Genomic DNA, 1038493 nt, shown 5'->3' on the forward strand with positions numbered 1-1038493 from the left:
CGTAATCATAACCGACTCCTTATCCGTTTGTTCTGCTCTAACAGTACCAAATTCAACTGCCATTCTCCGAGAATTTCATTTATCTATCCCCCAACATTTACGCCTCATCCATTTGTTATGGGTACCAGGTCACATGGGACTCACTTTAAATGCAGACGCACTGGCGGCGGCATCTCTTAGTGGCCCCGTACTGAGGATCCTGAAACCTTCGGCACACATCACGGCTGCAAGATTTAGCAAAATTTTGCGTTCAAGGGCATGATAAAATATGCGCATTAAATAACATCGATTTCCAGCTCCTTAGATTCCCTTGGCACAGCAAGTGGTGCTCAACAAGAAAATTTGAAGTTTCATTCACGAGAATGCGTTGCCGAATACCAATGCCTAATTTTTATTCCCGCAGGTCTGGTTCGGCACCTTCCATTCATTGTTATTATTGCAGCGAACCTGAAACTACGGAACATTTCTTTATAGAGTGCCGTAGGATTGGCGTCCACAGAAAACGACTTCTGGAAGGACCCCATCGCCAACTTGGATTGGGCATTACGCTCCCTGTGATACTGTCTTTTGGGGCGTCCGCACTAGGACACTGCAATAGGAACGCACTTGATGCCATATTTAATTTTGTAAGTGAAACAAAGAGACTACCATGTTAATTTCATTGTTTTACTTTCCTCAATATGTACACAAAAATATCAACTTCAACTTTTAAAAAATCCAGCCTGAAAATTGATAACGATTAGTATTCATTTAATATTATTTATAAATTACAAAATTATATTTAAGTATTCTTCACTTCTTACATACTGCCGCCCGATTCATGGCCGATCCCCCGTAGTGGGTTGAACCATATCCATAGGCACTAAACCAAAGCAAACCAAAGCTCCCCAGCTGCAGTGCTCGAAACAATGTTTCGATCCGGGATCGCCTGGCTGAAGCTCCAGACAAAGCTGAGCATCGCCATCTTTTCTCTGCAATGCCTGGTAAGTATAATGCCTGTCAGAAACGAACAGAGACACACGCCGCGAGCAGCGCATCGTTCGTGCCGAACCTCGCGGTTTGCCCAAACTACAAATTCACGCACCTCCTCTTTCAGCTCATAAATTCCATTCTCCTGTTCTTCACGCTGAAAGACAAGGTGCTCCTGGAATTCGACATCGAACAGCAGCGTAAGTAAACCAAAATTGAGAGCAGGAAATTTACATTATATATATATAGGATATGTGCAGTTGATGTCACCGAATGACGTGATTTAACCGTCCCGTAGCCTGGGCCATGAGACACGCCGTAAAGGGGATGGGCAGGGGTCAATTTTCGTCGTCTGAGGTTGTGTAACGTGCACCTTAAAAGTTCGTCGGACAAGAGCTCTCGTTCAGCACATTCCGCGTCCGTCGGAATGCGACCGCCGCCGCCGCCGCTGCCGGGATGCGAGCTCGCGACCTCAATCTCAGCAGCACAATGTTGTAGGCAGTGAACCACCGCGCTGGGTCGGGTCTCCGTCCCGATACGTAAGAGAGGGCACGATTTGGTCATCGTCGTTGTCTTGCGTATGCAGCGGGCGCCCTGCAAGGCAGCTCCGCGGTGTGTCCACGCATCGACTCTGGAAGCGTCAAACGCGTTGTCCAATTCGCACTGTTGTTATAATGAATTCGCATAATTTTTGTTTAATTTCTTTACATATACTAGCTGATTGTAAAAGGTCAGCCTCACCTCGTTCCCTGTCGTTTTTGTCAAAATAACAATCTGGCGCTTTCTAACGGTGAGTAGCAGTGACTTGAGGAAAAAAAAAAAGCACTCCGCATAACGAAAAGGACACGAACCGACGTACTGAAGCATCCTCTCTTACACAGCGCTCCTCCTGTACGTGATAACTCTCGTGGTCCGCTTCCTCGCGGGCGTAGTGACTGACCTGGGCCTCCTCATCGGCGTGTACTTCGTAAGTGCCACTAAAATGTCGCTTGTCAAGGACCTCTAAACACACTCCACGTGCACTTCGTAACGGCGAGCTACATTTTCGCATGGCCTCCAGCTATGCATTTCCTAACGCTTAAAAAAATTAAATTATGGGGTTTTAGGTGCCAAAACCACTTTCTGATTATGAGGCACGCCGTAGTGGGGGACTCCGGAAATTTGGACCACCTGGGGGTCTTTAACGTGCACCTAAATCTAAGTACACGGGTGTTTTCGCATTTCGCCCCCATCGAAATGCGGCCGCCGTGGCCGGGATTCGATCCCGCGACCTCGTGCTCAGCAGCCCAACACCATAGCCACTGAGTAACCACGGCGGGTTTTTTTCCTAACGCTCTCGGAAAAGTTTGTAAGCTCAAAATCGTTCTGTCTATACTCGCGTGCAACTTTCCGTGGCTATGAAGGGAAAGCTATAGACGGAGGCAAAGCGCACACAAGTGACAGCTCTTCTGAAAAGAGTCCCTTGTTTTCACCCACGTTAGTTTAAGCTGGGCAAGAGGAAACAAGCAACTTATTAGCAGCAATTAAATAAGACAAAACACACCACTGACAGTAAAAGTTCACGTATTTTGCGGCTTTTCCCTTCCGCATCTGGGCAAAGGCGATACCGTCGCACGTAGAAGCTGCGTCGATTCAGCGTCTGTTCTATAGCAACCGAAATCACTTGTCAAACGCTGGCGGACTACTTGGCGTGGTAACACATGTTCAGAAGCTCCGCCCCCGCAGGTTTCCCTTCATAGCCCCAGAAAGGTGTCCGCTAGTATAGCAGGCCAATTAGCGAACAACGACAAAGTACGCGCGCCATGTTGGAATCGACGTCTCTGACTGACTTCTCGCGATTTGCTTATTTATGCATGTTCCCCTTGTTGCAAGCAAGTCGTCCTATGGCTTTATTGGGAGTGGTCTCTCTGTTCGACGAATGCTGCTACCCTTGCAGTGCATTCTAATCATTCGCGTCACAAGCCCGTTCATTTCGGGCGATCTGCTGGCGGAAGGTCCAACGCAGTGTACGGTTGTCCGCGGGGATTAAACAACAAATTCGTTAAAAGCGCCAACACTTACACAGCGCTGTCTCGTCGTGTAGCACACAGGCTATTATATTGTTAGACTTTCTATTACAGATAAACCGTATATTTGCAAACGAAGACAGAGGCACTAATGAAAGCTGGAGGAATTAGTCTACCCATATGCCTGGCATGCATAGGATCCAGCTGAATAAAGTGAAAGATGAAAATTACACATAAACCGTAGCAACAAGGAAAACTATAAGATCAATACACAAAGAAGAAAAATCAATTCAAGTAAACATGAAGGCTAATGAAATAAAGAGAAAAAAGAACCGGGACACATATGCGACAAGAATGAACTTTTAAAAAACTTGATTAATGAAGCCCTGTGGCTGTGTCACGCAATAATATTAGCGAAATGATTTTTGAAGACTTGTCCTGAAGTATTAAAGTTTTCTTTCGAAGAAATTCACACCAGTAGAATTTTTCTGAAATCTGAGGAAGCGCGGACGCATTTTCGTGACGTCACACTCTGCAGCTCATTTGTATGCATAGCAGCGGTATTCTATTATAACCTTAACGCCGCTGTGCATGTATATATATATATATATATATACCACAACTCTTGCGCACCAGCGAGCCTCGAGCACAATAATCTAACTCTTAATTATACTACTTATCGCTGACGTTTTGTAAGAGAGAGCTATAAATGGGTCGGAGTGCACTCAGTCTCAGCAACTCCGTACAGCGCCACGAAGGCAGCGTATCGCTTCAGCCAATCGGAAACGAGAACCGCTATCCGGGCCTCAAGAAAAGAGGAAGGCTTGCCCACTGCTGATCTTTCAGCGACGCTACCATTCAGCGCAGTGACGTAGCCAGGAATTTTTTTCCGGATAGGGGGGAGGGGGGGGGGAGTGGTCCCACTTGACCAGGAAATGGGTGCGGGGCAGTCGGGTGTTGTTGCACGACGTTTTATGTCACGCATCTCTGGTACGCAGAAATTTCGGGAAAGGATGGTGTACGTGCTGGGGTGTCTCAATGCGCACCACCTCCTCCTCCTCCGCTCTGCACATAGTACCCCAGTGATAACAGTGACGTCCTATGGATATCTTATGGACATCCACCGCCAGGACATGGATATTCCGAGGGTGTGCCGAATACATCCAGCTAGCGTCCCTCACATGAACATTCGGCCGCACTTACTGCGTCCTGTGGACATCCCTTGCATGTCCGCGAGGGACATCATGGGGACATGCTGCGTACATTTCACGGACATTGGCCAGGGCCTTTTGCATTTATGTCTATTACAGTCGAAGCACACGCTGTGTAGGAGATGCAACGGGCAGAGCGCCCACACATCAAGAACAGACACACTTTCTGCATGCGTTAGGCGCATACGCAATTGTACGGAAGCGCAGCGTACTCCTCATTATTCTATACATCCCGCCAAGCGCAAGTGACTTAAGGAGCTAATTGAAGTTTTCATAGTAAATTGCGTCAGAATATTCGTGAAGTGTGCGCGCGCACGAGCTGCAGACATGACAGCTTCGGATTATAATTCGAACATTCGAGAAAACAATGCTGTTACGAGGAAACTCAAAGACAATTAGGCCTCACTTTTTGGGGGACACACATTCACCGTGCATGTCAAAAAAATGTTCATGTGGGATCATCCGTGGTAATATATCCGAAACAGGTCCATGTGCGATATCCTCGGGACATCCGTATTAGGATATCCGAAACTGGACGTCCGGCGGATGTTCTATTTGTCCCCGAAATGGTGCATGGAAATTGGGACAAGATTCGGATGTCCTATGGACGAATTGTTTTCACTGGGCCCGACGTGCCCTGTCCCTGCCCCTCCCCTCCCCTATGGCTAGGCCCTTGGCTGAGCGGGAGAATCAGCGGTGCACAGTGCGGACAGTGGACAAGCCTTTCTGCCAGTTTTAGTAACATGGTCGGCTGACATGCCCAGTGACTTCTCTGGAGCCTAGAACGCACATTTTGGTTTCGCGAAACCGCCTCCGTTGGCGCATTTCACTTATCATTTCTTGTGCGGTACACAACGCAGCTGACAGAAAAACTGTGCGACTCTTTCGTAAATAATGTGCGGTTATTATTTCGCAGAGCATGAAGGCTCTCATAATCGTGAACGTTGTCTGGAAAGGGACCGGTGCCATCTTCGACATCGTGCACGGCGCAACGTTCTTCCCTCATGTCTACCAACAACTCCGCCAGCTGATAGTGAGTACAAATTGAGTGTACGCTAACACTCGAACCAGCTAATTTACATCCCTCTTAGCGTATAGGCATACACTCCACAGAAAATATACATATCTGTAGCAGCGAGCAATGCGCGACTCATTCTACGTGAATTGTTATTACGTCGCATTCTAAAATTACTGGAGTATCAGCAAGCTTATCCCATACGAATAGCGTAAAATTGAGCGTCGATAATAATGAAGGCTTAAGCATGTTGAAAAGCACGCTTCATCGTCGTCTACGATACTCGCAATCATCAGATTAAGCAACGTAGGTAGCAGCATGTGTCGTTCTTTAAATATAAAGGCGAATCAAAGTCTTTGCCGCTATTTTTTATTAGCCAAAACAAGACGCATACAGGTCATTACAAATATACGTACTATTCTACGTACCTTACACTATTTTTCCACATAGTCCCCACACCGGTTCAGACATTTGTTGAACAGCAGCACTAAATTTTGAGATGCCCCTGTCGTCAGTCAGCAACGCACGCGGCCTCACCGAACGCTCATTGTCATACAAGTCTTCACGGCCTTTTGCGCATTCACAACACCACTTCCTCACACTTCTCAAAGCAAGACACCTTTCCCCATGCGTGGACTGCATTTTCCTGTGGATTTCGATGGGCATCCGTCCCTTGCTCCATAGAAAACGAATCACACTTCGTTGCTCGTACGCCGTAGACGTGTGAAGCACGACCGACATCCTCAACGACTGACAGCAGCGCCGTGCCGCGAAGATACCAGCAGACAAGGCCGGTCCGGTCTAAGAAAGGTCCACCACTGGGAATGGATATGATAACTTCGCATTCACAGCGGTAATATGGCTAAAAAAAATAGGGGCGCAGACTTTCTGATTCGCCCTCGCGTACGTTCGCAGCGTCTCTTAACTCGAACCGCTCCCATGTAAAATATGGAATTTTTACCACTTTAGCACTTTATTTGAAAGCAACATCGATCTCAGCTTGTGTGGTCTTTCACGCCGCCCACTTTTCCGTTCCATGTTCCCGGTTATTATCTACGACACTCAAAATTTCGCTAATCGAATTCTAGACAGGTACTGTAGCAGTAGATTTTATAGAAACGATTTTGGAAGGGTCGATAGCGATGTATACCAAAATTAAAAACAACTTTCAGGATCACATCTTCAGCAATGAAGGCCTCTCAAGCGTTGTAAGTTATCTTTGCGCTTCTTTTCGTCCCTTTCTTGACTTTCGGTATCACTAGCGTATTGCGTTTTCGAGCATCGCACAATGTTCTCTATCCAGGGGTACGAAGAAACGCTAACCTGTACGCTGTACCTCTCTCTTGCCCTACTAATGGTAAGTTGCGCGATACATCGTAGACCACTTCGTCCGAGTGCTCTGATATACACGACCATATTAAGTAAACTAACAGGTAATCGGTTTTATATGGTTGTGCTTAACAAAAATGGGACCACGATCGGAGATTATATATATATATATATATATATATATATATGTATATATATATGTATATATGCGAGCACCTATATATAATATGCAGGAGCGGGGATCGAGGGTAACTGCTCTTTCATGCATTGGACACTACCTACAGCTTGGTGTATGAGTAGCAGCTCCAGCGACCTCACAAGAATTAAAGGTGTCTCAGATCGTGTTTTTTCGCACTGCAGGCGCCGAACTTCGTTATGGCCGCTAAAAATTGCTGTCATTCAATCGAATCCAATCCAGACGTCCCTGAAGCTGCAGGAACTGTGAGCTCATATCCATGGAATTGCATTTTCCATTTCTGGCCGTCAAGAATCGGGTGGGCGTTAGAATCGAAGAAATACGGTACTCCGTCGGAAGAGAGTCCACTCGTCGTATGGAGCACATGTTCAGTCAGCTTGTTACCACGCAGAGCCTATATTTACTTTGCCGCGGAGTACGTGAACGATCGCGTTAAGTGAACTTAAACACGGGTTCCCATAAACAGTTTTGTTAGCACTGCAGTGGAGGTAGTACAGAACCACAACTCTCTCCTCCCCAGAACTCCAAATTGTGACGAGAGTCGGGTTGGAGTCTGGACTCGGCGCTTTTCTGTTTTCAACTATAGGAAATTTGCTTGGAAGAAACCGCAGAGGAGCTAATTGGCAGCAGTGTGCTGTATATGCCGAGTGGGTTCCAACTTTCCTCCTCGTAAATAAAGGTCAGAGCCCGGGATGTGGAACATACTGCAGCTTATTAGCAAAGAACTGCAATTACCCCTATTTTTCGGCAGCCAGCTCTCGCGCATACTACTCGTAAACGTTAAAGAAAGCGATTAAAATTGCAGTTACGTTTTATAAATGCAACTGATTGCAACTATCAAAGCTTAAAAACTGTGTAGTTACGCAAAAGGTCATCGAATAATTTTACGCCACTCGCATTTCATCCTTCTAGTCAAAATTTAAGCTTGAAGTAAGCTGGCCCAGATGTTATATGCGTTTCTTTTTTTCGTTGTCATTGACGTGAAATCTGCATGCGTCATTGTTTTCGGAAGCCCTCGTGCGTGATCTTTTTCGACGTTTCCTCGTAAGGTGCAAGCTGTATACCATTGAATGAAGATTTTTTCGATGTAGGCGCTATTCCTGCGGTTCGCATTTCGTTACTGTATACGACGACACCATCGTAACAGTGTTCACTGTTTTTTTTTTATTTAGCTCCCCAGCTTTATCTGCTGTCGTTTCCTTACCGAAAGATTAAAAAATAAAGAACTGCTAGGCGTCCGTGCCTCTAATGTCTAAATATGTTGCTATACACGAGACCCGCGTAATTCAGGTTATCACGCGTCTGTAAGTCTTCCTCAGACTTCCGTCGGGAGGCGCCACCCAGATGGTGCTCTCCATAGAATTTCTCATTATACATAGTATGCACGTACGTCATTCAACGATACTCCGCGACTTCCGGTTTACAGCAGCGCCATCTTGGGGAACCTATAGGCCTATGCGCGCGCCTGTTGATAAGGTACCCCAATATGGCGGAAGCAGACGACAGCAGCGGATGTGACGTCACGTGCATACTATGTATAACACCTAGAGGGAAATCTGGCGCCACCGTCTATGGGAGTTTCTTAAGCGGCGCCGTGTCGTCATGGGAATGACGCTATTCTAGGCACTATAGTATATGTGTCTGCGAGGCTCGTGTTGGCTGGTGTTGTAAGAGGCTTCGTCTAAAACGTGAATATGGCTACACAAATAATGCGTTCTTAAAGTAAAATCTTCATAAAATGTTTAAATTCACGCATACTACATCTTTACTCACCTGCAATGCATGACCAAGCGAAGAAAAGCAAGAACAGATGACAAACTGTTTCAAAGCTAGCGCGAATCTTGTCGTCTGTCCTCCAACTTTGGCGGCCCGCTGATACTTTTTACGTATCATATAATTCTACACGCAATTACAAGTCCTCATAGTTAAACAAAATATGTTTTTGCGTAATAATAAAGCTAAAACAGCTTTTTACGTCCTGTTTAGTAGAAAATGAATCATTGTGACAGACGGAACAGTGCTTACCAGGCGCGTCTTCAAAGTGTCCTCACTCGCCAAGAAAGATGCCAATCCGAAGTCACAATATGCCGACATTCCCATGCATACCACAGCGCAGCAGCGCCAGATTTCCCTCTAGGTAATATAGTGAGGAACTCTATGGTGCTCTCCCCACCATCGTAAAGCAGGCGCAAGCCAACTGCGCAAATGCTGGCCGACGGAGGAGAGTAGGAAAGGACGATAAGAGAGGGTGGTGAACGGTCGGATCGGCCGCATCTGGCTGGCATTGAAAAAAAAAAATAGAGGAGACGCTGACCTGTGCTTGCGGCACACAAGTCCTTCAGCAGCTCATTTACTTATTTTCTGCACAATTTCCAATTTTTTCGCTACCATTTATTTAACGTTCTTGGAAAGCTACTCATAAAACAGTAATTCACTCTTAGCTCGTTCGCAACCAGGCGCAAAGGATGTGAGCCTATTCGTGCAGCTTGAAAATAGTTAGCTTGTGTTTAAAGCTGATCCAAAGTGTTCCTGATCATTGGTGGCCTATATATATATTTTTTTACTAGTTGGTAAAAACGTGGTACTTAATTATGCCTAAATAAATATCCCAGCTGTATATATAAGCGCCAGCATTTGACTATTCAATGTTCGATTCTATATTCGATACTTAATATTCGCATTCGATTTCTATTCGAAATAAAAATATCATAATTGCCCACCTTTCTAGCTAACAATACGTGATTATTCGTTTGCGACAAGCCACGCACAACTCTACCACGAATTGAGCCGTTTGCGTCAGGCCTGTTATCACCCCGCTTTGTCCACAAGGGGGCGGGCTTAATTTTTTGTTCCTATTTTTGTTCTTATTTGAACTTATTTGCTCTTAGTGTATTGAAATATCAAGAGTAGGAAGCATACCGTTATACGTGGCCTTTTTAGACATTACAGGAGCGTATGACAACGTAAACCGCAACATTTTGTGGGATATTCTGGAAGGGGAAAGCTTATAGGTGACAATTGTCTACAGCTTTTGAGAGAGATTTACCTAGAAAATACAGTCTGCGATGAATGGGAAGGGATGAAGAGCGAGGAGAAAGTTGATATCAACAAGGGACTGAGGCAGGGGTACCTTTTATCCCCACTTATGTTTATTATGTACATGGTGAGGGTAGAGATGGCGCTAGAAGGAAGTAATATCGGGTTTAATCTTTCATACAAACAGGCGGGTACAGTAGTAGAGCAGCAGCTTCCACGTTTATTTTATGCGGACGACATTGTGTTACTAACTAACAAGCAAATTTCCAACGTGTGGCTAATATTTGTGGACAGGAAGGCGAGAATTTGCGTTTGAAATTTAGTGTTAGAAAATCAGGTGTTATGGCATTCAATGAAAACAGTGAACAGACAGTGACAGTACAGGGCCAGGAAGTACCTCGGGTAAAAGAATACAAATATCTTTGTATATGGATAAACGAAGGCAATAGATATATGGAAACACAGGAAAAAACAATAATAGTAAAGGGGAAGAGAAATGCAGCCATAAAGAAGCACAGAGCGCTATGTGGATACAACAGGTACGAGGTGCTCCGGGGTATGCGGAAAGGTGTAATGGTTCCAGGACTTACTTTTGGAAATGCGGTTGTTTGCTTGAAATCAGGGGTACAATCAAGACTCGATGGGAAGCAAAGGTCAGTGGGACACCTCGCATTGGGCGCTCACGGGAAGACTACAAATGAAGCTGTGCAGGGTGATATGGGCTGGACTAGTTTTGAAGTGAGGGAAGCTCACAGTAAAATTAATTATGAAGAACAACTGAGCAATATGGAAGAAAGTAAATGGGCTGGGAGAGTGTTGAGGTATCTGTACAAGAAAAACATTGATTCACAGTGGAGGAAAATAACTAGGAAGCTTACCAACAAGTATGCGGCATGTAGGGTGAGCAATACAGCAACAAATAACGTCAAGCGGAAAGCCAGCCAGGGAGGCTGAAATAATCTCATGGGTGGTGGCGATGGAAAAGAAACCTGCCATCAGTATCTATTTAAGAGGAAAAAGCGAAATCAGGAAAGAAACAATTTACGATAATTGAAAGGGAAGCTCATTACTTTTCGAAGCGAGATCAATATGCCTTAGAACACGCACCTACAAAGCGAGATATAAGGAAGACGAAGCATGTGCTTGCTGCAGTAAAGCTAGGGAAACGATAGAGCATGTTTTATTGGAATGTGAAGACGTCTGCCCAGTGGTCGATTTAGGCACCACTGGCCTCCCTGAAGCCCTTGGGTTCAGCGAGAGCAGGGGAAAGATAAACATGTCCGCAATAGAGATTAGTAAGAGGCGATTGGAAGATTGGTAGAAAAGTAGGGATACGACATAAAACGGAGACGTGCAAAAGCAAAGTTCACAATAGGGGGTCAGAAAATTTGTAACGACAGAAAGCTGAGCTAGTTGGTAAGGATTCATTATGCAAAATAGAAGTGAGGCGGAGAATTACGTAGGCAAAAGGGGGTCTGAAAAAACTAGTGAAGCTAGGCAGTTCTGTAGGTAACTAGCGACACAGACCTGCCACGTCCCTTTCTCTGACACCGTTCGTGTTGTCCACTTCTCTGCTCTTGTGTCCTGTCTGCACGCCTCACTTCTATTTTGCAGAAAATTTGGTTGTGGGAGTTCATCGCGGTTTCTTTTTTCTTTTTTTCTTCATTAACCTAGGTAGGACATTTGGCAGTATAATAGTAAGAGCTTGGTGGCGCAACCCACTGCCCCGTTCCACAGGGGAACCTTATAACATCCATCCATCCATGGAAACGAACAGCGCCGGGCAAACCGCATGGCGAGGCCCTCCGACTTAGGCAGCTCCATGCTTTGTATAGTCATAACGACGCAGTTATTTCTTTGACTGCGTGTGAAGACGCTGCAGAACAGACAAAAAAGAACGCACCGGCGTACAGGCTGAAAAAATAAAATTCTGAAGTCCTAGTGCGAAAACCGCGATCTCATTATTATTGAGTCCCGCCACTCGGGAATAATTTGAGCCACCTGAGGTTTTTTAACCTGCACCAATGCAAGGTACACGAGCATTCTTGCATTACATTCCCATCGGAGGTACGACCCCCGCGGCCGGGATTTTGAATTCGCGACCTCGGGCTCAGCAGTACAACGCCATAAAGCGGCTTTTCAAGCGAAGCTTGTATCGCCTCACTTGTGTCGGCATCGGTGTTGGTGTCGCCGTACGAAAAAAACCTAAGCCGCGCGAAAATAAAAATTGCTTGTCGTGCTGCAGATTCGAACCACCTACCTCCTGGTTTCGAGACCACCACGGTGGCCGATTAAAAAAAATTCGGCCGCTGCCGGTTCATCATACGCACCCTTTAAAGCGGGGTTCTATATGCATTAAGAAATAGACAGAGCAAGGCGCGAGCCAATCACAGACGTCCCCTTTCTCCGGAGGAGGGAAAGGGTGTAATCGCGTGTTCGTTCGCTCGCCTCGCGCCCGCCGTTTCCCGTCAGTTCGGGCCAAAGCCACCTTTGGTTCGGGCCCGGCAGTCAGACGGGGGAGGCCGTGTTTGGTTCGTTCTGCCGAAGAGCAGGCTGCGTTGAAAGAACGGCAGCGGGAGCGGGCCACGCGTCGTGCGTTCGTCCGAAGCACAGGCGGCGTTTCATGAACGCCGCCGGGAACTCGCCCGAGATAGGGTTCATCGTCGACGTGCCGACCTCGCCGTGAGGGAGCGCGAAGCCGAGGCGTTACGACAACGAATAGCCGCGGATCCCGAGCTTCGCTTGCACCGCTCTTCACAGTAGTGGAAGGGCGGTCAAATTATTATTATTATTATTATTATTATTATTATTATTATTATTATTATTATTATTATTATTATTATTGCCAGAACTTTCACATCGCAAACACAAAGGGTATCGTTTTCTCTTACAAAGAAAGCGATACATAGTTATACATATAAACACATGTCCAAGCTTGCATGCATACATATCGTGCGGTCAGCCACATTGTAGCTGGCCATGTTTAATATTCCTGTAAAGTTGCGAGGGGCTCAATCCTCGTCAGCCAATCTGGGGGGGGGGCATTCATAATCTTTAATCACATCAATGAACTTATAACACCATCCCGGTAAAGTAGACATGCAGGCCGCCTGTCGGGCTCACAAAAAAAGCCGGCCATTCGAGCCCGCCATAAACAGTGGAAGCCCATTAGCATAATTAGGCCCACAGGCAGTCCGCCCTCACTTTCTACAGCTAAAAATATAATACCTATTCGATTTAAGGGCAACTCTTTCTGTAGTGTTCTTTGAAGAATGTCCAAAAAAATAAACCCCTTCCCAACAATGCAAAAAAAAAGCGTGGTCGATTGTTTCCACTTTAGATATAAGGCAGTTTGCTCCCCAAGGGAAATAAATACCCTTATCTTGTAAAAAGACCCGTACCGGCAAAGTTCCGGTGTGTAACTTGAAGAAAAAGAGATATTGTACGTGGCTGCACCTCACCTGCATTTTCCTAGCACGCCTTAATATGTCATGTCCCTGTCCTCCACTGTATATGGCTCTTTACATAGGAACCGGTATAATCATGTCAGGTGTGCCCCTGTATGATTTCTTCCGTGATACCGAAAAAAGGTAACCATTAGAAAAGCGCATGGAAAAAAAAACGGACACAGTCAACTACTTCCTTTAGGTACCCTCGAAGTGCACCAGGTATACTTAAATTGTACACCACGTAAGCCGACAGATTCTTGCTCAGTCGCAACTGGCACATTGTGCGCAGAAAGGGCCCACGGACGCCTCGAAAAAAAAAACCATTCACTAACTGCTTCACAAACAATGTAACAGGCCCATGCCCCTGTCTTTTACTTCTCTAGACAAGTTCAAACGGCTACATTTCTCCCAGTCTGATGCCCAAATAAACATAGCAAAAACTCTGAATCTTTTGCACATATATACGAGAGCAAAAGAACACTTGCATGACGTACCATATCGTACTTATTAAAAACAAGTTGCACACAGTGGCTCTCGCAAACATTGAAAGATGAGTGCCTTTCCAATTTGTTTCGAGCCAGTAGTACCCACGGCCCATGCTTCTGCTCTAGCTCGAACGAGTGTCCCGCGATAGCGGTTCTCCCCGAATTGCTTCAGCTGTTCCAACTTGATTAGGTCATCTTTAAACAGACCAGGCTCTTCGCTTTCCAGCGCAGTTATTTTCTGCAACGTTGCTTTCAGCGCGCTATCTCTCATCTATCCCCGGTGTTTTAACACGCTGCTTCTTTCGATTGCCTTTATTTTAAAGCTTTGTTTGAGTAGTTCGCAATCTACACGTATCTGATTGTTACCGTCCAGTTTAACATATTTTATTGCTTCAGACACAAAATTGATAAAAGGCTCGTCACATAATAGCATTGCTGAAGTTTCCATAGATCCCAGATAAAACTACACTTTTTTTACACCTACATTGCATTTGGCTAAGCAATGGTTCCAGAAAAAAAAAACGCGTAGTACACAGTAAAAGTTAAATCCAGGTATGATTTGAAGGGACACGTAAAACCTGCCTAGGCGAGCATGACGAGAACCCTGAAAATGCGTGTAGTGCACCTCGCGTTCCATTTCGAGACATTCGGCAACGTCGGCAATTTCATGCTCGTTCTTTCATGCAGTTCTTTTTTAAGCTGTGCTCTCGTCGTTCGATCCAATTTTTGTCGCTCTGTAACAGTTGTTTCGTGACCGTTGAATGTTTCCCAATATCCGAAAAGAAATTGACTCGGTCGTTATACGCGTTTGGCGTATAAACGCAAATGAGCCGCCAGTCACGCTCTCCCAACGAAAAACCGCACCACACAATCCTACCCGATGCACATGAAAAATAATTTTGTGTCACAAAGCGTTGCAACTTTTTAACAAAAATAATGCAGACAGCGGATGCTCCAATGGCATGGCTAACAACAACAAAATACTCAGACATGAAACAAAGCACCGTGCTTCCAGTTTCCGCCGCCCCTTCCACTTTCGCTTCTTGTATTCTTGATCCTAAAGGAAGGCAAGGCTGTGGCAAGAACCATACCAAGCCGTATGCGAAATGCAATGTAGGAGCGGTGTACGAAATCCCCCTGGCGTGTGGCAATCCTACATCGGGCAGACAGGACGGTGCCTGAATGATCGAGCCAGGGAACACGAACAAAAGTTAACGAAAGATGAATTGGCGCACTTGCCTGCACACTGCAATGCCTGTCACTGAGCACCTCTTTTTAAGGAGATAAAGATTCTGGGGATAGCCAGGACCAGACTGCACGCGAACTGATGCAGGCTTATCACATAAAAAAGAAAGGCCAAGACTGTGTTAGTGACACTTCCATTAGGTTGTTTCAATCGGAACTAGATATTTTTGATAATTGGTTGCCCCGCTAGGATGATGAGTTTTCTTGTGTGCTGCGTTCTGCGCCTGTTCTATTTGTCTATATATACCCACGGGCTGCCGTGAATAAAGCAGTTGAAAGTTACCGCCCGTGTCGTTTATGTGTTCTCTTCCGCTGTCCCCGTCTTTATTTGCGGTCATTATGATATGCAGTAAACTCCAACTAGGCCAAACTGAAGTTCTTCTGAAGTCTAGGTCCTGGTCCGCCAAAAGCCGATCAACCTGACTCTGCTTTTTCTTAGCAGCCAGTCTTCGCACATTAAGTGTGGCGAAACTCAAACGCTGGTTTGAAGCAATCGTTCGCCTTCAGTGTTAGAGAGGAACCTGAAGCATGGTGCTTACCTTCAACGTCTATAGCACATCGCTAGACGCCACCGTGCTTGTCCGGTTGCCCGGCGTCGTTTTGCTGCGGAGCCGGTTTGTCCCCGACCAGCCGCTCTGTCGGGACGTTGGACAGTGGCTTGTAGCCGGAACGTCTCCCAAGGGGCGCCTTTGCGGGCGGTCCGTCCGTCTTGCTTGCCTCTGGGCTGCCTTTGAGGTGTTCTTTCTCCAGCGGTCACTTGACAGCCGCGCCATCAATCGGTGTATGGGTGGCCCCGTCTGGTCTTGGCAGGCGGTCGGTGTGTCGACCACAGCAACTTGAGGGAGATATACCTCTTTCGCGGCGTGTTTCATTTCTGTTACCGGTGTCGTCGAAGATTCAGCCGCTGGTTTAGGCGGCCCATGTTCCTCCTCCGCGGCAGGTGCCACTGTGGTTGTCGCCTCCTGCAGATTAGCCACGTCACCTGTACTCCTGGCCGCGTCCTCGGCCTCAACCACGTCCATGGCATGCTCTGCTATCTTGTCACTCTCATCCTGGCCAACCGATGCGCCGTAAGACCACTCACACTTTGCGTTAGCATGCCCAAAACGTCTCCAGAGTGAACATCGGGACACGTTGCAGTGGCGGCGTATGCAGCCGCTTTCTTTGTAGCGCAAGCACTGCATCGGCCAGCCAAGGGCGACGACGAGGGCCAGCTAGCCGGCGACCCGGATCTGATAGGGCAAGTCATCCACGGCGACACCGCTCTTGAAGTTCAACAACACGGACCTCGTCGTGGAGCTTTTTTCACTGACGCCTTCGACGCGCCAGCGCTCCTGGCTCACCTTTAGCACCTCGCCAACGGCCGCAAATGCCGTCTGCACATCCTCGTCCTCGACGTCATGAAGTAGCCAGTGGAACCGCAGGTTCACCATCTGGTCCTTGGCATCGATGATTAGGCAGCGCCGCCCCTACACATCAAGCTTATTGAAAGCCTGCAGCCTCTTTGTTGCATAGGCGCCGCACATAGTGACCGCTCAGACATTATTTGTCTGGCACGCCCCCAGTGCGACGACTTCAGACAGCAGTCCAGGAGGGCGCAGCGCGTCACGAAAACCTTCAACCTTTTAGGGCCGTGTCCAGATCTCGTCGTGTCAAAACACGGTGTTTCATGCGACAAGACCCGTAGGCAGCAGCGCCAAAACAGTCTGATGGTCGCTATCGTCGCTATCGTTGAGCTTGTTTCCGCGGGTAACGCCCGCCAGAGCCGCTCCGTGGGAGTACATGATTACACGTCCGTTCGCTGTGGCTACCGGAAATAGAATGCTGGGCTGCAGCGGCGAGTGGCGTTCAGGCTGATAAACTATAATCTTCAGTAATAGCGGTTTGCGCTGCATTAATTGCTTTTCTGGAACGTGACAATGTGGCGGTGCGCACATGTCAGCTCCATTTTGGAAAGATGTCACCCCGGCCAGCGACTAGTGTTTTGGCCCGCCGCGTGGGAGAGTAGCATTCTGCTGCGAGTCTAGTCCCACGGCTCGTATCATCATCAGCAGCAGCAGCAGCCTATTTTTTACACCGAAGCTGTATACCTCTACCGTCCAAGGAAATTTTCATGTCGTTGTAAGCAAAAAGCTTCCCATACGTGGGCCGATCCCGAAGATAGCGCAATGCCGGGCCTACCCGTGGCGGAGGTGAAGCAGGCGTTAAGCACTCCCCGTACGTGGGCCGATCCCGAAAATAGTGCAATGCCGGGCCGACTCGCGGTGGAGGTGCAGTTCGCCATTAAGGAGCCCACATACACAGCTTCGCTGGTCATCCTTCATCACAGAGTGGAAGGGCACCGAGTTTCTTTTTATGTCCAGTACAGGACGAAGGCTTCTCCCAGCGACCTCCAATTCCTGTCTTGCTCGATATCGCTGATTCCAACTTGCGCGTGCGAATTTCCCAATTTCATCACCCCACCTAGTTTTCTGCCGTCCTCGACTGTGCGCCCATTCCCTTGGCACCCAATCTATAACTCTAAAGGTCCACCGGTTATCTGCCCTACGCATCGCATGGCCTGCCCATCTCTAATTTTAGAAGCGAAGCTTTTCTTTACGAACCTCGCCGGGTTTCTTGGCCGTGGCTGTTCCCTTGCCGAATAGGCCAACCAATCGCAGCGGAGCACCCGCGCCGCTGGGTTCCTTGCAGCACCTCGATATGGCGCTCGCCTCCGCGCATCCGCGGCGCCGGCCGTGCGGGAGAAAGTAAACAGAAACTAAACCAGAAAGCTAGTCTTCGTGCATTCGCGGCTACACGGTAATGAAGAAGTAAACGCTTCTTGGGTATATAATGGATTCGAATTACGCTACGTAGGTATGCGCATGCATGCCTCTGAAACCATGATGCGTTCAAGGCGTCCGTCGTATACTCGCTAGTAATCAGCAGCTCCGCTTAAAGGACTCTGAAACGATTCTGACGATATTGCACAAACGTAATCAGTCGTTATGGTAGATCCTTTTCGTCATTAATTGACGCATCGAAGTGTTCCGCGTAAAGCGTGTAATTTATTATAAGGTTTTAAAAATGCACATCTCTACCGATCGCAGCACGCCACTCGGCTGAGTTTTCAGCCTTCCCTTACCAGGTGATGCGAGGTGACCATATGACGCCAGTAAGGGCGAGTTGTCCGATTGGCTGACCAGGGCGCATAATCGACAATTTTTTCAACTTTATGGCGAACAAATGTTGTTCGTAATAGTTGGAACGTTAGTCAAATTGTTTCTATGACAAAGAAGGCAACAGAAAGAGAATGCGCAAGGTCAATTTATCCGTACACTCAAGACTTCCGGGGCACAGCAAGTGTTTTCTGCTTGCATTACAACGTACGCTGTGTTGATGAGAGCTCCGTGGTTAGTGTTGGTCTCGATCTTTCTTTTCGCGAGCACCACTGTTCGCCTGTTACGTTGTCGGCTGCAAACGTATCGACTGGCAATATGTCAAGCTGCCACATCGTGTCCCTCTGCAGGGCAGCAGGCGAGTGGAGTGGCTGCAGCGCATAGGACTGTCGGTCTTCGATCGGCGCCAGGATTTGTGCGTTTACGGCCATCACTCTACACTCTACACCGGAGGATTACTGTCATAGTAGTTTTTTCGCGTGTCCGGTATTCGGGTAAACGCAAGCGCAAGCGAACTGGGCCTGGACGTTTCACAGCATGAGCGGAGGCGCAAACGTGAACGGTCTAAAGATTGAGGGGCTTTAGAACGGTCCGCACGGTGCAGCCACCTGGTTGCACAGAGCGCAATCAAACAACAATACAGCAGTAACGAAGTGTATTCTACTTTGCTGATGCAGTGTAAATTTTTGGCAGGAGCATAATCTCGAACTCGTGATCTTTCTAAATGTTTAAAATGCTTTACACTTTGTTAGAGCAATAGTAGCTCTTCGTATGGTTGGTTAAGCTCTTCCACACGAGGTGACTGGACTGTGCAGACCGATCAGGCCACTCACGTACGACTACGCTAAAGCTCCTTTATCACAGCAATAGTAGTATGGAGGGGCTTTAGTTTATGCCTCCACCCATCCGTCGAAACGCCCAGCTCAGCTGTGGTTACCGGAATACCAGACACGCTTGGCACTGCGACAGAATGCTCGCAATGCACACTGCTTTGATAGCTCTCGCTTGGGATTGACTGCAAGGCGGCTGGCGGAGAGGCTTCACGCACTGGCTCCAAGACAAACGGAAGTAGACAATGCGACGTCCCATCACGACGCAGAACCAGTGACAGCAGAGCTTAGCCCCAATCACTCGGCAAACCAGTCGGAGAAAAAATGCATGGCTATAGAGGATGGTAACTTGTAGTCGTCCGCAGCTCTCTTAATACGAGATGCTTCACACAAACTGTGTTGATTTGCTGCAGCTGTACTTTACACGTCTACAAAATTTGTCCGAACCGTTTCAGGGACCCTTTAACAAAAGGTTTGGTATGATTTGTGTGTACCTGCGCTTGTGTGCACGAGTGCACTCGTGTTTTGACTTTTTAACCACTCGCCCAAAGCTTCACTGATTGTAGATTCCAACTCACTAGATGTGCTGCAATTTTTTTTCTCTTAATGTCAACCAGAATATTGGCTATACCCCTTCTGCTTTGATTCACATCACTCCCCTCCTGTCTTTTAACATTACGCCTAACATTTCTCGTTTTATTGCTCGTTGCGCGATCCTCAACTTGTTCTCGAGCTTCCAAGTTTTTGCCCCATACGTTAGCTCTGGTAGAATGCAATTATTGTATTATTCCTTTTGACGACAGTGGTGAGCTCCTAGTCAAAATTTGGTAATGCCTGCCGTATTTACTCCAATCCATTTTTATTCTTATGTAAATTTCCTTCTCATGATCAGAGTGCCCTGTGTGTAACAGACCTAGTCGGATACAACTTTAGAAAAAAGGGGGCGTTTACTCCTCCGAGGCGGAGGCAAACGAGCACCCACCAATGGACGCGCACTCTGGACTAACGTCATCAGCCGGACGGCCGGTGAGCCTAAAGCCCCTCCATCCACGCGCCACCGCCGGTCGGCGGTGACGCGTGGATGTAGGGGCTTTAGGTGAGCCCGCCGACGGAGATGGCCGCCCGCGCTTCGAACTGGGTGAGGTCTCGTCAGCTGTGTGCTTCAGCCCCTCATCAGAGTGAATTCCAGAACTGTTTGTGGTGGTCTATCATGCCGGAAATATTACTACGAGCTTACGATGCGGCCGCGTGCGTTTATTCTGAGCCGTGATCCGGCGAAGGAACACTGCAGCGAGCATCGCTGGCGCTGCGCTATACGCTTTCCCTGAAAACAGGATCCCGCTACGAACACGCATCCTGCGTGTTTGTTCCATGTTGTTTTATTTCGCTCCCGAGTGACGTTACAACGAGAAAAGTTTTCCAAAGACTGGTGCCTACTGTTAACGGCGGATGTGTTCGTGTACTGTGTCGCTGCATTTTTCGTCGGACGGGGTGAAGTGATGGAGCAAAAACATTCTCAGGAGAAATCGGAAAAGTGTGCGCGCATGAAACAAACCTACGAGTGTCTCAACAGAAAATATTTGCAGAAGAAGCCTTCAACGCAAAGATTTGTCACCGTCAACTAAGCGTGAACGATCATTGTCAGCAGCGAGATAGCCGAGCGTCTAGCGACGGTGTTCGAGCGTTGTGTAGCACCATCAATTGGTTGCTGTCCACCAGTGCTCACTGCACGCGCAAGCTGTAGAATGCGTGCTGTGAAATTGTGAAAACACAAAACCAAAAAAAAAATATGATTGTCATGCTATTTAAAACCAAGAGCATTTATTTAAAACGATGAATGAAGCATTTTTGTACCTTCCTGTCTCGACCGTATTCTCGCCCCAGGTTTGTAATGGTTGCGATAAATGCATTGTTTTATATAAGTACTTTTCCAATAGCAACCGATTCATTTTAAGCTTGGAAAACGAGTAGTAGATACGCCGTGTACATGTAAATACGCGCAAAAGCCATGCGGAGCTGCTTTCTACTTTTTTCGCTTGCAATGAAGCTAAAGAGCAGACGTCGGGGAGCGTTGTAGAAGGCACGTGGTTATTTTTCTGTCGCTATCCGGCATGTGCTGTAGCACATGAGAGCTCTACTAAACCAGTCATCAAAGTACAAAAGTCTTTATTTATACCGAGAATTACGCGTTTCAGGAGCACGATTTTTCGAGCGGGACTATTTTAGTCGCGGAGGCAATCGGCTGTCGCGTTTCGGTCATCTGGGCGGGGCCTCCCCTTTTTTCTAAAGTTGCATCCGACTATAGATACGCTTACTCCTGCACAGACTCTACAGGCTAACTGGCGATGATGAATTTTTGTTCCCTTGCCAGGCTATTGAATATTACCTTTGTCTTTTGCCATATTAACCTTCAACCCTACTCTTACACTTTCTCAGTTAAGGCCCTTATCATTTGTTGCAGTTTATCCCTAGTGTTGCTGAACAGGACAATGTCATGTGCAAACCAAAGGTTGTTGAGACTGGTAGATTGTCAGATGTGGTTAGAACGAAGCTCTGCTGCGGTTCACTTCTTCTGTTCTAATCAAACTGGAGCTAGTCATAAGTGGATGGCACCCGCAGGATAATGGCAAAATGTTGAGTCATCCTTGGAAAAGCTGTTCATATTAATCGAGAAATTGCTCTAAGTGGACTCGGCAGTCTTTTCTTTGTCACTTCAGACAACGCGGCCACAACGCACTTACTGAACGACTTCCTTTGCCATTACAGGGCTACGGGACGTACAGGATCAATCTTTACTACAGGGGACTGTACATGGAGGATGCCAGGATGACAACGGTAGATGTCGCAGCTTCCCGTATCATTTCCAGTGTGTCTAGTACGTAGAAATTGTGCCACTTCCAGTGCACTGTTGTAGATAGTATTACCAAGAGATGACGGATTTATAAGCTTTGTGCAATGTCACAGTAGTTGTATTTGCCATGCTAAGCTTGCACCTGATGGAAGAAGTGAGGTTTCCATGTATTTTAGGTGTAAGAGTTATAGTGCATGCTTGATCCAAGTAAGTGTTCCTAGCAACAATTGGTCTGTTCAGACACAGTTATGCTATTAACAAAGCAAAGGAAAAAGCTTTAGTCAATTGCAAAACATATAAATACTGGATTTAACAGCCAAGAGGTTAAGTAGGTTTTTAATAGCCATGTAATTCATACTAGAACTCTTACACCTTCAGCAATGAGGATCACTTTTGTTTGTTGAACCAACCTAATGAAGGCCCAAGCACATGCACGTGATTTTTGGGTGACAGCAACGAGCGACAGGTTTTGCCGTCATGGAGGGCGATTCGTCGCTGTCGCATCACAGCTTTTTGGCTAGCCAGAAAATTTCACTTGTTGCCCTGAGGCCTGCACGGCGACAGCGTGGTAGTGCAACAACATGGCAACCAGTCTGCCCAATTCTATCTAAATTCACTCTTGCAACTTGCTGTCGTGACAGCAAAAAAATAGTTATATCAGCCACGGCATTTCATGCTGGCAGCATGGAACTGATTCTCTCTAGTGATGACAGCATATTAAACATAGCACTAATACACCTTTGTTAAAGCATTGACCTCATGGTACGGTTGCAATTTCTTTACGGGCACACAAATGTATTTCTTTGAACAGCAAAGTAAATTTGTGGCTACATTTTCTTACAATGTCGCTTGTATATGTGGTTGCGTCACATCGTGACGCAACAGAGTCTGCCTGCACAGCACCACTGCTGTGCAATGAGTACAAGTGCAATGAGTCTTTGCGTAAGATGAAGGTTACATGTTACAACCTTCATACAAAATGCTGAAAGATTGTATGTCGCTGTTAGCAGCTAGTGCGATATGCTCAGCAGCTCAGAGAAATGTCTGTCTTGGTTTGTTATAAGTATGCTGTCAGATGTTAACATGTTGTGATGCAAGTTAATTCTCTAAGTGAGATAACATTTTCAGTTAATATGTATACAGGTGCATCTAAAAGACAATGATAGTAGGTCTGCAGGAATAACAGTAACAGCAGTACAGGCATAAATATTCACTTCGTAATCGTGCAACTGGTCAACGTTAGACGATATGGCAACATAAGAAAGGCACGAGTTGCCACACGCTTCCTTTGAGCACAGAGCAACATACAACGTAAGTGTGCAAGATGTGCCAGTAATAACCAAGTGTACATCCTTGCAACCACATAATAGCACTGCACAAACTTTCTTGAATCTAGCCAGTTGTGACTCACCATAGGCTACAAACAATAGCAGTGCCTGCTGCATTATAGCAAACCAATGAGTTTCCCATAGCCATAGCATGACTGTACCCATACGTATAATAATTTCTCCCTCTCTCTGTCAAGCTTTCATTGCTAACACATTTCTTGTATCACAGACCATATGACATATATACATATATGACAGACACAGAAACATGTGCTCAGTAATGAGTATACATGGACCCAATAGTAGAAGCTGCAGCAGTCCATGCACAGTTGCTGTCTATGCAGACTCAAATGCCCAGATCTGGCATCAGCCAAGAAATTCAAATAAATGTTTCACACATTTCAAAGTTCATGCAATGTGTAAGGGCACCTTGTTGTATGGGAAGTTGATTTATTGTGGCAACTGAAAGAGCTAAAAGAAAATGGCAGGCACATTACTTATTCATACTTTAGGCATTGCACAGGTCAATGTGTGATGTTGGTTTTTCGCTTACTTTTTACTATCGTGCAACGGAACCAAAGATTAAGCACTACTTCCGCATACAGTGGTCAGCCACATCGATGACAACCGGCTGAGCAACAGGCTGTCTCCTACATTTTATACTGAAAGTGCATAAAGTTAGGCCAAGTACAATTACAGCTAAAGTAATAAAAATTTTGAGCATCTCTACAAAGGGACTGCACTGATTGATACCACATGAATGCACTATTAATATACAATAAAATGCAAATTAAATAAATTTTGTAAAAAGAGCTGCACTGTCACCATGTTAATGTGCCAATGTGAACTGATACAAATAAGTCACACCTCTTGCACATGTTTACTCAAGAACATAATGTGGCAGGGTAGCCATAGCAAGTTGCTAAAGACTCCACAATTAATCATAGTGTCGCAGACACTGGCAAATGTGAAAATGCGAACATATATTTCATTTTTCTCTAACTTGTTTGCATTTCAATTTACACTGATGGTACGTTCATCACTATACTCATGATAGCTGTGGCGGATGCAAATGCAAAGCCACGATGTCTTATGCCATTGCCTAGGCTTTTTATCGTGGCTCCCAAAAAAGAAGACTAAAATATGTGGTTGCCACACAGCAGCAGGCACCAATAGCGACAACTAACTGTGTCATTCCTTTTTCTCTGCTTTCCAGATTCTGACAACAGACACAAAATAATTTAAATAAACATTTATTTTCATCTTCTGAAAAAACAACTGTGGTACTTGTTTCAAGCTTCAAGAATGCACCCCAAGAGAAATACCATGCATTGTTAATCAGCCAAGAGGACAGCTAGTTTATCAACGTCACTTTTTTTCTGCTTAGGGCCTGTCAGAAAGAACAATGACTAGTGCCAATATCGGTAAAGGAGCACCACCAGAAGAAAAAAGAGTGTGAACTACATAAACCACACATTATACACAGCCGAGTCTACTCTACTAACAAAGCAATGCAGCACCACTTCACATGCAGCCCGTCAATCAAGACACTCCGAGAGACAAGAAGGTAGTCGGACAAGGCTGCAGATGAAGAACAAAAAAGAACTCATTGGAGAGTATCAGCCAATGGCACAACACGATGCAGGATACACAGACGGTGACAGCATCTCTGGTATTGCAGAAGGACTGAAAAGCGGATGAGTTGGAACCTATCCATTCCTGGGCAGCGCACATACAAACGAAACACGAGAAAGAATACAGGACAAGCGCTCTAGTATTGTCTCGTGGCGATGTGTTCCAACCAAATCCTCAACACTGTAAGCAGCTGCTGACCTGCTCTTTTCTTCAAATGTGTAACACAAGGATGTTTACAACGCACCTGATTGAATGCAGTCTGTCAAAAGACATTTTCAGCAATGCTTCTTTTCCTGTCTGTGTGTCCCACACCGCAGTATACGTCAGGCTAAATCACACTATTATGTTTGAATATACTACTTAAAAGACAGGGGGAAAAAGAACTTCCTTGAGCTCTGGCATTATTAATCAAGCAAGCTGCCATTAAACAATACCTTTAAGCTCTTCATCAACACTTGATTTGCCCAGCATTCATCAGAGAACCATTATGGCTGCAGAGGCCACTTGGGACAAGTGCTAATGGAAAACATGCATTGCAGTTCGCACAGTGGTACAACACAATTACTGAAGTGGCATGTGAAAAGGTTGCAAATGCAGTACTTCGATAGAGTTCTCCTTACACACTGTCTATGCAAGTTACAGCTGTATATATACACACACTCCCAAAGGGTATGACAGGGTCATCGGTCAGTTTTCCAAAATATGCACAGGTGTGCAATGTTACGCCGCTAATGTTGGAGGGACATCACATTCTGCAAAGTAGTGCTTAGACTTTGCAGATTACACAGTTGCTTCGAAAAAACCACACACAAACAAAAAGAAATATAATATTAACAAAGTTAAAACGAAACGCCCCTGATCACAAGGAGTAAAAATTGCACTTGCCAGCAACATGCAGTGCTGGTGCTACTAATATGTGATGCACCTCGTAACGGCTGCAAAGTCAACATTGTTACAGCTTTTTGTAAGCAAAATCTAGAGTTAAATGAATTGATACAGATGCCCATATGACAAATTTACTGGCAGCACAGTACGTGTCTTAGGCAACATATTTGCTCCCACCATCACCATCATAGCTTCACGATACATTAAAAAGCATCACACAACTGGCTTCTGGATAGTTGCACAAAAAGGCAAGCTATACAGACAATGAATTATGAATGAATGCATGAAAACACCGCTCACAATGTGCAAGTTTCCATACTAGCGCACACAGCAAACATGCTAGTAGGCTATAAATGGCGCACCAAGGATCAAGTTCGCAACAAAATTCCCCATCACCTCATAACTACCAGGAGTAAACTAATTACTTTGGTGTCTATCATTAGTGTGCAAGCTACTGAAAGCGGAAAGGAAACAGATGACAAATGGTACAATCATACACACATAATGTTGCCACGAAAACAATGGCCTCAATTTACACCATATATCACATACTACTAGAAATGTGTCATTCTTTTCTCAAACGCGCAGTTCAGTTCAAACAAAAGAACCTTGGCAAATTTACCCACCAGTAGAAACCCTTGCAGATCACACAACCCAAGCAGACAGTGCAAGCTCTTGTACGGCGAAGTATCTGCTAACTTAAGAGACTTCAGGTGCTTCGACAATAAAGGCAGCATGACGCACACATACACAGGGCATCAATTGTTACAGATCAGTTATCTACAGCCCCAGTCAACATCATGGGTGTCCATTACCCACCATGCATGTTCACAACTCCAGTGGGAAGATAGTTACAATGTTAACCACCTAACACAGCTTTATGCTAGCAGGCTTAATAAGCTTGCAGGCTGAGGCTTCCACTATGTCATTTCTGTAATTGCCCTGCACGCCCATTAGTGCCTTGCAACATTGCCTCGCAAAAAAAAAAAAATACGCTGACAGTAATTGTCCAATGTTAGCATGCGCCACTCAGTGCAGGAAATGCCTGTCGTGTGCTACAAGTACGAATGAACCAAACGAAAATTGTGAAGTTTTTCTCATAGCGCAACAAGCACGAGGACGTAGAAGAGAAAACAGACACAAATGGAAATGTCGCAAGATGTTGCTAACCTTAATTATACTGCAAGTACCTACTTATGCAATGCTTTAACAGTGATATTCAGAACACCTGCCTCCTGCCATTTCCTAAGGCTAACTAGGATTAATAACTTGGACACACAGACTGCTTCATGAGATTACCTCTAGACTCCCACCAAACAAGAGCAGTGCAGCAGTTTGAAAAAGTGCCGAATGGGATTTGGGGGAAAATTAAAGGGCTGGCTGTGGAAGCCACACGCATATTCTCACAGCCTGAATGACTGAAAAATGGTTAACATGATAAAAAGAAAAGATTCTTTCCGTGTCCAGTAAAACAAAAGAATACGCAGACAGCTATACACATGTGCACCTCACATATTAGTGTAACACTACCAGGTTGGCGTTTGAGAATGGTACGTGCTCCCTACAGTCATTATCTTAAACCTTGTGCAGTGCACTTTAGTCCCACAACAAACAACGTAATTTCAATACTGCACTTCCTTCCCATCATACACGTGGTGCATACCGTATTTTCATAAATATTGCTGTCGGGGGGTGGGTAGGTCACCTTATCCGTTGGAGAATAAAGTTTATTCTATCTATCTATCATCATCTAAGCCTCAATGCAGGAAAAGCACTGCACACATAGTAATGCTTGTCACAAAACTATGGCATAAGAAAGACGCAAACGCAAGCAACTAGAGCACACAACAAGCTTGCATCTGCACCATCTTCGAACCCCCAACAAGCAACTGTACCAACTAGCCCGACCTTCAGACAGATAAAACGCCCGCGGGAATGAAGACAATTATTGTTGTGTGAGAAAAGCAGACTTCAGAAGGTATAAAATTACTGAGGAGCACGGAAATTGCCCTGCCTGCAAAAGGCAACTCCTATCCTTGCACTTTATACACTACAACCGCAAGTGGTGCTGGCTTTCACCTTGTGCACTTGCAGAACGGCCAGGCCTGACCTGCACTTCATCTTCAGCACCGCTGCTGATGCTGCTGCTGTCCACGTCCCGATTTAGGGAGTGCGCCGTGCTCACATGTGTTGGGCACGAGCTACTAGTTGGCATGCCACTGTCTTCTTGGTGGAAGCTGGCCGTGTGAAGAATAGGGCGGATAGAGGAGCCCCGCACTACGGTCGCAGCCTCTGTTGGCTGGTGTAACAGCGGGGGCACGCCACCGAAAGTTCCACCACCACCACCACCAAAGCCCGCTAGCAGAGGTGTGCGCTCTGTGGCATTGGCCCCTTCGTCTTCGGTTTCCGAGTCAGAGTTGGGGTTCATGCCTGGAAGGATCACCTTGCGCTTGCAGATGGGGCAAGTACGCCTGTTGTGCAGCAGCCATGGCTTGATGCACTTGCAGTGGTATGCTGCAGGGCACAAGGAACAAAGGATTCAATTGTTCACCCAAAGTTCAATGCTGTGACAGAAGTAGCTAGCGCCGAATGACTGGACATCATACTAAGGATAAAGGGCGTCCCAGCTAACATTAGCCAAGCCCTTAAAAATAAAATAACAGGATATATGAGGATGCAACCAATGGTCTTCTGTTAGCAGTGGCGTACTGTACTTGGATGATCTTTTCTTTCACAATTGAGCTATCAATAACTAGATGGGATTAACAAACTTTTCTTAATTATTGAATTCAAGGTGTAAGTTTTTATAGAAAAGAAAGTAATAATTGTGTTTTAAGACAGCCAATTCAGTTCTCAGTATGCTATGCCTCGCATACTAATTATGTTTCCGCATTATAAAGAAAATGCACGAAATATGAAAATAGCTGCATGATTACACGTCTGCGCACCGCATCACCAGCAGTAACAGGCATTACTCAGAAGAAATAACTGCTCAATGCCTGACTTGGCAGCGACGTGAAAGTGGTGAGGCATCTGTATCGGCGTTGGTCACCACAAAGTGCGAGCTGCCTTTTCCACGTGAAGCACTAAGCCAATGCAATGCGCAGCAGCATTGAGGAGGAGGGCGAAGGTTATCTATAGCCCTAGTCGGTTATCTATAGCCCCAGTCGGTCATCTATAGCTTCCCTTCCCTTGGCAACCATTCGGTAACTCTTATGGACTACCTGTTATCTGCCCTATACATTGCAGGACCTGCCCAGCTCCATTTTTTTTTTCTCTTAATGTTAACTAGAATATCAGCTAACTTCCTTTGCTCTCTGATCCACATCATTCTCCTCTGGTGTCTTAACGTTACGCTTAACATATTTCGTTCCATCGCTCTCGGCACGGTCCTTAACTTGTTCTCGAGCTTCTTTGTTAACCTCAAAGTTTATGCCCCATAATTTAGCACCACTACAATACGATTGTACACTTTTCTCTTCAATGACAGTGGTAAGCTCCTAGTCACGATTTGGTAATGCCTGCCGTATGCACTCCAGCCCATTTTTATTCTTTTGTAAATTTCCTTCTCATGATCAGGGTCCCCTGTAATTAACCTAGTAACATACTCCTGCACAGAGGCTGACTGGCGATCATTAATTTTTGTTCCCTTGCCAGGGTACTGAACATTAACTTTGTCTTCTGCATATTAATGTTCAATCCCACTCTTACACTTTCTCAGCTCAGATCCTCAATTATTCGTTGCAACTATGTCATCTGCAAACCGAAGGTTGCCAAGATATTTGCCGTTGATCCTCACTCCTAAGCCTTCCCAGTCTAACTTAAATACTTCTAAGCATGCAGTGAAAAGCAATATGTTGCGTTATATATTTATTTATTTAGATGATACTGCCAGCTTTCTGTTGGCAGCCAAAGCAGAAGTGGTACATTTGGCAAGAGCGGCACTGCCAATCACTGTCGCAAGATATGCAACAATTTGCAATGATTATGCATGCAAGCAGACTAATTGCCTGAGTTGAGAAAATATAAGTGCTGGGCAATTTAGAGAGATAAAGCATAATAAATAACTTCGAAAGAATTTTTGAAGCCACAAGCACGAAGGTAAGACAAATCTATGTACAGTAAAACCTTGTTAAACTGTATCCGCTTAAACAGTAGTTTCATTTTAAAAGTAGTAAAGTCAAATCCCCGACTAAGCGGCCATTGAACGTAATGTGTTTTGTATCCACATAAACCGTACCAGCTTATTGCGTACGCGTTGGTTAAAACGTAGCGTTTCCCCTGTTCATCGCGCAACTGCGTCTCCATCAGGCGGCTCGGCAGAACAACGAGCCCCTGAGATATGAACAACGGCCTCCAAGCACCCTGTGCGTTTGTGCATGAAGCCACATCAACATCAACATCATTTCGGCGCCGTGCCAGAGTGTTGTGGTGTCGTGCAAGCGAGGACTCTCGTCATGCCATAGCTCAGATACAAAAGACGCCGGGTGCTCAGCATAGAAGAAATGTTAGACATCATCCGTGCTATCGAACGTGACATGAAGAAGTCGGCACTGGCAAGCGACTGGGATCTGCTGTTGACTACGGTGCGTGGCATTTGGAGTGCGAAGAAGTTGCTCGGCAGCGCTGCTGCAACCGCGAAGAGATGTCGGCTACGAGGTTCAACTTTTCACCATCATTGCCTCTGTTGTTGCCGAAGTGTCGACTAGCGACAGTGATGAAAACAACACGGGAAGCGACAGCACAGGCGATTCAGGCCCAACAGTGGCAGAAGCTGTGCATTACGTCAGCCTCATGAATGCAATCGTCGCGATGAGAACAGCACCCAGAAATGAAAAAGGCACCCCGGGACTTGCAGCACTACTGCACACATGCACGGAGAATACGTAATGCCAACGAAGAATCTGCCATGCGAGTGCTTGCCGAAAAGAGGAGGCTGGCTGAAAAGTTGGCATGCAGCTTCAGTAAGTTTGAGGCCGCTGTAGTCGTGCTTGGCCGCTGTGGCATCAAACAAAAATGACACTTTTGTCGCGCGAAGTGAATAAATACTGCATGTTTTTTTCCCCCTTTCATCGCACTCTCTCCGAGTTCCGTGTTCCGTTTCCGACAGGTAAGCGGGCGATCTCATGCTATTTCAATTAAACAGTACTACCGTTTAGTACATACTTTTTCCAAGCTCCGGCCAACTACGGTTTAACGAGGTTTCACTGTACTACTGTTTAGTACGTACTTTTTCCGAGCTCCGGCCAACTACGTTTTCACTAGGTTTCACTGTACTAGCCATCATTCCCGAGGGAACAGAATGGCTGCAGAGTCAGAGTCCCCCTTAGTGACATTGCATTGTAGGATACTCTATGTTGACTTTGACCAGTCTGGCCAGAGTCTGAGGCAATGAGTTGCATGGCCTAGCAAATGTTCTTACGAGATCAGTCTAGGTGCCTTGTGTTGGCACCAATGATACCCCACAGTGGAAGCATGAAGAAAATTCTGACTACTTGTAGCACTTACCACATTATATCAGGTGACACCAGAGAGAGCAGAGCCCTTCCTCCAGTATCTCTTTGCTCCATCGAAATGATACAGAAAACGATAAGAGGGCACTTACCATGTGAACAAGGCAAAATGCGCAGCTTGTCTCCTTCAACGTAATCCTCAAGGCAGATGGCACACGTCTCGTATATGTCTCCCTTCTTGTACTTGGTGGTGGGCAGCTGCCTGAGAAACTTGCGGGACAGGCGGGACTTCCTCTTCTTGCGCCAGTCACGAATACAGCGCACCAACTGCGGCAATCCACCATACCACTGCCATACAGTTGCGACACTGCACAAATGGATAACTCACAAAGCACACAGCAGTATTCAATCTCACATGCAGGAGTTAGGGTGTGCAGATGTCTGTAGGTCCCATTTTACACAACTTGCCCTTAGGGCAACTCATAAGAAGTCAACAAACGAAGACACCAAGGACATAATAGGTGAAATTACATCTGCTTATTCATTGAATTAAAGAAATGATAAATTAATGAAAATTAAAGTGGATGAAAAAACAACTGGCTGGAGGTGGGGCACAAACCCACATCTTTGCATTACGCGTGCAATGCTCTTACCGACTGAGCTACTGCGGCACCGTTTATTATTTACTATTACACCATCTATTATTAGCACCGTAATTTATTATTTACTCCGTAGTCTCTTGGTTTTCATCCCACGGCTTTTTTACACTGGCATTTCAGCAACTGCTTGCACATCCGCGCATGCGAGGGCACGCAGCGGTTAGTTTTAGTTTCATTTTGCTGGCCGTTCCCATTCATTGCGCTCCTAAAAACTGATGTCTATCTGGTTTTTTATCTCTCAAAGGGTCACTGCTGGATGCTTGCCAGATTGTTGCTCACAGGGGTGCGATAACACCTGTTCACAGGCGGGCGTGGATGCTGACATGCCTGCGTTTCTTTTCTCGTGACTCGGATCCCGAAAGCTAATTTGCCCCTTGTTGGCAATGGAAAGAAGGATTACTGCAAGTTTCTGACTCATTTGGTTTTTATAATGGGCACTGTTACGATCGGCCTGCGGGGGTGGCGTCCTTCGGAGAAGTGACCTTTGAACCCTTCCTGGCCCGCTGCGACAAGTCGCTTCGGAGCACTGGCGACGCCAGCAAAGTTAACCGACCATGCACCTCCTTCAGAGAACTGGAGACCACAGCAAAGTTAATCAACCTTGCGCCTCCTTCAAAGAGACCAGTGCCAGCGAGTCTAGCCACGTTCGGCGGACCAAGTATTGTTCGTTGATTCGCTGTCGCCTTCATGGTCTACATGCAGTAAGGGAGCTGCTGCAAAAGGGTTTTTTTGCAATGCATTTTCACAGGCCCCAGAATTCATCACAGTTTGCTGACAGTCGTGGCAGCTACCTGAGAAATCAGCTCTGAAATCAAGAGGTGCCCGCTGGGGTCAAGCATGACAACCTGTCTACAAAGACTCGCTCAACTCAGTGGGTTCTGGGAATCCAAAGGGTGTATTTGAGTGTGTGAGCCCTCCCCCTCAAAGGCGGGTCGACTACACCTCCAACGACGTTGGACGCTCCCATTGGACGAAGTTTGAACGGCAGTTTTCCCTCACCTAGGGATCTAGGGAGGACAGAGGGTTCTTAAGCAGCAGTTTGTCGGCTGCTAGTGGGGTGCTAGTGTGCTGTGTGCATTCTCTTTCAGTCATGTTAGACTGATGAACTGTAACGTTCTCCACCCTTCATGTAGATACAGTCAAGCACGGATATATCGAACTCGAAGGGGATCGCGAATTAATTCGATATAATAAAAATTCGATATAAGAAAATACAGGCCGAGATTTTACCTCTGGCGGACGATGATCTACCGATCGGCGTATTCAAGAATGACAACTATTTCCGCACACACGATGCAACGTAATGCTTTATTTTCGTTAAAAAAAATCGCTTATGTTGGTCTGCTTCTTTGCCTTGGGAATGAAATGAAAGATGCCAACCTCGATCTTATCGAGGCTGATCAGGTGCGAAAGCCCGGTTCCTTCCATGTCGCCGCAACAACAACGAATCAAGCTGAATGCTGCCGCCACTTCAGCGGCGAAGTACGAGCGTGTAGCTGCCCCCTCATCCGGATGATCTTCGTCGCCACTCGAGCTGTCAGCCTGGGTCCCTGCGACTGCAGCTACAATGTCTTCGTCAGCGAGGCTCGCAACAGCCTGAACATTGCTGTCAACGTTCACAAAGTTGTCAGCAGACACTTCGGCTGGAATGGCAGCCGGGAAAAGGGACGACAACCCGCGAAACGCGTCGTCCATGCACTCGTCGCTGTCGCTGTCTTCGCAGGTTTCGGGAAGTTAGGCCGTCACGAGGCCTGCCTTCCGGAAGCAGTTGGCCATGGTATCCGGCTTCACGTCTCTCCAGGCACCCGTCATCATTTGAATGGCCCCCAGCAGGTCAACCTTAAGCTCGGTGCCCATGCAGAGGTTCATCAAAAGCCTATCAATGAGTCACCTCCTGTAACCGACCTTGAACGACTTAATGATGCCCTGGTCGATCGGCTGCAACTTCGCTGTCGTGTTAGCAGGCAGATACTTGAGCTTGATGTTGTCGAGCTCACAGGTGGTGTGATGGGCCGTGCAGTTATCAACGAGAAGGCAAGCGTGACGCCCCGACTTGCCCAGTTCGGCGTCCCACGCTTGCAGCCAGTCTGTAAACAGCTGACGCGTCATCCACGCCTTCTTATTGAAAGCGTAGTGGACGGGGAGCTGCTTACAGTTTTTGAAGCAGCGTAGTGCCCTTGCCTTGCCGATCACAAAGGGCTGGAGCTTTCGAGAGCCATCCATGTTAGCTGCGAGGAGAACTCTCACGGTGACTTTGCTCACGTGACACGTGCTGCCCCGGACGTCGAGCGTCTTGCTGGGCAGCATCTGCCAAAACAACCCGGTCTCGTCGGCGTTGAAGATTTCCACGGGAGAAAACGTTACGCAAATTTCTGGCCATTCCTTCGAAATCCACTGCTGGATATCCTGGCTGATGACAGCTCCACTTTCGCCAGAAATGGTTTTGCCATCTTATGGCGGTTCTTAAACCTTTGCAGCCACCCTATGTTGTTGGCGAAGTTGTCTTCACCAAGTGCAGCGGCAAACCATTTGGTCTTAGCCATTAGCATTGGGCCATCCACCGGAATGTTCTTAGCCCGGACCTCTAAAAACCACGCACAGAGAGCCTTTTCAACTTTCTCGTGGGCAGGAGCGTGCACACGACAAGCTCCCGATGTTCGTTGCTCCGCCGCTTTCGACCTTACGTCCGTCTTGTTTTTTAACAAGGTGCTTAGAGTGCTCCGAGGAATCCCGAAGTTGTCTGCCACCATCGCACTTTTCTCGCCTGCCTCAACACGCTGAATGGCTTTCAGCTTTGTCGCAAAGTCCAGGTTCTTGCGCTTCTTGACGCTGCGTGTGCTTGCTGCGGCCATTGCTTCCGCATCAGCCCACCACGATTCAGTGACACATGTCGCGAGACGCACGCAACACAATAATGCACACGAAACACAAGGATATGAACAGCCTCCACCAACAAAGCGCTTGCGATGGCCACCTCCGAGGGCGACAGCGATGTGCGAAAGGCGCGAGCTGTGGTTGCCTGAGCAAAACTCGCGAAAATGCAACGACAAGAAAAAAAAAGGCAGGAGGAGAAGGCCGCCGGCGCCTTGGTTCCTGTGGCTACCTTTTCCGAGCCGATCACTGTGGTTACGCGGGGGAAGAGAGAGAGAAAAGCTGTTCTGCAAGTCGGAGAGCATGTGCAGCGGGAGTACAGTCCGAGCCTCCCTCCCTCTCCCTCTCACATTTTCCGAGCCTTTCGGGGGAGGTGCGGTGCCACAAAGGCGCGGAGCTCGCGGGTACAGCGAGCGCCGAGCTCACGCGGCATTCTATATATCCAATGACGGGTAAAAATATCGTTCGATATAACGTATTAATTTCTATACTTTTACACAGTATCTTCAAGGGGATAATTTACAAGTTCGATACAGACAATAATTCTATATATTGTTACGTTATATATTGCTAGCTTCTAATCGTCGTCGTCGTCTTCACACTGCTGGCCTTTCGTGATCGCGCATATTGTGCCGTAGCACTACCCCCGGCTGCAAAAGCGCCGTCCCGGAGCCACTAAAGATCGGACTCGGAAGCAGTGTAGTAGGCCTTGAGCCTACTGACGTGTACGACATCACTAGATGCCACAGGAGAGGACGAGGTTGAGGCCACAGGAGCAATTTCGTAAGTCACAGGCGTCACCTGGCGCAGCACGCGGTAGGGCCCTGTGTATCGTGAAAGGAGCTTCTCTGAAAGTCCGACGTGACGAGAGGGCGACCACAGGAGCACGAGCGCACCAGGTGAAAACTGTACGTCACGATGGCGGGCGTTGTACTGACACTGCTGAGTGGTCTGTGAGGCCGTCAGTCGAGCACGGGCAAGCTGGCGTGCATGGTCAGCGAGGGCGATGGCGTCGCGCGCATACTCGCTTGTTGAGACCGCAGCAGGAGGAAGTGCCGTGTCTAGGGGCAAGGTAGGTTCGCGACCGTACAGTAGATAAAAGGGAGAAAATCCGGCGGTGTCGTGCCGGGAAGAATTGTACGCAAATGTTACGTAAGGAAGGGCAATGTCCCAGTCGTGGTGGTCCTTGGAAACGTACTTGGCCAGCATATCGGTAAGAGTACGGTTTAACCGCTCTGTCAGGCCATTGGTTTGAGGATGGTATGAAGTAGTCAGTTTGTGTTGAATGGAGCAGGAACGCACAATGTCAGCGATAACTTTCGAGAGGAAGTTTCGACTACGGTCAGTAAGCAGCTGTCGCGGGGCGCCATGAAGCAAGATAATGTCACGCAAGAGAAAGTCCGCGACGTCAGTGGCGCAGCTGGTAGGGAGAGCCCGAGTGATAGCGTATCGGGTGGCGTAATCAGTCGCGACGGCTACCCATTTGTTCCCAGAAGAAGACGTGGGAAAGGGACCGAGCAGGTCTAATCCAACACGAAAGAACGGTTCCACAGGGACGGTGATCGGCTGGAGATGACCGGCAGGTAGCACCTGAGGTGTCTTCCGACGCTGGCAGGGATCACAGGCAGCAACATAGCGTCGAACGGAGCGAGCGAGACCAGGCCAATAGAAGCGGCGGCGGACGCGGTCGTACGTGCGGGTTACCCCAAGATGTCCTGAAGTGGGTGCGTCATGCATCTCAAAGAGCACAGTCTGTCGTAGCTGTTTTGGCACGACAAGAAGAAGGTCAGAGCCGTCAGGGAGGAAGTTCCTTCGATACAGAATGCCACCCTGGAGGACATATCGGCGAACGGATGCGTCGGTAGGTGTAGAGCGCAGACGCTCGATAAGTGCTCGCAGCGATAGGTCTCGGTACTGCTCATCGGCGATGTTACTGAAGGCAGAGACAGAGAAAATGCCGTTGGCGCTACTACTGTCGGCGTCGTCAGGCTCGTCGACCGGGTAGCGAGACAGGCAGTCAGCGTCCTTGTGTAGTCGGCCAGATTTATAGGTGACAGTATACGAATATTCTTGGAGGCGTAAGGCCCAGCGACCAAGTCTTCCTGTAGGATCTTTCAGTGAGCATAACCAGCAAAGCGCGTGATGGTCTGTGACAACGGAAAAGGATCGGCCATATAAGTATGGGCGGAATTTCGCAACCGCCCAAACTAGGGCCAGACACTCACGCTCAGTGATGGAATAGTTGCGCTCCGCGGGTGAGAGGAGCCTACTGGCGTAAGCGATAACACGGTCGTGGCCACGCTGGCGTTGTGCCAGTACTGCTCCAATTCCGTGACCGCTGGCATCAGTACGGACTTCGGTAGGCGCAGAAGGATCGAAATGGGCCAAAACGGGAGGCGTTGTGAGAATGTCGATTAGATGAGAGAATGCAGAGGCCTCGTTATCGCCCCACTGGAAAGGAGCGTCTTTTTTCAAAAGGTCGGTTAGTGGTCGTGCTATGGCGGCGAAATTTCTCACGAAACGGCGGAAGTACGAACAAAGGCCGATGAAGCTGCGCACATCCTTGACACACTTCGGAACAGGGAAGTGCGTAACAGCATGGATCTTGCCTGGGTCCGGTTGCACTCCGTTCGCGTCAACGAGATGTCCAAGGACGGTAATCTGGCGACGGCCGAATTGGCACTTCGATGCGTTGAGTTGCAGACCGGCTCGCCGAAAAACGTCCAGGACTGCTGAGAGGCGCTCGAGGTGCGTAGCGAACGTTGGGGAGAATACGATAACGTCGTCCAAGTAGCACAGGCACGTGGACCATTTGAAACCGTGAAGAAGGGAGTCCATCATGCGTTCAAAAGTGGCAGGGGCGTTACATAGACCGAACGGCATCACTTTGAATTGATAAAGACCGTCGGGTGTGACAAAAGCAGTCTTCTCGCGGTCGAGATCGTCCACGGCAATCTGCCAGTAGCCGGAGCGAAGGTCAATAGAAGAGAAATAGCGAGCACCGTGGAGGCAGTCAAGGGCGTCATCAATCCGAGGTAGGGGATACACGTCCTTTTTGGTAACCCTGTTAAGGTGCCGATAATCCACGCAAAAGCGCCATGAGCCATCCTTCTTTTTGACCAGTACTACAGGTGACGCCCATGGACTATATGATGGTTCAATAATGTTCTTGGCAAGCATTTTGCGAACTTCTGCGTGAATAACTTGACGCTCAGCTGGTGACACTCGATACGGGCGGCGATGAATAGGAGGGGCATCGCCGGTATTAATGCGATGTTTGACAGCTGTAGTTTGGGCTAAAGGACGATCGTTAAAGTCAAAAATATCGTGGTAGGAAAACGGAACGCGGTAGAGTTCACGAGCGTGCTCGGAGGGCAAGTCGGGGGCAATCATTTTCCGTAAGTCAGCGATGGTACAATTTGCCGACTGCGATGGTAGAGGAGTATCGGATGAAGTGTCGTCTACTGCAATGGATGCTACTGAGTGATCCTCGAATGAACAAAGCTGGGCCAAAGACATCCCACGTGGCAGCACTTGTGTCGTCAAGCCAAAGTTGACCACTGGCAGGCAGACGCAATTCGCCGTAATAGATAAAACTGTATGGGGTACTGTGATCCCATGTGTAAGGAGGACGTCTTGCATAGGAGCCGCGATGTAGTGACCGTCGGGGACTGGTGGGGATGACACTAGGTCAACGTAGGTCAGTGCCGAAGGTGGCAAGCGAACGAAGTCGGCGGAACTGAGGCGACTGGGGTGTGGTTCAGCAGGATCCAGAACAGGCAGGTCAAGGCGGAGAGTACTGGCGGAACAATCGATGAGAGCAGAATGTGCGGAAAGGAAGTCTAAGCCGAGGATGATGTCGTGGGGACAGTGGGCGATGACTCTGAATAGCACGATTGTTGAGCGATCGGCGAAGGAGACGCGGGCGGTACACATACCAATTACGGGGGCTGTTCCGCCATCGGCGACACGGACAACAGGCGTCGTGGCGGGCGTGATAATTTTCTTGAGCCGGTTACGAAGGTCAGCGCTCATTACGGACAAATGCGCCCCAGTGTCTATGAGAGCAGACACAGAAACACCGTCGACTTGCACGTCAAGAAGGTTCAGATGAGTGGGCAAAGTCAGTAGAGGATTTGGCGGCGTAGGGAGCAATGCAGCGTCACCTCGAGGCGCTGCATCGTCTAGTTTTCCGGCTGGGAGCGGCGTCCGAAGGGAGTCGGCGAATAGGAGCGACGGGGCTGGGGAGAGCGAGATTGTCGTCGTTGGGGCGAAGGCGAACGAGAATAGGGGCGGTTCGTTGCAGGAGAATCAGTGGCGGCATTATCGGAGCGTGCGGCATAGGGACGAGAAGGGCCACCTGAGGGGCGAGAGTAGGCAGTATAAGTAGGCCGGCTCGGGGAACTCCAGCGACTACGACAGTGCCGAGAAATGTGCCCGATTCGATGGCAGTGGAAACAAATAGGCTTGTCGTCAGCAGTGCGCCATTCAGATGGGTTGCGGAAACGTGGTGGGTAAGAAGATGCGGGACGGGGCGAAATCGAAGAAGCCGGGCGGGTATTAGGGCGATGGGCCGAGCAGATGGTGTGAAGACCCATGTTTTCAAACTCCTGGCGGACAACTGCCTGGATCAGTGAGACCGTGACTGCAGATGTGTTGGTGGGACTGGAGTCGAAGGCAGCCGGATAGGCGGCCTCGATCTCACGCCGGACGATCCTGGTAACATCGGCAGTGTTGTTGGGACGAGGAGCGTCGGCACAGGAAGATGTCGCTGGGGTGTTGGGCAGACGGGCAAACTGCTGGTCAATACGTCGGCTTTTGGCGAGTTCCAGGCGGCGGCACTCTCTTATAACAGCATCCACCGTGGCTACGTTGTTGCAAACGAGCAAGTTGAAGGCGTCATCGGCAATGCCTTTGAGGATGTGGGAAACCTTGTCTGACTCAGTCATGTGGGTGTCAACTTTGCGGCACAGAGCCAAGACGTCCTGAATGTACGTGACATAGGGCTCTGTTGACGTCTGCACACGGCCGGAAAGCGCCTTCTGCGCGGCAAGTTGTTGACCGTAGGGGTTGCCGAACAAGTCTCGAAGCTGTGTCTTAAGTGAATCCCAACTGGTGAGCTCATCTTCGTGCGTGCAATACCAAACTCGAGGTGTGCCACCGAGGTAAAAGACTACGTTGGCGAGCATAATAGTAGGGTCCCACCGGTTATTGCGGCTGACGTGTTCATACAGGCTGATCCAGTCATCGACGTCTTCCCCATCTTGGCCCGAGAATACGCCAGGATCACGGGGAGCGGGGAGAGTGATGTAGGTCGTCGAAGTGGCAGCAGGTGTCGGAGCCGGCGGAGTCGGGTTGTCGTCGCCGGGAGCCATGAAGGAAGGCTCGACGTACCGTCCACTGCGAAGCTCCGTGACGAGGTACAGGGAACGTCCACCTCCACCAGATATGTTACGTAGGAAGACGCAGACGAAAAGCTATGTACAAATATATTTACAAGGAAAATACGCTGCGCTTGGCCAAGAGGCAACAGCCCGCGCTAGCTTCTAATCGTCGTCGTCGTCTTCACACTGCTGGCCTTTCGTGATCGCGCATATTGTGCCGTAGCAATATGTAGGTTTGATATATCTGTGTTCGACTGTATTGTAAATAAATACCATATTCCTCGTTCTCGATGAGAACAAGTCCCACTCTTCAACAATGTCCTCAGCATGGATGAGTCGGACAATGGAATGGGCCAGCTACCATTTATTTCATGCCCGATCCCAACTCTTACAACTGGTGGCAGCGGCGGGATGGACTTTGCAACGTGGTGCTCTGTCTGCGGTAAATGCTTGGTTCTTGCTTCGACTCTCTAGGCTTCATTTTGTGGTTGCTCTGTTTAGAACAGTAGAGAAGCTGCATTGTTTATTGTTAGCTAGGTTGTGTTTACCTAGGTATGTTTAGCGAGCAGGACCAAGGCAGTAAAGCAGCAATCATGGAGTTAAGGAGACTGCTGAGAGAAGAACTGTTGATTGTTGGTGAGGAACTGGGCCTGGAGGTACGCAAGGAAATGCTAAAATCGGAATTATTGCAGCTGATTTTCGAACAGGCCAGTGAGGAGGACATTGAAATTGGGCTAGAACTTTTTAGGAAAAGAGAGAAACGGGACAGAAAGAGAGAAGAACTGGCGACTACAACCCGTACAACTGGTAACCAGCGATGGGAAGTCCCTCCCTTCAACTACGTCTAAACCTTACAACTGGTTGCCAGTGGTGGGATTGTCCTTACTCTTACAACACACAACCACCGACTTTTGTTGCATACGTTCACATACATGGTTCAATGACACATGCACAGAGTGTGCGTCGTTTTCTCTGCTGAAAGTGAATCAAGTGGCAATTACTTCGATGTGGGCTGCTACCCGTGTGCCAAATCAGAATATATAATTTCAGTGTGTGTACTTTTTTACTGTGATTAAAGGTATTCATGGAAGCCCATCTGTATTCATGACTAAACAATGCATGTTTACTTACGGAAAATATTCTTTTTGTCACTTTATGGTCACTATAAGAAAAGTGCTGTACATTTTTTTTAAATAAGTCAGTCTGAAGATTTCAAATCTGCACTAAAGAAATTCAACCTTGGGGGGGGGGGGGGGGGTAGCATTTGACGAAAAAAGTCGAGCCTCAAAAGGTTAATACGATTGTCGGATGATACATTTTATTTTCCAGTTCACTGGAAGGTTGTATCAACGAGATTCTACTGCACAGCTCAGGCCAATTATAATGTAACCACTTATAGCACAGGGCCTAATATAATGCGGTATTTTATGACTCCCGTTTATCTTCCCATAGAACTCGATGTATATGCATACCTCTTATAGTGCATCCAAGTGAGACAAAATACTGATTATAATGCGGTTACCAGAAAATCCCGCAGGCAAGCAAGGCAGCGAGTGCGCTTTTCAATGAGGTGTGCCGGTCACGGCACGGAGAAAGAAAAAAGTGGCGTGAGCAAGCTGGCTCAGCAGGCACACGAGGCTTAACTAGGCGACGCAGAAACCTTTCCACCGACCACTTGATAGCCACGTATGGTCCGCTTGGAACGCATGCGCATTGTTGCTTTTTGGCTCTTCAGTTTGCGTGGAGAAAGTGAACACAGAAATACGGTGCCAAGTCACTTTTGTTCATACATAGATTAACAAAAATGCCTGAATTATTGGACAGGCTGGAAAAATAAATTTCAATGGTAAAATCAATTTGCTGTTTTTTTACAACTCCAGCACCGTGAGTGGTTCGCCCATCGTGATACACATAAGTGCGACCTTGAATCCACAACACTGTGAATTTAAACTGTGGTGAGCAAATTCATCAGTTCTATTCAACTGCTCGAACCATTGTCCACATGCAAGCTTTCACCATTCCTACGATGCTGTATGTCCACGTACCATCTTCTACTATACGCATTCACAGTAGTTGTCAGCTGATCACCCATGAACCCCTGATTTATGTGTGTTGCCGTTAGTGCAGCCTGTGTGCATGATCTCGCGCCAGATGAACATGTATTCTTCTACGAATACAAACATATATCAAGGGTGAGCTTCCCGTGATGGTATGTCACCCAACACCACCGTGGGCTAGGCCTAACTAGTGCTACCTCGTTGGGAGTCGGCAGCCAAAGTTGTGGTTTGCTGCAGTCAATGAAATGCTTCACACTGGCAGTATGGTACTTGGAAAATGGAGAAACCACCTCTCTAACAAAAGTGAGGGCACATTCTGGCCATACGCCAAGATTCTCGGACATATGCATCTGCTTGGTGCATATGTTTAGCACATACATGCCTTGGGAAATGCTGTTTTGGTTATTGTGCAGTAGCATTTATGGTGCAGAAATTCGCGACTCTGTCAACTTTGCATTATATCCGGTCTATGCTGTACTTTTAATGGTACAGTAAAACCTCGTTAAACCGTACCCGCTTAAACAGTAGTTTCGGTTTAAAAGTAGTAGTCAATTCCCAGACTCAGCGGCCATTGAACATAATGTATTTTGTATCCGCATAAACTGTACCAGCTTATTGCGTACACATCGGTTAAAACGTAGCGTTTCCGCTTTTCGTCGCGCAAACACGACAGTGCGTCGTCTCCATCGGGCGGCCCAGCAGAACAACGAGCCTCAAAGATCGGTACAACGGCCTCCAAGCGCCCTGTGTGTTTGCACGTGAAGCAGCATCAACATCAACATCATTTCGACACCGGGCCAGAGAGCGTTGTGGCGTCGTGCAAGCGAGGACTCGCGTCATGCCGAAGCTCGGATATAAAAGACGCCGGGTGCTCAGCATAGAAGAAAAATTAGACATCGTCCGTGCTATCGAACGTGACACGAAGAAGTTGGCGCTGGCCCGCGACATGGATCTGCTGTTGACTACAGTGTGTGGCATTTGGAATGCGAAGTTGCTCGGCAGCGCTGCTGCGACCGCGAAGAGATGTCGGCTACGAGGTTCGACTTTTCGCCATCGTTGCCTCTGTTGTTGCCAAAGTGTCGACTAGCGACAGTGATGAGGACGACACGGAAAGCGACAGCACGGGCGATTCAGGCCCGACAGTGGCATGAGCTGCGCGCTACGTCAGCCTCATGAATTCAATCGTCGCAACGAGAACTGGGGCACGATAACATAACTATTCCAAACCAAAAGCTTTCCGAACTCTGGCACCCGGCAATGAAAAAGGCGCCCCAGGACTTATGCAGCACTACTGCGCGCGTGCACGGAGAATACGTAACGCCAATGAGGAATCTGCCGTGCGAGTGTTTGCCGAGAGGAGGGGGCTGGCTGAGAAGCTGGCACGCAGCTTCAGTGAGTTTGAGGCCGCTGTCGTCGTGCTAGGCCGCCGCGGCATCAAACGAAAATAACACTTATGTCGCGCGAAGTGAATAAATATTGCATGTTTTTTTCCCCTTTCATCGCACTCTCTCTGAGTTCCGTTTTCGACAGGTAAGTGGGCGATCTCAAGCTATTTCGGTTAAACAGTACTACCGTTTAGTACGTACTTTTTCCGAGCTCCGGCCGACTACGGTTTAACGATGTTTCACTGTAATTTTATCGCCTGTGATAATACTATGCATAAAACAATTTTGAAAGCAGTGGACAAGAACACCATCCTCAAATTATTGTAGGGTAGCCAATTTAGCCAGCTACTGCACAGATGGCATGAGCAAGAAAAATATTTTTTTCACCCTACATATTCTGGTGGCTCACTGTTCATGTCAAAAGAGAACTAGCATGACTTTAATGTAAGAATCAGCAATGGCACAACACAACTGTTTGAACAAGTGGCAAGAAATGGAATCTGTGTCCTTCAATAAAGGCTCAAACGCCCAAACATAACTGCACAATCTGAAGCAAGATTGGGCTTGTTTCCCAGACTTAAGGCAAAGGGGCTGTGGCTTTGACAAGTAGGGAAGATCTTCCACAATACTGGTATGAACTGCTAGGATGTGTTGAATTAGCGCATCAGTGCATACTAACACTTCCTTAGCAACTAGAAATAGAAAGATACCTCACGCCACCTACCACAAAGCCTAGGAGTCCAATAATGCAGACCCCAACAATTGCTAGGAAGGGCAGCAGGTAGCTGAATATGCTCTGGAAGCTTTCAGGGTAAAGCTTCACCTCGTAACTGCAAGGGAAAAAAAATATATATATATGTATATACAGGGTGTCCCACGTAACGTGAGCCATGATATTAAAAATGAAAGGCATGTCGCAACTAAATTGAACCGAACACATACTATTCGCACTGGCCTATAGTAACTCAGGTATTTTTTTGTTTTCCCCATAACTCACTAATTAAATGTAATTACCCGACTTTTTAATTACTGACTGAGGACCCCAAGTATGATACGCAGATTTTTAGAGCAGATTTGTAGAGCACCTTCTGAAACCACCAATCGAGTTATTTCCCATACGATACGTCTCACATAGTCCATTTTTCCGGGCTGCAAAAAAAGCCTGTGAAATACGAAAAAAAGCCACGTCATGGAGCAGTTGCACAGTGGTATCATGCTGCTCTCAAGTGTGCATTCAGTGAACAAGGTCGGCTCTCGTCGGATGACAACACCGATGCATGCTGCTGGCCGAGAGCTGCCGAGAGGATAAAGAACGCCCTGCCACTTCCCCATTGCCAGTCACGATACTGCCGACCTTGTTCACTGAACGCACGCTTGAGAGCAGCACGATACCACTGCGCAACTGCTCCGTTACGAGCTGACGACATCGGCGCAGCATACACTAATTGCGTGCGGCGCAATCAACTGTGCGCTCCCCGGCTGACGAAGTCGGCACAGCCTAGGCCAATTGCGCGTGGCGCAACCAAACGTGCGCTCCAAACAACGATCCCCAATTGCACCCTTGGTTCATTGACTAATTTGCAGAAGTTTTTTACACGTTTTTTACATATATCAAATTCTGGCTATATCAAGCTGCTTCGAATTCACCCCACTGTTCGATATATCGACGTTCGACTGTAGAAAAGGCAGGCATCTTGCAAAACATAGACAAAAAATGACACAATAATAAATCTATTATTACTACACATTTCTCCCCTGCCATCACCAATGCACGGCAGTGACTGACAGAGGAAACTCTAGCTCAGGAGTTCCTACCTAAATACACAAGAACAGGGAAATCATTTTTCTCAGCAACCACAGCACTGACTTTGATTAGGTTCGTTGCATTTAATAGGAAAGGTCCGAATCTAGTGACTCTAGTGAATCTAGGAAGCAGATATTTTATTTAGGCCACGACACCTTTACCAAAAATAGTTGAAAATTGCAAAATAGAAAAAAAGAAAAACGCTCAAGTACCAAGCTTCCAGCTCTGTAACTCGGAAATAAATAATGATATTACAATTCTGAAAACTGCACCTATCAGGACATCCGAAGCGGACAAAATTGATGTCTTATGCACTACTCTGAAATAAACCGCTAATATGTGAGTAGGACTTTTAAAACAACCTTGTGAAGATTGTAAGAACTTCAAGCAACCTGTAAATTCAATAATCAAATTTGACCACTTTAGATGCTCCGTCAGATGAAAAAAAAAATTATGGGGTTTTATGTGCCAAAACCATGATCTGATTATGAGGCACGCCGTAGTGGGGGGACTCCGGAAATTTGGACCACCTGGCGTTTTTTAATGCGCACTTAAATCTAAGTACACGGGTGTTCTTGCATTTCACCCCCATCAAAATGCGGCCACCGTGGCCGGGATTCGATCCCACAACCTCGTGCTTAGCAGCCCAACACCATAACCACTAAGCAACCACGGCGGATTCTGTCAGATGAAGCTTACAGAACTGCAATACCTATTTTAGGTGCAGAGTTCCGCATTTGTAAATTTCGTGGTTCGAGTTCCCTGAACTAATATAAAAATGTCAAGGCACTAAACAAGAATTGTATTTCTCAGATTCACTACAATTGAACTTTCTTTCTCAAATGCTTCAAATTCCTTTCAATTCAGTCCAGTGATCGTCTTGTAAAAGCATTTCTTCGTTTTACATGTACACATTTGAATAGGGAAATTAAGAGTTAGCCCCGAGTTAAAGCTTCCTCTTAAGGGCGCATGTACACCGGCAAGTGACAGGTTGCACAAACGAACATGCCTGAAAACCAAGCAGTGACTCGCAGCGACCAATGTTCACATCGGCCAGCACGAATTGCCTGTTGCGGAACTGAACTGTCTCGATGGTGCCGTTTGCATCTGCGCACACTGCCATCAGCACATAAAATATCTGTCGGCATATGCAGATGTCCTGCTCCTTGCACTGCTGATTGGTTCAGTAACTTTCCGACTGTAGTTGTGCGACTCGAAAATCATGCAACGAGTGACAGACCAAAAACAGTTGCTTTTTAACCGCACCGACCACCTGCAAACAACTTGGTCATGCAACCTGTGCAAGTTGCCGGCGTGAATGGACCCTAACTGTAGCCACACAGGACTAAATGTAAGACAACATGCCATTAAGCCTATTTAAAAACAAGCAACTATCCCAGTTGCTATATTAAATTGGCCCTAAAACAAACAATAACTATTTAAGAAATAAAGAGGAGAAAAGGAGAAAAACAGCTACTTGAATGCAAAGCCAGAACTGCGAAAATACTTTTCTTTTTCTTAAATGGCAAGCAGAGTACAATTAAAATTTGGGGTATGTACACATGATGGGTAATTTTATAAAGCAAGCCCCTCTTCACAGGTGAGAGTACACATTGCTCAAGCAACAAATGCAAGACAAATGATCCTGGGCACAGAAAGATATTGCAATGCAACAACTGCAACAAACTTACTCGTCTTTGTAAGTATACCGCTTGAGCCGAATCCCAGTTTCTTCACTCACAATAACAGCATAAATATTAAGGTCATCTGTGTCCTTCAAGCCATTTCCTAATAAAAACAAGAAAAATAAATAATATCAGACTGGTTTCTACAGCTGTTCATGTCAGTACCTGCAAATCTTAATGAACACATGAAGCAGCCAACTACAATGCAATTACAATAAATCTCAGTATTGCAAAACCAGTTCACTCAAAACACTGAGTAAGTGCAACTTCTGGTGAGATTTTTACCAGGTAACCTGAATAAAGCACACTCCTTTCTAGATATAATCCAATGGCTTGAGCTTTGTGTCTAAAACTTCTCTATGTCAGTGGCCTGTATGCATATTTGACGTCCAAAAGAACAACTCATATTTGTCCTTAGCAGACCTAAATGCAGATGCTAGCGACATCGTCAATCTCTGCTGGTTGTTTTCGCGACAACAGCTCAGCCAACGCCACTAGATTACTGCATCAGTTGCTCAACCGTTTCATAGCACTTGACTTCTTTCCATTGCCTTCTGCATCGGCCAGACAAAGTATGTACACAGTGGGCCTTGTCGCACAGCAGACAACAGAGAGGGGTCCCACTCAATAGTCTTGGAGACCAAGCCACACGAGACCACTCGTGCTTGTTTAATGTGAAGTGGAATGCGCAATAGTATTTGCCCGGTACACATGGCAGGCTACTAAATGCAGTAAAGCACCCCCCCCTCCCCAAGCACTTTAATGCAAATTAAAGATAGGCTGTGTAATATAGTAACGCTAGGCTCAGCAGAACCCTTCACTTGGCAGCTAATAGCTGTAGGCCTGCCAAGGATTGAGGAGCTATCCCGAGACAGATGCAAATTTTCTAACGTGTTTCAACTGTAACCAGCATAAAGCACGACCTTTTAAAAGTACAGTCAAACCCACTTATAACAATATTCAAGCGCCACGAAAATTGCATTGTTATAACCGATAATTGTTATAACCAGGTTGCATGAAAAAAATCAATAGGGGGATGGCAGAGCTGATATGAGAAAACTATATAGGCAGGGAGGCCAGTGCCCCTCCCCACCACCTCCCTCTGCCCGGCTGTTGATTGTGTTCACTCGTTTGACTGCTTCCTGGGCGCTCCGATCGCGTGTAACAAGCCGCGGTTGTCGGCGTTAAAGAATGGTACTGCTATAACAACTGCAAAGAGGTGTCACAGGTGGCAAGCTATATGCGAGCACTGCTGAGGCATCGCATTAGTGGGCCCAAAAGGGGCCTTTTAATAATTGCAAGAAGGCTGCCATGGCAGCCTGTCAGCTTCAAAAATCTAGAAGAAACGCTGAGGAGAGATCACCACAAGCATCTCACCACGTACATCTCACTGGCTTGCACGAGAAAAGCTTATGTCCGTCAGCCATGCATGCTTTACGCGAAGCCTGCCGACATCCTTCTCCAAGGCATCCAAGCGCTCCACATAGTGCATCGGAAGGTTCCTCATGAAAACGAAGTCCCAGAGGGAATGAATCATGCCGGGCCTCCTGTGAAGCCAACGTTGATGCAGCCTGCCCTACCACATCGTCTCTGCCGTCGTCGACGTTCGATGCAAGCACATTCGTCTTTCACCGGCAACGTCGTGCATTGCCGATGATCAGCGGGCAGATCAGCCATCTTCCGTTTCGGCAGCGAGTCAAGCGAAATTGAGAAACCGCGTGGCCAGGAACGACTTTTACACAACCAACAAAAACGAACGCGAGCGATTAAGCTGTTCGAGCAACATGTGAGCAATCTGCTTGTGGCGCAGTTGGCACAGTCCATTTGTGTTTTAGAAGGTGGGGCACCGTAGAGCTATGGGCGCGCAGCGGCCCATCGTGCAGCGGCTCGAATTTCTCGTTTTCTTTTTTTCGTTTCAAGGATTTCGCATTTCACTACCTTTCGGCTCAGACACCCAGCAGCCAGACTTCCATCGTTATAACCAATAATGCGGCATCGGGGCATTATAGTAAGCGGGTTATTTCCCCATGGAAAACATGCAAAAGTCGACGGTGCAGCAGCTTCTCAGTATTATAACCAATATATTGTTAAAACCGGTATCGTTATAAGGGGGTTCGACTGTACTGATAATTCTTGACAATACCAGCTAGCAAAGTCAACAAAAAGATATCTTTTGGCAACGCGCAACTGTGTTGCACTTCCTGACATTAATCTTCCTCACGTGGCAATCGCTTGACATAGGGAACTGGATTGTAGCAGTTACAGCAGTTATAATAAAAGATGTGTTCATGGCAAACTACCAGCAGCACCTGACAAGGAGAGCAGTGCAGGTGCATTACAAACTTACATTTATTCTCTTGGTCTTCAGGACATTGTGTGCATGTCAGCTAGTTTCAGCTTCAAAGCACAGTTTAGGACCCGACTGGGTCTCAATGCCTGGAATGGGTGAGCTTTAGCTCATTACGCCAAGGCAGCGAGTCAAGCCTCTCGGATTCTTTAGCATAGTCTCTCCAAGGAACTGGTCATCGTTTTTGTACATGAAGGGCGATGAGCACCTTTACGTGTACACTTAAGCCCTTTCCTTGGTTCCCAAAAACATAACCCTGCGATGGTCGGCTCTCACATCATGCATGCACTTGCAGCCACAGGGGTGCAGGGGCGTAGCCAGGGGGGGGTGCTTATGGGGCTTCAGCCCCCCCCCCCCCCCGAAATTTTTTCGTGCTGTCCATGCACAGCCCACCCAAGCAATCCCCGGTGCCGGAAATCATTCTAAATTTTCTCTAGAATGTCTTTCTCACGCTCGAAAAGACATTTCAGCGCGAAGCTTGAGAACTCAGGCTGGATTTTGCGGCAGTGCCCATGCACCAGGAGTCACATAACACCAAGCAGCCCCATCCGAGCACAAAGTTTCAAGGGCGTTTTGATGGTGAACGGGCTCGCCACGGCATGTTGCGGAGGCCGCGGAGTCTACGCAGCGCGTGGATGTCAATTCCGAAATTTATGGGTATAAAGTTCTCAAACTTTTGATGTGAAAGGTGCATCGACATTTCCAAAGTTGTGCTTTAGATTTTCAATTGTGGAACTTTGTGGGTTTGATGCTACTATAAATATTGGACGCCAAAGGTGCATTCACTTTTCTGGAGTCTTACATCAGACCATACAACGAGACAAGCCAAACAACACACTATCAGACAAGTTGACAAAGCCAGCAGCGAGGTCGGATGAGATGAAGCGTTGTGGTGGTTCATTTGTGCCGTCATGACACATAAAAAATATCAACGTTTCTTTTTTCACCCACGCCAAAGCATCCATGTCAAGGCACTAAAGTCAGCCAAGATAACTACGTTCTTGTTTATTTTTTCTACTTCGACTTTTGTTCGCGAGGAAACATTGAGCCTCTTCAATTTTTTTGTCCTCGCTACGCTACCCGCGGGCTGCCAGAGCCAGCCAAGCGCATATGTTTTTCTCGTGTCACTGCGACCACCGCGCAGCGCACTTCGGTGTGCGTTCACTTTTCTGTGGCCGAGTGGATTTTCGCCTGGCAGAATTTTGGGCACTTTCTGGCTAGCAGACGAGGAAAAGAAACTATCGTCGCTCGACGCCATCACTTTTGGGACTCGACGAATCGCACTGCGTTCGCTTGAGCGTAACCTCTCCGGAAAGTCTTGTCTCACCAATGTAGGATACCGAGCAGTATGCGTATAGTTCTCGGTGGACCAAGTGTCTCACGTTTTCTTCGATATTCTTTCGGGAGCTACATTAGGTGCCCAAAGTAGCCGTTCGATTGTGCCCAACATATCTTGTGCTTTTTCATTTCGGTGCCCCGGCCCTAAAAAAGAAATAAGAAAGACATTGTTGTGGCGCAGCGAATTGTCGCATGGTGAAAGTTCAATTTTGTTACTTCTTCTTTCGCGGACAGTAATGGGCCACGGGACACTTCAGTTGCCGGATAGTCTTATGATATAGTATTGCGATAGCAATTATATAGACGCTGCAGGCGCATTCCTGCCGTCGCCGTCGCCCTCATGTTTTGTATAAAGTCCAAGGGCGATAACATCGTGACCGCGCGCCGCATGCTGTATGTGCGAGTGAAAGCGTAGGGGGTGGGATGGGGGGCTGGAATGGGTGAGACGACGATGGTGGCTCAGTCTTGTGTGCGCAAAAAAGAAAAGCGGGGGCAAGCGCGCCGCCTTCCGTCGTGCGCGATACATCGGAGGGAGTCGATGGAATGGGGGTGCGATCTAAGATTTTGGGAATCTCTGATTGCGCAACATGTTTATTTGCCATGTTTGACATATTGTATACAGAGACATTTTTTAGATACGTAGATTTATTGGAGACTTATACGTATATTTACCGTATTTACTCGCATAATGATCGCACTTTTTTGTCAGAAAAATTGATGAGAAGTCAGGGGTGCGATCATTACGCAGGTTAAATTTCCCGCGAAAAGAAATAAAAAATTTTTTTCGTCTCGCATTTGCTGCGGGACACTAAAGCAAAAATGGCGGCTGGCGAAGCAAGCCGAACGCGCCCGCCGAATGCGAGTTTTTTGTCTTCTCATGAGTACATTACGTGCATTGAAACTGTTTCTTCCGTATCAGTAATGAATAATATCGTTAATATCGGCAAGTCTGCGGCAATAACGTAGCCATGTCCACTTTAAGGGGACAGAAACAGATGGGCACACATAGCTGCCAGTGACATAGAAACGCACGGCCGGCATGCTGCGGAAACTGCGGCATCTGTCTTCACTACTATCCTAATACGGCACGTTTCCACTAAGGGTGGGTGAATATCTTAGCTGTGTTACAAGTGTCGGTGCATGAATAGAGTACACTTTTAACGTATCAGTGTAAACGTGGCTACTATCGTCGCCGCTCGCGTGCGTGCCCACGAGTACAGATGAAAAGAATCGAAAGGCGCATTTTTTGTTTTTGTTGACCACAACCATTATAAAGCCTACCCATAAAAAAGGCAAGTTTTGTTGTACCTCTTTTTGTCATGGAAGTGCGGAAAGTGATGAAAGTATTGAAATGAGGCATCTACTTAAGAATGGTTGGTGCGTGCAGACCGCCTAATTTGTCCTGAAGAGTCGTTCGCGTAGCATTCGACAGATGGTAAGCGCGATGGTAAGCGCTAGACTTGGCACCCGACATATCGCTGCGGCAAGTTCAGGGTGTGATCATTACACGGGAAATTAAAAAAATCGGATTTTGACGACAAAATTCAGGGGTGCGATCATTACGCGAGTGCGATCATTATGCGAGTAAATACGGTAAATATATTGTTGCGGGGTTTTGTGTATACGTGCAGTGAACTTTGTTTTCAGTGACACTTTTCTGCCTTTTATCAAACTATCTTCGCATTTGTATATTACATTGTATCTTCGCATTTCTAATGTATGAAGGCGAGTAAAATCAAAGTGAGCCAACCCACCCCGCGCAATAATTGTTCGGTCCATTATCTGCGAGGCATGCACGTGACACAGGGGCATCTCTCTATTACAAAAGTGACACGCAGGTGTGAGTATCAATATTGTTTAATGCTCTGATACACTGGGTTGAACACGGTTGCGCGACATAATGGACGCTGTAGAAGTTGAGCAGCGTGGTGCCCTGAGGTTTTTGACAGCTGAAGGTATTTCCCAAAAAGACATTAGTCGCCGTATGGCTGCCGTGTACGTTGAACATTGCATTTCATTGGCCACTGTGAAGCGTTCGAGCAAACGGTTCAAAGAAGGACGTGAAAGATGCAAAGACGATCCAAGGCCGGGCCAAAGCCATCGTGCAATCACCCCTAGCAAAATTGCAAAGGTTGATGAGCTGATGAGACAAGAACGGAGGATAAGCATAGATGAACTGGCAGAGCGTGTGAACATCAGTCATTGTTCGGTTCACGCCATAATGCATGAACATCTCAGTTATCCGCTCTTGTGTGCGCAATGGTTGCCCAAGATTTTGAACTACCGCCAGAAGACGAAGAAGTTCAGCGCTGCCTTGACTCATCTGATCCAGTATCACCATAAGGGTGACGACTTCTTGTCTCCAATTGTGATCGGGGACGAACCATGGTGCCACTTCTACGAGCCTGAAACACGACAGCAAAGCTTACAGTGGAAACATTTGAATTCACCACCCTAAAGAAAGGAAAGGCCGTCATTTCCGCTGGAAAGGTGTTGTTGACTTTTTTTATATTGTCAGGGGCCATTATTGATAGAATTTGCTAAATCTTGAGAAACTATCAATTTGTTTTGTTATTGTAAAACGCCAGATCAGCTGGGTGTCACAATCAAGAACAAACTACGTGGAAAATTGACGAATGGGGTCATCTTGTTCCACGACAATGCCGTCCCCACGTCGCTGATGTGGTTAATACAAAACTGGCAATGTTCAAGTGGAAAACGCTGGAACATCCGCCATACAGCCCAGACCTGTCGCCTTGCGACTTCCACTTTTTTGGGGCATCTGAAAAAACAGCTCAAGCGAACCAGATTCGTGTCGGACGATGACGTGAAAGAGTCAGTTGCAGACTTTTGAAGCAGCAACCCAAGGAATTTAATGAGACAGGAATTACGCGACTCGTTAGACAACGGGACAAATGTCTAAATGATCGTGGAGACTACTTATAAATAAGGTACCCCGTTTGTCATATACAGTCGCCGACTGATTTTCCGAACTCCGAAAATTCGGACATGCCCGATTATTCGGTCAGCTTCGCGCCACCGCCATTCTCCCCATAGACCATAATGTATAACAACTGCTGAAAGTTCGGACACCTTGCAAACTCTCGTCTGATTTTTCGGATACTCCTTGAGCCAACTTGATCGAGAGCACCATGCACCGACTCTGACCGATGCATGGTTCGACTTGCTGAATGCCATTTTTGTTTTGAACGAAGCCTCCTTGCTGCCCCACGAAGTGGCGCTACTGGAAATCCCCGCTCATCATCATCGTTTCTGCCTGGTTCGATAGAGTGGCTCTACAGCAGTTCCGGTTTCAGCTTACCAAGCCATGTCAAGACAATCCAGCAGCCGATTTGTTTCTTCGCACACGACGCTGCGAGCAGGCTAAGTTTTTCGTTTGTGCGACTGGTGGTGTTTGCTTTGCGTGCTGTGTCGAGGTTTCGGTGATGCAACGGGCATGCGTAAATATCGCGTCAAGTGTCTAATGGCGCCAACAGTGCCCGCGCAGACTCGGCTGGGGAATGCCGGCAAGCGGGTGCCGGGAGGCCTAAGATTTGTCGCCTTCCGACGTGCTCTCAACTGACACGGAAAATGTTCTGCCGAGACCTGCACAGGGTTGCATTGCGATTCCGGACACCGTCTCATTTGACAGTTTCACAGGTGCTGACACTGCTGTATTGACATGCGCAGAACTCCACGACGGCGAGATCATTTGTCAGGTTTCTGCTGCACCGCCGGTCGATGACTCTGAGTCGGAAGATGACGCACCATGTGCTACGCTGCCGTCGCATGCGGAGCGTGTACAAGCAGTGACTGTGCTTTCAGCCGCCTATAGTGACCGTACAACCCTCTCCGAGATTCAGGCTTATATGATTGCGCGTAAACGAAACGGCGTGCCACGGCGCATTCACGATTTCTTCAAGCCTACTGCCGAGCCCGAATAAGTGCGTGGAAATAAAGGATTTCATTTTTTCTTAATCTGCTTTTTCGGACACCTGTTTATTCGCACATTTCCGCAGTTCCCATGAGGTCCGAATAAACGGTCGGCGACTGTATTCGCATTGGCTGACTTTCATTTGACTCGCCCACGTTTATTTTTCAGAACTCCTGTATCTTATATGTGCTCTCTGTTGCGGCTATAATTTCGGTGCAATTACTCACGATACACGTCCGATGACAGCTGTGCCTGCGTAATACATTGGAATAAATGACAGTGTCATTGAGATTTTTCACTGGCCGTTGCATATGTACAAGAATCAAAACAAGGTTCTTGAATGACGAAGTTTCATTACAATATTTGTCCTCAGCTTGTTAATTTCATGACCTTTATATTTTTCATATCAGCGGCATGCACTGCCTTGCTGGTTTCGAGCTGATATATCATATTTACTCGCATAATGATCGCACTTTTTAGTCAGAAAAATTGACGCAAATTCAGGGGTGCAATCATTACGCGGGTTAAATTTCCAGTGAAAAAAAAAAAAATTTTTTTCGTCCCGCGTTTGCTGCGGCATGCCGGTGCGGGACACCAAAACAAAAATGGCGGCCGGCGGAGCAAACCGAACGCGTCGAACGCGATTTTTTTTTTCTTCTCGTGAGTACATTACGTGCATTGAAACAGTTTTTTCCGTATCAGTGATGAATAATATCGTTAATATCGGCAAGTTTGCGGCAATAACGTAGCCATGTCCACTTTGAGAGGACAGAAACAGATGGGCGCGTTTAGCCGCCAGTGATTGAAACGCATGGTCGGCGTGGTGCGGAAACTGTGGCATCTGTCTTCACTACTATCGAAAGGCGCCTTTTTTTGTTTTTGTTGACCACAACCATTACAAAGCCTACTCATAATAAAGGCAAGTTTGGTTGTACCTCTTTTTGTCATGGAAGTGCGGAAAGTGATGAAAGTAATGAAATGAAGCATCTACTTAAGAATGTTTGGTGCGTGCAGATCGCTTGGCTTGTCTTGAAGAGTCGTTCGCGTAGCATTCGACAGATGGTAAGCGTGATCATTATTAGCTAGACTTGGCACGCGACATATCGCCGCGGCAAGTTCGGGGTGCGATCATTACACAGGAAATAAAAAAAATTGAATTTTGACGACAAAATTCAGGGGTGCGATCATTACGCGAGTGCGATCATTATGCGAGTAAATACGGTAGTTCTAAAGTTCGTGCGATATTTTATTTACTTCTTAAATAGAGAAAAAACATGCAAACATTGATATCGGTTATTTTGGGCACAATTTTTGGCACATACAAGTATGTTCTTTATGAAAAAAATGCATATTTTACTTGTTCTGACTGTGCGTAGCGTTCAAGAATTCGTTTGCAGCATCTTTAGCAATGACAATGGAGTTATTATTCATGTATTTGATCCCCAGACAAATTGTTTAAGAGGAAGCTTTAGCTCGCGCCCAACTCCGATGCGGCCTATTCAAATGCACGTAAAACGCAGAGACGCTTTTCTGTGATAACCCCCGGATCGCTTTTAATGAAATTTGTTGCATTTGAGAGAGAAAGTTAAATTTTAGTGTCTGTTGGAAGCGGAATTTCGATTTAGGGCCTGAACATTGTTTAAATATATTGAAAAACTCGAAAGTAAAAAAAAAAAAAAAGAAGCACGACGTTTACAAACCAATGGCTCTGCATGAAGCACACATGTGGCTGTTCAGTAAACAGCATCTATTATAACAGTCAAAGCGGACAAATTTGGTGTGTCAATTCGTATCTTACGTGAATTGGTTACGTTGTGTACAAGGATTCTGCGAAAGCCGTATTTTCATAATGCTAAATTTCTTGAGATTCACGTGTAACATAGAAATTTTTCCACTGTAGACGTGCTATTAGGTGCAATTCACAGAATTGTGATATCATTTTTCATTACCAAGTTACATAGTTTTAAACTTGATAGTTTAGATTTCGGAAAATTTGCGATTTTGGTGAATTTTTGACAAAGAATTGACAACCTAAATGAAAAATTCGAAACCGAAAGTCACTAGAATTTAAGTTTTTCTTTTAAATGCAACAAACCTCGTCAAATTTGGTGCATTGGTTGCCGAGAAAAACGAATTCTCCTTCTACATGTATTTAGATATGAGCACCCGAGCTAAAGCTTCCTTTGAAGGATGAGACCGAGCTGCAATGTGAGCCCCCCACGAACGAAATTTCTGGCTATGCCACTGCAGGGGTGGTAAGTAACTTGCGAGGCGGAAGCTGCAAGCTGCACAATATTCGAGTCTCACATGGCTTAGTAGTGAGCAGATGGCCTTCACTTGGTGAGGAGCCAAGTTGTGTGGGGTAGCGAATGCATATGCGTGCTTACTCCTTGCAATGCTCATGCCGAAATGAAGGCCACAATGTGCTAAAGAGACAACCCAAAATGCTCCCTTGTCATGAGTACTGTGCACAACACTATGCTTTCCCCAGTGCAATGACCAATTCCAAAATCACTGCTAAATGTTAGACAATATATCACCACCCGGGTATCACAAGTGAACAAACCAAGCACTAATGCATTTATATTACTGTTCAGAATGAACTGTGTAGCATGTAAAGGCACGAAATTTTCATGCAGCAAAATTTCACATTTTCTCCAACATTGTGTTCTTTTTTGATAACCCATAAATTTGCCTAACTTGATCATGTCGAATTCAAGTAAACTGTGAACAAATTAACCAATTTTCTAAATTTTGTGTTCACAGAAGAAATTTCGCATAAAAACCTGTAGTTAAATTCGCAACAGCAATAGCAGATGAAATGTATGGTAGCAAATAAAGAAAGCTCCAGGAGACCTCTGAAAATCCTTCAGATTTGCTTCCAGAAACAAACCAGCCCTGACCATTACCTTTCATGTGGCATCACTGCTACTACAAATTCACAAATACTCAATGTAATCAAGCAATTACATGTGCAAAGAGCACTTGACAAACCTCCAAGTGAGCACATGCCATATTCACATAGCAAACAAACTCAACGATACGTGGGCCACACAGTCAAGACAAGGTGGAAAACAAGGCCGTGTTTACTGCTGTTGTAACAGCATGGCCCAATGTTGCATTATCTCATGGTTCTCTGGGGCTCACCACTGATTGCCAGAGTAGATACCGCTTTCCTGAATGCAGGCAACACAAAGGAAAGCGCCCCCCCCCCCCCTGTCTACACGTGAGGTACACCACTCATAATAGAATATTGTTTCAACAGGCAGTGAATTAATCAAGATAGTGTATGTGTACAAATGTAGCCCTTACCGAGAGTTTAAGGAATTTAACTGCAAAGTTGAAGTGTGCTTGCCTAAAACAAATATTGCCTGCAAGTGCCATTTTAGGGTAATGTGCTGCATACTGCCATAAAGCTGCATCACACTTCAACATCAGTGAAATGTAAATGTAAAAAAAAATGATCCTGGAGCCCTGCTTTGTGCCAATAAGCGTGCCAGGTAACCTCCAAAAAGATTTGCATGCTGTTGCATGCAGTTGTGATTTGCACACATTAAATTTCTTATCTTTTGCAAAGAACCTGCTATCCTTGAATGTAATTTTTGCAAGACAGATTTGTCTTGTGCATACATACGCCTTATCATATAAAAAGTGCACCTTTTTCAACTTCGGTATATTAAGCTTATGATCACACAAACAGCAATCTATGGTCCCTAAGAGTTTGTATACAAGCTAGCTGTAGCTGTAAAAAAATTAATGCAACAAAATTACATGTAGCACAAATGCTGATGCATCAGAAAAGGATTTGTGAACAAGATAAAAGTACCTCTGATAGGGTAGTACTTGGGCTCTGGCGTGATGTGGGTCCCAAAGGGGCCACTATTGTGCGTTTTACGATCATAAATCACAGCCACATCATAACCTGCTTCTTGGGCAAAATGTGCCTGAAACAAAAGAAATGTGTAAAGATAAGAATGGTGCTACATTTTCTAATTTGTTTCAAGATTATGAAAGCCCTTTTTCAAAAGTTTCAAAAACCCAGCAAGAGCAGACAGCAGCACTGAACATTGTAAAATTTAGAATAAGTTTTCGAGTTATTCAAGTTCTAAGTATAAATCTTTATAATTATTCCTAGTACAGCAGAACCTCGTCCATACGTCTTAGAAAAAAAACGCAAGAAAAACGTACTACCTGGGAAGAAGTACGAACCATAGTCAAAAAATTTCACAGACTCAGCTGTAGTTAACACCTACTTAAAGGGCCCCTGAAACGGTTCAGACAAGTTTTTTTAGACACGTAGGGTACAGCTAAAGTTAATCATTCGCACCACAATTTGTGTGAAACATCTCATATTAAGAGAGCTACAGACGATTACAAGTTACCCTCCTCCACAGTCATGCATTTACTCCTCAACTCGCTCGCCGAGTGATCGGGGCTAAGCTCCGCCTTCACTGGCTCTGCGTAATGATAGCACGTCGTGTCATCGACTTCCGGTTCTCTAGGAGGGAGCGCGCGAAGCCTCTCCAAACTCTCTGCCAGCTGCTTGGCAGTCGACCCCAAGCGAGAGCTACCAAAGCAGCGTGCGTTGCAAGCAGTCTGTCAAAGCGCCAAACGTGTCTGGTATTCCGGTAACCACAGGCAAGCTGGGCAGTTCGACAGATGGCTGGAGGTGTAAGCTCAAGCTGATGAAGGAACTTAAGCATAGACGTATGTGAGCAGCCTGATCGGTCTGTACGGTTCAGCCACTTGTTGGCGCAGTGCTTAACCAGCCAAACAAAGCGCTAATATTACTCTAACCAAGCGTAAAACATTTTAAACATTTACAAAAACGTGTTGATGCTTACCCTCCACCGAAAAATTTACACCAGCAGCAAAGAATACATTTTGTTACTGCTACTGTGTATGGTTGAGCTCTATGCCACCAGGTGGCTGCACCGTGCAGACGATTCACATCTGCGCTTCTGCTCATCCCACAGCACAGTCAAGCGGCCAGACCCTGTCCCCTTGCACTGGCGTTTGCCCTAATACTGGACTCGCGATACGCTATTGCGTTAGTAATCTTCCGGTGTAAAGTGACGGCAGCAAACGCGTAAATCCTGGCGCCGAGTGGATATTGGCAGTCCAATGCACAGCAGCCAGTTCGGTCGCCTGATGCCTTGCAGAGGGACACAATATCACAGCTTGACATATTGCCAGTCACTACGTTTGCAGTCCACAATGCAACAAAGTCGAATCATAGTGCTTGCGAAAAGACTGAGACCGACTCTGACCGCGGAGCTCTTGTTGAAATGGAGTATGTCTAACACAAGCAGACGACGCTTGCTGTGTGCCGAAAGTGCTTAAGTGCAGTGAGAAATTGTTCTTTTGCATTCTCTTTCTGTTACTTTCTTTTTATAGAAACAAATTAACTAACATTCCAACTATTACGAACATCATTTGCTCGCCATACAGGTGGAAAAATTATCGATGACAAGCCCTGGGCAGTCAATCGGATAGCTCGCCCTAATGACGTCATATGGGTGATTTACGTCATACGGGTAGGGGCGGCTGAAAATTCTGCCAAGCAGTGTGCTGCGATCGACAGCGATGTACATTTTTAAAACCTTGTAATAAATTACACGATTTACGCGGAGCACTTAGATGCGTCAATTATTGATCAGAAAGACCTACTCTAACGACTCAGTACGTTTGTACAAAATCGTCAAAATCGTTTCAGGGTCCCTTTAATGTGAAGCGTGGCACGAAACAGTGCAGCATGAGACGCCGATGCACGCCAAGCTGATGGGGCCCGAGCAGCCCAATATGCGCACTGTCATTCTTTTGGCTTCGGCAAGCTTAACATTTGTGCTCCTCGAATTCGGCCTGAGTCAGCAGCTTCTTCAAGCAGGGTATTTTGGTGGGAAATTTTGACATGCCCACTCAGTGAGAATCGTGACACGAGGCGCCGAAGCACATCGAGCCAGTGAGACCTGAGCGGGCCAAAACGTGCTTCATTGCTTTCCTATCGTGTAGTGTTTGAAGACACCAACAGGGAACTGAAACAAAATCAAGCTGGTGAACGATGCTAGAATACAATGCTGCCAGAGCAGAACACGACATTCACTTGGTGCTGCCCGCAGCAGGGAACAGCAGCAGGAGCATTTGTATTATCGCCTATTAAAAGCGCGCAGCATGCTTCCACCGGCACTATGCCACACATGATGTGAAACAGATAGATGAAGATGCTTATCGCAATAGGGTTGGCAGTGATAGCTAAGAATGTGATGACCTCTGACAAAATTCACCAATACCAGAACAGAAAACTGAGTGCACGCCAGCGTTTTCACATGACACTCGTGGGTGAGTACTACGAGGAAGTTACCCCGGCCGGGGCCTACTACCCTGAATCGAGTGCACCTCGTATCTCTTTGTTCACATGCGATATAGCAGCTGAAAACCTATAATATGATCCGCTCTGGCGAAGTACAGAACACTGGTGTCAAAAGATTGTAATTTCTGAGAATGTATCAACCGGTAAAAAAGAAGCGTAACTTGATCACAAACATTGGCACCGGAAAATCTTATGAAAAGGGATTGTATCAATGAGGTTCTACTGTATTATTTGAACTTTAAATATTAACAACAAGCATGCAGCGCACATAGATTTATTTTTAAGGTCTCTCAAGCCAAGTAACCATTAGACAAGCCCTGGGATTTCAACCTCCTTACCACTGGTTTTTCTGTAGTCACCAATGAATAATTAGGAAATTCTTAATTATTCTGACAACTTTGCAGCACAGCCACATAGACACCACATTAAGGACAACCAATATTTCAGACTCTGCCTGAATGACAGCATAATAATTTAGCAACAAAGATGAGCAAAATGTGCTATGTTTTTTTTTTCTCTTGATATAATGTCAGTCCCTCCAGGAAACGGAAAGTACTAAGCTACCGACCATGCCCAAAGCTATGGGACTAGCCAAGCCAACCCCATGCCTGCACATTTGACACAGTCCCACGAGAGTTCTTTGGTTGCGGTTCATGAATTTTAATGCATTGGCATTCTTAGGGCGCTTTATGGCACTTTCCGGAGGCCAAGTATCTACGTAGAGTTAAAATTTGATATAACAAAGTCGGTACAATCGGCAATTTGCTTTGTTGTACTGCAATTTCGCCATATTGAAATTAGAATTATTATGCAAATAAGTAGTCACTGATGGATTTTTCGTACATGGAAGGGGCTGCAAAATTTTCCGAATTATCGGGCAATCGGAGGACATTTGGAATGAAAAAAAAATTCATTTTGTTGAATTTGAGAGTCGGCGATGAAACATACAGTTTCATGCCACATCAACAACACCTTCGCATCATCGGTACAAAGCGAATCCAGCCACGCTTTCGTGTCCACTCCGCCTCCGCAGCTCATCTGGTGTGGAATGACCCTATCATGAAAAGCGGCAGTAACAGGGAGCAAATGATTCATCTGCCTCTCACTTCAACGTGTCGCGAGTTTACGCAACCTCCAGTACTAAACAAGCGGGAAGACAGCGCGCATGATGCCCCGCCATCTCGGCACACCCACTCTTTCTACACAGGGCAGATTAGCTCCAAAGCAAGGTGCGTGGCCTGCATATGCTCTCAGCTGCACTAGAAAAGTAGACGCATTCCAGCACGCCTTCTCTCCCCGCTTTCCTCCTTTTTGGGCAGGAAGATGACGTTCATCAAGTCGCCATTCTTTTGGCTTACCATCGCATGCGATAAGATGTTATTGCAATTGGACTTTACATGGAACATGGTGCTGCTCTGCTTCAGTGGTTGCTCTTAGTTGCGCAGTGCTCAATTTCAGAGGTGCATTCACAAGCAGCTGCATGCAAGTTAACCATTTGACCACATGCGTCTGTGGAAGTTTGCATTTATTGTCTAGGCATTCCTTCGCAGCAACAGTATACAAACTTTTACTGTCTCACTGTATAAACACTTCGTTATATTGATGTTCTAAATAGATGGTGTCCTATGGACACAAAGTTGTGAAGTTAAACACCTGTTATATCGAGAATATATCGAGGTTTAAGTGTATGTATCTATGTAACTGTTTTCCCGCCTACCTGGGTCACTTCGAGACCGTAGTCGAATGGGTAGCTTATCGGGCTGCTGTGCTGAGGAAACAGGGTTCAAAACCAACCGCTGGACCAACTTGGGTCACTTGTTACGAAACTCTGAGTATGTGTACATATGTGCTGCTGTTCAACGCACCTCTTTCACACCGACATGGGTCACTGTAGATGCAGGACTGGGTAGGTACTCCTGTTCAAAAAAAGCTCTTTGACGCCAACTTGGAGCATTGCGTATGTTGAAAATGAAAGTCTTTGGTGCCAACTTGGGTAACTAGGTATGTGCCACTGGGAATGTGCTGCTTTAACGCAAAACCGAACCTACGTTACAAGGATTCCTCAAGGACAGCAACCCAACATTAGCAGGCTGCACCACAAATACAATGCATATGCACTGCTTTTCAACAGACACTTTTCACGCCAATGCTTTAGCGAGCTGCACTGTGAATGCACTTGGCAAGTGCCGCTCTTCAATAAACCTCTCGCCAACTTGGGTCAGAGTGTGTGCCAACGAGTGTGCAGCAAGTGAGAGAACAATTCTCATCTTTTCCCAGAAGGCAAATCATAAAAATCCTCAACTTCCCCAGCTTTTCCTTCTTATAAAGTTGTATCATCTCTACAACATATCAAAGTGCACTTCTGATTTTCATCACTCTGTTTAAACAACAAGCAGTTCTATCCTTCAGCAAAGCCACCACAAGAAAGAAGACTATGGTCATAATCTATGATAGTTAAGCAACCAGTAAAGTAGGCTATCACACTCACTTTGTCCGATAGCCCACACTCAAACCTGGCAATCAGGACGAACCACGCAAAACTGTCATTGGATGGAAATGGTGGAGGAGCAATTGGTTGACATGCTGCTAAAGGTGATGCTATGGTTAGCAAGCCCTGCAAATGAAAGTTTGTGAAATAAATTTTTGTCAGCACACTGCAAACCTGAAAGCACTACCCAAGAATGCAATCAACACTGACCTTCCACAAGCTTTTCATTAAGCAATGTGCCAACAATTAACGGTGAATGTAGGTTGTAGAGATATTTTCTATATTTTTTGGCCACACATGATAAGAATATGCAATAATTTTTCTTGTAAGTCAATTAGTTCCGGAGATACATAGAGCTACCTCTCTATTGTTTCTGAAGACAATAGAGAAAAAACTGCTCAACACAAAGCTAATGTTACTGGATAGGTAGGTACTAGTATTTGCAATAAATGCACAGCTGAAAGAAGTTTTAAAATCAAGTCTTTATTAGTCATTTTATAGATGATCAAATTTCAGTGTTCGTAATATGACTATTCAGAAGAAAAAACGAAATCATATTTTAAAAATATATGGGCAGAAATATAAAAATCTGCTCCTAGCAATATCTGATATATTGATTGGGCTTTAATGTTAAAAAAAAAAGAATTGTAGCTCTAGTTGTGCAAGGTTATGAATCGTCACTCTGACAAACTATAAAGTGGCCAAAAAATGTTTTGAGAAAAAGTGATAATTCCGCATCAACTTCTGCTTAGATTCAGCTCATATATGTAGCATAAGACGACATTGTAGCTAAAACAGCGATTATATAAGTATAAAACTAGGCATATATGCACAAAAGTAGCTGTAGATTTCAAGAATGCAATTTTCCAAGAACCATTTTATTTTTAGGTCTCTTTCACTTTGGCTAAATGGGTTATAAATGAGTAGTGTATACCATTGAAGCAACCTTGGCAAAGTTGCAAGGGTGGTAACTGTCTAATTTTCTTACCAACAGCCTTTAAATAGCATTTAAGCAGATGACGTGTACACGTAGTGGTTAGCAGATATGCCATAAATCCCAGCACATTGTCTCTGATACTTTTCACCGTGGCGCAGGCTGCCGCACGCGGTGCCCCACATTAGAGATCATGCCACGCAAACTGGGTGTACTACTGGGACATGGCGTCACTTCCCAACAGACGGTAAAGGCGGCTGTCATTTTTTTTTTAGGTTTCGGCATCGAAAAATTTCTACTTTTGCAAGCTCTTTGCGACGCCTCCACTCGCATTTCAAACACATTTCACACGGAGTCTGCTTTATATTTACGCTACCTGAAACTATGCTTTATAATCTGCACAAAATTTTTTTGCAGTTCGCCTTTGAGAAGTCCTTATTGTCGTACTAAAACACCTAAGTGATCTGCAAGTAACGCTGTTAGACAAGCTAGTTGCTAGACTGACTCATATTAACAGCACGATAGAAGAGGGAAACAGAGAAGGTGCAGGCACCGCAAACTCTGTAAGGGTTGATACATCGAGAGGAAGAAAGCATTTGTGCTGTCCCGAGTCTTTTGTGTCCCATTTCTATTGTGCTGGTAATTTGAGTAAAGATCCCAAATAATCAACAATGGTCTAAACAAGGGAAGTCTCAGACTAGAGCCAACGTTTCGACAAGAGCACCTGTCTTTGTCCCGATGAAGACAAGTCCCTTTGTTAATAACGTTGGCTCCAGGCCAAGACAGGCATCTCCTATTCAACCACTGTCAATCACTTAAGTTTATACATTCCTGTGAACCACTGCCTTGTCTGAATTCAAGCACTTAAGACAGCATTCAGGACACTGCCAAAGAAGGAACAGCGTGAGGCTCCTTTTGGACACTCCTACAAGCTCAGTCACTGAAACAGAGAGCCCATGGAAATTCTGCTGCAAATACCCTTAGGGTTTAAACATAGCTATTCTCCGTCAGTGGGCCCCCTTGGTGGCTGGTTGACGATAGGTCGTCAAGCTCTAAAACCATGGTGGCTAAACCGTGTTCCTAAATCATGTTCAAATTGCACGAAGATGCTACAAAGAAATGGTGTGAACAAGACAAGTGCGACAGTTTCTGGTTCGCATATAGTTTGCACCTTTTCTTAGTAGTGCCTTCATCCCTTTTGTAATTTACGAGGCATGGATTCAGAGCATGAAGACTGTTACATACATGCTCTGACATTTACATACATGCTCTGACATTAACTGTTCAGTTATTCAGGCTGACCACTGCAGTACATCCACAGAAATAAGCATGCCAGCCACTGTGCTTACACATTCACAGCCATAACACCACTTTACAAAGCTCCTGTTGATAAACACCTTATACTTGCACAGCACCGTACCTTCCACACACACGACAGCCATAATGACAGCTGTAGCATACAAATGCTGTCAAGCACTTATATGAACATCTTCCTCACTTTACCTTTACACTCACCACATTTAGAAGTAGGCATTTACATTGTACCACTACTTGTCATGCAACACCAGTTGTAACACATTGTAACTTTATGTGATGAAAATGGCCTCTAAGTGACTTTATGTCTCCTTTAGCTGCCTGATGAACAGTTCAATGTATGCATGTGAATTACTTTTTCTTTTTCTCCTAGGATGATAATGGAGTTGTCGGCTTTAGGTGTATGTGTCGTATGCATATAGCAGTCATTTTTCCATGGAAGTTACAAGATCAAACTACCATGGCAAACCAAGAATGGTGCCTGCTGCTCAGAGAGTTAATTTTATAAAACGTTTTAGCCTTCCAATTTCCTATCTCATGCGCTACGTCATGTACCCACATGTGTCCCACCACATCTTTTATTGTGACAACACAAAAATAGAGAGGTGTTAAGTGTGCAAAAGCTTGTACATAACATAGCAACTCTCATTTTTCTAAAGTAAGGCAATAATTTAGTGGCACTTGCACTTGAAAAGTCGCCCATTCCTATTTATGTTTCAACATTGTATTTCAGCCCCTATACTGATAGATGGCTGATGAAACAAGCAGCATTCACGACCAACAAAGTCGCACTGATTAGGGGAGATAATGAGACAAAGGTGTCCAGCGTGACAATGGTTGAAAGGAAATAAACACGAGTGCTCATGGCCATGTGTACGTCCATGTCAGGTGGTCAATCAACATTTTGTATGAAGGTCAGATTGACCTAGCCATCCAATGTGCCTATTGATTATCAGCTAAACGAAGTGGCTTGCATGCCAAAGACTACATTTAATTCCAAACATTCGAAAGCTTCTCGAGAGACATCTATGCGTCATGTTCAACATAAAATGCGCATTTTCTCTGCACTATTTTCATAACTCAGTGTCTATCAATGAAAGACTGCCCACCCAAAAAATTTTCCATAGTGATGTACCCGCTGTGAAGACAAGTGCCATATCCAGATTTTTATGGTAGCTTAGGGTGACATGGTCCAATATATAACTGTAATGTTCGGCCGGGTAGAATATACAATCAATGTCACTTTCAGCCGACATCTCTCTGAAGCTGGCTTGCAGCTTGCCCAGCCCTGACTGCAATCTTCCAAGAGACTCTGGTACCTCATATCAGGGTCATACTGGAGCCACAAAGCACTGGGCTAGATGTGAAAAAAAAAAGGGGGGGATGTTTACTCACGCTCTCATGCTTCTGTTGACCTTGTCCAGTACTGTGTTGCACATAAAGATGCTATAGAAATTACCCTACCCACATTCTTTCTTTTTGTTCACTCTTTCCTGTCTTATGTCTCTCTGCTTTATGTAGGGCATGACCTTACTAAAGAATGCATATGCTTGTTCCATCAACATCAGTGACCACAAATTTTCAGAATTGACTGCAAGGGCTGTATAAAATGTAAAAAAAAAATGAATAAACAAAACTTGTGTAAGATAAGACACGCATTATGAAGTGCTGCCTCAGTCCACTGCCTCAGTGGAGGGTGCTATTTTTCTGTGGTTCGTGTAACTGAAAATCTCAAAATTTTATGTCCAACTTTAAGCAAGGTGTCAAAGTGTATGAAATGAAAAAGTAAAGATGGTTTAGTTTCTGCTTCTTACAGGAACTCCTTCATCAGGCACCATAGCCGAGAAACTCAGCTCTTGGTCGAAGAAGCGCTTTATCTCTGGTGTGGAGTTACTGTGTGGAATCTGAAAACAGAAGAAAGAGTAGCTCTTTATTGGAAGCTTTAGGTGAGTGCAGTGACAAATAAAATGATGCACACAGGAGATATGACAGGCACATAACACACAGTATGCAGTAAAGTATCTTGTCGAGCCCAGTGTCACAGAAAAGTTAAAAGCACTTCCGTAGCATGGGAAGCACAGGCAGCATATTATTATCATACCCTCAGGGCCAGAGGCATTAAGAGAGGAGTGGTACAAAAGAAAATGCGGTACATAGGAAGTAAACAAAATGCAGCAGTTAATATGAACAAAACACAATGCTAGAATACAAGAGGTTTCTTTCAATACAATGTTAGCTCATGGGCCAAGTACATTTTATTATTCAATGTGCAATTGAATTGAATTCTGGGGTTTTGCGTGCCAAAACCATAATTTCATTATGAGGCATGCCGTAGTAGAGGACTTCGGATTAATTTTGACTACCAGGTGATTTTTAACATGCGCCCAATGCATGAGACATGGGTGCTTTTGCATTTGGCCCCATCGAAATGCAGCTGCCGCAGCCGGGATTTGACCCAGCGACCTAATGCTTAGCAGCGCAACACCATCAGTCAATGTGCGGTCCCCAAAGTACTTTCAATGAAGAGTAGAGGATGGTCCTCTGGAATATGAAGACAATAAAATAGCAGATTAAGTGTGCTTTGTCCTCTCGTGCATTACATGCAGGGCACAGTGGCAATTCTATCAACCTGAATTTATACAAGAAGTGTTCTGCATACGCCACATTAAGAAGTATGCATTGCCGACAGCACGATCACACTTGTCAAGGCCGCATCAAATGCAGAAATTACACATCGGGTTGTAAGTGAGAACAGAAGCAAACTGCCACTCGAGGTGGGACCAAATAGTAAGCTGCGAGTGTCACAGAAAAGCAAAAGCTGTCACTCCAAGTAAAATGTATCAGGATTTGCTCTGAAGAGTTACTGTGTGCTTAACCAATCGTGCAGTCAGCTTATGTATTGCCTACTATGCCGCAGTAAGAAGCTCTATTATATTATGTACAACACTTAATGCCACGACAAGGACATATTGCTTGTACCAACTAGTGCTTACTTATGGCATATTCACAGGGTCATTGAGAGCTCTCCGACTATGCAAGGGTGTTGGTGAACAGCTTTAAAACTGTATTACAAGAATAACCGGGTATGGAAATTATAATCCTGCTTCATTATCATCAAGGAGCCTATTTGTACTAGCAGCAAAGCTTAGTTGCTCTTTTACATGACCTTCATAGCACAGCCAGAGCATTCTGAAACGGCCATTCGAATATGCCACTAGGATTATACTTCTAGAGCATGGCAGACCAATAGCACACAGGCACAAACCTTCCATTTCTTGCAAATTTTGCCCTGTCCATTGCACTCTGCAGTCAAGTGCTAAAGGCACGAGATAACCTGTGCAAAGAAATCTCGCTGGCAAGTTATTCACTCAGTTATAAACATTCCAGATCTGCAAATCCTTAGCAGTTACCTTACAAACCTGACCAATGCATACCCACCAACCTATGAACTCTAATATTAGTAAAATTTGTGGGCACCTTATAGACACAGCACACAAACAGCAGCAAACTTAGAACAGCAGAGACCGACAAGCAACACATTTGTTTTAAATCACAGTGACTTTACCAGCAACTTTGCTGTTGCCGATATCACCTGCTTCAGGAACTTGCTCAAAGCAAATATACCTCCGACGTCCTTTCACCATAAAAAAATTACAATGGGAAGTGCAGGGACTGACGAGAAAATCTTTTTCACGAATCCAATTTTTCTTTTAGTTGCTGCAACCTTCGTTATAAACTAAATGTTACAATTCAATGATAAACATTCCAGATCTTTAACTCCTTAGCAGTTACCTTACAAATCTGATCAATGTCACAGCAGTGTGCATCACAGGCCTAGACACGAAGAATCAACTTACGGCAACAATCTCCGCCGCAACCAGTGTTGCGTGGAAAAGTGCTGTGAGGCTGATAATGCTGTATACATAGAGAATGGTGATGTGGCACGGCATTCTGCGGTGAGGAAACATCACACCGTCAGCACAAATGGATCTGCCTGCCCTTGTCGTCGCATGGGAGGGTCCTGGACAAAAAAAAGGGGGGGGAGAGGGGGGATACCCAAGGTGAAAACAAGACCACACCTGCTAAGGTTTAAACTGAAAATGCCTTCTGGTTAAGGACCATATTCTGTGCTGATAGCACACACTTTTACCTCTACTGACGTTCATGCAGAGCTCAATAGCAGTAATCAACAAACACTAGAGGTATCGAGAGTCGTCAAGAGTAACACACTCAAGAGTAATGTCACTAATTCCAACCAGTTACACCATACAATTGTTTGAGAGATCACAAACTCTTATGGACGACCGCACGCCAAGTTTCATCCTAGACGCCAGCGCTCGTTTCTCCCCTGGCGGAATGATTTCACCTCCAATGGGGGTAGGTTTCCGCCGCCGCTTCCCTTCACGATCGCGCCCGCGTTCAGTTCACGCTGCGGGCGAAACGTCTCTTGTTTGCGACGGCGCCTCTTCGGATGATCGGAAATTATTATTGTGTAGTTAACTGTCACGACAGCAATGTAAACATGAAAGGGTTGATGCCACCAGTGAAATTCTGCCGATTCACAAGAAAATGGTACGAAAAAAGCAGACGACAGACATGGATTACTGCGGTGCGCCGAGCGAAGTAAACAACTGGCAAACGAAGCGTGCTCGTTCATTGATCACTCCTAAGTGTATGACGGTTTTTATATGTAACCCACATGAATTTAAGAATTACTCGGTACATAATCTTTTTATTCATATAAAAATTTTCAGTTGTTCGACGAGCGCTGTATCCTGTCTTCTTTCTCGTGTTTCGTTTGTGTGTGCGCTGCCCAAGAATGGAAACCACTTTTGCTGTGTGCGCTAGCAGTGGCCGAAGTTCACGCGTGCCGAGGAATTGAATATGTGCACGATGCATTGAACATGACCGGAGTTCATTCCCGCTTCACCACTGCACCGATCGATCGAGTTACTGGACGATACACGCCCGCGTCTTGGTCGCGCCGGCATTGCTGAAGCGGGAATGATTAGTAATACTTTCAATTTCCGCCTCTTGAGCACTGTTAAAAAATGGCCAAGCTGTCTACATTGCTGCCTCTATTCCATATTGTAGGGGACATAGTAGTTGAAGTTGTGTGCGCATGTCGTACTTGTGCTATGCAGCGATATATTTTGTTTATTTCCGCACAGTGTCGATGGAAATCCATTGTCGCCATCAGAGACAACACGGATTTGTAGCAAACATATTGTGAGAAACTGCAAAAATGACTTTAGCTCGTATGTGCCGTATGCATGTGCCGCATCGTATGTGCTGACGATTTTTCCGGCGGCACATACGATGTCGTTTCCAATTACCTGCTCAGCGTCACTTACATGGTTAAGCAGACGCTGCCCTTTCGCCGCATTGCAGCCATAAAAATAATCGTCAAGCGTACCGATCTTCTTAAAGGCAAATAGAAGCGTGTACAGTCTGTTTCACACTTAGGGGAAAACTCGGAACGTATTGCATTGCGATGCGGCAAGCAATGGAGTCGTGCGGCGGCAGCAGCTCGAGCAGGCGCAGACGCTCGAGGGGCGGAGTCGTGATCTGCGTCGTCTGCAACGGCGGCGCGCGCTGGCCGCATTGTCGGGAAGCGTGCTCTGTCAGGGGCAGAGTAACGATTTCATCGGCACTGCGGGAGCTGAGCTGATATTCTTTACTAAACGTTGTGCGGCGCCAAACTCTGAGCCTTCATTAGCGATAATGGAGTTCCACAAACTTCTTTTAACAGCATGCTTCGTTTGTTCTTTCGAAAGGGTGGGGTACTGAGCGCGTGCACGTATATTTGTTCACTGTGTGTGCTACCGTAATAAGCAGCGACAAGACGCACCAAGATGTGCGTGCAAAGTGCTCAGTCTTTGTTTGACTCGAAAGGAAAACAAAGCACTCAACAATGATTACTATGGGGGTCGAACACGATGAAACAAACGGGTACGATTAAAGGAATGTTTTAGGTTAAGACAATGAGCTGGAAGTGATTTTTCTAGACAATCAATCACTACACCAGAGAGACCCTGCCCGCCGGCGGGGAATTGGACACGTCACGCTCGGAACTTCGGTTAGTATCTCGTCATGTCCCCAGCGGCAGCGATGACAGCGCTCATCCTGAAGGCAGTGAAGTGTAGAATGACTTGATCAGGGATGTGTTCATTCGCAGCACGTCTCAGTCGCTGACGATGGTGGATCGAAACCTATCTTCGGGCGACTGATAGAGGGGATGGTGCGGCAGCGATACATTCAACGGGCTCCAGACATTTTAAATGATGTTGGCGCCTGGGGATTGAGGCGACCACTCCAACAGAGTGACTGTGCGCTCTTCCAGCAGTTCTTGCACAACGCGAGCAGTGTGGATCGGCGACCTATCGCGTTAGAATATATAGTCGCCTTCCAGAAACGGGCCGTCAAGAATGTATGGAATCAGTACGTCGTCTATGACTGCCCTGCAGCGATGAACTTACCTTCCAGGCATATCAGTGGGCGTCGCACAACGCATAGTAAAGAATACCGGCTCATTTCACGCAGTAACGATGAGATGGGCGCCCTGCAACTGACAGTAGACAGTTTCCCGACAGTGCAGCCAGCGCGCGCCGCCGTAGCAGACGACGCCGTTCAAGATCCCGCCCCTCGAGCACCTGCGCGAGCTGCTGCCTCCGCCTGACTAAAGCGCTCGCCGCACCGCGATGCAATGTGCTCCGAGTTTCCCCCTAAATGTGAAACAGACTGTACATCGCCCTTCGAATGAAATGTCCACGCGCACACCCGTAGGCACACACCACGCGCGGCACGAAACGTGCCCAAACACGCGCAGTTCAGGAGGCAATCAAGGCGGTGCGAACGAGAGATGGGAGAGGGGTACCACCCGCTAAAAGAATTTTGCTTCGCATGCGGCGCTCTCAACGCCGGCGCAGCAGCGCCGCTCTCGGTGCCGTTCTTGTCCATAACAGTATGCAACACAATAATAAATGAGAGCGTGTCATATCTACAAAATTAATTAAATTATGGGGTTTTACGTGCCAAAACCACCTTCTGATTATGAAGCATGCCGTTGTGGGGGACTCCGGAAATTTCGACCACCTGGGGTTTTTTAACATGCACCTAAATCTAAGTACGCGGGTGTTTTTGCATTTTGCCCCCATCAAAATGCGGATATCTACAATATAAGTTGACAATCTCTGTAATAAAACCAAAGCTAATCATTTATTTCCACTTTAAAGGCCCCAAGGGCTTTAAAGCCGATTTAAAGTGCGATTTTCAAATGTGACAAAAGATAAAGCAGCACGTGAATACACTACTGTAAATGATCATTCACTGCTCTATGTCTTGTCCTCTAAGCCTGCTATTTAAAGCACCAGAATTGTTTGCAAAGATGAAATTTCACAATATGGAAGAACATACAGTGCCATAGTATGGAATGCAACATAGAATGCAAAGAGTTCTGAGAGCTAATTATATGCAGTGTGCAGAAGGTTTGAGAAAATCAGATTGTCATAAAATCAGCTCCTTTACGGTATTCGCCATATAACTTGGAAAACTAGGAGGCTTCATTCGGTCTCATTCTACTTGCTGGTGCAGAAGCCAGGTTTTCTCTTCTTGCAGATATCTCCTCCATCATCAAATAATCCACGGGTATAGGCAAGGAAAGCCATAGAACATTCAGTATGTAGATTAGTGCTAAAGAAGGTTATTACACCTTGCCACTGTGACATGGGCTTCACTCATTATGCATCCTTCACAACACCTTCAAGTCAGTCTCCCTTAACAGTTAGACTGCTTTGCTAGGCAAAGTGAGCTGTATTCAAGAAAAAAACTATTCCCCACAACAGCAAGGACAAGATCACTCCCTTGCAGACACCTGCCCAAAACACACAGCATGTGCAGTTCTTCCAGTAGCCTTGAGGGTGAGCGAGATAGTTTTGGCTTGTTCGTGTACATACTAGCATTTATGAAATATTGGAGGGAAGATGCGGGCAAGAGCACTGGTGGCACTACTTTGAGACTCACACATAACTATTACCGTGATGACGGACTCTACTTAGCAGATGACAAAGACATTGGCCCCAACATAATCACTAATGCATAGTGGCCCTTTTTTCTTTCTTCAGTGAGGACAGTCAAGCACACAAGAACCTTTCTAACACATGGCCAAACAAAAAGCCACAATATGTCACTACAAATGCTGCTGCCGCTGCTGCCATCCATGTTCACTATAATCCATAAATCGCAATATGTACAGACAGGCTAAGAATCTCTGTCAAGTGCCACAATGGCAACACACAACACAGCAACCACATGCAGGGCCGTCGTGTTCACCTTTCTTCGAGTCAGCAACCAGTGCTGCACCTAATTATCGCCTCAAGAACATGTCACACCCCCATAATTCAGGAGCTATCATGCATGGCAGCTGAACTTGAGATTTGGCAAAGGGTTTATCCACACATATTGCAGAGTATGGATGAGCAAAATGATCAATGAACCTTCGATTATTCTATTAATGCTTTAATCACAATTAATTTTGCTGAAGTCACGTGAGCAATATCAGGCAAAGTGTCAGCATTGACATCTATGGTTCACTTGTTGAAAAGCAAGGAAGGGAACCAAAGACAGGCTGTTCCAATAAGACTCCTGTGTGCATGTCTCTAAGGGGTTGAGATTAATAAGTCCAGCTACAGTTAAGCTACTCACTCAACCACTTGTCCTTCTGGCTACAACTGTAGTAAGCATGGGTGGCTTTTGCCCCGACTTCTGAATATCTTGTCATAGTGTTTTACATGCTTGAAATATGTACTCAATTAAGGTTGTTTATCAAATACTTGCTCATCATTTAAAAAGCAACAACAATCTAGGTGTTGCAGACATGAACTAAAAACAACTGTCTTTTTAAAGAAAATAGGACAGTTTGTTTTTTCCTTATCTACGAAAATTGAGAAATCTGATTACCTGATGAATTAATCAATTAAACACCTGAAATTATTCTCGTTAAAAATTTCAGTTGATGCCCGGCCCTACTGCAGAGGACACAGTACAACAGGCTACACAGGACAAAACCCCTCTTGCATTGCTGTTTGTTGCAATTACTCATAGCTGCATGACGATTCCACTAACACCACAAACCAGTCCTTCAAAGGCCCACTGTAGAGAAACGCCAACTTAGTTTAGAATGATAAAGTATTCTTTCAAAATTTTACTTTCGTTAATTTTGCGGTAAGAGGTCCATTACTGAAGTCGAGGTTTTGACGGGAGCTCGTCTTGTTGGGAAGGATCATAACAGGTAAAAAGGCCACCAAACACAGAAGAAAATAAAGTCCCTCTTTCTTATTTCTTCAATTTCTTCAGTTGTCAGCGTCCTTTTTACTTATGATCAGGTTGATTATTAGAAGACCTGCCATAGTAGCCCAGTGGCTATGGCGTTCCGCTGCTGGGCTCGAGGTTGTAGATTTGATCCTGGCCACAGCGGCCGCATTTCTATGAGGGGTGAAATGCAAAGATGCTTGTGTGCTTAGATTTAGGTGCACATTGAAAAAAAAAAAACACGAGGTTGCCAAAATTATGGCCTGCCTCATAATCAAATATTGTTTTGGAATGCACAACCCCAGAATTTTTTTCCTTCTTTTTATAAGAGAAAATTAAGATCAAAGTTTCATTCCTTTAATTTCATGCCAAAACCCCCACAACAATACGTCACCATGACATCACAGATTTCAAAGTACTTTTTAGGGGGTATGCAAATATTTGAATCAAATAAGTGTCCTATTTGTAGATGCAAATATTTAATACTTTTCGAATATTTCAAAATGTCAACTACACCCAGATAAACATAAATTACAGCAAAAGTACATTTTATGTGGTAAATTTTCACTCTCACTTCCTTATGCAATGCGAGAAAAGGTTTCTGACGAGCTGGACAGGCTTGTTAAATCCGGAGTACTGTCCCCGGTGGCTCACTCGGAGTGGGCGATGCCGATAGTTCCAGTAATGAAGAAAGGCGGAACAGTTCGCTTGTGTAGCGATTACAAGCTAACGGTAAGTGCCAGCTGTGTGACAGAGCAGTACCCATTCCCGGAAATCAATTACCTTTTTGCTGCACTGCACGAGGGTGACGTTTACAGCACATTGGACCTTCGAGACACCTACAACCAGGTTCCCCTGGATGAGCAGTCAAATAAGCTAACAGTCGTTAACACACATCGGGGATTATTCTGCTTTAATCGCCTGCCATTTGGTGTGTCTTCTGCCCCAGCTATCTTTCAGCGTATAATGGACAGTGTCCTGAACAGGTTGCCAGGCGTACTTGGACGACGTTCTGGTTGCCAAGAAGGGGAGTGCCGGCGGAAAGAACCTCAAGGCATTTCTCCAGCGTTTTTGAGTACGGCGTCAAGCTAAGGAAGAACAAGTGCACCTTCAGGATGACTGAGGTTTCGTACCTTGGCCACAAGATCAGTACGGGAGGGCTGCAACCTCTGGAGAAGAACGTGGACGCTATCATGAAGGCGCCAACACCCAAGAATGTGAGTGAACTGTGTTCCTACTTGGGTCTTCTCACGTATTATAGCAAGTTCCTTCCCAATATGGCCAGTCTGTTACCCCCCTCTATGATTTGCTTACGAAAGAACGTCGCTGGAATTGGGGCTGTCAACAACGGGAAGTGTTTCAGAAGTCAAAAAACACTTTATGCAATGCCAAAATGCTCACTCACTTCGATCCCTCACTGCCGCTGCGCTTGGTGTGCGATGCGTCGCCGAACGGAATCGGAGCGGTACTGTCCCATTGCATTGGCAATGTTAACAAGCCTATAGGTTTCCGCTCTCGAAGACTTACCAAAGCGGAAAGGAATTATTCCCAACTGGAGCATGAAGCGTTGGCCCTAGAGTTCGGGGTATCAAAGTTTCGGGATTACCTACTGGGAAGAACATTAGCCTTGATCACAGATTACAAGCCACTGGTGGGTCTATTTCACGAAGATCGTCCCATGCCCATAATGGCTGCTGCAAGAATTCAGCGTTGGTCCTTGCTGCTGGGAGCATACCAGTACAAGGTAGAGTACAAACCTGGCTCGGACAACCTGAATGCAGACGCACTCAGTCGGCTTCCTCTAGAAACCACTGAGGACACCTCAGAGGAGCTACACAAGTACGTGCACTCGCTGCAGCAGCTGGATGACGCGCCTCTTTCGTCGCAAGCAATGAGACTGTTGACCGAGAAAGAACAAGTACTTAGAAATGCCAAGTCCTACGTGCTTCATGGTTGGCCAAAGGAGCGCAAAGCACCCGATTCGCGGTTGGACCCGTACTTCGCACGAAAGAGTGAGCTAACCGTTTACGAAGGTCTCATTTACTGGGGTAACAGAGTCGTGATTCTCGAGGCTGCTCGTGGTGACATGCGGCAATTCCTGCACGAGACACACCTGCGAATGTCTGCAATGAAAGGCATTGGCCCATACGGTCGTGTGGTGGCCCGGCATTTATGGAGCTATCGAACAAATCAGTCAGAATTATACTACATGCATAGAAGCAAGCGCAATGCCACCGGCGAAAATACCAGTAAGCTGGCCACTAACACACGAGAATTGGTCACATGTACATTTGGATTATGCTGATCAAGTAATAACACCATGATCATAGTGGCCACACATTCACATTCAAAATGGATCGAAGCAATTCCAGTGCGTCATGCCACAGCGCAATCGACAGTTACATCCTTGCGTGAAATCTTCAGCAGGCTGCGCATACCAAGAACCATTGTGACAGACAATGGAACTCATTTCATGTCAGAGACTTTCACAAAGTTTCTGACAGGAAATAACATCAAGCACTTTCGTACGGCACCATATCACCCCCAATCAGGCACGTACCCAGGATTTTTTTTCGGGGGGGGCCCACCACCTCCATCATCATCATCACCATCATCATCATCATCATCATCCTGTTTCATGTCCACTGCAGGACGAAGGCCACTCCCTGCGATCTACATTTACCCCTGTCCTGCGCCAACCGATTCCAACTAGCGCCCGCGAATTTCCTAATTTCATCGCTCCACTTAGTGTTTTGTCGTCCTCGATTACGTTTTCCTTCTCTTGGTACCCATTCTATAATCCTAATGGTCCAACGGTTATCTAACCGGCGCATTACGTGACCTGCCCAGCTACATTTTTTCCTCTTGATGTCAATTAGAATATCGTCTATACCCGTTCGCTCTCTGATCCAAACCGCTCTCTTTCTCTCTCTTAACGTTATGTCTAGCAATCTTCGTTCGATCGCTCTTTGCCCGGTCCTTAACTTGTTCTCAAGTCTCTGCCCCATATGTCAGCACTGGCAAAATGCACTGATTGTACACCTTATTTTTCAATAATAATGGTAAGCTTCCAGTCAGGAGCTGGCAATGTATGCCGTATGCGATCCAACCTATTTTTATTCTTCTGTGAATTTCCTTCTCATAATCAGGGTTCCCTGTGATTAATTGACCTAGGTAAACGTACTTCTTCACAGTCTAATTCAATTCTAAGCACGCAGTGAATAGCTTTGGAGAAATTGTGTCTCCCTGTCTGACCCCTTTCTCTATAAGTATCTCCCTGCTTTTCTTGTGTAGAATTAAGGTAGCTGTAGAACCTCTGTAGATATTCTTAAGCGAAGGACGAGTCAGTAAGACGAGAAACGGTTTACACATTATATTTACAACAACGGTTGCAGCGCTGACCGGTTAGATTCACAGCGCGAGCCCAGTTCGTTCTTCCTCCTCTTTTCTGGAGTGATGGCGCCCACGCACCTCGTTCAAACAAACAAATACCACACGCATGTAGCAATATTTTTCAAGCTTTTTACGTAAGCGTTCTGTAGTCCATCATTACGTAGTGCCTCTATGACTGCAGGTATCTCTAGTGAATCAAATGCATTTTCGTAATCTATATAAGTCACATAGAGAGGCATATTGTACTCTGCAGATTTCGCGATAACCTGATTGATGACATGGATGTGATCCATTGTAAGGTATCTCTTCCTGAAGCCAGCCTGTTCCCTTGGTTGACAAAATCCAGTGTTGCCCTTACTCTATTGGAGATTATTTTGGTAAATATTTTATATAATACTGGAAACAAGCTAATGGTCCTATAATTTTTCAATTCTTTAACGTCTCCTTTTTGGGGGATTAGTATAATGTCTGCATTCTTCCAGTTTTCTGGGACCCTTGCAGTCGATAGACACTTCGTATAAGGAGCCGCCAGTTTTCCAAGCATTATGTCTCCTCCATCTTTGATTAAATCGACTGTTATTCCACCTTCTCCTCCCGCTCTTCATCGTTTCATGTCTTGCAGGGCCCTTCTGACCTCATCGCTAGTTATAGGATAGTTTCTGTATCCTGTTCATTACTGTTTTTAAGTGAGGTATCGTGACTCCTCTGGGTACTGTATACAGGTCAGCTTAGAATTTTTCCGCTGCTTTTACTATATCTTCGAGATGGCTTATGATATTATCCTTTTTATCTTTTAGTGCATACATCATGGTTTGTCCTATGCCAGGTTTCTTTTTTACTGATTTCAGGCTGCGTTCATTTTTTACGGCTTCTTCAGTCTTTCTCACGTTATAGTTTCGAATATCAGTTATTTTCGGATCAGTTTTGACAGTTCCGCGAATTGCGTAACGCTGTGCGGCCGCCAGGCTCATACAACCGCTGTTAAGAATGGCCGTACGGGGTGGCAACGTGCCAGCTTTCAGCCCGCTGCACGTGTTCCAAGCCCACCAGTCGGGGCGCCCTTCCGAGAACTGCGGACGGCCGGCAGCCACGTGGCGCGCGATCAACTCCGGAAATTGGTACTTGGCCGAGCCACCCGGGACAAAGCAGTTCTACGAAGCCCTCTGACGTCGGCACTAAAAGCTGGGCGGTACCGAGAACTGCGGATGACCGGCGGCCACGTGGCGCGCGGTCAGCTCAGGAGTGTGGTACTCCGCCGCGCCACCCGAGACGGAGCACAGTTCTACGAAGCCCTCGGTCATCGACTCCGGAGCCTTTGTGTGTATGGGCTCGAACGTGTGTGCCTTTGTGTGTGTGAGCCATAGTGCGGAGCGGCGGCGAGTTTACAATGCTTGGACGAACCTTCCCGACCATTCCTGCTCCGACACACCTCATCCTCCAAAAAGGCGGGTCATCTTGAATGACGGCGAACTATGACGTCGAGCAAGGGCTTATAAGCAGCGTTTGCCGGCTGCTAGTGTGTGCTCGTGTCGTGCTCGTTGTCGGGAGCTGAGTGCTCTGTCATACTAGAAATGTACTAGTGAGCTGTGTGCTCGTAAACTGTTTGCTGTATGTTAGTTTTGCGGGCTCCATATGGGAGTCGCGCTAGACTGCCAATGTATGTCTTGTTTTAAATGTAAATCCTGCAATTAAATCCTGCTCGCCTAGCCCTGTCGTCCCAAGTTCATCCCGACAGCTACGTCTGCCAAATCCTACACCGCGTAGAACGCAGGACTCTGCGATTCTAGACGTACTGCGCTCACCGCGAAAGGTTAGAAAGACACCCACATAAGCACAGCACAGAAGTGGCTACGTGAGGCGGTTCGACCGATAACTGTAGAAGCGTCATTCAAAACAAGTAATTCCTCTCCACTTCCGGCGGCGTTTTCTCTACTTCCTTTTTAAATGAAAAGGTGTTGATCCATAAATATTTTCATAAACAACGGTTAACTTTTTTATTACTCGCTTTTGCTTGCACTTTGGTTGTTGCCTTGGCTCTCTCCCTTAGTAGATCGCTTAATTTCTCAACTCCTTGCGATTTTTGTTTCCAGTTGCCAATTTTGCACGAAAAGTGCTATACAATTGGGGAAAAACAGACGAGGTAACGGGCGACAGTCATCTTGCTTATGGGTTTAAGGGTTATTGCAGGGTTTCATGATGGACGCTCTTTCACATTATTTTATTTCCCACCTTATCTAACCCATATCACGTGTATATGGTTCCGGGAATCTGCCAGCGTCGCGGCGAGCCGTAATTCAAGGAAATAACGAAGCAAAGGCAAAAGTTAAACGCAATTGGCGTTTTCTCCGGCCGCAACTCGTTCCATGAGAGTACAGACCAGCTGAGTAACAGTCGCATCCCTCTCCTGGTCCCAGGATCAGCCTAAACAGAGAAGGTTTAACTAACAAAAGCAACAGCTATGCGCGTGACGGTTGAATAGATGGTGACAAATGAACGCATCTCGAGTTAATCGCGCGGGTGCGGAATCTATGAGAAAACTGTCCTTCACATTACAAGAGATGCCGATAACTATACCGCCATCTAAAAGGAGTGAAAAAGGCAGCATAATGCTGACCGATGAACAGCTGCCAAGTCTCAACATTGATCTGGCGGCGCGTTAGGAAAGTGTGAGGAGTGGTGGCGTGGGTGGGGAGGGGGTATGCCACTGGATTTCGGGGGGGGCCCGGGCCCCCCCGGGCCCCCCCCTGGGTACGTGCCTGCCCCCAATCGAACGGGCTTACTGAACGCACCGTGCAGACACTGAAAGATGGCCTCAAGAAGGTTCGGTCAAGTGACTTGGCTGAGTGATTGGCTAAACTGCTCTTTAGCTACCGTAGAACGCCGCTAGATGATGGACGATCACTGTCTGAATGACTTTTGGAATACCAGATCCGTTCTCGTTTGGAGACGTGCCTTCCACCGCCAGTAACCTTTTCTATCTGTCCAAAGGCAGATCAAGAAAGCAAGATGAACCCGGGCACTCCTGTTTGGGCTCGCAACTTCGGAGAGTGAGAAAGGTGGCTGCCAGCCATAGAGGATCCCGAATGATCACCATTAATACGGCAGAAGGTGAGCTTCAGCATCACGTGGATCAAGTCCGTCCTCGATACAGTCCTGTGCCGGCACAACCTACGCAAGATCAACCAGCTGTGCTTCATAGATCGACCCGTATAAGAAAATCCGTACAGCGGTACTCACCTTAAGGAGGGAAGAGTGCTGCAAAGTGGAAACGACGACAAAGACAGAAAAACCGCATTCACCGTAGCGCGAGACTCACGCCATTGCACGCACCGGAGCGGCTTCGGAACGTCGGAGAAAAGGGCAGCCACTGAATAAACGGGCGCAGTGTTCCTGGTCTTGTGTGAGCATTATTGTGCTCCTGGCCATCCGGCCAGATGCCATTCCCGCCCGGTAGCAGTCATAACAGTTGAGTTATAACATCACTGTGACGTATGGAGATCAGTGTGCACATCGGCTAATTCTCAGAACATATAGTTCTAAAGCTGCAGTTTTGGAGAGGGCTTGAAAATTGTTTCAGAACCCTGCGAGATAGTTCTTGCCTACACTTCCCCCCACCCCACCAAATTATTAACATAAAAACGTATAGCTGATATTTTACACTGCACTACAATGTTCTGTGCTCACACTATCCTGGTTCAAATTAACGGGCACAAATGACGAATGCTTAGAATGTAGTTGTTGCTGTGAAACTATACTCGCACGCCACTCGACCTCAATCATTTAAACGGCCCAGAAGCTCTTAATATTACCGCTGTGCACCGTTCACGAGTCATTCCTTTCTTGCCGCGTCCAGCAGCGTTCACGAAAATGCAATGCTACTACGATACTATATATATATACTCACGTGTAAAAGCAGTGGAATGCAATTGTTTTACGCTGCACTAAACAGTCGCAGTAAATGATCACCGACCAGGCGCTTCCCTTATCAGGCCGCGAATAAAAAAACACGGCACGCGCTTTTACAGCGCCGCGGACAGACGGAGAAAGACAAGTTGCTTATCGAAACTAAATCAGTGTAAATAGTACTCTGACAATACCGACTGTTTGCGAATGCACCTCATCCAATGTAGTCATTCCCAACCAGTCAGCACGCTCGTGTCAAACGCTGTTGTGCAACAACAGATCTATAAGTGAGCCTATTCACCTCTACGGCACGAAATTTTGGTCTTTTAAGCATTTTAGTTAAATGCCAGGAAGGGCCAGCGCTGCCGCAAGAGAACTTGGGGATTTCCACAACACTTCCGTGTATAGATCCGAGATTGCGCACAGGTGTCGTAGTAAGCAGTTACAGACGCTACAGAGGCTCGATTTAGCCGAGAGTTGGTGCGATCGTCAAGTGAAGCTGCTTTTGAAATCAAAGCAGTAGGGTATGCTGACAGACACCACACAAACGGTACAGCAACTTCGGTAACGTACTACCTACGTAGTGCAAAGATCGACAAAGAACACAAAGCAAAGTTACAAAAACGTCGTTCTTCCGAGTGCTTGATCAAGTTTTATAGCACACATCAACACAGTTTGAGGTCAAACAATAACAAACACACAAGTCTATGCGGCAAGCATTGCTGTCAAAACAGTAACGACAGTGTTGCACTCAGACTGACGATATTTGTTGACGCCTGCTTGGTGCCAAGGCCACTAAGTGAATTAGGCTTAAAGAAATGAAACACAAGAATCGTAATTGCTCACCAAGCGAGTAAGTCTTCGTTTACTAGTCGCATTCGAGTTCTAGTCGGCACAATTGATACACGGTGATAGCTAGCACATACACAAAGTCATGAAGACAAAATCTTGTTTGCGAACCAAGCTCACCACCAAAAAAAAAAACGCACTACTACAACCACGTGATAGCGCATTGCGAAATGAGCCTGTAATGAATAAAAGCAGTTTCGCATTTTCTATGTTGCACTCTAATAAAAAAAATAACCACCTTTTTTGCAAGTATTTTATAAAGCATTAAATTTATTTTAAGTAAACTTAGCAATTACTAGTTTTAAGAGCTTATTACATTTTATTCATAAGTAGTTGCGTAATGACAACACTTTAGAATGAGATAGTGGATCCAGCGGGCGCTATGGCTAAGAGTGATTAAAAAAAAAAAACGTTGAAATTGCGGCGGCGCTGCGATCGCTTTATTCTGAAGCTGCGGTTGCGCTCATTGGCTGAGGTGAGCTCATGGGCCTAGTCGCTATTATGGAAAGGTGTGACATTCCCATAAGGAAAAGGTATCTGGAGAGCGCAGCAAAACAAGGACGCAAGAAGAAGAAGGCAAGCGCTAGTCTTCGTTTCTTCTTGTGTCCTTGTTTTGCTGCGCTATCCAGATACTGTTCCATGATGACCGACGAACAGGCCCATATCGTCACGCTTATAGACTAGTCTTACTAGATGCCTGCCGCGTTGTCCGCTAAACTCGTTCCGTGCCCTCTTTCTTTTCTCGTCTCCGCGAAAAGGCAACGAGCGCCTCCTATGGCGAACGCCTGCAACTTAGCTCACGTGCTGCAGCCTCTGAGATTACCATGGCATCTGCCTCCGTCTCGGAGGCCCGCGAGACTCCGTGCCACGGCCGCTCGATGCGTTTTCATCGAGCGGCCGTGCCCGTGCATATCGGCGCTACGAAAGCGCCGGCAGAAGCATTCGGCCGCCGCTGCCGCCGCCACCGGAAGTTAAAAAGGAAACGAGCGCCGCCTCGCGTAATTTATGCTAAACTAAGGGAACCGCCGCTACAACGGGAAAGCGAGCGACGCGGCGGGCATCTAGTAATAAAGGAGGCGTTGGCTAGTCGCTGTCGTCTGCTCAACGCACTATCGTTCTTACGCCGCTTGCGCTATTTCCGGCGCTGTTTCTCTGTTTTCTCCGCAACACGTTGATGGAGAATAAAAGCACTGTTTTCGCCACCGAGTAGCAGAACTAGAGACGTAAGAATAGAGCATCTGTCCAAGCTTCGTGCAGTTGTGATAGGGTATCCGACGCGACGCGCACACAGGGTCACTCATTAAGGTGAAGGAGACAGTGGCGCCACCAGCAGTTCAATAAAAAACGCTTCAGCGGGAAGCCCGCGCTATCCACTAACTCAATCTAGTACGCTCTAATAAAACGCAAAAATTGCGTGTATTGTGTCATGGCGGTATTCCGTCGTCCGTGCGTGCTGTTGCTCAGCGCTAGCTGTCGGATCTTGTGGCTGACTTTGTGCGCACCATTTGTTTTGTTTAGTGTAAGTTAATGACAAGACCCTGAACGATTATTGACCAACTTTCGTGTTGGAAGACGTCGGTGCTGTACAACACCAAATGACCGTTAGTGCGCACCACGTTGTGTACCGCAGTAATGCCGACTTTGATGAGTTGTTTCCCGTTCGCATCTCTTACCGATAGCCGACCAAAGAAGCACTTCTTGCCGGATACGTAACGCCTTGCAGCTTCTTGTTGCACTCTTGTCTGTGCGCCGTTATGATCCAATGCCATTGTGACTGACAGGTGGCTTCGTTTGTTGTATAGTTGGACAGACGTCAACGGTGCTTCAGTATGATGGAAGAATCGTCGTGCGATGCTAATCATGGGTTCGTCGAGAGCACCGAAAGCATCGCTCCTCGGTTTTCTGGCCGCTTGGAGCTCCTTGCGGAGTCCAGCGCAGGCAGTGCCGCAGAAAACATGGAGGAAAGCCGGTCGTCCGATGCGTCGAGCCAGTGCTGCACTGACGATACGGCGAACGAAGCTGTTTGCGAAAACACACTGGATAGCAACGACAACTCAACACGACACAGCGATCAAAGCGACGACGGTAACGGCGACTGTACCAAGGCGCCCAACAGCGTGGCGTCCGAAAGCCCGCGCGCCGAGCACGAGGCGGATGTGTCGACAGTGTCTGCTTTGGATGAGGATGCGAAACAAGGTGCTTGTATTCTTGAAGCCGACGTTTGTGTGAAAAAAAATATCGGCAATGAACAGTCTCGACAGTGTGAGAGCCGAAGCGAAGACGACGTGAACAAGACATGGTGCGCAGAAACTTCGAACGACAAATCTGAGTTGGATGCCGAGAGCGGCGCCGGCAGCACCAGTGGCCACAAGCGGAGGCGTTCCCGTGCTGTGCCAGTTTACACTCCTGGGACTCGTGTTGAGGCGAGAGATTTTCAGGACAAATGGTGAGCTGTTGTGAATGGCTCGTTCGTTGCACCTTATCTGCAATCTCGCAATAGAAGCAAGAAAAATGTGCGAAAGAAAACGGGTTTTGGCAGAATAGCTTGTTAGCCAAGCATAATGTAGTTCTACGCTGTACCACAAGGCGATGCCTGCAACTCGTCCTCGAGTGCTGCTAACACTAAACTCGACAAAGACGACGAGCTTGTTCCATAGTAGGTCTTGCACCGTTTGTCTCCTTTAATCGACGTTAGTGTGTGTGTGTGTTTGCGCCTGGTTATCATTTAACGGCGCTCCTCATAGCGCTATTCCCGAACAATTAGTTTGCGAGATGTTTATTAATTGTTACGATGTTTCGAATGCGAAAGCTATTTTGCTGGCCTTTCTCGTGAGGCACGCTTTTGTCCTCTTTAGGCAGGCCGATGTTTTTACAGAGCAAGGGATATGCCGTATGGGTTTCAAATTTTACTCATAAGCATTGTAGTGCTTGACTTGGTCTCTCTGTACCGGATTTTCAATAATCACAGCTAACAGTTAATCGTAATTTGGTATAGTATAGCATGTGAAAACGGTGCACATAGTCACTAATGTAATCAAACACAGTAGACGATTAGCGAAAGCATAAGCCGAGCATTTATTCATGTTTAAAGTCGTACACCGATGATCGTCGTGGTGAGCAAACGCTGGCAGTAACATGTTAACAGCATAAAAGTGTGTATACACTTATGGAGGACCAGGTTTTTCTTTCTTGATAGCACATCTGGAAGGCAAGTTCAGAGCCAGGTAGCATAGTGTTTTTTTTAGACTGCTTGTACCTCCGGCTTCCTACCAAGAAAAAAAAAAAAATGCGTGTGTTGCCTCATATTATTAGAACATGCATGCTTGTGCCAGAAAGGAGCATGTGATAAAGGTCGTAGTTGTAAAACAGCAAGATATATGTTGCACTTAAAGCTGAACAGTACAGGACATTGGCTGTGCACATTTGTCTGTCTTGCTTTTTGCTAAGCTTAGCATGTAAGCTAAATATCACTGGTTGATATTTACATGATTAACTTTAGCATGCTGCAATATTCTCTGCTTTTTGTGGAGAATTCCTGCTGTGATATGTGCATTACCGAGACATTCGTTTTGTTGCTCTCACTTCACTGCTGCAAGAGGAAAGATGATGTAGTTTAAAACAAGTTTTTCTGATTGAGTTTGCATCTCAAACAACACAAACATGTGGACGGCTGCAGAAGGCATACAAATTTCGCTTGCAGATGCCTAAGGAATGCCATCATAATATCGGCTGCCGAATGGTTCAGTGGGCAGGCCACATTTTAGTCTGGTTTTCGTAGTCTGGCCACTTTGCATTCCAGCAGATATTTCAATTGGTAGCAGCTGGTAATTGCTATGCATCATGTTATAATGGCAGACTATACTTAATTGTGTTACTGTCATTATTGCTGCATATTAAACCATCAGGTACCGCATAGACTCATGTAAGGGCTGCCTTGTTTGTTCTTTTTTCACAATTTTGACAAGGTGCGGCCCTTATACGGGAGCAAACCTTGCTTCCATGCCATCTAAAGGGTACTACTAGATGGCTTTAGATACTAGATCCCACTAAGCCCCCTGAACAAAACTAAAGGTAGCAACATTCCTCCTCTCCCGGCCTCTCCTTCTCCTGGTCTCCTTGTTGCTCACACTTTCTCTCGTTGCTCTCGCTCACAGTTTGGTTGTTCGCTCCAGGGGTGCGCGAAGTTTCACCCATTGAGTTATGCAAGGTGACACATTAAAAATTGTTGTTGGGTGTTTGTGCATGGACTTTTATTGCATTTAGGGCTTGTTTATTATGTGCTGTGTTAGGAGCAATGATGGAATGCTATGAAACTGGCAGAAACAGATTATTTTTGTGGTTTTTCGACAGTGTAACTGCGCACTTGTTTTGCCGCTTTGAGTTGGCTGCCTGCTTCGACTTAGAAGCCTTTTGAGGCTGGTTTCATGGGCAAATTCCTTTTTGTGTTGAGTTCTAGCACAAAAATCGGAGCTCTTTGTCTCGCCAATAATGTATATGTAATGTACACGATGTTGATATACCTGCCAGAGCTTTGAGTTTTATGTTGTCCATAGCCAGTGTACCTGCAGGCAAAAACACTGTCACAGCTTGCACAAATCAAGCTGCTTCGCAAGTTATTTCTGTTGCATTGATCAGATTCTTTATTTGGCTTTCTCAAGACTTGCCTGGTGTGAAAGTGCTGCGATGAAGTTAAGGTTTCGCCAGTGCATGCAAAAGCCGATGCATTTGCATGTGTGCAGCACTATGTAGCTGCTAATTCAACAACTCGTATGTGTTTGTGCTGCTCGAAGTGCGTACATGTCTGCTTGTTTGTACCCAATTGACTGCCGTGTCTCGAGCTTTGCAGCTTCATAGTTTAATTATCTTAGCACCATGATGACCAAACATAAGGCGCATGACATATTCGCCTGAATAACGCAAATGTCTTGTAGAAATGTGCGCGATCAACATGGAGTATCCCAAATATTCTCGTTGTTTCTTCATGACACTGCATCTCTGCATGCAGTGAAATTGGTTGTACACCTGTATGACAGACTGGCGCCGCTGGCTCTCGAGCACAAACATCACAGTGGAACCTGCACTTAATTTGTAAACAAAGCATTTGCAAGGATGAAAGATATACATAGAAATGGTTTTCCATCAATGACCACCTTATAAATGTTGGCCTTTTGCATTGTAGCGTGAGTGTTAAACACACTAATTGGTTCTTCCTTTTCCAAATGTGCTGTTTATTGCTGCCACTGGATGTTTAAAGCAGCTGATGACCAATCTCCTTCAAAACTAATGAACCCAACTTCGAGAACATTTGCATATATTGCTCATATATAACCTGCGAAAAAGAAAAAAACATCTGAACGCTAGTCAAACGTCAGCGCAGATTATAAACTGGTATTTAATTGGAAGACACTTGAATATATATACAAACTCAGGGTGCACAAACGCATTTGCTTGACTTGTGTCACAAGAAGAAACGACTGTTATGAAGCTGACACGCACAGCACACAATCAAATGGTCACTTCTTCGTTCATCTTAGCATGTGTTACACGTCTCAGGTTACAGTTTTTTGCAATGTGGCACCACGCACACTAGCTTCCATTCATGGGTGCAATACCGAGGACGAAAAATAAGGACTTTTGTGGACAAAGTTTGTGCCAAATAGTATACAGGCAGAAATGTACCACATATATAGCATGCACAGCCACCACGTTTTAATCATTCAGAGTCAAGCAGAGAATGGGAAAATGTCTATATGTTGTTCACCGATGCAGCGTGTTAACCAATTGGGATTAACATTATAGCTTGGTACAAAGTAGGCTTGCAAATCATGATGGCAGCCACTAGTGGACTGTTTTTATTTTTCCTATCTATTTCTAATGCTTTTATCCATTTCCTAAGAGGCTGTATGAAAATATAACATGAAAAGTGAATGGTCAAGTCTATCTAGATCTTTTAAAAAAATAATTCGGTGATGTTGACCTGTGATATTAAATGTCACCTAGGGCTTCTCAGGGATTGCCAGTGCTTTCTTGTGCATATCATTGCTGGGTTGTGTAAATGTGGTTGCGTATCTTCAAGTATGCTAAACCCCAACAATGGAACAAAGTCTGATATTGAATAAACTGATATACATTCCAGTTCATGAACAAGATTTTCTGCTTCTGTGACAGCATCTGGTGACAACCTCTGTACACAAGCATTGTGGTCTATGAGGTCAGATAGGGCTTCCATTCCTCAATGCAACTTTGCTTTCTCGGTTTGGATAAGCCAAAGCTTTGGATATCAGTGTCACAACTAATCCCTGCTTTGCTCTTTTGTACCCACTTAGGCTCCCTTCTCTTTGGCAGAGGCAGGTATCTAAACCCTGCCAAGGAAAACAGTTGTTGCCCTGACAAAGGCAAATTCCCTTGTCACAACATTAGGCTAAGGCTTCTCTTGTTCGCCCACGTTTGATTGTTCCTGGAAGGTTTAGGCTTTTTGTGGATTTGGGCTTTTGATGTCATAGTGATGTCACCGAGCAGCTTTCCTGATGTGTACCTCGGTACTCTTATGCTGCAGGTATGCTGCTAAGGTTGTGAGCGTTGATGAAGAGGATGGCGACGTGCTCATCCACTTTGAGGGTTGGAGCTCTCGCTATGACGAATGGCTTCCCATGGATAGTCCACGGCTGCGGCTTGCAGCTAACCTTCACACGCGCAAGGAAGTGAAGAAGCACCGTTACAGAAAATCGGTGAGCACGAATCTGACGACTTCATTCTGTCTCTCTTTTAACTCCTTATTTGAGCACTGCCTTTTATTATGGCGGCACGCCTTTTCCTGGAAGTACTGTTTACGAAAGGTGGCTACTGGGTCATCTCCATCATAACAATATATGTCTATAAACAAGCACACAATTTGTGCCAAGGTGCAACAAAATATCAAAACTTGTGCTTCTTCCTATCCTGGTCTATCCTGGTCAAATGTGCTACTAGCACACTTTGAAGCTGCTAACAGTGGTCCTTGAAAATGGTTTACAGTGCTCACTCTTGCATTGCTCGTCTGCCCCTCTATCTTGTATTTGCAATTTTCGTTTCCTAACACGTTTACTTTGCTGTTGTGACCTGCAATAGCATTTGCTTTCTTCATTTTGTGTTACTTTTGTTTTTGTGTGTGTGGCCATACAATGCGATGGGTTTGTTTATTTTGTATCAAAATGACGGCAAAAAGAAATGTTAGACTAGACTGGTCAGTAAATCCTGTGCATGTGCAATTGGCAGTACCAATGGCAGTAGAATGGTAACTCGATTCTAAGATACTTTGTCGGCATGTGTGAGATTGTGCTGAGTGTCATGACAAAATAAGGGTGAACTCAGTATGTTAAGAGGAAGCTTTAGCTGCAGCCCAATTCCGATGCCACCTATTCAAAAACATGTAAAACACAAACACTTCTTTCTAAAATAACCACAGAGCCAAGTCTAATGAAATTTCTTGCATTTGAGTTAAATTCTAGTGACCATTGAAAGCGGAATTTTTACTTAAGGTGTAAATGTTTTTAAAGGAATTTTCAAAAATTCATAAGTTTAAAAAAAAATAGAAACACGAAGTTTACATATTCATAGCTCTGTACTGAGAACAGATATTGAAGTTCTGTAAACTGCATCTGTTTGAGCATCCAAAGCAGACAAATTTAATACATCAATTTATATCTGACGTGATCTTGTTACATTGCTTACAAGGGTTTTGCAAACTTTCTACTAATATATTAGGGGTTTATATGAGAGCCATGTATAATACATCAATTTTGTCTGCTTTAGATGTACTATTAGGTGCACTTTACAAAATTGTAATATCCTTCTTCATTTATGAGCTACAGAGCTATAAACTTGAGTTTCATTTTCTGAAAATTTGCAATTTTTGTCGATACTTATTAGAAAATTTACTGTCTAAATCAAAAATTCATTACCAATAGTCACTAGCTTCTAACCTTTTCTTTCAAACTCAACCAACTGCATAAAATTTGACGCCTGAGTTTCAGAGAAAAACAGTTTCTCCTTTCCCATGAATTTAAGTTGAAGCCCGAAGCTAAAGTTTCCTCTACCCGCCGTGATTGCTTAGTGACAATGGTGCTGGGCTGCTGAGCACGAGGTTGTGGTATCAAATCCCAGCCATGGTGGCCACATTTCGATGGGGCCAAAGTGCCAAAACACCTGTGTACTTAGATTCAGGTGCACATTAAAGAACCCCAGGTGGTCGAAATTTTCGGAGTACCCTGCTGTGGTGTGCCTCATAATCAGATAGTGAATTTGGCACATAAAACCCCATAATCAAATTTTTTTTAAAAAAACCCTTCGAAGGTTTTTGCCATATATGTGCGGCGGTGGTTTTTGGTCCCGCAAGGTCTTTGCCGTACGGGTACAGTTTCGACCCTCCGTTTGAAATTTCGCGCCGTAATGACAATACGTGCTCACTGGGAGGTGCTGCCACCTCTTAGGACTTACAAGAAGCATTTGAAATTTGTGCTACCTTCTTGCGGAGATAAACAGAACTGATTTCTAGCTTCAGCACGTCATGCAGACTGCGGCAACACCCCTTTCGCGGTTTCGGTTCCGCCGCGTGATCGCAACAGAGGCCCATGAAACGTGATTTTTCTCTTTGTCGGCACTCTCTTGCAGGGGCGGCAGAAGTTCATTTCTGTCTTGATTGGCGCTGCTCTTAGCTTGTTTATCATCGCCGTTCACGAGGTATTGTCACTCTCTACGGCAACGCGCTTATACGAGAGGGTGCCTCAGACATCTGCCCAAGGCAGCCGCACGCAGAGATGTCATGTGTGTGCCAACACAACTCATCGCTCCAAGAGGAGAACAGACATGCGTTTGAGGTGTGCAGACTGCCATAAGGCGCTGTGCGTAGACCCATGTTTCAAGCAGTACCACACTCTGAAATACTATTGAACGTTTTGCAGTTCTGAGTGGTGCCAACAGCAAAATACTGTTCCTAATTTTTTTTTACTATTTATTTCCGACTTTATACATGTTGTACATTCAAGATCCGCGATAAAGTAATTTGACCACCTGGGAAAGTTTTTTTCAGAATATAATTCAACCCTCAAAGGGTTAAAGCTTCCTCTTATGGGGTATTGATGTGGCAAATTTTTATACTTTCAACTTCTCATTTATTGTAGATGGGTACTTCAGTGATGAGCATTTACCTGTACTGAAACATTTTACATTCAATTTTTTTCACAGGAATACAAAAAAGGAGAGGAGGTGTTAGCAAGGTGGGGCGACCGCAGGAAGTACCCTGCAAAAATATTGGAGGTAAAAGAAGACGGTATGTACTCTATTTCTCATTCTGCCATGGATATATTGCGCATGTGTGCATGTGTTTGTTTTCACGATAGAAGCATACGCATTGTGTCTACAAAATGTGTATGGGTCAGAAGTGTGACAGTTCTTTTTCTTTTTTTTCTTGTTCCAGAATTGTACGCTGTAATCTTCTACGATGGGATCGTCAAGACCCTGAAAGCAATTAATATTGAAAAGATGCCCAGTGATCAGAAGGGCAGTGTGGTAAGCTTTTCCTCTTTCTCCCACATTTCTGAGATTGCATTGAACTTTTCTGGCAGTTCAAAAGTTTAATGTAATGTGAATTAACTGTGAAGAAGAAAATGTTTTAACTGTTTGGAAAGGACATCAAACAGGAATATTATGTTGAGCTGCGTCAGTAAGTTATGCTTTTACAATAGCAAAGTGGCTACTCTTACGTAAGCCAAAAAAGGCTCAAGAACAAGTCACAGGTATTGATGCTGTCCTAAGGTTACTACGCCAGCTCAACATGGATTTTAACGTCATCTATGCAGATTTATTTTGTTGTTCACTTCTAAAGCAGGACTGCACTGCATCGTGAAGGAGTCAGCGACTCAACTTTATGGGGGTTAGCTGTCCTATAGACACTTCTGAAACCTATGTCAGCTATAAAGTTTGCGAACTTTTCGTTGTGCCAAATAGACCCAGATACAAGAAAATACTTTGAGATCTCTGACGTCACACTGGCATACCAGCAGTGAGATTTCAGCGCCAAATTCACGAGCTGCGATTTTGTAGCGATGCCTTTTCCCGATGGCTAATGCCTTTCGGTGCTTTTCACATTCGTTAGTGATCAAGCAATCGTGAGTGGTCAATAACTCTGGAATTTAATTGGTGGGGAACTGTATGCTGGAGGGCATCACACTTTTCTCTTTTGTGGTTATAACAAGTAAATGTGGCCCTAGTGTAAGCGCAGTAGTTGCCTAAGAAAGGCACTCCTGTGCCATGGTGCAGGCTTTTCCTCGAGCACCTCAGAGAGAATCCGAAAGCAAGCGTCATCGTGATTCATCAAGCGACTCTTCAAAGAGGAGCCACAGCAGGCACGGAGAGCAGCGGAGGTTGTCTGAGGGTAGCAGCAAGGCACAATCCTCTATGGACACCAAGAAGAGTAGCAAGAAGGCAACGAAACCCAGGCTGTCCAAGCAGAGCTCCAAGTCGGACGCCCGGAGGCTGGAAAAAAGAGGTGCGTGGCCCTCACTTGTGCAACACCGATTCTTAAAGACGAGCTGCATTGCCAAAACGCGTTGCCCTTAAAAAAGCACTGAAGACAGATATTAAGTTTAGCTTAAAGGGACACTAAAAGTTAATATTAAGTCAACGTGGACTGTTGAAATACCATCCCAGAAACCTCTAAACGCTTGTTTCGTGCGAAGAAGAGACTTATTTTAAGAGAAAATGCGTTCTGAAGCATCCGCGTACCTCTAGCACAGTTCAAATCACCCGCCTTCCGATCGAGGAGTATTGACGTCATGGTCTCATAGTGATGTTGCGCCGTCGGTGAGTAAAACGGCTTCCGCAGACGGCGCTACGGCTTTTCTGCACAAAACGCAAACGCGCGGCCAGAAACAGAGCCAAGACAGAGCCGACAGCAGCGCGAAAGCGGAACTATGGTGGCCAATGGAAGGGAAAGCGCATGACGATAAGCTGGTTTTTTATTTTATGACGCCAACTTCGACGCTCGTTGCAATGGATGACCCTGACAACGACACATTAGCTCACGATGCTGGGCTCGAGTTCAGCGATTTAAGCACTGATGAACGTGACCTGCTGTTGAGGGCTCGTGCTGCCGGCGTCGTTGCGTACTGCTACGACGACAGCCTGCTTTGAAAGGCACTTCACGCGACTTCAGTAAGTCGACGTTGAACTCGTAATCCTCTTGACGAAAGTGCAGCGAGCACACTACGTGATTTTTCGGCTCTTTGCCAGCGCGCTGTGGCAGAGGTATGGCACTTAACCACTTCGAACGGAGAGGTTCACTCGTTGGCACACAGTGATAAGTAACGTTGAATTCGCCACTGCAACTGCCCTTGGCCAAGTTCCGCGGACCATTCGCGCATCCCACGACATCACATGGACGTGGCATTCTCGCTTCTTTTTCCAAGTGCGAGCTTTGCGAGCCAGCAGGACCACTGCAGCAGGACGCGATAAAGAAACAACTGAAACTCCAAAGCGCGTGCGGCGCAAAGTCGACCACGCAGAGTCGAGCGAAAACGGAACCTTCCGATCACCCATACTACTCAAGGGTAACGTCAAAATGTTATTTTTTTCTTAGAATCGAATAGAAGTAGACAAGTAGCATTTTCTTCCGTCTTATAATCTAATGAAATGATCTTTTTAATATGAGTAGTTGAGTACTAGTGAAATAAATTATGATGAGGAGTGCTTTCGTTATCGGGCTAGTAACGGAATGTCACTGGGGGGTCTCAAATCATGTCGTGCATTTACCTCAATTTCTCGGTTACTAAAGTTCTGTTCGCGATTATATTGACGCCTTAGACGTTCTAGAGCATTGCTTTATCACTTTAACTTGACTTTCTGGTAACCTTTAGTGTCCCTTTAAGTGTGATATGACAGTGCTACAAGTTGTCCAGAGCGTCTCTTTATTAAGCAATGAAAAAAGGACTCGGGTGTACAAGATAGGCACCACCTCTGTGAACATATGATACCAGTTTCCATGGCATAACATATCCTATTTATAATTGGTAGATCGTAGTCGGTCATTGATAATAAAAGGGTAATTACAATTCATTTACACAAAAAGGAAATACTGTTTGGTTAATGTTGTTTGTTCTCTTCTTTTTTTTAAATACCCACCACAATTAGTCACATGACCTGGGGGTGCACTGGTCACGTGACCTCCCCCCCTCTCTACCTGAAATTTCTGTGTTATGCAGCCTGCCCAGCCCTTTCCTCACCCTGCCCCCTTTCCCCCAAAAATTTTCTGGTTTCGTCACTGCTTTACAAAATGGGTTTTTCAGCATTTCCAGCTTGTAAGGTTGCCACACTGCAGTGACATTCAGCCATCAGTTAAGTTTGGCACCAGCCCAGTGTGACTGGCAGCCTAGTCACCATGAAAACTTTCCTACTTTGTGCCTACCATCAGCACTCATGTATGGGTGCAGCTTCTTTCATCTTTCAGCCACAGGCAGCAGGATGTATTAAAATTGGCAATAACCGTGTGGTTTCTGAACCAGTGTAGATTAGTGCAAAAGCCATGGTGGATGGGATCGTCAACGTAGGCGTCTTTCCTGTCTAACAAGCAGACAACACAGACGAGTGATACAATGGGGAGCTAGGAGACACAATTGAGACGACCAAGCAATACCTAGATGATGTTGAAAGCCCTTTGATGTGGCTGTAAGGTGAAACCTCAAGTGCGAGAACCGTTTAGGCAAGAGGCACCTGTGTTGAGAAACGCAGGCTCTGGAAAGCTATCTGTGTGCCATCTGACTGCAGTAATATGTAGCCAGTCATATGTTATGACCCAAATTAAGCAGCAGCACTTCCACTTAAATTTCTGATGTTTCTGTGGCAAACGTAGATTTTCCAGCGACAATCGTGATTGCATGATTGCTTGCTTAAGAAAACTCGGTGCCATGTAGCAGTGCCAGATTCTATTTGTCATGTTCATACATGTTCAAGGGCTCTTCAGCAAGTTGTGACATTAGCATTAGGCATTTGAGTATTGATTCTGCTTAAAATCACAAGTGCTAAATGGGGATGCCCATTTAATTTGCAGAAGCAAGTGCTTCTCCTGCAACAAGCACCTCAAGTACCTCATCGCAATCCAAGAAGAAAATATTGCTTGTAGGAGGGAAATTTATGGCCAAGAAAGCCATCTACCCTGAAACACCCGCAAGCTCCAAGCGCAGAAGTGATGTAAGTGCTTGTAAGCAATATATAGAGACAATGGGAAACCCCATTATTAAATATGTATTTATCTTTTTTGCCAATTTTCACCAGTAAGGTTACGAATTATGCTATAAAAACATGCTATAGGGGGTTTGTGTAACTACACATCTCATTTTGTGTAGTCATTCAAAGCCACGTAATATAACTCTAATTAAAGAGACATTAAATATAGACATTAGGTTTAACATTTTAAACATGAGACACATAAATACCCAGAAAAGCAATGTTTATTTTTTGTCTAAATGTGTAAAATAAATTGAGAGTAAAATCAACAAAAAGAAAAACTATTTCACAAAATCTTTTTGAGCAATAAGAGGGCAGCGCCAGTCAGAAAAGTGGAAGTGGGCTTCACTACAACACACTTACGGCTTCATTTGGGACCTGTACAGGCAGCCCTCATCATGTGTGTACCATAGGTGTAGATTGCATTTGCTTTGCATCATGTGTGTGATACCACTGCAGCCGGAGATCTTGCATCAGTCTGTCTCCTCTCACTATGCTTTCAAAAGAAAGCGAGTCGCATGCCAAGCTTATTCTTCTTCATTCTGCGTTCCTGCTCTAAATCAACAAATGATGCTTGCTGTCTGTCATTCAGTGTTCGCGAAAGACATGTAGCCTGAAACTGTACTCGATAGCGAAACTCTGCAACAAAAAAAGTTTCTGATGCATTGCCTGTAGGTAACAATAGTCCATTAAAGGGTTGACTAGATTATCGGATTACACTTACAGAACACTAAATAGGTCAGCCTTACTGCAAGCATAAGCTTTGCAAACCAGAAATGATGTAAAAACAAAACACAGGAGGTGACTTTGCCAAACAATTCATGCACTAGCTCCTGGTTTTGACAACATAAAATTTGAGAATCTGTGCTCGGGCTAGATTGTGGCTCATTGATCTAGCAGAACCTCATTGCATTCTAAAGCATGCTAAGACTCAACATGGCACTGGCTGGGGACACATTCCCTGTAGAGAAACAACCTCAACTTTAGGGTGCCTGTGATAAATGTTTAGCAAGTAGGTAAGAATGCTGCTGCAGAAGTGCTACCGTATTTACACGATTGTAAGTCGACCCCCCCCCCCCCCCTCCCCCTATATCGCGTGTGACAGGGAAAAAAAAGAAGAGCATACCCGCGGGCGCATTTTATAACGAAAATTTATTAGTAACTGGCATGGTCACTGGACTACTACTCCTCACTAGGGCTGCCATCATCATTACTGCTACAGTCCCACAGCACGTCGCCGTCCAGCGAAATTCCGCCTTTACATACATACAAAAGTCCACGCCCAAAGCACCCAACTACACACAGGCGTCAGGGAGGCTCTTTTGAGATGTCCGGTTGGCGTAAGTTCGCGGTCTTCTACCGCCAGCCACTCGTACTCACGGCGGAGCAGGTCCTTAGAAGGCGAAGATAAAGGCTTGTCTCATGACCATGTCGCACGTCACTGGCAGGGTCCGATCACGCATTTCGGCAACATACGCCGCAAGCTTGGCCTTCAGTTGCAGAAAGCGTCCCGACTTCAGCCCGCAAAAATCTCTTCACTTGCCGTCACAGGTGAAAATTTTGCTTTGCTGCCGTCGCCACTCTCGTACCAGCCATTAAAAACATTAAACTTGCGACCCGCTGCGCAGTTATTTGTTTCTTCAGCGTAAAGGATGGAAGCCCTCTTCAACGTCGCTGTGAACGAGCGCCAAATGTTTAGTGAGCTCGGAGCATTCATGACGATTGAGGAAGCACAGAAGTAGCATGTGGCTGGCAGTCAAATTGAACGCATGAAACTAAAGAGCTGTAGGGAAAGAGAAACGCGCGAGCCGCAACAGGTGTCTGCTCTTCCATGAACTATCAATACTCCCTGTAAGAGTGCCGCTGTTCTGAGATTGCAGCTGCAAATGGAACAGCGGCACTTCCCTGAACTATCGACGCCCCCACGTTAGTGCTGTGTGCACTGTAAAACTCAAAAATGTTGAAAAACCCTTCCGAAAAGCGAACAAACGCACGGGATAGCGGAAAGCTACGGGTGGGGCCGTAGAGCAAACATAAAATTGGAACTACGTTGTAGCTCCCCTGATATCCCATTGGTCTCGCATTGCTTTTCGGTGCCTTGTTTTGGTTTCGACTGTAAGTCGACCCCCCCGCTTCAGATTTTCAAATTTTAAAAGAGAGGTCGACTTACCATCGTGTAAATACGGTATTATAACTATGCCATTGTTCCAGTTCTGCCAAGCAAACTCTGTCGTGTGTCAGCAAATGGCAGAAAATCGAGCGACACAATGCTTGGCATGGCTTCTGAGAACATCACCCAACAGCCAAGCTTTTTCGTGCAACTTGAGGCACATTCAGTAGTATTCTACCATGCTTATGCCACACGGTTTACACCAATGCAGAGGCTCCTTTATTACATGGGAGCCAAGGAAAGCCTGCCTATGCCAAACGTTTAGCTGCTCCCAGCATCAAGCAAATTTGCCGTGACCCTCCAGATTTCAGAATCTTTGGAAGGGAGCAAACCACACCGAACCTGACAATGAAAAGGCACCTGCTCTTTACTGTTGGCGCTTGCTACGCACAGATTGACTTACGATAACACACCTACCGTAAAGTTTGGATAGCCCAGTCTTTGGATGCTTTGGATGGCACAGTCTACGCTCGTTACAGTGGACCTGCGCACAACAGACTTTCGGATATAACGGACCATATTTCAACCTTAGTTTGCTCTACCTATTTTATTAATGCAATGAAGTTCACTTTTAAGGGACCGTGCTACAACGGACGAAATCGGCCATATAAAATGGTCTTGTGTCGTGTCGTGTTGCTGGCAACTGACTCGCGAGGGTCAGCCGACAACCGCGGCTCAATATTGTGCATGCGAGGGAGGGAGGAAAGCGGGGCAGATGTGGAGTGAAAGCATGCTGGCTTTCGTGCATGAGGCACGGAAGTGGGGGGGTTTCTGCTCTAGTTGCTGTTAATGGCACAGCCGTGCGGGTGCCGCATCTTGAAAACAATCTGCAGTGTGGACAAAGTGCGCCCAGAGCCAATAACTTCATATGTGCTGTGCTTTCAACGTTTAGTTCGCATTAAAGCGAGAGACTGCATGAAGGTTGTGGGGTCTTCAGGTCTCACAGGAGTACCGACCAGCGCAGGTTCGAACTAAGTGAGCCACAGGGCCGCGTCAGCCTCTAGCAGTGCTGCGCGTGAGCTCAGGCCACAAGGGGCTACCGAGCAACGCACGCAAGAACACAGTATTGCCCTAAGTTGACCGAAACCATTTAGTGTATCTGACGGCACCTGACACTGCACAAACACCCGGTCCCGGGGCGGTGGGGAACCAAAGAGATTCCGCACCAAGGGCGGAAAATACAGTCAGGGGCGCCTGTAGCACGTCGCTGCGAGAGCACAGGCTCAAGCTGGGACATGCCGCTAAGAAAAGTCCCAGCAGCTATGCTACTTGCTCTCACGATAACCAATGGGCCAACTAGCGACAGCTTGGGCAATCTCCTTCACCTTGGGCCTCCGATAAGTGCAGCTCGGCATGGTACGACCTCGCGCGAGCACTAGGCACCCGTTCTTCGGCTTAGCGTCGGGATAGGATCAACACGAGGTACGCGCTCCCCGCGCGGGCAAAGGCACCGTGCGTGAGCTCAGTCCTAGTCACAAAGGTGTCGGCAGGCAAGAGGAAGCATGTACGTAACGGGCGCCGTCCCAAAGAGCAAGAGTGCTGCTACTGTCACGGCAGTAGCCACCAGGGGCCGCTCCGTGACGTCACTAGCTCCGCCCTCACCGCGAACCACCGCGAGTGGAGCGCCACCGCTGACAACTGGTTCGGAGCGAGGAGACAGTATGGCTTAAGGATTGCAGAAAATAGGTGAAATGCGCCCGCGCAATGGCGCGTTGAATTCCCCAAATCCCCACAAGGTCAATTCACTCGCTGTTGCTGCCACGCTTCCTCACTCCAACGTTTTGACAGCGACTTTCCGCGGTCATCGAGCGAGATGTGTTAATGTTTACCTGTGCGCGTGTGACATGTAGCTTGGAGTTAGTACGCTAATGTGTACAACTTTATACAGCTGATAAATCTACTATCCTTACTTCGCAAAGCTGTCTACTAATTTGCTATTGCAATTGATGCTTCACCTTTCGGGCAAAACTGCGACTTTTGTTGCTTATTTGTTTTTTACTTTGGACGCTCGTCACCCACTCTTTGCAATAACATTGTTACACATCACAACCAGATTCGGAAGTGAGGCGTTTCGGATATTACGGACTTTGGATAAAAAGGACAATTTTTGTCATTATCAGGGTCAATTTTAATGAGAGTCTTCTGTATTTTGTAGAAAAACTGAAAAGCAGCACATTTTGTGCAATACCCGCCGTGGTTGCTCAGTGGCTATGGTGTTAGGCTGCTGAGCACGAGGTCGCGGGATCGAATCCCGGCCCCGGCGGCCGCATTTCGATGGGGGCGAAATGCGAAAACACCCGTGTACTTAGATTTAGGTGCACGTTAAAGAACCCCAGGTGGTCGAAATTTCCGGAGCCCTCCACTACGGCGTGCCTCATAATCAAAAAGTGGTTTTGGCACGTAAAACCCCATAATTTAATTTATTTTTTTTTAATTTTGTGCAATAAATGAAGGATTGCCGGAATAAACAGGTCCACTATTAAACTGAGAACCTCATTGGTATTCAGTACAGCGGAATGTCATTGATTTATTAGATCCAGAGTAAAAGAAAGGCACTTGATTCTATTCAACAGAAATTCTATTGGTGAAAAGAAAATATTTTCCAGACCTTATACTAGAACTGAGCTGTAATCAGTGCTGGCATAGTAATCTGGTGTTACCTTTAATAAGAGTAGATCGGTCTGTATATCTTGATGCTAAATTCATGTTATGCAATGCCAGAAGACTCCCAAGTATGTGTAGCACTGGATTTTCTTGCCCAAATTTGTAGCATTAAATTTTGTGAAAAAATTTGATAGTCAATCTCATATTCTGCTTTTTTTTTTTTTATTGATTCAACTTGAAATCTGCTATTCGGTATTTGCTCATGCCTATTAAGCTTTTGTCCAAAGTTGGAACTCTTCTTGCTTGCCTTTCTCTAGCTTCTGTGACCTGTCAAGTGATTGAAGTCTGCAGCATGCTAGTGAAACTGTATGTTATCTTTCTTGCAGAGCAAACGTAAATCGAGTCTCGCGGGGGATGAGGCTTCACCAAAACGGGAAAGAAAATCGTCAGCTACAGCAAAAGGCATGGTTCCTCCCATTCTTTGTGAATTACTGTGCTGTAAACCGAGGGTCCCCTTGCAGTCTTTGACTTTGGGATCCTCATCTGTGTATTATCTCTTACCCATTCATTGTACTTAAAGAGTAATAAACTGAAGCTGAAAAAGAAAGCATAGGCATAGGAAAAAGTGGTGGTGGCTGTTGTATTATTATGAAAGTCTCTGTAACGGAGCCCAACACCCGCTCTCCCTCATTGTCAGAGGTATCAGAAATGTGGTTTCTTTGCATATATTTCCCTTCTTTCTGTGTGGAGAATATGAAACACTGTAGGACTGTAACATCTAAAGCAAAACTACTTTTGATTTTAAAATGTACACTGATGAATGGAAATGGGCAGGTTCATAGTGTGCATCTGTCATTACCTCTTCCCAACTCCTAGACTTATGGATGTCTCAGTAACTTGTCACTCATGGATTTCTCTAATGCATTGTTTGCAAACAGTTATAGCTACGCCTTGATGGTTCCTAGATGTTCAACTGCAGCTGCAAAACCAGTGTAATCATTCAGTGTCAAGCACCCCTTTTTAAGTGGAGGTAAGGGTGATGGCATCTGCTGAAGTGAAATCCTGGCTATGTTACTGTTAGCAACAAGTTTGGCATTATAGTTGTGCAAAAAAAAAATATATGTGAAGAAATGGTGTATTCATTAGCAGAAAAGCCAATAGAAGTAGTACCCTGCAGTGCATCAATTGGAATGGGTTTGGCAATGGCTTTCACCACAGAGGAAGTGCATTTTCCATTTAAGCTGCTGCAGCTGATAATGCACACTGTTGGGTCCCAGCTCCAGAACTGTGTCACTGTAGTAGAGTTATTATAGCACAGATAACAGATGAAAAATGCGAGAATGCATAGCCGGTTGCTAACTCTATCAAACACCATTATTCGTCTGAAGTAAACAGTTCAGTAACATTCACCACTGAATCTTGCAGTGAGAAGCTGGTTGACAAGCATGTCCCAATGCCGTTGCTCTCAAGTTAGCATTCATAATGTGTGGTTGCAAAATTTTGTCATGGGAATCACTGATGAGCATTATTGACGGGGCACTAATTACTTCAGTAGACAGATGGCACTGCCCTCCACTTTTCGGAATACAAAGGGGGCTGTCGGAGTGGAGGCTAAACAAGGGAGATTTAATATTGTTTGCTCTTTAGACAAATGTGCACGCTTTCCTAATTATCGGCGCCAATTACATTCAGTAGACAAGCTTCTAACAACTGCAAAACAGAGAATAGTCCACTTGGCACCCAAGCCATGCATAAAGATACTGTGCCTCTGTAGCAACTGAGCAAAATCCAACTGACCAAAATGCCCTTGGGTTTACGGGGCGTAGCAAAACCTTGTGAATAGCTTTATCATGTGTGGGCATGTCTGTGAGTGTATGTGTTTGTGTGTGTGTGTGTATCACTGTGTATATCCTAAATACCTGGAGTAGCATGCCAGGCAATTGGCCAACTAACATCTCCACCTTCCCATTAAAGTCAGCATTTCTCTTTAAAAAATTTCTATCTATGCTACTTGTTAGTGATCTTTAACTTTTATTTATTTATTTATTTATTTATTTATTTATTTATTTATTTAGAAGAATACTGCCAGCCTGAGTGCCAGGCTTTAGGCAGAGGCAGGCGTAGAAAGCAAACGTGAAGTTGCCGCATTTCATACATGCGATCGTAACAAACATATCACTGCAATAACATCACCATGAGTACCTACAAACCAGCACATTCTACAAAGTTTTGTAAGAAAAAATAGAACAGATAAAAAAGGAAAAACAAACATTACAGAACAAGAGAATAAAAACAATGTAACTTGATGCCATGGTCTAAACTCCACTCAATAAACAAAAAGCAAGTAACAATATGGAGAGAAAATTTCATGAGAAAGCAAGTAAAGAAGTTTCATCCGTTCCTGGTAACGCTTTGAGGCCAGGCTTTCCAATTGTGTGTCATGTAGGAGCTACGTTAGGGATGTGTGCCAATTATATGTGTTATAGATGAATCTTACCAATTTGTGCTGCATCTTTTCAAGTTTGGTGGTGTTCGTCTGCGTGTAAGGGTCCCAAACGGCGGTGTATTCCATTATCAGCCTGATATACATTTTATATGCTAACAGTTTTATGTCGCATGTTGATTTTGCCAGTGTTTCAGGTACCAAAGTTTTTTCAGTGCCTTCTTTTTTTTCCAATATGTGTTATGTGCTCATTCCATCTCGAAGTCGCTTGTAATTATTACTCAGAAATATTTATAGCATGATTCGGGACTCAGCTGAAACAGATTTAGAGGACACATTATAAATCTTAACATTCTGACGACGACATGAGAGATAAGCTTCTATCCACGCTAGCAGGGTATCATTTTTAAGTAGTGATTTTAGCTTTAATAACAATTTGGGATGATACGTGCGATCGAAGGCTTTTTCGAAGTCTAAAAAAAATGTCGACCTGGCTATGGTTATGTAATGCTGCAGCGAGGTCATGAACTATTTCAAGCAGTTGGGTTACTGTTGACAGCCCTTTTCGAAACCCGTGACGCCGCATATCAATTACTTTGTTACTATCAAGAAAAACGGAGATATGTTTGGAAATTACATGCTCCAGTGATTTGGCACATGTGCACAGTAGTGAAATAGGTCTAAATGATGCAGGTTGTGACAGGTCGTTAGTTTTCGGGATAGATGTTATTTAGGCGTATTTCCAATCGGCTGGAAGTTTGGCGCATGCCAGTGATTTGTGAAATATGAGGGTCAGGTGTCTTACGCACCATTCGGCATACCTTATTAAAAAACAGTTTGGTATGCCATCTACACCGGGTGACCTCTTAGCATCTAGGTTTAGTAACAGCGAAAGTACATCTTCCTCTCGAACCAAAACGTTATCAATAGCCGGAAGGTCATCATAGTGGTTAAAATATGGGTTTAAGCCATCATCACATGTAAACACGGAATGAAGATAATCATTAAGGGCATTTGTAATGTCAGATTTATCAGTTGCGACTACTTCGTTCAGGCACATGCTACGCATGGTTTGTTTTTTCACACAAGTTTTTTCTTTTGCATGATTTGTTAGACTACAGTTTTTTTCTACAGTGCTAATTGCATGCATTGCTTTCATTAACAGATCTTGCAGATGGCAGTTCTCATGCTTCACTTGATTTTCCACACACCGTCACAGCTCAAGATCACTGTGCATCCTCTGGTAGGGTACTGATTGCATTTTCTTCATCACTCTTTCTTAGCCATGCACATCGAGTTTTTATTATTATTCTTATTATTAAACGTGTTTTGTACCCGCTTAATTGCAATGCTGCTTTTGTTTCTGGAGGTGAATTCGTGAAGTTGATTTTGTGCTCCCTGCTGACTGCTTTGGCGCAAAAATTACGGTACAGTCGAACCCACTTTCGGCTTGGACACCCAGCAGCCAGATTTCATAGTTATAACCGATAATGCGGCATCAGGGCATTGCAGTGACCGGGTTATTCCACCATGAAAGACATACAAAATTTGATGGTGCAGCAGCTTCTCATTGTTATATATTGTTAAAACCGGTATCATTATAAGTGGGTTCAACTGTATGTATGATGTCCGAGACCTTTGCAGAGTAGCGACATGCCGCAGTGGTTCCCAAAGGTTGCACTTCTGGCCAACTAGAACGCTTCACACTCTTGTGCAGAATACAGTCATGTCCCGCTGGTAGTAAAACATATCACAAGCTCTCAAATAAAAAAAATGTTGACTGCACTTCCAGTTTTGCAATAACAGGTGATTGGAACCTGGCATTGTTTTGAAAGAGATATACAACACTCCATTTCATTCTTAAGATGGCTGTTTCTAAAGGAAGTTTGCAGTTATGTGTGGGAATGCACCGGGAACAAAAAATTACACTGAAAATCCTGGTTTTTTGGACTAAAGTGCTGCTGAATTGTTACTGCTGATGCCAGCTTCATTGCTGGTAATTCTTTAGCATTTTTAAGTCCTAGTCCATATGTAACTAACTACTGACATAACAACCACTTTTTGCGAAACTATCGAGTTCGTTATAAGCGGGTTTGACTGTGTATCCATTTTAAAGGTATGCTTAGTGAACATGTCATTGTATCTGTACATAGCTGAGTGGTGCTTGTGCTATTCCAATCATTTTGCTTACATTGGAACAAGATATGCTTGGTTAAACAAAAGCCTTTAACACTACACTTTACTTTATTCAAGCACTAAATGTGCACTGGGAGTTGCAAAGGTAATGCAGTTTCCACACTGTAATGTTTAGGTGGGTATTACTTTTTTATTTAAATTTCCCTTAACTTATCTTTCTTTTTCTTCTTTTACTTCCCAAGGCTTAGATGTCTGGACAACTGCGCAGTACACGCCAGATGGCAGACGAAGTAAGCCGTTGTCCTTGCTCTGCACTGTTTAATGTCTTAGCGAGCATGCCGCACCCAAGCACACATTCACGAATGGAAATTTTCCCTAAGCTAGAAATGGGTCAAGGTTTGTTATGAGAAAGATTTCGAAAGGAGAGTCTGCTCACAGTTTTGCATGTACAAGCAAACTATGAGTTGTGTAAGCTTGCAGTGTATTGTGTTAGACCTATTGGTGGCACATATCTTGATTGCTGCAGTACTGAACCAGATGAGGACAGATAAAGCAAAGGTTTAACGTAGGCTCAACTTTTAGTGCTAAGCCAGATGCAAGTAAAGAAATTAAAAGCAAGAAGTGCTGCAGTCATCTTCTTGCTCACTTTCTCTTGAATTGGCCTCATCAGGTTTCCATAGAGCAATGAAAGTCCTAGTTAAGTGCATGTGTATTTGTCACAACATGGTGGGAACTGTACAATTTTCTTCTTATCCTTGCAAGTCACCCTATCTATTGTGCAGCCAAAGGTCCTATAATTGTTCTTTATTTGGTAATGAAGAATTTACATTCTTCCAGAAATCAGTTGAGCCTTTACCTTGTCGTTTCCTGCGCAGTTGCCCCCAAGGAGTTTATCATTGAAGAGGATCACAACCACTTCAAGTGTCACTTTGAGGGTTGTAACAAGAGCTTCCGCAAGGAACCCCTCCTGGCATCGCACCTCAAGCATTACCATGGAGGCAAGCCTGTGCTGCCAGCAACGCCCGATCGTACTCCACCAAGCACAACTCCTGATCTGCCTCAGCCTGTCTCCTTTGAAGCAGTTGAGCAAGAGCTGGTCAGAGCCAAGTCAGAGCACCCTTCAGAGGCCCCCATGCCTGAGGCAGCTTTTGAAGACTTGAGTGAGGCTTTTGGTCACAAGGAAGGAGATGGACTGCCCATTGATGAAGCAGCTGTGTGTCCTGACAAGGCTAGTGTTTTGGAGGCTGGGGCAAAGCTGGAGACTCCAATAGTATCTGAAGAAGCGACTGGAACAGGTAATTTCCCATAAGTGGCTTGTTTCAGGGATTTCAAATAACAAATGTTCTCTTGTGAAATTCAATTTTTTATTTCAGTGTAGCCGTAAAGGCCCTCTAGCAACGGTATTACATGGGGGAAAATAAATGGTAAATCGTGTCCGCCTGTAAGTAAAAATAAAGCAAAGCAGGGACAGTTTGCTAGGACGAGCACAAGCAAAGATACATGAAGGCATTATTGAACACATGTAGTAGTTACTTAAGGCTCAAGGAAGAAAAAAATTGATGGTCACAATGGAAAAAAGTGAAACTTCGACATAGCGATGGGTCGCATAATTTCTGTCTCTGTAGCTCTGAATCGGCCAACGTAAAGGCTGTTCCTCGCAATTTTTGCACATTTCATGTTCGTATTTGAGTTGTCATGTTCACATTTCATTTGTCCAACGATAGCACCTGTGGCATACTGCTAATGAAACCTAATGCCTTGGACTCTTAGTGACATTCAATTCCTCCGTGCAGCACAGCTGTCACACCTATTTAGATTCATTTTGCATTTCTGTCTCCAGGTGCACCAAGCACTGAGCAACAGCAGCAGCAGCAACCATTACCACTGACAATGCCAGAGCAAACACCAGCACTGGAGCAGCTCTTCACAGCACTCCCACCACCTACATCAGCTGCTGAGGTGCAACAGACAGCAGCAGCTGCAGTGACCCCTGCTACCACCACAACCCCCACCACACCTGCAGTTCCACTTGCCAAGCCACGGCGCATGCGCTTCATTCCTCACTTCACTACACTGGTAGAAGGCAGGGAGAAGCGCAAGATTGCCAAGACTGAGAAAGCTCTAATCGCCGACATGGAGGCTGCAGCCAGCCGCAGGGCATCAGCTGGATCTGGAAGTGATCGCAAGCGCAAGCGCACATCAAGCACACGTAGCGACAAGTCGGATGATGGCAACAAGCGCGGTGCTACTGTTAAGGAAGAGAGCAGCCGTAAGGCAAAGGCTTCCGAAACAGGTGACCGTTTTTCTTTTTTCTGTTGAACAATGCACAAACACTAGAGAAAAACTAAGTTGATCATTTATGTTCAGTGTAGTGCCAATTTCTTGTGCCTGGCTTCAGCTGCATTTCCTGGAAACTGATAGCCACAGCTGGTAAAATAAGAAGGGGAGGAGGAAACAAGAAAATGCAGTACATTGAACTAGTTTAGCTTAATTTGGGGGCTAAAATCAGAATGATATAGGGCGATGGTTCTCAAACGGGGATCCACAAAGCCATTTCTGCGGGTCCGCAAAACCCACTCCTGCAAACAAAAAGAAAGAAAAGAAGAACCCCCCCTCCCCTCTTGGGTTGTGGCCACTGCAAGCCTTCGGGTATTCTGGTGAGGGACTGTAGAAATGTTTCCCCTTCTCCATGAGATGGCTGTAAAGCATTTGTTGCAGTTTTCTATGACATATACATGCATACGAGCATGCTTTTTTTCCAGGCTTGCATACTTGGACAGCAAATACAGAAACAGGTTGAATGTCGCTACAGATATGCAACTCTGGTTACACGGGACCGCACCACATATTGGCAGGCTGTCCAGATTCAATTGTCGTGGCACTTTTGTTTGACCATTCTTTGGCAGGTAGCAGTAAAAGGCACCTGTTTCACGCTGCATGTTGTGTTAATTTATACCCCCATCACTTCCACCGCTCCATAAGGGGTCCCTGATACATCCATGGCTGAGAATCGCTGGTATAGGGTTTCATTGCAGGTATACAAGGGCTGCACCAACCTGCTCCAAAACACTAATTTCGAACAGTCGCTAAATTTAGCGAGATGTGCGGTTCAGTGGCAACCACACATCCATAGTCATGCGTTGGCTAGTGTGTAGCCCTGGAATCCAAGCCTAAGCAGAATGCAAACTAATGATGTTAAATTTAGGTTTTAGTCCACCTTAGCGGCCAAATGGCGGTTCTAAAAGTTGGACAAAAAATGCAAACGGCTGAAATTGTGTTCACGGTAACAATGTTCACGACATTTCTTGGGCAGATCGAGTCTGAAAGTTTTGATAAGCCATCGAGAGGAGTCCAAGATATTGGTTGCAGTTTTACATTGGCTGTATGGGACGTGTGGCAGAGCTGCAAATAAGCCCACATAATCAAACTTGTGCAAAATATTGGTCGGCAGTGCAGATAGGAAGGCCAGTGAACATTCTTATCTCTTTATTGTTTTCAGAAATACCAGAGTTGTTTTCTCGGCAAGCGATGTAAAATATTGACAAACATGCAATGACTAGGGAAGTACCATTACATTTACTTTGCGGTATTCTGCTGTCCTGTATTGCCAAGAATTCAAGATTAGCGGAGGGCACTGTGCAAACAGCATTCACTGTATGTTTATGGGTGTTGTTCAGTGTGTTCACTGTAAGTAATTCTTGTTAATTGTGCATGTTTACGTTTAGTTAGCAAACTTTATAAACTTACCTAATCGATGACATGTCAGTTAAGATGTTGTGAAGTATGTTGAGAAATGACCAATAACAGCATTGAAATCAACCTAGGATTCTTGCGGCCTTTTTTTTTTTTTGAAAAAAAAAGAAACCCGTGAAATTTTTTCAACACACTACTGTGTGCCAAAGGTTGCACTTCCCGTATTTGATGAGACAAATCTCATCAAATACGGGAAGTGAGAATAAGTGGCCGCACTCTCTTCATGATGTGTCAGCAGCTTTTGACGCTCATCTTCAGTGGTTATTAAGCATGAAGTAGCGCAATCTTGTGTAACGGTTCACTTTCTGAACCGCTACGAGGCCGCATTCCTAGTTCGTGCGTGCATAGTACACACAACATACTAGGTAATGACGTTTATGTCTAAGATGGTTGATAGTACGACTGGCACGTAAATGCGTTGTCACATGGAATTTCTTTAATTTTGCAAGCTTTTCCTCCTTTTTTTTTCTGTTCAAAAAAAGGTTCACACAAAACCTAGGTTGTTTTATATGCTGTGATCGGTCATTTATCGACATCCTCCACAACCTTTGCATTAGCACCTTATCAAATAAGTAAGTTATTAAATGTTAGCTAATTAAACATAAATATTAGTTGTTTGTGCATAACAAAAAACCTATAAACACACATTGAATCCTGTTCACATAAAACCCTCAGTTATATTTTTCTTGGACATATTTAGTTGGCACATCCAGTATGTAACTTAAGAGTGGTTTTTGAGAAACTCTTAAGGGTTTCAAAAAATTTTTCTTTTTATGAACTTTCTTCCACCTTACAGGCTTCTGCCGAACTGATTTGTCATAAGTGTTCTGCAAAGTCAAATGAGGAGTACTTTTTCTTCATCTGCTTCCATTTCACTCATGCTAAGCCTTACCAAGCGGCTCCAATATATGTATCTGCTGCTCCAAAACAGACAATTCATGCTCCAAACCTGCTCCAATGTTCCAAATTTGCTGATTCCAGAGCTGCTTCAAAACCCCCTTGGCCATTTCCATTCCTGCATTGTATAAACAAAATTTCAAGGATGCCTGCAATCTATAATGTGCAGAACAGGCATTAAACCAAACAATAGTTATTAATAAAGAAATAGAAGAGTTGCACAGACGGTTCCTGTATTCTTTTTGCAAAATGCCTCCATCGGCTTGTAAGCATTGTTGTCCATGCTTCTGCTGGGACATTCACTTTGTAATGTCACAGCTCAAACTTCCAGTATATTATACAACACATAGGAATGTGTACCCGTGCTTCTTTTTATTAACAACTCGTTTTCCTATTCACGGTGATGGCAGAATGTCTCATCTGGCCAGTGTAGCCTTTTCTATTTTACCCTTGTTGCAGCTTGTTGGAAAGCTTTACTTTGCACATGTTTGAAACTGCCATGAAATTGTAATCTTGGGGGTAACAGCTGTGCACTAGTATGTAACCACTATGAAATCACTCGTTGACAATTCTCATTGCACGAAAATTTCTTGCTGCCAGAAAATTTTATTGTAAAACTGACATAGTGGAAATTGTTGCAAATGGCATGCACTACTTCAGTTGCTGAGGGGCTTACATTATTTAACCTCTTCCGTGCCTTGGACGAGCGGTGTTCATCCATGTGCTTATGGTGAAAGCGCCAAGGGCAAACTCAGCTCATCAGCGGTACTTCACATTTTCTAGCAATGCCATGGATGAGTCTAGTTTCATCCAAGTGCTTAGTCACGCTTTTAGTAGATGGCAAAACCATAATCTAAAGGACAGTGCACACAGAAGCAAATTTATCCTTTTTGTGGAGATAAAAGATGTTGGCCACTAGGATCTTTGAAAGTAATTTGGCCATTTTTGGTCAGAATTTGAGGTAATGCAGTAAAACTCCTCTAACACGTTTTTCACAGGACTATGAGAAAAAATGATTGAATACCCAGGAAACATATTACGGGAACGTGCTGTTAAAAATTATGCCTTGTATTGACGGATATGCTGCGCCAAGGAAAGTTCATATGTGTCAAGGCACCACGACCATAAACAGACCTTTTACTGAATATTCAAAAAACCAAGTACTGTAGTAAATATTATATTCGTATTCATAAATGACTGAACTATACAAACAGAATTTCCTAGTGGTTCCTGATGACTTTTCAACATGACAAATGTATGCTCTGTTCACAAATGTCTTTTTAGTAACTATTGCAGACAGCAAATCTGTATGGTTAACTAATGTGCTCATGCTTCCTTATACGCAGCCAAGGAAAGTTCAGGGCATGGACCTGAAAGTACGCCAACTACTGATTCTGGTGATACATCTTTGGAGGTAAAGAGTGATGAAGTTGTAATGTGCGTGTGCAATTGTGAAGAGGAAAGTGGCCTCATGATGCAGGTATGAGGGCTATTTAGTTCTTTGTGGGTCTTACATTTTGACATGGGTCTCTCCCTGCGTTTAACCTTAAGTACTTCCAACGGTACATAATGTGCAATCCTTAAGGCTTTATTTCAGACAGCCCCTCGCCAAGTTGGGTCATTGCAATAAATGCAGAAGCTTGGTGTGCACAGATGATTTGGTGAACTCGTTCTGCAATGCACTGGGGCACTGGTGGGAATGCTGGTGCCAATCTGTGCCATTCCGTTAAAGCTGCAAATATGAGAAACTGCACCAACGGGAGCTGCAGCAGGCAACACATATGGTTAGAGCTACTACACTGTATGCTAAACTTGTTGCTGCATCTCTTTTTGTCACTCATAAGTTAGAGAGCACAAATTATGTGCCTTTAGACGCACTTCTGTACACCCTGCTTCATGTCCTGTTTATTCAGTGACACAGCTTGCCTCATACAGTTGGTCTTTATTGAAATTGTCTTGCTATGACAGCAAATTACAGTGGAACCTCGTTGATACAATCCCATTAAGTACGATTTCCCAGCGCCAATGTTTGCGATCGAGAAGACAAAAAAATTACCCAATAGAGTTATGCTTACTATTGTGATAGCAATTATATGGACACTCCAAGCACATTTCTGCCGCCACCACCACGCGCCATATGCTGTATGTGCAAGTAAAAGTGTGCGAGAGCGAGCCAGCGATCGCGGCTGAATCTTGCACATGCAAGCAGGGAGGAAGCATGTTGTCTTCCATTGCGCGAGACTCCGGGGGCGCATTCTACTCCGGGCAGCCGCGCACACCCACCCAGGTTACTGTATCTTGAAAGCCATCTGCGATGGAGACAGAGTCCGCCTGTGCACTGTGTTTTCACAGCTTGGTTCGAGTTGATGCAAGACGTAGCACGAAGGTCAATTCGCTCGCTGCTGCTGCCGCGCTTCCTCACTCCAGTGTTTTGACAGCTAGTTTCCACGGTCATCAAGTGAGATGTGTTCACGTTTGCTTGTGCGCGCTTAACACCATGGTTGGCAATTTAGTTTGTATGCCTATGTTTACAAGTTTATACGGACGATAAAGCTACTATCCTTCGTATAGCTAGCTGTCCACTAATTTGCTATTGCAATTGATGCTTTGCCTTTAGGATGAAACTGCGACTTATTCCTGTACCAGCTATTCGCCTCCCGGGTCGTTGCATGCCGCATTCACAGCTATCGCCTCCAAAACCTATTTCGATAAGCATCTTCACCTATTCTTTTCACAGTGCTCAGCTTGATTTCGTTTCGATTTCTCGTCGTAGTCTTAAAGCATTACGTAATAGGAAAACAACAAAACATGTCCAGCCGCCCAAGCCCCACCAGCTCTACGCCTGTTGGCGTCTCGTGCGTTGCGCGCAACGATTCGCATTATGTAGATATCTAGTCAAATACAGTTGAGTCTGTTAAATTTTTTAGTTACTTCGCATCCTACGTTTTCTCATTCAGTACGCTTTTTCTTGTATTTTTGGTTTCTTTTCAAAATGTATGAACGAGGTTCTGGTGTATCTGTATGATAATGTGTGTGCGTGTGTGTGTTTGGTGTCTATGTATTATCTTTCCAGTACATTGTTCGCAATAATTTATCTGTTAGTGCTGGAGTGCTATGTTATAAAATATTACTGTCACTGCAGAAGAGCTTTTCGTATTAGTTTTGTTGTTGCTGCACATATTCTGTGCAACATTTTGTTCTAGTGTTTTGCTGTTGTCTCCTCATTGAGAAGCATTTAACACATTCCTGTTGTTATTTTTGTTATTGTAAGGCATGTCTAATGTTAGAACAGCACTCGTTTTAGTTAGCATGCAATTTTACTTTTCATTTTCTGCAGTTTATGATTGCACCTTCTGTGTAATTCAAGAGGTATAGTATTTGTAACTAAGATAATACATATTAGGTATTTACCTGATTTGTTTCTTTGGTCACCTTCTAGAAAATTTGCTACAAACCGCTCTTGGTCATTCCCATCACTGCTGATGTAAACTGCTAAGACAGCTGAAAGTTTAAGTATGCACCTGCCAAAAACACTGGTGACACATTGATAGTGGTAGACAATGGTTGTCACATGTCTCTGCAGCATCACGTAGCGGAGAAGTACTGCGATTTCCATACAGAGATAAAAAGGGTGTTAATGTATTACATTGAGTTTTGACACATGTATTCTGGATGGGCTGGTGTGCCCACATGTTCACCTATTGAAAAGAATAGTCACCCATAATAGTGACCTACCTTATAGCTGATTTAGCTTCTCTCTGCCTTTGTCATGTTGCAAGGAAAACTTTGTAAAATATAGAAGGTTGGATCTCATCTGTTCTTGTCTGTCCCAACAGTGCGAAGTGTGCCTCACATGGCAGCATGGAGCATGCTTCAAAATTGAAGAGGAAAGAGACGTCCCCGACAAGTACATCTGCTACATGTGTGTGGCACCCAAAGGTAAAAACAGAGATGCAAAAAGACACTGTTTAATAGTCTAGGCTTGTGGCATTCTTGCTTCTGCGCCATTACATGCATGGAAGGCTCTTGCTCATCTAAATTGTCTTTGACAAGGCATAGAAACTGCCACGCATGAGTAGCACACTATTGCATATAGCTTGAGCACAATTGCACAACTTTGTGGCTTATTTGCACAACTTTTCATTACTAGCAAGTGTCTCTCCTGCAAGCTTCACATGCCAATACAACCATAGCTTAGTTCTTGTTTTTATTTTCTTTGAGAAATCTACTACAGCAATGGTGACTGCTGCTGCCGCTTCTGCAAGCCTTAACTTAGCATTTGGGTTTATTTTGAAGCTGCAACCATTGTAGGATGTATTCCATAATATTTTGGCATCAGGTGCATCAATTTACGTCGTGCTGAAGCCATGCAGTTGGCATGATAGAAGTGTTCATCTCCTTTATGCACTAAACACATGGAACCTGCTTAATTTCTTAATTCCCAATTTCTTTCATTTTAATAAAACATTTTTTACTGCACTTAGAAGTATTTGAAGTCGCAATGTCCTAAATTATTTTCACACCATTTGTTACCCGAGGATGAAATTTGTGGGCCTATTAAGAAAAGCTGAAATGAGTTTTCTTGCTGTACATTCTCTTACTTCGAAAGTTTACGGCTTCATCTCTTGCTGCAGCCTGTAAAATAGTGGGCATTGCAGATATGACAACTGCAATTTGTTTACCAAAATGGATACAGCCGTGAGAGTTTTTCTCTGAATGCCTTGTCACAAACTCAACAAGCAAAGAGTTGTTTTTTAAGGTAGGGATGGCAGCCCACTGATAAGTTCTTTCTGGGTGAATGCATGACTCCGGAATCCTACCTTCTCTCACTTAAAAGCATCCCATGCCTATATTGGTCTTGAGATCACAAAAGCTTTCTAAAAGAGGTTAAACTGGGACTAGTGAGACATGCGCACAGCACAATGAATTCACTGATTCTACACAATGTCATGCCCAATGCTCATTGGAAATATGTTTTATGCAGTCCTGCTTATGGGAGAAGACTGGCTTTTTACAGCAGCCGGTATCATTCAGCACAAACGTATTATGCACAAAAAATATGTGCCTGTACAACAATGATTCCAAAGCGTAGCATATCAGGTGTTAAAATATGCTAACAGATTTTTGTATTCAGTATCTAAAATTTTCTCTTGTTCCTGTTCTTGAGGCCTATACCTTTCTCACCTTGAACATTTATTGCACATCAGTTCATCATCAGCATTACCCAAGTCACTACTGTGACTTGTTTATGTTTACTGTACTGCAGCTTTGAAGTGCTTGGCTGGCCTATTTCGTTCTTTCTGAATGGAGCGAGTGGACAGTCCCTGCAGTCCTTTCTAAATTGCCTGAAACTTTTGTTGATTTCCATTTTTAGATAATACAGACTTGCAGGCCGTGACGGAGTGCAAGCAAGAACTTGGCTCAGGTGTTTAATTTCTTTGATGCTCTTGTGCATGCTTCCGTTGAGCGTTCGCAAACTGGCCCCCTTTACATGCTTCTGCTGGGGTTTCCACCCTTGCTTTCAAACTCCTGCTTGCTGCATAGCTGTGAATACACACCTTCAAATTTGCACACTGTCCTTAAAGTTATTTTCTGTATTAGTAGATTTGTAATGATATATTTTGTTTTTGAGAGCTTAATTACGCTAACTTGCTGCCATTGTGGCATTGTCTGGGCATGCCATTTGTGCCAGGAGGTGCTAAGCCTTTGTTGCAATGCAACAAATGCATGTCAGGGATTTTATTCTTGTAACGGAAATTGTTATCTTCTGCATCCCCTCTGAGACATTTGTAGAACTGCAACCAAAATGTTTTAAAGCTAATAGACATGGCAGGCTGGCTAACCCGTACATTGAGTGACCTGTTGTTTACAATAGGTGCAGCCTAATATCTAGAGAAGGTTTCAAAGTATCATTAGCTAGATCTGTATACTTAGAGAGTCACTGTCTTAATTGTTCAGATTTCGCTGTTTTCAGGTAAGCTGTGTTGAGCAGTTAAGCTTTGTTTCTGTTTTGTCGCTATGCAAGTTCTCTTTTTCTCCTCTCCCTTCGTAAAAATCACCTATGGCAAATGGCACAGTTCCACCTGTTCAGTTAGACTACTTAGGGCCAATGTTTTGTAATGTTTCATTTCATTTGGTACTCTTCTTTTCTGATTTGCGGTGCTAAGGGGCCAGTCCCAGCCATACCAGCATTCATGCCATGTATGAGCCCATGACAAATGTCAAAAAGAATGAAAAATGATATGGATCATTAGAAAAGTATGGCCTGAGAGTGCACAAATATCCTCGAAATGTGTGAATACGTATCTCTAAATGTAATAATTAGGTTTCTAAACCTCTTAAGGAGGGAAATGAATGGGAATATTGAGTGCTAAATGCACTCAAACCTCCACTATTGCTGGGTGAAAGTGCTCAGCAATAGTGGAGGTTTTTATGTTAAATTAGACTGTTACGATGTCCGCAACAGGAGGTGTCACCCTCCATCGACTCGTGACAATCACTGTGGAAGGAAGCTTGGGGGCTATACTAATCGAAGCATCAATATATTGTTATTGTAGCACAATTAGAGACCATAATCTCAGTACTTCTGCTAGCCTCAGGAGTTCAGCTAAGCAGCCACGAGTCCTCCAACTTGGCCACTGCTCTGCCATTGCAACATGTCCCATAAATCAAATAGTATTTAAAAAGTTAATTAGGCATTTGTTAACTAGCTAGACCAACGTTGTGCCTAGGGTAATGGCTATATCTTCAAGGAATGCACCGTAAGAGACCGAATTGTGCTATGTGCAAAAGCGATGTTTAGAAATTATGTTCATAATTTTAAAAAATTATCTGCTTATGTCATGTGTAGTACTGTCGAACCCAGATGTAGTGAACCTACATATAACAAAATATTGTGTGGAACAAACAGCTGTAAAATCCCCTTGAAATTGTTTGTATATTTTTATTTCATATATCGAATTACCTATATCCTCTTCAGATTCAATATATCCGGGTTCAACTGTACTTTTACCTATATGCTGCATTTGTGAGTTATCTGATCCCATGCTACTTGTGCATATAATGTTAATGCTGCTTTTCCAAAAACAGAGGGATGTATGACTCAACTCATTTTCTTTCTGTGTTACTGTTACAAACAGGCATGCGAGAAAGTTCTCGGTTCAAACTAGACCCGGATTGGTTCCAACATGGCAAGATGGCCTCCTTTGGCTTTTTGAAGGAGAGGCCTGCTAACCTTCCCAACCCAGAGCCCATAAAAGCAACTCATGACCTCATGTGTTCTGTGCACAATGTCCAGGCAGTACTGCAAAGCATCGCCCACAAGATCAATGTGGCAAGGTAACAAACAGGCAGATTCAGTGCAGCATTTCAGTCATTTATGGCGACACAGGCAGAAAGTATGTGTTGTTCTTGCTTGTCCCAGTTGTTTCTTGTGCTGTTTCTCCACTCTATAAAAGCAGCATCTCTCTTTTGGTATGCCCCTGTTTGTGCACTTTCCTTTATTTTATTTTATTCTTAAACTTTGCAAAGTACAGTGCAAATCCTGATGTTAATGATCCAGTTTATTATCAATATTCCTGAATTTCCCATAGCGGAAATAAACACTGATTTAAGCATCACATAATTTTACCTTTCAGTGAAAAGAGCCATCCAGACTTGAAGTACTTCACTGTGCCATGGGTGAAACGAAATGTTGCTAACGAGGCACTGGAAGTCCTTGAAAAGCAAGATCGCACCCCGAGAAGCCCTGAAAAGGACGAGTCAAGGCCAAGCGGGCACATGCATCTGTCAACCTATGATCATGCTTACTTCGCACCTGAAAGAGCCACGACTCCTGAGCTGACACAAGAAGCTCCAGACGTTATCATCAGTACTGGTGGTGACAGCAGTGCAGGTGACCTTCTGGTGCAGGTAAGAAAAAGCAAGTGCAAGCTATCAGTGCCTTTCCTTGTTGAGTTTAACTTGTTCCATGTTTTAAACTAGCTCATCTGTGCCATTTTGCTGATGACTGTTTTAGTCAAGTGCGACTTACCCATTATCATTGTACCTTCAGTATTGTACAGTGTGGCCTCCAAGATGCAGCAGTATGTGCAGGCTTTCCGACGCGGCTCTACATGTGCAGAGAGCGCATAGTCGGAGCATTTCCCTCTCTCGCTGCTCATGCAACTTGCCGCCAAGTCATGTGTGCTTCATCTTGGAGCTAGTTGACTGTGTTTATGGACTGTCAGGGCATAAAGGCACTTAGAGTTAGGTCCCTTGATTTGAAGTAAAGGTAGTGCATATCGATCTTGTTTTCTGGTCACATGCAGTTTATTACACTTACACATTTCTTCAGTTAATTTCCACAGCTCGGTTCACGCTAGCACAAGAGCAATTGCATGTTTTTATTCATCCTAGATCTTTCTAATAAGGCCTAGCGAGAGTGTCTCTCTGTTGCATTGCCGTGTGCGAAGATCTGCAATTGCACATTTCACGTCTGTGACAGAAATCTTGTGCCACATAAGGCATTATGATTGTCGTGTATATCTCAACCAAGGGCCCGTCATAATGAAACATGAACCTTCTCAATGCAACAGTCTGGACGTTCCTTAAAAAAAAAAAAATCGGGTGCCGTTAAAAAATATTTTACATGAATTCACTGAGGCTCACGTCACAATGCCCTTACTTCATAGAAAAGTGGTATCTGTGCAATTTCCATGTGCAAGCATTTTATTCACTTTGCAAATGCAGTTTCCACCAGCAAAAAGAAGCAGCGCAATGCTTCTGTGGACTGTGCATATAAGAGCCCACTGTCAAACTGGCACATTCTACGCTCAAACTTTAGTGGAGCGTGTCGATTGGAATGGTCCGGGAGACCTCATGCATGCCACCTGACCTCAGAGGTCACGGTCTGCCCCTGTCAGTTAAATTGCATGATAACATATGGCAGCATCATACCATGTCACAAAAATAATTCAGGAGGACCTTGTGGTATTTGGCTGCTTCATGTAGCAAACTGCTAACAGTGCATTTTAGATGGATGTAAGGCATGCATTCAGCAAACAATGAAGAAAAAAAATCTAATGGCATTACTATATTGACACGTGTACTTATCTTTATCGGGCGACCACGTTTGGCCGCCTAACAAATGTTATCGCACAGCGCGGGACGCGCCTGCCTGTATCCGAAGTTTCTGGAAAGTTATCGATGCTTCTATCCACTGTCTGTTGTCGCCGAACCTTGTGTTATCTGATTTCATCGCTTGACACGAATGGTGTAGAACTTTGTAGAAGGCATGCGGGTCCCAACGATTAGTCTGGAACATTCGATGACTGCTGTATAAAAGCCGACGCGCTTGACCCGCTGATCAGATTCTCGACGATCGCCGACTGTGTTCGCCGCTTTCGTTGTGCTATAAGTGTAGCCTGTTTTGTGGGCACAGGTTCGCCCAATAAAATCGAGTTTTGCCTTTCACAGTATTGCTACTGTGTTCTTAACGTCACCGCCACGTGACATCTGGTGGAGGTGCTTTCGTTCATGTACCGGACGCCCCCGACAAGCCGTGATCCAAGCCCGGACCGCAAAGTGAACACAAACGTAGTCCCGGAGCCTCGAGCAAGCCGCCGTCTTCAACAGCTGCCCCCGGAGCACGGACTTCTACCTGAGAAGACCAAGAAGATTGTGGACAAGGCAACCCCAATGGCAGCCCCAGCGTCCCCCATCGTGCTGCAGCAGCCCAGGGAACCTCCGACCTTCCGCGGATCAACATTCGAGGACCCGGAAACCTGGCTCGAGACGTATGAGAGGGTCGCTACGTTTAACAGTTGGGACAGTGACGACAAGCTGCGGCATGTCTATTTCGCACTGGAAGACGCCGCCAGGACCTGGTTCGAGAATCGAGAAGCCACCTTAACGACCTGGGACCTGTTCCGAAGCAGCTTCTTGCAAACGTTTACAAGCGTCGTGCGAAAAGAGCGAGCCCAAGCACTACTAGAAACCAGAGTGCAGCTGCCAAACGAGACGATCGCGATCTTCACGGAGGAGATGGCCCGTCTTTTCCGGCACGCCGACCCGGAAATGTCAGAGGATAAAAAAGTCCGCTTCCTGATGCGGGGCGTCAAGCAAGAACTTTTCGCAGGACTTATTCGTAACCCGCCGAAGACCGTAGCTGAGTTTTCTGCAGAGGCATCGACGATCGAGAAAACTCTGGAGATGCGCACCCGGCAATATAACCGCCAGGGGCTCACGCCGCAGTACGCCATCCAAGGACTGGATTCCGACAACCTTCAGGAGACCATCAGGGCCATTGTGCGCGAAGAACTGCGCAAGGTCCTGCCTTCGTCGCAGCCCCAAGTGGCTTCGATCGCCGACATTGTGAAAGAAGAGGTGCACCGATCGCTTGGAGTTCCCGAGCTGCAACCACAATTACCGCAGCCCCAACCAGAAGCGATGACATACGCCGCCGTCGCACGCCGTCAAGGTCCCCCTCCACGACCACGCCAGGGCCCTGCAACGACGCAATTCCGCCGTCCGCCGCCACCGCCGCCGCCAGCACGCCCACCCGTCGCCCAGCGCACCTACGCGAGGAAGACGGACATTTGGCGAGCCCCCGACCACCGCCCGCTCTGCTATCACTGCGGAGAAGCCGGCCATGTGTATCGCCGATGCCCATACCGCGACTTGGGACTGAGAGGTTTCGCCGTCAACGCTCCGCGCCCGCAGCAAGGTGAACGCCCTCGCGATATCGCCGACTACCTCGCCGCCACTCAGTGGAGCCCTCGACGACCGTCCCGTTCGCCGTCACCAGGCCGTTACCTGTCGCCGCAGCGCCGACCATACACTGGCCCAGCCCGGGGCCGGTCTGCGAGCCCATATCCGGAAAACTAAAAGCAGCAACCGATGGAGGTGCGGTTGCTGTTCGTCGAACTGACGAAGATCCTCCGACGCCGACGGAGACGCCGAAGAGACCATCTCCACGACATAATAATGACACGCCGCCGTCCCGACGAAGTCAGAAAGCCAAGACTACACCGACAAAAGACTACGTGACGACGCGACGTTCCAGCTTCAGTTTAACGCGACGCAGCCGTGATCCGACGCCAAGACCCAACTGCAACGCCAGACAAAGAACCACCGACCTCGACGTACTTCTCGACGGCCACGCAGTCACTGCCTTAGTCGACACAGGGGCCGATTACTCCGTAATGAGTGGACACATCGCCGCCCAGTTGAAGAAGGTTAAGACTGCATGGGAGGGCCCTCAAATTCGAACTGCTGGAGGACACCGCAGCACATTACGCCAACTGGAATCTGCACGGCAAGAATTACCGTTCATGACCGGACTTACCCTGCCACCTTCGTTATCCTCCAGCAGTGTTCACGAGACGTCATTCTCGGCATGGACTTCCTGAATCAACATGGCGCAGTCATCGACCTGAAGTCGAAATCGATAACACTGTCGGAAGATCAAGCGATACCGCCGGAGAGCCCTCGTAGTCACCACGCCTTGAGTGTGCTCGAAGATCATGTGAGCATCCCGCCTCGCTCCAGCATTGCCATTTTGGTCGGCACCGAAACACCCGCTGACGTAGAAGGCGTCATCGAAGGCGACAGACGTCTACTGCTCGACCGCGAAATTTGCGTCGCAAGAGGGATCGCTCGACTGAACGGAGGAAACACAAAGGTGTTGCTGACAAACTTCAGCCAGGAGTTCAAGCACATCAGCAAGGGCACGACGATCGCATACATCGAGGAAATTCAGGAAACCAGCGATGCGTTTGTCCTCTCGGATTCTGTCGCATCTACCCCGATGACCGTCGTTCCCGAGCCAGACTTCGACATAAATCCAAGTCTCCCCGCGATTAAGCAGCAACAGCTCAGAAGTCTGCTTCGACGATACAAAGACTGCTTTTCGACGTCATCGAGGATTCGACAAACACCAGTCGCAAAGCATCGCATAATAACCGACGAGTGCGCTCGACCACTCCGCCAGAGCCCTTACAGAGTTTCGACGCGAGAACGCGAAGCTATAAGACACCAAGTCGACGAAATGCTGCGCGACGACATCATCCAGCCGTCGAAAAGCCCGTGGGCGTCTCCAGTTGTTTTAGTGAAGAAAAAGGACGGAACGCTACGTTTCTGCGTCGATTATCGTCGATTGAACAAAATCACGAAGAAAGACGTATACCCCCTCCCACGGATAGACGACGCATTGGATCGGCTCTGCAATGCTAAGTACTTCTCATCGATGGACCTCAAGTCTGGCTACTGGCAAATAGAAGTCGACGAAAGGGATCGCGAAAAGACCGCCTTCATCACCCCAGACGGCCTCTACGAGTTCAAGGTTATGCCATTCGGACTGTGCTCGGCGCCTGCAACGTTCCAGCGCGTCATGGACACGGTATTAGCAGGATTGAAGTGGCAGACCTGTCTCGTTTACTTGGATGACGTTGTCGTCTTCGCCGGAAATTTCGACGATCACCTCAAGCGGCTTGCGACAGTACTAGAGGCCATCAAGTCGTCAGGGCTTACTCTGAAGCCGGAAAAATGCCGCTTCGCTTACGACGAGCTTCTCTTCCTAGGCCACGTAATCAGCAAATCTGGTGTCCGTCCAGACCCGCAAAAGACAGCTGCAATCGCACAGTTCCCGCAACCCATCAACAAGAAGGCAGTGCGTAGATTCCTTGGCATGTGTGCGTACTACAGGCGCTTTGTCAAGGACTTTTCACGCATCGCCGAGCCGTTGACCCGTCTAACTAAATGTGATGTTGAGTTCAAGTGGGAAACGCCGCAGGCCGATGCATTTGAAGAACTCAAACGACGCATGCAGTCACCGCCGGTACTTGCGCACTTCGACGAGTACGCCGATACAGAAATCCATACTGACGCCAGTAGCCTAGGCCTCGGTGCCGTTCTAGTCCAGAGGAGAAACGGAGTCGAACAGGTGATAGCTTACGCTAGCCGGTCGCTGTCAAAAGCGGAAGGCAACTATTCTACGACCGAAAAGGAATGCCTCGCCATCGTTTGGGCTACAGCTAAATTTCGCCCTTACCTTTATGGCAGGCCATTCAAAGTCGTCAGTGACCATCACGCGTTGTGTTGGCTAGCGAATATAAAGGATCCTTCAGGACGACTGGCGCGATGGAGCCTCAGACTACAAGAATACGACATCACTGTAACCTACAAGTCCGGGCGAAAACACTCCGATGCCGATTGCCTATCACGCGCCCCCATTGACCCGCCGCCGCAAGACGACGACAATGACGACGCCTTCCTTGGGATGATAAGCGCGGAAGACTTCGCTGAACAGCAACGGGCAGACCCGGAGCTAAAAGGCCTCGTCGAATATTTGGAAGGGCACACCGACGTTGTCCCCAGGGCATTTAGGCGCGGATTATCTTCCTTCACGCTTCAAAACAATCTACTCGTGAAGAAGAACTTCTCACCAGTCCGCGCCAACTACCTTCTTGTTGTCCCGTCAGGACTTCGTCCAGAAGTATTGCACGCCCTACATGACGATCCGACCGCTGGACACCTCGGATTTTCCCGGACACTATCGAGGGTACAAGAAAAGTATTATTGGCCGCACCTGACCGGCGACGTCGCCCGTTATGTCAGAACATGTCGAGATTGTCAGCGACGCAAGACACCGCCGACAAGGCCAGCCGGATTACTACAGCCAATCGAGCCTCCTTGCCGACCATTCCAGCAGATCGGGATGGACTTGCTGGGACCCTTTCCGACGTCAACAACTGGAAATAAATGGATCGTCGTGGCTACGGACTACCTCACCCGCTTCGCTGAAACTAAAGCATTGCCGAAAGGTAGCGCAGCCGAAGTTGCGAAATTCTTTGTCGAAAACATCCTGCTGCGACATGGCGCCCCAGAAGTCCTTATCACTGACAGAGGAACAGCCTTTACAGCGGAGCTCACACAAGCCATTCTGAAATACAGTCAGACAAGGCACAGGAGGACAACGGCCTACCACCCACAGACGAATGGTCTTACGGAGCGCCTGAATAAGACCCTCGCCGACATGCTAGCGATGTACGTCGACGTCGAACACAAGACCTGGGATGCCGTCCTGCCGTACGTAACATTCGCTTACAACACGGCGGTGCAAGAAACCACACAGATCACGCCGTTCAAGCTGGTCTACGGCAGGAACCCGACGACGACACTCGACGCCATGCTGCCGCACGTCACTGACGAGGAGAACCTTGATGTCGCTACCTTTCTCCAGCGCGCCGAAGAAGCCCGACAGCTCGCCCGCCTGCGGATAAAGAACCAGCAGAGGACCGACAGCCGACACTACAACCTCCGACGACGCTTCGTCGAGTACCAGCCCGGCGACCGTGTTTGGGTATGGACCCCGATACGCCGACGAGGACTCAGTGAGAAACTACTGCGACGCTATTTCGGACCCTACAAGGTCATCCGACGTATTGGCGCACTGGACTATGAGGTCGTGCCAGACGGCATTTCGCATTCACAGCGGCGCCGCGCACGATCTGAAGTCGTCCACGTGGTGCGCCTCAAACCCTTTTATGGACGCTGACGAACTTCCTTACTTTGTTGTTTTTTTTGCTACGAGTGCTTCTTTTTTTTTTTACTTTCGTTTGTTTGCAGCATCGGGTCGATGCTTTTTAAGAGGGGGGTAATGACACGTGTACTTATCTTTATCGGGCGACCACGTTTGGCCGCCTAACAAATGTTATCGCACAGCGCGGGACGCGCCTGCCTGTATCCGAAGTTTCTGGAAAGTTATCGATGCTTCTATCCACTGTCTGTTGTCGCCGAACCTTGTGTTATCTGATTTCATCGCTTGACACGAATGGTGTAGAACTTTGTAGAAGGCATGCGGGTCCCAACGATTAGTCTGGAACATTCGATGACTGCTGTATAAAAGCCGACGCGCTTGACCCGCTGATCAGATTCTCGACGATCGCCGACTGTGTTCGCCGCTTTCGTTGTGCTATAAGTGTAGCCTGTTTTGTGGGCACAGGTTCGCCCAATAAAATCGAGTTTTGCCTTTCACAGTATTGCTACTGTGTTCTTAACGTCACCGCCACGTGACAATATTGTTCTGGTTCTAGTTAGGAATTCCTTTTCTTTTTTTTAAAGCAAAGCTATCTTGCCGAGTTCGAGGCATTTTTTTTTTTCCATATGTGTTTGGTCTCTAACACTGACTCCTTTAATGTCATGTTGGTGCCATCAAGGAACAGTGCAGTGAAATAGTTTACCGTTTCAAGCATTGAGTTTCTCACATTAATTACCGTATTTACTCGATTCTAACCCGCCCACAATCGTAACGCACACCTGCTTTCCGTGACCAAAAAAAAGGGGGGGGGGAACGCTCTCGATTGTAACACACACCTGTTTGCCGTGACCTAAAAGAAGAAAAGTCCTTTACAGTACCGCGCACCTCATTCTTTCATACAGAAATACAACTTTCTCTCATTTGTAAAAAACAAAGATTTACTCCCAATGCACTAAAGTTGCGACAAATAAAAAAAGTCAGTTTTGCCTGAGAGGAAAAGCATCGACTATGATAGCAAATTAGTAGACAGCTATATGAAAAGTAAGGATAGTAGTTTTATCGGCTGTATGAACTTTTAAACATTCGCTTACTAGATAAATTAACAAGCACGGTGTCACGTGCACGCAAGCAAACATGAACACATCTCACTCAATGAGTGCGGAAACTCTATCAAAACGCTGGAGCAAGAAAGTGCAGTAGCAGGAGTGAGGGAATTTACCATTGTGCAGCCTCTCACTTCAACGTGAACTAAGCGACGAGAACACAGCGCAGTGCGCCTAGATGCGTACACTCTTGTCTCCGTCGCAGATCACTTTGAAGATAGGGGCCGTGCGGCTGCGCCGTACGTAGCAGCCGCCGATGTAGAACGTCTCTCTAATTTTCGCCAGTCCTGCACACGTTTTGGGAACTCCAAATACCCGTGATGTGGCCCGATTTCCGATTTTCTCCGCACACATGATCACTTTCCTTTTTTTTTTTTTTTTAATTGCGGCATCATGATGAACTCGGCATGTCTTTGCAGTCGGCACTTGCATGCTGATAGAGCAAACGCAGAAAATGGGAAGACGGGTGGTGCACTAACCTAAGCAAAAGGAGGCATTGCCTAAGTACACGTACTGCAGCACATTGGAGGAAGCTGCGGAAGCTAGGCTCAAAGCGTACAGTGCGGCCATTTTGAAATGCCGATGGCGATATGGTAAGGCACATTTAGGGTCTTGCTCGATTCTAACGTGCACGAAATTTTTGGACTATCTTATCAGAAAGAAAGTGCGCATTAGATTCGAGTAAATATGGTACTAGAGGGAGCTGAAGTGCTAGTGTCTCTACTTATGGTTCATGAGCAGTCACACCAAGAAGGCTTCACTGTACATAGATGTCAACTGGAGTTGAGTCTGCCTGTTATTTTTTAACTGAGTGAAAAACATAATACAGCAGAACCTCATTGAAACGTTCCCTTTGCATACATTTTCCCCGGCGCCAACATTCGCAATCGAGAGCAAAAAAATTACCCAATAGACTAGAGGTGCGCTAATTTCTTACTGGTTCATGCGTTCCCGGAAAACATGAGTTTTTGGCACCAACGTTCAGTACGTCACCAAACTGCGATTGTATGATGTTTTCTGGCCGCTAGATCCCATGTAAACAAGAAAATGCACGAGGCACGCGTGATCAAGAACAGTATAATAATTTTAATAGTAACGGTAATAAATCAGTCATAACTAAATTAGAATTAAAATCGTCATGTGGTGCTGATGGAATTAACGTGACATTTTTAGCAGTACTAGTGAGTATTGCACTATAATTTTAGAATTATTTTTTTCTCATTCACTTCACAACGGCACATTGCCTCTAGATTGGAAAACGGCTAAGATCATTCCTATTCATACACCTGGTATTACACATAACCCTTCTAATTATAGGCCCATTAGTTTGTCTTCAGTGCCCTGTAAGATAATGGCGCATGTAATTTATTCTCAATTAAGCAATCATCTTGAATATAACAATGTCTTTACATCTAGCAAACTTGGTTTTCGTAAAACACTCTCCTGTGATACCCAGCTTCTTTGCTTTACTAACGACTTGCATTCCAACTTGGTCACAGGATTTATTTCTGATTGTATTTTTCTTGACTTCGCTAAAGCATTTGACAATGTACACCACACAGTACTGCTATCTAAACTCAGTGCACTAAACATTGATTCTGATGTACTTAATTGTATAAAAGCATTACTGACATGCCGCTTGCAATTTGTAAATGCTATTTTTTTTTACATTACCCCTAAGGGCCCTCACACGAGGGTATTGCATGGGGGGGGGGGGGGGGGGGGGGGGGCACAAACATGAAATATACACAAGAAATAAAACTACATCAAATAAACATACACACAAGGAACTTAGTATAAATAGATATGAACAAGAGGTATATGCACTTAGTCATGAAAACACAAGAACATTTTACATAATATGTTAATATGTGCATATAACCATAAGTAATATCTAATCTAATGAAGTTAATTCAACTCTAACACCTGTGAAATCTGGTGTTCCACAGGGGTCTGTATTAGGGCCACTCTTATTTTTGATCTACATACATGATCTGCCTGATAACATTTCGTCTAAAGTTTGTCTTTTTGCAGATGGCTGCGTAATATATCGCAAAATTACTAATGACGCTAATATGTCTTGTCTTCAGGATGATTGAAACACACTGCATAACTGGAATAAAAAATGGAACATGCAACTTAACGTCAAGAAATGTAAATCGATGCGAATATCCCGTGCTAATAAAGCTTGTCCTGCCTATTTACTGGATAACATTCCTTCAGAAAGCGTAAAAAACTACAAATATCTCGGCATCCATATAACCTATAACTTATCCTGAAAGTGCCATATCAACTTTATAACGAACAAAGCTAATCGCACACTTGAATACCTTCGCAGAAACTTCTCGCTCGCACCATTGTCACTCACACAATCGTTATACACAACATACGTTTGTCCACAGTTAGAATATGCGTCATCGGTATGGGACCCACATCATGCCATCTCAATTAACTGCCTTGAAAGCGTCCAGAATCGCTTCACTCGGTTTATACTAAGTACGATCGTAAGGCAAGCGTAACACAAATGAAGACTACACTGAACGTGCCTTCACTGTTAACCAGAAGGAAACAATCATGCCTATGCTTATTTCATAAGATTTACTGCCAGAACGCAGCGCTTCAGTTGACATGGATTAATCCAGCACCTTACATACAGATCATAAGCATAAGGTACATGTGCCTCGCTCTAACACACTAACACATGCGCAATCATTTTTACCAAAAACGTGCAACGAATGGGACAGTCTTCCAGTATCTATTGTTAGTATAAGTAATCCTGTTCAATTTAAACATGCTTTAGTTAACTACATCTAAATCATGAAACTTGTGGTTAATATATCATGTGACTTTGTTATTGTATAAACACAATATTTGCAACTTTACTATGTATGTATTGATCTATCATTCCTAACTTGTGTATTGAAAAGTATGTCATCAGATTTCTATGGTAGACTACCACTATTATTATAATTTTGTTTATTATGATGTGTAATTAGTGAGCATAATTTTTCATTGTTACTTATAATGTGCCTTTTCTGTATACTCTTATTTCTAACCTCCTTTATGTAGCCTCGCCCCTCTGTAGTGTATACTTACTCTGAAGGTACTGTAAATAAACAAAAGTATATAGCTGCCTGCTGCAGCAGCTTCACCACAATACTCGCCCGCCCGTCTCACATGAAAACGCTGGCGCTGCATCCAGTTTCTCATTTCGGTACCAGCAAATGGGTCGTTGCACGCCGCATTCACAGCTATCCCCGCCAGAGCTATTGCGACAAGCATCTTCACCTATCTATTTTATATATCGTGGTGCGTAGTGCCATAGGTAGCGTACTGCACGCTTTTAGTAGGTGATATATAATCCAAACGCACCTCCGTTCCCTGCTGCAGGCAGCGCCATTTGGGCATCACGTTTTGCTTCGGTGGCATCTGGCATGGCCCACCAGCTCAATTTTGTTTCGGTTTCCAGTCGCCCTCTTAAAACAACACGCAATAGGAAAACAACAAAATGCGTCTCGGCCTGCCAGAGCACCTCCAGCTCGACACTCGTCGGCGTTTCCTGCCGCACCGATCAGCGCTAGGCTTCGCATTACGTAGATGTCAACATTAGTCGAGTCTGCCAATTTTTCTAGTTACTTCGGTTCATACGTTTTCCCGGTTGGTACATTTACTCTCGAGTTCTTTTTTCCAAAACGTATGAATGCGGTTCTACTGTATTGCAGCAAGCAACATGGTGAAAACCTCCACTATTGAAAAAGCATAATCGGTATATTTGTGAACTTTTGTGTACAACAGGAATTATAGCTTTAGTTCATTACATTCCTGATGCTTTATAATGTTTTGATGGCACCATATCTCAACATCTAATGATGATGATGATACCCAAAGGCATCTAGACCTTAAAAGGAAATAGATTTTTTTTTTACCTTTGAATTTTGAAATCCAAAAAAACAAAAACATGTCTCAGCCCCACATTGATGAAGATAAAATGCAAAAACACTCATGCAGGACATAGCCATGGAGGCCTTTGAAGTCGGCTGTGTTGAAGAAGTTGTCAACAAAGGAGAGGAACTGGATATCATTGGGGGTGAGGAAGAGGTCACCTCACTCAGCGCAGATGAAGACGGCCGGGGCAGCAGTGCTTCTGCTTCCACAGCACCCGGGGCTTCCCCAACAAAGAGCAGCAGTGTGTCTAAGCAGGCCAGTGGCGCGGAAGAAGCGAGCCTGGATGTTGAAGCCTGTAAAGTAAACCTGTTGCATCATGTCCTTGATCTGGAAGACCAACTGGAAGGGAGGATGGACGCTTTGGAGGAGCAGCTTCGGGGTGAGCTGAGGACTATATTAAGAAAACGGGTCAAAAGGCTCTTCTTTAGTTGACATAAGACACTTAAATTGCTTGCTAAACTTTGTCGAAAATGGCCGTGAATAATTTGTTAATTTCATGCAGATAAGGTGTCAAAAAAAATATTCATTTTTCCACTCACATTTTACCTGGCTGTACACTTTTATCAATAGTCTGTAGAAATTAAAATAAGGGGTGTACATAAAGTATGCTATGCCTTCATTTGAATGCGACTGAGCCCTTTTGTATAGGCATGCTATTATTCCCTGGTGTTTGCGACAACATTGTCTATTAACATTCTGTTGTTAGGACCAATTTCAAACTATATTTTGCAGCTCTTTTAACATGTAACTAATATAGTGGAACCACCAAGGTTAGTCATGTATATAGAACTGCGAAAAATGTGGGAGAAAGTGATATTTATATATTGACGTTATGGCCTGGAAAAACAAAAACAGGCGTTTTCGTGGACACACCATTCCAGACTGGCTTCAATTAGTTTCTGCAATGATTATGTAGCTTATTTGTTTTTAAATGCTCAGCTCATTATTTCTTGCAATTTTCTTGTTACCAGTGCTTGAGCATGAGGGCTCCATCAATGGCACAGACTCAAGCATAACAGAAGAAGAGGACATGCTGCGGCTGAAGTTATCGCTCAAAGGCCTCATGAAGGACTTGAACGCAGTGCATCGGTTGACACTGTTCCGGTGACATGGATTGTGCTACCGACGGACAGTACGTGGTTGACAGCACATTGTGTACATTGTTGTGTGGAAGCTTTCAATTGTGTCTGATCTTCGGTGTGAACATTTTTCTTTATTTGCTACCAACTTCTTGCATACTTTTGAATGGTCGGGCCAGTAGCAAGAAGATGTGCATTTACTACGCTGCAACAAACCCACATTTGTAGATATGCTGTTAGTCTAGAGAGAAAGAAAAATATCGCCATTTAGTTTGTGCAGTGTCATGCTGGTATTTATTTATTTCTTGTGGAAAGCTGTTCTGTGTGTCTGAGATGTGAAAGTTTGTGGAAAACTTCAAATTTTTATTTATATGTGTATAACTTGTGATGTCACTATATTTCATTACCTGCTTTACTGTTTGTTACTTCATGTTGAAAGCTCTGTAGGGATTAAAACCTTGGAAAACTACTGACTAGCTCACGAAAGAACTTGTGCTATTTATTCTGCCTGTACTTGCTATGAAATATTTCAGTCCTCTTCTTTTTCTTCTGATGCAGAAAATTTTTGATACTGCTGAGAAAAAAACTTTTTTTGCTGTGTCACCACAGGCAATGTGTACTTCTGATTTCTTCCAGATGATAAAGGCAAATACTATTGCATACAGACATTATATTAAATGGAACAGAAAATGCTCTCATTGTGTGAAATCTGAATTCAAATGAACGAAGATCAGTCTAGCTAGAAGAGCCATACAGACCCTTTTCACAATTGACAAGTGCGCTTCTCTGCATGGCACATTTGCTTAACCAATGGCAGCACCCGTCATCATTCACAGAAACAGAGAGACTAAGTGCTAGCTGCACATGCTGGGGCTTGTCTCTTGCACGTGGTTTCATCACAAGAACCACATCTACATTTTAATACAACAGTGGTAAGGGCCTCGCGTCGCAGAAAATCCAGTGTTGGTGTTGGCACCGGCGTCAATGTAGTTGTCCATGAGCGAAATTTTTTTCATATGTTTAGGTGTATGTATAGGCCATGCCTTGCTATATGGCATGTGGTATATATGGGTTATATTGCCAGACCATTCTATCACTAAAGTTGCGCATACCTTGTCTTACATTCTTGCCAAAGTTATTCCTCGGAATTTTGAGAATGACAGCCCACAAACAAATGTCAACAAAACACTGACAGTACATTCCTTTCATGTTAAATCTTCTCAGACTTAAATGTTAAAACTGCGAAACAATAACAGAAACCTTTCACACAGAAACGACGACGGAAACAATAACAGTTGAGAGTTCAAAGCTAGTCTAAATTAGCTGGACCCACTAGCTACGACAGCAATAAGTAGGGTGGCCAAAGTTTAATTCCTATGGGGGCAGCCACTGCGTGTCAGCAGATGATGGCCGGCTTCTTCCGAAAGTATGTAATTACCGAAATTCAAAAGCAGATTTTCGCTTACTTCAGCCTGTTTATTAAACTTTGTCGACAATATACACAGTAAGAGTAGGAGGAAGTGCACTGATCCAAACACCCTTCTTGTTGGATGTCAGATATTGGCCAATAGCAACCACATATGGGAATCTGCTATACTACGAAGTAAAGCATCCAGATAAGAGTGAGGAGCAGGCTTCTGTTGAAAAGAAAGCGTTTGAGAGAAAGGTGACTGCGATTAAAAAACTGACTGAGTGAGAAAACTGATGGCAAAATGCCTGAGCTGTTCACAGCAGCATACACTATCCAAGGGCTGTGTTTTTTCACCAAGCCCGAGAGGGGGTTTAGGACTCCTTTAAAGGGCCCCTCACCAGGTCTGGCCATTTTGAGCTGACAAGCGCAGAGCATACAATGTGCGCCAACGATCGTGTTTGCAAAGAATTGCATTGCTATGCGCCACGGAAAGGTCTGAAATTTCAATCCAAACGCCGTTTTTCCTTTCCCTCGCGGTTACTGCGCTCCAAGCCGGGCAGCGACGTCCTCGTGTCCGCATTCTGACGTCGCTTGTAGTGACACGTGACTGGGATAATTATTGAAGGCAACATCTGTTATTTGTGGGATCTGTTGCTTCAATTGACGAATTGAAGTTTAGAGAAATAATGAAACATACAAAAGGGATGTCTGCATGCTTTTCATTTTACTTTGCACCGAAGCAAGAGAGATTACTTCCGCTTCGTCTGCTTGTTCCCACGGTCAGGTAGTCGCATGCGCAAGTACTGAAACTATGCCATTTTCTACAGTGTTCCAGCGCTTGATCATGCTGTACAATCCGCTTGTTCTGCCTCAGCATTCGTGTAGCACTGAATTTTGCTGCTAGTCGTGTCCTTGTGTACAGCGTGCAAAATCGTGGACTGCGCCAAGGAGACAACAGCTCGTGCGAAAAGCCATCAGCGAAAATGCGCAGCGGCAAAAAAAAAACACGAGGAGCAAGAAACATGGAAGGCGGGGCCTGTGACATATGCGCCACACGATCGTTGAGGTCCAGTATGGGAGAACGCAGGGAGAAATTTCGCTTGCGGAGGCTAGACTGGGCAAGTGGAGAGAGCATCTTGCTCGGCAGTGGGACCCACCTGCTGAAATCATGGGTTCGCGGCACCGAATTTTTTTTTTTTTTATTTAGTTTGGTACTGTCAATCCCATTAGGGATTTTTACAGGAGTGGGTTAGAAGGGTCTGTAGACATTGTAGTACAAGCATATACATAAGAATACAAAAGGGTACTTGGTAAGTGTAGAGTTTCATGGACCTATGTTAACAGCAATAAGTATGGCAAAAACATAATGCACAAAGAGCTTATTTCAATTACATATGATGTTTTGCAAAGAAAAAAGAAGGAATAAGCATATGGTTATACAATTGATAGCATCATACATCATTTCACATCACACATTTCCAAAAACATTTGGTAATTAATACAATAATAAAGACAATGTTGATAACATCATTTAGTTGTGATTGACAGTACTGTTGTGCCAACAATTTCAACAAATTTGTCAACAGTGGGCTGTGCGACTGACGTCTGGGCTAAAGCATTCCAATTGCGAACTGCTCTCGGGAAGAACGAAAAGCTGAATGTATTGTTAGCGCAAGAATATTCCTGGAGTGTAAGGTGATGCTTGTGACGGGTTTCTCTGGATGTGTTATAGGAAATATAGGTGTTAGAATCCACATGAACCTTATTATGCAGGATGAGATAAAAAAATGAGTCTGTGCAGCATCGCACAACTGCTTAGTGTGTGAAGGCCGATCTCGGATAGCATCCGAGTATGATGGAATAAAATATATGATGAAATGAAATATTTCTATCTCAGCTGTTAATGAACCGGGTTGAAAAATTTTTGCAGCAGAACGCTCCCTTGTGGACACGTAACAACTTCCGGCATGTAACCAAAATTTGCTATGGGGCCTGGTGATTGGCGCTTTAAGGGAGCTGTGTGAGCAGAAACTACACATGCCTATTGCACATGCACAAGGCAGAAACTTGACAAAAAGTTGGAGAGTAGGCCTGGTTTGTCCATGCAAATCACAAAGGATTCTCTTCTCAAAACAGTTGGCACACACAAAGAAAGGAAGAAAGACAAGAACATGGGTAGTACAGTGCTATGCTGCCTTTTTTCCTGTATATCTTCTTTTTTGTGTGTTCGGGTGAAAACAAGGTGAACCGCGAAATTTATTCTTTTTTCTTTTCTACTGTACGAAGCCAACAGACAATAAAACCAGGGAAAGCATAAGGGCTCATTGCGTAGTAAGGGCCCTGACTTTAGCAGCCTTGATGCTGTGAGGTAGCATGCATGACATTTATTCACATACTCTGTGGCATTTGCAATTAAAAGCATGTACTGCTTTCACCGTCATGGCTGTCAGTGTTGTTGGCTTACATTGTCGGGCCTGTATCAAGTGCAGATAAAACGCAGATACCTAAGGAAGTTGATGAGAGGATGGCCACTGTGGTAGCTCAATTTGTAGCAGTGCACACAAAAGGAGAAAGATTTGGGTTTTGCTCTCACCTGCAACAAGTTGTCTTTTTTTTACCATTTTCATTTGTCTTTTCCTTATTTTTGCACGTCAATTAAAGAACATTTAATTTCCCTAATGCTTTCCCTGGTTTCATTGTCAGTATACTTCATGGGGTTCCTTTTTATGTTTGTATTAGCTGCTGTACTTCGTAAAATCCTTGTATAAGAAATTTGATGGACATGGCAAATGATGCTGCATGGTCAAAGTGGGGTTTCTTGTGAATACCATGGAGAGAAAGCTTGAAGGAAATGTGCTGGTAAATTGTCTTTCGGCGCTCCTTGACTTGACTCATCTTGAACATGCAAAGGCGCAGCATTCGTAAGTAGCACTAAGCACCACTGTTTTCCATGTCTCTGTTAGCAGAATTGGCAAAAGTAAGAAGACATTGATTGATCCCATGCTCACATATTGTTATGCTTTTGCAAAAAGTAAAGCCTCTTGTTAGTATTTGTCGTTTTTTCTTTCATTTGTTTATTTAAAAGTTCATTGAATTTAGTGATACTGTTGTAGACTTCTAGTGATATTTCAGCATTTACTTTGGCTGACATTGTCGTAGTCATGGGCACAGTTCTGTTAAGTGTTTGTGTATCACAAGGAAACCAGTTACACATGGATGCATATCAATAGGCAGGTGTCACACGATCAACTTCATGGATTAAATCCTGCGAGATGTATTAAATGATAAATGTATGCTATGTGTCACCGGATGCTACAATTCCTGGCTTCCCACGAAAATGGCATTAGTCTAGCACTGCTTTCAGGGTGCCTGCATACAAATGTGAGCCGTACACGTGCAGTGATTTCATAGCCCAAGAGCAAAACTGCAGTGTGCTTTCGTGAGTCGTACTATAAGGTTCTGGGAGAATGCCTTTGAGCTATTAGCTGAAGTGCACCAAATGCTGCGAGCCCCCTACTTGCCGAATCAGGAACGGCATGTGCGTTATGAGCATGACAGAGCATTCTTGACAGGAAAGTAGCGAGCGCACCGTTTTCAAGAAAGGAAACGCAAACAAGACGTGACGATTGTTGTGTGGCAAATGTACACCCTTGCACACTTAGGGAAGAACTCGTAGCGCATTGCATCACGATGCGGCGAGCTCTGGAGTCTGGCGGCGGCGGCAGCTTGCGCAGGCGCAGGTGCTCGAGGGACGAAGTAGCGATCTGCGTCGTCTGCTACGGTGGCGCGCGCTGGCCGCATTGTCGGGAAAAATGCTACTGTCGGGGCCAGCGCACCAATTTCATCGTTACTGCGGGAACTGACCTGATATTCTTTACTTAACGTTGTGCGACGCCAAACTCTGAGCCTTCAGTGCGATAATGGAGTTCCACAAACTTCTTTTGGCAGCATGCTTTGTTCTTTCGAAAGACCGGTGTACTGAGTGCGTGCATATATATATATATATATATATTTTTTATTTTTTTTTTTTTTTCACTGTGTGTGCTATTGTAATACGCAGTGACAAGACGCACCAAGATGTCTGCGCAACCTGCTCAGTCCTTGACTTGAAAGGAAAACAAAGCACTCAAAATGATAACTATTGTTATGTTCGATCGGCGGGGGCTGGCGATCTTCGGGGAAACGACCAACAGAAAGACGCCACTATGTCTGCTGCGACAGCTCACTTTGAAAGGACGGCAATACGTCGATTCCCAGCCCATCGGCGCCACCATGGCTGCGGCGGCGACTCGTTTTGTGAGGACAATGCGCCGCGTACCCTACGGAAGGGCGCCGAGATGGCTAGACGCAGTCGGCGGAGCAAGTATTGTTGTGTGTACGCCGTCACCATCAAGGTCTGTTTGGAGCAGGGGAGCTCCTGGAAGATATTTTGGCGGTAGTCGGCGGAGCAAGTATTCTTGTGTGTACGCCGTCACCATCAAGGTCTGTTTGGAGCAGGGGAGCTCCTGGAAGATATTTTGCCGGTGTCGTCTCACGCAGCTTGGAAGTCTTCAGTCAATGGACAGACGCGGCGGCCATTGTCTGCGGAGTCTACTCTGGGATAAAGAGGCAACTGCTCGGTGCAGCTATGTGTCTGCGAGAACCCACTCACCTCAGCGTGGTCAGTGCAACCTGTGCGGATGCGAGTGCATAAACCCTCCCCCTCAAAGGCAGGTCGGCTACGATGACTTTGGACGCTGCGAATCGGTCGACGGTGAATTGCCGTTTTTCCTCACCTAGGGATCTAGGGAGGACAGAGTGTATTTAAGGAGCCGTTGGCGACTCCTCAGTGTGCATTCCTCTTTCAGTCATGTTAGACTGATGAACTGAAAAGTAACTTCTTATGCAGATACTGCAAATAAATCCAATATTCCTCGTTCTCGATGAGAACAAGTCTCTCCCTTCAAAAACGTCCTCAGCGTGGATAAGTTGGACGACGGCATGGGCCAGCTACCATCTATTTCATGCCCGACCCCAAACATTACACTAACACGATGAAACAAACGGATAGGAATAAAGGAATGTTTTAGGTTAAGACAATGAGCTGGAAATGATTCTTTTCGACAATCATTCACTACGCCTGACAGACGTGTCATGCTCCGAACTTCACTTAGTATATCGTCATGTCCCTGCAGTGGCAGCGATGACAGCGCTCATCCTGAAAAGCAGTGAAGTGTAGAGTACGTGACTTGGTCAGCGATGTACTGTTCATTCGCAGCACGTCTCACTCGCGGAGGATGGTGGACCAAAGCCTATCCTCGCGCGACTGATAGAGAGGATGGTACGCCAGCGATACTTTCAATGAGCCCCAGACATTTTACATGATGTTGACGCCCGGGGATTGGGGCGGCTACTCCAGAAGAGTGATATGGCGCGCCCTTCGAGCAGTTCTTGCACAACACGAGCAGTGTGGATCGGCGACCTATCTTGTTGAAATATATAGTCGCCTTCCAGGAACGGGCCGTCAAGAACGAATGGAATCAGTACATCGTCTATGATTGCCCTGCAGTGGCGTAGCTAGGTCGTCTGGCACCCGGAGCCCATAGGTCTTCTGTCACCCCCCCCCCCCCCCCCCGGGTTTAGCCGGCAGAAAGGGTGTCTTCGGACTACAGTGTTCTAGAACACTGTACTTCGGACGTATATGACACCCACCCCCCCTTCCCACTGGCCCCTTGCACCCTGGGCCCACGGCCACCCGGCCGCCCCCTGTTGCTACGCCACTGTTGCACTGCGCCTTTCAGCGATGAGCTGCGGTCCGCGATCAAGCAAGTGGAAAAGATTAGAGTTTTAGGCTTCCATATAGCAGCGGGAGTTACCAACCTCAATGCCATTCAACACATTTCAAACAAGACGGACCAAGTCATCAAGTTACTAAGGAGAATCGGCAACAGACACAGAGGCCTGGGTGAGGACAGCGCTCTAAGGCTAGTGCACGCCTTCACTCTCTGTCACTTCACCTACGTGGCAGGTCTATTTAAATGGTCGCAGGCCGAGCTGAACAAGCTAAACACTATGATCAGAAAGTTAGTGAAGGCTACCCTAGGTATACCCATCAGCACCTCGAACGTGAAGCTCATGAACATAGGCGTGCACAATACAATAGAAGAGATGGCGGAAGCGCAACAGATGGCGCAGCAGGAAAGACTGACGAAAACGCGAGCGGGCAGGCTTATACTCAAAGCGATAGGGACAGACCCCAATAGATCGATGAACCCGAAGGAATCCGAGGTAGAATTGAGCGCGAACCTTGGGGATGCGATCAGAACCACCCCCCTCCCGAGAAATATGCACCCGGAACACAATGTTAGCAGGAGAAAAGGGAGAGCGAAAGCTTTGTTGAAAGAAATTGAACAGCTAGGACAACAGGCGGCCCTTGTAGACGCTGCCTGGGTCAAAGGCAAAGAGGCCTACACCGCCGTGGTGGTCGACAGCCGGGGCGAGGTACGGGATGCCGTCACCATCTTCACTAAGGATTCCACGGTGTTAGGAATGGCCGTACAGGGTGGCAACGTGCCAGCTTTCAGCCCGCTGCACGTGTTCCAAGCCCACCAGACAGGGAGCCCTTCCGAGAACTGCGGATGACCGGCAGCCACGTGGCGCGCGGTCAGCTCAGGAATATGGTACTCCGCCGCGCCACCCGAGACGGAGCACAGTTCTACGAAGCCCTCGGTCGTCGACTCCGGAGCCTTTGTGTGTATGGGCTCGAACGTGTGTGCCTTTGTGTGTGTGAGCCATACTGCGGGGCGGCGGCAAGTTTACAATGATTGGACGAACCTTCCCGACCATTCCTGCTCCGTCCCCGCCGAACGATGACGTCGGACTATGACGTCAAGCGGAGAGCTTATAAGCAGCGTTTGCCGGCTGCTAGAGTGTGCTCGTGTCGTGCTCGTTGTCGGGAGCTGAGTGCTCTGTCATGCACGAAATGTAGTAGTGAGCTGTGTGCTCGTAAGCTGTTTGCTGTATGTTAGTTTTGCGGGCTCCATATGGGAGTCGCGCTAGACTGCCAATGTATCTTGCTTAAACTGTTAATATGTAAATAAATCCTGTTCACCGAGTTCCTGTCTACGACCTTCATCTCCTTCAAATGGTGGCAGCGGCGAGATAGTCCGACGACTCCTACATCTGGTCGACAGCGGTAGGATCGTCCGACGAATCTTACAACGGTGGCGGAGCAAGCCGCAATTGCTCTAGCCATCAGGAACCGTAAGTGGTCTTTCATCTATAGCGATTCCAAAGCAGCAATTAAGAGCTTTGACAAAGGCTATGTAGCTGGGACTGCGGCTAAAATTATCGACAAGGTCGAAGCTATCAAAACTGAAATCCGATGGTTTCCTGCTCATATGGGACAAGTGGACGAGACTCGGCCCAACCTCAACGAGGTTACGAACGACCTGGCACGAGGACTTGCTTGCCGTGCCGGTCAGAATTAACCGAACCGACGCCCACTACCATTCCGGGGAGCATAAAGATCACTTACTAACTTACAACGACATCACTAAATATTACTACTTGGGGCGTAGGCAATTCCCACTGCCACACGTAAGATTGAACAGGGCTCAGGCAGTCACGCTACGTTTACTGCAAACCGGGACGTACCCCACTCCGTATTTCATAAATAAAATTCACCCCGAAAGAGAAATTCGGAAAGAATGTAACGTCTGCTGCGATGGCATCATTGACATCAGACACATGCTGGCGGGCTGTCCCGCGACTCTCGCCGACCCCGAAGAAAAATGGCTTTACTGGCAGAAGATGATATCAAGCTCTTCTTATCAAGATCAACTACGGGCTGTCCAGAGGGTCCACGATGACGTCATAAGGCTCGGCCTGGCGGTGCCGACGTGGACGCGGCCCGCCTCGGTCTGAAAAGACCGGGCTTTATAAAGTTTAGTGAATGAATGAATCAGTGCCGCCCGACAGCGTGGCCAGCGCGCGCCGCCGTAGCATACGCCGCCGTTCAAGACCCCGCCCTCGAGCACCTGCGCCTGCGCGAGCTGCTGCCGCCGCCGCCTGACTCAAGCCAAGCGCTCGCCGCATCGCGATGCAATGCGCTCAGAGAGACCTTTGCCCTAAGCGTGAAACAGACTGTACATACATTGAGTGATGCCGTGACCGCGCGAGCATATACTTGTGTCGCCGCTTGCCGTCAGTCGCCTGTAAATTGTGGTGAAACTCTACAATGCACGAACAAAAAGAAGTGAACTGTGAGAGGCAGCAAAAAACTTTAATTTCCTGCGGCACCTAAAACGCCTGCCCTGTGTTAAAAGCATAGAGTGGTTAAAAGGGACTAGGAACAAACTCCCAGGAGCGGGCAACACGCGGCAGCCCTCCCTGAATCTTTTAAGAGTGTACGCATGGTGTACGCTTAAAAAAGTTTGCACCCTTTCGCGCGTATCTTGTCTAACAGCGATAATTGTTATCTGTCTTGCCCGCAGTTCCGTTCATTACTGCGAGCCGGTACTTCCAAGTCGCGAACGCCATGCGCGTTATCAGCGTGATTTTCGACAGGAAAGTAGTGATCGCAGCGTTTTCAAAGGGGAATCGCAAGCAAGACAAATGATGATTACCGTTGCGGGACAATAAACACCCCTAAGGTGCAACCATGGGTGCAACTGTTTTAAGCATGTTTTAAGAGTGAACGTTGGTAATATCCTGCTTCTACGTGCCACAAGGGTGTCATGACGTCACAACCCAGTAGTCCCCTCAGAAACGAAACCGAAGCTGGCTGCTGAAAAAAAAAGAAAAAGCTAATAAATTGGTTAGGGCGATCGGAGGCTTGTCACTATTTTTTATAGAGTATATGGGTCTAGAATATCTGTTTAACGCAAAAAAATGCCTAATCAAAAAGCAGATAGGACTTAGAGCAAGACGAAACAACACGAGCGCAACGGGGAAGTCGCGGAAAAATAAGCGTGTGCGCTCGTGAACATACAACAGTAACTTGCGATGAGTTTGCGAAGCAAGCGATCACAAACGCCCCCGTGTCTAGACTAAACCATAGAGTTTCATACAGTAATATTGTAGGAAACTCTATGGCTATGCCCTATGGATTCAACATCTCTTGACTCCGAGAACCGCGGTGCGCATCATGAGCGTGTGTCAAGCGATAGCCTCGTCAGGCTTGCATAAACTTTTATCACGTGGTCTCTTTCTCTCGCGCGTGTCTGCGACTTGCCGGAGTTGGCTGGCTGCGCCAGCCCGCGTTCGTTTAGTGTTTTCGCTTGCGCCGAACTTCCTCATTGTGCGTACGACAAGCCAGTTGAAAGCGCTTGCTTCGGGAACGCCTCACCGCTCCCGCATCGATACAAGAAGCGCGATCCTTCGGACGTGTCTGAGTGCTGTGTGGACTGCGTCAAAGCTTAGAAATGTGCAACATTCAGAGTGCGACGTTGTTTTTTGTTATCGCCTGTTGCCTCTCGCCCGTAGTGTTTACATCTCATTCTACACCTCCGGCAACGACAAATCAAGTGCCGGCCGCTACAACGGAGCCTCCAGTGTCTACTACGATATCCCCGCAAACAGGTAAACTACTGGTAGTAGTACTGCGTTGTATCAGTCGGAGTCTTTCACCCTCCCCTTCGCGTCGTACTGAGCTCAACAAGTGTCGGTGAGACCAGAGATACGCCGACTGAAATTCCCTCTTGCCCTCTGGGTTATTATCGCCCTAAAAGCATCCGCTGCAGTGTATCTCGAGTGTACTGTGTGGCATTTCCTTTGACCCTATTGATGACTGAATTGCGAGAAGGGGCCTATGCAACGCCTACGATCTTTCATAACGCAGCCCAATAATGCAGATGATTCGAAATTTCACAAAAACATCCCTGCAGCCCCCCCCCCCCCCCCCATTTATTTTTGTCTTTCCCAGCTATGTCTGCAATCAGAAAATCAGTAAAACGCTCGGTCGTGGTGACGGTAACAACAATGAGCGAACTTGTGGGTTTTCCCGACTGCGCTGTTAATAGCTTCGATAACATGCATTGCCACAAATGAAGATCCACCTTGCTTTAATTTTATCGCTTTTGTGTTTGCGTTACATGATATTTTCGCGTCGGAATCAAGCCCTTGCGCTGTCGTTTCATTCGAAGCCTCAAAAATCGGAGCGCGCAAACTTTTGGCTGTGACCATGCGCTGCGCTAAGGTTGACTACCGCATAATTCCGCTTAAGCCGCCGTATGTGCGCATCTAGCGCACTGCGCAACACAATGTCCGGTCCTTATTGTGATCGGTCACGGCACGTTTGTGCAATGACGCTTTGATTGACGTCTGGCCTAGACTAATGGGCGCTTTCCTTCCTGCCATTTGCGCGCTTGAACCGACAGACCTGGCTGCGTGGCCTGTTTGCATCCGACAATGCACTCTTGTGACAGTATATTTACAAGCACCATTCAATTGATGCCGTGTGTCGCGGTGGCCCCCTAGCCGTGACATGTATGCTCACCTGTATTAGTAGCATGTAAAGAATTCTCATGACCTTGGCCATTATAAGTGTTATCAGGGAACTGACGAGCGTGCTCGAGTTAAGAGTAAATCAAACTTAATGCAGATCAAGCATGTCTACGAGTAATTTTCAGGTTCATTTGACTTCCCTTGTGATCGTGCCAAAAAAGTTCAATGCAGGTTAACTTCAGCGAGTATCAGAGTTACTGTCTCACAGGACTGTTTTGCTGCAAGTAAGCATCACGCAATTTTAAGTTGTGAACACAATTTAGTATAGCGTTTCTTTACATAACAATGACTACAAATGCAGTAATGCCTTGTTATAATGGTAAGAGGAGCCCATTTTCTACATTACTTTCTCATGCACCTAATAATGCTGCCTTCAAAACCTCCATGAACGATAGCGTGGAACAATACCGACTGCTACATTTTAGGGGGAATTCACTATCTGTATGAAACAATGTGCCTATTCGCTCCAAAAAGCTAAAGTAATGGCTGAGCTCACCTGGACATGAAGCTTTCAAGATTTTTACTATTTGTTGCTCGTGTACATACCACATAACATTTTGGCTGTATGAAAAATATACTTGACATGCTACTGGGAGAGATGTAAGTACATTGCGTGTAAGGTAACTGATAAAGTCTGTAACAAATTGCAGTTGTAAATTCTGAAGAAATATTTACAAAGTGCTGTATGCTAAGAACACCTTTATTTAAGTGCTTTGCTTGGCAATTTTTGAGAGTTGAAAGGAAGTCATGTGGTGGATCCATTCACTCTGATGAGGACTTTCTGTAAAATAGTTTATTAGAAAACAGGGACACGCTGTTGCTGTTTTTCAGCCATATGTGCACATCAAATTTTTGTTCTTTCAGCTGCGTTCTGTTATGTTGAGGCATGCTATAGTCAGCATCTCGGCGTGCAACTTCAGCTGCTTTTGCGATATGCTCATTTAATGTCTACAGGCTCCCATTCACATTATTTTTAGTTCTCCGTCTTTGTTATTGTCTGTCCAAAAGAGCTGATGAGCGATTACTAACTACATGGCAACTGTGCAGCTGTAGGTATCGCTAAGGCTGCTGGCACTGTGCAAGCGTCCTGTGCCACCCTGCTCTATGCGGGGTATAAGCTTGTGACAGTGGAATTGGGCCAAGCTTGCAGATGTGAAGTACTAGTTCAGCTTCTTTAAGAAATCAAACCTTAGCTGAAAATTGTGTGCTTTTAAAATGGAACAAATGTTGAGAACATGTTGCACTAATGAATAGAGAAACACTGTTGGCATCAAAGCCTGTCTTGTTATTCTAGGGGTTTTTTTTTTTTTTTACTATACTGAATTTTTCATCTTTCATGTCTTGTACCCAAACTTATGTATTGTTTTGCCTACTTTGCGTAATTGATCATGAAATGAAAGAATCGTTAAAATATACAACCTGTAGCTGGGATTACCTAACAATTCCATTACAATCCATTTACATTTAACACTGCATGAGTGGTCTATTTGTCCCACTAATAACATCAATGTTGTTTCTTTCAAGCAGCAGTTGTATTAATTTATCAACTTTGCACTTTTTTGCTAAGAAATGCCTGCAATGTGATATTGCATTAGAATTTGCAAGTTGTTCTCTTGTATGTACTTGGAAAACTTGGTTTCCACAGCCAACAGTCATGCTCTCACTTTTAGTGTCTTGCTCTTTTGCATTTGCTGAGCTCGTGGCAAGGCTGTTGACATCCGGTATTTTGTTTTTCAGCATGTGCTCAGAAGACAAACACATCTTGTTCCGACTGCCTAGCAGCTGGCACAGGGGTATGTATGTGAAGTGAGCTTATTGATCGCATAAAATATACTGACGTCATAACTTTTAGGAAGTGTCCGCAGCGTAGGTAGGCAAACTCTATGTACAAAGTGCTCATGCCCAAAGAAGACAACAAAGGAAATTTTTTACAGAACTTGTGTGAGTAGCACAACACATTCTAAGAGAAGAAAACTAATATGGCAACAAAGTACCAACAAAAAATTTTTTGTTTGGAATATTGCAGTACCTTTTCCTTTGCTGTATCACCTTATGTTTTCCTTCAGCGACCAGAGTTGGTGAAACTTTCTGGCCTACGTTTTCTTTTTTCATGCTAAAATTTCATTTTCCTCACCATTGTTTTGTAAGTGTTAATTTAAGCTGCATGTTGCAATTACTATGGAAACTGCTTAAGTCACCATTTAAGCGGTTTACATTAATAAAACAGACAGATCTTGAAGTGCACCAGCACACACAAAAGAGAATGGAAAAAAGCAGACAGAACAGAGCTTCATACTCCATGCTGTTTACATGGTTAAATATATAAGATTTATTTATTTTTTTATGCAAAAGAACCTTACAGGCCCTATGGCAGGGCATAAAGTAAGGGGGGCATATTAAATAGTAAAGGTATAAAGTACAAATTTCCAACAGGATCAGTGCTATAAAAAGATTACTGTGTTACACAATATTGAAGGCACTAGGAATACAAAGCAATATCTGAAGGCACACGAACACTTGTTACTGTTAACAGAGCAAAGGAAAACCGTTTGTGAAAATGATATACAACATGGCAAAAATGCACGATAACATACACTAGATTGGTTACTCGTGAACGGTATTAAATGGGAAAAGCATGAGTAACTGAGAGCGGAACGTGTCGGGATTAGATATGGAGGCTATGTTATCGGGGAGGTCATTCCAGAGACGAATGGCACGTGGTAGTGCAGATGAATTAAATGCATTTGTTCTACCGTATATGCGCATGAAACTGAACTGATTATGTAATCTGCGTGAAAAAGAGTGGGGTGTTTGTAGTTGTAACCGGGTTCGTTTATTAGTGTAAATATATTTGTGGAATAAGCAGAGAAGAGCGATGTGGCGGCGGATATCTAAAGGCGGCAACAGTAGGTCTAGTTTAATTTGTGTAATGCTTGAGTTTATGCTTGAGTTTATGCTGTAGTTACGGGATATGAACCGGGCTGCTCTGTTTTGTACCATTTCCGTCATATTTATTAGATAATTTTGATGAGGAGACCAAATTGGGGAGGCGAATTCTAACTGTGGCAAAATGAATGTTTGGAAAGCGAGTTTTCGAATGTTTGGCGGTGAATTTCGCAAGTTGCGTCGTAGATAGCCAAGAGAATGTGATGCTTTCGCGCATGTAGAAGTGATGTGTGGGGCCCATGAAAGATTATCTGTAAGAACAACACCAAGGTACTTATATGATGAAGTGTGGGTAAGCATAGTGTTATTAAGGTGATACGAATATTTAGAATTTACACATTTTCGGCTGAAGCACATCACCTCACACTTTGTAAAGTTTAGAGTCATGAGCCATTTGTTACACCAGTTAGCGATAAGGTTAAGATCTGCTTGAAGTTTCAAGTGATCGTCAGTCGTGTGAATAGGACGGTAGATTATGCAGATTTACTCTAAATAAAAAAAACTTGCATTAACTGGATGTTTAAAGCAAGTTTAAGATATGTCGCTCTCATGCAGTAAGTTAACTAAATGCAGAAAATGAAGAGATATTTTGTGATTGTGCGATGTTTTTTTTTTCATTGCTTCTAAAATGTTAACAATAAACATGCAAATGGTAAAACATTGCTCTCACTTTTGCACTGCTCCTTCGCTGTATTAAACACTTGTGCTTACCATGCCCTCAATGGGGTACAAACCCACAACTAGTCATGCGTGACCTACTGCACAGTAGATAGAGCAGTATATGGATGTTTATTCTTAAATAACATGAAAAGAACGGAAAAGAAATTACTGCTGACCATTATATCCACCCTTAAAGTGTGCTGTGAAATATACAGGTGTTACAGTTAACAATTTTTCATAAGTGTGTGTGCTCAGGATAATCTTGATTGTAATACCAATGCATATTTAGCAGATTTTACTGAAAGATATCTCGAAAGTGTCACTAGTCTTAGGATTTCTGCTAAGCGGACATGACTTCACTGCTGCTTGAATTTAATTCTGCATTTGGAATATGTGCCCTATATAGGACAGTTAAGAAGTTAATTAGGGAACTTTTTAATTAGCTACATGGATATTGTGATTTGTCAAGCAAGTAGTGGTTGCCTCTTAAAGTAACCCACCTGAACAGGCTGAATTGCACTGTATGCTTCATGCAATTAAAAAAAATTTATTTGAGCTAAAAGAAATTGTATTCTTTTGAAGCAATCTTGGCAGAGCTGTAGAGCTTGTTATTTCCCAATTTCTTTTTAACAGCCTTTGAATAGCACCGTAGCAGATGGAGCAGACACCTGGTAGTCAGCAGTTAAACCTCGATATAATGAATTACATTATAACAAATTATTTTACTTTTTATAGCTTCTTGTCTATGTAGCTAAGTATGTTTATATCCAATTTCAGTATACTAATGAAATTTCAAAGCCATGGACGCAGATAGTCAGGTAATTTATTTACATGTTGTTGCTTGTGAACGCACGTCTCAAAGTGCGTGCCGCGCAACACACAGCGGCCATCAAATCAGATAGCGGCGAATCCAGCTGGTCATGGCCTACAAAATCTCCCGTCGAGCGCTGCCTGATATTGGAAGTCATGCCTGGCGAGTGCGGTGTCGGTGCAATAGAGTTTTAGTTTAACAGAACAGTGGGATCTAAATGCGCAGAACACTAAACGACCCATAGCGTTTAGCATATGCATGCTATTTTTCAGATATAATGTTACCATCTTTGTGTAGTTTACGTATTTTACATAAAACATGGCAGCGGTCCCAGCCACCTGCTTCAATCTGAATTTGGCATTGCTTTTGTGGAATTCATTTCGTTCGAAGCAGTGGCTGTTTAAACAAACCACTTTTGCTTAATCTCAGGCTTCTTTGACAATAGAGCATTATGGATAACTTTGCAGAGTTTTTGAGATTGCTTCTTTTTTCGAATGTGTCGAAGCCTAACGAGTGCAATGATGATGATGATGACTTGTTGGCAGCGCCTTTGAAACAGGGTGGTAACAAATAGTCACTTAGCCTGCTTGAGTTACTCAGGTATGCTATACATGCTTTTAATTCCGGCATTTTTGTATAGATCTCTTTAATCTTGTTTCTCTTCAAGACTTCCCCATCTACCTTGTACCACTACCTATGCCTGTAACAGATCCAATCGTGTCAATCTCTTCCCTGCTTTTTTTCCACCAATACTCCAAACGTCTCATGCTTCTCTCGACTGCTGACCATTTGATGCTGCCGTCCACTTTAAAACCAAGGGCTTCTGGAAGGTGTACATTACCCACATGTCTCACTTGTTGAATCCCTTTGAATTCCATTAGGATGTGCTCAGTGGCATCTAGATTTTTGCTGCAGCATACACATGCCTCATTTAGTTACGAATATTTTCTCCGGTACGTTTTTGTCCTTAGGCAACCAGCTCGAGCCTCAAATAGCAACTTCCATTCATGTCATCAGACAGATTTTCCCTCCTAATTTCTTTCTTCATATTCTCGTAAATCTCCTAGGTGTCATTTGTTTCCATTCTTTGCATCCAATTCATTGTCTCTTTTTCTCTCACTTTCTTTCTGATGACTCCTGGTTGTCTATTTACACTTTCAGTAGCATATTCTTGGTTGCCAACTTTCTTTACCTCTTCCTCCATTTTTTGTCCATGCTTTTCAGGTACAGATATTGGTGCACTTTGTGGGATCCTCACCCGTGCTCTTGGGACAAAGGAACGATAACACAGTAGTGCAAACAATCACAAGGGCATTTATTGCACCTTTCATAGATCAATGCCTGCTAGCCGAGTTGCTCTCCACAAAACATGCCGATGGGCGCGCGACAAATCGCGGAAGTCCAATTCACCGCGACCGGATAGCGAGCGAATATGTTCGCCCCATGCTGGATCCCAACGCCTGGTCGTTCGCGTGTACGGTCACGCGAACGGTGGCGCGTTCGAAGGAGGCCACGCGAGACGGTCTCGCAGAAGCATGTAGCGGCGCACGCGCGGAAGGTCCGCGCCACTTTCCGACACGCAGCCGAAGAGGAAGCGCCTTGTCTGTCCGCGCCCAAGTAACCCCGCCGGTAGGCGGTGTTAGCAGCGCATCGCTCGCGCCATCTCTCATACTGCGCCTCAAGCAGACCGACTGCCGCGGGCATCACGCAGGCCACGCGGCGAAGCCGGATTGCAGGATACCGGAGCTATGCGGGAAAACAACATATCAGGGGACGCGTGAGAGTCGCGCATCCCCACGACTTTAGCAGCTCATTTATTTTGATCTATGCTCCTGAGTCTTTCTTCAAAACTAATCTTGCTCTGCGCTTCTCTGACTTCAAATGAGGCCCAACCCATGTTACCCTGTACTGCCTCATTTGAGGTTTCGCCGTGGGCTCCCAAAACGAACCGGCCTACTGATATTTAGTTAACTTCCAGCCCCGACGCGATATCCGATTTTAAGCACAGAGTGGCATTTGCAAACGTTAGTGCTGGCACCATTACTCCTTTCCAGATTCCATGCACCACCTCATATTTATTGTGGCCCCAAAGTACTCTTAGTTTCATTATTGCTGCATTCTGCTTCCCCTTTATTGTCAGATTATCTTGGTGGGTGCTTGAGTAAGTCATTCCTTCATTTATGTAAATGCTGACGTATTTATATTACTTGACTATAGGTATAGCATAGCTTGCTGTTGATTAAACACCATGTAATTACTCATCTCTTCATTGAAAATCATAATTTGTGATTTCTCTGTGCTAAACGTAAAGGGAACACTAAAGGTAAATACTAAGTCGATGTGGACTGTTTAAATACTATTCCAGAAACCTCGCAATGCTTGTTTCATGCCAAGAAAAGACATAGTTTACGATAAAATTGCATCTGAAGGGCCCGAATACCTTTGTCGAAATTCAAATCTCCCGCCAACCATCCAAGGGAGTGGTGACGTTGCATTCACTATCACCGCCCTTTGCTGCCGTTGGTGAGTAAAACAGCGCCCAACAGACGGCGGTACCGAGCCAAGACACAGCGGTGGATTTGCTGCTGTAGCTGCTTTTTGGTGACGTGGGCGTGGATCGTTCAGACATTCCGCGACATCACATGGAAGTTGAATTCTCTGCTGCTTGCAGTTTGTGTGAGTTTCGCAAGCCAGCAAAACCAGCGCGCCACTACGTAAAAACAACTGAAACGCGAAAGCGTAGGTGGCGCTGTTAGGATCGGTCTGCAGGGGTACTGCCCTCAAAGCTATTTCAGCCCGCTGTAGGTGCGTCGATCGATCCGGGGTGGGGGCGCCCTTCAGAGAACCAGCGAGGACAGCGCTAACCAACCGTGAACTTCCTTTGGAGAACTGCGGACTACATCCGCTCTGGAATTTAGAGGCGCTGGCTGGGTTCGGGCGTGACCACCTGACTACGGGGACGCAGGACAATGAATACCACAATGACTGCGCTGCAAAGGTCGTCGGCCCTCGAGAGAGCACTGAAACCTATGTGGCACGTGTGTGTGAGCCCTCCTCCTCCAAAAAGGCGTGTAGTCTGCGATGACGTCGAACAATGACGTCAAACTATGACGTCGAGCGGAGTGCTTATAAGCAGCAATCGTCAGCTGCTAGTGTGTGCTCGTTGTCGTGCTCGAAATGTCATCGTGAGCTGTGTGCTCGTTTGCTGTATGCTTCGTCTTGCGGGCTCCATTTGGGAGTCACGCATAGACTGTGTAAATGTATCCTCATGTTCAAAATGTTAATATGTAAATAAATCCTGCTCACTTATCTCCTGACGATGACATCAAATCTCCCTTCAACTACGGCCGTCAACTCTAATAGTGCGAGTTGAATGAAAATGAAACCTTTCGACTGCCCGCGTCATTGTCAGGGTTACTTCAATGAGTTCTTTTTTCTTAAAGTGAAATAGAACTGGACAAGCTGCATTTTATTTTGTCTTATAATACAATGCAAGGGTGATATGTGCAACGAGTGGTTGAGTACCGGTGACATAATTTAACTAGGAGTGCTTTCGTCATTGGGCAAGTACTTGAATATACCAGGGGAGTCTCTAATCATGTCATGCATTTACCTCAATTTCTCGATCATTAAGGCTCTGCTCGCAACAATATTGACGCCTTAGATGTCCTCGAGCACTAATCTATCACTTTAGCTTGACTTAATATTTGCCTTAATCTTAATCTTGATCCGTAAGAAAGGGGACGCAAAAGACTTGAAAAATTATAGACCGATCAGCTTACTGTCCATTTCCTACAGAGCATTTACTAAGGTAATCTCAAAGAGAATCGGGAACACTTTAGACTTCTGTCAACCAAAGGACCAGGCAGGATTTCATAAATACTACTCAACAATAGACCATATTGACACTATCAATCAGGTGATAGAGAAATGTGTGGAATATAACCAACCCTTATATATAGCTTTCATTGATTACGAGAAAGCGTTTGATTCAGTCGAAAACTCGGCAGTCATGCAGGTATTACAGAATCAGGGTGTAGACGAGCCGTATGTAAAAATGCTGAAAGATATCTATAGCGGCTCCACAGCCACCGTAGTCCTCCATAAAGAAAGCAACAAAATCCCAATAAAGAACGGTGTCAGGCAGGGACATACGATCTCTCCAATGCTATTCACAGCGTGTTTACAGGAGGTATTCAGAGGCCTGGATGGGGAAGAATTGGGGATAAGAGTTAATGAAGAATACCTTAGTAACTTGCGATTCACTGATGATATTGCCTTGCTTAGTAACTCAGGGGACCAATTGCAATGCATGTTCACTGACCTGGACAGGCAAAGCAGAAGGGTGGGTGTAAAAATTAATCTGCAGAAAACTAAAGTAAAGTTTAACAGTTTAGGAAGAGAGCAGCAGTTTATGATAGGTAGCGAGGCACTGGAAGGGGTAAGGGAATACATCTACTTAGGGCAGATAGTGACCACAGATCCGGATCATGAGACTGATATAATCAGAAGAATAAGAATGGGCTAGGTGCGTTTGGCAGGCATTCTCAGATCATGAACAGCAGGTTGCCATTATCCCTCAAGAGAAAAGTGTATAACAGCTGTGTCTTACCAGTACTCACGTACGGTGCAGAAACCTGGAGGCTTACGAAAAAGATTCTACTTAAATTGAGGACAACGTAACGAGCTAGGGAAAGAAGAGTGATGGGTATAACATTAAGGGGTAAGAAAAGGGCAGTTTGGGTGAGGGAACAAATGCGAGTTAATGACATCTTAGTTGAAATCAAGAAAAAGAAATGGGCATGGGCAGGACATGTAATGAGGAGGGAAGATAACCGATGGTCATTAAGGGTTACGGACTGGATTCCAAGGGAAGCGTAGCAGGGGGCGGCAGAAAGTTAGGTGGGCGGATGAGATTAAGAAGTTTGCAGGGACAACATGGCCACAATTAGCACATGACTGGAGTAGTTGGAGAAGTATGGGAGATGCCTTTGCCTTGCAGTGGGCGTAACCAGGCTGCTGCTGCTGCTGCTGATGATGATGATGAGTGGGATTTCATCGTTTCCTGCTACACTGTTATTAGAGACATTTTCTTCTGCTATTTTCCAGTAAAAGCTTTATATGCTAAATTCTGATCTCTCTGGCTTCTCAGTTGTTGCTGGATCTGTTTGGGTTTGAACTATGCTTTCTTTGTGCCGAAGTTATCCCTAATAACGTTTCTAATGTATTTCAGCTCATTGTCTCCTACAAAAATGTTACATCTTCATCCCTTGTAGTCGTTTGCAAATTTTTAGTTGGAACTCCAAGTGCTCTTACATGGTCCCAAAATCTTTTTTGGTGCACCTTTGTCTCTTTCGTGAATGTTATACACCCAACATTCACTTGTGCATTTAATTTTCTCTTGCGTGAGCTCACCTGCCACCCTTTTCTTTTCTCGGTATTTGGTGCATCTAAGGAGCACGTCTTCATGTAATCCTCACTTTTCAACTTCTTAATAATCCCTAGGTACTTGCTTATGGTCTTCTATAGCTTGCCTTATTTCCGTGTTCCACCACTTGGTGGTGGTAACAACTTTATTGAGACTCTGCTCAGTTATGATCTGGCAGGCCCGAGTCCTAGAATGGCCCCTCACGAGCACTTGCATTGTTTTCTCTTTCCAATCGAACAATTTTTTGCCATGTCTGTTTTAGCTCCTGCTGCATAACGTCTACCAGTTCCTTATATACCCAGACTGTTGTAGGAAACGCTTGCATTTTCTTCTGTGTTTTTACAATCTCTGTTATTTGCTTTTCATTCATCTTTAGAAATTCTGATGTTGTTGGTCCATGTCCACTCAGGCCATGGATGGATGGATGGATGGATGGATGCATGGATGTTATGAGTGTCTCCTAACGGTCGGTGGGTTCCGCTACCAAGCTCTTGCTATTATACTGCCTAATGTTCTAGCTAGGTTAAACAATAAAAGAAGAAACACTGTGAACTTCCACAACAAAATTTTCTGATCCCCTATTGCGAACTGTGCTTTTGCACATCTCCGCTTTTTGTTGTTTCCCTACTTTTATTCCACCAATCCTCCAATCGCCTCTTACTAATCCCTATTGCGGACATGTTTACTTTTCCACTGCTCTCGCTGAACCCAAGGGCTTCAAGGAGGCCAGTGGTGCCTAAATCGACCGCTGGGTAGACGTCTTCACATTCTAATAAAACATGCTCCATAGTTTCCCTAGCTTTACCGCAGCAAGCACATGCTTCTTCTTCCTTCTTATATCTCGCTTTATAGGTGTGTGTTCTAAGGCATCCCGACCTCGCTTCGAAAAGTAATGAGCTTCCCTTTGAGTTATCATCAATTGTTTCTTTCCCGATTTTGTCTTTTCCTCGTAAGTATAATTACTCATGGCAGGTTTCTTTTCCATTGCCGCCACCCATGAGATTATTTCAGCCTCTCTGACTTTCTGTTTTTGACGTTCTTTGTTGCTGTGTTGATCACGCTACAGGCCGCATACTTGCTGGTAAGCTTCCATATTCGTTTCCTCCACTGCGAATCAATGCTTCTCCTGTACAAATACCTCACACTGTCACAACCCAATTACATTCTTTCATATTCATCAGTCATTCTTCAAAATAAATTTTGCTCTGAACTTCCCTCACTTCAAAACTTGTCCAGCCCATATCACCCTGCACCGCTTCATTTGTAGTCTTCCCGTGAGTGCCCAATGCGAGGCATCCCACTGACCTTTGGTTGCCATCGAGTCCTGATTGTACCCCTGATTTTAAGCAAACAACCGCATTTCCAAATCTAAGTCCTGGAACCATTACACCTTTCCACATAACCCAGAGCACCTCATACCTATTGTATCTCCATAGCACTCCATGCTTCATTATGGCTGCATTTTTCTTCCTCTTTACTGTTATTGTTTTTTTCCTGTGTTTCCATATATCTGTTGCCTTCAGTTCTCTATACACCAAAGTATTTATATCCTTTTAGCCGAGGTATTTCCTGGCCAGGTATTGCCATGGTCTGCTCACTGTTTTCATTGAATACCATAACATCTAATTTTTGAACGCTAAATTTCAAACCTAAATTCTCGCCTTCCTGTCCAGAGATAATAGCCATATGTTGCAAATCCCTTTGCTTGTTAGCTAGCAACACAATGTCGTCCACATAAAATAAACCTTGAAGCTGCTGCTCTACTACTGTACCCGCCTGTTTGTATGAGAGATTAAACCCGATATTACTTCCTTCTAGCACCTTCTCCATCCTCACCATGTACATCATAAACAGCAGTGGAGATAAAGGGCACCCCTGCCTCAGTCCCTTGTTGATATCAACTTTCTCCTCACTCCTCATCCCTCCCCATTCAATGCAAGCGGTATTTTCTAGGCAAGTCTCTCTCAAAAGCTGTAGACAATCGTTGCCTAAGCCTTCCCCTTCCAAAATATCTCGCAAAACATTGCAGTCTACGTTGTCATATGCTCCTGTAATGTCTAAAAAGGCCACACATAACGGTCTGCTTTCTACTCTTGATATTTCAATACACTGAGTAAGAACAAATAAGTTATCCTCCAACGCCAACCTATTCTAAAGCCATTCTGAAGTTCTCCCAAAATGCCATTATTCTCTGCCCATGCTTGCAGCCTTAATTTGATTCCCTGCATTGCTAAGCTGTACATTACCATGTAATGGTCAACGGTCTGTACGAGTCAATTCTGTCTTTCTCCCCCTTACCTTTATAAATTAAATTCATTCTCCTTTATCGCCGACTCTCTGGTATTCGTCTATCTTTTAAAGATTTTTCCACTGCTTTCACCAGAGCTTCCCTACTGGTCCTACTTCATTAATCAGCCAAACGGGAACCTCGTCTAGCTCTGTGGCTGTGCACTTAGGAATTTTCTTTTTGGCTTTCTTCCAGTTGAAATTTGTTAGCACTAACTCCTTTTCCATCTGGTTCTTTTTCGTGCGCTTTCTTTTTTTTTTCAAATACAACCTCGTCATTGCGTTGGAAAGATTTGGCTGTTATTTTTCGCTTGTAATTTAATGCCGCTTCCCCTTCCAATTTGTTTCCATCTTCGTCTAGGATATGTTGTTGTATTGTTGTTGACTTCCTGCCTAATAATTTTATGTGGTTCCAAAATATTCTAGGGACGGCCTTCTTTTTCTCACGTATTTCTGACAAGCAACGTTCACTTTCACCTTTTATCTTTGCTTGCACCAGTATTTGAACCATAGATTTTTTCTTCCGGTATATTTCCCATTTACTGGCTACTTCATCCTGCGGCAACTGCGCTTTTTTTACCTGCCTGTGCTCTCGGTATGCTGTCATTTGGTGATCACTTCTCCTTTTTCCCTGTTCCACTAGCTTTTCGGTTTCTTTTTTCCTTTCCTACGAACATGTTGTTTCTCTTTCCATATTTCTCTCGTTATTACACTTAGAAGCTCACTATGTTCCCACTTTTTACATGGCCATTTGTCAAGTTCTTCGTCGACTCTTGCGACTATATTTGTTATTTGTTCAGCGTTCAAATTTGGACTGGCCGTTTTATACTCCTTGCTCTCTTTCTCAACTACATATCCCATTTTCAAAATAATGTGTTTGTAGTCGCTCCTTATGCTGCTATACCCTTCCTCATCAATGTCCATTTCTCTCAACTTATCATGAATTCCTTCTGTCATCAAACAGTAATCAATGGTCGATTGCCGGTTTCTCGCTTTGCACATGATCTGCCCTTCACTCCTAAACCCTATATTCACGATAACGAGGTTGTTGCACACAAAGATCTAGCATTGACTACCCCTTGTTTTCAGTATAACCATCTAGATCCTGTATGTGGGCATTCATGTCACCTAATAGGATAATTTCGGCATCATTCCCGAAACCCTTAATATCTACCTAGGCATTCCACTAACTCTTGATTCTTCTCTGTGCAATTATTTCCAGTCCACAAATACATTACGCCCAGCCAAGTTTTCTTTCCACTCATTGTACCTGATAGCCAAAGATGCTCTTGACATATTGAATTTACTCTTTTCCATTTGGCTCCCTGATGGATGAGCATTCCAACTCCCACTCCCTTTCTTTCCGACTTGGTTCTGTTGCACCCTTCCCAAACATAATTATCAATCACTGGTGGCTCTTCCGAGTCTCTAAGGTGCGTTTCTGTAACTTGTGGGGATGCGCGACCCTCGCGCCTCCCCTGATGTTTTCCCGCATAGCGCATCCCCTGATATGCTGTTTTTCCCGCACGGCTCGCGTGGCCTGGCGCCCGCGGCGCTCGGAGTGGTACAAGCGCGGTGTGAGAGATGGCGCCACCGTCGCGGCGGGGTTACTCGGGCGCCGAGGGACAGGCGCTTGCCCTTTTTCCCGGCGGGTCGGCGCGCGGCGGAGGACGTCTCCCGCGAGCGCGCGGCGACCGATGCATCTGCGAGACCGCCTCGCGTGGCCGCCTTGGAACGCGCCACGATTCGCGTGACTATACACGCGAACGACCAGGCGTTGGGATCCAGCATGGAGCGAACATATTCGCTCGCGAGGACGCGGTGAGTCGGACTTCTAGATTTGTCGCGCGCCTATCGGCATGTTTTGGGGATATGAACTCGGCTAGCAGGCATTGATCCATGAAAGGTGCAATAAATGCCCTTGTGACTGTTTGCACTACTGTGTGTTGTCGTTCCTTTGTCCCAAGAGTACGGAGGAGAACCACCCGTATCTCCCACATCTGGCTGCCCAACGTGGACCTCTTGGGGCATCGGACGATAATTTTAAGTGTTGCTTCGTTCAAGGCCTTTGTTTGAACCGAAGCGTAGGCCTAGCGTGGATTTTGATCGCTAGCGTCGGCGGCGTGCTTTCTTGGGCGAGGCGACGGTGGCTGTAGTGTGTTTGAACATGTCAACATGCTAAGCCTTTTCGCAAGTGTTTTTTTGATGACATTCGTCGGTACGAGAGCCACGTGGTCTGCATCCTGGGAGAGCGAGGCTGAGCGCCCGCGGAGCAGTGGCAAGCCTGAAGCGAGTGAGTACGGAAGCCTCGTGGGTGGTCCGAATTTCTTATGTAAATAGCTTCTTCTATCTCTTTGACTCGGATGAAGTCGCGGCTCTGGGAGCCGGGTGGCCGCGGGCCACGGGTGCCACGACGGGCTGACTGGTATTGCGGCCTGGCACCGGGCGCTCCGACACCGTCTGGGACGGTGGGCGCCGTCAACTCGGATGCTGTGTGCACCGAGCGGAGTAGGACCACCTCACAGAGCTAACGTCTCCTCGCGGCTGCCTGTTTTGCGCCCATTTTGGGTGTTGTTTTGGATGCCGGTTGTTGTCAGAGTAGCGACGATTTAGGCCTAAGGCTTTACGAAGCTGCCTGTCGCACGTGGAGGGACACAACCTGGTGGACCGTGGCGTTGAGGTGTTGCAAGTTGCTTCCCTCATTCTAGTTAGCCTCGCACGAATTGAAATTACTCGTTCGACTCAAGAAAGCGAGCTTCGTTCACGTGAACTTAGCATCTGAGTAGCTGCCCGATTTTTTGCTAGCCGAGTTGAACATCGTACCACGTGGGCGATGCGCATGCAGAATTCCTCTCCCTTGCACTACTTTAGTGTTTGCCGAGTGTTTTGAGTGTACGCAGCGTGATTGGAGTCACCCCTGGCTTGCTGCCACCTGCACATCGTCTGCGCTGCTGCCCCGGACTACGATCGAGTCACCCCGGGCGATGGTGATGCTGTGGCCAGTTCGGCGCAGCGACTTCGGCGGCCTCCTGCATCCAGCTCACAACCCTCGGCGGCGGACAAAGGAGCCAGCGGTCACCGACAGCTACGGCGGCTCTTGCCAGCTGGGCGCGTCGGCGCGAGCGACGCTTGCTCGTACCGACTACTGCGTCGTCGTCTCCGGAGTCCTGGCCTGGGATCGTGCCGTCGAGTCGCAAAGCTGCTGCTGTGACCGGCGGACGCCAGCGGTGTACCCAAGGACAGTCGGCTCGCATGTTATGGACAGCGTGTGGACATTTCCCCGGCGCGGCCACTGTTGCATGTACCACCTTGTTCGCGAAGCACGTGTTGATGTTAGACCGTGTCACATGTTTCGCCGGAATAAGAAGTGATTTAAGGTTGGGGGGATGTGGGGATGCGCGACCCTCGCGCCTCCCCTGATGTTTTCCCGCATAGCGCATCCCCTGATATGCTGTTTTTCCCGCACGGCTCGCGTGGCCTGGCGCCCGCGGCGCTCGGAGTGGTACAAGCGCGGTGTGAGAGATGGCGCCACCGTCGCGGCGGGGTTACTCGGGCGCCGAGGGACAGGCGCTTGCCCTTTTTCCCGGCGGGTCGGCGCGCGGCGGAGGACGTCTCCCGCGAGCGCGCGGCGACCGATGCATCTGCGAGACCGCCTCGCGTGGCCGCCTTGGAACGCGCCACGATTCGCGTGACTATACACGCGAACGACCAGGCGTTGGGATCCAGCATGGAGCGAACATATTCGCTCGCGAGGACGCGGTGAGTCGGACTTCTAGATTTGTCGCGCGCCTATCTGCATGTTTTGGGGATATGAACTCGGCTAGCAGGCATTGATCCATGAAAGGTGCAATAAATGCCCTTGTGACTGTTTGCACTACTGTGTGTTGTCGTTCCTTTGTCCCAAGAGTACGGAGGAGAACCACCCGTATCTCCCACAAACTGCATACATCCCTATTTGTTCTCTATTTAACTGCTCCTCAATCTATGCCCACTTTTCCTTTCTTCTGCCGCCGTGCATGTTTATGTAGCCTATTGCATGGCCACCTGTCTTGTTTTCCTCTTTTTTCTGTTTTTGACGGTGATGTTATTCTGAGGTTTCCCTAGGGGACCTTCATTACTACCTACTCTGGCCTCCCGAGAGCCTGTGAGCCCCCTAAAAAAGCAACAGCATGACCAGCAAGTCGCCAGCCCACTTCTCGTCCAAGCCTGTAATTGAAGTGGATCCCGTCTCGTTCAAAACCACCACACCTTCTCACTTTCCAGTTTACTTCGAGAACCTCGAAACCTTTCTCTCGGCTCATTTTCCATATTGCCTCATTAGCAGCCACTACGGCTCTTTGTACGTGACTGTCACGTACAGGCACCGTGCACACCTCGATCTGCACCTGAGGGGACGGCTTGCACAAGTCGTCTACACCCTTCGCCAAGCGCTAGGCTAGTCCTGTCCCTTTCCTGTTTAGAACATCATTTAGCCAACCTGCTACTGTGACAAGGTGGCGCACATGGGCATTTGCCGCGAAGTTTGCTTTTGCTCGCTCCATGACAGAACCCAGTGTCCACCCTGGAAGTGTCCCTACCGCCACTCTTTTATCGTCTTTCGCCCTTTCCACAATTGCTTCTGAGCACCTAGCCAGGTTTGAGCAACACCAGGGGGTGTTGGTTTGAGTCGCCAGCTATAACCACCATTTCACTATCTCCCTGCTTCCCTTTGTCCTTTTCCACGTGATTCGGAAAATCACGTTTGGGGATTGCAGCGCCACTTATCGACTAAGTTGGGAGATAGATGCGACAGCACATGGCCTCTGAGATCCGGACATCTCGGAGGCCGTGGTTTCTAGATTGAACTGATTTCACCGCAAACAAATAATGCACATTCCTGGCTTTCGTCGCGCTGCCTCTCGCACTTTTCGGATGCATATGCAAAGCATGGCTAATAGATGGAATCACTTAGGCGCACTATGTATGTGAAATTTAAAGCGTTATCAAATAGCGACCCACACGTAAACTACGCTATCGCGCTGTACTAAAACTCGCTTTCTAAAAAATTAGTTTGCGGAATGGTAACGCTATTTCCTTTAACCCTGCTATTATGCTAACATTAAATTAAAGCTGTCTAATGTATCGCGCATTTGTATCGGCGCATTCTGTGCCACGTGTATCCGAGCGTGCGCTGGGTCAGTGCCCAATTTTTTATTTTTGTTGTGGACATTTCTCTGTGGATGTGGACGATAGCAGTGATAAACATGAGTAGCGGTATGGGCACCCTGCAATGAAGTTTACCTGTACATGTCGCGCCACCTAGCAGTGGCAGTGAGCACCCGCAGGTAGGCCTTCACCATCATTTCACCATTGTCTGTGGTGCGCTCAGGCCCACCTGAAAGCCTGCTTTTCCAGTTTTCCAATGGATTCGCTGCAACCTCTTGGCAGCTCCTCCGTGAGAAGTGTGAACAAAAAGAACAAGCGCAGATACTGCTGCGTTAAGGATTGTCACAACCGCGAAGGGGATGTCGGCATCAAATTGTACTGCTTCCCTTCAAAACTGGGAAGCAACCTGGCGGCTGAAGTGGATCGTCGCAGTTCGTGTCAGTCTTGCGAATTTCTGGTAAACAAACTAAGACGTAAATGCAAAAAGAAGAAAAAGAAAGAACCAGCACTGGCATCCGTAAAAACACACAATAAAGCGTCAACTGCATAAAAACGTGTGATGTGATTGCCGCTGTTGTAAATCAGTTTAGATAGTTATTTAGCTCGTCTTGCTCCGAAAGAAACGCACAGTGGTTGTTATGTGTCAAATCTAGCTTCATAAGCGCTCCGTGCTGGAGCTTTGTACGCACTGTGCTTCTTCCTGTGTCAAGAGCAAGACACAAATGCTGGAACCGAGCTCATTCATGCCGATGTTTTCTCGCACTTAGAACAACAGAACTAAGGATGGAATACACTGCAGCACACCTAGAGTATTCAAAAATTAGCATTTCTCTCTTGCACATTAGCGCATATTGAATTTGTTCAGTATTCACATTGTTTAGTCTCAGCTGATTGCTCTCTATGATGCTTCAGAGATAATGCCCTCTCACATTCGAGCCCGAACGACAATGCCAGAATATGCCCGAGGCACTTTGTCAATGGGGAAAAAAGCACTTACCTGCCAATTTGCCAAAACCTCTACAATTGTGAGGTGCAAGGCATGCTACAAGTAATGAAGCGACAAATGACAGTTGAAAGACATCCACGGCCATATTTGCTCACTTGTGGTATAAAATAATGATCTGTTAACTCACTTAGAGTTCGATGTCGTAAGCATGCTTGCTTTGTTGTGACAAATACTTTGCGACCTGCGGTGGTTGCTTAGTGACTATGGTGTTGGGCTGCTAAGCACGAGGTCGTGGGATCAAATCCCAGCCACTGCGGCCAAATTTCAATGGGGTCAAAATACCAATACCGTGTAATTAGATTTAGGCCCACGTTAAAGAACCCCAGGTGATCCAAATTATTCCGGAGTCCCCCACCACAGCATGCTTCCTAATCAGATTGTGGTTTTTGGCACCTAAAACACCATAATTTAATTTAAGCACCTCGCTGTGATGTCCGTACTGTTTACTTCTTTCACAGGATATACATGGTTGTAGCCGTAAATTTGGCATCCTTTCTCATGCATCGGTGGTCCAAAATACGCCTCAAAGTTTTCAATTGTTAAAATCGCAATTTATAACAACCAACAGGTTTCAAACGAGCGCCGCAAAAGCATGCCTCTATAGCAGTGGTCTCCTCAGTGTTTCACGCAACTGACACGGTGGCGCTGACGGCTGAGCCGATCGCTGCACCGCCTGACCACTGAAGGGAGCCCATAGTACTAATCATTTCTACATCTAAAGAGTCCAAGCGCAATAAGATCACATGGCACCCCGTGCGCCAGGTACTGTGAGTGCGAGGGCAAGCCAACAAGGATGGTGGCTTGATCAGCAGGCCCGTGCACTCTGCTTTGTGACTTCATGCTAGTTGGATGAAATTTCCATTGCCAAGCCCGGCGTGATGAAAGCGGTGTCGTCAAAATCACCTTGGCTTACCAACACCTTGACAGCGCAAGGCCTGTGAACTCTGCTTGATGACACCATGCTACTATGCCCAAAATTTCTTTTGCGAAGCCCAACGTGACAAAAGCAGTAACGTCAATATCACCGCAGCTTACTAGGGAGCATTGATTCTATGCCAGTTTAGCCAGACAGCATGACATCATGGATCGAAGTGGCTCCGGTCCTCTCGCGCACACAAGTGGGGTAGTCAGCAGCGCGGTAACGTGATCAAGCGCATGCTGGGGGTGTTCTCTGATATCGTTGACCCTCTCCAGGCTACACTATCAGCTGCGGTGGCGGTGGTGTGCACACGAAAGCTTACAGGCGTCGCCTATGCCGCAGATATGAAGATATCGTCGACACAACATGAAACTGTATCTTTGGTCGCCGACTCTAAAATTCAACGTAATTACTTAATTTTTCTCGTTGAAAATAGTTTTTTCTTCCTCATTGCCCAGTGATTCAGAAAACTTTGTGCCCCCTTTTCATCTAAGAAAAATCCGGCGGCAATGTACTTATTTGCATAAGAAGTCGAATATAAATACAACAAAATTTCAACATAACAAATTAAAGTGCCGATTTTTGTGACTTAATTATACGAAGGTGTAAGTGTACGATATAAATCCCAGCACGTTGCCTCCAAGGTATTCAGTAGACTATGGACTCTGCTCCATCTTGGTGGTCATGCTCAGGTGTAGCACGGTTCTCAGCATTTTAGGTTGTGTTTAATTTCTGGCAAACGGTAATCGCGGAGCTTTAGGTGTTTTAATGAGTTTAGTTATCAGATAAAACATCTGTTCGTTCTAGCTTTTTGTGGTGCATTCACTTGAATTTCTAATGTGAAATTTGCGCTGAGGCTGCTCTGTATCTCTGCTTCAGCGTCCTAAATTTTTCTTCCAAGAGTGCTTCAGAAGTGAGGCACTGCATTTTTTTTTTCTGAAGTTTCCTTTCTGGTTTGCCTTTCTAGTGTTACTACTGTTCTACAACAAGAAGATGTGGCTTCTATCCATACAAGAGGCTAATCCCAAGCCATGATGAGTGTGCCTACTTCTCAGAAGTATACTGGGGTGTCTGCTTCAGTAAGTTTCCCTGCTTTTGCTCTCTACATTTAGATAGTGATATTTTCCACTGTGCTGTTCTCTCCCCTTCTCTGTACTATTTTCCTTTTTACTAATGCACGGACTATACTACAGATCTTATTGTAATGAATCCCTATCCAGCACGAAAATATATTCGTTATGTCCAATATTCCTCCCATAAGCATATATTTGTTACCTGCTGATACTTGTGAGACACATTTTGGATTGACTTCATTATACACGTTAATGCATTAGATACATGTTCATTGTATAGATATTCCACCGTAGGGATGCTCCTCATAGATAGGATGCTCCGGCAGTCAAATCCTGGCTTCTGCAGTTGGATAGCAATTGACGCATAATAAATGTGAAGATGTTCTTTTAGTTAAGTGCACAATAAGTAAACCCAGCTTGTTAGAACCAGTCTGTCACCTACTGCAGCATGTCTTGTAGTGTGCTGTGCAGCTTTTAGACACTAACAGTTAATATTTAGTGTAAGCTATAGCTATTGTGGCATGCCACGTCTTGGTTCAGGCAGGTGTAAACACCAGCAGTAAGAGGGAAGCTTTCAAACCATCTGAATACTGTCGAAACATGTAAATGCTTTATATGCCAGCAGTTGGCAGGCTTGACATTCGTTAGCTCTGAAAGAAATGTAGTCGCAGCCAGTTGCCAATCGTTGAACACTGAGACCTGCAAGCTTCTGCGATGTTCCACTTTACTTAGCAGAACTTCCTTATAGCCTTGAGACTGCTTGTTGTACTGTGCAGAGAAGCAGCAAGATTGGAAACTAAGTGTACAGTGCAACATAGGGCGATGTTGAGAGAGTAGGTGAAAGGTGCAGGTGCTTGCAGTGAGTTTCGACTTATTCTTTGTTAACTGCTATTTTGATTGGTAATCGGTGCAAAAAGCTTTCAAGAACTTTCCTGAGATATTCATTGTCTTCCTTCCCTCAGACGTACGTTATGTGAGTACATGCACACACGCATGTACACATTTTACATGTTGTCTTCGGTTTAGGTTCTATATTGGTATCATACAAGTGACTGTGAAATGCATAAAAATCTGAAGCTGGGTTCTTGTACGTGTTGGTATCCGGGTTCCTGCTTGAAAACTACAGCTCGGCGTCCTACTTCACTGCTTGTGTTGGTCATTATATTTTCTTCAATACAGTTTCCCTACAAGGAACCGTGATTGCTATCAGCGTGGTCGTCGGCACTCTGTTGCTGGCACTAGTGGTGTGCTGTTGCTGTTGCTGCCGCAAGCGCCAGAACAGCAAATGGCTGCGTGACATGGCTAGCATGGAAGAAGAGCGGAGACAGCGTCAGGAACGTGCAGACGAGCGACGAGCTGAGCGCAAGACACGCAACGATGACATCCGACGCAAATACGGCCTTGTCCGAGACGAGACCCCACCTTACACTCGTTTTGACCACTGATTTTTCTCCTTCAAGCAGCATAGCACAATGGAGTGGCCGTTGCACTATGAGCTCTATCTTGGGCAGTCTGATCTGCCATATAAACCGGCTAGCATGCTAGAGGTGTAACAGCAAACAGCCCAGCCACAAAAGGCGCAGCTTTGTTTTATGGCACGTGCTTTCACCATGTATATTTGAAATGCTGATGTACATTCAGCAAACTGGAATGACATAGTAACTCAACTTGCTGCACCCTTGCCTCAGAGAAGACAGTTTCTTTCCTGAAGTGAGCAGTTTTATGCGCATTTGGCGCAGTCGTGGCTGAATACTAGAAAAGCATGTGTGAATTGCACATGTGCACCTGGCTGCTTTAGAGCTACTGTTATTTTGCAATTTCCTTTTGTAGGGTACCTTTGTGGTTGCATCATCAAATTCGTAAATGAAGGCAACCAGAGATTGAGAGGCTGTAATATGAGGTTAGATGAAGAAGCGAAGAAAGGCTTATAGGACTATCCTGTGCGCATTAACCTCAAATTTTTGTTGCAGAAGGGCAGTGTGACACAAACAACCTGTGGTGCGTGCTTTTTTACGATTAAATGTACACTGATGATAGTGCAAATTTTAAAGAATACCTGCAGAGGCCTTGAGTACCTTCAGATTAAAGCCCAAGAAAAGGGAGCCTGTCGTGTGTTCAGCACCCCTCTTAATTTTTTTTCTGCCTCTTGCAGCTCATTTTTAAAGTGATTATGGGTACTTAGTTTTGTTGTTGCACTTACACAAGCTTTGAGGAATTCTCAGGTGTATATTTCATATGCATTGCTCAGTGTGTGTTGTTATTACACATTCCTAGGCACAGTGGCCTTGTTGCTGTGTGCTTCTACAAGTGGAGCCTTCCCTTTCTTAATAGAATTTTCAAGGAGTTTTACTGCATGCAGCCTACGTGCAGTGCCTTTGCTCTTGTCACCAGTGGTATGTTAATATTTGTTTAAAAGTGCTTAGCAACCTACATTTAACATGACCCATGCATTCCAAATGTAAAAAGTGTTTGGCAAGGCAGTTGCTGCTTAATTAAAGTTTCTTGTTTTCACTAAATTTATTGTTTTGTTCTGCTGCTATTGTCAGTCGCTCCACATTTTTTTTTTCTTTTTTAGTGGCAATGTGTCATTCAGTGGACCTTGAATGTTGGGTTAAGGCTGCATAAGGTTGGGCTTCCTGAATGTAGTTGAAGCTGGCTGTGCTGCGCCCTAGGAAAAAGATAGAACAATGATTTAATATGGGCAAAATTTTGTTTTACAGCATTGCAAAATTTGACCAAAAGGTAGTAAAGGACTCAAGAAACCTTTATTAAAATTTGAAATTTACAACAACAGATGAACAATGTAGGTGCTCATATTCTGATCAGATCCTGAGCAGCACATTTTATCTCTTTGAATAGACAGTTGTTTGTTGTGCAGGCATCTGTGAAGTGGCTCTCATGCGAGCCAGTTATAAGTTTTCTCATTGTCATAGTAGTAGCATTCTTTACAAACCCAGATATGCAATCTTTTGGTTGCAATGTTGTTATTGATACATACGAAATTCTTTTATACCATATGCCCCTGCATTTTGCAGGCTATCTAGAGAAGATAACCGAGCACAAATGATCTTGTGGTGAAAGGATTTTTTTTTTCTGCCTGCTAATCTCTATAGCTGAAAAAGAAAATGGCATGGTGCTCTGTCATCATTTATCACGTGTGTTCCAAAAGCTATCATATGGTGTACTGTGATCTCTATACAGGGTGCGTGTTTTGTTGAATGCTAGGGGGACTGTGTGCACTGCAAGCGATATCCACTTGTGAATGTTTGCATCAGCACCAGGCACTTTCGTAGCAAGATAAACAGGAAATGATCCCTGCTACAGAGAAACGTTGAACTACAATGACTTCTGTTTCAAAAACAAAAAGGGAGAGGGGGATAATTTCCTATGAATAATAAAGGTATTCCACTGTTCTCACTGGTGTCTTGACATGTAGCATTTTTATGTCCACTAAACATTCCTGTACCGTTGTTCCTTCTTCAGGCTTATTCAGTTACGTTGTGGCTGACATTGAACAAGTGGCTCTGTAAATCTATTTCATAGAATTTTGTTTGCCAAAAGTAAAGTTTATAGCTCGCTCAGCCAAATCTTTTCTTTAAGACTTGGGTTCTTTTCCCATAACCCGCAACAGAAATGAAGTGAGGGCGTTAGCCGAGCGTGTGCGCTGTGTCAAGATGTCGCTACTGCTTCGCACACTGCGTCGCGATTGTGCGAACGCAGAAATAATCGTCTTCGAGTAGGGTACAGCGATTGCCGGATTCGGAAGTAGGACCCTGAGGGAAGGATCACCCCCTTCCCCAAGATATAAACGCCACCCTCCTCCTTGTCGTTCCCTCTCCTGTGCTGTGATACGCCTACAACGAGTGTCAGTTCCTAGCACTCACATCCTTCCTATCTCTGCCATCTTTCCGTCCCTTCTACACAATGCCGACTGTGTCAGCCGGCCCAGGTTAGACAGTTACGGTGCGGTCAGGGGGCTTTTATCTTCTTTGTCAACCAATATCTCGTCTCTCGTGGTGTAAAACTTACGACTTTTTAAAAAGGGACGCAATTCTTATCGAGGGTGTTCACGAACCGTTCCCCGTAGATTTCTAGGCACGTCACTAGGTGCCTTGGACTCCATGCAGTGTATTGCGATCCGTAGCGTTGTGTTCGGCGCTCATGAACTGCCGCAGTGGATTATAGTAAGAGCCCAAGCAGGTTGCATGGCCTCATACAATCGCCGACCAATACAGGCTCGACAGGGTCCGCCGGAACGTGTCCGAGTAATCGGATATCCGAAATACAGGATTCGCCCCTGAAACAAGGGATTTTATTCCACAAGTGGCTAAAATATTCGTGGGGCCGCATCGTTGATATGAGGACGGATTGTCAACGAAGCTATTTAGGCTGCATACATGGGCTGCATACATTGTGAAATCATACATATATTTTTAATACGGCCCCACACTACGCCGATACAAGCGCTGCCGCAGTCACGGCGCCTCCCATGCATATGCCGCAACCGCTGCTGCAGCCGCGCTGGCACCACCGACGCGCGTGACATTATAACCACATAAGTCCAGGCAACGTGCACAGGCGCCGTCGCCACTAAAGCCCCTGTCGCCACACTCTTCCCCCTCTCATTATTCGTCAAACAGTATTTAAAACAAATAAAGCACATGAAGGCCAACTTGTTAAACTAAGTGCACTAATATATATATATATATATATATATATTGTCACGGGTATAAAACTATTTACGCGATGTATCTACAAGAGGTACACAAACAGCAGCTGAGAATCCCGAGAGGCTATTGCCACTTCGTCTTCACCGTCGACGACATTGTCGTCTTTTCCCACCGTTACACGACCCCCGGCGAAAAAGGCACCGTCCCGGTGCTTCAGACGCGGCCATCGGTAAGGGCACAGTAAGGCTTAAGCCGAGAGACGTGTACGACGTCAGGTGATGTGGAACCGGGTGGCATGACGGAGGTCACGGGGATTATCTCGTGACATTGGTCACTTGACGTAGAACGCGGTGAAGGCCTTTGTAGCACGGAAGGAGTTTCTCGGAGAGTCCCACTCGGCAGCAGGGGGACCAAAGTAGTACGAGAGAGAGAGTAAAACATCTTTATTAATAATATTCGAATGGCGAGAGCAGTGTGGGAGGAACCCTCAGTCCAGGGTCCCTAAGATGATTCCGGCGATGTTTCGAGCCCGTTGTATCACAGCTCGGAGGACCTCGGGAGGATCGTCGCGGAGGACATCGTCCTACAGCTCTTTATTGCGTAGGGGGTAAAGGAGACTTGGCAAGGGAGGAAAGAGGTTTGCAGTGCACTCAACGTATTGAGAGAGACAAGATTTGGAAAAGTTGCGGTTTGTAACTGGCCTAATGTCACTGCTTCCTCCCGCGAGAAGGACGGCGGTGGTGCGGCGTGGGTGCGACGAATGCGTGTATAATGACGGAGTATGTCTTTGTAACGGTGCAAGGGATCCCCCCACTCTGAACTAGTCGCCTCACCACGCCGAGTCGCCCGGAGGAAAATTTCTCGGGCAACCGCATGGGTGCGTTCGTTACCCGGCAGCGAGGTATGACCAGGGGTCCAGAGTAAGTGGATGCGGGGAGGTGTGGTTGGTGTATTTTGCGGGATCTGTTTGAGAATTTGGTGCACCGCTCTCGGGTGTCCTGATAGGAACGCCCGGCATGCCTGTTGCGAGTCCGTCAATATATACACTTCCTCAGGAACACGGATGGCGTATCGAATTTCAAGAGCAACACCGAGAATTTCTCCGTAAGCGGCATTTGTTCCGCGCATTGTAGCAGAGTCTCGGGGATTCGGTGCCATCCAAAACTACCGAGGTATAGCCATCTTGAGTGCGTGATGTGTCCGTGTATAAAGTATGTGTTTCCGGGATGTTTGCAAGCATGCGGCCAATGAATCGTACACGGGCTTTGCGCCGCCCTTTGTCATGCTCGGGATGCATATTACGTGGCAATGGATGAATACTTAGTGCTTGGCCTACCGCTGACGACAAGATCGTTGGACGGGTTTCAGACTCAAGGGGAGGGACAGAGTATCCTAGCCGTGTGAGAAGATGGCGGCCAGTAGCAGTGAGTAGGAGGCGCTGGCGATGGCTGACCCAATGTGCCTCTAGCAGCTCGCCTAGTGTGTTATGTGTCCCTAAGTTAAGGAGACGGCGTGTGGAAGTATAATTCGGGAGGCCATGGGCCAGCTTCGTCGCTTTGCGAATCACTGCGTCTATGCGAAGTTGTTGCGCTTGGCTCAACCGCTGAAATGGGAGATGGTATGTAAGGCGGCTGATCACGCATGTCTCCACCAAGCGCAGCAGGTCCTCTTCTCGAAGGCCCGGGCGCCTGTTGGAGACCCTCCGGATCATGGCCAGAATTTGCTCAATCTGTCTGGATAGAAGGGAAACAGTGTAGTTTGACCTGCCATCCGCTTGGACGTGTAGGCCGAGGATACGAGCACGTTTAACCTGTGGTATCGGTGTGCCATCCACGTGCACAGTGATAGGGGGAGTAGAGGAACGGCTCCGGGGGCGAATGATTATGAGCTCCGACTTTTCCGGAGCACATATTAAGCCGCATTTTCTCACATACTCGGAAACTGTATCGTCTGCTTGCTGCAGTCGGTCTGGGATGGCTCCGTCGGAACCCCGTGTCGACCAGATAGTAATGTCGTCCGCATAAATAGCGTGGGCGACATCAGGGATCTGGTCGAGTAGCCGGGGGAGCCCTGTGAGCGCGATATTGAACAGAGTAGGGGAAAGAACTGAGCCCTGGGGTGTCCCACCTCCTACAAGGCGAATCGTACCGGATCGATGCGGTCCCATTCCTACGGTGGCTGTGCGATCTCGAAGAAATGCGCGGATATAGTTGTACATACGAATTCCACAGTGTGAATGTGCAACATTGCGAAGGATGAGGTCATGTTCAACATTATCGAATGCCCCTTTTAGGTCTAAGGCGATGAGTGCTCTCGTTTGGGCGGACGACGGAGGTCCTATGACTTCCTCCCGCAATTGTAAAAGCACATCTTTGGCAGACAGATGAGCCCGATGTCCGAATTGTGAGTTAGAACAGAATGATTTTTCTTCGAGGAAGGGCGCTGCAGACGCCGCAAGAGTACATGCTCCATGAGCTTACCAATGTAGGATGTTAGGTAGATGGGTCGCAAGTTTTCAACCTTAACAGGGTTGCCCGGCTTGGGGATCAGTGTGACGTCGGCGTGTCGCCATGCTTGGGGAAGCATGCCCTTGCGCCAGCAGTCATTGAAGATAAGGGTGAGGTGGTTAATATCCGCGTCACTGAGGTTACGAAGGGTGGCGAATCGGATGTCGTCGGCTCCCGGTGCCGTGTTGCGGCGTAGGTCTTGTAGGACCACCCGCACCTCGTCAGATGTGATGTCTGCATCGAGCAATTCGTTCGCCTCGCCTACATAAAGATAGGGTACTGCGGCGGCGGGCCTGTGGGTATGAAATGCTTCTCTAGCTTTCTGAGGAGTGTCGAGACATCGTCCCTGTACTCGTGCATTAGGATGTGCAGCTGTTGAAATGTTTTTCCTTTTGTTGTGGTGGGATCTGTGAGTGAGCGAAGAATCGACCACGTTTTTGCTGTGCTCAATGTGCCTGAGAGGCGATCGCAAAATCCTCGCCAGTTATTCCTCGTAAGGATCTCTGCATACTCCTGAGATTCCCGTGTAATTTGATGATCTATACGTTTCCTAAGTTTGCGGTTGAGGCGTTGTCGTTTCCATCGTCGTGTCAACCCTCTGCGGGCGTTCCAAAGATGAAGTAAATGCGGGTCTATGTCTGGTGTCTCGGTTGTGGTGCACAGTGTGCTCGTGGTGGCCTCTAGATCTTGTGCGAGAGAGTCAAGCCAGCGTTCGTACCCTTGGCGCTCAGGTGGGTCCTGGCGACGTTCCCTGAATTTCGCCCAATCCGTTATACGCACATTTCGCTCGGGCCTGCACGCACCCCGTAATGACAAGGTGGTCGCCACAATGTAGTGGTCACTACCAAGGTGCTCCTCTAAAGGCCCGTGCGCAACGACTGGGCCAGTATTGCGCACGAAGGCAAGGTCAGGGCAGGTGTCACGAGATACGCTGTTGCCTATCCGAGTGGGGTGCTCTAGGTAGGTAAACAGTGTGTATCTCATGTTACAGATGGCATTCCATAAGCGGGTCCCTTTAGCCTGCGATTTAACGTAACCCCATGCAGTATGCGGAGCGTTAAAGTCGCCGGCCACCACACAAACACGTCCAAACCTACCAAATTATGTTAGTAGGTGCTGAAAACAGTGCGTTCGCGAACGGGGGGAACTGTATGCATTGAGTATAAACAGACTCTCGCCGCGTTTACCTTGCGTAATTATTTCCAATATTTGGTGAGGAATGTCAATGTTATTGGTATGCATGCGACATGTAACATGTTTCTAAACTAAGGCTCCCACAAGAGGAGAGACACCGAGAGCGTGCTGTAGCCGTATAAAGAAGGGGTGCAATTGACTTCCTGTAAGAGGATGACATCGGGAGGGTTCGTGGATGTGGCGATATACTGCTGTAGGGAACCTCGTTTTCGGCGGAATCCCCTACAATTCCACTGCCACACCACTAGTTGCTCCGCGTTACGCGGCGCCATCAACATCGCGAGAGGAAGCAGGCGGTCGTGCATAGGGATGCGGGCGCCGAGTGCCCACATTTGAAGGTTGCGGCCGAGAGCCTTGGTCGGAAAGCGCGCTTTCGTTGTTACCGCTAAGCTCAGGAACTTGCATGCGTGCGAAAGTGCACTCTATACATGATTTCACTTGCTCCGTAATCCCTATTTGAAGGGCCTCCATTTGGCGTTCTATCCTGTCCAGAGCCGCCTGCATACTAGTGCTCATGTCTGTCACCAGCGCGTCCATTTGTTTTTGCAGGCGCTCACAGCGCGCCTCCATGTCACGACGTAGGCGGGCTATTTCTATTAGAGGATCGGGATTTGATAACGAATTGGTAATAGGGGAAGGGGTAGGGAGAGATTTACGGGGCGGAGCGAGCTGTGGGGGGCCCTCCGCCCGACCTACGTCCCGAGGCGCCTCCATTGCTGCATGTTTTCTTCTCCGGGGTCCGCTGAACCCCTGAAGGGACCAGGGTCACCTTGGCTGTGGCGTTGGTCTGCAGGGCCTTCTTGTAGGGTTGTTGGGAAGATGGGGAAGGAGGGCGCCTCTCTGGGAGGCGCACCGATGCCTCGCGGGATCGGGACCGAGACTTGGAGCGGGTCCGGAACTTGCGACGGGATCTCGAACGGGTCTCCGACCGGTCTTGTCTGGTCTCCTTCGTTGGGGCGCGCGACGTTCGGGTCTCCGCCGTATCTGTGGTAGCGGTCGGGTCACGGGAGGGTTGAAGTTCACGCTGCTCTTTCTCGAGAGCTTTCTGCACCCAAGCTTTGTTCAGTGTCTGCCTAGCACGCCGCGGGCAGTTTGGATCCGCTGTAGGGTGGGTCCCGTCACAATATCTGCAGTGTGGGGTGCACGGATGTGACGGGGTGGGGTTGTCAGTCCCGCACGTCGCGCAAATGACCACGTGCAGCTTAGGACAGTAATCAGCCCAATGGCCGAGCTTGTGACATCTTGCAGACCAGTTGGCGGGGTCGACATATGGGGGTAGCAGCGGAGTTCTGCACCATAGAAACGCACGTAGCGAGGCACTTTAAGTCCTTCAAATGTTACCAACGCAACGTTGGTTTGACCCATCATTCGTGCTTGAAGTATTTGAGTTCCAGGAGCCAAAAGCTCATCCACTAGCTTGGAAGACGGTGTACCGGGCAAAAGACCAGGAACAATTCCCTTGCATGAGTTGTCTGGGGCCGCAAAATATGTTGTGATGGGATAGACCCGCTGACCAAGGTTCAGCTCCCTCACCTTGTACAATGCGTCGGCTACGTATGACTGGGGTGTGCTGATGATTGCCAAGTTCTGCTGAGGTCGCAGTCGGAATATGATGTCCTGACGATCTTCGGTGATCAAGCTGGCTGCACTCCATAGAGCACTGGCGACTTCTGGGCGCGTCCACTTATCGAGGCAAAGTCCTCCGTGAGGCCGCAGAATTATTTCTTCATCGTGCAAAGGATGTTGAGGCAGGTTCTGATTCCGACTGCGCTTGCGTACGGTAGGCTGGGAGGCGTCCGGAATGCCCAAGATGTTCTCGGAGTGTTGCGTCTTAGCGTGCGTTTGTCGGATGCGTCGCTTATGTATGACTGTCTTCCAACAGCCACCTGTGTCGTTGTCAGTTTGGTCGTCGTAAATGTTCGGGGTAGCATCTTCCTCCATCCTTTCCCCGGTCGGAGTGTCTACCTCTCGTTGTTGGGAGGGAAAATTGGCGACGATGGGATCGGCGGCCACTCCCGCGGTATCCACCTCGGGCGTCTTCGTTGTTGTGGAACGCGCGGCGGCGTTCTCCGTCGCAGATTGCGTCTTCTGCTCGTTGGAAAATGACGTTGCGGTAGATAAATGCTCCATCGAAACAGATCGGTGAATTGGCCGAAGGCCCTTTGCACGCCCGTTTAGAACATGGGCCTCGGAAGAGCTGGTCGCTTGGCGCTCTTGGTTCATGGTGTAGAAAACACGCCAAGGCAGCTATGGCCCCGGCAGGGGCAGCCGCATTGGAACTGCTTCAGAGCTGTAGAGGCGCGGGGAGCGGCAAAAAAGTCCCGGGAAGAAAAGGCGGTTGGTGGGAAACGGCGAGAAAGCCGCTTCCCATATGACTTCCGGCGAAAGCCAAAAGTAGTACGAGAGAGCCTGGTGAAAAGTATACCTCACGATGGCAGCGATTGTAAGCGTGCCGTTGAGTTTCCTGCGATGCCACCAAACGAGTACGGGCAAGCTGGCGCACATGCCCAGCGTGGGCGATGGCGTCGCGGACATACTCGGTCCTCGAATCCCGTAGCAAAGGGAGTGACGTGTCCAATGGTAATACAGGGCCGCGACCGAAGAGCAAGTAAAAGGGGGAATACCCAGCAGTATTGTGGTGCGATGAATTATAGGCGAATGTGACATAAGGGAGCACCACATCCCAGTCCTTGTGGACGGGTGAAACGTATTTCGATAGCATGACACTAATGGTCCGGTTAAGTCGCTCAGTAAGCCGTTGGTCTGGGGATGATAGGAGGTAGCCAATCTGTGCTTGGTAGAACATGAGCGTAGGATATCGGCGATGACTTGGGATAGGAAAGTGCGGCCGCGGTCGGTAAGGAGCTGTCGCGGGGCGCCATGTACAAAAGTTGTATCCCGGAGTAGGAAATCTGCGACGTCGGTTGCGCATCTCGTGGGAAGTGCCCGAATAATGGCATGATGATATGTGGTGTTTAATGGCGCAAGGGCCAGGTGTGGCCAAAGAGCGCCATGACAAGTGGTGATGTTGACGATGTATTATGGAGATGTGACTTGGCTGTAAAGTGGCCTAAAAATAGTTGCTGTAAAGTGCATAAAATCTGCGTGATATAAAATTATGGCGATGATTAATGACGAATACTATGAAAAATAAAATCCATCGTAAAAGAATGACACAGAATAGAATATATATGAGATAATAAAAAATACCTGGAGCACTGTTGCCTCACCGGAGCCCTTGAAACACAAGAGCCTAGAGGCACGTGCTATACAAAAGAACTATCACAGCGCTATCCTCTATAGAGAGGAGGCGCTACGAACGTGTGGGGCTAATAACATGCAATACAACATCTTTCAAAAAACCTAGGACGGCGTTGGTGTCAAAGAGTGGTTCTGGACCAAGTAACATAACGGGATGAAGGGGGATGTGGTGCCGGTATGCTAAGAGAAAATGTTTCTTTCTTTCGGATTCGGCTTCTCGACACTCCAGTAGGACGTGGAGGACGGTCAGCCTCTCCCCGCATCTACCACAGTTTGGAGGCTCGTTTCCCGTGAGTAAAAAGTTATGTGTGCCAAAAGTGTGTCCTATTCTTAGACGGCAGAATAGGACATCTGTCCTGCGGGATTTTGTTACAGGAGGCCAGAAACCTAATTGTGGCTTTATTACATGCAGTTTATTATTTATTTCTTCGTCCCACATGCGTTGCCAGTGGTTTCGTAGTTTCCTTCTTAAGAAAGGCTTCAGGTCTTTGACAGGGACCGAAGCAGTAGGACTAACTGCATGTAATGAAATTGATGTGGCCATCTGGTCCACTAGAACGTTACCCTGGATGCCCCTATGGCCAGGCACCCAGCATATAATCACATGCTGGTTAGATACATATGCTTTACATAGCACGGAATAGAGTTCAATTAAAACAGGATTTTTGCGCTTACAGAACGATATCAAAGCCTTCACAACACTTAGGGAGTCCGTAAAAATAACTGATTTTTTGAGTTTTGTTTTCCTTATATGCTTCACGGTTGACAATATTGCGTAGGCCTCAGCCGTAAAGATACTAGTTTCCGGATGCAGTACGTCGGATTCCGAGAAGGATGAACCGACGGCTGCATAGGACACCCCGTCGTGTGACTTCGATGCGTCTGTGTAGAACTCCGTACAGGAGTATTTGTGCTGGAGTTCCCGGAAATGCATTTGGATTGCAATCTCTGGAGCGTTTTTTGTAACTTCCATGAAAGATGTATCGCATTGTATCAACTGCCACTCCCAAGGAGGTAGCAGCTTGGCTGGATGCATTAGGCGAAGTTCGAGAAGTGGAACATGCATTTCATGACTAAGCTCCCTCACACGCAGCGAGAAAGGCTGTCTTACGGAAGGACGATTACGAAACAGTGTAGCATATGTCATGTCGTTAATGGTGTTAAAACAGGGATGTTCAGGATTAGAGTGGACTTTCAAAAAATATGTTTGGCTGATGTACGTATGTTCTCTGGATATGAAGTGACCACTCATTCGATTCTGCATATAAGCTTTGTACGGGACTCGTTCTGAAAGCTCCTGTGGCTAAACGGATACCCAGATGGTGAACAGGGTCTAGCATCTTTAGCGCGCTCGGGGCGGCAGAGTTATATACCACGGCACCATAATCTAATCGTGACCGGATGAGGCTCTTATACAGATTCATTAGGCACTTCCTGTCACTACCCCACGTAGTCTGGGATAGAAGTTTCATTAGGTTCATTGTTTTCAAACACTTTTCTTTGAGTTGTTTAATGTGTGGGACGAGAGTGAGTCTATTGTCAAGTATAACACCTAGAAATTTGTGCTCTTTGTTTACAGGTATCTGTTGTCCACACATTTGTAAGCAAGGATCCGGAACTAGGCCTCTCTTCCTTGTAAACAGCACACAAGAACTCTTTTGAGGATTGATTTTAAAACCGTTTTTCTCTGCCCACCCTGACACCTTGTTCAAACCATGCTGTATCTGTCTCTCGCATACTGCGAGGTTACAGGATTTGAAGCCTATTTGAATGTCGTCCACATAGACGGAATACAAATGACTGGTGGTAAGGAAGCACGAAGCGTTGTCATTTTAACAACAAAAAGTGTGCAACTGAGCACGCCTCCCTGGGGTACACCAGTTTCTTGTGTAAAAGGACGTGACAGCACATTGCCGACTTTCACCCGGAAGGTACGATTGGACAAGTAGCTTATTATTATGTTTATCATATTACCATGAATGCCCATTTCCGATAAGTCTCGCAAGATGCCGTACCGCCACGTTGTGTCGTAAGCCTTCTCCATATCCAGAAATACCGATAGGAAAAACTGTTTGTGGACGAAAGCGTCGCGAATATATCCTTCAATGCGTACAAGATGATCGGTTGTGGACCGCCCTTCTCTAAAGCCACACTGACAGGGATCTAGCGCTTTCTTCAGTTCAAGGAAGTGAATTAGTCGTCGATTAATCATCTTTTCAAATACCTTACAAAGGCAGCTTGTGAGGGCTATCGGGCGGTAACTTGCCACTAAGGAAGGATCTTTGCCTTGTTTCAAAGCAGGGACAACAATGGCTTGTTTCCATGCGGTTGGAAGGTACCCCACAGCCCAAATAGTGTTAAATAGTGCAAGTATTGTAACTTGCATGTCACTGTGTACGTTTTTAATCATTTCATACATTATTCTGTCCGGTCCTGGCGCAGAGCTCTTGCATGAGTTCAAGGCAGCTCTCAACTCTGCAATACTAAAAGGACGGTTGTATGGTTCGTTCTGACGACATTTTCTGATTAGAGGCTTACATTCTTCTATTTGTTTGTGTTTGAGAAAGGTTTGTGAATAATTTGTTGAGCTTGACACGTTCTCAAAATGCTCCCCAAGTGAGTCTGCCTGGTCTTGTAGTGTATCGCCCTGTGTGTTTACCAGGGGGAGTGAATGTGTTTGCCGCCCTCTAATCCTATTAACTCTGTTCCAGGCTTTGGCCTCATCCCTAAACGAGTTAATGCTCGATAAAAACTTGTGCCAGCTTTCTCTTCTGGCCTGTCGGCGGGTTCGCCTGCCTTGGGACTTTATTTTTTTAAAGTTCATAAGATTCTCTGCAGTGGGAGAAGCACGTAGCAACCCCCACGCCTTGTTCTGATTCTTACGGGCGATCCTACATTCGCTGTTCCACCACGGTACACGTCGTTTGCATGCCAGACCACTCGCTTCGGATATGCATTTTGATGCGGCATCTATTATGAATGATGTAAGATACTCTACAGCAGCATCAATTTCTAGAGAAGACATGTCGGCCCATGAGATGTTAGTGAGAGTTCGAAATTTCTCCCAGTCGGCTGTGTCTATCTTCCACCTAGGAGCTTGCGGAGGATATTCGTTTTCTTTAGATGCTCTTATCAGTATGGGAAAGTGATCGCTCCCGTAAGGATTCTTCGTAACTTCCCATTCAAGTTCGAGCAGTATAGACGGGGAAACTATACTAAGATCTATTGAAGAAAATGTTCTGTTTGCTAGAGAGTAATATGTGGGTTCCTTTTTATTCAGCAAGCACGCACCGGAAGAAAAGAGGAGCTGTTCAACAAGACGACCTCGCGCGTCTGTACGAGAGTCGCCCCACAGGGAGCTGTGCGCATTGAAATCGCCAAGAACAACATAAGGTTCTGGCAATTCGTCTATAAATGACTGAAATTCATGCTTGTTTAATTTGAAGTGTGGGGGTACATAAAGCGAGCAAATGGTGACGAGTTTATTTAAAAGAACAGCTCGAACCGCCACTGCTTCAAGGGGCGTTTGTAGCTGTAAACGCTGACAGGAAATATTTTTATGAACCAAAATGGCAACACCGCCTGATGATACGACAGCATCATCGCGATCTTTGCGAAACGTGACATACGGTCGGAGAAAGTTTGTGTGTTGTGGTTTTAAGTGTGTTTCCTGTAGACACAGCACTTTTGGATTGTGTTTTTGGATAAGCTCTTGCACGTCATCAAGGTTCCTGAGAAGTCCTCTGACGTTCCATTGAATTATTGGTGTATCCATATTGGTAGTAAATAAGTGCTGTGTATACGGAAACAGAAGTATTAATTACAGAGATTTCAGAGCTTAGGTTCCAGAGCTCTTTCGAGGCCCTGTAACCGGGGTTTTACTCTTTTTGAAGCGTTCGAGGGAACCTCGACGCTCCTTAGGCGCTTGGTGCGCCTTGAGGATGGGTGTAGTGTCCATTGCCTCTTGTGAGGCGCCGGACACGTGCTCTTGCGAGCGAGATGTTTCCCGAGAGAGTCCCGCCTTGGAGGGCAAGACCCCTGCGCCCACCAGCCCGGAGGTCGATGGGGCTCCCTGAGGGATCTGGCTGCGCCGGCTGTTGCCAGCGCTGGAAGGGGCCGGGGAGGTTGGGACAGCCTCGGCGGCGGCCACCTTCGGGGTCGGTGGTCCCTCATTCTGCGTCGACGGAGCAGCGCTAGCTGCAACCGCCGCGGGGGCAGATGGCGTAACTGCCGACTCACTGCCTGTGGGTCGGACAGCCGCCGGAGGCCGTTGTGACGCTGCCCCCTGACGCGCCACATCGGCAAAGGTTTTCTTGGGCAGGTACGATACCCGCCTGCGTGCCTCCTTGAAACTTATATTTTCCTTTACTTTAACTGTTACAATTTCCTTTTCTTTTTTCCAGGATGGGCACGCCCGCGAGTACGCGGCGTGCTCCCCATCACAGTTTACACAGTGGAGAGTATTCTCACAAGCTTCAGATGTGTGTTCGTGGGCACTGCATATTGCACATGTTTGGCGGCCTCGGCAGCTCTGCGAGCTGTGGCCAAAGCGCTGGCATTTGAAACATCGGAGTGGGTTTGGCACGTACGGCCTGACACGGAGCTTGATGTACCCGGCCTCGATTGATTCGGGCAAGATACTTGATCCAAAAGTAATTATTAGGTGCTTCGTCTGAATCTCTTTTCCATCCCGCCTCATCTTAATTCTTCTGACATTGATCACATTTTGTTCGCTGAAGCCCTCCAGTAGTTCCGCTTCAGTCAGCTCAAGCAAATCATCATCTGACACAACACCACGGGTGGTGTTCATTGTACGGTGCGGGGTTACTGTTATGGGGGTCTCTCCAAATGACACTAGTTGCGGTAGTTTCTCATACTGTTTTGCATCGCGGAGCTCCAAGAGGAGGTCGCCGCTTGACATCCTCGACACCTTGTAACCTGGACCAAAAACATCAGTCAGGGCTTTTGAGACAAGGAATGGTGAAATGTTTCGGACTACTTTGTTTGGCTTTTCAGAATGAATAACGTGAAAGCGGGGAAAATTCTGGGTTTGGCGTCCAAAAAACTTGAAGACATCTTCGGTGCGCCCTCGTTTCTGAGGGCGATCAGTAAGGGAGGGGAAAGAAGTTTCCATGAAAGATGTATGCATTCGGCAACAGCGCCGACCGCCCACCACGGAGCCCAACGAGGGGACGCGGCAGAGCTTGCGTACAAGTCTGCACGACGCCAGTCGTACGCCGTCACTATAACCGAATATGGTGTACCCAAGGTTGGATAGCCACACAGGGTTAACCCTTGCCGCCAGGAGAAAGGAAGTAAAAAGAAGAGAGAAGGAGACAGGAAAGGTCAAAAAGTGAGAGATAAAGACGAAGATTTGAGGAGGGAGAGACAGGAAAAGGCGACTGCCGATGTCCTCCAGGTGGGTCAGTCTGGAGGTGCCGTCTATGTGAAGCCGAGGCCGAAGAGGTGTGTTGCCTCCGCCGGGGGGCCTTAAAGGTCCAACACCCAGCATCGGCTCAACCCCCAGGATCCCCTTTTCCCCAGACACGGCTAAGCCGCGCACGGCTACACGCGGGAGGGTCCAACCCTCGTGTGCTCGGGTCCGTGGTGTCGCAACACACCAAACGCCTGCTTACGCAGACGCCCCTGCGGGGGAATAATGGCATAGCGCGTCGCGTAATAAGTAGCGACAGTGATCCACCTGTTGCCGGAGCTGGACTCGGGGAAAGGGCCAAGGAGATCCAAACCCACGCGAAATAATAGTTCAGGTGGGATGTCGATCGGCTGTAAGTACCCGGCAGGAAGCATTGCTGGCTTTTTCCGTTGTTGGCAGGGCTTGCAAGCAGCTACTTAGCGCCGTACGGAGCGTGCGAGGCCGTGCCAACAGAAGCGGCGGAGCACGCGGTCTAAGAGCGAGCAACCCCAAGGTGTCCGGCAGTTGGGGCCTCATGAAGCGCCTGAAGCACGGTTGACCGGAGGTGTTGAACGACAAAGAGAAGGGGAGGACCGTCAGGATGAAAATTTCGTCGGTACAATATTCCTTAGTCTTGAGGACGAACCACCGTAACGATGGATCAGTAGGAGCAGATTCCATTCGGTCAATGAGGGTCCTCAAAGTAGCGTCATGGCGTTGCTCGTTGGTCATGTCCAAAAGCTGGGAAATGGAAAGAATGCTTGCGGAAGCGTCCGTGTCGGCGTTGGCGGGCGTGTGTACAAGGTAACGGGAGAAGCAGTCGGCGTCCTTGTGTAGGCGACCAGACCTACACACCACCGAATAGGAATACTCTTGTAGCCGCAAAGTCCATCGTCGAAGCCTCCCTGTGGAATCTTTAAGGACGAAAGCCAACAGAGAGCGTGGTAGTCCGTCACAATAGAAAAGGGCCTGCCGTATCAATAGGGGCAGAATTTCGCTACTGCCCACACAAGGGCTAAACATTCACGCTCGATAATAGAGTAATTCCGCCCCGCAGGTGGCAAAAAACCTCTAGCCTACGCGATGACACATTCGTGGCCGTGTTGAACTTGTGCCAAGATGGCACCGATTCCGTAGCCACTGGCACCGGTGCGCACCTCTGTAGGTGCACCTCTGTAGGTGTAGGCGAGAAAAGGCGGCGGCCTGAGAGGCTCCCCATGAAAACGGCACACTTCAGGAGATCTGTTGGAGGGCGTGCTATGGTGGCAGAATCTTTAACAAAGCGGCGTAAGAGCAAAGGCCCACGAAACTACGTACGTCTTTTGCGGACTGCAACAGGAAACTCTTTCACAGTGCTAATTTTCTCTGAGTCCGCTCGGATACCAGTCGCATTGACATGTCCAAGAACAGTAATCTCACGGTGGCGGAAGTTACATTTTTTTGGAGTTGAGCTGTAGACCGGCCTTGCGAAAAATGGCAGTTGGCACAGCTGAAACGCGCTCAATGTGTGTGCCGAGTGTGGGCGAGAACACAATAGCACCATCTAGGTGGAAGAGACAAGTCGACCACTTGAATCGTTGGAATAATGAGTCCAGCATACGCTTAAAGGTAGCCGGAGCGTTGCGTAGCACAAAAGGCATAACTTTGAAGTGGTAATGACCATCTGGCGTTATAAAGGCAGTCTTTCCACGATCGAGATCACCCACAACGATTTGCCAATATTCGGACCGTAGGTCGATGGACGAAAAATACTGTGCCCCATATAGGCAATCGAGGGTGTCTTCGATTCGAGGTAGTGGGCAGACGTCCTTCGCGATGCGGTTGAGGTGGCGGTAATCGACGCAGAATCTCCATGCGTCGTCCTTGTTTTTGACCAGCACGATAGGTGACGCCCAGGGACTTGACGATGGCTCAGTGATGTCTTTGGCTAGCATATTGTCTACTTCCGTTTTGATGACGTAACGCTCCGAAGCTGAAACTCTGTAGGGTCGCCGATGGATGAGTGGATTATCGCATGTATGTATACGATGTTTGACAACTGACGTCTGACCTAAGGGTCGGTTGCTCAGGTCGAATATGTCCTTGTACGAAAGCAATAGACTGCAGAACTGTTCAGCCTCCGCAGGTGTGAGATTCGGCGCGATCATTTTCCGAATGTCATTGTCAGTACAATTGGCAGACCGGAAAGGCTCACAGGAAGCGTCGACAGCAAAAGTCTCAATGCAGCTAACTTCTAAAGCAATGATCGTAGCCAGGGTGATATCATTAGGCAGAATTTGCTTAGTGACCCCGAAATTCACCACAGGGAGGTACGTGCGATTGCCTGTGACCCTCAGTATTGTATGCGGGACAGTAACGATGTGATTGAGAACGATGACAGTTATAGGAGCGGAGATGTAATCACCATCGGAAACTGGCGTAGAAGGCGACATGTCGATGTATGTCAAGACGTGTGGTGGAACGTAAAGAAAATCAGTCGGTCTTAGGCGAAATTCGTGGGGTGTCGGAGGAACGTCGAATAGAGGCAGGTCAAGAAGTACTTGAGGAACAATCGATGAGCGCTGAATGGGCAGAGAGGAAGTCGAGGCCTAGTATGAGGTCATGGGGCATTGGTCAAGCGTATCCCGGTATCTATGACTGCTGTGACGGGTATGCCATCAACTTGGACGTCAAGAATGTTATGTCTCGTAAACAGTGTCAAAGGAGGATTTTGCGGAGAATCCGACATTGCAGTACCACCTCGAGGTGCCGCATTGCCTAGTTTTCCTGCTGGGACGGCGAGGGCGAGCGGTGAAGCTGGGGCGGACGTGGCTGGCGACGTTGAGGCGAGGGCGAGCGAGCATAGCGGCGAGTCGAGGTAGTGGCGTCAGAAGCGTCATAGAAGCGACTGGATGAAGAGCTTCGGTGCGAACTTGAATTCCAGAAAGTGTGTCGAGGCGAGGACGGCCAATGGCTCCGGCAGTGATGGGAAACGTGACCGATTCGACCGCAGCAGAAACAGCTCGGCCTTTATAAGCTGTACGCCAGTCCAATGGATTCCGGGCAGTGTAGGGATAACGGGCACTGTAGGGTGGACTGCGATAGGACCGAGGCATAGGAGCAGGCGCTGGAAGGATCCATATTAGCGAATTCCTGGCGAACCACAGACTGGACCAGCGATATCGTCTCAGCAGTACGTGTTTTTCCAATACGTCTATTGAGGCGAGGCAGGAAACGCTGCTTCGAGTTCGGGGTGTACAATGCGGGTCACGTTTTCGCTTGGTGGTGGCAAGCTAGATTGGTTGGTGGGGCCGGTACAAGAAGAGGTCGCTGCACTATTTGGAAGCCGTGTAAACTGATTGTGTGTACGGCGACTCTTCGCCTGCTGGAAACGGCGGCATTCCTTCATGGCAGTCGATAAGTTTCCAAAGACCAGAAGGTTGAATGCGTCGTCCGCGATGCCTTTGATAATGTGTCCAACCTTGTCTGCCTCTGGCATGGACATGTCGATATTGTGACAGAGGGTGAGGACGCCCTGAATGCAGGAGACATACGACTCACTACCAGTTTGGGCACGCGTGGCGAGTTGTTGCTCGGCGGCTAGTTGGGACCTCATGCCTGGTATTGCACTATCTCCGGAATCGGCGCACGCATACCTGACCACGCGCCGTGATACGGACGTAAGCCGGCCAGGGTAACCTGCACCCCCCCCCCCCCCTGGAGCCGCATGCTGTTACGGTTGGCGTGTAATACGTACCCCTGGCAAAAAGGATGCTCAAACACCATGCCTCATCGAAACGAAGGGTGGATTCCTAATTTGTTGTGGTTGTCTCGAGTGATTACCGGTCTGGCAGGTGCCCCGCAGTACTTACAGGCCCCTTCGTGTGTGTGCATGCCTAAGTGAAACGAAGAATGGATTGTTAATTTGCTATGGTTGTCTCGAGGGGTTGACGGTCTGGCTGGCGCCCCGCAGTGCTTACAGGCCCCTTTGTGTGCGCGCGACTTTAGAACAACCCTTTCCACGAACTGTCCAAACTCTAGGGGAGAACGCTTTCCGCGAACTAACGTCGCCTAGAAGAAAGGATAAGCGCCTACGATCCCCAGGACACGCGAGTTGCTACCAGCGGAGGCAAGCTCGTGAAAAGTCACCTGGGACAGGGTATCAGTCGCCCATCCACAATCAGACGCCCTTCCCGCGAACCAACGACGCGCGAAAGAGAAGGGATCCTCCGTCTATCCCCGATAAAGATTCCGTGGATTGCCACCTGCGGAGGCGGCCTCGTGAAAGATAGCCTGGGAGAAGGAATCAACGGCCTACGATCCCAGACCTGCGGGTTGCCACCTGCGGAGGCGGGCCCATGCAAGCTCACCGGGTAGAAGGGATCCGCCGCCCATCCACAACGAGACTCGCTGCCTGTCACGTGACGTTGACGTGAGCAAGATCCCGCCTACGATTTTGTGGGCCTATATAAAGGGCCCCGCAATGTACTTCTTCACTTCATTTCATTCTTCTCTTTTTATCCTTCACCAGCCATTGAATAAACAGTGCAAGTTTCGCACTAGAAATCGTCTCGTCCTTGCCTGGTCGCCATTGTCGACCGGACGCCTGCAGCCCGCCTACAACGCCACGCTACCCAAAAGTAACGCCGGCCGAGCTGCGAGAAACGGCGTCTCAACAATGCCTGGTATTTCACTATCTCCGGGATCGGCGCACACATTCCTGTCGCCTATACGGACGTAACCTGGCCAGCGTACCCACCTGGGAACGGATGCCCGTTATTGCACTATATTCAGGATCGTCGCACACATTCCTGTCGCCTATATAGACGTAAGCTTACCAGCGTACCCCGCTGGAAACGCATGCAGTCTTGCACCATCTCCGGGATCGGCGCACACACTCCTGTCGCCTGTATGGACGTAAGCTGGCTAGCGTACTGTTGTGAAGTCGGGGGTCTGTGCGGCCAACGAAGTTTCCTTGGATGGTGCTCCGCCAGGTGCCGGGAGAAAGGGTTCCGAGCGTCGTTTAAGAGAATACAAAAAGAAAAGATTATATTAAAAAGAAGTACACGGTCGAGTTTTAAAATACGGCTCCAACTATCGGAGCACACTATAGTAGCGTCTTTGCATGTCCGAGTGTCTCACTGTTATCGAGCGTCCCCCTCTTTCCCTCACAGCCGTCTGGATCCGCCTTTTATGCCCTGCATCGTCATTCAGTTGCTTCCCCCAATCCGGCGTCAAGAGACCAATGACCTCAGGTCCCACCAATCCAGTGGTTTGTTGCCCTTTCCCGCCGACGGGAGTTTTGTCGAAACACACGCACATCATGGACACAAACAGGGGAACTGGGATCGTACACTGACTCCGTCTCCGGTGTGGTCGTGCCAATTTGTGCGTCTGACAGGTGTGGAGAATCGTAGCCTTGCACGGACTTCATCTCCGGCGCGGACGTTCAACATCCCATTTTACAAGGCATCGGCTCGTTTCCCATAGTTGCTTTATCCGTGACCGGAGTTTTGTCGCTGAGTTAAGGGCCGACCATAACGGCCTTGATGGTCTCTTCGTGACGGTCTGGAGAGACGACGTTGCTATCGTCAAGCGAGCTGCCTTGGAATCATGACGAGGCGTGACAACTGCATGTCACTGGGGCGGCATCCCCCGCTGTGAAGGACATCCTGGCACAACAGTACCCCCCCTGGGAATGCATGTCCTGTATTGCACTATCTCCGGGATCGGTGCACACATTCCTGTCGCCTATACGGACGTAAGCCGGCCAGGATACCCCCCTGGGAAAGCATGCCTAGTATTGTATTGCACTATTTTCAGGATCGGTGCACACATTCCTGTCGCTCATTTCCTGTCGCGAACCCAATGACTGGGTTCGCAGTGCATTAGTGTGCCTTCTTTAACCTTGTACAGCGCTTAATATGTTCTTTTTTTTTATTCTGTCACATGAGTGCGCTCTGGTGTTCGGATGCTGTGGTGGATCCTGCACATGGTGCTCACTGCGCATGTTCTTCTGGATTCTGCTCTCTATAAAGGAGTGACCCAATAAAATGATGTCAGTTGAGAGTAGTGACTTGTCCTGGTCGTCTTTCTTGTGTCCGTTGTTTTGGGATAAACAAAGTTATGGATTCGCACCAACTAGCCCGCCAACACATTCTGTTGAATCGATGTATACGGCGGCCTTTCCAGGTTTCTCTGTTGCATCTTGTAACTCGCCGTGGTCGCGGGATGAAAACCCGGCCACAGTGGCCGCATTTCCATGGGGACGAAATGCAATTGAGTGGATGGTAAAGAACTCCGGGCGGTCGGAATAATCCGAAGTCCCCTACCATGGCGTGCTCCATGATGAGGTCGTAGTTTTGGCTCGTAAAACCCCTGAATATCATTTTAAGTTTAGCCTTTTTCTCTTCATTACTGATTTTCGCGGCGTTGAGCAGCATCGGAAGCGCAGCGTGGTTGTCAGTCAGCTGTACCGCGACACGTACGGGCGTGTGATTTGCATGACCAACTGACCGCTTCATTTAACGTGTGACCGCTATAAGCTAGCTCATGTTTAGTACTCTGAGGCGGACTATTCGAGCTCCGGACAGTGCCAACGACTTGCAACATGTGCAGAGGAAACATGATGGGTTCCATGCCAGAGTAATGTCACGGTCACCGTGCGCACCAGGGGAACGAGGAAGTACCACGTTAAGCTTCTTTCATATCCGTCGCCTATCATTCGTTTTCATTCGTCGCTCGTAAAGTCGTTCAGGCCGGCTCACTCGAGAACCTCCGACAATGTCACAATGGCGTATAGCACAGCTCTTTTCTGTGGGACTGCGACTCGTGCAGATTCTATAACCTTATATAGTATTATCGGAACTTGTGGGGACCGAGGTGCCTTCACGCGCCTCATCCCCCAGCTGGCGCATTGCTCAATCTCCGGGAACCGCCGCCACAATGGCAACGTGGCGGACACGGCTAGCGCGCCTGAGCTAATTTCCTGCACAAACCGTGCTTCTACCGACGTCGAGTCACCATACGAGCGTACGTCATCGGGACGCGCTCTGATCGGCCTCCCCAGTGGCGGCCCCCGGGCGCCCTCTCCACCGGAGCTCGCATCCGCTGAGCGCTTCTACTCCGCGGCAGATACTCATAGGCCCACAACGAGTTGTTTACGTGGGACCTTTGCTTCGGCGACTTCTCGTTCTTGCGCTTGGTGGATCGCTACCCGATAGCAGTAGAACAGCGGGCCCGCGTGCTCGATCGGTCTTGCGATTTCTTTGTCCGTAAGCGTCGTGACTGTCGCACTGTGCTTTATCTTTGGTTAATGAACCCGTGTCGGCGATGCGACTCCGGAGCCTTCTCTGCGCCGTGTCGAACAGGCGACGAACCTTGCCGTAGCGCATTCGTGCGTTGCGCAGTGTAGGGGCATCGTGTCCCTTCCTGACCGTCGCACGAAAAGTGAGCCTCGCGCAGTGGCGTAGTTTGGTCGCCTGGCACCCGGGGCCTATATGTATTCAGTCACCCCCCCCCCCCCACACACACACACACCACCACCACCACCGCCAGGTGTAGTCAGGAAGGCGAGGACATAGAAAATTTCGGGGAGTTGGGGTAGGGGGGGTGACGTTCCAGCACCAGCACAGCCGCCTTACAACTCCCCACCCCCTTTCGCTTTCGTTCCGAGAGATCGCTAATGTAGCAGGTATACAGGCTGTTTTATTTTCTGCACCAAATAACACGGGGTGCTGCACCGATAACTTGTGACAAGCGAAATTGCACATCTGCTGTCAGACTGTAAGGCTTGGCAGCCAATAGCTTTAATTAGCAATTTTAGAGGAAATATTGCATTTGCAAAATGGAAGCCCGACAGTCGTATGTTGTCCAGCAACAACTTCGCAAAAATCGTCGTAGGTACTACGGCGTGTAGTATTTTGACTGTGGCCAGCCATGAACCCAAACGAAAATTAAATAGCGTGTCAGTGACGCTGATCTCTCCAGCCTTATCAGAAAACGCCACCTGCTTCCTTGCTGCGCAGGCGCCAATACTATGACAATTACGAGTTCTCTTCATTCCGATCCATAAAGCCTTTCTCTATTTGCTGCTATTGGCAAACGTGATCGTCGAGATGCGGTATCACCACAAGATTGGAAACGGAATAGAGCACGTTCCGCGTCGATTCCTGGCGTCACCATGCAAAAAGCGAGAAGGCCACTATTAAGACCGTGTATAGCGAAAGGTTGCTCTACTGTTGGTCAGCACTCGCAATGGAGAGGACATAGATATCGACGTCACTGGTGCACTATTTCATATTTCTTTCCGTACTGCCATACTGGGCTGCCCTCAGTGCCAAAGTGCTGCAGGCTCTAGCACCGTAGACGATTTTGTGTCTACGGTGCTGTGACGACTGTGTCTCGGCCAATTATGATTGGCCGAGACACAGTCATCAGATTCTAGTCACCTAGGGAAATTGAACTGCTTTAAAAATGGACACCTTTGTTACAGTGAGTGTGTCCTAACGTGTCTTGATATGTGCTCAGACATGCATTTAAAGCACTATACAAGGAGTGGGCTGCCATGTCTGGAGCCAGTGTAAATAATGTAGCATAAACATTTTTCTTTCGCTCCTGCTCCTGGACGCACTCATCCCTTGCCTGGAGGATTCCTGGCCTAAACGCTACCCTGAGCCGCAGCAATCCACAGGTGTGAGAACGAACTGCTTGCTAGATGGAATTTGAGCCGCCGATGCTCGTAATTGTTTCCTGTCGCGAATGGGAAAGCTTTCAGTCTGGAACCTCTGTGATTAGCCCACGTACGTGAGTTAACGAATGCTCGCAGCGCAATGGTCTCTGTTTGCCGTACATTTCGAGCCTTCTGGACATGAGTTTATTGATCACCACTGCGTCGACACACAAAATCCTCAATTGTGAATTCGCTCTGCGGCCAGTATATTGTGCCGATGACCTCTTTGATTCCTTGTCTCTCGACGTGAACAGTAATTGCGAAGCGGATCCGACTAGACAGAAGGCTGTCAAGTAAACGTCGCTGCTTTTTGGGAAATGCGCTGCAGGACCAGACGGAGGTACCGGCGTCTGACAGCCAATCAGTATAGCTTAGAAACAAACAACACACAAACACTTTTGAGCAGTGCTTGGCAGTGCTTTTGCTGGAAATATTATTTATTATTTACCAGATACTGTCGGCTACCTTTTGGCAGCCGTGATAGGAGTGGGTACATAAACACAACGCAAGAGTTAAAAAATAAAGAAATAAACAAGTATGCATTATCAGAGTTCATGCAAATAGCAGAACACCATATGAAGATAGTCGGAATGTCATGAGTAGAGCTATAAAATATTCTCTTGCCAAAACATTACTCTTAACAGCTCGAGAAAAGAGAGAAAAAAAAAAAACGCGAAGGAAAGGGTTACATCATGATAAGCTATTTACATAAGTCGTGTGTGTTTGGAAAAGATACATTCTATACAGAGCAATAAATTAGCATACAGAAGCACTGTGGAATCACATGTCAAGCTAGTACTCCGCAATGAGTACGAACATAGGAGACAGCCGTACTAATAAGACGGGTCAAAATCTGAATTTAAATTAGTACCAAATGAATGAACACCTTAGCACAGGAAGACAGAGAAAATAAAAGCGTGTTACAATCGGGTTTCTTTTGCCAAGAAAAATTATTTAAAATTTGGAAGGGGAGAGGGTGAGTATGCGCAAATGCCTTCGTCCGAATAACACGTGGGAAAACACATAACCATGTCAATGGAGCATTGCTTTATTTTTCGGCAGTTTGTTTTTCTGTCTCAAACCAAAAAGAAATATTGATATGGACAAGGAATTCCCCTCCCGCATTCTTTTTCTGCCCAGATAAGCGTGTAACCTTTCAGTATAAGTGTTTGCCAGCTAACGTCCGCCAAGCAGCGTACGTGTTTCAGTATCCGCAGAAGATGACAGAATTTCTGAACCCACCTGTTGGCACCGAAACCCGGGTTAGAGATTACGCGGAAACATTCGCTATCACCGTTTGTGATGAATATGGTGATCTATTTTTGGAACAGAGCAGGAAACGAGCACAGCAGGTCGAGCAACTGGAAGGTTACGTTCGATGTTTTTTTCTTTCTTCATTCGCCAATGGAGCGACTGTGTCTGTGAGACAAAATATATTGCTTACATGCACTGATCGACCTGTTGCAGCCCGGTCTGCAGGATTAGGTCCGTCCTGTAAAACCTGTGGCGTTTAAATAAAGCGTGATCTGTTCAGCTTTACCCTCGATTTTTGTATGCCACTGGGAACATCTGATGCGTGGCTATTGACACAAGGAAACGGAATAATTCATGAGTTTCATGTGCGCATTAGTTATTTAATAAATTATTAAATTAAATTAAAAACGGAAGTTATTCGTTAGCATACGGTAAGCACATTAAACCGGTAGCATATGCAATTTACTGTCGATCACGTTTAATGTCTTGCGAGATTGTTATTTAATGTTTGCGCACTATGTGTTTCCTATGTAAAACTCTTTTTGTTTGTTTATAAAGTTCACTTACAGATTCCTGAGCAATTTGAATCTACATTTCTTTGCGAACATCTGTAGAACATTCTTGACATTTCTCGCTTAATTTTATGGGCTGTTGTTAGCGGTAAATCCGAACGCATTAATCAATACGCGTGTATAATAAATCCGCTCGTAGCATGTACGTAAGTTTAATATCGTGATCGTCGGTTCATCGGACGGCTAGCGTCACTTAGCGTACCCATAGATTCGCCTATGCCACGAGCCCGACTTAGGGCTCGTGTATGTAGCGAGTGATCGTGGCGCTCTTAGTGTTTCACATCGGAATACCGCGGTTTGTAATTTATCTTAATTTCTGTAACGTCCTCATTTGGAGAAAAATAAAATACGGGAAGAAATGGCTAGCGGCGCTCGACAGATGTTTCAGCCTTCCCAAAAATGCGTGCGCACCGTTTTAGCGGCGGCCGTGCCGCTGGTAGCCGCAAGCCACACTGCCCAACGTTACGCGCATGCATACGGTCGGGGTCACCCTTGTGTAGAGCGCTGCGGAGAGCCCCGGCTAGGGCGGCAGCCACTCTACCCCGGCGGCTGCCGTTCCCGCGCTCTACAGTAGGGTGACGCAGACTTGATCCGCCTGTGAAATCGGCGAGATTATGTGCGTCGCCGCGAGAGAAGCGAGCGCCGGAGGAGGAAGGCGCCTGGAGGTGGAGAAGAGAATCGCGCGCCGTGGAAGGTGCAGAGGAGCGCGCTGTGTTGGATGGATGAATGGATAAGGCTGAACCCTTTAAACCGAGCGGCGGTTCACGAATAGTGATATATTTTGCACTCAGTGAAGGGTGAAATTTCACTCTCGCCTTCATTATAGCCATCAATGAGATATCCTCCGTTTGGTTATTTCTACCCGCTTAACGTCTACTTTGCCTCCGCTGTCTCTAAACCCCAATGCTTTGAAAAAATGAGCCCCTTTGCTTTGAAATGTAGGTCGGAGTCCTTTGCAGAAAAGTACCAGGTCTTCAGCCCTTTCCTTCTCCTCTCCACATGCACCGCATAACGTGTCTATTCCTTGGTATTTGCATGACTCGATCGGTACGACTTAGTCCGCAAAACTCCCGTCCTGGCATCAAACAACAAAGAGCTTCTTCTAGAATTGTAGATATTTTCTTTGGCAATTTCATGATTGAAAATTCTGTAGGTTCCCAGTGCTCATTCGCCTGCATCCCTATTTTCCACAAACCCCCTCTCTGTTTCTTTGACCTGTTTCTTTACCGATGATTTATGGTTCGCCTCCTCCCCCCTCTCCCCTCGCTGCTGTCCAAAGATTCGCTTGAGAATTTTCTGGTTCGCTTTCTCCACTTTGTGTCAACATTCCTCATGTACAAGTAATTGAGAAGTTTCCTAGCCCATCGCTTTCCCCCCATTTCTCGCAATCGCACCTCAAATTCTGTCTTGCTGCTATAGCTTCCCTGCCCTCGAATAAGGTGCATCCCATGTCACCATGTACCCCCTAATTTGGTGTATTTACGTGTGCTTCCAAAGCAAGACTACCTACCCCACGTTGCTTAATTTCCAACCTTGCTCGAACCTCTGATCTCATGCTCAACCTGCGCCTGTCCTGCAGCTGAAACCAGACACCGTAAAAACAAATCAGCGCGCGAGTGCTACATTGATCGCGCCTGTAGGATGAGCTTACCGATCACCAGTGTCTGTTTCAGCTCTTCGTGCTTTGAAACTAGTAATTCGGCAAGCTGACTATGTTCTGCCGATGGCAGTCGTTGATTCTTCGGAGCAATGCCGTTTTCAAGGGGCTCTCTGTAATAGAATGAGAGATGTCAGGTAGTGGAAACGCGAGCGATGCTAGGAAAGCGCTGGATGGAGAATGTTGCGAAGCTGACAGAGTAATAGAACATTGGCTTTGAAGCTTTAATGACACAAGCACAACACACTCATTCTTCTGTTCAGTCGTTGTGGAAACTTGTCCAGCACTTACATATCAATTATTTCGATGTCATCGACCAGTAGAAGCAACTGATCTGTGGAGCTGCCATGTTTTATTAAAATAGGAAGCGAAAAGGAAAAAAAAAGGTAAGAGAAACCAAGCAGTGGGAGAACGTGATTATTAAACCATTAAAAGAACAATATGTCTTTTTGTTCTCTTTTTAGCTTGTCGTGACGCCTAAAAAATACTAAGAAGTCGTGCTACAATATCATGATCCATTCCACACTGTGAAGGTGGGTGACCAGGGAAGCTGTTTAGCACACGACAAAGAGGTGACACATAATTTTGAACTAAGGTAAGAAATCATTTACTGTGATTTTTATATACATTCGCGTGGAAGACAGGACCGCCACCACGGGAGAGCGGAAGGAAAGGAAAGTAGATACTCAAGCGCTTGGAACGCTTGAAGCGCTTGACGTATGCGTCACACGATCCTCCAGCTCCGGCATGGGAGAACGCAGGGACGGAATTTCGCTTGCGGAGGCTTGTCGAGGGCAAGACATCAGCATTGTTGAACTGCGTTCTAGCGACCTACACGCGATCACTTCATTGAAGCTGTAGAGATGTCCATAGGGCACTCCCTGAACAGCCAACATGGATTGACAAACTATAGATAAATTGGCAGCTATGAAAAAAATTTAATGTGTCGTGCCAGCAAAATCCTAGCTGACACTTTTTGTCTTTTGTGTATTGTTTCGGATGATGTCAAAGTCGGCAATAAAGAAAAAAAAAAGCTAGTAGGGGACAAGTGGAGAGAGCGTCTGTATTGGCGGTGACTCTCGCCTCCCGAAACCATGGGTTCGCGGCACTGAAATACTTCTATCTCGGCAATAATTGGAACAATCTGAAAAAAATTCTTGCGGTAGAACGTTCCCTAGAAAGCACGCAACAACTTCCAGCGCATAACCAAAATTTGCTATGTGGCCTAGTGAGGGGCCCTTTAACGCCACTTTGCGGTGTGGTGAACGTGGTTTAAATCAAGCATCTGGGACCTCAAAGAGATGCAACGTGATGCTAACGCATTTCTCCCGCGTTTACCGCTAAATCGCCGTTTCTTGTTTTCACTGGCTAAATTGAGAAATAGTACCATGTAGGCTCACGCAGGAATTATAGCCTTGCAAATCCCAGATCCCTCGTGGCCAAAAGTGACCTGCGTTACATTAACGGAGCGTGTTGCGACGACTGAAACAGAAGAGACGCAAAAGCGCCTATTGGCTAAGCGCGTCTTCAAAAAAGAAAAAAAAAAAAAAGCGATTTGTCATTCACTGGTCTCGCTTCCTCCCTTGCTGCAGCCCACCGTGTATGCGCCTTGTAGAGCGACTTGATTTCTTCTCTCTCTCTCTCTCTTTTTTTTTTTTTCTTCTGTTCCGCGTCACGTACAGCTGCCGTGCCGGTACGTGTGCTAGATCGTTCGTGTTGGGGTTGCACCTTTCCCGGCGATGTCTGTACGTCTGCCCGAGGAACAATGCGTTCGAGTGAATGACTCATTGCTGCCCGCATATGCATCGCGCTGCGCTTGCCGGCAACGGCATGGCGAGCACGTGGTTGGAATGTAGCCTTGCCGCGCGTGTGCCAAGGGCTTGTTACCGACGCTCTAACCAAAGGTGGTCTGAGCACTGCGTAAACCCATCAGCAAAAGTACACGAACCGCAGGCGCGCCGAAAGAAAAAAAAAGAACACTGAAGTTATTCGTAATTCTGACGCACAAACTGACTCTGATGAATGCATTGGAAAGCTCGAAATGTCATGGTTCGGCCTGCGGTCCTCCATTTCAACTTGTATTCACAGGCGAAGAAGAAAGTCGGCTTTATCGCGAAATCCACGGTCCTTATACTTTAGCTCAGGGGAGTACCTGCGCGTATTTGATTATTCGAGCAGCGAAGCAGCGTATCGCGAAACAGACAGACGGCGTGCTTGTTGGCCTAGTTGGTTCCTGCTAAAAGACATGTTTTTTTCCGCAAGTTAAAATACACACAAAAGGAAGACCCATAGAAGACAACACGGGCGGCACTTCCGACTGATTTAGTTTGGGCAGTAACCCAGGAATATATATACACCTACACACAATATACATACACATAAAAAAGAAAGGTTCAAGTTGCATTAGCGATACATCTGTCTTGCTCTACAAATCGAGAACGAGATTGTTCGGCCAAGGTAAATATACTTGGTAGCGAAGCTTCCATAGAAGCCCATACGTTCAAACCATGGCGGTTCATCAGCGGTTCATGAGGCTTAGCGCCATCTGTACGAGCAGGGAACACTTACGGCGGCAGAAAAAAACAAGATGACGCCATATCCGTTACAAACAGAAGTGACGTAATTTTGTTCTCAAAGGCGCGAAATTTGTTTTGGTGGTCTGCCATTAGCGCTGCGTATTTAAATGCCCCGCCATTTGACTTGATGGGCGTTTCGAGCTTTCAGCGCGGTAAGCGGTGCACTAAAGGGTCAGCCGTGCGGGTCCCGAAATCGCACCCCTGAACAGAACATACTTTCTCTGGAGGCCGACGAAAGCTTTAGGTATACAGAGTGCTGGTTCTATCGTTGGACGCAAAGCCCGTTGGCCTGCGGAGTCGCGCGAAAACAACTAAAGTAAGCAATTATCTGGCGGTCGTAACTCACTACTTTTGACCGGACAGGTTGAGAAAGGATGGAGCTACCCGCGTCACCAAATTCGGACAAACGTCGACAAGCAAAAGAACACAACTTGTTAAGCGGGCGTATCGTAACAGGTGAACTTTGCGAGCTTGCCTTTCTATCGCCTGCATTTTTATGCAGGCGATAGCGGCGCCCCCTCTTACGATGGGCGCTAAAAAAGAAGGTATTTATTGGTAACGATAAAATAAAATAGATTTCTATTTTCTTTACTCGTCACGTATATATAAAATTGATAAGGAATTTTATTTTCGTTGAATTAATCTAACTGTGTCTCGCTTTAATTAAAAAAACGCTTTTTTTCTTTCCGAATGTTTGTTCCCTCCAAACATAGACACGCTTCTATCGATGGCTGCTCCCATAACTACCGTTGCTGATGTCGGTGACAATTTGTTCTGAACCGCTTTTCGCCCGAAGCTTCGCGACCTATTTGGATCGGCCTTGGTTCGACCGCTGGATAACATAGGTTCGTGAACAGCCTGCGCATGCGTGCATGTAATATATATTCCTGAGTTACCGCCCAAACTAAATCAGTTGGAAGTGCCGCTCGTGTTGTCTTTTTTGTGTCTTCCTTTTGTGAGTGTTTTAACCTGCGGCAAAAAACATGTTTTTTAGAAAAACGGCCGTCAAGGCAGACGATGATGAGGGTTATTCAGGAGATTGACAAATTTCGCCACCTTGCCAGCTCTGATTAGCCCAGAGGGCTGCTGCGGCCTCTGTGATTGGCTAGAGGTGCCGCCATTGTAGAATTTGACAATGTGGCGGAATTCGCCGATGTCGCGATAACCAGAACCCCTGTAATGTCATGTGCTATTTCATTTAATGATAGCCAATGGAAGGTATCGATCGTCTGGTTAACCTCCCTGTGTTTCCATTACCTTTTCCTCTATCTTTTCTAAACGTTTTTAATAGAAGACCCTTCAGTGTACTCGTTTAAAGAACTTATCCATTGGAAGCGGTGGATGTCAGCAACGTGAATGAGGGCCTCGGATAACTTGAACCGAGCTTGAACATTTCCTCGGACTCTACTTTCCGTTCCGCCATCTTGGAGGAAGCTTTAACTCGGGACCAACTCAGATTTTCTTATGTAAGTACTACATGGGAAATGCAGAAATGGACTCATTAGACAACCGCTGTGCCAATTTGTATATTTTCTTTTTCCTTTTCTTTAAAACAACTTCTCTGCTTTTTCTTTACTTTCTTTTCTTTTCCGTATAGAAGAGAGTTATAATTTTATCGAGTGCAGGAAGCATAATCCTTATTTAGGGCCTCGTACATTTTACAAAAATTGCTGAAAATTCGTAAGTTAAGAAAATTAAAACAATGTTTACAAATTCGTAAATCGGGCATTTGACCTCAAATAACTATTGTGGCTAACTCAATGAAATTTCATTTGGAAATGATGTTGCATGTCAAATTGTCAATGGTTGATGCGTGAGAAATTTCAGAACAGCGTGTGGTAACTAGCGCGTCGTGGGAAGTATCGAAATTGTGTTAATTGAAATTGATCGAAATCAATGTCTCACCGCGCGCCGCAAAAGCCGTCAATGAAACTGTATACGCGTTGCCCCTGAAATATCTGCACTCCGCAGTGGACCGATGTGGTCAAGTTTTACCTCGGCGACACTTATTCGCCTCGTGCTATCGGAACAGAAGTGACACTGTGGACGAAAAAGTGCTCCAGAAGGCGATGACCTGAAGTGCGCGCTTTTCAATCGATGTATCTGCATGTATTTACTATGATGGGCAAAAAAAAGGACACACACACATTAGTGGTGGGAAAAAAGGCACTCGCTCTCCGGCCTCCTTATTTCATTTAAAGAGCATATCGTTGCGCACGCTTCCAGCATTATTTCTTCTTCAGCACCCCAAGCGATCGTCTTCGGCAGCGGAGGTGATCTTGTTGTGCTTTGAAAAACCCTTACTTCGGGGGTATGTCCCCAGAAACCAAGGAGGGGTGGAACTCGCTTCTGCGTAGCCCCGCTCTAGACAAGCAAACCCTGGCTGTCCGGCGTGCCCGCGACCGGGCCAGTGGGCTATAGACCTGCCGGTCCCGACGTGGGACTATAGTCGGGTGCGCGACGAGTTCGCATCCTCGCCGGACCTGCAATAAAATTTTTTCACTCACTCGCTCACCCTTACTTCTTTCTCACAGTCGGGACGCCACTGTTTCGTATCTATAGATGCTCTTGTCTCTTTCGATGAGCAAGAGACAAGACGTCCAGATTAAGCGGCGTGTGCTCAACTGCGCTCTTCCGTTGTATTTCAAAACGTCACCACACATGTCATGAACCGCCGTAATTGACGAAGAAGTTTTAGCGGAATCCTATATGCATATGGTGGCCTTTTTTTTTAGCTGCACCAAATTATAATTTTATTTTAACGTTCTAATAATTACTTTACGCCACATATTTCAATCTCGGCGTATCCACTTGGAACGAATTCTCTGGACAGCACCAGTTCCGAAATATTAATTTTCAAAGTGTCCGACGAAATGCATTGCAAAAGAAACCGCTATCTTATTCAATGAAGTATATATATATATATATATATCGTGATCGTATAAAGCCAACAAACGATGAAGCCGAGGTAAGCATCGGGGAAATTAGCCGTGGTTAGAATTGACGCGCAGAAAATAATAAAGGCAAATGAGAGTGGACGAAAAGATAGCTTGCCGCCGGTGGGAGCCGCACACACAACCTCCACATTATGCGTGCGTTGCACTATCAATTGTGCTACGGTGACGGCTGCCAATTTGTCCACTAACTTGGGTATTTATATTTACTCGCTCTAGGCCTGGGAGTGTTAGCCAGCGCCACCCAGAGCCATGGTGGACTGACGTGGAACATCCTTTTTTGCCCGATGTCGTCACGTAACACGTGAACTTAGGTGAGCAGGCACGTGGCTAAAAAAATCTTCGTATGCTACCTATGCAAGGTGTCCCAGCTAATTTTAGCCAGAGTTCAAAAATATGCGATTGCCACGTAGGTGAACAGAACCAAGGTAATGTTGTTTGCCGTAGCTTGGAGGTACTCAAATTATTATTTTTTTTATTCAGCTTAGTTAGACAATTAGTTTTAAATAATTAGTCAACTTCTCAAATATTATAACTAGATTAAAAGTGTCGATGAGAAAGGTGTACAGCGACATGCAAAACTCCCTTTTCCGCGTCTTCAAAAGCTGCGTCTTGCTGTTGTAGCGCAACTGCACCATCATGCGGCGAAGAGCGCCGACACATTTTAAGTGCACCTCAGAAAATGTACAACGGAGACTGCCCAATATGGGGTCGTGACACAACACGAAACAAGCGAGAAAGGACGACTTCACGTGTGGACGGAGCGTCGGTCACTACAAGTTAGCATAAAATAACTTCACGGTAGCGGTGCGCCGTCTGCTGATCGAACTTCTTGCTTTCAATCTTTATCATGCTGCGCGGCGGTGAAGGGGTGCCACGCCGTGGGGTCGAATTAACTGAAGAGGCATGTTTTCGTGTTCGAATTAATGAGTATTTATTCCATTACGATGTATATTCCTTTTGCTGGCACTTTTAAGTGCGTTCGAATTAAGCGGAACGTCGAATTAACGCATATTGAATTAACGGGAGGTCACTGTGTATAGTCTGCGTACTGTAGCCACGAAAATACGGCACTTCCCGCCTACTGCGAGCGTGCATTCAACGAGGACCATTTGACTATGGCTCCATTTATCGCGCATAATGCACACAAGCCCTCTGTGCAATTCACGAACCAGCTGTTTGTATCAGCTGGGAGTGCAGCCTAAATTCACTTTCGTCGCATGTCGATATTTTTTTCTTTATTATTATTGGTCTGCGTGCCATTTGCTATGAAATGAGCGAACGCCAGACTTCATTGCCTCGAGCGAGTAGCGTCGCATTCGATATCAAGGCGCGTCCGCGGATGAATGAAATGTATTTTTATTCCAACAACCCGGCACACGTGTGTCGTGTTGAGACGCACGCAACACTGTACTCGTCCGCTACAGTTCGTGACCTCCAAAATATGCATGCATAGGAGCCACCCCTCTCAGAGTCTGTGTGAGGTATACAAAAACCCCGCGCAAACTCACAACGCCAAAACTATCGGCACCCGATTGGGTAGCTGCATGCGTTGGGCGAGGTTGGAAGACCTTGTCAGATTGAAGCGCTTTTAATGCGAGCGTGATGGGGGTGGTGTTAATCTTGTTAATATTGCTTAAGCAGGCAATGAGGAAATGCTGTCGCAATACACGAGCTGCTGACAAGGGGGAGTGCAGCCGGTGACAGGTTTCGCTGTAACAGTTCAGTTTCTTCCGCGATGCTAAGCATGTGAGGCGAAAGCTGGAGAAATGTAATGCACACTAGATCATTCACTGTTTCACGCAATGTCGCTTGGAGGTAAACAGTCGCAGATGCACGCGAGCAATCTCCTTTCCAGAAGAAAAACGCTTCCGAATCGCCTTTCGTTTGTGGAAGTGGCGCTCCCGGTGGTGAAGATGTGGACGATTGACACGGCCTATTGCTTCCTCCTCTTGGACGGAACTCCAACGCATGCGCTCGGTTGCCTCCTGGACTTCCTGTATGCTGCCGGCTTACCTACTCTGCCGTATTCCCTCTATCTTCTGTTTCCGTAGGCCTTGCGGCTACTTCCTATTAGAAATAAATGATTAAAAATACCACGTAGAGATCTAACGCAGTGTTGGAACCTACATGACGCGAAGATTGTTTGAGTTATTGAATACGAAAGGCTACGGACGTCGCCCCCCACGTCGGAAGCCGCCGTCGGCGCGGCAGCTTGTGCGACAGTAATCTTTACCGGGAAACGTGTGCGGGGAGAGCTACGTGCTTCGCATTATCACCAGGAGCGCCTTATCATCAATAATGTGGTTCGAATGATTGTTTTGTGCTTGTTCTTTATTGAAAAGTATGCTGTTCGGCATGTCGTACGTATGTGTGATTCCAAAGAATGTTTGCACTGTTCGCTTCACTTTGCTGGCAGCTTGAAGCCTCTGTCTTACGGTGGTACGAGCCACTATACTCCTGGCCCTGCACTGCCGCCGGAATCAGTACGTAATTTTTTTGCTGAGGGACGCGGACATGAAAAATGCCGACCGACTAGAGGCTAACAGCTTCGACATAAAAGAAACGGCAGTATACGACCAGCGGTGGTGTGCTGTCAACATTACTCCCATTACTTTAAATTTCCATTACTACGTAGTAATGGAAATTTAAAGTAATGGGAGTAATGTTAATTACTCTAAAGCAGTATAAAGCATTGCATAACCCTCCCAGAAATTGTAGTGGTGGTTTTAAACAGCTTCTCTGGACATCCACTTTCGCAGGGCCGGGATGGCGAGCAATTTTATTAAGAGGGAGGTCTATTTGGGCCAAACTATCACTTTTTCCAAGTTCGCGGCTCACCTTCTGCCTACCTGTGTACGTATTTACGATGAAGTCAGAAAGGCGCCAGGAAAGTATAGGGCGATGATATTATAGACATTAACGCACTTTGCGCCAGTTATATAAATAACGTCACGGGACGTATCATCGCCCAAAACGTCAAGTGCAATGAGTCTAATACTGTAGCTAGCATTTGTGGTCTGGGTTCATTGCTTCGTCCTTGGAACAATTGTACGAAGCTGTAAAATCGTCATTGTTGCGCAAGGCCACGAGCCACTCGTATCCGGCCTCCGCGTGTAGCTTTTGGTCGGCGCTCTTCCGACACGTCTGTAGTATGGCAAAGATAAAAAAGAGCTGGTCGTCCGTCAGCATGCGTCCGTTCTTCAGGCGCAGCGACAGCGCCTTGCTCGTCTTGTCCTCGCTCGCCCTGAAGTGACCGTGCGCAGCACGAAGAACCAGCACGTCGCGGAACCGATCGAATCCGGTGGCGACCGACGCCTGCACACCCTCCAGGCACAACTCGACGTCCTGGAGTTTGGCGCGCGCCTGAGCCGTCAGCCAGCTATCGCCTTGCTTTTCCGGCGCTTCGTCAAGCCCTACGTCAGTGGATAGGTGAAGCATGAGCATATCGAAGAGACATTTGCCCACGCGAGGACCGGCCCGCGGAATCTGCAGGGGGCTCGCGCCGCCAGCGAAATCCTGCAACACGTTGAACACCAGCAGCGGCACATACACGGTGTTCGGGTGCGGTTCGTACCAACAGTCGAACGCGAAGGTTGACCTGCGCCAGCGCTGCGCAGAGCCGCGTGCCAGGGAGTCCAGGAAGGTGTGCTCATGGAGGGCCATGAACGTCTCGAGCCCATTCTGATCTTTCTTTATGGCCGGTAGGCTTCGTTCGTAGGCGTCTACAAGGCTAGGCTCACTCAACCACTGCGGGCCGAACACACGCATTTGGATGCCGGCCAGAAGACTGCGAACGGCGCTCTTGGAGTTGGCGTCGAAGTATGGTGACGTGTCGGTGCTCCGCTGGAACGCGGCCATTATGTCGCGAGCGAGGTCGGCATATTTGGCCACCGACGCTCGCAGCTGGGCCACTAGGGACGCGGAGACGAGCGGAAAGAGCGCCTTGTCCACGACGCGAACGCAGAGCTCCCAGCGACGCATCGCATCCCGCCGCTTGCCGTAGACCATCGTCGCGTAGAAAGTGGTTAGTTCCGATTCCGGAATGAACGCCGACGTCTGGATCATGAGTCGTACACAGAGGTAGTTGAGAACGGTGTGTGCCTCTTCGCTCGTCACAAGCTTTATAACCTTGTCGACGATGTGTGGCGCCTCTATCAACACTTCCGATCCCTCCCCAGCGAATAGCGACGTCTTGGTGTCGGCGAACACTTCGGTCAAAAACTCCAGAAACGGCGATTGCCCATTTACAACGTCCATCTTAGTGTCGCCGGCCATATGGGGCTTCACCTCGCCGAGCTTCTCGATGTTGGTCGCGAACTTGACCACATTGGTGGCGTACACTGACGGCACGAACTGCTTGCTCAGAGCCTTTTTCGCCGAGAACACGGACAAGGTGTAGAGGCTTATCGCATGGTTGATGTCAACGCGGACAGCGCCGGACGTGAGCATCTCGGGCGGCTCCACGGACACTACGTCCTTGCCGGCCTCCGACGGATGCAAGGCGACGCCGACGCCAAGCAGAGCCGAGGCACCCGTCATTCGAACCAGTTTCCCCGCTGTTCTCCAGACGGATATCGTGCGTATGGGCGGCGTAAGCGGGAACCCTTCGAGAGACACGTGGTGCAGCAACTGCAGCAGTGGCTCCCAGCCTTCGTCGTTGATGAGTTTAATGTTCATGCACTTGGCGTGCAGGTCGCTCATCGGCCCCCGGCTATCTTGGATCAACGCGTGCAGCCTTCGTTCCAGGTACACAGCGTAGTCGTCATCGGTCGAAACATCCTCAGTCAAAAACGAGCCGGCGGCGAACCGACTGGTCCAGTTGCTGCACACGAAACTGTAAAAATTATTGCACGGTTTCTCTTCTTCCCACGACAACAGATTGTCCAGGTACAGGGCATTTCGAAGACAGCTGGCCGAAGAGCACGTAAGTGCCAGTGCTGGTGACCTTTTCTCCGGGACCGGCCACAGCAAGACGGTGAACACCAGCATGAACGCCGCCATCAATACGCAGAGTACCACTGGATAAAAACAACGCTGATTGTACGACACCCTGTCCTCTTGCCGCTCTTCGACCGCTTGAGGCTGTTGCTGGCTGTCGTAGACATGGTGATCGACTGCTGCGATTTTTGCGTGAAAATCTGTGCTTTCTGCCTGCCTCATCCAGTTTTTACCCTTGAAAGACTCCGCCATGTCTGCCAGCGTGATGTTCCCGATAGCTTCTTTTAATGTACTGATCGTGTCCATGGCAATGCTTAGCTTGCGTACGTATGCCAAATCGTGTTCAAGGTGGTCTGCCCGCTCGGTTCTGCTGGCCGTGAATTCCTTCGAAGGTCGCGACTGAGCGATCGAAGACGACGCGCCTTCACTTTCTGCGGTCTCCTGTTGACTATGCACTGTCCGTCGATGTTTGCTGGCAGTAACCTTCGCCAGAGACTGGCGTGAGCGAACGACCGACGAGAGCTCATCTTCACTGGCCGAAGCATTAATCGGAACTTGGTCCGCTCCCTGTTGGTGTTGGACTGCGAGCTTCTGCTTGTTGGTCGTTATTTGATCCGCTATCAAGGCGTGAGAACGAACGATAGACAGAGGCGTTCTTTCGATGGTCGGTCTCGTCACCGGAACTTCGTCCGAGTGCTGCTGTGCAATGCTGTGTTCCGCGGGCGGTGGTTGAGCTCGACGTTCGCTGGTTGAAGTCCTCCTCGGAGTCTGTGCGGTGGGTTGTACCATGTTCGGGCGCCGCGTTGTCGCAGGAAAGTTCATGACAAAGGCGCACGACCGAGCGACGCTCCCAGAGGGACCCAGCAGTGGTGTCTCCTTCACTTCGGCCGATGATCCGACCTCTAGAGGCCCTTCCTTCGTATGCAGTGGGTAAGCTCGTACCTCTAGCGGCAACGGTTCTATTTCCGGAGTTTCAATCGGTGGCGGCTTCGTGGCTTGTTTGCACACGGTAAATACCCTGGTTTCAGGTATGTAATACCCGGCCGAAGAGCCGCTGCTCGGGGCATTGGCGACAGTTGGTCGAAGCTCCTCACTAGGCTGAGGGGAATATTCCTCCGGCGCTAAATCAGTCGAAAGCTGGTTCCAGCTGCCGGCCAATGAGAGCTCCGGTGCCGAGGACAGGTTTTTTGACTCCGTATTGACCACAAGTGGCCGTGTGAAAGCGTGAGATGGTACAGGTGATACAGGCAAAGCAGGCGGTGCGCTTTCCACGCTCCGGGTCCCACTGGCGTCGTACGTGACGTCGGGCGAGTTACCGCGATGAGTGGTGCTGACTGCGAACCGTTTGCTTCCCGGGGAGCTCAAGGGATGCCGGACGCCAAAGTCTGCGAGCTTCTTGCGAGAGCCATACATGTTGTCTTGGTGTAAGACGATTTTCCAGCTCTCCTGCGACCTTCGTTAAAGGGGTTGGATGCTTAGTCTCGAGATCGGAACGCGCAAGTGCGCAAAGCACGTTCATAGCTCGCGCTTCTTCTTTCATTTTATATTTCTTTTGAACTGCCATGACAGCAATTGGAATGTGTGAAAAGCATTGAAAATGTATTGTTGTTATTACTATAATTTTCGGGACCTCACGCACCAACAATTTTTCGAGTTTGGATAATTATGCCTCGGATATATACTTCCGTCAAAGAGCTGAAGACGTATATTCGTACTGACGTCCTGTTTTTGTGTCAAGTCGGTCGTTCATGGCCACACGTCCAACAGCACCGGTGCCTACGGTCGAATTCTTACAACCCTCCGGAGCATATATGGATCAAATATTGGCAACACCTGTACATATCTAGGTGCTGGGACCTCACTTAATTTAAAGCGCACATGGTTAATCGGACAAATAAATGAAGTGGCTGAACACTTCTACCAATTTTTGATAAAAGAAATAAATAGTAAATAAATAGTAAATAAATAAATAAATAAATAAATATGGCCGTCCAGAGGGCCCGCGACGTCTCGGAGAGTCACCACCTCCCTGTCCCGTCGTGGGCGGAGCCACCAACTTGATTGGGAACTCTTCGGCGCCGCCCAATCAAGTTCCTCAGGACACTCCAATAAAGTTATTTTCACTGTCACTGTCACATGCTACTGCATAGGCAAATATTTTCTAATCCACATTCCTCATTGAAGAGCAGAAAAGAAATGCAAGAATTGAAAGGCGCATCTGAAAAGAAGGCTCTGGCTTACATATGCAGATGTATGTCCTTTATGACTATGATCGCATATGGAGCAATGGTGCGTTATATCAAAGACTAGGAAGCGCAAAACTTGTCACATGGTACAGTATGGGATTAGATAGCAAACTTAAAAACGCACTTTGAAGGAAACAGACGTGCCCCCATCTGAACCTCTAGGTAGAATATCACCTGCGCTACTGCTCACGTAATAATAAAGTTGATGCACCGATGCTGGATTAAGTCTATCCACATTCCTAATGCAGGAAATTTAGGGCTAAAAATAAATGTTGCAAGGTATATCGGCACTATATTGCCTCAGGTATGTGCCAGTGGGGACGAGGTCGAGGTAGCGCGGGTTTTTAGGTTAAACGTAAAGACGAAGAAGACGTTCTTTTTTTTTTTTCGTTTGATAAGGTGTATTTGTTGGCCGTGCTGCTCCGCATCCTCGTCGATCCGACGTCTTTACCATAGTGGAGGCTGTTGGAATCGCACCGCTGGCACGAGTTGTTGGGGTCTCGGTGCTGACGCCCGTTATTGCCAATGGGTCGCAAGCCCCAAGGGTAGCGTTGGCCTGGCGGCCTGGGGCACTGGAAGCATCCGAAGGTCCCGGCAAAGCATGAGAAGACTGGTAACAGAACAACTTGTTTATTCTAACATAGCAAAAGAGCGGCCGGTCAGGTCGACCGAAGTGGAGAGACGGGAGAGCACGTAACTCAACAGTACAAATCGGAGCCTCTCTTTTGGCGTCCGGGGCAGCTGCTCTTATACTCCCGGCGTCGCGGTCCAAAAGGGAAGGAGGGAAGGTCACGGGATGAAGGTCACGGGACGGCGCAGCAGGAGCCCACGACGGCGCGAACTGTCGGGCCGAGAGACCTGCTGAACCGAGTGTAGTGACGCATCGCCAACCCTCACCCACACGACGGCGCGAACAGTTGAGCCGAGAGACCTCCAGGCTCCTCATTCGGGGAACTCCGCTCCCCGGCTGCCGCGCTTTGACAAGCGAGGGCACACACACACACACGCACACACGAAGACACGTGGCACTGAAACACGCCTGGGCACGCTTGGCGGGTAGGCGTTGCGGCGGCGTCGGACGGGCCAAAATGTCCGCCGCTTTGAACAAAGCCCCGGCGTCCGTTGCATCCGCGCCGGCATTACCGCGCGTTGTAGGCGAAACGTAACAGACCGCCCCGCCGGGGGAAGGAGATCCCGATGGTCAGGGGACTGCATCCGCTGTCCGGAGGGATGTCGCTCGATGATGCTCATAACCGAAGTTGGGCGTCCTTGGGCGTTTCTTGAGCGCAGCGCACAGAGAAGGCCTCGTTCTCACGTTCAGGTGCACACAGGACACTGCAAAGTGACTTCGGGAGAGTTGACATTTTTGTTCTCGTTTCCGGCAAGCGTTAGAACCACGCCAAAAGTCAACCGCTCAGTCAGCAAGCACGGCACAACCCTCACTATTCCCCTTTTATACTGCTGCCTAGTTCCTTACAGTAGTTTAGCAGCACTCAGAACGCGTCCACAAATCGGAAAAATTGCACTAAAAAGCACATCATCACTTTGAAACACTACACAAAAGCAATAAGTTAAAAAAAATCCTGCCTCAGGAAGAAAAACATCAGTAACAAGCAATTTTGAGGCTGATTCCCACGTTAGGGGCTTCGACTTAAGCCATCGGCGTTACCGTTGAGACTCCCCTTTTTGTAACGCACCTCAAAGGAATATTGTTACAAAGCGAGGCTCCAGCGCAGGAGGCGGCCATTTTTGGGAGAGATGGTCTGCAGCCATTGGAGAGGGCAGTGATCCGTTTCAATGATAAACCTCGAGCCAGCTAGGTAACATGACAATTTCTGAACGGCCCACACGATACACGCACACTCTTTCTCGGTGGCGCTATACGCCTGCTCACGACTGGTCAGCTTACGACTAGCATACAGGACGGGGTGTTCTACTTCTCCATTTTCCCGTTGGCACAGTACAACGCCCATGCCTCGCTCACTAGCATCACACTGAACAACGAACCCTTTTGTGTAGTCGGGCGATCGTAGCACAGGCTGGCTTGTTAGGGCGCTCTTTAGGGCGCTAAATGCTCTTTCCTTTGTCTCGTCCCAGACGACTGTTTGCGGCTCTGTCTTTCTCAGAGCATCCGTCAAGGGAGCCGCGATATCAGAGTACCTGGGGATGTACCTCTGATAGTAGCCGGCGACACCTAAGAACGACCGAATATCGGTCTTCGTGCGCGGTTGCGGGAAGTCTCGCACAGCGGCCACCTTTATTTCAGAGGGGCGGCGTCGACCCCGACCAATCACGTGTCCGAGGTAGACAACCTCGGCCTGTGCTAACTGGCACTTGGGAGCCTTGACTGTCAAGCCCGCATCGCGCAGGCGGGTTAGCACAGCCCGCAAGTGCGCCATATGCTCAGGCCAGGATGCGGAGAATATCGCTACGTCGTCTAGATACGGTAAAGCGAATTCTTGCTGTCCCCGCAACACTTTATCCATGAGGCTTGAAAAGCAGTATGGCGCGTTCTTCAAACCAAAACTCAAAACTTTAGGACGGAATGTCCCCATTGGTGAAATGAACGCCGCATACCTACTAGCCTCTTCTGTAAGTGGAACCTGCCAATAACCCCTGACAAGATCTAGGGTGGAAATAAACTGAGCGCTACTCACTCTCTCAAGGCGCTCCTCGATGTTAGGGATCGGATAAATTTGATCCTTAGTGATGGAATTAAGCCTGCGGTAGTCGACGCAAGGACGAGGTTCCTTGCCCGGTACCTCAACTAAAATCAAAGGGGAGGTATAATCACTCTCACCCGCTTCAATAACACCGAGCTGTAGCATTTTCTTTACCTCAGCCTCCATAATATCGCTCTGGCGGGGTGACACCCGGTACGCCTTGGATCGTACTGGCTCTGGGGAGGTAAGTTCTATGTCATGAGTAAGGACAGAAGTCCTACCAGGCCTCTCAGAGAACAGACCTTGAAACTCTTGTAAGAGCTGGTGTAGTTCTGTTTTCTGCTCAGGCGACAGCGATGCTTTACTTATTAAGTCACTAATGACTTGATCGGTGTCTTTCCTGTTCGTCACTGAGCCTAGTCCCGGAAGCTCGAGCGGAAGCTCTTCTAACTTTCCCGCATCGGGAATTTCCTCTCCAGTATCTGGTGCCTTTAACGCTACAGGCTCAATTTTATCCCGTTCGGGCGTGCTCTGAATACCAGCTTGCTGCGCCTCTGACCCTTTCTCATCGTTCAACAACGTCGGCCCCGCAACTACCGCCTTTGCAGCGAGCTCCCGAACCTTCGATCTGGTTAAGGCCTGAACGCTAGCCTCACCAAACAAAAGCCCCTTCTCGCGCAGGAGGTGATCGGACCTGTTCGAAAATAGGTACGGGTACTGGGGGGGCAGCATAGATGACACTGCGGCCTCCGTCTCAAGTGCTCCGAAAGGTCCTTCAATAAGCACTTTTGCTACCGGCAGACACACGCTATGAGCTTCCACTGCTTGCTTGATCCATGCGCACTCGCCCGTGAACATATCGGGTTCTACGTAAGAGGGGTGAACTACATCCATTGTGGCTGCGGTATCGCGAAGCACTCGGCACTCTTTCCCGTTCACGAGGAGGTCTCGCATGTAAGGCTCGAGAAGCTTCATGTTCTCGTCAGTGCTGCCTAATGAAAAAAACACGACTTTTGGTTTTGTTTCTGGGCACTGCGCCGAAAAGTGTCCCGGCTTCTGGCACGTATAACACACGCGCACTTGCCTCATCTCGAACCGCTTTCCGCGTTCGGCTTCGGCTGCCGCCGTCTCCTCACGTTCGGTCGGACACTGCGCCGAAAAGTGACCCGGCTTCTGGCACGTATAACACACGCGCGCTCGCCTCGTCTCGAACCGCTTTCTCATGGGCGTGAACTTTGGCCTCTCAAACTTGGAGCCAAATTCACCCTTTTGACCGTCCTTAGCTCCACGAGCCCGACGCGTCACAAACTCCTCGGCTAGCTCAGCGGCTCTAGCCACCGTACTAACGTCTGGCCTATCCAAGACCCAGTACCGCACGTTCTCAGGTAACCGACTATAAAACTGTTCTAGCCCGAAACACTGCAGAACTTTCTCGTGGTCACCAAACGCTTTCTCTTCTTTGAGCCACTCCTGCATGTTTGACATAAGCCTGTACGCAAACTCTGTATATGACTCACTTTTGCCTTTCTCATTTTCCCGAAACTTCCGACGGAACGCCTCCGCTGACAGCCGGTACTTTTTAAGCAGACTCGATTTCACTTTGTCGAAATCCTCTGCCTCCTCTCTCTCCAAGCGAGCGACTACGTCGGCCGCCTCGCCGGGTAGCAAAGTGAGCAAGCGCTGTGGCCACGTTTCCCGAGAGAACCCCTGCTTCTCGCACGTTCGCTCAAAGTTAACCAGGAACAAACCAATGTCCTCTCCAAGCTTAAACGGCCGCATCAGGTCAGTCATTTTGAACAATACTCGTTCTCCTGCACCGTGTGCCTGACTTCCATTACGAGCGCGTTCCATCTCTAACTCGAGACGCTTCATTTCCAACGCGTGTTGACGGTCGCGCTCTTCTTTTTCTTTCTCTTTTTGTTCTTTAAGTTCACGCTCATCTTTCTCTTTCTGTTCTTTACGTTCGCGCTCATCTTTCTCTTTCTGTTCTTTAAGTTCACGCTCCTGTCTTTTTGCCGTCTCCCTCTCCTCAATGGTCTCAAGGCATTCCGACAGCTCGTCATCCTCAGCTTCTAACTCAAGAATAGCCCTTAGCAGTTCTGGTTTTCTGAGTTTGTCTGAGACATCCAGACCCAACTCTCTCGCAAGCTCCAGCAATTTCGGTTTGCGCAACGACTTCAAATCCATGGCTGCTCTGAATGCTGCTTTCTCTACTGCCTACTATTGTCTTGCCGCAAACTAACCCGGTAGCAACGACAACCACAATTACCAGCTCTGTTTCTAACACTAACAAAAGCCTGGCAAAACTCAGAAGAAGAAAGTCCCGCACTCACCAAACCTTGCAGCCAAGACTTCAGCGCAGTCGTTCCGCTGCAGGCAACCAGTCATCACACAGGGCTCGTTGCGCTGCTCCCGGATGGTCGTTGTGCTGCTCAGCATACAGTCAACCGCATCTCTTCGCTGCTGGCCTCCGTTGTCGCGATCTCACCGCTGGCAACCAGATGTTGGAATCGCACCGCTGGCACGAGTTGTTGGGGTCTCGGTGCTGACGCCCGTTATTGCCAATGGGTCGCAAGCCCCAAGGGTAGCGTTGGCCTGGCGGCCTGGGGCACTGGAAGCATCCGAAGGTCCCGGCAAAGCATGAGAAGACTGGTAACAGAACAACTTGTTTATTCTAACATAGCAAAAGAGCGGCCGGTCAGGTCGACCGAAGTGGAGAGACGGGAGAGCACGTAACTCAACAGTACAAATCGGAGCCTCTCTTTTGGCGTCCGGGGCAGCTGCTCTTATACTCCCGGCGTCGCGGTCCAAAAGGGAAGGAGGGAAGGTCACGGGATGAAGGTCACGGGACGGCGCAGCAGGAGCCCACGACGGCGCGAACTGTCGGGCCGAGAGACCTGCTGAACCGAGTGTAGTGACGCATCGCCAACCCTCACCCACACGACGGCGCGAACAGTTGAGCCGAGAGACCTCCAGGCTCCTCATTCGGGGAACTCCGCTCCCCGGCTGCCGCGCTTTGACAAGCGAGGGCACACACACACACACGCACACACGAAGACACGTGGCACTGAAACACGCCTGGGCACGCTTGGCGGGTAGGCGTTGCGGCGGCGTCGGACGGGCCAAAATGTCCGCCGCTTTGAACAAAGCCCCGGCGTCCGTTGCATCCGCGCCGGCATTACCGCGCGTTGTAGGCGAAACGTAACAAGGCGCTGGGTATTCTTCATGCTTGACACTCCTTCGCGGATGACAAAATCTCTAGTATCTATTTCCATTTGACTGACAATGCTCGTATGTGGTACGTCAACAGGGAGAGGAACTTTGCCACACGAGACGACTTCCGTACACAGCTGCTGGATACTTTTATAAGCATCGACAAGAGGGAAATATGTGCAGCGTCTTCTTGAAATCCGCATTCAAAAATTCAATGAGAGCGTTGCTATGTTCTCAGATGACATGGCCAGTCTTTTCCGTAGGGCAGACCCCGACATGCCAGAGGAAAGAAAGCTGCGGTATGGTGGCTAGCACCATAGCTGCGGTATCTCTTGCGGGGAGTGAAAAAGCAACTGTTTGCCGGCCTTGTGCGAAATCCACCGACAACAGTAGCGTAATTTACAAAAGAGGCTACAGCCATTGAACGACCCATTCAATGGCTGCAGCAACTACAGCAACTATACCGCCAGCATGACATAGCCCGGCGGCGAACACTTCCGTACTGGCTGCGAGTAATTAAGAAAGAAAGAAAGAAAGAAAAAATTATTTTCTTCTGTATCTTTACAGAAGCGGTGACAATTGAGAGCAAAAGGCATCGAGGCATGACAGAGGCCTCAATGCCTCTGCGACAGGCCTCTGCGTGAAGGTATCCGAGAGGCTCTGCGAGAAGAGCTTCGCCAGCTCGGATTTGTTGTTGCGCCTACGAAACCGGCGCCAGCGTTATTTTTTGTATACCTGATACCCACTCCGTATTTTATAAATAAAATTCACCCCGAAAGAGAGATTAGGAAATAATGTAACCTGTGCGATGGCATCATTGACGTCAGACACATGCTGGCGGGCTGTCCCGCGACTCTCGCCGACCCCGAAGAAAAATGGCTTTACTGGCACAATATGTTATCTTCATATCATATGAAGCTCATATGAAGCTCTTCATATCAAGATCAAATACGGGCTGTCCAGAAGGTCCACGACGGCGCCATAAGGCTCGGCCTGGTGGTGCCGACGTGGACGCGGCCCGCCTCGGTCTGAAAGGACCGGGCTTCAGGACTCCAACAAAGTTTTGTGAATGAATGAATGAATGATGTGGTCCGAGAAGAAGTACGGCAAGCTTTTTCATCGCCAGACTGTGGCAACGTGCCGCGGGGCCTTACTTTTGCGGAGGCTGTTCGCCGTCCAATCAACGCAACTTCGACGCCGTTGACACCCGCAACTACAACTTCACCTGCGCTACAAAGAGAGTCGATATCGTCAGCCCCGTCGACTCTACCGACCCCGCCGATCACGCCAGCACAAACAATGCCGTGTCTCGACACATGCACGCCACTCCTTGGCTCCATGGAGAGTTGCCGTCGAACTATCAGCGTCGGAAAACCGATTTGAGGCGCACCGTCGACAAGTGTGCAACCATTGTGGCGAAGCTAAACACGTCTATCGAGTTTGCCACTGATAGAACAACTATCGCGCCGCTCAATACCCAAGCTTTCCTGCCAACTACGCATTCTCCGTATGATGGTCGACGCCCCTACAACGACACTCCTGTGAACAGTCAGTCGCAAGATACGACTACTCCCCGATTGCATTCTCCTTCTCCCATCTCTTGCACGCTACAATTAAGCGGCTCGTCGCTGATTTACCGACGTCACTAGGGGCAGGTCCCCTAGCCCACGACGGGGAAACTATAGCCGCAGCGACCTCCGGGGATGAGGTTGCCAGTACTATAACTTCTCCACATCCCCATTATCGACGAACGACGACGTGAAGACTCCGATGACGAAGAAGACGTCGAATGCAACGACGAAAACGACGGATACAACTACTAAAGACTTAACTGACGTTATCAGCGCCGACCTTATCGTTCACATTGACGGCCACTAAGTAGCCGCTCTTGTTGACACTGGCTCCCATTTTTCAGTCATAAGCTTACAGCTCGTCGACAAACTAAGGAAGGTGAAGACGCCATGGCGCGGGTCCAACATAAGAACCGCCGGAGGCCAGATGATGACACCTGTCGGGAAATGCACGGCCTGACTCATCGCCCGTTCAACCTTCGTCGCCACCCTCGTCATTCTTACTGGATATTGTAAGGAACTTATATTGGCGATAGATTTTCTACGTGAGTACGGCGCCGTGATTTACATCCGCGAGAGAAGCGTCACGTTGGCCACGAACTCGGATAATGTCGCCCATGAGGAGCAGCAACTTAACCTCGCTTACGCATATTGCTGCGGCCGGCGTCACACATTTGCCGCGGAGCTGCTCTCTCGTATACCCGTGCACTTTGAGAGCCTGCAGAATGGGACTGGAGTCGCTGAACACATCAATGCGCTAGCACTGAATTGCGGCGTCTCCATTGCCAGAGCACTTATTAACGTAATCGACGGAAGCGCCAAACTCTTGCTGACGAGTTTTAGTAAGGAGCGTCGACACATCGTTAGGGGCACTGCTGTCGCTTATTTCGACGAAGTAACACAAAATAAAAGAATACCACTTAGTGCAGGAGGCGGCCTCTACAATCCACACAGCTGCGCCTATTTTAGACGTTATTCCGACGCTAACGGCCGTTGAGCGAGACCGTCTTCTTGAACTCACCAATCAGTACCAGGGCTGTTTCTAATCTGCCTCAAGAGTTGGTCAAACGCCACTTTCCAAACACCGCGTCATCACTGATGCCAGACCTATTTGACAAAACCTTTATCGTGTGGCCACAAAGGAAAGCGACGCAATACAAAAACAAGTGAAGACGGCGCTGGAAGATGGCATTATTCGACCATTTAATGGTCCGCATCACACCTGTAGTTTTAGTGAAAAAGGAGGACGGTAGCCTGCGCTTCTGCGTCGACTATAGGAAGCTCAATCAGGTCACAAAGAAAAACTTTATCCACTGCCGCGTATTGATGATTCATTGGACAGGCTGCGAAACACGTGCTACTTTTCTTCAATACACTTGAAAAGCGGTTTTGACAGACCGAAGTGGATGAGAAAGACCGTGAGAAAACCGCCCTTGTGACGCCTGACGGAGTTAATGAATTTCAGGTACTTCCCTTCGGGTTGTGTTCGGCGCCAGCAACATTTCAGAGTCTAATGGACACTGTGCTCCCTGGACTGAAATGGTAAACATGCCTGGTGTACCTGGATGACGTGAATGTCGTTTCCGTAACGTTCGACGAACACTTACGAAGGCGGAAAAATGTTTTTGAAGCAACTGCCGTTCTCACTTTGAAGCCTGAGAAGTGCCGTGTTGGTTTTCAAGAGCTGCAGTTCCTCGGTCACGTCGTCAGAAGCCAGGGAGTCCGACCTGATCCTGACAAAATTGTTGCCGTTTCTAATTTCAAGACCTCATCAGACAAAAAGGCCCTGCGACGTTTTCTGGGACTCTGTGCATATTACTGGCGATTTATTGCGAATTTCTCGCGCATCGCATGGCCGTTAACACAGCTCAGCAGAGAAGATATCCTTTTACTTGAGCCGAAGACCAGCAGCGGGAATTTCACGAGCTCCGGCAACGCATGCAAGCGCCTCCCGTGCTAGCACACTTCCACGAAGGCGCCCCGACGATATTGCATACAGACGCTAGTAATGTCGGTCTAGGAGCGGTGCTTGTGCATGGCAGGACGACAGCGAAAAGGTGATCACTTACGCCAGTAGGACACTATTCTAAGCCGAGGCTGACTACTCCACCACTGAAAAAGAATGCCTTGCTATGGTATGGGCAGTTCTGAAATTTCGTCCGTATTTGTAGGGTCGGTCTTTCACCGTCGTTAGCGGTCACCATTCGCTCTGCTTGCCCATTAATTTGAAAGATCCTTCCGGCCGGCTCGCGCGCTGGAGTCTTCGACTCCAAGAGTTCGACTTTATTGTCGCATACAAATCGAGAAAATGGCACGCAGACGTCGACTGCCTTTCTCGGTCTCCTGTTGAGCCGGCAGCAAGACGATGACGACACGGTCTTTCTGGGACTCGTGGACACTGCCGATCTTTCACGCCAGCAACCGGATGACATTGAATTGCTGCCGCTTATTGATTACCTGGAAGGACGAACCAACAGCGCGCCGAGGCTATTTGCAAGAGGGCTGGCGTCGTACTGCTTGCGCCGCAACGTCCTCTACAAGAACAACTTCCCACCAAGTGGCAGCAACTACTTACCCGTTGTTCCCTCATCGCTTCGACGTGAAATCTTACACGCCTGCCACAACGAGCCGACCGCTGGGCACTTGGCTACACTCGCGCATTGGCAAGGATTCGGCAGAATTACTACTGGCCGAGACTTACTGTGGTCTTTAAACGTTACGTTCATACATGTCTGGGTTGCCAGCGTCGCAAACCGCCATTCGTCAAGCCAGCCGGCCTATTCCACTCTGTTCAAGCACCGGCCACACCATTTGCACAAGCAGGCATTCACCGACGATTACGATACCTCTTAATGCTAAATTTGAGCGCAGCTCTCTATACGCGTTTTCATTTCGCGATATATTGGCTGGCGCGGACAGTCTGTCTCGTGCGACACGTTGCAAACGGAGCGAAGTGTGGTGCGACTGCATCGCTATTCTGGATATCGCGAGAGGCAGCGCGTGGGCGACGCGTGAGCATGATTCACAGCAGCCGCCGCAGACGGACCTCCCAGACGACACGCGCTACTCTGGCGCCATCTCGTAGCCATCGTCACCGCACTACGCTTTTCTTCTCACGCTTTCGCCATACCCTCCTCCTCCTCCACCACTTTCTGCCTCATTGTTCCGCTTGAATCTCCTCCTCCTTTTTTCTCCTCGTGTCTTTCATCCCCCGCTGCTCTTCTCGTTCACTCCTTCATCCTTTGCTCGTTCGCTCGATTACGTCGACGCTCGCCGCAGGGACGGGCGCCTAGGGGTTGCAATCTAATAAGGCAAATGCTGTGTTAATTGACATTGAAAACACAAGTCCTCATATAAAGGACTCCCTCGAAAAAAGAAAGGAAACGAACTTAGTTCGCCTCGAACAGTGCACATTTTGACCATAAAGTTAAACAAACATGACAAAATGAGAAGTAGCTTGTGCATTACAAAATGCTGTAATATAAATATTTAAGTTATTCGGTATAATCACAATCATAAGAACTGGCATCAACAAATCGATGCGTACATATTAAACATAGAGAAACAGTCCTTGTTCGCAAAATATCAATAATTGTCAATAGACAATTGGCCGAGAGGGGCTAGGGCACAAAAGTTGTGTCATGCTTTATGAGGAATAAAGACATCTAATTCAGCTTCTCTACATGTTCAGCTTTACGTTTTGTTCACACATAAATTGAAAACTCCCCAAAATTAAGCTGGGCCTATCCAGTTAAAATTTGACAGTTAAAGCCGACTAACCCCTTGCTAAAGAAAGAACATGTCAAAGAACAGGATTTTATATTAATCTTCAAAACATTCCACATACGTTTCTTACATTCAACAGTAATTAATAAGTTGCATGTTTTCTGTCCTGATAAAGAAACCAGCTGCGCAAAAATGTTCAGCTGGAGATTTGACGAGGTCAAATTTCGATGGGGGCTAAATGCGGAAACACCCGTGTGCTTAGATTTAGGTGCACGTTAAAGAACCCCGGGTGGTCCAACTTTCCGGAGTCTCCCCCACTACGGTGTGCCTCATAATCAGGAAGTGGTTTTGGCACGTAAAACCCCATAATTTTTTTTTAATTTGACGAAAATTATATTGCTGCATAATACACGCTGTATAAACCTAACGAGATGCGAAGAAACCAGACAAAGAGCTACTCATTGTTCCAACTTCTTCTTTTTGTTTTGCAGTGCCCGCCTGCCCCGTTTATTCGTCTGTTTCTACATACTCAGGCCCCCAGTAGCGTTGTCCATTTCAAGGTTGTACAATTTCTGCACTGGCCTTCTTATAAGCTTGCCATCTTGAGCTTTCACACGGCAGGCTCGGATTATTCCATCTTGACCAGGAAAGACGTCCACGACTCGTCCCAGTGGCCAACTACCTCTAGAGATGTTAGGTTCCTCGATGAGTACTACATCATTTACTTGTACAATGCTACTAAGATGCGATGGGTAGAGGTGAAGTGCCCGCAGCTCGAGGAGGTATTCTTTCTTCCATCGGATCCACAGGTGGTCCACGAGCTTCTGGCGGTATCGAAACTTCTTGCTGAGGTCACGTCGCGTAGCCTGTGCACTTCGAGCTTCGTCGTCACTGTTGGTTCGCTCTGGAGAGGCAAGAAATGAGCTCCCGACCAGAAAATGTGCAGGACATAGTGGAGAAGGCTCTCTAGCATCCGTATACGTATAGCTTAGGTGTCGTAAACTGAAAAAAACCGCCTCTACCTCCAGCAGTACAGTCTCAGTTTGTTCGCTGTTGAGCTTACTCTTTCCCAGCACTTTACGTAAAGATGACTTGACTGATCGGATAATTCTCTCTCACCAGCCGCCCCACCAAGGCGCACCTGGGATAATAAATTTCCATTCTATGTAATGCGTCAAGAGCAAAGATGCAAATTGAGAGCTCTTCATGGTGTTCCAAATGTCCCATAGGTCTCGCGATGCTCTCTTAAATGCGGGAGCATTATCGGAGTACAGTGTTGCGGGCACTCCTCTACGAGCCAAAAACCTACTAAATGCTAGTAAGGAGGAGCTTGTAGAGATTCCATTCGTCAATTCAAGGTGTACAGCTCTCGTGGTCGCACATGTGAACAACAGAATATAAGCTTTGTATATAACTCCATCAGTCTCATGTTGTTTTACATATAGTGGGCCTGCAAAGTAATCCCACAACTTCAAAAGGCCGTGATGTGAGAAGCCTGTCTTCAGTCATTGGCGCAAGTTGCACCTTTACAGGTTTGCCGTTGTATTTTTTTGCAAACAAAGCAAGCATTGTTGATCCGTTTACCTTCTTGTCGAGCACGTATAACCCAGTAACGCTGTCGAGTCTGCATCATAGTGCTTGTCACATTGCCATGTAAAACTCTGCTGTGAGCCTCGGTAACAACTAAGGCCGTGAAGGGATGCCTTTGCGGTAGAATAACCGGGTGCTTTTCGTCATACGTAGCGTTCATTCTTTCAAGTCGGCCACCAAGTTGAAGCTGCCCGCTGTGATCAAGGTAAGGGTGGAGATCGCGCAGTACGGAGTGCTTCTGGACAGTGTCTCTAAGCCGAAGGTGTTCAATGTCATTCGTGAATACTTCGAGACAGATCCGCACCACGACACGACAGATCCAGAATATTTCAGCCTTGTTTAGCTCCTCTGTCGAAATAGTTACACCGAGCGACGTTTGAATACGACGACATCGATCCACAAATCGAAATACCCAGGTGGTGACGCGCAGGAGCTTCTGTAGGTTGCCAAACTTCCTTAAGTCAATCAGGGTGTCCACTATTCTCGGCGCTTGAAGAAGTACATGCTGCGTGTCACATTCTGACTCTTCGTAGATCGGTGTGCTCATGTCCGAGCCTGCAGGCCAGGTTGATCTTGGCTGGGATAACCATTCAGGTTTCCTCCACCAGCTGCGACTACGTATATATAGAATGTTTAAACATGCGCCCCTATTCAATAAATCTGACGGGTTCTCTTCTCCTCGGCAGTAACGCCATAGCAGTGGGTTCGCAAATGCTGCGATTTCAGTCACTCTATGCTTTACAAACTGACCCAACTTGTTACGGTCACCCTGGATCCAGCTCATTGTGATCATTGAGTCTGTCCACATGACGCAGGGAATATGCGTTGAATCCCAAGATGAGCAGATGTATTTTAATAATCTGGCTCCTACTACCGCAGCCATATGTTGGAGCTTCGGCAGTGTTAAAATCTTGGTAGGTGCTACTCGAGACTTCGCTACTATTAGTGATGTAGCTGTATTTCCGCCATCATCAACTGTTTTCAAATAGGCACATGCTCCATAAGCCTTCAGGCTGGCGTCGACGAATATATGCAGCTCTGCCTTCTCGACCGCTCCATATAGCCCATCTCTCACGCAGCGCGGAATCTTGATGAAGCCAAGCTGGATTACGTCTGCGCACCATGCTGTCCATGTCGTCTTGATCTCCTCTGGTAACTGGTCATCCCAAGACTGGCCTAAAACCCACAGGCGTTGAAACGAAAGCTTTGCAGTGACGGTGAAAGGCGAGAGAATACCAAGAGGGTTGCAAATTCGAGAAGCAGCCTTGAGAAGTGTACGTTTTGTGTCCGGCTGAGCTGAGGCTAAATATTGGGCTATAGATTTGGAAGAACATTTGAAGTAATCAGTTTCGGCATCCCATTGCATTCCCAAAACTGCAGTTGATTCCCTTGATGCACCTTCCACTTGCTGCTCCTGGTTGTCGAAAATGTTCTGTAGTTGCTGGTTATTGGTCTTCCATTTTCTTAGACCCACGCCTGCATCTCGCATAATTGCCTTCGATCGATCATAGATGCTCAGACCATCTTCGAATGTCTGCACACACCAGTAAATCGTCTACATAAAAGGACTTCTTCAAAATAGAAGCAAGCGCTTTGCCCTCACAAGCGTTGTCCAAGTGGTGATGAATAGTCGCCATGAGCAAGAAAGGGCTTAATGTTGATCCAAATGGTACCCGCGTCATGCGCCATTCGACAATGTTACTGTTTAGGGTGACGGGAATAGCATCGAACCAGAGAAACCGGAATGCATCTCGGTCGGTCTCCTGTATCTCAGTTTGTAAGAATGCCTTCTCGATATCCGAGTTGATGGCGACCGGAAACCACCGAAAGCGAAGCAGTACTTGTAGTAACTCTGGGTTGAGGCTCACCCCTTTATCCAGGCAGTCGTTGAGTGATGGAAAGCCTTGAGCGTGTGACGATGCGTCGAACACGATCCGGAGCTTGGTGGTCAGCGATTACTCTCGTATAACTTCCCGATGTGGCATATAATGGGTGGCACGATCAATAGGAACACTCTTAGGTGCCACTTCAGCGTGTCCTAGCTCCAGGTATTGCCGGATGACTGCGTTGTATCGCTCCAATAATCCTTCCTTCATTGATAGCCTCTTTGCCAGTTTTTGTAGACGTGCGAGCGCGGTATCACTGTTGCTTCCAAGTAGCTGTTTCTGATCTTCTAAGGCAGCGCCACGGTGTGTCTACCATTTTTATTTCGAATTGTTCCTCGGAACCGTGCAATAGACTCAGGAGAGGGAGGTTCGCCAGAATGTGTGATGCCCACTGCTTCGAGCTGCCAGAACGACTGTAGAATCTGCGAGGTTGTGTCATCGTCAGTAATCGTTTCCACTCGCAGAACGCAGACCATAACGTTAGCGTCGCAGTCCAGAGAGGCTTTTTGGCGTCTCGTTCCTTGCAGTGTCCATCCGAATGCCGTGTTGATTGCGACCAGTCCGGTAATTTATATGCTCCTTGCAACTTCTCCCGTCATGATTTCCCAAAGATGGTCAGCTCCAATCAGCAAGTTGAGGCCGTTCTCAGTGTCCGCTTCAAGAAAATTCTTGTCGTCAGCAAGAAATTTGCACTCGCATCGCAGCTTCCGAATGAAGTTGTTTTTAGCTGTCGGCGCAGCAATGTCGTGACAGATAACTGAAACTATAATTGCTTCAACGATATGGATGTCGGAACAGTGCTGACTACGCAGTGGTACTTCAACCTTTCGTATTTCAGCAGAACTTGGGGATGCGTTGCCAAACGTGTTGAATGAAATTCTGGTTTCTCCCAGCACCTGCAGTTGTAGTTTTACAGCCAGATCACCTCTGATAAATTATCTCTGACAGCCTCCATCCATAATCCCTCGGATGCATCTGGACCTGTTTTTAACGACAAAAGCGCGAAAAGTTTGCAGGTACACTTCTCTGTCCGTCCTTGCGCAAGCGTTTGTGGAATATCTGTCGCAAAGCATTACTGATTGCGACGAGACTATCCCTGCTGTGCTACCTGAAGCCACCGCTGGTCTCGATGTTTCCGCTGTAGTATCTTTCTGTAGTTCGGGTCACGCATACTCGAGGCGTGTCTTCCGTGACAAGCTGAGCACGTGAGTTTGACATGGCAAGACCGTGCCCGGTGACCTCGTGATGTACATCTATAACAGCGGTTATCCTTAGCTAGCTTCTCTTTTTTGGGAACAAGAGATAGGTTGGCGTCGCAGGCGCGTGTACCCTGCTTCTTAGATCGACAGAAGAAAAAACACTCGCTCCAGCTGTATGATGCACTGTGCAGTATGGAAGCGGTGCTGCTCCCTCGAGTTCTCTCAGCACGGTCATCGACAGATCGTTGTGACGATGTGCTCCACACTGCTCTCGGCTTTCGAACTCAACACGTGTGAACATGAGCAGCTCTTTTAACTCCTCTTCCGATGTTGCAGTTGCCAGTGCTGGCTCCGAGAGGTCGTATCAGGCACATGTTGACGTAAAGTCTGACTCCGTTTTCCTCGCGTATATGCAAGAACGATCTCGTATGGCAATGCCTTCTGTAGAATATCTATCAGCATTGCAGAGAAACTGAGAGTGGGTACGTTTAGTGCAGTCAGACAGCGGATATTTAGTTGCGCGGCATCACACAGCTGCCTGAGGCCGCGTACGTCGCTTCCGGACTTTACATGAGGTAGATGGCGAAGCGCTGTCAGGTGGTGCTGCACTATCCTTTGACGATCGCCAAAACGTTCTTTGAGAAGTTCTACGGCATCTGAGTAGCAAGCTTAAAAAGTCGGTAAACCGTCAATGGCTGCTGACGCCTCCCCGGCAAGATAATGCCGTAAATTGAAAAACTTCGTCGTTGTCGATATAGCGTTGTTGAGATGAATAGTCTGCTGGAACTGCTCCCAGAAAGGTGCCCATTTGTGAATGTCGCCTTTAAATGTCGGCATATCAAGATTCGGTAGCCTTGGCCATATTCTGGGCATAGCGTCAGGAACTGTCGGGTTTGCATTCTGAGGAGCAGACTCCGCTGAAAATCATCAAGTAGCAAGTATGTTTAATAAAGACAGGCTGACTTTTCAGGTGGATCAGACTGTACAAGCGCCAGAGCGTCGATCTTGCACCGAATCTCGGCAAGCATGCTGATAGCTTGATCGTCATATTGTGCAGCAGTTACGTATTCTGCTTCGAGCTCATAGTCGGCAATGTGCCCTTCGAGTGCATCGTTAAGTTTCGAGAGCTCGTTGTTGCTAGCAGATAAAAGGTCAAAAATACCTGAAAGCTTGGGCTTGTCCACGGTAGGATCTGTAAGTAGCAACTACGCTTCCTGCAGAAACTTCGTATTCTGTGCTCGTCGAGCCGACCCTTGGTCTTGAGGCGATCCATCCGATTAGCTCTTAATAGATGTCTGGTCTCCACGCCGATCATGAACGATGCGTTATCCAGTCATTCCTCGCCGGTCGCAGCGCGAAGTGGTGGAGTAGAAGGCCCTTGGAGACGTGCGATGAAGGTAACGAGTCCGCACGGAGGTTTTCGACACCAAAATGTAGAAAAATAACGAGACGCGAAGAAACCAGACAAAGAGCTACTGATTGTTCCAACTTCTTTTGCAGTGCCCGCCTGCCCCGTTTATTCGTCTTTTTCTACACACGCATTGCGAAGCTTGTCCATGAGCGATTTCGTGCTTAGATGCCGTGGTATAGCCGTTGCGAAGAATACAGACGCAAACAAAAACAAAGGCGTTTGTGTATGTAATTTTTGCGCTGGATATACCATAACAAGCGCCAGCAGATCAATACACATAGTCAGGTGCTTGGCAAACTTTCACGTGTACACACTGAACAGAAGCTGCTCTATACTGCTGCGAAATATTACATAAACACAGTCAAATTATTGTAAAAATACAAACAAATGTGCTGCGATGCTCAGTAACAGTTCAGTAGGCCACCTTGAATGCCAACCTTCGTGTAGTTAACCACAAGGCTGCTTCCACAAAAACACATTCCAAGACAAACGTTTTGCTGCTCTCTCGTGGTCTGTAATCACATCTAAGTCACTCTATGATTCCTGGAGCTGGTTCTGGCGCTTGTACAGTCTGATCCACCTGAAAAGTCAGCCTGTCTTTATTAAACATATTTGCTACTTGATGTATTTTCAGATTTTGTACACGTAATTAAAATGTAACGCAGGAAACATCAACAATATGGTAAATGACTCATGAAAGCTCCACTAGGCAGGTAACATCATAATACGAGTCCTAGTGCGCATGGACAAAAACATTTCAAATGTATGTTCTATTTTCAATGGTATATTTCTATTATGTATGCAAGGAATAGAGTTCAGAATGTCCAAATGACTTTGATTGTATTAAAACAGAAGTGCATGCTTACCAGTGTTGCCATAATTGTTTGAAACGTGTCGCTAAAGTGAGACAAAAAGTCGCTATATTTCAGCTAAATTATGCTGCAATGCTGCTAAAATTGTAGTTAAAACTCCTAAATAAACGCTAGGTAACTTCCCAGATTCCCAGATAATTCCCAGATACATACACCGGTCATAACCCCCTGTCGCATGTCAGTCTTGCTGCAGCCTACCTTGTTCATCCATCGCAAGCTTGAGAGCAGAACAATAACAGTGCGCAAGCGGCCCGTCACATGGTATTTTTTCATATTTCGCGTATTTTCTTTGGAACGCGGAAGAAAGGACCACGTGAGATATATCGTGTTGGAAACAATCTATTGAGAGGTTTCTCAAGGTGCTCTACAACTTTGCTCATCACACTTGAGGCCTGCAGCCAATACCTAAAAAGTTGGTTAATTTAATAAGCATAACTAATCCGTTTGTTAAGGGGAAAATAAAAAAAATTGCCTGAGTAACTCTAGGCCAGTGCCAACATTATGCATTCGGTTCAACTCGCGTCCGGATCGAGTGCCTTTCATTTGTAAAACTTTGGTTCAAGTTATGTGGGGACAACCTGCATATGTGCAGCTAACGGCGATACATGTGTACTTTTCAGAAGAGGAAAATGAGACCAAAGGAATATAAGTGCATGCCCGTGTTATTTAACTGCAGGTCGTGTGGCCATTTCGTGCGCTACATATGTAACAACAGTAAAAAGCATAGAAAAGCACTGAAGCGTCCTTTATATATATATATATATATATATATATATATATATATATATATATATATATATATATATATATATATATATATATATATATATATATATACACGTATCCGAATAATCCGAATAAGGATCTGTACAGAAACTTTCTATATGTTTTCTTTAAAACGTTTTCTAACCGTATGTACGTAGACGACGCTTCACCGACGTCTTAGAAAGATGTAGACAAAACTTTAAAAATCCTCTTCTGTCTATCTCTCATAATATGTGTTATAGACGGGGATAAAAATATGTTTTGTAGACGTTTTGAATAGCCGTAAGCGATGTAGCTCATTGTAAACGATTTAGCACTAGCTGTCTGTAAAAGGTACACGGCAAAAACGCAAGCAGCCTGTAAAGGACACACACTGTAAAGGACACTATTGATTCATTGCTTGATAGAATGAATAACTTCAACGTAGGGGACGCGAGTGGAAAGCGTGCGCAAGAATCCAAACTGCTCGGATTTTGCTGAAACAGGCGCGTATATATGCGTACGATAGCGGAACGCAATCCGTTTGCGTCATCTGATATAAAGCACGATTGATTGATTGATTGATTGATTGATTGATTGATTGATTCTAACATCCAAAAGCAATACCAGGGCTATGAGGGACATCATAGTCGAAAGTCACGGATCAATTTCGGTCACCTGGGGTTCGTTAACGTGACCCAAATAAAGTACACGAAAGTTCGGAACTACCTCGTCTGCGGTTGATTGATTGATTGATTGATTGATTGATTGACTGATTGATTGATTGATTCTAATATCCAAAAGCAATACCGGGGCTATGAGGGACATCATAGTCGAAAGTCACGGATCAATTTCGGTCACCTGAGGTTCGTTAACGTGACCCAAATAAAGTACACGAAAGTTCGTAACTACCTCGTCCGCGCGCGGTTACTTTGGCAGCGTGCAGTTAAGCAGCTGCAGTTCCAGCTGCGCATCCGACGCATTCTCGAGTGTAGTTTATTTCCCGTAACGCAACTTATTAATCAAAGTTGCTCCAACTTTACAGGTCTGCTGTAACTCGCATTCATGCACGGTTCCAGGCCATGCTTTATATTTTATATCTTTTTGTTCTAGCAGAAATTTGTTGGGACATCTGTTTCGTTTGGAGGGAGGCTTTTCGAGGATTGCACACCGTCCTCTTCTTTTTTAATGCGATAGCTAGCAGTATAGGTGGACTTCACTCACTGTGGAGGTATCATCGTCTGCCCTAAGTACGTGGGTGAATGAAGTCCGCCTATACTGCTAGCTATTGCATTAAAGAAGAAGAGCACGGTACGCAATCCTCGAAAGCCGTCAATGAGGTTCCAAAACGAAGCAGATGCCCCAACAAATTTGTTAGGAAAAAAAAACGAGATATAGCACGGTTTGGAAGCGTGCATGAATGCAAGTTGCAGCGAATTCGAGCAACCTTGACTGATAAGTTGCGTTACGGGAAATAAACTGCACTGCCCCAAGGCAGTACGGTCTAACATCACGTCTCAACTAGCTAGCTGTAATAAGGGAAGAATGTGAGAAGCTGGCACGTGACGCACGCGCCAGCTGACGTTTCACAGAGCGACTTTTGCACTAGAAAAGCATGCGTGCGATCGCTACCTAATGGTTAGAGCGTTGGGCTCCTGTGCTGTACTACAGAAGTTCGATCTCACCATCGGCTACACATTTCTTTATATATGTAGCATTACAGGCAGCTTTCACCCACTTTGGAGGTGTCTGGCATAACACATGGCGAGGTATAGAAGCACCATTCCCCCGTGTAGGGCCGCAAACTTTCTTTTTCTTCTAGTTGACCTCATTGCCTTCACTTTTTTTTTAATTTCTCTCTCTCCCTCTTATCTTGTCGAGGGAACAATGTTGACGAGACATGTATGAGTAGAGAACACTGTAAAAGATATGTTTCCTGAAGTCACTCAGAAAGAGAAGAGAGAGATAATTTTTTTTTGCAGAAATATGGAGAAGTCGGCCTGAGTGAAATGCCTCTAGCTTGCTACTCCACTCTGGGGAAGGGGTTCGGAGGAACGACAGAGATAGAATGTGAAGAGGAAGGAGGGTGGTGGTATGGTGAATATGATGATGCGTGCTCCACAGCATACTGTTTCTGTGCAACGCGTACGAGTACCCTTCACAGCAAGACACAGTCATCTTCGCGGGCAGAAGTAGAAGTTACTGCAGCGTATAGCTACAATTTTTGCCGCTGTTAGCGCAACTGGCGTATTTAAACCAGACAGTAGCAGCTGCAGGGCATCGATTATTTGTCGCAGCATGGCCTTGATGACAGAGTCCGATGGTGATTTCTCAGTGCACTGTCCTTCCTCGCGCTGACAGTCAAGGCCCGTGTGCGCGGCGGCAAGTGTGGCCACGCATAAGATTCCGGGCTATCGCGGCTCGCTTGAAGCAACGGTTCGGAGATATCTATCGATGCCGATCCAACTACCTTCTGCGGGACCTGTGGAATTGGAGCCAGGGAGCTCCCTACAGCTTGTGCACGTCGACCGCGTGATCGTCTCCTCAGGTGTTGCACTGACGCTCCCGCCTCTTTGAGGGACGTACTTGTCTTGCTCATTTGCTTCAGTATTTTAATTTAATTTTTTGTTTAGGACAATTCTTGGGATTGGCCTCGAGCGGTCCATCGCTATTCGTGCATTTCATTTCTTTTACTGTACATGAATATATGTCATGGCTGCCGGCACAGCGGAGGCATGCCGCCTGGCCCAACGTTGACCTCGCCTGTGCAGACAGTGCAGACATGACCTAGCTTTAGGCACATGTGACATTGCAGTGGTCGGCGCACATAAGGAGGCACCGGGTAACTCACGTAGCCCACCTTGACACGAGCGTGTCGCCCTCGAAAGGAAGCTTGACGCTCGTCGAGCGACCTAAGCGAGTCGCGCAGAAACTTTCTGATAAAGTGCTGCCAGTCTCGCTCCCGTAATTTTAAAACTGGGAGAGCTGGCAAAACGTACAAATACGTTATCACGTATAGTATCCGTATTCAGCAATACTTATTATTCCTTAACTTACAGAACAGACTAACAAAACAGAAGTAAGACACGTATCTAAATACATTTAAGGCCTCCATGCTTCCTTGCGTCACAACAGCACATATATCCATTCTCGTGGATTGGCCAAGAACGGACACGCACTCAGTGGCATATATCCATCCGTGATGGCAGGCAGTGTAATGCCTTAGAGGGGCTCTAAGCAGGCAACCAAACACCACTAGCGCTAACTTCGACTGAAATTTAATGCAGAAAATGCATATACATATAAGCCATGAAGACGGAAAAAAGAGAGATTATACAAGAGAAAGTAATCACGTGCCATACCAAGCGCAGCACTAATCCTACACTGTCATCCACACCATGCTATAGATATTTATTTCCTTGTGAAAGAAAATGGCGATGCGCTCACGAGGACTAGATCGTCAAGCTTGGAGTGGGCTGTGAGGATAGAGGAGGCCTACTTCAAGTCACAATAAGAAGTTCACAATAAGAGGACAGAAAATTTGGTTATGGGAATTCATCGTGCGCGTTTTTCTTTTCTTTTTCTTCTTTAACCTAGGTAGGACATTAGGCAGTATAATAGCAAGAGCTTGGTGGCGCAACCCACCGCCCCGTCAAAAAGGGAACGCTCATAAAATCCATCCATCTATCCATCCATGATGCATTATGGTATACCACGAAAGCGAGAGCCTTCTGTATCTGCGATGACCCGCTCTCCGGCGGCGCAATAAGCGCCGGACGCCGTGCGGTTTGCAAGATTATCGCAGTTTCCATTGTCGAGCACTGTGCGTACGAGGCATACGGCTCTCTTTAACAGGGAAGTTTATTCAGGCCACATTATAACTTTTTCACGTTCATAGCTCGCCCTCTGCCCACCTGTGTACGTATTCACGATGAAGTCAGAAAGGCGACAGGAAAGTATAAGGCGATTATTTTATAGACGTTGCGCCACTGCGCCAGTTATATAAATAACGTCACGGGAGGCAAGAACGTCAAGAGTAACGAGTCGAATTGAGGTAATACTGTAGCTAGCATTTGTGTTCTGGGTTCATGGGTTCGTCCTTGGAACAATTGTACGAAGCTGAAAAATCGTCATTGTTGCGCAAGGCCACGAGCCACTCGTATCCGGCCTCCGCATGTAGCTTTTGGTCGGCGCTCTTCCGACACGTCTGCAGCATAGCGAAGATGAAGAAGAGCTGGTCGTCCGTTAGCACGCGTCCGTTCTTCAGGCGCAGCGACAGCGCCTTGCTCGTCTTGGCCTCGCTCGCCCTGAAGTGACGGTGCGCGGCACGAAGAACCAGCACATCGCGGTACCGATCGAATCCGGTGGCAACCGACGCCTGCACACCCTCCAGGCACGACTCGACGTCCTGGAGCTTGGCACGCGTAGGAGCGGTCAGCCAGTTGTCGCCTTGCTTTTCTTGTGCTCCGTCAAGGGCAACCTCAGTGTATAGATGCAGCATGAGCATATCGAAGAGACATTTGCCCACGCGAGGACCGGCCCGCGTAATCTGCAGGGGGCTCGCGCCGCCAGCGAAATCCTGCAACACGTTGAACACCAGCAGGGGCACATACACGGTGTTCGGGTGCGCTTCGTACCAACAGTCGAACGCGAAGGTTGATCTGCGCCAGCGCTGCGCGGAGCCGCGGGCCAGGGAGTCCAGGAAGGTGTACTCATGGAGGGCCATGAACGTCTCGAGCCCATTCTGATCTTTCTTTATGGCCGGTAGGCCTCGTTCGTAGGCGCCTACAAGGCTAGGCTCACTCAACCACTGCGGGCCGAACACGCGCATTTGGATGCCGGCCAGGAGACTGCGAACGGCGCTCTTGGAGTTGGCGTCGAAGTATGGTGACGTGTCGGTGCTCCGCTGGAACGTGGCCATTATGTCGCGAGCGAGGTCGGCATATTTGGCCACCGGCGCTCGCAGCTGGGCCACTAGGGACGCGGAGACGAGCGGAAAGAGCGCCTTGTCCACGACGCGAACGCAGAGCTCCCAGCGACGCATCGCATCCCGCCGCTTGCCGTAGACCATCGTCGCGTAAAAAGTGGTGAGTTCTGATTCCGGAATGAACGCCGACGTCTGGATCATGAGTCGTACGCAGAGGTAGTTGAGAACTGTGTGTGCCTCTTCGCTCGTCACAAGCTTTATAACCTTGTCGACGATGTGTGGCGCCTCTATAAACACTTCCGATCCCACCCCAGCGAATAGCGACGTCTTGGTGTCGGCGAACACTTCGGTTAAGAACTCCAGAAACGGCGATTGCCCATTTACGACGTCCATCTTAGCGTCGCCGGCCATCTGGAGCTTCACCTCGCCGAGCTTCTCGATGTTGGTCGCGAACTTGACCACATTGGTGGCGTACACTGGCGGCACGAACTGCTTGCCCAACACTCTTTTGGCCGAAAACACGGACAAAGTGTAAAGGCTTATCGCATGGTTGATGTCAATGCGGATAGCGTCGGACGTGAGCATCTCGGGCGGCCCCATGGACACTACGTCCCTGCCGGCGTCCGACGGATGCAAGGCGACGCCAACACCAAGCAGAGCCGAGGCACCCGTCATTCGAACCAGTTTCGCCGCTGTTCTCCAGACGGATATCTTGCGTATCGGCGGGGTAAGCGGGAACCCTTCGAGAGAAACGTGGTGCAGCAACTGCAGCAGTGGCTCCCAGCCTTCGTCGTTGATGAGTTTAATGTTCATGCACTTGGCGTGCAGGTCGCTCATCGGCCCCCGGCTATCCTGGATGAACGCGTGCAGCCTTCGTTCCAGGTACACAGCGTAGTCGTCATCGGTTGAAACATCCTCTGTCAAAAACGAGCCGGCGGCGAACCGACTGGTCCAGTTGCTGCACACGAAACTGTAAAAATTATTGCACGGTTTCTCTTCTTCCCACGACAACAGATTGTCCAGGTACAGGACATCTCGAAGGCAGCTGGCCGAAGAGCACGTGGATACCAGTTCTGGGGGCCTTTTCTCTGGGACCGGCCACAGCAAGACGGTGGACACCAGCATGAACGCCGCCATCAATACGCAGAGTACCACTGGATAAAAACAACGCTGATTGTACGACACCCTGTCCTCTTGCCGCTCTTCGACCGCTTGAGGCTGTTGCTGGCTGTCGTAGACATGGTGATCGACTGCTGCAATTTTTGCGTGAAAATCTGTGCTTTCTGCCTGCCTCATCCAGTTTTTACCCTTGAAAGACTCCGCCATGTCTGCCAGCGTGATGTTCCCGATAGCTTTTAATGTACTGATCGTGTCCATGGCAATGCTTAGCTTGCGTACGTATGCCAATTCGTGTTCAAGGTGGTCTGCCCGCTCGCTTCTGCTGGCCGTGAAGTCCTTCGAAGGTCGCGACTGAGCGATCGAAGACGACGCGCCTTCACTTTCTGCGGTTTTCTGTCGACGATGCACTGTCCGTCGATGTTTGCTGGCAGTAACCTTCGCCAGTGACTGGCGTGAGCGAACGACCGACGAGAGCGCATCTTCAGTGGCCGAAGCATTAACCGGAACTTGGTCTGCGCCCTGTTGGTGTTGGACTGCGAGCTTCTGCTCATTGGTCATTACTTGATCCGCTATCAAGGCGTGAGAACGAACGATAGACAGAGGCGTACTTTCGATGGTCGGTCTCCTCACCGGAACTTCGTCCGAGTGCTGCTGTGCAAGGCTGTGTTCCGCGGGCGGTGGTTGAGCTCGACGTTCGCTGGTTGAAGTCCTCCTCGGAGTCTGTGCGGCGGGTTGTACGATGTTCGAGCGCCGCGTTGTAACAGGGAAGTTCATGGAAAACACGCGCGACCGAGCGTCGTTCCCGGAGGGACCCAACAGCGGTCTCTCCTTCACGTCGGCCGATGATCCGACCTCTAGAGACCCTTCCTTCGTATGCAGTGGGTTGGGTCGTACTTCTAGCGGCAACGGTTCTATTTCCGGAGTTTCAATTGGTGGCGGCTTCGTGGCTTGTTTGCACACGGTAAATACCCTGGTTTCAGGTATGTAATAGCCGGCCGAAGAGTCGCTGCTTGGGACACTGGCGACAGTTGGCCGAAGCTCCTCACTAGGCTGAGAGGAATATTTCTCCGGCGGTAAATCAGTCGAAAGCTGGTTCCAGCGTCCGGCCAATGAGAGCTCTGGTGCCGAGGACAGGTTCTTTGCCTCCGTATTGACCACAAGCGGCCGTGCGAAAGCGTGAGACGGTGCAGGCGATACAGGCAAAGCAGGCGGTGCACTTTCCACGCTCCTGGTCCAACTGGCGTCGTACGTGAGATCGGGCGAGCTACCGCAATGAGTGGTGCTGACTGCGAACTGTTTGCTTTCCGGGGAGCTCAAGGGATGCCGGGCGCCAAAGTCTGCGAGCTTCTTGCGAGAGCCATACATCTTGTCTTGGTGTACGACGATTTTCCAACCCTGCTGCGACCTTCGTAAAAGCGCTTGGATGCTTAGTCTCGAGATCGGAACGCGCAAGTGCGCGAAGCACGTTCATAGCTCGTGCTTCTTCTTCGTTCGTTTCATATGTCCTGTATTGCTTTCAAACTGCCATGAAAGCCACAGGAACGTTTGCAAAGCTTTGAAAAATCTATTATTTGTATTATTAACGTTTTCGGAACCTGGCGCACCAAAATTTCTTGGGGTTTTGATAATTATCCTTTACTTCCGTCAAATGTAACTGAATACGTAGTCTTACCGACGTCCTTGTTTTATATAAGGTCATTCATGGAATGTTTACATGCAAGGATATACTATAGGTTCTGTTTTACTTCGGGTTCCGCTAAGGAATACCAGGGAATAAAGCCTGCCACTTTCCTGCCTTCTCCAACAGACACTCGCCTCTCCACATAATGCAAAGTGCGTACAACTGTTACTTGTTCCATCTTGTTGTCTTCGATATCGTGTGATCGTGGCTTAATGGTTACATCACCGGACTGCTGTGCTGGATGACAGAAGTTCGATCCAGCTTTCCTACCCCCCCATGTGTATATATATATATATATATATATATATATATATATATATAGATATATATATATATATATATATATATATATATAAGTTCGCCCTTAATAAATATCGTTGTTTTATTACCATCGTTACAATATATATATATATATTCTTGCACTTGAGGAAACTTCGTGTGACCTCGAAGAATTGTTCATCTAGGTCCGGGCTGCGAAGTGCAGCCTCCCACCTGGACGCATCCTTGATCGCCGTCTCTTCAATTCTTTCGCAAGACCAGAGCATGTGTTCGAGCGTGGCTAAAGCACCACAGTCTTGGCAATAAGGCTCTGTATACGTCTCCGGATATGTTCAGTCTCCGTGGGCAAGGATAAGTATACTGGTAAACCAGATTGGTACAGACTGGTATACTAGTCTGTAGTAAACGTAATGTAAGTGCCTGAGCCCTTAGGATGCGGCAAACCGTAAACCCTGCGATTTAGAAGGTAATACTTTGTGATTTCATTGTATGTCGAAGGGGAGTCTCTGTTCTCGGGGAGTACCGCCACGCCGTGGCGCGGGGCAGAGCGGAGGGTAAGGTCTGGCGCTGCCTCATGAGCGGACTCATTGAGATTCGGAGGGGCTCCCTCAATCATCCCAAGGTGAGCAGGGAACCAACATAAGTAGTGTTGAGAGATCTCGCATTTTAAAAGCAACCTTAGCCACTGCGCCCTTCTCAAAGGCCCTAACGGCCGACTTTGAATCGCTATATACAAAAGGCTTGCGCCTGTCAACCAGGGCGACGGTAATAGCCGCTTTCTCCGCGACCTCTGGCCTATCAGTCCGAAGGGTAGCAGCGTTCACGACACTGCCCCCATTGTCCACGACAACTATGGTAAACACCTTCCTCTCCTCGTTAAAAGAAGCATCGACGAAGCCAACCTTCTGATTCTCATCACGAATGAGTCTCAGCAGGCAAGCCCCCCTGGCCTTTCTTCTACCCACATTTCGCTCCGGATGCATGTTCCTGGGAACAGGGTTGACGTGATATCGATTACGGACCTTCAAGGGAACACCGACATGAAGCTGCGAAATCTTCTCCTGGGGAACACCTAACTCTCTCAGAATCTGCCGACCCGTGCTAGTCGTAGAGAGACGCACCATCTGCGTCCTCTCCTGAGCCTCAGCTATCTCATCCAAGGTATTATGAATTCCCAGCTGGAGAAGTCAGTCGGTGCTGGTGCGCATTGGCACTCCCAACACTTTCTTCGTGATCTTCCTAATCTGCGTGTCAAGCTCCTCCTTCTCCGATGGTTTCCACTTGTGCATGGCCGCCACATAAGTAAAGTGACACAATACAAATGCGTGCATAAGTCTAATCAGACTATCCTCCTTCAACCCCGTCTACCTGTTGGCCACCCTCTTCACTAGGCGTACTGCATTTTCTGTCTTGGCAATGATATTAAATTATGGGGTTTTACGTGCCAAAACCACTTTCTGATTATGAGGCACGCCGTAGTGGAGGACTCCGGAAATTTTGACCACCTGGGGTTCTTTAACGTGCACCTAAATCTAAGTACACGGGTGTTTTCGCATTTCGCCTCCATCTAAATGCGGCCGCCGTGGCCGGGATTCGATCCCGTGATTTCGTGCTCAGCAGCCCAACACCATAGCCACTGAGCAACCACGGCGGGTTGGCAATGATCTTCTGGATCGTCAGCGTGTTGGCGCCGTTCGACTCAATCATCATCCCCAGAACCCTGATCTTATCTACTCTTATCGCCATTTCTTGTACGAAGCTGAATGCTCAGCTGGTCCACGGGGATCCATCCCCTTGGCTTGGGTCCCCTTCTAGTGGGACTGTACAGCAACAGTTCCGACTTGGAGGGGGAGCACCTTAACCCCGTCGGGTCCAAATAATTCTCAATTACATCTACTGCCTCCTGCAGAACACTTTCGATATAGCCCTCACCACCACCGGGACACCATATGGTCACGTCATCTGCATACATGGTGTGCTTAATCCCCTCAATCTCCAAGAGCTTCTTGGTCAATCCGACCATGGCCAGATTGAACAATGTGGGCGAGATGACGGCCCCCTGAGGAGTGCCCCTGTCTCCAAGATTTAACGTATTTGACTAGAGCTCCGCAACACTCAAGGTAGTCTTCCTGCCTGTCAGGAAGGACCTGACATAGTCATGAAAGCGCGCTCCGAGGCCAAGATACGAAATGGACTTACGAATATAAGAGTGCCGAACGTTGTCAAAAGCCTTCTCCAGGTCAGTTAAATTTCACAGCCTGAGTCCTCTCCCACCACCAAGAATATGGCGTCTCTCGGTGGTGTAATATTCTTTCGTGTAATTGTCGTATACTTCACTATCACTAATATACTGCTTCGCGTTTCAGGCGAAACTGCAGCCTCGCTCTGTCTTTTTTTCTTATTCTGTGAGTCCGAGTATAAGCGCTGCTGCGCGTGACTGCTGCTGATTCTGATTTTGAGTGAATCCGGCTTGGCCTCATTTCGGTTACTGAGTGAATTATGCAGGGTGCCCCAACTACCATGCACCAAGACTTAAATTAAGAGCAATTGCGTTGCTCGAAGAAAACCTAGTGCACATATGTTTCCAGTACAGTGGAGTAGCCGACAGTTATTCTTTCGTTCCTGAAATTTAATTCGACAATTGCAATAAATTATCTAATTCGAGAAGTACTGTCCTAGTTATCAAAGTGTCAATGAGGCATTTGTAGACACCCCCAGGCACCCCCTTAGCTTCCGGCGTGAAGCGGAACTTATGTAGCTTCAGCTTCCTCTCCGAGTGGAAGTGACGATATGTTTTTTAGCGTTGCTTTTTAAGTTGGTTCTTTATTCTATGGTTGTTTACTTTCGTGTCGATGAAGAGGCTTTAATTGCACCAGCTGCGGTTTAAACTGTTAATGCGATTCCATCCAAGAACCACCGCCTATTGTAATCAGCGATCTGATCGTGTTCGCTGCTTCGCGTCAACCTGCGACGGGTTGTGCCACGAGAGACAACGTACAGTGGGATGTAGTGCCTGGGTGCTCGGAGACCACTGCCGTTTTTCGTGCATTTGGAAAACAGCGACCGCGAACTACCACTTCAGCGGAATACAACAGTTTTTCCCCTTTGCATTCTTCTTATGGTGACTGCCACAGCTCTAGAAACTGCAAGCACAGCGAAAGGGGACGACAGGCAAAGCGTGCGGGCGCAGCGTACGCACAAGCGCGCAGATGCACACGGATGACGCTCGGTGGAGTGGCTAGAGCATGGTGTAAGACCATGGGCTAGAGCTCGAGCTACTCAGATTAGCGCCGGCCAGTGGCGTAGCCAGAAATTTCGTTCGGGGGGGGGGGGGGGGGGGGGGGCTCACAGTGCAGCTCGGCCACCTCCTAAGTGGAAATATTAGGTCGGATGCTCCTATCTAAATACATGTAAAAGGAAAATTCATTTTTCTCGGCAACCACTTCACCAAGTTTGATGAGGTTTGTTGAATTTAAAAGAAAAACTTAAATTCTAGTGACTCTTTGTTTCCAATTTTCGATTTAGGTCGTCAATATTTTATTAAAAAGTGGCAAACATCAAAAAGTTTCAGAAAACGAAAGAATGAAGCTTACAACTCTGTAAATCAGCAATGAAAATTGATATCACAATTCTGCAAATTGCACATAATAGTACATCTTCAGCGGACAAAATTGATGTTACACATGAGTCTCAAAAAAATAAGTATTATGGAAATAAGGCTTTTGCAGAACCCTTGTACATAACATAACCAATTCAAATAGACATATCGAATTTGTCCGCTTTGAATGGTGTAATGGATGCCGTTTACAGAACCACGATATCTGTTCTTGATGAAAACCTATTAAATTGTAAACTTCGTGCTTCTACTTTTTTTCGGAGTTTCGAATTTTTCAAAATATATTAAACAAAGTTCGGGCCCTAAATCAAAATTCCGCTTCCAACAGACACTAGAATCTAACTTACTCTCTCAACTGCAACACATTTCATTAAAGTGATTCAAGAGTTATCTCAGAAAAGCGTTTCTGCGTTTTACATGTATCTGAATAGGCCGCGTCGGAGTTGGGCTCGAGCTAAAGCTTCCTCTTAAACAATTTGATATATATATATTCCTCTTAAACAATTTGCCTAGGCATCAAATACATGAATAATAACTGTATTGTCATTACCAAAGATGCTGCAAACGAATTCTTGAACGCTACGCACTGTCAATACAAGCAAAATATGTATTTTTTCATTGAATATTATACTCGTATGTGCCAAAAATTGTGCCCAACATAACTGATGTCGATGCTTCCATCTTTCTGTCTACTTAGTAAGTAAAGGAAATATCACACGAACTTTAGAACTACATCAGTTCGAAACCAGCAAAGCAGTGCATGCCACTGATATGAAAAATGTAAAGCCAATGAAATGAACAAGTTGAGGACAAATATGGTAATGAAACTTTGTCATTCAAGATCCGTGTTTACATTCTTGTACATATGCAAGGGCCAGTGAAAAATCTCAATGACGCTGTCATTTGTTCCAATGTATTACGCCGGAGCAGCTGTCACCGGTCATGTATCGTGAGTAATTGCAACGAAATTATAGTCGCAACAGAGAGCACGTATAAAAAGCAGGAGTTCTGCAGAATATACGAGGGCCAGTCAAATGAAAGTGAGCCAATGCGAATATATGACAGACGGGATACTTTATTTAAAAGTAGCCTCCATGAGCATTTAGACATTTGGCCCATTGACTAACGAGTCGCGTAATTCCCGTCTCATAAACCTCCTTGGGTTGTTGCTTCAAAACGTCTGCGACTGACTTTCACGTCATCGTCCGAGAGGAATCTGGTTCCCTTGAGCTGTTTTTTCGGCTGCCCCAAATTGTGGAAGTCGCAAGGCGACAGGTCTGAGCTGTATGGCGGATGTTGCAGCGTTTCCCGCTTGAACGTTGCCAGTCTTGTGTTAACCACATCAGCGACGTGTGGACGGGCATTGTCATTGAATGACCCCATTCGTCAATTTTTCACGTAGTTTGTTCTTGATTGCAACACGCAGCCGATCCGGCGTTTCACAATATCTGAAACAATTGATAGTCTCTCAAGATTTAGCAAATTCTATCAGTAATGGTCCATGACAATCGAAAAATAAAATTCAGCAACATCTTTCCGGCGGAAATGACGGCATTTGCTTTATTTGGGGGTGGTGAATTCGAATGTTTCCATTGTAAGCTTTGCCGTCGTGTTTCAGGCTCGTAGTAGTGGCATGATGGTTCGTCTCCGATCACAATTGCAGACAAGAAATCGTCACCCTTATTGTGATACCGGATCAGAGAGTAAAGGCAGCGCCGAACTTCTCCGTACTCTGGCGGTGGTTCAAAATCTTTGACATCCATAGCGCACACAAGAGCTGATAACCGAGATGTTCATGAATTATGGCGTGAACGGTCACGGTGAACCGAACCGGGACTGATGTTCACACGCTCTGCCAGTTCATCGATGCTTATCCTCCGTTCTTGTGTCATCAGCTCATCAACCTTTTCAGTTTTGTTAGGAGTGATTGCACGATGGCTTTGGTGCGGTCTGGGATCGTCTTTGCAACTTTCACGTCCTTCTTTGAACCGTTTGTTCTAACGCTTGACAGTGGCCAATGAAACGCAATGTTCAATGTTCAATAGGACTTAGTCAAGCTGCTGACGCAGCTTTCTTCCTCAAGACCTGTCCATATTCAAATGTATATTGTATATGAGAAATAAAGCACTTACTTACTTTACTTACTTTCTTTACTTACTTACTTTACTTGCTTGCTTGCTTGCAATGTACACGGCAGCCATGCGGTCACTAATTTCTTTTTGGGAAACACCTTCAGCTGTCAAAAACATCACGGCACCACGCTACTCGACTTCTGGAGCGTCCGTTACCTCTCGCAACCATGTTCAACCCAGTGTATGTGCGCATTAAAGAACATTCATCCTCACACCTGCGTGTCACTTTTGTAAATGAGAGATGCCTGTGTGCTATGCGCAGGCCTTGCAGATAATTAACAGAACCGTAATTGCGCAGGATGGGTGAGCTCACTTTCATTTCACTCGCCTTCGTACAATATAAACGCGAAGATACAATGGAATATACAAATGCCAAGATACAGCTTGATAAAGGGCAAAAAAGTGCCACTGGAAACAAAGTACTGCATACTTGCATACTGCACGTATGCACAAAACCTCGCAACAAGATATCTAAACGTACGTATAAGTCTCCAATAAATCTACGTATCTAAGAAAAAGTCGCGGTATATGATGGGTCAAACAAGGCAAATAAACATGTTGCGCAATCACAGATTTACAGAATCCTAGATCCCTCCCCCATTCCATCCACTCCCCCCGATGTATCGCGCGCGACGGAAAGCGGCGCGCTTGCTCCTCACTTTTCTCCCTTGCGCACACAAGACTGAGCCACCATCGTCGGCTCATCCATTGCAGCCCCCCCCTCCCCCTCCTTACGTGAATCGCACATACAGCATGCGGTGCGCGGTTATGATGTTATCGCGCTTGGACTTTATGCGGAACATGAGGGCGACGGCAAAGGTAGGAATGCGCCTAGAGTGTCGATATAGTTGCTATCGCAGTAATATAATAAGAGTATCCGGCAGCTGAAGCATCCCATGGCCCATTACTTTCCGCAAAAAAAGAAACAACGAAATCGAACTTTCACCATGCGACAATTCGCTGTGCTACAACAATGTCCTTTTCCTTTTGTGGGGCGGGGGCACCGAAATGCAGAAACGCAAAGGAAAGTATTTCCACAATCGAATGCCTACTTTGGGCACCTAATTTGGCTACCGAAAGAATATCGAAGAAATCGTGAGACGTTCGGTCCACCTAGAACCATACGCATACTGCTCGGTATTCTACACCGGCTAGACAAGACTTTCTGGAGAGGTTGCGCTCAGGCGAACGCGGTGAAATCCATCGAGTCCCCACAGTGATGGCGGCCAGCGACCATTGTTTCTTTTTCTCGTCTTCTAGCTAGAAAGCGTCCAAAACTCGACCAGGCGAAAATGCACTCGGCCAGAGAAAACCGAACGCGCACCGAAGTGCGCCGCGCGGTGGTCGGGGCAACACGAGAAAGACGCATGCGCTCTGGCTGGCTCTGGCAGCCCGCGGGTAGGGCAGAGAGAAAAAAATTGAAGAGGCTCAATGTGTCCTCGCGATTAAAAGTCAAAGTTGAAATAATTAATAAGAACGTAGTCACCTTGGCTGGCTTTAGTACTAGTCTTCACTGGATGCTTTGGCGCAGGTGGAAAAAAATGTTCATATTATTTTATGTGACATGACGGCACGAATGAACCGCCACAACGATTCTTCTCATCGGGCCTCGCTGCGGGCTTTGTCAACTTGTCTGATAGTGTGTTGATTTGGCTTGTCTCGTTGTATGGCCCGATGTACGACTTTGAAAAAGTTAATGAACCTTTGGCGTCAAATATTTATGGGAACATTAAACTTACAAAGTTCCGCAATTGAAATCTAAAGCACACGTTTGGAAATGTCAATGCACCTTCCACATCAAAAGTTTATGTATGTATGTATGTATGTATGTATGTATGTATGTATGTATGTATGTATGTATGTATGTATGTATGTATGTATGTATGTATGTATGTATGTATGCTTTATTTCCACAAAAACTAAATACAGCTTTGCGGGGGTAAAGTGGGGAAAAAAGCTTTATACCCATAAAGTTTCGGTATTGACATCCACGCGCTCCGTAGATACCATGATACAGTATAGATTCCGCGGCCTCTGCGAAACGCCCGGCTAGCCCGTTCGCCATCAAAATGTCCTTGAAACTTTGTGCTCGGATGGGGCTGCTTGCGCTATGTGACTCCCGGTGCATGGGCGTTGCCGCGAAATCCAGCCCGAGTTCGCAATTTTTGCGGTGAAATGGCTTTTCGAGCGTGAAAAAGACGTTCTAGACAAAATCCAGAATGATTTCTGGCGCCGGTGTTTGCTTTGGTCGACGGTGCATGGACAGCACGAAAACATTTCGGGGGGGGCTGAAGCCCCATAAGCCCCCCCCCCCCCTGGCTACGCCCCTGGCGCCGGCTGCTAAGCACGCGCGGGCGTCGCACCATCGGCAGTCAAAGCGGAAATTCCCGCAGCGCAACTCCAGGAAGCGGAAACGCCGGAACGGGAAATTTTGAAACCGGAAATGCCGGAATCGGATTTGGTGTTAGGGGAAAAGGCGGCGCACATCAAAGGTTGTCGCTACTTAAAAGAGCGGCGGTGGCGCGTGGATGGAGGGGCTTTAGTCATAATGGGACGTTTACATTGTATGGTCGCCAAGTGCTGATCATGATGGTGATTTACATACTATATATGGCACATACAATGGGGGATTGACCAAGCACACGTTACATATGAGCCAACGTCAACCAGCTCTTTGAGATAATCGCTGCGTGTTATTATGGCTTCCAAAGTATGGCACATACCCAATACAGGGAATCAGCGAAGAAAAGGGCTGTACGTATCGTGCCAACGCTAACTAGGTATTTGAGATGATTGCCGCACGTGTTCATGATTACTATTTCCATACTCTGGCACATACCCACTAGGCTCAGCTAAGGTGCGGCCATTACATTTAAACTAAAGAAGAAGAATGAAGAAATACAAAAAGCCAATATAAGAGTAGTCACATTGCGTAGCATAGGTGCGGGAGAGCACATATGGGTGTGCACACGTTTCAATTATGCCAAAACCGCAGGTATGTGCAAATTTATAACATATTATAAACCACTTCACGAAAGGTTCTTTTTAAGTAGACTAAAAAATATGCGTTGGATCTGCATATGTATGCATTTTTTTTCTTGCTTGCTTTAAGTGTGCCGAATGTGCAAACCCCTGTTGCAAGTAGAAATGATAGAGATATGCGATATACGGGGAAGGAAGAAAGCCACTCTTTTAAAAATAATGAGAATAGTTTAGTAGTTTTTATCCCAAATCCTTTAATTATTGTCTGCATAAAGCCGGCTCTGCTATGTTGTCTATTTCAGTTAAAATTAAGACCATATGGTTTATAAATGTGTGCTCAACACTGCACTAAGAGTGCTTGTCAGTGCACCAAATGACCTGTCTGCGCTAAGATCGGTGACAGGTCAAATGGCTGTTCCACAACAAATCATATATTGATACAATTTATTGACAGAACAATACCATCATGTATTGGCACAATTTATTGGCACAGTAATACAATCAAGTATTGGCGCATTTTATTGGCACAATCAACAAGCACATTTCAAGTAACTGCAAAGCGTACTGCTGCCAGCACAACCATGAATAAGCTGGGAAAATGTAGACACCGCAAATTAAAAGGCACTAAGTAGCATAACAAGAGGTGGCCTAAAGCTACTAAATATATATTGTAATAAGTAGCAATATTGCACCAAGCAAGACTATAGTAATACAATCAGTACCCTTAAGTATTCTCTCCACATAAAAACAGAACAGTGTGAGCTTGGTTCATACACGAAGTGCATGCCCTTGAAGACTTTAAACAAAAGCAACAACAACAAAATTACGCCTGTTTGTGACACACTGCTTATCATCACTGCATTGTAATGTTAAGAATAATAATAAGGGATGGCAACTTAAGCAAGATAATGCTACTTAATGTTTACTGCAAAGGACAAAAAAGTTGCGGTTGCTTTTTAATTGTGCCTGCATCCGTGCATATGCTTCTGATGCTTTGTCTTACATCAACCATATGTAATATGATCAATCATCAATATCCTTAATGCACCTCTAGTTCAGTTTGAAAAAACAGTTACAAATTGTAACCCTGGAAGAAACGCCGAGCAAAACAAATGGCCACAGAATGAACACGACGTTCTCAACGCACTAGGTTCGATCAAAGTAGTCGACATGATCCCCAGACTGAAATTCCTGAGCCCCAAGAATTTGAACCAGACGAAGAGCTGTGGCATCCGGAGTCAGAAGCATACCAGATTCCCTTGCACCTGAAAGATCAAAGGCACTCAAAAAATCGAACTCATGCCATTCACTGCATGATTACCATCTTTTAAAAAGTTCATTGAAGGACAAACAAATCCTACAGGTATCCTGATATCTCCAATTACTCCAGTTTTATATCCACCAAAGCCATCCTATGTCTGTAATTTTCTTATCGCTCTCTGTCTAATCATCTACTGCTCTCAACAATATTTCGTTGCCCATGGCAGCCATTATGCTGCTCTTATAGGCCACCAGTTATTTTCATTATGCATTGTGCAATCTTTCCAACCCCATTATTCTTAATCTCAACTAGAATATTTTGCCTTCATTTCGTAAAGGGGGTTTATTCAATCTGTATAGAAGCAGCGACCAACGCGGTAACAGCAGGTAGGGCGCAGCCAGTGAACGAACTGGGTACGAGCCACGCAATGGCAACGGGGCTTTTCGGCCTGCCGATCTTCTTCGTCACAATCACCCAACTGAAACAGCTCGATTTCGGCGTGGGCGCAGTCAATGATCGCATGATGTGTGGAGAGAAAGTCCCAACCTAATATGACGTCGTGTGAACATGATGGCAACACGATGAATTCTATTGTATAGAGGACCTCCTGAATGACGACACGAGCGGTGCAGGCACCAGATGGCTCGACGTGCTGCGGGTTGGCAGTTCAAAAAGACAGTCCAGAAAGCGGCGGTGTCACTTTTCCTATCTTGCGCCAGATACGGGCATCTATCGCTGAAAGTGCAGCGCCAGTGTCGACAAGTGCTAGCGTCAATGTTCCTTCTATGGCGACTTCAATAACGTTCTTCGGGGAAGTGTGAGGCCTTATACATTTCGCTGGCACCGCAGTTCTCGCCTCCTGAACTGTGATATTTAGTTTTCCTGGCGCAAAGGGCTCCGACACCGGTGCATGGGGGAAAGCGAGCGGCGGCGAGGAGAAGGTGAACGGCGAGCGGCGGAGAATGTGGTGTCGACAACAGGAGGAGATTCAAAGGTGTCCGAATAGTTGTGGCGTTGTTGAAAACGTGGCGCATATGGACGCACATTGTTCGGGACGTTCGGTGTAAGGAGGCGACAGTGACGTGCTACGTGTCCAGCACGGCCACAATAAAAACAAATCGGGCGATTGTCTTCCGTGCGCCAATGATCTTGAGGTCGTGCATACTGCACCATTGGCCGGACTGGAGCGGATACGGGCGGGTGCAAAGGCGGGCGAAGGGGACCGTAGGTCTGTGGTGCAGGCCTCGAAGCGACTTCGGCGTACGTCGGGGGAGCGGCAACCGGAGCCTGCTGAAGAGAAGGTGGAATGCGGTCGGCTACCTGCTCCTTGATGACAGATTGGAGAGCGGGCGCCAACGGCCGTGTGTAAGGGGAATCAGAGAAAGCTGACGAGCCACCTCTTCACGGACGAACTCCTTGATCTGTAGCAGTAGCGACGTGTTATCCGGGGAAGCAGCCAAGCTCGACATAGAAGTCGCCTGAGGAGAAGATTGGCGGGTGGCTATGCGTTGTTTGCGGAGTTCGTCGAAGCTTTGGCAGAGACTGACGAGTTCAGAGACTGTCGCCAGATTTTTCGCCAACAGCATCTGGAAGGCGTCGTCTTCAATGCCTTTTAAGATATGGCGGATCTTCTCGGCATCAGCCATTGTGACGTCAACGCGGTTGCAGAGGTCGACAACATCTTCTATACAACTTGTAAATGTCTCCCTGCACTGTTGCGCACGACTGCGCAAACGTTGCTCGGCGCGAAGCTTGCGAATGGCGCGGTGCCCGAATACCTCCGTCACGTTAGTTTTTAAGGCTGTCCACGTCGTGAGATCACGTTCATGGTTGCGGTGCCACATGCTGGCAACACCGCTCAAATAAAACGATACGTAATTCAGTTTTTTGGTTTCGTCCTATTGGTTGTGGATGCTCACCCGGTCGTAGTCAGCGAGCCAGTCTTCTACATCATGGTCTTCGGTACCGCTGAAGATGGGTGGGTCACGCTGACGCAACGGGCCGGGGGAAACCACGATAGTCACCGAGGCAGCGGGTTGTGGTTGCGGTGGTCCTTCTTCCGGCATAATGAAGACAGGCTGCAGTGTCCGGTTGCGAAGTTCCAGAATTCCGGTTGTACCCAGCAGCTCCACCAATTGTAAAGGGGGTTTATTTGGGCCGTAGAGAAGCAGTGACCAACGTGGCAACAGCAGGTAGGGCGCAGCCAGCGAACGAACTGGGTACGAGCCACGCGATGGCAACGGGGCTTTTCAGCCTGCCGATCTTCTTTGTCACAATCTGAACATTATGCCGATCATATGTAATTCTGTTGCTTACTGCACTAACTTTAGATTTTCCTCAAGCTTCTTTGTTATCCACATATGTTTGACCTGAGAGGTCAGTGATATGTGATACCAGACTTAGTGCTGTTGGACCCCCAGTCTTATATACTCTTTCTTAGAAAATATCAGTATGTCGCTGTTTGTGACTTGAGAGTGACTGCCAAAGAAAGAATGAAAATGAGTTGCAGCGTGCTTGCCAGGCACTCCGAAGTTGTTATTCTTATGGCCCTTGGAATGAACATTCTTGTCACACAGCCAAAAATGACACCAAGTGCTTGAAACTATTGCTCAGATAAGACATTTTGAACACTTCAGAATGCTGAAAGTACCACATTTTCAGCGGTATCATGTCCACGTGCATAGGGGTCTGCATGTGCATTTGTGCGTCTGTGTGAAACATACTCCCTTTCTCTCTAATTCACATTAGGTGTGGGAGAGCAAGTGATGGTTGACTCAGAAAGGCTCCAACACGGCACCTAGGGCACAGCAAGCCCATACATGACAAGTGAGCACCAGCGGCACATGCTTCGGCTAACAGTTCCCTCCCTCCTCTGAGTGAGAGTGTCCCTGGGAGGGCATAAAAGCAGTCCACCTCATTGAAGGAGAGAACCATAACACTTTTTTCCTAGCAGATTATGGAAATTGGAGCAAGCTGCCCTTTCCTTATATAACACAGTAAATAAATGTCCAGTTCTTGCATTCTATGCCACTTTGTCACTACCCAGGCCCTCCTTGCTGATCTACCAGATCCAGCTCTAGGCTGCTCGGCTAATGCTACACTCGAGAATGAGGAGCCCCATGAAACGCTATGTACGTTCCCACAAATCCTCATATTCAAGCTATAGCATGTTCTACAAGGAATGTCGAAGGTACACAAAACCTAAGAAGCATGAAGTGTTCACTGAAAAATGTATATGAATCAAGCATCAGAACTACTTTATATGTGAATTGACATGCCACACATACAGGTAGTGAAAACGAAAAATACTAGATAGTTAAGCGTTAAGTGCATTCTGCATTCATACAAGCATATTGTTACTCAGGGTGCTAGCCGTGAGAACCTCTAGCATTCAGTCATGTGTTCTCTCAGCTACTTCATGTATAAAGAAGGATATGATCTGGAAATAATGTTAACAGATTTATGCAATTGCTATTCTCATTCACAAAAATTTTTTTAGGGAATAGTACTGAAAACCATTAGCAGCATCCTTTGTCTAACATACAGTTTTGCTCTGCAACCAAGAAAGCAATATCAGTAATATAACTGCCAAATGGAGCCTAGAAACAAGGCTGTATTAATGGCATAACACAGAACTAAATCATATTAGCAACAAATGTGTTGGTGTTTAAGGCTGAAACACAAGTGCAGAGCAGACTACTAACGTAAGCCATGCATAGCACTTAATATTATGCATTGAGAGGGCACATAAGACACACACTAAATCAGCGCAGAACTCACTTCTTTCTGTGTGTTCGATGCCAAGTAATGTGTACAAGAGTTAATCAATTAGCATTTGATGTCTAGAAGGTAGAACCATTTCAAATAATTATTATTTCGGCAGAGACAACGATGTTAGCTGCTATGTGTACTTTGTGTTGAACAGAATAAGTTGGCTAATTCTGTCCAAGTCAAACAAATAAAACACCTGTAGACAAGGCACCAGAAACAAGATAAGCTTAACTCTTTTGTACTATAGAAGAATTAGTGCAGATTTTGAAATGGGCATAAATTTCAAGCAATATGAAACTGCCTCCATAGCATGTGAAAATGGCACTTGTTGATATCTTTCGGTACACACAAGTACGCATGTGTACAAGCACAAGTGTGTGTACATGGATGCATTTTTTAATGTTACCTTCTGCCACAGCAGCAATCTCCTTTACTCCTTGGTGCAATGCTTGATGCATGGCTGTGTCTACAGGGCCTGGTGAGTAATTGAGAACTGTCACCGATGGATTTTCTGCTGCAATAATTTTGAAGTACATCTGTCGAGCAGCTTTCCCTGTAAGAAATGATACAAGAAATAAAGTTATATATACAGTGTCTTCTAACATTCATGACCACTAATATTGGATGCAAGACCACTTTAGGCTCAATATCCTGATTTTTTAGCTCAACATCCTGATATTGTGTACAGATACACCGAACCTGTATACAATCACAAGCCAAGAAATTTGCCAATGATCATTTAAACAAAAGAGACATATCAATAAAAGTAAGTGACTATGACAATAACTATCATGTAATGCCATATTAAAGGCTGTATATGTAGGCACGTAATTAAAAAGTTATCACTTAGACCTATCAACTATAATACTACCACAGGCAAACAATTTAAGTGGACAGACAACTATTCAGGACATGACTCGAGATGGCCTCGCCGATGGAAAGATTGTGTCTCATATTGATTGAAATGAGCACTGTTTTCCTCATTAAACAAAGATATATATTTTAAGTTGTTCACAACAAACGACCTTTGGCACCCTCACATAGCAAAAGCAGGATAAAAGAATTAAAAAAAATCGAAAATGCTAAAAAAAATTTTAGGACTCCAAAATATACAAATATAAAGAAACCCGGTGATGATCACAGGTTTTTAAAAACTCATTCAAAAGTTCTTTGATGAAGAAGTATAATTACAGGTTGATATTGATTCAAAATGTATGAGAGATTATGTTGGAATGACTAATATATAATCATTACAAAGCTTTGGGATGGACATATCATATTTTGCATATCAGAAGCACTAAATTTCTGTGTCGATGTGGTAGCCACCAGAAATTTCTGAAAAGCAGCATCTAAATTTTAATATGAACTCAGAATATGAAATATACAGAGGAGTTCTATTGTAATGATATTATGCTTTAAAACAGCTGGCCGCATTGAAATCCACGTTATAAACAGGCAGAATAATTTTTTTTTGCAAAGTAAACATTTCCATATTTGTTTTGCTTGTAGTCGCTCATACTAAGCTATAATTTTATATGTGTAGCTAATAAGGCAAAATAGATGCAAAGTATTGCTTCATTTGAAGTAAAGAAACCAACATCGACACAGCACTCCTGTGACAGCACAGTTCTTTATAATAATTCTTCATTCACATACTGGATAGCTTCTGTCTTCGAACTTAGAGAATATAGACTGCTATGTTATAGTGCTGCCTGTAGTGGTTGGTAATCCTAAACTTGTCAGTAATTTAACACCTAAACAAAGAACTGTTTTTGTACACAGGAAATTACACAATTGAGAAATGTTACAAAAGAGGAAAGGGCAGTCTGAAAATATGATAAGTTATAGGGAACAGATTTGACAGTTGTCTTCACAATGCAGCCATTTTAAGTGAATATAAGTGCACCATCAGTCATGATAAAAGAGTTTGGGCAAAGCTGCGTGAATGACCCATCATTGGCTGCCAATTATTCTGGGTAATCATATGGATGCACTAATGAGCACTATAGCTATGTAGCTTCTTCGTTGAGTGTTTACCCAGTACAATCTTAAATGATATTCAAGAGAATGTTACAGCTTAATAATCTATACACATAATTGATGTAGTTTTCTTTTTTTTTCGTTTGCTTTGACACAATTGAAAAACTTGGACTAGTTAAAAAAGGCTGAATTTGAGCACATGGAGAAATGCTATTTTCTTTTCACATTTGAACAGCACAAATTAAATGTATGGAAAAAACAGGGAAAACTACAGATATTGCCCACAAACATGATTTTTATTCGCGGTTTAACTAAATTTAACAGATTATTTCATTATGATTGCTATATAGCCTTAAGGGATAGAATAACTCGTGCAGAATTACTTGTTCTTAAGCTCACTACTACTTATTTCCTATTGCGTGCATGGTGATTTTCAATACAACTGGCACAAATACCTTCTCTTACCAGTGCAATAAATGCTTGCCCCAGCCAATGGCTTTACAGCGGCAAGTGACGAAATGTTGATAATGGTTCGAGAAATGGTGGAACTGTTTGGAAACTGTTCAAGAAAGGCCGAAGTCAGCGTCATAACAGAGGTTAAGTTGAGGTGGAAGTAGTCGTCAATTTCTTTCTCGTCAGTGAAGGCGCTTGCATACTTGTGCACATCACCGACCGTGCCTACATTGTGAACCAACACAACGCCGTCTGCCTCAGATATCTTGGCCCATGTGTCCGTTATCAGCTTCCGGTAATCTTCAAAAGTGGCCTTGGAATGATCCATAACTTCTGCAATGACTTCAACGCCAGGAGAAACTTGGCCGACAAGGCGTTTGGTTTCATTGAGATTCTCGGCGTTGCGACCGGTGATGACAAACACGGATTTCTCGGAAACTTCTTGGCTGAACGCTTGAGCTACAGCTCTTCCTATTCCAACGCTTGCTCCAGTTATTATCACATAATACTTTCTCTTCCAGAATGCGCCAGTACGGCGGCTTGCTGTGTCACCTGTTGATTCCGCCATCACGTAGAAATACTGCGCCGCCCCACTGGTTCGTCCGTGCGACTTTCAACCTCTCAACGCCTTTTCTTTTAACTGCGAGCGACCGCAAAGTAAGCCAAGATTGCCACGCTAATCTCCAAGTAGCAAGCGCCCTTAAACCTTTGCTTTTATCGTCTGCCGCAGAACTGGCGCCGGTGGGGTGCCGTTATCATTTTTTACTGCCTTTACACTGAATGATCGAGCAGTGTGGCCACAGAACACCCATGGTGTGGCCATGTGTGGCTTCAGCGGTTGTATTTTCCTCTTCAGCAGTGCTCTTAATGAACGTTCGTGTTTTCTTTTTAATTCAAGCATTCCGTTTTGTTATGAATGGGAGGCAACTTCCGGTGCACGCTCTGCGTCGAGAGAGAGGAAAAACAGCAGACCACACAGCGCAAGCGTTGCCTAACCAAACAAAAAGCAGAATCAAAAGTTTTTCTTTAGACCACTATCATCATCATCAACCTAACCAAATTCATGTGATCGGGGGTCCTGAATATCTGGCTGTGCGTGTTCAAAAAAAGATTTTGAGCTCACCGCTGCACTGTTTTTGTTCAAATTTTGCATAACGATCGCGACTTCGTGTGGTATAACACTTGGCACAGTTAATTGCCTGGTTTCTAAGTAAAAAGTGCAAATTTGCCTGCGCTTATGGGGATACAAGCTGCTGCCGCGACGGCGAACGCATAAACTTGTTTGGTTTGCCACCTGTCATCTGCAGAAAGCAGCGTTTCAGGGAGGGAAGTCGCCTGTTCCAGGAACGGGCAACTTGTGCATGACGCTCTGCCTGCGAAGCGACCAAAACAATAAAACCGTACGTCGCTGATCTGCTGCACAGAATTACCTCAACATCATGACACGCTCCTAAAGTTGATGTGAGTGAGAGTGGTCGCATGATATTGTCCTAGTCAGCGCACGTGCGCGCGAGAGCGGGACATGGCACGCACAGCGGTAACAAAACAAACGTCTGTTTTGTATTTTTTCTAGGGGGATGATTTTGTCATGGGACAAGCAGGCATGAAGCTGAAGTATTCGTGTCGCGACCGATTCGACTATAGCACAACTGACACCAGTAGCCATTCCTGTCGTAGTGAGCTCCCCGTACGGAGCACCGCAAATGAGCCATGAGTCATTTGATAGAAACGTGCGTTTTCATCGAGCAGCCGTACAGTTGACAGGCTTTCCATGGGCGTTCCGCCTCGATTTCCGTGCTGCGAACAGACCCGCATCCACTCGACCCGCTCCGCTGCGCGGCAGCAGCAGCAGCAGCGTCATCATTTTCCAGTGTGTAAATCCGGCATCCGGTCATTTGTCGGTGTGTGTCGGCTTGTTAGCATGACCGCTAGAGTAGCTAGTGGGCTGGAGGTCCGTGCCAGTTTGTGCCTCTGTTCACACTTCGTTTTTTAAACCAGTTTTAGCTCGCATGGTGCTTCATTCTAGGCTGTCGCTTGTTATCCATATAACTGCCATACGATGGCGGCCCCGAAAAGCACACCGAAGGATGCCCAAGTCATGAGTGCAATACTGAAGGACATGGGGATATTGGATTATGAACCGAGAGTCATAAACCAGATGCTGGAATTCACTTACCGTGAGTAGTTCGTTTGGCAGTACTTGATGTTGGGATATGTTAGGTGTGTTAGAACCTGTGGCTTAACTTATCTTTCTTGTTTCCCCTAATCTCACTCAGGTTATGTTACGAATATCCTCGAGGACGCCAGATTGTTTTCGAACCATGCGAAGAAGAGAGCTGTTGACGTCGATGACGTGCGTTTGGCTATTCAGATGCAAGCAGAAAAAACGTTCACATCGCCGCCACCGAGAGACGTATGTTAGCGTGGTCTATCGCGACGTAGACGTTGTTTAAGCGTTGTTCTTCATGCTTCTTTTCCAGCTATTGATGGAAATCGCGCGTCAGAAGAACAGCACGCCGTTACCACTTATAAAAGCGAATGCTGGACCCCGTCTTCCGCCGGATAGGTACAGCCTAACTGCTTGCAACTATCGATTGAAGTCTGCGAAAAAGGTGAGCGGAAATCGAGTTGCCTTCAATATATATATATATATGTGTGTGTGTGTGTGTGTGTGTGTGTGTGTGTGTGTGTGTGTGTGTGTGTGTGTGTGTGTGTGTGGTGTGGTGTGGTGTGCGCGCGCGCATACATACATACATACATACCCTCCCCGGCGTGTGTAACTATCGGTGGCTAATTTGTAGTGCAAATACGACACGAAGAGACCGAATTCGTCAAACATTATGAAAAGCTTGTAAAGAGCTGGACCTCAAATTGGCAGCAAGCTTTGTTATCGGCATTCAGTTTGACCTGCGCAATGGTATCATGACATTGAGCATTGCTTTTTACAAACTAGGAAGATGCCAAAAATTATAAAAACAAGCACTGATGTTGTACCCAGTGGCAGCTTTGTCAACTGAGCACATATTATTATTATTATTATTATTATTATTATTTAAAGCTTGAGGTTTCAACACTGATGTCACCCAGCGGCAAAAGACAATTCCTACATCTTGTGCTGTGTCGTTTGACTAAACAGCTCATTAGCCAGTGACTTAAGCACTTGAAGCCTTCTCAATCCTGCGGCCCTGATGGCATCCCCTCTGCAATTCTTTTTTTTTTTGCGATAAAGACTTGCCCTTAAGGCATAATTCTTGGAGCGTATATGTGTATTATATGTGTGCTGTGAGGCCTGTCTTGTGTATGAATTGAAGCAGTGTTTTGTGGAATCTGTTGTCATGTATCCAGCGGTCATAGCTGGTAGTCGCACTGTAGCGGAGGCCGGCTTGCAGTAGGAGACGCGAGCATTCCGATTGTAAACCTGTACATGTCCATATTAGGTGGTATGCATCTGCTTCCACCACAGGAACGGAGCAGTATGGACACGTAGCACCCAGTGGTAAATGCGACCAGTTCCACCTTGAGACAACAGCCGGTGTAAGGGCCACCCCGGCCCGAAGCTTCCTAAGCACAACTTCCTCCGCCCTAGTAAGGTGAAGGGGGAGGGAGCAGACACACGGTGGGATAAGAGCACGTGTGTCCTGCCGGAGAACATTTTTTACGGGCTCGGAGCGAGTTACGGGGTTGGGGTGGGAGGGGAATAGGTGGAGGATCAGGATTAGGAGGGCAGTGTGCCTGCTGGTCAGCAGCAATGTTGTGAGGGTTCGCTGAATGGCCTTGAATCCAGTGTACCTTGACGCAAGTAGCTGTTTTACTATTCATAGTGTGTATTGTCTCGCAGATTTCCATCGCCTTATCAACTTTCTTGAGTGCCTGAATAGCCGCTAAAGAATCGGTGAAGATATCTAGTTGCTTGATGGTAGGCAGCTTAGATGTCGCATCTTGCACAGCGTCGTGGATGGCTTGAAGTTCCATTACTAGAGCGCTGGCTTCCGTAGGTAAATAGCGCTGGTGGCCGCTGATGAAATTATGCGTAGTACTCAGGAATGATGTCCTTCCGCCGTCTGGGAGAATGGCAGCATCCGTATAGACTTTGCAGATGTTAGCACATGATGCATCGACGATGTTGTGTTCGTCAATAATACCTGTTGTATCGCTGCGTCGTAACTTCGTTGGCTTATTAGTTGTGATGCTGGTGAATTCCCAGGGGGGCATTGGATAGGGCTGATTGTCAATCCGAGAGCCGCATTGAAAATGAGCATGCAACGCAGCGACAGCCGGAACAAGTTGCTTTCTTATTTCACGTGCTTTTTCATGTTGCAAAATTAGCTCTGCAATTGTGTTGAGCTGGGCATGTTCCTCTAAGGTTGGTATCGGAGTGATGCGGGGCAGTGCTGTGATTGTGCGCATAGTGTTAAGAACGGCCAGCTGCAGTGCAAGTTTGCCACCCCGTTGCGACTGTGGAGGCAACATCCCGGGAGCATTGTCGCCAACCTCTAGCCACGGCGTGACTAAATCGACTTTGTGTCGAGGAACAATACGCGCATCCCCCACTCTCCGTCGCTTCAGCTAGGATGCATTCGATGAAGCAGGCTTTGTGCTGAAGCCGCCGCCAACCTCTAACCTCATCACCGTTGTGACGGAATGAGTTCGGCGGGCCAACTATTGTTACCAAACTCCCCAACGCGGACCTGATCTGCTACGGGTGCGCGAGTTGCCGCGGGAATGCCGTTTTGCACTCCTTCTCACGCCCCAACCAAGACACAAGACGATGCGCTACCCGGAACGGCTCCGAGTTCTATGAAATTCGCGTGGCGTCGGTTTCGGACTGTAAACACGTGTGTGTGTGCATGTGTGTGTGTGTAAACCGTCCTGCGGAGAGGCGGATAGTTTGCGATGACTAAACGAACATTCGCATCACCTTGTATCGCGGGAGGACCGAGTGTTTAAAAACTGCTGTTGGGCGGATGCTCGACACACTTCTCTTAAGCAGTCATGTTGGACTGAGACTCTCTCTCAAGCAGTCATGTTAGACTGATGTACTTTCTCAAACAGTCATGTTAGACTGATATAAATACTGTAAATAAACCCATATTCCTTGTTCTTGATGAGAAGCAGTGCTTCCCTTCATCAACGTCCTCAGCGTGGATAAGTTGGACGACAGCATAGGCCAGCTACCTTCGAATTCATGCCAGACTCCAATCTTGACAACGGATCACGAGCGATGGGATTGAGCCCCCAATCCTGACAATAGCATCGCGATTAATCGTCTCCAACTGTGCCAGCTGTGCCAAAGTCAGCCATTGAAATTGTGCCCGATATAAAATTCATGGCTGCAAGACTGCACGCACCAACCGTCGAGCTACGTCAGTACGAGCTCTAGCTGCTTTTGCTGCAATGCGATGAATAAGGTGAAGGGTTTTTGTCGAACTCTGGTTTTACGGAGTCAGTGTGCATCACTGCCGGAGTGGTGAATATCGAGACCCAGTATGCGGACCTCAAAAGCCTCAGGGATTGTCACTGCGCTGAGTCTAAATGTAAAGGGGTGCTGCATGATTCTTGTGCGTCCTTTCTTGTTGGCCACCACAACATAGCTTGATTTTCGGGCGGAAATGTCCAACCCTGCTTTCTGAGCGTGGTTGTTCAGAACATCAAGGGCTTCTTGAAGTCGTTGAGTTTGTCTAGATATATCTTCATGCACGGACCACAAAGTGACGTCATCCGCATAGATTAAGAACCTCACGTCTGGAATCCGATGTAGTTGCCAGGCTAGAGGTATTACAGCAACGTTGAAGAGAAGAGGAGCCAAAACCGAACCTTGTGGGACTCCTCTGTTCGATGTGAAGTATCTTTCTTGCCTTCCATCTACTCTAATCGCAAATGTGCGATTCTGAAAGAATCAGTAGATGAATCTTATCACCCGCGGTGGAAGTCCCAGGTCGATGAGGCTGTAATGATTTCATGGTCTATATTGTCATAAGCTTTCGTTATGTCTGTTGCTACTACCGTGCGCACAGCGTGACTGTGTGGTGAAACCTGTAAAACATCGTCTGATAAGATAGAAAGTCCGTCTTCAGTTCTCAAGTAAGAACGGAATCCAATTTGAGCAGGATGATATTTATCGTGGCGTTCAAGCCACCAGGAAACACGTGTGGCCAGCATCTTTTCAGCGAGCTTGCAGACAGTTGAGGTTAGTGAAATTGGGCGTAAAGACTGCAGGCTATTTGGAGACTTTCCTGGTTTCGGAATCGCGACAATTGAATGCTTCCAATCAGGTGGAACGTTTCCAGTCTCCCATACTTTGTTAATAGCCTGAAGAAATGCGTCGAGAGCTGCTCCTTCCATATTCTTGAAAACCTCTTAAGGAATACCATCGGGACCAGGTGTTGTTCGTTGCTTCGAAGTTTCAATTGCCACTATTAGTTCGGCCATGCTGAAAGGGCTGGATATTTCGGATTTGGAAGTTGTGTCAGATTCATCGATTTCGGGGCAGTTTATAGGTGACGCGTGATCGTATTTCGGGAAAAACGCTCTAGCAGCGTGTTCTGCAAATTGATGTGGCGAACTCTGCATCGCTAACCTAACGCTCGCTGCAGGGTCAGGTTGCTTATAACCGCGTTCCATTGATCAGAACGTACGCCAAAGCGCTCTGTTTCCAATGCCCGATCCAAGATTCTCGCACCACTCATACCAACGTCGTCGAGAAAGTTGCCTCTGCAATTCTAAAAGCTTACAGCAGCTTACAGCAGTATATTTCCCCAATATTGACATCTGCGTTTAATTACTAGTTGAATACTTCTACTTTCCCTCAAATGTGGGAGACTGCTCATGTTCTTCCTGTATGTAGGTCTGGCTGTAACATCAGTGTCTCGAATCATTGCCTAGTTTTTCTTCTCTGTGCTATGTCTAAGGTTTTTGAGCTTGCCCATCACAACATATTGTCTTTTACTGTGAAAAACTTATCGATACCTAATCAGCATGGATTTCACACCAGCCGCCCCACTATCAGAAATCTCGCAGGTTTCATGACACAGATCTCCATGCCGGTGCTTCAAAGTGAGCAAGTTGACACCGTTTACTGTGACCTCTGTAAAGCTTTTGATGTAGTCGGCCACTCAGTGCTTCTGATCAAGTTTACGCACTGTGGTGTTGACTTGTCAATTTTCCATCTCTTACACAGTTCTTCTTGGTAGATCATGTTATGTTAATGTCAATGGCAAAACGTCTTCTGTTTACATAGAAAATAGTGGCATCTATCAAGTTTAAAATTTTCTTTAAGGATGTTCTTTCCATCATTTGGAATTTTGTTCCTTCTATATGCCAATGAAATCAAGATTTTTAAGGAAATTCATACTGTTGATGACTGTTGCATCCTACACTCTTACCTGTTTTCTTTTTCTGAGTGGTGCAAAATTAATAACCTCACATTGAATGCTGTTAAAAACAAGGTCATGATTTTCACACGTAAAGCAGCAAGCATTTCTTTTTCTTTTTCTGTAGATTCTGTACCATTGTGTGAGGTGTGTAAGATCAATGATCTCGGTATACCTTTTAATGCAACCTTACACTTGTCTGCTTACCTTAAACATGTAGTGCGGGGTATGTGCTCTCTTGGCTCTGCTTGCAGACTATCAAGGGAATTCAGTTCTCCTACACTCTTTCACAAGTTGTACAACAATCTGTCTTCCTCAACTCGGATATGCGTCGGTCGTCTGGAATAACATTTCTAGATCCAACATTATAGATCGGGTCCAGAAAAAGTTTCTAAGCATTAGCATACCCACTTTGCTAACATGGACACTGGAGCTTGTTCTAGCACTGTTGGATTATTGTCATTGCCCTTACTTCACTGTTGACGTAATGGCACTGACCTTCTGTTTCTTTTCGAACTCCTTCACGGTATCCTCACCAGCCCAAACTCCGCAGCAGTATTAGTGGCGAGTATTTGGAGTCGCGCCCTCTCGCGAGTGACATCGTGGCAAGGACGCCGCTCGCTGCGGCTCGCTCGGCTGCCGCGCGCTCGTTCCCTTCGTGTATGCTTTGGGTATGGGTGGCTCAAACCGTACTTATTGATAGATGTGTCGACTGCTTTCTGCTGCCATGCCTGAACCACAGTTCCTTCTCCTAAAGCACGTGAGTCGATAAAACTTGCGGCTTGGATATCGCAAGCTATGTAGCGTTGAAGGCGTCTATTGGCATTGCAATGGATATATGCGCTGTGTCTGTCCGTAAATGTTGCGTAAAAGGAATGTCTGCAAATTCAACACGCGAAGTTGCGTACGGTGCTTTGCTAAACGCTTAACATTCCCTTAGCATTTAGCTATGAGAGACATTGCATTTTACGTGGAAGAAAAATCTTGGTAATTGGCGTCAGCATGTTATCCGTTTTGGGAAGACACCGCCCAGCGAAGCTGTCATGATGATTTTTATTACTCTGGTGAGTTGTTCTAGTCAAATATGGCCATTTATTAATGCGAAAAAAAAAAGACACGCATTTTTTATGAAAAAGCTTGCTGTTACTTTCACCCCTCTCAGAAACAGGCCTCCAAAAAACGAATTGCTCATGGCTACTAATACGACGGCGCGTCATGTAGAGTATTTACATAGTTAATTCACAATATCATAGTAGCAATCCCCTGAGGGAAAAGTTTGGAGGTTAAGCTCGAGAGCCAATCAATTGCAAGCAATGAAATGTTTCATGGTGGCCCTCAGTAGCCATTATCGACAATATGGCACACCCCTGGTCACGCAAGGGTAGCAACCGACTGTCGGTATGGTGAGGCACGCTTGGTTCACGAAACCTATCAGTTCACTACAACTTCGAATTGAAACCATAAAGCATTTTTTACAGCGCCAACTGGAATGGCTAAAGTATTCTCGAGCTACTACAGCGCAGCTTAGATTGCCTAGAAAAGGAAATTCAAGCACCTTCTGTCTCACCATGTCTCGATCCAGCGTTGTTTAATTATACAAACGGAGAACTATTCGCTTCGTCAGTACATAAAAGAGAACCTCACCCAACTGCAGGCACAGATAAAGTTTGCTCCAATCCAATCGCAAACGTTCATAAAGAAAACACCACAAGCCTTACATATATATCTTGATTTTTGACCCTTCACAGGGGAATTTTGATATCTTCAATATGTCCGATACTACTAATGATTGACGCTTCGAATTCTTTCTGGCTGCAGTCATGCGGTCCAACAGGCATATATCGCTAAAACATTTAGGCCGAGCAGCCTGTGTCAGTTCGCCAAACAGATTGGTCATGTATATTGCTCAAGCAACAAACACCAGTACATTGTTCAAGTGAGTTGAAAGTGCAGCACGGAAAAGGGAATATGTAATGGTACATTCCTTTTCGTATTCTGCAAAGAGCTGTAAGCCTCAATTAGCTTTACATCAAGTTACTGCCACTTAAAATAAACTCGTGAAGAACTGCCTAATTTTGAGAAGCAGTTAAAGAAGTAAGTGGTGCTTGTAGAATCTAAACTGGAGTGTTAAGTCCTCGCGTTACTGCCGAGCATTTCTTTGAAGAAATGCAAAAATTTGATATTATACCATGAACTACTCGTCGTGAGCAAACCTGTTTTAGCGGATTAAAATCAAGGTGACTGTTGCAGAAGTCCTATATAGCCAGCGTTTGTGACATACTTGTTACACCGCGACAGGTATCGTATCATAACTGCATTCTTATATGCTATGTTTTCGCGGTTGTCGATCCGCGCATGAGAAACCCGCAATGGGCTGGTCTGTGCTCCTTCGGCTGGCACTGTAGTGTTGCCTTTGAGACCTGCATTGTCGTCTGAGAAATAAGCCCTTTGAATAAATATTCGCGAATGAAGACGTCGTAAAAATATACTTGAGACGACCACCATAAGTATACAAGCAGAGAGAACGAAGGCGAACAAACGAAAACACCGCAGGAAGCGATTGCACACCGCCCGAACTGTAGCAGACTACAGGCGCGAGTCTGTGCCCTGACGTCACACTCGCGGCGCTCGCAGCGCCCCTGTAGTTCGTTCTCGAAGCTAATAGCAAGTTTCGTATTCTGCGCAAGGTCACCAGAGAACATAAACCTTTCCTTGTTTCTGCCTGTCATCACCAACACTCAACCATCCACAGAACACTGAGTCTTTATAACACTTATTTTCATGATGTCAGATGTTTTTCATAATATGCTATCATTGTTTCCGAGCATTGCATTGTTGTGTATTAGTTTCACACATTGTTCAACTGCCCTTCTCCTCCTTTGTCTTTTGTATTCACTTTGCACCTTGTTGTATGTACGCTCTTTTCAAAATTGTTCCTTTTATTGATGTTTTTTACTTTATTCCCCTGCAGTTTGTACGTTTTCGGTGTATGCATGCGCCACCTCTCGGACATCATGGTTGTTCCTGGGCGCAGTAAATAAATGATTGTTTGATTATATTGAAACAAGCTTTTGAATAACTGTACACTGGCTTTATCACTGTAAAGCATCATAAGCAATATCAGTTAATGAAGTGCACACCAAGTAAGAAATATTTGTTGTTTAGTATTTCCTTATTTATTTATTACAAAAACCCGTATTCACTCCGAGAGCATTACAGTGGGGAGGTATGCACATACTTACACATTTGTAGATGTAAAGAAAAAACACAGTGTCACACAAGTGAAACAAGGCCTTATAAGCAGGTAAACAAAAGCAATAGATCGTTAGTATCTGGGTATCATACCTGTATAAAACAAAATAAGTACAGAAGTACAGTACAGAAAACAATACAAGTACCGGATCAGGTAAAAGCAGCGCTATAGAGCTTGAACACATATAAAACTGAGAATTCGATGCGATACCTATAACGGTTTCGGGAAGCTTGTTCCACTCAGATGCCGTTCAATGAAAAAATGAATACTTCAGCAAATTGCCCCTGGAAGTTGTCTCCCAAACTTTAAGAGCATGGTCGCGGCAATTCGAAATGTAATGTGGTGCGAGCATGTAGCTCGTTTTATCTAGGCCAGAATGCCCAAGGAAAATATTACGGAAGAACTTCAGCCTAAGATAACGCCTACGATCGCTCAAAGTCTGCAGTTGCAATCTAGTCTTCACAGCGGTGACGCTACTTGTGCGGCGATAGTCACCGACGGTGTACCTGGCTGCTTGATTTTGTACGCGCTCTAGCAAATATATAATGTTCTGTTGATAAGGACCCCACAGTACACTCGCGTACTCGAGAATAGGGCAAACATATAGTGTGTACAACACTTTTTTCACGCCTTCAGGGCATGCATGGAAAGCGCGAGCCAAAAGTGCAAGAGTTCTATTGGCTTTATTTTCGGTTTTTCTTATGTATTCATCCCATAAAAGGATATCCGTAAAGTATACACCAAGGTGCATTGCCTCCTTTACATGCGGTGAGCTGACTTTGTTAATAACATAGGAGTTTGGTGAGTCTAGCTTTTTCCTCGAGAAACGAATGTAATTGCATTTAGTTGTGTTTATAGCCATGTGCCAGGTACTACACCATTCAGAAATTTTATTCAGATCAGATAAAAGAATTTCAATATAAGCTGAAGTGTTAATTGGGTGATAAACAATGCAGTCATCTGCATACAACTGTATTTTCGAAGTACCATATTTACTCGCATAATGATCACACTCGCGTAATGATCGCATGCCTGAATTTTGTCGTCAAAATTCAATCTTTTTTCTTTCCCGTGTAATGATTGCACCCTGAACTTGTCGCAGCGATATGTCGCGTGCCAAGTCTAGCTAATGATGATCGCGCTTACCATCTGTTAAATGCTACGTGAACAACTCTTGAAGACATACCAAGCAGTCTGTATGCACCCAACATTCTTAAGCAGATGCCCCATTTATTCCTTTCATCACTTTCCGCACGTCCATAAAAAAAAAAAGCTACAACCAAACTTGCCTCGGCTTTATTATTTGTAAGCTTCATAATGGTTTTGGTCAACAACAGCAACATAAAAGGTGCCTTTCGATTCTTCTCATCTTCACTCACGGGCATGCAACAAATCACGAGCAGCAACGATAGTGGCCATGTTTACACTGATGCGTTAGGAGTGTACCCTATTCATACACTGACGCTTGTAATGCAGCTAAGATATTCACCCACCCTTAGCGGAAACGTGTCATATTAGGATAGGAGGGAAGACAGATGCTGCTGTTTCAGCAGCGTGCCCGCCATGTGTTTTTACGTCACTGGCAGCTAAGCGTGCCCATCTCTGTTTCTGTCCCCTCAAAGTGGACATGGCAACGTTATTGTCACAAACTTGCCGATATTAACGATATTATTCGTTACTGATACAGAAGAAACTGTTTCAATGCGCGTAATGTACTCATGAGAAGAAAAATAATCGCGTTCGGCTTGCTCCGCCGGCTGCCATTTTTGTTTTGGTGTCCCGCACTGACAGAGGCAGCCACCTGTTTGTTGACTCGTTCTCATACCGCAGCAAACGCGGGATGAAAAAATGTTTCTTTTTGCGGGAAATTTAACCCGCATAGTGATCGCACCCCTGAATTTGCTTCAATAAAAAAAAGAAAGAAAGTTCGATCATTATGCAAGTAAATACGGTAATTTCTTTTGATATGTTATTGATGAAGATTAAGAACGTCAAAGGGCCTAACAACGATCCCTGTGGTATGCCAGACGTGACAGGAACTGATGACAATTTCGAACCATTGACAATGGTAAGCCGACTACGAGAAGAAAAGTAGCTCTCCAGCCATTTAAACACATTTTCAGGAAGACCAAGGTGGGATAGCTTGTAGCATAAGCAACCATGACTGACTTGGTCGAACGCTTTCCTGAAGTCTAAGAAAACGAAATTTGCCACCAATCCTTCATCAATTGCAGACACAATGTCAAAATTAAATTCAACCAATTGTGTGTCACAGGAGAAGCCCTGGCGAAATCCATGCTGGTTCTGTAAAAAATACTTGTGCTGACTGAGATGGTTGGCTATGTTGGTATACAAGATATGCTCCAATATTTTTGATGCTTCGCATAACAGAAATTGGGCGGTAATTTTCAACATTATTTTTAGATCCTTCTTTATCAACCGGTACAGTGTTTGCAACTTTCCATTCGTCTGGAACTGTTCCCATTTTCAGCGAAAGTGCGAACAGACGATGGAGAAGGCGACTCATGGGGCATGGACATTCCTTCAAAATGCGGTTCGGTGTCATGTCTGGGCCGTTTGCTTTGCTGGGCTTTATGGCGCTCAGGAGGAGGAAGATTCCTTCTTCAGAGGGTGAACTTGTGTCCATCAGTTGTGTTGCTTAGTTAACATCTGGCAAAACTGCACTATCTCCGGGCAAATCTGCCTGAAACACTGATTTGAAGTAATTATTTAGTATGACAGCTTTGTGTTCATTATCCATAATAGTTCTGTACACCATAAGAAGATGCAGTATACCTATATCTTGTTTACGATTACTCTGAATAAATTTCCAAATTGATTTGCTGTTTCTTTTTATGGAAGCTTCCATATCCTCAAAAAAAGTTTTTTTGGCTTGACGAATTTTGCTCATGAAAAACACTGAAGTCCGGAAATTTTATCTAGGATGGCAACTGATTTGACCTTACAAGAGCGAACAAATAAGCGGCGTGTTTTATTAATAATGCTGTGACTTTCACTCGTCATCCATGGCTTATCCCTTCGTCTAATATATTATAAATATATTATATATAAATATATTAGATGGGGCGTGTTGCTCAATCAAAGTTAGGACTTCAGATCTCAGGAGCAACCATGCATAGTTGACGTCATGATGACTGCATTTTGTGTCAAACGTGGAGTAGAAGAAGGTCTAGCTCATCCGGGATTGCATCGTAATTGCCTTGATTGTAGAAGTACACTTTTCTTTGCGACTATTTACATTTTTGCCTATACGAATACTTGAAAGAAGATATAACTATTTCGTAGTAGCTTATGCCAGGCACACATGTTGTATCCTTTTATGCCAGGCACACATGTTGTATCCTTTATAATGGTGGATTCATTTGTGAATAGAAGATCCAGAACGCTGGATGAGCCTGAGCACACCCTTGTCAGCTCTAACACATACTGAGATAAGTTTAAGCCATTAACAAAGCTTCCAAGGGCGTCATGCAATGATGAGTCTGTGAAAAATGTGGGTTCTTCATAATTCCACAGTACGTCCGGAGTATTAAAGTCACCTCCTAGCAGTATAATATCATTTTGTGTCATCATAAGTTCTTCATACAAGTTTACTATGGGCTCAGAGTTCATACCGGGTGGTCATTAATATGACCCTACTGTAAGCGTTCTTCCGGTTGACTGCGAAATCTTGCACAGTGCAACTTCACGTTTGACATGAATTGTAGATTGGCCAACTTGGCTAGTCATTTTCAACTAGCACGAACACACCCCCACTATGCATGTTTCTGTCAGTTCGGTACACAGCGTATCCAAAAGGAAAGACATGGGCATCTGGCACAGAATCATCGAGCCAAGACTCAGTACCAGTGATGATGTTAAGGAAATACAATGTTGTAACAAAAGCGAAATCATCAACTTTATTTTTGACACTGCGGCAATTTATCGCCATCACTGTTAGGTCAGCATCAGCCCAATTTCGGAGCTTCTTGGGCCCTTCTAGCTACGAGTTGCAGTACATAGCTTCTTTGCTATCTTTATCATATCTGTATGTCTTATTGTCAATGGAAAGACGGTTGAAACGAAGCTTAAAAGGGCACTTTTGTTGTTTGGCATATGAAATAAGTTTTCTTTCCGCACGCACACATGGCGAGAAATCTTCACTGAAAGCATAAGCAGCGTCTTTCAGCTTGCGACCCTGTGACAAGATATTTTGCTTGGTTTTGTAGGAAGAGAAGCAAGCAATAAGCAGACGTGGTTTGCTTATATTGAAGCGTCCCACGCGGTGTGCACGCTCTATGTCGCGATCATTTAGTCGTGCACCGAGAAGATCGTCACAGATTTTCCGTATTTGCGCCTCAGCCTGGTCCCACGTCTCGTGTTCTGTGTCAGCAATACCATACACCACAAGATTACAATGTCTACTGCGGTTTTCTAGATCATCACAACGCATAGTCCGGTTTGACAGTTCTGTTGTCATTGACTTAAAGTGAGACTGAACCAGCTGCACGTCGTCTTTAACGGTCTTTAATGACAACAACTCCTTCTATTGCACATTGTTTAATGGTCATAGTATCTAGTTTCTGCTCAAGCTTGGCCTGCTTGCCATGCATAGCGGCGACCGCGACTAGCAACTGCTGTTGTTTTATCTCAAGGGAAGAAATAACATCGACAGCTTTTATAAAGTTTTCGATCTGCTAATTTTTCAATCAGCTAACTGCACCTCAAACATTCTTGTAAGAAATCAAATCAATCAATCGCAGCATACGACAGTGCGCTTTGCCCAGTGTTGCTATGCAAAGGTCTCTTGTTTTATTGCGTGTTGTTCTGCATGTTCAAGAGAACTGGTGCTCTAGCATCTAGCTGCAATTCCGGCAGTCCGGATACTGTGCTTTTACATTAAACTCCATCGGGATTCATCTCGTATGCCTGCAGCGCTTTCTTCCTAAATGCACGAAGGTAGACTGAAAGATGAACAGCTTACCTGTACAGCATTTCACAGCGTGTGTAAAAGCCCGCACATGTTAGTAATTTTTCCAATTGTGGTGATGCGCATGCGTGAAACTGCGGTGATCAGGCTGCATGGGCGTCTCACTTATTGTTATTTAGTGCCCCATTGATTGCTCAATTATAGACGACTAGAAGAAGTAGCTGGTAAAATGATGTGCTGGCTAATATTACTAACATTTTAGCATTTTAAACGACAATGCCGTTGCCATCACGGAAAAGTTTCACCTGTGATTTGGGGGAAGATTAACTCGCACAGTTACGCACTTGAATGGTTGTGATTGCAATGTTTTGATTAAACTACAGCTTAGCGTTACGCTCCATTCCCGCTTCACGCGCAGATATATCTGCAGCTTGCAAATATAAAGGCATTCTTTTGCACTGGACGACTGTTTCAGTTTTGGACAACGAAACCATGAACTTCTTCCTGGCATAGCAAATGGTACAAAACTAATTTTTTAATGTTGAGACATCGCCTGCAAGTGCTTTTGGTGCAACTCAGGTGTTTTTCTACAGCAAAATAGAATAATTTAAGAAATCAAACAATGAGAGGGTAAGTAATGTCATTGTGACAGTCCCACACTTGCTCAGGCACACTAAGATTAGTACTTGAAATATAACTTCCTGTAAAACAACACCAACAATTAAATGTAGAAATGTATCTGTTAATGACTGTGGTCATTAATAGTTGTAGCTTGGATGGAGTTACCAAGTGGCAAAAGGTGTGTGATGTTAAAATCTCAGAGCCTGTAGCTGAAATAAATTACATAACATATCTAGTATTAATGCAATGTTGGAAACAGTCCATTCATGTCACGTTACAAAGCAGCTGCTGGAGTGATGCATCAGCATCTGCTCATAGCAATACAGGATTCAAGTTATGCTCTTTAGAAGTTCTTGCTGTTATAGCTTGCTCACAGGAGGAGGAAAGAACTTTATTGGGTCCTGAGGAACCCCTTCCCACCCACTCTTGGTTTAGTGGTCGGCAGGGGTCGCGGGCCGCTTGCTCACAGCTTGCTTTTTTTTTTTCTGTCCTTCCAACAGCCAAGAATCCAGGTTGGTCTTCCACCACAGCTAGGGCTAACTATGCAAGCAAACAGCGCAGCAGGTGAGTGCTTCTGAAAGCCTCATTACTGATATCAATCACCAATAAAAAAAAAGTAATATGGACGCATTAAAAAGACAGTCAATAAAATAGTGGTTTTCTGCGTGTTTATTTATTTTTATTTTTTCATGTTACTAAATGTGCACATTAAGCTTCACCAATCTTCTCTTTTTATTCAATGAGATGCAGGTTATCAGTAGTAATAGTTGCTGCCATTTGGTGTTGCAAAATGTTAACGGAAGCATCACACCTTTGTTGATGAGAGGAAAAGCTTCTGTGCTGTTTTAAATTTGTAAGCCCAGGAGCACTTTCTCATTTAATGCCTGTGAACAATAGATTGATAACCTTTTACATTAATGTGAAATTACAATTGGCATGCTTTGCATATCGCCAGAATGCCTGCCGAAATTACGAAGTAGTGTGCATGTACACAGAGCAGCTTGAAAATTCATTGTTGTTTTAACACTCTATTAATCAATTTGATAGCAATACTAATATATGCAAATGCTGCAGTTCAGCCACTCTTTATTGAAGTATTCTCGTGCTTCACAAAACTGTTGTAAGTTGATCATGCAAGGTTATTAACAGACAAAATTATGTTCTTGAGCATAGCCGAATCTTCCACTCCAATTGCAAGAGGCCGCACTTATATCGGGCTGAACGGCACAATGTGTGCAAACATTAACTCGATTGAGAACTGCCACATTGTTTCAAAAGAAGGCCACGAGTCGTGGCAGCAATTGAAACTGTATTGTAACCGTATTGTCAAAAAGTTTAGACATAGGGATTATAATTATGTTTTATCAACCAGTTCAGTACTAATCAATTTTTTTCGCATTCTTTGTGGGATACGTAAAAGATATTCACATCATAGGGCACAACGAAATTGAGATACCTATTCTCTTGTATTTGAATTGTGCCCCTTGCATTGTTCTTGGGTACTCTGATGTATGTTACTTCTTGTTCTATTGACTTGCTTTTTGCTCACTTGTGAATTTGCAATCAACAACCTTGTATACACAATTACTTTTGCTCTTTCTTTATTCCTTGCTATGCTAGATTTCTTTTATATTTATTTATCAGACCTTCAACTAGACTTCGGCTACAGGTTTGACAAATGTTTGTTACTTGTGTATAATAATATAGAAGTAAACATTTCATTTCAAAGGAGAGGTGAGAATTATGGGAAAAGTGAAGCAGAAGACCAAGCTTATTATCCCATTTTGAATGCAAAGTGAAAGAGAAAGGAATGACTGATGCAGCAAGTGTCCAGTTTTAGATGACACTATCTTTGTGTGGTTTGCGACAACTGCACCAGGCTGTCTGATTTATGCATCAGTGGCATATGATGTGTGACAACTACCTCTGATTTTTATGTGGATAGAGGATCCCTTGTCAACCTAATCCATAGTAAAAAAAACCTGCTGCATTTGGTGCACGTTTTGAATTGTTCACAATTGCAGAGGACAATTTTTGTACATTCAACAAATTCTGGCATCATACTGTAGTTACAGAATGAGCAATTATCTAATAAAGGGGAAAAATGTGGTTTAGTGGCTTTGGTGGTGGCTTGAGTTCATGGGATCAAATCCTGGGCACAGCGGCCGCATTTCAATGGGGGCGAATTGCAAAAACACTTATGTACTGAGATGTAGGTACACGTTAAAGTAACCCAGGTGGCCAAAATTAATCTGAAGTCCCCGCTACGGCATGCCTCGTAATGAGACCATGGTTTTGGCACGTAAAATCCCATAATTTTAAAAACCCTCAGCCAGATTGAGAGTTTAGTGGGTGTTCACCATTCAACTGAGCATAATGTAATGAGAAATAAATGAAAAAATATGAAATAAAGTACACTTCTGAAGCGTTAACTTGCCTGTGAAAACATAGTACCATGTCATTGCCAGAAAGGATGACTACTGATTGTTAATGACTTTTGCACTTCTTTTTTGCCAGCATCTGCATATCAGTTTCAGTTTTAGTTTATCCTTCTTTAACGAAACAATTAGTAAATAGCAAATAGTATGCAAACGAGGGTCCCAAAGTCAATGACTGCAACAGGACCCTCGGTCCTAACAGAAAAAAAAAAATTAGTGTACAAACCGTGGGTTAAAGCAGCAAAGATGAAAAAAGTACAAGGAAAACAAATGAATGCGCGTAATGCAATACATTGGTAAGAGAAAACAAACAAAAAGTACATATATCAAAAAGCATAATTATACAGAGAACATGTTATAGGACATGAAACTATTTACAAAAAAGAAATAAAACGTCTTTAACTCATGTTTGAAGACAAAGATGACGTTGGTTTAAGTGAATGGGGTAGGTCATTCCATATTTTTAATGCTGAAAACGAGGATGTCATTTTTTCATAGTTGGTGTTACATTTAGGTAATAAAAAGTTGTAGTTATGCGCAAACCTAGTGTGGTCGGTATTAGTGAGTAATTTGTAATCCACAAATTCGTAAGCAAGCTTTTTGTTAAGTAATTTAAAAAAGAGAATACTTAGATGATACTTAAACAAGCCAGATGCAGATAGTATAAAGTTTGCCTGGAGTAGTGGGAGAGCATTTGAGTAAAAGGAACTGTTGGTGATTGTGCGAATAGTCTGGTTCTGTATGTGTTGAAGAGACGAGAGGTGGCAGTTATATGTGTTTCCCCAGGAAGCAATACCATAGATGATATGACCATGAATGAACGCAAAGTATAAAGATAATAATGCGTGTTCTAAAAAGAATGCACATGATTTTGTGAGAGCTCTTATGCCAAAAGCTGTTTTCTGTTTAGCAAACGCAATATGATTAGTAAACTTCAATTGAGAATCCAGTTTTATGCCAAGGAATGACACACAGTCCGCTGCAGGAATAAGGTGACTGTCGAGAGTTACTTGGGGGATACACAGCATTATCCCCTGCTTTGTGTTAAATAACATGAACTGAGTCTTGAGAGGGTTTAAAATTAAGTGATTTAACTGACACCATTCTGCAACTTTCGCTAGTTCATTGTTCAGTTTAAAGAGTTATCAGACATGGAAATATTGGTATCATCAGCATATAAAATAGCATTAGAAAGGTCAAGAGCATCGGGTCAGTAGTTAATGTAAATGCAAACAAGGGTCCCAGTATTGAGCCCTGTGGTACCCCTTGATTAATAACTAACACAGACTGTTTGCTTACGGTCATGTTAGTAATACTTAAAAAAAAGTTAAAGCTGGACCTGTTATACCTAAAGATTCTAGTTTGACAAATAAAATAACAGTGTCAAAAGCTTTAGTAAAATCTAAAAATGCTGTGCAAACAAGTTCACCTCTGCCAATAGAATACCTTATGTAATCGGTTAATGCAATAAAAGCTAAGCTGGTCGAACTGCCAGGACAGAAGCCGAATTGGCAAGATTTTAACAATTTAAACTTTGTTAAGTAGCTGTTCATATGTTTCAGAAATAATTTCTCGATAAGTTTACTTATGGAGGACAAAATAGAAATTGGGCGATAATTAGACACCAGAGATTTATCATACCTTTTTTAAAGACAGGAATTACTTTTGCCTTCTTAAGCGAACTAGGAAAGGTACTGCATTTAAAAATTATAGGATATTTCAGTTCCAAAAGTGCTACCTTCAGAACTGTGATTAAGTATGGCAAAGCAAGATGAAAAGCTGCAGCAACAAACATGTGACTAAGACAACTGTTTATTTGTAAATGCAGGCTAGTGGCTATACATGAAATGCATTATGCATCGTGCCTGTTTACACATAAATGTGAGATGTAAGTGAGATGTGTTAATAAGCACGAAAGAAGTCCTTGTGTGCTTCTTACCTCTGCTGCTGCTGTGATGTTCTGTGCTGGCAGCCTTCACACCATGAGGCATTAAAGGTGTTAAACTAAAAGGTGATTAAAAACATTAATGTCATAATTCATTCCTTGTGCTAATTCATGCTTATGCAATCCATTGGATTAGTGTTCTCTAGTGTCTTATTAAATTCAGCACCTCTCTCTCTCCTCTATCTTTCTCTCTCTCTCTCTCTCTCTCTCTCTCTCTCTCTTTGGTGGGGCTGAACTACATGCCTGTGAAAAGCACCTTATGAAGTTTCTCTTACAGGTTTATCAAAAGTCACACCTGCATTGAGCCTTAACAGCAAGACAGGTGCTACACTTGCTGTCGTCAGCAAGTCAGCAGCTGCACCAACAGTGACAATTGTGTCTCGTCCTGCCACAACCAACAAAACGCATCCGACTCCCATCATCAAACTCTCTCAACGTGAGTCACCCCTTTATGAGATTTATCGCTTGAAGCAATAAAGGTACCTAAATAGAGATATTAAACAGAGATATTAAGTTAAACTGTACTAGTAAATCGTGCTTCTGCAATGGTACACCAGCTGCTTTTGCCGTGAAAGGAAGATTCGTCATCCAAAAAAGATATAGAAACTTAACGCAGATGGCAATGACGCCTTGAAGTCCCACACCATCTTGCCGTGACATGATGCATTTTCAACAGCACCTGCTTCTGTCTAGCCTATTGTTCTCTCTGGTAAAGGGCTACGTTGCATTCCAAGAAAGACAGAGAAATACCATAGCAATCTTTAAGAAGCTTTTCTGCATCTAAATGACCCAAGTACGAGAAATTACTTCAAAGTCCATGACGTCACACTGACGCACCGGCGCTGAGGTTTTGGTGTAAAACTTGCAAAAAGCCTTCATTTTCTTCAGTAATAATCAATCTGTTTCTGTAAACTTAATATAGTTCATTTTTATTTAGCATCCTTCTATAGGCCAACTGCGATGTTGGCCCAATCCCCCTCCGGAGATGTTCGGGGGGGGGGGGGCAGCCCTCCCTCCCCCCCCACATCCTTAGAGTGCCGTTACTACACCTTTTTTGCCCACATCATTTGAGGTTTCTTTTGACTTGCCTCGACCTTTTCACTTAAAATTTTATTGTGGGTTATAGCTTACTACATCATTGTTGGCGCGGACGTGCATGGCTTTTAATTCATACTTTCGCTTTATTTCTGCAAATCCTGGCAGCCACAGTACCAGCGGCAGCAGCCTCATCTGCATTTTCTCTCTTCAACATTGTTTTAAATTTACCCTGTAAACACTATGCACATACACAATGTATTTAAATATATACACAGGACAAACTTCATTATATTTTTGAAAGAGAAGGAGGTAGCCAATTAACAATTATTTGTAAAGGTATGGATAGCCTATGCCTAGAGAATGAATATGTTGCTGTACGTTCACCTCGCTTCAAGTTGCTTTGCATGCTTTTTTGACCCTGAAAAAACCTATAGACTTCAGTGACCCCTTCGGCAGAGTCTTTTCTCAATGGCGTGTGAAATGCACGTGAGTGATAAGTGTCTCAGTATTGCTTCTTTTTCCAGTAAACAATGGTAACGTCTCATGAAAAAAAAAACATTTCTAATAATTAACTACATTTATAATGGATGGAAACATCGTCACTTGCATGCAGAGGTCATAAATATATAGAGGGTGTCTTAATGAACTATCATTCACCAAGGTAAAGAAAGAGCAATGCATTACTCGAAGAAAATCTGGTGCATATTGTTTCCAGTACAGTGGAGTAGCTGCCAATAATTTTTTCGTTACTGAGATTTAATTAGGTCATTGTAACCAATTATCTAACTCGAGACATACAATGCTAATTATTGAAGTGTCAATGAGGCATTTGTAGGCACAGCCAAGGGACATCTAACTGCATTTTTTTCAGCGACATGCTAATTGCGTACTAATTTTTTTCCGACTGATAAATAAACCCCGTGAAAAAAAACCAGCATTATGTGCACAATATCCTTGATGGAGTGGTTGATGAGTTTCTCAGCGAACTCCCTCTGTCACATCTTGCACTTCTGTCGAATCAGCAAGATGGGGCACCTGCACACAGCAGCAGCCAAGCACAGAAATGGCTTGATGCTACTTTTCATGCTTGGTAGATGAAAAGGCACAGAGCTGTAAATTGACTGGCTAGGTCACCTGTCTTCTCTTCACTCGATTTCTTTATTTGGGGTTATGTGAAAGATCGTGCTTACATGATCGAGATGGACGTCAGATTAGCTCAAGACAAAGATAACGGATGTCTGCTGTAGAATTCAAGCGTCGGCCATCAAGAAAGCCACTGAAGATGTGATAATGTGGACTCACTACTGCGTAACGGTGCTTACGAATTCATGGATAATAAAAGCACACTGATATCTTTGCGTGTGTGTGTGTGCAGGCGTTCCGATTGTCAATTCAGCTCATTTAGGAGTGGTATATCTTTTTTTCTTGAATGCATCGGTCTTGCATTTTCTCTACACGTGGGTTGCTTCTCAGTCTGTTTGTTTCGCTTTTATTTTTTGCCATGAACCTGTTTTTTCAGCACGCATACACTTTCATGAAAAATAAAACTGTCACTTTAATTTGGCTTTGGTCCGAAGCAAGTTTCTGGCGCTAAATATAGCTCCACACGCACTCTTTCGATGTAGTGCAAGCAAAGCCGGGATTTTGAAACATTCTGTGCCTATTACATTGCTTTTCGCATTTTGTGCGTGGTCAAAGCGGCGGTTCGGCCACGTTATTATAGGGCTTTTGTTGTCATTGTGATCAGTCGGCTGTGAGAGACTGATAATAAGTGTGCCATAAAAATGAGAGGAAGGAACAGCTGCGAAACACGAAACCTGATGTTGGTGCTTATTCCGTACAATTATCAAGGTACGGAAGGAGCTTTTCGGGTTAACGACAGGCAATGCAGTTGCTTTCAATCACCTTATTTGAGGGTGCTGCTTTATGATATGGGTGAGAGTGCAGTCACGTGGCATTTTTCATATTTCACGAGGTTTCATTGCCAGTCGGAAAAAAATGTACGCTGTTAGTATGTCGCTGGAAACACCGCAGTTAGATGTCGATTGGGGGTGCCTACAAATGTCCCATTAACACTTTGATAATTAGGACAGTACTTCTCAAGTTCGATAATTAATTGCAATTTCCAAAATAAATCTCAGTAACAAAAAGATTACTGGCAGCTGGAGTAATGCTACCACTCGTTTTAAAGTCTTGGTGCATGATAGTTGAAGCACCCTGTATGATTCACTCAGTAATCGAAATGAGGCCAAGCTGGATTCACTCAAAATCAGAATCAACAGCAGTCATGCGCAGCAGCGCTTATACTCGAAAAAGGAAAAAAAGAGAGAGAGAGGCTGCAGTTTCGCCAGAAAGGCGAAGCAGTATTAGTGATAGTCAAATATAGGACAATTGCACGAAGAAAGATTACACCACTGAGAGAAGCCAGATTCTTGGTGGTGCGAAAGGACTCAGGCTGTGAAACTGAATTGCCTTTTACTATAAGGTCTTGAAAATTTTCATATTCTCCGACAGGTGACATATATATGTATATATATGTGTGTGTGTGTGGGGTTCGGAAACCTGGTCCCCCCTCCCCCCGGAAAAACGAAACTTTTCTGTCTATGGTTGCTGTAAAGATCGCACATGCTTTCCTGCGGCTTGTCAACCTCCCAACCCCCACCTAAACTGTGCATGATGGTGCAATGGTGCCTTCACAAACTATTGATTGGATTTGTAAAACTTTGCAACCAGTCATATCAGTCATTACTTTATCAAAGGCTAGAAAAGTGTCTGGGATGCTAACAATTTTCATAATAGTTCATATACCCGTATTTATTCGAATCTAGGCCGATAGTTTTTTTCAAATAATCATATTCCGAACTGTAGGGTCGGCTTAGATTCAAGGATTTTTAAAAATGCGAGAGTTTTTCATTTAAACTGCTAAATGTGCATAGCTAGCGCCATCTAGAAAGTCAGTATCGCAGCCGCTACTAGCTGTGCCAGTAGCCAACCGCACACAAGCGAGGTCGCCATTTTGACCTGTGTCGTGTCGGCCGTATCGGTGTGCGGTGTGGTGTTATCGCGATGGCACCAAGCAGGAGATGCCACTACAGTGCTGCTTTCAAGCGAAAAGTTGTGTTAGCCGCAGAGGCATCGTCGAACCTTCAAGCCGGGCGGGACTTCGGCGTCGACGAGAAAAATGTCCGTCGTTGGAGGGGACAACGACAGCAGCTTTCGCGTGCGCCACAGCGAGGATGGCATTTAGTGGACCAAAGAAGGGCCGTCACCACGAAGTGGAGACAGTTTTGGCAGACTTTGTTCGGATGCAGAGAGCAGCTGTCCTCCCAGTGACAACAGAAGTGCTTCAAACGAAAGCTAGGGAACTTTTGAGGGAGCGAGGCCTAACGCCAGGGGGTTTCAAAGCCAGTTGGGGCTGGCTTCAGAAATTCATGAAGCGCTTCGACTTCAGCCTCCGACGTCGCACTTCAATCACCCAGAAGCTGCCAAGCGATTTCGAGGAAAAACTGATAGCTTTTCAGCGCTATGTGCTGTGAAAGAGAGAAGCGACAGGCTACAACCTTGGGCAAATCGGCAACGCTGACCAGACGGCTGTGTATTTTGATATGCCAGTGGTGAACACCGTGAATGAAAAGGATGCCAAGGAGGTGAATGTGCGCTCTGCGTGCTACGAGAAGCAGTGCACAACTGTGATGCTGTGCTGCACAGCTGATGGACATAAACTCCCTCCTTATATGATATTTAAAAGGAAGACACTGCCTGCTCTATAAGCTTTCCCAAGGAATGTCATTGTGCGGACAAATGAGAATGGGTGGATGATGGGTGCGATGGTGGAAGAGTGGGTTAAGATTGTGTGGCGACGGCGTCCAGGAGCCCTTTTGACAAAGAACTCGCTCCTTGTCGTTGACTCTTACCGTGGGCACTTGACCGAGAATGTGAAGGCGGCGCTCGCCCAAGCGAACACGGACTTCACTGTCATACTGGGCGGCATGACGGGCCAGTTGCAGCCACTTGATGTCTGCATCAACAAACCTTTCAAGGATCGTCTGCAGAAATATTACACGGACTGGTTGACTGACGAAGACCACATGCTAACGGCAATGGGCCGCATCAAATGTGCATCGCTATCGCAGCTGGCGGGCTGGGTAGCTGCAGCGCGGGACGACATCCCAAGTACTTTGATCGTGCGCGCCTTTAGAAAGTGCAGCATATCTAATGCGCTTGACAGTACCGAAGATTATTCACTGTTTGAAGGTGACAGTGACAAGGAACACAGTGACGAGTCTAGCAGCGACGACGACGTTGAATGAGCTCTGCACGTTCAGATTCAATAAATGCTGTTTGCATTTTGTGAATGCTGTCCTCGCTTTTTTTGTTTGGCCTACATTTGAGGTAATATTTTTTGGATTTTACGGGGTCGGCTTAGAATCGGGGTCGGCCTAGGTTCGAGTAAATATGGTGTATAAAAATTTCATTGCGCAAAAGTCTTGACTAAAATTCTGTTTCGCCCTTCTTGTAATGGCAGCCATCATCTGTTCGAGTTCTGCCAGCTTCTTCGTGGTGTTTGTCTACGTACTGCAGTGCTTCTTTGTCTTAATGCATAGAATACGTGCAGATTTAGACTCACCTGATCACACCTAGAAACACTCAACAGTGTCTCCCAAACATGGCAGCTTACTGCAAGCGCAACTTGCTCATCATTATGTATCATGTATTTCACCCAGGGCCTGACTTGAGCTAGACATCCCCAGTTAAGGTGGGAAGAGTTTTTTAGACATAAAGTGCTTTATTATTTAAGGTAGGATGATGAAAACTTCAGTGAATATGTATTTTCATGTGCTCATATCAGTTATGAACTCGGTTTTTCTGTGCACCATGCAATTAATTTTTAAACGAATTATTCAAGAAAATGTGATTTGGTCGCATTCAAAGTAAACTGGCCACACAGATCCTGCTGAATCAAATGTCATTGTATTCTGCAGATATTAAAGACTGAAACAAGAGTAATTTTATGGTTCTGGCTTTCCTAGAACAAAAGTTATGAAGCTTCAATGTTCTCATTTGAATGACTGAGAAGAAATACTTTTCTTATTTGATCATTTCTGTAATATTTTAACTTCCCAAATTAAGATTTTACACCCTTTTGCACTCGCTAAACATTCAGCTTTTCAGCAAAACAAAAATGATCAAAATTGAGGGTACCAAAGCTGAGAAAAGCTTGTCAGTAGATTGTGAAGTTACGAAAAAATGTAACTGAGAAAATAGCTTCATATGCTGTGACTTCAGATGTTTGTAATTGTAAATTACCCTTTAATGACTGCAGGCCCACCCCTCAATGTGAGTACAGCGGTGTCATCAGCAGCACCCACACCAATTGTGCAAGTGACAGCCGCACCACAGCCTGCACCGCCGGCTCCCACCACAGCTGCAGCAGTGCCTGCAACTGAAGCTGTCGCCAGTGCACCAGTCATCACCACAGCTACCACAGAACCTGCAACTCAGCCATCGGTGCCGCTGCCTATCATCAACATTAAGAGTGAAACACCCTCTGAAATCAATGACAAAAAGCGGAAGCGTGAAGAGGACGATGACTATGATGCTATTGAATGAATAAATGGTGGACATTTGTTCACTGTTGAATTTTTTTTTTTTTTTTTCAGAACACTGTGGTTACAGAAACAAGGACTACAGCTGATAATTTTATTGTTTTTTGTTTTCAAGCTGAACCAGTTTGCACGCTGTCTTGAATCAGTGCCTGTGCAACTGTCTGTGAGCTATCCTTTTAATTAAATGTGAGAAATTTTATATGAATTGATGAATGCCTCATAAAACCCATTAGATCACTGTGTTTCATTTGCGAAATTCTCTCATTCAAATACTGAGCACACGAAAAGGTGGGCACCATTGATTTTAGTGCTTCACAGAGCATGGAACAAAGTGGATAACTTGTAATGCATAAGGGGCCCCAGACTGCCTCTTGGTGCACAGATGCATTCATCACACAGAAAACCGGGCTTTTGTCACCTCGGTCCAAATTGCAATTCATTTTTGCAGTTGTACGGTGATGCCTGGAGAACATTTTTAGAACTGCTGGTTGGCTATCGGCTGACATCGGGCAATAGCAGCTCATATACAGCAGTCGTTGGGCTACCATATTTAGTGGCTCTAATTAGGCATGTGTACACACATACTGTAGCTCTTCCCGCAATTTTGTATGCAAACAACAAAGTGGAAATTGTTGATGCATTGCCAGTGACCAGGCACTGGCTATATGAGGAGGAGGAATAGCACACAGGTGAGGTGACATGAACAAGAGCTAATGTCATCTCACCTTGCTTGCGCTGGACAAATCATCGCTGTTGTTTGGCTTTCCCAATGGAATGCAAAGGCTTTCATAATTATTTAAGATCAATGTCAACAAAAAGTGGAGCTGGAGAAACCACCTTTGATCTGGACTGTGTATGACTGTGGCCTTTGTATGACTGTGGCCATCACACCAACATTGTGAGACACATAGTCGGAGAACACCTGTGCCTACCCATGTCTGTCTGCCCCTCACAATGGAAGCCAAAAACCAGAGATGCCTTATGGGAATGCAGCATTGCCAGCGTTATGAAAGTCCTTGAGTGAGCCAAGAATGCATGTGGAAGTTATGAACATCTTTCATGTAATGCGTGGATGAAGTAAATATACTATTGCGGTTATCAGGATTGATTGATTCATGGGGTTCAACCTCCCAAATCAAATTTGGGGATACGGGAAATGCCGTGGTGGAACACTCCAAATTAATTTTGACCACTTGGGGCTCTTTAAGGTGCACCTAAATATAAGTCGCGGCTGGGAATCGAACCCACAGCTTCGTTCTGAGCACTAGAACATAGCCACTGAGCTACCGCGGTGCATATTTTGCAGTTGTCAATCGGAAGAATATCTGCGGAGAGAATTCGCTAGCCTAGCGCTTTAAGTCGACATACATCCTTCTCCAGGTTTGGACATTGCAGACAGACAATCGCGGAGCGTATATCGCACAGGGATGGTTGCGTCTGCAGCAGGCACGTACCCAGAATTTTTTTTCGAAGGGGGCCCAACCCAAGGTAACATTTCTATGAAAATGAAAGGTGGGGGGGGGGGGGTACCTTTACTAGTACAAACATGAACAGTCCCTACCGGTCACCATAAAGATGTGTAAACCCGCAAAAGGGAAATGAAATAAGGTGTATCTCACAGGTACAACTGTGAGATGCACCTCTCCTTTACTTGACAAACAAGGGACCGCGTCAAATTTACTCACACAGGAAGAACAGTGTCAGGAGATGCCGATAACTACCGCCATCCAAAAGGAGTGAGAGAGGCAGCAAAATGTTGACCGCCGAATAGCTAAGTCTCGAGCTTGAATTCACGGCACTTTAGGAATATATGTGTAAGGAGTGGTGGTATGGGCAGAGGTTGGGGGAGCCCTTGGGTACCATGCCTGGTCTGCAGCATTACACCAACGTACACTGCAAAAGCAGTTAAAGCTTTCTGGGAAAATTCTTAGCTTTGTATATATTTGTGATTATTTTTCGTGAGCTGCCTCTCGCTTTAGCACAGCATGGCCTGAGTAGCCTTTGGGCCATTCAACCCCAACCAACCAACCATCATGAGTCAACAGTCTGCTTTGATTGTGGCTCCTAGAAATGGAGGTACAAGTACGAATAACAAGGACAAAACTCGTGGCGCACACTATTGCTTTGAGTCAACTGCTGCAAAAGTCATTACAAATTAATTTGAACTTGTACAGCTTTCCATTCACACTTTGTTATGCACATACTTTGAAACATTGCCGCTTGTTATTACCTTCACTATACCCAAGATTGCAGGCTTTATTTTGTAATTGCGCCTTCAGGTCGACACCGCCTGAAAGGGACTGACCTACATTCATCTTTCCCTAAATGTTCTGATGCAGCCTCGCCAGTTCTGAAATCATTGTTCAAGGTTTCTATGCCCACGCATTTTCATAAAGATGCATGCAGTTATGACAATACACACTGTATAGATTTCTACAAATTCTATTACTGAGCTGTGCATTAGCCAGTTGGAGCGCCTTCCAACAGCGCACACTGTTTCATTGATTTCAGCTGGACAAAACACTTTTGACGGCAGCATTCAACATGAAGAGCCACAAAGTTCTCTGACAGGCTACAGCGTCAGTATTCCAGTTTGCTGAGACCACTAGTCCTTTGCAATGCTACTGAGCTTCTTCACAGCAGTTATCAATCAATCAACTTCGATTTTCTCCTCTCACAGGGCAAAATATTGTTACAGGAGGTAGACACAAAAGGAAAACGTATTTACAATATCTTTACAAGGCGATCAAGCGCTGAACCATATGGTCTAGGGCGTGTGTCATATCAAAAGCGTCTTCTTCGTCAATGCTCCTCTAGAGGAATAGTACTGTGACAATATGCATAACCTGAACAGCAGCGTTCCGCAAGATACAGAAGCAAAAAGGTAAGTCATCAGCTGGTTTTCACTTCCATGTGTTGCTGGTATTAGTGTCTATTCAATTAGAAGCCAAATTTTGTTACAGTCCATTGTATATTAACTTAGTTGGCGCAAAGTGGTTGATCTCGGCGATAATGACAGCATCCCATCCATGGACAAATAAGTAGCAGTTTCGTCTGAATGGCGAAGCATTGATAGCGATAACAATTTATTGGCCTACACGAAGCAAAGTTTGAAGTTTTATCAGCCGTGTAAATTGCAGTAAACACTGGTTCTCTAATTAAATTAACAATCATGGTGTCATGTGCGCACAGGGGAGTATTCTGTAACAGTGAACTTAGTGGACGTGTCCATTTCGTCTGCTGCTGAAGTGCTGATTGGCTGTGCAGGAGTATGTGTCGGAAGGAGGTAGGCAGTTCAGCAGCAGAGGAAATGGACATGTCTACTAGGCGGACTCTTGTAGAATACCCTCCCCCAGGCGTATATGAATAGATGTTGCTTGATAACCGCGAGCATTCGCTGTCACGACTCGCAACACTGTCGTTATAAAGAGCGTCTGCAGCAGGGAAGGGAACAAACACTTCGTGCTGCCTCTCGCTTCACTACATCTTCGAAGTTGGAAAGTATGCGACCTCCAACATGTGCAATAATTGCACTGCCAGCCATGTACACTCGCCCGTAGGATTTGCACCCGCCGCTGATTACCTCGAAGATACGACGTGCGGACAGCCATGCGCAGCCACAGCTGGGCTAGAGGGGGCGTGCCCTTGATTAGCTTGACCACGTAACTTCCAACATCGGGCGTGTATCGAGCAAACCACTATCCTTCTCGGCTCATCCTCGCACTTACAGCATACAGCATCTTATTGCAATTGGAACGTCACGGCGATAGTGAAAATTCGCCTGGAGAGTCCGTGTAATTGCTATCGCAATAAAGAATAGTGGGCATTGAAATGGATTGTTACGAAATACGGTACGAAGTGTACAAATTCGTCGTTGGGAAGCATATATGACTGCAGCTGTCAGTGTCACCCAATTTCAAAAATCCCTAGACCCAATACTATATATCCCTAAGCTGGTAAAAAAAAGAAAGAAAGCTAGACCTAGGGATAAATTCTAAAGTGCTAACCACACGTACGCATCGGCTTCAGCCCACGTCTGATTGTGGAAAAAGCGACTTATTTCTGGACGAAAATCTTCTGGAACAGAGTCACTTCGTACAATAAAAGTTTCTCTCTCTCTTCCAACACGTCTCGCGAGGGGCCGGATATCGTCGTACGTGTCTGGGAGGTTGATGGAGGCAACGAAATGTTGTGTGCTCACTTCAGCAACGCCTCCATACTGGCCCCTGAACAAAAGCGGGGACCCTGCAAATTTCTGGAACGTCACTCTATTCACAATGGCTCGTGAGCCCTCCCCGTAATTTACACTCCCTTTTGGTCGCCCCCCTCCCCCCCCCCCCCCTTTCTGGCCCTTCAGCTACAGTACAGTTCAGCTGTCCCGGGTGCGACCAGCATATATATAATTCTTTCCTTCCTTACTTTCTTCCAAAAGCCACGAAGATAAGCGCTTTTTGCACAATCCACTTTTTTTTTTTTTTTACGTGAGGCGCCTTTCGATTCGGCTTGCCAAAACTGTCTGTAACACAAACAAGTTATACCATTATCGCTTATATCTTTGCAAACTAGCCACGCGCCTTACTCTGATATCGTTATGTAGAGGAAAGAAGCCATTATTTAATTATATACATGTATCGCGTGCACGAATGGTACCGTTGCCGCTCCACGCATGACGCAATCGGAGCCTCTCGCTGGGCGTTGTCAGGACTGGGGGCTCAATCCCATCGCTCGTGATCCGTTGTCAAGATTGGAGTCCGGTATGAATTCGAAGGTAGCTGGCCCATGCCGTCGTCCAACTTATCCACGCTGAGGACGTTGATGAAGGGAAGGACTGCTTCTCATCGAGAACGAGGAATATGGGTTTATTTACAGTATTTATATCAGTCTAACATGACTGTTTGAGAAAGTACATCAGTCTAACATGACTGCTTGAGAGAGAGTCTCAGTCCAACATGACTGCTTAAGAGAAGTGTGTCGAGCATCCGCACAACAGCAGTTTTTAAACACTCGGTCCTCCCGCAATACAAGGTGACGCGAACGTTCGTTTAGTCATCGCAAACTAGCCGCCTCTCCGCAGGACGGTTTACACACACACATGCACACACACACATGTTCAAGGTCCGAAACCGACACCACACGAATTTCGTAGAACTCGGAGCCCTTCCGAGTAGCGCGTTGTCTTGCGTCTTGGTCGGTGCGTGGGAAGGAGCCTCCGTCGGCGTTCCCGCGGCAGCTCCCCCGCCCGTAGATCAGGTCCGCGTTGTCGTGTTGCGCACAAAGCCTGCTTCGTCGAACTCCTTCAGTCACAACGCATCCTAGCTGAAGCGACGGAGAGTGGAGGATGCGCGTATTGATACCGACACAAAGTCGACTTAGCCACGCCGTGTCTAGAGGTTGGCGGCGGCATTCCAAGATGAGGTTGCCACCGCTGGCGTAACTGGCTGGCAAACTTGCACTGCAGCTGGCCGTTCTTAACAGCGTTCGGAGGGGCATATGCTCGGCAGTACATTTGTCGATTCGAGCGGGAGTGGTCGCGTTTGAGAGAGCTCACTCTGCAATTGTAAGTATATAATCCATCAAACTCGGGTCTTTGCTCATCTGGAGTTAAAAGGCTTGTGCGCAATTCGTTGCAGACATTCGACGGTAGCTCGGCTATGGCGCCCCCGCGTTCGACATGAGACGTCCAGAAATGGCGTCAAGAGATACGGGTGGCAAGACAGAGGATTGTCGATCAGCGTCCACCACCTTTGATGACTACGGCATGCCAAGTCTTGGTGGTGTTGGGCATGCCCACTTCGAGTAGGGGGCGCACATGATTTCAAAATTAAGCTGTAGAACCCCAAAAAAACTTAAGCTGTATCACAAGTTAGTGGGCTTTGCAATGCGTGAATTCAAATAAATTCATTTATTTGGTTGCTTAGACAGTGTCAAATAGGAGCTCGAAGCTAAACGCTATATTGCCTGACGAAGCCTCGACACAGTTTACAGATGTACTGCACAACATATAGTTACACATTGTACACGTGCATCAGCTCATCCGTACAAACCACGCAATACTGTGAAAGGTACCACAAAAACTAGAAGCGTAAGGAACACGACATTAAATACATTACAGTTACACAGCTGAGCATACCTTACTGTGTGAATAGACAAGCAATAATTAAGCATCAAAACATGAGCAATGAGGCACCACCGTCAATGTATGCAAAAATCATCAAAAAGAAGTTAAATTTGGGCTTTTACGCGCCAAAACCACGATCCGATTATGAGACACACCGTAGCGAGGGTCTCCGGATTAAATTTGACCACCTGGTGATCTTCAACGTGCACCCAGTGCGCACGGTACACGGGTGTTTTTGCATTTCGTCGCCATCGAAATGCGTCCGTCGCGGACGGAATTTGATCCCGCAACTTCGTGCTTATATAACAGCGCAACGCCATGGCCGCTAAGCCACCGCGGTCGGTACAAAATAATAATGTGGTAGTAAGAAATTAACAAGAGATGAACAGTTTACGCAAGGAGGGATTGTAGAAGCGTGAGGTACACCAGTAACTTTTGCAAGAAATTATTTTACAAGAAAAGTGATTTACTGCGGAACATTTCACTAGTCGTTGAAGAAGCTAGTCTTGCGTATGTCTTATGTAAACGACATGCTGTTGAAAATAAAGAAATTTATATTTTTATGTTTGAAGCAGAAGAATATTTTTGGGAAAGCAATTTTGTTTTCTACAAAATTTTATCATTTTATTGCCTGGAAACGTAATATCTGTCAGCCGTGTAATTCGTTCTAATGGCCGGTTTCTTTCGCTTGTGTCACTTCTGTATCTGGTTACGTCGTTTCTGGACCCCTATGCATTTTCAGCAGCGCGCACGAGATGTTTCGTGTACTGATGTTCGCGACTGCGTCTCCCATACGACCTCCCCGACAATTTTTTATTTTTTTTTAAGTACGCACACATCGGAATCTGTGCGAACCCAGTCTTGTGAAGTGGCTAAGTACATGCTATATATAAAGACAACTGTTCATCTTCTGCAGAGCTGCCCAAGACGCGAAGTACCTTTGGTAGAACATTCCCCAGATGGCGATTTACAATTTCTTTAGTGCATACCGAAAACTTCAGACGTGTCCTTCCGAAAGGGCTTTAAAGAAAAGTTCAGTGGACTACAGGCCTGCTTTAAGACTACTTGTGGACTCGTAAGTTCACTTTTGCCGATCTCCTCCGTATTCGCCCTGCATATTCCTAGCTACGCAATGGATAGCGCGCCCGTTTCTGACAACACCCCTCGGTATGTTTTGTCTTCTCGCCTCTACGAGAGAAATCATGTGGTACGAGATAACGAGGAAAAAAAAAGAAAGAAAATAGCGGGGTCAGGGAAGAAAGTGCGCGCCGCGGCACGGTGCCTATCCGTTCTCCGATTGAGAAGAGCGTCCTATCACCCGTCTGTGGTCGAGTCCCTCCAGGCAGATAGGCGCGATGGAGAGAAAGGAGGGAGATAGGCCGGCCCAGACCTCCTGCACTAGTGTGTGCAAGAGTCTGGAGGTACCTTGCAGACAGACCGATCCTCGCGCTGTGGACGTTCACGACCGCCATGGCTGCAGCCGTACTGCGCTCTCTGCTGGTTCTCGCTTTCGTGGCCTCCAGCTGCGTGGCCCGCACTCCGTTGATGCATCGGGGCCGACCGCGCGGTCGCTTCGGCATGCTCGGCGAGCCCCGTAGCCATCAGCGGCTGGCCGTTAAGGAGCCGCAGGAGCTGTGGATCACTCAGCCCCGCTGCCATTTCAACCCGGCCGGCACGGAAGGCACGTGGAAGCAGGTAAGCGTGCATGGCATCGCAGTGCCTCTACATCAGAGATGTTATGTGTTCCCTTATGTGCCGCCGTTATATGTGACGAATAAGTGCTGCGCCTGCGTTTATTTTGCTGTACACGTCCGGCAGGGTAATCATACGGCTTGCGCAAGATGTGGAAGGGCTCAACATCTCCTTTAATGACATCTTGGAATCGCTACACTAAATTCATGACTGCGCTGCTTCGAAGACCCCTCTACCGTACGTGCGACTCAAAGAATGCCGAGCTGCAGCCACCCGCCCGCCGATCGCTTCCCCCGATCCTCCACCTCTAACTTTTCGCGATGCTTTAGATTTCAGCGAATTAGTGCTATACGCAATAATGACTGGTTTTCATTTCTTTTATTCTTCTTTTTTTTTTCTCAAGCAAATCAGAAATTTAGGAGGAGTGAAGTTATATACAGGGTGTTTCACTTGAGCCAAACTTGAAGAACATTCAAGTGATACGTAGCTGGATAGAACCAAGGTTATGTTGTTTGCCGTCGCTTGGAGATACTCAGATTGTCTTTTGCATTTCACCTAATTGCATAATCAGTCTTAATTAATTAATCACTTTCTCAATTATAATTGGATGAAAGTGTCAATGAAAACATTCTAGAGCAACATGAAAAATTCCCGAAACAGCTTACATGTTGCTCAATAGGTGCTACATAAAAGTGTTTTTCCGAGCGTGAAAGGAGCTCGCGAATACACGAAGAGTGCCTCGAGCGGCCAGTCGCGCTGCAGTTGTGTAATTAATAATCTCGTATTTGCACGCACGCGCACGCACACAAACAAAAACAGTAGGTTTCGCCCGAAAAGGCGAAACATCGATTGCGATAGCAAATTATCAGACAGCCATACGAAGTAAGGATAGTATTTTTATCAGCCGTATCATTGCAACTTGTAAATATTCGCTTGCTAACTAAATTGACAAGCATGGTGTCAGCGCGCACAGCAAACATGAACACATCACACTCGATGGCCGCGGACACCAGCTGTGAAAACGCCAGCGTGAGGAAACGCGGCAGCAACAGCACAGCGAGCGAAGTAACCTTCGTGCTGTATATATCGCTTCAACGCAAACTGAGCGCTGAGAACACAACACGCACAAAACTTCGAGACCGCGCGCAGGCGCACATTCGCAGTTGCAGCAGGAGCACGCCGCTCCCCTTCCCTCCCCTTGGAACGCCTCGCAACGTTTGGTTCATGCTTCGCACGCGACGGAAGACAGCGCGCTTCCTCCCCGCTTTCCTCCCTCTCGCGCGGGCGAGATTCAACCGCCATCGTCGTCTCCCCTCGCACGCTTTCACTCGCACATACAGCGTAGGGCGCGCGGCAACGATGACATTGCCCTTCGACTTTATACGGAACATTACGGCGACGGCAGAAATGCGCCTGGAGTGTCCGTGTAATTGCTAGCGCAATAAAATGAGATGAGACGACACGGATGGAGGAATGGAAAGAGAAGGCGCTGACATGTCAGCTCAAGTTTTTGCAGCTCGTGCGCAAAAAACGTCCGACAAAGCAAGGAGAAATTTGACAAACACCTAGTGATAACGGAATCAGATGCAGAAGAATCACGGAGGCCATTCCTTTTCCTACCAGCAGATCTTAACACGCAATCTTCTTTCCTCTAGCTGAAACACGGGTGTCTGACTTCATTCCTGCGACTGCAGATTCGTTCGTTTATGAGCTGCTGAATGCACTATGCGGCAGCACAACCCTTCCAATTATTTCTAAATGAAACAAACATGATGCGTGCTCGCAGCCGTCTTTTTCTTGCCAACGTGGAATAGTGGGGCATTTTCTTCGCTTAACGCGCAGCGGTACTTCGTGAACGACGAGTTCTACCGTCCCGGAGGTCCCGTGTTCCTGATGTTCGGCGGCGAGGGCGCGGCGTCGGCCAAGTGGCTCACGGCGCCCACGCACATCATGCTGCTCGCCAAGAAGTACGGCGCGCTCGTCTTCGAGCTCGAGCACCGCTACTACGGACTCAGCTGGCCCACACCGTGAGCGCTTTTATATATATTTACTCATCACCACATATTCCTATAATGCAACATGGTGCTGCCGTTGCGTATATATATATATATATATATTGACACGTGTACTTGTCTCTATCGGGCGACAAGTTTTGCCGCCGAACAAATGTTATCGCACAGCGCGGGACGCGCCTGCATGTATCCGAAGTTTCTGGAAAGTTATCGATGCTTCTACCCGCTGTCTGTTGTCGCCGAACGTTGTGTTATCTGATTTCATCGCTTGACACGAATGGTGTAGAACATTTTAGAAGGCATGCGGGTCCCAACGTTTAATCTGGAACATTCGATGATTGCTGTATAAAAGCCGACGCGCTTGACCCGCTGATCAGATTTTCGACGATCGCCGACAGTGTTCGCCGCTATCGTTGTGCTATAAGTGTAGCCTGTTTTTGTGGGCACAGGTTCGCCCAATAAAATCTAGTTTTGTTCTTCACAGTATTGCTACTGTGTTCTTGAACGTCACCACCACGTGACAATATATATATATACATTTTCAAGTTACAGGCGCTGTGTTCCTTCAACTTGATGTATGCTTGGGCTTTAAGCGTCATGGCTTTATGGCCATGGCGCTTAAAGACAGACAAGTCAGTTAGTCCCCCTAAAACCCCGAGACAGCTGGGAGAAATCGCTTTTCAAGGCGTTTAATTCTTAGTATATATATACCGACTGGCATACGTTGTGCAAGTGCGGGAAACGTTGCTTGCAAGTTCCAGGCTGATTACGTGCTGTTTGAGGGAGCCCCTGTGGTATGTCCATACATTTCAACGCGCTCGAGAATGACAAGAACTCTGTTATGTACTCGCCATCCAGAGGTCTGCATGCAGTTCCGGGAGAGCCACGGTAACCGCAGCTTATAGCCCCAACGACGTAATATACATAGATGCTGGAGGTTGACAAAGGCTGTATACGTGGTCAAAGTGTTGTCTCCTCATGCTTGTAGAAAACAAAACGCGTTTCTGTGCGTAAACGGTCTGCATCAAATTAGTGTCAATTTTCTCTAAAGTTGACGGGAGGAATACATTTCCGCATTATAGGAGCAATATATATATATATATATATATATATATATATATATATATATATATATATATTTATGTGCGCTAACACAGATATGATAATGTCGTATGATTGGTTGACACGTTGCATGGTGCTGGCACATCCTACATCCTGTGCTTTCATGTAAATCAGTGCGGTATTCGGGATGCACCTTACGGGTGTCTCTCGTCGTCTGTGAGGACGTACCACGGTCCGAATCAAATTAGTGTCAATTTTCTCTAAAGTTGAGGGGAGGAATACAGTTCCGCATATATCATCTGGCTTCACATCCGCGCTGAATATTTTGCATAATCGCTTCCAATATTTGTCCGGTCATTAGGTGTCCTCCTTTCGTACCTGTGTAAGATTCCCGCGCTACCCTTCAAACATGAATGTTATTTCAACATATTTAAGACAATGTGCAGTATAATGCACATGAGTTATGATACGCCGGTGCTGCCATTTGCGCAATCCTTGTGTCCGCGCTCTGCATTATGCGCGGTGGTTTCAAGTCATGATTTAAAGGCAGGATGGTAACAAAAATTCATATAACTTCATTACTAGCCGCTTGGCTTGAAGTTCGCAATTGGGACAAGTGTTCTATAGTGAATAATTACAAAGTTAATCAGTGAATTAACCTTTATTTATTAGCTAACATATGCTATTTGTCATGTATGTCCGCCTCTTCAAGTAATTCCGCTGAAGTGACAGAATTGCGCTATCTGGCCACAATAGATCCACCGTTTCTTGTACAGTTAAACGACGATTTTCACGAATCACAGCACGACCTTTCTCGGCACGGTCATCATCTGTTGATATGGAAGGTCGTCCAGGCGAGGGATCGTCACCGACTGACATTCTGCTGTGTTCAAAACGCTTAAACCGCTTATAGGCGTGAGACTAATATGGGCTTGCCCGTATGCTTAGCTAAGCAACTGAAAAGTCTCTACAAACCTTTTGCCAAGTTTGTAGCAAAATTTCGCGCACACACACGTTGTTTTTCGAGCTCTTTCATTATTGCAACTTATGCACTGATCCGACGAACAGCTTATGCACGTGCTCACTTCGGCGGCTGTACAGCTCAACAACCCGGTCAGAGCGAGACGCAGTCAACGGCCGTTTTGTTGTAACCTGCCGCTGCGTGCGTTCAGTTGCTACAGCGCGCTCCCTCTGCCGGTTGGCGCGCCATTTCAAAAGTTAGGTTTCTTTTTGAACACACCTCACATATGTGCGAATTAAGGTTGCGGGTTCGGTTCCCACCGGCGACAAGTCATGTGTTCGTCCACTTCCATTTCCGCCTTTTTGTTATTATTTGCTACATTTCAGTTTGAACTAGAGCCAATTGCTCCTATATATGCTTTTCATGGCTATAGTGTCTGCTGGCTTTATATATATATATATATATATATATATATATATATATATATATATATATATATATATATATATATATATATATATATATATATATATATATATATACATTTCTTTGCGAGTATATATGGGCGACTTATTATTATATCACAAATGAATTCAAGAGGCTTTCAGTTTCTCCAAGGTATGTGCGCCATGAAAATGGCACACGTGTTATATACCCTGCAGCTCACGGAGACAATGGACAGTCGAGGTGCTATGTGTCAGAGCCACGTGCATGCGTGCTCACCCGTACTGTCGTCAAGTGCGGTCATATACACTTGCGGGCATTGTCACATGATGCGCCTGACTTAGAACAATGCTTGGCGGCAGTATCTGTGTGCCCACTGCGAGCACTATGAGCTCTGCGCGGCAGTCTATAGTGTTCGTGTGCGTCTCACACGCTTATCTGGCTGGGGCGTCGCCAGCGGCGGAAGCGAAGACCATTGAAATTATCACTGAAATTCGCTCGCTTGCGGCGAAAGCGATATTATTAGTTGCCTGGCACAACTTGCTTCGCTCACACTTTTATTTTTGTTTTTCCTTTAGAGTAGCAATGAATAGCGCGCAGAGGAAGGGACAGTAAAATTCAGACATACCTTCCAACTGTTCGTGTGTTTCTGAATTTTACTGTCTCGTCCTCTGCGCGCTATTCACTGCTATTCAAATCATGCACAAAGCAAGCCCAAAAAGCTACGCTGCTGAATTACATTCCTCTAGAGAACGTTCCGAAAGAGTCGGATCAAACTGATCGAGAATAGAAACTGTCTCGAGTCAACGATTTGCGCCCAGAATGTACTGATTAACTCGCCACTGCGTATCCCCTCCCTTTACCAATCAACATCACTAAAAGGACGTGGTTCCGTTCGAGGAATTTTTCGAGAACGTAGCAGATACATGTTTGGACAGTGCTTTGTTTTGTGCAGCCAATTTCCGAAAGCTAGACAGATAAACAAAAAAATTAAAGTAAGTTATAGCAACTTCATTGCCACACTCAGTGAGCACTGGCGTCTCTTTCTTCGGGCACGATTTGGACTCCTGTTTAACTCTGCTATCAAGAGTTGTCGCACTTCCCGTATGAAAGCAGTTCCCGTTCTAGTATTGTCTGTTCACATCAGAAGACGATCATCTAGTTTCCTGAATGCGTTGAACATAGATTGTCTTTTTGCTTCAAATTGATGACAGTGACACATTATGTGGTCAATGTTCTTTATTGACCACATAGCCGACACAATATCCGACATGGGAGCATCACAGGCAGAGATATGAAACGCCCGCCGCGGTTGCTTAGCGGCTATGGTGTTGGGCTGCTAAGCACAAGGTCGCGGTATCGAATCCCGGCAACGGCGGCCGCATTTCGATGGGGGTGAAATGCGAAAACACCCGTGTACTTAGATTTAGGTTCACGTTAAAAGAACCCTAGGAGGTCCAAATTTCCGGAGTCCCCCCACTGCGGCGTGCCTCATAATCAGAAAGTGGTTTTGGCACGTAAAACTCCACAATTTTTTTTTTTTTCAGAGATGGGAAACTCTGTCGGATATTTCTGTGCGTCTAAGGCTGTCAGAACGATTACGTAGTTTTCAACTACGTCGTTTGTCATCGCACGTCTAGTTAGAGCTCCGTTGTCGTCCTCTATAAATAGTTTGTAAGGCCCTACGCTAAGGGAGTTGCCAGTGCGACAAGAAAATAACGTTACGGGTGTAAACATTTTTTACAGTGTGGCTGGTGAACGTGAAGACTCCCTTGAGGAACATCGGAAAAGAGTAACTGTTATTCCTTGAAGGAGTAACTGCATGGGGAGTAACAGTTCATCCACAATAACAGTTCACTTATTAAACTCCAAAAGGACGAATGGTTGTGGTAGGTCAGTTACTCCCCAAAAAGAAGTAAAATACATGCCCATTTTCGTCTTCTCTTTTCTTAAGGAGTACTTACCACGTTTTTCACGGAATGCGCTCGAAATTTCTTGATTTAAGTAATAAATCTGAGATAATTAATTTTCCCATGATTACTTTTGCCACAGAGGCACATATTCGAAAATGGTTCGATGTAGTAATTAGACAAGTAATGCAAATTAGATTAATTAACTTTCTAAACAGGCATGCGATTGCATTGCGCCAGTGGAAGACTTGAAGCGCGCCATCCGATGAGCTCATATAACGTTTCAAGAAATGAAAAAAAAAGAAGAAATTGGCGCTACGAATTTTTACAGCGTATAATCTATTCCGGTCAATTCAACGCAGAAAAAGCGAAACTGAACAGCTGAAGAGCGCAACTGTCGCGCCCTTTGTATATATTCCCACATCCATGAGCCACGTGACAGCGCTTACGCCTAACCGTCGGGCGAGCGTGATCGCAGCTTGACAAGGACTGTCAAGGGTTCCCCGTGACTGCTGTAGAACACAAACAGGCTCACTATGGAACTTCGCATGCAATGCAATGGTTGTCTGCTGAGCCATGCTTAGGCCTATCCCGCTTCGCCTTCTACAATAAATAAATAAAAATAATATAATAATACAAAAATAAAATAAGCTGTGCTGCTTGACGTTCCGAAAGTGCACAGTGGATTGTTACTTTTGACCAGCTGGAGTTTTTTTTAACGTGTACCTAAATCTAAATCCGATCGTATCCTGTACGATCGATTTCTCGTACGCCGTGTATTTTATGCCTATCAGCATGTACTGCGCATGTTTAATATTAGAACTCTTAAAAATTAAGCGGAAATGTCGTGATTACTTAGTTTTGTATAAACTAATTCACAACCACTTCTCCTGTCCGCGGTTACTGTCAGCTGTAACGTTCTGCGTGCCTCGCCCTATAACCTGCGTAATCCTAGCATTTTCAACGTGAATTGCTCTTGCACCTCTATCGCTAAACACGTCTTGTAACGTAACAATATAACTTGCGTGATAATCGTGATATATCCAGTTCTACTACTTGCTCATTATCTGACTTCTGTATCTGAATAATTCAATTTTTTTTGGTGCACTTTGTACCACTGTTGTTTGAGATATTCTGTTTTGTTTTTCGGTTTTGTTCTTTATTTAACCCAAAGGGCACCAATATTAAGGCGTAAAGCTATTCTTGGACACCATTAATAAAAATAAATAAAATAAATAAATAAGACAAATAAAGTGAGTGCCCGAGCGTTTTGAATGTCGCCCCATCAAGGCGCGGCCAGGAATCTGAACCCGCAACCTCGTGCTCGAGCGGCAGAACGCCACGTTCACCGCGGCGATCGAGTTTTCGCAGATTCGCCTCGAGCCATCTTCTACAACATATTATTCCGATCCGATTCCAATCACTTTTAAGAGTCGACCCACGTCGACGAGAGTAGATCCACCAGCCTCGAGGATCGGCGCCTCACAGGGTGCACGGGGGCTCTGCGCGCGCGCGCATGCAGGGACATGACAGTGGCCAACCTGGAGTACCTGACCAGCGAGCAAGCGTTGGCCGACGGGGCGTTCTTCAGGGACGCCATGGTGGAGAAATACTCGCTCGGCCCCGACAGCAAGTGGGTGGTGTTCGGCGGCTCCTACTCGGGCTCGCTGGCCGCCTGGTTCAAGCTCAAGTACCCGCACCTCGCCGTCGGAGCCGTTGCGTCGAGCGCACCGCTCTACGCTGTCATCGACTTCAAAGGTACACGCATTGCGCCAGTGTGAAAAGTGGTCGACTCGTGGTACGGTCTCTTCCGCTATGTATACATAGGCTGTGTACGCCCGACCTCGCGAAGTCTTTATTATAGGGGTAATTTTTTTTTTTAATTCTGGGGTTTTACGCGCCAAAAAACCACGATCTGATTATGCGAGGCATGTCATAGTGGGCGATTCCGGATTAATCTTGAGAACCTAAGGTTCTTTAACGTGCACCCAATGCACGGTATATACACGAGCGTTTCTTTTTCTTTCTTTTTTTTATTTTTTGCATTCCGCCGTCTTCTTTGGACTGCGTCCGCCACGGTTGGGATCGAACCCGCGACCTCGTGCTCAGCAGCACAGCGCTGTGGACACTCGGCTACCGCGGAGGGTATTGGTGTCATTTGGTGCGCCTCATTTGGAATTGGTACTCCTGGGGAAAAAAAGAACAAGAAACCAGGAAAAAAAAAACGCAAACGCCTCACATATTTGTCGTTTTTTTTGCTCATTCTTCCATCCTCTAGTTTTTGCGCCCCTGTTATTCAAGGTCATGACGTGGCACGGCATATACGTGACAACAGCGCTGCCTTTGAAGGATCTTTCTGTTGTTGTTGTTGTTGTTCCGGGCAGGTTGTCATATGACTTATGAGGGTGTCTGCTTGAAAGGGCGCAGGTACTGGAAGTTATGCAAAGGGCAGCTACTATCGCTCGAAGCACAACGTGCGTAAGAAGTCAGTAAACGCAAAATTTACCACAGTTCGGTTCTTGACGTTCCGAGCTATATCTCGTATACTGCACGCGGTGCAGACTACCTTCGCGTGGTGCGGGACTCGCTCGCGACGACGGGCCCCGAGTGCAACAAGCAAATCGAGCAGGCCGTGGACCACCTCACCTTCCTGGCGGCATCGCCCGACAACTGGCCGGCCATCAAGGACATGTTCAAGTGAGCCTGCGTAGTTTAGATACATAGCCAGCGGGGTCACTGCTTACTAAAAAGAAGCCGAATCTCGCATCATGATCGAAACCATATATATATATATATATATATATCATAAGAAGCCAACAAACAGTGGCATCAAGGAAAACGGAGGAAATTACTTGTACTTACAAATTGAATTAAAGAAATGATCCATTAATGAAAATGAAAGTGGTTGAAAAAACAACTTTTTTTTCATCCACTTTCATTTACAAGTAATTAAGTACAAGTAATTTCCCTTATGTTTTCCTGCGTGTCATTGTTTGTTGGCTTCCTAAGATATGATTAATGAAAATCGGGCCTCTCGATTAACCCCCTTTCTTTTCGTTTATTACATAACGAGGGTGTCGTGTCGAATCCGGCAACATTGATGCCTTCAGGTAGCATGTGTCGGTTTATTGACCGGTTGCCTTCACCAATAAAGATCGCGTACTCGGGGCGCTTGCGGCAGAAAGGATGTTCCACATACGACGCCTAGGTTTGTGAACACTCCCAGGGTTATGTAGTAAAACACAAATACCCAGGAAAGTGAGTGAGTGAGTGAATACCTTTTTATTTGGTCCAGCAAAACGCGACAGGTCTAGGCTGCCGGCCCGATCGCAGGCGAGAAAAGTTGATGGGAAAACGGTGCCGCGGTAGCTCAATTGGTAGAGCATCGCACACGTCATGCAAATACGTGGGATCGTTCCCCACCTGCGGCAAGTTGCTTTTTCATCCACTTTCATTTCCATTAATTCATCATTACTTTAATTGAATTAGCAAGTACAAGTAATTTCCCCTATGTTTTCCTTGGTGCCATTGTTTGTTGCCTTCTTATGGTAAGATTAATAAAAATCGGGCCCCTTGGTTAACCCCTTTCTCCTCGTGTATATATATATATATATATATATATATATATATATATATATATATATATATATATATATATATATATATATATATATATATATATATATATATATATATATATATGTATATATATATATATATATATATATATATAAATCGTCCAGCACGCCCTACGTGCTGGACGGCCAGGGTTTGGTCTTCAAAGTCGGGCCCGGAATTCGCAGGAGCGCGTCCCACTCTTCCTTGGTGAACCTGGGGCCCTACGGCCCGCACTCCCAGAGCATGTGAGACAAAGTAGCAGCCTCACCACAGGCCACGCAAGAACAATTCGGGTAAATCTCAGGATATATGCTGTTAAGGGACGCCGGATTTGGGTAGGAGTTAGTTTGCAAGAGTCTGAGCGTGACCGCCTGCGGCCTGCTTAGCTTGGAATGAGGCGGCGGGAAAACCCTTCTCTCTAAGTAGAAGAATTTAGTGATTTCGTTGTGCGTGATAGGAGCGCTTCTGTGTCCGGGGAGGGAGTCGCCCGATCCGAGGGCAGCGCGGTCGGTAAAGCCACGCGCAACCTCGTGGGCAGACTCACTGAGGTTCAGAGGAACCCCCTCAGTCGCCCCGACGTAGGCTGGGAACCAAATGATGGAGTGTATGCTGTCGCCGTGGGAGAGGCTCTTCCGTGGCGGAATATTTCAGGTGCTCATCTTGGAAGACATAGTTAAGCCCCATGCACGCCTCCCCCCCCCTTCCCCGATATATGTCCCTCGCCCTCAATACTCTACCCTAAAGTAAGCCCAATTTTGCAAGCGTGCCGACCAGCAGTGGCAAGACCACCTAAAGGCATGCACAGTGCCGAACTTATGAATTATTAAACCGTTTTATATCGTCCGTTATGAATGCTATACGCGCGGGGCCGGAACACCGTTACGACATACTGTGACTTCATAGTTGTCGCGGCAAGGGGGACAATGGCTTATATATCACAACGACCCGTTTCCATTGAATGCGCCGTAACAGAGCTGTTTCGCGCCCGGGCATTTCGATGCAGGAAGTTTATGACATTTAGCTGCTGTTTTGCCTAACGATCCCTCAGAACAAAATGACAGCTCGCTTCAAGACAACGTCGCCCGCTCCTGGCCGTCACGAAGACGCCACGGATTGATGACAGGGTACTGGGGCGACAGCCGATTCACAGTTTGCCACGTGGTTGCCTCGTATTGTGCAACGTTGGAGACAAGAGAGCCACCAAAGGGGTGGAACATTGGGGGACGGGAGGCGGTGAACGATTCGGTGTTTGTAATTGGCCAGTGAATTCTCTCGACGAGGGAAAGAGGGAAATAAACGGCATAAAAAGCGGATCCAGACGGCTTTGAGAAGAGGGACGCTCGGACAAGCAAAGACTCTAGCATGTAAATGTGCTCCGATAGTTGGAGCCGTGTTTGTAAAACTGAATCATGTACCTTTTTTAATATAATAATTTTTCTCATCTCTTAACCGTCGCTCGGAACCCTTCTTTCTCACTGCACCTGGCACCATCCATGGAACTTTTGCTGGCCGCACGGACCCCTGACTTCACAACACTGCATGTTTAGGTGCGCAGAATTTTCGTCGCGTGCTCGTTTGAAAACATCAATACTATAGCGATCTCCAACGAGCGAACTGGTTCTCCATTTTCGTTGGGAGGTGCAGGGAAAAAGTTTGACGCCGTCAACAGAAACAAAGCATCAGCTCTCATCTCCTATTGACTCAGCACTAATACGTGCCCTTCGTTGGCGACTTCACCCGCAGGCTGTGCACCTACTTCAACGGATTCAACGCCAACAACATGGCCAACCTGTTCCAGAGCCTGGCGGGTAACTTCGAAGGCATTGTCCAGTACAACAAGGACGCCAGAGAGTTCGAGGCACGTACACGCGTTTTCTTGAAGCTAGAGGCGCTTTAAAGGGCAACTTCGGCGTTTTCTTAACCATATTACGATATTGTCATTTTCAAATGGCATTGAGGGTCCTGTCACCTGTAGGGTAGTTCAATTTGCTTAGAACCTCATCAATAATTTTAAATAACCAATAAACGAGATAGCAATACGGTTAGCTGCTTCGTGTGACGTTACGATGGAGTGAACGACGTCAGGTCCTGCACTATCATAATGTAAACGCGCAGAACGCGTGCTAAACACTCAGTACACGTGGCACTAACACCACAGAAGCGAAGCTGATGGTGCCTCCTGACGACACAGACAGCTTTTACAGAGTTTCCGAACTAGAAAGCGCCGATTTCAGCGACAGTGGGGTGTATACACTGTGGCGTCGCAAACACGTGGCCAGTTGAAAGTGATTGGCCCGGAACGCAACCAATTTTTAAAATTCATTTTCCAGAAAACTAAATGACGAATAGAGGGACGTCTTCCAAGCATTTACAGTTGCGATCATCTAAAAACAGCAAAACGAGAGACGAACATATAAATTAAAAGGAACATACACAGCGCTTTGTATGTCTCTTTTATGTTAGTCCCTCGTTTTACGCGCTGTTTGTAGGTGATCACGAACAACCAACTATCCCCGAATTTCCGCTCCAGTTACAGTTACGGCAGGCAACCATACTTTGCGACCCAACCAGTGTACTTTCGCTTACTACACTCTACTTTGGCTCAAAATACCATCCGCGCACAACGGCATCTCCAAGTCTCGAATGTCAGCCCCTAAGCTATAGCTCCATTCGGGCGCGCACAGTTCCATGCAAAGTCTGTCCTGCTATGCATGCGCAGGGCGGAGACAACGCCGTGACCATCGACACTTTGTGCGACACCATGACGGACCCAAGCGACGACCGCAGCCCGCTGGAGCGCTTCGCGGCGGTCAACGAGATCCTGCTGAACGCCACCAAGCAGGCCTGCTTAGACTACGATTACGACACCTTCGTCGACTCGCTGCGGGAGATCCAGTTCAACAGCACCGAGGGAGCCGGAGGTGGGACTGCAGCGCCGCACCATCGTGGCGCTTTTCACTATATCGCGTATCTCCGCGAGGCAGCGGGTGTCGCGAACCTTTGATTCCCAGGAGTGCAGGTGGAAATTGTGCAGATTTGCATCTTTAGAAGTTCGTTCTTTATTCTATGTCTTTAGTGGTTGGGCAAACATGGTGATGTAGCTCAGTGCAAGTGTCGCGCCGCTGCGTTTTACGTTACATACAGAGAGGCGGCATAGTCATGCAATATTGGATAAGTAATACCCTATTTCGTTGGCACTTTTGACAGGTAGGGGGTATCGTGAAACTGCTGCTGGTTACGATAATTTAGACACATGCACACACAAATACACGCGCGCACACAGAGACGCACGCATGTACTCATAAATTATGTTTGCCCCCAACTATTCCGACAAAATGCACGCGTCGAAGTGAATAATTAAAAGTGGATTCTTGAAACTAGCTCATATTAGTCAAACTGTCCTTACAGTAACTGTCACTTCAGGCACAAGCCGGTTATGATGTTTTACAGGCTATGTCGAAGAAATAAAGAAGAGTATGCAACAGTAGCATCGTGCACGTAATGTGCTGTAATTTCCGAAATTCTGAATGCGCACCAGAAAGACAAGGAGGTGGCGAAAATCTGACGGGCCCTAATGCTCAATTTTTTTGAAGCGCCACTTCTAAGCTCAAATTCCCACAAGGACAAGAGTCATGTGATGTTTACTGCTCCACGAACATCTTTTATTGTGTCCAAGCAAATGATATAGTATTTACTATTCTGCTCGTGCTTTCTAAGCGCAAGTATAAAGTCTGGCTTTGGTTTTGATGTGAAGCACAACATTTCGGAAGGCCATGTCGGTGTCAGTTACACGTGTAACGCTGGTCGGACAGAGAGCATAACTAAGCAGGGCTCCACATAGTAAAAAAACTAAAGAAAAATCACGATCTTGACATTTTGATTTACTCGCTGGAGGTGGAAAAGACATCAACGTAATAGTTCATTTCGGTACTCACAGAGAACACGAAGGAAAATTTTGAGCAACCGGCGACTTATTAGCTCGTGCCGTTGCACATGCGGACCTTACACTAATCAGAGCTTAGCGCAAGCTATTCCTTATGAATGGTGCATTTACCGTGCGCGTCTATTGGGGCAGTAACACCAGCGGATCCTTTACACGGTTCCCAACACCTAGCGAATCGTGCTTAGATTTCTTAGCATAGTCTTAGCATATGTGCCATCTTCAAGGGAAAAAATAAAATAAAAAGATCTGCAGCCCTCCTGTGGCGAAGTGGTAGCAGTCAACAGAGCAGAAAATTTTAACAACTCGATCACTGCATTTGCAAGGTGTAATGGCAGCGCCTTGCTTATGCAGGCCGGCAGTGGACCTACCAGACTTGCGTCGAGTTTGGCTACTACCAGTCATCGGACCTCAAGGACCAACCTTTCGGATCTCTTTTCCCAGTCGAGTAAGCCTGTGCTGCATAAGCCTGCATGCGAGGAAGAGTGCTAGTGTGTGCTACAATGCACCAGATTATGTGGCTGTGGATACGTGCAAAGATAGTGTGTTTAATGAGGCAGATGGTGTCGATGCAATTCCAGTGATGTCATTATGCCCAACGTTTAAGTACCATCAGGTGCAGTTTGCAGGTTGTTCTCATTTCATGCAGTGATGCAGTGGCTCTTGTTGGGCAAGTGTGCAATGTGATGAAGCCAGTTTCACGAAAAGGATTTTTTTTTCGCCCGGTTAGGATAAAGTCCACAGATAAAAAACAAAACTGCAAGCACTGAGGGACACATGCATTTAAGTTTCAATCGTTGTTCGTGAAGCGCTCATAACGTTGCATTAAATGCCAGCTTGACATGCCGTCTTGTGCGTTTGGTGCCAGCGTGACGAGTGCTCTTAACAGCAGGCTTTTCCACATGCAATCTATTATTGTGGAGAAGCCAGATTTAAAGGTGACTCAAAACCACGTCGATGCAAGTACTGTTACACAGAACATTTCACATACGGGTTACGACTAACTTTATTGAAAACGGTATTAAACAGGTGATTTTTATTTTCCCAATTTCCTTTTTTCAGTCACCTGTACCTGGATATTTAAGTAAAAATTTATTTCATTGATAAGTAGGGCCTAACGTACCGATGCAACACTGAAGCTATGCGAGGTGCAATAGTGGCGTACTCGCGATTAATTTAGACCACCTTGTGATCGTGTTTGAGTTCCGCTCCCATAGGAATGCGGCCGCCGGGCCAGGCGTCGAACCTGCGGGCCTCAGAAGCAGAACGCCATAACTACGGAGTAACCTCGGCAAATAAAACAAAATAAAATAAGATAAGTAAAATTGCTACACGGTATGGGACGACGCGCTCCTGTTGGGTCCATTTGCAAGGTATAAAAGGGCTAGGACAACTGCGACGCCACAGATGCGCTTCTCGCATGCAATGCGAGGGAACTGCGACAGAAGCCCTTCTCTTGTAGGCACAGAACAGTGGCGCTCGATCGCTTCAATTTTGTCAATTGGTGTGTTCATGTTTCCGAAAAGGTTTTGCGATAACGGACTCTCCCCCCCCCCCCCTTCTCTTACACAGTCAGCGGTGAAGCCCACTTATCTCCCGCTTTAGTCCAGCTCTGCTTCTACACTACCGTAGCTTAACACTGCACACTCCCTTTCTTCGACAAGGTTCTTCGTGAAGCAGTGCAGGGACATCTTTGGAGCGCACTTCGACGAGGCCCTTCTGAAGAGTGCTGTACGCCGCACCAACACCTTCTACGGCGGCTTCCGACCCGCCGTGCACAACGTGACCTTCCCCAACGGATCCATCGACCCGTGGCACGCACTCGGCATCACCAGGGATCTCGCAAGTGACGTGACCGCCATATTCATCAATGGTCAGTGCTTACGTCAGTGGTCAGTGCTAAAAAGGCGACCCTTTTTAGCGCGTAAGCATTCTTAGGCGATTCACCCAGGAAATCTGTCCGTTGGTCTTTCTGTCCATCCGTAACGCGTAGCATGTTGCGCGCTCCATAAAGAAAAACAGTAAAATTGAAAGAAAAAGATTGAAAGAAGAAAACGTTGGCGGTGGTGAATTTGGAACCTACGACAACACTCCTAGAAGCCCAGCGTCTTACCCACTGGGCTATACGCCCACGCTTGCAGAAGATGAATATATCTGAACCATATGAATCTGTTGTACCGGCGGTACGACTGTCAACGGAGAACAGTTTCTATGGAGGCTTTGTCGAAAGATTTTGCGATAGTGGAATAAAAGCCATCTCTAGGGTCACACGTAGAGCCGACTTAGAGCCTTGCAGACACCAGGAAAATTTCGTTTTCGCAATTTTTTTTTAAATAAACGTTTTGATATATAATGCCAAACACGCCACATCCCCGACGTATTTCGGTGATCGCGGGATGCTCCTTCCGTTAGGGCGTTCCTTCACCGATCGAAATGCCATCGATCTCCGAGAGCTCGTTCACTTCGCGCCTCGCAACACAGATGAGCTGATAACACAATGAGTTGATAAGGAGTGATGAGGGTTTATATAGGTCTCATGACGGTTGATAATGGTTCGACGCGGATCGATAAGGTGCTAAATAGCGATAATGGCTTATAATGGCCGGAGCAATTCCGATAAGGGTCGGATAATGTCCGATAAGGCTGGTAAGATCTGATAAGGGTTGTTCAGGATCGGATCCATTGCGATAAGGTTGACAAGGGTCGGATCGAGTCGTATAAGATTGATAACTACCAATAAGGGTAGATGGGGTCTATATCGGACGGATCAAGTTGGATAAGATTGATGTTGACGCCGAGCTGCATGGGGATGAGCAAGTGGCCCAATGCTTACGCATACTTAGAGAACTCCAGAGGAGCTTCTGCATAATTTTTCTTACTGTCGCCTTTTATTCACACCGGTAATTTTAGATATACACATCCGAGGCAGTGCATCGCGATTATCGTGTAGCAGATGAGTGTTCACATCATGTCGAAAGTCAAATACCTGCACGTTGCAGACGACAAGGACGGCGGTGCACAGTGCGCTCACTACGCATACTAAGCAGGGCAAGTAGTGAAAAAGGCGAGTCAACAGCAGTTGACATGGAAAACAACGTTTTCTTGGGAGCGTTAATGTACAACGTGGTTTGTTAGACTACACTACCTTCGGGATCAGTCCACAATTTTGGGCTGCACTGTCTTCGGTATTGGCCCGTATTTTTCGTTGAGTAAATCCGCACTTCCGGTTACGGTTATAGGCGTGCGCAGTTAGAACTAGTGCATCTGGGTGTAATTCAGGCCTTTTTGAGCTAATTACGCATGGTTACTTTTCCGCACATAACTCTACCCTAAGTTGATGTATAATTTTCATTCCAAGCTTAATTTTGACGTTTCTTTGTTTACCCTACATACACTAGAAGGCCTCAAATTGCATTATTTTGATGAAAATTGTCAAAGTGGCAGACAGATATCCAAGTCCCACGAACCCCAAATCGATCTGAAGTCTCCAAACAAAACATCGTCTTCAAAATGTGTTTGGCAACGTAAGCGAGCTGTCGCACGCAATATTTCTTCCGAAATTTCATAGTTCGAAGCTTCTCGAAAATCAGTAAATACTGTTCGGCGCCACTACCCGGGAATTCCAGATGGGGAGGGGGAAGGGTGCCGTATGTAACCCACCCACTCATTTCTTAATGCGAAAGCATCCCATGGCTTATTGAGCGAAAAAGCCGGCGTCTTTAGCAATGAAACTGCACCCGAATTCCCACTGGCTGCGACGACACGGCACGAGCGCACCTCGATTAAGCAGAGCGGGCGAAACGGTAGACCTGCTGCCGCGAGTCGGCGCGCGCTCCGTATCACTCTTGTCGTCAGGTCACTGGAAAAAAATTTTTCCAGTGACTCTTATCACTCTCTCTCTAACCCCCGCTAGGCTTAGCTGCTGCGCGCGCCTGCCGGCCACCAAGGCCGGCAGGCACGTAGCTAAGATCAGTGGGGGTGAGAAAGATCTCGAGTTTTCAGCAATATCGTCCAAATGATTCCGGTCTACAGCGCCCCGCCCCCCCCCCCCCCCCCCCCCCCTACAGCTCCCTTGTCGCTTTCTCGGGAACGTTGGAAACGAGATAAAGCGTTGACAGGAAATGGGCGTTTTCAAGTTTTCTTTGGGAATATATTTATAGAAAGGCATCGCACCCATTGCAGTGTTGCATAGGTCTACAGGAAAGCGTTGCAGGGCTCTTTCAATATCATCACGTTGCATTCGTATATACGTTTCGTTAATTTTGTTTATCAATGAAGTTCGCGCTGGGTTCATAATATATATGCACAAGAGCTCAACCGAGTTGCTTTTGTGCACTTTTTCTGCACACAAAAGCCCAAAATGAGCGAGAAAGAGTCTGAAATCCGCGATGTCAACGCAACGCCATCGACTTGGCGGTTACCAAGAAGCTTTAGCTCGAGGCCAATCTCCTATTTCCCTATTCAAGTGTATGTAAAACGCAGAAATACATTTACGAGACAACCGCTGGACCGATCTGAATTTGTTGCATTCGAGAGAGCTACAGCCACAAACATACATTAGTCTGCGCTGGCAGATAATTTTTTCAGAAGCTCGTACGCGATCTTAGCGGGAGAACGGTCGCTATTGAACGAGAAGTTCACACCGATAGCCGTGCCCACGACATGATTGCGAAGCCACGAATTGCATAGTACTTTTCCATTCCTTGGATCGCCTCATGGGCAGAGAAAATTCGCAAGCTTAAGGCTAAATTTGTTTTCTCTTGAGTGAAGTTTTATCATTCTCCGCTGATAAGCAATCGGCTAGCTTTGCGAGCAGGCACTGTCGAAAGGTACAAGGTCACGGGGAGCTGTGGGGGAGGGAGGGGGGAAGTGCTAACGACGATGTCGCTGCTATATGTCTGTCTTTATTTCATGACTAGCTAAATTTCCTACCAAGGTAATGTTGGCCTCAAGGGCATTCATTGTATTACAAACGGAAAACCTACCAATGCAGCCTTTTAACGGTTCCGACGTGCCTCCTGTTTTCAGGAACCGCCCACTGTGCGGACATGTACCCACCCTCGGAGCATGACGTGCCTGAACTGACAAAAGCGCGGGAGCAGATTGAATACCTCGTCGGCAAATGGGTGGGAGCTACTTCGTAGCTGGCCACCTTACAACCAGAACGGCATCTGCATGTTCGAGACAAGCACAACGAAAATAAAGATGCACAACTTTATTCGCAAATAACGGATCTCAGAAGAAACCGTTTCATCTTCTGAAAACTACATATGTACAACTAATGAAACCATGCTGCACCCTTTATGTGGCTGTGTACAAAAGGCAAGAAAAAGATGTTTGTACAGCGGTGTGCAACAAAACATCACTCTTGGCAGCGTGGTTACCATGGGCTAATAAAACAGGGCTTTCTTTTTTTTTTTTAGAATATACATAATTTTTATAAAACGGCTACGAGCATGGCGAATGTGGCATTATGTCAGAGGAGTTTTAAGGCGGGGCTGACATACATTGCCGCTTATAACGCAAGTTTCAGAAGAATGTATAACAAAAAAAAACATTGGAGCTTTGCACGACAGGCGAAGCACTGATTGCGATAGCAAATTATCAGACAGCTATACAATGAAATGTTAGTGATTTCATCAGCCGCGTAAACTGCCGTAAACATTCGCTTACTAAATTAAGCACGTTGTCACGCGCGCACATCCAAACACGAACAAAATTTACTCAATGACCGCGAATGCTCACTGTGCAGAACGCTGGTCTGATGAAGGGCGGTGGCAGCGGCGAGCTAATTCCCCTTCGTGCTGCCTCTCGCCTCCACGCGAATTAGGCGTGCGAGAACGCAGCGCCCACGAAGCCGTCACGTATGTCCGGCCGGCTAGCCTTCGGCCGCAGCGCTGATTGCCTCCGAGATGGGACGCGCGCGGCCCAGCTCAGCCGCTGCAGCTGGCGTAGAAGACGAGATGTGCCACTAACCTGCCTCCATTGCCCCCGTTTCCCCCATTCATCCTAGTGCGCGCATATCTCCCCGCCCTCCTAGCCCTTACACGCATGAGAATACGGCGCGCACTCTCCTCGCCTTCCTCCCCTGCGAGCGCGAGAAGTCACCGCCGCATCAAGCCACCATATCACTCTAAAAACGGTTGCACCCTTTGGGGTGTATGTTTGTCCCACAAAAATAATCGTCATCTGCCTTGCTTGCGTTTCCTTTCCTGAAAACTCAGCGCTCGCTACTTTCCTGACGCGAATGTTGCGTCACATGATAACGCGCATGCCGTTCGTGACTGGGAAGTACCGAGCTCGAAGCGTTAAAGAAAGGAAACGCGGGCAAGACAGACGACGATTATTGTTGTGGGACAAGCCCCAAAGGGTGTAACTTTTTCTAAGAGCGTATCACTCTAAAAACAGTTGCACCCTTTGGGGTGTATATTTGCCACACAATGATAATCGTCATCTGTCTTTCCCGCACTTCCTTTCTTTAACGCTGCGCGCCTGGTACTTCCAAGTCGCGTACGGTGTGCGCGTTGTTAGCATGACGAAGCATTCTCGACAAGAAAGTAACGAGCGCAGCGTTTTCAATAAAGGAAACGCAAGCAAGGCAGATGACGATTATTGCTGTCGGACAAATATACACCCCAAAGGGTGCAACCGTTTTAAAAGAGTGTACTTCGCGGCTCACCCTCGCGACGCCGACGGCGGAAGTTCGCCTGGAGCGCCCATATAATTGCTATCGCAATAAAATTCGTTTACTTTCTTATTAGAACCTTGGGGACTGTTTACATGGCAAATGAGGAGGCAGACACATCTTAGTGCACCTCCATTTTTTTCTCAAATCTTGAAAATCACACCTAGATATCCATAATCGAATTTCAACATTAAATTAAGAAAATATCGTAACATAATGCACCGTATGCATAGAAAAGGCACCCCCGCCATGACATCGTACGGAAACGCCCCGTGACGAAAAGTGCAGCGACGTTTGAAACTGAAGGTATCTTAGAATTGGTTGCAGCTTCTGAACTAGTTCTCGAGAGTGCTGAGCGCGGTGCCGCACAAAGTCATGTTGTGCAAGTGCAGCGTGGTATTTGCGTGCCTCATGGCCGTTGCAAATCGAAGAGGAGAGTGTAGTAATGAACGGGTTCTGTTGTCTGCTGCGGGCGGTTAAACCTTTGTTATAAATGAACACCTAGCGAAAGGGCGAATATTTTTCTTTTCATGTTCTTTTTGTTAACGCAATTATGATAGCACTCTGTCGTGGGAACGGAATGGTGACCGTGAAGGTTATTTTTACGCCAGAAGACGCGGTCCATGAGAAAACCATATGATCGAAAGCAATTTAGTGTGCTACAAGTTTTTACTAACGTGTCCAATCAGACATCGAACTTCTACCACACAACACTGTGCCAGCTAGATAAAGTGATCTGTTGTAACCAAAGCGAGAGACATTTACATTTGCGCACCATATATGAATCAACTAGCACTGTGCCATGTCGTCTGCTACAGAGAGCTTGCACGATGGCTGCTCTTAATTAATTAATTAAATTATGGGGTTTTACGTGCCAAAACCACTTTCTGATTATGAGGCACGCCGTAGTGGAGGACTCCGGAAATTTTGACCACCTGGGGTTCTTTAACGTGCACCTAAATCTAAGTACACGGGTGTTTTCGCATTTCGCCCCCATCGAAATGCGGCCGCCGTGGCCAGGATTCGATCCAGCGACCTCGTGCTCAGCAGCCAAACACCATAGCCACTGAGCAACCGTAGCGGGTGATGGCTGCACTTCCAAAGAAGCGAGTGCAGGAGAACAGCACACTCGTACTGAACTGGCCTTGCACTAAGTCAAAATGAAGAGCGCGGTGCTGGTGGCGCACAGTGCTGTCAAATGGAGGACAAGAGTGCTGCACTCCTAAGAAATAACGCAGAAAGTGCAGCCAAATCAAAGAGACCTTGAACTGAACGTTGAAATTAGATTTTGAACAGCTCGAATTAGGTGCAGTTTTTCCAAAATTAAATATATATATATAGAAAACTGGGGTGAACTAAAATGTGACGGCTTCCAAATTTGTCATATGGCCCAAGGTTCTAATACTTGCCTCAAAGTTCTTAACTGTTGGCAAGGTTCTAAATGTGAACACACATTTGTCGGTCTTAATTATTCTTGTGAAACACATTATATGCTGCAAAGTACGTTCGTTTCACCTGGTAACTCCTCTGAAAAATGCCACATTCACTACGCCCATAGCCTTTTATAAATATCCGTATAATCTCAAAAAAGTAACACCCTATATAGTCATTCTCTGGAGACATATCACAGCAGTATTAAAACAAAAAATCACAAACATACGTGGCAGCATTAGCTGCCTACAATACATGAAGTGCTCAGATACTAAACTACATGATGGTATCATAAAGGCCAGTCTTCAGAAGATTAATTTCAGAAACTCAACAAAGTGTTAAAGTCAACATATAAGCCCAATGTTACCCGTTGAATGCATAATTCAGGAATTTTGGCAGCAATATTTCATAGACTAGAGCTCCTACTGTGATGCAATCCCAAGTTCCTTTTCATGATTAGGCACAGTGAGATTACTAAGAACAGAATGAGCAGACTGCAAAGCAACGATACACACACAAAAGCAAGTGTTACACAGTCAGCAACTCTGCGCCATATGCGAGTGCAACTAAGCAGTGAGGCAAGTGACAAATAGTTAGCACATTCACATTTCACTCAGTTCATTAAGTGTCGTGTCTAAGTTTACTTGCAGTGGATTTTTCACTAGTGCGAAAGTTTCAGCAGCGAAAGCAAGTAAAATTTTTTGGTTAGTTCACGAGAACTTGCTAGACACACTGTTTAATTCTGACAGCTGTATATTTTACATATGGGACAAAAGGTATAATAACTTATTCTGAGCTACGTCAATTATCTCAAAATACATGTATACTTGTAAAGTGCAAAGTGTAATAAGCTGCTTAACAGCTTATCGCTGATTGCGCAGCATTTACAAAACTGTTGACACATAGAGCACAAATAATTGAACCACCCACAAGCACTAACACACACTCACAGCATCCCTCAGCATTTTGATGCAGGCACACCACATAGTAAAACATAAATAATAAAACAATGTACAATTATGAAAAATTTTTAAGTGAAAGTGAAAATTTCTACCATCATAAGATTATACTGTAGAGCTTAGACTAGTAATATACCCTTGAATGTTCACCTTATAGTGCTAGTTGAAAATACAAAGGAAGTCGTGTAAATGAGAGAAGGGACAGCCAGTTTTATGGAAAGATATGCCAATATGAGCAACATACCCTGAAAATTAATGTGCATGACTTGGACCAGGAAGTGTTTGAACATGCCAGTGCTTGCAAGCTTAGCAGGAATGACTACTCACTCGTTTCTTTTGATGACCATAGCTTTACATGAAACTGCATGACTGCCTCAACATTGACTTTAATGTTAAATCTGCAGTGAAAACAACAAGGAAACACGAACACTGTCCGAGTGATCACATCCCTCTTTGCAGCACAGCGTAGAAGAAGAGAAAGTGCAATGCCAAGAGGATGTTCTTCCGGTTGACGGATGTCCAAAAGTGTCAAAGATTACGCCATAATACACGTGATGCACTCCAAATGCGAACATAATCATACATCTAAATACAATTAAAACACAACTAACATAAACATACACAACTAAAAAATTGCGGGGCAGAAAAATAAAAACAAAAAAAGGAGGAGGACGACTACCCATGACATATCACAGCTATATCAGTGTGCAGGGTATAGGCCCTTTTAGTTTGCTATGTCAAAATACATTAGGGGCATCTACACTACCTACTTGCAGGTAACTTTCTGTGGCAATGAAAGGAAAGCTACGGAGGCAAAATGCACATAAGTAAGCACACGCACCAATTATGACAAGCAAACACTAAGCTACCGAATTCCCATGGTAATAAATCAATTTCCCTTTGAAACTGAATATTACCTTCCACGAAAACGTTTTAAATCTACAATTAAAAAACAGCTACTGGAACAAACAGAATGAGATATTTACTTAGTCGACAGACTTTGTATTTATTTGTATTTATTTTACTACCTTTCAAATTTTTTTTCTATAACGCACATGTTGTAAGCTTTGTGATATTGTTCCTGTGTTCTAAGACTGACATTGTTATGTTTGTAAAAGAAATTGTGTATCTTTATACCGCTCGTACAATAAGTTGTGTATTCGATTTCTTTTCTAGTATAAATCTGATGCATGTTAACTTACTGCTTCACGCTTCTCACTACGCTTGAGAAATTCATTGTGAATTTGTTGTGAAGTGCTCGTGCACAATGCCTGCTCTTCTACGGGTGACCAGGACCTTGTCAGGCTCTTGCCTTTTATCTCGGTGCCCTCTTTTCGTTGAAAAGAAAATAAACTTTCACTTTCACTCCTGAAAAAGTTACTCATCTGAGTTAGCTAAAGCTGGAAAAGAGTAAACATAAGCATTTTATTTACAAGAGCATGAGACTAAATACACCACTCAGCGTTAAATTTATGACTTTTTTTCTGCATTTTTCTTCCGTGATAGAGCAAATGCTAAACCATTACATGTGGAAGCTACACTGATTCCAAGAAACCGCAGGCGCAGTCAAGTTCTTTCGAACTACTTGATGCATTAACACATGTGCAAAAGTTCTGCCCCTGTAGCTTTTTCTTCATTTCCACAGAAAGTCGTCTACAAGTACAGCAGCAAATTACAAAGTGCCCTTAAGTACCAAATGCACGCCCACTTCTATAAGGTTGCCCATCCTCTTTTCTGGGCCTGCTGTCCACTTCAATTAGGAACTGAAATGGTGCGTGTGTTTCATGTCACTCAGCAGAAGCAGCAGCGAGATTAGAAGCCATACAATAGCTTCAGAAACAAACATCTGAACCTCACTATCTTTTGCCACAGAAAAGAATGTTTTGAAAGCATTAGTAGCAAGAACAGTGATAAATAAGCTCATTGCAGCAAACAACTGCTTACTGATGGCAGATTTTGCAGGCAGACACCCGTATTTTTTACACTTCAGCACTAGAACCCAAAGATACCATGTTCTGTAATACGTTACTTGGAAAGCGAGGTGTTCTTTTGGAACAAGATGCAGGACTGAGGGCACTGCACTATTAATACCAACACACGAAATCCAACACATCTGAAGCGAATCTGTAAATGGGCACAAAATTTTTATATTTAGGCAGAGCACCTTTAACAAAGTTCATTGAGAGAATAGGTGCGATGCATGGCTGATTTCTGGATTCTGATCAATGTGCGTGATGATGTGAATTTTGTTTCTAAAATTGTCTTAATATAATTCCAAGGACCGTAATCTTCATTGATCACTTGAGAGGATATCATTTACAGCACATGTTGACAGGCTTAGCCAGTAAAAGTTGATGCAATGAAAATAACAACACACCTCTCACGAGCGTCAACATTGCCTGGTCCTCAAGCTCCAAGGAGGTCACAGAAAGGTGAAAATATTTGCTAAACTCTGAGAATACAGCCCCTGTACACATCAACCATACCACACACGCGTGCGCGCACACACACACACACACACACACACACACACACACACACACACACACACACACACACACACACACACACACACACACACGCGCGCGCACACGCACGCACGTACGCACACACACACACACACACACAAACAAACAATAACTGCGTATCAGCAAGAAAGCTTATTTACAGCTTGTGTTCTGTAAAAGGAACTCAAATTAGGTACATCACGTTTGCCATAACATGTTCAAAGTAATGGCACTTTTGTGTGCTGCTCACTTGAGTTTCACCAACACAACAGCACTAGTCTTGGTAAGCCTGTCAGTCCCTTCATTGCACTGCCAAGCATTGACATCCTGTGAAGCTTGTATAAGCATAGTACACAAATGCGAGCATGGCAACAACAACATGAGGATCTGTTACTTTAGCTTTGTGAAGTTTTGATTTAGTTGTGGATTGTAGGTCTTGCTATTCTTTGTCAATTCCTCCTTGAAGTAATCCACGGTTTTCCTAAGGCCATCTAATAGTGGCACCTGAAACATTCGTAAATGCACTTTTCAGAAATTTTTTTTAGCAGTCTGGATAACAAAAGTCACTACCCAGTTATACACAAGCTGTAACAGTGATAAAGCAAGTTAACTCCAGCACATCACTATCGATGATGCCAGCAGATCGTGGTGCATCGGCATCAACTCAAATGTTCAAAGGCTCATACAAATCAATCTTTTGGTCACACTTGGGAAACAAGCAATGGGGTAAGAGCAAGTGCTAGGTCTTTTCAACTGCATGTACATCACAGAAATTACTACATTGTCATTCACAGGCAACTAACTCACTTCCATTACACCAGATTCTCCACACATCCACCCATACGCTGCACAGGGATGCCTTCAGGTTGGGGAATGGCCTTCCAAGCACTGAAGTCCCATAGCAGCCGAGTAGACAGGGGAGCACACTTGCAACAATGTTGCCAGTACGTTCACAACACCAGTAGCTCTAATGTGCCTTCCACAGCTGTGGCAGGCACTCTGCTAAAAAGGCCGCCTGTGGTTGGAGAATGGATGCCCTCAACTGAATGCCAGAAAATCCCAAAGGCCCATTCAGAGATGAAAAGCCCAACATGGAGCCAAGCACCATGGCAAGAGACATAAAAAGTATATTAAGTTCTCGTCAATACCACAATTTCAATTCAATTTGTGGGAACTGCAAACATGATCTGCAACGTCACAGCTAGTCATGAAAGCAGATGAGGACAAGAAATGCATGAGTAGTGGCGCAACCTGTGGCTAGAACTGCAGGGTTGTGCCGTCCTCCCCAAATTTGACACAGTTATACCAATAGAATTTCCTCTGCTTAATCTGATACAGGTCTTTTTTCCTTAAAAACAAGGCTTCTTGTCTCGTAATGTTAGGAGGCTCTCGAAACACGCGACTCTTCTATCAGATTTCAATAATGTCTGATAATATGTAGGTTAAATGGGATGATTCAATTTAGAATGATAGATTACCCTTAAAAAATAATGAGACATACTGCATTTTTTGCACATGGTCTTCTATATTAATTAAGCAAGAAAGTAGCCTCAATGTCAAATACAGGTGTGGACTCCAACATTATCTTGCACTGTTGGCTATGTTGCACAGGTGTGATGGAAGGAGTAGCCCTAGCTGATCTCTTTATGATAACAATGCTCCTTGCTAGTTTATCTCTGCTTTCCCCTTCATTCACAAGCTTGTGTGATGCAACTGAGATGCAAAAGCATTGAAAAGGCCCAGCCCTAATCTTGCAGAGGCAACAACAAATGTGTAGAAGTTGTGTTCATAGTTCCTTTAAATGCACTGACCACAAGTTGTCTTCAAAGACACAAGATACACACTAATCTGGTGTAATGACACCTGCCTATGTTGTGGCATTAAAAATGTGCACAAACCACTCACAATGACTGTCATAAGCAAGTAGCAAGAACTCTTCTAGAAAGCTATTTATGTAACAAACGAGAATGATGCGCTTGAAGGCGTATTTGTTGCAGTGTACATATTAAGGTAGGATTTATTGTTTTATTGGATAATTACATAGAGAACAGAGCTGTTAAACAGCCCTTCTGTGGCAGTAATATACATAACTACACACAAAAACCAATTTGTCATATGTGTGCCGTCTCCAGTGGTGCAAATGTTAGCATGTAAAGTGACTGCCACTCTCCCTTCCATTGCTGGAGCCTTCTGCTGCAGCTGCCACAGGGGGGGCTGAGAGAGGAGGAGGGATGTGCTTTCCAAGTGCTCCACCACAGCATTTACACCTTCAGATGCCCCACAGCTCTCATGCAACAGTGCATGCATCTCAAAAAGCTATAATTGGCATTCAGCGATGAATTCACCCTGTAACTAGATTGCACCGGAGTATGCACCCTATGCATCGGCGCCTTTGTATCGGCCGTGAAAGTCCAGTCACTGCCGAACACAAAGCATGAACTTATGACCATCACGAAAATTGGCAGAAGAGCCAGAGCCAAAGAAAGCTGTCACTTTAAAAGAAGTAATGGTAACAACAGATCTTATAGTATTCACAAAGATTCAAGCAACAAGCATACAGAAAAACAGGCCAACTCACTTTTGGTTCCCAGTCAAGGTACTTCTTGGCACGTGTAATGTCAGGTTTTCTCCTCTGGGGGTCATCAATGACAGTACTCACATATTCTATTTTGCTGGATCCCCCTGCAGACACAGGCAAGAGTATGATGCGAACATGCACATTTACATAACATTTCACATAATCGACAGTCAATTTCATCTTCAGCACCCTTAAAATCGTTCAATTGTTCTTGAATACTAACACATTCACTACGACAGCATTTTTTTGTAGTCTTGATCCCTGTGAGTTGTGACCCAAGGTGGGTCCCTTGTCATATTTCCCTGGTCCGTCATGACCCACCGCTGTATCACCAAGGTGTTATTCCAGATTAAAACTTCCTCGGGGTGTAGAAAGGTGGCACTATGATGCGTCAGATCGGAAACAACAACAATTTTTTATCTCCTGTGATTCCTACGAAAGATGTCGCTTGTGCATTCTAAGAAAGCTCTGCACAGTCGCACACGAGGAATAACTGCCATTACCGACCTGTGACCTGCGAAGCAGCCAAGATGTTAAGTAAAAAATTCTGTATGAACTTACCTGCAGTCAGTGTAAAATAAAGGTTTCGAAAATTTGTTTCAGAATGTGCTCACCTGTTACTACCGTTCACAATTACAGATCAAAAGAACAGTTCCGGACTTTGAATATGGGCCAGTACTGACAAACAAGCAACTTACCAACAAGATTTTTTACAATCTGTGCAAACTCCTCAATAGTGTGCTCCTCAGGGTTTCCAAGATTTATAGGTCTTGAGTAGTTGGCATGCATCAGAGCAACCAAGCCATCTATAAGGTCGCTGACATACTGAAATGACCTGGTCTGCTTGCCAGAGCCATGTACCTGTAAGACAGAAGGGTGCATTGTTAAACTGATGCAACCCAAACATCTATTATCATTGCACTCCATTTTGCTTCAATATTTAATTTACTCTAGTGCGCAGCAATGGTTGATACGTTTAGCAGGAGTGATACTATGGTACTACATGCAAGTGCTGCAGGAAAGTTTAGTCATTTGTTTTTCAAAGGTACTGCTTTGAAAAACAAATGACTAAAGTAATGACTAAGATTGTCTAATTTCTCTTAGAGAAACTTAGACATATATTATTCCTGCATGTTTGTCAAAGTTCTGCCTTATATAATAAATTCTGTGTGGCTCTTCTGGTAAGCAGCACTGCACCATGTATTTGTGAAACTAAGAAAAAAGAAAAATGTGCAACATCCGAACAAATGAAAATGCGCCAGTGAAAAAAATCTCAGCACTGTGGTCATACAACTGCATAATGTATCTATACAGTACTACCTGAAGCGGAAGCGTTAGTCTGAAGCTAACTCCAATTTTACTATTCAACTACACATCAAACACAAAAATGCCCTTCTTTGGCAACTACTTGACCAATTTCAAATAAAATTTGTTGTATTTGAGGGAGCTAAGTTTTGCTGTCTGCCATAAGCCGAATTTGGATATAGCATCTCACATTTGTCATATAAATTGCCAAAGGTCAGTAAAAAAAATTATTGGTAGCTTCGCCCCAAGGGTGGATCACTGTGAGCAATAACAAGGTTTAGCGCTGTGCTTGAACTACTAGAATGGTGTTCTAAGCATGATTCCAACTATAAGTGAGGGCGACAAGTTGGCACGATGCCGCACGCAACAATGCCTGCTGCGCAGAAGGAAGAGCGCCATAGCGACCAAGCGTCTCAGAATGCTAGCATCATCAGTGCTTCCCTTTTCTGGAAGCGTCTGTTTCAGAAGAGCTTAGGGGACAGTGAACCCAGCTAACACACATTATCTCCTGTTTAAGATGCTTATTAGAAGGCCAGCCATAAGAAGATTTTCAAGCAATAACCATAGCTCACAATGACCGATTGTGGCATTTACCCGATTCTAATGCGCACCTACTTCTTTTTTCTAATTGGGCCGAAAATTGCTTGTGTGGTGCAATCTGATAAAAAACCAATGAGTGGCAAGAAGTTGGAGTGGTGCCCTCTCGCGAGTGACGTCACAGCCAAGACGCTGCTCACTCCGGCTTGCTCAGCTGCCCCGCGCACTTGTTCCCTATGTGCATCATGGTATTGGTGGCTCAAGCCGTACTTATTGAAGAATATATTGGCTTCTTTCTACTGCCATGCCTAAACCGCAGTTTCTTCTTCAAAACTGCGCCAGTCGAGAAAATTTGCAGCTGGGATATCGCAAGCTATGTAGCGTTGGAGGGGTCTACTGGTTTTGCAATGCATATATGTGCCATGCCTGTACATGAACTTTCCATAAAAAGAATATTTGCAAATTAAACACATAAAGTTGTGCATGATGCTGGGCTAAACACTGAACATTCCCTTAGTACTTAGCTATGAGTGACACTGCATTTTACATGGAAGAAAGATCTTGGTATTTGGTGTCAATATATATAGGGGGTTTCTTCAAAGTTCAGCACGCAGGACCCGACATAACATATGCAGGAAAGAGACGACAAACTTTTTGGAAGACTTCCTTACTTTACGTTTTCGGCTGGTGGACCAGCCTTCGTCAGAGTACCGTACCCTGACGAAAGCTGGTCCACCAGCCAAAAACGTTAAGTAAAGAAGTCTTCCAAAAAGTTTGTTGTCTCTTTCCTGCATATATATATTCTTTTGACCTGAGCGACAACTGAATTGAAATGCTATTTATTATTTTGTTTCGGAGTGAAACGGAAATATTTTTTTATAGGTTTTCGGTCCATCGGGGAAGTCTGCAATCCAAAACAACCGGTGTCAGGCAACGTCAGCATTAGCACGTATCTCAGGGCTCCGCATTAGCGTGTACCTCAGGCCGGAATAGTGCGAGCGGTAGTTGGTCAGGCACTCCACTAACCTAAGCGTGCCGCTCGGTGCACTAGCAGATCGGCATTGTAGCGAAACCAAGGCTTGCGTGCAGGAGAGCTTATTATTTCGTTTTCTACAGGTACAACGCTTCATTACCGATATTTGCTTAAGTTTGTTATATCAGAACAGCGGTCTCGCATTTTGGCGGGAACACTCGATGACGTGCTGCTTCTGAGATCATGCTCAGTGTCTTGACTTAAAGCATTGAGAATGATCTCAGAATTTATAATTCAACTATTGAGACCAATAAATACTATGTTTTTATCATTACTCTGCTTCGAAAATTTTTGCATGCAAAAAAAAAAGAAGAGCTGATCTGAACCGTTACAGATCAATTTTTTTTTTTCATTCCGTAGGAGAAATGGAATGAAACTTTTTTCAGTGGAACAAAACTAAAACCAGAACAAAAACATCTTGTTCAGACACCCTGGTTATAAGGACACTGCCCAGCAAAGCTTCCATCATGATTCTATTACTCTGGTGAGTTGTTCTAGCCAAATACTGCCACTTTATTAATGCAAAAAACTAAGACTTAGCATGTTTTATGAAAACGTTTGCTACTATACTGCCACTGTTCTCTGAAACAGGCACCTAGAAAATCAGGGTGTCTACCAAGTTGACATTTCCAAATTCCCTGAGTTTTCCAGGTTGTCCCTGAATGCCTTGGTAAAATTTCCTGAGTGGCACAGAACTTTGTTTTACATCAAGACGGGCTGACACATTGTAGCCCGATGCTGTCAATCTCTAGTAAGCACGTTAAAAAATTAAAAAAAAAAAAAACGACTTAATCCAGTTTGAACAGTAAAGAGTAGCATTTATTTTAGTTAAAAAGAAAACAGAAGGAAGAGGTTAATAAAATGCACAATTAATCAAATAGCTTTAGAAGAAGGGGGTAAAGCCCATTGCAAATCAAATCGAAAATTTTCAAATATGCATACAGAAGCAAATATTTTCGAATATGAGCTGTTACTATCAACTGATAGCAAGCTCATTGGTATGAGGCCCAGACTTTGTTACAATTGAGATTCTCTCTCAGCAGCTGGAAAGTCGACCTCAACTGTCCTGACATATTCTCAGCCTGCGTACAGCCCCTCAGTGTTGCCTTTCACTGCTTTAAAGAGTTTATTATGGTTTGGATGAGGGACAACTGCAACTCGGCGGCAGCCGAAACTTTGTTTTTTGAGCTCAAGCTCCTTCAAAGAAGCGAGGGCACACTTTCTCTCTCGTTCATTCCTCAATGCATTGGTCCTTTCTGTTCTCGTCCTCCTTCTGCTGCACGTTCGCCCCATGGACCATTTGGTGAGTAGTACAGTCAACGTCCGATATTTCGGACTCCCTAGGGGCTGCGAAAACATCCGAAAAATCGGGCAGTTCGAGAAAATGAATGCATGTCTTTTACTGCCCTTAGGGGATCAAATCGCCACAGGCACCTCCCAAAAAACTCTGAAGGCCTGCCAGTACACTTATTAGGCATATCGGTTGTCGTACCGCACGGCAGGTGCACGCGTGTATAAGAAATACACACTGGGCCCCGTGACAACTGACCCTTCCCGCATTTGTTAAGCTTCACCGCAATATTCGCGTATGCTTCACCGTGTAACATTTCTGTATTGAGGCGAAGCTTGCTTTCACAAACTGGCATAATTCAACGCGTCGTGCTTTCCGAGCTTCGAAGCTGATGATGATGATGATATGTGGTTTTTAATGGCGCAAACCGAGCTTCGAAGCCATTGGCGAGGATTACAAAGCCTGAGTCGGCGCCATTTCTAAAGGCGGCGTATTGTTAACAGTAGCGAACGTCGAAGTAGCTAGACCTAGCGTTGCCGCGGTACACGGCTGCCAGCGAATCTGCGTGCGGGAGCGCGGTTCGAGGCGACGAGATAATCAAAATGGCGGCGGTGGTGGCTCAGATTAATGCCGTTTCGGAACTGCGGTCACGGCAAAAAGTCATGAAAATCGGATGGCGAAGGGTTCTTGCGTCCGAAATTTCATACATTCTTATGCACTGACTCTATGGGGCACGTGGTGGTGCCACGAAGCCGTCCGAATCATTGGACAGGTCGCAAAAATCGGGCGTCCGGAAAATCGGTCGTTGACTACACTGACAACTCCTCCAGCCGACGACACGGCGTAAAAGACGATTCATTACGATTCCTCTCTGTTACTCGAGCCAGCATTAGCGCGACTTTCGTTCCCTTTCAATAAAATTACAGATAATTTTCCCTGATAGAAGCGCAAGTTCCCCGAGTTTTCCCTGAGTATTTCCAAACTATTCAACATCCCTGAGGATTCCTGGTTTTCCCGGTTTCTAGACACCCTGAAGATAGATGCATTGCACATGGCTGTTAACACGACAGTGCGCCATGTGTAGTATGTATATGCTTCATGAATACCAAAACAGCAATCACCCAAAAGAGAAGTTTCATGATTAAGATACAGAGCCAATAAATTAGTGCTATGTATATTGTATCATAGTGGCCTTCATAGTGGCGGTCTCCATAGTGGCCCTCAGTAGCCTTTATCAACAATATGGCATACCCCTCATGTAATGGAAGCAACCGACTGTCGTCATGGCGAGGCACGCATTATTCGCGAAACCAATCTGTTCACTACAACTTTGAACAGAATCCCAGATGCAGTTTTTTTACAGTGCCAATAGCAACGCCTAAAGTATACTCAAGGCAATACAGTGCAGCTTAGGCTGCCTTGAATATGAAAATTTAAACACTTTCTGCCTCGCCATGTCTCAATCCTGCGTTGTTTAATTATACAAACTGAGAACTATTCACTTCGTCAGAACATAATAGAGAACCTCGCATACCCCCCTCATAAGGAAGACACCACAAGCCTCTCATGAATTCACTTGATTTTTGACCTCCACTGAGGAATAATGATATCGTCAATATGTTGCATACGACTAATGAACGAGGCTTCAGCTTCTTTCTGGCTGCACCATACGGTTCAAAAGGCATATTTCATTCAAAAATTTGGGCCATGCAGCTTGTGTCAGTTCGCCAAATAGATTCGTTATGCCTGTTCCTCAAGCACCAGTAAATTGCTCAAGTGAGTTGAATGTGTAGCATGGAAAAAAGAATAAATATTGGTACATTCCTTTCCTAAATTATAATTTAGATTTACTTCCAAGTTACCACCACTTAACATTAACAGGTGAAGAACACCCTAATTTTGAGAAGCAGTTAAAGAAGCAAGCGATAGAATCTAAACTGCAGTGTTAAGTCCTCTATTACTGCAGAGTTTTACTGTTAAGAAATTAAAAAGTTGGATATTATACCATGAACTACTTGTTGTGAACAAACATACCATAGCAAGTTACAATCAAGGTAGATGTTGCAGAAGTCACATATGGCCAGCATTTTTGAGATCTTAGATCATGGCAGGCATGATAGCCTAACTGGATTCTTATGTGCAATGCTTTTACGTTTGTGCTTTAATTATTCACGTGCGCTACCAATGCAGAATGTAGATCTATGCATGAAAAAGCGGTAGTGGACTGGTCTGAGCTTCTTCAGCTGGCACTGTAACATTATATTTGAGAAATATATTGTCGTCTAGGAAATAAGCTCTTTGAATAAATTTTTGCGAATGAAGGCGCTGTAAAAATATATTTGAGACAACTGTCATAAATATACAAGCATAGAGAACAAGAGCAAACAAACGGAAACACTGCAGAAGGTGCCCAGACACCACCTGAACTGTTGCAGACGACAGGTGCGAGTCAGTGCCCCGACATCACGCGAGCGGCGCTCGTACACCCCTGTAGGTCATTCTTGGAGCTAATACTGCTTTCTTAGCGTTCGTATGCTTTACCGCATAACACAAATGTACATTGGCGAAGCTGACCTAAAAAAAAAAAAGACAAGGTGCGGTCAAGCTAACTTTAGGAAACTGACCGCCACTGTGCAACACATCTTTTTGCTACAAAATTGGATGCTTTCTTTAGAAGCTTTAATGCTCATTTCTACGTTATTTTTCTACTTCGGACACAGCAAGTAGGCACGCGTTTGACTCGGGGCATGCTGGACTCTGGCAAATACCATCAAATGTAATGGCAGTGTGTTTTGTCATTTTTTATTCATTGTGCTTAATTCGACCCCACATTATTTGATACATTTTGTTGGCCTCGTCAGAGTCAAATTAACGAAAGTCGACTGTATTACATAATGCTAGCTTGACATTTGCTGCTCAGACCAGAGTATCCACACAGCAGCTCAGCAGGAATGCTAGTTTGCTTATATTGTGCATGTGCTCATTCCTGCAGCAGAAGAGAGAATGCAGCATTTGCTCTGCCACCACATCAGGAGACACTGTATTACTCTGTGCATAATCCACGCAAGTGCCCCCAGTGGGACAGTTCTACAACGATGGCAGCAGCAACGACGGTGTGAATGTGCCTCCAGCGTCTGTATTATTACTATTGCATTTAATCGAGTTGCATGTCAGGCTTATTCAGCGACTTTTATTTTGCCAATTTCTGTCAGCGTAAAGAGTAGAAGAGTAAAAATTTGTGGCAACCCTAAAGCTTTAACAGATGCCATGTAGGGCCAGCAATGGCAACGCTCAAGTTTCTCTGTGCTGCCTGTAAATGGCACCGATGCCGGTACCAGTGAAATTACATCATTTTCAGATTGTGAGCCCTACTATTGTTTTGATATTATTGCTTCAGAAGATTTACAATAAAAGTCATAACCTGTGAATGACGTGTCTCACAAATGTTCTTCACTGGCTGCAATTATCAAAAGTTCTGAGAAATAATTCAGTCAAGAACATAAAACTTTGTCAGAACAACTTTGGCATTTCAATAATATAGCAGCTATCCTAGCATACCTCATACAAACCCTGACAGTAAAAATTTCCTTGGAGTGCCCATACAACTGCTATAGCAAAGGGGGAAATGAAAAAGAGCCCCAGGTTTACATCTCTCGTAGATTTCTGCTGAATTTGTCCAGGTCCTCGTACACCTTATCAGAACTCAACTACATCAGCCAGGAATAAAGCACAATACCTTTGCTGCAACCTCATATTTATGATTTTTGTATGTCGAAAAACGCAATGTTCAGTGGCAGGAGAAATAAAAACATTGGCAGACTTACAGTTATAGGTTTATCTTGCAATGCTTGCAGAATGAAGTTGCTGACTACCCTGCCATCGTTAAGGTGCATGCGTGGCCCATATGTGTTGAATACACGAGCCACCCGGACTTCAACACTTTCCTAAATAAAAAACAAAATACACAAACTCAGGAAACTGTCAGCATGTGCGCTTGAAGTGCAAGGCTGGATCAGCAGTAAATAAGTACTGCAAGGTGGGGGAAAGTTCACGAAAGGTAGAGATAATAATCCTATAGCACAAATATGTAGACGACGCTACAAAGGAAATGCATACATACTTTGTAGCTTTGTGGTACAGTCAGATGGATGACAATTCTTCCCTTTCATATGCAAAGCTGTCAAAGTCTTTTGCGGTTGTTATGATACAACATAAAGCCCCTGCCTTTAAAGAGAGTTACAAAACAAGCCGCACTAGCAAAAATGCAGAGATGCAGAGACAATTCTTTCTGCCTATTAAACACACAAACAAACCCCATCACTTAAGAACAAAAAATAAAGTTGGAATAGTCGGGGAAAGCACAAAGCCGGATGAAAACAAGGAAGCCATCAATATAGGAGCTTCTTGTTTGGATTTGCAAAATGTTCCTTTGAAGTAGTCGTTGTGCAATTTTCCAATAGCTTAACTGCCATTTGTTCAATCGAGCCATGATTTTTCATCTGGACTGCCTTTTTATGACAAATCACATGCTATGCAGTGCAGCAATTAATGATTCAATAAACTCAAACATTCAGAATTTCACTTGTCTGCTTTACTAAGCAAGTTTCAAATGAACCCTGAATAAATTACTTTTCTTTACAGCACAAACGCACTAAATATACCGAGGCTGTCACAGAAAATAAGGCTAAGCTGCGTGCAATGTAAAGCAATTTGTACGTGCAAGGCTACATGCCTGTTTGGCATAAGCGTAGCAGAGGGTTTCAGCAACTCGCTTGCCCTCGTCATAGCAGGATCGTGGCCCCACGGGATTGACGTGGCCCCAGTAGTCCTCATTCTGAGGATGTACAGCCGGGTCCCCATAGACCTCCGATGTGGATGTTATCAAAAGACGAGCACCAACACGCCTTGCCAACCCTGCATACAGAGGGGGAACCAAAGTTCTCAGTGCTGACAAAAGTGGCCATTTTTGACAACTCATAGCAAGATCACAAATGTCACGCTACTCTTACACAGTTACGCATGACAACATTGCAAAGGAAGATAGGAGCTCAAATCATTATTATACTGCTATAAAATAACTATTTGTATTTACTACAAGCACTACTACCTTATATCTTTCTAAAACTCCTCTCCACCAAAGCTTTCTTACCCAGCATGTTGATGGTGCCTAGTGTGTTTGTCTTGATTGTCTTCACAGGGTTCATCATGTAGTGGGGAGGAGATGCAGGCGATGCTAAGTTGTAGATGTAGTCAACTGCAAATGAGTGCAACAAGATGTCACATCAACAGTGCAAAGTTGCCTTCTCTCCATTGCAATATATGACATTGGCTGTGGCAAGCAGTTGACTGCTTGAACACATTCCTCATTGCAGATGTACACTCATTTGACACAGTGGACATTCTAACTGGCCTGGATGATACTTGCATTTGTCGAACAGCCTTAAAAAGGTTTTGTCATAATGGATGTAGACGGTGCCTTCTGCAAAGCCGATATTGTCATTGTGTCAATTAGCATGACGATTCCCTAACGTTCAGGGCGGAACACTTGTGTGGTAACATACCACACAAGTGTCATTGTGCATTGAATGCACAATGTCAATTGTATTATGTTACCCTTCTTCACAGTTCTGAATGGCTTAAGCATTATGCATGGACAAAAACAATATACTACACTTGAAAGGAGCCTTGTTGTGTGCCCATAAGATTATAGAATACTATGAAGCAAGACATTCAGATGTGTTCTCTTATTGAAATGCTCTATAGTCCCATGCACACATGATCACTAGGTAAAGACAAGCTGATATTCATAGGCTCGAACAAACATTGCTATAGACAGATCAGGCAAGCAAAGAAGTGAAGAACAAGAATGGCTTACTTGGTCGACATATCTCTTCCTTCACACACACACTAGTGCTAGACTAGCCACTTTGCCAGTTCTAATGAACAGTAGAGGTGTATATCACAACAGAAATAGGAATCCGGAACTCAAAAGAAAAACGTAACGAGATGTCAATGAAAATTACACCGATAAATTTTGTGCTTTTACAAGGCAATGATAACGTGTTTTAGTCTTTTAGTGCTTCTTTTTTTGCACCTCAAGTACACAAATGGGTAAAAAATAACAACAAAAGAGTAAGGCACCATCTGAGCTATGATTGGCCACTAGTATTTCCACAGTGACCTTTCCCAGTGCCATGCTCTTTCCAAATGGGTCTTTTCTTCATACTCTAGTTATCGAGTTTCATACGTTTGGTAAAGCTTTGCCACAACCTCTGTAGCTTCAATAAGCCTTACCTTCAATGAACAATGGGCTGACGATGTCATGATGAATGAGCTCAAAATTGTGATGGCCAATCCAATGTTCAATGTTGTGTTTGCTGCCAGTGAAAAAGTTATCCACCACAGTGACTTGGTGACCCTGTTGCATAAGATGGTCAACTAGGTGGCTCCCCACAAACCCAGCACCACCGGCAACCTAGGGCAAATGGCAAGGCAAGACCATTTTAAGAAGTCACAAGGCATATTCCATGAACCACAAAACGGTCAGTCGGTTAAGCGCAACCAAAAAAACACATGAAGCCACTCTTATTAGCTTAAAACTTCGGATTGTACAGCATTGCATCAATGCTCAAGATACTAGGCCATCGGGGATAAAAGGAATAGTAATAAAATAATGTCAAGCTTAATGTATACACATTCTATAATCATTGCCTCCATCCTCTATAATAAAAGTAAAAGTGATGCTTCCCAAAACTTGACGAAGTTTAAAGCGTCGATAAACAATACCCAGCACAACCAAAAACCAACAGTATGCAAAAAAAAAAAAAAAAAGTTGACTGCAATGCACGTAAAGCTTTCTTTGACCCATGGGCCAAAAATATAGGTGCGCAGGTTGCATTACATATAAGCTGTTTCTATGTGTGCATTTTGTTAACACTCATGAAACACTAATGAAAATGAAGGAATGATATCAGCAAAGACCAATGTGGACGAGGAGAGCAAGCGGATGTCAATTAAGACTACATATCTTAAGTGTTTACACAACTGCATGTTCACGAATTGGACTCAAGAAAAAAGATGAAGCACAAGCAGCTTAATGCCCAAGCCGCTTCTTTTATATGTATACATATATAATCCTGCACCAGTAGCCAAACTTCAAAATGTTCTCAATTTCGCTTTCACATACCAGGATGCGTTTCTTCTCTCTGTAGTCTAGCTGCTTCACAATAGGGTAAGTCTTTGGTGCATTCTTTTCAAGTTTCTGGATGCGAGCTTCCAAGTCACGTAGTTTCTGCTCCATTGTGGCGATCAGTTTGTCCTTCACGTCGACCGCCCCTTCATCAGCTGTCTTCAATAAAGGCAGCTGCTTGGCAATAACACTGCCACATCACAAAGATATAGGTATAAACCACAGGCTTTCGAAACAAGAGTTAGCATTTGTGCATCTACGAATGCCACAAACGAGAATAAAATAATAAAAGCAAGCTCTTCATCTTGGAGAATTATGGTGACGATACCGCTTCACAAGAAAGCACACGATTTTGCTTTATTTTAAAGGAGCACTATATTTTAACACACGCCTTTATTCACTATACATAACTGAAGAATACAAGGAGAGTATGCGATGATGTCGTGACAAGTGTAATTGTCCATATTCACGGCGTAGTCACCGCGAACTTCACTGCTCCGAGATGGGCATGCTAGGTGTGTAGAAAGGAAAGTTCAAGCTTGACTTACGACACAGGCGGATGAGGAGGGTCGGCGCCGAACCCTGCAGATGGCACACGCAACGATAGGGCAGCGGAAGCCTTTGCAAAGCTCTCCAGTTGTCGATAGCTGAGTGCAACTGGCCACAGGAAGAGAAACAGGCGGCATGTCCTTGAGGCAAGGGACACGGAAGCCGTACTGAATCCAAAACAAGGTGGGGACCTTCACTTCATTGATTAAAAGGGAGGGAACGACTCCCGGTACCCCCATCTGCGGCCGCAGCCAATCAATGCAGATTACCTCGGCGAATTCCGTGCGCTGGCCTCGTAAAAAAAAAAAAAAGAATAAATAAATAAATATAAAGAGCCTGTCTCAAAGGGTAATTTTAATCAACAGCGAGTGAGTGCGTTATAAAGAGGAGTTAGTCCTGCGAAAGAGAATACATCAGTTGATCGCTAGTTTGGACGTGAATCATGAACAGCGATTACTTCGATAAAGATGAGCAACATACGCCCTTATTATCTGACTTGTACTTTGCAAAAGCAAAAAGAATACAAAGAGCCGTTGGTATGCATACGTTCGCATAAAGCATGCAAAGAGGAGGGGACAAAAACGGAGTTGAGGACGTTGACGTCGTGCGACGCTACGTTTTAAAGGAAAACGATCTACTTACCGAGAGCTAGCACAAGAAAACATGCTATCGCGTACATAGCTGCCATCTTCAGCTTTAAGTGGTACCGTGCAGGAACGTTTCGTGCAAGTTGCTGCATCGCGCGTGGTTCAGTTTCGGAAACAAGTCGCAACTTTTGGCACCCGGTCGAAGCGCTCACATTCTGCTCAGACAGATTTCAATTCAAAATCTGGAGTTCTTTAACATGTGTGGCAACATCCGTAGACTTCAAGCAGAACCGAGTCGCACAGCATTATTTCGAACCAAAACAGCTAGCAACGAGCATCAGTGGACACATAGAATAAAGAACAACTTGCACACCGCAGCTGCAGCTAAAAGCAAAACAGAGCCATTGTTGCTAACACTACCTTGCCAATTTCAACCAGGGTCCTTGCAACCATACATATATATATATATATATATATATATATATATATATATATATATATATATATATATATATATATATATATATATATTCTTGCAACCATATGCATATTATATGCATATGGTATATATATGTAGTGTGGGTGTGTGTGCCTATTTTTGCGTGCTTACATTTCTGTCGCCCCTCCCCCTTTTTTAAACTCGAAAAAGTAGAGTGCACGAAACCAAGATGGCTTTAAGGTCGTCGTTATCAGATTGGGGGAAAGGTGGGTGGTTCCCGTTGCGTACACTTGAATAGAGTGTACTAAGTACACTCTGTCTTGAACACATTCACTGACTTCAAGGCAGAATAGTAATAGTTTATTATACACACATGAATGCAATGGACGTTACTGATGGTAAATTTCAACGGTATGCTTACACTTCTTTACTATACACGTGTGAGAAGTGTGTGCCCCGCAAAAAGAAAGTGCAAGCAAATGATGAACACATGAACAAATACACTGTTTCTGAAACAGTCCTTCATCTGTCACTGTGCAATTTGGCCTTAATGACCTCCTTGAACTGGGACAAAATTTTAGTCTCCCTCTTTTGACGCTCTTCCCTGTTGAACATAGCCAAAGCTCTCTTCTCATCCGCACTGTAGATCTGGTTTTCCTTACGTAGACGCACAGCCTCCATGCGACGGTGCCTGTTCAAGTGAAGAAAAAAAAAATATATACAACCACTGTAATACAGGTGTCACATGATGCACTTTTGTTTGCAATCGAGCCTGATCGGGATCGGATTTCAATATCCTGATTGGCTCCTTTGCACAAACTGAGAAAGTAATCACAATCGACGAGAAATTAGATCCTGATTGGGTTTGGGATTGGGATCAAAAGTGGCCGTGTGACACTGGTAGAACGTTCTCTATAATTGATTACAGCAGCATTTTCTCAGGATTAAAACCCTAACGTTATCTATGCATCAAAGAAACCACATAGTGGAAATTAAGCAATTTCATCATCCAAACAACGAACAAGATGACAAGCTTTAAAAAGTCTAAAATCTGTGCTCGGTTTCATCGCCAATGGGGCTTCATGAAAATGTAGTGCATTGCATCTGCTTACCTCACATTACACCGACAGCAGGCCATCTATGGAGCACTTGATATTACGTATGCGCCAAATTAGTGTGCTATCACAAGACCTCTGTGCTGATTCAGTTTCATAAAGTGCTGTAAGTCTAGACAACTGCACAACATCATTTCATCTGATGTCAGATTCCATGGAGAAGCAGTTCTCCCAAGGGCAAATAGGTGTGAACTATGCCTCTGACCACCTATTCTGTACATTGTTCACGGATGCCTATTCAAAGGAAATTCTATGGTGCTGGACTAGTCATACATGGTATCGCTTGACTAATCCAAATTCAAATCTGTTCAAGAGTACAAATCTGCTGTATAACGTATGGGCTTTTCTTTGTAGTTTCATGCTACATTATTCATGCCACATTTTCTTTCAGAGACGTGCGAGCCCTCTGCAATGCGACTGCTTCTGTTTTGTTGGTTAACCTTTTTTTTATATTGCCACATACCTGCTGCCAGACATGACATATCCAACGGACTCAAATGACTCGATCTCGTTGCTGGTGAGGCCAATTTCGCCTCTTCTTGGAATACGCTTTCCCTCTGCCACATATGCAGCCATTGCTGCACCTTCTCCTGGCAGCAAGGCCTTGCCATAACTGTAAGGGAAAAGAAATTAGCAAAGGGCTGCATACTTTGGCCAAATGTGCATCATTTTGCAGAACACTGGTGCAGGAACTTTGTTTTTGCAAATGTTAAGAATGTCACCACTATTAACATTGCTAAAATTCAAGATTAGGCACAGTGCACTTACTCTTTAGCAGACAGTTGAACATGTTGTTTTGGAAGGGGGCCGATTACTTCATCATCATCATCAGAATCATTTTCTCCTAAAGGATAGAGGAAGACATGGGCAGCTCAGACATTTATGCAGTTTTTCATCAAATGAAACACTAAAATATACAATGCTGAAGCTTGTGAAATAAGTCTGTTATGTATGCCAAAACATGTTATCTCACAGTATGAAAAATGGAGTGGATAAGGTAAATTACAGGTGGTACCAGTTCTGACTTGTCACTGCGTCAGTACATTGTGGCCTAGCAAGGTACAATGCAGGAAACAACTGGTTAAATGAGATACATATGCATAATTATCTGCATAACTGTAAAAACTGCTGCTACAAGGGTGCCTAATAGAAAAGAGTGGACGTAGGTACAAGATAGGTAATGCACGAAAAATTACAGGAGCTAAGAAATAGGAGCATGAAATATAAGTGCTGCTGTCCGACGACTTCTTGCTGGAAGTACCACCGACATTGGATGTTGCTATCACTTCAAATAATATTGCAGACATATCATTGTCAGTTCCTGTGATAGTCGTCTAAAGACAGTTCTTGCCCCTGTGTGCTTCTAGTTTTGTCACAATTATTTTGTCCACAATAGCTGCCATCGTTAATGAACTGCAGCTTGCCCAACTTTCATTTTTTTTTAGGTACAAACAGAGAAGAACAAGCAGGGGAGGATGCGTTTGAGGTGGTGTGTCCTGTATGCACCAGGACACACCACCTTTGGTTTTTTGGTACTCACGTCGTCTGTCAACCCACATCTCAAAGTCACTGTCCCCAGCATTGCGCTTCCCAGCATCCGAGCGTTCAGACTCTGAAGAACTGGATGAACTGGAGGAGCTACTCTTGCGTCGATGATGGTGTTTCTTTGCCTTCTTTTTTGCCTCTTTCTTTTTGTGCTTTTTCTTTTCCTTCTTGCGCTTTTTGCTCTTGTGTGTGGAGGACTCCCTGCTGTGCTTGTGCTTACGCTTCTTTGATTTGCTTTCTGCAATGAAAATGCCGAGCTTTTGGAGGCAAGTTCAACAGGTCAGGTTGAAGTTCAGAAGTGACAAAATGCTGCCTATAAGCTGCATTTACCAAATTCAAATGAACTGATTCTTGGTGTCAAGCTTACTTTTCTGGGCATCAGGCGATTCAGTGCTGGGCTTCTTCTTGCTGCTTTGTTCTTCGTCAGAACTGCAAAATTAGAAATGCAGTTACAACAGCCAGTACCACAACTAGGAACTTTCAGAAGAACCTAGAAAAGAGAACCTAGAAAAAAAAAGGGGGGCTGCGGCTATTTAGATTCCCGAGACTCTTGCAGCACGAAACTAGTAGCTGTCACCGCCTGTGGTCACTTTTGTTACTTAGCAAGGTGCTGTAATGTTACTTGCGCATAATATTTCTCTTGTGGTACGCATGTAGGTACAAGGAGGAAAATAATGCACTGCAACTTACTTAAGTGGCCTGTCTGGTGATTCACCCCACAAACTGCGCACACCCTGGATGCCTATTTTTTCTCGTTCTTGTCTCCTCCTAGAATGAGGCGGGAGAAAATAATAAGAAAGGTCAGGTGGGCATGAAAATAGGAAACTTGTCACAGGCTTGCTTCACGACAGTATAACTGCCGACTGTTTCTAGACGTACGCCTGCCGCTGAAACACATACCTAGCCATGAAACTGTCTGTCATGTCAGGCAACGGTCGTCTGAAGTTGCTTTGAGAGGGACCATCCTCCCGATCGTTCCGGTGCTTAGCGGAATCCGAATCCGATGGCCTACGAGAGTTGTCAGTCAGTCAGTCAGTACGGCAGCACAACAAAGATACTGCGTCTCACTAGCATACCGAGGCGCACACTACTGCTTTAACGCACCTGTAATCCTTCTTTCTGAAGCTGTCAAAGCTAGGCGCCGCGGCGGGAACCTGGTAGCGAAGGCCACTACTCATGGTGGACACATTCGATGGAGCCAATGAAGCGAACTAAGTTTTGCTTAACACGCTTAAAACGCGCGTTAAACCTCTATTTGGTGTCAACACACAACCATACGCAACTTACATATTAGCAGTGTCCGACTGATTCTCCTCGCAGTCTATAAAACGGTTTCAGCCGTGCAAACAGTTTCTGTTTTGCTCGACATTCGTACTAAAATAAATGCTTTTTGTGCTTTTTGTAGCACGACCTCCTGGTATCTTTAGGCGAACTAGTTGTAATAATTACAAGTTAAAAACAGAACAAATATGCTGTTCTTTTAATGGATTAATACTGGATTAATAATATCATGCTGTTCCGGTTTCACTTACTTTTTTTTTCTCGCCTTTTATTTGCATAAAACATGGCAGCTCCCCAGAGCACGCGAGAGCAGTTGCTTCTACTGGTCGATGACATCGAAATAATTGCTAAGTAAGTGCTAGAAAAGTTTCCACGAGGATAGAACAGAAGCACAAGTGTGTTGTACTTGCTTCACTAAAGCTTTGAGGGCAATGTTCTCTTACTCTGTCGGCTTCGCATCGTTCTCCATCCGGCGCTTTGCTAGCGTCGCTGGCGTTTCCATTGCGTGACATCTGTCATTCTCTTGCAGAGAGCTGTTTGAAAACATCATTGCTCCGAAGAATCAACGACTGTCAGCGGCGGAACATAGCCAGCTTGCCGAATTGCTAGTTTCAAAGGACGAAGAGCTGAAACATACACTGGTGATAGGTAAGGTCATCCTACAGGCGCGATTAGTGTAGCACTCGCGCGTTGATGTTTTTGCGGCTTCTTGTTTCAGCTGCAGGACAGGCAGAAGTTCAGAAAACGATAAACAGTCTCCAAGAAGAAGTAGAAAAGCAAGACCATGACATACAGATGCTTCAATGGCAGCTGAGAGACGCGGAAAGTTTGATGGTACGTTTTCATTAGGTTCTTACTGGTGTTGTAAAAGTCGCGAGACGCTTTATTCGTTGCTGGGTGTACGTCGGACAGATTTTCTCGCACCTGTGGCGCTCGTGCTCAGTCAATCGTGCCGGATTTACATTTCTCGCGCCTTATGGCGCTCTGCCTGCAAAGAAACATTCACGATTTTCCCGGAGGAGCAGTAGGGGCGTAGTAGAGACTGGGCTCTCCTCTGGAGCAGTATCTCCGCCCGTGCCAGGCTTTTCGTATGTTGCTCTCCGTGACTTTTGAAAAGCATTTTTTAATAGTCCTCTTTGCGTTAAATAAACGTGCTTCTGCAAAAACATGTGCAAAAATCGGTAGGTGGGAGCCGCAGAGCTAGCGAAACGGGAGCAAAGCAGGTAAGCACGCCTAACGTACCTTTAGACACAGCGTTACTATAATCTCACGGGCTCTCCTGAGGCCTGCCCATGAATTGCTACCATTGCGAAAAGCAAGCACGCTTTTCTTTGGAAACAGTAGTGCACACACATTGCCAGTGACGCAGCCAGAAATTTTTTCATAGGAGTGGAAGGGTGCGTGCACTTGACTGGGGAGGAGGAGGGGGAAGTGGTGAGGACAGCTCGCATACTAACCAAAACTTTGAGGAGAGGGAAGACGAGCCCGGTGTGCCCCCCTCCCTCTCCTGGCTACGTTCCTGCACATGGCGGCTGTTGCCAGTCGTATTCGTAATGGTTCTCACTTTCTGTGTTTCATACTTTCAGCTCAGGTTAAGACTTTAATATTGCAGCCAACCCATACTAGCTTCCTCCATACAGTACTGACTTTTGGGCTAATTGGTTTTATTTAATGCAATCTTTGCCGCATGAACATGATGCAGACAAAAGCAAGAGAGAGAGACTGCTACTGTCACCTAAATTTTATTTTGTGAAGCACCAGACAAAAATACATTGTTGGCACACAAGCATCATGCCATCACACTGTGATTGCCCTTTTACTTAATGTATGCAAGGAGCTGTACAGGAATGCTAATAAAGGCACAAAATAAATAATAGAAGGATGGCTGATAATTAAAGCAGCTGTTAGTTATTCGAGTGTTCTGTTTGTATGTTAATGTTGCAAGGAATTGCGAGCATTAAAATAAATTTTGTTTAGTTCTCCCCGAAATAAAGTTCAGTACACAATAGGACTTTGTTTTCCTTGCTGTTGTGTTTATCTCATTAATCCTAGACGGTTCACACTGTGTTCATACAGTTGTCGGATGTCATGTTGCTCAAAGAATTCAACTGTTAGTTTTCCCTGAGATTGTATCTGCTGTGCTAGAGGGGAAGAATGAAAGTGAAACTGTCGTATTTGATCATGTGATCTGCGCTTCATCTAGAGCCACAGTGTACGTGGCTCAGACACATAAGAAGAAAGCTAACTATGTCACGAGCTTGTACTGATAGTGTCTAATGCATGTCCCAGTGGTGCAATCAAGTTTTGATGGTCTGTTTCAGTCTACAGCTATATATCAGGCGAAGCAGAAGCTGCAGAGCATTGAGAAGGCAAATGCGAGGGCAGTCTCATCAGAAGAGCTTATCAAATATGCTCATCGAATCAGTGCGAGCAATGCCGTGGCAGCGCCACACAATTGGCAGCAAGGTGAGTTTGGTGCAGCAGGTTTCACTTGCATGCTGTAGCTTTGTTTTCCTTCATGGTGACCTCATTTGGTTTCATCTGCCTCTTAGGTGACCCACGAAGGCCATACCCGACGGATATAGAGATGCGGCAGGGTTACCTCGGCCGACTGAGCGATCTTCCTCTCACGGGGCCACCCCTCCAGCCACAGGGGAGCTTGGGAGACCTGAATGCTGCTCGTCACCTTGGTGAGGGGCTACCTTTTACAGCTTGGATGCAGTCAAGATCCATTTTCCATTTAATTATTTTATCCCAAGGCCTTAAGGGCACCGGAGGAGGAAGCTGGTGCTAAGTACAAAATTCAAATACCATTAACACTGACATAAGTCACACCAGCAACTAAATTGGAGTTTGATGACTGCTCAGTCGAATTAAAAAAATAAATAAACAAAGGCTTAGTAATAACACTTTCAAATTGTAGGGTAGGCAGTTTCAACATGTGGGCACACCTATTTACAAAAATGGTGCACAGGGCTTATGCAAAAGGTCTAATATGGATTCATTTGGTGCAAGAGTCACAAAGCGTATTAGCAGATGGAATAGCTGCCGATTTTACCCACACTTCCCAGTTAATGTATAAGTTAATGTACATTGCCACTTATTTTAACAGAGTGAGCATGTTGCTATCGTGCAGACTTGGTTCAGGGCATGTACAAATAGTTTACGACAATGAAACTGACATGAGATAGATCAGCTGGACCTGGATAATGTAACAATTCAGTTTCATCTTGTGCTTCTTCAGTGGTATGAGCGAACTTCTACCTATGTTATCACTAGGATTAACCCAATGTGAGCGGCATGGGATAAGAAGTACTAGAAAATCAAGAATTATGCAGAAATCATCAACAATGATTGTCAATGTAAGCAAATAGCCGGATGCTTCAAGAAAACTATTTGCTTTATTAAAGAAATGGTGCGCTTGATGTATGTGTATTTGCTGCAGTCAAGATATTCAGGTCGCGTTTGTGGTTTCATTGTGTAATTCCATGGAGAACAGAGCCATTAACCAGCACATCTGTAGCGGTAGTATAAATAGACAGCATGTACGTCTGAGAGAGACACGACAGTGGGTGTGCGGCAATTAATGCACCCTGCAATGTGAGCATGCGCACCCTGTTAGGAATGGTCTGCCGGGGGTGGCAACGTGCCAGCTATTTCAGCCCACTGCACGTGCTTCGACCGACCTGCGGTGGCGGCGCCCTTCAGAGAACGAGCGAGGACAACGCTGACCGACCATGCGCCGCGTTTGGAGGATTGGTGACGACAGCAGGGCTGGCCACGTTTGGCGCCCCGTGCATTGTTGGTTAATTTGCCGGGTCGTCATGGTCTCTCTGCGGCAGGGGGAGCCTCCCTGGCAAAAGGGCGCTTAGGGGTATGGGGGCCCCAGGATTCGTCACAGTCTGCTGACACACGTGGCGACTACAGGGAAAAGGCAGCTCTGGAATTTAGTGGCGTCGGCTGGGGTCGGACGTGAGCAGCTGACTACGGGGACGCCAGACAATGGATACCACGACGACTGCGCTGCAAAGGTCGTCTGCCCTTGAGAGAGCACTGAAACCTGTGCGGCACGTGTGTGTGAGCCCTCCTCCTCCAAAAAGGTGTGCAGTCTGCGATGACCTCGAACGGAGTGCTTATAAGCAGTGATTGTGGGCTGCTAGGGGGTGCTCGTCGTCGTGCTCTGTGCTCGAAATGTACTTGTGAGCTGTGTGCTCGTTTGCTGTATGCTTTGTCTTGCGGGCTCCATTTAGGAGTCACGCTAGGCTGTCGATGTATGTCTTGTTTAAACTGTAAATAATGTAAATAAATCCTGCTCGCCTAGTCCTGTCGCCCCAAGTTCCTCCGATCGTCCTACAAGCCCGACCGCCAACTCTAATAACCCTTTGTATTGGTGCCTTTGTTCCAAGCTCTGACCGCCAACTACCGACCAGGAAGATGGGTAAAAGAGCCTAAGGAAGCTATTCGCCTTAAAAGGAATCTGGCTCTGGTATGTGCAAGGAGCTGGCATGCTACATCTTGGAACTGCTGTGTTTAGAAACGTACCATGTCGATAGACCTTCCATGAGCTCGCATGACTAATTCGCTCATTTCTGGAAGTACACAAGAAATTGCAGAGATGCAAACAGGCATGTGCAACAACATCTGTTGTTTGCAATCATCTGTTTACAGGAAGAGCATGCTTAGCTATCGGTGTGAATTCACATGTGTAAAGTAGATTCACAGAGCAAGGTAAATTGCTGAAGGAATTGTAATTGGTAAAAAATAACATTGACACCTAATGTGAAATCATTGAAGGAAGTTGCTGTTTTATCCTTTGCAGACCAGAATCCACTTGGGCAGTCATTTTCATGGCAGATTGGAGGAGACATCAAGCCACCCATCTCTAGCAACCACAACTCTGTTGGCATGGATGCCAAAAGCAAAGAGAATGAAGACGTTGAGGTCATGTCAACGGACTCATCTAGCAGCTCTTCCAGTGATAGCCAGTGAACAGACACTTATCATTTCTCATTGTAGATATCAACAAAAAGTGTTTTTGAACAACCTGCGTGGCATGGTGTTGGGCTATTCTTTCACCATAGGCGTGTGGTGTGTGTACACTGTGCCATGGAACTCACGTGTAGTCAAATGGAGTGTGTACCCAAATGTAACTTCTGTGCAAGATCACCTGGAACGCTTCAGCATAGCACAGTTGAATGGAGCAAACCGCCCTGCCAATATATACAGGTTTGTACATTCCTTAAAGCATTCTTGTGCCAAGAATCAGCTTCAATGCCAGCTACGATAGCAACGAACCTGTTCCCCATTTCCTTAATTGTCGCATATGAGCAAAATAATGGAAGAAATAGTGGCTGAAAGACTTCACTTGTTCCTCAAAGTTGAACGAAAGCTGTATCACACACAAACAGGCTTCCATGCTTGCTTGTCAGCGCAACACAGCCTCCTTATGATGGCATGAAGACCTAACCTCTGTGCGCTTGCAAGCACCCCGAATACTAGCCACCATTGATATACACAAGGCTTTTGACAATGTAGGAGTACATGCTATGTTGCAAGAAATGCACGCAGTAGGACTAGAAGGTCGCATAGTGACGTACATCATGTCGCTATTGACAAACTGCACTCAAGATAGCAGATCTATTCTTGCCGCTCCATTACATCACACATGGCCTTCTGCAATGCTCAGTGTTGTCCCCTGTTCTTTTTAACATAGCCATGCACTGTCTCCCATATCTCTCAAAGATAGACAGGTCACATTGCTCAATATACGCAAACATCACAGTATGGACCATCGGAGGGTCATTTGATGAACATGCCATATCCAAGCAGCTCTAGATGCAATGCAGCATAGGCGACGACTACGGGGGGGGGGGGGGGGGGGGGCTAATTGCGTACAAATTTTTTTCTGCCCGATAAATAAACCATGCGAAATATGCAGAATACCATGTGACTGCGCTTCCACCCGGATCATAAAGCAGCGCCCTCAAACAGACTCCCTCCGAGTTATCCAGAATGAAATAAAGGAAATAAAGAAAGACAAGTTGGAAACAAGTTGCAATAGCTGTTGACTTGGTGTATATAAAAGTGCACACTTTTTTTTTTTTTTTGCCACAAAACCTATCGCCAATAATGCAAATTGAAAGCATCAGTGCAAAGATTTAAAGGTGCATTTTGTTTCGTCCCAGTTGCCATGCCTTTCTCTAATGAGCAGAAGGTAAACATGATCCTTGCCTTGGCTTCTGCAAATGTCAACAAGTAGAAGGCCGGAAATATATATTAATCATGAAAGTGTGGCAGTAGGCCAAACCCGTCGACTGTAATCAGAAATTATGAAAACCTGAGACAAGCCGGCAGCTTCCAGAAACAGCGGCGGAGGATTCCATCTTTGAGTCCTAGCCTTACACACAGACGTTCTAGCAGTTATGGCCTCAAACCCTCATGCTATCGTACGGGACGCGGCCGCCCAAGTACCAATTTCCAAGTCGTCAGTTTGGAGGATTCTAAATGACGACCTTTCACCCGCACCACCTTAACCAGCACCAATGCTTAGAAGATAGGGGACCTGTAGAATGTCCCGTGTTTCTCGAATTGGGTCCTCACAAAAGCCGATGAGTCACCGGACTAATTGAGCAACATCATGCGCACAGATGAAGCCAATTTTTGAAGAAACACATACGTAAATTTGCATAATGCACACTATTGGAGGAACCCCAATCTACACTGGGGAAAGTACGATCGGCACCAGTACCAGTGGATGTACAGTGTGGGGTGCGGAATTTACGCCCTGCTACAATCAGTCCCATCTTCTTCGATCACACACTGACTGGGCAGTGTTAGGTGAACGAAATACTTGAAGGAGTGGTGGACGAGTTTCTCATCGAAGTCCCGCTGTCATGTCTTCCACTTCTGCGATATCAGCAAGTTGGAGCACCTGCACACATGCAGCAGCAGCCGAGCACGGAAGTGGCTGGATGAGACTTTTTATGTGCAATAGATTGGAAGGCACATGCCTGTGAATTCGCTGGCTAGGTCACCCGACCTCTCTACACTCTCTTTCTTTGGGATTATATGAAAGATAGTGCTTACATGATCGAGACAGACATCAGATTAGCTCAAGGCAAGGACAACAAAAAATTAAAATTAGATTATGGGGTTTTACATGCCAAAACCACTTTCTGATTATGAGGCACGCTGTGGTGGGGGACTGGAAATTTGGACCTTTAATGTGCACCTAAGTACCACGGGTGTTTTTGCATTTCACCCCCATCGAAATGCAGCCGCCGTGGCCGGGATTAGATCCCATGACCTTGTGCTCAGCAGCCCAACACCATAGGCATTAAGCACCATGACGGGTACAAGGATAACAGATGTCTGCCGTAGAATTTCGGCATCGGTCACCAAGAAAGCGACTGAAGATGTGATAAAACAGACACAGTACTGCATAGCTGCAAAAGGAGACCTATTCGAACACGTCCTCAGGCTGGTGTTCAACAGAGCTTATGAAATCGTAGATAATAGGGACGCACTGAAATCTGATGTTTTTTTTTCTTTTTTTTGTGCAGACATCTCGATTGCCAATTCGGCTCATTTAGAAGTGGTATATTTGCTTTCTTGAACGAATCTGTTTGCCTTTTCTCTACACATTGGTCGCTTCCTGGTCTGTTTGTTTCACTTTTATTTTTTCACACGAACCTGCTTTTGCAGCATGTATACACTTTCACAAAAATAAAACAGTTGCTTTAATTTGGCTTTGGTCTGAAGCAAGTTTCTGGCGCGAAATAAGCTTTGCGCACACTTGTTCAACGCAGTGTGAGCAGTGCCCGGATTTTGAAACATTCTATGCCTATTCCATTGCTTTTCGCATTTCGTACGTGGTCAGAGCAGCACTTCGGCCGCATTATCAAGGGGCTTTTGTTATCAATGTCATCAGTTGGCCTTGAGAGATGGATAATAAGTGTGGTGTAGAAATGAGAGAAAAAAATGAAATTAAATTATGGGGTTTTACGTGCCAAAACCACTTTCTGATTATAAGGCATGCCGTAGTGGGGGACACCGGAAATTTGGACCACCCCGCGTTCTTTAACGCGCACCTAAATCTAAGTACACGGGTGTTTTCACATTTCGCCCCCATCGAAATGCAGCCGCTGTGGCCGGGATTCGATCCCGCAACCGCGTGCTTTGCAGCCCAACAACATAGCCACCAAGCAACAACAGCCGGTGAAAAAGGAATAGCTGCAAAGCTGCGAAATCTGCTGTTGGTGCTCCTTCCGTACCATTATCAAGGTGATGCGCTCTTTCATCGGGTTTGTGACGGGCAATGCAGTTGCTTTCAATCAGCTTATTTGAGGGTGCTGCTTTATGATGCAGGTTGGTGGAAGCGCGCCCGCTTGGTATTTTTCATGCTTCGTGAGGTTTCTTTACCAGTCGGAAAAAATTGTACGCAATTAGTATGTCACTGAAAACGCCACAGTTAAGATGTCATTTTGGGATGCCTACAAATGCCTCATTGACACTTTGAAAATTAGGACAGTACTTCTCGAGTTAGATCATCAATTGCAATTACCAAATCTCTGTAACGAAATAATTACTGGGGACTATTCCACTATGCTGCAAACAATATGCACTAGGTTTTCTTCCGAGTAATGGAACTGCTCTTTTTTTAAGTTTCGGTGTGTGATAGTTGGGGAACACTGTATAATTCACTCAGTAACTGAAATAAGGTCAAGCCGGACTCACTCGAAATCGGAACACACACACACACACACACACACACACACACACACACACACACACACACACACACACACACACACACACACACACACACACACACACACACACACACACACACACACACACACACACACACACACACACACACACACACACACACACACACACACACACACACACACACACACACACACACACACACACACACACACACACACACACACACACACACACACACACACACACACACACACACACACACACACACACACACACACACACACACACACACACACACACACACACACACACACACACACACACACACACAGTACATGGGGTTCGGAAAGCTGGTGAGGCCCCAGCCCGACCAGCTTCCCAATAATACAGCTCAATGCATTTACACGGATGCTGCTGTTTCAGAGAGTCACGTAGGTACTGCCTGGATGAATAGTGATGGTAGCAACACAGCAACAACTACTCGTAGTGCACCATTAAGTATGACTGGTGCAGAGATACAAGCGATTCTAGAGGTTGTCCAAGCAGCCAGAGATGGTCGCATCGAGCGTCGCAGCCCTCTACACATATAAACAGATTCACAATATGCCGTACGTGAACTAAGCAAGATTGATGCAAACCCGCTGGCAACCACCATCCATGAAGAAGCAGTAGTTAGGCGGCACAAGGGACTGAGCGGCACATTCATTGGACACCGAGTCATGTGGGCGCAGGAAGGAATGAGCAAGCGGACGCACTTGCGCGGGGAGTAAATTCACCCACCCGCCCATTCTCCTTGCCCTGCTTCCGTTGTAGCCCGAACTGCAAAAGATGTAGACGCTGTCGATGCTTACCTGCAGCTCGCTCCAACAGTATAGAAAGCTTGCGCTACTAGCGCTTCTGCCCTAAGGCCATGACTTCCTCCCTCCTGGGCTTCCATGCCAGGAATGCGTGGCACTCTGCCATCTGCGCACTAGCACAGCAGTCATGCCTGCCTTAACGTGGAACTGCACTCTTTTCCCCAGTGCCCCGGGCAGTGGCTTCACAAATATGCCAGCTAGGCACTACCCAATGTGACAAATTTTGCCGAGTTGATTGAAGTATTTCATTTTTCACATCAATGCTTAAAAAAACAAAACAAACTGAAACGGTGGTGTCTTACGGCCATGAGCTAGTGCACGCACGGGTTCAACTATAGCCATGAAGTTTCGAGGGTTCCAGATTTTGTGTCCTTTACCAACAGAGGCAATGTTGCAATGTGTATTGCTCCTTGTCAGTGTGAGCTCAGTCTCTCACTTGCTGGCTGTGAAAAGTTCAAAGGCACCACAGTTCAAGTGTCTTTTTATTGTTCCAACTCATGTACAGGCTTCCTTTGTGTGCTCCATTAACTTAGAACTAATTAAAAGACAAGAAAGTGGGTGTAGGACTCTCCTCTTTTCTTAAATGGAACATCAAGATTCTCTCTCTCAATCATCAAAAAAAAAAGCACATAGCAGCAGGTTTAACACACACACACACACGCGCACAGGCACAAGCCACTGTCCATAGCAGTCTGCTTATTTCTGGCTGTAACGACATGCCATTCATCTCCAACTGCTGCTGGCTTGCCGATGGAGCACACGTACAACAGCCGCATTGGCCATCTGCAGTCTCGGCCACCGAAACTGTGTCTGGGGGGAGAGGAGAGACAACCAAGGCACTAATACCAAGGCTCGATGATGTGCAACGAGGAAGCAAAAACTTGCCACATTCTTTACAGCATGGGGGAAAAAAAGGAGGGGACTAATGAGAAAATGAGTTGCACAAATGTTGATGCCAGACAAAAATGAAAGCAGCTGCAGCATGCCACAAGCAATTGCCGCTGCAAACTTGCGCAGTGGCATATGTATTCCTTACAAGCCTTTCAAGAGGCAGCAGCCTCCCATACGTAAAAAAACAACAAAAGTTGAATAAACTCAACATTTTTTTGTGACTGCAGCTCAAAAAAGGCAAGTGGCCACTGAAATGCTAAGTATGAACAATAACAGCTCAACAACTGGAACAAAACAAGCAAAAAGGAAAGGGGTGGGTGGAGGCACAAAAAGTTCCCAGATATGTAGCAGAATACAGGCATTGTAAGGACTCGACAACTTCATTCAGCTCTTATGAGCTGCATTATCGTCTGCAATTCCACAATGGCCCAACAGCCTGTGTGGCTATATCTCCGCTTTTGGAGGAGGGGGAGTGCTTTTTTCCCACTGGGCATACAGAATAAGTGAAACACTGCACACCAAGGCGCACATAGACACTGTAATGAAGAATGCTCGGGCTTCAAATAAAAGTACAAAAATGGTGGTGCAGGGGAGCATAGCAAGCACAGCTTCCAGACAGGGGTTGGCAATGGTGTCTCCCCACATCCCGTCGCTCTCTCTCTCTCTTCTCTCCTGGTTGCCCCCCCAATGTCCCAAGTCCTGGCAGGGCAACAGGCACCGAGCAGGTGCCCCTCAGGAGAGGTGAAATGAGTGCTGGCCCTCGCTGGAGGCCACATGCAGTCGCTCGCGCATCACTCTAACGTCCGAGTAGTCTGGCAGCTTCAGGTAGTTGACACAGGTCATCACAGAGGGCAGGTAGTCGTCAGGATTTTCGTTTGGTTCAAAAGTCTTGCGCACTATGGTCAACGGTGGACTCAAGCTCTTGAATCCTGGAAAGCACAGTCATGCACAATCAGCAAGCTTGTCTCGCCTGATGAAAGAGCAAGCAGAATGATGAACAGGTTTATTAATGATGCAAGCAACTGCTTGGCCAGAAAGGGAATGTGAGTCTTACCAGGTACGACTTTTTCTGAGTGCATGAAGCAACAAAATTTTAGCAAGGGTTGTGTGGATGGGACAATATAAACAGGAATACCAAGTTTACATTGCAAGCCACCAGATGTCCTTGCTTTAAGAGTGAAATAGGTAGTTATAATTGGGCAGGTTCTTGAAAAGGACAACCATATTGTAGTACCAAGTGTCAAGGCGAGTATGATTTGATGCTCCTGCAGTAATTGTTGCTTCAGTGCCAATCATGTGTTCCCTTTCATATCAGAGCTCCTTGTACATCTGCCTTAGCTGAAGCAGGAAGTGTTGCTACAATGTATGAAGGGTAATGACTCTAGTTAAAAATAAAGGGGGGGGGGGGGAATGGGCAGTTTTGCCAGAAGGGCAAAGCATTGACTGCGATAGCAAGGTTTAACGTTGCATTGCCACAATTTCTGGCACCATTAAAAGCTTTCACATGCCGTGTAGGGCCTGTAATGACATCGTACAGATGCCACAAGGCTGGCCATAAAGAGCTGTGCCAGTAAAATTGAATCTCTTTCAGGTTTGAACACCGATATTATTTTGCACTTCTATTGTTTATTAGTCTGGGAAGATATAAAATAAAAGGCATGCGCTGTGAATTCTATGTTTCATGACATTTGTTTGGGGGCTTCCCATTTGCAAAATTCTGAGGAATAATTTAGACAAGAACATAAGACCTGGTATGAGCAATTTTAGTGTGAATAGTGTAGCAATATAATCTGCATATATGACATGGATAAGCTTATAGCACACATATACCTAAATAAATGCAGAGGCTTACAGCACCGACGATGCCGACAGCGAAAGTTGACCAGGAGTGTCCACATAATTATTATTGCAATAAAGTTATGCAGATCTAACGCTCACGTTAGAAAACACGTGAAGCAAAGCTTCAGTTTTATGGTATTTTTATACAGCTAATGAAAATGTGCACAATTGTGCTTACTTTCTTATCCTATGCAGCGCACGACCTCATGCAATGTTTAAATGCTGTAAAAGCTTCACAATGTCTCATTACAAATCATCGATGACACACACAGATTGCAGGCACTCCTATAGTTAAGTTCTATACTATGCCTATGTTGTGTATACGCAATGCAGTCAGTTCATAAACCCTTCCACATAACACAAAATGTGTTTCCCTTCTATTCAGTGCTCTCTCAAGATTACTGTGTACCTACGAACAGTTATAAACTAAAGATACAGCAGCAAATGTACCATAAAGGAAATTTGTATGCATGCACCAACTACTGTATTTACTCATGTAAGGCCCGCAACCGCACTTTCGAGCGCTAAAATTCAGAAAAAGGTTTCAGAAAGTGTCATGTGCATACCCGCATGCTGATTGATTTCAACAAGCAGTGGTTGCATTATTCTGGGTAACAGAGTGCAGATTGAGGCTTCAGTCAGTTGCCATAAACCAGCCTCATGTAAAGCCGCACCCTATAAAAGATCTGGAAAAGGTGTAGGAGTTACATGAGTAAATACAGTACATTTGCAGATTCTCACTACAGTAAAACCTCGTTAATTTGAACTCTGTTAATTCAATATTCCGGATAATTCAAAAGTTTGCTGCGGTCCCGTATTTTCCAATGTAAATTTTATCAGATAATTCGAACCGGCGGCATAGGCGAACCCGGTTAATTCGAAGAATTGGGGTGCTATGCGGCAATTCCGGATCCCCATTTCACCGCAAACCCGACGAAACGACAGCCATTTGGAGCTGCGAGACGACGCCACATAGCAATCGCGATTATTTATAGACAAAATGGCTGACCCGTAGTAGTGTTAGCACAAAAATCAGTCCACGGTACGCTCCGTGCACCGCCGAAACGAGCGCCTGCAGAGGAGAAGACATGCTTAACTGCAATGCAGCGGGCATACCGGTTTTTGTCAAATGCTCTCGTCCCCCATTTCGCACGCTCCTCGCACTCGCGGCGGTCGCAGCGTCAGCGCGTGTTCCATGCTGCTGCCACTGGCTGCCGTTCGCCCATTCTCTCTCCGTGCCTGCAGCGACGTGTGTGTGCGCAACGCCGGTCTGCGCCATTCCTTTGTGTGCGGTGGCTGGGGGTGTTGCAGCTAGCGTGGTGCTTTCTTTTTTTTTTTTTCCGAACTGTGCAGAAGTGCCAGTGAGAAAAGATGCCAAAGTATAAGACTAACACTGCAGCAGAAGTTCCGCTAGATCCAAGAAGCGGGTAAGAACATGTGTTCCAAGACCGAGTTGGCTGAAAGGTACAGCGTGCCTCTCTCGACGTTGTCCACAATATTGAAGAACAAATCGAAAATACTGGAGGCCTACAGCAAGACATATTCTTCGAAGCGGTCGCGAATATGGGCTTCCACATACCCAGATGTGGAATCATCTTTACTTCGCTGGCTGCAGAAAGCAAACGCAGCCGACCTTCCCGTCAGTGGAACGATACTGCGGGAGAAGGCCAACGACTTGACTCTACAACTTCGGCACGAAGAGTTCAAGTGTAGCAATGGATGGATCAGCCGTTTTAAAGAGTGCAATAATATGACCTTCGTAGCCGTCTGTGGCGAGAGCAGTAGCGCAAACGAGAAAGTCGTTGACTGGAAGAAACACACTTTGGCTCCGTTGCTTAGCGAGTATGGTGCATACGATGTGTAGAACCTTGACGAGGCAGCCCTTTTTTACAAGATGCTGCCCACAAAAATGTTCGCAGCGAAGGACACTGTGGTCAAGGGTCGAAAGCAGGGCTACCGTTCTGTTCGGCATGAACATGTGCGGTAAACAAGCTGCCGCTAATCGTAGTTGGAAAGAGTAGGAAGCCTCGCTGCTTTAAAAATTCACGGCTGCCGCCAAGGGATGAGCTTATCTACCGGCACAACAGGAAAGCCTGGGTCACAAGCGCAATATTTGAAGATTACGTTTGGTAGCTTGACTGCAATTTCGCGGCCACAGGCAGGAATGTACTCTTCGTTGTTGATAATTGCCCAGTGCATGGTGACATCACACATCTGAAAGATATCACGATTGTATTTCATCCTCTGAATACCATGTCGATCTCGCAGCCAACGGACCAAGGCACCATTCACCACACGAGGAAGATTTACCACCACCAGCTACTCTAGCGTATGCTCCTTTGCTACCACAACAGCAAGGAGTACTCCATCGACCTCCTCCGGGCCATATGTCTTATTGTGTATGCATGGAAGCAAGTGGAACCCACTTTGATCATGCGGTGTTTTGAACACGCTGGCTTCTCGAAGGAAAGCACCGTCGATGCTGATGCTGACTATTTATGTGCAGTTGATGAAGGAGCCGAGTATTGCAACCGCATCAAAGCACTCTGCGTAGAGGATAGCGAATCCGATGCCGTCGGCTTCGCTGAGTATCTGAACTCTGAAAATGATCAACAAACATGCTACTCAGATTTGGAGAGTGAAGCCACCATTGATGGGACCATGTGCTATGACAGTGTTACGTTTCGTCTACGACGCGCGGTATAGCCGGCGCGGATGCAACGAACGCCGGGGCTTCGTTCAAAGCGGCGGACATTTTGGCCCGTTCAGCGCTGCCGCAACGCCTCCCCGCCAAGCGCGTCCAGGCATGTTTCAATGCCACGTGTATTCGTGTGTGCATGTGTGTGTGTGTGCATGTTGGTGCCCACGCTTGTCAAGGTGCGGCAGCCGGGGAGAGGAGCTCCCCAAGTGTGAAGCGAGGAGGTCTGACCGGCGCCGGCCCGGCGGATGCGTCACCTTTTAGTCTCGACGTGCCCGAGCGCCGCCGTCACGTGGCCACATCCAGAGACGTTCCTTCTTGCCTGCGACTGCGAGAGTATAAAAGCAGCTGCCCCCGGACGCCAAGAGAGAGGCTCCGATTTCTTCCGTCGAGTAACGTGCTCTCCCGTCTCTCCACTTCGGTCGACCTGACCGGCCGCTCTCTTGCGATGCTAAAATAAACAAGTTGTTCTGTTACCAGTCGACTCATGCTTTGCCGGGACCTTCGGATGCTTCCAGTTGTGCCCCAGGCCGCCAGGCCAACGCTACCCTTGGGGCTTGCGACCCAGATGCAACAACCGGTGTCAGCGGTGAGATTGCAACAACTGTCTGCCAGCGGTGAGATCGCGACAACGGAGGCCAGCAGCGAAGATATGCGGTTGACTGTATGCTGAGCAGCACAACGACCATCCGGGAGCAGTGCAACGAGCCCTGTGTGATGACTGGTTGCCTGCAGCGAAACGACTGCGCTGAATTCTTGGCTGCGAGGTTTGGTGAGTGCGGGACTTTCTTCTTCCGAGTTTTGCCAGGCTTTTGTTAGTGTCAGAAACAGAGCTGGTAAATGTGGTTGTCGTTGCTGCCGGGTTAGTTTGCGGCAAGACAATAGTAGGCAGTAGAGAAAGCAGCATTCAGAGCAGCCATGGATTTGAAGTCGTTGCGCAAACCGAAATTGCTGGAGCTTGCAAGAGAGTTGGGTCTGGATGTCTCAGACAAACTCAGAAAACCAGAACTGCTAAGGGCTATTATTGAGTTAGAGGCTGAGGATGACGAGCTGTCGGAATGCCTTGAGACCATTGAGGAGAGGGAGACGGCAAAAAGACAGGAGCGCGAACTTAAAGAGCAAAAAGAGAAACAGGAGCGCGAACTTCAAGAGCAAAAAGAGAAACAGAAGCGCGAACGTAAAGAACAGAAAGAGCGAGAGCAACAAGAGAAAGAAAAAGAAGAGCGCGACCATCAACACGCTTTGGAAATGAAGCGTCTCGAGGTAGAGATGGAATGCGCTCGTAATGGAAGTGAGGCACACGGTGCAGGAGAACGAGTATCGTTCAAAATGACTGACCTGATGCGGCCGTTTAAGCTTGGAGAGGACATTGGTTTGTTCCTGGTTAACTTTGAGCGAACGTGCGAGAAGCAGGGGTTCTCTCGCGAAACGTGGCCACAGCGCTTGCTCACTTTGTTACCCGGTGAGGCGGCCGACGTAGACGCTCGCTTGAAGAGAGAGGAGGCAGAGGATTTCGACAAAGTGAAATCGAGTCTGCTAAAAAAGTACAGGCTGTCAGCGGAGGCATTCCGTCGGAAGTTTCGGGAAAATGATAAAGGCAGAAGTGAGTCATATACAGTTTGCCTACAGTCTAATGTCAAACATGCAGGAGTGGCTCAAAGAAGAGAAAGCTTTTGGTGACCACGAGAAAGTTCTGCAGTGTTTCGGGCTGGAACAGTTTTATAGTCGGTTACCTGAGAATGTGCGGTACTGGGTCTTGGATAGGCCAGACGTTAGTACAGTGGCTAAAGCCGCTGAGCTAGCAGAGGAGTTTGTGACGCGTCGGGCTCGCGGAGCTAAAGACGGTCAAAAGGGTGAATTTGGCTCTAAGTTTGAGAGGCCGAAGTTCACACCCATGAGAGCAAAGGGGAACACACGTAGTGCAGATGCGAGTGAAAGCAGTCCGACCGAACCTAAGGAGACGGCGGCAGCCGAAGCCGAACGCAGAAAGCGGTTCGAGACGAGGCAAGCGCGCGTGTTATAAGTGTCAGAAGCCGGGTCACTTTTCGGCGTAGTGTCCGGAAACAAAAACAAAAGTCGTGTTTTTGTCATTATGCAGCACTGACGAGAACATGAAGCTTCTCGAGCCTTACATGCGAGACCTCCTCGTGAACGGGAAAGAGTGCCGAGTGCTTCGCGATTCCCCAGCTACAATGGATGTAGTTCACCCCTCTTACGTAGAACCCGATATGTTCACGGGCGAGTGCGCATGGATCAAGCAAGCCGTGGAAGCTCATAGCGTGTGTCTACCCGTAGCAAAAGTGCTTATTAAGGACCTTTCGGAGCGCTTGAGACGGAGGCCGCAGTGTCATCTATGCTGCCCCCCCAGTACCTGTACCTATTTTCGAACAGGTCCGATCACCTCCTGCGCGAGAAGGGGCTTTTGTTTGGCGAGGCTAGCGTTCAGGCCTTAACCAGATCGAAGGTTCGGGAGCTCGCTGCAAAGGCGGTAGTTGCGGGGCCGACGTTGTCGAACAATGAGAAAGGGTCAGAGGCGCAGCAAGCTAATATTCAGAGCACGTCCGAACTGAATAAAATTGAGCATCTAGCGTTGAAGGCACCAGATACTGGAGAGGAAATGCCCGACGCGGGAAAGTTAGAAGAGCTATCTGGAGATTTGCTCATCGCGCCTATGTCAGATGGACTTAATAGGTTGCTAAAAGTCAGCCGGTCGGCTTTGATAGCCGAGCAAAAAAAGGATGGCAGCCTAGAAAACATACGCTGCATTGTCAAGGAAGGTATCGCCAAGAAAAATGCTCGTTTTGTGGAAAGAGGTGGGGTCCTGTACCGGAAGTATCTAGACCGCAGGGGAGTGGAGTTCGATCAGCTGATCGTGCCTCAGTGCTACCGTCAGGATCTGTTGCGCTTGTCGCATGGGGGTTCGTGGTCCGGACACCTAGGAGTTAAGAAAACTAAGGACCGTCTCTTGCAAGAGTACTATTGGCCAGGGTGTTTTCGGGACGCAGACCACTTTGTGAGGACATGTGACACCTGTCAGCGGGTGGGCAAATTAGGGGACAAATCGAGGGCGCCGTTGAAGTTGGTACCTATCATTACGAAGCCTTTTAGACGGCTCGTTATTGATACAGTGGGACCTCTGCCGGTAACAGCCACGGGGTACAGACACATTTTGACTGATCTGCCCAGCGACAAAGTTCCCTGAAGCAGTGCCGCTTAAAGAACTCAGCTCAGTTGAGATAGTCAATGCACTACTGTCGATATTTGCGAGAGTTGGTTTTCCTGCGGAAATCCAATCAGATCAGGGCACAGTGTTTACTAGCGCTTTGACGACAGCCTTTCTCGAAAGGTGCGGGGTAAAGCTGTTACACAGCTCAGTGTACCACCCACAGTCGAATTCCGTTGGGAAGCTCCACTACGTCATGAAGCGCGTGTTGAGAGCATTGTGGTTTGAACAACAAACTGACTGGGAGCTGTGTCTGCCTGGGGTGATGTTTGCATTGAGGACCGCGCCGCATGCGGCTACGGGGTTTTCGCCAGTTGAGCTAGTGTACGGTCGCTCGCTGCGGTCTCCGCTTCGCATGCTTCGAGACGGATCACTGCCCTCTCCAATGGCTGCAGACTATCTCTTCAACAAATGGCCGCCTCCTGCGCTGGAGCCTCGCTTTGCAACAACATTCCTTTGAGGTGCGTTACAAAAAGGGGAGTCTCAACGGTAACGCCGATGGCTTAATTCGAAGCCCCTAACGTAGGAATCAGCCTCAAAGTTGATTGTTACTGATGTTTTTCTTCCTGAGGCAGGATTTTTAACATATTGCTTTTGTGTAGTGTTTCAAAGTGATGGCGTGCTTTCTAGTGCAATTTTCCAATTTGTGGATGCGTTCTGAGTGCTGCTAAACTACTGTAAGGAACTACGCAGTAGTATAAAAAGGGAAAAAGCCTGGCAGGGCTTAGTGAGGGTTGTGCCGTGCTTGCTGACTGAGCGGTTGAGTTTCGGCGTAGTTCTAACGCTTGCTGGGAACGAGAGAAAAATGGCAACTCTCCCGAAGTCACTTTGCAGTGTCCTGGGTGAACCTGAACGTGAGAACGAGGCCTTCTCTGTGCGCTGCGCTCAAGAAACGTCGAAGGACGCCCGACTTCGGTTATGAGCATCATCGAGCGACATCCCTCCGGACAGCGGATGCAGTCCCCTGACCATTGGGATCTCCTTCCCCCGGCGGGGCGGTCTGTTACGTTTCGCCTACGACGCGCGGTATAGCCAGCGCGGATGCAACGGACGCCGGGGCTTCGTTCAAAGCGGCGGACATTTTGGCCCGTTCAGCGCTGCCGCAACGCCTCCCCGCCAAGCGCGTCCAGGCAGGTTTCAATGCCACGTGTATTCGTGTGTGTGTGTGTGTGCATGTTGGTGCCCACGCTTGTCAAGGCGCGGCAGCCGGGGAGAGGAGCTCCCCAAGTGTGAAGCGAGGAGGTCTGACCGGCGCCGGCCCGGCGGATGCGTCACCTTCTAGTCTCGACGTGCCCGAGCGCCGCCGTCACGTGGCCTCATCCAGAGACGTTCCTTCTTGCCCGCGACTGCGAGAGTATAAAAGCAGCTGCCCCCGGACGCCAAGAGAGAGGCTCCGATTTCTTCCGTCGAGTAACGTGCTCTCCCGTCTCTCCACTTCGGTCGACCTGACCGGCCGCTCTTTTGCGATGCTAAAATAAACAAGTTGTTCTGTTACCAGTCGACTCATGCTTTGCCGGGACTTTCGGATGCTTCCAGTTGTGCCCCAGGCCGCCAGGCCAACGCTACCCTTGGGGCTTGCGACCCAGATGCAACAACCGGTGTCAGCGGTGAGATTGCAACAACAGACAGTGATGACGACGACGCTAACAATCCCTCTCAAGCACCCGCTCTTGGGGAAGTTATCGGATCACTGAATGTTATCTGCAGTTTCGTTGAGTGCCACGGTGGAACTTCTCAAATGCTGCACGTAGTTGGCCAACTAGAAAACATGACCCTTGGAGCTGCCTCGAACTACAGGATGTGGCAAACCAGCATCTCTGTTTACTTTAAGTAATCCAAAGATCGCTGAATAAAGGTAGCACATTCCTGCAGCAAAATTTTTTGCCTGGGTTGCATTTCTTGTGTGTTTGGTTAATTCAAAAACCCGCTTAAGTTGAAGATTTTTTTGCGGTCCCGATGACTTCAAACTAATGAGGTTTTACTGTATCTCTCCTTTTCCTTGCAATCAGCCTTGGTCAAGTGCTGTGGCAGTATGAACATCCCTGTTGCACAAGGAGAAGGAAGGCTAGCCACCTGAGGTGTGAAAATGATACTTGTGACTGTGGAAAGGTTAACTTTGCTTTTGGTGGCGCAACTTTTCGTCAGCAGCATTAACCATGTAGTAAACAGACCTTGATATAACATACTTCAATATAATAAAATTCTCTATACAGTCAAAACTCACAATAACAAAATCTAGCGACTAAATATTTTCATATTCCCAGCAAACGCCCAAGGATTCAATGCATTTCGCACCTCTTTATGCCTCGACAACGAAATGTTGCTGTACTACAATCCCACATCAATAAAATTTGCCAGAATGTAACACCGTATATTACCTACTTGTACCAACCCAGCAGGCTCCAAAATGTGCTCAAATGCGATTTCTTTGGACTAAAGTTTTGTAAAATGCTACCACATTGCATGGCCGCTGCCATTTTTGTTTACAAAAACAACCAAGCATCAGAAGGAATCGTGTGCGCCGGAAACACGTCATGGCCACCATCTTTGTTTGTTGATTGCCCGTTTAAGGGGGGATGAGGGGATCGGAACTAACTTTCTCATTTTTTATCTTAGAGTGATGAAATTTGGCTTACAGGTTCGAAATAGCATCAAACAGACAGCTGCAAAGTTTCACAATCATATCTTCAGTAGTTTTTATTTTATCATTATTTATATATTGCTCACATGTTGCTTGCTCGTGGAAAGCCTAGCGTGACAGCAAAATGGGTTATGGGTCTGTAAATGTTTTTAATAGTTACTAAGAAGTATAGTCTAAGTCAAGATTCTCTTAATTTCTTTTTAAATTTCTCTGCTCTTCTTCTAAACGATATAGTATGCACCTTCTCTTTATGTTTAGAATGTATCATGCTCCAATTATTGTGTAATAAAAAAATGGTGAGCCTAAATGGTAAATCTGAGACTGTCTTGACATAAGGCACACTTCACCAATTGCAGCAAAACAAACAGGATTAAAATCCGTGCTCCCATTGCCGTGCTATGCTTTCCACGAGCGAGGTGATAAGCTCAAAACAAACTTTTGAGAAAACAAGCCTCAAAGTTCCATACTGGCACACACTGTCTAGAATGCTCCTGCATTGTAGAATTTGGTGTCCTTGGCAGCAGGTGACTTCTTAGCCCTCTGTCCTTTCAGGAGATGGACTTTGTGTGCCTTCTTCATTCGCTGGGAGTCTTTCTCGACAGCCCGCTGAAGAGAGAGGGCACCAGGGCGCAGGCCCAATGTTGTGCACAGGTCTGAATAAGCTTTCAGACTGCCCGAGTTGTACTTTGAAATTGCCTCGTGCACTGCTGTTTCCACAGCAAACAGTGAGGCATGCTGGTCTTTTGATACTAGTGACCATATCACTGAATGGAGACTCTCAGCCGCGTTTTGAGTTTTGCCTCCTCTGCACCGGGCCAGCAACTGAGGGTCTGAGAGGCGCTGGTACACAGGCAGGAGTGCTTCAGCAACTTTAGCTGAAAGCTTGTACTTGTGAGCTGGTGCTGGCTGCCCTTCTGCCTCAGCTGACCGGTGGTTGCACCAGCTAAGGGGGCCAGGGGGACACAGCTCATGATGGGGCTCATCATCTGTTGATGTGATGTGGTAGTACGTTGCCATTACTGCCCTTTGCATTTCCTCGACTTCCGAGTGGTTCCGCAGAGCAAGGCCATAGTAGTTTGTCAGTTTTTTGATGAGCTGCTGTGTCAGGCCCCCCTTTCCACCTAGTGGCTCTCCTTTCTTTGCCTTGGCCACCAAAGAGCGAAGTGCAGCCCCCATTCGTTTTTTAACATGATTTATGCAGTCCTCTTTAGATAGCTGCACAAAACCATAAACTTCTTCATCACATAGAGTGCGAAACATGCGGCTGCCCCCGTCACAAACTATGTTTGTGTAACGTAGATCATTTCTGCTCAAGGAGCGCCTGAAGAGCTGTAGTGCAGCCTCAACCTCCATTCTTCCAGAATTCACATCAGTGTTTTTCTGGCACTGGTGTTGCTGCTTCCATTCAGCATAGTTGGGGTCACTTTCTGCTGGCTGTCGGCTGCACCCAAGGCAGAAGTTGGACAGAACTATGCAGTCCAACACAAGCCCTGTATGGAAATCAATTATACAGCCTACGCCGGTATGGGAGCTGTGGCCGCGTGTCAACCATGTGCCATCATACACTACTGTAATGTTCTTTGAAAATGTTGTCTCCATTTCAGTGTACACCTTTTTCACTGCCTCTACAGCATCTGTGAAGATGTTGTGTGCAGCTGCCGCTGCGGCAGGCTTGAAAGTCTTTTTGAGGTGCCCATCATATGTTTTGTGGTGTAACCCACGATGCGAGACATTCATGGTGGCCCAGAAGTCATTAAGAGCAGTTGGTCCTTTCCCAATGCTCTTTATTGCTTGCATAGCTCTGATGTTGACCTCGAAAGCTCTAGAGCCGCTCTTCCTTTGTGAGGACCACTCAGACTGTAGGGTACTACCACAGGAAATGCATGAAAGTACCATCTTCACAGCTAGTCCCAGTTCAGTCTCGCGGTGCACTGCTAGGCCGGGCTGCTGACAAGTTGGGCAAAGCGGGGAACCAATCAGCGAGTTCAAAGCAGCAACTTGAACAAGCATAAACTCCTCTTCTGGAGGTGCGGGAATGGCATTTTCCTGTGAGCCAGTCAGCCCGAACTTGCGCTCCGTTGCTGAAACCGCGCGAAGCGATTCGCGAACTCTCGACGCTTGCAGTTCTGCAGTTTCCGCGGACACAAATCGTGTTTCCAGGTGAGCTTGAATAGTGCGACGTTCACTGGGCGAACAGTCAACACTGCGATGAGCGGCAAGGTCGGCCGCCGGCGCATCCGCGGCAGCGAGCGTGCGCCCGCGTTGCAGCTCCGTCGAAGCGCCGGAACTCGTCGATGGCATGGGACTGCCTTCACTGGCGGTTGTTGGCTGCGGAGACATCTCGGCGTTGAACGACACACCGCGGAAGCGCGTCTCCGATGCTCTGCAGTCGGGCGGCGATGACCGCTGCAAGCTCACTCCGTAATCTGTGCTGGACGAACTTGCGACGGGACGCTCGCGTACGGCGAGACTCACTGGCATGTCGATCGTCACCGGTGAAGTAACACTGCGCCCGCGCTTCGACGGCAAAAGATCATGGTTCGTCTCACTATCGCTGGCTGGTGCTCGACTCGGCGCAAGATCCCGCAGCACGTTGGGCGAGAGATCGCACAGCACGTTGGGCGCGTACTCCGCCGATTCTGAACGGACGCTCGGCTCGGCCGAACCACCTGCTGACAATCGCCGCTTCTTCCTTGCTGTGACGGGCTTGCGTTTCCGCTTCCCGTAGGCATGCTTCGTCCGGTACTTCTTTTCGAACGTGCGCGGATCCATTGCACGTGGCCGACGTCCTCGAAACACAAGAGAAGGAAAGTCCAGAAAGGCTTCCCAGCAGCGGACAAAAGCAGACGCTCCTTGCGCTCCTTGCCTCGGCCGCCATTATGGCGCGGCGTCGACCAATGAGGAGGCGCCTTACAACGAGCCGCGGCGCAGAGCCAATCGGGGCGCGGCAGCCATTGGCTGCTCCGTGCTGCCACTCTCCTGTTTTTCTTTTTTTGTGCGCTTGCTGGCTGGCAGGGAAGGAAGGGAAGGGCTGGGACAAAGAGTCAAAGAGTCGGGCTTTCCAACGATACCAAAATGGCGGCGCTCCGTGGCGGGAAAGCCGAGCAGTCACGCGTTGAACTTCGCGGCTTTTTCGCGATTTCGGGCGGATTTGTGGACGCCGGCACCGACAAATATATTTATTTTAAGTGCTTAGAGTTTGTTTTTCGGTGAAATATTTCAGTACAAGATAGAAATGATGCTGTAGATTCTGAAAAGCGTACTTTTCAAAAATCGATTTTTTTCGCGAAAATCGCGATCTGATCCCCGCTTCCCCCCTTAAAGCAGCACACATGCTGCTACCGACATGTGACGACGGTTTTTGCACACCTACTGCAGTGCGTAATGTGCGACTCGGTGATGAAAATGCAGCAAAGGAGTAATGGCACTTGAGATAGCGGTCGGAGCATAAAGTAGCATATATCGGGCGGTGATTGAGTGATCGTCCTGGAATAAGCATCCCTTGCTTCAAGAACGCTGGTGTTGATGCCACCTGACAGGCATCGCGTTCGGATTTGGCACCGGACGTAGATTTGTGTGACGGAGTGATAATCTCGTCGATTGCCTTAGGGTACAAAAGATACGATCACTTTCGCGCTCGGCACCAGACGCGTCAGCGCCTAGGGGCAACAGCATGCGCTGGAGAAATGCTGCGACATGCGTGGAGTGCTACTGCTTTGCGTCCGGTGCCGAGTTATGCAAAACCTTGCAAAAAGTGATCGCATCTCTGAAAGCAATTGATGGAGAATACTGTTCCATGGCAGTGCTGCCACAGCTGATCGACGCATGCGACACACTTTGTACTGTCGCTAATGCGGTTTTATATCCTCAAGCAAAGCAAACTGCCTAAAGAGATGAACGACTGCCAAGTCCGTTGTTTCTTGCATGGGCACGGCATGCAGCCTCAAAAATACAGGTAGGCCCGTGACTAGGGCACCCAGATGTTTTAACCCTTTGAGGGTAGATTTTTTTTGCCATATGAGACTGTCCAGGGTCAATTTCTTTTATTGCAGATTCCAGTTGTTCTTAGGGACCTATTTCGAAAAAAATTTACTGTAATTTTTCTAAGGTGACCGTAAAGTGAGAAAAAATATGTTGCGTTGGTATATATGTACTCTTCATTCATGAGTAACAACAATAAAAAAGGAAATAAACTTAGAAGAATTGAAAGTTTGACGCGTTTTTATACACATAGTACAAGGCTTTGAAGATGCGCAGACGAGAATATTTCACAAGACTCAAATGTTCCTGCTCTTACACTAATATGTACATCTATAGCGTAATTGAACTGCGTAGGTGTGCACACTGTTACGTTTTGCCTCCGACGCGCGGTATAGCCGGCGCGGATGCAACGGACGCCGGGGCTTTGTTCAAAGCGGCGAACATTTTGGCCCGTTCAGCGCTGCCGCAACGCTTCCTCCCAAGCGCGTCCAGGCATGTTTCAATGCCACGCGTCTTCGTGTGTGCGTGTGTGTGCATGTTGGTGCCCACGCTTGTCAAAGCGCGGCAGCCGGGGAGAGGAGCTCCCCAACTGTGAAGCGAGGAGGTCTGACCGGCGCCGGCCCGGCGGATGCATCACTTCTCGTCTAAACGTGTCCGGGCGCCGCCGTCACGTGCGCCTCATCCCGAGCCGTTCCTTCTTGCCCTCGACTCCAAGAGTATAAAAGCAGCAGCCCTCCGACACTGAGAGAGGCTCCGATTTCTTCCGTCGAGTAACATGGTCTCCCGGCTCTCCACTTCGGTCGACCTGACCGGCCGCTCTTTTGCGATGCTATAATATACAAGTTGTTCTGTTAGCAATCGACTCATCCTTTGCCAGGACCTTCGGATGCTTCCAGTTGTGCCCCAGGCCGCCAGGCCAACGCTACCCTCGGGGCTTGCGACCCATTTGTAACAACACTCAAGAAAACTGTGTGGTTGTGTGCCCGTCAAAAAAGCAACACATTTGACAAACTTCCGCTCATCTTCATCTGATCGCCAACCAGAAGCAATTAGTTTTTGCAAGTGTTTAAAAAAAAAGAAAGAAAAAAAGAAAAAGCAACGAAAACGCATGCATGGCGGGCATCCTTCCTTGCGCACCCCTGTGAGCACTAAACGAGCGACAAACAAGCGGTCACCCTTGTGGGGAGCACGCGCGCCCATCTTCCCCCGCGCCGTCGCGTCGAGAGCCGGCATAGACAGGGGAGAGGCGCACTATGCCCTCTCCTGATTCTCCCTCGCTCTCGCGACGCACGCGCGCTCTTCCTCCCGACTTGCGGGCGGGTAGCTGACGGGCGAGGACATTCCCCTCGCCCAGGTAAAAAGGTACAAAACAGCGCGACCGGGGGAGACCCTCTCTCTTGGGACGCCGACACCTGGACCGCCTGGACTAAGCACCTGCCGCATCCCGTGAGTGACCTCGCTTGTCTGACCCACCCAGACAACGAGGCAAGCCTTTTTACTACTATTACTGAGAGGACGTCCCTCTGCGAGTGTTCGCTATTGCTAATAGCAATAAACGTTATTCCCGTTGACACCGCTGGTTGCCTTATTCGTTCGAACCCGGCGTAGCCGCGATTCCCGCGCTACGGGTTGGGAGTACCACGAAGCGACTGCGTGGGGCTAGATCGGGAGCTCGCCTTCAGCTCTAGCCGCACGCAGAGTGGAACCCCCACACCCTTTGAGCAATTAGTAACGAGATAGCCATCAGTTTTGCAAGCGCAAGAAGCCGAAACCGCCAGCGGAACAATACCCAAACCACCGCCCACCCCCGTGCACGGCAATGCGCGAGCGGTAGTATATGTTGTAGACGCGCGGGAGCAAACGCGCTAAAACAAACAATGCAACGAAAACCGAGAGAGGGAGGCGCGCGAAAAGAATTCTCTGTATTCCCACATAGTGGCAGCACATGACAGAAAAAAAAAAGTTAGGAAATTCGCGCGCTTTTTAACCCTTTCGCTGTCACTGACGTACCGGTACGTCATCGCGCTTCCCCCCCACGGTGTCACTGACGTACCGGTACGTTCTCTATCGTGCGTTCAAAATTTCGCGCCTGAGCGCAAAAACAGGCGCTCCTGGATTGGCCACGCCATCTGTTGACTCTTTCTACAAGTTCGTATATTCGCTCCGACCTGTGTTAACCCATGTATTGAAGAGTACGGTGCGACTGCCACTCCCCACTTTCTCTTTGCTGAGTGGCGCGGTGGCTCCGCGTTCGCTGGATCATGCGTCGCGCGCGTGTGGTTATGGGTTCAAGGGTTGTTCTGCCTTCTCCGCGGGTTTGAAGGTTTTTATTTTTATTCTGTTGGTGTGCCTGCTACGGCGCGTCAAGTTCAGGCGCACGTGCCGTTGCCTCTCCAAAAGGGGTGACTCGATTGCTGCTTTCGCTCTCTCGCCGCACCCTCGCTTCCGACTTGCAGCAGTAAACGTAAAGCCCTTCGAACTTTGTTTAGCCTTTTTTCATCTCCCTCTGTCTTCTTGATCACGCAACGTCCCATTTCTCTCCGTTGCGCGGGCGACTGAAAGCGCATCCTCCCTGCGCGCGGTTACTTTCGGATGGCTCGGCGCGCGGGACCTTCGTCTGCTCATGGGAGCGGTGGCTGAATTCCGATTCAGAATACGAGCCGAGCTCGGATTCGGACTCGGACAAAATCGCTTGAGACGGAGAGGGTTCCGCATCGTCAGATTCGGATGTTGAACAGATTTTATAGTCAGGCTGATGATGATGATAATGTTTACTAACAACAGCTGCAGAACACTGAAATGTGCATATTGCATTGACTATGTTATTTGTATACCAATCATAATCAAAAATAAATTGCTATGTTCATTCCCTGTTATGCTCGTTCCCTGAAACCAAGCCGACACTGGGGGTGCGTCACGGCCAGAAACGTCCGACAGCGAAAGGGTTAAACAAACGTATAGACGCTGCCGTAAATATACGGCATCGACCATTTTGGACTTCTTCGCGGCGCCGTATATTTACGCCATTGATCCTCAAAGGGTTAATGCGATTGCTTTAGAGCGCACGCTTGAAGAAAAAGCCGTCCGTATCAAAATTAGAAAGAAATCACCGTTTTTTTTTTACTAATTTACTTCAGGAATACTTCGTTAAATCGAGTTTGGTGGTTTAACTTCATTAATTCGGTTTGATGACAACATTGAACCCTATGGTACCTACCAGGGAATGGAAATTTCTTCATTAGATCGGGAACTTCGTAAAATTGGGTTTCATTAGATCGAGCTTTAATTGTACTTAACGTTTTACAACTTTTTGCACATGTATTTTGAAGCCCAACATAATGAATTGTGTATACGTGAGTTTAAATATAACAAAATTCCACTGTTGTGAAGAAACATTCAGACAATTGTGGGGATGCGCGACTGTCACGCGTCCCCTGATATGTTGTTTTCCCGCACGGCTCGCGTGGCCTGGCGCCCGCGGCGGTCGGAGTGGTTGAGGCGCAGTACGAGAGATGACGCGAGTGTTGCGCTGCTAACGCCGCCGACAGGCGGGGTTACTTGGGCGGCGAGAAGACAAGGCGCTTCCTCTTTGGTTCGGGAGAGGAAGCAGTGTGGACGTGCCGCGCGTGCGCCGATCCATGCTTCTGTGAGACCGTCTCGCGTGGCCGCCTTGAAACGCGCCACCGTTCGCGTGACCGTACACGCGAACGACCAGGCGTTGGGATCGAGCATGGGGGCGAACATATTCGCTCGCTATCTGGTCGCGGCGAGTCGGACTTCTAGATTTGTCGCGCGCCCATCGGCATGTTTTGGGGATAGCAACTCGGCTAGCAGGCATTGATCTATGAAAGGTACAATAAATGCCCTTGTGATTGTTTGCATTACTGTGTTGTCGTTCCTTTGTCCCAAGAGCACAGAGGAGAACCCCACACAATAAATCCTAGCTTCCACAGACGCAGATGTCAAACGGTTGAATTGAAAGCAGCAGATTGCGAATTCATCTCTAAAATTTCATGTGCGTGATCAACAGCGACCGCTTCAGTGTAGCAACGCCATGTTCAGTTGTGGGGATGCGCGACTCTTGCGTGTTATTTTCCCCGCGGTACGATAGCCAAGTAGTCTACATCCTGGGAGAGTGAGGCTTAGCACTTGCGGAGTATTGGCAAGCCTGAAGCAAGTGAGTACCGAAGCCTCGTGGGTGGTCCGAATTTCTTATGTAAATAGGCTCTTCTATCTGACTGATGAAGTCACGGCTCTGGGAGCCAGATGGCCTAAGGCCATGGGTGCTGCTACGGGCTGACTGGTACTGTGGCCTGGCACCGGGCGCTCCGACACCATCTAGGACGGTGGGCTCTGTCAACTCTTAGGCTGTGTGCACCGAGCGGGGTAGGACCCCACTGCTTGTAGCATGTGGAGGGACACAACCTGTTGCACCATGGCACTGAGGTGCTGCACTTTGCTTCCCTCATTCTATTTATCCTCGCACGAATTGAAATTACTTATTCGACTCAAGAAAGCGAGCTCTGTTCACGTGAACTTAGCATCTGAGTAGCCGCCTGATCTTTTGCTAGCAGAGTTAAACATCGTACCACGTGGGCGATGCGCATGCAGAATTCCTCTCCCTTGCACTACTTAGGCATTTGCCGAGTGCGTTGAGCGTACGCAGCGTGAGTGGAGTCACCCCTGGCTTGCTGTCACTGAGTTCTAGATCAACAGCAGTTGATAAATACACACTAGTGAGAGAAATCTGCCGTACGTAATGTAACTGAAAGATGCAGCAAGCATACATTCGCTGCACATTTGCTACTTAAAGCTATACTATGAGCAGATTTCAACTGCTCTTACCTCCAACAGGTAGCCTGGGAGATCCAGTGACAAATTGGAGGAATGCCCTCTGTTCCTCAGGCCTGTAGCTGCTGAGGATCTCAAAGAGAAATTTGATGGCACGGCTGTCGTGAGTGTAGCCATGGTCGGGTCGGCAGCACTCCATCAGGCTCTTCACGTCCCACAGGCTGGGACCACTGCCACAGAAGAGCTGCTCCAGCTGTAAGGAAGTTGCACACACAGGATGGCTAGGGCATCCCAGTACAGTATACTTCATTCACAACACCCAACGCTCCCCTTGTGCCCTACATAAATTGGATACGCACTGCTACCTGGTTGAAAAGGCTTGCATGCGGCTTTGAAAACTTATAATTTGCTTATGGTGAGGCACTATTTACGGCATTCTGGACACTAGAAATTTATCTTACAACTAGTCTACATTAATTCATTAATTCCCACAGTAAACCCTCGTTAACTCGAACTCTTGGCTCGGTGTATTTTTCACTTTTCATCTCAAAATGCTTTTGTGCCGAGCTATTAATATCTCAAAATCACGACTGCGAAAATGTTAGTGAGAAAGCAATTACCCAAAGGCTTCCATACTTTGTGCACAGTTACGATATCAACAAAAAGTGACAGGCTACAAGTGTGTAGTGAATTCCACGACATTCTACACCACTTAAGATCCACTGGTCATGGCCGGCTGCGATATCATTGATAATGAGGGCAGAGTGTCGTTACGACACCTGACAAAGCACGAGAAGGTATTATATTTATTAAAACTTAGGCCAATTCTTTTTTTTTCCCTTCAAATAATCATATACAGTAGAACCCCGCTGTTACGTTTCTCACTGCTGCGTTTTCCCAGCTGCTACGTCGTTTTCATCCGGTCCCGGCACAGCTTCCATAGGATCCAATGTATAAGGAACCCCGCTGTTACGTAGTAGCTGTGAAAACGTTCCCGCATGATACGTCGCAACTCAACACCCCAAACCCGCCTGGGCTAAAGTAGGCAACGCGCTCCAACCACCATTTTGGCTTTTGACGAGTTTTGGCCGGGCTTGGCCGGGCTTCGCTATGGAACTGGCTGCAAGAAGCCGCACGCCAGTTCAAGAGGCCGCCACTAGGTGGCCATTCGTGCAAAATGCTCTCACTATCATCACTGTGATTACGGTCACTGCATGGTTGTTGGAGGGGTCGACTTGGTGACGAAGGAAACTCGGGAGAGGCTCTGACGTCACTCTTTGTGAAGCTAAAGTGAAGCCGGAAGTTGGCGTTGCTCATGGCGTTTCTCCACCTATCGGGCCAGCTCTCCTCTCTTGTTTACATTTCTTGTGAAACCACGCCGCGCTGCGCGCAACTGGGCTGACTGGGCTGCTTGGACACGTGCGCTCCGCAGCAATACTAAACAATCGTTAACACGTTAGCATGATTACACCAAAGAGGGCAAATTTTCCCGCGGATATTCCTTCGTTGCCATTGCCGTGGCCCGGTGACGACAAGGAGCACGAGCCACATGTTGCCGGTGAGTTGCCAAATCCTAGCTTTGGAGAAGCTGTCGCGGCTCTGGACCTCCTCCGCAGGTACGTCACACCTCACAGCGAAGCTGACAGCAATGCGGCCTTCCAGGCTATTAAGAAACGTGTGGTGATTTCTAGCGAGCGAAAGAAACTGCAAGCCACCACTCTAGACTTTTTTAAGTCCTAAGCGCACTCTGTGGAAATAAATTGTCTATAATTGAAGCTGCACTTTTTTCATTCATTTTCGGAGCTTTCCTCACTGTTGCGTTTTCCCGGCTGTTACGTTTTTTTCCTCGGTTCGGTGAAAAACGTATGAACGGGGTTCCACTGTATTTGTTTAAAATATATTGTTTAAATATATTGTCTAAAAATAAAGTGAGGTACCCGATTAATAAATTTGTGCTATTGCGTATTAATCCTTGCGGACATCGTTCGGTGTGGTTCAATACTTCTTTAAAATGTCTTCTTAATGAAAAAGAAAGTGCACGTTTCGCAAAGCTAAGCGATCGAACAACTCTGAGTTGTGGAATAAGTACCATCTCGCATTTCTAGCATTTAAAAATGCAGTATGTGAAGCGAATGATGTTTTTTCCAATAAAACTCTCCCATCATTACTTGTAGAAAATCCTAAAAAAATTTTGAACATAATTGACAGTTCTAAAGACAGTCCAATCTCATTAAACAATAATGATGGTGACGCTGTTCCACTTTCTCAATGTTGTTCCTTGTTAAACGAAACATTCACAGTGTCTTTTTCCTAAGTGTTAGCTGTTTCTCAAGTGACATCTACGTATTGTAGAATGGATTACCCACCGATAGATCCTATACTTATAGATTCTTTTGGTGTGTTGCACTTAATGAAAAACTTGAAATTGTCTTCGTCATGCAGAACGGCCGGTATCAACACAAAATTTTTGGAGAACACTGCAACATACTCTTCTATTATATTAACACAACTTTTTTCACAGTCCATCGCTTCTGCTCAGTTATCTGGTGATTGGAAGGTGGGCAAGGTGGTACCACTTTTCAAGCCTGGTGACGTCAATTCACCATAGAATTAGACGTATATCATTAACTAGCATTCCTTGCAAACTATTAGAACATATTATTTACTCATGTTTAGTTAATTTCCTTGACTCTAATGCATTTTTTTAAGACGAAACAGCATGGGTTTTGTAAATCATTTTCATGTGAGACGCAACTAATTTGCTTGACCAATGAAATTTTCGCTGCTCTTGACAATGGGTGTTTGGTCGACTGCATATTCCTCGATTTTCAGAAAGCGTATGGCCATGTCTCTCACCATCTACTTCGTTTAAAGTTATGCAAATTAAACATTGATCCTAACATTTTTGCCTGGATTGAAAATTTTCTAATAGAACGCAATTTGTGACAGCTAATAATTTTCCGGTGTGCCGCAGGGTTCTGTCCTCAGCCCACTTTTATCTTTAGTCTACATTAACGACCTGGCTAATGTAGTTCAATCATCCATCAGGCTATACGCTGATGACTGCGTAATTTATTGCATAATATCATCTGACACTGAACTTGCAGCACTTCAATCTGACCTTGATGCTATAACTAACTGATGCAACGCGTGGCAAATGCATTTGAATGTTAAAAAGTGTAAGATAATGAGAACCTCCCGAAAAGCTTGTACTTGTAACACCCCTCTTTATCACATTGATGGCTCTGCACTAGACGACGTAACCACACATAAGTATTTAGATGTTCACATGACTGTTAACCTTTCTTGGCAAACCCATGTTAACTATGTGGTTAACAATGCTCACTGCATGTTCGGGTTCTTACGCCGCAACTTTTCAAGAGCACCATCGTCTCTTAAATTAACATTATACAAAACACTTTTAAGGTGTAAGCTTGAAAATGCATGCGCTTTGTGGGGTCCCAGTAAGGAATTTCTTAATAATCAATTAGAATCTGTACAAAACCGCAGTGTGCGTTTAATTCTGTCAAATTATTCCTGCTTTTCAAGTGTATTGTCGATGAAACAGATTTTGAAACTTCCTAAGTTTCGTTTATCCTTATTTCGCAAGGTTTTTCAGAATCCACATCTGAAAAATGAACTTCTTAATGAGCCATCTTATTTGTCTAGTTGTGCTAATCACTGTAGTAAAGTTGAAATCTCTTTTTGCCATACGAACTTATTTTCCAATTCATTCTTGCCAAAGACATTGACGAAACGGAACCACCTGCCCACCTCCGTTGTCGCCATTCCAAGTGTTTCTGTATTTAAATCTGCTGTAGACAATTATTATTGTATATACCAGCCGCCAACAATTATGTATTTATTTCCCCACCCCCTTCTGTAATGCCTTTGGGCATTGAAGGTAATGAAATAAATAAATACCAAACTCTACGGTCGGCTTAGATTTGGGGATGTTAAAGAACGCACCAGTTTTTAACTGAAGTTGATAAATTTGGTGCATAGCTAGTGCCATCTAGAAAAGTCAGTATTGCAGCCGCTACTAGCCGTGGCAGTAGCTGAGTGAAGTACACGAGCAACGTTGCCATTTTGACCTGTATCGTTTCAGCGTGCAGCATAATCTTATAGTAATGACACCAAACAGGCAATGCCACTATAGTGCCGCTTTCAAACAAAAAGTTGTGCTAGCCACAGAGGCAATGTCAAACGTTCAAGCCGGCTAGAACTTCGGCATCGTCGAGGGAAGAAAAGTCACAGTTCAAGTCGCAACCTCAGGTTTCGGGGACCCGTTGGAATGAGAGGCAGACAAATCATTTGCTCTTCGTTGCCGGCGCTTTTCATGATACCGTCGTCCCAGTGCGGGCGAGGCTATCAGCAGCGGGAGTGGAGTGCATGCAAAAGCGTGGCTCTACCGCCGATGTGAAGATATCGCCGGCATGGCATGAAACCGTATCATTTCTCGCAGACTGCCAAATTCATCAAAATGAATTGTTTTCTCATTCAAACTTGCTTTTTTCGATTGCCCAATAATTCAAAAAGATGTTGCAGTCCCTTTCCGTTCAAAAAAAAATCGATCGGCGACTGTACTTATTTGCATAAAAGGATGAGTTTCAATATAACGAAGCAAATTGCCGATTTTACATACTTCGCTATATCAAGGTTTAACTGCATTAGGCTGGCAAATAAGTTCTATGTGTTGATAAGCTAAGTGTGCTACACTCTGGATATGTCTTAACATGGTAGCACACTTGAGGACAGGGTAAGCAAGGGTGGAATAAGCCTGCAACTTACCATATTCACTCGAATCTAGGCCAGCCCCAATTCTTAGCAGACCCCCAAATACCCGAAGCCCGGAAAGATAAAAAACTTACCTAGAATGTAGGCCGAACAATAAAGTGAGGACAGCGTTCATAAAATGCAAACCGCATTTATTTGACATGAACAATTCTGAGCTCACTCTACGTTACCATCGACGTTAGGCAGACCACGTGCATGCCTAAGGACACACGTAAGCTCGCGTCGGCACGACTCGCATGCATCGAAACGCGGCGCGATCTCGGCTCTTCTCTGTTATCATGCACTTATTTTCCTTATCGCTGTGATCTCCTCGTTGCAGCACACACAAAAAGCATCCCCCGTTACCTCTTCAAAGACAGACCTTTTTCTCATCGATGACGAAGTCCCGCCCGGCTTGAACGTATGACGATGCCTCTGTGGCTAGCACAACTTTTCAGTTGGAAGTGGCACTATGGTGGCATCACCTGTTTGGTGCCATTATGGTAACGCCCCGCTATGGGCCACACCGCACAACAATAATACCACACAGGTCAAAATAGCGACATTGCTGGTGTACTTCAGTTGGCTAATTGTGGGGCTAATACCGGCTATGATACTGACTTTTCTAGATAGCGCTAGCTATGCACTATATTTATCTTTCTTCTTTTTAATCCTTGAATTAAGCCGACCCTAGAGTTTGGTATATCTATATTTATCATTTTTTTTTTAATCCTTGAATTAAGCCGACCCTAGAGTTTGGTATATGATTATTTGAAAGAAAACTATCGGCCTTGATTCAAATAAATACGATAATTGAGGGCTATTGCTTATTGCTTTTGTTTTCTATATAAGATACAGAAGACATTTTGGCATAATGGTAACTATGATAATTTCTGGTTTATAATGGCTTGCCTAACACTTGCTTGCAGAGATCAGGCAGTAAAACTAGTCATCAGAATTGCTGTCACAAAGATGTAGCACCATCTATAAATGCTTACTCTGGTTGTCTCTCTGCACGGGCATGAGCTACTGCAGAACTGGGGACATGACAACCTTTGTCATGAGCTATTGCCAATCAGTGACAATGAGCACATATTCTGAAGTGGTTTGTTTACTATTGCCAGCTAGCAAGACCTATGGCCGATGTACGAAGCCACAAATTGCACTTCCAACTTGTGGCCTATCACTTGCACACAACAGCAGCACCATTCTTTACCTTCCCAGTTAATGAACTGTAACAAAAAGGTCAGCTTAATTAAACTGCAGTATCTTAAAGGGCTTTGTTCCTTACATTACTAACAGTTTTGCATAAGCTTCCTTTGAATTGCTCCCCATCACAGGAGTTTTGTCGCACATCAAATTAGCAGAACCATCTTGGCTTTCATACTCATAGAAGTGCTCTATGTAACACACATTTATAGCACATCAACAATTCAGGTATCTGCAGTCGTGTTGCAGGCTGCTGTACACCTATATCACCTTTGGCACCAAGAGCATCAGCTCTATAGAAGTATTCATGTAACTGCAGAATGTGCTGGATCCCTGCAGCAAAGAAACAAAGTTGTACAGATAAGCTGACTTACCTCGTCAGCACAGAAGAGAGTGAGCTGGGCCAGGGGGAAGACTGCCTCGAAGCCCTCACGGAAGGCCTCGATCTGTCGGCGCACACCCTCCAGGGCAGCCCAGTGAACGGCCAGGGCCAGGTACTGGTCCAGGTTGTGCACAGTGACTCCCATCTGGGCTCCGCCTCGCCGCAGTTCCAGCTGGCCCCCACCGGGCAGTGTGAAGTCCAGACCCAGGAGCTCCACCTGACAGCCGTCCAGCTGCAGGGCCTCTACCCGCCGGCGCACGCATGCAGGGCTGAGACTGCGATCACGTTCTATTCTTCGCTTTTCCTGCACAACCTGCACATGTTCCACAGAAACATATCAAAACGTGGCCTCCATGCATGCACCTCAGGCATGCAGGTTCGTGCTAAAATCTCTTGAGCTTGTGGGGATCGCACGCGCATCCCGATATCTCCGGAGCGGCCACGCGGTTATCACGCGATAATCATGTAGTCGCTCGCAGAGGGTAGCGGGGAGAGGGCACCTTCGCCGTTCCCACTGCTCTTCGCGCCTGGCCGCGACGCTGCAGCCAAGGCACCCCGTTCCCTCCTTTCCCTTTCTTGGAACCGGGGAGACTCCCTCTCCGCCGCTCGGGGAGAAGCGCTATTCCCCCGATGCACCGTTGTCTTTCGGCTGAGGAGCTTGCGACTGGCCGCATCTCAATTCAGCCGCTGAGACCGCCGCACGCCGTCCCCCTGCTGTGCTCGGCCTTTGTGAGCGACTGACCGCCCCAGGGCCCGAGCGCGGATCCACTCTGGGTGAGCTGAACTCTTATCAGCCTCTTTTGTGGCTCCCACCTTGTGCGGTTTATTTCACCCCAGACGTGCGGAATGCTCCGCCGCTGTGGTTTTGTGTTGTATTTGTATGTGTGGTTGCTGTTGTTGTCAGTTGGTATACTTGTACTCTAAGGTGAATAAACACCTTAGGTCGCGACACCCTGTCCCCCCTGGCCTGAACCCGCCGTGGTCGCAACTCATTGCGAACCGCGGGTTAGGGGTCACAGCTCTGACTGTTAGGGCTGCTGCAAAAGTGCTAGCGAGCGACTGCCGCTCCGCCGGCGCTGTGCGATCCAGAGAAGGGTCAGGTGCGCACGCGCGAACTTGAGTAATATACCCCTATAAGCTTTTGCTGCTGTATGAGCCCCAAATCGGTCACAGCTGTACAGTGAAACCTTGTAGTTGGTCAGGGCTCGGAAAAAGTACGTACTAAACGGTAGTACTGTTTAACCGAAATAGCACGAGATCGCGCATTTACCTGTCGAAAACGGAACTCAAGAGAGAGTGCGATGAAAGGGGAAAAAACATGCAGTATTTATTCACTTCGCGCGACAAGAGTGTTATTTTCGTTTGATGCCACGGCGGCCTAGCACGATGAAAGCGGCCTAATTTACTGAAGCTGCATGCCAGCTTTTCATCCAGGCCCCTCTTCTCGGCAAACACTCGCATGGCAGATTCCTCGTTGGCGTTACGTGTTCTCCGTGCACACGCGCAGCAGTGCTGCAGAAGTCCCGGGGCGCCTTTTTCATTGCCGGGTGCCGGAGTTTGGAATACTTTTTGTTTGGAATAGAGTTACGTTATCGCGCACCTGTTCTCATCGCAACAACTGCATTCATGAGGCTGACGTAACGTGCAGCTTCTGCCACTGTCGGGCCTACATCACCCGTGCTGTCACTTTCCGTGTCATCCTCATCACTCTTGCTAGTCGACACTTCGGCAACAACGGCGAAAAGTTAACCTCGTAGCCGACATCTCTTTGCGGTTGTAGCAGTGCTGCCGAGCAACTTCTTCGCATTCCAAATCCCACACACTGTAGTCAACAGCAGATTCCTGTCGCATGCCAGCGCCGACTTCTTCGTGTCACGTTCGCTAGCACGGCCGATCTCTAATTTTTCTTCTATGCTGAGCACCCGGCGTCTTTTTTATCCAAGCTTCGGCATGACCTGAGTCCTCGCTTGCACGACGCTGTGGTGCCTTCTAGCCACCATAACGACGACACAACGCTCTCCGGCATGGCATTGAAATGATGTTGATGTGGCTTCACGCGCAAACGCACAGGGCGTTTGGAGGCCGTTGTTCCGACCTCTGAGGCTTGTTGTTCTGCAGCCACCTGATGGAGACGACACACCGGCGTGTTTGCGCGACGAAAAGTGGAAACGCTACGTTTTAACCGATGCGTTTTAACCGAGCTGGTATGGTTTATGCGGATACAAAACACATTATGTTCAATGGCCGCTGAGTTGGGGATTTGACTTTACCACTTTTAAAACGAAACTACTGTTTAAGCGGGTACGGTTTAACGAGGTTTTACTGTAGTCAAATTTGGCAACAAGTGACAAGACAGCCTAGCTGACCATTTGTGCTTATTGACACTGAATCCTACAGGCAATCGCACCCAACTGCACCCATATGCGCCCATAACCACATGCCCTGAATTTGAGCTTGAGACAAGGCAGGGCCAGGGTAACGTAAACATTCTAATCCAATGCTATTCCTTTTTGCATTTTATCAGTGGTCAAATTAACCCTTTACCCACGCTATCACTAGGATTGGCCAGCTGTGAATGATGGATCATAAATAGAATCAGGAGAAAGTGATCCTTACAATACTTGTTTAGTTTCCCCAAAAGAACCTACATACAAACAAAAAGATGCCATTCTACCATGCCCACCTACTTCGAAAATACTCTGCAGTGCCCCTTGAAGACGTAGTTATGCTTCTGGGAACTACACAGATATTTAAGTAATCTTTGAACAAATAGAAAACATACACCAACCCACGTAACTAAAGACTTCATATTTAACATGGGCTTAAAGTTATACCTTGTGCTGGCAGCTCAAGAAGGCCTTAGTCGGCACACCTAACAAAATGATTGGGGTCAAGCAGGAAAATGAACACTACCTGGTGGAGCTGTCGCAGGGACTGTGCCAAGCCGGGATCTATGGATTCCATGTCAGCCAGGGAGAGTGAACCCTCCTGGCCTAGCATCCACTTGTACATGGCCAGAGAGAGTGGCAGGTCTAGCATTCGCGAGTCCATGAGTGCTTTGGCCACAAACTTGCCCAATAGCTTGAAGCGAGAGCGGACCTTGCTAACATGGCCCACCTTGGCATTCCGGCCAAGGGGCAGCGGGAACAGCCCGCATGGACTGTGCACGTAACGCACTGGCTCCTCGCCACCTGCGTTTCCAATGAGGAGGAAACACACACACACCACACAGTTTAATTGCTAGGTTCATGAAAAAAAAAAAAAAAACCCTTATATAAACCTTCTTTCATCTCACAAGCTTCTGCAGAACTGATTTGCCATATTCAGTGTCCCTTTGCTTTGAGTGGTTGATTAATTTGGCTTTGCTCTGGAATCTGCTAGCCTCCTTGTTGGCTCAGATGGTAGAGCAACTGCTCCAGAAGGCATTGGTCATGGGTTTAATATCCAAACCCGGACAAATTTTTACTCAACTGCAAAGCGTTCTTTCCGAGAAACCTGTATGGGTTTCCTTTGTAGCTTTGTGCTACAGTAGGGTAGATGGATTTTTTCCCTTTCATGAGCCTTCCTCCCCCTTCCACGCTTCTGCAGAACTGATTTGCCGTATTGTGTATGTTCTGTCTGTCTGATAAGCCTCTGCCACTGTGAATCAGTTCACGGCAGTGCACACAAGTTCGAAAATTGCACAGCTCGAATTAAGTTGTGCAGGCACACTGCAACACTTGAAAATGAATAGTGAAGTGCAGTTGCTTGTGCACCGTCCACATAAGTTAAAGAGGCAAGGTACAGCAGGCCTCCAATGAAAGATGAACAGACATATTTCTAAAAGCAAAGTGTGCCGTATTGCGTCAGTAGACTGAACTTGTTGCGACTTCACTGGTGGACATGTGGTCAATAATTTATTTTTCCAATTTTCTTTTCTCAGTTTTACGAGGGCAATAAAGACAACTACCAGCACTGACATGTTGACAAAGGCATGTTGTTTAATTTGAAGTAGCTTCGGTTTGATTACCAATAGATAGCTCAATTGAGGGCTGTGACAAATTATACACAACATGCAAATGCTAATATGCATGTCCACATAACAGATTTAACCAACACACACAGCACTGCATAGACACAGTGGACACGCGCAAGCAGATTTTTGATGGCGCCCATATGCCGAGTCTTCTGTGCTGTATTTTCACATCTAACACCAAGTACCCACCGCCGGTGTACAGGAGTGTGCAGAAAAATTGTGAACCAGCCCTGCACCTTTCTTGCACCTTTTGAAACAAATGGCAAGGTTCAGAGGGTGCCTTCACTGCACCGCTGAAACCAATGGCAAAATGCAACACTCAGTGCACTAGTTCCACACCAACTACTTTCTAAGCCTTCTCAGCCATACCTGTCGCGAAGTTAGTTGACTGCACTAGTTACTGCACTCAACACTTGTCATGTCAGGGCAGTAACATGACAGCTGTGTCACTTGGAGATGTATGTGACTGTAAACCAGTACATATGTTGTGGTTCATTCCGAGTAATTCTGGATCTTTTTGCATGTGCTTACGCAAAATGCTCATGTGTGTGATATATTCACTAGGGCTGTACAAATACTGAACAGTAGATTTTCAATCGAATATTGAATCGAATCAAGAAAAAGAAAGCTGAATGTCAAATCAAATATAAAAGATATTTCACAAAATTTAAAGCTTAAATTTTAGGCAAGCAAATATGGTGCTGAACATGCTCGGGAAGACATAGCATTGCACAACAAGAATGAAGCAAGCTATCAGTAACTTAGGTACATAGAAATCAATATACATGGTATGGTTTACTTTTACTAAAGGGAACACCAAACTGGTATGCCAGCACTGATCAATAGAATTTTTGTTAAATAGAATCAAGTGCTTTATCCCCTCTCAAACTAATAAATTAGTGATGTTCTGTTGCACTGAATACCAATGAGGTTCTCACTTTAATAGAGGACCTGCTTTGCGGCAATCTTTTATTTATTGCATAGAAAGTTTTGCTTTCCTGTTTTTCTTCAATATACAGAAGGGCTATTGGCCCTGTCGACCCGGACAAACCTAGTACCGACAAGAGATGGCTTTGGCTGTCGTGGTGCCAGTTTGCAAAGTGTGTGTTTGGGCGCTGTGTGTGATCCTCGCAGTGCGCCGAGGTCGGGGAGTGCTCGCAGTGACAAAGTCCGCTAGCGTGTCAGTTGGGGCGGCCCATCCGCGATGCCCTTAACACTCCTCTTGTGCAAAAAACAAAGTGAAACGTTCGCTTGGGAGACATCGAGCTTGAGGGGCTCTGCAGTGCAAGTGACATGTTGCACTGTGCGGGTATCTACACCGAATATATCAGATAGTAGACAATCGATTCGAGAATCATATGTTCACTATTCGAGTTGATTCAGTGACATTTGACATTCACGCACCCCTAGTATTCCATCCTAAGCTGAAATAAACTTGAAACCAAGGGGGCGCTATGTTTTGTTAGGAACAACCATGTGGTGTAGCAGGTCTACACCAGCAGGTGTAGCACCTGTTTCTAAGTTTGGCAGCTCATACTCAGTGCATCAATATGTACAATTTGCAAGAAAATGGAGATAGAATAGTAATGAACAGTAAGTAGTGCGATATCATTTGCATGCGAAGACACATATCAAGAGCAGGCACCTTTGAGAACAGACACAGTTTCTCCTCTCCACATATCCAGATCTGCCCGCTGCAGCTCCCTGGACACTAGGGCGTAGAACTCCAGCGTGGGTCCAAGGCCACTGCCAACCTACATAGTAGTGATTAAAACGTGCAGAAAGGAGTGTTTTGAGTTGCTCATTTTTCAATGATTCAGGGTACTTTCTTTTTATTTTTCTAAATGACATCTTTTTCCTCAACAACAACATTATTCGAATGAAAGCTTATAGCTTTTTTTTCTTCTGGCAACTATTTCAGTCTATGAAGCATGCCTGCTTTTTCTCTTGGCAATTATACTGAGTGTCCGATGTAACTTGAGCCAAAGTAATGTTGTTTGCCGCCTCTTGGAGCAAGTGAATATTTTTGGGGCTTTGTCAAATTAAATAATTAGTTATTAACCTCTAAAATATTATATTCAGAGCAAAAGTGTCAATGAAAAAAATTGCCGATCCAGCTTTCTGCAGCTCAATACGTGCGACAGTTTCTCGAATGTTATCAATGGATCTACCCAGTCTGTTGTCACCAAACCTTGTGCAGTCTGATTGCATGTATGCACAATGCGAATTGTGTAGTACTTTCTGGAAGACAAGCAGGCTCCAGTGATTATTCTGGAACCTTCGATGACTCGTGTATAAAAGCCAACGCACTTGACCCGTTGATCAAATTTTCACGAATTGCCGACTGTGTTCCCCGCTATTGTTGTGCTTTGAGCGTAACTTGCTTTTGTAGGCGCAGGTTCTCCCAATAAAAGTTAGTTAAGCTATTGACAGTTTTACTGCTGTGTCTTTTTCACTGTCAATACTAAGTGACAATATTCGATTTGTATTTGAAAATTTTGATATTCACACATCCCTCATTTTTAGGCTGATGTCCAAGCTGTTACCATGGGTAAGGTAGCATACCCCAAGGTAGTGTTGCTTACCTCATTTTCATACTGAATTTCCAGTAGTGCTCTTGAGCTACCGAGGTCCTGCATGACGACTTCGGCCTGCTTCAGGAGGTCATCTCGAGCAACTGTCCTCTGATCAAAAAAACAAGAATGAAGGGCAACACGGTGACTCTCTTGCAAGCAGGATTACAAAGGCAAGAATACACTGCACTTGCTGACCGATAATTCGGACTCATGGGGGACAGCCTAAAAATCCAAATAGTTGGCAGTCTTCAGTATCAGATTTGCCAGAAAATAAGTATACTTCACAAGTGGCTCAAAAAGCTTGTCAATGCATTGTTGTGTACACATACGCTTGCCTGTGACCTGGTTAGTCAACCACTGTCATGCTATCAATACAGATGGACTGTTAGTCTGAAGTATGAAGTTTATTTCAGGCAACTAGGAAAAAAAAAATTGTACAGGTGTTGAGGGTACCAGTGAAAAGGCAAAAAACAGGCACTGTCATCCCGAAACCCAAATTCACCACCAAAATTACACAATTCTCAGTGTTGCAATTTCATAGAAGTTAACAGTGCAGAAAAAGAATATAATAGCCATAAGATACAAGAAGCAGGTGTACGCTTTTGTACATAAATGTTATGTAAATAGTAATTACAGTTGAATCTCTAATTCTAACTCGAAGGGGCCTGAAAATTTGTTCCAATTCAAAGAAGTTCAAATTAAAAGAAGGACTTGTTCTTGAAGTATTCCTGCACCATAGCACAATGCATGAACCGTGAGAGTTGTGAAATATTGCGGCATGCAAGCACACAGCTAGCGAGGGCTTCGAAACTGACCACACAACTTCAGGGAGCGGGCTAAGCTGGTGCCGGGCCAGCAGCACCGGCAAGGTAGCGGACATGCGTGGTGACCATAGAAGGTGAGGGAGTTATGAGGGCGTTGAGAGGTAGGACGAGGGGAGTGCAGTTGCGAGGAGGGGTGGGAGGGAAGCGGATTTGCTTTCCTGCCAGCTTGATGGATGGCGCACGCATGCTGTTTCCTTCGTCTGATGACAGATTAGCATTGCATTTATGTTCTTCATCCGGCGTTCTTAACGCATCATGTCTTTTGAAGATGACAAAGTCAGTTGCCACTGATCATAATCATGTTGGTGTGCTCCCTTCTGTTGCGGATTACCACATGCAAAAAACAAGGAGAATGAGGTACTGGGTGTCGCCTTCGTGTGCTTGTATTCAGGGTCCGTCTTGTTGTACAGAATCGGATGTGGCGCACTGTCTCCAACAACCTTTCCATCAGGACGTCTCAGTTTAGACTCGTCATTGTAAAAAAAAAAAGTTGCAGTTTCACCAGAAAGGCGAAGCATCGATTGTGATAGCAAATTAGTGGACAGCTATACGAAGAAGGATAGTAGTTTTATCGGCTGTATAAAGTTGTAAACATAGCCATACCAACTAAATTAGTAAAGATGGTGTCACGCACGCGCAAGCAAACATGAACACAACTCACTCGATGACCACAGAAAATCGCTGTTAAAACGCTGGCATGAGGAAACGTGGCAGCAGCAGCGAGCGAAGTGACACTCGTGCTGTCCATCACTAACGCAAAGTGAGTGCCAAGAACACACAGCACGCACAAAGCTATGGGCCGCCGATGCACCTAGACTTTGCCCAAAACGCAGATTGCGCTTAAGATACGGCTGCACGACCGCATGCAGCTGCCACATGTGCAGTTGCAGCCGGCGTAGATCCCTTCTTTCCCCTCCCCCTGGTGCCTCACGTGCTACGGAAGACTGTGTGCTTTCTCCTCGCTTCGTCTCTCACGTTGGCAAGATGGAGCCCCGATCGTCAGCTCCCCTCACACTTACAGCGCAGGGCACGCGGCGACGGTGTTATCACCCTTGGACATTACATGGAACTGCATGCGCGGCGTTGAGGGGTCTCTCCTAAGCTTTTCGTCTATGGCGGGGTCGGAGCAATGCTGGTCGTAGGCGCCGCTGCGTAATTTGCCGCACTGCTGAGAGCATTGTCGGAGCGTGGTATGTTCAAGTTAACCGTTGCAAATGCTTACACGTTGCTATCCAAACTTTCTGCTCATGAATTTAATCTGGATTAGTGTTTTTTGTACTTCATTCTTTATTTGGCAAATATTTTCAAGCAGCGGCTTGTCGCATTTCTGACTGAGTAAATTTCCTTGGTACAGTCAATATCCGATTATTTCTGCCTAATCGCTCGCAGGTGTGCTCAATTTCGATAGATTTGTTTTTGCTGCACGCAAGGCTTGAAACAGCCATTTTATACATTGTAATACCTTGTAGCAAAGATGTATTATTGCTAGTAACTCGCTTACTCTTTTGGACCGTCGCGAAACATTCAACTTCGTCCATTTGTGTGCTATCGGTTTAGTCCGTCATTTACGTATTGTGCGTGTATGGTGCGCATATATTCAAACGTGCGCCAATTCACTTATTGACACGTTGGCAATAGAGTGGGTGTAAGATCTCGTGCCAGTTAAGGTAGATGTGTATAGATACTGCGCACGAAGTGTACTATGACAGCAAGTGGCGCTCCTCCCTTTGTCACTGTTTATTGAGCGGTACTCTCTTTTCGACGTTCTGGGGCTGAAGCACTTTCTTTGAAGATTAACGATACAATGCTGGCAGATAAGCAAATTTCTGTATCCTCAAAGAAAGCCGTACATCTCGAACTGCCAGTAACATGTACGGACAGGTGCAGCAATGGTCCGCAAACTTGGCTACACAGATTCATTCCATTCCTTAATATGCACGTCACTATTTTTGCAGCCAACTATATGGCACGTCTTCTATCCACGATTCAATCCGGCATGATTGCAGTACAGTGCGTTAGCGAAAACTCAGTTGCGTTTGTGACAGCTGATCACACAGAAGCAAGCTGGAAGCGGTAATGGCTTCCTATTTGTGCGCTGTCGCTGAGGTGACGTGTGTTGCACCCCCAAAAGTGCTATCTCTTTCCTCTAGAACAAACTGCTCGACGAAAATGGTCAATACAAATGAAACCAAAAAGATGACAAAATTAATGCAGGCAAATGAGAGCCAAAGATTTATTTTCGCGACTTTGAAATGACACAAAACGTAAAAAAAAAAACTAACAGCAAATACTTTTCAAACAACATGACACAAGGTTTATGTTTGTATTGATAATAAATATGAATGTACCTTTCTTTTCATAACAAAGTATGAGCCGATCTTCTCGATTAAGGTTACTAACAAAAGGGAGCTGATAAAAAAAAAAAAAATGCAGAGTCTGATAGCTTAGTTTTTCGGTGCCATGATTGGTGCATGGTTTTTCTTTTCTGTAAATTTTATAATGTTGCTTGTGACAGTGGTCTTCTGCAAGATGCCTCTGAAAATAACCTGAAGGATTTGATTTTTACCTTGTTGCAAAAACCCACTGCCATTTTTCTTCCCATGACATTTGTAATGGTCAGTATAGTAGAACCTCATTCATATGCATTGGAGAAAGAAACATGAGAAAAACGCTCCTACTGGGAAAGCATACAATCTGAAGTCACTAAAAATTTTACACTCAACTGCAGTTGACATCTACGCACGGAGGAAGACATTTAGGAGGTGAAACTTCAGTCAGTGCGAGCGAGCGCGGGCGACCAGATAAGGTCACAATTGTATGCGCCGACAGGGCCGTATGCAGTGGCGGCGCCATGCGGCGCGTAGAAGCTGCAGCGAAAAAAAAAATTCAGCGCCCTGGCAGGCAGCTCCAGGGCTCCGGCGCGCTCTCCGGCCACTTCCTCCATGCCCTCAGGCGCGCGGCCGAACGGGAGCAGCACGCTCGACCGGTTGCCCTGGCAACCGAAACGGCGGTCATTTCTTTCCAGGCCGCCAGGCGCTGCCAGCATGATACTGGCTCCGCGGGCTTGTGACCTTTTCTGGTCGTCGCAAACAGCGGAATTTCCACTCCTAAATGTTTTTTGCTCCTTGCATCTACGTAATGCGACAGGAGTTGCGCGAATCATTGCAGCACGAGATGCCTACAAGCACCGAGCTGGTGGGGCCAGAGTGGGCTGAAATGCACGTCTTTCTTGCGGCTTCAGCAAGCGTGCGTTCACACTCCTCGAATTTAGCTTGGGTCAGCAGCTTCTACGAGTGGGGCATTTTGGCAGTAAGTTTTGATGTGCCCAATCGACGCGACGAGCGCCGAGGCGGTGGGACCCGAGTGACCTGAGATGCACACTGTTGTTTTCCTACTGTGACAGATGGCCAGAGAAAACCAAAAAGACGTCGAGCTGGCAGTGATGTTGGAATACGGTGTTTATGATAGCACCAGAGCGAAACAAGACGCTCACTGTTCCATGCAGCAGGGAGCCGAGTTTGTGTTATCGCCAATTAAAAGCGTGCAGTACGCTTACAACACCACTATGCCCCGTACATTCTGAACAGATAGGTGAAGATACTTAACGCATAGGGTTGGTGGCGATAGCTGCGAATGTGGCTTGATGACCTGGAAGGAAATTCGCTGGTACCACAATAAAAAACCAAATATTGCGGGGAAGCTGCTGCTGCGGCAGGTGGCTATCGTTTTCGATAGCATGTTCACGGAAAACGATCCTTCGGCACCAGTGAACGCTGGTGCCGAAGGATCGTTTTCCGTGAACATATGAACCGGCTAAAAAGAAGCCTAACTGCATTGGGTAGTTTTGTTGTGTTCTCAATCACAAAGTTGGTACCATGAAATCGTACGTAACGAGATTGCATCAACAAGATTCTGCTGTACTTCACATTTTTAAAAAGAGGTGCCATATGAAACCTGCGTGATACTCCTTCTATAAGTCACATAGCTTTCTTTTGAAAGACATTAATTCTATCTGTGTTTGCTTTAGTTGTATTCCCCCACACAAGACACTAATGGTGATGCGAATGATGGACTATTGTGTAATAGTTATTTTAACCATTGTGGAAGCAGTTGTTGTAATTTACAAATAATACCCGTAGATCTTGAAAAACTGGAGAGGACATAATTAGCACGCAAGAGCCAGTCTAATAGCTCTTGAATAAGTACCCCAAAAAATGTATGTGCTGCGACACATCCACATTTTTGCCCCTGAAATGTTACGTTAGCTTCTATTAGTCTTATTATGTGGCCGGAATAAAACATATTTCGTTTTGTTAGTGTTTAATTCCAGGCTATTATTTTAGACTGACTTGGCTTGGGTGTGGTCGGTGACTACAGGACCGCCTAGGCTTCGGTAGTTTCAGTTCCGAGGAGGCGCTGGCAACCATAGTAACGACTTATCAAAACAAAAATGTTGTTCTTTCTGCTAAACTCAGTGGCCGAATTAGCATACCGTGATGCAGGTAGAGTATTATGGTGGAGTATTATGGAATCCGAAGTTTCGGTCGTCCTTATACACAGTCCATGGGGCCAGCAGCCATTCCACGAAGCTGCCTAAATAATTGTGCATGTCGGAATCATCAGCCGGCAACTGCATACAGTAGGCTCCCAAAAAGATGAACTCCATTCAGCTGACTTTCAGAAAAGGCTGAACAGATTTCTAAAGTCCCTGTAAAAGTTCATCTCAGAGGGCCGCCGTCCGAAATATCCCACCGCTAAACGCCAGTACAAAGACATTGCGCTTCACCTCGCGGATGGCAGCCCCATACCCCTGGTCACCAATATCCGTGTGCTCAGCATACTCACAGAGGCGAACGGAGCGAATGGCATGGCCCTCACCAAAATCAAGATCAATACCTCCACCACCACGAGGCTTTTGAAGCGGGTCTCCAACTGCCGTGGGGGTATGAAAGAGGCGAATCTCATCCGATTAATCCAGTCATTCGTAATTTGCCACATTACCTATGTTGCTGCCTATCTAAACTGGTACAAGGCTGTTCTGAACAAACCAAACTCAACATCCTCCTATGTGGTGTCTACAAACAAGCCCTTGCCTAGCTGATTGCACCAGCACTGACCTCCTTCAACTAGGCATCCATAACACACTGGACGAGCTCACTGAGGCCCAATGCCGCTCTCAGCTGGAGAGACTCACTCTCACAGCGACAGGCTGCCACATCCTCACCTTGCTCGCTATCACCTACCACCATGAACACGGCCATAAACACCAAATCCCCTCCACCATATGAGCCTGGATTCACGCCGGCCCTATCCCCAGAAACATGCACCCCGAATACAACCGCGCACGCCGCACAGCACATGCCACGGCTCTCACCAAAGCCCTTGTTCACCACGACGGTGCGAGTTTTGTCGACGCCACCAAATATCCCCACGGTACCCGCTTTGCAGCTGTCACCACGCGTGAAGGCTCTCCTCCCCACCATGCTATCAGCCTAGTAACCCCACACGCTAAGGAAGTTGAAGTGGCCATCGTGCTAGCCACACTAGACCTAACATGCCATACCATCGTCTCCGACTCCCGCTCCACCGTATCAACTATATCAACGGCCGTATCTCACACCAAGATTTGCGCACCTTGCAACAAGCACCCCGCTCACCGACCATCAGGTTACACTCGTCTGGTTCCCAGCCCAGTCCCAGCCCCATTGTAGGTGCGGGTGGACGGCACCGCCCACCCGCACCTCCCCAACCTCAACGCGGTTACCCACTCCCTGGGCGAGGGATAGTTAACTGCACGGGAGACGGGGACGCTGCCCCCACCGGAAGGGATCGCCTGACATCCTACAATGATCTTGTGAAATCCTTCTACTTGGAGCATAGAACCTTCCCCAGCCCACACAACAAACTATCCTGAGCGTAGGCTATAACTTTCTGCCTGCTATAAACCAATACTTACACTTCATACACCGCTACAACAAGATCTACCCAGACATTTACCCCAATCCCACCTACCATATCTGCAAGACGCAGCCAGCCACACTTCCACACATGCTTTGAGACTGTACACAACAATACCCCGACACCAACCCAACGACCCTCGCGTCGAGATGGCCACCTTGACGACCAACTCTGGGCGACCCAGCAATCCTGCGAGTCTGCAAAGAGGCAACACCTCGAGTCGCCACGAGGGAGGCCTAGGCCCACCCACCACCTCTTGCTGGTTTCAATAAAGTTTATTCAGTCAGTCAGAGGGTGTTTACTCCACATTTTACTGATCAGGTGCAATATTTGGGCTAAAAGAGACCCTCCGTTATACAGAGCTCCAGCATAATCTTGAAACCTGGGGTTGTTAAACATGCGCTCAAATCTACCGCTTCAGCATTCGTAAACGACCGCTTCAGCATTACACCTGTGCCAAACTGCAACCTCTCTGGCCAGGATTTAATCTGGCAGAACTATGGGAAAACCTTGTTAATTCGTATTTCACGGGACTGACACAGATGATCGAGTTAACCGGATGTCAAATTATTGGGGGTATCAAGAAAACAATAAACAAATGCTTACTACGTCAACACGTTTTTATTTACTGAATGAATCAGCAAATCCTGTTTATATTGTTTACGAGATGCATAAACAGCAGCTGAGAATTCAGAGAGGCTGTTGCCACTTCGTCGTCTTCACCGTCGTCGACATTGTTCTCTTTTCCCACCGTAACACGACCCCCCCGCAGGAAAAGCCGCGTCCCGGTGCTTCAGACGGGGCCATCAGTAAGGGCATAGTAAGGCTTAAGCCAAGAGATGTGTACATCAGATGATGTGGAACTGGGTGGCATGACGGATGTCATGGGGGTCATCTCGTAAGTGACATTGGTCACTTGACGTAGAACGCGGTAAGGACCCTTGTAGCATGGAAGGAGTTTCATGAGGAGCCCTAGTCTGTGACCAGGGGACCAAAGTAGTATGAGAGAGCGTGGTGAAAAGTATCCGTCATGATGGCGGCGATTGTAAGCTTGCTATTGAGTTTCCTGCAATGCCAACAAACGAGTACGGGCAAGCTGGCGCGCATGGTCAGCGTGGGTGAGAGCGTCGCGGGCATACTCGGTCCTCGAATCCTGTACGAAGGGGAGTGAAGCGTCCAATGGTAATACAGGGTCATGACTGAAGAGCAAGTAAAAGGGGGAATACCCAGCAGTATCGTGGCGTGATGAATTATAGGCGAACGTGATGTAGGGCAGCGCCACATCCCAGTCCTTGTGGTCGAGTGAAACGTATTTCGATAGCATGTCAATAATGGTTCGATTAAGTCGCTCAGTAAGGCCATTGGTCTGGGAATGATAGGAGGTAGCCAATCTGTGCTTGGTAGAACATGAGCACAGGATATCGGCGATGACTTGGGAGAGGAATGTGCGGCCGTGGTCAGTAAGGAGCTGTTGCGGGGCGCCATATTCCGGAGAAGGAAATCTGCGACATCAGTTGCACTGCTTGTGGGAAGTGCCCGAGTGATGGCATAGTGCGTCGCGTAATAAGTAGCTACAGTGATCCACCTGTCGCCAGAGCTAGACTGGGAAAAGGCCAAGGAGATCCAAACCCACGTGAAAGAATAGCTCAGGTGGAATGTCGATCGGCTGTAAGTACCCAGCAGGATGCACTGCTGGCTTTTTCCGATGTTGACAGGGCTTGCAAGCCGCTACATAGCGTCGTACAGAGCGTACAGGCCAGTAAAGCGGCGGCACACGCAGTCGTATATGCGAGCATCCCCCAGGTGTCCGGCAGCTGGGGCATCATGGAGCTCCTGAACCAGGGTTCAATGGAGGTGTTGAACGACAAAGGGGAGGACCATCAGTACAATATCCCGTCCTTAATATACCGTAACCATGGATCAGTAGGAGCAGATTCTATGCGGTCAATGAGGGTCCTCAAGGTAGTGTCACGACGTTGCACATTGGCCATGTCCAAAAGTTGGGAAATAGAAAAAACACTTGCGGAAGTGTGTTTTTCGGGCGTGGGTACAGGGTAATGGGACAAGCAGTCGGCTTCTTTGTGTAGGCGACCAGACCTGTACACCATAGAATAGGAATACTCTTGTAGCCGCAAAGCCCATATGTCCAAGCCTCCCTGTGGGATCTTTTATGGACGAAAGCCAACGATAGCAAAGGGCCTGCCGCATAAATAGGGGCGGAATTTCGCTACTGCCCACACAAGGGTGAAACATTCGCGCTAGGTAATAGAGTAATTCCGCTCCTCAGGTGACAAAAGACAGCTAGCATACACGCTGACACGTTCATGGCTGTGTTGAACTTGTGCCAAGACGGTACTGATTCCATGGCCACTGGCATGGGTGCGCGCACCTCTGTAGGGGCTGAAGGAGCGAAGAGTCTTAGAAACGGTGGGGTGGTGAGCATGGTGGTACGGTGAGAAAAGGTGGCGGCCTGAGCGGTTCCCTATGTAAACGATGCACTTCTCTTCAGGAAGTCTGTTAGAGGGTATGCTACGGTGGCAAAATCTTTAACAAAGCGGCAGAAGTAAGAGCAAAGGCCCACAAAACTTCAGACACCTTTTGCGAACTGTAGAAGAGGAAACACTTCCACAGAGTGAATTTTCTCCGGGCCTGGTCGGATGCCAGTCGCACTGAAAAGAATGTCCAAGGACAGTAATCTCACGGTGGCTGAAGTTACATTTCTTGGAGTTGAGCTGTAGACTGGCCTTGCGAAAAACAGCAAGTACAGCTCAAAAGGCGCTCGATGTGCGTGTTGAATGTGGGTGAAAACACAATCACATCATCTAGGTAGCAGAGACAAGTCGACCACTTGAATCCTTGGAGAAATCAGTCCATCATGTGCTCAAAGATAGCTGGAGTGTTGCATAACCCAAAAGGCATAACTTTGAAGTGGTAAAGACCATGAGGGGTTATAAAGGCAGTCTTTTCACAATCGAGATCATCCACAGTGATTTGATGATATTTGGACTGTAGGCCAATGGACGAAAAATACTGTGCCCCGTATAGGCAATCGAGGGCGTCTTCAACATGAGGTAGTGGGTAGACGTCCTTCTTTGTGATGTGGTTGAGGTGCTGTTAAGGGGGGACACAGGTTTTAGAGACCAAAAAATTGCGAAAAAAAAAAACAATCTTTTGAAAACGGTATTTTTGGAATTTCCAACTATTATTCTACCACTTCGCCAAATTTCATGCATTTTAAATCAATGTTTTAGCCATAATATAAATTTTTGGCATCAGTGTGGGCCAAATATGAGCCAAAGTTTCCGTAAAAAAGCGCTTTTTCCAAGGCGCGTGACGGCCCCCGCAGTCGTTCGGTCGCGCAGACCCGTATACGTTTGAAAGAACAGTCTCTCGTCTTCATTTTTCCGCCACCACCGGCTCCGTCCGCACATTGGAAGTGAAGAAATTCCGTCTCAGAAAGAAGACCCAATGCATGCTGTAATTGGTCGACAAAGGCACATGACCCTCAGCTAGCTACGCCATTGGCTAAACTAGCGTCGTCTGCATCACTCCGCGGCCGCTCCGCACATGCTGTGCGTGCCAACGAGGTTTCCCACACAGACAGCGATGCCGACCTCAACTCCCAAGTTCGCTACGAAGTTAAAATTTATAAAAAAAAAAAAAAAAAAAGGAAGAGGAAGTCGGCGTACAACATCGTGAAACGACACTCCACCGCACTGTTTCCTGATATAAGGCGCGTTTATAGTCCGACGCTATCGGCGCACGGGCGAGCGTCGCTCGACGCGGTGCATGGCAGAATCTGTTGGCCGCGTCCGGTTACGCTGGCTGCACCAGTGTGTCGAACCATTGGTCTTATGATAGACGCTGTTGTTCTCACCAATGCGACGTTGGACTATATTTAGCCCCCCCGCTCCCGCAGCCGAGTGACGCCAAAGATCCTTATGGGCGTCTTGCGCTGGAGTTTGAGGTATAGTAGCGGCGCCTGGTGGCGGCGCGGGAAACGACATCTGGGTCGTACCAGCTTGGGTCGTATTGAGCCCTGGCTGTGGCGAAGCACGTTTCTATGCCGAGTTTTGCGTCGATTCGCACTTTTTTCTGCCCTGTTGCGAGTTCGAAAAGGCTCGTCACTTCTCACAGACCACGTCGACCACGCTGCGAGCTGGTCGCAGCCTATAGTTTAACGAAAACGGACTCTCCATGTGCCGTGGGACGTAATGCTGGAAGCAGAAGGAATCGGCGACGCCGATCCGGAGAGACCTAGCTCAGCATCGAAAAAGCGTCACCGTCGATACTGATGCGTCGTGGGCTCCCATGAACAAGAAGGCCTGAATCCCAACATCAGATTCTATCGTTTCCCTTCAAGGCCTCACGAAGCGGAGCGTCGGGCGCGCTGTATAACTGCAGTTCGTCGCGCTGGGTAAGCGAAACTTCGCGCCATGCTGACTGCTTCACCTGTCTTGAAGCTTGCTTGATTATAGATCTGCGTTCTAAAATTCGGTCTTTTGCACCTACAGTCCCGACGGCAGACCGACATAGCAGCAGGCATGGCTGGTGATTCACGATTCGAAACCCGGCCACAGCAACAACTAAAATTCGACCGGTGCGAAGTGGTGAAGTGCCCAGGTGTGTGCAAATGACCACAAATGGCCGGGTTGATTCGGTGATAATTCACTACCCCACTACGCGCAGCACAGGTTAGAGAGTTAAATGTGCTCGTACTTGACCTCAAGCCAGCATGCTGAGGCAGCGCAGCAAGATAGTATTGATTACAGCAGATCGATTTTCGAGCGTTGTCATTAAAAGCTACATCAAGCGAGCAGCGCACGAGCTCGCGCTGCGCGATTCGCACGTACGTGCGAGCTCGTATGCATTGCATCAGTTATTACCAGTAACTAAAAGGGACAGATGGCCGCTACTACAAAGCAGGCCTAACTACTTGTTTAGCGGCATGCAGTCAACAATGATTGCAGGAGACCCGCCGTTCCGCGGCATGTCGAAAGACCGCTGCCGTCGCGGCGCGTACGATCGTGCGCTCGAGCAGTTCGTAAATCGCGGCATGCTGAAAGACCGCTGCCGTCGCGGCGTGTACCGTCGTGTGCTCGAGCAGTTCCGTACACATGATGTCTGCTTATCGCTGCTGTGGATTCATTTATAGCAAGCATTTCCTCGCGTTTGTGCGCCTGAATCTAGCAGCGTGCAAACCTTACCTGAAGTTCCACTTCGTACGCGACTCGCTTCACTTCCGATTGACACCGCGCTAAAACTTCGCCGCTTAATTCTTGAACGGCATACACGTATTCGGCACTGCATAATTTCTTGCCTTTACGCAGCGTGCCACCCCTGAAAAAATCTTCGGCGCCCGATATTCGCTGCAGGCCGTGATACAACACAACCGAAAGTGGCGAGTCCATATTGTAAACGTGCTTTCCGAAGCAGACGACCGAGCTTGGTACGACCCATTTTAGGACAGAGGGCGCTTTTTAGCACCTTTTTCGCAGCGCCCCCTGGGCAATGCAAGAACCCCATGGCGTGTTAGGCCTAGTCCCCCGAAGCGCTCCTGCCAACGGCCGCGTTTCATCGACGTTTCGGCAAGACACTACCGTAAAAACCGGACTATAGGTCGGACCGGAATATAGGTCGATCCCCCAACTAACGAATCCTCAAAATGAAAAAAAAAAAATATCCTTTTCAATGGCAGAAGTACCGAAAGACATGACACCCTTACCTTGAAACAAATGCGACTCGGGGGGTTGCACAATGGTGACAGTATTTATTTAAATGCTGCTCGCATGTGCACCCGGCCAAGTTTTTAGCGGTTTCGCGCGATCATCGACACGCGTGCTTGTGAACACCTTATTAATGGCGCTGAGCAGCGAAACAAACGAGATACGCGCATGTGTACACATGCCCTTACTTTCGCTATTTCGCCGCTCCGTGCCGTGATGATAAGGTGCTGACAAACACGCGGGTCGATGGTCGCGCGATACTGTTAAAAGTTCGTTGGGTGTACAGTACACAGAAGGGCACGAAGTGCGCAAGCGCTACTCCGAATCAGAGCAACGCCTTTGATCAGAGTCGGATGACGAGTGCTTCTCGCTGCCCAGTCCGTAGGCGCGTGCGATCTCTACCGCTTTCAAACGGATGCATTCGGCAGTCACAGGCAGCGATCTTACACGCAGCTCGCGGACGGACTCCGCAACCTTGCCTTCCAGTTCTGCAGTCCACTGCGATCCGGCACGAAATGACGTTTTCTTTTGGTTGCTGCAAGTTGTAATACGTTGCTTTTGCCTCCGCCACTACCGAATGCTCTTTTCGGATACTTCAAGTTCGCGCTGTGCCGCCAGGTTGCCGTGGGCTTCCGCGTACTCAATCGCCTTTTTCTTGAAGGCGACGGTGAATTGACGTCGGCTTCCGCTCCCGCTCATTTTGAAACAAAATGAAAGTGCAGCCTTTAATTGATATAACTTTGCGACAATGGAAACGCAAAATGCCGATGTCACAGGTGCCACAGCGCCGCCACGCCGCCATGCTGCTGATGGCGATGGCGAAGGCGGCTGTTTACTTTATCCGCCCATTGTTGCAAGACTTCTGTAGTTTTTCCGCCAATGTCCGGTATATAAGTCGAGGGTCGACTTTTCGCGATGGGTTTTTGAAAAAAAGTTCGACCTATATTCCGGTTTTTACGGTACTATTCCGTTGCCGAAATTATTGCGAAGTATTGACAAGGAAAACTAAGTATTAGCGCCAGCTCCTGCTACTGACCGAAAATCGAAACTACTAGATCGCGTTGACGACACTGCTGCCGGGACAGACAACATGCTGGCTACATCTGCTGAGCATGCATCTGCTGAAAGCTTTCAGCAGGTGCTCAGAAGGCATCCCCGTAGTAACACTAGCCAGACTACATTCCTGGAGGCTACTATTGCAATAGCACTTGTATATATTCAAATATTTTGTGGTGTTTCGTTATAATTTCAAGCTTTCTCAGAATCTCATTTTGGGTGTTTAAATTTGCTGAAGCGCTATTTCGGTCTTCGGGGCACATAGAACCATAATTTTAACAGCGGCATGTAGCTACAATGCTAGGAGCAGATTTTTAATTTTGCTTTTGTAGCTTCTAATTGGACCACATGATTGCCATGTCTGGAGACCGAACTTCATATTGCTGTAAAATTGGTAATACCTGCAATATAAAAAAAAAGTAGCCCTACAGTTGTGTAGCTGACACGTTGCAGTATCTAGCCATGTGTCTTTATAAACATTCTGGCTGATACTTCAGATAAACAATAGGTGATTAATTTAATTATATCTGGAACCACTCAGTCAATTTAAAAAGCTATATTTTTGAAATCAGCATGAAAAACTGTCTGGGTGACAATTTTCATTAAATTTAGTCAAAAATAAAAGTTTCTAAACCCCTCTTCCCATCTTAATCGACGCAGAATCTCCATGCGCCGTCCTTCCTTTTGCCCAGCACGACAGGCGACGCCCAGGGACTTGACGATGACTCAATGATGTCTTTCGCTAGCATCATGTCGACTTTCGTTCTGATGACATGGCGCTCCAAAGCTGAAACTTGGTAGGGTCGCCGATGGATGGGTGGATTATCACCTGTATGTACACGATGTTTGACAAGTGATGTCTGGCCTAAGGGTCAGTTGTTCAGGTCGAATATGTCCTTGTAGAAAAGCAATAGACTGCAGAGCTGTTCAGCTTCTGCAGGTGTGAGATTCGGGGCGATCATTTTCCGGATGTCGTTAGTACAATTGGCAAAATAGAAAGGCTCACATGAAGCGTCGACGGCAAAAGTCTCAACACAGTGTTAAGAACGGCCCAGTGAGGTGCAAGTTTTGCCAGCCAGGTGCGACAGCGGCGTCGTCCTGGAAATCCAAACGGCGTCACTAAGTCTACTGTGTACCAAGGACAATACGTTGTGTCCGCCACTCTGCGTCGCGGGATTGCCGAGATGAGTTCGACGAACCAGGCTTTGTGACTGAATACGCCACCGCCGACCCGGTCTGCTTTGAGCAAGGGAATCCCCGAGGGAACGTAGTTCGAGGCCCCTTCCCACGCACCATTTCTCACGTCAGCCCCGAGCTCGGCGAAGACCGTCTGACCTCGGTAGGGGACCGTGAACCTGTGCGGAAGTGTGCCCTCGCACAGAGTCGGCTCGTCTACGGTGCCTGGTCGAACGTTTCCCTCATCTTGGGATCGAGGGAGGACCGAGTGTTTATAAACCGCTGTTGTGCGGCTGCTCCGTGAACTTTCTCTCGCAGTCATGCTAGACTGATAAACTGCAACGTCCTTATGTAGATACTGTAAATAAACCCATATTCCTCGTTCTCGATGAGACGCAGTCCTTCCCTTCAACAACGTCCTCAGCGTGGATAAGTTGGACGACGGCATGGGCCAGCTACCATGTAATTCATGCCCGACTGCAATCTTGACAACTGGTTACGAACAGTGGGATTGACCTCCCAATCCTCACAACAGCTAACTTCTAAAACAGTGATCATAGCCAGGGTGATATGTTTAGGCAGAATTTGCTTAGTGAGCCCGAAATTCGCCACAGAGAGATGTGCAATTGTCTGTGACCCTCAGTATTGTATGTGGGACAGTAATGTTGTGGGCGAGAACGATGACAGTTATAGGAGCGGAGATGTACCGTATTTACTCGCATAATGATCACACTTTTTTGTCAGAAAAAATTGACGCAAATTCAGGGGTGCGATCATTACGCGAGTTAAATTCCTCGGGAAAAAAAAAAATTTTTTTCGTCCCCCGTTTGCTGCGGGATGCGGGTGCGGGACACCAAAACAAAAATGGCGGCCGGCTGAGCAAGCCGAACGCGCCGAACGCGATTTCTTTTTCTTCTCGTGAGTACATTACATGCATTGAAACAGTTTTTTCCGTATCAGTAGTGAATAATATCGTTAATATCGGCAAGTTTGCGGCAATAACGTAGCCATGTCCACTTTGAGGGGGCAGAAACAGATGGGCGCGCTTAGCTGCCAGTGACATAGAAACACATGGCGGGCATGCTGCGGAAACTGCGGCATCTGTCTTCACTACTATCCTAATACCGCACGTTTGCGCAAAGGGTGGGTGAATATCTTAGCTGTGTTACAAGCGTTGGCGTATGAATAAGGGTACACTTTTAACGTATCAGTGTAAACGTGGCTACTATCGTTGCCGCTTGCGATTTGTTGCTTGCCCACGAGTGCAGATAAGAATCGAAAGGCGCCTTTTTTGTTGTTGACCACAACCATTATAAAGCCTACACATAATAAAGGAAAGTTTGGTTGTACCTCTTTTTGTCATGGAAGTGCGGAAAGTGATGAAAGTAATGAAATGAGGCATCTACTTAAGTGTTTGGTGCGTCGTGCAGACCGCTTGGTTCGTCTTGAATAGTCGTTCGCGTAGCATTCAACAGATGGTAAGCGCGATCATTATTACCTAGACTTGGCACACGACATATCGCTGCGGCAAGTTCGGGGTGCGATCATTACCCGGGAAATAAAAAAAAACGAATTTTGACGACAAAATTCAGGGGTGCGATCATTACGCGAGTGCGATCATTAGGCGAGTAAACACGGTAATCACCATCGGGAACTGGAGTAAAAGGCGACATTTCGATGTATGTCAAGACCTGTGGTGGAACGTGAACAAAATGTGAATTATCAAGATTTTACTGAATCACTATCACTTTCGTGACGCTGTATTGGACTTCTCAAAATATGTGGCCACGGATTCCAGGCAATTTTGGAACCCATTTTCTTGAAAAAGAAGGTTCTCGTTATATTCGGGTAAATACGGTAATTGCTGCATGCTGCTCTGTGAAATTAGTTGCTGTAAAGTTCCACTAATACTTTTCCCATTTAAACATAACCAAGGCCAATTACCCAGCATATTTACAGTGTTATGTAATATGTTTTCTCAGCTACTACGTTCTGCTCCTGAAGTCTTAATGAGAAACATACTAGAAGGTTCTATTAATTTACAGGCATTTGCTCATGGAATTGTGTGCCATTAGCAATAGCATCAGGAAAGGTATTTAAAACCCACCTTTCGCCGGTCTAACCGTGGAGTGACCCTCTCACTGTTGTCTGACCCAGAGAGATCAGGTGTCATGTCTAGTAGCCTCTGCAGGGCACGGTCTCGGTCAAATGACGTTGTGTAGAAGAGGAGATGACGAGTCTCAAATGGAAACAGGAAGGGGCTGTAACAAAGGTTGCATTGACTTAACACTACGCGACATTTTAACAATGAGCACATGCTGAAAAATTCCAAGAAAGGTGCCTGAAAACAGCACGAAATTGAAACAACCTTAAATATCAGTGAACAATGTAATAATGATTTATAATGGCACATTCATATTGTCACGTGGTAGTGAAAGTCATGTACACACGTCAATATTAAAGGTGAAAACTACATAAACAATAACAGTTGCATTTTTCTGTACACTATATTTCGATAACCGAGAGATTTGAACAATGACAACTCACCAGTTCTTGTGACAGTATATTTTAACACACACACTCACAAACACACACACACACACACACACACACACACACACACACACACACACACACACACACACACACACACACACACACACACACACACACACACACACACACACACACTCAAACACACACACACACACACATACAAAAAAATAAGAGATTGGCAGTACACCAAGATTACTCTCGTACAGACATTAAATGCCTACTGTAATCAAATTATGCCAAACTGGCATTATTTTATTTCTCTCAATAATGACACCACAACATAAAATAAATGTAGAGTGGGACACTAGACAGTATGCTGATTTCTCCTGGGGGGCTATTCTGCAAGTGTCCACCTAGTGGACATGTTCATTTCATCTGCTGCTCATGTTCCGAGTGGCTGGAATGTGGTATGCGTCACAAGGATAGGTGCCCCCAGCCAATCAGCACTTCAGCAGCAGACAGAATGGACACGTACACTAGGTGGACACATACAGAATAGCCCCCAGATCGCTGAAATGCACATGCACACTGAATACATGCACCAAGAGTAGGCTCTTGCTTTGTTTTTTGCAGTACTGTTTCCTGTGGAACACCCAGACTAGGCATAAACTATTAGGGGCAGGATTCCACAATGCAGTTTTGCTCAGTATGGCCTGTTATGACCAGATGCCCCTTTTTCTTCATTACAATTCTTAATATACAGTAGAACCTCGCTGATATGTTCCCGTTACGTACGTTTTCCCAGCACAAACATTCGTAACAAAAAATGACCCAATTGAGTTATGCTCATTTCTTAGTGGTTTATACGTTCCTGGGCAAAAATTTCAGCACCAATATTCAGTACCTCGCCAAACTGCGATCGTATGATGCGTTTTCAGCCGCTAGATCGTATGAAAACACGAAAACGTGGAAGGCATGCGTGATGGAGAATAGTGTATAGCTTCTTGCTGCACAGCAGCTACACCGCACTACTCGCCTGCCTGTCTCACGTGAAAACACAAGCACGCACTTCGTTCCTCCTTTCGGCACCAGCAAATCTTCCCCGGGATCGTCACATGTGCCATTCACAGCTATCACCGCCAATCCTATTGCAATAAGCATCTTCGATTATCTGTTTCAGAGCGCGTGATACCGTCGGAAGCATAGCACACAGTTTTAATAGCCCATTAGCTAAACACGCTGCCATTCCCTACTGCAGACTGCGATCGTCTACGTATTCCAGCCGCTAGATCCCAGGTGAACAAGAAAAGGCACAAGGCGCGCACAGTTTTTCTTATTATGGTACCAGCAAATCTCCACCCAGGTTTACGCATGCCGCATTCACAACTATCGCCGCGAAATCTATTGTGATAAGCATCTTCACCTATCTGTTTTACAGCACGTGGTGCACAGTGCCATTGGTAACATACTGCACACCTTTAGTAGGCGATAATCCAAATGTGCCGCCGTTCCCTGCTGCAGGCGGCGTGGTGTGGGCATCACGTTTTACTTCGGCGGAATCTGGCGCCGCCCACCAGCTCCATTTCTTTTCAGTTTCTCGTTGCCCCCTTAAAACACCACGCAATAGGAAAACAACAATATGTGTCTCTGGCTGCTGGGGCACCACCAGCAGGCATGCATTGGCGTCTCGTGTCGCGACCATCAGCGAGACGCTTTGCGCTACTTTATTTCGAATCAGACGCTACACAACTTTATTTAGAATCAGAATGTTTATCTTCTGACGAGTTAGTGGACTGGGGCACCCGCCGAGGTTACGGCCAAGAGTTCTTGCCTCTTGACGGCTTCCTTGGCCCGCTGGACTGCCCAGAGTTGGTCTTCCAGGTTCAAGCTGAGCAGCATGGCTTGCCATCGCGCGCAGAGGCTGTCGATGAAGGCTTCGTTCGCATTGTCCTGTATTAGTTCCTGGCATTCCCATAGCATGTGTGCTATCGTGGCTCTGCTGCCACACACTTTGCATCTGTCTGTTGTGTATACCATATCTACTCACATAATGATCGCACTCGCGTAATGATCGCACCCCTGAACTTTGTCGTCAAAATTCGCTTTCTTTAAGGGGGGACACCCCACTTAAATTGTTATTTTTTATTTGTGGCCACAATTTGATAAAACTTCCATCACTTATGTATTTTGACATGCTGATTTCAAATATTCAATTGGTTTTCCTATACAACAAGTACTTTTCAAAATATAAGCAATTCATGTTTTTTTGTATGGACTAATTTGGAGGCAAGTTCTCTCTACAATGCTGGCTGTTAATGAAGGAGACTGGCACATCAAAATGATGTTGAATGATCAGAGGTTGCAGTGCTACAAGAATGAATGTTCTAAACTGATTTATGCCGAAGTTACAGCATGTCAAACTTTTGTAAGCAGAAGGCATTAGTGAAACCCTGGAGAAATTATTACTTTTTCAAAATTTCTGTAATGATATTTGTTCACATTTTAGGCCTACTGCACTCCCAATTTGTCCACCTTTCTGATGAAAAAAGAATTATTGCAATAAGATGAGTAGAACCAGAGATATCGTCACTCCAAAACTACAGTACCATCAAAAATGTCGTTTTGAGAAAACAAGAAAAACATTTCAGGACATGTTCTTAGTGATTACGGCAAATGCTTGAATACTAAATTGATCAAGGATGATACAGGGGTCCAACCAGGCAAGAATGAAACTTTCGCTTCGTTAAGGGGGACACTAATTCAAATAATGTTCATGATGTTTTCCATCAATATTCATGAAACTTTCCATTCTGGTTAAGACTTTTGTGCTGATTTCAAATATGTAATTATTTTTCCAATAGGCCATTTTGTTCTGAAGATAAATGAAATTCATTGTTCATAATTTGCAGAAACAATAGGGGGGGAAAAATGCGCTACGAAATTCGTATTGGCACATGCCTGGGTACTAGAAAACATAAGGAACATAATGGTAGGAATACTATTTTGATATATCAAATATTAGTAATTTTATAGCAATTCAATCATTACTGTTCGAATTGTGGCTACCCTACTGTCTGATCTAAAGCAGAATTGAAAATTTTTAAAGCATAAATTTTAAAATCTGACCCTACATTGTGTACAAGTGAAAAGTCGGTGTTTTGAGAAAACGAGAAAAAAGGAATACATTTACTTTTAATCAAAAGTACAGAAATAATTTTGCATTACTTTGCAGTGAAAGTGGCTAAAAGCCACCAGGAATGTAGTCGCTCTGACCACGGCCACCTAAATGCGGCAAAAACATCGTTTAGCGCCGTTCGCCGATTCCCGGTGACTTGCATCGCGCGCGCGGCGAGGCTGTTCACGAGGGACGAGCTCCATGCCGACGCGATATCGCCGCAACACGCGCACGTGATAACGATCTTTATGGCGAGGCCAGATTACCGTTCGCTTTTGCCTACTGCGACGCTGCCGCCGCACACCTTGCACTTGACGACATCAGTCCGCTCACGGGTCCTACTGAGGAAAGCGAAGCCTGCCTCGGCGTCGACTGGCGCGGCTGCAACGCCGTAGGCGCGAGTGAGCAAATCCAACACCCGCTTTGTTGCTGGCGTTGACGCACGAACTCGACGTTTTTTTTGAGCATTCATCTCCCTCTGCAGCAAATCCGCACGCTGCAACATTGCAGTGTCACGGCGAACGCGGCCGCTGTCCGTAACGATTTCACTCATTTGTGAGCTGGCTAGGCCTACTTCGGCATCGTCCGCGGTTTCGGCATCATTTGCGGTTGGCGGCGAGCTACTCTCGATGCTTTCAGAAGGAATGGAGCGCTTTTGAAAGTTATAAGCGATCAAGATATAAGCTGATCGCTTCTTCTTTTTGCCGAACTTGTGCCTCGTGGCGAACTTTCCCGGTGGATCGGACATCGTTGGGCATGGTGCCAACAAACCTACGAGACGCGCAGTCGCGTCGCCTGCGGAGTGGAGCAGACGATGGGAACCTCGCGCAGCCAACCACAGCGCGCGTTTTTGGTCACGTGCGCTAGTCAACGAATCGGATCGCGCGTTCGGGCTTTTTTTTCTCTCCGGATTTCAACGTCACTGGCGTATCGACGGAGTCACTTTTGGCGGGAAATTAAAGAAGGAAGGCTCCTCTTTCCAACGAGACCAAGATGGCTGCGATCGCGCGCGTAGGAAAAGAGCTACGCGCCGCGATAAAAAGGGCTGTTTTTGCGCGGAATTCAGCTCACAGTGATGTTATAAATTGATATTGCGGACGAAATACTCTTCCCCGAGATTCGAAACTTGGTGAATTAAAGGAATATTAGCTGTCGATATCGAAAATTTCGTTTTCAAAAAATAGATTTTTTCGCGATTTTTTCGCCGCAAAGAGCCGTGTCCCCCCTTAAAATTTCCCGTGTAATGACCGCACCCCGAACTTGCCACAGCGATATGTCGTGTGCCAAGTCTAGCTAATAATGATCGTGCTTACCATCTGTTGAATGCTACGCGAACTACTTTTCAAGACAAACCAAGCAGTCTGCACGCACCAAACATTAAGCAGATGCCCCATTTCATTTCTTCCATCGCTTTCCGCACTTCCATGATAAAAAAGAAAAAGCTACAACTGAACTTGCCTTTATTATGTGTAGGCTTTATAATGGTTGCGGTGAACAACAACAACAACAAAAAAAGGCGCCTTTCAATTCTTCTCGTCTGCACTCATGGGCACGAAACAAATCGCGAGCGGCAACGATAGCAGCCACGTTTACACTGATACGTTAGAAGTGTACCCTGTTCATATGCTGACGCTTGTAACACAGTTAAGATATTCGCCCACCCTTGGCAGTAACGTGCCGTATTAGGATAGTAGTGAAGACAAATGCCGCAGTATCCGCAGCCTGCCCGCCATATGCTCCTATGTCACTGGCAGCTAAGCGCACCCATCTGTTTCTGTCCCCTCAAAGTGGACATGGCTACGTTATTGCCGCAAGGTTGCCGATATTAACAATATTATTCATTACTGATACGGAAGAAACTGTTTCAGTGCACGTAATGTACTCACGAGAAGAAAAACAATCGGGTTTGGCGTGTTCGGCTTGCTCCGCCGGCCGCCATTTTTGTTTTGGTGTCCCGCATTACATACAGCGGTAGCCACCTATTTGTTGACCTGTTGTCGTTCCGCAGCAAATGCGGGATGAAAAAAATTTCTTTTTGCGGGAAATTTAACCCGCGTAATGATCACACTCCTGAATATGCGTCAATTTTTTTCACGAAAAAGTGCGATCATTATGCGAGTAAATGCGGTACGTCTGGATAAATAGTGTGCATTAGTATCGGGCTCTTGTATAACTTGGATTGTAGTTGTTGCCACTGGACAGCTTGCGATCTAGTGAGTTGTGGATGGGGTGGTGGATAAGTGCATCTTTGTATCTTGTAATAGTTGGTGATGTCGTTGAACCTGGTCATTCTGTCTTCCCAATCCCATACTTAGTAGGGCCCTGTCGAGGGGTCTACGTTCGTCGCAGCTGCCAAATTTTTTAGTTGATTCAGATCGTACGCTTTCCCTGTTAAGATGTTTTTCCTCGCAATTTTTTTTTTTTTTTTTATGTATGAACAAGGTTCTACTGTATAATCAACAAGCCAAATGGCAGGAACTTCACAGGGACCTCACCAGGCATAGGCGACTTGAGTGAGCCAGGAGGGGATGTTACCAGTCATGATGGCAAGCGGGTCCTGCAGCTGCCGATTAGCTTTGGCGGTAAGCTTACTATTGACAAACTCTGATCTTGGAAGTGCAGGGTGGTAAGAATGAAGCTGCAAAGAAATGGGAATGGCTCAAGTCAGCGCATATCCAGCTTGCCTCAGGTCAAGTTCTTGCACCATACAAAAATTCATTTGTCCAGTGAGAGGCTCCAGTCTATATGTGAACACCTCATTTGGGGCTCTCCGAATTCATTCGTCCTGGAGTGCCCAAGACACTGTGCACGCCAATGTTCGTTGGGTGAAAGCAGTGCCTCAGGATGTTCTCGGCAGGGCGCAGCAAATCGAAGAGGCCCATCAAGTTACCCAACCACATGCTCTTTTAAAGTGAACAGAGTGGAGACTAGTACCTAGGACTGGCCTCCCTTAACTGTAGAAAAAAACACGAGACCCAATGAGAGGCAAAGCAATTTTGAACCAAAACACCTGAGCCCAGCCACGCTGACCCTAGCCAAGCAGCTAACATATTGCAGACACAGGGAAGGCAAAGCAGCAATAATTTCACACTACCAAAGAAAACGATATAAAGTAAGATGATTAGAAAGAGTGAGCTAACACTACTTTTGGCACATTATCAGCAATCGTGCTTTAACATGATTTTTGTGCACTTTCATGTGCCTGTGTGGCACGAAACATAAAATTCATGCAGATAAGTCATGCTACAGGTGCTTGACAAAATACTTGTGTTTCTGTCTTCTTTTAGCATCTCAATGACAAACACTTTCCATTGTGCTTATTTCGCAAGCCCTTCAAGACAACTACACGTGTGTCAGCACACTCCCGGTGCTTACACAACTAAAAAATTCTAACACTCCTTTTCACTTCCTTCAGATTCATTTCCTTCAATGAACGAAAATTACATGGGCACACCAAGCTTGTTAATATTCATTGGTATAATGTGAGCTTATTTACTAATCAAGGTGATGAGGTCAAGGTATCTGAGAGAAAGAGAAAAAAGAAGAAAATGGCAGGCACCTCATAAAGATAACCCCAGTGCTGTGAGAGGGCATAGACAACCCTGAGCAGGGCAATCACAGGCAGAGACGGATCCTGGATAGTGACTGACTCTGGCAATGTTGAACTGAGGTGCTGGTGCAGCAGAGACACAGTATCAGGCACTACGCCATCTGTAAAAACAAAAGTGAGCAGTAAACCCATTGTTATACTACAGTTCTACCAAAGTAATCATGTTCAGCAAATAATAGACTAACTAGGCAACATTGAAAGAACCTGCGCAACATTTCCATCACACGTAGACCTTTAGTAACTACAGAAATCAATGAGCTCCATTCATCTGAGATCCTTACAGCCAATAGCGCTTCAGGATTTCAATTGTCATGGGCTTCAATGGTTATCAAACATGCACACATGGCAAGACTATTAAACACTGCATTCAATGACTACATGGGAGCATCACTTGAAAGAGCATAAGAAATAGGTGTTGGTAGAATATTGCTCATTGTCCCTCAATAAATACAGGTGTCACAGCCTTTTCATAAAAAGAAATGTACAGAATTTGTAATGTTAACCGCAAATGTTTATGTAGGACATCTGCAGCCGAGCCCCCATATAATGAACAAAAATATAACAAGCTTTTGATTAATATGAAGTAAATTTAGGGTTTAGCTCGTTTTCCATGGTTACAACAAACCCTAAATGCAAGATCTGAAGCAATATCAGTTAGTGCAAAATACATATTTGTTTGCAGCTCAAAATGCGTATTCTTGTAACAAAACATGTTACATGCTCTGCAATAGCAATTTGCAATGGCAGTTTCCCACATGTCTGCATGATCTGAAGCACAAAAGTGTACAACGTGGCTGCAACGATGCTTTGACTAGCACTTTGGTTTGGCTGTCCCAAAGTTCGCCACTTATAGGCCCAGAAAACACCTGACCAGCCAGCATTGTTCATCTTGATGTTCCTATAGGCTGCAGTTTGTAGAACAGCATTCTCTGCAGCTCGCAGAAACAAATCATTAGGGCTAATGAAATGTCTTAAATTGTCTTGTACAGGTTTGACATCAGGTACCAGATGGAGCAACACACCCTAATGCTGTCCTGGTGTTTGTTTTATTGTAGATTGAAGAATAAACCGCATGTAAGTGATCTTACGCTCAACAGTGACAAGCAAAATTATGGAGATGGCTGTCATGTACACTTGTTGCCAACAAGTCGTACCCCACGCAAGCAATGACAGTGTCGTCTCCCCAGTGTTGCCGGTGTGAGGGCTGCAAATATGTGCCGAATCTAGTGTGACGCGTGCTTTATTAAACTGAGTTGATGTGTTTTACTGTCAAGAGCAGCATAAAATATTTGACGATCTTGTCGTAGGTTTTTATCCTTGCATGTAGCAAAATTTAGTCATTTGCTTTTTCCGTGCAACAATCAGTAATGCTTGACCGATATACATCCAGTTCAGGCTTCATGATATTGGCTAGTCGCTCATAGCACTTCCAGGTCACAAGCCACGAAGTCTATATTTCCAGAAGCGAACGATCGAGAGACAAGAATGAGCAATTTGATTGCACGATGGCCCGTTTCTTTACTCAAAACCGCCGCTTATCACCATAGCGTACAAAATCGGTCTCATGGGGTTTGGGCTTAATAATATGTCAGAATTAGAGGTGTATGGATACCAAAGAGCAGATTTAGAATCTAATATTGAACATAAGAAAAATTTTCCACAAAATTTAATGCTAGCAAATTTTGGTCAAGAAAATGCAATGTTGCACATGCTTGGGAGTCTCCTAGCATTGCATAACAAGAATGTAGCAAGCTATCAGTAACTTAGGCACATAGAAATCGAGGTACAGTAAAGCCTCATTAAACCATACCCGCTTAAAACAGTATTTTCATTTCAAAAGTAGCAAAGTTAAATCCTCGACTCAACGGCCATTGAACATAATGCGATTTGTATCTGCATAAACCGTACCAGCTTATTGCGTACGTATCGGTTAACACATAGTGTGTCCACTATTTGTCACACAAACGCGGCGGTGCGTTATCTTCGTCGGGCGGCCCGGCAGAACAACAAGCCTCGGAGATCAGAACGACAGCCTCCAAGCGCCCTGTGCGTTTGTGAGTGAAGCCACATCAACATCAGCATCATTTCGGCACCGTGCAAGAGAGCGTTGTGGCGCCATGCAAGCGAGGACTTGTGTCATGCAAGAGCTCGGATAAAAAGACGCCATGTGCTCAGCATAGAAGAAAAATTAGACATCATTCGTGCTATCAAATGTGACACGAAGAAGTTGGCAATGGCACGTGACAAGGGTCTAGAGTTGACTACGGTGTGTAGCACTTGGAGTGCGAAGAAGTTGCTTGGCAGCACTGCTGCGACTGCGAAGAGGTGTCATGTCGACTACGAGGTTTGACTTTTCGCCATTGTTGCCTCTGTTGCTGCCAAAGTGTTGCCTGGCGACAGTGGCGGAAGCTACACGTTACGTCAGCCTCATAAATGCAATCGTCGCGACGAGAACATCACCCCGCAATAAAAAAGGCGCCCTGCCACTTCTGCCACGCTACCGCGCCCGTGCACGGAGAATATGCAACGCCAACGAGGAGTCTGCCATGCGAGTGTTTGGGGAGAAGAGAGGGCAGGCTGAAAAGCTGGCTCGCAGCTTCAGTAAGTTTGAGGCCGCTGTCATCGCTGCTAGGTCGCCGCAGCATAAAATGAAATACAGTAAAACCTCGTTAAACCGTACCCGCTTAAACAGTAGTTTCATTTTAAAATTAGTAATGTCAAATCCCCGACTCAGCTGCCATTGAACATAATGTGTTTTGTATCCACATAAACCGTACCAGCTTATTGCGTACGCATCGGTTAAAACGTAGCGTTTCAACTTTTCATCACGAAAACACGGCGGTGCGTTGTCTCCATCGGGCGGCCCGGCAGAACAACAAGCCTCAGAGATCTGAACAACGGCCTCCAAGTGCCCTGTGCGTTTGCGCGTGAAACCACATCAACATCAACATCATTTCGACGCCGTGCCAGAGAGCGTTATGGCGTCATGCAAGCAAGGACTCCCGTTATGCCGAAGCTCGGATAAAAACGATGCCGGGTGCTCAGCATAGAAGAAAAATTAGACATCGTCCGTGCTATCGAACGTGATGCGAAGATGACGGCACTGGTACGCGACAGGAATCTCCTGTAGACTATGGTTTGTGGCATTTGGAATGCGAAGAAGTTGCTCGGCAGCGCTGCTGCGACCGTGAAGACATGCTGGCTACGGGGTTCGACTTTTCGCCATCGTTGCCTCTGTTGTTGCCGAAGTGTCGACTAGCGACAGTGATGAGGACGACACGAAATGCCACAGCACGGGCGATTCAGGCCCGACAGAGGCATAAGCTGCGTGTTACGTCAGCCTCATGAATGCAATCATCGCGATGAGGACAGGGGCACGATAACGTAACTCTATTCCAAACGAAAAGTATTCCAAACTCCAGCACCCAGCAATGAAAAGGCACCCTGGGACTTCTGCAGCACTACTGCACGCATGCACGGAGAATACTTAACGCCAACGAGGAATCTGCCATGCAAGCGTTTGCCAAGAAGAGGGTGCTGGCTGAAAAGCTGGCACGCAGCTTCAGTAAGTTTGAGGCCGCTGTCGTCGTGCTAGGCCGCCGCGGCATCAAACGAAAATAACGCTTTTTTCGGGCGAAGTGAATAAATACTGCATGTTTTTCCCCCCTTTCATCGCACTCTCTCAGAGTTCTATTTTTGACAGGTAAGTGGGCGATCTCATGCTATTTCGGTAAAGCAGTACTACCATTTAGTACATACTTTTACCGATCTCCAGCCAACTACGGTTTAAAGAGGTTTCACTGCATACAGCATAGTCAACTCTTATTAAAGGGAACACCAAATTAGTATGCCAGTACTGATTACAGCTCAGCTTCATAGTATAGGAAGGTCAGGAATATTATTTTTTTATTAGAATATTTACAGCGAAGCTGTAACCTTTACCATCACAGGAAATTTTCATGTCCTTGTGGTAAGCAAAAAACTGCCCATACATGGGCCGATCCCGGAGATAGTGCAATGCCAGGCCGACCCGTGGCGGAGGTGATGCAGGTTTTAAGCACTCCCTATACGTGGGCCGACCCGCGGCAGAGGTGAAGCAGGCGTTAAGCACTTCCCATACGTGGGCCGATCCGGAAGACAGAGGCATAGTTTGCCATTAAGGGGTCCACATACACAGCTTTGCTGCCCATCCTTCTTCATAGAGTGGAAGGGCACAGAGTTTTCTTTTAATGGAATCAAGTGCTTTTTTCCTCTGAAACTAGCGAATTAGTGATGTTCTGTTGTACTGAACACTATGAGGATCTCAGCTTAATAGTGGACCTGTGCGTCAGGGCAATACTTTATTTATTGCATAGAAAGTTTTGCTTTCTAGTTTATCTCGAAAGTACAGAAAGGTTTTTTCCAACTTTAGAGCTGGTGAGTAATCATAAGCCCAATCTGCATGTCAGACAGAAGGACTGCGCATCACGTGACTCCATCACCACTCCATGAATAGCTAAGAGAGGGCACTGTCCTTGCTGTTTCATTGTCAGTCTTGGCATGTTTTGCCACCTGTCAAAGATTCTGAAATCTAAATGGTCACTGCAAGTTAGCGCTACACACGAGGGTGCAAGGGGTAACAAAAGTCTGGTGTATAGCAACACACCAAGCAGCTTCCATGAAATAAACAGGGTCAGTGAGGCACAAATACGAAAAACAAACCGTGCTAAGCAAGACTCACCATTCCAGAGATCATCTTTCTTTTTGGCAGCAGATTTGGAGCCCGAGGAGCTTTTGTTTCGGCGACTAGAAAGGCTTGGGGCTGATGAAGACTGGCCTGCTCGACTTGAACTTGAGGCTGCTCCACTACGATCATCCTCAGGAACAGGACGGTACCTGCCAACACATGAGTGGAAAATGTGACATTTTCACTGGCGCTATCTGAACTGGAGAATATAGACCAAATACCATATTTTTACGCACATAACCTGCACCGAAAAAAAAAAAAAAAAAAGAAATTAACAGTAAAGTTCGGCCCTTGGTAGTTATACTTCCTTTTTATCTAGGTGTCAGGAATGCTGTGAATGTCAAAACATGAATCACTGACAAAATAATAGGGGCAACAAGGCAGACATAATCAAAGGGCCACAAGAGAGTTTGCCATGCTGATTAGGAGCTACAGCAAAACATTAAAGCTTAAAGGGCCCTTCACCAGGTCTGGCCATTTTGAGCTGACAAGTGCAGAGCATACACTACACGATAACAATCATCTGCAAAGCATTACATTGCTACGCGGCGCAGAAAGATATGAAAATTTCAATCCGAGCGCCGTTTCCCTCTTCATTCGCGGCCACCGCGTTCCAAGCCAGACAGTGACATAATCGTGCCCCTGCGCCTACGTAGTCGTGTCCGCAGTGCAACGTCGCTCGTGGCGGCACGTGACTTCGAGAATTATACAAGCCAACATTTGTTATCCGTGTGATCTGTTGCTTGAATTGATGAATTAAAGTTTAGAGAAATAATAAAACATACAAACGGAACGTCTGCATGTTTTTTTTTACTTCGCACCGAAGCAAGAGAGATGTACTTCTGTTTCGTCTGCTTGTTCCCTCGGTGGTGTGCACGTGTGCAGGTACCGAAACTATGCTATCTTCTACTGTGTTCCAGCGCGTGATCACGCTCTGCAATCCGCTTGTTCTGCCTCAGTATTCGTGTAGCACTGAATTATACCGCTAGTCATGTTTCCTTGTGCACAGTGCGCAAAATCATGCACTGTGCAAATGAGACAGCAGCTTGCACGCGTCGCCGTCAACCGACAGAAGTGCGTAGTGGCGGGGCCTGTGACGTATGTGTCACGCGATCCTCGAGGTCCGGTATGGGAGAACGCAGGGAAGGAATTTCGCTGGCGTAGGCTAGACAGGGCAAGTGGAGAGAGCATCTTGCTTAGCAGTGGAACCCGCCTGCTGAAATCATAGGTTAGCGGCACTGAAGCATCTCGGCTAATGAGCCGATTTGAAAAATTTTGTTGGCAGAACACTCCCTAGAGGACACGTAACAACTTCCAGCGTATAACCGAAATTTGCTATGGGGATTGGTCAGGGGCCCTTTAAGGGCAGAACATGGGTCCTAAGAATTTTTTTTATTTTTGGGTGAATCTTTAATAAACTCCGCTGTCCGGGGTAATTTCTCATGCTGATTTCAAATCTGTAATTAGATTTTTGACAGCTGTAGCAGTTAAAAAAATATGGAGGTCTGAAGTCAAATTAATTTCCAACTTGTTACGGGGCTTTTTGATCCTTCCGTCTTGCTAAACCAAAAACAAAACGCTTGAAACCATTCCTAAAGACCTACTGTAGGGGATGATGCTATTTTTATTCATTTGGAAGCATTTTACAGACAAGAAAACAATCTTGCATTTATTATGAAAATTTTTTTCTAATTAGCAGCGAGTACTATACCTGAATGTAATTTTCATGATGGTACAAGAGTAATAAAAATAGCATCACCCCCAGATCATTTCAATGCGAATAAAATGATACCACCCTTGCATTTCTGGCCAAAAACAAACCAGAAAGAACACCTATAAGGATGAGTACGGTGTGCAAGAACATCAAACTGAAATAAATGCATTGGAAGTTTCTAACAAATGTAGCTTTTGCTGAAGTGAATCTACAACAATACAAATGGCACAATGTTGAAGCTCTATGTTTTGCCAGAATGGCCATACAAAATGTGTAACTGTGTGGCATTTTTTCATTTGGTAGAATTGACTATGTTACTGAATGAAGGCTCCGAGCGTAAGTAGCCTTCCAAGTCATCTTCACCTGACAATGGCTGTGGAACTTAGGATCAGAGAGCCAGTGATAAATATGCAGCTGTTAGGTGCTTTCCAGAATTGTACTTTTGTATGATGCCTCGATCACTTCTGCAGCCAGATGTTCTTGCCGCCCAAGGGGCCTAGTGAACAGAGCTCATGATGAGGTTCTCTTTATGAAGGGGGGGTATGATAGATATTGTTATGCGCTATCGTGACAATATGATAATAGAGTTAATGCGCAATATGCTTGGTTGCGGGCCCGAGGTGCAGACGGGCGAAATGCCTAGCCGCGCAGTCCGAGGAGTCGGCACTCGATGCGCTTATTCGCGCAGTCTGAGGTGCCAACACGTGAAATGCCTAGACGTGGGCTCGAGGAGTCTACACTCGAAGCTCTTGTTCGCGCGGTCCGAGGTGCCAATGTCCCAAATTTTTAGCCGCGGGCTCGAGGAGTCGACACTATGCCCTTATTTGCGTAGTCGGAGGCGCCGATGCACAACATGCTTAGGTGAGGTCCCGAGATGTCCGCACACGATGTGCTTGATCAATGCCTCATTGCTTGATCGACGAGCCGGAGACCCCTATGCACGAAATGCTTAGCCGCGGTACGAAGATTGCATGCACGATGTGCTTGGTCAAGAATTCCGAAACACAGAGTGCTGAAAGGCCTAGCCGCATGTCCGAGGATTCTGCACACGAATCTTGGTCGCGAAGTCCGCGTCGCCAGTGCTCGGAATGCTTTGCCATGGGTCTGGGACGTCCACAAACGTAGGGATCGGCCACGCTACCGCAATGTCCGCTTAGCACCCGTATTGACACGTCGAGATTACAGCGAGTGGAGACTTCCAGGCTCATGAGGTGCAAAGAGCAGGGCAGACAACGCGAGCGCCGGACCAATGGCAAACCGCGCTGGAGTCATGTGGTGGGCGAAGCCAATCGCAAACTCCGGCATGACCTTATATCATTTGCTTTATGTGTGCTTGTTTCTGTACAGAGGAGATAGTTGAAGCGGCAAATTTGAAGATGGAGAAATGCGCTTTCCAACGAGACCAAGATGGTGGCGCCAGAGATATTGTGGCTTGAAAAACGCTGTTCTTTTTTGATTACCACGAAATTTTTCGCCTCCTTGGCTGATAAAATACATTTTTTAGAGCACTTCTACGTGGTTTATATGGATGATATTTCGGAATCAGATAGAAAGAGTTATAGAAACTGAAAATGTGATTTTCAGAAAATCAATTTTTTGGCCATATTTTGTGATGCGAAACCCGCATCCCCCCTTAACTAAAGGAAAGCCGCTTGCTTAATGCAAACAGCTTCCCTTCAGTTTCACGTCCTCCTGGCTAAGAAACAATGGCCTATGTTGAAAATATCTGCAAGTTTATCAAAACTACATAATTCGGCAAGACCTAGCACAATATTCCACAATTGATATTTTAGCAGACAACAATTTTCTGACCGAGCAGCCAGTTGCAAAGGAAAGAGTGCCATGTGCGTTGGTTTGGCCATCCTTGTCTTGGATGGTGGCACTCACCAGATGGTGTGGGTCTGCACCCAAATGTTGGCGTAACCCATAGGGTTTTCAGAGTCTGTGTCAGTTTCCTGGCCATCAGGACTGGCACCGCTGTACTGCCGGATGGCTTGGTACACAGTCATGCCATACGGTAGCGGGTGGTCCCCAATAAGGAACTGCAGCTTATGCCGTGCCTGGCCCTGGTTTATCATCATGGCAGCCTGCATGAACCAGAGTGACGGTAGCCCTCAATTCTTGTCCTTGGTTGCCCAGCTGCCCAACTTGTTCCAAGTTGAACACCTGACATCGACAGAATGGGTCCCTTTCATTACAGGCAGCAAATAAATATTCAAAATGCACATATATATTGTAGATGAAAGTACATGGGTTAAAAAGATGTATAAAAAATGTATAAGTCCTCAATTTAAATAAAACAAGTACACTTAAACCTTGATATAATGAACTTCAATATAACAAAATTCTCGATATAATGCAGTATAGAACTTTTATTAACCTTTTGTCCATAGAACACTATGTATTTAAAACCATATATTAAGGAACACCGAGACAATCAATTGAAACTTCCCGCTGACGTAGATAGTTTAATGACTGAATTACAGCGACTGTTTATAAACACACCTCAAATTGTGTGCTGCGTAACAAGAGCCCCGCCTACATCATGTTTTATATAAAGTCCAAGTGCGAAAAGATCCTATTGCAACCCACACTGTGTGCTTTTGATGCAAGTGAAAAGTGTTCGAGGGCGAGACAAGAAAGATGGTGGCTTCACGAGTGCCGCCTTCCCGAGCAAGCAAAGGGAAGGAGGGGGAGGGGAGCGAGCTCGCAGTAATGCAATCAAGTGCGCGAGGGGGCAGGGATGGGGGCGGAGTTGGGGGTAAGTTGGCGCGTATCTCGGCCCTGGCTGTGCAAGGCTGAAAGCGTACGCAGTAGCACACCCCAATCTGTTGCGTATGCAAAGAATGGGTGTGCCGAAACAGCATGGAACCATGTAACCAGTCATGCTGCACGTTTAGTATTTGAGGTTGCGTAATGTCAAGTTTCGGTGACCTGTCGGAGCGAGAGGCAGACGAAGCATTTGCTCCCCTCTGCCGGCGCATTTCCCGATAGCATTGTCCCAGTGCAGGCGACGCTATCAGTCCGCAGGGGCGGAGTGCACGTGAAAGTGTGGCTGGCTGTGCGTCATTCGCATTGCCAAGAAGATATCGACGTACATGGCTTCAATCGTACCATTCATCGCCGACTCCAAAATTGATCCAAATGGATTGTTTTCCCATTGAAATTCGCTTTTTTCGATTGCCTGATGATTCGGCAAATTCTGTGGCCTATTCTGGTGCAAGAATAATCGATCGGTGGCTGTACTTATTTGCTTAAAAGGTCGAATTTCGATACAACAAAAGTCCAATAAAACGAAACAAATTGCCAATTTTACTGACTTCGCTATATCGAGGTTTAACTGTATGTGCAAGTCTTAATTGTTTATTCATGTACACATCGAGTGGTTGCAACTAGGATGTCATCCCTCCTGGGATAAAGACGAGCTCAGCGCCGGAGTCGCGCAGCAGTCGCTTCACTGAGTCAGCCAGGTGACGGAAAAAAAGCGTCCAGGGCAAGTGGTGATGGGAACTCCAGCAGTGCTCCGGGCCATTGACATTAGTCAGGCTTTATCCAATCAAGCAGCAGTGCTTCGTATATCCACCCTTTTTCATGACAACAGACGACAACATTTTTAATGCTTTAACATTCTTTGGGTACTTGATGCACTTTCCATCTATGTTTGTGTCTGTTTATGTTTGTATCTAACCGTTTTCCCGCCTATCTAGGCTAGGTCACTGGGTAGTCGGTGGTCGAATGGGTAGCGCATCGAGTTGCTGTGCTGTGGAAGCAGAATTCAAAACCAACCATGAGACCAACTTAGGTCACTGAGTATGTGGCAATGTGTACATACTTGCAGCTCTTCAACAAACCTCTTCCACACCAACATGGGTCACTGTAGACATGGGACTGGGTAGGTACCGTAGTTTGAAGAAACTGTTTGACACAATGGAATAATGGGTATGTCCCAGTAGGTATGTGCCACTCTTCAACTAACGTCTCGCTCAAACTTAGGCAACTAGGTAAGTGCCACTAGAAATGTGCTGCTCTAGAATGATGAAAAAAGAAACACAAACCCCCATATGCAGAAATGCATCTTGACTTGAAGCCCACGCTCGAGCTGATTTAAGTGATGCCTGTCGTGAATGCACTAACAGAAATGCAAGGAGCATCTTGAGTGTATAGGCACCAGGCGTCATTTATATAAAATGCAGTTCTGAATACGGGGTAAATTTCTTCGATGCTGAGCGGAAATGGACCCACTTCACAAGGGTCCCTTAAGGACAGCAACCCAGTGCATTAGCAGGCTGTGCCACAAGCACACCAAGTATGTGCCGCTTTTCAATAAACTCCTTTCACACGCCAATGCATTAGCGAGCTGTTACATGAACGCACTGGGCATGTGCTGCTCTTCAACGAACTCCTTGCCAATTTGCGTCACCGACTACGTGCCACTGAGTGTGCAGCAAGCATAGGAACAATTCAGTGTTCGCAGGCACCAGAGAGCCACGATTCTTGTCCATGTGCCTTGGCAGTGCCACTAGCAGTGTCCCATCTCGGCAGTGTCACTAACTGATGCAGTGTGTCCATAAATAAGCGGCAGAGAGGAGCCCGATTGTCACATGATGCATTTCTCAGCCTACGCATACATTGGCGGCACTAGATGTCGCCAAGCATTCTTACGAAAGTGCGAAATAAACGAGTCCCGTTGAAGCATGCGCTTTATACATAAGAAACTTTGGTCATGGTAATATGTTGTGTTGCTATATTGATTCAATGCCAACTCATTACCATCATTCCAGATGGATTCTGCCGCAATTTTTTTTTTTGAACATGTTCCCTTTTGGCACAAAGTCTTCCATTTGAACACCACAAAGAGAAGTAGTCTGCCATACAGGACAACATATGGTGACCTGCGCCTTGTCATTTCTACTTGACATCACAGAAACTTCTCTGGAGCCTTTCTGCTACACTGTTAGTGCCGAGGGCATATCCAGATATACTGGTGTTCGATCAGCATTGCTGATTTGGCCCAGCTGAAAGCTGGCCGACTTTCGCAGTGAAATCACATGATGCTGAAAGGCCACAGGCAGACCTTCATAGCTCTCTGGCAGCTTCTGCAATATCGACATGCGCCAACGTAAAGAAAATCCAGTGCAGCACATAAGACGAGACAACCAGTGCTTACTTGCCTTTAAGTCAATCTGTGGAATGCCTTTTTCTCTAGCAATCTGTCTTGCCTTTGCTTGCAGCAGCTCGATGTTGACTGTAACATGTGCAGCTCGTTGCTCTTCAATGAAGTTTGTCAGGTTTAGTTCAACAAACTTCAGCAAACACTCCAATCTTCGGCCCCTGGAAACTTCTCGAGCCACTGCCCACAAAGAGGGATTCCTCTTCCTTCTTGCAACTGCAAATGCTGTGCTCGTTCACACCGAACTGCCACTCTGGAGTACAGTTGCCAATGGTTTCAGCAGCTAAGATCGTCATATCTTTTAAAAGTAGTCGAATACTGCTTCCGCGGTCCTGATATCATGCAAAGTGTGGCCGTTGTGAAGCCATTGTGGTTACAATGTCGACTGATGATGGTGCAAGAAGCTGATGATGGTAGTACCAAGCAATACAGAAACGGAACTGCGAATGTGGGCTGAAAATTGTTGGGATCTGCATATAACACAGGGCGGAAATTTCAGGAGGTAAAATCTGGAGGGGGGAAACACCTCAGACAATAAAAGAGTATTTTACGGTATATTGGGCCATTTCTTGTGTTCTTGATCGTGACTATTGGCACTGGGAATATGAAGTGGAATCGTGTAAAAAAAGTTCTGCTATACTTACAATGCAGCACTATGTTCTAGAGTCCCAAATCATATACCGATTTTGTGTGCTTTGAACACTTACCGTATTTATTCGAATCTAGGACGATAGTTTTTTCAAATAATCATATACCGAACTCTAGGGTTGGCTTACATTCGAGGATTTTAAAAAACGCGTCAGTTTGTAATTGAAAATGATAAATATGGTGCATAGCTAGTGCCATCTAGAAAAGTCAGTATCGCAGCCGCTACTAGCCACGCCAGTAGCCAGCCGAAGTACCCACACAATGTCACCATTTTGACCTGCGTTGTAACGGTATCGTGGCTAAGTATCGGCGTGCAGCGTAGCATTATCGTAATGGCACCAAACAGGCGATGTCACAAACAAAAAGTTGTGCTAGCCACAGAGGCATCGTCGAACGTTCAAGCTGGGCGGGACTTCAGTATCAACGAGAAAAACAACCGTCGTTGGAGGGGGCAATGGGAGGCGCCTTTTGTGTGTGCTGCAATGAGACGATGGCAATAAAGAAGATAAACGCATAACAACGGAGAGGTGCTGTTTACAGAGATTGCGCCGCATTTCGACGCATACGAGCCGTGCCGCACTGTCCAACTGTCTGCGCAAGCGTGCAAGTCTAGCAGCAATGGTGACGTAGAGTGAGCTTGGCATGTTCATCTTAAGTAAATACTGTTTTCATTTTGTGAATGATGTCCTCATTTTTTTGTTCGGCTTACATTCGAGGCAAGTTTTTTTATTTTTTCTGGCTTCGGAGATTCGGGGGTTGGCTTAGAATCGGGACTAGCCTAGATTAGAGTAAATACGGTAAGAGGTGCAGTTTACAAAACTGATACACATGCTTTTGGTGCAGAGTCGAAAACCAGGAACATTCTTTTTCAGACGTTTGACTATGTTCACTAGATTTTTCAAGTTATTTATCTTTATTTTTCACATACAACAAAGTTCATTCATACTTGTTCAGCAATTTCACAAACATCTGAATGTGCAAAGTTGAGCTAGAACTTCCTGTAAAGTGCACCCCATGTGCTTCACTTAGGTGTAATTAGTTGTACATGAACCCTTCGCATGAGCAAATAAATAAACACACAAGTCGAACAAAGTACAATGTAAACAGCCTTGTCACACTGCACAGAAAGATATGTGCACAAGCCTAGCAGGGAATACAGTCACTGGAAAGCAAACAACTAGTGTCCAAAGACTGAAGTGATGGAAAAACCTGAAAACGTAGCGTACCATAGTATCATCAATGTCCTCGTCAGAATTCTCTTCATCACTACCACCATCATCTTCATCCTGCAATTAAAAGAAAGGAGAAAAGAGGATTTAGAAATACTTGCAAAGCAAATAAATTGTATACAGTCAAGCTCACATATAACGTACATCGTGGACATGCAGCATGCATTCGTTACAGCCAAGTGTTTGAACTAAGTGGACATGCAAGAATAAGCCATCATAATGAGAAGAAATTGTTAATGTTTCCAAAAAAATCGCTCAGCTTTCTTTACCTTTTTAATGCTGACAAAATAACTGAGGTTTCCAAACTGTTAAAAGCAGGCAAGTGCCTATGACAAACGGCTGTCATCTGCCACTTGCCAAATGCAGCAAAAGCATAGACTTTCATCATGATGAGAAAAAGCAAAAATCTGGTGCCCCTCGCTTCCCAACTGTCTTGTGCCCGGGCACTCCACGCAGTGCAGAAGAGCACAATACAAACAGGCATGCAAAGGAGGGTGGTGCCATCTCGAAAACTAGAGGTATTTTTGCATTCAAGGTCAGGCAGGCACCATGAAGGAAGACACTAAACAGTGAGCATGCAAAAAGAATGGCACCTTCTCGTGTGACAGAGGGGTACTTTCAGATTTGCTATAAAAAAGCACACTGCAGCAACATGTTTGTTCTATCCAAGAGGCACTTCCATAGACCATATTAACATTATGACCAAAGTGCTACCCTTGTAATAACCAAGCATTCCTTATAACTGGGATCATTATACGTGGGCTTGGCTGTACAGATATAAAAATATTAACACAAAACTCATTTTTATTAGCAATTGCGAACCCTGTATCCCATTTTATGAAGTGCCCGCTTATTTCAGCAAACAACTCAGCACCAAAATCCTAAAATGAGTCAATGGACCTGACCATAAGCAGTAGAAAGCTAGAAACAATGCATGAAATCAAGAGTTCAACAAAAACTCGTCTAGTTGAGATTGCTCATAGTCAAGGGTAAAACGGACGCCGACCAAAAACATTATGCATGGTTGAATTACCTTCTAGCCAAACAAGAAGGATTCATATTTCGACTTATGTAGACAAAGAAAGTGGCTGAAAATCTGCAATGCACAAGCGGTGCAAGCATTGCTACACCCAAAGAAAGAAAATGATACTCCCTTTATACACAACTCAGGCTGCAAGCAGTCATCAAAAGTGTTTTACTTTACTTTTACCCCATTGGACAAGGGGCTTTCCTTCTCCTGAAGCTTTTCAACTGCTAGAACACAGGGACAATGGACAATCTATGCCATGCAATGAATGCAATGGCATTTACCTGTCAAATGCCAAGTACAACTATCTTTATGAAAAAAATCTCAATGTAATGCAAAAAAAGAAAAAGTGGTGTAAATAACAAGTGGCCATTTGATTAGGCTTCATTATCACAGGCCTTAATTTTGTTGTATGTGGCATGCGGTTCCCAAATCCTAAAGAACCAGCCAGGCACGTACCCGGGAAGGGGGCCCCCCCCCCCGAAATTAAACGGCATACCCCCCCTCCCTCCCCGCCACTCCTCACACACATTCCTAAAGTGCTGACAAATCAATCTATTCGACTGTCAACATTTTGATGCTTTTTACAGCGAGAGCTGCATTTGACTAAACTTACATAGTTTTCTCGTCATCCGTCAACAGCAAAAATCATGTGGGCCGATCCTGGTGACAGTTCAAAAAGGGTCGAAGCTCAATGGCACATACCCCTGTGGGCTCGGGAACCTCGCCCTAACTCGCCCTTCGAAAACTTCGGGATGGGCCCACGTATTAAGAGTGCTTAATGCCTGCTTCACCTCCGCCGCGGAGGTGAACGTGAAACGAAAATGTTCACGATGTTTATTATAAAGCATCCAGATAACGGCAGCTGATCCTTGGGTTCCCATAATATCAATAAGTGGATGGTGCTAGTGTCAGTAGGTCCAGTTAATCCAGCAGGTCCAAAAAATCAGGTTGAGAAACCAGCCATAGACAACGTGCTTTTTTTTTTTTTAGCCTATTTATGACATATCCATCTTCTTTTTTCCGGTTGCAGCTTTCGCGATGATTTGAGATTTCTCTAATAGCGTGAGAAACTTGCGTTTCTTAAGGCACGCGTCACACCCTATGGCGTTATCATGAACCCTTTGCCGACATGCACTGCATGTCCACAAACTATGATTACGCTTCTGAGTTATTGTCGCAGTTATTGGCCCACCCATCATCGGTGAAATAGTTCCGGATTTCACCTATCTCAACTCTGTCATCCAGAACTGCTGAAGGAACTTTCTCAGGGGGCGACTTCAATTTCTTTTTCACCAATCTTATGTCCCCTGATAGCCTTTGGAGACATGGAAGAACATACCCTAAAGAAAAGCACAAAATTTCGGCAATGCACTACAATCATATTTATTAGCTATAAACCACTGATTTGGTGCCTGTATTCTTGCTTGGCGTTCTCTTTGCGGTTTGATAATTTATGTAACTGGTGAGTGAGTGAAACAACTTTATTTGGTCCACTATAGACGTAAGCAAACTCAACGTCACCTGGCTAGGCCCACTTGGGGACCATTTATATAACTGGTGACAATTTTTATGCATGCCGTAAATTTTTCTGTTTTTAATGTGTTAATGTGTTGCATTCATCCTCTGCATTGATCCCCTTATGCTTGTACCGAATGTGTATTGTATTTCGCATCCGGACCCATCCACTAGCCTGCGGCTGTTGGGTCCAACAGACTTTTGCGTATGCACTGTAACAGCTATGATGATGATAATAAAGAAAGAAAGTTTACTGGAATGGAAAGAGAACGGTACAAAGCGCATTAAAATAAGGCATGGCATATGTTGGTGCTTGTGTAGCACCAGACAATGGATACTGTACTGGATTAGGAAAAAGACGCAGCGGCTCGCTTAGAAGACCGATAGGCATCCAGTGCGATGCAACTTGATAAATAATGATATTGAAGCTTCGAAGACTTTAAAAGAAAACACTGAATTATCGCGACGGCACAGCACAAGTCGCCGTATAGACGTCGAAGTCCCTAGCTATAACGAAATTATTTTTGAACAGCTCTGATAGTGTACATGCAACAATGGTTGCTCACGTACGGTCAAATGCTCATATACTGCGGCATAAAGCTCACGGCACGGTGCGAAAACGCTCTCGCAGCAAAAGCGAAAGATTGTGCGCAGACATGCATGCAGACGCGCAGTCGGTCACCGCGAACCCGTGCGATCGCTGCATTGAAGCTTCATTCTGTGATGCTCCATTTGGTTACACAGAGGGGCCCACTATAAGAACATACTTCACATAGTTTTCTCTCAGCGATTGCTACCTTTAACGCAAGAAACCGGTTCGGGGGAATCGATCGCGGCGACCGCTCACAGTCTCCCAGCTTACCGTACGTAGTAAGTAAAAAGATAGCGTCTATAAACCATTCTGTGCCCTCTGTTTGTCCAAGATTATTATTTTAAAGGTAAGATGCTTCTGTCATTTCAAGAGTACTTGCAAACATGTCCAGGAGAGCTCCCGCGTAGTATGTTTATTTAGCGCCGATAGCCAAACCTATGCGGAGCGTGCCGCGTTATCCCTCAGACTACGCAAGTGAGGCGCTTCCGACAGATGGCGACTCCGTAAGTCCTCACCCTCAATACCCCGAATACCGACATCGTTATAGTGACGGCCCCGTCGCTACAGTGTTGTTAAAGTGACGGGCCCAGTCACTATAGTGCTGATGTTAAAGTGCCAGGCCCCGTCACTATAGTGCAGATGTTAAAGTACCGGGCCCCGTCACTGTAGTCACTACCTTTTTTTTAGCGCAATGGACGGAAGGCTTACCATCATAGTTTATAGTGTGTTATGCAATTCCCAATGCTGTGGAATACAGTCGAATCCCGGCACAACGAAGTCCACTTCAACGAAATTTTCACCACAACGAAAATTTTTCATTCCCTGTCAATGTCCCATAGAACATAATGCATTGAAATTCCCTCCAAAACGAACTACTTCGTGACACATTTTCACTTCAACTAAGTTTTTACGGTGCAGACGTGAGCAAAATAATTTAAACTGTAGCTCATCAAAACCTCTAGAACTGTTTTTTCAAGCCTTCACAAACCATCGACTTTGATAGCATAAAAATATCTGGAGCAGGTCAGGCCATGGCACAATGTAAACAAAACAGAAAGCTGCCACACTGCATTGGTGATGACGATGCAACACGCTCTTACGGAGGAGCATCCAAGCTTCGAGGAACCGTTTTGGGTCATATTGGTTAGAAAAATGGTGCGCGTACCAGACACATGCAATAATTTGATTTTTATAGTGTTTCTAATTATTCATTCTCTACAAAGTTTCATGAAAACGGCTTCAGTGTACAACACAATTTACTATACGAAGTCACAGTTGCGAGATCAAATCCCAGTAGGGTGCGACAACGCGTTCGGGAGACGTACGCTTGACAACGAACAATTGTATGTTATTTGGTCATTGTCTCTCGAAGCTGTTGGATCGTCAGCTGAAGCGTGTCACAGCTGACAAAGAAATGCGCAAGTTTTTGTTGCTAGGAGAGAAGGCTCAGGTTAGTGCCCAGGCTGAAGCTGGAAAGAAAAAATCAGTCATCGTGGAAGAATTTGGAATTCCGGCAAGCTCTCTTTCAACAATATTGAAGAACAAGGATGCTATAGCCAAAGTGCTAGCTTCAGGGACGTCAGCGAAGCACAAGAAAGTGACTCAGCCGGTGCACGAGGCCTTGGACAAGGCAGTTTAAACCTGGTTCGTGGAGACAGAGGCCAAGCAAACCACCCTTAACGATGATATTGTGCGGCAAAAAGTGCTGGAATATGGCTGCATGCTAGGAATAGATGACTTTAAGGCTAGTGCAGGTTGGCTGAACAGGTTCAAGTCACGCCACACCATCATCGGCAAAGTCTTATGCGGTGAAGCTGCTTCGGCGGATAGTGACAGCGGCACTGCGTGGATGCCTGCGTGTCAGCCAGCCTCGCAGGCATCCTAAAAGACTATGCACCATCGGATATTTATAATGCCGATGAGACTGGGCTTTTCTACAAAATGGTTCCCACCACGACCCTTGATTTTAAGGGGCAGTGCTGCCACAGTGGCAAGCACAGTAAGAAGAGAATAACCGTGCTCCTGTGCGCTGATATGGACGGTTCGGAAAAGCGGCTGCTTTTGGTCATCGGAAAATGTGCCAAACCTGAAATGAAAGTGGAGCCTTCCCGTGAAGTATGTGGCTAGCACTCGGGCGTGGATGACCCGGGCTATTTTCAGAGAGTGGGTCAAAGCCTTCCATCAAGACATAGGCAGGCAAGGCCAGAAGGATTGTCCACTTTTAGAAAATTGTTCTGCCCACATCGTAGATGACACCGAGCTGGAAAACATGCAGTTGAAGTTTTTCCCACCGAACTGCACCTCTATCATTCAGCCCCTCGACCAAGGGGTCATTCAGAGTGTCAAGCGCGCCTACTGTGAGCACCTTATTCAAAGGCTGCTTTGAAACACGCCGTTGAGCCGCGAATCAAAGGTGGACCTCTTTATGGCGCTCCATATGACTGCTGCTTTGTGGTGCACAACAAGAAGCGCCATAATCTGCAACTGCTTCCGCCATGCAGGGTTCACTGTACAAGCTGCAGAGAATTTGGACTCTGAGAACGAAAGTAGCAATGGAGACGGATCGCCGTCTAATGAAGTTGCAGCCGCGTGGGCAGCCCCGCAGGAAAGTGGAGATGTGCCTGCCAATGTACATCCTGACCAGTACATCCAAGCCGGCTCGTGTGTGGTGGTGCAGAGTTGACAGACCAAGAAATCCTGAAGAGTGTGCAGGAAGACTGCGTTTCGTCGAACGAAGATGAAACAGCCGCACAATGTGAGCCCGGACCACCGACTACATCGCAGGTCTTGGACGCATTCGATACAATCAGACATTGCATCGGGTCTCAGAACGACGATGAGGCAATGGCTGCGCTGATGGCATGCAAGAGTCGCATTGTGCCATCGCTTGGCAAGAACGGAAACAAGCTAAGCTGACCGATTTTTGGAATTAAAGCTTGCTTTTTACATCAGCGAGTCACGTGTCGCCTATGTATTTGATAATATCACAACAACAAACTTCCACAACAACAAAATTTTTCGCGCACCCCGACAATTTAATTGCAGCGGGAATCAACTGTATTTTTTTTTACAACATATTCATTGTGTATGCAGTTTAGAACGACAGAAAGTTGAGCTAGTTGGTAAGGATTCACTATGCAAAAAAAGAGGTGAGGCGTGCAGACAGGACACAACAGTAGAGAAGTGGAAAACACGAACGCCGACTACCGAGTACTGTGCTAGAAACAGTGAATGCAATGGCGATTGTATGCCTGCAAGACAAAGAAGCTGACAAAGTGTGGTCCTAGCAGTAAGAAATTTATCTTCTTTATCAAAGCGATGCTGATGCTGCAAGGAACTATCAAGCTATTTCTGCAGTTAGACATACCTGATTTCTTTTAATTTCCTGTCGAAGTCTCTTTTATGCCTCTGTCATTTTCGAGCCAAACCTTGCCTTGTTCTAGAGGCAGTGCTCTTCAGGCAGTGATGACACCTCTTTACATCACCAATTAATGGCACTTCCACTTCGTTTCACTGGCAATTCATGCTTAATTAGGCATTCAAAAACCTGTACAAATCAGAAAGGGGACTCACTCGTATCCTCCCGTAGCCCCGGATTACCAGGTACCGTTCAATGGCCTGGACCAGTGCCAAGGGATCTATTTTCACAGGTCCCCCTCGCCACTGCCGCAGGTTAGAACAGGATGGATGCCTCTGAAGGTTGCACTGCAACATGGACAAGCACAGGCGCACATGCGTAAGAACACTGTTGCTGCCAGGAGCCCAGCTACAGCAGTAGAAATAAAGACTTGACAGTTCAATTCAAAAGGGTCGTTGATGTGGGTATAACATTTACAAATTTCATCTGCACTTGGGCATGACGAAACATCCCCGAACAACAGTTCAGCAACTGAAGACCTAGTACATTCAGTATACACACCTATATTTCAGGCTGCTAGCATGCTGTCACATTAATTCCCATAGTTAACAGGAACAATGGAGAGTGGCGTAATCAGAAACATTTTTCGGGTGGGCTGGGCAGGCCGCATACTAACTTCAAGGAGAGGAGGAAGGGGGTGGGAGGGCGTGCCGTCCCCTGGCAATTCCGGGGGACCTGAGTCTTAAAAAAAGAAAAAAGAAAAGAAAAAAAAAAAAACAGAATTTCGGGAACTACTTGTTTTGGCCCCTATAATGCCTAATCTGCACCGTATCAGAAAGAGCTGCCCCAAAATGCCCTCCAAGTGTTCTAAAAAAATAAATATTTAGTCAGTGCGGACGGCGAAAAAGCAGGTTAAAATCGCACAAAAACAGACGAGTTCATAGCTATTTCTCGTCTTTCCCGTCACTGAGCTCCACCATCTTGGTATCATTCAAAAGCTCTAAGTTCTGCCTTTGAATACACCCCGTCCTCGCCGACGATGGCCACATAGAAAAAGCACAAATGTAAGAGAATCAGGGGCCGGTCTGACGAAGCTCACGATGCACACGGCCTTCCTATTACCTCAGTGCGCCAGTACGCTGAGAGGCACCTTGCAATTGGCTATTGATATGGCAACTAGTGCCCCATCGCTGCCAGCGCAGCGCTTCTCTGTAGGCTTGCCAGTGGGATGGCTTTTTAAACTGTTGATATGTCATTTCTTAATCGTATTGCGAACCTAAGCGGCTGATCGACCCTCCCTTAAAAAAGAAAAAAGAAAAAGAAAGTTTGAAAAGCATCTATGAAAAGCAAAGCGCAACCCGTCTCTGCTCCCTGCGACAAGAAAAAGGAGGCGGAGGCGGTTGTCTCAAGGTTGAGATGAGCCGATAAGATCACATTGGAGATAAGTCACTGCGTGGTGCAATCTCTTACTGTATTGGCAATAACGCAGCAGTGAAGGTAACCACAGCTCTTTGTCCTTGCGTATACGCATACTGTGGAGACCTCAGACGATGTGCCGAAACCTATTCCCATGCCCCTCGCACATATGCCGGTTCGTGTTGGTGCATTCCAGATCCTGTTACGAGTCTATACGTGTGCCTAATGTCAACATCAGTGGAAGAATTTTGTGTTTTTAATAATATTGTAAACATTTACCAGCTTTGAAGCTTGAAATTAATATTTTCCCAGTTTTTCTAGATTTGTTTTTTTCAAGTACAGCTATTTTAAAATCTAAAATTTTTGAATCTGCACTGTGTCCCTTCTACTACTCATTCAATTCTCATCATTCTTTTTTTTTTCCTGAATGCTGGTGAGTCAGAGAGTGCACAAAAACTATGATACAGTGTCTTAGGACACTGAAATATTTTGAAATCCTGTAGAAATCACTAAGAATTCACATATGTAAAGCTACAACATTAGAAATTCAGAACTTTGACTAAAGTACAGATAAAAACATCGATATGCTAACTTGCAGTCTTTGAACATCCAAAACATACCTGATTGCCATTAGCTATCTTGTTGCTGCACATCTTTTGCAATTCACATCCGAAATTTTTGGAATTAAAATTATTTTCTTTATTTATTTGGAAAAAAAGATATCTAATTGCATATTTGTAAGCAGCACACAAGATTGCATGTGGCCTGAAAATTTCATTAGTCTACAGCAAATATTAAAAATAGTTGTTCTGGATGACATGCCCCTCATATTTAATGCTATTTGTGTTTTTTTGTTTTTCTTTTTTTGTACTTTTCTCAAAACAGATTTTGGGCTCCATGTAATATTCAGGCCTCAATATATTTAAAAAATCTTTTTAAAAAATTTCTTGCAACGGAGCCGAAAATATACTCTAGGAAGTAGAGCAACCAAATTTTTTTTTCACTTTGGAAATTAATTACTTTGCTACATTCTCTGACCACATGGTTGACACATCTTGTGGGCTTGTATTCAATGGGCTGTAAAATATCTATTAATGGCTAGATTAGAAAAAGTGCTAGCTATGCTTCATTCCTTACTCTTCATGCTACGTAACCATGCCTTACAAATAATTTATAATTGTGACATTTATTTTCCATTGTGGCCTTAAACAATGGAAGCAAAATATTAATTATCATAGGAACTAATTGCACTACAGCAAAACTAATTAAATATTTGAAATCAACACACACATCTTAGTAAGACTGGAAAGTTTCATTTATATCGATGACCATAATGATAAACATCATTTCAATAGCAGTGTCCCCCCTTACCAGAGATCATAATGTGCTTCAGTGTCCCTGGTCTTATACAAATGGTACATAATGGCATAGGCTGCATTTCACATGACAGCTGGTCCACAAAATTTGAATATACAGCCAACGAGAGTTTTTACAGGCGCCTAATTTTTTTTCTAACATGCCTTCGCAGCACCGCTACATACTCCATAGACCCAACGTATAAGGGCATGTGAAATTTCACACGCTGAACCCTTTCACTGTCCAGTTTTTCAAACTTCTTCCCTTGACTGCAGGTCCAAAACAGCATTAAAAAAAAGCAAAACAGCCACCACTGCCTCCATTCTGATTATCTCACAGCCTCAAACCAGCTATCTTGTGCGTCGATCTGCTCAGTTGTAATTTTGTGCTATCGTTAGGCCTAGCTGCTTCAATGTTTGCTACCAAGCTTCCTGGAGCGAGATCGCACAAGCATCTCACTTTTCTGAACATTCGCTTTGCCTCCTACATCACTAGTAGGCAGTGTTCACAATTAGCACTTCCATTTCGCCATGCTGACGACCGCTGACGAAACGTCGGCGCCAGCCAACCAGGAGAATGCAAGTGAATGTTCAGAAATAGAGATGCTGTTTGGTGCTCAGTGCTGTTCCATGTTCTGTGCCACGTTTTTCATTTGAGAGTTCATCGCTGTCGCCAATAACACCAACTCTGCCTTCATCATCATCTCTGATGGCATTAAAGTGTGAAAAGTAAAACAAGAGTCTAGAGCATTGTGTATTGCCAGGTCCCAAAGGTAAGTTTTGCTGCAGTACAGTAGTGGTGAAGTATACCAAGAATGCAAAGAAGCCAGTGTCGGAGGAAAAAATGTCCATGAACCCACCATCTCCTGTCACAATACAAGCACCGAGATAGCTAATAATTGTACTGGCAGGTCTTTGAAATTATTTTCGAAAATTGCTGTGGCGATTTGAGCCCTTGAGGGCAGTTAAACACATGCATTCGTTTTTTTGCACTGCCCTATTTTTCTGACAATTCTGCAGCCCCTAGGGAGTAAAAAAAAAAAATTGAACATTGACTGCATATGCAAAGCTTTCCTTTCATAAAACGTGGTAGGAGCATATTCAGTTATGTGCTAACATTATTTCCATATTAAAGCACCTCTGTCTGCTGCTGCTTTACATCAGCTTAAAGCTTCATTATGTATGCATAAAGATAGTGCATGAGCTACACAAGACTTTATGGGAGGTAACCAAAGATAGAGCTGATACATTGTAGGTATTTTTGTAGCTCTGTTTGCAGCTGTGTTTACAAATGTGTTTACAAGCTCAAAACACATGCAGTCAAATTGCAGACACAGCATTTGACACATGCAAGCCAGGCCAAAGACAAAAGCTTCACTGCCAATCCGTGTTTTGCTACATGATTCAATGCCACAGAATCGTACTTCAAGACTGAATGCCACAACTCAATGTGTGTACCTTGAGCTGATGGGTGTTGAAGAATTTGAGTGCAGAAGTGCCTCGGCCACCTCCAACAGCACCAGGAAGGTCATGTACCTTTATAGTGGAGGGGGCGAAGAGAAAGAAAGAAAGCATTAAAGGTGAGGCACACAAGCACGTACCGTAAAACAGTGCCCTGATATATGCTCAAAACTTTCCGCATGGCAATAGATTAGCAACAGATTAGAATGTAGAAATAAAATGTTAGAAACCTGTGCAATAGAAACCTATTTTGCGCCTACTAAAAAAACCTATTCAGAAAACAATAGAAACCCTGCAGGTGGTTGGTGGCTGTTGGCTGGGGGTCAACTACCGTTTTATTAATCTCGAGGAGGAATTATGGTCGCAGCCTCATGTGCCGCTGTTCAGGCTGATGAGCTTATGCTCGACTGATCATTGTCCTTATCACCAGTGAACATCGCGAGCGGCCACTTTTGGCACTGCTATGAACACCTTCCATATTTTTTTCTTGATAAAATAATATAACAAAAAAACTGACATTCTTATTCTCTCAGATACTTAGGTATGGTGGCATTACGAACAAACCCACAATCAGTAGAAATGCAATTTAATTAGGAGTGTGCAAATTGTAATTTATCAGACAAAATCGAATACGGATCGACTACAGTTGAACCTCACAATAACGAAATCGGCAGGGAACAGGAAAAAAAATCACTTTAGCGAGAATTTCGTTGTTCCGAAATGAGACAGCACAGATAGGTAATGCATCACAGAACGAACCTTTGCTGTCAAAATTTCGTTAGCCTACTTTGGCAAGCTTTGCTCGAGGATATGGATCTGTATTGCCGATAATACAAAGTGTGCCACATGCATTGATCAGCAGCCTTCGGTTCAACCGTGCCTTCTGTTCAGTGCCCTCTGTTCAACAAGGAACGAAAATAGAAATGTGAAGCTCATGGTGCTAGCTTTCTGGCACTGCTTTTTATGGTTATGCATGATGTTGCAACCAATATCTAAGTGTTAATTTTGCACAATGGCCATACATATGTCATGAACTTGTTGCTGAAAGACGGGGCTACATAGTGATACAATTCATATTGCCATATTGTTAGGCCATACAAAGTTACAGTGAACTGAAAGTTCAAATTCGCTTTTCTCAGCTACATTTTTTGGACACCACACACTGCCTTACGGGGGATCTTCATATGTTCTTTCTAAGTGCCAGCAAAATGTTTGGTATCAATATATTTGTGTCGAATGGATCTAGCCGGTGATGCTATTTATTTATTTCTAAAGTTGTCGGCTAAATTTTAATTGCCACTGAATACAAATTAAAATTAGCAAGAATATTGCAATTATGTTTACATCTGTTTTTCTTCTTCATTATAAGTGCACTGAGAACAATAAAAATAGCATCACCAGCTAGAGCTACTCTCTGGCGTTCTGGCCGTATACTTTGTTTTTGCTTTTGAGAAAGTTAAGTTTTTGAAAAGTCCCGCAAGAAATTGACTGAATTTCTGTATGAAAAACTTTGAATCATTTGTTCATATATACAAAATATTACTATATTATTATATAAATATTACAAAATATTATTATGTTCAGATATACAAAATCTAATTAGACATTTGCAATCAGCAGAAAAAACTGAACAATACTGTTTAATATCATCCAGTTCACACTAAAATTAACAAAATTGGTTTTGGAACCCACGTCTCCCCTTAAACATTTCAGTTGCTAGTCCACTGGTGTGTTGTGTGTCTTCTTCCCTTCTGTTTCAAGTCAATGATTTCTGTTAGAAACCTTTCTTGCAATGTGCAATCATGTGCTCAGGCAAACAGTATTCTCACGCTTTCACCAGACTAATTGCTACGACATTGTTGTTTCTGCTTTCCCTCGAAAAAAAAAACTGCATTTCATCATGATAATAACTGCCAAGTCACTTACCCAAAGCTCCCTTTCTTTTTTTCTTTTTTTTTCCCTACAATTTAGTCTACAACGTTCGCCTCTGCCACACTTTGCAAATGGGTTTCAACTATAGGCAACCCTAGGCAACTACATCCTGCTGAAATTTCCTCCTATAAATTACTTTGGAGACAAGGTATAACACCTTGGATAATAGTGATCAATATACGTCCGAAACACTTTTATAAAGTGGGATGCAATAGTAATAGAAGAGCTGTACATATCAAAAACAGACAGTGGGTCAGTTTGTCCTCTGCAAAGCTGTAAACTCCTCTTCACGCATGTAATCCCCCGATTAAAAAAGAAAAAGACACGAGAAATGATGCATTGAAAGCACACCAAGTGATCCCACATATATTCAGGCAACAGATACTAGATATCTCATCAGAGCATTTACGCTCCGCTTCACTCACACTTCATGCGCTACGGGGGTTGCAGAGAACTGTGTTGATTTCGCTTTCTTAACAAGCACAGTGGTGAAGCAACAATTTGACTTTTCGACAGGCATCTTCGGACAGGCAAAAAGCCGATTTGGTGCAGAGATTAGCACTTTCGGCGCAATGTCAAATGTAGACAAATATAGCAAAGTCGGCATTATGCATATCAATGCAGCATTTGGGATAAAAACTACCAGGCTAGTTTCTTTTTAATAGAATTGTTTGTTTCTACAACCTATATAGTAGAAGCAGAACAGCCATAATTTTAAACCTCACCTTGACTGGGAACTGTTCCAGCTGGCTCACGCAGGCATTGAGCTTTTGCACCAAGGCGCTGAGCGGGCCCGGAGATGGAATCACGTGGTCATACACCACATCCGGATTGTACTGCAGCAGAGAAGTACACACAACCGAGCCATCTCTTGTAGGAGGCGCAGTAGCAGTAGCATACAGTAGCATTAGCTGCATTTATTAACCCTTTCTGGAGTGAATTTCTTTAATGAAATGAAAATTTTATATTGTATGCAAGTGAATGATAAAAGTCAGGAGAGAGACAAGAAAATCCACAAAACTTTGGCAATGAATCTAAGGTTTTTCTCACGAACTACCAAAAACTGTGTTGTAAGCCGCACATGGTTCTTGACATCTTAATTGACAATCCCTAATGGTATGCAATATGGCCAAGGATTAATTAAACATTTTTTTTTGCACCCAAGCAGGTTATAAGCACTAGGCAGTTGGCTCCAAAAATAGTGGTGTAGTGCATGGACATTTGTGAAATTTTAGGGAGAGCTACATTCATCTGCGGCACAAAGTCAAAAAATTATGTTATGAACTCATACAATGTCTGAATTCATACGACAGCCTGTACAGTCAAGCCTTATAATGAAGCGCATGAGACCTCTAAAACTTTTCGTTATACAAATCCCTCTGTTGTGAAGATCTGGCTTCGTGCTACTCCTATTTGAACCAGCTAAGCACGTAATATATAAAACTTTTATTTATTTAAAAGTAAAACCATTACTTAACACGAATTCACGGGACGCTTAGTGCAAGAAGTTGCAGATTTTCTTCGGCACACTTCTTCCGACGGAAAACGCTTCGACGGTTCATGCTTGCTGTAACATTTCTACTGCGATGTGGCCCCCCCTCACTATGGGGCTTCCTATGTGCACACCACTTTGTGGCCACTATGAAGGGAAGCGGAGGCACCACTGCGTGTGTTCATTGTAAAACAAATCGGCTCTTGAGCTAGCCTATATTCGTTTGATGGAGAGGCAAATTCACTGTAGAGGTCTTCACTGGAGAGACACTTGCAACACACGTGGTGGACAGGAAAACGGCAGGGACATACAAAATCGATCGTTATACAGGTCATTTTGCTGTAAAGGCGTTCGACTAAGTTCGACACAAATGCTAAGTATGCATGTATCTGTTTGTATAACACTGGCAATGTTACAGTGATACAAAAGAGGAATATGAAATTAACCTGTATTAGTAAATTATGCTTCTGCAAAAGCTAAACAGCAATTTAACATCAGAGCAGGTTTGTAAATTGAAAAATGACAAAAAACGAGTGGGTGACAATGCCACCCTAAAATTCCCGCATCAGCTCGTTATAATGCCATGGATTTTGAGCATAGTCTACTCAGGTCCATTTAATTTTTTTTTTTCAGTAAAGAAGGACTAGACTGCATTTTAGTAAACCAAGGATAAACACTAAGTGAGTTTCTAGAATACAGTTCCTCTGCCAAAATAGCAAGAATACGCAATTACTACTTTGACATTTGCGATGTCACATTGACCTACTCGTATTGAGCTCTCTGCACAAATTTAGAAAACAATTTTGGCCCTCATTTTCTCCAGTAAATAACCTTTTCCTGCCAAATTAATGAAAATAAGAGTTTTGAAATAACCCTTTATCAGTAAAAACTGACCTATAGGTTTCGCAGCAGTTTTTGGGTAGAAGTGCAAGTTTTCAAAGGCTTTCTAAGCCCCTACAAATCATTTTCAGGAAATAAACCATCCCAATGCCTGACTGCTTAAGGTAGTGTTTCATTTTCAAGCTAATTCTTCTGATTGCACAGGAAAAAAATAGAAGTGCTCACTAAACCATCACCAGACTTCACAAACAAGATGGCTCCCTACAATAAAGATGCTAATCACAGACTGGAATGCCTCGACTCTCGGCTCGCCTAGAACTTGCAGTCAGTACACAAAGTTAAATCTACTAATCATGGCAGAAAACAGAACTTGAGTTTTAAGCACCACTACGAGCCCTGGATTTAGCATCGTCCTTAGCGTCCCTTTAAAGGGCCCCTCAAACACTTTTCAAGCTATCGTTTTTCGGTCACGGGTTGCGCAGATTGACGATTGGAGAGATAAAATGCAACAAGAATGGCAGCGATACGATAGGTGTACACAGCCCGAAGCGCCTCCCAAGTGCCTAAGAGCCCAAAGCACCTATGTAGCAGAAGTTTGTACTCTAAGTGCCTACATGTTCTATGTTCACAGATTCTGGTTACTCTGGTATGCTGATGAAGGTGGTTGGGCAACCTGGGACTGCATAATATCTCTTTTCTTCAGTTCAGCTTTAGTTCAATGTAGCACCGTGAACAAAAAGGGTGTGGCAACAACAATGCACTGAGCTGAGAAACCTGCACTGAGCTGAGAAACCTGCACCAAGAGAACATGCAAAACGAGGCAGCAAGGCAACAAAGCTGCTCACAAGTGCACAAGAGCGAAAGGTGAAGCTTTTGTGCTCAGAGGCCAAAGGTATGCCACCATAACCGAGGTGAAAGAACAGCCAGCGCCCCAAACCAGTTTTGTGGTTGCAGTGACTTCATTTACAATCATACCTGTTTGCATGAATATAAAGATTACAGCAGACAAATTCAAAATAAATTCTTAATTCATCGCATTTTTGCTGTGATGCAGTTGTGGTTATCTGCAACTTAGTTTTTAACCAATCAGGAAGCAGTGAGTTGCGACGTCAATGATGGTTCTGGCAAGCTCCACTGGGCGATGATGCGGTTGGCAGCAATTTTAAGAGTTGTTCAAGTGAATAAAATATACTAAATATTTCAATATTGCTACTTTGACCTATGCTAGAAGAATTTCCAACCATCAGTCTACTCAACTTGGAACAGAAAGATGGTGGCTTGATAAGTGTTCGAGGACTCCAATAACACTACCGTGAGCCGACATCAAGCATGAAAAGAGGTTGACGCAGAGACTGACCTGTGGGGTGTGCAGGAAAACCTGGAGAAAGGTGCGTAACCGGTCATCCCGATGGCAATTGGCTGTTGTAAGGAAGCTGAGCAGGCGACTCACAAGGCCACTGTGGATGACCTCAAATGATGAGACATCCCCTTCCAGCAGCACTGCACGAATCTCCTGCAGAGCCTGAAGTCCTTGGTCTGTCTATATACAGTCAAGGACAAGAGGATCAGTCTCGCACAGCTGCACATACAATGAAACAAGATACTTCGCAGAAATCAAGTAGTATCAGAATAGCATTTAACCCTTTCTCTCTGAATTTATTTTCTGAAATATTGCATAAAATGTGCCAATTTTTTTTACTTCGTTTAGTTTTTGTACATTATGCTCCAACTAAAAAATATAATTGCACGGTTTATCATTTGTACTCAATAGAAACTGAGTAGGATGTCAGCAGATACATATTTAAGCATGAAATGCTTTTAGCTCCCATTGGCAGCGACATTCAAGTGACTTGAGCAAAAAGCCAGAGCTGTTATCCAGGCACTCAAACGAGAACATCCGAGTAAGTTGCGAGAACAAAACAAGATCATCCGGGCAACCAGTCAAAACGTACAATAACGCAGTCTCTGGCCCCCAGCCCTTTGTACAGGACCACATTACATGTGCTAGTTAATGCCCAAACAAGTTACAAAAAATACTCCTTCAGAGTTCTTCCTAATGCTTGTTCACAATATCACTCAGACTAACTTCTAGTTTGCTGAAATTTCATTTGTCATTTCTAATAGCAACATTCAAAAGGCAGATACAGGACACCACACACTTCATTGTCATCTTTTGGCACTGAGACAGGGTTGCCTGTGCTCTTTTGAACACCAGCGGTCCACTAGTTCTGCCGCGGGGGCTTTGCGTCGCCTCGAGAAATGGTGCCACACTGCGTGGTGCCTCCTTTGGGCGGTCTTCTTCTAGCTGGGCAATGCACTCTGACTCCCTGGCGTCTTTCACTGCCTGTCGTGCCGCCTTCAGCCAGCCTTCTAGCTGGGCAGCATATGGACCAGTGCACAGTATGGCGCGGTGCGGTGTGTATGGTGGGGTGTGCCATTGCGAACATGCACTACGCCCATTTTAACGTTGTGGCTAGTATCTCCAAACAAATTTCTTTGCTGGTTGCACTTTCATGCTTACATCTACTCTCGATTATGGGAGAGCCAGCAATTTTTTTCCAGCTGTGCACGACAGCCTGCAAACTAAAGCCAGCAGGTGCCAACGCATGAAGTTGATGCACACAACTCATCCTAGACAAGCTGTCAGTACATACCGAGAACAAATGCAGTATGGACTTGAGGGATAAAGGGTTAATATTTCGATTCAATCTGAAAGCCAAATATGATATTTGCCTGTGAACAAGCATTAGGAAGAACTCGGAAGGAGTATTTTTTGTAACTTGTTTGGTCATTAACTAGCATATGTAATGTGGTCCTGTAAAAAGGGTTAGTTTTAAGGTATTTTTATCAAGTATTTCAGTGTGCACATTCACGAACACTAGCTTTTGTTCCTTTTTAAGGCGGCCCTGAAACATTTTTTTAAACTAATAATAATAAAATGGCCTTAGTATTAAAGGATGTCATCTGACGACTCATGCCACAAAAATGTTTCGTATCCTTCAATTATACGTGGAGTTATAGCACCAGTACTCAGCCTTCTCTCTTTTTTGTCTCCAATAGCAAACTGAAAGCTACATAGCGAAGAAAAAGCTCGTCACCCCGCGACGGCTGCGACAGACTGCCTAAACAGCACGCTGCTGCCCTCTCGGAGGCCACGCACAGCAGATGCACCTACACACTAAGGAGATGGGTTGGCACACGGCTCACCCTACAACTGACGGTCAGGAAAGGGCACAATGCTCCTCCACTCCACAACGCACAAAAGCGCTATGGCAGGGTTCGTCGACTCTCCGACACGGCACAGAGAAGGCTCCAGAGTCAGATCCCCAACAAATGCAGGTTTATTCACCCCAGATGCAGCTTAGTGCGACAGTCATGGCGCTTACGGGTAAAGGCTCACCGCAAGGCCGATCAAGTACATGCACCCGGTGCGCTAGGTCTAACCGGTAAGCGGTCCACCAAGCATAAGAACGAGGAGTCGCGGGAGCAAAGGTCCCATGTAGCGAACTCATCGCGAGCCTATGAGCATCTGCCAGGGCGATGAAGTGCTCAGTGGAAGAGAGCTCAGGTGGAGAGGGCGCCCGGGGGCTGCCACTCGAGAGGCCAATCAGGGCGCGTCCCAGTGACGCTCGCGCGGCGATTCGAGCTGGGGAGAGAATCACGGTTTACAGAAAATTAGCTCCGGTGCACTAGCCGTGTCCACCATGTTGCAATTACAGCGGCGGTTCCCAGAGTTCCTGGCAGTTCCCGGCGCGAGCTGGAGGATGAGGCGTGGCAAGGCACCTCGATCCCCACAACAGAGCGTGTAAAGATTAAATTATTTTTCAGTCTTTGAGATCACTGACATATATTTAATTTATTTTACTAAGAATTAGCAACTATGTATTGCAGAGAATGCTCTTGCGATCACGAAATCGGCCAATAGCATTGGTAAGTCCAGCTGCTTTCGAAGCTGCTGCATGACGACATTGCGGAAGCAAGAACAAGCAATTTATTGCTGTTTGACAGGAGATTGTAAATTGTTAGATGCATGCAGTGAGGTAACATTTAGCTTACCTTCACGACAGATAAGCAACATTTCTTACTATGTTCAAAAAGCATTTCATGGCCTCTTTATGAGGGTCTTGTGCACGCTACAGAATGCTTCAAGTTTGTTTCTATCTAGCCTGTAACTAGCTTGCTGCTAATTTAAGCACTCATATTATGATGGACAGAAATGATGACAAGCTATTTACAGGTTACTTCACACAATGAATACTTTCACAGGTGAAAAGGGCTAAAGATGACAAGTGCAAGAATCATCTGGCCGAAGCACAGCTTTAACAACAGGGCATGTTGAACGGCAGTCATCAAATTAGCCGTTTGATGGCTTCTTTACCCTAAGACGACCAAGCTTGAAACTGAGCATAGGCATAATTTATGCCTTTCCATGGCCCTTCAAAACCCTCAACAAGAAGTTAGTCCGAGAGCACATGATGCAAATGAAGATGTCCACTCTTTCAGAACCTACTGAGAGAGCCGGAATAAAGCACCTCCAGAAGAGTGAGGACCTCGACCAAGCTTACGGCACTTGCTAAACTGCAAGGCTTATCACCAAATCACCAAATGCAAAAATGCCTCTAGGTTACCAAACATTCAACTTTTGTAGAAAAATGCTCATGTTTGCGAGAAGACGTGACAGGTATGGATTGCTTAACTTTCCAAATTAACAAAGGGCAAATTAATAAGCTTTAAATGTAATGGGTTACTAAATTATTTCGATTCTTGTCAACACAATTGTGACGTTTCAATAAGTTGAAAAAAAAATTTTGTAAATAACTACCTCTGTATTTCATAATCAACTAATCAATTGATATTTGGCAAATTCAATTATTACCCATAGCTTTCCACAAGAACCACAAGTTCACATGATCTCATAATTATCACGTATTCAAGCAAAGACTTTCATTGTGAAACATAAGTGAATTAAACTATGCAAGACTAATACAGGCATCAAAAAAAAAAAAAAAATTGTCCAAGTAGATTTTGATTATCTGAATTCCCAGATTTTCTGCAGAAATATCGAATTAAATGCTATGAAAGGTAATTCAGCTTAGCATGAGCCTTTTTCAGCCAACTCAAGTTGTACAGTACTGCCCAGTGTCAAAGGGGAGCCCAGTAATTGACTATCAAATGCATAAATTGCAAACAGACTGAAAAGCTGCTGTATATGCCACGCAATTTGCGTTTTACACAGTGGCATAAGCACGAGCCACATTGAGCAAGCGCAGCCATGCATGACAAGCTGCGAGCGTACTTTTGGCAAGTTCATGTGTGTATCATTAAGGAATAAGATTTAAATTTAAATTTTAAATTTAACTTTAAATTAATTTAAATTTGAGTTAAATAAAATTTGTCTCGCATGTCCGTAAGATCGGTTGTTGACTGTACGTACAATAAATGACCATTTTCTTACCAAAGTATCTAGGTGCTCTAAAGAAGCTAGGAGACGATTTAATGTGTTCAGAGCAGGATGAGAGCTTCCTTGGTCAGATGTAAAGTGCTTGTCATCAAACCGCTTGGCTGCAACAAATACAAGGCAAGAATGAGGCTGATGCAAACGAAAGTTGTCCCTCTACCAACTACTGGCACAATAAAAGCTCTAAGGGTTAATTTTATCAAACGAAGGAAGCTGGGACAAAAACACCCACAGCAAACCATAAATGCACAAATATGCGAGACACTTACCTTGATCATGAATCCACAGCTTTATCTTTTCTTTATTTCCAGAAAACGAACCCATGCTGGACTTCACTTCCATGGGATACTCCTGGCAATGAAAAAAAAAATGCAGTTGTGATTGCCACTTAAGTACAATAATGCAGTAACAGGAAATGACACCAGGAACCATACCCCACAATGCATGAAGTGTATACAAGGGGGTACCCAAAACAAGCTGGAATAGACCTACGCTGGACGGAGCTACCGTAGCATGCATTTTGCATTTCTCCTGCTGTGCGAGCGTTAAGAAACTTGTTTCGAGTTCATTGCACCCAGTGGCTTCCCTCGGGAAGGCTTTCTCTGGGTACCACAATTATTATTTTTCTGTGTTGTGTATGTGAAAGCAGTTAGTCATGCTCCTTGCTTTTTGTGATAGATGATTTCAGTGAAGAGCACGCGGCTGTGCAATGTTTCTTGCTCAGGAAAAATGCTGCAGAAACTGTTCAGATGCTAAATATTGCTCGCAAGAACAGTGGTATGGAAGAATTCAAGCGTACGAGTGATTTTGTTGGTTCAAAAAAGAGGAATTGTCAATTAATGACAAACCTCATTTTCAACATCCGTCAACTTCACGAACATGTAAAAAAAAAACTTGTGCTTGAAGAGTGGCGACAGACCTTTGAAGAGCTGGGGAAATTTCCAGCATTGCTATCCTTATGCATTGCAGTATCCGTATATATTTTGTTTACAACTCTCCCTTTAGCAGTTAAGCTTTACTTGTTCCAGTAAACAATAGAAGGTAATTCCTACCAATTATCTCGGCAACTACTATGTATATGCAAAATATAATTGGATATTTAGAATCGGCACAAAAACTGAATGAGCATATGCAGTTTCATCAGATTTGATCAAGAAATAAGATAGGCTAGCTCTACAACCCATGTCCCCCCTTAAGTGCTCACACTTATGGCCTTATGCCCCTGTCAAGCGGGCAAGTTAAGTGCACTTACGGAAAGTGCACTAGGTTTTAAGTGCACTTTCCCAAATCTAAACGTCGCAAGCTGAGTGTACTCGCAGAAGAGTGCACTCCGGTTGGAGTGCGTTCACGGAATGCACTTTGCTGGTCGAGTACGTAGCCTTGCCGCCAGTGGTTTCAGCGGTACAAAATGTAATGCATAGAAAAAGGACACAGAAGTTAATTCTAGCTGTTGAACAGCTTTTAACAAAACAATCAGAGCATAACTCGCTGATATTCTGTTCCAACAGGATCAAATGCCGCCTCGTCGCACGCCACCATCTTGTTCTGGATTGGCTAGGCATTCGTCTTGGCCGGCCTTGACTTGCAACACTCTTGTGATAAAAATATGTTTTTTTGTTGAGTAAATATGGATTATGATTGTTTTTTATTTATAATACAACTAAAGCAATCGCTTATTAGACGTTTTTTAATTTTAATCTACATATTCAAAAAACATGGTTTTAGTCTGTCGCCATTCTTTTTTTTTTTTTTATAGTGCGAGTGCAATGTTTTCCCGTTTAGCATCGCGTAGCCTAAAGTGTCACTCAAGGTCCCGAAGTGCACTCCCCGTAAGTGCACTTAACTTGCCGGCTTGACAGGGGTATTATGGCAAGATGATTAGCTTTGTCTTGGCCTGTGCCGTAAGAGCGCCCGTTTTGGAAGCAAACAGCTCTAAAAATCGGACAAAAGAAGACACGAGATGGTGTGCTACTTTGCCCTGTTTTGCCCCCTTTTTTAGTATTGTCTGCTTTCTAAACATATACAAATTAGGTAACCTAGTCACATTATTAGAGTACCCACCTGGCTGCTGAGATGTCCCACAAGTGGTGGGTTGGCCCAGCGACCCCAACGGCTTGGGTTCAGGCTGGCCAGAAACGATGTGGTGCGGGCTGCTGCAGAACTCAACCGACCCCCAGCGCCTCGCGATGTCGTCGTTGCACTTCCGGCTGAGCCCCCTGCCATGCCACCACTCGGAGAGAGGGACGTGCTGCTGGCCGGGCTGGCAGTGCCTTCTGGCGGCGGTGGCGGTAGTGAGAATGGGCTGTCCCTCACAGAGCGCACGGATCGCCGGCCACTGGGACCTAGGGGTGGATTTTCCCCACTGCGGGGCCCCTCCTCCGTGCGCACCTTGCGGCTCGAGGCGTTACTCCGCTTGGCAGCCCGCTTGCGCTTCAGCACGTCACTTAGCCGCCTGCACGGACACAAGAGCAGCATTGCAGAGCACCTCCTAATAACGACAGTCCATCATTCACCTACACTTTCTCATCCTCTTGTGCCTTGCTATTTGTTTTACCAGGGCAACATGGCATATGTATGTAGCTGTTCGTATTACCCAATGCAAATGTCAAGCAGAACGAGTCCACAACGCTCCCTGTACTTACAGAAGCGTTAACGCTAGGCTCATGCAGCAGGTGCCAGGTTAGTTCGGCACAAGCACAAGACCAGCACTGAACTGCGGTGAACTAGTTATTGAAGCCCAGGGTGAATTGAATGAACCTCTTGATCCCGAAATTGCATAACTCTTTCCAGATGAATGCTTCCCGGCATTACTAAGTGCAATAATAGCATAGGGCCTCAAAAAGCAAGCTTCATGCAGGCAAGAATAAACTTGAGGATGACTTCTTCTTGGGCGAGTTGGTGTTTACTTAACATGATGCTTTTTAGTGCAAATACTCGAAAAAAGATAACAGAGAGAGGCAAAAGGAAAGACAAGCACTGGCCTCGTCTTTCGCACTCGTCTTTCCTTTCCTTTTGCCTGTTTTCCTTTTTTCGAGTTTTCACACTAAAAAGCAGCATGTTAAGCAAGAATAAAATGCAACAAAAATAAATTCAACGGTGACTTGCCGTTCTTCATTTCAGCCGCTTAGACTTGTTATTAAATGAAGGGCTTGCCCTCTAAGCCTTATAAAAAAATACTGGCAAATCATAAGAGTGCCCTAAAGAATTTGCTACAACTTTTGTTTTTTTTTTAACCAATTTCAGTTTTGATAGCTAGGAGGTGGATGCACCCCGATACGTTGGCTCGCTCCTTTCCCACAACCGCTGTAGCTGCCACACATAAACTGCCCACGAAACAAGTGTTTGGCACGAACAAGCATTGCAAGGTTTCTGAAAAACAATCCACACCAACTTAGTATTTGCCTATAGTGTCCCTTCAAAGCTGCGATGTTTAAAATCTAACTTTTTGCACTAATTTGTAAGGTATCTTGCTTCAAGGATCGATATTTTGGGCAACAAATAACAAAATTAACAAGATAAACTCATGTTCCTCCTATCCAAGTTGTTTGATGCTATTTTCTTGCAATTATTATTTTTTACTCTCTGCAATCTGCCAGCGTTGATATGTCCAGCAGCCAGAGTAGACAGAATGGCAATTTTTTTTTTTTTTTTTCCAATGAAAGCTGGTATGATAAGTGGTACAATGCAGATTTTGATGTTCTGGCTTCAAAACTTAGTTGTCTTTCTTTATTTCTTGCTGCACTGTACTCACATTGCAAAAACTGAAGTTCTATGTATTATAATGGCATTTATATGGACTTCCTTTTTAACAATGCTTGCATTATTGCATTCTTCACCTTATGGGCTATTGACACATGCCTTAAAATTAAATCTTTATTTCCCCATTTTCTAACAATGGAGGCCCAAGATAATAGTGTGGTTTTTAATTATTTTGGATAATTCGTCAAATAATGACTCTGTACAAAAACGAAATAATATTTAAAATTCAGATGAACTAAACAAGTAATAATCATTTCATCAATATTGGTGGAAAAATAAATATTACTTTCAGAACCAGGCTGCCTTAACATGCAGTAATCCCTTACTAACCTAAATTGTGACAAATAATGCATGCACTGTCAGGCCCATATTTGGACAGCGAGTTAGTAAAGATGGGCACAAACAAGGAAGAATGTATCAAAACAGGCAAGTTATCATCTTGGCGAGAACAATATGCAGAAATACAGTCGAACCCACTTATAGCAATACTGTATTTAGCAACACATGGTGAACACCAATCGCTACAATGTTCCCATGGGTTGGTTATTGGCGTTAATTAAATCCGAGTACTGGATGTGTATGCCAGAAGAAAAAATACCAGAAGATAATTAAAAAACTGATTGCTAAAACAAATTAAGATGATTATCCACGAAGTATTTCTGAATATTAGCATGAAGATGCAAAGTAATGTGGTAACTTTTTATGTGTACATTTTTCTTATTCTTCTTCCATTGCAGCTCCATTGTGGCTTTGATGCTTTTCTTCCTTTCTTTTGCAGTGTGGATCTTCCATTCGCTGCATGAAGACTTTGTTCTTGAGCAGCACTTGCTTCATCCGCATTCTGCCACTTGCTGGCCTTGTACCGGCATTCTACGGCTGCATGACCATTATCACTCCCGATCTACTTCCTTGGGTGGTGGGTACTACAGCTGTATTCTGCTGCAGCACGACAATGCTTTCTCTCCAGAACTTCCTTGGAAGATGGCTTGCGAGGCAAACGTGCGACACTCCAAGCTATACTGCGCCAAAGCAGTGCAAAGCAAGCAACACTGTGCTACATCACGCCAACCGCATTCTTTCTGGTACGAGTAACCGTGATGAGATGCCACGTCACTGCGCCCTGTACCCGTTACCTCTCTCTCTCTCTCTCACACACAAACGAGTGCAACCCAAATAGAGCCTTGTTATGTGCAACTGCAGTGGAAAGCAACTGTCACATACATCAGCGCACTTGCACATTTTTACCATCCACGATAAGACGCTATGTTACCCAAACTAATCTTGCTATGTCTTTGTTCCCGACATGCAGCCCTGACGATACATAAGTGCACCTGCACTTTTTTATGAGAAATCGTAACGAGGTGCTATGCCACTGCAACTGCACTTTTAGCTTATTTTTGCAAAGGACTCATGCTTATGGTTCATATTTATTCATAGATTCAAGGGCTATGCACATAGCCTAATGATAGGACACTCAGTTGTTGAGTGCGTGGTCCCCGATTCAATGTGCACCACCGCCAAACCACAGGTTTTTTTTTTTAATGTGTGAACCATTCTATTAGAGACCAGATCAGGTCAGAAACAGTTTTTCTGTTGTGAGTAGGAAAGAAAATGCTGCGCATTTAAAGAAACGCAACCCGTCGCACCCACATGTGTTCCGTGCACGCCTTTCATGCTTCTCTCCCGTCTCCCTTTAGCCTCTCAGAAAAAGAAATTAAAAAATCAGAGAAATCGGAGAGTGGAGAGAGGCGCACAAGGCTGGCGATGCAGCAAAGGCATGCCGTACATTGCACATAGGCGGATGCGTCATGTAGATGGGTGCAGCGGCTCAAATGTTTTTCTTTTCAATGATTTTGCATTCCTTGGCGTTCCAGAGACCCAGTAGCCAGACTTAATTGTTTAGCCCATAATGTGGCATGGGAACCTTGAAGTACGCAGGAAAATTTACTGTAGAACACACAAAAATACAGAGTGCCTGCTTATTGTTACATCAGACTATTGTTAAGGCAAGTAGTGCTGTAAGTGGGTTGAACAGAACTTGTTTCTGTCTAATTAAAATGTTTCAATGTTTGTCCTCTCTGCTTCTTCCATGCAATCTGGTTACGCCAATTATGACTTATAACAATGGAATTTTTTTGCCACTTGAATACTGGTATAACCAAGTTCAACTGTAAAACACATATCTGCTAAGCAATGACATTAACAGCGTTTTCCAAATCTGATTGTGTCATGAAAAAATTTGAGAAAATTTAATTCATTTGAGAGCAGAACAGTTAGCGATTTAATGCGATGACACCGACAGAACTATGGATTATTGTCAAGGTGCGACACCAAGCACTTGTATTTAAGATGAAGGAACTTTAGTCAATGAATCTAGTGCTGTAGCTGAAGTGAACGCAATACACTCACATCTGAGCACTGGCTGCACCCATACTGAAGTGGTCACTGTCCCCAGAATTGCTCATAGGTGGAAGGTGACCAACTGAGGTGGAGGACAGAGCGCCCCAGAGCATAGTGGCAGCTGTGTGACCGTCGCGGCTAGAGCTGGCCAGAGCAGTTGAGTCCTCGGCAAACTTGGTTGCACCAGATGACCCATCACCACTAGCTGTGGACACTTCTTCCTGAGCCAGCTGCTTCACTCTGTGCATGACACCCTCTCGTCGAAAGTGCACCCCAAACACCTGCACAAAGAAAGGAAACATTTGCAGAGGAAGCTATAGACCAGATAAATAGACCAGAAATTTTTCGCTCTCGAACCTACGTTTAGAGCAAGTGCACTTAAGCAGGGACCTAGCTTTCACATCGTGTGAAGTGGCCAAGAAAATCAATTTACTGAAAATCATATTTTCAGTTTCTATAACCCCTTTTCTATCTGATCCTGAAATATTATTGCTTAACCCTTTGAAGGTTTTCGCCGTACATGTACGGCGGCGGTTTTCTGTCCCGCAAAGTCTTTGCCGTACGGGTACGGTTCCGACCCTCCGTTTGAAATTTCGCGCCATAATGATGATGAGCGCTCATCGGGAGGTGCTGCCACCTCTTAGCACTTACAAGGTGCGTTAGAAATTGGTGCTACCTTCCTGGGGAGATAAACAGAGCTGATTGCTAGCTTCAGCGCGTCGCTCAGACTGCGGCAACGCCCCTTTGGCGGTTTCGGTTTCGCCGCCTGATCGCAACAGAGGCGCGCGAAACGTCATTTTTTTCTTTGTCGGCACTCTCTTGCATGGCGGTGGAAGTTGATTTCTATCTTGATTGGCGCTGCTCTTAGCTTGCTTGTCAGCGCCGTTCGCGAGGTATTCTCGCTCTCAGTGGCAACGCGCTTTCGCGGTTTCGGTTCCGCCGCGTGATCGCAACGGAGGCGCGCGAATCGTGGTTTTTCTCTTTGTCGGCACGCTCTCGCAGGGGCGGCGGAAGTTGATTTCTATCTTGATTGGCACTGCTCTTAGCTTGTTTATCACCACTTGCTTATCAGCGCCGTTCGCAAGGTATTCTCGCTCTCCGCGGCAACGCGCTTACGCGAGAGCGTGCCTCAGACCTCTGCCCAAGGCAGCCGCACGCAGAGATGGCATGTGTGCGCCAACACAACTCCTCGCTTCAAGAGAACAGACACACATTTTAGGTGTGCAGACTGCGATAAGGCGCTGTGCGTAGACCCGTGTTTCAAGGAGTGCCACGCTCGGAAATACTATTGAACATTTTGCAGTTCTGAGTGATGCCGACACCAAAATACTGTTTCTAATTATTTTTGACTATTTATTCCCGACTTAATACATTTTGTACATTCAAGATCCGCAATAAAGTAATTTGACCACCTGGGAAAGTTTTTTTCAAAATAATTCGACCCTCAAAGGGTTTTATTAAAACCACGTAGAAGTGCTCTAAAAAATTTACTTAAAAATTTTCGCAAAAATCATGAAAGAACAGCATTTTTCAAGACAATATCTCCAGAACGGCACAACTGACCGCCATCTCAGTCTCATCGGAAAGCACATTTCTCCGTCCTAAAATTTGCCACTTCAGCTACCTCCTCCACACAGAAGCAGGCACACAAAAAGCAAATGATTGAACGTTGTTTCGGAGCCTCCGATGGGACGCAGCCGCCACGTGACACCAGTGTGGTTCGTCATTGGTCCAACGGTCGCTCCGTAGGGGTGTCTGCTCTTAGCACCTCGGGAGCTCTTGACATCTCGACCACAATGATCTCGTCGAGTGTCCGAATGGATGCAAAAAACACAACAAAAGCGCGTCCAACCCCTCTTTACTGGACATCTCACACCCACGGCTAAGCATTCTGCACATCAGCAACACGGACTTAGCGACCAAGCGTGCAGAACGTCACATTTAGCTGCACTCATAATACTCAACGTTCCACTGCATTTAGTAAGCTCTAAAGGACCTCACAAGGTTCAAACGAGAAAAAGTCTGTACCATACAATGTTCTCGAAATATAGTAGCTGGTGCAACAGACCGCAAAGGCACAGGGTAATCCTGCACATAAGTGCTGGCTTGCAAGACGCATGTTTCAGCCGCATTGCTGCCCATGTAGCAATGAGTTTCTAATGTGCAGCTAGCTCCTAAGCTGTTGTCTAGGGAAAAAAATTCAATATGCTGCTGAAAGCCTTTGTTTAGCCACGCGGTCATTGCTACAAAAAGGCAAAAATGAGCTACTGAATGCAACAGACATTATGTGAATGATGCTAAGCGGTAAGCTTCCCTGTTCCACTAGAGACAGCCATCACTCAGACTTGGGACAAGCCCAAAAGGTGAAGAAATTTGCAACTAAAGAAGTTGAGATATAACTTTGAAATTTCTATGATAACACCACAGAAACACTGCCACTACCTCTGCCGATTTTCACAAAAATCACTGAAAAAATAAGAAGGTTGATTTCGAAAGCCTCCCTTAATCTTGACCTCCGTGGTGACCATCTGTCACAACAGCCCATATGGGGAGTGAGAGTTTGCGATGGGGCAGCTGACGAGAAAGTCACAATGAGTGAACACTGGCAGCATGCATGCAATAAGTACAGGCTGGGAGTCATCATGGCCAGTTGGTTGTTCAACCACTTCCTGCTGCCCCTGCAAAAGGTTGTTGCCCCCTACAAGCACTGCGTATTCTGCTTTTAGAAAGCTCACACAATGCCAGATGGTTCCTGGTTCTGATCTACACAACTAAGTTACCACGAGGCACAGCAGCTCTCTAAGAAGCTCCGAGTAAATATGTTGAACCCTAAAGTCCTATGGTAAAACAAAAATAGTCGGCCAGAGCACTTTGGTGCACAACACTGCATCCACAATGAACGACACCAATGTTTTAAAGGTGTGAGAACTGTCCAATGCCCCACAGCAACACTTCCAAAACAAAACATTAACCCAGGTTGCTGCCGATCCCGCCTGACAATTTTATTGAGCCCCCGAAATGGTTCGGACAAATTTTGTAGACGCATAGGGTACAGCTAAAGTTAATCATTCGCACCACAATTTGTGTGAAACGTTTCACATTAAGAGAGCTACAGATGATTACAAGTTACCCTCTTCCATAGTCATGCATTTTGCCCTGAACTCGTTCACCGAGTGATTGGGGCTAAGCTCCGCCTTCACTGGATCTGCGTCATGATGGCACATCGTGTCGTCGACTTCCGGTTCTCTAGGAGCAAGCACGCGAAGCCTCTCCAAACTCTTCGCCCGCTGCTTGGCGCAGTCGACACCGAGCGAGAGATATAGAAGCAGCGTGCATTGCGAGCATTCTGTCGCAGCGCCGAACGTGTCTGGTATTCCGATAACCACAGGCTAGTCAGGCATTTCAACGGAACAATGGAGACATAAACACAAGCTGATGAAGGAACTATAGCGTAGACATACATGAGCTGCCTGATCGGTATCCACAGACCAGCCACCTGTTGCTCTAACCAAGTGTAAAACATTTTAAATACTTACAAAAACGTGTTAACGGTTACACTCCTGCGAAAAATTTACACCAGCAGCAAAGAAGAATACATTTTGTTACTGCTACTGTGTGTGGTTGAGCTCTGTGCCACCAGGTGGCTGCACCGTGCAGACCATTCATATTTGCATTTCTGCTCAACCCGTGAAGCACACAAGGGGACAGGGCCAGGCCCTGTCCCCTTGCGCTTGCGTTTACCCTAATACCGGACTCACGAAATGCTACTGCATTAGTAATATTCTGGTGTAAAGTGATGGCCGCAAATGCACAAATCCTGGCGCCGATCGGATAGCGGCAGTCCGATGCGCAGCAGCCAGTTCGCTCGTCTGCTGCCGTGCAGAGGGACACGATGTCACAGCTTGACATATTCCCAGTCTCTACGTTTGCAGTCCACAACGCAACAAAGTCGAATCATAGCGCTCGCGAAAAGACTGAGACCGACTGACTGCAGAGCTCTCGTCAAAATGGAGCGCGTTGTAACACAAGCAGACGACACTTGCTATGTGCCAGAAGTGCTTAATTGTAGTGAGAAATTGTTCTTTTGCATACTCGTTCTGTTACTCTTCTTATAGAAACAAATTAACTAACATTCCAACTATTACGAACATCATTTGTTCACCATTAAGGTGGAAAAATTATCGATGACGGGCCCTGGGCAGCCAATCTGATAGCTCGCCCACATGACATCAACTGGGTGATTTACGTCACATGGGTAGGGGCGGCTGAAAATTCCGCTGAGCAGTGTGCTGCTATCGGCAGCGATGTACATTTTTAAAACCTTACAATAAATTACACACCTTACGTGGAGTGGAGCACTTAGATGCGTCAATGATAAGAAGGACCTACTCTAACGACTCAGTACGTTTGTAGAAAATCGTCAAAATTGTTTCAGGGTCCCTTTCATAAAACTTAATGTTTGATCAGGCAGAAGGTTGGTAATGGTAAAGGAGTTCAATACACGTGCTCGAAAGGAAGACAAAGCAAGGCCCGTGCACGCACGCACGCACGCACATGCACGCGTGCACGCACGCGCACACAGACACACACACACACACCAATTGGCCCTAATTTTCATCCTGGTAAACTTGCTGAATTGACCGTAAGGAAATACAAACTTCAACTAATGCTGCATGTTTTCACTTTGCATTCCACTTTAGATACACCTGCCCATATACGGGCACAGAAAAAGCTCAACTCCACCACTGCACAGTAGAGCATGCCCAGACAACAGCATGAACGGCGGCAACATCGCATGGCGTCCAAAATTTCGGTCACCTTTGTACAGTGGAACCCCGTTCATACGCTTTTCACCGGGTGAACCGGGGGAAAAAAACGTAACAGCCGGGAAAACGCAACAGTGAGGAAAGCTCCGAAAATTAATGAAAGAAGTGCAGCTTCAACTATTGACAATTTATTTCCACAGAGTGCGCTTAGGACTTAAAAAAGTCCAGAATGGTGGCTTGCCATTTCTTTCGCTCGCTAGAAATCGCCACACGTTTCTCAGTAGCCTGGAAGGCCGCATTGCTGCCAGCGTCGCTGTGAGGTGCGACGTACCTGCGGAGGAGGTCCAGAGCCGCGACGGCTTCTCCAAAGCTAGGATTTGGCAACTCCCAGGCATCATGCGGCTCGTGCTCCTCGTCGTCATCGCAGTCCGCGGCTTCACTCGCGACCGCGTTCGCAACGATCTCGGCGATGCTCTGACACTCTGATGCCACGACGGCAGCATCCACGGCGACGTAGTTGTCTTATGTGACTCCCATGGCACCCAGCGCATTCATTGCCTCAGCTAGCTCTTCTTCACAAGAGGCAGTTTGCAACTCTTGAGCTTCCATGGCAGCTTCCATCTCGCCGTCCACGCGATAGCCACACCGCGCGAAGCAGTGCTGCGCAGTTGACGCACTCACTGCGGTCCATGCTGAAGCGACGTAGTGCATAGCGTCAAGCACCGAAAGCACACTCGCTGCTTCTTAGCTTACCGTCTTATAAGCAATGCCGTGCCTCTTCCGGAAATGGTCGATCCAGCCATTGGACGCCGCAAAGTCGGTGATGCCCAATTTGTCGGCTATGTCCATCGCCTTCTCGCGCAAAACATGCGCAAAATTCTGCAGTCGAAGTTGACACTGGCAGCGCGAGCATAATCACATTGATGATAGTGAGAGCATTTTCCACGAATGGCCACCTAGTGGCGGCCTCTCGAACTGGCGTGCGGCTTCTTGCAGCCAGTTCCATAGCCAAGCCAGGCCAAAACCAGCCAAAACGCGTCAGAAGCCAAAATGGCAGTTGGAGCGCGTTGCCTACTTTAGCCCAGGCGGGTTCGGGATGCTAAGTTGCGACGTATCATGCGGGAACGTTTTCACAGTTACTACGTAACAGCGGGGTTCCTTATACATTGGATCCTATGGAAGCTATGCCGGGACCGGATGAAAACGACGTAGCAGCTGGGAAAACGCAGCAGTGAGGAACGTAACAGCGGGGTTCTGCTGTACATTGGTTCTATAGAGTAGGTAGCAGAGCCACAGGGAAGTCTACATAATCGAGCAGGTATGGCAAATCACTCATCCAAGAAAATCTGTCAGCGACTGTAACCAGTGGTCATGCTTGCTCACCTCAGGGAGCTTTTGCATCAGAATGTCGGCCATCTGTAGTGCACCCACCACAACGTGGAGGTCTTGAGAAGACAGCATGGCTGCCAGGTGTGAGGCAACAAGTTGGGACCGCAGCACCTAGAATTTATTCAAACAAACGAAAGAACATTACCACCATATGTGTCAACTGAAAGGAGGGAACAGCTACAGTTAAGCCCCAATATAAGCCGGTAAAATCGGCGATTTGCTTCGTTATATCGAAATTTTGTTGTACTGAAATTTGACCTTTTATGCAAATAAGTACGGCTGCCAATCTATGTTTCTTACACGGGAATGGGCTGCAGAATTTTCCGTATTATCAGGCAATCGAAAAAAGCAGATTTGAATGATAAAAAAATTAACTTCGATAAATTTGGGAGTCGGCGACGAATGATAGTTTCATGCTACGTATGTCAACAATACCTTCTCGGTGCTACGAATTAAACGAAGCCAGCCACGCTTTCAAGTGCACTACGCCCTCGTGGCCAATAGCGTTGTCCGCCTCTCGCTCCAATAGGTGACCGAAAAGCCGCCTTGGCACGCCCACTCTTTGCACACGTGAAAAATTACCTCTAAAGCAGCATGCAGAGCCGTGTATGCACTTACAGCCATGTGCAGCCATGGCCGAGACGTGCTGCGCCAACTTACCCTCCACTCCGCCCCCACTCCGCACCTGCTTGATCGCGTCACCGCGAGCTCGCTCCCCTCTTTCCCTTTGCTCGCTTGGGACGGCGGCACTCGTGACGTCACCGTCTTTCTTGTCTCACCCTTGCAAACATTCACTACCACCTAAAGCGCACAGTGCGTGGGGCGCAATAGGATCTTATTGCACTAGTGTTTTATACAGAACATGATGCGGCTTCACTTCGGCATATGCTCTAGTCGCACAGTGTGCGATTTGAGAGGTGTGTTTGTAAGCAGCTGCTTGTGATTAAATCATTTGACCATCTGCGTACACAAAAGTTTCCGTTTGCTGTCTATTCATTTCTCTGCGGCGGCAGTGAAATTTCGTTATATTGAAATCACACACAAACACACTTTGTTATATTAAGGTTCTAAATACATGGCGTTCTATGGACAGCAGGTTATGAAAAGTTAAATACTTCGCCATATCGAGAACTTCCATATACTGAAGTCCGTTATATTGAGGTTTAACTATACTTGACACGAGATTAACCACCTGCTATAGATTGTGCTACTGTGCTAAAGGTGTTGCAAATAAATACAGTAAAACCTCATAAAGCCGGGACGGACTGCACTAATCCATCGTAAAACCTGGGTCGTCGCAAAACTGGGACGTATATAACCGGGGTTCCACTGTACATGTAATTTTCCCTATGTTTCCTTGGTGTCCTTATTCGTTGGCTTCTCATGATATCATTTAGTACGTACTTTTTCCAAGCTCCGCCCAACTATGGTTTCACGAGGTTTCACTGTATCAATTTTACGTCTGACCCCATTCGAAATCAAAAATTTAAAAATGCATGCAATCTTCCAGGTGATATAGAAAGTGTTCAATATACACAATAATTCGGTATATCCGTGTTTCATATATCGAAGTTTGACTATTCTTACACAATGGCTTATACATTTGCATCAAGAAATGTTGCACGAGATATTAAACACGAACGTCACAAAAAATGTTCCCAAGCAATAGGCTGTACAGCATAGAGGGGCTATGGTAGCATATGTTCTCAAGAAAAACGATGGCCTTGGAAAAAGGAACACAATGTCAAAATGAAAAAGACGAAGGATAAAAAAGTTGGTGCATAAACCAAGGCACAAATAAACAAAATTCTGCTAGTGTGGAATTGTTTTTTAGAGAGCAATGAGATGGCACATAAGCAGTTCCTTCTCCACACACCTCTGCCAGAAGAGGTGCAGGGGCACAGTGCACCATGCGCAGCAGTGCTCGCAGGCAGCGATGCCGCACGGCAGGTCCTGCAGAACTGCTGTACACCTCGTGTAGAGCCCCAAACAGGGCTCCCAGAAAAGCTCGACCCCCAGCATGGCTCTGTTCGCGAAGCCACATGGCACGTGGATCAGCTGCTGTGGCAGCAGCCCCTCCGCCACTTTGGGATGGCGAAGAGGAGGAAGACGAAGGAGAAGACGATGACGCCCCTGTAGCAGTTGCCGAAGCGCCCCCAGAGAGCACTGTGATGTAACGAAACAAACATTTCATTCACACAGTTGCAGAGATCTGCTCATGACCTCAAGTAATTTCCAGCTGCAGATGCCTGGTTTCTACATATTTGCAAGAAAACTGTGCAGTCAGCCATGCTAATTAGTGTATTACAGTCAAACCCGGCTATATCGAACTCTCAAAAAAACGCCTATCAGTTCGATATAGAGCATAATTCGATATAAGCCTGCTAAATAATTGGATGTCATAAAAGCACATACCATTTATAAAATCACTTTATTAACGAAACTAGCTTAGTTTGGCATAAATTAGTCCTACATTTTCTTCTGCTTGGGCAATTTCGCTGCCTGCGACGCACGCACGTCCCCACGTTGTCTAAGGAGTCGGAGCAGCTGAGGCCGCAACCTTCCGCATTCGCGCAGAAGCGCCGGACTAATGCGAGTGCACCAATCACTTCGGAGGATGTAGGCAAAGGACCGTAGTTGCTTTCCTCAATGTGCCTACTTTCATTTGTGCTCGGTACGATGTCGGCGATGTAGTCTTCGTTTCCGGGCTCTACCGTGGTCGCGACACCATCATCTGCACTCACAAACTCGTCCACCGTTGATTCGAATGTCCCGAAAATTTTGACAGCTCGCTCCAAACTTCGGCAACACCGGCAACGGCTTCGTCGCATTCATCAGAATTTACAGTCCTCACCGAGCACGCGGAAACCGGCACGTATGAAGAACCCCTCGTACACGGCCGTGCGTACGCGTCGGGCGCCATGGGCACCGGGTTGCGAGTCCGGCCACTTTAGCCCTAATCGTGCCGAGAGTGCTCCTCGGAATCTTGCACGCTGCGGGGACATCCAACTTCTCATCGCGTTCGACGCGATTTATGATTTCGAGCTTCACGACGAAAGGCGAATTCTGCCGCTTCATCACGGCAACACTGCGGGAGAAGGTCCACAAGGCGCAAACACGATAAACCAGAGAAGCAGCCAGAGAACTCGCACTTTTGCCATCTTGCACGAAGAGAGCACATGAGCCTCTGATTGGCTGTCTGAGAAAGCGCTGTAGGCGGGCCAGGATCATTTTTTGCTGGGGAGTGTCGCTAGATAGTGATCTAAAGAAAGGAAGGACGCTTCATTCTGCAACCCGTGAGGGAGCACGGCGAAGCGTCGTCAGGGGAGAGGGGGTGGCAAGTGAAAGATGATAGAGAAAGAGGGAGGATGTGGCCTAATAGACTCCACTATGCGCGACAGGCGACAGGGGGAGTGTCGACGGCTCGCCTGAACAGCCCGAGGCAGCGCGGTCACGGTAGGGACAGCGGTTGGATGGAGCCGCGCCGCCGGGTTTCCCCGCTACCGCGAGGGAAAGCCAACTTCTGGGGGCACTTTTCCGCCGCTTGATGTTCGATATATAGGGAGTCACTGCAATATTTGTTCGATGTAAGCGTAATTTTTGCTATATATACTCGTTGTAACTATACCGTGACCAGAAATTGTTCGATATATAGAATAATTCGATGTAAACGGGTTCGATATAGTCGGGTTCGACTGTATAAGTGAACTTCGTTTCATACATAGCGTTCGACGCTTCCAAAGCTGGGGAGCGTAATACGGCGCTATACTTGCGACAACAAAAGTAGCGTACAACGCTGCTCAAATGCAATAAACTAAAGATACTGTAAACACAAATATAATATTAGTATTTATATACGTTTTTGTTAACAGACAAGATTTGCGCACGCTTAAAGCTCCAGTATTGAAAGCATCACAGTACTTTAAATATCCTTCTTAGTTCGTGCCAGGTTTTGCCCCGTCCGAACAGCCAACACAAAGAACATGGTGTCTCCGGCTTCAGCTGGAAGCGCATCGCCTTGTCGTTTGTTTTTTAAGATATCTCCTGCAAAGTTTTCAAGGCAATGCAAGCAACTTATCTTCAACGTCTACACAGTGACAAGGGCACGCTTCCCGAAGACAGTCCGTGAAGTTCTTGATCTTGTGAGTGCTGACACTGTGTCCGCTTGCACTGCCGCGAAGTACATGACAGAGTGTCTCTCAGGCCGACTGGCTTAGCCAAAGAAGAGACCTCGCAAAGTCACTCTAACAAGCTCTTGTTTCGTCAAGCATGATAGCTTTACACTACACGCTGTTTGTCTTAAAGTACATGGCATGTACGCTGAAAAAGAAATTCCAATTCTTGATAAAATCTTCACAGCAGTTAACGAAGACGACATTATGGAGGCTGTTGCATGACATCAGCTTCACTTTTAAAAAATGAAAGCTGGTGCTCATCGAGCGCGACGACATAATCACGTGGTGTTGGAGGTACTTGAGCCATCAAAGAGTTCTGGAAGCAGGGCAAGTACGTGGTTTATACTATAGTTGGATACAACTTTAGAAAAAAGGGGGCATTTACTCCTCCGACGCGGATGCACACGAGCATCCACCAATGGGCGCGCACTCTGGACTGACGTCATGAGCCGGACGGACGGCGACCCCGCCGACGAAGAAGATGGCCGCCCGCGCTTCGAACTGGGCCAAGTCACGTCAGCTGTGTGCTTCAGCGATAAATGCATTGTTTTATATAAGTACATTTTCAATAGCAACTGATTCATTTTAAGCTTGGAAAACTAGTAGTAGATATGCCATGTACATGCGAACAAGTGCAAAAGCCTTGCAGAGCTGCTCTTTCTACTTTTGTCACTTGCAATGAAGCTAAAGAGCAGACGACGGGCAGCGTTGTAGAAGGCACGGGGTTATTTTTCTGTTGTTATCCGGTATGTGCTGTAGCACATGAGAGCTCTACTAAACCAGTCATCAAAATACAAAAGTCTTTATTTATACCGAGAATTGCGCGTTTCAGGAGCACTATTTTTCGAGCGGGACTATTTTAGTTGTGGAGGCAATTGGCTATTCCACTTCGGTCATCTAGGCAGGGCCTCCCCTTTTTTTCTAAAATTGTATCCGACTATAGCTACGCATACTTGATAATTTTGTGACTTGCACATTGAGTTCTTTTGCCGTGTATTTTTGGTGATTGGAAATAGAAAACAATGTTTATGCACTTTAATGGCTGCGATCCAGCAGCCTGTGCTTTAGTTTGTGTTTTATTTGTTTGCACGCTGACGCAGGGATTAATTTTTGTGGCTATGAAGTTGAAGCTACAACAGTGCCGTACCGCCTTCCACAACCACACTGTTCGAACATGATCATGAGCGAGAGACGCCAGCCTGCAAGCTGTCCCCAAGTAGTTTCAGGCGTTGTGTCGTCGTGAACAAGACTTCAGGGGCGCTATAGAGACATATTTTTATCCCACTTTTCCGCAGGACAATCATTTACCTGGATGAATAGTGGGTAAATGACGGCCATACCGAGCAGCAGGTATCGCAAGACAGCACAGTGGCACCATCTAAGGACGCCTTCCTAAGGGGCCTAACAAAACGTGCGGCAGCCCCATCCTTGTGCATGCGGGAAGCAGTGACACCGGATTTATTAACGGTGTAGCAGACTTCTTCAGCGCCAAGAAAGGCAGTAATGTGGACTACCATTTGCATGTGGATGGCAGATACTTCAAACACTGCTTTACGACTAAACTGCTGCCCAACATCTCCACCAGTAGTGTCATTGTTATGGATAATGCGCTGTATCACAGTGTCACTCTAGAAAAAGTCCCCACAGTGTCGACACGAAAAGGCGACATCCGAGCATGGCTTACAAGGACGGGAATTGCTTGGAGCTCAGATATGGTTCGTGCCGAACTGTGGGAATTTTCAAAGAGAGTAATTGTGCCCTACACTGGCGCTGTGTACCGTATAGACAACATTGCTGCTCAATACAGTCATGAAGTGTTAAGACTGCCTCCATGCCACTGTGAATTTAACCAAATCGAGAATGTATGGGGGGTCATGAAAGGCCACGTAGCCATAAGAAACAAGGAGTTTACTTTGGCGCATGTTGAACAGCCCTTAACCAGATGCACTGGCATCAGTAACCTAACAAATGTGGGCAAACTCTCGCGCTCATGCCCAGCATGTCGAAGGTCAGGCCGGGGAACGGGATGCAATTATAGATAATCAAATCGAGCCAATCATTATTAGCACTGGTGGGTCAAGCGACTCTCCTGATGAGTTTAGCTCAGCATTGAGTGGTATAGAAGAGCTTGTTTAAAGGGCCCCTCATCAGGCCCCATTAACCATACCATGCCTGGTATCCTCAACTGTTTGTACACCCAAACCCGTGTGTGTCGTATCTTAACTGTGTAGCAGTGCTTGTAGGCTTCTGGAAAATGATGATAACTCTGGGAATGCTTGCATTGGTTATCTTACGTGAAAACTGCCGATTGAAAATTGCTTTGATATAGAACAATGCCTCATGAAACTGAGACTGCGGGTAGGACAGAGAAGAAAGCGCTACATCCCGTCGGTTATGTCCTTTCTATGTCATCGTATTAGCGCTTGTTGGGTTCTACTGAATATTGCTGAAAAATAAACTTGTGTGTTCATTTTCAACAATGCTGAAATATACATTTTTGTCAATACATACAAAATTCATCACTTACATTTACAGAGCTTATAGGATGTTGGTAAGTCTGTTGTAATGCAGGCAACGACAGAAAAAAAAATTTTTGCTCAACGATTCTCATTTTTATAAAATAAGAAAGAAAAGGGGGGGGAAGAAAAACTTTGCCATACTGAGATTCGAACCCAGGTGCTACGTAGCCCCATGCGCGCGCCTTGTGCCACTCAGCCACATAATGCAAGAAATGATACATTCTAGCTTTTTTTTCCCTTTTTTTTTTTCTGCAGCCTACTTCCATAGCTTCCAGTCTGTTGCACGCTACACATGAAACGGAGCATAGTAGATTTCGAATCGATTACAGAATATTCGAAAATTTTTTGCAAAATTTACTGCTTACAAATGTTGGGCACGAAAATACGGTGCCCCACATGCTCGGGTGTCTCTTGGCATTGCATAACAAGAATGTAGCAAGTTACCAGTATGGCCTACTCTTAATAAAGGCACCAAATTACAGTTCAGTTCTAGTATATGAAGGTCTGGATAATATTTTTTTTTATCAATAGAATTTCTGTTGAACAGAACCTAGTGCTTCTTTCCTCTGAAACTAATGAATTTTTGATAACTAATGAACTTGTGACATTCTGTTGTACTGGATATCAGTTTACTAGTCGACCTGTGTTTTTTGCAGTAATGTTATTAATTGCACAGAAAGTTTGGCTTTCCAGATTTTCACCAACATACAGAAGGACTATCCAAACTTTACGGCAGGTGAGATATCGTGACGCAAATCTGCACGCATCATGGTGACCTGATCACTGCTCCGTGCATAGCCAGCACCCACAAACAGCAGGCTTACACGGAAAGGGGCCACAGAATTTTCTTAATTATCAGGCAATCGAAAAAAGCAAATTTGAATTAGAAAGCAATTCACTATGATAACTTTAGGAGTCTGCTACGAATGATACAGCTTCATGCCAGGCACGTGGATAATATCTTCCCTTCGGCAGTACAAATTAAGTGAAGCCAGCCACACTTTCGCATGCGCTCTGCCCCTGCAGCTGATAGCATCAACCGCACTGGGACCACGCTATCACGAAAAGCACCGGCAGCGGGGAGCCGTCATAGAAACTCTGGAATACAGCTTACATGCACGGTAAGAGAGTTTACAAAGTGCCACGCCCTCTCCGCATGCCCACTCTTAGCACATGCGGCAGGTTACCCCTAAAGCAGGGTGTGCAGCTGCGTATGTGCTCAGTTAGCCGCGCTTACAGCCATACGCAGCCATGGCTGAGATGCTAGAAATTGAGACGCGCGCCAACTTACACCCTAATTCGACCTCTCTAAATATAATAAATATACCGTATTTACTCAAGCAACGAATACATTCATTTTTCCTCAGAACTGATGCAAAATGGGAGCTATGATCAGCCAAATGTGCCAGACTCACTCTGGGCCATGCCCTGGTTGGTGACCCTCTGCACAGGCCTTGCAGTGCCAGTGTCCTCATTGATCTGCTGCATAAGGTTGAAGTCGAGCGTGTAGGTCTTGCCCATCGTGGAAAGGCTGATTTCATCCTCGCCTGACTGGTGGGCCGCCTGTGCAAGGCAGGAGGAGATTTGCAAGGCTTTCCTAGCCAGGATTCATAGAAGCTTTTGCAGGAAAAAATCAAGGGTTCTCAATGACTTTCAAGGCCCTGACAAAGCATTTTGTTGGATTAAAACACCACTATAGCGAAGCACAAAACACCACGCAAACATTCTTTATTCTACGTGGATGCTTGCAAATTTTTACAGAAGCTATCGCCAGCAAACACAAACAAGATAGATCTCCACCTCAAAAATGCTAAATAGATTAGATTAGTTTGACTTACGTGTATAAACCTTGGGGTCAGGTAAATAAATAAAAGCTACTAAGCTACAACTATCTCACAGAGCATGGAGATCTTGATGATATGCTAAATGCAGACAAAAATCAAGTATAACACCATGGCATTGTAAAAGAGCAAGAATGGCAGTACACATGCCACTATATATAACTGCATGCAATAAACCTCAGCCAACTATTACTACAGCTCAAGAAACCTACAGTAAGAAAGTTACGGTGTTTGCCACCCAACACTTCTACCTCCAGATACAGTAAAAGTTCATTATGAATTCGACACCCGTTAATTCTGAAATTCAGATAATTCGGACGGCTCTATTAGTCCCAACCAAAGTGAATGGTAGTCTATGGGATCAAACCTTAGTTAATTCGTCAAAATTCTGCCCCGCACCGCTTAATTCGGACAAATGCTGACAGCTGCCTCTACATGAAAAAGTGGTAAAGCAGCGCTGGCACCGCTGGAGTGAAACCGAAACTTCAGAAGCATTGCCATCATCATCAATTAATGGGGGCGATCGCAGCGTCACCGAACGTCGGTGTCTTCTTTCTTCGCTCCACTGCATCTTCGATGCCATTTTCCCTTGTGTTGTCGAGTCAGCATCATCTCTTCTTGCGGAGCTTTCTTTTTTCGTTGTGACCATGTTTTACATGCCACCACCACCATGCGGCTACAGTGATGGCAATGCCGGCAAAGCGGCTGAAGTATGAAGCCAAGAAATTGGCGACTAAGGTGGAAATTTTGCAGGCTTTGAAAAACGGCGAATCACGACAGCACGTTGTAACCAAGTACAACGTGAAGCGGAACACGTTGGGAACATACTTGAAAAATGAGCAACAGATTCAAGCCTTTGAAAGCAAGAAGTTTTATGCATCAAGAAAGCGGTTGCGAGCCGCAGCTCATCCCCAGCTCGAAGAACCTTTGCTCCAGCGGATTACCGACTGTCGCAATGCACAGCTGCCTTTGAGTGGACCTTTCATCATGGCACAAGGTGAGAAGTGCGCTGCAATGATGAACATTGAATCGTTCAGAGCTTCAGAAGGGTGGTTCGTGAGGTTTTGGGAGAGACACGAACTCGATTTCCCAAGTAGGTGCGACGAAAAGGCCAGCATTGACGAAAGCGTGACCACCCAGTGAAAAAATGTGAAGCTGCTTGAGCACATCGCTGCATATGAACCAAGTGACTTGTTCAATGAAGACGAAACTGCTCTATTTTTCAGAGCTCTGCCCGACAAGACGGTGACTTTCAAAGGCGACCCATCATTGGTGGCAAGAAGTGCAAGCAAAGGATAACTGTGCTTCTCGCCGCCAATATGACTGGCACGGAGCGCTTGCCACTTGTCATGGGGAAGGCGCATAAGCCATGTTGTTTTAAGAACATCAAAAGCCTTCCTGTTCAGTACAGAGCGAACAGGAAGGCTTGGATGACCTCAGAGATTTTTCGAGGCTAGCTGCAGCAGTTAGACCAGCACTTCACTTCTAAGGACCGCAAGATAATTATGGTTGTTGACAACTGCAGTGCACATAACTGTACAGGCGAACTGAAGAGCTTCAAGGTAGTTTTTTTGCTGCACAACACTACATGTGCCCTTCAGCCGATGGACCAGGGTATCATTCACCATGTGAAGTTGAAAAGCCGAAAGTACCTGCCACAGTGAATGATCTTATGCTAAGAAGTTGGAAAACTGTATGAAGTGGACTTACTCGGCGCAGTGCACATCATCGCCCACGTGTAGAAAAATACATCTCCAAAAGTCATCACCAACTGTTTTCAGCACAGCGGTTTTGTGAGGCCCGAGCATGCAGCAGTAGCCAGCGAGGTCTCAGCCGGGTCCACCGATGATGACTGCCCGACCTTCGATGCTGTCCTTTCCACAGATGTGACCCTTCAGGACTACATCGCGATTGATGATCGTGTCACCACGACCAGTCTCCTGACCTATTATTAATTATTATTAATGAGTGGCACCTGTATAACACCTACAGGCACCCGGGAAGACCATGATTCAGATGAAGAGTCATGCGAGGAGGTGCAGCCGCGACCTCATCGCACTTCACGAGAAGTCACGGAGGCACTTATGATATTGGAGGACATTTGCCTGAGCACTTCTTACAATTTGCGGGCTGTTCCAACTTGGAAGAGTTAAGAAAAATTGTGGTGTCAGCCAGAATCTTCGCGAAAAAGCAGACTACTATTGCAAAATACTTCAGTAAATAAAAGTAGGCTTCTCGAACTTGATTTTAATGTTTTTCCTGTTCATTTGTTTATTCGGCATTCGGATAATTTGGACATTTTTCCCGGTCCCGTGGGATCCAAATTAACGGGCTTTTACTGTACATGGCAAAAATGCCTGGTGCTAAGATTGGGCTGCACACTACAGTTGAACCTCACAATAACGAAATCAGTAGGGAAAGAAAAAAAAAAAGTGCTTTTGCAAGCATTTTGCTGTTGCAAAATGACAGCACATATAGGGAATACGTTGCCGAACGAAAGTTTACTGTAAAAATTCCATTAGCCTACTTTATAGCAAGCCTTACTCGAGGATACACCAGAACCGCATTGCCGATAGCACAAAATGCGTGCCATGCGTCGATCAGCAGTGGCGGCACTGGCATGGAGCAGCATTCTCGGCCGATTTCTTTCGCAGATACGATCACATTTGTGAAATCTTGTGTAACACGGCACCAGATGCAGAGCAACAGCACTCCACACGCAGCAATGTTTTTCCAGTGGACGCTTTCGCCTGTAGATGCCGACACATCCAGTGCAGAGTGCACAAGTGATTGCATCTTGTATCCCCAAAGGTAACAGATCAAGAGTACGGCCCCTTGGTGCATATCTACATCGGGTGCCAAGTCCGCACACAATGCCTGTTGGGTCACATTGCAACCAGCATTCTTGAAGCAAGGGACACATATTCCCAGACAATCGCTCAATCACAGCGAAATGGGAAGCAGTTCACACTGCAGCCGTGATCGTAAGAGCAATAAACAAGTTCACATCGGTGGGATGTGGATTTCTTTGTTTTTGCTGCACTTTTCTCACTGAGCCGCACATTATGCGCACCACTAGGTGTGCAAAAACCATCATAACATGTTGGTAGCAACATGTGTGCCACTTCAAACACCAATCAACAAACAAGATATAGGCCATGACGTGTTTCCAGTGTACGTGATCGCTTCCACCGCGTGGTTGTTTTTGTAAACGAAAATGGCGACGCCAATGCAAGCGTAATGTGGTGGTACTTTACAAAATTTTAGTGCAAACCAAACACATTTGAGCACATTTTGGAGCTTGCTAGCTTTGTGGGAGTAGGTTATTTGCAAAGGTTAGGTTCTCGCAAATTTTGTTCATGCGGGATTTCATTGTTGAAAGGTACAAAATGCATTGAATCCTATGGGCGTTTGCCGGGAATACAAAAATATTTCGTTGTCGCAGGTTTCGACTGTATGTGCAAGTGCTTGTTTGCTAATCGTATGCCAGGAAACTATAAGCCAGCTTTCACAGTGCCCTTGCCGACAATTGCCTCATCAACTGCCAAATCACAAGCAATTACACAAAATGACAAGCCATAGATTTCCTAGTCTGCAGTATGTCACATAGCAACTTTTGTGAAATATATGACGCGCATGGTCTGTGTAATTTAAAAGCCTTGGTACCACAACACCTAGATCATTTATAAATGTCACATTTTAGCCAGATACCATGGCACTTGCCTCAATGATTTTGCAGTCGATGGAAGAGTACGGATGCCAGAGCCCTCGATCATCCCTCCACTTCCATAGCACTGCATCAGTTTGGTGGGCATTTGGCTTCACTAGAAGGGAGTCCACCACGAAGATGCCATCCTGGGGCAGAACTGGCATTAGCTCCCTGCAAAGGAAGTGCACCCCATTTCACCCAATACCAACAGCTCATATAGGATGCTCTTAAGAAAACATTTTGTCACAGTTAAGTTTACTGACACATGAGAGGTTAATCAAGTCATGAATGTAACCAAGGTGACAGTGTTCTGTGCACTGTGGGCAGCAGGGAAATGGTGCCCGCCGCTCAAGTTTACCGCTCCACCCCTTTGAGGGGGACTCGAGAATCTGGTCAAAACTTCCTTTTTTTCCCCCCGCAATCTTCAGGTGTTACCATGTGGCAAATATTGAAATAAAGGTTTAGAAAAATCAAGAAGAAAAACTGGTGTTGTGAGGTGTAGATCACGTGGTATCTTTGACACAACACCACCATTTTGGAACCATCGTAAAGAGAAGAAATTGGAGCTTTAATAGTTGCGGTGCTTTATTTCGCTGTGTAAAAATAAAAGCAAAAGAAGCCCACGAAAAGAGGAAAAACTGGAGTGGTAATTCGTTACAGTACTGTTACGTGTTCACAATAAGTGCACTCATTGGCTAACACAGATTTGAATCTGCAGTAGTGCACTTCATGCTCACTTCGACAACGGTGAGCACTGCATTTCTCAGGGTACTTATGACACATTATAAAAGGAATCAAAGCAGCCTATCACTTACGCTATCAGCGATGTTATCTCGTACAGCTCTTGAGGACTCCTTGGAACAAGCTGAGACATTGGAGGCAAAAATACGCAGAACTGCTTCAGTTGAAAAGAAGTGCACATCAGTTTTTCAGGTTATACTTCTATATGATGAAAACAAACGTGACTGATGTAATGGTTACCTCTATGTCATCCCCTAGTGGATCAGAGTTGCCCATGAGAAGAAAACGTAGTGTCTCAGCAATATCTGTAAATGGAAAAAGAGAGCATGAACCTTGGAACCAAGAAGACTGGCATTAATTGAGCACACTACCCTCCCCAGAACACCCCCGACTTAACTAACAAAGGTCACAAGTATGTCATAGTGGACAGTCTACCAAGCATGGCTATGAGGTTGGCACGTGGCAAAGTGCCAACCTCATCATCATGCTTAGCCAACACAGCTACTGCTGGGGTGCGACATGTGGTTCCTATTTGTGTGTGCCTTGAAGTACTGTAAAAGCACTTGCAGATAACGCCTTTACAGGGTGTCTCCAAGTTGACATTTCCAAATTCCCTGAGTTTTCCATGTTTTCCCTGAGCACCTTTGCAAAATTCCCTGAATGAGCCAGAACTTTGTTTTATGTCAAGACAGGCTGACACCACGTTGCCCGATGCTGTCACTCTCTAGTAAGTATGCTGAAACAAAAAAATGACTTAATCCAGTTTCAATAGTAAGGAGTAATATCTATATTATTTAAAAAGAAAACAGAAGGAAGGTGTTAGTAAAATGCACAGCGAAAGAAATGGTAAAGCCCATTCCAAATTGAGTCGAACATTTTCAAATGCGAATGAAAAGGAGATGCATACATAAGTAAATATTTTTTAATATGAGCTATTTCTACCAACTGATAGCAAGCTCATCTGTATGAGGCCCTGAACTTTGTCACAACTAAGGTTCTCTCTCAGCAGCTGGGAAGTCAACCTCAACTGCAGAAGTAGCTATGATACCAAAACCGGGCAAAAAGCTACAAATCGAAAACCTAAGGCACATCTTCCTCACATCATGCCTTGGCAAGTTGTACGAGAGAGTGGTCACGATAAGGCTACAACAATACATAGAGGATCACGAATTATACCCCCACAGTATGTTGGGATTCAGGGCGAAGCTGTTGACCCAAGACGTACTATTACAGATCAAGGAAGAAGTCTTAAGCAACGTTCCCAGGAACGGAGAGAACGTGATAATGGCATTGGACATTAAAGGAGCCTTTGACAATGTGAGCTCTGAAGCCATCCTAGCGGGCCTGGACGACCTAAACTGCGTCAGGAGGGTTTCCGGCTACGTCAAAGCTTTCCTCTCCAACAGAATACGATAGGGCTAGGAGAACTCCGCTCAGAGAAGTTCCATACCCTCAACAAAGGAACCCCCCCCCCAGGGATCAGTCATTTCACCAACGCTATTTGACATAGCAATGATGATCGGCTATGCGAAACAACTCAAAGAGGTTGAGGGCATACACCATGCCATGTACGCCGACGACATAACCATTTGGACCAACACGAAATCACTTAAAGAAAAAGAAGAAAGACTACAGGAGGCTGTGACCTGCGTAGAGAACTACGTGAGGGCAGGAGGGCTAGCCTGCTCCACCGAGAAATCTGAGTTGCTCAGAGTCTGGAGAGGGAAACAGAATCGCTCGGTCCCGACTAGCGACGAGCTCAAGCTTGGCGTCTACCTCGAGGGAAAACTAATACCGGAGAAAACACTCATAAGAATTTTGGGCATGTGGATACAGTCGAATCAACGCTGCTCACACATTCTCGCTCTACTCAAGGCATCAACTCTACAAGTCGCTCGCATGATAACGCTCATCTCCCGCAAACGCTCAGGCATGCGAGAGGAAGACATGCTAAAGCTGGTTAGGAGTCTGGTGATCAGCCGGCTTACCTACAGTCTCCCGTACTACAACCCAATCAAGAGCGAGGTTCAGCACATAGACGCGATCATACGCAAGGCATACAAAACCGCGCTCCACCTACCACAATGCACATCCACGGAGAAGCTCTTGGCACTAGGACTTCATAACACTTTCGAAGAACTCAGAGAGGCACAACATGGCTGCTCAGCTGCGCAGACTACAACAGACTCCGTCTGGCAGGGAGCTTCTGCAGAAGTTGGGATGCAGCGAACAGATGCAAGAAAACCAAAAAACCGCGACTATCCTGGACAAAATACAAAACACAATCAAGGTGGCTCCCATTCCCAAGAACATGGACCCCAACCTACACGAAGAACGCAGGAAGGCGAGAGCCGAATACATCCAAAAGTCACTAGCTTCCCAGGCAACAACGGTATACGTGGACGCAGCCACATACATCAGAAGGGCAAGACAGACCAACCCCAACGCAGTAGTGGAGGTGATAAACTCGGATATGCGAGAAATCGTCAGCGCATCTCTACAGGACTGCACGGTAGTCGAGGCTGAAGAAGCGGCCGTCGCTCTAGTGGCAGCGGAGGGCTATCGGACTAGGCCGTCCTTAACAATACTAACCGACTCCCAAACAGCATGCCGAAACTACATGTTAGGCAGAATAGGTCACAGAGCGCTCCGCATACTCCGCTCTGAAGATCCCCACACACAAAACCCAGAAAAAGAACAACAAATTAGACACACAATAATGTGGACGCCGGGTCACACGGACGTGGAAGGCAACCGTGAGGTCGACAGGGTAGCTCGAGGATACACTGCATACCGAGCACCCTTCGCCAATGACCTCGAGGAAACCGAGCCAGTCCCCAGAGAATACTCGGCTATCCTAAACCACTATAAGGGCAGCAGGAAGCAGTACCCCCCGCCGCATAGCTCTCTCACTAGAGAGGACTCCGTAGCTTGGAGGCTGCTACAGACAGGTGCATATCCGAACACCCTCAGTAAAATACAACCCACACAGTATACTGACAAATGCCCATGGTGCCAGGAAACACTCACGCTCTACCATATAATGTGGGCCTGCCAGAAAACAAATGCGGCACCAATAATACCAAACCCGAGTGCGGAGCAATGGGAAGGAATGCTCTCCAGCGACCGTCAGGACGTCCAGCTAGGGCTGATCCGACGGGCCCAGCTGGCAGCGGCATCCAGCGGAGCCCTGGACTAGGGGCAGACGGCCACTGCTAATAAGATGGAAGACACCATCTGACTCCGCGAAAATCATTAAATTTTCTAGAGCTCAATAAACGTTTTTCCTCCTCCTCCTCCTCAACTGTCCTGACATACTCTCAGCCCGTACACAACATATCAGTGTTGGGTTTCACTGCTTAAAACAGTTTATTTTGGTTTGGATGAGGGACACCTGTATCTCAGCGTCAAGCTCCTTCAAAAAGGCGGCGGCACATTTCCTTTCCCATTAATTCCTCAGTGCGTCGGTCCTTTGTGTTCTCATCCTCCTCCTACCACGCTTGCACCACATGGATCATCTGAAGCATCCTCTTGGTCAGTTGTACAGTCAACATTTGATTTTTCGGATTTCCTAGGGGCCGCGAAAACATTAAAAAAAATCGAGCAGTCTGAAAAAAATGAAAGCATGAATGCAATGAATGCAATGAACTGCCTTTAAGGGCTAAAATTACCACAGGCACGTCTGAAAAAGATCTGAAGGCCTGCCAGTACACTTATTAAGCATATCAGTGCTTGTACTGTGACAGGAGAGGGGGTGCACGCATGTGTAATTAAGGAATACATACTGTGTCCCATGACAATTGCCCCTTCCCACGCTTGTTATGCTTCACCGCCTAACACTAATGTACTGAGGCGAAGCTAACTTTTGGAGACTGGCATTACACAACGCGCTGTGCTGTGCGAGCATCAAAGCCAATTGCGAGGATTACAAGAAGAACAGAGAGAGGTGTATAAGTGAGCCTTCTATCTCATTACTTCATGCTAAATTTGATTTCTTGTGCAACCGCCCTTGATATGCATGTGCCTGTTCTTTTTGCTTCTTATGCGCAAACATGACAAGAGGACATATATTTACAATTCTATCCTTACATTAAACAGTTGTAAGTAGAGTTTGCCTTCGTCCACCTTTCTTGAGTCTGGTTTTTATTGCGCTATGTTACTAGTTCAATTATGGAAAACCAACTAGCCCAACAATCAACTCTTCTAGAATACACTCACATGTTGTCCTGTCTTGTCTGCTCATCTGACTGCACAGATAATCCTAGTCAACAACCACTAAAGAAACTGTCTATATTTTTCTGATGCATTTTTGAAATTCTTTATAAGCTTTTCCTGGCTTCTGTACATTTGAATTTTGATTATTTATGTTTCTGCTTAGAAGTTGGGGGCTGGGCCAGTGCAAAGCTAGGGTACAATATGTACTAGAAATATCAGTTGAAGAACAATAACATAGTCAACGATTTTCTGCCTGTTTGAAGACAAGCTCTGAAAGCTCAATACTTCACTTCATTTCCAGAATGACAAAATGACCCTTATTACACTCTAAGACTTCTGTATAAAACACTGGTATGCAGACTAGCAAGAACTGTAAGAGCAAGCTAGACTTTTACATGTAATTTTGCAAAGAGCACGCTCAAAATCAGCAAACAATCCTGTATAATCCCAGAAGTTTTCAGGACAGCTCAAATAATAAAAAATGTTCGGTCAAAGACCGTCATCCCTTTCCATCCTAAAATAAATGGTGCCTTACTGTTGTTCAGCAACTGGACCGCAAGATGTGGGCAGGCAGCGCAGAGCACAGCCAACATACGGACCACCATTACAAAAGTGGCCGATGACACGGGGGGTGGCGAGAGAGCAAGGAGACCCTGCGCAGCCGGTAGCAGACCCTGGGCAGCGACCTCCTGGAGAAGAGGTGCTTGAGCCGCCAAGCAGTCGACCAGGCGTGCCAGTGCCAGACAGGCCGACTCAACCGACTTGCGGTCACCATGTGAGAGGCGGCCACTGAGCAGCGCTACAGAGTCCCCCACCAGTGGGAACTCGTCAGCTGTCAGGCTCTGGCAGCAGTTGGCAGCCACCGTCAGTGCTGCCCGCTGAGCACTCATGGAGAAGAAGTCCAGGTATGTGAGGCACGCCGACACCCCACGCTGCATTCACCGCGCAGGAAAAAATAAAGGCACTCATTTTGCCCTCAAGCATGCGTCGATTAGCTCTGACACAGTACAACCTTCACAATACAGCGAGCCTTACTTGAATTAATCTGCAAATTAGCCAGTCTTCATTTCCTATTTCCAAATCTTAGCTTTGTTGAAGAATGTGTACTGTCACTCAACAGAGTAGCCTTGCATCGAAGCTTCTCTTCAAGGTCTGCATGCATCACGAGTAGGCACAGAAGCATGAATGCATGAATGTTCACATGCACAGACACCTACAGACTGCAGAGCAAAACATACCACTGCACCTGTGTGCCATATCTCATTCAAGCATGAAACCTATGTGCTGCAGGGCACATTTCTTTAGCACCATGAGCATTTTTCGCATCAACAAATCTGCTGAAATTAAAAAAAAAATTAGATTATGGGGTTTTACGTGCAAGACCACTTTCTGATTATGAGGCACGCCGTAGTGGAGGACTTTGGTAATTTTGACCACCTGGGGTTCTTTAATGTGCACCTAAATCTAAGTACAGTGAAACCTCGTTAAACCGTAGTTGGCCAGAGCTCGGGAAAGGTACGTACTAAACCGTAGTACTGTTTAACCGAATACCATGAGATCGCCCACTTACCTGTCAAAAACGGAACTCGGAGACAGTGCGATGAAAGGGGAAAAAACATGCAGTATTTATTCACTTCGCGCGACAAATGCGTTATTTTCGTTCGATGCCGCGGCGGCCTAGCACGAGGACGACAGCGGCCTCAAACTTACTGAAGCTGCGTGCCAGCTTTTCAGCCAGCCTCCTCTTCTCGGCAAACACTCGCATGGCAGATTCCTCGTTGGCGTTACGTATTCACCGTGCACTTGCGCAGTAGTGCTGCAGAAGTCCCGGGGGCGCCTTTTTCATTGCCGGGTGCCGGAGTTTGGAATAATTTTCATTTGGAATAGAGTTACGTTATCGCGCCCCTATTGTCGTCGCGACGATTGCATTCATGAGGCTGACGTAACAAGCAGCTTATGCCACTGTCGGGCCTGAATCGCCCGTGCTATCGCTTTCCGTGTCGTCCTCGTCACTGTCGCTAGTCGACACTTCGGCAACAACACATGCAACAATGGCGAAAAGTCGAACCTCGTAGCCGACATTATCTTCGCGGTCGCAGCAGCGCTGCCGAGCAACTTCGCATTCCAAATGCCACACACTGTAGTCAGCAGCAGATCCCTGTTGCATGTCAGCGCCGACTTCTTCGTGTCACGTTCGATAGCACGGACAATGTCTAATTTTTCTTCTATGCTGAACACCCGGCGTCTTTTTTATCCAAGTTTCGGAACGACGCGAGTCCTCGCTTGCACAACGCCATAACGCTCTCTGGCACCGCGTCGAAATGATGTTGATGTTGATGTGGCTTCACGCGCAAACGCACAGGGCGCTTGGAGGCCGTTGTTCCGATCTCTGAGGCGTGTTGTTCTGCCAGGCCGCCCGATGGAGACGGCGCAGCGCCGCGTTTGCGCGACGAAAAGTTGAAACGTTACGTTTTAACCGATGCGTACGCAATAAGCTGGTACGGTTTATGTGGATACGAAACACATTATGTTCAATGGCCGTTGAGTCGGGGATGTGACTTTACTACTTTTAAAACGAAACTACTGTTTAAGCGGGTACGGTTTAACAAGGTTTTACTGTAATCTAAGTACAATATCTTCCTTACCGCATGCAGGATAGCTTTACTATGCCGCCGAGACAACATCTCCAGTGCAGTCAGGGATTGCTCAGCAACATCCATGCACTGTATGACTTGAAGCTGGAAGAGAGAATGCATTAGAAGGCATAAAGTATCACAAAATAGAACCAATAAAGCGATTAAGAAAAAAAACAATCTTACACTCAACCCACACTGTCAGCAATGGTTAGAAATGCTTAGGGCAGATAACTGGTGGACCATCAGAGATGCAGAATAGGTGCCAAGGGAAGGGAAGTGCAGTCGAGGACGGTAGACAATTACGTGGGCTGATGAAATTAAGAAATTTGCATGTGAAAGTTGGAATCGGCAAGCGTAAGACATGGATAATTGGAGATCACTGGGAGGTGCCTTCGTCCTGTAGTGGACATAAATATTGGCTGCTGCTGCTGATCACCTCTACACTTGTAACCAGAGACATCATATTACAACAAAAGCTTACATTCTCGAAGCCTATAGAAGTGTAAAATGTGCAGCTGAAGCAACTATAGTAGATTTTGATTAATTTGGCTCCGGTTAATTTGATTTTTCGGTAAAGTAGTTCCGGACTGAAGGTCCCAGACAGTGCCCATGCATTTCAATGGGCCAAATCATTTGTTATTTCGATCCTAAAATTGGCTTTCACCAGATAATTCAAACTAGACCAGTCAGCACGAACGTGCCTGACCCTTATGGTGACCCCTACGGTAACCACTTTGGTGGCAGCATCTGCCTTAAAGAAGCTTGGGGGCAACGAACGCATTCAACACACATCAAATCTCCAGTAGAAGATGCCCATTTTCTGCCTGCCACAGGAAAATTTTCAAGCAATAACCAGAATTCACAATGCCTGGTTACAGTGTTTATTTGCACATTTTAACACACAGCTTTTCTCAACAAAATATGGCCAAAAACTGCCTGCGCGATGCAATCAGATATGAAACCAAAAACCACCTTCGCGACGTCCGTATGCTTTTCCACATAACACAATTCTATCGCGGCATAGCTGACTTCAAAAACCGCACGCAAAAGCAGATTTTACGAAATTGGCCTCCATTGTACAACACATACAACCCTTGCCATGTTTCTTGCTAAAAAATTGTACGTGGATTAGATTTCTACTTTGTTAGGAGCTTTAATGTCACTTCTACATTATTTTTTTTTGCTTTGCACACATAGAAATTGGGCATATGCTTTATTCAAGGGCGGGTTAGAATCCAACAAGTACCTTCAGATCAATCAGCAGTGTGCTTTGACATTTTTTTTCTGCATCTTGTTTAATTCTACCTGCCGGATAATTCAATCAATTTTGTTGTTCTTCCCGCTAGGGTCAAATTAACAAATGACTGTAACGTGTCTGGGTGCTGGAACACTCGGGAAGGACCTTAACAGGTTGCTAAGGTTGATAGCAATGATTTTGCAACCCATCAGTTGCAATATCAATATTGCAACCTGCAGCCCAGCCCATCTCTTACTTACAGCAGACATTGATGACCACAGATGCCCCTTGCTGCACGCAATGAACTCCAAGCCTGAAGTTCAGGCTAGCATTAACGAAGTGCATAAGGCGAGAAATAAACTTGCATTACCCATAAAAATGCCATGTTTAGATGTTATGTATGCCTTTTACGCAAGCTGTACAGCAGTAGTGCCTTTACACATGCCTTATGTGTCAAAAACTATCACTCCACAGTAATCAGAGCCTATGACTAGGGTTTGTCAGCTACAAGTTTTTTAGACAATGCACATGATTGCAAGACCTCCAGAGTAGCCAATGAGCATCAACACGGGTAGGAAGCTAGCCTACGTGTCACACAACCTGTGTATCAACTAAATTAAAAATTAAATTATGGGGTTTTATGTGCCAAAACCACGATCTGATTATGAGGCACGCCACGCTGGGGGACTGAGGAAATTTGGACCACCTGATGTTCTTTAATGTGCGCCTAAATCTAAGTACATGGGTGTTTTTGCATTTCGCCCCCATCGAAATGTGGTTGCCATGGCTGGGATTATAGCCACTAAGCAACTACAGCAAGTTATCTATCAATACACTCTCTAGATTGTGTGATACAAAGAATAGCTGTAACAGGCCAGCCTGTGTAAACATGTTAACACACAAAATAACACAAAGGAAAAGAAATGGGAAAATTCATGGTGGTAGGTGTTGTACCAAGTGGCTGAACTGCTTCAAGCTTTAACAGTTTCATGCTACCGGTATGGATTACCACAACCAACTGGCCTACAAGTTATTGTCATCAAGATGTATGCTCCTTCAAGAGACATACCTTTTCAAGAAACGCTGGCAAGGCATCAACAACCACAGCTGAAGAGCGAGGCAAGGCCTCCATCATGTAGGTGAGCGCGCGACAGGCGTGGTTCATGAGGTCGAAGTTGTGTTCAAGAGCCAGCAGAGCTGTCAGGGCAGGCACCACCTGCTTGACAGGGAATCCCGCTAGTGTGTCCTCGTTGCCCATGACCAAAAGCTGGCACATCTCCATGGTGGCCTGCAGCTGCTGACCCTCCTCGCCACACTGCAGCCCTGCCAGAAGCTGCTGTGCTCTACTGCCTGCACACAGAGAAAGATCTTGCTTCAGTCTCATAGAAAAGCTGTTAGGCATTTGTGCCACTAAAAGCTCTGGCTATTATTAAAAGCAAAGCCTTGATATAATGAAGACGTAAAAATCTCCACTGTATTTTGCTACATCACTAATTATCTCCATTTAAATACCATATATTCTTCTGTAAGAGCCACACCTACAAACTTGTTAAAATATTTCAAGAATTATGCAGACCCCACACTGTGGGAATTTCATCTATCTATCATAACTTGGGTGCACAAAGTGTTACGAGATGGTGTGACATGTCCGCATAAGACGAGCAATCCTGTGTCGTGCAAGCATGTGCGTGACTAGAACGGCAAGACCAAAGCACAACGACAATGGCATGATGATGATGGCAATGGTATGATGATGGATTTATTGTACTCCAGCGGGGAAACAAGAAAACGAGGAAAGTGAGCCGATCCCAAAGGCAGTGCAGTCTTACGTAGCAGTAGCTGCAACAACCGAATGACAGAAAACTAACATGCTCTCACTTTTAATAAGCATCTTGTTCCTGTGTAACATGACATGTTCAACGGAGAGTGATAAGGTTGACAATAGCTGTGTGTGAATACTGAATAGCAGATTTCGAATTGAATACTGGAACATTTTTCAAAAAATTTAAGGCTTAAAATTTCGAGCAAGGAAATGTGGTGCTGCACATGCTCGAGTCTTCTAGCCTTGCATAAAAATGTAGCAAGCCATCAGGAACTTAGGTGCATAGAAGTCAAGTTATACAGTACACTTTACTTTTATCAAAGGAGGCATCAAATTAGTATGCCAGCACTGAATACAGCAGAGTTCTAGTGTCTGAAGGTCTGGAAAATATTTTTTTTATATCAATAGAATTTATATGAGTAGAATCAAGTGCTTTTTTTCCCTCTGGAACTAATGAATAAGTGACATTATGCTGTACTGAATACCAGTGAGGTTCTTAGTTTAACAGTGGACCTGTACTTCATGGAAATATTTTATTGCGTAGGTTTGACTTCTATTACATAGAAGGTTTTTCTCCAATATATAGGACTTTCCCATCTTTACAGCAGGAGGGTTGTAATCTGCACAACAGGCGAACGCGCGGACTGTGCATCACATGACTATCACCGATTTGTTCATGGCCATCGTTGGTGCTGTGCAGGTCAACAGTGAAGAGCAGGTGCCGTTTCATTGTCAGGTTCGGAAAGATTTGCCACCTGTCAAAGATTTTGAATTTGGGCGGGTCATGGCAAGTTCATGCAAAGCTTGCCCATTCAATATGATTGAATAGGTGGCGCATCACTGATCAGTTCCGAGATCACGCAGACGGGTTAGATTGACCACTGTTAAAGTGGCGAAGTTCATTGTGGCATACATATTTAATACAATCTGCATGCCTTCCTGCAGCTAATCAGCTCGATCTTTGGACATGCTTTCGCACTTTTCAAAATATGTTTTACTTTTGTTTCCATTCCCTGTCCTTGTCACATTATCATTTTGATCGATCCTGTATGTCAACATAGACAAACCTTGTACTGCCAGAGGCAGCCCCCGCCGACACACCACCACTCTGCATGTGTGTAAAACAGCACACGCAGTAAGGCAGAAGCGCTTGCAGAGTCAATGTCCGCAAGTGTGCCAGCTGGCGCAGGACTACTAGTCCCCAGCATTCTCGGCATTCCTTTTGCACCGGAAACACCGAAGTGAGGCGATCACTTGCGCGGTATCAAGCACGAGTGGCTCCCTGGGGCATGCAGCATGCAGCACTGCACGGTCTCGCCACTAAATGTACTGAATGTTCGAAAATTCAGATGGTAAATATTCAATTTACAAATCAAATTATTATCATCATCATCTGCCTACTTTATGTCCATTGCAGGACGAAGGCATCTCCTTGCGATCTCCAGTTATCCCTGTCCTGTGCCAACCGATTCCAACTAGCACCAGCAAATTTCCTAATTTTGTCGCACCACCTAAGCATCTGCCGTCCTCTACTGCGCTTCCATGCTCTTGGTACCCATTCTGTCACCCTAATGGTCAAACGGTTATCTATCCGGCGCGTTACATGACCTGCCAGGCTTTTTTTTTTCTCTTAATGTCAATTAGAATATCGCCTATACCCGTTTGCGCTCCGATTCAAACCTCTCTCTTTCTGTCTCTTAATGTTATGCCTAGCATTATTCGTTCCATCACTCTTTACGCGGTCCTTAACTTGTTCTCAAGCTTCTTTGTCAGTCTCCAAGTCTCTGCCCCATATGTCAGCACCGGTAAAATGCACTGATTGTATACCTTTCTTTTCAATGATAATGGTAAGCTCACAAGTCAGGAGCTCACGATGTCTGCCGTATGCGATCCAATCTATTTTTATTCTGTGAATTTCATTCTCATGGTCAGGGTTCTCCGATTAGTTGACCTGGGTAAACGTACTCCTTTGCAGACTGTGTAGGCTGACTTGCAATCCTGAACTCTTGTTCCCTTGACCGGTGCGAGGATTGGGAGGTCAATCCCACCGTTCGTAACCAGTTGTCAAGATTGGAGTCGGGCATGAATTAGATGGTAGCTGGCCCATGCCGTCGTCCAACTTATCCACGCTGAGGACGCTGTTGAAGGGAAGGACTGCTTCTCATCGAGAATGAGGAATATGGGTTTATTTACAGTATCTACATAAGGACGTTGCAGTTACTCAGTCTAGCATGACTGCGAGAGAGAGTACACTGAGCAGCCGCACAACAGCGGTTTATACATACTCAGTCCTCCCTCGATCCCGAGGTGAGCGAAACGTTCGACCAATCATCGTAGACGAGCCGCCTCTCTGCGGGAGTGCTTACAAAAACACGCACTTCAGCACAGGTTCACGGTCCCCACCGAGGTCAGACGGTCTTCGCAGAACTCAGGACTTACGTCAGGAAAGGCGCATCTTATTCCCCAAGCTGACACCCGCAGCGTGGCCGCCGGTTCTCCATTGTCTTGCGTCTTCAAAGGCACGTGGGACGTTGCCGCCAAATACGTTCCCTCGGGAACTCCCCCGCTTGCGGCAAACCAGGCCGGCGGTGGCGTGTTCAGTCGCAAAGCCTGGTTCGTCGAACTCATCTCTGCAATCCCGCGGCACAGAGTGGCGGACGCGGCGCATTGTCCTCCGGACACAGTAGACTTGGTGACGCCATTTGGCTAGAGGATGATGGTGGCTTTCCAGGAAAAGTCGACGGCACTCTCGCACCTACCTGGCTGGCAAAACTTGCACCTCAGCAGGACGTTCTTAACACGGGTTATTCATCATTATCTTTGTCTTCTGCACATTAATTTCAACGCCACTATCACACTCTCACTGTTAAGGTCCTCAATCATTTGTTGTAACTCGTTTGCAGTGTTGCTGAATAGAACAATGTCATCGGCAAACTCAAGGCTGCTGAGGTATTCACCGTTGATCCTTACTCCTAAGCCTTCCCAGTTTAATGCTTGAATACTTCTTCCAAGCACGCAGTGAATAGCATTGGAGAGATTGTGTCTCCCTGTCTGACCCCTTTCTTTATAGGTATCTTCTTGCTTTCTTTGTGTAAAATTAAGGTAGCTGTAGAACCTCTGTAGATATTTTCAGAGGTATTTTCGTAAGCGTGCTGCACTCCTTGATTACGTAACGCCTGTTTGACTGCTGGTATCTCTACTGAATCAAATGCCTTTTCGTAATCAATTAAAGCCATGCAGAGAGGCTTATTTTACTCTGCATATTTCTCGATAACCTGATTAATGACATCGATGTGATCCAGTGTAGAGTATCCCTTCCTGAAGCCAGTCTGTTCCCTTGGTTAACTAAAGTCCAGTGTTGCCTTTATTGTATTGTAGGTTACTTTAGTAAATATTTTATATAATACTGGGAGTAAGCTAATGGGCCTATAATTTTTCAATACTTTAACTTCCCCCTTTTTGTGGATTAGTATAATGTTTGCATTATTGCAGTTTTCTGGGACCCTTGCAGTCGATAGACACTTCGTATAGAGAGCTGCCAGTTTTCCAAGCATTATGTCTCCTCCATCTTTGATTAAATTGACTGTTATTCCATCTTCTCCTGGCGCTCTTCCTCGTTTCATGTCTTGCAAGGCCCTTCTGACCTCATTTGAACTTCGGACTACCGGAACCGAGCATTCAACAGAGCTCAGCAAGATAATCCTGCAGGCAGCTAGGCTACCTTGTCGTCGAAAAGTACGGTGCAGAGGGCCCTACATGCATAACAGATCCACTAATTTGTCCGCCCTTTGCGGGTTTTGCTGATCGTCATAGGTTGCACAATAAAGTGTCAATTCTCTGTGGTCTTAACCTCTTGTTTCCCGAATCTCACGCATGCACGCAGTCTTGAACGCGCCTAGGTACACAATATATTTTAGCTGAATTTGAACAGCACTTAACACTTGTGTGTAAAAATAAAAAAGGGAAAAGTTTTCAGGGCTTACCGAGAGGCCCCGAGTCACATATCATCTGCTCGACGCATCTGCTTGTCCCTTGGCGTCCGAAAACTAGCGCTCCCGGGTAACTATTCAGAATGGCGAGTAGTGCCGCCTGAGCCTCATGCAAAGCAGGCGACCTTGACAGCTCCCAATGGCATCTTCAGCCTTTCTACAGCTTTGGATGGCAGTTATGAGACTGAGGAAATGGGGGGGGGGAGGGGGGGAGGGTAACACCCCGTAGTTTTTCTGGGAATGCTACGAGCCTAATCGCTAGGGAGTTGGGAATTGTATGCCTAATTTAACCTACAGTGGTGCCTTCTTCAATCAGTCAGACATGGTTTGAACATTTCGTGCTTGTAAGCAATTGACGGCTCTGCTATCGCCGCGGTCGCAATGCAATCAAGTTATTAGATCGTTCACTATTCTGTTCGATTCAGTGATAATAGAGCATTCGCACACGCTTAGTCGACAATGATTTTTCTCTTCCCTTTCTGCATCTGTGGTCTATTGGAAACTAGTGTGCACACATGCTCTTGATCTTTCAAGTAAATTGTTGCTATGTGACACAAACATCCATCGTTTCAATATCACTAGGTGGCATGAAAGAAGTCTACATGCATCTGTGGCCGAATAGGTACAGCACAAATATTTTTGCAGACAGCGCCTGCATTGCAAGTTGCACATATATTAACTCTGAGGATGTCGTGCTTTAGCATATGTTTGCACCTCCTTTCGTAGCTCTCGCACTGCTTGCAAAGTATGGAAGGGGAAGGGCGTTATAAATTGCAACATTTCACACTCTGTATAAAACAATCAGTACGTTTTTGAATCAGGTAACCTCATGTGTAATGCCCATACGAACCTCTGTTCGACGACAGCTTCACCTGCGAACAACACGGTACAACGCGGTGCATAGACGTATCGCGCAGTGTGTTCTCCCCTTCAAGTGTTTTAGCAGTTGCACTGGCACCACCATGAACGTCGTATCCCAACACCCCATTTACTTGTCACACTTTTGCTCTGTGCATATGTGCTCATGCAACATGTTTTCTGTAAATCACACTTGCCACTTTGCACCACCCTGAACGTATGCACAAGCCATTGAAGTTCCACAGATGCTGTCTCTCTCGCTTTCTTGTCCTGTATTCTGTGCTACTTTCTGCCTTGAATATCATGTATGAACTAGCCCAACAGCAAATTCCCCTGAAGCACTGTACATTTCTGCTGTGTGCTTTTGCTTCTCCAGCAACACTCAGCCAGGTTGCTGAGCACGGTGCATCCGCAAATAAATACAGCTAAGTCAACCATTTTACCACAAACGAACCTAGTGTTTCTTTTATTTCTTGCCTCAGCCTTCCTTAGCAACAGCAGTGAAATTTCATTACACTGAAACTGTATGCACATGTTTCCCTTTATTGAGGCAAAAAACACATGGCATTCCATGGACATTTGAGTAATGAAATGCAAAACGATTTGTTACATTATGATTTAGCTGTAGCACTGACATCCTCTTGCCTCCACCTTACCAGCTATCCTCTACAGTAGACTTCGGTTTAGAACTACGGAAAGTTGAGCTAGCTGGCATGGATTCATCGTGAAAGAAGGTAAGGCGTGCAGACAAGGGCACAAGAGAAGAGAATCGGAGAACACAAACGCCGGCATTTTTGTTGTCTGGTTCTCTTCTATCGTGTCTCTGTCTGCCCGCCTTACCACCCCTCACAATGAATCCATACCAACTAACTCGAATGTTAAGACTTTTGTTAATTCAATCCTTGCCAGCACCTAGGCATTTCTAGGGGCCCAAACTTTAGTTTCAGCAAGCACACACCTGACCTCTAAGATGACCCCTCTAGTGACCCTATTAGTGGCATAGAGTCTCTCTCGGTGCAGTTTAGGGGACAGTGAATGCGTTGAACACACATAAAAAATCCTTTGTCGAAAACGCCTATTTTCAACCTGGACTAGGGAGATTTTTCAAGCAATAACGGTAGCTCACAATATACGATTACAGTCCAACCCACTTATAAAGATACCGGTTTTAACAATATATAGGTTACAGCAATAAGAAGCTGCTGTACCATCAACTTTTGCGTTTTCCATGGTGAAATAACCTCCTTACTACACTGGCCCGATGCCGCATTATCAGTTATAACAATGAAGTCTGGCTGTTGGGTATCTATGCCAAAAGGTAGTGCAATGCGAAATCCTAGAAAAAAGAAAAAGAAAGAAAACTAGAAATTCAAGCCGCTCCATGATGGTGCGCTGCCCGAACAGCTGCCGCATGCTCATTTTCCAGCCTTTCCCACGCATCTCTCTCCCGTCACCCTTCCACCCCTCCAAGCATGAATGGGCTGCGCCCACAGCTCTACCCTGAGCCACCCTACCAAACGCGGATGGACCACGCCAACTGCACTGCTCCCAGGTTGCTCGCTGGCTCCTCATTCAGCGCAGTTCTGCAAAAAGCTTAATCGCTCATGTTCGTCTTTGTTGGTTGCGTCGAAATTGTTCCTGGCCACGTGGTTTCTCAGCCTCGCTTGACTCGCCGCCGAAACAGAAGATGGCTAATCCACTTGTCACGATCGACGACACGCCACACGTGGTCCCGAACTACCGCTTTATTTTCCGGCACGCCAACCTTCCGCACCACACAACCACACTCCGAGTTTTCCCTTTTTTCCACTCTCCTCCCGCACGCTCGCGCCGCTGTCCTCCCCGCACTCACGCCACCTGTTCGTCGCTCAGTCAACTACCGTCGATCCCGCGCCTGGCCTCCGAGAACCGCGGCTCCTCGTCATGGGTCTTGGGCTGGCTTGCCGCGGGTCTTGCGCGTCACAACTCTCCCCCCCCTCGAATCGTGAAGCTGTGCTGGTAGGGAGGGGCCATGGCTCATGGTAGAGCATCAACTGATCAGCATGGGCAGTAGTTCGATGACGTCCTGTAGCAGGATCGCTCAAAACAAAGTTATTGTCACCTAATCGTTTGATTACACAATAAGGTCCACTTCGCCGCGGTGCCAATTTCGCCGAAACGCCCTTGGCCGCATCACTCAAGGTATGGGAATCAAGGAGCACAAGGTCACCCTCTTTGACGGTTGTTGCCTGACGATGACGGTCGTAACAGGATTTCTGCACCTTCCAAGCAGCTGCCTGATGTGACCGAGCATACTGGAGGGCCTCTCCAAGGCACCGCTGGAGTTCCGCAGCAAGTGCATGGTGTGCTGCTTTTGGAGGCTCTGTGTCTTCCTTGTCGCTTGTAGGTTCCCATGGGGTGCGCAACTCGCGGCCGTAACACAACAATGCTGGAGTATATCCGGTGACAACACTCTCGGCAGTACGCATGGCAAGGGCGATCTCAGGTATGTGCCGGTCCCAGTCTTTGTGGTTGGAGCAGTATGCCCGTAGACACTGCTTAATTGTGCCATTGTGACGCTCCACCATTTGGCCAGCCGGCCGGTAAGGCACTGTGTGGCGATCTTTGATGCCCCAGTGTTTCAAGAGGTTGCGCCATAGTGTGCTAACAAAGGGCTTGCCATTGTCACTGGTGATGGCCACAGGTGTGCCATGGCGGCAGAAGACTTGCACCATGCACTCCAGTATTTTCGCACTTGTTGCTGCTCGTAGAGGGAAAAGCTCTGGGAACTTCGTAAATTTGTCAATAACTACCAGCAAGTATTTGTGGCCCCGGGGTGTAGATGGCAAGGGCCCGATAATGTCAACACTGAGCTCTTCCATGGGTGATGTTGCCCACTGACTGCTCATGAGGCCCTCTGGTTTCTTGCGCCGAGCTTTTGTGCGCTGACAGACAGTACAGCACTGCACATACTTTGATATATCTGCTCGCATGCCCAGCCAGACGAATCGTGCAGCCACACGCCTCAGAGTTTTGAAAAATCCAGCATGGCCTGCAGTGGGATGGTCGTGGGCCACCTTCAGTGCCAGCTGCCGCAAGTGACTAGGTAACCACGCTACCTTGTGGTTGCCTCTTTGCTGAACCAGCAATCCGCTTGGCTGCAGTTCCGTTGTTTCGGCCAGATCACGAAAGAGGCGATGATCAGGGTCCGAACTTGGGAGCCGAGTCCCTTGGACCACTGCCTTCAGCTTTAAGAGGCGGTCATCACGAGCCTGTTCTTGTACCAGCTGTGTTGTGTCACTCAGCAGCGAAGAGTCAACCTCCGAGGCCACAGCTACTTCATCAAATGTAATTTTGCCTTCAGGTTCTGGAGCAGCAATGGGGAACAGCGTCTCATGTAGGTTGTCACTTGGGTTGTCTTCACACTGGAGAGGGGCTCTACTCAAGGCATCAGCGGGTATGTTTGCCAGCCCTCGTCTGTGCTTGATTCGGCAGTTGAAGCCCTGCAGCCGAAGAACCCAACGCTTGACCCTGGGTGAAGCTTGGTCGGTATGAAACATCCATGCCAGGGAGGAGTGGTCACAGTGTATTTCAAACTCCGTAAATTCAAGATATGCCCTGAACTTGTCCACTGCCCAGACTACTGCCAGGCATTCCCACTCCTGGACAGTATAATGGCTCTCGGCTGCTGTAAGGACTCTGCTAATGAAGGAAACAGGCTGCAGACAATCAGGGCCAGCCTGCAGCAGCACAGCTGCAATGCCAATGCCACTTGCATCTGTCTCCACCACAAAGGGTCGATTTAGATCTGGGAGGCTTATAACAGCATCCTGAGCTAAGGCCTGCTTGAGTGCAGTGAAAGCCTGTTCTTGGCACTCCTCCCACTGCCATGGCTCGTTCTTCTTCAAAAGGTTGGTCAGTGAATGTGCCGTCAGTGAAAAGTGAGGGATGAAGCTTCTATAGTAGCCGGCAAGTCCCAGGAAGGCTTGCAGCTGCTTAACTGTACTGGGTCTAGGGTAATCCAGCACTGCACGCACCTTGTCCTCATCTGGTCTGCACTGCCCAGGGGAGATGATGTGACCTAAAAACTTGAGGGACTGACGGCAGACCTGTACTTTATCTGGATTAATCGTAAGGCCAGCACCCTCAATGCGTTGTAGCACTTCCCTTACATGTTCAACATGTTTCTCCAGTGTCTCTGAGTATACAAGGACATCATCTAAAAATGCCATAGCAAAGTGGTGATTGATTCCCTGCAGCACCCGGTCCATTAGGGTTTGAAAAGTTGCTGGACCACCTGCCACCCCGAAGGGCATCCTCGTAAATTCAAATGTACCTTGATGGCAAATGAAGGCCGTTTTAGCTATGTCAGCCTTGCAAACAGGAATTTGGAAAAACCCTTGGGAGAGATCAAAGCTGGAAAACCACATTGCTCGGCCCAACTGCGCTAGCAGCCAGTCAGTTCGAGGCATTGGGTAGGCAGGTACTCGGGTGCGTGCATTTAACGGACGGTAGTCCACAGCGAGCCGGTAGCCTCCAGACTTCTTTGCAACGAGCACTGGGGCGCTAGTCCATGGGCTGGTGCTTCGTCTTATAAGGCCCTGTTGTAGGAGGTCATCCACACAGCCCTCAATGATCTTCTGCTTCTTCGCATTCACTGGACGTAGCTTGCATCTCACGGGCGCACTGTCCCCCGTGTCAATGAGGTGCTGAGCCAGGGTGGTACATCCCGCAACTGTAGTAAACAGATGGTTAAAGTCATCGAGAACTTTACTCATGCTTGGGTGTAGTTCCCTGGTGCCAGCCTGATGCATGTTCTCTATGCCTGGAACTACAAGCACTTCTTCAAAGAGGCTGTGCAAGTGGTACGACTCTCCATCCTCTATTGCAAGTGCTGTCGCTGGGTCCTTTTCACGCTTAGCAAATGGCACCATGCACTGTGGATCGGTTCCAATCGTCCACCCACCCAGCGATACATGTAAAGAGATGCCTGTTGCTGTTAAAAAATCTCTGCCCAGCACAATGTCCCGACACAAGTCTGGCACACACAGGAAGCGTTGATTGCGGCTGCTTGTGGCCCACTTTATTTTGCACTTGAGGGAAGTCGTCGACTGAGACCAACCTGTTGCCAGGCGGAGTGCTTGTTCCTGTGTCTTGGGTTTGGCACCCGCCTCGACCGCTACCCTTGCCGCCGGCAATCCAAGCAAGCTCACACTCGAGCCTGTGTCCAGTAGGGCCTGGAACGTCGTCCTCCCGATCTGCACTTCCAGGAGAGGCTCCTTGTTGCCGGCCAAGGCCGCTACTTGCAGCGCAGTCTCGTAGGTGCTTGCCGGTGCAGCACCTACCGTCCCCCGTTTCCCGTACACTGAGAGCGGATATGTCCGATCCCGTTGCATTGGTAGCAGCGGGGTGGGCCGCCACGCCGACCTGTAGGGCACTCGCGGGCCATGTGACCGACGCCTCCGCAGCGATGGCAGTTGAATTCTCTTTGGTCACGCGGCTGGTACTTTTGGTGCTGTGACGGCGTTGAGAGATGTGGCGTCCTTGTGGCGAATGCGGCCAATCCGTGCAATTGGTCTCGGTGGTAGGAGGGCTGTATCGCCGCGGGGTGCAACGGCCAGGGGGATGCCGCCGGCGGATACTGGAACGGCGCGGCAGCCGCTGTGATCAACCCTCCGGGTTGTGTTCCCGGCACGCCGGCCACGTTTATAGTCGATTGGAAGGCCAAGTCTCTCGCGACTTGGTCAGTCGGGGGTGGTGGTGGCTTGTACTGCATGCGCCTCCAGAAACGCTCCATGAGACCGTCAGCGGCCTTCGCCAACTCCGCGAGACTGCCGAACTGTCTTCCCTCCACCAGATCCTGGAGTTGCGGGTGCATCTGCCGCAGCACGCGGTCAACCTTTTCCGACTCGGGCACTTCGCCGCCAATCCGGTCGTAGTAGGCCGCGATGGTATAAATAAATTCCTTTAAATTTTCTTGGGGATGTTGCGTCCGGTGCTCCAGCTCTTGTTTCAAGCGGCGCTTCGCGTCAATGGAGGAGAATTCCGCAATAAACGCCGCAGTGAACTCCTCCCACGACGCAAACGAGTTCACGAATCGCCACCACAACTTCGCGCTACCTTCCAGCGCAGCAGGCACAATGTGCGTAAGCCTCTTGTCAGCTGCGACACCGCTGACCAAACAAAACGTTTCAAGCCGGTCCAAAAATTCCTCGGGGGACTGATGGTCGTTGAACCCCTTAAACCTTGGAGGCTGACCTGGCTGACCTCCTGTGGAGCGCGGAGCGCAGTCGCTCACCGGTTGAACCGCCGCCGCCGTTGTCGTAGAACCCATAGGCACTGCCTCGGCCGCCATCAGTCTTTGTCTGACAGCTGCCGCGATTTGCTCGCGTTCCATGGTAGATCCGCTCGTCTGCCCCAGCAGATGCTGTACCAATTGTTCGGGAACGTCCACTGTCTCCATGTTCACGTAGATCCCGGACGAGCCCCCACTTGTCACGATCGACGACACGCCACACGTGGTCCCGAACTACCGCTTTATTTTCCGGCACGCCAACCTTCCGCACCACACAACCACACTCCGAGTTTTCCCTTTTTTCCACTCTCCTCCCGCACGCTCGCGCCGCTGTCCTCCCCGCACTCACGCCACCTGTTCGTCGCTCAGTCAACTACCGTCGATCCCGCGCCTGGCCTCCGAGAACCGCGGCTCCTCGTCATGGGTCTTGGGCTGGCTTGCCGCGGGTCTTGCGCGTCACACACTTGCTGATCATCGACAATGCACAAAGTGGCTGGTGGAAAGAAAACGCATGGCTATAGATTTGAAAACTAAGTGCTTCTAGCCGATGAGGCGATCGTCGCGAATGTGCTTGCATCAGATAGCGACCGTGACGATGGCAGTGATGACGCAGTAGGGCAGGTTGCCTCAACACTGTCCTCACAGGAGGCCCAGCAGATGATTCAGTCTCTCCGGGGCTTTTTTTATTGCGAGGAACCTTCTGCTGCATTATGTGGAGCACCTGGATGCCTTGGAGGAGGATGTCGGCAAGCTTCGTGTAAAGCATGCAAGGTTGACGGACATAGGGTTTTCTCGTGCAAGCCAGTGAGAAGTACGTGGCGAGATGCTTGTGGCGATCTCGCCTCAGCATTTCTTATGGATTTCTCAAGCTGATAGGCTGCCGCAGCAACCTTCTCGTATTCTTTAAAAGGCCCCTTTTGGGGGCACAAGAGCGATGCCTCGGCGCAGCTTGCATATCGCTTGTACCCATGAGAGAGAGAGAATGAAGAGGAAAGGCAGGGAGGTTAACCAGATATGAGTCTCCGGTTTGCTACCCTACACTGGGGATGGGGGATAGGGGTTAGAAAGATGACAGAGAGGAAAGCACTAAAAACAAAAAAAAAAAGAAGGAAAAAAATAAAGAAGGAACACGCACACATGGAGACACACACACAAAAGGCGTTCCAGTTAAAGTCGTTCACACAGGCCAATAGATCGCAAGAAGCACAATAGCGCTTGCACGGCCTTCTGTGACGGTAGGTCCTTTCGATGTTGTAGAATTCTTTTTTCGGATAGCGGTTGGTCGTCCAGTTGGTCAAGTTCGTGGCGAAGGCATGCGCTCTATGGACTGTACGGCGGGCAGGCACACAAAATATGGCCAATTGATTCTTCATGGCCGCAGTGGTCACAGGTTAGGGTGTCGGTCATCCCTATGCGAAATGCATAGGCTTTGGTAAAGGCAACGCCCAACCAAAGTCGATATAAAGGCGTGGCATCTCTACGGCGAAGCTGTGATGGCGCTCGAAGACTTAGTGTGGGATCAAGTGAGTACAGTCGCGTATTTCTTAAATGTGGCTCATTCCATTGCGACGTGGTGCACTGCCGAGCAAGTAGGCGGAGCTTCTGTGCCGCGTCAGTTCTAGAAAGAGGAATTCGGAGGTGGCGCTCTTCGGTAGGGGCTGATCGGGCAGCATGATCCGCCCGTTCATTGCCGATAATCCCGCAGTGACTTGGAAGCCACTGGAAGGTTATTTCATGGCCTGCATCACTTATATGGTGTAACGTCTTTAATATTTACGGATTGTAGCTGGTTAGCTTGTAAGGCGTATTCACTTGGAATGAATTTCCAGAATGACACTAGTTTGGATATGAGCGTCAACAAATTCACCGCATCAAGCACTGTTGTTACACTTACTTTATTTAACAAAGCGCTCTTCCATGCATCGAAGCACAAAACTAACTGGAATGCCCATGACTCCTCTTTGCACATATAGCAGTGCCATTCTTGAACGCCGACAGTCGCACACTGTTATGCGCAATCTGAGCACCTAGGAGCCAGTTAAACAAGTGAACACAATCAGCAGCCGAATGGAGAAAGGTGGTGGCGAGGGACTCTGGCCTCCCAGACAATTTTCTCATATCAGCTCTACCATCCCTTCATTTTGATTTCTTCATGCAACCCGATTATAACAATTATCGTTTATAACAATGGAACTTTCATGGTACTTGAATATTATTATAAGTGGGTTCAACTGTACGGTATTTAACCGATTCTAACAAGTGCCTTCCTTTTTAAAAATATTATGCGGATCCCACGCACTGTGGGAATCAAAGTAAGCAAAGCTTGCTGCGCTGTTTGCTTTGATTGAAGATAATTAGCGGTGTTGTTGATGGTGAATGTTTCATTTCTTGTTTAGTCTAACACGAGAATGGAGAGTTGATGTTAAACATTACCTCGCATGCACCACTGCTGCTAGTCTGAGTAGTACACACAACACATCGGGGTAGATGTTTGCTTCAAGCGTTGCTGCGCGCAATACCGTGTTGCATAATGATCGCACTCGCGTAATGATCGCACCCCTGAATTTTGTTGTCAAAATTCAATTTTTTTGCCTTTCCCATGTAATGATCGCACCCCGAACTTGCCACAGCGATATGTCGTGTGCCAAGTCTAGCTAATGATGGCATGGCAACTGTCGAATGCTACGCAAACGACTCGAAGAATACCAAGAGGTCTGCAAGCACCAAACATTCTTGAGCAGATGCCCCATTTCATACCTTTCCACATTTCCATGAAAAAAAAAAAAAAAAGACCGCTACAACCGAACTTGCCTTTATTATGTGTAGGCTTTATAATGGTTGCGGTCAACAACAACAAAAATAGGTGCCTTTCGATTCTTCTTGTCTGCACTCGTGGGCGCGCAACAAATCGCGAGCGGCAACGATAGCAGCCACATTTACACTGATACGTTAGAAGTGTACCCTGTTCATATGCCAACACTTGTAACACAGCTAAGATATTCGTCCAGCCTTAGAGGAAATGTGCCGTATTAGGATAGTAGCGAAGACAAATGCTGCAGCTTCCGCAGTGTGGCCACCATGTGGTTATGTCACTGGCAGCTAAGCCCGCTCACCTCTGTTTCTGTCCCCTCCAAGTGGTCATGGCTAAGTTATTGCCACAAACTTGCCGATAGTAATGATATTATTCATTACTGATACAGACGAAACTGTTTAAATGCGCGTAACATATTCACGAGAAGAAAAAGAAATCGCATTCGGCGCATTCCGCTTGCTTTGCCGGCAGCCATGTTTGTTTTGGTGTCCCACACTGTCACAGTTTACCTGTTTGTTGACCTGTTGCCATCTCACAGCAAGTGCGGGATGAAAAAAAAATGTTTTCTTTTCGCAGGAAGTTTAACCCACATAATGATCGCTCCCCTGAATTAGCGCAAATTTTTTTTACGAAAAATTCCGTTCGTTATGCGAGTAAATATGGTACTTAACAACCTTTCAGAGGGTTGAGCATATTCATTGCCTCAAATGGCACATCAAAACATTACAGAAGTATTAAACTTTAATTGAATTGTGGGGCTGTACGTACCAAAACCACAATTGGATTATGAAGCACGCCGTAGAGGCCAACTCCGGATTAATTTGGCACTTTGGTGTTCTTAACGTGTCCCTAAATCAAAGTGCACGAATATTTTTTTATTTTGCCCCTGTCGAAATGCAGCTGCTGTGGTTGGAATCAAACCCAAGATCTCAAGCAATGCTACAGGCGCAAAGCTACCGTGGCGGGCACAGAACTGTTGATTTGACATGTGACCGCTTCCGTAGTGTCACCTGCACAATTGGACATGAAGGAGGAGGACTATCCTTGTTTCTTAAGCAGTTCGCTTTTTTCCCCCAAGCGCTTATTTTTTAATTTTGCAGTTTGGCAATCGTCAAAGTAGAAAGCGAAAATGGCCACCTCCCGGAGCGGCACGCACGCTTTAAGAGATAGCAGATCTCGCTATTCCGCCGAGTTCCCGGCTGACTGTATCTACAGGTCGAACAGCAGCGAGTCTGAGGATGCTACCTTTTCATCGGACTTCGACTATGAGAGCGACGACTATTAAGCGAGCCCGGAGCATCAACGGTCGTTCAATGTTCCGCTCAATACCTTTTCAATTAAAAATTTTGATTTTTTCAGAGATAGTGCCAATTAGACAGCAATACATTTTGTATATCTTATAATTTTTGTTACATCTTTTTCTTAGTAGATGCAAGTGTGTCTTTACAAACTTTGTTCAATTGTATCCCACAATCTTGATTTTGGCAATTTATATCTTTTTACAATCTACAGCTCATTAATAAGCTTTTACAAATAAAAAGTGCATTCATTCTGCCTTTTGCTTATGTATTACATAAAATATTGAGTGCAGTAGTTCCTTCAGAAAAAAAATTGGCATAACCTACAAAAAACACCTATTTTCCCCATGGTAGGGAAAGAGTTAAGGTCGTGTTTACATTATTTTTCTACTTTGGACAGAAAGGAAGTGGGCACACATTTGATTCAGGGGCGTGTTAGAATCTGGCGAATATATCTGCCACATAATACTGCCAAATTAATTGACAGTGTCGTGGCAATTATTTTTTTTATTATGTTTATTTGGCCCACCAGATAATTTCAATTTCGTCAGTCCCATCAGGGTCAAATTAATGGAAGTCAACTGTAGCACTAGGCCACCATAAATACTTTTTATTGTAGATGATGGGCTGTGCCTTGATTAGCATAAATGATAAAGGTACGTTGAGCACACACTGCAGCATGTAACGTATGCCCAGAATTGGCACCAACGAGTAAATCAAAGCTACTACTGAAACAAAATCGGTTAAACACATTTGAAACACTTGTAAAATGGCATGTTGAAAGGGCAGCAATCCAACAAGTGTCGGCCACATAAATAACAAAATTGATTGAAGCCTTTGGCATTCACACACATAGCAGAAAGGCAGACTTCATGGAAAATTGAGAGCAAGTATTAAAAGGAAACATTAGCAACAAAGACCTCTTAAAACTGCAATCGCAGAGCTTTTTCACATGACGCAGTTACCTGCCTCTGTCTCAGACAATGAACAGACAGCCATTACAAGTGTTCTTTTTTACATTGTAACAGTAACATTTGTCTATAATGCACTTTGGCTGGGGAATTGTTATATAGCATGGTTATTGCCAAATGCGGCTAGCGCAGTTACATAGCAGGCGAAACGGCAGTTAGACTACTAACCGCGGTTGACTGTAAACCGACCATGGCAACCTCTGTTTACAGTAACCGATGTTTCGCTAACAGTCAAGATGATAGACGCTGTATGAATATGCTGTAGTGTTTGTACTTCGAAAGTGCAGGTACTTCTGCTTCAGCATTCCACTCAGAAATGCTAGCCACTTTTATATCCAAGACGGCAAAATGCCTGACAAGGTATCGGAACTGTCGTGCCTACACATGCCATGTAGGCACGACTGTACGTGTAGGCACAACTGTACATGTCGTCTCACTGTACATGTCGCACTCATCTTGTGTCACAAACTAGGTTTAATTTTGGATGTGGACGCAATATTATTCTGTGGCGGAATTCAAGTGTGAATTGAAACTATAACCATGCCCTATTATTGCCACCATGAACCATGAATAGGAATGTCCGTGGAACTCCAGCAGGCTACAGTTGGTTTTCACCACGGTTAAGCAATCAACGAAGACGAAGTTTAACCACGGTTAAGGCCATCCATATACCAAGGGCACCATGGTTGTAAAATCGGAACAAACCACGACTATACCCGAGTGAATAGCCTGCCCTTTACTTGCCTTGTTCCACTACAATCACTTCACCTAATACAAACTTTCCCGAAGGATTGACTAGACCATCACATTTACTCGGACTTAATGAGTAGAGTTGTGCAAATAGCAATTTCCGAGACTGAATCGAATACAAACCAAATAATGCCAGAAGTGAACTGAATATTTTTACAAACTGAACGGTCGTTATCGCAATTAATCTGAAACAATGTTCACAACTATCTGTCATTACATAGTATGTTCTCAAGCATTTTTTACTAAAAGCACAAATGGAGCATTAGGAGCAAATGAGTAGTTTCTTCACATGCAGAGGACTCTCCAGTAAGCGCAAGTGATCGCTGTATAGCCTGTAAAGTTCAGCTACCTAAGCAACGTAGCCTACTCTACTATGCAAGTTGTCATGTTTTATGTCTATACTATGCCCGTGGAGGTACCATACTTTTGCTCCAATTTTATGTTTAACAGGGTTCAGTTGACGTTCTGAAATATTAAAAAAGCATTAGAAAGTCACTTGCATTTACGAATATTGACTATTCGATTTGAAGAATAAAACAAATAGGACCCTATTTGAGTCGTTATTCAAAAGTTTCAAATAATTGCGTACCCCTAATAATGAGACAATTGTAACGAGGGGGGAACTGTTCATTACATACAGTGGGAAAAGTACGAAAGCATACGAAAGCAACGAGAGGTCAATGGAGGCAACAAAAAGTATGTTTATTTTGGACATGTTGACTAGCACTTATCAGTTTTCTCAATATGTGATCCTTCACTCGTCTTCGCCGTGGTCATAGGCAGAGTTCTCAGAAGTTTTTATTCTTAGTGTCAGCTTCCAAGAGAATGTCATCTTGCATGCCGTCAAATTCATTTGACATGGAGCACTCGTCAGAAAATGATATGCTAGACTTGATACCATGCGGTAGGCATTCACTCAGCAATTTGCAATGCACAAGGTTGCTTGATCCTCCTAAAGGTGTCAGCGTCTATCTTCCTGGATTTAATCTGTGTGTAGCATAAGCAACCTGTCCTTAAAGTCTGTTTAGGCAGGCATCCAGTGGATGCAGAATAGATATCCCACCGAAAACGACAATGTGGGTTATTGTTATGGCCAGCTTTTTCCATTGGCGAGGGTATATGGTGTTGGTAATATGGTGCGTACGGCACATAGGAATTTTTTTTTCTTTCGTCAGACATCCACTAGCTATAACAAACAATGCGGCCTGGAAACATTCTAGTACACGGTTTATTTTACCACAGAGCACATGCAAAAGCTAATTGTGCCATGGCTGCTTGCTATATCCGATAGCGTATTTACTTAAATCTAGGCCGGCCCCGATTCTAAGCCGACCCCCGAATGTCCGAAGCCATAAAAAATTTTAAAAACTTACCTCGAATGAACAACGAACAAAAAAGTGAGGACAGTGTTCACAACATCAAAACAGTATTTATTCAATATGAACATGCCGAGCTCACTCTACGCCATCATCGCTGCTAGCCCCGTACGCTTGTGGACACGCACAAGCTTGTGTCTGCGTGCCCATGCATGCACACAGTGCGGCACGGCTTGTACGCATCGAAACTCGCGCAATCTCTGAACAGCTCCTCTGTTATTGCGTGCTTATCTTATCACTATGATCTCCTCCTTGCAGCACAGACAAAAGGTGAGGTCTCCGGTTGCCCCCTCCAACGATGGACGTTTTTCTCATCGATCATGGATCGATGCTTAAGTCCTGCCCGGCTTGAACGTTTGACGATGCCTCTACGGCTAGCACAACTTTTTGTTTGTGGCATCGCCTGTTTGGTGCCATTACAATAACGCCACGCCGCATGCCAATACTTATAGCCACGATAGCGATAGACTCTTGAAACAGTTACACCCTTTAGGGTGTATATTTGTCCCATAATAATCGTCATCTGCCTTGCTTTCATTTCCTTGTTTGAAAAAGCTGCACTCTCTACTTTCCCTGTCGAAAATGCCATGTCATGCCAATAATGCACATGCCCTTCGCGACTTGGAAGTACTGGGCTCGCAGCGATAAATAAAAGGAATGCGGGCAAGACAGATCACAATTATTGTAGTGGGACAAGATAAGCGCCAAAGGGCATCAAAATGGTCAAAATAGCAGGTCAAAATGGCAACGTCACTCATGTACTTCGGTTGGCTACTGCCGTGGCTATTAGCGGTTATGCTAGCTATGCACCATATTTATCCTTTTCAATTACAAACTGGCACGTTTTTTTTTTTTTTTTTTTAATCCTTGAATCTAAGCAGACCCTTGAGTTTGTTCTTTTTCTAATAATCGTATACTAAACTATTGGCCTATATTCGAATAAATACAACATATTGTTAAAACTAGTATTATTATAAGTGGTTTCAACTGTGCTTACTATAAGTGGGATCAAAATATACTGGCGTAGACACAGGGTGAAGGAAGACACCTGACTGTCAGCATTACACCATCTGATCTAAGTGTAGGACCAACAAGATTTCTATCCACCCTTTCACCTGGCAGCAGATAATCGCATTACTGGAGAATGACTTCAGAACTGTCTCGCAACAAAAAATGAAGTTGGGTGGAAACTCACTGCGATACTGACTTTTATACGTTGTGCTAGCTATGCACCATATTTATCATTCTCAATAACAAACTGGCAATTTTTTTTTAATCCTCAAATATAAGCCAACCCTAGACTTCGGTATATGATTATTATTAAAAAAATATTTTCGTAGATTTGAATAAATAAGGTATATTGTTAAAACTGGTATTATTATAAGTGGGTTCAACTGTGCTTACTATAAGTGGGTTCAAAATATTCTGGCATAGACACAGGGTGAAGGAAGGCACATGAGTGTCAGCATCACACCATCTGATCTAAGTGTAGGACCAACAAGATTTCTATCCACCCTTTCTCCTGGCAGCAGATAATCGCATTACTGGAAAATAACTTCAAAATTGTCTCGCAACAAAAAATGAAGTTGGGTGGAAGTTCGTGGTCATGCACCATGTATTCCAGCATCATCAGTCATGTTTTCTCATTCCCAGCAGTCTGAATTCAGACTTTCGAGCTAGTGATGCTGTGCAGAGTCTTGGCTGTTGCAATGTCAAGATACATGGCAGTTTGGTCAGCATTGCCAATATGCCCCAATGGCATGCTTGCAGGACAACACAGGTTGAGCTTTGCTTCAAATCCTCCCAGTAGCTTCTACTGTATTAACATTCACTGAAGGGAAGTGTCATTCTTCCACAAACCCTTGCACCCACTTGACACTTTAGTAGCCTTCCAGGGTATGCATTAGCTAAGTGACCATCACTAGCTTTCCACTAAATAAGCTAAACACTGACTCGCATGACGCAGCTGTGCTGTTCAACAGACTCTGATACTTTGTTCCAATTGAACACAATGGCTATAGCAAGGCTAATGAAAACCTTTCTAGTTGGGCTTGCATTTTGAACGCACCTCCCACTGGAGCCATCATGTGTGGATAGTGGATTCATTCACATTAAGATGTCAAGCAGACAGAGAAGTAGGCACGATAAAGCCTGCTTAGAGGTGTACTGACATAATGTTTTGCATTAACTGAAGGTCTGGGACCTCTAAACACTAGAGATAATGCACGCAAGACTTAGAGCACCCCAAATAATTTCATGCAACTGCTTTTCTATTGCCAGTTTTGGCTTCATTTCTAATGTGTTGCGACGTCGTCATGCAAAAGGTGGTCACAAGGAACAAGAGACTGACGGTTTCACACTCGCTTAAGCTGGCTCAGTCGCCTGATATGCTGCTGCATTGGCTCCCACGAGCCCCATCACAGGAGGTGACCGAGTAGGACGCAACGAGTGTCAAAACCTCGTAATGCCCTGCTCCCACATGATCGCTTTGTGCATTGTGACATTACGACACAGTAATACGACACAGCGAAACCAGAACTGGCTGTAGAAAAGCTATTATATTACATTATTTACTGCCCTCTGTGGCTTTTCATTAATTATTCTGGTGCTTAAAGGTTTAGAAGTAAATCAATTGACATGAAGAAAAAAAAGAAAACAAAGAAAAGGAGGTGATAATGTCATGTCAGTATTCCATTAACACCATGGGAATGCCACAACCAATGCCACAAGAATGGACAAGGGCACAAAGTGACAGAAGCAAACTGAAAAGTAACATTTTTACGTTTGATGGATGTGGCATTGGATATGATAGTGTCCACGTTTCCAACATATAACAACACAACTAAAAAAAAATATCACAAGATGGATACAAAGCGACACTTCTATAGTTAACCAAATTACACTATTCACCTATGCGACATCAAGAAACACAAATATGAAGAACACCCTCATCTAAGAGTAGAATAAATATGGCATCAGAAAAACAATCCTACATATGAATCTAAACATGGACATGGCTCCAACCAACACTCTTCAGTTTCTCTAAGTTGCCAATTGTGCCGGCATAGTGGCCAGTGAAATGTACAATTATCAAAAACCAAAGCAAGGTGTCAAGTTGAGTGACTGAAGGCAAGAGTGCTGCACAATGCCACGCGTGATCATTCCAGCATGTGGCCCACATTTACAGAGCCTGGAAGCCTTCTCAAGCTACTTAGCAATTTTCATGCGGAACAGCCAGCCAGCATGCAAACTTGCACGCTGTCCCAAGACGTGCAAAGACTCACTGGCACTGCTGCCGATAGACCGGTGCAGGAAGTGCTGCATGCGTGGACCAAGGGCACCAAACAGGTGAGGAGGCAAGCCCCTGGCTTCTAGCAGGGCTGAAAACAGAGCAGCATCAGAGAATTCATCAGTACTGCGTCGGAAAGTGCCAAAACATATTTTCTTTTTTGAAATGAAAAGCATATATCTAAAGCATTATAAGATACACATATGAACATATAATCATTCCATACTGTTTCATACTTAGCAGGCAAGCTTTGCAAGTAGTCTGGTAATGGAAGTGTAACTCCGCGCATTGCACTGTACATTTTTTATCTGTGATGCTTTCCGTGAAACAACTGCTTCATACATCACAACTACAACCTTAGACGTAAGGTTAAGTCAAGTTTTGTGTTATCTGCGCTCCTTTGTGCTTCCACTATGTGAAGTACCGTCGATCATGGATATGTCAAACTCGAAGAGGATTGCAATAGGTGTATAGATGGCCGTATTTTCAAAATCTAGTACGATATACAGACATAAAAAGTATGCTTTGATTAAGCATCACGAGCTTACTGCGAAGTGAAACTGCTTGGTCCGCACAAAATCTCAGAGCTGAAACGAGATAAAATTCTTGGCCCGGTTTAAAATCCTTGAAGCAGCCTCCCGTTCCTGGCCAGGCCAAACTTCACGTGGAGGAGCGCTACCAATGACTCGTTCGACATTCTATTTCGAAAGTTGGTTTTAATGAGCGAGACCTGGCTAAACACTCATTCGACGGCGACATTTGATACGGGCAGTGATAGCAAAGACAGAGGAGGGTTTGGAGTTGTGTAGTGAATGGAGGGCTGTGGTGGCTGTGGGGCAACGGAAGAGGATATGTTCTACGTTGGCGTTGGAGCAGGGGCAATTTGGGCAGGAAGGGTCCGAGCGAATTACCACATAGGCGCCATGCAGCAGGCTGAAAATTCGACAAATTTCGGTTAGGTTTAGCCCGGTGTTTACCCTCCATTCTGGCGCCGAGGTCACCCGCGGCGCACCGTCAACAGGAGTTAGAAGCTTCTCATGCTTAAAACGTAGGACGCCGAAAGCTCATATGTGGAGACAGCAACAGTCTATGTTCGCTGGCGCGGGTAGCGTTAGTTCGCAGATGGAGAAGCGTTTCCCAAGGCCAGCTTTCTTAATTAAAATTATCAAAAGGCCGCGATCCTTTATCTTCTGACATGCATATGTGTTCTCTCACAAAGGACTTGCAAATTTGGATTTTGTAGCCGACATGCTCAATTTCTTTAACCTGCTGTCGACGAGATTTTTGTTTCATTATGCATTAATGGAACATAAAAGGTCGTTAACCGGTGGATCGCCTTCTAATCTTTCCCTACATTGCCAAGATTGTAACTGCAAGCCAGAGCTATATGAATGCGTGATATTGTACAGACATAAGAATGAAGATACGCATCTTATGGTAGAGGCATGGCATATCTATAATGGTGAAAGTGCATGCGTGAGTCAGCCTTCGATTACTTTACATAAGGAAGAAATTAAGTGCCTTAACAGTTATCTCTCACGTAGACCGGCACATGTACCCGACTGACACGTGACGATACCATTCCTGAGCTTGCACAGATGAGTTGAGAGTCTGCGTTCATGTTGTCCACTTCTCTACTCTTGTGTCCTGCCTACATGCCTCACCTCTTTTTTGCATTATGAATCCTTACCAACTAGCTCAGCTTTCTGTTGTTTTGAGCATTCCATGCCCAGAGCCACTCAGGCATAAGACAACACAGTGAATGTGTCATCGATGCTTCCTTGTGGAATGTGTATTGGACCCAGAATCCTTTCATGTTCTTGCAAGCAGCATGGTGATCTGCTTTTGGCAGAACTGAATAGCCGTAATTTGCACAAGGACTCTGTTTTTCTAGCAAGTTCAACATACATGCTCTTTGCTCATTTTTGCCTCATGACGTATAGTGTTCTTTAGATGCCATGTCTTGCTTAGCAGCATCTGCCGAAATAGCGCAGTTTCATCGGCATAGAATGTTTTTGACAGTGCGAAAAGTCATTGCAACTCGCTCGTAGAAGCACATTTGGAGGGAGCCACACAGTGCAGTATTCGATATACAGTCAAATCTCGATATAAAGAATCACGCAGTATCGTCAAAACTCATTTGTTATTTAGAAATATCGTAATGAAAAACTTGAGGTTATAAGCCAGTGGACAAACCTAGGAATGAAAATGACGTACCTTGGCAGTAGACGTGTGTGCAGACAAGCATACTCTCAAATAAAAATGTTTCACTCACTTCAAAGCTGCTTTATTTGAAAAAATCGGTGATTTTCTTCTGGTATGTGCAGCACGCACGACCGATTAGGAATGCGTCTACATCTTCCACTTAACCCGCCGTGGTTTCTCAGTGGATGTGGTGTTGGGCTGCTGAGCACGAGGTCTCGGGATCGAATCCCGGCAACGGTGGCCGCATTTTGATGAAGGCGAAATGTGAAAACGCCCGTGTACTTAGATTTAGGTGCATGTAAAAGAACTCCAGGTGGCAGAAATTTCCGGAGTCCTCCACTATGGCGTGCCTCATAATCAGAAAGTGGTTTTGGCACGTAAAACCCCATAATTCTTTTAATCTTTTACTTAGTGCAATACCTCATCGGGTATGTCATTGCACTGAGCTATGAAAGTGCGGACTTTGTTCATGCGCACTAAAACATTAATGTTTGACACAACCTCATCTTCTGTGTTCAGTGACCCACAGTAGTCTTCCTTCGTGTTGTCATTGCCACTGGAGATGTCCGAACGCACTTAATAATCTCTACGGTTGTCAGGTCCACCACCGTTAGTGCTGCGCTGACTCTCTCCACGTACTGTATTTACACGATTTCAACTTGACCTATTTTTTAAATAGGTCAAGTTTTGGTTTTGACTTACAATCGAAACCAAAACATGTCACCGGCAAAAAAAAAAAAAAAAAAAACGAAAAAGAAAAAGAAAAAAAAAACAAGACCAATGGGAACATAGTTACATAGCTACAACATAGTTACAATTTTATGTTTGCTCTATGGCCTTATCTGTAGCTTTTCGCTATCCCGCGTGTTCGCTTTTCGGAAGGGTTTTTCAACATTTTTGAGAAATTTACAGTGCCCACAACACTCATGGGGGGTATTGATAGTTCATGGAAGCGCCGCTGTTCCATTCGCAGCGGCACCCTCAGAACGGCGGCGCTTGCGGGGAGTATCGGAACTTAATGGAAGAGCAGACACCGCTCACGTGTTTCTATTTCCCTGTAGCTTGGTTTGACGCGTTTGACTCGACTGCCGGCTACGTGCTACTTCCATGCTTCCTCAGTCATCATGAGTGCTCTAGGCCCACTAATCATTCAGCACTCGTTCACAGCAATGTTCAAGAGGGCTGCCATCCTTTAGGCCGAAAAAAATCACTGCGCAGTGGGCTGTAAGGTCGGTGTTTCTGAACGGGTGGTACGAGAGTGGCGACGCGCAGCAAAGCGAAATTTTCACCTGTGACGGCAAGTGAGGAATTTCCCACTTATCATCACAGGTGAAAATTTACCACGTGCCGAAGTCTGGATGCTTTCCGGAGCTGTAGGCCAAGCTTGCGGCGTACGTCGCCGAATTGCGTGATCGGTCCCTGCCCGTAAAGTGTGACATGGTCATGAAACAAGCCCGGATCTTCGCCTTTTAAGGACCTGCTCCGCCATGAGTACGAGTGGCTGGCGGCAGAAGACCGCGAACTTACGCCAACCAGACCTGTCAAAAGAGCCTCCCTGACGACCGCGCATGGTTGGGCGCATTCGGTGTGGGCTGCTGTTCAACAAGATGTTGTGGTGCGGTCGTTTGCCAAATGTGGAATTTTGCCGGATGACAACACGCTGTGGGACCGTAGCAGCGATGACGATGGCAGCACTAGTGAAGACTAGTAGTCCAGTGACCATGTCAGCTACTAATAAATTTTCGTTATTGAATGCGCCCTCAAGTATGCTCCTTTTTTTTTCTTTTTCTGTCACACGCGATATGGGGGGGTCCACTTACATCTGAGTCGACTTACAATTGTCGAAAGGGACGGCAGGCAGCAGTTCCGCAACCTTGGTCCACAGGTCTCCTGGGTAGTTGTCGGTCGCCTCCAGGTCACCTTCAAGCTGAAAAGGCGCTTTCACAAGCCCTGCTTTACACTAGCAGTTGCCAATGGTGGACGCCTTCAAGTTCCACCAAGCTCCTGTGAGCATTTTCACTGCCTGATGAATATCGATTACAGTCGGCTGCTTTAGGCAAAGATTGATAATTAGCCGCTGCACAAGGTGCTTAAGAAATTCTGCTTTCACACTCTTTATAATGCCCTGGTCTAGGGGTTGCATCAAGGATGTGTTGTTTGGCGGCAGAAACTCCAAGCGAACATGCATCAAGCGAACATTCACCATGTGAGCAGAGCAGTTGACAACGAGTAGAATTCTTCGGTCATCCCTCCTCATATGGTCATAGAGTTTGATGAGCCACTCAGGAAAGAGTTCTCTGGTCATCCGGGCTCGTTTGTTGGCGCAGTGGTCACACAGTAACAACATGACGTTTTTCATACAGCGAGGCTTCACGTACTTGCCGATGATGAGTATTTTTAATTTTCTTTGTGCCTGTTGCATTGCAGCAGAGCAGGACTGTCGCATGAAGATGAGACTTCTTCCCTCCTTTGCACTGCTGCCCTTTAAGTGCATCGTCCGGTCTGGCAGCAGCTGATAAAAACATGCGGTCTCATCTGGGTTGAAAATATAGTCTTCAGAGTACGATTCAGCCATGTCTAGAAAACTATCATTGCACCAGGAATCCGCACCTTCTCTGTCAGCAGCTTTTTCTTCGCCCGAGACTACCTGCCAAGTTATTCCATTCCTTTGGCGGAAACGAAAAAGCCAAACCCCACTGGTGTCACACCCAGTTATTTCAAGTGAATCAGCAAATTCGAGGGCTTTTTCTTGGAGCAATGGGCCAGACACAGGATCATTTTGCAGTCTGGCATGTGTGAACCACATGAGAACAGCTTGGTCCACAGTTTGAAAGTTTCCAAGTCCAGCCATTTCCTCGTAGCAGTGAGTTGAGATTCCCAGTGAAGCTTGACAATATTGTCTCGGTCTTTCAAAATGGTCGCGACGGTTCATGGGGCAATTCCACGCTGTCTGACCACGTCGATTTGCTTTTTCCCTGCATCAATTTCCTTCACTACGTCCAATTTGTCCTGCAGTGAAAACAGTTTTCACTTCTTGGGGCTATCGCTAGCTGCACTCATCGTTGGATCTCGTGCGAACATTGCCAAACCTTTGTCGTGAAGTTCTTGGTGAAGTTTGTGGTGAAGCAGTTGGCACTCGACATTGTAGTGATGATAGCTACTCTGAAATGGTGATGATGGCTAGTGCACTCACGGTTTCTGTTTCACGCGAGAGTTGTGACGCTGTTACTTTTAGCCGAATTCATAATACTGATGTTCCTCCGTTATAAAGGGGAAGATAAACTATGTGCATTATCGTGATCGTGTCTGCAAAGTATTACAACGCTATGCGCCGCGGAAAGATCCGAAATTTCAAACTGAACGCTGTTTTTTCTTCTCCTCGCGGCCACCGTGCTCCAAGCCGGAGGACGACGTACTCGCGTCCCTGCACCTACATACTCAAGTCCGCAATGTAATGTCGCTCGTGGTGACATGCGACTTCGGGAATTATTCAAGGCACCATTTGTTATTTGAGTGATCTGTTGCTTGAATTGATGAACTGAAGTTTAGAGAAATAATAAAACACACAAACGGAATGTCTGCGCGTCTTTTGTTTTACTTTACACCAAACCAAGAGAGATGTACTTCCATTTTGCCTGCTTGCTCCCGCAGTCGTGCAGTTACGAGCACAGGTACAAAAACTATGCCATTTTCTACCGTGTTCGTGCGCGTGACCATGCTCTACAATCCGCTTGTTCTGCCACAGTATTCGTGTAGCACCGAATTATACCGCTAGTCATGTGTCCTTGTGCACAATGTGCAAAATTGTGCGCTGCGCAACACGATAACAGCTCGCGCACATCACCGCCAGCGGAAAAGCACATCGCCAAAAAAAAAAAAAAAAAAAAGAAAGGAAGCAAGGCGAAAAAGAAGTGAAGGTGGCGCCCGTGACGCATTTGTCACGCAATCCTCGAGGTCTGGCATGAGAGAATGTAGGGAATGAATTTCACATGCGAAGGCTAGACGGGACGAGTGGAGAGGGAGTCTCACTATGCAGTGGAGCCCACCTGCTGAAATTATAAGTTTGTGACACTGAAATATTTATATCTCTGCTATCAATGAGCTGACTTGAGAAATTTTTACGGCAAGATGCTCTCTAGAGGACACGTAACAACTTCCAGCGTATAACCAAAATTTGCTATGGGGCCTGGTGAGGGGCCCTTTAAAGGGCCTAAGTATGCATAAGTATGCCCAAGTATCCACTAGCGATAACGCAAGCGGTGTCTCTTTCTACTTGTGTGTTAATGCTTTATTGCTTTATGCTCATGAATTCGCGCGCGCGCGTGTGTGTGCGTGTGCGCGCGTGTGTGTGTGCGCGCGTGTGTGCGTGCGCATACTAAATGACCTCACAGAACCAAATCATTATCAAGGCAAATGCATGCACACCAGCGGAATTATGCATAGATAATTTCTTTCCCAGTGAGCTGGCCAACAACTAACGATCAATCGCAATGTCGCTGGTGGGTTTGATACCAGTGCAAAGGCCATAGTAGAATAACTTATCCTTTCCTTGATCATAATGAAATCATAATGAAAGCAGTGCTTCCTGCAACCAATGCAGTCCTGAAACCACGCAGTTTTGAAAGCCTACAGCCAACATTATGCCTTGGACAAAACTAAACAAAAAAGCAAAAAAGCGTTCTCGTCATTGCTATATGGTTTCCACTGATATCTAAGTGCAACAATATGAACTTCACCGCTCCACCCTGCCTATAGTCTGATACAACTTTAGAAAAAAGGGGAGGCCCCGCCCAGATGACCGAAGCGCGACAGCCGATTGCCTCCGCAACTAAAATAGTCCCACTCGAAAAATTGTGCTCCTGAAATGCGCAAGTCCCGGTATAAATAAAGACTTTTGTATTTTGATGACTGCTTTAGTAGAGCTCTCATGTGCTACAGCACATGCCGGATAGCGACAGAAAAATAACCCCGTGCCTTCTAGAACGCTGCCCTTCGTCTGCTCCTTAGCTTCATTGCAAGTGACAAAAGTAGAAAGAGCAGCTCTGCGTGGCTTCTGCACTTGTGCGCATGTGCATGGCGTATTTACTGCTCGTTTTCCAAGTTTAAAATGAATCAGTTGCTATTGAAAAAGTACTTATATAAAACAATGCATTAATCGCTGAAGCACACAGCTGACGCGACTTGGCCCAGTTCGAAGCGCGGACGGCCATCTTCGTCGGCGGGTCACAGGCCGTCCGGCTAATGACGTCAGTCCAGAGTGCGCGCCCATTGGTGGATGCTCGTGCGCATCCGCATCAGAGGAGTAAACGCCCCCCTTTTTCTAAAGTTGTATCAGACTATAGATGCTAGCGCCACAAATGCCACGTTAGCATCACACATTCGAGACGCTGTGTACGTGGTGTACTCCAGCCGTCCCCTGGATTAACCGATGCTCAGCTAGATACGCCCAAATTAACAAGCTTGGTGCCATTAAATACTGCACACACTTGTCGGGACCAGAGTGCAGGTCCGAATCATCCAATTTTCCAAATTAATGTGGATCAAATTAATGAGATCATATAGTACCTACATCTTTCATATGTAGTGCACTACTCTCTGGTCACGAATGTTAGCAGTGAAGGAAGTCTCCAGTCTTCGCAGCATTGCAGGCTATGTATAAAATGGAGCATAATAAAACCTCACAAAGCACTCAGGGTGGCATGGCGAGCAATGAAGTGTTGCAATTTCCGATCGTACACTGCTTCGCAAGTGCATTCTAGCAAAGGATTCAAACCCAGTCACACAACATTCCAATAAGATGAGGACTAGCACTTACCTTGCAATCTTCCCATCTCGTTGTCATCAGATTCGCTGTCTGCAGTGCCTGAACTGTTACCAACTCTACTGGCAGCTGAAAAACAAAAGACATACCTCACTAATAACTTCTGTTTTCTGCTGCTTTACAGAATTCATTTTACAAATAAAAATATTGACGACGCAGCTATAGGAAAAAAAAATGCATTGTTACTTCCATGTGCTTAAAATAATGCCTGCACAAGAAATACAAACCTGCAACACAAGGTAAGATGTACATCGGGAGTTTCAAACATGTTGCTGCATGTACAAATGGAGCTCTTATCAGCATACGACACTTAAGTTGACGAAGAACTTGGGCAACTTTTTCCTTTGCCTTTATTAGCGAGAAAATGGCCTGTGGGGCTATCAATGCACCATGTCAAGTATATGGTGCAAGGTCAGATGTAAATCCGAGACCGCAGATTTGCAATAACGAGTGTCACACTAATACACACACAATGAAGTTGAAAAATTAATATTATATTATGGGATATGTGCCAAAACCACTGTACGAGTATGAGACACAGTAGTAGGAAACTCCGGATTTGTTTTTTATCACCTGGGGTTCTGTAACCTGCGCTTAAATCTAAGTATGCAGATGAACGTTCTTGCATTTTGCCCCTATCGAAATGCAGCCAGTGTGGCCAGGATGGAATGTGGCCGCGACCTTGAGCTTAAGAGCTCAATGCCATAGCTACTTGGATACTGCTGCGGGTTCTACCTGCGCAGGTAGCAGTGGTCTCAAGCTTATCTGACACTGGGCCGTACCCAGTTGACACAGCTTCTCAAGGGTCGCACCACTAGGCATGTGGTGCCCTTTTCTTGTCCCTTTTCTACTCCCCCGCCCCCCCCCCCTCCCTCCTTTGGCAGTGCTTGCCTGCAATGCACAGAAATTCTTGCCAACCAGTTGGCACATAGGAGAGGGCGCCGCAGTTGACCCTGCCTGCCGATAGGTCAGTGCGGTTATTGCAATTCAAGGAAAGCACGGTTTGCGAAACCGCCTGCTACGTAAGCGCAGGCGAGGGTTTCCTTTTGTGCATGTCTTCCTTGGCATTTGCCTCTCCCGCTCATTTTATTATATGTTGAAGGGTGGGGAGTGTGAGGATGGGGTGGGGAGCCTAATTTGGAAGTGTGCTATTATCACTTTGAAATACAGTCAAACCCGGCTATATCGAACTCGCAAAAAAACGCCTATCAGTTCGATATAAGCCTGCTAAATAATTGGATGTCATAAAAGCACATACCATTTATAAAATCACTTTATTGAAGAAACTAGCTTAGTTTCTTCTGCTTGGGCAATTTCGCTGCCTGCGACGCACGCACTTCCCCACGTTGTCTAAGGAGTCGGAGCAGCTGAGGCCGCAACCTTCCGCATTCGCGCAGAAGCACCGGACTAATGCGAGTGCACCAATCACTTCGGAGGATGTAAGCAAAGGACCGTAGTTGCTTTCCTCAGTGTGCCTACTTTCATTTGTGCTCGGTACGATGTCGGCGATGTAGTCTTCGTTTCCGGGCTCTACCGTGGTCGCGACACCATCATCTGCACTCACAAACTCGTCCACCTTTGATTCGAATATCCCGGAAATTTTGACAGCTCGCTCCAAACTTCAGCAACGGCTTCGTCGCATTCATCAGCATTTACAGTCATCACCGAGCACGCGGAAACCGGAACGTATGAAGAACCCCTCGTACACGGCCGTGCGTACGCGTCGGGCGCCATGGGCACCGGGTTGCGAGTCTGGCCACTTTAGCCCTAATCGTGCAGAGAGTGCTCCTCGGAATCTTGCACGCTGCGGGGACATCCAACTTCTCATCGCGTTCGACGCGATTTATGATTGCGAGCTTCACGACGAAAGGCGAATTCTGCCGCTTCATCACGGCAACACTGCGGGAGAAGGCCCACAAGGCGCAAACACGATTAACCAGAAAAGCAGCCAGACAACTCGCACTTTTGCCATCTTGCACGAAGAGAGCAGAAGAGCCTCTGATTGGCTGTCTGAGCAAGCGCTGAGGCGGGCCAGGATCATTTATTGCTGGGGAGTGTCCATAGATAGTGATCTAAAGAAAGGAAGGACGCTTGATTCTGCAACCCGTGAGGGGAGCACGGCGAAGCGTCGTCAGGGGAGAGAAAATGGAAAGTGAAAGACGATAGAGAAAGAGGGAGGATGTGGCCTAATAGACTCCACTATGCGCGACAGGGGGAGTGTCGACGGCTCGCCAGAACAGCCCGAGGCAGCGTGGTCACAATAGGGAGAGCGGTTGGATGGAGCCGCGCCGCCGGGTTTCCCCGCTACCATGAGGGAAAGCCAACTTCTGGGGGCACTTTTCCGCCGCTTGACGTTCGATATATCGGGAGTCACTGCAATATTTGTTCGATGTAAGCGTAATTTTTGCTATATATACTCATTGTAACTATACCGTGACCAGAAATTGTTCGGTATATAGAATAATTCGATGTAAACGGGTTCGATATAGTCGGGTTCGACTGTATCTGTGTGCTGGTTATTCCACTGGCAATATTAGTATTTTTCTGGCACAAGAACTGCTATGTCTACCTCATTATGTAAAGGAACCCCAAGAATTGGGCAAGTCAGGAGAAGTGGGTAGCTGCCCAGTTGAAGGAGAAAGAGGAAGTGCACAAATTAGTAAGGTAACGCATCTGGGAATCTTGCTGGCCGCATGTGGCCCACATGTTCGAGACCCCTGCTCTCTAGGCCATACAAAGCTTTTGCTTCCTTCAACCCTATCCCTGCCGGACCTTTCTGACCGTGACGCACCCTCAGTATCGGCTTGGTTTCAGGGAACGAGCATAACAGGGAATGAACATAGATATTTATTTTTTATTATGATTGGTATACAAATAACATAGTCAATGCAATATGCACATTTCAGTGTTCTGCAGCTGTTAGTAAACATCATCATCATCATCAGCCTGACTATAACATCTGTTCAACATCCGAATCTGACGATGCGGAACTCATCTCTTCCTCGCATGAGACTCTGTCCGAGTCCGAATCCGAGCTCGGCTCGTATTCTGAATCGGAATTGAGCCACCGCTCCAATGAGCAGACGAAAGTCCCGCATGCTCAGCCATCCGAAAGTAACCGCGCGCAGGGAGGATGCGCTTTCAGTCGCCCGCACAACGGAGAGAAATGGAACGTTCCGTGATCAAGAAAACAGAGGGAGATGGAAAAAAAGCTAAAACAAAGTTCGAAGGGCTTTACGTTTACTGCTGCAAGTCGGAAGCGAGGGTGCGGCGAGAGAGCGAAAGCAGCAATCGAGTCACTCTTTTCGGAGAGGCAACGGCACGTGCCCCGCAACTTGACGCGCCGTAGCAGACACCAACAGAAGAAAAATAAAAACCTTCAAACCAGTGGAGACGGCAGAACAACCCTTGAACCATAACCACACGAGCGCAACGCAAGATACGGTGAATGCGGAGCCACCACGCCACTCAACAAAGAGAAAGGGGCTTGTGGCAGTCGCACCGTACTTTTCAATACATGTACTAACATGTACTAACACAGGTCGGGGCGAAATTACAAACTTATAGAAAGAGTCAACAGATAGCGTGGCCAGTCCAGGAGCGCCAGCTTTGCGCTCAGGCGCGAAATTTTGAACGCACGATAGAGAACGTACCGGTACATCCGTGACAGCGAAAGGGTTAAAGGAACACTAAGGTAGAATGTTAAGCAGTATTGACAAATCACACTTCTGAAATGCCAGAAACACCAGTCTTACTGTGAGCAGTGTTGGTAAGCCAGAAACAATGCAAAAACGTAAGACAGGCTTGAAGTTCCCATGCTAGCTCCTTGAGACGTCTAAATATTTGGACAGCGCCTATTCAGGACCAGTTAAATATTTTATACGTAAACAAGAATAATTACACTGCATTCTAAAGGAACTGAAGATTTAGCCCATTAAGACCTCTTCTCTGAACAAAAGTTGTCCCAAACGTACGAAAGCACCTCAAAATCAGTGATGTCATACTAGCATACCAACACTGTACCTTAGGAACAAAATTCCAGACAGGAAGCTCTGCCCTTCACTTTCTCTACTAATAGCCAACCTTCTTCCACCAGACCCCCAATGAAAATTAAAAAGTTTAGTACTTCCCTACACTAAACGAATTCAATGTTGCTTTTTAGTGTCTCTTTAAAGCTTTGTACTTTTTATAATTAAGCGTCCCGGACAAGTTGAGCCATGCATGTCAGTCCAGCCTCGGCCAAGAAATTCTTTATAAGTTCCAGATGCAGTTTGTTAATACAGTCAAACCTCGCGATAATGAAAGCCCTTAACAACGAAATTCTCGCAACAACGAAATATTTCAGAGTTCCCGGCAGAGGTACATAAGAGTACATGTATATCATATCCCTCAACAATGACACATCTTCAACCGGCAGCCTCGCAACAACGAAAATTTCTGCCGTAGCGGGTCGCGAGTTTTCTTCGCATAGTTTCAACATATTAAAAGTGAAATCCTGATCAAAAATGCGCTAAAACATCTTTTTAATCACTTAAGAAACTTGCTTGCTGCCACCTGTTGTTGCTTGCTTAGAGGATAGTTGTAGCGCATAACTCGTTTTTGCTGGCAACCAGAACGATACCGCTTGGCCTCCGGCTGTGAATCTGGCAGAAGTGGCCAGGCAACTTGTTTCACACCCCTCGCTGTCCTCGTGGTGCTTGGTCGTTCTGTACAGAAGTAAGCCTTGCGAAATGCCTCCTCCAGTTAAGGGGGGACGCGGGTTTTACATCGCGAAAAATGGCCAAAAAATCGATTTTTTGAAAATCACATTTTCAGTTTCTATAACCCTTTTTCTATCTGATACCCAAATACCATCACTGTAAACCACTTAGAAGTGCTCTAAAAAATTCGTTTTATCAGCCAAGGTGGCGAAAAATCTCGCGGAAATCAAGAAAGAACAGCGTTTTTCATGCCACAATATCTCCGGAACGGCGCGACCGAGCGCCGCCATCTTGGTCTCGTTGGAAAGCGCATTTCTCAGTCTTCAAATTTGCCGCTTCAGCGATCTCCTCCATACAGAAACGAACGCACAAAAAGCAAATGACTGAAGGTCGTGCCGGAATCTGCGATTGACCGCGCCTGCCACGTGACTCCAGCGCGGTTCGCCATTGGTCCGGCGCTCGCGTCGTCTGCTCGGCTCTTTGCACCTCGCGAGTTTTATGTCTCCACTTGCCGTAATCTCGACGTGTCAAAACGGGCGCTACGCGGACATCGCAGTAGCGTGGCCGATCCCTACGCATGTGGACGTTTCAGACTCGCGGCTAAGCATTCCGGGCATCGGCGACGCGGATTTCGCGACCAAGATTCACGCGCGGAATCCTCGGACATGCGGCTAAGCCTTTCAGCACTCGGTGTTTCGAATTCGTGACAAATTCGTATCGCGCACGCAATCTTCGGAAACGCGGCTAAACATATCACGCATAGGTAGTATCAGACTCTGCGATCATGCACATCGCGCGCGGACTTCTCGGACCGTCACGTAATCATTTTGTGCATCGGCGCCTCCGACTGCGCTAATAAGCGCATCGAGTATCGACTCCTCGAGCCCGCGGCTAGGAATTTCGCGCATCGGCACGTAGGACTGCGCGAATGAGCGCATCGAGTGTCGACTCCTCGAGCCCGCGACTAGGCATTTCGCGCGTCGGCACCTCGGACTGCCCGAATAAGCGCATCGAGGGTCGACTCCTCGAGCCCGCGACTAGGCATTTCGCGCGTCGGCACCTTGAACTGCGCGACTAAGCACATCGCGCGTCGGCTCCTTGTATCTGCGGCTATGCATTTCGCACATCGGCACTTCGGACTCGCAACCAAGCACATTGCGCGTTCACTCTATTATCATATTGTCATGATAGCTCCTAACAATATCTATCATACCACCCCTTCATAAAGAGAACCTCACCATGAGCTCTGTTCACTAGGCCCCTTGGGCTGGCACACACCTGGCTGCAGAAGTGATCGAGGCATCATACAAAAGTAAAATTCTGGAAAGCACCTAGCAGCTGCGTATCTATCACTGGCTCTCTGATCCTAAGTTCCACAGCCACTGTCAGGTGAAGATGACTTGGAAGGCTACTTACGCTCAGAGCCTTCATTCAGTAACATGGTCAATTCTACCAAATTAAAAAAAAGTGCCTCACTGATTGTAATGGAGACTGCTATCAATCAGGCAGCCTGCATGTACACCCGTGAGCAAAAGTATACGGACCACGGGAGCGCGTGCCAAACTGCATCGACGCGCCGTCTACCGACGCGGTGCCTGCTGTCGAGAGGGCCGCTAGAGCAGCGGTGCGCATGCACGTCCCATCATATCTGCTGGCCTGACATGTAGCTTTGCCTGACGTGGCTGTGGTGCTCGTAGACTAAACGTCGACTGGGCGTCGTTTTCTATGCTCTGTACTCTGTCGCATCTGGGCTATTGCTTTACGCAGCGGCTGCGGCTGGGCTGGCACGCGCGTCCGCCTCGCTTCGCTTTCCTTCTTTCTTTGGGGGGATTATCGCGCGCCGCACTGCCTTCTCTGACGCCTTTAGATGACTCGCGCAAAATGGCTTTCTGCGGTGTTGTATTATCTCGAACTGTTCCAATGTTCTACTTCTTAACGCGACGGCGGACACCGATTGCAAAACCTTGCTTCTACCTGCGGCAGCAAACATTGGAACAGTTCGAGATAATACAACGCCGCAGAAAGCCATTTTGCGCGAGTCATCTAAAGGCGTCAGAGAAGGCAGTGCGGCACGCGATAATCCCCCCAAAGAGAGAAGGAAAGCGAAACGCGGCGGACGCGCGTGCCAGTCCAGCCGCAGCCGCTGCGTAAAGCAATAGCCCAGATGCGACAGAGTACAGAGCAGAGAAAACGACGCCCAGTGGACGTTTAGTCTACGAGCACCACAGCCACGTCAGGCAAAGCTACATGTCAGGTCAGCAGATATGATGGGACGCGCATGCGCACCGCTGCTCTAGCGGCCCTCTCGACAGCAGGCACCGCGTCGGTAGACGGCGCGTCGATGCAGTTTGGCACGCGCTCCCGTGGTCCGTATACTTTTGCTCACGGGTGTACAACACTGGAACTATATTCATGCCCACAAAGAGTTCTACACTTCGGTTTGAAACCCAGGCACCATGCTCTTTGTAGAGCGTGGTGCTTAATAAAGTTTCTTGTGCTAGTTCAGTGGCCAGTGTGCTATTATTTTGAGAGTGTGCAGTCACACATTTAGTATGGCCATTCTTACAAAACACAGCTTCAAAATGGTGACGTTTGTATTGCTGTAGATTCACTTCAGCAAAAGCTACATTTGTTTGAAACTTCAAATGCGTTTATTTCAGTTCGATGTTTTTGCACACTGTACTCCGCCTTACGGGTGTTTTTTCTGGGTTGTTTTTGGCCATAAATGACAAGGGTGGTATCATTTTATTCGTATTGAAATGATCTGGGGGGTGATGCTATTTTTATTACTCTTGCGCCGTCATGAAAATTACATTCAGGTATAGTAATTGCTGCTAATTAGAAAAAGATGTTCATAATAAATGCAAGATTGTTTTCTTGTCCGCAAAATGCTTCCAAATGAATAAAAATAGCATCACCCCCTACAGTAGGTCTTTAGCAATGGTGCCATGCATTTAGTTTTTGGTTTAGCAAGACGGAATCATCAAAAAGCCCCGTAACGAGTTTGAAATTAACTTGACTTCAGACCTCAATATTTTTTGAACTGCTACAGCTATCAGAAATCTAATTACAGATCTGAAATCAGCACGAAAAATTACTCCAGACAGTGGAGTTTATTAAAGATTCACCCAAAAATAAGAAAAATATTTTTAGAACCCACCTCCCCCCTTAAGAAACGCAAGTTTCTCACGCTATTAGAGAAATCTCAAATCATCGCGAAAGCTGCAACCGGAAAAAAGAAGATGGATATCGCTGTCAAGTTCGAGATACCATGCAGTTCCCTGTCAATGAAGCTTGAAGTGTGCCTACCGTCCAAGGTTTATTCAGAGGATGCTGCTGAACATCATATACAAACACACAACGGAGGTGGACCTTTTCATGGCCCTAGAGATGGTTGGTTGCTGCAGCATGGATGACAACGAAAGCAAGCGTGACAAAAAAGTGCTTCGAACACACTGGCTTTAATAACCAGCAGGCATCAGCTGCATCGTCAGACTGAGCGACCAGCGGAAGGTGGAAGTGTGTTTGCTTACGCGAGGCAAACTTTCCACACTGAGCAAGGCATGGGATGTGCTTCGGTACGTGGACAAAACTGTGCCGGACGGCTTGGGTCTACACGACTTCCTGTCTGTTGACGGTGACTTGGTCATCCACGAGAAACTGGATGATGGACGACGCCATAGTAAGCAGCATGCGCGGCACTGACGACAGCTATGATGGCGACGAAACCACGACCAAGCAAGCGAGCCTGCGAGATGTGCTCGACACACTAGACACCGTGCGGTCATTCCTCGCGACGCATGATGACGACATGGCGATGCAACATATTCCGCGTTGTGAGGATCGAGCGTTAAGACTCCTCCGAAGCCGTGGATGGCAAACCGAGATTACGAATTTTTTCAATAAAACGCGATTCCTCCATTATGTACCTTTTTTGTCTGCCTTCTCTCATTTTCGCAATAACAAAATCCTTGCGAGAATTGAAAAAAATTGCTGTCCCCAACAATTTCGTTATTGCAGGGTTCAACTGTAATCTGATCCTGCGCTACACCAAAGAAATTGTGGACGAATCAAAGCAGTGACACACAACATTCCCGGATGAATTTGTTAGCACATGTCAAGAGATGGTCCCCAATGGAAAACTTCAGAAAGTGGCCGTCAGGACGCGCCAGCACGGCCACGAGTGACTGCCTGTGTGCGCTGTATTGGGGACAATAACAAAGAACATGTTCGATAGTTTCCTCGTCACCATAGTGGTCACACGCAGCACTACGCTCCAATCCGATGCGGAAAGCACACGACTTCGTAAGTACGACACCAAGCCACAATTGGTAAAGTGCCATTGCCTGGGATTGGGATAGTCTAGGTGGAGGATGAAGTTGCAGAGAGGCGTTCAATCGATGTAGATGTGTGTGCTGGAAGCTAGGTTGGTTCCACAACTATTGCAAGGCGTCATATGCAAGCACTTGAAGTTGCGCTGCTACATCTATTCTTGACAACGGGATTGGCTCCTGCATGCTGTCTTCATGAGCAGATTGTGCAGCTTGATCAGCCTGTTCATTACCCATTATGCCACAGCGGCTAAGGAGCCACTGAAATGTAATGTCGTGTCCTTGTTTAACGAGGTGATGAAGGAGCTCTCGGATTTGTAGGACTAGTTGTTCGTAGGGCACTAAACAAATACTTGATTCGGAGGTTATTTGAGGTGCCCAACAACTTTGTAGTTTATATGTTTGCGATTCAAGCAATAATTAAAGAGTTCACTAATTGAAAGTAATTAATTCAGTAATAATTTGCGATGAAAAAAATACTGGCCGGAAGTACATACGACTACGGCTACTATGCAGTCAGTACTATTTCTCTAGAGCTCTTCGGCATTTTTGAAATCTTGGTCAAGTTAGCTAGGACACCCTGTATATATATCCCATTGTATTGTGGCCCCCGTTGGTTGGGATATACAGCCCGCAACCACATGCTCAACAGCAGTGTGCCACAACTAGCCACTGTGCCATCTTGTGGGGAAGAGAGACTGACCGGGTGGCTGGGCATCAGGTGGCGGCAGGTGGTGATTGGAGGAAGAGGAGGCAGCCCCTTGGTCCATGGGGCCTCCTCCTGAGGGTGCCCCCCCGGCCAGCTTGGCCCCTCGGCACGAACGCCGCCGACTGCCGCTGCCACTGCTGCTAGCACACGACCCCGTGGTGGCCGCCTTGCCGCTGCTGGCTGCCCCCCGGGCCCCGCCGCCCCCTTTGCTGGCCCGGCCCCCCGCCGCCCCGCTCTCCAGGGCGCAACTCTTCTCCGGCCGATCCCCCCCGTGGCCCCCTGTGTGAAAGAACGAATATGCAATTAGACCATCCCACGCATTTTTTCTGGCGCCATAAATTTAGGGTCACAACTGCACTTCAACTAGCTGCACATTTGAAGGTATGCAAAAGGGAAAAAATTTTAAATAACAGTACACTGGTAGTTTACACACACTTACTGAACTATCATAGTACTTGTCCAGCAAGAGAATGCCATATTCATAAGGGCTCCCACACAAGAACAGCCATACATTCCGTCAAACATGATCACCTGGGGTCATTTCGTATGTAGGTAACGAGACATAAGGTTTTTTAATCGAGAAAGCATTTAGAAAGGCTTTCTTTCAGCACAGGTAGTAAAGGCAGCATTTGCTGAAGCAATCACGTGAGACAAGATTTGCAAGTGATGGGTTTGCAAGTAAGCATTTAACTAAACTGTCACATTAACTGCAGACACGGCTTACAAGAGCAGCTGTAAAGAAGTGCCCAAGCACCAGAAGAATCATTTATTGTGAAACTACAAAAAACATGGAGCAGTATTGGTGCGCCTGGTACGCCCCCAAACATGATATGGCCCCCCCTTCTCAAGAACCCTCCCATCGAAACAAAGCTTGAACAACAGCAGAACACCACAGGCACTGAGGTAGTCCATGTGGTCTTAATATTTGGTAACTGTACAAAGGAGCCCTCCTAAACCAGGGAGCAAAGCCAGCGAGTTACTGGCAACCAAATCCAGGCTTTTTTATTTTTCAGTAGGACGATCCTGCACAAGGCACCAATCTACAGCACCAGCACCTCAGCAAATGGGAGGACATTGAGTGTGCCAAACATGCCCTTACTGCAAGGCCTGAAGTGACCCTTGAGCTTCTTGTGCTGCTGGGGTGCGTCGTCAGAGTCAAGGTTGCGCTTGACCGCGCTGCTAGGCGGCTGATCCGGCTGCTGCTGCTGCTGTGGTGGCGGTTGCACTGGTGGTTGTTGAGTGTCCAATGCAATTCCGTTGTGGGTTGATGGGCAGCTGTCACAGTGAGCCAAGGTGCGTGTGCGGGACCTGCCAAAACACAGCATGCATTGCATTTCAACCTGATAGGCAAATCACAGCACATTAGACAACAGATAAATGCAGAAAGGAGATGCACAAAGCCCCGACTTCCAGCCAATTTATTTGACATGGAACACACTTGTGGGAAAGTATACATATGTGAGCAAGACTGGAAATCATCATCATCAGCCTGGTTACGCCCACTGCAGGGCAAAGGTCTCTCCCATAGTTCTCCAACTACCCCGGTCTAATTGTGGCATTGTCCCCGCAAACTTCCAAGACTGGAAAGTGTGTCATCAAACATTAGCTGAGCACAAGTAAAACATCTAGAAGTACAAGGAAGAAAACTTATCCTATCATCTCACATGATGTGGTGTTCCCTTGTATGACAAATGCAGCATTATGAATAGAGTGAAGAATAAACTTACTAGAGACATAATTGAAGCAGATTTGATAGACTGAGTAGGAAAGAAAGATGTGAGCACTTCCATTTTCTTAGTAGGCAAATTTCTTTTCTGCGCATGCATTAAGCCTTTAAGGTTATACTGTTAGCGTTTTCCGTTTTCTACCCTGTACAATACATGTGTGTAAGCATTCTGTGCCAATAAATCAGTTCAACGTCGATGCTCTGTGTATTATGCTTTTGCTGTAGTCACTTTTCTATTGCGCTGATTTACATATTCTGCAAGACATATTTACCTATTATAAGCCCGAATTCATTTTGATGGCGTATATCTCATCCGCAGCAAAGGCTGCTAAACTAACTGCTGTTTGACCCTAGTCGAACAAAACGCAATACTAGTGTAGTGAAACCTACTGTTATTGCTTGTTCCCTTGCCTGAACCTTCTGGGATCACAGCTTCGTACAAATTAAGGATCATGGGTCAGCTCTGACTATTAAGGCAGCTTTAAAGATACTACTGAGTGACTCGTCATTCTAGCCATGCGTGGTCCACAGAAGGGACCAACAGATCCATCCCACCATGCCTGCTGCGCATGCATGCATTTTCCATCTTACTTGCAGTTTTTGAGATATACTTGCAGTTTTCAGCAAGAGTTACCTATTTTACCCACTGTGGTTGCTTAGTGGCTATGGTGTTCGGCTCCTAAGCACGAGGTCGCAGAATTGAATCCCAGCCATGGCTGCCGTATTTCGATGGGGGCAAAATGCGAAAACACCCGTGTACTTAGATTTAGGTACACATTAAAGAACCACAGATGGTCCAAATTTCCAGAGTCCCTCACGACAGCGTGCCTCATAATCAGATCATGGTTATGGCATGTAAGACCCCATAATTAAACTTTTTTTAATACTGTATTCATTCTAATCTAGGCCAATAGTTTTTTCAAGATAATCATATGCCAAACTCTACGGTTGGCTTAGATTTGAAGATTTTAAAAAATGCACCAGTATTGAATTGAAATTGATAAATATGGTGCATAGCTAGCACCCCCCATCTAGAAAAGTCAATATCACAGCCGCGCCAGTAGCCAACTGAAGTACACTAGCGACATTGCTATTTTGACTCATGTCAAATTGGCATGCAGCATGGCTAAGGTGGCGTAGCGTGGTGATATTGTAGTGGCATAAACAGGTGATACCACTATATTGCTTTCACAGCGTCAACATTATGAGCAGTAACTCAGAGGACCCAACATGCAAAATTTATTTTTGTTTACTGCTGTAAATATTGATGCTGCAGCTATACAATTTTTTTTTCTGCAAATTTTGCACTGTGTTTCCAGAAACGTATATAAATTTGGACGCCTTATGAACACACAACCATACTACATGGCTGAAGAGGTCAATTCGAATGTGACACTACTGAATTACAGCACTCTGTATAGAAGTGGTATTGCTTATGTGTTTGTTTACATTTCAGGAGTGCCTGGAGTCAGGTGATATCTTGTGCATTACAATATAAAATACTGCTGTGTACCTAAATTTCTTTTATGTTTATGGGTGTGAAGGCTTACATGCATCTTAGCATGAATATACATGCATGCTTCCTAACAAGGGCTTGATGGTGAGTACAGGCTATAGAAAGACCACATTTATGGAGCGTACTTGGGAACAGTTTAGCCAGCAAGAACTTGTGCATGCACTACACTGGACTATAATTACACCGTAAAGCGTATTCAAATAATTTTATTTGTACCATTTGTGGGGATGCGCGACTCTCGCACGTCCCCTGATATGTTGTTTTCCCACACGGCACGCGTGGCCTGGCGCCCGCGGCGGTCGGAGTGGTTGAGGCGCAGTACGAGAGATGGCACGAGTGTTACGCTGCTAACGCCGCCGACAGGCGGGGTTACTTGGGCGCCGAAAGACAAGGTGCTTCCTTTTTGGTTCGGGACAGCAAGCAGTGCGGACGTGCCGTGCCGTGCGTGCGCCGATCGATGCTTCTGCGAGACCGTCTCGCGTGGCCGCCTTCAAACGCGCCACCGTTCGCGTGAACGCACACGCGAATGACCAGGCGTTAGGATCCAGCATGGGGCAAACATATTCGCTCGCTATCCGGTCACGGTGAGTCGGACTTCTAGATTTGTCGCGTGCCCATCGGCATGTTTTGTGGATAGCAACTCGGCTAGCAGGCATTGATCTATGAAAGGTGCAATAAATGCCCTTGTGATTGTTTGCTCTACTGTGTTGTCGTTCCTTTGTCACAAGAGCACGATGTGAGAACCCCACATCTGGCTGCCCAACGTGGGGCTCTTGGGGCATCGGACGATAGATTTTAACAGTTTTGCTTCGTTCGAGACCTTTGTTTGAACCGAAGCGTAGGGCTAGCGCGGATTTTGATCGCTAGCGTTGGCGGCGTGCTTTCTTGAGCGAGGCGACGGTGGCTGTAGTGTGTTTGAACATGTCAACATGCTAAGCCTTTTCGCAAGTGTTCTTTAATGGCATTCGTCAATACGAGAGCCACGTGGTCTGCATCCTGGGAGAGCGAGGCATAGCGCCCGCAGAGCATTGCCAAGCCTGAAGCGAGTGAGTACGGAAGCCTCGTGGGTGGTCCAAATTTCTTACGTAAATAGCTTCTTCTATCTCTTTTGACTCTGATGAAGTCGCGGCTCTGGGAGCCGGGTGGCCGCGGGTCACGGGTGCCACTACGGGCTGATTGGTATTGCGACCTGGCACCGGGCGCTCCGACACCGTCTGGGACGGTGGGCACCGTCAACTCGGATGCTGTGTGCACCGAGCGGAGTAGGACCCCCTCACAGAGCTGACGTCTCCTCGCGGCTGCCTGTTTTGCGCTCATTTTGGGTGTTGTTTTTGGATGCCGGTTGTTAGGGTAGCGACGCTTTAGGCCTAGCTTTACGAAGCTGCCTGTCACACGTAGAGGGACACAACCTGGTGGACCGTGGCATTGAGGCATTGCAATTTGCTTCCCTCATTCTATTTAGCCTCGCACGAATTGAAATTACTCGTTCGGCTCAAGGAAGCGAGCTTCGTTCACATGAACTTAGCATCTGAGTAGCTGCCCAATCTTTTGCTAGCCGAGTTGAACATCGTACCACGTGGGCGATGCGCATGCAGAATTCCTCTCCCTTGCACTACTGTAGTGTTTGCCGAGTGTGTTGAGTCTACGCAGCGTCATTGGAGTCACCCCTGGTTTGCCGTCACCAGCACATCGTCTGAGCTGCTGCCCCGGACTACGATCGAGCCACCCCGGGCGATGGTGATGCTGTGGCCAGTTCGGCGCAGCAACTTCGGCGGCCTCCTGCATCCAGCTCACAACCCTCGGCGGCGGACAAAGGAGCCAGCGGTCACCGACAGCTACGGCGGCTCTTGCCAGCAGGGCGCATCGGCGCGAGCGACACTTGCTCGTACCGACTACTGCGTCGTCGTTTCCGGAGTCCTGGCCTGGAATCATGCCGTCGAGTCTGCAAAGCTGCTGCTGTGACCGGCAGACGCCAGCGGTGTACCCAAGGACAATGTCGGCTCGCATGCTATGGACAGCGTGTGGACATTTCCTCAGCGCGGCCACTGTTGCATGTACTATCTTGTTCGCGAAGCACGGGTTGATGTTAGACCGTGTCACATGTCTCGCCGGAATATGTAATGATTTAAGGTTGGGGGGATGTGGGGATGCGCGACTCTCACGCATCCCCTGATATGTTGGTTTTCCCGCACGGCTCGCGTGGCCTGGCGCCCGCGGCAGTCGGAGTGGTTGGGGCGCAGTACATGAGATGGCTCGAGTGTTGCGCTGCTAACGCCGCCGACAGGCGGGGTGACTGGGGCGCCGAAAGACAAGGCGCTTCCTTTTTTGGTGGCGGGACAGCAAGCGGGACGGACGTGCCGTGCGTGCGCCGACCCATACTTCTGCGAGACCGTCTCGCGTGGCCGCCTTGGAGTACGCGCGAACGACCAGGCATTGGGATCCAGCATGGGGCGAACATATTCGCTCGCAATCCGGTCGCGGTGAGTCGGACTTCTAGATTTGTCGCGCGCCCATCGGCATGTTTTGTGGATAGCAACTCGGCTAGCAGGCATTGATCTATGGAAGGTGCAATAAATGCCCTTGTGATTGTTTGCACTACTGTGTTGTCGTTCCGGGAGGAGAACCCCACAGCACTTACATGAAAAAAAAAAAAAAGCTACAACCAAACTTGCCTTGGCTTTATTACTTGGCTTCATAATGTTTTTGGCCAACAACAACAAAAAAGGCGCCTTTCGATTCTTGTCTGCACTTGTGGGCACGCAACAAATCGCGAGCAACAACGATAGTGGCCACATTTACACTGATACGTTAGAAGTGTACCCTATTCATACGCCGACGCTTGTAACACCGCTAAGATATTCGCCCACCCTTAGCGGAAACATGCCGTATTAGGATAGTAGTGAAGACAAATACCACAGTTTCCGCAGCATGCCCACCATGTGTTTCTATGTCACTGGCAGCTAAGCACGCCCACCTCCGTTTCTGTCCTCTCAAAGTGGACATGGCTATGTTATTGTCGCAAACTTGCCAATATTAACGATATTACTCATTACTGATAAGGAAGAAACTGTTTCAATGCGCGTAATGTACTCGCAAGAAAAAAAAAATTGCATTCAGCGCGTTCGGCTTGCTCCACCGGCAGCCATTTTTGTTTTGGTGGCCCGCACTATTACAGCGCAATTGTACAGTGGCAGCCGCCTCCTTGACCTGTTGTCATTCTGCAGCAAATTTAACCCGCGTAATGATCGCACCCCTGAATTTGTGTCCATTTTTTTACAAAAAGGTGCAATCATTATGCGAGTAAATACGATACTTACCATGTGTTGCTCTCAATTCATGCAAGCAGCTACCTCGGAGCACTCTACACTCACATTTACAGCTTGTCTCTATGTCTTCCTGAGGCACATGACTGTTACAAGGATCTACTAAAAGCAATGTTTCAAAACACTGCGTGTTCTCATGGTTGTCTAGCTTCACTTACTATATTAAGCAGACACTCGACAAAACAGGTATACTGTACTTGCACTTCAGAGCCTCATTCCAAAATGCTTACCTATCTTGCATATACATTATTTTTAGAACGACTGTGCACTCAAGCCTTCTGCATCAATTTTAAAATGTACAAGCAAGAACAGGTTTGGCAGCAGTGTAGAAAAGCCTGGCACAGGATAACAATGTCTCACAGTAGCTAAGGCTATATGACACATCAGACCTCACTACAAAGCAGCAATCCAATGTGGCTTACCTGGTTTGTATTGGAGACCGTGTCCCGACGAGAGGCTGTGGCTTCTTTAACCCCCCTGACTGGCTGTTAGGTTGGTCGGCCATAGGCAATCCGCCCACAGCAAACCATACCAGGGTTTATCAAAAGGCTCTGCACAGCAAAAAACATGTGCATTTATAAACAACTTTACACTTTTAGAGGGAAGCCCTTGACTGAAGTGAGTGGTAGAAAAGATGTCACGATGATTAAGTAGAAAAATGAGAAGCTCGTAAATCAGAACAGTACAGCAGGATTATTTACATGTGAAACGAACTGCTGCTAAACAACAGCAGGGCTGCTAGAACATTGCTAACACACTTGCAGTGCAGTCATTGCCTTTTTAAAGGAAATACTTGTCGTTATTACATCCTGCCAAATACCATTCAAGTTTCTTGCAGCATTTTCTTTCCTACAATTAGTCATATTCTCTGCTTCGCCTTCAGATTGACAGCATGTGCCATTTTGTGTACTTGTTTTCTTTCAGTAAGTACTGTGCGCAGTGCCAGCTGTAGCTTGTGAACAGAACTGTGTTTTGCAAGTCTCAAGAAACGTTGATAACCAAACACCCGATTACATCTTGGCCACTGATGCAACTGTATTCAACCTAGTTTCCATAGCACTAAAATTAAAAGTTAAATACTGAAATGTGACCAACACAAAGTGTTCAGTTGCTGCACTGTTAATCCACATTATTCACACGTATGCTTTGCACAGACACAAGGCACTTGTGCTTACAAAGGAGAAGAGGGCAAAAGAAGTGTTTATACTTGAGGGGGTGTTGAGGATAACATACAAAGCATGAGAAGTTGCCAGAACACTTTGCCAAGATAAGCTATATATTATCAAGACCTATTCCTGTGCTTATATCTCCCCCAGCTCAAAAACTGCTAAGACAAAAAACTGCTAAGCTAACCTTCCTCATGCCCTAACTGAAGTTTCCCAGAAAAACTCAACTAGAACCATGTGTCCTGTCTCCAATGATAACACAAAGAAATGATATGAGCTTCAGCCGATAAAGGAACACAAACAAAGCAAAAAGATATCTGTACTTCGTGGCACTACAGCAGCGTGCGTATTTATGAGTTTCGAAACAACAGAAGTACTGCTGGCCAGATAGAGTTTCTGTACACTTTGCACTTTATGCATAAACAAGCATATAAGCTGTGTGTTTAGTTCAGAATCAACTGCAACAAGAAACTAATGGTCACAAGCTTGGCGACAGTTAAAGTAAAAAAAAAAAATAAGGCAAGTCATTGAAGCATAACTTCTCGGTAGTAAGGATGTTCTGCCTCTTTAAAATTTGAGTTCAGACATACTTGTGCACTGCCCTTCGATCGTATGAAGTTGCCTTTTTTTTTACAAACATCATCAAAGACAACATGCATGCATTCGGTCTTCAAGAGATTGTGTGCTCCAAATTACTGAACATCTATTTTGGCAAAAACAGTTGGGCATTATCACAGAGACCAATTTATACCAGTGTGCAACACCGAGTACTAAAGTAATGTTATCACCAAGCAGACCTAGCTATGCATACGACTTTTATTATTTCAGCAGCTTTCGCCAGCTAGAAGCTAGTACAAGGGATGTTCCAAAAGCAAGTTTCATCATTTTTTGGAAGAGAAAATCGGACACCCGGTGAAACAATCACCATAAGAATCCACACCAGTTGCTGGTTCAGCGGAGGAGGAAGGCGCATGCGCAGAGCGCAAGAGAGAACAGCAGCAGATTGACATGCCAGAGGTTGTCACAATGGCATACGTGTGCTGAAAATGTGGTCGCCGAAGGAAGTGTGTGCTGTTGTCCCATATGAATGGGCACGTGGGACTAGTGTGTTTGTCATCCACGAACACCTTCAGATTGTGTATGAAGAGGTCATGTCTCAGGCCTTGCATCACAAGGCACCGAGTTTTACCAGAGTGGTTTCTTCAAACTGATTGCATGCTACTAGAAATGTCTCAATGTGAGTGGTGACTATGTGGAAAAATAGTGCAAGGTGTATAATAGTTCATGATGCCAGGGTGCATTTTTTTTTTTTAGTAATAAAGTTTCTGCGTGAAAATAAATGATGAAACTTACTTCTGGAATGTCCCTCACAGTAAAGATGCAAAAGAAGTGTGAATTACTATGGCCTGATTGAGTTGCTGGAAAGGATAACATGAGAAATTCCAAGCACATGGCTTAATTGCGTCATTCCTTTTTTTTTCATTGATTGCGAACAGTGAAACAAGAACAAGAAACGACTGTCTGAAGAAGTTTACTCCACAATGTACAGATTGCACTCACATTGGCCACTTTTACATGGCAGTGTCTTCGAAAAATGGTTGACGTCCAACAACACTGCTCTTCACTTGGTGGACAGCTAACCTGAAAGATGAAGTTGGTTCCAATAAAAGAAAATCGTATAAGGTCATAGCAGCGCTCAAGTTTCAAACAAGCTTTGCGTATTAAAAAACAGGCTGCTTTAAGCAGGCAGACTCGATTGTCATAGCACAACAGACGAGTAACCATTATCGCAAATCACATCTGTAACACAGCTTTCCAGTACGACGATCTGTTGGAGAAAATGCGCAGATGAAGAAACACGGCACTATAAATACATAATTTAAACATTTGATGCCCAATAGAATCAATGAAACGGGGCACGTAGGGCTCCGCGTGCATACTGTGCGAAATGCTTCTATAACGTGCGCAGTATAATATCTACTGCTGTTAAGCATTAGAAACCTTCGTCAGTTTTAAGTTGTCTGTGCAAGCGCTGGCCGTGAAAGAAAGGCCCCGACCCAAGAGAAAGCTGCACCGGAAATGAGTAAAGTAGCGAACACAACGACGGCAAGCAGTCGGACAACGCGTACAAGATCGTACCACGCTTTACTTCAATGTATGGCGAGTCTACCTGACTGCGTTTTCCTCACAGCTGCGTGCGACACTAGAGCAGAGCAGCTAGCTTTGACACCTCCGAGACTGTCCCAGCAACAAATAGATGACTAACAGCGGGTACACTGACAAACTCGCCTCGTTGTGGCAGCTGATGCTGTGGAGGCAGGCTTTTGTTTGCTTTCTATTTTCTCGGACAGAAAGGGCGACTTGGATACGAGAAACGAGCGCATGTCTCCGCAACGCAACGCAGAGGGTACACTTAGGACATACATGATCCAAACAATATACCGCGCAGGCCAGCATCTCTTCAACGAAACGCTGCGAGCATATCGCGGGAAAACGCACCAACAAAGAAATCGGTTCACCTATCCTTCCCGAGGAAATAAACCTATCTGTAAAAGAAAAGAGACAGAAAAAGAAAACAAAAAGAAGCTCGCTGGGATTAAAACCAGATTGGTCAGCTGCGGTGCTCTGGCGTCGATAGCGACGTCTGCGTATATGCTTTCACAATTTCAAGTGACGTTCAGTGCACTTTTCTACAACAAAGATATTTGTATCCTCGAATAAAAATGAAATTTGTCGGGCCGCTACACATTCATCACTTGGGAAAGCTCTCAAAATACAAAAAAACTAAATTTCAGGCGCACAAAAAAATAAAAATGCGACGCAGTCTAGGCCTAAGTTTACAAGGGAACCCGTGTGTTCCCTTCAGACAAACTATAAATTCAGCGCGGCGACGCATAAACCTTCATACAGCGGCCCACAATACGATGCGTGTCAAGAAATTGGTACCTACCGACAACTTCACGACGGCAGCTCGGCAGCGAACAGGGAGCTTTTCCTCACACGACTGGCTCACTGGCTCACGGGCTCACGATTTCCCACACGCAACGGGAGCAGAGGCTGGCTTTGGCTCGCATACGACGCATGCGCAATTTTTACATTTTCTCACACCGTCATGTAGCAGCGCCTATTTGTATTTGCTTGCCAGAACATTTTTAGCTGTGAGTAGCAGGGCGCGTTTTACATTTATTATCGAAAACGGCGCCCACCTCTCGTTCACAGAACCGACTGCAAGATGCTTATTTTTCGCGCGTCATCACAAAATGTGACGCGACGAGTTAACAAAACAGTCCCGTGCAGAGCAAGTGCAGTGTGCCATCACTCCATTCAATGGGAAGAAAAGCTACCTTGCGCTTCAAGGTCGGCTTGCGGAGTTGACGCTGTTGACGGTCGCAGATCAAAGACCCGTGCCGATAACATTTTCTCGTCTGAACACTACTGTAGAACACAGCCAGCAGGAGTCGGTGAATGTTCGCGAAAGTGCAACGAGCGACACAAACGCACAATGAGGCAAAGCACAACTGGTGACTGCGGAGAGAACAACACGGAGGCAAACAAGGCCGCAAACTGGTGTCTATACGGCAATGGGATAAGGTACCAGTAATTTTATTCTTTTCGCGCCTATAGATAGTAAAGCTTAAACCAGGGCTTGCAGTTAAATATTGTAATTCGTCTAATGCATTCCCAGAAGGTCCCAGCCGATAGGCGGCGTCAGAAATGCCGTCTGCTACAGCGTGCTAGAGTTGACACCCGCGCTGAAGCGCGAATCTGAAATGTTGCCCGCCACAAGTACGTAGTACACTGCGCGCTACTTCGCGCCGAGTGGCATTCATCTCGGACCTTCGGAATGCAGACGCGTAGGCTTATTTTGTTTCTTGCAGCTTGCCTTCTTGACACAGACGCCCAGCTTTCGTGTAAGACGCTTGCATCTAACCCTTTTGTGCGCTTATCGACGGGGGTACATTTAGTGGATTGAGATTCATCGCCGCTAAATCGGAATCAGACTCTCATTTTAGGCTTTGGAGAAATAATTAGGTAACTACAAGTACGCCTGAGTAGGATCGAACGTATTTAGGAAGTACTCCTTTAGGATCGAACCGCCAAGCCAGTATCCGATCGACCTTTGGCGTTTGCTTTTGATCAGAGGTTTAAGTTCGCCTTCGTAGTCACATTTTATCCATTTGAAGTGCAGGTGAATTGAAGTGATTTGAAGTGAAGAGCTACGATAACGCCAACATAAATTTAAAAGTCCAAACGGATGGTCGTTTCTGAGTGCTCCTACAAAAAACTGAAAGGTCTTTTAGCAACGTAACTACAATAATATTAAGCGCGCGCTTCTACAGTGTTTCATCAAAGCCAGAATAACGATACTAAAGTAATTTGCCTGTGTAACACAACTTCACTGTCATTTTACACGACCGCCAGAGCGCTCCACAGACTTTGCATTTAGCATGTATTTTTTTTTTTTTTTTCATTCTGAATTTTTATTTCATAAGGTAATGTACTTATTTTGAAATGCAATGAACATTGTTTGACAATAATTTTTTTTTAAATCTATTCTCATGGTGAAACTAATTCACAATTTGAACAGGCCGGGGTAAATAAAATATTTTATTTATTTATTTATTTATTTATTTATTTATTGCACTTTGTTAATGGCCTGAGTGGTGCACTCCATCTAATTACGATCAGAATCGGTCAGTCATAAGTGGTCGACAAAGAAAAATGAAATAGAATTGGGAAAAAAGATATGCTTAATAACTAATATTGCTTCAACTGTGCAGTTCAGCTTGTACTATTATATTGTTTTTTCTTGAGTCTGACGTTTTTCTTTTCTAAATTTATTGCATATTAATATAATTAAGTACATTTAGGCATGAAGTATATACAGAAGGAGGTCTCATATAGTCAAAGACTGTAAGGGTGAGGCCTCCTGTTAATACTTACAACAGGAAAATAAGATATGTTATTTGTTGCATACATGATTAAAGTAAAAGCATAAATATGTAATAAATAATGACGCTTACGTATGAAAGAAAAGAAAGAAAAAAAGAAAAGCCAAGATACATAAAATATATAAGAAGTCAACTTTATACATATTGCAAGAATGTGCACAACTCGAATTTATTCAATCAATCTTTATTTTCATTCTGTCAGTCAGCAAATATATATGAACTAATGGCAGAATATTCTTTAAGCTTAGTGGGTAAGGCATTCTATAGTGAAGTTGAGGCAAAATTAGTGGTGAATATTCTATAATTAGCTCTTGGTTTAGGCAACAAGAAGTTATTCTGTGAAGCGAATCTCATAGAAGCAACATGAGGTAAATAATCTGGGTTAATAAGGGTTATTGGGAGTTTTCCATTGACGAATTTGTAAAATAAAATGCCGAGGGAGTATTTCATTTCATTCATTGTACCTTCAAGGCCCGAAGGCGTTACAGAAGGGAGTGGAACGAAATACAGAGCGTGTGCAGATAACAGTGTATAATAATAAAAAAAATTATAAAGTGTGGATTAACAAAAGTACTCTTCAATAGTAGTTCTAAAAGCAGATGTATCGGTTATGGTAACAATTGAGGCCAGCAGATGATTCCGTTCATTGGTAGCTTTAGGAATAAATGAATAAAAAAATAGGTTCGTGCGACAGTGTGGAACGCTCTTTGTTTAAGTTATCCAGTGGTGTTATGTTGTGATCACGAAGCAACAATGAAGCATTATTAGCTGTGGGATTGTTAAATGTCATGATACATATAGCCTGATCATGAATGTGCTGTAATGGGGGAAAATGCGAGGGGTAAGTGTTACCCCATGTAGATATACAGTAATTAAAATGACTGTGAATAAATGCATAATAAAGTGATAGCAGGGTTTTAATATTGAAGTATGACCTAGCCTTTAGTAGGATTCTAGTGCTGCATACCGACTTCTTCATTAGTGAGTTTATATGCACAGTAAATTTCAGATACCTATCCAGTTTTACTCCCAGAAGGGCAGTATTGTCAGAAGCAAATATTATGTTATTACCAGTGTGAATAGATGGAGTGCCAGAAATGTACCTATTGTGCAAAGAAAAGATAATAAAATTAGACTTGTTAGTGTTAATACTTAGCTCATTACTCCAGCACCAATTCAATACATTGGTAGCGTCTTTGTTAATTTTGGATAAGAATAAGTCTATACATTTACCTGCACTTAGTATGGTAGCGTCATCAGCATAGAGTATACAATTAGATGAGCTTAGGCATAATGAAAGGTCATTGCTATAGAATAAGAATAAGAGAGGACCAAGAACAGAGCCTCACGGCACACCAATATTAGTTACTTTAGGTAATGAGTATGTACTAGGCATGTATACCGATCGTTCTCACTCTTGTGAGTAACTGCGGAGTAAAGTTAAAGCTGGGCCTGTTATTCCAATAGATTCTAGTTTCTGAAACAATATGCAATGAACAGTCGAATCGAATGCCTTTGCAAGGTAAATGAATAACGCAGCAACAAAAGTACCAGCATCTATTGCAGTTTTGATGTTCTCTGTTAAAGATATTGATGCCAGCTCAGTAGAAAAGCCTGGCCGAGGAGCAAATTGAGTTGGAGAAACAATGTGAAATTTTTCCAAATAAGTAGTCAAATGAGTAACCACAATTTTTTCAATAACTTTGCTGAAGAAGGAAAGTATGGCAATGGGACGATAGTTCGAAGTGAGGAATTTGTCACCTTTCTTAAGAACAGGAATCAGCTTGGCTTTTTTTAATGCGGCCGGGAAAATGCCAGTTTAAAATATTAGGTTGATGATGTCTGAAAACGTGTCACACTTTAAATGGGCTAATAATTTAATGTGAACAGAGTGAAAGCCGTCTTGTCCTGCACTCGTGTCTTCCATGTTATGGATGACGATGTATATCTCTTCGGGTGAGACAAGATAAAGAAAGAAGCTGTGAGGCAAATGAGGGCATGAGGAATTGACAGGTTTAAAAGGGTCGACTTCCTGTACAGAAAATGAATTATTGAATGCATTTGTAATGTCACAGGTGTTATCATAGGTGTCGTCTCCTGACTGAATCTTTGTTATAAGGATATTACACGTAGTCCTGCCGAGAAAAGAAATGATTACATTCCATTGCTGTTTCCGATTATTGCCAGCACTTTCAATCTTGTTCTCGTAATAATTCTTCTTGGTGTCCTTGACAAACCTCCCTAAAATGTTAGAATATGTCCTATAGCGATTACCTAAACTAATGTTGAATGGCTGACTCATCGTGTTTTTTATAAATGTTATCTTTCTTTCGCAGACAGTTCAATAGGCTAGTGGTTATCCAAGGATTATATACAGTCGAAAACTTGTCTGTAAGCATTTAATTTAGTGTTTGCAGCGAGGGCAGTATCTATGATGTTCAAAAACTTCTGGTAAACAATTTCTGGATTTAATGTTGCTGATGCTGGTGACCAGTCTGTGCGACTGATTAGATCTATGAATAATGATTTGCTTAGCATGCTCTTAAAAGACGCAGACAGCAATTGGGCAATACTAGCCAGTCTCACCTGGAGAGCATGTTCACTGCAATCGTCTTAATTGGTGCATGGTGTACAATGTTCACAATTTGGCAAAAATAACAAATCAATCATTTAGATGTAGTCATGCATTATGGTAAAATTGACATATACAGATCTGCTAGCAGACATATAGGTGCACAGTCATCTTTTAGTGCAGTTTCACATAATTTTACTGCTGAACAGCGTATACATCAGAAGCTTATTGTGCCTTAATTCTTTAGCTCCCATACATTTTCATAAAAAATTGTACAAAATTTCCCCAATTTTTTTATTGCAGCAAATTCTGCCACATTATATCCACACTCAAAAAATATATAGTGTGTGCGATTTACATCCTACATTCACTCGAAATGTTAATGAAAAACGCCTATTTTAAAAAGGATGCTTTTCATCAGCATGCATTTAAAGCTCAAATGTAATTATCTGAACAGATGATAGCAAAAGGAATGGAAAACACAGAAGAATACATTCAAGGGTCGAAACTCGAGTGCACAGCATGAAGTGAGTTGTTGAGCATGGCTCATCTCTGGCAAGCAAGACCTGGACCTGGCCTGGACAACTACAGCTCGTGGTTGATAGTTAGAGTGACACTTAAGGAACATATTAAGTTGGGCTAGATTGAAAGATTATGCTTCTGTAACATCTAATTCGTGATTCGTAGCGAGTACAAAACTTCTGTAAGGGATAAAATGACAAAAACAAAAAAAATCAGAGTGGTGCCACCTATTCGTATGACGTCAGCACTGGTTGTTTCACAGAGAGAGGCAGAAAAGGAGGTCACGTGGGTATTAGGTCCACTTGTCCTTTTCATTCAAATTGAGGAGCAGCAGCGGGACTTTCGATTACAATTTTCTATGCAGCTAAGTCGTACATTGTCGGAATCATTCGGGAGGTAGTGGCTGAATACTGCACCAGGGAGGCCAATTCTTGTTCTGGTGAGGGAGTGTCTTTGTTGAAGCTTAGTGGGCCTTCCTAATTTGGTTGTACCTGGGTTAGTATAGCGCCCCACTCGCTCTCAGCATCTTTTGCATGTCTCGGGCGTCACTCCAGGCCTGCAGATGCGATGCGGTCAGAAAGGCCTTGCAAGACATGAAATGAGGAAGAGCAGCAGGAGAAGATGTAATAACAGTCGATTTAATCAAAAATGAAGGAGGCATAATGCTTGGACAACTGGCAGCTCTTTATACGAAGTGTCTATCGACTGCAAGGGTCCCAGAAAACTCGAAGAATGAAAACATTATACTAATCCATAAAAAGGGAGACGTTAAAAAATTGAAACATTATAGGCCAATTAGCTTACACCCAGTATTATATAAAATATTTACCAAAGTAATCTACAATACAATAAAGGCAACACTAGACTTTAGTCAACCAAGGGAACAGACTGGCTTCAGGAAGGGATACTCTACACTGGATCACATCCATGTCATTGATCAGCTCATCGAGAAATCTGCAGAGTACAGTAAGCCTCTCTATATGGCTTTCATAGATTACAAAAAGGCATTTGGTTCAGTAGAGATACCAGCAGTCATAGAGGCATTACGTAATCAAGGAGTACAGACTGCTTACGTAAATACCTTGGAAAATATCTACAGAGGTTCCACAGCTACCTTAATTCTACACAAGAAAAGCAGGAAGACACCTATAAAGAAATGGGTCAGACAGGGAGACACAATCTCTCCAATGCTATTCACTGCGTGCTTGGAAGAAGTATTCAAGCTATTAAACTGGGAAGGCTTATGAGTAAGGATCGATGGCGAATATCTCAGCAACCTTTGGTTTGCCGATGACAACATTGTTCTATTCAGCAACAATGCACACGAATTACAACAAATGATTGAGGACCTCAACAGAGAGAGTGTAAGAGTGGGGTTGGAATATTAATGTGCAGAGGACAAAGATAATGATGAATTGCCTGGCAAAGGAACAAGAGTTCAGGATCGCCAGTCAGCCTCTAGAGTCTGTGAAGGAGTTACTTTACTTAGGTAAATTAATCACAGGGAACCCTGGTCATAAGTAGGAAATTCATAGAGGAATAAAAATAAGTTGGATTACATACAGCAGACATTGTCAACTCCTCACTGGAAGCTTACCATTATCACTGAAACGGAAGGTGTACAATCAGTGCATTTTACCAGTGCTGACGTATGGGGCAGAGACTTTGAGGCTGACAAAGAAACTTGAGAACAAGTTAAGGACCGTGCAAAGAGCGATGGAACGAAGATTGCTAGGCATAACATTAAAAGACAGAAAGAGAGCGGCTTGGATCAGAGAGCAAACGGGTGTAGCCAATATACTAATTGACATTAAGAGAAAAAAATGGAGCTGGGCAGGTCACGTAATGCGCCGGTTAAATAACCGTTGGGCCATTAGGGTTGCAGAATGTATACCAAGAGAAGGGAAACGCAGTGGAGGACAGCAGAAGACTAGGTGGAGCGATGAAATCAGGAAATTCGCGGGCGCTAGTTGGAATCGGTTGGCGCAGGACAGGGGTAATTGGAGATCGCAGGGAGAGGCCTTCGTCTTGCAGTGGACATATAACAGGCTGATGATGAAGTCGTATATTAGCACACAGATATACTTCTAGCTGAATCATGTGTCAATATAACTCAGCTTAATATTTTCCTTTAATGTCTTTAAAGGGTTAAGGTGAAAACTGCCATTTTCATATGGCTTTGTCTGACTGCAGACCTCCTGCTGGAGCAGTGTCAAGATGGCCAACATTCACTACAGCTGTCTGACAGCAAGAGAAACTCTGCAGTTGAGCTGACCCTCAGCAGACACCCTCCGTACCCAGGCGACTCTCACTGCTCTCTCACTGTTAGCGCACCATGGGCAGATGGCTTGCTTTTTGTTGTGCGTATGCTCAACATGCGCTGGGATGCAACACGATGCCTTGACTACATGAAGGTACTCATAGCGCTCCTAATTGCCAACTTATTCCTCTAATGAACCTTACAGCAAAAATGAAATATGAGCCATAGGCTTTCATTAATTCAATATCATGGTCTCTTTGACTATAGTTGCACTACCTGGAAGGTTCTTATGTTCGAATAATTTTAACCAGATTTGTATGTCCACTGGGATGAAATTAATGAAAATCAGCTGCATAATAAAAAGACAGTGATGCATTCTGTAAAGTATCTTATCGGCAAAGCAGCATTGAATGACACACTGCAAGATGTAGAAAGCTTATTGCAGGTTACATATATCTCCTGTTACCTTCAAACTGTGCAGATATTTACAAAATGAATGTGGCTGCAAAATATATATATATATATATATATATATATATATATATATATATATATATATATATATATATATATATATATATATATATATAGTTGCATCGCTCAACAATACATGGTTACTCTTGTATGATACAAATTAGTTATTACCTTGCATTAGTGATTAATCATTTACGTTGCAGACTCCTTATGGACACATCTTCATAATGCAGATTTGAAACCTGTCATTCGTCTGTCAGTTCTTACATATAATGTACAACTCTTTTACAAGTGTGCTTTGATACATAGTGTCAGTGCCATTGGTTGGCAGCCTTCAACTTGCTTCATTACAGTCACATCATTTCCACATGTCTTTGGTTTGATAAGTATGGAAGTAAGTTTTTAGATTACTTCTTTGTCTCTTTTAACCTGTACACTGATAACCTGCTACCAGCTCTGATGTTTTCTTATTTTGTGAACTGCTAACGTGCCTCTGCTTATCTATGGCGCATGCATTTTCATGAGATAAAATGGACTGAGCTCAAACAGGTGTGACAAGTAAAAAATTAAATTATGGGGTTTTATGTGCCAAAACCACTTTCTGATCATGAGGCACGCCGTAGTGGAGGACTCCGGAAATTTCGACCGCCTGGGGTTCTTTAACGTGTACCGAAATCTAAGTACACGGGTGTTTTCACATTTCGCCCCCATCGAAATGCGGCCGCCATAGCCGGGATTCGATCCCACGACTTCGTGCTCAGCAGCCCAACACCATAGCCATTGAGCAACCACGGTGGGTGGGTGACAAGGAGTTCAAAGTACAGGGTCTTTAGTGGAATTGGACCAAATATATCAACCTTGCCCTCAACTTCATAGTAAAAAGAACTCGTAAAGTTTATGCAGTTAGTTAACCAACTTTAGCCTATCAATTACTCCTGACTCAAAATTAAAGTAGCAGTAGTAGCTAAATTTTAATTCAGTATAGCTTAGTAAGAATAAAAATGCTGTGTTTACAAAAGACATCAGGATTGTTCATTTAACGTAGAAGTTGAGAAAAAGAATATGAAGTCACAGACACGTGTGCAATATTTCATGCCAAAACTAGGCTTAAATTTACATGAAAAGTGTATACTGTATAGAAAGAAAGTGCAAGTGGGCCTAAATTTACCAATTTATTTATTTATTTTTACATACTACAGCATGTGCAGAGCTATTGCATGGATAGGAGTGGTTATACAAGAACAACAAAGAGGAAAGAAGGTAAATGATAAACAAATCAAGCAAAAATCAAGCGAAGCACAGCAACAAAAAATCAGACACTTAAAAACGTAGTTACTTACATGTCTGTAAGTGTGGATACAAGCTTATCAAGTGGCAGATGAGCGGGGAAAGAAGCTGGTTTTGAATATGTTCATGCAAATATAGCTGTAATGTTTTTGTACGTGCACATGGTGAGTCCCAGTTGACACTTTCATGCCAAATGCTGAAAAGGTGTTTCATAGACAACTGGAACAATGACTATTCTTTAAGGTTTTTGATTACTCATTATCTCAACACTCGGAGAAAGCGGTTAATTTAGCAAGCTGGACGGAGCAAAGCAGCAGTCTTGGTGGGGAAAGATAAAACAAACTGCCATTTTTTGAACAAATTAATTTTGTGTTTTTTATGGGGGCACCGAACAACATGACCATACTTTGATATTGGGTTTGTCAAGGCCTTATATAATATAACAGTTTAGTGTGTTTGGGTGTCTCCCTTAAGTGTGCGTTGTAAGTAACCAAATTTCCTCAGTGCTTTCTTACAGACCAAATTAATGCGTTGCCACCCTCGCCACCACGAGAGATTATGAGTGAAAGCAACCCCCAAGTACTTGTGCTTATCAATGATCCTCCTCCTACAAAAGCTGATTGTCAAAGTAAAATGTATAAGATTGGTAAAAAGCAGATTTAGCAGCACAATGCAGGACACAGAATGAACCATAACAACATAACAACAACAACAAGAACCAAATTGACAAAGCACTGTCCTTTCTGTGCCCCTGTCATGTTAAGTCTGCTTTCCACCATGACATGCTGACCAGCCCAATTGATCATGCCGTTAAGGTATCAGGCAAATGTCGAAAAATGTGGTTTCTGTAGCAGGAGCATCGATTAAGATGTTTCTTAAAGGAAGCACTATAAAATTGAAATGCTTCCTAATGTAGTTCCAGTGCTGCACTAAAGTACTCGAATGTAACTGGTATGCATGACAAGCCCTGTTGAGCCGTTTGGTGAATAGAGTGTGGAGTTTTGTAAAGGAACCATGCAACTAGCATACTGCAGGCATGCATATGTCAAAGAAATGAACTGTAAAGTAGTGCGACATGGAGCCATTTGTTTTATCTCCATGGAGGGAGGAGCAGTACAAGAAACGTGGAGTGAGGCAAGGAAAAGGGCAAGTAGTTTTCCCGCCTCCTTGCACATCTAGAGGCAAGGACACAATTGTGCTCATTGGCACACTTTTAAAAGCTGATAAGGCTCTGCAAGACCAAATGGCTGATAATATCTTTTCAATAGTTGACACAACTGTCAAAGCCAACTCCAGTATATTAGGTGAAATTATGAATATTGTGGGGTTTTCACCCATGCTCTTGGGACAAAGGAACGACAACACAGTAGTGCAAACAATCACAAGGGCATTTATTGCACTTAATTTTCATAGACTAATGCCTGCTAGCCGAGTTGCTATCCACAAAATGTGCCGAAGGGCGCGCGACAAATCGCGGAAGTGCGACTCACCGCGACCGGATAACGAGCGAATATGTTCGCCCCATGTTGGACACCAAAGCCTGGTCGTTCGCACGTACGGTCACGAGAACGGTGGAGCGTTCGAACGATCGTGTTCGTCCATTCGGGGTAGGCCTCGCGAGACGGTCTCGCAGAAGCATGGATCGGCGCACGCGCAGAACGTCCTTGCCGCTTGCCGATTCCGAGCCAAAGAGAGAAAGAGCCTTCTCCTTTTTGCGCCCAAGTAACCCCGCCGTTAGATGGCGCTAGCAGAGCAACGCTCGCGCCATCTGTCGTACTACCCTGCAAACATACCGACCGTCGCAGTAAAGCCACGTGGTGAAGCCGGATTACAGGTGAAGGCAGCTATGCGAGAAAACATATCAGGGTACGTGTGGGAGTTGCGCGTCCCCACAATATATGTGATCTTCATGCAACATGTATTAATAAGCGTGCTCACAGTTTGAGCAAATCCTCAGATAAGAAGTACAAAAGACAGTGTGCGCTAATGAAGTCTGCTAATAGCAGCCACAAAACGAATGTACATTTACTAGGTTTTCTTGTTGCAGTCATATCAAATGCCATTACATATTTGATATTATTAACTTCACTGCAGCTGACTGACAATGAAAGGGTCTTGCTGGCTCCACTATGCACATCTCGTGCCATTGGATCTCGCTTTGTTGCCATGCGAGAAAACAGGATCACGCTGGTAGTGGTGACCTCGAAGTTAACTCCAAGTGGAAACTACACTGGCCTCAACATATTATTCACTGGTTATGTCAGCAGTAAGTGTCTTTAAATTCTAGCTTTGCCCGTAAGAAAACAAATGTCAACAGCAAGTCACATTTTCGATCATATATGGCAAACGTAAAAGATGCATTTAGAATCATCTAGGAATTTCAGCCCAATGCATATTTACCGCTACATGTTGTGCATGCCTGGTAAACGTGAGTGTTTGTATTGCAAGTAATATTAATCTGCAATGGCTATAAAGGCTACAACACGCGGTGCCGTGTGTTGTCGTTTCTATGTCTGTCCCTGTTTTTTTTATGTGCTATTGAGGATCCCAGAACCAAGGAAAGCAATTCTAAATGTTTTAAGTATTATTATGAATGAATACAACTGAAATTACTCATTGTATAGCTTAATACTCAGGACAGTCTTCAATCAGTGATATGCTTACATACACATAACCATTCGGTTTAAGACAGGAATATGCCTAATACTATATAAACCAATGTGGCGGCATGCTTCTATTGAATTCACTTTAACTTCTAGATTTTCCACCTTTGTTTCAATGAAAAGGTGGCAGTCGGGAATGTTGGAAGGAAGCAAGTGTGAGTGCTTGATACATTGCTGTCAAGAATTCGAATTAAAAATTTTAATTAAATGATTCACAATTATTCACAACACATAGAAACTCATTTTGAAGGCTCCCCTGGCAAGAAAGCTGTAAACATACAGCTTGACAGAGGCCAGGGGGCCAGTAGCCAGCAGTAGTGGCAACCAGGAAAGCCACAATATTAATTCATATTACATGCACATATCTGTACAGGACAAGAAACCAATACAAATGCAAGGCAAATACGTTCGATCAGAATGAAAACAAGATTGTGATAACCTTTATACAAATTGAAAATTCAATACTCTTCACACACTGTAAAGTCTCATTAAGCTTGAACCCCATTAAACTGAATTTTTGGATTTGGGGAACAATATGTGAGTGTTTGGTTGGTTACTCATGGGCGCATTGCAAAAGAACTCTGCTTAACAAGACGAACTTCTGCAGCTGCCAGTGACGCCTGATACTCAGCTCAGTGGCAGGCCCAGATCAATTGTCGGACTCAAAGGAGGTGGCTCTGCTAGCTAACTGTGAAGCAAACATTGTTTCTGTGGACATAACTTACTGTGTCAACGATGATGAGGAAAGCTGCAGGGCTGACACAACGTAAATCATAATTGAAGAAGCCCTTGATATATGTGCCTGTGTAGGCTGATTAATTAGGTAAGGACACTGCCCATGCAGGAGCCACAAAAACCAGCATCACACATTTAATGCTCTCCTTGGTGTTCCTTCTTGTATTGTTTTTTTTTCGAACGTGAGTGCACCAACTGATTTTTAGAAAGCTGGGCAAAATATATTCAAACCTCGTTATAACAGAGTCACAAGTGATATAAAAGTACTTTTATTACATGCAATATTTGTTATATGCATGTATCCATTACATACTGATACTGGCAAGAACCATTTTAGATTTACTTTGTTGGATTCGATAATTCACTATATCTGTGTTTGTTATATTGAGGTTCGGCTGTATTGGCTTTTATGATAGCACAAATATTTTCATTGTACTGGTAAGCAACAATTGCTCAATAGATTAAGTAATACCGGTGTCACACGAGGCATTTCCGATTGCGATATGAGATCTATTTCTACAGCTTGTACAATGAAGCCAATCAAAATTGATAAATTCAATCCAGATCAAACTTGATCGCAATCAAAACTGCCCCGCATGACACCGATATAAGTGTGCATAAAGCAATTCATTGTGTCATGCACTCTATGTCACGTAATCACTTTTTATGTCTGCCTTTTGGTTTTAGTATCGTTTTCTTTATTACTTTGTGTCATGGATATTTGGGTACACCGGGAATTTGGATTTATTTAGATCACTTTGGTTAAGATGAGCAAATTTTAAAAGTCCCTTTGAATTTGTCTTAATAGGATTCTCTGTAAACAGCAGTGAGGTATAGAGTAGCACACAATTAACATATCATATGTGGCATGTAGTGATAGTGACTTGAAAAATTCTAGCAAGTAAAAAGTTTATGCTGCGCATTTACTGAACCTTAAGCTTGAAAGCTTAGAAATAACTCAGGCTTGTAATTCACCCTGCCTATGTCCCCATGACATAACTTTTTCAGCTGTTGATGTGGGGAAGTGTAACCTGCAAATTATGTACTGATTTGAAGGCAACCAGCAAAAGCCAACTCTGGCAGTATAGAAAACTGGATAGATGGCAATCTTAATGACTTCTCACGTTTTCAATGGCCTACCTTAGAAGTGCTACAACCATGTTTTGGTGTTGCTTTGAAATATAGTGAACTGCACACAACTGCTTTCCTTCATTCCTTTTGTGGTTCATTTTTCTGGATTGTCCTACTAATTCTTTACAATTGTTATTTATAGTACAAAGTGAAAAAAAGAAAAAAGGATGGGGGCGGGGGGGGGGTGGGGGAGTAATAGACAGAAGGCATATATTTGACTGGAAGTTTCCTTTAAATCGGAGCAGTTTTAAATGCTCCACATGGTGAGAAAGGCATGCCTGATTAAATTATTTTTACAAATTGACACAGAGAAAAAGAAAAAGCCATGTGAACAGGTGTGTATGGAACCTTAGGTGGAATTGCCAAGAATGCTGCATTTAAATTATAAGGGCTATAGATATGTAAGCTATTGTGTTCGCTACTGCCAAGCTGCTACATACAACCAGTCAAGGAGCAGCCAAGGTTATCTATTGTTCTCAAAGAGCAGCATCTACAGTGCTTGCAAAAGCAGGTCGCAAGCTACGTGATCAGACAGTACTTCTTGTCCTCCATGAGGATGGACATCACAAATTATTATTAGTACATTAATCGACTCTTTTAGCAACGCAATAGGATGAATTATGTTATGGCATACTGCAACTCTGCATTGAAGGATCAAAATGGTGGTCAAGTTTTCAAGCAAAGTGACATGTATTTAGGTGATGTTTTTATAAAATTGCAAGCAATCTGAAATGTATAGTCATGCACGGATAACTTGTACATAGTAATTTTTTTTTTAGAGTTGCAAGGGAAGACAGCATATTTTGTGTACTGATCAGGAAGCAGCTGCTGCCTATACAATAAACATGTACATTCAGATAGACATGTCCGAAATGGCAGAATTAACTGCATGAACCAAGCATACCTTTTATCTGTAAAGTATAGCCAGTGCAGATGTTTTTCCTAGACAAGGTGAAATGGCTAGTTAAACTGACCAGATCACCTTAACATATCTAAGTGGTAGTTCTTAGCTGGATGTCATATACATTAAAAACATTTTTTGTGAACGGTGTCAGAGGAGACAAGTGAAGTTCCCAATTCTTTTCAAGTACTTGCAAGAATATGAGCCTGTTTGTATCAATTTATTCTTTCTAAGAAACATTAACTCTGTACAAGAAGAACAATGAACGTGCAGAAATTTTGGGTTCGTGCTTTTTATCATGGATAAGTGACATGCTTATAAGAGCATGCACATGCGTTTAAGTAGAAGCAGGCCCTTCAGGTATTGTTGTTAGATCTTCACTTTGTTCTTGGACTCTTTACCACATCTGGCCAGCCCTTTCACCATTACACAACCATACGTCATCACCAGATCTGCACATTTTATAGTCTCTCTTGTCAATATACAGGGTGTTCCAACTATGATGCACCAAGCTTTAAGGGGAGACGTGGCTTATATATGTATTTTTTATTTTGGTTGCAAAATTGAGTTTCATCATTCTACTTTCACGTGTAAAAAAGCCAAGGTGTTACTCAATCCAGAAGATTTTGAAACATTATTCTAATTGAGGCATGGTAGCTGCATGGGCCTTGTCTTTCCATTCGTGCTCGACTGATGAGGATCACAACCATAAGTTTTGTACAGACAGTACACCAGCTTTACTGGTGTAAGAACAAAATTAAGCGAGCACTAGCCCTGAGGCTTGAGCTGGCACTAGTTCATTCTTCAATTTTCACCAGTGTTCAGCTGAATTCATGCACTGTTGTAGAGATTGCCACTTCTATATAGCCATGTATACTTTGGTTCAACAAAGGCCACAAAGGCTTCAAGGAGGTTCTACAGCAGCTGGGCGTCCTTTCAACTAAGGAGACAATTTGCTCTGAGCAACCACACAGACCAGAGAAGAATCTGAGAAATGTCTGGAAAACAGACAGCTGAAGCGAAATCTCGATAACAGTGCAGCATAGAAAGCCTGCCTGGAGGAGAAGGCTCGGAAGGGTTATGAAGGTGCCACCTACGCAGCAGGAGAATGTTGAAGTTCTGCACAGTTGCAAATAGCGGCCTACATTCCGGCATTCTTTTACGCAAATTCACCGTCTCAAATAGTAAAAAGCACATTTAGAACTTTCCAATTTTGTATTTCTCCTTTTACCATTTTAGGCTGTTCTAACTGCTTGTACATCAGAATTATTTAACAGAATGTGACTCAATCTCAGCCAAATTCTGTATGCACTTGCACAAGGATATGTAGAATGCAAGTTTCTAGGTCTTATTGTAATTTTTCAGAATTTTAATCATGTGCTTGTGGAAACTACTCATTGATGTTCACCATAATATTAAATACATTTTATTTAGTGAGGCACTGAAACACTTTTCTAACTAAACATACAATGACATCACTATTAAATTACGTTGCCTCATGAATTTCCTACCACAAAAATTTTTTGACTCCTTCAAGCACAAACAAAGTTAGACCAGAAGTTAGTTACCAGACTGATAAGTAGCTTTATCTCTCCTTTCATTTCCACTAGCATGCTTGAATTAAGCTACACAGGGGAGATGGCAAGGGCATGTAAAGGAGGCGCCCCTGGCTCGGCCGAAATGTTGCATGTCTGTGGTGAGACAGCTCATGGCCGCCGAGGTATCTATGCTACGCATTTAATCTTTGAGGCCAAGCACAGCAGATGCAGCAACGCGCAACTGCTGTGTGTAGACCGGCAGTGCAAAAATGAAATGGCTTCGCTATCTTTTTAAAATTGCAGACATATATTTTTTTCATTTCAACTCAAATGAGCAATAATTGTATTACTGAGAATGTTCTCGCGATCACGAAATCAGCCAATAGCTGTTGTGGGCTCCCCTGCTTGCAATGACGCTGCGTGATGGCACTGCAAAGGAAAGAGAGCAAGGAATTTTTCACTACCTTTTACACAAGATTGTAAGTTCCCTGCTGCATACAGTGCAATGCTAGTTGGCTCACATGTTCACAGGAGCCTCGTGAACATATCGGCAACGTTTTCCTACTATGTTCAAAAAGTGTGTCAGGGCCCCTTTAAGTATGAAAGGAGAAATAAACTTTATTTTAGGACAACAGATTTGAGGCCTAGGCCTCTCTACCTAGATGACTGCCTCAAGCCCTTGGGCCTTGGTGGCATCTTCGGCCTGCTGGATTGCCTTAAGTTGGTCTTCCGGTGCACAGCTAAACATCGCGGTCTCCCACTGCTCTCTGGTCTTGTGTATTTTATACTGTGTGGGTGTGCGAGGACAAGCCCAAACCATATGTTGTAGGTCCACCCTTTCTTTACAGAATCTACATCTATCCGTGTAAAGGTCCAGGTAGTAGTGGTGGTGGTAGCTAGGCCACCGGATTTGGATATGTATCTGTTTGTAAGAGGCGCCATATCGTCCCTTGCCATATACTTAGCGAGGAGTGTTCTGGGGCGAAATGGGCCCTTCCCAATTTATAGTGTTTGGTGATCTCATTAAAGCTGGTCATCCGGTCTCTCTCCGTTCCCAGTATTTGCATGTGACCTGCTCGGCTCGTCAGTTCTCACGCCAGGTTGTGCGCTATTTCGCTCCCAGGAAGGGAGGAGTGTGCGGGTATCCATATAATGTGAACGTCTCAATCTTCACGAAAGTTGTTTAAAATTCTCAGAGCTTCCGGTGAGATTCTTCCTTTGGCATAGTTCTTGATGGCTATCTTGGAGTCGCTGACTACGATGTTAGCCTCCGTTATGGACGGTTTACAAAAATACTGGTGCAGATGCGTGAACACGGCTGTCACTAGCGCCCTCTGCATGGTTAGATGCAAAAAGCAGACGAACAACCAACGCAGGGGAGGCGCGAATGTGATCGCTCTCTTTTTGTGATAATGCGGTTAGTTGTGTCGCGTATGGATGCTCAAATTGCTTCAGTCCACTCTCGCACCCACAGCGCTGAAGCTTCGTTTGTTGTACGATAGGTGGCGCTCACTATTTTGCAAACCGTCCAGTGCTAAGGCAGCCTCCTCTGCCACCTCTGCCTTTCCTGTTTTTACAGTGTCACTAACTCTGGAGTCACCCTCTTACTTGTATACTCGTACCACCTACTGACATACTCTGTCTATTTGCATACTCCACCGCATCCACATTTGCAATTGGTTGTTCACGAGGAACAATATATGCTGTTTTATAATGCTCCCCTATATGCCTGGTATGAAGCCGAAACTTTGACCAGCAACCATACTTTTCCCACTTTCAGAGGTTACAGAAAAATAACCAGATAATATATTGAAGAACTAAAGAAATATTTGAAAATACGAGATTGAACTCTATATTCTCCATAAATTTCATTCAGCTAGCTTTATTATTAACAAAAGTGAATCTCTGAGGTGCACTTACCCTTAAAAGGAGACATCACTTTACACAAAGTAGATCTAATTTGCAGTAGAACTCAGCAGCTGCCATTAAGCTTTTTTTTTTATGACATTCAGTTAGGTAAATATAATGAATTATACAACTCATTAATTGCTCTTTTAATTGTTTACAATGATAAAAATCTTACCATTATAAAAAACACTGAACTGGGTTGTTTTCAGTGAGATTTTATTTGTGTGCTTTTTTTTGGCTGAATAACAAAGTCCAGGAAATATAGAATAAGTTGAACGTTGATATAATGAACATGCATATGTAACAAAGTAAATTTGAAATATTTCTCACCTATAGTGCTGTGTAATGAATCTATATGGTTATGATGAATATCAGATACATATATATAACAATATATATTTTCATGCCAGCATCGTTATAATTAGGTTAGACTGTTTACCATGTGACTATGTGCCTACCTGCACCACAAAAACAGTGCTCTCAGACAAACTCACTGGAAGGGTCTCTCTGGGGCTGGAAGAAGGTATTGCAATGCGAAGATAACTGAGGGTACAGTCGTACACCCATTCCATGGCATGCTGACAGCTATCAGCACTTGTTCTGTACCAGCACCCAGTTGACTTGCTGTCTCAAGCAGGGCATTACAGATAAAGTCGTAGTTCTCTCACTAACTTCTTCCTTTTCTTTTTTCTGTGAACCCAGTGAGCCTGTTCAAGGGTGCTGCTTTCTTGTGTGGTTGCGTACTTAGTCATGTGGTATTTCTGATTATTAGTTATAATTAATTATAATTACTAATTGAATGTCATGAGCAAAAGAATTACTGGCAGCTTCTCAACTCGTCCATGAACAATATCTACATGATTTTGTCCATATTAAAATAGCCCTCCTTTTTTAGAGCTTGGTGCATGATAGCTGCGACTCTGTCTGTCTGTATGTCCGCCGGTCCGTCCGTCTCTCCCTCTCTGTGTGTGTTTCTATAACTTTTATAAAGTCACAAGAGAGCTACTAGCTGCCAAGACAACTTACAGCTGTTTTACAACTTCACTCTTTTGCTTCAGAAAATCGGTGCAGTCCAAATGACATGTTTCTCTGCATAGAATCAAAGGTTTGCATTTCCAAGGCCCTGTATTGTGATGGAATCGATCACTGTGGTGATGGAACTGATGAACCAGAAGACTGTGGTGAGATAATTTTTCACTATTGACAGCAAAGAATTGACACAAATGCATTCTCTGCCTGGCTTCCCTGAATATCTATTTTACCTACATACATTACAATAACTAACTAAGGATGTTAAAGAAAGTATAATGGTAACTAGGATTGAACTGTGGACCCTGTGAATGTGAAGGTAGCATTGTACCTGTCACACCACAGCCATGCCTTGAATGCAAAGAGAAAAGCATGTTGTTGTATGTGTTATTCTACCTCATGAAAAATTGCTTTCCTACAGCCAAACTGAAAGTACTTTGAAATAACTATTTTCGTTGTAAAAGCTAATCTGTAGTTAGTGGTTAGCTGAACAATGATTCACTTATAAGTGTGCCATCGCATAGCACATGTAGGTAAGCCGTGTTATGCTGCTAGCCTTGTGAATCAAGATATGGTGCAGTCAACTGTGAAAGAGACTACAAAGTAGCTCAGTGTGGTTAGCAAAAAAAAGAGTTTGTGAATAATGCACAAGAACTCTCACAGTAATATCTGGGCATGTGCTTCTTATGAACTGCACATGTTCAGCTAACATTCTTTTGAGCATTTTAAACTGGTACGAGCGCATTATGAGTAGCAAGGATGAAAGTATTAATGATGATGCCATAGTGGCACAGATCAGTGACCTCCATGATCAACTAGATGGCTGGAAAGACTGACTGGGAAGAGCCAAATTTTTCAATGAGACTGCTGCATATGGTAATGTGTCAATGAAGCAACATGGGCTAACAAGCTTGTTGATTTGTTAATTACGGTGCGTAATGATGCAAGAAGTGTCCGGAATATGAGACCACAATGTGGCCACCATTACACTCACCCTTCCAGTGCTGGCTCCTGCTAGATGCAACAAAGGAATGCTGTACTTGTACTCAAGAGATAGTTATGCCAAAAATCATGTGCATATCTGAGCCAGGACTGAAAGCTATGTTACTAGGTGATGCCAGCAAGGCGTATATTCACTCTGGTCAACTTTCCAAAGCTATCGTGTCGTCACTTGTAGGTAAGCATATTTAATTTACCCATGTTTCATAAATGACCACAGCTGACAAACCTTTCATGAATGTCATGGTTCAAAAGGTATAAAACACAACTCGTGTGTGCAGAAAGCACGAAAAAGGCATGGAATAGTGAACTTGAGCCCAGGCTACCATGGTACAGACGAATGCCATAGTCAGTGCCAAGGAGGTTTACTTTCCTGAGCTGGCAAAATTGATTAAATACAATACAAATTAGGCATTCTGGAAGCACATATTCAATAAACAAGTATACTATTATTCACTAAAACAATAAAATTTGTCAGGATGAAGACAAGGACAAGTGTTTTAATAGTTGCTTTAAGTTATTTTCTGCGAAAAACCACTACACGACACTCCTTAATAGTTTTACGTGCCACATTGAAGCCACACCATCTCTTGTGATGATCGCACCAGTTAGAGTACCTAGAAATACTTAGACAGATGTAAGCAAAATAGGCAGATTTAATATCACCATAGCTGTCAAAATGGTTGCTCTCTTGCATGTATATTTTACAAAGCTCTTGAAACAGGAGTGCTTCCATAGGATTGAAAGTAACATTGCTGTTCCAGTGTCCAAAAGTGGATTGAAATCTGCTGTTATTAACTATAGGCCTATTTTGTTGTGATTAATTTCATGTAAGGTATTGAGGAAGCATATCATGTACATGCAGTGGCATCTCCAAATATTTGGAAACCAACAACTTTGTCTTTAAGAACTGATATGGCCTTAGAAGGGTGTTTCTTGCTCACCTCGGCGCCTTGAACTCTAGCACGACTTCATAAGCGCAGTGTAATACCGAGTTTATGGTGGACACAATACTTCTCGACTTCCAAAAGCATTCAACTTAGCTTCACATGAATTATTAAAATATAAAATGAGGACACTATGTATAAGCAAAACTATTAAAGTTATATTGAATAAATTGCCTTAGTGAATGTGAACAGTGTGTCGTCTTGGGTAGTAAAATATCTATGTCAAAACGAGTTCTGAAGTCCTGCAAGGATTAGCTAGCATTAGGCCTCTTGCTAGTTTTAATTCTTAAGATACGAATCAAATACAAACAGTCAGTATCTAATATCAACAGTCAAATGTAGATTCATATATTTACGAGAGGAATATTTATTCTGATATAATTAGGTACCATGCCTGTACTGACTAGTGTAAATAAAACTGCTAACTATATCAAACATATTAGATTAGTTTTAAATACAAGATCGCTTCTCAAGATCACTAAATACAATTCATCATTAGTGAACTTCATGAATCAATGGCTGCTGTATGACTAACTTAAAAAAACAAAAACAAATAAATAGTCGTTGAGAAATGATCAGAAGTAGAAATGAAAAAAGAAAAGCTGTTGAAGGACTTGTGCACCATAGACACATGTAAAAAGGCCTGTTACAAGGGAAACATGACTGGTTGTAAAGTAAAAAATAAAACTGCTACATATCTAGATTTCCAAAAACACTAAATGACATAATACAATACATAAAAATTACAAGTTGTCATGTAGGCTTTCGCCAGAAAACCTAAACCAAGGATTGTATTCACGTTTTGTTTCTGCATTGCTTTAAAAACTTTTGTTGTTTCACTTCTGATACACGGACGCGAGCACCATCTGCATGGTGTTGTTGCAAGGAACCGAGCGCAGCGTGCCGCTCTATGAATGGTAGAAATGCTGGAAGAGGATTTATGTTTCAGTTTCCATATAACAGAATTACGTTTTGACTCGTACGCTGCGAATTGTGAGGGCCAATGCAGCAGAACAACTGAGCGAGTCGGAGTGAGTGTAAAAAGGTTGCGATGTCCAGCTCCCGGAACTTGACCACATACTGTGTCGCGATGTTACAACACAGTATCCTCCTGGGAAACGAAACGTAAACTGGCAGTAGAAAAGCTATTACATTAAATTATTAATGGTGCTCTGAGGCTTGTCACTATTCTTCTAGCGTTTAGAGGCCTAGGTCCATTATTTAACATGAAAAATGAATAGTCGAAATATCATGTCAGTACCCGTTTAGAGAAGCTATAGACACTTTTCATGATTACAAATAGAGTTCCTACAAGACTTTAAGTTAAGCCCTCTGGAAGAACACAAGTTACAATAGCCTTTGGTTTTATAGAACTCTGCAGCTGGCACTGCTCTAGAGTTGGAGTGTTCGACAAGTGAATTTTATTGCGAAGTACTACAAAAAAGTCCATCCATGAGCTCGACGCACGGTGCACATTCTTTTTATCTGAACACATCAAGAATATGTGCCTACAGTGTACTATGCAACAAAGTACTTCTTTTTTTATTGGCTAACTTGATTGTAAAAAATGCAGGACAGGAAGTTGTCTGGGGTCCTGAACACACTGCTGCCACAGAGTGGAGAAAAGGGTCTATATCAGAGCTAGTGCTTATAATCTCATTAAATGGCCATTCCATATGCAACTACCTCGCATTTGAAGCTATCAGCCTATCAGCCACATGTGCAACCTCATTTGCAATATGCTAGTGTTGTGTGGAATCTTCACTTAGATAATTATTGATAGCTTAGAAAGACTGCAAAATCGTGCAATTAGATTTATGTGCAAACAATATCCCCAGGGAGTCTGTGTAACCAAAATTATAGTCAAGGGTAAAACGGACGCCAACCAAAAACACAAAAAGAAAAGAAACCAAGATGTTTCGGCTCCCATAGGGGGGCCTTGTTCACAACGAACAAGGTTGTTCTTGGACTGCGTCCGTTTTACCCTCGACTACGAGCAATCCCAACCTGACGAGTTTTCGTGAAACTCTTGATTTTAACCAAATTTATGTTCTTGCATTAGATCACTGCAGATGTCTTGCACTCTGCTTTGGATAAATGTGCTGTTTTTCACAAAACAAACAACTTCAAAAATTGGACGGGACACTCACCATCATGTGTGGAACCTGTCCTATCCTGCGTCATTCTTAGTTTTGTGTAAAACAGCACATTTATTTTTAACAGTGTATAACCAACTGACCCCAATCGCAGCTTTAATCTTTCACTCATCAAAACTCGACTAAAATTGAGAAGGGGAGGTATCTGAGTCCACCGTATTATATGTCAGCCAGGAGAGGACACAAGCACAAAATACAGGACAATAGTGTGCATCACTAATTATAGAAAGCCCTTTTTCCCCAAAACACTTCTCCGAGTGGAATTCACTTTTGTTGCATGTAATATAGAACTCAACGATGATTCTTTTGTTGTCTTTGTCACTGAACTGCAACCGCACCCTTAACTTGTGTTTCTCAACAACTATCTCAAAAATGTACAGGTGTTAACTGCTCCCTGTAGATCTCACTTTCATGTTTTGTTGTCCCACCATTGAAATAGCATGTGCATGCATGCACTGGTCAATTTATTTTGCTGTAATCTTGGCGCTGCAGAAAACCTGTAAATAAAGAAACAGCAATGTCAGAACGCTTTGGAGTAGGGAGGCCATGCTCACGCAAAGGCAGGAGGACATGGCACAGGTGGTGAAGACAGCTTCTAGCTATATTTCAGAAGGCCCACCACGTGATGGTGGCATTGCAAGTCATAGATCCTGATAGTAAAGCCTTGATTCCACAAATGTGCAAATCTAGATTGTAAAAGAATGACTTTTAAAACCTGTATTATCTCTAATATACATACATTCACACAAGTAAAAAGCTTCACTATCTGCGCTTTGCCCTAATTCTCCTGTACACATGCTCAGCAACATGCACAAACCTAAAGGAGCTTTTGTTCTAGCAAAGTCCACCATTTGTTGCTAATTTATATCAGTCACTGAAGATTCTCGCTAGAAGCTATGCATATCATGATGCTTCCATTGTTCCACAGTTCACATGCTCAGACATTAGGAAAACAATTAAGATATTAAGATGCGAAGTAGGGCTCGAGCACAGAGTATTAGAGAGTGTATGTTTTGTCCACCTGCAATGGTGTCTCAGTGACTATGGCTGAGCACTAGGTTCCTGGTTCTATTCTTGGTCATAGAATCTGCATTTTGATCAACACAGAATCATAGAAAACTCATGTACACTCATGTACATAAAAGAGTCCCAGCTAGTCAAAAATTAATCCAGAAACCATCAGTACGGTTGCCTTCGATCATAGTGCACCTGTGTCTTTGAGATAATTGATTCAGTCATTCAATTTATCTTGCAGATGTGTGGCACATTAAAAATGAGCACGTGGTATCTAAGCTAGACTGCTGATGCACCAAAGTGATACAAAATATAATTCTCTGAAGATCAAGCTCACTAGCACCACAACTACTACATAGCCCATGGTTTTCACTATAGACTTAATTCAACAAATGTCAAAAACATCATGGTGTGTTTCTATATACTATGCATTTGTATGTGTGAATAAGCAACTAATGATTTGTTTCCCAGAATGTACGTGTTGCATTCATGCTGTGGCCAATTATTTTGAGAGGATCTCTGACAAAATAAGATGCTTCATTATTGTGTACCCTAATGAACAGATGAACCCATCCGTCATGCCACAACTAAAGCTTCCGACAAAGAAAGCACAAAAATATCATAGTTTCACCATAAGGGTCAAGCAATGAAGATAGCAACATGCCAGACTATTACACAAAGTGTAAGGCTCATAGCTGTAGTGGCAGTATGAACTGAAGTGAACATAAGCTGGCTAAGTAAAAACGAGCTGTTGTGCTAGGGGTTCTCCATTTGAATCCTGTCATTGGACAATTTTATTTGTTTATTAATTAAAGCTGTCTTTCTTAGCAACTTTACCACTACTCCCTGGGCCGATACTGGAGGTAGTGAACAGCCACGTCAATAAAATTGCATCATTTTCAGGTTTGAGCTCCGTTATTGTTTTGCACTTTGAATATTTAAGTCTGAGAACAGTTAAGATAGAAGGCACACTCTGTCAGTGTTTGGTTTCATGACATTTGTTTGTGGGCTGTCATTCTCAAAATTCTGAGGAATAATTTTGTCAAAAATGCAAGACCTGGTATGAGCAAATTTAGTGAAAGAATGGTGTGGCAATATAAACCGCATATACCGCATGTCATATAGGATGGCATGGCATGTAGCATACATATACCTAAATATATACAGAACCTCACGGCAATGCAGACGGCAGAAATTCACTTGGAGTGTCCGTACAATTGCTGCAGCAATAACATATCGTCACATGCGATACCACTGAATTCTTCCTTAGAGCTCGTTTGCGCGAACATCCCTTTATGTCATCAAAGCGCTCTTTTTTTGTGTGTGCTGCAGGCCGCGCAACGCGACACCTGATTTTTGTGAATTATTGCATGACATGTTGAACTCATTAGTTCTACAATTCCTGCATGCTCCTTTGTTTCTCTTAAGAGACTAACTTTCCTCAAATCGATTGGTCAGGTACCGGCCCTACGAACACTGTTAATTTAGGTTCAGATTTCAATTTCACTCAGCTGGTCACCAAACCAACAAGAGTAGGCCTTACGTCTGCTAACGTGTTGGATTTGATCCTGACCACGACACCAAACTTAGTGCACTCACTGACTTATTTTCCTGGTCTTAGCTACCATTGCTGCCTTGCATTTACCTTAAATGTCGCCATTTCACCCTGAACTACTATAACCAAGACAATAAGAAACTACAAGAAAGGGGACTATGCAGCAATAAATAAGGAACTGGAACAGTTTATTGATAATTATATGCCTGGCTTTTCTGACAGGTCAATCGAGCAGAATTGGAGCCTCTTTAGAGACTAAGTCGCTTCATCGATCGACAGGCATGCACCACTACAAGCTATATCCAAAAAGCAGCAAGCGCCATGGTTTACAACAAACGTAAAAAGGCTTCTTAATAAGAAAAAGTACCTCTTCCATTCTGCAAAGCTCTGCAGCAGTGTTTTTCGTTGGCACATTTATCACGGAGCTCTTTCCGCATATCGCTCTTCTATCACAAACGCCAGGAGTGACTATCTCAACATTATGCTTCCCTCGCTATTGTCTACTGACCCATCAAGGTTTTGGAAAAGCGTTAAACCAATGAAAGACACTGTAATAACATTTACTAATACCGATGGGTGTGCATTGCGCAACGAAGGATGCTGTTCCATTCTTAATGGTTTTTCGCAATGTTTTTCCGATTCACAAGCAATTTCGGTGCCGCAGCTATGTGACAGCAGGTTTTTTCCAATGGATTTTCTCGTGATTGAATTTGAAGGAGTCATTAACTTAATCCGGAAACTTAGGCTGTTGTCTGCCTGCGGCACTGATGAGATAAACGTGAAATTTCTGAAAAACACTGACGTGTACTCTTCAATAATTTTGTCACACATTTTCATGCAGTCTCTCCAGTGCTCTACTTTGCCAGCTGATTGGAAGGTGATTCCAGTCTTTAAATCCGGTAACCAACACACTGCCTTAAACAACTGACCAATTTCTTTAACAAGTATTCCCTGTAAGATGCTTGAGCATGTAATCTATTCTAACCTTATAACATTTCTTGAAACCAACTCATTCTTCGGCAGGTTCCAACACGGCTTTCTTAAGCACCACTCGTGCGAAACTCAGCTTCTGTCTTTAACGCATGATGTAATCTTAGCGCTAGATAATAGAATTCCGGTTGATTTTATGTTTCTAGACTTCGCAAAAGCCTTTGATAAGGTGTCACACCAACTATTACTACTGAAGCTCAGCAGACTGAACATCGACCCCAATATTCTCAAATGGATAGAGTGCTTTCCGACTAACCGCACTCAGGACGTAACAGCTAATGATTGTTCCTCACATCCCTGTGCAGTTAAATCTGGCGTTCCACAAAGCCCAGTTTTAGGTCCTTTGCTCTTTTTAATACATATCAATGACCTTTCGTGTAACATCAAGTCATCCATAAAACTGTTTGCAGATGACTTTGTCGTGTACCGTAGAATAACTCACGAAAACGACAACTACCTTCTTCAAGCTGACCTTAATCGCGTCTCTGACTGGTGCAATACTTGGCTAATGACCCTTAACGTAAATAAATGTAAAAGTATGGCAATCTCGCGTTTTTCTAACACTTCTGAACCTTTTACCTACACCTTGAACGGAACTAAATTAGAGCAGGTTAGTACTTACAAATACCTTGGTGTTTACATATCGAATGACTTATCATGGCACTCTCACATTAACTACATTACTAACAATGCTTGTCGTATTGGTTACCTTCGCCAAAACTTTCGCCAAGCACCAGCACACATTAAACTACAGCTATATCAAACATTAATCTGTCCAAAGCTCGAGTATGCTTCAGCCATATGGGATCCAGCTCAATCAATGCTAATTGACACCTTAAAATCGGTTCAGAACTCTTCAGCTCGATTTATACTCAATAATTTTGCTCGTACTGCCAGTGTCACCTTGATGAAATCCACTCTTCACCTTCCAGACCTGGTAATGAGAAGAACGATTTCCCGACTTTTGCTTTTTCATAAAATTTTCTTTCGTAATCAAGTACTTCGACAGGAATTCATCTCAGAACCTGCTTACTTTTCATCACGTGTTGACTACCCAAATAATGTAGCCGTCCTTTTGTGCCGCACTAATCTCTTTTTTACATTCTTTTCATTCGAAGACAAGTAGAGAGAGGAATCACCTTCCCCCCTCCATTGCTGCCACTGAGGACGAAGCGTTGTTCAGGTCTGCAGTTACTGAACACTTACTGGCGTAGCTGCAAATTAATGTTTTTTTCCTGTAAATTCTTTTTGTTTCGTTTTGTATTTGCATTGTACCCACCCCCTCTGTAATGCCCTCTGGGTCTTGAGGGTATACAAATAAATAAATAAATAAATAAATAAATAAATAAATAAATAAATATCCTTTTGTTGACTACCGAATACTTCGATTTGCCCATCTGATATTTTCTTGCTGCAGTAATTGACCGTTGTATCATGCACAACACATGACAACATACACATAGGAGCATGATGGTAGTGCTTTTCAGGAACAATGAAAAACCAAAAAAAGATAGCATACAGAACACAAGTGCATTGCTAAAGAGTGCTACATAGTGAGCTATAGCAGAAACTGTCACTCAATGTATCCCTTCATGTTTTACTTCTACTTATTGCTCTCTTTGAAATACAAGTGCACTTTATCAGTAGGCTTTGTGATTTGGTTGACCAGCATATAGAAAAACAAATTTAATAAGGTATATCCAAAGCCAACAGTATTTATTGATACTACACCACTTTGAAGGCAACTTACAAATAAACCCCTATGGCCAGCTCGTTCTGTGTTTAGCTCAGTTTATAGATGAACATGACCAAGGCTGCTACTCTTTATCTGGTTCACAAGGTGTATTAAAAGTAGGGCTGTGTCAAGCAATGCTCGTCAGAATTTTACAAGTCACCTGGTTCAGATCATGAACACCAATAAGCACAGCACGGATTCTTTTAAAAAACATATTAAGTCTATTAATTTTTGCCACTTGCTTTACACATTTTCACAATACTTCTGGTGTCTTTAAGGACAAACAGCTCACATGCCATTGCTTACCACATGCAGAGACCATAAACCGGCACACCTGGATTGAGTGGGCTCCATTGCTGAGCTGGTTATCTGTGTATGGCCTCTTCGGCGCAGTTCTCTTCAAAGTGTACTCGAAGAAAAAGCGGTCCATCTTGGTGCTTGGGAACCTGTGACCCCCGACTTGACAGTATTCCATTTTCAAGAGTGTGCCCACGCACTGAATGACCGTGCAAGAAGTCCCGAGCCAGGTATTCAGAGTGTATCTGAATCGGTCTCCATCATCGCAGCTGGAAGACCAGTTTGTGTTGCTGTTTGTCAGTATAAAAGGTTACCCATCACTTCTGTACAAAATTAGATGCTAGTAACAATACTGAATGCGTGGCTGTTACCGCACGACAGCACACTTCACCTTTAAACAAGAGGCCCACAATTCGATAAAACCCAATTTGAACATTCTTGTGCTCGCCCATTTCAATTGGTCGTTTCCAATGTAACCATATACAAGGTGTCCCAGCTAACTTTAGCCAGAGTTTAAAGATATGTAAATGCCACAAAGCTGGACAGAACCAAGGTAATGTTCTTTGCCGTCGCTTGCAGATACTCATTAGTTCTATTCATCGTCTAATTAAGTAATTTGTCTTAATTAACTGCCTAAATATTATAATTATATGAAAAGTGTCAATGATGAAATTGTAGGGCTACATAAAGGTGTTTTTCCGAGCGTGAAAGAACACTGTGAATACACGCAAAGGGCCTTGAGCGGCCAGTCGCACGGCAATGTTGCGTGCATTGAGTGGTTCTGTCCAGCTACGTGGCATTCACACATTTTTTAACTCTGGCTAAAGTTAACCGAGACACCCTGTATAGTCAACTACAGCACTGCAGTAAAACCATGCCAGGCCTTGGATACGTACCCTCAGCCACCAAGTTTTTGGAGGCAGCCATAAGAGACAGAAAATTTGTCTCAGACTGCGCATTCATTCTCAGAAAGGTGGTAAATACTTCCCAGCAGTGAGCACATTGCTTGCCTGAATTCCAGGTCAAGTGGTGAAGTAGCGAAAAAACTGAATGGTTGAACTTTTTTTTTTTTTTTTCCAATTCGCTGCTTTGAAAACTTGTGGTCAGTTGGACCGTGCTTTGTACAAGAACTCCTGCCTGTTCATGCACTTTTGCCAGCAAAAATCTCCAAATTTGATTAACACTTGTGCGCATTGTTTCATGATCTGAACAGCTTTTTTTATGTCAAGGCAATTTCATGAAGTGTATTATGTAGTTGAAACGCCCACTACTGTTTCTTGTGCATCTGTGTTCAGGGCGAAATTTGTGGACTTAGAAAAACCATGCAATTTGCCTAAAATGCAAGGGGAGGGGTGGAATAAAACAAAGAAAAGCAAAAGAAAGAAAGTGGTACCTTTATATTTCCGCTTAAGCTGAATATGGAGGCTAGTAAAACTGTATGGCATAAGTGGAATCCACATGTGCTGCAGAACAGCCAGTGTCCCCCCCCCTTTCCCTCAACAGAACAGTTCTGGCACAGGGCTGTTTTCCTGGGAAGACATTGGATTGCACTGATACGTCATTGGCATGGGACACATTGCTTAGTCGATGAATGCATTTCATATCACAGAAGTGGAGTCTTTCTGTGCATTGAATGGATATGGCCCTGCCGATTTAAATGTTCATAGTCGTAGAAAAATTGCTGTGGAGAGGGTTGTTTTTCCAAGCGGAATTGGCATCATGATTACTTGTTCGCGCAAGTTGCTTAAGCAGCTAAGCTGGTTGCAAACTAGTTTTTGCTGCAAAAGTTTAATCTGCTATACGTACATCCAGGCTTGGCAACACACTAGGATGCTGCCGTTAGGCAATGTAAGCACCCAGTTGGCATTTGATGACGAGCAAAACGGGGAATAACATGAACTGACGGACTATTTTGTTGCCAGTCATTGCACAGCCACCTACACACATATCCCAAACGTGACCCCTACAGTGTTACCCAATGCAGGTGGCAAAAAAAAAAGGCTTGAAGTCTGAAAACAGCTGAAACTAGCAGCATTTGCATAGTGCAACCTTAAGGAAATAAATCCTAACCTATAGGATAGCCTGCAGTGTGTCAACTTGCCCAAGACTTTTAAACAAAATTTGTAGACCGGAAGTTCAGCAGCAAGCCTTAAATTTTGGCTTCTAGTGTAAAACCTTGTGTGCAATTATGTAATTTGCACACACACACACAATAATTGCATCTCTACAAAAGCAAGATTAAAGATTTACCTCATATTGCTTTTTTTTTTTTAACTTAGTGGGGCCAAATTGGAGCACTGGATTGTATCTTCGTGCTCAAGGCTACACAGTGCAGGATGCTTGCGAAAGTAGTAGTGCTTAAGTATAGTGCTTAAACAAAGTGAGCTTTGCAGGAAAAAATAAAGATAGAAAAAGGAAAAGATGATGGTGAAAAGTCGCTTGCCCTCCCGAAAATATGTCACTTAAGTATCCTTGCGCAATTTGAATGCGAAAGCATAACGACTTCTCCGATTAATTGGTTATACCCATAAGAAACGTCGTACATTGTAGTGTGTCCTTCACAATTTTACCTTGATCCACCTTGCTCTAACTTGCACCAACCTTAATCCACTTTAATTCACCTTCATTCACTTTACTCTACCTTAAGCCACTTCACTCTAACTTGCTCTTTACCGACGTCATACGAAACGCTGACGACATCACTGATGATGATGATCTTTGTTACCACTCATTGCAGACGACCCAGGCTTTTCTGCTTCATGGGACATGTAATGCTTTCGCATAAATAATGGGACTAACGCACCCATTTGCTGAAGGGTGCCTTCTGTCATCACAAGCACAGATTTTCCAGCCAAACAGTCTGGAAACAACAAACTCAGCTTTGCATGCCCAGCCAGCGAATTTTGCTAACATTACACATTATGCGGGGGGGGGGGGGGGGGGGGGAACCATAGTCAGCAGAGCATATTCTTAAGTGACCACAAGAAGAGAAGAGCACACTCATTGGTTCAGCATCTTTCTTTTTTTTTTTCCTTGTTTTTACTGGGCAAAACTTAAAAATAAATAAACACAGAAACATCCCCACAGACGAATTTTGGAGATGGTTGCTTCTGTGTTGGCTAAAGTCCTTCCACTCCCAACAAAAACACTTGGCATGCCCTTGGCATCATCACGATGGTGACAGCAGTAGCAGCCATCAGTCTTCAAGCAGTCAAAGCAGCAACACTAAGCAGTCCATTTGTCCGGCCCTGCTTGTTTCACTTTTTTCTTTAAAAATGTCTCTGTTATGTACCAACAAGCCCAAATCGGAAAGAAGGGACACAGGAGGAGGAAGAAGAGTAGGTGGGAACAGCTTGCACACACACGCACGCACACACACACACACCGCTTTGTACACACTTCTTAACGAAGCACTTTCTCCATCCCCCCCTTTTTTCCTTTCTCTCTCTCTCATCCGTGCACGATGCACAACAGCAGACGCTGAAGGAGAACTAACATGTTTCTGCAACTCCCACGAGCCTGCCTGTGATGCAGCACTCACACTGGAGAGCAGGGGGAAAAAATGAAAACAAACTATTAACAGAAAGTCTCTTTGTTTCCTCTGCTGCAACTTGGCAGAACAAAAAGGAGGAAGGTGAAGGCAGCTGATGATACTGGTAGTGATGATGATGGTCATGATCCACATGCTCTCTGGCCAGTCCATCCCAAGAGCTCCGTAACCTCGACAGCATTACAGCTTGTGCCGAGACATTTCTACCGGCAGTATAGTAAGTCATCACAGAGTAGTAGTACAGACATGGGCAAGATGTGCCTCTGTTCATATTGTGTATATATCAACTACTAGTGTGTAGAGGGCATGAGGGGGGGGAAGGGGGGGAATAAAAGACAGAGGGGCTTGACTAGAAAGTGTGCTCCCCGAGTTGACTCATCACAAAAAAAAAAAACAGAGAGAGACAGGTGAAAAGTTTCTTTAAAAAATGTAAATCGCTAAAAGGATACAGCCCCTTCAAACAAGAAGAAGCATTCTAGTCTGTCCAATAGATTTAACCAACAAGTTTGCATTGTTCCCCATGCGAGGGAAGAAAAAGAAAAACAGGTAAGACTTCTGCAATAAGGGTACGAATCTTTGAATGCACAAAGAATAAATTCCCCTGCTATGCAACGTCTTTTAACGTGTCATTCTCTCAAGAAACACATAAAAACTAATGTGTCCACCAGCCCTCACTAGATTCCTGTACATGCAAAACTAAAGAAGGAAAAGAATAGAAAAGTGCTACAAAGAGAACAGAACACATTTACAACACTTTTCACACCCACAATTACACACTCGCAGAACTTCTAAAAGAAAAAAGAAAAAAAAAATTAAGGAGCTCGTGGGATGGGCCACTAGTACGCGGTTTGCAAACAGCATGTTCAGCCAACAGGGCATTACAAGGTTCCACGCAGAAGTGCCAGCATTCTAGATGCTAGAAGATAGGGGAACAAAAAAATATTGGAAGGAGGCATTTCATGTGCCTCCACAGTCATGATAGAAGCAAGAACCCCCATGTCGAAATTCCTGATGGGTCATTCTCGTGATGAAAGAAAAAAAAAAAAAAAAAAACATGCATACAACAAAGACCCTACACTACCTAAGATTTGTTCAAGAAGGGGGCTTATCTTAATCTCAGCACAGGGCGCTGTGCGTCTGGCAAGTTACAACAATGAAGGTAATTGTGGCGTCTTTGCAAGACCGACACTGACACTGGTTTTCAACTTCTGTAATGTTGATCCTGCTTTTTAAAAACGAACTGCAAAGCACACTGAGCAAGACATTGCAGTAAGGAACAAAAAAAGAAACAGGTAGACACATAACAGAAAATGCTTTACATTTCAGGTCTAATAAAAGGCATAGCTCTGTGCAATGGAATAACACAGCGTGTTAAGGCCACATTTTTCTGTTTGATTTTTGAGGAACACTTCATTGTCTGCACACGAATAGAAAAAGAGAAAACACACTTTAGTAATGAATTATCACTACATATGAATGACACATGATGCTACTACTGTACTGATGAACTGGCAACACCAAGAAATCATGCGATGAAATGACCGACTTGTCAAGAGACTGGGTTCATCTGATGACACCAGAAGGATAATGTAGCCATCTCTCAAAACAAGTGGGGTATTGTCGAATTCCTTGTTTTGCTGTTTGCCTACATGCAATTATTTGCATTAATTACCAACCACAAGATAATTTTTCAGCTATGTGCCTTGGTTGTCATTAACGGGAAAAAAAAGTGCATTTACAGGGAACAATATCTTTAGCAGATGCTTTTCTCCAAACATGATAGCCATTCCTCTTCAATAGTAATTGCACTGTAGTAAGTTCTGCTAGGTCATCGGTTATAGGGGAAAAAATAAAAATAAAGGCAGGACACTCGGGCAGAAAGAGACAAATGTTGAAGTGCCAACAGTTAACAGAAGTCGAGGGAGAGGGTTGGGGTCAGAAGATATTCCACTAAGCACAGTGGAATGGTCGGTCTATCAATCTTACTCGGCACAACTCACAGTCACTGCAAGTAGCTGGCAGCACGTATCTCATGACAGCGAAGATGGGAGAAAAAAGAGAGAAGGGAAATTAGACACGTGGGGGGGGGGGAAGAAGTTGTACAGAAAGAGGAGGCAAATCCCCTCATTGATACACGCCTATTCACACACATGCACGCACACACATCACCGGCGTAGGTAGCGCCGGGCGAGCGAGCACACAAGCAGCGAGAGAGAATACGATGCCAGAGGGAAGGTGGTGTAGGGAGGGAGGAAGCAAGGACACGCTGTCACCAGTCCAGTCCACATGTTCCCTTCCTCCGCTAATATACAGTGTCAAACATTCTTCCGTGGCTGCGGCACATGTCTCACGTCATTCGCCTCACTGCCGTGACAAGGAACACACACCGTCCCTGCCTGGTCACGCAGGCAGGAAGTGCTCTTCCCCCGGAACAACAGCAACAACAAACTGCCGGGGGGGCTGCTCCAGGAGCAGTGCACAACCGTCGCCGTTTTGGTTTTGCTCTCGTCTGGTGGTGGTGACGGTGGTGATGGCAACGCACTTGCCCAATGTGTTCCCGCTGTGCTTCTTTTTTTATATGCTCCATCTCAGTTCGAGCTAGTTTCAAAGGTGTTTCTTAGGCCCCCAGCGGTGGCTACGACTTGTCTGAAGCACTGGCCTGCCGCCCATGTTTTGAATAGTTCGGTTTCAGGTACTCCTCATTGGACAAGCTGAACACGTCAATGCGGTCTTCCTTGCGGTACTGCAAGCAGCGGCGGATGAAATGCTGCAAACAGGAGGAAAAAACAGAACTATTTAGGATGTGTTACCCACAACTGCACCCATTTTAAGAAAACTTTATTTCAAGTGCACTGCTCCAAGAAAATAATTTCTGAAAGCTGGGCAAATGTTACTCCCAAATGTTGCATAAATAAGAGCGCTAGGTATACACGAGTCTTCTAGGTAAACAACTTGCTGATTTCTGCCCAGATTTAGTGGGTACAGTTAAATACCAAGTTTACAAGCATTACGGGACTGCTTCATTTAAAATGAAGCCAAAGTGCATGGGGCATGATGCCACTTAGGAAACACTGTTACTGCAATGAAACCATGGCACCATCTGTTACCCCTAGGGTGGAGCGTGTCTTTCAACACAGCATCGACAGATGGCACTACCAGATAGTTCAGCGACATAGCCATTCTTTAACAGCTGCAGACAATGTGCACTTTTGCTTTATTATGAATGAAACAGAAGAGTAATGGTTTGATAAGCAAAATGATAACCTGTATGCAAAATTTGAGTGGAAATCAGCCAGTGGTTATTATAAAAACAGCAGCCAGCATTGTCATAGATTATTGAAAAATGTGCTACCTGCACTGGAAAAATTAATTTTTCACTTTTGGTTAATTATTTACTTAAACACCAACATTCATTCAGCTGGGTCTGAACTTAGGCAAGTTTCTCACATAGCACAATGGAAATAGTGCAGTATGACACATGCAGTGCATGCAGGCAGTGTGATGTGTTTACAGTGAAAATGTCATAAAATGAAGTGGTCCCCACATGGCAGTGATGGCTTACCGAAATATGTTAGCATATTGGCATCTAGAGAGAGTGCTTATGAACCACAAATGATATCTCATGCTTTCAAGTATGCATGCTATTGCACTGATGTGTTTTACTCATGTTCAGGAGTAAGCCTGGACGTGCTTATCTTAACATCTTGCCTCTACCTATGCTGAACAAGATACAGTAGCCAAATTTCACAAATACTGTAGCAAGTCACCTTCACTGTTTGCCGGCTGGTCAGTTGGAGTGGGCAAGTAACAAAACCAAGGTTACCAAGTTACCAAGGCTTGTATGTAACACATGCCATGATGCAACATCTCACCTTAGCCTCATTACTGACAGCAGGCTTTGCAGGAAACTCCACATCCGTTGCTTTCAGGATTGTGTTTTCTTCCAGTATTGTTGCCTGAGACTGGTTGTGCCCAAAAGGCTGCAAGTCAATAAAGACAGTTTGAAGACATTTTGACATCAACTCAGGGAACTGTAAGCATAGGTACTATCAGCACAAATTGAAACACAAACAAAAAATAACTTATCAGAACAACTATCATAAGAAGCCAACAAACACTGACACCGAGGACAACATAGGGAAAATTACTTGTGCTTAATAAATGAAATAAAGAAACAATAAATTATTGGAAATGAAAGCGGATGAAAAAAAAAAAAAAAACAACAACTAGCCACAGGTGGGAAACGATCCCACAACGTTCCCATTACGCGTGCAATGCTCTAGCAATTGAGCTACCGTGGCGCCGTTTCCCCATCCACTTTCTTGGGTATTTATGTTTCCTAGTAGAACCCTGGGAGTGTTAGCCAGCGCCACCACTCACAAACCATGGCGGCAGATGTGGAACATCCTTTCCGTCACAGGCATCACGATAAAGTGATCTTTTTGGGTGAAGGCAATCGGTCAATGAACCCACACATGCTACCTGAAGGCATCAATGTTGCCGGATTCGAGACATAATGACAACTCGAGACACGCGTAATGCAAAGGTTGTGGGATCGTTCCCCAGCTGCGGCAAGTTGTTTTTTCATCCACTCTCATTTCCATTAATTTATCGTTTCTTTATTTCATTTATTAAGCACCAGTAATTTCTCCTATGTTGTCCTTGGTGTCAGGGTTTGATGGCTTCTTATGATATGACTAATAAAAATCGGGCCCCTCGGTTAACGAGAAGAAAGGGGTTCTTCTCATTTATTATCAGAACACCTGCCACACATAATTACATGAAAGCGAAATATGCAAGCACTCTGCAGTCTTTCTTTAAGCATGGAATAGTCCCAAGTGTATGTTTTGAAGTCTGAACTAGGCTACTGTTACAGATGCAGATGAACATGGAACCTTAGAGCAGTGGGGTGTTCTCAGAACTTCTGGAGTTTGAATTTAGGCTGATAGTGCAAGTGTCGTATCTTTTCACAGGCTTAAACTGGTAAATGTGTCATGACAGTAGCAAGACTGTGGTTTAAGAGAGACGGTTGTTTTTCCCATTTGAAAGACTTGACTACATGGCAGGAAATGGACCAAGGCATACTTACCAGCCATTTCACTGCCTCATATTACTACACACCACAGTGACTGAAAGGTGAGCAAATTGGCACAGATTATAGCTATGCCTGAACAGTGCCACATGACACGGACAAAATAAGAGAGAGAAAGAAAATAGGACATGTACGTCCAGACACTGCACACCCTGCCTATTTTCTTTGTCTCTCTTCTTTTGTTTGCGTTCCGGTGCGCTGCCCAGGCATAGCTACATACCAAAAGCCAACCTGTGCAGACCTCTGGCTGTTAACGTTAACAATGTACGAGTGCGTGGCTGACAGTAGCTTGTTCTTCCGATAGCCACAGGCACTATAGTGTGATAATGCATTGCAGATGCAACACTCGCCGCATGTATCATTCATCCGTGCTTTAAAGTATTAAAGCGTGATATTAAAGTGTGACAATACAATAATTTTGACAATACAATTATTTGTTTCCCAGGCATGAAACAAATATAAAAGTTCTGCACATCCTGTAATAATAATAAGCTATAAATCTCATGCACATAGGAATAGACCAGTCTTACGGTAGGACGAGTTTCACAACATCACTACTGCTGCTGCAATGGATGCTGGTAATGATAACCATTACAAGAGTAACTATAGTTGAAAGCATGCAATTTTTCAACCATGTCAAACTAGCCCTTGCCTTTTGTGATGAAGGGGTAGGTAAGTTACGATAGGAGCATGGCCAAGGAGACAGTTGCACTAGAATACCCGGCTCCTCGCCTAATTTGATATCAAAGGCCACAATACAGCTGGCCTTGGCAATTCGATCAAGGCTGCCTTGAACCCAGGTACATTGGAAAAGTGATGATAACTACCAGCACCACGGCGCAGGCAGGGTAAATGTGTATGCGTTGCAACATCATGGTGCAGGCCGGGCATGATGATCATGATTGGAGTTTATAGGCGCAAGGGCTAGAAGTGGCCAAAGAGCACCAAGGCTAACAAGGCAAATGTGTATGCATCATAAATGTGGTTAGGTCAGTATGTACTGCAGTGCGGTCACAGACATGATATAGACATGATATAGCTATCCAGCTGGGAGATGTGGGAAAACGATAGTTTATTATTAAATTTGTGTGTTGAATTTGTACACAACTCCAGCATAGCAAAGTACTACATGATATTCTGACAAGGGGAGAAGATTAGTATTATATATCCAGCACAGAAAACGACGGAGCCTTATGGTGAAGCTAGAAGTTGGATATAGCACTACTTGAATTCCTACATGTACAACTCGATGGGGGCGAAAAGCGAAAACACCCGTGTACGTAGATTTAGGTGCACGTTAAAGATCCCCAAGTGGTCGAAATTTCCGGAGTCCTCCACTACGGCGTGCCTCATAATCAAAAAGTGTTTTGGCACGTAAAACCCCATAATTTACATGTACAACTGCCAGCATGAACATCACAGATGTAACGACAGTGACACTCGCCATATAATAGTGATGGAGTAGGGGCAACAAGCAGTATTTAAATCCTGAGATAATCCCTTAGAAAAAAAGACACCAACCTTTTTGCCATAGAGGCACTGATAGAAGATGACACCCACACTCCAGACATCAACTTTGGAAGAGATTTTGGGTGGTGTCTTGCCCACTACAAAACACTCAGGTGGCAAGTACCAATAGGTACCAGCACCCTGTGAAGTTAGGTCCATTCCATATTCAGGGCTGTAGTTGTCATCATCCATGATCTTGCTGAGACCAAAGTCTGTGATCTTGATCTCTCCACTTAGGCTACCGCTTCCCAAGAGGATGTTGCCTGCACACAAATCGTTCAATGTACCATAAATGATGGAGTACAACACCACCACCAATGAAAAACAGACACATCCTTGTACTCGTGTAGCGTCATAGACGCCAATTTCATGTTCTAACCACTGCGTATTGCACTTTAGCAACTTGAATTCAAGCCCTACAAGCCAAACATCAAACCTCTATAAAAAAAAAGAAGACATGATTGTATCACTATATCTGTAGACATTTGCCAAAAACACCACGTATATAGTTCTTTGTGTCTATGCAAGAGAAGGTACTGGTGACAGCATGAGACCTAAACAACATAAACAAATAAAATGCTTTACAACTCTATATCATGTACTGTGTGTTCTGCACATCCTGTGGCAATTTGGCACTTGTTGTATGCATCACTTGGACACAAGCAGCAACTCTTTGAGCTGCATTACTGCGTTTTGGGCTCCTGCCACTGTGTGCTCCTCGTCAGCTTTCCTTGCATGACAGTGACGGTCTGCTTCAGCTTGGGGTCATTTACCACTGCATGCTTACACTGCACTTCTTTGAGTAAGCAACAAATCATTAATATCTCCTCTTTTGACCTTTCAGGATCAATGATGTAAACATACGGCGCCACGAACAAATCCAAAATGGTCGATGCCGTATGTTTACGGTGCCGTCTGTACGTTTATAAAAAGCGCGCCAATTTCCTAATTTTTTGCTTCTTTCCTGCCATGTGATGCCACTTATGTGGGAATACAGGGAATTTTTTTCTCGTGCCTCCCTCTCTCGGTTTTCGTTGCATGGTTAGTTTTAGAGCTAGTTTGCTACGGCGTGTCTATATACTACCGCTCAAGCATTGGCGCGCGCACAGGTGGGCGGCGGTTCGGGTTTTGTTCCCCGGGCGGTTTTGTCTTCTTGCGTTCGTGAAACTGATGGGTATCTCATGACTAATCGCTCAAAGGACGGCTGCCTATTTCCCGCTTGTTTAGTGCTCACAGGGGTGGCCATAAGAAGGATGCTGCCGTGCATGCGTTTCCTTTTCTTTTCGTTTTTTTTTTGGGGGGTGGGGGGGGGCGGCAGACTCGCGATATCTGATTGCCTCTGGTTGGCGACTACACAGTTTTCTTGAGTGCGCTCACCTACGGAGTTCCATTAGACTATGGACGTAAATATTAGTGTAAGAGCAGGAACATTTGAGACTTGCGAAATATTCTCGTGCGCATATTTTAAGCCTTCAACTATAACAAGGCATCACATTTTTAATTCTTACAAGTTTATTTCCTTGTTTTATTGCTGTTATTCATGAATAAAGAGTACATATATACCAACGCAAAAGATTTTTTTCTCACTTTACAGTCACCCTAGAAAAATCATGGTAAATTTTTTTTCGGAATAGGTCCTTCAGAAGAATTGGAATCTGCAATAAAAAAAAATTCGACCCTGGGTGGTCGCATATAGCGAGAGAAAATCGACCCTGAAAGGATTAAAGTGCCTAGTTTAAAGCTTGCTTCAGGCTTGAAGCAGGCTTTCTTGAAACATGAAAATTAGAGGAGGTAGTCGCAGTATCACAAGCCCCTGACATGTGTGTCAGTAAGTGCAGTCATCACAAGCCACACAATGACCATGTCAGTGTAAGATGGATGCACGCTGACAGACCTGCCATGTTTTTCTTCTCCATTCTGTCCTAAGCCCTCTCCCAAGTCTTCTGCTGTCACTTCTCTCAAACAAAGAGCAGCCCTATCATGTTTTCTAGCCTATACGCTCAGCTTTCGGGCATGACAGTATGGCCCGACTGCTGCACTGCGCTGAGCAAAGTGCACATCAGTCGTTTGCAATGACACTAGACTATCCCAAGGTTTTCTGGTGGGTAAAAAGAACGCTAGCTTCAAGTCTAAAGTTATACTGCCCTTGACATGCACTTTGACCTAGTCACTTTAAAATATGATGTATCAATGTATTTGTTGCAGGTATTGAGAGGCTTCATAGCTTAAAGTTAATCAGTCAATGGCTATCCATTAAGGAAAAAGATGTTGTGCCTATACTAATACCTTTATGCAATGTTGCAAGATACACTATAATTATGAAACAAACATTCAAGCCGAGACTACCACCGAAATTTCATGTTTAGGGGCAAAACACATAAAAGAGAGAGCAAGCTCAGTAGCCAAAGTGACGAGAAAACACCAGCAGCTTCGGCCTTGACGCTAGTGAATAGCAAAAGAGTGGAGTGAAGGCATGAGCAAAACAGTGGTGACCTATCACGTACAGTGTATCACAAGCGAAAAACACAGGACAGATGGAGACGCAGCACTACTAACAAGTAATGGTTTGTACCTGACTTAAATTACATTATCGTGCAACATGAAAGACACAATAGATCATGAACAGTAAGTACAACCCAGCAAAACCACGTGTCACTCACGTGTCGCTATATAGAAAATAACTAATTTTCTTTTTTCTTTTTTGACCATGAGACAGATGGACAGCTCATGAAATAATCACCTATGTTGTTATTTTATTTGGCTTTTATAATCTCTCTCGTCATTCGGTCATCAGACAAAGGTTTACATGTACATCCACAGGTTGAGCAATGACTTGATATGACAGGTTTCCTGATGTCATTATGGTTTGCCCTTAATCTTCAGGTAAGGCATCTGCCAGTCAGGACCAAACTCATTTCTGCAAGACTGCAGTAAAGATGATGCTACTCCTTCCATGCAAGTTACTAGCGTATTTCGGTGCTTTCTGTCATATCTATGTGCCATCTCAGAAACAGTAGTACATTCACTCATGCACGCCAACACTTTTAGCAACATTAATTAGATAGTGGTTAATCTGGCGAATGTACAGCACAATGGTCGTTTTATTTTTCCTGTCTCTTTGCCTGGTCATTTACATCTTGACTGTCATTTTTGCATTTATTTAACAAGTGGCCTGCCACAGCCGATAGTAGGTGCATAGGATAACCAGCATCCATAGGACGCAAAAGTTGATTGTCAAAGCTTCTTTGAGCCACTTGCAGGCAAACTTCTAAAGGGTGTTTTCAAAACAAATGAACAATGCCTTGCTTTTTTAGCCTAAAGTGCGCTGATATGTATGGCAGAATGAGCTTATTTCCACTAGGTTCACAACATCAAGACAGTTTTTTTTTTTTTTTTTTTAATGGAGGATAACATCTACGGCCCTAATGGTCCCACTAGCAGGTGCTTCATGTGTCAGTACAAGAGGCTGGAGGCAATAATGAAACACTGAAAAAACAGCAAACGTGGCAAAAGCAGAGCATTCATTGTTACGGTTTAATAACACTAAGTAATTATCGACATAACGAAAAACTTTTGCTACAGCAAAACCTTCCAGGTGCTATGTCGCTCAAAAGAGGCACAATGCAAGAACCAATACAAATGCCTGCTCTCTGCGTAAGAGTAGAATCGCACAAAGAGGTGAACATTGAGGGACATTAAAACAACAGTAGCTCCAAAAATTGGCTAGAAGCCAAACCTGTCTCATGCTGGAGTGTAATGATACTGTAATTGTCAATTGAATTCTCCACACAGATGATTAGTGCTCTTTATGCAAGATGGAATAAAGCGTAAGTCCTTTATGGCCAACGAAAATGCAGTGAAGCTCTTATGAGTGTTGTCATTCAATAATTCTATTGCTTGATTAGAACTTATCGTAAAAGGGCTATAAATTGCTAAATTGTTAAGCTTTGAATGCAGAAAAAAAAAATGACCAATCTCTGCCAGCAACCACTCACTGGACCAACTACCTTGAAGCGACACTCTGTCTTAAGAGTATACGAGAAAAAAAAAAAAGGGGGGGGGGGGGGGGGGCTTTTAGTGTTACCAAGATCCCAACACAAAGCATCCAATTTAGTTGCTTCAGGAAAGGGTACAGCAATAAATCACCTGGCTTGAGGTCATAGTGTATGATGGGAGGCTTGATTTCATTGAGGTACTTGAGGGCATGCACCACCTGCATGACGATGCAGCGTGCCTCTCGTTCTGGAATGCACTTGTGCTGCTTGAGGTAGAAGTCCAGGTCGTGCCCATCACAGTACTCCAGCACTGTGCAGAAGCTGCTCAAACGACACAAAGCAGATGACATAATGTGAGAGGTCCCCTGTGCAAGAGACGCTAATCTGCAGAAAGAAAATGCACATGCACACAGAGTGAGATGCAAAGAGGCAAGGAAAGCACTCAACGAGGCAACTGGAATCAGTAAATTGACGAGCCTAAGGAACAATAGCTTGAAAAAAAAAAAAAAAGTGGGTGGAGGAAGGGTACACACAGCCCTGCCTGCACACATGTTTTCTTCATTTACTTAAATCACACGTCGCATGGGCTTGCTTTTTTCTGCTTACAATGGCTATCGGCACTGCATCAGCAAAAAAGCAGTTCAAGTTACGCCAACCACATAACTTCCAGCAGCCAGAAGCTCTCCTTTGTTCAAAAGATGTAAATTGATAGTGCTGTTGTTAAGGGTTGAAAATGCATTGCCTGAGAAAGGTACAAACGAAGACTACTGCAAGAATGTTCATAGCATTCCCTGGATTCTTCCGCTTGTGCTTTACTACTATTTGTATTTACATCAAAGTGCCACAGGTAACAAATAGACACCACCTGCATTTACGAGCACATCACTCATTCTCGATGGAATAGTACTCGTTACATTGCCTAGATTATTCTTATGCGTTACTGCCCGTAATTTACATAGCAAATGCCTCAGTCATGAAGCATGCACAACCTGCATTTACAAGCCCAATTTATACATTCTCTATGGGTTGTATGATAGCCCCTTTATTATTTCTTTATCCCAACACCACTCCTTTAGATAATTTGCATTTTCAAACCCTACAGCCATGTAACATCAATAACTCTTTGAAGGTTTTTGCCACACATAAACAGCACGGCTGATCCTTACCGCATGGTTTTCGATGTACACATACAGGGCTGATCATATGATTGATATTTCATGCGTATTCGACGTCAATGATTGCTGAGAGGCGCTGGCATCTCTATAGAGTTGCCCAAAGTAATTTGAAAGTGTATTTCCGCTCGCCGGGGCCCACAGCTAGACCTGTTTACCTCCGAGCACTGGCTCATGTGCTCGCATGCTCGTCTACTACCTTCAATGTGTGCATGATGGAGATGCTGTCATTCTTTTTATGGCTGCCGCTATCAACTTTCTGATAGCCTAGATATAGCTCTGCGTGGCCGAAATTCGGAGATACTGATAACGTTTTTGTTTTCTTTGCCTTCGTTTGTGGTGCCTCTTCTCGCGGTGACTGCTCAAACGTATTGTCTTGACTTGTTTCTAACGTGTCTATTTTCCCAATTAAATGTGTTTTTAGGACAACAAATTGATAGCCATAAATATTGCTTGACCTTTTTCTCTATTTTTTACTGTATAACGTATTTGTGTGTATACTGTTCATGCAAGTAAAGCAGACTATTGCTTGCAATACATTTTTTCTCTATTCATGTGTTTCCAATCATTTGCTACTACTAGAAACTGCCACAAAAACATTTGCCACAAGAGCATGGGCATTATGCAAAATTCTGACCCACAAAGGGTAAAGCAAAGTTTCATACTAAGCAATATGAATACAAGTAGAAACTCCACATGAAAGAAGACAAATGGTAGTTCTGACTAAATTGTTGTGTGCAACAAGGAAAGGCTCAAAATAATTTTAACCAGGCTTTAACAGCAAACACTAATCACAGTGGCCATGGTTTCATACAAGAGCGTGCCCTAAGAACAAGTTGTTCACATTTGCTACACACAATAATGATACATGATGGCATATTTCTGGGGCACAAATGCAGAAACATTCCTTGTTCGCAAATGTTTTAAAACTCCTAAGTGCACCTGTGCAAATGAGCAAACTTCAATCACACGATATGAACCAACTGATGGTTCTAGTTTCTATTTATTCAGTGGCAAACAAAGTCTTTACAAGTAATTGAAACACTTCTTTGGCAAAGTAAGGGTTTGCAATGAAATGCTACCCTCTTATAGCTGAAGGTCGTAATGCAGTAAAGATTTTGTGCAGTCTCAAGCATCAAGCAGCTTCTGCTAAAGGAGGAAAAATAAGAAGGTATATCACGGCGATGGAATTTGTGTAAAAAGAAACGGAGGAAAGGGAAGGGGGCGAGATATGCAACTGTTTTGTAAAAAAATTTGAAATAAAAATGTGATAATGATTGTATGTAGAGCAATATCAAGCTGTCTAAGCTTTAAATATGGGCCTTGTATAAACGCAGTGCAAGAAGAAAGGCAATAAGCTGCAGTTGGCAGCCATAGCAGCCAACATGCTAGCATTACTTTCTAGCATTGACTTTCTAGCTTGACTTCTGGGAAAAGACACCATGACACTTTAAAGCAAAATTTGAATACACACGTAATGACAGCTTACCCCCCACAAGATGATAACCTGAATGACAGAAAAGAAAGAAAGAAAAACCAGAAGGCACAAATCGCTACACCTACTACACCTTCGACAAATGCAAGTGCGTTATGGTGGTGAAAATGAGAGCCATTATTTTAATGCTGAAAGATACTTACGAATTAGGGTCTATTTCGAAGACGTCATAAAGCTTTACAACCCTGGGATGGTCTAAGGACTTGTGAATGTTGTACTCTCTTAATGCATGCCTGCAAAAAGAAAAAGCACACAGAAATGAACTTTCTGCAGACTTACCATATGTCTCAGCACACAAAACTGATACTCTCATAAAGAGCGTTCGCACTCTAGCCAATGCACGATGACGCCTAAGGTGATCCCGAAGTTACTTACTTGATGTAGTTTGCTTTCTTGTCATCCTTCCAGTCTTTGTTTAGCTGATGAATTTTGCAGGCCACATACCTCTGCTCCTTAAGATCAAACGCCTTCAAATGAGAAAAGATGACATTGAATTCACCAAAGCAAAAAAGTACAAACGCAAACAAGGAATCATTGTGTGTGAAAATATGCTTGCCTTGTGTACTTCACTGAAGCCACCTTTACCCAACAAGATTAGTAGCAGATACCTCTCGTTTAGGACTGGATGGTTGTTAAACCTGAAAAAACGTGCTCAAGGTCAGCATGAAATTAACTACGCACCCTAGATCAGGTGAAAAAGAATGAAGTAGTGACTTAAAAAGCCCTGTTCGATTCACACCTCACTGCTCAGAGAGTTCAAGACAGCAAACAGCCTTTTTTGATTCCCCAATCCAGTGAAAACAAAATTTATCTTATATTGGACTTGTGCCTGCTCCCCCCTGTAATGCTGTAAAGGTCTGGACCTAAATTAAGTTAAATGAAAAGCTAAAGCTAAATTTTGTTTTATACTTTACTTATGCCATAGAACCAACTTTATGGTAATAATTGCTGTATTCATTCATTCATACTTCTAAGCATCTTGGGTGCAAAGAATTCCGACAAAAAGTTTAACTGGTAGCCAATGTGCGCCACCTAACGTGTCCCCGTCCTGTGCCCATTTCCACGTTCCTACTAGTGTCTTCGGCTCAGAAAACGGCACACCACTGTAATGCAGAAACTTGAAACGGTGCTATCAAAATACTACTGTTCACAAAATATCTCTAGAATAACGAGCAGTTGCACGACATCTGCATTAGAGCACAAGGCCCAGCAGTGTTCTGGCAACATCATCCGTACCTGGACTGGTCCTCATTGTGTATGCGCTTGAGCTCCCTGATGTGCAGGTTCCGCTCCCGCTCCAGTTTCTCCAGCTCAAGCTGCAGATCAGTGTCCTCCTTTTTCAGCGACACCTGGCGCAGCTTCAGAATTTCCTCCTGCTCATAGTACTCATACCAGGTCAGCCGTAGCAGCGCGAGGTCTTTCGGAGACTCTGGCTTCACAAACTCTCCATTGGCCAGCGCACTGGAGGCTGCACCAGCCCCATTATTGGATGCCCCTGCCCCCTTGCCTTTAGGCTGCCCTGTCAAGGGCTTCTTCTTGCAGAGCAACTTTCGTTGCCGTTCAATTTCTTCCCGTTCTGACGTGATCTGCTCCTGCTTCCTGCAGGGATCAGCAAAAAAAACAACAGCTTGCACCCTTGCCAGTAGCAGGACAGGGTCACGGAGTGCATATTGTGGAGGCAATATGGCAAAAATACAAGCCAATCCACTCCTGCAACATCAGCAGATGCCCATCTTCTACTTTGCAGATGACCTGGGACAAAGACTGTCCGCAAAAGAATGTACTGAGGGATGTGATGTTAACTGAACAACAAGACCGAGTGAATGCTCATGGACATTACACTTCATAAATCACTGTTACAATATCTGCATGAATAGGTCCTCCTTGCTTACACATAATTTATTTCCACATTATGCCATGCAGCAGCGCAGGCGAAAACAAAAACAAAATTGTGGTAATAAAGGCTAATGTCAGATACAAAAAGGAATGAAAGAAAGCAATAGCACTGAGAGCCACTTTCTGTAGACAATTTAGTTGTAGCAGCGAGGAATTGAGTTCTTCATTTCGATAAGGTTGTCTAACATCAAAACCACAATGTTACGAAAGCCTGTACAACCATCTGCAAGGTTAAAAGACACTATAGTAATTCAAAATTTCCATTTTCCCAGCTGTTGTTTGTTTCTCCAGCTAACAAGGCCTAGCTGCCAACACAGAATGTAAGCAGAATGGAAGTAGGTAGGCAAATCACATGCTTTAATTTAGATTTGCATGCTTCAGGAGATATCGTAGTCTTGAATATTCAATAAACAACACTCACCTCAAAAGATCGTTGAAAGCGTAGCCGTCTACCCAGTTTTCAACAAATGATGCCCCTTGCCGCTGCGTCACAAATTGCCCTAGCCTTAGCCTGTTCTGCATGCATTTCTGCCGAGATTGTTTCTTTTCCATTGCCGACTGCAAAACAAACCAGAAATTTTTCCTTGTTACAGTCATGTCACTAGGGCAAACAATGTCTCTCATCAAAAAAAGAAACTTGCTAACCCAGCCTTTCTTTGTTCTTTTTTTTAACCGACCAGCAGGCGCTGCTTAAGATTGTGAACGTTATTAGACTCCCTTATTTTAGACAGCAGAGCAACAAATTACATGTATGCATGAGAACATGCACACACACAGTGTGTACACTAAGAGTGATTTATGTTGCTAGGAAAGAAAGGATTAGGTTGGTACTAATTTCATTTTTTCTGAAGATAACTGCCAAAAGTTGTTGGACGACATCTCAGAACAGGCGAAAACTAAAAAAGTATCTGCTACCAACTGCATGCAAGGTCATTAAATTAGGGCTTCATAGTAATTGAGCCCTGCAGCCCAGGTAAACTATAAGAAGACAATGTGTGGTTGTCAATATTCATAATGCACAAAGCATGTGCTCGAAAAGTATAGCAGGCAAGCGTATGCCACATCAAACAGCAAAAATCACCTTTTCTATAAGAAGTTGCTTTGTAACATCTATACACTTGAGGAGTTGCTCCTCTTGTTTCTGTATTAGTTTCTGCTGTCCCTGAATTTGCCGCCGCAGCTCTTCACTACCCTGCAAAAGAGAGTGCACAATAATTATGAGTCAGTACAGGCTACACACGAAGACCAAGAGGCATCATCTACAGTTGCTTAATCAAAATTATTTTCTCATTTTCGAAATTTAGGCAAGAGCCACAGAGCAGAGTTAATGTGCAATGGTAACTCAAGGCACTAAATAACTGTGGGCACAACTTTCCAGCACAACACAGCATCCACAGTGATCCAGGAACAGACGTTGCAAAGAAATATTGATCTGTATAGTTGTTCAGGTCAATTCAGTTTGATGGAATGCCTCGCAATTTGGTAGTCAATAACAAAAGACAGCCTACGCTCATTACAACGGACCCGCGTACAACAGACTTTCGGATATAATGGACCATATTTGAACCTTAAGTTTGCTATACCTCTTTTATTAGGGCAACAAAGTTCACTTTTAATGGACTGTGCTACAATGGACTTTCGGCTACAGAGGGCGAAATTAGCTCCAATTTTTGTCAAAATTGGGTGTATCTAACGCTATGCATGAGGATGGGCTTTGCAATATAAACGACGCCTCTTGCATAAGCCGTGATGCAGCGGAGGTGAGCGCCAGCTGAAGGTATTGAGAGGAACCGAGCGTGCCGCTCCGTGGCTCCTAAGACACCCGAGTGCCGGCGCACATAAATGGCGGACGCCGCGGCTGGTCTGTGAATTGTAGAAATGCTGAAAAAGGGGTTTCCTCAAGTTTTAGCGCAACAGAATTATGTTTTCTCATACAGTCAAATTACAATCCGAGAGCTATCATGTCTGTAGGTTGTGTGTAAGTCGTAGTTTACGACTTTTCCACATATTTTAGCCTGAGAAATTCAATTAGTTCAGTAAGTTACTTGCATCACATGGAGGGCCTGGGTATGTGTGGTTCGAAAATCTTTTTCCTGCACCAACTTCCGACGCCAGATTTTTCTGCGACACGGGCTTCTTAACGCTATTGCATTTAAATGGACATAAGCTGGTAACTGACTTGCAAGGGTCAGTCAACGATCGTGGCTGAATATCGTGCGCGCGAGGAAGGGAGGAAATCGGGGCGGAAGCATGCTGGCTATCGCGCGCGAGGCGCGGCCTTCCTTGGCTTAAGAAGTCGAGCCACCGGACGTCATTTCAATAAAGGTTTTCACACCTGGGCTGGGGGCTCTGCCCTGGCGGCTGCTGTTAATGGCACGGCTGTGCCATATCTTGAAAACAATCTGCAATGTGGACAAAGTGCGTGCCCACGCGAGCGCCGTATCTTGAAAACGATCTCCAGTGTGGACAAAGCACGTGCCTGCGCGGGCACCGTATCTTGAAAGCGATCTGCAATGTGGACAAAGTAGGTCCAGCGCTGGTACTTTCATATGCACTGTCCTTTACAAGTTTAGTTCGCGTTGAAGCAAGAGACAGTACGAAAGCCAATTCGCTCGCTGTTGCTGCCGCGCTTCCTCACTCCAACGTTCTGACAGCGACTTTCCAGTCATCGAGCGAGATGTGTTCATGTTTACCTGTGCGCGCATGACACTGTGCTTGTTAATTTAGTTAATAAGCTAATGTTTACAACTTTATGCGGCCGATAACACTACAATCCTTACTTCACATAGTTGTCTAGTAATTTGTTATCTGAATCCATGCTTCGCCTTTTGGGGAGAACTGTGACCTTTTTTTACTTGTTTGTTTTTTACTTTGGACGTTCGTCAATCGCGCTTTACGATAACGTTTTTACACACCGCAACCAAAGTTTCGTAAGTGAGGCATTTCGGATATTACAGACTTCGGATAAAACGGACAATTTTTGTTGGATTATCAGGGTCCGTTATAACAAGAGTCGGCTGTACATGCCTAGACAATGAAACCACTAAATGATGCCACAACACCGCCCTTGTGTGAACAGCACATAATGAAACACATAACCAACTGTGATTCTAGGATGCAAATTATTTTAAAAAATGTTGACACAGGAACTTCGACAATTTAATGGTGCAATAATGGGGCACCAGAGCACAAATTGAGATAAAGTCTGCAAGGCTTCTGCACACACACACAGTTTGTAAGAGCTGTTCGTAATTGGCCAGCTATCTTTGGTAATAAAATGCTCGCTATTACAGGGATGGAAGTGGCCAAGGATGTTCTGGAGCAGCTCTGGGAGCAGATTTGACATTTTGGAGCCTGTCTGAAGCAGAAGAAATGTGTATTGGAGCAGCTTGATAAAGCTCAACATGAACGAAATACATGCAGACTAAGAAAAAGTGCTCTTTATTTGTCTTTGCAGAAGAGTAGTATTAATTTACACAATATCTGTGCCAACCAAATACAGCCAAGAAATAAAAAATAATTCAGGGTTTTAGAGGAACAGCGCTCACTTTATGTTAGTGCTGTTGCTAACGCTAGTCATAAGTGTTTTTGGCAAAAATGACCTAATTATATTCTGGTTTAATCAGCAAAGCTTTATTATTTACTTAATCGATAATGTGCCATTGCAATGTTTCTAATGGATGTCAAGAAATGGCCGATAACAGCAATTAAAGCAATCTAACTTTTGTGTGGTCTCTTCCTTAAAATGGGTGCCTGCAAAATCTTTTTTAATTATCACGGCATAAATCTTGTCATCTAGTATGCTGCACTTCTAACGCACATTCAAGCCACAGCTTCGTGTTTGATCAGGACTGAAGATCAGGACTTCCGCTGACAGCATCACATGCGAGCTGTTGCGTTTTTCTCGTTTTGCACAGCATAGCACGGCACACGATTTTGTGTGCTGTGCACGAGAACACCTGACTAGCGGTATAACTCAGCGCTACACACATACTGAGGCAGACACAAGCGGATCACACACAACCACAAACAAAACAAAACAAAAAAAAAAAAGAAAGAAAATTCGACGTTGTCCAGAATGGCACCAACCCACGGCTATGGCTGTGTGGTTGCTAAGGGATGCTCACATCCCGCTCAATTTATTTACTTTGTTCTAAATTTGTGTTTCGGAGCAGGCTGGTGCAGCTCCAACATTTGGCACAGAATGGCACAATTGGTGCAGCACTTCCATCCCTGCTATGATGATTGGCCAACGCCAATCGTTACGAATAGATCTATCGTACGAACTTCTTCGTGATTACAGACCTTAGCTTCTTGCACTTAGGTTTAACTCTTGACTCTGTGTCCTGACCTTCCAATGTGAAAAATGAGCAGTTATTGCATTGGCCTTACCAGATTATCAGTGCCTTTAATTGTGGTCTCAGCAAATTATGCGACCACAACTTGAAAGGAAGTAGAAGGCCTACAACGCTGCACCAACTTACTCTTTGGAGTTCATCTATCCGGTTGTCCCTCATTTCCAGGTCCATGGCCGATTTGCTCTCCAGCTCTTTGATCTTGTTGATGGTGAGATCTGTCTGGACCTGCCGCATCATCGTTTGAGCAGGCCTCTGAGGTGGTGCCATGAGCCCCGCATAATCAACATTGTTGAGTGCAGACGTCAGCGGGGATCCAATGAGTGGACTGCCACCCTGGAACCAAATGGCACAATGAGAGTGCTGCATCTGCCAGCAACAAGGCAGCCGTAATGCATCTGATGGCAGAAGCACTAGAGCAGAGTAATTTACAAATTATAACTCCTGACAGAAATGATATCATCCTCTCCTACAGCAGGAGTCTGCAACTGGTGACTTGCATGCCAGTTCAAGTCCACTATCCAGCTTGCAAGGCAATGTCATGCATACCAAAGCACACCTAGAAAAGGCTCCCACACACCATGCATCACCATGAACTCCTGTGTCCCAGTAGACTTGAGATCATGTAACAGCTTTTAAATGTTCCCAAAATTTAACCATGAAGATTGGATATGCATATTTCATGAATAAAATGAACTCAAAATGAACATACTGTTGCGTTTGTATACCAATATTAGTCGCCATCGGTGTTTTGTTCTTCCGTTAAATGCCCCCATTCCACTCCACATGTGCTTTTTCGCTACTTCGCCCACTTCTCCAGAAAATTGCTGACCCCGGCCCTCTATGACAGTAAGCTGAGGCCTAATGAGTCTCGTGTGCAAGTCTTGCGTACATAGGTTATCAATCAACGACGAGAAGCAATTACAAAAACATAAGCCACCTACTACAGCAGCGCAGCTTTTGCAAAAAGTGAAGGCAATGTGTCTGGATACAAGGAGGAGTTCAGTCGCCGACTGGTTTTCCAGACTCCAAAAATTCGGACATGCTCGATTATTCGGTCTGCTTCGCGGCACCGCCATTCTCCTCATAGACCATAATGTATAACAACTGCCAAAAGTTCGGACACCTTGCAACCTCCCGTCTGATTTTTCGGACACTCCTTGAGCCAACTCGATCGAGAGCACCATGCACCGACTCTGACCGGTGCATGGTTCGACTTGCTGAACGCCATTTTTGTTTTGAACGGAGCCTCCTTGCTGTCCCACGAAGTGGCGCTACTGCAAATCCCCGCTCATCATCATCGTTTCTGCCTGGTTCGATAGAGTGGCTCTACAGCAGTTTCGGTCTCAGCATAGTAAGCCATGTCAAGACAATCCAGCAGCTGATTTGTTTCTTCGCGCATGACGCTGCGAGTAGGCCACGTTTTTCGTTTGTGCGACTGGTGTGGGCACGGTGGTGTTTGCTTTGCGTCCTGTGTCGAGGTTGCGGTGATCCAACGCGGCACAGGGAAACATCGCGTCAAGTGTCTAATGGCGCCGACAGTGCCTGCGCAGCCTGCGCTGGGGAAGGCTAGCAAGCGGGTGCCGGGACGCCTAAGATTTGTCGCCTTCTGATGTGCTCCCTACTGACGCGGAAAATGTTCTGCCGAGACCTGCGCAGTGGTTGCATTGCGATTCCGGACACCGTCTCATTTGACAGTTTCACAGGTGCCGACACTGCTGAACTGACATGCGCAGAACTCAACGACGGCGAGATCATTCGTCAGGTTTGTGCTGCGCCTCCAGACAATGGCTCCGAATCGGAAGATGACGCACCATGTCCTACGCTGCCGTCGCATGCGGAGCGTGTACAAGCAGTGACTGTGCTTTCAGCCGCCTATAGTGACCGTACGACCCTCTCCTAGATTCAGGCTTATCTGATTGCACATAAACGGAACAGCGTGCAACGGCGCGTTCACGATTTCTTCAAGCCTACGGCCGAGCCAGAATAAGTGCGTGGAAATAAAGGATTTTATTTTTTTCTTGATCTGCTTTTTTGGACACCTGTTTATTCGGACATTTCCGCAGTCCCCGTGAGGTACGAATAAACGGTCGGCGACTGTAGACACATTCGTTTCAATACTGCTTCACTATTAGGAGACAGAGGTCACTTTCAACGTTCTAATCTCTGGCATGGACCACATTTACATGGATCGGCATTATACAGAGGAAATGACAGGAATAGAATAGTGAAATACAGCCCCTGCTGAACAAGCGGAAAATATGTGCACGCTCCGCAGTTAAGGTGAGCTTGATGCAACTAACAGGGAAGAAATCATTAATTTGAGACATGCTCCCCTGAGCCACATCGAAAATGCAATGCAGTTTATCTTGCAAACTCGATCACACATTTGCGTTTAATTTGCAAAAAGCTATTGATGTCATGTGGAGGTCGCACAGTCATCACAACAGTCCTCTAACCCACAGAAGGATGATCAACAGCCCACCAAAAAACAAAGGAGGGCAGTTGAGGAGGCAAAATGCACATGGCACAGAAGAACCCAGAGCTTTCACGAAACTTAAGAAGATGAATGAAAAGGTTGTGGCGTGAGGTCTGGTGGTGGTGTTTTCTAACACTCAGAAATGGGCAGAGCAGAGCACACTGATGGTGGCCAAGTGCGAAATGACCCAACCAAGAAACTAATGTCAAAATAAGGTGCTGCATATGGCAAGACGATGAGATGAGAGCATAGAAGCAGAACTGGCAGTGACACGACGGGCACAACGGCACGTACCAGGCAGTAGCCCTGAGGGACAGGCGACCTGGCCCCTCCAAAGCGGCTGGGGCTATGCCCCTGGTTCTGAGTGCAAGGCAAGGAGAGAAAGAGAAAAAAAAAAAAAAAAGAGAAACCAAAACCCTGCATCAGACTCGCTCCTGATAATAAACACGCCAACTGCAAGTACTCTCTCGTGTACTAATTATAAAATTGGCTGAGAAACAAGAATTATATCTTTATTCTTGTCAGTGCCTTGACTCGTAAGTGCCTAGGCTGCAGCTTTTCCGTATCAGGTACATATAAAGTGGATTGTGTTAACTTGAACAGTGCACTAAAAAAAGCCTTCGTCCATATCAAGTCTTAAGAAAAGGATATTTTTTTAAGTTAGGATTTACATACAGCTGCCTGGATTAGTTTGCATGGGTTGCTTCAAGCATGCCTCAAATCTTTCCAGCAGGGCTGCACAACTGAAAACATGGATTGGGCCAAAGTCAATTTTTGTGAGAGCTGTGTGAGCCAAAGCTAGTGACCATCATTGCACACTTCATATTCGGACGGTTTGCTGCGATTTCGTGTCATTACACAAGCTACCCTCCTCAGCACATGTCATGTTGGTTGTATTGCTCAGAGTCATGATAGTGGTCTGCTCACAGAATTATGCGCTAGGAAAAGAAAGAAGAACGGTTTGTTGTGTTCCTGTTCCTGCGCCTGCTCTTGCCAAGATTCTCGTGAACCTGTAACCGTGGCCGCTGCTGATACATGCCTTTCCAGTTCCAGTGGGCACTGTAGGCCGATGAACTTTTGGGTTCCCGTTTTTCCAGTGGCACAGAAAAAGCATTGTGAAGCAAATCGTAGCTCACTTCTTCAACTACAAATTCCTTGAATCACTTTTGAAATCACCCCTGAAATTTTTCAACAGCATTACCAACCTGTGCTTCAAGCCACCAGGAAAGAAGTTAGGACTAATTGAAAAATGCACCATGTTCCCGACATTGAAGCAGCAATGTGATAAGTGCAGTTTTACACTAATAAGTGCAGATAGTTGCAGTGTGATAAGTAAGTACGATCATCAGCATACACTGGGATTTGCTTTTCTTCTAGTCTCGATAGAGTGACGATATCAGTGGCATGAAAATCATGACGGGAAACTGCTGCACCAATGTCAACGTAGCTTGACAAAAAGGTTGCTCGCATATCTTATACCTTCTCTTGAAGCAAGAAAGCCCACATTTTTGTTCTTTTTAACACAGTATCTGTTTTTCTGTGGCTGATTCCACCAGCTATCATCTGTCCACACAGTGCTTCGAGATTATGTCATGCTTGGCGACAAAAGTGACCTTCTCCCAATCACACAGACATGCTTTAACAGCAAACACCAGTACTAAAACAAACATTGAACTCTGCCATGGACTGCATATGGCCCACAGTTAACATGTTGTGCAGCCCTGCTTTACATCATCTAAAGCACAGTGACTCTGTGTATGTCAGTACTGCGAGGTCACAACATGCTTAATGCTTATGCAACAAAATGGTGCTTGTGAGAGGGGTCTTTTGCGGTACTAGCTCACAGGACAATACACTCCTCAGAAACGACTTCAATAGCAGGCAAAATATACCTAACTGTTCAAACTGCTGGTAGTTGTGGCAGCAGGCACAGAGAATGTAAATCAGAGAGGTTTTACACCTTATCACTGCCTGAAACACTACAATGGACATCTTCCCAAAAAGTATGTCACCACCAGATCCACAGGCGCCACTTGTGTTCAGCTATGAATGCTCAACAGACGGAAATTTGTTGCCAGTTCAAATTCGGGCACAGAAAAACTTCATAATATCAATCTCACAAAAGTGCAAAGGAGCATTAACGTCGCAAGTTCAATCTTTGCAGTTAATCTTGGGATCTCATTTTTCATTCTTCATGACATGTCTTAGGCTAAGCAAAAGACAGAAAAATAAGTGCCTACTTACCTTAAAGTATTCATTTATTTTCTTTGGGTTGTCGGGACATGTTGTTCGAGCTCCTTTTACTGGGGAGGAAGAAGAACAGGCAATCTGCTTATCTGACACACTCCAACATAGGCAGATAGCAACAACGCTAGTGATAATAAGGCCAGTGGGTGATCAATGCACGACTCATTTTAGTGAAACATAAATATATGGCACTAATGAGCATACTGGAATAAATAAAAGCACCCCACAGAGTTTCACCTTGGCTAACGTTGAGGTGAGGTTTATGTCCAAAGATACAATAAGCATCTGTTTACAACGCACATGTTTGTCAAACTGGCTGCTATAACATAGTGACTGCACTGTTGGATATCACCTCCAACTTCTTGATAGCATCAAGTATGTGGGGAAAAAAGATGTCGCAGTGTTACAAATTGAGATTTGCAGTGTCCTGCCCAAGACAGACTGAGAGATTCATGATATAAATAACTTTTGTAGGACTTTGCTGTTCCTTCAAATAAGAATGTAACAGTAAGGCATCATTGTTTTGTGACAGCACTCAATGCATACACTACATAAACCATTGCTCTCTGAATCTCGAGCAACGACAGATTGATTAAGTCTCACATAAACCAGCCATACAGAGGTATGTAATTAAGCTAAGCCTTTTATTACTCTGTTGTAGGGCAAAAATCATAAGAGAAATCAAGGTGAAATGTGCATCACACCTCAAGATATATCCAACTGCTCACAAGTGACGAGTTATAATAAAGATAATAACTGGTAGGCTTTTGCATCTAATACCGACATTACAGGTCATTGGGAGGTGATCTGGATTGTTTTTCACTGCCTGGAATTTTTTTACCATGCAGTGAAATTTCAGGACACAAGCGTTCTTGCACTCCGCCTCCACCTAAATGCCCCTTTAATGTAGTTAATAAACCATTAGTGGATGCATAAAAACCTTGCGCCTATACCAAAGGCAAGTTTTCTAGTCCTTCACAGAAAACAACAGCACTGTGTCCAATTTCATGAACTAAATTAAGCTCCAACACGCTACATCAACCGATGCTGACAAAAGGCATTCACACCATTACATCAAGGCTTTCCTACTTTTCCAGCAGCAAAATCAACACAGTGCACGCAAGGACTCTATTGAGTTCTGGTACCTGCAGCTGTAGCAGCATCCTCTTTCATCCGTTTCCTTTTTCGCTCTGACTGGGGAGGTGTCCGAAGGTGCTTTTCTGGTGTCTGAGGCTGCAGAGGTCAATACGAAAATTGCCCATTAGGAATGCAACTTGATGGTTTGATGGTCCAGCTTCACGCACTGCGAAGAACACCACAGCTTCATGCTTTTGGATGGGCCCTCAGACACATCTAGACAAAGCTGCCATGTCTAAAGCTGTCTCCGAGGCTTTCTACCATGGCTACTGTGCTGGAAGTCACAAGGACAGGACCACTCCAGCAAGTGCAACTTCCACGTTGCAAACTCAATCATACATCACTGCGCTGTGCCTAGTCTCTTTAAACACTTTTTGTTGTGCAGATGCCTTTCTTCCTCTCGTACAAAAAGGCCGACCAACAGTTCAGAAACAAAAAGCACTCAAACCTTTTAGAAGAGAATGCTATCTTCAGTTATATATTTGTAAGTTTGGAAGTGATGGCACAAGAATTAAATCAGACACCTAACAAATAAGAAATCAGCAAACAGAATATTGTTGTCACAAAGCAAACACGTATTTGGGCCAGATTCAGGATGGTATATCAAGAGGGCCTAGCCAAAGATAAACTAATATTAAAAGGCTCTGAAATAACAATGAACAATGGTTTCTAAAGATAAAGTACTATGGTTATAATGTTAGGGGTAATAGTACATTAAAACATCATTAAAGACGAAATCAGCATGTGCCTATGAATACCTAAAGGCACAAAGAGGATTTTTGAAGCCTTCTTCCACAGAACCATGATTATGACTAGCTGCATGCATGCTATTATGACTAGTACGTGGCACAAGCTCATATTCAGCAATCTACATACAGTGCAGTGTCACAAGTACTATAGGAAGCTCATGTGAAAGACTCAAACTACCAAGCTCACATCCTTTTCTCAGATCCCAAAGCACTGTTGGAGAGGAGACTAGTGGACTGGATTAATCATTTGTCTACAGTTGATCTGCTGGCTTTGTTCATACCATAAAAGTGATTGTTTATTACCAGAGACAAACAAGCTGCACTGGGGCGCGATTGAAGACAGTTGTTCGAAGAATGCGCTCAGTTTGCGTTCAATTTCGCATCACGCAACTAGCCTAGGCAGCACTGACGTCGTCAGCCATGCCCGTCCGTGTGACCTATACGCCAATCACGTGCGGCGAAACTGAATGCAAACTAAAGGCATGTTTCGCACACCGATCGCGCCCCTGATCTACAGGTTTATTTACTTCAGCAAACTAGTAAGTGCAAACTAGTAGCCTTTAGCTATAAACTTCATAACTCTAGCGGCCTATATAAAAGTGATAACATTGTGGAATGTACTAAGCAGTACAAGTACCAAGGCACAAACCTAACCCCGAACCTTTCTTGGTCTACACATAATACTTCCATCTGTGCTCATGCATCAAGGTCATTAGATTATCTATGCCACAATCCTACATAATTCTCCCTCCACTTTATGTAAACTGGCTTATCTCGCTTTAATTCATCGTCAACTCGACTTCGCCTCCTCAATTTGGTCCCCGTATCAACACTATCTCAACATGTTAGAAGCCCTTCAGAACAGAGCCAGTCAGTTCATAATGCATGATTACAAATACCCATCCAGCATATCACGAATTAAACAAGATCTTTCACTTGAGCCATTAATTACTCGCCTTGACAATGCTTTTTTATCACCACTCCACAAATCCATTCACGCCAGTTTGATGTCTTCTGTACACCTTAATCTGGCTGATCGAACTTCCCGCAGACTGCATAACAACTTTAGCTTAGCGCGTATGTACAGTGATACTGATGCATTTAGCTTATCGGCTCTTCCACAGGCTATCCGTTTATGGAATGACCTTCCGGATAACCTTGCATCAGTGCAACACCACGCAAAGTTTTGCGATAAACTAACAAAATATTTATTCTCCAAAATCTGATATTTTGCATTTGTCATTTTCACCATTGCCCTTGCCCAAGTACTGTTGCCGATATGTCCCATGTTTATTTTCTTTCTTTTTTTCACATGAACACGATCCTTTCTCAAGTTTCTTTTTTTTTAATTCTCCAGAGCACTACTGCCGTTGAGTTAAAATTTATCTTTCTTTTTGTTGTTCTCATTTTTGTTTTTTTTCATCTTTGGATGCTATTGTTACTCCCTTGCTTTTATAGTGTATCATAATAAGTTCTTGAGTTCATTTGCATCTTTCTGCACTAATCGATGTTTTACTATGTTAAGGTGTTATTGTTTGCCCCATAAGGGCTCTGTAGGGTGCTTATAAGTTGTCATTAAGAGTGCTATAGAAGGAAGAAATAGACTGGCAACAACCATCATTACGAAATCATCTGTGGTTGTAGCACAAAGTCAGAGCCACATGTACAATTCTTCAGAGTTCTTCCAGTTGAGAATAAGGATAAATGAGCTTGTGATCAGTGATAGTGAAGCAACACATTTGAATTTCTTGTGTTTGCTTCTGCATTCCAGCGACCATCCCATTTGGTGCTCTCCAAGCCTGCGTTTGTTTTTATTTTACTCCAACTCTGATGATGAACCCCTTGGTGCCTCTACAGTGGATGAAAACCAATGTGAGCCATTTGCACAATTAGGGTCCACTTGTGGGCTTTTCATTACTGGAAAGCCAAAGTTCAGTGCTAGCTTATGAATGGTCTTGGCAGAGAAGCCTTTACGTGAAATCTTGCAAATACCTTTGAAAATAAATATAAAATTCAGCTTTCTGCTCGACTACAAGACACTTATCATTTATTGGTTTATTCAGATTGTTTCCTTATTACCACATGCACACTTTATAAATCATATAAAAAGAATTAACATTCTTGCTTCCTTTTCGGGATAAGGTGTTAGTAAGTAAAAGGCGAATTTACCAGACACTAATGCTACGTTTGAATAGTTGCTGCATTTCATGCGAACTCTCATGCACAGTAACATAACACAATTACATAAGGATCCTCTCTCATTGTGAACAGTCAGTGCTTTTTGATGTGCCAGCTCTAAGTGTGCACTTGTGTTTAGTGTCGTAAAGTTACAGAATAGTATTTAATGACGCTTTTCATTTCTCAACACTCCCCAAAATTAATGTGTATGCATTTTTTTTTTTGTTGCCGTATAGCTAATGGACAGCAGTTTACTTTCACTACAACCCTGTGTACTGCCTCAAGATATGTTCGCTATAACGAACAAAGATTAGCTAAATATGGCACATTGGAGTCTGAAAATAGCAGAGGAGCAAGCGACAGTTGCTCTCGAGGCTTCTTGTTCCAGTGCTGTTCTTAATTTCAGTTCCACTGAGTAATCAGAATATGCCTTTCTCAAGGTGCGATGGCACCTGCGCCCCGCCCTAGCAGATTAGTCGCAAAATGTTTTAGAAGGGTCGCGCGTGTGGCCGCGTGCCATAAAGTCTTTCTAAAGAAAAAATGCACGGACGCGCACTAGTGTAAAAGCTTGTGCCATGCACCGCGTTGAAACTCCACTGGTAGCTCGATGTCGGTGCAGTGCTGAAAACGTGCATAGTGTAAGACCAACTCCACTTTGAAACAGAAAGCGCTCAGGGCCTTGTCCGAACTGCACCGTGAACCATGTAGTTGCCAGCTTGCATTGGCAGCTATCAAATTTAAGGGAAAACCTGTGCGTTACACTTGAGTGACACTAAAAAACATCACATTGCAGATGAAATCTTCTTGCAGCATCGGCCGTCTCTTGCAGGCGGTGGCAGCGTGTACCTGACTTCACATACTCGTTTAAGGTGCAGTAACACAGAGTCGATACGAGACTGACAGGACACTGACACTAACGATTGACCGACTATTGTGCGCCACTGAAACTACTTTATTAGACCAGGCCGACAACGATGCAACTTACGAGTGCGAGTTGTCGTACTGCGACGAGCTTTCTTGTTGACGGCACTGACAAAATCACTGTGCCGTCCATCATTTGAACGAATCCCGTGCGATAAGCTATTGAACCGACAATGCGATAACGAAAGCGTCGTCACTTGTATGTATAATTAATCGGGCTCAAAAAGAGTCAAACATGCCAACCAAGTAGAAATGCACAAGTTTCAACCTTCTCAAGCTGTGCACATGAAGTTTGAGCCAATGTTCGTCCTGTCCAGTGAAGGTTAAGCCTGGTGCCACGAGTTCATGCGCCCGCTAAAAGTATACCGGTGGAAACTGAAATGTAAGCAGTTAAGAAGATGGGAACTGCTTTTATAGTTCAGTTCTGGCCTTATTCACTTGAAATCAACTACACTTCACTTCGCATGGCGCGTACACAATAAGCGGCACAGCGCTGTACCAACATCTGTAGTCACCGTACCCGTAGGCTGCCGGTCGCATTTTCTACGTAGATAGGAGGGGCTGTACATGTTGTTATGCTGACACGTTTTTTTACTTTCAGAGATGCAGTGTTTACCTCTGCGTCCAACGGGAAACATGAGACAGTGCATTCTGTAAACAGCAGCATCAACAACCGCCTCGTTCAGTTACCAACGGTGTCAGCTATGGCATCCATGTTTTCGTGAGGGAACAACTTTGCTTATAAAGTAGCACTTATGTGAGCACCGTTTACTCTAATAATGCTTTATGGCACAAATTGGAAGTATGAAAGGGCTAAAGAAAAGCGAGAATCAGTAATAAATTAACAGCCTGTAATATCTCTATCTGGATCACAGTTGCCATTGTTTCGGCCACTCATATTGACTTGCCTCAGGGTGGAAAAACATGGCGCATGTGGGCAGATATGTATGTTTTGCTATGTTTTGACGCTATTTCATATCATTTCCAATATTTAACACTAACTACGATCTGTGCCGGTAGGTGTCAGTGCAAACAAGTGCACGCTCTGCTTAAATTCGAAAACTTCTTGAATATGCGAACTGTGTAAAAACAGTGTAAAAAGAGTACAAAAAGTGAGTTCCAAGTGCAAAAATCAGCGACAACAAACTACAAGACATCCGTATCGGCAAACAGAACTCAGCGTGCCTTTATTGGCTGCACTGTTTTGCACAGTACCGCATTCAGGCCTGCTCACCCAGTAGTCATCGAGTGCTACATGGCCTCCAGGTACGACATGCTGCCCTGAAGAAGCCATAAATAATGATTCGCGATCCAGGAAACGCACAACCGACACGCACTCAACGTGGGTGCATGTGCAGAAATGAACCGGCGAAAGCCCCACCACCCTTCCAAAACGTTTTGGCGTGCGACAGAGGGCAGCACAGGAAAATGAAAAAGGCGGATTGCTTAGCTTGGGTCGCAGATTTTGAGTATGGTGAGGAGTGTGGGCATGAAAATATAAAAAAGCTCCTACATCATCTCCCTCCCACTGTGTTCCCTCATTTGCCTTCTCACAGCATGGAGCAGCACGCCATAGTTGCTACAACCAGCCAGTATGATTTCACTGTATATGCCAAGACTATCACTTTCACAGAAATCCAATGGCAAGGCTTATGTGGGGCACAGCAAATGTGTATTCCTGCTACCACAGAAGACAGCACAATGCATGTATGGGTCACACCAACGTGCTTGGTGGCACACCTCAAGTTCCTTGTCGGAGTGCTGTGATCCAAGACTGGTGTTGCTCATGTTTGAGTCCTGGTTGTGGTTGGTGTTGTTTGAGCTGCCCGAGGAGGACACGTGGACCAGCAGCTGGGAAGCCGGCACACCCGCCAGGGGCCCGCTTACTCCCGCGGCTGCCGCCGCCACTGCCATCGCACCACCAGAAGAGGACTGCGATGTCTGACCCAGGTAGGCACCGCCCGGACCCAGGTTGTTGCACAGTTGCTGCACCACGAGGCAAGGTCATCATCCACACGGGGCCAGTGAACAGGAGCTTCCCAGTGAACACACAGGACAGTAATAGCAGATGTGTTGAAAAAATGTTTTGGAAACAAAGCACGAGCTCCAATGGAAGAAGAACAATCCAAATTTGTCAAAATAATGGCCAATGTGAGAAATTTAGATGGCAAGAATAGCGGAAGTACACTGGAAACAAATATCAGTTGGAAGCTGGGCAGTGACTCACCCGATTCCCCAGAAACCTAGCCTCCAGCAATTCTTGTTTTCGTGGGTCCAGACTATGGATGTTGTCCATTGTCTCAGGCTCCCACCTGCACAATGAAAGTAGGGAGGATGTCCTTCATTAAACGTGTCATTAAGCAGAAGTGAAAGGTCTGACACGGTTAGACAATCCCGCCTTCTAATTGAAACCACCTCGGTCGTGTACACACACACACACACTAGCAAAAAGCATATTCTTAAGGGCTTTTACCCCACTTTGCGCCTTTTCTCGCGTCGCAAGTGTGCAGCTGCAGCGATTGCCGACAAAGAAATGCAACTGAAAGGGAAGAAAAAGTTTCAACGGCCGGCTTCATATGTCGAGACCAAGGCATTGCAAGGGCCAAGGAGGATCGATTTGAGAAGCGACGAAAAAGAGCAGGCGGGCGGCACTGGCTTGCGAGCAGCCGCTCCCATTACGGCGAAGCGGCCATGCCTCCACGCAACAGCGTCCTCCGCGGCCGAGGCAGGGACAACACCCGGACGACGCCATATCGGAGAGCAGCTCACGGGTTACGTGTTCATTTTTTTTTTTTTTTTTTATGGCTCCGCTCCGATAGCAGGCTGCCTGAGATTAAGAGATACATTCGCCCCATAACTCGAGAAACAAAGTGACAGTGCCGAGTGTGATATACGGGCACCATTTACAGCGTTGCACACGCGCGCCCTAGCTTTCCCCAACCATTTCGTCGACGAGGAAGGCTTTCCGAGGGCTCTTAGGTTTCACGTAAACCCATTTCAACGTCCTTCCAAACGTCGTCCGAAAAAGAAAAAAAAAACAAAAACAAGCCTTTTATAGAACCTCGTACATAGAACGACGATGAGACGCACGGTCGAAACAAAAGAAAAGGAACGCCGTTCTGCAACTTGGATACTGTGGAGGCGTTTCTTTTTTCCCCTTCCACCGTAGCGGACGCCGCCCGACGGTAACTTGGATGATTTTTGGTACATTTCCGTCCGTCCAATGTCACAAACAGACCATGCGACGGTACCAAGGTCACCCACAAAGATCCCCTCGCATTTTCTTTTTATCATTTACTTCTACCGCTCCTAACTTCAGAACGAACTACGTGATAAGAACAGCGATATTGCACTGCACGTGCCTCGAAGTCGACGAAAACCGAAGCGCTTCCCACATGCATTGGCTAACACCTAAATGAGGGACAGGGGGTCCTCAATAAGTGACGTGACAGCCCTCTAAACATAGAACCGCCCTCGAAACAAACATCCGCGTCTTTATTCACTCTTCATGAAATCCAGTCAACCGCCGATTATCAAAAGACGTAAAATTCTGGGCCTCAATCGACGTTCGCAGTGAACATAGTAAAACAAAAGTCATCGTACTCCAAGGTGCCCGCCGACATATCCAGCGACGTGACGTCAGTCGCGCAGTTTTTAAACCAAAGCCTCTCCACTTCAGCAGAAGCGATTCTACAGGCACCGCCCCTGCGTGGTCACTAATGGTCACCCCTAGCCAGAAGTGCATCGTACCTCGATGGCTGGAGTTCGCAACACCGTGGAAAGCAAGACGTGCCCCCCCCCCCTTTTTTTTCAGTGGCCGTCAGGCGCCTCGAAACAAGAATGGTAGCTGCAGCAGTCAGCGAGAGAGAAGAAAGAAGACTGCGAGGAGGAAAAGTGGCAAAGGAGGCCGCTAGCGCTATGCCATACCCTCATGCCTTCCAGATTGAGCGAAAGAGTCGGGAGAGGGGAGAGCGCACACGAAGAGGAATGACAGGGAGAGAAGGAAAGGGTAAGCAGAGAGAAGAGGCCGTGACGCAGCTGGAAAGCAACATACAGAAACAAATGAAGAAAAACCGTACTAAGAAAAAGCACAACGTGCCTTCCTCCACCGAAACGAAGCCCCACGGGAGCGGCCGCCATGATGGCAGGAGCAGCACACGCTGAGCCACGCGTCACAACAGGCGACCCGACATGACGACACTCCAACAGCGGCGAGCACACACGCACAAACACCGCCGCCGCTACGGCACGAAGCCGCTCTCCGCCACCGCCTGGGCAGTAAGCGACGACGGGAACGCCGAGCAGCCGCAGCGGCGACCACGGCACACGGGGCTGCCAGGAAGGAACTATTATCACTGGGCAAAGACGACGAGCCTGGCCTCTACGCATCCACTTCGCTCGTTCGTTTCACGGCGCATTCCAAAGCGCACGACTCCTCTCTGCCGCTGGCGCACCGTTTCGACGAGCCAACCCAACCGGAGGGACAGAACGGGAGAGAAAGAAGCGGTGCGAACCAGCGAGCGACAGCCTGGGCGTGGGAGAAAGAACGACGCGAACGATGGGAAACGAAACAAAGAAGCGAGCGAGAGAAGGAAAATAAAATAAAAAGAATACATAAGCAAAACAGAGCGAGCGAGGAAGCCGCCTAACGCTAACGTCGCCTCCCTCGTCCGTCCAGCGGCGGCGTCCATACACACGGCGCCGTTGGAGTGATCGAATACTGGGAGCTAGCTGGCTGCAAAGGGAGACCCGACCAGCCCAGCCCGCCCGGATAGAAGAAAGGAGCCATCTTGAGAGATACCGCGGCAGCCCAACCCTCATTATTATTGCTGCCTGCCTGCCTGCTTTTTCTTCTCGTCTCCGTATCATGCCAGGCGGCGGGTCGGAGAAGCGTTCCGCAGAAAAACGTCCAGAGCAGTCGCTGCGTGCGCGTGCTGCAGACACAGACGCGCACGGCTGCCGCGGCCTCGGCGCTCATTGCAACCGACCCGTAGTACGTATGTATGTGCAGCGGCGAAACAGCCGCACGTACCGTGACGTAAGGCGGAGGTGCCGGCGGCGAGTCGAAAAAAAAAAAATGAAAACACGGCAAACAGAAGAAAACTCCGCTCGCTTGCAAAACACTTCCCCTCTTTTGGCTTATCTCGTCTATGCACGAGCGCAAAACGCGATCCTTCCTGCGCAAAGGGAAACCACGGCGTTCTTTCACGAAGTCGCTGCGCGTCATTTAGCTTCGGTTCCAATGACTATATAGCGAGTGACGTTCGATAATTAAGAATAGTCCGGATATGAACGCAGAAGACAATGAAAGAGAACCCCAGGCACCGAGCCAGTCCATTTGTTCAGTCGACCCGGGCGGCTAAAGATAACCGTGCCATAGAAGAAAGAACATTCCGCCTCCCCGCATACGATCTACGTAACGGTAGGTGAAACAGAGAACCTACTCCACACTCATTTCTAGCCAGCATACACCGAGGACGGAAGCGACAAACTGCGAACACTCGAGCCGCACTTTGAAGAATGACAGGCAAACTAAGTCCTGACGGCATCCATAATATTGCAGCGTAGCTCTACTCAGTGGAACAGATAGCGCGACCAACAGGGAAGGCTGCGCCGCGGTGTGCTACAACCGCACAGCTAATCCAACGCGCGCGCTCTCTTAAAATGCTGGGTTGACCGACATGGCACTTCAGCTTCCTGTCTGGTGCCACAAATGGCAGGAGGCGACAGGTCCGCACTAACACACCGGCCAACCACTGACATTAATATAGGAGAAAATAACGCAGACACTACACAAGGAGGAGGGGGGGGGGGGGGGTACCACTTTCGAGAGATGCGTACGTACTGTATTAACGATGAAGAAGCAGCGAACCTGAACAGCATAAAGTGACAAACTTCACGAAAAATTCGGGGGAGTTGGCAGGTGTGCACTATTAAGCAATTATGACGATGCTTAGCGTTACCCTCAGGCATACCTATAGCATTATGTTCGACAGCTACTGGTCGATGTTATCATCGAAAGAAACACTTCGGCCGTATGAACCGTCGCCCATTGAGATAAAAGATGTCGCCACACAACACGCTACACAGAGTGCACTGACTGCCAGAACGGATGTGCGGCTGGCGCGACAATCGCGCAAATTCTTTTAAAGTACAACACTGAAGCAGGGCTGAAATGCCGGCATAACAATTCTACATTTCGCGGACGGGGACGGCAACGTTGGCAGGCTTGAAATGGCCACGTAACACGCTAACATGCAAAGCGAAAGCAGGTGGAGAGCTTGAACGATGTGCGGCTCTCACAATAAATGAGACGGTACGTAAACGCCACTCTCATCCCAACTCGCCTAAAACGATAGTGTCTTTCGTCGACTTCGACTAGAGGTTAAATCGTCTTCCAACTTTTTTTGTGTATGTCTAAAAGTATTTAATGAAATCAAGAGTCAAACTCGTCTGGTCGGGATTGCTCATAGTCAAAGGCACAACTGAACGCCGACCAATAACATTAAATCTACAGGTTGTGAACAAAGCCACGTATGGGAGCCGAAAGGTTTGGTGTCTTTTAATGTTTTTGGTCGGCGTTCGTTAACATTAACATTCGGCTACACGGGAAGATATTGTTGCAGTAAGGTCTGCATGCGTCACTCCCATGGCTGATTTCTACTTCGATGCATATATCAAGTTCAAACACGGCTGCATCAAAAAGGAGCTGCCGCTATGAATGACGTTTCGCGCACTTATGCTCGATCACAGAAAAGATTGCGACAGCATGAACACATGTATGTCGATCACAGAAAAGATTGCGACAGCATGAACACATGTTCACGCCGCTGTGTGGCTGCTGCGAATCTTTCTTTTTTTTTTTCGAATGTACGGAACGCCGGTTTCAAGCATCATTCCTTGCGAAACCGCAATCCATTGTCTGTGTTTGAAGGAGCCGGTAGTTTTGTGACGTTAGTGGCAGCCTGCCCCCAATTGAAAACATCCATTCGATCCGTGACACAAGTTTCCAGAAGGCGCCCGTGAATTTTTATGGTTTCAGTTAATTTGTTTCCCTATACACGAGCAGTTGTGCATGTCGACATTAGAGTTTTAGAGTAGGGACCCCAATAGTTTGGGGCCCCAAAGCGCTTTGTGGGTGTTAGCGTTGGGGCACGCAGGAGTAAAGGGTTTAGAATAGGGCTTTGCGTTCGCGAATAGCGTCTTGCGCTGACATCGCCACTACGGCGTCAAAGAAAAGCTATTCGAAATAATTAAAATATACCGTTTTATGATAGGAATAGTAATTTTGACTTGCGTGTATTCGCATTTAATTACAATTTAGAAGTTATTCTGTAAGCAGCAAACAAATAGTTGCGCTTAGTTTTCAGCAAACCAACTTTACATGCCTTAGCTTAATCGTGTTAGGCCTACGAGCCATAAAATCCACAATCGAATTCGGAATCAGCGGCGTCTAATGAATCAATCTTCATAACACACGCTAGTTGAGAGAAAGCGATAACCGCAGTCACTTCTCCTTAGCTTGCGAACGTCACGCGTTACCACGAATCGAACCCAGTTTAGTGCTAGGTTAGAGCCGTCGCTTCGTTGGGTGCCGCCATGTTTGCCGACGCAAAGCTTTTGGGCCGCTACTTGGGCTCCCACTAAATCGGTGAAATAGCGTTCCCAACGCAAAACCCAAACGCAGTTTGCGTCTCGCGCATACGCAGTGGCTTCGACGCTATTTCTTTGGGCCCCAAAATGTTTGGGGCACCTATTATAACTGTCTATTACCAACATTTTCTCTTTATTAGGAGTGGTGTCTTACTGTAGTTAATGAACGAGATACATCATATTTCCAACTTTTCTTTCCCCTGTATGATATGATAAGCAGAAGAAACGAGGGTATGACAAAAAAAAATAGTAGTTATCAAATCCTCGGCAGTGCCACCCCTCCCCCCGTTTTTTTTTTTTTTTTCTCTCAAGGTTGCTTTTGTTCTCTCAAGATAATATAAAGACGAAAAACTGAATGTAAGTTAGTTTCATGATGCGTGAAAACAGGCGGTGACCAGAGGGGCCTGCGCGAGTCTGATTATTATTAGGGTAGACAAATAAGGTTTCGAATACGATTAAATATTACATGCTATTCGTATTCGAAAAAGAACTATTAGGCATTTTTGAATATTTGAAACTAACCAAATATTTAGCAACAACTGACAGTTCAAGTTTTGTTATACTGTTCTACGTCTGCTAACAAAAAAATCATGGCCAGTTACCAGCAGTGAAACAACGCCAAAGTTTTCGAAGGAATGCAGAAACAAAATGAATAATCTGTTTTGTTTTTGGCTTCGTGGCGGAAGCCTACATGACAAACTGTGAGGTGTGCTCGTAGTCTTGTCATTAGTGTTTTGAGCAGTCTAGTCATGAAGTATTTTTTTATATTTTATGCAGCTGCGGAGAGGCCTCATGCCTGATCACCCACAGACACACTAAAGTCCAAACGGTCCGCACTGCAAACCGATACGTTTCGACGTCACCGTTTTAGCAGAACTGCGTTACGAAATAGCAAACATTATCAACAGTTGTAACATCACTGACGAGAACATTTGCAACCTTTACATGTGTATACCGTAACTGTTAAGCGCCCCCCCCCCCCCCCCCCTTTCCCTGTAACCCAACGAAACCTCCTCCGACCCTGGCGATCTCCAGCAAATTGCAATGACTTTTCAAAAGTTTGCAAGGGTACCGCTCAACAGCAAATATTGTCCTGGACGCCGCTTTCACACCGGACGTTGCCTGTTCGCTCGTCGGGTTTAGGTTTTCGGTGTCACAACCACGGGTAACAATAAGAGAGAGAGAGAGAGAAGAGACGAAACTTTAATGTCCACTGGTGTGGGCTGCAAGGCCGGGCCAGGCCCGGCCACTGCGCTTAGAGGTCCGCTAGTTCATGTCGCTGCAGCAAATCTGGACCATGCATCTCGCTAATCCTTATGCGTAGGGAGACGCTTAATTTCATACAAGGCCTAGCCTGAAGGCAACCTACGTCTAAACTAGAGTGTACTAGAATATCCTAGGGCACTCTAGTCTACACGGGCGCCCTCAAGCGCACGCACGGTGTGTGTGTACCGCTACAAAAATGGTTCTTAAATTTCTGGCTACATCTTGATATGTTTTTGATTATGCATCAGGGTGTTATCATAAACTCAACAGTGTTATCATAAACGCAGCAGCTAATGACTTTTAACATCAAGTTTACAGCAGCCACTCAAAAGAGAATACACAGCAGGATTTTTTGTCATTAAATGTACAGAGGTTTACATAGCGTTTACTGATGTATAAACACATGATGGGTATATGCTCTAACCCATCCATGCAGTGTTCTAACATGTATTTAAAAAAAAACGAAGATTCTTTATAATTGATTTGATAAAGCCGAGTTTCAGATTTTCGCTTCAAGTGCAACTGCCGCGATTTTCGTGGTGGACGGACCGCAGATTAATTATTTCTTTATTACGCGTAAGTATTCTAACCGCGCCATCGCTGTTAATATCAGCGCCAAATGGCAGTACGGTGAGCTTTTTTTGTTGTTGCTGTTGTAGTTTCCCACAAAAATGCATGAATTGTAAAGATTGCCTTGTGCCTAAAGATGATTCCGGTTTGTACCTTTCCATTCACTATTATTTACTGCCGCGCGTACACACCTGCATATACGCTTGTATACGACAACGTCGCATGCATATTAACCTCACTGCAACGAGGGACCAATCGGAAACCGCGGCTCTGCTGACGTAGGTGGGCGCAAGCGTATAGACTGAGCGATAAGCTAGCACCAGTGTCAGAACTCTAGCCAGAATGGGAGCCACGATACGGGGCATGTTCAATTCGAAACCAGCGTCCGTGGTCGCCCATGAACAGCGAGACGAGCCCACGCGCGCTACCGTCCACAGGCGACCCAAACATCGGCTCGCAACATAATTTTCGCTCGATAAGGTGATGCGTAAATTGTACATTTTTATGAAAAAAAAAACGTAGTCCTGTGTCAAAGAGTTAAACACCAACGAGAGTTCCGATACTTAGTGCCCGGCAACCCTAACCGCCCGGTGCACGGTGAACCGGCTCAGCTGCGCAGGCATCGAACTGGACACTGCGGCGAATATCGGCGCATTTTTCTTCTTTGTGCAAAATCATTGGCAGGAGTTGGTAAAGTGGCAACAACGGTAACAATATATTACGGCTGGTGACAATCGGTGATCCGTTGCGAAGCGCCGTGAGCTTTATATGGCTTCGAATCGAACTGCGACGATGTCGCCGGCGAAGCAGAACGATCTGCGGCGAAGGCCGGCCTACCGGCGATATGACGGAGTGACCGCTCTTCTGTCGCGATGACTTCTGTCGAGGACTCATCCTCTGCCATTCGCGAGCAAAGAGAGCCATTCAATGGCGCACCGCGAGTGGCAAACGACGTGCAGCCGATTTTTTTTTCATTTCCGTGCGAAATTAGGCAAGAAAACTTTGAGGAGATCTCAACAGTGTGCATCTTAATGCAAACGCCAGCGGTCGTTTTTTGAAGCGCCATCCATCCGCGAATGCTTAGAAGCAAGAGCTCTAACAGAGGCTTAGGTCATCGCCGCGACTGTGCAAATAATTATAGGGGTCGCTAATTGAAATGCGTGTATATATTGCGGTTTTATAACAAGTACGTGTGCTGTTGATGTGCCTACTAGCTCACCTATTGTAACAAGCATTCTGTCAAGATTTACTGCATATTTAGGTAGAAAAGAGCCACCACATGCATGCACCACTGTCACCACATGCATGCTGGTGGTCAAAAACAACATGTATATGCAGCTTAGCAGATGTGTTTGTGTGGTCAATTCAAACAGCGCTTTGGCAATGACCGGGAGCCTGATGTGCGACTCCTGTAGGTGCGCGGAACCATCGAGCACCTATTGAGTATGTGTCCTCACTACGGCGTACAACGCCTCCTCTATCTCCGGACAATTTTAAACCGACCGGACTCGAGACCGTTCTCCGAGTCCAAGATACTAGGACCGCGTGGCCACATCCGTCACTGCAGGCACACAAAGCGATTCGTGCACTAGGCACGGTAGACTTGAAGTGCACCGGTTTGAGAGAGCGCTTATAGTGTCCCTGCGCAACCTCCCACGTGCACTCAGTGCTCACTCTCTTCTCTTCCTCTCCCACCTTTCCCTTACTCCCAGTGTAGGGTAGCAAACCGGACGATCGTCTGGTTCACTTCCATGCCGTCTCTCTCTCTCTCTCTCTCTCTCTCTCTCTCTCTCAAGCAGTGTTTGTGTGGAAATATGGTGTACGCATGTTCCGTGCTAAGTTTAATTTGCACGTATACGAATGTGTACGTTGAAGTGCTATGTTGTGTCATGTTATGGTTTCACTTGTCTCCTACTGTAAAAGGAAAAAAAAAATAGTTATTTCTTAAAGAAAAGAAAACGACATCTACCGTTTTATGCAGTAACTACTCTACTGCGTTTAGTGGTTCTAGGTCTCTCCGAAACGCGGTAATCAAGAATGCACCACAAATGCAGTAATCAAGAATTCATTAAAAAGTTATCAAACAGTCATCACAAAATCGCATCACAATGCAACCAAAATTTCTGGTAGCTTTGATAAGAAGTGTATACGCAGGTATAATCAGACTCTCAGCAAACATTTTTACGACTTCACACACCGATCATGCAGCGCTCCACTGCCGTGAAATCCGACGCACAAATTCTTTCAGCGCTAACCTCCGCAGAATGTTTCACCAACTGCTCTAGCGACATTTTGAGACAACCATGAGCGTCTAGAGGGACCACCCTATCACTGTGCAAAGTTTCAGGCCGTTATATGTTATCGTTTCCTCGGACTCCATGGAAGCACTACTCCTCGAACGGCACTTTGTCGATTTTTCGACCTTTAGGAGGAAATCCTCGTCACTCGGGAGATATTAAGCAGAACTCCTACCACTTAAGTGCACATACCTTTATCAAAACTCCAGCAATTTTCACTGCAATATCTTGTTTGACATTCTTTTAGCAAATGTTTAAACGAAACGCATCTACAGATGCCTCGATGCACAACACGTCCGCCGCTCCGGAGCGGCGGGTGAGGAGGAGGACATCGAGGCACACTATCGACCTCGGAACACATCACGCGATGGACAGAATATCTGGATTCGCCATTTGACAGCTAACGCTGTAGAACAACCCTTCAAAGCTGTGAAGAATTAAAAATATGGAAATAATATTTTATATATAAACTAAGAGAACTGCTTAACACGTAAGTGATAACGTTGTCTTAAGTACCTGTCACCGGTGCTATGCACAGGCTGCTTCACGCACATCTGTAGGTATACCTTTGCGCGCGTATTTACAAGATTCGCAGGCAGGTCACTGTGAGTCACGGAACTCGATAGCAAGTTCTTTCCGATGAGCCTATAAACTCATGAGGCCAACTCCAAAATAGTTTCTGGAAATATGCGGGGGCAAAAACATCACGGCCGTAAGATTAGGCATGGGACAGCTCCTCGAGTCTGCGTGCGATCCGACGTAGAACTAAACTGTCAAACATATACCCAACAAGTTCACGACTGTTGGGGCAGCAATATTTTCGCAGCACCGGACGGCGTATGGACTCTGCGGCGTATACATGAGTCCCATGCTACTATATCGCAGTTTGATGCTCAACCATAAATTTGTGACACAATATGAAAGAGACGATCAAGCTACTAAAGCATTCGGCTCAAAAGTAGGAAATTAAGAGTTGGCTATTAACTCGACTCTCTGTGCTGCGACACACGTCCGTCGCACGGGTTGCTTCGCAGGCAAACTGCTGAAAAGTTGAGCGGACGGAAAGCGCAAAGCTAAAATAAACGCGCGACTGTTTACACGAAGCGCCGCGGGCTGGTGGGACGCCTCTGCGTGAAAGAGCAACTCATAAACGAGGCACAAACTGCTCTCACAGACGCTGCCCTTGCGAGGCGCCCTATAATGTGCGAACACGAGACGCTTTCTCTGCCTCTCCTCGGCCGTTCTCTCTCTCTCTCTCTCTCTCTCTCTCTCTCTTACACACACACACACACACACACACACACACACACACACACACACACACACACACACACACACACACACACACACACACACACACACACACACACACACACACACACACAGCAAGAGAACAGGGTACATGTTTAACCAGCGGCGCTGTGACATGGAGCATTTACGTGGCCACCTGACACCCCGTCCTTCAGCACTGGCGCGCGCACCGAACAAGCTATAACGTTCCTGTATATATATATATATATATATATATATATATATATATATATATATATATATATATATATATGCATGCTACATCCTGCAGAGACACATACACGGTCACAATGACAACCCAGAGCCATATATACCCTTCACTTGAAACAACCACGAAACAGGCGCAATCAGATGCTTCACTGCATGTTTACGGCAGAGGGCGCCCACCCGAAGGACAAGTACCAATACTGCTAGGGCGTGACATTCATACAGGCCCGATACAAAGGGAAGAGCACCACATCATCCTCCTTCCAAACTTGTCTGCGTACACGTCGCTGTTCACGCCTACGAGACGCAACGCGGGAGCGCTTGACGGCGAAGTGGCCACATGGGCCCCTAGCACGAAGATTTTTTAAGCACGGGTATTACAACTATGGTTAAAACACCTTGCTCCGCTCGCAGTAAATCGCCGCAAAGCGAGCTGTCGGTTCACGAAGGCAAAAATTTGCGCGCGTCACTCTTCTGTCAGGTGACAACTTGCTGTGCGACATCTTACTTGCACATACGCGAAACCGTGGCGCTTTCGCCTAGCAGGCTGTATAGACAGCCTGTCAATTCAGTCTTTCAACAACCGAGGAAATCAAGGGCAGTGCACGGGATTTTCCGAGAACGTGCCCAAAACACTGCGGTTAGACGAACCGTCACAAGATGTCGCCACCAGCGTCCGGCATTACGCTAATGCCTATACCAGAATACCGGGCACGCAAAAAGTTCTCCATAAAGATTGAGAAAACCCACGCACTGCAAATTTTACCCATGGTAACATGAGCGGCATACGAGGCGCCCTAACGGCGGAATCAACGTACCACCCCCTTGTGAGACTTCATTCAACTACGACGTATAAGAAACGTTTTTCTTGCAGCTTTGTTTTCCCAGAGGAGAAGGAAGTCCGTTATACATTAATGACTATCACTGCCAACGCCTTTGCACCAGCAGATATGTATAACATGGTCACTGAAATTGTATGTGCGCTAGGTGTCAGCGTCACTAGATGGCGCCACCACCGCTGCTGCGCACTTCTGCGTCTCCACAGTTCTTGTATTCCATGGACTGCACTGGGTCTTACGGACAGGCGCAAACTCCCTGGAGGTGTGCTATACTTTCGAAGTTTAGAAAGAGAGGCCTGGTAGAGTTGCGGTACTAGACTAGCCCTCTGCGTTCAGCCGGCAAGATAGATAATGTCAGGACGCGCTGCTGCAACATCTGCTCTGTCATGCAATGGTAGTTCTACGAATATTATACTGACCTCAACATGCTAGCGATTCCAGATGCGCGAGCTTGAGGCACGGGGCGCGTGAAGAGAAATACAAGGAAACTTATGTTCTGCATTTGGGTGTAGGGAAACTTTTTTCTTTTTTCCCTCGGCAACGTCGACAGCGAAGAGGAACGGGGCCGGAAGTTGCCTGGGGCCCGAAGGCCGCACAGTTTCCTACAAAAATTACTAAGGGAAACTTTGGCGCTAGTGTCTGAGCAGCCGCAAGAATGGCGGTTAAATACGATGTATTTAGATCACTATATATATATATATATATATATATATATATATATATATATATATATATATATATATATATATATATATATATATATATATATATAATCTTTTTGTTTGTTTGTTTAGTCAACATCGAAATGTCGGGCAGCATATCAATTTGGCTAAACTTCGTCATTCTGGCTTCAAACAGCTTTGCGAATTAGCAAATTAATCGTTTTAAACAAATTACCGCGTTGTAAACGCAACAACAATTCGCAGTAATTACGCGTGCGCGCAGGGTCTAACTGCCTCTCTGTGTTCCGAAAACCACGAGTAGTTGGAGATTGAGAAATATAAAGCGCGATAACGTCGCAAGAAAGTTAGAAGTCACAAGACGAAGACTACGCAAATCCACGCAGGAACCATCATTTCCATGGTAAGTGAACAGTCAGTCAGTAATTTCTATAGGAAGCTTCTGTCGCAGGCCACACATCTGCCAAAGCGTGCGAAGGCGTCTACGCACCAAACCGCCAGCCCGTGTAACGGTGTTGCCTTTGTTTACAAATAAGGCGTCGCGGGAAAGGACGACACACGCCGCCAAGCCCCGCAACTAAGGCGTTGTCGGCGCTAGTTACGCCCCTCCACGCAGGGTTGCAACGTGGAATACTCAGTACAGGGTTGAAAAGTCATAAAAGTGAAGCGAAGTGACGATACACGCGGATAGCAAAACTGCAGGGATTTGCGAGCATGTTGTAGCAATATCAAGCCTAATGCTTTTATTTATAAAAATAATGGGCGGTGAAACTTCTAACGATTCGCATGATTACAGTCTCTTGGACGTTCATATATATATATATATATATATATATATATATATATATATATATATATATATATATATATAGCAATCTCGTATGAACATGAGTTTTATATGTGAGGTCGTATATATTACTGGGCATAAGTCATAACGATATTTTTTTAATAGGGATGTTTCCTAAATGCTCGCCGAAGTACTGGTAATGGCAGCTTGACAGAGCTACCGCATTCCGAAGAGCACTGCGCCGTACGACAGAGTATGTTGGAACCTGTGAAATGCCCTTGCCGGTCGAAGACTTCCCTGGGGATGCGACCTTTCTAGCGGTAATTAAATCGGAAGAACGGCCATTTCAAGGGCAATCCGGTGTTGGAATATCGAGTTTGAGTTTTGCGGTTTTTCTTAAAGGTGCACAATTGGTCCTACGAAAGTGAAATCGTCATACTGCCCGCGAGTTGACGCAGCCTTTTTTTTTTTTTCTTTTCTTTTTAGAAGCGTGATTTATTCTTTACGGTTTCACGGCAGGCAGAAAACTCGTAATCATGCGGTGCAGCCATATTTGGTGCAGTTTAACCATAATGTGATGTCGCGCACACCATCTATTTTCTGTTCAAATCCTCGACTTAAAATGGTTTCTCTGCAACAAAAACAGTGCTGTGCGCAGTTACACGCAACATTTTTCCAAAGCGCAAGGACAACAAGCATCATGATACCACTGGAGGTATGCCGAGAGATCCTACGGGATGTCTCCGAAAGTATAAATGGAAATTGACGAGCTGTTACAGTTAACGACGACAGAGGCGACGGCCACAAACGCTTGCAACAACGTTGTATCGAAACTGATCACTGTAAAGCATTTAGAAGCACCGCGGTTAATGTGACTACAAATCGGACTAGTTGGATTCAAGGTTACAAACAAAAACTAGGCGCTCAGACAAGAGACGAAGAGAGAAGTGCCCGGGCACTTCTTTCTTCGTCTCGTCTTAGCGCTAAGTTTTCATTTGTGACCGCGCTTAACCCTTTACCTGGCAAACATCTTTGGTCGACTTCAACTAGAGGCTGAACCGCCTTCCATTTTTCTTTTTCTTTTTTCATTGCTTTGTTGTGTCTCAAACCACATGTACCAGAGAAACAGCATGCGGTCGCACAGCTTAATATATAAAGAAATGATTATTCTTATTTACATTTCGTAGAGGCGCCAACTGAAGGGTCCACACTCATTACTGAACGTGATGACACCGTGGGTGATATCGAGAACCCTGCCGAATTGCGAAGGACAAACAAGACATTCATACGACACCGTGGCAAGCCCATTGCGCGCGATACAGTGAAAGCATCTCCTAAATGGCGAGGCAGAATCCACGGCGTGCCCAGACAAAAACCTGTTATGCTGAGCGAGGCGGTTGCTGACTTGCAGGAAACGTCCCAGAGCTGACACGTGAGGAAGGTTAAAAGGAGAGAGAGAGAGAGAGAGAGAGAGAGAGAGAGAGAAAGAGAGGGCAAGCACAAGAGCCCAGCTCACGGGCAGGCATGGCACAAGGTTCTTCTCAGGACGCCCCAGAAAAAGAAAAAAAAATTCCCAACGACGACAAGCCACAGAGCCTGGTACGAACAAAGGCGACGCGCTGCGTACACACCTTGGCAGAGAACCAAGCGTGCGCCATTGCGAGAGAAAAGGTGAGGAAATAGAATGAAATAAGACGCGTTCATTTTGCGCGCTTTCTATTATTCTGCGCCTGTACGTGCCGTTTCACACGTGCAACAAAGCCTGCGGGGGTGTGTGTGTTTTTTTCCTTTCTTTCTTTCCTTCTTTCTTTTCCTTCCTTCTTTCTTTTCCTTCCTTTTTTTTTTTTCTTTTTAAGGCATGGCACAGCGCCCTACCTTTTAAAAGGTTAATAAAAAATAATCACGAGGTTCCGCTTGGGCAAGCAAGGCCCTTCGGTGGCAGGGTCCTTGGGTACGCAAAGCCACTTGCGTCACCTAATCTAAAGCACAGGTTAAAGTCTGTTAAGACTGGTCAAGTGTCCCTTCAAAAACTTTTTCATTCCCTCGGCGGAAAAATGCTCACTGCTAGCGGAGAAAAGGGCAAACTTCGTCATCGTGACGTCACGCATTTCGTGAGTATCACGCCGGGTTCAGATAAACGAAGCTAACGCAGCGTTAAGCATGACCGGCGTCAAGGCGGTAATGCCGAACGTAAAGAAATAACGGATGTAAGATGGACGTAAGTCAGCAGCCGCTGGTTTTCTTTAGCGGGCCTATTAGCTGCTCGCACACGTTCACCTCTCTCCCGCTTCGTGTTTAAGGAGCGATTCAAAACGACGCGTAAAGGTATACAACAGCAATGGCGCAGTGAGTTCTTATTACTCAACCCATCACTTGTGTGGCACATCCAAGAAACATTCTTCGAGAGCATGCCTAAGCGCGACTTAGCTCACGTTCTCAGACGACCCCATGTCCTCACATCCTCGCCCTTTCATCAAAGCATGGTCATTACCATAGGGATGACTGCATCTAAAGGGACTAGCAAACATGTTAAGCAATCTAGCAAGCTTGTATTACTGGCACACAGCTGCGTAGTGTTTGCCCGAGGAGCGAGGAAAGCTGTCAAACTCTAGTAATGATAACGAGCACCAGCGAACGCCATTCACGAGCGGGCGGGCTTCCCGCACGAGGCAGTATAGCATCACGATACGATCACTGCACGCGGCCGGGTCGAGCACGCGTCGAGGAGGAGGCTATTCGAGAGAACGGAGGCCACTACTGAAGGAAAATCGGCGATTCCGGTCTCGTCGTGTCTTTCTTATCTCGAGGAAGTGATTCGAAGATACACGTGCGCCCAAGGCAGGGAAAGAACTCGCAAACGAATTAGCGTTCGACAATCTGGCGACATGAACCACAGGTTCCCCACTGAAATGACGAAGTAACTCTGGCGCTGCGACCGGTCAGCTTATATACGACGGGAATGATCGAGTCTATTGGAGTGATGGGTGGTACACGAATGTGTCTAATTCTCATGCTTGTGGCTTGAGGCGTTCTTGTTGAGTAATTCCCAGCGCTTTATCTGCCTTTGTATACGTGGTGTGCAAACCCAGAGTCCAGAGACCGGTTCCTCGGGGTACGTAAAACAGACCTCGAAGGCATCAACTAAACGTGCCGGAACCTAGCGCAAGACATTAGGTAATTGGAGATCGCTGGGCTAGGCCTTCCTACATGCAGTGACATAAAAATAGACTGATGGCGCTGAGGACGCGCCGAAAGCGATTGCAGGAGCCGGATATACGCCATAGCTGCCATGTTTTGGACACTTATTTGCCTAAATTTTCAAGATAGTGTGAGCATTATTCACACGCTTCATATTCTCACCTGTACATACTCATCATCGCCGTTTTGGGGCCTGGTGGTGGGGCTCTCACTCGAGAGAACAAAGAAAGAGACTAGCTGCCTAAACCTTGTCTCACAATATATATATACACAGGTGAGAATATGAAGTGTATGAATAATGCTCACAATATATCGTCTTTCTCTCCTAAATGCACGAAGGTAATAAAGACCACTAATTATTGATAAGCGTTGCACTTACAACGCAATATATTGTGGAATATGGTCAATTTACAAAGTCGCGAAGCCGTTTCAATGCTTAATGAGGAAGTTTAGGCACATCCATGGACTATAACGCTTTATTTCCACGTCAGCTGAAGCTCCGCACATCGAGCGGCACGCGCTCGATATCGGAGGCTATGACATGCGTGGTACGAAGCGCGCTTTGGCGAAGAGGGAAAAACGAAGGAGAGGAGAAGGGATGTGGTGCATTTAGAACAAAGAGCAGCTCCGGCGCGCACTTAGGCCGCACAGCCATAGTCTTCCCTGGTCGCGTGGCTTCTTAAACACCGCGGGATAGAGGTCAGGACCCATAAATGAACAACAAGAACCCTCCCCCCTCACACCTCTCCTTCTCGAAAACGGGACGGCCCGCACCCGAAAGCATACCGGCGGCAGCCGTCCCTCTCCGCATCAGGCGTAAAGGATAAGCTAAAAGAGCCTGGCTGAACACAGAGAGTTCCGTGCGCGGTGTAGCAAAAAGCAACGGGTCAAGTCAGTCAGAGAGCAACGAAAAATGTTAAAGAATAATAGATATAAATGGGAGGGGGGGGCGCTTCCGTTGGCCGCCACTAATCCCCTCGTGAGTAACTGAAGCCAATGAATACATCAGGGAAGGATCAGTTTATCTTCTGCCTTTGGGTATGCTTCAAGGATTGCGCCGAACACAGTGGGCAGAAGGCTCCAACTACAGCGATGTCACACCGGCAACAGAGAGTCCTCAATATAGCCCCGTCGACAGCACAAAAAGCGGACCACATCTCCCGCCATGGCCAGAGTCAAAGCGTTCCGAGCTGACCCCTGCAATTTAGCAGCGCGTTCTTGCGCAAAGGTTCGCTACGCGCACGGAGTCTCTTTCCTGCTGGCTTCTTTTTCTGAGCGCGGTACATGGTACGTCCGGGCACGACACCACCCTTCCATCCTACATCTTGCTCGACTTCGAAGCAAAAAAAAAAAAAAAAAAAAAAAAAGAAACGAGGAACGCGAGCAAACGCAGGGCGAATACATGAGACAAGAGAGAGAATATACAACTAACGCACAGATGGAGGAAAGACTACGGACTTGGAGAAGAAGACAGCGATGAATAAAGAAGAAAAGAAGATAATGTAGAATGCTTTAGGCCGTAGCGTTACTCTTCAACAAAGATGCCAGCGCGGATGTGCGGCGAGGAAGAGCAATGCGGGAAAAGCCAGTGGTAATTGCATTATCAAACGTTCTAATAGCTTCAGCGTTCTACATAAGACGCGTTACATAACGTGGTATGATATTTTGCGTAGGTGAAAACATAAGCTAAAAAAAAAGAGAGAAATGAAGCGGAGCGTTAGATCAGTCTTACGTTAAAGAACAACAAACCCTTATGTGGGAACGTCCAAATGGATTAGACAGAGAGAGAGAAAAGCTTATTTGTAATGTGCCCCTGAACAAGTGCGCAAGCACGGCGCCCGACGTACAGAGTATAGATAAGACGAGGTGAGGCTCGTGTCAAGTGTGTGCCTCACAGCTACTACACAGGGAAGATAGGCGGCTTTGATTGGAACACCGCCATCAGCGGAATCGTTCCGCATTTCACGATTTGCTTTATATCGTATTTCGTCCGCTATTTTTTTTCCGTTTTTCCCATTCAGCCGCGGAAAAGCTCGGGTACACGCCTTGATCGAAGCAGTTATGGTTGTCGTGGCAGGCGATATACTCTTAGCAACCAGTTCAAGAGACCCGATTACATATCAGAGCAACGCAAGTGAGGGCTCACGGGAATATCTGGGAAGAGGCGCAAGGGTCATCGAGAGTAGCAATCACCTCCATGGAAAACCACAATGTCCACCGAATACAAGGGGTAATTTCATAATAGCTATAAATAAATAAATAAATAAATAAATAAATAAATTCTACGGAAGCGCGTAATGCGAAGGAAGGTTCGTGAAAGGAAAAACTGTCATTCACCCGACTTCAGCTGGGGGCTGTTCGACTACTGCGAAGCTTTCTTTGCAAAAAACCCGTGCTCTTTGTGGCTACGTGCTGAAGTCGGGTGTACGACAGCAAAGTGCGACTAAAGAACGCTCGGATTTCCGCTGACCATGAAGTACCACAGACTTCGCAATCAGATCGAAGCAAGTTTGACGCGCCAGCACGTGGAGCAACACCTCGCATTTACATTCAGGATTTCAGGTACTTATCGTGCCTGTACCGCAACTGCCAAGGCACGCAGGCTCCCAGTCCACAAACATGTATCCGTCATACAATTTGGCGGAGAAAGGCGAGAGTTAAGATTACTTAACTGTTCATTATTCCGTGCAGTTTATTCCCCTGAGTTACGTTCTTATCTTAAATTTCCCAGCGCATACAAACGCCCGAGCCCACACCGAAATTACACAAACTTGACGGGCAAATGCGTAGCACGATTCGACTGTTCAAGACGTTTAAAGTCCAGACCACACGTGCGCTTGCGGACGCGCGCATGCTCGCGTTCGCGCGCCCACGCATGCGCAGACGGTGCGGCATGGCTCGTACGCGTCGAAACGCGGCGTGATCTCGGGGAAGAGCTCCTCTCTGTTGTCGCGCGCTTGAGTTGCCTCGCGTTGGCGCGCCTGGCTACGCAGTTACGGCGCGAAACGTTCAACTCTCAGTGAAGCAGATTTATGTCATGCAAGAAAGTGGTTCTTCTTTCCTTTTTGCACTGATCTAACGGCTATAAAAATATAACAATTACGTTTATAGATATCGAAGCATCTTGAAGCAATATCGTTAACAAAGTACGAAGCGGCGCCTGCCAAGGCGTCTGTGAGTGAGCTCAGTGAGCGCGCGCTGTCGCGCGTCTTTGTGGATGGAAACCGCCATTACTCGCGAGGCGTGGCAGGCGTTAAGCAGAGACCACACGTACGCTTGAAAACGCGCGCAAACTGGCGACCGCGCGCCTAGCGCCTGCCGCGCCTCGCGAGGAATGGCAGTTTGTATCCACAAAGACGCGCGACAGCGCGCGCTCATTGTGCTCACTCACAGACGCCTTCGCAGACGCCGCTTCGTACTTTGTTATTGACAGCGTTTCAAAATGCTTCCATATCTATAAACGTAATTGTTACATTTTTTATAGCTGTTATATCAGCACAAAAAGGAAAGAAGAAACACTTTCTTGCATGATATAAATCTGCTTCACTGAGAGTTGAACGTTCCACGCCGTAGCTCCGCAGCCAGGCGCGCCGACGCGAGACACTCGAAGCGCGCGATAACAGGGAGGAGCTGCTACCCGAGATCTCACGCCGCGTTTCGACGCGTACGAGCCATGCCGCACCGTCTGCGCATGCGTGGGCGCACGAACGCGAGCGTACGTGTGGTCTCGGCTTAAAGGGACACTAAAGCGAAAGAATAAATCAGTTTAGACTAATGAAGCATTGTTTGAGAACCCTGCAGGCAGTCATACAAAAAAAATTGTTTGATTGTTAGATGAGAAAATGAAGGTCCAAGGATCAGTATTTGAATTTCGCGCCGAAACCCCGGCGCCGGTACGTCAGCGTGACGTCAGGGATTCCAAAGTATGTTTTCGCATTTGGGCCGCGTTGGCTGAATAAAGGCTCCCGAAACTTGCCATGTTTAATATTTGGTTCCTTTAGAACACAATGTAATCAATCTGTACGGCTATATGTAATTAGTAGGCCCTAGAAGATGCCATCAAAATCCAAGACGTCACAGCCCCCAGGTGCGGGAACATAAGTAGGCGTCGCCACCCGTATTTCGTTCTTGCGCTTTTTCTGGCTTACCAAACGTCTTATCGTTGTAAGAGCGGTGTCTTTGGTGTTGTATAACGGTAATTTACTGATGCAGAAGAAATCATTTGTCACTTCAGTGTCCCTTTAAGAAGTATCACGAGTTACCTGAACGAATCGCTCTCTTCTACGGGAGCCTCTCTCTCTCTCTCTCTCTCTCTCTCTCTCTCTCTCTCTCTCTCTCTCTCATAGCGGCGCTGAAGCAGCGACGCACTACAGACCCAATCGAGCGCGCTCGGCGGTCACGTTGTTGCGACAGCCGCACGCGCCGACAATGCGGGCTCTTCAGAAGAGGAAACGCGCTCGAAAACGTCTTTCCGCGACAGCTTTGGGAGAGCAAGACAGGAAAGACTGGCAGCGAGCGCTCGCAACGTCTCCATCCCGCCTGCCCGCAATGCTTAAGTTACACCGACGACTCGCATGCATTCACAATATCTCGTTCAAAGCTTTCGGCGCTGAGTACGACAGGCTCGTTTCGAAGATGGAAGGCGTCGAGTGATGATTCTCGGCCAGGGAGCCGAAGAATGACGGTGGTTTCGCAGTTGGCACGGCTCGACAAGTTGGAAACACTGAAGACGAATAGTACTATCGAACCTCGTCTTTCCGAAGTCACACCCGACCCCAAAAATATCGTGTTATATCCGATAATGGTTAAGCATACACGTTCGTTACATGCGGGCACCGGCGAGAAACATTTCAGGTTTACTTGGCTATAACCGCGGTCGTTACGCCGAGGTTACACTGTGTTGGGAGAAAGCTTTACAACGGGGCTAGCTTTAACGTCTCTACACGAGCAGTTCGAACGCCCGCACAATTTTCGTCTTCTAGTAATCAGCCCATTATCGTGAAATTAACGAGAACAGAGTTTTGAAAAAATGTTATACAGAGGTGGGAATGCCCAAAGTTATCTTGCAGCAATTTTTTGGGGAGCAGATGAAATTTCACTCTGGAGCGGATAGGAGCAAATTCTGATTTTGGAGCAACCTGCTACACATTTGTTGTTGTTGGAGAAATCTGGATCACGGAAGCTTTAATTTAGCGCATTATTACAATTAAGCGGGGGTAAAAGTCCCAAAACCTCGCAGTCGTGCAGCATAAAGGAAGTGTTGGACGGCCCAAAGTCATTTTTGATATTACTTTTTTGCGTTAAGTCGTAGTGAAGTGGCAGGAGGTTTTCCCACCGACCAGAAATTGCCAAGCGGCCAGGCTTAGTAAATGCCACAGTGCGTTATTCAGACATTTCTAGGTGACTATTTTAGCCGCGCCAACTAGCTCAAATCAAAATTACGCTCGTGACTGACTTCGCTTTGCCACTCAGCAGACTCGCATGAAGCACCTGGACATCCGGAGTTAACATTGAGTGGGTGGGTGGGTGTCAGCGCCCTCAATAAGCCAAGGGGAGCGACATTCCTCCTCTATGTGTCTCTTCTTTTTTGCCGAACCGCTTCGCCACTCATCCTATCAGTCTGCACTTATTGATAGCGGCGATCGCACTGAGTAGCAATGCAACGAGACGATATCGGAATTCGAGATCACCGCTGTCGAGGGGCTGTGCAGCGCGGTTAAGTGGAACTGTCATGGCGCCGGCACGAGTAAATAAAAATGAAACAAAAAAAAAAAACAAGAAAACAAAAGACGCGGCCTAAATTTCGCGTCTCCGCGGAAACGGCGTCAGTACAACCATGCGACTCCGCTCCACCAGCTAAGGCGCCAGATCTCCTCTCCTGCCCTCGCTCGGCGGCTCGGGCTGGTAAGATGTTTTTGTTTGGTGAGAATAAAACACTGACCGACCGACCCGACCGACCGACCGACCGACCGACCGACCGACTGACTGACTGACTGACTGACTGACTGACCGACCGACCGACCGACCGACCGACAAGATGATGATGAAAATGCCTTAATGCGATAGCGTTGAGGGCCCCGTCGCACAAGATTTGGCGTCATCCGTCGTTTCGGAAAAAATCATTTCGAACCACTCATGCCAACCACGCAGGCCCTCCAGGTAGAGCAAGGAAGCTACTGAACTAAATGAAACCATCAAGGTAAAATAAGTCAGAAAGATCGTAAAGTACGACTTACACACAATCTACAGACATGTTAGCGTCGGATTGTAATTTGAATATATGAGAAAACATAATTCAGTTACGCGGAAACTGAAAACGCCAACCCCTTTTCGCAAATCTCAAAAGCCATAAACCGGCGCGCCTGGTCTGGTTCCTTGCAACAGCTCCAGATGGCGCTCGCCTCCGCCACATCGCTGCCCACGAAAGAGGCCGCGTTTCTACCAGAAATCTCGCTTTTGTGCATAGTGCTCGTCGCCAGCGTTTCCCGGTAAACAGTACGGTGACATAAGTTGCAGTTGCCGGGAAGCGTGAGAAGCAGTCAGGGATTTTTGAATGCTATCGCATTCCATTCTTAAAGGCGAAGCTTAAGCGTCCTCCAAATTTTTGATTGAGAGATGGCTCGAAGGCCTATTACGTGGAATAGGAAGGGAGGGGGGTGGCGCATTTAAGGCCGTCCTAAAAATGTCGTTATACGGTTTTACATATGCTCCGGAACCAATGAGACAACGCTGCCAGCTGCCAAAGCTGTTCTGGCGCATTTTTGGTCATTTTTCCGCTTTCGGCGCAATATGGCACACGAGGAAGAATCTAAACCGATTTATTCCTTTTTAATGTCACTTTATATTGAAATAAATTGATGAATCAAGCTTCCGGGATACCGGAAACGTCTAAAAACAAAGCGCAAGGGTAAGCGACACAATCTCATAGTTCCCGCACCACGTCGCGGGTATCGACAGCAATTGCACGGGTCGTTTCCGCTACCCATCGATAAAAAAGTATCGTATCGCATTAAAAAGGTAACGAAAGACTCAAATCTATTCGACAACCTTCTCAGCACCCGCAAGTACCTTCGAAACTGTGACGCTCCGATGACGGATTAACGCTTCCGTTATACTCGCGGATAACTTTCCGTGGCAACGAACTGAAAGCTACGGTGGCAGAGTTTCTCCACGCCTGTTACTGCGGGAAGTATTCCGGCAGAGTTTGAAAGCGTTCTTTTCTTTCTTACTGTTTCTTTCTCGGAACATAGAGAGAATCAGCGTAACACCTGCGTGCGGCGTTTTTGCATTTACGCCACATACGGAAGACAAAAGCAGAAAATTAACTCAAATTTATGAGGAAGCTCGGGCCCAACAGAGATGCCGTCTATTCAAACACTTACGAAACGCTGTCCTGACATAACCACTTGACCGCTTTTTCAATGAAATGTGTTGCATATGAGAGATAAAGTTAAATTCTAGTGACTGCTGGAAGCGGAACTGTGATTTAAGGTCGCAACATTAAGCAGGATTTTCAAAAAATGGATTAGCCTGAAAAAAGAAATAGAAGTACGAACTTTATAAATTTGCAGCGCTGCACCACAAACAGTTATAGCAGTTCTGTAAACTGCGACCGTTAGAGCATCCAAAGCGGAGAAATTTGATATCAATTTATATCTTATGTAAATTTTTTACATTGCTTACACGGGTTTTGCAAAAGCCTAATTCACATATTAGTAGTATATTTGGGGGTCACGTATAATACATCAATTATGTTCGCTTTAGATGTATTATTAGATGCAATTTACAAAATTATAATATAGTTTTTGTTGCTGAATTACAATGTTGTAGACCTAATAGTTTCGCTTTCTGAAATTTTGCGCTTTTTAACAATTTTTATTAAACGATTGACGGCGTAAACCGAAAATGTGCTGCCAATAGTCACTAGACTACAACTTTTTTCCTTTCATATGCAACATGTGCCGTGGTTCCCGCGAAAAGCTATTTCAACTTTCCCATGAATTTGGATAGGAGTCCCCGAGCTAAGGCTTCCTTAAACGCACCCAATGTGTACTTTGTCTTATTTTGCTTTTGCAAATAAGACGCTTGTCTGTTCATTTCCCAGCTTAGTTAACGGCAGATGAAAAATGCGGGGCGTCTTCCAGGTGCACACGTAGTTGCGCGCGCTTTGCCCCCGCAGCTCTCACTATATGTTGCCCCACAAAGTTGGCCACGAGCACAGTATTGGCGCGAAACTTAAGATGAAGCAGTTTGGCTCCATTTTATCTGCCGGTGATCGAGCTATCGTCACAAACGCAAATAAAACTACGGAAAGACGAAAGAAAACTGTGTCACTTTTAAGAGGATGTGGCTCACTCCTTGGAAGGGCAGTTAGCATTCACGACCATCCGGTCCTAGCGCGCACGCACAACGAATTACGTTCTTTTTTATTATTATTACCTATAATAAGCTTCAAGGAACGCTCTAATGTACGGATTAGTGTGGCGTCCTATGTCCCTCGCACCCCTCCGCTCTTGCGACGCGCTCAAACGCGCTAGACGACCACGTCCGGAGATGGGAAGATCGCTTTGCACATGACAGCTCAAGCAGAGGGGAAGGGGCAGTCCTACGCGCGGAAAAACGCAGACTCTGGAGCAGACCGCTGCGCTCGCGTGCACCATGTCCGTCGCCCAGCGCGCACGAGTCGCGGAGGCGACCGACCGAATGCACCACAACGTGGCGACACAACTCGTTGCGCGCGAGTTACGTTACGTAAGAGCAGGCGAAGCAAGTGCCGCGAATGCGGTGGCAAGAAAGAAGGAGGAGGCGGAGGAGGCGGCGACGCCACCTCCTTCTCCACCTCGACGTGATACCCCAAGCCAAGCCATCGCAACGAGATGGTATACCAATAGACGCGTGCAATTAAAAGAAAAAAAAATCCGGCATATTACGAGCCGAAACCACGATCTGATTACGAGGCACGCCGTAGTGAGGGGCCACGGGTTAATTTTGACCACTCGGGGTTCTTTAACGTGCCCCTAAATGCAAGGGAGGCGGGTTTTTTTTTTCATTTCGCCCCCCTCGACGCATGCAATTGCATCCGACCAGTTTCCGACACGCTGCTGAATTGAAATGTTCGTCCGTCTATAGTCACGACAACAGCAGCAGTGGGGTACACAGTTTCCAACGGCTATATAACAAGCGGGAGTAACCGTCGTTCCAGCGCGCCGTCAGACAAATGGAACGAATCTGACACGCATGGGCTCTCCACTATAGAAAGCACAACAATGCGAGGTTAAGATGAACCGGTCGGTTAAACCCCCGAAATAGCGAAAAGGTCGCTCCAAAGAAAGCGTTAGTTTCAGCACGTGCGCACCTCCCAATGCCATGGCAGCGAAGGGAATGGGCGGAAAAGCCTTGGGTCGTGGATACACGACAGATGCGCCCCAGGTGTCACGACGGGAGCTGGCGCACGCCGTCAGTTGCTCAACAGAAGACGTGTCACACAGCTACACATCCCTATTGTAACACTAGCATGCTTACTCGACCGTCCGAGAGGGCACGACATGGATATCACTGCTCTCCAATCATGCACGGTTTCGAAATAAACTTCAGGTTAATCCATGTACATTTATCTGTGCCACGAGTGAGCGACAGGACTAAACTCCATTCCGATGCGTCGCCGGCTACGGCCCATGCACTCATCCGGCTAAAAAGAAAATACAGAAATGAATGACTGAGTAATGAGCGAGCAAGCAAGCAAGCAAGCAAGCAAGCAAGCAAGCAAGCAAGTAGGTAAATAAATGAGTAAGGTAACTAAAGTAAGCGAGTTCTCACTGGAAGCGTAGTTTAATTGGCTTTGCTTATCGTGCGCTCTTCTTCCCTATTACTATTATTATTATTTCTTGCTAACGAGAGTATGTGGTGCTTATAAGATAGCTATGTTGTCCACAGATGTAGCAACAAACGGCCAACAGCCATGTTTTTCGTCAGTGCGTCCGTACTGTGAAACATTGAACCTATGGGGGAAGTCTCAGGCCCAACAGTTGGTTTGGGCACTGCAATGGGTGGCTCTTAGGGTCAGCCACGAAAAAAAAAAAAAATGTTTTAAATTTCGAATGCGAATCCAATTAGTCTTCGTTATTGGAATCGAGTTTGACCTCCAAATTCGACATTCAACATTTGTCAAATATTCGCTTCCCGTCGAATATCTGAAAATAAGCATGATAATTGGAGCCTAGAGTACAGAGGTAGAAATTTTTGAGCTCTGCAAAATCGTTTCAAGTGACCGCTGTTAACCCAATTCAAACGGAAATACCTGTACATTCCTGCAAACACTGTTCCAAAGAACAATGCTTCAAACGCCATTATGAACGCGCTGAAAAATAGCTGTTTCTGAACTGAAGTGTGTGGCAGTCTGTTTCCTTCTTCGTATTTTATCCGCAATGGATCCATTTAATACAAGATACTGCCCTTTAGCGCTGCTCGCAAATGTGTTAGGGTAGCTTACGTGAAATATTCCTTCTTAATCCTCGATTTCAGATCGTTCAAGGCTTCGTTCAATTAATTTGTTATTAGTAATGGTAAAATACTACGTTCAATTTCATACTTGAAGCGTTTGTCTCCTTTTTTTTTTCTTTAATTTGTCTATACCATTCGCATATTGAAATTAACACACTGTACTTCTACAAGTGCGGTCAATGATACCGTAATGACTCGCTATATAATGTAATCGTTGTCAGAACTTCATGGGAAGTGGGATCTAAAAAAGAAGGTTGAATTTGCGAGCAGTTTATGACCGTAGCTAGCAGAACTGTACAACACTATATGTTGTTCCCCTACACTAGTAAAGGCTCAGAATGCGAACGACGGGCTGTGGAAATAGCCTTTTCTCGGATCCAGTAATCGAACTTTCCTTTTCTTTTTTTTTAACGGCGACTGTGCGTAGCGAGAAATAACAAATGAGAGCCAAGAAATACAAAAGAACAGATAAAAGGTGGCGCACTAATTAGAAATTGAAAGCTCGTGCCCTTAGGCTGTACATTGCTAGATAGCACCGACGCAGGTAATAAAGAGATTAAGATCGGGTCACTATTTTTCTATTTTTTATTAGTTTTTCTTTAGTTCGTGCTCAGCTTCGTAACACGTAAATCTCTCGCCCAACTCAGATGTTATTGCACAGACACAAACTTGGCAACAGTTCCCGTGTGACTGGGCCCACGGGGATCACGATCTGACTGCGCAAACGAAAGCGCAACTATACACAAAGGCGCGGGACGCTGTCTACATCAGCGGTACGGCGCGGCCTAAGCCTGAGCGAAGGCCAAGAAAACCGAAAGAGCTTTGCACCTGTATTCAGGCACATAATTCAAGGCGAAACACAATTACGAAGGCCAAGTGCGGCTCTGCGCAACTTTCCGTTCACGCTGACACAAATATCACACAAAACGTTAGAAACAGCATAATTTAAAGATTTCGACGTCAATATGACACCGCGCTACCTAACCCATGTTCAGATGCACCCAGGTACATTTCAGATACATCACGAAAACATTACTAAAATGATGTAATTACGAGGGCGAGTCAGAAAGTCTTTGTCCCTATACTTTATCAGCCAAAATAAGGCATCTACAGGTAATTACAAATATACGTACTATTCAACGTACCTTACATTATTTTCCCACATAGTCCCCACACCGGTTCATACATTTGCCCCATCGTAGCAGTAAATTTAAGATGCCCCTGTGGTAGATTCGTCCGGCTGACTGTGGAGCCACCGTCGGACTGCTGTCTTGGCTTCATCGTTTCACGTGAATCGCTATCCTGCCAGGAACTAAAGCTCCTCAAAGTGAGACACCTGTCCCTACACGTGGGCTGCATTTTCCTGTGGATTTCGATGGGAGTTCATACTTGCTCCATAGACAACGAATCGCACTTCGTTGCTTGTACGCCGTGGACATGTGAAGCACAACCGCCATCTTCAACTGACAGCAGCGCCGTGCCATCGGAGCTACCGGCAGATAAGGCCGGGACACACTAGCCGGGACGGTCGAAGAAAGGTCCACCGCTGGGAATGGATATGTTGATTTCGCATTTACAGCCATAATTTGGCTAAAAGAAAATAGGTGCACATACTTTCTGATTCGCCCTCGTATAATTAGCTCTGAAACTTCTCGGCTGGGTCATGCGCTTTGACTTAGGTTTACTGGTACAACTTATTAGCATTACTACCGCGTCACACTGTTCAAATCGCAGCCCCTCATTGTATATCTCATGTACCGTTTTCGTCGGCTGCCTTAAACAGTACTGCTGGGAACTAAGCATTTACAGTATTCACTCGTACCTATAGGCCGATGGGTACTCTCTCTGTTACAGAGAATACGAAACTACGGCGCCTGCCTGAATTCGAGGGCTCGGTTACGCCAAAAGCGTCGCGCCATCTGAAAGACAAAGTGCACGGAACGCCTATAACGACGAGCGATTGCATGGCGACGAGATGATATATGGCACGTGAGTTCACTGATCGATGTATGCCACTGGGCTTAGCGCACCAAAGCAACAAGGAGGGGTGGGGGGGTCTATGTGAGAGACGCCCTAGCCGCGTAGCGGTGGACTCTGGATTAATTTTCACCGCTTCTTGTTCGTTTCTTATTTTATTTTTTAACGCGCACACGCATACACCAACGTGTTTGCATTTCGCACTCATCGGAATGCCGCCGCGCCGACCCGGGATCAAACCCACAATCTCGCGTTAAACTGCGGCAAAACGCCATATATGCCGCTGAGCTACAGCGGTAGGCAAGGGAGATTGTCGCGTCATGCAACCGTGCGCTTCTTGAAGCGGAAATGAAGTGACCGACTCCTTCAATTATTTACGACGGACGCAACAAGAGTAATTTTGCAACTGTTGACAATTTCCCCAATTTCCGTCTTACGCCATCAATCGAGGCCGGTCAAGTAGTAGTAGTTGGCTCTATACTAAAATAAAAATAAAGGAAAAGGAAGTTCACGAAATTACTGCTGACCGCGAAGTAACTGTCTAACGCCATCTGCTGCCACCTGAAAACGGCGGCCAGCAGAGCGAAAGGGGTGGGGATGCTCGTAGCGGTGCGGTTTTATCCAATTACGCGTTACTTTAAGCGCAGTCAACTTCATGATGGCGCCTAGAATCTGACCAATGCAGAGAGAAGAACTGAAGAGAGCCGTCAAGCCAAAGCCGCCGCCGTGGCCTTTGCACGCAGGCTTTACCGCGAAGGCCTTTCGGGTATCGATCCGTGAACGGCGCATCGCCATGTCGCGCAACCCTATAGGCGAGCGAAAGAGGAAAACGCAGCTGCTGCGGCTCAAAATAGCGAGCGCGTTGTTCGGCAGCCGCAGGTTCTCTTCACGGTTACGGAGAGAACGACCGCTGGATATATAAGACTCGCCGACGCAATGCCTTGGAGGGAAGGCGTGGCGCGGCGAAAAAAGAAGTTGCGCTGCAGGATGCCGGAAAGTGATGACGCACTGACGCGCAAAAAAGCAATCGACTAACCATTCGTCAGGCGCGACACCAACAAATAGACACAATTAAATAATGAGAGAGAGCAAAAAAATCCTAGGACATTTAGGTACTTCTTAGGAGTTATGAATGCGAAAGAATTGATGTTCAATCGAACGTCGCTGGTCGGTACTTTGAGTTATGAACTCGCGGGCAAGCAAGCGAGCGCGCTGAGACGCTTGGTCAACGCCTCCTAGATTGCACTAGGCCGGTGCAGTTCGATCCGTGACGTCATGCTACCTTCCCCGGCCACCATATAACCTAATGGGCTGTCCAGTGGACTAAACAGCTTCTGAGTGGGCAGCTTCTGAGCGTGGGGTCATATATAGTTCGAAACTCACGAACGCCAACGTTTCTTTCTCCTTCCGAAATTATTGCTTTTTATACACTATTTTTTTATTACCCAGGGGAAGTCAAAACGCACGTGAGGGCTTGCTCAGACAAGTAACGCGCGGATAACACAGGCTTCCAGAAGAGAGGGTGACGTGGCGTCGCGGCGAAGCCCTCACGCAACAGAGAGGGCGAGAGAGATTGCGGAGAGGAAGAGGCGCTATTTTCTGCAACCCCTTAGGAAGCAGGTGTAGCCTTTCACCCGTTCTGCTCTGTCGAGGCGCGCACGTGACGCGGCGTCGCAGCCAATGAGAATTTAGGCGCCGTTTCGCTGCTCAAGACGACAGAGTCTTTCGCTCAATGGGCCATTTGATGCTTCAAGTTAAGAAAAGAAAGAAAGGTGGATGATATTTCAACTGAAACGACTATAAGGTTCAATCCAATGCCTTAACCATATTGTAGAGCATATAAAGATGTCCACAAAACACATTCGATATTATGGAAAGTCTGCCATCACATATAAGCTTCTCTCAGAGGCGGTTTTTAATTAAGTGGTTTGGACTTTGCTCTCAAACACCGTCTAACTGAATTCATACGTGGCGAACGGAAAAGCGTCTGTTTCGAACTATTTGAAATTCCCCGCTACAAGCTGATTTTTTTTCTTTTTATGCACGCTGCTTAAATGCACGTACGTGTTCAACTGTTCATCAATATATATGTCTGCAAGCCGATTGTTACGGTGCACACAAGTCAGACTTTCAGGATTTTAGCTTGGAATGTAAAAAAACTGGTGGTGTGATGAGATGAAATTGGCAGGCATAATAATGGAGTGTGCCGCACAGGAAAGGGGTTATTACAGATCATGGAGAGAGGTCTTCGTCTTGCGCTGGACATATACACTGCCGCGTCTGACGAAGAAAGACTTCAGTGCGCGCTGCCTAACTTTCGTTGTCAGCCAAAAGGGGGTGAGCTCGAAACTCCTAGACTGTACACCGTTTTTCACGTGAAATTAGGTCCTCATCCGTTTGCGGTCGTCCAGCACGTTGTAAGAAGCGTAGCTCGATTGTGTTAATAAGCGCGAAATTATTTCAAATGGATCCGAAAAGCCTTACCGCGGACATCGTGTCTACGTCTACATCGTTACCTACTACGTGGTGTCGTTGTACGCACAAAAAATAAATCTGGCCTACTACAGTCCACATTCGCGGTACAACATAATGCACCCGATACGCGAGTTACTTGGACATAAGGCCGGGCTCACGCCATGTTGCGTTGCCGCGGCTGTGGCGAGCGGTGACGTCGAAGCGCCCCTGACTTACTTTTACACCAATTTCCGGAAGTGAGCGGCGTGCGCTACTTCCGACAGAACGAGCACAAGCTCCGACTCCTCAAATGAGGCGCAAATGGCCGCATCGATTAGGCCTACAAATGCTTAAGGCGCAATCGTTGATAGGAGAAACCGAGTGCCACGCCCTTTCCTATACAATAAAACCACTCCAATTCAGTAAGGCACCGCAATGGCGAACTGTTTCACTCACGCCTGAAACAAGTGCACATTAATCATTTAACGATATCTGCAGAATCCCAAGCGTCCCGATATGAGATTTAAAAGGTTGACAAGCATGATTCAACGGAACCATGCGAGTGTTGTCTTCCGGGTGGGCGCAGGGCGCGAACAGCTTTCCTCTGGCGCATAATTCGCACGGCTGGGTGCAAAGATCGATATGTGCTTGATCGGACAAGCAGGTTTTCTTTAGACATAAGGTGTTAAAACAAACTTGTGTGTGTGTTCGTGCATGAATGGACAGGCCTATGGACGGTACGTGGGTTACGACAACTCCTGCTCAATATCAAGAGAGTTACTGTTCTCCATTTTAATGATCGAAGACTAACGGTCGCACTTTCGTAAGCATAGCACCGATCGACGTATGATCCGCAGCCTGGTTTGGCAAACGCGTAGCAACATGCCAAAAGGAGGGAGAACTTTCCACAGAGGCGGCCGCCACCTGCGCATCGCAAAACAAACTGCGGACAAAAAAAAATTTACACGGCGGCTTCCGTGCGGCTGCACGCGGCGTGAAGGTTTCAGCTGGCCTCGACTAATCACAATACTTCACTATCAATCTCTCCGAGACGAGCGATGGCTGAGTTGGAGAGAGAGAGTGAGAGAGAAATGAACGAAACCTGAATAAGCGCGTTTATGGAATCCCTTACCTTCCACTTCTCAAGAAACACAAGTCAAATGGGGCAAGGGAGAAAACGAGGCAGCCAGAAGGGGAGAGGAGGATAAAAGTTACGTCACTTCCCTCGAAGCGGGACAAACGTCACGGCGCCCTAACGGTGATGCGCGGAGGCTGCACTTTTTCCGCTGGCCTCCTCCTCCCTACTGTCCTCCTCCTTACTGCAGAAACGATAGTGGGAGGAGACCTCTCATCCTCGTGCATCAATCCAAAGCAGCGAGTGCCCGTCGATATAGGAAGAGAGGGGGATATAGAGGGTCCTTTCCCGTCATCCTTGACAAGCCTTGGCCCAATCAAGCGCGCCCCTCTCACATGACCCTCCCCGCGCACGAAACTTCGTTAGAATAAGTGCGGAAAAGAAATTACGTCGTTTTCACGCGAAGAACGCAGGGCGTTTTCACGAGCGAGGTTTCACAGACCACTTCAAGCGAAAATGTAAACGGCAGGCACAGTCCTCATTGCACGATTTAAGCGGCGCAACGATAACGCACCATACGACCAACCAGGCCAACGAGCCAATCACTGAGTTGTTACTGCCCGAGTGAACGGGTATAACAATGGTCTATAAGTAATCCACGAATAGAGACATGGTGGCACCAACAGCAGCAACACCGCCAAATGCAGTGAGAGCTGACGGCTTGTCTCGTCAAAAAGGCGAGTGGAACGGAGCGTCTTCGGCGCACGGGTCAGTTCCTCCGAGGCGCGACGAAGGGTAAGTAGTGGGGGAGGGGGGATATGTATAGAAACAGAAGGCCCGCCACAGCGCTGCGTGCAGCAACCGCTGCCCACTTTTTCATTCTCCCGCGTCGCCAGAGAGAAAGAAAGCGGTGTGGTGCGCTCGGCGGAAGTTAGACCGACGGGAGAATTGATGCAGCAACGGGTGTAAATGAAAAGAGCGCGCGCCGCAGAGAGAGAGAGGGGAATGAATCACTAGTAGTAATCCAATCTGTCGCCAATGGTCTCTTGAGCGCAGCGCCACCACCGTAAAGAGGAAGGCGGTTCGATACATAAACAAACAGCGCGGGGGAAGACAAGAACGAAATAAAAAAAAAAACAGAGAGAGAGAGAACAGGAAAAGAAAGCAAACCAGGCAACGGCGTGATGTCGCCGTCGGCCGCCAGTCGTGGTACCACCCCTCCCCATTGCCACAAGAACCGGGCCTCCCCTCTCACCGCCCAACGGACGGCAGCCGACGTCACCACGCCACGAGCGCGGCGGACGGCCAACCGAGCGATCAACCGTGCAACCCGAACGAGGCTCCGCACTGGAGCCGCGTCCGGTGCCCGTATCCGAAACAAAATGTCGGCTATCACGCCGCCTGGCAGCCGACCGGCTGTCGACAGGCGACGCAGCGGTACCTCTTTTCCTGCGACGCTGACGGCATATCCATGTGAATCACCGGCGAACATAATATCCAGGCGCCAGTGGGCGCAGCGTAATCCTGCTGCTGGGGACGAGGCCAGAGGCATTGCGTGCGAACCAACTGATGGCCGTAAACTAAAGCCCACCGGAAACAGATACAAAGAAAAACAAACTGCCACTTCGCAACACACAGCAGCGGCCACAGCTGTCACTACCCTGCACACACACACTGGAAGCGACGACGCTGCGCACCTTTGGAAAGCGCAGAGCGGCGCAAGAAACATGGGCGCAGGATCGCAGGGTGTCGGTGCGCCAGCAGTCGCCACGACCGACGAACATCCACACCAGGGTCGTCGCTGTTGCGCCGATATCCTTGAGGGGTCCGGTGCTGCCGCGGCGGCTGCGACCGACTCACGCGGACGAGGGCATCCCAGCTGAGGAGGACACCACGCCACAGTCAAGGCTAGCCCAACAAACGGTGTGACAGGGCGCGGAGGCAGTCGCTCCCGAGCAGTCGACCACGACGCATTCTGTTTGGAAGCCCGCGAGATAAATGCAGTCGTTGCCGGCCGGAGGAAGCGAGCAAACAGAGCACGGGAGCTGAAGAACTGAAGGCGATCGGCGGCGCTGGGCGGCGCGAAGAGCGCCGGGGCGGAAGGTCAGTTCTTGACAGAGAGCGCAAAATGGCGCTGCTAGCGTGGTCGTCGTCGCGAGAGGCACACCGCCGAGCCGGCGCGCACAACAGCCGCGGCGGGGAGATCAGCGGTGCCGGCGACACAACCGGAGGAGGGGGGGGGGGGTAGGCAGCAGCACACGGGCCAGGCCAGCCCACAGACAGCCACCTCAGCGGCGAGAACGTAGTACGACGCGGCGGCGTTCCTCTCCCCGCCGAAAAACGCAGGCGGCGGGGGGCACAAACACGCCAGGCGCACGCGTGCCCGCACGCACACACACACACACACGCCAAGCAAGAGGCCAGGCCGAGCAGCGAGCGAGTCGCTGCTGCTGCTAACTACCGGCAGAGCAGCCGAGAGAGCCGATTTCCCCGCGCAGCTGAAGGAGAGGTCGCCGCTTGAGTTCGTGTCTGTCTGTGCGAGCGGCGCTACGCGCGCGAGAATGAGCCAACCGAAGAAGGAGCGAACGAAGGAACGACGCAACGCACAGAGAGCCCCCCCCCCCCCCCCCCCCCCCCCTTACGCTGTCCGCGGAACGAGCAGTGCCGCCGCCGGCCAAGATAGAGAGAAGGAGACAGCAGCCCTTCCCTCCTCCAGCGGCGCGCTCGAATAAAGACGACCCCCGGCAGAACGAAGTGCGCGAGGTTTTTTCGTAAGGCGAGAAGGAGGGGAGCGAACGAAGCCGCACGCAGGAAGGATTGTGAACGAAGTCGACGGGACGGCCCCGCCGATGACTGCCGCTCCTCGAGACAGCGAAGGATGCTGCTTGGATAGAGGGTTAACTGCAGAAGGAGAGGCAGAGATGAAATAGAAAATAAAAACGGTACTGAGCGCCCCAGACAAAGGAACGCACACGCCGGGCGTGCGATACGGGCACCATGCGAAGAAAAAGTAGTCCCCTTCCTCTGCGAGCATTCGCGGCAGCACACCGACATACAAGAGCGCAAGCCTCACCACCGACAGAGAGACCCCGGGCAGAGAGCAAGGAGTGAACGAACAAATCAGGACGAAACGGGCGACGAGAAGAGGGAGAGGAGGCGCCCCGAGGTACAGGAGAGGGGCGGTCTGCATGAAACGATGGTAGAAAACGAAAAAAAAAAAAAGTGAAATAACCGGGCACGCCATGGACCGGGAATGAAGCGAACGCGTCAGAAAGGAAATCAGGAAAAGGTAAGACGAAACGCGCACACAAGCATGGTTTGCGAGGAGAATGAGAATAAAAAAAAAAAATAGAAAAGAGGCAAGGGGGAGGAAATCGTCGCAGCTTGCACAAGCCGCACGCGATGTCTCCCAGGGCGTTGGGTTGTGCCAGTGTGCACTCACTTCCCTTCTCGGTGCAGCAGCCAGCCATTCGACCCACGTTTATCCCATGGCCCGAAAAGGCCGGCGGTTCAAGAACCGAGGTGAGGCAGGCCTCCAGAGGTTTTCATGCGCAAGCCAGCAGCAGGCGCCTTGAGTTGGCGCCTCCCGACTTCGTACAGCGAAAACCGAATCGTTGCTGCACCGTTTAACTGCCGCAATCTTTGTTATAAGGTTAAGCGAGGAAAGAAAAAGAAAAATATCCGCGAGCTCAGTAGCGTGACGGAATATTAGGCCAGTTGCCGTAGAACGCCAATCGTGGAAAATAACCGGTAGCTTACGGGTCGATAGATATTCTGTGGCCATCTGCGTGATGTAGGCTACGGCTGTATCAAATTTGCTTGCTCACTGCGCCTCCTGCGAAGGTTGTTCTCGCTACGGGGAAAACTGCAACTTCCACAGCGAGCGCACTCCTTCGTGTACGACGTCAGCACAAGCGGCCACAGAAGCGAGCACAAGGAAATGCAAACCGTCGCACAAGTGTCGTGCAACGTCGCTTCCCGCCTCGACGATAAGTAGAACAAAGAGACGTCGCTGCTCTGTCTTCTCGGCCTCAGACGCCTACTACGCAGGGACGCACGTCGCAGTTGTTTTCAGCAGTACTCGAGGGAGTTTTAAAAAGCAAAGCCGCATAATGCGGAGAAATGCCAGGGAAACTGCACCAAAACCGCCCGCCGTCAAGTTATCCGCGAGTAAAGAGAGTCCTGTAACGAGATCGTAATACAGTGCAATTGGCGTAACCTAGCGGCAACCGCCAGCGCGGCACAATAATGGCACAGACAATGAAAAAAAAAAACGAAGAACGGTAACAAAAAGAAGATAGCCGGCGCAATGGCGCCGGCTTGCCGCTCGCCAAGCCTCGATCAGAAGGGCCGGCCGATCCCTCCCCGCGCTGCCAAACGCAGCGCACGGCTCGCTAGCTGTGCTGCAGCCGTCGGAAGTGGGGAGGGGTCCTCCCGGATTTGCGCGCAAGGCGCCGCCGCGCTTCGATTCGTCGGGCCGCCAATGCCGTGCCGTCTTGGCACGCGGACCCCATTCTCACCCCACCTGCTCCATGCACCTTTGGTTGAAAAGAACATGCAGCACTAGCAATGCTCGATGGTGGACAATAAAAGTCACCCATGTGTGCGAATACTTGTGCATTCACTGAAATGCAAACGAGGAACGCGCGCAACAAGCATCAGGAAGTCGCGAGCTACCAACGGCGGCTCAAACCTTCATATTTCTTCCGTCATCGTGTATAGTACATGAAAACAAATGGAAAGTCAAATTCAAGCCAATACGCCTACTGTTAAACGCGCACACACTCGCGCAGGGAACGCAGTAATACAGGGAGGATCGCCCTCCACGGCGGCGGTGTTCGTTTCTTTCGCTTCCTCGACAGCGAGAGGCGGGATGCCGCCGCCTGCTGCAGCTCCTCGTACAACCGCCGCCGCCGCAGCGCCATATTCGTCGTCGCGCGCTGTACGGGCGAGGCACCCCCCCCCCCCCCCCCCCCCCCCCGGCGAAGGCACGTCTGTCCACGGCCTCACTCGCGTTGTCTCTCTCCACGCTCTCCACTGTTACATCTCTCTCCCTCGGCTAGCGCCGGCCACGCTTCCCTCCATCTTTCCTCGCAGGAGCCAGCTCCGGGTGATGCACTCTATAAAACAGCCAACCGGCGACACTCGAGGCGCCAGGCAGGTTGAGCTCTCTCTGCAGGGACGAAACGCAACGTTGCCGCAAGCAGCAGCCTGTCATGTGCGTCATTGCCTTGAATTCTTGCTGAGTGTCCGAGGAAGCGGAGGAAGATGATGGAGTCTGCCGCGAAATCGGCTACAAAACATGGCACCTATATTCAGCATCAGAGCGCACCCACATGGTGCACCATCCACGGATTCCCATATCTTCGGTCATCAGTCGACGCAGTCGAACACTTATGCACGGTTTAAGTAAGAGGTATAGAAATAAGAAAACAACGCTACGAATCTGAAAATTATGTGAGCACTGTTCTATTTCTCAAATCGACAAATCCAACGCTTCCAATTAGCCTTGCTGTATTTTTCTTTCGTCCTGTAAAGGAGTCACGCTAGTGGCCTTTGCGCTTCATTTCTGATAATGCACGATGGGAAAGAAACGGCTATAGATCACGCACACGTCCTTGATATTCCCGTGCACCGAGGACATGTCCAGGACCGAGCTGGGAACCGTTCTATGCTAGGTTCACCGGTTTCGAATCACCTACCAAATGAAACAGCGGATTCTTACTTTACTTTTTATTTTCTTGGATGGGTGGAGGATGGTAGATATTCTTGCTTTCACAGCGGAAACACGGTCGTCTTGTTTTTTGGAAATATAGAGGACATAAAACCTATACTCTATCTCACAAGTCATTTGCAGCACTGTGGAAGCTGCAGGACTCCTTGGCCAATAGGCATGCCGAATGCCCCACGAGGTGTGTTCACCCGCGTCGCGTCGTCTGCTCACTGCCACAGTAATTAGCGGTATACAACGTGCATACGCAGATGTCCTGACATGCCACGCATCGCTGTAAAGTATAAAGTACCAAGCAAAGTTAACGCTCTTTAATCCCGCCAATAATCAGACAGTTACGCCTGGAACTATATTCCGCTGCGCTAGGACAATACCTGAGTACGCCTCCTATTTCAGGCAGTGCTGCGAACGACTTGTGAGACGCAGTATAGACTAAGGTTTAAAGTTGAGAGACGGAGAAAAGACTCAGCCAAGCCTGTCGGTATAAGCTAACGCCCCACATATCATCAAACGTTATCTCTCGCTTGTGTAAGATTAGGGGTGCTATTAACGCTAGCGCATTTAATCAATCTTTAGGTGCACAGGATCGTGAGCCTCGCCTGTTCGAGGATGCGACGACATACTAAGAGCGCCAGCAAGTTCAAGCTTTACGGCGACACGGTCCGGCGTTCACCTAACCGCTGCTGGCAGGAAAAGGTCAAAGCTAGTCTAGAGATTCGCGACCAACTGAACTTTACAAATCAAGTTCATTTCTGCGCTCCAGGCACGAACTGGGCTTATGCGCGGCGAGCAATGTCGCGGACAACCATGGAGCGAAGGCGTTATGCAACGTTCGGGGAAAGCGCTTTGCGGTCAGCAAGTGCAGGCAGATGTGGTTGTAACAAACGCTCGCACATTTCGGAGGACAACGGACTGCAACTGGGACAGAGGCCTGAAGCCCCGTCGGTGAGAGAGGACGAGAGAGGCAGTGCTGACTGCACGGGCGGAGCGTGCGCGCGTTCCGGGCGGCGGAATGCCACACACAAAAGCCGAGCTAAACGTTTCATTGACCCAATTGCGTTGCCAAAGGAGTCCGGCGAGGCGCAACAAAAACGAATCGGGTTCCGAAAGACAAGTCGCGCCGAACCCGACGCCGCCATTCCGCCTTCTCTCCGCCTTTCCAACTTTTTTGTTGACTGCTAGATCATTTACGGAACGCGGGAGGTCCGCCCAACGACAGACATAAAGTCACAGGCGGACAGACAGATGCATTTCGAGTAGGCGTCAAGGATTAATCTAGCCAGAGAAACATGTAAAACAATCGAAAGCCAGCAAACCCTTTCAATGGTGTCAATGGCGATGCTCTTATGGCCTTTGTACGAGGGCGAATAAGAAAGTATTTGCCTGTTATTTTTTATTAGCCAAAATAAGGTACATACAGGTAATTACAAATATGCGTACTATTCTACGTGCCTTACACTATTTTTCCACACAGTCGCCCCACCGATTCAGACATTTGTCCCATCGCAGCATCCACGCGGGTACAGTGTACTAGATAGATTCTAGTACACTGTAACGCGGGAAACGTTGTCGTCAGTCAGCGACGCGCGCGGCCTCCCCGAACACTCACTGTCATGCAAGGCTTCGCGGCCTTTTGCGAACTGACAACACCACCACCTCACACTTCTCAAAGCGAGACACCTTTCGCAACACGTGGGCTGCATGTCCCTGTGTGTTTCGACGGGCGTTCGTCCCTCGCTCCATAGACAACGAATCACACTTCGTTGCTCGCACGCCGTTGACGTGTGAAGCACAACCGCCATCTTCAACAATAGTGTTCCTGTATATGCTCCCGCAGGGAACGTATACACGAACACTATTCAACAACTGACAGCAGCGCCGTGACGCGGAGCTACAGGCGGATAAGGCCGTGTCGGTACAAGTCCACCGCTGGGAATGGATATGTTGCCTTCGCATTTACAGCCGTAATTTGGCTTTTAAAAAAAAATATAAGGGCAAAGACTCGCTTCGCCCTCGTATAGGGGCGACCTATGGCTATAAACCGCATCAAGACGACATGCGGATAATTTTCCATGAGCAGGGTGCGCGTGATTTTCTCAACGAACCTGCCCCGACAACGCGCATACTTTGCAACGACTTGTGTTTTTGGACAACTTTGGCTGCCTCGATAACACCGCCTCGGGGCGCTGCCAACGCGGAGGTGCCGCCCTGTAGCAACAGCACTGGCCTCACCTGTCGGGGGAGGCTACAGCACCAGCGCCGCAAACACAGAGCGACAAGGAGCTAGGGGCCTCCTCCCCCTCGCGGGGGGCTACAAAGCGAAATGGCGGCCACCAACCCCTCTGCACGGAAGTAGGGGGGCAACCGCGCACCCCGCCGCGGTCGTGAGCACGGACGGCTGCTGCCGCGTCGCCGCGCACCTCGCGCATCGAGACGGGAAGCCGCTCGCGGCCGGTTGCGCGGTCAATCCGCGGAACGAATGCCACCAGCGATGCGGCGTGGCAAACACATGGCCGCGTATTTCCTGCGCACTTCTGGCGTCGAAACGCGTTCCGCGGCGAGCGCAATTCGGCCCCGAACGCAGCACGGGGCTATACGCGACGTAATGCGGAAGCGTTGTTGGCACTAGCGCTGGGCGTCGATTAAAAAAATACGTTAACACAAACAAACACGGGAACCTTTACATCGATTAGTTATTAGATTATTAGGATTAGTGGATTTGCGTGCGCGAGCAAATAATCCAAGCCGGTATTTTTCGAACGTCTTGATGGAGCGGCGCAACCGACGAAGACGCAAGGCATTTGTCGAATGAATGACCTCGAAGAAAAAAGAACGGTGCTGTATGCACAGAAACTTGCCTTTACGTCACGTATACGTAGAAGCGACGCCTAACTTGATATTACGTGTTACATCAAAGCACATCATGGTCGCTCGGACGAAATCGCAAGTGCAACTACAGCTAGGCCTTGCCCATTTGTCCCCGCTTTGCGCTTGCAATTCAGCGGGAATGGGTGGCTTTTGTTGCAACTCCCGAGAAACGTGCACGCAGTTGCCGTCTTAGTCCAAGCACAGAAGTCCGTGGTTCCGTTCCCAGCAGTCAGGGCACGTCGGGGCGAATGCTCGCCTGATATCACTCATGTGACATCAACCTACTAATCGCGATAGATTATATATATACAACTGCGATTAAATCATCCATCAATCCATCGACAAGCTACAGTTTACATCATCCGTCAATATGACGTCGCAGGTCACGTACCACATGAGTTATTGATCAGGAAAATTAACGTAACAAAAATACAACACACAGGAAGGGAAGACAAAATATTCACAATTTTCCTCGTCAGCAAAGCAAGAACTACTACAACAATTAATTCCGTGAGAGTGTCATACAAAAGCGGCAACAGCAGGGCATATGCGTGTATTCGCGATGCATATCCTTAACGTGACATCACGCAAAGTCGTTGCATCGGGTGCTTATTGTAGGCCGCGTGCACTCATAAAAAAGGAAGAAAAAAATGGCTACCGATTAGGGCGGTCACTCACGATAGGCATTTAATGATCACCCACGATAACAGCGTTGTCATCGCGCAGTGCGGAAAAAAAAACGGAGGTGCCGACGCCGACGAACACGCCATGCCTCCCGAATCATCAAAACAAATTTCGCAAAGTCTAGACCCTAGAACTCTGCTCAGAGCTGTGTAAGGAGTCCGTATAGTTAACGTTTAAGTTTAAATACATCATGAGTGACCCTTGATCTAACAATAAAAGAAAACGAGAAAAAGTAAGAATTGTTCGCAAGAAAAGGCGATAAAAAGCGGTAGATACTAAAGTTTCAAGTTGGCAGCAATAAGCTGCAAAACGAGGCATGAAGAAAGGTAAACACTAAAGCTAAGCTCAAATGGCAAACACGTCCCGCGTAATTCCTGTAATAAATAAAACCTGTTTGTGAACCGGCGAAATGACTTAGTGCACGGGGAAACGTGTTCAAACAGCTCGCCTAATTAAGCTAACAAAGGTAATTGCTTCATGAACTTGAAAAAAAAGGGGGTACCAGCGAAACACAAAGGACGCGCAGAGAAGGAAAAGGCGTTAGACACGGACGGACGCTGGACCTTCAACTGCTTCATAACGGGAAGGAAAAGTTCGATCAGCGCCGACTGCGAACGCGGTCTAACGTCGTCGAAACAACGACAAATGAACCACAAAGCCAGGTGAATCGTAGAATCCGAGATGGCGGACCGACAGATGCAATAGCTAATTTTCATTTGGGTTCGTGTTTAATTTTGCGTCGTTCATGTAAAAATACGAAATGAAATTGTCGGCACGTTTTAACCGCAGAAAAGCCAGAACACCATTCGACACAGGCACGTACCCAGGGGGACTCCCCCCCTCTCCCCGCTCACGCCACCAATCCTCACACACATTCCGTCAGCGCCGCCAAATCAATGTTGAGATTTGACAGCTATTCGGTGGTCAACATTCGGCTGCCTTTTTCACTCCTTTTGGATGACGGTATTTATCGATATCTCCTGGGGTGTGAAGGCCAGTTTTCTCATCGATTCGATGCCCGTGCGATTAACTCGATATGCGCTCAGTTGTCACCATCTATTCAACGGTCACGCGCGGCGCTGTTGCTTCGTTAGTTCAACCTTCTTTGTTTACTATAGACTGATCCAGGGACCAGGAAAGGGATTCGGTTTGTAGTCAGCTAGTCTGTATGCTTGAGGAACGAGTTGCAGCCGGGGGAAACGCCAGCTGAGTTTAACTTTTCCTTTTGCTTCATTATTTCCTCGAGTGGCGGCTCACCGCGACGCTGACAGATCGTCGGAACCATATCCCCGCGATATGGGTTAAATAAAGTGCAAATGAAAATAATGCGAAACAGCGTCCCTCATCAAACCCTGCAATAAACTTTAAACCCATAAGCAATACGACTGTCATCCGTTACCTCGTCAGGTTTTTCCCTAATTGTACAGCACTTTTCGTGCAAAATTGGCCACTGGAAACAAGAGTCGCAAGGAGTTGAGAAATTAAGCCAAGGCAACAGCCAAACAGGAAGGAAAAGCAAAAATTAACAAATTTAGCTATTGTTTATGTGAATCTTTATGCATCAACATCTTTTTATTTAAAAAAGAAGTAGAGAAAACGCTGCCGGAAGTGGAGAGTGATTTTGTGCGTTTTGAATGACACTTCTACACTTATCAGTCGAGCCGCCTGACGTAGCCACTTCTCTGCTGTGCTTATGTAGGTGTTTTTCTAACCTTCTGCGGTGGGCCCGGTACGTCTAGAACCACAGCGTCCTGCGCTCTACGCGGTTGTACGGGACTGGCGGCCACGCATCATTACGCAACTTCCCAAATAACAATACGAGTCAGTTTTGGCACTTCACTTGGTAGAGCAGTAAACGAGGGATCCAAAAGAACTGTGATTGTTCCGCAAATATATATTTCTCTATAATTTTTGCAGAGCTAATTAAAAAAAAACGCCACTATAGTCGGATACAACTTAAGTCTGCAGTGAAGCCCCGCGCACACCCTCATAATCACCAGCAACTGTTCCTCCGCGAGGCTGCAAATAATTCGTACTTCAAACTTTTCCTGTTACCCAAACAAGGCGGTAACCACAAAAATATTAGCGCGTAATTTTATACGTTTTCCCTAGCCTATTATAGTGCAATGGCGAAAGCCTAATACTTTTTTGAAGTGAAATAAAATGCTTGCTTCGCTGCAGCTATTTATTGTCAAGTTTCACTACAGTTGGCAGTGAAATTTCATGAGTAAAAGGGCTCAGCAGTGAAATGAACTGTACCGCAGACTTTGAATATTTATTAATTATGGAGTTTTATGTGCCAAAACCACGATCTGATCATGAGGCACGCCGTAGTGGAGGACTCCGGAAATTTGGACCACCTGGGGTTCTTTAACGTGCACCTAAACCTGTGTACACGGGTGTCTTCACATTTCGTCCCCATCGACATGCGGCCGCTGTGGCCGGGATTCGATCCCGCGACCTCGTGCTTAGCAGCCCAACACCATAGCCATTAAGCAACCGAGGCGGGTAGACTTTTGAAGAGTGAAATGCTCAGACTCCATACGCTTTGTCTATGTCTGTTGCACACATAATTGCTTCCGTCGATGAAAAGACTCTTCGAGAACAGCAGAAGCTCGGGAGGTATCAAGTACGACGCCATTTCGAAAAGGCCGCATGACGACGACTTTGTTTGCTTCTGCGATTGGCTGGCGGAGTAACACAACCCCGCGCGGTCCGTGTGCCTCGGTTGCCAACAGCTGTTATTCTTTAAGTTGTTGTATGCTACTATAGAAATCAACTATATAAAGAGGCTTTCGTCCTGCAGTGGACGTAAAATAGGCTGATGACGATAGAAATCATTATTTTGCACTTTCGTATGTTTACTTGTGCTTGGCAGTGTTCTTCTCGGGCTTTTTTCCTGCGCGAGTCCGATGTCGTTCCTTGTTTGCAAAGTAAAGAAGAGGTGTATCTCACAGGCGTACTATCTGTGATATACACCTTATTTCATTTCCCTTTTGCGGGTTTCCGCGTCTTTATGGCGAATGGCGGGCGTTATTCACATTTCTACTAGTAAAGGTACCCCCCCTCATTTGCATAGAAAGGTTACCTTGGGTTGTCTCCCCCCCCCCCCAACCCCGAAAAAAAATCTTGGGCATGTGCCTGATTCGACGTCAAAGAGGGTTAACACACTTTCTTTCACATTTAGTTCTGACCATGGAGAGTGCGTTCGAAAGAAAACAATTAAAAACACGAACCCACCAAAAACATGGTAATTTATATAAAGATATGGCAACACAGTATGGTAATTAAATAATAAGTTGAACTACCCAATACTGAAAATTGCTTCCGGTATACGAAAATGCTGCAATGTGCTTCAAGTTTACAGCGCTTAAGGTATCAAATAATCGTACCAAAAATGCGTTGGGCATGGGGCAAAAGGAACGAATAAATGCGAAGCTGCCGCGTCGTATACACCGGAACCAAAGCTTTTACGCCACAATGTCCTTCGGCGACGCACGTCTGCAACGTCTTCAGGCCTAACGACGACATGTACGGAACTTTAATAACTTCTTTTTCCGCCCCTTTAAGCCAAGCTCACACGCACTCGAATCGCGTGTCCAGCATTCCGCGTGGCATACGCATCTTTTGCTCGTCTCTTTTCTGACACGAATGCTGCCGAGGTTCTCTAGTGTAGCGCTCAGTGAAATCACAAGAAAAAGAAGAAAAAAAGAAGAAGACGGGGCTGCAAGAAAGCAGGGCATGAGGAAATACTGGCCGTCATAGGGTAACCTACGCAACCTCTCGCCCTTTCCCAATCGCACTAGCTGAGTGACGCACTTGTTTCTTGCGCTGTGATGGAAGCTTGAGAGTGCCTTGCACCACCCGAAAAGTTATATTTGGCAATTCGAGCGGGAAAAAATGACACCGAGGCACACGAGTGTGAAACTACCTAAGCGTTTTCGAATCGCTCGTTTACGGGCCACCTAATAAAAATGCATTGCTCGTATCCGGTGCAGTCGCGTTCTGCATACCTAGGACGGACGTCACTCGATTGAGTACTACACTGATTGATTAACGTCCTAAAACAAAAAACAAAAAAGCGTGGAGAAGCACTGTAGAAGAGAGCGCTTCGGATTGCGTTTGACCGCTTGAAGGTACCATAGTTAACGCGCACGCGAAACTCGTTGGGCAGTGTGTTTCTACATTCCGCCCAAACTGGAAAGTGTAGCTACTACCAGTATGCCACACCAGTAGCCACAGCATGGAGTCGTGGTGGTGGCTACATTTTCCAGTTTGGGCGGAATGTAGAAACACTCTGCCTAACTAGCTGTGCGCGTGCGTTAACTGTGGTACCTTCAAGCGGTCAATTCCATGCTGTCGGATAGGTACGCCGCCGAGCGAGTCACCGAAGCGGTTGAAAGCAGTGCTGCAGATACAAGCTATTAAGACAAGCAGAAAAAAAAAAAAGCTACAACAGTGAGAGAGCGCACCACCAGATACCGCATCGGAAGCTCGCTCACTGCAAAAAAAAAAAAAAAAGAATGAAGAAGAAGAAAATAAGAGAGAGACCGGCCAAAGCGGTGCTACCAAGACGCCGAAACGCAGGAGAAAAATTGATTGCAATGCTGCGCACAGCGTCGAAACCATAATGGCCGCGGTGTCGGGGCCAGCGCCCATCTCGAAACGCTGCAATCTGCCGTGACGCAAAGCGAGCAGCAGCCTCGGAGGTCTACACCTCCCCCCTTGCGACCGATCCCGGCGCAGCGCCCCACCGCAACAGGACGGGTTCGACAGGCAGCTGCCATTTTTGCCGGCGCGTCCACATCGGTTCGCGAGGCCTAACGACATCGTGCAGAAAGGGACGCCAACCACGGCACGAAGGGGAGGAGGAAACAGCGAGCGCGAGGCGCAGGCATCAGCCGCCACGTGTTTCGTCGGAGCTGATGGAGCGGCGAGAGCCGGCGACGGCATTGCGCGAACGTTTTCGAGAGCGCCGCGTCAAACGCGCGCTGACGGGGAAGTCGGAACAGCATTCCTTGACCCGAGGAGACAAAAATGGGAGGAAGAGGAGGCCGACAGGTTACGGCGAAGAAGACAAGCCCGGGGAAAGATTCGTGCGCGCCGCAATCAAACGAGAAATTAAGCACACACCGCAACCAACCAACCATATAGAGGGCAAACTGTCTTATAAAAATATTTTATGGAGTATTAGGAGCGCGCTTTATAGTCACAGAGTGACTACACGAAAGACAAGATCAGTGCCATGGTGCGTAGTCTGCTTTGAAGCAGCCAGCGCGAGACGTCCTAACCCGATATTTTTATTTTCTCGGCGGATTCAACCGCTGCCTATTTCATGCATGTCATAAAATTCGACACCCCTTCCCTCTTTATTTTTGCTTAATACAGAAGGCGTAGATGTGAACTTGTACTCGCCACTCTGTACGCTCCTACACTACCCAATGGTGTGGTACGAAGGCCAAACAATCCTTTTTATTGCGTAAATGTTCTCGAATAAAATATGGAGCTAAGAAAAAAGAATGGCGAAACATCCGGTCGGCCGTCACGGTTGAAGTTTTGCACGTTGCAAGGTCTAGAAGGCAGCCCGAATACCCGCATGTTCCGCGCGACAGAAGAAAGTTCCATTTAACGTACGCCTCCCTCCCACCCTTCACCCGGCTGGCGCCGCAGACATGCCATATCGCACAAGTCGCGAGACAAAGGAAATGGGGCGGGGCACTGCGTGCGACGACAGCGGGCGCAATCGAAAAACCACAGCCTCAAGGATGGACCCCCAGGTCATTATTCTGCGCGGAATAACACGTCCCGCTACGCGTATTACACACAGAGACAGTGAGCGGCTAAAAATGAGACGCTTCCGCGCGCAACGCCACCGTCGCCTCTATGCCGTCGCCGCATGGAACACACCGACGGACGCCATGACAGCAGACGCGCTTTCGCCCTCCGTGCTTCCCCCCTTGTCAGCGGATGGCGGGGAGAAAGGACGCCTTTCAGCGGGCACAGACACGCCGTACACGCGCAGCGAGGCGGCTGCACAGCCGTCTCTATCGGCAACGGAGCGCATACGCGCCGCCTTCCATGTAAAACCCCCTTGATTATTTCTACGGGCCAGCAGAAGAAAACGGTTTCGCCGAACGTCCGAAAGCAAGCGAGCACACCACTCGCTGCTAGCTGGGCACGCGCGAAGGCGGCACAGATCGCGATGAGGTCATGCATGCCTGCGTCCTTCAAGCGACGGCCGCGTACGGGTCAACCACCGCGGCCCGCCGCCGCCTCCCGCGTACTGCGCCCGACGGCCGCTTTCCTCACCGCAAAGATGGCCGCCTCGCCGGTGAAAAAGAGACGAGGAGGAGATGAAACAAAAACAAAATAATAAAAGAAGAACGAACACTAGCCTCCCCCCATACCCCCCTCCCTACCCGAATGCCGCTCTTTTCACGGGGCACCTTCCCCGCGAGGCACCTTACTCAACCCGCCGGGCGACCGCTCCGAGTACGCGGCACCCCACCCAAACAGCGAAGGCAGCTGCGGTAGTAACGGCAGAGTTGAGCGGAGGCTGCTCCCCCCCCCCCCCCCCCCTCCTATGCCGCCATGTTGTGAAGGGACCGACCGGCGCGCGCGATGTCTTCCGATTTCATGTCTGCTTTGCCACGTCGGAGGGAGGCCGGCTGCGCTGCCGGCGCTGAAATGCCGTAGGTCACCACCGGTCGTGCAGGCTTAGAGGAAACTGCGCAACGCGACATACCACGAAGGCACCGGTTGCTCGTGGCTCCTTAGCAAGCGAAGCCGCCCCTCAGAGCCAAAAGGAAGCAGACTTTTCCAGTGTAAGGCTGGGCTAGTTCGTCGATTGTCATTTCCACCTATCCCTGTGAAATGATAACGACCGTTGACGCCAGAGAGAGAACAACAAGAAATGAATTAGACCACAAAGGCCGCAATTTGTAAAGATTACTCTTTCGGCTTCCGTCAAAGGCTCGCACAAACAAGCCCCGCTACCGCCGGGATGTGCCACTCGACGAGACTAGTGATAAGAAATGAACAGAATACTTACAGCATCCGCATTGGTAACCGTTCTAGTCAGGCAAATATAGCGCAGCTTTCTTCCCGTACATCGCGACACAGAAGGTATCAATTGTTTTTTAACTTTTTTTTTGCGCTTGCATACTGGCAGCGCCTGGTACTGGCAGGGTCGGTCATCGCCAGCCGCCCACCCCTCCCCCTATCCAAACAAACCCCCACCCCTTCCCACATTCCAACTTCGCCCACTCGAGAACTGGCAGCCCTATAGATGCTTGTGTCAGTAGCGTGCGAGAGTTATGAGTGGGTGATACTCACTTGATTACACAGTGATCATCTAGCTTGCTTAGATCTTCTTTAAAGTTGCTTTGAAGACGCAAAGATACACAGAGGTCTGGCCCAGCTCTACTAAAAGGGAACTAAACGTATCTCTCACAGATTCACGCATTGACGTCCGAGCACATGTGGACGAGATGATGCGATGACGTCGTCAGGATTAATTGCCCACCAGGAAGCTATTGTTCGAGATGCAATATTCCGCATTCTTAACGCGACGCGTGGAGAGAAGGCAGCGACAACGTCGAGATGCCGCTGAAAAGCTGCGGCCAAGCGGTCAAGGAAGAGACACGCGCTTCAGTACTTTACGTACATTTTTCGTCTTTTTTTTTTCCTTTGCACGAAGATATTTTCTTTCTAGCGCCAGGCGTTCACTCAACAAAAACTGTATGATTAAGACAGTTCGAAAGCCACCACGGTGGGTTAATCGCCACGGCAATTTGCTGCTGAACACGAGCTTCGGGGCTAGGACCGGCGCTGAGAGCTCAATACTTCGCTGCACGTTACAAAATCGCAAGTGGCAAGACTTAATCGGTAGCCCTTCAGCAACGATCTCTCTCTCTCTCTCTCTATGTCCAAATGTTGCTTTGGGATATTAAAACCCGCCAAAAGCCATCAAAACAGCAAGAACGCCGTACTCGAAGCGAATAGACGTTTACGTGGCTTCTTCGCCATAACGGTGAAGCGCGAGAATTATTCCGCCGCGGGGCCGGTTCACTCTGTCCTATATAGTGTCCAAACAAATCAATGCAATATGCCCCCGATAAGTCTCTCGGCTCCACACGATTTAGAGTGTCGATGATATTCAATCACAGATAGGGTTTCCCCTCGTCAGGCATTTTCCTTTCTTATCTTTAATCTCGTTAAGCTGTTTTCGTCGGGCCGCAACGGCTGGGTAGTCCAGACGCTAACGTATTTCGGCGGGGCTCAAAACAGGAAAACTGCCCCGAGGGCGAGTGTTCGAAACTCGAGATCCGCGGAAAAACGCAGCCAAATGGCGTCCCTTATCTCGCAAACATTCCTCGATGTTATTCCTCAATGCGGGCAACAACTGCCCGCATTGAATGTGAGCTGTCGGCAGGCGAGGCAAACCCAGGGCAATGCACACTTTTCCCCACGGCGTACGTACAGGCGTGGGTTAACTGAGCACAAGGTGCACTCACGAAAATCTACTACGACACTCTTCAGGGAGAGGCTGATGAAATTTAACTCGTCCCCATTGAAGTGATGTGCGGCTATTACGACAATCAGCCTCAATACGGTGACGAAGAAGAAAAGAAAATTGGATAGCTGAACAAAATAACTACGGCCACGCTTCGGATCGCAGGAAAACTGAGACTGAGAACGACGAACACAAGATTGCGCACATATCTCTCCAATTACCGCTGTGTCAACACGATAAAGCAAGAGCAATGTGAGAGGGCGAAAGGCTCCAAAGGTGACAGAATACGCAGTGCACGCGGCCTACAAGCTGGTCGCGCACGGCGCCATGGAAACGGAAAAATACCTGCAGCACGCAGCGCACGCCACTTATCCTGGAACAGACACAGTAACCTCCGCCATGATGTGTCCGTCCCTCCTCCCCGGCGCTCTCAACAGACTCGTTTCGCACCCACCTCTTTCGTTTATTATTTTTTGTTTCATCTTTAACATTCTATTGCTTTTATTTATTGCACGCTCATACAGGCTTTATTCTATTTTCTCTTTTTATTACGCAGTTCGTCGGGCCGTCTCTGCGCCGACTAAATCGAGCCGCGCGAGGGAGGCTAGGAAATAGGATGGAGAAAATCACACACACACACAAAAAAAAAACCTAGGCGCGAAGAGCAGAGAAGGCGAACAAAGGGAGGGCAAAAGCAAGCTAACAGCAGCAGGCATACCCCTCCCCCCGCACCAACTTCAGAGAGTGACGGCGAAGAAAGGCGTGACGTCACCAGCAGATCGCTAGGCAACCGACATCACGTGCGCCAGGGACAGTGAGGCTCTTCCTGCCCACCGCCGCTACTGCAGCCCGCAGCAGCATCGCCTTGCAAAAAAGCTGAGAAGCCGCGGCAAGAATTCGCGCACTGTGCCGTCGAGTTTGGGAAAGTCGAGGGCCGCCAGCAGAGGAAAATGGCGGCAGCAAAGCGCTGAAAACAACAGCGACATTTCTCTCTCTCCCACGGCGTGCGGCGACGCAACCCTCGTCTGGACTCCACAAACCAAATGCACTGTTTCCAGGCCCGCTAATTACGCGAAACAGTAGCATAGAGCAGTGAAGGCCAAGAACGAGCGAAAAGACAGCGCAAAAAAATCGTTTTTTTTTTAGCCGGGACGAACAAACACGTCCACGCTCATTTGCGTAGCCAAGATGACATGAGGGGTAAATAACACGGGCGACTTCAACGCGTTTATTGCGGTCTTCGCTGTAGGGCGCCGGTTGGCCAATAAGGTATACACGATTGCTCGCATACGCCGAGACGCCTCCACCCCCCCCCCCCCCTCCTTCCCCGGCGTCGGATACTAGTGGAAGGACGGCAGTGTATCCGGGGTACAGCTATAATAACGTACGGCTGTGCTGCGCACAAAGCAGGCAACAGACCACGCAATGTCTGCGGGAAATAGAGTAAATTCGTGAGAGAGGAGTGGGCTGAGGCGAACCTGAGGGAAACGAACGGCTGAGCTGAGAATAGGCAAAAGTGAAGCGAAAACAGGGCGCTAGTGCGGAATTGCCTTCTCTGCGCAAACTGCAACATCACAAGGCCGCGTGGGTAGAACGGGCGTTGCTGAAATCGAGTGCGACATAAATTGTTCCGATTATTTGCGAACTGCCAAATGCGAGCCAGCTAAGGGCGGCATCGTATCGCTTGACCAAAAACCGTAGAGGGAACGCTTCTCTCCAGATAGCACCTCTTGGGGCTGCCCCCAGATAGGCGCTTGTCCGGTCTTTATCACGAGAGCCTCACTAACACTCGCTTTCGAAGCTACTCTGCTACAGCCGCTTGGGCCCCACTGCAAATAAAGAGTTGAGAGCATGCCAAGCGTGGGAGACAAAAAGGCATAGGAAGGATCGAATTCACAGAGCGGTTCTTGAGCTACAACAGGAGCCGGTCGACGGCGACTGCGAACACACTTGCGAAGCCAGCTGGCAATGGCAAAACATCTCTTACGAAAAAAAAAAAAAGAAAAAAAAAAGCTTTGTGAATTCGACGTAAAATATGCTGGGAGCTTAGCCGAGGGCAAATTTTCGCAAACTGATGAACATTTCCTGGCAACATACGGACATCAAGCTTTTCCCAAGGTACACACATTCAGGGCATGGACAACTGCCCTACAAAAGATGCGGTGAAAGACATTTAATGGAGCGAAAAAGGTTTCGTAATGGCGCAAGGTATCTTCCTAATTAGTCAAGCTGTGCTCACGAAAACACGTGTCCGAATCGAGTAAACTGACTCAGCTCAAACTCGGCACCTCGAGAAGTGAACAGAGCGGACTGAAGAGCATTTTCGAGCCAGCAGAGAGGCGTCTGCCCCATCCACGACGCTGCGGGCGGGGGGACATGCGCAGTTCACGAGGCGAACGCTAAATTTAATGCTCGCCGCTAGAGTGAACACGCCCGAAACGGAACTGCGACCACGCAAACATGCCCGCCACCGCATTATAAGCCCCGCTTTGCCGCGAAAACGGCCCTAATAAACAGGGACAACAAGACGGTGCTTTAGGAAAGCGTTGGGAGGGGAACACGCTGGCAGCAATAAAGATGGCCGCCGCCGGCGCTGACAGGTCCTCAGGGGAGTTTTCTCTCTGCCTGCCTTCCAGCTAGCTATGCAGCTATCGCGCAGCGGCGGCGCAGGAGGCGGCAACCGGTCAAGCCAAAGCCACCCGCGCGAGCCAAACGAGGTCAAAACACTCTCAAACATGGCTCGCGCATTGCGCCGGCGAATAACCCCCCGCGCAGCGCGCGAGCTAGCAGCGGACGGGCGGCGGCGGCGGTGTCCTCTCTTTCGGAGGTAACGCGCACTGTCGTTGATGCCGGCTGGCTGCAACTACAGCATAGCCACTGCCCCGCGAAGCCCAGCGCACTGCCGCCGCACCGCGGTGGAGAGCGCCAACGGAAAAAGCCATCGCGCCGAGCGCGCGCAGGAGCTATGCAAGCCACGCGCGCACGCACGCACAACCGACCCCCGCTGCCGAACCGACGCGGCCGCCGAAACCACTGCAGTTGCCACGCGCACCCCGTTTCCCCTCCTAGGCGGCCATTTTTCTTTTTCACCAAAAAGGGCCGCGGCACCTACGTCAACTGCCTCGCCTGCCTGCCTCCCTTGTCGTAATAGGCTCGGGAGAACGGCTCGTCTCCTTTACCTTTCTCGCGATCTCTCGCCCTGTTCGAGAAACATTGGAGTGTTCTCGCAGCACGCGGGCACCATTCCAGCACGTGGTCCGGTGCGGTCGCGATAAGGCAGACCAGAAAAGCTACACGCTTCCCCGCGAATGAGCTTTGTTACACGCGGCAAGCGGCAGCTCGACGGCGGTCGTGGGCGTGAATCATGTCCTCAAACGCCAGAGTACGCTGGCGACATCGGATCAGCGAGGAGCCGGCTTTGCCAAACAAGGAGACGGCGAGCGCTGAAAGAGCCTAGACTTCCGACGCACCGGCAGCTGTCGTCCCCATCGTGCGCGTTATGTAGTCGACACGTCACACAAACAGGTTTTTCTTCGCTCCTAGCGCAGTGCGCGCGCACACTTATTCGCAGCGGGCAAAGGCGTCCCGCCACAAAGTGGCCCCACGAAGGGAACAAAAATAAAATAGAAATAAATGAGTCTAGACTGGCTGCTAAACTTACGCGATCCAGGAGTGACATCGGCTTTTGGTTTCGTTCCATACAAACTCTAAGATATAAGTCGCCGAAACGGTTGCTTACTCCTTGATTTCAAACCACTTTCCCGAACACCTTCGAGCAGTATGAGAAGTTTGCGCTCGATCGCGAGCTTACATTTCATGTCAGATGCATCAAGCTGCGAGCGATGCCCAGAAGCTACCCTTCGCATATTTTCTCGAGACCTCTTATACGGAAGCGATATTAAAGGTAAAATATTTAGTTATCTGTACGGAAGTGCTTTAATAAGATCCCTGCCGTGAGCTTGCGCGCAATGTGACACTGATGTGCGCTGCTGTATTCCTATAGGCCACGAAAAGCACCCGTGAGGTGCGTTTCACGCGAAAACAAGGATACAGCATCGACATGCCAAGCCAGCACACGATGTTCAACGTTTTCTTTTTTTGCCGCAACTGACACGAGGTAACAGTTATTTCCTCCACATGCATGGAGATCCTGCTTTCAGCATAGAATCACGGCATTTAAACAAAAACGAAAATGAAAGGGGGGAGGGGGTAAATTGGTCACATACAATTGGGTAATAAGAACCGACTTGAACAGCGATTACGCTTACTGACTGTCTTTGGATCTCGAGAGTATATTACGGCAGAGGAGAAGGGCCGCACGCGCACGGTGCGCCGACGGGAATGCGCGCGAATGAGATACCGCTGGTGAAAGCAACACGAGAAGCGATCGATTCTGCTGCAGCCGACTAGCTCCTTCTCGGGCGACGGCGTTCGCAGGCGTAAAAGAGTGACACCACAGCACGACCGTAGGCCGTACCTGGTTCATCGACCATACACCGCGAAAAATGGCGCCCGCCGTCTCGCCCGCTCCTGGCTCGGCGGCTACTTTACTGATCCGTCTCGGCCGCTCTCACGTGCTCTCACGAGCCAGCACGCCGCGACTGTCACTCCGCATAGCGAAACGGCACTTCGAGGCACGTTACGTGCAGTTTCTACGGCCTCAATGTGTGCCCGTTTCTGTCGACGGCGCCCGTGGACAGGACACAAAACCCCTCGCGAGATGGCCGCCGCACGTCGCAACGTGTGCCGTGACACACACACACACGCACGCACACACACACACACACACACACACACACACACACACACACACACACACACACACACACATATATATATATATATATATATATATATATATATATATATATATATATATATATATATATATATATATATATATATACTGCGTGTGTGTGTGTGTGTTAAAAAAGCTAGGGGCAAGACAGAAGCAGAGAGAGTGCAACATAGATAAGGAAGATACCTTTCAACAACTCAAGTATCCGCGATCCCGGTCGTGAGAAACTGCGTGATACCAATTACAGCCCCTAAACTAAATTCACAATTTATGCTCCCTGACCAGTCTTTTAGGCAACAGACCGCGATTAGGGAATGAAAAACGCTTGAAGCTAAAGCTTTACGTACGTCTAGTTTCCTGAAATTCGTGGGAAGAAACAAGAGCCATACTAGGAACTACTACGCTAAGTTACTGCTACTACTACTACTACTACTACTGAGTACAGTGTAGTAGTAGTACTGTGCTGTAGTAGTAGTGGTGGTAGTACTACTCAATGTATGAAATCAGGCCTAGAAGGCTTGGCCACAGACCATAATGCCGGTGTCACACCGTGCACTTTCGATCGCGATCGAACCCGATCGGGAACGCACGTGCACAGTGCGAACCGAGAAACAGTAAGTGGAAACGAACAAAAGGCTAACAAGCGAATATACATAAACACGTATGACGTTATTAGATTACAGTAAGTACACCGGAAACAAACCACAGACATACATATTGTAAAATAAAATGAGGGAAAGTAATCATCATCATCATCAGCCTGTTTTATGTCCACTGCAGGACGAAGGCCTCTCCCGGCAATCTCCAATTACCCCTGTCCTGCGCCAACTGATTCCAGCTAGCGCCCGCGAATTCCTAATTTAATCGCTCCACCTAATCTTCTGCCGTCCTCGACTGCGTTTCCCTTCTCTTGGTATCCATTCTGTAACCCTAATGATCCAACCTAACAGGCGCATTACAGGACCTGCCCAGTTCCATTTTTTTTTCTCTTAATGTCATTTAGTATATTGGCTATACTCATTTGCTCTCTGATCCGAACCGCTCTCTTTCCGTCTCTTAACGTTATGCCTACCAATCTTCGTTCCATCGCTCTTTGCGCGGTCCTTAAAGGGACACTAAAGTGAAAAATGATTTGTTCTGCATCAGTAAATTACCGCTCTACAACACCAAAAACACCACTCTTACAAGGATAACACGTTTGGTAAGCCAGAAAAAGCGCAAGAACGTAATGCGGGTGGCGACGCCTACTTAAGTTCCCGCCCCTGGGGGCTGTGACGTCTTGGATTTTGATGGCATCTTCTAGGGCCTACTAATTATATATATCGGTACAGATTGACTACATTGTGTTCTAAAGGAACCAAATATGAAAGATGGCAAGTTTCGGGAACCTTTATTCAGCCAACGCGGCCCAAATGCGAAAACATACTTTGGAATCCCTGACGTGACGCTGACGTACCAGCGCCGGGGTTTCGGCGCGAAATTCAAGTACTGATACTTGGACCTTCATTTTCTAATCTAATTATCAAAGATTCTTTTTTTTTTTTTAAATGACTGCCTGCATGGTTCTCAAACAATGCTTCGTTAGTCTAAACTGATTTATTGTTTCGCTTTAGTGTCCCTTTAACTTGTTTTCAAACTTCTTTGTCAACCTCCAAGTCTCTGTCCCATATGCCAGCACTGGTAAAATGCACTGATTGTACACCTTCCTTTTCAGTGATAATGGTAAGTTCCCAGTGAGGAGCTGACAATGTCTGCCGTATGCAACCCAACCCATTTTTATTCTTCTATGAATTTCCTTCTCACGATCAGGGTTCCCTGTGATTAATTGACCTAGGTAAACGTACTCCTTCACAGACTCTAGAGGCTGACTGGCGATCCTGACCTCTTGTTCCTTTGCCAGGCTATTCATCATTATCTTTGTCTTCTGCACATTAATCTTTAACCGCACTCTTACGCACTCTCTCTTAAGGTCCTCAATCATTCGTTGTAACTCGTCTGCATTGTTGCTGAATAGAACAATGTCATCGGCAAACCGAAGGTTGCTGAGATGTTCGCCATCGATCCTTACGCCTAAGCCTTTCCAGTTTAGCTTGAATACTTCTTCCAAGCACTGTTACGATCGGCCTGCAGAGGTACCAACCTACAAAATTATCCCAGCCCGCCGCAGCAGCGTGGGTGGCGATCTAGAGGAGAAGCGACCACCAAAGCCTTCCCACCCCGCTGCGACGACTCGCTTTGTAAGGACGACAATGCGCGCGTCCACAGCCGTACGGAGCCGGTATGTCTAGACACGGCCGGCAGACCAAGTATCGTTCGTGGACTCGCCGTCGCCGCCACGGTTTGCTTGGAGATGTTTTGCGGCGCTGTCTCACGGGCCTTTGAAGTCGTCAGACCATGGACAGACGCGGCGGCAACTGTCTGCGGAGTCAACTCTGGGATCAAGAGGCGCCTGCTCGACGTAGGACCCTTGTCTGCGAGAACTCTCTCATCTCGGTGTGGTCAGTGAAACCTGTGCGGAAGTGAGTGTGTAAACCCTCCCCCTCAAAGGCGGGTCGGCGACGATGAGTTTGGATGCTCCCATCGGTCAAAGGTTGAACGGCCATTTTCCCTCACCTAGGGATCTAGGGAGGACAGCGTGTTTATAAGCAGCCGTTGTCGGCTCTTCAGTGTGCATTCTCTTTCAGTCATGTTATACTGATCAACTGTAAAGTTCTCATGTAGATATTGTAAATAAATCCCATATTCCTCGTTCTCAATGAGCACAAGTCCTTCCCTTCAACAACGTCCTCAGCGTGGATGAGTTGGGCACGACGACATGGGCCAACTACCATCTAGTTCATGCCCGACCCCAATCCTTACAGCACGCAGTGAATAGCATTGGAGAGATTGTGTCTCCTTGTCTGACCCCTTTGTTTATAGGTATCTTCCTGCTTTTCTTGTGTAGAGTTAAGGTGGCTGTAGAGCCTCTGTAGATATTTTCCAAGGTATTTAGGGAAGCTTTCTGTACCCCTTGATTACGTAATGCCTCTATAACTGCTGGTATCTCTACTGAATCAAATGCCTTTTCGTAATCTATGAAAACCATGTAGAAAGGCTTATTGTACACTGCGGATTTCTCCATCCCTTCCTGAAGCCAGCCTGTTCCCTTGGCTGACTAAAGTCCAGTATTGCAATTATTCTATTGGGAATAATTTTGGTAAATATTTTATATAATACTGACAGTAAGGTAATGGGCCTTTAATGTTTAAGTTCTTTCACGTCTCCCGTTTTGTGGAGTAGTATAATGTTTGAATTCTTCCAGTTTTCTGGGACCCTTGCAGTCTATAGACACTTCGTATAGAGAGCCGCCACTTTTCCTAACATTATGTCTCCTCCAACTTTGATTCCATCCTCTCCTGCCGATTTTCGCCGATTTTCGCCGTTTCATGTCTTGCAAGGCCCTTCTGACCTCATCTCTAGTTATAGGAGGAGTTTCTGTAGCCTGTTCATTACTGCTTCGAATGGAGGTATCGTGGCTCCTCTGGGTATCGTACAGGTCAGTATAGAACTCTTCCGCTGCTTTTACTATACCTTCGAGACTGCTGATGATATTACTCTGCTTATCTTTCAGTACATACATCTTGGTCTGTCCTATGCCAAGTTTCCTTCTCACTGATTTCAGGCTGCGTCCATTTTTTTACGGCTTCTTCAGTCTTTCCCACGTTATAGTTTCGAATATAACTTATTTTCGCCTTGTTGATCAATTTTGACAATTCCGCGAATTCTACCTATCTCTTGAGTTGGACACCTTCATCCTTTGTCGTTTCTTCAATAGGTCCTTTGTTACTTGGGAGAGCTTGCCTACTGGTTGCCTTGGTGCCTTACCTCCCACTTCGATTGCTGTCTCTGAAGCCAGCGTAGTTACGGTTTCATTCATTAGGTCGATGTCATCGTCATCTCTCTGTTCTATGGCTGCATATTTGTTTTACTGGTGTCCAAAGCTGATGGGATAATATTATCCCCACCACTGACCCACCACAGGTCAGCGGTGGGGATAAGCAAAAATGATTAGAGTACTACTAATTAAAAATAAGCAGGGAAGAGATGGGGATTGGGTCATCACAGGCACAAGTAACATTTCGAGATAAAGCAGAGATAGCTGCAATGCTAGATTGTGATGTAGCAGCACGTAAGTGGCTCAGACAGGCTAGGGGAGTCTTTGTCACTACCCGATCTAAAACGTGATACCATTACAGATGATTGTCATCTATTGTGCTCCCATTCAGTAAGCTCCCATTCAGGAGCTCACGATGTCTGCCGTATGCTATCCAACCCATTTTTATTCTTCTGTGAATTTCCTTCTCATGGTCCGGGTTCTCTGTGATTAGTTGACCTAGTTAAACGTACTCCTCCAGACTCTAGAGGCTGACCTGCGATCTTGAAATCTTGTTCCCTTGCCAGGTTATTTATCATTACCTTTGTCTTTTGCATATTAATCTTCAGTCCCACTCTTACACTTTCCCTGTTAAGGTCCTCAATCATTTGTTGTAACTCGTCAGCATTGTTCCTGAATAGAACAATGTCATTGGCAAAGCTAAGGTTGTTGAGGTATTCGCCATCGATCTCTACTCCTAAGCCTTCCCAGTTCATTAGCTTGAATACTTCTAAGCACGCAGTGAATAGCATTGGAGAGATCGTGTCTCCTTGTTTGACTCCTTTCCTTACAGGTATCTTCCTGCTTTTCTTTTGTAGACTTAAGGTAGCTGTAGAACCTCTGTAGATATTTTCCAAGATATTTACGTAAGCGGCCTGTACTCCTTGATTACGTAATGCCACTATGACTGTTGGTATCTCTACTGAATCGTAATCTATGAAAGCCATATAGAGAGGCTTATACTCTGCGCATTTCACGACAACATGATTGATGACATGGATGTGACCCATTGTAGAGTATCCCTTCCTGAAGCCAGCTTTCCCTTGGTTGACTAAAGTCGAGTGTTGCCCTTACTCTATTGGATATTATTTTGGTAAATATTTTATATAATACTGGGAGTAAGCTAATGGGCCTATAATGTTTCAATTCTTTAACGTCACCCTTTTTGTTGATTTGTATAATGTTTGCATTCTTCCAGTTTTCTGGGACCCTTGCAGTCGATAGACACTTCGTGTAAAGAGCCGCCACTTTTCCAAGCATTATCTCTCCTCCATTTTTGATTATATCGACTGTTGTTCCATCTTCTCCTGCCGCTCTTCCTGGTTTCATGTCTTGCAGGGCCCTTCTGACCTCATCGCTAGTTATAGGAGGAGTTTCTGTATCCTGTTCATTACTGTTTGTAATTGAGGTATCCTGACTCTTCTGGGTATCTGTACAGGTCAGTATAGAATTCTTCCGCTGCTCTTGCTATATCTTCGTGATTGCTGATGATATTACCCTGCTTATCTTTTAGTGCATACATCTTGGTTTGTCCTATGCCAAGTTTCTTTCTCACTGATTTCAGGCTGCGTCCATTTTTTACGGCTTCTTCCGTCTTTCTCACGTTATAGTTTCAAATATCACTTATTTTCGCTTTGTTGATCAGTTTTGGCAGTTCCACGAATTCTATCCTATCTCTTGAGTTGGACACTTTCATTTTTGGTCGTTTCTTTATTAGGTCCTTTGTTACTTGGGAGAGCTTGCCTACTGGTTGCCTTTGTGCCTTGCCTCCTACTTCAATTGCTGCCTCTGAAGCTAGCCTAGTTACGGTTACATAAAACAAGCGCGAAATTAGTTAAATAATGAATAACCCCTCCTTACACAATGCCACACGGCATCGCACGATTTCGAACGCTGTAGCTTCCGGCACGTGCAGTCGCCAGACGAGCATCAGCAAGGACTGACAGACAGACAGGCCTTTGAAGCAATAAAATCTTCTACCGCGATATGCCACTTTTCCTCGGCCCAGCGCTTGCAGCTTATCTTGGTTACGACTCCTTCGGAGGGACACTCGAAGCAAAGAACAAACTCGGAAGCAAATAGTGGACTGGTGAATGACTCTCCCAACGTTCCGAGCCTTTCTTCGACGAAAAAGAGAATGGCTTATTAGACGGGGGGGAGAGGGTGCAAATAGTCGAAGTGACGATAATACGAATGGAATGGCTTTTGCTAATTCCATTCATATTCGATTCGAAAAATTCCCTGCTACAAGTTGTCGAATACCCGTTCTTTTTTCAAACATGGAGATAACATCACTCACTGGGGTCTATGGGGATAAAGTCAAGTGACAACTGTTCTGAATGATTCTGCTGCAGGGGAGGAGAAGGGGGGGGGGGGGCATCGTTGTAGCGCAGAGGCACCCGTTGCTAAGGAAACGCATGGTGTAATGGTGTAGCAAGAATTGCCAGTCATTCAATAAGGGTGCCTCACTTCTTGACAGTGGATGAACTTTTTTTTTTCTCGACTTAGGCAAGCTCACTTATGTGGACAATCACCACGTTTGTATCCATCTAAAGCGACATGTGGTGCCGAAGTATTACGCTTCTTCACGCCTGCATGTGGTGATGTGCCGTTGCCGTTTCAATTATGTGAATATGATGGTGCTCACGTTTCAGTTGCCTCTCATTCACAAGGTGGACGGGTGACAGGCCGTCGAGGTCTGAACAGCTTTACACATCATCATCATCATCATCTGCCTATTTTATGTCCACTGCAGGGCGAAGGCCGCTCCCTTCGATCTCCAATTACCCCTGTCCTGCGCCAACCGATCCCAACTAGCACCTGCAAATTTTCTTATTTCATCGCTCCATCTAGTCTTCTGCCTTCCTCTACTGCGCTTCCCTTCTCTTGGTACCCATTCTGTAGCCCTAATGGTCCAATGGTTATCTGACCTGCTCATTACATGATCTGCCCAGCGCCATTTTTTTTTTTTCTCTTAAAGTCAATTAGAATATCGGCTATACCCGTTTGCTCTCTGATCCAAACCGTCGCTTTCTGTCTCTCAAGGTTATGCCTAGCATTCTTCGTTCCATCGCTCTTTGTGCGGTCCTTAACTTGTTCTCAAGCTTCTGATGGATCGGCAACTCTCCAGTGTTCCTCTGGAGCTGTGGTTTTCCCAGCGAAAGCCACCACCATCAGTTTCACCATCAGTTTCAAGATGTGCCACCCAGCGACACCGACGGCTGCAAAACTTGCAGCTCTTCGCGCTGCACTTCGTCTCGTCAGCCAAGAACAACCTCGAATATGGTCAATATTCAGTGACTCAAAGGCAGCACTGCAGTCTTTGCTATCTTTCCCTGCGGCGCGGACCACACGAACAAGTGGCATTCGAGATTAGAGAACTAATCCATACCATGACTGAGAAAGGACACCACGTGACATTTCAGTGGCTTCCAAGTCACTGCGGCGTCATAGGGAACGAACACGCCGATAATGCTGCTCGATCGGCACTTCAAGGTGACGAAGAGTAGCCGATACCGTTATCAAGGACAGATGCCGATAGAAAACTTGCTCACCCGTGATATCACGTTCTCCTTGTGGAACGCAGGAAGTTTTCAAAACAAACGGCTGCACAACCTAGAATCCTCCACTACGCCTTTGCATTCCAGCTGGACTCTGCCGTCGCGAAGCTACCCTGCTTTGTCGAATATGGCTAGGGGTGGCCTTCACTAAGCCTTTTGCATTCCGAATCGGATGGGCCAACGGCGCCTCGTGTGATGACTGTTGTAGCGAGGAGGCTCTTCAGCACCTTCTCTGTGACTGTCATCGCTACATTTAAAGACGATCCCTCGCAATGGCGATAGCGCGCTTTGACTTAAGGCCTCTCACAGAGGAACTTATTCTAGAATGCCGGCATCACAAGCCATCGCAGCGGAAGGCGACGAGGGCACTGTTGCACTTGTTAATGGCAATAGAATTGGGCAAGCGGCTGTAGCCTGAACAGATGCTTATAGTGCGGCAAGTGCTAACGTGCTGTGCGGTGACGGCATGCGGTGGCAGTGACCGACTGTGATTGTATGTCTATGCTCCTTTCTTTCTTTATCTCTACTTTGCTATCACTTTACCTCCCCCTCCCCTCTCCTAAGCCTAGGGTAGCAAACCGAATCTTCCCATCTGGTTAGCCTCCCTGCCTTTTCCCTTTCTTCTGTCTCTCTCTTTGTCATTCTCCAAGTCTCTGCCCATTGCGTATTACATATATTAAATGTAAATAAGCTTTTTTTTCTTTTTTTTTTTAGCGGACGGGCTCCATATAGCCGACGAAGCCTGATCCTGATTGCCCGCCAGGTACCCGTAGGGTTTAATGTTATCAGTTCGAATTAACGAAACTAACTTGCACACCAAACCCGACTTAACGAAGTTTTTCCTTAAATAAATTAGTAAAAAAGCGGTGCTTTCCTTCTAGTTCTGACACAGACAGGTTTTTCTTATAGCGTGCGCTCTAACGCTATCACGTTAAAACATCTAGGCGCCCATAGTCACGGCTTTATTTTGACGAGGCTGCACGCTGCAGACTTGAGCTTCGAAGACTTTCCTTGCGCCGATGCCGACGCAGACGAGAACACAAAGGAGGCCTTAGATGACGAAGGTATCGTCCACTGCAAAATGTTTACACCCTTACGGGTGCTTTCTTATCGCTCTGGTAACAACACCCTTACCGTTAGGGCCTTACAAAATTTATAGAGGTCAAGAACGGAGCTCTAACTAGACGCGCGATGACAAAATACGTAGTTCAAAACTATGTCATTTTTCTAGCAGCCTTGGGCGCACGGAAATATCCGACAAAAGAATTTCACAGGGAGAGATATGAAACTTTCCTGTCGCATATTTCTGTGCGCCCTAGGCAGTCAGAATGATTACATAGTTTTCAACTACGTATTCTGTCATCGCACGTCTAGTCAGAGCTCCATTGTCGACCTCTATAAATTTTTGTAAGGCCCTAACGGTAAGGGTGTTGTTAGCAGAGCAACAAAAAAACACCCTTAAGAGTGTAAACATGTTTACACTGTCCAGCTCGTCACCGTTGCACCAGAGCAGTCGGAACATGTGGATGAAGCGGAAGACCCCGAAGCTCCTGTGCCCACTCCGAGCCAGCAGATGGATTCCATCGATCTCTTGAGGCGGTTTGTTGTGGCCCACGAAATGCGTACGCCCAATGCTGGTGAAACGCAAGAAGGCTGCTGAGCACGAGGTCGCGGGATCGAATCCCGGCCACGGCGGCCGCATTTCGATGGGGGCGAAATGCGAAAACACCCGTGTACTTAGATTTAGGTGCACGTTAAAGAACCCCAGGTGGTCGAAATTTCCGGAGTCCTCCACTACGCCGTGCCTCATAATCAGAAAGTGGTTTTGGCACGTAAAACCCCACAATTTAATGTGAAAATCACGAGTTTTTTTTTTTTTTCTTTCACTGCAACATACTAAATTAGCAGTTCTGTCCAAAACATCTACGTGTGTTGTTTTGTTTCGTTCGGTTTCACGCCCACGCAATTCGGGAAGCCCACGCGGACTTCTCAAACGCGCGGGCGTGGGTCGGAGGCCAACATAAGGCCGCGATAGCTTTTGGGCGTCGCTATGTTAAAATTTTAGATTTCGAAGGACCGAACAATCCCTTTCTCGATTTTACGAACTTCCCGATTTAACAAAAGAATTCGAGCGTGGTCATCACTTCGTTACATTGAGTTTCAAGTGTATCTCACCTTTTCTCCCTGTTTTTTTTTTTTTTTTTTAGAAGTTAGAAACTATTCGGTATTCAAGGATCGTCTTTCTCGAATATTCGATTCGATTCGAATATTTCGCTATTCGAGCATCTCACACCTATAAGCGAAGAAAACGGAGACCGAGCTTCTCACTGTGAATTTCACGCCGGAAACTGCGGAGCCGGCGATGACCATTTTTCAGCATCTGGGTTGTTTATGCGCAAGGAACCTATTCCCGCGAGCGAGCCTCTTGCGCATTATATATATATATATATTATATATATATATATATATATATATATATATATATATATATATATATATATATATAAGCTTCATCTGTAAATACCTTTCCACAGTACAACGAAAGGAAGTAAAGGCGCATAAATCAAAGAACGGGTGCTGACGCCGCCTCGGAGTTCCTGCACCAGCTAGCCGTGACGTCACAGATTTTGACGACGAGCGTTTCTTCGGGCCTATAGTTCGTAGCTTATCTCAGTAAACAAGGGCTACATTATGCTCTCACCAAACCAGAGACTGAATATGGAGATCGTCAAGAACTCTGAATGAGCCACAACCAGTGTGGCCACAACTGCCCAAATGCGAATACACACACGCACGCACACACACACACACACACACACGCACGCACACACACACACACACACACACGCACACACACACACACACACGCACACACACACACACACGCACACACACGCACACACACACACGCACACACACACACACGCACACACACGCACACACACACACACACGCACACACACGCACACACACACGCACACACACACACACACACACACACACACACACACACGCACACACACACACACACACACACACACACACACACACACACACGCACGCACACACACACACACACACGCACACACACACACACACACACACACACACACGCACACACACGCACACACGCACACACACGCACACACACACACACACACACACGCACACACACGCACACACACACGCACACGCACACACACACACACACACACACACACTTCAATATCCGTGACGTCAACGCTGACGTACCAGCGCTTGAGTTTCGGGCACGAATATAAAAAAAAGGAAATTTGATCTTTATTTTCTCTTCAAATATTCAACACACAACGGCGAAAATAGCAAAAAAGAAGTTTTGAAGGAACAGTTTACCAGTCTGAACTGGCCCCGTGCGTCCATTTAAGCATATTTTTGCCGTCAGCTTTCGTGAAAACTAACACTAAGTTGAACTAGACCACTATGTCATCACGAAAGACGAAAATCATCCCTGAAGTGCGTTTAGGGTACGGCAGAGTTGGCACGAATACCCAAGGTGCAGCATCAGCACGCGAAGGCACCGCGTGATGTTACACGTTCATCTCAGTGCTAGTCTCAGTATAAGCCCAGAAAAAACGGCTTTAACGACAAGAAACGCGAGGATCGAGTCTGTTACTTTTCTCTATGCGCGTGGAGGTGCTGCCTACAGAATCTAACTGGCGCATTTAAAGAGGCACGAAAGAAGATCATTTTAGAACAATGTATCATTTCGAGAGAGAGAGAAAGGGAATTGGGGAGATAAAGAGAACCTGCATTGTTGTTGCCTGCGGCGTAATGGGTTGATTATAAGAGGATAAAATTAGGCTCAACGTAACATTTATCGAATATCGCGCCGAAACCCAGGCGCCGCTACGTAAGCGTAGCGTCACGGATTTCAAATATATTCTTTCTTTTTTCGCCCGTATTGCCGCAGTAAACGTTATTGAAGTTTGCAAAGTTCAATCTTCGGCTCTTTAAAATATAATCTAGTCCAGCTTTGCCCATAACAAAATTAACTATAGGCCCGAGCAGAAAACGTCAAAATGATGAAGCCACGGAGGGCAGGTGCGCGAAAGGCAGTGCCGTCGCTCGCCTTTACGCTTTCGTTATTGCGTATTTTCTGACTTCTCAAGCCCTCTCGCACCGTAAGGACATGCGTGTGCGTGCGTGTTAAGGCAATGAAGTAATACAGCCTGGTTGATTTTTATTTATTTTTTTATCGTATCTTTAACGTTAGCATTAGCGCCATCACGCGGAAGATCGGCGCACACTCGTGCCTTTCTCTACACCGGCGACTAATGGCCGCCGTTGCTCAGCGGCAAGAAGGACTACAAGGAAGCAAAACAAAGCAAAATCTAAAATGGCGCCGCCAGCGCAGATTATAACCGGCTCAAAGGTCGCTGTGCCGCCTTTCCGCTCGACGCCATGGTCCGCTCAAAGGAGGCTCGCTCGAAGGAGCCGAGCCCCCCTTCTCCACAGCTCCTCTTGAGCGGTCCGCCGATGGCTGTCGCCATACTCTGCCGGGGCTGGTCCAGCAAGGAAGGACACTCGAGCACCGCGTCTAGGCGGCTACGCACCGAGAAGACCGTGCATATCTTAAAAGCGTACCGGACAGAAACACTAATCAATTTCCAAATAATTCTTTAAAAGATGGCCTGAAAACGTCATCGGCGAAATATAAAGAAAAATGAAAGCCATACTTCCCGTTTCGAATTTCGCGCGCTTGTCTTGAACGGCGTTGACGGCTGCGTGATGTCGCGAATGTCACGGTATCTCCTTGTTAGCGTGTCCTTTAATAATAAGGAAAGTTCGGAAATGGCTGCCAGTTTTATAGTTTGCTCACTCTTAAAATAAGTTATCACGTTCTTGCTTTCTGTTCTATATTTTTTTTTTTTTTGGGGGGGGGGGGGGGGGGAAGCGAGGAGTAGGGTGGACGCTGCCTAAATCTGACATCACATATAATGCTGGCGCGACAACTTCACCACAGCGTCGCCACACGGCTCCCAGTGTTACATACTTTCTGGCTTTAAGAACCCTCCACACAAGGGTAAGGATGACCTATTTGCACATCCAAAACTGAAGTGCACACACAAGTGCACGTTAACTTGAGAGCCTCCCTTACAGCCATTCTTGGCAGTGAATGTACATATATACCCTTCCGTTTTCCCAGCTTACAACGGCTCACCCGCCAGGCCAACAGCTCCGCGCATATGTCCCTCACCGTGAATAAGCTTTAGCTCTCTGACAGCAAACGCTCTTGGGCGTATTTTTCACTGCAGGCAATATGGCACCTAACCTGCGTCTCCTTACGCCAAAATTTCTCTCTTTGACTCGGTTCGTTTTCATTACCGGCCACGTTTATTTTTAGAACCGCCGAACCACTACTCTAGGCGGCGGCAGCGCGCAGTGGTGGATTTCCTTCCAAGCGAACAACAGGAGCGGTCGGAGCCACGCGTGGCTCTCAAAATGGCCGACGCCGAGCAGCGAAGGACGCACAGGCGACGCCAGTGCGAGCATCCGCTGCTCCTCCACGCGCAAAACCGCGCGCTCGGGCGGGCAGCGCCAAATGAGCGGAGGCGAGCGGCTCGCGTGTGGCAACCTCACGCGGGAAGCCGGAAGGCGGCGCCGATGACGCCGGCACAGTGCCTCGCATTGACCCCAAACAGACGCCTATCGCCACCAATGAATGATAGAATGCGAGCTCAGACGACACCTCCTAGCTCGATGAGTGCGAAGCTGGCAAGACGCAAAACGTGTCCAAAGTATGTGCACTGTGCAGGCGTTATCCAAGCGCCGCATCTGCGCAGAAAGATTGTTAAAAAAAAAAAATTCTGGAACTTTTCGCGCCAGAGCCACGATATGGTTACGAGGCACGCCCCTAGCGGGGGAACTCCGGATTAATTTTGACCACTTTCTTTAACGTGCACGCAATGCACGGCACACGGTCTTTCTTGAATTTCGCCCCGATCGAAATGAGCAAGATTGTTGGTACGCGGAAATGGTTCGCGATTGTTCACACATACGGGTTTCCGAGTTTTTTTTTATCACCTGCGGTTGTATCAGCCAGAACGAAAGTTATCTCACTGCCTTCGAAACTTGGGCGTAAATCGCGCAAGACAGCAGAACACTACAGACACGTTGAGCCGCTGCAGGCGGCGGCAGTGACCGGTTGGATTATGGGTGCTGCCATATTTGGCGAGCAGTAAAACCACGCACGGCATGCCGAGCCCGCAAATGACTCGCAGCCACCCGAAGTCGCTACCGAAATTACTCGGCCTGGCGAGCTCGCCGAGAACAACGCTGCAGCCGCCTCGGGTGGCCTTCCGGACAAGGCCGCAACCCACCGGACACGCAGGCAGTTTAAAATTTCGGAGACACACTCGTCGAAATCGGGCCCTAAAACGAGCGCATGGTGCAAAGCCGGCTGGAGGACGGAAGCGCGCGCGATCGAGTTCTGTGGCGCGCCGACGAGGAAGTGGATGAAATTACACGAGGCGATGCGAAGTTCCAGGGAGAAAGGAGCACCACACCTCCATTCCTCAGGAAGGTGCCAATATGGCGGCGGCGTTCTCTCCGGGTCTGTGCGCGCGCTGGCTCGGCTCTCCCCGCTCCAACCACGTAAAAGGAAACAAAGAAAAAAGAAGATAAAAGCGCCAGCGTCGTCGTCCGGCGCCGCCGAGAAAGAGCCCCATCGCAGTCAAACACAACGCGGCTCCATCTCCACGCTTGAGGGCGCGGGAAGAGAGGGTGAACAGAGAACCAGAGAGAACGAAGGCAGAAAGAAAGATCGGACGAAGTCGGGGCGTGACAGGGCGAGGAAAGGATGAAATGGAGGGGGGGGGGGAAGTAGAGGAAGGGAAGGCAAGGATAAAAGCACACATAACGAAGTTTTGGTTCGCCCATTGCTCCCCAAAGCGTTTGCGCCAAGCAACAGAGACCGAGCCTGCTGCACTTCATCCCAATTCTTATTCTTTCCAAACAAGAATCTCCATCTCTCTCTGCATGACGCTGTCACCACAGTCACGGCAAGAAACCGAAGCGCAAGTCCCTCGTAGATTTTGCTCAAGCTACGCCAAAATGCGAGAGTGAACGCTCGCAGCAATCGAACTGCAAATAGAACCAAGTCCGCACTACTTCATGCGCCGAGAAGAAAACTAGAAAGTCCAGAGAAAGGCTCGGCACAGTCGCTAAATAAGTAAGCGCCCATAATATCAGCGAACAGTTGCAGACAGCGGCAGGACGAGACGGCCTTGAAGGTGGACGCCGGGGCAACGCCAAAGCCCCCAAGGCATCACGCAGCTCTTTCCACATCGTCTTGCGGAAACACGCAGATTGCCGCGCGGCCAGTCTGTCCCTCGTAGCTGGACGCAGCTGCCATGTCTACTTCCGGACAGCCACCCCCCGCATCTCTTAAGCTCCCACTGCGAAATACAGAACCGCCCAAAAAGAGCGTCGCGATCGAACGACAATGTAAATCTTACAGACTAGTGGAACAAATAAATGATCCGAAGCAGGCAAATTGTTAGGGCCTTATGGACCAATGCCTCCTCAGGTCGGCTGGTCGATTCCCGCGCGCGCGTTCGAGAGCTCGAACAGCGACAACAGTCAGGACGCGTTTGCACAAGCAAGCACGTTCCGAGTGGTACACCCACCCATCAAATCCTCCCAATTTTTATTCATAAGCTGGGGAATTAATAACGAGCTTCAGAGAAAAAAAAATCGTATTGTAGCAGTATGTAAAACATTCAAATTCGGTGAAAAAATGAGATATGCGGTCTGCTACCACGCAGGCAAACCCATTCCGAATCATCACCTCGCGAGACACGACCACGACATAAGGTGAAAAATTATGCAAAACGAGAGAAAACTAAACTTGCGCACCGCGAAGCAAGCAGTGCAGAGAACTCGTGCGCCTCTCTCTAGATTGAAGGCTTAAAGCGTATATATATATATATATATATATATATATATATATATATATATATATATATATATATATATATATATATATATATATATATGGGGAGAGCTCCTCATCATTACACTATAACAGAGCGTAGAGCTCTGCTATAATGTCGATTGTGCGAGCGCAGATAGGGCGTCGCATGATCGAGGCGATGCGCTCAGCCATCTGTGCGTCATGGCTCGCAAGGACACCGCAGCGCGATCGACATTTTCTTTCTCGAATCATCGAATGCGACGGCAGGCAAGGCAGGCGCACACACAAACACACACGAAATGCGGCACGCTCACACCATGATGGCGGCGGTTAGGGCAGAACGGACCCAGAACGCCGCAAGTGCCCCCCTCCCCGACCTCCACTCCATCCCCGACGCCGTCGCAGCAGCAGCAGAGACGTACTATGTGTACGAGGCTAGCCTGACCCTACAACACGCCTGCGCCGCGCGAGAGCCCAGTCGCTGCTATGCGTCTGTGCGTGCGTGTGTGTGTTCGCGAGCGCTCGCGAGCGAACCGAGCCAAAGGAGGCGATGGCAGGCAGGCAGGCTGGCCGCCTCGCACACACCGCGTTGCCGCTTGTGCGCATGCGCCGCAGGGTACGGCGCCGGAGACGACGACGAGCTGAACCGAACAAGCAAGCAGTAGCAGCGAGTCAAAATCTCGCCAGGCAGCCAGCATAGAAGTATCAATGAAAAGAGAGTGCCTTACCTACTGCGCAAAGGGAACGCCAGCGACACGAGCCGACAAGCAAACGGTGAAATGGGAAAACAACAGCATAAGGCGAAGTACAAGATAAGAAAAAAAAAAGACAGGCTTCGTACGAAGAGGAAGAAAAAGAAAAACAGGAGGGGAGGGGCGAGCCAGAAGTGCGATGAAGGATACGGTGGAAATTTCCACAGCGGAATAAGCGAGCTTAGGCTTCAGCTGCCGATGGCGGCGTTTTGAACATGATTTCGTACAGCCGCTGCGCTGTGTATGGCTCCCCTCAATTAAGTCACCTGGCTCGAATGTATTGGCCAGCTACACTATCATGAAGCCGCCATTGTCATTCACTTTCAACAGACGCAACATTGTAAAATGTTTCTTAGAAAAAAAAAAACGAGTAGATTGAACGTAGCCTCCCAAGAACTCCCCACTCTCAAGCACCCGCAGTAAACAGTTTCTCCCCTCTCGTGGCACTTGCGTCTCACTTTCTCATAATTTTCTTACAACGAAGACAAACTTCACCGATCGGACAACCCACAGGGCTCTGATTAGCAAACTCCGAAGTATTTTCATCAGTGATTCAGAACTATTACGAGCTAGGGGAGAGAGCTTTGGATCATTCCGCGAAACAAAAAGGTCTCAAAAGCGACGTGACGTGGGCGAAGCAGCCTGGGATCTGTCGCACGAAGTCAAGCGTACTGGCTTCCTTGGTAACGCCTACAGCGCTTTTGTGCATTGAGTGGGTATGCTCTAACCGACTGCATCGCACGCCGGAAAAAAGCAAATACAGGAACCTAAAGACGCGAGCCTCAGATGGCGCTCATTTTCTTCACTTCGTCCGCTGAAATAAAAAGCGCGGTGACCGTCCCTCGCCACGACGAGGTCACGCGCTGCAGAGTGAGAGGGACGCGGGACACGTACACACCACACATCCGCGAGGTGCACTGCGGCCAGGGAGTACACGTGCAGCGAGCGACATCCATTGCGCACTCTTTTAGCGGGCCACACATTGCGCACACAGGCACAAGTGCGACCGTGCGTGCCTTCCTTCGCGAGGCCGCTGCTTCAAGCACGTCGATAATTCGCAGCGAGCGAGCAACGATATTTTGGGCCGCCGCTGCAGGAGCGGTACGCGCCGGGAGAGGGAGCGAAAAGGAGGGGCGAGAGGTCAGGACGGGTGTCGTCGTCACCGGGCGACCACAGGTACCGATATATAACAGGGCGGCGCCAACAAGAAAGGGCGATCAGAAACGTGGAAAGAGGAGCGTATTAAAATCAGCTTCGGAAGTAATAAATAGTAAACTTGGGAGAAACGGAAAACAGAAACGCGGCGACAAGAGATAGCGAAGAACAAACGAGGTCTCGTCGCAGCGAGCGAGAACGAACGGCAGGGTTACGCCACGCACCGCAGAAAGGGAACCAGCCAGCCGGCATAGCGCGGGGAAAGAAACGGGGAGGCCGAGGTCAGATGCACGAGGCGGACAAACGTCGCCGCCGCTGCACCGCTAGGCATAAGCGCCGGCGCACGACGTGGCCAGCCGAGCGAAAATTTTGTTTCTTGACGAGAGGCGACAGCCGCTGGCTCCGCTGTGAAGCAGCAGCAGCAGCTGACAAGCGAGGCATGCAAAGAAACGCATGTAAAGGGGCCTTCGGAGGCAAAACCCCGTGGTTGCGGCAGTAGCAACCGCAGCGGCTAATAGGACAACGGCAAAGTTGTCGCGCCCCTCTTGTGCAGCGATCCCCTGGCTTCGCCTGGGAGATTTGCGCCGCTGCCGCTTCTTCGCCCGTGGCGCGCGCGTGTGTGAGAACGAGGGAAAGAGAGAAGCCACGCCAGCGGCTGCAGCAAAGCACGCAGCAACGGCGGCCAGCCAGGCGAGCCCTCCAGCAGATCCCAAGACGAGAACCTTCCGTTTCTACCCCCCCTCTCTCTCTCTCGCGGTCCTCGGGCCGCGCACAAACACACGCGCACAGGCGCGTACTGCCTTCTCCCTTTCTCATTGGTAATCGATTCGGAAACCACGACCGGAGACGGCCTCGCTGCTTGCTCTGCCTCGGCTACACAGTCGTGGCACCCTTTTCCGCCCCACTTCACTGCACCGAAGCTGAGACCCGGGGTCTGCCGGTGGACCCACGCCACCTTGTTTCCTTTGTGTAGCGCTGAACGCTCTTGCCACCCCTTTGTGTGCGAGCCGCGTGGTGCACGGGCGACTCGTGTAGAAAAAGAAAAGAAAAAAAAAAAACATCTAGACATCCGGCAGGTTCAGCGAGGCGGCGCGACCCAGCGGAAGGGATTCCTTCCTCGCCGTCTCACTCCAACGGCCTACGCTGACGCCCCCAGCGGTGAATCTGCTGCGCCATCGCAGTCGCCATGATGATTCAATGAGACGCCGGTCATATCGCGACTGTTACAGGCTCCTCCGCGATATATCACCCGTAGCGCCCGCGAAGCACGCTAATTTGCGGCCTTACACTATCTGATTACTTTACGGCACGCAAGTTGGTCCTCTATTAGTGAATAATTCGCCGTTCTCCCACAAGTACATGCTTATATACATGTACAGTTGTTTCGTTACTGAAGGAAACTCTATCATTGTGGCAGGGCTTGAAGAACCGACACGGGTGTAGTTCACGTGAAAAGGCGCCTGGCGCCATCCAAGAGACAAATAGCATGACTGCAAAACGAAACGTAACATGGTACTGATTTGTGTTTTTGTATTACGCCATCCCGTAAGTCCAGATTAACGTAGTCAAAGGGTGATGATAAAGTCATGCGACAGGACCGACATAGCAGGGTTGATCAGAGTTCAGTATTGCTCGCTAATAAACACGTGACGGATGTTGACTGGCGTTGCGCATTACCGAATTATGTTTCGTCTGAGAAGTTAGAACACTTCTTTGGGCTGTAGGCGACAGGCAAATGCATTCCTTTTCCGCTCTGGTTCCTCGTGTCCACCATCACTGTCGGATAACAAATCTTGGCGATAACAAGTACGTGCTTGCAGAGAGCCACTCACGACCGCCAGGGTAGAAGGAAGCGAACTGCTCCAGGAAGGAATCGGGAAAGCAACCGGCCTTACGTTGTGCCTGCACAACGAAGTAGATGAGCGCATGATACCAGCGCGAATAGGCAAGCTAGGCCGGCAGCGAATTCCGGTGCTCGCGCGGCGACCGCAGAAAGGGCGGCCGCAACGCGCAGGCTTATCGTCACACGCGCACGTGCAGTGTCCGCGACGTGACGTCAATCTACCGCGAACAGCTCGATGCTATATACTCTGCGATTCCGAATGCACGAGAGCGACTCGCGGCGGGAAGCTATGTCAAACTGAAGAAAGAAAGAAAGAAAGAAAGAAAAGAGAGCAGAGGCGAGCAACCGAGAAAAGCTGTGACGTAACTCCTGCGTCGCCCGCCGGCGACTTCCACAAGGGTCCGCAGCATCGACAGAGGTCGCGTGAAGGGCATTCCTCGAATAGTGTATTTCTGCGGGCGTTTCCGAGAAAAACAACCAACCGCGCAGCGCAACACGCACACACCACGCTCGGTCCGGCAGAATAAGAAAAAAGAAAGGAATCGTGTGCGCGCGCGCGTGTGTGTGTTGGAGAAGGGGGGCTCTACGCGAGGACACGGGAAAAGATAATAACATACGCCACATCCAACAAACGTGCAAATAACTGGGTCGAAAGAGCTCAACAAAGAAAAAAGAATTCGGACAATGAAAATGAGGAACCCTGCGCGTGATCTGGTGACCCACATCGTCGACCGCTGGCGTATCCAAGTGAGCAACAAAGCAAGCGGTCACCCGATAACGCAATCCGAGTTAGGATACGGCACGCAAAAGCAATGTTGAATAAAAAAAAAAGCCTTATTGATAAATAAAATACTATTGAAATATCTATAACTATTTTCTAACTGCACCGAGCAAGGGATTAGTAGTACACAGGCGCAACTTGGCACTGCTAAAATATGGCCACTGAACAAACGGTCTGGCTGGTTGGCAATTGGCCACCTGAAGCGGACAGGCTACGAAAACACGGGTGATTAGGCTTTGCGAAGCTTGCGAGAAACGCAGCCAACAATAAATTAGTGGAGGCGGTTACTTTTTCCACGCGGACGAAAACATGCGGAGTCTTGTATTCACATAACCTTTGATGTGACAACAGCCGCTAGCGACATGCTAAGCGATGAACAAAGCAGAAAAAAAAAAAAAGATCAGTTGGCCGAGAGTGCCGAGTCTGTTCGCAGTCAGTGCGCGCAGCACAACGACAGTGAAGGAGAGATACACAATGCAACAGTTTGCGTAAACCTGTCGTTAGCCCAACTCTCGTTCGATCGCCTACGGGCGAAAATGTGAGAGGTCAGAACAGTTCGCAATGGGGAATGTCTGATCTGAACTTGTGGCTTTTCACTCGCGTGCCATTTTCAGTTGCCATCTCGTACGTGTCGCGCCTGCATTTGCGTGTCACAAATAAACTAAACGGATGCTGCGGCAACCGCCGGCATTTAACGATCCGTTTCGACAGTCGGCGAACGTAAAAAGCGACATTACGTGTGAAATGCATTAAACTTTCATGTCGTTAAATTGGTACCGTATGTGCAGAACTTGAGGAAATTTAGCATTACTTGAAAGTTGGCCGACGTGGTCGTAACAGGGAGATAAAAACCACGTATAAAGAGGCGATACGTAACAGCGAGGTCTTCTTAGCCTTGCTGCTGCTGATGTCCGATATGCATGTAAGGTATTATGCTTGTGAACTTTTGCGACAGGTGGAAATGTCCTGTAAAAAATGGCAAACGTCATTGACGGTTGCCTAGAAACGGAACGCGGAATGGGTAGAGAGTACAGGGCAAGTTGGAATGTGCTCATATGTAGAACACAAAGAAGGCGCGCAGACAAGCAGGGACGACCCATGGGGTAGCGCATCCTAGTCTGTTACGCGCACGAAAAACTAACACAGCGCTCAACTGTCGGCTGCATGCCTAGGTTGCTTCGAAACGTTGACGCCGGCGAGAGCATCGTACGAGGAAAGCCAGCAAGTCGGGCGCTGCCACTGTAGGTGCGCCGCGTTAAAGGAGGGCAGCGAGGAAGGCACGTATAAATCGAGACAAAAGGACGGGGGTTTTGAACCGCATCGGCGCTGCGGCGATCCGATTAATCGTGCCACGTCACGCCGAAGTGGCCAATGGAAGGCAGCTGCTTTCAAACCGGCGGTCGCTTGGGGGGGGGGGTCTATCAACCGACCCCCCCTCTTCCCTCGCCCGCCAACATCAGACAGCGCAACCTTGCGGAGAAGGGGGGTGAATAGGGGAGGAAGAGGGATGGCACGCAAGTGGAAATCGGAGGAGGAGGAAGAGGCTGCAGCGTCGTCGTCATCACCGTCAAGCAGCCACGCGATGATGGCGGCGCGGCACGCCGTCCTCGCTCGGCCCGATTTCACTCGGCCGAGAGAGACCCGTACGTAGCCGCCATGACACCCACTCCTCCGTCACCCGGAGAGGCTCCCCGAAAGACACGTGACCTCGCGGAAGAGCCCTGCCTGAGGAGGAGGACACGGCAACAGCGCACGAAGTGGAGGAGGGAAGGTAGACGAAAACGAGAAACAAAAAGCAGCGAAGAAAATAAAGAAAACACCCTGTCAGCAGCTCCGCCATCTGCTGGGCAGGAATGCAAACCGCGATATTCTTCTCTCAAGCACGGCCATGTAGTATTCTGGCCAGGTGCCGGACGAAGAAGAAAAAAAAAAAAAAAGTGCCGGACGAGAAAAGGACGGTCGATATCAAGCCCACCGATGTCAGGCTGCAGTTTCCATTAAGAGAGTTCTCGTTTCACACTGCAATTTGATTCCTTTTTTCTTTCTATATAGATTTTTTTTTTTTCGTTCTGTCGCGGGCTACTTGCATACTTAACTCTTTCTTAGTCACGGCGTCGGCTGCGAACTCCACTGTTTTGTTTAGTTACAATTAAGGACACAATATAACTTGGGTCCCGTACTTTTGGCTGATGCGATGTACTCTTAAGACTAGTCGCGCTTGAAATTTCTGTGGTAAGCTGAGCAGACAGCTTAACCGCTGATCAGATAGGACAGTAATCACTCCGGGAGCCTCAAACACAATGTGCACATGGATGTTCTGCAATATGCACTAGAATGTTCTGGGCTAATCTTATTTGCTCTAAATGTGAACATTTCGGTTTATTCTCGCAGAGATCAAAAAAAAAAAAAAATCGAAGAAGAGAAGAAACAAAATAACAGGACGATTTTGAGGGCCTTCGGAGGTGAGTAGTCCAGTAAGATATACAGTGGTAGTACGCCCGCGTTCAAGTCACAGGTTAGAAGCCACGGGGAATCCAAATCGAAATACGTTCACGGTATAAAGGAAACAGCGAAAACACACAACCTTGCTATGTCAGAAACAATATTTAAAGAAACGCCTGCGAAACGCACACGGCAATTCCAGCTAAACGTAAATTACAGAGCACTAAGATGTGCAAAGCGCATATGGTAAAACCTCGGTTTAACAAAATTCAATTTTACGAACTTTTCGATTTAACGATCTGATTTCGATTCACAGAGCCAAAAGCGTTGAAACATTCAAGTAACGAAGTAAACTCAACGTGCGTTTTGGGGAGAAACATGAGTCGCTGACCTGTTAACGGGTTTCTCATACCCGTGAATGAATATATACAATTGACGCGCTCAACCGGTTGGCTGTTAGCGATAAGTGCGTATGCACAGGAAAAAAATCGCGCTTTTTTTATCTTGACCATACAATGCTATTTATTTGGCATGAGTGTTTTAAGTGTTTTAAACTTAAAGAAGATCCCAATCTAACGAAATAATATCGAGTTTCATGGACATGCGTTAAATCGAGGTTCATATTAACTGCACTCGGAATGGAATTGCGCTATGAACTTGGCCGGTGGGAGGAAAGATCTACGCCAAGGATACGAAGTGTTACTAACAGTCACGCAATCCACGTGCTGGTTTAGGTGGCGATGAAGAATCGCTATAGCGTTGTGGCCGTAGCGGGACGGCCATGGTTGTCGCATCGCGCTTAGGCCACCGTAGTTAAGCACCGCTGAAGAATGCGCTGACGATCACACACGAACTACAGCGAAACTGTAACAGGGCTTTATTGTTTCTTACTGTTTACGTCCTGTGCAAACCATTCGTTCACGGAAGTGGCTGTTTCGAGTGATAAGACTGTTGCAGCGCGTTTATAACCATTTAAGAAAAGCATTTATCATCATTAAAAAACATACAACTTGCTCACCTCTTATTTCTGGCCTTGCATATGCTGAATACATTCGAACAAAAGAGCAATGCGATGTAATTTGGGCAATAATTAAAATAATTATTAATATTTGGTTTACTTGACTATTCGCAACTGAGATATCGCTCTCATGCAAATGTATATAAAAAGCTACTACGTATTTTGCGGTAAGTTTGCTGTGCTTAAATCTGAATTTTGAGGTATCAAATGCAGCCTATCAAAAATGATACGCTGAGGATAAAACTGCTACACCGGCTTCGGGGTCGTTTCGCATTCAGAGTTCCCACAGGAAATCTGACTCAAAATTTCAAGTCTACTAAAGGATTTCGCATAAGCCGGAGACAAAATTGGAAGAGGGTGAAGCGGGCTTCTGTTACGCATACTCGATTTCGCCAATATTCTTTTTAGTTTAGCTGCAATTCTTTCTTTGCAGCAACTACCATTTCCTTAGTTATCCGTTTCTTCACAGGAAGCCATTCGCCTCAGCTACTGCCCACAGCATTAGCGCAAAAAGGCAAATGCGTATTCTACGGCGCCTGCTACTAATGCCGGTGTCGCACTTCATTCAACAAGCGATCAGGACTGTACTAGTCCATCAGGTGATGCTAAACTGGGCCAAATAATAATAATAATAATAATAATAATAATAATAATAATAATAATAATAATAATAATAATAATAATAATAATAGAACTATGTCTCTAATCTAGCGAATGTGAACAATAGACACAAAACAAAGTAACACACGTTGTCACACGCTGTACTAGATTAACTATATAAAAAAAAAAAGGGTCTTCTATTTCTACACTGAAGATTGAGAACTGCGAAAGGTTTCTGAACACAGCATCCGGGAACGCCCTGCCAGCCTTTTAACTTAGGACTACCGCAGCCCAGGTAAAGGAATACTAGAATTTGGCGCAGATTACTAAAAATTGCCTTAGTACTCGGTATGCTGGGTGGCGTAATAAAAAAAAAAAAAAAAAAACATAGCAGACTTTGCTCTGCAGGAACGCTGTGAACAAGTATTCCGCTCTAGAGTCACAGCAAGAATTATCTGCACGACAGAGAAACGTAAGTGTTCATGAATTTGTTTATGAATTTGTTCGTGAAATATTCACGGAAAGGAGGGTGCAATTGCGGTTGCCGTTATGCAATGGTTCTGCGAGAGGGTGCCGCTACTGCTGGTAGGCCGAGTGAACGAGCTGAGCGAGATCAGCCTCTGAAAAATCTGTCCGTGACTGAATTTATATTCTTTTGAAACGTGCTTTACCGTGAGCTGGACGAAAAATGATTATTGGTGTTAATAGAATAACCGTACACAATCTAAAAAAAAAAAAGCATTTCACGATAAAATCGTAAAAGTTGCAGGTATGCATTCCGTTTTCAAGAAATTCAGCATCCCGTCTTCAAGAAAGAGCGACGGTATTGAAGGACTTTTAATGAAAACAGTTTTTCTTTCCTTTCCATTTTTGTTAGGTTTTTCTTTTGCATCAAACCTTAAGAGGTGTATGAAATCGAAGTACATCGAATAACGGCGTGCATTCGCTGTAGCCATGACGCCCCATGACTTCGATATAAAGCGGGGATATTCCGCACTGGGTTTACAAGAACATACGAGGTAGATTAGTGCGCCAGTGACTTAACATGCCGCCTTCTGGGTCGTTCTGGTGCACGCAGTGTTTAGTGAAACTACACACATGCCACGTCGCCTAGTGGGCACGCAGATAAAATCAAAGGGCGCCGCCGATGATTGACGCCACAGCGCCGAATGCCCATCTCTTTCTCGCTCCTATTTGCGTGCGTCAGCCAGCCTTTGAAAACGCGCTACAGAAAACGGCTGGATACTGAAACTGTCGCTCTCCAACTGGTACACGTCTGACCAAGGCCTCCTGAACATCGCTGTTAATGAACATTACCGGATTAGTAGTAGTAGTAGTAGTAGTAGTAGTAGCAGCAGCAATCGGTTGCTTATTGAAAAAAAAAAGACAGACACTTAAATATCCTTACGTGATTTGAATGCGAAAGCATAACGACTTCTACAATTGTTTACGTCCATGATACGTGACGTCATACATTGTCACGTGTCATTCACGATGCTACCTTAATCCACTTTAATTCACCTTCACTAACTTTACTCCACCTTAAGTCACCTTACTCTAACTTGTTCTAACATCTCTGTATATTGCTGACGACATACAAGAAGCTGATGACGTCACGGACGACACACACACACACACACACACACACTTGGCTTGAGCGACACCCAGATATACCTTTTCTCTAACACGTAACAGTACTCGCAAATTGCGATGTAGCGGAGCGGCTCATGTTCAACCTTATTTTCATTTTCGCTATATATAGTACGTAAACTATAACTAACAACTATAAGCATAAACTATATATATAGTTTTAGGGACACCTTTTGGGGAGACGCGTGCGAGCAGCAGCGCCATGGATCAGCTCATCACCCCCCTCTTTTGAACATGAGTACTGCGAGTACATGAGTACTGCGAGAACATTTGCGAGTACTGTTACGTGTAAGAGAAAAGCGATAACCTCGGCGTCGCTCATGCCAGGTGCTTCGCACAGTCTTATCAGAAAAGAAAACAAGAAAGCCTGCAACACAGCTCCGCTTGTCCTCCGCCTGGCGACTACAGCATCGGAAACATCACATATATAGGGCGCTATTCTGCGTGCAATTCGACGTGATGCAATTATACAGCACCCACAGTATCCCTTGGACGGCCCAATGAAGTCAACGATGAAACTAATGAAACCGAAGCATTGTCTGGGCACGCGAGAAAGGGCAACAGCTCGCTAACGCCCGCGTGTATACTAGCGTATGGAAGCGGCAAAGTGGTCAATCTTAGACACTGCCTAACCCGCCAATCGTCGTGCAGCAGCAACGGGATAAGCCACAGAGGTGATATAAAAATGATAAAGCGACCACAGAGGTGCGCGCAATTTGAACTTTCGTACGTACGCGTTGTAACGGGAGATTGCAAGTAAACGTTGGTGCGTCCTCTCGTGCGCCAAGCGCCGGCCAGACCGACAAAACTGGGACAGCGTCGAAACGGGAACTGCTCCTACGAGACGTCGTGCTCGGTGTCTATAGGACGCGAAAGGTGTGATGAAAATGGAGATTATTTCATATGTGCGATGCTGTAGGTTCGGCCCTTTTTACAACTTCTCTGGTGCACTGCGACGTTTCACTAAGAACATGTCGAACACAAAACTGAAACTAAAACGGCTGCGGCGTAGAATCCCGGCCCCTTGGCAGACAACAACGTTCGACCACGTGTCAGGAAAATAACGACCCAGAGTAAGTTGCCAGATCTCGCACGCGTGTCTGCTGCGCGAGTCATAGTACTCCTCTGTGGCGCCACTTCATCGCCTCTATTTTTTTTTTCTTCGAACGTTAATTTGCGCCATTTCGTAGCAGTTAAAAAAAATAATTTAATGTGCACTCTCTTGAGCATGGTCCATCGCACTTTCCTGAACTAGCAGCCTCCTGAGCTATCCCGAAGCTCACCACAAAAACAGTCGGCTGAGTCGCAAAAGGTTGCCGATAGCAGTGGTTATAATACCACGAAGAAAGCCGGAGTTCTAATCAAAAAAGAGAGAGAGGCCTCCTTTGCCTTTTGTATAAGAATCAAAATTACTTCATTTTTAATTTTAATCAAAATTACGTCTAAATTAGCCGAGGAGAATGCAGGAGCATACATTTTTCAAGCAAGGAATTACTTATGACATTAAAAATATATACACGCAGTATCTCCCGCGGGAGTTATCTAAGCGACGTGTAAGCATTTGCTGCTAATCACGTGCTATTTTGTCGCCATATGCTGCTGTGTTTGGTACAACTGCGAAAAACAGTACCAGATCATCGTGAAACGGTGAAGCGCGGTTGCAACAGCGAAATGTTAACTGAGACCACCAGCAGGAGACGGCGAAGAAGAGGCGAGTAGTAGCAACGTTCACTCATGTTATGTGATCGTGCGTTTGAATGATGCCGCTGCTTCGCGGAACACGATCGCTGGCCGATGCGTGCCGTAGTACGTGACGCAATTGAACAGTGTGCTAAGAGATTTATTAGCAACGGACGCAGGCGAACGGATATAGCAGTCACAAGCGTTCTGCCAAGGACAGCAACCACGAGCTCACACAGGCAGCGATGGCGCTGAGGGGCAGGCAGGCTGCTCTTCTTCATTTGCAAGTGTCGCGTTTGGTAGACCTCGTACGTAGACGTGGTCGATGGCGCCGCCTCCTCCCGATGGGAACCACCATCAACCGTATACTCCGGCTGCTGCTGCATTTGGCGCGGCCGCGCGGGCCCCCAGCTTGAAAGCGATCCGCGATGGGGACAGAGTGCGCCGAGTGCTGATAGCTTCGCGTGCGCTGTGTTCTCGCCGCTTAGTTCGCGTTGTGGCGAGAGGCAGCACGAATGTCAATACGCTCGCTGCTCCGGGCCCTATCTTGAAAGCGATCGTCTTACAAGGGAAACGGACGGAGGGACGAATTTCCTCGTTGGGTAGGCATAGAAACGCTTACGCACTCAGAAAAAAAAAAGAAAAAAAAACTTTAATTGTTGTTTTTTCCCGATGTTTCCCGTAATGAAGCCATACCAACAAGCTCAGACACTGTTAAATTAACAATAAGGCAGCGCCGTCTTTCGACGCGCAGCTCCCCTAAAATGTTTCCTCGATGGCGCTTGAATGTTGTTTCCGTGGCCAATCATTTGCTTAGCCTTGTTACCAACAATCAATCTGCATTGCGTTTTATAGTTGTCGTTCTCACTTCAACTAACGTTAGCGCTGCAGTACATGCTCCCGCCTCAAAGATGAACCGCATATGACTCGCTCTTTTTTTTTTAAATGGCATTTAGACAGGCTATCAACATGCGCGGACAACACCGCTGCTAGCTGTTTGCTCCTCGCTAATTACAATACAATGACCCGACCCACATTACGGGTAAAAGTCGAGCCGCAGAGGACGCGCCGCGCATGATACTGGCAAGGCGTCCATTACTCTGGCGTTTTCAAATTACTTTATTTTTCCAGGTTCTCCCTGAACATTTTGGATGAAAACTCCCTAGAAATTAATGACACCAAAAAAAAAAGGTGATTTACAGCTTGCCAAGTTTACTGTTCAACAACCTGTATTCTCCAAATCAGGTTAGATGCATGCGCCATCAGATGTGACTGACGTATGCGTCTCATGCTATTACGAACACCCGACGACCACGCACATGCTCGCAAAGCCAGCAATAGACACTATTCTGTGCGCACTGCGTAGGTTCAGTTGAAAACTTCTTCCTTCTGGCATACTATATAGATTTGCCATATATAGTCACTGTAGGTAACATCTTTTCCTGGGTCAAAGCAACATAGCTGGAAATTCACTGTTTCCTTCTCCTGAATTTCCCAGAAGGTACAGATTACCCGAAAATTACAGGCTTTCCCCGATGGTAGACGCCATGACTGAGCAGGAAAGGCTGCGGTTTCGACTCTTGGTCGCATTCATGTCGGAGCGGAATGCGAGATTTCGCAGAGCGGAAAGATTCGACTTGAAATGCCCGAGGCATTCAAATTTAATTCCGCTCAGTCTAATGCGGCGTCTATCGAACAACCCAACCAATTATTGAGCGACGCAGGGGACGTGGATATACGGCAGGGCTTGCCGTGTGCTGAGCGTAGGTACACCAGAGGCCCATGGTGGGATAATTTAACCATTTGTTTAAAAATAGTAACAAAACCAACACTGCGCGCACTTTCCACAACCACCTGCAGCGAACTAAACACTACGTACTACGTACTGCGAGGCGGTTAGCATCGCGGATGCGGTTTTACGGCGAAGCGAAGGCGGCCTCGCAGTAACACTGAGAGCTTGCCGGCAACAAGGCCGCGCTGCGATAAGCGAAACACGGCAGATGTTTTTATCGCCGGGGTAGGCAGCCTACAGGCGCCACATGACCGAGCTCTTAACGCAAACTCTCGTCGTACGGCCGTGATATCACCAGCACGCCTGAAGACAGAGAGGCGCGGCCAGGGGTTTCTAGCACGTGTTCTTGTCAAAACTAGGGAGCACAAAGAACCACAGCAGAGCCGCAGAAAGCGAGAGCAAAAGTAAAACGCAGTGAAAAAAAGAAAGAGGGAAGCGGGGAGGGGCAACAACTATTTCCACGGTTACCAGCCCGCTCATCTCAGACACCGCAGCTGGCACAAGCGCTATGACAAAAGCCCCGACACATTTATATCACCACGCAAACACAAAATGATAACAAAGATTGTCTCAGCCCACGCACTGAAAGGAACGCTTCTGATCAAAGATTACGGGTGCTGGCAAATAATTAATAAAAATATTATTAGGGTAGAAGTTTGGGCGAATTGGTTGTAGTTCATAACCACCAGCTTACTTACTTTACTCTTATATCTCCTTTTTTTCCTACAATCGCGCGCTACGCAATACCACCGTTATAACAAAATCTGTTTAGTCGGAATATCGCCGATTCAAGTAGCCGTACATCAGACCGCAAAGGCTGTCAGAGTAAAGGGTAGCGCATGTCAACTTTGCCCGAGGCTTCAGCACTTAAGACTGGCATCGAGGCGTGCTTGTTTGGTAGTCGATTGGTGGGGGTATGCACGATGTCATTTTCTTTCTTTCTCACAAATGCCATGCTCCGAAAACTTCAGCGGACAGGGCGGTCGCAATATAACAGCGAGGCATGCACCAGGTTGTGCTAAGCCTTCGAAGTCGTGTGCAAGAGAACCAAATGCAAAGCGACAAAGAAAAAAGAAATAGCAGGCCGTCCAGCGTGGAAAGAACTCCGAAGGGCAGACGGAGGAGACCACATCTCGCACAACGAAGACAGCCACAGCGAGAGAGCGGTCGAAGAGGCCGGAGACACGCGGGCGAGAGGCCTCCCGGGAGAAAAGAAAAGGCGGCACGCCGAGGAGACACCCCGGCCTCATAGCGCCCGCGGGAGGAGAGAGAGAGAAAAAGAGCGAGTGAATACGCGCGAGACCCGCGGCGAGACGCAAACAAAAACAGCTACCTTTTCCCCTTCGCTTAGCGTGCGCGAACGGCGCGCCCCCACTCCTCCTCGCCAATGCCGTCGGCCGGGGCCGACGCGGGCAGCGGCCGCGAAAGTGAATCTCCAACAGCTGAGCGCCGCCGCCGCTGCAGACCAAACAGCGAAGGAGGGGGAAACGGGAGCGAGGAACCGAAGAGGAGGAGGACAGGCAAAAAGAAAAAACATCTCCGACAGCGACGCGCGAAGAATGAAGAGCACGTCGGAGGAGAGAGGTGAGAGGGCGAAAGACGACGCGCGATTACAACCTGGTAAATATATATAGTGCGGAGAAGCGGAGGCGAGCAGAGACAAGCGGGCGTACAAAGAGAGGCCGAACAAAATACGAAGACGGAGAGAGAGAAAAAAAAAAAAAAAAGCGCGCGAGCGCACCTAAGAGAGAAATAAAAGGGAAGGCCGCCCCGGAGCAGTGCGCTCCTCCTCCGCTTCCTCTCGTTCCGCGCTAGCGGCAGCAGCAGGTTCCCTCCTCCGCATCACCACTACCAGGAGAGCGCAAAAAGCCACCAGCAGGAGGAGGGCCATGAGAGTGACGCGGTCGTTCGCGCGCGGTGCACTTCCGCGGCGCCAAATTCGAACTGGGTGAAGGTCTGACGGCGCACGTGTTCGGAGAGGCGCGCACGCGCGCGCGTGCTTTTTCCTCCTCTCCTTGACGCGGCAACGCCACCGCCGCCGGCGTGGTGATGACGCAGACCGTGCGCGTCGTCAGCCGCGCGCCACTCCTGTCTCTCTCCTGGGGTACTCCACCGCAATGCTTTTTTTTTCCCCTCCCTCGCTCTCTCCCTGCCAAAGCCTGACGCGCGCTGAGGGGCGGCTCCGCCTCCCGGGGAACCACCACCGGTGGCGACACACAGCGCGCCGCCGCTCGCTCAACTCTTTTCCGAGAGGCGCGAGCGCTTCCGGTACGCGCCGCACGACCTTCTTTCGGATTCCTTTTTTTCTCGCTCTCCTCTCTCCCACGCTCTTCCCTCCCGGCCTCTCCCGCTCGGTTCCCCTGCTCGTCGGAGGAGAGTGCGGGTGGGTCCATGCAGCGGCGCTCTTTCCGGTGTTCCGCGGGTTCCGCCACTGCTGCGATTGCTGGGATCGCTGGCGGAATGTTACCCTTACAACCTTATTATTTGTGTCGCTCTTTAGAAGCACAACACATGATGCTACAGTTGCTACGATGTACGAATGTGCAGGGCAGCGGTGCAACGACATAGCTCAAGAGGTTAACACCGTAGGTTCGCAGCGCGGTTATTCAACCGTAACGCTGTTTTGCCTTTTGCGTCCACGCTCACTTTAAGGATATTAAGATCACCAAGACTGGGGCACTAGAATATTAAATTACGTGTAACAAAAACATGAAATAAAGCTTTCTTAACCCAACCTTAACATCATGCCCATGGGTGACGTAAAGTTTTGAAAAAGAAAGAAGAAAAAAGTAACAACGCCCAAGCGTATATGCGCCTACTCAGAACAAAGAAACTGCAAAGTGATTTCCCGGCTCTCGCCGATGTGCGAGCTCGCCTATATCCGCATGAGTGCGCAGCACCGTTTCTCCCAAAGCAAGCCTTCACCTTCCGCGCGGTGCGCACCTGCCACCCTGAAACAATGGAGGTCGGCGGCGCTCGCCAACGATCGGCGACGATGCGTCTCGCCGCGCACGGGATTCGGTTCGCAAGCGTACCGCCGAAGCAGCAGCCATATTGTTCGCATTCTGGTCGCGCACACGACGTGAAGCTGAAAGCAGCGCGCGATGTCACGACCACAAAGCGGAACGGCCAGGATTTCCAATCTCAAGGCCGCGCCATCTCCGTACAGAAAACGCACAGCCCTGTCCCTTTTCCGAAGAGCGTAGCAGCGCGGGCGCTACCGTCGTAAAATGAAAATTGAATAAGCGATGAACAGCGAACACGAAGACGCATCTGCCTTTCCGCGTGCGACAGTGGATTGATCGGGAACATGGTGCGAGTTGTTGCCGAAAAGGTAACAGTGGTAACAGATAAGGTGACCGATGAAGCAGTCATTCCACGTTACCCTAGCAGCAACCAAGGCCTTATGAACGCCGAAGGTGCGTTCGCTTAGTATTTTCCAGTACCCACTAATTCCCACTTCGCATTTGAAACTTAAAGATCGACTTCAATATCACCGTAGAGACATCTATCCTCGGCGTGAGCAAGGGTTAGCGCCACGACGGGATCCAGCACGGCTAGTTTGTTTTGGCGAGAGGTTTCAAAACATGCGCCCAGGTGGCGCCACGCTTCCACGTAGAGCTGCGGAAAAGTACCGCAACGTACGAAATAACGCAGCATTGCGCGCGGAAATTCGTTCGGCGATTGCGCAGGCATCGGTCCTAACAAAACCGGCGCCGTAAAGGTGCCTGTGTGATGTAACCCTTTGTCCCTGTATACGTCGGTTAGCTGTGCGACATGTACGGTAGGCGAGGCGGAGAACGGCAACGTTTACGTGTCACTTCAAAGCTCCGGAAGACATCTAATTTTTTGTTTCCTTCATCCAGCTAATGGAAACATGAAGCAAAGACCTGCGTTTTCACTGACATCCTCGTAGAGAACAAAAGTTACATGTACGATTAAGGCAGCCGCTGGCTGTGCTGAAACAACTGGCATTTCACACGGGTAACACGCGCAGAGGATGGACAACGACAGTAGAAATGAAGATTTAGGAGAGGTCTGTCGGCGGAGCACCTCCGCAACTTGCCTCAGCCAAGGCCCGGCACGGCTTTGTGTGGTATGGTGCTTTTTAATGCGTTGGCATTAGGAGCTTCAAAGATGAAAAAGCGTGTGTGTGAAATGTGGGAAGCAGTCACGTCGGGCGCGCGCGCGCGTGTGTATTAACCGAGGGTACCGTTGCAGTCTTTGACTTTGGGACACTTGTCTGTATATTGTATCTTACCAATGTACTTTATTTAAAGAATAATAAACTGAAAATGACGGTGGTCTGCTTCGGACAACCTTCGGTCACTTCGGAGGCAGGACTTGTATCGAGTGAGCTCTTGAACATCACTTTGTAAGTTCGTCAACGCGTTTTAAATTATGGATCCAGGACCTCAAAAACGTGCGAAGTAATGCTAACGCATTTCTCTCACATTTCCCGCTAAATCGCCACTGCATTTATTTTTCCATGGGAGGTATCGGGAGTGGGGTAGGGGATACCCAACATGTATGTTTTTTTTCTTCACATCTGTTGTACTGTATTTAATGAACGGTGCATGTTATTTATTGTCATTAGGCCAACACACACGGTAGCCGCGGATATATATATAAGAAAACGAGATGCGCAGTTACGCGCCCAGGATTCCAAGTCTTCAGGGCAAACTGTCAGCACTGAAGATTAATTTCGGATATAAAGGCCGGATAAGGTACTCAATGCATCTGAGAAGCGGAACTGAAACGAACGCTCACTTAATTCGTTTGAATAACCATCCCTGACGCCAAACCCTCTGCCCTACAAGTACCTGACGTGTGCACCTAATGACGCCATGTAGGCACATGTCAAACAGCCCCTGCGAGGAAATCCAAACCACTGGGCTAAATACAGGCTGACCCAACTAAGCGTTCACGTGGTTTAAGAAGGCCAATAACAACCAGGCGACCCTTGCCCTTCAGAGGAGCGAGCGACGAACACTGGCTCCCCCCTTCCCCCCACCCTAAACGCACACGAAGCCCGGGAAGCGACAGGCACAGTTCAAACCAACGCTTATCCAAACCTCCTCCGACAAAGCAAAATCGCATCGGCGGCGCCAGAGCACATTTGCCTCTACTGCGGGGATCGACCCACACTGAGACAATACCACATGGGACTGCGGGAAGCGCCGTCACACCGTGGACTCGCCACTCACACTAACCTCAAGCTTCTCGCTGTCATGGGAGACGCGACTCGCAGATTGCAATCTGGAGGGACAAACAGCTATTCTAGATTAGGCCCAGCGGGCAGTCTGCACCAGTGGTGCTCTGGATCAAGTGCCCCACCCTTAGGAAGCTATTTCCTTTCCGTTATTTCCTCTCTTCTTCAATAAGGTTTTACACACACACACACACACACACACACACGCTAAAAGTCTCTAATAGAGACTTTTAGAGTGTCCGGTATTCGGGCAAGCGCGGGCGGTTTTCCGGTTTAGCGGGGGCGTGAACGTGAGCGGCCAGATTGGTGGCGCCAACTGGTGGCGCAAAGCTCAACCACACAAACACAGAGCTAATACTATATTCTGCTTAGCTGCTGGCGTAAATTTTCGACAGTGGCGTAATCGTGTTCACAATTACGCCGCTGCCAAAAATTTGCACGAGTGGCGAAGCAGGATATGGTGAGTTACTGCAGTTTTAGCTATGCGTTTGTCTGGTTGAGCTCTACAACACCAGGCGGCTTCAGCGCTCACGTTTACGCCCCGACCATCCGGTAATCCGCCCAAACCGCTCCCGTTTACCGGAATAGCGTACAAGCTAAAGGTCTCCGCCACTTACACGACCAGGAGTCAAATAGAAAGTTGGTCGTGCTGAGAAATCCTCGAGTGAGATGTTCTAGACAAGAAATCTCTCGCGTAGTTCTCTTTAAGCTATCGAAATAAACCTCTCACTAAACTTCTTTTTTTTTTTTTTTTGTACGTAAACAAAACGCTCCTCGCGGCATACCCAGCTTTATACATATGTGAGCGAACCACCAAGAATTATTTTGCACGAGTCGCTTTAGTCGGGTGTTTTTCTTTCTTTTTTTTACCTGCCCTGCAACTTTAGATAAGGTTCGCTAAATAATTTTAAGCTAAGTAACAGTTTACGTGGAAAAAAATAAAGAAACGGAAAGAAAGAAAGAAACGGTACAACAAAGAACCCCAGCGGTCAGGACGATTTCAGCGACTCGCGGCTGGTTGGAGGGGTCTTAAAACAGTGAAATGCAGGCATTTTACGAGAAATTGCCCTTTATTACAAATAAATTCGTTATGTGCTTGACGACGCGGAAGCTGCTGCACCGTCAATTTCGACGACCCGAGGCCGAGCGCGGAAATCGGAAGCCCAGCCCAGAATCGTTAAGATGGCAGGTTAAAGTTCTGAAACAACGCTTGAATGAACCGCCGACGACACTGGCTAGTGTCAGTCTAATGCGGTCGTTATTTTCAAAACCACTGCACACACGTACACACGGCGACAATGATGTAAAACGTAAGCCAATGCTCGGCGTCTTCAACCATCCACAGAAGCTGAATGGGTCCGAGCACAATAAACCACAGCATTAACTAGCCGCCACAGCGGCCAGTGGCGCTGGCTAACACTCCGGAAGCTAATCTTTTAAACATACAAAATTGCCCAAGAAAGTGTACGAGGGCATCACCGTCCATTTTCGGTAGAGCACCGCACGCGTAATGTGGAAGTTGCTGGTATACGGCTCCCTCAAACGGCAAGTTGCCTTTTCCTCCACTTTCATTTTCCGTTTCCTCAACATTTCTAGATTTCAATTAAAAGAAACGTTTCCCCTATGTTTTCTCTGACTTCATTGTTTGTTTTCTGCATGTGTTTGAAATTTAAGAAAGAAAATTAAATTAAACATGAAATCGATTCGCCCGGTTACGCTTATTCATCTCGCTGATAAATTTTGATGACACTTAAAGAAAAAGCACACGGTAGGTTACAAGAGGAACTTCTGGATTGAAGGGGCGGAACAAACCGTCAGTATAACCTCCTTACTGTCGGTCCGTCAGATTGCCTGCGACTCCCAACCTCCCTTGGCCAAATCTATTCGTCTCACCAAAGCCTCCACCACAATTGCACCCGTATAGAGACGAGCCACAGACAGTACCCTAAGCTACACCAGAATGTCACAAGGAAACAGGGCCCACTAATTCGACAAGCTCAGTCGAACACCCTGCTCACTCCAGCACGCAAGCACCTCCTACGAGGCTTACTCACTAAAGACGCCCACTCGTTGTAGCCACTGCGGTGTCTATCCTCCAAACACATCGCACATTCTATGGCAATGCCATCCAACACTCCCCCCCCCCCCCCCCCCCCCCCCCCACCTTTACCCAAACAACCATTGCTCCCACCCATCGCTTCCGCCGAGTGGCTGACCGCCGCAGCCACCCTTCACGGCAAACGATTCCTTGCGGACTTTGTTGACGTAGCGCTGAATCATGCCGCAACGACGCCCTAGACTGAGAGCATCAATGGATTTATTATTTTATTTTTTGTAGAAAAAAAAAAGTGATTTCTCTATCTGCTCAGTGCACCCCTCTCGGACACTCAACAGCGGGTGTGAAACCGAACTCGGAAATTACGTCGGCCCAGCTTCTGCTTCCGCTTGGAAGCAGAACGATGGTGCGCATAAAAACAAAAAAAAGCAGAGGTGCACATAAAACGGTTGACGCTACTAACGCTACTTCGCAAATTCTGTCGCATGGGCAAGGATGGGACCATGGAGGAAAAGAAGATGCAGCCTCACGGGAAAATCCTTAAGGCCTAGAATATCCCTGAAGACTGGGTTAACTAATAAATATAAAAGGGGGATCCACGGGAGAAGTGCCCGAGTGTGCGACTGTGTTTCGTGCGGCTCGGGAATCGTAACGTATATCCGACACCGCAGACTCTCCAGAGTACGTGTTCTGACTGCAACGAATTTCTTTGTTTATATGGATAGTGAACAGCACGTGCGCAAAGGCTGAGATCATACTCGGCGAACTTCACCAGGCCGGCGGTTCCGTCAGTGCTGCCTCAGCAAGGAGGTACTGACCGCGCTTTCTCGGTGCTGAGAGTGACTATATGTTACCAGGTGGTGCGGCTTGAGAGTCAGAAGCGCCTTAAGATGAGCTTCAATGCAGCGATTCTCCCGTACAGCCTTTCCTGTTCCCCTCCTCCTTCAATCATCCTCTTACACGGAACGCCGGTAGCGCCCCCAAAAGGTTCTGTACCAATCATGCATGTACCAATTCATATATACGTGTAAAAGGTGATCACTTGTAAGTTTCATTCAATTTTTAAACATCGCCCGTGGAAGATAGTATTACAATGATTGTCCTTGAGCTGGATTATTCGAAGAGGCAAACATTAACTAGCACGAGAAATCGAAACACATCTCCAACTAATTAAAAAATGCGCTAATTACATTCTTAACGAATTTACGACACATATTGCAGCTTACGAATTGTAGCCGGAGAGCCTGCAAGACGTATCTACTTGGAACGAATTCTGAGGATCACACGGGTTTCGAGATGTTGTTATGAAACGAAATACAGTTAAACCTCGATATAACGAAGTCGGTAAAATCGACAATTTACTTCGTTATATCGAAATTTCGTTATGCCGAATTTCGACTTTTTATGCAAATGTATTCAGTCGCCGATCGATTTTTCTCACACGGAAAGGGGCCGCAGAATTTTCCCTATTATCGGGCAATCGAAACATACAAATTTGAATTAGAAAACCATTCACTTTGATAAATTTGGGAGTCGGCGACGAATGATGCGGTTTCATGCCACGCACGTCGACGATATCTTCTCGGCGGTACGAATTAAGCGAAGCCAGCGACGCTTTCACCTGCACTCCACCCCCGCGGCTGATGCCGTCGCCCACACTAGGACGACGCTATCAGGAAAAGCGCCGGCAGAGAGGCGCAAATGCTTCGTATGCCTCTCGCTCCAACGGGTCACCGAAACTCGAGATTATGCAACCTCCAGTACTAAACGTGCGGCAAAACAGTTTACAAGGTGCCATGCCGTCTCAGCCCGCCCACTCTCTGCACACGCGGCAGATTACCTCCAAAGCAGGGTGCGCGGCGTCGCATGCGCTCAGCCGAGCTTACAGCCATGCGCAGCCACTGCCGAGACGCCGGCCAGAAATCGAGACGCGCGCCAACTTACCCTCCACTCCGACCGCACCCTCGCACGCGCTTGATCGCGTTACCGCGAGATCGCTCCTCTCCCCTCTTTCCCTTTGGTCGCACTGGAAGGCGGTACTCGCGAAGCCACCATCTTTCTTGTCTCACCCTCGCTCTCTTTGACTCGCACCTAAAGCACGCAGTGCGCGATAGGATCTTATCGCACTCTGACTTTTTACGGAACATGACGGGGCTCCACTTCGGCGGTCGCTCTCGTCGCGTGGCGCGCGATTTGAGAGGCGCCTTTGCAAACAGCAGCGTGTAATTCAATAATTTGATGTGCGTCCGCGAAAGTTAGCATTTATTATCTCGGCATTCGTTCGCCGCGGCAGTGAAATTTCGATATATTGAATTCGCATACAAACGCACTTCGTTATATTGATGATTAAATAGATGGTGTCGTAATGCTATCAGCATGCTAGCATTATACGCTTCCCAGCTACTACTATTTACACCTGTAGTCCTGTGAAAGAACCTCGGAGCACGGTGTGTACCTTGCCGAATGCACAGTGATAGGTAAGGGCCCTTTATGCATTGTTTGATGTCAAATGCCACGCACGAATATGCATGGCAAACAAGTATTGCGACTCAGTCTGTTGCTTTAATCATAATAATTATCATCACCACAACAGGCACTGATCATAGATACACGGTAAAACCTCGTTAGTACGTAGTTGGCGGAAAACGTGGATCAGGTACGCACTAAGCCATGTGTTAATTAACCGACAATGGCAGATCAGCGGCTCTTAACTTACCACGTCTAAAGATCTTCGTTGCTTCCGAAGTTGGTTAATTAATCTTGACTACTTATGCAATTAAATAGAATACAAAAATAGTGTGACTTACCCCATACAATAGTCAGCAACATACATTTGGTCGCGCCGTCTTAGAGTGCGACCGCATATTTTTTTAAACTCTGGCTAAAGTTTGCTGTATATGTCTTTGCTCCGTGATAAGGAAGCTCTCGACCAACAGAACGCAGTCTTCGGGAGGGTATCACGTGGTAGTTGGCTTTCCGAAACTGGGTTGAAAATTATCTCTCTTAGTTCGCGTGAAACTCTCTCTCTCTCTTTCTTTATCGAATAGTTTTAAAAGGTGCGTGCGCTATCCGCGGTCTCTCACAAATACGGCTGCCCTTCGCTTCACCGATCTCTGCAGGCGGCTGCGCAGACTGCCACTCCAGAATTTTCTTCGCAACAACCACCTTGGGTTACGTACAGCGACCACCAGCGCCCGGCCACGTGGCCACCGACCATGTCACGCCGAATACGCCAATCGGCACTGGACTCGGCGATCATCGGGGGGCAAACCACCCAGGGAGTGCCCCTAGCATAACGACTCTCTTCTGCCGCGTAGGAATAGTAGCGTGTCTGCCTAGAACGAGACGATGGAGAGGTAAGTCTTTTCCTTTTTCAACGAGCGAAACAGTTACCGCGTTTGCGTCAAAAAAGCCCACCCTTAGCGACCACTCCCCGCCTCCCCCACGTGACTGTGGTGGCACCAGCGAACAAATAGGTAAACTAGGCACGCCAGTCGAAGTAATCAGACTAGACGGGTTCTCTTCCAAGTACGGGCTCAAAGGCAAGCAGGCAAGCGCCCAAAGGAGGAGGGCTATAGAGAAAGGGTGTGCACCAGACGCAGCTCACAACGCCAGCGTTGCAAGAGCGAAAAAAAGAAGAAAAGGAAGCAAGGGAAAAAATAACAGAAGGAAAAGGGCGCGGCTGGTGTTGCTAGGTGAGGGTCCGGGTGCGCGAAAGGAGGGTAGGCATCGAGTCTCGGACGGATCTCGGCGTTTCTCGCAGTCGTGACGACGCGGTTGCGGCTGCATGTCTTGTCCCTCCCTCCACGTGACACATACAATCCATGCGGAACAGCAGCAAGCGCCTACGTCGCCACGAGGAGGGCAGGCCCGCAACTTTGCGACTGCCTCAACGGTCGGCTGCACCGATGGCGGAGCGAACGATGCGAGGAAAAAGTACACTCGAGGCCGGCACGGTCGAAACTGGACAACGGCGCAGGACGTCAATGGCTCGAAAAATAAGGAAGAGGGGGGGGGGGGGGGGGGGGGGGGGCGATAGATCGTAGTGATTAAATACTTTTTTTTTTCCTACAGAAGCTTTATAAACACCCCAATTAGGCGAAAAATAATAGTTAATGCATTAAAAAAAGTATGAATACGATAACGCAATTCCAACTTTTCAAAAGTGGACTGCTTGATGCGAGGTGGACATTATTAGCATGGCCAATGGCGATGCTTGATTTGCTAATGAAAAAAGTTGCATTAGTTATTGCTTAAGCATCTCTTGCTCAGAGTGGCAAACACTTGCGAAGGCCGCGACATAGAAAATAAGCTGGGAAACGACAGCGCGCGCCGTCGGCGCATCACCAGATTAAATTTTCATTACCTGCTTTTGGGCACAGGTTGCGATTGCGGAATTGAAACCGGGCAGTACGAAGTCGTGTCCACTTCGCAAGAATCCGGAGAATAGGCCCAGCTTCGCGATACCCGTCCAGAAATCGCGCTAAAATATGCCCACTGGCATAATATAGCTCAATATAGTTTTGTACTGCAGTGCGCGAGAATGTCTTTGGCAAATAAATATCCGCCACCCACGATATTTAAGAAACCTGTAAAAACAAAACAAAAACGGGGGAGGGGGGAGGCAGAGGTTTGCTCTTACATTTGTTAGTACATTTTTGCAGGTGTTCAAAAATTCTGCAACGATGTAAAGAAAACTAACTGAAAAAGAGGGAAACTAAGAGGGAGACCCCCACGGAAATCGGAGAAAATAAACTAACCCACAAACGGCATCAGGGCATACACACACAGCACGTGAAAGTTTAAACTGAAATGATGGAATTAGTTATCAAAAAATAATTATAACTAAATGTTGGCTTCATTTAAACGCGCTTGCCGATTACACTGAGCGCGCTCAACAGGGCAGAGAACGATCACCACTCCGTGCTTGTACGCGTACACTGGACTGCGTCAGAACGTTTACCGAGGTACGGCGTCCCCGCATATTCGCACAACTGCGCAAGGCTTCTTTCGAACACTCCTGTTACCGAAAAATCCGCAATACAAACCACAGTTTGAGCGGCTTCAATTGCGCGAGTCTGGCCAGGGGCAGGGTTAGCCACTTGCGAAGTGGTGCTCGACCCACACGTGCTGGCTGTGACGTAAACCGTTCTTGAAGCGATGGCGACAGCACGTTCGCGTACTCAGGAAATTGCACGCGGGGGCCTCACCCCCCCCCCCCCCCCCTTACTCTACGTGGCCACTTTACGCCCTTGTCCATCTTATTGCAATTACGACGTGTCGTGCAAGGGCGCCCTCAACAACCGTTTAGGTCCCTGTTGAAGTTGGCGCTCTGTCCGGTCTGCTTCTTATCGTCAGTCGCCTTTATGGCGCTTAAATGTACCGAAACAACATTTTCGGCTTTATTATTTATTATTAGTTAATGTCATTAAAAATGTGAGCCCTTAAGTTTCTTGATGACATTAGACGTCGCGATAGCTGCAATGAAACACTTAAGGCTGCTTGCCAATCATAATGCAATTTAAAAAATTACTTACGCAGCAACCATTTAAGAAATGGCATGAAAATATTAATAGGCGTATTTCACGTAGTTTACTTCACGAATGTCATTTGTGAACCCAGCCGCAAACTGTTTTAAGTTTCGATGCATTCGATGGCCAAGCGAGCTGTGAGAATGCCCTAAGTTGGGAAAAGAACGTGCTTTTTAAAAGAAAGTGAAGAATATCTTAATTGTTTTTCGCTACAAATTCGTTTAGTATTGTCAGAATTGTGGAGACAGTCCGAACGTGAGTACGCATTTGATGGCCAGGTGAGTTATGAGTAAGCACTGCACCCCGAACGGCATTAAGCTTTAATACCGTTAAGCATGTCCGTGTGGCACCCCACGAATGACATTAAAATTTAAGACATTAGCAAGCTAAAGCCATTTTCAGTGCCCGTGTGGCACGGGTATCATCAGATATCCCTAAATAATTTACTTATGTTAGTCTTTCTACGAACAAGTTTCGGTTTTCCAAGAAGTGTACGTGTCGTCATGACACAACAGGTGCTCACGTGGAAGCACTGTTCCTTGAAGCAGCGCGGATCAGCTATAACAGCGCAAAATGCAAAATAATGAATCGATCACTTTTCGTAATCATCAAGACCGGCCGGAGGCGGCCTTTACATTCACGGCACGGGCCAAAAGTTTTCGGGGGGCCTTCACCGAAAAAATTATGAGCACGAAAGACTGAACAGTACGTCATAAATAAATACGTGAATGACCATAACAAATCCAAGTCTGTATAAAATAGCGAATTAGCTGATGGGGAAGCTTTTTTTAAGCCGCCAATTCTTGTCGACATGATTACTGGGATTACGAAGCATACAGGCGCCAAAGAAAAATGTTTCCTCCTGGCGCCTTCGTCTCACTAAGCAAGGTGTGGTTTCATTGTCGCGATCGCTTTCACCAACGCCAAACCAAGTGCGCCCCTTTCTGACCACACATGGCGCCACAGTGGGGAAGAAATCGGGGCTCGAAAGCAGGATGTGATCCTTAGCTCAATTTGGCTCAAACGGCGCGGCCATCTGGGAGGCAGACACTGCCGCCGTTCACTTACGACGCAACGTGCAGTTGTAGTCCCCGGATGAGCAAGCTAACCAAGCATTCGCCTCGGGCGCCGATGACGCGAGCAACACAGCGTACACTAGTATTCAATCATTTTGGATTGACAATCCAACATTCAACGCGACCCGTGTCTACGTGTTCCATGGCGTTTCTGGCACCAACTTTCCCAGCGGGCACACAGCGTTCCAGTGAGTGTTATTATGTGCACAAAGACGCCACAACAGACGTAAACATAGTTTATCCTTCTCCTTCTTACAGCTACCAGAAAATCGGTCGGTAAGTGATCTAGGACCGACAAAAACATTTCACGGTAGTGACCGGCGAACGTATGAGGGCCAATCAACGTACGAACGAAAAATTCAGGGGCACTTCGTTATCCTTACGTGGGTGAATGAGAAAGCATTGCGGCCACGTCAGCAGAGGCGCCGTGGCGTCACGTGACCAACAGTGTTCGTCACAAGGTGCGCACAACGCAAGGTCGTGGGTACACTCTAGTCGTGGGTTTGACTCGCACCAAAGATCGAGCGTTCGTAGCCTTTTTGGTCCCCCGCGTGGTAAGGCCGACGCCGACAACGCCGGATTTCCCGCCTCATGAGCCATATAGTGCTTTCGCATTAATGAACGCAGTCCGTGAGCGCGTCCTGCAACGAAAATGTGCCAATCTGTACTTATGCGGACGCCCAGTGAATGCACTGTATCCTCCAATAACTTCGAAGTTATCCAGTCAAGCTGCAAGGAAGATTTAGTTTGTTCATATCTCACGCGTATATTGAAGCCTGACTGCACCACGGTAGCCACCCTAACCACGGTGCTCGCTGGCCGCATATTCCTCTCTCACCAACCATAGCGCCCCCCCCCCCCCCCCCCCCCTCTCACACAAACACACTCTCCCTCCCCTTCCCCAATCACACAGGAAACAACCCGATCTCGCTCCGTCCGGTATATCGGTAATCGTCGGCGACGGTCATATATTCAGCGCGCCTAATAAACCAAGACCTAAATGAGAATGACGCCGCCTCGCCATCTTGTGTGTCGCCATGACCTGTGCACCTGGCTGCATGGCGGCACAGCCCGCCTCGAAATGCGAGGACGAGGGTAGCGGCGGATAGCAACGCGAGGCCACCGCACGGGCGGGAAGGAGTATACAAGGGGGGGGGGGGGGGGGGGGGGGCACACACAACCGCCCGCGTCGAGTGGACGACACGCACAGCTCGGGCGCGCTTCGGTGCGCGGCCGCTACGCGCGTATGTCCGGGGCGGGGTCAGCCTCTTGGATCAGCCGATACGTCGGTGAAGGGGAAAAACACCGCGCTCTCGTTCTCCTTCACTTCCATCGATCGAACCGATGCGGGGAGGACACACACACAGTCCAAGCATCACGGTCAAGAGCGTTGTGAAGGCACCGGGCTGCTGAAGGGGCAAGTCTGGGCCTCCGAAGCAAAGGCATGGAACAGTTCATTCCATCTATGGGCTTCATTCTCTTCGCCTCTCGATGCGACAACTCGGTTATTATAGACGAGAAATTGTGAAATGCTCTATCACAATTTCTTTTTCTTCTGGAGAACAAAGTTGGTGGGAAGTATTGCCTACGTTTACAAACAAACTGGTTTTTCACAGCCCTCACTACAACCAGTGCCAAACCGGTTTCAGCGGGAAAACAAAGTAGCCGACAGGAAGATCGAAGCCGTCAGCCATAAGGTCTCATCTGATGTGTCGTAGCAGTACAGACCACATGAGAAAAATTGCTAACGGTTCAATATTTAACCAGCAAGAACACACCGATATAGCTAATGCAAACATGGTGGGCTTCAACATACAAGTGTTGGATTTAACAAAATATTAAACCTGCTGCTAGCCAAAAAATAAAATGACCTTGCTCACGTCACTGCATGCATAACTGAAAAGGTACTGAAAGCTCCCTGTGCTCATTTAGGAAGTTGATTTGTCAATCCAACACCTCAGGTAGAAGATATTTCATGCAGAAAAAGGAATTTCAGGAGTTACTAATTATTTCTAGCAAACCTGGCGGAAATTCCAGGACCAAATGCTTCTACTTGAAACACACGTACTTATTTTGTATCTGTAATCACAAGTTCAATGGAGGCCCGCCTGGTCAGGATGAAGCATGACAAAGAAAGACTTACAACCAAAGAAAACTTTTTTTTATAAAGCAAGACGTATCGGCTTCTATACAAAAGCCTTGTTCACAGTGGGGCAACAAAGATATAAATGCCAATTTGAGTAGGTTTTAGCATGTGGCATAAGCACCGAGCATAAGACGGAGGGACGGTTCCTTCGTTTCAGAGAATTATTTCAGAGCCCTGCAGGCAATCCTTTCAAAATAATAGTTTGATTATTAGATGAGAAAATGAAGCTCCAAGTATCAGTATTCGAATTTCGCGCCGGTACGTCAGCGTGACGTCGGGGATTCCAAAGTATGTTTTCGCATTTGGGCCGCGTTGGCTGAATAAAGGTTCCCGAATTTTGCCATGTTTATTATTTGGTTCCTTTCGAACACAATGTAGTCAATCTGTGCCGCTATATATATAGTTAGTAGGCCCTAGAAGATGCCATCGAAATCCATGACGTCACAGCGACCAGGTGCAGGAACTTGAAGGAGGCGCTGCCACCTTTCTATCGTTTGTGTGCTTTTTTTGGCTTACCAAGTATCTTATCGTGGTAAGAGTGGTGTTCTTGGTGTGGTAGCAAGGTAATCTACTGATGCAGAAGAAATCATTTTTCTCTCTAGTGTCCCTTTAAACAGGCACTTCAACCTATTTTGCCCCATTGTGAACACGGCTTCTGTACGGAAGCCAAAATGTCTTGTTTATCAAAAAAGATTTATTTCATTGGTGTACATCTGTCTGTCTTATTTCGTATCTCAAACCTTACACCTTTCCATGCTAATACGAGCTAAACAAAGCAAACATGAAAACATGTCTGCTAAGGTAACTAGTAGAAACCTCAATATGCTGCAATGTAAAAGTGAGTGATGCTACAGAACTGCACCTAACATTGCCAAACTATGATAATCAACTAGGCCACCTCCATTAAAAATATATAATATATATATTGGACTGACATCTTAGAACTGATATGTTTTTGCAGAAGCATCAAAAGACAGCTTGAATACATTAGTATTGCTGTCCACTCATAAGAGCTTGAAAATGAATGAATTGAAAAATTGAATTCCCTTTCTCTGTGGAATGAAAGTTTTACTACAACAGTAAGACATTTCAAGCTGCAGCCAAATTTAAACACCATCTGCAACAAAATTCTGGGTCGCATAACGAAAGCCTAGTTTCAAATAAAAATATAGACCAGACCCCATGCAAAACTTCACATTTCGAATGCAAGTGGATGCGCCATGAAAGGCTCGAAAAAGCACACGTTTCTTATACCGAAAATTGAAAAATAATATAGTAAAACAAATAAACGCCGCTATTTAAATTAACAATGGCCAGAAGCAATACACGACAAAGAATGTGACGCTCCTCGGCATGACGATCAAAATTACATGTTGCCCGCGGTGCCCAGAAAAATTTCAGTGGTGACATGTTGGGACTTGCTTAATACCACTAACTACCAGGTGCATGCATTGGCTGCTTAAGTGCTATTTAAAGGCTGCTAATAAAGAAATTAGAGAACTACCAGCCATGCAGCTTTACCAAGATTGTTTGAGTGGTATACACTACTCATTTGTAACCAATTAACCCAAAGTGAAATTTCATTGCAGTTGGCCCTTAGTGCCCTAGGGTACAGGCCGCTTCTAAAGCCCCTCTATCAAGGAGCCTTAGCTACTTCTACCTCAAGGTGCCACCTGTAAAAGAAAAGACAAAGCAAGGAGAACTGCCGCTCCTACCTTTATGAAGAGATGATGGCTGCGCCGTGTCACGTTTGCCTGAGCAGGACTCTTCTCCAATGCGGCAGCATGGTTGGCCGGACACTGTCAGAAAAATGGGAAACAATACAGTACCATTAGGTACTGTCATACCTACCAAATGTACACTATGTCAGAAATGCACTATGTTGTGTAGTAGTACAGTCTTTAATCATAAAAAAAATAAGAGCATGGGGTGAAACGACTGCTTTTGAAGAATGGCGAGGGTCGCAGACCCTATGGTCAATATTCATAAAAGAAGGCCGATTTGGTTTCATCACAAAACGAGAAAAGATGATGGCTACATTGACAGAAAGTCAGTCAATGCTAGTTATCTATACAGGGAAAATTATTGCTAGCACATTACAGTGGAAAACTTTAAAACCAAAAACAGGCAGAAAAATGAAACACTAAGTAAAAGCAACTCCTCAAACCAACTGTTAGCCGACTGTTATAACCGTAAGACAGACAAATTTAATCGCAATACGAGTGACTGTTATTCAGAGTGAACGTCACTAGGACACTGTCGCACTAGAACGTGTGGTGACATTACAGAGTGCACTACACCAGAGAGCGAGTGCATTTAGTGAAATTACCTGCTTTTGCCCAGCTTGCTCAGTCTGCAATCTTGAATGCAAGAGTAAACAATAACAGCAAGAGAACAAAGAGTTCTATACATTTTTGCAAGTATTATTCCAATTAAATTTGTTTCAGTCAACAAAAACAGCCATCTTGTGTTTCTGCTGTTGAAGTTCAAAACTAGCTGCTATCGTATATTTGCCCTCAGAACCTTCTCCAGCTGCACAATGGCATTACTGTTACAAGCTGTTTCTTAAAATGCATTTTTGATAATAAAAAAGCAGCAATAATGACTACTATTCAAATACAAACACCCACTGTAAGTACTTTTTGTAGCACCCAATTGTCCCTGCCATCACTTTGAAATGTCACTTTATTGTGCCATGTAACAAGTCGCCAGTGGCACTCAGTTAAGCAAAGTGCACTCTATCAAAGTGGCACTAAATTTTCCCATCTGACAAGTATGAGTACTAGAACGGTGCTTCCTGTGAGCGCACTGAGACTGAAATGTCAAATGATGTCATGATGTAGTGTCACAGCACATCATCATACAAAGTGAGAGAGAGAGGGTGGTGGGGGGATAAAGAGGAGCTGGGTGCAATACATAAGCAAAATTACAAATGTGCACCCTGGCCATAGGACATAAATGCAGCTGCTCAATAAACTGCTGTTTCTCTTTAATAATTTAAATCTGATGGCACACAGCACCCAAGTCAGTGCCGCTTCAACTAAGTAGGTGTGATAGATCACAGGAGAAAAACAAATGCTACGTGGCAGAGCGAGTGGTGTAGAGCTCACGGAGAGAGTGGTGTAGCTGAGCTCCTGACAAACTCAATGGTGCACACTTGGTTATATAAGGTGGGTATTCATGCTTTGTTAGTAAGCCAGTTAGAACAGGCGTATTAACAGCAATATATCAACAACATCAGAGTCCCATTGAGTTACACTAGCAAAAATAATGTTATCAGGCTTTGTAACAAAACTCTCAGGTCTAGTTTACATGTGCAGCACAGTCCACTGTTGAAGCGAACACTACATTATTATTTCGGGAATGATTATACCTCAATGTTGACACGAAGACCTTGGCAATAGTTTTCTACTAATATGGGTCTACCTATATCGCATCACATCAAGCAATTTTTCCAATGAAGATATCTTATTAAGTCAGTTTAATTACTAGCTAGGTGCTCCTTTTAACAGTGAACTATAGTGTACATAAATACCAAACAAAATGTATGGACAAACAGCTGTTGCCTTAGCTAGCAAGTTTCACTCCACTACCGCTCGGCATTAGCAGTTCCTAGTGGGCTAAAAAGCAACTATGGCAAGAAGCGTGCTGCGCTTGTACAGTGACAAACTCACTTAGCCCTCGAGATAGAAGATCCAATAATAGAATGGGTGTTAAAAGACACATGCAGCAGTGGTTGTGGATTTGGTTCCCACCAGCAGCCACCTGTCCTTTCACTTTCTTTAATGACTAAGAACTATGCTGCTACTTAAGCCTCATCTAAACTTAGACAGTTCACTTCCTTTATGCTTTGCTTGGCTTCTTACTAACAATTGAGATTTCGTTTACCTTTCTACCTTGGATATTCCATAATTAAATGAGCGAATCTTATCAAAAAAGAAGAACAAAGACAGGCAACCAGGCCTTCAAGTTTTCAAATATGAAGAAGTGCAGCAAATTCTGTAGGAAACAACATTGGTTTGCTTCTTTGATGTGTACATAAGCAATACATTTCCTGAAGTTATATTAAATCTTCATAGACACATCCGTCTCATCGATCACAACATCAGTAAAGAGAAATCACCTATGGTAAATATAACAAACATTTATTTAACATATGCTCAGGACCATAGGCCTTAGGCTACGTTCACACTTGGGAAACGGCAAGTGGCCAGAAAATCTTTTCCGCGTATGTACAAGATGTTTACATTTGTTTCGCCACTGCAGCGAAAACCACTGCCGCTTTCGCCCACGTCCATCTAGTTTGCGTACGTTTGTCCGCGTGGTAGCACTATTCATCACACTATTTCAAGACATACGTTCATTCATTGACCCATCAGTTACTAAAAGCTACCATTTCGCGCAACTGCATGTGTCATTTTTAACTTTCGTCTACCATGGAAGATAAACAAGACATAGTTTCGATAGCTTTAGCTAGTTGCTTTTCCTAAAAATAGACAATGAACAACGGAAAATGTTAAATTTTACGACCGGATGTTCACATGTTAGTGCAGCTTCCGGTGAAGCGGAACCGCTCTTCCGCTTCGCCGTGGCGAAAAAATTGGTCGAAGACCGAATTTTTTGCCGCCTGGTTTTTTGCCCATTTTTCCACCTAGGCGGGCGATTTTGTCAAGTTTTTTCCGCTTCCGCCTGCTCCGAGACAAAGTGTGAACGCAGCCTTAGTGAGGGAAATGGATAAAAGAAAATAATAAAGTTTAAATAAAGTTACAGTACAGGAGCAAAAAATACAGCCATGGCTTCTGCTTATACAAGGTTAGTTATTGCTTTTACTTAAAACAGAAGATGACATCACAAGTATCATTGCTTATATCCTAATTATACAGAATTGAAAATAAAGCAAAGAGCAGCCCAGGAAGTATTGTGCAGTGCTTCAGTGTTTGGGACTGCTGTTAGCAAATCTTTCTTTGATTTGAGTGAAGCAATAAACTTAACATACTTTCTGGTGCCACAGCAGTACACCGGCCTATATTAGTAAAGTTGGTGGCAGTTAACAAAATTTCCTGCTCCACTGAAACTTACTTGCAATGGGTTATGCCGACCCAAAAAGCAAACTCCAGTGACCATTCACGACAAGAATTCCACAGAGCTTGCACTGGTACATTAAAGTAGCGAGATTAGACAAGGCTCATTCAGTGTACAGGTAGCCAGGCAAATTAGGGTGCCTCATAAAAAAGCAGTATAGGTACAAACTTTGAAATTGAATAAAAGTGAATGTGTGAGCACAATCACCACAATGCATGACAACAGGCTACGGCTTTGAAAAGAAGGCATATTTGGTTATTCAGTCTCATTTTGCAAGAACAGCTTGGAAACATGGAAGAATATGACAGGTGTATGAACTGCGCAGTGGCACTGTGGAAAGAGGGCCTCCGCAACTCACTATATTTTCTGGTACTCGGGTGATAGATGGTGCGAGTAGTTTGGAGCCCAATTGCCTGAAAAGTGCATGCAATCCTGAGGAAGGATCAATCTGTTCAAACGACAGACAATGTGAAAAAAAAAAAAAAAACATTTCGAGCTCCAAGTCATGTGCAATGAATGGACAGCGCACCACAATCGAATATACTGTTACAATGCGTAAAGGTATTTTCCTGCATTTTACCACACCAATAAAGTATTCTTATACATGTTTTGCAGCTCTCTGTGTAATGTCCACACTCAGGGTGCATATGCAAACGCTCATGTTATCTCTATTCAATAAACACCTGTACTCTCATAAGTGCACCTGAAAGAATCGGGCAATTTAGTGGTTTTAGGTGGTCGCAGCCAATCACTTAAGTTCATTCCGTTATAATGGACACTCTTTGGCGTGGCCAGGAAAATGCCTGAGCAGGCTAATTTCATTGCTATGTGTGCACAATTTTGTAATGACAGGCTCACACTCGTAGAAACTGCGTATGTATGATTAAAAAAGTTGGATGCGAAGGTGGCTAGAGAAAATTAAAATTCACAACTTGGTTGATTGATGGGCATTTAATTATTCATAACTAAAGATGACATTTGAGTCAGTGCCTCGTACGACAGCGAATGCGGTTTCCCAACATGCAGCTGTGCAAAGCTATGCAACAATATACATGATAGACTACGGGCAAAATATTGAAACCAATAAATGCCGACCAGGCTCCTTCAGGTATCTGCGGGAGCTACTATTGAATACAACAAGGGCAATGGATTTGGCTGTTACAACCCCTAAAAAAAGGGGGAGGAAAGAAAGGTGACAACGATGACGCCTCCGGATAAAAAAAAATTGAACAAAGGGCCCTTTTCTTCGTTTAATGCAGTAGCACAAAATCATGCCAGAGGGTACTTGTGGGTACCCTCTATCACGCCTATGTTTGTGTGGCATCTGCAAGTTACATTGATATCTGTAAGGATGTGTCTTTCTGCAATTTCCCGGCACTGTAATGTGGCTAAGGGTCCAGCATAAGCACTTGGCTACTACAAATTTGTGTTTCAAGCTTCATTCCGGGATCGTCCTTATTACGTCCAGGGATAATTTAACATGCGACAAACCGCCGAGTGGAGCAGCCACCTAGATACCTACATGTTTTTTGATGCCCATTTATACGACCACCTACATTCGCTTCAATGCTTTTCTCAGAATAAGCAGTCCATAACCAGCAATCAAAAATAAAGAAAATGCATGAAAAAAAAGCTTCTAAATATGTTTTATTACTTGTACTGGGCGCACTTTCCTAACACACATATGCTAAGACGGCGGGACCCCGACGGATGGCCCCTGCTCCCCCGTGCCATCCGTCCCAGAAAGTGCGAAACATTAGCGAGCCTTCTCTCTCACTTGGAGTCCAGTTCATATACACCTCTCATATTCTTACACCGTGCTGGGAAATATGAACTGCAGTTCTGTGACTTAACTTCAGAGTGCAGCTACCCGAAGATTTTTGAAAAATTATGCAACAGAAATCAATTTTTTTCTTTTCTCTCTTTGTGACTACAGAAAACTTGGGCCATATGCTGCAATTCTTTTCATTTTCATGTATTTTTTTCTGATTCCCCCTACTTATTTTTAGGTATGTTGCAGACCAAAAGGAAATACAGAAAGTGTAACTAATATGGAGAGCAATACTAGAGCAATAACTAATATGTAAAGCAATACAATGCCATTGGCTTGTGTGAAGGCACACCACAGCTATTGCCTGAGCAATTCATGATGAATGATATGAATAGTATTGGAGGAAAAGAATCCCTACAAAATACAACTCTTCTAGTGGGTGAATAGACATGATGCTAAGCTAACATTCTTCTGTTTAGTAGCTATTATGCTTCACTTTCTGTCCCTCAATGCCTTAGCCATCAATTGCAATGCAAGCATTTGCCCATCTAAAAATTATTTCTTGATGTGTTATACCATGAGAACTTCTACGGGGCACAGTAAAAGACATCTGGCTATGCAGTTCAATTATTTTCTCACAAAAAGATGCATGCTGAGGTCGAAGAGCACTTAATGCCTAAACAGGCATGAAAAAATGCTGTCTTAAGCACACACATTACAGACGACAAATGAATGTTTAATGGTTTCAATGCCCCAGAGCAACACAGGACTTATGAAGGAAGCCTTATGAACTTATGAACCCTTATGTGAAACGAAAGCACACCACCCTAACAGTTTTTCAAACTCCGTTTCAATCAGAAGCCACCATGGCTGGAATCAAACCTACATCCTTGTCTTTAGAAGCTGACATAATACCAGCTAAACCACTGCAATAAGCAACTTGACAAACCAATGATGGAAGTGTTACACACGAACCTAATCTATATCCTCTGTAGACATCATCGTCATCTTTTAAGCTGCCTTCTTTGTTCCTTGGCCTTCCAGCATGAAGAGCTCCCGTTCAAGTGGTGTATGTGCTTTTCCTTACTGTGTCTTTTATCCACTCCTACCTGAAATGACAAGGTTATCACACACCTCCACCATTTCCTGCCCCATCTTAAGATAAGCCGCCAACAAGGTGATAGCCACTGTCCCTGCATGGCCTTGTGCTTTCATCAAAACCATCTGCCAAAACTGCAGGCTTTCCCTGGCCTACATGTGGATTATATCGAGGATTGACTTAGAAATTACAACTAATGAGCACTTCCAATCAATAGGCCAAGTTGTAAAACACTAACATGTTCCCTTCTACCTCTCTGGCAAAGCCAAATCTTGGTTTTTGAGCCCCAAACTTGACCTTTCCGATATGGCTACACTCACCCAAGAGTTTCAAAAAATTTTTGGTGGTCCCACTGTTCTTGTGGAGTTCCCAAATCATACCCCAACGAATCTTGCACATCCTACACTGGAGCCATCCTCATCCTATATTAGAGAATCAACCAAAGCACACCATAAGACCAGGTTCTTGATGGTGTTCAGTCTCTTGCAAGCATCATTCACACTGCAATTTTTCTAGCAGCCAGATAATGTAGCTGTAAAGTTAACACAGGCCACCAGCATGTCTCATGAATGCAATACAGTAATAAAATAGAGCCATTATAAAGCGTTTCATCATTAATAAGATTGCTTCGGAAGCAGCAGTGCCTTTGCTAAAAGTTCAGGCCCGGCTTAACATGACAAACCCCCTTTACCCTAAACAAAGACAAAAGGGGGGAGGGGGAGAGAGAAGGCATATATTATGGAGCTGACACAAGTAGTCCCTAACTTTAAACAAAATCATGCGACATGCTATGCACTGGAAAATTAAGCAGCAATGAGTATACAAAGCAAACATTTCTATTCATTACAGAACTACAATCAAAGTAAATTTAACAAATGCATATCGTAAAGAGGAAATCGCAGAAATTTCTATATAATCCACTGAGAGATGACGAAGCACTTTGATGGCATTAAATGTCTTTTTTATTCTTTTATTCTACCTCAAAGTTTTCCTCCAAACCTGACTACACTGTACAACAGTAAAATATGAAGTAAATAAAACAAGAATTTCCCTAGCAATTTAGTTATTTTATGTTGTGCACTACAAAGACCAAAGAGATGGCTTGATAGTTAATATATATAGGCTCAAGCTATAATAGACTGCAAAGAAGTGCATGGCTTCATAGCCATATATCGAATCACTTTTGCTTTCTCTGACACACTCAAATTATTGGCCATGGCGTGAGAATGCTTAGTAACTTCAATACTATGACTTCAAGATGAATTTCTTTAGAAACAGAAGTCTCATTATAAAGTGGTTGTTTCCCATGTGAATCACAAAAGGATGTTTGAAAAGTGTAATTGAAACTTTGCGATGTTTTGTATTATGATATTTTAAAGAGCTGACCAAGAGCTGCTAAAGGGTGAAACAAAGAGAGACAAAATTGAAAATTGGCAGCGATAATTTGCAATACAGGATGCCAGTTCTGTGCACTTATTAATAACACCAAAGAAAGATCTAGTTACTAGATTATATTCCCTTTATGACACACAAATTTCTTTCCATATAACAGAATTGTAAAAGTCTCATGAATTCCGCTGTATTCATTCAAAAGTTACAATGCTGCATGCTGGGCATTTGTGGAAATGAAACAAGCAGAAGCTTTCAAAAGTACATCATATCATGCATGCTCTATAAGGAAAGATAAAATCAGATTATGGGGGTTTTACGTGCCAAAACCACTTTCTGATTATGAGGCACGCCGTAGTGGAGGACTCCGGAAATTTCTACCACCTGGGGTTCTTTAACGTGCACCTAAATCTAAGCGCACAGGTGTTTTCGCATTTCGCCCCCATCGAGATGCAGCCGTCGTGGCTGGGATTCGATCCTGCTATAAGCAAAGATGATTAATGAAGAGGGCCAAATTTAACTTTATCCAGGCTTATTCAGCTTACTGATGCACCTCAACAGTAAATGCAACTTTGTTAGGAAAGTACCCTCTCTTCAAGTATGTACGGTATGACTGAGTTGAAGCGAGCAACTGGGATCACTATTTATTGAAACTGCCCATATCTTCAATGCATTTCAGTTTATCTGCAACATTTTTCATTATGTTCATTATAGCAGTGATTGTGAAGACAAGAGCACTGTCATCATGAACACATGAAAGGGGGCACGAGGAATAATAATATAATTTAACGTCTTTATTTCTGTGCAAATCTAATACTGTTTCTGAAGCGTCCTTTAGTCAGCAAATACAAAATATGTGCAGAAATATGAACGAAGACCCGTGATATGGACTTCTAGAACCAGCAATCTTTTCTAGCACAAATGGAAGACCAACCCACCAGATAAAGTATAGCTGTAATCATTTTGTCATAGATACAAAGTGCCTACATGCGATGTGATGCATTCATCATTAAAGGAACTTTTTAAAGCTTAGGATATGCAAATGGACTTCAAGAAGCATGTATTTCACTATATAAAAAACAACTAACTGGTGTGCACAACAGTGCCTGTTATGTTCAGGTCTGCTGCAATATGATTACATATAAAATGAAGATTTTACATAATTGATAAAAAACAATGTTTGGTCACATTGGCAAGACTCTTCATAGCAATATGGCATGTTAAAACAATATTGCACCAACATTTTGAATAAATCATAATCAATCTAAGTTCTGCAATTACTTGAAGTAAAAACAACACTGTGCTTTTAAGAACATGGAGGCCTTAGTGCCTTAACCTAGCTTTATGAAGCATTTTCACCAAGTATAAAGCATGGAGTCTAAGCAAATGATCAGCATGAAGAAAAGCCAGAATCTAAATACTACCAAGGAGAAAGGACCATTTCGCCTCAACCTTCACAATCATTGAGGACCACAAAGAATTCCACAGTGACTGTGTAAGGAGATTAGCAGATACATAAATGCCCAGTAGAGCCTTCTGAAAACTGCACCTTTATGAATGTATCCTCAAAAACATGTAGTGAAAATTAGCTGTGGATATTTTTGTTTGTTTGTGGTGGCCAACAAGCAATTAATGTAAGCTGGAAATCTGAAAAAAATTCATATAAGGCATAGTGCGATTTGGCAAGCAAAACAGGTCAACACAACCACTGTAACAAATGAAGATGCAATGGTGTTCATCTCACCAGTGAAACTAACCAATTGCTCAAGAAAAACTAAAACGGTGTAGACTTCCAAAATTTTCATGTTATCGTGGCGTTGCAATCTGCCATAAACAGTCCAAAACTGATGTTAGGTCACTAACATCCACCATCATACTAAAAAAAATTTTTTACCACTCTGCACTCCTTTTAAGCTCTGCTGATGGAGCAGGAACATCAGGCACAATACCTCGTTTGAGTGCAGAGCAAGTTTAGAATAACTTACCCTATAACAAGATTTTTTTCCGTTTTGTTAAGTTCTAAGAGGACTTATAAGGACTTTTGACACAGGCTTGCACTATTAATGCCTATTGATGAAGCTTACAATTATAAATTTAGTATAATACCAGCAGAAAAAAAAGTGTATCGCATAAAAGTCAGTTCCTACATTCCAAAATAAGAAATTATGGTGGCAAATGGGAGCCATTTATGTTAAGTTGCCTCACAAAATGAACTGAAGCAGGAAGAACTTAAATGTCCCCCTTAACAACAGAGTTAGAAAATTCTGCGCTCGATGGAGCTAGAACTTTCCCCTCTATATCATGACTGCATAGAAAGCTTGAAAACAAGTTTACAAATAACCTTCAGATTCATGGCTGGGGTCAAATAAAGTCAACTGATATTTGCATATTTAACCTCGTAAATGCTGAATGGTTAGGTTTCCTATACTTTCTTGTGGAGAGGAGATGAAGAGCAAGAATACAGTTGAAAACAAATGAACACTGTGCCAATTAAGTTTGCATGTACAACAAGTAAAACAAGGTCGAGAGAAGCAGTGTTGTAGACACTGTTTCAGGTTAGGAACTGGGAAATGATTTGCTTAGTTAGAATGCAGTACCACATGGGTCTGATGTGAATCATGAATGTGCCTGAAGCAGTCAACACACTGTGCTAGGTAAAAACGAGGGATCAACTCTTATTTTACCAGAGCAACGTGCTGACATGAGATGCTGCATTAGACTTTTAATGCAGCCACACTGCGTGTATAAATGCACCGCTCGCTTTTGCAGCAGAATATTTGTGCAATTTCTTGCCACGCAAAGCGGTGTCCAAATATCCGCTCGGGAAATAAATAGAAACAGATAGCTAAGAAGGAAATTCCAAAAAAAAACCTGCCACGAGAGGAAATGCTGCTGACCCTGTGCAAGGTCAGTCAGCTCTTCAATCCCCTTTACAGGGTCGAAAGGCCAGCGCACGCGACTAAACCGCCGTTCCGTGGTGCAGTACGTGGAAGGCAGTTGATTCTGAATTTTACCGATAACTTCAGGTGCACAGGGGGCGTTATAGAAACAAGTATCGTTCAGGACACCATTCATGAGGCTAGTCATCGCATGGCTGTCTCTCGCCCTTTATTTGCCAGACACAACTTGACCACACTGCACTTCAACCAAAACGTCGTGGATCGCACTAACAAAACTGCGCCTGTTTTCTTTTTTTACACATCGCAGGGTGCAGTAAATGCAGGAACTGTTGAATATGACCACAGAAACCGCACGTACCGCCCGCACTCGCACACAAAGCAGTTCTAGAAAGATCCACTTGCTTGCTTAATGGCTGTGAAAGAATGTAGTGAGAGAATCCGCTGCAGCAAAATGAAACCGCGAAGGATTGCTTACGCTGCGTCCAATCCTGATGCGAGTCGAACCTGTGGCAGTCCTGAATCTCTTCCAATTTCGTTTCTTTTCTGCCCTTCAAACAACCGCGGATACAGATTGATTAAGCGATCGCGATTCCGAAGCTTTCTTTACAAGGTGCGCTTTTTGCAGGCACGAGTTGCATTAGCCACCCACACGTCGCTCGACGAATAGGGCGGTTTTGTGCTGCCCCGTACAAACTTCCGAGGACCGCGGAAGGCAAATAAACGGAAGAAGAAAAAAATACCGGCAAAGGTGACTGGTCCCGATCCCTGACGGAATCTTCTCGGTTAGCTCGAACTTCGTTAGTTATATTTCGCTTTCTTCGCAGGCGACCGTCCCGCACTATAACGAGCTCTACAAGAAGCTCCTGTGTGGCCGCTAATGTGACCTCTCCTCGCTCCGCCTCGCACAATCGGAGTTACTCGAGTTAAAACGTAGAAGGGAAATGTCCGTCGCCACCACATACGGGCGCACACAAACACGATCCGCTACACGAGATATACGTTTTCGGACACGGTGCTCGCGCTGCGAAGCTGCCCGCAAGATTGCTGTAGGCTGCCAGATCAGGCGTCGAAAATAGTCCGCACTAGCTGCTTCAGAAGTCAGAGACGGGAAAAATGTCGCGAGTATCCATCGCGGCGACTCAGGATTCCGGCACACTGTGCAAAGCACTACCCCCTCCCTCTCGGTGAATGCGACGGGTAGCAGTACGCGCGCTGCGCCCGCGCTATCCACTCCGCCTAGGCGGATCTCGATTACAGGGTTCTAATATAAGTTTCGGAACATCTTTGGACGACTAATAAATGCCCTCAAGAGCGTAAAATCACCGTTCCCTAGGCCTAATGGCGATGTTACATAGCAGAACACGGCTGCTTTGGGTATTTAAAGTATGCCCGCTGCTACTGTCAATGCCACCACTGCAATTTTTCTAACATCGCATAGGTCCAACAGGAGAACCAACAAACACGAGCACAAAGGTATGTGACAAGGAGCTCACCTGCAAGTACGGCCGGCGATGGTGTTTTTGTGTTGTCCCGAAAACAAGGCGATTTTGTTTGACGGTAAGCTTCAAGAGCTCAAGATGGCGATAGGCAGATCACTCACATTAGCGAAGAAAACACTGCATCGCTGTACCGGCGCCTGTCAGACAGCGCATTTTTCATGGCGCTCTCTGCGTAGTACTCAGTGACCTCGAAAAAAATCATGAGGACAGTGCCAGGTCTCTCAGATGTGCATTGTCCATGCATTCATAACTATTAAGCCTACGCTCACGAACTCAACTTTGTGTACATTTGATGACGTCACATGTCGTCTGTCACAAACCATTAATGAATTCATTGGAAGCGTCTCGAATGCGCAAATTAATAAAATATACGTTGTAAGCTTTTCCCTGGCGTCCGTGGGTCTCCACGGGAGCTCTAGATAAGCGAATCGTCACGTTTATCCGTCTAAATATTCAAATTTTAGCGCAGATTTCTTTCGCGCAATGCAGTGCGTGGTCAGACGTGCTACGCACGCGCACTAACAAAGTTGATTTACAGCTAGCAGCATATCGCACACATTGTACAAAGAAAGAATAATAAAGTAATGAGACGGTTAGTTGGATTCCGCAGAGTTTTAACGGAACTCACACTCATTGAGGCTCTACACTGCAGAGTTGTCCGCTATTTGCAATACGGAATTCGCAAGTTGCTTGTTCTTTAAATCAGTTGCGCCTGTCAAGGTAATTACACATCCTTTTTTTACGTAGTGCGTGAGCATTTGTAAGAACGCACTCGTTTGGGACGTTTGTGAACTGCATCACAGTTGTCTAAACACATAATCCCTAAATTATTTCTTGTAATCGCACTATCAGAAACATTTTTTCTTTTTTTATATAAAAACTTTTTGGCACGTCATTTAGCAACAAGTAGCACCACATGCGTGCCCAACCTGATGTAATTGCTCCAACACTCACGCAAAAACACTGACATGCACACGAAAAATAAATAAATAAAAAAAAGCCCACGTACCTGCTTTGCTTGCATCAGCAGTGCCTTGCTCTATTAAGTTCACACAAACGCAAACATGCATATCACAGGATGCTTCTTTGAGAAATAATGTGCAACTTGCTTTACTATCCAAATTTTAAAATGAAACCAACACATCTGGCATGACCTTTGTAAAAACTTTCTGAAAAGAATTTATTTCCTTTTTTGTTCAAAAGGATTTTTTTCTTTCTTACAAGTACTTCTGACAGCACAGTTATGGATAAAACCTTAAATTAACCTTACCAATGTACAAACTTTGGCGTACATAACCAAATCTAAAAAGGAAACCAAACAATTAATGTTGAACTGATGAACCTAGGTTTTTTATACTTGCTTGCATACATGGTATGAGCTCATGTACAATAATTTGCACAAAGTCATTACATGTTTCATAAACAACTTTTCAAAAATATCTCTGTCCTTGACATGCCTGCTGTATGGTAAAAGGAGAATTAGTTAAGTAAAAGGCGAAAGACGTAACAATGATAAAACAGGCTGCCACACGCGAGTTAGAAAAGCAAAGATTGGATTAGTACTGAACTGGAAAGTGACAACCCTAAAATGCATTCTTGATCCATGTAAATGTTAGTGCAATTTTTTCTCTTAATTTGTTACTCTCTAGCTCAGCGCTTGTCGCGTCTTACATTCCTTGTCCCGTATGTTTACTTGTGCTGTTCTGAAGACAAAGAAGTGTAAACATTCAGCCACACCATACCAGTTCAACTACTGGGTAAGGCTGCAGCTCAAGGATAAAAACAAAAGCCGTTAAACATATTTGCACGGACTAGGCAAAATATTTTTCATCAAATTGCATTTTCTGTAAAATGTTTTTGTTATGCAAATGTTGCTTACATTACCAATTCAGACACCTAGAAAAGCTGGCACAATGGCTACAAATTTTTTTCCTAAAGTCAAGAAATTTCATAAATGCTTCATAACAGCCATTGTATTACCATTGTAGTTACCTTTAGAACCGATTGAATGTCAAGTGAACACTGCAAGGAATGGCATTACCATACAAACAAGATTTGTTGTTCCAATGAAGCTGTGTAACACATATTCTCTATCAGATTATGCTTACCTATATATTCTACAAAATACAAGTGTGTGCCTTGCACAATATTTTGTCACATTGCATATTTTATACTCAAAGTAAGATTGCTTATGTACACTACCCATATTCTGGTATATTATTCAATACTGACATAATAAATATTCATATCTATGACCACTACATGTGCTATTTCAAATTAAATTACTTTTCAAGTTCATTTCACTTCACTCTTGAACAAAACACATACTTGCCACACCTTGGTACAACAGAAAGATAGACATATTAAGCTAGGTATCAGGACAAATAAAGCACTAAAACATTGTATCCCCCCCCCCCCCCAGTTCATGCATATTAGCTTCAAATAAAATGAACAAATAAGTGAATGTGGACAGAGTGATAGACAGAAACGAGAAATATGAGCATAGACTTCCAACTTTAGTCAAGAAAGCACACAAGGCATATAAAGGATGCTGCTATCACATACGAAAAAAATTACTTTTTCTTATTTAAAACCTGCAACTTGCAACTATGTATTCCAACCAAAAGAGGACAAGCCAATTTTCTGGTTAGAATACACAGTCGTGGGTTTGAAACAAGAAAAAGCAAAGCAAGTTTTTTTCAGTGACAGCTGTGTCCTTTAAATATGTTTCATGTGCTTTCTTGAATAAATTTAATAGTCTGCACTCATTCCTGTCGTTTGTCACACTCTGTCTACATTTGTTGCACAGTTCTGCTTCAAGTAAAAATAGAGCCCCTCATGATAAACAATGCAAAAATAAATTGCACTAAGGTGGAAAGCTTGGCAAGTGCCTTTACTTATTTGGTTGTAAATGATGCACTCTTTAAATCAGTGCGGAAGACAACAGCAATACAAAAAGAAAGGACACGGGACAGTGCTCGTCCTGTGTCCTTTTTTGTGTTGCCATCGCTTTCTATGCTGATTCAACGAATGCAAAAAGGGGCATGCAGACATGTAGGAGATATCAAAAGCACTGAGCCTTGTTTCCTTCTTTCTTCTCTTTCTGTAGCTATGCATACGGTTTAGATCCCTCCATCTTGCGTCTTGATGGAACATTCAAAATACCTACGATAGTATACAAGTGCCACTTGCTTGTCCAGTAGCAGATGGTTCACTGAGCCCTTCTTACGAATGACACTGGCCAATACTAGTTACATTTCACTCGTGTTCCAGTAAAGCCATTCATAAAGAAGTTCGAGACAGAAAGATGATTTTTTTTACTAAACACCAAGGAGGGGGGGGGGGGGGGAAATAAGAGCAGCCAGACAGACAATTATGCAAAACCCATGAGGTGTTTTTATTTTCACATTTTTATCACAATTCACCTTCTTATGTCAGCCAAACGCAAACATTAGTATATAAGAATTGTACATAAAATGTTGCCCACAAATGATTACGGTAATATACTGACTACTATTTCTCCAAGCCGTGTGACTGCTTGTCGTCATGGTGGGCGATTAGCCAAACAATAAGATGGATAAAATATAAGCTTAAAAAATTGGTGCCGTGGGTTTCCTGACGGCCTCTTCAAAAAAGAGTTCTTCGTGGATGCTTTCCTCCTTAAAACAAAAAAGAAGATGCCATGAACACACGTAAGAACATAATGTGCACAGGCCATATCCAAACTACAAGAAAATTTTTGCAGCCCACAAACCCATAGTCTTACCCCTTCCTTGCTAATAATTTCCACATAAAGTCACTTGGGGTGTGCACAGTAACCATTGATAAAAAGATTTCATGACATAAGTTTTCTCTGCTACAGCTATGGTTTGACACAGTTAACTGGGTACCATAGCTAAGGGAAATCGAAATAAAGGAAAAGTGGAAATTTTACATATGGTCCGCAACCCAACGAAAGACATGGGGAGAAGCAAAAGTAGCACATGCATGACTATTGTCTGTGGCCAGAAATTATGCTCCTGAATAGCAGCAGGGGGATCAAAGGTTGCATAGGAACGAAGCTCTCCAAAACGCAGAAGAATAAGTAGAGCTCAGCCTTCATGGTTTCTATTTCCCCCAAATTTGGCATACTTTTTTTCGGTTTTATTTCCACTTATATATTTCTCTGTGTGTGTGGATATATCTTTCAATGAACTTCCACAGTTTTTCACCCCCCCCCCCCCCCTGCTTTAAAACGATACGCCGAACCCTTGTAATGATTAAGGAACCTACAGCTTCTAAAAGCGCGTGCACACACACACACAAACACACACACACACAGCACTGGTATCACTTCAGGAGTTCAGGAAACGCAGGATAATTTGCTATAACCCCCCAAAATTATTTGCAATTGCTTGAACAGGATACCCCCCCAAAAAATACATATACATACACATCCAGTCATGGCACGCATAAGTATATGATATTTGACCCAGTCATTTTATAGAAAAATTCACTTCATGTTCAGGAAAAAATATAAGCTCCAAATTAAGACAAATAAGTGCATTAAGCAGGGCTGCACCCAACTCAACTGGTCAGAAATAAAGCTCGGAATTCAAGTAAAAGCTAGGCTGACAGTGATATAAGGAAAGTGCCAAAACATACTCTTGTCTTTGTATTGACTTCCTTCACTAAAGTTTAGGCAAAGTTTTATGTGTCTCAGTGGTTTCATAACTGATGAAAGTGTCACTGCTATTGAAACTTTCAATATTAATTCACTGCAACTGCAATTATTTCAAACTGCAATTAATTCAAAGAAATCTTGGAATCTTGGCAGGCCCACTATATTTGCAGTACATTTTAAGACTGCTTTACTCAAACGTGTCTTCTGGCTGGAAAAGTGTCTTCTGGCGCAGAAAGAAGCGCGCTAAAGATAGGAATGCGGTGACTAATGTAGCGCCGCCAAAGACGGCGAGAGACCCAAAAGGGCAGGGCTCGAGAAAAAAGGTGTGGTCGTCACTGACGATGTTGACGCATCAAACACGTTCGAGCCACCGGTCAAAGGGGGACCGCGAAGCATGTTCTGCACTGATGGACAAAGGGCACGGGGCAGTTAAATTCCTCGTCGTTCTCTTCGAAGCTCAGCGTGTAGTACAAAGAAGCGCAAGGTGGCAAGTCGAGACCAGGTGGGGAGTAGCGACGCGGTCAATCGAGTTCGTGAAGATAGAGGGGCGCCAGGACGCAAATTGGCAGGAGACTGTAACGTCTTGGGGGAGCTGATAGTGGGTCAACCCTTTTGTTGTTCCTCGGTAGCCAGAATAGCTTTCAAATCGCGACCACCTCGAGTATGACTCAAAAGTATGAGTCAATTGTAAATGCTTGGAACGGGAGGCCAAGGGAGCTTCCGTGGAATTAAAGCATGTTGTTTTGTTTTATTTTTGAGCACTCGGATAATTTTCACGATTTAAGTTTCTTTTAATATGTAAGGTATGAGCGCTGTTTATGTTTTGTTTGAGAAGCTCGAGATTTGAAAGACGTGTTTTAAGTAAACATGTAGTTTCGCGAGGTGTTCATTAATAAGTAGATGGGCTTTCTTTTTTTTGTGTGCGAGTAACCTGAGGCAAGGTTATCGTTGAGAGGCCTATGGTAACGCACGTGTGTATTAATTAACCTTCTTTTTTTTTTTAAAGTGTTTTTTTTATTTTCTAAGGTTAACCGCGTGGGTTTTCAGTAAGTGCGTGATTTGCACTGAGAAGAGCTCTTAGTTCCTTTAGCGCGTGTCCTGTGCGGACGGAAGGAAGCAGAAGGTTTATGACTGGGTTGCTCGCGTGTTGAGGGCAGCCGTATTCTGACTTCGCTAGTTAGCGTGCAGGGAACGAGTTATTAGAAGACACATTTGTTTGAAGGTTCCTTTGTGTTGCGTAAGTTACGCAAGTTTGGTTTGTTTAAGGAACGTGTCCTGTATGGACTAAAGGAACAAAATGTGAGTAAGCATGATAAAAACTTTGTGTATGACGCAAGCACGTGTTCGGAATAGGGACCACAAAGCTAGCGCGATTGTATTTACGTACCTGTGGAGTTGGCCAGACTGTTCAGTGGCAACAGTACATGAGATAAGTACGCCACTGTGATAGGGTAAGAACAGGCTGTTCGTGAAGTTAGGCTGCTTAAGATATGTTCGGGTATTGGTGGTTAAGAGCCTTCAGTTTGATTCTGCGTAAACCTTTACTCTTGTGCAGCGCGACGGTCGGGTTTGGTCAAACTCAGGGGGAATGTGAACGCTCGCTTTGGCGCCACAAAATTTTGGGGCAAAATTTGGGGATTCCCAGTTGAGTGACTTGCATTGAAATTTTGATAGGAGGCCTGGTAGATTAACAGCTGATTCCAGGCGTTTGAACGCTGAGCGGTATTGTGTTGCCGGGTCGACTTTTCTGTGCCAGTTGTTGTGAGATGGTCGAAGGCATTCCAAGTGCGCAGGGGTTGCAGAGAGCAAAGCTATCGTCTTGCTCGCCAGCCATTCTTTTCCTGCCCAGCGGTTGCCAGCACTGGCCAGGAGAGATTTTCCGGGCCATGGAGGAGCTGTTAGGAATGGCCGTACTGGGTGACAACATGCCAGCTTTCAGCCCGCTGCACGTGTTCCAATCCAACCAGACGGGGCGCACTTCAGAGAACTGCGAATAACCGGCAGCCACGTGGCGCTCAGTCAGCTCAGGAATCTGGCACTCGGCTGCGCCACCCGGGACAAAACACAGTTCTACGAAGCCCTCTGACGTCGGCTCTGGACCTTTACACCTGTGTGTATGTGCGGCACGTGTATGTGAGTCATCATCCTCCTCCAACAGCCCTCGCCCTCCTGCAAAAGGGAGGGCCATCTACGATGACGTCGAACGATGACTGGACAAACGTTTCCGTCCACTGGGAATCAAGGGGGGATCAAGTGCTTATAAGCAGCGGTTGCTGGCTGCTAGTGAGTGCTCATCGTCGGGAGCTGAGTGCTCGTTGTCACGCTAGAAATGTACTCGTGAGCTGAGTGCTCGTAAGCTGTTTGCTGTATGCGTCGTCTTGCGTGCTCCATAGGGGAGTCACGCTAGACTGTCGATGTATGTCTTGTCAAAAATGTTAATATGTAAATAAATCCTGTTCACCGAGTTCCTCTTCTCTGCGACCTTCAACTCCTTCAAATGGTGGCAGCGGCGAGGTCGTCCGACGACTCCTATATCTGGTTGACAGCGGTATCTAATAGGCTGCTCTGAAATGGCCTTCATTGGCTTTTTAGAGTTCTCACTCATGATGCTGTGCATCTGCTGAGATATCAACAGCCTGAATAACACCTCACCACTGCCAGTGCTAATTTCTCTTTGCCACAGATGACAATTGTCAATGAACTCCTTTCTCACACCAAAAACAAAGGATTTTTTGCCACGTTCAGGAAGGTGGCATTCTCCAAGTTTCTGTGGCCACCATGTAAAGCGACTAGGACTGCATGCAGCTTTCATCTTCCATGTCAGCCTGCAAGCTGCTATCCTGGAATAAATGTGCTAAATAGGTGACGGAGGGCTGGTGAGTGTAAAGTGCCTGAACAGACAGAATGAGAGTATTGCATCTATGGCGATTCAAATACTGTCCTCAAATACCTCGCACCCCCTGTATTTGCATGTGCACACGCACAAATAGTACACTCGGCAGTGTCAGATAAGAGCCCATGCACACTCATGGAGGAGGTGCCTACAGGTGATTTTCAAACTGCCACAGGATGATAAGATGAATGTAGATAAAACTTTGCAGGAACCAAGCAGACCTTGTGTACGCACATTCAAGAGCATCAAAAGAGCATTACAGAAATATCCTAAAGCCTATAACTATTTACCAAAGCTGAAATAAATCTTAGTACAGCAGGCTGATACCAGCTAGTGGACTGCACTTTCAAAGCTTAACACTGTTTTCATGTTGCAGACCTGGGAGATCTCTGTGAAGACTTTACCACCAGCCAAATACTTCATTTTGAAATCATTGTGGTTCTTTAGGTGGTAACTCTTAAACAACACTGTTCTTAATGTCTGCCTAATGAGAGCTTGAATAAGTAGACTAAATATTTTTTAAATATTTTTTTTAGAGAGAGAGAGATGTCAGACATCAACATTTTTTGTATGTGAAAAGATTGTGAAGGAATCACGTCGGCTTCAAACACCAGCTCTACATTTAGGGAGGTTTTCTGTAAGAGTCCACATAGTGGACACATTTATTTCGTCTGCTGTTGAAGTTGTGATTGGCTGTGGCACCTGGCTCCTGCGGACAAGCAGCGCAGTCCAGCCAATTAAGACAAGCTAATTTAATTCTTTTTAATGAACATATTTCCAAAGAAAATTTTTAAAAGAACCTCACTAGTTTCTTTAATTTGGGGCACTGCCAGCAATGCCTTGCCTAACACTCACTATCCCCCCCCCCTTCTTTTTTTTCTTTTCTTTATGGTGCACTCACACTAACTTTTCAAGTTGGTGTCTGACACAAATGTCAGAGAGCAAGGGCAGGTCGTGTACTGCTTCCCCATTTCCTAGAAGATCCAGAAGCATGTGCACGCAAGCATGGGAATCTGCTCTGGAGTAATTGATTGTCATGAACAAACGTCAAATGGCTAGTGTATATGGGGACACGCTAGCTGTAACATCATTGGCTGACGTGGTATAAGGCGGGAAGAAAAAAAAAAAAGCAGAGGCCCCGTAAGCTGCAGGAGAATGCAAGCAATCTATTACGAAAGACTGTGGGCTCGCTGCTAGAAACAGCAGAATATTTGAAATATAATTATGGGGTTTGACGTCCTGTAGCTGCGCAGCAGGTTATGAGGGATGCTGTAGCTCTGCATAAATTCTGACCATCTGAGGGTCCTTGATGCCCATCTAAATCTAAGTATATGAGCGCTTTTGCATTCCGCTCCCACTGTAATGTGGCAGCGGTGGCCGGGAACCAAGCCCATGACCTGATACTCAGCAGAAGGCCATAGCCATTGAGCCACTGTGACAGGTGGAAATATATTTAGCTTGCATATTCACAGCAGCACTGTCTACAGATTTGAAATGTTTTCTTACCGCACTCAAAAATTACTGCAGTGCCCCTTTAAATATTAGTTATGTCAGACTGTAAACATATTAAGAGCTCTGCCTGTGTCGACGAAGCGTAACATAAGGCACCAATCATAATTTAAGTGCTATCAACATTAAGGGTACAGAATAAAGCAGTAAATAAGATGCAACGAAAAAAAAAAACATTTAATTTATAACTTGGGATCCGTCATGCCTTCTCGAATGTGCTGTCATGACAAACAAATACATGTCCAATGCTAGGTTGCAGAATCAACAAACAAAAGCTACATCATACCGTGTAATTGTTCACTTGACAATTATCCATAGCGCATGCTAGAAAAATGGCAATCAGTCAATCAAATGTGATGCATGGATGGGTCAAGCGCACCATGTTTCGAGCTTTTCTTAGCTGTTGTAGCAGTGCCAAACAGTGAACGCCGAACTCCTCGCCTGGAAGTACCAATGTGACAAGAATCCATCCCAGCTTGTCTTGGACTGCTTTCTGTGCTCCCGTCTCGGGAAGAAGTGCAACCACTTTCTGACTGTGTCGCTGACAATTGCAAGCCCTGTGAACATGAAAGGCAGCATGCAAGTGCCATGTTTAAAAACATTTTATGGACTACTCTTCTGCTTTGCTGTGCAGATAATCTTCAGGTATGCACTACATGTAACAATGCAAGATTCAACATTTGCCATCTAGGTCTCCTGCCTAGCTCCAGAAAGGTGCACAAACTATGTTATTCCTTATACAAAAGTGGGTGTAGGCAGTTGTGAGTTACGTTTCAGCATAAATGCAGCAGCCTGTGTAGGCACTCAAAGAAAACTTTGCTTCCTGAGGTGGACAACAGCAATTTACCCATAACTTGTGAAGCCACTTCTTTAAAATATTGTGGTAGAGAGCAATTTAATTAACTTTAACTTAATGGTTAATGTCTTGTTTTGCAGACATTCTTAACCAGAACCTGGCAAGGCAATATGTTTACTGTGGTTCTTCATGATGTCTGTGAAATTTCAATGAGTTACATGAAATGAGTGGAAAACACCTATCTTCTAGGTAATTAAAACCACCTGCCCAGCATGTGCAAGTCCTGTTCAATATGTGACACCTTTGTTTTGCCTCTTCTAAGCTTATTTGTATACTCTTTATAGATCAGATAGATTTGAATGAAGGAAAAGTAGTACTTAGGAAGCAAACATCAACAACATGAAACTTTCATAAACACTGACAAAGAACTGCTTTAATTCGTACATAAATGCCGTGAACATGTTAGCAATGTAACTACTAAACTACAGGAGACTTGCAAGGCATTCATTTCAGTGATTAGAAATGATGCAATGGATGTGGGAAAGTGGGTAACAATTTTTTAGTTCTGAGCTAAAATTTTCTTGAAGTGCTGCATACTTGTATAACGAACTAAGTAAATTTCCTTCAAAACAGTTTCCCACTATATCAATGTGTCATTGCCAATGCAATTTTTGTACAATCATCATCCAATAATTCCACCCTTAAGAGACTGAATATAAGTTCGAACTGTCCACTATTAAAATTAGGTAAAGTGAAGTTAAACAGACTTTTAAGCACTGTCAAATGGAAAAACAGGTTTCCATATCATCCAATCCAAATCAGTGGAAAGGATTTTCAGTTTTACCATTTAGCAAATCCTGCCAATGGTATTCTAACATTTCTTTTCTTCCTATGCACTCAAAATGTCATTTCTGGGAAAGCAACTTATGACACATACCAGATCATGTGCAACTTCCTTTTTAGTAAGCTTTACAGGATCAGAACATGCCATAATTGAGCTATTCATACCATTAACAGCATCACCATTTCGTCAGAACTCTGGCATTAAAACAGAGTGGAATTATTCTTGCAGGCTGTAGAAAAGCACATATTGTTCCTACTGACATAAAGTATTATCCGTCTTTTTGGCATTCAGTACCAACTCAAATGCCATCTTAAAAAAATTATGGGGTTTTACGTGCCAAAACCACTTTCTGATTATGAGGCACGCCGTAGTGGAGGACTCTGGAAATTTCGACCGCCTGGGGTTCTTTAACGTGCACCTAAATCTAAGTACACAGGTGTTTTCACATTTTGCCCCCATCAAAATGCGGCCGCTGTGGCCAGGATTCGATCCCGTGACCTCGTGCTCAGCAGCCTAACACCATAGCAGCTGAGCAACCGCGGCGGGTAAATGCAATGTTTGTATCAGCCCTAGAAAGGCACAAGCGTCAGCCTGAATGAAGCTTCATGATCTGTGACTATAGAAGAGCACAAGCACATATGCACTGCAACAAACATAGTAAAAAAAAAGAGAAAAAAAAGAGAGAGAGAGAGAGATGTACTTACACTTGCCACTGTAGATGCTGTTGCTACTGGTGTACTGGTAGCTGGTTTTGAAGAGGACTTACAGATGGTCATCTCAAATGCAAAAGACGATGGTGACGCTAAGGTATGCAAAGGTCGGGTATCAAGCATAGGTTTTAAAGGCTTGATGGTACTTGACACTACTCTAGAAGCCAACTTTCCTGCTTCGGGGCTCAAATTGACAAACTGTGGTGTGCTACTGGCACTGAAAATACCAGAGGTAGACATGCCTGGTGAAATTCCTGAGCACGCAGTGCTGAGAGGAGAGCTCATGCCACTGGAGGCAGGTACATTGATGTTTTCTGCAATATAACCACGTAAACTAGCAATTTGGTTAGCTAGCTTACCATATGTTAAGATCTCATAGGGTGCATGCATTTCTTCATCTGGGGCAAGCTCGTCACATGCATAGCTATTTAGGGACTCTTGCATGGTGGCTGCCAGCTCCTGTGGCCTCTTCATGTCAGCCTGCTGCTGGGTTGCGCCACTTTTTCCCTCCCCTGCATCTTCTTTCAGTGTTTTTGTGGACTGGGCTTTGTCCTTGCAGCTCTCAAATGTCTGTTTGAAAACGTCGGCCTGTTCCTGTGTCCTAAACTGGGCTGCAAGGTTTTTATCACAGGGTTTGTCTTCACTTTCCAGCAGCCCAATTCCATGCTCTTTCCACTGCTTTGTCCCAGCATCAAATTGAGAAAGCTTTGCTCGCTCACAAAACAGGACGTCTTCATCCTCTTCACCTGTTGTGATCTCCATAAGCTCTGGCAGTGAGACCATTGGCTCAAACAGGGCACTGGATTCAAATTCCTCTGACGCTTCACCAGTGCTTTGTAGCGAATCTGCCTGCTGCCTAATGGTGCCTAGTGTTGAAGCTGATGGCTTTGCTTGAGGAGATGTGACCTGTGGCTCAAGTGGCAAGGGGAATGCAACCTGTAGTTCAAGTTTGTTTGGTGTTGAACTCAGCTTAATAGTTTCTGCATCGCCTGTGGCAGTCATTAACAGATGGCTTTGCACAGTGGATTCATCTTTCATGGTAATAGTGGAACCGTTGGACAAAAGTCGTACACAGGAGCTGGAATTTGCTAATTCAACATCTGCACCCGCTACATCAATAGGTGTCGCTTTGTGTCCAGAAACTATTGTCGTGTTTTTTAAACTGAACACATTCTTTTCTGACATGGAAGTAGTATCAGGATATGAAGAACTAAGTGAAACAGATGCTCTCTGATCCGGCAGTGTCACACCAAATTCAAACGCATGGCTTGTTGATGCAATCTGGGTGGTGCTCATAGTGCCTCCTAGTGGGCTAGACAAAGAAACATTTACATTAGCTGCTGAAGGCAGCTCGGTCGATTCCTCTCTCTTAGCGATAGTAGTAGACTTGAACAATGATTCCACTGAAGAGCTAGAAGTTGGTAGCTCCATCACAGTATCCACTGTAACAAAAGAGCTAACTTGTTCTGGATCCTCTGAAATCTGTTCGACATTTTGTGGACCAACAGACAGAAATCCACCAAATTCAGTCAACTGGCAAGAAACTTCTTTCACATTTTGGTCAACGCAAATGGAACACGTAAATGCATCCTCCCCAAATGTGGTTCCAACATGTGCAGTGGTGACTGAATCCAACTGTTTCCTATTTGGGAGAGTGACACCAAATAAGAACATGGGTTCTTCTGGCTCTGTGTGTGCACTGGAAAGCTTGCTGGCATTATCATAATTACTGGATGAGCTCAGAGCTGGGCCCCTGTTGGCGATCGGTTCTTCTTTCTCCTTATCATTTTTGCCACCTAATAGAAGAGATGAGGACCCTGTGACAGGGCTGGGTGTTGGCGGCCTGCATGTTGCCGTCTCCACACCAATTGACGCTTTTCCTCTTGAAAGCTCCACCACAATCGAAGAAGCAGGAGACACAGGCTCACTACACACAGTGTTTGATGATGAAGCAGTGCTGTCAAGCACAGGTCTGGTCGATTTAGGTTCTTTCTTATCTGGTGAAGAAGTGCTACTGTTTAAATGGCCTGCTGCTATTGGCTGTGTGTTAACAGGCCTGTGCTCTTCTTTCTCCTCATCATTTTCCTCACCTAACAGAAGAGATGAGGAGCCTGCCACTAGGCAGGACACTCGTGGTTCACATGTTGCTATCTCTGTGCCAATTGACACTTTTCCTCTTGGAAGCTCCACCACAATCGAAGAAGCAGTAGACACAGGCTCACTACACACAGTTCTTGATGATGTAGCAGCGCTGCCAAGCACAGGTCTGGCCAATTTAGGTTCCTTCTTATCTGGTGAAGGGGTGCTATTTGTGAAATTGCCTGTTGGAACTGGCTGTACATCAAAAGGCTTGTGTTCTGCTTTCTCCTTACTTTCCGCACCTATTGGAAGAGATGAGGAGCCTGCAACCAGGCTGGGTGTTGGCGGCCTGCATGTTGCTGTCTCCACATCAATTGATGCTTTTCCTCTTGAAAGCTCCACCACAATCGAAGAAGCAGGAGACACAGGCTCACTACACACAGTGTTTGATGATGAAGCAGTGCTGCCAAGCACAGGTCTGGTCGATTTAGGTTCTTTCTTATCTGGTGAAGAAGTGCTACTGTTTAAATGGCCTGCTGCTATTGGCTGTGTGTTAACAGGCCTGTGCTCTTCTTTCTCCTCATCATTTTCCTCACCTAACAGAAGAGATGAGGAGCCTGCCACTAGGCAGGACACTCGTGGTTCACATGTTGCTATCTCTGTGCCAATTGACACTTTTCCTCTTGGAAGCTCCACCACAATCGAAGAAGCAGTAGACACAGGCTCACTACACACAGTTCTTGATGATGTAGCAGCGCTGCCAAGCACAGGTCTGGCCAATTTAGGTTCCTTCTTATCTGGTGAAGGGGTGCTATTTGTGAAATTGCCTGTTGAAACTGGCTGTACATCAAAAGGCTTGTGTTCTGCTTTCTCCTTACTTTCCGCACCTAATGGAAGAGATGAGGAGCCTGCAACCAGGCTGGGTGTTGGCGGCCTGCATGTTGCTGTCTCCACATCAATTGACGCTTTTCTTCTTGAAAGCTCCACCACAATCGAAGAAGCAGGAGACACAGGCTCACTACACACAGTGTTTGATGATGAAGCAGTGCTGCCAAGCACAGGTCTGGTCGATTTAGGTTCTTTCTTATCTGGTGAAGAAGTGCTACTGTTTAAATGGCCTGCTGCTATTGGCTGTGTGTTAACAGGCCTGTGCTCTTCTTTCTCCTCATCATTTTCCTCACCTAACGGAAGAGATGAGGAGCCTGCCACTAGGCAGGACACTCGTGGTTCACATGTTGCTATCTCTGTGCCAATTGACACTTTTCCTCTTGGAAGCTCCACCACAATCGAAGAAGCAGTAGACACAGGCTCACTACACACAGTTCTTGATGATGTAGCAGCGCTGCCAAGCACAGGTCTGGCCAATTTAGGTTCCTTCTTATCTGGTGAAGGGGTGCTATTTGTGAAATTGCCTGTTGAAACTGGCTGTACATCAAAAGGCTTGTGTTCTGCTTTCTCCTTACTTTCCGCACCTAATGGAAGAGATGAGGAGCCTGCAACCAGGCTGGGTGTTGGCGGCCCACCTGTTGCTGTCTCCACATCAATTGACATTTTTCCTCTTGAAAGCTCCACCACAATTGAAGAAGAAATAGACACAGGCACACTACACACAGTCCCTGATGATGAAGCCATGCTGCCAAGCACAGGTCTGGTCGATTTAGGTTCCTTCTTATCTGGTGAAGTGGCGCTACTTTTTAAATGGCCTGCTGCTATTGGCCGTGTGTTAGAAGCGTTGTGTCCTTGTTTCTCCTCATCATTTTCCCCACCTAACAGAACAGATGAGGAGCCTGCGACTAGGCTGGGCACTGGTGGTTCACATTTTGCTGTCTCTGTGCCAATTGACACTTTTCCTCTTGGAAGCTCCACCACAGGCGAAGAAGCAGTAGACACAGGCTCACTACACACAGTCCTTGATGATGAATCAGCGCTGCCAAGCACAGGTCTGGCCAATGTAGGTTCCTTCTTATCTGGTGAAGGTGTGCTATTTGTTAAATTGCCTGCTGCTACTGGCTGTACATTAAAAGGGTTTTGTCCTTCTTTCTCCTTATCAATTTCCCCACCTAACAGAAGAGATGAGGAGCCTGCAACTAGGCTGGGCACTGGTGGTTCACATGTTGCTGTCTGTGTGCCAGTTGACACTTTTCCTCTTGGAAGCTCTACCACAATCGAAGAAGCAGTAGACACAGGCTCACTAGACACAGTCCCTGATGATGAAGCAGTGCTGCTAAGCACAGGTCTGGCCAATATAGGTTCCTTCTTATCTGGTGAAGGTGTGCTATTTGTTAAATTGCCTGCTGCTACTGGCTGTATGTTAAAAGGGTTTTGTTCTTCTTTCTCCTTATCATTTTCCCCACCTAACAGAAGAGATGAGGAGCCTGCAACTAGGCTGGGCACTGGTGGTTCACATGTTGCTGTCTGTGTGCCAGTTGACACTTTTCCTCTTGGAAGCTCTACCAGAATCGAAGAAGCAGTAGACACAGGCTCACTAGACACAGTCCCTGACACAGTCTGTGTTGCTGTCTGTGTGCCAGTTGACACTTTTCCTCTTGGAAGCTCTACCACAATTGAAGAAGCAGTAGACACAGGCTCACTAGACACAGTCCCTGATGATGAAGCAGTGCTGCTAAGCACAGGTCTGGCCAATTTAGGTTCCTTCTTATCTGGTGAAGGTGTGCTATTTGTTAAATTGCCTGCTGGTACTGGCTGTGCGTTAAAGGGCTTGTGTTCTGCTTTCTCCTTATTTTCCCCACCTAATGGAAGAGATGAGGAGCCTGCAACTAGGCTGGGCACAGGTGTTTCAAATGTTGCTGTCTCAGTGCCAATTGACACTTTTCCTCTTGGAAGCTCTACCACAATCGAAGAAGCAGTAGACACAGGCTCACTACACACAGTCCTTGATGATGAATCAGCGCTGCCAAGCACAGGTCTGGCCAATGTAGGTTCCTTCTTATCTGGTGAAGGTGTGCTATTTGTTAAATTGCCTGCTGCTACTGGCTGTACATTAAAAGGGTTTTGTCCTTCTTTCTCCTTATCAATTTCCCCACCTAACAGAAGAGATGAGGAGCCTGCAACTAGGCTGGGCACTGGTGGTTCACATGTTGCTGTCTGTGTGCCAGTTGACACTTTTCCTCTTGGAAGCTCTACCACAATCGAAGAAGCAGTAGACACAGGCTCACTAGACACAGTCCCTGATGATGAAGCAGTGCTGCTAAGCACAGGTCTGGCCAATATAGGTTCCTTCTTATCTGGTGAAGGTGTGCTATTTGTTAAATTGCCTGCTGCTACTGGCTGTATGTTAAAAGGGTTTTGTTCTTCTTTCTCCTTATCATTTTCCCCACCTAACAGAAGAGATGAGGAGCCTGCAACTAGGCTGGGCACTGGTGGTTCACATGTTGCTGTCTGTGTGCCAGTTGACACTTTTCCTCTTGGAAGCTCTACCAGAATCGAAGAAGCAGTAGACACAGGCTCACTAGACACAGTCCCTGACACAGTCTGTGTTGCTGTCTGTGTGCCAGTTGACACTTTTCCTCTTGGAAGCTCTACCACAATTGAAGAAGCAGTAGACACAGGCTCACTAGACACAGTCCCTGATGATGAAGCAGTGCTGCTAAGCACAGGTCTGGCCAATTTAGGTTCCTTCTTATCTGGTGAAGGTGTGCTATTTGTTAAATTGCCTGCTGGTACTGGCTGTGCGTTAAAGGGCTTGTGTTCTGCTTTCTCCTTATTTTCCCCACCTAATGGAAGAGATGAGGAGCCTGCAACTAGGCTGGGCACAGGTGTTTCAAATGTTGCTGTCTCAGTGCCAATTGACACTTTTCCTCTTGGAAGCTCTACCACAATCGAAGAAGCAGTAGAGGCAGGCTCACTACACGCAGTCCCTGATGATGAAGCAGTGCTGCTAAGCACAGGTCTGGCCAATGTAGGTTCCTTCTTATCTGGGGAAGGTGTGCTATTTGTTAAACTGCCTGCTGCTACTGGCTGTACGTTAAAAGGGTTTTGTTCTTCTTTCTCCTTATCATTTTCCCCAGCTAACAGAAGAGATGAGGAGCCTGCAACTAGGCTGGGCACTGGTGGTTCACATGTTGCTGTCTGTGTGCCAGTTGACACTTTTCCTCTTGGAAGCTCTACCAGAATCGAAGAAGCAGTAGACACAGGCTCACTAGACACAGTCCCTGACACAGTCTGTGTTGCTGTCTGTGTGCCAGTTGACACTTTTCCTCTTGGAAGCTCTACCACAATCGAAGAAGCAGTAGACACAGGCTCATTAGACACAGTCCCTGATGATGAAGCAGTGCTGCTAAGCACAGGTCTGGCCAATGTAGGTTCCTTCTTATCTGGTGAAGGTGTGCTATTTGTTAAATTGCCTGCTGGTACTGGCTGTGCATTAAAGGGCTTGTGTTCTGCTTTCTCCTTATTTTCCCCACCTAATGGAAGAGATGAGGAGCCTGCAACTAGGCTGGGCACTGGTGTTTCAAATGTTGCTGTCTCAGTGCCAATTGACGCTTTTCCTCTTGGAAGCTCTACCACAATCGAAGAAGCAGTAGAGGCAGGCTCACTACACGCAGTCCCTGATGATGAAGCAGTGCTGCTAAGCACAGGTCTGGCCAATGTAGGTTCCTTCTTATCTGGTGAAGGCGTGCTATTTGTTAAATTGCCTGCTGCTATTGGTTGTGCGTTAAAAGGCCTGTGTTCTTTCTTCTTATCATTTTCCCCACCTAACGGAAGAGATGAGGAGCCTGCAACCAGGCTGGGACCATTGGGCAAAAGTTGTTGGTTCACATGTAGGGTCAGTGGTGGTTCACACGTTACTGTCTCCGTGCCAATTGACACTTTTCCTCTTGGAAGCCCAATCACAATCGAAGAGGCAGTAGACACAGGCTCACTGAACACAGTGCTTGATGATTTCTGGGCCAAAGAAGAATACGAAGTGCTTGCAGCTGGTTGAGGTCTCGATGGAACACTTGTCGCACTCTCCGCAACAGCAGGCATTCTTTCTTTGGAAAATGCACCCACTTTTAATGAGCTAGTAACTTCAAATCCTTTCGAAACATTGTTTGCTGATGTGGCAGTGCTGCCAAGCGCTGACGCAGCTGACATGGGTTCCTTTCTTCCAGACAAAGTGACATTACCTTCTAAAACAGAATGTGATGGTTCCTTTGCTGTAGTTGCTATTGCAGCAGAGTCTACTACATTGGTTCGATACTCTGTCGCTTTTGGGGTACTACCAAACTGGAAATGACCAAACTCCTCATTTCCTGAAGCCCGAGAGCCACCAAACACACCACCAAATGATGAAAGGTTATGGCTTAGTGCGGAGGCACCAAGTGGGAAAACCAGACCTTTCGTGTCAAAAAGCTTGGTGGGAGCATTTCCATCTGGAGTTGAAGCCACAGCATTCAACTCTATAGCAGGCTGTGAGAATTCTGCAGTCTTGTGTCCCACAATGTCTTGCTTTTTCAAACCATGTACTTGACATGCGAGTTTGTTGGCAGCATTGTTCACATTGCATGTGCATGTAGAGGACTCTGGGCTTCGACTAAAGTTATCAAAAGTAGTTGCATGCAAACGGGACATGCCTGTGTAAAAAGAGCCTGACACAGCTGGCGTAGTCCCTTGTGAATCAAAAGATAGGACAGAAGGTGTCAGTGCTGAAAATTTAGTTGGAATAGTGATTGCTGTAGTGGATGCAGCAGGTGCCACTGTGGTGCCTGTGGTGGGTTCAAACATGGATGGTGCCAGCATTGCCGCGGATGTGCCAATGGCTGACACTGAAAATGTAGTGGATGTGGTTGCTACAGTGTATATGGCTGCTACAGTGGATGTAGTTACTGGTAAGCCAGATGACAGAGCAGGCGTCATTCTAGTAGCTGTTGCGGCTCCAAACATTGATGCGGCCGGTGTAGCCTCTGGAGTGCTAAAGCACAAGTTCGGCACTGAAAATAAAGGTGCCACGGCGGTTTCTGTGCTACACATAGATAATGGCAAGTCTAAGGGTTGAGTAGATGTCGCCTTGCCATATGTTATAGATCCAGAGACGGAAGATGCCAGCACCATTTTGGAGGTGCTAAGGCTTGATGTTGGAATTGGCAATGCAGTACCTCCAGTCACTGATGCACTGGACACAGCCATTTGTGAACCAAATAATTGTGCTGGTGTTGCTGTGGTGGATGCTTTGGAGCCAAACAAAGAGGGTGCCGACACAGTTCCTGGAGCACTAAAGCATGACATCGAGTCGGGAAATGTAGTAGCCTTGCTGTTTGCTGCATAAGTAGTCAGGATGCTGCCAGGAGAGGAATTACTGTCATCAGCACCCTTGCTGTCTGTAGTTGTTTGCTGACAAATGGCTTGGAAATGTGGAGGATGCAGTGACTTAGTCGGTATGGCTGCAACAACTGCTGGAAGCTGTGGCTCTGCATGGTGGCTAAAGTTTGATGCTTCGACAACATCCCCATTTGCCAAGTGAAATGGCGCACTGCTGGTAGACAAGGTAGATGGAGGCAGCCGGTTGATGTCAAATGACTTCAGAGAGAAGGGCTGAGAAGAAAAAAAGAAAGAGAGGGATATAATATGTACATACTATTGCTTCACAATCTCAGCACCATAAGAGCTAGTGAACTCTTTAGTAAAACTGTGAGTCAGATAGCCAGAGCAGTACAAGGCTAATGGAAAACTACAAGGCAATGAGCATGCTGTACACGTGTGTGTTCACAGGCATTGCAAGCTCGCATTCAATTTTGGTTCATTCTATATTTCTACGACCATGCTGCATACAGTAAAAAAGAAAAAGAAAAGAAAAATTACCGATAATCTCTGGTTTCCTCTTTCTGTTTCTGTGCCAAACGCAGTGAATGGTGCCTGGTCATTTGGAGTAGAGGCTAGTGGTGCTGTTGTTTCTACGGCTCCTGGCTGAGGTGCACTAACTGCCTGGCAGTAGGCAGCCATTGTACTCGGAGTAATGAACGTAGAGGTGGGAAAAGATGGAGGCGCAGTCTGTGGGGAACCACCTGCCCCTCCCCAAATGGGCAAGGCATTGGTGGTGGTCGTCGGCATGGGAAGCTCATCTGCATTTACAACGCGAGATGGAGTGCTGCTGGCAGACACGGTGGATGGAGGTGGGCGGCTGTTATCATTTGCAAACTGAGGCAAGAGAGAGAGAAAAAAGAGCGGCAGAAGAAGTGTTAAGTTGTACTCTGCTTCACATGTTCATGCCACGAGCACCTAAAACCATCAGCGCAAAATTTGTTTGGCTTGATGGTGCAAAGACGCAGTAGTCAAGGAAACAGCTCAGTGTATCACAACAGCACGTACTATATTAGTACAATTTAAAATGCGAACAATTCCGGAACTACTCCATTGTGTTCTTCCATTTCAAAGTTCCCATGGATTTGTAACAGGGGCTTAATTCAAATGCCAAAATGTACACCTAGCATGATAGAAGCTTCCATGCTTAGAAACCAACTACTGAATGACTACATGTCACACTTTTGTGTAATTAGGCGTAACAGTCATTCTGATCAGTTATTTCTTGTTTGCATTTCAATTTATGTTGATGGTCATGGTACAATGAAAACAAGCCTTGCATTTGTACAGAACGTCACTCAGTTGCGCAAAACAGGATCATACAAGAACGCCTCCATGGCAAGGTTTCTAGCTATCAAACGAGGTTCTAAAATGAACATTGTTTTGTAGTTTTGGCCTATTTCTAAGTGTTTCTGTGTGGTACAACTGTGTCCTGCAACTTATTTTTTTTTTCTCTTCCGTAGAGAAACCATTACTTTTTTTTACCAAGAGCACTCCCTCAACAAAGTCAAACCACCTCGAGTTATATGCCTTAAATAGGACGCACGAATGTTCTCACCTGTCCTGCAACATCAGGGAAAGGCGTTGGCACAGTTGATAATGCTATAGTGCCTTGTGGTGAAAGGAACAGCTGCCATGCAAAATGACATGCCAAAGGTTGGCCCAAGTGTTGCGAGGCAAATGAGTGGCCAAAATGAGGCATTGAGTAGCTTCCGTATGCAGGGCCTTGCACATGTGGAACAGACAGCGGCAATGCAGTACGGCGTCGACTTCTTGCCATCCGTGGTGTCGCTCTGCTAGAAGCTGCTGTCTCATAGCGAGAGTAGTTATGTTCTAAGCCACGGCCACTGACTTGCTCATCTCTGTGCTCAGAGCCTTCATTCTGGCGTTGCGAGCAGAGAGCAGCATCGGCTGCCACAGCAGTCGTTGCAGCCACCTCATCAATTTTTTTCTGTGGGAAGAAACCAGAGAAGCACACGCAGTTCACATGATACCTTAAGGGGGGACGCAACTATTGAACACTGAAGAATTGCGCGAGAAAGTAATACTCTTTGAAAACCGCATATTTGGGTCCTAGGTCTTATAAATTGCTTATTCTGTAATTATGAGTAACTAATTAATCACAAAGATATTTAACATTAATTATATAAAAAGTTGTGGTAGCACTCTAGCAGTGGAAAGTGGCGGCAAGAACTGTACAATTTCATGCAATGACTATCCCCGTACCATCACACTGACCACCGCCATCTTGCGCTTGCTTAGATCGTGAATACCTGCTCACACGCCCTTCCCTGTTTCAAGAAAGACTGGCTAGTAAACAATGCTTGACAATGCTAATAACAAGGCTTTTAGTGCAACTGGGAGAAATGTAGAAAGAAAATGCAGTGCACAACATGAACAAGCTTCTGACGGTGTTGGTTATTAGAAAAGCTTTAGTGTAATTGAAACAAGACTAAAAATGGTAGGCAAAAAACTACATCTTCGTATGCAATGTTTCTGTCCTCTCCTTGAGGGTCTCATTCTAGTTGCACTAAAACATTTCTAATAAGCATTTCGCACTGACTAAGCAAGCATTGTAGTATCCTGTTTATCCACATTGCTTGCTAATCTAAAGAATCTCTTCCTTTGTTGATCCCAGTCGTGACAGAGTATTTTTTTAACACAACATATACTCTAAGACGTTTATGAGGTACGTGCGCTCAGCACTGATACACAATGTCTCCCAGCCACCAAGTTACACACGTGACTTTCAACAGCCTTAATCTATAACTAGCAATCTGACTTATCTACAGTCAGTATAATAGCATGTAGGATGGTACGAAGTGTTGTATAGGACTGCCTGCAGTGCGTAATACCAATCCCATTTGCAGTTAGTGTGGCTCCAACATCAATTTTGAGTGCCTCTTACATTTTTTTTTACAAGTTCCTGTCAAACAAAAATTCATGGTGCTCAACTTGTGCAAGAAAAAAAAAAAAAGAAACTTTCAGTGCCCTTTCACTCTGTGAAGAAGGATGATGAGAGAAGCTGTGTATCTGGGCCCCTTAATGGCGAACTGCACCTCCGCCATGGATTGGCCCAGCATTTCACTATCTTTGGCATTTTTTCCTACACGCAGACACGATAGGGGGGAAAGTAGCCCTTAACAGCTTCACCGTTAAAAAAACAATATATACATACATATATATATATATATATATATGCTAATATGCACCAACTCACCTAAAAACAAGTTCTAAAGCACTCAACTTGCGCAGCATAGGCACATGTGTTGACCAATCTTTTAGGACCTACTTGACCATTAGGCGTTACTGCAGTGCCACTAGGTCGTATGCAGTTACAGTCACATGGAGTATCAAGCTGCACTTGCTTCTATGGGTCTGTACTTGTTTCTCGTGTGCTGCTTTATATCCAAAATTTCCAAATATAGCTGAAATTCGCCCAAGTTCAGCTTTATCGCATTTTGCACCACTGAAATGGGACATAACGAGCACCGAACCTGGTGAATGTGTATAACAATACACAAAACACAAAATGTTATTGCACTGTATACTGTGGTGTCGTGGATCTCTGAGCCATGGGTTTTTAGTTTTAAGAGGATGCTACAGCACGTCCCTAGTGTTCATGTAATGTCATGTCACAGAGCTCTATATACGAACTGCGTGTATATTAAAACCAGTTTGTGCACAACTATCAGCCCGTTCTGACACTGTTTTCGCCGCACTCCACACATGTGCACTCCTTTACACACCGTCGTCAGAAATACAATATATACAGCAGGTGCTTCTTATCTATGGTTGATAGCAACAGCATGTGCCTTTGCTTTTTTTTCTTTCTTTCTTTCTAAAAAATCAGAACTCCCTTTAGCTTAAGACCTGTTGCTGCAAAGAAAGACCAATATGGGTGTCACATAGTGCACTTCTGACCGCAGTCTAGCCATGTCGGGATGGAATTTCTCGACTGAAATCTACTTTGTTGCACAAGCTGCAAAAGGGAGCCAATCGTGGTCGAGAAATTCAATACCAATCAAGTTTGATCACAATCAAAAAAGGCCCTGTGGCACTGGTGTAAGATTCAGAGACACAATTAACAGTGAACATATCCTACCCTGCACCACACCTTATATGTGAACATAAAGAGTGTCAAGAACAACTGTCCTCATTCACATGCTAGATTGCAAACTGAGAAGACTAAAATATTGAAGCCAACCGTGAGTTGTTCCATGGCAGCCTTTTGTTGCTTGACTTCTGCAAGAACAGCTCTGTGATTGTCAAGTTGCTCTTTGATCATGCTTTGACTGGCCTCCTCCATCCCGAGAAGCCGACTCACTGTCAGCTCCTGGTGCAGTGATATAGTATGCAGCTGCAGCTCTAGAAATCGGTTAGCAATGGCAGGTGCTTCCACAGCTGCAGCAGACCTTGGCTGACATGACAGTGATTCAAGGGTTGCCTGCAGTGAATAGACAACATTTGTAATATGGTTGATTAAGGCCACAGCTTTCAGTTAACCGTTTTACTTAATACATTCTGGTTTGTGCTGTTCATACAAGTGACATACTGTATTTACTTGACTCATGTAAGGGCTGCCCCTATGTAAGGCCCACGCCCTCACTTCGGAGCATGCTAATTTGGGCAAAAAAAAAAAGCTTTACTAAGCGTCATGCGCATCACCGCCTGATCACACGGTACACTATATAAACCAGAATACAGGTTGACCCCTCACCTTGAGGTGAATAGACAACATTTTTAATATGGTTGAATCAGGGCCCAGCATTCATTTAGCAGTTTTAGCTTAATACTTTATTGTTTGTGCTGTTCATACAAGTGACACACTGTATTTACTTGACTCATGTAAGGCCTGCCCTGGTGTAAGGCTTGCCCTTGTGTAAGGCTTGCCCTTGTGTAAGGCCCATACCCCCACTTCGAAGCATGCTAATTTGGGAAAAAAATAATTTTACTAAGCATCACCGCACCCCGCCTGATCACACGGTGCACCGTATAAACCAGAATATGGGTCGATCCCGTACCTAGAGGGGAAAAAAGCCGACAAAAGGCATTCTGTGCTCAAGTAACCTTATTGTTTATTTCCAGCACTCACACGTCCTTGGCGCGACCGCCTGCTGGAGTCAGGTATCAAAGCTGTCGTAGCTTTCACATGAAGACAACTGCTTCTTGCTGCCTGCTTCCCGCAGACAGTAGTCTTCAGTGCCGTTGAGGGGATTGCTTAAAGGGCCCCTCATCATATCTGGCCATATTTAGCGAACAAGCGCAATGCATACAATCATGTCTGCAAAGTATTACACCCCTAAGCGCCGCAAAATGAGCTGAAATTTAAAACCAAATGCCGTGCACCCTTCTCGTTGCGAATGCCGCGCTTCCAGTTGGAGTGAATTTCAGCGCTGTGACGTCACTCACAGTGACACGTGAATTCCAGCATTATTTAAGGCAATACAGTCAAACCCCACTATACCGAACCCGTTTACATAAAATTATTCTGAATATCGAACAATTTATGAACATTACATAGTTACGAAGAGATATATAGCAAAAATTACGCTTACACCGAACAAAAATAGCAGCAACTCCTGATATATCGAACTTCAAGCGACGCAAAAGTGCCCTCAGAAGTTGGCTTTCCCTCGCGGCAGCGGGGAAACCCGGCGGCGCAACTCGATTCAACCGCTCTCCCTAGCGTGACCGCGCTGCGTCAGGCGAGCCACCGACATCCCCCTGCAAAAGATAAAATGATCCTGGCCCACCCGCAGTGCTTGCTCAGACAGCCAATCAAAGGCTCTTGTGCCCTCGTCGTGCAAGATGGCGCAAGTGTGAGTTGTCTCACTGTTTTTATGGTTCATTGTGTTGGTGCCTTGTGGGCCTTCCCTCGCAGTCTTGCCGTGATGAAGTGGCAGAATTTGCTGTGAAGCTCGAAATCATAAATCGGGTTGAACGTAGTGAGAAGTCGGATGTCCCCGCAGCATGCAAAATTCCAAGGAGCACTCTCAGCAGGATTTTGAAGAATAAGGGGGACATACGGGCTAAAGCGGACAAACTCGAAACCCAGTGCCTACGGCACCCGACACGTACAGACGGCCATGTACAAGTAGTTCATTCGAAATTGCTTCAGATGCCCGCCAACTATCCGCCAATTTCTACCAGGTTCCAATACGCGATTGTGCTCTTTGATCCACTTACATCTGCCTCAATGCTCGTGACTGTGGCACTGACTTATACCTCTAATCAGGTGTTCTCGTTTACAATGTGCAAATTTGTGCGCTGCAAGAAATGAGGCTAACACAACAACAGCGCATGTGTGAGACCATCACTGGAAGTGCGCCACTAAGCAAAAACACACACGACAGACAGAGAGACAGAGAGAGAGAGAGAGAGAGAAAAGAAGGCAGGGCCTGTGATGTATCCTTCAAGCGATCCTTCTGCTCCATTATGGAAGAACGCAAGGAAGGAATTTCACTTGCAGAGGCTAGACGACTGAAATTGGAGAGAGCATCTATGTTGGCAGTGACACTCTACCCCTGAAGTCATGGGTTCACGACACTTTAAATATTTCTATCTCTGCTATTAACAAACTAATTTGAAAAATTCTTAAGTATAACAACCTCCAGCGTGTAACAAAAATTTGCCATGAGGCCTGGTGAGGGGTCCTTTAAGCGGCGCTTTCTGAAAGCCCGCACAACAAAGTCATTGGGCAGTGATCACCACTACCACAACACCTAGCTGCAGACGGGCGATGATGGGCCAGTGGTGGTCTGCTGGCATTTTCGGATTGCCACCAGTCATACACTGGTAGTAAAGCTCATGGACTCGGTCCCTGAATGGTTTATTCAGAATAACATACAATGGCCGGAGGGTGGACATCATTCCTGACGGAATCACAATGAGCTCTGTCCTCATATTGTGGAGTGTTTGTTTCACACTTGCAGTCAACTAGCCACAAGAATCTCAAATGGGACGATGGCCCATGCCTAGACTAATAACTTCACCAGTTCTTCCTGCGATGTGTGAAAGTCTCTCGAGCACCAGAAACAGAATGTAATACTGCTGTTGCTAGATTAGCACATTAAATAACACATCTTTTGAATGAGCTTTCGTATTTAAAGCATGAAATCTTTGCCTCACTATCCAATGTGAAAACTGGTACTGATGGCTTGTTGTGATGACAATGGCAATGACAGTGGCTTGGAGCCACAAAGGCCACTCGAATTTTGGAGGACACGCTTTGACGGTGAGCTGTTACTGACAGCGAATGTGGGTTCACATCAGACTGTAGTGCCCATACAATCTGAGGAGCAATTTTCTTAGGAATAAGGCATGCATTAGAATTGGGTAAATGAGCCAAACCATTTGTTGTGAGCTGCTGTATTCTCTTTAAAACTTGAGGACGGGACAAAAGTCAGCATTTCCAGTAGAAAAATATGTGTCTTCGACATGTTTACCATCACCTGGTGCTGCCAAAACATGCAGCAACTATTTTGGTCATGATTCGGGTCACTATTCCAGTTAGGTGTGTGCGTGCTAGCCAGTTAAGTTTGAATTGTCTGGTAAAGGCCAATTACTGGATCAAAGTAGCAAAAGTTTTGGCCCACTGAAATACATAGGCACTGTTCCGAACCTTCCATCGTAATCGAATTAACAAAAGAATTGAACTAGCCGGAGTCGAATTAACAGAAGCATATTGTACATCTTTTAAAAGTAAAAGTTCAATGTGCAACTTTAAGTCATATTTTTTACCTTTCAGTCCACTCCTCTCGTTTGAAATAATGTATACCCAATTGCCAAAAACATGCATTCTGCTGGTACTGACATTGCAGGAATGCACAAGTATGCTTTATAGCAACTTCAGAGAGTGGCATTGTGTAGCTTTGTCGGATTTCTAAAGAGCTGCTGTTCCTTGCCTGTGCTTGCCATTCCAGGTACTGGTAAACCATCTCACGTGACTTAATAGCTATTGCCATGGAAAGCTATACCAGGTAAAAACTCCACGGCCGTGTTGGTTAGTTTGCTTCTGCAATACTTAGTAACGTACACACTGCAAAAGCTTAGAGAGCTACGATCATTACTGCAGTCTGCATATTGCCTGGCTAGGGCACGCAAGAAAATGTCAGAAAGTTTATGTCGCAGTATTACATACAATGCATTGCATGGCTTTGTACTAATAATGGTACTAGCATGATTTTTTTTTTTGCCATAAATAGTTGGATAGTGATCCAACTTTCAATAGTGTCAATAGTACCATCGATAGTTTTGCATCACTAGCACAGAGCCATCCGTTGGTATTTGCATGCAACAGTGGTACTAGCTAGGTCAGTTTTGGTGATTAGTCTTGTGGCTAGGCATTTTGAAGACATTTGCGGTCACAAACTGCTCATTGCTCATTACACCCAGGACACTTACCTCTGAAGTAGGAGATTTCTCTGGTGGTGTGCATGCTGGATAGAAGCTTTTGTCAGGTTTGGGGGTGCTGCTCTGCCGAGCCCAATGCACAGAACTAGTGTTAGAATGAGCAGACAGATGTAGGGAATCACCCTGTCCTCCTCTTGATGGTTCATCATTGTTGTCGTCATCATGGTAGCCATCTGCAAAAACAAACACAGCAACCAAACTTCATTGAATGCCTTTAAGGGCTCTCCATTATTATTATTATTATTATTATTATTATTATTATTATTATTATTTTGTATTCAATGTGCATACAACAAATAATAAGCTCATAAAAAAAGAATGCCCATTGCGAAAAATTTGGAGGACGTTTAGGCTAGAAGTCTGCCAAGTGTGTTCTAAGGCTCTTCGTTACTTTCACTGTAAAAAATGTTTGTACTACTATTGTGAACAACCTGCAAGCCACTGCAGTAGCTGAGCACAAGGTCGTGGGTTCAAATTTCAGCCATAGTGGCTGCATTTCAATGGGGACAAAATGCAAAAATGTTCGTTAATGAACCCAGGTGGCCAAATTAATCCACAGCCCTCAACCATGGCTTATTTCACAGCCCCAGTGTTGCTTTGAGACATCAAAATTCATGAACCAATCAAAACCCACACACACTAAGAAAGCACACGCTGGGATGCAGAGCACACCACAGCTAAAGCAGCAGTCGTATCGGGGATTCATAAGCATAAATGTAATGTAGAGGTGTGACGTGTGGAATCTAAGGGCAATCCTCAAGAAAACTGCACCAGTCAACACTAACACTGCTCTGTGGCTTACTAATAATCATGTATTAAGATGGTCCATTCAGTTCAAGAAACTGCGTAACCTTACAAATGGAATGAACGAGAAGTGATAATGCTTTTAAAGCTTTCTTTGCTTCTTCCTTCGATTTTTGCGCTGCTGCTGCTGCTGTTTCCTTGCACGCCGCATCGGGGGGGTGGTTCAAAGCATGTCTATACATGGCAAGACTGTGGCAGACAGGATAGGCGACATGAGAAACTCGTTTGGACCTTTGCACCACGTCGAATGTGCACAATGTCCTCTGGAGCTCCCTGGGAATCGCCATAATACTCTCTCCATGGCTGCCATTATCAGTGACCCCCTGCAAAAGCATTGCAGGAACTGCAGTGCTTACCTTTCTACTAAGGTGCAACCATCCACAGGGGAGGTATATGGAATGGTAGAGAGGAAAGGAGGGGGGGGGGGGGGGGCAGAGAATATATAGAACCGACGCAGCCACGAAACTCTTGGAACTCTTTGTTCACAACTCACATAATTGGGGGAGGGCGATGTGAGAAGGTGAGGAAATGCTACAACTTGGGTGCCTCAATGCGTGCGCCTCCAAGGCACCCTCTAGCTACTACTAGACATGACAGCGGTGGTGGACAAACTGAATAAATTTAAGTTCAAGGGGCGGTATATAGTAAAGACCATGCAAATTAGTCAAGCGGACAACTGATGCACGGCGTGCAGAGTCAAAGCTGCATTAAAGCACCGTAGCATATAGGCGACATCGTAGCACCGTAGAATCTAGGCCTCGCACTTCAACAATTCTGTGTCTGCTGTGGTAGATTTGTGCTGATGGCACTGCCTGAGGTCACGGGTTTGATTCTGACCTTGGCAGCCACGTTTCAACGAGGAGAAAATACAAAAATGGTTGTGCACTTAGGTTTAGGTGCTCGTTAAAGAACCTCACGGGTTTAAAATTAAACCTAATTCTGCCACTACGGCATACCTCATAATCTGAATGTGGCAAAGTAAAGTGTAACACTTCTGCCTCGAGACGACGTGCCGTGTGAGGAAATGACAATACTAACCTTCTCGGAGGTTATGAACAGTGGCGCATAACAACGCCTCAAGCAAATATGTACGTCTGGCTGTGTTTTCTGTGTACTATGAAGATGAACAGCAGTGCTACACACAAGCTAACATTTACCATTAACTCACCACTCTCATATTGCACTAAACATTGAAGAAATGATACATTCACCATAAACATCACCGCTAATTATCACCAATCAAAGCGAACAGCAAAGAAAGCTTCACTTACTTTTATATTCACAGTGTGGGGCAACCTGCATAATCTCTTTCTATTTAAAATTTATTACATCTGATTATTCTAGGGGTAAAGATGCATAGAGACAAGCAAATAGAATAGAAGATATTTAGCCACATGCAATCTTTCTTTTTTTTTTCAGCTTGGCTAATCAGCCAAGCTGTTCCCATGGCAAAGTTGGGTACAAGAAAGAGAACTATAAAATGGCAGCCATAATAATGACAATCACAATGGTTGTGAAGTCTACTGCTGTGACTAATAACTGCCCATTACATTCAGTCATCACCATACATTGTAAAATAAAAGGCAGCTATTGCGAGAATTTCAGAAGTAGCTACAAGAGCTGTAATTATTCTGGTGTTGTAGGATGCATTTTCCATAGACATAACATAGCATGATAATGGCAAGAGCAAGAGAGAACCATAGAATAACACGCAAATGCAGTCTTTGCAGATAGGCAAACATATATCTGAAACAAAGCTTTATGCTGTGGAAAGCACCTGTGCCCATTTCCTTCCACATACTCATGTCGTCCCGTTTTCATGTTGTGATCAAGTTGAGAGCCGGCGTAGACATGGGAGAGAGGCACCATGCAACCTCCCATTCTCCATCACTCTTGTGACATGCATACCCCTTTCCCCAACCCAACTCATGGGAAAAGGAAAGGTATTCGACAGGCGAGGAGGTCATTTCCCTCTCAAAAGGAAAAAAAGTATAAAAGCCCGCCACTGTGGCAGACCCTCTCTCTCTGGCGCCCAACCTCTAACCTGCTCGATTGGATTACCTGCTGCAACCTATGAGTGACCTCATTTGCCTGTCTATCCCAGGAAACGAGGCAAGACTATTTATTACTTATTACAGAGTACACTTCTCTCTGCCAGTGTTTCTTATTGCTTATAGCAATAAACATTGTTAGAGTTGACGCCGCTGGATACCTTATTCGTTTGAACGCGACATAGCTGCGATTACATGCGCTATTGGTTGGGGAGTACCACAGAACACCTGTGTGCGGCTAGATCCGGAGCTCACCTTCAGCCCTAGCCGCACGCAGAGCGAACCCCCACAATGCTAAAGGAACAACTCCATCATCTCAATGGCTAGCAGCCTTCTCAATTCAGAGAAATTAAAATAAAAGTTGAAGAATCTGCCCTCTGTGTTTGTTAATGAACTTAGAATACACATCAAATCTTAATATTGCTGTGAAGAACACTTACCTGACATCTTAGACACAAGACCTCAAACTCGTGTGAAAAACTAGAAATTTTCATAATGTAAGAAAGTACGTTGCCAGGCTAATTGGTACACAGGCATTAGGACAAAACACAAACATACGTACACAGCACACACAAATGCGACAAGGAAGGCAGACAGACCTGGCACTCTCTTGCTACTTAAGGTTTAGTTAAAGGGGCCCTGAACCACTTTTTATCGCAGTGGAGAAAGGCATTTGAAGTGAAACTAGGCTATTTCAGAAATACTTTGCCACAAGAAGTGCTTCAATGCATTCAGCAGAAGCGGAGTTATTGGCAATCAAACACAGCCTCCGCTGTGCTCCCGTCCTTTCTTCAAAGCCTTGCACTGCGAAGGCTACAGCACAGTGGGGTGTGCCACAAAGCTTCGCCTTCTAAATGTCATTGAGGCACGCAGTTCAAATTTAATTTGGGTGTTAACGTAGACACCACGTCTTCCGCCTTTGGTGCCTACGTCGTGCTAAACATAAAGCCGAGACCACACGTACGCTTGCAGACGCGCGCTAGCTCGCGTCCGCGCGCCTAGCGCCTGCCACGCCTCGCGAGTAATGGTGGTTTGCATCCACAAAGACGCGCGACAGCGCGCACTCACTGGGCTCACTGACAGACTCCTCGGCAGGCGCCGCTTCGTACTTTGTTACTGATAGCGTTTCAAGATGCTTCGATATTTATAAACGTAATTGTTATATTTTTATAGCTGTTAGATCAGTGCAAAAAGGAAGGAAGAACCACATTCTTGCACGATATAAATCTGCTTCACTGAGAGTTGAACGCTCCGCGCCGTAGCTGCGTAGCCAGGCGCACTGACGTGAGGCAACCCAAGCGCGCGATAACAGAGAGGAGCTGTTCCCTGAAATCACGCCGCGTTTCGACGCGTACGAGCCATGCCGCACCGTGTGCGCATGCGTGGGCGCGTGAACGCGAGCTTGTGCGCGTCCGCAAGCGTACGTGTGGTCTGGGCTTAAGCCAAACGCGGCCCCCTGCAGCGAGCTGCAGTGCTCTTAGCCAGTGGACTTGTGGCAGTACCCCATAGCGGCTGCACTATTTACTCCACGTAGCCGACTACAGCTTGATATCAGCTATTGGTCAATAACAGCCATCTAAGGGAATGACGAAATAAAGCGTCCAGAAGACAGTGGGGACAGGGCCTTCTGTTTACAAAAAAAAGCATTTATAAAGGAGGTGACTTCGCAATCTGCTTGCAAGCTCCACGCACTGCGTACAACAGCAAAACTTGGCTGAGATGTTCACACCAGCGTATGCTACCTGCAGACTATGTTATTTCACCAAGCCCGAGAGCTGGTTTAGGGCCTCATTGAAGTATAAGGGGGTGATCATTCTTAAGTTTTATGGAATTTTTAAGTATCACTTATTGCAGATAACATAATTCTGGTCCTTGAGCTGGATTATTCAGAGGTGGGCATTACTGGCACGAGAAATCAAAGCACAGATTCATGTAATTAGTAAATTTTCACTAATTAACTCAACTGATTACTTTATGGCACATATGGCAATTTATGAATTGTAGCCGGTGAGATTGCATCCTCTTGGACTGACTTCCCCGACTGACACCACTTTGGAGACATGTGCCATCAAACTCACCGTAAAAATGGACTTTTTTCATTAAAAGCTCTTTTATGCACAGAAGCACAAAAGTAACTGGAACACCCAATTATTTAGTCCCAAACTTTGGGAAATAATATCTCGAAACTGATGTAATTCTGGAAATTCATCTAAAGTAGATGCGTCTTGCAAGCTCAGTGGCTCCAATTTGTAAACTACAATATATGCCTTAAGGTAATTAATTAGGGAGTTAATTTTTGAATATGTGTTTTGATTTCTCATGCTATAATGTCCACCCCTTTGAATAACACAGCTTAAGGACAAGAATTATGCTATCTACCACAGGGGATTTTTTAAAATTCCACAAAACAAAACTGATCACCCCACATATGAGATGAAGCAGGGAACCAAGAAAAAATGATAAAATGAAATTTATAAACATATCAAACATATTAAAGGAGCATACTGAGTCTAATGTCTGCATGGCTGCATGTGTTGGGCTTAAAGAACAGGGAAGAAACATGTCTTCCCAGCTTGTACAATTCGTGTGCACTGTTTTTTATATCCTTTCTGTGATGTAGGCCCACCCTTTACCTAATCAGCACTGCTAAGCTAACCATACTCACTGGTGACACTGGTCAAGTTCAGGCGCTCCTGAAGGTCATCCAATTGAGCAGACACTGTGGAGGCCAGGGTCCAGTCTGATTGCCGGCAGCCACGCTCAAGGGCAAGCTGCAATGCTGCCCGTTCCTTCAGCAGCAGGGTATACCGCGCACCCCGTCGGGAAGCCTTACGAGCCATCTTTTCCATCACCTACATCACCATGCCATCAGAGTAAGCCCTCTGAGCGCACTGAAGCCCGCTGAAGTGGTAAACTATGCACACAGGCATTGCTTATTGCACTTTTACAGCACGTAGAAACCAGTTCACGTCCAAGCATTTTTCTCACTCATGCTGTTGCTCTGAGCAACACAAATTTTATTTACACCTTTCGTGTCATCCTCATTGTAAGCAAACTTTACACTATGGATTGAAATGACAGCTCATTTCAAAGGGCCTTTAAAATATCTGCGTACAATAAATGTGAAAGAGAGGGCTGAATGTTTAAGAACTTCTGTTCTAGCAACATGCACATTCCTTACATTTAACATTTCTATGACATTACATTTTGGCATTGATGCCGTATAGACACTTCGATTTCCATTGGTGCTTTTTTGTGTACGTGTTGGCCTTTCAAGAAATCAGGTTCTACTTGCAAGTAGTGCCTCTGCGCACATTCACTCTCTGTGCTATCTTTATCTACTTTATTGTTGGAAATCGAAGTAAGGAAAACAGGCTTTTCAGTAATATATGTATTGCTGTAAGCAATATCAAGGCAGCAAGTTTCTCAAATTTAGTGACTGAACACCAACTACTCATAAGGGTAATGTAATATTCCAAGTAATCTTTTTAGCAAGGTGACAAGATACGCAAGGTGCTCAAGGCAAGTGAAAAAATGAGGTCAAAATGGTGTTCTTTTCATAGCATTAATATGTTGGGACAGACATTAGCAACAGTCAAATCTGAATGATGTATAATGCCCACTAAGGCTACCCAAGAACATGCCAAGTAGCAAGAATAGAATTTCTAATGTGCCAAAGCAGGCTATAGTCTATTTCGCTATTTCCTCCTTCACAACTCTTCGAAAAAGAACTATATGATGATCTATTTATGGTCGTTTTATAGATGGCATACATGAAAGACAGCACCCTTCCAGCTTCTGTAATCTACACCACGAGCACTCACTGCTGCATGAATTTCTGTGTAAAAGGGGAAACACATCATCTACCATTGCAATGAGAAGCAGCAAGAAGTGTTGAAGCATATTCATGGACAAAACAAGAGCTGTACTTGGGGACAAAGTGAAAAGAATGGACAAGAATACACAACAAAGGGTGCATAATTCTTGTCTATTCTTGTCCAGTATTCTTGCACTGCTCCCAAGTGCTCTCGTAACACACGAACAAACTCAATTTTCAACCCTTATGACAGAACACTTCATGCATAATAAATTTTTGACAACAGATCTAAGCTTTCTTTGGATTTCCTGAACAACAAAGACCACTTTGCCACAATTACCATGAAAATAAAAACTTGACAATGCTGACAGTTAATTTCAAACATACTTTGAGCAAACTACACTTGCAAACAACTGTCTTCAACAATTGAGGGAAAGCTACAGGGGTACAGTGTCTATGTACATGTTAGAGCGCCAAGAATTCCAACGAAGTTTGGAAGTGCTCTCTGTATTGGTTTCTCAAAGCTGATACTTAATCAGTATAGCTACTTGTGATAGTTTCACGTTTCTCTTTTTTGCAAGAAGCAAAAGAGCAAATTAAAAATAAAATTTTAATTTAACTCTGGGTAATGCATATTATGTCTTACTTTAATGTAAGTGCTGTAGTAAATAAGAAAGTATGTTTTTCATTTTACAGCTTAAACAAATGTAAAGGAGCATAAATAGCTTTAGTACACTGCTGCCTACTCACAAGTGCCGTGTAGTATGCAGCCTGAGCAGTCATAAGCCCTGAAAACATCTCGGCAGCCTCGTCCAGGCAGCCTGAATTCATGGCACACATGGCTAGGAACATCTTGGCTTCTTGTTTGATGTTCTTCAGTTCCTGCAGGCTGGTCACACCACGACCACCTGGCACACAGAACAGACGGCCTGATGGTGTCACTGGGCTCCTGGTAATGCGATATGTCTCAAGCATGGTGAGCACAGCCTCCCAGTAGCGTGCCGCTTGATCTTGAAAGGCCTCCGCTTCTTCCTCTAGGCCATCAGCATGCCTGTGCGATGACTGCACAGCACAAACAACAAAGTTACTTCCTATTGATTCAGGTTGTTTTCTACTGATTTATGTAAACTTTCATATGGTCCCTTTAGTGTGATTCCTCTATCATAACTTTACTACTGATGGCAGTGAAAGATAAGTAATACATTCCCACAGAAAGGGCAAGGGACCTGGAAAGAGGGCAACATAAAGGGACAAAAAAATTAAATTACATTATGGGGTTTTACGTGCCAAAACCACTTTCTGATTATGAGGCACGCCGTAGTGGAGGACTCCGGAAATTTCGACCCCCTAGGATTCTTTAACATGCACCTAAATTTAAGTACACGGGTGTTTTCACATTTCGCCCCCATCGAAATGCGGGCGCCATGGCTGGGATTCGATCCCGTGACCTCGTGCTCAGCAGCCTAACACCATAGCCACTGAGCAACCGCGGGGGGTGATCAAGGGACAAGAAAAAAGAATTGGTGCAATAGCAAAATACTCAGAAGCTTACATTAGGTGATACAACTCGAAAATTTTTATGCAGCTACATATTTATGTTAGTATGCATGTAAGGAAGGAAGTGGCTGTGGGTCCATCAGTAAAAGTTGCTTAGTGGGCCTGCTTTAATGGAACCCCGTTTCCTCTCTGCCTTGTGTGTGTGGTTATAACGCACTTCACCTCCTGTTCACAACATACTGCTGCCAGCAAGCAAACGGATGAGATGGTCAATGATGACAGCAGTCTCCCGCCATCTTCTAAACTTTTCCAGAGTCTCATCGTCCTGGACAAACTTGTTTAACCCCTTGTTGGGCATAAAATTTTGGTTGAATCGGCGAGAATTGTAGCCATCCTAGTCATTGCATTCCGGGTCAACAACAGCCTGACGCGCTGGCTGCGGTGGCGATGGCGGTTGCCACAGAAGTTGCAACAGAAGCCCTGAAATCACATGGCAGAGTGCAGGCGACCGGAGAAGCTGTCAAACTATTTTTCTTTTCCCCTCCTTGGACCTGTTCATGAAAAGCAGGTCATCCATGATGCCATCCTGGTTGTCGATGTAGGTGCCACGAAGGTGTCCGCTAACAGATCAGTGTGGAGCTATTCAGTAGACCACGAAAGTATAGGAGCCATTGCACACTTTCAGTCGACTTTAACTGACGTCATCTAACGTGGAGTTGTCGATAACACGACTGAAATCTTGCAAGTCGGTAGGTGTCGGTTCGGTTTCTCGCAAGGCTTCGGTTGCGGCAGCGATGACTCTGGTAGTGGCACTTCGAATGACGCTGAACAGATGGCGCAGTCAGTCCATGATGATGGTTGCGAAGACGGCACTCTCCTTCACGGGCTTCAGCACAATAATTTAAGAGACTAAGCGACTGCATGTCTGTTGGTTACAGATGCTCAGTTTGACTGCTTTAATGGAACCCCGCATTCCCTCTGGTCCGTGCGCATGGTTATCACGCACACCTCCTTCTGCTCACAACATGTGTACAGTAACACCAGTGCTCCTCTAAGTTCCTAAATGGCTTTTGTCATAACCTACTATCACTGAAACCATGCAAAGTGTGCGAGAATTCTGCAATCATGTTTCATAACTAGCAACTGTAAATAGTACACTTGTGTTTTTTGAACATTTGCAATGTTATAGCTGCTGTTGTACAAATGTCAACGAGACATGAGCACTTTCATGAGGGCGAGCCCTCACGGGGACTTTCTTCACCTCCATTTGCCCTAACCCTTATGTGGTGAGGTGAGAGAGGGTATGGTGACGATGTGAGGTTAAATGAGGAAAAGGCGATTCGTACTGCTGAACTACAGAAAAGTTACTCAGATAGTATGCATGGCGGGTTTCAAGCCTAAAGTTTTGAAGTGTGCTGGCAGGAAGTCTCTCTAGTGCAGATGCATGTCAAAGCCCACATTTAACTGACTAAACATCATAACTGGCTGTTGACGTTAGCTATAGCTAAACCTATTTAAAGCTGTAGCCACTGAAAGTGGCAACGAGAACGGGAAGAGTGACGGCAACTTTTTGGCATCACTCCGAGATTGGATTGGATTGGCGAAACGTTTATTTGAGCCTGCAGTAAAACACGCCCTTGGGTGCGCGCTCCGCACGAAGCCTACGTCGTCTTCTGGGCACTGGCTGCACGGCCTGGGTCCCCGCTTGCCGTTGCTGGCTCGCTGGGTCCCTGCCAGACCAGCGCCTCAATGATCTGCTGGACGGCCCAGAGTTGTTCGTTTTGATTGTCGCTCCCTGCAGCTGCTTCAAGTCGCGGCGGAATCCTCCCAGATTTGGCTTCTTCCTGGTACTTGGTGCAATTCCACAGCATGTGTGCGAATCTGGCCATCTCCCTTCGGCAGACTCTGCACATGTCTGTCGGGTGTTACTCAGGATACATTCTGTGCATCAGCGATGGGCTGGGGAATGAGCCCATCTGCAGCTGTCTGAATAAAATGGCTTGCTCTCAACTCAGCCCCGAGCAAAAGGGTGGGAGAGTTCTGCGACCCATGCGGAAAGCCTTGGTTATCTCATTGTAGTCAGTCACTCGGTCCTTGGCGCTGAACCACAGCGGCCAGTCGAGTAAGGTGCACTCCATTAGCGTGCGCGCCTTGGTGTGTGTCATCTTGTTGTGGCTGGCATTGCGGTCTGACGCCTCACCTGCATGCGCCGGGAACCGCTTGATTCTCACTTGTCATTTGCTGCCGTCGTCGTTCTTGGATTGAAATTGAAATTGGTTTATTCATTACAGATTACAGGTTATACAAAAGAATAATATACAGGAGGTCCCATAGTCAAAGACTGTATCGGGACCTCCTGTTATTTATAAATACGTGTCTTCTAAAGCAACGAGGAGAACTACAAATAAAATCATATATATAAGGAAACATGGAAGAAAGTAAGTACTGGAGAATGCAAAACAAAATTAGGAGTTACAATAAATCTAATGAAGGAAGTTATACAACTGCACGGAGAAAATGCAGCAAAACTAAATCAACTAAACGAAATTGACACTAACAGACAAAAAAAATTTACATCATAAAAATTCACCTTGGTTCACGCATCGTCTTCTTCGTCTTAATAATAAGAAAAAATGTTTGTACCGCCAAGCAATGACCACACGTTTCCTGTCATCATGGAACAAGTGCAAAAATTGCGATAAAGAGTATCAGTCCCTGCTTAGAACAACCCGTCATAATTTCTTCACTCCGACCTGTCTACAATGTTAACCAATAATTTTCATAGATTCTGGCGCATCATCAATCCGAGTTCCTATCCTGATTTAGTACTAATTAATGCTGACGGACAACCAGTCCCTGAAACTGAGTGTTCGCAGCTTCTGAACGATGCATTTTCGTCAGTGTTCACCAATGAAGATATAACTTCTTCGCCAATATTAGAGCCATTGCCCAGCATTTCCATGCCAGAAATTGTCATCAGTGAATCTGGTATTCTTGCCCTGTTGAATAACCTCAAAATTACTACTAGCTCTGATCACCTTGGTTTCAATAATAGGATAATTAAAAATGCTTCCTTAAACATTTTTCAAGTGCTTTCAGCCATGTTTTCACAATCATTATCATCTGGAATTATTCCTCATGACTGGCGTATAGCCAAAGTAATACCAATTTTTAAATTGGGTGATCGCTCTCTTCCACTTAACTATCATCCTATCTTATTAACTAGCAACATATGTAAACTTTTTAAACACATCATACATACACAAGTCATCAACTACCTAGAAGAGCATGATATCATTTTCAAGTACCAGCACGGTTTTCGCAGGGGTTATTCATGCGACACTCAGCTCGCCTGATTTACTAACTATATATTTTCCACATTTAACGAAGGATTCCAAGTTGACGCAGTGTTTCTTGACTTCTCTAAAGCTTTTGATCGCATTCCTCATCACAAGCTTCTAATCAAATTAACACACTTAAATATTCACGCAAATGTTCTTGCATGGATTAAAGATTTCCCCTCCAACAGGCAACCATTCACCTGTGCTAATGGCTTTAACTCTTCTTCTGTTCCTTTAACATCTCGAGTCCCCCAGGGCAGCGTACATGGTCCCCTACTTTTCTTAATTTTTATTAATGATCTACCCAAATGTGCCTCATCTCAAATTCAATTATTCGCAGATGATTGTGTTATATATCGTAATATTAGTAATGACGCTGATCGACTTTCCTTACAAGCTGATCTTAATGTGGTGACCGCTTGGTGCTCCTTGTGGTTATGTCTTTAAATATGCGTAAAACCAAGCTAATGTCATTTACCAACCATTCCGCTCGACTTCCTAACACCTAGTTTCTCAATAATGCTAGCATAGAACTTGAGCCAACTTACAAATATCTTGGCCTTCATCGTCAGTCTGACTTAACTTGCATTACCATATTAACACCGTCTTAGCATCAGCTAACCGAGCAGTCCGTCTTCTTAAGCGTAACCTCAAGCACGCACCTTCACACTTAAAAAAACTTGCTTATATCACGCTGATCCACCCAAAAATTGAATATGCTTCTGCCATATGGGATCCCGATCAAGCATACATTATCAACAACATTGAATCTCTGCAAAACCGTGCTGCTGGCTTCATCTTTTCCGATTATTCACGCTTCACCAGCGTCACATCGTTAAAACAATGTGCCGAGTTGGAATCATTATCACGTCGACGCCAGTTTGCTCGCCTAACCTTATTTCATAAACTTTATCACTATTCCACGGTTCACGATGACTTCTTTTCACCACGCCCTGCAGTCTTCCCACGCCGTGACCAGGCTAACAAAGTAAAACACATAACGTGCCACTCATTGCTCTACGCAAAATCATTTATTCCTCGCACAATAATAGAATGGAATAACCTACCATCACGCATAGCTACTGAAGTCAACTTACCATCTTTCCAAACCTTGTTGCAAGAAAACGGTTAGCGGTAGCAGATTAGTTATTACTTATTGTTATATGTACATATTAACATATTATGTAAAAAAGTTCTTGTGTTTTCATGACTTAGTGCATATACCCCTTGTTCAAATCTATTTATATAATGTTCCTTGTGTGTGTGTTTATTTCATGAAGTTTTATTTCTTGTGTATGTTTCATGTTTGTGTCCCCCCGCTATGTAATACCCTCGCATGAGGGCCCTTAGAGGTAATGTAAATAAATAAATAAATAAATAAACAAACATGCAATACAAACAACAACAACAACAACAAAAGAATTTTAAAATATACATGACCATAAATGCAACAATAGAAAAAAAAAAAAACTTCAAAATATACATGACCATTAATAAAAAAGAATGGTATCAGAACAGCGGAATATTTCAAGTAGTAAGGGTGAAAGAAAAAAAGAAAAAAAGAAAAAAAGTTACTGTTAAATATTTTTTGTTAGAAAAAAATTCTTCAGATGTTTTTTAAATATGGATGTTGAACGCAAAGTTTTGACGCAAAGTGGTATGGAATTCCAAAATGAAAAAGCTAAAAAATGAACTGATTGTTTGCCATAGTTGGTGCGCACCTGAGGTAAAATGAGATTATTGTTTAAAGCAAATCTAGTGACATTAGCATTTATCAGGAACTTGATTATTCAATAACTTAAAAATAAATATACCCAAATTATACAACACAGTTTCTTTGACAGACAGAATGTTATTAGAGTGTAGCAATGGGAGAGCACTAGTATTATAGGGACTAGAGGTGACTATTCTAATTGCTTAGTTTTGCAAAGTTAGAAGTGAACTGAGGTGAGTATTATATCTATTTCCCCAACATTTAACGAGTAGTTAATGTGTGAGTGTATAAAAGCGCAATATAGCGAGACAAGTGTAGAACGGTTAAAGAACTGGTGGGCTCTAATCAGTAACCGAATGCAGTAAGCAACTTTCTTTTTAATATTCGAGACATGATAATGAAACTTGAGGTTAGAGTCTAGTTCTACCTCTAAGAATGAGCAATGAGTGCTGGAAGGGATTAAATGGGAACCAAGACTCAGCAATGGAACTGAACAAGATGGTTTCTGGGGATAATTAAATACAATAAACTTGGTTTTCGAGGGATTAATAACAAGATTATTATTTATACACCAGCTTGTAAACCTTAGCTAAGTCATTATTGAGTTTAGTAACCAATAACGAAATATTTTTGCCATAGTTAATAATGGTTGTGCCGTCGGCGTACAATACACAGCGTGAGGATGTGAGACAGTCAGGCAGATCACTAATGTAAATTCAAAATAATAAAGGTCCAAGAATAGAACCCTGTGGTACCCCTAGGTTAGTAACCTTAGCTTCGGAAAAAACATTACAAATTTTAACTATGTTATGTCTATCCTGCAGATAGGTTCGTAGTAACATTAGTGCTGGCCCAGTTATACCAATAGCTTCCAACTTTAAAAACAAAATGTGATGGTTAATAGTGTCAAAAGCTTTTGTAAGATCAATAAAAACTGAACCGGCAAAATACCCTTTATCAATAGCTTCCTTTAAGTGATCCGTTAGGGAGATAAGAGCAAGGTCGGTCGAATAGCCAGGACGAAAACCATACTGAGAATTGGAAAGAATATTAAATTTAGACAGGTAATTGGTTAATCGAGTAACAGTCAACTATTCAATCACTTTACTAAAGAATGGCAGTATGCATATTGGGTGGCAATTTGTTAGTAAAGAGCGATCGCCTCTCTTAAAAACTGGAATTACTTTTGCTCGTTTCAGCTCAGATGGAAAAATGCCGGTCCTGAATATCATCATCATCAGCAGCAGCAGCAGCAGCAGCAGCAGCAGCCTGGTTCCGCCCACTGCAGGGCAAAGGCGCCTCCCATATTTCTCCAACTACCCCGGTCATGTACTAATTATGGCCATGTTGTCCCTGCAAACTTCTTAATCTCATCCGCCCACCTAACTTTCTGCCGCCCCCTGCTACGCTTCCCTTCCCTTGGAATCCAGTCCCTAACCCTTAATGACCATCGGTTATCTTCCCTACTCATTACATGTCCTGCCCATGCCCATTTCTTTTTCTTGATTTCAACTAAGATGTCATTAACTCGCGTTTGTTCCCTCACCCAATCTGCTCTTTTCTTATCCCTTAATGTTACATCTATCATTCTTCTTTCCATAGCTTGTTGCGTCGTCTTCAATTTAAGTAGAACCCTTTTCGAAAGCCTCCAGGTTTCTGCCCTGTACGTGAGTACTGGTACAGCTGTTATACACTTTTCTCTTGAGGGATAATGGCAACCTGCTGTTAATGATCTGAGAATGCCTGCCAAACGCACCCCAGCCCATTCTTATTCTTCTGATTTTTCACCGCCTGCCTTGGGTCACACAGCACCGCGTGGCAGTCATGGTCGGCGATGGCCAGCGCTATGGCCACCTTCTCTGCTTGCTCTGTCTTGGAGTCTGAGTGAGCTATGTTTATTTTGCCGACTTATGGTCAAGCGCCTAAAAGAAAAATTGTGTGGCACGCTTTGACAATAGGAATGGCACTAGACAACTGGTCTTGTAAACTAAGCTCACGGGCCAAGCAAATTTTTATTTGAAATTGTAGAAAATGAAGGCAAGAGAAGGATGGCAGCCTTTTCAGCATTAGGATGACGAAGGGCGGGTAAAGCTTAGTGTTTTTTTGTGCTGAGGGTGAGGGAGGGCAGATAGTTTTTTAGAGATGAGGACGAAGGTGAGAAAGGGCAGTCAAATTTTTCCATGTGAGGGTGAGGTGAGTATGGTACTTGCATCATGAGGATGAGGGAGGAAAAGAAAAAATGAGGGCATTTGCCCACTTATGATGTCAACACAAACCTTGTTGGCAAATATCCTGGCCAAGTGAACAACCAGGGAAAGGTCCATGCCATGGTTTCCAATTGCCCGAATGACTTCAAGCCCTCTTTGCAGTATGCGCCTGACGTCAGCCACCTCGCTCCTGCACAAAAGGCAGTCTATGAAACAGAAATGTGGCAGCCACGTACATTCAGTCAGGCATGACAGGTGCCATAGAGCAAACTTGAAAGACCTCCATTGAGAGTGCCATTATCATTACCACAGTCTGCCACAGTGCGCCAAAAATGAAACCAAAATTGAAACTGACAGCATGGAAACCTGAACCACCTGAACCATTTGGCAAATGGACACATGTTAAGGCTCCTCTGCAACTATGGATGATTTTTCTAGGAATGAGATGTTGCCAACACATCGAGCTCTTGATATTGGAAGTACTATGCTTACTAGGGGTGTGAGAAATTTGAATCTTTCAAATAAACACCAAATTGTTCTTGCTATTTCGGTTCAATTAAAAAACTCATTATCTGAAATTATTGAATATTCAATTTTGTTTGACAATAAGGTACAACACTTATTGGAGTCTTGAGGGAGAGAAATCGATGCAAGTGAGGACTGCTCCAACTGATCCTACTGCAGCAGAACCGCGATTGGTAGTGCAGAGGCACCGGTTCCAGAGTGAACACAAAGGGCTGATAACTTCTGCTCAATAATTCCCAATCATTAAACAAGAATGCCTCACATTCAGGCTACCGATATACAGTGGAACCTTGTTATTTGAAACTCCAAGGCAACTGAAAAATTATAAGACAGCCCCTTTGAATATTGTGCTCAATGATGTGAACAGCACAGCATGCAATACAGTTGCTGACCAGTAATTCAGAACCGACGGGGCTGCCTGAAATTACAAATTAAAAGGAGTCCAAAATATTGAATTCACCAGAAAATAAGCCTTCATTTCAAAAACTGACAGAAAAGCTGGTCAACACATTCCTGCACACATATATATATGCTTTCATGCGACCAGATCAGTCTGTATTATGACCACTGTCATGGTTGTCACAACAGACGGGCAATAGTACAATCTCCAAATGCACCAAACCTCCATCCCCTGCAACTTAATAGAGGCTGACCACACTACAATAACCATATGATCTCAAGTTCCTTCACAACAACAATTGCCCGGCAGTTGCCTCACTTAATCGCCACCTTCTTTCAGTTTTACTACCCAAGCAGCGTGAACAGAACGAGGCTTCAGCCTTACGCATACTTTGGCACAGGCATTTACGGAAACCAGTTTATTATTCAACTAGTATCCCCTGATTACATCCATCTAAAACAATGTGTGATGCTGCAGTATCACTTTGCTCCAATCAACACAGTATTTTAGGTGCATCTGGTGATGTGCCATTCTCTTTCCTACATACTACCATCATTGTCATGGTGTGCTACATATATATAAAGCAATTGTTCCTAATTTGCAAGCTCGGCTGTTAACAGGACATCCAGTTGTGAAGGGCATTATATGAGTGCATAAATTACATAAATAGGCCTCAATCTTTTACCGGGCTTCACACAAACTTTACATGCTCATTTGGTGAAAAACTAAACGACATGATATCGGCAATTGAATATCCAAAAGCCATTTGTATTAAATTCTCAAATTGAACTTGATTTGAAAATTTTATTATTGAAACACACTTAATATTTACATAAGTATAATGCTAGCATGAATATGAAAGCAACAGAAGGTATTTTAAAAGCAACAAAATTATGGCAGAACCAATCTCGCAATCACCGTCAATGGTAATGCAATTAGCATTCAAGCAATGTGGCGACAGACCATACTGCTGAAGTCACGTTTATTTCAAATCTGTAGTGGTCATTCTGAGACTTCAGTTGCTTTGGCAATATGTAACATACACTGTCGCCGGTACCAGCCCACTTAGCTATGGCACTCGCTTAACAAGGTCGCCCATGAGCATAATAACATGACGACGAAGGAGTGACGAATAAGGAATGACATTGAACAAACGACAAAGGTGGTATGATGATGACAGCATGATGATAATGAGATGATGATTCTTGAAATGCTGATGATAGTATCATGAAAACTAGATGACAAAGCCGGAATGGCAAATGTAACAGCGCTAACACATGGTTGCATGTGTTAGCACTGTTACATTTGTCAAATCAGGTATGCGCCAACCCACCCAGAAAAGAAGTTTTAAAGCTGGAATGACAATGGCACGACCATGGCAGCATGACGACGACGAAATGACAATGGTTGCATCATGACAAAGATGCAATGATGATGATGAGACGACAGTCGCAGCATAATCCCGTTAGAATTATGTTGATGACGACAAAGGCAGCATTATGATAATAGGATGATGTTTCTGAAGTGATGACGAAGGTATAATGACAACAGCGTGACGATGACGGTGTAACACTAACTGGATGACGAAGCTGGAATGACGATCACAATGGCATCACGACGACGGTAGGGCGACAAATGCCTGACAATGACATAACAACGGTATGAGGACAATGGGATGACAACAAGCAGATGATGATGATTGCGTGACAAAGACGGCATGACGAGAGTCAGATGGTGAAATAGAGTAACAATGATGGTACGAGCAAGACTGCACCACAATGACAGTGTGATGAGAACGACATGACGAGAGTCGGATGACAAAGCTGGAATGTTGACAATGCAACAGTCAGGATATCTCGACCATAAGCACATACCTAGTAGCCCAAGCTATCAGACAACTTGGCCACTTGATCAGCATAAAATACATGAACACGACAACGGCATGACGAGATTCAGATTACGAAGCTGGAACGACCCCGACAGCGTCACAATCACAACCACTAGCACATACCTAGTGGCCCAAGCTGATAGACAACTTTAGCCCCTTTGTCAGCATAAGATGCTACATAGATGGATGATAAAACGTCCGAAGTAGGTAAAAAATGCTAATCACATTTAAATAAATAGTAATAGTATTAAGAATGTGATGGAAACTGATAATGTGTAATGCAGCTGTTACTACTGGCTACCCAAGCAACCTTGGCCAACTGCCGCTGCTTGGCCGATCGTCGGGAAATGATCGTCAAACGACTATATTGGCCAGCGAAGGTTGGCGAGAGGTCGGTATGACAACGGCCGCCGCCTTTACCAGCGGGCAGTCGGCAGAGGGCGTCTTGCCAACCTCTCTGTCAGACTGACTCCCGACCCGCCAGTTGGTCGCCGGCTCGGTACGATGGCAGCGCGTCGGACCAACGCCCGAGGCCGATGAGTAGCATAATTTAATTTTTATATCAATTCCTGTCTCTCGGTCTATACTTATAAAATTCTCACTAGGGAAATTTATTATAGGTGAAGGTAATACATTGTTATGCTTACAGAATTTATACTTTTCGTGACTATACACATACACAGCTGCATTAATATTATAAGGTATAGCGCAATGCGTTCAGAAACAGCGATATATGCGTGTGGGACCGTTTTCTGAAGCAATATGAAACTCGTCGTACGCGTAAACATGTGAATTAACCTGCCATGTTTATTTAAGGGAATTAAATTTTCGGGATGCTTGCAAGGATTAATTCTGTAAACATGCGGAATTTCACGTGGGCTGTGGTATATATTATGAATTTTCGCTAATCCTTTTTTACTGTAATTTAAACACTAAACTTCTAGAAATGCTTGGGGTTTAACAAAGCAAACGTCACTAAATTAAACTTCTACCTACCGCCCTAAACATGGCCTCCGAGATGCCATCATAGAGCGCCGACGAATCTCTGGGGCGGAGCGCTGAAGCGGTTAGTGCGACCAGACCTCGCATCGCTCTGTTAGCGCTGCCCTCGGCGCGCTGCCACGTTCGCTGCACTGCTAGTTTTCCTCCTACTCCCTCCCACAAGCGTCTCCTCTCCACAAACGTCACCCCTGTCTTCCACCCGGACTCTTCGCCTCCGCGCCAAGAGCTGCAACACAGAGGCGCTTTCCCCACCCACTGCATTCAGCCACCACTAAAAAGAGACGCGTTTTACGATGTTTGGCATCTTTCTTTCAATCCCTCTAGCTCCTTTTTGCATCAACTAATAGCGCATTCACTCGTGTGAACGACAAGTGCACCAGAACATACGTATGATCAGCCTGAAGTTAACTTATGCGAATTATTACAGACTGTGGAGCTAGGAGTCCTTGAATTCCGCTCAGCAGGCAGTACCGAGCGGTGATGCTTTCATTTCCAAACAGAAAAACTAATGCAGGCCTTGCTCCACAGTGAATTTTTTATATTTCATTTATCACGGCAAGGCTATTCGTATCCTCCTCTTTTGGATATTTGACGTAAGGAAAGTGTCAGAAAACTAGTTAAACATCTCTTTACTACAGCGTAGATATATTGTTTACTCAAAATGAATTGGTCAGATATGAATTCACAATTTAAAATTTTGGAAGAACATGCGCGACGAGGTGATAACACTGAACGCACGCTGAGCATTTGCCAAAAGGCGAACGCGAATTGAACCAAGAATAGAACTACGGTTAGGAAAATGCTTATTATGTGGAAACCGCTGGAAACAAAAAACAGTGGCGCAAAAAAAAGAGGACTAGAAACAGAATGAGCCCTGTGTCCTCGTCTTTCACGCCATGATGTTTTTCATGAGCCAAATAGCCCAAGCAAACGTTATGCGACATACTAAGAATTAACTTCCCCTAATAAAAGTGCTGATGTCTTCATTTTGCAGGAAATGACTGGTGAGCGCCAGGTGTTTTCTGTTCCTGCTTTGCTACGGGACTGTGAAACGTAAATGCATCAATAGTATAACTGCGGTGTTGCACCTACAGCAACACAATCTCGAAATCTTCTCAGCCAATCTTTTCTTCCTTTTAGTAGAAATAATTTGGCTGCTACGACGGCGCAATTCATCTGCTACGGCACCGAGTCCCACTACCCATTCTCTAAATTTTTGTTTCTTCTTTCAAGAACTGGTTTGCCAAAGGCTCGAGGATCCCTTTTTACGAGTGCGCCCCAGCAAGACTTCCTCTGTTGCACGCTTCTGCAGCAGCACTTCGCGCTCGCCCAGGTTTTCTCGCATAGTTTCCGCGTGGGTGATTTTCAAATAGCAATGCAAGGTTTTCCCTCATGGTGCTGGCTGCCGATTTCACACTCGGCACGCCGCTTGCCGGTTTTCCAGTTGGGCTGGCAAGCGCTCTGTTAGGCACTCATACATAACAGACAACTGTATCCTCGCAGTAAGCGCGTTTCTCTTCGGTGCAACAAAAAATGCGTTCCTTCATAAAAATCTAACACGTATGATTTCGGCTCATATGTATACCTACAGCACACCGACCTCTTAATGGAATAGTGCTTTATGTTCAGATTCATGATTTATCATTCGCTATGTGCCACTGGCTGCACGCAATTCAGTCTAATCCTTCAGACTGAGCATGTGCCATCTTCTTCGGGTGATTCGTGACGGACGGCGTGGCGCTGCTCGAGACTGTGGTCTCCTTTCTTTTCGAACTCGCCCTGCTGCTTGCGGACGGAATGCTTTCCTCCGGAGCCTGAGGGGACGAAACTTGTTCTGGCCATTTTTTCTTTCTTTTTTCAGCTTCTTCTTGGATCACTGGTAAAGAAAGTTGTGAGTTCGGCGGCAAGCGAACCGCCTGGTTTCCGCGACCCCGAATGTAAAGACGAACACAGCCCCTGTCACTCCCCCACCAACACGTCGCGCGAGAGCAAGCGGGGACCATTCATGCCGTGCAGGCGGCGATCATATTACAGCGGGGCTGGGGAGAGGAGCGGGCTCCCTGCCGCCGAAACGCGCCGGCGCGCGTTATACTACTCCTTGCCCCGGAAAACACCCAGTGGAAAGCGCGTGATATATCCTAAAAATTTGAAAAGGTGGTAGCGCAAGAAGACACGGACGGAGACGAGAGGACAAGGACGGGTGCTGAACTTCCAAAAACATTTATTGTTAATGAATCACGAATATATACATGCTGTCCGAGCCCGGTGTAATCATCTGCGCATTCGTAAATATGCCAACTATTTGTCTGACAGCGTGATGGATGCCATGTTGACACATCCCTATGCTTACACAGCTTTTTTTTCCCTCTCCTCCATCGATGATGGAAATAAAGTTCAAGTTCACTTCTAGAAATCCGTTCAGATTCTGCGATTTCCCGTATAACACGAGTTTTACTCTTCTTAATAACGAAAGTGTTTACAAGGTCGGGCGAACAGTCCCTGCAAGTCAGACAATGACTTGCCAGAAAACCTTCGAAATCTTTTCCTTCACGCGGATTTTTTACATTGTTTGCGTCCTTCCTTAACCTATCATTAGCACATCTCCCAGTATGGCCAACGTACACTATTCCGCACCTTAAAAGAATTTCATAGACTGCCCCTTATGCGCATTCAATAAAAGGCGGCCTGTGCTTTATGCCGCAGTCACGTTACTGGCTTGCTTCCGGGTCGGTCATCCTACAAAGCTTTGACAGCTTATGGGGAGCAGCAAACACTCGTAACGCTGAGCCACCTTTTCCAAATTGTGGGATAGTGTGTGAACGTAAGGTATTACAGCTACATTCTGCCTATGCTGTGCGCGGGCTTCGCACGTTTGTGGCTTTGTGCGCATATTTCTCAGCAGGTTCCCTGCAGTATTCTTAGCAAAAAAAAAAAAAAAGCCCTCCTCCATTGCACCCTGTGAAAGTGGGTGTACAAAGAAACGATTGCCGACGTAGACGACGTTGCTCAGAAACCAACCACCACTAACACCACAAGCGACGTACGTAACGCGGGCACGCATGTCTACGGAAGTGCAGCATACATGGCCCCCGCCAAGCGCAAGAGCCTTATGGAACTAAATGAATGTTTGAGGGTAAATTGTCAGAAAATGCGTAAAATACAACTTAAGCACAAGCTTCAGACATGATAACTTCGGATTGCAAATCGAGTATGCGGGAAAACATAATTCTGTTACGCGGAAACTGAAAGACAAAGCCCTTTTCTATAGCTGCCATTTGAGGTCTGTCTGAGTGGCCACGACCGGTAGGTGGCGGTACCTCAGATTAGTACCACAGAGAAAGGCGGAAAAAAAAAAAGCGAGCTCGCCATGTAATAGGCTGCATAAACATGCAGGGCGCCAGAAGAAAGGAAAAGCGCTTATAAATTGAGGAGCAGTTAAATAGAGAACAAATAGGGGTGTATGCGGTTATAAAAACGCACCTTAGAGACTTAAAAGATGCACCAGTCATTGAGAATTATGTTTGGGAAGGTTGCAACAGAACTAAATCGAAAGGAAAGGGAGGGGGGCCGGAATGTTCAAATGGGAAAAAGCATATTCAAAGTGTCAAGGGCATCTTTGGTTTTCAGGCACAATGAGTGGAAATAAAACTTGGCTGGGCTTAACGTATTTATGAACGAGAAAACATTGCAGAGAGAAGAACCAAGGCTTAGCGGAATGCCTAAGTGCTGATATTAGGCATGTCGGAAATAATGCCGAAATTACCCTGTTAGGTGACATGAATGCCCACATACAGGATCTAGACGTTTATACCGACAACAACAGGAAGTTATTGCTGGACCTTTGTGAGCAACGTAACCTCGTTATCGTAATTACGGCCCGTAAATCTGATGGTCAGATCAGATGGCAAGTTGGAAATAGGCAATCGACTATTGGTTACTGTCTGATGACGGAAGATATTTATGATAAGTTCAGATCAGTTGTTGATAAGTTCAGATCAGTTGAGATAAGTTGAGCCATTGGCGAGTAAGACTGTAGTAACACAAGGACTGGCCATAAACGCACCATTTTGAAAATGGGATATGTAGTTGTGAAGGAGAGCACGGAGCGAAGAATGGCCAGTCCAAATTTGAACGCTCAACAAATAACAAATATAGCCGCGGGAGTCGAGAAAGCCAGTCCAAATTTGAACGCTCAACAAATAACAAATATAGCCGCGGGAGTCGAGAAAGAACACGGCAAATGGCCAAGCAATAAGTGGGAATACAGTGAGCTTCTAAATGTAATGACGAGAGAAATTAGGAAGAAGAAGCAACACGTTTGTTGGAAAACAAAAATGAAGTAAAAAAAGCTGGTGGAACAGCGTGATACCCGAAGCGATCGATGAACGACAGAAAGCATTACGAGAACATAAGCAGGCATAGAAAGTGCAGTTGCCACAGGTTGAAGTAGACAGAAAATTAGAAGTATACTGGGAGAAAAAAAATCTATTGTTATAATACTGGTTCAAGCAAAGTTCAAAGGTGAAAGTGAACGTTGGTTGTCGGAAATACGTGAGAAAAAGAAGGCCGCGCCTAGAATATTTTGAAAACACACAAACTTATTAAGCAGGAAGTCTGGAACAGAACAACATGTCCTAGACTAAGATAAAAAAAAATGGAAGGGGATGCGACATTAAATTACATCCGAAAAATAACGACCGAATCATTCCAAGGCAATGATGAAGTAGTTTTAAAGAAGAAGAGCGTTAACGAGAACCAGAGAAACTTCTAAAGCGCACAGCCATAGGGTTAGGCGAGGTTCCCGTTAGGCTGATTAGCGAACTAGGATCAAAAAGTAAGGAAGCTCTGTGGGAAGCAGTAGAAAAAGGCTTACAAGATAGGCGAATACCAGACAGCCGGAGACAAAGTAGAATGAATTTAATGTATAAAGATAAGGGAGAAAAGAATTGAATTCACCCATATAGACCGTTGACCATTATATCGGCAATATACACGTTAGCAATACAGGTAATTAAATTACAAGTGCAAACATGGGCAGAGAATGGTATGGGAGAACTTCAGAACGGGTTCAGAATAGGCGTCTGGATGATAACTTATTTGTTCTTATTCAGTGTATTGAAATATCCAAAGAGAGGAGACTGTTTTATGTGGCTTTTTTAGATATTACCGGAGCGTATGACAACGTAGACCACAAAATTTTGTGGGATATTCTGGAAGGCATAGGCAACGACTTTATATAGCTTTTGACAGAGACCTACCTAGAAAATACAGTTTGCGTTGAATGGGGAGGGATGAGGAGCGAGAAGCAAGTTGATATCAACTAGGGACTGCTGTTTGTGATGTACATGGTAAGTATGAAAAGGCCGCCAGAGGGAAGCAATTTTGGGTTTTATCTCTCATACAAACAGGCGGTTAAAATAGTAGAGCAGTAGCTTCCAGGTTCGTTTTATGCCGACGACATTGTGTTGCTAGCTAACAAGCGGAGTGTTATGCAACGCCTGGAGAATATATGTGCACATGAAGGTAAGAATTTAACATTTGAAATTTAGCGTTAGGAAATCAGCTTTTATGGTAAACAGTACTCAATGAAAACAGTGAACAGACAGTATCAATACAGGGCCAGGAAATACCTCGAGTAAAAGAACACAAATACCTCAGTATACACTTAAAAAAAATCCACGCTTAATCTCACGCTAAACTGTGAGTTTTAGCGTGACGCGCATGTAAATGAGGGGCGGACAAAGACAATTGCACACGGTAATAACAGGTGTACAATAATGAACAAGTACAAAGGGAAACAAAACAAGATTATACAATATTTATGCAATACTCCCAAAAAAGAAAACAGAACCTACATGCTAACGTGCATAGCACCCAAAGTACTGTTCGACTCACTGAAGAGGTCAAAATTATTGTTTACATAAGCTATATACATATTCGTATAGAGCTACCAATCCCTCCAAAATATTACACAGACGCACGCACGCACGCACGTGCACAGCACACACGCCAAAAGGAAACGGCGACGCGCTCACAGGAAGCGCCTGACAAAAAAAAAAAAAAAAGAAAAAAAAGGAAAAGTGTGGGGAACCGAGGTCGTTTGCGCTGTCGCATCTCCCTCTCCCAGAAGGAATTAAGAGGTTCTTGGAAAGCAGGGACGGGCGATTCTCTCTGTCAGCATCAGCTCCCACCAGCGAGGACGGGGCGAGAAAGCGAAGCGGGACTTTCCTTGCTGTCTATTTTTTCTTCGTCACGCTCAACGCCGGCTGCCCGCAGGGGCGCAGGCGAGTTCCCGCCAAATGGCGCGGGGGCGCAAACAGTTGCGTGAGTTGCCGCCAAATGCTAGCTCTGGATGCCAGCTCGTTCCGCGTCTCTTGGTAGACTAGTTGGTGCATTTCTGTTATCATGGACTGCGCATAGAAACGCAAACTACACAAAAGTGACATGGACAAAAACAGCGCAAGCCCTTTCCATGCAGTGGAGCCGCCGTATCTCGCCGTTCAAGATATGCATACTCGTAAGTGGCATTTTAATTTCACGTTGTGTAATGCATGACTGTCTTTTTCATGTGAACAAAACTCGCTTTGTATAGCGTAAATGGTTTTGCAACGTATGATAAGCTCCTTGTCTTTTGGGCTTATTTTTTCTGACAGGAAAAAAAAAAAAAGAGGCTTTATATGAGAACGATCAAGCGTTCGAGAGTTGGGACAGGGAAATGTGAGACGTACTTTCATGTATATATTTCTAATATTATTTTTTTCGTCTTGTATTTTCCGTAATTTTTCTCAAGGGAACACTGGAACGACACTGCTTAAATTGAAGCACAGTGTGCGAATGACCTGCTACGCTCGGAACTGTCGCCACCATTCGGGAAGAAATCAGGTAAGACGCTTGTCTGGTTGTCATTGCGGACAAGTCATAATTAATTAGAAGTTGCTTTCGTTCCTTCCCACAGATGAAAAAACAAAACTGTATATGCCTGTACGATATACGTCTGGTGCATTGCAGGTAAGAATGGATTGTGTGTGGCACATCTCCGCATGTGAACTAGAGTAGATCTAGGAACATCAGACAAGAAACCGCGTATGTGAAACCCTGCGGATAGCCCATATGTAAGTTGTTCCTCAATTTTTCTGTTGTTGTATTTTCGTAGTTTACGTGTAATACTTTGTCACCGCGGTCTCGACGTTATGTATACCTATACATTTGTCTCGTGGCAGTCTGCGTGCTATTTTGTTTGTGCAACTGTGTTGTATTCATTTATCGCGCTGCCTGGATGTTTTTTTTTTTTTTTAAATGATATTCTGAGCCAAGCCAGTAAATCTATCCTTCCTGTCCTCATGTTTCCTTGGGCGGCTCTAAAGTGTATCTTAGAGGAATATTTAGCTTCAGATTCCCGCATGGAACAGATGGTGATTGACATGCTGTGTTTTCTTTTTAGAGAAACTATGTATTCATGTTTATATTTGGCTGATTTTCATTTTGTCATTCATACAATACCGCAGCCATATGTCGTTCTGTCATAGAACGTTGTTTCTAGATATATTTGTTTTATGTGGTTAAAACATTTAATACGAGAGCGATCATATTTCTTATCCTGACCATTATTTTTTACAGACCACGATAACTACGTATTTGGATGTCTGGTTTAGCTCTACATGCGCTGGTTCGTGCAGGTGAACTTTTTTTCGAGATACGGAGGAACGGACATCGGTCATGCCGTGCGCACTCTTCTGCAGGGCATACTTACAAATGAAGCTGCACTGCAGTTCAGCTGGAAAGGGTCGCAGGGGAGGAAGCACGCCTTCGTGAAGCTCCCGGCCATCACGAATCTCATTCTAAGTAAGAAATATGGCATAACAATCAGCTTTCTTGTGCACGTTGCGAACATCGGTACCAACTGCATGCTTCGTTTTTTTTTTCTTCATTCAAACAAGCTGCTGCCTATTGCATCTTGCTGCGTCCAGTATTAGCACTTTCTTTAATAAAATAATGCCGTAATAAGTGAGTTCTACTTGCGGCGTCCATATTTTGTCACTGCTTTTGAGAAGTTTGTTTTGCTTCACCATATAATATATGCTGTATATGCTGTTTCTGCTTTAACCCATGTATGCAAACTGTTTTCTGCAAAACATAGACCTATCATCGTTGCCATCATGTCAGCAAGTATATGTATCATGCCATAAACTTCCCCTCTTGCCTCTCCAGACATTTACCTATTCACCTCCTTGTGCCGCTTGGCGCTCCGGGCTCCGGCGCGTTCTTTGTCTCAGCGTTTCAACTTGGCTGTTTCATGCAGTGCTCACGGGAAGCAACAAGACGGATCGTGGTGTAAATAGCCGCACTACCAGTAGTGCGGCTACCAGCCGCACTACCGACACAGTAGCCACTGTGTATGCGTGTTTTGTTATGGTTCCGTGTTGAGTTCCCCCTATTGCTAACGACATATAAATTATCAACTATCCGGTACTTACACGATTTGTGTCGTCCAGCCACTCTTCCTGACATCTTCGATACTGATTTGCACGTCCCTAATATTACTTTGTTATCGTTTCTTTATCTGGCTTATGATCTTTTTTATTGTTTCATTTCTTCAAATGGAATGCGACTAACCAACTGAACTATAAAGCGGGGGCAGCTTTCTTATATGTGCCGCTTTATTGCAGCATCTGTGAGGAGCACCTTCCCAGACGCTTCACTGGCTTCAGTGGCTGGAGTCACGAAACGCTGGTTGAGCAGCTGACAGGGATGGAGGCCGGAACGAGAGAAGGCGTCGTGACCCCGCTTCAAGCCCACCATGAACTAGCATTTGAAACTTTTGTGAACGTGTGGGTGTATACATATCCAAGACAAATACAAGAAATAAAGACCTGTATAAGAACATTTTGTCTGGCATTTATGTGGCATGAAAAGTACAAAAAAGCGTTGGCTTTCGTCTGGTACTTCTATGCCGGCCACCACACAAGCGTGATGCGTGATGCGCATGCTGTTGTAAGTGCATGATGCAAATGCTACGATTATTCGGGGCGTCAAAAGCAACGTCGACTTTCAGCACCGGGCCGGTGCAATGCCGACCATTATTGTCGTCAGGGCCATGGCTGGCCCGCGTGTGGCATGCGCTCGGCTGCGTTGGCCAAATAGAATGGCCCTACGGCTGGCCGACTGACTACGTACCTAAAGCTTTGGTAGGCCCTCGTATGGGACGCCGTCGGCCAAGTCGGCCACAGTGGTCGGGCCTACATCGATTGCCGACGATCGGCCGACGTTAGGCCAATGTCAATCCCCAAAGCTGGGCCGCCCTCGGTTGCCGAGGTCGGGCCAACCGTTTTGCAGTCGGCCGGAGACGTCGGGCCGACTTTTTGCCGCGGTCTTTTTGTTGCTTGGGTAATAGCGTAGATTGGCGGGCTATTTGCTGAGCAATGCGTACCCTCAAGGGAGCAGCTGCGAATCTGAAAAATCCTACCCTGTGATGTCATGATATAGGCTCACCCATCATGCTGCTGCACTGGCTAAAACTAAGCTCTCCCTGATAAGATTTGCTCTCATACTGCAGCTGAACTGCTCCATGCCACTGCTCCAATTTTCTTTTGCTGAGCTAAGTTAAGCTCTCGCCACCTGCACAACCACCTCTCCTGTCATAGCACAATTCTTTCCAACAATGTTCAGTTGCATGGGGGTTCAGCACACTGTACTTATAAGTGCAAAAGTTAGAAAAGGCTTGTGTGTGCATGTGTGTGGAAGAGGGGGGGGGGAGGTGACTGACTTAGTTTATGCAAGGCAAGTGTTATTTGGCTAATCTCACCATATCTGGATTGACTTATACGGGGTACAGTGCTTTAGCATTACACATTGTTTGGTAATGCTATGTATATACATCTGGCGATGTGCTGTTCCTTTCATTACTATCATTATGAGAACGCATAAGACATTATAACCTTTCAATTGTTTCTCATTTATGAGCTACTCAATTGACAATGTCCAGTTGTGAACAGCACTAACTGTATCAAATTATGCATATAAGACTTTTTGTTCTTCCCTCCTCCCAACCCCTAAAAAGGAAACCACATAACTTTTCTATTTTACCTTGTTTAGACATTAGAATACAATTGTTATCCAATCTGATATTGGAAGGTCTCATCATGCTGATATTATTTTAAAATTTAGCTATTCAAACACCACTATTTATTAGCAACAGGTATGCACATAATTATAAACAGCAGTAAATCCGTACACTGTTCTACAAACCCTGTTACCTGTATCAGTGCTGGTCTAGTGCTTTCTCTAGAATAACACTCAATCCCAACGAATAGCAGAAAGTGGCAAACCAGTATTAAATATTGCTAATGCAGATGGGCAATGTTTTTAACAGTTCTGAAGTCTATACATTGAAAAATACTAAAAGGACTTTCTAACAAATAAATCTTTCGAAGCCCCGGCCATGCCTTGGCCGCAGTGACAGCACACTCACCTGAAACTGCTGGCATACATGTGGTATGCGGCACTCCACCAGTCGGCCTGAGACCCCGTGCACAGCTGCATTCCAACATGAGGTGGAAGTGCCAAGGGCCCTTGGCCGAGATGAAAGGCTTTGCGACCCAGTGCCTGACTCGCGCAATAACAAGTTGCTTCCAGAAATGCTTGCACGTCCACTTGGCTCAACGTTTCGGCGGCCCCAGATGTGAATGAACGCGGCTTCAATGGAAGCCTCTCAAACACTTGCAGCTGCAGCGAAGAAGTGCACGTGGCTCAGTGATCGCTGCCCTGTATGGAAGAAGTGTGAAACGTGCTTGGCTACACAGCCCAGCTCACCTCGAAGCACTGCTCGATGACCGCATGCTTCTTGTCCTGCAGATAACTCCACTGGAGTGCCAACCAAGCCAGGTGGTCAAGGGATGAAGGGTGCAGCCACTGAGACTCTGCGGATGAGTTAGTTTAAAACAATGTTTCAATTTGGCCCTACACAAAAGTCAAAATGGTAATTCCATTGCAAACATATTAGCACTGATGGAGGTCACATTTGACCTTTTGGAGCAACTTTTGAAGCAAAAGAATTATTGTTTTGCAGCAAATAAAATAATTTGAAGCAACCAATGATGCTTTTGTTGAACACAGCCTACACTGTGCTCCACTTTACACAGGAAAGAAATTTACTGGTGAATGCAACAAATAGCGTGAAAACTTAACTGCTTGCATTTATTACCCACATATCACACATGGTTGTGGCATAACAGAACGCAAACTCAGCACACAAAAGTTTTAAAGAACAAGGCTATTCTCTCCGCAATATTTCCCACTAAAATTACTGAAGGTAACTCTAGACCTATTTATTCCACTTTATCTGCCTTTGCTGGTCTAACTTTACAAGCAATCATATTTTTCGAAATGCATAAAGAGAATAAGACTTTTTGCATGTGCACAATCATTGCCAATAATTGCATTCATAGCATATTTGTTGAATGTCAATAATGTTAAATATAAATACAGTCAAACCTTGATATATCGAACAGCGTGGTGACCGTGCAATATTTCTACATAGCCAGAATTCTATACATAAAATCACATAAAAAAGCATAGAAAACTTCTTCAAATCCCTCAATGAACCAAGGGCGTGATCGGGGATCGTTGTTTAGAGCGCGCGTTCGGTTGTACATCGTGTAATTGGCCAAGGCCACACCGACTTTGTCAGCCGAAAGCGGGCGGTTGATTTAACCCCCGAATGCAGAGATCTAACTTGGCTCGAACTTGACTTCTGGCAGTCTCAAGACAGCTTCGCCGCGCGTCGTAAATCGTGCTTGATCTTGCGGACGACTTGCGAACGACTTGGCTGCGTCGAAGTCCCCTCAAGTTTCAAGTCTGCTCCCGGGCTAGCTTGAAACTGACTTCGTGTGTTATTCCAACATGGCAGCCTCCCGAACGGACGTCGCGCGCAGGTTAGCTGCTTTCGAGTTTGCTTGCCACGCCATGGATACAGCATTTTCAGAGGCGCAGCCCTTGCTGAAAATTCCGCGACCCACCCTACGTGACCGAGGGAATCCGATAGAGCTGTACGGCGACGAACAATTCCTCGGTCGCTACAGATTCACGAAGAACGCCGTACGACTTCTCGCTATGTTGCCTATCCGGGTAAGCGGGGACAACAGAGGACCGCCTGTGTGCCTCCCATGCTGCAGTTGCTGATGGCTGTGATGTTTTACGGCGCTGGCACGTTTCAAACAGTCACCGGAGGTCCGGTCCGCATTCCTCAGTCAACAGTGTGCCGCGCAGTTGGAAAGTGACTCTGTTCATCGCGAAGCACCCGCGCCCGATGCTGGTGCGCTTCCCGCAGTCGCGGAAAGATTGATTGCGAGCGTATTTTCTCATCTCCTGTGACTACACATGCCATCACCAGTTATTAGCGGTCACGACCATATTTACGCTCAGCATGCCGAACTGTCACGCACTCATCCACCGAATACGAAACATGCGCATTAACATAATAAAAAGTAGCCCAAATAAGTCAGTCATGCAGTACATGTGCACTTACCAGTTTTGTGGCGCTTTCCCTTTTCGTTCGCAGCTTCCTCTTTCCGCTTTTGCTTCAGGTTCGTCCAGCATTTTTTCCGTTGCAGGTGATCGCGCCGCGTAATCCCGTGGTTGGCATTATAACGTTTTGCTATTTCTTTCCATGTCTGATTCTTCTTGGTCAACGACGCGACATCAGTTTTCTTGCATTCCACAATATGCTTGTAGTCGTTCACGAGTGTCGTCAGCAGGCTCTTTTTCTCTTCTGTAAAACGGGGTGCCGTCTTGCGTTGCGGTGCATTCTCTTGGGAGCAGACCGTACGTGAGTGTGACATTTCAGCGTCAAAGCCTGTTGACAGAACAGCAATTTCGTACCAAATGCGGCGCGCGGCCGTCGCGCGAGCCCCAAAACTTGTTTTCCTAACAGACGACACTTTCCTAGCAGACGACACGCACTGCCAATTTGCAATGTTTGCGACTGTGCCACACTCTCCCTCTCGTTGTTCTCGACAAACCCTCCATGCGAAGTAGACAAATCGTTTGCACGTGTCATTTTATTTATTTATTTTGTTTTTTATCGGGTGTTGTCACCCATATGGGTCCGGGCAGGAGGACTCTACGGCGCTCGATACTCTTCGTTCGCAGCACATGTTGCAGTTTTTCTCTTGCTTGTGCCTCCGGCCTAGTGCGTTCTAATAGGTTGGTCTTTTCTTCAAAGGGTCACGTAGCCCGAGCAGAACAAGGGCCGTCGCCTTCCTTCTGGAATGCCTATAGGCGAAAAGGGACGCGCGAGCTCCCTCAGAAACCGACCGTGTGCCTCGTCTCGGCCTCTTGTATCCGGTTGCCGGCCCAGACGGCGCATGAACGTCTTGCAGCAATCGAGAACAAAAGCCGTTTCAAGACCACCATACGAACCAACCATTTCGTTCGCTTCTCTACGGCCAGTTATACAAACACGCAACAATACCTCAGAGTTAAAGATAAGCTAAAACCAAAATAAGTGTGACGATAAAATTGATTTGCACTCAAATACACTGTCGCCTAAAAGTGTAGCGGCGACTTGAAAAAGTGGTGAAACCTGCAACTCAAAAAGCGCGCCAAAACACCGAAATTTGAAGACCACCTAAACCCGCCGGGAACGCGCGCTTTCCGCAAGCAACACTGCCCATCGCAGCGGCGGACGTAGCCAGATGGAATAAGTTTACGCAAACTATACTTCAGCACTTATGCCCTGGTGGAAATTTGGAAAGATACATACTTTTTTGCTGTAAAACGTGCCTTACGCTAATAAATGTATTGTTAACCTCGAACACAGACGAGCAACTTGCTTTGGCGTTGAAGCACAGTCTTGACTTGACGAAGCAAGTTAGCTTGAGCGTCTATGAAACGCGAAAGCCAACTTGGGCGTTTTGAAGTCCGCCTCTTGCTTCGGGCCGGCTTCATCAAGTCAAGTCCAAGCCCGATCCAAGTTAGATCTCTGCATTCGGGGGTAAACGCCGACTTCGTCCGCCATGCAAAGTCGGCGCAACCTATACCAATTGCGCGCGGCGCAACTGAATGTGTGCTCCGAACAACGATCCCCGATCACGCCCCAATCGTGGTGCAGTAAATGCTCACTTGAAGCTTCACGCAAAGTATTTATGTATTTATTTGGCTGAAAGTACTGCAGCAGTGTAGCCTGCTTCTTATTGGCAGCTGCGTGTTTAAACACTGAGTCCTCAACATAGTCTAAACGATCCACAAGCGATAGGGCCGCGCTGCAGTAGTGGCATAGACGGGCTAAAGCAGCTACAGCCTAGGTTGAAGTAGGGAGTGGGGCAACATCAGCACTTGCGGGATCAACCTTGGCACCGTCTTCGTTTGGCCACTATTTCTGCTGTGATCTCCACGTCCGTCAATCGAATTATTTTGAACTGCCAGTAACAAAGTATTAAGTGGCATCTACTAAGGCGTCTATGAGTGAGCCTAGCGAGCGAGCGCTGCAAACCGCCAGTCCTTGCTAGGCACAGCAGGTGCAGGGCACGGCACCGAGGAGGAGTCAGTGCGGCAAATGCAATGTGTCGCTGACGTTGTCGAACTTAATAAGCTGCCGCATGCGTAAGCCGCTACGTTCAAATGGCGCCCTCGGTGTGATCGATGTGTGCAGCTATAGTGCGCAGAAGTCGGAAACACCCATCAAGCCACTGAGATCTTCGAGGGTGTTGTGGGAAAGTTCACCAGCAGTCAACAGAGTGCACATGGTCTTGGGTGACAGAGTTCGATATATCCATTTTACGTTCGACCCCGTTTTAAATAAAAAATAAAAATGCATGCAATTTTTAGGTGATATAGAAAGTGTTTGATATATGCAATAATTCTATATATCTGTGTTCGATATATCAAGGTTTGACTGTATTAATGGCTATTGTTGAATATGTTGTTAAATATTGTTGAATATGATCAAGTCACAAAATAGTTTGAAGTGAGAAGAACAAACTTGAGGCGGATCTATGTACTAACCATGCTGGCTCAACTGCCATGCTTGCAGCTTCTATGGAAACTACGCCAGATTTACCTCTAGCAATTTCTATGGGGAAATATGATGCTCTTGACTGCCTCTTCTCATTGTATGACACTTTGCCCTGAACATGCTGTCATTGGACTAAATGTAAGTGTTCAAATCAAGTGATATTTATAGACTTAGAGCTTTGAATAAAGTGACAATCCAAATAATATGCTTCTTTTATGTGAGGTGCTAACTGTACATCCCAGATGAACACACGAATGCATAGCTATAACCCTGGGCCAGTATCTAACACTTACCTTGATCATGTTTATAAAGAGCTGCAGGTGAGGGAAATTCAGTAGTACAATTGGTAAAAGTTGTGTCCTGGAGGAACCATGAAGTCTTGCCTTTTTCATCAAAAATGCTCCTGTAAATCCTGTTTCGAACCTGAGCACACAAAGAGCAAGAAAGAAAGCAATACAAAACAAACATGAACAGCCATTGTTACTACTGTTGCTCAAGAACTAGCAGATAAAGATGGCAACATCTTACATGGGACAGCCTGGCACTGAGGGTGGACAGCTGAAATGTTACAACTATCTATGAAGAGGTAACATTTGGGTAATTTTGCACCATGTAACAGTCAGCAAGAAATATGCAATTTCATCTACAGTGCAAACCAGCAACAGCAATAGCTTACATAACTGCAGAGATTCGAGAAACTGTGAATAGTCCTTCTTTTCCTCAGTTACATTCCTTGCTTAAATCGAGTCACTGCTGTACATGCATGGCAGCAGAAACAATTCCCAAATGATCAAAGACAAACAGGTACAACAGCAACCTCATTTTTGAAAGACTGCACCGTTCTGGAATTAAAAGTCGCCCAGCATCTCCCTAGGGGTGCTGCTTAGAGCACAGGTAATTTTTTCAGGCCTGGCCCATGCTCAAGAGTGCCCATGTGTTAGCCCACCCAAGCCTGGCCCGCCCAAGCCCGGCCCTATTCGACTCATTAGCATTTGAGCAAAAAAGAAGCACTGTCGAGTACTCTGTTACTGTCAAAATACTGGCCGTACACATATAGAATATTATTGGGTACGAAAACACAAATATGCAATAGACAGAGAAGGAAATACAGAGGGAGAAGCTGGCAGCTACCCCCAAGAGGGGCACAACACCTGCCTACTCTTTAGGATATAGGAAAAGAAGTTGACGATTATTTGCAAGAGGTAGATTTCACATGCATAAATGACTTGCTGCAAACACGCGAACTTGATGCGCTGTTCTGCTGGTAGTCACCTGGTGCCTGCTCTGGTGCCTGTTCTTTGTGCAAGTGCACCCATTTCTTTAAGATGTGACTGTGGAAAAATGTAAGGACCAGAGGGCTCAAAAGATTTATGAGGCGTTCCATACATTTGTGCCAAGGAATCTGTGTTAGCACCCCATCCATAGGATTATTAGATAATGAATTGCTTACTTATCATAGTAACACAAGCGTCATGTACCCTTTTTGCCGTTGTGGGAGCAACATGCATGCAAATTTATCCGTTTTTCCCCCTTTCACCTCTTACTACATATTGCTATGCAGGCAATAAAATTGGACGGCTGTTAGTAATGCTCTGTCTATGAATTTTGTGCAGAATAAGGCTTTTCTTTGACAAAAGATGTTGGGATGACAAAAACTGTATGAGGACTATGGCATGTCAACAATGGCATGGCGATGAAGGTGAGTTGAGAATTACATCTTTAAGCTGGAATGAAGAATATCAAATGACCATGACAGTATCACAACAACGGTATGACAATAAATGCATGACAATGACTGTATGATGATAATGATGCTATAACGACAATGGCATGACAATGGCAGCATAATCACAACTGAATGACGACAACGCAATTAGGAGGGAATGACGGACAAGAAATGATGTCAATAGAATGAAGAAGGCACTATGATGACAATGGCATGACGTCAAATTTATGACATTTCTGAAATGATGATTATGGTACGACAGTGTTACAAGAAAGCATGACTACAACAGGGCTAATGACTGTATGATGATGATGGAAGTACATCAGGCTATCTCATCCACAGCTTTACTCTCGCAATAAGGCGGTGAAAAACAATTCTCGGCACCCCTGTTGTCATTGACTTAAACTCACGGCCCTGTGGCAACGTGCAGTTTGGAACTGGATGTTCTGACCAATGTAATATTGTGCATCATTCGCACTTATAAATTTGTGTAAAGTTTTGTGTCCCATGCACACTATGAAAATGGCGACATCTGGGCATGCATTTCTAGTGCAATAGAAGGTAATAACTAGTAAAGCAGACAAGGAAAAAACCATCTGCAGTCTACTGATCCTTTTGGCCAGAGGTTGGAAATACATTCATTTTTGGTCTTCCTCCCACATACTGAATTTCTAAATCATATTCTGTCAAACTCACTTATAAAAATATTCAAGTGCCAAGAAAATTACACTGTTACAATCAATAATTGTTATACCTTGGCTGCATGAAGAAAAGCAGAGGTGACAAAAATTCAACCATTTTAATTTGACAGAAAGAAGTACAGTTGAACCCACTCATAGCATTACAGGCTTTAGCAATACTCGGATGCAACAATGACCAGCTACTGCACTGTGAACTTTTGTATGTGTTCCATGGTAAAATAAACTACAGTAGAACCTCGTTTATATGTTCTGGAAGAAAATGCAAGAAAAAACGTACTAACTGGGAAAACGTACAGACAGACTAAACTATTGTTGAAATCTCAATAATGCGAAGTGTCGCGGCACGAGACGCCGATGCGCGTCGAGCTGGTGGTGCTACGGCTTGACACGCATCGGCGCATTGGTTGGTGGTGCTCCGGTGCGACGCATACCGGTGGTGCTCCGGCCTTTTCTTGTTTGCGTGGGGTCTAGAAGCCAGAAAACATGCACATTCACAGTTTGCACCAGGGAATGGCAGAGCGTTTTGGTTATCGCCTATTAAAAGCGTGTGCTACGTTTCCAACAGCACCACATGCTGTGAAACAAATAGATGAAGATGCTTATCGCAATAGCATTGGCTGCGATAGCTGGGAATGCCCCGTGCAACGACCCCAGAGGAGATTTGCTGGTACCGAAATGAGAAACTGAGTGCGCACCAGCATTTTCATGCGAGATTGGTGGGCAAGCATTGCGGTGAAGCTGCCATGGCAGGCGGCTACATACTGTTCTCGATTGCGTGCGCCTCGCACATTTTCTTGTTCACATGGGCTCTAGTGGCCGGAAAATACGTTATCCGATTGCAGTTTGGCAACGTATTGAGCGTTGGTGCTGAAAAATCTTGTTTTAAGGGAACACATGAACCGGTAAAAAAAAAGAGCATAACTCTATTGGGTAATTTTTTTCTTTTTTTTTTTTTTTTGTTCACGATTGCTAACGTTGGCAGCGGGAAAACGTACGTAACGGAAACGTATCGACTTTCTACTGTACTTACTACAATGGTTCCGTGCTGCAGTAGTATAGGCTATAACAATTACATGTGCCTACCAAGTGTCCATGCCAAAAAGAAAAGGAACATGAAATCCCCGAAAAGAAAAAGAAAAAGTACGCCACTTTGCCACACCCACCTTTATGCAGCACGCCTTGTACGGCACACCTTCATCGCTCCTCTCCTGTCTCCCTTACAACTCTCCAATGTTAGCGAGAGGGTGGAAGGGAGACTGGAGCGGAGTGTGCGAGGCCAACGATGCAATGAAGGCATGTCGTGTGGGGTTGTGGCACAAAGAAGAGTGTAACGATGTGGTTCACATTAGAAGAAGAAAATAAACTGTATAAAAAAGAATGGTCCAGCAGTCTTGGTTGTGGTAAAAACATTTTTTTGTGTGGCAATGCAACGATGGTGTGCCAAGCGGGGGGCATGGCAGAAAGGTGGCTGTGGCAAAGTGGCACACATTATTCCCCCCCTCCTTCTCCTGAAGGATTTTGAGTTCTTTATTTCATTGCACACACCGAATAGCCAGATTTAAATGTTACAACCAATAACACAGCATGGGAGCATTGTAGTAAGCAGTTTATTTTACCATAGAACACTTACAAAAGTTGACTGCGCATCAGCTGCTCATTGTTATATTGGATATATTGTTAAAACTGGTATCGTTATAAGTGAGTTCTACTGTACTTCCTTCACTCTCACTTCTGAAGTTGAACGGCCTTTCCCAAGTATTATTTCTTTGCCTCACTCCATACTCACTTCAGCTAGGAAAAAAACAAAAAGAAAGAAGGAAGAGAAATAATAATAATAAAGAGAGGACATCACACTCGAACCCACACCATCACTTTCTGAGAAGTACACTAAAGTTCATAATGTACCCTGTGATTTAGTTCTCTGCAAACAATAAGCACAAAGTCCAGGATTTCATGCACATTAAACGAAGTAGCAATGAGCTTATGGGTGCTAACATGTCATTTTGCACAAATTTTGTAACACATTTTATTCATTTTATGTGAAGTCTAGGTATCAAGTCTGAGGATGGATTGGTAAAAAGCACAATAAGAAACTACCATTCTATTTAGAAAAACTACAAGCGGCTGACCACAGTGGTTTTACAAGAGCCTTGACTCATTCCAAGTGGCATACTGTCTATGGTAATCACTGGTTACTTGGGAGATTCTCAGAGCCTTAAACATGTGTGGTGCAGCTCCCTAACTACTAAAACAAGTTCTCTGACATATACTAGTGACTTGCAGGCACCACCAGAGGAATTTTCATTAAACGACGTAATGCAAATGAAACTTTATCAAAAAAGCAACAGTGATTGTTGGATAAATTCACACTCAAATTACTCTGCTTGCAGCTTTGTTCATGCAGTTACTGTACTTGAGAAAATTAAAATCCAGTTTTATCCTATTTTTAAGCATAAAAAAACTTAAACTACCTTTTATTTTCTTTCTTTTTACAAGTGGCTAATTCGGGGAACATCCTTTTTAAATATTTCACAAGTTAACCAGACTAATTAACCAAACTACCTGTTATGCAAGTTGAGCTTCATGGCAGATATCTGCAATCAAGAGAGTTGCTGGCAAATTAGCTGAAACATCAGCTAGATTGGGACTGCTTATTTTGAGAAACTTGGACCCTATTACACTCTTTAACAAGAAGCAAAGGCACACCTGCCACAAGTTTCAGTTATCAGAATTACACATGTACACCTCATTCTAGTTGGACTATACAGCTGTAGATTTAATTAATATTAATAACAAATTAACTGATAACTTCTGAAGAAATAAGTGTGAACTTATGAAAGGAAAAAAAGTGGCAGTAGGTGCCTGCTGATGTTTACCAAGAGACAGCATTAAAGAGTTGGAGCCCAGTTATGCACATATAAATTCAATGTGGAAATTAAGTTCATATATTTATCTAACAGGGTTACGAGTAGAGAAAGTAGTGAAACGGCTAAGTGGGAGCAAATGGCTTCGCAAAGCTTTCCATAAAAAATTTCCATACATCTTTCGAGAAAGGTTCAAAAAGTGGGATAAGGAAGGTGCAAAAAACAAGTAGGGTGCAAGTGGAGCAATACAGTATGCTTCTACACACATCAGTGCACAGATTTCTGAGAAAGCACTTCTACAAGAGAGTGTACCATCAACCATAGAGTTTCCTACAAGAATTACTAGAGGGAACTCTGGCGCTGCAGTCATTGTCCTACGATGGGAATGATGGGAAGTACGTGGATTTGTCTGATCTTTGTGCTTGTGGATTCAGACGTTCTTGTAGCTTTGTATATTAGGCTATATAAATCTTATTGTCGTATATTTCAGCGCAATCTATATTCTTCAAAGTGCAGAAGACGCCGGGAATGTGTACAATTGCTGTTAATTGCAACAATTGAGCTTGTCCAGGTGGCCAAATCGAAACGCGCCAAGCGTCTCAAGGCACTGGCATGCCCACGATAAATTCATAAGGGCGTTTCATTCGCTTGTCGATACATGCGTCCATGGCTTAATGGTTTCAATATCAGGCTTCTGTGCTAGAGTTCCTGTGTTCGAATCCTGCCGTAGGGCAATATTAATGATGTTTATTGAATTATTTATTACGGAATACGCTGTTGAAAATGACGAGTTTCAAAAGTCACAAAGCCGTTTGAAGCCAAAAAGGACGAAGTTTAGGCAAATCCATGTACTTCCCATAATTCCCATGCTGGGACAACCGTTCTCGTTGCAGCTCCCGTAGACACTAGCGCCAGAGTTCCCTCTAGTAATTTTTGTAGGAAACTCTATGCCATCAGCCTCACTCTGTGTTAAGTTTTTGCATAGGTATAAACAGTGGACTGTATCCTTAACAGTGAGCCAAATGCCATGAAACCTGAAGTCTAATCTGCAAAAAACTTGTCAGTTGCCTGCGGGTATAATGTTTACAAGAATAATAAATGCTACTATAGCAGCATGCTTAATTTAGTACATCTTTCCAGCATTGTCCTCCTTTGATTCGGCACCAAAAACAGGTTCAAGGATATGGGTTGACGACAGAAAGGAAGCAAAGGGGAAAAAAAAGACAATACATTTAGCTCACTGCTTTGACAGCTCTGACGACACTGTCTGCATGAAGTGTGTACAAAATCTGGCTGATATCAGGAGTGACTCACCTCGGGTGTGCACACTTCCTGCTTTATGTCAGAAAGCCAGCTACTCTTGTCTTCAGCATTGCAAAGAGTGTGCAGTATGTGACCTGAACAAACGGGCAAGGGAGATATTGACATTAGAAAGAAATCAGAAAACACTTGAAGTAAAGAGAGCAAGAAACAAAACAAGAAAAGCACAGACAAGAAGGAGAACAAGACACAAAGTGTTGCTCCTTATTATTACTGCTCTATCTTCCTGTGCCACAGTGGAGTGAGTGCAGCCTAGTGTACTTAGCCGATTATCACTGCAACGATTACTGTACCAATGCAAGCTTAAAACACAGGAACTGCTGCCTTGTTTCTACAGTTTTAGCACAGATTAAAAAGATAAGATATATAAACAGCCAATTCGGTGCTTTGTGATGCACTGGCATAACTAAAGTGCACTATAGGAATGTTCAGTATATGGTGAGACGTTAGGTGCTATCGACACCAATGAAACACAAACAGCAGAGAGTATAATGAACGTATAGTGCATGCCGTCCAGTCATCACCAATGACAGGCGCACATATTCAGTTTGACTGCACTGCACGGTGATGCTACTCCATTTCATTTCTGTTTTGGTTCTCTTTTGTTTGAAAGAGAGAAAAGAAAAATCAAAGGAAACAGAAGCTAAAATATCGCAGTATAAGGCGAGTATGTTAACAACTGTATGTGTTGTCGGTGCCAAATGAAACATGAACACTGGTGCACCTGGTACAGTTTGCACAGTCATCATTAATGCGCTGTCATCTTTTATTGCTTTCAAATAAAAGAGAACCAGAACAGAAACAAAAACATCGCAGTACATCGGAAGCATCTTCGCACAGTGCATTCAAATTGGATGTGCGCGCCTGTAAATGGTGATGACTGGACGGCATGCACTATACCTTCAGTTATGCACTCTACTGTTCGCCCTTCATTAGACACCAATAGTGCCAACTCAATATTGGCTACCACTTGATCCATTTTAGTGCTGAGTTCAGAAGCAGCGGTGCTCCAAATGTATACATCATGGCTTGCTCTCTGAATATGCTAAATGGAGGTTAAATCTGCAAGCCCGCTGTTACTAGATGTGTCTGCTAACAAAAGCTGCTAAAGCTCAACACAAAGCATATTGTGTTGGCCCAGTGCAGTGCCACTTGTTTGTGGTTTGACAGGCAAGCAACAAATAAGCAGCAACCAATGCTGTATTGCATCCTCTTATTCATTTTCTTTTCTACATGGTTCCCTTTAATGCCATGCTAATTTTACACACAAATCACACCAACCCTAAATTAGCTTTTGACATAAACTTATAAACTGAATTTTGCTTACAGAAGACTCATGCGTGGTAATTCAAATGCTGACCAATAATTCACACATGCGCGATTATCTGAACAGCTTTGTGGCACCGCCACTGGCCCCACAGACTACATATAAGAACTGAAATTTCTGACACCTTACAACGTGCAGTTCAGTACTTCCAATTCTCCCTGTGTAACCGCTTCATGATTCGGACACGAAGTCATGTGGAAAGTAGGACATTTTTGCTTTGATTCACTGCTGACTATGTTGCTGGCACCTCTCCAAAACCGAAATTAGTGAAGCCTAGTTGACACAGTAGTCAACAACTGCGCCCAAATTACGAGACAAGCCAAGCCAAGCCAAGCCAAGCCACTAAATTGTAAATGCTCTATCTATGGTTTGTTGTGCAAGTTCCATCATTTTTTGCATCAACTTTTTGTTTCATTATGTGTTTAACAGTAACATGGCACCAGACAACCTCTTTGAACGCAATTATGAATTTTTATCACTTAGAATCATAAAAAAGTTTTAGCGGGCATCAACTCCACACATGGTGTCTGCGCTGACAAGGGTGACAATTAAATGAGGGAAGTGCCAGACAATGACTGTTGCAAAGTAACCTGCGATAATTGGGCTATAGGAGTGTGGTCAACCTCTGATGGAGATACGGGATGGAGATACAGGATGGAGATTCAATACATGCACTGACTACATTCGTTCATCTGTAGTGACAGCATGACAATGGTTAAAATAAAGACTGACCACAGTGCACGCAAGTGCATGTGCATGAAGCAATGCATTCACAATCTTTGTTGGCCACTTATAGATTAAAGTAACTTATCTTCTGGAGAATTTCGTACTTTGGTCCCCCAATTATTCAGATTTTTCTGCGGTCCCCACCGAGTCCGAATGATCAGTCGGTGGCTGTGTTCACCATGAGGAGGTTCAACAGCATAGAGGCATGTCAAAGTGCTATTCACCTGAGACGGAAAGCCGGTGATGTGCTCGGAGGAAGATATTGTGGTAAAGATTTCGCTCCTCTGAATCCAGCGCTAAGAACCAGTCTTCCTGGGACAGGGCACTCGGAGGATGCGCTGCATAAGCATTCAGTAGCAACGCTGCAGCCCAGCGGTGTGCCACTTGCCAGTTGCAGCTCACCTACAGATTAGGTGAAATGCAGAGTGGTGTGTCTACATCATGGGCTTCCAAACTGAGTTCTGACATTAAAAGTGTTGAGATCGTGACAACAAGCAGACTGGCCACAGTACTCAAGAAATGCCATCACTTGATACTCACTGTGCATGCACATGACACAAACATGGTTTACATTCTTTACAGTGGCGACAGTATCCATTCACTCGGAAGGCCGCTATTTCTAAGATCCTGCAAGTACTGAAAACAACGCTGACTCTCCTTCACCCGTTCCCACACATTTGCAACTTTGTACAGGAGTAGACATGCTGTTTACATGCAGCAGTACACATGAAGCTGTAGATACACTCAAACAGGCACATTATATGACCGTGTACAAAGATTTTTCAACCTGGGCCTAGTAGAGAGACTCATTATCAGCACCAGTCGAAGGTGCAGCAGTCAAATGAAAACCATGTCAAAGTAGAATAAAGGCGAACATTGATTTTATGCTTAAAGGAAACATGATACTCATCATAGTACACTGAGTGCTGTTTTTACCTTTATCATTCGTTAACAAACCCAGTACAATGTAACCACTTGAGTGACTAAACATTGACATTATCAGAATGACTATGCATGCGTAAGCAGGAGGTCGTACTGGGGTTTCTAAGCATTTTTTGATGGCTGACGGTGTTTTAAGCAAAGGCACGGAAAGACCTAGTTCACGTGCTAGAGATTAAAAAAAAAAGTTATGGGGTTTTACGCGCCAAAACCACTTTCTGATTATGAGGCACGCCGTAGTGGGGAATTCTGGAAATTTTGAGCAGCTGGGGTTCTTTAACGTGCACGTAAACCTAAGTACATAGATGTTTTCGCATTTCGCCCCCATCGAAATGCGGCCACTGTGGGCGGGATTCGATCCCACGACCTCGTGCTCAGCAGCCTAACACCATAGCCACTGAACAACCACGGCGGGTCAGAAATAACAAATCCGCAAGCTAAACTCTCTGCAATGACACCACCAGAACATCACTGTAACTTCGGCTACAATATACGCAACCACTTTCATTATTATTAGCAGTACGATGCTTCTGCTTTCCAGACCAATTGGAAAGGAGACCTAGGTGATAAGTGACTAATCGATACAAATGTGCAACAAGATGCAAAATGGAAAAGATCATGACCCTGATTGACAGAGACAGCCATGATGTCATCCTTTAAATAAGCAGTTCTTTTCTAGTAAACAAACACAGTAGTAAGCAGCACTTTGTGACGAACCACCTTTTGTAAGATAGAGCCCACAGAGGACTGTTATAGAAAATGCATGACTGCCCGGCATGTGCTGCACACCCTCAACTGAATGTATAGTTACTGTACATTCACTTGAGGGTGTGCACTAACATACAGGACACCCTCAAGCACAAAATGAGTGCAGAGGAGGAGCAGCCGTGTGCTCACTTTCCCTCTCAGGGCCCCTGCATGGATACACCATGTGCCCTCGCACCAACATATGCGCTTTGGTTGTCAAACGACTCAAAAGATTGTTGGCACAGCATCCATTCCCAAATTATAGTGCATACTCCTGTCAGCAATATTTCTGGGAAACAGGTTCTTTAAAATATGGCAGGATAACTGAAAATTTAGTCTGTACAAACCATGTCCTATTGAAATTTAATTGACAAACGTCCGCTGTAACAGGCATTTTCTGTCAGACTGTGCAGTCAGAGAACAGAATACACAAGAAAAAATTACAAGAGCACACCTTCACGGGATTCTTCAGCACCAAGGTGGCCATGTGGAGGTAGAGCTGGGCAGTAAAATGCTGCAGTATAAAGTTCCAGGAGCCAGATAAGAACTGCTTCTTGTGTGCCTCCTTGAGTAGGTCATCCAAGCTACAAGTCAACAAAGTTTCAACAGTGACTTTTCCTCGCATGTATTACGTATAAAAATATTTTAGTAGCACTAAATTTTGTTCAATAGACTAACAAAATATTTAGGAACATTTATTCCTTGGCACTTTTTGGCACCCTATACACCTGTCAAGCACCTACAATCATATTTCACTATTATACAGTAGAACTTCATTGATACTGTCCCATTTAATATGATTTTCCAGCACCAACTCTCGAAAACACAAAAAATGACTTAATACAGTTAAGCTTCTTTTTAACCATTTCATGTGTTCCAGGAAAGGACTACCTTTTTTGCACAAACATTCAGTATTATCATCAAATTGCAATCACGTCATACATTCTGCGGCCACTAGATCACATGTAAACGAAAAGGGATGCGAGGCACATGCGATTGAGAGCAGTAAAGACTCCTGTAATGGCAGCTTCCCCGCAGTACTCCCTCACCTGTGTCACATAAAAGTGCCACCACGTATTTGGTTTCTGGTACTAGCATATAGTCTCATGTGTAGTCATGCGTCACCATTCACAGATATCGCCACCAACCGCTTGCAATAAGCATCTTCACCTATTTGTTTCAAAGCCTGTACGGCATTGGAAGTGTACCGAGCACTTTTAATAGGTGATAACCCAAAAGCACCGCCACGCGGCGCGAAGTGAGTGTCATGTTTCACTCTGGTGGCACCAAGGCATCATATTTCAGCTTTGCCAACGAGCTTGATTTTGTTTCAGTTCCCCATCGCTGCGAAAATGTGTGTCTTGGGTCGCTCAGGCCCCACGAGCTCAACGTGTGTCAGCATTTCATGCCACGACAATTCTCGCCTAATGGGCACATAGAAACTTCCAACCAAAATGCTCTGCCAGAAGAAGCTGCTGGCCTAGGCTGAATTCGAAGAGCACGAACGTAAGCTTCCCAAAGTCGCAAAAACGACAATTTGCAAACTATTGAAGGTGCATGGCGGTAAAGCGCATCAGGCACTGGAGCATGGTGGGTCTGGAACACATGTCTGGCGTCTTCTCAATAGCACATTTAATCATAAGCAGTCATCCCTGCTGGTTTTTTTAATAGTCATGCATGGGCAGTTAGCACATCGAAACCCTCAGAAAGGCTCTACCAAGTTCCATTTTCTTGTACTGGCTTCCTCATAGAAGCAAAATGCATGATAATCACACACGCTCTTGAATTGTTGGCACATAAAAATTTGTTGTATCAATTCCCATTCACAATGTTAAAAAATAATAATAATAATAAAAACCCCGACCACTGCCTTTTGCTGCCTAAACACAGTTGAGCAGTATTAGTAAATTATCCTCCCACACTACCAAAAATGGGCCACTCTTACTTCGGGAGAATGCTTGACAAGTCATAAAGCATGCAAAAACAAAACATGGGTGACACAGCTGTTTGTAGTTTTAGTACTGCCTCATGATGGCATCATGATTTTTGATGGCGTCTGCCAGTAAGCAGCTAATTTTTTATCTTTGAAGGTAGACTACACTGTATTCTAAAGGATCTAAAGATAGCTTACAAAGCTTCAAAAAGCTTTACTACGTTAAAACAGCCCAAACACAATAAGTTAGAAATCCATGGCATCATCATCAGAAGTTCAGCTTTCATTTCCTTTTCTAATAGCTCCTACCATAGAATTCATGGAAACAGAGTTCTAAACAATACTTTATCAGTCTAAACTGATTTAGCATTTCTTTTTAGTGTCCCTTAAGGGTCTCCTTACAATCGCATGTTGAGAAAGCCACACTAATACCTGGAAAAGTAAACTATCACAGGCCTCAATGGTACAAAAGCTTTGAAATGTCAGTGATACATAGTAACCCAGCACATGCACATGGATACTTCAGTTTGCACTCACCATCATCATCACTCTATTTTACGTCCACAGCAGGATGAAGGCCTCTCCCTGCGATCTGCAATTACCCGTCCTGTGCCAACCGATTCCAACCAGCGCCCGCAAATTTCCTAATTTCATCGCTCCACCTAGTCTTTTGTTGTCCTCGATTGCGTTTTCCTTCTCTTGGTACCCATTCTCTAACCCTAATGGTCCAACGGTTATGTTACATGACCTGCCCAGCTCCATTTTTACCTCTTGATGTCAATTAGAATATCGTCTATACCCGTCTGCTCTCTCCATAAAAATCCCAAATCCCCCCCCCCCGTCTGCTCTCTGATCCAAACTGCTCTCATTCTGTCTCTTAACGTTATGCCTAGCAATCTTCGTTCCATCACTCTTTGCGCAGACCTTAACTTGTTCTTCAGTTTCTTTGTCAGTCTCCAAGTTTCTACCCCATATGTCAGCACTGGTAAAATGCACTGATTGTACTACACATTCCTTTTCAATGATAATGGTAAGCTTCCAGTCAAGAGCTGGCAATGTCTGCCGTATGCGATCCAGCCCATTTTTACTATTCTGTGAATTTCCTTCGCATGGTCAGGGTTCCCTGTGATTAATTGACCTAGGTAAACGTACTCCTTCACAGACTCTAGAGGCTAAGTGGCGATCCTGAACTCTTGTTCCCTTGCCAGTCTATTCATTATCTTTGTCTTCTGCGTATTCATCTTCAACCCTCCTTTTAGACTCTCTGTGTTAAGGTCCTCAATCATTTGTTGCAACTCGTCTCCAGTGTTGCTGAACAGAACAATGTCATCTGCAAACCAAAGGTTGCCGAGATATTCGCTGTCGATCCTTACTCCTAAGCCTTTCCAGCTTAATAGCGTGAATACTCCTTCAAACACCCACTGAATAGTATTGGAGAGATTGTGTCTCCCTGTCTGACCGCTTTCTTTATAGGTATCTTCCTACTTGTGTAGAATTAAGGTAGCTGTGGAATCTCTGTAGATATTTTCCAAGGTATTTATGTAAGTGGTCTGTACTCCTTGATTGCGTAATGCCTCTAAGACTGCTGGTGTCTCTACTGAATCAAATGCCTTTTCATAATTTATGAAAGCCATATAGAGAGGCTTATTGTAGGTTACGGATTTATCGATTACCTGATTAATGACATGGATGTGATCCATTGTAGCTGAGTATCCCTTCCTGAAGGCAGCCTGTTCCCTTGGTTGACTAAAGTCCAGTGTTGCCCTTATCCTATAGGAGATGATTTTGGTAAATATTTTATATAATACTGGGAGTAAGCTAATGGGCCTATAATTTTTCAAATCTTTCACGTCTCCCTTTTTGTGGATTAGTATGTTTGCACTCTTCCAGTTTTCTGGGACCCTTGCAGACGACAGACACTTCGTGTAAAGAGCCACCAGTTTTCCAAGCAGTATGTCTCCTCCATCTTTGATTAAATCGACTGTTATTCCATCCTCTCCTGCCGCTCTTCCTCATTTGATGTGTTGCAAGGCCCTTTTGACCTCATCGGTAGTTATAGGAGGAGTTTCTGCATCCTGTTCATTACTGCTTCGAATGGAGGTATCGTGGCTCCTGTGGGTACTGTACAAGTCAGCATAGAACTCTTCCGCGACTTCTACTATGCCTTCGAGATTGCTGATATTATTCTGCTTGTCTTTCAGTGCATACATCTTGGTTTGTTCTATGCCAAGTTTCCTTCTCACTGATTTCAGGCTGCATCCATTTTTTATGGCTTCTTCAGTCTTTCTCATGTTATAGTTTCGAGTATCACTTATTTTCGCCCAGTTGATCAGTTTTAAAAGTTCCACAAATTCTATCCTATCTCTTGAGTTCAAAACTTTCATTCTTTATCATTCCTTTAATAGGTCCTTTGTTACTTAGGAGAGCTTGCCTACTGGTTGCCTTTGTGCCTTGCCTCTTACTTCAATTGCTGCCTCTGAAGCTAGCCTAGTTACAGTTTCATTCATTACCTCTACGTCATCTTCATCTCTCTGTTCTAAGGCTGCATTGCCATTTGTTGGGCGTGTTGGTAAATTGAAAGCATATTTAGCGCCAGCAAACAAGGACGTAAGGGAGACGACAACACAATGCGCTAACTTCAACAACTTGATTTTTCAGGAAGTACACCTATATAAACCTATAAGCAAAACGGTCATCTGTCAACCCACTGTCAAGAATGCGGCTGTGTGCCGGTCTATGAATCCTGTCGGGTTCTTGCAAAGCACAAAGATAAAGACGTGCGAGAGATCATTGAAGCGCAGGCTATCTGGCGGAATAGAGACACGTGTGTTAGTGCCCCTTCAATCGACCTGTTAGATAAGGAGACGGCTTTTTTGGATGGATAAGATTTGGATAAGGTGGCGCCACTGTGCATGGTTTATATAGGTGTACTTCCTGAAAAATCAAGTTGTTGAAGTTAGCGCATTGTGTTGTCGTCTCCCTTACGTCCTTGTTTGCTGGCGCTAAATATGCTTTTAAGGCTGCATATTTGTTTGCAAGTACCAGCCTGAATTTGTATGTTTATACCCTTACTGCATTTAGGTTGGCCTGTTTCTTCTTGACCAATTTTACTCTCTCTCTTCCAACTGAGGTAAATCTCAACCCTCACTAACCTATGATCACTGCACTTTGCCCTACATAACACTTCTACATCCTGTACTATGCTGAGATCGGCATAAAGTATGAAATCAATTTAATTCCTTGTTTCACCATTAGGGCTTTTCCAGGTCCACTTTCTGTTGCTACGTTTCCTGAAAAAGGTGTTCATTATTCACAGCTTATTTCTTTCTGCAAATTCTACCAGCGTCCCTCCTCTATAGCACTCCTAGAATCGACGCCGTAGTTGTCAATTGCTTGTTTACCAGCCTGATTTTTCCCAACTTTTGCATTGAAGTCACCCATTACTACAGTATACTGAATTTGCACTTTTCTCATTGCTAATTCAACATCTTCATAAAACTGATCTACTTCAGCATCATCGTGAGTGAATGATGATGATGTGTGGAGTTTTATGGCTCAAGGGCCAGGTTTGGCCAAAGAGCGCCAAGCCGTGAGTGGGTTGGAACGTAGGCTTGTACAACCTTTAATATATACCTCTCATTGAGTTTGATTGCGTCTACTGCTACCCTCTCACTAATGCTGTAGAATTCATGAATGTTGCGCACAATGTCCTTATGGCTTAGGAATCCTACCCTGTATTGCTTATCTGGGAGACCTCTATAGCAGAGGGCATGGCCATTAAGCAGAACTGTATAAGCCTCTCCAGTTCTAATCTCACTAAGGCCAATGATATCCCATACAATGTTTGATAGTTCCTCAAAGAGTCCTGCTAAGGTAGCCTCACTCGACAGAGCTCGGGTCGAGTGAGGCTAGCTTAGTTTGCACTAGTTGCACTAGCTAGTTTGCACTAATATCTCACAACTTAAGCCATTCAAAAACTACATTCAATGTACAGTAAAACCTTGTTATATTGAAGTTGAAGAGGGAGCCAGAATCACTTCGGTATATACATTATGACATGTACTGCAATATGAAACTCTATGAGGATAACAAGGGAAATTTGATTTACTTTATTATATATTATTTCGTTATAGTATCCTTTTTTCTTATGAGGAAGCTTGACTGTATATGACAAAATTCGAATGAATGCAAAGTGCTTTGTGCCTCCGAATCGTTCGTTATACAGGTTACTTTGTTGTAAAGGTCACAGACTTCACTGTCCACAATAGAATCGGTACACAATTCACTCCTTGCTGCAGACCTTCTTTCATGGGTGCCGCCATATTGCATAGGCAGTGACGCCATCTATGGGCTGTCAGCATGCTGGCTTGGGGAAGTGCTCCATGTGAGCACTCATGTCTACTAGACCTGAAATGCGTGAGAACGATGTCGGTGGCTGAGGCAAGTATTTTGCAGTGAATGGCGTTTAGATGTTTCGAGGTTGCATTAGGGTGCACATACAGGAGCACTCTTATGTTTCAGTTTTTATGCCAAGCGATGAGATAGTGGGAAGATATTTCTAATTAACGCTGGCAATTCAGGGACGCTGCTGTTATTCAATGAATAAAAACCAATGAATACAGCTGAGATAGCTTACAACAAGCACACACACTGCATCTGATGATTCATGCTGTATGTTTGTGCAGCCAAGAAAAGTTTTCGCATACTGAAGTTACCACTGCACAGAAAGGCTGCACAGTGGCTCTTCCGACAACGCCGTATAAACTGACATCATGGAAGTTTCATGAAGAATGAGCTAAAACATCTCCAGATCGTTCTGCAGCACATGATGACAACACATTCAAGCGGCACTGCGACAACTCACACAAGCCAGAGAGGTGGAAAGGCTAGCCCTGCAGTTTCCTCCTCACCCAATGAAAAGGTCTATACAGGTAATTTCATTGTAGAGGCGTTTGTTGTGGAGGTGCTCACCGTACCTCAAAATTCAATTGTACCTGCCAAGCAGATGTAATGGCACCTACAAGCTGGTGTATGCATAAATTAGATAGGGCTCAGAAAAACAATGTGAATGCAAATGACATAAAAACAGTACCAATCAGTTATACTGTACAAGGAAAAGGTACTTATACAGACTACTTAAGCCACGAAGCAGAGAAATGACTTGTAAAGCAACATAAGCAAACAAAAAGCAGACAGTTTGGCAAGTTAACATTGATATTTTAAAGAGTACAAACAGGATGAATAAAAGGCAGTAAGAACACGTCAGTGTCTGTACTTCTTCCCGTGTTTTCATCCAGTTTGCATCACTTCCAATATTAGAAACATGCATGTGTCTGAATGGGCCACTCACGATTTAATGACACTGACTGCATCATCCAGCAAAGATTGTTCCCCCTGCTTGTATGGCTCTATGTCTTTTGAACCAGACACAGCAAACAGTGTTGAACTGTTGGGGTTGTGCAGCATCAAAATGGTTAGCTGGTCTAATGTCAGCAAGTACTTCGTCAAGAAAAGCTCGTCTACTGGGCCAGCTCGATTCTGGTGGTATGCCTGTACAGAGAGAGCCAAAAGTTTTCACTGAATTGTATAGAACAAAAGCTTTCGAAGAGGAAAACCAGAACATTCCATCAGTCAGGTTGGCTGATCAGGGCACAACCGCTACATTAAAATGTGAGCCCCATTTCAGAATTCCGCATGTTCAGCCTACTCAGAGGGCTTTAGCAATGAGGGACAAGGATTTTAAAAAGTTGACACCACTGTAAAGATGAGGCATTAAGATTTTATCCAGTGGAAAGCAAGAGAATACATAGAGAAAAACGCAACAGTATGTGAAGTTCAAGGAGCCTAACAAATGCAGGCCTCTATTAGAGAGCTCATACAAGGTAGCAAAAGGTCCCTGGGATAAATTTTAATTTAGCAAGGGAATGATAATTAATGCGCTGCCGTCTGTAAAGTGCAGCTCCCTAGGTCAGATACCATCTTGAGACAATGAAGAAATTCATAAACTTTAAACACACACAAGGAAAAAAGATGGAATGACGTACAGTATCATTTCACTACTGTGAAAGTGCTACAAGTTTCTTCAGCGCAATAAAGGATGAAAAATAAAGTTTCCCTCAATCTATGTTTGTTTTCTTTCCACATGTGCTACCTATTGATTCCGTGTCATCTATTATGTGTACAAATAAGCTGTCTCACAAAGCAGGAAATGCCTGCAATAATGCCACCAGATATCGACAATATGTCACACAAATGAAAATGGATGTGCTATCGTGCTCAGTACGAGCTACAATGTATGACAGCTATGCCACAAGCTTTTGCATTGTAGCTCATACCGAGCGCGATATTACAATTTTGCCCTATATAATGCTATAACTTAAAGGGACACTAAAGGCAAATACTAAGTCAAGCTAAAGTGATAGATTAGAGCTTGAGAATCTCTAAGGTATCAATATTATCACGAACAGAGCCTTAATAATAGAGAAATTGAGGTAAAAGCAGGACATGATTAGAGACTCCCTCGGGACATCCAAGCACTTGCCCGATGACGAAAGCCCTCCTCAATTAAATTCTGTCACTATCGCTCAACTACTCGTTGCAAAAAACATCCTTGTGTTGCACTGTAAGATGAAATAAAATGCTACTTGTCGAATTCCATTTCATTTTTAGAAAAAAGAACACAATGAAATTGCTGTTGACAATGACGCAAGCGGTCAAACGGCTTCGTTTGCGCTCGACTCTGTGCTGCTCATGTTTTCACGCTTCAGCACTTTCTTGATCGTGTAGTGCTACGCTGGTTTTGCTAGCTCGCGAAACTCGCACAAACTGCAACTAGCAGAGAAATCAAATTCCATTTGATGTTGCAGGATGCCTGAACGATCCACACCACTTGACCAAATAGCAGCTGCAGCAGCGAATCCACCGTTCTGTCTTGACTCGGTACCGCCACCTGTGGGGCGCCATTTTACTCAGCGCCGGCAGCAAAGGGCGGTGATGGTGGTGATGGTGCATGCAATGTCACCACTCCCCCGGTTGGGTAGCAGGAGATTTGAGTATCAAAAAAGACATTCAACCCTTCAGATGCAATTTTCTCGTAAACTAAGTCTTTTCTTAGCACAAAACATGTGTTGTGAGGTTTCTGGGATGGTATTTAAACAGTCCACGTCGACTTAGTATTTGCCTTTAGTGTCCTTTTAAGATAACATGGCATATTCAACTTGTCCTTATTTTGGTTATATGGAAGTCCAAGTCCTTAGCAATAAAGTTTCATAATAACTAAAAAAGGTTTGTTATAGTCCTTCACAAAATATCTATACTTCATTAAACAAGGTTCTAAATGTGGAAGTTTCACAGAAATTTTAAGGGGAACTACGATCATTTCGTAATACTGACCCATGTTTTTATTTTTTTGCCGGTAGTCAATCACCCAATCATCACTGTTATCCAGTTATTGCTCCAAGCAAGACGAGCCTACAGTATCCAAAGTTTCTTGTTTGTCGCCAATTTTATAGCAAAGGAGGCAGGTCTGATCAGACTACGTGTACCATAAATAGATAACATTCTCGAATGTCTACACGAACACCAGTGATTACTCTGGAATGGAGACTAAAGCATGTACAAAAAATGTGAAAAAAAATTATATGTACAAATCATTGATGCCCTTGACCTGTCAGAGTATATTTGGCATCGGACAACTGTGCTCACTGCTACAATTGTGATTTCAGCATTGCTAGTTTATCTGGCACAGGTACGCCTAATAGAGAGATTCTTAGCTCTGAAGTGAAGAGGAATGCCCAGCGCCGCAGCCACATCGCCAATCGCCCGGGAGGCGCGGGCTCGAGATTGGCTGAGCTTCTCTGGTTGAGACACGCTGCCTGCTGCTCTCTTGTACCGTATTCATGTTAGATTCTGGTGGAGGTGCTACGGTTTTCCCCAACCTGGAATTAGGCACCAAAACTCTGCCATCCGTCATGCCTGACGACCTCAGCCTGACGCCATCGTATGTGCCGGTGCCCAGCGTCAGCAGGATCCTGATATCTTCAGCGGCACCGATGAGAAAGACGTTGAAAATTGGCTGGAATCGTATGAACGCACCAGCAACACCAACAAATGGGACGATCCCTGTCGATTACCGTCGTCTTAACAAAATAACTCGTAAAGATGTTTACCCCCTTCCGAGAATTGACGACGCCCTTGACTGTCTCCAAGGCGCGGAGTTCTTCTCTTCTATCGACTTACGCAGCGGCTATTGGCAAGTCCCCATGGCACCCGAAGATCAACCAGAATGGCCTTTGTAACACCAGATAGCCTATATGAATTTTGTGTCCTGCCTTTCGGGCTTTGGAACGCCCCCATAACATTTGAGCGTATGACGGACAATCTTTTGCGCAGTCTCAAGTGGAAAACGTGCCTGTACTACTTAGATAATGTGGTTATTTTCTCGCCCTATTTTCTCACCCATCTCTGTAGGCTGGAGGAAGTGTTGCAGTGCCTAACTGCCGCCAGCCTTCAGCTCAACCTGAAGAAATGCCACTTTGGCGCAAGTCAGCTCACCATCCTTCGCCATGTAGTATCTAAACATGGTATTCTTCCTGACGCCGCCAAGCTCCGTGCAGTTGCTGATTTTCCCAAACCTTCCTCCGTAAGAGAACTTCGCAGCTTCCTTGGCCTGTGTTCTTACTTTCGCCGCTTCATTGGGAATTTTGCGTCCATCACCGCTCCCTTGAATCAGCTTCTACGGAGCGACTTGAATGACTATGCCTGGTCGTCCGCTTGTGACGATGCCTTCCAAGAGTTGCGTCATCTACTGACCTCGCCGCCTATACTGCGTCACTTCGACCCGACAGCTCCGACCGAAGTACACACCGACGGTAGTGGTGTTGGACTCGGTGCTGTGCTCGCGCAGCGCAAATCTGGATTCGATGAGTACGTCGTTGCATACGCAAGCCGCACCCTCAGCAAAGATGAGAAGAATTATTCCGTTATGGAGAAGGAATGTTTGGCCATAATCTGGGCACTTCGTAAATTTCCACCCTACTTCTATGGCCAACCCTTCGACGTGATTACAGACCACCATGCACTTTGTTGGCTGTCCACGTTGAAGGACCCCTCAGGTCGATTAGCTCGCTGGGCTTTCCGGTGGCAAGATTTCAACGTGCGCGTTGTCGACAGGTCTGGCCACCGCCACACCGATGCCGACGCACCTTCCCATTCGCCTGTGTCAACCGAAAGCGATGCGTGCCTTTCTGCCGTTGACCAAGTACTTTCGTTCCCAGCAGGCTGCGACATGGTTTCAGAGCAACGCAAGGATGCCTGGATTAATGCTCTTATCCGCTTCCTTTCAAACCCGTCGACTGTTCCTTCACCTTCGAGCTTTGTGCCGTCAAGTATCTCACTTCGAAATTCGCGATGGACTTCTCTATCGCCGGAATTATGTCTCTGATGTCCGCGAGTGGTTGCTTGTCATACGTCGACATCTTCGCGGTGAAATATATTCTGCCTTCCACACTGACCCGCAGTGTGCACATGCAGGTGTCTTCGAGACGTACACCCGGCTTCGCTCCAGGTTTTATTGGCGTGGCATGTACACCTTTGTGTGCAAGTACATTCGGTTGTGCCCTCAGTGCCAACGCCACAAGGTTCCTGCTCAGCATGTCTCTGGTCCACTCCAACCAACCCTGTGTCCTGCCAGGCCCTTCGATCGCATTGGCATTGACCTTTATGGACCCCTTCCGAGCACGGCTTCTGGGAACCGCTGGATAGTCGTCGCCATCGACCATTTGACGCAATACGCAGAAACAGCCACTCTGCCTGCTGCCACCTCTCGCGATATAGCATCCTTCCTCTTGAAAAACTATTCTTTGATACGGTGCACCTCGCAAACTTTTAAGTGATAGAGGACCTGTACTCCTCTCCGAAGTCGTAAACGCGCTCCTTGCGGATTGTCGCATCGTTGATCGCACCACCACTGCCTACCATCCTCAAACTAATGGTCTGACGGAAAGATTTAACCGCACCCTTGGCGACATGCTCTCCAAATAAGTCGCCTCAGATCACACTGATTGGGACCTCATTTTGCCATTCATCACGTTCGCCTACAACACTGCACCATAGGCGACCACAAACTTCCCCCCATTCTTCCTCTTGTATGGCCGCGAACCTTCAACTACCCTCGACACCATTTTTCCGTACAGACCCGACTCATCCGAATGTACGCCCCTCTCTGAAGCTGCCCGCCGCGCAGAGGAATGCCGTCAGCTCGCCCGTTCCTTTACAGCCGTCGACCAATGGAAACAAAAATCCAGACTTGACGATGATCACCCGCATTGTCACATTCTTCTGGACTCCCTTGTGTGGCTTTGGGTTCCCACCGTTCCTGCTGGACTCTCATCCAAGCTTGCCTCCAAATATCAAGGACCGTACCGTGTTGTAGCGCAGACATCGCCTGCGAACTATATTGTTGAGCCTGTCACGCCACCTACGGGCCAACGCTGCTGTGGTCGTGAAACCGTCTACGTACAACGGCTGAAGCCGTATTACGACTCCATGATTCTATATTCACCATGAGTCGCCAGGATGGCTCCTTTTCTTGTGGGAGGCAATTGTAGTGAAGAGGAATGCCCGGCGCCTCAGCCACATCGCCAGTCGCCCGGGAGGCGCGAGCTCGAGATTGGTTGAGCTGCTCTGGTTGAGACACGCTGCCTGCTGCTCTCTTGTACCGTATTCATATTAGAGCTCACAGTTTTGGCAGTGTTTGGCTCTTCATTGTCACTACAATGTAACAATTATGCATTTCTTTGATACAAGCTCGGTTACAAGTTCATTTTCCATCATCAACTGTGCTCTCCTGAATATAGTGCTTTTGCCCAATGACTATGGTTTCATTTTATAAGCATTGGTAACAGACAGCTGCGGATACGAGGCTGTCAACCACTTCAGCATTTAAGGTTGCAGGACACATCATGCCAACACCCGATGTTTTCAGATGCAGATAACTAACAGGGCTGTACCCTCCAGTTTTTACACATCAGCCAATCAAGAATACCAGGGTATGACAGCTAGTTTAAATTAGTCATGGAATCTGTATTAGCTAATAAATATTCAGCCTTGAGAAAAACAAGCACTGCAATCAATAAAGGTGCAAATAAAATATACCAGTAGAACCAGTGTATAAAATATCTGACCTTTCAAGTACATACGACAAGAATTATGCAAATGTTCCTTGCAGTCACTTTTTCAATAATTGTCCTGACCCTTCCTTATGTTGTGTTCTGGATATACAGAGGGTTCCTAATTTCCTATTTTAATGTGCACATCATACCTTCATGACATCGGTCATGCAGGATTGCCACTGAATTGAGTATGCAGCCTTGGCAATGAATTGTGGTTCTTCCTCTATTTGGAAGGCGTTTTTGTAGGCATCCCGGACACGCCCAATGTGCAGTAGCAGCCGCAGAAGCTTGACTCTCAATGACACATCCAGTGGACTTGTCACCTGCAAATCACACATGCAAATGGAATCCGAGAAGAGCTGCAAAATTAAAGCAGTACCCCACCACTTTAATTCATGTTGACATCACAGATGGAAGCCCTTTACCTATCGATAAGATCTTGAAACACATCAATAAAACTCCTGATAGTAGCTACAAGGTGTTCTAGGTAAGAGGTAAAATGGAGTATCTAGAATTTTACTAATGATTTTTTTTTCTGAGCGCACATATACTTGAATTATTTCATTTGCTTAGCCACATGCTCACGTACAAACTTGCATACATGAGCAGGTCACTCTGATTCTCTCCTAGAAGCATGTCACTGGTTTGATGAATTTCGTTAGTTTCTCGACTTTCCTGTTATTTTATTACAATAGGAATTATATGGACTTCTAACCACGCTTGCAGCATAGTTGTCATATGTCCCAGATTTATATATATCTACATAAACATGTGCTGCCCTGGCTACCTGCAGCCTGCTTCAGTTCCTCACTTGCTGCAGACTAAACTTAGCAGATTTCATTGTATGGACTTTGTTGATATGTTTGTGTCGCAGGTTTTCTGATGACACTCGAACATCTATGCAAATTTTAAAAATCATGGCATCAGTATTGCACCAAAGGTAACATTTTCCCCTGAAACAACATGCTTTTACTTATTATTATTTTAGTATAAGAACTAGTAAAACAAGAGGAATTGTGTGGTGCACAAACTCTGCTAGCACAGCACTCTGTCGGAAGTGAAGTTGGGACAAGTGCTGGCTTCACCTCTGCTCTTAGGATGCTGCAAGGGCTGCTACCACAGAATATTAAAGTGATGGCTTTCTTTGCCTACTTACTTTTCTTTGGATTAACTGCGCTTCTAGCTGTGGGAAGGAGTGAACGAGAATAGGCAGCAGAAACGTTCTATGAACAGAGGAGCACTCACATTGGTAGGAGCAAGCACTGACATTGACAATTATGTCGACAGCGAGCATACATGCAGTATTTCTAAAGGCAGTGGCTGGCGTTACACAAACCGGTGTCAATGTAGAGAAAAGCAACAAGCTGAAATGCGGAGGGCCAGTCACGTCAGATCTCGGAATCAGCATTTCAATCTACGTCCGCTGGTGCTGTGTCACTTGGCAACACTTAGCTTTGATCCATGTAACGTAGCATCGGGTTGCTCCATGCCAGCAGTAAGCAATGCGAAGTGACGCACTGTTAGCAAAAGGCTAGCAGAAATGCCAGCACAGAGGCTTGGCATGTCATCATGATTCCCTCGTCATTTCAGGTGGTTGCTTCCCTCCATATCAACAATGAGCTCACGATGTAACACCAAGAACCTAATACTTAATGCGTACAACTATCCCTGATGGCTTCTACCAAAGTTGTTGGTTCCTTTACAGAAATAAGCTTCTCACCATTAGAATGATACTGTGAAAAACATGCATACTACTCTGCTGAACGCAATTCATATGTCATGTGGAAGACCAAAAGATTACACCACTGTGCAAAATTACTCAATACCTGCCATCAGATCAACAGTTTAAAACATGCAAAGTGGTGTCTGTGTGACAAGAACCAACGTACAAATTTTGAAACTGACTGATAAATTACAAGTTTCATGCAAAGCACCTAGCTGTGGTATCTATGTCCATAAGAATGTGCCCTACTGATTGAATGAAATTCTACAGAACTGTCAGCATCCTTTCAAGCTTCTTTCAAGTTCATGTGAAGTTCAGTACAAATGTACTACCACTAATCAAAATCCATTCAATTAATATCAACACAGAAAATACAGGGTGTCTACCAAATTGACATTTCCTAATTCCCCAAGTTTTCCAGGTTTTCCCTGAGCGCTTTTGCGAAAGTCCCTGTGTGACACAGAGCCTTGTTTTATGTCCAGACGGGCTTACACCATGTCACCCGGTGGTGTCACTCTCTAGTAAGCATGTTACAAAATATAAAAAACTACTTATTCCACTTTCAATAGTAAGGCATAGTGTCTGTTTTATTCAAAAAGAAAACAGAAGAGAGGTGTTAGTAAAATGGACAGCGAATAAAATATCTTCTAAAAAATGGTAAAACCCCTTGCAAACTGAGTCGAACGTTTTCAAATACAAATAAAAAGAAGAAAAACGCCTCAGTGTTGCATTTCACTGCTTCAAAGAGTTTAGCTTGGTTTCGCTAAGGGACACCTGCATCTGGCATCAGCCAACACTTTGTATTTTGAGCTCAAGCTCCTTCAAAGAAGCAGCGCTACATCCGATCCTTTCCCATTCATTTGTCAATGAGTTGGTGCTTTCTGCTCTCGTCCTCCTCCCACCGGGCATTTGCCTCACGGACCATTCGAAGCATCCTCTTGGTCAGTTGTACAGTCAACGTTCGATTTTTCGGACTCCCTAAAGGCTGCGAAAGCATCCATAAAAGATGAATGCAAGTGTTTTGGTGCCCTTATGGCCTCAAATCGCCACAGGCACATCCGAAAAAGCTCCAAAGGCCTGCCAGTACACTTACTAGGCATATTGGTGCTCTTACAGTGGCAGGAGATGGCGGGTGTAAGCAGGTATAATTAAGAAATACATACTGCGTCCCGTGACAACTGACCCTTCCTACGCTTGTTAAGCTTCACTGCAATACTTTGCCTATGCTTCACCGCTTATCGTGGCTGTATTGAGAAGCTGACTTTCAGAAACTGGTATTATGCAGCGCATTGTGCTTTTCGAGCTTCGAAGCCAATCGTGAGGATTACAGAGGCGGAGTCGGTGCCATTGCTGACAGTGGAAAATTCTTTCAATGAAAAACATGGCATCGAACGGCAAAGCAGCTAGGCCTCGCGTAGCCGCAATAATGGCTACGGCTGCCAGTGGATCTGCCTGCGTGAGCGCCGGTTTGAGGTGGCAAGGTAATCAAAAAGGCAGTGTTGGCTTTGATTAATGCCGCTTCGAGCCTGGGGTCATGCCAATAAGTCCAGAAAATCAGACGGTGAAGGGTCTTTGCGTCCGGAATTTCAGATTTTCTTACAGATTTACTCTATGGGGTGGTGCCGCAAAGCCGTCTGAATTATCGAGCATGTCCGAAAAATCGGGCGTCCGAAAAATCGGTCGTACACTGGCAACTCCTCCAACACAGCGTCACAGACGATTTGTTACGATTCCTCTCTTTTACTCGAGCCAGCATTAGCGCGACTTTCGTTCCCATTTCAATAAAATTACAGCTAATTTTCCTTGATAGAAGCACAAATTTCCTGAGTTTTCCCTTAGTATTTCCAGACTATTAAAAATCCCTGAGAATTCCCGGTTTTGCCAGAAAGTAGGCACCCTGGAATACTAAAAAAAAAACTGATGAGTTCTCACAATCTCTGATGTGATCAGGTCCTCCATGTCCTTCACGTCAGGCACACCTTGCGCCCTTGTCATGTTTTCCTGCATAATCACCAGTTGTTTCCTTGATGAATTTCTGCTGACTGTTATACATAAATATCAAATGGAACTTTGCCTTTATCGATAATAATAGCTGAAAATGTGTTAACATCTAACCATAACATAATTATTCTGCACTAACTGTGGACAACTTGTCCAGAGTCAGCTGAAGCTACTCTGTGTACACTAACACATAGTTCCACTGTAGCTAATGATACTGCAGCAAGTCATCACCGCATTTCTAGCTGTCCAATATATGCCCTACTCTTTTTGTATGGAAAGTAAAATGTTCAAATGGCAATTTTAGAGAAAACAATTAAACAGCAAAACTTTAACCTAGGCATCATTTATACATTGCGCCATAAAAGGCACATTAACCCTTTAAGGGCCAGCAAAAAATACAGAAAAGCATTATGAAAATTACACTTCTTTGAATTGCTTATCCAGATAGCAAACTTTTTTGCAGATTCGAAATATATACACCATAGAGGCAGTCATTTCACAACTTATGTCTGAAAATACGAACAAGAGCCATGTACGCTGACTTGAAAGTTAAGAGCTGATAGGGGTTTAGCTCTGTTACAACTGCTTGATGCTAAAAGTATGTTTCAGAGCAAGCATTTCTTGAGAAAGACTTGCAAATGCAAATAGTTGAAGTTCTTAAAGGGTGCCTGTGCAGAATCAGAATGTTGCTTTCATACAATAGACCTTAAAACACGTACAAGGTAAAGTCCCACACCATACTCCTTACACCAGAAGCATGTTAATTTACGGACTTTACTGCCAGTGTTGCTTCGATCATTGCAACAAACGCACTGCCTTGTTGAACATTCTTTGCCTGGTGTAGACAGGATAAAGTCCACAAAGTGCCATGCCATCAGATTAGTTAGGCCTGCTTCCGAAGAATGTGCTTGCGTGAGGGAGCAGCAATGCGTGACTGCCAGCCGTCATTTTGAAAATTTCTGCTAAACAAACAGAGTACATAGGCACCTTAGCAAAGAGGGAACACATCAGAACATCAAAATGGATTGGATGAGCCTGACCCTTTACCAGAACTTAGAAAGAGCACCAAAACACATGGATGAGAGAGACTCGTCCTTAGCACATTTTGCCAAAAAATTGTAAGCGAGGAAGACCCACCCACAACCCTTAAAGGGTCTAAATTTCAAGTTTAATAATCAAAGTGAATGGATGGTGACTATTCTACAATTACACATTAACAGCCTTAGATGCGAACTACAATAAAATTTTATACCATGTAAGTCTAGTTTCTGGTAGCATAGCTAGGTAGCATAGGTAGTTTCTGGTAGCCTCTGAGCAAACATTTTACTTGAAATACGAGTGGATGTTTCATGCAGAGCTGTAGAAAATGTGTAAACTTTAGATATAGAAACTTAAAAAAAAATGAAATCTTGCCATTACCACTTGCCAGTAATGACACTGATCCCAGAACACAACAGTGCAGTACTTGGTCATGACCTCCGAGATCCAGTAGCAGCCATTGCGTACTGACAACCTGAGGCCATATGCTGGGACTCGTGTCATACCCGCTAACTGCCAAGTGCCTGTGTTATCTGCTTACTGCTATTTCATGGCTGTTATGTAAAAAAAAGTTTGACTATTATCAGCCCTGCATCTTTGCCAAGACTCTTTGAATAGCGTGTACTATTCATTTATGACCAATTTACCCAAAGTTAATGTTGGCCAATGAATGCAATTTCTGCTTATCAGCTTTCTGTAAGCATTGATCCACATGAAACACCTGAATATACACAATAACATTATGTATATTTCTTATGCGCGTAACACACCAAAAACCACGAAGACAAAATAATTGCCTGATACAACAATATCTCACGTTTGATCTATGCATAAGCACTCTGCATTCCGCATTGTCTAGAAATTTTATGCTAAAATACCAAGCCTGCTTTTCATACATTCCGCAATAAATATCAGGTAGAACAAGCATGGCAAGCTAAGTTTTTAGGTAGTGTACAGTTTATGTGCATGTGACTTATAACAAACAGCCATTTGTATCCCAGTCATTTAATTATATCAGCACTCCTCCTAGCTTCTTTCGGATCCTACATGTAAAACTAAATGAATGAATGAATGAATAAATGATATCAAGTTATAAATAAAATGTCAATGGGATTGTTTCATCAACAACTTAAAAATATGCTATAGTATAAGTGAATATCCACCAACCTTGAGCTTAAACATAACCTTATGACCAGGAAAACTGTTTTCCACATGTTCCAGCCAACACTGAAAATAAGAAAAAGTTTTAAAGTATTTCAAAAAGCAAAATGGCATAACAATACCATAGCTTATCATAACCCCAAGTTACCATTATTATCACTTAACATTTTAAGAAACAGAAAAAAAAGGAGCTCTCATTTTGTATCTATTTTCTCAAACTTTAATCGCTTGTCAGTCAACAGGTAAGTAAGCAAATACATTTCACAAACTGAAAAAAAAAAAGGAAGAAGAAAGAAAGTGTGATAACCATTTGAAAGATTAGCCTTGTCCAAAATTAAACTCCTGATTAAATTAGAAGTCCAATGCACTCAAATTGTTTCTTACTTCTTCACAACATCCTTCTGGCTTTCATCCAGGGCCAAGGAACTGCCGAAGGTAAAACAAAAAATATTCTCTGTTAGCACAAGGGGAAAAAAATTTCGCTGGCATATCACAGCAGAACACAGAACATGAGGCCTGAGAACAATATGTACCCTGAAACTGCTATACTGATACACTCTGACAAGGGTATTATTTTCTGGTGTTGACATTCCACTCCTGATTTCACTTTGATAATGTTGTGCAATGATAGAAGAAATGAACTATGCAGAAGCATTTGAGGACAGAAAGCAGTGGAGTTATATGACAAGACAGATATCATAAATGAATACGATCATGAAATTAGCTTATTTAATTAAAATTACGAAAATATACAAACAAATTTTCACTTGGTCTCACCATTCTAAACTCCTTTAATTCAGAGATATGCACTGCTATCACTGCTGCAACAGCAAGCTTCTCAACAATTTTTGAAAGGGCATGATTTGTGTGTAATTTTGAGACACACAGGCCACAGAATGGTCCATCCACCACTGTGATATGACTTTAACAATTTAACTGCCAGGCTCTTTTTCCCGACTGCTCCTCAACCTCTGCCAGTTTATTATTTCTTTTCCTCATGTTAACTTACCACCCATTTCACGCTAATTGGAAGCTGATTCTTTATAAACACTTATGTCTGAGCCAGAATTCATCAACAGTTCCTAAATTATATAGACTGTTATTGTGTGGATAGCTCTGTTATGCTAGCTGGCTTGTCATGGCTGTCTTGCCAAAGTGACAAAGCAGCAAGATATGTGCTTCACCTGCTGTTAAAAATTTTGTACATTTAGATTGCCCCTCCCTTAGTGCGACAACAAATACACAATATTCTTTTTGCACAAGTTGCTTCAGGGAGGAAGGGAGTGCACTTAAAACACAAGTACTTGTGAGTAGCAGGGTGTGCACTAGGATGGGGAGATGAGTTTTCCCGGGAGTAGCATGGTAAGGGTTGGAAATGCCTCCTGCTCAGCAAGTGCTAGAAATATCTTCATAATCTGAGAACCACTGGACTCAAGGTTGTATTCCCATGATGAAGGCTCTAAATGGTGCACGAAATTACAATCCAGCAGCTTTGGGATAACAAAACCAGAATAAAAGCAATGTTTCCTGAAATTGCATTCAATATTTATTACATGACGTAAGGCAAACTCATTGTAGTACAGTAACAGAATAGGAAGCCTTTCATTCCACTAGGAGTTCTTCTGAGATGCATGCACATGACAGACACTGCACACATCTGCACTGTAATGGTGCCACATTTGAAGTGACAAGCTTGAGTGACCACATGGAAGGGGGTGGTCTAAGATAGACTTCCTCAAATCATGCAATGGAAAACAATTTATGTGAAACGCTATGCCACAGTGCATGGATTCTGTGCCCAGAGCACAGAATCCATGCTTAGAACATTTAAATCACCTGCCAACTCCTGCAGCTACTGCAAAAATTGCATTAGCGGCAAAAGGTATAAATATAAGATCATGCACGAACATTTAACTTCCTTTCACACAAAGACAGGTGAACTGCTAGTGAACAACACAGGTTGTTCATCTGCTAGTGAACAACACAGGTTGTTCACTAGCAGATGACATCGCAAGAGAATTACAAAATCTGGTCCTATGAGCCTGTTCTTACCACTTGTAAGACTTAATGGCTCCATATTGCTTTTCAGTGGCCTCTTGAATCTGTCCCATCAGCTTGTGTGCAGCTGGATTATTCTCAGATACAGTCAAGAAGGCAGCAAGGTACTTACAAAATTCACACGGCATGGATCATGTGAGCCGTCGGAAATTAATAATGAGTTTTTCTCTCACAGATCAAAGAGAAAAATGAACCTTGAAACATTTTAAGTGAAGTAAAAAGCATGAGTACCTAAGGAACTAGGACACTAAAACACACACACACACACACACACACACACACACACACACACACACACACACACACACACACACACACACACACACACACACACACACACACACACACACACACACACACACACACACACACACACACACACACACACACACACACACACACACACACACACACACATTGTGTCTATGCTGTGCAGAGAAACAAGCACAAAATATAGCACAATAATATATATATAGGCACAGTCCTGGGGCCACTACTCTTCTTAATATACATTAACGACTTACCGATAGGTTGTTATTCCAAATTTGTTTATTTGCTGATGATTGTGTAATCTATCGTCCAATTACCAACGATGCTGATTCTCGTGCTCTCCAGTCTTACCTTAACGTCATTGAACCTTGGTGTAATAATTGGCTAATGTCCCCCCTGAACGTCAAAAAAACGTCGCTACTTACTTTCCATCGTCGCCAATCCTTTATTTCAGCTAATTACGTTATCGCCGGTTCGGAAATATGTGCTGTGACTTCTTATAAGTACTTAGGTATTAACTTGTCCAATAACCTCGATTGGTCCTCACACATTTGCAGCATTAGCAATAATGCCAATCGTGTACTATGCTACCTGCGCCGTAATCTACGACTTGTTCCCCCCTCAGTAAACATACTCGCATATTTAACAATCGTTCGACCCAAGCTGGAATATGTATGCTCAATGTGGGGCCCACACCAATCTAACGTCGCAACAGCACTGGAATCCATACAGAATCGCGCAGCAAGGTTCATTCATTCTGAATACTCTTGCCACGCTAGCGTTACTAAACTTAAGTCATCTCTAAACCTTCCAACCCTCGAGCACCGCCGCAAAACAGCAAGACTGTGCCTCTTTTACAAATTTTATCACTTGCTGCTTCACCAGACCGACATCACGCCTGCACATTGCACTTCATCCCGTCATAGCCATTCAAAGGCTGTTTATCCCCCCCCTCCCCCCCCCCCCCAGCTCGCACCACCGCTAATCTTAACTTTTCCTTCGTTCAAACAGCGAAAGACTGGAATCATCTACCTGCTGAAGCGGTGCACCACTCCAGTCATTCATCGTTCAAGGCATTCATTGAATATATGATCTAAATATGCCCACCCCTCATGTAAAACCCCAAATGGGGTATTTGAGGTACGAATATATATATATAGCAAGCACAAGCACAAAATACACAAAATACTTGTGTACACGGCAGCCTTTAGCGGCTTCCTGCAGTTACCAGCAAGTTGCTACAGCATGCGCGTAGGCATCAGACTAATGTGCAACCTTACATGGAAAACATTAAGAATTTGCTCATAGTTTTACACAATGGTAAAGTAATTTGCTAGGTACAGCAAAATGGTCCCTTGAGAGTGCAATATATACTTACTGTCTGGCAGACTCATAATCCTTGACCACAACATAGAGTTTGGCAAAGTTGAAACCTCTTATCTTTTTCTGAAATCAAAATAAAGCACATGAAATAAGAAAACTGTATTGAAAACAACCACAAGGCCAGAATAGGAGTGCAAGAAAGTGCCATGGCAATGAACTGAATTTCTGCAATGAATGCACATACCAGCAGAAGCACCTATCCCTTTACTAGTGTTTGTGATATTTTTCAATGGTTACTAGGTAGCTATATATAATTTATTTCTACAAGATCACAGCATGCGTGCGCATATATATATATATATATATATATATATATATATATATATATATATATATATATATATATATATATATATATATATATATATATATATATATATATATATATATATATATATATATACATATACATATACATATATATACACACATACACACCAAGAAGTTCTGTGAAGAACCAAATTTTTTTAAGATAAACTGTGGCAGATAGCATGCCTCTAGTCCTTGTTAGATTACTCGAAAAGGTGGACATCATTTGCATGAGAAATCAAAATGCATAATCAACTAATTAACAAATTTTAATAAATAAGACTTTAACAATTGTTTTACACTACATATCATAATTTGTGAATTGTAGCCAGTGAGCCAGCAAGGCATATTCACTTGGAATGAATGCTGAGGAGGACACCAGTTTCAAGATATTCTTTTTCAATGTGAGGGACAAAATACATAATATTGCCGTTCCAGTTATTTTTTTTGCTTCAATGTATAAAACAGCATTTTGTTAAGAAAAGGCAAGTGGAGCAACAGTGCATATTTACCGTAAATTTGATAGCACATATCTAGAAACTAGTGTCATCCTCAGAATTTGTTCCAAGTGGATATGCCTTGTAATATCACTGTTTACAATTCGTATTTTGCTGTGCTAGCCCGTGTAAAGAAATAAGTTAATAATTCAGATAGTATTCTTTAATTAGTCAATTATACATTTTGATTTATCATGCAGGCAATGCCAGCCTCTTCGAGTAATCGAGCTCAAGGACTAGAATGGTGCTATTTACCATGGGCAACTTGTTTTCTTTTTGCAGCCTTTGCAAAGACATGCAACATATGAATTGTATGTTGTTGAGACCAGACACATATGAAAATAAGACTTACAATTTCCAGCTGACAACATCCAACTGGTACACTTGCAGCTGATTAGCTAGTACGTGCATTCACATTCGTGGCAGTTTAGGTACGTGTCACACCAACTACTACCAGCGAGTTAAAAAATTGAAGTAGGGGGTTTTACGTGCCAGAACTATGGTCACTATAACATAAAGTTATTCCAAACTTTTCTATTCCAATTCTGCAATCAGCCCACCCCGACTGGTCAAAACTTTTTGGGACCATCCCCACTTCACCTGTCTGTCACGCGATGTCACGAAAACCGCGATTGCTCCCCATTTGATATGACGTGTACACACTGATTATGCATAATTTGACCGAACAAAACAAAAATAGTTACTTATGATTCGACGCCTTTTGCCATTAGCCCTCGGCTATTGTTCAAAAGTTTTCGGGCTGCCCTCACTTTACCTGCCTCTCATGCGATGTCACAAAACCGCAAAAACTTACTGCGTCAAAGTGATGCAAACACGTTAAAGATGTATTAATATGCCGAACAAAATTGAGTTTTCTTCTGAATAGCTGCAGGCTGCCCCATTCCGAAAGGAATAAAATATGGCTGCCGCTGATCGCTCCGCCACTGGCTGCTCGCCCCTGCTGGAGAGGATGGGTTTATTTGCGTGTAATAAAGCTTTTTGTGTAGCCGTGTAACGTTTTCGAGAACTTTCAGCACGTTTATGACCTCGTTCTGCCAACTCTTCTTTGCTGAGGACCCATTATAGCGTCATTCTTAAGCTTCCGTTGCATGCCACCGCGATTGTCGCCGAGCCACCGCAAGCTAAGTAAGAGAAAGCGGACCAATCAGAGACGCCGGCACCACCCTCTTTATCCGGTTATCGATATTCAGTGCAGTGGCTTGGCCCCATCGAATCCCTCTCCCCTTGAACATGCTCCTCGCCTCTTGTGAGCTAATTCGATAAGACAAGCCGCTCAGTGCAGGCAATGTTATTCGTTTTTCAAGCAAACAATAGTGACCTACTATGAACGAGGGGAGCATTTGATTGGTTTGTTTAGACAACCGTGCAGGTGAGCGCCCGATGCTTACGTTGGGGGTTACGCAAATTTGACGTCACGAGATTGGAATAAAAACATATTGGAATGGTTTTACGTTATACGGCTCCATGATTTCATAATGACCACCAGCGAGTTTGCCATGCTGGTGATTTGGTGTCAAGCTTGGCATATGCTTGGCCAACAGATTAAATATAGTCTTTGCAAAGTACAACCGTAAAGCTGAAATGTGCAGGGGCAACTCTAAAATGGGAGAGGAGGATGAATCCCTCTCCTCTACAACCATTATTTGTTCATTTATTCAAAAACGAAGGAACCAGCGATCAAGTGCCTTCCTGCACCCCAACAAAAATGGATACTCATGACCTGGACCAAAACATAAAAATTGTGGTTCTGCCCTTGAAAATGCATGTACACAGTCCAAATCGTGCATTGGCGTATCCAGGGGGGGGGAGGGGTCGAACACCCCTCTGAAATGAGGGGGTTGTGATAAATGCTAGCAAAGAGTGGCAAAGCTCGTTGCGCAACTGCGTTGGTTCTACCCATTCTCTGCCTCCTCTCCCGTCCTCTCTCCGATTCTATCTAGCTTTGCTCCGGACTTGGGTATAGTAGAAAGGTGAGCGCTGCAACTACTGCAGTGGCTTTGAGGGGGGTCACGGATAATTGCAGCTTTCAAGAGGGTAATGTGGCGATTGATGCCCAGGGAACACCAGAGGGCATTGTGCATATTCGATGCAGTACAAAAGTCCAAACGAGTTTCTTGCATCTTCTTTCCTCTCTGCCACGCTCCAGCCATCTATATACATGCTCTGAACCAGCCCCGATGAGGGCAAACTTTAAAAAAAAAAAGAAAGCTTTGCTTTGAAAGAATGCTGATTTGCACAAGGTAAAATATATCAAGGACAGCGGTGCTGGGCCAGGGAAGCTAAGAAACCAAAACAACTAACAGGTGGGAAGGCAGGTAGGAGAATGGTCCCGAAGTCCACACAGAGACAGAAATAAAAGAATGTTAGCAGCCACCGCACTGTTCACCAAACCGGTGAATGTTAAAGAGTTTGACAGTGACTGACGGAAAAGAATGTTAGGAAGTGGAGTGATGGATATGAGGAGAGGGACACACATAAAAGGCGTCATGAATGAAGTTGGCGGATAATTATGGACATAGGGAGAGCGTCTCGTCCCTGCCCGATCGCTCAACACCAGACAGCTGTGACCAGTCGTCTAGCTGAGGCTCACCTACCACTTGCTAGCACATGCTGCTTGCTGCGGAGAACCCATCCTAACTAAATGTCTCAGCAATTTTCAGAATAGATGGGTGTTGGGAGACACAATGCTTTCAAATCTCTCTGAGCTACTGGCCCTTATTTTACTGTGAACAGTAAATGCCATAATTTTCACAAAGGCTTCTAAACAGGAAGCAGCCCTGCATCGGACTGTCTGCCTCATCAGTTCCTGAGTGTGATCAAATAACAATATGCATCGCATGATGACTGCAATGCCATGATCACAAGTTACTTCCAAACATCTTTTCAAATAAGTCGGACAGCAGCTCACCAAAAGTGAGTGAAACTTGCATCATACGATACTATCGAAATTCTAGCGCAAAGCTTCGTTGCTTTATTTCTAAATTTAGAATAATATAGCATGCCCACAACAATTAAAAATGTGATTGAGTGATAGGAAACTTGCAAAATAGTGGACGCCATCTCCGATACGTAGCCGTGGCCATACAACTAACTAGAAGGTCTGGCTGCAAAACAATAATGATCTGCTCTGTTTGCCTCGGCTGCAACAAATCTGGCCTGCAAATGAGAAGACACTCGATAATGTGCTTTGTTTTTGTATGGCCCCGTTATTAGCGCTGTGCATTTTTCCAAGTCATGTACCAGCTAGGTCATTGACATACATTATAAAAATGCATCAATTCATACACAAAACGTGAATTTTTTTCAATATCATCATTTTTAAAAATAGCATAACCTTGACATAATTTGGTGCGAAGTGACTGCAAAACATGCATCCTCGTTAACACACACATATATATAGTGAGAGAGAGAGAGTGGGGTAGTTGGCCGTGGAATCCCCCCCCCCCCCCCCCAAAAAAAAAAATTTCATTTCTGGCTGTGCCATTGAAATCGTGTGTTACCTCCTTGTGAGGCAACGTGCAATTCGGACTGCACATTCTGCCTTGCAGATACTAATATCAGAGTTAGTACAGTCAAGCTCATGCCAGACCTATCAGTGCCTTTTACTGACACCCACTAGCATTTCCTGCGGGATTATACACACTTTGAATACTGCTACTAAGGGCACGTTACAACCCATATGTTCCATGTTCACTCGCACTGTCAGTGCTGCGCGGCTGTATACTCCATGTGCCATTCAGCAAATCTTCAAGAATCACCAAGTCGCTGCAGTAACATGGTCCCTGCAGCACATGGTGCTTAAGCCGCGGCACACGCACTGTATGTGCGTAATTTCGCTGATAATGCCGGTGGCTGGGTGTGAGAAGAGTTGTAATGTACCACGCAAAACGTGATAGGGCAGAGCAAGCAAATCTTTGGTGAAACAACACGCGGGCCAACTAGATTCGATTTGTCATGCTGCAGGACTGGCAGACTAAAAACTTAAAGCGCACAACCAGACAAGGACTGTGAAAGAAAATGGCAAACACACAAGCAGCTAAAGAAAAAGAAAGCTTGCAACACTTTATTGGGAACCGCAAAGCAGAATATAAAGGCATGTCGTGGCTGTACATCACCCAAGCGCTCATGTGTTTCCAGTATTCTTTCACCATCCTTGTCTGGTTGTGCACTTTTAAGTTATGAGTCATGTCTTACCAACATGTCCAAACAGCCACATTACTGGACTGACAGAGCCGCCAAAGAAGGAGCAGCAAACACCTCCTCATATGCAAGCAATTTTTCCTACAATATAATAGGAGCAAACACAGTGCGGACATCAAGAAAAAAAATGACATTATCATGAACCACACTGCAAATGCATTCTGAACATGCAGTGTCCAGCTGTACATGGTTCTAGAGACTAATTAGAGCCCCTCTGTACACATTTTCCCGGAGCTTTTCGCGCAGTGCCATGTCCCACAATCTCAGAAACCATAATCAAGTGTTGGATAACAAACCTTGCATGCTAGATAAATATTCTTCCCAATGTTTTAAATCACTTAAGACTGTTTTATTTTAGTAGCATTACACCAGATCAACGTGAAATGGATGGCGCAAGGTAACATGAGGTGAAAGAGAACAAAGAGCAAGTACACTTTCAATTCACCATACCTGCATGTGCATGGAATTCGTGTGTGGGCAGTGCAATGTTCAAGACTTGATACAACCCATGCCTGCTAACAGAACTGAATCAAGCCGAAGTAAGCAGCAGTGCAGTTTCTTCACGCAGCAGCCCAAGACATGTGCCAGTGGCACCGGGGAAAGTCTGCATGCTGGTGCAATAGAGTGCAGATCCCAGCACATCACTCTGCGATTCATTCTTGCGTTTGCAGAATGAAGAATGGTAGGTGAACGTAAACATCTCAATGGTATGACGTAAAAAAATGCAGCAGATCCAACGAGCTGGAATCTATATATAGCAAAGCTTTGTGTGCATAAAGAGTCAAAACATGAGTACACGTGTGCACACACACGCAAGCGCGGGCGCACTCAAATTATGCCGAGCCCTTTGTCAAGAGGAGCTGCTGACTACTAGAGAGTACAACGGACACCTTGAATGCATCATAGTTTCAGAGGCAGCATGCACACATGTATGTAGCATAACTCGAATCCAGTTTATTCACAAGTATTTATGTCCTCATTACCGTGCAGCCGAGGATGCGCATAGGCGAGCTTTCTGGATCTTTTTTTTTCTATCCCCAGCACAGACGGCGCCGCCTTCGCAGATGAGCGGAGGCGAGCGCCATCTGGTGGTGCTACAAGAAACCCGGCGGCGCGCGTACTCCGCTGTGACTGGTTGGCCTATTCGGCAAGGGAGCAGCCAGGCCGAAGCTCTCACGGTCACGAAACCCGGCGAGGTTCGCATGTAGCACTCAGTACTAGAAGTATGATTAAGTGCAACCAATCCGGGGGAAACGGTAACCGCCACTTCGAAAAGATCGCATCGCGAATCGAACTTCAAATTCTATATTTCCCTTTCCTTCGACACAAATTCCCCAGTTGGAGGAAACTCTCCCAGTAGGGTACTGCGAGTTGCTTATATATGTCAGCAAAATATTGTCGCTTGAGGCGACAAAATTTTATGATCTATATAAGCAACTCACAGTATCTCAAGACGACGTGCAATAGCAGCGCGCGCACAGTAATCGCAATAGAAAGTACTTACAGGCGTCTGTCAAAGAATGCCACATGCTGGGAAGGCAAATTATAGAAGATGCGACGCAATCTCTTCAAAGTTCTCGCGCGCTTCGGCAACGAACGCGCCGCGCGACCGCGTCCTCGGCCACTCTTCGACCGGCTACGAGCGACAAACGTTGACGTAAAAGTTTTTTTTTTTTTTTTTTTTTTTTCCTCGATTGGCTACGGCAGCGGTCATAGCAGACGCTTGCAAAAGGAGGCGGCACCTGCTTAGTCTCGGAAAGAGTATTAAAAACTACGCTTTGTCTAAACACAGCGCTGTGTTTAGACAAAGCGTAGTTTCCCAGTTGCGAGACGCTGGGAAGGTTGATCGACCATCCTTATCGAACGTCATAACTTGCCCCGGGGCGACTCCACGTGAGTACTTGAATTACCGACCCAGCCTACATAGTCAATCTGAATCCACCATGGTGGTAGTTCAGATACAGATCTACCCATTTATCGTAACAGCTGGGGCGATATCCTCGGGCGATTACATTCGGAGACATTATACTTTCACTTTCACGAGAGTTCACGTGGACGTATTCGACGTCTACGAGTGACAGCGTTTTCGGCCCTGGGCCAACCGCGCTAAGACAACGCGTACCTGCCGTTACGCCAGGAACGGTGTCGCTCGACGCAGTCATGCAAAACCTCATGAAAGTGAAATCGTCCCTGAAAGTGATCACTCGAGAATACCGCCCTTCCACGTGCGCCCATAACATCCGTTTTTTTTTCTGTTTGTTTGTTTTGCGGGGAGACCGTTTGAACACATTACCTTTAGGAATCTTGAAAAGCTGCACCACTTTGCAAGAAGGTTCAGGGCCTATTCATAGTGTGGAATTGCGGAACACACTATGAACACACTTTCTAGGAAATGAACTATGCTTTCCAAAGTTTCAATAAAGTTTAATCGTAGGTTTAATGGGTGGTCACGTGTTAACAACGACAATGTTGCTCGGCGTGGCAGCTTCCGGAAACTAAAACAGGCGACGAAACTCCTGGCTTCTAAGCACACCTCGCGCCAAGTGCTAACTAAAATGCAGTTTTGTTTACTTTTATATTTTTCTTTCATTTTGTACGCGCGTATATATGACTAGTTCATTTCGGCAAGGAAGCTTGCGGCACGCTTCAGCAAAAAAGAAAAAAAAATGGGAGGACGCTTAAGCTTCGCCTTTAACAGTGGAACGCGATAGCATTCAAAGATTTCTGCTTCTCAAATTTCCCGGCAACTGCAGCTTATGTAACGGTAATGTTCGCCGGGAAACGCTGGCGGCAAACCCTATGCACGAAGGCGAGCTTTCTGGCGATGCGGCGGAGGCGAGTGCCATCTGAAGGTGTTGCGAGGAACCGAGCGCGCCGTGCACGTGGCCGGTAGACACGCTAGAAAAGGGGTCTGTGATTGAGTTTCCACGAAACAGAATCATTTTCCTCGAATAATCAAATTACAATCCGACTTTATCATGTGTGTAGGTTGTGTGTAAGTCGTACTATACGATTTTTCTTACGTGTTTGAGGAATTCAATTAGTTTTGACCACGATAGTGGTCCCTTCGAGGTTCGACCGTGGACTTTCTTCGGTCGTATTCCGGAAGGCGCGACTACCGGGACCAACGTTTATGTACGTAAGGAGCGAGTGAAGCGTTTCATGCGCGCTGATCTCAAGGGAGTGCAGGAGCAGGTAGGATTGAGATCATATTCAAGTCCAAGGCCGCGGTTGATCGCTTCTCAGCTGATCCCACCTTGAAGGTTCGCGAGGTTGAGGTTCGTTTTGAATATCGAGGAGCTCGCTCGAAGTTTGTCAACGTTTATGGATACCCTCTGGATCTACCAGACGGGGCTATCATCAAAGGTCTGGAAGTATTCGGGAAGGTCCAGGGGATTTCCGACGAATGCGTACCTGAGTTTCCTGAGCTCGCTTCAGGCAACTGGTGCATCGGTATGGAGATTGTGCAGCCCGTTACGAACCTTCTTCGCGTAGACGAGAAGGTACTGCAGCTCGAGTATGGGGGAGTCGTGCGTGTGTGTCGTAGGTGAAACTTGGACGGTCACCACGCTGCTGCGTGTGACACGCCGAAGCTCGCACGCTGCAAGCAGTTCGGCCACGTGGTCTGCGAAGCAGCGTGCGTGTGATGCGGCGGGGACCACGCGGTCTCGGCATAAACTGTCCAGGTCGACCTACTCGTCAGCAGCTGCGCGGTCACAGCAGCAGGTACCTGCGCCAGGACGGGCGGCTGCTTCAGCGGTAGATAGCCCAGCAGATGCGGTGGAGAATGAAGAGAACTAGGCTGCTTTGAGCGTGGTAGACACACTGCCAGGGGCGAAGGAGATTCCGCGGTTCCCGACGTGCCCACTATATGCCCCTGTCTGTCGCGGCAACATGTGGATATGGGGGTGGCTAAGAGGTTGCCGCGGCTCTCGCTACATTAAGTCTTTACTTGGTATGCCCATCGCGGCTCATTCTCGTGCGTGCTTTCACCTGTGTATTAAAGCAGGTCGATCGCGTCTCCTTAAGAGGCACTCCAAAATTCAAGGATAGCGCTGGAAATGTACTGCGAGAGCTCGTTGATGGACTGGGACTGGTCGATGCTTTGCGCGCACTCTGTTTTGGGAAGTCAGGAATGTATTGAACAGGGCAAAGGGAGAGGAGCCGCAGCGTTCGGTTTTGCGTCTCATCATCACTGGCCCCCAGTATGCATTCTTCTTGGTTGTCTCATTCTACTCTTAGCGACCACTGCTTCCTAATTCTGCGGCTGGCCGACTCGAACTTAGCGTCGCAAAGGAAGAGACTGTGGCGTCTAAATCCACGGCCCCTAAAGGACAGGCAGGCAACCACAGATGTATCGTCTATTCTATTTCGCTCACTACACAACAGAGAGAATCTGGAAGGCACATAATGGAATGAAGTGAAAGTCAGTGTGCGTGAATGCTTCAGGTCTTAGGGCAAGCGTCGAGCGCGCGAGGAGCGCGAATAGATTAAAATCGTCTCTGACGCGATCCTCCTGCTCTTGTCCTGCGGGCCAGGAGTTGCTCCAGCACTGACCTCACTCTGAAAGGAACTTCGGATTCTTCCGCAGCGACGCTGGGATGGCTTGAGAGCTATAACCCCAGTGCAGCGGTGGGAAGTGGAAGCGTGGTGCAGCAGAAATGTCCTCCGTAGACATCTTTCGAGGAAGAGCACAACACTCTCTTCCTTAGTTGATCCAAACAATGGTAGCGTAGTCTATTCACCTGATGCAGTTCTTGCACTGGCGAGGCAGTTTTACACGAACTTGTAGGCCGAGCCAGTTGCCACTTCAGCCGTATTTTACACCAGCTGAGCGACTGGAAGTTTGTGACTCGGCGATAGTTGAGGAGGAGCTTTTTTTCGACTATGAAGCATAATCGCAGTTCAGGATCCGATAGTTTGACAGTTGAGTTTTGTGTTAAGTTTTGAACCTTTCATATCACTGGTGATTAGGCTGCTTAGTGAAAGGACTTAGCGTCTCAAAGAGAGGGGCTAATCACTCGCCTTTTTAAGGATGAGTCGGGAAGCACCTATCTAAGAGCATGCGGTCCAATCACACTCCTGAACTGCGATTATACAAGCTCATATATAGCAAAGTGCCTTTGTATGCAGCTCACTCCAGTGCTGGAGCACTGTTTTGGGTGCATACCAGGCATGTTGTGTCCAGGAGCGTTCCACTCAGCTTCGCGGTTTAACAGTAAGGGACCTTCTCCTGTGAGCAAATGCTAGGAAAATGCCAGGCATTCTCTGCTCCGATCAGGAGAATGCTTTCGATATCGTTAGCCACAGGTAGATTTCTGGAATTTTGGAAGAGGCTGTCTTTAGCGTGGGTTTTTGGCGAATGGTCCAAGCTTTGTGTTTCGACATAATTCTGTTAGTGTCATACAGGATCGCGTATCGGAGGCTTTCATTGCGGATCGTGGTGTGTGGCAGGGGGATCCCCTCTCACCTGCCCTCTACTTACTTGCTTTTGAACCGCTTCTGCAGAGGTTGTCCTGTGACAGTAGAATTGGCAAGTTCCTACTCCCACCAGGTTCCCCTCCAGTTGCGCTGTTCGCCTATGCAGACTATTGTCCATGCAGCCTATGCAGTCTATTGTCGCCCTGGACGAGGCATCAGCGTGCACCGTCTTGGGTGTCATGGACGGATGCAGGGCGAGTAGTGCAAGGTTCAATAGGTCGAAAAGTGCAGCCGTATACTTGAACTCCACTCCACCCAGCCTGCAGCCCGTTCATGGTCTCCCCGTGAAAACGCGGTTGCGAGTCTTAGATTTAAATTTCGATTCAGACGGCTTGTCTCCTGAAATCTGGCAGCAGGCTAAGAAGCTTGAAACCAGAATTCAGGAATTCGGCGCGTTACCGCGTCCAATGACAATTCTTTGGTCACTAAATTCTGTTTTTCTTTCTCACTTATGTAGCATGTGTATATCCTGTTCCAACCCGAACCAAGCTCATTTTGGAAAGGGTTCTGTTTCGTTTTACTTGGAAAGTGGCAACTGGCTGTGTAGCTCGGCGGGTGCTCAAGCAGCCCAGGGATAAGGGAGGACTCGGAATTCCTGACCTGGGCATCGTGGCTACTGCACATGTCAGATGGACTCAGGTCGCCCTTAACTCGCACATGCTTCTGACACAAAGTTTTACTCCCTTTTTTCTTAGCCTTTGACTCCGTTTGTTTTCCCAAAGCACATTTCCCCCACTGTGTGTCTCGCTTGGTTTCCCCGTCCACTCTTTGTGGTGCGGCTGCCAATTCTCGGGTAAGGATCCGCAAGGTTCATCCCGGCATTTATTTCATAGTTATTTATTTGTTTATTACATACTGCAGACCAATCTGGTCCAAGCAGGACGGGCAATACAAATTACAATATATCTCTGTTACACAAAAGGAGAACAACAACAACAAGAAAAGAAACATGATAGCACCTCAGGAAAGAACATAGACATGATCAGATCTAGTCATACAGTGCGTTATAAGGTTCTGTTAGGCTATTCCAGTCGGACACAGAACGCGGAAAAAAGGAAAAAAATCTTATAAAGGTTTGTTCTCGCAAAGTAGGGGGTTAGAAAGTGCGTTTGGTAATTATGCATTGATGTAGTTTCGACTACAATTCAAGAACCAGATATCATCACCCCAGGTCTCCCCCCGCAATGCCAAAGGTACGATCTGCCCTTCTACAGGCCAAGCTGGAAGCTCATTACGGCCAGCTTCCTCGACGCCAGGCGAGCTACGTTCATGTACCGCCTGGCTCGGGGCTGTCTGCCGCTGAGCTACAGACGATTCACAGCCATCCAGACAAGTGGGATGTGCCCTGTTTGTGGTAGTCGTGAGGATACGGTTCATATTTTTTCAGTGTTTGCTTTCCGCAGCTCTCCTCCAACGGATAGCTAGGCTTTTTAGCCTTCCAGGTGTTCCATTTCAGATTGGTCGTTTCTTACACCCTTTGCCTAAACTGGCGATCAACCAGTTCGTGCTTCTTAATTCTTGTCGAGTGCTCATACCAAGTTTAGCTAGCACCTTGTGATGAAGCATTCGGGGAGGGGGGGGCGGGCGCCGAGCTTTCACGAAGTGCTTGCAAAAGCACAAAATGAGGTCTGGTTCTATCTCACCCAGGAGCGGCATCGCTTAGGCGAGTTTCTCGCCCTGCCATGATTTTTTACTAGTCAGGTGCAAAGCTCTCAATTAATTATGCATGCGTCTAAGGTCTCCAGACTTGGCCGTGTGCGCCAGTCGATCCATGTGTTTTTGTTCGTTTTCATCATCATCATCATCAGCAGCAGCAGCAGCAGCAGCCTGGTTACGCCCACTGCAGGGCAAAGGCCTCTCCCATACTTCTCCAACTACCCCGGTCATGTACTAACTGTGGCCATGTTGTCCCTGCAAACTTCTTAATCTCATCCGCCCACCTAACTTTCTGCAGCCCTCTGCTACGCTTCCTTTCCCTTGGAGTCCAGTCCGTTACTCTTAATGACCATCGGTCATCTGCCCTCCTCATTACGTGTCCTGCCCATGCCCATTTCTTTTTCTTGATTTCAACTAAAATATCATTAACTCGCGTTTGTTCCCTCACTCAATCTGCTCCTTTCTTATCCCTTAACGTTACACCCATCATTCTTCTTTCCATAGCTCGTTGCGTCGTCCTCAATTTAAGTAGAACCCATTTCGTAAGCCTCCAGGTTTCTGCCCCGTACGTGAGTACTGGTAAGACACAGCTGTTATAAACTTTTCTCTTGAGGGATAATGGCAACCTGCTGTTCATGATCTGAGAATGCCTGTCAAACGCACCCCAACCCATTCTTATTCTTACCCAGAGCCAGAACCGATCGTGGTGTACCCTCGTGTGGTCGCGCAGCACCGCGGACGGCTTTGATGACTTCCATGGTTGTTTGCCTTGACCTCTTCTGTGTTAAGGCAATCCCAGGGTCTGTCAGGCTCAAGTCCTGTAAGACCGACATGGCTGTTTGTGTGGTGAGTGCAGTAGCTCAGTTCGTGCTGCTCCACAGCAGCCCCCTTGTCTGGGAAAGACCGTTGGAAAAGGGGGAGCGCCGGGGTCAATGTACCGGATGATGCTGAGTTGTTGAGTACATGAAAGCTCTGGGACGAGGTACCTACGGGTACCAATTCCTCTTCCCATCTGACAACGGCGCGCTAGTATGTGCTACCTACTTTTGAGGTTCACTATGTGCGGTGATGAAGGAAACGGATGCCATGCACCTGAGAGTCGGCGCGCCTAATCGTCACGCTCGTCAACATGAAAAGATTTGTCCGTCGGATGTGTGCGACGGGATTATGCGCCATTGCAAATCCTACCGAATTCCTCTGTGTGGGTTGACCAGTATGTTGAGCCGACGTGATTTACGCTCATCCCCTCTATACCAGTGGGTGGGTTTTCTCCGTACACGTCTGTGTGGATTGCCAGAGAGCGTTTTTTTGTTTGTTTGTTTTTTCGTATTCCTCTGTGTGGGCTGACGAGTGTGCTGACAAGACCCTCTACCAGGAAGCAAGAGAGAATGAGGGTGCCTGGGTGGTGTAGGGTATAAGAAGGCCAGCGAATCGCCACGGACACATCATCTCTGCCCATGCGTGCAGGAACATGCATGCTGAACGTTTTTGTAATTTTTTACTTGGAGCGCCTGCCCCGCTCACGCTTAACGATGCATTAAACTGCTGTTATTTGTTTTTATATCATCTCGTCTTCCCTGCCGAATCCTCTCCGATGGTCAATCTGGTTCGAGCTCCAAGCAGACGCTTTTGAAGGACGCCGAAACCCCGTCCCCGTAACAACTGGAGGGGCCGGCTCGTAACAATTGGTGGCAACCGTAACACTACCCATAACGTTGCTGCAACAACGAAATCAGTTGCTAGGTTAGTTCTTCTATTTACTAAATACTAGTGACGTCACTCCCACGTCGCAAGCTGCCGTCGTCGCGGCAGCTTGCGCAACAGTAAACTTTGCCAAGAAACTTATACAGCGAGTGCTACGTGCCTCGCATTGTTATCAGGAACGCCTTATCATCAATTATGTGGTTCGGATAGTTGTTTTGTGCTTATTCTTTACTGAAACAAATCCTGTTCTGAATGAATATTTGATGTTTAATGAAAAATCCTGCTCTGTATATGTGCGTGATTCCAAGGAATGTATGCACTTTTCACTTGACTTTGCTTAGTGCTAGAAGCCTGCTTCACTTCAGCCATGGGTCGGCCCGGTATTGCACTACCTCCGAGGTCGGCCCACATTTTGGCCCGCGGACGACGACACTAAAAATTCACCGACGATTACTATACTCCCTAATGCGAAGTTTGAGCGCAGCTCTGTGCGTGTTTTCATATCGCGGTATATCGTCTGGCGCGGACAAACTGTCTCGCGCGGCACGTTGCAAACGGAACGAAGTGTGGCTCGACTGCCTTGCTAATCAGGAGATTGGGAGGCAGCGCGTGAGTGACACGTGGGCGCGATTCACAGCAGGCACCGCAGACAGACCTCCACTCGTGTAGCGCTTTGTTTCCATATATGGTATCGATGGACGCGCTCGCCGCATGCCTAATTGGTGGCGTTATCGGGAAATAGACAACGCATGCTAATCTGGCGCCATCTCGTAGCGATCGTCGACGCAGAACACGTCTTGCACGGCACGCACTTGTTCTCACGCCTTCGCCGCTTCATGGTTTCGCTGCACTCTCCTCCTCCGCTTTCCTCCTCGCGCTCTTTTCGCTATCGCCGTCTTTCATCCCCCGCTGCGCTCCGCGTTCGCTCTTTCATGATTCGGTGTGCTCGTTCGCTCGGTTACGCCGAGGTATGCCGACGAGGAACGCAGACGCTCAACGCAGCAGCGGGCGCCTGTTTCACATGCAAACGATTGAGCGAATGGAGCGAACAGCGGCACGGCGCTGCGAAGGTTTTCGCGAGGTTTCGTTTCACATGCATTGCCGCCGCGCGTTTTCCGCGGCTGCGAATATCAATGTTGCTGGCAAAAAACGCGGGACTTTCAGCCAGTTTCGGTAGTTTGCGACTACCAACATAAGCATTGTTTTGCCCCTGCTTCTCATATTTTATTTTATATATACGTATCCTGCGTTTTAAGTATCTAAATATCATGCTTACTTTTTATATTTTGTGTTGTTTCTGTAAAAAAAAAGTGCGCATATGCGGCGCAAAAACTCGCGAGCGGCTCGGTACTCTGCCATAATTTTACGCAAGCGTGTCGACTAGAGTGTGTCGACGGATATTGATTTATGTGCGCCACATAAGCTTGTTTCCTGTGCGGCTGCGGGTCATACTTATGGATTTAGTCTAAATTGGCTAATCCTTACCAATAAGTACGTAGTTCTTCACCTCAACATGATTCTGCCTTCGCAAGGAATAAAATATACAGCTCCCTATGCATATTTATTGAGACTGCGCGTGCTCCGCAACAGAACGCCTTTAGCAACGTACCATTACTTTCAGCGGTATAAAACAAAAGTACCCAGACAGGAAAGACGTTGGACTTGTAAATTAAATGGTAGATTAATAACCTTCCTGCAGACGAAGAAGCGATAGCTTCATTGCTTCAGTTGGTATCCCAAAGAAAAAGAAATATGGAGGACGCTTAAAGGGACACTAATGGCAAATATTAGGTCTAGCTAAAGTGATAGATTAGTGCTCGAGAATATCTAAGGCGTCAATATTATCGCGAACAGGGCCTTAATAATCGAGAAATTGAGGTAAATGCAGGACATGATTAGAGACTCCTCAGGGACATTCAAGTACTTGCCCGATGATGAAAGCACTACTCAGTTAAATTCTGTCACTAGTACTCAACCACTTGTTAGAAAAAAACATCCTTGCATTGTATTATCAGACTAAATAAAATGCTAACTGTCCAGTTCTATCTTATGTTTGGAAAAATGGACTCATTGAAATTACCCTACGCGGGCGGCAGAAAAGTTTCGTTTTCGTTCGACTCCGCGCCGCCCACGCCTTCGCGTTTCAGCAGTTTCGTTATCGCGTAGTGCTGCGCTGGTTTTGCTTGCTCGCGAAACTCGCACAAACTGCAAGTAGCAGAGAATTCAACTTCCATGTGATGTCGGGGGATGCCCGAACGGTCTTTAGTATACGCCACTTGACCAAAAAGCAGATTCAGCGGCGAATCCACCGCTCTGGCTTCTTGGCTCGGTGCCGCCGTCTGTCGGGCGCCGTTTTACTCACCGACGGCAGCAAAGGTTGGTGATGGCGTATGCAACGTCACCACTCCCCCGGTTGGGTGGCGGAAGATTTGAATTTCGAAAAAGGCATTCGGACCCTCCAGATGCAATTTTCTCGTAAACTAAGTCTTTTCTTGGCGCTAAACAAGCGGTGCGAGATTTCTGTAATGGTATTTAGACAGTCCACGCCGACTGCTTCTCACGCTTCCGGGCAACTGCAGCTTATACGTAAAGGTAATGTTTACTGGGAACCACTGGCGACGAAATCTGTGCACGAAGGCGAGATTTCTGGTAGAAACGCGGCCTCTTGCGTCTGCCGATCTTCTGTTATTGTATCACACTTTTACATTTCAGTCTGAGAAGATTCGACGTAAGAAGAATGCGCTGTCGGTGTTTTGTTTCATGACGTTTGTTTATGGGCTGCCATTCTCAAAATTCCATGGAATAGCTTTGTAAAAATGTAAGACAAGGTATGAGCAACTTTAGTCATAGAAGAAGTACCGTATATAATATATACGGCAATTTTCGCCCAGGAGATGTCAACGCCGGCTACGGCGCCTGGCGCAGACGCCTGATTTCCTGCGACATGTGGCGCTTAAAGCTATATATCGCGTTAAAAGGACAAAATATTGGAGGCGAGCTCCACCAGTGTAAAAGCTGGCACTACCGTCTTCGTGACGCGGTATAAGGGATCACGCGGACACAGTGGCCGCGTCGGCTGCTTTGGAAGCGCCGTAGCAAGCTTAAAACAAAATTTTAAAGACCCGCGCTGCGTTTCCGGTGAAGTAGGGAGGTTTTCCTGCTTCTGGTGTCAGCTTGACAACACTTGAAAGCACTACGATAGGTAGCGGCTGCCTTTGAAGGCATTCAACATGGCAGGATATACTGCTCGGTGCCGCAGTGCGGGACGTATGCAACGTGCCCGGTGCAACGCCTGAGGAATATGGAAGAAAGTGAATGGGCTGGGAGAGTGTTCAGGTATCTAGGAAAAACATTGATTCACAGTGGAGGAAAAGAACTAGGAAGCTTACCAGCAAGTATGCGGCCTGTAGGGTGGGCAACACAGCAACAAAGACGGTCAAGCGGGAAGTCAGAGAGGCTGAAATAATCTCATGGGTGGCGGCAATGGAAAGGAAACTTGCCATGAGTAACTACTTAAGAGGAAAAAACGAAATCAGGAAAGAAACAATTGATGATAGTTCAAAGGGAAGCTCATTACTTTTCGAAGCGAGATCGGAATGCCTTAGAACACGCACCTATAAAGCGAGATATAAGAAGGAAGAAGAAGCATGTGCTTGCTGCGGTAAAGCTAGGGAAACTATGGAGCATGTTTTATCGGAATGTGAAGACGTCTACTCAGCGGGCGATTTAGGCACCACTGGCCTCCTTGAAGCCCTTGGGTTCAGAGGGAGCAGTGGAAAAGTAAACATGTCCGCAATAGGCATTAGTAAGAGGCGATTGGAGGATTGGTGGACGAAAAGTAGGGAAACGACAAACAACGGTGACGTACAAAAGCACAGTTAGCAATACGTGATCAGAAAATTTTGGTGTGGGAGTTTATAATGTTTATTTTTTTATTTTTTAACTTAGGTAGGAGATTAGGCAGTATAATAGCAAGAGCTTGGTGGCGCAACCCACCGCCCCGTTCCAAAGGGGACGCTCATAACATCCATCCATCCATCCATCCATCCATCCATCCATCCATCCATCCATCCATCCATCCATCCATCCATCCATCCATCCATTCATTCATTCATCCGTCCATCCATCCATCCATCCATCCATCCATCCATCCATCCATCCATCCATCCATCCATCCATCCATCCATCCATCCATCCACAAGTAAGAGGCGATTGGAGGATTGGTGGAAGTAAGGAAACAACAAAAGACGGACACGTACAAAAGCATAGTTCGCAATGGGGGATCAAAAAATTTGTTTGTGGCAGTTCATGGTGTCCTTTTTTATTTTTTTATTGTTTAACCTAGGTAGCACATTAGGCAGTATAATAGCAAGAGCTTGGTGGCGCAACCCACCGCCCCGTTCCAAAGGGGGCACTCATAACATCCATCCATCCATCCGTAGCGCTTGCGGGGAGGGGGGGGGGGGGCGATAGAATAGAGAGCAGCAGGTCGCCTCAACTGTCTGCGCCAGTCGGGTCAGGCAGCACACACGGGGAAGGAACGAAAGAACCAACTAGAGAGGCAATATGTCACCAGCAGAAAATCGCTACCCTCACGAGGCCCTTCCTCACCCTGTTCTGCTCCCACACGGTGAGGTGAAATGAGAGTGCGGTGACGAGGGGAAATGAGAGTGCTGTGACGACGTGAGGTTAACAAGGCGATTCATATTGTTAAAGAACAGAAAAGTCACTCAAATCTTATGCGTGGTGGGTTTAAAGTGCGTTGAAGTTTCGAAGTGCGTTGGCAGGAAATCTCTCTAGCGCATATGTACGAGGAAGCCCACATTTAACTTACTAAAGTCATAAATTGCTGTTGATGTTGGATGTAGCTAAGCCTATTCAAAGATGTAGCCACTGAAAGCAGCAACGAGAGTCGGAGAAGTGACAGCGATGTTTTGGCGTCACTCCAAGATAACAATTTTATTCACTTATAGCCACAGGTCAGCGCACACCTCTTTGTTCGAAGTTAACACCTACCTCGGAATTTACCTTTTCTTGCTCTTATCAAATGGACAAAAATTTGAGTTTGAGGATTTTCGGGCACTGATAGCGTTTGCTTACCGATGAACTAAAGGAAACATCAAGATGAAGAAAAAAACATGCACGGTTGAGAGCGCTGTAATCGTGGCGCATTCGGTTCTGACAGAGCGCGCTGTCACGTGGTATTTTTTTAAACTCCGCGGGCTTTCGTTTTTCCCAAATAAAAACGGCCACGTTAAGTCCATCTCATCGAAAGTGCCTGGGTTGGGCAATATTTGTGGACCTCCACAACTTTCCTATTGACGCGGTCCAAGTTAGCTGGGACCACCATATATATATATATATATATATATATATAGTCACGGAGTAGTGACGGTTGTTAAGAATGGCCGTACGGGGTGGCAACGTGCCAGCTTTCAGCCCGCTGCACGTGTTCCAAGCCCACCAGTCGGGGTGCCTTCCGAGAACTGAGGACGGCCGGCGGCCACGTGGCGCGCGATCAACTCCGGAAATTGGTACTTGGCCGAGCCACCCGGGACAAAGCAGTTCTACGAAGCCCTCTGACGTCGGCACTGAAAGCTGGGCGGTACCGAGAACTGCGGATGACCGGCAGCCACGTGGCGCGCGGTCAGCTCAGGAATGTGGTACTTGGCCGCACCACCCGAGACGGAGCACAGTTCTACGAAGCCCTCGGTCGTCGACTCCGGAGCCTTTGTGTGTATGGGTTCGCACCTGTGTGTTTGCGTGTGTGTGGGCGTAAACGATAGTGCGGGGCGGCGGCAAGTTTACAATGCTTGGACGAACCTTCCCGACCATTCGTGCTCCGTCCACGACCGAACGATGACGTCGAACTATGACGTCAAGCGGAGAGCTTATAAGCAGCGTTTGCCGGCTGCTAGAGAGTGCTCGTGTCGTGATCGTTGTCGGGAGCTGAGTGCTCCTTGTCATACTAGAAATGTACTAGTGAGCTGTGTGCTCGTAAACTGTTTGCTGTATGTTAGTCTTGCGGGCTCCATATGGGAGTCGCGCTAGCCTGCCAATGTATGTCCTGTTTTAAAATGTAAATCCTGCAATTAAATCCTGCTCGCCCAGTCCTGTCATCCCAAGTTCATCTCTACGACTACGACCGCTCCAAATCCTACACGGTGAAGAAAGCAGCAAAACTGTGATTAATGAAACTAGCGTTTTATTGGGCGAACTTGTGACCTCAAAAGCAGGTTCCACTCAAAGAACAACGCTAGCGGCGAACACAGTCGGCAATCGTCGAAAACCTGATCAGCGGGTCAAGCGCATTGGCTTTTATACATCAGTCACCGAAGTTTCCAGAGTAATCGCTGGGACCCGCGTGTCTTCCAGAAAGTTCTGCATCATTCGCGGCGCGCGATGGAATCAGATTACGCAATGTCCGGTGACAACAGACAGCGGATAGAACCACCGATAACTTTCGAGAAGCTTCCGATACATGCAAGCGCGCCCTGTGCTGCGCGATAACATTTGTTAGGCGGTGAAACGCGGTCACCCGATAAGGCAAGATAGGACCGGTCATCGGGGGGGTGGGGTCTTGGTATTTGTCAAACAATGGCTAGTCTCTTCTCGCTTATCTACTGAAAGTCACCACAAGATCATTTGTCTCAAGATAGTAGACAGTTACACGTACGTAGAGCTTCTACGTGAGAGCAGCGCGCATGCGTAGAACGTACGTGACTAACTCACGGACGTACGTGAGATTCAATTCTTTGCGTGCGTTTCTTGCGCACGTAGACAGCTTCGCGCGGGAGTTCCGCGAGATCACGAACAAGCGATAGCGGGCCGCACGCGCGCAGGCAGCTCGCATCGAAACACGGCGACAGGATTGAATTGGCTACCGCCGTATTCACATTTCCCGATAGATGGAGCTACGGGGTCCCTCTTGGCGTGCGTCGCGTACGTGTAGCTAAAAGCGTTTCAGATGGCGTGCACGTAAGATACGTAGGCTTTTCACGTTTGCGTACGTGAAGCCTACACGTACGTGTAACTAAAGCTGTCTAGTAATGCCGACAAGCACTACCATACTGATTTCTTGTTACCGTCCCCCTGATTGTGACATTACATTTACAAACGAACTTAATTCCATCATATCCAATCTATTCTCCCGTTTTCCTCGTGCTAATCTCGTGCTATGCGGCGACTTCAACTTTCCGGACATTGACTGGGAAAGCTGCAAGGCTTCAACCAGCGCTTCTAAAGATTTCCTAGAAGCAGTTCTTACGTACAATTTTAGCCAAGTAGTTACCAGACCTACTCGCAGTAATAACATTCTTGATTTAGTACTTACTACCAATAATGAACTAATAAATTCATTACAGTATGTTAAAGGTGTTAGCGATCACAACATTTTGTTTTTTAACATAGCTATTGAACTTCCTACTCCCCAGCCGTCTTCTAAATACATCCGAGATTACAATAAAGCAAACTTTGCAGAAATTAACAATGAGCTAGAATCATTTTTTGTAGACTTCCATCAATCAGCCACGTCCAGAACAGTTGAGCAAAACTGGTTACTCTAGAAACAAACTTTTGTCTCTTCTTGATGCCCATGTTCCTCTTGTACGTATTCGCGGGGATGCCGGCAGACCCTGGTATTCGAACAACCTTAAAAAACTATCTAGGAAAAAAAAAGCGCATTTTCCGCGAACTCAAACGACGCAACAATCCGCAAAAATGGGAAAGATACTTGACGGTATTGCGGGAATACACAAGTTTGCTGAGACAATCTAAACGCAAATATTTCCACCAGGATCTGTTGAGCATTCTGCGTGTCAACCCTCGCAAATTCTGGAACTCATTATCACTTAAACGTACTTCATGTCATAGTATCGCAATAATCAACTCGGACGGGTCTCCTGTTTCAGTGAATCAGCGTCCCGATGTCATGAACTCTTATTTTTGCTCGGTTTTCACTAACGAACCTCCCACTTATATTCCTACGTTGCCATCTACTCACTTTTCGGAAATGCCGGCTGTTAATATAAATACTCAAGGAATCTCCAATTTAATCGATAACCTTAAACTTTCCAGTGCGCCAGGCCCAGATGGCATAGCGGCCAAAGCTTTAAAGGGAACCAAATATCAATCTAGCCGCTTCTTGAAATTGATTTTCACTCAATCTATTGCCTCTTCCACTATTCCGAATGATTGGAAAATTAGCAATATTGTACCTGTGTACAAATGTGGTAGTCGTTCTAGTCCAAGTAACTACCGCCTTATTTCCCTAACTTGCATACCTTGTAAAATTCTAGAGCATATATTGTACTCCAGCATTGCATCTCATTTAGACAAGCACTCTTTTTTCTTTCCTAATCAACATGGATTTAGACGAGGCCACTCATGTGAAACGCAGCTGTTCGAATTCACCACAGACCTTCACCTCCACCTTGACTCCCGTTCCCAAACCGACGTTATCTATCTCGACTTTGCAAAGGCGTTTGATCGTGTCGCCCATCTACGTCTTAACGCGAAACTTGCTTGTCTTAATCTCGACCCACTTGTATTGTACTGGATTCAATGTTTTCTCACAAACCGCTCACAACACACTGTCATCGATAACCTCAAGTCGACAAGTAGGCCAGTCTTGTCAGGTGTACCATGCACAAGGCTCTGTGCTCGGACCTCTTTTGTTTCTAATTTTTATAAATGACCTCCCTAATAGCATTCTTTCATCAATTCGGTTATTCGCTGATGACTGCGTCTTGTATCGGCGCATATCCTCCCGTAATGACCAACTAATACTCCAGGAAGACCTAAACAAAATAGCAAATTGGTGCTCTATTTGGCTCATGTCCCTCAACGTTTCCAAGTGCAAGAACATGTGTGTAACTCGCAAGCGGGACATCATTAACCACCAGTACTTTCTTAATTCCACACCCTTGACTAAAGTTGACTCTTACCGTTATCTAGGCGTTACTATCACTAATCAGCTTAGGTGGTCTGCACACATAACTCAACTTATAAATGACTGTTCTAAATCACTTGGCCTACTCAAAAGATCGATTTTTCTGTCTCCTGTTCCTGTACGCAAGCTCGCCTATGAAACATTCATTCGGACTAAACTTGAATATGCCTCAGCAATTTGGAACCGTCACCAGTCCTATCTTACTAACTCGCTCGAAGCAATGCAGAATCGCGCAGCACGTTTTATCGCTTCAAACTATGACTGGCATACAAGTATAAGCGGCATTAAATCATCCCTCAGCATCCCTAGTCTAGCACTTCGTAGGAAGATTTCACAACTTTCCCTCTTCCACAAACTCTATTACAATTTCCCACACCTCAGGAACACTCTTACTTCCGCCCAACCGCTCTTCTAAGCGTCTCTTTAACAACCTGAGTCTACAACGTCTCCATGGTTCCTCAAATGCCTTCAACAACTCTTTCTTACCCAGTGCTATTGAATTGTGGAACGCGCTACCCAACAGCATAGTAAATGAAAGTAATCCAGATAAATTTAGACACCTCCTGTCATGTTTTCTAAACCCTTAACCTACAAGTACTATGCTGTTACTCTAACGTCTAAGTTCTTTATTTTTTCCACATTTCTGTTATATTGCCGGTTGTGTTGCCATTTCTACTTCCGGTTCGTACCTTACTTTTTGTTTTCTTGCCCGTCGTCTACTAGCATGCATACTAAGTTTTGTTTGCCGTTGTACTAATGAGTTAACCATTGTATAATGATGACCATAGTGTTTCTTGATGCTTTTGCCCCCCCCCCCCCCCTTATGTAATACCCCGAAAAGGATCCTTAAGGGCCAATAAATGATAATAAATGATAAACAAGTACACGTGTCAATACCCCCCTCTTAAAAAGCGTCATCGTGATGCTACAAAAATAAGAGAGCGAAAAACAAAAGGACACTTATTAAACAAAAGTAACAAAACAACGAAAAGAAACAAAGTCCAAAGTAACACAGTAAAAAAAAAATTGGAGGACGCTTAAGCTTCGCCTTCAAGAGTGGAACGGGACAGCGTTCCCGTCGACCCGCCAAGGGGTGTAAGACAATGGGCTACGGCGCAGCGACTGCGCGCCCCGCATCGGACGCGGTGAGCGTCGAGCAACGCAGCGTTCGGCGTGGCAACGAAAGGTGCGCCTGAGCAAGCGACGCACGCCTGAGCCTTAGAAACAGCTCGTTTCTAAGGCAACACCGCATTCACTAGAGGCGCTTTTGTACCGCTTTGAAGCATTGAACTCGTGGCTGAGTGGGATTCTGCTTCTGGACGCCGTGCAGTACGGACGCAGAATAGAGGGCTCCTCGAGAGCTGCGAAAGCGGCCGACGTTGGCCGTGGTACCCCGTGTTCTGCGTTGCCCAAGATTACCGTGTCATCTTGCCTCCGTTACCAACAGGTGAAGGACAAAGGCGCGCAGTTGTATTGCACTGCGACGTCACTGGACGGCCTTATAGAATCGACGACTTCCGGAAGCCCTTGAAGGATGCTGGAGTAATTCAGCAAGTAGGTGGAATTGGTGCCTACCAAATGTCGTACGTGTGGCTGCTGAACATGAAGACAGATGAGGCAAAGCAGACGCTGCTAGACGCCGGACCACTACTGGTGAAGAACCGGCCATGCCTCGTCATTGATCCAGCGAGGCAAGAACTCAGGATTAAGCTACATTGGGTCGCGTTCGACGTCACCTCTGAGACCATTCGACGAGCCTTCCGAGAGTATGGCGAGATAAAGGAAGTCATCAGTGATCGGTGGAAGGCCGAGGACTTTGAGGGCGCCGAGTCAACGACTCGTCTAGTGCGTCTTCTGCTGCGCGATGGTGTCACACCAGACCGCATCCCACATCAGATGCGTCTTGGTAGCGGCACTGCGCTAGTGGTTGTGCCTGGACGCGCCCCGTTATGCCTGCGTTGTCACAACACTGGACACATACGACGTGAATGCCGAGTGCCCAGGTGTGCTGCCTGCCGAGCGTTCGGGCATGAGCAGGCTAATTGTACTCGCTCGTACGCCAGAGTTGCAAGCGTAGGCGGTGAAGCAGACCGGAGCGAGATGCTCATGGACGAAGAGGAAGCGGAGAGCGTGGCTGGGATGGTGGCGTCTATCAGCGACGCGGCCGCAGTGACGGCGTCCAACAGCTCAGCAGGTTCGCAAGAGAACAAGGCTGCAGACGCTCGGACAGCAGACGCCACTCTGGAAGACGCTTCGACAGGAAAGTACGAAGAAGGTTCGGCAGAGCGCCCTTCTGAAACCCACTCTTTAGGAAAGCAGCTGCCACTAAGTGCGTCCGGGAGTGGTGAGAAAACAGCTGAACTCAAGACCGCAGTAAGCGAGGTCGTTGCGACGCTCGAAGACAGTGATTCGACGGATGAGGCTGCAATGGACGCCGAGACAACACCTACGAAGCGCCGACTCAGCAAAGCAAGCACGGCTTCTCAAGACACCCGGCTACGAGCAACGGAGAGGCGTGGGACCGAGCCTGGAACCAAAAAGCCTCGGGTGGCCACCAGCCATCAGCGGTCGGCGTCGCTTACACGCGGCGGCGGCAAGTCGACGCCCTGAGCGTCGACTCCATGGACTGTGTGTTGCTACAAGGCAAGGTCTGTGAGGGGAGCGCCGTAGGCTCGGTCTGGTGTCACTCGCCAATATGGAGTCATTAGAGAGGTCGATAAATATTGCAACACTTAACGTCCGAGGGCTTAGTGCCAAGAGGCGGCAAAACCAACTTTACCGCCTCGTAACGGAGCACGATCTTGATATTGTAGCCATTCAGGAGACCAAAGTAGAGAGAGAGGATCAGACAGAGCGTATGGTGCGTCCTTTCACGAGACGCTATAACGTGTGTGTTGCGCATGCTGTGGGGAGGTCTTCGGGGTGCATTTTGTTAATTCGGCAGAGTCTTGGTGCTGTAGTGCAGTCGGTGACTACCTGTGAGTCAGGCCGTTTCATTGTATCTGACTTTTCCCTGTCAACAGAAAATTGGCGAGTAATTTGTCTTTATGCACCAACTCAGGCTCAAGAGCGAAAGCTTTTTTTGAAGAAATGGAGACGTACTTGAAATGCGAGCGTAGACTAATCCTGGCGGGAGATTTCAATTGTGTCTGTACGGAACGTGACAAAACCAGTGGGAAACACAATGATGCAAGTACTGCTGTTTTGAAAGACTTGATTGCAGAATTTAATCTAGAAGACGTGGGTGAATGTCTTTGCGGTGGAAAAGCGGTCACTTTTACCCACTTTCAGGGTGCGAGCCATGCTAGACTTGACAGAGTGTACGTGTCGGCTGAACTAATTCAGTCGTGTCGAGATTATCGAGTCACACCTGTTGCATTTAGTGATCATTGTTTGGTTTGTTTCCGTGTTGGAAAGGAAAAAACAAATAGCAAAGAAATTTCCTGGGATCTTTGGAAATTTAATGCAAACTTGCTGAAAGATGACGAGTTTTGTGAGCAGTTTCTCAAGGCTATAGATAAAACAACAACTCAAAACTTAGATAGTTGGGGACATAAATGGGAAGTTTGTAAGCAAACGATTAAATTGAAAGCACTTGAAAGGGCCAGTGTTTTAAGTCACGCGAAAAAAGAACTCGAGTCCCGTCTTAGATTGAATCTGAAGCAATTACTGGAAGCTGAAAGTATACAACCCGCTTATTTCTTAGAAGACATAAAAAGCATAAAGCAGAAACTTGAGCTGATAGACCAAGAGCGATACAATGGAGCATTGATTCGAGCCAGAGCTGAAAGATGGTGCACAGGAGAAATGCCGACAAAACGTGCCTTGGGAGTCGAAAAGAAATATGCTTCCCAAAATGCAATAACAGAAATAGAACATAATGGGTTACTGTCTACCAACAAAGAAACAATAGCAAGTTGTTTTTTGGAATATTACAAAGTATTGTTTTCTCGTAGCCAAGTTGACACTGATAGATTTAAAAAAGACTTCATGTCATTGATGCCAACATTAGATAATGAAACTAAGGAAGTATTAGAATTGCCCATAACAGTAGAGGAAGTTAAGAATGCAATTGACCATTTAAATAATGGCAAATCACCGGGACCGGATGGCTTAAGCGCTGCATTGTACAAGGCGTTTAAGGGTGTTATCGCGCCTGTTTTGACTGAAGTATACAATGAGGCTTACGCGAGCAAGCATCTACCGCCGTCCTTTTTGTCAGCACACACGGTCCTAATACCAAAAACTGAAGACCCAATCAAATTACGTAACGTCACATCGTATAGGCCGATTAGCCTGACAAATATAGACCATAAAATATTAATGAAAGTATTGGCTAACAGGTTGCAGACCGTAATGAAAGATTTAGTCGGTCCACATCAAACGTGCGGAATAAAAGGAAGGACAATTATGACAAATATACACATAGCACGATCAATCCTTGAATGCTGTGACGCAATGCAACTAAGTGTCGCTATGCTGCAAGTTGACCTTGAGAAGGCATTCGACCGCGTGCCGCACGATCTGCTTCTATGTATGCTTGAATATGTGAATGTAGGCAATGTGGTCAGCGAAGGTGTGCGGATGGCTTACGCCGGATGTACGACGAGATTGATCAGTAGGTGAATACATACCAGTACAGCGCTCGGTCAGACAAGGGTGCCCATTATCACCGCTTCTTTTTTGCGTATATATTGAGCCCTTTTGTCTAAGCGTAATTAGGAACAACGCGATACGTGGATTTCAGTTACATCAAGCCGAGGTAAGCCTTCTTGCTTACGCTGATGACATTGCAGTTTTCTGTGTTGATCATGAAAGTATAATGCATACCGTTAATGCTGTTAAAAGTTTCTGTCAAGCAAGTGGTAGTGCAGTAAACTGGGACAAGTGCGTTGGGTTCTGGCATGGGGAATGGGACGTCGCACCAACGATGTTTTTGAACATTAAATGGCAAGAAACACCGACAACATACCTAGGAGTACCCCTACAGTACTACTCTGACAATGAGCCTTATTGGAAAAAACAAACAGAGGTGTTACGTGAAAATGCACAAAAGTGGAAAGGATGGGATAAGTCGATTTTCGCACGGGCCACGACGTGCAACCTATTTCTTGTAAGCAGGCTATGGTATGTAATGCATGTTTTGCATTGCAGCAGGTTAAATGTACAAAAAATGCACAGTGTTCGCGGTCTTTATCTGGAGCTCTCTATGGGAAAAAACGAGCCGAACAAATCTGTTTAAAAGAGGGAGTGATGGTGGGCTTGGTCTAGTGCATCTGTATGTGAGACAACTCGTCAGTCGATTTGTTTTTCTCAGAGATGTAGATCATACCTTTCTCAGAACTATGATTCAACTGAGGCTGGGTAAAGTGCTACCAGAGTTTGTTGTGTCTTCGGTTTGTCAGCAAGGACCAGTACGTGGATATCTAAAAGAAGTGGTGTCATCTTTCCGCTTCTTATCGGTGCGTTTTTCTTTGCAATATTTGACAGATGTGTCACGCAAAAAACTGTACAAGGACCTTGTGGATGTGTTATTTCCTGTGCCATTGTACCGTGAATTATACTGTGCAGGCAAAGGAAAAGATGTTTTGAAACGCGTTAAAAAAATGCTAGTTGCGCCAGGAGTTAAAACCTTTTTTTTTTAAGCTGCACACAGGAACCTTACCTGTTAAAACATGGTTAGAAGAAAGGGGTTTATTTGTTCCGTGGGGTACTCATTGTTTGTTATGCAAAAAACCAGAGACAATTGAGCATGTGTTTTTAGATTGCTGGGGTGGAGTGTTCTTCTGGGACATCTTACAGAGAACCTTGAAAAAAGAGTTGCCATTAAGTCCGCACGGAATCCGTTACCTCACGGTCGAAAACGACGATGGTGTGCCTTTCGATCTGGTTATGCTCCTGGGCCTGCACAGTATATGGCGAACTCGGACTGCTGTACACAATGCGGATATTGACGCTAGACCGGTTCGCGAATATTTTTGCGAATCGGTGTCCCATTTTGTCGAAGTGCAGAAGGTGCAGTCGTATGTACCAGAGTGGATTCCAAGATTAGAAATGTTGTTGCAGATGCCGAAATACTGATGGCTTGTAGTCAGCAAACAGCTGACGGTTCTCGGCACCATTATCTTGTTAATCTGTTCTTCTGATCTCGTAAACTCTGTGAAAAGCGAGGCAATAAAGAAAAAAAAATAAAATCGTGGCTGAGTGGTAGTGTCTCCGTCTCACACTCCGGAGACCCTGGTTCGATTCCCACCCAGTCCATCTTGCAAGTTGTTTTTTATTCATGAAATGCCTGCTGGGATTTATCGCTCACGGCCAACGCCGCCGACACCGACGACACCGGCTTTTCTGCGACACGAGCTCCTTAACGCTATCGCGTTAAAAAAGGAAAATCCAAAGGTCAGCTACGCAAAGTCCCAAACTTCATTAGCGCTGGTTAAACGGCTTAAGTTGCACAACGTGGACTATTTCAGGTCGCGAGCGGCGCCGCTATGACAGCGAAATGCCGTCTGGTACGAAAAAAAAAATATATATCACAAGAGCGGTACTTCCACGTGATTGTCTCCGAAAGGGGAACGTAGCAAAAATCGATTTGCTATTGGCTCCAGTGTTACCTAAAAGTGCTACAATGACCCATTCTTAGTTAATAATTCATCTCAGATAATTCAGTATCTTAAGGAGAACATCAATGTTCCGTACAAGGGTTTCTCTATTTATATTAAAGATTTATATTATTCCATTCCACATCACGCGCTCACGGGCATTGTTGAAGAAGCCATTTTTGAATTTGGAGCTGTGGCGTTCCAGAATGAGTGTGGTGTCACTGTTAACGGTTTTTTGGATGTTCTAACAATTTATCCTAACTCTACTTTCGCTGAATGGAACGGAAAAGTTTATCTGCAACAAAGCGGCGCGCGTATCGGTTCAGGCATTGCCCCTATTCTGAGTGATCTGTTCTTGGGGCATTTAGATAGAACGATTGAAGCTCTTTTATCTGGCACACATGTAGTAAAATGTTTTCGGTTTGTCGATGATTATCTCATTCTGTTAGACTGTAATGATGCCGGCTTTGATCCATCCCTCGAGCAGACACTGACGCTGTTTACACTGACGCTGTTTGACGTTCAATGCCTGTAACCTCTCACTCTCACGCACGAACGTCCTGAGAATGATCCCTTAAGGTTTCTCGATTTGAGGTTTTTTTTTTTTTTAGGCGAGCATGTGTGTTGGAAATATGAGCCCCGCGCTAAAAAACCCCTGCTGCCTTTTTTCATCAGCCCATAGTAAATTGGTCAAATGCGGCATTGTTCAGGCATGCTTGAAAAACGCCTCGCTGAAATCCTGTTACCACTCGGTACAAGAAAGCTTCAACTCGCAGATAGCTCGTTTGAAGGCTGTTGGCTATCCCAGCTGCCTTATTGTTTCCGTTTCAGATACGCTGCGTGGGAAGTTGCAATCTTGTGATGCCCTTCCCGGCCCACGTGATACTGTTCGCAGGAATCTAGCAGTCATCCCATACATCCACGCCATCTCGCATAAACTAAAGGAAATAAGTCAAAGGGCGGGAGTTTCGGTCGTTTATTTCGCGCCCCATAATTTAGCGGTTATCGCAGAGGGCAACTGCGTTTGCAAACCATCCCTAGCATTGACTGCTAAAGAACTTGCATTCCTGGGATCTGTATATGGGAGGCCGCCTTAAGCCTTGGCTCGGCCATGGTGCGCTCTTATTTATTTGTGATGACCATGTTGTCTTGCACGATTTCAACTGATTATGGTCAAGTGCGCAAGAGTATATATACATACTTTTTCTGTAATAAACACCAGTTGGAAGCTTGCGTTTGTCCTTGTCGCCCTTTTGTGTCCCGTGTCCACTCTTGCGCTAGTCACTTCAGCTCTGTAGGACCGTTCGTCTGCGGGTGGTAGGTAGTTGCCCTCCTGTGGCTTGTCTGGCTGTACTGCAGAATGGCTTGGGTGACCTCCGCTGTAAAGGACGTTCTTCTGTCAGTGATGAGGACTTCTAGGGCGCCATATTGCAGCAGTATGTTCTCGACGAAGAATTTCGCCACTTCGGCTGCGCTGCCTTTTGGCAGAGCTTTCGTTTCAGCGAAACGGGTGAGGTAGTCCGTCGCCACGACGATCCACTTATTTCCGGTTGTTGACGTCGGAAAGGGCCCCAGCAAGTCCATCCATATCTGTTGAAATGGTCGGCAAGGAGGCTCGATCGGCTGTAGTAATCCCGCTGGCCTTGTCGGTGGTGTCTTGCGTCGCTGACAGTCTCGGCATGTCTTGACGTAACGGGCAATGTCGGCGGTCAGGCGCGGCCAGTAATACTTTTCCTGTATCCTCGATAGCGTCCGGGAGAATTCGAGGCGCCCAGCGGTCGGTTCGTCATGTAGGGCGTGCAGTATTTCTGGACGCAGCGCTGAGGGAAAAAGAAGGTAGTTGGCGCGGACTGGTGCGAAGTTCTTCTTTACGAGTAAGTTGTTTTGAAGCGAGGACGAAGACAATCCTCGCTTAAATGTCCCAAGGACAACGCCGGTGTGCGCTTCCAAATACTCGAAGAGGCTTTTTAGCCCCGGGTATGCTTGTTGCTGTTCAGCGAAGTCTTCCGCGTGTATTATTCCAATGAAGGCGTCGTCATCCTCGTCATCTTGCGGCGGCGGGTCAATGAGGGCTCGTGATAGGCAATCGGCATCAGAGTGTTTTCGTCCGGACTTGTACGTTACAGCGATGTCGTATTCTTGTAGTATGAGGCTCAACCGCGCCAGCTGTCCTGAAAGGTCCATTAAGTTCGCTAGCCAACACAACGCGTGGTGGTCGCTGACGACTTTGAATGGCCTGCCATATAGGTAAGGGCGGAATTTCGCTGTAGCCCAAATGATGGCGAGGCATTCCTTTTCGGTCGTAGAATAATTGCCTTCCGCTTTTGACAGTGACCGGCTAGCGTAAGCTATCACCCGTTAAGTCCGTCTTTCCTCTGGACTAGGAGAGCACCGAGGCCTATACACTCTTAGGCAAAGTTACACCCTTTGGTTTGCCCCTTCTGCCACACAACAATAATCGTTATCTGCCTTGATGCGTTTCCTTTCTTTAACGCTGCGAGCCCGGTACATTCCAGTAACGAACGGCACCGCGTTATCTGCATAGAACAGTTTACACCCTTTGGAGTGCCTCTTCTGATAACGCCTCTTCTGAATGCCTCTTCTGATTTCGGTATCGGCGTCGTTGTCGAAGTGCGCAAGTACTGAAGGCGAATGCATGCGTCGTTTGAGTTCTTGGAATGCGCCGGCCTGCGGCGTTTCCCACTTGCACTCGACATCACATTTATGGTATCTTCGACTGGTCGCCTGTATGCCCCGAAGCAGAGTCGGGTAGATCGGGCGTTTCCCGAGCTCAAGGGTAGAGGACAAGCGCCGCAAGCCGAACGTGCGACTCGCCCTCGGAGGAGGAAATTGCCGATGCGAAACCACGTGACTACTGCCAACGTCCGATGATTCGCCTATCCAAAGCTCCCGGCGCTGCCGGAAAAACCGGCGGACGTGCCGGCGGGACGAGCGTTCGTCGAGACGCCAGCATGCAGTGGCCTAGGTTGCCAAGGTTACGGTGGGCCGTCGCCAACAGCAGCGACGCGGCGCTGCGATGACGTTTCAATTAGTTTCAATCTCGATGACTGCTCCGACGACAGGGCTCGGAGCGCTCAGAGCGCTCCGAGATGGAGGAGAGCAATCGAGAAGAACCAGCCGAACGCAGGGCGCGCACCCTCTTTCAACCAGCCGAAGACAACGCCGCTCGCGAGAGCGCTCCAGAGCGCTCAGAAACGACCAGCCGAAGATAGCATTAGTTAGATGTGTCAGCGGCTCAGCGATGCGTGAAGAATTCTTGACAAAGTGCCTGTAGTAGGCACACATGCCAAGGAATCGACGCACTGCCTTCTTGTCGATGGGCTGCGGTAACATTGCGATGGCAGCTGTCTTCTGCGGGTCAGGGCAAACTCCATATTTGCTGATGACGTGGCCCAGGAACAGAAGCTCACCGTAAGCGAAGCGGCACTTTTCCGGCTTCAAAGTGAGCCCTGATGACTTAATAGCCTCTCGTACTGTTGTAAGCCGCCTAAGGTGATCGTCTAAATTTCTGGCGAAGACGACGACGTCATCCAAGTAAACAAGACAGGTCTGCCACTTCAATCCTGTTAATTGATTGATTGAAAACTTTATTGTTCCACCGAGCTGGGGTGCCCGCCTCTTAACCTACACGTAGGTGGGGAGAGGACGAAGCAGTCCCCGCGCGTTGAAGACGGTCTCAACGTCCAGGCGGATTGCTCGACGCTGGTCGTCTTCAGCTTCGCTCTGGAGCAAGGCCTCCCAGGCTTCCCTACTGTAACACCGTGTGCATGACGCGCTGGAACGTTGCAGGCGCCGAGCACAGTCCGAATGGCATGACCTTGAACTCGTAGAGGCCGTCTGGCGTGATGAAGGCGGTCTTTTCGCGATCTCTCTCGTCGACTTCGGCTTGCCAGTAGCCAGACTTGAGATCCATCAACGAGAAGTATCCAACGAGCTAAGTAGTGCCTATCGCCGCACCGCCTGGCCCACTCAACGGTATTCTACTACACTGTAAATAGAGCCGCCCTGGCCGTTCCGGCGCAGTTTGGCGCAGGAATTGGCGTTTGTATCAAAATAGCGCAATTGGTGCAGGAGTCCCGCCCCAGTAATCATTCTCCGCACGGCCTCATGAGCGACAAATAACGGCAGCAATGGATGGCCGCCATTCGGCGGGAAAGTTTTTGTCACGCTTTCTTCATATATGTGATATGATTTGATTGCCAATAACTTGGCTTCTGCTAAACGTTTTGAAGTACTTTTTGCAGCAAAGTATTTCGAAATCGTAAGTTTTTTTCAAATGCCCGCATTTCTCAACTTCGATAAGAAGCGGTTCAGGGCCCCTTAACGAGAAAGCTTTAGCTTGCGCTCTATTCCGAAGCTGCCAATATTAATACACACGTAAATCGCAGTAATGCTTTAATGATAACATCGGGCCTATTTTAATGAAGTTGTTGCATTCGAGAGAAAAAGCAATATTTTACTGATTCTTGGAAGCGGAAATTTGGATGTATACGGCCTGAATGCTTTGCAAAAATTGACGAAAGTCGGAAAGATAGAAAAGAACATAGAAGCAAGAACTTTGCAGATCTATCACCCTTAACCAAGAACAGATAACGCACCTCTGTAAGCTGCTTCCGTTAGGAGAACCAAAGCGGACAAATGTGGTATATTAATGTATATTTTACGTTAATTTGTTACAGTCTTTACTAGGGTTTTGCAAAAGTCCTACTCACATATTAATGGTCCATTTAATAGCCATGTATCATACCTCAATTTTGTCCTCTTTAGATGTACTATTGTGTGCAATCTGCAAAATTTTGATATCGCGATTCATTGCCGAGATATATAATGGTAAACCTTGATAGTTGCGTTTTCTGAAAAGCTGCGATTTTCAGCAATGTTTATTGATACCAAACGACCTAAATAAACAAATTCGCTACAGACGGTCAGCATGGATTATAACTTTCTTTTAAATGCGACAAATCTCATGAAGTTTGGTGCAGTGGTTGCCGAGAAAAACGATTTCTCCTTTCCCATGTATTTAGATAGGAGCCCCCTCCCAAATTAAAGCTTCGTCATAACTAGTGCTAATCAGCGTCACCGCGAATATGGACACATCAAAACAGCTTTCGAAGCACAGTTCTTGGCAACTTGTTCGAAACAGCGAAAGAAGCAAAATCAAACGAACGGCTGACAAAGTTTCGAAATCGCGGGACGCGACATTATTCGCATCAGAGTTAATCGCCAGAAAACCAAGTGACTGACGGATGTCGTGAAAATATCGGGTATCTCGCTACGTAATAACGTATTGACACTAACGCTATATACTACTCATGCTATTCTTTCTTTACTTTCTTTAGCGAGAATCGTACTTTACCTCGTGTTCGTCCTTGAATTTCGCCCAAAAAACATGAGACGTGCTTGTCAACTTCCTTCTTCGAGCGAAATATCGTCGCCTTCTTCGGTGGCTGTCGAAAAAATTATTTGCAGAATCAGGAGCCCAAAAAAAATACGACGCGGTCAAAAAGACCTCCACGCGTATACTCTCCGGCGCGGCGCGGCGGCGACGGAGCCGGAGCACATTATGCGTGCCTCGGGCGTGGGCAGGCTCGCGCGGCAAGCGGCACGCCCTTCCGCGGCAGCGAGTTAACAAGAAAGTAGTGCACACCTGAAACGCCATTAGTTGAGAAACTAAACAGCTCACGAAATGAACAAGAGAGAATGTAAACGACTTGATTTTGCAGTAGATCATTTTGGAACTGAAAATTCGGTTTAGTCCGAAGTTTGGTCGTCTGCCGGTCGGCAGATAAGATAGCGGAAGGAAATATTGCGTAAGTCGCATGTAGAGATGTGCGCCATATAGAGATGTGTATGTAAAACTTCCTCCCAGGCCGTGTCGTTTTCCAAGCTCGGTTAATAGGTTCCAACCGGCGGCGGCGGCCCGAAGTTTGGCCGTCTGCCGGTCGGCAGATAAGATAGCGAAAGGAAATATTGCGTAGGTCGAATGTAGAGATGTGTGCCATATAGCGATGTGTGTGCAATACTTCCTCCACGGCCGTGTCGTTTTCCAACCTCGGTGAATAGGTTCCAACCGGCGGCGGCGGCGCGCAATGTTCCAGTTCGTACAAGGCGGCGTAGTCCAAAACTAGAGAAACTGTAGCCCAAATGTAGACAAACACAAAAAAGAGCAAAACAAATTTGTAGCCGAATATAGCCATTCTTGTTTTCAGTTTTATCTGTATATACATTTTCACATTCGACTCTACGGTAACCCCTTTTTGTACAACCCGTCGTAAAAAAAATGTCCGTGACGCCACTGCGGTCGACCCTTGACATCTCAGCTACGTGATGCTTGCACACAGAACACTCTTTTGTTGGCCCCGGAAACTCAAGTTGCAGCGAACCGCTACTGAGGGAGAAGCTGTCGAAATGAATCTCGAATGTAAGCACGAACCAAAAACTTGGAGGGAGCTTAAAGGTCTGATAACTGGCCAGAATGTGTGTGAGACGTTGATGGAAATGAAATGAGCATGATTTATGGTGATAGAACCAGGCACCTGTTCGCGATTGAAGTAGGTATTATAATTTTAAATTGGCAAAGAAAATCTCAAGAGCCAGTAAGTGGCGAGGCCTGGCAATGATATCCTGGTACTTCGGATGTAGTCTATGAGATTACTGTAAGTCGGCTGTTATTAAGTACAACATAATTATTGCTTAAAATTGCAGGTGCTACAATATTAGTCACTTGCGCTTTATTCTATGCTTTGGAAATCAAAAGCGCACGCAGGGCTATGGTAACACGCTGAACTGCGTATCACGTGTAAAATCGTCGTTTCGTTTTCGATTGGTTTCGATTTGACTGTTTAAATACAAAGCATTTGGACAGGAAACCACGAAGCTATTATCGTAGAAATATTTTAACATTTCGGAAAACATGAATAGCAGGAACGTCATTTTTCTAGATGAAATACTTTATCACAATTACGGCCGCACTTGTCATCTGCCTTCCACTAACGCCGGCGTATGATCGCAATCGCGCTCACCTATCACCGCTTTCAGCAAGCTGTCAGTGAAAAACTACATCCTCACTGCAGATAAAGAAATTCTGATAAAAAATTTTCCACGGCGTTCTTCGCATTGCCACTTCTTGATTACACACTCTGACCGGTAACCTTTCCATTTCATTAAAAATAGGCACCATGAAAATTGGTTCTCAGTCCCTTTAATATTCACCTTTAAGAGTGGAACGCGATAACATTTAAACATCCCTGACTGCTTCTCACGCTTCCCGGCAACTGCAGCGTATGCAACCATAATGTTTACCTGCAAGCGCTGGAGGCGAACAGTATGCAGGAAGGCGAGCTTTCTGGTTATTTTTTTTTATTCTACACACACGGCAGGCGCAGCCGCTGCCGCGGAGGCGAGTGCCATCTGGATGATGCTGCAAGGAACCGAGCGGGGCGTGCCGCTCCTACTTGGCAGTAACCGTTTGTCCTCGTTTTTTTTTTTTCCTGTGTCCCCTGTCCCGCTTCGCGCTGCACCACACAGTCTCATGGAAAACGAACTAGCTCAAACCATCGCCCTCCTACTAAGACGTCGAACGGCAGCTGGGAAAGGGGTTTGTGTTCGAGGTTCCGCGTAACAAACGTATGTTTTCTCGTATATTCAAATTGCAATTCGATGCTACCATGTCTGTAGGTTGAGTGCAAGTCGTTCTTTACAAATTTTCTGACGCGTTTTACTTTTAGAAATTCAATTGTTTCAGTAATGCATATGCGTCAGCCGAAGAGCCTATACGTTGTTCGGGATCATTTTTCTCACACGGACAACGGCGCCGACGCCGGATTTCCCGTGACACGGGGCCCTTAACGCTATCGTTCATTTCGCACGCGAAGGAAAATGGCAATAAAGCTTACCGTGAGAAACGCGGAATAGATTGAAAGCTGTGCCCAGCGCGATACTTCAACCAGACGAACGCCTTCGCCATAGACACACTGGAGCTTGTCATCTACCCGTGCTGCCCTTCTTTCATGCCGTCGCCACGATCGCCCAACCTATATATATTATTGCTCTCTGTTTCTGAGCATAGCCATGTTAGTACAGTGTATACTGCGAAACACCCTCCACTCCCAGGCTCATCCCGATGCCCGGTGATTGAGTGTCGGGATAAGACGAAGATGAGACGACGTTGCTGGCGTAAATGTTAGCATGGTGAAGCGCGGTGTAAATTTAAGTCCGTCAAGGATAAAATCATCGGCTCAGAGAACGATGCACTGAGGGGAAGAGGAGGGCGGGAGGGGGGGGGGGGGGGGGGGGGCATTTCGCGCACACACGCACAGCCGCGCTGCCGGCTTAGCCAGCGAAAACATAGCCTTCCAGATTTGTTTCTATTCGATGAGAGTTATCTCTGGAGCGTAGATTAAGGCTCCACTCATAACCCAAACAAAGCCAAGTAGCAGATTTTCAGTAACCCATATATAGCCACGTAGCCAACTCGCCCAAGTCGACGCCAAACATTTTTTTTTTCTGTAGCCCAATTTGGCTATTTATAGCCAAACCTGGCAACACTGACGCCGGTTAAACTCCTTGATAATTTGAAGGCATAGCGACACTCTCCTTCCCGCGGCGCCTTCCTCCTCGATTTTGGGCCACTTGCGCGCCCCAGTGATGTAGAAATTTTTAAAAACTGGTTATAACAGCATCGAGAATGCTGGAGGTAATGTTTATGAGTAGGTCGAGTCCTTCTTAAAGCTGTATGAATGGTGCATAGTGATGTAAAAAAAAAAAGCTTTGAGGCGAGTTCTGTACTTTAGACATTTTACCTACCACATAATAACATACTTTACGTTGTGGATCTGATCTAGTATTGCTTATGGCACATTCATCTGCGTTTTTTTTTTTCTTGCCTCTGCGCGCATGAGCACCGCAGGTATTATATTCAGCGTGGTTTCTTATGATGAATTAGTCGCGAGTGCATCGTCCGTCCATGTGTTTGTCTTCTCGATGTGAAAGTAGCTTTTGCACTATGGCCTCTAAACTGAATAGGACGGTTGCGCAATTTCAGTGCGAGCAAGCGTGCACGATAATGTAACACGCCCTGCACATTGACTGTATCTGTGAGAAAACCAAATAATAATCGTCACCTACTCATGCGTGCGTGGCAGCTCAATTCAGAGCGAATTCAAGAACTAAAAAATAATGCAGAAACTACACTGAAGTTGTTTAAGTATGCGTAAGCACACCCCCAAGCTTCAGTTGGCCCACCCTGAAATTTCAAGTAGGCCCACGTCCAAATTTCAAGTTGACCAACCCCCAAATTTAAGTTGGCTCACCTCCAAATTTGAAGTTGGCACAGCCTGAGATTTCAACTTTGCTTATCCCCTAATTTACGTTGGTCAACCCCCAAATTTAAGTTGGCCCACTCCCTAACTTCAGTTGGCCCAACCATGACTTCGCTCACGCCCAAATTTAAGTTGGACCGCGTCCAAATTTGAAGTTGACCCACCCACAAATTTCAGTGCCCCCCCCCCTCCCCTACTGCATCCGCATGCATATTTTAAGGAGCCCTATTGCGTGTCTATGGGCGTCTCTGCTTGTTTATTTATTTTTGGGGGGTTTCAATTGTTTCTTATCACTTATGAAGCTACCAATCATTACATTTACACTGCCATAACTTATCAGTGCCCTAACTATATGCAAATTACGCATTTTCGTGCGGAGGCATTACACTTATCGCGTGGGTACTTATGCTGGGTACTCGCCAAAGAATGCTTGCACATAAAAAACGCAATGTAGGGCTAGTTGGCGCTCATCACCCGCAATGCCTCAGGTATCATCATCAGCCTGGTTACGCCCAATGCAGGGCAAATACCTTTCCCATACTTCTCCACCTACCCCGGTCATGTACTAATTGCGGCCATGTTGTCCCTGCAAACTTCTTAATCTCATCCGCCCACCTAACTTTCTGCAGCCCCCTGCTACGCTTCCCTTCCCTTGGAGTCCAGTCCGTTACTGTTAATGACCATCGGTTATCTTTCCTCCTCATTACATGTCCTGCCCATGCCCATTTCTTTTTCTTGATTTCAACTAAGATATCATTAACTCGCGTTTGTTCCCTCACTCAATCTGCTCCTTTCTTATCCCTTAACGTTACACCCATCATTCTTCTTTCCATAGCTCGTTGCGTCGTCCACAATTTAAGTAGAACTCTCTTAGTAAGCCTCCATGTTTCTGCCCCGTACGTGAGTACTGGTAAGACACAGTTGTTATACACTTTTCTTTTGAGGGATAATGACAACCTGCTGTTCATGATCTGAGAATTCCTGCCAAACGCACCCCAGCCCATTCTTATTCTTCGGATTATTTCAGTCTCATGATCTGGATCCGGGGTCACTGCCTGCCCTAAGTATATGTATTCCCTTACCACTTCCAGTGCCTCGCTACCTATCGTAAACTGCTATTCTCTTCCGAGACTGTTAAACATTACTTTAGTTTTCTGGAGATTAATTTTTAGACCCACCCTTCTGCTTTGCCTCTCCAGGTCAGTGAGCATGCATTGCAATTGGTCCCCTGAGTTACTAATCAAGGCAGTATCATCAGCGAATCTGAAGTTACAAAGGTATTCTCCATTAACTCTTATCCCCAATTCTTCCCAATCCAGGTCTCTGAATACCTCCTGTAAACATGCTGTGAATAGCATTGGAGAGATCGTATTTCCCTGCCTGACGCCTTTCTTTATTGGGATTTTGTTGCTTTCTTTGTGGAGGACTACGGTGGCTGTGGAGCCGCTATATATATCTTTCAGTATTTTTACATACAGCTCGCCTACACCCTGATTCCGTAATGCCTCCATAACTGCTGAAGTTTCGACTGAATCAAACGCTTTCTCGTAATCAATGAAAGCTATATATAAGGGTTGGTTATATTCCGCACATTTCTCTATCACCCGATTGATAGTGTAAATATGTTCATTGTTGAGTAGCCTTTACAAAATCCCGCCTGGTCCTTTGGTTGACAGAAGCCTAATGTGTTCCAGATTCTATTGGCGATTGCCTCAGTAAATACCTTGTAGGCAACGGACCCAGCTGATCGGTCTATAATTTTTCAGGTCTTTGGCGTCCCCTTTCTTGTGGATTAGGATTACGTTCGCGTTCTTCCAAGATTCCGGTACGCTCGAGGTCATGAGGCATTGCGTATACAGGGTGGCCAGTTTTTCTAGAACAATCTGCCCACCATCCTTTAACAAATCTGCTGTTACCTGATCCTCCCCAGCTGCCTTCCACCTTTGCATAGCTCCCAAGGCTTTCTTTACTTCTTATGGCGTTACTTTTGGGATTTCAAGTTCGTCTAGACTATTCTCTCTTCCATTATCGTCGTGGGTGCCCCTGGTACTGTATAAATCTATAAAGTATAAAGTATACAAGCATTGGGAACGAGAGCGAACAAACGGAAACACTGCAGAAGGCGTGCGGACACCGCCCGAACTGCAGCAGACGACAGGCGCGCGTCCGTACCCTGACGTCACGCGAGCTGCGCTCGCAGCGCCCCTTTAGGTCGCTCTCGGGGCTAATAGCATGCTAATAGTTCTAACCACGCAAGTACGTTGGACTGCCATCGTTCATAATGCTGAGTTCATGGTCGGAAGCAAATTCCACAAGTTTCTGGCCCCTGGAATCTATTCTGGAGCTTCCCCAAGCCAAGTGATGAGCATTAGTCTCCCGTGATAATCCAGGGTCCAAAAGTCGCCGTCAGGATGTCTCGCACTCGGTCGCCGGCGCCGATAAGGGCGAAGGCCACTTTATTCTTTGTAATGCGGAGACACACGTATTGGTTTCCATCATGAGGCTGCACCGAGTGGGGTATGTTAGTTCTGTACGGATGTAAACAATTACTTTGGTGGATTGCCCGCACGTCGACGCCATAAAGGCTTCGCTTCCAGAGAGTCTTAGCGCTTTTGACACGTTCGGTTCACATATTACCACTACAGGAAATCGGTTCGTAAAAACGTATTGGCAGAAACATGAAATCCGTGATTTAAGTGCTCTGGCATTCCACTGGAAAATCGTCGCACTACGCACTTCATCACGGAATGAAGGCAGTGGAAGAGCCATTGTGCTTCCGCAAGATTTGCAAGCACTGGGCTCAGGGCATCCAACACTTGCACTGCGCTTCGAGCTGTTGGCATATTCGAGTTGCCCACAAGCGTGCGAATCGCAGTTATCAAAGACTTGAGCATTGTTACAATTCGGCGGTCATGCTCTGTCAGCCCATCTGGGTTAGGGGTGGAGCATTGTGGTGCCTCTCCTTGTTGGGGTTTCTCCACAGGGCTTATCCTTGGCAGTGGTGGCCATTCTTCATCCACGGCATTCTTTTCAGCTGCTTCGTTATCTATACGCGGTTTGGACACATTCTGCATTGGGGTTGGAGCAGATTCAACAGCAAGAGGCTTTGCGGCACGCGTATTCTTTGTGCGGAGAGCAGAATTCCTTGACGAGCGTCTGCGACGAGACATCTGAAATTGGTAGCGAGGATATCGTATATGATGAATAGTCTCTCCTAAACTTTCTAACCTGTTCTCACATTCTTTTGGATGTGATGGTGCTTTAATAAGCAAGGATACGTAACGATGTCATAATTTTTCAGCTTGTCTCCGGATATGTAGGGCCCTTGCTTTGGCTTGTTTGTATTTCAAGAAATTGCCATACGCTGGGTATCTACGCAAGATCACCCAGACCTTATTTTACTGCTTTTTTAAATTCCATGCGTTCAGGTGTCCACCAAGGATTCAGCTTTTACGAACAATGCCAGAAGACTGAGGAATAGCTTTTTCAGCTGCGGCAATGATACGCTCAGTAAACTTTTCATTGATTTAATCAAGGCTTAGGTCTGTCGAAATGAGCTTCTCCAGCTTGGCATTTTCCACGAAAACAGGCCAGTCTGCCATTTGCAGTTTCCAATGCCACGGTAATAACATCTGGTGAGCAAAATGCTAAATCGAGGCAGCTAAAATTATGTGAACTTGGTGAAAGATATGTTGGCGCACCCGAATTCAAAGATAGAAGTTGTTTGTTAAAATAAAATCTTCGATGTTGCCCTCTTTGATCAGTTTTATGGCTGCCCCAAAGCATGCAATGAGCATTAAAATCTCCTACTAAAACAAAAGGCTCCAGCAACAGTCTGTTAAATTTTAAAGGTCTCGGGTAGTGAAATGGGCATGGTGTGGAATGTACAGTGAACAGATGGTGACAGTTTTATATGATAAAACAGTGATGGCTACCTCCTCAGACGCAGTATTAAACAGAACGTTCTGTGTGGGAATGCCACCTTACACAATAGTGACTCCTCCAGATAGATGACTGGAGTGTTTGCGGTCTTTTCGTATGACAGTAGAACCTTTAAGAAAATGTGAATTTTTGGGGCCCAAGTTTGTTTTCTGAAGGCAAAATGCTACTGGCGATAATGTCTTCATTATGTCTTTGATGTCATCTAAATTGTGGATCAGGCCTCTGCAATTCCAATGAACGATCACAGCCATTTTAATGGAATTGAAAATATTTACTTATGTGTGAGGGTAAGTTGTAGGTGACGTATTAAATACTGATTACTCTCATCAGGGGTGGTAACAGTTTAGTTACAAGAAGCTTGTCCTTCTTGGCGCGCTCTAAGGAGCGCGATCTTTCGGCGTCGATGACGCCAGGGTTTTCAGGTCAACCTCCACCGCCTTCGTTGAGGTGCTGGACGATCGAGAGCCAGGCGCTGGGACGCATGTCTCGGGCTGTGAAGTTCTGTTTAACTTTGGGCCCTGTGAACTTGTGGGCTTCTCCTCCCGTACTCTTGGGACAAAGGAACGACAACACAGTAGTGCAAACAATCACAAGGGCATTTATTGCACCTTTCATAGATCAATGCCTGCTAGCCGAGTTGCTATCCACAAAACATGCCGATGGGCGCGCGACAAATCTAGAAGTCCGACTCACCGCGACCTGGTAGCGAGCGAATATGTTCGCCCCATGCTGGATCCCAACGCCTGGTCGTTCGCGTGTACGGTCACGCGAATCGTGGCGCGTTCGAAGGCGGCCACGCGAGGCGGTCTCGCAGAAGCATGGGTCGGCGCGCGCGCGGAATGTCCATGCCGTTCGCCGACCCGCCGGGAAAGAGAAAGCGCCTTGTCTTCCGGCGCCCAAGTAACCCCGCCTGTCGGCGGCGTTATGGATGGTTGGATGGATGTTATGAGCGTCCCCTTTGGAACGGGGCGGTGGGTTGCGCCACCAAGCTCTTGCTACTATGCTGCCTAATATCCTACCTATGTTAACCAATGAAAAAGAAAAGAAAAAAAAAACACTATGAACTACCACGTCCAAATTTTCTGATCCCCTATTGCGAACTGTGTTTTTGTACGTCTCCGTCTTTTGTCGTTTCCCTACTTTTCTTCCACCAATCCTCCAATCGCCTCTTACTAATGTCTATTGCGGACCTGTTTGCTTTACCACTGCTCCCGCTGAACCCAAGGGCTTCAAGGAGGCCAGTGGTGCCTAAATCGACCGCTGGGTAGACGTCTTCACATTCTAATAGAATATGCTCCGTAGTTTCCCTAGCTTTATCGCAGCAAGCACATGCTTCTTCTTCCTTCTTATATCTCGCTTTATAGGTGCGTTTTCTAAGGCATCCCGATCTCGCTTCGAAAAGTAATGAGCTTCCCTTTGAGTTATCATAAATGGTTTCTTTCCTGATTTCGGTTTTTCCTCTTAAGTAGTTACTCATGGCAGGTTTCTTTTCCATTGCCGCCACCCATGAGATTAATTCAGCCTCTCTGACTTTCCGCTTGACCTTCTTTGTTGCTGTGTTGCCCACCCCACAGGCCGCATACTTGCTGGTAAGCTTCCTAGTTCTTTTCCTCCACTGTGAATCAATGTTTTGCCTGTAAAGATGCCTGAACACTCTCCCAGCCCAATCACTTTCTTCCATATTCCTCAGCCGTTCTTCATACTCAATTTTACTGCTAGCTTCCCTCACTTCAAAACTAGTCCAGCCCATATCACCCTGCACAGCTTCATTTGTAGTCTTCCCGTGAGCGCCCAATGCGAGGCGACCCACTGACCTTTGGTTCCCGTCGAGCCCTGATTGTACCCCTGATTTCAAGCAAACAACCGCATTTCCAAAAGTAAGTCCTGGAACCATTACCCCTTTCCACATACCTCGGAGGACCTCGTACCTATTGTATCCCCATAGCGCTCTGTGCTTCATTATGGCTGCATTTCTCTTCCCCTTGACTGTTATGGTTTTTTCCTGTGTTTTCATATATCCATTGCCTTCGTTTATCCATATACCAAGGTATTTATATTCTGTTACCCGAGGTATTTCTTGGCCCTGTATCTCCACTGTCTGTTCACTGTTTTCATTGAATACCATAACACCTGATTTTCTAACACTAAATTTCAAACCTAAATTGTTGCCTTCCTGTCGACAGATATTAGCCAGACGTTGCAAATCACTTTGCTTGTTAGCGAGCAACACAATGTCGCCCGCATAAAATAAACCTGGGAGTTGCTGCTCTATTACTGTACCTGCCTGTTTGTATGAGAGATTAAACCCGATATTACTTTCTTCTAGCGCCCTCTCCATCCTCACCATGTACATCATAAACAGCAGCGGGGATAAAGGGCACCGCTGCCTCAGTCCCTTGTTGATTTGAACTTTCTCCGCACTTCTCATCCCTTCCCATTCAACGCAAACGGTATTTTCTAGGTAAATCTCTCTCAAAAGCTGTAGACAATCGTTACCTAAGCCTTCCCCTTCCAGAATATCCCACAAAATGTTGCGGTCTACGTTGTCGTATGCTCCTGTAATGTCCAAAACGCCACATACAACTGTCTGCTTTCTGCTTTTGATATTTCGATACACTGAGTAAGAATAAACAAGTTATCATCCAAACGCCTACCTATTCTAAAGCCATTCTGAAGCTCTCCCAAAATGCCATTATTCTCTGCCCATGCTTGAAGCTTTAATTTGATTGCCTGCATTGCTAGCCTGTATATTACCGATGTAATGGTCAACGGTCTATACGAGTGAATTCTGTCTTTCTCCCCCTTACCTTTATAAATTAAATTCATTCTAATTTGTCGCCAACTGTCTGGTATCCGTCTATCTTTTAAAAGTTTTTTCCACTGCTTTCACCAGAGCTTCCTTACTTTTTGGTCCCAGTTCATTTATCAGCCTAACGGGAACCTCGTCTAGCCCTGTGGCTGTGCGCTTAGGAATTTTCTCTTCCGCTTTCTTCCAGTTTAAATTTGTCAGCACCAGCTCCTTTTCCACTTGGGTCTCTTTCATGCTCTTTTTTTCATCAAGTACAACCTCGTCATTGCCTTGGAAGGATTCGGCTGTTGCGTTTCGGATGTAATTTATTGCCGCTTCTCCTTCCAGTCTGTTTTCATCTTCGTCTAGGATATGTTGTTGTATTGTTGCCGACTTCCTGCCTAATAATTTTATGTGATTCCAAAATATTCTAGGTGCGGCCTTCTTTTTCTCACGTATTTCTGACAACCAACGTTCACTTTCACCTTTTAATTTTGCTTGCACCAGTATTTGAACCATAGACTTTTTCTCCCGGTATATTTCCCATTTACTGGTTACTTCATCCTGTGGCAACTGCGCCTTCTTTGCCTGTCTGTGCTCTCGAGATGCTTTCTGTCGTTCGGCGATCGCTTCTCGTATCTCCTTGTTCCACCAGCTTTTCGGTTTCTTTTTTCCTTTCCAACGAACATGTAGTTTCTCTTTCCGTATTTCTGTCGTTATTACACTTAGAAGCTCACCATATTCCCACTCCTTACTTGGCCACTTGCCAAGTTCTTCTTCAACTCTAGTGACTATATTTGCTATTTGTTCAGCGTTCAAATTTGGACTGGCCATTGTGCTTTCCTTGCTCTCTTTCCAAACTACATATCCCATTTTCAAAATGATGCGTTTATGGTCACTCCCTATGCTGCTAAACCCTTCCTCATCGATGACCATTTCTCTCAACTTATCATGAATTCCTTCTGTCATCAGACAGTAATCAATGGTCGACTGCCGGTTTCCCACTTCCCACGTGATCTGTCCTTCACACTTAGGCCCTGTATTCACGATCACGAGGTTATGTTGCTCGCAAAGGTCTAGCATTGACTTCCCGTTATTGTCGGTATAGCCATCTAAATCCTGTATGTGGACATTAATGTAACCTAATAGGACAATCTCAGCACAATTCCCGAAACCCTTAATATCAGCGCTTATGCATTCCACTAACTCTTTATTCTTCTCTGTGCAATTTTTTCCGGTCCACAAATACGTAACTCCCAGCCAAGTTTCTTTCCCACTCATTGTACCTGATAACCAAAGATGCTCTTGACATTGTGAATTTACTCTTTTCCATTTGGCTCCCTGATGGATGAGCATTCCGACTCCCCCTCCCTTTCTTTCCGACTTAGTTCTGTTGCACCCTTCCCATACATAATTCTCAATAACTGGCGGCTCTTCTGAGTCTCTGAGGTGCGTTTCTGTAACCGCATACACCCCTATTTGTTCTCTATGTAACTGCTCCTCAATCTCTGCCCACTTTTCCTTTCTTCTGCCGCCCTGCATGTTTATGTAGCCTATTGCATGGCGAGCTCTTGTTCTTGCTTTCCTCCTTTTTCTGTTATCGACGGCGATGCTCTTCTGACGTTCCCCTAGGGGACCTTCTTCATTAGTACCTACTCTGACCTCATGAGCGCCCGCGGGCCCCCTAAAAAAGCAACAGAGCGACCCCCAAGTCGCCAGCCCACTTCTCGTGCTAGCCTGTAATTGAAGTGGATCCCATCTCGTTTAAAATCACCACAACTTCTCACTTCCCTGTTTACTTCGACAACCTCGAAGCCCTTCTCTCGGCTCATTTTCCATATTTTCTCATTGGCAGCCATTACGGCTCTTTGTACGTGACTGTCACGCACAGGCACCTCCGGCACCGTGCACACCACGATCTGCACTTGAGGGGATAGCTCGCGCAAGTCGTCCACCCCCTTCGCCAAGCGCTGGGCTAGTTAGCAGCTATTAGCAGCGCAACACTCGCGCCATCTCTCGCGCCGCGCTTGTACCACTCCGACCGCCGCGGGCGCCAGGCCACGCGAGCCGTGCGGGAAAACAACATATCAGGGGATGCGTGAGAGTCGCGCATCCCCACAAACTACATCTGGCGGCCGTCTTCAATGTTGATGGAGCAGCACTGGCTGCTGCCACCAAGGGTCGGATTTTTTCTACAGGCACACTGTGCGCGTGCCTTGTAGACTTCGAAAACCGGTGTGACGCTGCCCACTGCCGCGCTGGCATAGCTTACTTGAGGCAAGTGCCTTAGCCTCTTCTTCACTTCATAAAATGAAAGCTTTTCTTCTACGGTGATTGCGATTATTTCTTTTTCTCTCTTCCAGCAAAGGCAGCTCCTTAAGTAAGCTGGATGCTTCACCTTGCAATTGACACATTGTGCAGGAGCACTGCAGTTGTCAGAAGGATGGTCACTGGCACTGCACTTCGCACATGTTGCTTGAATACATCTCACCACACAACACCGGAGAGATCCTAACACTCAACCTCAAAGGCGCTTCGGCAATGTGGCTCACCATACCATCGTTACAAACCTGTCTCACCAACTGTAGTCATAATGCTTACAATTACATATGCGCCTGTCTAAGCAACTGCATGGACACAATAGTCAATGGCTCACTCAGAACCATGTCGTTACCTACCTGCAACAAAAGAACTCCACAAGGTGCTGTTCTATCACGCCCCCCCCCCCCCCCCCCCCCTTTCAACACTGCTATGATGAAATTACTTGACAAACTCAATGCAACACAAGGAATCAGACATGCAATATATGCTGATGATATCACTATCTGGACCACCACTGGTTCCGAAGGAGAGAAACAAGACGCCCTGCAACGACTGACATTGTCCAGCAATATGCAAAAACAAGCGATCTCCAATGCTCCCCCCGAGAAATCGGAACTATTACTCGTTCGACAGAAATCACGAACTAAATGAAATACCCACAGTAAACCGCATCCGCATCCTCGACCTATGAGAGTGATTTCATTTAGGTTTTTCCGTCTGTCTTCCTTTTATTTAACTAGTTTGTATTTTGTTGACGATTTTCTAGTGCCTCTTATGCTTTTGTTGCGTTTTTTTTTTTTTTCACGCAGACACTGTTCTTTAGACCCTTTATCGTTCAACTGTTTTGCCCATTTCATTGTTTGTCACATGGTTCATTTTTCGCGCGGTTACATGTTTTATCAATTTTTTAGGTGAGCGACTATTAGATTTTAGTTTTGACGCAGACGCTGTACTTGGACAGCCTTTATTCATGTTTTTTCCACGTTATTCGTTGGTCATCATTCCCACAGTCGTGCGGGTTTTATCACCGACTGGGCCTTAGGCGTTTGAAGTATGTTATGTTGTGGATAGTTTGATAGTGAAGCGTATACTTTTTATGTCTCGTTTTTTGTCCCCCTTGGCTTGAAAAAGACTATACTCGATGAATTGCTTGCCGTGCTGCTCCACGTGTGGTTCTTGTTTGATCATTTCATATTTTGTGCCAGATATGATATTGACACGTGTACTTATCTTTATCGGGCGACCACGTTTCGCCGCTTAACAACTGTAATCGCACAGCGACGGACGCGCCTGCATGTATCCGACGTTTCTGGAAAGTTATCGATGATTCTACCCGGCTGTCTGTTGTCGCCGAACCTTATGTTATCTGATTTCATCGCCTGACGCGAATGGCGTAGAACATTGTGGAATACGCGCGGGTCCCAGCGATTAGTCTGGAACATTCGACGACTGCTGTATAAAAGCCGACGCGCTTGACCCGCTGAGCAGATTTCCGACGATCGCCGACTGTGTTCGCCGCTTTCGTTGTGCTATAAGTGTAGCCTGTTTTGTGGGCACAAGTTCGCCCAATAAAAGCTAGTTTTCTCGTTCACAGTATTGCTACTGTGTTCTTCTACGTCACCACCACGTGACAATATCTAAGTGGTCGATATATTGCTGTATTTTACTTCTAAAGTTTCGTGTGCGACGGCTTGATTAACCTACATAAGGCAGGCTTGTTACGGAAATAAACTTAGTTGTGAGTGGCGCCGGTCCTGTTTGTGTTCTTCTTCTTGAGTCCTGGTCTTTTGCGCCTTGCCTTTACTAATTAAAGCATGAACCAACTAGCCCAAGCAAGAGTTTTACTTGAGATATATGGCCACTGCAAGTGATTATCAAGCACCTTTTCTGCCACAGCACCCTCTTTGATGTCCATCTCTTCAGAGCATGCTCATACAAATGAATAGTTCATCCTTTACAGAGACCAAGATCCTGGGTGCATGGCATCACCCATCAACTAAAAAGCTATGCAAACTTTAATGGTTTTATTAAGAGACACAAGAATACACTTTAGGCATCTGCTACTGTGCTTGCGAATTCTCTTTTACTTTGCCTTTCCCTCTCAATATCTCGTCCCCTTTCCGTTGTGCAGTGTAGCCAGCTGGAAATCCATCTAGTGAAACTTCCTGCCTTTCCCCCTCTCTCAATCCCTGAAGCTATTAGGTACGATGTCGCAACTTTTCTAATGTGTTCCCACACTCTCTAATCTAATCAATGATAATCTGATGTTTAACTTAATTCCACCATCAATTTTATACAGTTAAAGTCTTCAGATTACACTAAGCATTGTTACTTCGTGTAGAGTAGCACTGTAACGAAGGATAACCAGTTTCTTGCTTTTCTCAACAAACTTGAGCATCTCCCAATAACACGCACTGAAACTCGTTTCACTCTTTGGACATCAGGTGTTGCAACATGCAATATATTAGCAGGTTTTATTTACAGATATGTTCCCAAACATGTATTTTTTTTTATTTGAAGACTCACAATAAAGTTGACCTGGCTGATTAATAATTTTAATTAGAATAATTAATGGTGCCCTGGCAACGTGGCCTCTTTATTGCAGTTATTTTCTTGAAGAGATCATGCAATTAACATCAAAGTCTTCTGAGTCAGAGTTCATAAGGAGGCTCTTGAATGTGCATTTTTGAAAGAAATGCACAGGATTTTTGGGCCAGTTGTCATGCTGCAAAATATATACGAGCAACACCAACAATCAATTAGTTTTGTCATGCCGTCTGTTGTATAAAAACAAAACCTACCATGAAATTTGAGCTGAATCAAATTCTCAGTAGATGGTGCAACAACTCTACATGTATAATTTTTATGGATTAACTTCGGCATGGCCAGGGGTGTGCATCAGTGGCCACAAGAATATCTTCGAACACAGCACTGAAAGAGCACCGATTCTATCGGTGAAATATTCTGCTTGTTATGTTATGGCCTAATTTTGGCAAGGTAGCATTACATATTTAAGGAATACTGGGGGCTTAAAGGAGTACTGACAGAAAATTTCTCGTTTTTATTGTTTTGTTGGATAGCTCTCAACCTAATTGTGCCAAGAAGCTTCAATTCCCCGAGAGCATGACAAATAATTACATTATATTCTAATGCAACCAGATAAACATGTGCGCGAAGTGTAGCATCACTTCAGTTGTGAAAATAAAACTCATCGCATCACTGAAACCTGTTGTGGCAACGTGGTCATTGCACGACCAACTACTGCACCAGGCTGACTGTTGGGCTCTGTGGGGATGCGCGACTCGCGCGCGTCCCCAGATATCTTGTTTTCCCCATCTCCTGCAATCCCGCTTCGCCGCGTGGCCTGCGTGACGCCCGTGGCGGTCGATGTGGTTGAAGCGCAGCGCGAGAGATGGCGCGAGTGTTGCGCTGCTACCGGCGGGGTTACTTGGGTGCGGGAGCGGAAGGCGCTGCCTCTTGGGGGTTCGGGAAGCAAGCGGTACGGACGTGCCGTGCCGCGCGTGCGCCGACCCATGCTTCTGCGAGACCGTCTCGCGTGGCCGCCTTGGAATGCGCCACCGTTCACGTGATCGTACAACGCCCAGGCGTTGGGATCCAGCATGGGGCGAACATATTCGCTCGCTATGCGGTCGCGGTGAGTCGGACTTCTAGATTTGTCGCGCGCCCATCGGCGTGTTTTGTGGATAGCAACTCGGCTAGCAGGCATTGATCTATGAAAGGTGCAATAAATGCCCTTGCGATTGTTTGCACTACTGTGTTGTCGTTCCTTTGTCCCAAGAGTACCGGAGGAGAACCCCACAGCTCTCAAGTTGTTTATACATACTATGTGGCTGCCACCTTCACTTTCGGTGATGTGCCGTGCCTACATTTTAACGAAGGGATGGTGTGCATGAGGCAAATTTTGAATGGGCTGTATTACTATTAACCCTTTCACTTCCGCCATGCCTGGTGTTCTGCAGCACATTTTCCTGCTTTTTTCAGCATTGCAAGAAAATAGCTCAATAATCTGCTACAAATATCGCATTTGCAAAATGTCCAGTTTATTTTGTTTAGTAAAGGCTTCAGTGTCAGATGCAGGAAAAAAGAAATTAGAATGCGAGAATAAAAAAGTTCAAAATGTGCAGGAACACGGAGTGAATATTTGTGCTCAGAAGGCCTCTTGGACTTGGCCCTTGACAATGAAGCGCAGCCATGAATTCTTCTGCTACACAGTTTTTGGTGGTCTGTGCTGAAATATATGAGCCCACTTGGAAGCCAGTATGCATTTTTTGAGTCTGGTACTCTGGTTGCAACGGCTACAACAGGTGAAGTATGGCGAGCGAGTAACATTCCACTGTTTTTCTAACAACTCCTGCTGAAAATGCGAAAAAGTATGACCATCTAGTGTGCGAAACCCAAAACGACTAGGAAATATTCTTTAGTGTGCTGCCATCTAAAAAGAAAGGGAAAAGAAAGAAAGGGCATTTTTGGTATTCTCATTTATTGTGCAACTCAAGGATGATGCCTCGTGCACATGCACGGGATTACGAGATGTGAACTGCTCCCCACACACCGATGAGCGTCACCACGTTGACAGATGTTCAGACAATATTTCTTCATAATAATAAATGCTACGCTATAGTGCAAATGCTCGTTGGCTTTCACTTTTTTCGGTATCAAACCAGGAACCATAATAAAAACTCTAGTGCAACATAAAGAGGTGCTGGCAGCCATATGTATTTAACCATTTTTTGCCACCAGTTTTGAAGGAAATGCATACATTGTGTGAAATGTATACTGCTGCATCATCATCGAAGGTGAAAAATTAATGTGTAGCTTGTTTTAAACGTCCTTTAAATGGCTGATATAAAATGAATTTTAGAAGTGAAAGTAACCAACCACCAGACAAAGACATTCCTATCTGGATAGACTGAAGTAATAAGCTCTCTGTTGTGGGGATGCGCGACTCATGTGTCCCTTTATCACATACATGGAGGTGCTGATGTGTGCATGTACTTATGCCATGTTATCAAGCAACTTATCAAGCTCCTAAGAGACCGCATACCATAGCCTACTTCCACCGTCATGGCGACCTGTGACGAGCCTTTTTTGCTGCCACATCACTCAACTTTTGCCCAGAGCTCTGTGCACTTGGCTTCTCTGCTGTTTAGCTTACAGCGTGCTAGCGGAGACAAAGAGTGAAGGAAATCTCAGTATTGGTGCAACAACTCCAGTTATTGTTGGAAGATTCAAAAATTTTTTTTTTTGAGGCATGAGGTTCGCGACCCGATGTTTATTAATAGTGAAGCCATTTTACGATTTGATAGAAAAGTGTTTCAGGGGCCCTTTAAAGGTGCTCCAATTATTCTTGGTGCCCTTGAGGAATTGAGGCTTTGTACTGTAATCATGGAGCAAAAAAAACGAGGACAATATTTTCGTGTCAGTACTCCTTTAAAACCGCAAAACTGCAGCGACGGTTAAAATGGACGCTGCATTGGAAGGCTTCAAAATAATTTGGGTCATCTCGGTTTCTCTAACGTATACCTAAACACTTGTAATGGAACCCAAGACCTTGTGCTCAGCAGCGGACACCATAGCCAGCAAGCTGCTTGCACTACGTGCGTTATTCATATTTGGCCTTTTTTCCTGAAGAGAGATCCCCAAGTCAATTCTACTAGCTTTGATTTGCCTCACTGCACTCATATATTCATAATAACACAAGCACAATGTACTGTGAATCACAAGCGGGTTTTATTTTGGCATATGCAGTACATTGAGCCTGCTCACATTTCCTTTATTTACACTTACATTTTTAACAACTCGACTCGAAACAATTTCTTTGAAATAATTGCCCTAAAGTGCTGATTGTTGCTGCCATGTGGACTGTGCATTCACTGCTGTCAAAATGACACAGCTTACGTTTTACACCACCATTAAAATGCCTAAGAGGTCTGTCAGAAACATAAATTAGAATTAAAAAAAGAAGAAAAAAGAATACAAGCATTGGCTTTTCGTAAGCCTCCATCATTTTGGATGACTGGGTGGCTCGTCAATGGTTTCGACAATTGAGCTGTTCACAGCCAGATCCTTGGCCTGGAAAAAGAAAGCAATATTTTATAAAATGGCAGTTTCTAAACATTGAAATGCAAAGTGGAAATTGGGTACCTCTAGACACACAATTCTCACATTCCACTATAATAAATATTGTTCCTAAGAATCTTTATTTACTCCATAACTGCAAATTCCATTTAAATAACTCCTCATTTTGAGTTTGTACCTGCAAATTTAATGGCAATCTAGTAAATGATAATTGTCTTGTTCTCACTTGCTGTGCATACAATAAGCACTTCTGGGCTGCATCATGCACTAGGTAACACCAAAACAGGCGCTGGTCACCTTGTACATATAAGGCAATGCAGATACACTCCTCTTACTGAAATTCTTTGATCTGCTCTACATGTTCATGAGGATAACCATTAGGTTGTTGTGGAGCAGTAGGTTCCTTCGCATGTTTATTTGACATCACAATTGGGCTGTAGACTGAGCATATAAATGTGGGAAATTTTTGATCAAAAAGGCAGAACAGTGCCTGGATGTAAATTATCAAATTAACACCAGGCAAGGATGTTTTGCAGCTACACTTCTGACTGGCTGAAACTTACATTAAAGATTCACCCTGTAATGTTCATACACGTTTCCATATCAAGTGGAAATGGAACAAACTGTGGACATATTTTTGGTATTGGGAGTATATACATAGGAGGAGAGAGAGAGAGAAAACAAAAATGATATGTTGCAGCCATAACTAAATTACTGTACCAGTGAATTAGTAGCTGTCTGTCAAACTATTCATGGCTGAAACATTACTCCAAGATATCAAAAATGCAACTATAGGCTTTGCCATTAGTTAGCATTAAATTAGCATTTTGAGAAATTAAACTCAGCAAAGCATAGACTGGTATTACAGGGTTAATTTTTGCAACACTACCAGTTCCTTTACAAGTAAATTGATCCCAGGCTTCACTGCAAGTTTTGTGTTCATGATTGTAACAACGTCAACATTATTCTGAAAAACAGTTTTGCAAATTGTGCAACATTCAAGCTTGTATTTTGCTTAAAGTAGCATTACAAAGTGGGTGCGTGTGTGTGTGTGTGTAGAGAGAGAGAGAGAGACAGAGGAAAAAAATCAATGAGAGAAGGTGAGAGATTCTTAAAATGGGAAGCAGCACATTAGAGGAGAAAGTGTTGCCAATCCTGAGGCCAAACAGTTCCACCAACTGGCCTTGCACTTGCAGCAAACCTACCTCAGCAAAGATTCGGCTGAATTCTGCAATGGCCTGAGGCGAGCTGAAGGCGGCCTGGAAGTGGCGACGAACGTTGGGCTCGACCGACATATCCACAGCGGACCAGTAGGCATGGAGGCGCTCTGTGCGCAGGCACGTCTGCACTGCCACAATGGTGTCGCACAGCAGTGACCCATCGTCAGCGATGACCCGGATGCGTGCACCAAAGCACGAGTCGTCATACACCATCCTCAGGTTGCCCATCCCAAGGGACTGCGCACACACAGAAAAGGGCCAGACACACAGGGAAGCACGTTCAGGCTGGTAACCCATAGCAACAAATGGGCCACAGCACAGAAGACAAAGGCACAGAAGAAAGAAAAACACAAGCGCCTCATGTTTGCTTTTTTTGTGTCCTTGCCGTGCAGTGTGCCTATTTTGTAAGCTGTATTAGTCCCATTATTATCTAAGGGATGCTTCCATTCGGGACTCATAGAAAACATGTTTCTTATTAGACAACATCGAGGCTTGTCAAAGATCGCAGCACAAGGTGAAGACGATGACAAAAGGACGAAGCTGAACACAATGCACAATTCTTCCTGCACTACGGACTTTGAAGATAATATACCTATGCATATGAATTTCCACCCTTTTGAGAAGTAACATTATTAAAAGCTTTTTCATGAGACATAAAATGCCATACTTAATATGTTTGAGTGTGTCAAGACAGGGACAAGCAATGTGGAATTACCCATAGGCTTTATTTGAGAAAGGTGCACATATTTATACACATGCATACCTCGCATCACACTCACGCCAAACCATACAAGCCACGTGTACACTATATCATAATTCTTTGCAGTGAGGGAATGCATCCCAGAAATAGCACACACAGAAACTTTAAAATACAGAACTTTTGCATTCTATCCGATTATTGAAAATGCAGCCACTGGATTCTGATGGCACAGAAGAAGGAGAGTGCGAAATAACTCAAGACCTGCTCAGCAGGTAGCAGTAGCAACTCGCTTCAGATATGCTGTATAGGCTTGCATAGAGAGCCAGACCCCCAGAGTTGCATGTTTGTTTTTCACACGCTGCTTGCGCCACCTATTGGCGAGTGCTGTCACATGGAAACCCAAAGGTCAGCCACCAATTGGTGGTCACCAAAGGTCAAACAAATTGAACAGCTGCACTATATTTCCTATTCTGGTTTCGGTAGTGCTGAGAGCACCGAGACATGAATGACTCTTTTTTCACGTTCACTTATGCCACAATAATTTTGCGTTAGTGTTCGCAGTATTTTAGAAAATTAGAATCCTCATTGGATGCATCACTGTCAGGGACAGGAGTACATGTGACTCTGAATGCTTCGCTTCATATAGTTCAGACATGTGCATTGGATCTGCACAACCTTTACATTTAGATGTGATGTTAAATGTTCTGTTCAAAATAAATTATGCTGACCAAACAGGAAAGCATAACCAATAAAAGGGTCAGCACGAGGGTGCCGACATGTAAAGACAGCATTCCACAGTAGATTATGTGTCTAGCATGTCTTATGTATTTCCATCTCGTCAAATACTGCCTCCTAGGAGGCGAATGAATAAGTGGTTTGTCTATGAAGAAGCAATAAATTTCAGCTACTGTGCAACCTTTCAGTTGATAGGCGGCATTTGTGTTGTCCGTTTCCCTCTTCTTGTGTCCGTGTCTGCACGCCTCACTTTCTCGCACATGAATTCCCACGAACTAGCTTAAATTTCTGTCATTCTAAATAAATTCTATCGAGCCGCATTATAATAGCAGCAACAAAGAATAAAGTGCTCAAGGAAGATCCTCTTGAACCTTGTTAGCCTTGCTCCTGCAAGCCCAAGGAGTGACTCGCATAAAGAATTGCATTATGGCAAACCTATGTGCTATTCTGCTGCTTTCTGGAGCATATACAGGAACAGAAGCATCAAATGATATTGAGGAGAGCAGGAATAGTGGCAATTAAGTTAAATGAATCATATTGTGGCCTCTCACATGCCAAAACCATGGTCTGATAATGAGGCACGCTGTAGTGGGAGCTCTGAATTAACTTTTGACTACCCGGTGTTCTTTAATGAGCACCCAATGCACGGTACATCAACTTTCTTTCATTTCACCCCCTTCTTAATACAGCTGCCGCGGTCATAATACAGCCCGCAACCTCGAGCTCAGCAGCGCATTTCCACAGCCACTGGACTACCACCAGGGGTGTAAGTGATAAGGAATACTAAATGTGCAAATAAGCATGCAGCTTAAGTGCTAAAACAAGACAGCCACAAAGATGTGCAAGTGATGCAGATTTGAACACAGCATCTTTAAAGAATGGGGATGCAATGATGCAACATTACATTTGCACATAATCATGGGCAATCCGAGTTTTAGGCTGTCTTGTTTGCATAACTCATGCTGATGCCACAGAAAGTAACACAAAAGTGGCTTCTATGGAAAATGAGTGCTGCCCTGCAAAGCTTGTGTTACAAGTAGAATTTGCTTGCCTTAGCGATATTTAGTTGCCCTTGTTGGGGAACTTAAGCTCCTGGACATACATACAGACGTAAAGCTAAACTGATTGCAAATGAAAACTTTTCAAAGCACAAACCAGTGCACTGATTCAAATATTTAAGACACTCAAATGGTTAACTGCACCATGGGCAATCAGAAAGTCTTGGGTATTTCCACAGCACTGAAACTCTGAATTCTGGGGTTTTACGTGCCAAAACTACGATTTGATTATGAGGCACACCGTAGTGAGGGACTCCGGATTAATTTTGACCACCAGGAGATCTTTAACGTCCTACTACACACCAATGCATATACTTGCATATGTCTTGTATATATACTAGTCCATCTTGTACTTTAAAAGCTTAGAAGCTACATATTTATGAAATACTAATGAAAAAAAAAATGTTTGCTGAATCTTGTAGCGATTAGCAGGAACTCAAAATTAACAGATCATGCCATGACTGACTGGTACCGTATTTACTCGAATCTAATGCGCACCTTTTTTCTGATAAAATGTGTCCAAAAATTGCATGTGCATTAGAATCGAGTATGACCTGAAATCCGCATTACCATATCACCATCGGCATTCGAAAAATGGCCGCCTTGTACGCGCTTCTAGCCTAGCTGCCGTAGCTTCCTTCATGTGCATACCTCCATGTTGTACGTGTAACCAGGCGCTGGTGTAACCTAGTCTACCACCTGTCTTCCAACTTTCTGCGTTTATTCGATGAGCATGGAAGCGCCGACTGCAAAGACACGCCAAGTCCACCATGATACCGTATTTAAAAGGAAAGTTATCATGTGTGCGGAGACGAATGGAAATCGAGCTGCATCACGGGTGTTTTGAGTTCCCGAAACTTGCGTGCAGGAGTGGCACAAGCAGAAGAATATTTTCACCAGCAAAGCAACAAGAAAGGGTTTCAGTGGACTGAATCAGAGCCGCTTCGCCGAAATAGAAGAGCTGCTCGCGGAATACGTGCAAGAGCAGCGAGCGGCACAGCAGCCTGTGACGACCGATCTGCTTAAAGTACGGGCGATGCAGTTAGCTCTACAGAAAGAGCTAATGCGTAGTGACTTCAAAGCAAGCAGGTGCTGACTATCAAATTTTATGAAAAGGCTTTTCTCTTCGAAGGCGGACAGGGATATGCCAAAAATTGACTGAAGAATACGAAGAGAAATTGAAGAGTTTTAAGCAGTACGTTTTGAAGTTGCGCCATAGAAACGGCTGCAACTTTGGTCAGATTGGAAATGCTGATCAGACGCTGCTCTACTTTGACATGCCTGTCACCACACGTTGAAAAGAAGGGGGCGAATCAAGTGCACATTTTTTCTTCCTGCCACGAAAAAAACTAGTCACCGCAATGCTTTGTTGCACTGCAGATGGGCACAAGCTGTCTGCATTTCTCATCTTCAGACTGAATACGCTCCCGAAATGAATCGTTTCAGAGTGGCGCGATTGTGCACGCAAATGAAAAAGGTTGCATGACCACGGACTTGGTCGCTGACTGGATTGATAACGTTTGGCGGAAGAGACCCAGCGACAGTTTGGGTCTGCGTGGGATGCTTGTTTTCGACGCGTTCAGGTGCCACCTTGACCAGCGCATCAAGGACAAGCTGGCTGCATGCAACACTGACCTTGTCGTGATACCCGGCGGCATGACATCGCAGCTCCAGCCGCTCGATGTTTGTTTGAACAAGCCAGTGAAAGAGACAATTCGGGCGCTCTACACCAAATGGCTTGTCAGTGGCTACAACAAATTCACGCCCGCCAATAAAATGAAGCGTGCCTCGCTGCAGGACTTCATACTAGATAGGCGAAAAATGCATGGTGCACGATCTCATCTGCCATGGTCAACAAGGCCTTTAAACAGTGCGGGATTTCAAATGCCATGGACGGCACCGAGGATGAAATGTTTCGGTCTGTTGACAGCGATAAGGAGTTGTCTGACAGCGACGACGAGTGATATCTATTGCCCCACGTGACTTGCACTGGCGCAGCGAAAATCTTGGCGGAAAGTACACTGCTTCCATTTGTGTTTTTATTCATCGCAACTTTAGTGTATTGGGAATAAATCTTTTCTTCCAAGTGAGAGAAAATAGTATTTCTATATGAAAGCACGAGGTGTGTGGTACTGCACTCTTTCTTTTTTTTTTCTGACAGAAAACGGGTGCCTGTTACAATCAAGGGCGCGTTAGAATCGAGTAAATACAGTAAGTCGCCATAAAAGTGAGCCCAAGTTTTTCCCATGTGTTGAAATCTATAGACTGTGTTCACATGTGAGGTTTCCTTCCATGACAAATGTGCACTGATAAAGGACTTAAGTTCAAGTATGCTGTCAACCATAACATTTTCAAGTAACAGTGATAGAAATTTATAAATGTAATTGTGCCCTGGAGCCAAGGAAACTCACCTCATAGGCACTTGCACCTGGTCTCTGTACAGACAGTGTGACCCTCTTTTCAAACATAATATCTTCCCCATGCTCGTCATCTTCATCGTCATCCTCATATTCGTCATCGTCATCATCATCCTCTTCATCTACATCCTCTTCTTCCTCCTCCTCCTTCCTTATTCTGTCTTCAACTTGCTCTCGCTCAAGGTCACCATTCCTTTCAGAGCCAGCTGTGCACAAAATGACAAAATGGTATAGTGCTAAGTTTATTTAAATAGTTGCTTCCAGTTATATTGGTCACTTTCAGGTAACTGTTGTCCGGCAAGACTCATTCTACAGTTTCGAACCAATAAATCAGACACCGATAATGTGAACCTGCTTGATAATTTAGACAGCTCCACGGCACGGCCACTGGCCTCAGACTTGAAGGGACCCTGAAACGATTTTGACGACATTCTACAAACCTACTGAGTCATTAGAGTAGGTCCTTAAGATCATTAATTGACGCATCTAAGTACTCCACGTAAAGCGTGTAATTTATTATGAGGTTTTAAAAACGTACAACGCTGCAGATCGCAGCCTACTGCTCGGCCGAATTTTCAGCGGCCCCTACCCATTTGACGTAAATTGTGCAATTGGCATCAGTAGGGGTGCGCTATCAGATTGGCAGCCCAGGGCGCATGATTGAAAATTTTTCCAACATTATGGTGAACAAATCTTGTTCGTAATAGTTGGAATGTTAGTTAACTTGTTTCCATATAAAGCAAGTAACAGAAAGAGAATGCACAAGAACGATATCCCAGTACACTTAGGCACTTCCGGCACACGGCAAGTGTAGTCTGCTTGTGTTACAAGGTGCTTCGTTTTAACGAGAGCTCTGTGGTCAGTGTTGGTCTCAGTCTTTTCGCAAGCACCGTGATACGCCTTTGTTGCGTTGTGGGCTGCAAACGTAGCGACTGGCAATATGTCGAGCTACAACATCGTGTCCCTCTGCTAGGCAGCAGACTAGCGGAGTGGCTGCAGCACATCGGACTGCTGCTATCCGTTCGGCGCCAGCATTTGCACGATTGCGGCCGTAACTTTACACCGGAGGATTACTACCACAACAGTGCTTCACGAGTCCGGTATTCGGGCAAAGGCAAGTGCACAGGGACAGGGCCTGGCCGTTCGACCATGCCGTTTCACGGGATGAGCAGAACTGCAAACATGAATGGTCTGCACGGTGCAGGCACATGGTAGTTCAGAGCTCAACCAAACACAGTAGCAGTAACGAAGTGTATTCTTCTTTGCTGCTGGTGTAAATTTTTTGCAGGAGCGTAACCGTTAACACATTGTTTTTGTAAATGTTTATAATGTTTTATGCTTGGTTAGAGCAATATTAGCTCTTTGTTTGGCTGGTTAAGCTCTGCGCCACCAGGTGGCTGAACAGTGCAGACCAATCAGGCCGCTCACATACGTATACGCTAAAAGTTCCTTCATCAGCTTGAGTATATGCCTCCACCGTTCCGTCGAGACACCCAGCTCGCCTGTGGTTACCGGAATACCAGACACGTTCGACGCAGCGACAGAATGCTTGCAAGGCAAGCTGCTTCAATAGCTCTCGCTTAGGGTTGACGGCCAAGCAGCTGCCGGAGAGATTGGAGAGGCTTCGCGCGCTTGCGCCTAGAGAACCGGAAGTGGACGACACGGCATGCCAAAATGACTGAAGAGTCAGTAAAGGCGGAGCTAAGCCCCGATCACTTGGCGAACGAGTTGAGGAGAAAATACATGATTATGGAGGAGGGTAACTTGTAATCGTCCATAGCTTTCTTAATATGAGACGTTTCGCACAAATTGTGGTGTGAATGATAAACTTTAGCTGTACCCTACGCGTCTACAAGATCTGCCCGAACCGTTTCAGGGGCCCTTTAATGTATAAGGACGACCAAAATTTTAGACACCTTACAACAAGTCTTGCGATAATTTGAACTCAGACTACATGGCCATGTGCTCATTTGGCCATCGATTCGAGCAGCAATAACGATTCTTTGTTTTGATGCGTCAATGGCATGGTCTTCGACTATGCCGTCAATGCCTCGAAACGAAAACTAGCCAAGCCTAAGCTTCCTAGTAGTCGCAGACTGTGCCCAAACTACAGGACAAGCCAAGTTATTTAGTTGTAAAGGGTGCATTTGTAATTTGCACGATTTGTCGTCTGAGTTCCGTTCCACTCCTATCATTCACTGCTCATGGCAGTCTAGTCCCGTTGATAACATGGGCAGAGCGGCACTCTGACCTCTGATGAAGTGGGAAAAGTGTAAAAAGGAATAGCATAAAAAGCATGCTTTGCTGGAAATTTACAACCACAGAGTCATACAGGCAAGTGTATGCGTGCCTAGCAACACGACAACCTTGGGCCTTATTCTCGGACAATCACAATCACGATAGTTCGAGCGACTAGTGCAGGGCATGTTAACAGACTGCAGCGTTTCTGCACTCTGATACGACAGTGTGCTGGGCACTGTGCCAAAAATGCTGACGCTCATGGATGGCAATGCATCTTGCGCTAGAAATGCGAAATAGAAGGCATCCCCTAAAGTGACATACCGATAATACAGAGAAAAGACGGGGAAAGCGGGAGATGAAAATTCAAGACGATGAGCAAAACGTGAACAAGGTGAATGCAGGAGCCAACGTTTCGACAAGTGGACTCGTCTTCTTCAAGGCGACATATGCTTTCCTCACCACAGTATATTTAGGTGGGGTTCTTCTAAAGGGGAGAGGGTGCGAGGCGGGAGGATGCGGAAACAAGGGAAAATGTGTTAGCGTGTCGAATTGAGAGTAAAGGAACGCTGTGTACAAGGTCAAAGTAAGGTTAACATGTCTTTAAAGTTCTTGTTTCGGCGATAGGTAACCCTGGGTACATCCGGGAACACTTTTCGCAGACGCTCGTTACTTGATAATATTGGGTGGTATTTTCTTAGGATGTTGTTTATGTTTGGGAGTGCATTAGAATATTTTGTTATAAAGGCCGGCGGTCTGTCAGATTCTAATGTGGGCCGTCTCTTCGCCAATTCCGACTGTCTCTCCAATCTTGACGTGGCATCATAAGCTCTATCGAGAGCAACTTGGGGATAGTTTCTTTCTGCTAGCGTTGATTTAAGGTCATTTAGGTGGTGGATATAATCGTGGTCTTCCCTGCAGATTCTTCATATACGTTTCGCTTGTCCGACAAAAATTCCTTGCTTGCAATGTCGCGAGTGATGACTGTTGTAGTCTAAATATTGCTGGCTATCTGTAGGCTTCCGGTAAAGTGTCGTTCTCAGTTTTCCGTTTTCTATGTAGACTGTCGTGTCCAGGAAGTTGATCTGACTAGGAGAGTGGTGAGCAGTAAATTTAATATTTGGGTGAAAGCGATTGAAATGGCTAATTAAGCTGGTTAAGGTGCTTGTGCCGTGTTCCCATATTATAAATATGTCGTCAATGTAACGAAGATAGGTGTCGGGTTTTAAAGGGTAGGATTTCAGCAGGTCTGCTTCAAGCTGTCCCATGAAAATGTTCGAATATGTGGGAGCGAATGGCGTACCCATGCTAGTGCCGAAAATTTGCATGTAGTGTATAGAATCAAATTCGAAATAGTTGAGCGCGAGAACTAACCTAAGGAGCGATAAGTAAACTTCAGGAGCGTGCGCTTGGGGATTGATTGCGAGGGATCTAGAAACGGCTTCAATTCCTTCACTCATGGGAATGTTGGTGTAAAAAACAAACATAAAGACACGGGCAGTCAAGAAATATCCTATACCGGTACCTCTGTGATAGAGGTTAAGAATGCCACTTCACTATTCTGCAGGCATTATGCAACTTTAGCTGTACTTGCAGCACACTGCTGACAGCATTCGCAGCCTTAATTTTATGCAAGCTAAAAGAAAAAAGAAAAGGAGAGAGAGAGAGAGAGAGAGAGAGAGAGAGAGAGAGAGAGAGAGAGAGAGAGAGAGAGAGAGAGAGAGAGAGAGAGAGAGCAGTACGTACAGGAACAGTAAGGTATTTACCTGGTTGACTTCCCCTTTCCACAACAGCCAGCCTGCACTCTTCAAACACTTTGGCAAACTTGTCCATAACTTCTGCATTCTACAGAGGCAGCATTCAGAAGGAACACGAAGAAAGAAACATGAAGCAAAGAACAATTGTCTTATTTCTGACCATGAAATATTAGAATTTATCAAACTGTTAATATTGCAACCAAGGTTTCAGTGAACATGTCCAGTTAAACCTCGAGATAACAAAGTCAATAAAATAGAAAAACTATAAACTTGAAGCTTGTGCGTCAGCGAGTGTGCTGGCATGCGCATGTCAGTTTTGTGCTATCTCAATCCTTCTTTTCTCCTCTGGTTGCTCTGAAACTGAAAGATGGACTTATCATTACAAACAAGCCCCCAAATAATTACCTGTCTCGCTCTGAAGCAAATTAGGTTTCGTGGTGCGATTACTGGGTCTCCAGCTACTTATTGCAGCAGAAAAAACAAGATCTAATTTTTGTGGCAGTACTCCTTTAAGGTGGCCCCAGTGCATAGGACACGGGCATTTTTGCATCTCGTCCCCATCGAAATGTGGTTGATGCGACTGGGATTTAACCCCACGACCTCGCACTTAGCAGCGAAACACCATTGCCGTTAAGCCAGCACAGCGGGTGTGAGAATGCAGCGCTTCACCGTCTGTTGTACTGATATAAAAACCGTGCTGTGCATGCAGCATTGTCACTTGGTTTCAAGGACATGCTTCAAAATATGTCAGTGGCAAGTTTGACAAGAAAACATGAACTGGATGCCAGCTCACCAGCATCTTGGGACCAACTAAAGAAACCCACGTTGATGGTGTAGTTGCACAGCGTCATATTATTGAACGTCACAGAAGACATTACGGTGAATTTGGCCTTGTAACTCTCTACACTGTTGTAAACAATATGGCAGCAGCAGCATCGGTGAGCCGTGACAATGACACTTCCGTGTCATTGTCACGGCTCACCGATGCTGTTGCTGCATATTGAAAAAATTGCTGCATAGGTTTGAAAAAAAACGCATATGCTGATGTATAACGTTTGTCTGTCAATTACACTAAGCTAATGAATTAAGAGTAAAGTCAATTACAAGGTTCGCTTGTGAATACAGTATGCACACAATTCTCTACCTTGAAGCGGACGGCAAAGGCTTCTGGAGAAGTCTGTCCTTCAGAGAAGTCCAATGCTTTCCACGTAAGCGAGGTGGATGAAGTTGACAGTGGGGACAACTTTGTGAACTCTGTGATGGAGTGATTGCAGGCAATTTTGTGCACCTGGTCTCTCCTCATGAGAACACGGAAACAGCCTAAAATCAAGAAAAAAGGGAAGTATCAGTACGACAGCAAATTTGCAACATTTTTGATAAGGCAGTACAATACACTGGTAAGACTGGCAAATTTAGCACACTGCTTCACAGAGCGAAAATGAAGCCTTGGAACTACAAAAGGGCTCTTTATGTTGACTGAAAAAAAAAAAAAAAAAGTATATGGGGTTTTATGTGCCAAAACCACTTTCTGATTATGAGGCACGCCGTAGTGGGGGACTCCGGAAATTTGGACCACCTGGGGTTCTTTACCGTGCACCTAAATCTAAGTACACGGGTGTTTTCGCATTTCGCCCCCATCGAAATGCGGCCGCCGTGGCCGGGATTCGATCTCTCGCCCTCGTGCTCTTGACTGAAACAGGCACATGAACAAAGATACCAAACTGTTCAATAACTTGGTATTATAGTTTTTAATGTTAGCATCTCTACAATGCAGCCATGTTCCTTAATTCACATTTGCACATGTGCCCTCTCTGGTCACCGAGAGGCCGGACAAGTTTACTGGCAGGCCTTTAAAGTTTTACTAAAATAGATCCCCGCTCTTTTGTTGGCTTTAAAAACTCCCTCGACTTTTGAGTTATTTAATTTTATTGTCTCCCTTTTTGCTAGCTTTCCCAAAACATGGATGGTTTTTTTTCTCCGCTTCTCAGTGCCCGGTGTATGTGTGCACATATAATTAAGGAACACATAGTAGGCCCTGTTAACGGTCTCATATGCGAGACACGCACAGTGGGCGAAGTGAGGGCTCACATTGCCATAGCAATGTTACAAACAGTTCTGAATGGCTGCCAGTATGCTTATTAGGCATCTAGGTGCTCCTACTGTGACCAGAGACAGCATGTGCATGTTTGTATAATTAAAGAACACATACTTTGTCCCATGACTGTGGCCCCTTTCTATTCCGTGAAACACCGAAATAAATTGTGTTGTTTGCTTCATTGCACAACACTGCTGTATTGCAGAAAAACTTACCAGTCAAGTTCGAAAACCACCTTTGAGATCGAAATAAGAGAAATTTGGGCCCATAGAAATGTATGAGCACCAGCCGGGACCTTTGGTTGGGATCAAATTAACAGAAAAGTTGGAATTAACTGGAACAGAATGAATGCAAGTCTAGTATACCAGTAAATTTACTCATTGACAGACTCTCAATGACACTTAAAGACCAAGCAACACTTTATAGTGACAATAAATTTTCTAGTTTGGCAAGGGCAAAACCCTTCCCGAGATATGATGGCTGGAAAGTGCAGAGTTCAAGATATATCTGTGAAATCCAAACTGCTCCTTCGTGCTTAACATTTTTATTACATAAATGCTACAGCGGCCTTACATTCAGCTTTATTCAAGAACACCTAAATCTCTATAAAATTGCATTATTTTACAATTTTACTCTCAAGTTACATATACCAAAATGTCAAAAGCAGATGCACGCATCTTTTTTAAGGAATAATCAAAATGACAAACTGTGCAAAAAAAGGAATAAATAATAGTAATAATAAATAATAATAACGATTGGTCATTGGTGTAACAAGACATAATACAAAAATGAAGTGAATTTCGCATTATTAATGTGAAGTCATTCTTAAAATTTGCTAATACAAATCCCCGCACTTCCGTAACACTCACACTATCTCGTCGTAAAGTATGTGGAAGTATTTCAAGATGCTCTGATTCTGTCCAAATACATTGCTTAATGTTCAGAAAGAGGTTCCGACGCAGGCACTTGAAATAGGAAATCCTTACATAAAATTTCAAATAAGAAAGAATTCTTTTATTTGCTGAATTAAACTGCGACAGTAAGGATGGTTTTGCACACCTATTGGAAGGAAGCATATCAAGGCCAAATGAGTAAGAAATATTGGTGCTTTCTAGAATGTTTCAATTAATAGGTGAATTTATTCTCACCAAATGTGAGTTTCCCAGGGTCAGTTTTTTTTATTGCATGTATAAAACCTCCAGAGTGACCTATTTCCAAAAAAAGAAAAAAAAAAAAGCTTACCAACATAGAGACCATAAAAGTGACAAAAAATATTCTCTAAACATGCATTTTTTATCGATGAATACAGAAAGGCTTGCATAAATAATAAGAAAGTAGATACAATGAAACGGACATAGTCAACGATTGATTTTTTGGAAAATGCCCAATAATTCGGACGCCTTTGCGGCACCACCACATACCCCCATAGGGCCAATGTACCTTTTGAAATTTGGGACGCTGAAGCCCTTCATTGTCCTATATTCCTTAGTTCTTGCCGCAGGTCCAAAATGACATTAATCGAAGCCACCACTGTCACTATTTTGATTACCTCGCAGCATTGAACCAGCGCTACTGCGAGCCGATCCTCTCGTAGCTGCAGCCACCACCGCGGCAACACTAGGCATAGCTGCTTCGACGTTCGCTACCAAGCTTTCTGCTGTTCCGTGCAGTGTTTTCCATTGAAGGAATTCGCCATTGTCAGCAATGGCACTGACTCCGACTTTGTCGTCCTTGCCGACGACTTCAAAGCGTGAAAAACATGGCAAGTGCCAAGCATTCCGTAATGCCAGTTCCCAAAAGACAGCTTCGCCGCAATACAGTGTTATGCAGCAAAGCATACACATTGTTTTGTGGTCAAGCATACTAAGAGTTGAAAGGGGCTGCCGTCACGGGACACAATATGCGGCCCTGAATTTTGCATGCGTCAGCCTGTCGTCTCCCATCCCATTACGAGCACCGATACGAATAAGTGGTCACAGGCCTTTACAGTCATTTCTGATGTGTCTGTGGCAATTTGAGACATTGGGGGTAGTAAAAGGCATGCATTCAGTTTTTCGGACTGCCCAATTTTTTGGATGTTCTTGTGGCCCTTGGAGTGTCTGAAAAATAGCATGTTGACTGTATTCCAATTCAGCACTTGGGTAGTAGCCACATCGTAGGAATCACCGCTCGACCCACTTGCACTAGAGCTACCAGCGTGCATGTCCATACCATAATTGAACCACGTATGTGAGAGCACGCAAGAGAACTCCGTGGTTGCGTGCCTGTCAGAAAAATAAAACGAGTCTGAAACTTCCAGTAATGATTCGTTCCATCACTAATGAGGGGAAATCAGTTCCTGCAGTTCTCAAGAAATGAAACCGAGGGTGGCAGCATTGTTCATATACGGTGGCATGATCTGTATATACCAGCACCTCTGAGAGCAATAAACAAGGGAGCATCTAGGAGCGACCCTTTTAGAGATTAGAGACCAGATACAGTCGACTCCCGCTAGAATGAAATTGACGGTGTGCAAAAAAAAATTTGTTGAAGCGAAAATTTAGTTGTGAAATTCACAAAAATGTAGCTAACCTGAACTGTTGACCACGGAAACTTTTATTTTCAAAATTGAAGCAGTGTCGACTACTTATTTTTTGTACCCAGGAGCGTCATGACCCAATTTTCAGATTTGGCGAGTAGTTGCATGGCAACGTCCAACGCATTCAGTACGTGTGTTGTGGCCGGTGAAGGCTGCAGGTCCGGCACTTCGTTTTTACCAGACTGCTCCTCATTGCAGACACTTTTTATAATGTCCTAATCACTTAGTTCCTCAGGGGTGATCACATCAATGTAGGCGCATTTATGGCATCTCGAAGGGTCGCCCAGGACGCAATTGTTTCTGCTGGCAGACGCACTGCTTCAGTGCAGTTGGCAGGATCCTGAGCAGAGTCCGCATTTGGGTCTCAGAGCTTGAAGCCTGTATGCATGAAACACTTGGCAACAACTGGACGTCCAGTTGCAGCCCATGCAGCAGCCACCATCTGCAGTGCCGTGTATAGGTCCAACTTTGTGCCTTGACCGGTCTCCATGCTCAATAGGAGACGCTGCATCACTTTCAAACCCTGGCCGTCCAGAGTGCCCGATCGGGCGATCAAGCTCGGCTTGGCGGTCCCTACGTGGGAGTAGCCGGGTGGTGCGGGGTCACCCCTGCGCCTTCTCTGGACCTATTAAAATTATTTCACTCACTCACTAGCTGGCAGTAGGCGCACTTCATACTTCTTATTATGCATTGGTCAAGTGACTGGATTATACAAGTGCAGGTGGGCAGAAAGTAGTTGAACTTCCAATTTGTGAGCTCTGCATCCAGAATACGATGGGCAGAGCAATTTTCCAGCAACAAAGACATATACAGTATCTCCTCGAATAATGATCACACTTTTTTGTAAAAAAAGAATTGCCACAAATTCCGGGGTGCGATCATTACACAGGTTAAATTTCCCGCGAAAAATCAATTTTTTTCCATCCCACATTTGCTGCGGGATGACAACAGGTCAACAAACAGGTGGTTGCCGCTTAACAGTGCAGGACACCAAAACAAAAATTGCGGCCAGCGGAGCAAGCCGAACGTGCTGAACGCGATTTTTTCCCTTTCTTTTCGTGTGTACATTACATGCATTGAAACAGTTTCTTCCATATCACTAATGAATAATATCGTTATTATTGGGAAGTCTGTGGCAATAACGTAGCCATGTCCACTTTGAGGGGACAGAAACAGAGATAGGCGTGCTTAGCTGCCAGTGACATAGGAACACATGGCGGGTATGCTGCGGGAACTGCGGCATTTGTTTCCACTACTATCCTAATACAGCACGTTTCCGCTAAGGGTGGGCGAATGTCTTAGCTGCGTTACAAGCGTCGGTGTATGAATAGGGTACACTTCTAACGTATCAGTGTAAACGTGGCTACTATCGTTGCCGCTCGCAATTTGCCGTGTGCCCATGAGTTCAGACGAGAAGAATCGAAAGGCGCCTTTTTTGTTGTTGTTGACCAAAACCATTATAAAGCCTACAAATAATAAAGCCAAAGAAAGCTTGGTTGTAGCTTCTTTTTCATGGAAGTGTGGAAAGTGATGAAAGGAATAAAATGGGGGATCTGCTTCAGAATGTTTGGTGCGTGCAGACTGCTTGGTATGTCTTGAGTCGTTTGCGTAGCATTCGACAGCATTCAACAAACGGTAAGCGCGATCATCATTAGCTAGACTTGGCACACGACGTATCACTGCGGCAAGTTCGGAGTGCGATCATTACGCGAGTGCGATCATTATGCAAGTAAATATGGTACCGGCCCTGCCTTCTCATCACAGTTAAATGCAACAACCCATTCCGAAAAAATAGCCTGCATCATCCAAAATCCGCTGTTGGCCACATATTTTATGGGAAGGCTCCTATTGCCTTTGAAGCGATGGGCACTTGCCAGATCTGTTTGCATTAGTGTACAGCAGCATGGTCACACACTTGTTACTGTGTTTGCAAGTGTGGCAATGCTGAACTTTCATCTCGAGGGTTTTCGACGAAAGCATCTCATAAAAAAGGCCTGCCTCATCAGCGTTGTCACCACATGGCGCAATATTTCAAAACCAACGACACATTTGTTGACATCCAGGTGGATGCACTGCCTGTGTCTGCTGATGTCGACTCACCACAAAGCGTCTTGCCGACAATCTCTTGGTGGGCCTTGAATCTGCTCAGCCATTCGTTTCCCCGCAGGCGAGCGTAATTTAGGGCTTTCTGCTGCACTGCATTTCCACTGATTGGTATCTTTTGTGCAATCACTTCCACAAACCACTTGTACACAGCCTTGTCGAGGTCTTCGTGCACTGACAGCATCTGTTTCTTCCGCTTGGCTGATGTGCCCGACACAAGCGCTTTCCCTATAGCTTCTTTAGACTTGAGAATGGTGGACAGCAAGCCGGGCGAAATTGCAAACTTTTCCACAATGCCACCTTTCTTCTGTCCAGTTGCGGCTTTGGCCAGGATGCAAGCTTATTCTAAAAACTTTCGCTTATTAAATGGCGGCACCATGTTGAAAATAACGCTAAAGCACAGAAAGGCTTCACTGAGTGAACCAAACAGAACCACACGTGCACAACACTAACTGCGCTGTTGCACTAACATCTATGCTAACAATAGTTACACACCGACAATGTCGAGATGCAGCATGGATATACAAGATGACTGAGCTTCGGCTTCGGATTCGGATGGTCTGCGGCTGAGAAGTCTCAAGCCAACAACAAGGGAAAGCCAGTCTGATCGCCAATGCCGCTGCTCAATGGCGGCTCCCATGCTCAATCAGTGGCAGTTTCTGGTGGTGCCAATATGCAATTCAAACTTTGTAGACATATCTTAGAGCACAGCTCTTAAGCGGCCGTTCCTGCGGCAAGCGACTCGGCCTCGTACCTTGGCGTAACGAAGTGAACGGGCACAGCGAAAAATAAAAACGAGCACGGAGCGCAGCGGGGGATGACAGAGGCGAGGAGGAAAACAGAGGAGCGTACAGCGGAACCAAGAGACAAAAAGCGAAGAAGGCCACGGTGAAAACGTGCAAAGAAATAATGCGAAGTCAGTTGGCAGTGGCTGCTGTGAATCACGCCCACACGTTACCCAGGTGCTGGCTCTTGCAATCTCCAGATTAGTGAGGCAGTCGCGCTGCACTATGCTCCATTTGCAATGTGCCGCACGAGACATAGTCCTTGCCAGCCAATATATGGCGAAATGAAAACACGTATGGAGCTGTGCTCAAATTTTGCATTAGGAAGTACCGTAATAGTCCGATCTTTTATGCGCTAAAATGCACGAAAATGTTGTCAATTGTGTTTCCCACATGGCAAATTAAATATTGGAGCCTGGAATTGCTTCGTCATATTTTGTTGAAGCGGAATGGCACAAGAAGTGTTCGGTGAGATGAGAATATTTATGCATTACCTCCTATGGATCACTGAGGGGGAACCAAGAATTATTCATTGCACTGGAAATTTGATTGATGCTGCGTTCGTTGTAGCGGGGTTCGACTGTAGACATCAGTCTCTGTGAGCACGATGAACAGAAAAATCTCGCAAGACGAAACCAAAATTAACGACTACGCGCCCACGCATGCGCAAATCACATTTCGCCAATTTTGGTATTCACACAGGGTGGCAGCACTCGCTGGTCAAAGGAGAGTTAAAAAATTGGTACATTTTTCAAACATACAGACGGCGCCACAAATACACGACCTCGACCATTATGGACTTGTTTACGGTGCCGTATATTTTGACTTTTGAAGGATTCAAACTGAAAAGTAGGAAGTTTAAATGTAATGGTGTCTTTGCCTGCCTTTACTTTGTCAGGTGCAGTTTACAGAATGGCGATTACCTATCTGTTTCGAAATTTTTAAAAATTAAGAAGTTTTAATACTCTTTTATAATCTATATTAGGGCCTATAGACAAACTATGTTCCCACGAATAAGTGGAATGTGAGGTTTTCTTTCAGATGCAACAAATTTTGTTTACCGTATTTACACGATTGTAAGTCGACTCGAATGTAAGTCGACCCCCCCATATCGCGTGACCGAAAAAAAAAAAGAAAAAAAAGAAAAGAGCATACCCGAGGGTGCATTCGATAACGAAAATTTATTAGTAGCTGACATGGTCCCTGGTCTACTCGTCTTCACTAGTGCTGCCATCGTCATCGTTGCTGCGGTCCCACAGCGCGTCGTGGTCCAGCGAAATTTCAAATTTGGCAAACGACCGCACCAGGACATCTTGCAGAACAGCAGCCCACGCCAAATGCACCCAACTACACGCAGCCGTAAGGGAGGCTCTTTTGACAGGTCCGGTTGGCGTAATTTCGCAGTCTTCTGCCGCCAGCCACTCGTTGTACTCACGGCGGAGCAGAACTTTAAAATTAAGGCGAAGGTCCGGGCTTGTTTCATGACCACGTCGCACTTCACTGGCAGGGACCGATCACGGATTTCAGCGACGTACGCCGCAAGCTTAGCCTACAGCTCCGGAAAGCGTCCAGACTTTGGCACGTGGGAAATTTCTCACTTGTCACAGGTGAAAATTTCGCTTCGCTGCAGTCGCCACTCTCGCACCACCCGTTTAGAAACATCGAAATTGCGGCCCGCTGTGCAGTGATTTGTTTCTTCGGCGTAAAGGATGGCAGCCCTCTTGAACGCTGCTGTGAACGAGTGCCGAATGATTAGTGGGTCTGGAGCACTCGTGACGACTGGGGAAGCATAGAAGTAGCATGTAGCCGGCAGTCAAGTGGAACGCGTCAAACCAATACCATGCCAATACCAATGCCTTCAAACAGAGAAAGACAAACCAGCGAGCGGTGTCTGCTCTACCATGAACTACCGATACTCCCCGCAAGCGCCGCCGTTCTGAGGGTGCCGCCGCAAATGGGAACAGCGGCGCTTCCATCAACTATCCACACCCCCCCATGAGTGTTGCATGCACTGTAAAACTCTAAAAAATGTTGAAAAACCCTTCCGAAAAGCGAACAAACACGCGGGATAGCGAAAAGATACGGGTAGGCCCATAGAGCAAACATAAAATTCTAACTACGTTGTAGCTCCCGTTGGTATCGCTTTTTTTGGCGGGGCCATGTTTCGGTTTCGATTGTAAGTCGACCCCCCAACTTCTGACTTCCAAATTTAAAAAAAGGGGTCGACTTACAATCGTGTAAATACGGTAGATGAGCAGTTTCTTAAAGGACACTAAACGCAAACACTAAGTCGATATGGACTGTTTAAATATCATTCCAGAAATCTCGCAACACTTATTTCATGCCAAGAAAAGATTTATTTTATAAAACACTTGCATCTGAAGGGTCTGAATATCTTTATACCTTTGCTGCGATCGGTAAGTAAAACGGCACCCGAGAGACGGCAGTATGGTTATTATTATTATTATTTTTTGCACAAGATGTAAATGCATGGCCCCAGAGGAACCGAGCCAAAACAGAGTGGTGGATTCGCCGCTGCAGCTGCTTTTGGTTAAGTCGTGTGGACTGTTCTGGCATTCCGCGACATCACATGAAAGTAGTATTCTCTGCTACTTGCAGTTTGAGCGAGTTTTGCTAGCCAGGAAAGTCAGTACAACATTACGCAACATGAAACCACTGAAACGCAAAAGCGTGGGTGTCACAGAGTCGAACAAAAACGAAACCTTTCGAGCGCCCACTTCGTTGTCAAGTGTAAAGCCGAGTTTTTTTTTTCTTTTTCTAAAGATGAAAAAGAACTGGGCAAGTAGCATTTTCTGTCGGCTTATAACACAATACAATTATATTTTTACAAATGGTTGAGCACTAGTGACAGAATATAAATTAGGGGTGCCTTCGTCATCGGGTAACTACTTGAATGCTCCAGTGGAGTCTTTATTGTGTCCTGCATTTACATCAATTTCTCGACTACCAAGGCTCCGTACGAGAAAATGTTTACGCTTTAGAGATTCTTGAGCCCTAACATATCATTTTAGCTTGACATACCATTTGTCTTTAGTGTCCCTTTATTGAATGCAAATGCACGGAATAGTTGTTTTGTAAGGAAGGCTCTTACAGGGTCGTGTCTTGTGCTTCAGTATCTTGATGTCGCCTATGGCTCGCTCTTTCCACTGCTTGTTCTGGCTGTCAAACACAAACAACTTAGCCCGGTGACAAAACAGCTGCTCCTCATCTTCTTCCCCAGTGCGCAGCTCCACCAGTTCTGGTAAAGGCACCACAGGCTCAAAGTGGATGTCGACGCTGGGGGCCACCTCGTCAGCACCTGCCACCGCAAAGACATCAGACCAACACATCCTTAAATTGCAGTTAAATTTCATTCTTAGCCAACATACGAGCAGCAAAATATGATCAGAGAGAAGTTAGCAAACTTCATGGCTTTCATTAAACGTTTGCCTTTAGTTGCAAGTTCCCCTGGTAAGGCACAGCATTAGACATTAGGCAAAGTCAATGCATACATCACAAATATCGCTGTCATGCAATATTTCGTTAGCCTGTGAAGACTAAGCACTATTATTATATGTACCAACTGACCACTGAATGGACTAAACCGCAACATTGTATCTTCGGCTTGCTGTCATCTGCAGCAGCCAGGATAGCAAAGGTAGTGGTATGTGCACTGGCATTTTGCAAGCTACAGTGAAACCTTGTTAAACCGTAGTTGGCCTGAGCTTGGAAAAAGTATGTATTAAACAGTAGTACTGCTTAACTGGAATAGTGTGAGATCGCCCACTTGCCTGTCAGAAACAGAACTCAGAGAGAGTGATGAAAGGGCAAAAAACATGCAGTATTTATTCATTTCACGTATCAGAACGCTATTATTTTTGTTTGATGCTGTGACGGCCTAGAAGCGACAACAGCGGTCTCAAACTCCTTTAAGCTCCAAGCCAACTTTTCTGCCAGTCCCCTCTTCTCAGCAAACTCCCGCATGAGGCTGACGTAATGGGCAGCTTCTCTGTCGGGCTTGAATCACTCATGCTGTCGCTTTCTGTGTCGTCCTCATCACTGTTGTCAGGCACCACTTTGGCAATCACAAAGGCAACGATGGCAAAAAGTTGAACCTCGTAGCTGACATCTTTTCGAGGTCCCAGCACCACTGCCGCAAACTTTCTTTTTTTTTTAAATACTTGGCGTCTGGTTTTTGTCGAAGCTTCCGCATAACACGAGTCCTAGTTTGCATGACGCCACAACACAGGTCATCACTAGCCAACCACAACGCTGTCTAGCTCGGCGCCGAAATAATGTTGATGTTAATGTGGCTTCACCCTTCCAAATGCCCTCTGCGTTTGGCTTGGAGGCCATTCTATCTCTGAAGCTCGTTCTTCTGCCTGGCCGACCTACCGCCGTGATTGAACTACAAGGAGTGCGAACATTACGTGTTAACCGATACGTACGCAATAAACTGGTACGGTTTAAGTGGATACAAAACGCATTATGTTCAATGGCTACTGAATCGGACTTTACTACTTTTAAAACAGAACTACTGTTTAAGCGGGTAACGGTTTAATGAGGCTTTAGTGTATGAGTGTGGCAGCTGTTCCGGTACCACTGATCCCTGTTGCACCTAACAGGAATCAAGCCCATGATTGCGCATGATCAGCAAAGCTTAGCTGACGTGCATGTGGCTGGTATGGCTGTTTCAACTGCTGGCAAAGCACAACATGCATGCGACGGCTGTATAACTGCCACATGTCAGAATCCGCATGATATGACACTTGCTGGGCTTTAATGTCAGGTGTATGGAAAAAGAGAAGTTTCTGTAACATCAAGCAAGTTTTGGAGTTGCTGGTCTCACAAAGTGATACACAGCTAAATTTCCGACCCCGTGCTCAAAAGTGCAATGCTATAGCCGCTGAGCAACTGTGGTGGCTGAGATCCACATCACCACATATGCATACTAGTGAAGTGTTGTGCTCACTGAAGGAGCTGTGTGTAATAGAACAGCAGGAAACTACTGCACATGCATGTGCCATGTTCGTGTGGGTGCTAGAGCTAGTGTCAGAAGAAAGCTCTGAACTGCATGTGTGAATGCATGAATATATGTGTTGTGAACATGAATATCTGATACGAATTACATGGCTTCCACTGGGTATCAGCACAACCTTCGCACATGCTTCTGTGCTTCCATGCTCACGTTGCTTCCGTCACCATCCCTTCTGCTTGCGTTGTGTAAGGGAATTGTTTCAACCTCTCCTGTCAATCCAGGACAAACCTTGCACCGACAGAGACTGTGTGCCTGAAAAGGTTGCGCACTTCAAGGCACCAACCACAGCCAGTTCTTTCACCGAATATACTGAATATTATTATTATTATTAAAAAAAAAAAAAGCTGACTGTACATACATTTCTATGGGCCCAAATTTTTGCTATTTGAATTATAAAATTGGCCTACTGTGCAAAATTAGAAGAGGAATGGCTAACAGGTATGCATGCACCACCCGACTCTGCTGGTGACCCCTCGAACTGCAGGATGCCTTGGCAAAGCTTAGGGCGTGCCACCCTTATAGAAAATGCCTATTTTCCTACTGCCATAAAAGGATTTTCAAGCGAAAATGGTAACTCACAATGAACAATTACAGTATTTACACGACTAAAATGTGAACTTTCTTATTCAGGGTGTCCACCAAGTTGACGTTTTCAAATTCCCCTGACGTTTCCAGGTTTTCCCCGAGTGCCTTTGCAAAATTTCTTGAGTGACACAGAACTTTGTTCTATGTCAGGACAGGCTGACACCATGTCACACGATGTGCTGTCACTGTCTAGTAGGTATGTCAAAAAATAGAAAACAACTTAATCCAATTTGAACAGTAAGGAGTAGCGTTTATTATGTTAATAAAACACACAGCGAATAAAATATCTTTGGAAAAAAAAAGCTGCTAAAACCAATTTCAAAGCTAGTCGAACATCTTGAAATACAAATAAAAAGGAGATGCATACAGAAACAAATATTTTTGAATATGAGCTATTTCTGTCAACTGACAGCGAGCCGAATGGTAACTTTGGCACAAATGAGATTCACTCTCAGCAACTGGAAAGTCAACCTCAGCTGTCCTGACATTTTCTTAGCCTGTGCACAATGCTTCAGTGTTGCGTTTCACTGCATTGACCGGTTTATTTTGATTCGAACAAGAAACACCTGCCTCTCGGCGTCAGCAAACACTGTGTTTTCAACTCTTGTTTTTCAAAGTGGCGGCAAACTTCCTTTCCCGTTTATTAAAGCAATGAATGGAGCTAGTTGGTGGACATTCACGATTGTACTGCACTTAATTGTATTGTGTCACGTTCGTCCACGTTTTGTTTCTTATGTTTGTCCACTAGTTCGATCAGTGTAAAACTAAGCGCAATACAATCATGAAATTCCTTTCCCATTCATTCCTCAATGTGTTGGTCCTTTCTGTCCCTGTCTTTCTTCCACCACATGTTCACCGCACGGACAATTTGAAGCGTCCTCTTGGTCAGTTATACAGTCAACGTCCAATTTTTCGGACTCCCTAGGGGCCATGAAAATGTCCGAAAAATCGGGCAGTCCGAACAAATGACTGCATGTCTTTTGCTGTCCTCAAGTGCTCAAATTGCAAAAGGCACATCTGAAAAAGCTCTGAAGGCCTGCCAGTACAATTATTAGGCAGATCTGTCTTCGTACTGCGACAAGGGTCGGTGGGTGCACGCGTGTTCAATTAAGGAATACATATTGAGTCCTGTGACAATTGCCCCTTCTCACACTTGTTAAGCTTCACCGCAATGCTTCACAGCGTAACACTGTTGTATTGAGGCGATACTTGCTTTCGAAAACCAGCATAATGCAATGCGCCATGCTGTCCGAGCTTCGAAGCCATTGGGTGAGGATTACAAAGGCTGAGCCGGCACCATTGCTAACAGCGCCGAATTGTTAAGAGTAGCGAACGTTGAAGTAGCTAGGCCTAGCATGGCCGCGGTGGTGGCTACAGTGTCCAGCGGATCTGCATGCAAGAGTTCTGGTTTGAGGCAGCGAGATAAACTGGCAGCGGTGGTGGCTTTGATTAATGCCGTTTTGGAGATGTGGTCACAACAAAAGGTCCAGAAAATCGGACGGCGAAGGGTCCCTGCATCCAAAATTTCATACGTTCTGATACATTGACTCCACGTGGTGGTGCCGCGAAGCCGTCCAAATTATCGGGCATTTCCCAAAAGTCAAACGTTCGGAAAATCTGTTGTACACTGGCAACTCCTCTAGCCGACGACACGGCGTCAAAGACGATTCGTTGCAATTCCTCTCTGTCACTCGAGCCAGCATTAGCGCAACTTTAATTCCCTTTCAATAAAATTACAGCCAATTTTCCCTGATAAAAGCACAAATTCCCTGATCTTTCCCCGAGTATTTCCCGGTTGGTAGAGACCCTGTTATTTCTTCTCAATAAAATTGGTCTGAAAATTACCTGCATGGTGCAATCAAATATGAAAATAAAACAATGTTCCTGCTGTTACCAAAGTCTACTATCAGTCAGAGCTAGCACAGCTGGCAACAGACGTGCCACTTTTCCGGCTTTGATTAAAGATAATTGAAACTAAGCTACTTTACATGCTAAGCAAGTGGCAACAGTGATTTTTGGTAGGGGCGAGAGATTATGAAAATTTTCAAATACGAATTGAATTCGAATACTTAGCTTCAAATATTGAATGATATGCACATGCGTTTACTAGTAAGTTTAGTTATATTAACATGTCGGAACATCGTGATTAGCTTTAATGATGAATAAACCAGACTAGTAAGCCGTTATACTAAAATATTGTGTATTTGACTCATGTTAACTTGGAAAGTTCTGTATTTCCTACTAGCTGTCTGTTCTCGACAATTTGTGCCTTATTATACAACCTCAAATGCCTATAAACTCAGAGGCATCTGACCCCGTGCCAGCACTCACTCAATGCATTTGCTGTCAAGCAATAAGCTCAGAATGGCAGTGCCACTGCAAAAGAGTACAACCTTGGTGTTCCTTGATATTGAGACGCTGGCTTTTTCGTAAAGCTTAGATGTCCAGCGGCTAAGCATGCTTTACAAAAAAAAAAAAAATTTGGGCAGCAGCACGAAATTATTATAAAATTTAGCACAAAATAAGACATATTCTTAGATTAGAAGACACGCTAAGAACTGCATTTGCTCCTGCACAACAAGCAATATATTTGATTTGTTTCGAATAGTCGTATCCAATCAAATATTCAAAAATTAAAAACATATCTGAAACTTTCAAACATCCACACACCCCTAGTTCTTGGTGTTCTGGAGAATTGCATGCACTGTAGATGAGCTAGCCAAGTGGCTAGACGTGGCCCGGAGACATTTGAGAAATGCAGAATATCAAGTGCGCAATAGAGCCTCCAGAGGGCATGTTTTAGCTTACAGATGGCAATGAAGTGCTGTGTGAGAGTTATGATGATGGACATAAAGTACAAAGGAATGTAGTCTGTGAAGGTGAAGTCCAATGACGTCAAAATATTGTCCACCTTTAGTAAAGTAGATTTTTTCTGGAAACCTGCACTGCGTTTTGTTAAACTAAGGTTGATTTCTTTCTACAATGACATTTTCCCACCTCACAAAATTTTCATTGAGAACAAAACATTAGTTAGGACCCCTTTAAGTCTGTCCTTATTCAAACACACCCACACAAAGTTATCACACTACCTTTCTGCCTTATAGAGCTGTTTAGTGCCAGCTCTTGCTCAAGACATGCTCCTGGTTTCAGATTATTACATCACAAGTGTTCTACTTTCTAATATGGCAGGCCTGACGTTACCAAATGTACACAATGCATGTAAAACATTAGCAAATTGTCACAGACATTCAGCTGATCCAAACAGATGATGTGACCCTATAATTGAATATCCAGCTGCTAGCCACTTTATTACATATGATGCTTGCCAATTAACTGTGCAAGCCACAATTTCTACAAAGTTTTTTGTTTCGACACACAAATTCGCCTAAAATATTGTTTTCGTCAAAGCATCTCCTATCTTTCTGCCTGATCTGTATGCCATCAGTTCCACATGACATCAGCCATTACAGATTGGCTATAAACAAATCTCTGAAGTGTGCTGCCTCAAGAAACTGCAATATTGAGCAGGTGCATCAACATGAACTCACCATCATCCTCAGTTTCTGTCTTATGCTTCGTCGTGAGTGACTGGAACAGCTTGGTGCCTGCTCCAGAGAAAAGGGACTGCCCACTTTTGGGAGATGGACCCTGGAAACCGAAACCTGTGCCTGGCTGTTGTTTAGCCAGATCAGCAAAAGACAGTTGTGCAGCTGTACTAAATAGCCCACCGCCACTGCCTTCATCTTCCAGGCTGCCTGTGGTGCTGTCAGCTGCTGCCAGGTGAGGTGCATCCTTTGTTGATGCAGATTTCGCAAGGCCGGCAGGTCTTGAGGATGCTGCCAGTGCTTCTGCAAAACGAAGTGAAATAGCGATGGCCACAGCGTATCCTATGCTGATCAAGTAATCCCTATCCTCACTAAACATGTCGTGCTTTTACCAACTTATTCCAATTTAAAATCACTGCACTATTAGCCCCTAGAAAGAATTAGAGGGGCGCTGTGAGCACCACTCGCGTGACGTCAGGGCACGGACTCACGCCTGTCGTCTGCGGCAGTTCGGGCGGTGTCTGGGTGCTTTCTGCAGTATTTTGTTTTTTCGCTCTTGTTCTCTCTGCTTGTATACTTATGGCAGTCGTCTCAAATATATTTTTGAAACGTCTTCGTTCGCGAAAATTTATTCAACGAGGTTATTTCTTAACAATACAGTTCTCAAAGGCAACGCTACAGCGCCAGCCAAAGGAGCGGATCAACCCATTGCGGGTTTTTCCTGAGCGGATCGACAATAGCAAAAAATAGCAAATAAGACTCCCGTTATAATATCATACCTGCCGCGGTGCGACAAGTATGTCACAAACGCTGGCTATATATGACTTCTACAACAGTTACCTTGATTTTAATCCGTTAAAACAGGTTTGCTAACGACGAGTAGTTCATGATATATCGAATTTTTGCATTTCTTCACAGAAACTCTAGGCAGTAACACAAGCACCTAACACTGCAGTTTAGATTCTACCAGCCCCACTTAGTTCTTTACCTGCATCTCAAAATTAGGCAGTTCTTCACACGTTTAAGTGGCAGTAATTTGAAGTAAAGCTAATTGAGGCTTACAGCTGTTAGCACAATATGAAAAGGAATGTACCAATATGTATTCCCTTATCCGTGCTACGCATTCAACTCACTTGAGCAATTTACTGATGTCTGCTGCTTGAGGAATACACATGACAAATCTGTTTGGTGAACTGACACAGGCTGCTCAGCCCAAGTTTTTTAGCGAAATATGCCTTATGGGCCATATGGCTGCAGCCAGAAAGAAGCCGAAGCATCATTCATTAGTAGTATGGGACATATTGAAGATATCATAATTCGCTGCTGGAAGGTCAAGGAATCAAGGCTTGTGGTGTCTTCCTAATGAAGGTTGGCAAGGTTCTCTTTTATGTACGGACGAAGCGGATAGTTCTCAGTTTATAATTAAACAATGCTTGATCGAGACATGGTGAGGAAGAAGGTACTTGAATTTTTCTTTTCTAGGCACCCTAAGCTACGCTGTAGCACCTTGAGTATATTTTAGGCATTGCAATTGGCACTGTAAAAAACTGCTTCATAGTTTCTATTAGAAGTTGTAGTGAAGTGATGGATCTCACAAACAATTCGTGATTTGCCATAACGACAGTCTTGCTACCGTTGCATGAGGGGTGTGCCATATTTTCGATAACGCCTACTGAGGGCCACCATGAAACACTTCATCGCTTGCAATTGATTGCCTCTCGATCTTAACGACAAAACTTTTCTTTCAGATGATTGCCATTATGGTATTTGTGAATTAACTGTACATGTAAATATTCTATATATGACGCGCCGCTGCGCTAGCAGCCATGAGCAATACGTTTTCAGAAAGCGGTGAAAGTAGCAGCTAAATTTTTCGTACGAAATGCCCGTCTATTTCTTTTACGCATTAATAAAGTGGCCATATATGACTAGAACAACTCGCGAGAGTAATAAGAATCATGATGACAGCTTCGGCTGGGCAGTGCCTTTCTAACACGGACAACATGTTGACACCAAATGCCCAGGAATTTTCTTCCGTGTAAAATGCAATGTCTCTCAAAGCTAAGTACTAAGGGAATGCTAACTGTTTAGCGAAGCATTGTACACAACTTCGCGTGTTGAATTTGAAGACATTATTTCTACGCAAAATTTATGGACAGACACGGTGCACATATGCATTGCAAAACCGGTAGACCCCTTCAATGCTACATAGCTTGCGATATCCAAGCTGAAAATTTTCTCGACTCACGCGCTTTTGAAGAAGGAACTCTGGTTCAGCATGGCAGCAGAAAGAAGCTGACATATCCTTCAAATGGTACGGCTTGAGCCACCTATACCCCAAGCATACATGAAAGGAACGCACGTGTGCGGCACCCGAGCGAGCCGGAGCATGTGGCACCCTGGCTGTGATGTCACTCGCGAGAGGGCGCCACTCCAAATTCTCGCCGCTAATATGCGTGACACCATTTTTATAGACACCGGGCGGCCGTCGTAGGGTGCCAGCAGCGCCGCGAAGGGCAGGTGTCTGAGCAGTGGCATGTGAAGCAGATGACGGAACGAAGGCGCTCAGTGTATTTCCAGTGATTTCGCACTGCGGATTTTAAGGTCTGATGTACCGTAACACGCATTTTCAAGTGTTTGCTTTTGAGAAAGGTCGCCGCTTGTAAGAGGAAGGCCACATTCATGGCATCAAGTAAAAGATTAAGTAGAAAATTAGGGCAAATTGTGATGTAAACACACCCGGCAAACAGCACTCACCGCGGCAAGCTAAGACGTCAAACTCCAGCAGTTATATTTGAGATGTTATTTTGCTGTACAAGTTAACATTTTCGCGTATTTAATCAGGTGAATAAGGTAAGAGCCCAAAAACCATGGACAACTAAAGGAAGATGTATGTCTTCCCTTATTTGTTTATTGAGCTGCTTCGCTGATCGCACAAGTGTAGGTAAGTTCTCGTTCTCTGTCCGTTCTAACTCTTATCTTTGCAACACTTCACCGTTCTTAATACTTAAGAAACTAACCCAATCTTTAGTCATGGTTCATTTCATAGATTAGCGTGACGAGAGCCCTGATGCACAGCAAATGATCATGTGCCGGACACAACCATCAGAGTTGGGAAGCATGAGGGAGGAAAATATACCCTAAAAGAAAGATACTGATATGACGGCAAAATGACGACTGCAAATCAATGTTCGCCTTCGGTGCGCAAACTCTAGAGCCGTTACACCTGTGGAGGCGAAGAGAGCACAAAGCTCTTGCATATGAGCAGCTCCTTTAACAATGTTAGAACTAGACCATAGCAAAGCAGCATTGGGAATGTACAGTGCTCAGCGATTGAAACGCGATACTCTGAATGTGCGACTGCCGTGCGACTGAGGTGGTGCGAGAGTGGCGACTGCAGCGAAGCGAAATTTTCACCTGTGATGGCAAGTGAGGAATTTCCCCACGTGCCGAAGTCTGGACACTTTCCGGAGCTGTAGGCTAAGCTTGCGTCGTACGTCGCTGAAATGTGTGATCGGTCCCTGCCACTGAAGTGCGACATGGTCATGAAACAAGCCCGGATCTTCGCCTTTTAAGGACCTGCTCCGCCGTGAGTACAATGAGTGGCCGGCGGCACAAGACCGTGAAATCACACCAACTGGACCTGTAAAAAGAGCCTCCCTGACGGCTGCGTGTGGTTGGGTGCATTCGGTGTGGGCTGCTGTTCCACAAGATGTCGCGGTGCAGTCGTTTGCCAAATGTGAAATTTAGCTGGATGACGACGCGCTGTGGGATCGTAGCAACGATGACGATGGCGGCACTAGTGTAGACAAGTAGTCCAGTGACCGTGTCAGCTACTAATAAATTTTCGTTATCGAATGCGCCCTTGGGTATGCTCTCCCTTTTCTTTTACCTGTCATGCGATATGGGGGGTTGACTTACATTCGAGTAGACTTACAATCATGTAAATACGGTAGCTGGCAGATGCGCCTGCTGTGCCCAGCCCGGCTGTCACATGCCATTACATTTGTGGCGCTACTGCATGAAGGCACCATCGGTCCAAACTCATCCTGTGCTCGGGGCTTACATTAAGAAGAATCTTGGTAAAAGGAAAGCATTAAAATGGAACAGCATCAGGGCTGAAAAAGCAAGCTCCTTAGGGCTTGCATTCACAAGATTTCTCTTAAGGGGAGACGCTCCTCAGAAACCTTTTTTTTTTAAATATTAATGCTAGACAAATGAAAATTGTACCACTTATATAGCTTGATATCCTCATTCCAAATCTGTTTTTAGTTTTAGGATAGCTTGATGCTTTCATGTACTAAGTGCCATGCATAAGTGAAAAACAGTGCATGTTTGTGCAGCTACTGGACCTAGCAGTTGGCATGATATAGCAGTGCAAAATGGCTTTTCTTGTCCATAACACTCCACTGAGTGCTAATAACGAAGATAATGCAATTCCCTTGACAGGCAACATTTTGAGAGAATTTCATATCTGATGCTTCGTTTTCAGTGACTGGTACCCAAGGGTATTGAACATTTCCATTCTTAAAAATAAACTGGTTGCACTAAAATCTATATCAGTGCATTCTACACATCTTAAAGATGATGCACACCAAATTTGGTCTTGATTGGACCACAATAAGTACATCAAATGTCGTGCACAAAAGCCACGTTTGGCCAAAAATATGAAGCTGAGAAAAACACGATTGAAAGTTATAAAAGTTCTTTATTTGTGTTGTAGCGCTGAAATCTATATAAAAATTGCGCATAATGCAGGCCAGGATATCTAGATCCAGTGCACTACTTTAGAATTCACCTGCGCCATATGTCGTTCTCTCATAAGTCTTCGTGAGCACCATGCTGACCCACTTCCTGCGCTGTTACTTTCCGAGCCAACTCCAAGTTCAGCCACTGCTCTTGTAGCAGTGAGGTGCACTTTCTTTGTTATGGCAGTGAACGATTTATGGTGCATCGGTTTTGGTAAACCAAGAACTGCACAAAATCGGATGAGTTGATTGTGTACAGCTCTAAAAGCGCGCGTCACAACCACTGCCTTGATATTCACGGCGAAACTTTCTCTTGGGCTGGCCGAAGGGCGCGCTCCACCGTTAGCGTCGTCTACCGGAGATGCACGCCGCGACGAATACGTTGACGAGATAACGGATGTGGTACACGCTGCATTGTTGCAACACAACCCCGAAAACGACGCGAGTCGTTTCCATTTTTTGGCCAACTCACGGATAAAAAGGTCGCGCCGTCCGCACGCCGGACATGCCGCGGCGCTCATGTTCCCGACGCCGATCTCGCAGATAAAGGTGCTTGCCGTCTCCTCGCCGCTCCTATCTTGATTGTCGAAGATTATCTACTTTTTCTCCGATGCGCTGACGAATTCGTCTGCGCTGTCAACGAAACTTGAGCTGCCGGCCGGCTCTGAACCGTCGAAAGCGTCGCCGTCACCTAGGTTAGGCTTAGCTGCCGCGGACGTCTCCATTGCACGCCGCTTGACTTTGCGGCGAGTCCCCTTGAACTTGTGCTTCGACCGATACTTTCGAGATCGAAAATCGCGTTTCTTCACGGGATCCATCGAAACAAGGAGCAGAAAAATGCCTGAAAGCCTGGCAACACGTCGAGAGAACGGCGCGTCGCAGAAAGAGCAGACAACCTGCGGCCGCGTCGCGCGGTAGCAGCCAATGGCGTGGCTGGAATCGCACCACGTGATTTAGAAAGCCAGCGAAAGCGCTCGGTTTTGGCGGTGAAAAGTTTTTTTTATTATTACTTCCCGGGGAGATTGTGACGCGGCAAAGCCGACCTCGGAGAGAAAAAGCGTAGGCCTACTGCCTTGCACAAGCCCAATAGCTTGCGACGCCGCGATTTGACGCATCACGCGCTGGAAAATGGGCCAGATTTGCACCGTTTCTCGCCACCTCGGGTGCTTTCACCGAGTTTATTTATAATTTCCCAATCATTTACGGCTCTGATTTCTTTATATGTGAAAGAGGAGGGATCAATCTTGCTGAAACAGTCAAAAACGTGAAACTGACATTTCTGATGAAAATCGCCGTTTTTCGACCCGCGTCTCCCCTTAAACAAAAGCGTTTCACAATTAGAAATCATAATGAATACTTTCTCATCATGGTGACTACTGCTGCCATGAGTGGCCAGTGGTCAGCCACACCTAATGAAGAAACTCTCTTTTATAAGAAATGTTTCGCGAATATGGGTCCAGGGCCGCTATCTTGTACTCGTTCGAAAAGCTGAGGTTCGGTTTTGCCTCACGCAATTGTCCAGTCTACGCCGATATCAGAGCCTAGGTCAATCTAGGCCAACCGAATGCGGCGAAACCGAATGCTGCCTTTTTGAAGGTAGCAGCCCGATATTTACAATGGGGACCGCTTATAACATAACTCGCCAGAGTTGCGAATATTCGCACTATAACCAAAATGGCGATTTTTAAAGCTTGCACATATGGAAAACATTTAGTCCAAGCAGCTTCGCGTATTCGAGAATGGGAGTGTGGGACCGAGAGTTTTGTATTCATTTAGGTTTATGGATGTTGAAAGGTTAATGTCTAAGTACCCGCGGTCTTTGCATGAAGCACACAAAGTAGTAGTAATAATAACAATAATAATATTAGTAATGTATATATAAACACCCGGTGGTAAGAAAAATTTCAGGTGAAGTACAGTGTTTCATGCGATTTCTCAGACCAATCAATGTATACACGGTGTCGAAAACATGGCAAGCATGGACCAAGTTGCCATCATTTGAGTGTTACCCGTGCCCTCATTTTCACTATCAAGGTGGTTTCTCTGCTTTCCATTTATTGTACAACCATTGCAACGCATTTCGTTAATGTGGCACCAAACCGCAACGTTGGTCGCAATGGTGCACTGGTTGGATTAGGTTAGCCAGCGGGGGAGTCACTTGGCATGCCGTGCCGGGTGGCATGCTGTCGTGGGAAGCTCGCCTTTGATATGTTTGTACCCGTAGACAATTACATAGGGACTATGCATGTGATCACGCGCACGGGCTGAAATGACAGCAACGCATACGAAGTGGAGTTTGGTCCCTCAGGCAATCAGCTGCAACAACAATTATGAATGCCTACCAAGTTTGTATGTGGGCACACCGGTACGAATGGCAGAAGCTTGCAAGTGCACATAAAGTCTAGTACAATCGAACCCACTTATAACAATATTTAAGTGCTACGAAAATTCCATTGTTATAACCGATAGTTGTTTTAACAGGGTTGCATTAAAAAATCAAAATAGGGGGATGGCATAGCTATTGTGAGAAAACTATGATGGCTGGGAGGCCAGTGCCCCTCCTCACCACATTCCTCCATTCGGCTGCTGATTGCGTTCACTTCCTGGGCACTCCAATCGCGTGCAACAAGCCACAGTTGTCGGAGTTAAAGAATGGCACTGCTATAACAACTGCAAAGAAGGGTCACGGGTGGCAAGCGATATGCGAGCTCTGCCGAGGCATCGCTAAAAGGGGCCTTTAAAAAAATGCAAGAAGGTTGCCGCAGCAGCCTGTCAGCTTGAGAAATCCGGAAGAAAGGTTGGGGCAAGATTGCCACAAGCATCTCGCCACATACTTCTCACTGGCTTGCATGAGGAAACCCTAGGTCAATCAGCCTTGCATGCTTTACGCGAAGCTTGCAGACATCCTTCTCCAAGGTATCCAGGTGCATCACGTAGTGCAGCACAAGGACTCAATCATATGTTGGTCCTCCGGTGTGAACAACATTGAGGGAGCCTGTCCTACAGTATCGCTGCGGTCGTGGCCGTTGCTATCCGATGCAAGCATATTAGCGACGATCGCCTCATCGGTTAGATGCACTTAAGTTTCTAAATCTATAGCCATGCATTTTCTTTTCACCGGCAACGTCATGCACTGCCAAGGATCAGTGGGCAGATCAGCCATCTTCTGTTTTGGTGGCGAGTCAAACGAGGCTGAGAAACCACGTGGCCAGGAACGGTTTCAACGCAACCAACAAAGATGACGGAGTGATTAAGCTGTTTGCAGAACTGCACTTAATAGGGAGCCAACGAGCAATCTGGGAGCAGTGTAGTTGGCATAGTCCATTCATCTTTCAGAAAGTGGCGCAGCATAGAGCTATAGGCGCAGCCCGTTCGTGTTCGGAATGGTGGAAGGGCGACGGGAGAGAGGCACGTGGAGAAGGCTGCAAAATGAGTGCAGGGCGGCTGTTGGGGCAGCGGGCCATCATTCGGCAGCTGGAATTTCTCATTTTTATTTTTCCTTTCAAGGATTTGGCATTTCACTACCTTTCAGCACAGACACCCAGCAGCCAGACTTCATCGTTATAACCAATAATGCGGCCTCGGGGCATGGTAGTAAGCAGGTTTTTTTCACCATGGAAAACATACAAAAGTTGGTGCAGCAGCTTCTCATTGTTATAACCGATATATTATTAAAACCGGTATCATTATAAGAGCGTTTGACTGTATCTGCACTGCATGACTTGCATCACGACAGGTGCACAGAAACTGAGGCCATGCTCAGTGTAAAGCCCACTGCTGGTAAGCAGCGATGCGAAAGGCTTCTCTGTCCCCTAGGCAACCACTGTACGCCTGCATCGTGCTGCCGCCATTTTTTTTCTCCCGTTCATTTGCTTCACATCTCATGCTCCTCCTCCGCATCCCCTCGTTGCTCTCCTCTCTCATCAGTGGGTGCACCTCATTGAGAAGCCTGCTCGCTATCATGCTTGTCGGCAGGATTTTCTTGTGGAAGCCGCATTATAACCGGTATTTCGTCTAGCGTGGCTGCACTGTAAGCGGTATGCGTATAGAACGAGTTCTATGGGAGGGTAAACGGGAGTCAGAAAAGCCCACATTGCAGCCAGATTTGCGCTATAAACAGTTACATCATAAATGGTCTGAGCCATACTGCCAGTGACAAATTATTCATTTCATAGCAAATGCGCCTCAAGAAAACCTGTATACATGCCCAGCCGACCATTGCAACTTATTTGGCCTGTAGTAGTCTGTGTGTATGCAGAGTTCTCATACATCAGCCGATCATCATTACACATTTACAAGCTACCAGCGTGTCCATGGCATTTTTGTTCCCTGGTCACTGTCACCTTCTTGCATTCTCTGCCAACAAAGATCTGCTGGTCAACAAACATAGTTCTAAACATGAAGCTTGCCACTACATGCCACTGTTGTGTCTGCCCCCGTCTGTGTGGCCTGCCTATCGCTGAGCACTCGTGCTGCAGCACCAGTGGCACATTCTGACATGCCTCTGCTGAATTTATTTACTTGAACAATGCTTCACATTTCGTGTGCACACTTTTTGTGCTAAAGTGCAAAGAGGTAATTACAGTGGTAGAATTACTCACCTTTTTTGCTCTCCCAGTCATCACAGCCTCGACATCCGGGACAAGGTGTCTTTGTCTCATAAAGGAAGAAATTGTCAGGTAGCATCAGTTTCCTAGCACGTGCAACCTCGTCGGGACCAGCCTTGGCCTCGAATACAATTTGTACATCTGCACCAAAAAAGCAATGAGCGATCACCACTGAAATAAGGTAACAGCCTATTTTATGCATAAAGTGGTGCGCAATTTTTTATGAATAAAATTTACAATACATGTGTTCAACATTTTGCTCGGGCAGTGGTTGTGCTACTGCAGAGCCACGCTTTATAATACATGAGACTTGTGGTCAACTAACCGTCCGCCTCCTTGCTGTCCCTGGGTGTCGAAGAGTTGCCAAACAGCGAGCGCACCACAGTTTGTTTAGAGGCACCAAAGCGAGGTCCTAGTGAAAAACCACCAGGAGGTGTCATAGAAGAGCTAGGACTCATTTCTGTTTCTCCATCGAGCCGAAATGAGAAGGTGGAGGCATCTACTGGGGTTGTCGATGCCTTTGTCAATGGTGGAGTCGTCTGTAAACATAAAAAAAAAGAATGGTATAAAGTACTTAGGGGCTTGTATTGTCATGCTGCCACTGCAGCTGGTGGAGTCTGCCAAGCTGCAAGTTAAATGCTGGCAAACCGGCAGCAAGAAGACAACACTGCACGTAAGTTCAGCTTTTAAGGATGTAACATGTGCACCGACAGCTGTGTCCTGAACTTGCATAAACATACCTCTTCACAGTGCAGCGTGAAGAGGTATACTCACATTTACATCTCGAGAGGACTGTGGCTTCCTTGAAGTTGAAAACAAGTTAAATGACTTCAGCAGTAGTGTGTTCTGTTAAACAAGCAGAAACTGCACACGAACAGCAATTCCACAACACACCTGTTATAATTCCTGTTAAACCAGAGATATAACATGACATGTGTGCAGTGTACGCTCTCTCTCACCAGCACTATGCAGTGAGGCAGAAGCTGCAGGTCATATTAGCCGATTTGAAATAAGAATAAGCTGCCTGTTCGAAGATAAGAAGAAGAGCTCAAGAGCACTTTCACCAGTATTCTATGCAACAAGTGTCCCACGTAATATATTTAAGGGGAGACGCGACAATGAAATGGTCAATTTCTTACAAATTTTAAAATTATGAATTGTCTTTCGTGATCCCCTGACCTTTCTTTATTTCATGGCGAAGATATTATGAAGAAATACGCAGTAGAACCAGAGATAATTCATTCCGTCCTAGGACTTCAGTCGACTGGAATAATCTACCTACATTATTAGTAAGCATCAGTGACCCCACTCGTTTTAGGAATGCACTAATCAACATAAAATACTGTACGGTGGCAAATGGCATAATTATGTACTTATTCGTGAGCATTGTCTGCTTGCTAAAGTGTACTCTTTCTGTATTTTGTGGGGATGCGCGACTCTCGCGCGTCCCCTGATGTTTTTCCCGCATAGCGCGTCTCCTGCAGGGCGGCTTCGCCCGCCGCGTGGCCTGGCGCCCGCGGCGGTCGGAGTGGTTGAAGCGCAGTGCGAGAGATGGCGCTAGTGTTGCGCAGCTGCTAACACCGCCGACAGGCGAGGTTACTTGGGTGCCGGGAGACAAGGCGGTTGCTTTTTCCCGGCGCATGGCGTGGACGTCCCGCGCGCGCGCGGCGACCCATGCTTCTGCGAGACCGCCTCGCGTGGCCGCCTTCGAAGGCGCCACCGTTGGCGTGACCCTACAGGCGAACGACCAGGCGTTGGGATCCAGCATGGGGCGAACATATTCGCTCGTTTTCCGGTCGCGGTAAGTCGGACTTCTAGATTTGTCGCGCGCCCATCGGCATGTTTTGCGGATAGAACCTCGGCTAGCTGGCATTGATCTATGAAAGGTGCAATAAATGCCCTTGTGACTGTTTGCACTACTGTGTTGTCGTTCCTTTGTCCCAAGAGCACGGGAATGGAACCCCATATCTCCCACAATTTTCATATTATGTATGTAAGTCTCTGTTTTATTTGTTATGAATGCATTACTAGTTTTTTCATATTGCTTTTGTTTCTTGGAAATTCCTTGAACTAATCCTGTATTTTTTTACTCTTGGAATGTATTTTCGCCCCTCCCCTCTGCAATGTACAATTATGTACCTTGAGGGTATCACAAATAAATAAATAAATAAATAAATAAATAAATAAATAAATAAATAAATAAATAAACAAATTGCTCTTTGTACATAATTCTCAATATTATGAGGAAAATCAGACTTCGTATGGTGCCATCGCACCATGAACCAAGCGGGATTATGTTGACACAGTGCCGTCATCTTTGTATCACTGTAAACAGGAGGGATCAGAGCTTAAGCTAGCCATAGGATTGTATTACCCCAAGCAAGAATAATAGCGAGAATTGGAAGCATGAAAAGGAAAAACTAGCATTGCAATTCATTACTGCAGCCATGTGGCACATGCGGAGTGCTCCTATTGGTCCATGCAGATTTTGATCACTGGCTTGTGATTGTCGGTTGCTGATAAGGTTGCAAGGGATTTGAAAATGGCCAACACGCTGCATGATACTGCTAAAAAGGCAAACGATTGCATACAAATGTAAAGAAAACATGACGTCACTGGCAAAGGACTACTGCTCCAGCAGGCATTAGGTCCCCTAATTACAAAGATTACAAAACTTCACGTGAACTTTTTTCCAGCTTTTAATTTTCAGGCAGCTGCTGTCACTCATTGCTGTGCCATATCAGAATTATTGAAGGTAGAATCGTTTTGTATTTTGCATACAAGTTCTGAAGCATTGAGGAATGCATTAAAGGTGCTCATTTTTGTCTGCATGCCATACATAATTTTATAATTCACCTTTTGCAAAAGACATCCATAAGGCAATATGCATAATGAAGTTTTACAATTAGGTTCTTGTGCTTACTGTGCAGTAAAATATAAACCAATAGTTTATAGCACGAAAAAGAGCTTTGCAAACAGTCATTTTTGTGATGTTAACTATTTGGGGGATGAAAATTACAGTATGCCAACTGCTGTAAATAAAAATCAATAGCAGATAGCTCAGAATTGATTTCAGATTTGATATCAACTTAAAAAAATTCATTTACACATCAAATTTCATGCAGTTAGTTGTATAAATAACAGAAATAACTTCCACTCCCATGTTGCTCCCCAATAGGCGAGCCCAGATTCCTTCAACAAACAAGTGCCATTTGAAATGTGCATTTGAAGCACACGGGTCGATGGTCGCGCGATACTGTTAAGGGGGGACCTGGTGCACGTGCAGAGCTTTATTGTTATTAACTCTAGAGCGTTGAAACTTACAGCTTATATTCAGTTTAGTGAGCTGATTGCAAATATGCAATCAGTTTTTTTCTATGTTTAATGAAAAAAAAGTTATGCAATCTTTAGTATTATAAATTTGGGATGTGACTTTCAAGAAACTTATTGTACTGAGAGACCTAAAATTAACTGGGTATGTTTCTGAATGTTTGAAGAGTGCACATATAAAGTTTTGTATCTCTATCTACATATTAGCCAAAGTTATCAAATTTTGAATTAGCAACCTTGGAAGAAAATTTTTTGTTGTTACTTCTTGCAAGATTTGAAAAAGTTGCATTGCACTAGCATACTATATTATAGTTTTCTTGCACTCTCCGACTGTTTAGCGTTCAGGAAAAAAAAGAATCGTGCAAATCGAAGAACTAACAGAGACACAGTGCACATCCCAAATCTTCGCGTGTGCGAAAATCATGATCTGAGAAAAACGCAAAAAACATTTAGCAATGTGAAAAATACTTTTTATGGGACAAAATCATAGAATTCACCACTACAATGAATCAGAATGCTCCTGGAGAATAGTCCAAAGCAGGCTTTTCTTTGTGTCTCTTCTTGATGGCTTCCTGGAATGCTGCCGATGATGTGCGCTTTCTGTCTGCGTTGGCCACACGGCGGCTGTCTTTCTCGGATGCTCGCCTACTGCCTGCGCAAGTTTGTTGCACATGCAGCTCACTGAGTATGTGCGAGCTAGACTGGTGGCTTCCGAGGTTGAACCGCATAACAGCTTCTGCCACGGCAGCCTCAACAGCAAACAGTGATGCATTCTTTTCTTTTGGCGCCAGGCTCCAAATGATCGAGTGCAGCGATTCATTGGCATTTTGTGTCTTCACTCTCTGGCACCTCTGCAAGAGCTTCTTATCAGAGAGGCGCTCATACACTGGCCGCAGTGCATTGCTTACAGCATATGGCAGATTGTATCTGCTTTTTGGGGGGGGCTCATTCTTTGCAATGGCTGCATTATATTTGCACCATGAATAAGGGCCGTGGGGACAAAAGCTATGGTTGGGCTTCTCATCAGTTGAGGTTACGTGGTAATATGTAGCCCACACTGCTGTGTGCATCTCATCCACATTTCCCGAATGTGATTTGAGCGCCCAACCATAATAACTTGTCAGCTTATTTATGAGGTCTCCTGTCAGGCGGCCCTTACCACTGATGCGCTCACCATTTTCCGCTTTCTGCTTCTGCACAAGATTCCGCAGCGCCGTTCCCATGCGTTTCTGCACGTGGTTTGTGCAGTCTTCCTTTTCCACAGGTATGAAGCCGTAGACTTTTGCTTCATCAATGGCACTGAATGATCTGCTGTCACCATCGGAGAGCATGGTTGTGTACCTCAGGCCATGAAGGGAAAGCGAGCGCTGAAATAAAATTAGTGCTGCCTCCACCTCCATCTGGCCTGCCTTGGAGGACGTGTTCTTTTGGCATGAATGCTGCGACTTCCAGTGAGCATAATCTGGGGTTCCTGGTTTCGGGCCAAGCTCACAGCCAAGGCAGAAATTCGAAAGGACAACATAGTCCAAAACATAGCCTGAAAAAAGCTCTATCACTGTGGCCACTCCTATGTGAGATGAATGTCCCCGAGTGTGCCAAGTGCCATCAAAAGAAACTGCAATATTACCTGCATTTCCAAAATTCAGGCTTCGGTATACATTCTTCACCGAAGTGGCACACTTAGCCATATTCTCAGTGCAGGCACTTGTTGCAGCTGGATTTAGTTTTGATTTCAAATAGTGCTGATAGGTCTTGTTGTGAAGGCCTCTGTGCGAAACCCCGATAGCGGCAAAAATATCGTTAAGCACAGTCTGCCCGTTTCCCGTGCTCTGTACGGCACGCGCCGCGAGAACATTGATCTCGAAAGGATTGCAGTTGGCAGTGCCACCAACGCGTTGCGAGCTCCATTTCGTGTCAATTTCGCCGCAGTTGCTGCACAGAACTTTCAGCTTCACGGCAATGCCGTACTCCCGCGAGTCCCGCTCGATAGTCACCGCTCCGCGGCACACTCGGCAACCAGCAACTTTTAGTAAACAGTTCACCATGTCGAGGTCGACGATGGTGTACGTTTTTGTCGACGCACTTTCCAGACGAGGCTCGCTTGTTAGGCACTTCACTTTGCGCTCCGTCGCTGAAACTGAGGAGAGTTCCGCTATTTTTTCCAGTGCTTGTTGCGCGATCTGATCTCGCTCCACCGCCGTGAGATACGCCGTGTCGATTCTCGCGCGGTCGGGCTGAGTGCGCATCTCCGTAGCACACGCGCCCGTGACGACCGCCGCTCCGCAATCAGGGGTGTCCGCTGTATGTTCACGGTCCGCCGTCGACATCGCGAGCGGCACCGACGTTTTCCGTAGCACAGGCCGAGCGCCAACGCCGTCATCCGTCACGATCGCCTCTTCCCGTTGTGCTGCACCCAACTCCTCAGTTACACTGCTGTTCCGCGGCGTCTGCAAGTCCGCCGGTCCGATAAGGTCGTCAGACGTCACTGGAAGTTCCGGTGCATCTTTTCGCTACACCGCGCGCTTTCTTCTACGCTTCCCAAATTTATGCACTGTACGGAATTTCCGTGCACGGTTTGGCATCTTGACTGAATACGTTCACGCTGAGCGATAGTCCAGGCAAAATGGCGTCGCCGGCGCGGACGCTTGGCGTTCCCGCGCTCCAATCAGAAGGCGCTATTTAGTCACGTGATGGTCGCGGACCAACAGGATGGCGGGATTGTCTCTCTCGTTGTTGCCTGGTTGCTCCCTCCTGAAGCAACCTTGAATGCCCGTTTTCGGCGGGAAAGGGAGCGGGAAGCACACGCTTTCGAACGAGACCAAAATGGCGGCGCTCCGTTGATCGGTTTCGAAACTGCGAGCGGCGCAAGATGGGGCGTTTTCGGTGCGTCTTGCTGATGAAAATGAGCGTCTCGCGTGATAAATACGGCGTTCTTTTGCCCAAAGACGCGTTATTTCGCGTTAATTTTTTGTCGACAAGCGCGTGATGACGTCTAGATTGCGAAAATAACAAAACTGAAAAATCGACTTTTTAGTGATTTTTTCGTCTCCAAGACCCGTGTACCCCCTTAAAAACTTGGCCAGGTGCACATGTGAGCAGCATTTAAATAAATACTGTCACTATTGCGCATGAGTCGCATTTGTTTCAGGGTAAGGGTGTCTTTCGGTACTTTTGCCATTGAAAAAGATTTTTTTCATTTTTAGAATTCGTTAGTTGGGGGATCGACCTATATTCCGGTCCGACCTATAGTCCAGTTTTTTATGGTACTACATTTCCCTACTATTTCAGCTTCAGAGGGAAAGAAAGCGCTTGATTCTATTGAACAGACATTCTAGTAAGCAAAAGATTTTCCAGATGTTCATATAGAACTGAGCTGTAATAAGTGCTTGACTAATTTGGTGTTTCGTTTACAGTAGAATCTCGATGATACGAATTCCTCGGGAGCACGCGAAATATTCGTATCATCCCGAAGTCGTATGAGCCAAAACAAGCCAATCTCGACATGATAATGAACACAAACTTTATTGGCCACAGCTACTTCCGGCCGAAAAAGTCAGTTATGCTCGCTTGCACTTTTTTGCCCTCGAGGTCGTTGACGAGACACGCCTGAAATGCATAAAATCGTGCAGCGGTTTCGTCGCTCACGTTGCCGGCACTTACGGTGCGGCGCAGAACATCGAGAGCGTTAAGGCTTTCTGACGTCGACGGCAGCTGATCGCACTCGTCGGCGTCTTCACAATCACTCTCGGTCTCGACTTCATTCACTTCGTCGACCAACTCTTCAATGGATCTTAACCCGCAGGTCGCGACGTTGTCGTCCGCGGTGACGAAGTCGTGTGCGGAAGCTTCAGTTTGCAGACTCCCCCAGCCTTCAATTCGAAAGTCCTCATCGGGCTCTTCATTTTCTCCCGTCGGAGCCGCGTCCCGTCCCGTTTTAAACCCACATTTGCGAAAACAGTTCGCGATGGTGTCCGAGGTCACATTATCCCAGGACATCGCCAAAAAATGCAACGCATCGAGCAGGCTGATCCGCAAATTTTCATCTTTGCGATCAATCTTTGCCAGGAGACGCCTTACTAAGAGTCCTTTGAAATGATGCTTTACATTCCGAATTATTCCAGCGTCCAGTGGCTGCAAATGGCTGGTAGTTTTGGCAGGCAGGAACCTTACGGTGACGTTGTTGAAGGTCGTTTCCTTTGGGTGCGCCGAACACTGATCTAAGAAAAGCAAGATCTTTCGGTTTTTTGCAGCCATTTTTCGATCCAGGATCGTAAGGAACTCGCGGAAAAATTCCGCGGTCATCCACGCTTTCTTGTTGCCCTTATAAAAGCAAGGTAAACGTCCTGCCGATCGAAAGCACCTCGGCTGTTTGGACTTGCCTATGACGGTAAGCTGAATTTTCTCCGAGCCGTCGGCATTCACGCAAAAAAGCACGGTGATCCTCTCCTTACTTTTTTGGCCGCCCTGGCAAGCCTGGCCCTTCACACACAAGCTCCTCTCTGGTTGTAAATTGAAAAAGAGGCCCGCCTCGTCAGCATTAAATATGTCGCGCGGTGCATAGTCTGAAATCAGTGCCGGCAGCGTGTTCAGCCAGTCGCTGACGGCTGACTGGTCCACTTTCTTTCCTTCACCGCAAACGACTCTGTAGACAAGTCCATGCCTCTCTTTAAAACGATGCAGCCATCCCCCAGAAGCTTGGAAATTTTCGATTCCCAGGGAAAGCGCAATGTTGTCCGCCTTCTCGCGTAGCACCTTGCCGTCCACGTTGACGCCGGCCGCTGTAACTTCGCCAAACCATGTCAGCAGGACCTCTTCCAGCTTCACGTGTGTAGCCGTCTTCGCCTGTTTGACGTTCACGCCGAAGTGCTGGGCATTCTTCATCACAACGTCTCGCTGCCCAACAATGGTGCACAGCGTCGATGGTGCTATGCCTAGCTCCTTCGCCAACTCGACACGTTTCTTCTTCGGGTTGTCGTCGACCTTCTTGAGTATTTCAATTTTCTCCTTAAACAAAAGGGCCTTCCGTTTTCGCGACATGTCGAACAGCAAACCGGTCTTTCCGCGCGCACTAAACTTCCGCCCGTCAGGTTCAGGTAGTCCACGTTGCAAAACGCACAGGGCAGCAGCAGCAGCAGCGAACACTGAACAGACGCATGCAGCAGCAGCGCGCAGCTTCCTGTGATGGCGATGGCGATTCGGCTTTTCCTTTCAGATCGGGCCGCCCTGCGCGAAAGCACGGCGTAGCGAAAAAAGAAAGAAGAAAAAGAAGCTAGCGTACGCCGATGGCTGCCAGGAAATGGGCGACGCAGAGTTGTCAGGCACGTGACTCGCCCTGGTTAGGCAGGTTTCGTGCCGAGCCATGTGCCGAGCGCACTTTACTCTACGGCGGCGGCATGGGCGGCGGCGGCGACGTGGAGGTGAAGGGAGGCGTGTGGAGAGGAGGGCCTGTGGCAGCTGCCGCTCGGCCGGCAGAGGGTGAAGGGAAGCGGGCTTGAAAAGACGTGGAGGTGAAGGGAGACCGGTGTGGAGAGGAGGGCCAGTGGCCGCTCAGCCAGCGCAGACTGGAGGTCAAGGGATGCTGGCGTGGAAAGGGCCAGCTACTGCGCATTAGCCATGGTGGCTACTCTCCCCCTCCGAGACCAGCCGCGTCGCCCTGCTCGCGTGCGCCGGTCATCGGCGCGTTCGTATCATCCGCGAAGGCTTGAGAAACTGTTCGTATAATCCCAAATCATAGCGTATTCTATATAACGTAGACCATCCAAAACACTTTTGAAATTCGTATCATCGCGAAATTCGCATCAACCGTAATCGTATCATCGAGATTCTACTGTATAAGAGTAGACCATCCTGTGCATCTTGATTCTAGGTGTCCAATTTACTCATAGCTTGCAACATTCTTCTTCTGCTATGAGCGTAGACTCTTCACCATGTGCACCACCATGCTTTCTTGCAAAAGCTGATAAGCATTAAACTCTGAGAAATCTTCCGATATTCGATTAGAAGTCGACAATTCGGTACTTGCACACCACTGCAATTTACTGAATTCTAATGCATACATTTCTCTTGAAAAATATACTAATGATGCACACATTAAATTCAAGTGTGAAGCCAAAACTATAATAGTGACAAGCTATAGTCAGTGGCATAAAATTCTGCAACTGTAATCCAGAGATGTGGCAGCCTTGAGCCTGCTCTGCAACACATTTATGAAATGCAATATCTCAAGTGCCACAGACAGATTTGAAGATCAGACGCTTATGCTTGTTTATAGTCCTACAGAGACCTTCAACAGCGACGACGAAGGATGCCTGGTCCACTGCAAATTGGATGCAATAAGGTTTCTTTTTTCATCCGGAATAAATTGGCATTACTCTTTTCCTTACCATAAAAAACTGTGGTGAACAAACAAGGGCATTGCATTTAGAATTTGCTGAAATATGAAAATCAGGTTACGTGTTACAATGGAGGGAATTGCATTGTTCATTTCTGTGGTAGTGAAAATTTGGTGCACATTGTAAAGACAGTGTTAGAATAGAGTAAATATTGTATATGTTAGTGCAGTATCAAATGGGTGCGAGTACAAGAAATAAATGCTCACACAAGGTGGCACAGAGCCACTGGACTTGCTCTTTGCCTCCTCCACGGCAGCCAGGAACTCTTCAGCTACCTGTGAGGTCTTGAGGCGCAGTGCAAACTGGTACGGACACGCCACATCATCCGAAAAATCCGTTGCAGACCATGTAACAGTCCGATCATCTTTTTTGCAGAACTGATGCTCAGGTGTCAGAAGGTGATTCAGGCACACTTTCAGTACCTGCACATAGCGAAGTGTAAAAATACAGTCCAACATAGAGCCAACAAGAAACAAAACCCCAATACTGACCACACTGCGATGACATTTAGTCTGATGTACAACATGTGAGAATCCTCGAGTTCCTTGAATGTTTCAAGCGCGGAAAATGTTGCGTTGCGTTAGGTGCAAGCACCAGCAGGTTCGTAGAGAAAGGGGAAGCTTTCCCGTTGCGGGCCCCACATGGGAATCACAAGCGCTATAAACACCATTGGGCATATCACCCGAGATCCCTCAGACACTGCCCGAGCTTTATTTGTTTACTGCAATCATAGGGTGCGGAAAGTTGCGCTACTGCTCTCATTTTCCCACATGTGGTTAGTCAGCCAAGTTTCAGCTGTGGCAGTCCCTGCAGTCGCTCATACCCCAGCTGGCAAGTCAGAAGCCCCACTTTACCTAGCATATTATTCTCTTTGAGGGAACCCTCAGTGATGTAAACTATAGCTAGCTGGTCTGCTTGAATTCGTCGTTGTAAACAGGATAAATGCTTTCCTAGTGTACACGTGGTTGTCATCCATTGTTTTCCCAAGCATGTACTGTGCCGCGGTAGATACACAGGAGTGCACCAACCATTGTGCACAGTGTGCCGAGGTGTAAAGCCATTGGCACCCTCATTATCCCTATATAAGGAAGCAGATTCTCGAAGTAAGCGAGTCTCTACAGGCATTCCATTGCATGTTGAGATTCTGGTTCTGGTTTGAACAGGTAATAAGCCCAGTTTATCATTCATATGGCCCTTATGTGCGGCAGTGTCGTGTGCATGTAAAATATTCCTAGTTATTCAACATACCCCCCCCCCCCCCCCCGCCACAGTGCTAATGGGGGAGGGGAAGGTGTATTCTCTAGGTGTCCACCTTGCCATTTCACCTGCTGCTGAAGTGCTGATTGGCTGGGAGCACCCATCTCCTTCTACCCCCACCCCTCAACACACACATACAAGGCACGTGATGGCACAGTGCTCGCGCAATACCCGCAATGCATAATTTGGCGCAACTGGTGCAGCACTTCCACCACTGTATCTTTAAGGAACGAACTACTACAAGGTCACTGACCGGCTCCCGGCGCATCAGCAGCCTGGTGCGTTGAGTGGTTGGATGATGGAGTAGCTTGATGTCACCAAGACCACGCTCCTTCCATTCGCCATCCATCCAGCGGTATAACTTGGCCCTGTGGCTGTACAGAACTTTTTCTTCCTCCTCACCAGTGCGTACTTCCACCTGTGTGCCATTTTCAAGCCATTAGCACAATCATGAAATGTCAACACGCGTTAATGTTAACGTAGGAACCATCACTGCCCAATTTTTACACTAAGTGTGGTTGCAATACTGTCATGCTTTCAGAGGCAAAGCCATTTCTCAAAGCTTGAAGCGTTTGTCGGCAACAAAGGGCACTGACATAAGTGCACACGGGCTAAATTTTGACATAACTTTGTAGCTTCAACACTGTCTACCATCAATACAAGAAATCTCGATTTAAGAAATCAACAATATAGCACACACTTTCCAAATCCACATCTTAGTTTCATTGAATATCTTGTATTTTCTCCCCAACAATTAACCGAAGTAACGTTGTGTTGTTTTAACTTTAAAAAGTAGATGCAGTTTGCATGCACGTAACTAGAGCTTTTTGTGGCAAAGCAGAACACGAAATCATAGCCCAATATTGGTGCCATTGTTGCTGGTGGGCGAAAAAAGCACTAACTATCAAATGGAAAAAGAGCACACCGCTTTGCCGTATTTCATGCTGAAACAGGAGCTGCATTGGGTACGTGAGCTTGTAAATATCCTCCTATGTTTTCTAGAGGCCAATCAGAACAGGAAAATGCTGATAGAAAGGGAGCTTACAAGCACTGCAGCAACTATAAAAGGAACACATTGTCTTGGTTCAATCGGGTCGTCATTATTGCAAACAATGACGAGCGCTCTGGCGTGCGCATGTCACAGTTTTGTGCGATCACGTGTCCAGCGGTGTTCACAATCCTTTTCTCCTCTTGTTGCTCTCTGAAACCTAAACTTGGACTGGTCGCTACAAACAAGACTCCATTGCTCTGAAGCAAATTATGTTTCGTGCCGTGATTACTGGGTCATTAGTTACTCATTGCAGCAGAAAACGCAAGACAGAAAATTTTTGTGTCAGTACTACTTCAATGTTTGCCTGTGTGTGCATGACACCATGCTTTAATTCAATTAGCAAGAGAATGTAATGTTTACTATTACTTATATGATAAAACTACAAGCTTTCGTGCAGTCCAATACTTTCCCACCGCTATCAATGCTTCGCCTTTTGGGCCGAACTGCGGCTTAGAAGCAATACTAGAAAAAAGGCACAACGGCTACCAAAATTTTGGTAGCTGTACTGGACCTTGCTCAATTTCTCAGACATGAGCACAATGTCACAAATTTACAGCAAACGTGGTGGCCGTGAAAACAGGTCGTTGCCCATCATGTCGCTCTCATTAAATTTTTAAGCAAAGCTTTATTTGTGCCGTCCAACAGGTTTTCTTGATGCATTGGTTGGAGCGTGTGGAGAGAAGTCCGGTATTGTGTCATCCCACTACGGGTGACACTATCAGCCATCGCGGTGGAGTGGACGCAAAAGCTTTGCTTTGCACTGCCTGTAAAAGATATCGACAAGGCACGAAACTATGTTTGGCAGCCACATTCAGAGATTAAACAAAATTACATTTCTTCAGCTCATTGTAATTCATTTTTTCGTATTGCCCGATAATCTGAAAATTTTTTACAGCTTCTTCCGTGTAACAAATATCTGTCAGCGACTGCACTTATTTGCTTAACCCTGTCAGGGTTAAGGGTTTCAGGGTTAATGGCGTAACTATACGGCACCGCAAACAAGCACAAAATGGTCGATGCCGTATATTTATGGCGCCATCTGTACGTTTAAAGAGCGCATCAATTTCCTAATTTTTTTCTTTCCTGGCATGTGCTGACACTATGTGGGAATACAGGGAATATTTTTCTCATGCCTCCCTCTCTTGGTTTTTATTGCATGGTTTCTTTTAGAGTTAGTTTGCTCCGGCATGTCTATATTGTACCGCTCGTGAATTGGCGCGCATGCGACAGTTTGGGTTTTGTTTCGTGGGTGTTTTCGACTTCTTCCGCTCGCAATACCGATGCCATCTCGCATCGAGTAACGAGCCATCTCGTTACTAATAGCTGAAAGGGCAGCCGCCTGTTTCTCGCTCACTTAGTGCTCACAGGGGTGAGCATAGGAAGGATGCTGCCATGCATGCATTTTCTTTTCTTTTGTTTCTTTTTTGGGGGGAGACTCACAATATCTAGTTGCCTCTGGTTGGCGATAAGATGAATATTGGTGGAAGTTTGTCACACGTATTGCTTTTTTGACGGGCACACAACCAGACAGTTTTCTTGGGTGTGCTCACCTACGCAGTTCAATTAGGCTATGGACTAAAATATTAGTGTAAGAGCAGGAACATTTGAGACTTGCGAAATATTCTCGTGTGCCCATACTCTAAGCCTTGAACTAAAACAATGCATCAAATTTTTTATTCTGATCCGTTTATTTCCTTCCTTTATTGTTGTTATTCATGAATAAAGAGCACATATATACGCCCCGCAAAATATTTTTTCTCACTTTACGGTCACAGTGGGAAAATTACGGTAATTTTTTTCTAAATAGGTCCTTCAGAAGAATAAGAATCTGAAAAAAAAAAAAGAAGAAAAAAGAAAGAAAAAGAAAAACCCCTACCCTGGAGTACCCTGAAAGGGTGAAAAGGTAGAATTTCAATATTACAAAATTTCAATATACATTCACCGTCCGATTTTCCAGACCTTGCGGGGACTGAAAAATAGTCCAGAAAGCAGTTTGAAAAATCGAGCAATCCGGAAAACTCGCTTGGGGAAAAAAATAGGAGGCTTAGAACCGCTTTAAAAAAAAAGAAAAAAAGAACTAATAATGCTCTCCCTCACATTAAGCTTGGAGGTGATCAGACTTGCCTGGATTTGCACAAGAGTGACTGACGTCGCCTCCACATACAGTCGACAAGAATGTCATCGCAATGGCGATTTCCACAAAAGGTGTTTACCACGGAGATCGCAGAAACAAGCCACATTTTATTTTCACCATTTGGCCATCGTGAAGGCTCAGGGGGTGACGCCGATCATACAAATGCGAAGCCGCACAGACACACACAAACATGCGCCATCTCTGAGAGACTCCTGCTCAGTGGACACACCAAGTGCAAAATAGCAACCAGAACTTTAAAAAAAAGAAAAAGTGTCATCCCCTGGAGCATTTTATCAGCCAAGGATGAGCGGACATGGCCTCCAAAACAGCATGATGATGCACACTCTATTGATAGCGTGTGCCTCAATCGTGGAGACTAGAGCAGGGCCACTGGAAGCCAAGCCTGGCTAAGCCAGTGGAAAATCCAACATAGCAGCCTCCAAGACCGACTAATGTGGCTTGGAACGAAAGATTTAGTCCACAAAATTGAAGTCAGGGGCCCAATTCCATCTGAAGAATCAGATGAAACGCATTAGCTCTATGGGAATCCTGATGGTGCATTTATGAAGTCTGGAATATCTATCAAGTCCAAATTTTTGGAGTCCAAAAAATCCATCAGCTACTGTAGCAAAGTGCCATTTTACAAATTTTCTTATATCAAGGTATAAGTGCCTATACTGCTGGTCCCAAGCTTAAGTGGCAGGCATAAGAAACTTTGTGATCTAACAACCATGAAGTAAATTGATATTGTGGCAACTCATGCATACTGGTGTCAGTACTTGAAGCTTCCTTGGAAGCTCACATGTTTTCCTACACTACCAGCCCTTACAAAAGCAAATGTATGAGTGCTCTCACCCTGTGATATGCTGGCAAGGCAGTTTGTGGCAGGACATAAGCCTTGATGATGATGTCACAATTTGCAAGATGTCGATTTCAGGCACGTGTCTTTCTAAATTAGTTATTAGAGTGATTTAGATGGTCGCAATGGACAGTGGTATCTTTTAACTATGGTGCAAATGGTGAACGAAAGCTTTCACACTAAGTTAGACTCTACAATGAGCTGCATCTGATGAGTGGCTACAATTGCAATTTTCATGGTAATCTAGTGTAGCACCTTTCCATATGCATTGAAGGCGGTGTTTGGGAATATTACATTACTCTCAGTTCAGAATGTAGTCAATGGCACATAGCATTACCACAACTTAATCTTTTTTTTTGAACTCCAGAGCACTTGCCTGTCCGCTATAATAATCACTCAATATGGCACTGGCATTGGAGACCGAGTGACGCATTTCAAGCCGTCTTTGTTTTCTGAAATACCAGAAAAATGAGGTCTTGGCAAAAATTATCAAAATTTTACCCAAATGTAGCAGCAGGGATAGAAGCAGCCAAGGGAGTTTCGGAGCAGCACTGGGGGCAGCAAATAAGGCATGTTGGAGCAGGTTTCTTGGAGCACGAATTGTCTATTTTGTAGCAAAGATATGCATTTCTGATCAGGTTTGTAGAGTTTAAAACTCAATGTGAGTGAAATACAAACAGATAAAGAACATACATTCTCTACTTGACTTTGTGGAACGCTGTTACGTTACAGAAAATCAGTTATGAGGAAGCCTGCAAGGTGGAGGAAGGTTCGTGAAAGGCGAAAATTCTTATCCGCCCCACTGTAGAATGAAGGCACAAAATAAACCCATAAGGGTTTCTGAGAAGCTGCTATTAAGTTACACACCAGATGCAGCCAACAAAAGTGGGCAAGAAAAATACAACTGAGGGCTTTACTTGAACAGCACCCACTGCTGCTCAATACAGCTCAATAGAGTATGAAGTGGAAGGGCATTACAGTGTGCCAAGTGTGACAGGACTACGGATGCAGTGCTGGTTTAACAAATATTGCACACAGCAGAATGACTGAAATCTATTCCTTAGATGTGTGGATGTCAAACTGAGAACCACGAACTGCCTGGCACACTCAAAGATCATTAAGACAATCACTTGTGTGCCTTTCTTGTTGCTAAACCATGCACATCAATACAAACGTCAGGCTAGGGCCATAAGTAAGCAATACATCAGGTTATGGCCCTAGGTAAGGAAAATATCAACTCACAATAAACAAACATCACAATAAACATGGTCTCCTTGGGAAGCGCTTACTGAAAATTAAAATTGTGTACCAGGCATGGCTGCTCAATATTATCAGATGAGCGGGCACAAGTGATTTGAAATACTACCTCACCTAGCAGCATGCTGAAAACTGCACGACGTTCTTACCTTGGGAGGCAAGGGTACCACAGGTGAGAAGAATATCTCGGCCTCAGGAGATTCTATGGTGCCCGATTCGTCTTCATCTGCATCTGCTGGTGTGCCAGGAGACTTGGGTGTTTTGCCTGGGCTACGTGGCCGGACACCACTGAAGCTGAACTCGTATTTCTGAGGGCTTCCAAACTTAAACTGCAAGCACAGAATAAATAAATAAATAAATAAATAAATAAATAAATAAATACATAAATACATAAATAAGCAAGCATATGTAAGAATGACTTTTAAGCTTCACTGTACATCCTCCCATACATCAGTTACTACATAATAGTTCTGCGAAAACCCGCAAGGTGGAGAGAAGTAATTAATAAAGCGAAAATCAGACATCCACCCGTTCGTAGCAATTGCTACAAAGGAAACCCATACAGGTTCCTTGAAAGAAAAGCCTCACAGTTGAAGAAAAATTCGTCCTGGTCCGGAACTCGAGCCCGGGACCACCGCCTTTCTGGGGCAGCCGCTCTACCATATGAGCTAACCAGGCGGTTAGGAGATGGTAGGGCGAAGTCGAATTTTTCAACAATTCGAAGCAAAGGCAAGAGTTTGACGTAATAGATCTGCGGAAAACCGCAAGGTGGAGAGAAGTAATTATTAAAGCGAAAATCAGACAGCAATTGTAGCAAATGCTACGAACGGGTGGATGTCTGATTTTCGCTTTATTAACATCAGTTACTGCTAAGTCTAAGAAAAGCTCAGATGGGAACAATGTAGAAATGCAATTTGTAAAAATAATGACCTCACCTATTTTACAATGATAGCTGTTACAGATACGGCCACTATTAATGAAGGGGACCAGTCTTTCCAGGTTCATGTGACAGTGTGGGGTATGTGACAGTGTGGTGTATGTCACAGAACAACTAAGTTTCAAAGCTCGCTACTACAGCCCAAGTAAAAACGGCTCAAGATAGAGTGCTGAAATCTGCTTAATGGCAGGAAATGCATGTTTATCCTGTGTAGTGGAGTGCTGCATCATATGATACAAGGTGAAATGTTTGGGGGATTTCTTTGACTCCATGACTCTATCAAAGCCGTAATGTATCACATTGGCCTCTGCAAGGCAGGCACATTGTGCCATTGGCCGTAATGGCAATAAGAACAACACAACAAGGCAATAAGGTGCGATACTTTTAGAGAGCGCAACAAGGAAGTACTGTGAGCTGGGTGGCTGGTCCAGTGTGGCTGTAGCAATGGTCAGCCCCTCTTATCGAAGAGGAGCATACGAGAAATCATGCAGTATGGAAAGCTGTGCAGTACTGAGCAACTCTCACTAAGGAAGAATGCACAGCAGTAAAGTACGGGCACCTCGACAGCAAGCAAGTCTCAGGTGCTGCCAGTGGGCTAAAGCGCTCAGGATGGGTATGTGACAATTCAGTGGCAAGTGTACCTCAAGAAAGTCTGTTACATGTGCCAGCTGATGATTGCACCTTATCTGGCCTCATGTAGTATGAGCAGCTGTCAGTTTTCGGTTATGCTCACAGATGCTGCAAAAACTGCTGAGCCTCTTTTTTACATGACAGCTAAGTAATGGCGTATTTACGTAAAATAACCTGGTTAACCAAGGTCAACTTTGGTTATTCATGAACCCATTGGCTGTAAAAGCAACTGAACAACTGGGCGAAAGAACGGGGGCCAAATTGCTGCAGCTGATGATTCACCAGGTAAAAGGTATTGTTGGTTTATACAGCTATTCGTAGATGTGGTAGCAGCCAATATATGCTGGAAAGTTTGAGAACATTGTCCATTTCTCTTTGTGAAGAATAATTGGCATAAGGTGTTCACTGCATGGATTGTTTGATTTTGCTAGCTTTCATTAATATTTGTAGAATGTTTCCATGGCTGTTTCAACACTTACATGCATCGGACTCCGCTGAACCCTGGCAAACAATAGCCATCATGGCAGAGCATAGTGAGCAGCGCAAAAAAAGTTTAAGTATGCCAGTTGCCACTCTACATGAGCCTGAGCGTTTCAAGCTTCTTCACACAAAGCTTAATCTGTGGCTGGCAGTTACAGTTCTGAACTGAACAGTAGTGCCTTATACTGTAAATGAAACTTATTGGTAGACATTTTCCAGTACTTATTATTGTAGAGCATAATACAATGAACACAACAGCGGAAGTTTGCGTAGGATGTGTACAAGACAAATAATTAGAATCACAAGCTACCCGTCTTGCATATATATTTGGTAACCAATGAATTCAACTTTTTTATCTACATTGACAAGCAGTGAAAATTTTAATACGAAGTCAAGCAGACCTTGAAAACTTGCATTCAGTTAGAAGTTAGGAGTGCTATGATGCCAACCTGTTCACCGTCCCCCACTTTTTGCATCAGCTAAGTAGCTGATTTTTACTGTGAACAGCAGTTATCAACAAGAAAAAAAAAAAAAATAACTTTTTTCATTTATGCATTAGTTGTCACCCTATGGCCCAGGCTTGATGGTCCTAGACATGGTCTAGAGCAAACGATCTAGACATGACATGACATGCCATTCTTAAAAAAAAGAAAAAAAGAAGTATCAAAGCTGGGACTGAACGATCTTTCAAGCTCAAGCCATCTATTCTAATTAATATGCCGCAACTGCTTTGAGCAGTCAAGCACATAAAATTTGCACTGAGCTCTGACCAACATTTATGCTTTTTTGTCGTACTTATCTTACGCACCATATTGCAGCATCCTGCTGTGTACATTGTGTTTAAATGCTCAACCCTTTTGTATTCCCTGCATGGCTCTTGCATCTCTTGACATACGACTTTTCTGCATGACACATGTAGAATGGTTAAATTTGGTATTGTAGCTATGCAGCTGCAATGAGAAAGCGAGTGCCACCTGATGGTGCAGATAACATTGGCACAGGAAGAACTCATTTCCTCCTCTTCAGCTGCGAAACAGTTGTGCGTGCAGGCCAACCACATGCTCGTTGCTGCTTTTGGAAGTAATAAACCAAGAAAGGCTTCCACCTGGCTTCGTAGCACAGCGTAAACTTGGCGAACATAATCATTTAGACACGATTCCGTTCACAGGCATGGGTGAACATTTGCTTTGTAACCTTGCATGGAAAGCTGAATTTCCTTGATTCCTCAGCATGTCTCTGTAGAATAATTACTCCTTGCATGTATATTGTATGTACAGCTTAGTTTCTGAATTCCCAAATATAGGATCCCTAATCCTATAGTTTGGGGTTTATAAGTGCTGCTGTCTGCATCAAAAAGAATCAAGAAGTCACCAGAGTCTTGTGTTTTTTATCTGCATATGTTGGAAGCTGCAGTTTCGTTACCACTACAGTAGAACCCTGCTTAGTGGCGTTATAGTGTTATAGAGGGCCACTAAAGTTACTTTGTTATATGCAATATTTATTACAAAAGCATATGCTAATATTGAAACTGAATATTGCTAATATAAATAATAAAACTAATATTGCTAACTGAAAAAGAAAGGTTGTACATACATGAGAAAAATGCGAGTGTGATGCTGTATGTTGGCAGTGCAAGCCACCCAGCAAGGGCAGTATTCTCATTGAATTACTTTTGGAGATAAAATTGCTTTCCAAACATTTTGCACAACTAGCAATTGACACGTCAGTGTAGACAGACAACAGCATCCTATTGGCGCTGTGTCAAGCACACTGTCCAACACGAAAGGCAGGCCGCCAAAACCGCCCTTACAGCCGAGATTGGCCACTTTGCGCCATGTGGCAGATCCCAGCGATAGCTGCCGTGTGGCAGCATGCTTGTCATGTCAAACCCCAGCGCTAAGCTCATACATGCCCCCTGACCAATCCGTTGTAAGCGAACACCACACAGGAAGACAGACACCTGAATGCTAGCTTCACTGCGAAATTAATTTTAAAAGGAAGAAGAAAAGAAAGAGCGTAATTTCAATTACCGATTATTGGACATGCATTGCAGTAAAGTGCACCATGCTCTGAAGGACAGATGGTCTGGAGTACGTCTGGTCAGACACCAGATGGGCACTCCAGACCAGCTGTAACTGGAGCTACAGTTCGCTAGACGCGCTCAGTCATGAGCGATGACAATGCTGCTGCTATGAGCACCACTTCGCGCAACACATGCGATAAGCTGCGGCATGCATCAGTCAGTGATACGATCACTTTCTTGAGGATTTTGCGACTTCACGCCAAAAGCATCAGTGTCTACAGGCGATAGAACTTGTAGCTCAGTGCCAAGCATAGAGTTTGTACAACCAACTCTAGAGCAAGAGCTGCCCGTAACACTCATGCAGCGAAATCGGTAACTGCAAGGGAGCCGCCATGTTGCTACTCTGTGTTGGGTGTGGAGGTGCAGAAAACAAGATGCGATTGAGATGAGATGTGCAATCAACATGATCCCGAGTCTCCTTCAGTATGGCCCCATCTAGGTCAGGCGTCTGCAAACACATCCTTTCACGTGCTGTAAATTTTATATCAAAATTTAATAAGAGATTTGACTAAAAGAAATACAGAATTAATTTTACACATGGTCCATACGTAGGTGCTTATTGTAAATGCTTGTTTTTACATCATGTTTTTATTGCATATACTAGGATTTTAAGAAATGAGAAGTAGCAAGGCAGCGTCCTTGCAACTGCCACTTTTTTTGCTCAGCATTTCCTCTACAGCGAGCATAGTAATTCTATGGTGCCAAGCATGCCATCTTGGGACTGTGCCGGGAATGCCATTTGTTGCTCAAAGACGTCACTCTGTTCCGTGTCGAGTCACACAAAAGTGACTGCATCTCCTAAAACTATTGACCGAGAATACCCTCCCAAAATGCTTGCCTCCCAGGAAATATGGTTTGAACATGATGAGACAATATTTGCTTTTCTATATTCGATATTACACTCAATCTTGTACTTTTAGTTTTGCTATAGGCGTAGGTTACCTTATTGAAATAAAGCACGCCCAACCAGTTTTAATTGACTGTGTTGTATCTGATATTTTGTTATATTGAGGTTTGACTGAAATTACAACTCTGCATTGAAAACACAAGAGATTTCATTTTTTGTGAAAACTGATTTAGTGCTACATATAAACAAAGTTCTGTACAGGTCCCCTCTGCTGATTCAACATCTAATAATTCATTTGGCTTGACTTTTAAAACAACTGACCAGCTTTCGAAAGCCCCATAGGGAACCAACGCCTTACAAGCTAACTTGCACCATTCGCTAAGAAAGAAAAAACACCACCACCACCACCAACAACCACCACCACCACTGTATTCCGACAGCGCCCCCCCAGTCAGATGAGTGGAAATTGACTGCACTAACAGAAAGCTCCCCAATGCAATAATTATGGCATAAACTTCTGTCTAAATTCAATTACCGTTGTTGGTGTAGATGTAGCCACTGGTGCACTGGTAGATGAAGTTGTATCCGGCTTAAAAGTTGCCACCCCAAATGTGAAAGTAGATGGTGGTGCGACAGTGCCTGGGCGTGGGGAGCCAAACACAAATCCTGAAGGTTTCGGTGTTGTTGAAGTCACTTGGGAAGTGGAGGGTGCTGAGGGCAGGTTGGCAATTGTTGGCTGTGGAACGCTGCTCGCACCAGGAAATCCAAAGCTGAACTTGGCTGGTGCAACTCCCGCAGGTGCAGTGCCAACAGGAAACCCACCACCTCCAGACACTGGGGCAGCAAACTTCTCCAATGCCTTCAAAGGTGACGGCGTAGGCTGCAGTGCATACCACACTGCTCAGTGCTATAGTTCTAATGCTTGCTGCATACTATGTCACAAAGACCCGATGTAATAAACGAGAAGGTGTTAACCGAAGGGCTCATATTAAAACTTTTTGTGCGCAAACAAACAGGGACGAAGAATAGGGGCAACACAAGGACGAGCACTTTCTAACAACTGGTTTTTATTTTTGAAGAACTACCTGCTTAAATACCAACAGATCTGCGCGATTTAGTCAACAGAGCACGCCTATAGCGCGTATGATACCCGCAGATCTGCGCGATCAATTCAAAAGAGCAACGTCAATATTACATATAACACTTGTGATAAAAAGACATGGACAAAAGCCACCCGGTCATGCTAAAAACAGCAAGGTGCATAAAACAACCACTTATAATGAAATGCGTTAAAGATGTGATGACAGAAGCAAATTTTCTTTATCTAACAATGAAACAGAAGGATGGCTGATGCATTTATCTTTATGTTTTTCAATCCAGTGTGCTTCCACGATTTCCCTAGCGGTTTGATTTCTATGCCTATACAACATGTCTGTGCTAGTAAGACAAGGGGAGCAATCATGTTCTTGGCAATGCATTGCCAAATGCGTACTAGGGCGACCATTCAGACTAGACAAGTGCTCCCTTAACCTCGTGTTAATGCATCTCCCAGTCTGCCCTACGTACACATGACCACACGTCATAGGAATCTGGTAAACAACGTTCTTCGCGCAATCAACAAATTGGTTCTTGCGCGGATGTTTAACACTACATTCTTTCTTTACATCATCCTTACTTTCGAACTTCTTCTTAACCTTGGAACACACACTACCTATTTTGTTTTTTGCCGAAAATACCACTTTTACTTCATAACTACCAGCCACCTTTTTAAGTCTGCGTGAAAGGCCGTGCCCATACGGAATCACTGAAACCTTGGAAGCTACAATATTTGCCTGTCTGCACCAGTCCCGAAAGGCCTTCACGTTAAAAAGACCACCGGAAGCAGACGAACAGGCCACCTTTAGACATTCTTTGAAATGTCTAACCTGTCTCCGGCTCTCTGATCGCAAGATCTTGATCATTCTTCTCCCGTGTCCTGCAGACGGGGGCAACCATCCGGTCACCAACAACACCTCATCAGGGCATTCCCCAAGTTTCAGGAAACAGCTTAACACCCGTGCTCTGCACTCACAGACCGCGATAATAGGCACCAGGTCTGCTGGGTTGTTTAAGCTATAGTTCGGACAAGTAGAAAGAGGGCCGGAAGAACTAGAAATGAACTGAAGCATAACTGCGAGTCAGCCTAGTTGGAACAGATTCATATTAAAACTTTTTGTGCGCAAACAAACAGGGACGAAGAATAGGGGCAACACAAGGACGAGCGGTGAACAAGTGCTTTAAGAAATGTGATGTGAATGCAGAAAACGTTAAAAAGAAAGCGGTGGAGCTATTGAAAAAATGTGACCAAGATAAGCTTGCGTCACATGTAAAGAACTCAAAAGGAATGAAATTGGAGATATTTTTTACGGCAAAAACCCACAAGCAAGGAATTCCGTTTAGGCCAATTGTGTCCGAGCGAGGGTGTTGGCAAGTTCTGGTCGCGGAGTTCCTGCAAAAAATAATGTTAAATTCCCTAGATGTGCAGGATCCGTACTTATTGAAAAACTCTGAAGGCCTTGTGAATTGTCTGGCATTAGATAGTACAAGCTGCAGCTGGGGATTCAGCATAGATGCTCAAGATCTTTACTATTCCTTACCGCATGGGCCCCTAATGTGCAGTGTTAAAGATTGCATAACAAATGAGAATGACGAGGTGTCATTCCGCAATACGTGCGGCATGGCCGTTGAATCCTTTCTTGAACTTCTGCATTTTTATTTAGCGAATACACATGTAGGATTCTGTGGTGAAACGTATATACAGGCAATGGGTGTGTGCATCGGCTCAAAGGTAGCTCCCATCCTAAGTAGCATTTTTTTGGGAAGCATAGACAGAGAGTTGGCCAAAGATTTAGAAGGTTTAGTAAGTAAGGTATACAGATATGTCGATGACTACTTGATTTTAGGCTGTCCTGTGGACAAGGGTGCTTTCAGAAATAGGGTTGTAGAAGCCTTCAATTCTCTGAGCAAGGGCTTAACATTTACTTCGGAAGTACCGGTAGATAATAAGCTACAGTTTCTTGATGTCAAGTTAACGTTCCTACCGGATCATGTGTGTTGGTCATTCTCACCCCGAGCTGGAAAACCGCTAATGAACTATGCCTCAAACCATTCCAGGCTTGTGAAGAATGGGATAGTCATTTCGTGTTTCCAGTCAGCGTTGTTGAAGTCATGTCACCACACTGTAAAGATTGCATTTTTTGAGCAAGTTGATAGGTTGAGAAAGGCTGGGTACCCGCTCGCTGTGCTGTAGCTTCCAAGGTTTCAGTGATTTCGTATGTGCACGGCCTTTCACACAGACTTAAAAAGGTGGCTGGTAGTTATGAAGTAAAAGTGGTATTTTCGGCAAAAAACAAAATAGGTAGTGTGTGTTCCAAGGTTAAGAAGAAGTTCGAAAGTAAGGATGATGTAAAGAAAGAATGTAGTGTTAAACATCCGCGCAAGAACCAATTTGTTGATTGCGCGAAGAACGTTGTTTACCAGATTCCTATGACGTGTGGTCATGTGTACGTAGGGCAGACTGGGAGATGCATTAACACGAGGTTAAGGGAGCACTTGTCTAGTCTGAATGGTCGCCCTAGTACGCATTTGGCAATGCATTGCCAAGAACATGATTGCTCCCCTTGTCTTACTAGCACAGACATTTTGTATAGGCATAGAAATCAAACCGCTAGGGAAATCGTGGAAGCACACTGGATTGAAAAACATAAAGATAAATGCATCAGCCATCCTTCTGTTTCATTGTTAGATAAAGAAAATTTGCTTCTGTCATCACATCTTTAACGCATTTCATTATAAGTGGTTGTTTTATGCACCTTGCTGTTTTTAGCATGACCGGGTGGCTTTTGTCCATGTCTTTTTATCACAAGTGTTATATGTAATATTGACGTTGCTCTTTTGAATTGATCGCGCAGATCTGCGGGTATCATACGCGCTATAGGCGTGCTCTGTTGACTAAATCGCACAGATCTGTTGGTATTTAAGCAGGTAGTTCTTCAAAAATAAAAACCAGTTGTTAGAAAGTGCTCGTCCTTGTGTTGCCCCTATTCTTCGTCCCTGTTTGTTTGCGCACAAAAAGTTTTAATATGAATCTGTTCCAACAAGGCCGACTCGCAGTTATGCTTCAACCGAAGGGCCCAATTTTTATTAATCATATAAGAAGCCAACAATGACACCAAGGAAAACACAGGGGAGATTACTTGTAGTAATTAAAGAAATGGTAAATTAATGGAAATAAAAGTAGATGAAGAAACAACTTGCCGCTGGTGGGGAACGATTCCACATCTTCACATTACGTGCACGATGCTCTACCAATTGAGTTACCATGATGCTGTTTTCCCATCCACTTTCTTGGGTATTCATGTTTTACAACTAGAATTAACCCTGGGAGTGTTAGCCAGCGCCACCACTCATAAACCTTGGTGGCGCATGTGGAACATCCTTTCTGCCGCAGGTGTCACAATTACGTTATCTTTTTGGGTGAAGGCAACTGATCATTAAACCTACACATGCTACCTGAAGGCATCAATGTTGCCGGATATGTATGTATATATCTAAACGCAATATTGACTTGGTTTAAAAAAAAAAAAAAAGCAGTTAAGCTCAAATGGTGCAACAGAAATATCTTTGCACAGCAAATGGCTGTATTGTGGAATCATAATGTGCAGCCTATGAATCCTTGCTCAACCACTACATTACACCTTTTAAATCCAAGCTGGAAAGCCAAACCAAGATACAAACGAACTTGGGTTGCTTCACAGATTTGAAGCTAAACCATTATGCTGATCCCACGCACTGCAGGAATCTAAGTGACATCAATGTTTGCGAGGACCCCTATCGTTTAGTAACCGTTAGCAAATATAGAGCACAGAACCAAGCTGGACACATTTTCACCGGGAAATGCCTGGCTCAACAAACACTTGTGGGACTAGAATAGGCGGATCCTAAGCATTACAATGATGGCATGACAACACTGGAATGAAGATGGAAACCCTACAACTGTATGAGATGCTGCACTAACTACAATGGCATGACAACAGTGAAATTATTAAAGATTTAAATGAAATTATGGGGTTTTACGTGCAAAACCCATGATTGGATTATGAGGCATACTCTAGTGGGGCACTCTGAATAAATTTTTACCACCTGGGGTTCTTTAATATGCATGTAAATCTAAGTACTCAAGCATTTTTGCATTTCACCCCTATAGAAGACAGTGGAATGATGACAGCATGACAACAATGTCTTGACGATGATGAAATGTCAAGAACAGAATAATGATAATGACAGCATCTCAATAACAGAATGACCCCCATCGAAGACAGTGGAGTAATGAGGGCATGACGACTGCACGATTACCACATGTGAAAAACAGTTTGACGACGATGGAATGACAAGGACAGAATGATAATGACAACATTGCATTGACAACAGAGTGAAGACGACGAAAGCAAGACGACATAAAAATAAAGAAATGAACACGATAGAATAAGTTGGCGGAATGTTTGTGTTGGAGCTAACATCTAAGCTTACGTACACCACCAGCTGCCCCAAGCAGCTCCAGTTTTCACTATATTCGGTGCTGGTCTGCATAATGTCCGGGGTCAGAGAAGTGTGCAATACAGCAGCAGCTAGCACCCACAAAGTGGGTTGAAGGGGGAAAGTAAGCTTCACTTTAAAGAATTTTTGAGCAAAACCAATAATGTTCTTGGCATCGCTGATACTGCTGTCACAAACAAGGGAACCTTCCCAGTACCCTTCCCTAGTAAATGTAATTGCAATCACCAACATGTTTACAACAACATTGCACTAAACACAGGCACTAGGTGGTAAATGTTTTCAGCATGGAGAAGGTAATGTAAGAGAATTCACCAACCTCAGCAGCGTCTGAGCCAGGCTTTTGGGTCTCGCAGGCCGCACATGATGTCCTGTCAGCTGAATTCGACACATAGCAGATGTCACAGTTCCAAGTGCCTGCCTTTGGCTTGAACTGACTCAACTGGGAGAGTGGCACAATAGGTGCTGGCTCCAGTTGCTTCTTATCGGCCTGCTGCTCCTGGGTTTTATCACTCTTCTCTTCCCCTGCAGCTTCTTTGAGAGGTGTAATAGGGTGGGCTTTGTCCCTGCAGCTCTCAAATACTTGCTTAAAGCGATCAGCCTGCTCCGTCGTCTTAAAGCGCGCTGCAAGGTTTTCTTTGCAGAGTTGTCCATCACTATAATCATTGGCAAACCAAGACCATGCACGATCATTTGTTGACAGCGGACCCAATTTCATCTCTGGCAAAATTCTGTGATTGGCACACAGTTTGAGCACTTGGTCCCTGCGCATCAACACACGGCATACTTGCGTCTTTGGGTGCTGAAGGATCTTCAATTGGCCAATTCCACGCTCCTTCCACTGCTTTGTTTCAGCATCAAATCGAAACAGTTTGGCTCTCTCAGAGAACAGGACTTCTTCATCCTCTTCACCTGTTTTGACATCCACAAGCTCCGGTAGGGAGACCACTGGTTCAAACTCAGCACTGGGGACAAAGTCCTCTGGTATTTCACCTGGGCTCCGCAGTGAGTCTGCTCGCTGCCTAGTCGCAATCGGAGTTGGAGGTAATGGCTTTGGCAGAGGAGATGGCACCTGTGGTTGAGGTGGAAGAGATGATATTACCGGTGGTTGAGGCGGCAGGGAAGAGGTCACTTGTGGTTGCTTGGCTGGTGTTGTACTCAGTTTGCTAATTTCTGAACGGGCACTTGCTAAAAATGACTGAGTTGCACTAGCTGACTCTGGGGGCTCATCTTTTTTCACTGCGGCTGGTGGGCTCTTGAATGAAAAGCCTGCAAAAGGGCTGGGCTTTGGCGACTCCTTTATTGTTGCTGCTGCAGTAACAGGCTTTGCTTCTTCCTTGGGAAGCTCTTTTACTTTTGGTGGGCCAGAAAATGTAAATCCACCGAACACACTCTTTCCTGATGAAACCATTACATCAACAACTGAAGTGACTGGAGTGCTTGGCTTCTGCTCTGGTACAGAGACACCGAATGAGAATACAGGCGCTGGCTGTGCTGCTTGTACGTTAAAAGGCTTCCCCAAAGAATTCCCAAAGGAGACTGAAGCAGCTAGATCAGGTTTTTCTGTTGGCTGTTGTGCTGCCACAGGCACTTCCACAGTCTTTGGTTTCTCAGTACCCGGCTTTGGCGAGTCGCACGCTGCACATACGAGTTTGTTGGCATCATTGCTCACATAGCATGTGTGACACGCCCAGGCGCCTGGTTTTGGATGAAACATCTTGCCGAAACCAGTTGCTGACAGGTGAGGTAGACTTGTGGGTGGAGAGCCGGATGCCACGACAGACGAAGCTATAGGACTGCCAAATGACAAAGCTGATGTCACCATGCTGCCTGCAGCAGATCCAAACACATGTGCGGTCCCTGTTGTCTTGGGGCCACCAAAGCTTGATGTGGATGAGGAAATTGTCACAGAAGCGGTGGATAATGGAGTGGAGGCAACAAATGGTGAACTGAATGGCCCAGCAGGTACTACTGTTGTGGCTGTTGCTGACCCAAACACGGGAGGTGCCACTATTGACTTGGAGACCCCAAAGCCTGGTATCGATAGAGGAAAGGTAGAAGGCACGCTAGCTGGAGATGCAGATACAGTTACTGGAGAACCAAATGATGCAACAGGCATCCCTGTGGTAACTGTTGAAGGTGCCGGTGTTATTCTAGGGGAGCTAAGACCTGATGGTGACATTGAAAAAGTGGTAGCTGTGCTGTCTGCTGTAGTGGAGGCTGCTGATGACGAAGACACTGCAGCCTGTCTGGACTTGTTAACTGCTTGTTCAAAAGCTTCTTTGAACTGCACTGCTATTTCAGGTGTTTTGAAACGTATGCAGAACTTCTCTGGGTGCGCCTCACCATCTGCAAAATCTTGGGCATCCCATATCCAAGCAGTGTCCTTTTTTGGCATTGGAGCCAGTGTCATTCCAGACTGAATATAATGGTTGGCACATACTTTCAGCACCTGCAAATGAATTGGCCAATTCCACTGACATTACCATCTGAAATTGGTTCAAGATGGGAGATACATAAAGACCCACAGTTCCTTACTATATTACCTAGAGAAGAATCTGGTGCCACTGTCTATGCAAGTTTCACAATGAGCGTTGTGTCACCACAGGAATACTGAGATGTGGGTGTGCAAAACGTGTCAATTAAAAAGCTGTAAAGCTTTACTAGAATGAAATCATCACGCAAGGTCTTTGTTTACCTGAAATACAACTTTCGCTATTCTTTACTCATGCTTAATACAAGCAACTGAAAGCAACAAATACATATGAAAATGATGCACTGTGCGTACAGACTGACACAGCCATCGCACATATTTTTCCCAACTTTTGTGGCCCACCAGTTCACATTTAATATTGTTTCACTACCCGGCACTTTAAGAATGCTCTTTACATCAAAACAAAGAAAAGGCAACATTTTACAGGCCATTTTATTAAAGAGTGGACTATTGCGGCAGACGGGACGCGGCTAGCCAAATGCATTTCCACAATGTCTTAGCTCTTGAAATAGATGCCCATCTAAAGGTACCACTTCCCAGCATTCCCATGCATACAACATGAAACGACCAATTTTCCCTTTAGGTAATTATAGAAGTTTTATGTTTTAAAGCAAACAAAATAAATTATTGAACAATGAACAAAACCCCCTCTTTAGCAGTAGGTGGTGCAAATTTCAACAACCTTTGATCAATCTTATATGTAGTACTTGGCAGTTGTTTTATTCAATAATTATTTGGTACCTTTGTGGATGCCTCCTTAAGAAATATTACCATATTTTCTGGACTACAAGTTACCTTTTTTCTTTTCCTAAATTTTCATCAATGCGTCTTATGCAAGGGTGCAACTTATATATGTATAACACCATGCATACTGGTGCATTTAACATGAGCATTGCCCCCCCCCCCCCCCCCCCCCCCTCCCACGTGCAGGAAACTGTAGGGACATTTGTCAAGTGCTGCTGTAACGTTTAGTCCCGTCCCCTCCTTTTTGACGAAGAAAAAATAAAATAGACAAGAAAAAGGAAGGGAATTATTAGGCACACTTACCTGCTCTCGCCGCATAAGCAGGCGCACTTTGCCCTCCTTGCTTTCAAGCAATTTGACGACACCAATTCCACGTTCCTTCCACTCTTTGTCAACATAGCGGAAGAGTTTGGCTCTTTCTTCAAAGCAAACCTGTGAATCAAAACAGAACGAAATGCTGGGCATGACAATCAACTTCAGCTGTAGCAAAGCCCACCAGAGAGTTCAAGAAAAATGCGAGGAAACCTCACTTCTAAGTAGCAACAATTTTTACAGAGTGCTCATATCGCTTGTCCCTTGTAACTTCAGCCAAACATTAAAGATATGCAAATGCCACGTACCCAACTGGACAGAACCAAGGTAATGTTGTTTGCAGTCACATGGAGATACTTAGATTATATTATCCATTATGCTTAATTACATAGTCTTAATTGTATGTCAAGTGCCCATCTAAGATATTATACTCTCAAGTGGTTAGTCATTTCACAGCCCTCAGCCACCAACAGCATCTTTCATAGCCTAGCTACAGATATCGAACAAAATGCCCCATAAATTGCCTACATAGTGTTCAAAATGAAAACCAGCTGGTGAGGCATGGCATTCCTTTTTAGTGCCATGGAAGAGGCTCGATGCGAAGTCCTAGAACCACTTCTGCTCACAGCGGGCAATGTCTGCACGTAATGGCAATCATAGCAGCCACACTTATTTCCAGCTGAGAAGTCACAAACCCCCTTCCTTATAGGTGCACTACTCAGTGCGCAGAACGTAGATCTGCCGGGTACCCTGAGAACCCTTGCAAATACGTATGAGGAAACACGCAGAATGGCAACAAAATGATGAGCACAAAGTGCCCCAACCACAAAGTGTTGCCCTTCTCTTCTGTTCCACCTGTTTTCTGGTCAACATATGCAGTTCTCTATGACATTCTTGAAGCTAGCCGGCCAATAATACTGTCCAAGTTGCAATACTGACAAGTACCATTCAAATGTACAGTCCAGTCTACTGTTAAAGAACACTAAAGGCAAACACTAAGTTGACGTGGAATGTTAAAATACCATTCTAGAAACCTTGCAGTGCTTGTTCCGTGCCAGGAAAATAGAGTAAAACCTTGTTAAACCGTACCCGCTTAAACAGCAGTTTCGTTTTAAAAGCAGTAAAGCCAAATCCCTGACTCAGTGGCCATTGGACATAATGCATTTTGTATCCGCATAAGCCATACCAGTTTAGTGCGTACGTACTGGTTAACACGTAGTGTTTCCACTTTTCGTCGCGCCAATACAGTGGTGCGTCGTCTCCATCGGGCGGCCTGGCAGAACAAGCCTCAGAGACCAGAACGGCCTCCCAAGCGCCCTGTGTGTTTGCGTGTGAACCCACATCAACATCAATATCATTTCGGCACCGTGCCAGACAGCGTTGTGGTGTCGTGCAAACAAGGACTTGCGTAATATGGTCGCATCATGCCGAAGCTAGGATAAAAAAGACGCTGGCTGCTCAGCATAGAAGAAAAATTAGACATCCTTCGTGCTATCGAACGTGACACGAAGAAGTCAGCGCTGGCACGTGACAGAGATCTAACAAGACGGTCATTTGAGGGGCGTGGTAATTACATTAGCTGCATTACCCAAGTGGTAATGCATCCAATGCAACTGAAACACTTCAACTTTATTGTGCAGCAAATCCCAACTGTGTGTTCACTTTAAAAATGAATATACAGCCAATCTAAGATATATCAAGCTTGAAGAGGATTGTGAAATAGTTGATAGATAATTTGAAATATAAAATATGCCTATGTAAACCTTATCTGAAAACTCCACTAGTCTTATCCAGGCTGAGAATGCGAAAAGTGGCACTTTACTGATGTTTCTCCACGGCTGCGTTGAATGCACAAAAGCTTACTTTTTCTTTTTCCCCACATGCATGTTGCAAGTGGTCTTTGATATCAAACAGATCACAACCTCAACCCTACAGTTCCGCATCGCCTGACCACAAGATTCTGGTGCACCGAGAGGGGAGGGGCCACTATACTCCAGCAGCGCCTGCACGGGCCCTATTATTTTGAAATTGACTTACAATGGGTACAGTTTAGGCACGTCGAGGGCTGAAAGCTTTGTGTGCCTTGTGTTCTCACCGCTTAGTTAGCGATGAAGCGAGAGGCAACACAGAGATTCATTTGCAACTTCCAATTCTTGGTATGCTTCACGGCGTAACAGTACTGTATTGATGCGAAGCTGACTTTCAGGAACCGGTATTATGCAATTTAAAGACTTGAGTGTCGGTGCCAATCAATAATGGTACCATTTGTTTTCCTATTCATCGCGCATTATATTCGCAAATTCATTTTTTAAATCTTTCATGTCGCCTTACTGAAAAATTGACCCTTACGTCGCAATCGCGGTTGTGTTACATTCAAGCACAGTACAACCTTTAATCTATACCTTCTATTTAGCTTTATTACAACAACTGCTACTCTCATTAATGCTGCAGAATCCATCAATGTTGTCTATCATGTCCTTATGAATTAGAAATCCTACCCCATATTCTCTCTAATCTGGAATACCTCTGTAACAGAGGATGTGGCCATTAATCAGCAGTGTATGAGCCTCACCAGTCCTTCTAACCTCATGAAGGCCAATATATCCCAGACAACGCCTGATAACTCCTGAAAGAGTACTGCTAAATTAGCCTTATTTGATAGGGTTTGTGTGTTAAGCGTTGCCAGGTTCACTTCCCAGTTGAGGCCTGTTTGGATCCAGAGATTCTTGGCAACTCTGCCGCGTCACAGGTTTGACCACCACCTTGGCACAGTGCTCCGCAGCCGCACCATACATCACATGTCACTAAGCCAGAGTGAAACTATCAAAGCAGTTTCCTTTGTCGCAATTGCTTAGCCTTTAGTTCAGGTTTGTCAATTATGCATGCACTAACTTGTAAGCTGAACTCTGCCTAACATCAAACTCGATTTGAACTGCTGGAAAGAGCTGACAATATGCATTTCAACTTGGGAAGCACGTTTAGACTCACTTCGAGTGCAAACAAATAGAAGGTGTTCCAGCTTAAGTTGGCGATTAAAAGAAAAGAAAAACACTGACGACTGAACACTGCAGAACTAATAATTGCACCCAGAACCTAGCACTTTTCTTTCTTTTTCTTTTAACAGCTCGGCTAACATTAGCATAACACCCAGTACATTAAAAGCACAGGTGCTGTAACAATTGCACTGTCTTTGTGATGTTTTCTCTCAGTGGTTGATTTCGCGAAGGTTTGCAGACCGTTCCTTCCGTCCCTTTTCAGTTGGAACGACAATAATGCACACAACTCTCTTATAGAATGACAGAAGTTTTGTGGCCAGAAGTTAAAGGACTATGGTAGAACTGGATGCAGTGGGGAAGCGAACCAGCCTGAATGAATATGCACCGTGCCGCAGTCTGCACACTTGTGCTGCAAATCCCGTGTCAACGTGCTTGGCCGCGTGTAAGTTGCAATGCCATTTAAACAGCAGATTGTCCTACATCAGCAACATGTCAACCAGAAAGATACACTTAGATTCAAAAGTGGCTCTCTGCTTGCAGAACAGCCATGTCCCTTCCCAATGATGTGCCCCTACGGTCACGAATTTAGCCCGTTCAGCACGGACTGTGGGCCAATGACTAGCCCAGTGGTTGCCTTTCGGTGAAGTGCAGATATAGCATGCAGTGGTTTTGTTAAATCCAAATTATGTAAAAATCTGTCTAAGTGGGGGTTCGTGTCAGGTTCATTTTAGCTGCTTGCAGAACCCTAAAATGACATTTGTGGAAAGTCTATAAGACAAGGCTGGTGGTGCAGACATCTCCAGTTCAGCAATCCATGCCTGGAGTAACTCAGTGTAAAGATAGTGCGCCACTCACACTTTATTAGGGAATGTGCATATCCAACGAGGAGGCCTCTCGCATTATTGAAGCAGCGTGGCAATTCCCTTTCCAATATGTAATGGCGACGGGCTGAATGCTTCAGTGCACGGCAGCTCTCATCTATCAATACGGTTAACCACATTACATCACTGCGTTGCAGCGAAATTTACTTTTTGCCATTATGGAGTGTGAATAAGATGCTTACGCAAGAGCTATTCATATTTTGAGAATTGAGAAACACCTTGCTCATCTTTGCTCCATGGCATGTACTGCTCTTACGATTTATTGCCTTGTTTGACAGCCATAAAAATTCTGTTTTGTCAGCATGAATACTTCCAATGTTGCAAGAAATTACATTAAGAGAAGTGCACTTGCAGGGGTGCAGAGCAGAACAGCGTTTGATATACAGGTAGCAAAGTGCTATACATTGCATGAGATTTCTAAGTAAATGTTAGAACTGTTCGATATATCTGGGATCGGCTGTAGTACCATGTGTAGTCCTCCCCATTTTCTAAAACAAGAACCCAACTGCACTTGTTCAGTGAGGGAATGCATTAGGGAAATGCCTTTAACCCTTCTATTCTACACTGCAGTCACGTACCTTCTCATTCTCTTCACCCGTGCAGACCGACACCTCCTCAGGCAGTGGAATTAGAGGTGTGAAGTTCCCTTCGACTTCGACTTCCTCCACATAGTCGTCCGATCCAGTGCTAGCTCGTTGCAGGCGGCGTGGTGCTGCAGGAGACGGAGTCTGTGCCTGCACAATCCTAGCCTGTTGCAACTCATTTGATACCAGTTTGAGTCTTATGCTCTCACATGATATATGCTCATTGTAACTTCAAAAGGTATTTTGATTTCGGCTAATGCCTGAATCACAATTGTAGTTCATAGCAAAACACTACATGCTTACATTAATGACATGAAAGCACTGTTTCAACACGGGGAAATAGTGCAGCTCATTGGAGTTTGAAGCTGAAATGAAGCCAAAAAATGCAACTATATGCCATACACAGAAATGTCGCTCTGTAAATGCCACTTATACATTTCAGATTCCGAAAATGTGTCCGATTGGTTACATAAGAAAAATGGGGTAGTACATTCTGTTGTACTCTTGTGTCAAGCCCATCATAAGATTACCATTCCTCAATATCATCCTTACTTTTCTACAGGACAAAGGTATCAGCAGCAATCACAAACAGACAGAAGAACAGCAATTAATTGCCTTTTCATTATGCATGAGGTGGTAGCAATATCCGAAAGAACTATCATATAATCCAAGGTACATTTTCGCAAATTCGATGCGCATAATCTCCGTTTCGTATTATATTGGTGTCCTAAAACTTTCCACATTGTTCCGTGAAGCTATTTATCGTTTTTCATTTTTGAAATGTGCTGGGAAGAAATAGGCACCTATTGCTACTGCCAATCAGGTGATGGCAATAGGTGCTCAAGCCACTGTTGACTGCCTATGCCGACAGTCAAAACGATTGGGCAGACCACCTGAGAGCTGGCGTTCGCGATATGAACTGCTGAGAATTGCCTGACTGGCTTCTCCCCTGCATTTCTAAATTTTGGAATAAATGAAGCTGGCAAATACAGTGACCAGTGTCATTCAATGCCAGCTCAGAAATGAGGAAGTGCTGGCAGACTGTTCTGCCTATGCATTAACCCTTCCGGACAAACTTTGTCACGCACTCAATAAAACAAGGCAGAGTAATGTTGGCCAGGGCACAGCAGTAGGCCCAGTATGACTGGAAGCATTGCCATCTTTCATCTTGTCCTGAAGTGTAACCATGCTATTAGTGATGTTTTCAGCCCAAGTGGCTTTGTCTGTACTCGGTAAAGAAAGTTTGGTCTCCCCTCATGTACTTGCTGAAGGATCCGCTTTCCAAGGAACTCTGCCATGCCCATATCGCGGACCTGAAAACCTGTGTGTGCCAGGTTTTGAGAAACTCGAACCAGTGCCTGTTGGCATCACATGCAAGTAGTGAGGCACACTTGAGGCAGCAGACAGGAATCGTATCACGTGAAAGTACAACCTGAGGAAGCAGTCATCTTTGTGATTTCATGCCGGAAGGTGCACTCCTTTTTTGCAAACGAAAGTGCTAGCCTCAATGGGCTAGCTTTTTTATGGCCAGTGCTCAGAAAGAAGCGATCCCCAGCCCACTTTGCTGCTAGTGTTTCCAGCACAGTAGTTAGCAGTGCGCATGTTTTCTCTTTTTTTGTTTTTTTTTTTTTCACTCTGTACAAGTGTGTGAGTGTACAGGTGAACCACAACATAACAAAGTTGATAAAATTGTCAATTTGTCATTTAGCGATTCCACAGCATTCTGAGTCTTTCCTTGAAGACAATGAGCCTAAGTCCCCTGAATAAAACTAAAGGTAGCAACATTCCTCTTCACACAGCCTCTCTTTCTCCTGGTCTCCTTGTCACTCGCCCACGCAATTTGATCGTTCGCTCCGGAACACGCCAGCTTTGCCCATAGAGTTACACGAGGTGAGACATCAAAAATTGTTGTTGGATGTTTGCATATGGATTTTTACTGTACTTAAGGCTTGTTTATTGTCTGCTACGCTAGGAGCAATGATGGAACGCTATGAAACTGGAAGAAGTAGATGACTTTTGTGCTTTTTTGACACAGTAACTGCGCATTTGTTTTGTCGCTTCGGGATGCTGCCTGCTTCCAGTTGGAAGCCTTCTGAGGCTAGTTTCGTGGGCAAAATTCCTGTAGTGTCGAATTCTAGCACAAAAATCAGAGCTCTGTCTCGCCAATAATGTATACGTAACGTAGACCATGTTCATATACCTGCCAGAGCTTTATTTGAGGGTTATGTTGTTTACGACCAGCATACCTGAAGGCAAAAACACTATTGTGGCTTGCACAAATCAAGCTGCTTCGCAAGTTATTTCTATTACATTGACCAGATTCCATATTTGGCTTTCTCTTTAAAGACACTTGCCCGGCATGAAAGCGCTGTCATGAAGTCAAGGTTTTGCCGGTGTTTTGCCGGTCCATGTGAAAGGCAATGTGTTTGCATGTGTGCCGCTAGCGCTATGTAGCTGCTGATTTAACAACTCGGATGTGTTTGCGCTGCTCAAAGTGCGTACATGTGTACTTGCATGTACCCTATCAACTGCCGTCTGTCGAACTTGTGCAGTTTCATAACTTCATAATCTTAGTACCACGATGAGTGAACGTGAATACCGTGACGAGTGAACGTGAATTCACCTGAATAACGCGAGCGTCATGTAGAAGCGTGCACAATACACACAGAGCAGGTCAACTATTCTCGTTTCGTCCCGATGTTGGGATCCCTGTATGCAATGGAACTGGTCCTTGTCACGATCCACCCCGGGTCGTGAACGAGGGAGGGCTTCTGGCACCCTCCGATAGACGGACGCTCCGCAGAGTGGTGGTGCTGAATGATTACTGACCGGCGAGCTGCCGTGCTCGTCGATGTTTATTGTGCTGCAGTGACCAGTGTTGCCTGCCGAGCTATAGCAGTCCGCCGAGCTTGGCGGGCGAACCAAGATTATGTCCGAGGGGGCGTCACATACTTGCTACAGTCCTATACCTTTGTGACAAACTGGTGCCACTGGCTCTCAAGTGCAAACATCACAGTGGAACCTATACTTCAGTTGTAAACAAAGCGTATGCAAGTACGGCAGTTACACATAGAAATGATCTTGATCAATGAGCACCTTCCTGCTTTTCTCAACGCAGTTTCCAAGTCAATGTGAGCCAACAAACGCGAGACAGCGGAAAGGAGAAAGCCTACTCACATTAGTAAAATCATTTACACTTGGTAATGAGTAGCTTGTCCTTGCACCTAACAAAAGCATGGACTGACAAAGCTACGCAATCTCAGTAGTACAACAATAACACACGTTACGTATTTAGCACGATATACGACAGCACACAGCTTACGCACTTTATAGCTTCATTCGAAGCCGCTTAATTGGAATTTTCGGTTAATTAGAAGTGAAGTGCTGGTCCCGTCAGTTTTGCATGTAATCCTATGGAAGGAATCGCTCGATAATTCGAAGTCCTCATCCAGTAATATTGTTTAATTGGAAGTTAATTTTCAGCCGGGATCCTCGAGATGACAGTCATTCTTTGGTAGAATGTGCAATTTTTTCAAGTGCTGCAACAGCTCCTTGTTCCGCGTTGGTGTCTTCGCCACCGCAGCCGTCCGCAATGCCGCCCTTCTTGGAGCGGCGCGATTATTCATTGCTACGGCTGCCGTAGCCTCTGCGATCAGCTTCGGCGGCAAAGCGGCTGCCGCGCGTCGCCGGAGCTGATCGCAGAGGCCACGCGGATGCCATAGGTGCACGCAGCGCTGCATACGGCAGTGGCGAGATTGTGCGAGATTAGGATTGCAGCATGCTACGCGCGCAGCGTATGTCGAGGCGTGTGGTGGCATGTGTTGGTTGAGGGCCTTTGTGCGTGTGGCTCGTTGGCTAAGTTGTTCCGCGGGCGATCCTACGCTTCGGAATTGACTGTACATAGTCGCGCAGTTGATAGCCATGGCAAACCGTGGCTCTTATCACACGCTCGACCTGGCAACGAAAGTCGAGGTTTTGAAGGAAGTTGAGAAGGGAGGTGCCGCTAAACAAGACATAGCGCGGAAGTACGGGATCAAGTCGAACACGCTCTCAAATTACATCAAGAACAAGCACACAATAATGGATGCATTTGAGAACGACAAGTTCAAGACGTCTCGGAAGCGAATGCGCACCGGCGCTTACCCAGAGTTGGAGAAGGCTCCGCTGGTTTGGATTAGGGAGGCCCGGAGCAACAAACTTCCTCTCAGTGGAGACATTGTTACGATGAAAGCCCAAACGCTTGCAACAATGTTGGGGATCGATGACTTCGTTTCGTCAGATGGATGGCTGACGCACTTTAAAGATCGCCATGACCTGGTCTTTAAGAGCGTGTGTGGTGAAAAAGCGTCCATTAACCAGGAAACATGTGCCACGTGGAAGGACGGAAAGCTGCGTGAATATCTCGGCGAATACAGAATGGAAGACATCTTCAATGCAGAGGACACTGCACTCTTCTATCGCCTTCTACCAGAGAATACCCTGACATTCAAGGACGACGACTGTGCTGGGGGCAAATGCAGCAAGGAGAGGGTGCCGGTGCTGATCGCGGCAAACATGACTGGCATGGAACGATGTCGCTTACTTGTGATCGGGAAAGCCGCCAAGCCGAGGTGTTTTAAAGGCATAAAGACGCTGCCTGCGGACTATGAGTCGAACAAGAAAGCGTGGATGACGGCCGAAATCTTCAAGAGCTGGATAACGAAATTGGACCTCAAGTTTGCTTCTTCGAACCGCAAGGTCTTGTTCCTTGTGGATCACTGCAGTGCTCACGTGAATGTGCCAGCCTTAAATGCAATACGCCTCGCATTTGTGCCTGCAAACACAACAGCTGTTTTGCAGCCAATGGACCAAGGCATCATCAAGAATGTTAAGGTCCTGTACAGGCGGCACCTCCTCGAGCGCATGGTTTTGTGCATGAATAATTCCGCAAAATACGAGGTGAGCCTGCTCAGTGCCATTCACATGTTAGTGCGAGCATGGGATCGTGTGAAGCAAGAAACAATCGCAAACTGCTTCAGGGCTTGCGGTTTTGTGACAGCTTCTTCGGAGGATGCCTCTGCAATTTCATCAGAGGCAGTGTCAACAAGCGAGCTTGACAGCACTGATTTTGGTGATGCTCTCAGGGACGTCAACTTTGAAGATTACATCGCCGTAGACAAGGCAGTCGAAACGTGCGGTGCACTAACGGATAAAGAGATTGTGGAGATTATTCGGCCCCAGGAAAGCGACTATGACGTTGAAGACGAGCCGCCACCTAAGGCTGCCGATGCAGCTGCGGGCCTTGCTCTCGCGAAGCGCTTCCTTGCCGCTGAAGGTAACGCGGAAGAAGCGTTCCGCCACATTTACAGCCTGCAGAACTTGCTTTCAGCAGCGCGATTCGGCAAGAAGAAACAGAACAAGATGACCGACTATCTTTCTTAGGGAAAATACTCGATTTCGCTACCAATAAAGTGCTGGTTTTGTGCTTTGTGCTTAATTGGAAGTTCGTTTATTTCGAAGTTTTTTGCAGTCCCCATGAACTTCGTATTAACGGGAGTCGACTGTAGTGCAATGAGGAAAAAAAGATCAGAACGAGCACCGAGAATAGCACCCCTGCATAAGCTTCCCCATGCCTGAGCTCCGTACCCTGTCAACACAGAAGAAAGCTGCGTTCATACACGTTTGCACATTTTGTACTCTTGAAATCAATCCTTGACATTAAAAAAAAAAAAAAAAGCGGAGTTTTTCAATGACGCGGGTAGCCACAAAACTTAGCCAAAACATGCGCAATCCCTTGTGAATGCCTCCCCACAGCGACTCAATGGCCAACTGTCATGGTGGCGAGTGCGCCGAGACGCAGAAAACAGGAAAAAATAGAGAAAATGGTGTAAAATATGCCACGTGATGGTGCTACACCAATTCACTGTGAATCGTGTTGCTCCACACAATTTAAAACCTCCACTGAACGCTGGTCGCTAGGATTACGACGAAGAACACATGCGATAAACCTAGGCCTCTATGTGCTACCTTGTCGGCGATCTGCTGCTGGGAAACTGGAAGGAGAGAAATGCTTCCCCAATGTGACGATGCCACGAAGAGAGGGAGAAAGTGATTGTGGAGAAGAAAAGGCGCTATTTCAGCACAGCGAGCATTGCGGGCGGCTGCTGGTGGGGGAGAGAGAAACGAAAGATGAGATGAGACAGGGAAGGAAGCTGCACCGGAGCGAACCAGTTGAGAGGTGTCAAGCGCTCCGCATGCAGAGAGACGGAGCGAGGAAAGAAACCCGCGGCAATTTTCTTTCGTCTGCCGTTTCATGCCGCACTTTGCTAGCATTGTTGTATAACGCGGGTCAGGTGTAAAACTGCGTCATATAACCGGGGTTTTTAATGCATTGCTTTTATGGAAACTTCACCGGGACTGCGCTAATCAGTCATAAAACCCGGGTCGTCGCAAAACCGGAAGTCATATAACCGGGGTTCCACTGTACTTGCAAGCGTCTGCAAAGATTAAACTACGTGCTTTATGATAGACAGTGTGCAACTACCAATCATGTAAACTACTACAGTTGTCATTTTATCACACGGCGGCCTCACTGGCTTGCAGACTATGGTTAGAATATCCAGAAAATCCCCATGATATTTGCACTTTCAATCGCTGCTAAAACATGCTATTGTGTTTACTGCGTTTCCTCAGTGCCCACTTAAGATGTTTCCCATCAGCGGGTCCTGCAGCACGCTTTTACGCGAAAGGGACCACTACTGAGTGAACACGGTCTCATTTATGAAGATTACTAAAATTTATTGCTGTGTACATGAGGGCCACTTGATTTACGTATCACAAAACATGTGTAAAAAAAGTATACAAGTGCACACGAGGAGAAAAATGCGTGATTTGACTGTGTACAGCGCGCCACTAGTTTCATTTATGAATTCACTTATTTTAGTGAATTCATAAATGAAACTAGTGGCGCGCTGAAACAGCAGTTTCATGTTTTCGAGGCTGTTGTGCTACTGACCGACACAGAAATACTGCACGTGGCTTACGGAATTGATGAGGCCATGCTTACTGAAAAGTAAACCCAAACACTGATAGCACACACTATAAAGCCAAATGGCAAGAGCGTGACCAGCGATGTCAGAATCTGTCCGCTAAAGGGAGCAATCAGCGCTCGTGTTGCGGATGGAAGCTCGACTATTTCACTGGGACCCAATGTTTGTGCAATGTTGGGTGTTGCCAGAGGCACATAAACCTGTCTTCATAACTTAAGGCAATGGTGTGTTTCTTGTAACGCAGCACTCAGCCCTTCTAGGAGGCTGAGTGTGCAAGTCAGATTACACGAGGCACATGCTGAAGCAGCCTTGCGGTGGTTGGTACTCTTTTAAGTTACCAGACACTACAACGTTGAACATTAGGCAAACAAGTTTCCATTTTGTGAAGGTAAAGTTCGCTGCTTTTGTCATTTTCTTACTGCCAGAATTGGAAACATGCTACATATTTCTTGCTAAATAAGGTGCACACTGAACCAATAAATAGTGGAAGCGCATTGCGTCAAGGCCGAAGTAAAGGAAGTTGAACCAATTTACTCGAAGAATGTTACATGCATGTTACATTCAGGTAAATACGACAACCGAAAAGTTAAATTAGCCAGATTTGAATTAACAGAAGTCTACTGTATTAAGATCCATGGGCTCATTCAAATTTCGCGCTCCTGCACCATGTGCAGGAAAAACAAAACAAATGTTTCCCACCGTCATCACTGGGCTTGCTTCAGCTGTCCTGGTACCAATGGTGGTCATCGGTTCCTGCTTTTCAGGAGCCACAGAAGCAAGCGATGGCACTGCGCCTGTGAGTAGTCCATGCAGCTGAGGTGCAGCAGTGGCAGACCTGGGGGCAGTGGGAGCCACTGCAGCCGAAGTGGGGAAGCAGGGAGGAAACCCCTGGGGGGCAGCTGCCAAAGTGGGTGAAGGGCCTGCGGCAGCTGCTGGCAGGGGGATCTGGAAAGCGTGCGGGGCATTGGGAGGCTTGGGTGTCATAGTTGCAGCCGCAGGAGTGATGGTAGTGACCGCTGCTGGTGGCATCACAGGAGCAGGCACAGAAGCTGGTGGTGGTGGCATCTTGGAAAGACGACTGAAGGCAGACACCCGACCAACATCACCACTGGCCACATGGGAGGGTGTACAGTTGCCAATAGAAGTCGGTGGAGGGGGCTGGCTGATGTCAAATGAGAACTGAGGCAAGGGCTGGAAAAGGCAAGGAGGGTAACAAAAAGACTTGTCAGGCAAGTGAGGTTGGATGTGATCAAATTGACACACTGCCCTATGCATTACATGGGCTGCCTAACTCCAGAGCCCGGATAACATAGCCCAACAATAATCCTCACCACTGCTGTCGCAAAGCAAATGCGCCAGCAGATGAGAAAGGCCTCCACTACTGTTATACAAGTTGGCATGAAACGCTCCGACAGGAAACTTCTACCCAAGATGTTGCTGAATACGTAATAGAGTGAAACCCAGTTACTTCGAAGGTGCTAGAACTAGAAAATATTTCAGGTTAAGTGGAGTTTCGAGACATGCGATAAACAAAAATAAACGATTTATTTGTCCCAATCAGTTAAGAGTATACACTCCAGACAACCAGAAACAAAAGAAATGTAGATTTCTCGCACTGTGCAAATCAATGTAATGTGAAGGATTTCGCAGCTCCAGCCAATGAGTGATCTTTTCAGACATGCCTAATGATTTGGATGCCTTCACAGCACTGCCATGTACAACCACGGTCAAAAATATACGGCCCACGGCTACGGGTCTACACCGGCATGCTGCTATCTCCATCAGGCGCCCGCTTTGAGGGTGCACCGAGTGACGCCAATCTTCGGCCTCACTCTCATGCGGCCAAGTCTCGCGCTTGATAAATTTCAAGCGAGACTTTCAGCTGTTTCGCAGCTGACAGTCAGTTGGAAAGAGGGTTCATCAGTGCGCGCTTGCCTTTCTCCCCACACCAGCTCGCATCTCTTGCATACATGCAATGGCTCTGGCAGGCACGCGTTCGGCCGTTAGGCTAAGTGCATGGAACATATGCCTGGCAGTGTCCAATTTAGTTTCACGCTTCATTTTTATGTGCATCTCGCACTTCCGTGCCTGGCATTTGCACGGATGGCGCACATGCATGCAGGCTCTCACCAAAAGACGCCATTGGCAAGGCATTGGTGCATAGGAGTAGCACGCAAACAGCCACCACTTTGTTGGTGCCAACGCCTGTCTTGACTAATGCTCCATTCTTGTTCAAGGCTAAAGCATTACTAGGCTCACATTGCAGAAACCGTCCAAACCTGCCAGCCATGCACGGAAGCCATCTGCTGCCGCCGTGCCAAGAACCACGGGAGCAGGGCAAACGAAGCAAAATGGAAGCGCCCTCCCCTGCACTGACCAACAGCTGCGAAACTGCCGAACGCTACACTCGAAATTTATCAAGCGCATGACTTGGCCGAACGAGACTGAGGGCAAAGGTTGGCATCACTCAGTGCACCCTCAAAGCAGGCGCCCGACAGAGATAGCAGCGCTGCGGTGTGACCCTACAGCCGCTCCTGTGTCCGGAGCCACGGGCCCCGTACTTTGGACTGCGATTGTGCCTCATGTAGCCCTAGTATAATGGCATTTGAAAATTTGGATGCTGAAACCGTGGCGGCTATGTGACCAGGAGAGCAAGCATGAGGGAGCCTACTCCTGGACTGCACACGGTATGCACATGTCTTTCCTGTCATCGGCTGGCTCCTTTGTTTAGGCATTACAGTCGGAACTCGCGATAACGAAATACCGCAACAACGAAATTCCCGCGACATCGAAACATTCTCGTATCCCCAGCGAACGCCCATAGGATTCAATGCATTTCGTACCTCTCGGCAATGAAATGTAGCTGTACTGCAATCCCGCATCAACGAAATTTGCCGGAACGTAACTCCGCATATTGCGTAAGGCTAGCAGGCTCCAAAATGTGCTCAAATGCGATTGTTTTGCATTAAAATTGCGTAAAATACCACCACATTACACTTGTGTGGGCGGCGCCATTTTTGTTCACAAGAACAACCAAGCGACGGAAGCGATCAGTGCGCTGGAAACACGTCATGGCTGCCATCTTGTTTGTTGATCGCCCATTTGAAGCGGCACCATGAGCGGCACATACATTGCTACCGACATGTGATGACGGTGTTTGCACGCCTACCAGGCGAGATCGTTGTTCGAAACGTGCGTTCATTTTGCGTTCCCCGCGGTTGACGACTCGGCGAGGCCTAGGCCAATCGCGTGAGGCAAGACTGAACGCAAACTGGACGCGCGTTTCAAACAGCAATCCCCGATCGCGGCAGTGCTCTGCGTAATGTGCACCTCGGTGTGAAAAATGCAGCAAAAACAAAGAAATCCACGTCCCACCTACGTGGAATTATGGTGCTTGAGATGGCAGCCGCGGCATATGGAGTGTCACGCATGGGGCCATGATTGATCGATCATCCGGGAATACGCATCCCTTGCTTCAAGAACGCTGGTTTTGGTGCCACCCGACAGGCGTCGTGTGCGGATTCTACGCCGGATGTAGATTTGCGCGAAAGGGCCGTTATCTCGATCGTTTGTTTGCCTTCACTTACGCGAGATACGATCACTTTTGCGATCAGCACCGGCCGCGGCGGCGCCTACGGCCAACAGCGTGCGCTGGAGAAATGCTGCTGCATGCGCTGTTGCTCTGTGTCCGGTGCCGAGTTACACAAAATCTCGGCAAGTGATCGCATCTCCGAAAGCACTTGACCGAGAATTCGGTGCTACGGCAGTACTGCCACTGCTGGTCGAAGCATGCGGCACTCTTTGTACTGTCAACAATGCGGTTCTATATCCTCGAGCAAAGCTTGCAAAGTAGGCTAACGGAATTTGGGCAGTGAAGTTTTGTTCTGCGATGCATTACCTATCTGTGCTGTCTCTTTTCGCAACAACGAAATTCTCGCGACAGCGAATTTTTTCGCGTTTCCCGCCGATTTCATTATTGCGAGGTTCAACTGTAGCTTGAACTTGAGCTCGTCCTCGGTGTTTTGCACCTATGGCGAGCTCGTACCTTGTGCTGCTGCTTTTTCGAACATGAAGCCAAAGAGCAGTGCCTAGTGTTCATGCATGGTCGTACAACACCGAGCTGCACTTGGCAAATTACTCTAACTCTTACGAGTAGGCTCAATGGTCAGCGTGAGAGTAAGCAGCATAGCCGTGGAGAGCCGTCCTCCCACTGCAATGTGAGAGGCACCATTTTCTCTATTTTCGCACCTGGTGAGCGCCTCTTTCATTCTCACACTGCCTAGGGACTATGTGTCATGCATTGTTGGGTGTCGCCGAAAACAGGCCATTTTTCTTCACCTTGGAGCAATACTGTGTTTCTTGCAGCAGAGTGCTCGGTGCCTTTTTGCAGGCTAAGAGCATGTATGCAGCAGAGCGCGCTAGATTATGCAAGGCGAAGGCAGATGCAGCCCCAAGGCTCACTAAACTTGAACCAACAGGTATCGGTACTTCTCTAAGATATGAGATCCCCACAAACTAAGAGGCTCCTGCTTGTGACGCTAGAGAGAAAGTGGTCATACTGTGGCTGAATGGAAACAGTGCATTCATGCATGCTCTAGCTCCTGTGATGCGACGTGACACATGTGCCAGTCGTTTTAAAGAGCTGCAGTTGGTACCCACAATACATAAATCCCGTGACAATGAAATTCTCAGGACAAAATATTTTCATACCTTTGGCAAACACCCATAGGATTCAATACACTTCATATCTCGTGACAACAAAATGACGCTGAAATGCAATCCCACATTATTCAAATTTGCTGGAAATTTGCCGTACTGCAGTCACCACCACTACTGACAAACGCATGCACGGCGGCATCCTTTCTATGCGCACCCCTGTGAGCACTAAACGAGTGAGAAACAAGCGGTCGCCCTTTGAGCAATTAGTAACGAGACAGCCATCAGTTTTGCAAGCGCAAGAAGCCGAAACCGCGCGTGGAACAAAACCCAAACTGCCGCCCGCTCGCGCGTTAATGTGCGAGTGGTAGTATATACAGTCGCCGACTAATTTCCCGGACTCCAAAAATTCGGACACGCTCGATTATTCGGTCTGCTTCGCGGCACAGCCACTCTCCCCGGTCTCCCCATAGACCGTAATGTATAACAACTGCCGAAAGTTCGGACACCTTGCAACATCTCGTCTGATTTTTCGGACACTCCTAGAGCCAACTCGATCGAGAGCACCATGCACCGACTCTGACCAGTGCATGGTTCGACTTGCTGAACGCCATTTTTGTTTTGAACGGAGCTTCCTTGCAGCCCCACGAAGTGGCGCTACTGCAAATCCCCACTCATCACCATCGTTTCTGCCTGGTTCGATAGAGTGGTCCTACAGCAGTTCCGGTTTCAGCTTTGTAAGCCATGTCAAGACAATCGAGCAGCTGATTTGTTTCTTCGCGCACGACGCTGCGAGTAGGCCACATTTTTCGTTTGTGCGACTGGTGTCGGCATGGTGGTGTTTGCTTTGTGTGCTGTGTCGAGGTTCCAGTGATCCAACGCGGCATACGGAAACATCGCGTCAAGTGTCTAATGGCACCGACAGTGCCTGCGCAGACTGCGCGGGGGAATGCTAGCAAGCAGGTGCCGGGAGGCATAAGATTTGTCACCTTCCGATGTGCACCCTACTGACGCGGAAAATGTTCTGCCGAGACCTGCGCAGTGGTTGCATTACGATTCCGGACACCGTCTCATTTGAGTTTCACAGGTGCTGACACTGCTGTACTGACATGCGCAGAACTCGACGACGGCGAGATCCTTCGTCATGTTTCTGCTGCACCGCTGGACGATGACTCTGAGTTGGAAGGTGGCGCACCATGTGCTACGCTGCCGTCGCATGCAGAGCGTGTACAAGCAGTGACTGTGCTTTCAGCCGCCTATAGTGACCTTACGACCCTCTCCGAGATTCAGGCTTATTTGATTGCGTGCAAACGGAACAGCGTACAACAGCACATTCACGTTTTCTTCAAGCCTACTGCTGAGCCCGAATAACTGCGTGGAAATAAAGGATTTCGTTTTTTTTTTTTTTTTCTTGATGTGCTTTTTCGGACACCTGTTTATTCGGACATTTTCGCAGTCCCCGTGAGGTCCGAATAAATGGTCGGTGACTGTAGACGCGCGGGAGCAACCTAGCTCTAAAACAAACCATGCAACGAAAAACCAGAGAGGGAGGCGCGTGGAAAAAACTCCTTGTATTCCTAGAATGTTGGCAGCACATGACAGAAAAGAAAAACTTAGAAAATTGGTGCACTTTTTAAACATACAGACGGCGGCATAAATATACGGTAGCGACCATTTTGAACTTGTTCGCGGTGCCGTATATTTACCGTATTTACACGATTGTAAGTCGACTCCCCCACATCGCATGCAACAGAAAAAAAAAAAAAAAAAACAATTGCATACCCACAGGCGCATTCCATAAAGAAAATTTATTAGTAGCTGGCATGGTCACTGGACTACTACTACTCACTAGTGCTGCCATCTTTATTACAGCTGCGGTCCCGAAGCACGTCGCCGTTCAGCGAAATTGCGCATTTGCATACATACACAAGTCCACGCCAAAAGCACCCAACCACACAGAGCCGTCAGGGAGGCTCTTTGACATGTCCGGTTGGTGTAAATTCGCGATCTTCTGCCACCAGCGACTCATACTCACAGTGGAGCAGTTCCTTAAAAGGCAATGAGCCAGGCTTGTCTCATGACCATGTCGCACATCACTGGCAGGGACCGATCATGCATTTTGGCAACGTATGCCGCAAGCTTGGCCTTCAGCTTTGGAAAGCGTCCCGACTTCGGCCAGTGGAAAACTCTTCGCTTGCCGTCACAGGTGAAAATTTTGCTTCATTGCCGTCGCCACTCTTGCACCACCCTTTAAGAAACATTAAACTTGGGGCCTGCTGCGCAATTATTTGTTTCTTCAGCGTAAAGGATGGCAGCCTTCGTCAACGCCACTGTGAACGAGCGACGAATGTTTAGTGGACCCGAAGGACTCATGACGCCTGAGGAAGCATGGAAGTAGCACGTGGCCGGCAGTCAAATCGAACGCACGAAACTAAAGACGCTAAAGAGCTACAAGGAAAGAGAAACACACGAGCCGCAAGCAGTGTTTGCTCTGCCATGAACTATCGATACTCCCTACGCCGCCGTTCTGGGGGTGCCGCCGCAAATGGAACAGCGGCATTTCCATAACTATCGACACCCCCACAAGTGCTGTGTACGCTGTAAAACTCTCGAAAATGTTGAAAGACCTTTACAAAAAGTGAACAAACGTGCAGGATAACGGAAAGCTACAGGTGGGGCCACAGAGCAAACATAAAATTGGAACTACGTTGTAGCTCCCCTGATAACCCATCAGTCTCGCTTTTTTCTTTTTTTTTTTCGATGTCAGGTTTCGGTTTTTATTGTAAGTTGACCCTGCCACTTCAGAGTTTCAAATTTAAAAAAATAGAGCTCGACTTACGATCATGTAAGTACGGTACGTCATTGACCCTGAAAGGGTTAATTAGGACATCGTTTAGTGCATACCTGATCCCTGCTCTCGCCAACTATATATTAATTACTTTTACTGTACCTTAGGCATTTTTATGTCTCGTCCTTGAATGGCTAACTGAAGTCACGATTCGTAATAAGTATTACTTCTTGCATTAGTTTTACCATTCGCTTTATGTGAGCGACTAAACAGGTCGCCCTTACCTGTCCCTCAGCCAAGCAGAGACCAGGGGTTGGTACAGTGGCAGCCGCCGCAGCCACTTGTGGCGAGTAAAATGGCTGGGGAGGTGCCAAAGGTGGAGGCAAGGGCCGCCCCAGAGGTGGAGGCGGGGCCAGCGAATAGCCCAGGTGTGGTGGTGGAGGGTAGCCCGCATAGGCGGCACCACGGAATGGCGGTGGGTACCCCAATGGTGGTGGCTGTGGTGGAGGCACAGAGTGGGGTGGCCCTGCCGCTACCATCGGAGGAGCTCCTGCACTGGCTGCTGCAGCCTCCAAGTGCGAGTAATCTGTGTACGGGTCGTAGTCGCCTTCATAGGCAGTTGAGTACTCATCCACATACTCCGGCTCCTCCCGCTGCCGCTGTGCGCGTGATACAGTTGCAGCAGTTGCTGCCTTTGTGGCAATGTCATCAACCTTTTTCTGCATGAAGAAGAAACCAATGCCCTATTGATGCATGTACATAAAAATAATGTGACAATGTACAATCACACAAACAAAATATTTTACAGTGGAAGTTTTTCAGTCCACTGGGACCAATTAAAGTTGTAGAACACAAATTTCTACAAAAGATATGCTAGGGTGGAAATTCACATTTTTCCCATTTCCAGGCACTGAACAAGACAATAGAGAGAAGCAAAAATGACTTCTGTAACTTAGATCATCAAGGGTGACAGTGGCGGAAAAGCCACTTGACCTTTTAGCTCAGACCTTGGTGCAGGAAGAAAGCAGATTTGACACAGTTATATGCACTTTTGGAGCAGTACCAAATGTACATGTACAGAAGAACCTCATTCATATGTTTCCGAAAAGAAGAATGCAAGAAATGCCTGAATTTTTGGATGCCCAAATTTTCGGACATGCCTGATATTTCGGACGTCTTCGCAGCACCGCCACGAGCCCCATAGAATCCATGTATAAGGACATCTGAGGTTTTGGATGCTCGAACCCCCCGCCGTCCAATTTTCCGAACTTTTTGATGCGACGGAAGGTCCTTTGGCTCCTCGCGCAGCGCTCTTGCAAAGGAAATCGACTTGCAGCCGAAGCAGATCCCCACTTTGAACCACAACTAGCCGAATCTAGCCGTCACACCGATTTGGTCTGGCCATGCTGGCTATGTTCATCGCCGCACTTCCGCCTCCGTCAGAGTTTCCGGAGCGGCGCCATTTCGTTTGTTTGCGCAGGCCACGTTTTGGCTAGCGTGGTGTGTGGTTGTGCTGTTGTGTCAAGTGTGCTCTGCGATGCTAGGCCTAGGCGCTTCGACGCTCGTCAGCGAACTCCACTGTTCGCAACTTGAGAATTTCGCTTGCTTTCGATGGCCTTCACTACGTCTTCGTCATCCTAACCGATGGCATCGAAGCACGGAAAGCAGTACAGTCGGTTAACGATGGAGAAGATAGCCGCCAGTATTAAGCAAGTATTAAGTCCGTCATGTTGTGGGGGATTTAGAAGACTGACGTTGAAAATGAGGAGCCAATGGCTGCGCCACTTACAAGCGCCGAGTTGACGCGAGCTCTGTTGACTCTTTCATCAGTGTACAGTGCTGACATGACCCTTGCTGAGATCGAGGCGAATACGATCGCATGCAACCGGAACGCCGTCCAAACAACAATCGACAAGTTCTTCAAGCCACTGCAGCAATAACACCGGCTGCCCAACGATGCACATGTACATAATAAACCACCAGTCGGCTGCATACAGAGTTTTTGAACGCCTATTTTTATAGCCACTTCACTGATGCTTTGGCAGGGTTTCAGAAGCCTGGTACTTCGCCCTTTACTTCTAGATCCGAGAAAAATAGAAAAAAGGTGCGTTTTTTGCATGCATTCATTTTTTTCGGACTGCCTGAATTTTCGGAAGTTTTTACGTTCCCTAGAGGGTCCGAAAAATCGGTCGTTGACTGTATAGATAGGGATAAGCGCAAATGTGTAAGACTAATAAAAAAACGGAACAGATCCTCTTAGCCGCTGACCAATGCATCAGCAGACCGTCGCTGTCATCGTCCACGAGAGAGTTGGATTATTTGTGCATGGCATAAAGGCTGAACTGCATCTTCCATATGCCATTTAGATTTTCTTGTTTTCCTGTGGTCTTGGTTTTAGATTGTTTTCATACCGTCATGTACGTAAGTGCATCCTCATGGTAGATATCATGGCGCACATGTGGTTGTTTGAGGGTATTCAATATGACCAATCCCGGAAGTAAAATTTTTCATTTTGATACTTAAGGGGGGACGCGGGGATCAGCTATGGAAAAACGACCCAAAAATCACTTTTTAGAAAGTTGCAGATTTCGAATCTTTGACCCCTTTTCTGTAAGTTTTCCAAGTATTTCAGCTGAAAACGACTGCTAAGTACGATAAATAAATATATACATCAGGCAATACAGCGAAAATTTCGTGAAAATCGGTGGAAAGGTCGCTGTTTTCGAGCGCTCCTAGCTCCGGAACGGCAATACGCGGCGCGGCCATGCTGGTACCGTTGAAAAGCGCGCCTCTTCGCCTTTTGACGCCCCTCTTTCATTTCCATATAGAGAGAAGAGCAAGCATAAAAACATAAAAAGTCTGAAGGTCGCGGAGCTGCTTGTTACGGCTGCCGATTGGCTTGCTCCGTCACGTGCGTTCTATGAGCCGCCCCACTGGCCGGGCCTGGAAGCGAGCTGCTGCGGCGTCTGCTTCTCCCGTTTCTTCGCGCGTTGGCTGCTGCCCCTTTCTTTACGTGTTGGATATTCAAGGTACGCCGCCGCTTCATCGCTTTATTCGAATTTAAGTTTTCTATTTCTTTTTGTGGTTTCGACCATGACTGGGCGGATGTGGACGACGAAATACGCGACCAAGCACCGCTTCGGCAGCCGCAAGCGCAAGCCGCTGAACATCCGAAGGATAAGTAGTCCTAGCAGTGATGTGTCCGCGCGCTAGCTTGCAAGAGGGACTGTCGACGCATTGCCGGGCAGTTCGCAGGCTGTTGCAGCCTTGAGCTCCAGTGGCGTTGATACGGAACTAATAACGGCCTTTTCCGATGCTTCCGGGCCTGCAACGTCCCGTAAATACTCCGCGACGTACCCCGATTGTGCCACCGCCGTCACAGAGATGAACGACGAAAGTGTGGTCCAAGCGCGTGCGTCTGCCGGCCGTGAAGACGAACCGTGCATCAGCAACGGTCACACCATACAGTCGCATCTTGAGTCACAATTCATCTTGTCGGAGGTGTTGAATATGACCGCCGCCACTGTCCGCGCGTCACTTGGTTCTGTGCCGGCAACCGAAAGGAAGATAGGGTTTACGGCGGGAGGAGCATGCTCGGTGGCGACGGACTCAAGCGAGTCGAGCGGCTGAGAAAGATGCCTTGAGTAAGAAGAGGGCACAAAAAGCACATGAAAGCAAGCATAAAAGATCCAAGAAGCCAAGAGATCAACCTGACATCTGCACCTACATGGCCAGTGGTTTCTACTCGAATAAACATGGCCCAAAACTTTGAACGCCGTTTCCTCAAAACGTTTTTTCTACCACCAAGGTCAATTGCAAAGCCAATATCTCAGCCACCGTTATATTTTTACACCGTTTGTTTTGTTACACTCATTGTGCACCACTGCACACAGTGACATGTTTTGTTTTCATACTAGTTGCTTCAATAATTTGTTATCTTTTGATTTCACAGTCGAGATTTTCATGCAACTGAAGTAGCTACCAAGCAATGAGGATATAAAAAAATTCTGTTAGGGTAAAAAAATTACAGGAATGGAGTGGTGTGGAGTAGTGTGGAGGATACATATAGGAGTGCTATCAATGTTTGCTTGAACTCCTAACATCAATATACAGGTTTGCAGGCATCTTGCAAAAATGAAAGCAGAAAAATTTTGTAAACAAAAAGTACTTCATATATTGCAGCCATATTTTCACAGTTTTGTTTATGTGGTATTATTAACATATGATCAAAATTTCATCAAAATCGGCTGGTAAATAAAAAAGTTAGCTTTGATCCCCATGTCCCCCCTTAACGCTTTGTCTTCGTTTGTTGTTGTGCCTTTGTTTTGTTGTGCTATACAGATACCTTTCAATGATGACCGACCAACAAGCCCATATCGCCACCCTCGTCTATCAGTTAAGCTTGACTTAATATTTGCTTTTAGTGTCCCGTTAAGCACACATCTCTTGCAATGGTACACTGACCGAGAGCTGCTCTAGGGCAGCCTGCTGCTGCCTGACTTCGGCCAGGACAGACTGGTGGCTTTCGCGCAGCTCCCTCAGCACATTCTGGTTGGCCTCCTGCACCTGACGCAGGTGACTCATCACCAGCTCCTGGTGCAGCGACAGGGATCGGAGCTGCAACTCAACAAACTCGTTAGCGGCAGCAGCAGCAGGCACAGAAGCCTGCGCCCTCGGCTGTCTTGTTGGGGACTCCACCTGCAGAAGGTAAAAGTAAACTCAAACTATGGGCAATAGAATTACACAAGACAGAAAACATGCTTCACTAACATGGTCTACCCCCAAATACATATTTTCGAGCATCAATTCTACAAACTCACTTGTTTAATTGAAAATGGTCACTCGTACAACTTTTGTGGAAACAACCAGTGATTATAATAGCACTGACTGTGTGGGCAAGTTCTGGATATTTAAAAAAAGGACTGCTTTACGTGTTAGAACTTCACTATGCCTACATCTACATCTACAATTCAGACATTTAGTAAAGGAATGAACGGCACTAGTTTGTGGGCATTCATAACTGTACTGCATTTAGTATTACACTGACAGAAGGACTATAGCACAAACATAAAAGAACAAAACCAACCAACCGTGTTACAGTTAAACCTCGATATAACTCACTTCAATATAATTAAATTCTCGATATAAGGAAGTATTTAACTTTTCATAACCTCTTCTTCATAGAACACCATGTAATTACAACCTCAATATAACGAAGTGTGTATTCAATTTCGCTCTTGTACGCGATTTCGCTTATGCAGATGAGAAATGCCGAGACAATAAATGGAAACTTCCATGGATACAGATGGTCAAATAATTGAATTACAAGCAGCTACTTGCAAACGTTGGCGCACGTCTCAGTCTTGGCTGCACATGGCTGTAAGCACAGCTGAGCACATACGCAGCTGCACACCTTGCTTTAGAGGTACATCTGTGGCATGTCCAAAAAGTGGCCATGCCAAGATGCCGTGGCATCATCTAAGCTGTCTTCCCACAAGTTTAGTATTGAAGGTTGTGTAATCTCAAGTTTCGGTGACCCGTTGGAGCGAGAGGCAGATGAAGCATTCACTTTCCACAGCGGGCACTTTCCTTGATAGTGTCGTCTTAGTGCGGGTGATGCTATCAGCCGCGCGGGCGAAAGCATCAATTATTAGCACCCAAAATCTCAAAACATGGCTTCAAAGTTTAAATCGTGCCATCGAGTCAGCAGAGCTGCTACTGTGACCAGCAGACGCCAGCAGAGTACCCCAAGGACAATGTCGGCTCGCATGTTATGGACAGCGTGTGGACATTTTCTCGGCGTGGCCACTGTTGCATGTACTACCGTGTTCGCGAAGCACGCATTGATGTTAGACCATGTGACATGTTTCGCCGGAATATGTAGTGATTTAAGGTTGGGGGAATGTGGGGATGCGCGACTCTCACGCATCCCCTAATATGTTGTTTTCCCGCACTGCTCCTGTCTCCTGTTTTTCCGGCTTCGCCGCATGGCCCGATGCCCGCGGCAGTCGGTCTGGTTGAAGCGCAGTACGAGAGATGGCGCGAGTGTTGCGCTGCTAATGCCACCTAATGGCGGGGTTGCTTGGGCGAGAAAAGGAGAAGGCGCATCATTTTTGGCTGCAGGTGGTTAAGCAACGCGGACGTTCCGCGCATGCGCCGATCCATGCTTCTGTGAGACCATCTCGCGGGGCCTCATTCGAACACGCCACCATTCGCATGACTGTACGCGCGGACGACCAGGCGTTGGTATCCAGCATGGGGCGAACATATTCGCTCGCTATCTGGTTGCGGTGAGTCAGACTTGCGCGATTTATCGCGCGCCCATCGGCATGTTTTGTGGATAGCAACTCGGCTAGCAGGCATTGATCTATGAAAGGTGCAATAAATGCCCTTGCGATTGTTTGCCCTACCGTGTTGTCGTTCCTTAGTCCCAGTGCGAGGGTGAGGATCCCACAACCTGCAAAACCAGTATGCTGCCACTACATTCTCCCCCCCCCCCCCCCTCAGTGTCTTGTTTGTTTGTTCACTGCACATATCCTGCTCATTCTTCGCATTGCCCTCATCGCACTCCCCTAAGCTGGCGTGCCTCGTTCAAAATGCTTTTGCTGCCTCATTTGTCTGCAGGATTTTCTATTCTGTCTGTCTGTCTGTTCCCCTGTCGTGCAGCAGCGCGCACAGACAACAAAAGTATGTCACTTTCTACTGTGTTCCAGTGCGTGATCATGCTTTATTAACTGCTTGTGTCTACCTCAGTATTCGTGTAGCACTGACTTCTACCACTATTCAGGTATTCTCGTGCAAGGTGCACAAAATCGTGTGCTATGCAAAACAAGACAAACACAACAGCTCGCGCGTGATGCCGTCAGCAGAAGTACGCCGCGTAGCAATAAAGCGAGAGAAAAAAAATGAAGGCGAGGCCTGTGACTTATGCATTACACACTCCTCAAGCTCCGGTATGAGAGAAAGCAGAGAAGGAATTTTGTCTGCGGAGGGTACACAGGGCAAGTGGAGAGAGTGTCTCTTGGCAGTGGCCCTCCCATCATGAAATCATGGGTTCACGGCACTGAAATATTTATATCTCGGCTATTAAGGAACCAATTCGAAAAATTCTTGCTGCAGAACACTCCCTAGAGTGGCATAACTTCCAGCAACTGAAATTTGCCATATGGCCTAGTGAGGGGCCCTTTGATAAAATAATGCATCATATTCAATAGATTATTTTATTTAATTGATTTTCATTGACTTAATATGTGCCACTATGACAGAAGTACAGAATAATATAGCTAGATAATATAGCTAGATAGCACTGCTCTGTTCATACACCTGCTATAATTATTTTTCCCTGAACAAGTGTTGTACATTGCCTTCGTCCTTGTGAGAACACTGTTTAGACGTCTCACACTATGTATCCAGTTGATTGGTGTTTTCATTTTGGCATGGTTTGTGAACAGTGAAGTGCATAAACATTAAAACTGCATAATATTAAATGTTATGCCTTTGACTTAATATGTGCCACTATGACAGAAGTACAGAATAATATAGCTAGATAATATAGCTAGATAGCACTGCTCTGTTCATACACCTGCCATAATTATTCTTCCCTGAACAAGTGTTGTACATTGCCTTCGTCCTTGTGAGAACACTGTTTAGATGTCTCACACTATGTATCCACTTGATTGGTGTTTTCATTTTGGCATGGTTTGTGAACAGTGAAGTGCATAAACATTAAAACTGCATAATATTAAATGTTATGGCCTTTGTGGGGAATAAACAAACATTGCATGAGGTTGCACATTGCACAGGATGAAAGTGAACACAAAATTGCATGCACCAGCATTAGTTGTGCACATAAATTCTGCATGGTTTTTCTTTAAGTAATCCAGAACTCCACGAAGCAAAGTTGCAAAGCGTCAGTTTTTAACGTCATCTGATGTTTCATGAAGCAACAAAACCACAAAGGGTGACCAATATTATATACCCATGATGCCCGAAACAAACCGCCAGCTACATACCTCTGACAAAGAGGACTGGTTTGCATCTGTACGTGATGGGTAGAAGCTTGGGTCAACCTTGGGGGTGCTGTTTTGATGAGGCCGACGAGTAAAACTAACATGGGAAGAACGGGGTGTGGAGGAGGCATCTGGTGCCCAAGACGTTTCTGCTGCCTCTTCAGTGTAGGAGCCATCTGAGGGGAAGAAATAGGGAGAGAACAAAAGCTGAAGTGAACTGGATTTTGTTCAGTTTACAGGCATCATTTCAGTATTATCCCTTTAAGGGTAAATTCTTTTTTTTAAAGCATGTGTCAAAACATGCATGTAGAAGTACCATTGGAAGTGTACTGCATGCTTTTAAAGGGACGCTAAAAGAAAAAACTAAACGACACAGACTAAGGCAAGCTAAAGTGATAGATTAATGCTCGAGAATCTCTAAGGCGTCAATATTATCGCGAACAGAGCCTTAATAATCAAGAAATTGAGGTAAATGCAGGACATGATTAGAGACTAGCCCGGGACATTCAAACACTTGACCGATGACAAAAGCACTCCCAAATTAAATTCAGTGACTAGTACTCAACTACTCGTTGCATAAAACTTCTTCATATTGTATTATAAGGTGAAATAAAATACTACTTCTCCAGTTCCATTTCATGTTTAGAAAAAAAAAAAAAAGAACTCATTGAAATTTTTGTTGACAACTATGCGGGCAGTCGAAAGGTTTCATTTTTGCCTGACTCTGCGCCGCCCACGCTTTCGCATTTCAATACTTTTCTGATCGCGTAGTGCTGTGCTGGTTTTACTGGCTCGTGATTGTATTATAAGACAAAATAAAATGCTACCTGTCCAGTTCTATTTTATTTTGGGAAAAAAAGACTAATTGAAATTACCCTTGACAATGACATAGGCGGTAGAAAGGTATCGTTTTCACTCGACTCCGTACCGCCCACACTTTCGCGTTTCAGCAGTTTCGTTATTGCGTAGTGCTGCACTGGTTTTGCTTGCTCTAAAACTCGCACAAACTTCAAGTGGCAGAGAATTCAAGTACCATGTGGTGTCGTGGGATGCCCGAACGATCTAGGCCACTTCACCAAAAAACACCTGCAGCGGCAAATCTGCCGCTGTGTCTTGGCTCGGTGCCCCTGTCTGTCGGGCACCGTTTCACTCACCAAAAGCAGCAAAGAGTGGTGATGGCATATACAATGTCACCCCTTCCCCGGTTAGGTGGCAGAAGATTTGAATTTCGATAAAGGTATTCGGACCCTTCGGATACAATTTTCTCGTAAACTGGCGTTGAAGCAGGAACTTGGTCGTTTTTTTTAACATTCACCTCCCTCTGCAGCAAATCCGCAAGCTGAAACAGTGCAGTGTCACACCGAACGCCGCCACTGTCCGGAACACTTTCACTCGTTAGCGAGCTGGCTAGGCCTACTTCAGCATCGTCCGCAGCTTCGGCAGCACTTGCCATTGGCAGCACACTATTCTCGATGTTCTCCGAAAGAATTGAACACTTTTGAAAGTTATAAGCTGATCGGTTCTTTCTTTTACCAAAGTTGTGCCTCGTGGCAAACTTCCCGGTGGATCGGAAATCGTTGCGCACTTGTCACAAACATACGAGACGTGCCGTCGCGTCACCTGCGGAATGGAGAATGACAGGAACCTTGCGCAGCCAACCACAGCACGCATTTCTGGTTACGGACGCTAGTCAATGAATGGGATCGCACATTTGAACCTTTTTTTCTTCCCAAAGTCACTTTTGGCAGGAAATTGAAGAAGAAAGACTCCTCTTTCCAACGAGACTAACCCCCGAATGCAGAGATCTAACTTGGCTCGAACTTGACTTCTGGCAGTCTCAAGACAGCTTCGCCGCGCGTCTTAAATCGTTCTCGATCTTGCGGACGACTTGCGAACGACTTGGCTGGGTCGAAGTCCACCCGCGTTTCAAGTCTGCTCCCGGGCTAGCTTGAAACTGACTTCGAGCGGTATTCCAACATGGCAGCCTCCCGAACGGATGTCGCGCGCAGGTTAGCTGCTTTCGAGTTTGCTTGCCACGCCATGGATACAGCATTTTCAGAGGCGCATTCCTTGCCAAGAATTCCGCGACCCGCCCTACGTGACCGAGGGAATCCGATGGAGCTGTACGACGACCAACAATTCCTCGGTCGCTACAGATTCACGAAGAACGCCGTGCGACAGCTTCTCGCTATGTTGCCTATCCGGGAAAGCGGAGACAACAGAGGACAGCCTGTGCCTCCCATGCTGCAGTTGCTGATGGCTCTCGAGGTTTTACGGTGCTGGCACGTTTCAAACAGTCACCAGGGATCTGGTTTGCATTCCTCAGTCAACAGTGTGCCGCGCAGTTGGAAAGATGACTCTGCTCATCGCGAAGCACCTGCGCCCGATGCTGGTGCGCTTCCCGCAGTCGGCCAGACTTCCCAAAGTGATGCGGGATTTTTATGAAGTGGCTGAATTTCCTGGCGTAACCGGATGCGTTGATTGCACACACGTGCGCATTAAAAGCCCCGGCGGTGACGACGCGGAGGTCTTCCGTAACCGCAAGGGCTTTTTCTCCATCAACGTGCAGGTAAGCAATGAAAATTGAAACACTCTGAACAGTTTAGCTCGCCTGTATTTCGTGTACTGCATGTGTTGTGCTTTCTTTTTTCTTTTTTATTATTCTTGCGGGACGTACATTCATAGCTCGCTTGTATCGAGCGCTGGCGGAGTATATTAATGCAGCTAATATGTAGGGGCTCGGAGCTTGTACCTTCGTCGCATGTTTTGCTGCGCTCGAGGTCCGTCATATTATTTTAAACCCAGTGTGATTGTATTAGAATGTACCTTCGTTTCCTATAATGTGCATGACTATAACATAGTAACACTTTATTTTCTTTCTTTTTTTTCGTTTTCTGCTTGCCCATTAATGCGGGTTTCGCGGGGGTTCTTGAAGGACTACTGTCTGCGGTTTGTGATCGAAAGACTTTATCGACAGTGATTGTGTGCAACAACATGCATCCGTACTACACGGGTAGTTTATCCCGAACTCACGAAGTAAATGCGCCTTAATTCTGCTGAATGATATGTTGCTGCTTTGATGCAGGCTGTCGCCGGACCACACTTGCAATTTTTTGACATCGTTGCCGGCTGGCCAGGCTCGGTGCACGATAGCCGAATTTTTTACAATTCCCGCTTGCGGGTGCTCTACGAGGAGAGCAGGGTGCCTGGAGTGTTGCTGGGAGATGCGGGGTATGCATGTCAGCCGTTCTTGCTGACACCGCTCTCAGATGCTGGCCCAGCACACACACCACAAGGAAGGTAAGTTAACATGTCGGTGACGTTGCATGACGGAAACATGGACCACATTGTTGAGGTGTGGCATCGAATCGTAATGCTTGTGGGATAACGTGCAATAAACCTTTATACAAACAGGCACCAGAAAGCCCACATAAGGACACGCAACATTGTTGAAAGGGCGTTCGGCGTCTGGAAGCGCCGCTTTCCTTGCCTGGATATGGGGCTGCAGCATAAGGAGGCAAACATCGTCCTCATTGTAACAGCCTGTGCAGCACTGCACAACTTGGGTTGTCTGCTGAAGGAGCCGCAGCCTCCTGTTCACAGAGTTCTCCCAAGCCCCTCCAGCACGACAACGGCAAATCGAACACTGCACTTGCCACCAGTTGATCGCCTCACTGACAGCTTTTCAGGAATGCAAGCACGGCAGCTACTTATCCAGAAGAGCTTCACTTAGGTAAAGACTGCAGATTTCTCCACAGTGTGCTATACATCTGAACTCAAGCATAATTGCGAAGTGCACCTACGTGTACGACTACCGACATCCTATCATTTTTTAGAATGTGTTTTATTTTCTCCTTAGTTTGGGAGGCTGTTGAATCACAAACCAGTTGCACCTCACAGAGCCGTTTTTCCTTTAAAATTATCAAGTTCAAGCTGCTGCATTTGTTATTACGTTCGCTTTGATTAAATTCTTCGAGAATGCTGTATTGATCTTCCAGAAAGTGAATGCTATTGAGGAAATATTTGCTGCCGCCATTCTCTGTTGCTGCTGTGGCTACCAAAGCTGCACACATTTTCCCTGATCTTTACTGTTCCAAAACGTGCTACCTGATCACCGTGCATATCAGTGGTCCAATTGATTGCTTGACAGGCATGCAAAAGCTTCTCAGGACTGCTACACACGGCCATGCACTTTTGAACAATGGACGCATCCAAACGCACTGTTGCGTGGTTTCAGCACATCACATTTTTGCTGACAGATTCTTTTATTTTTCATGTGTCTCAGTACACCGCAGCCCGCGGAGCTGTTCGTTTTTAATTTCTTTTTCTATTTGAAGAATCTCTAAGGCCAGCTTTTGTTTCTCCAGCTCATTTTTTTGCTTCATAAGCTCAAGCTCTTCTACTTGTTTTTCAAATGCCCTCTTTTCTGCTCGTTCTTGCAGCATGGCGGCGTGGTTCTCCTGAAGCAGCCGCACACGGACAGCATGCTCCTCCCTCAGGAGCTCTGAACGGACGTCGTTTTCAGCGCTCAACGTCTTTTCCAAAAGGGCCAACCGCCCCCTTGGAGTCCTGCAGACGTCCCCAGTGGCAGTTGCTGCAGCAAAACTGCAGCTAACAGCAGCTCCAAAAGCATTGGAGCTGTCGGTGTGGCCTGCTGCAGGAGCGTTTTGCTCAGTGTTGGGCTGCACGATCGAAGAGGAGGTGTTGTCCTCATTTGCTTCAGTACCTGCTGGTGGCTGTGACTGCTCAGCAAGGCTCGTGGCATCCCACTGATCATCTGTAATAAACGAAAGGTGGTGTAACGTTAATTAGGGAGCACTATATGACACAGCCAATGAAGTCCATCTCTGCATGCAGAGAAGAGTTATACATTTCTGGGAACTACATATTGAAACTGTTCACAGCTGGAAAAATTATAAAGTTGAGAATGCTTAAAACATGAAAAAACAATCACCAATTAGATGAGAATATCAGAGCATGTGCACTTAAAATGGTAATGATTCCTAGGATTCCAAACTGGTTTCCGAGGAGCCCTAGGGCTGTGAACACATGTGCCGATGTAGCAGTGATTCCTCACCTTCACAATTTCTTCCATAATTTCAGAAAGCTAGGTAACCATTCCGAAGCTAACTTCTTTGCTCCATGCAAACAAAGTAATTTGTGTCGTTTACGATATAGTGTTGATTGTATGAGTAGGTGTAATTAAAAACGCAGAGTGGAGTTTGCCAGTTGTATCTACAATATCTACAATGCGGTTTAAAAGGCTTCGCTTTCATATCGTAAGCTGTATATAGATAAGATGGGTCACTGCCTTAACGATCGCGTTCGTGAGTATGCAAATCGGGTGAAAAATAATCGTGATGGCTGGCTGGTGATTAACTGTAGAAGCTGTGGATTCAAGACTTCATTTGACGCATGTACTGTTGTCTGTAAGGATCGCAAACGGTTGAAACCTTAAATTATGGAAGCCAATGTGATTTTAGGTCTTGGCCGAAACTGTGTGAACTCCGTCATTGCTTCTGACTAATAAAGAGAATGACTTCCTAAAAAGGTGATTTGCGCTGTCACGTGATGTCGCCTAAATGTACATGAACCGTTGTTTCTTTAAATAAAGGTTGTTGGAAGTTAGCGATCTGTCTTTTCTTGTATCCTTCTGACGATCTTGAGCTATACATCATTCTTTACCGCTCACTACCACCTCACAAGAGCTTTGCCCATGCCTTCTGCTACAAAACAACTTCACGCCAAATGCACGCATGTCGGTTGAAAAAACAAACATGTGCAATGTGCTACCCAGTACAGAAACAGCTTGAGGTAGGTCACCCTTCTGGCATCCCACCAATGCAGTCATTCTATAGTTTCATAGTCACACAACCATATCTACAGTGCCTCTTTACAGTAGTGTTTCCCGTCACCTTGGGGTTAAGTGCCCGCTCGAAATGCAGCGTACACCGCTCTATGTCTACGTAGAAATCACATTCCTCCGCAAAGAAAATCCCTTTCTTATGACCCAAGTGCATTTCACAGGCAAAACACCCTACCTTGAAAGTCAAAGTCCAGCTCATTTTGCCCATCGACCATTGGTTGGAGTAGCCTCACCACAGGTAGACTTTCGACGGGAGGCTGGTATTGGGTCCCATCTGAATCGAAAGGGTTATCTACCCGCGTTGCTATGTGGCCAGCAATCGATCCCACCAACTGGTGGATGGGGGCCATGGTCGAAGGTGCCGGTCCACCTCCTAACGAGAAATAAAGTAGTTTCAGCACAAAATAGACGCACTCTTCAATAGCTGCTTCAATAAATAATTGTACTCCGCCACTTTTTATCTTTTGAGTGTAAACTGGTTTACCGGAACCAGAATAATAACGAAGGAATACGCAGAACACGCCTGCCCGACCTCATATGCGTTGCTTTAGTGAAAGTCCTGCTCAAAGATCTCTAGCAGTCCAACAAAGCTGATTCTTGAGCTAGTTGGTACGGTTTACTCATAATGGCAAAGCCTTTAGCGCAATTCAAAAAGACAGCGCCGTGACAGAGACACACGACAGCGCTAACTTTCAACTGACCTTTATTGAAACACAGAGGCAGATATATAGCGAAGCAGGTATGGAAAGATGCAAAAGATACAAATCTTTCATACCTGCTTCGCTATATATCTGTCTCTGTGTTTCAATAAAGGTCAGCTGAAAGTTAGCGCTGTCCTGTGTCTCTGTCACGGCACTGTCTTTTTGAATTGTGCTAAAGTCTTTGCATATCTAGCAGTCCCCTTGGCGCAAGAAAATACTCGAGGACTGTTTTAACGTGTAAGGCAGGTTACATGTGCCTGCAATTTTCGTGATAAGACAACAGCTTGCGGAAAACGTGATTACGAGTGTATTTTCTCATCTCCAATGATTACACATGGCATCACTAGTTATTAGCGCTCACAACCATATTTACGCTCAGCATGCCAAACTGTCACGCACTCATCCACCGAACACAAAAGAAGTGCGCGAGCATAATAAAAAGTACCCCAAATGAGCCAGTCATACAGAACATGTGCGCTTACCAGTTTTGTGGCGCTCTCGCTTTTCTTTTGCAGCTTCCTCTTTCCACTTTTGCTTGAGATTGTTCCAACATTTCTTCAGTTGGAGGTGGTCACGCCGCGTAATCCCGTGGTTCGCATTATACTGTTTAGCTATTTCTTTCCATGTTTCGTTCTTCTTTGCCAATGATGCGACATCAGTTTTTTTACATTCTACAATATGCTTGCAGTCACTGACAAGTGCGGTCAGTAGGCTCTTCTCGTCTTCAGTAAAACGAGGTGCCGTCTTGCGTTGCGGTGCATTCTCTTCGCAGGAGAGCGTACGTGAGTGCGACATGAGCGTACGTGAGTGCGACGTGAGCTTGTTGACAGGACAACAACTTCGTAGCAAATGCGGCACGCGGACGGCGCGCGAGCCCCACAACTTGTTTTCCTAACAGACGACACTTTCCTAGCAGACGACACGGGCTGGCAATTTGCTATGTCCATCACTGTGCCACAATCTCCCTCTCGTTGTTCTCGACAAACCATCTATGCGGCAAATCGTTTGCACGTGTCATTTTGTTTATGTATTTATTTTGTTTTTTTATCGGGTGTTGTCACCCATATGGGTCCGGACAGGGGACTCTACGGCGCTCGGTACTCCTCGTTCGCAGCACATGTTGCTGTTTTTTTCTTGTTTATGACTCCAGCCTAGTGCGTTCGAATAGATTGGTCTTTTCTTCAAAGGGTCACGTAGCCGGACCAGAACAAGGGCCGCTGCCTTTCTGCTGGAATGCCTATAGGCGAAAAGGGACGCGCGAGCTCCCCCGAAACCGACCATATGCCTCATCTCGGCCTCTTGCATCCGGTTGCCCGCCCAGACGGCGCACGAACGCCTTGCGGCAATCGAGAACAAAAGCCGTTGAAAGACCACCATACGAACCAACCATTTCGTTCGCTTCTCTATGGCCATTCCTACAAACGTGCAACAAGACCTTTTGGTTAAAAAAAAAGCTAAAACCGAAATAAATGTGCCTATAAAGGTTGTTAATTTGCACTCAAATACACTGTCGCGTAAAAGCGGAGCACCGACTTGGAAAAATGGTGAAACCTGCAACTCAAAAAGCGCGCCAGAACACCGAAACGTGAAACCCACTTAAACCCACGGGTAACGGTCGCTTTCTGCAAGCAACACTGCGCATCGCGGCGGCGGACACCGTCAGATTACCCAAACTATACTTCAGCACTTATGCCCTGATAGAAATTTGGAAAGATACACACTTTTTTACTGTACAACGTGCCTTACGCTAATGAATTTATTGTTAACCTCGAACGCAGACGAGCAACCGGCTTCTGCATTGAAGCACAGTCTTGACTTGACGAAGCAAGTCAGCTTGAGCGTCTATGAAACGCGGAAGCCGACTTGGGCGTTTTGAAGTCCGCTTCTTGCTTCGGGCCGACTTCGTCAAGTCAAGTCCAAGCCCGATCCAAGTTAGATCTCTGCATTCGGGGGTAAGATAGCTATGATCGCTCGCGTAGGAAAACAGCTATGCACTGCGAGAAAAAGGGTTGTTTTTTGCGCGGAATTAAGCTCACAAAGATGTTATGAATCGATATTGCAGACAAAATACTGTTGCGCGAGATGTGAAACTTGGCGAATTAAAGGAACAGTAGCTGTAGGTATTGAAAATGTTCTTTTCAAAAAATCAATCTTTTTAGCGATTTTTTTGCCTGAAGACCCGTGTCCCCCCTTAAAAGTATTGAGAGAGGCAGAACCGACCTGCAACAGAAGCGCTGGCCTTGCCTGGCCTGGCGCAAACGTATCTCTCTCAAGTCGGGCCTAAACAAAGGGCCACATATGTAAAGAGCAAAGCAGCATGGCCTGTGTGGCGATGCCGGCATCGCCAACGTGCTCTCACGCACTAGCACCCTCCCCATCACAATGGCATGGAGTTCGAATTACCAGTGGTGGTGCGGATTTCGGAGTGAATTAGCGGGATGCATCACATATTGCTTTCAATACATTGTTGAATGAATTGAAATGAATGAAACATTGTTGGACTTAGAATTATACGAAATTTCGGATTAACGAGTTGTGAATTCCAGAAATTCTGACTAGCCCTGTGGCCCCGGCAAGCAATGTTTTATTTAATGGCATTAAAAACTCTGATCAATTCAAACCCTCAGAGCGTCCCTATAAAGGAGAGTCACAAATGAGGAATCCAAATAAACAAAATATGGGAAGCGGTACAGGAACGATAGGAACGCTCTGCATTTTTATATTCTTGTGTTCACAACCACGCATGAAACGATGGCTGCTTGCCTCAGGATCCGAGTGGTCACCATCCATGATAGTGTCAATCACAACTATGAATTTGTCTGAAGCAATCGCAGCAAACAGCATTTTTGTTTCCCCTTACGCACTTGTTTTGGTTGCATTCATTTCTGCATGAGAAACACAGCGCTGCGGCGACCTCAATATCTGATCCCTTGTGTTTATAGCAGTACCAAGATGACAGTACTGCGACAATAGAAAGCCACGCTCACGCAATCAAGTGTGCGATGGCATCTCCTGAGAATTTTCTCAAATTCTGCTGCATGCTTCTTCGAAATATTTTGCCATGAGATAAAGGAAGGTCTTGAAATGGCAGAAAAAAAAGAATTCATTAGATTGGAAATTTCTAGCAATTTGGCCATTTCCTTGCTGCATCCTCCTTTTATTTCCAGATTATTTGATATTTTTGGGCTATACGAATTTGTGTGCCACCCCGAGAAATTTGTACCATCAAGATTCTTCCGTGTTAACAAAAGCCAACCGTCTGTTGAAGCATGAAAGAGATGCTCACTTGAGACATTAATGAGGCGCCCCTCAAGGTCATCCAGCTGAGCGCGTACAGCAGACGCCAGGGCCTGGTCCGGCTCTCGGCGGCCACGCTCAAGGGCAAGCTGCAGCGCGGCCCGTTCCCTCTGAAGTAGGGCATGCTGCACACCTCGCTGGGGAGACTCACGCTGGGCCATCTTCTTCATCACCTGGGTGCCAATGCCACAACAACTGATACCAATCGCTAATAAAAATTATTAGACTGGGTTAGGTTCACAATCAGATGCAGGAAGCTAATGGATACACTGAAATCTCAATACCATGCTGGTATGGGCTATTATATTGACAGCTTTAATTTAGCATATTTAGACTAACAGTGGGCTCAAAATATGTATGAGTCAATATTTTTCCAATTTTAACGTTACCAGATATGCACTGTTTACATATAGAGCATGGACAAATTGGTGGTAATCCTGGCCACCTGTTGTAGAACTCACTTCGTTCATAGTTAATGAGTGTGTAAAACAGCTTTCGCATTCTCAAGCCATCTCGATGACATAGTAAATTATGGATAAATTTGCGCAGTTTTATAGTTAGTTTCTCGTTTCGAATGACTCACAGCCTAACAAGAGGAACGTCTTTAAATGGTAGCACCACCGATCAGCGATGTAAAGAGCTAGGCGCGATGGCTGGTTTGTACCGATTTCACTGCATCTGCTGGCATGGATGCAGTAATTGGATTCTATGCTGAGCACCCGGAGTCTTTTTTATCCAAGTTTCGGCGTGACGTGAGCATATGACGCAAGTCCTTGCTTGCACAACGTCACAACACTCTCTGGCACAGTTCTGAAATGATGATGTTGATGTGGCTTCACGCGCAAAACCACAGGGCGCTTGGAGGCCACTGTTCCGATCTCCGAGGCTTTTTTTTCCGGGCTGCCCGATGAGGATGACGCACTGCCAGGATTGCGCAACAAAAAGTGAAAACACTATGTGTTAACCGATATGTACGCAATACGCTGGTATGGTTTATGCGGATACAAAATGCACTACGTTCAATGGCCGTTGAGTCGGGGATTTGACTATTACTTTTAAAACTAAAGTATGTTTAAGCGGTACTGTTTAACCCTTTGAGGGTCGAATTATTTTGAAAAAAACTTTCCCAGGTGGTCAAATTATTTTAATGCAGATCTTGAATGTACAAAATGTATAAAGTCGGGAAAAAATACTAAAAAATAATTAGGAACAGTATTTTGGTGTCGGCATCACTCAGAACTGCAAGATCTTCAATAGCATTTCCGAGCGGGGTACTCCTTGAAACACGGGTCTACGCACAGCGCCTTGTCGCAGTTTGCACACCTAAAATGCGTGTCTGCTCTCTTGGAGCAAGGAGTTGTGTTAGCGCACAAATCACTTCTGTGCGTGCGGCTGCCTTGGGTAGAGGTCTGATGCACCCTCTCGCGTAAGCGCGTTGCCGCAGAGAGCGAGAATACCTCTGGAGCGGTGGTGATAAACAAGCTAAGAGCAGTGCCAATCAAGATAGAAATCAACTTCCGCCGCCCCTGCGAGAGCGTGCCGACAAAGAGAAAAACCACGTTTCGCACGCCTTCGTTGCGATCACGCGGCGGAACCGAAACCGCGAAAGCGCGTTGCCACTGAGAGCGGGAATACCTCGCGAATGGCGCTGATAAACAAGCTAAGAGCAGCGCCGATCAAGATAGAAATCAACTTCCACCGCCCTGCAAGAGAGTGCCGACAAAGAAAATGACGTTTCGCGCACCTCCGTTGCGATCACGCGGCGAAACCGAAACCGCCAAAGGGACGTTGCCTCAGTCTGAGCGACGCGCTGAAGCTAGCAATCAGTTCTATTTATCTCCCCAATAACGTAGCACAAATTTCAAACGCTTCTTGTAAGTGCTAAGAGCGGAAGTTGTATTTTCTTCTATACGTTTGTTGAGGCCGTCATTAAACAGTTGGTAGTTTGGCGCTTCACTGTCTTCCTTTCTTCTGTCCCTTTTCAAGAAATGTATTTGCGCCACAAAGTATACCTAGAAAGATTTTTCCATGTTTGGGGAGTTGGCAAAAACAACAAATTGATTTAACGGTCAAAATTCATTTTCCAAGCCTCACCGATAATTCAGAAATCGTCAGTCAAAAAATGGCAATGCACATACATTCGATGCGGACGAACGCAAAAGGCTTCTCCGTGGCCTAGGAAACCGCCGCACACCTGCGGAGCCAGCACACTGCTGCCAAGTTTTTTTTTACTTTTTTTTTTGCCCCTCCGTTTGTTTACTCGCTCCAAGTCTCTTTCTCTTTTTTTGCATCATCCTCATTGCTCTCTACTGGGCCAGCACGCCTCACTGTGAAATGTGCTTACTGTCTCGCTTGTCTGCAGGATTTCCTGGCAACCGCATTATAACCAGTATTTCGTCTCGCATGGATGCACTATAAGCGGCATGCACATACACGGAGTTCTATGAGACGATAAGCAGGAGTCGGAGAACACCGCATTATATCCGGTCCTGCATTATAAGTGTTTACGTTATGAGTGGTCTAGGTGTGGAATGAACACATTACTTCATCTTACTGAAAGACTGTCTGTGCTGTTGTAGAGACACTTTGAACAGCAGCACCACAAACTGTTGAGATCAACCACAAATTTAGCCTGCTGAAGCAAACTTATAATGCAGTCGGGAAAATAGAAAGCAACATCCCTTAGCGCAATAAATGTAACAGCAGTGTGGAAGACTTACGAGAGCAGTGTAAAAGGCAGCCTGTGCAGTGGTCAACTGGGAGAGCATCTCAGCGGCCTCGTCCAGACAGTCTGCATTCATAGCACGCACAGCCAGAAACATCTTGGCTTCTTGCTTGAGGGCCCTTGTCTCCTGTGGCCCTGTCAAGGCACTACTGGCTGACACACAAAACAGCCGGCGTGATGCCGACAGTGGGCTGCTGGTGCTGCCAGACTTTTCCAGCATAGAAATGACAACCTCCCAATAGTGTGCCGCCCTGTCTTCTAGGGCCTTAGACTCCTCCTCCAGGCCATCAGCACGCCTGAACGACGACTGCAAACCAGAACCATGAGGACAATGTCATAATGCAATGCATACCAAAGTTCAAGGTCTTCATTCCAGTGCAACATGCTGGAGCGCAATCCTGTAAGATTGAAAAGCCAACAGTTTGCTTGCCCTCTCAATACTGTTAAAAATCACCCTTTCACAAAAGTGCTATTTTGTTTGCTTTCCAAATCGTCACACGATAATACCCCAGCATGTTACATGGACAACCTTAAAAACACATGAGAGATGCGAAGTCCAATATACAACAAGAAAAAATTAGAGGTATGTGAATACTAAATAGTAGATTTCTAATTAAAGATCAGAAAATGTATCCCCAAGTTTAATGCTTATAAATTTCAGACAAGAAAACATGGCGCTGCATATGCTCGAGAGTCTCCTAAGCATTGCGTAACACATACTTTTTTCCAAGAGGTCAAAATCTTATTCACTCTCAAGGTCTGTTATAATGAGGTTATACTGTATCTTGATCTACGTGTACCCAAGTTATTGATAGCTTGTTGTATTTTTGTTTCGCAATGCTTAGAAGACTCTCGAGCATATGCAGCACCATGTTTTCTTGTCTGAAATTTATAAGCATTAAACTTGGTGATAAATTTTCTGATCTTTAATTAGAAATCTACTATTTAGTATTCACACACCTCTAATTTTTTCTTGTTGTATATTGCACTTCGCATTTCTCACGTGTTTTTAAGATTGCCCATGTAACATCATGCAACAAGCTATCAGTAACTTGGGTACACGTAAATCAAGATACAGTATAACATCATTATAACAGACCTTGAGAGTGAATAAGATTTTGATCTGTTGGAAAAAGTATGTAGTACAAGTAATACTGTTACAAGAGACTTTTGTAAACACTAACTGGGTCTGTTATAACCAGAGTGAATTACAAGTCACAAGCACAGATAAAGAATGGATTTATTCCTCTCCTGATCAAAGCTAGTAAGCTTCGACTGCACTGTATGTTAAACAGCTTTGGTGATGGAGACAATACATGTCTCATCATTACAAGGCTGTTCACTTGATCTGCCGTCCTAGTATTTTGCTCAAAATAGTTCTTTAGGCTTTGTATGTATTCCAAGGATTGAGGAGTTGCTACTTTCTCGGCTACAAGCCCTGCTATGTCCTTCCCTTCCTCTTCTACGTCTTAAGACGATCTGCAGAGACACTCTGCAGAGTTGGTCTACAATTTCTTATTCTGTCAGCTGTTCCGTTTTGACCAGTAAAAATATTATGCAAATATAAGTGGTAAGTAAATATTGCTTTTATGTTCTTTCGTTTTTTTCTTTTTTTAAACAATTTGAGGCGATTGCCAGCTATGTTAAAATGCTCGGTCAGACAGCAAATACCTGATCATGGGTGAGAACCTCACAAAAGACGTCTTTAAAAAATTCAGCAACACCTCGTCAATTTAGAAAATTTAATAATTAACTCATCCTTTGGCCCAAAAAATGTTCACAGCTTTGCTTCTGAAAAACAGAAAACTTGAAAGCCCCCACGAGCTTCCCAATCACAAGCGAATAATGCATTCACCGCACTGTCGATGCTGCCACAAAGAGCGGCAAAAGTGCAGCAATTCAAGGGCGGGGGGGGGGGGGGGGGGGGGGGGACCAAGCTGGCGTCGGTCGGTTATATTGTGCAGAAACAGCACTCAGTTGAAGGGACGGTTGTTCCAGCAACTACGCACCGCCGCCACAGCTTGTTATATACAGTCGCCATCTGATAAATCGGACACCGATAATCCAGACAGCTTCGTGGCAGCACCGATGGCCCTATAGACTTAGATGTGTAAAGACGAGCAATATTTTGGACAGCCGCCAACTCTACGTTCGATTATCTGGACTCCGTCTATGCCTGTAGTGCACGCCAACTCTGCCAGCATTATGTCCTCTGGCAACCTCGACGAAACACCAAGTATGGCCTCAGAGATTACATGCTAGATGGTAATCTCTGAGGCCTAGCCTTGATCGCTGCTTTACGCCTCCGAGATTTAACTGCAAGTGCCAACCTTGGACGCTTTGCCTGACTTGTCAGGTCATATGAACATCGCGATCATCATATCATTTTCCGGTACTCCCGCACATGGCCTGCTATCACCATTCTGTTGAGTTTGACTTGCGCACAGCGTTCTGCCATGCTGTGCTTGTTTGTTTAAGCTCTCTGCTGGCTCCAACAAGTCTTTCTCGTGAAGTTATAGATAGGCCACATCAAATGGCCCCAACGGTGCCCTCGTAGTCCTACTCTAAATGAGTCTTGAGTCGCAGTCCGAATGAGCCCGACTTTGCAATTGAAGAGGCTGAATTGCCACTTATCATAAAGAGCTCAAATGCGGACATCATTGATGACCTGCTGGGCTGCTGTGTGCCGGTTCCTGCCACCGTTAGACTTGAAGACTTTGCAGACGTCGACAGCGCGGTTTTGTCGTGTGCCGAGCTGATGATGCAAGAATTGAGCAAGCTCTCCCACCGTCAAACAGCGACACTGACTCGGATGATGTACTGTGTGCTTCCGAGCCTTTCACATAAGCTGTTGCAGTCCTTGCATGGGCATGCAGCAAAAATCAAATCTGGCAGAAATACAGGCAGACGTGGTCGCACGTAAGCGGAAGTAAGTGCAGAAACGCATCGACCACTTCTCTCGTGCACAGATGCCTTGAAACCTATATCAAGTGATCTTTCTTCAATACATTTCATTTTTCGGGCATTCTATAGTTCGGACTTGTGATCTTTCTTCAATACATTTCATTTTTCGGGCATTCTATAGTTCGGACTTATTTACGTTTCCCTGGGAGTCCGAATCATCGGTTGTCCACTGTATTTCATTGAAGTAGTAGTTTCATGGCAAATTAAGCCCTGATAATTACAGAAAAGGTAGCTGACATATCGGCCCAAATATGCAGTTTTAAAAAAAGCTTTTAGTCATTTTTTTTTTTGCTTTCGGAGGCTGCGTCCCTCCTCAAAAGTCTACACAATAGAAGAATGGCAACACACATCTCAAGTACCAGCAAATCCAGCGAGTCACCGCACAACCGATTCCTAGCTATCGCTGCCAACCCTACTGCGATAAGCATCTTCACCTATCCATTTAACAGCATGTGAGGCGTGGTGCAAATGGAAGCATACTGCGTGCTTTTAATAGGCGATAACCCAAACGTGCTGCCATTCCCTGCTGCAGACAGCACAAAGTGAACATGGTGTTTCGCTCTTCCAGTAACACATCACCGTCTTATAACATCATGCAATAGAAGAACGAGAGCACACATTTGGGGCCGCTTCGCTCCACCAGCTCGTCGCGTGTTGGTGTCTCGTTCTGCAACAACCTCGCAACACTTTGCTTTACGTAGTTGTGAACTACAGACCAGTCTGCCAAATTATTTAGCGACTTCAAAGCATGCGTTTTTATGGTTGGCACATTTCTCCCTTCCCCCCCCCCCCTGATTTATTTCTTAAAAGATATTTTCTAAAAAAGAAGGTTCTATTGTCTTGCTCTTGTATAACTGTCGCAAAGCAATGTTGTGAAACGTACCTTTTTTGCAAATGTCCTAGCCAAGTGAACAACCAGAGCAAGGTCCATGCTATGGTTTCCAATTCCACGGATCACTTCAAGCCCTCTTTGCAGAAGGCGCCTGAAGTCAGCCATTCGGTCCCTGAGTAAACAACGGAGAGGCGAGAATATACCATCCAGTTGCAGTGATGCACCGTTACATACGAAGTTTCATTTTACATGCCCAATTTCACAGCAAATGTATACAAATGTATACAAATGTATACAATTACGATATTAACAGAAGGGGAAAGTGGTCACGCTTCAAAAATAGGCCAAAACATACTATTTATTGCAATGGCAATAATATGGGCACTTCAAGCAAATTTACACTTTTGGCATCAACGTGAGGTTCCATATAAAGTCTAAGAGTGATAAGATTGCAGCTGCCATATGCTATACAGTGTGAGGAAAGCAGGTTGGTGGCTTGATGTGCTGCATCTCTCTCTCTTGCGAGGGGGGAGGGGTCATATTTGTCAGTGCGAGCGTGACTCCATGCTTGTTGATTTAGTACACAATGTTTAAAGCAGTTTACATGATCGATAAATCTAAGTTTACTTCGTATTTCATATGCAGTAATTAGCTGTTTGTGATGATGTGGATAGTGGCGTGTGGCGGTGACAAGACCAGCTTGATGATGATTGTGTTGTGGCAACAACAAGAAGAGAATTGGTGATGCTGATTCCTGAAGACCATGTGCCACCAACAAGGAAGCGGTGTGAGACCGAGCAGAGCATAAGAGCGAGCGGAAGTCTTGAACGGCAGCTTGCAGAACGGCGGTTCAAGGCTCGATGATTGGCGACCGGGTGTCCTGCTCTACATGCGGACCTGGTCGGAGGTCCCGCTCGTTGCTGAGCTCTCCTGCATACCAGCAGCCTGCTGCTATAACGGCCTGGTGCAGCGCTTCTTGCTGGGGACCGGGACGCCTGAGCTACCTGCCTGCTGAGCAAGGCCGATGACTGGCAACTGGGTGTCATGCTACCGTGCGGATCTGGTCGGAGATCCCGCTCGTGGCTGAGCTCTCCTGTGCATCAGCGGCCTGCTGTTATAGCGGCCTGGTGCAGTGCTTTTTGCTGCACACCGGGGTGCCTGAGCTACCTGTCCGCCGACCGAGCCCGACGTTCTAGCGGCCGAGGCGTTACAGGCCAGCTAAGACAGTGGCTTGGTGTTCTGCCGGCCTGCTGTTTTCCTGCTCCAAAAATTCAAACAAGCTCGATTATTTGGTCTGCTTCGCGGCACCGCCATTCTCCCCATAGACCATAATGTATAACAACTGCCGAACCTTGCAACCTCTCGTCTGATCTTGAGCCAACTCGATCGAGAGCACCATGCACCGACTCTGACCGGTGCATGGTTCGACTTGCTGAACGCCATTTTTGTTTTGAACGGAGCCTCCTTGTGGCCCCACGAAGTGGCACTGCTGCAAATCCCCGCTCGTCATCATCATTTCTGCCTGGTTCGATGGGTTCAATAGAGTGGCTCTACAGCAGTTCCGGTTTTAGCTTAGTAAGCCGTGTGAAGACAATCCAGCAGCTGATTTGTTTCTTCGCGCACAACGTTGCGAGTAGGCCACGCTTTTCGTTTGTGCGACTGGTGTTTGCTTTGTGTGATGTGTCGAGGTTCCGGTGATCCAATGAAACATTGCGTCAAGTGTCTAATGGCGCCGACAGTGCCCGCGCAGACTGCGCTGGGGAATGCCGGCAAGCGGGTGCCGGGAGGCCTAAGATTTGTCGCCTTTCGATGTGCTCCCTACTGACACGGAAAATGTTCTGCCGAGACGTGCGCAGTGGTTGCATTGCGATTCCGGACACCGCCTCATTTGACAGTTTCACAGGTGCTGACACTGCTGTACTGACATGCGCAGAACTCGACGATGGCAAAATCATTCGTCAGGTTTCTGCTGCACCGCCGGACGATGACTACGAGTCGGAAGATGACGCACCACGTGCTACGCTGCCGTCGCATGCGGAGCGTGTACAAGCAGTCACTGTGCTTTCAGCCGCCTAGTGACCATACGACCCTCTCCGAGATTCAGGCTTATCTGATTGCGCGCAAACGGAACAGCGTGCAACGGCACATTCACGATTTCTTCAAACCTACGGCCGAGCCCGAATAAGTGCGTGGAAATAAAGGATTTCATTTTTTTCCCCCCCATTAATCTGCTTTTTCAGACGCCTGTTTATTGGGACATTTCCGCAGTCCCCGTGAGGTCCGAATAAACGGTCGGCGACTGCACAAGTAAATCTGATCGCCTCCAAGCACAGTATTATGCAGATCATTATTAGACATTTTTTTAAGCCACTCTAAACCTAATATATTTTATTTTTCTAGCTGAAAAGAATTTTTCAGACTTTTCAATATTTCCAACTATTTTCGGCACCCGTGAGGTCCAAAAGATCGGTTGGCAACTGTAGAGAATGCACTCCATGCGAGCGAAGCGTTTCCATGTTCACGCTTTCTTTCTGAACAATGAGCGACACAACCGGTAGAAATGCTTCGTCTGATGCTGCTGCTGCTAAACGAGCTGTCTGAGCTGTCTGGCACCGTCGCTGAGTGCATCCTGTCGCTCAGAATCAAATTCTTTGCCACAACATATCGCGATTTCAAAACACCACAACAGCTGCACTCAAATTTAGCATTAGGAAGCACCGTAATCACCAGTGAAACTATTAGTTTCCAAGACCCATGTGCCAAGACTACATTGCGTTAATGCAAATAATGCCACAGGAAAGCACAAGGCTGGCTACTGACTGTGGTCTCTTCATGGCACGCTCACCTGGCAGTGTTGGTGTGTAGACGGTAAGCAGCATTCCACCACTCAGCCTGCGGCCCTGTGCACAGCTGTACACCCACGTGAGGGGGGAGGGCCAAGGGCCCCTGCGAAGGACGCATGGATTTCCGGCCTAGTGACTGAGCCGCACAGTATCGTGCCGCCTCTAGGAATGCCAATGTATCCATCTGACTCAACGTCTCAGCTGCTCCGGAGTTAAATGCATGCGGCTCCCGCTGAAGCCTCTCAAACACTCGTACCTGGACGGACAAAATGCATAACAGCAGAATGAAAGACAAGGACATGTTCCAAACCATCTTGCTGCTTCTGCTAATTGGTTGGCAGTTGCCAGCTTACCTCAAAGGGGTACTCAGTGCCCTTGGACTTCTTGTCTTGTATTGAACTCCAGTGCAGAGCCAGCCAGACAAGATGGTTGAGAGAGGAAGGGTGCAGCCATTGTGCCTCTGCACAAGGATTTATATTATTTACTGTTATTTGTTTTTGATGATTTATTTATAATTAACCAACAAAACATAAGACAAAAACAGGATTGCAAACACAGACTGCATATACTACAATCAGCTTGTATTTTATTTGCATCAACAATGGTTCTGCAAGTCTAACAAGCTTGAAGACCAGCCCACCTTAGCCTTAAGAACAGAAACAGTGCATGTATACAAGAAAGGGAGAGAAACAAACTCGTTTGTGTGCATTGTTTCCGTTCAAATGAGCATGCCTATACAAGCAGAAAAACAAGCCTTGCCTAACTGCTTTGGGATTTCAAATTACTGTACACATGGTAAAGCATCACCACGTGCCTGCACTTCCAAGTTACATGGTTTCACTGACAACTGTGTCTAGCTGCTACTCATTAATTTAGAGCCCGATGAACAATCCATTTCCGATGCTAACCTATGTGCGCTTAAGAGAGGCTCCATTTAAAGAGAGCGGCGCGCACAAAGTATTTCACGTGAAAGAGTTGCATTGTTGACCTCCATTTTCAAGAACACAGGTTAGCTAACCCAACATAATGAAGCCTAACAAAGCCATAGGCACCCTATGGCTCTGGTAGCACCAATGGTAATAAACATCAACACTTCACCTATAATTGCCTTTTATCTTTACATCATCTAGAGCATGGCAAGTACAAACAGGCTTCTTAACTGCATTATTCATTATGTGTGTTTAAGCAAGCCTATAATTTCCAAGAATGATTGAATTTTTCAAGAGCAAATAAATGAAGTACAAAATAGTCTTTGGTATCCCTAAAATGGTGCTGAAGGCTCACTTTTTCTGTTAAAATGTGCATTATAAGTTACAAGCACAAAAATTTTAGTGAGAAATTTCCGATGTAGAGATACTGAAATGTTGCACTGTATATGTCATTCTCTTGAGGGGTGCCAGTCCCTCACACTTCCCACTTCCTGGAAAACGAAATGTAAAAAGCTACCTTTTTCTTCAAACATTAAAAAATACAATACGCAATATTCCAAGATTTTTTGCAACTCGCCACACTGGGAAGCACAAAATTTTATTAACACAATAACATTAGAGACTGCATGCACTTTGTAGGTCTGATGAAGAATGAGGGATGATCCCAAAGGCAGCGCAGTCTAACAAAGGGCTAGCTGTCACCAGAGAAAAATACAAGACACTGGCATGTGACGCATGCCAACATTGGCATGAGTGATGCATGCGAGCGGCCGGGGCCTGATGGTTAGAGCAGTGGGCTGCCTTGCTGGTAACAGAGGTGCGATTCCGCCATCGGTCTCTCATTTCTGTATAGCGTTATAGGCAGACCTCACTTACTTTAACCCATCAGGGTTGCTTAGTGGCTATGGTGTTGGGCTGCTAAGCACGAGGTCACGGGATCGAAACTCGGCCACGGTGGCTGTATTCCAATGGGGACAAAATGCAAAAACACCTGTGTACTTAGATTTAAGTGCACGTTAAAGAGCCCCAAGTGATCCAAATTTTCGGAGTCCCCTACTACAGCGATCCTCATAACCAAATCGTGGTTTTGGCACATAAACCCTAGAGTTGTTTTTTTCACCTACTTTTGAAGTATCACAGTCCCCTGACAAAAAAATATGGGTAAGTCTCGAAGACAGTGCAGCCAAACACAGTGTCTCAAAGTGCTACCTGTCACAAGGAAAGAATGCAAAAATAGAAAACTTGAGTTATGCTGGCTGTGCACGAAAGCAACACAGTGTACACGAAATTGCAAGTTTGTAAGAGACAGGAGGTATAGAAACGTCACATTGGTAAACAAGAATGAGCAAGCTTTCCCGTGACGCATGCGCATGCAGCTGTCAAAACATTACAATCGTCACATTCTGATTATGCTATCGCATACTTAGAACGTTAAATGTAATAAGTTACGGCCTAGTTTTTTCATACCTTGATCATGCTCCTGAAGGGCTGCAAGGGTGGGAAACTCAAAGGCACACTTGACAAGAGTTGGATCATGGAGAAACCATGATGTAGTGCCTTCTCCATCAAAAAGGCTCTTGTAAATTTTCTTTCGCACCTGAGGAAAGAAGGAAAGAGTTTGTGTGTTTTTTTAGTCTCGCTTTCATATTGTATGCATTTACCATAAATCGAGCACCTTTATAGTTCATGGTGGTATAGGCATCTTGTTTACTTAATGCATACATACGCTTTCTACTCTTAAAATTGCTTATGGTGCCCATAACTTAGAGTGGCCCATAAGTGCCCATTTGGGATCACTTCTGCTGTGGCCAAACTACTTACAAAGTCTAGCGTAAAACACAGCTTTGCAGCAAGCGTAATAATGAGTTAAAAGAATTGTGCTTGTAGTAGGCATTACTTACTGGCACTGTTGAAATGTTACACATGTTGAAGCATTTTGACAATATCTATGAAGTTAACTGAAACAACTGGGAGAGTTATTTCAGGTAGCTAGTTTAGTGGCAAGGCCTATGGGCACTAAGGGCTGGAACAACCCATAAAAGTTACTGCTTTAAAGCTAGACTATGTGTGAATCCTTGAGTGGGATTATAAAAGGGCCACATGTAACTCACAAGGGTAGTAAGCTATTGTGCTTACTGTGCTAACCACATGCATAGACATTTCACAAAGTGTGGCATCAAAATCCACAGTGCACTGTGGTCGTACGAGGTCACTAGATGCTGGCGGCATCATAGCCATCGTAGTATGAGCAAATTCCTGATGCAGTAGTATGAGCTGAGGTTCCCAAACTTTTAGGCTTTCTAGAACCATGCCCGCTTCCAAATAATTTCGCAGGGACTGTTCTCCATACAATTCCAGCAGACACCTCTAGCAAAGAAATTAGTCCTGGCATTCTTTGTGTGTTTGAAAAAGTGTGTTTGAAAAAGTGTGTCTGAAAAAGGCTGACAGCACGTGGTTCTGAAACCAACTAGCATAAACTAGCATCCCGATTCTAAACAAAATGCCAGTCAGCTCATAATAAAGGTGTCATTCAGTGCTGAAAAGTTGCATTGACATCCAGATTCATTGTGTTCGTGACTTAAGATGTCACAAGATGTTGGAAACAGTTGGCATGTTCACCCTGTCACAAAGTCTGAAGAGCACACAATCTGGTGAACATCAGTTGTGTGCAGAAGCTTTGTAGTCCAACTTGAACCAGCTTTACTAGTGCGTAGCTCCTAGCAACTACTATCAAACATGCCGATTGCGTCTGAGCATATTTTGAAAAGGTTTAACATTAAAAGATCAATTTGCTTATCCCTATAGTGGGTCACACCCATGCTCTTGGGCCAAAAGGACAACACAGTAGTGCAAACAATCACAAGGGCAGTTATTGCAATTTTCATAGACTAATGCCTGCCAGCTTAATTGCTATCCACAGAACGTGCAGATGGGAGTGCTACAAATCTAGCAAGTCCGACTCACTGCAACTGGATATAGAGTGAATATATTCGCCCCATGCTGGACACAGACACCTAGTTGCTCGCGTGTGCAGTCATGCAAATGGTGGCACATTCGAATGATCATGTTCGTCCATTTCGGGGTCCTGCTCCTAGGCCTCATGAGACTATCGCAGAAGCATAGATCGGCGCACGCGCAGAATGATCGCGCAGCTTTCCAACCCCATAGCTAAAGAGGCAAAGCCTTCTCCCTTTTATGCCCAAGTAAGCCCACCGTTAGGCCGTGTTAGCAGCGCAACAATCGCGCCACCTTTCGCACTACTGCGGAACTACACCGACTGCCGCCATAACGCCACATGGCGAAGTCGGATTACAAGAGACGGGAGCCATGTCGAGAAAACAAAATCAGAGGACGTGCGAGAGTCGTGCATCCTCACACTAAGGCAAAACTTTCTTCGATCATGCTGTCTGGATCCGCCAAATACCAGTTACATTAGACAAGCCCTAGAGTGCAAACTACAACAAATGTGAATGTGTGCACATAAGGAAAAAACACTGCTGGCATCAGACCAAAACAAAGAGGTGCAACAAAGCAACAGAGTACAACTACAACTTTCACTCTGAAAAAAAAAAAAAGAAAGAAAACATGCAAACGCCTCACACATTTTTTCTCTTTACCTTCCCACCTTTTATGCCACGTGCATACAGGAATCATGCAAGATGGCAAGCAATTGTTTTATTTTGTTCAGCGCCAAGTGTATGATTTGATAGAGACCACAGACACGGTTGATGAATTACCTGAAAACTACTTTGATTGCAGCATTCGTGCTAATGCTTAGCTTGGTTGCTACACTGCAAGTAGCATTCCTCAGCGGATGTAAGACCTTTTGTCTAATCTGCTGCTTAAAAAATTGCCTGCAAACTCGCCCACAAAATAAAATCGGAACACGCTCGCCTGTGTCATGCAAAAACCTTTGTATGGTGACGTGCTGCAGAGCCACTCCACAGTGAGCAGCAGAGAAATTTTAAAGGCCACAGATTTAATGTGGGTTTGCCGGAGAACTTGTAAGCCATAGATCATTTGCATTATTTCAGGCAGACTAGTTTCTGCAATCATGTCATGCAATAAACTAACGAAGTGATTGCAGTGGCACCATTTGTTAATGCGCTGCAACAGGCACTAAGATTTTTTTTTATGTAAATGACAATAATTAGTAGGGATGTGCAAATGCTCAAATGTCACTAAATTGAATAGCGAACATTCGAATAATTCAATTCGCAAATTGAATATCGACCATTTCTTTTTTAATATTCGGCCCATTCGGTGCAGGCACTTGTGCTACGCCACATGTCGTGCGCGCAGCCAAGGGGTCTTGTGCTCGATACCGCGCCGGCGAGTGCCTCGCTTCATTGTCCTCAGTGCAGATGGAGTGATGGGTGCACCCTGGCTGACGCGGTAGCCGAATGTCTCTGTGAGCACTTCCGGCCTACTGCATGCGCTCCCCCAACGCCTGCCCGATACGGCATTTGCACACACAGCGGCCAAAACCCCAGAACAGCGGTGCGTCAGCCTGTGCCACCTTTGTCGGTAGTACAAGGTCCATCCAGGTGAAAAGGGCCAATTGAAATAACACAATGCGGAACAGCAACAAAAGCAGCGCACATTTTGGAAAGTGCGAAAGTAGGCACTAGGATCGAGCCAATTAACTACCGGAAGGCAAGCAGATCGTACTGGATTCGTGGCAACTAACAGCGCCAGTTCAACAGTCGTCAATCCAATCAACAGATGAGACTTCAGGACCAATTACATGATGAGCCACGCGTCTGAAGAAGTGGCAAGCATTTCCTAATGGTTTGCAGCCCATTACTGCAGAAGTAGTGGAAAATTTATGCCACAACCACACTGCCTTGGCCATTAAGCCTAATCAGTGTTACTTCACCGAGTGTCAACAGTTTGGCACCAAATCAATGCAGTCCTGTTTGGAGCAGCTGCATGACAGTCGGAAAGCTGAGAAACGACCTCGCAAACATAGCAAGTGTACGGAATGTCAATGAAGTTGCTCACGGCCACCATATTTATGACACACCATGTGGCAGTTGTTCTCAAGGCCGTTCATAAACACACATTGGTCTTTTTTGTGGCCTCGGGCAACACGTCGCAAGACTAGCTTTGGATTTACACAGGAGGCATGAAAGTGCCATGAGACTATCGGACACTTCCCACCTGGCTGCATACATTTGCGCAACTCTCATGTAAACATGCCATCATACTCCCAATGTAGGAATTTTTCACAGGTGTCAAATCAAGCCAAGCCTGACAAAAAGGCACCTTGAATACAGACACAAACCTCACGCAGTCGACCAACACCGCACTAACAATGGGTAAGCACAGAACAATGATCGAGCCGCATGATGTGCAGTCTGTGATTTCACTTGTAGTGCAGATTGGCCTTACGATAACCCACCTGCCGTACAGACGGGAAAGCTATTCAGTACTTCTGAGGAAAAGTGATAAGCAAAACTTTATGTGCAATAGAAGAGTATCCTAAAACATGGGACCCCTTAAACTGAGGTATTCAGTAGGACATAAAAATTGGTATTCAGTCACGAATTCTTTAGCTTCAATGGAAAAAAAAAGCATTTGATTCTATTCAACAGACATTCTATAATTAAAGAATATATATATTACGCCAACCTTCTGATACCATAATTGATCTGTAATCAGTGCTGGCATACTAATTTATAGCTTCCTTTAATAAGAGTAGACCGTACTGAATATCTTTATTTCTATGCACCAAATGCTAGGAGACTTCCAAGCTTGTGAAGCATGGTCTTTTCCAGCACCAGTATTTAGATTTCGTGTAAAATTTTCAGCAATTCAATTTTAGCTTTTTCTTTTTTATTCAGTTTAATCTTTCATTCGAAACTTACTATTCGGTATTTGCACATCCCAATAATTGGAGTTGATTACAGTCAACTTCCGTGCATTCGATCCTGACAGGACCAACGAAACTAGTCGAGTTATTTGGCAGAAAGAATGCCAAAATACACCGTTGATTCACTTGACAGTGTTTGCCTTTGAACTTAGCTTCACCACAATACAGCCATTTTGTGCAGTGAAGAATGATAAGCGAGAAAAGGTGCCACCATTACGGGACATTGTACATGTTCCTTAATTTGCACGCATACATGTGCTCTTTTCAGCCACAGTATGAGCACCGAGATGCCTAATAAGTTTACTGACAGGCCTTCAGAGTTTTGTATAGATTTCCACTCTTTTGTTCGGTTTAAACATCACCTTGATTTTCCAAGTTTTTTCATCTCACTGCCTTCCTTTTCACTAGCTTTAGCAAAAGACAAATGGTTGTTCACTGTTTTGCATGGCGCATGCAAGTGCATATAATTAAAAAATGCGTACTAGGCCCTGTTAATGGTACCATATGCGAGACACACAGGGTGGGCAAAACGAGGGCTCAAATTGCCACAGCAACATAGGAAACAGCTCTGAATGGCTGCCAATATGCTTATCAGGCATCCAAGTGCTCATACTGCTACCAGAGACAGCGCATGTGCATTTATATAATTAAGGAATGCGTGCTACGTCCCATATCAGTGGGTCCTTTCTATTTATGATATGCTTCATTGTACAACGTGATTGTACAGTTGCACAGCTGACTCATCAAGTTTAAATTAACCGGCGAAGGCCAATTTCGAGATGAAAATAACAGAAGTTTAGGAACATGAAATCTATGGGCACTAGCCGGGACCTTTGGTCAAATCGAACTAACAGAAAAATTGAATCAACTCGAGCCAAATAAGCTGAAGTCTACTATACAGACACCTTTCTCCAGTCTGACAAAATCTGAATGAACAAACTTTCACTGTACTGCTCCAGCTTTTGATACTCATTATGATGACGTGCACAAGCAGCAAATGACACAAATTTAATAAAAGACACAGCCCACAGATAAGCATCAACAAAGAATGACCAACCTCAGGTGTGCATGCTTCTTGCTTGAGATCAGACAGCCAACGAGACTTGCTTTCAACTTCACAGAGAACATGCACTATGTGACCTGTGCACAAGGAAGAAAGTTGTTTTCAGAAAATGTTTTAAAACCTCTAATCTAAAAAGCTAACATTCTTTTGTTATTGTCTGAAGTGCAAGAAAAAGCAGCTACCTAAACAGCTAGCAGTGTCTGTCGCTAGTCGCTGTTTGTTATTAGAAATCACAGCGCAAACACAAGAGCTGGTATGTCATAGGCTGCAGCAAAACTTTCAAACCCAGTGTTATGGCCAGGATATAAGTGCACTGAAGGTTTAATAAAATTTATTGCACTGACATTTGCTGTCGGTACTAGCAGAAGTTCTGCCCCTCAATCAGGTCGTCACAATAACATCACCCCATTATGCTAAGTGTATATTTTTGTTTTTGTTGAAATTAATAAATCAATTTGCAAACAATGACGGCAACATTTATCTGTTTGTTGCATATAAGTGCAGACGACATCTAAAGTCAGCCTTGACAGTGCACAGCTGAAGTGAACACTTATGCCTCATCAGCTGCTCTAAAAAAAATATGCATAAATAGACCCGCCATAATCGTCCATCAAATGTGATAGATCATGCAATGGCATGCAATGCAGAGATAACTGGCCAACTGTGGCAGCAGGCAAACACATTTAATGTATTCCATGCAACGTTGATAAGGAAGCTGACCACAAAGCTGACAAATGCACTCAATCACGAGCATTTGCGTTTTTACTCACCAAGGCACTGCAAGTCTGAACCATAATAGAAACTATGAACAAATGCTGCTGGGCATTGCACTTACATTTGGGTGCACATCTTCATGTACTTTGATAAGGCTGTCACACATACGAACAAGAAATCTGACTATGCTAGCACACATGCAACATAATGGCACAAGAAAAAGTTGGGTAAAAAAAACAGCTATTGTTCTACTGTAGGCAATACCCAAAATGTTACATCACTTCCCACATCATGGCATGACAATGACCATGAAATAGAGTATGAAAATTAGGCCACCTGTGAACTAAAAAGAAGAAAATTGCCACAAGACCTCTTTCGTAAATTTAAGAGCCATAAATGCTTGTGAAGTTTAAAATACAGTAGAATCTTGATGATATGAATCTCGAAACTGAACAAGAATTCATATCACCCGAAATTCATATGCGACGCAACACCATCGGGAAATTAAGGGGGGAAACTGCAATTTTCTTTTGTAGGAATTCTAGGTCCTTCCTTTATCTCATGGAAAAATATTTGCAAGAAAGACGAGGCAGAATTTGAGAAAATTGTGCTTTTTTGGTGCGTTGTCTTCAAAATTGGGAAGAAAATCGACATTCAGAATGTGCTATCACACCGCTCACTGCACTAGCGCTGCTTTCCGTTGACGTAATGCCGCCATCTTGGTATTGCAGCAAACACGAGAGGTCAGCGATTCAGATAGCCACGGCACTGCATTTCTCCATGCAGAAATAAAAGTAACAAAAGCAAGCACAAAAAGAGAAATTTAGCCTTGCAATTAATTACAGCAGTCACGTGGCATGCAGGGAGCGCTAACATTGGCTAATGCGAATTTGAATCACTGGCACACTTATTTCGCACACATTTTGGCAGCAGCAAGCTGTGCACTTCGCCTGTTGTAAGACTGACACTTCCAAGAGCTGCCTGGTTATCTCAAGTTTCTTTCGTTGCTGCATCCTAGCTGCTGCCTGATGGTGGTCTGGACATGATTTGAGTAAGATGAAGGAATCTGTTTTCTTTGCAGCAGCGAAGCTACTTAATATTGTGTGATCTCACGGATGGAAAGGTAAAGTTTCGAATTGTCATGGACCGCCAAAGACGACAGGAGGCCTGGAGCAAAGAGATGAAGACACCCATGGATGCGAATGCCGCCAATCTTGATGACACGGCTACACTTGGTAGCGTATGATTGCTGGCTCCTGATAAAGTTGCAATGCATCTGAGAATGGCCAACGAGCTGCAAGATACTGCACAAAAAAGCCCCTCTCTCTCGCTCTCTTTTTTTTTTTTATGGGGAGGGAATGGGAGAGTCAAAGCAGAGCGACATAGGTTACCCTGTCAACAGGAATGCAACCAGTGCGCCGGCAAGGCCACTCTACGGCCCTGGCAAAAGCCAGCTCCACCATTCACTCACCTACTCCACCAAGGATCACATGTTGGCTTGATTCTACGGTATTGTGAAGCTTAAACCAAGAAATTACTTGCACTCATATGTGACATTAGGACACGTTCCACACTGCAATTTTATCTTCTACAAATACAGCTACAAAATACCATAGCCCTGAGGATGCTTCATGCATGACACGCACAAGATTTATTGGCCTCCATGCCATGCGTACAAGCAGTGTTTCAAGAACAAAGCCACTTGCCAAGCCAATTATGACAGGGTGTTGGTACTGCAGAACTAGTTTCTCACTTAATTCTAATGTATGCATCATTTTCAGCAAGCATTCCCCAGAAAAAGATGTTAGAATTTAGTAGTTACACAAGCGCCAGTAGCAATTAATGTGGTCTTGAGCAAACTCCGCTGGCCAAAGGATGAGACGTTTTGTTCAATCTGCATCTCTGTCTGCAACACATGGTGGTGAAGCCACTATGGTTTCCTAATGAAAATGGCACTCACCAGTAACCGAGAGCCGGTGGTGAGCTCGAAGGAAGACATGACGGTAAAGCCTCTGCCTGGCGGAGTCGAGCGCCAGAAACCAAGTCTCCTGTGACAGGCCACTTGGAGGCCGCAACGAGTGGGCACTCAGCAACAGGGCCGCAGCCCAGCTGCGAGCTTCTTGCCAGTTGTAACTCTCCTGCAAGTCAAGAAATATTTTCTGCATATTATGGCCAAATATAAAAATCCACAGAGTTTAGTTTCTCATGCTGATAAATATTGACATGAGTACTTGTTTACCTTTATCGGCTGATTGCTTTCCATCAGCTAAGAAATGTTAAACGTTAGCGGTCAGCGCATCCGCATGCATCTGAAGTTTCTTGAATGTTTTCGATGGTTGTATCCGTTGTCTGTTGTCACCAAAGCTTGTGTCATCTGATTCTATGAGTGATGCAAATTATGTAGTACTTTCTTGAAGACATGCGGGCCCCAGTAATTACACCAGAACCTTCGACAAGTCACATATAAAAGCCGACGCACTTGAACTGCTGATCAGATTTTCGACAATCGCCAACTGAGCTTGCCGCTATCATTGTGCTTTGAGTGTACCGTTCGCGATTCAGTTGTTGCTTCTGTGCTTTTCACCATCACTACAACGTGAAAATATGAAATAATTCTTTATCAGTTTAGGAGATAGATAAATTTACCACTCTTTTTCTGGAGACAATAGAAAAACAACCTGCTTAGCAGAAAGCTAATATTGTTGCATAGGTAGATAGTAGAACATTCAATAACTGCACTGCTGGAAGCAGTTTTCAAATCAAATCAAATTGGTCATTCTGCAGATGATCAAATTTCAGTTTTTGTAGCATGACTATTGAGAGGAACAAAATCTTATCTGAAAATATATGGGCAGAAACTTAAATATATGCTTATAGCACTATCTGGTATACTCATACTAATTAGGCTTTCTGATAAAAAAAAAAAATTATAGCTCCAGCTATTTTTGATCATGAGATATCACTCTGGTAATCATGAGATAACAGTTGATCATGAGATGAACTAGCACAGTGAGCAAAAGGCATGTTTTGAGAAAAACTGCTGTTTCAGGATCTACTTCAGCTCATATATGTAGCATAAAATGACACTGCAGTTAAAACAGTGAAAAAGCACAGTCAACGTTCTATATTTTAAAATCTCTAGGGACAGTGAAAATGCAACAGGCATGTCTGAAACGGCTATGAAGGCCTGCCAGTGCACTTATTAAATGTTATCAGTGCTTGTACTACGACAGGAGATTGCGTGTACATGCATGTAAAATATAGCAGATGTCCTGTGACAGGCCCCTTTGCACACATCGTATGCTCCAGAGCAATACACTGCGTATGCGTGACCACGCAACACACCCGTATTATGGCAAAGCAGACTTTCGGGAACCAGCAGTATGTAAAGCAGACACTTTCTGCAGTGTTTTCCATGCTTCAAAGCCACCAGTGGGGATGACAAAGGTGGAGCCAGTGCCATTGCTGAAAATGATGCATTCTTTCAATAAAAACATTGCACCATATGGAAGGAATCTTGGTAGCAAATGTTGAAGCAGCTAGGCTTAGTGTTGCCTATATGTCTATGACTGCTAGCGTATCATGAAGCAAGAGTGCTGGTTCAATGCTGCGAAATAATCATAATGACAGTGGTGGCGGCTTCGAGTGTTGCCAACATCTGGAAAATCAGATGGAGAAGGGTCTCTGTGTCCGAAATTTAAGACCTCCTTATGCACTAGCTCTATGAGGTACGTGGCGGTATGTGACTCTCACGCGTCCCTTGATGTTATTTTTCCCATAAGTCTTGTGTCTCCTGTAATCCGGCTTCTCAGCATAGCTTAATGCTGACAACAGTCGGTCTGGTTGCAGCGCATTACGACAGATGGTATGAGTGTTTCGCTGCTGACGCCACCTAGCAGCAGGGTCGGTCAGGCGCAAAAGGGCTCGGGGTCTGCAAGCAGCACAGACATTCCGCACATGCGCCAATCCATGCTTCTGCGAGACAGTGTCGCGAGGCCTACACCAGAATGGACAAATATGATCATTCGAATATGCCATCGTTCGTGTGACCATACACACAAACGACCAGGCATAGGTGTCCAGTATGGGGCGAACACTCCTACTCGTGCCGACTAGTATAGCGCCGTTTCTGGGATCTTGACCTGCAGTCATGTCGTGAAGTCTGTGGTGCTGCTGTGTCCAACGAACGCCAGCGGTGTACCTATGAGACATTGCATTGTCAGCGTGCAAGTTATGGACAGTACATGGGCATTTCCTTGGTGCAGCCGCTGCCGCATGTACTACTTCTGCTTCACAAAACATGCACTGATGTTAGGCCGTCTGACATGTTTCAGAGTAGTATGTAATGGTTTAAGATTGGGGTAATGTGGGGATGCTTGACTCTAACGTGTCCGCTGATGTTTCCCCCGCATGGCTCTCACATCTCCTGTAATCCGGCTTCTCCCCATAGCTAAGCACTGGTAGCAGTTGGTGTGGCTGCAGCATATTACGAGAGATGCCGCAAGTGCTGTGCTGCTAATGGCACCTGACAGCAGGGTTACGCCGGGGCAACAGGGAGCAGGCTCTTACACATGGGGTCGGCAAGTAGCACGTACATTTGACATGTGCGCCGACCCGCTTCGTGGATCCATCTTGCAAAACGCTTAGGAGCAGGACACTAGAATGGATGAAATCGATCATTCGAACGCATCACCGTTCATGTGACCATATGTGCGAACAATTAGCCGTTGGTGTCCAACATATTCGCTCACTATCCGGTCACCGCGAGTCGGACTTCCTCGATTTGTCGCACGCCCATCAGAATGTTCTATGTGTTGTGATTCGGCTAGCAGGCATTAGTGCATGAAAGGTGCAATAAGTGTCCTTGTGATTGATTGTTGTCACTCCTTTGTCCCAAGAGCACATGTTAGACCCCGCAAAGTGGATTTCCGAAATCCCTTCATGTTCATTTACTAAAGCTCTTTTACACATGAATGAAGGCAATAGTTACAATGGGAAACAAGCCATAAGTTCATGAACGAGAATGGTCAAAAGTGTAAAACAGGCACACAAGAAGTGACACCTATGCTATGGACAACCTTCAGCCCTAACTGCCCAACGTTCATTAGCTTGATCTTAAACTTGGCCTGTGCCACATAAATCAAACTTGACTCATCAGCATGCGCACGCCTGAACCCATGGCGACTCCAATATAGACCATTTACTGGAAGCATCTGTCACGGCAGAGCTTAGGGGACAGTGAATGCTTTGAACGCATGTTACGCCCCCTCAACAACGCCTATTTTCGGTCTGCCCTAGGAAGATTTTTAGGCAATAACTGGAGCTCACAATGTCTGATTACAGTACTTACCTGGTTCTAACACACACCTTTTTTTCCCAGGAAGATTGGGCCAGAAGTTGATTCTGCAGTGTAATCGGATACAATACCAGGGCTAGGACAAAACTATTCCAACTCTACCATACGCCCTTTGTCATAGGTCGAAATTGCTCGAGCCCAGCCTACGTGGGCGGGCCCTGTGCTGCGCTAAGTCTTGCGAGGAGTTTGGTAGTCTCACCTTATTAAAAATAAAAAATGCATGACCCCAATGCCAACAATTTGCTCTCAGGGATGATGCCATTTTTATTTGTTTGAAAGCATTCTGTCGGTAAGAAAACGAAAACATTTACTGCAAATTTACTTTCCTTAATTTTATCTCATTACATTTTCTGATTGTAATTTTGGGAAACAAGGTTAGAGAAATAGAAATAGAAGGCACTTTTAGATCACTTCACTCTGAACATAATGATACCGAATTTGTCATTGTCACTCAACATAGAAAAAAGCCCCATAAGGCTAAGTGCAGTGTGCACAGTGTGTGTGTGCAGTGTGTGCAGCAATACTAATGAGGTGTTGTAGCTAGCATTCCTCGCGAGAATGGCCATACTAAATGTGTGACTGTTCCCTCTCAAAAAACTGCCAAACACTTGTTATCGTACAGCCATGTACTGGCCCTAGAACAACAATGAGAAACTACATTTACCACTTCATGTGCCTATTCCCGTGCCCTGCAGGCTAAAGAAATAAAAAATGCATAAAGGTGCGCCAGTTTTTGTTTTATAAAGATGTGCAAATTACCTGCTCAAGTGTCAAAGCATTCATCTTCGATGGAGCGAAAACAGTATCCCATTGCAAAACTCGCCACAGTCGACGGAACACGTACGGTACTGACGTCAGGTTCAACAAAAATTATAAGCCATGGACACTGTCTCCCGTCGTTCACACTTCTCAGTGCTGCAAATGTGCTGTCTGTGTTGCTGGCAACATTATAGAACCCGCTAGTCTATTACACAGTGTAATCTAGGTACAGTAATACCTTGCTAACTCAAAGTAGTAAAAACCGGAAACAATTTGGAGATAAGCGGATTTTTTAGATAAGCAATGTTGCAGAAATTGCAGTGAAAAGTAGAGTTCTTTCTAAAAGATTCACTACTGACCAGCTTTTCAACCAGCTTCATAACGGTAATGTGCACTTGTTTTCCGTGACCAAAAAAAAAAGGGAAGAGAAACTGCCCTCATTTTAAGGTGCACCCGTTAGTGGCGACCTAAAAGAAGAAGTCCTTTACAGTACCGTGCACCTCATTGTTTCATACAGGAATACAGCTTTCTCTCATTTGGAAAAAGAAAGATATACTCCCAATACACTAAACTTGTGATAAGTAAACAAAGTCACAGTTTCGCCCGAAAGGTGAAGCATCGGTTACAATAGCAAATTAGTAGACAGATACATGAAAAGTAAGGATAGCAGTTTTATCGGCTGTATAAACTTTTAAACATTCGCTTACTAACTAAATTAACAAGCATGGTGTCATGCTCGCACAAGCAAGCATGAACACATGTCACGCAATGATCACAGAAACTATATCAAAATGCTGGAGTGGGAAAGTGCAGTAGCAGAAGCGAGGGGATTGACCTTTGTGTGGCCTTTCACTTCGATGTGAAATAAGCGACGAGAACATAGCGCGGTACACCTAGATGCGTAGACTGTTGTCTCCATCGCAGATTGCTTTTAAAGATAAGGGCCCCGCAGCCGCCGGTGTAGAACGCCTCTCCTGTTTGCGCCAGACCCGCACGCAAGTTTCATGAACCCCGAATGCCTGTGTGCATATGCAGCCCGATTTCCGTCTGTCTCTGCACATGTGATCACTTTCCTTTCAATTGCACCATCGTGATGAACTCGGCATGTCACTGCAAAGGGCACTTCCATGCTGATAGAACAAATGCAGAAAACGGGAAGACGGACGGTGCACTAACCTAAGCCAAAGGCTAACCATATGTACTACAGCACATGGAGAAAGCTACGGCAGCTAGGCGCAAAGCACGTATGAGACAGCCATATTGAAATGCCGATGGCGATATGGTAACGCAGATTTCGTGTCGTACTCTATTCTAACGTGCACGCAATTTTTGGACACATTTTATCGGAAAAAAAAGTGTCCGTTAGATCTGAGTAAATACGGTACTTGTGAATGCTCAAGTCTCTTTTTGTGGCACCGTTCCTGTTCAGCCCATGCCACATGCGTAGCACAGACCACTGCCAGCGTATGACTACGCAACGCACGTGCCACTAACTTACCTAGAATGGTGCCACAGAAAGCGATGTGAGCATTCACGAAGTACGCGCTATACGAGCTGCATGTACCGTAACGCATGCAGCATGCACACTTTTTTTGTACATTGCGTAAAATAAAATTAACATGGAAATCACAACTCCAATGATAAATCACGTACGTTGAATAAAGCGAACGAAACAAACTGCATCAAGCATGCTATTTTGCAGGGCCTGCCTCTGCACACGTCTCTCTCGACACATGACACGCCAAATAGTTGCTTGACAAAGTTGTTATGCCGCTAGATTGCAATTTCACATTCAAGGAAAGCGTCACCTTTGCGGTAGGCATGGCCAAGGCGTGGCGGCCTCGTGCAAAGCCTGTTAAAATAGACCGGCGGCGGAGATTTTGTTCCATTCTCAGTCAAGATTTTAAGATATCTGCAATTTGGCCCAAAAATACTCCAAGATAAAGGGCAATAAGTACATGGCATGTATGGGAAATAGTTCGATGCCATGGGAAATTTCAAATAAACAGATTTCTTTAGATATGTGAGTTCGTGGTAACGAGGTATTACTGTATTGCACATGCAAAACGAGTGTTTTGCCAAAAACTTTTCTTCCCGCAATTTCGGCCCTTATAGGAGCCACGTCCCCTCAACTGTTTCAGCATCACTGACATACTGGTACATTTACATGCTTCTGTCCCACCGTCTTGTTTTTCACATTCCTTTTGTTAGGTAGGAATGCAAGGACCACAACAAGAGAGTATTCGTCATTATCTGTGTCATATTTTCATTTCTACACATGCAAAAATAAACTATTGTGTTCATTTTATAATATTCAAGAAAAAAACCGACACTGAGGGTGCACCATTTTCAAGAAAACCAGACACTGAATGAGTTAAATACAGTAAAACCACATTGCTCCCTTTCTTAAAGGACTGCAAGAAAACAAAGAAAAGAAAACATACCAGTCGAGAAAACAGCAAGGAATGTATCAATGGGGTTCCACTGTATGTGGTTTGATCTGACAATAAATTAGTTGGCAGTTTGCACTTCTAGTATGTTTTCCTTCCTAGTTGGTGTTCCCCCCGTCAGCATTAGTGTGGTAGACAGCTCAAGAACAATGAATGCTCACCAACCAGCCCATAAAACAACTGGGAAAAACAAATTCCACATACAGATGTGTACACCGCGTCTGAAGTGGCTATGACAATAAGAAAAAAAGAAGAGGAGGACCAACTAGTTAACTAATGTCATGTCACACCAGACGAATCACTGTGACCATTCTTAAGGACTCCTAAAGTCCTGCATACCACAATTTCACGTACTGTCTATTGCGCTACCTTTAGAAATTGACAACAAGTAGTGCACTGTGTTTGCAAGACGACAACCAGGAGCCACACACACCTTCCAGGCCCTTTTGAGAAGCAAAGTAGCCATGTGCAAGTACAGCTGGCCGGTGACATGATGTAGCACGAAGTCCCAGGCACCACCACGCGTCCATTTCTTCTTGTGAGCCTTATCCAGCAAGCCATCCAGCCTGGGCACAAGTAAAATTTATACAATGCCCTATATTTCACATATACCTAGTGAACATGTATACTAAATGGAACCTCAGCAAGCACTTTATTAACACTTTGAAGAGGAAAACAAAACATTTAATAAAGAAGGAATCTTGAGAACTGCCATATTTTAATGTAAAAGTTTAGCACACCTGTCTAACTATTACGCACTAAAGAACCGCATGATTGTGCACCATCTGGCCATGGTGGAAAGTCTACAGACTACAGCGCTGACAAAGATACCACACTTTCCTTATTGGCTTGCACACTACTAGGATAACATTGAACAGCGCAAGCACACAAGTAGTGCAGTCTCTCACACTTCAGGCTTCACCAGGACCCAACAGTGGTGCTCACAGTACCGTGACGACACAAAGGCTGTAAGGTAATTCTCTCTTTGATCTGTTATTTCGATTTTTTTTTTCGTGGTACTATGGCTTGCTAATTTCTGGTCACAGACAGACCAACTGTTCAATGCAGGAATTCTGTAAAGATGGCTCATTATTTAATAATACAGAATAACCATCAAATATTTCACACAACACACAAGCTTACGTTAAATTCCACAGACAAGTTTAGTATATGATTTAGTACCAGTATTGTAAAACACACAAAACGATATATCAGATAAACAAATGTTTTCTCCCAAATCCTTCCTTTCACCCCTCTTAGACAAGTAGACTGTGCCGAATGCCGCCGGTAAGGGTGGTCAAATGCAGAGACTGGCGTCAGTGAACGTCTCCTTCGGCACTGTAGACTCATGTTTTGGAGGAATGGCATGCTGGCATGCAGCAAGAAGACGCAACGTTCACAGCATTTACTCTTCATAACAGTAAATTTACAATAGTTGCCTTCTTAGACATCAAAAAAAGCCTTTGATACTGTTAGCCACGGCATATCATTAAAGAAACTTGAATCGTATGGCATAGTTGGCAACACTATCGATTTATTTTCACGGAAGCAGTAGGTGCCCTTTGAAAGCGTTCACTCCTCATATAACAATGTAACCTGTGGGGCGCCTGAAGGATCAGTATTGGGACCTGTTATATGCTAAGTTTATTTTATATAAACAACCTCCCCAAAACTATGCAAACCTCTAATGTACTAATTTATCCAAATGACACAGCTCAAGTAATAGTTGGCGATTCGTTTCCACAATTACAAAATAAACTTCTGTGTTACTTAATGTCTCTAGTTGGCTCTTACAAAATCATCTAATGTTAAATGTCGAAAAAAAAAGCATTTAATTTTTCACTCAAGGAGAAAAAATAGAGAAAAGAATTCTCTTGCTGGTTGTGTGATCCATGTTCAACTAATAAAGCTGACTGATTGAATAATTGATAGGTTTATTGATTGACATGCAGTTGGGTGCAGCAAAGGTGCCCGGCATACAGACAGGGACAGCAGCTTGCACTTTTTTTGTTCTTTTCCAGGATTTCGCATTGCTTTCTCTTTCAGTGCAGACAGACAGTAAGTAGGTTAAATTTTCATAACAATTAACATGGGAAGGTTCACTCTAACGCAGCTACTCATTGTTACATCTGAGTAATGTTCAAACTAGGGGTGCGCAAATGCTGAATTGTAGATTTCAAATCAGGTATAGAATCAAATCAAGAAAAAAAAAAGGCCTAATATCAATATCTGAAAATTTTTCACAATATTTAATGCTTACGAATTTCGGACAAGACAATGCAGTGCTACGTATCCACGGGAGTCTCCTAGCATTGTACAAGAAGTATGTAGTTACCTACCAGTAACTTAGGTACATAGAAATCAAGATATACAGTATGATCTACTTTTAAAAGGTACACCAAATTAGTACACCAGCACTGATTATAGCCCAGTTCTTGCATATGAAGATCTAGAAAATATTTTTTTATATAATTTTTTAATAAAATGAAGTGCTTTTTCCCTCTAAATCTATTGAATTAGTCTGAAATTGAAATTATTAAATACCGTATTTACTCGCATAATGATCGCACCCCTGAAGTTTGTCGTCAAAATTCGATTTTTTTTTATTTCCCGCGTAATGATCGCACCCCGAACTTGCCGCAGCGATATGTCGTGTGCCAAGTCTAGCTAATAAAGACTGCGCTTACCATCTGTTGAATGCTACGCGAACGACTATTCAAGACGAACCAGGCAATCTGCACGCACCAAACACTCTTAAGTAGATGCCTGATTTCATTACTTTCATCACTTTCCGCACTTCCATGACAAAAAGAGGTACAACCAAACTTTCCTTTATTATGTGTAGGCTTTAAAGTGGTTGTGGTCAACAACAAAAAAGGCGCCTTTCGATTCTTCTCATCTGCACTCGTGGGCAAGCAACAAATCGCAAGCGGCAACAATAGTAGCCACGTTTACACTGATACGTTAAAAGTGTACCTTATTCATACGCCAACGCTTGTAACACAGCTAAGATATTCACCCACCCTTAGCGCAAACGTGCGGTATTAGGATAGTAGTGAAGACAGATGCCGCAGTTTCCGCAGCATGCCCGCCATGTGTTTCTATGTCACTGGCAGCTAAGCGCGCCCATCTGTTTCTGCCCCCTCAAAGTGGACATGGGTACGTTATTGCCGCAAACTTGCCGATATTAACGATATTATTCATTACTAATACGGAAAAAACTGTTTCAATGCACGTAATGTACTCACGAGAAGAAAAAAAAAATCGCGTTCGGTGCTTTCGGCTTGCTCAGCCGGCCGACTTTTTTTTTGGTGTCCCGCAGCAAACGTGGGACGAAAAAAATGTTTTCTTCTCGCGGGAAATTTAACCCGCGTGATGATCGCACCCCTGCTTTTGCGTAAATTTTTCTGTCAAAAAAGTGCGATTATTATGAGAGTAAATACGGTACGGTAGTTCCTTGAGTCGATGTGGAGGACTGAGTGGAGGAACATTCTAGAACACAGGGCAACAACATGTGGTGCAGGATGGCATCGTACTGTAAAACGTTTGTCTAAGCGTATTTTGGCCCCACACCTCTGTACATTGTCAGGATCATGCAGAAAATTTCGTTTAGCAGATTTCAGCACCATTAGCCACGAGAGTAGCACCACTGAAATTTGGTGTAGATACTGACAATCTCCCTAAAATTGTCAACATGCAATGCTAAAGCTTACTCGGCCTTCCCTTATGTTTAGACAATACACTTGATACATTTCTTGTATTTATACGCCAAGGTGTCAAAATATTATGCAGGAACAGAGCAGCAACGACAACATATCAAAGGGACAGGGCTTTAGTGACTTTATACCAAGGAAAACATGCACAAGGACCATATGTAGTACCACAAGGACCATATGCAGTACCACAAGGACCATATAAAGTACCACAAGGATCTACTGTAGTACCACAAGGATCTACTGTAGTACCACAAGGACATACTGCAGTGCCACAAGGACATACTGCAGTACCACAAAGACATACTGTAGTACCAAAAGTTATTTCCTTTTCAGTGAGCCACTTACGAGTCAATGGCGCTGATGGCATCCTCCACAGCAGCTCGCTCCCCCTGCTTGGCTGACTCCCCATTGAGGGGTCCAGGTATGGTAGCAGGTGCAGAGCTGCATGGGTTGGTCAGTGCCAGAGAGGCCAGCTGGTCCAGTGTCAGAAGGTACTTGGCAAGGAATGATTCGTCCACAGGGCCAGCCTGGTTTTCTAGGTAGGCCTAGGCAGAGGAGGGAACGAACAATAAGCTCAAGCTGAGAACCAGTGAAGGCATAACCTTGCAAAAGCATAAGGTAGGAAGGCAGAGCAGGAAGCCCTTTCCTTGCACTGAATGCTCATCTTGTGCAGTTCTTGTACTGTTTACTTAATTCTAATGTGCACCTCTTTTTACGAAAAAGTTCACTGTAACTGATACAGTGAAATGTCGACATATAACAAGCTATTCTACTTTTTGTAACCTCTTGTCCATAGAACACCATTTACAGTCGCCGACCGTTTATTCGGACCTCACGGGGACTGCAGAAATGTCCGAATAAACAGGTGTCCGTAAAAGCAGATTAAGAAAAAAAAATGAAATCCTTTATTTCCACGCACTTATTCGGGCTCGGCAGTAGGCTTGAAGAAATCGTGAGTGCGCCGTTGCACGCTGTTCCGTTTACGCGCAATCAGATAAGCCTGAATCTCGGAGGGTCGAACGGTCACTATAGGCGGCTGAAAGCACAGTCGCTGCTTGTGCACGCTCCGCATGCGACGGCAGCGTAGCACATGGTGCGTCATCTTCCGACTCGGAGTCATCGTTCGGCGGTGCAGCATAGAGGATGGGTGCAGCAGAAACCTGACGAATGATCTCGCCGTCGTCGAGTTCTGTGCATGTCAGTACAGCAGTGTCAGCACCTGTGAAACTGTCAAATGAGACGGTGTCCGGAATTGCAATGCAACCACTGCGTAGGTCTCGGCAGAACATTTTCCGCATCAGTAGGGAGCACATCGGAAGGCGACAAATCTTAGGCCTCCCGGCACCCGCTTGCCGGCATTCCCCAGCGCAGTCTGCGCGGGCACTGTCGGCGCCATTAGACACTTGACGCGATGTTTCCATACGCCGCGTTGGAACACCGAAACCTCGACACAGCACACAAAGCAAACACCACCGTGCCGACACCAGTCGCACAAACGAAAACGTAGCCTGCTCGCAGCTTCGTGCGCGAAAGAAACATATCAGCTGCTGGATTGTCTTGACATGGCTTACTAAGCTGAAACCGGAACTGCTGTACGGCCACTCCATCGAACCAGACAGAAACGATGATGATGAGCGGGGATTTCCAGTAGCGCCACTTCGTGGGGCAGCAAGGAGGCTCCGTTCAAAACAAAAATGGCGTTCAGCAAGTCGAACTATGCGCCGGTCAGAGTCGGTGCATGATGCCCTCGATCGAGTTGGCTCAAGGAGTGTCCGAAAAATCAGACGAGAGGTTGCAAGGTGTCCGAACTTTCGGCAGTTGTTATACATTATGGTCTATGGGGAGAACGGCGGTGCCGCGAAGCTGACCGAATAATCGGGCATGTCCGAATTTTTGGAGTCTCGAAAATCGGTCGGCGACTGTATTTAGAACCTCAATACAACGAAGTGTGTTTGTACGCAATTTCAATATAACGAAATTTCACTGTTGCCTCAAAGGAATGCCGAGGCAAATGAGAACTTCTGTGGACGCAGATGGTCGAATGATTGAATTACAAGCGGCTGCTTGCAAACGCACCTCTCAAATCACATAACTACCACACGACAAGAGCGACCCCCAAAGTGGAGCCACATCATGTTCCGTATGAAGTCCAAGTGCAATAAGATCTTATGGCCCACTGTGTGCTTTCGGTGTGAGTGACAGTCTGCGAGGGTGACAAAAGAAAGATGGTCGCTTCATGAGTGTCGCCTTCCCGTGCGAGCAAAGGGAAGGGGGGAGGGAAGCGATAAAGAATGCACGAGGGGGCGGGTGCGAGCGAAATCGAGGAGTAAGTTGGTGGACATCTTGCTTTGGCTGTGGCTGAACATGGCTGTAAGGGCGGCTGAGCGCAATAGGCAGCTGCGCACCCCGCTTTAGGTAGAGGTAATCCGCCACGTGTGCAAAGAGTGGGCGTGACGAGACGGCGTCGCACCATGCAAGTGTGCATTTAGTATTAGAGGTTGCGTAATCGAGTTTCAGTGACATTCGCTCTCCGCTGGGGACATTTTTCCTGATAGCATTGTCCCAGTGCGGGCGACCCTATCAGCAGCAGGGGCATAGACCACACGAAAGCATGACTGGCTTCACTTATACCCGTGTCACACGGGCGTTTGGAAGGCCTTCCAACCGATAGTCAGTTGACTCAAAGGTCAAGTTTGAGCTGCTACACGGGCGGTTTCGAAGGTCGCCGAGTCAATAGACTATCGAGTCAACGGGGCACCTTACAACTCTATCGAAATCTCGATGGCCTTTAAGCAACGGAAACCGAAACAGCGCGAACATGCCCTCTCGTTCACAGGGTGCTCGTACTCGCGATTAGAAAGAACAAATAAACCAAAATGCTCTAAAATGCTATATATGAGTGCTATTAATTATTCAATAAAGTATTCTTGCCACTTGATATGTGCGAACTGCACGTACTGTCCACAACAGCGACGTGCAGCAACGCAAACGTTGCCACAGTTTCGCTACTGAAAAACTGAAAAACTAAAAATATATGTATGGCAATGTATAAACAATATTTTTAAATGTATAAACAAACATGAAAGAAATTATAGTGCTTTTAAGTCGTTTTAATGTTGTTTAACTTATCGTGACATGAAAATGAAAATAAAAATCCGCAGCGCCACACAATTTTGCGAGAAACACCTGAACCACTCAGGGGCCCTTCAAAAGTGCCGTGTAGCAGCGTGACAACTCCTTTGAGTCGATAAAATTGTGACGTTTCGAAGGCCGTCGACTGGAAGGCCTTCCAAATGTGCCCGTGTGACACAGGTATTAATTAGTGCTGCTGAGAAGATATCGTTGTGGCAAGAAACCGTATCATTCATTGCAAACTCCCAAATTTTTCAAGATAAATTGTTTTCTCATTCAGGTCCAAATTTTTTCGATCGCCCGATAATGAAGAAAATTCTGCGGCCTTTTTCAGCATAAGAAAAATTGATCGGGGACTGTACTTACTTGCATAAAAGGTCAAATTTATATAGAACGAAATTTCAATATAACAAAGCAAATTGCCAATTTCACAGAGTTCATTATATCAAGGTCTAACAGTTCTGGCACAAAAAGACTAAATAAACAAGCTGCCACTAATACATTTTCTGCATATGAAAAGCTTTCGTGCACACAGCGCATGCCTCCACATACGCTGAACATAGGCACACTGCAATTCAGAGCACTTTCCTATAGTACTGTCATCAAAAGTTACGGAAGAATCGAGCTTTGAAAGGCCCCGTCGTGCTGCATAATCACCCAGATAATCATTGACGCAGCGCCGCCACCTTGGTATCATCATAAAGAGGAGAGATCAGAGCTAAAGATAGCTGAAGCGACGCATTTCTCCACCAAAACATAAACCAGCGAACACAAGTGAAAAAGAGGCAAATGCGGCATTGCAAGTGAGCGAAGTAGCCACGGGGGGCACAGGGAGTGCTCCTACTGGCTGTTGTAGATTTGAATTGCTGACGAACCTCTCTCGCGCAGATTTGCACAGCAGCGAGCTGCACATTCCTATCAACGTGACTGACAATCGTGGCAGCTTACGCACCTTTTCTCTGATGAGCCCCAAAGGAATCAAGTTCCAAACGGCCTACACGTATGGAAGACCACAAAAGGCATGGAAAAGAGGGAGAAAACTACTCGTAGAAGAGTATGCCACTGAGCTTGTTGACGAGGCTTGACCGGCGCATGTGGGTGACAGGGAAGGTGCAACCGTGGGCTATGGTGACAGTGCGTCTGCGAGCGATGGTGACGGCACGACCGCGAGTGATGGTGAAGGCGCGTCCGTGAGCGATGGTGAAGGCACGTCCGCAAGCGATGGTAACGGTGTGAGCCCGAGCAATGATAGAGGCATGCCCGCGAGCGATGGTGAAGGTGCAACCGTGAGCGATAGTGACAGCGCGACCCCGAGCGATGGTGAAGGCTCGATCGCGAGCAATGGTGAAGGTGCAACCGCGAGCGATAGTGACAGCGCAACCCCGAGCGATGGTGATGGTGCGCCCGCGTGTGGTCGCGACGGAAACGCAACATTGGTGGAGCACAAGTTTTTGCGTCAAATATTCAACTGCTGATTTCATCTCCAACTCTCACTAATAAAGAGGTTGCACAACGAGAGAGGAGCGGACGTTTTGAATGTGCTGTCATGGCCTCTGCACTAAGGATGGATGCATGATCAAAATGGCAACTAAGGTGCATGAAACTGCTGCAAGAACGCAAAAAACATCAAAATATAAAGAAAATGTGTCCTCACAGGCAAAGGACTACATACCAGGCGAGCTTTAGGTGCTCAAAGTAAAGATTTAAATGTTTATAACAGATGAAACATTGAGGCCTGTTTCCTCAGCTTTCATTTTTTGTGCAGTTGCTTTCACTCATGCCAGTGCCATTTCACAACGAATGAAGACAATATCATTCTGTCTTTTGCACTTAGATCCTTAAACATTGATGAGTGCAATAAAGCTGTCCATATGTATATGCACCTCATAAAAAATGTATGGGTTTTTTGCAAAAGTCATCAGTAAGACAATATAAAGTTTAAAAATTATTTTTATGCTCATTTCAGCGTTTGAAAAATACACCAATAGCTTTATTGCACAGCATGGGCCGTTGTGAACATGCAGATGTGAAAATCTTGGTGAACTTATGTTAATTTGGGACTCAAAAACTATAATAGATAGCACAAAACTAAGTTCAGTTACGGTACAAGCATAACAAATCACACTTGCATGCCAAATTTCACCAATTTATTCTGTGGGGATGCGCGACTCTCGCGCGTCCCCCATGTTTTTCTCCATGGCGCGCCTCCTGTAGTGTGGCTTCGCCGCGTGGCCTGCGTGACGCCCGCGGCGGTCGATGTGGTTGGGGCACGGTGCGAGAGATGGCGCGAGTGTTGCGCTGCTAACGCTGCCGACAGGCGAGGTTACTTGGGCGCCGAAAGGAAGGCACTTGGTCTCTTGGGTTGGAGATCGTCGGCGGGCGCAGACGTCCACGCGGGCGCCGTCCGATGCTTCGGCGAGACTGTCTCGCGTGGAAGCCTTCGAACGTGCCACTATTCGCGTGACCGTACACGCGAACGACCAGGCATTGGGATCCAGCATGGGGCGAACATATTCGCTCGTTTTACGGTCGCGGTGAGTCGGACTTCTAGATTTGTCGCGCGCCCGTCGGCATGTTTTGCGGATAGCAACTCGGCTAGCAGGCATTGATCTATGAAAGGTGCAATAAATGCCCTTGTGATTGTTTGCAATACTGTGTTGTCGCTCCTTTGTCCCAAGAGTACGGAGGAGAACCCCGTATCTCCCACATCTGGCTGCCCAACGTGGGGCTCTTGGGGCATCGGAGGATAGTTTTAACAGTTTTGCTTCGTTCGAGACCTTTGTTTGAACCGAAGCGTAGGCCTAGCGTGAATTTTGATCGCTAGCGTCGGCGGCGTGCTTTCTTGAGCGAGGTGATGGTGGCGGTAGTGTGTTTGAACATGTCAACATGCTAAGCCGTTTCGCAAGTGTTTTTTTAATGACATTCGTCAGTACGAGAGCCACGTGGTCTGCATCCTGGGAGAGCGAGGCTGAGCGCCCGCGGAGCAGTGGCACGCCTGAAGCGAGTGAGTACGGACGCCTCGTGGGTGGTCCGAATTTCTTATGTAAATAGCTTCTTCTATCTCTGACTCGGATAAGGTCGCGGCTCTGGGAGCCGGGTGGCCGTGGGCCACGGGTGCCACTACGGGCTGACTGGTATTGCGGCCTGGCACCGGGCGCTCCGACACCGTCTAGGACGGTGGGCGCCGTCAACTCGGATGCTGTGTGCACTGAGTGGAGTAGGACCACCTCACAGAGCTGACCTCTCCTCACGGCTGCCTGTTTTGCGCTCATTTTCGGTGTTTGTTGGATGCCGGTTGTTGTCAGGGTAGAGACGCTTTAGGCCTAAGGCTTTACGAAGCTGCCTGTCGCACGTGGAGGGACACAACCTGGTGGACCGTGGCCTTGAGGTGTTGCAAGTTGCTTCCCTCATTCTAGTTAGCCTCGCATGAATTGAAATTACTCGTTCGACTCAAGAAAGCGAGCTTCGTTCACGTGAACTTAGCATCTGAGTAGCTGCCCGATCTTTTGCTAGCCGAGTTGAAAATCGTACCACGTGGGCGATACGCAAGCCGAATTCCTCTCCCTTGCACTATTTTAGTGTTTGCCGAGTGTGTTGAGTTTACGCAGCGTGATTGGAGTCACCCCTGGCTTGCCGTCACCTGCACATCGTCTGTGCTGCTGCCCCGAACTACGATCGAGCCACCCCGGGCGATGGTGATGCTGTGGCCAGTTCGGCGCGGCGACTTCGGCGGCCTCCTGTATCCAGCTCACAACCCTCGGCGGCGGACAAAAGAGCCGGCGGTCACCGACAGCTACGGCGGCTCTTGCCAGCAGGGCGCGTCGGCGCGAGCGACGCTTGCTCGTACCGATTACTGCGTCGTCGTCTCCGGAGTCCTGGCCTGGGATCGTGCCGTCGAGTCGCAAAGCTGCTGCTGTGACCGGCGGACGCCAGCGGTGTACCCAAGGACAGTCGGCTCGCATGCTATGGACAGCGTGTAGACATTTCTGCGCGACCACTGTTGCATGTACTATCTTGTTCGCGAAGCACGGGTTAATGTTAGACCGTGTCACATGTTTCGCCGGAATAAGAAGTGATTTAAGGTTGGGGGGATGTGGGGATGCGCGACTCTCGCGCGTCCCCTGATGTTTTTCCCGCATAGCGCGCCTCCTGTAGTGCGGCTTCGCCGCGTGGCCTGTGTGATGCCCGCGGCGGTCGATGTGGTTGGGGCGCGGTGCGAGAGATGGCGCGAGTGTTGCGCTGCTAACGCCGCCGACAGGCGAGGTTACTTGGGCGCCAAAAGGAAGGCGCTTGGTCTCTTGGGTTCGAGATCGTGACTATTCGCGTGACCGTACACGCGAACAACCAGGCGTTGGGATCCAGCATGGGGCAAACATATTCGCTCATATTACGGTCGCGGTGAGTCGGACTTCTAGATTTGTCGCACGCCCGTCGGCATGTTTTCCGGATAGCAACTCGGCTAGCAGGCATTGATCTATGAAAGGTGCAATAAATGCCCTTGTGATTGTTTGCACTACTGTGTTGTCGCTCCTTTGTCCCAAGAGTACGGAGGAGAACCCCGTGTCTCCCACAATTCCCATAAATTAAAAAAAAAAATGTTTTCATAGTCACGTCCCCCCTTAAATTACTAGAGCAAAGACTTGAAACTAGTCATCTTGAGAGTGCTTTCAGCATCCTTTATTTTTAACACTTTTCTGTCTGTGCCTATACCCATTGATAGCCTACTATCAATTGTTTCAACTTAATCTGGCTGCGTTTGGAGTGCTTTCAGGCGGCTAGGCCACTCAGCACAACATATTAACAACTTTTCTAGTTTCGCTTTCGTTTTTCTTTTACTTTTTTTTCACCTCGGGGGAGGGGGGCGGGGAGGGTTAAGAGTTTTTCAGTCGGGCATGACAAGCACTCATAGCTACCAACCTGGCATCAACGTCACACGCAGCTGCCCCTCGAAAACGGAATATTTCGAGGAATTCCAATGAGTCAGCGTCAGCATTTTTTGATGGTGGCAGCAGCAAAGACTCTGAAGACTATTTTGTTTTATTGGCCTTCAGCACGGATGGCCAAAATGCATCAAATATCCGTGGAATGTGAACAGATAACCACCAATAGGTTTCGTTTTCTACTACGAACCGTTTCGTTGCTGCCGCACTCAGATCTAAAGATATCAAGGGCGTTCTAAAGATCACAGTCCTTATCTGCAGGGTGTCAACGTCGTTCGGGCGTCAACACTTGCCGGTGACGGCACAAAGAGCGAAGTTTTGCTCAACGAGGCGGCTGTGAGTGGACCTCAATATTGCACTATTATTGCGCTCCATAGTGCCACATGGCAGTTTGTAAGAGCCACTGCATGAGCAAGATAGCCACTATAGCTAACATTTTCCTTTGTATATAAAGAACTTCTACAGAAAGGAAGCTTATATTTGCAGGAATGTTGTATATAGCTTTTTTGTTTGAAATGTAAATTTCCAAACTTTTTAATGTTCTCTTGGTGAAAAGCAGCATCAATGTTCTTATAGTTTTCTCATTTTCCTCACAAAATTGTTAATAAATCTTTGCTTGAAAATAATAAAATTAGAAAGCACATTCCTTCTGCAAATTGATATCATACACTCTAATATCAAGCATTTGCTGTAGCAGTAAATATATCACTTACTGGAACACCCAAAAACTGCCTATTATCCCACGTACAAGAAAGTGTTAAGCAGGGAACAAGCACAGTGAATACCCAGCCTAACAGCCCAGCATTTTTGGCAGTAACCACCAGTGTGTGACCACTTTGAAGTTCTCAACAAGTTCTGTCCTGTTCCAAAGTGCACACGTGCCTCAAATACGTCAGCCAGGCAGCGCTGCCAGGGAAGCGAGTAAACAGCCTCGGCGCCAAACTGAGGCTCCTCCTCAGCTTGCAGTGCATGCTTGTAGGCGTCCAGCACACGTCCAGAGTTCAACAGCAGCCTCAACAGCTTCACACGCAGTGCCACATCCAGCGGACGGGTCACCTGCGCATTGAAATGTGAACTCCAGTTAATAAACATGTGCGAATACTACACAGTACATTTCGAACCGAATATCAAATCGAACAAACAAAAAGAAAGCTAAATATCAAACACAGTTAACAGATTTTACAGACATGCCCAATAATTCAGACGCTTTTGTGGCACCACCACATACCCCATAGAGTCAATGCATAAGAACATGAAATTTCAAATGCAAAAAAAACCTCCACCGTCAGATTTTGTGCACTTTTTGCCACGACCACAGGTCCAAAACGGCATTATTCAAAGCCACCGCCGTCGCTATTTTAATTATCGCGCCGCCTCGAAGTGGCTCTCTCATACGCAGATCCACTGGCAGCCGTAGCTACCACAGCAGCAACACTAAGCCTAACTACTTCGATGTTCGCTACCAAGCTTCCGCTAGCAGTGCCATGTTTTTCATTGAAATAATGTGCCGCTGTTAGCAATGGCGCCGACTCCACCTTTGTAATCCTCGCCAATGGCTTCAACGCTCGGAGAGCATAGCGAACTGGATAACGCCGGTGACCAAAAGTCAACATTGCCTCAATACAGCACTGTAATGCGATGAAGCATACCAAGAGTAAGAAGGGGTAATCGTCATGAGACACGGTATGTTTTTCTTAGGCTACGTTCAGACTTGGGAAGTGGCAGGCGGGCGGAAAGGCCAAAGCGGCCGGAATATCTTCTCCATGCATGTCCAAGATTTTCACATTTGTTTCACCACTGCAGCGGAAACCACTGCCGCTTTCGCCCACATCCATCTAGTCTGTGTACACATGATGGCGCTGTTCATTGCATCATTTCAAGTGGCATGTTCATTCATTGACCCATCAGTTATCAAAAGCTATCATTTCACGCAACTGCGCATGTCTTTAACTTTCGTCTGCCATGGATGAGGAAGAAGACAGTTTTGACACTTTAGCTAGTTGTCCTTCCTAAAAATAAACAATGAACAAGGGAAAATTTAAAATTTTACGACCAGATGTTTACATGCTAGTGCAGCTCCCAATGAAGAGGAACTGCTTCCCGCTTCGCCGAGGCGAAAAATTCGGTTCGAGATTGATCAGGCTTGCCGCCTGATTTTTCGTGCGTTTCGGCGCCTAGGCGGGAGGATTTTGTCAAGTGTTTTTCTGCTTCCGCCTGCTCCGAGACCAAGTGTGAACATAGCCTTAAAGGGGGAATGACACGGTCACTCAACAATTTGTTTTTTCCAGTGAGAAATTGTAGCAGAGGGTTTATTACAGTTACGCATACATAAAAACTTGGCAGTAAAAGCCCATTTCTGTCCAAAATATGAGCTAGAACTCTCTGGCTCTAAGCCCCGCCCTCCGGCTCCCACCGCCATATTGCCAAGCCAGGTGTGACATCCCGCGCTGCATGGAACCGAGCCATTATCTGCTACGAAATCGGCCATCGCGCCATGTGAGGTCAGGGCATAGCTGCTGTTTGTTGACATATTTCCTCCAGATGTCGTGTGCCACGTCTTCAACACTGCGAACTTTGCGTGATGATGCAAGCGAGGAATCTTTGAGCAGCACATGCAGTGATGGCGTAGTATAATCTGCGCATTTTGACTTCTACATCGCCACCAGCTCAAGTGACAAAAAACGGCCTCCAAGATTCGTGCGCGCCGGCTGGCTTGCGCAAATGTCGGAGGCCATGGACGAAGACAGCGTAGTAAATGTGGTCAACGTAGATGGTGACATTGGTGTTGCGCTAAATGCTACTGATGCTTTTCTGCACTCTTGATATTTCATGCATTCAGCACTGCTTAGCCATCTGTTCATGGGAGGTGAAGTCTGGTGCTACTTCGCACAATGCAAATTGTTACACGCGTAGATTGTTTGCTGGCATGCATTTCTTTAGGATCCGTACTCAACAAAACTGTGATGTTGTTAAGCAGCCGCGCGCTCCACCAGTTTTTTTTTTTTTTCCACTGTAGTTGCATGCAGCATATGTACACAAATACCGGCGCACATGTGTCCACGGCGCAAGGATTTGGCACGATGTATGCTTTGGCTGAACCTTCACTTGAACTTGCTTTATTGCACCCGATATCCATAAAACAAATAGCAAGGCTAACGTCTGGCCGGGACACTGCCTGCTGGATTGGTCCGTGCGCTAACACGGTCAGCATCGTGTCTGGCCGCAGCCTTAGCTTTTCCATGGGTATCCCAAACTCGGTGAGCAGGCGCAAATTGTCGTTGTAGCTGCCTGGCTTGAAGTGTTCCGAGAACAAACCAAAAGCGTCAGATAATCGCCAGTCCTTCCTGCCCACATTAATCTTCCAAGCCTTAAGTTTCAGCGGCTTCTTGGGGAACCTGAAGTACGATACGGAGCACACCTTGGTCTGTTCGCTCTAACACCCAACAGCGCTACATAGGCGCCGCGGTGGCATTGTTTCAGCCCCTACAAGCTGAACAATTCCAATGGCAAACTGAACAAAGCAGAAGATTCCCACATGCGGCGCGCACAGCTGACACACCAGATTCCTTGCCGGAATATCCAATATACATGCTCGCTCGGCAGGCATGCAGCCTGTGACGTCACGGCTTGGGAGCGTGCCGGTGTTGCCCCACTGTTACGCCGTTCGAGTGTAATATAAGAAATTAAATTAGAAATTGCGTGCTGGCTCAAATGTGCTAAAATTTTGATGTGTTCTTGAATGCACAAAGATTACCTCACATAATACAGATAATGATGGAAAATTGGGTGTCATGCCCCCTGTAATTCTATGTACGTGCATGCATCCACCATTTCCAATCACAGTACGAGCACCAATATGCATAATGAAGTCAACTGACAGGCCTATAGAGCTATTTCAAACGTGCCTGTGGTGATTTGAGTCCTTGGGGGCATGCATGCAGTAAAAGGCATGCATTCATTTTTTCGGACTACCTGATTTTTCAGATGTTTCGAGTCCAAAAAAAATCGGACGGTGACTGTATAATCAATTTTAACTCGAACTTTTGTGCAGTGCTGCACATGCTTAGGAGCCTAATCACATTAGTTGACCAGAATCTTGCTAGCTATCAGTAACTTAGGTACCTATGAATGAAGATACATGGTATGCTCTACTCTTATAAAGGGAACACCAAATTAGTATGCCCCTACTGATAACTACCCAGTTTGTATACGCAGGTCTGGAAAATATTTTTTTATGAATAGAATGTCTGTCAAATAAAATTGAGTGCTTTTTTTCCCTTCTGAAGCTGAAAAGATAGCAACGTTGTCCTCAATATCAATGAGGTTTTCAATTTAATATTGGGCCATAGTGTGCTTAATGGCACTAAGCAATCATCTACTGCTTAGACAGCATTGCTTTCCATTTTCCTTCCACAAAACAGCAGGGTTTTTCTAGTTAGCTAGTTAACACCAATCTGCGTGACAAAAGCAGGAAATGTTCATCATGTCACTCAGTAGAGTCATCAGCATCAATGATAAACAGTTCTAAAATCAGGAGGCCCACAGCAAGTTGAATCAAGACCAACAGGCTGACTGTTTTTATTTACTTGATAAATCGCACCCAAATTCGAAATAGGCATTCAGAGCACCAAAAAAGCTGTGCTCTGATGCTGTAATCACAAAGCTACTAAAATAAAAATATTTTTAATGCACAGGATTAAACGAAAATGTACAGAAACCCAGGCAGAGTAACAAAATTCTGTATCAGCAGTCGACAAAAATATCTGCACGGACTTCATGCACAAGTCTAGAAGCAATTTCAGACAGAAATTTCAAGAAAAATGTTTGGTCATAAACAAACTGAAAAAAAAAAAAAGGGAGAAGCAAAACGACACAGTGAGAGTTGGGAGAAAAGAGTGAGAACCAACTAAGCAGTTCTTACCAGCTCCGATGTGATGAGATTTTCCATGTCCTTTACATCTGGTTCACCTCTGGCTCTCGTCAAACTTTCCTGTCAGTAAAATGAAAGTAAGAAACATGTCACTCTTCAATATTGGGAGCAAAAACTTACGGAGTCTCTATCTGTCGGAAGAGCCTCGCTAGCATAGTATGAGGGATAACGCGGCACTCTTCATATGTTTGGCTGTCAGCGCTTAGCAAAAACACCATGCGAGAGCCTTCGACATTTCTGTAAGTACTCTCGAAAGGAGAGAAATGTTTTACTGTCAAAATAATAGTCTTGACATTGTGGGGATGCGCGACTCTCACGCATCCCCTGATATGCTGTTTTCCCGCACGGCTCGCGTGGCCTGGCGCCCGCGGCGCTTGGAGTGGTACAAGCGCGGTGCGAGAGATGGCGCGACCGTCGCACCGCGGCGGGGTTACTCTGGCGCCGAGGTCCAAGGCGCTGGCTCTTTCCCGGCGGGTCGGCGAACAGCGCCGGACGTACCGCGCGCGCCAATCCATGGTTCTGCGAGACCGTCTCGCGTGGCCGCCTTGGACACCGTTGGCGTGACTGTACACGCGAACGACCAGGCGTTGGGATCCAGCATGGGGCGAACATATTCGCTCGCAATGCGGTCGCGGTAAGTCGGACTTCTAGATTTGTCGCGCGCCCATCGGCATGTTTTGGGGACAGCAACTCGGCTAGCAGGCATTGATCTATGAAAGGTGCAATAAATGCCTTTGTGACTGTTTGCACTACTGTGTTGTCGTTCCTTTGTCCCAAGAGTACGGAGGAGAACCCGTATCTCCCACAACATATGAGAAAGCACAGAATGGTTTACAGACGCTATCTCTTTACCGAATACATACAGTGTACGCCCACTGCGCGTGGTCGCCCCGATGGAGTCGCCCAAACCGGCTTCTTGCTTGAAAGGTAGGTAATCGCTGAGAGCAAACTAGGTGGGTTGTCTGTATAACCAAATGGAGCATAAAGAATGAAGCCTCAAGCAGCGATCGCAGGGGTTCGCAGCGACCAACTGTGCGTCTATATGCATGTCCGGACCCAATTTTTCGCTGCGTGCTGCGAGCTTTAAGCCACAGCCTACGAGCATTTGACAGTACACAAGCAACCATTATTGCATGGACTATCAAAGTTGTTCGAAAATAATTTTGTTATAACTAGGGACTTCGACGCCTACGACTACTTGTGATGTGTCATCGCAACGCCTGTCTTTTTTTTTGCTTTCCTTTTATTCTAAATTCTTGGACATTTCTATATCTATTTCTCAAGTTGCATAGCACTGTATGTTTATCAGTCTTCTCAGTGAGCAATTTGCCACTGCTCCTTTTTCTTAATGCAGTAGATTCATTGTTTGGTGCTAACAAAAACATAAGCATATACCATGCCTTTTTATAGTGCTTCTTACCATTACCTTTCTATTCCAGTGAACTTGCCAGTATCTAGCATCAACAAGTTCATACACTGAAGTATCATGGCATTAGCCGGGCAGTGCATGCACGCAAGCATCTCGGTGTGCGCTTTCTGCTCATTGCGAAAATCCCTGCCCTGACACCGCAGCAAAAAATTTCCTTGCAGAAGTGCTTGCTCCACACTCGAGTTGTAGCCGATGGCTGGCTTGCCAGTTTTAAGTTTTGCGATCGAAGCTTCATGCAGATTCTTGTCCCGTGGTAGGCTGACACTGGGCTTCGTTCCGTATGTCCAGCGCTGCGGTACCGAGCGGTAGCCTACCATGTTCGCCGCCTTCAAATGCAGCCACTATATAGTGCTTTCAAGTGTTGTTAAGCAGACACCTGAAATGGGAAAACCTCCCCACTTAATCAGAACTGCAGCGCAGGCAAGGCCTTTAACTTTCATTTTCAGCTCGCTTCGGCGCTTTCAAAGCAGCTGACACGGCCACTGTGTCCACATGATCCATCATACCACGCCACATCGACGACGGCGGCAGTTCTTTTAGTGGTGGAGCTCGCCCCCAATATGGAATGCAAGTATAAACACGTTTTTTCTAGTGGCACGAAAAAATCAACATGTTCCACAGACAAAACTTCGGCTGATTAAACACCTCTTCTGGCCAGCAGCTGGAAATTGTAGCCAGTTAGCCCATAAAAGGGCCATACGAGATGGGCTGTTTTTGATGACTCTATATTAATTTTTTTCTATTCTAATTTTCTTGCATTCAGCGTGCTACATGAAATTGAGGCTACAGTGGTCACGAATTTAACTCACAATTACCTCACGCTTAACGCCAAATGCAAACATTTAGTTAACCCTTTGAAGGTTGATCTTTTTCGACATATGCGACCGCCCCGGGTGCATTTATTTAATTGCAGATTTCAATTCTTCTTAGGTACTTATTTCAAAAAAGATTCACCGCAATTTTTCTAGGGTGACCGTAAAGTGAGAAAAAAATATTTTGCGTTGGTATATATGTACTTTTCATTCATGAATAACAACAATAAAAAAGGAAATAAACTTATAAGAATTAAAAATTTTATGCATTTTTACACACATAGTTCAAGGCCTTGAAAATGCGCACACGAGAATATTTCCCAAGACTCAAATCTTCCTGCTCTTACACTAATATCTAATATGTACATCCGTAGCGTAATCGAACTGCGCAGGCGCGCGCACCCAGGAGAACTGTGTGGTTGTGTGCCCGTCAAAAAAGCAATACGTGTGACAAACTTCCACTAATCTTCATCTTATCGCCAACCAGAGGCAATTAGTATTCGCGAGTGTAAAAAAAATTAAAAAAAGAAAAAGCAGCGGAAACGCGTGCATGGCGGCATCCTTCCTATGCGCACCCCTGTGAGCACTGAACGAGCGAGAAAGAGGCGGTCACCCATTGAGCGATTAGTAACAAAATAGCCATCACTTTTGCATGCGCCAGAAGCCGAAACCGCCCATGAACAAAACCCGAACCGCCACACACGCGCGGTACTATATAGACACGCAGGAGCGAACTAGCACAAAAACAAACCATGCAACGAAAACCGAGAGGGAGGCGCGCAGAAAAAAATTCCCTGTATTCCCACATAGTGGCAGCACATGACAGAAAAGAAAAAGTTAGGAAATGGGCGCGCTTTTCAAATGTACAGACGGCGTCTTAAATATACGGCATCGGCCATTTTCGGACTTGTTCGCAGCGCCTTATATTTACGTCACAGACCCTCAAAGGGTTAAAGGGACTGACAACTGGCCGGAATGTGTAGCGAGATGTTGATGGAAATGAAATGAACATGATTTATAGTGATAGAATGCAGCCCACTGTGCACAAGTTAAGTTGGAATTATAATTTTAAATTGGCAAAGACTGCAAGTCGGCTGTCATCAAGTAAAGCATATTTGATCCTTAAAAGTGCAGTTCGTATATTAGACTCTTGCGTTTTAACTAGGCTCATTAAAAAGTAAAGAAAGTCCACACTAACGAACGTAACACGCATCCCACAATGCATGGTGGCTGTTGCGGTTAATATGCAGATAATAGGCTGTTGCAATTAAGTACCCAGCACCAAGTTTCCGAGTAAGTACCCAGAGTTGTGTGGTCTCCTGGTGAGATACAAAATGCCATTGTCTAGTTGTGCGGTATATGGGTGTGCACAACAATATTAGCCCAGGCGTGGCTATGGCTACACACTGAACCCAGTATCACGTGTAAATGCCTCATTTTCAAGAACTCAACTTGACTTGCACTTTTGACTGGTTAATGACGAAAGCAGTTGGACAAGAAACCACGTAAACACTTAGAGATTATTGCAGGAAAAATTCAATACTTCGGAAAACATGAATCACAGGAACATTGGCTTGATAAACAAAATAATACTTTCTCGCAGATACGGCCACACTTGTCTGCCTCCAAACAATGCAGCCAGCCATAAATCTCTGTCGGGCTCACCTATCACTGCTTTCAGTATGCTTCCAGAGAACGACTACATCCTCACTAACCGAAAAATCCTGATGAAACAAAATGTACCAAGGTGTTTTCCACGTTGCCACTTCATGATCGGACACGGACCAGTAAGCTTTGCATTACACTAAAGAAATGGGTATCATGAAAACTGGTTTTCAGTCCCTTTAACATTTGCCACAATTCAGCTTCAAAATTAATCTAATACAGTGAAAAGAAAGAAGGAACACAAACCTTGAGCTTAAAAACAATCCTGTGGCCTGGAAAAAGGCTCTCAGCTCGCTCCAGCCAGTACTGAAATGTCAGGAAAGCACATCAACATGCTCCACAGCAAGCTAAGTGCAGGCAACACATCGCTCCAGCACACATGTGGAAGTGGGAGCACCACAGAGGAATTGAAGGGTAAGTAATGCTTGACATGGACTTCACTTAAGTGCAATACACAGTAATGCTACAGGCCTAACCCATTTCAGAGCAGCAAAAAAGACTTTCGGAGCATGTTTACGAAAGAGGTTGCAACTATATATTACATGGCACTTCTACATTGGGCAATGCATGTGAAAGCAGTAAGTGCTCTCTTGTTTATAAATTCAAACACTAAACATGAACCCTAAACCCCCTCCTTTTTTTTATCACAGTCCTTACTGTGGTCTTTGATGAAGTGGTGGTGTCCGAAGAAGTGCTTAAAAAGCAAGCATGGTGCGTGTAGTACCTGTGGGTTACTTAACCGTGATGAAGGTCAGGTGCACGTAGTACAAGCTTCGCTTACCCCCTTTTCCCGATACGGGAACGGTTGGTCATTTTTCTATTTTCACAAGAACTATCGTTCTTGTATATAAGAAAAGGAAGACTTTTCAGTAGGGTGCTTACTGGGGTAGAATTGTATGCAGAATGCAACTGTGGAGTCAAATTTTGAGATTCCACAATTGTTTATACGCAAAGCGAAATTTTGTCCATCAGATGGAAGTTAATTTGCTGGTGAAGCCAATTATGCAATATTTTTCTCAATGCAATTTCTGAAAATTGAACAAAACAGCTGCACAGTGGCATAGTTTGGGCCTTCCTAAAATATATAATAAACAACAATTCCAAAATTTTGCCGTTTTAGAATGACAGTTTTTGCAATTAACCATGGACACTTCAATATTTGAAAATTAGTAACTGTTTCAAAAATTCTTCTTGGATATTAATATTTGGCATCTGGCCTTATAATTCTATCTTGAACCTATCCTCCAATTTTTATCAAAATCAAGTTAGTGATACAAAAATTCACTTTTGCAGACCATGTCCCCACTTACCTACCGTATTTGCACAATTCTACCGTGCCACCGACTGTAATGCGCCCAAATATCCAAAAAAATAACTTGGTGCCAATGCTACCATGCACATCAGGTAACGAAATCTGAGTCAATGCGTACCATGTTAAAATAACTTTATGCAACATAGAAAGGCACGCAGACACGCACATAGCTCAGTCTTAGCGGCTAGGAGCTATCAAAGTCAGACGACACCTCCTGTTTGCTGTCTACCGACCACAGAAAATTATCTCCAGTTCCATTTACTGCATTAGAATGTCACACTTCTCGTATGCTCACACAACCATCTTCTGCGAAAGGGCATTCCACGTACCATGGAATCACCTTGCAATGTCTCAGACGATCACTTTCTTCACATAACCCGTTCGATGTCAGTATGGCTAGCTACCTTGCATTGAAGGTTTTCTTTAGTAAGGATTGGTTTTATGTTTTATTTTGAGTAGAATTAGTTACGATTGAAACGTGCATATGAATTTGACCACACTTTTTATCCAAAAAAGGTGCATGTTAGAATCATGCAAATATGCTATTAGGTGGAATATGCATTTTCCTCCATAGTGAAGTTAACAGCTACTAATATAAATGGAGTAAGTAATCATTAAGGGCGCCTATCTAGGATGCAGATGAAAAATGTTACATGAAATTATCAGCTATAAAGCATAACAGTTCTTAATAAGCACTCCTTACATGAGGTGTTCCACCTGAAAATACCTAAAGGAAAAATACCAATGCACTGCAAGCATTTAAATTTAGTCAACCGTGGTAAATCATCCACGTCCAGTGGCATCATGCCTTTCTCTGCACAAAACGATCAAATTTCCAATTTGAGGGGAAGCTAATATTAAAAATGACGGGTACCCTTTCAGAATACCCTCAGAAGTTGTCTATCCGAACATAATGTCACGTAAGTGCAGAAAATCAGCCCCATATTTTCTTTCTTGAATTTTGAGGCATAAGTAGAGCACGAGTAACAGAAAGAAATTGGAGACCACAGAGACCACACCATAGTAGTAGGATACCTATTCCATGCACCAACCATGACACACGTTGCTATATGTGCAAATGCCTATACATTGAATTGTTAGCACAATAAACCCACTGCTTCACCATGGCTATTTAACACAAAGAAAGGAAACAAATTTAGGAGAGCCCATGATGTCAAGCTCGATGCGAGGGCTGGGGCGAGATCGCACAAACATCTCACTTTCAGAACATTCGTTTGCGCGCTCATGATACACAAAAACCACGCTATCGCCAGAGGTCATCAACGCGGCAAGCCAGAAGTAACAATTGAACATAGCCTACTCAGTGATGTAGAAGGCAAAGCGAACGTTCAGAAAGCGAAATTCCTGCACAATCTCACTCACGGTGAACAATCTCCTTCAACTATACACTTATGGTCACACCTATCTTAGAGGCCCATGCCTGTGTCATTGAAACTGATTATTATTGAGAAGCACCATTTACCATTCAGTGAGAAATTCTTTTGACTCTTCATAAGCTATAGATGATGTCCAAAACATGACGCCCATAACATGTTTCCAGCACATACAGTCAGCAAGAGCCTAGGCTTCGAGACTGGCTTCTGTTACTTGGCGGGAGCCTTTGCTAGGGTGGGGATTCGAACACCACTTATTTCCATCATATAAAAAGATCCGAGTAATGTTTTATTGGTTTTGTAAGTGCTTAATTAATGACATATCCCCAAATACACAATCCATTTCAGGATTGTGTTTACATGCGCTGGTTGGTGCATGGCTTACTAAGAAAAATAGCATGAAGACAATTAGTTTACATGAGACAAGCTCCAACAACTAACGCATTAGTTTCACACTGACAAACAGCATAGAACCGCACAAGGGAACATTCATTCAATACGTATGTTTTCTTTATTTCTTTACGTACCTTAGTTGACTCTAGGTCAGCAGGTAATTCTGTGTAGATTTCACAAACTGCAACAAACAATACATGTGTACGCTTCTGAGAACCCAAACTAAAAAATTAAATTACAAAGAAGAATCTTAAAGGAAAAATTCCTCACTTTTCAGGACAACATCCTTCTGGTTTTCCTGAAGAGCCAAAGAGCTGTAAAACAACATGAAATCATAAAGGTTTCCTAGGCAGTTGTGCACAGGTGAAGTAAATAATACAAAATATGCACCCACTCACCTAAGCAGAAAATCCATATTGGAAATGTTTCCCCAGGGGCAGTAATAATTATACCACAATGGCTATGTAAATTTGCATAGATTTAAGTTACCATGCAGGAAGACTAGAATGAATTTGAGCTCGTGTATTTCACTTTCCAACTGCTGAAAGTTTTTGTTCCAGACATGCAGTCTCTTTGAAACACAGTGTCTAACCAGAGAGCACATAAAACTAATACTGCAACTTACATATTCTTCCCAAGTCTTGGTGTAAAGCGCTAGTAGCAACATAATCGTTAAGCTACCATACTTTTCTCATTCCCTTCGGTAATAACACTGACACGACAAAACAAAGAACAGATTAAAATGCGCAATATAATTTGACAAATCATCACAACATGTCATCACCAGCTTTTGCTACTGCCGGCCATGGCACCAGTAACCTGGTAATCCGTAAACTGTAAGAAGATTGCATGTATGTCTCAGGTGCAGTTAGTGCAAAACACCCAATGTAAACAACACTGAAACGCCTTCCAAATGGCACGACAAGCCAATGACATGACACATCACCAAAATCAATCATCAAACATGACATAGTACTCTTTATGAGTAGAACCTACATAGATGAGTACATCAATAGGTGTAGCACTTTCTGATTCATCGCATGCACGAACTTCAAAATTAAGTTAAAATGTGTTCCAAGCCGCATTAGCAATTGATACTTTACAGATGACAACTATGAGCTTGCAGCAATGTAATTTACCAGTTCTCTCAAGTCAGAATTTGTGTCAGTAACCCTTTAATGGATTTATTTTATTCAAGTGCAAATTACTGCAGCTCTTACAACAGTTCATGGTGCTTTGCCCCACAGCCATGAACGTTCTGGTGCCAAAGCACACACCTGCACTGTAACCCTCCATTAGAGCATGGGGCATGTCTGTAGCTGCCTTCGTGCAGGGCACGTTCTCTACACCAGCTGGCAAGGGGTGGTGCTGGCACGCTGCATGGTGATTGATTGACGAGACATAATTTCCCAAAGAGTGGGACGAATTACAGGGGTGTTCCAGTTACTTTTGTGCTTCAATGCACAAACGAGCATATTGTTAAATAAGTAAACGGAACAACAGTGCATTTTTACGGCAAGTTTGATGGCACATATCTCCACATTCGCGTTACTCTGGAAATTAATTCAAAGCTGATACACATTGCAAACCAGCTGCAATTAGCAAATTGCAATATGTGCCATAACGTAATTAGCAAATTACAGTTTATTTAATTAGGCAAATTTGTGTTTCGATTTATCATGCAAGTAATATCGGGCTCTGAATAATCCAGCTCAAGGGCTAGAATTAGTTATCTCCAACAGGCAATCTTTAACTCGGGGAGTTATAAAAGAACAACCTTGTATGTACCCCCGATATCGAAAGCAAAAGTATCTTACTGTTTGTAGGACTGCAAGGCTTGCCTAAAACTTCCCATAGCTTCATGGATTTCCCCCATCAGCTTGTATGCAGACGCCTGTTTGTCATTCACAGTCAGGTAGTCAGCCAGGTGCCTGCAATGTAGTTATTAAGATGCAGCAAGGATTAAGCAATGCACTTGCAGCGTGCACACTACTGCACAGTGCATGTGAGCAAACAGGTTATGGCTACAGATGACAGCTCCAACAAAGCAGAATTCAGAGCACCTGCCTGCAGTAGCCAGAATTCAGTTTTTCTTTGTTATGTCATTATGTAGTATTTGTCAGAAGCTTTGAATCACAGGACAAGCCCTAGTAGAGAGCATGATTTTAATTCAACAAAAACACTTCAATTAAGCAAAATTTGCTTTATATTTAAAACATTTTACAGACCACCAAACAGAACTTATCAGTACAACCACAACCTGATTAAACTTCTAAATCGCATTATAAACGACATTTTAAACAATCGCCTCACAAATCGAGCACACTCTCAAGTGAGTCATGCTACTATGCTATGCTAATTAATTTTGTTTCCATGATATGGTCTGGAACAAAACAAAAAGCCTAGCAGCAGCAGAAACCACATACCTTCTGGCAGACTCATAGTCGTTAACCGAAAAGTAAAGCTTGGCAAAGTTGAAACCTCTAATCTTTTTCTGAAACAAGAAACAGGAGCAAATTGTGAAAATGTGAATAAGGATAATAATACCTGTGTACATATGTATACACCACGCAATGCCAGCACAGGAGTAATAAAGCAGAGTAGTGGAATAAACAAGAAAAAAATCTATAACATTTTTTTCATTTCTGGGCTGGCCTACAACGCTTAGGCATGTCGGAGAAACTAGACAATAGAGAAAAAAGGAAGGAGATTACACCACACATATTAAATGGGGAATTAAGGCTGAACTATCAACACAAATGTTCGCAGTGACTCAAAAACCTAATGTTTGCTAATACAAGTGGCTACTGTTTGATGTATGTTGATGTAGTTGATGTATACACAAACGCTGTTTGTCAAAGACCAGTCAGCCTGGCTAGGACACCTGAATAATAGACATGTATCTATTAAATCAAGTTTCCCCAGTTCAATGTGCCAAATCACACAGTCAAATTTGTGGGTACTTCAGTGCTTAAAAGCCTTTTCCTAATTAAGAAACCTTACTGAAATTACTTGATTTTACAGTATCTCAAAACATGTGCTGTCCCATCCTCCTCCACACCCAACTACCCAAGAACATACATTAATATATTGCAGCTGCACACAGCCAATGAGATCTGCTGTTAGAGCTGACTAAACCAATCAAATACCCTTACCTCAAACTTGTGATTTCGAATCCCGGTTAGCTATGAGCCTGTGAATGAGTCATGTCATTGGATTGGGCCCCATTTTTATGCATCTGAATGATACCGCAATTCTATGAATCGCATTCCACGTGGCCCTGTTAATCCACAAGTCTCCGATTCTGTAAACCTGAGCAAGCCTTAGTGAGTGCAAGCCTGTGATTCGAAGTGAGCCTGCCCGAGATATTTTACTGATGTGCGAGTGGTTTTAGCAAGTTAAGACTACATTCACAATGGCCAAGCGTGAGAGATCAAAGGAGTAGAAGTGGGCAAGGTTTTCACACAGCGCAGTGCCACACAGTCCATCATATTTGATGCCGCTATCTTCACCACATTTCCATGGAATCCGATTTTGGCAAATTGGAGTCCAAGTGGACTTATTAATTTTGCCAACCTATAGGCTCATGTGTCCTTAAATATTGTCATTCTCAACATTGCAGCTGCTACTTTGCTATAACCAATTTGCCTCCACAATTTTCTCAATGGCACAATTAATACTAAAATCAAGTGACCACTATATACCCCCACTCCCCACTTTTTCCTCTATAAACCTTCCTGCAAGAATGCTACCATAATACCCTCTGGGCTGTTGCAAGCAGACACGAGCACCTTCTTAAAATTACTAGAGACAGCAGCAGCACTAGTGTTTTAAGAACTAGCACAATAGTTCAGAGAGGGGTGTTCTCACACAGTGGTGGGAAAGTCCAATACGTGCAACCTGCATACTTCCATATCTATACTTTCGAAATTATACTTTGCAAATATTTTCACACTAATTACTTCACGTGGAAGAAATGACAGTTCACGAAAAAGACTTATGTGGGTAGACCTAATCACTTCATTTTACATGTCCAGTGTTGACAAAAACCACAGTCACAATTCCTTTACATGCACTTTGTACTCAACAAGTATACTTTGAGAGCAGTTTCCTGCACCATGTCATGGGATAAAGTCCATAGATCCTTGCTTAATGCCAGGAATAAATATATGAAACTGCTTCTTGCAAGGTGCTAAGTCCATGGATGATACTACCATTCGGTTGAAGACATTACAACAGGAATGTTCTTTACATTTTCCAAGCTGAACGGCCTCAATACCTTGATTTGTCCCCACAAAAGTCTAATCAGAATTGCTCCACACAGCAATGAATGTCTTTTTCTTTTAGTTGGGCTCAACAACCATATCATCTCATCCAAAAAACACTTTTCTCATAGCTTCAGCAAAAATCAGCACTCTTTCCACCTTAATTTGATGCAACATGGAGATGCAGCATCAGTACTGCATCAGTGGCCATTACTAACAGATTACACATCGGCCTGCATGAGATGATTACCAGGTGAACATGTTTACAGTGACAAACATCCACTACAGCAGTGTTTCTCGAACTACCGGTCATGGCCCTCAAATGGATCACGAGTCTTTTCCTGGGGGTCATGGAAGGTCCAATTACAAGTACATTCTGCTTGCCGGAACAGAGATGAACTTTCAGTCTCGGTTCCCATACACTCTTTCAATGCAATTTTCTTTAAGAGGAATAAGCATAACGCACACACACACATATATCATCCTTGAAGTTATGCTTATTAAGCAGAGGGTAATATTAGTTTTGGCCACAAGATGGGTGGAGAAACGGCAAGACAAACAGCGACCTTAAACCTTAGGTCGGCACAAAGAAAACTTCACCGAACAGGGCCTCCCAACTGCAACCAGTTTTGCCTCACCGAAACCGTAGAATTAAGGTTCAGCAGATATGGTTATATCAAAAAAGCAAGTACATTCTTTCTTTAAAAAAATACAAAATAGAAAAGAAAGTGAAGCAAGAGCTAAAGGCATATCGCCTGACAAGGGCTCTTGCTCCAGTCAGCATTTCAAGCAGAGAAAGCACACATACAAGAAATGAAATGTGATGCAGTTCCATTGTATATATAAACACAAGTTATACAATTTACTACAAACTAGCAATGTAAATAAAGAGAGTAGTTATTTTAGCAGAAACTTACAGATATAAAGCAATATTCACACATATATGGTATAAATGCACTCTAATACGTAAGAATACTGAGAACATTATTTTCGCTCAAGATAACTCGGACAATTACTTGTAAATTTTTTTTTTTTCACATATAGTGCATTCACGCATACACTTAAAGTATTCAAAACGCAAAAAAATGAAATAGAGGTAAAATTTCCATGAAAACGCAGCAGAAAACTTCAATTTTGCACAGTACCATATTCTAATGCTAACATTCTAATATTTCTTTATTGGTGTGTTCATTAAAGTTAATTATTGTCCTGCCCTATTCCATTTAACAAAATGGGAATTTGACAATTTATATGCTGTCTACCATAAATAGTTCTAATCTGCGGTGTCCTTACGATGTTTCTTCTCAGGCGTATTGATGCAATTCTGTATAACTGATTTTTCATCTCATTAAAGGGACACTAAAGTCAAATACTAAGTCGGCATGGACTGCTTAAATACCATTCCAGAAACCTTGCAAGGCTTGTTTTGTGCCAAGAAAAGACTTAGTTTACGAGAACATTGCATCTGAAGGGTCCGAATACCTCTTTTCAAAATTCAAACCGCCTGCCACAAAACCGGGGGAGTGGTGGCATTGCATATGCTATCACCGCCCTTTGCTGCCATCGGTGAGTAAAACGGCATCCAACAAACAGCGGTACCGAGCCAAGACTGAGCAGTGGATTCACCACTGCAGCTGCTTTTTGGTCAAGTGGCACAGACTGTTCGGGCATCTTGCGACATCACATGGAAGTTGAATTCTCTGCTACTTGCAGTTTGTGCCAGTTTCGCGAGCAAGCAAAAACATCGCAGCACTATGCGATAACGAAACTGCTGAAACGCGAAAGCGTGGATGGCCCAGGGTCAAGCAAAAACGAAACCTTTTGACTGCCCGCGTCATTGTCAAGGGTAATTTCAATGAGTTCAGTTTTCCAAAAATGAAATAGAACTGGACAAGTAGCATTTTATTTCATCTTATAATACAATGCAAGAATGTTTTTTGCAATGAGTGATTGAGTACTAGTGCTAGAATTTAACTGAGGAGTGCTTTCGTCATTGGGCAAGTACTTGAATGTCCCGGGGAAATCTCTAACCATGTCCTGCATATGCCTCAATTTCTCGATTATTAAGGCTCTGTTCGCAATAATATTCACATAATAGAGATTCTCTAGCACTAATCTATCACTTTAGCTTAACTTAGTATTTGTCTTTAGTGTCCCTATAAAATAAATAATTAAATCAATATTTGGTAAAAAACCTTAAATATTTTTGGTAGCTCTCTTTGCTGCAGTTAGTGTCTTCTAAATAAATTATTACGTATATGTATCAGGTGTCATTGAAGAAAGAAAATTTCAATTAGATTCTGGGGTTTTATATGCCAAAACCACGATTTGATTATGAGGCACGCCGTAGTGGGGGACTCCGGATCAATTTGGACCAGATGCGGTTATTTGATGTGTACCCAATGCACAGTACATGGGATTTTTCACATTTCGCCCGCATTGAAATGCGGCCACGTCCAGGATTTGATCCCACGACCTTGTGCTTAGAAATGCAACGTCAAAGTTGCAAAGATACGACAGATAAATTTTCAGAAAGCTTATGAAGGTAGGTGGGGGTTGTGGTAGGTTTGTTACTCTAATATGGCTCACATACTGGAAAACCTTGAGAAACAGTGCACTAAAGCAATTGTGGGCTAGAAAAAAAAAACTTTGTCCAGAAGTGTGTCAGCTCTGTGCATTTCATTCTAAGCGCATAAGACGGATCTAATCGGGGAGATAACTTCTGCTACTCTTAATGTAACAGTATGATGGAGTGACACATAGTTATGACGGGGTCACAGATAAATTTCAAAGCGTCTCCCATATTTGGTATGGAAAATACATTCACCTATACTGAATGCATTAGATGCGGCAATGAGAGCAAAGTTGATGACAAAGCAGGACAAACATTTCCTTAATGAGAGAGTTTACAAGCATGAGTTGCTCCAGTAGCTTAATGGCTATTCCATTCTGCCACTTAGTGCAAAGCGGGAGGTTTAATTCCAGGCCTTACTTTGATGGAGCAGAAGGCAAAAAAGCTTACGTATCAAGACAAGCGTTTGCTTTAAAAAATTTTCTGCAGCTTTCCACTGCAGCACCAGATGATCATTATGTTGTGTTGGAACATCAAACCTCATTATAGGGTGGTGACATGTGACCTGTGTAGTTTTATTGCCATTAGCCATATACGTTTATGCTTCTTTAACATCAAGTAACAAAATTTTTATATTTAAAATGCCCCTGTTGCTCGATTCTGCACAGCCGTTTAATTTTATGTCACTTTTTTTGTTTTGATAGACCTTATAAGGTTTTCAAAGCAGAAATGAGCAAAAATAAGTAAAGACCACGTATAGGTGATGTAAAGCGTAAAGAAGAAAAAGATAAGAGATGATGAGCTGGGCAAACGGCGTCATCCAGTGTCTTTCCACACTACGAGTTTGCAAAATGATTTTATCACTGTGCACCTCGTGTAAACCTACCGATTCTGATATCTTGTGTTTAGTGGCGAAAGAGCCAGATATTGCCAAAGAGTACCAGGCAAATGGTGCGATGGGCAGGTGTATTGCAATAAGTAGATGTTACTTGGCTGTAAAAGGGCCTAAACGCGAGTTCCTGTAAACTGCGTAAAATAAATACATAAAATGATGAACATAACAGTGAGGTGTGCTGACTGTAAAATATATGTAACAGAGTGACCATACAATAAAATTTACGAGTATGAAACTGGCGCTACTGCCTCATGATGGCCCTTAAAGACCAACTGAAACAAAATTTCCGACGGTATAGAAAGCCCAGTTTCAGATAATTTAGACATGCAATAGCCTCTGTGTAAAATCTTGCGCTTGAAATATGGGTTAATCCGTCACAAAGAGCTAGCAAAAATTGATGCTTTTCATGCCGAAACTGAAAAAACAAAACAAAACAAAAGACGCTGGCATTATCGCCCGGTGGAAGTGACGTACAGTGAAGAACGTGGAGAACCAACACCTGTGCTGTCCGCTTTCCTTGCTTGTATTCTGTTCCAGTGTATCAGCAAACAGGTCCTACATGTCTGCTAGCCACAGAGTTAGTACCCTTTGTTAGCTGCTTCATGCACTGCGACAAAGCTGTAGCACGCCCGCGATGCTCTTTTAATGTGAAGTATTCTCCGAGTCCAGCCGGTTTTCTCTGTCTGGTTGTCTACGTTCAACAGCAGGGCCTCAATGCCTTCCTCCGCTCAAAGAAGGCGCATTGGAGTGACCAAGCTAAAGGTGCGGTATAGTCCAGCCTAACGTGGACGCGATCCACGCGTGGCCCAGTTACGCTACATCAGCGAAAATTGGCTGCTTTGCAGTCTAGTGTGGCTAGCGCGGGAATAGAAAATGTTCTATCGCAAGCCAGAGCAGCTTGAACAGGATGTGCCACACACTAGCTTGGCTGACCAGCAGCATGCTGTTCAAAAAAAAAAAAAAAAGTTCATTGAAGCGAGCGGGTTGCGTTTGCACCTTCAACAAACAAAGGAGCGCTCACTCACAGCGTGCTTGCCCCCTAGCGCTGCGGCAACAATTGATCACCGTGCTGCTGTGGGTCACGTTTAAAGTGCAGGGTAAAATTTTAGCAATATTAGTGTCGCCAGCATGACGTATCCGACTTCACCGACCGCTGCCTAGCACGCTGGCAGCGCCGAACTCGTCGACCAATCAGACTAGTGCCATCTGTAGAAAAGGATAAGTAGCTGAGGCTTGGCGTGCTTGGCATGGCCGGGCTAGAGGGCCTCGGCACTAAGTGTGTGGAAACTCATGGCCAGACAGGCCGGACTGCGGTCATGATAAAGCTTCATCCATTTCGCTCTGGCAGCATTGCAGCTATGCATAGCTTGCCGCCGCACCTACACCATGGCCACCTCGTCACATTCTCCTTCGTGACAAATGCAGTGTGCGGTTTCTGCTGGTTTCTAGCGCTGTGTCAAAAAGGATTTTGTTCGTTTATTTCGACGCGTCCAATGTAGAGACGCACGAAATATTTTGAAAATGATGCTGCACCAGAAATGGTCGCTCGAGAGTATCGTCCTTGAATACAATTTACCTTTGAATGCTGCCTTTGGTTATCGTGCGCCATCGCGGCATATAGTACTTATAGTGACCTTGAAAATGTGCCAAGCAAATCTCGATGACTAAGCGACTGCTGTTGAAATATAGCTTGTGCAGCTTCGTCAACTGCAGTTTACATGCTTTGTGCGTGTTGACTGGTCCGCGTCGCACTTGCCTGCTGTGCCGCGGTGCACACTTTCGCTCTGAAAGCTGGGACAGGAAAGACGTGTTCGTTGTGTACTGCACAGCAATTGCTCGTGCACGAGTATGTATTCAAGCACCCGACGGCCATGCAACGCATCGGCATTCTTGCAACAGCTCAAATCATGAGCGCAACAGGGAGATAGCTAAATGTCGTTTAATGACACAAAAGCGGCTAAGGCTATGCTGCACCAAACACAATGCGTTTTAAAATCCAGTTTAGGAAGGAAAAGGCTGTGTTAATAATCTATGTTTTATATAAAAAATAATTGTGTGTGAGGTGTGTGTGCCCAATGCGTAGTACGCATAAAACTACTTCGATGTAGCTTGTTGTCGGCACAACGGTCCCATTCGTGTTGCCATTTTGCCGTTAAGGCTTTTCTAATTGCACGGATGCTATCTTTATATGGAAGTGTTGTGTTTGTTATCCCTTTGTACGCTGCCATCGATGCACATCTATCAGATACTTCGTTACCTGGTCAATTATGAAAGAGTGTAGAAGCGGCCATATCATTTATGGCTGAATAAGGATGTTCTATGTTCGCTTGTGCTCTCAGAAAACATGTAAAACTTAAAACTGCTTTATGCCCGCTGCAGATGAAGTGACCACCGATTCGACTCTACATCCCATGTTGTGCATGACAAAAGCTTTAGAAGGTTCATTCTTTTCAGACATTTTATCTTAAGATATTTAATATGGGGAATAAAAGTGAGCTTAGAGTCTAAAGTGATTCCTCGGAATTTATGTTCACTGCTCACAGAGAGTTGGTCTCCCTGGATTGTAATACTTGGCAGTGGTATTACCCTTCTCTTGTTTAAGAAAAGTATGCAGGTACTTATTTAGGTGTTTATCTTGAAGCCGTTCTCATCTTCCCACTTAAGCAATTTGTTTATTCCAAGCTGCACTTGTCGTTCGCAAATAGCAATATTGCATGATTTGAAACTTGTTTGCACATCATCAACATACACGGAATAAAACACTGCATGTGGAATGACTGTATGCAGGCAGTTCATTTTTACAATGAAGGGTGTGCAACTAAGCATGCCTCCTTGCAGAACACCAGTTTCTTGGGTGAATGGTCAAGATAAAGCATTGCCTACTTGTATGCGAAAAGTGCAGTTAGATAGCTTTCTATTGTGTTTAACATGTTCCCATGGATGCCCATTGCGGAAAGATCACTGAGAATCCCGAAACGTCATGTCGTGTCGTACACTTTCTCTAGGTCAAGAAATACTGAAAGTAAAAACTGCACATGAATAAACGCATCTTTGATATTTGCCTAAAAAAAGTGGTCTATTGCCAACTTTCCCTCTCTGAAACCACATTGAAGGGGGTCTAGTTTGTTGTTACTTTCTAGGGAACAGATTAAGCCATTTGTTAAAACACTTTGCACAGACACCTTGTTAGCGCTATTGGCTGTAGCTGCTGGCTAAGGCCGGGTCTTTGCCTTATTTCGATACCGGGATGACCATAGCTTCTTTCCACGACGATAGAATATACCCACTGCCCACATGGCATTGATTAGAGATAGGAGTGTTTTCAGTGTTTCAGGGTGTAGGTACCTAATCATCATGTACATAAGATTGCCACCTGGCGCCAAGTTATTGCAACAAGCGAGAGGTGCCTTAAGTTCAACTAAAGTAAATGAGTAATTGTAAGCCTCACTCAATGAACTTTTGCGGTTTAGGGGCTGCCACTCTTCAAATTCATTGTGTCTCAGTAATGTTTCTGTATAGTGCAATGCACTTGACACATATTCAAAGTGTTCACCTGAACAATCCACCTGATCTTGTAGGCTATCACCTTGGCTACTTAGTAAGGGTAGGGGATATGACTCCCAACCTATTAACTTATTTACCCTATTCCAGACTTGTTTCATCAGTGTGCCTATCCCAACTTTTCCTCTTTGCACGTCGAAGTGTTCTCCTCCCTCGTGATTTAACCTGCTTTAAATTAATAAGGTTTTCGGCACTTGGCGAAGCAATCTCCAAGCTTTGTTTTGGTTTTTTTCGCACTTTCCGACACTCGTTGTTCAACCATAGGATGCGACGCTTATTAGCCAGTCTGTTTGATTAATATATTTTTTGCAGGGTCAATAATAAAACATGTAAGATATGCCATGGCGTCGTCTACATTGAAAGCAGCCATGTCATCTACAGACAAATACGTGAAGTCTTGGAACAGTTACCAGTCTGCCGAGCCCACGTTCCATTGTGGATGGCAAACCGCCATCCTGTTTCATTAAGTTTAACATAACTAACGCTAACGCCCAACATAACGCTCCCAAAGGGGGTTCTTGAGAACAGACCACTCCAAATGCGAAATTAGTGTACTGAATACTAAACTTAAGTTTATGGAGGAATGTATGTTATGTGTTATGCTGTAATACGTTGGCTCTTTTTAAATATAGGCGCCTGAAGACTCTCGCACATTGCAACGAGAGTCGCCCCATAGTGAGTTATAAGCATTTACACCACCAACGACGATATATGGCGCAGGAAGTTCATCGGTGAAGCTTTGAAACTGTCTTACAAAGTTGATAACAAGCGGGATGTAAATCGAACCGATCGTGACTAGCTTAATGAAGAGTACTGCTTGGACAGTAACTGCCTCAAGAGAAGTGCAGAGATTTAGTTGCTGACAGGCAACAGCTTTATCGACTATTATAGTGACACCGCCCGACAAGGCGGAAGCGTTGTCGCTATCTTTTGAGAAAAATGGCATTTTGTCTAAAAAGCTTGTGTGTGACGATTTCAGATGCGTCTTCTGGACACACAGCACCCTCGAAACATATTTGCAAAGGAGCTCTTTAACATCATCAAGGTTACAGAAAAGACCTCTGATGTTCCACTACAATATTTGTGTGTCCATTTCGAAACAGGTTTGTGTTGTGTGTTAAGGGAATGAAATTTAGGTTACAGAGCCTTTGTCACGCCCTGTGATGCAGCATTTTTCTTTTTTGAAGTGATTGCGAGAGTCTCGCCACTCCTTTGGCGCAGGTTGCACCGTCTGGCTGGGAGATGTGTCCATCACCTCCTGTAGGGCACCGGACACCCGCTCTTGTGAGCAGTTTGTTTGATGAAAGGGCCTCTTCTCAAGGGAGGAGACCCTTCAGGCCACCAGTACAGAGGTCAATGAACCTTTGTAATGGGATGGCGGGGCAGCGCTAGCCCCTGCCACCGAAGGGGTGGATGGCATCACCAGCGGCTCACGATGCGTGGGCCGGACAGCCGCTGGGGGCAGTTATGACACCGTCCCCCAACGAGTCCCTTCAACAAAGCAAACCTTCGGCAGGTTAGACACCCACCTTCGTGCCTCCTTGAATGATGTATTTTCAACTGTAATTATTAGGATCACTTTCTCCTTCTTCCATGATGGGCAGGACTGCGAGTACGTGGTGTGCTCCCCATCACAATTCACACACTGTGGAGCGTTCTCGCAAGATTCGGACAGAAGTTCATGGGCACATTTGGCACAGGTTAGTCGGCCTCGGCAGTTCGAGAACCATGGCTAAACTTCTGGCATTTGAAGCAGTGGAGGGGATTCGGTATATAAGGCCTGACTCTGATCTTTAAATAGCCTGTTTCGATAACCTCCGTAAGCACACGAGCTGAATGTTAGAATTAGATGCTTGGTTTGAATCTCTTTACCATCACGCCTCATCTTAATTCTTTTCACATTTATTAGATTCTGGTCACTCCATCCCTTTAAAAGTTCAAGCTCCATCAGATCATCATTAAAAATGACGCCACGAATGGTACTCATAGTACAGTGAGGGGCAACACTCACTGGAATGTCCCTGAAAAACAAGAACAGGCAGCTTTTCATGTTGCTTTTATCGCGGAGTTCCAGAAGGAGATCTCCGCTTGTCAACTTCGAAACTTTATAACCTGGGCCAAAGGCTTCCATCAGAGATTTCGCAACCAGGAAAGGCAAGATGACTCTCGCTGACATTTGTGTTTTCTCAGAATGTATTATGTGAAATCTTGGGAAATTATCAACTTGATGGCCAAAAGACGGACTTCTTCGGTGCGCCCTCGTTTCTGAGGGCGATCAGACAGTTGAGGGAAAGAACTCTCCATAGGTATAGATGAAATTTTCAGCCGCAGTGCCACCCACCCACCACAGAGCCCAACCAGGGGACGCTGCAAAACCTGGAGAAGACAGGTCCCACATACGCCAGCTGTACACACACCACTGCTGTAACCAAATACGGTTGACCCAAGGTAGAATAACCACAGGGTTAACCTTTGCCACGAGAGAGATAATGACAGGAAATGCCAAAAAATGTGTGTGTGTGTGTGAGAGAGAGAGAGAGATGCTGTCTATGTGAAGCGGCAACGTGCCAAAGAGGCACGTTGCCTCCGCCGGGGGCCTTGGTCTGAACACCCGGCATTGACTCAACCCCCAGGACGCCCTTTAGGGTTCAACCCCCATGTGCTCTGGTACGTACCGATACTCACACAGCATTTGCATGCGTAGTCAGAACTTCCTTCAGAGTGCTTTTCAAGTAATGGCAAAACTTCACTAAATCGAAAACCAGGCAGTGCATGATGTTTTTAACTTCAGCTATGCTGCAGACATCTCGTCATAATTACTGCTTGCTTATGGCTTACATCTTTGCAAGCAGTTTGTTTGCTTCCAAGAGTGGCTCATACCCACTATGGGGGATTGGCCAAGAATCAGGTGAGTTAAGAAAATAATTAGTTGAGTCTAAAAAGAATCACTAATGAGCTGTTTCATTTTCCTTCACTGATGGTGCATACCTACTGCGAGGGATTGGCCAAGTCTGTTTGTATTACGAAAGAATATAGAAGTAAGACCAACAAATTTTCGGAAAGAAATTAATGAAAAACATCATGCAAGGAACTCAACATACCATGCCATGAAACAACTAAAGATTCCTCCACTGTTGAGCAAGCATCCCCTTGTCAATGCTTAGAGGAGGCTCCCAAAGAGTGTGCAGAATAGAAATCTTTTTTGTAATTTTATAGTAAAAATGTTTGCTAAACTGATTCTAAAATTGTTTTCCTAAAGAGGCGACAGAATATGAAGTAATCAATTGTCTCGCTTTTGCCACACATTAGGCAAAGTTATCCAGGGGGAAAGGCAGGTGGCCCCCATAAACATAATCAGGTAAAAATTACTTCAGTTTTTCTGGTTTCAAAGGAATCTTCTTGCCAAGAGAATAGGCGGTGTCAGTACTCTACGAAATTAGCAATAGCTGGGTCCAAAAGTCTTGAATAACTGCACATCTTCAGAATTTAGCCATAGTTATGCAAGTAGGTGCAGAAAGTATTGATAGCAAAGCGACATTGAGGGCGGCTCCTGCCAGACTGTCAGTCATTTTGTTCACAAGTAGGCCCTTATGGCCAGGCACCCAAAACCAATCCAAGTTTATGTAAGCAGGCACTAGAATGACATGTGCATCAACCGCGAGTAGCACTATCTGCTGAGTGATGAACATAATGAAGAATACATTATTACAACTGTTGATATCGATCAACTTAGTTTGCGTAGGGCCAATAACACCACCAGAAATTCAGCCAGAAATATGAGTAAGTAGTCAAGAATCGTACTTCAGAACGAGCAGTCTAGAACAGGTGAGCAAATGCCGATACTATATTTTTCTTCATACTGTGAGACATCTGTCACAGTGACAGCGTTTATTGCTAGACTCATTAAACGATCTGGTAATACTATTTCACAGATGTTTTGCGTTGTTCAAGTAGATGTCCTCATAGATTATCTGTAGGTGCTCTTGTGCATCGCGAGCAGGTGGTGCCTCTCACATGTGTACATTTAAGGAATTAAAGTTAGTACAAAGACCACCTGTGGTGTATGAAACCAAGGCCAGTGTAGTGAAAAACAAAAATGCAGGCTGGGAAATGAATACAGTGTCCAATCTTGTTATAGGTGCTTGTACCAAATGTTTGTAATATCGGTAAACAAAATCTGCACAAAATTGAGGGCAACCTTACTTCTTGATGTAGTGAATTATTGGCAACTAGTTTTGGTAATTCACTGCACTAACTGTGCCTTCCGATCCAGCAGAGGAAGGGGGCGTGCATAAGCAGGTGCATCAGAAAATATTACACATTATAATTATAAAATCGGACACGCATACATTTCGCACATCACTAGAAGAGGGTCTCTCCGCATCACCGACCGACTGCTTCATAGCTTATGCAGCATGTCAACTGCTCTTACTCCTTTTTTAGCTATATGGGCAATACGGCCAAGCCTGCCAAGGCAACCATCGTAGACTACAACCGAACATGTCTCTGACTACGCTTGAGGTACAGTCTCGAGACGGTAGCAAAGCGATATGTTAAGAGGATTACTACGAGGAAAAACTAATATCGAGCAGTTCAGTACTGACAGATTCAACTACGCTTTCACACTGGTTGATAAAGCGCGTGCTGGCTGGCTTAGAAATCATACCTGAAGGAAGTAATTTTATCACAAATGCAACACTTAAGAATATTGCGATTACTGTTACGTTCGATGACAAAATAAAATCATTGTTATGGTCGCACAAGCCAAATCTGACATCTAGAATGAATGGGGAAAGTGGATAAACAAGTCATTAAATCGTGCGCAGGCGCAGAGCGAAACTGTCGTGCCAAACTTGCACTCTAAGTGTATCAAAGCAAGTAGGTGCATTTTTTTATCAGACAACCACACATTTATTCGCCGGTGATTACAGCCCGTACACCGACCAATGCCCACACGGCGCACGCTTGAACGCCAGTTGCTCAACCAAACCAAAGCTATGCACGAAAGCTTGCATTAGTGACGCAAGCTTGCGCACGTTGGTACTTTAAGAGCAGCAAAGCGTCATTGCACCCCTGGTGAGTCATTTAATTTTCAGGCAACGGCACGAAAAACAAAAGCTCCCAGAAAGTTCCAAAAAATAATCTGCTAAGCCTAACGTCGGCAAACCGCCAAAACACTGAATATGAGCACAAGGTGAACGAGTTAACACCACAGAACAATATTTTCAACAAACTACTACAATGCACCGCTGAAATAAAATGAGCCCAAATCTCCAGTTTGTGAAAACGTGCAACCAATGTCACTGTGACGGCGCCAAGACCTTACCTCCTTTTCATCTTTAATTTTCGCCAAAATGCCGGCGATGTGCCTGTCAACGTCCTTTTTCGTGCGAAACATTGTTCTGTCGCTCTGCAACTCCTTTGTGCCAGAAGTTTCGCATAGGAAGCACCATAAAGCACAGCACGGAACACAATGTCCGTGCACGAGCACCGGACAACACACTCTGCAGCGAAACGACCGCCCGCGCAGACCGGCGAAAACGAGCACGCGGTGCGCAAACTTCTGCGCTTTGCTCCTTTGCTGCTAGAGAGAAAAAAAAACATCCAGGTTCATAAAAAAAAAAAAAAGGAAAAGTAGTGCGTTATTCTGCTGTAGCTGAGATAAACAATCAACACGTATTAAATTTAGCAACACATCAATTACAAAGTATTATATATTATTACTACTATAAGAGCTTATTGTTAGAACGCAGATTATTATAAGTGTTTTTTGTTTTTTTTAGTACATGACATTGCGTTCTCTGCCCTCATGCCGAGATGAGGACAGAGGTAGCATATACTACGCAGCTTGTGACTGCTTATGGTGACTTCTAGTTTGCCGCAGCAGAGCCAGGCCCCGCACACTCTCAAGTTCAACAAATGGCCACAGAGGGCGAAAAAATCGACCGCGCGCTGCTGCTAACAAAGCCAGCATAGTAATATCACTTCGGGATGCTTACGTTAGTTTGAACATTTTCCGCTGGAGGCGCCGTAATAAGCGCAATTTTTTTTTGCAAACTTTCTCCTACAATTACCGAAGTACGTTTATTACATAAAGAAGAGGGCGAAATTATCATTGCTAATTTGATATTGTATTCTTTGTAAGTAAGTTTATTATTTCTTTGTCATTATAAACGCAAATAGCGTTCAGCATCATCGATATTTCACGTGACCTCCGGCCTGGATTTAAAATTTTTACCGGTATTTTCGAGTGTATGGCGGCACGGATTCATTCGTTCGTGCGCTCAGGCTGGTTGCTTCTTTCTCGCTAAAACTAGTTTATTGCGCTTCGATGTCACGCGTTATTTAACCTGGGGTGAAGTGACGTGTTTGCAAGCGGACATGTAAGCCCGAAAGTTGGGTATCGGTCGTGAGCCATTCGGAACACGTCTGCATCGAAACGGGAGCTGGATTCTGGTGCGGCTGACAACGGCAATAACGGTGAGTCGTTTAACACCGCTGCTTGAATCGTTATGTAATATTCGTCTCATTAACTTACAGGCGGAGACAAGTTAACGAACTAGATCCTGCACAGCATATGGCAGTCGGGATCCTCCGTTGCTGTTTCCTAAATAAACCGTTACTTGCGAGGCTGTCGTTATACACACACAATCGGGAAAGAAAGAGCGATATCGGAACGCGCGCCTCATTTTTCATCTTATTGTAGCCGTGGCCATAGGTGACTGGGTAGCCTTAACAATATACATATAAAACTTATTTTCGAGTCCGCCGGCAACTTTTTTCGTCCACAAAATCGAATAATCCTTTGGTAAAATGATGTGAAAGTACAGAATTTAATGTATTAAACAGTTGCAAGCGTGATAATTCACTCATATTTCGTACTTGTTGGTTCCAAATGTTCTTGCTGTTCAGCTTGGTTTACCGTAGGGCATTTATTTTTGCAGTAGTGCAGCAGTGCATCACGTTCGTGCAGAAAAATAATGCATCAGTTCTAATAGCTTCATGACTTTCATGTATTTGCTTGTGGAACCAGCAGTGTGATCTCTTCCAGTGTATAAATGAACGCACAAATGTTCTCATTTGTGATCTTAATAATACTTAAACTGTTTACATGCATTGTATAGTTAGGCAGGCATAAATTTATGGACAATAGCAATATTTATTTAACGTGCTGCTTAAGCGCCCTAGAACAGACAGGGTATATTTGCATGTGTTCTGTAGTCGCAAACCATTACAATATATATGTCACACCTTTTTGCATTTCATATTGCAAAATTGTGCTTTTTTCAATTTCTGATTCAGTCAAAATTTCTGTTCCAGACATGCAGTAATGAGGATGGCACCAGTATAAAGCAACACACTCCACAGACTAAACAGAAGCTGCTGCCTGCTACAACAAGGCCATTGTGTGGACATTGGCTGCTACTACAAGGTAAACAACATGTGGTTCAGAAATAAGTATGCCTGATATATGCTGTATTGTCTTGCTAGTCTTGAGATACATGTCATTTGTTTGCAGCAGAAATGAATGTTTGCTCATGTTTATGGTTCAGTATAATTGGTTCGAACATAAAAGAAAACACACATGAGTTTGGCTAATCTGTGCTGTATCTCATGTGTCACCATTCTGCCCCAACAGAGTCCATGCCAAGCATACCTTGGTCATCACAGGAGCTCCTATCCACACCAACAGAAAGGGGCTGGAGCTGAATTTGCAAGGCTTTTACACCACGAACAAAGAAGTGCATGCAGAAGAATTTACATGAGATATCAAGTCTGCAGAGCACTGTGTCAAGACTGAAAAGAGCTTCAGCCACCATTCCACCAGTGCGGACAAATTGGCTGAGTCATCCAGGTAACTCAAAAAGGACCTTATGGAAATTCTTCGTCTTCAGATGCGCCTGCAACTTCTGATCAAGCGCGGACGACGCTGGCCAAAAGAGTTCCATCAGTTTGCCCTTAATCAGCTTCCTGGCCATGTCAATTCCATTTGTGCCAAGTGTAATTTTTCTTCTATAAATGCAAGGTTTTTCATTGCCCATTCTCGTTAGAGATCATTCATCCTCATCCAAACATAAAGGTCAACCGATTCTTCGCTGATACTTAACACCAGTCACTGTCTAGTAGCATAACATATCTGTAGCAGTACCTTTTAGTGCATGTTGTCATGCACAATTCCTCTCCTGAAATAGCTGATGCAACATCGACATGTTTCTTGCATTAACCTACGCACTGTTTGCTATGCACCATTTTACTTTTCTTGATGTTTTTGGCCTTCAATGCTTGCAGAGCAGGGTGGCTTCTCTCTTGAATGCAAGCTTTCTCATTTTCCATATACCTAGTCTCGTTGATGGTTGCTCTTCTTCCTCGATAGCCTGGGTCTTTGCGCAAGCTACACTGAATGATAGATTGCAGAGTCTGGTTTTGCTGCCCCACTTGGTTGTGGTCGCCGTGTTACATTTCTCGGATGTGGGGGCCTGCTCAGTTACATTGGTAAGCAGTCCCTCGAGGTAAGCATTTGCTCCTGCAGTCCGCACAGCGACATGGACTCCCAGTGTACACACACCATAACTGGTGCTCCCCGTTCATTTTTTCCTGCTGCAGCCATGGGCAAATTGTGCTTGTGGCCTACCTTGGCCATGATTTGCTCAAAACTGAGACCAGCATATGTGCTTACATGGTTCGAAGTGTATGAAGTTGATAGCCGTACGGGGGGAAATGCCTGCAAAAATGGCTGCCAAAGGTGATGCCCACGAAAGCGACTTGTCCATATTGAGACAAAGTGGGACACCAAATGTGAGCCACACATTAGTGGCCCTCGACAGAAAAGAAACATGCAGGTTGGAAAGGCGTTAATGCTAAAATGTCGGATAGTCCATTTCGCTGTGTTGGTTGCGGCAGCAGATGCCTGCGTCACCTGATTGCTTCGCAATGGAAGTTGCTCATCTTCAACGGCTACTGTCGTTTCAAACAGGTGCGACGCTCTGTCCAACCTGTTTGTACTGCTGTTTGTCGCTCGTTACCAGACCACCACATGTGACGAAGGCAAGCATTATGCCTGTAAGTAGGCGGCTGAATGTATCCTAAGAGACCCGTGTATGTGAATGCTCACTGTTGCCATATGGTTTGTAGCCAATGTATAATGTATTCTCTGAACACTATGTTGTGAATGATTGCCGTTTATTTTTGCTGTTATCTCACTTGGTTACGGTCGCCGTATTATGCTTATCGGATGTGGGGGCCTGGTCAGTTGCATTGGAAAACAGTCTCTAGAGGTAAGCATTTGCTCCTGCAGTCCGCACAGCGACATAGACTCCCAATTTACACACCATGATTCGTGCTCCCCGTTCAGCCTTTCCTGCTGCAGCCATGTGCAAATTGTGCCTGCGGCCTTTCTCAGTCGCAATTAAGCACGAACGGAGACAAGCATACGTGCTTACATGGTCCAACGTGTTTGAAGTTCATAGCCACATGGGTGGAAAGGCCCGCATAAATGGCTGCCGAAGGTGATGCCCACGAAACCGACTTGTCCATATTGAGACAAAGTGGGACGCCAAATGTGAGCCACACATTAGTGGCCCTTGACAGAAAAGAAACATGCAGGTTGGAAAGGAGTTAACGTTAAAATGCCGGATAGTCCATTTCGCTGTGTTGGTTGTGGCAGCAGATGCCTGCATCACCTGATTTCTTCGCAATGGAAGTTGCTCATCTTCAACGGCAACTGTCGGTTCAAACAGGTGCGACGCTCTGTCCAATCTGTTTGCACTGCTGTTTGTCGCTCGTTACCAGACCACCACATGCGACGAAGGCAAGCATTATGCCTGTAAGTAGGCGGCTGAATGTATCCTAAGAGACCCGTGTATGTGAATGCTCACTGTTGCCATATGGTTTGTAGCCAATTATTACGTATTCTCTGAACACTATGTGGTGAATGATTGCCGTTTATTTTTGCTGTTATCTCACTTGGTTACGGTCGCCGTGTTATGCTTATCGGATGTGGCGGCCTGGTCAGTTGCACTGGAAAGCAGTTTCTCGAAGTAAGCATTTGCTCCTGCAATCTGCACAGCGACATAGACTCCCAATTTACACACCGTGATTCGTGCTCCCCGTTCACGTTCAGCCTTTCCTGCTGCAGCCATGGGCAAATTGTGCCTGTTGCCTTTCTCGGCCGCGATTAAGCACGAACGGAGACCGGCATACGTGCTTACATGGTCCGACGTGTGTGAAGTTGGGTGCAAAGGCCCGCAAAAATGGCTGATGAAGGTGATGCCCACGAAAGCGACTTGTCCATATTGAGACAATGTGGGACACCAAGTGCGAGCCACACATTAGCGGCCTCCGAAAGAAGAGTAACGTGGAGGTTGGAAAGGAGTTAAGGCTAAAATGCCGGGTAGTCCATGTCGCTGTGTTGGCTGCGGCGGCAGATGCCTGGTTCACACGATTGTTTCGCAGTGCAAGTTGCTCATCTTTAACGGCGACTGCCGCTGCAAACAGGCGGGACACTGACCAATCTGCATGAGCCGCTGGTTGTCGCTCGTTACTAGACCGCCATGTGTGACGACGACGGTGAGCCGTTTACGAGCTCGCGTCAAAGATTCCAATGTATCTCGACATACAAATTTTATTTCTGCTCTTGCACGAGAATGTACATACATACACTGCTTGTCTTCTGCCAATAAAGTCGCACGTTCTGTTCACTCACTTGTGGCTTGTTTGTATGGGCGTCAGTAGAGGCTCTTTGGTCTCCTGGCAATTAGAACGCACCGGCTACGCGGCAGCCGAGGCGAGTACGGCGCGTACGAGCGGATACAAGCGTCCACCACCGGCAAAAAGCGGCCATATTGAATAATGCTCTAAAAAAAAAGAAAATGCGCATTTCCGCTTCCTGTTTTAGCAGCGTCATCTGGCGTCCACCTAGGTAAGTTCCATGCGCTGCCGCTGCTTATTTTCGAACCACTGCGGAAGGTACAGTTTCCCTTCTCTAAAGTTGTTCTTTATTCTATGGCAGAGCCTTGCAGAGCGCGGATGACACGAAGCATTGAAGCGAGCAGTGCAGTTTGGAATCTGTGCACGCTAGCCTGTATGGAATTATAGAATGTTAGATTTCGCCATATTCGCAGTTTGCTTCGTCGTGTTTCTTTTGGCACTTGTGCTGTACCTTTACCCAGTAAGCAGCATCTCTTGCATTGGTCCTATTTATTTTCCACCCGTCTATTACGTAGTAGCTTGTCAAAATAACTGCACGCTTGATTGTTTTTGCTTGCTACTGCTGCAAGTAATTAAAGGTCGATCTAAAACTTGTAGTAGCATGTCAAAATAACGGCCCACTTGATTGTTTTTGCTCGCCACTGCGGAAATTAAAGGTCGATCTGAAACGGCGCCACGCTATCGCATGCATAGACGACGCCTCATGCGATCATGTCTAATGAAAAAAAAAAAAAAACTATTTTCAGAGTTCCGCGAAACAAACGACCATCCCTGGACTTGAGCCGTCAGATAAAAAGTAAAGTACTGCACGTCCTCTCTGTCATCTGCTCAACATCTTCACGTTTTGTTGTCATACTGCACACGTGCATGTTTATTAAACGCGTGCGAATTCTGCAAAACTTTTGCGTTTGCAGGGAAGGCAATGTTGGCGACATCGTCCAAGCTGGAGGGCTTCAGGATTTTCTCATCTCCTTGCACAAAGAACATGGACCTATTGCATCTTTCTGGATCGGCACGCAACTGGTTGTCAGCATCGGCAAAGCAGAATTGTTCAAGACACAGTCGCATGTTTTTGACAAACCAGGTGTTGTTATAGTTAACTAAATTTTGCTGTCTTGCTACAACGCAGCCACAGTCTCATCAATTCGGGAAATGAAAACCAACGACACAGGGAATTTTTTTAATCATTAAGCAGAGCTGAGCTCAATGATCTTCAAGAAATGGAATCCTGGAAAAAAATATTTTTGTCGAAACCTGGCTCCTCGGCCTGTGAGGTGCATGCAGTATTTATGAAGTGCACACCCACATTTCGGTTACTGTAGGATTATTTATTTTCTTTTAACAGTCGCTGTGCAAACTTAATTTACTTAACTCTCCACAGGATATTTTACAATGCCAGTACTACTCTCTCGGGTCTAAGCAACTGTAAGGTTTTTATGGCACAGTAAAAAAAAGTGTTAGGTCATGTAAGTCCTTAAGTCAGATCTAGGCAGATATAAGTAGCCTGCACGATCCCATTGTTGTTCTGTTATTTGCCAATACCTATTCTGTTTCTTTCCTTTCAGCTGAATTGTTTGTGCTCTACCGTGACATAATGGGTACTGGCAGCATCTTATTTGCAAATGGAGCAGAGGCGCGGAAAAGGCGCAGGCTTATTGACGAAGTGTTAACAGGAAAATCACTTGACAAGTTCCTAGGACCAATAGAGAAGGCAAGACATTTTCAGTTGCACTGTCTTGCTTAATATGTCTTCCATGACAAGCCGAGATTCACATCAGAATTGCAAGAAGTTGCTTTCTGTAGCACCATAGCTGTCATTGCACCTGACCTCTCTTTTCCTTCTCTTTTTGTTCAAGATTTGTGGTATTGTGTATTGTCAGAAACTTCACAGCTGTGATAGTGACTAAGGTCACTTCTTAACCTAGAACTTTCATTTTATGTTAGATCGTGCGCATAACTGATGAAAGTTGTTACTGTAAGTAACTGTTTCATGCTAGCTGTTTATCTTCCGCAGAAAGAAAAAAATTTCTGCAACTGAATGAGACAGTTTCGTTGAGCAATAAGCATTTCAATTTTGCAGTGCGGTTGCTTGCCTATATATCAGTCATCAAAAATTGCATTGTGTTGCATGTAGAGTATCAAATGTTTTGCAAAGCTGGTGCAGCATTATATGTCGATGCAGCCAGTCCACTCCCTCTTCTCTTAGTTTCTTTTTTTTTTTTTCTGCAGCTATGCAGTGAAGTGGTAATGCGCTTGCGTGATATACCAGAAGATGAACACGTGCCTCTGTACCAGTACATGTATGCCCTCTCCATGAAGATCTCTACCCGCCTGCTGTTTGGAGAGTATTTCTTCAACGATATGGAAGTGCTCAAATTTAGCAGGCATTTTGAGCTGGTAAGAGCCTCATTCTTCTTTCACTTCACTTGTTGACAATGACTGCAGCCTATAAATTTTCTCGAGATCCATTCCTGTGGTTATTCATGCACGTGCAGTGGATCTGTGGAGATGGATATGTAGTGTATGTTCACAGACGTCACTTCCGTGGAGATAGCTGTTCTTGAGTGAATTTGTGTGCAGATGCTTCAAAAGCTCTATATAACAGTGCTGGCTTTAGCATCTGTATCGAAATGGAATGACTGGTCTGTTGAGGCTTATTGAAACTGTAAAAGCACACGAAGACGAGAACGAAGAGAGTGGACAGGACAAACGCCTTGTCCTGTCCACTCTTGTCTTCGTGCGCTTTTGCAGTTTCAAGATGCAAGTAAACTAACTAGCCCAGTTTTCCATTCTGTTACAGTGGTCTGTTGAGGCTTGTAGTGTAGGACTAGCATTATATTGCAGAATTCATAACATTAGCTATTTCTAAAGAAAAAAGAAAGGATACTCCTGCTGTAAGTTTGCTACCGTGTAATTGTGTTCTATGATATGTTTAGTTGTTTGGCCAATACAAGGTCTGTACACTGCTGTGCAGGTAGCTAGTAGGTGAATTCTTTGAAAGCGATGTGTTGACATTCAGTTCCCTTTGATTTATTTTCCTTTCTCCCGTCCTGTGCACATTTCTTGTAACTTGAGTCAACATCGCCCCTCCTTGCCCTCAGCACCTTGTCACATTCCCTGTACTGAACTGCTTCTTTTTCAAACCGTTCAGACAACAATACCCGCATTAGCAATTTTAGCAAGCATCACAGCATAACAGTTTACAGAGACATCATGTATACATGCACCAATGAATAACCTCATCTAGCTCTCCCTCTCCTTCCTTCGTGCTGTCTAACACCACCTGTGCGAGGTGAAGGCACATAGCACCATGGTGCGGACTTCTCACCATGGCGTGGAGCATACTAGGGGTGGTGATGTTTCTGAAGAACGAACAATGCCCACGTTAGTGGTAACTGCATTCTGCAGTGCACCTTCTCGACTGCAGTGCATACCTTGCTGTTCATGCTATCAGGCGGTGTGATGAGGTGGTTCTTTAGATGTAAGGTCAGGATAATCCCTTTTCTAATTCCTCTCTATGTGCAGGATAATTCCTCTCAACGCTCAATATTTGTGCTGTCTTCTTCATTGCTACAGCTGTCACTCTTCACTGTTCATGCATTACATGCATGACTGCATTGTTGCTGAGCCATTGCGGCTTTTCCTCTTTTAGTCCGTGATCTACAAGGGAAATATATTCCAAGCATTTGGTGTCATTTGGAGGAGCCGCTCCTGCATTCTCGAACTGTTAGTTAGTACAGTCAGCAGAACCCCACCAAGGGTGGGGTTCTGCTGTTTGAACATGGTAAATAGAATTCTTCAGTCATAAGGTAGAGCAATCATTGGAATCTGAGCACATTCTTATCCCTGCTATGTGCAGCAACGCTCCTGCAGTGATGCTTGAAAGATCACTGGCCCTTGCGTGCATGTATCTTATTCCTAAGCATACATTTACTTGTATAATGCAGTGCATAAGAGAACTGGAAGAGATTGCCAGTGGTATGGTGCCAGATTCAAACAGTCCTAGGACAAAGAAGTATGAAGAAGGTAAGTGTACACCAAAATTTCCTAATTTATGAAAGGCTCCTCAAGCTCTTATTTATTTATTTATTTATTTATTTATTTATTTATTTATTCAGAAACTCTGCAAGTGACAGAAAAGTAGTTGCAAAACCTTTTGTGATGCCCGAGTTGCAGAGAAAGGGTCAGCTTAGTTTGTAGCAATTTAAAAAAAAAGAAAATTTGCTGCCCCACCCCTTTCACCCTTCTTTTTATTATTTTTTTGTTAACCTGTTAGAAATTTCTTTACAGCACCTTTAATTATCCAAAGCCAAGTTACCTTGATATTGAATGGCATGTCATGCTTAAGAAACTGCGCCGTATACAGTGGAACCTTGGTTATACGTCCCCCGGTTTTGCGACGGCCCGGGTTTTACAACGGATTAGCGCAGTCCCAGCGAAGTCCCTATAGAAGCAATGCATTAAAAACGCCGGTTATCCGACGCAATTTTACGCCTGACCCTCGTTATACGACGACCCTCGCGACGCCCGCTGTGCTGAAATAGCGCTTTTTCTTCTCCGCAATCACTTTCTCCCTCTCTCCTCGGCGGCGTCGCCTCTCGTGACATTGGGGAAGCATTTCTCTCCTTCCAATTTCCCAGCAGTAGATCACCGACAAGGTAGCGTGGAGAGGCCTACATTTATAGCACGTGTTGTTCGTCGTAATCCTAGCGACCAGCGTTAAGCGGAAGTTTTGAGTTGTGTGGAGCAACGCGACGCACGATGTCCCGAAAGCGGACAGTTCTGTCGCTCGGCGATAAGCCGAATATTATCGAAGAAGCGGAAAAGCGGCATGGAGCCATGAAAGCCAGCATTGCCCGGTACCTGAAAGGGACACTAAAGGTTACTATGAAGTCAAGTTAAAGTGATAAAGCAATGCTCTAGAATGTTTAAGGCATTAATATAATCGCGAACAGAGCTTTAGTAACCGAGAAATTGAGGTAAATGCATGACACGATTTGAGACCCCCCAGCGACATTCCGGTACCAGCCCGATGACGAAGGCACTCCTCATCATAGTTTATTTCACTAGTACTCAGCCATTCGTATTAAAAAGATCATTTCATTAGGTTATAAAACGGAAGAAAATGCTACTTGTCTACTTCTGTTCGATTCTAAGAGAAAAGAACATTTTGATGTTACCCATCAGTAGTGTGGGTGGTCGAAAGGATTCGTTTTCGCTCGACTCTGCGCCTCACGCGCTTTGGAGTTTCAGTTGTTTCGTTATCGCGTCGTGCTGCGCTGGTTCTGCTGGCTCACGAAACTTGCATTTAGAACAAGCAGCGAGAATGCTACATTTATGTGATGTCGTGGGATGTGCGAACAGTCCGCTGAACTTTGCCAAGGGCAGTTGCAGCGGGGAATCCAACGTTACTTATCACTGTGTGCCAACGAGTGAACCTCTCCGTTCGAAGTGGTTAAGTGCCGTACCTCTGCCACCGCGCGTTGGCAAAGAGCCAAGAAATCGCATAGTGTGCTCGCCACGCTTTCGTTTAGAGGATTACGAATTCAACGTCGACTTACTGAAGTCGTGTGCAGTGCCTTTCAAAGCAGTGCTTTCCCATAGCGCTGTTCCGTCGGTCTTGCCTGCATTCTCCGAAGCGCTAGAACAACTGCAGGTCGAAGACGGGGCAGTGAGTGTGGCATTTGGTTTTTCACGAAGGAAAAGCTACAAATGTGCGAATATGTACAGCCATGACATACAGTTGCCGCCGTAGTAGTACACAACGACGCCGGCAGCGCGAGCCCTCAGCAGCAGGTCACGTTCATCAGTGCTTAAATCGCTGAAGTCAAGCCCAGCATTGCAAGCCAATGTGTCGTTGTCAGGGTTGTCCATTGCAACGAGCGTCAAAGTTGGCGTCATAAAATAAAGAACCAGCTTGTCGTGCTTTCCCTTCCGCTAGCCACCATAGTTCTGCTTTCGTGCTGCTGTCGGCTCTGTCTTGGCTCTGTTTCTGGCCGCGCATTTGCGTTTTGCGCAGAAAAGCCGTAGCGCCGCCTGCGGGTGCCGTTTTACTCACCGACGACGCAACATCACTGTGAGACTATGACGTCACCACTCCTTGATCGGAGGGCGGGCGATTTGAACTGTGCTAGAGGTACGCGGACGCTTCAGAATGCATTTTCTCTTAAAATAAGTCTCTTCTTCGCATGAAACAAGCGTTTCAAGGTTTCTGGGATGGTATTTCAACACTCCACGTTGACTTAATATTACCCTTTCTTGTCCATTTAAGATACCCGAATCTTCGCTTAAGACGATCCTGGCAAACAAAGCGGTGATATTGCAGAATGCCAACAAGTTCGGCTCAAGCGGAAAGCGGCAAAAGAAGGACAGCATGAGAAGTTAAAAAAAGTTCTCGTCAAGTGGCTGCATCAAGCACGAAGCTCTGCGATCAGCGTTGACGGCGCCATTCTGAAAGAAAAGGCGGACCTTGTGGCATTGCGTCTGGGCATCAACGACTTTCAAGCATCGAACGGGTGGCTGGATCGCCTTAAAGAACGAAAAAGGATTGTGTACAGCCACTCCTGCGGAGAAAGCACTTCGGTGGACGTTTCGACAGTGAACGAGTGGATGGAGTTGCTGCCGGAGATGATTGCTGCATACAAGCTCTGCGACGTTTTCAACGCCAATGAGAGCAGTATTTTTTACCGTATGCAGCCCGAGCAAACCCTTGCGTTTAAGGGTGACAGCTGTCAAGGTGGCAAGCGTAGTAAAGAGCGTGTGATGGCACTATTCTGTGCTAATGAGGACGGTTCCGAGAGGCTGCCCGTGCTCCTTGTCGGAAAGTTTGCAAAGCCACGGTGCTTTAAGAACTTGGAGATGCTGCCGTGCAATTACAACGTCAACAAAAAGGTGTGGATGACGTCTTCGCTCTTCAGCAATTTTTTGCAGCAGCTGGATAACAAAATGGGAGCTAAGGCGAGGAAAATATTCCTTTTCGTGGACAACGCACCACGCCACCAACCCGATATGTCCAGCCTGAGGAACATAAAGGTTGTGCTACTGCACATGCCGTCTATGTGCAGTAGCACCTAGATGGCATCCAGAACTTCATCTGTTCACGTGACGCCGCGGAGGACCTCCTTTTGAACGTTGCCCAATTCGAGCGAAAGCTCTTGGCTCACGGATCAAACAAGGTCCAAAACAAGCTTGCCGACTTTTTTTAAAGTTCGCGCCGGCTGGCGGGAATAGCGGCAGTGGGCAGTGGAGTGCCGTAAAGGTTCGTTTGAATAAAGCATGATTGGTACCTGTGCTGCAGCATTAATTCTTATCGCATTTACTTTTTTTGATAATTTGAGTTTCCAAGCCCTGCAGAGTATGTTAGTAGTTTGCATTGAAGTTTCTCGTAAATCCATTGTGCGAAATAAGTAGTATTTTTATAGGCATAATTTATGTTCGGATTTTACGACCCCCACATTTTACGACGCTTTTTCGAAGTCCCGAGAAAGTCGTATAATCGGGGTTCTACTGTATAAGGCGCCGCCTACATGCATATGTTTGCTATTTGAATTTATCTTGGAAATAAAAGCTTGGCTAATGGACAGATTCAACCTTCAAACATTATGTTTTAACGTTTGCCCATCCAGCTTTCAGATTTGTGAAATATAGTTGAGAGTTTGAGATAGGGCTAATTGATTTTGCAAACAGTGCTGTTTGTCTGCCTTGTCCCATCATCTGCACTGTTTCCCATGGTATAGTCAAGTTAGGAGTGTGCTCTACTTGTTCACTCCTCTTATTAGCCACTCTTGAACAGAACCATTGGTCAACCAGTCTTTGATGTCATCTATGTGTGGCATAAACCATGCCTTTTGAAGTTGTGCATGTCTCTGCAACAATTTTTGTCTGTGGATTTTTGTCTACTCATGTTTGACATATATGAAGTGGCTTGTACCGCTTACACACAGCCACGAAGGAGATGAGAGCCCTGCTTGTTAAGGCATTGCAGAAGTGCAAGGCTGGAGGTGACAAGTCGCTCCTGGCAAATGTGTTGAATAATGCCTCTCTACCTGAGGAGCAGGCTGTGGATGACTGTGTCACATTTACCGTCAAGGGCTACTCTCTTGTTTCTGGTAAGTCGGCAGAAAACTCAGCCTTTCATGAATTGATACTTTTGACATGGCAGCTACAGTTACCCATAATAATAAGAATATCGCTGCTGTGCAGGGATGTGCTTGGAAGACAAGGACAGAGTGAAGCACACAGTCACATAGACTGTGGTTGCTTCCCACATTTTTAAAACTGCAGCATATAAGCTCCCACAAAGATAAATGTATGCATGAAATTATAGAGGCAAGAGCGATAACCAGCAAATTTTCCAAGTCCGTCAGTACACCATCAGTTTTGTTGTCATAGGGTGCATCACATGGCTGTGCAATCATGTATACATATGAACATTTGGAATTTTCAATCAGTGTCAGGTGCTAGAGTGCTCCCATATGTGTCTTTGTGTGCCTCGCTCAGGTCCTTGTTTTCTAAGCGCACCCCCGGCACAGAATTAATTATCCACTCTCCCAAGAAGCAGTACTCTTGAGAATATGCTATCAGCGAGGTTACTATCAGCCACCTGTAGCTATCTTGGTTTGCATGATTGCTCATCCCCCCCCCCTTTTTTTTTTTTTGTCCCTAAAATGTTTAATGGAGAAAGTGCCTGTCAAACAACAATCTAATGTTTATCTTCACGCAATTCTCGTGCTCGTTTTCAGAACATTCTAAAAGAAGTTAAATGACATTCAAGCCAGCTTGAATGTCATTGATGGTGCTTTCACTGACAAAGTGACATTGCCCCTAATGACACATTAAAATTTAGTGTCTGGAACTGTTTCCTGATGGCACCGTCATTGCGTTGCTAACCATTGCTAGCTTTAAAAATATAGAAAATGCACCTTTTTTTTTCGCATTTTGTTTCTTCTCATTTTCAGCCATGACCTGGATGCTGTACTTTCTTGCCACACATCCTGAGCTTCAGGACACTATTGCGCAGGAGGTAGAAGAGACCATTGATAAAGCCAAAGTCGTGTCCTGTCAAGATATCTTGAGTATGACGTAAGTGTCTTACCTGCCGCAGTGGCTTAGCGGCTATGGTGTTGTGCTGCTAAGCACAAGGTTGCGGGATCAAATCACGGCCACATGCAGCTGCATTTCGATGGGGGCAAAATGCAAAGACAGCCATGTCCCGTGCATTGGGGGACACGTTAAAGATCTTTTGGTGGTCAAAATTAATCCGGAGTGCCCCGTTACAGCTCATAATCAAATCGTGGTTTTGGCACATTAAACCCCATAATCCAATCCAAGTACAAAGTGCCTTGTTTGTCATACCACAATTCTGCAAAAATTGTCCCATATGCCTAATTTTGTGCTCGCATGTTTGCGCTCAGAAAGTCCCATCATTTTTGTGGAAAAGCTGCTCATCAGAAGGCTCAGTGGAGGAGGGAAAAACACGACTGGCCAACTAGCTTGGTCTCACGTGCATTCCATTAAAATGCTTTTCCTGGTTCTCATCATGCATCATCTTCATGTTAAAGAGGCACTAAATAGAACTGCGACGTCATGAATTTTGACGCCGTCCACTTGGGCCTGTTTAATTTTTCATCTGTGGAAAACCTTGTAACTTGTGTTCTAAAAAAAGGAGGCAAGGACAACTTGGCATGTTTCGAGAACATTTACTCCACCGCAACAGCCCAAATACGAGAAAATGCTTTGAAATCCACGACGTCACACTGATGTACTGGCACTGGGGTTTAAGCAAAAAACATGGAAGTTGGGCAGTCAAAATTAAAAACATGAAAGTTTGGCTTTTATTTTCTCTTCTAATAATCAAACTCTTTCCATGACATTAGCAGCAATATAATTTTGCAAGAATGCTTTCACAATCGAAACTGAGTTGTCCCTTTAATGCCTGTTTCCCTAAGGGGACACTAAAATAAATTTTGATTCCAGCTAAATTGATCTGTTCGTGTCCTGAGGAAGTGACTGCAGCAGTGTTGCTGAAATTGGAACTCGTACAAAAGAGAAAATTGCGTAAACATAGGAGGACAATGGTAGCACCACTCAAGCAAAGGGGTGTCAGCTTCTGCTGCCGTTCATCTCCCATCAAGAAAGGACAATAATCGATAACGAAAAATTAACACAGTGTCTTCAGGAACCTGGCCATGAAAATTAGGAAAATTGACTAATAGACCTAAATAATATCAATATGCTTATACAGGGTGTTCCAACTGACTTTAGTTACTAAGCGATTGAAAAAACTGGCACAATGTACGATTATGAAACATATGGTGTTCAGTCATACTTCTTTTTCCGCCAACAAGATCATCTTGATGTGCTAATTACCCTGATAATTATAGAAAATTAATTAAACAAGCTTTTAATTCTTGGAGCATGGCTTCCAAACTGTTATTGCATACTAAAACAACCCATTCCATCGTTTTAATGGTGCTATGTCCTGGGCAGTTATTTTTTACCTGCTTTACTGTAGCGTGCAAAATACGGAAAGTGCAACGTAATTGCAGACTAACGACACGACACCAGTGATCCCAAAAGTGATTTGAAGGAACTAACTCCACTCATTCCCTGAATCGACAACTACTTGATCCTTGTGTAGGCTGCGGTCATCACACAGAATATGTAGCTCGCAATAAGCAAAAGCCAACACTGTCAGCTTGCTGCATCCACATGGATGCAAAGATTGGCAGTGACCAAAGTTAGTTCCTTCAGGTTCCTTTTCAGGACTGCTGGCGTCACAGCGCATATTCACACAACACTTTTTGTATTTCATGCACCAAGAGTGCAGTGCAGAAAAAGTAATTATGCAGGAAATGGCACTACGAGAACGACGGAATGGAATGTTTTAAGTCTCAATAACACACGCCCTGAATTCAAAAATAAAATGAAAGAAATATATTATTTTCTATTTAGCCAGATAATTACTGCACAAAATTATTCTGGTGGCAGAAGAGGACCTATGACCAAACACCATAGGTCTCATCATATATTGTACCGTTTTCTTGTTTGTTCTTTAACAGCTTGGCTAATGTTAGCTTAGACACCCTTATGACGAAAACGTAATCATGGGTTTCAAATAGAAAGTGTTAAAACTTAAAGGTATTAGATATTGTGTAGCAATGCATCATTGCTCTTTTTCCCCTGCCTTCTGCTCTCAGTTCTTCTCAAAAAGGTATGCCAGTCTGTATTTTCCCAAGGACATTAGAAGGTTCTCCTTTAAGCTCACTTGTTTGGTGGCCAAGCTGCTGTATTTTGATGTGAGATGGTAACATGAAGGACAATGATCTTTCATTATATATAGAGCACGGTTCAGTAAACGATGGTGCTTTCCGAAACTGGCTTACACAAGTACTCATGTTCTCTATATGCAAATATGTAAAGCTTGGAAGGCAGGTGCATCGGCACAACATTCATTATGCTGCCAGCTGAAGAATTAACATTCATAGTAAGAGAAAAAACAGTGTTAAAAAGGTAATATATTATTTTGTCGATTTTAGAGGTTGATATTTCAGTAAATTTTTTTGGCCTTGTTGCCATGGTACTTGTTCTATTTCAAATTAGTTCTACTTACTCAGTGTACTTGTAATAAAGACATTTCACTCAGTAAAATAAGAACACATATAAAAGCAGCACATCACTTTCCACAAGTTAGGTTAATAACATTTTCAAAAATGAAGACTAACTCCAGTAAACAAAACACCATAATCTTAGCTATATCATTCTGAAGCTTTTATGTAATAACTGTTTAATAATTCCGTTTTTCACATTATGTATCGCTTTTGTAAACTAGCACAATGTGGAGAGTCTATATTGGCATACTTATTGGTACTTATGGTCATCGTTGTGTTGTTCTTTCCTAGTGTTCATTAGCTGTTCAGTAAATGGTTGACTTTTTAAATCTAAGCAAATATCTCTAGGAAGTCCTGCTAATCGTTGCGCCTTCTGACTTTATAATAAATTATATACAAAAGGAATTACCCTGTGCATTAGTTTTACTGTAAATTCTAGAATAAAATGTGAAACCTGAAAACAAAGAGAGCAGCAGTGCTTGACAGCGCATTTATATAAAAAAAGAGCATTTCAGTCGCTTGTGGTCTAGGGGTAGAAATGAGAACCACGCTACTTGTGTAATGACCTAAGGCACTTTCTTGAGGTGACAGTTTTCCTTAAACCAGTGTGCCAAATGCTGCTGGCTAGTGACACATTCAAATTTTCGTATGTGTGCGTGTTAAATTCCCATATTGAATAGGTCACTGCAAAACACCATCAAGGAAACGCTGCGTACTGCAACTGTTGAGCCATGGACAGCACGCTGCCAAGATGTGGACATTGACATTGCTGGGCACATCATTCCTAAGAAGGTGAGCAGCTGAGTCACCCTTCCTCTGTAGAGTACAAACAGATTCTTGTACTGATGAACACAGAGCAGGAAAGACTTAAAGGGCTCAGGGTATGAGAGCTTGTTTACTACCAAATTTTTATTGAATATGCCACCTGGATTTCCCTTTTTATGTTATTAAGAATAGAAGGCCTATATTTAATACTCTCATCCCTCAAAGACCACTTACTTGAGTAGTTTCCACCATTCATGTGGCTTACTAAGGCAGTACTGACTGTGTTAAGTAGACTGGGACTTCAGCCAAGTTACATTCATCAGTGAATTCTAAGAAAACTGTTGTTCCCACGTACATGTAGTAGTCTCTTAGCAGTAATCCTTCCTCCTGTTGCAGATATATCAGTGAACCATAACCTATCTTTATTCATCCACAGACTCCAGTGATTCAAGCTTTAGGAGTAGTTCTGCATGAACAAGAAAACTGGAAGGTCCCGCAGAGGTAAGATGAAAGCATTGTTCATTGTTGTGAAATTTTCAAGCCCATAAGGCAACTAAAAGAAAAATTTAGCCAAGCGTGCATTTTCTCAGTCACCACTGTAAGCAGCAACATTTATTATTTACGTTGTACATGTTGTCACACCTGTGACAGGGCTCATGCGCCTCCTCGAAAGCCGTAAACACCCTCAACTTTGGGAAAAGCTAACTGTTACAAACATGCAAAGGAAGTACATGGGCAGGTCAACGTTAGGAGATGACAAACCCGATCCACACTGGAATGAAGAGAGAATTGCTTAGCCAGCAGTTGCAGCTAATTGCATCAGATTTCCAGCATCACACCCACCCTCCTTTCAAATCATACGTTGTGGGGATGCGCGACTCTCACGCGTCCCCTGATATGTTGTTTTCCCGCACGGCTCGCGTGGCCTGGCGCTCGTGGCGGTCGGAGTGGTTGAGGCGCAGTACGGCGCAGTACGGGAGATGGCGCGAGTGTTGCGCTGCTAATGCCGCCGACAAGCACCCCGCTTGTCCACTTGGGCGCCGAAAGACAAGGCGCTTCCTCTTTGGTTCGGGACAGCAAGCAGTGCGGACGTGCCGTGCCGCGCGTGCGCCGAGCCATGCTTCTGCGAGACCGTCTCACGTGGCCGCCTTCGAGTGCGCCACCGTTCGCGTGACCGTACGCGCGAACGACCAGGCGTTGGGATCCAGCATGGGGCGAACGTATTCGCTCGCTATCCGGTCGCGGTGAGTCGGACTTCTAGATTTGTCGCGCGCCCATCGGCATGTTTTGTGGATAGCAACTCGGCTAGCAGGCATTGATCTATGAAAGGTGCAATAAATGCCCTTGTGATTGTTTGCACTACTGTGTTGTCGTTCCTTTGTCCCAAGAGCACGGGAGGAAAACCCCACAACGTTGAGACAGGAGGTACACTTGTTCTGCGCCTAGTGTTTCAGCAAACTCTGAAGCTTATGAGGAGTTTGAATATTGTCACTTGTGTGCCCACACAAGTCACTTCCCATTGATTAGGAATCATGCCGGTGTGGGTGTGTGTGGTTTTTACACGATTTCAATATAACGAAATTTCATTGCCACCGCAAAGGAATACTGAGGCAATAAATGGAAACTTAGGTGGTCAAATGGTTGAATTACATGCAGCTGCTTGTGAAAACACTTCTCAAATCACTACACGACCGAGAGCCACTGCCTAAACGGAGCAGTTTCATGTTCCTTGTAAAGTCCAAGTCAAATAAGATCAGGGAGACTACGCATGACTGCCAGCATGGCTGAATGCATCCACAGCCTGCATGTCCCATTTTAGAGATAATCTGCTGCATGTGCAAAAACTAGGCGAGCTGAGATGACACGCTGTCTTCCTGTGCATTTAGTGCTCGAGGTTGCGTAATCTCTAGTTTCAGAGACGCATTGAAGCAAGAGGCAGACGAAGCATTTGCTCCCCACTGCGGGCGCTTTTCATGATAGGGTCATCCCACTGCAGGCGATGCTATCAATCGTGGAGGCAGAGTGGATGCGAAAGCGTGGCTGACTTCGCTTCCTACTGCTGATGTGAGGATATTGTCGACACAGCATGGCACCGTATCTTTCCTTGCCAGCTCTCAAATTCAACACAAAACACTTTTGCATACATATTTGCGTTTTTCGATTGTACGATAACGTAGAAAAATTTTCGGCCCCTTCCATGCAAGAAAGATCTATCAGCTACTGTACCTATTTGCACAAAATATTGATTTTCAATTTAACAAAGCAAATTGCCGGTTTTACTGGCTTTGTTATATTGAGGTCTGACTTACTTGAAAAGGCAGCCATTACTTGCATGAAAAATCACATTATCCAGTTAACTCGCCTAATTTTGCTAATTAATGTGATAGCTGGTTAATTTAGGGCTCACACGACAATTGCAGCATTGAAGCCAGCCACTGCTCGACTCACATGCAAAAGAGGTGCTCTAGGGTGATGCTATAAGAAATAGAGACCTTCTGGAGCCATTTGCAGACCAAAAAAAAGACAGCCTGTCTTCTGTAACCAAATGAACTTACCAAATACATTCTGCTTTTCATCTTTGTGTAACATTATCAGCAGTGTATCATAAAAGGAAATGAACTCTTCTGTCTTTCAAGGTTTGATGCTTCTCGGTTCAAGGATTCTCCACAGGACCAGCTGGCCTACTGCCCATTTGGCTTTGCCGGCAAACGGCAGTGCCCAGGCCAGGATTTCAGCGTTCTAGTGATGGCCACCTTCCTGGCCACACTGTGCCCAGTGCTGACACTTCACTCAGTCCCGGACCAAGTTGTCACTCCCACGTCGGCATTGATAACTCGGCCACAGGACGAGGTCTGGGTTACCCTCAAAAAGAGATAGTATGGATTGGCTTCAAGAAGAGACAGCCTACCTTGTCCGACGCAGTTGCAATCAACTTGAGAAAACAGACCCAGAGTGCCACCCCGTCCTGGAAAAGCTCTCGCTCTGGGCTGCAACATGAAGCAAGAAGCACTGGCAAGCATAGGATGGTATGGCAGATGTGATTGGGGCAGTAGTGGCAGCATAAATGTTTAATTTTGATGTTACGAAAAAAAAAAAAAAACTTTCCTCATGCTCTCATTTAGTACCTCAAAGAGTTAAAAGGTACAAGTACTGTATCATAAACTTGGAACTGAAAGACAAAAAGAAACAGAGGACTAGACTCTACTGGGCAAGTTCTTGTTGAGAGCTATCCTCTATCTTTTGCACCCGTGATAAGAGAAGTTGCATTGACACAAGCATGACTTGCTACGTAATGACGTGCACCTTGTGAATGCTTCATGGTTTGGCTTTCAGTCTGTGCTCCGAAATTGCAGGGCCGACAGCAGCATGGGTCCTTAACAAGTCAATTATGATGTGAATGCAGGCTTGCACTGCTGAGATTCCTTTGAGAGTTTGTGTGATGCAGACTATTATCCATGCTATAGATGTAATTTGGAGGATGTGTATTTCTGGGAAGCAGTGTTCAGTGTTTTGTTTCAACTTGCAGGCACATTCCTAGGTTCAAGATAGCATCACTGATGTGTTGGTATGGATTACACATTGTTTGCTTCCAGTTCCTTCAGAAGCCGTCTTGTGTGCACTGCCTAAGCAATGGTCAATATGCATAAAACAGCTGCAATGCAGTTGTTGTGAAGTTTCTAGTTTTTACAAGCAGTTCCTTTTATGCATTGCTCACATGTAATTTTTCTTGCCTTATTGTTTGCCATGCCTATGCACTTATGCACAACTTATACGAACAGGGTTGGGAAATTTTTATTGTACAAGTTTGCTAGGCACAAATTATGTCTTTTGACGAATACAAATTCTCTAGCAAGAGTGCCCCTAGATCCTGGAATATCAGTAAATTTGAGGAATAAGATCTGTGATTAAATTTAGGGTAATGTCCTTTGCTCATGATTGCTTGTACAGTATTGGAGTTAGCTCGAGTTTCTTATAGCAGACAACACACTGAGTCTGATAACATTATAATGTGATACTGCAAGCGCAAAAAAAGAAAGGACAGAAGGGTACAATACAACACATGCGCATGTGCTGTACCTTCCTTCTGTCCTTGTTTTTTGTACTTGTGGTATGTCACATCAGCCAGGCCGTTTTTACCCTTCTCAAATTATAATGTGAACATTAAGAATGTGTATTGATCAGCTTGCATATTCTTCAGTGGAAACTTATTTTTAAATATGTGCCAAGATCTGACACACGAGACGTTACAGGTCTAACTGCTGCCAGAAAACATAGGCGTCTGGAATGATTGTAGATCATAGTTACTTAAGCCGCAATAACTTTCCTACAGATTGCACACAGATGATGGGAGTATCACCACAACGTCTTTTTTTATATTTATGGTTCCTTTGGTTACCTTATAATAAAATTTTCATTTTGTCAATTAAGTTTTTGAGCTGTTTATTTCTTCTCATAACCATAAGAGAAGCCTTGACACACATCACAACTGGGTCCTAAATTTCACGGTGCATACATGAGACAGAGGCCACAAAATGCTTGCCTTGAATAAAGACTTTGCAATGCTGGAAAGGCCACAAGAAATTTGGCAAGAGTAGAACTAGAATATTATAAATAGTTCCCAATTTTCACTTGTGGCACCATTTAATGCAAGCTGAATTGCTGCAAAAATGTTGCTCACATACATTAGTGCAGGCCACAGATCTGAATTCCATGTGTCACCCATAAGGTGGAAACCATTTTTTTTTTTACCCCAGTTCTTGTGTTGTGTAAATTTTTGATGCCGATAGTGCATCACTGGGCACATCCTGAGCACTAATGGTGCCAAAGATCCTTAGTGGTTCTAAATTTTAAGGAGCTTACAGGCTGCATTGCATGCTTTGTTTTGCGCACACCTTGTGAGAATTGTGCAGTGACATTGAAGATTACTTGCTGCACATAAATTAGACGTTTCCTCAGAATTTCTCGACTGCAAGTAATAATCCATTCAAGAAAGTGTCCATTCTAGAACTAATTTGGCTCTGACTGCTAGTATGAATTGAAGGGGGCACAAAAGAAGAAACATTTGAGCTGTATTAGCAAATTACTGTTCTGTAATGCCAAAAAAGCCACTCTTACTGCCAGAAAAAGCTTGGTAACCCAGAAAACAAGCAAAAGCAAAAGGTGGGTTGTGATACCACCTTGAAGTTCCTAAACCAGCTCGCTGTGATGTTTTGATGGCTTCTCCTCGTACATAGTTGTGTTTTTATTGGTGCAGATCTGATTGCATTGTATTCTGAAAAGATTGCGGCACAATGTATTGCCACCGTCGAAACGAGTTATGTGCGAGGCATGTATTACAGCGGGACTCCTCTTCGCACTCCCCAGAGAACGCTTGGTGCAACCTAGCGCCGTCGCCTGCGTGGTCTCCGAAATGCACAGCACGCCGGTGCTGAACGCTGAGAAATGCGTAACGCAGCAACCAGGCTCTTCTCTCGTGCTTCTTTCCAGACAAGCTGTGCCATTTGGTGGCACTGCTGAGACGAACACATGCTGGCACTTGTGAAGGCCGAGAATTGTTCCCTCTCTTGCCACACATTCAGTGGCGCGTACGAAGTAACCCAAGTTGGCGATATATACATTGAAAAGCGGCACATATCTAGTGCATTCAGGGCGCAGCACATACCCAGTCCACTTGTGACACAGCCAGCTAATGCGTAGGGTTGCTGTCCTTGAAGAACCCTTGTGACATGGGTTCAATTCCACTCAGCACCGCAGAAAAATAAGGGATCTTTTTCATCACAGTGGAGCGGTACATTCCCAGTGGCACATACTATAGTTACCAAAGTTGGCGCCAAGGACGTTTATTCGAGCGGCACACACCTACTGGCACATACCCAGTGACCGAAGTTGGCATCAAAAGTACTCCAAGTCAGCGTCAAGAGTTCCTTCGAACAGTGGTACCAGCCCAGTCCCGCATCTACATCGACCCATGTTGCATGAAATAGGTTCGTTGGAAAAGTGGCATGCATGTACCCATTGCCACATACTCAGTGATCTAAGTTGGTCCAATGGCTGGTTTCGAACCCTATTACCTTAGCTCAGCAGCGCAATACGCTACCCTTTTTACCACCAACTACCCAGTGACCCAGGCAGGTGGGAAAATGGTGAGATACAAATATACATACATAGATAAATACATAGCCCCCAGAAAGTATGTGAAGTACCGTAAGAATGCGAACATATTAAAGTGAACTTCGAAAGTTTCAACAACCTTTACTGAGCCACAATGGCTAAAATGTGAAAGAATACTTTGAAATCTGACGTCGCGATAATATACCAGGGGATTTTTGGTGCGAAATTCAAGAAATTGAACTTTAACCTTCATTTTCTCTTTCAGCAGTCAACATATTACCACAAAACTAACTAAAACATGTTTTGAAACAATACTTTGTCAAAATTGACTTAGTGTTTGTCCCTTTAACCCCTGAAGTGCTTTAGACGAGCCTAGCTTGTCGATGCGATACTGGTAAGCTTTGCCTTGGTGGCCTTCCACGGCAATATCATTTTCAAAGCAATTTGGGCTAATAGAATGCCTCCATTTAGCTTTTTCCTACTACATAGATTGCAGCACTTTGTCAGTGCTGAAAGAGAGATTTTTGAAATTACGCTCTTTGGGTGCCTATTGGCAGGCGCTTTTCAAAGATGGCACCTCCCACTGACGGGCTCACTTGTGGGTCGTGCGAAGCCTGGTGCTAGCTGTGTGGCAAAGTTCTGTGCACCGTACCATGCTTCATGAAATTTCACACATTTCGTGAGCTATCTCAGCAAAGGAAAAATGGGTGAAGAACTTACTTTGGAGTATAATTTGCATAATAATTGATTTTGAAGGACTGTAATACAAAGCATATTCGTTGTTTCTTACCGTACCATTTGTGACATTACAAACAGATCTATATTGCTTAGTGAAGAGACAAAATGAGGTTTGCAAGCACAACATATCACTTAAATTGGTTTAAAGCGCTTTAGAAGTGTTTTGGAGAAATAGAACTTTCAAAATATGCTACAGAAAGAGAAGCAAAATAAGGTCACTAATAGACTAATCATTAATAATAATAATAGACTAATCACTAATCAGACTAATAAAACACTTTAAGGGTTAATAGCCTTGCCTGCAAGATGATTTGAAAGTCTGCACACATTCTCATTGCCATTCCTATATTACATAGGGTCCATTATGAAAGTAATGTGCATTTTCTGGGAAAAATAGATTTATTGACCGGACCTGTACAAATGGTTACAATTCTTCAAAATGCTCTCCCCTTGCATCAATACACTTGCAGAGACGTGTCTTCCGCACCTGCAAAGCACCGTGAAAGTCCTCGACAGGAATGTCTTTCAGGAACGCTGTAACATGCTTTTGGATGTTTTCCCAGTGCTTCAGTCAGGGAAACACAAAAAAAGTCGCACAGAGCCAAGTCGGGAGCCTAAGGGGAATGGGGAACCACTGGGCTGTTGCTCCGGGCTAGGAAGTTGGCAACGATGAAGGACGTGTGGCTGGGGGCATTGTTATGGTGGAGCTTGACCGTGTGTCTGATGTCGGCCCTCACGCGCGCAACCCGGCATTTCAATCTCTTGAGCGCCTCCAGGTAAAAGGCTGGGTTGACAGTTTCTCCCTGCGGTACAAACTCAAGATGGACAATTCCTCGGGCGCCAAAGAAGACAATGAGCATCATTTTGACGCAAGACTTGCTCATTTGCACTTTCTTAGGGCGAGGGGATGATACTGTGTGCCACTCGCTGCTCTGCCTTTTCGATTTTGAGTCTTACTCGAACAACCAAGATTCGTCTCTGGTTATGACAGAGTTAAGAAAGCCCAGCTCATTTTGAATCAAATCCAACAATTCTTGACAGCGCGAAACTCCAAGTTCTTTCTGATCTTCCGTCAACACTTTCGGCACAAGCTACGTGGAGAGCCGCATTTGCAGATTCTCGGTCCCTATCCCGTGTACCGCAAATGTGGACATGTGTAGGGCCCTCACTAAATTTCCCGACCGCTTTTACCGCGTTGCCATGGATAGTCACATCATAATAAAATCATGCGCGTTACTTTCACAATGCACCCTGTATATGCTGACCTTGCACAAATGGCATAGTAATCTAATGCCTTTCCAACTAAAAAAGTAAAAACATTAAGGGTAGATCATTACCTGGAAGGAATTAATTTTACAGCACCACAAGCATAATACTTTTCACAATATATTTGCTTTAATAAAGGGGCCCTGAAAAGCTTTTTTAACTAATCATAAAATGGCTGCACTATTAAACGATGTCTCATGAATCTTATGCCACAAAAATGTTTCAAATCCTTCAACTATAAGTGGAGTTATCGCACCAATATCAGGCTTTCTCTCTGCTTTAGTCTCCACTAGCATGCTGGAAGCCACACGGTGGAGAGAAGCCAAGAGGACAAAGCCATGGCCAAAATTTGAGTGTCACGGCGGTGAAAGGGCGCACCACGACACCCCATGGCGGTTGCAGTAGACTGCACTGAACAGCACACCGTTGCCATCTAAGAGGCCATGCGCAGCAGGCACAGCTATGCACAGTGCCATCTTAAAATGATTTCCTCATCTTTGAGATTGCAGATATACATATTTTTCATTTATTCAACTCAATATTAGCAATTATGTAACTGAGAATGCTCTTGCAATCACAAAATCAGCCAACAGAGTTGGCAGGCCAGCTGCTTTCGATGACGCTGCATGACGACATTGCAGAAGTGAGAGCACGCAATTTTTCGCTATGTGTGACAGTAGATTGGGAATTCCCTGCTGCATGCAGTGCAGCAATATTTGGCTCACATGTTCACAGCAGCATCTAGGACAGATGGGCAACTTTTTTTATTTTGTTCAAAATGTTTTAGGGCTCCTTTAATATATGACGCAATACTTGTGGCTAGCACTAACAGCTAACAAGGCTCTATACCAGTCCGGCTTTCACATTATGCTACTTATCGGTTAAATGCTTAACGCTGATGACAATGATGAAGTGCCTTTTTTTTTTGTATTTAGTGCAAGATCGCATAACTGCAGAAACCCCGCTAATGCATAACAATTAACAAGTGTGACGAGCATTTCGGACCAATAAATCACACTTTATTATTGCATAAACGGTAGCCTCGTGGA

At 45.6% G+C, this 1038493-nt stretch overlaps 19 protein-coding genes, 1 long non-coding RNA gene and 1 pseudogene across 42 annotated transcripts; 12 read left to right on the forward strand and 9 right to left on the reverse strand.

Moving 5' to 3' along the window:
- Positions 1 to 850: 850 nt before the first annotated feature.
- On the forward strand, positions 851 to 24753 carry LOC129387724 (uncharacterized). 2 transcript variants are annotated; one of them, XM_055077213.1, is made up of 7 exons: positions 851 to 983; positions 1097 to 1169; positions 1851 to 1936; positions 5103 to 5219; positions 6374 to 6409; positions 6505 to 6558; positions 21696 to 24753. In XM_055077213.1, the coding sequence occupies exons 1-7, from the start codon at positions 909 to 911 to the stop codon at positions 21810 to 21812; spliced, it is 558 nt and encodes a 185-aa protein (XP_054933188.1). In that variant the 5' UTR covers positions 851 to 908; the 3' UTR covers positions 21813 to 24753. The 2 variants fall into 2 exon arrangements, with proteins under 2 accessions (XP_054933188.1, XP_072142495.1); XM_072286394.1 differs by lacking the exons at positions 6374 to 6409; positions 6505 to 6558.
- Positions 24346 to 83309, reverse strand: gzl (godzilla E3 ubiquitin protein ligase). Of its 2 annotated transcripts, none has more exons than XM_050189412.3 (9): positions 83103 to 83309; positions 69509 to 69672; positions 67466 to 67555; positions 63404 to 63529; positions 58372 to 58489; positions 46933 to 47029; positions 44162 to 44267; positions 31234 to 31429; positions 24346 to 28142 (listed from the first exon to the last, which is right to left on the reverse strand). In XM_050189412.3, the coding sequence occupies exons 2-9, from the start codon at positions 69617 to 69619 to the stop codon at positions 27679 to 27681; spliced, it is 1308 nt and encodes a 435-aa protein (XP_050045369.1). In that variant the 5' UTR covers positions 69620 to 69672; positions 83103 to 83309; the 3' UTR covers positions 24346 to 27678. The 2 variants fall into 2 exon arrangements, with proteins under 2 accessions (XP_050045369.1, XP_050045370.1); XM_050189413.3 differs by having other exon boundaries at positions 31234 to 31408; positions 83103 to 83298.
- Positions 83310 to 84505: 1196 nt separating this feature from the next.
- LOC126542360 (PHD finger protein 20-like) lies at positions 84506 to 135471 on the forward strand. 4 transcript variants are annotated; one of them, XM_050189405.3, is made up of 18 exons: positions 84506 to 85551; positions 89662 to 89833; positions 92328 to 92412; positions 92560 to 92651; positions 93402 to 93630; positions 96187 to 96326; positions 101523 to 101598; positions 104745 to 104822; positions 105958 to 106005; positions 106591 to 107010; positions 107556 to 108008; positions 111712 to 111845; positions 114202 to 114304; positions 115740 to 115790; positions 117505 to 117703; positions 118003 to 118276; positions 129995 to 130310; positions 130903 to 135471. In XM_050189405.3, the coding sequence occupies exons 1-18, from the start codon at positions 84935 to 84937 to the stop codon at positions 131037 to 131039; spliced, it is 3624 nt and encodes a 1207-aa protein (XP_050045362.1). In that variant the 5' UTR covers positions 84506 to 84934; the 3' UTR covers positions 131040 to 135471. The 4 variants fall into 4 exon arrangements, with proteins under 4 accessions (XP_050045362.1, XP_050045364.1, XP_050045363.1 ...); XM_050189408.3 differs by lacking the exon at positions 84506 to 85551 and adding an exon at positions 85585 to 85761; XM_050189407.3 differs by lacking the exon at positions 115740 to 115790.
- Positions 135472 to 141625: 6154 nt separating this feature from the next.
- On the forward strand, positions 141626 to 166597 carry LOC126542371 (pituitary tumor-transforming gene 1 protein-interacting protein-like). Its single transcript, XM_050189424.3, has 4 exons — positions 141626 to 141982; positions 144644 to 144699; positions 163075 to 163186; positions 164360 to 166597. The coding sequence occupies exons 1-4, from the start codon at positions 141826 to 141828 to the stop codon at positions 164623 to 164625; spliced, it is 591 nt and encodes a 196-aa protein (XP_050045381.1). The 5' UTR covers positions 141626 to 141825; the 3' UTR covers positions 164626 to 166597.
- A 74612-nt stretch (positions 166598 to 241209) lies between these two features.
- On the reverse strand, positions 241210 to 249154 carry LOC126542368 (sepiapterin reductase-like). The gene is made up of 3 exons (XM_050189417.3): positions 248224 to 249154; positions 246185 to 246331; positions 241210 to 242011 (listed from the first exon to the last, which is right to left on the reverse strand). Exons 1-3 carry the CDS (start codon positions 248777 to 248779, stop codon positions 241893 to 241895), a joined length of 822 nt encoding a protein of 273 aa, XP_050045374.1. The 5' UTR covers positions 248780 to 249154; the 3' UTR covers positions 241210 to 241892.
- A 956-nt stretch (positions 249155 to 250110) lies between these two features.
- Positions 250111 to 275438, forward strand: Taf9 (TBP-associated factor 9). Its single transcript, XM_050189416.3, has 6 exons — positions 250111 to 250388; positions 250488 to 250624; positions 250692 to 250823; positions 264886 to 264949; positions 269046 to 269204; positions 275130 to 275438. Exons 1-6 carry the CDS (start codon positions 250271 to 250273, stop codon positions 275414 to 275416), a joined length of 897 nt encoding a protein of 298 aa, XP_050045373.1. The 5' UTR covers positions 250111 to 250270; the 3' UTR covers positions 275417 to 275438.
- A 7487-nt stretch (positions 275439 to 282925) lies between these two features.
- On the forward strand, positions 282926 to 302398 carry LOC126542361 (putative serine protease K12H4.7). Its single transcript, XM_050189410.3, has 9 exons — positions 282926 to 283225; positions 285065 to 285249; positions 291134 to 291369; positions 292173 to 292308; positions 294973 to 295087; positions 295949 to 296150; positions 297524 to 297617; positions 298834 to 299042; positions 302198 to 302398. Exons 1-9 carry the CDS (start codon positions 283001 to 283003, stop codon positions 302311 to 302313), a joined length of 1518 nt encoding a protein of 505 aa, XP_050045367.1. The 5' UTR covers positions 282926 to 283000; the 3' UTR covers positions 302314 to 302398.
- Positions 302370 to 324253, reverse strand: Uxs (UDP-xylose synthase). Of its 2 annotated transcripts, none has more exons than XM_050189411.3 (10): positions 323876 to 324250; positions 323233 to 323341; positions 322682 to 322874; positions 321790 to 321970; positions 320645 to 320749; positions 320228 to 320409; positions 319320 to 319439; positions 312028 to 312190; positions 311330 to 311433; positions 302370 to 309255 (listed from the first exon to the last, which is right to left on the reverse strand). In XM_050189411.3, exons 1-10 carry the CDS (start codon positions 323970 to 323972, stop codon positions 309142 to 309144), a joined length of 1368 nt encoding a protein of 455 aa, XP_050045368.1. In that variant the 5' UTR covers positions 323973 to 324250; the 3' UTR covers positions 302370 to 309141. The 2 variants fall into 2 exon arrangements, with proteins under 2 accessions (XP_050045368.1, XP_054933185.1); XM_055077210.2 differs by lacking the exon at positions 302370 to 309255 and adding an exon at positions 309282 to 310965 and having other exon boundaries at positions 323876 to 324253.
- Positions 324254 to 324597: 344 nt separating this feature from the next.
- Positions 324598 to 328256, reverse strand: LOC126542366 (uncharacterized). The gene is made up of 8 exons (XM_050189414.3): positions 328024 to 328256; positions 327820 to 327927; positions 327610 to 327687; positions 327287 to 327348; positions 326915 to 327157; positions 326143 to 326218; positions 325838 to 325987; positions 324598 to 324950 (listed from the first exon to the last, which is right to left on the reverse strand). Exons 1-8 carry the CDS (start codon positions 328095 to 328097, stop codon positions 324782 to 324784), a joined length of 960 nt encoding a protein of 319 aa, XP_050045371.1. The 5' UTR covers positions 328098 to 328256; the 3' UTR covers positions 324598 to 324781.
- Positions 328257 to 328441: 185 nt separating this feature from the next.
- Positions 328442 to 333999, forward strand: MED4 (mediator complex subunit 4). 2 transcript variants are annotated; one of them, XM_055077211.2, is made up of 7 exons: positions 328442 to 328551; positions 328730 to 328848; positions 328919 to 329034; positions 330522 to 330666; positions 330753 to 330890; positions 332607 to 332686; positions 333020 to 333999. In XM_055077211.2, the coding sequence occupies exons 1-7, from the start codon at positions 328484 to 328486 to the stop codon at positions 333485 to 333487; spliced, it is 1134 nt and encodes a 377-aa protein (XP_054933186.1). In that variant the 5' UTR covers positions 328442 to 328483; the 3' UTR covers positions 333488 to 333999. The 2 variants fall into 2 exon arrangements, with proteins under 2 accessions (XP_054933186.1, XP_050045376.1); XM_050189419.2 differs by lacking the exon at positions 332607 to 332686 and having other exon boundaries at positions 333020 to 333247.
- Positions 334000 to 338254: 4255 nt separating this feature from the next.
- Positions 338255 to 514672, reverse strand: ctrip (E3 ubiquitin-protein ligase ctrip). 4 transcript variants are annotated; one of them, XM_050189402.2, is made up of 36 exons: positions 514437 to 514672; positions 512653 to 512733; positions 510349 to 510477; positions 504461 to 504669; positions 503356 to 503640; positions 493616 to 493690; positions 485591 to 485686; positions 463226 to 463506; positions 460929 to 461021; positions 458819 to 459215; positions 454309 to 454373; positions 454143 to 454222; positions 453342 to 453498; positions 449193 to 449340; positions 442960 to 443249; positions 441078 to 441194; positions 434938 to 435209; positions 430831 to 431221; positions 429039 to 429120; positions 428767 to 428873; positions 424669 to 424851; positions 421705 to 421815; positions 419045 to 419122; positions 415031 to 415162; positions 408318 to 408377; positions 403161 to 403360; positions 399554 to 399708; positions 394783 to 394934; positions 393719 to 393861; positions 387660 to 387813; positions 370822 to 370920; positions 369882 to 369990; positions 367135 to 367412; positions 364214 to 364534; positions 357909 to 358107; positions 338255 to 339610 (listed from the first exon to the last, which is right to left on the reverse strand). In XM_050189402.2, the coding sequence occupies exons 3-36, from the start codon at positions 510429 to 510431 to the stop codon at positions 339414 to 339416; spliced, it is 5799 nt and encodes a 1932-aa protein (XP_050045359.1). In that variant the 5' UTR covers positions 510432 to 510477; positions 512653 to 512733; positions 514437 to 514672; the 3' UTR covers positions 338255 to 339413. The 4 variants fall into 4 exon arrangements, with proteins under 4 accessions (XP_050045359.1, XP_050045361.1, XP_050045358.1 ...); XM_050189404.3 differs by lacking the exon at positions 514437 to 514672 and adding an exon at positions 514043 to 514399 and having other exon boundaries at positions 454143 to 454192; XM_050189401.3 differs by lacking the exon at positions 514437 to 514672 and adding an exon at positions 514043 to 514399.
- A 112-nt stretch (positions 514673 to 514784) lies between these two features.
- On the forward strand, positions 514785 to 565909 carry LOC126542370 (uncharacterized). 4 transcript variants are annotated; one of them, XM_055077208.2, is made up of 6 exons: positions 514829 to 514878; positions 514971 to 515003; positions 521332 to 521552; positions 525254 to 525425; positions 533094 to 533216; positions 542776 to 544835. In XM_055077208.2, exons 1-6 carry the CDS (start codon positions 514863 to 514865, stop codon positions 542910 to 542912), a joined length of 702 nt encoding a protein of 233 aa, XP_054933183.1. In that variant the 5' UTR covers positions 514829 to 514862; the 3' UTR covers positions 542913 to 544835. The 4 variants fall into 4 exon arrangements, 3 of the variants coding, with proteins under 3 accessions (XP_054933184.1, XP_054933183.1, XP_050045377.1); XR_008614910.2 differs by lacking the exon at positions 514829 to 514878 and adding an exon at positions 564760 to 565909 and having other exon boundaries at positions 514889 to 515003; positions 542776 to 542987; XM_055077209.2 differs by lacking the exon at positions 514971 to 515003 and having other exon boundaries at positions 514785 to 514878.
- Tlk (Tousled-like kinase) lies at positions 545761 to 692211 on the reverse strand. Of its 8 annotated transcripts, XM_055077204.2 has the most exons (19): positions 691838 to 692211; positions 685932 to 686065; positions 679819 to 679902; positions 577760 to 577844; positions 577273 to 577518; positions 571693 to 571780; positions 570545 to 570603; positions 568595 to 568660; positions 565951 to 566157; positions 562548 to 562658; positions 561888 to 562024; positions 560807 to 561169; positions 560127 to 560208; positions 559946 to 560037; positions 559714 to 559803; positions 557055 to 557287; positions 552921 to 553171; positions 550180 to 550287; positions 545761 to 549074 (listed from the first exon to the last, which is right to left on the reverse strand). In XM_055077204.2, the coding sequence occupies exons 4-19, from the start codon at positions 577826 to 577828 to the stop codon at positions 548943 to 548945; spliced, it is 2334 nt and encodes a 777-aa protein (XP_054933179.1). In that variant the 5' UTR covers positions 577829 to 577844; positions 679819 to 679902; positions 685932 to 686065; positions 691838 to 692211; the 3' UTR covers positions 545761 to 548942. The 8 variants fall into 8 exon arrangements, with proteins under 8 accessions (XP_054933179.1, XP_054933180.1, XP_054933181.1 ...); XM_055077205.2 differs by lacking the exon at positions 685932 to 686065; XM_055077206.2 differs by lacking the exons at positions 685932 to 686065; positions 691838 to 692211 and adding an exon at positions 690820 to 691654.
- A 3005-nt stretch (positions 692212 to 695216) lies between these two features.
- Positions 695217 to 822392, reverse strand: LOC126542358 (uncharacterized). The gene is made up of 23 exons (XM_055077199.1): positions 822194 to 822392; positions 787392 to 787459; positions 784070 to 784111; positions 783692 to 783751; positions 781418 to 781486; positions 777912 to 778085; positions 771942 to 772141; positions 765113 to 765242; positions 763197 to 763374; positions 760914 to 760996; positions 754602 to 754731; positions 750108 to 750214; positions 749767 to 750020; positions 735553 to 735673; positions 727475 to 727786; positions 725573 to 725759; positions 720044 to 720225; positions 715845 to 716084; positions 713196 to 713588; positions 712139 to 712474; positions 703253 to 711871; positions 701288 to 701465; positions 695217 to 695502 (listed from the first exon to the last, which is right to left on the reverse strand). The coding sequence occupies exons 4-23, from the start codon at positions 783704 to 783706 to the stop codon at positions 695471 to 695473; spliced, it is 11940 nt and encodes a 3979-aa protein (XP_054933174.1). The 5' UTR covers positions 783707 to 783751; positions 784070 to 784111; positions 787392 to 787459; positions 822194 to 822392; the 3' UTR covers positions 695217 to 695470.
- On the forward strand, positions 744674 to 748181 carry LOC140216090 (uncharacterized). 3 transcript variants are annotated; one of them, XR_011892747.1, is made up of 5 exons: positions 744674 to 745815; positions 746089 to 746180; positions 746254 to 746410; positions 746916 to 747140; positions 747965 to 748181. It is a non-coding gene; the product is annotated as an uncharacterized lncRNA (long non-coding RNA). The 3 variants fall into 3 exon arrangements; XR_011892748.1 differs by having other exon boundaries at positions 746975 to 747140; XR_011892749.1 differs by having other exon boundaries at positions 746254 to 746306.
- LOC140216091 (uncharacterized) lies at positions 811703 to 818153 on the forward strand. The gene has a single exon (XM_072286395.1). It carries the CDS (start codon positions 811793 to 811795, stop codon positions 812822 to 812824), a length of 1032 nt encoding a protein of 343 aa, XP_072142496.1. The 5' UTR covers positions 811703 to 811792; the 3' UTR covers positions 812825 to 818153.
- Positions 822393 to 840941: 18549 nt separating the features above from the next.
- Positions 840942 to 1012094, reverse strand: LOC126542348 (E3 SUMO-protein ligase RanBP2-like). The gene is made up of 38 exons (XM_050189386.3): positions 1011575 to 1012094; positions 997382 to 997449; positions 996773 to 996886; positions 995226 to 995269; positions 995090 to 995136; positions 992103 to 992162; positions 987942 to 988010; positions 983903 to 984076; positions 975294 to 975493; positions 971666 to 971798; positions 964628 to 964805; positions 961948 to 962030; positions 956483 to 956612; positions 954440 to 954546; positions 954089 to 954342; positions 951295 to 951415; positions 947443 to 947754; positions 944712 to 944895; positions 934862 to 935034; positions 931314 to 931547; positions 927134 to 927568; positions 920105 to 920596; positions 912372 to 912527; positions 907908 to 908036; positions 904686 to 906818; positions 899310 to 899654; positions 893947 to 894126; positions 888750 to 888914; positions 887446 to 887661; positions 877843 to 878056; positions 877512 to 877658; positions 868166 to 868465; positions 862107 to 862313; positions 852578 to 852753; positions 851443 to 851521; positions 847433 to 847644; positions 842514 to 842765; positions 840942 to 841302 (listed from the first exon to the last, which is right to left on the reverse strand). Exons 1-38 carry the CDS (start codon positions 1011644 to 1011646, stop codon positions 841234 to 841236), a joined length of 8664 nt encoding a protein of 2887 aa, XP_050045343.1. The 5' UTR covers positions 1011647 to 1012094; the 3' UTR covers positions 840942 to 841233.
- Positions 916299 to 917842, forward strand: LOC140216055 (tigger transposable element-derived protein 4-like). Its single transcript, XM_072286324.1, has one exon. It carries the CDS (start codon positions 916299 to 916301, stop codon positions 917796 to 917798), a length of 1500 nt encoding a protein of 499 aa, XP_072142425.1. The 3' UTR covers positions 917799 to 917842.
- LOC126542352 (putative nuclease HARBI1) lies at positions 936318 to 939384 on the forward strand (annotated as a pseudogene).
- On the reverse strand, positions 938629 to 943452 carry LOC126542353 (uncharacterized). Its single transcript, XM_050189393.3, has 3 exons — positions 941908 to 943452; positions 940900 to 941097; positions 938629 to 939635 (listed from the first exon to the last, which is right to left on the reverse strand). The coding sequence occupies exons 1-3, from the start codon at positions 942218 to 942220 to the stop codon at positions 939124 to 939126; spliced, it is 1023 nt and encodes a 340-aa protein (XP_050045350.1). The 5' UTR covers positions 942221 to 943452; the 3' UTR covers positions 938629 to 939123.
- A 5154-nt stretch (positions 1012095 to 1017248) lies between the features above and the next one.
- LOC126542351 (cytochrome P450 20A1-like) lies at positions 1017249 to 1033756 on the forward strand. The gene is made up of 11 exons (XM_050189392.3): positions 1017249 to 1017415; positions 1017702 to 1017751; positions 1017870 to 1018039; positions 1018521 to 1018666; positions 1019185 to 1019352; positions 1020903 to 1020981; positions 1024899 to 1025063; positions 1025913 to 1026036; positions 1029245 to 1029356; positions 1029766 to 1029830; positions 1031966 to 1033756. The coding sequence occupies exons 1-11, from the start codon at positions 1017344 to 1017346 to the stop codon at positions 1032204 to 1032206; spliced, it is 1392 nt and encodes a 463-aa protein (XP_050045349.1). The 5' UTR covers positions 1017249 to 1017343; the 3' UTR covers positions 1032207 to 1033756.
- The last annotated feature ends 4737 nt before the right edge of the window (positions 1033757 to 1038493 follow it).

This window comes from Dermacentor andersoni, chromosome 2 (genome assembly GCF_023375885.2).
Source record: "Dermacentor andersoni chromosome 2, qqDerAnde1_hic_scaffold, whole genome shotgun sequence".
Lineage (NCBI taxonomy): Eukaryota > Metazoa > Arthropoda > Arachnida > Ixodida > Ixodidae > Dermacentor > Dermacentor andersoni.

Excerpts from the sequence above, each read along its gene's own strand:
- LOC126542353 (XM_050189393.3), bottom strand. The coding sequence starts at position 942,220 with ATGTCGCACTCACGTACGCTCTCCTGCGAAGAGAATGCACCGCAACGC. Across the intron at positions 941,098-941,907 it reads GCGAGAGCGCCACAAAACTG|GAGGTGGACCGGCACCTTCG; the intron begins GTAAGCGCACAT and ends ATTTCTCGTTAG. Across the intron at positions 939,636-940,899 it reads GCTGGACTTTGACTTTCAAG|ATGATCAGTGGGATGCCACG; the intron begins GTAGGGTGTTTT and ends CGTTTATTACAG.
- MED4 (XM_055077211.2), top strand. The coding sequence starts at position 328,484 with ATGGCAGCTCCCCAGAGCACGCGAGAGCAGTTGCTTCTACTGGTCGAT. Across the intron at positions 328,552-328,729 it reads GACATCGAAATAATTGCTAA|AGAGCTGTTTGAAAACATCA; the intron begins GTAAGTGCTAGA and ends ATTCTCTTGCAG. Across the intron at positions 332,687-333,019 it reads TTAAAAGGAATCTGGCTCTG|ACCAGAATCCACTTGGGCAG; the intron begins GTATGTGCAAGG and ends TATCCTTTGCAG.
- LOC126542368 (XM_050189417.3), bottom strand. The coding sequence starts at position 248,779 with ATGGCGGAATCAACAGGTGACACAGCAAGCCGCCGTACTGGCGCATTC. Across the intron at positions 246,332-248,223 it reads GGCAAGCATTTATTGCACTG|GGAAAGCTGCTCGACAGATG; the intron begins GTAAGAGAAGGT and ends CATTTCTTACAG. Across the intron at positions 242,012-246,184 it reads GATTGCTGCTGTGGCAGAAG|GTGCAAGGGAATCTGGTATG; the intron begins GTAACATTAAAA and ends TTGATCTTTCAG.
- LOC126542370 (XM_050189420.3), top strand. The coding sequence starts at position 514,937 with ATGCAGACGCGTAGGCTTATTTTGTTTCTTGCAGCTTGCCTTCTTGAC. Across the intron at positions 521,553-525,253 it reads GATGCCTTGACTACATGAAG|CTGACTGACAATGAAAGGGT; the intron begins GTACTCATAGCG and ends ACTTCACTGCAG. Across the intron at positions 533,217-542,775 it reads TGATGAACCAGAAGACTGTG|AGACCATAAACCGGCACACC; the intron begins GTGAGATAATTT and ends TACCACATGCAG.
- gzl (XM_050189412.3), bottom strand. The coding sequence starts at position 69,619 with ATGTTTCCTCACCGCAGAATGCCGTGCCACATCACCATTCTCTATGTA. Across the intron at positions 58,490-63,403 it reads AGTGTGGGCTATCGGACAAA|GCACATTTTGCCCAAGAAGC; the intron begins GTGAGTGTGATA and ends CTTTTGTTTCAG. Across the intron at positions 47,030-58,371 it reads CAAGTACTACCCTATCAGAG|GAAATGGCTTGAAGGACACA; the intron begins GTACTTTTATCT and ends TGTTTTTATTAG.
- Uxs (XM_055077210.2), bottom strand. The coding sequence starts at position 323,972 with ATGCAGCAACTTGCACGAAACGTTCCTGCACGGTACCACTTAAAGCTG. Across the intron at positions 322,875-323,232 it reads CCTCCTCATCCGCCTGTGTC|TGTTATTGCCAAGCAGCTGC; the intron begins GTAAGTCAAGCT and ends GTGATGTGGCAG. Across the intron at positions 320,750-321,789 it reads CAGCCCATTGTTCATTGAAG|TTGACTACATCTACAACTTA; the intron begins GTAAGGCTTATT and ends ACTCATTTGCAG.
- LOC126542348 (XM_050189386.3), bottom strand. The coding sequence starts at position 1,011,646 with ATGTTTCGCACGAAAAAGGACGTTGACAGGCACATCGCCGGCATTTTG. Across the intron at positions 935,035-944,711 it reads GCGCCTCATTAATGTCTCAA|ATGGCTCCTACACTGAAGAG; the intron begins GTGAGCATCTCT and ends TCTTCCCCTCAG. Across the intron at positions 842,766-847,432 it reads CAGGTGCAAGTGCCTATGAG|TCCCTTGGGATGGGCAACCT; the intron begins GTGAGTTTCCTT and ends GTGTGTGCGCAG.
- LOC140216091 (XM_072286395.1), top strand. The coding sequence starts at position 811,793 with ATGTCGTACGTGTGGCTGCTGAACATGAAGACAGATGAGGCAAAGCAG.
- Taf9 (XM_050189416.3), top strand. The coding sequence starts at position 250,271 with ATGGCGGCCCCGAAAAGCACACCGAAGGATGCCCAAGTCATGAGTGCA. Across the intron at positions 250,824-264,885 it reads GATTGAAGTCTGCGAAAAAG|CCAAGAATCCAGGTTGGTCT; the intron begins GTGAGCGGAAAT and ends TCCTTCCAACAG. Across the intron at positions 269,205-275,129 it reads CATCATCAAACTCTCTCAAC|GCCCACCCCTCAATGTGAGT; the intron begins GTGAGTCACCCC and ends TAATGACTGCAG.
- LOC126542366 (XM_050189414.3), bottom strand. The coding sequence starts at position 328,097 with ATGAGTAGTGGCCTTCGCTACCAGGTTCCCGCCGCGGCGCCTAGCTTT. Across the intron at positions 327,688-327,819 it reads ACAGACAGTTTCATGGCTAG|GAGGAGACAAGAACGAGAAA; the intron begins GTATGTGTTTCA and ends GCCTCATTCTAG. Across the intron at positions 324,951-325,837 it reads TATGTCATGTCTGGCAGCAG|GCACCGTCGCATGGAGGCTG; the intron begins GTATGTGGCAAT and ends TCACTTGAACAG.
- LOC140216055 (XM_072286324.1), top strand. The coding sequence starts at position 916,299 with ATGGCAAACCGTGGCTCTTATCACACGCTCGACCTGGCAACGAAAGTC.
- Tlk (XM_055077200.2), bottom strand. The coding sequence starts at position 579,921 with ATGCGTAGAGGCCAGGCTCGTCGTCTTTGCCCAGTGATAATAGTTCCT. Across the intron at positions 562,659-565,950 it reads GGATAGATGAACTCCAAAGA|GGTAGTGAAGAGCTGCGGCG; the intron begins GTAAGTTGGTGC and ends TCTCTTTTGCAG. Across the intron at positions 560,209-560,806 it reads CACAATGAGGACCAGTCCAG|GTTTAACAACCATCCAGTCC; the intron begins GTACGGATGATG and ends ACGTTTTTTCAG.
- ctrip (XM_050189402.2), bottom strand. The coding sequence starts at position 510,431 with ATGGCCGACCAACCTAACAGCCAGTCAGGGGGGTTAAAGAAGCCACAG. Across the intron at positions 503,641-504,460 it reads GGGTCACTTCAGGCCTTGCA|GGGGCCACGGGGGGGATCGG; the intron begins GTAAGGGCATGT and ends TCTTTCACACAG. Across the intron at positions 461,022-463,225 it reads TGCCAGCGTTTCTTGAAAAG|CTTCAAGTCATACAGTGCAT; the intron begins GTATGTCTCTTG and ends TCTCTCTTCCAG.
- LOC126542351 (XM_050189392.3), top strand. The coding sequence starts at position 1,017,344 with ATGTTAGATTTCGCCATATTCGCAGTTTGCTTCGTCGTGTTTCTTTTG. Across the intron at positions 1,017,752-1,017,869 it reads CTTGAGCCGTCAGATAAAAA|GGAAGGCAATGTTGGCGACA; the intron begins GTAAAGTACTGC and ends TTGCGTTTGCAG. Across the intron at positions 1,026,037-1,029,244 it reads CAAGATATCTTGAGTATGAC|GTCACTGCAAAACACCATCA; the intron begins GTAAGTGTCTTA and ends CATATTGAATAG.
- LOC126542358 (XM_055077199.1), bottom strand. Across the intron at positions 763,375-765,112 it reads TGCTGAAGAATCCCGTGAAG|GTGAGCTGCAACTGGCAAGT; the intron begins GTGTGCTCTTGT and ends CCTAATCTGTAG. Across the intron at positions 750,215-754,601 it reads TCTTTATAAACATGATCAAG|AGTCTCAGTGGCTGCACCCT; the intron begins GTAAGTGTTAGA and ends ACTCATCCGCAG.
- LOC126542371 (XM_050189424.3), top strand. The coding sequence starts at position 141,826 with ATGTGCAACATTCAGAGTGCGACGTTGTTTTTTGTTATCGCCTGTTGC. Across the intron at positions 141,983-144,643 it reads TACGATATCCCCGCAAACAG|CATGTGCTCAGAAGACAAAC; the intron begins GTAAACTACTGG and ends TTTGTTTTTCAG. Across the intron at positions 163,187-164,359 it reads ATACTGGGGTGTCTGCTTCA|TTTCCCTACAAGGAACCGTG; the intron begins GTAAGTTTCCCT and ends TCTTCAATACAG.
- LOC126542360 (XM_050189405.3), top strand. The coding sequence starts at position 84,935 with ATGATGGAAGAATCGTCGTGCGATGCTAATCATGGGTTCGTCGAGAGC. Across the intron at positions 96,327-101,522 it reads GCTCCAAGCGCAGAAGTGAT|AGCAAACGTAAATCGAGTCT; the intron begins GTAAGTGCTTGT and ends TCTTTCTTGCAG. Across the intron at positions 115,791-117,504 it reads CAAGCAAGAACTTGGCTCAG|GCATGCGAGAAAGTTCTCGG; the intron begins GTGTTTAATTTC and ends TGTTACAAACAG.
- LOC129387724 (XM_055077213.1), top strand. The coding sequence starts at position 909 with ATGTTTCGATCCGGGATCGCCTGGCTGAAGCTCCAGACAAAGCTGAGC. Across the intron at positions 1,170-1,850 it reads ATTCGACATCGAACAGCAGC|CGCTCCTCCTGTACGTGATA; the intron begins GTAAGTAAACCA and ends TCTCTTACACAG. Across the intron at positions 1,937-5,102 it reads TCCTCATCGGCGTGTACTTC|AGCATGAAGGCTCTCATAAT; the intron begins GTAAGTGCCACT and ends ATTATTTCGCAG.
- LOC126542361 (XM_050189410.3), top strand. The coding sequence starts at position 283,001 with ATGGCTGCAGCCGTACTGCGCTCTCTGCTGGTTCTCGCTTTCGTGGCC. Across the intron at positions 291,370-292,172 it reads CGCTGTCATCGACTTCAAAG|ACTACCTTCGCGTGGTGCGG; the intron begins GTACACGCATTG and ends CACGCGGTGCAG. Across the intron at positions 299,043-302,197 it reads GACCGCCATATTCATCAATG|GAACCGCCCACTGTGCGGAC; the intron begins GTCAGTGCTTAC and ends TCCTGTTTTCAG.